The sequence below is a fragment of the Peromyscus californicus genome, unplaced genomic scaffold (assembly GCF_007827085.1).
Source record: "Peromyscus californicus insignis strain IS unplaced genomic scaffold, ASM782708v3 Scaffold_20__1_contigs__length_68692818, whole genome shotgun sequence".
In the NCBI taxonomy this organism is placed as follows: Eukaryota; Metazoa; Chordata; class Mammalia; order Rodentia; family Cricetidae; genus Peromyscus; species Peromyscus californicus.
Window position 1 is genome coordinate 6,389,927 of NW_026294503.1, and position 1,153,433 is coordinate 7,543,359.

Here is a 1,153,433-nt window from a genome sequence, read left to right on the forward strand (position 1 = left end):
CTTCCTTCGATCTTTCCCTACCTGTCCGGCTCCAGCCTACTCTACCTCATCTCATGCTCATGCAGTTTCCTTTGCTCACCAGGCCCCAGTTCCAGGGCTTGCTTTGATTTTCTAGAGTTTTTCAAGCACCTTCCAACCCAAGCACCTCTGTTCTGGCCACTCTTCAGGTGTTGACATTGCCAAAGAGCTGGTTATGAAAAAGCTCTCTGCTGCTGAAGTGAAGGAAACACAGTCTCTGTTAGAAGTGTTGAGACTTCTCTCTGGGAGCTGTTTTTTTTTTTTTAACTTCATCATCATCATCATTATCATCATCATCATGATCATCATCACCGTGGTCATCATCAGTTTGATATTGGAGATTGAGCACAGAACCTCATGAAGACCCAATTATTTTTATACCAAAATATTTAGAGGAGGAAGCAAAAGGTGTCAGAGGACCTCTAATTTGCCACAGGCAGATGGAGTCACCCATCCTGGGTAACTGCTCACCCTCTGCCTCAGAGGTTGCAGAGGCCTGCTGGGGCAACCAAGAGGGAAGACAAGCCCAGGCCTTGTCTGGAGTCTTCAAGCCGGTGCTCCCTTCCGCCTCACAGACTATGGTAAGTGTCCACAGGGACCTCCACCTGAGACTGGACTCTTCTTATCTTGAACGTAGTCACTGTAAGAGGCTGTCTTATTACTATTCAGTGAGCATTCGTTGGGGTCCTCGCTGACGCATGGTGATGTTTTGCTTTCTTGGGAACAAAACTGAGAAGACCACGAAGTTGCAGGCCTGGCAGGGTTGTTTGTGACAAGTGTCTAATTACATTGTCGTGGGCCCTGCCTGCTTCCTACCCTGTAAACAGGCACTGACTCTAACTTAACTTTCGGTGACAACACTGTCTCCCCAATTTTCTAGTGCTGTGTATCCACCGCTTTTAGAACAAGTGTCCAGAAAACTTGGGAGGCTTTCTGTGAGCTTCAGAGCTACCCAGAACGAGATGGTTTGATAGAAGGATGGATGGGTAGGTGGATGACTGCATCAGCGGGTGGGTGCATGGGTGGACCGATGATGGCTGGCTGACTGGGAGCCTAGGAGGTCTCCTGAAGACCGAAGAGGGACCCCTTTCCCCCTTCCCACCACCTGTGTGCTGCTGCTTAGCATGGCCTCTCCCAGAGCACTGAAGGAGGGCTTTGCAGCGGGCCGGTGGGAGAGGCGAGGTTGAGAGGAGCTGGGGAAGGAGAGTGGGGAGGAGGAGGGCCTTGGAGGCGGAGAAGAGGGGCGGCGGGCGCCCGGGGAGCCTGGCGCTGGCAGCAGCTCTGGCGGTTAGGGGACCGATGTCGCTGCCGCTGCCGCTGCGGGCGCCTCCTCGCGGGCCGGAGCTGCGTCGCCCGGGCTGAGCCGCAGCCGCAGCCGCAAGCCGAGCGGCCGCCAGGCGCGCCCGCAGCACGGGAGGATGGGCTGCGGCGGGAGCCGGGCTGATGCCATCGAGCCCCGCTACTACGAGAGCTGGACCCGGGAGACCGAGTCCACCTGGCTCACCTACACCGACTCGGACGCGCTGCCCAGCGTCGCCGCCGCCGACAGCGGCCCCGAGGCGGGCGGCCTGCACGCGGGTGAGTGAGCCCCGCGCCCGGGAGGCCCCGGCTGCCCGCAACGAGCCCGAGCTGCAGGAGAGCCCGGGGCAGCCGGGCGCCCCACGGCGTGCTGGCGGGTGGGGTGACCGAGACAGAGGGACAGAGTAGGACCTGCCGGCTGACCAGCTGGCAGACTCAAGCCCCAGGGAGCCAGGTCAAGGAGAACAGCTTCCCAGAGGACTGAGCTAACCCTCTACATTGCTGCCACCCAGCACTCCTTGGCCTCAGGCAGTCAGTGCATATGCATTGGCCCGGGCGTGGGTGGGTGGGGTGGGTGGGAGGACGGCCCACTTCACCCCCAAGCCTAGCCCTCAGCTCACCCCTCGTTTCCCACCTGAGCTAGTGGGCCTTTACCCAGCTTTGGTCCAGCTTCCCTTCTGGCCACCCGTGTACTCAACTGGGTGATTCTCCATCCACTGGGCCACCTGGCCCTCACACCTTTGGTGTTTGGACAAGACTCTTGAGCAGAATCGTCTGGGTGGAGCCTTCTTGTCTCCTCCCTCATCCCTCCGGTTGGGAATGAGCCCCACTGCAGGGCTTCAAATTCCTCACCTAGATCAGGGCACAGTCCCTGCCTGCCCACCACCAATGCTGCTCTCCAGCCCACTTTTCCAAGCAGTTATGTCATAGTGAAGGATTTCTCTCCTTATCCCAAGATGCTGGCATGCTTTATGTGAAGCCAGACATAAGAGATTTTGACTATAAATGCTCTTACCTAGGTCAATCCTCGCACCGCAGGAGTCTGACAGGGATCTGCAGAGAAGTTCCTGGTCTAGTCACAAGTGTCAGGATTTGAGTTAAAGCAGACGCTCACAAACACAGGCAGCTACTGTTGAGGTAGACTGACCTTTTGACCCTAAATGTGCTGGTGACATCACAAGGAAAAGCAATAAAACCTCTCCACTTGTTACATAGATCAATATTTGGGTTTTAAGTCCTGTTGCCTGATCCCGTTGTGTTGGCATTACTTCAGTCTTGGGAATAGATATCCCCACCCTTGACACCAACACTTGCTCCTTTTATTCATTTATTTTTTTCGGAGCTGAGGACCGAACCCAGGGCCTTGCACTTGCTAGGCAAGCGCGCTACCACTGAGCTAAATCCTCAACCCTCCTTTTATTTTTTTTAAGGACGCAAAATCTGGCTATATTGTCCAGACTGGCCTTGAGCTCCTGAGCTCAAGCACTCTTCCTTCTCCAGCCCCTCACCCCTACCCTACCCCCTTACCCCTTAGTTGGGAGATAGGCATAAGCTCCCCCAGCTTGCCTGGGGAAACTGTGGTAATGCTGGATTTGTCTTAAAATTGTTGGACTCCCAGTGACCATGATGGTTACTGTGTGCTGCTGCTGTATCCAGCAGTTTCCCAAATGGCATGCTGGCTGAGTTCAGTGTCAGGAGGAGGATGACAGGGGCTTCTGAAGGTTTTGTAAATGTTAGCTGTGACAGCATTTCTGAGACAGTGTCATACTTCTCTGGAGAGTCCAAGGCCAGGGAGGCACTGTAAGGAAACACGCTTGGAAAGATTCAGTTGCAAAGAACAAAGCGCAGCTTCAAAGAACAGCTGTTTGGTGGCACTCGGCGTACACGCGTGTGCGTGTGTTTATTGTGTGGGTATCAAAGTTGCTGTGGGCTGGCTGATTAAAAACACATGCACGTTCCTCAAGTCTTTCCCAACACTTACTCATTATTTTCAGTCTATGTATCATGAAATCTAGTTCCTGCCACAGGTGAGGCATGGGACAGGCCCACTCATTGATGAAAACTTTCCTAATAGGGACAGCCTTACAAGGTCCTGAAGACAGTATCATTCAGAGGAAGGCGTCATGTCCAGTCCAGGGACAGTGTCTCAGATGGACAGCAGCATTTTAATTCCCTAGAAATTTCAATCAGTCTTAGCGTGGAGGAATACTTCTGAAGATCAAGAATGAACAGAGTTTGCATGAGCAGTGCTGAACTGTGTAGTGGGTATATGCATTAGTTCTCTACCTGTGCATATGGAATTACAATACACAGAGCAGCTTAAATAGCCCACGTTGCTGACTCAGTTCCCATGGTTGGAATACAGGCCATTGCTTGGCTAGATCTTTGTTTAGGATCCCGAGACTTCAGACATGGTATCATCGGGCTGTACTCCTTTATTATTATTATTTATTAATTAATTTTTCCCATCCTGATCACAGTTTCCCCTCCCTCCACTACTTCTAGTCCCTTCCCCTAACCTCCCCCTTCCATTCCTCCTCCTTTCTCTTCAGAAATGTGCAGGCCCCCCATGTATATCAGCTAGCCGTGGTATATCAATTTGCAGTGAGACTAGACACCTCCTCTTTTATTAAGGCTGGACAAGGCACCCCAGTAGAAGGGAAGGGTCCCAAAGGCAGGTAACAGAGTCAGAGGCAGCCCTTGCCACCACCGTTAGGAGCCCCACAAGAAGTCCAAGCTACACAACAGTAACATATATGCAGAGGGCCTAGATCAGTCCCATACAGACTTCCTAGTTGGCAGTTCGGTCTCTGTGAGGCCCTATGAACCCAGGTTAGTTGATTCCTTGGGTTTTCCTGTGGTGTCCTTGACCCCTTTGGCTCCTATAATCCTTCCTCCTCCTGTCCCACAGGATTTCCAGAGGTCCGTCTAATTGCTTGGCTGTGGGTCTCTGCATGTTTCCATCAGTTGCTGGGTGAAGCCTTTCTGATGATAATTGGGCTAGGCACCAGTCTATGAGTATAGCAGAATATCGTTATGAATCATTTCATTGACTTTTTTTTTTTTTAAACCAGTCATGTTTGGTTCTATCTAGGTCTTTGGGCTATCTAGTCTCTGAGTCCTGGCCCTCCAGGCTAGACCAGGGGTGAGTTCCCGCTCATCATATGGATCTCAAGCTAGATCAGTCATTGTTTAGTCATTCCCATGCCACCTTTGTCCCAGCATCTCTTGTAGGCAGGGCAAATAGTAGGTCAGAGGTTATGTGAACCTAGGTTTTATGGAGTGCACTGGTATTGGGTGGGGACTGAAGAGGGGCTTGTTTGCCGTGGTTTTGCATCCTGGAAACAATCATCTTTAGTCAGCTTGGGTCATCTGAGAAAGTTACAGATTTACTGTGTTTCTTCCACCCTGGGCCAGGACTCTCCACTCTTTTGTTCCTCCCAGCCCCCCGCCCCCATGTGTCCCCTGTGGGAGCTTTTCTAATGAACCCAACCCCATGACCCATAGGTGCCCTATAGGGAACCAGAATGGCAGTCTCTGTCTATAACAATCCTTTTCTGAGGGAGGCAGCCGAATGGAAGAGCTGGGTTCAGGACTGCATGTTGCAAAATAACCAAGATGCCTTTGTTCTAGGAATTAGAGCTGGAGAAGACCCTGGAGGTCATCTGTCCAGGGCACGTGGACTCTCAGATCAATTGTCCCCATCGGGAAACTTCCTCAACCATGTACCTCCAGTTCTCTCAGAACTCAAGACTCCCTTCTTCCTGGGGCCCTGGTCCCTCCTCCTTCGTGTCAAATGGGAACTGCCTTTCTCTTGGTAGCCTTAACTGTAGGACCAACTCCTCTCTGTCTTCCATGCTTAGGGCGTAGGTGACGCAAGGTTGGGTCCTTCCATGGATTCTCCAGAAGACTGAGCATCAACTGATAAAGGGCTTTTCCTAAGGAGCAGGCACCCGGTCTATTGTGCCTTACCTCAGCTAGTCCTACATTTTCTGTTTACTCTCTTCCTTGTAGTCTTTGCAACTGGACATCCCCCAACCTGAGTCAGGTGTCTTTCTGATCCCACAGCTTCTGTTAAAAAAAGCTCTCCCCTAACCTTAACCCACTCCATGGAAACTTCTGGACCAGCCTAAAGATTCCATAGGCTCCCCACATCACAATTCCACAAGCGTGTGTGCTGAGACGCTCCATTTCAGCACAGCAGCCTCAGATGCTCAGCTTTCACCTGTCTCCTAGACTGAGGGCGTGTCACATGACAAGCGTTCCCTCAGCATTTGTGTAAGAGATCCGCACTTCACTGTGGGTGGTGGGAGGCGTATTTTTATGCCAGTTCCACAACTGAGTTTCTTGCCCATCCCCCATTCCTCTCACTGACAACCGACCCTGGGGCTCTGCTTCCTGTTTTGGGAGGTTTCCAGCAGCCAGCGGAATGCAAGTGAGTTTTTAGATCCCACTCTCGGTAGGTTGGGATTGAAGATCTAGCTGAACTAGAGCAGCTGCTATCCCTTCACCTGCCCGGATTTCCAACACTATTGCAGAAGGAAACAGAATAGGTCTGGTGTGGATTGATTCTTATAAAACCGGTTTGCTGGACTGTTTTGTTTTACTTCCATTGTGGGAGGGGGGCTCTCCGAGGAGAGCGAGTCTCCTGAGGTTGTCACGACCCGTCCAGTGCCGCTGTTCCACACACCGATACCCTCTCAGTCCCGTTTCCACTTCATTGCCAGTCTCTCCTTAAAATTTCAAATGTCTCCCACAAAATTTTCTAATCTATTTAGAGAGTAAAATGCTCCAAATTTATCTCAAGTAGTTCTTTATAATTTCAAATAATTGTGCTAGTATATCACACTTTGGAGAGTTTGGGCAAATGGTTTACCTTAATAAGCTAGAAGCCAGATAAGACACTTAGTATTATTATTAGCTACCATTTACTGATGGCTTCTGAAGGCACTGTTCTTGACATTTAATGTAAATCACCCCACTTAATGTGTACAACAAGGATGAGACAGGAACCATTGCCTCCTGCGTTTACAAGCCAGGGAAAGAGGCTGAGAGTGTTCTCTATCCCAGAACTGGGATCCAGCTTTCTCTGGTGGCAAGCACTCTTCAATAACCCCAGTGAATGGGGGTTGGTTTTAGAGTCCTTGATTTTGCAGTTAATGGGATGCAGAGTCTAGCCTAATCTCTTGATGATCCAGGCTGATGTCCGACAGTGCGTTCCTCTGTCTTATCCCCCTTAGTGTAGGAAGCTTCCTCCTCTGCAGAGCACCTTCCTCTGAGACTCTTCCTACTTCCTGTGATTTCCACCTGATGAACACCAGTCCTGTGGGGTCATGTCTTGCATAAACAGCTCTCTCAATCCTGGAAGATGCCGTGGGTCTTCTGCTACAGTTCTTCCAGGTCAGATGTGCGATACTGTAATCATCTTCTTGACTCTCGGGGCTTGACTGTATTCTCTAAAAGCACTACTCACTCCATCCAAGTCTTTCCTTGACATGAGCAACCTTGGTTAGAGCTAGGCTCTTGATGTTTGCTTAGCTGCGTAGGACAACACAAGGGACATTCTGAAGCGGCCTCTGAATGCACCTCTCCTGGCACAGGAAAAATCAGGTGAGACTTTGTCTGCTCTTGTTGGCACATTACCTTGGTGACTCACAGAAAGCTCGTGATTAGTTAAAACCCATAGTTCTTTCTTTCTAATCAAACTGAAGTTCTGCGGCATCAGGAACATTATGCTTCCTCTGCTATAGACCCAGCACTTGGGACAGTAACTGGAATATAGATGACACTCAATAAACATCAAATGAGTGACTCCCTCCCAACCCTGTGACTCTGCACTAACATAACTGTGTTAAGTAACCCCCAGTTTGGATGTTTGCATTTATTGTAAAAATTCATCTTAGTGGTTTCCAAATTACTGTTTAAGTCTGTTGACTTTTGTTCACTTTGATGATGCTATGAAGAGAACATTCTAGGCCTTCATTTCCCCATGTTTATAGACTGAAGATGGAAGATTATTTGTTCTTCTGTTTGTTCAGTAGACATTCAGCACAGAGATGAGTAAGTCGCGTTTCTTTATTTCAAGAAGTAGATAATAAATGAAAGACCAACCCAGAAATGTCAACCAGGTCAGCGTGGTCCATGCTGCAGGGGAAATTCAAGGTCTAAGCATTTCGTTCAGCCTGGGGAGTTACTGTGTACACAGATCATAGAAGAACCAAAGAAGCAGGTGTTCCCACGGCTCCTTCCAAGCAGGAAAGGTAGAGGAAGGCAGCCTGGCTTCCCCAAGAGATGTCCTGAGAGGGACAGTCCTGGGGAGAACCCCCAACCTAGGTCTTCCTGTGCATGAAACCTCCCACCTCAGCCCCAGCCCCTTCTAGACGCCTGTTAAAACTGGTGCCTCTGTCTTTAACTAATGATTAACTCACAGCTGCCACCTTCAAGGGTGCTGGTTAGGTTAGATAAGTGATGCCTGGCTGAGCGAGGCTGGTGACGGAGCTCTCCTGGATGGATAATCTAAAAAGTTTATGTGTTCCCTTTCCCTGTAGACCCCAGATAAGATGTTATTTCTCATCACTTCCGTCTACTCATCATATTTAGGTTCTTGCCTACTATTGGTTGCGTAGTAAGAAAATATTTCTTTTTGCTCTACAGAAAGCTTTTATTTTTCTTCTTATTGTTGTGGGCGTGAGAGCATGCATGATGTGTATGGGTATCCATGCCACAGGACCCTCTGGATGCCAGACAACAGCTTTGTGCAATCTGACCTCTCCTTCCCCATTGGAGGATTTAACAAGGCAACTCCACATAGTTAAAAAGGAGGTTTATTTTGGGGTAACTTACAGCCAGTAAAGGGGTTGGTTACAGGATCTGGGAGAGGTGAGGTGCAGTCCAGCTGGGTTCTCTGGAGAACTCCGCTTGGTCTCCCATCCAGCATCCAGGATCACCAGGAACCAAGAGCGCCAGCACATCCGGCTCTTGAGGGCTCCTGTCTCGGCCTCACCTCAGGAGCCAGTCCTAGGCAGGTGTGACAGTTACCTGAAGCCTCACTGGGGGTAGTACTTCCAGGTCAAAGCTGGAACAGCTACCCACTACATTCTCCCTTTCTGTGAATTTCCAGGATTGATCTCAGGCTTGCTGGCAAGTGCCTTACCCACTAGACCATCTCTCCAGCCAAACCTGTTAATTAGGAGGGATTTGTTTGTTTTGTAAATGGTACAAGAAACAGGTGACAACAAACCCAAGCAATTTATACACCTCTAGGAAGTCCAAGTTCTCATGGCCGTTCCTGCTCTGACAGTCCAGTGTCAGCATGGCTGCATGGCATTGTCCAGCCCCTTTGAGGGACTAAGGAGCTGACGGAGTTCTCAATAGACAGATGGATGGGGGAGGGGCCTCAACTAGACAGTAAAGATGGCGAGCTTCCAAAATGGCTGGCTCCTTCCTTACCCTCCCGAGATAAAACCCTGGTAGCTTAAAACAAAGGCTTGGCAGGCTTCGTCCCCCACGACCAGTGGGGTTCCCCTTTAGTGGGCTACTGAAGTATGGTTATACCATCTCATGACAGCATTCCTAAGAATACTTTAAGTAGTAAAATTGTCTTGGTTAAAACTTGTCTCTGAGCCAACCATAAACCATTCCTATACAATGTGTCCCTGAGCTAAAGGTTAACTGCTGGACCACTGAACTGCTGTCTCTCTGCTTCTGTAAACAATGCTTGCTTCCTGCAGATGTCCAGAGCTGCCATTCTGTCTATGTCACAATTGTGGGTTTTGCCCTTGAAAATTCAACCAACTGGAGGTTGAGGCTGCTTTCCACTAATCTGCTTGGGACAGGCATGCTGGCAGTTAATAAGGACTCTATTCAACTTATTTAGGCCTCTGGGGAGTTTTACTCTTCAAGTACCCCATAACACCCCTGCCTGTGGACCTGTCCAACAAGTTCAAGGCCAGACTAGAACCTGTGTACCTCAAACTTGTGGACCTATGAGTGTCCTTATCTTTGTTTAAACTGACCAACCCAATTAGGAGAGGAAGACCCCTCCCCAAGATCTTTTAAAAAAAACTCAGCCCTCAAGAAGACAGGGCTTCAGTTTCCTGAGTCCACCTTCTGTAAAGCAGAGGGTCTTTTTCTCTGTGTGCCTTGCTGTGTGTGTTTCTGTAGGTGGGGTTTTTGTCAGGACAGCCAGCTCCCCAATAATTGTCACAGAGACTTATTATAAATGTTTGGCCAATAGCTTAGGCTTGTTACTAACTAGCTCTTACAACTGAAATTAACCCATATTTCTTATCTATGCTCTACCACATGGCAGTACCTTTGTTCAGCACAGCATGTTCATCTCCTGTTTTCTCTGCATCTGGCTGGTGACCCTGCCCTCTGTAGCTGGATGTTTTCCTATGCTCACCCAGCACAAAGGTCCCACAGCCACTTATAAAATTCCTGTGTCCCACCTGGTCCTGCAACTGCTCAGACCCAAGTAAACACACAGAGGCTTATATTATTTTTAAACTATGGCCATGGCAGGCTTTTTGCTAGCTAGCTTTTTGCTAGCTCTTAGATCTTAAATTAACCCATTTCTACAAATCTACGCTTTGCCATGTGGCTCATGGCTTACCAGTACCTTTACATGTTGCTTCTCATGGCAGTGGCTGGCAGTATTTCCCTGCCTTGTCTTTCTCTTTCATCTCTCTCCAGTTAGAATGTCCCACCTAACCTTATTCTGCCTCACCATTGGATAAATAGCTTTATTTATCAACCAATCAGAGCAACACATATTCACAGCATATAGAACAATGTCACCCATCATTTCTCCTAAAAAGGAAGATTTATATTCAACAGCCCTTCTCTGCCCCACTATTCTTTTTCTTTGTCTGCAAGCCCCACCTAACCTCTCCCTGCCTAGATATTGGCCATTTAGCCCTTTATTAAGCCAATGAGAGCAACAAATATTCACAGTGTACAAAAAGATTGTTCCACAGCATGTTTCCTCGCCTTAAAAAGCCTTGGTTTACCGGCTGATTCTGTTTGCTGTGTCCGAGGTTTCTCCTGCTGCTGTGTGCCTTTCAAAAGCAAACTTGAGCAGGACCCCCTAGACAGTACAAGTTGGCCACTAGGTAAAATAATCCCAACCTGACCAGCTGTACATTGAAGTGATTCCATTGTTGGGTGCAACAGCATTCCTACTCGCCTCCTCACTTGTAGGGCCTGGTGGATAGGGGCCGAATAGGGTAGCTTTCTCTCCACCATCAAGGGTCTTTACCTGGCTTCTTCTGTTCTCAGAAGTTCCTCATGCTTGGACCCCTTCAGCATCCTCCTTCAGGACACCTTCCTTCAGTATCTGTGCAATTCATTAGTAAACTTGGTTGTTCTTGGCTGAATCTGCCCAGTGCCTTTCTGTGTCTGGCCCAGAGCTTCTGAATGTCTCCAGAGCTGAGACAATGGATTTCTGATCTTTGAGCAGTTTGTGGTATTTTGTTACAACAGCATTAGTAAACTCCTACTAATATGTGAACACAGACACTGGACGCTGGACACAGTAAGAGGATTTCCGGCGTTTTCCCTCCTGTTTCCTCCCAAGATCGTGTCTATCCCTCTGCTTTTTAGATCTGGGTTGCTGTTTTCAGGAGGAAGAAGCTGAGGTTAGGTGAGGTTAACAGATTGAGCAAGGTCACATGCTGGAAGGCAGAACAGCCTTATGGGAACCCAACTCCCTTTTTTTTTTTTTCTAAACGCTGGGCAACATCTACCCTACCATGACTGCGACTTCCCAGCAGGAATTTCAAGCCCTCCTCTCCCCCATCTGCTCGGTGTTTTGTTGTTTTATATTATGGATCCCTTCGTGGGTGCCTCCTACCAGCATTTCCGTGACTAAGGGCTGGCTTCCTGGAGTCCTGTGACACTGAACGTGGCCCTTCCCGTGCTTTGGTGGCCCACGTGTGCCCATCTCCAGAGAGCAGCATTGCAAGGGGTGCTTGGGGACTTGCCAGGTCCCGCTAAAGATGAATGTCTCTAGGAAGAAAAACACAGTTTTCTGATTTCAATGAAACTTACATTCCTTGTAAAAATTAAGAGAGTGGTGGCTGGAGAGACGGCTTTAGACGTTGAGAGTGGAGCACGGTGCAGCCCCTCCACAGGTCCCATTTAGACAGCTCGCCCCAATATCAGGCTGCTCACAAACTGTAGCTCCAGCTCCAGGGGGATCCAACATCTCTGGTCTCTAAAGGCACGAACACACACACACACACACACACACACACACACACACACACACACACACGCACACGCACATGCACATGCACACGCATGCACACACATGCCCACACGCACACACACATGCACACATGCACAATTAAAATGTGTGGAACTAGGTATACCTTATAATAAATAATCCTTTGTATATAGCCATTCCATGCTCTGCAGTGGAGGGCACGCTGTCTTACATTTTCCCCAGCTGTTTTCTGGGAGGTACAGTCTATGATATGGGAGCATGATAGCCTCTGTCTCAGGGTTTCTACTGCTGTGATGAAGCACCATGACCAAAAGTAACTTGGGGAGGAAAGGGTTTATTTGGCTTACACTTCCATATCACTGTTCATCATTGAAGGACATCAGGACAGGAACTCAAGCAGGGCAGGAACCTGCTTCCTGATGCTGAGGCCATGGAGGAATGCTGCTTACTGTATTGCTCCCATGACTTGCTCAGCCTGCTTTCTTATAGAACCCAGGACCACCAGCCCAGAGATGGCACCCACAATCAGCTGTATAGCAGGCTTTCTTGGACCACCAGCTCCCAAATTATGACACAGAGACTTATTATTAGTTATGAATTCTTGACCTTAACTTATGCTTGTCCCACTAACTCTTATAACTTATATTAGCCTGTTTTTCTTCATTTTTGTTTTACCTGGGGGCTTTTTATCTTTCTTTCACTCTGTATGTCCTGCTTTCCTGTTTCCTCCATGTTTGACTGGCTGGCTGGCGGCTGCCTGGCTCTGGGTGTCTCTCTTTCTCCCTTTCTCCCTCTTAAACCTAGATTGCTCCTCCTACCTATTCTCTCTGCCTGCCAGCCCTACCTATCCCTCTACTGCCCAGCTATGGGCTGTTCAGTGTTTTATTAGACCAATCGGGTGCCTTAGGCAGGCAGGGTGAAACAAATGTAACAAATCTTTACATTGTTAAACAAATGCAGCATAAACAAATGCAATACGCCTTTACACAGTTAAAGTAATATTCCACAACGTAAATAAATGTAACGCACCTTTACATAGTTAAAGTAATATTCCACAACATTTCCCCCTTTTTGTCTAAATAAAAAGAAAAATCTTAACCTTAACAGGGCTGGGCCCTCCCCCATCAATCACTAATTAAGAAAATGCGCTACAGGCTTGCCTACAGCCTGACATTGTGAAGGTATTTTCTTAATTGAGGTTCCCTCCTCTAGGATGACGTTAGCTTGTGTCAAGTTGACATAAAACTATCAAGCACAGCCTCTGCGTGGGAGTGGGGTATAGTTGGAGGCACCAGAACCATGTCTGAGTCTCAAATGCCCATGAGGTCAGGCAGGTTAGCCATTCTTTCTTCTGTCTCATACAACGCCATCCATTCCCAGCTCTGGTTCTCTGGGTGCCACAGGGCAGGTGTGGAATGCCATGTCTGGTCATGAGACTTTCGTGTAAGGAATCAAAGCTGGAAGCCCCATCTGCTGTACAAATGGTGCAAAGTGCCCCAGACTCTGGGTCCAGTTAGCCTTCCTTCACAGTGATGCTGTCTGTGCATTTTGGTTTTTCTTGATGTCTGCATAGGCATTTTAGTGGGCAGTTAAGCTAAGCTGAGTCAGTGCTGTTAGCCAGATGCCTGTGGCTTGGATCCACCCTAGCGCTTACTGATCTTCTCCAAACCACTGCCCTGTGCTTTGATGCAGTCACACTCAGGGGACCACACAGACAGACAGATGACGTCTTTCTGTTTAAGCATCCCACACTTCCTCCCTCTGCTACCAAGCCAGCACCTCTGTGTACCATGCATGACCCTGAGCCCTCACAGCTCTCCTTCCTCACCCAGCACCTTCCTTGCTGCTTTGCTGGAAACCGCAAAGTTATGTAGTTAAGGAATCTGAATTTAACTGCAGGTGTTAGTCGTGAGACCTTGAACCTCACGCACAGGTCTCAGCCACTTGGGCTTCAGTTCTTCTTTAGTGGGATGGGAGTCCCTGAAGAATTAACCCAGTCACAAGGACACTCGGAGTCTCAGCATTGGCCACACAGTCTATCACCCAGGACCTCTCCACTTCGCCTTCTCAGGCTTGTTTGGGTTTACCATGCCGAGTCTTTCGTCTTCCTGCTCCTCTGCTTCCTGTACCGTGTGTCTGAGCTGCGGGCACCACTGGGGAAGGAGATGAGTGACGCTGTGCATTAATTCCCTGTTAGGCTGGTCCCCGTCTTACGGCTTCACTGCTGTGTTTTCTTCTTCTCTGAATACCAAAAGAGATCAAATGCTTGCCGTGGACTCTCTCTGTCCCCTATGTAAGAAGCAAGTCATTGTGGTCCATTTTCAGTCCGAGGTGCATTTAGAGCTCGTCAGAGACTCATAGATAAGCAGGAGGCACTAGGCCCCTGTGTTCCCTGGCTAAGCGGCTGGCACTGCCTGCCTGGGGACTTTTCATTTTATTTCATGTTGAAAAGTTACAGATAAGCCAGCCAAGCGTGGTGGCGCACGCCTTTGATCCCAGCACTGGGGAGGCAGAGACAGGCAGATCTCCGAGTTCAAGGCCAGCCTGGGCTACAGAGTGAGTTCCAGGACAGCCAGGACTACACAAAGAAACCTTGTCTTGAGAAGACAGAAAAGTTACAGACAGTTTGCTACCTGAGTGAACCCATGTGTCAGGAAGAGGGGGGCATCTTGAGCCCCCAGAGGGTGGGGAATTTGGGATGAGGACTGTGTTAGACGTGTAGGAGAGACTAACTCTACACTACCAGCCGATGGGGAAGAACAGGCGGGGATTGTGATCAGGAATAATAGAACACTGTTTTGTGACAAATTGGTGTGCCAGTCATTTTTGCTGTTTGTCTAGGCTGACCGCTGCCAAGACAACCTCCACTCCCCCACCCCCACCCCCAGCTTCTGTAGAACTGAAAATAAATGTCTCACTTTTGCTGCTGACTCTCCAGTACTCTTATTTTGAAGTGAGGGCCTTTGTTTCCCACATCTATTATGCGATCTTTATTTTCAGAGTTTTAAAAACAGTTTAGCCATCCTCTCCTCCAGTCTGAGTAGAGGAGAGGATGCTAAGTTCACAGGCAAGGTTGTTCCTTGTTGTAACAATGCGTGGGGAGACCCTGTCTGCAGCTCTATTTACGTGAAGGTCTCCTCTATATCCCATTGGCCCTCAAAGAGCACATTGTCTTCAATCATGTGACCTCTGCAAAACCTGCTCCCACTGTGACCCTTGGCTTTTATTTTCATGTCACAGGGAGAACAATATCTCCTTCCCCTTCCCCCTTCTCTCTCTTTGAGACAGGGTCCCACTGTGTAGACCAGAGTCCAGATTATCCTTGACCTATTCCCATCCTTCCTAAGTACTGGAATCATAGGTATGCAGTCACAGAGACTAGCAGAGGGAACAGTCTTTTAAATGCACGGCAAGCGCTGTTATTCTGGGCCAATATTTTTTAATAGCTTCCTTCTCTTCCTTTCTGTCTTTTTCTCTTCCCTTTGGTTTTAATTTCTGTGCATGAGTGTTTTGCATGCATGTCTGTACACCACACGCATGCAATACCTATGGAAGCCAGAAGAGGGCATCAGATCCCCTGCAACTGAGGTTACAGACGGCTGTGCGCCTCTATGTGGGTGCTGGGAATCGAACCCAGGTCCTCTGGAAGAGCAGCCGGTGTTCTTAACACCGAGCCATCTCTCCAGCCCTTTCTTTTCTCCTCTCTGTAGAATAAGAATCCCTTGCCTGACTCATTCCCTGCTGCGTTTCCAGTACTGTTTACCCCACTGTCACTTAGAGTGGCCCAGCTCCACGGCTCGTGTTCTTTGTTCACGGAGCCTGTTCCCATTAGCAGGCTTTGACACTTGTTAGGAAGGGCTTCCCCTGACCACACCCCGGCCCTTCACAAGCTTTACCCCACCCCTTTCTTCAGCTGTCACTTCCGCAGGGAAACCAGCTTTCCCCAACAACTGGTACTTCCTTCCTAACACTGGTCTTTGTCTCAGTGTTTCCTGGTCCCATGAGGTCAAGGCCCTCACTGACTCACTTGTTGGAACCCAAGCTCTTAGCACAGTGCTCAGCTGAGTGGATATTTATTGAATGTCACTCCGTGTACCAGGTACAAATCGTGTCTGGTCTCATGATAGTTTAGTAAGTAGAGGGTCCACAGTGGAAGTCTTCTTGGGAATTTCCTACTGTGCCATCCTTAGTGCCTGGATTTCATCTCATGACGCAAGACGCCACATTGTCCTATTTTATTTATTTATTTTTAAAATTATTATTATTATTATATTATTATTATTATTTGTTTTTTGTTTTCGAGACAGGGTTTCTCTGTGTAGCTTTGCGCCTTTCCTGGAACTCACTTGGTAGCCCAGGCTGGCCTCGAACTCACAGAGATCCGCCTGGTTCTGCCTCCCGGGTGCTGGGATTAAAGGCGTGCCTATTTTAGGTCTTATGTACATGTGTGGGTCTTCTTGTGGGCATGTGCACCTGAGTACGGGCACCCTCAGAGGCCAGAGACAAAGGTTCAAGGCGGAGCTAGAGTTACAGGCTGTTGTGAGCCACCCGGCACGGGTGCTGGGCACCAAATTTTTGTCCTTTGCCAGAGCAGTAAGTGTTCTTAACCACCGAGCCGCCTTGCCAGCCCCGACACTGTCTTATTTTCACGGGAAGTAAGGGAAGAGTAGAAAGGAGCATTCTTCCCGAGTATACCCCTCAGGTGGAAAACAGCGTCTTTCCCGGCACGGAGCGCGCTTTGCTCCGGTTACGGTGGCCAGAACCGTGTCAGGTACTCCAGCAGGAGAAGTGTGGGAAACCAACCTCCCAGGTGAGAACATGCCATGGCAAAGCCGCACGGCTGCTCTTCCGGCCGAGGAGAAAGGAAGAAGGGCTAGGAAGATGGGTGCAGTTCTCACCCTGAGGATGTGGTCGGAGAGAAGGTACAATTAGCGAGGGCAGGAGAGGGAGAGACAGACCATCCCCAGGAACTAAGGCGGCGCGGCTGTCAGGATTAATATTTTGCTGTAACTGCATTTAAAGCTATTTTCGTGTGTTAAAACGATATGTGGGGACACAGCTTGGATGGGAGAGTGCTTTCCCAGCATGGACAATGTCCTAGGTTTGAACCCAAGCACCTCATAAAACCAGAAGTGGTGACATACCTATAATCCTAATATTCTGGAGGTAAAGACAGGAAGATCAGAAGTTCAAGGCTATCCTCTGCTACATAGCAAACCTGAGTCTGAGATACATGTGTTAATGTTGAAATACATAACTTTCTTTCTTTCTTTCTTTCTTTCTTTCTTTCTTTCTTTCTTTCTTTCTTTCTTTCCCTTCCTTCCTTCCTTCCTTCCTTCCTTCCTTCCTTCCTTCCTTCCTTCCTTCCTTCTTTCTTTCTTTCTTTCTTTCTTTCTTTCTTTCTTTCTTTCTTTCTTTCTTTTCTTTTCTCTTCTTTTTTCCCCCTGAGATTTCAGGGTTTAAATCCAGGGCCTTTTACATCCCAGGCAAGCCACATTCCACTGGGCTACATCCCCACCCCTGGAAATAATTTAAAAATAAGGCAATGCTCTTCTAACCTTAAATCTTGTAGGATGGTCCTGTGGAATTCTGTGTTGTGTTTCTTTTTGTTTCAGTTTTCTGCAAGTTTAATATGGTCCGGAGACTAGGGTACCAGCTTCACGAGAGGGAGCATTTATGAAGTGAGCGCTCTCTCTCTCTCTCTCTCTCTCTCTCTCTCTCTCTCTCTGAGACAGGTCTCTCTATGGCTGTTCTGGAACTCACTCTGTAGACCAATCTAGTGTCAAACTCAGAGATTCGCCTACTTCTGCCTCCCAAGCCCTGGGTTGAAAGGTGAACACCACCATGCCTGGTTTGTGGAGGTTTCTTGTGCAAGGTGATATTCATGCTCAACCTGGGGGCTTCTGTCAGGGAAGCTTCAGACAGCCAGCTGGCAAATTTTAAGAGCGGACTGCATTCCCTGTGGAAGTTAAAAGAATAAAAAATAAAAATTCCCTGCTTGTGGGCTTTAGCACATGCAGAAACCAGAAGGTTTGGAGAAAATAGCAGGGCTGTTAGGAAAACTGGTTGCCATAACAACAGGGCACAGCATTGCTTACAAAGAAGCTGCAGTGGCCGATGATGCACACTTCCTAAGAGGAGGATGCAGGTTTAAGGACCTCAGTAAACAACAGACACATCTAAAGCCAAGGCCATGTTCAGTTATTTTCTCTTGAACCACTTTCCAGACAGTCAGGATGTATCGGCGAGGCTCAGAGTCGCTGGTGGGGTTGATAAGGGATGAGTATGCACGCACACATGAATGCAGTCATTGCCTCCTGTGTGTTGTTTACATTCATGGGGGCCTCTCCAGTGCCAAGCATCCCACAGTTATTATCTAACCCAGTTATCTCTGTCTTACAGGTAGGAGAGGCAGAGGGGTGATGGTGCTTGTCTAAATGCATACGGGTTGTAAGAAGTGGGTGTGGTTCAGAACCCAGGCCTGTCTCGCTTTGAACCTAGTGGTCTTTCCTAAGTGGCAGCTCCATGGTCAGGCTGCTACCTCTGCTTCTCACTGCTGTTTACCTAATATCTACAGCAGCTTTTGGACTGGCCCCTCGCAGCCCCATCCCAGTGCTTTTCACTCTTGCTGGGGGAGTGTTTTTGACACAGCTGGGATCACTGTGGTGCTATTCTCAGAGTATCATGACTTCCCGTTGCCCACAAACTGTGAAGGCAGATGCCAGCCTGCCTCTGAAGGCTTTCTCTCTTGACTTGTCATCCAGTAGCTTCCCGGCAGCTTCTCCCCACTCAACTTGACCAGAAGGCTCTTAGGCTCTTCCTCCTGCTGCCTATGCCCCAAGGACCTTCCCTCCCGCCCCAACAGCTCAGTCACAAGCTCCTTACGGATGCTGCTGGCTGTGAACTCATGGAGACCAGCAGCTGCTGTAGGTCAAGATCAGCAAATGTCTGTAAAGGCGAGATAGTAAATGTTCTGGGCGTTAGGGGCCTCGTGATTTCTTTTGCTGTTCCTCGGCTTCTCAGTTCTCAGTGCCAGCTCAGCCCCAGACAACTCAGGAACAAGCCTGGCTGTGTTCCAATGCCTTCTTTCTTCTTCATTTTAAAATGTTACCTATTTTCTTATTCTCTCCTCCCTCCTCCCCACAACTGTACCTGTGTGTGTATGAACATATGTTCATGTGTGCAGGTGCCTGCAGAGGCCAGAGGAGAATGTTGGATTCCATGGCTCCAGAGCTACAAATGTTTGCAAATGGTCCAACGTGGGTGCTGGGATCCAAACCCTGGTTCTTATGACTGAGCAGCAAGTATTCTTAGTGTCTGAGCCACCTTCCAGCCCTATTTTTCATTTTTAAATTAACTTTATTTCTTCAGCATTTGTTTATGCGTGTTTGTGGGGGCAGAAGTCAGAGGACAGCTTGTGGGAGTAGGCTCTCTCCCATTTGAACTCAGCCATCAGGCTTCCATATCCACTGAGCCATCCCACCAGTCCCAATCTGGCGTCTACTCATGTCCTAGGTAGATCTTTGGCGTTAGTAGATTTCAGGCTCACTGCCTTCAAGGTCAGAGACGTAGAAAAGGGTGTGGGTTCTGCTGTCTCTAGTCCCAGCCCTCAAAGACATATCTAAATATCTTTGCAAATACCACATTCACAGTGTTTGTGCAACGACCAAGGAGGCAATGGGATAAACTTGTTCCTCACTTTGAAGGAAGCTTTGCTTTGCTTTTCTGCTCTTAAGAAGGTGTCTCTATATGTAGTTCTGGTCTGGAACTCTCTATGTATACCAGGCTGGCCTCCAAATTCACAGAAATTCACTTGCTTCTGCCTCCCAAGTACTGGGATTAATATGTGCACCAACATTTGTGATAGAAGGAAGTTTTTAAAGGCTGTTAAACAACTTTTTTTTTTTTTTTTTTTTTTTTGGTTTTTCAAGACAGGGTTTCTCTGTGTAGCTTTGCGCCTTTCCTGGATCTCACTCTGTAGACCAGGCTGGCCTCGAACTCACAGAGATTCGCCTGGCTCTGCCTCCCGAGTGCTGGGATTAAAGGCGTGTGCCACCACCGCCTGGCATTAAACAACTTCTAATGACATTAGGATGCTAGGGAATGTAGATTAGAGACTATTATTCATATTATGCTCCTGACTTGAAAGGCATCATATGACATCACCCACAGTGGGGTAATCTGGGGGGGGGGGGGTCCCAAAGATGAATTTTGTCACCTTTCTGCTTCACAAGGAACCGAGCCCTCCCTCACTTGGGTTCCTGGGAACGGTGTGCCTTTCTGCTCCTTCGGTTCAGGTCACAGTTGACTGAGAGTCAAGGGGAGCTGCTGTGACCTGCACTCTTTTTCTAGCTGGCCTCGAGTGTGGAGTGTTGCTTCTTCCTGGTGTGAAGCACAATCATCCCTCTGGGTCCTTCTGAGCCGCGCTCACCTTTCCTTAACTGTCAGTGATGGCCACAGGAACATTTTTAAGAAAGCGATCCGCGTCCGGTTGGTTCTGAGTGTGGGCAGCTGATGAATGGAGGCTCTGTTCTGGTGTTTGCTATGTGGATCAGGTGTTCCTTTGCAGAGAGGGGGAGGGCCTTGCCAGCCAGTCTGTAAGGGTTCAGGAACTAACCAGTGAATGTCCTGCAGAAGACAGTATTTAAATAGAAGCTGCTGACCGTGCTAACCGAAAGTCCCATGTATACCCGCGCTCTTTAGACCTATATTTTTCCGTTTTGAATGTAACTTAAAAATCCAGACACAGACTATTCTAGGTTTCCCAAATCCCGAAGTTCCAAATCTACAGTCATGTGCAAAGCCCCAGGAAATGTAACAAAAAGTTATTTGAGAAGGTGACATAATCACACGCACACACACACTCGCGCGCGCGCGCGCGCGCGCGCACACACACACACACACACACACACACACACACACATACTCTCTCCAGACATGTTGAATTTCAATTGAGCAACACATTATCTGGGTATAGTTGCTCAAAGTAATTCTGGGACTCCTTCATCACAGCCTAATGCATTTTTATATAGCATTTCAAGCACGTTTAAGAAGTTACAAAAGTCTAAACTACATGCACATATTTCAAGACTATGCATATTTTATGTGGCCGTGTGAATTTGGATCTCTCCGTGCCCGTCACTCGGCACGAACAATGAATACAGCACAAATCTGGCCTCCTTTCTGCTTCTTCTACTGCCCTTTAGCAATCGGATACATTTGGAGCAAATTCTAGGAGTCATGTAACTTCATCATAAATACATGTTAAGGGATAAAGGCTCTCCACATTTTTATTTATTATTTTAATAAATTTTATTTATGTGTATATGTGCATTGGTGTGTGTGTGTGTGTGTGTGTGTGTGTGTGTGTGTGTGTGTGTGTGTGTGCCATAAGAGTGTAAAGCTCTCAGAGGCCAGGAGAGGAAGAGGAATTTCTCTCCACAGAGCTTGTGCTGGTTCGCCTCCCCGACGGCAGTGAATGAGAATGCCCTCCTGTTTCCCCATAGCCTCCCAACAGAGTACTGTATCCTCAAACGTGGAGGTTTTTGTCATTTTAGCAGGTGAGACACGGTAGCTCAGTTAGAGTTGTGTGCCTCTCCTGGAGTGGGGTTGCTGTCTTTTCATAGGATTATGTGCAAACTGTCCTTTCTCCCCCTGCGTGAAGTCCGTCCGTCCTTTCAGGTTTGTCCTTCTGACTGTGTTTGTTGGTTGCAAATATTCACCCTTTGAGGATGACTGAGGCATGTTGAAAAGCAGAACATCGTTCAGGTCATTTGGTGAATAGAATCGCTGGAGCTCTGCTCTCAGATGGCACAGTGTGCCAGCAGTAGGGTCGTTTGGCATACGCAGGCTTCTTATAGCACCACAGCCCAAGGCTGTCACGGTGTGTCCCAGCTAGCAAGGTAGAGCTGCCTTGCCTTTAATGACCCAGGATGGGTACACGTGACAGTAACTCCTTGATGAAATGGGCTTTGAGATCTGTGAGGGACCTTCAATTTTTCTCTTCTCTATTGGCCTGTTACTGTTTCTCTGGTTGTTATGAATTATTACGCGTGTGTGTTTACCTGAGGGTATCCTGAGTGTGCAGGGAAACATGCTGGCATGCTGGGCAGATGCAGCTGACCCACTCCATGCAGCCATGGCGGCAGGGCTGCAGGTGGACATTCACAACCCAGAGGCTGCATCCACATGGAAGTGGTTTATTATAAAAGAGACAGAGAGAAGATAGGAAAGGAGAAAAGAGAGAGGGGGAGGGGGGTTCAAGGGTGTGCACCCCGTGGGAGTGAAGTGGAAGAGAGGAGGAAAGGGGCGGAGTTTTTCCTTAAGTAGAGCTTCTGCGTCAGAACGCAGGGCGGAGCCAGGGGGTGGGTCAGAATATTAACACTGGTAAGACATGGCAACTCCTGGGTCAGAAACAATGGATTTTATGACTGTGGAGGAGCCTGTTTCTTTAGGGTTAGCTCATCTGTCCCAGCTCCCTTTCTCAGTGTGTGTGTGTGTGTGTGTGTGTGTGTGTGTGTGTGTGTGTGTGTGTGCATTGAGGCAGACTGTCTGGGTGGATAGCTGTGCCGTGAGACTGCTGTTCTTTCCACTCTGCGGACTCTCTGCTCACAGTCGTACCCGTGACCCTACGGAGAGTCTGCGTTCATTTCCACTGACCCCTCCTCAGCTTGTAGCGACATCATGGGCCAGTTTCTTCCTCCCACTTCCTCCCCGGCTTCTTCTCTCAGCTTCACTATACCTCTGGCCTGTGAGGTTCCCCTTTACTGTCCCCCTTCCTGTTCCTGCAAACCCTGCCCTGGTTTCTGGGGCTCTTCAGGCTGTTCCCCTGGCCCTCCTGACTCAGCAGGCTCACTCCCAAGGGATTCATCTCCACTGGCTTGATATCAGCTCGTGGGGTTCCCTCCTGTTACCAATGTACGTCTGACTATTGCCTGCCAGCTGCCGCAAGTCCGACTTCCCAAGACTAGTGACCGCCCAGCTGATTCAGCCCCGACCCTGACACCTGCCCTGGATGATGCCGTAGACAGTCTATAAGGCACTCAGTACGTGTTGACAAAGTGCAGCGGTAGCATGGGGGCATGCCTGTCTGAATAGACATTTCTTTTTTTTTTCTTGAAATGCTGGGAATCAAACCCCAGGCCTTGTGTGTACCAGGCAAATGCTCTTCCACTGAAGCATGTCACTAAGTCCCAGGCCTTGCTGTGTTGTTGGAGATGGGTCTTGCTGTGCAGCTCAGGCTCAGTAGACTTTCACTGTTGTTAGTATCGGGCACTGTAGCTGTCTCAGCCCGCTTCATGGGCAAACATAAAACACGATGGATTTCCTAATTGTGTGTGTATGTGTCTTTTTAAAAAAAATATTTATTTATTTATTTATTTATTTATTTATTATGTATACAGTGTTCTGCCTACACGCCAGAAGAGAGCGCCAGATCTCATTACAGATGGTTGCGAGCCACCATGTGGTTGCTGGGAATTGAACTCAGGACCTCTGGATGATCAGCCAGTGCTCTTAACCTCTGAGCCAGCTCTCCAGCCGTGTCTGTTTGATTGTGTTTTATTGTTATTACTGTTTTCAGTCTTGGAGGCCAAATGCAGGGTCTTGCCCATGCTTGGCAAACATAGCAACCTGCCACTGAGCTGTGTCCCAAGCTAACTACGCCTTTTTATGGATTGGATTTCTTTCAGACTGTCCTGTCTAGGAGCCATCTGTGTCTACTAGCTCCTGGCAGCGCCCCCCATCCCCCGCTTGCTGACATCTTTCCTTCACTGCATTCATCATATTGCATGAGTTTCCCAAGCCGCCCTCTCTGCACGGCTTCCTAGGCCTCCCCTGTGAGGAACGAATCTCTTCCTCATACCCTATTTTATTTGTTTCTCTCAGTCACTGTCTTGCTGTGTGGTTAGCTCTGTGTACGTGGCCTCGATCTGTCCTTCCACAGCAAGCAGAATTTCTTGGTGACAGAAGTTGCGTGGTGCTTATTGTCTGTCTCTTACGAGAGCCCGAGGAAATGGAGATCCCTTTCTCAAGGCCTGCACCAGCTTTTGTCACCCACCTCGTACCGTCTGCGTGGCTTTGCCAGAAGCCCTTCCTTGCCTTTGTTGTCCTGTGAAGTAGGTGCCACTTCCATCAATATCAGATGTCGTCCACAGAGGAGCCGCGGCCACTGGCGGGACTGTGGCACATGCGTGGTCAGCCTTAAGAACTCATAACTAAGCCGGGCAGTGGTGGCGCACACCTTTAATCCCAGCACTTGGGAGGCAGAGCCAGGAGGATCTCTGTGAGTTTGAGGCCAGCCTGGTCTACAGAGCGAATTCCAGGACAGCCAGTAAGGCTACACAGAGAAACCCTGTCTCAAAAAACAAAACAACAAAAAAAGAATTCATAACTACTACCAGGCTGGCTCTCCCATTGCCAAGGCAGCCAAGGATGCCCCTGCTCCTTTCCAAACAACTTTTTTTCTCCACCTGCTAAGTTGGCGACACACACATATGGGGAGTAAAGGGGAGAAAAGCCGTGGAGAAATCACACTCAGGTTAAGAGTGTAACTTAGTAGGTGCAATGCTTACAGGCGCTCAGTTGGTAGAGTGCTTGTGTAGTATGCTTGAGGCTCAGGGTTCGAGTCTTAGCGCTGAATAAAAAGAGGCATGGTGGTGCAAGTCTATAATCCCAGCAGTTAGGAGGTAGAGGGAAGAGGATGAGAAGCTCTAGCTGGGGACTGGGGAGATGGCTCACGCGGTAAAGTGTCTGCCGTGCAAACATTCAACCTGTGTTTGGACCTCTGGCACCCACGTGGTGGCCGGGTGTGGTTGCACACATGTCTGTAACCCTAGCCTAGTGAGCACAGTGGCAGGTGGACCTGGAACTTGTTGGCTAGCCAGTCTAGCCAATCACTGAGCTCTGGGGGCCAGTGAGACCCTGTCTCAAAAAGATAAGGTGGAGAGTGACGGTGGAGTCAGCCTATGGCCTCCATACATAAGCGTACCCACCTGCACACACCTGCATACACACACATTACACATACTACAAAGACGTTCGAAGTCATTCTTAGCTGCCTAGCAAGTCTGAGGATGGCCTGGGCTACCCGAGACCCCGTCTGAAAATAAATTAATGAACAAACAAAAACTTCAAGAAAGAAGAGAGGAAATCATTTTCATTCGAAGCCTGTGACTGGAAGGGATGCTTGTGGCTGTCAAGGTCCCCCTGCAGGTCTGAGGAGTCAAGCCCCTTGTGCCCCAGCGTCCTGCTTATACCCTCACTGTTTAATAACCACAGAAGCAAATGCCTTTTTCTGATCTTTAAAAGAGGCATTTGTTTTTTGCACAACAAACACTCAGATATTTTCCTTACTCTTGCTACTCTTCTAATGATATCTTAAAGCATCTCTGCAGCCAGGATGTCCCCACTGAGTAGATGAGCACTGAGCCCTCTGTGACAGTTTCCTTACAATAAATACCTCTGCCTGGAGTGTTCGAGTGTAGACTGAATGACATAGTCACGTGAAGGACCTATCGAGTGCATAGTCATGCTGGTACTGCGATGATTGCAACTGTGACTTCAGTGTCCCTCTGAACTCTTCATCCGTCCTGTCCCCTGAGGGGGTCTCCATTGTCTGCTTTGTCTGGTGAAGACCACACTCCCTCAGTGCGGGGTGAGGAGAGCCTTGAGGAGAGGAGTTCCTTTAGGTCCTGCATCTTTAATGACGCAGAACGCAGCCTTCTGCCCCATCTTGCTGGATTCTCAGAGTGCACTTGCTGCTGAAGCCTTGTTCCTGCTTCTGCCATATCTCAGAGCTGACCTTTGCTCCTTACGGAGACTGGGAGGAGTGTGTGGGGGGGTGAGGGTGGGGGGAGATGGGAGGATGGGAGGACACTGAAGTTAAATATTCACCTTTGGCAAAGAGCAGGAGCAAGCGAGGCTTCGATTTTAAGTCCTTCTAGAATGTTTTCTTTCTTTCCAGGAGCCTCCTGGAGTCAGGGTATAAAGTGGGGATATGTGGATGAGGAGGAAGATTCCCTGCGGAGAAGTGGGGCTTCTCCTCGGGCCTGCACATTGGAGGATGGAGATAGTGATTTTCCTGTAGTCTGGAAAGGCCTCATTTTATCTTAAAAAGTCTCCAAAATGCTTAAATATACTTGGATGTATCTCTGAGTTGTTGAATTTATTCAGATCCAATAAACACATTAGCCGTTAATAAGGTACATGTGCTTCTTTAAAAGCCTGGCAATAATTTTCTTAAAAACAAGCCATACTTACTGGGTCTGTTCTTGTGTGTATAATACTAAACACAGCATCTGAAATTGGTTTCTAGTCTACAATGCCCAGAGTGATTTAGCTTCAATCAAGCTTATAATTGACACTGTAAATCTAAGTAGACCCTGGGTGGGAATGGCAGCACACATCTCTAATCCTCCCACTCAGGAGGCAGGGACAGACAGAGCTCTGGTAGTTCCAGACCATTTTAGGAAAAGCATGGACAGAGTCCTCGTACCTAGTACTTTCCAGATATCAGGGTAGTCAATGCTGGGAGTGTTATGATAGCTGGAAGGGAGTGAGCATGGAGGGGAGGGAGTGAGCATGGAGGGGGAGGGAGTGAGCATGGAGGGGGAGGGAGTGAGCATGGAGGGGAGGGAGTGAGCATGGAGGGGAGGGAGTGAGCATGGAGGGGGAGAGAGTGAGCATGGAGGGGAGGGAGTAAGCATGGAGGGGGAGGGAGTGAGCATGGAGGGGAGGGAGTGAGCATGGAGGGGGAGGGAGTGAGCAGGGACCGGGGGAGGGGGGAGTGAGCATGGAGGGGGAGGGAGTGAGCATGGAGGGGGAGGGAGTGAGCATGGAGGGGGAGGGAGTGAGCATGGAGGGGAGGGAGTGAGCATGGAGGGGGAGGGAGTGAGCATGGAGGGGAGGGAGTGAGCATGGAGGGGGAGGGAGTGAGCAGGGAGGGGGGGGGAGTAAGCATGGAGGGGGAGCGAGTGAGCATGGAGGGGAGGGAGTGAGCAGGGACGGAGGGGGGGGAGTGAGCATGGAGGGGGAGGGAGTGAGCATGGAGGGGGAGGGAGGGAGCATGGAGAGGGAGGGTGTGAGCATGGAGGGGGAGGGAGTGAGCATGGAGGGGGAGGGAGTGAGCATGGAGGGGAGGGAGTGAGCATGGAGGGGAGGGAGTGAGCATGGAGGGGGAGGGAGTGAGCATGGAGGGGGAGGGAGTGAGCATGGAGGGGAGGGAGTGAGCATGGAGGGGGAGGGAGGGAGCATGGAGGGGGAGGGAGTGAGCATGGAGGGGAGGGAGTGAGCATGGAGGGGGAGGGAGTGAGCATGGAGGGGAGGGAGTGAGCATGGAGGGGGAGGGAGGGAGCATGGAGGGGGAGGGAGGGAGCATGGAGGGGGAGGGAGGGAGCAATGGACGTGGAGAAAGCAGAGCTTTCACATGGGATGCTGTGGGCTGTAATAGATCTTAGATGCACTCAATCCTAACAACCAGGAGAATCTCAGAAGTCGTTTGGATAGAAAGTTAGTCTGATCCAATTATAGTTGAAAACCTAGGAGAAAATGTTTTTCAAGGTTATAAATGCACAGAGTGTATAGTTCTTCAAGGTTTCCTGTGAAATTAACAGATCCATGACACTTCCCGGTTTCAGTTTCCTGGCAGTAAGTACATTCCACAGTGTACACTAACCCAGGCAGTATTTATTTCTAAGTCTTTAATAACATTCAGGCCTTGCTCCACTGTCCAGTCCAACAGTAACTGCTGTTACTATGGTTACTATGCTGTTATCCACATAGAAGGCGAGAGTTTGCTCTTTCACACACTCCCAACCACTCCCAACACGTGTGGGACAACATTGGGTTAGGTCCGTGTTTGGTTCGTTCTGTGTTATTTTGTGGACACTGCACAGCTAAGCCCTACAATGGGCATGATCACTTCCCCTTCCTCAGACAACATTTTATTTTAGTTGTCTGAAGAGTTACCTTTAACCTTGACTCTATTACCAGTTCACATCATCTTTCTTCCGGTGTGTAAATTTTATTTCAACAGGTATAAACACATAGACATTTTTAGTTATTCACTTTTATTTAATTAATGGTATAATTAAAATGTAATTACACCATTTACCCCTTCACTCTCTCTCCTCCAAGACCTTCCTTGTTCACCCTCTTAAATTCATGACTTTTTTAAAAAAAATTATTATTGGTACATATAAATTCAAATAAATATATAGATTCAACCTTCTGAGTTGATGTAGTGCGGGGGGGACCCTGAGGGTATCCCACTCATGCAGGGAACCACGCTGGGCAGATGCAGCGAGATGCATGCCATGCGGGGCATGGCGGTGGTGGCGGCCAGTGATACACATCCCAGACATTGCATCCATATGGAGAGTTTATTATAATAGAGAGATGAGGAGCCAGAAAGACAGAAAGAGGGAGACAGAGAGAGAGAGAGAGAGAGAGAGAGAGAGAGAGACAGAGAGAGAGAGAGAGAGAGACAGAGACAGAGAAGGAAGGGGCAGAGTTTTCCCTTAAGAACTGGCTTCTACGTCAGGACACAGGGTGGCCCCAAGGGGCGGGTCAGAATATTAACACTTCTCCGTTTTGAATATTATAAAAAGAGGTGAGCTATGAGAGAAAGTAGGGGAACAAGGGCGCTGAATTCTCGAGGCTACTTCACTCTGAAAAAGGGCAAAGTGGAGAGGGGGAAAGCCGGAGTCACGCATGGTGGGAGGCATGAGTGAAGAAGAATCCAGTTAGCTGTCACCGTGGAGATCACGGGCATCTGTTCCCTGAGTGAGCTGTGTCACCGTGAAAACCTCAGGCATCTGTTCCTTTGAATGTACTGAGAGGGCAGGGTACTAGGAGAAGAAAAAATAGATTGTTATCATGAATGAGGGAGACATGAGAGCAGGTATGTCCTTCATTGGGACATCTTGGAAAGCTAGGTTCCAGTTGCTGGGCAGGTGCCCGCCTGAGCCTGGAGAGGTGGTACCAGCAGTTCTTCAGGATTGTAGGAGTCATCACATCTGCCATTTCTCTGGAGGCGGGGGTGCATCCGTCCCAGTTGGTGTCCTTGGTTGGAGGTTGGCATCCTCAGAGCTTCTGCCAGCTGGTGTAGGAGCTGGCATATCTGGAGAGTCCCTTGGCCCAGGCAGGAGGAGGGAAACTGCAAAATATTCTCAAAAATGGATGAGGTCAAAATGGGCTCTGGAGACTGTTAATTTTTATCAGATCAGATTTTTTATGCAGTAGCTGAACTTTCCCCAGGGACCTGTAGGTATCTATAAGACGGCTGAAATAGATTTACATCATAGCAAAAAGGGTTGAAAATCCATAGAAATGTAAGGGCCCCTAAGAACTGTCTGTAGTCAGTGTTATATCAGTTTATCAAAGCAGCATTTATCAGTATTAAAACTTTGAACCTCTGAAGTTATATCTGAAACTGGTCTATCCTGTATCATGAAGTCTATGATTGAGGCATACCTGTCTGTAATATTAGTAGGAAACTTATTAATGAACTGTCAGTGATCTTGGGATTGGGGCTGTCAAACTGATGCACCCTAGTCATCAAACATTGTCAGATCTGAGAAGGATAAATTTAAGAAGAAACAAGACAGCTTTCCAGCTACCTAGGCAGCAATCCCAAGTCTCTCCATGGTTGTGGGGGGTGGTTAGAAGCCCCAAAGAAAGCATTTCTTCAGCTGATAGGCCCAGAAGATCTTACAGATTTTTCTGTGGGGTAGAAATTTGGGAAGGTCATTCTACCTGTCTTGGCAGAGAGGACAGCCAATCCCCATTGCTGCAGTAATTCATGGTCTGGACAGGATCTCAGTATTTCGCTGCATGGCCGGCCTTGCCATAAGCTTCCAGGTGAAGGTTCTTTGGCCATCCATCTTCTTGGAGATGATACAGGATGCTGCTGCCAGGAGCTGACATGTCTCTTTACCATAAAAAGCTTTTATATTAAATGCCATATTTGCAGATTTCCACAGGTGTTTGAGGACTGGGGGAACAAAATCTGTTAGATGTATTTATAATTTTGAGAGCATATATATGACTTAAATCTGAATATAAAGGTTTTTCAGTTAGTTACAGCTTAATGAAATTAGCAAGGACAGAGAGGCTCACATTCTTAAGCCTGAATAGGCCTTGAGTGAGAAAAGGCATTCTTTAAGCTGTTGGCAGTGATATCTGAATCTAGTACCATTTTTCAGGCCCTGTAGCTGTAGTTCTGATCTTTGAGTACAGCCAGATTATAATCCTAAATGACTTATATAGAAATAATTATTTCTTAAGGTCATATAATATCTCCCTGGTTCTGCATAAAGAAGGTCAAGTGTCTTATCTTATTGTAGAACCATTTTAATTAATAAATATCAATGGGCATTTGATAGCCAGTCAGTCCTCTATGCCAGGGGGTTTCCTTTTGACCCAGCATTTCAGCCTATTCTGGACAGGGAATGTGGGATGACATATTCTCTTCTGGAACTGCTTCAAGCTGTCATTGGGATGTTGTTGCCAGGGCCCCCAAAAAGGATGAAAGGCTAGTCAGAGCTGAAAGGCTAGTCAGAGGCTGAAAGCCTAGTCAGAGGCTGAAAGGCTAGTCAGAGGATGAAAGGCTAGTCAAAGCTGAAAGGCTAGTCAAAGCTGAAAGGCTAGTCAAAGCTGAAAGGCTCGTCAGAGGCTGAAAGGCTCGTCAGAGGCTGAAAGGCTCGTCAGAGGCTGAAAGGCTCGTCAGAGACTGAAAGGCTCGTCAGAGGCTGAAAGGCTAGTCAGAGCTGAAAGGCTAGTCAGAGGCTGGGCAATGGGGCATTTGTCAGTGTCTCACCTGGCTGTAGATGCAGGGAACAATTATGTTTGGCTGGGTTGATCTGCCGTCAGCCTTTAGCAGGGCTATGTCTCACAGGTTGAAGTCAGTCAGACAGATGGAAGCTCACTGAAACAGATGCAGACTAGAAAAAAGAGTTAAAATTTATGAACTTTTTGGAACCTCTTGGCCCATGGTCTTAGTAACTGGGAAAAGGGAAACCAGGAGGGAGATAAATATATAAAAGGACATAAAAGTTTTAGATAAACTAGCATTATCAATCAATATTGAAATCCAAATAATGGGAAATCAAGTAATGAGTAACCAAGAAAATTTTAAATCCTTTTAAAATACTGAGCCTGTGACCCAAAGTATATCAGAGTTGTATTAATGCTAAAATCTGAAATTTTAAAATCTTAATATAATAATACCACCTGCATGTGGTTCCATTGATGTCTTGGAGTGGAATGTATGCCTCACCCATAGGAGCAGCTGTGGAGGAAGGAATGGAAGGCTGCTACTGAACTTCCCTCTTGCCTAGATGGCTGAAGCCTGAGAGAGGCAGCTGGGGAGCACCAGGCCATGGCCAGAGGACTTTTCCTCAGCCTGTGAAACAATGCATGGTGGGATTCTCTAACTTCCTTCCATAGTAACCGCCTGAGTGAGGGGCGGCTTGCCCATGCTGCCCTTAGTAAAGATGGCAATGAGGTCATATGACCTGCCTGTTTTGACCTTAGACAAGATGGTAGCTAGACCACGCAGTTACCCTTTTTTAAGATGGTGTTGCCTCATCACGTGATCGCCCCTATCAAATATGGCACCTGACCACGTGTTCATGTGTTGTTGTTGTTGTTGTTGTTTTTCCAAAATAAACCGAGCAGATAAGGAACAGATAAATTGAAGAATTTAAAAGTCAGTCAGAAAGAAATATAGATGGCCAAAATCAGTCATACATTTCCACTCACACATAGGAAATAGACTTTGTGAAAGAGAGACAGAGAAGTAGCAGTGCAGCCGGGCAGGAGAGAGGGACCCTCCCGGGCTGCAGCATGGTGTGGGCAGCTGCAGAGGACCAAACCCAAGCCATGGGTTGGTAGCAGTGGTGGGGGTGGAGTCTGTGCTCCTCCTGGCTTGACCCAACGGCGTGAGCGGCAGCGGCCACAGGAGTAGTCAAGTGAACAGATATTTGTGTGGCTAGTCTGGAGGGGTGGGGGCGCTTCACGCCAAGGAGGTCCTGGCAACAGAGCCAAAGTGACAGAGAGAAAAGGTTTAAGACATAGAATTACAGACAAGGATAGGGATTAGTAGCAAGGGACAGGCAAAGACAGTGGGCTTTGTCTGGAGGGGAGTTTTTCATGTCATGGAAAGGAACCCAGTGACAGGTGATGATGTAATTGCTCAGCAGAGGCTGGAGGAGCATGGGGGGTGGGGGAAGGGAGGGGGCTGGGATGGGGTGGGCACATCTTTCCACAATGAGGTAGAGAAGGTCCAAGGGCTGGAATCTCTAGCGTCTCAGAAATTGAGCGAGGACTGACCACACAAGCTGCTCAGTGGACCATCATCCAAAAAGCAGGCGTGGAGGGGCAGGAGCTCCAGTGAGACACAGCCGTCTTCATATGCGGTTACATAGGGACAGGGGCTGAAAAGGTCATGAGCCTCACAGACAGCAAGTGAAACAAGACTGAGCTCCAGCTTCCCAGAGGGTCAGGGAATGAACAGCTAATGGATCAACATCACAATGGCTATGGGCCGTGCAGGGCATAGGCCCGAGGGGCTTAGAGCCCAAAAGAGAAGTGGTCAGCACCACAACCGAATCCTCAATTGTGAGAAAATGGCCAAAAGAGAAAGGTAGAATCTTACCGATCTGATAGAGTGAAGAGTTTCCCGCGGTCCTCCAGACAGAAAAATGGTGGGTGGTACAGGGTCCCAAAAGCTTCTCGAGACTGCCACAGGCAGGTGAAAGCAGTGGGATTGCCTGGCAATGCTAGGTGCCAATGTTATGATATTGTATATGGGAGGTTCTGGTGGGTAGAGCCAAGGTGCCCCACGGCACATGAGAGACAGAGATGCCATGCAGACAGCGCTCAGTAAAGAGGTTTATTTGGTGGTGGGGGGAAGAGAGAAGGGAGAGAGAGAGAGAGAGAGAGAGAGAGAGAGAGAGAGAGAGAGAGAGAGAGAGAGAGAGAAGGGTAAGGGGTGCTCACCTCATGGGAGGAAAGCAGAAGGGGAAAAAGAGAGCATGAGCAGAGTTTTTCCTTAAAAAGAGACTTTTATGTTAGGACACAGGGTGGTGCTAAGGGGTGGGATCAGAATATTAACAAGAGGTATAGCTCATATTGTATCTTTACTTTCTGCTTAGAGTCAGCTAATGTAGTGAGTGTTTGCTGGTCTCTCTCCTGCTTCAAATGTCTAATATTCATTTTGTTCTTATGGTTTACGACTTACAGTGTTCTTATATTTGTTTTAGTGGGATTTGGTAGTGAAACAAAACTATTTGTATTTGCAATTATAAAATTTGCCATTTAAGATTTGGAATTCAAAAAGCCCATTTAAAAAACTGAACACTTGGCGCCGGGTCTCGAGCAGCTGCCAGAGCCGCCGGACGGACCGCCGCCCCCGCCGCGCCATGGCCGAGAGCGACTGGGACACCGTGACGGTGCTGCGCAAGAAGGGCCCCACGGCCGCACAGGCCAAGTCTAAGTAGGCCATCTTAGCAGCTCAGAGACGAGGAGAAGATGTGGAGACATCCAAGAAATGGGCTGCTGGCCAGAACAAGCAGCATTCCATCACTAAGAACACAGCCAAGCTAGACCGGGAGACAGAGGAGCTGCATCACGACAGGGTGACCCTGGAGGTGGGCAAAGTGATTCAGCGGGGCCGGCAGAGCAAGGGCCTGACGCAGAAGGACCTGGCCACGAAAATCAATGAAAAGCCGCAAGTCATCGCAGACTATGAAAGTGGACGGGCCATTCCGAATAACCAGGTTTTGGGCAAAATTGAGAGAGCCATCGGCCTCAAGCTCCAGGGGAAGGACATCGGGAAGCCTATCGAGAAGGGGCCGAAGGCGAAATGAACACAAAGCCTCGAAGCCAGTGGTTCCGGCTGAGCTCTTCTGGCTGGTCCCCCAGGACCACCAGCACTGCCGTGGGTCTCCTCACATGGTCAAACGGAACACGGGGGTCAGGCCTGTGTGCCCCCTCAACCCATACCTGCTGTCAAACAAAGCAAAACCTTGCAAAGTGATAAAAAAAAAAACAAAAAAAACCTGAACACTTTGTTTATAATGTACAAAATAGATTGGAGGGCTGGAGAGATGGCTCAGCAGTGTATACCTGAGTTCAGTCCTATGCTAGGTGACTCACAGCCGGCTCTGGGGTATCTGATACCCCTTTCTGAACTCTGAAGGCATCTGCACCCATGCATGCACATACCAACACACAGATGCACACACACACACACACACACACACACACACACACACACACACACACTTAAAAAGAAAATAAATCTTTAAAAGAAAAGGAAGTGGATTTGATGGTTCTTGGTAGTTTTGATTGGAATGTGTCATGGGTGGAATTATTTGTCCAAGAAAGGTCTGTTCAAGCCCCAACTCGCTTATTTCTAGGGACATTGCTCATGAAATTAAGTAAATGGTATCATAAAGGATTAAGGTAAACTCCGATCCAGTGATTAGTGCCGTTGTAAGAAGGATGCCTTTTGGACACAAGCACAGAGAGGAGAATGCCACCTGAAGATGGAGGTAGGGATTATAACAATCCATCTAAAACTCCAGGAGCACCAGGGCTGCCGATACACACAAGAAGCTAAGAGAGATGCAGATCAGGTTTCTTCCATCTTACAGCCTCCACGAGGAACCCACTAGTGATGCTGTGACTTCACACCTCTAACTTCTGGAACAAGGAGATGATGGGATTATGTTTCAGATCATCTGCAGTTGTTACCAGGGTGTCCCCAGACAAGAGAGCAATGCCCATGGGTTGGTAAAGGGCTCTGAGAAGGTCTCAGGGGACAGTGTCTGCTTTATTGCACATGGGCAGCCACTTATACAGTGGAAACCTGTCGACTGTGGTTGGTTAGCACATTGCCTCTGATTGGACAGCGAGGGCTCACACCACCAGCGGAGTAAAGTGCGGAGAAACATATTAAAGAGGAATATGGACTCCTCTGCAGGCCAGCTACCGGCTACTCACGCCGCTTCAGAGTTCAGTGTTCTGACTTGAGGAGCACGGTGTGTCCTGCTTCTTATCTAGAAGTGCAGTGTGACAGAGGGGCTGGCCGCCAGGTCATGCCTGCATTTTCTCCCACAATCACCACTTTGGGGTTCTTTGTTACCATAGCCCTTCGAAGCTAATATGGACAGGTATTAGGTTATTGGTTGTGCCTTCTTAGAAAGGAATGTACTTTGAGAACATTTGGCGTTCTTAGAAAGGGAAGGTACTTTGAGAAATGGCAGATGATTTTCTCCAGAACAGGAATTTTTGTTATGTTATTTATTAGCCAGCAGTTTTATTAAAAAAAAAACTGCTTTCCTTCAACATTATGAAATTTTCACTGTATAGCATACATCTGTACACACCTCAATTTTCTGGATAAATTTTAAAACCCTTGTTTGAAAATTATCAAACCAGACAGAGCCAGTTGAGATTGAGGATAATACTAGGAAATAAGTACACAAACAGGAGTCCAAGCATGTCTGCAGTCATTTTGACACAAACACATAAAAAACTTCCAGCCAGAGTGAACCCAACACGCTCTGCTTCCTCGCTTAAAGGTTGCCGAATCCAACTTGATTTTTCAAATTCTCCCATGCAGTGTAGACTTTAGCCTTCTAGGAGGCACTTACTTCTAGAAGTTCTTAGAAGGAAGGACTTCTAGGAATTTTGGAAAGGTTTTTGAAATCTCTTCTAAGGACTTCCTGTTGCGTGTGTTGCTTACTCTCCCACCCCGGCCTGAGCCCTCATCCAGCTGCCCATCGCCAGTTGTTCCCATTGCCCTGAAGCTGGAGCTTTAGTTCTAAAGGACACATTAGAAAGCTGGCTCCACAGAGACCAGGGGTGAGCTGAGGACACCAGCGAGGAAAGGTCTGCCTGGCGGACTTCCCCTCTGGTACCTGTGTACCCGAACTCAGGAGACCCTGACAAGGAGAGCGCATCAGTGTTCACTATTGGTGACACACCCAGATATCCAGATTTCATGAAAAGAGCAGACTCTGTGTCAGTCAGAATGCTAATTCTCCAAAAACAAGAACTTACTAAATGCACCTGGATACCCAAAGATTTCCCCCAAAGTTCTATTTCTGCCACAACTTACTGCCTCAACTTCCATGGCATTGTTGGTCCATGGTTTTTTGTTTTTGTTTTTCTTTAATAAATTAGACAGTTGTACACTGTTGCTATGTAGCCAACAGTACAAAATGACTTACTTTTTGTTGTTTCTTTTTTAAAGGAACTTTTGTTTTTACTTTTAAAAAATGCTTATTTATCTATGAGATAGGGTCTCACTATGTTGCCCTGGAACTCGTTCTGTAGACCAGGCTGGTCTTAAACTCTCGGAGATCTGCTTATCTCTAACTCAAGTGCCAAGATCAAAGATGTGTGTCACCACACCTGGCTGTTTTTACTTTATTTTAAAATTAACATTATACTTGTATATACTTATAAATTACAGTGTAAAGTATCTATACATGCATATAACATGCAGTTGTTAAGTTGGGGTAGTTAGCATTCCCACCCCCTCCTTAAAGTCTAGGATCTTTTCAGTGTGGGAGGCTGCGCTCCTCTTTAGCTCCACGTCTAGTGTCCTGGCTCCTTCTTTGGACCTTTCTCTGTTCTTCATGCTCTAACTGTTAGTTATTATGCCGCGCTGTGTTATTCATTAAGTGGCGCTGTTTACCGTTCAAGAAAAGCCACGAGGCACCACGAAACCTGCTATAAGAGTTTATTAGGGGAACGGAACAGAAGGGGTGTGCTTAGGCCTATGGAAATGGTCGTGCAAGGAGAGAGAGAGGTATGTGACCCGCTTACATAGCTACACCACGCACTCACGTAGATTGCATGATCACGCTGTGCGCAAATCACGTGACCACGCAGCACACGGATTACACAGGTCGTAAGGCCCTGGATTGACTAAGCGTCTTGCCAACCGTGAGCGGTCATGTAGCTGGGGGAGTGGCCAGGAATTCCCACACTAACCCCAGCTCCTTATGGCACACTTATTTGTCCACCGAATCTTCAGTTTTTGAGTGCTTTGTGTTTGCTTCAGTTCCGGCAAACTTTTCTAGATTCAGTTGAAAATAATTATAGGATAGTATTTCAGGTATTGGTCATCCACCCCCACCTCACCCTGCCATTTTTATTTCAGACTTCTGACTTCCCCCAGTAAGGAGAGATTTGACTAGTTTTCGGCAAGCTGATCTTTTAATAAAATCATTATAGGTAAATTATAATTTGATAGACCAACCCAAGAAAACCTCTGGCTCTGAGGAAGCAGTCAAAGGTCACTAGGATTCCACGGTGACCTCTGCTCTGGCTTGTTTGTTACTAGCTGAGGCAAATCTCTCCATCTCCTGGGCTGTTTCCTCTGTAAAATGGAGACAATAATGCCAATGTTGCAGACATAAGGGTAAGTGACCAGGATTGCTTGAATGACTTTCTAAAAACATACCATTTACTTTAAAATGCAAACCCACTCCTTACCGCTTGCAAGCAACCGTAATGCAAAACCAACTCACGAGATGCCCCTTCTCTCACAACTAGGACGCCAGTGACATTCTGAGTAATAGCCAGCATGTAAGACACCAGTTACCCAAATTCCTTTGGTTTATAGAAGCTGAATTGTAAATATTAGTTTCAGGGCTAGAAAAATGGCACACGTATTTTCTACTTCGCTTTGTCCCGCAAATCTTCAGTTTCTGAGGCTGCAGACTGTCGTCTGAGTCATCATCATTATTACTCTTATTTCTCATCTTATCGGTGCTGCCGACCTAACCCTGCACCGCTCACAGGCACTTCTAAAGACGGGAACTGTGCACCCCATGATGTGGGCTCCACCGTCTCCAGCACAGAGTCCCGTGCAGCCACGTGCCGGGCTCCGTTCAGAAGCTTTCATCCAAGATGCCATTTTGCTCCATGGAACACAGAGGTCTCATCCTTATATCCCTTTCTTCATATATCAAGACAATTAATGGAGTTGGTACCAACTCAGCCTTTAAAATGATGTGGATATGAGCAGAGTCCAAATTTGCTTATAATATTCTTTTCATAATTATATTCTGGATGGAAGCATTCAGAAGATGTATCCTAAGTTCCTACCCCACCAGGAGCTTGCTAGCTACTCCATTTTTGGGCAAATTGAACGACACATGAGCTAGCAATCAACATGCCGTAGACTTTTAGCAAAAGGTAAGTTTTTATGAAACCGATGTCAATACTAAGCACTCAGGCCATAAATTTAACCTTCACATTTAAGGCTAAATTAACTGTATTTCAATGATTCCCTACTTGAAAATTAACTAGATTTCAGCGATTCCATGTCTTAAAAAGTTAAAAAGGATTCGAGTAAGGGTTACTCAATTTAAGCCTTGACATTGAACTGCAGGGTGGCCACAGGGAGAGCGAGCCACAGGGAGCCACAGGATGTGTGAGTGTGCCCTTGCCCACAGCCTCAGCTTCTCCTCAAGAGCTGGAAAGTCCTGGAGAAGACACCTCTAAATCTCACCACACAGAGAAGGAAAAAGACCCCATGCTCACAACGGACAAGATCAACCTAGGAGAGCACAGTAGCTTCCACCCAGACACAGCCCAGAGAAGGGAAATTGTATCTGTAGGGTCCAGGGAGCTTTCAGGATCATTCCAACCCCAAGTGCTGGAAGCTTTAGACTCTGGGAAGGGGCTGGATTCTGAGTCTATTCCTCAGGCCTCCTCCATTGGGATGAAAATTTCACAGCAAAGAATAAACACACATGGTCCAATTTGGCTGTTTGGGAAACCCCTCTGGCACAAACCAAACAATAACAACAGAGAAACAACAGACCCTACCACCCAGGCCCAAAGAAATCAAAGCAACAGCAAACTATGTCAGTATGTTCTGGAAATCAAAGTCATTTGTGTGTTTGCTGATGGCAAACAGACCTGTCAGCTTCTCATGCTGTGCAGCTGGGATAAGACTGTAAAGCAAATTCCACACCGAGTCCTGGTCCTGCAAGACACAGCCTGCCGTGAAGCAGCCTTCTCTAGCCAAGGCTTTGGGAAACTGCTGCAGGAATGCCGGCTAGCTCACTTTCTCTGCTCACCTTGCGAAATGCATGTATGGGCAGGGAGCAGGAGAAAGCCTGCATGAATGCATTCGGAAATACCAAATGGAAATATGTAAAATGCAAGGGTGATGCATGAGCATTTGGACCTGAAAGGGCCCCGAGGATACAGCCAACCACTTCTCTAGGTCACGCCAGGAAGGCACCGGGACTGCAAAAGCCTGGGCAGTGCTCCATGACCGTGAACTCTTGTGGGCAAGCACAGTGTGTTGAGGGGCTAGAGGCTGTGTGAAGCCCTGAGGTGTTAAACCTGCTTGTCAAGTAGGGTGAGCTGAATGGTGCAGACGCATGGCCATGCTCAGATTCGTGTAGAGGATTCCCCAGCAGCTCATTCCTTCAAACACTGTGGGCTGCAAGGACTCAGGTTTCAACACGGTTCCTTAGCCTTCTCCCAACTCCATTCTATCCCTGTGGCTTAATACTGGCAAGTCCAGAGGAGTAAAAAGTTCAGAAGATAGACCCTCAGCAAGGAGAAACTGGCAGGGTCTGCAAATTAAGAACTTTAAATTGGAAAACATTTTTTAAAAAATCAGTGCTAACAGAAAGCTGGGAAAAGGGCTCAATGACCACTGATAATCCTTGGATATAAAAGACAGCAATAAACAGAAAAAAAAAACCCATTACTTCTTGGGGGTTTGATAGAATGACTAGACCCCCATGGGAGGGTGGATATTTCCCATGTTGCTTTTCTCAGTGGTGATGGGGGAGGGGTTAGGATTGCTTTTAGGATGCACTCCACTGAAGTCAATAGAAGCTTGATTCAAAATAGAACTAAAGAGTAAGGGAATTTAGCCTTGAGTCATGACAGTGCTGAGGCTGGGTGACTCGGGGTTCAGCTCATTTCTACCCTCAGCCAACAGCAAAATCAACACGGCTGGTCCAGATGTAACGGTCTCACGCAGCAACGTGCAGCCTGTTTCTCATAGGTGTTCTCTAGACCATCAGGAAGCCCAGCATCCCTCCATGGAGACCTCCCAGCAGGCTTCCAAGGGAGAAAGGGATGGTGCCAGAGCCACTGGTGAAGGTTAGTGACACCCTAGGTAACAAAGTTTGCGCTGCATTAAAGTCATGTGTGGCATTACTCAAAATCTCTACCCTGGGGAGCTGGAGAGATAGCTCAGTGGTTAAGAGCACTGACTGCTCTTCTAGAGTACCCAGGTTTAATTCCCAGAACCCACATGGCAGCTCATGACTGTTTGTAACTCCAGTTCCAGGGGTCCCAACACCCATGGCAAAACACCAATGCAATAAAATAAAAATAAATAAATGAAAAAAACTCTCTACCCTGAGATCACTGAGTTCAAGGCCTTTGGAATTCATCATCCAGTAAAACTAAAGAAGAAAATACTTTTCATCCCCATGTTCACACAGAGGGAACAATTAATTTAACATAGCAAGTGTTTATGGAGGATCTATTACATAACAAGGTCTGTTCTGGGCACTGTGGAATAGTGACAAAATAAAAGTCCTTGTTCTCAGTCATCTTCTAAGTATAGGGCAACGGAAAAGTACACGGTTGTGTTAGAATTCAGTGCTATGGGGAAACTAAATACAGCAGAGGATAAGATGGGCATGCATGGGGCGGAAGTTCTTCTGAAGGAGTTGAGGAGGCCCAGCAACCCTGCTAAGAAAGGAGGCACTCTGGCCCTACACTCCTCAAGTGCTATATTGTCTAATTTTCTCCATATGCCACTGGGGGAAATTGTCTCTGTCACCTGCCATTTGGAAACCTTTCCCTGTGCTTCTCTGGTTCCACAGAGGTTGAGATGGGAAGGACCTGTGAGAAAGGATCAGACTGGTCATGTCCCTACACCACAGATCTTCTGAAGTTTTATCTTACCTAAATGGTAGTTTGAAAGAGAATGCACCCCCCCCCCCCGCCCCCATTGGTAGTTTGAATGAGAATGCACTCCCCCCCCCCCCCGCCCCCATAGGCTCATATATTTGAATGTTTGATCTGTATACAATTGGTGGAACTGTTTGGGAGGGGTTAGGAGGCGTGGCCTTGTTGGAGGAGATGTGTCACTGGAGCTTTGAGGGATCAAAGGACCATGCAATTCCCAGTTCGCTCTGCTTCCTGCTTGTGGATGTAGATGTAAGCTCCAAGCCACGGCTCCAGCTCCATGCCTGCCAACCTGCTCCCATGCTCATGGCATCATGATGGTCATGGACTCTAACTCTGCAACCGTGAGCCCAAAATTAAATGTTTTTTTTATAAAGTTGCCTTGATCATGGTGGCAATAGACAAGTGACTACAACACTGAGGCAAATCAATATTTCTAGTGAAGAACTTTGAAGAAAAAAGATAAACAGAACCTAAAGAAGAAGAAAATAACATGAAAACCCAGGAAGGGGCACAGAAAAGTCACCCAAGGGCTGGATGCATCACACTTTGGCTGAGTCTTTCTGGATAGGGAAGCCTGCAGCATGTGGACACTCAGGCTTCAAGTACAGCCACCATGGAATTGTTAACAGTGGCCAGTTCTTTTCTAATACAAAGGATAGAGTAACTATCCAGCCCACAACCTTTCACTCCATATCTTCCCATTAACCTAAGCATAGAAGGAGTGAAATTGGTCTGAGGTATGGAAGTCATAGTTGTATCCCTGGGGCATCTAAGTGGCTGAGTACTGAAAAGCACCAAGTGAATTATTGTGCAGTCCCTGAAGGCAGAGTGGGAAAACATCCATCTCGTGAGCTGCAGCAAATCCTTGTTGCTGTTGTAGTAGTTGACTACAGCTTCTTATCTTCCAGGACTGTAGGTCAGAAGTCTGATATGATCTTATTGGGTGACCCATCACCCAACTGCAACCAATCACTGTATGGAGTTTCTTTCTCCATCAGCTTTGCCAAGGTCTACTCACTCCCCTGGATTCTTGTCATCAACCTTATATTGATTTGTGCTCAGCACAAAGGGCCTTCTCTCACTCATCATATGTAGGCTTATTGCAACCAAGCATGCTAAGATGAGCAGGGAGCAAAACTCATCTCAAAACCCAGATGCATCTGCAACAAACATTAGCTTACTGTTTCATTTAATGTTCGATTTTCTGCTAGTTCATGAAGGTCCCCATCTTCCTTCTAAACATCCTTGAGATGGCTCAGCTTCCAGGTTGTGAGCTACTTATCACATCAACTTTCCTTCTAGTTTTAAGGATACTCATGAGTATTCCAGGTGTAGGTCTCAGTTGTTAGAAGAGGCATCAATGGGGGTCATCGCTCTCCCTGTCATGTCTGCCATCAGAGCTGGAGTCAGAATATGAAGAGCTATGGGGAAGAGTGCTGACATCATGACAGTCAACCCCGAATTTACAGCTGCTGGCTCCAGGATTCAGCCTGAGTGCCCTCAAGTATAGCCGGAAGTTTCTCCAGTCAAGCCTGGCCCCAAGGTCCCACGTTTTTCTGGTCCCACCCGGCCCCACGGTCCTGCAGCCACTTATAAAATAATTACTCAGAGGCTTAATACTATTTACAAACTCTATGGTCTATGGCAGCCCTCTTGCTAGCTAGCTCTTATATCTTAAATTAACCCATTTCTATTCATCTATGTTTTGCCACGTGTTCCATGGCTTTACCAGTCTGCTGACATGTATCTGCTTAGATTTCCCACCTGCCTGTAAGCTGCCTTGCCATAGGCCAATGCAGCCTTATTTATCAACCAATCAGAGCAACACATATTCACAGCATACAGAAAGATATGCCACAGCACTTCCCTTTTTCTGTCTAATCAAAAAGGGAGGTTTTAACTTTAGCATAGTAAAATTACATATAATAGAACAGTTATCAAGCAAGAATTACAGTTACAATATCTAGTCTATTTGTATTTGGCAAAATTAAAGAAAATATTCTATCTATCCTATATTTGTGAATCTAAAGTTTCATATCTAATTTATCTTTTATCATAACCAAAGAAAATTATAACTAGTCTTCAACTACATCAAAGACCCCAGTAGGATATAATATTACCTAAGTAAACAGGAAGAGCATTGTCAGCAGCTTCCAAAAATCTAGAATAACAGAGACAACTGACTGCCTGGACAGTCACTCAAAGTTCCTCTGTAACATTAGGGCATCCTTCTTCAGCCTATAGGCCTAGAGTGTCTCAGTTGCTTCTCCTTGTGTCCTGCAGAATGTCTGGCAGTCTTCTCTGTGAAGCAGGAACCTGATGGACCATCTTGCCTTGTTTTGGCAAAATTTAGTGGTCATTTTTCCATGGGTCATGCATGTCCAGTAGATACAACATTTTGTCAAGCAGTCCAGGCAAGAACAGTTTCTTGCCCAAATGGCTAACTTTTGCTATAAGGAAAGCAAACTCCATATGGAATTTGCCCATCATCTTCTCTGAAGTAGATTGGTGCTGCCAGGAGTAGACGTGTCTCAATGTCCAGAAAAGTCAAAGTTCTTAAAACAATTTAAATGCCATCTTCTGTAGGTCTTTGAAGTATTTGAAGATTACCTACCTAATTGAAATATATCTATGTATACCTAGAAAACTTAACTAACATGACTATAAGTTTGATATCATAGATGACTAATTATTAATCTGTATTTCTTAATTATACATTACAATTTTAAATGAGTTGTATAAACATAATACCTTAAACAAGAATAGAAATATATATATACAGTATAACAAAATTAACTTTAAATTTGTATTAATAAACCAAAATCCATAGCAATGTAAAACATTTCAAGCAAGTTGTTGCTCTTTTAAAATAGATTCAATAATCTACCCTTTCATCCTATCATAGTTATAGCCCTTTTACTTCTTTAGGAAGAGATTGCATTTATAATCAACCACCTTTACATAAAAATAAACATTTATAAACAATATTTTGGGAATTTGGGCATAGCTTCTCATACTACTTCCTGCTGGTTGGGGGCACTGGTAGTCTTATGGGGCCACAAAGAAAATTTTAGGATTGTGGTCAAGTCCTGACTGGAGTAGTCTGTGAGGCTGTATTCTCTGAGTCAGTTGCCTTGAAGCTGTTCTGGATGTTGGATCATCTGGAGACCTCTTAGGGGGTCTTCCTTGACAGAACCATATTAACCTGGAAGGAATCCACAGCTTCTCATGTGGAAAGAAAAGCAGAACTTCTTTTCTAAAGCAACATGTCCTTAGACATAAATTTTGAAGTCAAGATACCTTTAAAATATACATATTGGTTTAACTCAACAGCCTTTATAATCAAATGTCTCTCTCCAGTTAAAAATCCCAAAATCAATATAATAATATGCAGTATCCAGATCCTTTGTGTAATTTCCATCCTTCCATGGCTTAACTTTCATATTATTCTTACTGTCTCTTTAAAGATTTTATTTATTTATTTAACAGCTAAAGAGCTGTATTTTTTTTAAGATTTATTTATTTATTATGTATACAGTGTTCTGTCTGCATGTATGCCTGCAGGCCAGAAGAGGGCTTCAGATCTCATTACAGATGGTTATAATCCACCATGTGGTTGCTGGGAATTGAACTCAGGACCTCTGGAAGAACAGCTAATGCTCTTAACCACTGAGCTATCTCTCCAGCCCCGGCTTTATTTTTTTTTAACTATTTATTTCTTTATATAACTGCATGTACTTCTTTTCCTCTCTCTTCCAAGCCTACGTACCTTTTTACACACACTGTAAACCGTTTTAGAGTTTTATTCCATCTGAGTCTGTCTTATTATAAATCTATAATCCTCCTCTGACCAGAAGAAATTTTAAACTGTTAAGCTGCTTGGCTGGGACGAAAGCTGCAGCCTTGGCTGCTGACTCCGCCCCCTCAGCTTCCCAACATGGCCGGGGTATGTTTACTGCCAGCTCTGCTGCCCACGGGATTGTTTCCTCTCTGCCAAAAGGCCTCTTCATCAAGAGACAATCCCGCTGCCTCCTCAGAGATTCTTGACCCAGTTTACCCAAATAACACCTCCTTGCTCTCTGTCAGCAAGAGTCTCTCTACTCACACACTACACATCCCCCCAGAGACACACTGGGTAGAAACAATCACTTCTGGAATTTACTCTCTGAGGCTGTAAGGAAATGTGCTTGTGATCGCTAGAACAGGGGTGAATAATCTTCAGCCGGGCTGTTTGCTATCTGTTTCAAGTTTATGGAATTTTCCAAAGTTTAATTCTAACATCCTCAGGTATCGCTGGCCTCAGGGTTCAGAGGTTACATGAAAAAACGAGCATATTTTGGGCTGGGGAGATGGCTCAGTGGTTAGAGCACAAAGGTCAGAGTTTGGCTTAGTATTACCAGAGGCAAAGTAAATCATGGCAGGGTGTGGTGGTCTGCCTGTAATTCTCGCTTTGGAAAACAGAGACGGACTCCCAGAGCAAGCTGACTGGAGACAGCTGTATTGGCCAGCTCTGGGTTTGACGGAGAGACCCTGCCTCAGGGAAGAGCAATCGAGGAAGGTTCCCCACACCCACCTCTGGCTTTCACAGGGACATGCACATGTGGACGTGCACACCACACTCATGAACACACGAGAAAGAAAGGAAAAGCAGAGCAAAGAGAACACTCACCGCCCCTCACTTAGGTCGTTTTCTCAAGAGCCCCAACCTTTGTAAAGGTCCTTACAAGCTGCGCTGCCCGGGCAGCTCTGTTACTAAGGGCCCTGGCTTTACCTTCGAACAGAATCCCTCTGCCTCAGCGACTTCTTCATTCCCTATTGCGCCGCGCTCTTGCCTCACACATCCGGGCACTCGTGCCTCTTTCCAACACGTCTGCTTTTACTCCATGTTTGACTGCGGGCACCGAAGTCTCCTCTCACTCAACGCCACAAATGCCCTCACCCAGCCGTTCTGAGCTGGGTGGTTTTGCCCGTAGGGGGCATTTGCTACTGTCCAGAGACACTGTGGGTTGTCAGAACTGGAGTGTGTGGGTGACGATGCCATTGCAGGGGGTAGGCAGAGGCCCGGGTGCTGCTGAACCGCCCCGGCACTTTGCACAGCTCCCACCGCACCCCCACCCTGTCCCCAGATACCAACCACGAGGATCTTCATGCTGTGGCACTCAGGCACCCGGAGCACACAGAGCTAAGTCATGAAATAGGACAGGGGCCTCTTGTGTGTTATGTGGTAATCCAGAACAGGCCCTTGGTTTTGCTCACATCCTCCTCTACCTTACCGGGTCAGGCTGAGCGCTGGAGACAGATCTGAGGACAAATGTCGATTCTCCTTTAAAGTTTCCCTCCTCTCGCCCCTGGGGTTTCCTGGGTGAGGCTTGCTTGCTGACTCCTGTTTCTTTTTGGGTGAGGGATTTGGGGCAGTTGCTTACTTAGTCTGTGATCCAAATTCACTGCTAGCATCCAGTCTGTCCCGGCGTGGGAGACTCTAGGGCACATTCCAGCCTTTGTGCAAGCAAGACAGACTCTTGGTGACATCCAAGCGCTGGGAGCTTGTGTAGGAGTGTGCGGGTCACACTTGTGGTTTCTGCTGCACATCAGTTAAGATTCCTGGTGGCATAAATAACATCAGAATCCAAAAAGCCAGGTATCACTGAGCAAAACTGAGACTTCCTTAGCTTAAGGAACGGGAAGGCTGATGGTCAGGCTGACTTAGAGACTCACATGACACCAGAGGCCCATGTCTCCCTCTCCATTTCTCAGGACCCTTCAGCATCAACTGCATTCGTCAGAAGTTCTTTCCCTCACCCTGTCCATACTGTCTCACCGTATCTCCCAGATTCACATCCAATGGGACCCACAGGCCCTTTTCTGGTAGCTCCGGCCGAAGTCCTAGGGTTACTGACTACGGATAGGTGATGCCCCAGAACAAATGACACCTCCCAGGAGAATGCAGAGAGGCCACTGGCTTTGGCCTTGGTCCCATGCGCTAATCCACCCCACGTGGCCTGAAAGCAGGTGGAGTGAGTTACTGGGGAAAGGTGGATGGGGAATGGGCAGGCAGGCCCACTGCAAAGGCTTCAGAATCGCAGGGTTCCATAGAATATAGACTTCGGGGTGATGTTAGGTGGGTCAGGAAGAGGAGCTAATGAACGAGGAGTGTCCTTTTAAAATAAGAAAGGATATTGTGTTGGGGGTGCAAGATGTGTCAGAGAAAGGAGGATTGGCAAGAAATACACAGGTTTTATTTGTTTGTTTGTTTGAGACAGGAGTCTCAACATAGCTCAGGCTAACCTTGAACTCCTGATCCTCCTGCCTCCACTCTCAAGTACTCAGACTGCAAGTGTGCACCATCACACCCAGCCCAGTGTAGGGATTTCTAGAGGATTCTCTGGCTGTGAATAATTCACTTGTGGTCTTTCATCGACCTATAATTAGGAGACTACCCCCCTTTCTCAACCTGACAGTATCCGAAGGTTATAAATACTGAGTTTCGCTGTGTGTAACATTAAGATATATTCAATGGAGAGGTATATATCTTTTTAACATATTAATTTATTCATGTTTTATGTTTTCCTTGAAATTTGATTATGAAATCTCATACTTTCAATAGGGACTTTCTAAAATAATACTCCACCATTGTCTTTGGAACACTGAAAAGTGTCAGTTGAAGTAATTTTCCCCTCAACTTCAAAGGACATTTTTTTTTTACATGTTCTCCAAACACTATTTTTTTTTTTAAAGTGGAGGGCTCTGATCTTATGCAACAGGGAAACATGGCATGAAGAAAAGAAAACCTTGCTGTGAGAAGATTCATTCTTCCTTCATGAGGAGGAGGCACCGAGGGAGGGATGGAGTGAAGTCCGCCAGCGGGAGCTACTACAGTAGACAGGGTGGGGCGAGCCAAGCCCTTCAAGTGGGAACATAAGCAGAGAGCCAGCAGCCACCTGAGGAAGTCCACGGGCAATAGTGTCACACTTGATAACAGAATGATGGAGAGAGGATGCTTGCGTATCGTTCTGATCAAAGGCGAGCAAGCTGGTGGCATGCTCGACAGAAATGACCATCAGGGAGAACCCGCTTGACCGTTGGGGACATGACTAGTTCAGACTGGACACACTGAGTCTAAAGTTACTTGAGAGAACCCCAGTGGAAAAGGCAGACTGTAGCTGGTTCTACAGGAATGCCAGTGGTGCTTCTGGATTCTTCCCCTGTCTTTGGGCACTAATCTCTCTTAACTACATTTTGTTGGCCCTTGCACTGTTTGGGCGGAAGTCCTCACTGCCTCCCGTCTCAGGTGTTCTACCAGTCAAGTCTCCCTTCCTCCAGCTCCTCTTTGATACAGCATCCTTTGTGCCTTCAGTGTCTTCTCTCCTGTTTTTATTATGACCTTAATTTTCTTTTCTTGATTGCTAATTTAGTATTCATTGAAGGACAATATAAAGCATGACACTATATTAAAAGCAAGTCGAGAACACAGACCATTCTCTAACTTGGGTGTTGAATATTGTTCCCTTTACTGGACCTCTGAGACCAAAGTACAAGGATGAGTTGACTTAAACAGTCTTTTCTGATTTCTATTTCTTACTTTCCCACTGGATGTATTTAGGGGCGATGATGGTACTCTATGTCCCCGTAATCTGGCAGAGCCGGTGAATGTCTAGAATCTATACAACTTCTTCAGTTGCTGGTTGAGATGAACTGGTAGGTGCATAGAACTGAGTGTCCCATTTAAGCCCATACCGTGAAGATGGATGTGGTCTCTGACAAAGGACCATGATACAATAGAGTGGAACAAGATTGTTAGGATGCAGCCAGCAAGTTGGCTGAGACCTGAGTTCAATCCCCGGGACCCATGTAGTACAAGAAGAAAGTTGACACCCCCCCCCAAGTTGTTCTTTGACCTCCACACAACAAGCTGTGGTCATGTGCCACAAAACAAATAATTTAAAATAAACAGCAAATGGAAAAAGGTCTTAGGGTGCCCATCTTTCTCTCAGCCATGGATAAGCTACCACTGTTCATCTGGGGACAGAGACTGCAGGCCATGGGTCAGTAGTGTAGGATCTGAACAAACAGGCCCAGAACGCGTCTAAGGCCCAGCATGACCTTTGCTCTTGGGGCTGCCCACAGGACTGTCTCCCTTCTGGATGTCCTGGAGTTCTGCCCAGCACAGTGATTGTAAGCAAGGACCATGAAGAACTATCAGTAGTCATTTTGTTATTGTTGGATGCTGAAGAAGGGCTGCTCCCTGGGAAGCCCTGGGAAAGGTTGACTTGCCTCAGCCTTTACACCCCTGTGTTGTAGTTAGCTTCCTGTTGCTGTGATAAGCATCATGACCAAACGCAACTTGAGGAGGAAAGGGCTTGTTTCAGTTCACAGATTGCAGTCTATCATGGAGGGAACCAGGGCAGGAACTTGGAGGCAGGAAGTGAAGCAGAAGCCATGGAGGAGTGCTGTTCACTGGCTGGCTTCCAGGCTCACATTCAGCAATTCTCACAGCCCAGGGCCACCTGCTTAGGTCTGTTACTGCCCACAGTGGGCGGGGCCTTCCCACATCAGTCAGCAATAGAGAAAATGTCCCATAGACGTGTGCAGAAGCCAGTCTAAGGGAGGCAGTTTCTCAACTGAGGTTCTTCCTCCCAAGTGACTGGGTTGTGTCAAATTGACAACAGAAACTAACTCTGACATCTTGGCTCCATTATGACATGCCAACAAAACTTCTGTTTCAAAATGGAACCTGTGCAGGAAAGGTGGATTGAGCTCACAGGGGCAGTCACTGCCTTCATGCATGACAATATCCAAATACTTGCACTGGATAAACAAACTCCCCTCGTGAGCAGCAAGACTGGTAACATAAGCAAAGCCAACTGCATCTGCTTCCAGAACCTTCGGGAACTTGTCAAGACAGGGGAGCTTGAATTTTTCAGTTATTTGGAGGGAAACGTCAGTTTAAACTCACATTCTGAACAATCTCACAAAAGCTTACATGACAGGGAGTAGGAAATGAGAGTATATTACCATAGTTCAGAAATACAGAAGCCAACCAGCTGGGGTTTTGTTTGATTCTGATGTCTTCACGGCTGCTACAGAGCAGGACTGCATGTCACCAACTGTTTAACCATGAATAGGAATGACATGGTGGCAGGTCATGAGGCCACCTCCTCATTCTGAGCCCTTTCAAGCCTTTCCCTCTGGAGGGTGGTTACAGATCATTATCCTAATCAATGTATACCAGCATTTTTAGTTTTCTCCCCTTTCTTTTCAAACATTTAATTGCATTCAGGTAAGGGTTTTTAAAATTTGTTTATGTATATTTTTGTTTATTTGTTTTAGACAGGGTCTCCCTATGTAGTCCTGACTGGCCTGGAACTTTCTATGTAGACCAGGCTGGCCTCAAATGCACAGGGATCCCCCTGCCTCTGCCTCCCGAGTTCAGGGGAGCTTTTTAACAAAAAGTTCCTTTCTGAAGTGGCACTTTGAGCTGCAGCCTTCTGAAAGAGATTTCCAATGTACTGAGTCCAGGGTTGGAAGATAATATCTTAATACCTTCCAACAGCTAGGAAAAAACCACAAAGAGGAGGGCAGCCATCTAGGATCCCTGCCTCCAGGCTGGCATCTGGGTCTTTTTTGCTGTTTTGGGGTGCCATTGCCCACAGAGCAGCATCCATGCTTCTTAACAAGGGACGTATGACCACCGAGATTTGGGCTTCTGGGTTTCCTTGACTGGTCTTGTGCATTGCCAGTTTCTCTGAACTGCCTCTCTTTCCAGCACACCCAGTACCTCTGAGGTCTCCCAACCCCGCACTCCATACTTCGCTTTGGACCCTCTTGCCTGATCCCTGGGACAGAGCCCGGCACCCCAGAGAGACTCAGAACCGTATGATCTGCTTCCGTGTAGATTTTTCTCTGACATTGTTCCATTTCGTCAGCATGACGAAGATCCGGGAAGCAGCCAAGCCTCACATTGTCTGCCCTACAGAAGCTGGGGCTCTATTTTCATCCCTGTTCCATGAGTCACACTGCAGCCTTCTGCTCACCAGGAGTGCCTGGACACCGACAGAACAGCAGTCTGCCTCCAACTGGGTCTTTTTCATCCCTTAACCTCCGGATTGCATTGCTCCCGTGGGGCCTCTTCAGTTCCGGGTCTGAGTCCCTTCGGAGGTGGCCACCCCTGGCCAGCTGAGAGGCAAAGCTGTTTACTTGGCAGAGCTGAGGGTTGATGCTATCTTCTTGGCCCCACCCATTTCTCCCACCTAGGCTGTGTGTTCCCTTTGCTCTCAAGGAAGGATCTGAAATCAGACATTTGTAAGTTGTCATTGTGCCTGGAGGTGGGAAGGCGTGAAATTAATCCTGACTGTGTGCCAGCTCACCTACTCTCTCTTCTTTGATCACCAATCTTTGATGTAGCTATCATGATCCTCATTTGATATCTGAGGAAATGAGGCTTAGCGATGTTAAGTAGTAGGGCAATGACTAAGACAGTAGACGGAACAAGACGTCATTGGAGCCACACAGACCTGGGTGTGGAGCCTTCACCGCCTGACGATCTTTGGGCTCGATACCAGGCTTTTCCGGGCCACTGGGTTCTGGTTTGTTGCCTCAGCGGAGTTCGACACTGGAGAGACCAAAAACATGGTAAATGTGATTGTCTCTGAAAAGGCCCACAACTTGCAAGGGTGCAGAGCTGGGACTGGTTCCAAGGCAGTGCCTGCTCCACCATAGCCCATGCCTTCCGGTACCCAGTGAGTCCATCACCAACAGCACTCACTGAGTGAGCACGAATTTAAGTCAAAAACTCACTGAGTCTTAGGGTTCCTAGTAGAACAAAACAGATTCAGAGAGATGGGCAGGGGTCTCAAACCCTGCTCTGACCCCCAAGAAAAATGTCACAAAGGCACGTGTCCGTGTTCCATGTGTGTGTGTGGAGGGCTGTGAAGGCCAGAGGTCAGGTGTCTTTGTTTTGATCACTCTCCACCCTGGCTTTTGAGACAGGCTCTCTCACTGAACTTGATGCTTGAAGATTTGCTAGACTGGCTGACTAGGAAGCTGTAGGGATCCTCCTGTTTCTGCTTCCCCAACGCTGGGATTATACGATGTGCTACCACACCTCGTCCCCCACCCTACTCCCCCTGCCCCAGCATGGGCACTGGGAATTGAACTCAGACTCTCAACTTACATGCTGAGCTCTTTAACCAACCAAGGCATCTCCCAAGGCCAAGGAATTTTCCTTCGCTGTGAGGTAAAATCTCTTTCAAATCCTCTGACTCTCAGACCGTTACTGATCAGGCAGAGATTTGCTGCGAACATCATTCTGTTCTCTGCCAGTGTTTCCCCCATTCTTCTGCCTTTCCATTCATTCCCCACCTGCACCTGACCGGATCGGTCTTTTTCGGGTATATCTTTTCTTTGATTTCCTTTCCACGAGTTACCCAGCTTTTCCAACTCAGAAGCAAGTACGAGTTCATTGCAGCAGATAGAAATCCTTCACCTTTGAAGGCTGTAAGACGTGCCAATGGCTTCTGTTTGATCTCTAGCACAGAAGAATGTGACTTGACAGGATCATGTTCACTCTCCCCCTTGAACTCAAAAGCCAGCTCTGAGATCATCCTAAGGAGAGCTCTCTGCCTTTGAAAGACAGAGAGGCGGAGTCGTGCTACCACTGTCTCACTCCTGAAACGGACATTTTGATCCCCTAATGCCAATGGTGCCATAGAAGATTCCATCCCTGCTCTCAGCTTGTGGTGTTATCACAGAAACCACGAGACTGGGAAGTTTATAAAGAACAGAAATTCTCACAGTTCTGGAGGCTAAATCTAAGATCAAAACCCTGGCTGTTTACCAGAGGCCTGTTCCTTGGGGATGACACCATCCGGGTGTCCTCAACACAGCAGAAGGAACAGAAGGGCAGAGGGAGGTTGAACGCCTGTCCTCACAGGCGGAAGAGTGACACAGGCCTAGTGTGGGGTGGAGCCCCCATGACAGTAGCTCCCGAAGTCCGTCCGTCCCATCCCCCCCCCCCCGTCCCCCCACACTTTAACACCACAGTGGGGATGAAGTTTCAACGTGGTTTTTGGACAGCCCACAGCACTTGTGCAAGGAATTTCTGTCATTAGAGAAAAGGAATGGATGTTTGGGAGGTTGGGGACCCTTAGCCCTGCTAGCATTTCAGTAGTAGAACCGGACGCCAGAAGGGTCAGACCCTCCACACCTCACCAGAGGGTATCATTATCCAATACCCCAACTATCCAATACAGGCTGTGGAGTGGAAGGGAAGCCCCAGATGACTCTCATCTGCACCATCCCCGCCCCTATTGTCAGTAGGCATTGGGGTCCCTGTAAGCAAGGCGGGGAAACATCCCAGTGAGGTGAAGAATGAAACTCGGGTCAGCACCACTTTAGCAGGCACTGGGTCAAAAGCTTCCAGAGTCTGACCTCGTGGCTTATTCTACTCACACAGAGTAAAACTCTGGGAAAAGGTTTCCACATGACAGTTATCACAGCAAAGCTTCAGAGATGTCTACGTCAAAACTCCCTAGCAAAGTAGCAGAGCACCTGTGACCTTTACAATAAGAACAAATTCTACTGGCTGATAAACAGAGCTCAGGGCAAGGGCCTAAAGAAGGATTTGTAATAAACATTAGGATGGGTTCTATGGATGGAGGATGCAGAGTACATGGGACCTCTCATGAGGATGGGTTCTATGGATGGAGGATGCAGAGTACATGGGACCTCTCATGAGGATGGGTTCTATGGATGGAGGATGCAGAGTACATGGGACCTCTCATGAGGATGGGTTCTATGGATGGAGGATGCAGAGTACATGGGACCTCTCATGAGGATGGGTCCTATTGATGCAGGATGCAGAGTACATGGGACCTCTCATGAGGATGGGTTCTATGGATGGAGGATGCAGAGTACATGGGACCTCTCATAAGGATGGGTTCTATGGATGGAGGATGCAGAGTACATGGGATCGCTCATGAGGATGGGTTCTATTCACTGAGAGACAAAGCTCAGGATTGGGGTCTAAGCAATGTCCTAGATTTTGGAGGATTTAGGAAGGCTGGCTCCATAGAATAGCACAGAGATCACCGGTTGTTAGATGACATCAATGCCAGCCTTCTGAATGAAAAGGTACCAACCATTTCCTTTCTGTGAAGAAAAAGGGCCTTCATGCTTCACAATTCTGGATTTTCTAGTGCTTTCTGTGAGCTGTCTCTCCTACATGTAGGACTCAGGGTGTCTTTATTAAACTGCAGGGATGGTTTTGGCTAACTGCTGTCACTAGAGGGCTCTGACATTAATGAGAACTGTCCTGTGGCACAACCCATCAACGGGCACATGGCACAAGCTGGGGCTTCAGGAGGAATCTGGAGAAGACTTGCATTCTGTATCTAGTTTGTGCTCGGATGCCAGCCTTCATGGGAGCCTCTGGGGAGCCACAGCAAGCTGCACAGGAACAGGGGCAAGCAGCTGGTTGCCTGTGCCAGGGCTCTGCTTCGACCAGCACAGGAATCAGCGCTGCCGGAGTAGTTCATGCTTGTACCCATGTCCCTTGCAATTGCGGCTGTTTGGTAAATCAATATTCGTAAAAACATCTACATCAACACCTACAGGCCTAATATCAGCTTCTTTCCACAGTGAGATTCCTACTCCAGCAGCCCGCTTACAGGTCAGGACTCCTTCAAACAGTTCCTGAGTGTCTCATGTATGCCAGGCATATATATGTAAGACATTTTAATGGAGCCTTTTAGATAACTTGCCAGGCAGGCGTGGGATGAATCATTCCAACAGTTACAAAAAATCCAAAGAGGAAGGGTGACACTGTGGGGTGAGTGGGGCGTCCAGCCCTGTACAGGAAAGCCCTTGGAGAAGCCAGGCTGAAGTAGAGAGGGAGAAGGCTGTGGGGGGGGGGATGCTTCTGAGTAAAACAGACAGTGTTGTAAAGGTTGTGCGTGGCTTCAGATGTCCCATGGGCCTGAATCAGAGATGACAGGGAAGGGGGACTGAACCCACCAGGCCAGAAAAGGCAGGAGAGCTCATAAAGAGCAGGGTCTGGGATCTATGCAGGGTAGAGAGAAACTGCTGGAAGGCCAGGCTGGGGTGGCTGACGGCTCTCAACCATTGCTCTGACTGCCCGGTGGAGGGCGGAACCAAAGCTACCATTCCTTCTTGACTTAACTTGGCAGCCCCTCCCTGTCCCCTGGGTGGGTTACCACATGTCCACAGCACCCAGCTTGCTAAGGTGCCCTGGAATCATTTCCCACCTCAGACAGGTAGTCACTATCCTGTCTGGAGTGGAGATTTACCAGGGTCACCTGGCCACACTCTTAGCCTGAGAGCTCTGGGGTAAGACAGTAAGCCAGGGAGCCGCTTCCTGGAATTCTGTTTAACCTGCCATCAATGACCCAGAAGGCTGGCTTCATAGGTCTAAGGAGGAGAAGAGAAACCAGGATAGTTTCCTTCAATCACTCACCCTCTTACTGGGTGATCTGCAGTGTTGCCTATAATTCTGAAAGCAAGCTACTTGGATCCTAAGTTCTATTCTACCCTAGAAGGACTAAGACATTTGAGCTGTGTCTATGGTGTGCGTGTGTGTGTGTGTGTGTGTGTGTGTGTGTGTGTGTGTGTGTGTGTGTAAATACGTGTACCACATGTTTGCAGGAGCACACAGTAGCCAGAAGAAGGCATCAGATCCCCTGAAACTGGACTTGAGGCATCTGTGAGTTGCCATGTGGCTGCTGGGAACCAAATCCTGTCCTTTGCAAGAGCAGTATATGCTCCTGTGCTCTTAACCATCAAGCCACCTCTCCACCCTGCCGTGGCTGTCTCTAAAGTAACAGACAAACAAAAAACATTTATATTGATGACACAGTACATCTCATTGACTCAGAGAAGATACACTGGGACTCACTAGGATGTTTTGTTGTTTGGGGAGTTTTTTGTTTTGTTTTGTTTTAATAAGACTAAGCACAAATGCCCACGAAAGCAGAGATCTTAGAGTTTACAGACCCACTACAGAGTCCTGCTTCAAAGAGGGTACCCTTTGATTCTTCCTCACATGGCCGAGTGTGAAGGGGAGGCAAGCCTTCCAACTTTTGTAAAAGGCACAGCTTTCATCCATGAGGGTAGACCCCACATGACAATTTCTTCCTAAAGGTCCCACCTTTATTACTATTGCACTAGAAATTACCTTTCAGGGTATAATTTATGAAGGATACCAACATTCGATGCAGCAAACTATAAAAACTGCATCAGAAGACTCAGAGAGACTCTAAAGAGCAAAGCCAGGAGGCGTTGGTGGTTCCAGATGCCTTTGGGTCAGTCAAAGGGCATTTTTGAGTCCTGTACTGATTAGATCTATTGACTTTGTGGTAAGAGGACGTGAACAGGATGCCTTGTCTGGACATGTAGAGAAGAAGTAGGACAAGATTAAGAGATAAAAAGCCCCTCCCCCACCCCAGCAGAAACAGGGCTGTGACCCGCAGAACCTCAGCCAAGGAAAGCCACCAGCTCCTCTCGATGGGAAGTGTGAGTCTGAGGGCCACTCCTCACACCCAGTTCCCAGGACTTTTCAGCCCCAGCACTTGCTGTCACCCTAAGGACGCTGCTTGGTGGGTGCTCGGGATTGCGCACTGTAACCGAAGAAAATGGGATCCAAAGTCAGCTTCACAGAAGAGGAAAAAACACAGGGTACCTCATCCCTTCCTCTCAGACATCATTGTGCCAACACACTTTCAGATCATCATTTCTCCCTCCGGCAAAAGTCAATCTCTGCTACCCACCTCCCTGTGTTTTCTCTGGTATGGACTTGAGGGACTGGACACAAAACAGGGGAGCAGGAAGGAAAGGAAGGAAGCTGGGGGAGGAGTTAGCTGAGAGTCTGCAACACCAGTGAACCATAGCTTCAGATGGAACCGGCACCTAAAGAGTCCCTGGTACAAAGAAGGGGCCAGTTAAATACCCTGAAAAGCATTGGCTGGTTGAAAAACGAATAATAGAAGAAACAAGTTATCTAACCTGAGGAAGAAGTAAGAAATGGATGAAACTGAGTAGAAACGTTTATGGAGAAGAGCAGGATGGATTAGCTTCATTGTCTACTTGTTAAAAATTGTGTGTGTGTGTGTGTGTGCATGTGCACACTCATGCACTGAAAATAGGTAGGGGAGAGACAGGCAAAATATTGTTGCCCCCGACTGGTAGGTTTGTAGGTAATTTTCACTTTCTTATCACCATAGTCCAGTTTCCTGCATGAAACATCTCTCTTTTTAAAAAAAAAAAAAAAAAATTATTTATTTATTACATATACAGTGTTCTGCATGCATGTATGCCTGCAGGCCAGAAGAGGGCACCAGATCTCATTGTAAATGGTTGTGAGCCACCATGTGGGTACTGGGAATTGAACTCAGGACCTCTGGATGATCAGCCAGTGCTCTTAACCTCTGAGCCATCTCTCCATCCCCGAAACATCTATTTTTTAAGTAAGTTAAATAAACATTATTTTATAAAAGGAACTGCAAGATGTGAGTCTTCTTAAGATTCATGTACTGTGCACTGAGGGCTGAAGAGGTGGCATGATCTTAAAGAGCACTTGCTGACCTTGGAGAGGACCTGCTTCAGTTCCTAGCACCCATATGGTATCTCACAACCACATGTAACTCCAGATCCAGGGAATGTGGTGCCCCCTCTGGCCTTCCAGGTCACCAGGCACATGTTTTCCATGAAGATATATCAGACAAAACATTCATATGCATAAATAAAAATAAATAATAAATCCATTTTTTCCCTGAAACAGAATTTCTCTGTGTAGCCCTGGCTGTCCTGGAACTCGCTTTGTCAATCAGCTGGTCTTGAACTCACAGAGATCTGCCTACCTCTGCCTCCTGAGCACTGGGATAAAAAGCGTGCACCACCACCATCTGGCAATAATAAATCTTAAAAAATATATTTGTAGCGATGTCTGAACTCTTACCCCTAACTTAGAAATATAATTGTATTTGGAGCAGGGCTTTTGAAAGTTAATCTGAGTGAACATTAGTCTAATGTGACTGGTTCCTTGTATAAAGGACATTTTAGGAAAGGCCCTGTGAAGACACAGAGAGGTGGCATCCATCTATAAGCACGGGAGAGAGGCCTCCAGGGAAATCAAACTATTTATTTATTTACTTATTTAGACAAGGTCTTGCTGTATAGACAAGGCCGACCTGGAACTCACCATCAGCCTGGTTTACCTGAGGTTACAGGCAGGCCGACCTGGAACTCACCATCGGCCTGGTTTACCTGAGGTTACAGGCAGGCCTCATTCATCACTCTCAGCTGGAAACCAGCCTTTTCATACCTTCCCTTGGACTGCGAGAAAACAAGGCACCACATTCTGTGCTTTGCTGTGACGTTTCTAGGAATGTTTGCATTTTAAGTGTTTAAGAGAAATATTCAAGGGGGAGAAAAAGGAAAGAGAGGGGGCAAGGAAGTGTTTGGGGCAACCTGGGAGGAGTACAGGGTGCCACCACCGTAGTCACAGTAACTCACCAGTAACGACCCATCTTAGAGGCAGCGAGCACCCGTGACGGCAGAGGAAGCTGAATTTTTATTACAGCTTAGGTCAGGACAGCCCAAAGTAACTACTCCAGAGACCTGGCGAGGACAGCCGCAGATCTGCCCTATGAAATTCTGGGAGGGGAGATGAATAGGGAGCCCCCACTGAATGGTCAGAGAGAGGGAAGGCACAGGAAAGTAAAGCTAGCACTTCACTGTCCCTTAGGACTGCGACTCAGCTCCACAGCCTGTGTGTTGCCTGCTGCTGAGTGTCCTTGTAGCGGGGAGAATTCAGACTTCACCTCCACAAGCAACTGCAGAGAGTTGCTGTGGCTACAGTCCTCAGTCCCAGGCCTCAGCTCTTCGCAGGCATCCCGCTTGACTGTGCCTGAGGGCTTTGGGAAGGAAGCTGTTTTCTTACAACCTCAGTGGCTAAGTGTAGCTAGAGTTTTCCTGCCTGGCCCACAGTCAGGACAAATCTCTCTCACCTGCCAGCCCCACAGCCACTCAGACCCGACCAAGTAAACACAGAGACTTATATTGGTTTCAAACTGTATGGCCATGGCAGGCTTCTTGCTAACTGTTCTTACGGCTTAAATTAATCCATTTCTATAAATCTATACCTTGCCACGTGGCTCGTGGCTTACCAACGTCTTCACATGCTCCTTGTCATGGCGGTGGCTGGCAGTGTCTCCCTGACTCAGCCTTCCACTTCCCAAAATTCTCCTCTCTCCTTGTCCCGCCTATACTTCCTGCCTGGCCACTGGCCAATCAGTGTTTTATTTATACAGACCGATATCCACAGCAGCTAAGGGCAGCTGTGACAGGTTGGCGACCCTCTCTGGGGACAGATGTTCCAGGCACTGTGGTCAGGACCCCTGTCCTTAGGGACTGTACAAGTTCAGAAGTCAGTCTCTCCCCCGAACCAATGCTGTGCAAGTCCAGATGTGCCTCTTCGCTCTCGTCAATAAAACATTCTGAAGTGTTTTGCTCATGGTTCCCACCCCCCTTTAATACCCGCTTTCCTTAACTATAATTTGGTTGTACAGCCACCTGCACCACCAATTTTAGAACACTTTCATTACCTGGGGGAAAAATACCATACCTATTAAGAGTCATTTTTCATCTCCTCCAATGCCAACGCCCCTGGCAACCACTAAGCTACCTTTTCGTCTCTAGAATTGCCCGTTTCTGAATATTTTATAAGGTGTAATTATAAGCTTCTGTAACAGTTACCTTCTGTAACTGGCTTTTCAGTTAGCATAATGTTTTCAAGCTTGGTTGGTGTATAGCATATATCAGTGCTTCATTGTCTGTATTACCAAATAATATGAATCCACCCACCAGCCGGTGAGATGTTTGGTCTACTTCTATTTTTTAGTTATTAGGAGTGCTGCTGCTGTGAACATTATGTGAGTTATTTGGCTGAGCCAACATACCTAACCAAGGCAATGAAGGAAGAAAGGAGGGCTTTATTTTGGCATACAGTTCCAGGATGCAGCCCATCGAGGCAAGAGGCACAGCAGCAGGAGCATGGACACACTGCATCTGCACTCAGGAAGCAGAGCGATAGATGCATGTGCTTGGCTCAGGGTCTCCTTTTTAATCCGTTTAGGATCCCAGTCTATGGAATGGTTCAACCCACATTATAGTGAGTCTTTCCGCCCTACCTAAGCTAGTCTGGACAACGCCTCACAAGACGTGATCAGAGATTTGTTTCCACAGTTGGTTCTAAACCCCACCAAATCGGCAATCAAGATTAACCTTTACAAACATTCGCGTGCAAGTTTTTGTGTGGCTGTTTCCATTTCTGTTAGGTGTGTACCTAGAAGTGGCATTGCTGGTAGACTCCATGTCTTTCTTTTTGAAAGCCTGGCCGCGGGAAAGCCGCTGGAACGCTGCCTGTCACAGTAGCAGGAGGGGCTTCCCGGCTCTCCACATCTGCCTCAATGCTAGTCGCCATCTTGTTTGTCTGATCCTGGTCTCCTGGGGCAGTGGTGACGTCTCATGGTTTCGGATCTCCTCGCCATTTGCCTGTCTTCTCTGTGTTGGTGTCTACTCAGACCCTTTGCTCATACTTCATTTGAGCCATTTGACATTTTCCATTATTGAATTGCACGAGCTCGTTCTAACAGGGATATAATTTCCCTAAGTTCCCTCCTACCCTGTGGATTACCTTTTCATTTTCATGGTCACCTATGCGTTGGATGATGTCCAATTATGGATTTCATTGTTTTTATTTGTGCTTTTGGGTCATTTCCAAGGAACTATTGCCTAACTTAATGTCATGAATATTTGTCATTTATATTTTAAAGAAATATTTAACAGTTTTCCCTTTTACTTTTAGATCTTTAGTTCCTTGTGATTTAACTTTTGTGTAGTTCTGAGGTAGAGGATTCACTCCATTCTTCTGCATGTGGATCTCTAATACATCCATTGAGAAATTATTTTTCCCCTTTGAATTATTTTGGCATCCTTGTCCAAAATCAATCATCCATGAATGCAAGGGTTATTCAATATTTTATTAGAATATCTAATAATACCAATGCAAAAGGTCACATATTATATATCATGTTCAATTTATAGTTATTCATCAGAAATAGCAGGCATCACCATCTTGTTCTAGTTCATTTTGAAAATCAGAAGACAAACTCTCAGTGAGTGGTTGAAGAGTAATAATTTAATTTATAGCTCAATTTAGACAAAATTACCATTGGGCATGTCTTCTGGATCTGAGCCTAGACAGGGCTCAGTGAGCCAGGGATCCATCTGATGTGACATCAGAGATTCTTCCCAAATAACTTAGCAATGTCTTAACTTTGATGTCTGTCATTGAGGAGAAAACACTTGTAGTCATTTCTTCGTGACTTTGGGCAGACTTTCTGGTCACCTTGACCAGGAGGAGCCAGGTGCTGGGGTTAAGGAACAACTCATCCTCTGTGCGGCTGCCAGCTACCATTTTAAACCTCTCTATTCCGCCCTCCTACCCAGCTTCATTGCTAAGATAGCCAGAAGCTTTGGCAAGAAGCCGCTGGCTATAGTTTCTCAAGCACTGGCACATCTGTTTTCCATCTTTTGGCAAAGTCAGTAATTTGGTTTGTCTCTCGGAGGGGATGGAAATTTTGTAGAGGATATTAAAAAAAAGAGGTACTCTAGGGGCACACAATTTTTAAGGAGCCAGCAAATCTATCTTACTATATTATACTGCTCTAGAATTCACTGTGAGAAAATAAAGATTTTTTTGCCCGTAACCTTCAAGACCAATGAGAGTATTAATCTGTGAGATACAGACAGGCAGGTCTGAATATAGCTACATCTATGTTCATAATACAATAAGCTTTTGAAGTCTCTAAAACCTTCTGCCTCAGAATCTAGGGGGACTCTCAGAAATCCACATTCCTGAGTCTCTACTGAATTAGAAGTCTGGGCAATGGGTGTTAGGATCTGCCTGCTGGGTCTCCTACACACCAAAATCAAGAACTGCTTGCTTGGGAGTTTTCCCAGGAGGAAGCACTTGCTTTATCCCAAGTGTCAGAAAAGCACAGATCTAATTTAATTTCCACTCCTTTAAAATCAGGGTGCCTCCCACCACCCCCAGGCTAGAGTAGGGAGAGAGTGGTAAGCAGTAGATACACAGATGGGACCCGGCGCCTAGCACAATACAGGGACCACTTCATTTATTGAGAGAGAGAGTGATGGTTCCTAGCTCACAGGACTACTGTGAGGATTAAATGGGACAATATACACAAAGGCTCTAACAATGTCTGGCACAGACAGTGTGCGTATTATTTATGGCCCAGCACCGGCTGTGTCCCCTCATGGTCCTCTCATTAGCCATGTGGGTTACGTTCTTGGCTTGTGAGTCACACAATCAGCTAAGTGCGTAGCGACTGGCCTCACTGAGCCTGATATATAAGCTGAGAAATGCTGACGGCAAGCTGAAACAAGGTCAGCCCACTGACCATTGCCAGGTGTAACCTTTCCAGGGTGGTCAAGAGGTTACCCCGAAAGGTCACCAACATACCCAGTGTTTCTGATTGTGTGGATTTAACTTGTATTTCTTCCTTCTAAAACATGCCAAAATTGGTAAATACAGAGCAGCACAAACAACATCCTTCCCTTCATTATCCAGAAGTATATCCTATGCAAGAAAACAAAACAAAACAAAACAAACAAACAAACAAAAAACCACCCCGCTGGCTACCTCTCAGCTACAGCAGGCATCTCTGCATGGTGCAGTCATATGGTGCATACATAGGACCTACTGGGCTCCGAAGGGCCCTGGCTTGGAGTCAAAGCTCACTGGTTGCCATCTTGGAATTTTGGGCCATTTTCTCTTTGCATTTGAGTCTTACCAGTGAAATTCAAGGCCCCTGAGTGCAGCACGCTGCTGTGAGCCAAGCCCCTGATGGCCATCTAGCCTAGGCTGGTGGCGGAGAATGGATGCCCTCGCTGGCTGCTCCCTCACCCCGTAACTCCTGCCGCATCTGGCTGGCTTCTCCCGCTCTTGGCAGATCCCCTCCATGCTTCTTGGGCCTTTTTCTCTTACAAATAACGTACTTTTATGCTTCATGAATTGCCCCCTTGTCCTCCTCTGGCTCTTCAGTGAGGCTGTTTATTTAAAGTCCTGTGTTTCTTGGCGTTTGTTAAGGGACACACTTGCTCAGTCCTATTGGTGGAGATGGGAAAAAATCTCAGTGTAACTTTCAAATGAGTGACCTTAGTTCTAGGAATTTATCCCAAGAGAAGCACTAAGAATAAAATTATGAATCAAATGGAGTATTATTCCAGTAACATTATTACTAGAAAGTGGAAAGGCATTATCTAGTTAGAGGGGATTGATTAAATGATGGCTTTTCCGTACAACCAGCAGACATGTAAAAAAAAAATCCCATGGCTGAATGTTTAATGGTGAGGAAAAGTTGTTATCAATGTGTTAAGTAAAAATATCAAGCCACAAATTACTTTAAAATCTCATTTTTTTAACATAAAAATCCACGTATTCTTTCAGGAAAAGACAGCTTTATGTGGTAGAATTCCGGCAGACCTTGCAGCTGCCCTGTTCTCCAGCACCTTGGGGTTGTTTATAACACCTGCCATTGCAAGCCTCTGGTGCCATCTTCTCCTTGCCTCCCCAGGTGTGCTGGAAGATGGACTGTCCTCTAATGGTGTGCTCCGATCTGCAGCCCCAGGTGGAATAGCCAACCCAGAGAAGAAGATGAACTGTGGGACACAGTGTCCCAACTCCCAGAGCCTCAGCTCAGGCCCTCTGACCCAGAAACAGAATGGCCTTTGGACCACAGAGGTAGGGTCACAGCCGCAGAATCAACTGGGGACTGGAGAACAAGGGTGGAGTTGACTTTAAATCAGGACCACCAGCCTTGGTGATGGAGATTTTTCCACCCTCCATGTAAAAAATTACTGCACACCTCGCTTAATCCTTTCCCTGTGGGCTATTGGGTTTTAGTTAACCTACAGAAGTGTGTCGTTGATATCAGCCCTCTGGAGGAAGTGTGTGCTTGCTTAGGTACAGCGTTGTCCAAGGATCTCCTGGTCAAACTTGGCATTACTTCTCACCTTCCAACCAGCTGGTCAGTGCAAGGGATCCCAAGGGTGATTCCTGTAAAGTATCATAACATCATTTCCCTGAACTCTCGCTGCTGAACAGGAGGCAGGTGGTGGGTCCCTGAACCTGGCTGTCATCCTCTGATGCTTTGCTTCCTGGAGCTATTGATCAGAGGTGTTTCTCCTGCTGTGCTTGGCTCCTCCTTGGAGAGGCTGCAGCCCTGAGCTAAAGTTCTGAGCAGGCTGGGGCTCTGTGCTGTCTCTTCTTCCTCCTCCCCAGGTCCCCCCTCCCATTTTCTCATGTTCCCCAAAGTCCACTACTTACTGTCTGCTTCAGAACGTGCTGGTCCCACCTCTCCCAGCTCTGATACCTGCCTCCTGAGGGCACAGCTTCCTTCCTAGTGATGGAATTCTTGCTTGCTTCTCATCACCAGTCGCCTTTAGAGGCTTTGCTCAGCAAACTGGTTGCAAGCTCATCTCTGAAGTTCACTAACTGAGTAGACTTGCCAGAACCAATCTCTCAGAACCTCGGGTTCCTTAAACATACAGTGGAAATGGAATAATACCCAAAGGAACAAAAGATGAGTCTGCTCTTGAAAACTGAGATAAACGCAAAACAATGGCAAGGAGGATGAGAAGAACAGCTTGGCACTCAACACAGTGACCTCATTAAGTGGAATGCTCATGCGTTTCTCCTCTGCACCGTCACCTGGATGATGGTTCTTCTCCAGGGGGCACCCTGGGGAAAGCATACAGCCTCATGCACACACCTCTTGCGGTTTTCTAGTTCAGATTCACCAGAAAAATGTGTGGGTTAAAGGTAATCCTTGCTAGGCCTTGAGAGTTTCCTCATGAGTTCCTATGAGCACCCTTAAAAGCCCTTTGAGTGCTGTTCGGATGCCAGGCACGGTTTGAGTGCCAAGAGCCCAGGAGTGGGAACGGCAGAGGGCTGTTTCCTGAGTGCCAGCGGCCATCAGCGTGAGAGCGAGAGGCAGATAATAAGATAAACAACATTGTTGCAGACTTGACTGTGTTCTGAGGGACCTGGGAAGTCACCAGTGGGGGTAGTAACTTCTCTGTTAGCACAGATGCCCCCTCCAAAGCTCAAATTCATTTCTGAAGGGTGATGGGACTTAATGAGTGGTACCCATGATGGTGAGCAACAGCATTTTGTGTTTGGAGCCTTCTCTACTTCATGTCCCATCAAACAAACCATGTCTCTTTTTCTTCAGTTCCTTCTGGTCCCTGCTTTCTGACTAGCATCAATAGGTGCTAACTGGCAAAACCGCTGCACCAACAATGATCTTTCACAAATTGGATTGGCTGTCTCAGTAGGGCGCTCTTTATATGCCACGCTTTTCCTGATTGTTTGGGGGCCACACTGACCTCACAACATTTAACAAGTCATTGGCTTGTTCTCTTCCACCCAGCTCCCCTTCTGTGTCCCACAAACAACACAAGAGGCGCCTCTGTTGCTTTCTGTCCGTTAAAGCAGTCCAGGAACTCTGGGCTGCCTCCAGACCCGTTCTCTGCACCTTGATATACCGTCTTCTTCAGGCTTAGAGCTCATCTCCTCCCCCCTTAACAGTCAAACAGACTAAAACCTCTCAAGGGCACCTCAGCAGGTCAGGGTGCTTACTGCCAAGCGTGAGTTTGATGCCAGGAACCTATGAAAGAGAGAATCAATTCCTGAAAGTTATCCTCTGATCTCCACGGGTACTCTACACACACACACACACACACACACACACACACACACACACACACACACACACACTCACACTCACACTCACACTAAAATAAAACTCTTAACTGGGGCTGGAGAGATGGCTCAGCGGTTAAGAGCACATGTTACCCTTGCAGAGGACCCAGATTTAGTTCCCAGCACCCCCATGGTGGCTCACCACTGTGGGAGGCACAGAGGTCCTTATGCTCACAGATAAACACTAGGGGAACCAGGAATATCTCTTCAAAGGGAGAGATGTATAGCTTGTTTCCTGCCCAGAAGGTTGGGAGTGGACATGGTTGATAGCTGGGGACCTTTGCACTGTCTGTGTGGCCAAGACCACACTGGATCCTCCCCCAGACCCTTCTCTTGAGTTTGTTTTTCTGGGCCAATCTACAGGACCCATCGTCATAGGGGATGTCACACGCACTTTACAAAGAGTTTCCATGTAGCCATGTTCTGCGCTTTGTTGTGCGCACGGGATTGAGTTCATTATCACCAGGAAACTTCACCAAATTGTGCTGTGCTTTAATATGCCTACAGTAAATTACTTGGAGTCAGACCCTCCAAGTGAACCAGCACTGGCTTCTGAGCTGTGTCGCACCAAACTGTCTTCCTGATTGGCTAGGGTGCTCACAGACGAAGCACCACCCACCCACCCCAAGCATGCCAACTCCCCACTCCCCCCCCCCACCCCCCCTCCAGCCATCTGTAACTCCAGCTTCAGAGATTCTGACCCCCTCTTCTGCCCTCTGCAGGGGCATACATACATAGAGGCAAAACTCGAATGCACATGAAATGAAAATAAGTAAATCTAAGCAAAGCAAAACAAACACCCCTCAGGTATTCGTCAGAGGCAGACATACCATGTGAACGCAGCTCTCAGCAGACAAAGCTCAGCATGTGGCTGGCTGCCCATGAGGCTTTCACGTCTCCAAAGCGGCACATTCTCTCCAGTGGCTTTATTGTGCTTGGCAAAGTGACTAGACGCTAAAGGAATTACCCATTGTCTGGATTACTTCTCAGCTAAGGGACTTCCTACAAAAGTATCCACCCGCAGTGTCTGGCCGACAATGGTTGGCAATGTGTGGCCCAGTGGAGGAAGCATGGGTGAAACCCCACAGAGTTCAAAGGAAAGGGTCAGCGTGGAATTTCACCCAGACAATGGTGACGTGAGGCATATCAAGGAAGAGCTTGGGAAGCGAAGGAGTCTCTCAGGAAAACAGAAGCAAGAAGCTGCCTGGAGGGAGGGAGCAGATGGAACCGCTGGGGGGAACCAGAGGAAGGCTGTTGTTGGGAGCTCTCAGCAGCCCGCGCCTGGGAAGAAGGAAGGGCTCGGTTAGAGCAGCTGAGAGATTTCTGTAGAGATTTGGCGGCAGCAAAACCAGTTCAGGTAGAAGGTGCTTGGGCCACAGCCCTCCTTCTCACTCTGTTCTTCCCTTGACATCCCAGGGTATTTTATGTTTAAGGCACCTACTAGGTGCTAATAGTTAAATGCTAGTTGAATGAGACTAGACTAGCAGCTCACTGAGATTAAAGGGGGCCTGCCCTGCCCCCCCCCCAACTCTGCTATGGCAACATCACTCTATCATGGCAGCTGTTACCTTCCTTGTGATCATCTCCCTGAGGCTCATGGGGAAAAGCAACAAGTCCTTGTGACACTTGAGGAAGCCCCGTAGGGTAAGTCAAAGCAGGTCTGATCCTGCTGCGGCAAGCTAACAGCCGGCCTCTGGTGGAGCTGCTAAGATGAAATGTTCCCTGATTAACCCCAGGTTAATGCTCTGACACTCATAGTGTTGGGTCCGGGTCTCAAGACCCCCAAGCAAGACCACCACAGAGCCGGTATCCATGCAAGCACACAGAGGTTTTTAATAACAAAGCAAGCAAGCCCGGGGCTTGGTCCTCGTGTCCAACATCCACACAGCGGGTGGAGGAGGACGCCCGAGCACTCACTTGAAGGGGTTTATGTAGGAAAGGTGTACATGCAGCTTGGGATTGGATGAGGGGGTCGGGGTGAGGTAGTTCTTTGAAGTTACTGGCTGAACTATAAGCATGAGGTTACTGATGGCTAACAGGATCCAGGGTATCTGCAGAGACATAAATTTTTACTCCCTATGTCCTGCTTTTGCTGAACCCAGGATATACACATTCAGATTTACTGTTCCAGTCCTGTTTACCCGTAAGTTCAATTTCTGGTCAGCTGAGTCCATTACTCCCCATGTCCTGTTTTACCAAGCCCAGGATATATAGATTTATTGTTCCAGCCTTATCTTCCCCTGAGTTCAACTTCTGGTCAGTTCTAAAACTGCTGGTCAACCTTTAGAGGAGGTGGGGAACGTCTCAAGATGGCTACTGATTTTTCCCTTTCAATAGAATTTGGGAACTAGAGGTTTCTTGGTACCTGCCTTCTATTAATGGAGATCTGACAGAGACCTAAGGCCTTGTGATACAGCCTACAGGGTCTGCTTTTTAATCCTCTGTGAAGGGAGGGAGGAGTAAATGAACACACCTACTATGTGCCAGACACTATATAGGGCATCGTTTTTAACCCTCATGACTCTGAAAGGTTAAGTATCCTTCTGCACCTGGGAAAATGGAGGCCCACAGGCTGAATGTCCATCCAACAGGACACAGAGCCGTGCTATGCCTATGTTGAAATTTAAACTTCTGTCTGTCGGCCTCCCAAGCCCTTTCCTTTCATTACCTGAATCACAGTGTTGGAGGAGTTAGTGTGAGCTTCATCAGAGTTCATCGGGATGTGGGACCTGGAGCCAATGTCTTTATTTTGGGTTGTCACCTGCAGGACATTGTCCTCGGCAAACCACATCAGCCCAAACGACTTCAGATGCCTTAATGTGCAAGCAAACACGGTAAGATCACAGTGTTCCGGAGGTGATATGAGGGGCAATCAATGATTTACGTCACTGAAAGCCAGTGAGAAAGTTCTGGGGCATTCAGGCAGGGCTAACAGGTTCTGTGTCTGGGGAGCTCTCTCTCTGTCTTTCTATCCCCCCTCTCTCTCCCTTTCTCTCTCTCTCTCTCTCTCTCTCTCTCTCTCTCTCTCTCTCTCTCTCTCTCTCTCTGTGTGTGTGTGTGTGTGTGTGTGTGTGTCTTTCTATCCCTCTCTCTCTCTCCCTTTCTCTCTCTCTCTCTCTCTCTCTCTCTCTCTCTCTCTCTCTCTCTCTCTCTCTGTGTGTGTGTGTGTGTGTGTGTGTGTGTGTGTCTTTCTATCCCTCTCTCTCTCTCCCTTTTTCATTCTGTTTTTGGAGACAAAATCTTATGCAGCTCAAAATGGCCTTGAATTCATTAAGCAGCTAAGGACAACCTTGAACTCCTAATCCTCCTGCGTCTACCTCCCCTGGTGTGGGATTACACGCATGTGTCACTGTACCCTTTTCCTTTTCTTTCTGAAGGTCTGTCTGCACGTGTCTGTTTTTCAAATCATGTGTTAGATGTCTACTGTGTGACAGGCCCTGAGCTAGATCCTATAGTGAACAAACTAGCCTAGGACTCTATCTTCCTGAAGGTGTGATCTGATTAAAAAGTAGAAAGACAAATGGATGGGTGCACAGCTCCAGCTGTGGTTAAAGGGTAGACAGGAAATTAAGGTTTCTGAGAGAGGGAATAATAGAGCCCTATGATGCTATATGCTTAGAACATCCCTGGAATAGTCCATGAAGAATTACTAAGCGTGATTAGCTATGGGAAGGCACTAAAGACCAGAGCATGTTATCATGGTACCCTTCTCTACACTTTACCTTTTGTTTTCTCTTTTGAAATGTAACCTCACTATGTACTCCATGCTTGCTCTGTAGCCTCGGCTGGATTTGAACTCTCAGTTACTGTCCCTTATCCTTCCAAGTGCTGATATTACAGTGTACACTACCAAACTTGGCTCATCAAAAAAATTATATATATATTTTTGAGATAGGGTCTCACTATGTAGACCAGACTGACCCCAAACTCATAGAGATCCATCTGCCTCTGCTGCCCGAGTGTTAGAATTAGAAGAATGTGCCACATATTTTATCAATCCTATTTTTTATTTTTATTTTTTTATGTTATGCTTTTTAGACAAGATCTCTAGTAGTCAAGGTTGGCCTCAAATTCTCTATGAAGCAGGAGCTGGCCTTGAATTTCTGGTCCTCTGGCTTTCACCTCCCAAGTGCTGAGATCACAAGGGTACACTATCATACCCAGCTCATGCGTAGCTTTTATAACTAAAAACGCTAATACTACAGGGGAAAAAAAACCATATCTAGCAAACCACAATTTCAGTCAGTCTTGCTTTTCTTTGTCATCTGCAAAGAACTATGAAATGCTTTGTACAGCCGGTGTTAGATCCAGGCATTGTACAGCCGGTGTGAGTTAGACACAGGCAAGCACATCTCTCTTTCCACTTGGGGTGAAGCTGAGAAGGGGCTGAGCAAATCTTGTTGCGATCTTGAGTCTCCAACCTGTCCTTACCCACCGCAGGGAATGAGCTGGATCACAGACTTCTGAACCCCAAGAGAGACAAGTCCATCTGGGTTGGAGGCTGCCAAGGAGTTATCACCGTCTATCTGGCTACCCTTGAGGATGGCAGCCAGCAAATGACTCTTAATTAAAGAGGCCGCATCAAGGGGACTCAAAGCTCTGACTCACAGGGTTCCAGACCTACAGAAATGAAAAATGAGACAAGAATAAAAAAGCTGTCGGTACGGGTGGGAAACAGGAGGTGGCCCATTAATGAGAGTTAGTGGTGACAGAGCTCACTAAACAGGGAAATCACAAGTGAAGGAAGGATTGCATTCACAGGCAGCTGTGAAAGAAAAAGGTGCCAAATACGCTTCTCTCATCATCAGACAGAAGTGTGAGATTCGTTTCTTAAAGCCAGTAATTGCAATAGAGACACTTAGTTTTCCTTGTCATTAAGGGGGGGGGGGTAGTGGGGAGGGCGGTTAGGATAAGGGTAGGAAAGGTTTGGCTGGCTGAAAACCACATCAGAGGGGGTAAATTGATTTACAAATCAATCCTAAGAGACAAAGGAGTTTAACTGTTCTGTGTATCTCTGTAGCCTTATCAAAGAAGAGAAAATTGAAAATATCTGACATTTATAGTTTCCCCTTTCCCACTCACGTGGGCTTAGAATTTGTACTGATTCCTTTCCTCACTGCTGCTACAAGACTAACTTGGGCTCCCAGTTTGAAGGGATTATTGCCGCTCACAGTTGGAGGGATACAGTTCACCGTGGTGGTGAAGGCGTGGAGGCAGAAGTGGTGCCGGGCGACTGGTCATACCACGTCCCCAGTGTGGAGCAGAGGAACAGACAGAATTAGGGCTGAGCTCTAAAGTCTCAAGTCCTTCCCCCAGGAACACCCCTCCTCCCCGGAGGCTGTCTCTCCTAAAAGTTCAAGAACATCCCCAAACAGCACCACTAGCTAGGGAACAAACCTGAGAGCCTGTGGTGGACGTTTCACATTCAAACAGAATCTAAACCTTCTACGTTGTAACAAGATTGCAGTAGTTACCAACCTTTGGATTGGTGTCTCAGCCTCCAAATATCCTTTTAAAAAAAAATTCAAGAAAGTGTCCTTTTCTGGGCTGGTGAGGTGGCTTCCGTGGGTAAAGGCACTTGTTCTCAAACCCCATCTGATTTTCCATGTCTAGAATCCAAACAGCAGAAGGAGAGGACTGTTAAGGTCTGCAAGAAGTCCCATAAAAGACCACCAGTCATGTATGCAATCAACAAGAACATTCAATAAAAAAAAATTCCAGCATGCTGGGGTCAAACCATCTGACAAAGTGGCAAATGGGGACCCCGAGAGAAGCTTGCAGGCTCCTTCTAAGCAGGATTAGGGGAATTCCAGGGAGGGGAGATTAGTCTGGGGGATGATTGGTGGGTTTGAACAAAAAGTTTGCAGGTTGTTATAGGATAGGTAGGTGGCTCCAGTGGTTAGGGACTTTCTAGCGGCAGGGTGGGGAAAACTATCTTTAGCTAGCAGAAGGCTGTGGGGCATCTGCTGATTGGTTGCCCCTGAGCTGTGGTTTTCCAAGAACTGCTTGCTCAGTTCCGGTAAACCAAAACTGAGGCCTGGTCTCTGGCAGGGCTATAGGAGCCTGTCATGGCCCTGGTCTGGCTCCCCAGCCCTCTCAAGGACCAACTTCTGCAAGCTGTCCACATGTGTGTTGTATCATGGGTACCTACCTTGACCACACACAAACAAACAAATGAATAAGTAAATAATGTAAGTCAGAGGTGGGGGAAAGTGGTCAATTCTAACTGGTTTGCTAAATTTAATGTGGTAATTATTTGAAAATGGATTTGTCTATGGCTGGGAACTTCCTGTGTTCCTTATGGGATTCAAAGCCCCACATGTCCGTTATCCAAAAACCCATCTCTTTAGAATGACTTTTGCTACTTGGTAGCTGCTGCAATAACCGTCAGTTTCAGCGGAGTAAATAAGGTAACAATTGGTGTGTTCATCATGACTCTTCAAGAGAAATTAATGACAATAGCTACCATCGGAGTGACTGGTCTGCCAGGGCCTGAGGAGGTTTCCAGACCACGAAACTCCTAATTTTAAAATGAGTCATTCAAGGGCAAAAAGAAGTTGGTCCCTATTGTAAGCAACACATGGAAGCATCTCAAACATCTGGGAAGCAGACATTGTTTCCTTGTTTCTCAGGTAAAGGACTGAGACTCAAGTTAATGCACACATCCAGCGGCATTTGGTAGCAAAGCCTGTGCCAAGGCCCAGGTTGTGAGGCCTGTGGTGTGTGTCCTGTGTGTCTGTTCTACAGACTGTGGTGTGTGTCCTGTGTGTCTGGTCTACAGACTGTGGTGTGTGTCCTGTGTGTCTGGTCTACAGACTGCGGTGTGCGTCCTGTGTGTCTGGTCTACAGACTGCAGTGTGTGTCCTGTGTGTCTGGTCTACAGACTGTGGTGTGTGTCCTGTGTGTCTGTTCTACAGACTGTGGTGTGTGTCCTGTGTGTCTGTTCTACAGACTGCGATGTGTGTCCTGTGTGTCTGGTCTATAGACTGTGGTGTGTGTCCTATGTGTCTGTTCTACAGACTGCGGTGTGTCCTGTGTATCTGTTCTACAGACTGTGGTGTGTGTCCTGTGTGTCTGGTCTACAGATGTGTGTCTGGTCTACAGACTGTGGTGTGTGTCCTATGTGTCTGTTCTACAGACTGCGGTGTGTGTCCTGTGTGTCTGGTCTACAGACTGCGGTGTGTGTCCTGTGTGTCTGGTCTACAGACTGCGGTGTGTGTCCTGTGTGTCTGTTCTACAGACTGCGGTGTGTGTCCTGTGTGTCTGTTCTACAGACTGCGGTGTGTGTCCTGTGTGTCTGGTCTACAGACTGTGGTGTGTGTCCTATGTGTCTGGTCTACAGACTGCGGTGTGTGTCCTGTGTGTCTGGTCTACAGACTGTGGTGTGTGTCCTGTGTGTCTGGTCTACAGACTGTGGTGTGTGTCCTGTGTGTCTGGTCTACAGACTGTGGTGTGTGTCCTGTGTGTCTGGTCTACAGACTGTGGTGTGTGTCCTATGTGTCTGGTCTACAGACTGTGGTGTGTGTCCTATGTGTCTGGTCTACAGACTGCGGTGTGTGTCCTGTGTGTCTGGTCTACAGACTGTGGTGTGTGTCCTATGTGTCTGGTCTACAGACTGCGGTGTGTGTCCTATGTGTCTGGTCTACAGACTGATGGTGTATTCATTAAGAAGCCGCCTCACTGTATTCAGAACTCAGTCATATGCACCTCATAACTGCTGTGAGACGAACCTTTTTGTAGTCTTTGACTCTTTACTCCAGCTTAGAAATTAGGAATCATCCAAACCCTGAATTTTTGCTTAGAGTTTTAAAACTTAAAAACAGTCTGAAATAGGGGCCAGGGGGATGACTTGGCGGCTGAAGTGTCAGCTGTGCAGGCACGAGGACCCAAGATCAGATCCCCAGCACCCATATCAAAGTTCAGTATGGCGGCCTGCACTTGTAACCTCAGGGCTTGGGGTGGGGGACAGACAGAGACAAGTGAACTCTCAGGGCTTGCTAGCCAAACAGCTAAACTAGCGAGCCTCAGCTTCTGTGAAAGATCCTGTCAAAAAGATACGATGGAAACAATAAAGACATAACAGAACTGACCTCTGGACTCTACCATTAAGGATACACATGCGCACACATGCATACACACACACACACACACACACACACACACACACACACACACACACAAATAAATGACTGAACTAGAACAGGGCATTCACTTTCTGTGGATAATCTATAATCAACCTTTTTGAATTATTCTCAACCTAGCTCTCTTGCCTCCCACCAGTCTGAGAGAAATGCTTCTGTCAGGGTGATTCATTTCAAATATGGCCTCTGTCTTCCATTCTCCGATGACTTTCAAAGCTTTTATGTAACAACCTATGAAAGTCAGACAGGACGGGCCTCACCACCACCAGGCCTTTCTTTGGACCCAGTCTCATTATTTTGTTTTGTTTCCTGCACAGGGCTCTTTGCTGGCTGTCCCCTGTCCCCCAGCTGCAGCTGGCCAGCAGATCCCCTCTGGAATGGAGATCAGTGACATAAACCTGTGGATATGACTTGCAGGGTCATTTCATGCTTACTGCTATTTTCAGGAATCCACGCCCCTAATCAAAGTTGTTTCACTTTGTGAGAAGTGAGGGGATGGGAACATGTTGAGGAACCTACAGTTTCGTTAATGCTTTTGTATTTAAAGTTAATTCTGTTTTTTTAAAGATTTATTTATTTATTATGTATATAGAAGAGCGCATCAGATCTCATTACAGATGTTTGTAAGCCACCATGTGGGTGCTGGGAACCGAACTCAGGACCTCTGGAAGAGCAGTCAGTGCTCTTAACCTCTGAGCCATCTCTAGTTAATTCTGGGCTTTTAGCAGGAGTCTGTCTTCACCTAAAACTAGACAACTCTGTGTTTTGAGGTATCTCTTTATCTAATAACAGGCACTGTGCCAGGCATTGAACATGTGTTGTCTTATTTAGTGCTTACAAAAGTCCTATGAGGTCAATAATGTCACTCCCTACTTCACAGATGAGGAAGCTCCATGGTGAGGTTAGAAATGCCTGCCCCATGGAGCTACATCGCCTGTGTTTGAACCAAAATCTGACTCCGAAGCTCAAAAAACTTAACCACCCCGCTAAGACCAACTGTGAAAATGTTCTTACTACCCTTTAATCTCTGTTAATTCATTCATTCAACCATGTTTTATGAGCACAGGACCCGTGCTAGCTCCGTATTAGAGAGTCAAGAGAGAAACCGAGAATAACCATGTATGTATGTATCAAGGCATCACATGTTACCTCCATTAATGTGTGCAATTTTTATGCTTTTATGGAGCACGGAAAACTTTAATTAAGGAAAAGCTGTAAGAGGGCCTTATGTGTCTGAGTCCTTGATTCCCCTGCCTGTCTGTGTGTTTATAATCATCTCAAGAAATTAACACAAATGGGATGAACTTTGGATATTTGCCAGGAACTGAATTCACTGTTTTCTGCTTTTTAACAGGCTAAAAAAGACGCCAAGAGAATGTCCACAAAAGAAGTCGCTATTAACGTTACAGAGAACATCCGGCAGATGGACAGAAGTAAAAGAATCACAAAGAACTGCGTCAATTAGCAGGGCCTAGATGTAGGAGCAGAGGAACTTCATTGTGGAGTTCAATCAAAGAATCTTGAAGAAGTGGGTGTCCCTTGTAAACATGGCTGCCTCTGAGCATCTGTAGAGATGGCTTGACCAGGTAACACACAGCCACCCGCGCTGTGAGGACCTTCTCAGCTTCCTGTTTATCACATACAAAAAAAAAATGGATGGAAAAGTTCTGAAATATGTTCACAGATTGCCAAAATGTGGTTTGTTTTTCCCCTTTGCAGCTTCCGTAGCATGGTCTGCTGTAGCCACGGTGAAATTCATGGGTCTGTGAACGACATAGAAATGCAGAAGTAGTGGATTTCTGGGGCAAGGGTCACACACTAGTGTGAAGCTCTCACCATGTGTGGTCTTAAACAAGCCCCTTCTCTCCTCCTCTCTGTCTAAAAACAACTATCACAAAACACAGTGTTTTCACTTTAGAGCTGGTTCTCATCTAGTTCTAAACCCAGAAATATAAGAACCAGAGAAACAGAAAAACTCAGTTTGAGATAGCTCGACCCCAGCTGCAAACATTGACTCCACCAGTGCCCGTGGAGTGTCTTTGAGAGGAGTCTGTGACACAGTCACACCTGCTCATCTTCTACCTGGAAAGGCCACCCCCAAGGTTGGCATCCAGACATTGGCTTCCAAATCAGAGTATCACAATGCCCGAGGCCAATGCATCCAACCTGCAGGCCCCTCTGGGACCTAGCTATGTGTTGCTTTTTCATAGCTTTCCAGTTCCCGTTTATTCCCATGACCTCCAGTCAGGTCATTTGCAACTGTAAATCGAAGACTGGATACCAGGAGGGAAGTGACCTAGGAACACATGGTGGCACACACGATGCCCCTTTGCCCTTTCTGTAGACAGCCCCGAGGACTATGTTATTTTGGTATCTGCAAAGCAATTTGTTCAGGAAGGCGGAACCTGGTTGATGTGTATTCATGTTGACGTTAGCCTGACAAGGCACTGTGTTGGAAAACAGGCAGTCAACACAGCAAAATGATGATGCTTCGAGAGGAATCTTTTTCTAGCATTTTTAAAACACATCTTCCTGCAAAGTATAACATAATGAGAGTTTGAGAGGACTGTTAACAAGCTTGGGCTTAGGAAAGGTGTAGTCTGAGTTGTATCAAACTGTACCAACAAACTCCACATTTAGCAGCAATAGCAGCCTGGTGACATGTTTATACGACACAGTCCAAGAACAGTAACCTCAGTAGACTAAAATGCAGATGCTCACCCCTTTTCTGATATTATTTCTCCAACATGTAGAATGGTAGACCGTGTATTTTTTAGTAATAAACATTCACTGCCAACCTTGTGCCAGCTGCGGTAACAGTTGTGGAGGGATTTGGAGTCTGGCCAGTCACGACTGTCCCTTCTGACTCTATAGATGAGCTTGATACTCAGGAGACTGACTTGGACCCTACGGCACAGGACCAATTATTACAGTGGAGTCTCACTTTTAGGTTAAAGGTAGCTTTCTGTCAACCACAGATGTAGGTATTTGCCTGCCCACTGTCCAAGCCTTTACTGTATACACCACAGTCTCCCCAGCCTCTCTCCTCTTGACTCCTTGTCAAAGGGCTTTTAGGGAACTTCGTGTTCTGACAATTTAACTAATAAAACAAAAGCAAGCCCCGTGACTCCCGTGTCCTCAGTGGCACCGCTCGGCAGGAACCCTGCTGCAAGGTTGCCGGCAGTGGGATCCTGCGAGCTCAAGGGCTTGCTCTCCAGGGCATGTGCGCTGTGTTTGGACATGCTGCTCCCCCAGCTGATACGCTGTCAGCCACAGGCTAAGGCCAGCTTCTCTTCCCCGCTCTGTGTTTGCCTCAGTTCACTGATGCACGCTGTTTGGAATTCACCATCTGGAAAAGTGGTCTCTGCCTGTATAGGAATATTTTCTCACTTTCAGAGAAGAAGGAATGGAGGGAGGGCCTGTGATCTGGCCACACCGTTGAAATTTCCATCTGGCAAATTTTAAATGTGTGTCTAAGACAGGAACTGATTCTTACTATCCTATTGGATAACATTTTCCATTTCTAAGTTTGTGTCAATAAAGTCATTAATTTCAAACACATGTGGATTGTTACAGAGACTCTTTACTGGAACCTGAAATCTGTATGCACAGTTGTGTGGATTTTTTTTAAAAACAAAGGTGTTTTACATAAGTGATTCCTTCAAACAGTCTTGTGAATTAGGTAAGGAGAATTTAATTAGCTCCAACTTAACACTTACAGAGATATTTATAGTCTTCCTGACCAGGAATTGGTGGGCTGGGCTGCCAGACAGGGAAGCCAGCCTCAAGGTCAGTGTTCCCCACGTTCCTTGTGCCTGTCTCAGAACATCCAGCACAGCTGGAAGACTCAGCCGTCTAGAGGGGGCGCTGTCACATACCACGAAACTGAGCCAAAGGCAAGCTTATGAGGACAAGGGGTGGATGGAGAGGGCCACAATTAGAGAGCTAGGCCTGGCCTGAGCTCACCTTAGCCTTCTGGACAGGGTGAGCCTGACCTGGTATGAGAAGGCACTCTGGGTTAAGGTCAGAAAGCAAATTGATAATTCAGGGAAGACAGAAACCGTACTCCTTATAACAACTGTCTAATACATATACATCATCTATTCTATATAATAAAGAGCAGGAGGTGAGGGCTAGGTTGCTGCCGATGCCCTGGATTCACGGGATGTGGGGTGGTAGACTGTTCCTCCAGCTGCCCATCTCCACAGTGCTACCTGCACCCAGGCCTAATTGTGCTGGGGCCTCCATTTGGGGCCACTCCCCAGTGTCACAGAAACACCTCCCCTCCATATCCGTTCCTCTAAGCAGGGTTCCCGAGAAGGTGCTCTCCTGCAGAAATCAGATAAAAGGCATGGTCTGCTCAGCCATCATGCTGTACAAATGCTGGAACTCCACGTACGTAGCTCCAGCAGGCACCCCTTATTGAGAACTCCATGTACACTCTCTCCTTCTCAGCTAGATGGATGTTCACTTGTGGGTCCCCTTTCTTCCTGCTGCTTAGAATGTGGAGGTAAAAGCTGGAGCAACAGTCCACTGGACTGTCAAATGGCCTTGGAGGGGAAGTTATGCCAACCTGAGCAACAAATTAGAAGTAGCCCGGGATCCTGACTCCATGTCGCCTCCCTGATTCCCGAACGGTCCGTACTTGACTCTGTGTGACCAGAAAATATGCATTTGCTTCATTTAATCTACTCTTTCAGGCTGCAATTCATCAGTGAAACTAATTTCAATTGGTGTAGAAGCTTCATCTTCTTCTGAAGAACTGGAAGGTCTCTGTCTCTGAGTCCCTTGACACAAGTTGCCTGGACCTCATGTCTGCATGAGCTAGGACTGGTGTCTCCAGATGCCGAGGGACCCACCACTCATGTGACTTACACATCGTAACTCTGTCTGTCACCTGCCTGAGGTGTATGACTGTGCAACCCTTACTCCAAATCCCTGGTTTTCTTGGTCTTTTAAGGGTCATTCAAATGCAGATTGTTCTCTCCTCATTTCCACAAGTCTGGGAAGTAGCTAATTTTGGGAAATTTTCTAAGGAGGTAAATTATGAATATGACCCAACAGCTAAAATTAAACATTTACTCACTTTCATATACTGTAACTATATTCATTGAAAATCTCCAGTGTGCCAGAAATAGCAAATTATCGCAGTCATTTATTTATTTATCTATTGTTTTTGTTTGCTCTACTACATTAGCGCCACAAAGTCTGTTTTATTTCTGATTCCTAGCACATTGAAACTTTTCAATAAATATAGACTGCATTTTGATCTTATTCACCCCCCCAACCCTCTTGGACCCCTTTCCACATCCTCCCCCACCTCTTCTTCACAACTAGTCCCCTCCTAGTTTTGCTTTGAAATGTTATTTTATCGAGATTCTTTTAAGGCTCCCCCTGGCCCTGTCTCTGGTATAGAAGATTTCTTGCAGTCATATATAGAAGACAGCTTCCATGGGCTTTATCTCTGGCTCTCAGGAGGAAAAATGGCCAGAGCTTTCCTCTTGGGATGTTTTCTAAAGTGCCCTTAGTTTCAATAACTCTTACGCCAGAGTGACATCTTGGTGGTTACATGCTCCATGACTCTTCAGTGACAATTTGTCTAATTTATTAAAATAGGAAGTGTATACACTCTTTCAGCAATTCCATTTTGAACTATATGTGCTACAGACTGAACTGAAGTCCTAACCCCATGTGTACAGAGAGAAATTGGGGTCATCCGTGTGGGCCCTGAGCTTATGTATGTTGTTATCTTTTTTATTATCTACAGTGGCTGTCCCTTAAGCAATGGTTCCTGCAGCAAGGGCTGTGGTCTGAGGGGATTTTGTTTCCTCAGGCACCGACTCCTTCAAAGTTACTAAGGGAACTTATCTAAATCTAAAGAGTTCACAATTCAATGGTTTAGGTGGGATTCTGCTCACTCAGAGAGGCTGGATAGCTAGTAGCTAACCTTCTCCCTTGGCTGGAGTCTTCCAAAACACCCAGCATCCTTCTCTCAGCCCCCACTTAAAAAACCCTTGCTACATCGGGCTCCTCCCTACCACTTCCTGTCAGCTACGTGCCGACTCAGCCTCCTGCTTGCAGGCTAATTTTATTTAATCAAACACATCTTTGAATTATTAACAAAAGCAGTAGGAAAAACCGCAACACACTTTAAAATAATATTCCCCAACAAATGTAACCTTGGTACTTCTACAAAGGAGAGATTAGGACAGACAGACACACAGAGTGGGGAGTCCCTGTTGAAATGGTGGTGGGGCTGGTTACTGCCCTGAAAGGTCACGAGGCACGGCCACAACTACCTAGTAGTAGAGCTTTATTAGGAGGAGGAGGGGTGGGGGGAGACAGAACAGAACGGAGAGAGAGGGTGGGGTCTGAGTCACGGCTTTTTAAGGCGCAGGTGGGCCTACAGAGCTACACCATGCATGCGCTGATTGCATGACCATTCCACGAGCGTGTAGTCACCAGTGCACACTGATGACATAAGACACGAGACCCTTTGCTTAACTCCTGAACTGCGCATGTGCGGTCAGGCACCTGGAGTGAGGGCAGAATCCTAACACCTGTGAGATAGCAGAGGAAGATGTCCACCTACAGACCAAAGAGAAAGAACTCAGAAGTAAACATCCTGCTGATCCCTTGGTCTCAGACCTTAGGACTCCTGGTTATGAGAAAAGCAATGTCTGTGAAGTCACCAGAGTTGTGACACTTTGTGAAGGCATCACTTTCCTTGGCTGGAGGACTTTCTGTTACCCCTTCCAGGGCATGAATGGCCAGGACATTGGTGCTATTGGTACTTATTCAATCCCTTCCCCCATCCCAGCATCCTTCACTGAATGACTGAGTCTGGAAGTCACTCAGCTTTGGGTGGGTAATGTTAAAATATGTGCTTTATATGAGCTTCTAGAATTTTCCCAGATGTATTAACTCCAGTTACCCAGCAGGTAGCTAGTTTAATAACATACCCCTTTATTGCACGCTTCTTTGATTGGTCTCTGGGGTAGGCACACTGCTGCAGTTTCAGGCTTCAATATGAACACGATCCTTTCTCCTGTCTCTTTTATTACCACACCCAGACATCATATATTTCAAAGACTCGGTTTCTTCCTCCACTTTCTCCTGAGCATGCTTGGAATATCAGAAAAGCCCTCAGTTGTCCGTGTGCAACCCGTGGTTTCCTTGAATCTCTCAATGTTTTGCTTGAATATGGCACCACAAAAAGTGGATTTTATGGCAATAAAAAAGATTAATGTTCTGTTTCACCTCAGAGATATAAGACATGTTGTGGAAAGAAATGCTCCCAAAGACACCTTGGCAGAAGTCAGTAGCTACATGAGTTTATAAAACAGGCAGGTAATAGAAATGAGTTTGTAGAACATTAGGAGCAGTAAGACCTGAGGAAGTTAATGCATTTGTGTTTAAGAGCACTGGATGTTAAAACAAGACAAAACAACAGTGTCGACAACAGAAAACCACTCGCTAAGATAAACAACTGGACCCAGATTTTGAAATCCATACTACAGATTAGTGTTGGATCAGATTCACGACTGATAACATTTGATAACAGCTTTTACTTGCTTTTGACAAATGTATTTGCTCTTTGAACACATTCTGCCCACGGACTGAACCTCTTTATGTGAATGTATGTACCACACACTGTCTTCTCTGAAGACTCCATCACAAGCTCAGGTAAAGAAAGGAGTCCAAAGAAAATAGACCATATTGTGAGACAGTCAAGACCAAGCCTCAGTCTCCCCAGAGAAGAAAGGTGTTTGTGCCAGTGAACTCAACTAAAGCTCTTTTTTTTTTTTTTTTTTTTTTTTTTTGGTTTTTCGAGACAGGGTTTCTCTGTGTAGCTTTGCGCCTTTCCTGGGACTCACTTGGTAGCCCAGGCTGGCCTCGAACTCACAGAGATCCGCCTGGCTCTGCCTCCCAAGTGCTGGGATTAAAGGCGTGCGCCACCACCGCCCGGCTTCAACTAAAGCTCTTAAGTGACCACTTCAGGAATCATGTTGTCCAGCATGTGACTGCTGGTTAAAATCTCGCTTAGTAGTTATCTGGAATATCAGCAAGGTCGTCCATTGTCATTGAGCAGTTTGGTGAGTGTAGAGGGGATCCTAGGTCTATTTTACTGTTTTCCATTTCCTTTTCAAGCTTCTACCTGTGGATTCTGCTATTGTGACTGAAACTTTCTTCTCTAATGTCAACAGTAGGGTCAACAATACTCTAATTGCCGAGTCCAGTGATGGTCTGACTCCTCATCTTGCTTGGCCTCTCTGCTTCAGTTTCTTCTTGGCCTTCACCAGCTCTCTCTCCTTGGGTCACTCTAGCTTTTCTGATTTTATCATTTGCTATTATCTGTTAGGTTTCCATTGCTGTGAAGAGACACCATGACCACAGCAACTCTTATGAAGAAAAATATTTCCTTGGGGGTGGTGCAGAGTTTCAGAAGTTTGGTCCATTACTGTCATGGCAGGAAACATGGCGGCATGCAGGCAGACATGGTGCTGGAGAAGGAGCTGAGAGTTCTACATCTGGATCCACAGGCAGCAGGAGGAGTCTAAGACACACTAGGCTTGGCTTGAACGTCTGAGACCTTAAAGCCCACTCCCAGTGACACACTTCCTCCAATGACTCCAATACCTACTCCATCAAGGCCACAGCTCCAAATAGTGCCACTCCCTGGTGACCAAGCATTCAAACACACAAGTCTGTGGGTGCCACACCTATTCAGCCCCCATGACCTCCCTTTGTCAACTCCTGTTAGCACCTATCCCTGGAGTGTCATAGTCCTTGGGGTTTCCTCCCCAGCGTTCCCTCTTTAGATTCCACACATGTTTAATTTATTTCCTTTTTGCCTCTGAACAATTTCATTTGATCCCATGGCCTGAGTGATTTACATCCCAGGTTCATTCTGCATCCCAAGCTCCTGTGGTGCGTATCTAGGCAGACACCGGACACAGTCATTTGAGTGGCCTCTGGGCCCAGGAAACCTCAGTCCTAAGCACTAAGCAAGGCTACATCTCCTGGCCTCTCTTGCACTCCACTCCCATACCATATGACAGAGTTTTAACTTACTTCAAATTGTTCCCACAACCATTGCCCCTGGGAGAACATGAAAGATAGCACCAGAGGGGATTTATGCTTAATTATCTGGGGAATGTGGACATAATAAAGGATTCAATGCAATTTCCCTGCTGGATCACTCGGGTTTAACTCAGCAATGTCTAGGTATTTATTGCCAGGATAAGTTTTACAGCTTCACTTTTGCAGATCAACATTCTCCTGGTAGAATTCCCTTTAATATATGAAGGAATGGGTGGGGAATGTAGCCAAGTGGATAGAGTTCTTACCCAGTATGCATAAGGCCCTGTTGTCCATCTCTAGTGCTACATAAATCAAGCACTCTGGAAGATCAGAAGTTCAAAGCCATCCTCAGTTATGTAGTAAATTCCAGGCCAGTTTAGGATACTGAGACCCTGTTTTTAACAACAACAACAACACCTTGGGAGCTAGGGAGACTGATCATTTGGGAAAGTGCCTGCTTTGCAAGCAGGGGGACCTGAGTTCCATCCCCAGCACCCATGTTAAAAGCTGGGCATGGAGGCCTGTGCTTGTAATGCCAGTGCTGAGAAGGTAAAACAGGCAGATCCCTGGGACTTGCTGACCAGACAGTCCAACATGACTGCTAAGCCCCAGGTCAGTGCGAGACTTTGCCTCAAAAAAACAAGGAAGGAACTGGAGGGATGGCTCAGCAGTTAAGAGCACTGGCTGCTCTTACAGATGACCTGGGTTTGATTCCCAGCACCTACACAGCAGTGCACAACTATCTGTAAACTCCATTCCCAGTAGATCCAGCACCCTCTTCTGGCCTTCGAGGGCACCAGACAGTACAGGCACACATGTAGGCAAAACATCCACATACATTAAAATAAATATATAAGTTTCTTTTTAAAAAGGAGGATGGCTTCTGTGAACAAACCCAAAGTTGAACTCTGCCACTGTTCCTGCCATACACACACACACACACATACACACTTGCACATACTTAAACCATCTCACACACCTAAGTATGTTTGAAAAATAGGACTGCCCTTTCTGAACTAAGTATCCCTTTGCCCTTTCTGTAACACTGCCATATGCTGAGAAGATGGCTAAAATTGTGTTTGCCTTTTAAATTTTATTTAATTATTCAAAGGTTATATCCTTATGTTCTAATAGACAAAGCGACTGTTGGATGACCTGGGAGGCAAAGAGAGGTAGCCAGAGAGCCTGTAAAAACAGAGATAACACAAGCTTCGCCTGCAGAAGACAAATCCAAGCTTGAAGTCTCCAGCTGTGTGTCCTGGGGCACACGAGGGAGCTTCAGAGATTCACTTCCCTTCAATGAAATAACATCATCTTTTTGAGGGTGTATTGTGAGGATTAAGTGAGATAACAAATGTAGATAGTGTGGCTTCTGCCACAGGATAATCATCGCTTTGCATGTCAGGTACCATTCTAGGTGCCTTGCACTCTCTGTCTCTGATCATCAAACAGCCCTGCCCAGTAAGCCTTACCAGCTCCACTTACTTTACATGGGAGAAAAAAACTGAAAGGTTCACAGCCATACAGCAAGGGAGCCACAGAGGCTGGGGTTTGCCTGTCTATAGAAACCCATGGTCTGTCTACTGGGCTCAGTAAAGTCCACTGCCTCTCTGTCTTGGGGAAAGGCGAGAGACTTCACAGCTCTTTTGATAGTGCCACCCTCCCAGCACTTCCAGCTTGCCAGGACTGATCACGGAGGAAGCATGGCAGCCTATGTCCAAGGCTGCAGAATTTCACCTATGCTTCTCCTGACTCTCCTCAGCAATAGAGCCCAGCAGTCCTCTGAGCTGTGCCATGCCGTTAGTCCTCTGATGCTAATACTGATAAATTTGGGGGGCACTTAAGGTACATTGTGAATCTAAGAATTATGGAGCTGTCATAGTAATCACTCTTCTGTTCCAGAGGAAGTGGAAGCCTGAGCTACGTGGGTCCCCAAGGAGAGATGGAATGCCAGACTGCAGTGAAAGCTACTTAGAAAGTGAGGCAGGAGGATCACTTGAGTTGAATTGTTCAAAACCAGCCTGGGCAACCTGAGACTATCCCAGCCAAACAAGCCACCAGGAGGACATCTTGAATCAGGCTTGGGGTTTGAAGGAGCCTTGCCTTTGCAGCCATGTATGAATTGTCTTAGCACTCTGTATTCCTGTTTGCCTGTGTATACACTGGGCTCAAAGCACCTCCTGGTTTGGGGAGGACTTAGTAAGGGTACAGATAAAGTACTTAACACTGTTTATTAGCACATGAAAATAAATATGTTGCTGGGTCTCTTGGGGAAGGGGGTGAGAAGGCATGGCATCAATGACACAGACACTGGGAGTCAGGTGAAAGGCAAACAGCAGACTCATTTATTCAGTAATGGAGAAAGCCTTATGTACCCTTCTCCCAGCACCCAGGTTGTGACATTGCATGGTTGCCCCTCATTGGCTAGGCATGATCAGGACCTCTGACAGCGCCTGTTGCTAGGCCCTCAGGCAGACACCAGGTTGGCTCATAAGGAAGTGTGTTATGTGCATGCCTTGGAAACTGGTTTGAGCCTTATCTTCTTGCAGATAAACACAAGACTTATTGCTGAACTCAATTTAGTCATGAATGTTCCAGCTTTCAGAGGAAAATGTACAGAAAGCTGACTTTGTTCTTGAAGACCACAAAATGGACTGGTTTTCAAGACAAGCGCTTTAAGATAAACAGAATTACTTTGGGTACATGGAGTCAGCTCTGGGCAGAAGCACTGAGTCAGGGTGACTTAGATGAAGGAAGTTTTCTAGTTGGTTTTGGGCACTGGAGGGTACTTTTCCCCAATTTTTGTTAGCAAGTGAGGCACAGTTTTGGACATAAAAGAACCCTGTGTGCTGAGGTATCATAGTGTTCCTTTGTAACAATGAATTGTCCAGAACTGAGCAATTAAACCACAGTGCTCTTCTCCAGAAGAGTAGAAAAGTCTGTCTCAGTAGTGTGACATCAGCAACTCCACTATGGGTTCAAGAAAGATGGAAGACTATGAATATTCAAAGCAAACACTTCAGTGGGGGTGGAACATTAATTCCCTTCAAACAGAAGATCCTTCTAAAACAGCTTTGAGTTCCCTTCGAGGGGAAGAATAAGGACAAGTCTCCTACTAGTTCACATACAAAATCAAGGTCCATTTTTGAGACACAGACAAATTCTGAGCAAAGATGATAAGATGAATAGGCTGTGGTATGGTGACCTTGGCCTTCCAGAGACACTTTAGCACACTCCCCAGTCTCGGGCCAAGAGCCTGGGGTTCAGATGGATTTGGGCTCCGCTCCCAGCTTGGCTACTTTTACACATAGCTGTCACAGAGCTTTCTTTCTAACTGTGCCTTTAAGATGCAATCCAGAGCTCTCTAGCCAAGATGACTTCCTCATGAGTACATTCTCCTTGCAAAAGATCACCTTCCTTCCTCAGTCCCTACTTCCTGTGAAATGCCCAGGAGGCTGCACAAGCCCATGGTCTTGAGCCACACAAACAGGCATCTTGTGTGTCAGCTGATCCACCTCTTCTCTTAGCCTACAGGCAGAAAAGCAAGGATGTTCCCTCCTAAGGCACCCTGAATGGGAATGAGTTCGAAACCATCCCCATAAACACATTTGGGTTTTAACAATGTGCTCTAGAAGGAAAGGTTTTCCCTGACCTCCAGTGGCTCTGGGACCTTTCTGGACCCTCTTAGGCAACAGAAAACCACATACTCTCTGAGTTGCAAATGTCTCCATTCAAAAATTTGATTAATTTCTAAGACTCACTATTCTGTGAGTACAACTTTACCCAGAGGTGAAGTTCTCCCCACCTGTCCTTGTCAGGGCCATCACGTGGTGGCCCTCCTGTTGTGGGGAAGGTTATAGCCAGCTTCTTTCCATTCTTTGTTCAGTGGCTCACCCTTTCTTCTCTTTTGAAGTTTGACAAAGGATAGTGAGGGAATCCAGAGTTGTCACTCAATGGAAGTTCACTGTCCCTCCCTAGAGTACTTTACGTTTTTGTTCCTTTGGGGTTTTTTTCCCTGGCATTCTTCTTGGCTACATAAACTTCCCCTCTAGGCTTCCCTGCCCACCCCTACTCCTGTGGTGGGAGGAATGAGGCCCACTTCTTTTCTGTGGCCTAGTGGTCCATTCCACATGTATTACCTCAGCGGAAGGCTGTGACCCTCCCAGTCTGTCCCCATGGCTGTAGTCCAAACGGCTACTGCTTAGCTCTCAATGGACACCCCAGCACCAGTGGGGCATGGCAACAGGCCTCTGCAGAAGGAAAATTTCAGCTGCAACCTTAGTGGCCAAGAACCAAGTGCACAAGGACCTGGGAAGAAAACAGTCCAGGCTAGGACAAGTGCAAAGACTCTGGACATGGATTTGACAGTGAGAGAAAGGCTGGGGACGGGGGAGGGGGGTGATGGAGGAGAAAAAGGCAGAGGCCAGATCTGGAGCATTTCATGTGCCATGGCGAAGAGGTAGGTTTTGTTTCTGAAAGGTCCTTCTGGATACTGTTGGAAGTGCTAGCAGATGGATCTGAGACATTCTAGAATTTACAGAACTTTTTGAATCTGCCTGGAATTTGTATAGAGACAGAAGAAATCAAATCAAGTTCCTGGATTTTAGGTAAAAATAGTTAGATGGTTAATAGTGTCACCCACCGGGAAAAAGTAGATACATAAGAAGGACGGGTTTGAGAAGAAAAACTCAAGAGCTTTGTCTAGGCATTAAGGTGTAGGTGTTTATCAGCCATCTGAGCAGAAATGGAAAATCGGCAGGTGGGAATGCAAGTCCACAACTCAGACATCAAAGGGATGATCAGGACTAAAGACAGATATTTTATATTACTCGATATTTAAATTCATGGGACTGCCTGAGCTCATTTCAGGGAAGAATATACAAGGAATGTACTTTCCTTCCTCATTCTATGTTAGAAACTCTTTTCAGAAAAGCTGTGTCACATGGTCTCACTTAACCAGTCATGGAATCAAGATTAGAATCCAAATCTAACTCTCGGAAAGAGTGAGACTCGAGGGATGGTAGGATGGCCCGGCTGTTAGTGCTAAAATTCTAAGAGTCCTAGGCAACCAAGGACGCCTTGGTTACCCCTTTCTAAGACCAATGATTAGCTTCTCCTTGGTGACAGCAGACAGCATAGAAGTGATCACAATGAATGGCATTATTCTCATCTTCAAAGAAAGACAGTTTTCCCATTCTGTTTATTTTTTGCATGTCCATGAAATACATTCATTCTGAAGATTTAGTTTTCCCTGAGAGGACTTATAGAGTAAGAGTTGCTGTTTTTCCTGCCCCAGGACAGGAAAAATCATCTTTCTTATGGTTCCACACCGGTAACCCTCAAGATGAAGTAACAACCCAAGTTGCTATGGCAGGAATGGGGTAGAAGAAGAGGTGGAAGGAATAACGTGACCCAAACCGAGTTCAGCATCACCCCAACTTAGCTACTGTTCTGGCTAGCTCTCCCTCTCTCCCCTTGGTGTACCACTTCCTTTCTAGACTGTAGGCTACACTACATGTCTTTTCTCACTGTTTGCTATTGTCTTCCTGATATTATTCTCATTCTCTAAGCCCATCATTTTCCTCATACTCATCAAGATTCGTTGTGTATTGACAGGAGCTCACCTGTCCTCCAAATTGTCCAAAACAAACCATGGAGGCACCGTTGATGGTCTCCTTTGCTTTTGTGTCTTGTCTCGAGGTTCCAAATGTCTCTTACATCTGTATTCTGTCCTTGTGTCTCACAACCACCACCTTAGTTCCCAAGTTTCTACAAAAGTCTCCTCCCCTCTCTACCACTCACTCCATGCCTAATTTGGGCGCCAGACTGCTGACAAAATTATCTTTTTTTTTTAATTGTCAGATATTTATTATGTTCAATAACACATTTTAAGCCACTTCCCATTGGGCATGGTGGTACATGTTTGTAATTAACCTGAGGCACAAGTTCAAGGCCATGACAAAATTATCTTTATGTAACGCAAATGTAATGGTCGTACTGGCCACCCTCAAGTTTTAGACTCTCATATAGCTGGTTTCATGGTTGCTTCAAAATCTGGCTTGTTCCATCAGCTTCAGTCACTTCTGTGTCTAGAGCAGGTCCTTTCAGGTGTCTTTCCAGGGAAGTGAGAGCAGCATCCCTCTCTGCAGCTAAATCCAGCCCAGCTCAGTCCAGCCTGTAGCACAAGGAGTCTGCCAAGGCAGAAGATGGGGTGTGGTGGGAGAGTTCCCCTGAGAACAAAGAGATAGAATCTTGTTCTGCCACCTTTAATATCTGAACCTCCTTCGCCTCATCTAGAAACCAGAAATACTCAATATACACTAACTGTCTTAGTTAAGTGTCTGTTGCTGTGGTTAACACCATGACCAGAAGCAACTTGGGGAGGAAAGGGTTTATTTCAGCCTAGAACTCTTGGGTCTCTTTAAAAGGAAGTCAGGGTGGGAATCTGGAGGCAGGAACTGAAGCAGAAGCCATGAGGAATACTGCTTACTGGCTTGCTCTCCACAACTTGCTCAGCCTGCTTTCTTATAAAATTTTGGACTACCTGCCCAGGGGTGGCACCCCTTCCATGGGCTGGGCCCACCTACAATAATCATTAATCAAGAAAATGCCCTACAGACAATCTGGATGGAGGCATTGTCTTATTGAGGCTCCTTGTTCCAGATAACTTTAGCTTGTGTTAAGTTGACTAAAAGAAAAAAAAAAAAAACTAGCCAGCAAACTAACCAAACTTCAACCTTCACTTCATTTTCAGTAGTTCTCACTGCCTGAAATATCCAATTTCTCAACAGAGCAGGTTTTCAATGCCCGCCCTGGTCTCTGTAGCTCTCACCAAATTTTCCCACCTTTGGAGACACCCCAGTCCTCTCCCTTGCTGCCTTCACACACTATCCATCACACGCTCTGTGTCAGGCACAATGTCCCCTGGAACATCTGTGTCTTCACTGCTACTGGTTAGCTCAGGCTACCCCAATCTTCAGCAAAACCTCTTCTTCTTTCTGATCAACTGCAGTCCCCACCCCACCCCCGCTATCTAATGCCCTGCTTCTCTTTCTACACCGTGCTTGTGAAATCCGTGTATGTGTGTTACAGAAGTGCTTCAAGTTGTCTACTAAGTGATTAGCAGGCCTCACCTTATCATACACTGTGTAGGAAAGCCATGTCCTGTGGGAAACATTCTGTTGAAACTTCTGTCTGTTCAACAGATGCTTATTAAATTGAAGGTTCTTACGATATATATAGCATTAGCAGAGTGTATGGCCTAAACGCTTACTTTGGACTCTATCAACTCGTTTGCTCATTAACCAAGCTCTTACTGGGTGTTTTAGGGACTGGGGACATAAGACTTGAGCAGAGTTCTGACCTTGAATATCATAGACAGCTGAAGTACAATGTGGTAAAGACAATAAGAAGTCAACAGAAAAAGCAAACACGAGCACAAACACTGTATCACTGCAGTGATGTGTCTTGGATGAGTCAATTCAAATTTTGGAAATCCCTACCATATAGATAGATAGACCCAGCCATGTTAACTTAATAAGGGGTCAAGGAAATACTGCTTGTTGAATGCATGCATTCTAAGTGCCAAGCAATGTATACACACTACATCACAGTCTCAGATTATTGAGGTTACAATCCCCACATTATGATGGGAAGCTTGAATATTGCATGTTGCATAATGTCATACAAAGTACTTAGAAGCTGTGAGCCTGTTGACTGGCCCGAAGTATCAAATTCCTAGACACAATCAGATAGCACTTGAGGCTGCAGGTCACTTGTCCTCTGCACATGCATCTGTTGTAGGAAATAGAGCCAGTTATCACTGGAGCTCTGCGAACCTTTATCTCAGCCCAAAGGCTCAAGTATCAAAGGAATCAGCGACATTTGGCCTGGAGGAGATAAGATACAGGATCCTACAACCGAGAGATAGGGGAGATAGCCTCAGAGACAAGCAAGGAGAAACTGTCCCTTTGGAAGCCTGAAGACAGTTCTTTCTGAAGTCTTGCTCTTGAAAACATCACCCACCTCCATCCAGGGCTGGAGAAAGAGGCCACTCTTGGCCCAAGAAGGTTTTGCTTTTGTTGTTGGTATGCCCACGTGTCTATGTCCGTGTGTCTGTATAGGGTATGCCATACGTGTTTGGGTGCCCACAGAGGCCAGACAAGAGTGTCGGATGTCCTGGAGCTGGAGTTCCTGTGTTTTCAAACTGACTGATGTGAGTGCTGGGAATTGAACCTGGGTCCTGTAGACAGGTGGCAGCTGCTATTAACAGTTCGTTAGAAGTTTTTGTTTATTTGTTTGTTTGTTTGTTTGTTTTGTGTGTGTGTGTATGTGTGTTGGGGGTGAAATAGGGTCTATGTAGACCAGGCTGGCTCTAAGCTCCCAGAGATATTCCTGCCTCAGCCTCCCAAGTGCTGAGATTAGAAACCTGTGTCACCACACCTTGGTGGCCTAAGTTTTTATCTACTAACCTTAGCTTCCACTCAGCCATCTCTCCAGAGCTACAGGATGCAGGGAGACTGCAAGCACAAGATGAGGGAGTGGGAATATGTTCAGAGAGAACCTGCTAGGATTTCCAAGAATGTGGGAAAAAAAGAAGCTAAACATCCTCAGACTCCGTGGAAAGATTACAATGCTAGCTTTCTTCAGTGAAAACAGAACTCCTGCCATGAAGCAGAATTGCTTTATATGACGTGAGAATGCTTTCAAAGTTTGTGCTGAGGTGCTAAAAACAGACTATATCTTACAGGTGTTTTCTATCTCCCCTCCCACCCCACCCCCACCCCTGAATTCCACAAAACAGCACGCTTCCCAAGGCAAAAAAAGAACAGCAGTAACTGGGCAGGCCTCGCTCTGAGTTCAGCTCATTCTTGGCCGCCACTGACTTTGGACAGTCACAGAGACGGAGCAAAGTCCTCTTGGGTTCTGTTAACACAAGTTATTCTACAGTTTTCTGCCTTCCACACCAAAGAAAAGATCTACTCAGCTTTCCACATCTCCTAAAAGTTACAGTAGCCTGTCAAAAGTGCCACAAGGCTGGTGTGGGGGCACAGTGACAGATTCAGTTCTCTGTCTACCCACACTGACGTCTTCGAGATATGTGGTCATTCCGGTCCCAGGGTCTCTGAACCAGCGGCTTCTCAGAGTCTTGTGCAGGTGCAGGAGACACCCTGTGGCTTCGGAGCCACACAGGGAACGGGAAAGCAGCTTGGTGGAGCTGCCCAGGTCTTACTGCTTCCGTGCAGCCAGGGACCGTGAGGTCACTGCACTGCTCTGCGCAAAGTCAAGTTGCAAGTCCGGCTGCTCTGGACCTCCGGACCACACCAGTTCTTCTCCATCACTGGGTTCCCTCTTTTCTTGGGTTGCAGTTGGAGCTCCATGTGGACCCCTTACCCTCTGCCCCAGTCCCCTAACTCCCATGGGACTGAAGGCAATGGAAGGTCAGGGTGGCAGAAAACCCTGAAGAAGATGGCTAGGGAGGTTTTTGTCCCAAATGAACAGAAACCGAACTCATAGTTTCGTTTGTTATTGAGCCTAAGTGACAGTTTTATTCTTAACAAAAAAATAAGGAGAAAAAACTTTTAAAAATAGACATATTTCAAAATGTTCACAGTCCAATGCGTTTATCTTTCATGATCTCTCATGTATATATACAATATATATCTTCTCAGATGCTTGGTTTTATTGTCTTTTTGTCTTAATTTATATATTTACTTATTGTTTTTTTCACATTATTTATTGGCACTTTTCTAAAAATCTCAAATACATTAGATTTCTGGTTGGTTGAATCTATGGATGCAGAAAGCCAGTTGCACACTGCTTAAGATAAAATTTTTGTTAAAGTATTAATACGAATTAATAAAGTAGAAGTTACACCGAGAATTCATTTTCAGAAACAGTTCCTTTTCATGGTTTTCCTGAGGTCAACTCCAGAGGGATGACTGGAGCTTTCCAATTCTCTGCATCAATTTTTAAGGAAATGAAAGTTTTCAAAATACATGACCCTTATAGAAAAATACAGAGAAGCTTTTTAAAAAAATGACTCTTCAGGAGCTGGAGAGATGGCTCAGAGGACCCGGGTTCAATTCCCAGCACCCATATGGCAGCTCACAACTGTCTGTAACTCCAAGATCTGACACATGGCGGTGGTGGCGCACGCCTTTAATCCCAGCACTCGGGAGGCAGAGCCAGGCGGATCTCTGTGAGTTCGAGGCCAGCCTGGTCTCCAAAGCGAGTACCAGGAAAGGCGCAAAGCTACACAGAGAAACCCTGTCTCGAAAAACCAAAAAAAAAAAAAAAAAAAAAAAAAATAATGCCTCAACACAAAATAATTTTTAAAAAATCACAGCTCATCTCACTTTGCAAAGAGAATTGTGACTCCGAGTCATTGTGGTTGTGTCGAGACATTAAGAGGAGGGGCATTTGTCATGTGGGAACGCAAACTTGGGGGCATTTTCCTTGCTCTCTAACAGTAAATATCATCAATCTTTCTTGTCGTTCTGACTGTCAGTCCCGTCCTGTCCTGTCCTGGCTCAGGCTCCCCACAGGAAGGGAGTCTGGCAGCCACAGAACTAAGCAGAGGACAGACCAGCCACAGGAAGCCCAGGAGGTGATGGCATTTCCCAGGCCTGCCCTGCTGGGGACACCTCGGCCCCCACCCAGCCTCTGCGCGGGGGTGGGGGTGGGAGTGGGGTGGGGCAGCTTTCCCTTCCCTTGGGGAATCTGAGTTTCAGAGTTACTTTAGTTTAGAAGGCACGGGTTAAAAACCTGCCTCCAAACCCCGCTCCTCTAAATACTGCATCTCACACTTAACAGCTGTGGAGATTAGCTTTCAGCGTGATTTTGGGAGGGGACGCCATGATTCAAGCTTTACCCTCTAACGTCCCCGTTTACAGCTGGGGCGACCCAGGGAGAACGGGCTGAGTCACTGCTCAGTCTCCTCCTTCGATCGCTGTTGGAGAGAACAAACACTGACCCCATCCCCAAAGGCAGCAGCAAGTAATACCGGCAGCACTCCAGGGGAGGGGCACTGGGAGAGAAGAAAGCCCGTTTTGGAGCTGGGCAGATGTCGGCCGAAATCCTGGCCTGACCCTTGTGTGACTGGGAATGGATTACCTAATGGCTTCAAGTCTATTCCCCGAGCCGGGAAATGAATAGAGGGTGAGGCCGAGCTGAAAGGGCCCGGGTGAAAGACGAACAAGGGAACTAGTGTATACACAACACGAAGCTGCCAGGCACGGCACAGGCATGCTGTGAGGGTTTGTGATTGCCTTCCCTTTTAGAGCAGACGGTTCTGGAGACTCAGGCGACTGGTATTCTTCTGAGGCAAGAGGCAAGCTCTACAGTCCTCCCACTTCGGACAGAATTGAAGGCCGGCTTGGTGTTCATTGGAGTGGGCAGAAAAGGGCGTGAGGTCACATGGCAATTTTCTGTCACAGAGAATGTAAAACACAATTCCTAAGGACATTGTAATATGTTTTTTTTTTTTAAAGATTTGTTTTAATTGTAATCGTGTGTGAGGGGTGTATGCATACTGAGTGCAGGTGTCCATGGAGACCAGAAGAGGGCTTCAGGTCCCTAGAGGTAGAGCTGCAGGCGGTTCTGAGCTGCCCAAGGTGGGTGTTGGAAATCAAATTTGGGTCCTCTGCAAGAACAGTATGTGCTCTTAACCACAGAACCATCTCTTATAATATGATTTAACTAAAATTGTGGCATCTTACCACAGAGTCTACACAGTTAGTATTTAGAACTTTTTCTAAGGTGTTTTTAGACATTAGAACTTATGTGGCTGTTCTGTTCCACATACTTTATTTGCTGGTTCACTAATGGTGACCATGAGTAAGAATTTTATAACTTTTATAGTCTTTACAGTGATACTCAAAAAGGTCCTGTCAAATAAGCAAACTTGAATTCTTTTGTTTTGACAAGCTATAGTTTATCTAAGATATTCCATCTCTTCTCCCCTGACTGTGGAGAAAAGGGTTCGATAGGTCTGTCTACCTGTGGAGACAGCCCTGGGTTGGGCTGTCAGTGTCTCAAGAAAAAAGGTGCTGGAGGAGATGGTATCCAGGTCACCAGGAAACAACAAAGGCTGAGTGAGAACATGAGTCATAGTTACATTACACCTTCGAGCGCTCGCTCTCGGGGACGTCTCTGGAAATAAATCTGATGCCAAAAGAGCCCCTGGATAGGCTGAAGGCAGTGGGAACAAAGAATGGGAAAGGGCAGAGGACTAAGGCTTACCTGTCTGGGGAAAATAAAAGGCAGAAGCGCTCCATTGTGGAGATCAGACAGGTAGTGTGGACAGGTCGCGCTCCTGGCTTTGTGAGATCTGAGAGAGACAGCTGGGCCCCAGCCGAGCGGGAGCCTGACAGTTCCATGATTCTGGGTCAGCTCTTTTTTTTTTTTCTTAAGACTAAAGAATAAAGGGCTAGCCTCACACAGACAGTGACTCACGGTCACACTGCCTTCTCACCTCCTTCAAGGATAGAGATATAGGCACTATAATAAAAAAAAAAAAAGGAAAAAACCTCACACAGCCCTCAGGGAACCTGGGCCATTTAGCCTCACAGCACTATTCAGCCATCAGAGCTCAGCTAATAACCCCCAGTTCATGCACAAAGAGAAAGTAGGTTACAGCTTTCTTAGAGAAGTTATTTGATATAAGCACATGTTTTATGCTACATAGTGTGGTCTAAGAACTTGGACTTGGGAGAAGGACATGTCTGTTTAAACTCCAGTTCCCCGGCTCTTAGCTATGTCGCAGTCTTGTTAGGACGCAGCTTCCCTGGGCATGAGATGAGACGACAGCCGTCACAGATCTGATGGGGTGTGAAGTGCTGCTGCTGAGCACCCAGGGATCCCGCCAAGGGAGCAGCTGATGCTTGCAATCCGAGGGCCACATGTTGTGAGTTGACAGCACAGTGGAAGGACTTGGGATGGTGTCTGGTTCTCAGCAGGGGCTGATGAACCCTGAGCTACTGCCCGTGAAGCTGCTGCTTCTTTCTCCCTGAAGTCAACTGTGAGAACCTTCAGTACAAGTTGTTTTAGAGATATCTTTCTCTTCTCAATAAACTTCTCCTAAACCAGGGTATAATTATCCTAGCAGTTCCTAAAATGATGCTTAAAAATCATCTCCACATGATCACAATATTGGATTCATGGTAAATAACAAGTACCTGTTAACTGATACTTCAAAATGTTTTTCTCTATACAGGTACTGTATTTTATAATCTCAAAGCCAGGAAACTCTTTATACCCACAGTCTGACAATGGACAGAGTGTTTAGAATTGAGACTTCCCCAAATTATCTTGACTATGTTCTATAACATAGAAATGTATTGAGCTCAACTGAGTTTTGTCATTGAAATTGCTTCCTAGTTCAATTCTGGCCTGGGGAGTCCATGGCTTATCTCTAATGTGGCAATGGGACGGGTTTCTCCTCTGGTATGTTGCTCATTGGTTCAATGAGTTGCTACCTTCCCTCCAACTTGTCTGGTTTCCAGAGCAGCTGTTCTCACACAGCATCTCTACAAACCCACATCCCAGAGACTTTCAAGAGAGGGTGGCATCACACAATCGGATATGCTATTCTCCAAAGCCCCACTGAGATAGGAATGGTTTACTCACCACTGGCTGAAGAATGTACATCTTCTAACCCCTATACGTATTCAAAATGCTGGACTGTATCCCACTGAATCCAACACTGTATGTGCACATAAACACCATGCCCTGAGCAACAGCCAGTGTCGGGCACCATGGGAGCTCTCTCATCACTTCTCCTCACCCTCAAGATTGAGGGATCTCAAGGGCCAGCATGGACTCAACATTTTCAGAATCTTCTCCAGGAAGCTTGCCTGATGCTGGCCAGTTCAGTGGTTCCCAACCTTATCTGAACATGGAACACATTGCTAAGAATGACCTTTCTATTAATACTTTTCAGGAAACACCGACTTGAGAAACTGCTCACTGGATTTTAAGCATTGCTTCCTCAGAGTTGGTTTAAAGTGAAAGTGACTCACTAGCCATTTTGTCCATTTGGTAACTCAGGGGCCCTTGAAAGCTTTAAATGATAAAATGTCTTTGAGAATTTGGTGCGAGGACAAAGCGCGTACCTCCCAAGGAAGTAGTCTGCTTCCTTTTTCCGGTTTGTGACTCACTTTGCCTCCTTTTTTGTCAGCTCTTTGGGATCACAAGTGGAGACACTGTCAGCTCACGTTCTTCTCTCTTATGCATTTTCTTTTTTAAAAAATGATCTTGATTCTCCGTGTTCTTCTTTTTTGTATTTAAGTTTTATTTGGAGTTTTAAAATTATTATTATTTGAGTTATTCTTTACATTCTTATGAGTGGTATTATATTATTTGTGGAATTGAATATGAACAAAGTAAACAAATCAAGCCTGATGTGGAAAACATAAGTCATGTGGCCTCTGTGTTATCATGGGAATGCCTTTGGTATCAAAGAATCAGCTTTTAAAAATCAATACTATAAAATATAAAATTATAGCTTGTGGGCATCAAAAGGGAGACAAGGATCTTCAAATAGAGGACATTCTTGTATATAAATGCCTTTGCTGAACTTCTATTGGAATCTACTTCTTAGATTGCAAAGCTAAATCCACGTCTACACTATCAAAAGCAGTAATAAAACCACCCACATCCTTGCAAGAAATAAAGGCATGCCCTATGCTAGACACAGCTCTTGGGAAATTTAATTTAATTAACTGAGTTTGAATAACTATCCCTTCCTTAAGAAGTAGAATTTGATGCTATGTGTGTTGATACTCGTGGGAAGCTGAGGACTACAAGTTCAAGTATGAGTTAAGGCTGGGCTATAGATTGAAACCCTGGAGGAGGAGGAAGAGAAAGAAAAGACAGAATTTGGTGTAATTGTCAACATAGAGGAGCAGTAAATCATTCGGGAAGTTGGTGAGCTGTGCCAATCATTGAAGAGCCCGCCAAGGAGGCCAGAACAGTTCACAAATGTTAACTAACAGAATTCAAAAAACAAACAGAGCCTGGAGTTAGCTACTGTGTCTCCCTGCAGACCTTCCAAAGTTACTATCGCAAACAGTGTGTGTGTGTGGGGGGGGGACGATGGGGGGGAGGAATGGGGGAGTGGGGGTGGGTGGGAATACTTATTAGAGGCAGGCTACCTACAAGAAAGAATGAAACAACAGTGTACGAGGTCGAAGACAGGCTACAGCTGGTGTGCCAGGGATTCGGGCGCCATTTATGCTTCAGTCTGGATTGAAGCCTTTGAATTCCAACTGTTCTATCCACATCTGCGGCAATAGGAACTAAAATAAAAAAAAAAAAAAGAACGGTGTGGGGTGGGAGGTGAGGGGTGGGAAAGGAGTGTCCTTTCCATCGGTTCCGGTCGTTCCACGGCCATTCAACAAATTCTGACTTCCACTTCCCTTACCAGGCTGTAGTCACGTGGCCATAGCTAACATGGTGATATCTGGGAACATGTGACCTTTTAATAGGACATACAGCTGATATCAATAGGCTCCACACTCTGTTAGAGTAGAAAAGGAGGATGCATGTACGGCAGAAAACACCAGGATCTGTTACACCTTTAAAGAACCCAACGGTCAAAGTTGGTACCACAAATCTAAATTTACTGTGCAAAGCAAGTTCTCACCCTGGTGAGATAAGCATCCTTTGGACTAAGTTGGGAAGTGAGAGGAACAGAAAGAAAATGGGGCAGGAAACAGATGCTATGGGTCCCCAGGCAGATTGCTGTACCCAGATTTATCGTCAGATCCTCGAGAAGAGAGACAGAAACCTCAGACATACTGAAGGCACTCCAAGGCAGAGAAGTCCCTTGTTCTCTGATAACTACCTAGGAGGTTGATAAGCCTTGTGATACTTCCTTAGATCTATCTGGTCAGGTCACAAAATAGGCCCAGTAGCTTTTATAACTAGACAGAGCCTGAACCAACACACACTGCCTCAAACCTTACACTATCATGGAAGAGCATCAGAGGGCCCCAAGCCTTTCCTTATCCATTGGGAGGGGGCGGCTCAAAAGTCATTGAGAGAGGCTATTGGCTGTGGAGGTTGTGATTGAGATTCAGGGTAACCTTCATGGACCAGCTCCGGGAGACCAGATGGAGTACTCAGATGTCCTAGAATATTCCTGCTGGGATGATGAACGTCTTAATAGATGCCAGCAGGGACAGATCCTGCTCCCTACCAGTGCTGTGGGTCTATTATCATTGGATTTGGGGTACAGGGACTAGAGGCAGAGTGGAAACCTTGCATTGAAGAGAAAAATTAAACTATGATTTGACCAAAAATTCTGATTGACTAATCTTACTTTAAAATGTCCACGACTGAATGATGACACCAGGTATGAGAATTTTAAGGTTGAACTTTGTAAAAAAATTTTTGAATAATTAGTGTGATTCATGAAACACTACTGTGGATATCTTTCTGTATGCTGTGAATATGTGTTGCTCTGATTGGTTAATAAATAAAGCTGCATTGGCCTATGGAAAGGCAGCTTAGATGCAGGTGGAAAATTCAAGCAGATAGACAAGAAGAAGAAAGGAGAGAAGGGGGAGACACCATCCACTGCCAGGAGAAGCAAGATGTGAAAGTACTGATAAGTCTTCCACATAGCAACTTATAGATTAATAGAAATGGATTAAATTATAAGAGCTAGCTAGCAAGAAGCCTGAGCAATTAGGCCATACAGTTTGTAAGTAGTGTAAACCTCTGTGTGTTTACTTGGGTCCGAGTGGCTGCAGGACTGGGCGGGACACAGGAAAATTTTCAACTACAAAATATCACTTGTGGTTTTTCAGATCATGCTACTGGAAGTCATCCAGCTCGGAACTCTTGTGCCTTCTGTCTTTAATGGATATGAACAGTGGTGACACATGAGCATTTTGCTATTTCTACTAAAGTCATTCTGAGCGGACAGAACTCCACCATCACATTGCTTCAATAGTACTGCACCTCAAACCATGACTCATACATTCTCTACACCCAACAATGTGGTCTAAGGTTGCTTCCCAGACAGGCTCTTGTAGCATGAATTGTTAGAAGATGTTATTAATAAAATCACACCCGGAGCCAGGTATTGGGTTAAAGCTGGAAGATCAGAGAAGCAGAACAAGCCACAGCTACCTCACCTTGCCAGTTCCTCAGCTGTTTCCTCAGACTGGAAGCCTCTGAGTCCTCATCCAAATAGTTGAACTACTGAACTGCTGTTCAAAAGCCTAAAAGCTTAACCAGCTCTAGTTCCTCGTCCTCGCGCCTTAAATACCTTTCTGCTTCCTGCCATCACTTCCTGGGATTAAAGGTGTGAGTCACCATGCCTGACTGTTTCCAGTGTGGCTTTGAACTTACAGAGATCCGAATGGATCTCTGCCTCTGGAATGCTAGGATTAAAGGCGTGTGCTACCACAACCTAACCTCTATGTTTAATATTATGGCTGTTCTGTTCTCTGACCCCCAGATAAGTTTATTGGGGTGCACAATATATCAACCACAGGCTCTGTCTAAGGTGGCCACTTTGTCCTGGCTTGTCCACAACTCTTCTAGTTCATAAAAATAGGTCAGGATCCCAGAAGTCCTGTTCAACCATTCTGGGCAAACCAGGACTGTTGTTTGCTGTGTGGCTTGGATATGGTTTGAGCGTCCTAAGGCCTTGGGTGTTGAAATTTAATCCCTATTATGAGGTATTAAGAGGTGGAAACTTAACCTGACTGAGGTATACAGGTGAGGTAAGCTCAGAAAGGTGGAGATGCCATGACTGAATCCTGGTTTCTTCACAAGAGTGAGGAGAATGAAAGAATCTACACACGGGCTGCTAGCGGGCTCAGTTAAAAGCACTGACTGCTCTTCCAGAGGACCTGGGTTCAATTCCCAGCACACATATAGTGGCTAACAACTATCTGTAACTCCAGTTCCAGGGCATTTGACTCCCTCTTCTGGCCTCCATGGGGACCGGGCACACAGACATACATGTAGGCAAAACATCCATACACACAAGAAATAAAGTAAAAGAGAGGTCTGCACAACAGCGTGCCCTGTCTCTTCCCACACTATGCACCACCCCAGGACTCTGCAGCAAGAAGACCATTACCAGAGGAGTCCCCCAAACCTGATACTTCCAGAATCCTGGCTGCCATGAGTGTGCTACGCCAGAAACATAGATGAACACATATGTGTGTGTCCGAAGTGTCCTAACAATGAACTCCCAAAGCCTAGTGGTTTCAGTGTCAGCAACGGATGTGTAAATCCACCTCCCTTGGTAACCTGGTAACCAAATGCACGTTCTGTTATTTCAATCTTCAGTACTAATGTTAGTCTCATACCACACGCATCACACACACTGTATATACGGTCCATTTTTCATTACTGTAAATACTTGACAGGGGTTATGTTGTAAAGAAAAGGGCTTATTTTGGTTTGTGGTTCTGGGGTTGTTGAGACCAGCCTCTGCTCTTCTCTAAGTTTTTTGGCATTCTATGGAGAGCAGTGTTGCAGGTTATTTTTAATTCTCAGATTGTGCACTGTCTTAAGAGTTTACATTTTACAAGCATCTTTTTACTTCATTTTGAGGGAGAAGGGAGGAGGCTGAAGGCCCTGGGTGGGTTTACAAACAGCACCATCGGTCAGGTCCCACCCATCAGTTAGACTGAGAGATGACTTTCCCAGGAGTAGCAAAGAGGCTGCCCAAGAAATTTATCCAGGTGAGTTTGAAAACTGTGAAGATACATGAGTGTATTAAAATCATCCCAGCTCTCGGGAGGCAGATGCTGGCGGATCTCTGTGAGTTCGAGGCCAGCCTGGTCTACAAAGCGAGTTCCAGGAAAGGCGCAAAGCTACACAGAGAAACCCTGTCTCGAAAAAACCAAAAAAAAAAAAAAAAAAAAAAAAAAAAAAAAAAATCATGTCAGGGAAATGAGGCCCAAGAACTTATCAGACACGCCAGTCTGAGGAATCGATGTAATGTGCTTGCCTGGACCCTATGCAGTGATGGACACCTCACACTGTGATAGCATGGCCCCACACCAACCTCCATCTGATACCTGATGTCTGCATCAAGGATCCACAAGCAGAGGAGTCCCCAGTTGTCCCTGGAGCTCCAGCTTGGCTCAGTCCCCAACGGTTGAACAGGCCTATTTTACTGCCCGCCTACCTACTGCTCACCAGTCTTGACCTGAACCTGCTGTTTAGGCTTCAGACCCAGGGCTGCTCTTTTACTGCTCAGCTCGACACCATAGCTTCACTCACAACCCTGACTCCAGCATATAGTTATATAGATATATTCACTGTGTACTGTGAGCTCTGCTATACGAGCGTTAATATTGGTAATTAAGACTGCAATAAAAAAACCCTGCATTTACCTTGAACAGATGGCAACATAGGCAGGATTATTTGGCAAATTTCTTCTATTGAAACCACTGAACCTCTTGCATTTATTGTTGTTCAATGAAATCTGCCATTGCAGACAGACACAAATGTGTTCATCTTGTTTCTAGCATGGTGTGCTCATAACAGAGAATAAGGTTTAGGACCCTCATCTGATGGTGGTCTTCTTGCTGGAAGAACCCTTCCAACTCTTCTAGGATCATGGGCACCTAATTTTCATTATTTTCTATTTTTTTGGGGTGTAGATGTTTTGATTGCTTGTATGTCTATGCACCACATGAATGAGTATTACTAGAAGAGGCCAGAAAAAGGTGTCAGATCCCTTGGAACTGGAGTTACAGATGATTGTAGCCACCATGTGGGTGCTGGTAATCAAACCTGCCCTCTTGAGGAGTTAGTCCATGCTCTTCCCTGCTGAACTGTCTCTCTAGTCTCAAGAGTTTAAGTTTTCAAATGTTCACATATTATTAAATATCCTTCTGCTAAAACCACGAAAACCAGTTTGTATCTTTATCTGAAATTGATCAACTTGTCGATGGGGAACTGCACCTCAACCTTTGAGAAGAAGCAGAGCAGAGAGAAGATGTCAGGACACACTGAAGAAAGAGAAGGAAAAGCCAGGCTTCCTGTGAGGGCAAGACATGTCTGGGCAAAGATGCCCCTGTGCACCTCAGCAGCTTACAGGGCAGGCCCAGCTGTACAGCAACCTATCAATACATTCCTGAAGAATTACTGCAGATCACAGAGCCTGACCTCATCCCCCTCACATCAGAACAATAAGCTTCCCTAGCTCCACCCCTAAACAAAAGCAAAATGCCTTCTTTACAGATGGAAACGGACAAGAGTCTGTGGTGATGGTTTCGTGTTCTCAGAGCCTCCCCCAGTACAAACCATCTTACCAAAGAGAAACACAAATGTGAGCTCAGCTAAACACAGTGAAATCTCCTGAGCCACATGAAGACACAGATCCTGGCATGCTAAGAATTTAATACAGTCCAATAAATGGTAATCTACCAGTTCTCTCACACACCCAAAAGAATCAACTTCAAAGCCATCGCTTTTGAATTTTGATTTAAGACTAAAGAAATTCTTTCATCATCGAGAGAGAGCAAGAGAAGACACTCCCCTCTGCAAGGTCACAGATATGCAAAACCAAGCATGAAATGTCACCGTAGACAGCTCTGTTGGGGGAGATCTGTTCGGGTTGATGGCTCTGGGACCACCAACAGAGTCTGACCTCCGGTCAGGATGGACCAAAGAGTTTCCTGGTGGACTCAGAGGGAGACAGAAGGACTCACGGGGGAGGAAGAGAAGGGGCCCAGGGGTTTTTGCAGCCTTTTTAATCAGAGAAATGGAGAAGGGCAGGATCATGTTTCAGTCACTCTGTGGATCTCCCAGGTTTATTATCTAATATTTATGCCCGAGTCTTATTCTTTAATTAATGGTAAAAGGAATCAGCTTTTGCTGTTAACTTAAACAATTAGTCTTTTGAAATTGGAATCTGCGTGTGTAAGGAACCAGTGTTAGTCCCTCATCAAATTAGCTTGCTGTAGGCCACTCATGTCTCCTAATATTTTATTTTGTTTTGTTTTTGTTTTTGTTTTCTGAGACGGGGTTTCTCTGTGTTGTTTTGGTGCCTGTCCTGGATCTCACTCCTGTCCTGAAACTCACTCTGTAGACCAGGCTGGCCTCGAACTCTCAGCCATCCTCCTGGCTCTGCCTCCCGAGTGCTGGGATTAAAGGCGTGCGCTACCACTGCCCGGCGTCTCCTCATTTTTTTAAGTGCCATAAACGTGAAGTTATTTGTTAATTAAAAACAAAATTCAACATCAGTATTCTGCACTGAGTTGTAATAATTGCAGCTGACCCTTTTGGTTAAACTTGATAACGATTCTTGGGCCAGCAGAACAGCTGAGTGGGTTAAGGAACCTGACGACCTGAGTTCAATCCCCAGAACCCACATAGGCGAAAAGAGAACCGCCTCTTAGAAGCTAGCCTCTGACCTCCACGTGTGCACTGTGGCATGTGGCATGTGCTGTGGCATGTGCCCCTTGGCAAACAATCTTAGTCTTGCAAAACCAAGAAAGTACAAGCCTTCTACTTTCTTCTCAAAACTTGAGCTCTTATCGGGAGAGAAATTTCTCATCTGTAAGGCCATATACCATATAAGGGATTAAAAACTTGGCAGTTTCCACATCTGGTTTCCTCTGGCTACACTTGCCAAGTAAAAACACCATGCATTTACTGGGAGGATTTTTATACACAAGCCCCCGTGTGTTGGGAACAAGAGAAAAGTGTGTGTGAGCTCAGGATTGCTCATCCCTACACTCCTGCCTATCTCCAATCTTTCAACACAGTATGGCCTTTCCAGGGTGTAAAGAAATGCATGGAAGTGTGCTCACTAGTGTAACCCTGTCAAGAGAAAAAGTTTACACAAGAAAAAGTGGAGAAGGGCACGAGTCTCTTCACGATGAGAAGTCTTGGCCAGTACCTCAGAGGATGCTGTCTGTAGCTAACATGCGGTCTACATCTTAGTCTCCAACAGGACCCACGGCTGCAGGGTTAAAGCTTTAATGCAATGTGGGTATTAAGAAGAACTTGGCATAGTCCTTCCAACGAGGAGCCAGGCACTCTTTCTAAGTAGGCAGCATACCAATACTTCTCCATACAGGGTGTCATTTGTCTACTCTATGATGAGTTGAGGAATACAGAACTCCTAGTGATGGAAGCTTGAGTGACTCAGAAGAGTCTTTCAAATCAAAGAAAATGCAGGGTTTCATTAAATATCACCCCCAACCATACTGCCCTTTAGCTCCATAAACCCCAGCTAATCACTGAATTGACTTCCTTTCATGATTAGCGTTTGTTACTCTAATTTGGGTACATGATGTCACATTGGTCACCACAGGGCATTCATACGCTTGAATCAGCCTTAAGGAGTTTTTGAAACTCCACATTGCAATACCCTCACCACTAGTTAATCTAGCATGAAAGTCTAGGAAAGTTTTCCCTGGTTGTCAACCAATCTCTGTTTTGCTGGTCGTTGAGCTTAGGCTGTCTTACAAACAGCGTAAGAGTTCTGTGGATTTTTATCAAGTCCAGTTCTTCCCAAGCACTCGACTACATGAGCGACACTCCCAGCCCATGGCAGTTTCAATGTTTACATTCGTTTATGGTGTCAAGTCACTTTTAAGGCTCTGCCATTCCAACTAACATAATTTTAAAATCCCAAGTTACTAAAAAAAAAGACTCCTAAGACTGAGACAAGTGCTACTATAATTTTCATCACACTTATATTCAATTTATTCATTTTAAATTATGATTGTGTTCACTAAGCAGAATACAAGGTTTCAGGAAAAACCAACACAGAACACACTGCTTAAACCTTAGGGCTGTAGCTTAGTGGAGGAGTGCCAGCCTGGCACACACAGTGCAGGCCGGATTCTCAGCCCAGCCAACACAATAAAACATCCAGCATATTCCTTACTGCATTGGTTAAGTCAAAGTCACTAAAAACAGCAAAATGCAAGGCTTTCTGGATGCCGCCATGAATTTACAGTCAGAGCCTCCAAAGGGCCTCAGTGGTTACCAAGCTTTTGAACATGGACTCTTTATCAGGAGGTTTCACCACACACCGTTTCCAACAATCCATTCCTTTATGGGCCAACTTATCTTCCTTGAAGACCATTTATTCTGAAGATATGTTCTTTCCATTCTGACCAGTTTCTAAACAGGTGGCACCACAATTTCACAAAGGTCAGATGTACCCCCACACCACACACTGACTCTTCGGGCCCTCCCGTGGTTGTGGCCGCCTTCACCACCTAACCGCAATGTAGACCCAATGAACGCTTGATTACTTGTCTTTTAGCAACCTGACCTATCCACTGAGCCCAGTGCAGTTTTTGTTATTGTCTAACCTAGGGAGGCACCTGAGGTCTCCCTGTAAGCCCCAGTTCCAGCCTTAAAACCTGACCAATTTCTGTTGAACATGGTTTCAGGCATTCAAGACTACATGAACCAGACCTATCTGTCGCAATTTCCAAATTCAGTCCAGACCTAGAAATTTGTCCGGGAGTGTCATTAAAGCATAATCTGAGAGGACGGGAGCAATGGCTCAGTGGTTAAGAGCACCAGCTGCTCTTCCAGAAGACCCGGGTTCAATTCCCAGCACCCACATGGTGGCTCATCAACATCTGTAATTCCAGTTCTAAGGGATCTGATGCCTTCTCCCAGCCTCTGCAGGTGCCAGCACACATGTGGTACACATACATGCTGGTGAGACACCTATATACATAACACCAAAAGAAAAAAAGAGAAGCCTTGAGCCAACCACCCTGAAGAAGGAAGTGAAGGTCCAAGGGCAGGGCTGAGGCTTGGGATGAAGAGAGAGGAACCACTTCTCTTTCCCAACAGCGTAATACTTGCTTGGCCCACATCTTCAGGCTGTTCCAAGATCAGAGGGTGCTGGGCCTGTGCAACGGCTCTGTATCTACAGAGCGACATACAAACAAGAGGAATCAGGACCGTTTAATAAGAGAGAGAGAGTTAATGAAATTATTAGTGCTCTGCTCTGTCTTTACATGAAGGATCATGCCTAAATTATCCATAGAGAGTTTGCTCTTTGAAAGACTGGTGTTATTACTAATATAAAAAAAAATTGTCATTAACATAAATTATGCTGCCATTGTGACATGTCAACAGAGGGAGGTCCAAAGTGCAAAAAAGCTTCTTAAAGCTGACAGAGCCTGACATGAAATCAAGGCAGGGATTTAAAAGCACTTTGTAAATGGGAAAGTGCCAAATAAATGCCAGTCATTATTATTATTAGCTGAACTAAGGACAACTTACTCAGTTGGACATTTAAGTTCATGTTGAAAAATGCCAACCAGTTTCCAATTCTGTCCCAAGGCAGTATTTATTGGTGCCATCTGCTGGAAGTTCCTGAAAACTTGATGCTGCCAGGAAGAACTGCATGGCCAGCAGAACAGCACACTGTACTGTGTTCACTCTCTGCACATGCAAACTAGTGTGGGTAACGTTCCTTGGGTGCATTTCCTAGATTAGATTTTGCTATGTAAAATATTCAGTGCCAACTAAATGAATGTGTTTCCTGAAATACAGTGTTTGCTCACTCACTCATTCAAAGAGAATTTTGAGTTGTCTGCCAGCCCTGGGCCATGAAGCAGACATGTGAGGAGGTGACTAGCTAGCCAGCCTGTGAGGGCTTGTGGGTTAGTAGATCTGCCTAAGTGTCATGTACTGGAATAAACAAAGATTCCATAGAGGAGCTAAGGAAGGGGCCTCGTAAGCTCAGTGGGTGGTGATCTTCTCCAAAAAGTCCTGAAATTCTACCATTTTTGTAGACAAGGAAAGAGAGAATTACTAACGAAAGATCCCTTTGAGGGAATGCAGCCACCAGCAAGTAGAGGCAGGACTAAGAAAACCGAGCTCATTTCGGTCCCGTGAAATATCACGGTGTCACATGGTCCTGATGAATTGCTGGGCTAGACTCAAATCAGGGTAGTCTTCTGTCTATTAAATGGACCATAGATTTCAACATAAAATGTCTATACCCTGAAAACAAATATAATAGTCATAAAACCTAGACCTAATGTTCCCTCCAATGAACTCAGACCAGGACAAGTGCAGTGGGCTGCCTCTCTCCTTAGAAGATCCACCCAGTCAGTTCATTGACCCTGTAACAATGCGATCTTGCATTTTATGTGACTGAAATTTGTGGATCCGGTCAACGGTATGTTGCTGAGGATTTACAGGTATGTGAAAGTTATCAGTGGTTCTCAAACTCTAAGTCTGCTTCCAAATTGCCTGAAGGGCTTTTTAAAACACAGGTTGCTGTGTCCCACCCCAGCTTTCTCATTCAGAAGGTGCAGGGAGGGGCTGAGAACATGGAGTCTAATCGTTCCCAACTGCTGCTGAGGACTGTACCTCTGATTTAGTGCTTCTGATTTAGATTGACAGCATAAGTTTAAAGGTGATAAAGGCAAAATAGTCATCAGACTTACAAGCATTTAAATTGATTTATTCTGATTTTAAAAACCCAGGGCTGCAAGTGAGATGGCCCCGTGGGCAAAGGCACTTGCCGCCAAGCCTGAGTTCAATCCTGGTACTCATATGGTTCAAGGAAAGAAACGGCTTCCTTAAGTTGCCCTTTGACCTCTGTATGTGTCCCATAACATGCACAGAAGCTCCCGAAGGTGAGTGTGCACATGCACGTGTGTGCACACACAGAGGCACACACTCTTGTACACTAAATAAGCAAACAAATGAATAAACATTTTTTCAAAAAAGTAACACAGATTTATGTTGAAAAATAAGGACAATTGTAAGGAAGAATATTTCACTTTAAATCTCAACACCAAGAAATAACCGCTATTAAAATTTGATATATTTCTTTCCCCACTTCTCTTGCTGGATATGTATGCCTGTGTACATAATCATGCCATATATATTCAGTTTTTCATTTTCCCCCTTTGGGTATTATATCATGAATATTATTTATAAACTAGACAGCACAGAGTACAATGATCAGGATATTCCCCTGAGCAACTAAGGGCTTAGATCACGGGGAGTTCTCTTTTGTGTGTGGGTTTTTTTGTTGTTGTTGTTGTTGTTTTTTGGTTTTTCAAGACAGGGTTTCTCTGTGTGGCTGTCCTGGAACTCACTCTGTAGACCAGGCTGGCCTCGATCTCAGAAATTCACCTGCCTCTGCCTCCTGAGTGCTGGGATTAAAGGCACCACCACCGCCAGGCTTTGGAGATTTCTTGAAAATAGATGGCCCCTGCCAGAGCAGACGTTGGAGGAACAGGGAAGGGTCTTCACTCCACAGTCCCTGCTTGTCATTAGTAGAGCTGTTTTCCAGAACATAAGTTCTCCTGCTTTGCTAGCTGCCCAATGCCTGAAGAAATCTTTCCTCAAGCCCTGGGTGCTTGCAACAGGGTGGAACCAAAAGCATCTACTCCAGCAATAAATCAGGAATAAGGATGAAACTTCCTAGGGCGGGACTGAGGAGCACATCTGCCTTAGTGAGGGTTTCTATGGCTGCGATGAAACACCAACCATGACCAAAAGCAACTTGGGGAGAAGAGGGTTTATTTGGTGTATGCTTCCACATCGCTGTTCGTCATTGAAGGAAGTCAGGAAGAAACTCCAATAGGGCAGGAACCTGGAGGTGGGAGCTGATGCAGAGGCCATGGAGGAGTGCTGTTTACTGGCTTGCTTTCAATGGTTTGCTCAGCCTGCTTCCTTATAGAACCCAGGACCATCAGCAGAGGAATGGCCCCACCCACCATGGGCTGGGCCCTCCCCTTTCAATCACTAATTAAGAAAATGCCCTCTAGGCTTGCCTACAGCCTGATAGTCTATAGGTGCTTTATCAATGGATAAACCTCTCTGATGACTATAGTTTGTGACACGTTGACGTAAATCTAGCCAGCACAACATCCATACAGTCCTCTTACAGCCGCCTGGGCACCTGGGACCTCTGCAGTAAGTTCTCTTCATTCCTGAGCCATTACTCCATCACCAAACCGACTTTCCAGATGGATGTTTCTCCGTTGTCTCATGTCCTGTATACAACGCGCTAGTTTCCATCCCTGTACGAAGTACCTGGGATTGAAAACGTGGAGGAGGGAAGATTTACTCTGGCCATCGCTTTCAGATGTTTCACTCCACTGTCATGGTTCTGTGCCCGTGGTGAGGCAGGAGGACACCATGGCGGTGGAATGGTGCTGCTCACCTAATGTCACTTGGGAAGCAGAGAGAGGACGCCAGGGGAAAAGTACACCTTTCAATGTCACATGAACAGTCTGCTTCTCACAGTTAGCTGTGAACCTCTCAGTGAATTTAACATCCTTGTTATCCAATCATTTCTCCATAGGTACACCCTCTGGGAACTGAGCCTTTAGCATATGAACTTTTATTTTGATTATTAATTTTTGGGGGGTGAGTTACTTCACATCCACACCGTAACAGTTTTCAGCAAGTTTGATTTTTAAAAATATTTTCACCAGCTATGTTTTTTTTTTTTTTAAATTGGTGAAAGTATTAACTGAGGGGGCTGGAGGGATGGCTCAGTGGTTACAGAGAATCCAAATTCAGTTCTCAGCATCCACAATAAGGCGCTGACGATCACCCGTGACTCCAGCTCCATGGGAATCTGACATCTCTGTCCAGGTGCGCGTATCCACATACAGATATCTACACATACACACAGTGACTACCTCCCTACTTACCTAATAAACACATGAGAGGGGCGTGGCTGAGCGCCTTTCTCTCTCTGTCTGGAAGACTTCCTTGCTCTGTTTTCTTTTCCTCTCCAGCTCAGCAGGGGATGGAAGGAGTATGAACAAGGAGGAAGTCAATGATCAAATATCCTCCTTTGGCGGAAAGGCTCTCAAGTAAACACCAGGAATGATCACAGTCTCGGCTCCGCCCACGGCCTCTGTATCCTCAGCCCCTTCGACTGTGAGTGAACAGTACGAACTTGGAATGCATTAAGAAGAGTTTGCTTCAGTGGCAGTTTTGACCAGGGCTAAGATTAGCTGATTAAGCATGGAACTAGCCCAGTTAATCGTGCTAGGAGTCCTAGCGCAGTTTCAAGAAATCTGACTGCAAGTAAAGAGCCGTGATGGCTAACACTATTGCCAAGCTGATCCGAAATCACCTAGGAGACCAACTGTTGGCATTCTGGCCCTGCCCTCGGGGACCCGCCCTGCGTCCTGACGTAAAGCCTCCTTTAAGGAAAGACCCCTCCCTTCTTCTTCCTCTTCCCCTTCCTCCCTTTCTCGCCATGAGGTGAGCACACCTCTGCTTTCCCTCTTCCCTCCCTTTCTCTCTTTCTCTCTCTCCCTCTTTCCTTCTCTTCCTCTATCTCTCTATTATAATAAACTCTCCACATGGATACTGTGTCTGCAGGGTATGAGTGACTTTTCACCATGCCACGATGCTGCCCGCCAAGTCTGCACGGCGTGTCTCCCTCACCCACGGGGGCACCTTGGCACCTCCTGGGCGCCGTATCATTGCACCAACCCCAGAGCATATCTGTGAGGGAGTTTCTGGACTAGGCTCATTTGGGTGGGAGGACTTGGCATAAACGTAGGTGATGTTATTCCCCGGGCTAGGGTCTTGGACTGAATACAAAGGAGAAAGGCAGCTGAGCACCACTGTTCATCACTCTCTGCTTCGTCACGGTGGACGCAGTGTGGCCAGTTGCTCTGTGCTCAGGTCTTTGATTTCCACAAAGATTGACTCTCAGACTGTGAGGCAAAGAACGCCTTCTTCCCTTGAGTTGAGTTAGTCAGGTATTTGTCATCAACAAGAAAGATAATAATACAACAGATCACAATTTATGATGAGAGTAAAATTCGGGGGCAGGCCTCTAGCTTCAGATCTCTTAACACTTTTTAATTCTATAAATAATAAATGTTTATCAAATAAAAGCACTATGTCTTTCCTTCCCAAAATATTTTAATTATTTAGGCAGCCAGTCTAGTTAGTTAACGATAACCACCTTACCTTGTCAAGTCTGAACTCTTTTCATTTCCATAGTTTACTAATTAACTGTGTCATCTAGTCAGAAATACTCTAGGCATTTCAAATAGAGGATTCACCAGGAAGAAAAGTTACAATGTTTCTGGAAGGGCCAGAAGTCAGAAAAGGCAGGATGGTGCTTTGATATTGAGAGATTAGTGACTGGGACTCGGCTATCAGTCTGAGGCTAGAGGAGAAAGAAGTGATGTTCAGGGCCCACCAAGCCTTCCTCATGTTCCTGCTGAGGGTCACTGTTGCTGCCTCCCACTGCCCACCAGCAGCTGTGGTCCTTACTCCTCAGTCACCAAAGGACGCTTAGACTGTCGCTGTCTTCAGTTGCCAGAAAGAGAGCAGTGGGTCCTCTTACCTCCTGAAGCGCTCTGATGGCACCCGGAAGTTATCGATAGGAAATGATCTCTAGAATCAGTTCTTTGCAGTAGAACTTTCTATAGTGATGTAAGTGGCTTTTAATCTGTGTGACTTAGTTCAGCAGCCACAAGGGGATGATGGAGTGATTGAAATGTACCTGGTGTGACTGAGGAACTGATTTTTTTTTAAGTTAGTGTGGCTAGTGGGTATCAGGTTGACTACACAGATCCAGCACCTGTGATACACCCCAGACTGTAGAAGGGCTGTATTTGAACCAAGACAAGTGACTGGTGGACAGTAATGCTCAGGAAGCTACCCTGCGTCTGCCACTCATTAGCTATGTAATTGGACAAGATACTCTGTTTCTGGAAGCCATCAATTAAGACAGTAATGACAGAGCTGTGTATGGTGTTGCTTTCCTGCAATCCCAGGTCTTGAGAGGCTGAAGAGGCGAGGGCAAGGGGGTCACAGGTTGGAGGCCAGGTTGCATAGTGAATTCCAGGCCAGTTCCCACCACATGGTGAGTCCCTGGACCAAACCCCCACGATAAAACAAACAAACTCAAGCCCATCTCCTAGGATTATAGAGCCATTGTCAGAACTAACAGAAAGATGGAACTATTCAACAAATGCCTGGCTCACGGTAAATGCCCAATGAGTGCTCATTATCATCATCAAAAGAACTATTTCCAGAACTTTGGTCTTAGGGGAGGAGGAGTGGCAAGATATAGGAAGCTTGCAGAAAGATAGTCAAATATGTCTCCAAGTGCTTTTCATCTGCGATGCACTTGGTATCTGTTTATTTTCCCTTTTTTACAGTATTCTTCGTTCTCTGTCTAGCAATCAACTTCAGTCTCTTTTATTCTTATAATAGGTATTATATTTTCACTCTTCATTATCATAGTGTTACAGCCATAAAGTTATAGATGGTTTACTTGATTATCGTAAGCTGTCGAAATTCACAATGGTGTCAAATGTTTGTTGGGCCTGAAGTTTTCTTGCTATTTGCTGTTTGGCTCCCAAGACTGGTTTTGGGTGTTTTGATGACACTATTATAACACGTGAAGAGGCTTTAGTCATAACACAGTGGTTGTGTGTTTATGCTTAATTCCTTATCAAGTTGTTAGATAAGAAATGTAGAAATATTTGCAGATGTGTTTGTAGTGTGGTTCTAATATATTGTAGAGATTTAACTTGTTATGAAATGTAACATTTTGTGCCAAACCTAGCCATCTCTCCCACAGTCTCGTCTGCACTTGCAAGACTATGCTCTGGAGACTTATCTCTTACACAAACAATGTTGATGAGGCCTATATGTTGGCAGCTGCTTAAAGAAGAATATCCCAGAGGAAATATGAGAAATTTCACAAGACAGATCCATCCTTGTAACTGTGTTGAAGGTGCGCCTGATCACGGTTCACACTGTTAATGAGACACACCTAGAAATGAAGTGATTCTCTCACCAGGGTAAGAAAACTAACTGCGTTTTCATTGCTCAACTATATTATTAAATGTGTAACATTTTTGTAGATAACATGTAAGCGTAAACATAAAAGGAATGTTGGGTTCTAAATGTCATCCAACAATAGCAAGATTGACCAGCATTCAGCTCCACGGGCTGCTGTTAGCAATGTGTGGTGATGTGGCCAGAAGCACAGCAGGTCCTCTACCAAAGCCAGGAAAGGTCATGTGTCTTCCCATGGATACTTAGTTAACACTGAAGGGAGCTCTTTATATTCAGCTAGAACAACAACAACAAAAAACCCAGGGCCCACAGCTTTATTCATCAAGTCTTCGGAGTTATCTTTAGTGCAATCATTTGCTAAGACTTTTTTTTGCTTGTTTGTTGGGTTTGTTTGTTTGTTTGTTTTGTTTCGTTTTTTTCCTTTTTTTTTTTGATTTTTTGAGACAGGGTTTCTCTGTGTAGCCCTGGATGTCCTAGAACTCATCTGTAGACCAGGCTGGCCTTGAACTCAGAGATCCACCTGCCTCTGCCTCCCAAGTGCTAGGATTAAAAGCATGTGCCACCACACCAGGCTGGGACTCCATTTTTTAAAAAAGCATTCCAATGAATTTAGAAGGTGGAAGTGAATAATTTTCTCTGATCTTTTCTTTTCTTTCAAAAAAATTTAAAAAATTTTAATTTACATTATTTTATGTAAATTATGTATGGGTGTTTTGTCTGCATGTATATCTATATGCTGTGTGCTTTCCTGCTGCTTGTGGAGGTTGGAGGAGGGCATCAGATGCCCTGGAACTGGAGTTACAGATGGTTGTGAGCCACCGTGGGTGCTGGGAACTGAATACAGGTCCTCTGGAAGGGGCCAGTGCTCTTAACCTCTGAGCCATGACCCTTCCAGCCCCAACTTTCTCTGGTCTTCTTTTCTACCTCTGAGCAATATTTAAGTGTGCAGAAAGACATTAGCTGCTGGTAGTTGGTACTTTGCCCAAATCATGGTTCCCAGGTGTCTTTTCAGTTACTGCGCCTGTGAAGTCCTGTGCTCTGCTTAAGACCACACAAGATTCTGGCACAATGTCCAGACAGAGGATGCAATTTCCTCCCAAACTCAACTTTCCAAATAGTCATTCTTGATCACCGAAGTTAGAGGGACTTGGCACATTCTTAGAGAGCATTTATTGGAGGGCAATGTATAAGCTTTGGGCCCCCGTTTCAGTGGACTTTCCAGGGGACACCCATAGTTCTATTTCTGATAGAGGAATACTGGGACATCAGGGTGGAAGTGAAACATGACCTGTTGTAACTGTAATGTCATTCGAGGACGCGGACTTTGCCTCTTGCCTTACACATTTTGGTACAGACTCCAAGAGTTGCAGCAGCTTGGCCCAAGTATTCTTTGGTTCTTTTCATGACAGCATGTTGTACCTAGTGAAAGCACAGTGCACAAAGTTCCAGTTTCCACCTGGTGGAAAGTTCAGGAACTCTCTAAATGTCAGGCATTGTGAAAAGGGCTTTTGTGCCTTCTCTCGTACAATTCTCACACCGAAGCTACGGGTGATTATGTTCTTTATTTTGTATGCTTATAAATTGAGACTCAAATTAGAATCAGCGAATGGCTGAGCCGTGATTCAATCCCAGATATGCTAAACCACAAAGACCATTTATTCAAATTGTGAGACTCTACATGTGATAAAACACCAAAACAACTTGTAAAAGAAAATGTTTAATTGGGATTATATTTTCAGAATCTTCGAGTCCATGACTATGGATCAAAGGCACAGCAGCAGGAGCAGCTGAGAGTTCACATCTTGATCCGATATTTGGAGGCAGAGAGATACTAAGAACGGCATGAGTCTTTTCAAACCTCAGATCCCAGCGCCAAGTGACACAGCTCCTACCAAAAGGCCACAGCTCCCAATTCTTCCCAAACACTTCCACCACTGGGGACCAAGCATTCAAACAAAGGAGCCTACGGAGGCCATCCTCTTTCAAGCCACCACGTGACTCGTTCCTAAAAGCATGGGAGCAAGTAGAAGGAATGTTTCTTTCCCAAAGGAATCAGCTTCCCACCATGAGAGTTTCCGACCTCCTCAGAAATGGAATGTCTGCAAATCAAGTTCAGGAAAACATGAGACAGGCTTTTGCAAAATGCTGTGGCAGGGAGTCAAATGCTGGGCAAATTGATCAAGGCAGAACTAAAAGTCATGCCTAAGATCCAAGGTAATTTGGGTTTTCTCCCTTAAACACAGCTTCTCCAGAGCTCGTGGTAGTTAGAAAATGTCTCAAATTGCTATTTTTCTTGCTGAATATAGCTGCCAACATTTCAACTATACTTAAACCAGTCCAACCAGGAGAAAAGCCAAGGAATGTGTCCTTCAATATTTTCTACCCAGTACAACAGTGTATATCTTTGTGCTATAAGATTTCTTAAGTGAGAATTTCATTTGACAAGCTGGGTGAAATGTGACCAAGACATATGCTTCTCTAGGAATGTCTTTGCCTGTCTAATTTTCCTATTCAGTTAGGAAATACCACTCATTTTTCTGCCTTTTTTTTTTTGTCGCCTCTTAGGACCTATGCATGGTGCCTTTCCACATATAATACATTAGGACTCAATAATCACTGGCTGAATGCAGAACAGTGGGGACCCTCCACCACTCCACCCCAACACAATGCAAAGGACCTGACATTGTGATTGTAAACAGGCTTCATTTTGCTTTTACTCACTATCTGATGTTCTAGGACACTCCAATAGGATTAACTCTGTCTGCCTATAGTTTTAAAAGGCCCCAATAGGGACCTCCTAACTCCCCCTGTCCCTTAAATTAGCCGTGGGACACCCCAAAAGCAAGATGCTAGTCTTATTCTGGGAAGTTTTCAGAATTATTTTCTTTCTTAAGATTCATATTTTTTTATGTGCATGAGTGTTTTGCCTGCCTGCATGCATGTGCACCAACAGGAAAAATAAAATAAAACACTAACATTTATCAGATACAACTTTGACATAAAATTTCTTCCATTTCTTTGTATTTGTTGTCTGTATCCAAAACTCATTATTAAGACCAATGTCAAGGGTTTTCTGGAAGTTTTACTGTCTCAGGTTTTACATTTAAGTCTAATTTATTTCAAGTTCATTTTCCATCTGGTTAAGATAAGGGTGCAAGCCAGGCGATTGTGGCGCACCCCTTTAACCCCAGCACTCCAGAGGCAGAGGCAGTCGGATCTCTGAGTTTGAGTCCAGCCTGGTGTACAGAGCGAGATCCAGGACAGTGAGGGCTACACAGAGAAACCCTGTCTCCACCATTCATTCTTTTGTGTGTGGCCATTTGGCTTTCCTACCCATCTCTTGACAGGCTCTTCTCTCCCCATTGTGTGTTCTTGGTGCCTTGCTAAAAGGCAGTTGATTATATAAACATAGGTTTATTTCTGATCTCTCTGTTCTGGTCCATTGGTCTGTAGATTTATTTTTAGACCAGTAACATATTGTTTTGATTACTATAACTTTGCAATTCAGTCAAAAACCGGGAAGTATGATGCTTCTAGCTCTCTCTCTCTCATATATATATATATATATATATATATATATATATATATATATATATATATATATATATATATATTTATTTATTCAGGGTCTTGTGTGGTACCATACAAATTTTTCAATTTCTGTAAAAAAGCCCACTCAGATTTTGATATGAATAGCATTGAATCTAGATCACTTCGGGAAGTATAAACATTTTAACAATATTAATTATTACAATCTAGGGCAGTTTTAAAAACCACACAGAGTCATTAGCAGCCCATGAAATACAATCAGGTATAAATTTAGGTTTTCACATCAAAGGAACTTAGTTATTTTCTAAATCACTAAGCTTGTGGCAAGAAACCCTAGATGTTAGCTAGTAGCTGGAGGGGAAAATACTATTTCTACTACTTGACTTAATATGGCTGCTTTGGTAAACCAAAATAAAAAGACAGATATTAAACATTAAAGGTGACCAGATGGCAGGCACTGAGCCACTGGAAACAAAACCCAGCAAGTAAACTCATAGAAACAAAAGCGTGACTCAAAGCCTTCATAGGGCGGAGGCCATTTTTCTTCATCATTATAAATCTCTTTATTTGCAAATGACAATCCCAGAGCTCCACAGAGGCAGTCTTATGCATCAAGCTGTCATTAAAATATGTAGCTCTATCCCACAGTGTCGTGTTACTACTGCCCTGCAAAGTTTACTTTTCCAGTCATACTGGAGGGAGTAGTTAAAAGGTATATCATGTCTGGCCAGCTATGTAAGTGCAAAACAAAGGTGAACTGCCATGCTGCAAACACTGCACCACTTAGATTCTAGAGCTGAAAGCAACAGGCAATGCATGTCATATGAAAGTCCATTTTAAAGTAAACACTGTTCTCTAGGTCATGTTCACAGACACCCTTAAGTCAATGCAAAATTCACAAATACCACTTGTAGGGACCTGAGCCATGGGGAGAGCTTTCAAGGCTTATGGGAAGGTGGAACTGAGAATTTCAGAAGGGAAGGGACCCATGCAAACACTCTGCTTTCCTAAATGAGCCTTGGTAAAATATCAGAGATGAAGAAATTTAGTATTGCATGTATCTGCAAAGCCTAGTGATGGGTTGCAGATGTCTGGATAAGTAGTGAAATGAAAACTTCTACAGTTTATCAATTATAAATTTACATCAAATATTTATTACATTCTGTATTAGTTACTGTAGTCGGATGTTTCTCTGGTCCTGCCTGGCCCTGAGATTGGGACAAATCTCTCCCACCCGCATCCAGCAGCCACTTTCCCCCAAGAAAACACCCAGAGGCTTATATTATTTACAGCTGTATGGCCTGATTGCTCAGGCTTCTTGCTGGCTAGCTCTTACAATTTAACCCATTTCTATTTATCTATAAGTGGCCATGTGACTGTCACCGGTACTTTCACATCTTGCTTCTCCTGGTGGTACTGGTGTCTCCCTAGACTCCGCCTTTCTCCTTCCTGTCTCTCTCCTTGGATTTCTCTCCTGCCTCTGAGCTGACTTGCCATAGGCCAAAGCAGCTTCTTTATTAACCAATCAAAGCAACACACATTCACAGCATACAGAAAGGTATCCCAGGAGCAAGTTACTTTGCTGTTTCTGTGGTAAAACATCCTGACCAAGGCAACTTATGAAGGAAGAGTTCATCTGGGCTTCGGGTGCCAGAGAGTTAGAGTCCATCACCGAGCAGCAGGCATAGTGGCTGGAGCAGGGAGCGGATGCTCACATCTTGAACTGCAAGAAAAGGCAGAGAGTGAACTGGTGGTGACACTGAGTGAAAGCAGGACAGAAACTTTCGTTCTCAAAGCCTGCCCCCACTGATATACTTCCTTCCTCCAGCAAGACCTTGTCCACTGAATCTCCTCAAATAGAGCCATCAACCTGGGACTAAAAGTTCAAAGGTCAAGACTATGGAGGACACTTCTTATTCCAACCACCACACATTCATTTCAGCAAAAATCATTTAATGTTGTGCTAAAATTTTTTTTTTTTGAAACAGGGTATCACTTTGTATATATTGGCCTAAAGCCCATGGCAAGTCCCCTGCTTTCACCTCCCAAATGTTGGGAGTATAGCTATGAACCACTAAGCCTATGATAAAAGTTTTATAGAGCAGTGTTCTGCTAACAATCACATCAAATGTAACTTTCCTAACTGAGTCTAACTCCCAACATTGTAGTTTTTATTATGTATTTCAGGGGCTGAACCCAGGGCCTCATGCAGAGTAGGCAAGTGTTGTTCCACAGATCTGCACCTCTGACCCCGCTCTTGGTATTTTTAAATAGTTTTGAGAGACTTGCTCTCTTAAGGCTGGAATTACCAATACTATTCCTAAAGTAATACATATTTTTTTTTTATAAATGAAACACTGGAGCTTCCAATCTGACATGTAAAGAACTTAGAGATTGTCCATTTGTCCTAGCAATAAATGAAAACTTGAGCAGATACAAATCAACAACTCTTCTTAGATCTGGCAGAGAAGTAAGGCCACCAAACAAGCAGATGGATACAGAGAATGACCGATGGATACAGAGAATGACCGCGTAGCACAGCAGAATCCTCCGGAGAAACCGGCAGAGGAAGGAACACCAAAGCAGTCGCTGCTGAGTTGCTAGAAGCTCCTGTGGACCATCTGAGAGTCAAAAGTCCCAAGGGGTCTAGTCTTGGGGACCACCTGCATTGCTGTGTGTTTTACTTTCGGGGTTTCCCACTGAGAGTCAAAGAAACATCCCCTCTGCATCCAGGGGGGAGGGGAGAGGGAGCAGCCACTTTGAAATATGACTGCTATAATCTGATCTTGGTTGCTCCTCCAAGGCCTGATGTTAAAGACGTGGTCCCCAGCCTTGAGTGCTTCTGAGAGGTGGCAGGATCTAGAAGAGGCAGGGTGGCTGCAAGATGATTTCATGGATAAAAGTGCGTGAGTTCGATTCCCTAGAACTCACAGTGGAAGGAGGGAGCTCACTCCTGGAAGCTGTCTTCTGACTCCCACACACTCCTTACAGCACGCACGCACACCGGACCCACGCACGCACACCGGGCCCACGCACGCACACCGGGCCCACTAGAAGGTCCTAGTGATGTCCTGGGGTGTGCCCCCTTCTACCTCTCGGCTTCCTGGCTTCCAGGAGGTGAGCAGCTGTCTCCACCACACTTTGCAGCCATGACTACCTTGCCACAGGCCCCAAAGGAACAGGGCCATGTGACCATGGACAGAAACCATGACCCCAAATCAGTATTTCCCCTTACAAGGTGCTTATCTCAGGTATCGCCACGTGACACAATGCCAGAGCGCTGTTTTTCTTACGGAAACCTCCTCTCAAGAGAAACTACTTTACTAGAGCCTAGACTACTGGGAGCCTAAACCAACTCGAGGGAGTAAGATATTCAACCCCACCCTTCTAGCCACCTGACCCATCAAAGGGGGGTGGAAAATGAAGATGGTCCTGGGAATTCCCAGCCCAGAGTCTCGGGATCACTACAGCTAGAGGGAATCCTCGGTCTCGACAACAGCTTCCCCTCCCTTCACACATTGTCACCACACACTGCAAAGCCAGCCAGAGACAGAGAAAGCATCAGAACGAGTTTCAGATACGGCAGCAACACTGGACTTATTAGACCAGCACCTTAAAATAACCACAGTTACTGTGCCACGGGCTGTAAGGAAGACAGTAGGAAAGACACAAAAAATTTAAGGAAGAAAGAATTAAGATTTCCTGGATATAAAAATACACTGCCGGTACTGGAGCTGGCTCAGCAGCTAAGGACACTCACTGCTCTCGCAGGACCTGGGTTCAGTTCCTAGCACCCACGTGGTGACTCAAAACTGCCTATAACTCCAGTTGCAGGGGATCAGACACCCTCTTCTCACCTCTGTGGGCACTAGGCACGCACAAGGTGCATGTACATACATGCAGGCAAGACAAAATAAAAATAAATGAATCTGTTTAAAGGGAACCACTGTAATAAAAATAAACCTAGGATAGGTTCACTAATATCAGTAGATTGGACATTGTTGAAGAGAGAAGCTCTGAGCTCAATAAATCAATAGAAACTTGTAAAGCCAAAAAGAGAAAAGCAATGGAATGTAATATCCAAAACTGGCTCAGCTAAAAAGTAACATTTATGCGACGGGAGTAGCAGAAGGATAAAAACAAAAAGGAACAGAGAAAAAATATAAAGCACATGCTCGAGAATTTCCAAGATTAATGCCAGGCATCAATAATGTCAAGATTAATGCCCTAAAAATAGAGGGAATATTTTCTAGCATATTTTATGAAAGCAGCATTACCCAATATCAAATCTGGACAAAAGCATCAGACAGACAAGTATCTCTCATGAATGTAGACATAAAATACCTTAATTATCAGATATACTTCAACAGTGGATAAAAATAACTGTTGTAGCTGGAGAGATGGCCTAACCATTGAGAACACACACTGCTCTCATAGACTTGCTTCAGTTTCCAGCACCCACATCGGGAAGTTCACAACTGCCTCTAACTCCAGCTCCAGGGGATCTGAAGCTTCTGGCCTCTGCACTCCCCTGCATGGCCCCCAATACACAGTCACACACACATATGTTGTGAGATATTTGGTTACACTGTGTAAAGGTATGTCACTGTGATGGGTTTAATATAAAGCTAATCAACCAATAGCTAGGCAGGAGGTATGGCAGGGACTTCTGGACAGAGAGTGCTCTGGGAAGGAGAAAGGCAGAGTTGCCAGCCAGATGAGAAGGAAGCAGAGTGGGCAGTACAGAGATGAGGTAACAAAGCCATGAGGCAGAAAGTGAATTAATAGAAATGGGTTAGTTCAAGTTGTAAGAGCTAGTTAGAAACAAGCCTAAGCTATCGGCCAAGTTTTCGTAATTAGTAAGTCTCTGTGTCATTATTGGGGAGCCAACAGTCCCAACAAAAAAGTCTCACTACACATATACACATAATTAAAAATAAATTAAGGGTATGGAGAGGTGCCTCAGAGGTTAAGAGCACCTGCTTCAGAGGACCCATGTTTGGTTCCTAGCACTCCCACCAAGAAGCACACAACAGCCTATAATTCTAGTGCCCTCAGAACTCCCCCACTCCCTAGATCCCGCCCCTGCATCCTGCCTTATCGACCACCCTTCTGCTGTGCCCCTGGTCCCAACTCCTGGTCTCAGTCACAACCCACACCAATCAGAAGAACTGGTGCAGGCCAAGCAAGCCAAAAAAAGAAAAAAGAAAAAAACAACAACAAAAAAAACCCAGATAGGTGAAGTTGGGCCGAGACTCCCTGCTGGATCAGAGACCCATCAGCCACCAGAATCACAGATAGGCAGCCCACTAGAGGACCTCCTCCACTCACTCAGTGCCCCCAATTCCCATTCCCCTCCTCATTACCATATCCCACTTCCCAACTGGGGCAGAGACCCCCTGCTGCACCAAAGGCCAAGCTAGGTGCCAGATGGCCAGCCTCCAATTTGGACAGAGACTTCCTACTGGATCAGAGGTCACACTGCCACCAGAAATCCAGGCCACAATGTGGGAGTCCAGCCTCAGCTCGGGTTCAGGGAAGGGGCATTGGCACAAGGAAAACTTCTGACCGCCAAGTGGATTGCACTCAAGTGGCCCGGAATAGCTCAGGACATCTTTATTTATACTTAAACAGGGTTTTTCTTATCAGGGCTACACAAACAGCTCTATTATTGGCTTCTATTTTTTACTTTAATAAATACATCACAATTTAAAGAATACATGGTAATCACTATAAAACCCCCATTGTTCCCCTTTATGCTTCCCACCCCCGAGTAACCTTATTCTAGACATAGAGTTCAGTATTTCTTCAGGCTTAGTTAACTATCAAGCTAGACACATCCTGCTCTGACAGCGATTATGTCAGCTGGTAGCTACCTGCGGTTACAATGTTAAAAGGTAATCGACATGGGCCCAATGCTTTAAGGACAATATTAAAACCCAGATAATTCTTTCATGTCTGCAAGATATATTTTTAGACAGTTCCCTTTTCTACAAGAGGGTCCCATGTCTCAATCTCTCTGTAAAAGGCAGACTTTGACAAAGCATTCTTTTTTCATCTCATTATACCATATTTCTTCCATCAATATAAACTCCGATGTGTGGTAAAGATGGATCTATCCATCCCCTATTTTGTATTGTGTTTTTCCCTCTTGGAGCATACCAGATCCTACCAATGATTCTATGCTTGGTGTCCAGGGAACTTACTCTCAACAGTTGGCACCATGTGTATTCCCGAGGCTTTCTTCCTAGTCTGTGAATGCATGTCCTGAACTGTGAGACATGGTTAACGTTCCAAGTGTCGTGTTCTCATATGTACCTAGCTATCTCCATTGAGTCAGAAAAGTTTCCAGGGCTGGGAGCTGTAGTTAGTAATTCCAGATAAGAGATTTAAGAAGCATTCACACCCTGCTGGATCTTACGGGAAAATATTTGAAAAGGGAAACTTTCCAGGGAAAGTTACAGCTGTTGCATGTTCAACTGAAAAAGTAAAACTAAAAAAACCACCCAAAGAATCATCAATATAATGAGAGAGAAAAGGCCCATAAGCTGCAAATTCCTATGCTGTCCCGTGGACTACCAGTCCTTGCCAAGCGAGAGTCGTCTCCACAGGTGCCTTGCCCTGAGGACACCCCGTTGGACAGGTAGTCATATGCTGATCTGAGACTAGGCTGCACACTCCCAACATCTCTCCCTTTTTTATTTTTTAAAATAATGAGGCAGACATTACGGGTCACATCACACAAGGCAGAATTCAAACGTTTGATGATGACTAGAAAAAGAAAACAAGGATCAAAATAATCCTACTGTAATTTCCAGATTAACAATAAAAGACCTAAAATCCTCAGCAGAAACATAAGACTGGATAGAAGAAAGGAAGGAGGCAGCAAAGTCAGCATGTGAGATAATAGATATATGATGGTGTTAATCATGAATATTAATATCTAATCAGATATTTCAAATTTTTTAAATATGTGCCTGAATCTACTTTCAGGTAAAATTAGTGCCATTATATTGCAAAAGAGTAACATAAATCCATTTATATGCTGCATGACAAGAGACCATGAGTCTGACTTTTATATTTTGAACTTGAGTGTACATGCATAGTGTAGCTTCTTCTAAAACATTAATCCTACCCATTAATACTTTATCTGTACCTTCCTGTGTCACAAGTGCCAGGGAAACATTTTTGGATAAATTAAAAACATGATCAGCTGTATGTACTTGCTGTACCAAAGCAGGGGTAGATGCTGTCCCAGAAGCTACAATAGATATCAGAGCAGTAATGCCCAAAATCAAAGCTGCAATAAATCGCTTTGGAAGAGATAAAGCTTGGAAAACAGTCTCCAAGGCATATATACCAGTAACATCAAACCAAGGCAAAGATAAGTTTACAGGCAGCAAAACTAAAAGAGTTTGTCTAATAATTAGGAAATTACCCGGAGTAAAAGTATGATCAATACAGTTAGTAATAGCACAGTTAATATAAAAAATAACATAAGTCGAATTTGATTTTTCCATATGCAAAGATCCAGAGTCTCCACCTGTCAGTATAGCAGAAAGAGCAGTAACACAGGCCTGAAGGCCACTTATGATTGTGGAGGACTGCAGAGGCCTTCTAACTTAAGTATAACTGGGGGCTGCAAATAACTTGTATAAATGTCTTTGAAGAACAGGATGAGTTGAAGGTTTGGCCAAAAACATAGGGACCAGAAACAGACCAGCTATAAATTGCTGTGGGATGTTCTGTATGTCAAATGTGTTGCTGATTAGTCAATAATTAAAACACTGATTGGCCATTGGCTAGGCAGGAAGTGTAGGCGGGACAAGGAGGAGAATAAAGCTGGGAAGTGGAAGGCTGAGTCAGAGAGACGCTGCCAGCCGCCATGATGAGAAACAGCATGTGAAGATACCGGTAAGCCACGAGCCATGTGGCAAGGTATAGATTAATGGAAATGGATTAATTTAAGCTGAAAGAACAGTTAGCAAGAAGCCTGCCATGGCCATACAGTTTGAAACCAATACAAGTCTCTGTGTTTACTTGGTCGGGTCTGACAGCTGTGGGACTGGCAGGTGAGAGAGATTTGCCCTGACTGTGGGCCAGGCAGGAAAACTCTAACTACAATAAATTTTATCTTGAATGTCTTTAGGGGAATAAACAACACCTCTATAAGAAAAAACACAAAGAAACCAACTTGAATGCCCCATAACAGGACCAACAGACTCCCATTTGCCCTGGGGCAAGCAATCAAGAACCCCTTGGGGAGTCTCTCTTTAGTAGTAGCCAATTGAGTGGGAAGGGATTTATCAGCCCTTGAGACAAAAGAGAAAAACCAAAGATCTTTTATTACCTTATTTCTTCTAGGGGAGTTAGATATCAATGTCCTATAAGAGAGAGAAATACATCCTGACTCAGGAGTGATATCTGTTGAGAAGCAGATAGGCCAGGCATCTGCATGTCCTGTATAGTTTAGGAGACCAGCAATCTCATAATGAACAAAAACATTTCTATCTCCCCATCAACCTAGAGTCATTAACCGCCACTCTCACTTCCTCAAAATCCCAAGTCACAGGGTGAAACAGAGGTATCCCCAGGACACGCGCCCAGAACTGTTCCTGAGCAGCACTAAAGATAGCAATACCTGCATGGAGAGCAGAGCAATCACAGCCAAAGTCAGAGAGGGAGGAGTGACTTCACCGCCTTGATCAATCTCGGATCCTCGGTCATATGTCGTGTCCCAGGTTTGGAATTCAACATCCCAGTCCTCCTGTTGAATTTCAATCCCGGATGTCTCCAAACCCACCAAAAAAACCTATCAGAGAGAAATGTCCCAAATCACGTCCAAAGGCGTCTCTTTCCATGTAATGGGAGTCCATTAGGGTGAGCGGAAGCTTCCTGACATACCAGTATGACTTTCATAAGTAAAAGTAAACGAAGCAGGGAGTAGAAGGGGAGAGACAAGTGGTTAGAGCAGGAAGGGGAGGAAAAAGCTGGAGAGATGAATCAGTAACATTGTCCCAAGTGCTGGGATTAAGTGGGGCTTGGGGATCACCCATTGGAATTTCCAGTTTAGTGTCAGGGCCCGGCATACCACCGTAGACACCATCAGTCAAGCAGCCCTTCCAAGCCATTTTCCCAGACCCATAAGCATTGCGTGAGTTAACTCTTTTCTTTCCCCAATGAATCACCCTGCGGTGGGCCTGACACACGGCATCGTGAGAGCAAATCCCACTGGCCCCTTTTTATGTTTGGGGGGGTGTCATGTGGAGTGATTTAAAGCATGGTATCGCAGGCAGTGCCAATCAGAACTATGATACTTTGCTGTCTCCTTCTTAGATCCTGAATGAGATAACAACAAAAAAGAAACTTACAAAAGAGATGTAAAGTTTATAAGAGTGAGAGACATAAAAGCTTAAATTACTTATTTACTTAAGAAAACATTTTAAGGTCTAAAAGGATATTTTTAGGCTGGTAATACAAGATAAGATGGAAGATGGCCTAGATATAAAACTTTGGACTCATCAAGATAAGATAGATAATACAGTATTTTCTCTGAAATTGCCAAATACAAATGGACTGGACATTGTGAATGTAATTCTTACTTATTAATTATTCTTATTATATATAGTTTTATTGTGTTAGAATTGAACCCTTTCTTTTTTATTTAGACAAAAAGGGGGAAATGTTGTGGAATATTATGTACACTGTAAAGACATGTCTCTGCCTAAGGCGCCTTTTGATTGGTTTAATAAAGAGCTGAATGGCCAATAGCTACCCAGGAGAGGATATGTGGAATTTCCAGGAAGAGAGAGGAAGAGGAGGAGGAATCTAGGCCCTCTGACTTTCACCAGCAGACTCAGAACAAGTCAGATGTGCTGTACTGAAAAAAGGTAAAAGCCACATGGTAGAACATAGACTAATACAAATAGGTTAATTTAAGTTATAAGAGTTAGTTGTGGAGAAGCCTAAGCTAAGGCCAAGTTTTTATAATTAATAAGAAGTCTCTGTGTCATTATTTTGGGGGCTGGCAATCCAAGAAAAGTCTGCCTACAAGAGATGGAGAAGGATATTTCATACTCATCAAAGGAAAAAAATCCACCAAGATGACATTTCAATCCTGAACATCTATGCCCCAAATGCAAGGGCACCCACATTTGTAAAAGAAGCATTACTAAAACTTAAACCACACACCAGACCTCACACACTAATGGTGGGAGATTTCAATACCCCACTCTAACCAATGGACAGGTAGGTCATCTGGACAAAAACTAAACAGAGGAATAATAGAGCCAACAGACATTATGAATCAAATGGATCTAACAAATACCCACAGAACATTTCACCCAAACACAAAAGAATACACCTTCTTCTCAGCACCTCTCAGAACATTCTCCACAGCTGACCTCGCACTCGGTCACAAAGCAAGTCTCAACAGTTAAACATTGTATGTCACAACCACCATCCATCCTCTGGCTCAATGGATTAGAATCAATGTATACAGTTCATCACATGAACAGGCTAAAGAAGAGAAGTCACATGATCACATCAATGGATCCAGAGAAGCATTTGACAAAATTTGACTCTCAGCAAACTAGGACCGGAGGAGAACCTCTTCAAGTTGCTAAAGAATATCTGTAAAGAACATACAGATAGCAGATGTGAGAGTGAGAAAATTCACCTGAGGAGAATGGATCAGAAACAGTGCAGAAAGAAGGGTGGGGTGGAATATTTTACATGCTAAGAGAGAAAAACATCTACCAGCCTAACATTCTATACCTTGGAAAAACTATGCTTCGAGTTAAAAGTGAAAGTCTGCTTCAACTTTCAGTGACCACACCCCCATCACTAGATCAGAGAAACATGAAGAAACTGAGAAAGAAAAGATGAGCAAAGCCATCACTGACAGAAAAAAATCTGTGTGTGAGGTGATGATGTCCAAGTTCACACGGCTCCAGGTCCCAGAGCGAGGCTTGGAAGCCAGTAATTCTGAACTCCCAAGTTTGTGCTCTTAATCTGATGCCATTGAAATGAGCTTTTTATATTGAAAGACAAGGACGATACAGATAATTGCCTGAATGTTCCACATCCACCCTCAAATGTCCCCAATCATTTTAGTGTATCACTACTCACTATATAATTAAATGCAATTAAGGATAAAAATAGACCACATTTCTGTTAAAAAAAAAAAAAAAAAACCTCATGACATTTCCCCTCCAAATCCCATAGTATATGTTTATGGATTTCAAATGTATCACATTAAAATGCCACTACCTGCTTCAGGTATTCTAGCCTAATCAGAGAAATGTTCACAAAGCTTGTAAGAATAAGGGAGCTAACAGATAATTTTCCCTTCTGTATTTTGATCAAGGGCTCACTATGTATCCCGGGGTGACCCTCAACTTTCTCTGTAACCTAGGCTGGCATGGAATTTGAGATCCTGTCTCAGCCTCCCAAGTCCTGTGACACCACACCCAGCTGAGAAATGTTTCTTCTATATAGAACCTTAAAATTTTTGTGAGAAATACTCTTCCCATGTAGAAGGTTAATTTTCCACACAGAAACATCCTGCATAGAAACCCATTCTGCAGTACATAAATTGTCTGGCTTTTAATAATACTAAGATTAAGATAATATTAAATAACACTGCCTCGGCGTTTACAGTTGTCCTATGCTTTTGTTGTTGCTGTTGTTTCGTTTTTTTCTTTTTGTTATTAAGAAATTTTCTATTCATTTTATGTACCAACCACAGATGCCCTCTCCTTCCTGCCCCCCCAGCCTTCCTCCCCAACCCCCCCCCCCCCAATTCCCACCTCCTCCAAGGCAAGGTCTCCCATGGGGAATCAGCAGAGCCTGGCACATTCAGATGAGGCAGGTCCAAGCCCCTCCCCCTGCACCATGGCTGTGCGAAGTGTCCCGCCATAGACACTGGGCTCCAAAAAGCTGGCTCATGCACTAGGGACAGGTCCCGATCCCACTGCCTGGGGGCCCCCTAAACAGTTCAAGGTAAACAACTGTCTCGGCTACCCAGAGGATCTAGTCCAGTCCTATTGGGGGCTCCACCGCTATTGGTCCACAGTTCATGGGTTTCTACTAGTTTGCTGGCCTTCTCTGTACATTTTCCCATCATGATCTTGATGTCCCTTGCTCATAGAATCCCTCCTCTCTCTCATCGATTGGACTCCTGGAGCTCAGCCTGGCTCTCTGCGGTTGATCTCTGGCAGTGTTTCTTTGTATACTCTGGCTGTCCAGGAACTCAGAGATCCGCCTGTCTCTGCCATCCCCAGTGCTGCGATGAAAGGCGTGTGCCACCGTGACAGCTTGTCCTAAACTTTTGATAAAGCTAGGAAAGAATTCTCTTCTCCAAATTCATCTCCATTTCAATGTTTTGCCGATCTCAAATCCTGGTTATTCAGTGGTGTCTTTTATCCCAGATGCTGAAATGTGACATTTTTCTATAGCACAGCGATTCGGCTAATAGCAGCCTCAAGTTACTTTACAGGCTGGAAATGCAGTTTAACATAGCAGGCATTCTATTACTAGTATGCACAAGGCCTTGGGCTCCCTCCCCATTAGGGACAGCAACAACAAGAAAAGTCACTTTGCATTTGTCAAAGCGTTTCTACAAGTTCGTTTGGATCTCACCCCAGAGTCCTGCAGATTAGATTTAAATGAACGTGAAAGACTAAAATTAAGTAACCATCGGTGTACCCAGTTATCCCGTCTACCTAGGGAGGGCTCTCAACACTCCCTCGTCCCTTCTGGGTCATTTATCCCAAGTGAGGGTGGCAGAGCTGGTACCAAACACCGCGTGGACTACAGCAGTCGGGTTTCTGGGGCTTTTCCCGGCGGCAGGAAAGCTGTAGAACCTGCCGGGGCTGGAATTCCACCGGCACCTGCCGTTCCGGGTGGTTGCCAGACTGCCTGGAGTTCACGGGCTTTGAAGGCAAGTTCCCCCGGGAAGTGACCCGCGGGCCAACTCCGGTCTCCGCAACAAGTCGCCGGGGAGCCGCCCCACGCGGTTGAACGGGAAGTGGGTTCGGAGCGGGGCTTGGGGTCAGCGCTGCGGCTGCGGAGTGGCCGGGGTGGCGGGGACCGGCCCGGGCGGCGGGCGGGGCGGGGCGGGGCGGGGCCGGTCCCGCCGCCGCCGCCGCCGCCGCCGCGAGCCCCAACCTGCCCGGCCGACCTGGCGGCGCAGTCTCGCGGGATCGCCCAGCTCTCGCTCCCCGCGCGGCCCCGGAGGCGGTCGAGGCCCGGCCGCTGCCCCCCTCCCCACCCCACCCCACCCCACCCCGCCCCGGCCGTGTGAGGTGGCGGGGCCGCGCGCGCGACGCCGAGGGAGAGCCGCCCGAGGTGAGGCGTCCCCGGCCCGGCCCGACGGGGCGGACGGGCGAGCGGCGGCCGGGGCTGGCGCCGCAGGTGCGTCCCCTCCGGGTCCCCGCGGGGCCCCGGGACGCCGCTGCTCCGCTGCAGGCCGGGGACAGGTGCCCGGGCACGGGGCAGCGGGTTCAGGGGAGCCCCCCCACACACCCCGGGAGCGGCCGACGGAGGGTTTGCACCGGGCGGAAGGCGGGGTGAGGAGGGCATGGGATGAGCGCACTGGAGGGACGGTGCCGAGGTGGACCAGCCCAAGGGCATGGATGGCACTTGGAGTCCCCAGGCGGGCCCACTCTTCCCGGAGCACCCGGGGCGACCCGGCCAGACAGATGGGCCTTTGGGGGAACCAGGAAAGGCGTGTCGCAGAAGACTGCTCTTGTAGCGTGCTGACCTTGAAGAACTCCGGGGCTTAGGGACTCCCACTGGGCTTCAGTTCTCCCCCCATAGCGAGACGACCCAGGGACCCGTGGCTGCGCGCCTCTCTGCCTTCCTTCTCACCACCCGCGTCCCTTTTCTCACCGCCAGCCTGCTCGTCCCCCCTCTCTCCTTTGCCCCGCGTTGTTTCATCCTAACCCCCCCCAGCACTCCTCCAGAGCTGAAGCGTCCTTAGCCAACCGGTACATTCCATGCCCAGGCAGGTGGGAAGGGAGCTGGCCAGGGTGGACGTTTTCCATAATTTTTTTTCCCCCAGTGTCGGGGTCACCTAGAATGAAGTTCGGCGTAAACGTCAATGTGTGGCCCATGTGGCTGATAACGCACTTTGGGGTTGTTTTTACAGCAGTTGACCCAGAACTCATTTTCAGGAAACACGGCTTCCTTCAGAATGGTCAAAATAATGGCATGAGGCGTTTGGACCTTTTATCTCCGAGTGAGACTCTTCCGATGATGCAAGGAGTTTGAGATTTAATCCAAGCCATGTGGTAAAGTCGGGGCTCTGAAGAAAATGGAAAGGCCCCCGTTTCTGTGGCTGTGCCTTTTCCTGCCCCTGGTCAGAGGACACAGCCTGTTCACCTGTGAGCCAATCACTGTGCCCAGATGTATGAAAATGGCCTACAACATGACCTTCTTCCCCAACCTGATGGGCCATTACGACCAGGGAATTGCCGCTGTGAAAATGGAGGTCAGTGCTCCCGAGGCCTTTATCGAAAATTGCTTTATACGTAGTTTTTTTTTAAACTATTATTTTATCTTTTCTTTTTCACAAGTCATTTTATAAAATGACTTTTGAAAATTAAATCCCACCCCACTGTCATATTTTGTGTACAATTGGGGCCTCTAGTTAATTCGCTTAAAGGAAGTGAATTCGCTTAAATCACAATGAACACTGATTACAGGTGATTAAATATTTTGCTTTTCTGAGTTTTGGATGGTTGGGTCTCTAAAATGGTGAATTCTGAATTCTTTTAATGGTTGACTGAGTGTATAATCTGTATTGCTTGAGCTAAAATTGAAGAAACTTACATTTTTTTTTAAAAAGTACTTGTCATTTGGTGTAGTTTTTTCCAAAGCAAATAAATTATTGAAACGTTTTGGCGTTAAAGATAATGTTTTACTGAAAAGCGACTTTTTCAGACATAGCATTTGAGTTTTTTTTTTTTTTTTTTCTATAAGTTCCTTGTGAGCAGAAACCCCACTGGTAGGGTTAAGGACAGAGTGACACTAAAGATTGCCTTAGGTGCCTCAGTTACCTGCCTGTCTCTGGTTTAGAGATATGCAGATGTCTCAGGGAGGTGTGGGAGAAGGAGCTACCTGTAGAGACAGGAACCTGCCCTGCCACACAGATCTGTTAGGTTGATAAGTTTCATGAAGGAAAAAAGAGACAAGGGTGTTGTTTTTGTAATCTCTCTAGAAAAGCTGAAGGCAGTAAAGGTTTTTCCTCAGGCTGCCTCTAAGAGACGAAACCCCTAGAAATGTAACTGGATAGGACTTTTTAATGTGGCTCCATTTGCTCTTGCTGCTTTGAAGGTCTGCCATTGTCTGACTACCTCACTCTAGACTCCTATCTGGGTAGGACACTTTTTAAATACTAAGATATCATTTTAAAAGATTTACAGGTTACAGTATTGTAATCTCTCAGGGGTTTTTCCAAACCAATGCAAACTCTCCTTCCTTTTCGTCAGACGTGGGGGGGTCACTGAGGACTGACCACTGCCCCTCTCAAATGCAGCGAGCTCTCCCACTCTGCTACATCCTCCACCCTGTGAGGTGTTCTTTGAACACTCCACAAACGATGCGGGGAGACTTCCATTGGTTAATCAGAGCCATAAGTATGTAGTGGGAATACCATCAAGCGATAATTACAGCCATTGTTCTTGCTTTCTCTGATGGTAATGTTTTACAACCCATTTTTCAGTGAGTTTTTTCAAGCATTTATTTTAGTCCGGCTTCCTCTCTGTGTTTAGCTATGTACATTTTAAGTCTAAATGTTGACAGTGACTTATAAATTCCTAACATTTACCCCGAGTTCCTTCATGTTGGATGGCAGGGAAGGCCAGAAGGACACACTGCTGTTTTAAAGGCTTTTTGAAGACAGTAACAACTGGTTTCTGTCACATGCACTTTTTATAAAGACAAGTGTTTGTTTTCTACCTTAAAAAGTAGTTGTTTTCCTCTCCTAGCTTCTTTCCCAGATAGTTTCAGTCTGGACCCCCTCAAGAAGGGTTTTTGCTCTTTATTCGAGTACTGACATTACCGTCTCTCCCTGTATGATCTCCACAATACCAAGCACTCCTGGCCTTGGGGCTGTCCAGGTTTCCTGTTACATTTCCAGTGAATTAGTTTTAAGATACGGACTGAAGAATTTCATGGCGGTCATGGCAGCCACTTGTTCCTTCTTTCTTTTCTCGTCTTTTTGCAAAGACTTTTTATTTTGAGACAGAATCTTGCTTAGTTGCCCAGTCTGGTCTTGAACCGTCTCTGTAGGCCAGGCAGACCTTAAACTTAGACACCTTCCTCCTTTTCCTCCCAGGGGCAGAGGTTAGAAGTCTGCCAGTGGCACAGGATTTCTTTTCTTTTTTAGTGAACAGGGCCTTCTTGTGTTTTCCAGACTGGCCTAGAACTTGCTGTCTATCCTGGGCTGCTTTTGAGTTCATGATCCTCCTGCCTCCATGTACTGAATGCTAGGATTATAGGCACTTATCACCATGCCTACTTCAAATGTACTTTCTTAGCTCCCAAGAATTCCATGTTAAGTCAAGAGATCTATCTTATTTCTCTCTTTTAAAAATTTATTTATTATTAATTGTATGTGTGTATATGCACTGTGTGTGTGTGTGTGTGTGTGTGTGTGTGTGTGTGTGTGTGTATGTGTGTATACACACACATTGCATTCTTAGTAATATGTTACCTAGGCTGCATCTTACTTACTTTTCACGTGAATTATTTATGTATGTGTGTGTGGCATGAAGAGGCCAGACAGAGGAGTATATTGGGTGTCTTTATTGCTTTCTGCCATATTGTCTTGAGATACGGTCTCTGATTGTACTGGAATCTTACTGTTTTGCCTAGGCTGTCTGGCCCGCAGGCCTTTGGGATCTGCCTGTCTCTGCCCCCATTGCTGGGATTACAGGCATGTACAGCCATGCTCAGCTTTTTATTTGGGTGCTGGGAATTCGAACTTAGGTTTCCATGCTTGCAAGTCTTACTGCTTGTGGTGGTTTGAAAGAGAAAGGCTTTTTTTTTTTTTTTTTTTGAAAGAGATAGGCTTACATGTGTGAATACTTGATCCCCAGTTGGTGAAACTATTTGAGAAGGATTAGGAGGTGTGGCCTTGCTTAGAGGAGGCATGTCACTGTGGGGGGCTTTGAGGTTTCAGAAAACTGGCACCTTTCTCAGTGTCTCTCTCTGCCTCCTACTCGTGGATCAGTATGTTGGCTCTCAGCTACTGCCTTGCCTGCCTGCCTGTCATCATGCTCCCACCATGATGGTCATGGACTCTAACCTCTAACCATAAGCCCCAAATAAACTGTTTCTTCTATAAGTTGCCTTGGTCATGGTATTTATCACAGCAATAAAAAAATATCTAAGACACTCCTCGCGCCATCTCGCCAGACTCTGAATGTGAATTAAAAAAATTTTTCATGGCCCGGCGGTGGTGGTGGCATACGCCTTTAATCCCAGCACTTGGGAGCCAGAGCCAGGCAGATCGCTGTGAGATCGAGGCCAGCCTGGGCTACAGAGCGAGATCCAGGACAGGCACCAAAACTACTCAGAGAAACCTTGTCAAAAAAATGTATTATTTTTGAACTATATGTATGTGCATATGTTTGTGTGAAAGTATTGCATGTGAGTGTAGGTACCCCCAGAGACCAGAAGAAGTCATCAGATCCCCTGGAGCTGGAATTTCGGGCAGTGCTGAGCTACTGGACATGGGTACTGGGAACTGAGCTGCAGTCCTCTGGAAGAGGCAGCAAGCACTCTTTACTGCTGAGCTATCTCTCCAGCTCCACCCTGCCCCAGCATGTGAATTTTGTTGTTGTTTTTGAGACTACGTGGCTTTTTCTGGCTTAGAACTTGCTATGTTGACCAGGCTAGCCTCTAACTCGTAGAGATCCACCTACCTCTGCCTCTGGAGTGCTAGGATTGAAGGCATGGACCACCAGACCCAACTCTATATGAATTTTTAGTCAAATTTGTCACAAGTCAAAAGGATCTGACAGGGATATCACGGCTCTTCAATTTTGCTTCAGAAATTGCTTGAAATAAGAGATTTCAGTTTTTCCTCCTCATTTTATTAGCTAAGCATAAGGTCATGTGTATTACAAAGAGTTAAGTTATGACTCTGAGTAGTAAGTTGGCTTTGTAATAAAAGGATGTTGTGCAATTGAACTCTCCCTGATGGGAGAACAAATGGCGCCTGGTTTTCCATTATGTTTCTTTTGTTTTCTATCAAGAGCATCACTTCAGAACTTAGGAGGTTGACATCCTGTGAGAAGCTGATTTCATATGCTAGGACTGAGGTTGGTCTAGGGAAATGGAAACAGGAATATTGTATTATTCTTTGTTGAAGTCCAGGCTGAACCCGAGTCATGTGTTGTGTTTAGACCAGTATGTGGCCGTTCTGCTTTTAAACAGTTTAAAGGAAGTAAGCCACAAAAAACTTCCTTTCCATTTGTTAGTATGTACTATTAAAGTGTCGATATTCAATTAAAAATAAAAGGAATGGACAGATACTGGATCAACAGACTTCTAAGAAAAAAATGTTTCTATGTAGAGTGACTTTTTTAGACATTTGCTTTTTTGTGCTTTTAGAGGAATCCAGTGGACTGTCCTGATATCATTTACCGCCTTCCTTCATTCTTACACCCAAGTCTGTAAGGAGAGCAGATGTTTAGTGTAGCCCCGCTACTTTGCTTTAGGTGTACTAGGTAGAACAGCTGTGGTTCTCCCACAAGTAATATAGGGGTCGTAGAGGTGAAACAAATAACACTCGAGAGTGTTCTCTGTCAGAAGTATGTAGCTGCTATTTTAAGCAGAGGCCCACAGCTCACCTTCCCTTGGGATGTTGTGATGTAGATACAGGGAAAGGCCCCCGACTACTTCTGGGTCTACTGAGTAAAGGTAGACCCCATGTGAACAGAAGGGTCTGTGACTAGGCACAGAGCTCCCATTTGTTTCTTGCTCCCCTGAGTCTAGGATGCTGTCAGTCATGCCCTGTGAAGAGCCCTGTCCACAGAGGAAAGACTGTGGTGATTATTTTCTTTCCTTGAGAATGTGCAATGCAGGTAATAACATGTTTTATTTCTCCATTTTGTGTATTTATAATGTATTTATTAATATTTACTGATGGTATACCTGAATGTATGGTTTTCTCAGAATTAGCTTTCCATGTTGGACAGTTGCCTATCTAATATCAACCAGTAGGATGTATATTTTTCCAGTTTTCCAAAGGAAATAAATTAAATGGTATAATGCTCCCTGCCAAGAAATATTTTTCAGATCCATTTGGAAATGTGCATTTTTAATTTCTATTGTTTGGAAACTTCACTTTACATTTGTTAAAGAAGCTGACTAGCCTGAGATTGAACTCGTTGATAAAAGCAAGTAAAAGCATTTGTAACACAGCAATACGTAATAGATTGATTTTCTTAAAGAATTCTTCTAGGCCAGGCATGTTGGTACACACCTTTAATCCTAGCACAGGGGATGCAGAAGCAGGAGGATTTCTGAGTTGAGGCCAGCCTGGTCTACAAATCAAGTTCCAGGGCAGCCAGGGCTACACAGAGAAACCCTGTCTTGAAAAACAAACAAAACAAAACAAACCACAAGAATTTTATGCAGACTTTTATAACCACCGTGACAGTGTTTCCATTTAATTAGCATTTGGGGACCTTCAAGAGTTCATTGTTCCTTTTCTCCCTAAGGTCTGTCACTTTCTTTATCAGTCTCTTTGCAGATTTCTTGATTGTCTCTCAATTCTCATCACTATCGCTAGACATCGGCTTCCTTTTTGGTTCCCTTTAAAGCAGAAGTGAAGCCTTGCTCACTCTGGGCACTACTGAGTGCGACCGGGAGTAGGGAGCACACATTCTGAAATGAAAATCAGATGCTTGGCTGCTACCAACAGGATGCTGATCCATGCTTCTGTGAAAGGATAAATGTTCTTCAGCACTCTCCGAGACAAAGCCAGCCATGGTGCCACAGGACTGCTCTGCTTAGGCTTCAGAAGAAGTTCGACACCTTCTCTTCTCTCGGCACCTCAGTTAAACATTCTAGCGCACACTCTTCAGAACTTCTAGTACTGAACCCCAGGCCCTTTCCCTGTGTACTTCACTGAGACTAGCGGGTATCCATCCATTCAACAAATTATTTCAGTGCATAGATCAATAAATAACCAGAGACACCGGTCATACAACATTGAATAAGAGCGACCTCCGTGCTCTCGTGGAGCATCAAAGAAATATAAAACAATCTATCTGGTTTTGTTTTACTGTTTTCCATTATAGTTTTCAGTAAAGATTTATATTCTTAGATTGCTCTTTGCCCACAGTTGCTCATTAAACGAAATACACATTTAGAACTATTTTAATATTATTTTGCTCTGATCAGTGATTCATTTCTTTTATATGCTTTTGATTATTTGTACTCTGTAAAGGATCCTCCTTGGGTTTTTGTTTGTTTGTTTGTTTTTTTCTCTTCCTAAGATAAGGCATCTGGACTAGTGAGGCAGGAAGGAATTGACTAGTATAGCGGTGGACAACTTATTTAACAGATGAGAAGTGGGGCCCAGTTCCAAGGAAATAAGCTTCATCCAAGACGCTGGTGGAGGAGGAGTCTACTTAGGAGAAGTGCACATAGAATTTCACTGAGGGCAGATGCTTACTGGAAAGGACCCAGGGTCTTAACCTGGCAGTGCATAGCTGCGTGGTCCATCTGGATGTGGTGCCGTATTAAGGGCTTTAGACTGTTGGCTTCTCTGCTTTTGGCATCTTGACCACTCAGCGATAGCCAGGTCAACCTCAAGGGAAGTCATACTATTGAATTTAGATACCCCTTCCTGCTACTATGACCCCGTTGTTCCAGGGCCTAACAATCAAATCTTGGAATAATGAGAAAACAAAACAAAACAAAAACCCGATTCTCATCCAGAGTGGATATTTAGTCTACATGGTTGAGAGTTTCCTCTGCATTGAAACCTTTTGGCTTGTATTCACACACAGCCAAACCACTGGATATTATAGGCTCCGTTTGGAAAAGTGTGCTTACATACTGCTTTTCCAGATTTCTGATCACAAGTTCTTCTGTCTTCCTCTTTAAAATAACTGTGTGGGGCCAGTGAGGTGGCTCAGCAAGGAAAGGTGACTGCCACTCAGCCTAGTCAGAGTGGATCCCTGCGACCCACATGGTAGAAGGAGAAAACTAACTCGGAAGTTGTCCTCTGACCTCCACATGTGCGCTATGGCATATGTCACACACACACACACACACACACACACACACACACACACACGCACGCACGCACGCACACTAAATTTAAAACAAATTCTCTTTAAAAATATCCCTATCTGGTTATGCTATTTATTAGTCATATTCTATCAGTGTAACTTCTTATCTCAAACTATCTTCCAACTGATAGTGTGGATAAGACACAACAGTTAAAATTCTGTTTACTTAGGGCTCTCTCTGAATAAAGTTAGCATGATACAGTAGTTCACTCTTGGCTGGGCCAGCGTGTTTAAGCTAGACTGTTACTGGTCCTCTTTTGTCATTTAGTCCAAGGGAATTCTCCAGGAGGCCATAGTGCTGCTGCTGCTGCTGTTTGTTCTGTGGGGCTGGTGCTTGGAGGCAGAGCCTTGGGCATGCCAGGCAAGCTGTTCAAACCTAAGCTGCACCCCAGCCCATCAGTGACGTTTTAGGACAAAACAGCAATATGGCAGAAGTAGATATTCTAAGAACTTGAACAATACGCTTATAGTGCTGCCCCATGTCTTTAAGACATGCTTAGCCACTTGAAGATGGAATGCCTTTGGGTACACCTGACGTCATGAGTAGGTGAGTTTGATAGCTCCTCGTTCATGAGAAGTGACTTAGGTTGGTGACCTAGATGTTATTTAGATTCTCTAGATTTTCCATTGATTTGTTCAATCCCTATTAGGACCAGTACAAACCAAGGTGGAAAGTGCCTTTAATTCAGTAGAATTAAACCCATTTATTTGCTCTAATGTGTTACCATGGATCTGGAGCATAGGTCTGTGACCTTATCAGTTTTACATCCTTCATATAAGGGCTAGTCTGACATCTGTGAAATGGTGATGTGGGTCTCTGGCAGGGAAATTGAGATGCAGAACTGAAGAACTGGTTTTCATCTGAAGAGGTTATCAAGTAGATCTCTGGTCCCAACCCCAGTTCCCCAAATCAGTAAATCTGAGATAGATGGCGAATCTGCTTCTCTAAGAAGTTCATGGGAGTTGCTGGTACCATTGATCTAGGGACTAACTACTCTTTGAGAATTCCTTTCAAGTCAAGTTAGCTTGGATGTACCACTGACCCGTCTGTATGTGCTAAAGAGCACTGGCCAGACTAGAGCTGCATACAGGTGCCATGGCAACACTGATTTGTTGTAGTAAGGAAACGACATCTGGAAAAGAACCTTACCCATGCATTTGGGGTTGCTCAAGACAACTACTAAGAACACATCTAGCTCCCTAGGATGTTAAAATGGGCAAGTAGTAGGGTTACTTGTTTTGATGGTGTCACTAATCTCAGAGAGCCCTATTGATCTACATTATTGATTTTTTTAAATTTTCTATCACGATAGAGAAAAGACCTCTTACTAGCTTGTGTTTGGCTCTTCCTCCCATGGTATTGTTTGTAGAAAACCAAGATAGTGATTGTACTTTTGCTAGATACGGCTATGTAAGACATACACATAGTGGGCTGGCTTTGTCCAGCCTCCAAAAACCCCGTTTCTGAAGCTAGCATGCCAAATCTAGATTCTCTGAGAAACAAGCCCATATTCTTGTTGTTTTTACTTTTTGGCTCTTTTGGGGGGCCCACCACCCTGCTTCCAAATAAATCACACAGAGTCTTATTTTTATTTAGGAATGCCTGGCCTTAGCTTGGCTTGTTTCTAGCCATCTTTTCTTAACTTAAATTATCCTTTCTACCTTTTGCCTCTGTGCTTTTGTCTTTCTCTATTTTGTATACCTTTCTTTACTTCTTCCTCCGTGGCTGACTGTGTAGCTGGGTGGCTGGTCCCTGGAGTCCTCCTCTCCTCCTTCTCTCATTCCTTGATCTTTCTCCTCCCAGATCTCTCCTCCTGTTTATCCTCTCTTCCTGCCAGCCCCGCCTATCCTTTCTTCTGCCTTGGCCATTCAGCTCTTTATCAGACCCTCAGGTGTTTTAGACAGGCAAAGTAAAACAACTTCACAGAGTTAAACAAATGCAACATAAAAGAATGCAACATCTTTGCATCATTAAACAAATGTTCCATAGCATAAACAAATGTAACACATCTCAATTAATATTCCACAACACATATTGGTATATAAAATTGTGTTCCTTTTTTCTATCTTTCCCTGGACCCTCAGAAGTAAATCTCAACAATGTCTTGCAACTAATTTTAGCTTTTTGTTTTCAGACTTTGTTTTGATTTGACCCTCACAGATTATGCCGGAGTGGAACTCTTGGTTGAAGCATTAAAGAGTGATGGGGATGGAGCAGAGGCAGTTTACTTTCTTCTTACAAAGTAAAACTTGCCAAGAAGGAAGATCTTGCCTCAGAGGCTGTGGGTTTAGAGTGCTGCACGGAAAGCCCTCTGGCCTTGTCACCATCCCCATTGGAGCTCTGGGTCTCACCCTGTCACTGTGTGATTTCTATGAAAGAAAGGCACGCCCAGCTGACAGAGATTGACAGCCTGCAGGATCAACTGTGTATTCGGTTTCCAGCCTCTGCTGCTCTCAGTCCTTTTTAAGTTTCGTGTTTCGAGTCAAGAAATGAGAGTGCTAATCATGCTGTTCTCTAACTAAACACGCCCTTAGAGCCTTTACTTCACATACCATCTTCGCGGTCTTCGTTTCGCTGTTGATGGCAGCTTTCAGTTGATTCAGAAAGATCTATTATCTTTCCTGTAGATGTAACCAACGGTCTTATAAAATAAGAAACACAGAGCCAATTCAGAGAAGAAAGCCAAGAGGTCAGAGCTAAGAGCCTCACCCTTCCTGATTCAGGGATCCTCTCCAGCCAAGAGAGCTCTCCGAAAAAGACCTACTTTTTGTGTGTGTATGTCTTTATAGTCTTTCTGTTCTGCCTTCTCATTGGTTGTAAACCCAAACATGTGACTGCCTCGTCACTGCCTGTATGTACCGCCCTCCAGGTCCTTAAAGGCGTGCGCCACCGCCACCACGCACTTGCTATGGCTCCAATAGCTCTAACCCCCAGACAACTTTATTTATTAACATACAATTAAAATCACATTTCAGTACAAGTAAAATACCACCACACTTTCCTTTATCGGAGGGATCTTTCTCAGGTGTACTCAGGATCCAAGAGATTGCAAGACTAATTTAGTCTGTCATTTATGCCCCATATGTTGCCAGATTTTCATCTCTAAATGGCAATAGGATGCTTACTGCTTTTGGCCTCCAGTTAGGCTGGAAACTCATTTCTAGAATTTGTTCCATTTCCTGAGATCATTTACAGTCCATTCTTTGTGGAATTTCCATACTAGTTAGTCATGTTGGCTGGTTTTAGGGGAAAAAAAATGGATGGAGCTTCAACAATATATAGACTCCATGACGAGGCTGGCAAAATCAGATTCAGATCTTGGGGGTGGGGGGCACGAAAGGAGCCAGAACATAGATAAGATCATGGCAGAGGATGTTTGTCACCATGCCAGGCCTTTGGCACTACAGAGATGGTTGATCTCACCGCCGCCATCTCACCTAATCTATTTATATCTCTCTTTTGCCCAGTTCCTTCCCGAGTCATATACCTAAGGCATCCAAATGGCCAGGCCTGTGAGTTTGTTGCCGGAATGCCTCTCTGTAACTTCCCTCCTTAGCTTCTCTAACATCTCCCCTACTTTCAGATCCCCAAAGTGGAACTGCTGAGTAGACAGAGAGTAAATGTTGATGCCAGAGCTCATGCAAGACAGAGTTGCCTGCCAAAATCACGTTTTGTTGTTTCAGAGGTTAGCTTTGCTGGTCACGTCTCTGTTGCTTTTCATAAACTCTTGAGCTATCATGAATGTCCTTAGAGGTCGTCTAGGAATCTTCTCTCATTTCACTCTGAGAATACCTTGAGACTCAGAGACAGAAAATTGTCTTGGAAGGTGACAACAGGTAGTTCAACAGTATGTAGAATTTAGTAAGAATTAAAGTACTGGTAGTATATCCTATCTGTTAAAAGATCGTGTGAAGTAGCCCCCTGTTCTCGTTCTCATTGTCTGTTTATTCTGTTTTAGCTGGTTTTAGTTTTGTTTTTTCAGAACGCAGTAGAGGTGTGAATTCCCTTTTTGCTTGCCTTCTCCTTCCTGGTTTCTGCCAGTACCAATACTAGCAGCTCTGTCAGGGTTCCAGCTGAGGGCTGACCCTTGAAGGAACCTGCTTTTCATTTCTCTGAAGGTTAAAACTTCAGTTAACAGGACTACTTATTTATTTATTTCTTTGGTTTTTGAGCCAGGGTTTCTCTGTGTAGCCCTGGCTGTCCCAGAACTCTCTTTGTAGACCAGGCTGACCTCGAACTCACAGAGATCCATCTGCCTCTGCCTTTCAAGTGCTGGGGTTAAAGGTGTGCGCCACCACCGCCCAGCTGGACTATTTTTAATCATTATTAAATGCTAGACCCTCAAAAGTATTAGTGATACTTTTTGTTACTGTGTGACTTTCTTTGAGAATACAATAGAAAAATGAAAAATGCATGAGTGAGATCATGAAGACATAGGATCGCTGAGAGAGTTGGGATATTTCACCAAGCAGGAAAAACAAATTAAAGAGACTGTGGAGCTTGACTATTTCCTCAGTTCAGAAGTTTACATGGCACTTCCTATGCAAATACACATAATTACAGCATGGAATTCAGAGTATAAAACTGAAGGACATGAGGAATATAACAGGTCAGGCTTTTAGTATTTGCATCTAAAGATTTGGTTTCCAAATATGGAGCATGAATGTTCTCTGGAAAAATGTTGATTCCTAGTGAGATTTTTATTTACTTCAAAAGCTTGAGAAAGTACTCTCATCCTGTTCATGCTTTCAAGTGACTGCTATGTTGAGTTCAGTAGCAGGCTGACCCATTGTTTGAAGTAGTGCTTGTTTCTAAAGTATTTGTTCCAAAATTACCTGTTCACATTCAGGAGGTTTGCACAGTATTTGGAATGATAAACATACCTTGAGGTTTTTGATGTGTGACCTGTGAATTTCTGTTGTAGATTTCCAGTCCTCTTCTAAGCTATTCCTCCTCCATCCTTTTGGATTGAGGCATTTTTACTTGACTTGTGGTTTGAGAGTGTGATTTTCAGCAAGAACTGGGGTAAAGATCAAGAGGACAGACTCTGGGGTCACATGGGCTACAGTCCCTCCTGTTGTTTACACTCTGTCACTACCCAAGGTTACTTAACCTCTCAGAGCCCGACCCTTCATCTGGAGGCTGTTTCACAGGGTTATTGTGGTATCTGAAAAAGCTCATTATAACATTTGATAATTATAAGACTTATTATAGTAACAGTAGCAGTGAGTCGGGAATAAGAACATTTAGATTCTAATCCAGCATAGATTTCCAAAATAATTTGCACTAAGAAGTTGGCACATACTCCTTGTGAGCCGAAGGCTTGGCCCAGCTCAGTGGTTGTAGGTCTGTGATGTCGAGGTGCTGTGAGGTCACTGTAGAAGGAAGCCCAGAGAAGCTTCTCAGCAGGGAGGGTTTCCTTCTGGGCCAGAGCAGCTGAGCCTTTGTTTGTTTGGTAGATCAGGCTTTTTGTACTTACCACTTAACCGTTTATTGGCTAGATGAGGTGTACACAGACGTTTTGAGAATCACTGACTCAAAGGTCCTTGCAGACTCCCAAGACTAAGTCCTTTGTCTGTTAGTCTGATCAACTTGCAAGTTGGTGGCTCTATTGGATCTGATCCAAAGACGTGTTCTCTTTGTCCTGCACAGTGTTTTAAATGTGTAAAGTGCCAAGATTCAAGATTTGGGAGATTTCTCACCTAAAAATTGAGGTTCTCTTTTTTGTATATGCAGAATTGATGTGTCTGATAATTCTGTGCTCACATCTCCAAGGAAAGGTCTGCTGATTCTAGGTGGCAGCCGCTGTCAGCCACTCCCCTGTCTCACACTCATGTAACTGGTGAGCCTGGCCTTCAGACGGAGTTTCCGTTCTCAGTGTCTAACTTAGTCTCTTTTCTGTATGTAAATGTCAGTGTTGCTGTAGTAGACAAACTATTTGTGTCAGGGCTCTCCAGAGGATTAGAACTCATAGAATGAATATGTATTAAAAGTAGCTTCATTAGGTTGGCTTACAGATGGCATACTGGGGAGCCCAACATTGGCTAGCCGGATCCTGGAGAGCCTGAGAGACCAGAAGCTGCTCAGTACACACACCTTGTGTGTTTGTCCTGTAAGAAAGTTGTAGAGTGGCCAGGTGGTAGTGGCATACACCTTTAATCCCAGCACTCGGGAGGTAGAGCCAGGCCTCTGTGAGTTCGAGGCCAGCCTGGTCTACAGAGCGAGATCAAGGACAGGCACCAAAACTACACAGAGAAACCCTGTCTCGGAAAAAAAACAAAACAAAACAAAAACAGAAAAAGTTGTAGAGCAAATGTACGTGTGTGACTTGCATCTTGCCATTGAACTGGACACCAGTTTTTAAATGTTGGCCATCAGCTCACTGTGGCAGTTGTGAAGTGGTTTCTCAGTTAGAACACAATACTGTACCCTTGCATTTTCCTACTGAAGAATCTGGTTATCAGACTCTACTTAAGGACCCTAGCATTTTCATAAAAGCTGTTTTAAAGTCTTTTACTTCTGCTGCAGCTATGTTGGAATATTTAGGGCCTGCTGTGGTGGGGTTGCTGGGGTTGCTGGGCTCTATGGAGATGTATTGTCCTGGCTATTATTATGTTTTTTATGCTGGCGTCTAGACACCTGGGATTGGGAAGACTGTAATTCTAGGTGTTGGTATCTTGTCTTTGTTGGGTGGAAGTTTTGTTCCTTGGTTTCTGTTTCCTTTCTAGTTCTTAAGAGAGTGTGGTAGACTGTGTGTTGCCTGTAGGAAAATCTGGGGTCCTGATAGGTATGGGCACTGGGGGTTCCAGGTAAAATGTGTTTCTGGATATTGGGACCTGGGACTTAGGAATGGGGAGGGGCTGGGGCAGTAGAGAGGTTTCACAGGAGGGAGAAGAGCAGGGTGTTCCACCAGAATCCGCTCAGTTAGTCCACTGGGTGTGTGGGCAGGAAGTGAGGGGAGGCTACAGCAGAATGTTTGCTAAAGAGCCAGGGATGAGACTGGGGGACTGGACTTTGAGGGATGGAGGGAGAGGTGAAGATCTGCAGTTAGCTTACCTGCTGCTCTGCAGGAGTGGCCTGTGGGTTCCCAGAGAGTGCCTGCTGGAGTTGGGGGCTGCAATAAAGCAGTGAGTAGGGCATGGGAGTTAGGAGGGAAGACCAGTTGGATCCACTGGAGATGGGGGGAGGGCTACAGGAGGTATTCTGGTGCAGAGCTGGGGATGAGACTGGGGGATTTGATTTGGAGGAGCAGAAGGTGAGGCGAAGGTCTACAGTCAGCCCACCTGCTTCCCTGGCCAGACACTCAAAACTATTATGTTAGAATTAGACTTGTTGAGGACAGTATAAACAAAGAAATAAGTGGACCAGCTGTTCATGCCTCCTCACCAGAAGAGGATTCTCACAGGGCCTCGGCAGTTTCCTGGCCAGGTGAAAGGCTGACCATTGAGTGCCTTTTTACTGACAAAGGCTGAGAGAGAGATGCAGAGTACCAGCTGTGGGCTGGAAAGATGGCTTTGCCGTTCTCAAAGGCTTAGCCCACAACCAGAATGCCAGAATACCAACTGTGGTGGCCCCGTTTTTCCTTAGTCACTTTGCCCCATCAGGTCGGGTAAACTTTCCTTGGGTCCAACATTCTCTAAACCCATTGTCATGTGATTGTTGAGTGTGGATCCTCAAGTTTTGATATACCTGGCCGTGAACTTTCTATACTTTTGTTTCAGCATCATTGTTAGGAAATTATCCATCACACACACACACACACACACACACACACACACACACACATACACACACTTTTGTTTTTAGAGACAAGGTTTCTCTGTGTAGCCCTGGCCACCCTGGAACACATTCTGTAGACCAGGCTGGCCTCGAACTCATGGAAATCCACCTGCCTCTGTCTCCTGAGTGCTGGGATTAAAGGAGTGCACCACCACTACCCAGCTAGCTGTTTATATTTTAAGAAAAAAATGTATTAGGTATAAGTAGTATTCAGCAGTGTATTTTAAAGTGTATTTGCAAGTCAGGAGCTATTTAGTTGGCCATACTGAAGAAAACACCATCCCTATTCCTTTTTATCTTCCAGAAACTTTTCAAACCTTATAATTCACCAATGAGAGCTTTTCCTAGGTTTTTTTTTTTTTAACTTGTTTGTTAATACAGCTATGATTTTAGGATTTTTTAAATGTTTAAATAAAAACATTTCTTTTCTGTGGCATTAAGAAGCTGGAGAAAGGATGCTAAAACATAGGTTCAGTACATTCCTCTCAAATCAGAATTTCCAGTCTTCTCCTACCACACATTCTCTCTGTATGATGTCAGTTTTTATACTGATGACTTTAAGAGTATGTATTCTTGGCCGGGCGGTGGTGGCGCACGCCTTTAATCCCAGCACTCGGGAGGCAGAGCCAGGCGGATCTCTGTGAGTTCGAGGCCAGCCTGGTCTACAGAGCGAGATCCAGGAAAGGCGCAAAGCTACACAGAGAAACCCTGTCTCGAAAAACCAAAAAAAAAAAAAAAAAAGAGTATGTATTCTTTTTAAAGATACATTTATTATTTATTCATGTATGTGCGTGTGTGTGTGTGTGTGTGTGTGTGTGTGTGTGTGTGTGTGTGTGTGTGCGCGCGCGCGCGCGCATTCGTGTCTGGAGTGGGAGTTATAGTCAGTTGTGAGCTGCCCAGCATGGGTGCTGGGATCTGAACTCCAGTCCTCTGAAGAGCAGGAGTGCTCTTAACTGCTGAGCTGTCTCTCCAGCCCCAAATCTGTATTTTAAAGCATCTTGTGTAGCTGCCTGCTTGTAGTTACTCTGCACTGAAATGTCCCATGGACACTGTCCCATCAACAGTCGAGTGAATGGAGGAGCAGATGATGAGATAACAGTGCAGTGGTATCCCACAGCAGTTACAAGGAATGGACTGTCGCTCCACAGAACAACATGGATGCATCTCACAGTAATGACCTTGGGCAGGAGAGCTGGCTCTGCAGTTAAGAACACTTACTGCCTTTGCAGAGGATGGGGAGGGTGGTTTCAGGTCCCCATATCAGATGGCTCACAGCCACTTGTGACTACAGTGCCAGGGAATCAGATGACCTCTGGCCTCTTGGGACACCTGCATACATACACGGTACACATAAACTCTCTCGGGCACACATCACTGAATCCATAAATGAATCCTTAAACAATGATGATGCCAGGTTAAAGAAGCTAAGCAACAGAAAAGCACACATACTGTGTGGTTCCACTTGTATAAAATAGAGAAGTGGTTGCCGAGGATGGGAGTTACTGAGTGCATGAGGTGGGAAGTGACGGGGAGGGGAGGGTTACAGGGGGACTAGATTATAGTCACCTTGATTAGAGTAACGGCTTCAAAACTTAGCTAGTTGTACACTTCGTATGTATTTAATTCATCACATGTGACTACTTGAATAAAGCTGGGAAACCCTCAGTACCAAAGGCTTTCCACAGAAGAGCAGCAGGCCTTGCCTACACTTCCCCACCCTGCCCCAGCCCTGCTTCCCAGAACAGCCACTTGAACTCCTACGTGTGTTTTCTCCGTTCTTTGTTGACTGTCTCTCTCGAATTTGAGTCTCTGTTGTAGGTCAGAGTTCGGTTCTCCTAGTCCACTGCTTTTACTTTTCTTTCCTGCATCCTAATGACAGTGTTTAACTAAATTCTTATCAGTGTTAGTGTTGCAAGGGACATTGAATATCAGATACCGCTGTGTCAAGAAGTCTGTTTTATTTCTTTAATATCTCCCACAGTTAATGCAATAGCTGCATTTCCCCCCAGTTCCTTTGCTGTCTGTACGTGTGGCTGATTCTTTCAGATGTCTTAATAGTCTTGTCAGACACCTAGCATCGATTTCCCGAGGTGTTCCAGGTACTGTACAACCTGTTTTCTGTGTGTGTTTCTTTTTATTTCTTCTTGGAGTTTTATTTTTGAGACAGGGCTTTGCATATGCAAAGGACCTGTAGGGTAAAAGTAGAGAAGAAAAGTGTATATAAATAAAATAAAAAAGGAAAGCCCTGACAGGACAATATGAGACAAGCAGCCTCCAAAGCTGCCCTGAGTCCACTTCCTGTTGGCCGTCTGCTGCTGAGCATGCTATCCTTGAGAGTAGTTTGTTGTCCCCGTGAGACTCCCTTGGAGTAGACGAAATTATCATTTGCAGGTGGTTGTCTGCTGGAGATATCTCTGGGTTAGGCATGGGGACACCTGTCCACTCCCCCTTTCCTCTCTAGGATGCCATCTGGTGCAGACCTGTGCAAGTTGTCTCGGTCTCTGTGCGTTCATGGGTGCCTAGATCATTGATTAAGAGGACCTTGTTTTCTTGGTGGCCTTCATCCCCTCTGGCTGGTACACTCTTTCAGCCTCCTTTTCTGCCGGGGTCCCTGATCCCTGACAGGAGGGACTTGATGGAGACATCCCTTTTAGGACTGAGTGTCCCAAGGTCTCACTCTCTGTGTAATGTCTGGCTGTGGGTCTCTGTATTTGTTCCCATCTGCTGCAGGAGGAGTTTCTCAGGACACACTGTACTTTTTAATTTGAAAGTTAATTTTTAAAATTCCTTCCAGGGCCAAAAATGTCATTATTTTACCCTAACCTAAATATTTGGCTAGATATAGAATTCTGTATTGAAAGTGACTTTCCATCTGAACTTTAGAATGATTTCTTCATTGCCTTCTAACGCCTGATAGATTAGCAGATATTTAGAATTAAATCCATTTGCGTATGTCCTCCTTTGGACACAGTTGTGATCCTCTCTTTGCTGGCCTAATGTTTTGTTTTAGGCATGCTTTGCCATTGTCCATTCATCCTCTGCACAGGCATTCATTATTTATATATATATATATATATATATATATATATATATGTATGTATGTATGTATGTATGTATGTATGTATGTATATGACATCACTGGGTCACAGACACTACTGTAGACTCTGGGGATACAGCAGCGACTGGGACTTCCTTCCCTCCTTTAATTTCATCTAGTGGTCAAGGTAAACGTTAAGAAACAACAGTATAAAACAACTCCTTAGACAGGTAAGGACAAGCTGCAGTAAGGGGTGGGAAGAGACAGACTGTTTTAGATAGGTGGGTAGAGGATGTCTCCAGGAGACAGGCGAGCAGACTCTGGTGAGGTCAGAAGTCATAACTGTGGCACAGTGTAAAGACTGAGGCGGAAGCAGCATGGATGGGAACAAGCAAAGGAGAGCAATGCAGGAGACGAACGGGAACCAGTGCCGGCGGTGGGTGAGGCCGGCAGGGCACGGTAAAGGTTCTGTTGGAGTCCTCGAACAAGAGCAGACTCAGATCTTAAAGATCACGTTTGTGGGACTATGGATTGCTATGGATGTAAGATTAGCAAGTATGGGATAGTGGGGCCCATAGGGGCCTCTGCAGTGGGCTAGGAAGGGCACAGTGACTTCCACTGGGTGGTAATAATGGGAAATGGCTGAATTTGAAATATATTTTGAAGGAAGAATTGTAGGATTTGTTGACAGACTGGGTATAAAAAGAATGAATTCTTTCATTCCTTTCAAGATTCTTGGCCTGAACAGCTTGAGCATCATGAGATCTGGATGATTGGGGGACTGTTTGGAGGACAGTGGGTTTGAGTTATGTTGTAAATGGACTGAGTGTGAGGTGCTTGGTGAAGCCAAATGGAGCTGTCAGGAAGCAGATGTTCACATCTGGAGTGCACCAGAGAGGTAATGCTGGTGGGTTTCCCTGGAGCAGTGTTCTGGGGAAAGAGGCTCAGGGTCTGAGCTCTAGAGCATTTCTTTATTTAGAATCAACAACTAGAAGACCTAAAGAGGAACAGGCAGTGAGGTGGGTAGGAATCCAAAAAAATTAGTATCCTGTAAGACAAAAGGAAAAAACGTTCAGAAAGAGGAACGGTGCTGGTTTTGATGTAAACAGGGTAAAGACTCAGAGTTTGCCATTGGACGTGGTGTGACGGCTGTCACAAGTGGTTTCACATTCTGTTCCTTTGCTCCTGCCACAGTCGTGACTTCTGACCTCACCAGAGTCTGCTCGCCTGTCTCCTGGAGACATCCTCTACCCACCTATCTAAAACAGTCTGTCTCTTCCCACCCCTTATTGCAGCTTGTCTTTACCTGTCTAAGGAGTTGTTTTATACTGTTGTTTCTTAACGTTTACCTTGACTACTGAATGAAATTCAGTGATGAAATTAAATGAGGGAAGGAAGTCTGTTCCAGTCGCTGCTGTATCCCCAGAGTCTACAGTAGTGTCTGTGACCCTATGTGTGTGTGTGTGTGTGTGTGTCTGTGTGTGTGTGTGTGTGTGTGTGTGTGTGTGTGTGTGTGTGTGTGTGTATCTGAATGATGAATGCCTGTGCAGATGGGATGAATGAACAATGATAAAGCATTTCTTCTAAAAATAAAAAAGGTATAACCTATAAAATGATAATTTCCACCTTATATGAAGAACTCATACATAAATCTAACAGACTAAAAAGTTCCTACCTCAAAATGTAACCATATTGAAAGAAAGAGTTAAAGACTCATTTGGAAGATAAATAAAAAGGTATATGCTTTAAGCATTTGTGACTAACATTTTTCTAACTGTGTCTTTCTATTTTTTTCTTAATAGCACTTTCTGCCTCTTGCAAATCTGGAATGTTCGCCAAATGTTGAAATATTCCTTTGCCAAGCTTTCATACCAACCTGCACAGAGCAAATTCATGTGGTTCCACCTTGTCGTAAATTATGTGAGACAGTATATTCTGATTGCAAAAACTTAATTGACACTTTTGGGGTCCGGTGGCCTGAAGAACTTGAATGTAACAGGTAAGTTATGTTTTTCACTGAAAATTGAAAATACAAATACTGAGTACTAATGCAATGTTAGTATTGTTAGCTACCCATGATATTACTAACAGTTGACTCACACTTGGGCACAATGGTGGGAAGCACTGCAGACCTGCTGGTTAGCAATCAGCAGACTTAGTTTTTGCTCCCAGGGAGCTTACAGTGAGGGAGAAGGGACAGATGATAATCGAGTAGTTACGCTAGCAAGTGCAGTCGTGACTGAGACACAACAAAAGCAGGAGCGTAATCAGAAGAGGTGCTGGGGCTGGGGAGGGCCAGAAGGAGTTGACTGTCCCCTAAACTGACAGATACGGCTGAGCTACTTCTGTGATGGGAGAGAGGAAGAGCATTCCAGACACCAGGAGCAGCTTGTCCAGACCTTGTGGTGGGAAAGCTCTTGGCAGAGTAGGGCATTGACATGCCGTGAGGAGCTGAGCACGGTGGCACAGGCCTGTAATCTGAGTGCTCAGGCACCTGTGCCAGGGACCGAGTCTTCAAGGCTATCTTGTCAGGCCCTTCCAGGTGCATAACACGGTCTCCTGCCGGGGGCAGGGGTCACCAGGTGTGTTAGGGTAGGAATGGCTTCCGTGCAGATCAGGGCGCTCTGCTGCAGTCCCATGAAGGATGTTGGAAAGCTCTCCTTGGCATTTCACCTCAGGACTCCAGGCTGCCTCCCTTTCCCAGTGTTGATGAGTAGGGAGTTCATCTCAGCTGCCTCTGAGAGTACCGTTTACATCCAGGTTGTTTGTTTTGTTTTGTTTGTCAAGATGTCAGTCATTTGGTCACACCTGGACTAATAAGGAAGTGTGAATGTGTGTCCAGGAGGGAGGGAGTCCAAGGATGAGGAAGCACCGGGTCCAGCCACTGTGGAGGAGCAGCCGCTCCTTTACCGGAGCGCTGCGGCAGAGGCTGGACCGTGGGGCTAAGAGCAATGGAGGGGATGGAGAATAAAGTCAGACATGTGAGCGGTCTTCAGGAAACCTGGTGTTGAAACAGAGGAAGAGGGTGTGGCTTCCAGAAGGACTCAGAAGATTTCCTTTAATGAGATAAGTGGGGAGAATAAGAAAGCACAGAGAGTTTTATTGGACAGATTTAGTACAAGATAAAGGAGCAATAACTGACTAGTGTAAGAACTTCAGATCAAGGGAAAGGCAGCCATATACAACAAGAAGAAACAGTCAATAGAGTCTTCTGAGGAGGAGCCAGGATCCCAAGCACAAATGTGACAGGCAGGAGGCGCCTCCATCCTAGTGGTGGGAAGGGGTCAGGGTGGCCCCGAATGCTAGGGTTGTATGGTTACCAAGGTGCTTGGAGGACTCCTGCCTGCTAGTATCCGTTGGAAGTAGCTGGTGTCTGGGTCCTGTTGAGTCGGGGAGGTGGTTATAAATTTGAGAAGCGGCAGGTGGAGCAGACTGTCGAGGCACTGTGGGTAATCCTGAATTTGTAGTGGGTACTCTGGTCTGTAGAGACATTCTGCAGCAGTGGTGGGATGCTGGGGCCTATCACCTGGGGAGCAGATGTTTGAGTTTAGTCTGTGGTTGAAGTTTTATCAGATAGATACAGGGCAAAAATGAGAAAGGGTAACATGAGAGACTGCAGAGGTGGCTCAGTGGTTAAGAGCCTTTGTTGTTCTTGTAAACAACCCGGGTTCGACTCCCAAGCACCCACATGACAGCTCACAAATGTCCATTACTCTTGTTCCAGGGGATCTGATGCCCTCTTTTCCTCTGAGGGCAATAGGCATCCACATACAGATATGGACACAAAACACTCGAGTACATAAAATGAATAATGGAAAGAAAGAGAAAGAATAATGAAAAGGATATTCAGCATTAGTTAGTCTGTGACTGCCTAAATGGATGAGGACTGAGGTGGAAACAGGATGTCCCTGTGAGGTTTAAAAAGGCATTGTAGACAGTTTATAAACACACCGCAAGATTGGAGCTGACAGACCACTGGCAAGATGCCTGAGCTGATTTTTGAAGCTAGTGCACCCTACAGAAAACGGCCAGATTCCTAGGTCACCATAACTAAAGATAGCTGAAGTGGCTGGGGATTGTCTTTGGAGGGAAGGAAGTTAAGAAGCCAGAGTTTAATGAGTTGTCCACAAGGAAGTGGAATCCCTCAGGATGATGCCGGCAGGAGGGGAGGTGAGAGAACCTGAGATCCCCCTCGGTCTTCATGCCTTCTTACTGTGTGCCCTCCTGGCCTAAGCTGAAGATACAGCAGGAAAGAATTCCCGTTGTCCTGGATCTTACAACTGAGTGGCAGGAGGGTGACACAAATAAATTCTGGGTACTCAGAGGTGGTGTCGGTGGGAAAGATGCTTGCTCTTTCTGGGGCTGCCTGCACAGTTTAAAGCATAAGGGTCATGAATCACACAAACATGAGTGGTATTGGAGCTAACATTTCCCCCTCTTTGGGAGTTTTAATTTGTAAAGTTTGATTTTGTTGAGAAACATTAGTTTTGTGTTTGAAATACCTGATACATTGCATTGGGAAATAGAATCTCCTTTTTTAAAAATACTGTGTAAAGCCAATGTCAAACCATATATCACTAGTACAAAGCAGACAAACCTCTCCTTTTAAACTACTGATGGTTTGATCACTAGAAATACTCTAATTTCTCCCTGGATGTTAGAGCAGTCTTTAAGGTTTTATGGCATCTTATTTTGCAAATACGAAAGCAGGAGAATTTCTGACTGGAGCTCTTGTCCTCGCCTGCTGGAAGCTTTAACACAGCCACGCAGGCAGCTTCTGTTCGACTCTGGGACTCTGGAAGAATGGCACGCTTAGGCTCTGGGTTCCCAGGACAGTGCCTCTGCCCTTCCAAGTGCCTTTGCTTTGGAACGGTGGGGAAAGCACCTCAGTCCTTGGAGGCCCAGGTCCCCAGCTTGTCAGGGCCAGACACGCTTTTTATTCAGGACTGTGTTGCCAATGGGTCAGTGCGTCTCCTCCTAACCGCACCTCCTCCCTGTCCTCTCTCGCCTGACTTTCCCGCAGCACAGCCTGTCCAGTGGGAGGGTCTTGGGGTCTTATTTCGCTTTCTTCCCCTCATTCTCAGTCTTTCCTGGCCACACCTTCTCCATAACTGTGTGCCTGTCCTGTTTTCAAGACAACATACTTGGCCTGCAAAGAGGGCTCGTGTTGCTCTTGCAGAGAGCTGGAGTTTGGTTCCCAGCACCCGTATCAGGTGCCTCACAGCCGCTTGTAATGCAGCCTTCTGGAGGGTCTTCACCTTCATGGGCACTGCAGTCACATGCACAGACACATGGACTCACAGTTTTAAACCGAAAATCCATCAGCAGGTGCCTCCACCACCCAGAATACTGTGATGGAGTTTTAAATCATTGCTTGCATTCCATAATGATAATGATGCAAAAGTGCTCACTTAATGTGTTTTTATAATGTGAACTATCCTACTGTGTCAGGATCAAAATGCTACTTGTGTTTCTTATATATACCGTCACACAGTACTAATGTAATATATTTAGGCAAGGTAAAATTGTCTATTAGATATGAGTCTCAGTAATACATTTTTTTCACCTAAATAAATTCCATCTAAGCCTTTCTGTGACTGAATAAGTGTGATTAATGTGATTAATATTGTGTAGGTCTGACCAACCGCAGTTACAGTTCACAGTAAGAAAACAGGATTTAAAGCTAGGCATGGTGGTACACCCATGTAATGCTAGCACTCAGGATGCCAGGGTAGGAGGACCCCAAGTTGAAGGCCAGCCTGAGGGATGTACCAGGTTTAGACTTAGGCCAGCCTGGTCTACACAGTGACAGCTTGGAGGGGGTTTTAAGCACAGTTAACTTATGAATGATTCTTATCAATTCATTGAACTTTACACTTTAATGTTTATTATTTTGTTTCCTATTCTGTAGACATTAGGGGTTTAGAATTTTAAATATTTTGTTTATATAGTGAAATCTCACACAGTAAGTTGGGGAAGGCTGGTTTTTTGTTTTGTGTTGTTTATCGCCAGGCTGAAGAAAGGGTAGAACCTTTGTGGAATTCACACAATCTGGTAGATGCATAATCATTGTCCAGAACAATTTAATAATATGTGGTAAATTGTAAATGCCCATATCCTAAATCTGAGAAATTGTCTATAGAAACTCCTAACAAATTCTGAGCCATCAACAAGAATATCGGTTATTCCTTCTAAAAACCCTATTGTGGTGGGTGATTTGTGCATGCCACAGTATATGGGTGGAGGTCAGAGGACACTGTGGGGTCAGTTCTGTCCTTCCACCATGGGGGTCCTGGAGATTGAACTCAGATTGTCGGGGTTGGCAGCAAGTATCTTTACCTGTTGAGCCATTTATGGCCCCCATTTTTTAAAGTAGAAAAATATCTGAATGTCCATCACAGGAGAACAATTAGCAAGTTGTGATGCACTTACACACTGAACTACTACTATAAGTTGATAAAATGAACACCCCTGACTCACACCTGTCGATAATAATAAACTGAAAAAATGTGTTGCATGTAGAAAGCGAAGTCATGGCATGATGCCATTTATATACAGTTCAGAACCTGTGAACTACTATACAAGGTTATGGCTAGTAAATAATACAGTAAAATATCTTCAAATGCTTGAGGAGAATAAAAACCAAATTTCTGGTAATGAATGCTCTTGAGAAGAAAGAAAAGGGAGTAAGACGTGACAGGAAGGAGTCCTGGCCATGTCTGTAATGTTATATTGCTTTACTTCAAAGACACTAAGCATGATGGGCGGTGGTGGCACACGCCTTTAATCCCAGCACTCAGGAGGCAGAGACAGGCTCATTTCTGTGAGTTCGAGGCCATCCTGGGCCTCCAGGAAAGGCTCCAAAGCTACACAGAGAAACCCTATCTCAAAAAACCAAAGCGGGGAGAAAGACACTAAGCAGAGCTGAACTGAATGATGTTACATTTCAATAAAGTTGCAAGATTTTGAGTATTCATTTTACAGGAATATATTTCTATCTCCCTGTCTTTGTTTTGAGACAGAGTCTCACTGTGTAGCCCTGACTTTTCTGAATCTCACTCTGTAGACCAGGCTGGCCTCCAGTTCAGAGATCAGCCTGCTTCTGCCTCCTGAATGCTGAGATCAAGGTGTTCACCACCACACCAAGCTCTTATTCATATTCATTCTCTCTCTCTCTCTCTCTCTCTCTCTCTCTCTCTCTCTCTCTCTCTCTCTCTCTCTCTCTCTCTCTCCCCCTCCCTCCCTCCTTCCTTCCCTCCCTCCCTCCCTTCCTTCCTCTCTCTCCCTCCCCCTTTCTCTCTTTCTCCCTCAAAAAGTATTTTATTGGAGAGATGGCTCAGCAGTTAAGAGCACTGGCTCTTAATTCCCAGCACCAACATGGCAGCTCATAACTATCTGTAACTCAAGTTCCAGGGGATCTGGCATCTTCACACAGACATACATGTAAGCAAAGCATCAGTGCACATATAAAATCCATAAGTTTTTTAAAGTATTTTATTGATATTTATGAATGGTTTGCCTGCACGTATGTCTGCGCAGCATATGTGTACAATGCCCACAGATGCCAAAAGAGGGTGTCTAATCCCCTAGGACTGGACTTACAGAAAGCCCCTAACTGCCATGAAGGTGCTGGAAATCAAACTCAGGTCCTCTGGAAGAGGAGCCGGTGCTCTTAACCACTGAGCAACCTCTCCACCCTCTTATTCTCTATTTTAATCTTAGTCTGTTTTGTTTTGGATGCGTTCTCATTGTTTTTAAACCATATAGACCCTTCAAAGTAATACCAGTGTGCACAAATTCAGCTCAGGGGTCAAGTTCTATGTAGAAGAGAATTATCTGTGTGTTGCTCAGATTTGTCCACCAGCAAAGAGGCTGGCAGCCAGTCAAAGCGATGTGAGTCAGGCTGGTGTGCAGCCTGTGTCATGATGGCAGTCCTGTCCTCCTTTTAAGAATGTGAGCTCTACCCTGTCACTCTCCTTAGCCATCCTAGTTCTATTCCCCTCGGTCACGTGATGGATCCGGAATTGCTCTGAGCATTAGAGAAAGGAAGCAGGGTAGGCTGGCGCTCGGTGGAAAGAGCACTTGTCCCTCAGGCGCTGCCCCGCACTCAGATAAAGAAAAGCCAGCTTCCTTGGGCTTTCTATTTCACACGCCATTATTAGGCAGGCCAGTGTTTTGTCTGGAGATTACCGAAATAGGTAAATTATACATTCTCTTAAATATTCAGCCTTAAAGGCAGAAAATATTTAAAATTATGACTTGACTAATTGTTTTCCAAGGAAGTAGATTTTTATGATTTTCTGTCTTCATGTTGATATATTTAAGTGAGCTGAGGCTTTGTGAACAACCATAGTTTTTAGTCAGTTTCAAAACTCTACCCAACCCTGAATCACTCAGCCTTACATGTCTCCCATCAACTATGAATGCAACAAGACCATGGTTTATATTGGGAAAGTAAAAGATAAAGTGGGGGTGGGTCTGAGAGGATTTAGGGGGACAGAGAGGTGAATATGATCACAATACCTTGTATGCATGTATGAAATTCTAAAGAATTAATGAAAATGGTATTTAAAGACTGATGAGCTCATATATTGAGTTTTTGTGATCTTTACAGATTGCCACACTGTGATGACTCTGGTCCCGTAACTCCTGATCCACACACAGAGCTCCTTGGTCCTCAGAGGAAAACTGAACAAGTCCCAAGAGACATTGGCTTTTGGTGCCCAAAGCATCTCAAGGCTTCAGGAGAGCAAGGCTATAAGTTCCTGGGGATTGACCAGTGTGCCCCTCCGTGCCCCAACATGTATTTTAAAAGTGATGAGCTGGACTTTGCCAAAAGTTTCATAGGAATAGTTTCAATATTTTGTCTTTGTGCAACTCTGTTCACATTTCTTACGTTTTTAATTGATGTTAGAAGATTCAGATACCCAGAGAGACCAATTATCTATTACTCTGTCTGCTACAGCATTGTCTCTCTCATGTACTTCGTTGGGTTTTTGCTGGGCAATAGCACAGCTTGTAATAAGGCAGACGAGAAGCTGGAGCTCGGGAACACGGTCGTTTTGGGCTCAAAGAACAAGGCTTGCAGTGTGGTGTTTATGTTTTTGTATTTTTTCACAATGGCTGGCACTGTGTGGTGGGTGATTCTCACCATTACTTGGTTCTTAGCTGCAGGAAGAAAGTGGAGTTGTGAGGCCATTGAGCAGAAGGCAGTGTGGTTCCATGCGGTTGCCTGGGGGATGCCCGGCTTCCTGACGGTCATGCTGCTCGCTATGAACAAAGTCGAGGGGGACAACATTAGCGGGGTTTGCTTCGTGGGCCTTTATGACCTGGATGCCTCTCGGTACTTTGTCCTCTTGCCTCTGTGCCTCTGTGTGTTTGTGGGGCTGTCTCTCCTTTTAGCTGGCATCATTTCCTTAAATCACGTTCGACAAGTTATACAACATGATGGCCGAAACCAAGAGAAACTGAAGAAATTCATGATTCGAATTGGAGTCTTCAGTGGCCTGTATCTTGTGCCCTTGGTGACACTTCTTGGTTGCTATGTCTATGAACTAGTGAACAGGATCACCTGGGAGATAACTTGGTTCTCCGATCATTGTCGCCAGTACCGCATCCCATGCCCTTATCAGGTAGGAGCTATCATTTGGATTATGCCACTGTTTACTTTTCGTGTTCCTGGAAATGCGCTTGTATTAGTCGTGGTCAGGAAATTAGACTTCGGCTTGAGAAGACCTAACAGACGCAGGGAGTCCTTCCCTGTGCACCAGTCAGGCTGGGTGACAGGCTCAGAGTTCACTCCTCAAGCAGTGATTCTAATTACAGTTATGATACAGTGAGTCTCCTGTAGTTATTTTAAGCATTAAATTGAAAATAACAATTAAATTGGGTTATAAAAGCAGATTAACAATTATAAAGAATAGGCCTCACCAGAGGGATAAAAGGAAAAGTAAATTCTCCTGAATTGGAGAGGTTTACTGTTTTTTTTCTCAACTCCTTTTGGTAGGAAACCCCTGTGTTTGGGTTTAACCTTTTGTGTAGTGTATGCTTCTAAAAACAGAACTTGATTTCTGCCCATCCCATCCTGTCATTCTTAACTGAGAAAAACCACACAATTGAAAATAGATTTCATGTGTCTCTGCTGCTTATGATTAGTATAAGGTGCTGTTTTTAAAATGAAAAATTGTAAATTCCTGAAAATACATAATTTCTTAAAGTTGAATTTTTAAGTAAAATAAATTTTAGCAGTATGCAGTATGCCTACATACTTAGGAGGCTGAGGTAGAAGAATGGTTGAGTTTGAAGTCAGCCTGAGCAATATAATATAGTAAGACTGTCTCAAGTAAATTAATTAAAGTAAAACTTAGGGTTCTGGCTGGCTGGGATATAGCTTAGTGGCAGAGTCCTCACATAGTGTGAGTAAGATCCTGGGATATACCGGGCAGCTTCTCTCCCTCCCTTCCTCTCTCCCTTCCTCCCTCCCTCTCCCTCCCACTCCCTCCCTCTCTTCCTATTCCTCCTGTTCTTCGGCTCCTCCTGTAGAATCACTTTAAATATATACGGATGAGCACTACAGCATTATTTGCAGTTGGAACTAGGTGGGAAGTAACCTAAGGATGTTGAAATGGGGCTAGGTGAGTGAGGTAGAACTCATAGGAACAAGCCTTGAAAAGCAAAGCTCTGTCTGTGCTGGTGTGCCTGGGGCTCCTAGGCATATTAATTAGCACAAAAAACAAGATACAATGCAATCTGTGCAATACTTTTATACTTGAACACTTACTATAGTATTTGAAAATGTATGCTTTAAACAAAAGTATGAAAAAAAGTACTTTACTTTTTATGAAATTTCTACATTTTCACATCTTACTAATATTTGTTTTGTGGCAGCCAAACAAATTTTAATATCATGTGCATTGGTGCAGAAGGACTAGAAAATAAGAGTTTGATTAGTTTTTAGTTTTTCCTTTCTATGCATATGAGTGTTCGCAGGTATGTATATGACCACATGTACGTTTGGTGCCACAAAGGACAGGAGAGGGCGCTGGAACGGAGCTGTGGATGGTTGTGACCACCATGTGGTGCTGGGACCTGAACCTGAGTTCTCTGCGAGAGCAGCCAGTGCTCCCAACTGCTGAGCCATCCCTCTAGCCCCGAATATATTTTAAACATAGATTATAGTGAAGGGAAATAGGTAAATACTTACAGACAAATATTTTAGCAATTATGAGAGGCCACTCTACCAATAGAGAGGAAAAGGTCAAGAGGTCATGCCAAGATTCTGAAAATCATAAGTATTTTTCTCTGTGAGAGCCATATTTTGATATACATATAAGTTCCTTGTTCAGAACTTCATAAAAATGTATTGAACTTAAAATGATGTTCCTTATAATATTTATTCAAACCTTTTGCAGTAAAACAGACTGAAGATTTATAATTTGCTCAAACTTTACTTTGACAATGCAGATTTTTCTTTATATTTTAAGAATGTTATTATTTATTTTGTTTTTGTAGGCAAACACAGAAGCTCGACCAGAATTGGCTTTATTTATGATAAAATACCTGATGACATTAATTGTTGGTATCTCTGCGGTCTTCTGGGTTGGAAGTAAAAAGACATGCGCAGAGTGGGCCGGGTTCTTTAAACGGAACCGCAAGCGAGAGTAAGTGCGGACTGTTTTTCCTAAGATTGGTTTAAAGTAAACAGAACAAAATACCAATTTTTTTTTTACCTAAAATGATAGCAGTTCAAAATATTGATATTCTGTAATATCAATACATACTTAGGAGTAAATAGTTCGTTTTGGTTCTTTATATATATTGTATATAATGTGCTGTAGATTTTTTATTTCCCACTGATTTTATTATCACACTCTTCGTGTTACAGACTTCATAACTATAGATGGACAGGTGGGACCTACCTGTAGCCCCCACACTTGGTGGCTAGAGGCAGGAAGATGGCAAATTTGAGGCTCACTGGGATAGCAAGACCCTGTCTCCAAAATATTTTAATTCAGAACTATATGCTTTTCCATTAATAATTTTCGAAAACTGAAAATTTCTTTAACTGGGCTTTATTATCTTCATTGTTATCAGTGTGTATCTCATATTTATGTATCCATACTAACTTTACTATAACTTGTCAACTTTAATGTTAGAAAATGGGGTCATTGATTATACTATGCCCTCTTTCTTCTGGCTTACCCCTATGTTTAGCATATTTCTGTGTGATACAAATACAGTCAGTCTCGTTGGGATGATTGTATTTCCTTGCCCTCAGTCTTTGGTTTTTGACTGTTTAATTTCTCACCAGTGTGCTGCTTCTGTTAGCAAAAGCAAAGAAGGTCTTTGCACAAAAGATTTCAGAATCTAGGAATCCCAGATTTTGTAAATGCTACAGACCGTACAGAGCTTCTAACTAAGGAGCCTGTCTGTAACACTTGAGATGGACTGAGCAAATTCTCCCCTGGATTTCCCCGCAGCCCCATCAGCGAAAGCCGGAGAGTGCTGCAGGAGTCCTGTGAGTTTTTCCTGAAGCACAATTCCAAAGTGAAACACAAGCAGAAACACTACAAGCCAGGGTCACATAAGCTGAAGGTCATTTCCAAGTCCATGGGGACCAGCACAGGCGTGACGGCAGACCACGGCACCTCTGCCGTGGCAATCGCTGACCATGACTACTTAGGACAAGAAACTTCCACAGAAGTCCAGACCTCCCCTGAAGCGTCCGTGAAGGAGCTGAGAGCAGACAGAGCAAACACGCCCAGAGCAAAGGACCAGGACTGTGGAGAGCCTGCTTCCCCTGCAGCGTCCAGCTCCAAGCTCTCTGGGGAACAGAACGACAGGAAAGGCCGAACGGGCAGTGTGAAGGAAAAAAGCAGTGTGTCGGAAGCGGCTCCCAGTGAAGGAAGGTGAGGTCAGCTGTGTTGTCTGCCGTTGTTGTGATTCGACATAGAGCCTTACTCATTTTTTATTGGCACGTACTGCATCTGGAACAAAAGCATTTTATGATGAGATACCTTTACTTTTAATTCAAGGAAGTTTGGTTTCAACCAATAAATATGCTACTTAATAGTTCAATTCTTAGCTTTAAGAAGAGTCTTAATGTAGGAGTTCAAGTTGGAAAGTGATATTCATTTCTTATGATAATTGTTACGAGTTATTTGACATTTAGGTAAGGGTTTAAAGTACATCTGAAGTGCAGGCCAAACTATCGTCATACATTATAGCTGAGCATAGTGGTACATGCCTGTAATCCCAGTGCTGGGAAGCTGGAGTTACGAGGGTCATGAATTTGAGGCCAACCCGGGTTACACACAAGCAAGTTCAAGGCCAGCCTGGGCTATAATAGTAGCAAGAAAGAAACATCTCAAGGAAACAAAACACATTATTTCATTCTGTATCTAAGGTGCTATTTTATACAAAGATGATCATAAGTTTTTAGCTTCTGAATATGAAAAAATATGGTGGATTTTTCCCAATGGTCAAAAGTAACCAAAGCACAGGATTGGTTCTAGTTTTTGTTTTTGCTTTTTCTCAGAATGTTGACAGCTAACTACAGCAAGACCTTAAGGTTGTCCTAAGCCCGTAATGCTTCCGTGTACCTGGCTGTAACTAGCTAGATGGTTTATCCTCCACGGGATTGGAGCTGAGGTCTTGGTCATCATTGTATTCCTAAACTCTTACGCTGTGTTTTAACACTGCTAAGAAATCACTAAGCTGGGAGCAGAAATCTGCCCGAGGAATTGTGTTCCCTGTGAGATATATCGTGCTCGGCCGTACAGGACAGCACTGGGTAAAGTTTCTGAGAAAGGGTTTGTATCTGAGAAAAAGTGTTTGTAATTTGAAGTGTTAAAGTGACGCTTTAGTGGATTGTCTTCTGATAGAGGTCAGAGCTGCTTGGGGGTAAATGAGCCACAGTTAGGAGGATGTTGACATCCTCTTGTGATTCTACATATATGCGTATCAACTTTCTTTTTTTCTAGGGTAAGTCCAAAGAGTGACATCACTGAAACTGGCCTAGTGAAGTGCAGCAGTTTGCAGGTCCCCAGTTCTTCAGAACCAAGCAGCCTCAAAGGTTCCACATCTCTGCTTGTTCACTCAGCTTCTGCAGTTAGAAAAGAGCAGGGTGCAGCCGGGCATTCAGACACTTGAAGAAACTTTTATCTCATTACCCTGGAAGTCAGTTCTTATTACACTGAAGATGACAATGCATTTGTCTTTTTAAAAAACCACTGTTGAGCTGGGAGAGTAGCTCAGTGGTAGAGCATTCACCCGGAATACTTGAGGACCTGGGTTCGTCTCCCAGCCCTGCAAAAAGAAAAACCACTGTCACATTCCTTTTGCACTTAAACCAGCTTTGTCTTCTGTCTAGTTGTTTGTTTGTTTGTTCATTTGTTTCGAGACAGGGCTTCTCTGTGTAGCTTTGGCACCTTTCCTGGATCTTACTCTGTAGACCATGCTGGCCTCAAACTCACAGACCCGCCTGCCTTGCTGGGACTAAAGGCGTGCGCCAGCACCACTGGCGGTTTGTCTACTGTTATCCTGGGGGAGGGGGACAGATTTCAAGAATAATACAGTGCATTCATACCTGAAAAAAACAAAAATATCCAGGCTAATAATATTTTCAAACTGTAGGGGGTGGGGAGGGCATTAGAGGAATCTTCCTTCTATTTATGAAGATTCTTTCTTTAAAGTATTTTAAGATATTTTATGCTGTTTCATTCTTTTGATATAAAACCAGGATTTTTCTGAAGTATTTAAAACTTATCGTTGAACCTTTATATGTGTGTGTGTGTATATATATTTGAAAACACACTTATATGCATTTGAACTTTTTTGAAAATCCTAGAAAATTGATTCAAATATTTGTATGATGTTATTCTAATATTTTAGCTACTTTGCTATTACGGTAACTGTTACACTGAATTTTTAAGCAACTTGTAAAACAGCATTCTTTATAGTATAAAGAATGGGTATTACACTGAAAGGTTTGTAAGAAGCATTCACCTTTCAAAGCCACTCCACCTTACCTTAGCTGTGAGTTTTGTGAGGTGTTGACATGTGAAGAGTTTCACAGGTCTCTGAAGGAGATGCTGTGGAGACAGTGTCCTCCTTGTTGTCCTGCCTCCTGCTGTCTGCGTCTGACATTGGCAAGCTTTCACTTGTAATTTTTTTTTTCTGGAGCTGAGGACCAAACCCAGGGCCTTGCACTTGCTAGGCAAGCACTCTACCACTGAGCTAAATCCCCAACCCCTCACTTGTAAATCTTTATAAATTACACAAAGCTATTGAGTTCCTTTTTTTTTTTAAGGTTTCATGACCACTCAAGATTGAATTATGGCCATTTATAGTTGCTCATACTTTTCTATTTTATTATTTTTTATCATTTTGAGACAGGGTCTTACTATGTAGCTCTATCCAGCTGTCCTGGAACTCAGTATGTAGACCAGGCTGGCCTTAAACTCACAGAGTGCCGCCTACCTCTGTCTCCCGAGTGCTGGGATTAAAGACTTGAGCCACCACATCCAGATTTCATCCTTTTTTAAAATTTAAACTTAAATTTTTATACTACTACAGACACATTGTATTGTATCTTTCTCAGATGCTGTGCAAAATTCATGTCCACAACTGAACATGCAAAAGAAAGTGTGCCGGCAATAGTAGTGAAACATGGGGGAAATGTAACAAGTGGTAAACTAATGTGGTTTGAACAACACACTTGAAAATAACAAGGAATTTCCTTAATTTTGTTTCTCATTAAGTATTATTTCCTGAGCAACATTTTCTTGGGTGCTTTGGGCCTGTCAGACCTTCTGCTAAAGTTTAAATTAAAATTATCATGTACTATATGGAAAATGTTGTAAATACTAACTTTTCCACATTTGTAAACTTTATACACAAGAACTTTTTTGTGTGATCTTTTCATCAATAAAATTTTCTTTGTATAAAGTATTGTGTTGTGTGCCGAGATGTATAGTACTGACACAGGAAATAGTGTAATTTTTTCAGGTTAATGATGGCATAACTAATAAACCAGAAGTTCCGTTTTTTTTTTTTTTAAGATTTATTTATTTATCATGTATCCAGCATGTATGTCTGCAGGCCAGAAGAGGGCACCAGATCTCATTACAGATGGTTGTGAGCCAACATGTGGTTGCTGAGAATTGAACTCAGGACCTCTGGAAGAGCAATCAGTGCTCTTAACCTCTGAGCCATCTCTCCAGCCCCCCAGAAGTTCCTTTTTAACTGAGGAAGGATATTTGCTTTCTGTCACAGTTTCTTGTAGCAGGCTTTCTTTTGGGCCACCAACCAGCTCCCAAATCATGACACATAGACTTCTTATTAGTTTTGAATGCTTGGCCTTAGTTTAGGCTTGTTTTGGGATAGCTTTTTAAACTTAAATTAACCTGTTTCTCTTCATCTGTATTTTGCCTCAGGGCTTTTTACCTTTCTTTCATTCTGTATGTCCTACTCCCTGTCTGGCTGGCTGACTTCAGGTGTCTCCCTCTCTTTCTCCATCTCGAGCCTAGATTCCTCCTCCTACTTATCTCTCTGCCTACCAGCCCCATGTATCCCTCTACTGACTAGCTATTGTTATTCAGCTTTTTATTAGACCAATACAGTGCCTTAGGCAGGCAAAGCAACACATACTTACACTGTTAAACAAATGCAGCGTAAACAAATGTAAAGCATCTTTACATAGTTCAACTAATATTCCACATTTCCCCCTTTTCTCTAAATAAAAAGGAAGGTTGTAATTTTAACATAGTAAAATTATATACAATAAACAGTTATCAAGTAAGAATTATGTTTATAATATTCAGTCCCTTTGCATTTGGCAATTTTGGAGAAAGTACTCTTTTATCTATCCTATCTTGATGAATCCAAAGCGCTGTACTTAATTTACGTCCCATCATAACTAATGAAAACTGTAACTGTAACTATGCAGTCTTCATCTCCGTCGAAGACCCCAGAAGGATATAATATTACCTGAGGAAGCAGAAAGTGAAGAACAAGCAATTTCCAAAGCTATCGAAACAACAGAGACAACCGGCTGCCTGGACAGTCACCCGGGATTCCTCTGCAACGTTGGGGCATCCATCTTTGGCCTGCAGGCCTAGAATATCCGGCAGACTTTCCTATGAAGTAGGAATTTTGAAGGACTGTACTACCTTTTTTTTTTAAGTTCAGCAGTCACTTTCCTTTGTGTCCTGCATGTCTAGTTTGTACAGCACACTGTCAGCAGTCAAGGAAGGGCAGTTTCTTGCCCAAATGACTAGTTTTTTGCTACAATGAAAGCAAACTCCTTGTGGAGGTTCTTTAATGCCCATCTTCCTTTCATGAATTAGATTAATTTTACCAGGAGCAGACGTGTCTCACCGTCATAAAAAGTCCTATGTTAACAAAACATTTTAAATGCCATATTCTGTAGGTCTTTGAAGCATTTGAAGATTACCTATCTATCTAAAGCATATCTGTTTAACCTTGAAAACATACCTAATATGACTGCAAGTTTGATTATTAGAGATGACTACTACCTGCATTTCTTAATTACATTATATTTTTTAATGAGTTGCATAAGCACAATACCCCAAACATACATACAGTATAACAAAAATAACTTTGTATCAATATACCAAAATGTCTTAAACAAGAGTAGAAACTTATATAGAGTATGTTCTAACAAAAATGACCGTAAATTTGTATCAATATACCAAAATCTGTACCAATGTAAAATATTTGAGGTTAATAATTGTCGTTTTATCCTATATTCTTATATCCTCACTAAATGATGACAAACATCCACAACCCACCAAATGACCGAAAACCACTCACCCCACCTCTTGGGAGTGTGGACCTTGTGTTCAATAGACTGCTTCCTGTTGTCTGAGGGTGATGGCATCTCCAGGGGACTCTGAGAAAATTGAGATAATGATCAAGTCCTGAGGGAACCAGTTGTAACATTTGTTGTCCAGTCTCAGAACTGGTTCCATGCAGAGGGATCAGTATATATGGCACCTGACTTGTAGTTTTTCTTGGTTTATTTCTTTATGTCTGTAGGTTTTCAAGAGGACTTCCATGTTCAAATCTGATCTCTATTACCTTGAAGGAATCCACAGGTTTTTATTTCCTGTGGAAACAAAAGTATAAACTCAGCAGGGCAGTGGTAGTCTCAGGAGGCAGTGCCAGGCAGATCTCTGTGAGTTTGAGGCCCATCTGGGCTATAGATCGAGTTCTAGGAAAGGTGCAAAGCTACACAGAGAAACGCTGTCTCAAAAAACGAAAAACGAGAGAGAGAGAGAGAGAGAGAGAGAGAGAGAGAGAGAGAGAGAGTCAAAAGTATAAACTCTTCCCCAACACAATACATTTTCTGAATTCCATTTTAAAGTTAAGGCGTTCTTAAAGTATCTAGGCTGGTTTAATTCAGCAGTTCCTGTTACAATTCCATGTCTCTCAGCAGCTGTTGCTCACTCATCAGCACTCAAAAAATTCAAAGTCAACACAACACCATACAGGATCCAGACTCCCTGTGTATTTCCCACCTTTACATGGCTTTTTCCCTTAATATTACTTTACTCTCTCTTTAAAGACTTTATTATTTTTAAACTATTTTTTCCTATGACTGTCTATACCCATTTTCTTTTCTTTCTTAAGCCTGCACACATTTTTATTTAAATTTATTTGAAATGCATTGGTGTGAAGGTGTCAGATCCCCTGGAACTGGAGTTACTGACAGTTGTGAGCTGCCATGTGGGTGCTGGGAATCAAACCTGGGTCCTCTGGAAGAGCAGCCAGTGCTCTTAACCACTGAGCCATCTCTCCAGCCCTGCCCACACACATTTTAAAACACTTTGTAACCTGTTTAGATTATTTTTTTTTCCTTCTAGACCCGCCTTTATTATGTGTCTCTAGCCTTTTCTGACATTGTAAACCAAACCTTAAATTGCTAAGCCATAACTAGGCCCTCCACCATGGCTTTGCTGGCTGGCTCTGCCCCCTCCCTGGGTCCATCAGAGCTGAGCCTTAAGCCCTTTAAGCATTTAACTGGCAACTGCCTTTAACCATCCCAGCTCTAGGAAGCTAATGCCCCACTGTGGCAGGGGTCTTTCCTTAGCTTGTTGTTTCTACTTGACATGCCCCCTACCCAAGTGCTGGCTATACGGCAGAGCCTCTCAAAGGAGCCCTATCCATTTTGGTTTTTTTTTTGTTTTTTTGTTTTGTTTTCAGCTTTCTCAGACCCTATGTGAAATTTGGGCCACATGTTGGAATCTTTTGGACTACCGACCAGCTCCCAAATAATGACCCAGAGGCTTATTATTAGTTATGAATGCTTGGCCTTAGTTTAGGCTTATTTTGGGCTAGCTTTATTAACTAAATTAACCTGTTTCTCTTCAGCTATGTTCTTCCTTGGGTCTTTTTACCTTTCTTTCATTAGGTAAGTCCTACTCTGTGTCTGGCTGGATGGTGGCTGCCTGATTAACTGGCCTTGGGCTCCTCCCTCTTTCAACCTTGTTCTTTCCATCTCTCTTCTCTCTGCCCACCAGCCCCGCCTATCCCTCTGCTGCCTAGCTGTTGGCCATTTAGCTTTTTATTAGACCAATCAGGTGCCTTAAGCAGCCAAGGTGAAGCAAACGCAACACATCTTTACATCTTAAACAAATGCAACATAAACCAATGTAACACATCCTTACATTGTTAAACAAATGTATCAAAAACAAATGTAACACATCTTTGCCTAAATATTCCACAACAGTTCCTTTCCAAAGTATAAATTATGTAGCCATGTTTTCTATAACATGTTAGAGCCAATGGGAGACCTGCTAGATAAGACAAAGGGAACCAGGACCCCATGTGTCTGTTCCCAAGAGTGGATTGGGTCATTTGAACAAACCTCCTCAGTAAATCAATGCAGTGAAGCAATATTGCTTTCCAGATACTGGAAAGCTGATAAAGTAGTGAGAAAATGTCAGGGTAACATCTGGGAGGAGGGGAATTCCCTTCGCCAGCCCCAGTGTTTGCAGCTTCTTTTGTCTGGGGCAATTAGCTGATAAGAAGTGTTGCTGAGAAGTGGACATGTTATGGAAAAAGCCTCAGAGAATGAAGTTGTGACAAGGAGAAAAGGGACAGTACCTGCCATAAATTTAGGATTGTGACCCCAACAGGCTGAAAACAGCTACTTCACGCTCTCTGGTTAGGGGAGAAAAAACTCAAACTCTGACACTAGAGTAAGGTGGTTCTGCCTGAGGAACACTCACATAACAGACAGAAGCAGATGGAAATCCTTTGGAGGAAGAGAGTTATTGTTTGTACTCCATGAATTTGTTTGTTTTGAGACAGGTTCGCTGGCCTAAGGTGGCCTACATAGAAAGCACTATGTACTCCAGGCTAGCCTCTGGATTGCAACCCTGCCTATGCCTCCTGAATGCTGGGATTACAGGCCTACACCACCATGCTTGGCCTTCCACAACCCCTTTTTAACAATAGTATCTAGGGGACTGGAGAGATTGTTCAGCAGTTAGGAGTACTTGTTCTTAGAGGGACCTGGGTTCAATTCCCAGCACCCACAACCATTCCTAAATCCAGTTCCAGGGGATCTGATGCTGTTTTCTGTCCTTTGTGGGCACCTGATATCCAGGTGGTACATAGACATACAGGCAAAACATACACATAAAATACATAAGTGGAAAATTTTTTTAAAGAGTGTCTTATTAGGCCAGGTGTGGTAGCACACGTTTTTAATCCCAGCACTCTGTGAGTTCAAGTTCAGCCAGACATATGTAGAGAGACCGTGTCTCAAAAAGTAAAAAAAAGTGTCTATTCTATAATAAATGAGGCACGACTGACCAAAATAAATCCATTTTTTAAAACACTAATCTATCTTACAGTTTTTTTCAAAAAATTAATGATGGGTGTAGGTGTTACTAAATGTATTTTTCTATCAATATTAGTTAACATTAAACTAGCCACCATGGTTAGTAAGCCTCCAAATCTTAGAAGTACAAATCTTACCTGTACCTAGCAGGTACAGATGTTCTTGGTATTATTCAGCCCTGCCCTTGACCGCACCCATCCGTGGCTGCATCATCCTTCCCTTGGAGGATACACACTTCTATCACTATTTCATTTGCCAGAATGTGGGCACAAATTCATACCTGGCAGCCAGAGGGGCTGAGAAATGTGTTCAAGGATGCTTGCTTGTCAGAAGAAACAGGCTTGGCAAGCCGCCAGCTGCTGTGGAACAATCTTTGTACACTGGAAATACGTATTGCTCTCATTGTTAATAAAAAGCTGATTGGCCGATAGCTGGTCAGGAAGAGAGTGGGTGAGAGCCAGACACAGAGAGAATGCTGGGAAGAGGAAGGGTGGAGTCTGGAGTCTCCAGCAGACCCTGAGAGAAGCAAGATGGACGTGCCCTACTGAGAAAAGGTACCAGTCGTGTGGCAAAGCATAAATAAAAATTACGGGTTAATTTAAATGTAAGAGTTAGCTAGTAACAAGCCTGAGCTATTGGTTGAGCATTTACAATTAATATTTAAGTTCCTGAGTGGTTATTTGGGAGCAGCTGTGGCATAGGAAAACTCTGTCTACAACCAGCCAACATTTCAAAAGAGTAATTTGATGTGTTTGATAAGTCTACTAATGTAATGATATCCTTCAGTTCTTTTAATAACCTTCCTTGGTCATAATATATCATTTAATATATAACTGAATTTGAATGTTATTGATTTATTTAAAGTAAAAAATATGTATACACATCCACATATTGGCTTAGTACTTATAAACAGACAGCTTGAATTTTAAAGATATTCATTGTGAATACTTTGAAGAAATCTCTAAAGTATTATTTAATTTGAAAGAAAATAGGTGTGTGTGTGTGTGTGTGTGTGTGTGTTTTATGAAGTCAGTCTTTAACTTGAAAAGGGCCCAGTAACTTAGAGGTAACAATTTATAAGACTTAGCATAGCGTTTTAAAACTGGAGAGATGGGTCCACGGTGAAGAGTACTGGTTGACTTTCCAGAGGACCCAAGTTGGGTTCCCAGAACCCATGGCTCACAACCATCCCAGGGCAGATCTGACACCTTTTTAGCCTCCACAGGCACCAGGAATACACATGGTGCACAGACGTATATGCAGACAAAATACCCATATGCATAAAATAAATAGATAAAATTTTAAATGTAATTACATAGCATTTTCAATTAAAGAAATTTGGATTAAAATGCACAAGACCCTTGGATTTATATTTGTAGCAATAAAGTTTGCATGAACAGTGTACAACTATACTCACAGGCATCCAAGATAGGGTGATACATTCTCAGAGATCCTCAACAAAACTTCTACGGGACAGAATGACATCTTAAAGGCCCAGGGCACCCTGGGAATCCATAACTGCTACACTACTCAAGTTCTGAAGAAATCCTACCTAAACTTTCCAGGTAAAACCAGTCTGGAATTTCCAGCCATCATCAAAATCAGTTTTCCTGCTGCCTCTGTTCCATCCAGAAATGTGCCACTGCTGGGTGTGTCCACTGGCTGCCTCTGCAAAGCACAGCGTTGCCAAGGCAGCAGTTAGTGGACACACCCACCAGGAAACGAAAGATGTAATTTGTAATAACCACACGGAACCCTGCTGCTTCCTTTCTGCTTGGAAAGCATAATCTTCAGTAACTCACTGCCCAGAGTCGAAGTCAAAGGTTTTGATTCCAGGTGGCAAAGGCCTTTAGCTGCCGCCACTGTGACCTGTCGTGTGCAGAGGAACCAAACTGCTGTTAACTCACCACAGCAGTGTGTCCAGGCTGGTCTAGGATGAGCAAACGCCCTGAGCCCCAGAGCCGGTTGGCGGTGGGAAGTGGTACAGTGGAGTTCATGGGAATTATTGCTGGAGGAGGGAGGCCTGCTGGGGGCCACTGCAAAAGCATGGACATGTGTGGTGCTCAGTGCCAGTGGAAAGAGGTTGCTGAGATGGGTTCAGTTTGGAGCCAAGCCTGAGGTTTTCATTTTCCATCCCCAGAAGAAACACAGACTAGGAAAATCTTTGAAGAAAGATTTTCTAGTTTTCTACCACAAAAGGAGGTAAGGGTGAACCTACTTAAAGTTTTGATTAAAATGACCTTTTAAAAGTTTTCCAGCAGGGCAGTGGTGGCGCATGCCTTTAATCCCAGCACTTGGGAAACAGAGGCAGGCGGATCTCTGTGAGTTCGAGGACAGCCTGGTCTACAGAGTGAGTTCCAAGACAGCCAGAGAAACCCTGTATTGAAACAAAACAAAAACAAATTTTTTTCCAAATAAATTATTTTACAAACATATACTGCAGATGTGCGTATGCTTTATGTGTTTCCTACTTATTTTTGACTTACACTGAATTTCAACATACCTATGCAAAGATTCTACTAAGGCCCACACACATATATAATGTAAGCATATTGTTACATACTATTATATATATATTTATTTAAATTTGTTAGTTTGTTTATTTTTAGTTAGAATCTCATAGGCAGACCTAGCTGGCCTTGAACCTGTGGTAATCCTCCTGCCTCTGCCTCTCCAGTGCTGGGATTACAGGTCTGCGTCAGCACAGCCAGTTCAGACTATGATGTAGGTATGTTACGGTAAGAAGTGTGATGTCAGCAGTGACCTAGACACATTCTTCCTAAACTCAGAAGAAAACAAAACACTGTGATGCTCTCACCATAATTTCCCCAAAGGATTAGCTACTTTGTGAGCTGATTTCCTTAGGGCTCTATCCCAGGGACTCCAGGATAAATTGTTTCCACATCACAGACTGTACAAGCCTGAGAAGATGCCACACTCGAACTAAGACAGTCACCAGCCCCCAGGGGTTCCTGCCCTCCTAGTTGCCCACTTGAAAACGTTTCGGTCTGTCAGAGTTGGTCACTGGCAAACCCTTACTGGTGTTTTGTATTTCTTATCCCCTCCACCGTTGGGACAGGCTCTCCGGGACAAGGACAGCATGGCGTTTCTAAAGCTGTCCCCCTTGGCAGGCTCTGGGCAAACAGAAAGTAAAGAAGAACAAAACAGCAGGCCAGTGTTTCCTCAACTGACAGTCAGCACTGCCTGTCACCGGCCCTCAGACTCCGGGCGTCACACATGCCAGGCTGAAGATGTTTTTGATCTAGCTGGATCAATCAATTTGATCTATCTGGATAGAAATCACAGACAGAGGCCGCACTGACAGTTCCAGCAGCTCACGAGCTCGCCTTCCAAAGCCAGAAGCGTTTAGCCCAAGCCCTGGGAACTAGAGCCTTTGGTTGCAAGCTTTAAAGCCAGGGGCTGTTGACTGCACTCAGGGACAGCGTTACAGCTCCGAGCCTGGGGGCTGAGGCTCTTGGCCTCCGCTTGGGTGTTACAGCCCTGAGGTGGAACTGTTGGGGTTCCCACCCTCTAGGGGCTCTCTAGCTACCTCAGCTACCTCCTTGTTGCAGCTCCCACCCTAGTTCTGAAAGCCCATGATTTCTTTCCACTCTTCGTGCAATCATCTCAGCCCACTCTACACACAATAACAATCACAAATATGCAAAGTAGAAGCCTTTCAGGGCCTAATGTTAAAACACTGCAAGATATCCGTGTCGGGGTGGGGGGAGTGCTAGGGGGGTGGACAGGTGTCAGTGTGCCGGGGAGAAAATTCCCAGACTAACTAACCCCAGAAGAGGGGCAAGCAGCCTGTTTATTCAGCCAGAAGAAGGGCGTGGCATGCTTGTACACATTGTAAATCCACCAGTCACAGCCTGCCACACGCCCACTTCCAATTCCACCAGTCACAAACCTTCGGCTCCTCACACACATTTTCCTAGAGTAGCCCTTCTTCACCCCAGACATTGCTGAGGACCGCTATTCTAAGCTCAAGAACAGTCAAGGGTGGGGCCTTCTGCAGCCACCATGGCCTGGACTACTGGGAGGTTATAACTGATAGGAAGTTTTCTGTCCCACTGTAGACTAAAATGCTGTAGCTAGGGCAAGGCCTCCTGAAGCGGAAGTTTGTGTGTTCAGCAACAACCTTAGCTGTGGTGTTTCCTGCAGCCAACGTGGAGTTTCCATCCATGAAATTACTGAGGCAGCAGAGATGCCATGATGACGGGCCAGACAGCTGCCAGTAGAGGGGCAGTTTGGGCAACATCTTGCTACTCAAGGCAGCCAGGTGCAAGAGAAGGGCCTGATGTGTTGATTTAAACGTCAAATTGCCAGGGTCTCCAGCAGCTTAGCCTACTTATTTGAAGGAAAAGTACTATTGAAGTTCATAATACAGACCTATTATTATTATTACTATCACTTGAAACAGAGCCTTCTGTCACCCAGACTTGCTATGGAGCTGAGGCTGACCTTGAAGTTTTGATCCTCCAGCCTTGTTCTCCCAGTTCTGGGATGACAGACATGGGCCTCCATGTTCTGTTTTTACAGTGCTGGGGACTGAATCTAGAGATTCACACATGCAAGACAAACACAGCAGCAGCAGCTTCGTCCTCATTCTCTAGACTTATTGTAACAGTAGCATTCTTTTTTTTTTCTAAAAAAAATTAGTTCTTTGAAGATTTCATGCAGTGTGTTTTGATCATATTTTTTTTTATGCTGTAACTTACTGCTCCCAAATCCACCTCTTCCATACCCAGCCAACTTGGTCTTTTTTCTTTAAATACTCGTTAAGCCCAATTTGTGCTGCCTCTATGTTCTTGTATGTGTGGCCTTCCACTGGAGCGTGGCTGGCTCACCGGGAACAACACTCTCAACAAACAAACAAACAAACCAACAAACGGACACCCCCTCTCCTGGCAGCTGTCAGTTTCCAGTAGTTCCTTGGCTAGGGGTGGAAGGGACTTCTTGCCCACTTCCCATCCCCATGCTGGAATTCAGGCTGGCTTGAGGTTGCACAGATTCCGCACATGCTGTCGCAGCCACTGTGAGTTCATATGTGACTCTGCCCTGTGTGTGCAGAAGACACTGGTTCCTTGTAATCATCGACTGCCTCTGCCTCTTATACTGTCCGCTTTCTCTCATGTGATGATGCCCGGGCTTTGGGAGAAAGGACATGATCAGTATATATCCTAGTTAAGGCCGAACAGACTACAGTCTCTAGTCTCTAAACCTTAGCCAGTTAGGGGTCTCTTTGTTAATCACCTACTGGGAATAGAATCTTCTCTAACCAAAGTTCACAGATGCATTAATCCACGAGTATAACCATAGGCCATTAGGGGTCAGTTTAATACTTTATCGTTTAGTAGAATAATAGTAATAGTTTCTTCCTAGATCCTAGGACCTATCTAGTAACAGATTGTGGGGCTGACAGTGGTGTTGGGTGTGGGTTTCATCTTGGGGTGGGACTTACTCCAAGCAGAAAGTGATGTTTGTGTTCCTAGTGCACCGATAGGCATGTCTAGCCAGGCCCGTCATTATCATAGCTTGCAAAGCTCACAGCTGGGTAAGACTGATGATTACTTTTCTCCTCCAGTGTGTGCGTAGAGATGCCATGTTCACTGCCTCCCTATTCACAATAGCCAGGAAATGGAAACAGCCTAGATGTCTGTCAACCAACAAATGGATAACGAAAATGTGGTATATTTAAACATCAACATTCTTCTGTTGTTGTTTTGAAATAGTTTCTTACTATGTGGCCCTGGCTGACCAGGTTCTCACTCTGTAGACCAGACTGGCCTTCAGCTCACAGAGATCTGCCTGCCTCTCCCTTTCTAGTGCTGGGATTAAAGGTATATGCCACCACCACCTGGCTAAACATTAGCATTCTTAACACTATCTTACAGTACCTAATTCCTAGCCAGATACCCTGGAGAGAGCTAGGTCCCTCCACCCTTCTCATGGGTAGGTTTCCCGGAACATCTATGGCCCAGAAGTGTTTTGTTTTTGTTATTGTTGCAGTCCAGGTGCTAGAGGTGAAGCTTGGGGCTTCAAGCATGCTACATGATTGCTCTTACTATCTACACACCCAGCTCCCCAAAGGTGTTTTTCTTTGTCTTTCTTTCTTTTTTTGTTCTTTTTTTTTTTTTTGATTTTTCGAGACAAGATTTCTCTGTGTAGCTTTGCACCTTTCCTGGAACTCGCTTTGTAGACCAGGCTGGCCTTGAACTCACAGAGATATGCCTGCCTCTGCCTTCTGAGTGCTGGAATTAAAGGCATGTGCCACCACCGACAGGCTCCCAAAGGTGTTTTTTATGAGATGAGGGAACTCCTGGGTTTTGAAGGCCAGACAGAACCTAAATGCTCACAAAATGCTCCAGAGACCAAGTCTCCACTCAACAAGTACACAGTGAGGAGAAAACTGCATTTGTGCATGCAAGAGATAAGAATAGATAAAGAATTGCCAGTTAAAAGAAATGAACAGAAATGTACATCCCTCAATATAAACACCTCCACGGACAAACTAGTAACTGAGTTATGCTTATAAATAACAGTGTTGTGTGAGCAGTCCCAGGGAATGATAATTTAAAGTTTACTATGGTTACATATATAGAAGTTTAGCAAGCTTCTATTATGTGCTTAATTTGACACTGTTATTAAATCAAGGCACATTGCATGTATCTGTGTATATTTTTGTATGTGTTTATCTAGATGTATGTGAAGGTAATTTGCTTAATGATATTCAGTATTTTACTATCATTCTAGAATTATTCACTAGATAAAAATATCCTTTCCTCCTCATTCTCCATTTTTCAGAAGGCATAGCATATTTCTTTCTGAAACATGACACACAATTTTATTTATTCATTCTGCATATGGAGACTAATATAGGAACTATATGACTGATGTAGTTGATCCTTCCTCCTACTGTGGCTTGGTTTAAAACTTAACTTAGATAAGTGACCTGTGTCTCTGGATAAAATGCTTAGAAATATTTGGCATGTCTCAGTCCTCCACTGAATTCTAAGTTAAATATTTCAAGATGCCTTTGGTCAGCCAAGCCTGACTCTTGGTATGCAGACATGAGCAAATCACTAAGAAAAATAATTAAAACCCCATCTTTGGATATGCAGCTTGGAAACCAGAATATCTGTTGAACATATTAACAATGACTCACAGCCACATGAGTTACATATACTGAAGAATTAAGTGTTTAGCTCATAGTTCTGGGTGTGCTGAGGTCTAAAATTATTATAACTCCAAAAGAAAGTTGGGATTGAATTAGAGATACTGGACCTGATTCCTAACCTCAAGGCCAAGAGTTGGCTAATAATGCACCCTGTTAGGCTCAGACATGAGAGGAACGTCCCTGTCTCCCTCAGCTGCCCGTGTTCCAAGTCTCTGTCAGGCAGGAGGGCGGAAACGTTTTTGAGGCAGGCCATGGCGGGATGCATTCTAGTGGAGCGTCTAACAGTCTCAGCATCAAAGGGGTTCTGGTGATGGATTGTGAAGGAAGGGAAATCTTTTCGGGTTCCCCAGGAGCCCCACTGTGTCTGGACTTCCTCCATCAGTCGGAGAAGGAGAAAGCTGGTCACGGGGACACTGTCAGGTTGTCTTAAGTACATCCTTGTTCTTGTGCATCACAGAGCCGCAGTGCTAGGACTTTGGGGTTCTCTAGGCTCCTACGGCCAAACCCAACCCTTTAGAAAGGAGTTGATACACGTGTTCACCTTAAAATATAAATGTTCACAGGATGTGATCTCAGATAAAAAGCAATCAAGTAATGCAATTTTACTAAGTGTTACTGACTCATATGATGATTGATGGACCTCAGAAACACTATGCCGAGTGAAGGATACCAGATACAACCGTATGCACTAAGAATAAGTGGCCTAGAATGAGGTTAGCAATGGTTAGGGTCACAAGGTTGTACTGGTGTGTCTAGCACCTTTCTGTCAAATGTCCAGGTCGATGTCTTCTACTTAAGCCTTATCCAAAGTTCTGACAAAAAGTTAGCCCATTTGTGTCCTCCACCAAAAGCTTTTGTTGACAACCCAGCCTCCATCCACCACTCCTGTTCACTGTAGAACCCCAGTCGCTAGCAGTTCTACTCTGGGTGGGAAAGGGATCCTACACGTTGCTTCTTGATTTGCCTTAGTCTGTCGTGGTTGTCACATTCACTGGTTCAACATTATATTTCGGTGACTGTCACTTCTGGCTTCTGGTCACTGAGGGGAGAAGTGGGTAGGTCTCCTCTTGGAAGGAGCCCCTTCCTCTCAAGGAGGGGATGCCAGAAGTCGTCGCCTTCTTCCTCTAGGTGCTCCTGCACCCAGCAGAGGCATCTGGACCAAACGTTACCAAGGGAAGACGGCATGAAGATGATGGAGAAACAGGAAGAGGTGAAAGCCCGAGCCCTTGATGATGCGTTTGAGCCACTGAGTTACTTTACCCAACTCCAGATCTACCCTCCTTCTGAACACCTTTTTTAGTGGGAAGAACTGTCTTATTAGTTAAAGTTGTGTTGAGTTCATTTTCTCTGTGTGTGTCTATGTGTGCATGTGTGTGTAAGTGCTTGTGGGGGCTAGCAGTAGATGCTGAGTGCCTTACTCAATCATTCTCTCTTTTTGAGACAAGGTCTCTCGCTAAACCTGGAGTTCACTGATTCTGCTAGGTTAGCTGGCCAGTGCACTCCAAGGATCCACCTATTCTCACCCCTTACCTCCCTGCCTCCCCCCAACTCTGCCTTACAGACACACACTACTGTGCCTGGCTTTTTTGTTGGTGCTGGGGATCTGAACTCAGACCCTCACAGGCTTTCATGGCAGGCTTTTATCAGCTGAGCCATTTCCCCACCCCTGAGTTGCTATTACTGTTGCTAGAAGCATATTGATCGATTTAACAATCAGCTCCTTGGAAGTGATACTTATACCCCAATACAGAGGACCTGTCACATGAAAGACAATCAACGTCTATTGAAAAATTCTAAGACTATCCGTCAGACCCAGTGATGATTTCAAATAGAGCTGCATCATTCCAACTAAGGAGCCTGAATTTCAGCTTTTTTATGCTTCAAGCTGAATGCCAACGTTAGAGAGGGCAGGTGAGGTATCTAAGCTAGTAAAGGTACTTGCCACCCTAACAACCTGAGTTTGACCCCTTGAACTCATGGTGGAAGGAACATACTGACTCCATAAACATATTGTGTGGCGGGGGGATATTCAATCACATGGTGAACCCCGAGTTTGCATTTGCGTTGATTAAATAAAATTAACCTTGGGTCAGGAGGCTGAGTTAGCAATTAGGTGACAGAAAGTAATCATAGAGCCTCAGAAGGCATCCAGGAGAGATAGAGAGACACAGGAAGTGATAGGGTAGGGTTTGGAGTGGTGCAGCTTTTTCTGGTTTGGCAGGGGTGGTAACACAGGTCTTTTTGGAGACACCAGCAAGGAGAGAGGGTAAGTAGCTGCTACTCAGCCTCCCTGAGCTCACAGGTTTTCACTGCAGCCTTTGAATCTCGAGTCTTACTTATAAATAGAATGATAGAGGTTTAGTTAAAGCTACCTTTAGCAGCAGCGACAGGGCTGGTGGCTGGGGGAACAGAATTCCCACCAGGCTGTGATCTAAGCAGCCAGGCTGCTGCTAGACAAGCAGACCAGCAACTGTGGAGTTGCAATTGCTGGCTGAAATAGCAGTAGGATAAGGTGCAGTCACTGTGCAGAAGTTAAAACAACAATATTGTGTCATGTGCACATGCACGTGCACACACACACACACACACACACACACACACACACACACACACACGTAAAAGGTAAAAATAAATTAAGATGGCATGGTAGGGTTTATGTAGATCGAGGACGTCTGGGAATCATCACTGCCACACTGCAGGAGTAACAGGGAAAGCAGCAGTTACCATCTGTCTGGGGAAATACGCTTCATGCATACTGAGACTTCAACCTTAAAGATGAAATCACTGAAAATCCCGCTGTCAGCGTGAGGGAAGAGTAATGGAATAGTCAGCGATGAGCGGGCAGCTTTCCTCAGTATTATATCTGGTGAGATGGTTTTTTGTTGTGCCCTGAGAGCCTACTCTCTCTAGTATTAGAGAAGTTCCACTCCAAGTGGAGATGCTTTGACAATTGCCACAGCTGAAGGGAATTTTGCAGCGGAGCAATGGCAGTCCTCGGGAGTGTTTGTTAAAAGCTTGACCTCGGTCCGAGGGTTCAGCTCAGCAGGAAGTGCATCTGGTATTCATAAGTCCCTTGGGTTTTATCCCCAGCACTGCCCTCACATATGACCCAGAGCCGTGGATGGGTTCCTTAGTCAATACTGAACTATCTACCCAGCCATATCCATTTTTTAAAGTAGCTTTTATTTTTTAGAGCAGTTTTAGATTTACAGATAAAAAAATTAGTGGACGGTGCCAAGCTTTCTCATGTACCCCTGCCCTCAAACACATGAAGCTCTTTGTACTATCAAAGTTCCCACCAGAGTGATGTATTTGTAGCCACTGGTGAACATGTTACTGATAACTCATCCAAGGCCTGTGATTTACACCAGGGTTCATTCCCAGTGTTACATGTTCTAAGGGTTTAGATAAATGTGTCACAGACAGGTGTCTACCGTCATGGCATTCCCCAAGGAGGTGTCCCTGGCTTAAAATGCCTTCTTTCCCCACATCTCCTCCACACGTTGCATTTTCCAGAGTGCCCTCTGGTTAGAATTATATGTATGTAGCCTTATCAGATTGGCATCTTTTACTGAGGAACATGCATTTAAAGTTCCTCTGTGTCTTTTCAAGGGTTAACACCTCAGCTGGTTTTCAGGGTTAAATACTGTTTTGTTGTCTAAATGTACCACAGCTTATTCATTCACCTATTGATGGCTCATGGTTGCTTCCAAGTTTTTGTAACTATGAATAAAACTGCTATAAGCATACATGTGAAGAATTTTGTGTCGACATAACTTTTCAACTTCTTTGAGTAAATACAAAGGAGTGTAATTGCTGGGTCACATGGTAAGAGTATGTTTAGTCTGAAGACAACTGCCAGACTGTTCCCAAGTGAACCATTTTGCAGTTCCATCAGTAGTGACTGAGTGTTCTTATTTTGTTTATTTGTTTTTGTTTTGTTTTTCAAGACAGGGTTTCTCTATGTAACTTTGCCTGTCCTGGAACTCACTTTGTAGATCAGGCTGGTCTCAAACTCACGAAGATTGGCCTGCCTTTGCCTTCTGAGTGCTGGATTAAGGGTGTGCAGCATCACCACCTGTGAGTGCTCCTATTGTTCTGTGTCCTGGCCAACACTTGATGTGGTTCTAAAAGGCACACAATGGCATCATACTGCTTTCCTAATTTTTGATTACACAATGACATGGGATGCTGGGCATCCTTTATGCGTTTACTTGCCATCTGCATATCTTCTTTGGTGAGGTACCTTTTAAGGTTTTATTTGCCCACTTTTAAGTTGGGTTATTTTCCTACTGTTGAGTCAAACATTTAACTTCATTTTAGTGACAGATTTCAAGAGATTGATCCCTTCCCAACCTGACTCCACCCATCTGTTCAAGATGCTCTATTACTTGTATGGAAACAAGGGCCACAATTTCAGGTCAATTTGATGCTAATTATTTAACGTCTAAGTGCCAGCTCATTGTTTTAAATATTAGGAAAGATATAATACTCAGCTGTGTTTGGGGACAATAGTTATGGTGATGAAAAATTAGGTAACACAGAAAGGCATAAAAAGCATGTTGGTAAAGTGTGGCATTTCTTCTAAGCATTTATCACAAAACTCTTTTAGTGTCAATCAAAATCTAAATTTCCTCTATATATACATTTGAAAGTTATTTTGCAAACATTAGATAAACTGCTAAGACATTCTTGAGAAATATGTAAACTTACAAACTGCTTATTCATCTCACTGTTACCGTGTGCTGAACTACAACAGGACAGTAGAGGGTTGGTGTGCCGAGTTACAGCCGACAGAAGAGTGTATAGCTAGAGTTTTCCTGCCTGGCCCACAGTCAGGACAAATCTCTCTCACCTGCCAGTCCCACAGCCGCTCAGACCCGACCAAGTAAACACAGAGACTTATATTGGTTACAAACTGTATGGCCATGGCAGGCTTCTTGCTAACTGTTCTTACAGCTTAAATTAATGCATTTCTATAAATCTATACCTTGCCATGTGGCTCGTGGCTTACCGGCATCTTCACATGCTGCTTGTCATGGCAGCAGCTGGCAGTGTCTCTCTGACTCAGCCTTCCACTTCCCAGCTTTATTCTCCTCCTTGTCCCTGGACACTGGCCAATCAGTGATTTATTTATTGACCAATCAGCAAACACATTTGCCATACAGAACATCCCACAGCACTTCCCCCTTTTTTTTAAAGGAAGGTTTTAACCTTAACAAAGTAAAATTACATATAATTTGGGAATTTGGGCGTAGCTTCTTTTACTACTTTCTGCTGGAGGGGGGCGCTGTATCTTAGGGGGACACAAAGAAAATTTTAGGATTATGGAATAGTCCATGAGGCTGTATCGTCTGAGCCAGTTGCCTTCAAACCATTCCGGATGTTGGATCATCTGGGCTATGGTGTTATCGGAGACCTTTCAGGGGGTCTTGGCTGGTCAAACCTGATGTATCTTAATCTGGAACAAATCCATAGCCTCTGGCTTTCTGTGGAAACAAAAGCAGAGTCTCCTTTCCAAAGCAACACATCCTTACATGCAAATTTTGAAGTCAAGGTATCTTTAAAATATACATATTGGTTTAACTCAGCTTTCTTTATAATCAAATATCTCTCTGTAGTTAAGAATCCCAAAGACAACACAATCCAGATTCTCTGTGTAATATTCATCTTCACGTGGCTTATTTTTTATATTAATTTTACTGTCTCTTTAAAGACTTTATTTTTTAAAACTATGTATTTGTTTATATAACTGTATATATCACCTTTTTTGTCTCTTTCAAGCCTACGTATATTTTACACACATTGTAAACTATTACATCTGAATCTGTCTTATTGTGAATCTATTGCTTTAAACTGCAGCATTTGTCAGACTGAAACGGCACTATGGCTGCTGGCTCCGCCCACCTCAGCTTCCCAACATGGCAGTGGTACATTTACCGCCAGCTCTGGGAGCTATTGTGGGTCTGTGCTTTTTTTTTTTTTTTTTTTTTTTTTTTTTTTTTTTTTTTTTTTTTTGGTTTTTCGAGACAGGGTTTCTCTGTGTAGCTTTGCGCCTGTCCTGGAACTCACTTGGTAGCCCAGGCTGGCTTCGAACTCACAGAGATCCGCCTGGCTCTGCCTCCCGAGTGCTGGGATTAAAGGCGTGCGCCACCACCGCCCGGCCAGGTCTGTACTTTTATCCAAGCAGTGTGTAGCCCAGAAACCTCTTTTTTTGTTTTGTACTAGCAAAGGCTAAATCCACCATGCAGCTTAATGTGCCACTTGCAGAGGCCTCATTCCCGCCATAGGTCGAGCGCACACACTAGGAACCCACCAGTAGCTCAAACTGGCAGCTGCCGCTCATTTGAGAGAGACAATTAGGAAGCTGTTTTCAGCTATTTTAGAATCTTTTATCATGTTTTAGGTGGAAACTCTTTCCAACACGTTGGGCGCCATTTGTAGCTAGAGTTTTCCTGCCTGGCCCACAGTCAGGACAAATCTCTCTCACCTGCCAGTTCCACAGCCGCTCAGACCCGACCAAGTAAACACAGAGACTTATATTGGTTACAAACTGTATGGCCGTGGCAGGCTTCTTGCTAACTGTTCTTACAGCTTAAATTAATGCATTTCTATAAATCTATACCTTGCCACATGGCTCGTGGCTTACCGGCATCTTCACATGCTGTTTGTCATCATGGCGGCTGGCAGTGTCTCTCTCACTCAGCCTTCCACTTCCCAGCTTTATTCTCCTCCTTGTCCTGCCTACACTTCCTGCCTGGCCACTGACCAATCAGTGATTTATTTATTGACCAATCAGCAACACATTTGCCATACAGAACATCCCACAGCAGAAGAGGGTTGGTGTGCCGAGTTACAGGACAGAAGAGGGTTGGTGTGCCGAGTTACAGCCGACAGAAGAGGCTTGGTGTGCCGAGTTACAGCCGACAGAAGAGGGTTGCTATGATGATGATCTCACACTGCTTCAGGACCAGAGGAAGACTATGTTAGTAGAGATTTATCAAAGGATTCAGATTGGTTTTTTGAGGCAGAAATATAAGAAGATCAACATGGAAATGAACAGCCTTGGAGCTAAAGTGCGTTCATGTTTGCTGTAATAGAGGCAGGAAAGGAATCTGAAATAACAACTTGGGAATCAAATGTCTAATCATTAGCTTTCTACCAACAACTAATACCCCTGGGACTTGAAGACTGTGGAGAATACAGAGAAGAGCATGAGTTTGGGAGACAGCCTAAACTCTGTCTGGAGAACCATCAAGAGATAACCAAACACTACAGGAAAGAGACTGACCAGAAAATCCAGCCTGTCGGTGACGTTTTCCAGACCTACTCGGGACTTCAGCAAATGGGGCCCTCAAATGTCATCCCCAAATGATGACTATTGAGACTAGAATCCTTTGGGAAGTAGAAAACAAACATTTTACAGAATGACCCCCAGTGTGCAAGGAAATTTGTGCAAGTTTTTGGGATTCTGCATAAAGCATTCACACAAAATGATTTCTGGAACATGCCATTGCAAGCAGAAATAAGCAAAGCCACTCCCTTAAGATAAAACTGGAATTTCCAATTGCCTTTGTGTCCTAGAGAAACCACTGGGACGAGAAGAGATAGGTATCTCAGGCTGACATAGATAAATGGCACTTTGTGACACATCTTTTGAACTTGGGGTTAGTTACCCTGGTACTTTATCCTAAGCCTGCCCCCTAGAGGTCTCCTATTTCTACAAGGTTCCTAGATCAAAATTAACGGGGAGATTATAAAAACAAAGCACTTTTCTGGTTACAGGAATTGATAAGATATTCACCCATTCACCCCAGTAAGACTGCATCCTGTGGTAGACACTCCAAGTTGTCTCCCCAACAACTAACTACCGAAGAAGTGCCCTTCTTTGCTAGAACCTGAATATTTATCATTTTCCAAACAGCCACATCCTTGGAAAATGACTTGCTCAGTGACTTGTTTTGGCAATAGACATGAGAGACAGTCTTGACCAATGAGACAGGGGGAAGTCTACCAAGAGGATTCTGGGAAGAATTTTAGAGGTCTTGAAAGGGAGGATTTAACAGGGTCATTCCACGTTTGGGAACAGTCAGGAAGGTGCTGTAGGCAGAGGATAAAGGCAAGGACGCAGAAGAAATAGAATAACAGCAGTGTTTCCATCACATCAGTTCACTCTGAAGACCAAGAGGTCTCCTCCTCAGCCTCACACATCCACCCACCTTATCTTTTTCTGGATTTGGTGCAAGCAGCTTGAGCACCAAATTAACATCCCTTCCAGCTCTGGTCTACTTATACATTTCAAATCATACTTTGTGTAGCATCAATAAAGAAATTAGGGGTCAACAGTGTCCATAAACATATGAATCATTTATTTAATTGGGAATTGGAAGAGGCAGTAAGGTTTCTCTGATAATTTTGATAATACCACCCAATTATAATATCTAATAATATTGCTAAGAGGCTTTTTTTCAAATTATTGTAAGGAATATGGGAAGGAAATTTGTCAAGACTTAATTTTCTATACAGTAGTTAGTAAGTCATATAGCAACGTAGTTATTGTTATAGTTGACAATAAACTATTTTGTTATGCTTGGTTGTTTTTATTTAGATAGTCACACATTTATTGTTTTGTCTCTAAATCTCTTGACCTTCCTTTTTCTCGTCACCAATCAAGTCCCATTTTGTCACTTTTTAGCATTCTGTATTGGACACCTTTGGAAGAGGTGGTGCATCTGTATTCAGTTTACTCTGCCATTTGCTAAAAACCTTGCAAGGTGAGAGCAGTCAATAATGTGAGTTTGGGTGTTGTTGTTGTTGTTTCAGAGGTTTTTTGTTTTTTGTTTGTTTGTTTGTTGTTTTTTTTTTTGTGTGTGTGTGTGTGCTGTTTTTTCTTTTATAATTTCCACTACAGTGTCTCAACTTTATATCAACAAAGCAAATCCATGCATCAAGCTCATGGAGCTGAAGGAAGAATCACAAGAAACCACAGCTAAACTGATGACAGTGAGAGCCATCAGTCTATGGTGGGGAGATGGGAGAACTGGATATAATTTGTAAACCTAAATGTTTAGGGATGTGATTCCAAAAATCCTGCTTACTTTGGCTTCCTTTTATCATGAAACAGGCAGTTCTTTGCACCTCGAGAGACACGCAGGCTGCAAAGAGCCATCTGAACTGCTCAGAAATGCCTTTAATCTTGACCATTTTCAAACCCAGATTTTCTGAGGAATTCTTACAATAAAGAGTCTGTTCAGAGGATGCTGATTTAAAAAAAAATCCTCCTGTCCATGGAGCATAATGAGAAGGGAAACTGGGCACAGCTTCAGGTAACTTAATAAGAAGGAAGAAAATTTGACAGGAAATGAAAGACTACCCAAGTTGAAAGTGTGTAGCATGCGGAGTAAATGAAATGTAATTCTTGCAGGTCTCACAGTGTTTGCCCTGCAGCCCTGCAGCAGATGCCAGGTCCCAGTTGTATAAACATCTAGAAATAAAAAAGGAAGAATGTAGAATATGCTTACCATAATTGCAGGTCAGGGACTTTGGGTCATCTTTCACCAATAATTTAGATTCTATAATTTTCCATCAACTTGTATTCTCTAAAAGTCCTAACCATTGGTGAGCTGTAAGGATTCTGGTTATCTACGAGGTGAGACTGTGGGTAGGTCAAACTTACTGGCAATCTAGGTATTTATGGCTGGAGTGGAAGCCACCGGAGTGCTGAATTTTAAAGGGGACTGTATGACAGAGCTCAGCTTCTCCTTCCAGGGCTGGGTGGTGCTGTATGTCCCCCCAGACCATTCCTCTCCTGCTGTGCTCTGCCCTCCACAGCCTGCTTCCCAGGCTTCAGCTGGGCTTGGCCAGTTGATGCACAAATCAGGTGCTATCCTTGAGTTTGACTTCCTTTTTTTTTTTAATTTAAATAGGGAACTTTGACTTATCTAATAAAAATAATTATAATGAATATGTGTGATTCTCTTTCAGAATCAGATATTGTGTTAAGGTAGCATTCTCTTCATGCCGTCCTATGAAGATACACTATCATGACCTTCATTCGCCAGAACTGAGCTTCAAATAAATTTTAGGTAACTTGTTCATTAAGTGCTTAGATCAGAATTCAGCCAGGGTCTATAGTTTTTACCTTCTATTCCATACATAAAGTCTGTGTGAAACAATTGCTCTGTTCTATGTCTGTGAACGTATGGACAAAAGTTAAATATGTTAAAATTACAACGACTGATACAAATTGCTCTCAATTATGTGTCGCAGTCATAAGATACATGGATTGAATTAGGTGATCTTAAAAATTCAACACTGCAATTCTTTGATTCAGTGGGGTTGTATCAGAACTTGAATTACAGATAAACTCTACTAAATAATTCTAACCCACTCACTTCCCTTCCTAATCTATCAGTAGAGTTTGTTCTTGTTGGTTTGAGAATGGGTGCTGTATGTACATGGAAAAAATATAGCCTTCAGCTACTCTTAATTATTATTATTAACTACTTAAATATTAACTGCTTAAATATTTGTAGTTTTAATTATTAACTACTTAAATATTATTAACTAATTATTAACTACTTAAATATTCTTAGTTTTCCCTTCACAGTAATGGAGGTTGAGCCCAGGGCCTCACATAGAGCTTCGGCCCTTACATATTTAAATAGAAAAATCAAGTTTCTCTTAAGCTTTCAAGGTCAACATAAAAGCCTTAGGTTCAGCTGGCTCAACCATTTACAAGATTTAATTGTCCTAAAACTCAGATCTAATTAGAAACAAAGTTGAATAAATTATTGTACACATTTTAAGTGGCATTTACAAGCTTATTGCATCCGATTTTCTCATGTGCAAAATTCCTGTCAAGGAAAGCTTAAAAATATAGTAAGTAAATTTTTTAAAGCGCTCCAGCACTTGTTACAAATCCAATAGAGGAAAGGGCTGACAGTGTGGCTCAGAGACAGAGAGGCTGTAGCAAAGTAAGGCCCTGTATTAAACTCCCTGAACTCAAAGGAAAAAAAAAACCTATTAATTTTCAGGATTATAATTGTAGTGACTAGGTCTTATTAAATATTTAAAACCTTTACAAATATGACTAAATGTGATTATTCATTTAGAATTAATATTACTATCCACTGTTAAATTTTCTTAAGAATGACATATACTCAGAATTAACTAAATCGTGTCATTACAACTGTTACAAGACTTATTCCTGACATTAGACTTCAAAATTAGATCTGGAGCTGGGTGGTGGTGGTGCACACCTTTAATCCCAGCACTGGGGAGACAGAGCCAGGTGGATCTCTGTGAGTTCAAGGCCAGCCTGGTCTACAGAGTGAGATCCAGGACAGACACCAAAACTACACAGAGAAACCCTGTCTCAAAAAAAAAAAAAAAAAAAGCAAAAGTTAGATCTGGAAAAGTTTCATTTGTACCACTGGAGTTGGAGAAGCATCATTCTGAAATGGAACTCGAATCAAGAGCTCATTCATAATGTCGAAGGCAGCGGTTCTCAACCTGTGGTTGGGACCCCTTTGAAGGTCACATATCAGATATCCTGCATATCAGATATTTACATTACAATTCCTAAGAGTAGTAAAATTACAGTTACGAAGTAGCAACAAAATAGTTTTATGGTTGGGGTCACCACAACATGAGGAACTGTATTAAAGGGTCGCAGCATCAGGAAGGTTGAGAATCACTGGCTCTAAGTGGAATGAAAGCCTAAAAAAGTAGAACAGGCCTGAGGATTAGACCAGAACAATTGAGCTGGCTAAGGTAGAAACTCGAGGTAAAGATAAATGCTTTCGTGAACCCACAGACCTACAGAATGAAGCAGAGTGATAGTGCTTTGGGCTCATTTCAAGATCCAAGAGACTGGATTTGCAAAAATCCTTTGTATGTATCAAAGCACTTACACTTTGTTACATGTTTAGATACAGATAATGACGCCCAGCTCACCTACATCACAACGTAATTGGATTGCGTCTGTGAATCCAGTATTAATCTGGATGTTAATCCAAGGTTAGCTGTTGGCTCAATGACCAGTCTGGACTCTTGCTTACATAGAAAGGGACCAGCAGTAGGAACTGAAATGTCTGAAGATAGACTCTCTGGTGGGTCTCTGCTTCCCTTCCAGCCACCAGACTGCTATGACTACAGCAGTTTGGCTACCAAGGGGCTCCCATGGGAACTTCATCCAGCTGCATAAGACAGTAGGATTCATGGGCATGGGACCAATGCAGTCACACAATGTGGAGCATTTCAACGGGACCCCACACTTGCAGCAAGGTCTTACTACCTAGTCCAAGCTAGCTTTGAGGTCCCAGCATTCCTCCTGCCTTCCGTGTGCATGGATTACAGGCATGAGCTGCTGCCATTTCTGGCTCTTAAACACATTTTTATTACATTTTTTTTTATTTTTCAACAGTTCCATACATTTATAAAGTGAATTTTAGTCGTTCACCTCTCATTCTCGCTTCTCGTGCCCTGTCCTGCTGAAACCCTTCTTTCTGACAAGCCCCGCCCCCTGGTACTTATGTGTCTTCTCTTGCATGTGACCCACTGAGTTTAATTAGTTTCTTGCCCCAGTGTTCCTGGGGTGTTACTTAGTGGAGCAAGTGCAATTTAACAGCGGCTATCCCACTGAAGAAAAACGACACCCTCCTCCCCTAAGTACAGTTAACTCTCAATAGTCCGACTCTCAGGGAGGGGTGGAGCCTCCCCCGAGTCCCTCCCCCTTCCATGATGAAATGTGGTGGGCCCAGCCTTGTGCAGCTGTGAGGAGTTCATGAGACCAATATCCGTACCATGTCCTGAAGATGTCCTTTTGGTACACATCCTCCCATCCTCTGGATCTTATATTCTTTCTGATTTCTAGTGTTCCTTGGGCCTCGGAAGTGATGGTGCAGCTGTCCCATTGAGGGCCGAGCATTCTACCGTCATTTATTCTCGGCACTTTGTCCTGGGTTTCTTCACTCACCGCTGTCAGCTGCGTGAGAACCTGCTCTGATGAAGGCTGGCTACAGCACTGACTTCCACTCTCACACCTGAGCTGAGGCCATAAAATCTAGCACCGTCTTTTAAAACAACAAAAGACAGTGTATTTTCAATTCACCAACGTAGGGGTAGCTTTCGAATGCCTTTGGATCCCTGCTTCTGCCAAGCAGGAGTGAAACTTCCCTACAGAAAGGCACTAACTAGCCGGGGATTGGTGTCCTAGACCTGGGGGGTGGGGGGGCCTGCTCCTCAGTCACTGCTCCTTAGCTGTGGCTCTCTCTAACTTGGGGTGCCTGACTGGATTTCTGATGCGACCCCTACATAGTTGAATGTGGCTTCACCACTGTTACCATCCAGCAACATCCTGGTGTTGCCATAGGCCTGTCAAGAACTTCATCCACCATTGATGTTCCAAAGAAGTCCTGTTCTTAGCTGACACTACCTGGTAATAGCTTGATCCGTGAGGAGGATTTTTTTTCTAGCATGGACAATGGGCAGATGGATAGAGCTTTTATAAAATTATATTTTTAATTATATTTTTATTATTTAAAACAATTTTAAAATTTAAATATATTTTGATCATTCTTCCCCTCCCCCAAGTCCTTCCAGATCCACTCCCCCTCACTACCCATGCAACTCAAAAAATAAACATAAACCCAATACGACAACAAAAGCCCCCAACACCAAGAAAGATAAATAAAACACCACCCAATAAACAAACAAAACCCCACCAAACTGTAGCTAAATAAAAGTACACACACACACACACACACACACACACAAAACAAAACAAACAAAACAACCTGTGGAGTCCAATTACATGTTTGTCAACTGAACATGAAGCCTGTCCTGGAGTGGTTGATATACCCAGTGCTACTCCATTGGAGAAAACTGATTTTCCCTCTCCTAGCAGGTGTAAGTGACAGGTCAGTTGTTAACCTTTGCCCTAGTGGCTAAGTTTTCATTCATTCATTTTTTAAATAAACAAAATAAAGTATAATAAAATTAAACAAAAACTGTCACATCAAAGTTGGACAAGACAAACAAAAGCAGGGAAAGAGCCCAAGAGAAGGCACAAGAATCAGAGACTTGTTCACACACGCAGGAATCCCATAAAACCTAACCTGGAAGCCAGAACAAACACACAGAGGACCTAGTGCAGACCCTGTGCATGCTGCTCCATTTTCTGTGAGTTCATGAGCTTTGGTCGTGTTGATTTAGAGGGCCTTGTTCTCTTGGTGTCCTCCATCCCTTCTGGCTCTTACACTCTTTTGGCCTCCTCTTCTGGTGGTGTTCTCTGAGACCTGAGAGGAGGGATTTGATGGAGACATCCCATTTAGGGCTGACTGTTCCAAGGTCCCTCATTCTCTGTGTAATGTCTGGTTGTGGGTCTCTGTATTTTTTCCCATCTGCTGCAGGAGGAAGTGTGTCTGATGATGGCTGAGCAAGGCACTGATCTATGAGTATAGCAGAATGTCTTTAGGAGTCATTTTATCCCTGCACTTTTTTTCTATTTTTAGACCAGTATTATTTGGTTTTCTCCTAGGTCCCTGGACTGTCTAGTCTTGGGTTCTTGGCCACTCAAGCAGTGTCAGATGGGTTGCATCCTGTGGAGTGGGCCTTAAGTCAGATCAATTATTGCTTGGTTACTCCCACAAGCTCTGTGCACCAGTGCCCTAGCCTATCTTGCAGGTAGTACACCATTGTAGATAAAGGTGACTGTCATTTGTGACTGTCTTGGCGTTTACATTTCTCTTTTGAGAGCATGCAGAGTATGTTCCTATACCAAAGACACTGGATCTTAGGGGTGAAGGTTCTAAGTAGGCACCGACTCGACATCTCCATCTTCAATGAGTTGTGTAGGTGTTGTCTTCAACACTGGGGCCTTGCCTTCAGTTTGTGGAGAGCAATCTACAGTCTTGACAACAGCCTGGGTTGTTTGGGAGATTTCCATGGGTCCCCTTCGGCCAACAACTCAATTAGCTGTAACCCAATCGCAGTACTGGAAGCTTCTTTTGCTGTCAATAGATGTCCAGTTGGAGCTGGGCAGTGGTGGTGCACACCTTCAATCTCAGCACTTGGGAGGCAGAGGCAGGCTGATCTCTGAGTTTGAGGTCAGCCTGGTCTACAAAGCGAGTTCTAGGACAGCCAGGACTATTACACAGAGAAACCATGTCTCAACACCCCCCTTCCAAAATAGATGTCCAGTTGGGACTCTGTCTCCTCCATTATTTGGTGATTTCATTAAGATGGCCTTCATATATATGTATAAAGCTTCTACTTTATTAACCTTCCACACTACCCCTCACAGATCCCTTAGTTTTAGTCGTCTCTCTCTGTATTCCCTCCCACAACCTCCCTACCCCCCTGCACTCTTGACCCTCCCATTCCAGACCCACTCCATGTATTCATAGCTATCTATTCTATTTCTGTTTCCTAAACCTATCTGTTCCCTCTAGTCCAGCAGTTCTCAACCTGTGGGGGTCGAATGACCCTTTCACAGGGGTTGCATATCAGATAGCCTGCATATCAAGATATTTACATTATGATTTATAACAGTAGCAGAATTACAGTTATGAAGTAGCAACGAAATAATTTTATGGTTGGGGGGTCACCACAACATGAGGAGCTGTATTAAAGGGTCTCAGCATTAGGAAAGTTGAGAACCACTGCCCTAGTTCCTTATACTGTACCTAATCTCTGTGATTCTATGGGTTGTAGCTTAGTTATCATTGACTTCACAGCTAATATCCACATATAAGTGAAAACATAACATATTCGTCTGAGTCTGGGATACCTTACTAGGGATGATTTTTTTCTAGTTCCATCCATTTGCCTGCAAATTTCATGATGTCTTTTGTTTTTGTTTTTTAACAGATGAGTAATACTCCATTGTGTAAATGTACCACATTTTCTTCACGCATTCTTCTGTTGAAGGACTAAGTTGTTTTAAATTTCTGGCTGTTGTGGATAGAGCAGGAATGAACATGGTTGAGCAAGTGTCTCTGTGGTAGGATGAGGCATCCTTTGGGTATCTGCCCAAGAGTGGTATAGCTGAATCTTGAGGTAAATTGATTCCCGTCTTCCTGAGGAACTGCCATACTGGTTTCCATAGTGGCTGTACAAGTTTGCACTCCCATCAGGAATAGATGAGTGTTCCCCTTGCTCTACATCCTTGTTAGCATGAGCTGACATTTGTTTTCTTGATCATGGCCATTGTGACAGGTGTAAGATTAAATCTCAGAGTACTTTTGATTTACATTTCCCTGGTGGCTGAGGATGTTGAACATTTAAGTGTTTCTCAACCATTTGAGTTTCTTCTTTTGAGAATTCTGTTTAGATTTTTGTATCCCATTTTTTAATTGAGTCAGTTTCTTGATGTCCCTTTTTTTTTAGTTCTTTATATATTTTGGATAGTATCTCTCTATCTGGTATGTAGTTGGCAAAGATCTTTTCCCATTCTGTTGCCTGCTGTTGTCCGAATGATGGTGTCTGCCAAGTGTAAGCGTGTCCATTTCACATCCCATTATTGTTGTTCTTAGTGCCTGTCTGGTCACTGTTGTGACTTATTGCTGTGGAGACAGCATTCCCAAGGCAACTTTTATGACAGAAAGCATTTTACGGGGGGCTGGCTTCCTGTTGAGAGGCTGAGTTCATTATCATCACGGTGTGGATCATGGTGGCATGCAGGCTGGAGCAGTAGCTGAGAGCTAGATCCTGATCTGTAGGCACAGAGAGGGAGAGAAAGATGAGCTTGACATGCGGGTTTTTGAAACTTCAAAGCCCCCCCTTCCCTCCAGTGACACTTCCTCCAACAAGGCCACACATACTTCAACTAGGCTTTACCTCCTGATCCTTCTAATCCACAAATAGTGTCATTCAATGACTAAGCATTTGAATATATGAGTCTGTAGAGGCCATTCTTATCCAAACCACCACAGTGCCTGTGCTATTACTGTTCTGTTTTGGAAGCCTTTTCCTGTGCCAATGAGTTCAAGGCTGTTCCCCACTTTCTCGTTTATGAGATTCAGTGTGTCTGGCCTTTGTGAGATCTTTGAGATATTTTGGAGTTGAGTTTTGCGCAGTGTGATAAGTCTGGATCTATTTGCATTCTTCTACATGCAGCAGCTATTCAGTTTGACCAGCACTGTTTGTTGAAGATGTTGTCTTTTTCCCTAGTGTGTATTTCTGGCTTCTTTATAAAAAATCAGTTGTCCATAGGTATGTGGACTTATTTTTCGGTTTTCAATTTTATTCCATTGATCAATGTGTCTGTTTTTGTGCCAGTGCTGTTCTGTTTTTATTACTATAGCTTTGAAGTACAATTTGAGATTGGAGATGATGATGCCTCCAGAAGTTCTTTTATTATTAAGTAATAAGTTTTCTGCTCCTCGATAATGAGTTTCTCCACCAATGCAGTAAGCCAGATCAAGCCGAATTAAAAAAGCATAACAACAGGTTTATTTGAGCCAAGCAACTCCCAGGTGGGTTCTCCAGTCCCAGAGATCAAGGCTGGAGAAGCCGCACCCACAAACTAAAGCAGGGAAACTTTATAGGTTGTAGGTGAGGGGTGACGCTGTGCCTGTCACAAGCTGGATTTGTGCCCAGGTATGGTCAAATGCTAAGCGCTCAGGCCGGGACTTGGGCAGCTGGTGACAACAGGGGAGGAAGTAGCAATAGTCACCAAGACTGTGGAACTGGGCTTTTTGGTGCCTTTCCTCTGAGTAGGTGGGGTTTGGAGAGAGAGGGGGAGAGAGAGAGAGAGAGAGAGAGAGAGAGAGAGAGAGAGAGAGAGAGAGAGAGATGGGATGGGAGGACGATGGGACTTTCAGAATCATGTTGAGGTGAGCTGGAGGCTCCAGCTAAACATTCAGGATTATTTTAGTTATCTTGGTTTTTTTTTTTAGTGTGTTTCAATTTGAAACTGAAAATTGTCCTTTCAAGTTCTGTGACGAATTGTGTTGGAATTTTGTTGGGGATTGCATTGAATCCATAAATTGCTTTTAGTAGGATGGCCATTTTTACTATGTTAATCCTACTGATCCAGGAGCAGGGGAGATCTTTTTTGTTTTGTTTTTTGTTTTTTTGAGACAGAGTTTCTCTGTGTAGCTTTGCGCCTTTCCTGGAACTCACTCTGAGGCCCAGGCTGGCCTCGAACTCACAGAGATCCACCTGGCTCAGCCTCCCAAGTGCTGGGATTAAAGGCGTGCGCCACCACCACCTGGCATGGGAGATCTTTTTATCTTCTGATTTCTTCTTCAATTTCTTTCTTCAATGTCTTAAAGTTTTTATCATACAAATCTTTCATTTGCTTGTTTGGAGTTACCTCAAGATATTTTATATAATTTGAGGCTATTGTGAAAAGTGTTATTTTCCTGATTTCTGTTTCAGACTGTTTTTTGTTTGTATATAGGAAAGCTGCTTATTTTTGTGAGTTAGTTTTGTAACCAGCAACTTTGCTGAAAGAGTTTATCAGCTGCAGGAATTTCCTTGGTGGAATTTTTCAGGTCACTTATATATACTATCATATCATCCACAAATAAAGATAATTTGACTTCTTCCTTTACAATTTGCATTTCTTTGATCTATTTCAGTTGTCTTATTGATCTAGGTAAAACTTCAAGTACTCTGGTGAACAGATATGGAGAGTGGACAGCCTTGTCTTGTTCCTGATTTTAGTGGGATTGCTTTGAGTTTCACTCCGTTTCCATTGCTGTTGACTACAGGCTTGCTATAAACTGTCTTTATTATGTTGAGGTATGTCCCTTGTATCACTTATCTTTCCTGGACTTCTATCTTAAGCGGTGTTAGATTTTTGACAAAGGCCCTTTCTGCATCTAATGAGATGATCATGTGGTTTTTGTCTTTCAGTCTGTCTATATGGTGGACTACATTTACCAATTTATGTATGTTAAATCATCCCTGCATTTTGGGGATGAAGCCTTTTTGATCATAGTGGATGACCTTTTTGGTGTGTTTTTGGATTTGGTTTGCAAGTATTTTACTAAGTAGTTTTGCATCTATGTTCATAAGAGAAATTGATCTGTAATTCTCTTTCTTTGTTGGGTCTTTATGGGCTTTGGGATCAGGACAGCTGTAGCCTCATACAATGAATTGTACAATGTCCCTTCTCTTTCTATTCTTTTGGAATAATTTAAGGAGCATTGCCATTAACTCTTCTTTGAAAGGCTGGTAGAATTTTGCACTAAAACCATCTGGCTCTGGGCTTGTTTTGACTGGAAGACTTTAAATGACTGCTTCTATTTCACTAGGTGTTATAGGTCTGTTTAAATTGCCTATCAAATTTTGATTTAACTTTGGTAAGTGGTACTTATCAAGAAAATTATCTGTTTCTTTTAGATTTTCCAATTTGGTGGAGTATAGTTTTTTAAAGTATGACCTGATGATTCTCTAGATTTCCTCGGTATCTGTTGTTATGTCCCCCATTTCATTTCTAATTTTGTTAATTTGGATCTTCTCTCTCTGCTTTTTAGTTAATCTGGATAAGGGTTTGTCAATCTTATTGATTTTGTTAAAGAACCAACTCTCTGTTTCTTTGATTCTTTGTATTGTTCTCTTTCTGTTTTATTGATTTCAGCCTCAGTTTGATTGTTTCTTGCCATCTACTCCTTTGGGGTGTGGTATCTTTTTATGTTCTAGACCTTTCAGGTGTGTTGTCAAGTTGCTAACATGAGATCTCTCCAATTTCTTTTTTTTTTTTTTTTTTAACAGATCCTGCCTCAAATTTATTTGTAAAAACAGCATGGGGTCCTGATCATCTGCAAATAGTGTGTAGGTGTGTCACACCAGTCCATCTGTCTGGCAGACAGAAACCTTTTCTATGGGGCCTTCACAGGGGCCTGGGCACCTTTGGGAGCCTGAGCTGGAGCTGAGGCCTCTGCCTTGGTTTGAGCCTTGGGCTTTGGCTGGCAGAGCATACGACCCTTGGCCATGTAGCTTCTAATCTGCTTCCCGAGCTTGGGGTGAGCGATGAAAGCGAGCCGACTGAGCTTGCGGCTGGGGCCCTTTGGCATCTTGGGCTTAGCCGCTTTGGGCTTCACAAGGGCCTGGATGGCCTCTGCACATGCACTCACTGCCTTTGCGTTGTTGGCCTGCATCTTTTTCAGGCCTTTCTTGTTGTGCTTCTTGGCAAAGTGCATGTTCCTCAGGAACTTGGGGTCCACCCCCTTAAGAGATTCGTATCTTTGTGACCGGGGTTTTGTGATACCATTTCTGTGCCATTTTCGAGATTGGTTGTGTGTGTGGTGTGGTTCTTGGACTTGGCCATGTTGGAACGATAACCCGCGGCTCTCCAATTTCTTTTTTTAATGCAGGCACTTAATGCTATGAACTTTCCTCTTAGCACTGCTTTCGTAGTGTCCCATACGTTTGGATATGGTGTGTATTCATTTTCATTCAACTCTAGAAAGTCTTTAACTTCTTTGTTAATTTCTGTCTTGACCCTTTTTTCAGTCAGTAGAGAGCTGTTTGATTTCCACCAGTTTGTAAGATTTCTGTTGTTTCTGCTGTTATTGATGTCCAGCTTTAATACATGTGGCCAGGAAGTTATTTCAGTTTTCTTGTATTTGTGGAGACTTGCTTTGTGTCCCTGTATGTGGTCAATTTTGGAGAACATTCCATGAGGTGTAGGGAAGAAGGTATATTATGTTAGGGTGAAATGTTCTATAAATATCTATTAGGTCCATTGGGTTTATAACTTCAGTTAGCTCCAACATTTCTCTGTTTAGTTTTTGTCCGGATGACCTGTCCATTGTGGAGAGGGGGTTACTGAAGTCTCCTACTGTCAGTGTATGAGTCAATGTGTGATTTAAGCTGTACATACATTTCTTTTACGAACTTAAGTGCCCTTGTGTTTGGAGCATAGATGCTAATAATTGCACTGTCCTCTTAGTGGATTTTTTTCTTTGATGAGTGTAGTGGGTAGCCATTCCAGCTTTGACCTGGAAGTGCTACCCCCATTGAGGCTTCGGTAGCTGTCACACCTAGAAGGCGGAGCCGAGACAGGACCCCTGAAGACCCAAGATCCAGATGGGCCTGCTCTCCTGGTTCCTGGATCCTGGACACTGGAGGTAGACCAAGCAGAGTTCTCCAGAGAACACTGCTGGACTGCACTTCACCTTTCCCAGACCCTGTAACCTATCCCTTCACTTATAAGTTACTCCACAAAATAAACCTCCCTTTTAACTACATGGAGTTGCCTTAATATTTAAACCAACAGATGAGTATGTCATGTCCTTCACTATCTCTTCTGATTAGTTTTGGTTTAAAGTCTATTTTGTCAGATATTAAAATGACTATATCAGTTTGTTTCTTAGGTCCATTTGCTTGGGATATCTTTTCTAAACCTATACCCTGATGTGATGTCTATCCTTGATGTTAAAATATGTTTCTTGAATTTGGCTGAAGGATGGGTTCTGTTTTCACATCCATTCTGCTAGTTTGTGTATTTTATCAGGGAATTGAGGAATTAAGATGATGTTGAAAGATTTCAATGACCAATAATTGTTGATTCATGTTATTTTGTTGTTGTTGTTGTTAATGATGGTGGTGGTGGTGGTGGTAGTGGTGGTGGTATGTGCTTCCTTCTTTTTTTTTTTTTTTTGCTGGTCTGGGATTATTTTTTCCCTGTGTTTTCTTGGATGTAGTTAACCTCTTTAGGTTGTGTGGTGGTATTGTGTTCCCCAAAATATTGTGTACCTTAATAAACTTATCTGGGGTCAGAGAACAGAAAAGCCACAAGATACTTAGGCTAGAAAATGTTAGCAAACGCCTTTAATCCTAGCATTCCAGAGACAGAAATCCCTCTGGATCTCTGTGAGTTCAAGGCCGCATTGGAAACAGCCAGGCATGGTGACTCACGCCTTTAATCCCAGAAAGCAGCCTTTAATCCCAGGGAGTGGTGGTAGAAAGCAGAAAGGTTTATAAGGCGTGAGGACCAGAAACTGGAAGCATTTGGCTGGTGAGGCATTTGGCTGGTTAGGAGGCATTTGGCTGGTTAAGCTTTCAAGCTTTGGAGCAACACAGTTCAGCTGAGATTCATTCTGGATGAGGACTCAGAGGCTTCCAGTCTGAGGAAACAAAACCAGCTGAGGAATTGGCGACGTGAGATAGATGTGGCTTGTTCTGTCTCTCTGATCTACCAGCATTGACCCCAATAACTGGCCCCGGGTTTGATTTTATTAATAAGACTCTCTAAGATTCATGCTACAAGGTTGGAGTTTACCTTCTATCACCTTGCAGAAGGCTGGATTTGTAAATATATATTGCTTATACTTGATTTTATCATGGAATGTCTTATTGTCTCCATTTATGGTGAATGAAAGTTTTGCCGGATATAGTAGTCAGGGCTGGCATTTGTGGTCTCATAGCACATCTTTCCAGGCCCCTCTGGCTTTTACGGTCTCCACTGAGAGGTCAGGTCTTCCTTTTACATGTTACTTGGTCTTTTCCCTTGCAGTTTCCAATATTCTTTCTTTGTTCTGTACATTCAGTGTTTTGGTTATTATATGCCAAGGGGACTTTCTTTTCTGGTCCAGTCTATTTGGTGTTCTGTATGCTTCTTATACTTTGATAGGCATCTTCTTCCTTAGGTTAGAAAATTTTTCTTCTGTCATTCTGTTGAAAATGTTTTCTGTGCCTTTGACCTGTCTTTCTTCTCCTTCCTAATATTCTTAGATTTGGTCTTTTCACAGTGTCTCAGATTTCCTGGATGTTTTTTGCCAGGAGTTTTTTAGATTTAACATTTTCTTTGCTCTGTGTATCATCTCTTCTACCATGTCTTCAGTGTCTGAGATTCTCCCTTCCGTCTCTTGTATTCTGTTGGTGAAGCTTGCCTCTGAGGCTCCTGTTCAAGTTCCTATAGTTTTCAGTTCCAGATTTCCCTCAGTTCGGGTTTTCTTTATGGATTCCACTTTCAGGTCTTAGATGGTCTTGTTCATCTCCTTCAACTGTTTCTTTGTGTTTTCATAGATTTCTTTAAGGGATTTATTCATTTCCTCTTTAAGGACCCTATCATATTCATAAAGGCCTTTTGTTTTTAAAGACTTTTACTTATGCTTCTCCTGTGTTGAAATATTCAGAACCTGCTGTGGTAGGGTTGCTGGGTTGTAGAGAAGACATAATGGTCCTGGTTGTGACTGGTTGTGTTTTTATACTGGCATCTAGGCATCTGGGTTTAGGGAGATTGTAATTCTAGGTGCTGATAATGGTCTTTGTTGGGTGGGTGTTTTGTTCATTGGCTTTTTGTTTTGTTTTGTTGTTTGTTTTCTCTCTGTCTGGTTCTTAGGAGAATGTGGCAGCTGTGTGTTGCCTGTAGGAAAATCTTTGGGGGTCCCGATAGGTGTGTGCACTGGGGGGGGGGGGAGGTTTCCAGGAAAACATGTTTCTGGGTATTGGCAGCTGACACTTAAAAATGGGGAGGGGTTGGAGATGGTGGAGATGAATTAACAAGAGGAAGAAAAGCAGGGTGTCCCACCAAGATCTGCTCAGTTAGTCTCTGGGCAGTGGGAGTAGAGAGTGAGGAGAGGCCACAGCAAGAGGTCTGCTGGAGCTGAGGGAGAGACTGGGGGATTGGACTTGAAGGATCAGAGGGAGAGGTGAAGATCTGCAGTGAGCAGGAGTGGCCTATGGAGCTGGAGGCTGGAGTAAAACAGTGAGTTGGGGGAAGAAAGTTTGCAGGGGAGGATCTGTGGGATCCACCGGAAATGGGTGCAGAAGAAGGGACAGGTGTTCTGGTGCACAGCTGGGGTGGGGCTGGAGAATTGGACTTTGAGGAGCAGAGGGAGAGGCAATTAGTCTACCTGCTTTCCTGTGCAGTGTGGCCTGTGGGTTCCCAGGGAGTACCTGCTGGAGTTTGGGGGAGGGGTGGGCAAGGCAGTGAGTTGGGGAAGGGAGTTTAGGGGTGAGAGGCTGCTGCAGGTGTCTGCACCAGAGCTGGGGGTGGTACTAGGGGACGAGACCGGAGGGAGGGAGGGAAGGAGAGGTGAAGAGCTGCAGGTCACCTCCCGTCTTCCCTGACAGGGAGTGCTGGGTGGAGCTGAGACCTGCTTCCCTGGCTGGAGTCCATGGAGTTTTAAACATGCGTTAATCTTAGGGGAATGGGCACTCGAAAAAGAACTTCCAGCACTGAAAGTTGGTTATTGTCCATGAGCCTCAGTTCTTCACCTATGAATGGAGAAGACAGGCAGCAGCATCCCCCACGGGATTGCCAAGAGGCCACGTCAACAAAGCTTTGCACCTTGCCTCTTAGAAGGGGATAGTACTTCTTCAAACATTAGTAATATTTGGGTCATAGGACTCTTAAAGACTTTTTATATTATGGCTCTCCTTGCTTAATACTACCAAATGTTCTCTCTCTCTCTCTCTCCCTCCCTCCCTCCCTCCCTCCCTCCCTCCCCACCACCCCAAGGTGATTCCTGGCCCAGAGTTAAGACACTGCCATCTCGATTTCCCCTCATCCGTGGCTCCTAACCAGTCACCAGGCGAGGGTCCGGGCGGGCGGAGCTGCGGAGGAGGGGCGGGCTCGAGCCCGGGACCCTGGCCTATTACAGTATGCAACCTCGGGTGTCCAGGGGGCGGGAGGGAAGAGGGGAGGGCGGCGCTCGGTGAAAGGCTCATTGATGCGGCGGGCTGCAGAGCTCCGCCAGACGCGGACCAGGGCCGGGCCCCGCCGACCCCTCTACCTCCGGCTCCCGGGCGCTGCGCAGCCACCGCACACCATGCACCCCCAAGGTCGCACCGCCTCCCCGCGGCTGCTGCTCGGCCTCTTCCTTGTGTCGCTGCTGCTGCTGCAGTTGCCGGCGAAGTCCAGCGCCTCCGAGAACCCCAAGGTGAAGCAAAAAGCGCTGATCCGGCAGAGGGAGGTGGTAGACCTGGTGAGTCTGAGGGAGTCAGTCGGTCCTGACCTCGGTGCTGGAGAGGACCCAGCCACGCGCGCACAGGGAGGGCATCAAAACAGCTGTCGGTGGTGCTGACCTAGGGGTGCGCCTAGGACAGCGTGTTAGGAATCTTAACTCGAGTGTCCTGCCTTGTCTGAGTCTGTGCGTGGGGAAGGATCTAGGACATGCCTGAAGTGGAGTCATGAAACTCCTCGGGAGTCCGTAATGAGAGGTCATCGCAGAGATGCGACCTGGGTCAGGTGAGATGTTCCAAGTCCGTGTAGTCGCCCAGGAGTTTCTGGCCTCAGGGGAGGCCACCCTTGAAAGAAGTGAGGGACGTTGTGGCTGCAGCTGGGGTAGACTGAGCTGCTCAGCTGATTTTAAAAGCAGGCCTCAAGAAGACCCTAGGCCAGCTGATCGCCTGGGCCTGGGCCAAGGCTGTGCTACGTGTCCTTTGTTGGGACTGGTGGCCACGTCTGCCTGGAGGAGAGACTAACACCCCCCCCCCCCACACACACACACATAGCATGCGTCCAGCTTTTTGTAACTTGAAGATTATGAGTCACTTTGGGTCATCTTTCTGGGGAGTATGAGTTGCAATTTACTCCTTGGAGGGACTGCAGCTTGGGCCAGGAATGGTTCAGAGGGTTTGGAGCTGGAAGAGGGAAATGAAGGGCGCCAGTAGGAGCCCTCCCAAGGACCCATCTCGGCTGTTCTGTTCAAAGCAGATGCGCGGTCTTATCTTCAGGCCCTTGCTACCAGTCAGGAACACTGCGATCGATCGCCAGAAAGGGGAAGAAAATGCTTCCGGGAAAGCAAATATCCCAAGCTCTCTCCGAGGGGCTGATGTGTGGGAAACTCTGTTTGCATTAAATCTTTCCCTCTACACTCTAAAAGTCAACAACCCCGTGGAGGGCAGAGAGGTTCTCTGTCCCGTGCAAGAGCCATCCAATGACAGATCTGTGGTCCTTGGCACGTCAGAAACTCCGGTCCTTAAACCAACCTACATGGCTGCCAGGCACTGCAATACATAGAGGGCATTTGGTGTTTGTTTGTTTTTTAAAGATTTGAATTTCTTAAACTGACATTCAAAAGCACTGGGGGGTGGAGGGTGGGGAAATCCCTGCTGTTTCACACAGCGGTGGTGGGGTTTTGCTTGTTTTTTGTCGTTCTTGTTTTCTGCTACGATGTATAATTTTGCCCCACAAAAGCACACTGTGTTGGGGCTACGGTTCCATTTTAAGCGACTAAGTTCTTAAAAACAAAACAAAACAAAACTGTGCCACATGAGTGTGGCTCATGTGCAGCCTGCATTTTATGAATGTGTAGTTAAGATACGGAAAACAGTCCCTTTCCCCATAAAGCTGGTATTTTCCCCTCTCAGGATTTTACTGGACCTGTGGCTTCCCACAACTCCAGCCCAACTTGGAAAAGCACACTGTGCGGCCGGGCTCAGGTGCATCCTGTACATTGGATTTGGTCTTGGTGACAGAAAGTCCACACAGTCACTAGGAAGGTTTCAACAGATTGTATAAAGTAACTTCTTTGTATAGGTGCTTTCAAAGCCTTCCTTTCAGGCTCCCACTAAGTCCTGCCCCCTGGTGGCCAATAAAAGAAATAGGGAGCTGGGAGAGGGAAATTGAGCTTCCTCTCACTCTCCTCACACTGTAGACTGACATTCACTGACAACTCTAAGTATCTATTGGCACTAGGATTTTAACTGGGAAAAGAAAAACTTTACTGTATGCAACATCTTGCCTGAGAGGAATTAAAAAATATCAAATGTACTAGAGAAATTTACATCAATAAGGGAAATGTTAAAAATTTAATTGGAATGCATTGCATTTTGAAGGTCTAATTAAGGGCACCCTTGTTTCCATGTGAACTAATTCAAGGGTAGGCACAGGAATTGGACAAGGGAGCTCAAAGTATCACTATTATAGGTCAATAGTAGAGCACTTGCCTAGGATGCATAGGCTCTGAGTTCAAAGTGCATTTGTGTGTGTGTGTGTGTGTGTGTGTGTGTGTGTGTGTGTGTGTGTGTGTTGAGGAGTGGACTCCTGCATCCCAGGCTGACCTCAAATTTGCTGTGTTGGGGGGATCCTGAACTCTGGATCCTCCTGCCTCTGTCTCCCAAGTACAGGAATTACAGGTGTGTGCTACCAAACACTAACTTCAAGGCAAGAATGTTTGTTATTATCCGAAGTTTATACATAAGGAAACAGGCACTGAAATGCTGAGTAAATGGCCTGGTCTCACATATCTAAGAGTGGGTGAGGCTTGTATCAAAATAAAAAGAAAATGGTTCTAGAATCTTTACATCTCAATTCTACATCATACACAAAACAAACAAAACAGAGAATCCCAGCTCTTACAGATGGTTTGGTAAATTATTACCTACCTGTTGAGGACAGATGGTCACATGAAACTGGACCACAGACTCCTCTTTAGGGAGACAGAACGGGCTGGCAAAGTGCAAGCCTAGAGCATCTTCCTTTACATAAAAATAGGAGAAGCAGATGATATGCGCATCCAACTTAGAGATAATGCAATAGAGATAAGTAAGGCTTTATTTCATAGTTCTTTCCATGGCAATTAATCTTAAGTCACTCAAAGGAAGAAAAAATATGTGGATAAGTATTTTCATTATATTAATATCTATAACAAAAACCAGAAGTAAGAACCCAAACACTGAGCACTAAAATTTTTGTATGATTGTTTGTTCTGTTTTGTTTTTAATTAATTTGGGGGGGGGCATGCTGCTGGGGTGAGGAGTGGATATGGAGAGACTGGGAGGTGAGTGGAATCGAGATGCTTGATGTGAAATTCCCAAAGAATCAATAAGGAATTATGTTTAAAAAAAATTTTTGTTTGTATGATAGCAAGGCAGTGGTGGTGCACACTTTTAGTCCCAACACAGAGGAGGCAGAGGGAGGGGGCTCTCTGTGAGTTCAGGGTCAGCCTGGTCTACAGATCAAGTTCCAGGGCAGCCAGGGATACACAGAGAAACTGTCTTTAAAAAAAAAAAAAAGTATGATAATGTAAAAGTACGTTTTTGGAGTATAAGTACTTAATAAAATATGGAGTTATAAGGACCAAACACAGATTATTGGGGACTAGAGAGATGGCTCAGCAGTTAAGAGCACTGACTGGTTTTCCAGAGGACCCAGGCTCAACTCCCAGCACTCACATGGCAGCTCACAACTGTAATTCCAGTTCCAAGAGATCTGATCACTGTTCTAGTCTTCACAAGTCAGGCATGCTACCATACTCATAAAATAACAACAACAAAATTTAAATTAAAAAAGATCAAATGATGTGTACCTTGGAATACAGCTAGTTAAAATTACATATAATCAGAAGTACAAAGAAAAAGACATAAAAGTGTTTTCTCATTGTTTTGTATAAGTTTGTGCAATTAAAAAAAATGAAGACGTGATATTGTTTTCTAAGTAACCTTAAAATGAGTTCATAAGAACATGGACAAGGTGGTTTAAAGGGACTCTTGACAGATTCAGAATAAATGCATTTGTGATCACTGGACTTTTACGCATTGTTTATTTACATATTCACGAATGAATTTCTTTATTTACTTGTTGTGTCCTGGGGGTCAAACCTTGAGTCTTGAGCTCGCTAGGCAAGAGCTCTACCATTGAACTACATCCCTATACCCTATACTGAGTTTGTGTCTTAAGTGATGATGCTTTTCCCTTCTCCTTCATACTATAGTACAATGGAATGTGCTTACAAGGGCCAGCAGGAGTTCCTGGTCGTGATGGGAGTCCTGGAGCCAATGGTATTCCTGGCACACCAGGAATTCCAGGTCGGGATGGATTCAAAGGAGAAAAGGGGGAGTGCTTAAGAGAAAGCTTTGAGGAGTCCTGGACCCCAAACTACAAGCAGTGTTCGTGGAGCTCACTGAATTACGGCATAGATCTTGGGAAGATTGCGGTAAGTAAAGTCAAATCATATTAAAGTTGAAGCAAAATGTATTTTCTAAGTCAGTGTCAATTTTATTTTTGTTAAACCTAAGGGACTTTAAATAAAAGGGCGCAGAATAATAATGTGTGATTTTCTTACTTAAAACTAGTGAAAAATTTGATAACATTTCAGTTAATTTCATAAAGGTATTTCTAAGGCAGATAATCACTTTATTCATCAAAGTAAATGCAAAAAGAATTTTTCAAGTTAGACAGTAACCAACATTCTAATCTTATCACTAAGTAAATAATTGAAATTAATGTAACACATCCTGCTGTAGCTTAAGTTCTAAAAGTGTTAATCTTACCCATCAAGAATGAGACCACTACCACAGTTTAAAACCAAATGGCCAAGTCCATAGCCAGGTTCCTGGAAAATGGCCCCGAATCATGGTTTGCAGTGGCTTAAGAAGGAAAACCCACAATTCATTGCACATCTAGGGGTGGGACTTCATGAGCTCCTCCCACATCCATGCTGGGGTTTTGGCTGGACTGATTTTGTGCAGGTCTTGCGTATGCAGCTTGCTGTGGATTCATGTGTGCGATGACCTGTCCTGTCTGGCAAATTCTGTTTCATTGCAGGTGCCTACAATGCCCCCTCTTATTCTCTGAACACTGACCACTTGTGGGTCTCTGTACTAATCTTCATCCACTGCAAAAGGAAGATTCTCTGATGAGGTTGAAGAGATGTACTAATTTATGGGTATAAAAAGAAAGACTTAGGGGGCAGTTTATTACTAAGTCTTTTTAGCAGAATAATAGTTTTAGTTTCTCCTCTAGAGCCTTATGAGCTAGCCAGCTATGGATTTGGGGTCCAGTTAACTCTATCAGGCATGAGTTTCATCTTGTTGAGCTGGCTTTTAACCCAATCAGAAAGTAGTTGGTTACTCCCCTAACGTTTGTACCACTGTTACACCAGTGGGACCACTGTTATCCTAGTTCACAGGGTTCACAGCTGGGTAAGACTTTTGATTACTTTTCTCCCTTGGCAACATGCATTGAACCTTCCAGTATTATGAAAGCTAGCCAGTAGGGATGAAGTTTGCAGGTCAGTGCCAGCTTAATTGCCCATGTCCTATGACTTAAGTATGTGGTATCATCAGAAATAGGAAATATTATTCACCTGTAAAGAGAAATGAAATTACAAGATTCACAGGTAAATGAGGGGATACTGAAAATAGTCATTTTCAGTAAGGTCACCCAGACCCAGAAAGATATGGATGCTAGCTTTTTGTTGTTGTTGTTGTTCTTGCTTTTGTTTTTCAAGACAGGGTTTCTCTGAGTAGCTCTAGCTACTCACTCTGTAGACCAAGCTGGCCTTGAACTCAGAGTTCCAGCTGCCTCTGCATTCTGAGTGCTGGAATTAAAGGGATGCACCACCACCACCCAGCCTGGATGCTAGCTTTGAATCTTTAGATTAGCATATTTAAATTATGGTATATTCATAGACGTTGTAAAATTAGTAAGGAGCCATGGTACTCAAAGGAAGTGGGATAGAACTCTGGCATTGTGAAGGAGGAAAAGTGAATAACGGAACAGGAAGGGTTAAATGAGGTGGGGAATGGGAGGGCTGGAGAAGAGAGTGTGTATGAGGAGGGAGAACTAACACTAAAGACCTTTGAAAAAAGCCATATGGAAACACCACTGGAGAAGCTTCCTAAAATATATACATGTTCATGTATAAAAGGAGCTTGAGTGGTGTTTCCCTAGACACCATAGACTAGCAAATAAAAAGCCCAATACTAAATATGGGGACCTTTTTTTGGAGTTGTTGGTCAATGGGGTCTCACAGACTCTAGCAATTGCTCTGGGTTAGCCTCCATTACTTGATAGTCAAGGTCACTTTTTAATTAAATGAGAAATGTTCAGTTGTTTTTCCGCTGTGGCAGGAATGTACATTTACGAAGATGCGCTCCAACAGTGCCCTGCGTGTTCTGTTCAGCGGTTCACTTCGGCTAAAGTGCAGAAATGCTTGCTGTCAGCGCTGGTATTTTACATTTAATGGAGCTGAATGTTCAGGACCTCTTCCCATTGAAGCCATCATCTATCTGGATCAAGGGAGCCCTGAATTAAATTCAACAATTAATATTCATCGTACTTCTTCTGGTATGTATAATAGTAGCACTGCAGAATGTGCCTCAGATCTGCCTAAGAAGGTGTTTGATTTCCACTGTCATGATGGGTACTAGCCTGTTGTAAGTAGATCTCTAGCAAGTCATGGTATGTGACTCCCCACCCTGGACAGAAACTCACAACTGTTCACAGATCATTTTCAAAGGGTACGGATGCTGGGGCGCCATCACTGAGCAACTGACTCAGAATCTCTGGTCACATTGAATGACTGGTATAAGATTAAGCTAGGATTTCTTTTAATCATATAAAAGTCCTGTCCTCAATTTGAATATCATCAGATCTATGGATCAGTGCTGAAAAGGGCTTTCTTTAAAAAGACTTGCATATCTTGATTCAGGCTCTGGTTCAGGTCTCTTCCAAGTACCAGTAAGTCTCCAGTACCTGTATCTTAAAAACAAAATAAAACAAAACAAATTTGTGGTGATGTGCCCCAAAGTTAATGTCTAGTTAGAAATGGCAAAACAGACAGTTGTTCTGGTTCTCAGCCTTGGCTACCCAATAGGCTCACCATGGTACCACTCCTTCAGGAAGATGGAGTTCATGAGGATTTGATTTGGTAAAGTCACCATTTAACCACTTGACTCACTGTGAGGTGATACTAGATCCACACCTGTCTGGTATCAGAATTTTCCCAGGGGTCTGCCCTGAGAAAATCTGTCCCAGAGTCCTGGGGAAGACGCTACATCTGGCATGGGTTTATATCAGGGAAGAGAACCTATGTACACTAGTTTCTAACATCTGTTTACTTTATTTCTCTGTAACAAACTTCTGTCTACACAGCTTCATTTCCATCCTGACACTCAGTTCCTCTCTGTCCCTTTTCTGTCCTCTCATAGCCCTGGTAAGCTCTTATGCTTTCAATCTCATCTTCGTCTTCAGTTTCTCTGTCCATGCTCATTTCTCCTCTTCCTCCTCTCTTGATCTGACCCAATCCTTATTCTCTACAAAAGATCTGTCTTATTCCTTTCTCTCTGGCCATGTGACTCTGCCCTACCATCTACAGAAACTCTGCCTTGTTCTCTTCTCCTCTGGCCATGCGATTCTGCCTTACCAGGAATCTTGCATCCCCTTCACTCTTACCCAGATATGCAAAAAACTCTTTGTTCTGAGTCAAATACTCTGGAATGCCATTTGGCCAGTCTGGGGAAGGAAAGTCTGAGCTTCATTTGCACAAGAAACAAAGCTATGCATCTATAGTCTGCATGTCTCCTAGACTTTGTAGGGGTGTTACCTAGTAGATCAGCAGTACATTTGAGAATCTTATACTTTTTGCCTTTAAGGCCTAGTAGTATATGAACACACAAGAATTTCATAGCAAGAAACAGCTGAATATTAAAAGCTGAGTAACACCAAATATTCCTTGATAAATGGCTTCCCTCTAGAAAAGATTCCTTTGATCTTTCTAGGTATAGCTTTATTATATATAGCTGAATCTCTATAATACGTTCTTGCTGCCTGCAGCAGTCTGGAGTCCTTTGACTACAAGGTTAAGTGGACACGTTTCGAGGCCATAAGGGGTCAAGGCCTTGGGGAAACTTGAATATTGCTGGCATGCATTTTCAACTAGCGTGGTCCTGAGACTACCAGACAGCTTAAATGGATTGTGGGCTCACAGCTTACCTCTCCAAAGAGGTCTGAGCTGGTGGCAGGTCCCTATATTCTGGTGTTAGTTGACTTACAGATGTCATCGCCAGTGATGACATATTGCTTCAGTTCCATATTCAGGGGCTCAGTTGGGCTGCACTAACCTCAGCTAAGCTGGGAGCCTACCAGGGCACATGAGCACATTAATCTCAACCCGCAGGAAAGCTACACAGCCACTGGACCACTTGCATGCCACAATTCATTCTCTTTAGGAATCTGCCAAGTCCAGCTTCCTTTCTCACTTCACACAGGCATCAAAGGGAACATGTCTCTCTGCTTGTTTTAGTGACCAACAGTGAAATCTTTCTTTTAGATGTGAGTGAAGTACTTTGGTAAGGATCAATGCAAGATGTATGTTAGTGTGTGAGAGTCCAGAAGACTCTTGAAGGATACAGCATCAAAACAAAACAAAAAACAGGTTTTCTTTTTAATTATAGTAATTCTGTCAAAGGTTGGTGAGGTGGGGGCTGGAGAGATGGCTCAGAGGTTAAGAGCACTGACTGCTCTTCCAGAGGTCCTGAGTTCAATTCCCAGCACCCACATGGTAGCTCACAACCATCTGTAATGAGATCTGGCACCCTCTTCTGTACACATAATAAATAAATAAATCTTTAAAAAAAAATAAACTGTGCCGGGCGGTGGTGGCTCATGCCTTTAGGGCTGGAGAGATGGCTCAGAGGTTAAGAGCACTGGCTGTTCTTCCAGAGGTCCTGAGTTCAATTCCCAGCAACCACATGGTGGCTCACAACCATCTATAATGAGATCCAGTGCCCTCTTCTGGCCTGCAGGCGTATATGCAGACAGAACACTGTATGCATAATAAATAAATAAATCTTAAAAAAAAAAAAAAAAGGTGGTGAGGTGGTGTAGCAGTAGAAGGTGCTGACCCCTGAGGCTGATGAGCTGAGTTTGGTCCCTGGGACACGTGGCAGAAGGAGGGGACCAACTCCTGTAATACATTGTTCTCTGATCTCCACAGGTGCATTGTGATACAGGTGTTATCCATACCTACATACACACATTAGACAGATGATAGATAGATAGATAGATAGATAGATAGATAGATAGATAGATAGATAGATGATACATACATACATACATACATACATACATATATACATACATGTAAATTTTTGCAAAAAAAGAATCTGTAAATTAGATTCACACATTGAATAGCTGGTAAAAGATTAAGCTAGGATTTCTTTTAATCATATCCTCAATTTAATTCCATCCTCAATTTGAATATCATCAGCTCTACAGATCAGTGCTGAAACGGGCTTTCTTTAAAAAGACTTGCATATCTTGATTCAGGCTCTGGTTCAGGTCTCGTCCAAAGCTGGGAAGTCTTGACAGTTAAAAGTGTAGGTGTGCCGTGTGATTTGGTAAACTGTTCTTTGGCTTTAAATCATCTCCTAACTAAAACATTCTGGTTTGAGAATACTGCTCGTTGAGGTAATAGCATAGTAATTATGCATCTGCCTTCAAAAATATTTATGTACCAACTAAGGAAAAGAGAACTTTATTATGAAATCCTGATCGGGTACTAGAACTTCTAGTTAGCTTTCCAGTAAGCAGAATTATAATCTGATTTTCTATAGTAAATGCAGAAGGAGTGGTTTTGCCCTTTGTTCTAATGAGAGTTGTGATTGGCTCTGTTTTGCAGTGGAAGGACTGTGTGAAGGGATTGGTGCTGGGTTGGTAGATGTGGCCATCTGGGTTGGCACCTGCTCTGATTACCCTAAAGGAGATGCTTCTACTGGATGGAATTCAGTGTCTCGCATCATTATTGAAGAACTACCAAAATAAATCCTCCGAAGCTTTCATTTCCTACCTCTTTTATTTTTAAAACCAAACCTTTGAATGGTTCATTTAAATGACATTTAAGGAATCGCTTTATGTACCCAGCTAAATGAAAATGCAAAGTTAAATATGTTTACAGACCAAAGTGTGATTTCACACTTTTAAATCTAGCATTATTCATTTTACTTCAACCAAGAATGGTTTCGGGATTTTTTTTCCATTGATTACTTTGTTCATGATTCTTTTCTTGGAACCTATATATTGGAGTGTCATTGTGATCGTTCCTATTTCCTATTTCCTACTGTCAACATTTTAAAAAATATAAAAGTTGGCCGGGCGTTGGTGGCGCACGCCTTTAATCCCAGCACTCGGGAGGCAGAGCCAGGTGGATCTCTGTGAGTTCAAGGCCAGCCTGGGCTACCAAGTGAGTTCCAGGAAAAGGCGCAAAGCTACACAGAGAAACCCTGTCTCGAAAAACAAAAAACAAAAAACAAAAATATATAAAAGTTATGTCATTGTACGAGCTGTAAATGTTTAGAATTGTTTTATATCTGTTAAATAAAATGTTTCAAATAGCTTTAGTATTCTTTTTCTGTTTGTTTATTTGCTTTGTGTAGCCTGCTGTCCTAAAAGTCACACTGTAGATCAGGTTAGCCTCGACCTCAGAGATCTGCCTGCCTCTGCCTCCCAAGTACTAACCATGCCTGGCAACTTTAGTATTTTTTTTTTTAAAGATTTATTTATTTATTATGTATACAGTGTTCTGCCTGCACATATTCCTGCAGGCCAGAAGAGGGCGCCAGATCTCATTACAGATTGTTGTGAGCCACCATGTGGTTGCTGGGGATTGAACTCAGGACCTTTGGAAGAGCAGCCAGTGCTCTTAACCGCTGAGCCATCTCTCCAGCCCAACTTTAGTATTTTTAAAGGGAAGATTTTGCCACTGAAGTTGAATTTCTAGTACTTAATATATGAGAAGTTGAACATAAATCTAAACTTTAAGATTCATTTAACAATTTATGAAATTTTAGCACATGTATAACATGGTTCTGTATCTTGAGGGATATGAAGACATAAGGGTATTTATATGTCAGGAACATAACAGTATTTTAGGAATTTTATCTTACTGTATCAAAAAATAAAAACTTAAGGCTCTGGCCTCAAACTGCTTAGCATTCGGTAGAAAGGATAAGACACACACAAAAAATGAGATTGTTGAAGGAGGTTGCAGAGTACAAAGTGGAAGTCATTGCTTTGAATCAAGGGGATCAGAAGGTATTCACCAAGTCAGGATCAGTGTGGGAATCAAGGGGATCAGAAGGTATTCACCAAGTCAGGATCAGGGTGAGGGAGATGGAGTTCTGGGCTTGAATTGGAGGTGTCAGCGGGAACTCATGTTTTATTCACTAAGAAGATCTAGGAACAATGGCCAGCTCAGTGATGCTCAGACTGATAGCTACAACAGGAAGGTCCTGTAAGATGTGAATGACTTTAGCTCTTGGGCAGGAAATGTACAAGAGGATCCCAGAATACCTTACTTGGGAAAAAGACAACTCGAAAGGATCCAAGGATTCAGCTTGACTTGTTTCCTACTGGCAAAGATGACGTGCGTATCAATAAAGACAATAATTGCAATAGTTTGAAAAATATCGACCAACATGATATAGTAAGATAATATACATGAATTCATGATATGCTAAAATAAAAATTCATTGTGGAAATTGTGGGATGCCAGCAAATCAACTCATATTCAAAACTGGGAAATAGAACCAAACATTTGTCCTGCTTTCTTTATATGAATTGTGCCTCTGAGTAACCAAATTATTTATGCATGAAGGAATTACTCTTTTTTAAAGTATATATAGCCCAACGAGGTGGCCCACTGAGTAAAGATATTGCACTAAGCCTGATGATATGGTTAATCCCAAGACCTATACGGTGGAAAGCTACTGTGTGGAACAACTACTGAAAGCTGCCCTCTGATCTCTATACACTCACCAAGGCACAAATGTGCTCCTACACAAATACATACATAACCACACACAAATTGAGTAAATCAGTAAATGTAATAAAAAGTACACAAAGCGATATCTTTAAAAAAAATATATATATATAGTATATTTATTGTAATAGTATTGCATATTTGTAGTTAGCAAGCAAAGAAAGAATGCTAACATTAGACTATCTTCCTTTCCAGCCATTTATGAATTAAGGGATCTATAAGTGTGGATTCATGGCTCCTAACATCCCCCAAAGAGAGACCAGACTAAGTGCCCCCTAAGAAAGTCATGTAGCACCACCACCTAAGAGACAGTTTTAGCAGCAATCAAACCCGGATTCAATTTAGCATGTAGATATAACTACTTATTGATGGAAACACAGGGGATAAAAGACAGATATAGATAGATACAGTGGTAAAGGTAAAGACATAAAAGGCAAAGAACAGACTATAGAAAACTTGAAAGAGAATTTGATTTCTATGGTGATATTTTGTTTGTGATCTAACAAATAAAGCTTGCCCGAAGATCAGAGTGTGGAGCTAAGCCACTAGTTAGCCATAGAGGCCAGGCGGTGGTGGCACACACCTTTAATCCCAGCACTTGGGAGCCAGAGGCAGATGGATCTCTGTGAGTTCAAGGCTACCCTGGGCTACACAAGATTGATCCAGTCAATCAAGAGAAACAGAACCAGGCAGTGGTGGCACACACTTTTGATCCCAGCACTTGGAATCTCATGCCTTTAATCCCAGTACTAGGGAGGTGGAGACAGGAAGTGATATGGCTGGGCAGAGTGCTGTGGGATGTTCTGTATGTCAAATGTGTTGCTGATTAGTCAATAATTAAAACACTGATTGGCCATTGGCTAGGCAGGAAGTGCAGGCGGGACAAGGAGGAGAATAAAGCTGGGAAGTGGAATGCTGAGTCAGAGAGACACTGCCAGCCGCCATGATGAGAAACAGCATGTGAAGATGCCGGTAAGCCACGAGCCATGTGGCAAGGTATAGATTAATGGAAATGGATTAATTTAAGCTGAAAGAACAGTTAGCAAGAAGCCTGCCACGGCCATACAGTTTGTAAGCAATATAAGTCTCTGTGTTTACTTGGTCGGGTCTGAGCAGCTGTGGGGCTGGCAGGTGAGAGAGATTTGTCCTGACTGTGGGTCAGGCAGGAAAACTCAAGCTACAGCAGAGAGAGGACTAGAAGGCTCAGGAGGAGACAGGAGCTGTCTTTCAGGCTGAGGATTCGTAGAGGTAAGAAGTTTCTAGTGGCTGCTGCTCTGCTTCTTTGATCTTTCAGCTTTCACCCTGATGTGTGACTCTGGGTTTTTATTGATAAGACCAATTAGGATTTGTACTATAGATTTCTTCAACAAATTGCAAGAAAAAAAGATTAAAAAGAGGCATATGATTATATCAACCTATTGCAAGATTTGTACTCAGACACTGGTTCAAGAAAATTATAAGCCGGGTGGTGGTGGTGCACACCTTTAATCCCAGCACTCAGGAGACAGAGCCAGGCAGATCTCTGTGAGTTCGAGGCCACCCTGGGCTACCAAGTGAGTCCCAGGAAAGGCACAAAGCTACACAGAGAAACCCTGTCTCGAAAAAAAACAAAAAAACAAAAAAAAAAAGAAAAAGAAAAGAAAATTATAAGTACAACACAAGGTCAAAGTTTTCTTAAGATAGTAAACATTGATGGTATAAATACTTTTGTGTATATTATTTTAGTAATTCTTAAATAGTACTTGGTCTTTAGAGCAAAACAGAAACATTTAAGATAATGTGAATCCATGTGTTGTGGTTTGAATGAGAACCATTCCCCCCAAAGCTCATATATTTGAAAATCCAGACCCCAGTTGGTGATGTTTTGGGGGAAGTTACAGAACTTTGAGGGTGTGGAGCCTTGCTGGAGGAAGTATTGTCATTAGGAGTGGACTTTAGAGCTTATAAATCCAATCCAGCTCCAGTTTGCTCTCTGCTGCCTGTGTTCAGTGAGACAAGATCTCACTGTTACTGTCACAATGCTTCCCCCTCCACCACTACGGACATCTAGCCCTCTGGAAACAAGCCAAAATAAACTCTTAAGTTTCCTTTGGCCATGGCATTTTATCACATCAACAAGAAGACAAGTAACTAATAGATTATGTCTGAAATCAACTTCAAAATAAGCTGGGAAGAAACAGGACAGTCTAGATGGAACAATATTAAAGACAGACATTAACTAACATAGATAAAAATTTTGGCCAATGAAGGGTGTACTGGCTAGTTTTATGTCAACTTGGCACAAGCTCGAGTCACTGGAGAGCAGGGAGCCTCCATATGATCAGGCTGTAGGAAAGCCTGTAAGGCATTTCCTTAATTAGTGATTCGTAGGGGAGAGTCCAGACCATTGTGGGTGGGCTCACCCCTCCACTGGTGGTCCTAGGTTCTGTAAGAAAGAAGGTTGAATGAGCTGTGAGGAGCAAGCCAGTAAGCAGCACTCTTCTATGGCCTCTGAGTCAGTTCCTGCCTCCAGGTTCCTGCCCAGTGTGAGTTCCTGTCCTGACTTCCTTATGTGGACTGTGACTCAGGATACAAACAAACCCTTTCCTCCCAGTTTGCTTTTGACCATGGTGTGTCGTCACAGCAATAGTGACCCTAAGACAAAAGGAATTAAGAACATTTAATTGAGAGCAAGAACATTAAGTGAAGACTCTGGGATGGAAAGAAATGATGTTCAGGACCGATATGCATGTGTATAGGAACTCTAAGAATTTAAACTGGCAAAGGAGGCTGAGAAAACACCCTGGAGGTCAAAACTTCCAGAGTTATCTGTAGAGCAATAGAGAGCTATTGACAGATTAGCCAGAACATTCTGACCACTGAATGAGAATTTAAGTCAAATGACAATAAAAAAACTAGGTAAAACAAATGAATGGGTGTTTCTCTGAAACAGCACACAAATTCATGAAAAGATTCTCAGTATCACTAGTCTGTTGGGGAATATTAAAGTGTGTTGCATTTTTTCCTACTGCTTTTGTTAACAATTCAAAGAGGTGTTTGATTACAATAAAATTAACCTGTAAGAAGGAAGCTGAGTCAGCAAGTAGCTGACAGGAAGTGGTAGGGAGGAGCCCGATGTAGCAAGGGTTTTTAAGTGAGGGCTGAGAGAAGGATGCTGAGTTTTTTGGAAGACACCAACAAAAAGAGAAGGTTAGCTACTTGCTATTCAGCCTCTCTGAGCGAGCAGAATTCCACCTAAAGTACTGAATCCTGAGTTCTTTAGATTTAGATAAAGTTTCCCTTAGTAACTTTGAAAGAGTCGGTGCCTGAGGGAACAAAATCTCCTCAGGCTGCAGGTTAGGAAGCCCTTGCTTGAGGGGCAGCCACTGTAGAAAATAAAAACCAGTTAACAACACTAATCATTAGCAAAATTCAACATAAAATCACAGATTTACCACTTTATACACATTAGAAGGCTATCATTTAAAAAATGGAAAATAAGTGTTAAGGATGTGGAGGGAGTTGACCTTCAATAGGGTACTTATGGCACTGTGCACAGCATCTACAGAAAGTAGTTTGGTGGCTCTTCAGTGTGTTAAAGACAGAATTGCCGGATGACAAGGCATTTACACTGTTACGTACATATTCTAAAGACAAGGTGTACAGACCAAAGCTTGAATATGAACGCTTACAATAACAGCACTACTCATGATGGTGAAAAGTGGAAACAATCCAAATATCCATCAACTAAGAACAAAAAGATGGGCAAATACAAGTGTTAGTTTTTCGACTGCGTTGTGTGCTTACCCTGCAAGGAAATGCCACGAAACACGACAGAATCCGCTAACAAGAGTTTTATTAAAGGGACAGAGAGTGAGCAGGCCTGTGGGAAACACGTGTGTGGAGAGGAAGAAGGAACCGGGAACATGGCGCCTGATTTTAAAGGCTGGGCGTGGACAGATCAGCGTCACTACTACACGCAAGCGCGTAGATCACATGGCCACGTTGCGCGCTTACGTGGCTAGTGGGACGTCATGGATCTTGGTCCCGCGAGATGCCCTGACCCGGAAATGGCTATCTGGACCTGGACCTAGCCAGGCGGAAGTATCCGCCAGGCATAGGCAGACACGCCTGACCGTGGGGGCTTGTTGTAAACCTTTCATTCCTGACTCTTTCTTTTTTAAAAAAGAAAAAATTGTGGTTGGCTGGGTATGGGGGCGACGTTTCTCTCAAAGACTGCTTCCAGCTGAATAGTGGGCGTTGGTTGGCTCTTGGGGAGCAGGGGGATGAGAGGATATCTTGTGAAGTCCTGGGATGGTGGTGGGCAGGTCCTGGAATGAAGTTCTGCCGTCCCCTCGTTCTGTGGCTGTCCATCCGTGCTGTGGCTGGGAACCTTCTGTTTGACAAGATACTGTTGACATAGAAAAGGCTTGCAGGATCTTGTAGCTGGATAATAACAGGCTGATGGTGTCTAGCAATAGAAGGGTTCTGGGTATCCCAGACTTTTGGGTCTACCTGAGAGGCTGGTAGGGGAAAAGAATTGTTAGAGTCAGAAGAGTGAATGGCTAGAAGTAAAAGTAAAGGAGCTGCTGGCGCGTCTGGGATGGAGCGAATGTGTGGAGCGAAAGAAATGGACGCTCCTACCTTAGCTAGAAGATCCCTCCCCATTAAAGGTACAGGGCAGCTTGGCACCACTAAGAACGTGTGTGTGAGAGGGATGCCTCTGAAAATGCAATTGAGTGGTGGTGTCTGATGAGGTAGATAAGGCTGTCCCCCAACCCCGACAATAGGGAGACGAGCAGGAGAGGTGGGCCCCCAAAACTCTCTCAGGACAGAGTAGGTAGCTCCGGTGTCCAAAAGGAACGAGATGGGGCGCCCATTGACCTTTATAGTTACCCTAGGTTCCCTGTGTGAGATGGGAGTGGCCGGGGCGGAAACCGGGCAGCGTCAGTCCTCGCTGTAAGCCAAGCCTACAAAGTCAGCTGAAGGGTGGTCTTCATCTGGCGTTCCTACGTCACTTGGGACGTTAGGACAGTCAGCTGACCAGTGACCCTTTTGGTAACAGTTTGGACAAGGCTTTGTTGGTGCCCTTCGTGGGCCGGCGGTGCAAGCCCGGGCCCAATGGCCTTCTCTCCCACACTTGAAACAGGGACCAGACGGCTTTCGGGGAGCCGGTCGGACAGTGCTTGCCAGCATCTGGCAGCTCCTTTTATGGGCTTTTTCATCTCTCCCATGGTACACCTTAAATGCTATCGCCAGCATATCTGCCTGTGGAGTTAGAGGGCCGTTCTCCAAACGTTTAAGTTTATCCCTAATGTCAGGGAAGCTCTGTGAGACAAAGTGGGTCATTAGCAGCTGCCTGCCCTCAGGGCTCTCTGGGTCTAAGCTAGTGAACTGAAGTAGAGCCTTGGTGAGCCGCTCTAGAAAATGAGACGGATTTTCGTCTTTATCTTGAATAACCATTTTTAGTTTCTCATAGTTTACTGGTTTTAGGGCAGCCTTACGGAGACCTGTCAGGAGACAGGTAATAAACCTATCTCTGGCTAGACAGCCACCCTGGGTGTTATAATCCCAGTGTGGCTCTCGGTCAGGAACCGCCTCAGCTCCTGGCGGGTGTGAGAGGTTAGTTTGATGAATTTCGTCTGCATGAATCCTAGCCTGCTCCCAAACCCGCCTGCGCTCCTCAGGAAGTAAGTTATTAGAAAGTATCATGAATATATCATGAAAGGTGAGACTATAAGATTGAGTTATATATTGAAACTGTTTAATAAAGGCAGCAGAATTAGAAGTATAAGAACCCAGCTTACTTTCTATCTGAGAGAGTTCTGCTAGAGAGAATGGAACATGAACTTTAATCAGTCCATCCACACCAGCCACCTCTCGCAAAGGGAGAACAGTGGAAGGTTTTGGATGGCTGGTATCCGGCAATTTAGCAGCCCGAGAGCGGGTGGTAGGAGGAGTGAAGTTTGGAGCTAGGGCAGGGCCTTTGGAACCGGCCGCTGCCGAGGAAGGAGCAGCTTTAGAAGAAGAAGAATCCGGAAGGGGAGCGGAAGGAACAGTTGTTCTAGGAGTTGGAGCTGGAGGTCGAATAGGTGGAGGTTCGTTAGCAGGATCTAGAGTCAGAGATTCCGGAGTCAGAGAATCCTCCGGTTCAGGCATAGCCAGGAGCACATGAGCAGGAGAGAAGGAATCCAGAAGAGACGGTTTAGCACTGAGAAAGAAAAATGCTATAACGTAGGGCAACTCTTGCCATCTGCCTGAGCGCTGACAGTAATTAGATAACTCCCGTAAAATATCGGGATCTAAGGAGCCGCTCGGCGGCCATTTTTTGTTGTTTTCTAAAGAATACTTTGGCCATTTTTTAGAACATAAACGAGTTAACTTAGGAATCTTTATGTAAGGCATTAAACTGAGAGGTTTTAAAGCTTCAACAAGACAGCCTAACGGAGAGGAAGGACTAACAGGGTTGGAAGCCTTGTTTCCCATGTCTGCAGCGGAGAGGCAGAAAAAAATAAAAAAGAAAAAAAACAAACGTGATCCGGAGCCAAGGCCCCAGGCGTCCCCAAGGCCAAGGACGGATACCGGGCACAAGCTGTTCCTTAGCTCGTCAGCCACAGAAACAGGGGCCCTCGCCACGTGAGGAAAGGATTCCCCGGGAACCCGGACAGCGTCTGCCGCTTCGTCAAGCCGGATGAACGTGTCGGCCCCACGTGGCCCCCAGGACGCACCCAACGGCGGTGGTCCCAACGCGAGAAATATCTCAGGCTGCAGACGTGGGAGAGGGCTAGAAATCTGAGGCCTGCGATAGGGGCCGACCGTAGCCAATGAAGACCGTGGCCGGGGGTTCCCCCGGTCTCAAGAATACTGGTGAGGCGCCGGACGATCAACGGTCGTTCTCACAGATTCAGGAAACCGTTTACGCTGGCCGAAAATGGGGGGACTCACCAATCGGAGAAAGCGGTGTTGCATGGAATTTTTGCGGTCAGGCGAAATGGAGAGCGGTCTGTCGCGTACGGAGCAGAGTGTTGCAGTCCCCGGCTTACGGGTTTCCAGACGCCAGGCGCCGGGCGCCCGGAAGCGCCCGCTCGGTTTCGGCACCAAAAATGTTAGTTTTTCGACTGCGTTGTGTGCTTACCCTGCAAGGAAATGCCACGAAACACGACAGAATCCGCTAACAAGAGTTTTATTAAAGGGACAGAGAGTGAGCAGGCCTGTGGGAAACACGTGTGTGGAGAGGAAGAAGGAACCGGGAACATGGCGCCTGATTTTAAAGGCTGGGCGTGGACAGATCAGCGTCACTACTACACGCAAGCGCGTAGATCACATGGCCACGTTGCGCGCTTACGTGGCTAGTGGGACGTCATGGATCTTGGTCCCGCGAGATGCCCTGACCCGGAAATGGCTATCTGGACCTGGACCTAGCCAGGCGGAAGTATCCGCCAGGCATAGGCAGACACGCCTGACCGTGGGGGCTTGTTGTAAACCTTTCAACAAGTATATGAAGATAATGTGGCATTATCCAGCCATAGAAAGAATTATTAACACAATGCTTATGATGTGGATGAACCTAGAACCATGATGCTAAGTGTGAGAAACCAGACCAAAGGCTGCATGCTGCACACTAGTGATTGCCAGAAGAGAACGGCTACTCAGCAGGGTAGGATTTCGTTCTGCAGTGACGAAAATGTTCTGGGATGGCAGTGGGGACATAACACTGAGTACATTAAGTGCCGCCAAATCATACATATCAAGCAGGCAAAATGGGAACTTTATATTATGTATATAATCCACATGTTTTAAAAGCAGCTACTGGAACAATACGCCTTTCTTGATAAGTGTAGGAACAAAACACGGGATTTAAACATATCCAAGAATTAAAGATTTCAAACAGGATATGGGAACGTGACTGTAGGAGAATCAAGAATCACTTCAAAGTTTCGGTAGTGGACTCTGGGAGAAGTAGAAATGCGGTCAGAAGCAGACCTGGAGACCAAGTGGTGACTTAAACATGCTGATTCGCACTGCTAATAGGCCATCCAGGTAGAGCTGGCCAACAGGAAGTGAGAAGTGAAGGCCCAGTGCTCAAGGGACGGACGGCTTGGAGGCCGAGACAGCTCTTTGGAAGTTTTCCCCAGAGAAATGATGACTAAAGGCAGGAATGGTGGCACGAGTCTGTAATCCTGGCATTTAGGTGGGCAGAAGGATTGCTAGTTGTCTTAGTTAAGAGTTTCTATTATAGCTGCAACAAAACACCATGACCAAAAGCAAGCTGGGGGGGCGGGGAGGGGTTATTTGGCTTACACTTCCACATGGCTTTTCACCACCAAAGGAAGTCAGGACAGCAACTCAAGCAGTGCAGGAACCTGGAGGCAGGAGCTGATGCAGAGGCCATGGAGGGTGCTCATCATGGCTTGCTCAGCCTGCTTTCTCATAGAACCCAGGACCAGCAGTGAGGGGTGTCCCCACCAGCAATAGACTGAGCCCTCCCCCCATCAATCACTAATTAAGAAAATGCCCTCCAGGCTTTCTTCCTTCCTTCCTTTCTTTCTTTCTTTCTTCTTTCTTTTCTTTTTCTTTTTTTTTGGCGGGGGGGGGGGGGGAGACAGGGTTTCTCTGTGTAGCTTTGTGCCTTTCCTGTTTCTCTGTGTAGCTTTGTGCCTTTCCTGGATCTTACTCTGTAGACCAGGCTGGCCTCGAACTCCTTCCAGGCTTTCTTACAGCCTGATCTTCCAGAGACATTTTCTCAGTTGGGGTTCCTTCCTTGTTGATGACTCTACTTGTGTCCGAGTTGATGTAAAACCAGCCAGTACACTAGTTCAAGGTCAGCCTGGACTACCAGAGTAGGAAAAAGAAAAACCAAGATGTGAAAATTAAAGCTATGAGATGAGATCATATTACAAAGAAAGAAAACAGACAAATGCAAGATAGAAAAGTTCAGATTGAGGAAATTTAGTGGATAGAAGTATAGGAATCCAAAGCAGAGAATATCATCAAGCCAGTGACAACATTTAGTCAAGGAAGGAATGGTCAAAGTATGAAATAAGATACAGATGTTGATGAGGTTTATAACCAGTGATGTGGTTCAGCAGCAGGTTCCTCTCCTCCCCCAGCTTCACATGCATTGATATCACATTGGTATCTGAAACAGATCATGATCTGAAACTGACCAACACTAAAAAATCTCGACTTCCTTATTTCTTGCCCTTCAACCATGGGGTAATCGATTTGGAACTCCTATCACAGCCCATGAGCTAATCTCCCTCATTTGTATAGCGCCCCTAGAAAAAAATAAAATACTAAAACCCAACAGAGAGTGAGTAAACATATAGTGTTCACAGATTCATGTGAACTAGAGGGACGGAGATAAATAACTCCCACAAAGATACAGGAATCCACTACTTCACTGAAATTCTCGAGAGGTTATTATTGTGTATTATGTTGGTATGTACTGAAGGGACTCTAGGCAGCCTGAGTGTGGCAGGCATGGCTCTGACAGGCCTTGTCCTTCTCCCCCATTTCCTCTGCCTTGCTAAAAACTGTCAAATTGCACTCCTAAAGCTAGCCAAGATCCATTCCCTTATTTGGCCACTTCTGCACTACCAAAGTCCAGCTATCAAAGTGTTGAAGTCCAGCAATCAAAATTTCCCTTTGGCTCAACCAATTAACATGCCCAAATAAAATTAAACCCCTTACCCTAACATGGGGGTTCCCCCTTTTACCTCTGTACACTACCATTTGCCTATGGGTTTCTTCTGTCTCCTCTCTATCCAGAGGCAATCCTTTGGCACTCTTGGGCAAATAACCCTGCCCCCTCTCCCTCGTTCCCTTCCCCTTCTCCCTCATTCTGTCTCTTGTCTTTGTCTCTTTTTCCCTGCCCTCCATCCCTCTGGGGAAATAAATCTCCTTTGTGCTGGGGCTTGGGGTGTCTTGAGCCAATACTGGTCCGTTCATGTGTCTCTGAGAGGGAAAGACAGGTTGTTGGAAAGACATTTTTGCCATCATTAAGAAAACAACTTGTAGCCGTTCTTGTACACACCACTTGTAGGCATTCTTGGGTTTGAGAGACAGTATGCAACATCTGAATGTGATACTTTAACCCAAGTATACAGTCACCCCCATGTCTGCCAGTTTTGAAGAACTGGACCGGAAGGCTCTGAAGTAAATTCAGGCAGCAACAGAAGTGGTCTCATTTGGTGCTTTTGGTCCAGCAGCTCCAATAACTGTGTTTATGGCAAACAGAAATGGCAATTTTAGCAAGTATCAGTAAGAGAATCAAAGACAGGATTTGTAGGAGTTGAAGGAAAACTATGATTTTTACTGAAGATGGCTATTTTCTAAAGGAGCGTGTGGCTTACTACAGTCAGTGGGCCCTGGTGGAAACATCAGGTGACCCAAGCCGCTTGAGTTTTCCCCCACGACCCCAGTTCGGACACAGGCTAGCTGTCTGTAGGAAAGCAGTCACAGAAGGGTTAAAAGACACCCCATGGGAAGTTGTTGGGAGCATAGCAGGCCCTTGTGCCCACAGAGCTCTAGAAAAACCAAGAATGTTAAGCATACAGGATTGTCTTTCCAACGGGAAAGATGAAAAACCGGTTCTTCCATCCAGGAAGCTGAGAATTCGAAGTGATTAACAGCCTGGTGATCTGTGTTATCTGTTGGGCCAGGCTATATCAAGCTCCTACAACCAGGACTGGAGATGGCTAGTAATCTAAATGCCCCTGCTAGGCAGAGGCTCCCCCAAGCTCCCCCAAGCAGGACCAGAGGTGGCTAACAGCCTAGATGACCTCTATGCTATCTGTATGACCAAGACCAGGACAGACAGACCCTTAGGTCCCTAAGCTAGTACAGGTATTGTATCGCTAGAACCCATCTTCTTGGAGGAAATGACATGTACCCTGAGTTGAGTTTCAATGTGATTATGCTTCTTTGTGCAGTGGGGATTGTATGACACCAGGGAACTTGTTTTGTTTTGTCTCAAATTGTACTGGGCTTAGATACACTGGGAATAAACCGCCTGTCATTAGACTCCCCGATGTCTGATCCAGGTTGACAAAGTCAATCTGCACCAGGTTTTCATTCTTATCTCTTCGTGGGGTTCACTTCCCTGTATGACACCTGCAGGGACCCCCACAGGAAGTCCAGAGGTACAAATAAGATGCATGAGCAGGTGGCTAACACAGCTTCAAGACAAACTCCTGCTGTGTTGCTTCTTCTACAGTTCATGCTATGGTCTCCTGGAATGCTCCTGCAACAGGTGATTGGAGAAAAAGAAAAAAATGAACCTGGTTTATAGGTAAATCTGCATATTGGCCCACAGAGATATGCTGATAAAAATCCAAGGCTGTAGTACTGTAGTTCTGACAGATGAGTGCAGGGAAAGGTCTCTTACTGGGTGCAACTTGAAGCAATGGACTATTCACTATCTGGAGTGAGGATGGTCAGAATTCAGATCTGTATCACTTTAAGATAGTTGTTAATGGCTGGAGGGAATTTGAGGGATATGTTGGAGGGATATGTGAATGGATCTCTTTGACTGTGAAGATTTCTGTGTCTCCTGCCAATGCCTACCAACATGCACTCTCTTACGAACAAGGGCAAATACTGTAGATGGGCCAGCTTTCCTCAGCCACTTCTGTGATTTTGGAGAAATGACATCATCACACAGAGGTCTTCATAAACGTTTTAACACGGTAAGTATGGGCCCACCATGACAGTTGGTTGGAAAGTGACAAAATTTCATGTCAACATCGGGTTCTGTATTACCTAGAAAGTTTTAGCTACAGTAATTGAAGAGCCAAATTGACACTTATTTTTAAATAAATTTATTGTTCACCTAGATGAGAACTCCACAGGTACATGTTGCTAAGTGTGAGAGTTGATCCAGAATCCAATATAATTGTGACTGAGGACACAGTTTGTTTTTTAAAATTTGTTACATCCTTGATGCTGACTCCATTTTGAACACTTACTTTGTCCGATCAGCATCCTAAACTGGATTTCATGAGGACTAAGTTACATGCACTGTCATGAATGGAGCAGGAAGGGCAGAATCTATGCCAGGATACCGAGAAAAACATTTGTCTCAGCCACTCTAACTGGACTGCTTTACCTGTCATTTATAAGCCATTCATGACTATAAATGGAGCTGTACATCCAGACAGGCTCGGCCAATCAGGGCCCAGCTCCAGCTCAGGGAAGGCTGGTGCACCTCAGTCACAAAGCTGAGTGGAGGGAGAGGGGAAGTTCCCATAGGAAATTTTGGCTACTTCAGGAAGGAAGGGAAGTGGAAGCTAATAATAGGTATATATTCATTACAGGTGCTTTCAGGGTCTGCTTTCTGTTTAATCCTTCAGAAAGGTAAGACTTTTAAGTAACCTAAAACCTTGCATAGTTTCTACATGTTACCTAACACATCTTCAGAAAACAGCACAAAGGTTAAGCAAATAATTTTACTTCCATGCCATTTTGCAAGTGCTTGACTTTGCTGCCAAAGTGAATAAATATTTTTATCTTGGGGATTTTATTTTCTATTGAAAATAGAAATATTCCTTGCCCATATCCCAAGGAAAACTGATAACTCCTGAAGTCAAACATATACTCTTTAGATGGCTAATTAACATTAACAGAAGCCAGATCTTGCCCAGTCTTGTAGCCTGGTAATAAATTTAGACTGGGAGATCTGGATTTTATGGACAAACAAGTAGGAGATAGCAAGAAAGCCACCAGTTAGGATGCCTTGAGTAGCTAGTCAAGAGCTAGTGACTTTAACCTGCTGCATGGAGTCAGAGATGATGATTGACAGCTTGCAAGGAACTGGAGCAAGATTTCCAAAGGACCATGGGTCGGGCTTAAAGGAGTTTATTTTGAAGAGAACTCTGGCAGGTGACAGTGGAGGTGGTCTGTTCTGGGCGGTGAATTATCAGTATGATAAGTGGAAGAGCATGCTAAAAGCTTGAAAGCAGAACTTGAGAACTCTTGGAGTCTTAATAAACATGCTGGTTTCTTAAAACGCCTTTTTTGATATGGTGGAAACAAATCCCTCAAGGTACAAAACTTAAATGTCAGGCCACAAAAGTATATTCTCAAGTAGAACAGCCTTTCTCAGTGCATGGCTAGGCATACCAATGGATTATTACCATTGTTCCCTGGCACACATACCTCTACTATTTGCTGGTGTGTTGGCTGTGCCTTTATCTTCAAAAGCACCCTCTCACCCCTTTGCCAACCTCCCCAACTTCCACCTTCTCCTAGTCTGTTATGTTTCAAGCTACAGTTCTTCACCTTTATCTGCTGAACTCCAAGGAAGAGGGACAGTACTCCCTCAGCGGCCTGCAACCCATCTTCAGGTTCTCTAAGTCTATAATATAAAGTTATCAGTGGCTTTCCCCCCACTGAAATATTTACAGGGTCAGTGACACTCTTCTTTTTGAGTTGTTCCTTTCTGATGTGTTTTCCTGTTTTCTAAGACACATTTCTCTGGTCCACTTACTTTCCCCCTTTCACCCAGCATGGCGTTTTAAGAAGCCAGCATGTTTAAGGCTCCAAGAGTTCTCAAGTTCTGCTTTCAAGCTTTTAGCATGTTCTTCCACTTATCACACTGATAATTCACCGCCCAGAACAGACCACCTCCGCTGTCACCTGCCAGAGTTCTCTTCAAAATAAACTCCTGGTCCTTTGGAAATCTTGCTCTAGTTCTTTGCAAGCTGTCAATCATCTCTGACTCCATGCAGCAGGTTAAAGTCACTAGCTCTTGACTAGCTACTCATCAAGGCATCCTAACTGGTGGCTTTCTTGCTATCTCCTACTTGTTTGTCCATAAAATCCAGATCTCCCAGTCTAAATTTATTACCAGGCTACAAGACTGGGCAAGATCTGGCTTCTGTTAATGTTAATTAGCCCAGCTACTGCATTATGCTCTTTATTTGGATTCATTTAATTCTGTCAAAGTACAGCTATGTACTTTAAACCTGTTCATTTGTAACACACACTGCTGGTGACACATCCAGATCCCCTTTTCAGGGCTATGGGTACCAGCTAACAGCTCACACCTGATGCTTTTCTGTCAGCTTAGGAGCTGCACATGAAACTACTGATACTTTAATCATTGTCTACTGTCCCACAGCCCCACAGTCAGCATCCCACCGGCCACTCAGGCCAAGGCCTGGTGGGGGTTCTGGTCCCTTGGCCCTGGTTCTGCTGCAACTGAGATATGTAGTTTTTTTTTTTTTTTTTTTTTTTTTGGTTTTTCGAGACAGGGTTTCTCTGTGTAGCTTTGCGCCTTTCCTGGAACTCACTTGGTAGTCCAGGCTGGCCTCGAACTCACAGAGATCCGCCTGGCTCTGCCTCCCGAGTGCTGGGATTAAAGGCGTGCGCCACCACCGCCCGGCGAGATATGTAGTTTTAAATTAAATCTCTATCACTGCATTTATCAGTAAGACTCGGGAGTCAAAGGCTGCAGTGAAAACCTGCTAACCCAGAGAGGTTGAGTAGCAACTAGCTGACCTTGCTTTTGGGCCAGAGACACCGCATCCCAGAACCAAAAAGGAAGTTCAAACTCTAGTCCCTGCCCCTTTCTTCCTGTGTGTCTTCTCTATCCAAATTCTGGCTTCTCTATGGCTAATTCTGGTCATCTAGTCACTGGCTCCTCCCCCTGGTCCAAGGTTTAATTTTATTGGCAGTCTGGGGAGTGACAGAGTGCAACCAAAATATCCCACAACACACATGTCCACTCTTTGATTATCCTTGTTAGTAATACATTGACACCTTCCCCCACACAACTTGCTTCTCGTAAGTCAATGACCACTTGCTTTGAGAACCAAATGGGCTGAGCATGGTGGCACACACCTTTAATCCTAGCACCTGGAGGCAGGGTTAGGGGATCTTTGCAAGTCTGAGACAACCTGGTCTATAATCTCTGGGCTGGACAACCTGTGGCCCAATCCATTCCTCACGTTCTGTAGTGTCAGGCTAAAGTTGTGCTATCTAGTCCTCTCTATGTAGACCAGGCTAGCCTCAAACTCAGACCTCTGAGTGCTGGGATTGAAAGTGTGTGCCACTGGGCCCAGTCTTACATTACAGATTTCTTAGAGCACACCCTCCTTCACGTCAACAAGCAGTTTCTCCTTGGGAATCACTAGTACTGATCTAACACCATTTTACAGATAAAGGTGCTTTCGACAGGAGCGAAACGGTTTGTCTTAGGTCAAAGAGAAAACCACAGCCAAACTAAGAAGCCAGTCAGGTTCTCCAACCTGTGACCTTGCCACACTGCAATGGCCCCATCTTCAATTTGCTCTCCTCTTAGTCAACTTACTTCCTGCTTTGAGGCCTCCTATTTCTCACTGTCCTACATCTCACATCACCCTCACTGCTGCTTTTGCCTCATAGCATTCAATAACCAACAACTGTATTCTGTGTAAATGTTTTTAATGGCGTGAATCCAACTGGTTTGCTTACTACTATGTCATCAGTACTCCTGACAGAGGTACCTCCATAATGTTGCTGAATGACTAACAGAGCTCTTGCAGAGCACTGTATGACCCTCCATGTTCCCAGTCATTTATTATGCAAGCTTATAAGCTCTCAGAGGACAAGAATTGTCTTATTAATTTAGGGTACTTAGGAGGATTCGAATGACTATGATACCTCTAAAACTTTAACATCAACTGTAGCTTGCCTCTCCATACAGACACAGGCATCAGGGTGAATCTTATGCAAATTATAGTATAACTCAGATGAAATGCATGATTTATAAAACATTCTAGCTGGGCGGTGGTGCCACAAGCCTTTATCCCAGCACTCGGGAGACAGAGGCAGGTGGATCTCTGCAAGTTTGAGGCAAGCCTGGTTTACAGAGCAAGTTCTAGGACATTCAGGGCTACACAGAGAAACCCTGTCTTGAAAAACAAAAACAAAAAAACCAAAATTCTAGTTTCCTTAGCTGGGAGATATGAATTTTAAATTATGTTTTCCATTGTTTAAATATTCCCATAGGCTATAGTTTTTTGTAAACTACTAAACTCAGTGTATTTTATTCTTTAAACAAGAATTTGAGCTATCCAAATAAAGTGTATGGTTATGACTATGTATAAAATAGTAATTTTGAAATTTCTAAGAATTCTTGGGAATACTGACTTATTGTCCCTGAATCTTAAAGAGTTACACATCAAGAATTTAGAAAACTTGCTGGAAACTTGCTTTTTGTTACAGTGTGTCACAATTTAAAAATGCACCATTGTAACTGAAAAAACACACTAAAAAAGGGTAAAAATATTACAGTAAACACAATTATTTGTAAATATAAATTATCTTTTCATTTTTATTTTAAAAACAATGCCATTTCCAAATACAGAAAATAGGCTTATTTTCAAAGACCCCTTTAAATATAGCGGATCATAATGTTTTATTTACAAAAAAAATAGATGTTAGTACAACGGCATTGTAGCTTCTTATGAGAAGAAACTAGTGTTACTTCAGCAGCCTTTTGGGGGTAGGCCTTTATACCTGGAGACTTTAAACCTAATTTGTAGTTCAACCTGAATCTGAGCAACCAATGTAGAGGGATCCACAAATCTAAAAATTAAGACAAAAAAGAATGTTTATTTCTTTAGTTTTTTAACAAATTCACAGCAAACATACCCTCTCTGAAATGGAACCCGGCATTCCTGATGAGTGATTTATAACCACACATGCTACATGAAGGCTTCATTGGATCCCGGAAGCTCAGACTTTATATACTCCAAGCACATACTGTTTATGGCCAAAAAACACGGTTGGGATCCAGAATCACACTTTAAATAATTAAGAAATGGAACGGCGAAAGATAGCAGATATTTCTCAGAGTAAATACATGAATTCTCCAGTTTCTGTAGTTAGCGTGTTCCAATTGGATTAAAATGAAAGCACATTTATAATGGACTTTATTTCTGACAAAAACATCTCCATTCAGAATGGGCTGGATCTGTATAACACCTTATTCCTAAGTCCCCCGTGTCTAATTTACCCTGACATGCAGCCATTCTTGTAAGAAGCCAGCTCCTTGCTATTGCACGTGGGTCAGTTTTAAAGCCAATCCAGGCAAGAGAGTTCAGAAAAAAAATTCATCTAATTATTTACAAATATTGCAAATTAGCTTCTAGTTCAACAACGAAATGGAAGACCGTGTCCATTCTCATACTGGCTATCAGCGTCAACGTTATGCTTATGGTGTCCACTGCAGGCAGAGGCAGCCAAGCTCCACACATAAGAGAAGCCCAGGGCAGAAAACATCAAGATTTTCAGTCCTCTGACTTCTGATATAGTCATGTTGAGCGTGAGGTGTGATGCTGTTGTATTCTTCTGAGTTTTGTGTTTCAAACACAAAGGAGTTGGTTGCTGCCTCAAGCAGATACACTGGAATCTTCTTTTACCTTACTTTCTTTTCTCTGAAGTCACACAGAAAGTGTGAGACGTTCTCATAAACCACAAAGGTGATACAGCAGGCCGGAGTTACTCTGATCAAATTGGGAACAATGCCTTTGTAAAATCCACTGATGCCTTCTTTCCTAAAGGAGGGACAGACACCTTAATTTCCTAAGTGCCAGTGTGAACACACCAACATTTCATTAACACAGATAAGCAGTCAAGCCTCACCCTACTTACACGTGGGTGTGTACAAACCATGCATACAATGCCCTGAAGGAATTTGATTTACGTGCCATCCACGTAACTTTTATAAACGGATGAAGGAAGAGGTAAGGACACCTCAGAGGAGAATGGGCAGTGCCGTCTGTTTAGTGAGTCACCCAAATGTTTTACAAGGACGGTGGTGCTGGAGATTGAGCAGATCGAAGGCAGGCACTTGGCCATCCCTCATGGCAGCCAGGTGTGGGGGTTCAGGCCCAGAACCCTAGCACCCTGGATGAGACTGAGGCAGGAGGGACTGTGACGAGTCTGAAGTCTCTGAAGTCGGCCTGGACTAGACACTAGGTACCAATAGCGAGCCAGTGAGAGCGGCATCCAGAGACTCTCTCAGACAAACCAGCAAGCAGCAGTATGTCCACGATCTCATAACTGGTATCAGTGACACAAAAAACTAAATACGGCTCACATGAAAAGTTTATTTCCTTAATGCCTAAAATCATTTATTCTCATGCATAATCTCTTCTATATACAGAGACAAGTACTTGCAAAAGTTACAGGGCCAGTAGCAGGTATAGGCCTCAAACATACTTAACTAGCTTTCTGACTTCTTATATCCAATGTCAATCAAATATTTCGCGACTTCAATTCTGTGCTGGCAAGTTTTCAAAGCACTGGCATCTGCTTCATTGTTTTTATGACAACTTTGTAGGCCTGAACAGTCTGATTTTACCAATCAAGAAACCAGGCTTCAGAGACGTATTGTGACATATACAGGAAACAGGAAAGTAAGGACGGCCAACCATGTCTTTTCCACAGCAAACTGGCCAATCCTAAAAACCTATCATGGAGTGGACAGTCTAGGCATGCTCTCACCTCCATGTCTTTATGATCACATCCATCACGCCGCCGTAAGACACATGCTGGTCCTGAAGACGGGCTCGCACAACTTGATACGGGTATGTTGCTGCTACAGCAAATATTTTGGATAGTGCTGCAACAGAAATATATTCTGCTGTGGTCTAAAATGAGAACATAAATAGCATTTCTTTAAAAGCAAAAATTACATACAAAAACCATTTAAACAAATAAAAAATACTGTTCCTTCTTTAACACAAGGTTTATTTAATATGGAGTTCTATTTAACATTTGTGCCATTAGCTTATAAAATATTTAGCTGTTAGTTAAATTAGTGACAGAGTATTTATTATGATAGCAATATCATCAAAGTAAACATATTAAAAATATTCCACCCACTTAGTGGCCTCATTACTTTAAAGGGACCCTCTCACCAGCTGGGCTTCTGGCAATCTATTGATGTGTTTGTTGTACTTCAACTTGAGCAGTTCATACGCCATAAACTGAAGGGCACCATGTGATGTTCCAAACAGCCCAGGGATAAATCCCTAAAGGGAACGGTAAAGAAAAGCAAAATTAAACAGCTAGAATGAAAGACAGACTTAAAATATTTTCATATTATTTTATGTAAATTCACCTACGTTTTACATAAATCCCATTTTAATACATGGTACTAAGAACAGTACTGCAGGCCGGGCGGTGGTGGCGCACGCCTTTAATCCCAGCACTCAGGAGGCAGAGCCAGGCGGATCTTGTGAGTTCCAGGCCAGCCTGGAGCGAGATCTAGGACAGGCTCCAAAGCTACACAGAGAAACCTTGTCTCAAAAAGAAAGAACAGTATTGCAGGGGCTGGAGAGATGGCTCAGTGGTTAAGCACTGTCTGCTCTTTCCAGGGGTCCTGGGTTCAATTCCCAGCACCCACATGGCAGCTCACAACTGTCTCTAACTCCCGTTTCAGGGGATCCAGCACCCTCACACAGACATACATGCAGACAAAACACCAATGCACATAGGATAAATAAATCATTAAAAAAAGAAGAAGAACAGGAGAACAGTACTGCTTCTTTTTTCATGGGTTGTTTTTCTTCAAATACTATATATACAAACATGAAAAAGACCCACACTATCAAGAATTGGGGTTTGAATAGGTTACATTTAGTAAAAAAAAATAAAAACAGAAACAAGCTAATGATATCTCAAAGGATTGTGCAAAGGTATTCTCAGAGAAAAGGGTAAGAAGTGAGGAAAGAAAATACAGAACTGAATGATACAATTCCAAACAAAACTGCCTATAGATAGATCAGTAAGTAATCCATAACCTCAAGTTTATAATGCTAGTGATTTTAAAGCTATTACATAATTCTTAAAAAATAAAGTAAAATTTCCTACTTTTGCAACCTTCAGCCTAAATAAAAGACAGAAAAGGACCATGACGGTTAATCTTCGCTGTCAGTGTGACCAGGGAGATACGGTGTGGGTGTGCATGTGAGGGTGGTACACACACACACACACACACACAGCACACAGATAAACATTCTGTGAGCTGGAGAGCTGGAGTCGGGTCAGACGGAAAAGGAGAAAGCCAGTGGAGCTCCTGCGTATGGTCCTTTGTTTCCTGAGCGTGGGGCTGCTCTGCCCGTCACCACCATAGACCGTGACCGACACCTCGGACCCTGCAAGCCATGTGACCGACACCTCGGACCCTGCAAGCCATGTGAGCTCTCCTTCTCTCACACACTGTGCCCAGAGTGATACAAGTAACTAATATAAAGAGAAATTAAGGCAAGAGAAAAAAGGACAAAACTGGAAACAGATTTTGCTGCCATTAGGAAGAAATTTCAAATATACTACTTTCACTGGGCAGTGAAAGAAATTTCAAATATGCTACATTCACTGGGCAGTGGAAGAAATTTCAAATATATTACATTCACTGGGCAGTGAGAGACAAGAGGATCTCTGTGAATTTGGAGCCAACCTGGTCTACAGAGTGAGTTCCAGGACAGCCATGGGTAAACAGAGACACGCTGTCTCAAAAACCAGATATATGTATACATATATATATACACACACACATTCAATTCCCAGTGCTGAAGAAACAAACAACCAACAGGTAAGGGCTGACTTCTCCTCTTGGTGATTATTTTTAAAGTCATGTTATACTCATAGTCAGTAAAAATAAGACCCTGTTGAGACCCCAACCTCTTCTCCACACACTGTCAGACAACCTCCAAGGGCTACAGTAAGCAAAGGGTGATCTAACTGCATGACTCACTAAAGACACCTGACAAATCAAAGTCATGGAGACAGAGGACACACAGCTTAAAGAACAATTTCAAAATTATAAACAAAATTTCCACTTTATTCAATTATTTCATGGATAAGTTTGGTTTCTTTTTAGGACCAAACACAGGCCATTCAGAAGTGAACAAAAGAGCCGCCAACCGGGCAGCAAGGACAAGCAGCAGCCAGTATGGTGGCATGTGCCCGTAACCTCACAACCGCAGTCTCAGATAGGAGGTTGAGTTGAAGGCAGACTGGGCTATACGGCAAGACTTTGTCCCCAAAACAAAAGCAAAAGTGAAAGCCAGTATTAATTGTTGTTTCCTGTTATTCAAAGGATATTCATGATAATTTGTTACCTTGTACAATCCACGCATGCCTTCATATTTGTATATTTTCACAAGTGCGTCAAACATTCCTTTGTACTGTCTCTGCGAGGGGTTAACAACACCACTGTACTGTAACATCAGGCGAGTTTTCGTCACCCATAATGGGTTTGTAATGCAGAGAGTCATGGCTCCTAAAATCATATTAAAGGTTAATTAGCATACAGGTACTGATTCACTTAATCCAAATTAAGAATAGTTCATTAGAAAAGAACATTTTTTTCAACAGTGTGCACATAGCATAAAGAAGGCCCACTTGATCAAGAGTTGGGGTAAAGCCAGGTGTGGTGGCGCACACCTTTAATCCCAGAATTCAGGAGGCAGAGGCAGGCAGATCTGTATGAATCAGAAGGCCAGCCTGGTCTACATGGTGAGTTCTTGGACAGCTAGGCTACATAGTGAATTCTGATCTTAAAAACAAAACAACAACAACAACAACAACAGAAATACCAGTGCATAAGTAGGACATTAAATTTGATGAAGAAAACGAGGGCAATGATATCCAATCCATTTAGCATACTCTAAAAGAATAAGACATGAAGCAGCTGCCTCTGGGACAATGAGATGATCTGGGACAGTGAGATGATCTGAGACAGTGAGATGTGGCCTCTGAGACAGTGAGATGATCTGGGACAGTGAGATGATCTGAGACAGTGAGATGATCTGAGACAGTGAGATGATCTGAGACAGTGAGATGATCTGGGACAGTGAGATGATCTGGGACAATGAGATGATCTGGGACAATGAGATGATCTGGGACAGTGAGATGATCTGAGACAGTGAGATGATCTGAGACAGTGAGATGATCTGAGACAGTGAGATGATCTGGGACAGTGAGATGATCTGAGACAGTGAGATGATCTGAGACAGTGAGATGATCTGGGACAGTGAGATGATCTGAGACAGTGAGATGATCTGAGACAGTGAGATGATCTGGGACAGTGAGATGATCTGGGACAGTGAGATATGGCCTCTGAGATGCCGCCCAACAGTCAAAGGAAAAACTTAGCTTTGGTCAAAAAAGTTCCTCCTGTGGTTAGTTAGTGAGAGGTAGACTAAAAGATAAACGTTAAACCGTTTCCTTGTAAGGATAGAGCCAAGCTATCTAGACTCCTAACCAATGAAGCCCCAGGTAGAGGCTAGACCCTAGGAGATGCACATAAAACAGAGGGGCTGGGGTAGGGAAGAACCAGGAATGTGGCTCCTCAAGCCGCATGTGCACATGGATGTCCCCCCAAGATCCACCACAACACCCTCAAATCCTTTCAAAGGTAGTCACCATAGCCTCCCCGCATCACAGAGAATAAGGCACATTTTTATCATCTTTACAGAAGTGATTACTTTGCTGAAAATTTCATCTGCTGGCAGGTGGGAGGTGGGAAGGTCATTTCAAGGCCAGACTGGGTGTGTGTTATGTGAGTCTATCTAAAACAAACAAACACCAGCCAAACATCTCCTGCCCCACCAAAAAATACATCTGGTTAATTTTCTTATTTGTTGAGTGTCCTGTAATAGTAAATAAATATCAAATTCTATCATAACTTAGGTAAGTATTCAAAAATAGATGGTTCTTGCTTTAAAGAATACCCAGTAAACATGGAGAAACCAAGGTATGCAAGGGATCAAAACAGGCTTTATGAGCACTCATGGGTCACACTGTCTTTCTTGATGGCATACACAAAGGAGCAGGAGAATAAAGGTCCCGAGTTACATAAGTTGAAACACTTTATCCAAATCATCTCTTAAGAGTAATTTTTCCAAAAATTATTTTATGTATATGAACGTCATTTCTGCATGTATGTATTTGCATCGTGTGTGTGTGTGTGTGTGTGTGTGTGTGTGTGTGTGTGTGTGTGTGTGTGTGTGTTGCCCTCAGAGATCAGAAGATGGTGTTGGATCCCCTGGAACTGGAGTTAGAGATGGCCCAGCCACCATGCGGGTGCTGGGAATCTACTCTTGGTCCTTTGAAGAGCAGCCAATACTCTTTACATGCCAAGCCACCTTTCTAGCCCCTCCCAAACCATCTTAGTCTATCGACTCCTAACTTCACAAGATTAGATGAACACATTTAAACCTCTAATGTTTAACGAGGGTGAGGAGGTTTAAAAAAAAAAAAAAAAGAAAGAAAAATCAAGCCTGGAGGCAAAAGGTCACAAGGCCAACCTGGGCTACAGAGGGAGACCTTCAGTCAATACATTCAAGCCCCTGCCCCTGCCCAAGGAATTAAGTTTGGAAGGTGATGTCTTCATTGCCTTACCAGCTTCAGCAGCCGAGACAAGGTATTCTACTGCCTCTAATCGTTCAGTTCTTCCCTCTGTCTTATATGATTTGATGGCGTTGTAACTAAAAATATTAAACACAAGCAGTTTAATTTGAACACGAGTCATAAAGCAAACGTCCATTTTAAAGCATAATCTCTAAAGAAAAAGTCAACGCATAATGAAACCACAAATTGAGACCTCATTTAAGAACAGATAGGCCGGAAATGGCTCACAGTGGATTATAGTACCCTCCCATAAACAAATACACCTAGGAATATACGTGTGTGTGTGTGTGTGTGTGTGTGTGTGTGTGTGTGTAATAGTCTAGCTACACCGTCCGCCATTAATAGCAGCGCAAGAGGGAGAAGGAAAAGATGCTGTGCTGATATGGACCTTGGCACCAGGCGAACACATGCTCAGCAACAGTGATCAGCGTTCTGATGGGCAGAGAGGTGAGCACGCACTGGATCCTTTAACAGACTGACGAGGACACTGGTGTACTAACAGCCGTAACAAAGTAAGTGTCAACAACAGTGTCCTGAGGTGTTCAGAGACTGACTGAGAGATCCCAGAAGTCCCTGTGCAGAAGTGTCATGGACTGGGTGTTGAGGCAGCAGGGTTTCAACAGGGAAAGTGATAGCCAGAGGGATGCACTCTAGGAGAAAGAGGCCACAGAGGGGCAGGCTGAGATTTAGGTCTTGTTTGGCAGCAAACAGCCACTAAATGTTTATGAGCAGGAAAGACAAACCAGGCCCGCTTTTTTTGTTTGTTTGTTTTTGGTTTTTTTTGTTATTTATATGGTAAATAAAAATTTCTATTATGTGTGCCCACAGAAACTGGAGCTGGAACTACAGGTTGTTGTGAGCTGTTTAATGTAGGAATGGGACTCAAGCTCCGATTCTCTGGAAGATCAGCAAGCTGAGCCATCTCTCCAGTCCCTATTCTGTTCTCTGAGGCAGGTCTTCTGTGAGCCAGGCTGGCCTTAAACTCACTATGAGTAAAGGATGACCTTGAACTCCTGATCTTCCTGCCCCTATCTACCTGGGATTAGAGATGTGTTACCAGGCCCCAATTTCTTTAACCCAATGTCCACTTTCCTCTGTAAAGATTTTGGTTGGGAGCAACCTATTCTATTGTAAGAAATCCTTGTCATATAATACTTTATTCACATAGCCTGTTCTTAGATACTCTTGGGGATACACACACACACACACACACACACACACACACACACACACACACACAGCATTATAAATTTGAGTTATATAGAGTATATGCTTCCTTTTATAAGACCTGTCTTAAGGCTGGGCAGTGGTGGCACACGCCTTTAATCCCAGCACTCTGTGAGTTCGAGGCCAGCCTGGTCTACAGAGCAAGCTCCAGGACAGGAATCAAAACTACACAGAGAAACCCTGTCTCAAAAAACCAAAAAAAAAAAAAAAAAAAAGAAAGAAAGAGCGAGCGAGCGAGCGAGCTGCCTTGGTCTCTTCAGAGCACTAGAACAGTGGCTAAGACACACAGTGGACTGTCCAGGCCAGAAGCTCACAGCAGCAGCACTCTCCTCTGCAACAGTGTCATGCTTCGTGATCGTGCCCTTTTATACTCAATATACTCCTGCTCAAGAGCTTGCTGCAGTTTCTTTAAGAGGAACGCACCAGGTGTTATTCCAAAGAGTGACAGTATCTGACAGGTAAATGAGCTGTGAAGATGACGGGCAAGTCAAGTAAGAGGCCTGTGGAGTGTATCCCCACTCTTGTAGGAATCGGCCATTGAGATTCCTTCCCAACAAGGATCTTCTGTATGTATGTTCTTATACCTACTCCCACGTCTATCCCTCCTGCTTTTAAACTTCATTATGCATGGACTGGGATTCTCGCTGAGGATAAATATATAACCATGTTATACTTCAGTACTTATGACATTTTCTACTTGGGGAGTATTCTGGAACTAATCTCTTATACACAAAGAAAATAGTTTCCTTAAACGACTGAATTCAAGGATTGAAATTTGTGGGATTCATCTTAAAAAACAGTTTCAGGTTACTACTGTAACACTTACAAAACCACTAATAAATAACCAGTTAATTCATCTCTTTCTAGTCTATTTTGGCTGTTAAAAGTGCACCAGAGTACTAATATGGTCACAGCACCTCAGAATTCCTGAAGAGGTTGTAAAGGGTCACTGTAAATTAGAATTAGCAGTTTTTCCAATGGCTTTAACTAAAACAAAAAGCTCTTTAATGCTGTTGCCCAGAGTGATCAGCTGAACCTTTAACTTTCCTGAATACATTTCAAAGCAATGGTTTCCTTTTTGGGAAGGGTGGGGTTGGGGAGGGGGTTTGCTGAGACAGGGTTTCTCTGTGTAGCCCTGTTGTCCTGGAACTCACTCTCTAGACCAGGTTGACCTCAAACTCAGAGGCCTGCCTCTGCCTCCTGAGTGCTGGAACTAAAGGTGTGTGCCACCACCACTGGCCCAAAGCAATAGTTTCTGAGGATGTTTGGCCATCTCTCCGTGTTTCCTTCTTCCTGTTAGCAACTCTGTCCCAGGTTAAATATCTCTGATAACAGTTGGCAGACAGGAAACTAACAAGCTTTCTAACTAACTTTGCTTTCTAATCCTTCCAATCAAAAAAAAAAAAGGATTAAATGAGTCATCAATCACACGTGTGAAAAAAGGTAGTAAGCAAAGATTCCTTTTAATGTCAAAGCCCCCCAGATCTACTCACAAGAAAAAGTAGAGTCCCCAGGATAAACCTGCACCCCACACATTTGGGGCTACTCCTTGGTAAAGTCCTCGTAGTCCATCAACTTTCCAAATGGTAGTCAAGCAATGTAAAATTCCTTTATACTTTGGCCTTACTTCCAGTCCATCGCTCACTGCATTGAAGAACACACAGGTGAGAAGAATGCTGCTCACGAATCATACACAGACACAACACACAATCAGGTCCGTAAAGGAAGTAAGGTAAAAGAAAAATCTCTGGGGGAGGAAATTCTTTTTAGGATATTGGTATCTTTAAATTAGTACACCTATCAAAGTACTCAGCCAAGAGCATATGAAAACCTCTAGCATTTCAGGAAGTGCCCCTCAAACAGCCCCAAACACCTGTATGTTTGTTACAGATACTCATGATTATGAACTCAAATGTTTAAAGTCACTACTCAGGAGTTAGAGAGATTGCTCAGTAGTTTGGAGCACTTGTTGCTCTTGCAGAGGACCCGAATATGATCCTTAGCACCCACATGATGGCTCACAACCACCTGTAACTCCAGTTCCAGGGGATCTGACACTCTCTTGTGAACTCTGTGGGCACCAGGCCAAATGGTACATACATATAAAATAAAAATATTACTAAAAAAAAATAAACTAGTCAGCTGCTTCATTCTACCAAGAATGCTAGCAAGATCTGAGGGGGAGCAGTGAAGGGGTCTGGAGGAAGGACAACCTACTCCTGGACATTCTCTCTTTACCACCACATACACAGTCAGAATATAAAGTACCGGAGTACTTCACTTGAACAGTATTTTCTAAAACTGAACCAGTTTCCTCCACCCTTCCCAAACCGCTCTTATTCTAGGTCCCACACAGCTCAACAAATGGCACTACTATCCACAGACGCGCTTGCGGGGACCAGTCACCACCCTCTTCTTTCCTTTTAACTAAACCATCTTAAAAAGAAAGAGAGGCCCTTTTTATCCTTCTCTTCTACCACATAAAGCTCTCTTGGATCTGTCTACATCTCAGAAAACATTGCCATCTGTTTTTAAGCATCAGTAGTATTTTGAAGTACAGAGTGCCACTATGCCTGGGTAAATTTGGCATTTATTTTTATTCTGCTTCTATAGGAAATGAAAAATACATTTGAAACAGGATAATTTGGGGGAATGAGGGATGCGTAACAGGACTGTGGGCAGGTTGTAGGAAAACAATATGGAACAATGCAGTATCAACAATTGCTTTATTGTTAAGAAGTCACTTAATCCTGGAAGTAGACTATTAAGTATTCTCAATAATAGGGAACATTCCATATCACGCATATGATACCAAATTATAAAACCACATTCCAAATTATACAATTCTATGATACAAGTAACAATTTTATTTTATATAGTTTCACATGTTCCTTTCTTCTTCACTCTAGAACTTAGACATTTCTCCTGGTAGACTTCCCCAAATAAGATGTTGAAAAAATGTGATTACTGTCCATCTCATAGCCATCCATCATTTCTACACTCTCTGTTGTCCATCTCATATCCATTCTGTCATTTCTACACTCTCTGCTGTCCATCTCATAGCCATCTACCATTTCTACACTCTCTGCTGTCCATCTCATAGCCATCTACCATTTCTACACTCTCTGCTGTCCATCTCATAGCCATCTACCATTTCTACACTCTCTGCTGTCCATCTCATAGCCATCCATCATTTCTACACTCACTCTCCTCTCTGATGAATGAACCATTTCTCATCTTTTAAATCAATGTTTTAGGTTTAGCATGTAAGGAAATGGGTTTCATTACAGCATTTTTACATGAACGCATCATTATACTGTTTGTTTCATCCTTCCCTCCCATTAATCTCTTTCACATGCCCTGTTCCCTCTCTCTGGTTTGCTCATCTCTCTCTCTCTCTCTCTCTCTCTCTCTCTCTCTCTCTCTCTCTCTCTCTCTCTCTCTCTGTGTGTGTGTGTGTTTTTCAAGACAGGGTTTCTCTGTGTAGTCCTGGCTGTACTGGAACTCACTCTGTAGACCAGGCTGGCCTTGAACTCACAGCAATCCGCCTGTCTCTGCCTCCAGAGTGCTGGGATTAAAGGTATGTAACATCACCGACTGGTGTTCTGTTTATCTTTTTCCTAATACAAAGTTCTCCTAAGAATATTCTGTAAACCACACATATCCTGTGTGGTTTCTTATTACTTCTTTACCATCAGCCATTAGAAAGGGAAGTGATACGGGTCAAAGTGTAGAAATGTAAATTTAGAAATACACAGTGAAAGTGCCTTCCAAAACGTTCACACAAATTACAGTCTTTTACATGTAAGCATGCCCAACTCGCTGCCCCCACTTGCTACTGTACAGACTGGAGCCTGGCAAAGAAGAACCGTTACTGTTTACCAGTGCCATGCAAAGCTGGAGCAAGCAGTCAGTTTCCTTCATCATTAACCTGTCGATGTCACACTATGAGTTGAGATTAAAGTGCACTGGGCTATGTGAGAAGCCTGGCTTGGGAACCTGATTTCCTTTATTAATTACATGGTCTGAACCCCTCTGAGCTTCAGCATGCTCCTTTCTAAAGTGGGTACACTATCATCTATTTCCTACATTTTATAAGTTTACACAAGATACAAACTTTCAGATAGCACGCGACAAAAGGCAAAACGAAGTTCCTCTGCTTTTCATAGGTACAACCAGTGCTTGCTGTACTGTTGGAGAGTTAATCTTAGTAATAACGGTGAATAACAGGAAACGATGACTAGGTGCTGGTCTCTAGAAGGACGGGAAAGGCTTACAGCGAGACACTTAACAGCAAATACAAGCATGCTGCCCCACACCCTGCAATCTGGGAGGAGAACTGGAGATTTGGTGGCACCAATGTTGGGCTGGTGGAGGAAGAAATGGTAGGGAATTAGTGTGGAAGCAAGGGTGGGTGGGGGAAGGGGCTGTGGAGAGAACTGTATTATCTCCAAAGCTCATGTAAAAGCCTAGTTCTCAATGTCACAGCACTGCAGCCGGCCCTTCTGGGGAATGAAGATTGAAAGGCTATCTGCAAGCCAAGGGCAGGTTCGCACTAGGAACCAATCCCACTAGCACCTTGATCCTGGATTTCTGGTCCCCAGATCCCCAGGAGAAAACACTCCTGGTGTTGTTTAAGCCATTCTGTCTGTTAGTGGTGTTTTGCTGCAGTTCACCTAACTACAAAGTTTCTAAAGGAAAAAAAAACCAAAAAACACAACTCCCCCCCACCAACCCAAAAATCAAAAACGCACCTAAGTTTGGCTATGATTTCAAGGCATTATCTTCTCAAACTTGTGTCCAATTACGTCTAAAAGAATCACATAGATGTTTTGAGAAAGGAAATTGCTTCCTCCTTTCCTTTCCTCATGTAAAAAACGAACAAAACAGACAGGCATGGTGGCGCACGCTTTTAATCCCAGCACTGGGAAGCAGAAGCAAGCTGATCTCTAGAGGCAGGCTGATCTCTGAGTTTGAGTTCCAGGACAGCCATAGCAGTTACACAGAGAAACCCTATCTTGAAAAACCAAACTGAAACAAAACAAAAGAAAAAAATAAAATAGTTGTCCTACTATCAGGGTAAAAATTTCATTATATACATACAAAGAAAAGGAAATTGTGGTGTCCTCAAGTGGAATAAATTTGAAGGCAGAGAGAAGAAGAGACTATTGAGATGAAGACCTGAATGAGGGTCTCCTTAATGTCAAATAGAAGTTGCTACACCAGCAGTGCGTTTTAGTCTAAATGAGCTGAGGAATTTCATATAAGCAGTGATCTCACATCACTGAAACAGTCGGTGGTAACACTGGAAGATGCCAAAGACAGTAACTGAAGAAAGGAGCTGGTATATGGGAGGAGCCGAGACAGAAGGCGGTCACTGAAATCAGTCTGAGGAACGACAGTAAGTATACTGGCTATACGTACTATGTAGTCCTACCACCTCGGGACAAACTGTTTGAGGTGCTGGCTCAGTCACAACTGAAGAGCTTGTTTCTCTAATTAATACATTCCCTTTACTTGTGTTTAAATGGATAATTCTACTTTTTTTGTGATACTAGGTGTTGAGCTTAACACTTACGGGTGCCTAGGCAAACACTCAACCCTGAGCTCATCCACAATATTACATATCTAACCTCTTTCAACCAGCATGTCTCAGCCACATTTGTCATTATGAGTTTCATTGCAGAATACCACCACCTTGCCAGGCCTAATTCTGCATTCCTGTAATTTCCAGTTGACCTATGCCTGACCTCGGGACCAACTTACAACTGGAGTTCATTTCCCACATGAAACTCAAATAGTTCCTTCACCTTTCTTACATAACATTTCTATGCTCTTTAAACCAGGGACACTGGCACTCCAGTTGATTTGGGAGTCAATGAATTGTTTGGTTTCGTAACACACACATTTAGGACTAACCTTCCTCCTCATTGCTAGACAATAATTTTATTAAGTGGGCTTAATTCCATGAAAGCACAAAATCTAGGAATTACTCAGTCCTGATGCCTATATTGGTTAGTTTTATGTCAATTTGACACAGCTAGTTATCTGGAAAGAGCAACCTCAACTGAGAAAATGCCTTCATCTAGAATGCCTGTAGGCCAGTCTGTAGGACACTTTCTTGATTAATGGTGGAGGTGGGCTCAGACCACGGTGTGGAGGGGGGCTGCCACCCCCCCCACCCCCCCGCAGGTAGTCTTGAGCTGTCTAAGAAAGCAGCCTTAGCAAGCCTTGAGAAGCAAGCCAGTAAGCAGCACTCCTCCGCAGCCTCTACATCAGCTCCTCCTCTGGGTCACTGCCTTGGATTTCTCTGCCCTGACTTCCCTGGATGATGGACTATAAAGCTGTAAGAAGAAATAAACCCTTTCCTCCCTGAGGTGCTTTTGGTCATGGTGTTTTATCACAGCAACAGAAACCCTAACTAAGATAACTCAACTTCTCATCTTCCCAAATTCCTCTCTTTCCTACCACCATCCAAACTGCACTACTACACAGGCCTGCTGTGATGTGGGAAGGACTTCAATTAGGGGTCACTAGCTAATCTTACTTCCTCATTCTGTCTCTAACCACCTTGTTTGTCTTACAAGTATCCAACACTCTGCTTGATTTAAGATAATGAATCTTCTCAGGTACGGAGGTTTCCCTTGCCTCAGGCTCGGTCAGCTTCGCAGCAATGTCTGAACACCGGCTTGGCCAACCCTTTCCTTAATAAAAATGTCAACTCTTCCTTCTGTTCCTAGAGGAGGCTGTGCGAGAGGGACACCAGGACACAGACCCACACCTCCAGAAGTCTGAAATTCTTGATTCATGTTCAAGCCACCGTGAGCAGGGATTCGGAGTTAATGTGGAGCATGGTTAAGTGCACGACAGTTTTAGAGTGAAGTTGCTGAACTCAAACCTCAGGTTGGTGTTTGCAACCTCGTGACCTGGGCAACTTACTCAACAGCTCCCGCCATCATCTGGATAATAAAGTCCTAGGAAATGTTCAACGAAAGTTACTGCCAATAGTCATAACTTTCTTATAACAATTATTTACAGATGCATGTCAAAGTCCATGGAATTATACGTGTTTGTGGTATCTTTTCTAGGACACACTCCACAAGTATCACCTATTTGTCACCACAGAATGTCTTGTCACCTCTCTGGTTGCCAAAATATTAATCTTGTTGAGAACTTTAACAGTCACAGAACCTTTAAAGATACATACAAGCCACCTATGTCTCTTTTTAAAATATTTACCTTTATTATTTTAAATTGCCTACATGTGTCCCTGTGTGGGTATGTATATGTGAGTGCAGGTGCGAGCAGAGGCCAGAGGTGCTGGATTTCCCTGAAGCTGGAGTTATAGACAGTTGGAGTCACCTACACAAAGTGGGTGCTGGGAACCCAACGTGGGTCCTGTGGGAGTGCTAAGCCATCTCTTCAGCCCCAACTTTCTTTATATATAGTCTATTTGTGTTGTTATTTTGTATTCGGATTTATTCTACTTTGCTCTTGATTTTATGTTGTGTAGAATTCTCTTATGTAAGTTAGGCCAATTAGATTTTTAAGTTCCCTGACAGCAAGAAACAGTTCATACTTCTGTAGCTCGGATACTGTTGTTCAAACAGTAAGACATACATACATACATACACCAAGTAGATTGAATGAAATTAAAATACTCTACTAAAGCCATTTAGAAAACTTTTATTTTTCAAGGAAGAATTTGGCTTGTTTTATATATATATATATATATGTATATATATATATATATATATATATATTTTACATGCGACCCCCTGATCCCCATCCTCCCCTTCTTCCGCCCCCCACCCCCCCCATCCCACTCCCACCCACTCCTCATAGAGGGTAAGGCCTCCCTTGGGTATTCAACACAGGCTGGCATACCAAGTTGGGGTAGGCCCAGGTTCCTCCCCACTGCATCAAGGCTGAGTAAGGCATGGCACCATAGGGAATGGGCTCTAAAAACGCCAATTCATGTACTCGAGATGAGTCCTGATCCGATTGCCAGGAGACCCACAAACAGACATCAAGCCACACATCTTTCACCCTCATTCAAGGGGCCTAGTGCGGTCCCATGCCGGCTCCCCAGCTGTCAGTCCAGAGTCCGTGGGCTCCCACTAGCTTGGGTCAGCAGTCTCTGTGGTTTTTCCCATCATGATCTTGTCCCCATGGCTTGTAATAATTAAAATAACAGAAAATGGGTTCTAAATAGTTACCAAAGAGCACCTGTGAAATTCGACTTGGTGTTAATACCTAAGATGCCGAGCTAATTTCCAAATACTTAATCCGCACTTGAATGCAGTTATTTAGAGTACAGCAGCTCCTCTTTCCTTCACTGGACAATGCATACTTCAAGAATATTTTTATCCCAAACTTAGTCCTTACTCTTTGCGGAGGACTATGCTCCAGCTCAACGACTTGCACTTTAGTTTGACTTTACACAGCCCAACACGTGGCTGCCCTAAGACTTCAAATTACCCTCAACAGCGAATGACTCGCACGCACCAGGGTCAAATGGGACGCTCTCCTTTCTCTCCAACTTCGCTCACTTTCCCTATCCCTTAGGGTTACCAGACTCGGGGAAAGCCGAGGCCAGGTACAGTAACTGGGGTTCCCTTCCTAAATCTTAGCTCCAGGCACCGCAAGTACTCAGCATCATCTTCGGGGCCCTCCTTCTTGCAGCACGGAGGTTGGGGAGACCGAGTTTCCTTTGGGGGTTCAGTGCCTCGCGGGGGGCTGACAGCGAGGGAAGCCGCCCGCGGCGTGGGCGGGCTCTTACCAGCGAAGCGGATCTTGACGAGGTCCAGCGGGTGCAGCGCCAGGTTGGACAAGACCCCGCCGCTCACGCCAGCCACCAGGTTCTCGTACCGGACGTGGCGGAACACCGTGCTCCACGCCGCCGACCCGGCCGCCGACTGGCTTTGACCTGTCATGGGCTCGGGGCTCGTCGGCACTACGGCGCCTAGCGCCGCCGGCGTGGGGCGAGATGTAGTGGCTGCCACCGTGACGACAGTCGCGGCGGCCCGGGGCCAAGAACGCAGGACGCGAGCCCACTTCCGGGACCGGAGGCCGGGACCCGGCAGCGGAGCAGGGAGACCCGCGGGTAGAGCGGCGGGAGGGAGCCCGAGCGGGGGCGAGCCCGCTCGGCCACGCCCACAGCTGCCGCGGGCCCGCCCCCAGGACGTCACGCCAGCGACAGCGGAAGGACCGCCCCCAGCCCCGGCCGGAGCCACTACGGAACGCCGCGGGGTCCAGCTGAGCCAGCCGGCTGCTGCGCGGCGGGGCCACGTGACAGGAAGAAGCCCGCGGAAGGCGGAAGTCGTGTGTCTGCGAGGAGGCCGCCTTAAGCCGGGCCCGGCAAGAGGCTCGTGGAGTCTTGAGACTCAGAGCCGCCAAGATGAAGGTGAAAATGCTGAGCCGGAACCCCGACAACTATGTCCGCGAAACCAAGCTGGACATACAAAGAGGTGAGACGAGCTGAAGCCGAGGAAGGAGCGCCTTCCCGGACTACCTGGATCTGGCAGCTTTCGAGCTATGTCCACACAGGGCTATTGAGGAACTGAGTTGCAGACGACATCTCAGTAACTTTTTTAGCATTTTCCTCTAGTGGGAAGTAGTTACGTCTAGGAGGAGTGCTTCCCGTTTTCAACCCGTCTCCGTCGTTCCGTGTTCAGGTTTCTAGCTGTTGGAAAGTGGAGTTTGAGCCAAACTCGTGAGTTAAGGGTTCAAGATTTTTTAAAACTTAGCCGCTGCTTTCGGCACTTAGATTATCTACTTCTAGAGAAGGAAAGGAAAAAAGATGAGAGATTTAAAGCGGTCAGTTTTCACATAACTACTCTTGGGAGTTTGAGGAGAGAACGGTTAAAATGAAGTTGGTGAATTTTATTTATCTTTCCTGGTCTGCTCCCCGTTAGCGTGCCGACGCTTTATGAATTAGTTCTTGGTAACGTAAATGACAGGAGACCAATCTTATATGAACAGATCATTCTAACTGAAGGGAATAATGATAACTAAGGCATAGGAAAGAAGTATCATGTCTTTAGAGTGAATGAGAGTAAGTGATAGAAGATGGAGCTGGAACAACTAGCTTGTTACTAGAGGTTATCAACGTGTGTGTGTGTGTGTGTGTGTGTGTGTGTGTGTGTGTGTGTGTGTGTGTGAGTGTGAGCTTTGCTAAGATGTAGCATATGGTCTGTGTGTGTGAGAGAGAGAATTGCTAAAATGTGGTATATGGTCTGTGTGTGTGTGAGCATTGCTAAAATGTGGTATATGGTCTCTGCACCCAAGGTAAGTTAACAAGATAATATTTCTTAAATGCAGACTAGATTTGTTACTTGGATTTGATATTATCTTGAGTCTTCAAACCTCACTGTTTTTTTCTTCACCACATTCACCAATCAGTGTATTGCTGGTAAGTAGCTTATGCTACCCTTGCCAGCACCGGTGCGTTTCAGCCTTTCTCTTTGAGCTGTACCTATGGGAGCTTTCTTTCAACCATAATCTTTCCATGCTTATACCCTGCACATGCCCTCCTGCATTTCAGTACCTCTTCTGTGTTTCCAGTACATATTTTTTGGTTTCTGTCAGTGCTTATCACATTGTCTCATGATTATATTTTGGTTAACAGGCTTTCCTATCAGACCAAGCTTACAAGGAGGGGAGAATCATCTGACTATATGCACTGTGTTTTGACAGTGGATCACATAAATAGCTGCTTCCTAAATGTCTGAATGAATGAATGAATGAGCGGGTGACAGCCTAGGCACAGAATCTTATTCTAGGTGATATAGCCATTTTTGTTATTAACATTTTTTTTAATAATATCTCCTTATTTTGGTTTTGTAATGGAAATGTTAATAGTAAAATGGAAAAATAGAACTTTTGGAGTACTGTAAAATGTAAAACAAGAAATACATTTGTTATTGTCTATTTTTATTTAGTGTTGTTTCCTTGTAAATTTTATGCAGTATTTAAAAACTGGGTTAAGTACTGTTGAGCCTTAATTTTTAAAATATCCATAATTCTGATGTGGGTGGTTCATGTGTAGGAGCACCTTACACAAATATATGTGGTTTTTATGGGAGTTTTAAACTGTATTGTCATGTGCTTATGATGTATGTCACATGCTACATTAGTATTAGTGGTCTGTCCTTGACTGGATGAATGAAGTTGGAGGTGGATACAGTAGTTGTGATTTAGAAGGCTTCAAGTGAATATTTTAAATGGGTGCATGAGGTTGGAGTAAATTTAGATGAAAGTTAAGTCTTAATGGAAGGGATGTTCAGAAGAAAAACGCAGGTAGGGTTTTTGGTTTTTGTTTTGTTTTTTGAGACAAAGTTTTTCTGTGTAGCATTGGAACCTGTCCTGGAACTTGATCCGTAGACCAGACTGGCCTCGAACTCACAGAGATCCGCCTGGCTCTGCCTCCCGAGTACTGGGATTAAAGGTGTGCACTACCACCGCCTGCCTGCACAGGTAGTTTTACATGACAGTGAATAAAGCTGTTGGAGCTCAACATCCAAAAGGCTTTGAAGCTGATGAAACAGTGAGACCAAGTTTTAGAAGACCAGAAGGGGATTGGAACTCAACTCTGTACCTCTAAAAGCAGGTGTTTAGAGTATCCAATACAATATGGGGGAAACAATTAGAACATCAGTGTCTACTTCCTATCTTAAACAAACTGAACCAGACTTGGTGGTTTAAGCCTTTAGTTCCAGCACTCCAGAGGCAGAGGCAAGAGCTGGGCATGGTGGCACATGCCTTTAATCTCAGCAGAGGCAGGTGGATCTCTGTGAATTCAAGGTCAGCCTGGTCTACAGAATGAGTTCTAGGACAGCCAGGGCTACACAGAGAAACTCTGTCTTGAAAAAAACCAACAAACAAGCAGAGGCAGAGGCAGGCAGGTCTCTGTGAGTCCAGGCCAGCCAGGATCCTCTAATTTGTATTTATGTAAAGTTAATGAACTTACAACCTCATTTCAGCCAAATGTTAAGTATGGGGAGGGGGCGGGCACGGGAGCAGACAAGGGAGGACTTGCTTCTACCTTTTGAATATTGTAACATATTATAGTTTCTGTTTATTGTGGGGTGTAGTCATTTGTAGAATGAAGGGAAAGACTATAAAAATGTTCACTCTCACAGAAGTACCTTGACTTTATTAAGGCAAAGTTCTTGAAGAACCTAACTATAAATTAAGTATTTCTGAAACTGGTAAACTTTTCTCTGGTTATAGATATTAACTAAGATGCTTTCTTTAACTTTTAAAAGAAAATAAAGCATATAATCTGCTCCAAGTCCCTTTCCCCTGTTGTTTATTTGATTTTGGGACAGCATCCCTAACCCTGGCTAGCCTGAAATTTTCCATATAGACTGTAAGCACTGGGACTAGAGGTGCAGCACCATGGTCAACTTTTCCAAGTCCACTTAATGATAAGTGAGGAAATGCTTTAAAAATTGGGCTGTTCAGAGATTCTTTTGAGAATATATGTTTGGAAATGTTTTTACTATTTAAAAACTCATACTGAATGTGTTGTTTATAATGATGATCGATTTTGTCTATGTGAAAATACTTGGAAACAGCATGATCTACCTTCTTTTTAACTTAGATATTATATCAGTTAGTTGTAGGAATCAGAGTAGATAGAACATTCCAAAACATACTTCAAAAATAACTTTGGAAAACCTGGTGGATATGACCAAAAAGTAAATATAGCTAAATGAATATTGCCAGCTCTAGACATCTTCTCTTTGGATCTGCCTATTTTTGTGAAGTACAGTCCTCACTTTACCAGCACCATATTAACTGAACCAGTGAGAGGTTCAAAGTGACTGCAGTCACATGTATCACCACAGAAAAATGTGCCAGCATGCGCTTGGTTATAGTATGTTAGCATCCCATTAGCATGGCACTGTCCAGAAGTCAGTACTACGTAGGTGTGTTTGTATACCATTAACATGGCACTGTGTGGAAATCAGTGAATCTTTGTCCATTAAAACCAGGTGTTGAAACACACATTTGGGGGCCTTTAGTTTTTCTCTCAGGAGGCTTAATTGGAAATAAAATTTTAATGAAAACAAAGCATCTTTAATACATGCTTATATTAAATATAAGGACTATGTTACAATGAGACAAGGACCATGTTACAAAGAGACAAATCTAAAGGCTTGACAACTACTGCAGGGAGCCTTTAGAAATTTCTAGTTGTGGGATTGGCATGTGCCTGATTAATCTGGTGACAGTTTGCTGCCAAATCAAGTGGGGTGACAGTATAGTAGTCTGGGTATAAGGTGTTAAGGCCCAACACTAAGTTAGTAGAGGTATGGGAAAGGGAGGAATGACTTTCCAAGAGGATGAGTGTTTGGGGATTGGAGACTGTGGAAGGTGGAATTTGGGAATAACCAAGGTTTGCAATGTGTTTCCTGTTACACGTTGAATTTGGTTAGCCACAGGCTTAGAACGAGACAATTTGTTTGGCAGACTAGTTAAGAACATGCGTACAGGCAGGTTACTTAGCATCTGTGTGCCTCAGTTTCACCAACTATAGAGTGGAAGATAGCAGTAGAGCATAACCTGTAGGGTGCTGTGCAGATTATGTGAGTTAAGACGAGGTATTTGGAATAGTGTCTGGGACTCAGTGAACTCTTATTTCAGTGCTTTTCATGTAAGTAAACAAACGTGGGAAGTGCTCAGTCACTAGTCGCTGTGTTGTGTAGTTAAAAGTCAGAACCTGTGTGTGTCAGTGCAGTGTTAGTGTCCTAGAGCAGCTAGCACAGGCAGTGGAGTGGAGCATAGTTCATCAGAGTACCCGGCTTTGCTCCAGACACTGTGCTAGGCATGGGAGTCCAAATGAACAGTGTGTTGGAGCCCCCTCCCCATGAAGGTCACAACCCGGTTGAATATGGTAGGATGTATAGAAGGAAAGCTGTGTATGTGTGTTTATAGTCTATGTATGTATGTATATATTGCTCTGTGTGTGTGTGTGTGTGTGTGTGTGTGTGTGTGTGTGTGTGTGTATATAGTCTACTTATACAAGACTATATATACCATGATTTTCCCATAGTTTTGAAAAGGTTTGTAGGTAACAGGTGTACTTTTGTATCTTTCATAGTGCTAGACAGAAAACAGTATCCCTAATTAAAGACTTACTGAGTAACAGATTACATGATTAGCTGGGGCTTTTCACAGGAAATAGTAAATGTGAATTATTTTAAGAGAGATTATTCTTATTCCAGTTCCAAGAAACTATGATCCTACCTTACATCCTTTTGAAGTCCCACGAGAATATGTAAGAGCTTTAAATGCTACCAAATTGGAACGAGTGTTTGCAAAGCCATTCCTTGCTTCTCTGGATGGTCACCGTGATGGAGTCAATTGCCTGGCAAAGCATCCAAAGAGCCTGACTACCGTCCTTTCTGGGGCATGTGATGGAGAGGCAAGTTCCACTTTGAATCTGCTGTTTTAAACTGGCACATTCTCTAACAACCTCTTTCCTTTGGCTACTCTCGTTAGACTTCAGTTTAATTCGTGAGCCTAAACTCTGAAATAATATTTAGTAGTTTTTTATCTAATCTTAACATGGTATCAGTTCAGTGGTGTAAGGTTCAATTTGACAGTACATAAACTTATCGTTTCAAATACCTTTATGCTAAAGGTATTTGAATTTTTCACAGAAGTTGTTAATGATGATTGACACTTCATTTCCCATTCTGGTAATGGAAAAAAGACTTTGAAATGCTTTAGAGTCAACAGAGGATTTGGCAGTTTGAATTTTCTGCTTGTTGATACATTTATCCACATGCAGTACATTATTTTAATCCAAAGGAGTAGAGTGATTCATAGCCTTTTCAGTGTGGGGTTTCTGAAATATTTCACATTTAGAGTTCACTGAAATTTTCAATGTTTTATTATAGGTTAAAATTTGGAACCTGACTAAACGAAAATGTGTTCGAACAATACAAGCACATGAAGGTTTTGTACGAGGGATATGCACTCGCTTTTGTGGGACTTCCTTTTTTACTGTAAGTATACTGTTGGCTCAGTCAGTCTTTCCAACATGCACAGGAGATCTAATTGCTTAAGTTATTTTCAAGTTCATTTATTTGTTCCAAGGACCTTCGGAGAGTTTATTAAACCTTGAGAAGTCCTACTTTTCTTTAATCTAGCCTTACCCATACTTACTATTTTTTGCCTTTTTATAAATAAGTATGTAATACCATTGAACTGTTATCCTGAACACTGAGAAGTGGAGTTAATGGAAATTAAAATGAGAATGATCACGTGACTTACTATGGAAAATTTTTAGTGCTAAGATGAATAATTTGTATTTTGTCGGTTAGGGATCACTGAAAAATATGTGTATGGGGAAGAATAAATTCATAGAATATTTGCTGTTTCAGCCATTTTTGAGTATACAATTTAGTGACATTCATTATGTTCATATCATTGTGCTATCGTCATCATTATCTACTTTCAGACTTAACTTGCCATACTATATTCATTAAATAATAGCTCCTGTGCTCTCCTCTCAGCCCTAGTAACAACTATCTATTTTCTGTTTTTCTGAATTTCACTATTGTAGATGCTCCCCATAAGTAGAACCATACGATCTTTGTATGCATAATTGCCTAACCTTTACTCACTTAGCATGATGAAGTCAAGGTTATCCGTGATATAGCATATGCTATAATTTCTTTTCTGAAGTTGCATAATATTAACAGTGATGTATAGATACCACTTTTTTTTTCACTTGCCAATGAACTTTTAGCTTGTTTCTACCTTTTTGCTATTATGAGTAATACGGCTATGAATATTGGTGTATAAATACTAGTTCAAGTTCATTGATGTTTTTCTAACAGGTGAGCGGCAGATTCCTTGCTGTGCTGTGAGATGATTGCTTTGAAAGCAATGAATGCTCAGCTTGTAGGCAGTTCTCGTTGTGTGCATAAAATAATAGGGGGCCTACCTGGTGAATAAAACCTGTAAAAAATAGTGGTCAGGTTGAGTAATCTTTTGGAGGCTTAATGAGCCTGTCAGATGACTGAAAGGTACATCAGAAGATAGCTGTTTCTGCTATGGAAGAGGAGAAGTCAGTAGTTACCAGCTGGTTAGAGGAGGGGGACGCTCTACTGAGATGAGCTAGACTCACTGCAGGTTATCTGAGTGAAGTTGACTGTCCTTCTGGACTCAGAAGAAAAATCAAAACTAACATGGCATCATCAGTATAGAACTAATGATTGAGATTATAGTGTGATGTCGGTATGAGGAAAATGTAAAAATAGAAAGGTGTCATGGAAGTGGCACTTCAGGATGCCTCTGAGTGGGAAAACATCATAGCAGTAGAGCAGATAGACCTGCATGGCATAGTGAATATACCATATATGGTAGACGGAATTGGGTGGCAAGCTGGAGCTGCTGGCGGCTAAGACTTCTGTTCTTCCGGTGGCTTTCGTCCAGATATCTGAACTGATAGAGTAATAGTATCCCAGCCAGAATATTTACAATACGTTTTTCCCTTTTTTATGGAGCTGGAGATTAAACCAAGCATTGTGCATGCTCCACAAGGCTCTCACTAAACTTCATTTTCAACCCTACTGTATGGTTTTTTGTGTGGTTTGCTTTTTTTTTAAGCATTCAAAATGAATGAAGTCTAAGTGTCCATCAACAAATAGATAAAGAAAAATTGATGTATAGATGTAGTGCAGTACTATTCAACCATAAGGAAAGGGGGAAATCCTGTCTTGTGGAGCAATGTAGATGGATGTGATGCTGGGTGATAGAAGCCAGCCACAAAAAGAACACTACAGAATCTCTTTTTGTTGTTGTTCTTGTTTTCGAGATAGGGTTTCTCTGTGTAACAGTCGTAGCTGTCCTGGAACTTTATCGACCAAGCTGGCCTCAAATCAAAGATATCTGCCTGCCTCTGCCTCCTGAGTGCTGTGATTAAAGGCGTACTCTACCACTACCTGGCCAGAATCTCACTTTTGAATAGACTATGGAAGATCAAACGTCTTACTCCTAGGTTCCAGTGGCTTTAGAGAGGAAGAGACTGAGAAGATGTTGTTTTAAGAATATAAACTTTCAGATAGGCGGAAAGAGTAAATGTGTGTAATATATTAATAGAAATGCACATTTTAAGTTAAAAGCAGGAATATGGTACATTTTGAACATCTCTAATTAAAAAAAAAATCTGAAGTCTAGAACACTCAAAAACCCCAGATCTTTGGATGCCAGAAGTGGGAGACTCATGCCTAAAATCTGCTTCAGATACAGAGTATACAACGATTGTATGACATTGTCTGCAGGTAATGGGTGTGAGGTTGGGCCTTGAGTCTCCTTCCCAAATACCTAAAATCTGCTTCAGATACAGAGTATACAACGATTGTATGACATTGTCTGCAGGTGATGGGTGTGAGGTGGGGCCTTGAGTCTCCTTCCCAAATACCTAAAATCTGCTTCAGATACAGAGTATCCAACGATTGTATGACATTGTCTGCAGGTGATGGGTGTGAGGTCGGGTCTTGAGTCTCCTTCCCAAATACCTAAAATCTGCTTCAGATACAGAGTATCCAACGATTGTATGACATTGTCTGCAGGTAATGGGTGTGAGGTCGGGCCTTGAGTCTCCTTCCCAAATACCTCGTTAGGGACCTGTGTGTAAGTGTTCCAAAGGCTACTAAGTGTTGTGTAGTACCACATACATGGTGGTTTTACATTGTTAACCACAAGCCACATTAGAGTACACATTCTAGTTTGAGTTTTTACTTCATCTGTCTTGAACATGTCTGCCAGATATCCAAGTCTAATCCACCACAGTTTTTGATTCACTGATTTGGGCTGAGGTAACACTGGTGATGCCATCATGTTTTCAGTATCTCTGTAACTTTAGCACAGTGAAAAGAAATGATCTTGTAGGGTGTTGAGAACTTCTCCAGAGGTCTGTAGTTCAGTTTGAAAGCTTCTAAATTAATCGTTTCTGGAGTTTCGTGACTTGAAGAGAAGCGTTTTGTCTACCTTAAGATTATAAAAATGCCTTCTAGCAAGCATTTTCATCTTTTTTTCCCTTTTTCTTTGCATTTGAAACAATCTGTAATTTATTGTATATGGCATCTTATTGGTTCAAACTTGTTCAATCTTTGTGTGTGTGTGTGTATGGTGTGCAAGTATGTGTGTTCATGTGAATTAGCATATGTGTAGAGGCCTCAGTATCATAAAGTATCAATACTAAGAATCTTCCTCAATAGCTCAGACTAAAGGACTAGTCCTACTAGCAATCTTATTCTCGGGATCCTCTGATTCTGAGTTCTAAGACTGAAATAACTAGCAAGCTGCCATGCCCACACAGCATTTACATGGGTTCTAGGGATTGGTCTTGCTTGCAGGGTAATACTGTAACTGCTGAGCTCTCTCCTCAGCCCCTGCTTTGTGTGAGTGGATTTTGCTGTTTTTTTTTTTTTTTGTTTTGTTTTGTTTTTGGTTTTTCGAGACAGAGTTTCTCTGTAGTTTTGCGCCTTTCCTGGAACTCACTTTGTAGACCAGGCTGGCCTCGAACTCACAGAGATCCTCCTGCCTCTGCCTCCCGAGTGCTGGGATTAAAGGCGTGCACCACCACCGCCCGGCTTGATTTTGCTGTTTTTGAGACAGAGTCTTACAATGTAGCTTTAGCTTGCCTGAAACTAAGTATGTAGACCAGGCTGGCCTCAAGCTCAGGTAGATCCATCTGCCTCTGTCTCCTCCTAAGAGCTGGGATTAAAAAGTGTGTGCCCCCACACTGGCAAAAGAGATTGAAAAGGAAAACTATCTTCTGTGTATGTGTGTGCCTTGAGTATATGCAGGTGGATGACATGCGTGCAGGTGAGGCCAGAAGAAGCATCTGATCCCTGAGTTAGAGTCAGGTGTGAACTCTCTGACACGGGTACTGGAAATCCACCCCCACCATGCTTGTTTTTTGAGATAGGATAGTGAGCTGTCCTCCAGCTCACATCCTCTTGCCTTTACCTTCTGAATACTGGAATTATAGATGTGTGCCACCATTGCCAGGCTCAAAACTTTCTAAGTAATTAATCTTTTATTCTGATACCCATTTTATTATAATACATTTTTCTTCCTGATTTGAAATACCATTCTTGTGTGACCTAACTTTGATCTATTCTTAGCCTTTTGCTTTATTCATACTGTTTTTGTTTTTGTTTTTATATGCTTTATGTATTTGTTACAAATTTTTGTTATGATAAAGTAATAGAAAATAAATGTGTCAGTAAATGTAAAAATGAAAGAATGGTATGTGTTACTATTTGAAATGAGATACATATAATTTGATAGATGTGTTTACAACTACTGGTCTTTAGTCATCGTAAAATAACTGTCTCCAGGTTGGTGATGACAAAACTGTGAAGCAGTGGAAAATGGATGGACCAGCCTATGGAGAAGAAGAGGAGCCATTGCATACAATATTAGGAAAGGTACACAGATACATTGATTAGTGCTTAGCCTGTTAGAATCATTTATCTTTGTTTGTAATTACCAAAGGAAAAATAATGTAACAACCAAGAGGGGTTAGTTTTAATAACTGGCCTGCGAAAGCAATGTTTAAAAGCAACATTTTATGTAATTACAGTCCTTTGAAGCTTAAGGATTAAGAATATGACCAGCTGTTTGGTTCTCACTGTAGTAGAGTTTGATTGATTTCTCTTTAGCTAGACCAGCCATAGTAGACAGTACAGGTCATAGAGAGGATGCAGTGATGTGGTTCTTACTGTAGTAGAGTTTGATTTCTCTTTAGCTAGACCAGCCATAGTAGACAGTACAGGTCATAGAGAGGATGCAGTGATGTGGTTCTTACTGTAGTAGAGTTTGATTGATTTCTCTTTAGCTAGACCAGCCATAGTAGACAGTACAGGTCATAGAGAGGATGCAGTGATGTGGTTCTTACTGTAGTAGAGTTTGATTTCTCTTTAGCTAGACCAGCCATAGTAGACAGTACAGGTCATAGAGAGGATGCAGTGATGTGGTTCTTACTGTAGTAGAGTTTGATTTCTCTTTAGCTAGACCAGCCATAGTAGACAGTACAGGTCATAGAGAGGATGCAGTGATGTGGTTCTTACTGTAGTAGAGTTTGATTGATTTCTCTTTAGCTAGACCAGCCATAGGAGACAGTACAGGTCATAGAGAGGATGTAGTGAAGGGTTTCTTATAGGAAGGTCATGGGAGAACTGTGTAAAATAAATGTTAGAAGAACAATGGCTTAGTTTCTGTCTGGTTTATATCATCATAGATCTTATACAGAACTCAGAATTTCCTAAAGAATTGATTAGGCTGTGAAGACATGATTAGTGTGTGCTTCTTGTATAATCTTACACTTGTGACAGTTGTTCTCTAAGTTACAGCATAAGTGTGATTTAGAACATTTAGCTTATACATGTTTGTGATGCTGATGACATTCTTACATTAAGCAGACAAAATTCTGAAGCTAAGTTTAATCTTTAAATATATGCATTTTAAAAGCTGCTGCACATATTAGCGTTTCTTTAGGTGCTGTTTCAGGTTTCAACAAGTTCAGAATATTGTTTGTTTTGTTTTTCGAGACAGGGCTTCTCTGTGTAGCTTTGGAGCCTGCCCTAGAACTCACTCTGTAGACCAGGCTGGCCTTGAACTTACAGAGATCCATCTGCCTCTGCCTCCCAAGTGCTGGAATTAAAGGTGTGCACCACCAGCGCCGCCAGGCTCAGAATATTCTTAATGGGAGATGGGGGTAGGATATGTGTACAAGATGGAAAAAATTTCCAAGTGATAATAAGTTAGTAATTCAAAAAGCAAAATTGACTTCATTTGCATAAAATGTTTTTAGCATTCTATGATACTTTTTTTTTTTCTTTTGATTTTTTGAGACAGGGTTTTTTTGGTTTTTTTTTTGTATTGCTCTAGCTGCCCTAGAACTCCTTCTGTAGACCAGGCTGGCCTCAGAGATCTTCGTGCCTATTTATTCCCGAGTACTGGGATTGGCGCTACTACCACCACCACCATCCGGCACTTTTTTGCCCTTTAACGAAGGACTTCAAAGAAGTTTCTTTAGCCGGGCGGTGGTGGCGCACGCCTTTAATCCCAGCACTCGGGAGGCAGAGCCAGGCGGATCTCTGTGAGTTCGAGGCCAGCCTGGGCTACAAGTGAGTCCCAGGAAAGGCACAAAGCTACACAGAGAAACCCTGTCTCGAAAAACCAAAAAAAAAAAATAGAAGTTTCTTTAGATTTACCCAAAAAGGAGATAGCATGATAGGTAAGGTGGCCTTCCCAGAGTAAAGTTTACCTGTTGTGTTCTGGGTATGCCAACCTGTGACTTCCCCCAAATACAGGAAACTCGGTTGCACAGTTTGTGGTGAAGAGTGGTGGGAGAAGAGGAAAGAAGTTTCTTTGTAGCAAGGATTTCTAAAAAAGAAACCGAAAAGCCAAACCACTTACAATATGCTGATTTAAAGAATTAGTGAGGTGACATGTATAACACCCTCTTTGCTTTCAAAGACAGTGTACACTGGCATTGATCATCACTGGAAAGACCCTGCCTTTGCCACATGTGGACAGCAAGTAGACATTTGGGATGAACAAAGAACCAACCCTATATGCTCAATGAACTGGGGATTTGACAGTATAAGCAGTGTTAAATTTAACCCTATTGAGGTAATGTTCTTTTTAAAATATTATTATGTTCTGTTTATTGTTTAACATGAACTTTTAGCTCTGTTTAGGAACCATTTTCTACATTTGAACAATTTTCAAGCATTTGGTAAGTTTTCCAGGTTTTATCTGGGTTCTGTGAACTCTCAGCTGGTCGTCAGAGTAGACTCCAAGTAAATGCTTGCCTCTTTTTGGTTTTGGTTTTGAAACAGGCCTTGGCTAGCTCCGACGGTCTTGAACTTGTGATCCTTTTGCCTAAGCCTCTCATTAGCTTTCCTTTACATGCTTTCCACACTTGTGTTCCATCAGATTGTACCATTGTACTTTGAGGAAGAGGTTCCTTTTTCTTAACCCTCTTGGAGATCACGAGAATGAGCACTGAACATGCTGTTCTGTATTGTAAGTCATGTGGGTGCCTGTGCCTCACAGTCATATGCACAGCCACTCTTGGACTGCATGGCAGTTACAATTATAGGTGCTTTGTGCTCTGCTCTGAAATCTGAGTTTATTCCTAGTTCCTTCCTGGTCTAGTGCAGAGGTGGAGGTAGGCTGTTGCATACTATCTATTTGTATGTGAACTTGGGAAGAGAGGCTGGCCTGGAGGCTAATATGGCTGTTGGATTCCAGACCTTTCCCTGATCTTTTCTGAATACATAACAATAAATTACCCTCATTGTCCAGAAGACTCAGTCAAGATGCTTTTTCTTTCAGTGTTAATAGGAAGCTATTATGTTAATTTCTGTAAGAGAAACTCTTGAAATGCAAATTTGATACTTTCTGAGACCCAGCGTGGTAAGAGAGGGAGGAAAGGTTAAGTAGCAGAGTATAACAGTATTCATGTGATGTGCTGGGACATGATGTGCTGCAATACAGTGTGAACTCGGGCTCCAAGTATTGCCAGGAGGCAAGCGGACAGCGCTCCCCAGCCGCCAGCGTGTGCCTGTGTACACACTGCTCCATGAGGCTTTATACAGGTCTAGCAGGGGCTGCCAGTGTGTCCACTGCCGTTACAAAAGCTTACTAGAACACAAGCAGACCCTCTTACTGTACCGTCTGCAGCTGCTTGTAGACCATAGTGGAAAATTGGAATAATTGCTCTGGGAATCACATGCCCATAAAGCCTAAAATACTTTCTTTCTGGCTTTTAGTGGAAAGGTTCGCTGATCGTGATTTCTATCTGAGCTGTGTTCCTGGTGCATCCTGCATCTTACTTCATCTGTCTTCACTTTGGTTGTCATCATCAATACAACAGTAAACACAGACAGACAGTGATTGCCACTTTTTGAAGGGACAGACAGATGTTTTGCTTTCCTATTTTGATGAACATGTCAGAAGAGCTAATGGCTAATTGTAAAACCATAGTTGGTCATGACCTGTCGACCATGGTTTTCAAACTTGCCTATTTAGTACCTCTATTTGTCCACTGCCTGTTTTTTTCTAATCTTATGAATTGACTTAGTGATAAAAGCAAATGATGTCTCTTCCTCTGTATTAAAGCTAATGGAAAGGGCAGGGCAGATTGCTGTGAACAAATAGAGTAGTTATTTCCTTTATTCATTAATAATTAATTGTCTGTTAAAATATTGAAACCTAAAATTCTGGTAAAGGCTGAAGTTAATACTGAGGATTGCCACGTTTTGCAGTGTGAAAGTTTTAATTCAGTCTAGCTGGAACTTTTTGCTATGTTTAGATCAAAGTCGTTGTTTTAGAAATTGACCATGGTCTTACACAAAGGTAACATCATGAAAAGCCACTAAAGGTTAAGAGGTTAAGGGGCACCTCATAGAGGTCTCAGAAGCAGCAGTGGAGACAGGCTTTTGAAGAGTGGAATCCAGATCGCGTTTTTAACGTTAGCTTGTGATGTTCCATTAAACTGTGTGTACACAGCAGGCACTGGCTGGCCATACAGCTGTTTAGTAAACAACTCGTTCTTCCTGCTTTGTTTGCAGTGGGAAGCAGCGTTAGTCAGAAGCCAAGAGTGTGGTATCTAGAACCGTGAATCAGGAAGAATAGTGTTGCCAAGAGTGGGGTCAGGAGCTGAGAGATGCTGGGGGTGAAATTACCTGCTGTATGAGCACGAGGACTGGATTTGGATCCCCAGCCCCCTGTAAAAGCTGAGCATGGTGGCGTGCCTGTAACCTGTGTTAGGGTATGGAGACAAGGTTCCCAGGGGTTCACAAGTCAGCTCTTCTAGTCAAAATGGTGAGCTTCAGGATCAATGAACGACTGTCTCAGAAAATAAGGTGGGGAGAGGGCCTGAAGTGGTGACTCAGTGGTTAGGAGTACTTGGTGTTCTTGTAGAAGACCTGGATTTGGTGCCCAGCACCCACATGGTGTCTCACAGCCATCCGTAATTCCAGTTCCAATGAATCTAACGCTCTGTTCTGCGTCCATCGGCACCAGGCATGCATGTGGTACTTAGACATACATGGAGGCAAAACAGTTGTTCACATTTAAAAAAATGAATCTTCAAAGATGTTTATATGGCTGAGGAGATGGGGAGCTGGCTCAGTAGGTAAGCACGCTGCCCGCATGCCACCAGTCTGAAGCCTGAGTTTAGTTCCTGGAACCCGTACGGCAGAAGGAGAGAACTCACTCCTGTAAAGTTGTTTCCTGATGACCACGCCCTTGGAGATGGTGTGCACGCACTAAATAAATGATGTGGAGAGCAATAGAGGAACACAGCTGCCTCTGGCATTCACGGCCAGGCAATTCCACCCCACACCGCATAAGTGGGATCAGGGCTCTACTGGACGGTAGTTGGTTTTCACTCAGCGGCAAGGGTTGTCATAAGGGCTTTGTGTGCTCAGAATTGACTTAGCAAGGTGTGGCGGTGCATGCGTGTAATCAAGAGTCTGGAGACCAAGACGGGAGGGTCACAAGCTTGATGCCATCCTGGACAACGTAGTGAGCTAGAGACTCCTGTGGAGGGAGGGACGGACGGACGGACGGAAGGAGGGAGGACACATAACCGTGGTTCAGGAGATGCTCAGTGAGTCAGGTGCCTGCTGAGCAAGCATGAGGACCTGAGTTTGCATCTCCAGTGTTCATGGAAAAGCCAGGAATGCTAGTGCATGTCTGAAACCTCAGTGCTGTGGGGAGCAGAGACAGGCAGATCCCAGAACTTGCTGACCAGCAAGGCAGCCAAACAGTGATTTTCAGGCCTAGGAAGAGGTCCTGTTACAAAGAGTAAGGTAGAGAACAAGAGGAAGACATCCAGCATTGACCTCTGATTTCCACATGCCCCTTTACTCACACATGCATGTAGACAACATGTATACCTAAACATACACACACACAAGCACACGAGTGCACACATGTGTACACACACACACAGAGTTGGACAAAGGACAGGGCAAATTTCTGCAGCATTCACAAATAAAAGGAAATGTTTACCTTCTAATGAAGCAGAAATTTTGAGTGTTTAGGATATATTGTCATATAGAGCATTTAAATGACTGCCTGATTCTTCCAGTTGTAATAAAAGGTCCATTCTCACATTACAGTGATATTGATATCACTTTTAAAAAATAAACAGCCTTAAATGTCAAAAGTCATAAAATTGTTTACATTTTTGATTCACTAATACCACTCCTGAAATTTTATGTTAAGGGAACAATTCAGAAGAAGAGTTTAAATGTCTGAAAATGTTTACTGAAGTGTTATTTATAGTAGTCAAAAGCAGTAACTAACTCTTACTTTGGAGAGCAGGTAAGTAAAATACGTTCTGGTATAAATAGGACACACTGTTATTGCTGGTGCCTAAATACATGCATGGAGATTTAACCATGAAAATACTTGATTTAGCTGAGATTATGAGTGATTTACTATATCCTCATAAAATGGGGTATATTCAGTGTTACAGTTTGAGGGCTTAACGTAAATATTAAAGATAAATCATTTGTGCTTTGCTTCCAAGCCTGGCTTTTAATTGGTGATTGTTACAATTATTTTCAGACATTTCTCTTGGGAAGTTGTGCTTCTGATAGAAATATAGTACTGTATGATATGCGGCAAGCTACTCCTCTGAAAAAGGTGGGTTTCAGTCTTGTCTTTGTTTTATACATTTGTTAAGGCATTCTGTGTATCAAGTGACTGAAAAAATGAAACCACTGATTCACAGTTAGGTTTTTCTTCATAGAGCTGTTCTTTAACCCCAGAATGATGGTAATAACATTCAACTCTCCATTGGTTTGGACTCTCTTTCTTTGTGACTTCAATAATGCCAGTACATTTTAGACATCTAATTAGTACTTGCTAAATTGAAACTTGTAAAATGAAAGATATTTCATTGCATTGCTTAATATGCACTAATTGGGGGGAGGATTGATTATCATATGACATATCCATTATTTTATTCAAAACAGTTTTAGGACTCATTCATATAACCAACTATTTTAATTACATGCTGGTGCCAGTTTGACTCTTTGCTTAGACAAGCACTATCTTGTCAAGGAGAGGGTTTTCATAGTCTTTGCATTCACCACGGTCATTTCAGGACTTAGATATCAAAGCTAATTCACTCTTATGCTGACTTTCAAGAGAGAGAATATTGTTGTACATGGAATGGACCACCATTTTAAGAAGAGTATGAAGTTGGTATCAAGCATTTGTAGTATTGTCAGGGCACAAGAAGGGCTAGATGTCATTCGTGCACCATGAGTCCATTGGCACAGTTCATGTATAAAATCTTTGTCATTTGGATGTGGTGGTCCAGGATTGTAGTCCTAGCACTTGCTAGGTGAAGGCAGGAGGATCAGGACTTCAAAGTCATCCTTGAAACACACTGAGTTCCAGGCCAGCTTGGGCTTATGAGACTTTGTCAAAAGAATGTAAAAAAAATTTTTTTTTGTAATGTGTTGATAGATTCAGATATTAAAAGTAGGAAGAATGAGATTAGTATATTCATTAAAAGTACAAATTTAGCTATTTATTCGTGTGATATGTGAACTTCACTGTCTGTATTTCTTTTGTAAAATGTTGGTATTAACCAGTACCTTGCAGTATATTTATAGAAATGAGATATGATGCTTTTTAGCATTTACCAGAATGCTGACATGAAGGTCTGGTTAACTAAATAGTAGTCTTTGACAAGTACACACATCTTCACACACAGTCCATTTTTAGTGGAGTTATATTAGCTGTAATTGAAGAAAATAATTGTAGTCTGTCAGTGCCCTCAAAGTCTGAGCCCAATTTACATTGCATTTATTGGTTGTTTTAAACAGTAAAACAATGCTTAATTGGATTTGTCACATGTAGATAGTAATGGACACTGCTACTTTATCTTGTTTGCCTTTTCTTTTAATTAATTAATTATTTATTTATTTTCAAGACAGGATCTCACTATGTAGTCCTGGCTGTCCTGGAACTCACTGTGAGATCTGCCTGCCTCTGCCTCGTAGTGCTAGGATTAAAGGCATGTACCACTATGTGCAACTTTATTATTGTTGTTATTATTTTAATCTACTAGGCTACCTTTCTCTATCTTTGGGAAAGAAGCTGAGAGCTAAGCTTGTACAGTAGATACGGATTTCTTCACTTTCTTCCTCCCCGAACACCAATACCATTGCGGATGAAACACTGGAAGTGACCAGTCATCAAAGGGTCCTTCAAATCTTGCTTCCCTCTTGAAACATTTCTTCTGAACCCTAAGCTCACTGTTAATTTTGTGCCTTTTATGTTACCGTTTGTTGCTTTATTATTTGTATCTTCATTTTGTTGTTATTTCAATATATGCCTCAGTTTCCTAACTAATAAGTCATTAGAAGGTCGGGGGCTAGGTGTTAAACATTGTTTTGTCTTTTTGTAGTTACCACTCTGTTCTCAGGAAAACAATCCTTGATTTCTTTCCTGACTGGTCTGAATTGTGTACTGTGCATACGAAAATATTTGCTTAAATCAGAAAAAAAAGAAGTAGAAAATGTATTCATTTTGTATATGTTAATTTTGTGGTAATGAGATAAAATGTATGCTTCCTTTCTCAGGTTATCTTGGATATGAGAACAAATACAATCTGTTGGAACCCTATGGAAGCTTTCAATTTTACTGCAGCAAATGAAGATTATAAGTAAGTGTCTCTCTTTTTAGAAACTTACTCCTATCAAAAATGGCTCCATTGCATTGCATTGCCTTGTTAATATAGTATGTTTCCCTTGGTAAGTACATTTTCATAAGCAAGTTTGGAAGCTCTCATTTGTTTTGCTAAAAATAATTTCCCAAATTGGAGAAGAGGTTTTTAGAAAAAATATTTTCTCAGATTTTAAAGTAACTTAGACAAAGAATAGTAAACTGGTATCTTTGGGTAAACACTGTTTGTACAGCAGTTTGTGAACATGGCCATCTTGTTTACTTGGGTGTGTTTACTGGTATGGCTGCATTTATGTTGTGATGCCTGTGTTGGATAGATACAGTAAAGACCTGATGACTCACTTGACCAAAGAGAAGAAATGGGATGATCTCTGATGTAGGCCATTTAAATAATGACTGGACCAGCAGGTATGATGATGCATGTCTGTGTTCCAGAGGTTGAGGCAGGAAGATTGAGTTTGAGGCTACCCAGGGTTACATGGTACGCTCAAAGCCACCTTGGGTTGTGTAGGAAGACACTGTTTCAGAACAAACAAACATGAGCAAGTAATGCTTGGCCCATACATGTTTTGTTGGAAGCAATATGTGCTTTACAGCTGTTTGTGACTCCTCAAGTAGCTGAAGCTCATGTAGTCTGTTTGCTGTCTTTATTAAAGCCAACAGAAAGTGATAGTTTACATTGTTAGCTTAATAGTGCATGTGTTTTCTGTGCCTGTAAAGCTGACATAGCATTGGGAGAGTGATACACAAATTGGGCAGAAGTACTGCTCTGATTGTCACTAGACCTCCCTAGAATAAATTGCCTTTTGATGACCAGGGCGAATTGAGTGAAATCGTCATGGACAGATACGGGGCAGACAATTTCTTAGATATTCAGATACACCAAGTTAGTTAATGCCCCCTACTCATAACTTGGATTTGCTGTCTTTTTTCTTTCAGTAAATAAAAAAACAAACAAAACTGACAGAGCAGACTTTGAACTAGGAGATTTTATGATTCCTTATGTAATGCTTTACTCTTGTTGAAATATACATTGGCTGTCTCATTTCATCTTTTTAGTATTGTCAGGTAAGATGTATAACCAGAGAGGTCAATCTAGCGAAAATTATATATTAGCCTTGCTATATTTTGATGCATTTTATTATTATTTTAAAGTACATTCTTTTTGTGAGGGGGGGTTTCAAGTCAAGGTTTCTCTGTGTAGCCCTGGCTGTCCTGGAACTTGCTCTGTAGACCAGGCTGGCCTTGAACTTGGAGATCTGACTGCCTCTGTCTTCCTGAGTGCTTGAACCACCACTGCCTGGCTTTAGTACATTCTTAATATATACTTTTTGGGAAGGTACAAGCTTGTTGGTGGATTTGAACTTTAGATTGTCTGTATTTAAAATCTGCCCATAGGGGGCCGAGCGGTGGTGGCGCACGCCTTTAATCCCAGCACTCGGGAGGCAGAGCCAGGCGGATCTCTGTGAGTTCGAGGCCAGCCTGGACTACCAAGTGAGTCCCAGGAAAGGCGCAAAGCTACACAGAGAAACCCTGTCTCGAAAAACCAAAAAAAAAAAAAAAAAAAAAAAAAAAAAAAAAAAAAAATCTGCCCATAGGGGCTAGAGAGATGGCTCAGCAGTTTAGAGTACTTGTTACTCTTGCAGAGGACCCATGTTCTGTTGCCAGTGCCCACTGGGCAGCTCACATCCACCTGTAAGTCTGGTTCCAGGTGTCTGATGCCCTCTTCTGGCTTCTGGAGGCACCTGCACATATGTAGTGCACACACAGACAAGGAAGTGCACACACAGACACATAAGTAAGAAGGCTCTTTCTCACATATCCAGTGTGTGAGAGTGTAAATGGTGTATTAGCTCATACATGGGACTACGGGCGCTTTAGTGGCACTGCCTGAAGTTCTCTCTTAGGATTCCTGTACTGAGAACAAGCGCAGTTGAGTCATTAGCAGTACTAACCACATTCAAGTTTACTTACTGTAATAGATGCTTTGAAATGAAACGGTGCTGTTGCAATTGAAGACAATAAAAGACAAGAATAATTCAACAGCATAGTGCCCTCTCTGCTAAGATTTCTAAAGTACATTGTGAACTAGCTGTTTTGCCAAGATAATCTTTTTTCAGAGCCTTCTTGGAATTTCTCATTTCTTGCCTTGGGAAGAATTATATACGGTTCCTGAAACAAGACATAGCTCTTATAAGAAATGACTGCTAGTTTTCCTAATTGTCCTTATTTTTAAAACCTCTTGGTGAGTATGATGGTGCATGCCTGTAATCCCAGCACTGGGGAGGCACTGGCAAGAAGGGTGAGGAATTTAGGGTTATCTGCTATGGAGAAAATTGGCTCCATGGCTCAAGGGCTGCATGAGAGCCTCTAAGACAGAAGGCTCTGCTGTGGTAGCTCTCTCCTGTGTCTCTGTACTTCTTTGAGTAGTACAGTAAGTTTTCATTACAACTCAGATGCAGAGCGAAGGCATTCAGTTGCTGTAGCAGTGGGCAGGCCGTGCAACCCCGCTCAGTGCTGTGGCTGTACTGTCTGTAGGACAATGAAGAGTAGATGACGGCCTGAAGCGTTGTCGTAACTCACAATGGTAGGCACGCCTGTCCAGATGGATTGATTTGCTTGGAATCTGCAGTTTTTCTTCCTCCACAGATTGTTGATACAATTTGTTTAAAAAGCAATTTGCTAAAAGAAAAGAAATTTTGAGCCTCACTCTACTAGGCAGGCAGTATGTTGTAGTTGTCAAGTCGGAAGTTAACCTCAGAATCAGGAGACCCTGGCTCCCACACCTCGGGGTTGTTGGAGTCTCTGAAAAGAGCAGTGCTTTGGACTGTTTGTTTTGATCTTCTTTGAGACAGGCTCGGCATGGCCCCGAGCTTGCTGCCTAGCTCAGGCTGGCCTGCCTTCAGTTTGTGAACTCCTGCTTCAGTCTCTTGATTATGGAGGCTACAGGCATGAAGGTGGAAGGAAGTACCCTACCCAGAGTGGTTTGTCTGGTGAGAAGAATATTAGGAATTTTTGTAAGCATTTGCCTGCATGTATTGTCTTCTATCATTATCTTGGTCTAGACAACTAACACATTGCCATAGATTGAGTGGTTTAAGCAAAGAGAATTTTTTTTTTTTTTTTTGGTTTTTCGAGACAGGGTTTCTCTGTGTAGCTTTGTGCCTTTCCTGGAACTCACTTGGTAGTCCAGGCTGGCCTCGAACTCACAGAGATCCGCCTGGCTCTGCCTCCCGAGTGCTGGGATTAAAGGCGTGCGCCACCAACGCCCGGCAAATTATTTTATACTAGTTTGGGAATTGCCAACATAATCAGGATCACTGAGGGCCCTCTTCCAGAATGCAGGCAACCAACTCCTGTCCTCACAGGGCAGGCTGCTCTCTGGCCTCTTGCACATTTGTGTGAGAAAAAGAGAGGGGACACACGTGTGCACACGCACAGCCCATAGTGCATGTGTGGAGGTCAGAGGACACCTAGTGGGAGTTGGTTCTCTCCTACTATGTGGGTTTGGGGGCTGCACTCAGGTCCACTTGTCTTGATGTACACCTTTACTCAGCCATCTCAGTGGCTTGCTGTCTGATTTTGTGTCATATTACAAAGCAGTAAGAATCGTTGGTGTTTTTCTCTGTGTCTTACCTGCCTTAACTGTTTTCAGAATCAGACTGCTTATTGAGAGAGTCATCATTTAGCTGATGTTCTTGTTTTTTACTAATGTCTTGTAATACTACCTGTGGCTTCTTTATAAATTTGAATGAAATATTTGACAATGTTTTACAGCTTGTACACTTTTGATATGCGTGCCCTGGACACTCCTGTTATGGTCCACATGGATCACGTCTCTGCGGTACTAGATGTGGACTACTCCCCCACTGGGAAAGAATTTGTGTCTGCTAGTTTTGATAAATCTATTAGAATCTTTCCTGTGGACAAAAGCCGAAGCAGGTATGTGACTGCCAGCAAGCCACTTATTTTTGCATGGTATTTCTTTAGTCCTGATAATCATTGATTTTTCCTTAGAAGGTGGGTGGTTGTATGTATATGATAGGGCTTACACCCAAGTATTGTGACATGGAGTGTGGACGTCTGCTGAATCGTGTCAGGGCAAATCAGGTGCTTTGTTTTATTGAGTAGGAGATTATTTCCATATAATTCATAAATTTACTAAAAAGTTTAGTTTGATGGTTAAGAACTCAGATTTTTTTTTTCTGAAAGTAGTTTTAAAAGCAATGAATAGTACTCCTGGTATTGTTTTTTACACATTCAAATCCAACTTACTCTCCCAGGCAAAGATGAGAGGAAGAAACAGTTTAGCTTGCTGGGCTCATTCCCTTCCTTCCTAGGTTAGTCAGTACCTATGAAGAGGTCCATACAAGGTAGTTATGAGGCTGATTAAACCGTTTAAAAGTTTTAAGACATTTTACTAATGGCCAGACCAAGAGCAGACTTGTGTCTCTGAAACATCTCTTGGTGACCAAGCTCAGAGGTACAGCATTTTAAAAGACAAAATCCCAATTACATCAGTGCGTAGGGAGTGCCATTGGGGGCAGGGGTTATATTACCTGGTAACATCTGCTCTCCTGCGAAGCTCAGTATATTCCAGACACTACATGACAATTATTTCTAATTTATTTTAGTTTTATGTTTAAGCTTGCACAAACACCAGATATTTTGTTTAGTATGTCTAGGCCACGGGTAGGGTCATGGACAGTCCCCAAAGTGCTGCCAAGGCTGCTGTGGCTGCTGACGGGGATGGAAGGCTAAGAAGCAGAGTCTGGGTAGACATGAAATATAGTGGGGACAAGATGGCATTTACTTGGACGTGTCACCTCTATCCTCTATTGAACTGAGAGGTGGGAGAGTGCTGACCCATCCCATTTGTGTATCGAAGTCTGTGAGCATGCTTAGTAGGATTCCTGTTTTTAAGATTTGAGTGTTTCCTACAGCTTAACTTTACTACTTATTATATGTAATTGAGTGTAGCATTTATACATGCATGTTTTTTTATGTTGAGGTAATTTATAGAAAATTGTGGCATTTTCAGAGACTTCAGGGAAATTTTGTACTTTATGTTTTGCTTTGTTGGCTGACTTTGTGATGCTGAGGATTCAGCCTGGGCCCTTGGTGCAAGTGCTGTACCAGTGAGTTCTTCCCCTAGATCATTTACTCCGCCTTAAAGCCTGACTCGTGTGCTGTGGTTTACAAAGAACTTGCATGAACATTCTCACTGTTCTTTAGTAATGCTTAGACATGTGCTGTAAGTACACATAAACCAAAGGAGAGTGAAACAAACGATCCCATCAGAATTATGACAGCTGAGCTTGGTGGTACTCAGGAGGTAGAAGCAGGAAGAGTGTAGGTTCCAGGCTGTTTGGATTTGCTTTCTATTGCTGTGGTGAAATACCATGACCAAAAGCAACTTGGGGAGGAAAGAGTTTATTTGATTTATGCATCCTAGTCAGTCTGGAGGCAAAAAGTAAAGCAGAGGCCATGAAGGAGTGCAGCTTACTGGCTTACTTCCCAATGACTTGATCAGCCAGCTTTTTTTTAACCACCAGAACCACCTCTCCAGGAATGGCACCACTCACAATGGGATGGGCCTTCACACATCAGTCATTAATCAAGAAAATGCCCCACAGATCTGCCTATAGCTTAATCTGATGGAAGCATTTCTCAGTCAAGGTTTCCTCTTCCCAGATGACTCTAGCTTGTGTTCATTACCAGCAGATAATTGCGATTACAGGTATGATTGAGTCATGCATACTAATGAGAGTGCCCTGATGGTTTCCGTTTCCATTGCACACTTCTCCTGTACACTGCTGGTGTTGGCTCTTATGATGACCTTGGAACTCCCCCACATTCATGCACAGTTTGCGCAGTTTCCTACAAGATCCTCACACTTGTAACAGTATGAAGAACCAGAAGACTCCATTGTTTGTTTGGCATTTGGCCGTTAAAGGTAGCGGGATTGTGCTAATATGATGTGTAAGCAAAGAATGGACGGACAGAGTCAGAGAAGTGGAATGGCTGGGCTAGGTGTAGATGAGGAGCCCACGGGCGCAGGTTCAGGATGAGTTATTTCAGAGCCACATGGGCTAATTAATGCAGGTCTAGCTAGAAAGCTCAGCTGATGAAGGAATTGTAAACAGGAATTCTTACTGGTGGATTTTGCCATGGTGTCATGTGAAGATACACTCTTGGGGGTGTTACTTCCTGTTGTCTAGATATACATGCCACTCCTCCTTCTTCTGCTTGAGAGCAGCTCTGGTTCGTTTTCCGTAGTCTGTTCTTCCTTTCTGACATTACAGAGCATGTGTAACCAAGCTTAGACAACACTTTGAATGCCTCTATTTTAAAAGTGTTTGCTCTTGAAAGACTTTAAAGTGGTTGAAGTTCACTCTTTAGCTTTGAGGTTTAGTTTTGTCTTGTATTAAATTAAGAGTCTCTTGTGCCTGGCAGTGGTGGCGCACGTCTTTAATTCCAGCACTTAGGAAACAGAGGTAGGCAGATCTCTGAGTTCAAGGCCAGCCTGGTCTATGGAGCGAGTTCCAGGACAGGGAAGCTTATACAGAGAAACCCTGTCTCAGAAACAAAGGGGGGGGAAAAATCTTGTATTCAAGGCTGGCCTTACACTTGCTATGTAGCCAAAGATGATATTGAACTCCCCAGTCCTACCTCCCAAATGCTGAGATTACAGGCATGTACCACCATGCCTGGTTTTATGCAGTGCTGGAAAGCAAATATATGGCTTCATGTGTGCCAGACAAGCTATCTTCCCAGCCCATTGAGTAAATTTGGGGTGGGGTATATAGATCATGCTGGTCCTCAAAGAGGAAATTTATTTTAATAGTTAAAAAATTTGTTTATTTGTTGTGTATATATATGCCTGTTCGTCTGCCATGGTGTGCCTGTGGAGGTCATAGAAGAGCTTGTGGGACTCAGTTCAGTCTTTGCACAGTGTGGCTTCCAGGGATTGAACTCAGTTGTCAGACTGGCGGCAGGCTCTTTTACCCACTGAAACATCTCGCTGCTCTCACGTGAATGAGATTCAATTCAGTCTTTACTAAGCAAACAAAGTCAGTAGCATTCACAAGAGAAAATGGGTTTATTTAGACTATTTTAAGTTTTTTAAAATGCCTCCTAATACAACTTTTAGTGAACTTAATAATACATCTAACATATTATAAACAAGAGGTTGAAGCCACATAGTTGACCACTAAGGAGGATTGTGAGTTGCTTCAATGCCTAGCCATAGATTTGACTGATGGGCCTGAGCAAGTAATTTTTGATTGTTACTGAAACTTAATTGAAATTCCAGACGTAAACTCATGCCACCTTGTAAAAAATTTTGTGTGTGTGGCAGATGGCTTTTAAGAAAGTGGAAATCATAAGAGATCAACATGTTTTTTTAAAAAGCTGGGCATTTTAGAAGAAGTCTCTCATCTGAGCTTCGTTTAATAATCATTGTCCTCTTTAAAAATAAATCTCTTGCAGTTTTAGTGTTTAGTATATATCTTAAAAGCAATGAACAAGGCTAGTGTATGAGTGCACTTTAGAGATAGTCTGTAAATATGAGTTGTATCTGATTTGGTTGTCTGGTTTTTATTTTACTGTGAATAATTTGTTGGACTTGCTTCCTTTCTATCATGCTGTCTGCATTTTGACTCATTTTTTCCATATTTGGAATTAAGAAGTCTCATCTTAATTTCTTTGACCTTTTACTTGCTTTGAAATGTCCTTCTTAACACTCCCCAATATAGTATCTTCTGTGAATTCACTTAGCGTGTTTCACAGTGTTTCCAAATAGGTATGAGTTGACGTCGCCATTTATTAGATGATTCTTACCTCAGCGTATCAGACACTCTTGCAGCCCTCCCTTGTTTTCACACATGGAAATAAACTCTCACTTCAATTAGGCATTTAAAACAGTGTGCCCAAGCCAAAATCAGAGCTAGGTTCAGAGTGCTAGAGTATGCTCTTTGGAGGCCATTGCATTCATGTTATTTTCCAGTAAAATGTCATTGAGGGGATGGTGGCTGTTGACCTAAGTTAAATTGGGGATGAGAAAGTATTTACTAAGAATAAGCCATTTCTAGCCAGGCATAGTAGCACACTCACTCCCTTAATCCCAAGCACTCAGGAGGCAGAGGCAGGCCGATCTCTGACTTTGAGACCAATCCTGGTTTACAGAGCTACACAGGGAAACCCTGTCTTGAAAACAGGTGTGGAAGGGGGTCAAAGTTATCCCTGAATTAAAATTAAATTTTGTTCATATCTTATGCTTTCAACAGTTTTGTGAAACTTTCTGTGTCTGGTTTTTCTTAGTGTTTACATTTATTTCTATTATTATTATTATTATTATATTATTATATATTATTATTCTATATATTCTGTTAGTTCATTCATTTTTATTTGTTTGTTTTAATTCCAAGTACTTAGAGTAGAACCTTATTAGTTAAGTTCAATGAAAATACAATGTAATGCAATTGAATTTTCCTTGTATACTTCCTCAGGACACAAAAATGGTTTTCTGTTCATTGGTAGGCAATGATTTAAAAAAAAAAAAAAAAAGTCTTGTAAAAATCCTGAAGATGTTCACCTAATTCCTTTCTACAGGGAAGTGTACCACACAAAGCGAATGCAGCACGTCATTTGTGTCAAGTGGACATCTGACAGCAAGTACATCATGTGTGGATCAGATGAAATGAACATCCGCCTATGGAAGGCCAACGCTTCGGAAAAGCTCGGTGTGGTAAGGCCCGTTTTCCCTTGATGGCCACAAGACCAGGGTTCAGTTTTAGTGAATATCACTGTAAAAGCTTCTTGAGGTACTTATAATTAATCAGATTAACACCATTGTGATCAAAAGTTAGCAACAAAACAGACAAATTACTGATAGTGTTTTCTTGCAAGACTGGGGCGATGACTTGTTTGGGGGACCTGAGTTTTATCCCTAGAGCAACAGGCCAGTACACTCAGTGTCCTGGAGGAGACAAGAAGACCGGGGGGCTCCCTGTCTAGGCTGGCTGGCCAGCTAGTTGAATTGGCAAGTTCCAGGTTCAGAGTCAGACTTTGTCTCAACAAATAAGGCGGAGAGCAGTGGAGGAGGGCCCCGTGTGGACGTCCGCCTTCACAGGCACCTGCTGGAGATGTGCACGTACACAGAGGCACTTTCAGAAGGGGGCGGTGGTGGTTTTGTGGGGGTTTTTTCTTTGTTTTTTGTGGGTTTTTTGTGTTTTTCGAGACAGTCTTTCTCTGTGTAGCCCTGGCTGTCCTGGAACTTACTCTGTAGACCAGGCTGGCCTCGAACTCACAGAGATCCACCTGCCTCTGCCTCCTGAGTGCTGGGGTTAAAGGTGTGCCCCACCACCACCCAGCGTTGGAAGGTTTTATCAGTTCAGATTGGTCCTACTTGTGCGTTCCTGGCTCTTATTCGTCTTTGTTGGGAGAGAGAGATGATAGAAAGACTAGAAATTTAGGATTTGGAAAATCACCTCTACTGTTACAGCAGTAGTGATTGAGAACGTCAAAGGCTGCAAGTCCTGAGAGATCATCTGATGTCAGAGACCTGAAAACCTAAATTTAAAGTAGATGCCATGAAAATACAGCTACATCTGGTTGTACGACAATGGTTGACTTGTGGTTTTATTGTTGTTGTTGTTGTTGATGAAATTTCAATGTTCCACTTTTCTGTGTGGAACGTGCAGCGTGTTTATGTGAAAGGGGTGCTTCCTAGATTTTTATACTCAAAAAAACTAAGGAATTCAAGGTACCAAATGCACTTTGTTTTCAGCTTACATCACGAGAAAAAGCAGCGAATGATTATAACCAGAAGTTAAAGGAAAAGTTTCAGTATCATCCGCAAGTAAAACGGATTGCTCGACATCGCCATCTACCGAAACCTATCTACAGCCAGATTCAGGAGCAGCGCGTCATGAAGGAGGCTCGTCGCCGAAAGTACGTGTTAGAACATTTGACCCTCACCTCAGTCCTTTCAATTGCCTCCCTCTCTGTCATCACATAACCAAACCGAAGCTTTCTTATAGAGTGGTCTGTATACTAACGAATGGCACATGCCTCTATCAACTGCTCTGGGCTTTCCTCCTCTTTTACCAAAAGGGGGAAATATCATCTAAGAATATGAGAATTCCCATTATTTACATTTGAGAATATGTTTAAAGTGCAGATGAAGAAAATGAGTTCTCAAAATAAGAAAACTCTTCTCAGTTGGGAATAGTGCAGTTGTTGAGTAAGTGCCTGGGGCATGAGACCCTGGTTCAGTTGCCAGCGTGGATGAGAGAAAGGAGGAATAGCGGGAAGAACTCATATTTTAAACTGTTTCAGGTGGTGTTGAAATTGGTTTGTCGTGCTTGTTTGGCGGTGGGTGTTGTAATATGGGAACAACACAGAACAGCCTAGCTCCTGTTCAGGGTGGTGCACACATTCATGAAATGTCCACCCAGACAAATTCTCTCCTGCATGTGTGTGGTCTGTGCATGTGTGTGAGTGAATGTGCACATGTCTGTGAGTATGTGACCAGAGGCCCATGGTAGGTGTCCCACCATATCACCATCATCTGACCGCTGTAGAACAGTGAGCTCCGGGCATCCTCCTGTCTCTGACTCTCCAGTGCTAATCACAGACACAAAGCGCTTCTAAACATCAGTTCTAATGTAGCTGTCATTACAAAACCCTGTCTTTGTGTGAATGAATTCAAATACCTACAGTCCCAGTACCTGGGATCATGAGTTCAAAGCCTGGACTGCAAAGAATTTTAAAATTTTAAAAAAATTCATATTTAGCAATCACTTCTTTAAAACATTCTCATATGTTTTATCATAACATCCGAGATCTAATGTCTTGTTTCTTGAGGTAAGGAACTCACTGTGATTCCTAAAGTGTCTTCAGCTCCTGGGCTCAGGTGGTCCAAAGCAGAGCTTCCCCAGCCACCCGTCCTGCTGTGGACTACACTCTTGGAGCCTGTAGATTAATGCAGTGTTGGAGTTCTTAGAGCCTTGGGGGTCGTGTTTTATTCTGCTGTATAGGTTACTGTTATTCTGCTCTGTGGGTACTAGTTAGGATTTAATCATATTTATGTCTCAGTAACTAACTGTGCTACATTTTTTAAACTTCATAAAGGATGCTGGTTTTTTTTGTTTGTTTTTGTTTTTGTTTTGTTGTTTTGGAAACAGTCTCACAGTGTGGTGGCCTGGCTGTCCTGGAACTCACTCTGCAGACCAGGCTGGCCTTAAACTCAGAGAGCCGCCTGCCTCTGCCTCCTGAGTGCTGGGATTAAAAGCATGCGTCACCACACCTGGTTTAAAAGCCTGCAGTACCTGTATTCCCAGGCAGTCTCCCATCCAAGTACTTGCCAGTCCTGACCCTGCTTAGCTTCCAAGATCAGATAAGATCGGGTGCATTCAAGGTGGTGTGTCCTTAGACACTGGTCATTCATAAAATACAAAATAAAATACAAAGCAACTAAATAACAAAAGTTGAATTGAACTTTTTACCTTACTCTCATTGGGAAATTCTTTTTTCCAGTAGATTTTCTAGTGAAAGAAAATGCTTTATGATTTAAATTTTTTCCGTTGGCTGAGATGATTTCTTATGTACTTGCTCATATTTTGTGTGTTTTGTTTCTTTCTAGGGAAATGAATCGTCGTAAACACAGCAAGCCTGGATCTGTGCCAGTTGTGTCAGAGAGGAAGAAACACGTAGTGGCAGTTGTGAAATAATGTTTTGTCTTCCTACCAAGCTTGATCTATAATTATTTGCTACTTCTGACTTGGGAACTCTGTAAATAAAAGTCCTGGCTCTGGTTTAGTAGTAAACACTGCAGTTGTGTGTTTTTCTCTCGCTTCCCCTGCGTTCGCACTCACGTTTCGGCTGTAAGGACTGCTGTACCACACAGTCAACTGTCAGTTCACTGTGTAGTGAGTGAGGCCACCGTGGTGTGTGCCCGGTGTCCTGTCAGAGCATCGGGCGCTCCAGCGATGGAGAGAAGTGCTGCCTGCTGAGTCACGGGCACTACCTCCTGCCACCACCTGGTTTCCATGGTGATAGTTCAGTGTCCCACACTTCACAGAGCCTGACTCGTCAGAGACGTGAGCCATTTCCTGTAATTGGAGCCTCGACTGATCCAGACATAGCATGTTCTGACCACTTTGAAATGTCACTTTGGGGGTTCGCAGTCTCTTGTAAGAAGATGCGTAGATAGCTTTTCCCAAGTGAGGTGGCCAGGGTAGAACTCAAAGGAAGTAAGGATGGTGGTAATGAGAACCTGCGTAAGAGCCAGAAGAACATAAGTAAGCATAGAGTAGCCCCTAGGAAGAACAGGTGTGTATCAAATGCCTTGTTACTCAGTCTTGCCACCTGGCCACTGTGACCTTTTTGATGGAAACAAAGCAGGTTGCTCTTGAGCTTGTTTATAATTCCCTTTGTCTTACTGTATCATGGGCAAGAAAGGCTAAGGTAATCAGATGTCTAGAGAGCAGTCCTGTCCTGGTCAGCTTGGGTCTTTCGAGTAGTGAATTCAAAATGAATTGCAGCCCAGGGAACACTGTTGATTCATTCACAGGAGACCTTAAAGCCACATATAAAGTACTAAGGTATTTGGTGGCAGGGACTTTGAAGCATGATGAATCGGTATTTGCCAGTATTTGGGTGTTATGAGTGGATGGGTTATTGATTGAATGAATAATCTTAGATTTCATCAACCTGTGTTGAGCCCTAGCAGGCAGGGACTCACTGTGCACATGCTCTTGTACCCCCAACTGTGTGTGTGTGTGTGTGTGTGTGTGTGTGTGTGCCTTTTAAGTCAAGGGCAGGACCAGCTCTGTGCCTGATTTTCTTCATAGCACTGAAGCCAGTGTCAGGAAATGAACTCATTCTTTTGCTCCAAACCCTCCGTATCCTCTCTTGCATTCTGTTTGAATAGCATGCCTACCACCTACAGAGAGTCTCAGGAAAAGTTCTCTGTAAGACACAGGCTTTATTAATAATTGTAACATAGTAGTAGCTGCTGACCTGCTGTTTACTAAACAGTGTGTCTTGCATGCACTTAATTGAAATTAATTCTCCTTGAATTCTCATAAGAACTCCCAAGGTGAGGCCTTATTACAATTCGTGATCTGTACTCAATCTACATAATCTGAAGGGGTCAGTCTCGAAGGGAATAGGTAATTGCAGAGCATTATGATGTCTCTGGATAATATAGTAGCACAATGGAAAAGGTTGCCTGCTGGAGAAGGCTAGCCCTCCAGAGAAGAGCAGTGTTTCTCGATGCTGGCTCATTCTGGCCTGTTGCCAGGAGTAAAAGAGGAGGGATGTTTTGGAAGTCAACTCAAGACCTCTCCATGTGCTACTGTTCCTTAAAGAGGAGGAAGACAACGTGTTCCAGCAATGTTGTGTTAGACACGTTCTGTTCCAGGTCGATGTGTAAAGCTAGGGTTAATATTCTTGCTTCGAGAGAAAAGGGAGTTGGAGGATAGATAAGTGATTTGTTAGGTGGTAAAGATTAATGGATCACAAAGCTCAACTTACACATCCAGGAGCCTAGAGTGGAGGGTGGACAGCACACGTGGTGCGGTAAAAAGTGGAGACAGCGAGCCGAGTCTCTAGTGTGTGTATACACATGTTCATGCTTTGCAAAGGAGCAGAGAAGCCTAGCCGCAGAAAGAGGGAGGGAGCCATGCCTTTGGATCATTATCCCGTAGTGCACACCACTAGAGGAGAAAACCAGTTGCAGGGCCAGCTTTCAGAGTAAGCTGGAGATGTGGCTCAGTTGGTAGAATTCTGGCCTGCATATAGGAGGCCCTAGGTTGATCCCCACCATATAAACTAAGTGTGATGGTGCATGCCCGGAATTCCAGCATTAGAAAGGTGGTACAGGAGAATCAGAAGCTTGATGGAAGATGGGTATGGTGGCACATACTTCATGTATCAGCTCACTTGCTGGAGGGAAGCTGAGGTAAGAGAATCAGGTGGTTAAGGACAATTAGTGAGTCTCTCACATACACAGAGATAGAGGGACTGAAATAAAACATCTATTACAACATAAAGATAAAACAATTTCCAGTTAATACATGGGGATCATTTTGTTTCCATGAGTATTTGCCATAAGGCAGTTAAGTCTGGGGAGCCGAGTGGCAGAAATCTGGGGACAGGGTTTCTGTACACTGGAGCAGATGTCCCTGACTGAACCGAGTCCTGCACACCCTGGGATCTCCATACACTGACTTCTGGCCGTTTGTAAGTTCAGCTCTCCATGGCTCAAAGCAGTTGCCTTGGCCTGACTTGATGACACTTTCTAGTTCTAGTGATCATAGGCTCTCTAACTGCCTTCCATTTCAGTTCTTAGGGAAGGAACTGCTATTTGGAATGGGGTCCTTAAAGCAGAGCAACCTCAGTTACCAGCTAAGATGTCTGGTTTGGATCTCTGGCTTAGTGTGATCTAGAAGTGGGGACCTTGAGAACAAGCTGTCCCTGGGTAAACAAGCCCAGTACATTTTAGCTAAGCATCAAAATAATAGCAACATCATTATATCATGAAGGGAAAATGTAAAAGTATTTGGAATGACTTGGGACAGGTCATTGCTCAGCTGATGAAAGGTCGTGGGAACAGGAGACCGAATGTTATTTTGATTGCCTATTTTTCTAGCTCATTACCCGAGGTCTCTGGATGTGCACCCTTAAATACTCTCCTGGGTGCATTCTGGTCTCTGTTCTTCTTAATAGATGGGGAAGATATGAGGGTCTGGGATCAGGTAAGTTCCCAGATGCTCAGTGTCTTCCACTCGAGGAGTAGACCTCTATTTCCATCCCCTCTTCATCTGACACCGCCTGAGCCCCTCCATCCTAAATCGGCTTCATCGTGGCAGTTGGCCATACACTGGTCACTTGAATAATGGACTCTGTAATTGCCTCATCTGCTGCTGAACCGAACACCACACTGACATCCTCCCTTGTGCCATCTACCTTCCCACTGATGATGAGCCCTGCAATTCTGACCGAGTCTGAAGCCACTGAATAGTGACCTCACTGTAGTCTTCTCAACCACCAAAGCCCATTTTACCAGACCCAAACTGAGTCTGACATTCTATACACCTAATAAGGACACAAATTTTGCAGACTTCATAATTATCTGATGGAGAATTTTATCTTTGCCTTCGCAGGGATAAAATGGAAGTGTTGGAGAAATGAAAATATTAGGCAATATGAAAATTCCTTTAAGTAATTAGAAATGTCAGGGAGTAACACTGAGTTTGGCATAATGGTAATGATGTTCTTCTAAAATTATTGTTCTTAAATTTTATAATCTTACTTAAAAAATGCATTTAGATTTAAAGGTATTATCAAAGTATTGCAGAAGCCCAGATATAAAAATTTCAAGCTCAGATATAACTTAAGTCAGAACAAATATCTATGGGTCTAGTCTCAATTCTGTAAAGAAACAGGCCAGAAGACTGATTTGCAAGAAGCAATCTTAATAATTAGTTTTCTTTCCAAGTGAAATGTAAAGCTTTGAATAGCATTATGCAACCTGGTTTATAATGAATGAATTCAGTTTCATTTATAGTAAATCTTCTAGTCAGCCATCTGTGTCTTTCAAATTGCTATCACTCATAAAAATAAGCGTCAAGGATTTCCTACAGGAAATTATATCTTTGATAATTTTTACTTAAGTTTTGATTAAATAGAGTAAATAAGACAGAAGAAACTAATTGTTCCAAATCTGTTTGTACTCCATAATAACCAAGTACCTCCTCTGAGACTGACGTGTCATATGTAAAGTGGGTGTGTCAATGTGGTTATTCCTACACCTTTACATAGATGGTTAAAAAGTGAAATTCTCCCAGTAAGTAGAAATCTTGATGAAGATGCTTGCTTCAGGATATAAGAAGCAAATCAAGGATGTCTAGAGCAGTGTATGAATTGACCAGTGAAGATACTTCTTTTTTAAATTAAAAATCATTTTCCTCCTTTCCTCCCTCCCTCCAACTCTTCACATGGACCTCCCCCACCTTGCTCTCCTTCGAATTCATGGCCTCTTTTTTTTTAATTGTTTTACACACACACACACACACACACACACACACTATATATATATATATATATATAATATATATATATATTATATATATATGTAAACACCCTGCCCAGTCTGTATAATATAGTTGTATGTATATTTTCAGGCCTGAACATGATAACCTATTGGTGTGCTCTGCCATGGGAAAGACTGTTTCTCCCTCTTAGATGCCCCTATAGTTTTTTGCCTAAAGTTCCTATTCCTCTGGCTCTTCCAACCACTCCACTACCCCTCTTCCTCAGTGACCCCTGAGCTTCAGTGTAGGAGGTGTTATAGATGTCACTGGGCCTGGGAAGCAGCACACAGCCACTTGTTTCAAAAAAGATAATTCTTGAGCAGACCTTCGCTGTTGCCCTTACAAACAGTTCTGAAAACTTCCATTGAAATTCTGTCTTCATTACAACAATACTTTGATAAACTGTCACAGCAGTGTACAGTAAACATTTGTACTTGTCTTGATGATCCAGAATCTATTCTGATGGAATCCATGCTGTGTGATTCTTAGAAATGATGGAGCTTAAAGACTTCCTCTGGACAAGAGCAGTTGGATGTTCCTGTCAAAGAATTTGAATTTGAGTTTAGTAAAGCTTTTGTATAGGGCCAGTTTTCAAACACTTCATGGAAGAGCATCTAGCCAGAGCTGAGTGTGGGCAGTCATGGAGACCTTCCAGCCACCATGGCTGCGAGGAGACTTTGGCCTGATTCCTAATCCCTTATCTTCCCTATGCATCTCCTATGCAGTTATCAGCCTTGGAATTCAGTCCCAGTCAGTCTGTGAATTATTGTATACCTTTGCAACAAATCCCTTTCTTCTGAAGCTAGAAAAAGTCAGTTTCTGTGGTGTAACCAAGCATATAGCCTTACAATTTATTAGTTACATCAGAAAGGATTCTAATTATGATCATTTTTTGTTCTGTTTCTTTTTTTCAGTACCATGGGCCTCTTACATGCTCACAGGTGTAGGCAGGTTTTTCTGTCTTGCCAGTCAGCTCCCAAATCACAACATGGAGACTTCCTATTAATTATAAAAGCTCAGCTGATAGCTTAGGCTTGTTACTAACTAGCTCTTACAACTTAAATTAACCTATTTTTATCAATCTACTTTTTGTCTTGTGGTTTTATTATCTTTACTCTATAATGTCCATGCTGCTTCCTCTCCATCTGGCTAGCGACTCCAGTCAGACCACACCTCTTCATAGTGTGCAGAAAGACTATTCAACAACAGAAAACTAAATAAATAAATAATAAAAATAAGATTAAAACATAAAAACAAGAATATTAATTAAAAACAACAAACAAAAACAACACTTCCCTCCTCTGTATTTTTGTCCCACTTAGTTCCATGGCCACTTTTAAAATAATCACTCAGAGGCTTATATTGATTATAAATGTTTGGCTGATGGTTCAGGCTTATTACTAGCTAGCTCTTACATTTAAGTTAACCCATTTCTACTAATCTATGTACCACCATGTGGTCCATGGCTTACTTTCACATCTTGCTTCTTGGGCTGCTGAGCAGTGTCTGCTCTAACTCTGCCCTTCTTCATCTCCATCTTCAGTTTGAAAGGCCCCTCCTAACCTTATTCTGCCTCGCCATTGGCCAAACCGCTTTATTTATCAACCAATGAGAGCAACACATATTCACAGTGTACAGAAAGACATCCCACAGAAGTCCTCCATCCTTCCTACTTCTCAATCCCCTCGTCTTACTGGCATTGGGAGCTGCAGTGTGTCATACATCCTTTACCAGTTTACTTGCAATTGTTCATTGTCATGTGTTGCTGGTCTGTTTCACGGCCTCTGGCTTCTGCTATACCATCAGTGCTGGACCCTGACTGAAACTCCTCTTGGATATCCTGCAGTTGCTCAGAGTCATGGAGATCCTGTGGCTATGGTTCAGCAGGACCAGTCCCTTCATGTGCTCCAGTAGGTCATAGATGGGGTAGATGTTGGGGTAAGCCAATTCAAAGTCCTAGATGTGTGCCTGGGTGGTAGCTGAGTTGGTCTGACCTGGCTGCTGGGAGAACCCCCCTCAGATGAGGGGCAGAGCCATTTCTCCCACACCCATGGTGAGGGGTGGAGTCAGCTTTCCCACGTGTATGAGGGCTCTCCTATTGGGGTGGGGCCAGATCTCCCTTTCTGGGGTCATCAAGATTGCTATCCCAGGGCCTACAAGGGGCAGAGGTCAGCTCTCTGATGTGGGGGGGGGGGCAGTTTTCCCCAGGCCAGTGAGGGGTAGGGCCAGCTCTGCATGGCCTTCCCACCTCAACACGTGGTCTAGCACATAATTCAACACATGGTTTACATGGGCCCCTGTGGCAACACAGGCAACGGACATCGACATAGACCCCAGCTTCAGGAGGACCACAGACCCAGACATGGCCAGCAGCAGCAGCTTGAGCCCAGATGTTGCCATGACCCTGAGTGGCGGTACAGGCCTCTCAGATCAGCATGGGCCCAGTAACAATGTGGTCCCCTTGGCCTCAGGTGGTAGCTCAGACCAGGTACATAGCCTGCAATGCAAACAGGAGCCACAGACCTCAATACAGACCCTGGCTTCGGAAGGGCCACGGACCCAGATATGGCCCCCATCCACAGTTCGGCCTACACTGCCACAGACTCAGCAGCAGCCCAGGACCAGACATCACCATGGCGCAGGGTGGCAAGCAGGCCTCCCACATCCGCCTGGTTCCTCACTGCCTTCACCTCCCCAGATCTGCCTCTCTCCACAGGACCTGAAGCGCTCTGCCTCTCTCCCACACCCCGTCATGTACTTGTTCACCATAATGGTGCCCGGCCGCCTGGCACCGCAAGGCGGGCTCCGCGCCCTTTTTCTCCACCCAAGGCAAACGGCCCTGGGCTGGCATATGTGTGTCCGTCTCTGCCTGCTGGGTCCTAGTGGTGCCGAGCCCAACGTTTATCTTTTCCTGCTTCCTGACTACAGATTCAACACAACCAATGCTTCACTCTCCTGCCAGCACGGTGGGCTTTAAACTGAACTAAACTAAATCTCTTCTCTAAGTTGCTTTTGTCAAGGATTTTGATGCAGCAATGGGAAAAGTAATTAATATACTACGGAACCCTATGCAGAAGTGGGGTTCCTGTGTAATTTAGTATCTGAATATCCTAGGTAGCAACTGCCTTGCTCTGGTTTGGGTGGGATTTTTTTCCTCCTGTTAGGGCCGTGCACAACATTTTATCTTTCGTAACTTCCCCTGCTCTTCTCAAGACCTTTTTTCCTCGTGTCCTAAGTCCCCGCTGTACCTTACATTCCTGTTATTGATAGACTACTAGTTAGCCTCAGTTGACTAAGGATGAAGGTGTGTAGGGAGAAAGAACAAAGGGAGGGAATCTTTGGACACGTGGGAAGCAAAGAAGGGAGAGAAGGAAATCCTATCACATTTCTATTTTACTTTTTAATTTTCATAGTATTGGATCTGGAACCCAGGGCCACAGACACCTTAAAAATACGCTGGACTCTACTCCTCCCAGCCATTTCTATTTTAGTAAACTGCACTCTCTTCTGTCCTGGAGCTTGCTGTGTAGACCAGGCTGGCCTCGAGCTCAACAGAGATCCACCTGCCTCCCGAGTGCTGGGATTAAAGACGTGCACCACCACCCCTGTTCTTACCAAACAGACTGCAAGGGACTTTGCACTCTAATGGCTGGTTTCTCAGTACCTACGCCACGTCTGCTGTATTGTAGGTGCTCCGGTGAGTTTGTTGAAGAGTTATGATGTACCTGTTCAAGATGATTTGCATAAATTTCTATTCTAGCAGCACTAAAGTTTAAAATAAGTTCTTATAAGCCACTCTGGGAATTTATCCATTGTTTATAATTTGGTTTTCCATTAGAAAAAGATTCAAGAATGGAAATGATAATCTCACAAATAATCTCTCTCTTTTTCTCTCCCCTCGTGTGTGTGTGTGTGTGTGTGTGTGTGTGTGTGTGTGTGTGTGTGTATGTGAGTGTGTGTGTGTGTGCATTTGTGTACCCATGCTTGTGGAGGCTAGAAGTTCACATCAAGTGTTTTCCTCACTCACTGTCCACATTATTTTTTAATTAATTAGTTTAATTGTGTGTGTTATTGTGTGTGCTTGTGCAGGTATAGCGCATGCATGGAGGTCGGGAAACAATTTGGGGGACAGGAGTTGATTCTCTCCTTCCACTTGTTTTGAGGCAAATTTTCCTTTGTTTCTGCTGCTGCACTGTGTGCTGAAGGCAGGCTTCCCCTTGAGCTCCGGGATGATTCTCTGGACTCCACCTCCATCTCACCACTGGCGTGCTGGGATTTCAGATGGGGGCCTCCATGTCCTGCTGTTGATGTGGGCTCCGGAATCAAGCTGAGCCTGTTAACCTCGTGTGACAAGTGCTTTTACCACTGACCATCTTCATGGCCTGCTTTAGTTTCTGAGACAGGGTCTCTCAGTAAGCCCCGGAGACAACCCTCCCACCCCACCCCCATCCCTAGCTCTACAACACTGGGATTATAGGTGTGTATGGTGACACCTGACCTTTTGTTTTGTTTTTGTTTCTCGAGACAGGGTTTCTCTGTGTAGCTTTGCGCCTTTCCTGGAACTCACTCTGTAGCCCAGGCTGGCCTCGAACTCAAGAGATCCGCCTGCCTCTGCCTCCCGAGTGCTGGGATTAAAGGTGTGCGCCACCACCGCCTGGCTGACATCTGACTTTTTACATGGATCCTGGGACTCAGATTTGGGTCCTCAATGCTTGCACAAGCACTTTAACGACCGAGCTCCTAGTCCCACAAATGACCTATCGTCAGACAGTTTCAGGGGTGCCGTGGACTGCTTGCAAAATGGCTCAGATAGAAGAGATTTCATCTCAAACTTGAGCTATTAAAGAAGGCTCTAACTTAATATGTCTTTAATAGATACATTTAACAGTTACTCTTCTCTGTTCTAAAACACAGGCGCCCTTTATTATCCACAAGGGATTAGTTCTCACTCCATGGGTGCTCATGTCCTCTGTAATAAATGGCATAGGATTTGCATTTGACCTACATACATCCTCTCCTATGCTGTAATCCATTGATAGAATTACTCACAATACTTACCTCAATGTAAGGACTGTGAGGATATTTACTGTGTTGTATTGTTTAGGGAATGACATTAAAAAAAAGTCTGTACACATTCTGTAGAGATACCTTTAAAAATTATTTTCAATCCACAATTGGTGGAACCCACAGATGGGAAGGCCATGGATATGGGGGGGGGGCAACTCTATTTCCTCAAATTCTGTTCTGAGCAGTAAGTCCCAGATAGATGTGATGACATTTTGTAAAATGGTCAAGAACTATTTTTGAAAGTACCAAAGGTGCTCCAGAGAGCTCCTCTTCTTGAAGACTCTGCTCACGCGCATGGTGCCTCCTTTGGATGTGACCCCAGCCATCCCCGCCTTCCCCTCCAGCTGCCTTTCCTTCATCCTTCATCCTGCTGGTCTAGCAACAGGATGACGTCATCCCCCAGTTCATTCTGGTGTCAGACTTCTGCCTTTACATGCCATCGGCTTGGTCTTTATGGTAGTCATAAAGTCCTGAATATCTTTACGTTTTCCCTTCTCCTTTTAAGGATTTTATTGTTGTTGTTGTTGTTGTTGTTGTTGTTGTTAGTGGTGGTGGTGGTGTGTGTGTGTGTGTGTATGTGTGTGTGTGTCAGAGGGCAACTTCTGGGTGTTCTTTCCTTCCACCAAGGGTTTCAAGGATCAAACTTAATTCCTCTTTCTCTGCTCAGCCATCTTGCTGCCCCTCCATCTTCTTCTGAGACAAGTCTTCCTATGGAGTAAATTCCCAGCATTCACCCATGACTTAGTTTTCTCATGTTATAATGATAGTGCCTACCTTCTAGAGGTGTTGGGCAAGTTACACGCTACTTTAATCTGTCAACAGTCGGGACAGCCTCTGTATACAACTCACTGCATGGAAGTACTGGGTGCTGTCATTCCCTGAACACAGGCCTTGTGCCACAAGGTGCTGCTTAATTTTTGCCTTGTGATCAAAATACCTGGGAGAAACAACTTCTCAGTATGGCTGAGAAAAGCTGATCATGTCACTGTAGACCAAAAAGGAGCCAGGGGTAGACTATAATCTTTAAAGGCTCTCTAGCTGGGCCTTTACCTCCCAACATTCTTAGAACCTTCCAAAACAGCACCACCAGCCGGGGACCAAATGTTCAAAATGAGCCTGGGGGGATTTTGCAGAGTCAAACCATAGCACAGAGATAGTTCTGTAAGGTGAGGGCTTAGTATTTTATATGACTTTCTCTCAACAAATTCCCACAATAGTCCTACAAAGAAAATATAATTACTCCTTTTTCCAAATTAAAACAAGATTATGCCAATAAGGGTCACTACCAATAGTAGATACTGTCTCTGCTACTCCCCACTGTGACAATATTCAGTGACAGGTCATCATTTACTCAGCCATTTTTTGGATTCATGTTACACATATTTAATGGAGATAATTATATTTTCTCCATTGGACTGTTGTAGAGTATGTCGACTACCATCCCAATGCCCAGACACCACATTCACCAAAGTGCAGGCTGGCAGGACTCGGATCTAACTCTTTCCTTGAGTTCTAATTCTAGGTTCTGAAGTCTGCCTGACGTTTGCAACAGGGTAACTTGTTCTCTCTGCCTTGAACTGTTGAAGAGTCTCTACGAGAGGCCAGTGGATTCCTCTCCCTTCCATTTTAGCCATCACTTAACCTGTCTAGAGGCGACTCCATCCAAAACGGATATTGAGAAGATACGTGGAAGTGATTAGAATGTACTTTCCAAACACAACACATTGTACTGGAGGAGCCTGCCAAAGGGGATTGATATAACCAGATATCTGCAGAAGAATGTTATAAGACCCAGTGTATCTTGTAACCTTCATGAGTAAGGCTGTAGATGTGATGGCAATCTGTAAAACAGCATATCAGAGAAAATTTATTAATGCTTAGAACAACTGCATTATGCAGTCATACACAGCATGCTCCTTCTCCAGATGCTGCAATAAATGGAAAAGATGGTTGCCATAGAGATAGTTAAACTATGCCCTTTGGCTAGCAGATTAGAAGTCCATTTCAACCAAATAGAAGAGACTGCATTTTCCCTGGAGTGATATTTCCAGATTATTTTTTTTATCACAGTTGTAGCCCAGGTTATTAAAGCTCAAAACCTATAAACATTATACTTTATGAAGACTTTTGTTCTTTTGGTAAATGAATTTTAATATTTACAAGTAAATGTGAAAAGATGCCCTTTATGCCTTAGAAAACGTATTATAAAGTTCTTCCCCACGAGGTAGATCTGCATCTTCCTTGAAATCTCTTCTACCACATCCTTGGCTTCATTTTGTTTGACACTCATAATTTATAATTTATTTTTTGAATCATTTGTCAGAGGCAATACGCACTCTCACAAAGGATGTGCTAGCACAGGAAATCTTTTGGAACACGGAAAACTCATTTAATAACTCATGGTAATCAGTTGGCAGGAAGATTTGTAGATGGTAATATTCAGTTCTGTACATAGCCATTTAATCTGTTCTTCGAAATTCAGGAAGTAATTACAGATCCTCAGCTGGGAATCTCTGCTGGCTGACAAAGAGTTTCTGCAGGGGAGACTGGTCAGGGTTAGACTTCTTTTGCCTGGTTGACTGAGATAGGTTTGGTGAGTAACAAAGAGGAAGTTGGATTTGTTCGTAAACTGACTGATTTTTTTTTGTCATCATAAATCTGACCACTCTTCCTGAAATATTGCTGCATAAATCAGTTTTTCAGGTGTAATAAGTTAAAATAGATTTGTATTCCCTAGGAAAACAATAATTTCCTGGGATTTAGACATTTAGTTATGACCTTCTTTTACCCAGGCCAAGGTTTAAAAAATGCTTCCTTCCCCTCTGCTCATCTGACTCTGCGTGTTGTGTGTGTGTGTGTGTGTGTGTGTGTGTGTGTGTGTGTGTGTGTGTCCATATAAGTACTTGTGACTAATTGAGTGTTTAAAGGAAAGGAGGGTAGTAGAGGAAATACAATTTTCAAATTAAAAGTTATTGTCATATATCCTGAGCTCTAAACCAGACTCCTTGAATTACTACATCAGGGTAACTAGATCATTTTTTTTTTTTTTTTGGTTTTTCGAGATAGGGTTTCTCTGTGTAGCTTTGCGCCTTTCCTGGGACTCACTTGGTAGCCCAGGCTGGCCTCGAACTCACAGAGATCCGCCTGGCTCTGCCTCCCGAGTGCTGGGATTAAAGGCGTGCGCCACCACCGCCCGGCTGTCTAGATCATTTTGTAGCTTGTTTTATCTCTTGCATCCTGAGCCCTCAAGGTCTTTAAATGAACTAAAATCAAACAAGTCAATATATATTAAGATATTTTAAATAGAAATGACTCAAGTCATAAAGAGTAAAGTAACAGATTTTTTCCTGTCATTGTTGTGGAAATTACTGTGTAAAAGTGTGTTACATTGGTTTGTGCTACATTTGTTTAACTATGTAAAGATGTGTTACCTTTGTTTGTAATGCATTTGTTTAACTGTGTAAAGATGTGTTACATTTGCTTGTGCTGAATTTGTTTAACTGTGTAAAGATGTGTTACATTTGCTTGTGCTGCATTTGTTTAACTGTGTAAAGATGTGTTACGTTTGTTTCACTTTGCCTGCCTAAGGCACCTGATTGGAATAATAAAAAAGCTGACTGGCCAATAGCTAGGCAGTAGAGGATAGGCGGGGCTGGCTGGCGGGCAGAGAGAATAAGTAGTAAGAGGAGTCCAAGCTTGAGAAAGAAGAAGGAGGAGAGAACGAGGGAGAAAGAGAGGGACACGCCCAGGGCCAGAAGCCAGGCAGTCGCCAGCCAGCCGGACATGAGAAATAGGAAAGTAAGACAGACAGACAGAAAGAAAGGTAAAAAGCCCTGAGGCAAAATGTAGATAAAGAGAAACAGATTAAATAAGAGCTAAGATAAGGCCGAGCACTTATAACTAGTAAATCTCTGTGTCATGATTTGGGAGCTGGTTGGTGGCCAAGAGAAAGCCTGGAACATGTGATAGTGTGAAATTTAAGCAATTATGAACTTCCTAGGTTATGAGATTGACATTTCTAGTGTTCTTGTTTTTCAGGCAAAAACTCAGTTATGCCTAATAACTGAGAATGTCTCACCTGGGGCTGGAGAGGTGACTCACAGGTTAAGAGAGATTATGCTTCCAGAGGACCTGAGTTTGATTCCCAGAACCCAAATCTAGTGACTCACAACCATGTGTAGCTCAAGCTTCAGTCTATCTGACACCTTCTTCTGGTCTCCAAGGGCATGTACAGTACACACACACACACACACACACACACACACACACACACACACACTTAAAATTCTGTACAAATAAAATCTTTTTTTTTTTTTTTTTAGTGTCTTAGTTTGGGTTTTTATTGCTATGAAGAGACACTGTGACCATGGCAACTCATAAAGAAAACATTTAATTGTGGTGGCTCTCTTACAGTTCAGAGGTTCAGTCCATCATGGCAGAGGGCAGAGGTGGTGCTGGACCTGAGACTGCTACATCTTGCTGGCAAATAAAATCTTTTTAAAAAGAGTATCTCATCTACGAACACCTTTAACATTTTACAAGAAAAAGTGACAAACAGTTCAAATTTAAAGTTGACTAACCTAAAACTCCATTCCCAGTCCTTCCCTCTGTTCCCAACCTTCTACTTGTTAAAGGATGGAAATGCTAAAAGTTTTCTTTCTGCCTCCCCTGTGTCCTGAGGTGGGCATGCAAATCTGTTCTTGCAGAGGCAGAGGCAAATGTCTATTGTGACATTAGCTTACCACACCTGATAGAGGAACAGCGTGGTTGGTGTTTCCTCTCTCCCCCCCCACCCCTACTTCTCTATGTCTTAAATATATGCAGGCTGTCTGCCACCCTGGTAGCATGTGGTGACCATGCATCCAGAAGTATGAGACTTTATAATATCCTTATTTTATATTATTTATATATTATATATTGCATAACATATTATCTATTATTATGCTGTATATAATATAATATACTATGTATTATATGTTATATAATACTAATATATTATAATATATTATATTAACAATATATGTGTTATAATATATATTATCTATAATATTAAATGTTATTATATTACATATAATAATAAATAACATAGTACATTATTGCTCATATCCTTATTCTAATGTCCTATATCTTCTAATATCCTTTTGTTAGAAAGGAGATATAGAAAATGCCAGGGGAGTTTTGGCATGATTAAGCAAGAGAGATAACCTCTTGTCACCTCTTCAAATTATATTAAACAAACCTGCACATTTAATCTGCTGCCGGTCTGACTTTTCTGTACACTTACAGTCAAGAAAACATCCTAATGGAAGACGTGCTGGATTTTTCAGTCCGAGAGCCCCATCCCCACTCTCAAGGCTATGTGAAGGTTTTTTATTTTATTTTTTGTCTATACTAGATGGAACTGTTCCATATGCAATCATCATTAAACATTTCCTTTTTTCCCATTTAAAAATAAGCTAGGGGCTGGAGGTTAGACTCATGACCAAAAATTAAAATAAGCTAGACTTTTCTACTAAGTGGAAGAGAAACCCTAGTTTGATCTTATGTAATTGATATTATGTAATTACGTATTAGTAATATATCAAAATGCATGTGCACCCAAGTTCAAGAGTCATCCTTAGGGTGATAATAGCTTTGAACCAGTTTGGAAATGAGGTGAGTCACACACCAGGAAGAAGGAAGTTTACAGCAAATCCCTTTAATTAGGGGTCTGGGTAGTTTGTGTCCATGACATGCATCAAGGCATTCGCTGTAGAAGTTAATGACATTGACTTTCATAAAATGGAAAGTGTACCCCCCTGGGGATACTTCCTGAATCTCCTACCCTCATTCTGCATCTCCAAAATAGAGTTCCTTCTCTTGACAGACACATCTGGTTTTAGTAGAAAGATGCTGAAAAGTCTTGAAAGTCTTCTCAAGCACCTCTCCTGTGGACTCCCCCTGATTTCTACACCACAGGATAGATGTACTTCTGTGGTTTCTAGTTTGTCCAGTGCACATGTGTCTCATGGTCACTTCAGAGAGCCAGATAACTTCAAGCTAATGTCACCTTGTCTGAACTAAGGTTTCATCAATTCCCCAGGAAGTCTAATTTCAAATTTGCATCCCAGTTCATTCAATAACAATTTTCTGTTTTTTTTTAAAATGGGGGTTAAATTTGAACTCAATTGACCAATTTAAAGTATACAATTTAGTGGCATCAAGTATGTCCACACTGATTTACACCTGCTAGTTTCTTAAGTTCCAAGGCATGTTCATCATCCTAACAGAAAACCCTGTACCTACTAAGCAATTGCTTGCCAGTCTCCATTCCTGAAAACCCAGGAAACCAACTGTTTTCTATCCACATAGGTTCAACATCCCTTCCGACAGCCCATGTAAATATGTGAACTTCTGCCTCAAGCTTCTTGACTTATTGCAATGGTTTTGAGGTTGCTTTATATCATAGCATGGATCAATATTTAATTTATTTTTCAAATTTCTTAAAAATAAATTTGTTTTTATTTTATGTGTGTGAGTGTTTTGCCTGCATGTATGTCTGTGCATCACATAACATGCCTGGTGCCCATGGAAGCTAGATAAGGGTGTAAGAACTCCTGGAATTGAAGTTATGATGGTTGTGAGCCACCATGTGAGTGCTGGGAACTGAACCTGGGTCCTCTGAAAGAGAAAAAAGTGCTCCAGACTGCTGTCTTAGTTAGGGTTACTATTGCTCTGATGAAACACCATAACTAAAGTGAGTTGGAGAGGAAAGGGTTTATTTGGCTTACACTTCCACATCACTGTTCATCACTGAAGGAAGTCAGGACAGGAACTCAAACAGGGCAGGAACCTGGAAGCAGGAACTGATGGAGAGGGATGCAGGGCTGCTGCTTACCGGCTTGCTCAGGCTGCTTATAGAACCCAGGGCCACCAGCCTAAGGCATGGCACCAGCCATAATGGGTTGGGCCCTCCTCCATCCATCACTAACTAAGAAAATGCCTTACAGGCAAACCAACCTTATGGGATAATTTTCTTAATTGAGGTTCTTTCCTCTCAGATGACTTTAGCTTGTGCCAAGGTGACATAAGACTATCCAGCACAACTGCTGAGCTATCCCTCACTCCCCTTTGTATAAATTTTACTTACCAATTTTCGTCCTGCACCTCTCAAGACAGTTGTAAGTTGCAGACAATTGTAAACGTAAGTTATCATGTAGGTATTGGGAGTCAAACTCTGGGTCCTCTGGAAGAGCAGTCAGTGCTCTTAACTGTTGAGCCATCTCTCCAGCCCCACTTCATTTCTTTTTTCTTCTCTTTTCTTTCTTTTTTTGTTGTTTGTTTTTGTTGTTGTTGTTGTTGTTTTTTCAAGACAGAGTTTCTCTGTGTAGCTTTGTGCCTTTCCTGGAACTCACTCTGTAGCCCAGGCTGGCCTTGAACTCACAGAGATTCGCCTGCCTCTGCCTCCCGAGTACTGAGATTAAAAGTGTGTGCCAACACCGCCTGGCTTTCATTTCCTTTTTGGCAAATAATATTCCGTTGTCTTCAAACGCTACATTTTGTTTCCCCATTTATAACATTCACTTGGGAACAGTGCTGCTATAGACATTCATGTGCAAGCATTTGTTTTCTTACCTGTTTTAAATTCTTTCAGCTGTGGTCCCAAGAGTGGAACTGTTGGATCATATAGAGTAATTTATATTGAGCTTTTTGAGGAACCACCACATTGCCTTCCACAGCAGTTGCACTATTTTACACACACACGAGCAATATACAAGGGTTCCTATTTGTTTATATACGTATGAACACCTGTTTGTTTGATAAAGAATGAGAGCCATCATCGTGAGCATAAACTGGTGTCTTAATGGGATCTTGACTTCTGCTTTCCTAGTGGTTGACGATAGTAAGCATCTTGTCATGTGCTTGCTGACCACTTAGGAATCTTCCTTAAGAAATATCTACACAGATTCTTTGCTCATTACTTAAAGTTAGGCTATTTAAAACTTTTTTTTATGAATTCTTGGGTCCAAGTCCTTTATTGGATGCAGCTTTGCAAGGATGTTATGCCTTTTTAGTTTCTTGATAATGTCTTTTGATATATAAAAGCTTCAAATTTGGAGGGAATCCAATGTATCTATTTTTTGCTCTTGTTCATACATTTGGTGCCATCTAAGAATACATTGCCAAATTCAAGGTCACGAAGGCTAATCACTGCTTTCTTCTAAGATTTTATAACATAAAATAATTTTTACGAAGTTAGCAGAACACGAAAGACTTAGAAAAGTAAACAGGGAGATGGAACAAACTGACTTAGCAGGTGAAGGAGCTTGTCCCCAAACCTGACTACCTGAGTTCAAAACCTGGGCCTCACGAGGTGTTAGAAGAACACCAGGCCCTGCAGGTGGATCTTTGTGTGCATGCATGTGTGTGTGTGTGTGTGTGTGTGTGTGTACACATGCATGCAAGCATGCACACACACATAACTATGCACACACATGTATACACTCAGAGTAAATAAAGAAATATTAGTTTTTAAAAGAAGAGTGAAAGGAATACAGTTTATGTACTGATGTTCTCTAGAGGTCACCTGACACAGAACCTTTCTGTTTCCAGTGGAGTATAATTAGAAGCTGGTCCTGGATTCGGCTTCCTAGACATCACGTTGCTCTCTTAACAGCTAATTAACAGAAATGATTAGCTGATGATCTAAGTGAGAAAGAGACAAAATAATCAGGCCAGCAAAGCGCTTGGAAGGCAGGCGGGTGGTGTAGTGACAAGTCCCACATTCCTCAGATGAAGGCTTGTAGCCACATCACCCTTTGCCGTGTCTGAAAATATTGTAATACTTTTCATATAGTTTAGATCGCACATGTGCCCCCAAAGACTCGTGTGTTGAAGGCTTGGTCCTCAGGGCAACACTGGAAGGACACTATAGAACCTATAGAGCTGGCACCTAAGGGGTTAAGTCACTGTGACCGCACCTTCACCGGAGATTGTGGGACTGTGGTCACCACTGTTCCTGTTTGCTTTGCTTCCTGTCTAAGATGTGAACGGTTTTTCTCTGTTAAATGCTACTACCACCAAGTGTCATTTTACCATAAACCCTAAAGGAGTAATGCCAACTGATTAAGGACTGGAATGTTTGAAATGAGCCAACGTAAGCCCTTTCTCCTCATAAGCTGATATATCAGATAGTTTTATAGGAACAGAAAGCTAATACATTACCACATGAACGGGTTTAGTTTCTTCTCTGTTTAAGTACATATCTTTCACTGGCAGAGTCTTTATTAGTAAGATGTAAGATAAAACTTTGAAATGAGCAGTGGTGCCCTCTCGAAATTCTATCTAATAAATGAAGCCAGGACTTGGGAATATAGAGATTTGGTTGCCTTTAGTACCTGATGAACCTACTAAGGTTTCAAAGTAATGAAAGTCTTTTGTCTAAACTGAGTCCCAGATATAATTTTCTCAGTAGAGTATCTTAGTAGGTTGAGAAATATTTTCTTTTTCACTTCTTACAAAATTGTTCCGGTTTAGTTGACACTTATCCAGTACAAAGTTAAGTCACAAATGACTACTTTGTAAGCTAGGAGGCCAAGCTCAGAATGTGTATACAACACTGGCTATTTACATCAACTTCTCTCTTGGTGGCTCAGCTACTTGAATGGAGCAATTGTTGCTGCAGCATGGTAGGAACTCAGTAGGTGTGTCTGTGTGATGAGACCAGATAGTACGGGCCATCATATGCTTTTCTCTGCCAATTTTATGACAATACTCCCATAAATATTAGTTGATTTCCACATAGAGGTTCTGTACATTGATCATTTATATATATCACTTTTCTCTTTTATAACCCAGATAAAAGTATTTTCCAAATACCCAGGAGCATCTGTCTTGTAGGAGAGCTGTAGTTACATGTCTAAAAAGATCTTGTTCTGTTAATGCAAAGCCCCCCTACTGAATAGCTACCCTTTGGGCTTGTTTCACCTTTAGCTGTCCAGAAGGTTCAATGACTCACATTAAGGCCTAGAGCTACCCAAGCAGTAGAAGGTTAATGGTACCTTATTTTCCCCTGTTTCTTTTTCTTAAAGAGCAAGGAGGTTGGTAAGATAGCTCTGTCAGAAAAGAGCTTGCCTTGTAAGCATAAGGACCCAAGTTTTATCCTTGGCGTCCATGTGGAAACAGCGTGAGCAGAGTGACACGTACTTGTAATCCCAGTGCAGGGAATACAGAGCAGGCAGACGCTCGGGCTTGCGGGCCAGCTAGCCAAGCCAAAATGGCTAGTTCCAGGCCTATGAAGATCCTGTCTTAAACCAAGGTGAACAACAGTAGAGTGACACCCGAGGTTGTATACTAGTGTGCTTGTGTGCTCACTCTCTCTTACACACACACACACACACACACACACACACACACACACACACACACACACACAATTTCTTTTTTTTAATCAAGCAAGAGCCTAAAGGAAAGCAAGTCACAAGTATGTGTTGCAGTTCTTAGCAAGGCATGTATGTATGCATCTCCAGTAATACACAGATTGATTTCAGCTGTTACACAGATCAAATGCTTTTATTGTGAAAGTCATGCACCTCTGTTAGCGGATGTTAGCAAAAGATCTATGAATAAGTAATTCATGGTATCACAAACACTTAGGATAAAGCTCATTGTGAAGGTTTTTCTTTTTTTGTTTTTGTTTTTTTGAGACAGGGTTTCTTTGTGTAACAGCTCTGGTTGTTCTAGAACTCTCTGTAGACCAAGCTGGCCTCAGACTCATAGAGATCCCCTGCCTCTGCCTCTTGAGTGCTAGGATTAAAGGCATACTCTACCACCGCCAGGCCGTGAAGGTTTTTCTTAATGCTTGAAAGGATTGCATTAAGCAGATTATGTTTGTATGAGGATGTAGTAATGACGACCAAAGTATCACCCAAAGACCAAAATTTCATAACTACTGAACTTGTTACTCATAAGTAACGGGTGTGGCAGCATTTCTGCAATGTGTTATCAGAGCTGACTTGATGCACTCACCCAATCACACCCCATTTCCAGTCTTCTACTGTATCTATGACCAGTCACAAATGCTTATCTCAGCCACCTGACGTTTGCAAGCTATCAACGTCTTCTGGGAAAATGCTTAGCATGGCAGCCTCACTGGGATGTTTTCTTCCATCTTTCCTCTTCATTTAAGTGTTTAGATTCAGCATTTATCTATAAATTACTCCCTTGTGACTCTGCCTCATCCTAAGTCTCTTATCAGAGGTCAGCCTTGCCTTCCTCCTAACATTTCTTTCTGTTCCCCTGCTCCTGAACAATATCTCTTGAAACTCCATCTGGCAATTTATTTTCCTGCCTGGCACTAAATGTACATTGTTTGTCTCACCCGCGACATTGCTAGCCACACTTCTCCCCAGTTCTTTCTGCTCCTACAACACTTCATAGGTAATCACAACAAAAAGAGTTAGATGTAATTACTGGCTATTTTTATAAAATTAAGTGCAGCTTGTCCCTGCTCTATTCTAGGTATATTCCAACCGCGTAATTGATGGTGATCTTCCTCCGTGAAAATGTCCTTCCATCTTGGGAAGCTGGATCCAACTAATACTAGCTTTCCCTCTTCCCTACCTTTGTGTGACGGGTCAGCTGTAATAGCAGGCATCTGACAATAGCTGTGAATTAGGCTAAAGTGTTTTGAGAGATGCAGTGACTTCCTCAATCGTACTGAGAAGCAGTGGCTCCATTTTGAATGAGGCTATAAATGATTGAATGTGAGTCACTGCCGTAGGTGCCATCTGAGTCTATTTTTATTAGTTTCAGTTGCAGAAGCCAAAACTTCCTTGATTTCATCCTCCAATTTTGTATCTACATCTTCTTTGGAGCTTTAATTAATTATTGCTCTATTTCATGAAACTCCTCAGCATCATATCTTAATCTGGTACCCAGCTGTAAAGTGAGTTTTGTTAACCAGACTTTAGTTGCTTAAAATATGTATTTAAAAATGATAATCTCTTCCAGTGCTCAGGAGGCAGAGGCAGGTGGGTGTCTTTGTTTGAGGCCAATCTGTTTTATATAGTAAGTTTGAGGCCAGGCAGGGCTTATATATTATAAGTACATATATATATACATATATATATATATATATATATATATATGTGTGTGTGTGTGTGTGTGTGTGTGTGTGTATTTATATGAATATCTATGTTCTTAAAACAGAGTTGGTAACTCAAGCTAGTTTCAGGGTAGTCGGACTAAATACTAAAATTCTGTCTCAAAAGACAATTAAAATGTATAATACTTCACCTTTAATAATTGCAGTTCCTTTTGATACCATGAAAGGATTCAATGAAGAAAAATCCTATTCGGGAGAATTGTGGGAAAGGCTTTCATTCTAGTTCTATTGAACCCGTGAATGACTCACACTAGAGATAAACCCTATGTACACATGTATATAGGTATGTATATATGTATATATTGGGATGCCTTCTTTCAGCCTGGTTTCCCTAAAGTAATTCACTCTGGAGTATTTTCCTGAAAACCATATGTGGGAAGACCTCAAGATTCTGTACTTTCAAAAGAGAGAGTTCACTGTTTTGAACAATTTCTAGAATAACACATGTTATTTCTCTCAGTTACTGATACAGCATCTGAAAAATATACAATTACAAGCATAATTATATCAAGATCACACATTGCCAAAACTTTAAATTTCATTTTGAGAGTTATTATCATGTACTTACAACCAATGGTATATTTTTCCTCATATAAATGTCAGGTTTTTTTGCTTATGTTATAACCTTTATTTTGATCATAATTTGTACTTTACTATTCATATCAAAGGATGTGTGAAGGCGTGTGAGTTGCCTCTTACAAGAGGTCATCAGGGCTAAAACTTTTTTCAAATAAGATGCAATGAATTTTACTAATAAGTCTATCCCTATAACATTAAAAATACTCATTTTCCAGGGGTTGTGGGCTTAAGGGCATAGAACTGCCTTCCATGTGAAGGATGAATAATTGAATATAAATTGGCTATAAGTTGTACTCAGAGGGATAGGTAGGATAAAATTTCTGGACTTATTAGAAGGCCAGAATATGACTGTGAGAGAGAACTATGGACAAAATTAAGCATAGCAGTCATCCAGGGAAACACTCGGGGAAAGTTCAGGAGCTTGGAAAACTGAGAGGAGCAATAGTAGGTTGTGAAGCTGTTGAGGGGTCAGTGGCAGCCGAGTCCCAACTATCAGTTATGGGAGACACTGACCAGAGGGGTGTCGATAAAACAAATCAAGTCAGACTTAGGATACTTAGGATAGAACACAAACATGACTGCTTAAATAGTATTTGAACATCGTGGGATGAAAACTTTCTGCAGTTGGGACTTCAGACAGTACCTAGTGTTTAAGACTGAACTTAATTACCAGCTGGCTTGGCAGTGAATTGGGAGTAACAACCTGTTAAAATTGACTTTAATAAATCAAGGAGAATCAAACTGGTTCAAGTAACTAAGACCGCATTCTGGTCACTATGGACAACTTGTACTTTGAAGCATCGTTACTACAGAACAATGTTATCCTGACACCCAAGGGATGACCTGGCTGAGATAATAGCGCCTATAAAGGCAAAGCCCTGTGGTAAGAGGAACAGGCGTCCAAATGGCAAGGGACAGAGAAACCTCCAAGTCACAGAATTACAGGAAGATTTTGGGATTTATTCTGGTAGTTTTTGTCCCAAGGTTTAAGGAGAGTTATTTGGGGGTTTGGGATATTCTTGCTACTCTTCAAATCATGTTGTGTCTAGCTTTGAAAATGAATTGATACAGGCAAGATATTTTTAATTGCTCATAGAAAACTGATGAATAAATAAAACATAAGGCAGATTGTTTATATACTTTTTTCTTTCAATGGAATTTCCCTTATATGAGCTCTTCCAAAACACATGATTAAAATAAAACTATTGTTTCATCACAATTGGTCCACTCTTCCCTGCAGGCAAAGGCTTGCATTACGTTTCAGGTTTGATGCTCAATGTTACAATTCTGACTGCTTCTGATTGAAGTCATTATTAACATCTTTTGTTTGGAATCTGATAAAACTCCAAATACTTTTCCCAGAGCCTTTTCCTTCTAGAAACCAAGTTTAGGAAAAATAAGATTTGTTTTGTTCTATTTTTGATATGGTTAGGATTTTTTTTTCTTTCTTGATTTTGAAACAAAGATGCTAATTGGCTCCAGTGATGAGTGGATGTAGTAAAAATGATTTTGGATTGTGCACAATATCTGGAGGTTTATAAAATAAAGTGATGGGTGGTAGAATACAGTTGCTAGGTGAACATAAATGACACAGTGCTATCTCAGAATGGAAAACTCTTGTCAGATGTCAATCAGAGTTGACATTTGGCTCAGAAGAAAGCTGATAAAGAGGATCTGGTAATGCTCTTCTGGCTCTTCATTCAGTACCTTGCCCCATGCACTGCTGTGGAATAATCCTCTTGTACACTGTAAAGATTTGTCACTCAAATTGGTTTAATAAAATGCTGATTGGCCAGTAGCCAGGTAGTCAGGTGTAGGTGGGACAACCAAACTAAGGATGATGGGAAGGAGATAGGTGGAGTCATGAGTCTCCTGCCAAACACAGAGGGAACAGAAGATGAATGTGCCAAGCTAATAAAGATACCACCACTTGGCAAAACATGGTAGAAATATAGATTAATTTAAGAGTTAGCTAGTAACAAGCCTGAGCTATTGGCCAAGCATTTATAATTAATTACTGCCTCTGTGCAGTAATTTGGGAAGCAGCTGCTGGGTACTTGGAAGTTGCTGGTGGGACAGAAACTTCTGCCTACATACAGTGCCCAACGTTGGGTGCCAGATGATGCATGAACCTAATTAGTGTTATCAATAAAAATCAGGAACGAGATCTGGGGTAAAAACCTGGAAGATCAGAAAAGCAAGGGAGCAGCCACAGTCACTTCCTACCTCTCCAGATCCTCATACTGAAAGGGGCAAGATCCTGTCTCCGCCCTGCCTTATCACTTCCTGTCTTCACCTCCTAAATGCTGGGATTAAAAGTGTGTGCCACTGCCACCCAGCCTCTATGTTTAATTAGTGGCTAGCTCCACCCTCTGATCTCCAGGAAAGGCTTTTGTCAGAACACAAACAAAATATCACACAACAGTGCACTGCAATGGGATTAAAAAAAATTCATGGGACAGACAAAAGAAAAAGAGATGGCTTGTGGGCTGGGGAGACGGCTCAGTGGTTAAGAGCACTGGCTGCTCTTCCAGAGGACCTAGGTTCAATTCCCAGCACCCAATTCCAGTTCCAGGGGCTCCAACACCAATGCACATAAAATAAAAATAAATTTAAAAAAAGATTGCTTGTAATATAGGTAATATGATAAGAATTTCCTAAGTGTTCATGTGGTGCTGAAACCATAGGCAGAATTGGACATTTGTACCATCTGGAGGGAGAAGGGGGGCTGGATGCCATGATGGATATGGTTTTTAGTTGAGAAGGGAACAACCATATGAAAAAATGGCCGTATTCTGTCTTGATTTCACCTTGTCTCCTCTGCAACTTCCCATCACAGTGTTAGTAACAGCTCATCTTATGTTCAAAATTGTTGGAGAGTCACATTGCTTTGGTTAGTTTTATGTCAACTTGATAAAACGATACTTATCTGAAAGGTGGGTACCTTAATTTTAAAAATGCCTCCAGGAGATTGGGCTGTAAACAGACACGCCTTTAGAGCATTTTCTTGATTTGTGATTGATGGTGTGTGTGGGGGTTCCCAGCCCATGGTGGGTGGTGCCATCCCTGAGCTGGTGGTCCTGGGTCTATAAGAAAATAGGCTGAGCAAGCCATGATGAGCAAGCAGCACCCCTCCATGGCCTCTGCATCAGCTTCTGTCTCCAGATTCCTGACCTGTTTGAGTTCCTGTCCTGACATCCTTCAGTGAAGAACAGTGATGTGGAAGTGTGAGCCAAATAAACCCTTTTCTCTCAAGTTCCTTTGGTCATGGTGTTTCATGGCAGCAACAGTAACCCTATCTAAAACACAGTGCTGCTCAAATCCCCTCGTCCTCAATGGAAAATGAGTGAGCATTCACATCTCCCTCCTTCATCCTGTGTCCCAAACACAGATACACCTATGCCTGTGGTGTTTGGGATTTACACAGTCCATGGAGATGCCCCATCTCCACCCCACTGAGATGTCCTGGCTGTTCATCTGCAAATAATCCCTGTCCTGTGGAATGGACCTGTTTAGAGACCCTGTTCTCTCCACTCTACATATTTTGAGCACCTTGTGTCTGCAACTTCTAAGGATAATAAATTCCCTATTTGTGTTTAAGTAATTTATTAAAAAATTATTCTTCATACTTGAGTGTATGGCACCTGGTCATTTGTATGTGACAAATTGGGAATTTCGTAAATATATATATGTGGATAGAAGTGTAAGCATGCTTTTAGGCAGGATGGACGAGCATAATGGATACTGCTTTTTTTTTCCTTTGAGAGAAAGTAACAACTATATATAATAACATAAAAACTAGTCACTCCTTTTTTCTGAGATAGTAGTGTCCTGTGTCATATGCTATACAGCATGAATCCTGATTGGTCTTAATAATAAAAACACAGAGCCAGATACCAGGGTAAAGGCTGAAAGGAGCCAACCACTAGAGAGATTTCTTACCTCTACTGATCCTCAGCTTGAAAGGGCCGAGCTCCTGTCTCTGCCCTGCCTTATCACTTCCTGTGTCCTCCTCCCAAGTGCTGGGATTAAAGGTGTGTGCCACCACTGCCTGGCTTCCAGCTCTGGACTCTGATATCCAGGCACAATTCATTTGTTAAAGCACAAACAAAATATCACCACAATGCTATGTTCACATAGAAATCTCATTCTACTACTCAGGTCATTCACTTTAGTAAACTTTCAAAGCTTTCCCACATTCTAAAATCATTTTTTTTCTGTTTATCACTGCTGATATGGATGGTACCTCTGCTCAGTCAAGAGGGAGCAGATGGTCACCATATAACTTTACTTGGAACTTTTGGTCTTTTCTTGATGTTCAGTATATTTTATGGCCCTGTGAATCTAGTTTCTTGATGAGTTTAAAGGTAGTTATATTTGTGTCAATTATTCTACTTTTCCTTTTTGCTAGAAAAAAAATCCCTGTTAGCTCTCTATATCTTAGGTAAGATTGGAAATAGGTTCATTTAAAAAGTGTAATTGTCGGGAGGCAGAGGCAGGCAGATCTCTGTGAGTTCGAGGCCAGCCTGGGCTACCAAGTGAGTTCCAGGAAAGGCGCAAAGCTACAAAGAGAAACCCTGTCTTGAAAAGCCAAAAAAAAAAAAGTGTAATTGTTTTGAGATAATGGCTGGATAAGCAAGCAGGTGCTTCCAAAGAAGGAATTTCAAAATGGGAGACGCAAAAGGAAGCTGGATGTCATCCTCAATACTGATTGAACTGTTTTAGGAGACACATTCAGTGGGGGAATTCAGAGTTCAATCCCTGAGCCTTTTGTAAAATGGATCGTATTGGCTTATATTGTGTCTGATAGGGATCAGATGGATGGACAAAGTAATATACTTTTGTCCAAGTCTGGCTCATTCCAATTTAGATCATATTTGCTGACCTCTGGGCCTTTATTTAAAGAGAACTGAAGGAGAGAATCATCTGACAGTGTTTTCTCCATCCTTAGGTAGCCAGCTAAAGCTGATGCACTCTGGCTGTATCATCAAAGCAAGAAATCACTACTTCTTTTATTTTTTTTCTTCAAATTCCTTTAATTATTTGAAGTTCTGCTTCTGCAAATAGCTTAAGACTAATTTAAAAAACCCAATGGTGATTCATTCATTTCCTCAGCCAGAGCCACTTTTGGCCTCAGGGGCTCAGGATGGAGCAGCATGAGGCTAATTCTGGAATCACAAGCTGCTTGAGAACTGTGAGCCTCACTGCACATCTCTTCTGGATGGGGAGCTCCCTCTGGTTAGACACAGAGGAGCAGGTGAGAGCGAGGATTTATACTTGATAGTGTTGTGAGCAAAGGCTGAGATGGTGGAGGCTGAGTGAATTAGGAGGCAATGATCTGCATTTTGGTAAAGCCCTAATGTAGATGGTTGGCCACATACTCTGGTTGACATGGTCAGTATCCACGCTCAAGAAAAAGGTAAATTACCAAACATCTGCAGTCTCCTACTAGTTTCTCAGCACTAGCAGCAGAGTATGATAATTAAGGTAATTAAGACTATGGACTCTGAGTTTAAATTCAGCTTTACCACCCGCTGGCTGCGTAACCTTGAAAAGTTATTTCTCTCTGAATTTGTTTCCTCTAATGTTATATAAGGATTAATAGTCACAGCTGACATTATCCAGTATATAGGATACATGTGGTGCATAGAATGTTTCTTGGCCTGTTTATAGACTTATCCATACACAAAGATAGGAAAAGAATAACTAATGGGATACAATGATTAGACTAACACACGTAGCTAGTGACACAGAAGTGGGGGAGAAAGATGGGGAGAGGCTTGTCTCTTGGCATTCTAAAAAGATTCTGTAGATGTAACTGTTTTAGTCAGTATGAAAACGCTGTGGGGATGTAGCACCCTTACAAACACTCATTTCAGGGAACAAAGGCCGAGGGCCACACAGCTCGTAAAGACAGAACTGGGCGATTAACCCAAGCAGTCCGTCCTTAGAGTCCACATAGTGAACTAGTGCAATATGAAGACTTCACATGCATTCATTCATTTAAATGCTACTTCGAACCCCCCTACAAAACAGGAGCTGTCACAAATAAGTTAGGTAACTCACCTAAGATTATACACAGTTCCTGTCAGCTCCAGCTGCAGATCATAGTGATGCTGTTTTTTTGCATCAACCAGGGGGACTTAAGAGAGAAATGGCATTTAAAGCATTTCACCCAGTGCAGGGCACACACTCAGGTATTATTGATACGAGATTGCTGTATCCTCTGATTGAATGTGAACTGGATTATCGACTGCAGTAAGGTGGAAAAAACAGTAACACAGCTCACTGCCTGGACCATGGCATCCTGCTCTCCTGGGTCCCAAGAAGTAGGTCCTCACCGTTGCTGGGAAAATTTCTTGTATCCTTCCTCTTCACATATGGATCCTCATGTCTAGCTGTAATTTAGCAGATGAATACATAAAGATAGAATCAGGGCATGGTGGGAGATGGAGGAAGAGAGAAAGGGCCATAGGTCCTTTGCTGTTTTATTTTTCTTTGGTGAGGTTTTAAATTTCATTCCAGGTCCACCTATCTTAGCTGAGGGTGTGCTAGGGCAGTTAAACATCACAATCCAAAAGACACTGAAGCATTTATAATAATAAATATTAGGAGATCTTTTTATATCTCATTTATTTTTACAACCCACAATTTATGTCAGCTACTTTTTGAAGTATACATATTAGTCTATGTAGTCCTCACAAGAGCCACATGAGATGAGTAATATACCTCTGCCCATCCTATAGATGTGGTAACTGAGGCCCAGAGTCCAAGATCAGTTTATTAGTAAGTGGCAGAGCTGTGATCTGAGGCCAGTTTAGCTCTAGAATCCAAGATCTTTCTTTGCCCCCTGTGTAAGATAATTTCACCATCTTTTTTTTTGTTGTTGTTTGTTTGTTTTTGTTTTTTGAAACAGGGTTTCTCTGTATAGCCTTTGTGCCTTTCCTGGAACTCACTCTGTAGCCCAGGTTGGCCTCAAACTCACAGAGATTCGCTTGCCTCTGCCTCCCGACTGCTGGGATTAAAGGCGTGCGCCACCACCGCCTGGCCCACTTTCAATCTTTATTTCTTCTTCTTTTATATCCCAACCACAATTTCCCCTCCCTCCTCTTCCCCCAGTCTCTCCCCATAACCTCCCCTCTCTCCCAGATCCACTCCTTCCCCTCTGTCTCCCCTCAGGAAAGAGCAGGCCTCCAAGGGACATCAACCAAACACAGCCATAAGATCAGGTACATACCATCATTTCAAAGCTTGATGAGGCAACACAGTAGGAAGAAAAGGGTCCCACAAGCAGACAAAAAAGTCAGAGACAGCCCCCTCACACACACACTGTCAGGAACCCCACAAGAACACCAAGCTACTCAGCCATAACATATATGCAGAAGATCTAGGTCAGACCCCTACAGGCTCCCTAATCTCTGCTGCACCCCCACGAGTCCATGATAGTTGATTGTATGGGTTATGTTCTATGTTCTTCTGGTTATCACTGACCATCTGGTTCCTCCGATCCTTCCTCCTGCTCCTCCACAGAACTCCCTGAGTTCTGCCTAATGTTTGGCTCTGGGACTTTGCATCTTTTCCCATGGTTGCTGTATGAAGTCTCTCTAGTCTCTTAGATGATGATTCTGCTAGGTTCTGGTCCCAGAACACTCTGCAGACAGGACAAGCTGTAGGTCAAAAGTTTTGTTTCTGGGTTGGTGTCCCCATCCCTCCACTTGAGGCCTTGCTTGGTTACAGAAGATGGCCAGTTCAGGCTCTGTGACCCCCATTACTAGAGTCTTTGCTAGGATTATTCTCATAGATAGAATCCAAAATCTTAATGTTCCTTTCATATTGGTATTAACTATAACACTCTGCCCACATTTCTATTTGCTTATATGCCTTACTGATGAAGGAAACAGAAGATTAAATACATAAATTTAGAGTACAAGGTAGGGTTTATTTTTCCTCTTTTTCTTTTCAGACAGGTTCTCAGCACATACTCTAGGCTGGCCTTGACTTCCCGCCCTTTTGCCTCAGCCTTCTGAGGAGTGTGGGATTGCAGCTTGAGTAGATCGCTTCATCCATTCGTTTGTTTCTTTCTTCCTCCTTTCCTCCCTTCCTTCTTTCCCTTTTCCTCCCTTTCTCCTTCCATACCTCCCTCCCTCATTTCCTCCTTTCCTCCTCTCCTCTCTCCTTTCCTCACTCCCTTCCTCCCTCCCTCCCTTTTTTCCTTCCCCTTGCTTCCTTCCATTACCTCTTGCTTTCCTCCTTCTCATTTTTTTCTTTCAATTAGAGTCTCATGTAGCCCAGGCTGGCCTCAAACTCACTATATGCATAGCCAAGACTAGCCTCAAACTCCTGGCCCTCCTGTCTCCACCTCCTAAATACTGAGATTACAAAGTTGCATCAAGATTCATGACTTGAGATTATTTTTTAAATGAACTTACTTTTGGAGCCCCCTCAGATTAAGAACACTTTCCATTGGTCTCCATTAAACCGCACTATGATATTTTGCTGACATTATTTCAATCTGTCATTAAAAGGAAGGTTGTGAGTATGCAAGCATTCTGGGCCTATTGTTCAGAAGAGAACATATGTAGAAATAGGTGTCTTGGGGCTCACAGCCAAGCCCTGTTGAACAGAAGTGTCTCCCCAGGCCTCTCACGATGCTTACTAAGGCAGACATTGTTTACATATATTAACAACCATTGTCAACTTTTTAAAAACCTCATTTGAGAGACTCAGAGACGAATGTTTCCTTATTTACTGACAAATAATATATATTGTTATATATTTATGAATAAAACATATTATAATTTGTGGTTCTTACATGTTCTTCGACCTCAGTACAGATACACAGGCTATTGTGGCTTTGGAAGGGGCATGGAAAAATTTAACATACCTTGTAAATAGCAGTAGCCAATAGTCATGGTCTGCTAATCCCATCTGCTTCTGAGGAGAAGAAGTAAGGTCTACCAGGCACTGTCAGGGGAGTCCTTGGCCTCCTGGAAGAGTTTCCTGAGGGTTTTATGTAACCAAGCATTTTGCTTATTTACTTGCTTGTGATACTGAATTGAATAGACTACGTTGTAATGGATTTTTCTTTGGGCTGCCAGCTCACAAATAATGACATGGAGACTTCCTATTAATTATGAAAGCTCAGCCCATAGCTTAGGCTTGTTCCTCACTAGCTCTTATAACTTACATGAATCCATTTATATTAATCTATGTTTTACCATGTGGCATTCCCTCTCTTCCATCTTGCACCTACTGTTTCCTCTCCATGTCTCTCCTGTGTGCCTAGATTCTCCTCCTCTTCCTTCCTCTCCCAGGAAATCCCATCTATACCTCCTGCCTATTTATTGGCCATTCAGCTTTTTATTATATGAATCACAACAAATACATCTTCACACAGTATATAAATATTCCATAACATTTCCCCCTTTTAGTCAAAATAAAAAGGAAAGGTTTTAACTCTAACATAGTTAAACTGTATACAATAAGAACAATTATCAGGTAAGAATTCCATTCACAATATCCAGTCTATTTGTATTGGGCAAATTCAGGGAGAAAGTAATATATTACTTTTAAATTGTTTTTTTTTTTTTTAAATTGTTTTTTTTTTTTTTTTTTTTTTTTTTTTTTTTTTTTTTTTTTTTTTTTTTTTTTGAGACAGGGTTTCTCTGTGTAGCTTTGCGCCTTTCCTGGAACTCACTTGGTAGTCCAGGCTGGCCTCGAACTCACAGAGATCCGCCTGGCTCTGCCTCCCGAGTGCTGGGATTAAAGGCGTGCGCCACCACCGCCCGGCTTACTTTTTATCTTATCGTAATGAGTACAAAGTTTTGTACCTAATTCACTTTCTATCCTAACCCAAAACTATCTTTTTAGAACTTAAAACATCTTCTTTGATAAATATGCTTTTATGTTTCTCAGCCTTATGAACTTTACATCTCTTATGCAAGTTTCTTTTCTGAATTTGGTAACAAGGAAAACTATAACTATAACTATCTGGACTTCAATTCTATCAGAGGCCCAAGAAGGATATAATATTACCTGAGTAAGCAGAAAGTGCAGAGCAAGCAACTTCCAAAACTATGGAAATGACAGAAACAGTTGGCTGCCTAGACAGTCACCCAAGGTTTCTCTGCAACAATGGGGTATCCATCTTCAGCCTACAGGCCTGGAATATATAACAGACTTTTTTTTGTGGAGCAAGAAGTTTTTGAAGGACTGTCCTACCTTGCCTTGGCAAAGTTTGACAGTTGCTTTCTTTTGTGTCCTGCTTGTCCCATTTGGACAGCATATTGTCAGCAGTTGACACAAGGTCAGTTTCTTGCCCGGTGGCTAACTTTGCCTCAATAAAAGCAAACTCCGTATGGAAGTTCTTCAATGCTCATCATCCTTTTTTGAAGTAACTTGGTGCTGCCAGGAACAGACATGTCTTACTGTCATGAAAACCTTAGGTTATTAAAACATTTTAAATGCCACATTCTGTAGGTCTCTGAAGTGTTTGAAGACCATCTGTCTATCTAAAATATGTCTGTTTGACCTTGAAAACATACTAACATTGACAAAAATTTGATTGTTAGATGACTAAGTACTAACTTGTATTTCTTAATTATCCTAAATAGTAATAATAACTGTCAAGGACTAAGACTTTACATTATATTGTTGAGTGAGCTGCACAGGTATACTACTTTAAATAAAAGTAGAAATACACACATATACACACATATAATAACAAAAGTATCCTTAAATTTGTATCAATATATAAAATATATTAAAGCCAGGCGGTGGTGGCGCACGCCTTTAATCCTAGCACTCGGGAGGCAGAGCCAGGCGGATCTCTGTGAGTTCGAGGCCAGCCTGGGCTACCAAGTGAGTTCCAGGAAAGGCGCAAAGCTACACAGAGAAACCCTGTCTCGAAAAAACCAAATATATATATATATATATATATATATATATATATATATATATATAAAACAAGAATAGAAACATACATAGAGTATTTTCTAATGAAAACAACCTTAGATTTGTATTAAATATACAAATATCCATACCATTGTAAAATATTTTAGATTAATAGTTGCTTTTTAATTTAAAGTAGATTCAGTAATCTACCCTTTTATCCTATCATTGCTATATTCCCCCTTTTTCTTTTTCAGAAAGAGATCCTTGAATCTAATGTCCCTTGCTTAGTTCCTTCCTTACTATGACCAGTAACAATTTGCAACCAATACCCCTAAATAATGACAAACATCTATAACCCCCTGAATGACCAAAACCACCCTCCCTACTTCTTGGGATATAGGCATCGTGTTCTTAGACTCTTTCCTGTTGTCTGGGGGGTGACTGCATTGTTCAGCTGGAATCTCCAGTTCTTTCTCTCTAAACCCTGCCTTCTCAGAGAACCACCCAAAAAACCCAGTCTCACATTTTCAGAGAAGGCAGCAGCTCCTGCCCTGAGGTTGCTAGCTGCTCAAGACCCCCGCCTTCCATGATGGGGCACAAACCCAGCTTGTGAAGTACGAATCATCATCCTGCCCCATGCCTACAGGGTATTTAAGCCCCCTCCTTTAGAATGGCCTTGTGATTTCTCTCTTGCCCCTTTTCTCTGCCCCAATCTCTGGGGGTTGGAGGACTTACCTGGGAGGACTCAGCCACGACCCAAAACAACCAGTTCTGCTTTCTCAGTGATGGTGGTGGCTCCTCCCCCAAGGCTGCCAGCTGCTCAAGACCCCACCTATCATGATGGGACACAAACCCAGCTTGTGGAGAATGCATCATAGCCTCACCCTGTGCCTACAGGGTATTTAAGCCCCCTCCTTCAGAGCAACCATGTGATTTCTTTCCTGCCCCCACCCCCATTTCTGGGGGCTGGAAGGTCTCTCAGGAATGCTTTGTCCAATAAACCCGGTCTTTTACGTTTTTACTGGACTTGATCTGGCTTACTGTGTCAGCAGAGAAACCTACTATTGGGGTACATAAAACTTGCAGGCCTCTTTAAGGGACCCTGAGAAGATGGGGATAATGGTCAAGTCCTGGGAGATCTAGCTGTGTTATTTTTTTGTTTCGTCTCTATGTCATGGGAAAGTGTAGAGACTATTTCAAGTCTTGGCTGGATAGTTTGTGAGGCTGAACCATCTCACCTAGCAGCTTTGAAGCTACTCTGGATGTAGAGTTTTGAGGAAACTGTAAGAGAGGCATTCTGAGAGGCTGGATCGCCTGGGCTACTTGTCTTTACTGATGTCCGGTCCTTTTTCCTGAAAACACATAAACTTTTAAAGGTAACATATATATCTGTATTAATACAAGTATGGAATGTGCAGTGTGCACAAGTCAATTAAAGATGATTTTTTTTGTGTGCCGGGTGGTGGTGGCCCCGGCGGCACACGCCTTTAATCCCAGCACTCGGGAGGCAGAGGCAGGCGGATCTCTGTGAGTTTGAGGCCCATCTGGGCTACAGAGTGAGTTCTGGGAAAGGCGCAAAGCTACACAGAGAAACCCTGTCTCGAGAAAACAAAACAAAAAAAAAATGATTTTTTGTTTTATGTTTGAGCAGGTAAAAGGCATATGTTAACTTTATAAGTTTGGACTATGCTGCGAGCCACAGAAATATGAAGTAGGAATTCAGTTGACAATGGCAAAAGCTACTGCCTGGAAGAGTCAAGAACTCTTCCAGAGCATAAAGCCAAAACTCAAGCAGTCTTGGTGATATTAGATTTTGAATGTATTAGCTGTTTCCTGCAGTGAATTTCCTGTGTGCTATTGTAGCTTTCCCATTTGATTCTTTTCCCAAGAACTTCTAACAGTGTGGTTGATCACTCATTGGGCACAATTTCCCTATATTATTGGGGTATTTGGATAACATCCCTGACTGTGTTGACAACACGTTTTTTTCAGGCCTCTGTTCTCCCTTTTATCATTAGACTCTGAAGTCTGCCTTTCTATAATTATCTTCATTAGCAAACTTCTGGCCAGGGCCATCTCTGGACAAAAGTATTTTATCTGAGATACTTCTCAAACATCGAAGGACAGATTGCAGATAGGTAAGTATTCAGACCATCTGCTAGTTAATGAGATAAGGTAAACATCTTCACCGAGACAACTGCCAAGGCCAGGTGGATGTTAGACACAAAGTTTTGTTTCTTGTGCAAATGAAGCTTAAATTTCTCCTCTTTCCCATAGACAAATGTTATCCCCAGTTCTAAAGATTCCCGCCTTTAACAATTAACTCAGAAGGAAAGGGCTTCTACAAACCAGGTGCTACATGCTGTGACGCAGGTTGCCTAGCAACCCAGAACACGTCCCCTGCCAGCAGATGGGAAAGTGCTGCCCCAAGCTAACCTCGAACTAACAAATTCTTAACTCCTTTTACTTTCACCTTGGTTGACTAATCAGCTTATTATCTAACCACACTTAGGAATGCAGTGTTAGATATGGATCCTCCTTTTCCCTTCTTGGATTTTCCCTAATTGATTCTAGGTCCCTCTCCCTCTCATTTGACCTTTTCCCTTTAAGAGTTTGCCGTTGAGTCATAAAGAAAGCCTGACAGTCACTGCCTAATGTAAACTCTTATCTGCTTTTATGACCCTGATAGAATTCAAAGCCTTGTGCCTTGCTTCGGCCAGAGAATTGCTGACTGTATGGGTATATAAACTGGAAACTTCAGAGACTAGGGGAACGAAGATGGAAATAACTAAGATAGAACAATGAGAGAACAGTAGAAGAAGGGACAGAGAGGAGCTAAGTATGAGAACAAAAATAAAGCTGTGTAGATAGAATTGACCTAGAAGAATAAAGTGATGCCAGGTGGTGGTGGCACATCTTTAATCCCAGCATGTGAGAGGCAGAGCCAGGTGGATCTCTATGAGTTCAAAGCCAGCCTGCTCTACAGAGTGAGATCCAGGACAGGCACCAAAACTACACAGAGAAACCTTGTCCCAACCCCCCCCCCCAAAAAAAAAGAATAAAGTGAATGGACTAAAGAGTTCAGGGTGCTTAGATTCATTTACCCTAACCCTAACCCTAACCCTAACCCTAACCCTAACCCTAACCCTAACCCTAACCCTAACCCTAACCCTAACCCTAACCCTAACCCTAACCCTAACCCTAACCCTAACCCTAACCCTAAGGTTAGATCCTCAGTTGGTTGTTGGACTCTTCCACAGACCCTGGGAAAAGGCTATTTAGGGGCTGGACCCCAATAGTCTTTGTTAGGACTGTACAACCAAACCTCTATCCATGCCGTATGAAAGGATGACATGTAATAATAAGTCATAAGGATTCTGTAGCTAATAAAATTTATCATGTCTTATCCAGTTTAAGAGCTGATACCATGTCAAGGGATTATCATATATGTTATCTGTCCTGTAGTCTTTCTTGGTTTCTTTTTTCGTGTCTGTAGTCAAGATTTTCAGGAGGTCTCCCCTAATCAAATCTGATCTTCATTAATTTTGAAGACAACCATAACTTGTTGTTTCCTGTGGAAACAAAGGCATAACCTCTCCCTCAACACGACATATTTTATGACTTCCATTTTGAAGTTAAGACATTTAAAAAATATATAGGTTGGTTTAATTTAGCAGTTTCTATAACCCAATGCTTCTCAGTAACTGTTGTTTTGTGTTCATTAGCATTTAAAAAAAATAAAGTCTGTGGGCCTCTCTAGCACTTTGCTTCTTCCTATTCTCATGTGGTCTTCATTTACCATGGTCTCCTATTCCTTGTTCTCCCTCTCTGTTGTTGATCCAGCTGGGATCTCCCGCTCCCCCAAGCTCTCTTTCCCTCAACCCTTGACTTTCATTACCCCCACTCATGTCCAGGCTGTTCATGTAGAACTCCTTCCATTTCTCTGTCATTGGGCGATCCCTGTGTCTTTCTTGGGGTCCTGTTTTCCAGGTAGCCTCCCTGGTGATGTGAGTAGCAGACAAGTCATCCTTGTTTCATGTCTAGTATCCTGCTATGAGTGAGTACATACCATGTTTGTCTTTCTGAGTCTGGGTTACCTCACTCAGGATGATTTTTTCTAGATCCATCCATTTGTCTGCAAACCTCATGATGCCATTGTTTTTCTCTGCTGAGTAGTATTCCATTGTGTATATGTACCACATTTTGTTTATCCATTCTTCAGTTGAAGGGCATCTGGGCAACAGACTGCTGGCAATGGTCAAGAGACAGCCCGAACTGACCTACTCTGGTGATGGGATGGCCAAACACCCTAATTGTTGTGCTAGAAACCTCATCCAACTACTGAGGGATCTGGATGCAGAGATCCATGACTAGGCCCCAGGTGGATCTCTGGGAGTCCAATTAGCGAGAATGAGGAGAGTTTATATGAGCGAGAATTGTTGAGACCAACGTTGGATAAAGCACAGGGACAAATAGCCAAATGAATGGAAACACATGAACTATGAACCAATGGCTGAGGGGTCCCCACTGGATCAGGCCCTCCGAATGGGTGAGACAGTTGATTGGCTTGATCTGTTTGGGAGGCATCCAGGCAGTGGGACCAGATCTTGTGCTCATTGCATGAGTTGGCTGTTTGAAACCTGGGGCCTATGCAGGATTGTTTGGCTCGGCCTGGGAGGAGGGGACTAGACCTACCTGGACTGAGTCTACCAGGCTGACCTCAGTCTGTGGGGAAGGCTTTGCCCTGGAGGAGATGGGAATGGGGGGGGGTTGGGGGGAAGGTGAGGGGGACGGGAGGGGGGAGAACAAGGGAATCAGTGGCTGATATGTAGAACTGAATTGTATTGCAAAATAAATTAAAATAAATTAAAAAAAAGTCAACAAATTACCCAGACACCCTGTGTATTTTCCATCTTCATAAGGCTTTTTTTTATATAACTTTACTCTCTCTTTAAAGACTTTATTATTTTTAAACTATTTTTTCTATGACAGTCTATACCCCCCCCCTTCTTTTTTTTCCCCTGTATCTGTCTACAGGTTTTCTTGGTCTGGACTGTTTACTGTGTGTTTGCAGCCTCCTCTGACACTGAGGCAGACCTTAGGTGGCTGCACAGCTCTGGTGGCTTGCTCCACCCCCTTGGTTCTCTGAGAGCCTCACCTCATGCCAGCCAGTTTGCTGCCCCAGCTCTGGGGAGCTGCAGTGTCATGGTGCAGCAGGCATTTTTACCTAGCACGCTGGCTGCTCAAGTGCTTTGCTGCACAGCAGGGCCTCTTAAAAGAGCCGCACCTCTGTATGCCAAGTCTACCCAAGAGGCCACTTTCTCAGGTCCTATGTGGACATTTGAGCCCCATGTTGGGCGCCAGATGTAAAAGATTTTTCTATCGACTGCCAGCTGACAAATAAGGAGTCTCACACAGAGACTTCTTATTAATTATGAAATCTCAGCCTATAGCTTAGGCTTATTCTCTTATGACTTAAATTAACCCATTTGTATTACTCTACATTCTATTACGTGGCCTTGCCTCTCTTCCATCTTGCACCTCTTATTTCCTCTCCCTGTCTCCTGGTATCTCCTGTGCATCTATATTCTCTTCCTCTTCCTTTCTTTCCTCAGAAATCCTACCTATAACTCCTGTCTAGCTATTGGCTGCTCAGCTCTTTATTACACCAATCACAGCAAACATACCTTCACACAGGGTACAAATATCCCACAACACTATGTTGTTATAAAATTAATGCATTTTCTTAACTCATGTTCAATTTGAAGTATTTTGTGGCTACTTTATAATATGACCTATACATTTAAAATTTTGAACAGATCTTAATTTTGCTAGCAAAATCCAAAACATTGTAATCAGGAGCCAGTCACATGCCTTCTCTCCATCAGATGTTGACTACTTCAGCATCATAGAGTTTCTTCACAGCCTGTTTGATATGATGCTTGTTGGTCTCGATATCCACAATGAACACAGTGAGTTGTTGCCTCTGTCTTCTTCATGGCTGACTTAGTGGTCAGGGGAACTTGATGATGACATAGTGGTCAAGCTTGTTTCTCTTGGGAGTGGTCTTGTGAGACTATTTGGGTTGCCTAGTAGAGTGGGGGTCTGTTAAATACCTCTCTAGTATCTGTGAATAACCAAATGATTAAATTAATGGATTTAGTATCAACACCATGGGGGTTCTCAATGAATTTTAAAGCATAGGCAACTAAATAAAACCTTAGTTTTGGTGTGAAACATTCTAATGGGACCTGGGCTATTCAATAAACATGACTGTGTGCTGTGGGATGTTCTGTATGGCAAATGTGTTGCTGCTTGGTCAATAAATAAAACACTGATTGGCCAGTGGCTAGGCAGGAAGTATAGGCAGGACAAGGAGGAGAATAAAGCTGGGAAGTGGAAGGCTGAGTCAGAGAGACACTGCCAGCCGCCATGATGACAAACAGCATGTGAAGATGCCAGTAAGCCACAAGCCATGTGGCAAGGTATAGATTAATGGAAATGGATTAATTTAAGCTGTAAGAACAGTTAGCAAGAAGCCTGCCATGGCCATACAGTTTGTAACCAATATAAGTCTCTGTGTTTACTTGGTCAGGTCTGAGCGGCTGTGGGACTGGCAGGTGAGAGAGATTTGCCCTGACCATGGGCCAGGCAGGAAAACTCTAGCTACAAATGGCGTCCAATGTGGTGGCAAGAGTTTCCACTTAAAAACTGAGAAAAAAAAAGATTCTAAAACGGAGCTAAAAACAGCTTCCTAATTGTCTCTCTCAAATGAGCGGCAGCCGCCGGTTTGAGCTACTGGCGGGTTGCTGGTGTGCACATTCGACCTGCCGTATGGCGGGAATGAGGCCTCTGCAAGTGGCACATTAAGCTGCATGGTGGATTTAGACTTTGCTAGCACAAAACAAAAAAAGAGGTTTCTGGGCTACATGCTGCTTGGATAAAAGCATAGACCCATGATAGCTCCCAGAGCTGGTGGTAAATGTTGGGAAGCTGAGGTGGGCGGAGCCAGCAGCCAGAGCTGCTGCAGTTTAAAGCAATAGATTCACAATAAGACAGATTCAGATGTAATAGTTTACAATGTGTGTAAAAATGTACTTAGTTGCTGGGCGGTGGTGGCGCACGCCTTTAATCCCAGCACTCGGGAGGCAGAGCCAGGCGGATCTCTGTGAGTTCGAGGCCAGCCTGGGCTACCAAGTGAGTTCCAGGAAAGGTGCAAAGCTGCACAGAGAAACCCTGTCTCGGAAAACCAAAAAAAAAAAAAAAATGTACGTAGTCTTGAAAGAGAGAGAAAAAGGAATATATACAGTTATATAAAGAAATAAATAGTTTTTAAAAATAAAGTTTTTAAAGAGACAGTGAAGGTAGTATAAAAAATAAGCCACGTAAAAATGGATATTACACAGAGAATCTGGATTGTGTTGTCTTTGGGATTTTTAACTGCAGAAAAACATTTGATTGTAAAAGCTGTTGAGTTATGCCAAAATGTATATTTTAAGGGTACCTTGACTTCAAAATTTGAATATAAGGATATGTTGCTTTGGAAAGGAGACTCTGCTTTTGTTCCCACAGAAAGCCAGAGGCTATGGATTTGTTCCAGATTAAGATACATCAGTTTTGATCAGCCAAGACCGCCTGAAAGGTCTCCGATGACACCATGGCCCAGATGATCCAACATCCAGACTGGTTTGAAGGCAACTGGCTCAGACAATACAGCCTCATGGACTATTCCTTATCCTAAAATTTTCTTTGTGTCCCCATAAGATACAGCACCCCCCTCCAGCAGGAAGTAGTAAGAGAAGCTACGCCCAAATTCCCAAATTATATGTAATTTTACTTTGTTAAGGTTAAAACCTTCCTTTTTGAAAAAAAAAAGGGAGGGGGAAGTGCTGTGGAATGTTCTGTATGGCAAATGTGTTGCTCTGATTGGTCAATAAATAAATCACTGATTGGTCAGTGGCTAGGCAGGAAGTATAGGCGGGACAAGGAGGAGAATAAAGCTGGGAAATGGAAGGCTGAGTCAGAGAGACACTGCCAGCTGCCATGATGACAAACAGCATGTGAAGATGCCGGTAAGCCACAAGCCATGTGGCAAGGTATAGATTTATAGAAATGGATTAATTTAAGCTGTAAGAACAGTTAGCAAGAAGCCTGACACGGCCATACAGTTTGTAACCAATATAAGTCTCTGTGTTTACTTGGTCGGGTCTGAGCGGCTGTGGGACTGGCAGGTGAGAGAGATTTGTCCTGACTGTGGGCCAGGCAGGAAAACTCAAGCTACAACTGTGTATATAAGAAAATGATATTAGTAACAAGAACTAGAATATATGAGGAATTAGCAAGGAAAGCATGTGATTTACATGCTTATCTTACATATATTAACAAAACTTCAAGATGGAGAGGAAGGGGAGGAGGGAAGTAGGAGGGAGGAGGAGGGGAGAGGAGAAGGACAAAGTCATAGGTAACAGTGAGAGAAGTAAATACAAAGAAATGGGAATTCTGTGTATCATGTCATGACTAAGCACAAGCCTCAGCATTTGCCTATGAGAGAAGACATGAATCTGTCCCTCTCAGACCACTTCAGTTTCCATATGTCCATATGCTTCTGTAAGATATCTGTATTTGGTGTTTGAAGGGACTTTTTCCCCTGTATAAATAATCCCTGCCCAAAGAAACAATGGGAAACTGGCAGGGTGTTGTTCTGATTGAGAGAAGAGGTACTTGTTTCTGTTTTGATTTGGTTAGGTCCAGCTGGAAGAGAGAAACCTTGAGTAACAACGGCTGAGATAAGACACTTGGCTTCCCTCCCAAGTGAAAGTACATTGCTTCAGTCAGCAGGCCACTTCTCGTGAAAATCTTAGACACCTAATCTCCTGAAAGGTTACTTAGCCTCCAGTGTGATGGGATTATAGGTTCAATCATCTCTCTCTCTCTCTCTCTCTCTCTCTCTCTCTCTCTCTCTCTCTCTCTCTCTCACACACACACACACACACACACACACACACACACACACACACACACACACTCGGCAGGGGGAGGCGGGGAGGGGAATTAAGCAGGCCATTATGGAGATCTATAATTCCACTCATGATTGTGGCAATGGTTAAAGTGTCCCCATGTTTTTCTCTGCACATTTCCTGCATCTTAGAGAAATCACAAGTTAACACATTCAGGAATAACCATGTATGCTGAAGATATGTAATATCCTTTCCTCACAAAAACTAAAACATAAAAACTTCCAAGGTTCATTCATTGGAAAGTCTGGAGGGAAACCTGTAGGGGAGAGGCTAATTCTTTCACTTCCCTTCATCCTTTCTCGGGAAGATTTGTACTCAACTCTGACCCAAATCAGAGTGAACAGAAGAAATAGATGTTTTTTTGAAATTGTAATGAATATTAAGATAATACAGAAAATTAAAAAAAACAAGCATGACAGATCCAAGCTTCTTAATTTTGGAAAAATTAGTTATTAATATTATGACTGAGTGTGCACACATGCAAGTGTCGTGTTGCACGCATGTCAGTCAGAGGACAACTTTCAAAAGTCAGTTCTCTTCTCTTGGGATCCGAAGATTAAACTCAGGTTGTCAGGCTTGCATAGGGAGTGTTTCTACCCATTTGAGCCATCTCACCTGCTCCACATATAAGTTCTTTTTTTTTTTTTTTTTTTTTTTTTTTTTTTTTTTGGTTTTTCGAGACAGGGTTTCTCTGTGTAGCTTTGTGCCTTTCCTGGGACTCACTTGGTAGCCCAGGCTGGCCTTGAACTCACAGAGATCCACCTGGCTCTGCCTACCGAGTGCTGGGATTAAAGGAGTGCACCACCACCGCCCGCACATATAAGTTCTTGATGATAAGATACAGTAACCCTTAAAGACTTAGGCCAATTTCACAAGCATTGTTTCCTTACTTTTCATTTCACTGCCCCCCATGTGAGAGAGCATCCTGTTTACTCCCAGGAAGAGCTGTTTTCTTGCCGTATTCACTCATACCTGGACCATGTTTTAGGTGCTGGTTTAAACTTCTCAGGTTAATTAGTGTGGTAGTTTGAATGTAACTGGCTACCATAAATTCATAGGAAGAGGCACTATTAGGAGATGTGGCCTTGTTGGTGGAAGTGTGTCACTGTGGGGGTGGGGTTTGCGGTCTCATACATGCTCAAACCATGTTCAATGTCTCAGACCACTTCCTGTAGCCTGAGGGATCAAGATATAGCTCCTTTCCCACTCTTAGCTCCTTCTCCAGCACCATGTCTACCTGCACACTGCCATGTCCCACCATAAGGATAATGGACTGACCCTCTGAAACTGTAAGCCACCCCAGTTAAGTGTTTTTCCTTAAGATTTGCTGTATTCATGGTGTCTCGTCACAGCAGTAGAAACCCTAACTAAGACAGAAGTTGGTACCAGGAGTGGGGTGTTGTTGTGATAGGTCTGGCCACACTTTTGTTTGAAGGAATCTGGACCTTGGGACTGTGGATTTGAAAAGTGGTTGACTGCTTTAAGTGCTGCATAATGGGTTGTACTAGTAGGAGCATGGAAGACAGTGGTGCTGAATGTGCTTTGATGAACTGAGGGGGCCTGGCTCAAGAGGCTTCAGAGGAAAAGAATATTAATATGTGGTCTAGAGATTTTGGTGAAGAATGTGGATGCCTTTTGCCCTTGTCCAGAGCATCTGCCTGAGGCTAAACTGAAGGGTTTTGGATTAATTCCATTGGCAGAGGAAACTTCAAAACAGCCTAGTATAAATTCTATCACATGATTATTAGTGGTAACTCTAATGAAGATTTGTAATGAAAAGGAGCAAGCTGAGCATGGCAAATTACAAAATGTAAAATTTGAGGAGAAAAGGAGCACCAGGAAGTGGAATGGAGCTAAATTCTGTGTTTAAGGAGATAAACAGATTAAGAAATGGAATAAAGGGAGTGGTGACCTCAGGGCAAGATCCCACCCAGCTAAATTTCTAACTTGTGGAAAGGAATAAAAGAAAAGCTTAGAGCTGGGTGTGGTGGTGCATGCCTTTAATCCCAGCACTTGGGAGGCAGAGGCTAGCAGGTTTCTGAATTTGAGGCTAGCCTGATCTATAGAGCAAGTTCCAGAATAGCCAAGCTTAGGCAGTGAATGTAACCATTGAAACAGAAAGCTGGTAAAGATGTATCTGAAAGATCTCTGAGTTCAAGGCCAGCCTGATCTACAGATCTAGTTTCAGGACAGCCAAGTTTAGGCTGTGAAGGAAACTATCGAAAACAGAAAGCTGGTGAAGACATAACTGAACTAGGGGTCCATGTTCCAGGTCTAGTAAGCAGCAGAACCTGGCAGTTTTGGCCACATGGTCTGGCTTTAAGGATAGAAGAAAGGGGTTATGGAATATTCCTCAATGACCAAGGAAAGCTGCTGAGGCCAGACATATGTCAGGGGTGTCCTTGAATGGAGGCCTAGAGACGCCATTGTGTGAAGCTGTAAAGGTGAAGCCTGGATTGCCTTGGAGACCCCAAGATGTTGGAGATGCCAGAGCCATGGGATACCTGCTGAGGAAAGCTGCCAACAGGGAGTAGAACTAGCCCAAGAGAAAGAAGTGTGTTGTAGTCTTCAAAGCTGAAGGGAGTTGGAGATCTGAGGAGCATTTCAACATCAGACATAGAGGTGCAGAGTTTGGAGTTTGCCCAGCTGGTTTTTGGTCTTGCTTTGGTCCAGTATTTCTTTGCTGTGCTCCCTTCCCTATGTTTTGGAACAGTTATGTATGTCCTGTGCCATTAAATGTTGGAAGTATATGATCTGTTTTTCGATTTTGATTTTATAGGGTATTACAGTTAAGAGATTACATGAATCTCAGAAGAGACTTTAAACTTTGGACTTTTAAATGTTGTTGAGACTGAGGTAGACTATGGGGACTTTTGAAGTTGGACTAAATGCATTTTGCATTATGATATGGTTATAAGCTTATGGGGCTAGGCAGTGGAATATGGTTCTTTGAATGTAATTGGTCCCCATAAATTCATAGAGAGTGGTACTATTAGGAGGTTTTGTTGAAGTAGGTATGACCTTGTTGGAGGAAGTCAAGTGGGAGTGGGCTTTGAGGTCTCATATATGCTCAAGCCACTCCCAGTGTCTCAGATCACATCCTGTTTTCTGAGGGATCAAGATGTAACTCCTCCACTCTCAGCCCCTTGTCCAGCACGATGTCTGCCTTCATGCTGCCATGTTCCATCATGATGATGATGGTCTGAACCTGTAAGCCACCCCAATTAAATATTTTTCCTTTATAAGAGTTGCCACGGTCATGGTGTCTCTTCACAATGATTAAGTCCTAACTAACTAAGACAACTAGCATCTTTTTACTCAGTTTAGGTTTCTAGCTCATGTATATAGTATTATAGAATATTATTTTAAGATATGTTACATTTATTTATGCTGTGGAATATTTGTTTAATGATGCCAAGAAGTGTTGCATTATTTTATGTTGCATTTGTTTAACTCTGTGAAGCTGTTACTTTGCCTGTCTAAAATATCTGATTGGTCTAAAAAGATAGACTGGGCTGGCTGGCAGAGAGAGTAAAGAGGTGGAAAAATCAGGGAAGAGGAGAGCAAGAATTGAGAAAAGAAGGAGAGGAGGACTCCAGGGGCAGTTACCCAGCTACATAGCAAGACACAGAGTAAGAAGTAAAGAAAGGTATATAGAAATAGAGAGAGGTAAAGGCCCAGAGGCAAAAGATAGACAGAATCATTTAAGTTAAGAAAAGCTGGCAAGAAACAAGCCAAGATAAGGCCAGGCATTTATAAGGAAGAACAAGTCTCCATGTGTGATTTATTTGAGAGCTGGGTGGTGGGATCCTCAAAGAGTAAAGAGTAAAAACAACCAAAAACAATATACAGTTTACTGTAATTATGTTAATTGAAACAAGCTAGCCAAACTTCCTTGCTGAAGTTGAGATATCTGTCAACTTCTTGAGCATTCTGTGAAGTGATCATCACCATCATCATCAGCAGCAGCAGCAGCTGGCTTTAATTATGCTATCCATAACACACATTAACAACAGAATAATTCTCTCACAGATACATAAAAAGAGTGAAGTAAAATATGATCAGTAAGTAAAAGATTATGACCTCCTACAATCTGAATTAGAAGTACATCCTCATTTTTCTAAGTTAAATTTATACATCCATTTAAAAAAGGCAAGCTAGCCAGGCGGTGGTGGCGCACGCCTTTAATCCCAGCAATCGGGAGGCAGAGCCAGGCGGATCTCTGTGAGTTCGAGGCCAGCCTGGGCTACCAAGTGAGTTCCAGGAAAAGGCGCAAAGCTACACAGAGAAACCCTGTCTCGAAAAACAAAAAACAATAAATAAATAAATAAATAAATAAATAAATAAAAAAGGCAAGCTAAACTTTAGAAATGTGAAATGATGTTTCATTAATTTGCACAACAGGATTTAATAAAACATTTTCAACATTCTTATTAACAACAACAATAAAGGCTAAAAGCCAAAGGGGGGAAAGGAAATCAACAGGTGAAGAAAATCCGATTTCTATGCTTACATGTTTTTCTTCAAGTGTAAATACATTAGAGTTAAAGCATTACTGACACTGGTTTATTAGTGGACTCACTGACTAACTTAAGCTCATGAAACATTCAGTGGTTTGGAACACACAATGCTAAAGAGTATGAGAATATAAAGGAGAATAAAACATTTTTCTTACTTTCAAAGATATTTTAATAGTGGAAAAAGATAGAAACTATTAGAACTATGTTCTAAGAATGTGTTTTCTTTTTGAGATTTGAGGAGAAACTGCAGTGGTTATTTGTATGCTCATTGTTTACTTAACATCTTCTTTAGAAATGAGTCCCATCTTCCTCCACTTAGCGTGGTCCTTCACACCTCCACTTTACTATGCTGCTCTGTTGAATTTAATATTATTAGCAGGCTTCTTTCATTTAGTATTGTTAGGAGTATGTTCACTTACAAGAGAGAAAAAATGTTATATGAGCTATAATGATGTCAATTTATAAACAAGACATTATGTCATAGGTAGATAAATGCCTTTATCGTTTTCTTTTGTGGCAAAAAAGCAGAATCTCAAGTGGAATTTCTAAATGTTTCTGGCCAATCATATGTGAATTAAAAAATGAAAATGCCAGTTGCACGGTGAAGCCCATACTATTAAATACTCATCAGCTATCCACATGTCAAGTCATAACATTTTAGTAAAATGTATAATGGGCAATTGTCACTAATAAAATATTTGTGTAGAAATAGCAAAATATTTGTATACAAAGTATTGAATTTGTCATCATTTTCATTGCAAATAATTGTCAAAAATAAATCCTGTTCAAAGAGTACTTCAGGTTGTGAGAATTAGAAAACCACAAAGAGTTCAAAGGAGCAGTTATGACTAAATGAATGGGACAGGTTTATACCATGTGAGGAAAATCACCTTAAGAGATAGAAAGGCTAATGCTTAAATTAAGGCTGATGAAGAAAAATGCAGATCTGGGGTATAGATTTGGGGCTTTATGTAAGTAAGAACAATTAATGGGTTTTGGTTGGGGAATTTAAGAATAAAAATGTATTGATGTTGAGCACTCATGTGTTGGGCATTATGTGTATATCATCCCACTTAATTATTGAAGTCTTTAATGAAGTACCATTTCCTTGTTTTTACAGAAGAAGAACAGCTTTTAAGCGGCATTCTTACCTCAGAGCTGGCATTTTCCCAGTAATGTTTTCTTCTCTTGTAAGAGTAGTGCTTTATATATTTTATTTTTATTATTTTATTTGTTTATTCATGTATTTATACATGTGTTATGTATGTGAGGGTACACGTATGTGTGTAGGAGGCCAGATGTCAACATACATCTGGTGTTCTTCTCTATCACTTTCTACCAGATTTTTTGAGACAGGCTCTCTTACTGAACCTGGAGCTCATGGTTTCTGCTAGACTGCTTGGCCAACGAGCCCCCAGTAGCCACTTTGGCCGCTGAGCCATGCTTTCAGCCCAAGAAGTATTATTTTAAAGGGGTGATTTGGTCTCTGTGTACAGAATGATTTAGGAGAAATTGAAGCTGGGGGAAATAATTTTGGCATGAAATGTGAAAACTGAAGGGAACAAAGTAACAAATCCTGTTCAAATCTATTCACTTATAGTGGAATTTGGTGCCCAAAGTTGTAACTAGAGTAACGTGACCAATTAATTGTATCTTTTTGGTCTACTTCCCCCATTGTGTGTGTGTGTGTGTGTGTGTATGTGTGTGTTTGTATGCACACATATGCATGTGTGTGTGACTACACCCAAAATACAAAATCTACCACTTTCATGGCACTATTTTCTTCCTTATACAGCCTTCACGTGGTTTTCATCTGTGAGTCTGAAACCAATATCATCTCCCCGCTTATGGATTTCACTGTGTATTTTATTATTGAATAAAAATCACCTGGAGTGTAAAGGTTTTTTGATTGATATTAGTGAAAACTAAGTAACAGTCAACATTGTTTTGCTGGTGACAGAGTAAATGGTTGGTTTTCCCAATATTTTATATTGTTTTGGTGGCCCAGATTATTTCACTTCCTTGCTACAGTTCAGATAGTCACACCTATGTCACCCAAGCATGCTCTCTGGTCTTAGGAGAGGTGCTCCATATGCAAAGAGACTAGCTCAGACATGGACAAGCTATTCATATTTTTTCAGCTATTTTATATCATGAATAAAATGGTTGTTCAAGTAAACTGAGAAGTTGTGGTGCCCACCTTTAATCCCAGCACTTGGGAGGCAGAGGCAGGAGGATCTCTGTAGCTGAAAGTTTTCCTGTGTCCTGTCCAGTCCTGTAGCTGGTCAGACCCAAGTAAACACATGGAGGCTTATATCAATTATGAATTGCATGGCCAATGGCTCAGGCTTCTCACTAGCTAGCTCTTACATCTTAAATTAACCCATTTCTGTAAATCTATACTTTGCCATGTGGCTTGTGGCTTACCAGTATCTTTATATCTTGCTTCTCCTGGTGGTGGCTAACAACCATCTCCTCTGCTCTCTCTTTCTTTCTTCCTCTCTCTCTAGTTAGAATATCCTGCCTAACCTTATTGTGCCTCACCATTGGCCAAACAGCTTTATTTATTAACCAATCAGAGTAACACATATTCACAGCTTATAGAATGACATCACCCATCAGATCTCTGTGAGTTCAAGGCCAGCCTAGTCTACAGAGCAAGTTCCAGGACAGCCAGAGCTGTTACACAGAGATACTTTGTCTTGAAACCACTCCACTAAAAAAAGTCAGCAGCATGGACAACAAAGTGTAGATCAAGACTGAAGTTGAACCCCTAGTGTGTGTGTGTGTGTGTGTGTGTGTGTGTGTGTGTGTGTGTGTGTGTAGATGCTTCTGTAATAAATGGATAGACTATGTTTGTATGTAGATATATGTAGTCTGTATCAACCCATTCTGAAATTTTAGCTACTTCTGTATTTTCTAGTTACATCAGCCAGTAAATTGCCTTTTGTGTATTGATTTTTCCTTTAGCATTACTGAAGGTGCTAGAAGATTCTTCTCTACTGATCTCAGGAAGAGCCCTGGGACAGACTCCACAGAACTTTGTGGTTTTGTACTCAGCTCTTCTTCTTGACTAAACTATTAGTGGCAATTGTACACAGCTTTGGAATTGAGCCTATTCACCTATTGCTTACATGTGAGGAGTATATCTGTCATCATTCTCATAGACTAACTTACAAATGAGCTCATTTCCTCAAGGGTGTTATGCTCTTCTGAGATTTCCAAACCTCAGTGTTGTTTCTCAAAGGAAAACGATGTTGTTGAGCCTGCTAAGATTCTCACCTTCATTAGAGTTTACTAATTTCTAAATTCATAGGTGGTTGTATTTTTTAAGTCTTAAAATCCCCCACAAGAATAAATATATGCACTTTAAAATTAAAAAGAAATAAAGGCAATTGCATGTCTTTCATAATGTGGACTCATTGTTATGTAGATGGTTAGCTGATCTTTCATCAATGATGTACAGGAAACAGTTTGCTCAAGGGTGGAGATGTTTATACTGGTGATGTACAAAATGAAAGCTCCTAGCTACATACAGCAATGAATTTTTAAAACGAGCTAGTATAACTGAGGAACTAAAGTTTTTAATATTTAACTTTGACTAATACAGTCACGAATAAATAGAAATTTAAATTTAGCTATTTGCAGTTATTGTAGCTTTGACTAGAGCTATTATTTCAGACAACTTAGTAGTATCTTAATCTCAGACTATTATGAGTTTAAATAGAATAATTAGCAAGAGGAATAAAAACCAATGGACTGATGAATGTCCTTTTGTTATTATTGAGATAAAGTTTAATAACAAAGATAAGGTCTTTGTTATTATTGAGGAAAGTAGCCCAAAGTGGCTTTGAACTCCCTGTCTTCCTGCCTTCGCCTCCTGAGTGCTGGGATTGCGGGTTGGGGTCATGATGCCTGGCTATCAGCTATATGTTAATGTGACCCGAAGAGGCGGTTTTCATGCACCTTGCAGGACGCTGTCTAAATGTCTTAGTGCACAACAGCAAAGACTTGCCCATATTAGTTTCCAGTCCTATTAGCAGCAACTTCTCAATCTCTTAAAAATCTACACCCTTAAGTCAGACAAGATAATTTGCAACCCCCTCTGTTCCTTTTGTTTCTCTATTTAATATCCTCTTCTTCTTGGTTATAAAGATCTAATTGAGGGGGATGGAGAGTTGGCTCGGCAGTCGAGAGCACTGAACCCAGTTGTGGGTCCTCGAACCCACATGGTGGTTTACAGCTCTCCAGAACTCCAGTTCCAGGATCTGATGCTCTCTTCTGACTTCCTCAGGCAGTGTGGACACATGGTGCACATATGTCACGCAGGCAAAACACTCAGACACATAAAATAAACAAATCTGAAATAAAAAAGATCCATCTGAAAATCTCCTGTTTCCTCATAACAGTTAGAGACAGCCTCTTTGTGTTCTCAGGGACATTTATAGACACCTCTCCCACTGCATGTGCTATGATGAAGTATAAGCCTTTACATTGACTTCTATACTTGACTGAGAACTTTCTGAGGATGAGCATGTATTTTGTATATGTTATTTTCAATAGTTGCCAACATATGCTTGATGAATGAATAGCACATTTCAAATGCATCAACTCATAATTGTATTTGACTTATTATGTTTGAATAGTGAGAGAATCTTGCTGGTTCTGTGGAGGTCTTTTATTTTTTAAGAGAAAAATGGAAACACTCGAAATCCAATGGCTTTCTCAAAATGATTGACACAGAGATGTCACATTTCTCGATACGTACTAGGCAAATAGAATATGCAATTTATAAACATAATAAACTTATTTTTCTCCTTTTGGCATTGAAATGAACTAAATTTCCCTTGATCAGCAAGATAAAGACCAATAAACCAGATTATTCTTAGTTCTTTTCCTGCTAGTCCTTTCCCTTGTGGGAAATGACAGGGCTCTTTTCTATCTCCCGTCCAGTTTAGTGTTATATGACGCTAATCAGAGAGAGAGTGTAGTAATTAGGAATGCAGTTCCATCAGTACAGGCTGATAGTAAGCTCTGCGTCTCTTTTCATCAGATCGAGGATGTGGTTTCTTGAATTTCATGGTGTCTGGCGGAGTAAAGGACATGGGCGAAAGCAGTTGGATCAGGCACCATCTAGATAAGACTAATTCGATCCTTGTAGGCAGAAGGAGACATCTGAAGCAGCAGCCAGTCACACTGTGGAAGACATCCCCTAGCCCTGGTCTGTTTTATGTCGCTAATAACACAAACCACATTCTGGATGAGTTAGAAAGCAAGCAGGTTTATTTTTTACTTGGAGTTCTGACCCAAGGTAAAGAGGGGCCTATCTGGTGGTGGACTTCTTGCTGGCAAAGTGACTAAGTGGTGCAGAGTATCACCTGGTAAGAGACAGACAGACAGTCCGTGAGTCCTAGACCAAGTGGCAGACCCATTCTTGAGATAATCCACTTATCAACTCATGCATCAGCCCATTAATCAAATGAGTAGATCAGTCCATTCATGAGAGCTGCTGTAATCACCCTGTACAGGCCCCACCTGGTGCTAGCTTATACCGGGAATTAAATTGCAACACTAATTTGCGCGGAGACAGACAGACTGTAGTGCCCCGTCTGTCTCTGAAAGCCACCCTTGCCGGGGATGTCTGGGTTGCAGCCCACTCTGAATTCCTAACTTTTGCTTAAAGTGTCTGTGGTTACTTCGGACATGCTTTAATACAAAGGGCAGTATTTTTTCTCAGTTGCAAAGCTTGTTACCAGTGTCTCTTTGTTACTGTGTGCCATATGTTACTATGTTATGCTGATGACTTCTCTATGAGTTGATGTTTATCTTTCACACCCCTGAGCAGTGGCAGTTTGAAACTTCTTTTTTTTTTTTTCAATGAATCTTCATTGTGAGTATTCCAGCTGGTATCAAAAAAATTTGTCCTGTGGGAGAGCATAAGCCAGTTAGTCGTTAATTCTTTTCTAATGAGGAATTAATTAACTTTATTTTAAATATCTAGCATGTATTATATTTACTGGATAGTTAGGACATTGACCTTTATTTTAGGAATATACTGAATTTTATAAGGATTTCTATAACCATTTGTATTGTGCATCATGTTCCGACAAATTTCATATGATTATATAATATGAGGTATATACAGGGATGCTTCGGGGATGGAAATAGTTACAATCATAACTGAGCAACAAATTAAACCAGGATTGTCCTTGGAAAAGTGGGATAGCATCAAGCATTTTATTTTTGATCACCTTAACTACACATTTGTTTCTCTTAAAAAAAATTTTTTTTTAACATTTTAAATGTTAGTGATTAGGGAGCGTGTTATGTTAAATGCAACTATTTTATGCTGTTTGCTAGGTTCCAGGAGTTACAAAGAAAGTGTGCCTGGATTTTAGTTAGGGAAAAAGAATATATATATCTATATATATCTCTCTCACATATCACATTAAGCAACAGAGCATAGTGGTTCACATACTAGATAGGTAGCCTAGAGGTCTAGTTTTGAAAAATAACCTTTGAACATAACTTTCTTGGGCTAAACCACTCTCTCCAGCTCGGTCTCCTTTGCTTTTTAAAGAAACTATATATATGTATAAAGAACATATGTGTGTGTGTGTGTGTGTGTGTGTGCCACACACACACACACACACACACACATATATATATATAAAACCTTTAAAAGGTGGTTTTAAAATTTTATTTTTTATATTTATACCATTTATCTATCTATCTATCTATCTATCTATCTGTCTATCTATAATTTTATATAAATGGGTGTTTTGCTGTATGTGTCCCATTTGCATGCCTGGTGTCTTGGAGACCAGAAGAGGGCACTGGATCCTCTGGAACTAGAGTTAACAGATGGTTGTGAGCTGCTATATGGGTGCCGGGAATCTAACTGAGGTCTTTTGAAAGAGCAGCTGATACTCTTTATAGTTGATCTCTCTCTCTCTCTCCAGGACACTTTAGTATTTTTAACTATGTATATGTGTTGTTGTCTGTGTATTTATATGTATATATGAATGATTTCAAGTGCCCAAGGATGCCCAAAGAGGGCTTTGGATCCTCTGGAGCTGGACTTACAGGCAAATGTGAACAGCTGGGAACAGAACTCGGCTTCTCTGCAAAAGCAGGATGTCCTGTTGATCACTGAGCTGACTCTCCAGTCCATGCTTAGTTTTCTAACCTGTAAAGTAGAATGATACAAGTTTTTCCTAGAAGGTTGGAGAAAGTGGTTGAAAAAGTTAAAATCATCAATATAATTTACTGGTCAACTAATGAATGCTTAATCAAGGGTTTTCTGAAACCACTGGTTTCCTTGTTTAATAAATGACATCCAATGTAAGAGACTCTGATTTTCTTTGTAAAAATGTTAAGAACATTGTTTTTAGGCAGGTATGGTGGCACATTCCTGCAACTTCAGCCTGTAGGTAGCTAAGGCAGGTAGCCCATGATTTCAAGGCCAGTTTGAGCTACATAAGAGACTCTGTCAATAAATAATAAATAAATAAAATAAAAGGAATGAAAGAAAAGAAAAATACTTTGATCTTCCATGGCCAATCCCACACTCATATATTCTGAAGAAATCCTAGATATTACAATTTCTCCAGAGGTATTCCAACAGCTAGCACTGAGTGGTCTTTTTATCCTAATTTTTATATATTTACTTTATTTGTGGGGTTTTTGTCTGAATGTATGCCTCTGCACTATGTGCATGCAGTTACCGAGGAAGGCAGACAAGCACATCAGATCTCTTGGAACTGGAGTTACTGATGGTTTTGATCCACCATGTGAGTGCTGGGAATCTAACTTGAGTAGCCTGGAAGAAGAGTCAGTGGTCCTAACCACTGAGCTATTTCTCCAGCCCCTGAAGTCTTTGGTTAAAACAATTAATATACCATTATCACCCTAAAATACTTATTATCATCAAATTTCCAGTTCTGTTTCATAAAGGTCCCGCCCCCATCTTTAGCCTCCACTAATTTAGTGTCTAAATGAAGTTCACCAACCACCTGCTCATTGTTGACCTCTTGGATCTTAACTAAAATACCCAAACTGTAGATCCCTTCTGCTCTATCTCCACATTTCTTTCTTGCCACATGTTTATTGAAAACAAAAACTGGATTTTTTTTTTGTCTTGTAGAATGTGCTCTAGTGTCCCTCAGATTATATTCTCATGGTGTTGTATGCTTCTCTTTCTTCTCAATTCCCTATACATTGGTAGGTGTAGCTAAAATATGTTTCAACTTGTTTGTTGTTTTTTATTTGTCTCAGCAAATTCATAAATAGTATTGGGTTTGCACCTAGAAATATATAATAGAACTGGAGTTTTAGGACAAAGTCAATACTTTGACATCCACATTGGGCTATGCTTGATTACCCTTCCCCAACACCAACTAAAGAGTGTGTAAGTTGAGAAGGATGGGGAGGACTTAAATGTGCTGAGAAGAGGAATGACTTCTTCCAGTGACTCCAAGTTCATTTTTGGAGTATAGGCATGAGCTTGGGGTTTAAATAGTGGAAGAACTGGGGCTGGGGGCAAGGAGTAGTATACATAATTAGGCAGTGTTGGTCAATCATCATTAAGCAGATGTGATCTCAAAAGGGGGCAGGCTGGTTCTCAGGAGGCCAGTCCTTCTGTCCCAGGTTGCACCCATGGCAATGTGAATAGCTGCCCTCAACTGTAGGGTGGTTTGTCCTGGGAAACAGTGTTTAGGACAATAACTAGAGCCCTCCATATACCTTTTAGGGTCTGGAGGAGACTGTACAATGCTGCTGTGGGAAGCCCCGGTTACTCTTAGGTTTTTGAATTTCAGTTTTGAAGTTGAGTGAACGAGGTTAGGTGGCATCAGTTTTTAGATAGGCACTCCTGAGAGATGATCATGCCTACTTGGAGAGGTAGGCAGGTGACTCAAGGCAGGGAGACAGGTGCAAAATGAAGGCAGAGATGTTAGGCTTTCATCCTGTTTTTCATTACCTTGTGGGCCCAAGTGAGTTGCCAATTTATTATTATTATTATTATTATTATTATTATTATTACTGCTGTTGTTTGGATTTTTTTTTTTTGTTTTTCGAGACAGGGTTTCTCTGTGTAGCTTTGCGCCTCTCCTGGAACTCACTTGGTAGCCCAGGCTGGCCTCGAACTCACAGAGATCCACCTGGCTCTGCCTCCCGAGTGCTGGGATTAAAGGCGTGCGCCACCACCGCCCGGCTGCTGTTTGGATTTTTAAGACAGTCTCTCTGTGTAGTCATGGCTGTTCTGGAACTTACTACATTAGACCAGGCTGACCTCAAACTCTCAGGGATTTGCCTGCCTCCCAAGTGCTGGGATTAAAGATGTGTGCTACCATGCACAGTTGAGTTGTCAATGTTTTATAGCAAGGAAGGTTTTATTTATTTATTAAGAATTTTTTAAATTCATTTTACATACCAATCAAAGATTCCCCTCTTCCCTCCTCCCGCCCCTCCAGCCTCTTCCTCCCAACCCACCCCTCATAGTTTTTAAATTGAAAAACATTTTTCTTATACAATATATTCTGATCACACGTTTTCATCCTCCAGTTCCTCCCATATTTCCTTTACCTCCCTGCCTATCCAACTCTATGCCCTTTTTTTCTCTTGATTAAAAAAAACAGAAAAAAAATCAAGAAGCACAGGCGCGCACACACACACACACAAATACAAAATTGGAAACCAAAATATGCAAGGAAAAGATCAAGAAGACAAAAACTGCCCAAATAAAGCAATATGAGACAAAAAGTCTACACAAATACCATTTTGTATTGGCCATCTAGTACTGGGCATGGGGTCTAGGCTGAAATGTGGTTAATATACCCAGTGAGACTCCACTGAGGAAGACTAGTATTTTCTTTGCAAGTGGGTACCAATTGTAGATCGCTTCATGAGTAAAGTAGGGACTAATGCCCACTTCCCCTTCTCAGTGCTGGGACCCATGCAGGCCCTGTGAGTGCTGTCACAGTCTCTGCGGGTTCCTATGTGCATCAGTCCTGTTGTACCTGGAGGACATTGTTTCCTTGGAAGCCATCCATCCCCTCTGACTCTTACAGTCTTTCCGCTTCCTCTTCTACATAGGTCCCTGAGACATGAGGGGAGGGTTTGATGAAAAGGCAGCCCATTTTGGACCGAATGCTCCAAAGTGCAAGTACAGTTTTGAAGTGTCTGTTATAATGAATGACGGCTTGAGTAGTTTTGAAGGTCGGCAGATGTTGGTCCTTAGTTGACATTGAATGCCCAGATCCTTTTGTAAATTAAGTTTTAAAAAGTCACATTTGCCTTTCCATTTCTGTGTTCCAAGTTTTACAATATTCAGTTAAGAAAAGTTATGCTTTTAAGTACCAACCTTTAACATTGTCTTTAAGTTTACAAATATGTTTACTGACTATTAGGCAGAAATACAAATAGAGAGCTTTATAAAAGTATAAATGAAAAGTGATTGGAATATTATTGTTCCAAGACCTTTTTTTTTTTTTTTTTTTTTTTTTTTTTTTTTTTTTTTGGTTTTTCGAGACAGGGTTTCTCTGTGTAGCTTTGCGCCTTTCCTGGGACTCACTTGGTAGCCCAGGCTGGCCTCGAACTCACAGAGATCCACCTGGCTCTGCCTCCCGAGTGCTGGGATTAAAGGCGTGTGCCACCACCGCCCGGCCCAAGACCTTTTGATATAATAGCTGTATGCTTTTTACAATGTGTTAATTGTAAATAAGCTCATGCACTGCTAAATACACAACAATTATTAATAAAACTTACACTAAGATGTTGATTACACTGTGGAAATGTGTCACCATTTTCTGATTGGTTTAACAAAGAGCTGAATGGTCAATAGCTAGGTAGGAGAGGTTAGGTGGGACTTCTGGGCAGAGAGAGGAGCTCAGGATAAATCTAGGCGTGTGAGCAGAACACCAGTGAGACACTGAGGAAGTTGGATGTACAGAATGGAGGAGAGGTAAAAAGCCATGTGGTAGAATTTAGATTAATAGAAATGGGGTCATTCAAGTTACAAGGGCTGGTAGGACAAGCCTAATTTAAGGCCAAACTTTCATAGTTAATAATAAATCTCCGTGTCATGATTTAGGGGCTGGTGGTCCAAAGACAGTTGGACAAGAAAGTCTAACTACACTAAGATCCACTAAGGTTTATAATATTTCTTGGTCGTGAATCTCAATAATGAAACTATACCAACCTTCAGTTTCTTTTCTAGGAGCAAACAATGCTTCCCCCCCCCACCCCCGGTGCTATATTCTTTGGCCACTACTATCGTACTGTTGTTTTAATTCAGAAAGACACTGTGGACTTATCAGAGCCAGACACTGTGAGTTGCTTTTAGCTTTGGATGAACTGGTCATATCCTCTCACTCAATTTCTGGTCAAAAATAGTCTTTGTTGTCATTTGACAACTGGCAAAGATTAACAGTCAGCTGTGGCTCTTGCACTGTCTGACTCACAGGGATTTAAACCATGACCTTGGCCTCATTATCATGCTGTTATAATCTGCTGAGAAAAATAGCTACACAAATTCAGAAACCAAGAAGTAAAAAAAAAAAAAATATTCTGGTGTTTGTGTCTCCAAGTGCCAATCAGAATACATGTGTCCTTTGAGTAATTCTATTGGCAGGTGTTTTAGATATGAATAAAGAAATGAATGCAGGATTTGCTTCTGAAAATCAAAACCTACATCAGTTTTCTGCCTAAAAACTTCTACTCTATAATGACTATCAGACAAGTACAAATTCTTCAGCAAGGCATATAAGCTAGAGCATAATCTTACCATCACTTATTTCTATACCACTTTTTGCTAATTCTGTGCTCTCCGTACTCCAGTAATCCTCTCATATTTTGTAGCTGTTCATGTATTTGTTCAGCATACATTTTCTGAGCTGCGGCTGTGAAACAGGCACTTTAATAGGCCTTGAGTCAACTGGAAAGAAGAGCATTCCCTACTGTTGAGTTCATGGTTCAGTTGAGGATATAGACAAAGAAAATGTTAAGGCACATTGTGACATATGATATGTATGAGCAGATAAGAGAACCTGGGGTGAATAGAAAGGAGAAAGAGGCTGAGAATATGGCAGACATATGACTAAAAAGGTAAGCCAAACTAAGGGAAAACCATTTGAAAGTTGCAGATGTTAGAGGGCAAGATAATTGTCGTTGCAGAACAGGGGACACGTTTATACACAGTAGCTAATGATAGAGATGCTGCCAGGATCTGAATCAAAAGTAAAGAGTTTCTTTGCATCCATTTCCCCTTCATTTCAGAATGCCTTTCCCCATTCTTCTGTCCAGCTTAAGCCAGTAATAATGATCTTCACATTGGAAAGCAATTAACCAAATACTCGCTGAGGCATGTATTATTCTAGGTGCTTGGGATACATTAATAAAATTCCTGCTGTTCAAGTGCTTATAGTTCAGCAGGTGGAAGTACCAATGCTAAACAATAAACTGCAGTAAAAATCCTTCAATTTGTAGTGAAAATACAGTTGTTATAGGGAAACAAAGTACAGGAGGAGGTTGGAGTGATGGGGGTGAGGGTCTGAAAGATAGGATGGAATATTAAGTAGAAGGGAAGAATGAGCAAAACTCTGAAAAGGGAGTTAGCTAAGTAACTATAACAGTGAAAGGAAGGACTAGTTCAAGTGAAGTATGGTAGTACTAACTAGGTGATGAGGTTAGGGTTCAAATGGAACTTGCAGACCGGATAAGTTCAACTGGTACTGAACAGAGCAGGGAGTCATCTCAGTATTTTGACCTGTATGGGGTTGAGTGGTTTTAGGATGCTTGCTCATTTTCTGCCCATGTGCTACTGGGGATTCAATCCAGGGCCTCACACATTCGGGCTGTTTTACTTTTCTGTTGCTGTGATAAAACACCATTACCAAGGCAGCTTAAGAGTGAGTTTATTTGGGCTTATGGTTGTAGAGAGAGCTAGCAGTCAATAATAACGTGGAAATACAATGCGGAGCAGCAGGCATGGTTTCAGGAGCGGAAGCTGAGATTACATCTTTTACAGAATACACAAAGGGGTGGGTCAGGCAGTGAGCAAGCGAACTGAAGTTAGGATGAGACTACAGCCTCAAAGCTGCGCCTAGTGACATACTTCATCTGTCAAGGCTGCACATAACTAAGCCTCCACCAACTGAGGACCAAGCCTTCAAATGCCCAAGCTTATGCTTCTTCAACACCACAAACCCACTTCCGGTACCAATTCTGTTTTACTTTGTGTCTCTGTTACTGTGATAAAAAGTAACTGACCAAAAGTAACTTTTGGAAAAAAGGGTTTATTTGGCTTATGGGTTACAGGTTATAGTCAATCATCGGAGAGGCCAAGGCAGGAACTCATGGAAGCAGTTATCATGGAGTAATGCTGTTTATTGGTTTCCTCTGCTTGCTTTCTTATGAATCCCAGGACTACCTGCCCAGGGCTAGCATTGTCCATGTGCTGGGTCCTCCTACATCAATCACAGATCAAGAAAATGCCCCCCACTAGTCTAATCTGATGGAACCGAGTCCTCAGCTGAGCTTCTCTACTTCTTGGGTGACTCTGGTTTGTGTCTAGTTGATGAAAACCAACCAGAACACAGCCAAGTGCCCCCCACCAGGCCACATACACAGCCCAGGGTGCTTGCTCACCATGCAGAACTTCAAGGACAGAAGCAGCTCTCTCTACCTGTTAGGACAAACTGGATGCAGCGGAGAGTACAGATGATTGTCTTGTAAGTATCCAGATTCTGTAGCACAATACAAAGGCCTCGATACATTTAAAGAATGTGGTTATTTTATAGCTTTATACTTCAGGTATACCTCCTAATACTTACCTATAGCTTATAAATAGTCCTTATAATTATGCAAAAGGAAAGTTCACAGGGGTCATAAGCTTACAAGAACCCAAATTCAGTAATAAAGGGCAATTCCTTCTCAAGTTAAGCAAGAACATTGTATTTTGAGTCTATTACACATGTGTTCACCTACCGAGGGACATGTCCATACATGACATAGTAAGAAATGACTAACATTTCAAGTAACACAAAACCTGAACAAAACAAATTATTTCTAAGATCCATATTTTGGAAAACCAAAGCCTTGTAAGGATACTTTATTACAAGCATAGCAATCCTATCTTAAATTGGGTATTTTTAAAGTACATCACCTAGGTTACAGATCATTTTAAAGTTCTATATGATATATATGCATATATATAGTCTATCTGTGTGATACAAAAATTACGACAAATTTTTACTTTGTAAAGGTACATGATTAATGACAGATGAATTGTATGTACTTCCACTTCTAAAAAAAAATTCAGTTGTAGTAAGTAAAAGACAACACAACAAAAAAGCATAACAGCAACAACAAACCGCCCAAACAGCAAATCCCAGGCAGCCCACTCACATTCTTGGAGGATGCGGGCTGTGGCAGAGATTCAGGTTCATGCCTACTATGTGTTAAGTGCTGGTATTGGCTCATCCAGGGAGGTGAGGCAGTGGTGGGCGGGGGTGGGGGGGGGGGTAGCGGACACAGACCTCAGGAAGCTATACGACTTGCAGAAAATAATGTAGGTCCCAGAAGGTGACCCTCTGCTGTAAAGCAACCCACATTTTTTTCCAGTCTGACTGCTTTCAAGTCCACATTTTATGTATTTGAAGTAACTAAGTTATTTTAACCTCAGAATCTTCAGACTCAGCAGTGTGTGCACATTCTGGTTTCTGATCCTGTTGCGATGATGCTGCCTAGGGTTTAGAGGATGGTATTTTTAAAAACGGAATCAGAAATAAGGTGGAACATTATTATTTATAGTGCTATCGTCACGTTTAAAGGAGAATGTACCGTGGCATTGGTGGCTGGTGTTTCCTAGGTTAAAGCTGTAAGTATGCATACCAACTGACTGGGACCCTGTCACTGCATGGCAGCAAAGGAGTGTGTGCACAGCAAATTTAACACAGGAATTTTAGGTCAGCGATTCAACGTTCTTCTCAAGTCTTTCCTTTTGCTTGCTTCCTTCTCAGTCTTGTGTTCTTTCTTCACCATTACCTTAGACTGTATAGCTCTCACCCTTCACAAGCCATTAGCCAGTTGGGGTACTGGGTACTTCCACAACATACCCCCGACTCGGGTTTCAGAAACTGATTCATTTGCTCCAGGGTTGGGCTCAGGTGTTTTTAAAAGCGACACATGTCATCTTCAAGTGGTAAGGTTGAAAACCACATTGGACTAAGTTTATCTAGATTCTAGTTCCAGCTCTATTATTATTTACCATATTTATAAATCTCCTGATCTCAGTCTTCAATTTCCTTTATGATGAGCTTAAACATTCTTTAACTATAAGATATTTAAATCAATTGCGATACATATCTCATCTGTTTTGCCCAGCTCCAAAGCAGTGAAAATAATTTGGATTATGAATCTGGTTGAAAACAGGTGAGTGGTAGTTGCAATCGGCAGTAATAATAATAATACGAAACAAAACATAAGCAAACTTTTCCATTTCTTCTATCCAGTTACAAAGCATGGAGAAAAACAACATAGAAATTTCAGCTTAGAAATCACAAGAGCCATCTAGTGCCGCTTTGTCTGTTCCCAGTTCTCTTAAATTGAGACTAGTCAGCTGCTAGGTATCTGGGGAACAAAGGGAGGAGGAGAGAGAGCTTACTACACATAAATACAATGCAAACCCCGGAGGCTTTACTCGCCAGCCCATGATCTGGCCTGGTACTAAGCGGTGCGAGTGTGGAAGGCGTGGTAGAGGTGTGTACATACACACGCACGCACGCACACTCTAACCTTGCCATCCGAAGCACTTGTCTAGAGCGCCAAGAAGGGGAAGATGGGGTGATCCGGATCACCCCCATCTGGCTCGCTCCGCCCCCAGGGAGAGCGGTCTGGGCAGCTCTTGGCTTCTCCTTGAGCCGGCACCGGTGGCGGCCACCTCCTTGCTCCCGGGGCGCGTTTTTCTTCTTTCACGGAGCTCATCTCCAAGCTTCTAAAATCAGGCTAAGGCTCTCCTCTCGCTTCTCTAGAGTTACCGGCGGCAGGAAAGGGCCAAAGAGGCCGAACCCTTGGTCCCAGCTCATGCTCTGGGGAGCAGATCTGATCCTTTTGCCCGCACACCTTCCAGTCTCCCCCTCACCCCAAGCCTCAGGCAAACCCTGACCGTCCCCTCCGCCTCCAGCGTCCTCCCTTCAGTGCCTCTCGGTGCTGGCCAGCCCAGTTTTCCAGAACTTCCGCACTCCTCCCGCCCTGGTCCCGGCCCGAGACCCTACGAGCGCTCCCCATTCTCTCACACCCTCCCTGGGGTCACTCCTCCGGCTCTGCCCGCTTCCGGGTCCCCGAGCCCGCGGGGACACCCACCTGCTCGGCTCTTCCCGGATTCCAGGACCCCGCCCGGGACAGCTCCAGCCACCCGGGCAGCTCCCCGCCCCCACGGCCCCTCCATCCACAGCCCCGCACCTCGGGGCGCTCCCCCGCGTCCCCACCCCACTCCCGGGCCGTGAGCCCCGGGTGGGGGGGGGGTGCTGGGGACCAGCTGCCGGCCGAGCGAGTCCCGGCCTGGGCGGTCGGGAGGCGACGCGGGCCCCGCGGGGAAGAGGCTGCGAGCGGAGGGAGGGCGGAGGGCGGAGGCGGCCGCACCGGGCGGCGGCGGCGGCGGCGGCGCAGTGAGCGGGCGGACCCCGGGCGGGCGCGTGCCGAGCCCCGCCGCGAGTGCGAGCTCGCTGGGGTCCGGGCGGCGGCGGCGGCGGCGGCGGGGCGCGGGCCGGAAGGCCGTCCGCCTCGGGCCGGGTGGGGGCGGGGGTCCCCTGCGGCAGCCCGCGCCTGGCGCTCCCCGGCGGGCTTCCTCCCTCCCTCCGGCCGGCCGCCTGGCCGGCGGGACAGACAGCCGCGCCGCTTCCTCACTCCCCTCCCGGCGCTCCCCCCGGCCGCGGCCCCGGGGCCACGCCGCCTCCCGGGCGCACCCCGGGGCGAGTTCCCGGGACTCCCCAGGGGGTCGGGCATCGCGGGCGGCGCTTCCCGCTCGGCCACCGGCGGCCACTCGCGCCCCGGCCCGCGCGCCGCCCGCCCGCCCGCCCTCCCGCTCCCTCCAGTCACCCCACCCTCCCTCGGCCGTCCCCGCCACCTTACTCCACCGCCCTCCCCCGCCGCCGCTCGGCGCACTCCGCGTCGGGGCCTCCAGCTCCGCGCTCCCGCGGACCGCTCACTTGCCAGCCCTTCGCCCCCGGGAAGAAGGAACATTTCCCCGAGCGCACTCCTCAGCCCTCCCTCTCCCCCCCCAGCCCGACCCCCCCAGCTCGGCCCTCCCCTCCCCCTGCTTCCTTTCTTGGGGGAGGGGGGCTGCCGCCTGGGATTGAAGGCCATTGATTTGCATGGTTTGGTCCCAGCGCCGGAGGCTGCCCCAGCCGCCCGCGCCGGAGCCGCCGCTGCCCGTGGAGTTGCCTCCCTGCTTCCCTAGGGTGGTGCGGCTCCACCAAACATGTCGGCTCCGGTCGGGCCCCGGGGCCGCCCGGCTCCCACCCCGGCGGCCGCGCAGCCGCCGCCGCCTCCTCCGCCTCCTCCGCAGCCCGAGATGCCGGACCTCAGCCACCTCACGGAGGAGGAGAGGAAGATCATCCTGGCCGTCATGGATCGCCAGAAGAAAGAAGAGGAGAAGGAGCAGTCCGTGCTCAAGTAAGGACCGGGCTCCATCTTCCCGCCTCTCGCCCTGCCCTGCCCTCCCTCCGCCCCCCTCGGCCGCTCACCCCGCGGCCGCCCGCGCGCCGGGGACCGCCGCCTTCCCTCCCGCCGGCGGCGCGGGGGGCCACGAGGGCTGCGGCCCGCCGCCGCCACCGCCGCCGCCACCGCCGCCACCGCCACCGCCGCCGCCGGGGTCGCTTTCGAGTTGTGGGAGCCGCGGGGGTGTGTGTCGCGGAGGGAGGGCGCCGAGGCCGGCTGAGGTGACGGCGGCGAGCTCGGGGAGGCGTCCTTCGCCGCGGCGGGCGCCCTCCGGCGTCGTCCCCCCCATTCCCCGCGGGCCGCCGGGGCTCCGGGGGACGAGGCTGCAGCCCGGCTCCTCGCGTTCCCCGCTCCTGCCCCGCCGCCCCCGCGCGGGTGGCCCTGGCTGGGGCGCCGAATCCAATATGGCCGTGCACAGGTGCTCCCCGGGCCGGACCCGGGGTGCGGGCGCCGCCGGGGTCCCTGGTCCCGCGCCCGCCAGGGCCGCCTCTGTCCCCCGCCCCCGGCCCCGGGCGGCGGCGGGGGGGGGGGGGAGGAGCGCGCTGCCCACGGCCGCGGCGGGCGGGAAGGCGGCGGCGGCGGCGCGGGCCAGGGGCCTAAGCGCGGCCGCGTCTCGGGTGGGTGTGCGGCCGCCGCCGCCGCCGCCGCCATCTTCCAGCCCCTCCCCCGCGGCGGGTGCTAACACCCTGCCCTCGGCCGCCGCCGTCCTCCCTGTTTGCAACTAGTCCATCTGGGTGATCCCCAGCGGGCGCCGGCGCCCGCCCTCCGTGCGGTGCGGGTCGCTCCCTAGCCCGCGAAGTTCTACGCTGTGTGCCCACAGTCCTGCCAGCCCGGGGTTTTTGCCGCGGGTGGGAGGCGTGAAAGTGGCAGCCAGACATCGGTTGAGAGGCGGTGTGACTTCAGCACCAGGGAACTGTCCAGACCGAGTTTCCCTTGGCTTTGGGATTCCTTGTCACTTTGCAGGGTAGCTGAGATTTGTGCCCACAGGTTTGCTTTTCAATGTTTTGTGATTTTTGGTATCTCGGTTACTTCGGGAAAGTCTCTGTCTAGATGTGGAACCTTTTAATGTTTATCCAAGTCGTTTTTTTTTTCATTTTTTGCTTGAAACGAGTTACTCACTATAAAAAATTAACCTGTATGTGCCTAAAGAGGGACAGTTCTTTTTGCAAGTCACCGAATACACTTTCCCATAATCTCTGTAGAAACATACAGTTAAAAGTGTAGACTTCCTCTGTGAAAAGAAATAACATTCTGACCTCCAGCCACCTAGTTTGAAAACAGGTTGTTGAATTCAGTATTCTTTCACATATGAAAACACACTTTGTCTATTGTACATGTGTTCATATTTAATTTATATCAAGTAGGTATGTATCTTAGGAAAATATGCATTTTCTCACAAAGTAATGAGGGAAAAAGAGAGCAAATGTAGTCCTGACATCTTAACTGAAATTGAGAATTGCTTCTTCAAAACTAACTTTTAGATTTGAATAATTACTAGGGAATTTGACTTATCAATGGACATAGGATATGAACAAAAAGTTAAGTAATTTAATAAGCTTAAACTACGAAATAATATAGATATTTTTAAAAAGCTCTTTGAACATACTAATAATTTAGCTTAACTTTAATGTATACTAATAATGCTAAACTTTTGACCATTATAATTTTATATTCAGATATATGAATTTATATTTCTTAATGTAGTTGTTAAAAATTAGTGTAACCAAAATGATGCTCAAATAAAATATGGCTTTATTTCTTTGACCCACATATTTAAATGGAAACAGGTTTTTATTTATAGTAGATTAAATCATAGTGTTTATTGGCTAGTTAATTTTATATAGTTCTATATTTACTGCTTCAATATATGGACATTTAGTAGAAGACTTGATTGCTGAATTAAAAATTGCTCAAAATGAACATTGTATTTTATTGGATAGATGTTATTAAAGGATTTTTCAGGTCAACTATATGTATGTCCTCCTCCAAGTAAACCTACATACTTTGCAAATACATATGTTTGTCCCTTTATTTCACATTATTTAGGTAGACACATTCTCTAAACATATCCATATATGTGAAATCACATCAATGAAAAATGTAGATTCAGATTTAAGTACTTACATAGTTTTAAATGTTCTTTAACATACTTTTAAAATGAGATTAGACAAGGAAACTGAGAGTAAACTTTATAATAGAATTACAGTAACAAGAGGCAAATCATCTTGAAGAATTGGACCATTTATTAAATAATATGTTCCTGGTCTTGGGTGTTGGATAACAGTGTGCTCTGTAGGAAAAAAAAATAGTACTGATAGTTGTAAGTGACTAATCTTTCCCTTGAAAGTTTAGGGCTATTAACCAGCTCATGGGTAAACAGTCTTTTATTTCTTGGTAGTGCTATCATTTATTTGTATGCTAGCATCTTTTCTGAGAGAAGGTCATAGGCACAGAGAAGTAAAGCAAAATTCAGACTTATATCTAATACTTTAAAACTATTACATTGAAAATAAATTTGACGTGTGAAGCAATTGAAAACTGGATAAAATACTTTGTGTGATCTGTAAGTTTCAGTATTCATACTAAGTATTATGCAAAGTAAGATGTTTGTATCCAAGGGCATCACAAGATGATGTGCTGGAATGCAAGAAGAACATACTAAAACTTATAGTCCTGTCTTTGGAAAAAAATAGACTGTGCCCCATTAGTACTTAGTATAGATTAGCTAATACTAAAATGCATATAATTTATGAATAAATGCATACATTAAAAGTTTATGCCTGAGATGTTTTCAATAAGAAAGGTGAGCCATCAAAACAGGTTGAGGCCACTACAGTAAACTCTCTTTTTAGGAGCCTGAATAATTAAAAATGATTCATACTTCATTATTAGTGATTCCTTCAAGCCCAGCTATGCATACACATACTGAGGAAGCCTTCTGTCAATCAAACAATGCTCTCTTACATGTGAGTGAGCTACTGTAATTTTCAAAGCATTTTTACATCTCACTAGCCCCCTGGTTAATTATCAAACCAAAACCAAGCCAAAGTCCTCACACAAATCCCTGCGGCAGTTTCAGTTTTGAGTCTTGAGAAGTCACCGTTGTGTTACTTGGCTCTGTAGCATCCTTAACACATAGTGGGTGCCTAGTAAGAAACGTTGAGCAGAACTGCAGTGCAGTTGGTTCATTCATTCTGTGGGAAAATGAGGAATCAGTTCTTGAAAGAAAAACTATTTAATGACTGTTGTACTTCTATTGTCTTTTTTGTTTTTGTTTTCATGTGATTTTAATTTTTTTTTTTTGTAAAGTATCAAGAAGTCAAAGCCACTAAAATCAAATAGAAAGGTATCTAGTAGATATGTATTGAGGTTTATTATACACCTAACATAGTCTTTTATACAAAGCGTTTTGAACACAGAAATGATTTTCTCCTTCCTTTCCTTTCTTCCTACTTTTTCTATCCCGCCCCCACTCTCTCCCCCGCACCTCCCACTGGATAGTGTCTTTCTGTAACCCAGGTTGGCCTTGAACTCACAATCCGTCTGCCTCTGCTTTCCCAATCTCAAGTGCTAGGAATATAGGCATTGTTTTACCACATCTAGCTATTTGTGTGTTTCAGAAGGTGTGTATTATATTACGTCTTCATATTCAGCTTTGATTTCCTATTAATGTTAAAAGGGCAACTTGCCCCCTGAATAACCAGAATAAGGCACATTCTTGATAGATTAAATTAACAAGTACATCTTGTGTACATGTATGAGTAGTTCTAAATGTTTTATTGTATTTAGTTTATTTATATTTGGGACAGAGTGTCGCTTTGTCATTCTGGCTTGCTTGGAACTCACTCTGTAGACCAGGCTGGCCTCAAACTCACAGAGATCCACCTGTCTCTGCCACCCAAGTGCTGGGATTAAAGGTGTGTGCCACCATGCCTGGCTAGATTTTTTATTTTATTTTATTTTGGGCCATAGTCTCTCTACATAGCCCTCGATGTCCTGGAACTGACCATGTAGACCGGGACAGCCTCAAACTCACACAGATCTGCCTGCCTCTGCCTCGAGGGCTGGTATCATAGGTGTGTGTGCCACCACACCCAATTTTAATTTTTTAGTGTTACAATTTTATAATGAGTTTCTAAAGTTAATTTATAAAATTGTTTATTGAATAGATAATATATACTTTTGTTACAAAATATCTTATTTACCAGTTTATTACCCATGTGCAATTATTGTTACTAGCATATTTGTTCTCTGTACAATAAAATCTAGGCACCAAGAGATGTATGTGTATATAAGCATGTGTAGTTATATGTGTGTGTACGCATGCACACACACACACACACACACACACACACACACACATGCATTTTTTTTCTTGTGTATGTGTTGTTGTTTGTTTGTTTTTCAAGATAGGGTTTCCCTGTGTATCCCTGGCTGTCCTGGAACTCATTACCAGGTTGGTCTTGAACTCACAGAGATCCTCCTGCCTCTGCCTCCCCAGTGCTGGGATTAAAGGTGCATGCCACCACCACCCATATATATATCCTTGCTTGTATGCAAACATAAAAGTATGAGTATGTCCTGTATTTTTGCTTTTTAGGAAATAATTTCTACATTCAGTTCAGTGCCAGTATCTGTCCCATTTTCTGAATGTTTTGTAATTTCCTTAACTAATGCCATACTTTTAGGTATTTAGGTTGTTTCTGGTTTGCCACTAGACACAGTACTTTGATACATTGTTTTTAATGTATCAGACTGTATCTCTGGGACGAATTCTTAGAAATAAAATTGTTCTTACAAAGAGTCAGTAAACTTCCATAAATACTACCAAATTTGTTTTTGTAGAGGAAGTATGTATAAATCACATATCCTGAGGAGATTTTCCTACTTCCTTGGCAAATCAGTGTGTGGTAAGCTTGGTCAGAGTTTCAGTAATAAATATGCCACTGTAGATTTAACTTGCAGTTTTCTTATTACCAATGAGAGTGAGAGCCTTTTCCATTTGTTTAGGATCGTTTACATTTCCTTTACTGTTGGTGATTTTTAGTGTATTGTTGAAGCTCTTCATATATTTGTGTTAGGACCTTATTCATCCTCTCATCCCTTTTTAGTGGTCAGGATTTTAAAAATGTGTTGAAATTTATGGCTTCTAGATTTGATATCAGCTTAGAATGGCCTTCTTTATGCTAATATTTATCTGTTTGCCTGTCTACCTGTTTGTCTGTGTCTCTCTCTACATAGCATGCCAGATGAATGATAGTGAGTCATAAAGACTTTTAAATAAAGATGATCACTGCACCATGTGAATATATCCATTACCTTTGCCTAAAATGGAAACTTTTAGTTTAAGGATTCAGATGTATTCTAACAATAGCTTGGCATTTTTATAAGAAAGTGTATAAAGAAATTTTAATCTATATTCTATGTTTTAAAGTAAGAGAACAATTAGTAATATATTCCAGTTGACAGTACATTTTAAAAAAGGGACAATTATACTGTGTAAATAAAGAGGTAGTGGAGACAAGGGTGATGGACCAACTTAGTTGTTTCTTAAAACTTCACTGGTTAATAAGTTCTTGCTTAAATTATTAAAGTCTCTGAGTTTTCGAAACTATGCTAGCTGTGTATTAGGATTGATCATTATTGACTGAGTTTCCTGAGTGTGTAGGTATGCAACAAGTAATCATTCTTGTCTACTAATTACAGACAACACTCTTTTAAGACTTAAAATGTTTTAGTAACAGATGTGGGTGAAGGGATTGAGAGATTTATTTCTTGTTTAGTAGGAAGCCAATATTTAGAGGGACATTTATTTATTTATTTATTTATAGACAGGGTTTCTTTGTAGCCTTGGCTGTCCCATTTATCTATCTATCTATCTATCTATCTATCTATCTATCTATCTATCTATCTATCTATCTATCTATCTATCTACCTACCTACCTACCTACCTACCTACCTACCTACCTACCTACCTACCTATCTATCTATCTATCTATCTATCTATCTATCTATCTATCTATCTATCTATCTATAGGCAGGGTTTCTTTGTAGCCTTGGCTGTCCCAGAACTAGCTCTGGAGAGATCTGGCTCCATCTCACAGAGATCCACCTGCCTCTGCCTCCTGAGTACTGGGATTTAAGGCGTGTGCCACCAATGCCCGGGTTCAAGGGACAAATAACTTGTAAGCATAGGATTGAAGTGAGGGAGTATGAGGACTTGGAAGCAGTTTTCTCCTCAATATTCAGTTTTTAGGAAGTCTGAGAACTAAGGGGTAGTAGTGAAAATAATATGAATACCAAATACTGCTTGCCAGAGGGAATGTAAGTGACTAATTGTGTAGGCTACTTTGTGATTATCCTTTGTGGTTACTTTTTCATTATGTTATTGAACCAAATATGTACTTATTTGTATTATTCCTATTATAAACAAGAGTCTGAAGCCTGGTTGTTAGAACTTAGAATGCCCATCTTCAAATTGTTGCTCAGAGCCGGGCGGTGGTGGCACACGCCTTTAATCCCAGCACTCGGGAGGCAGAGCCAGGCGGATCTCTGTGAGTTCGAGGCCAGCCTGGGCTACCAAGTGAGTTCCAGGAAAGGCGCAAAGCTACACAGAGAAACCCTGTCTCGAAAAAACCAAAAAAAAAAAAAAAAAAAAAAAATTGTTGCTCAGAAAGCTCAATGTGTGTATGATCGTGTCTTTCTTATCCTTCCAACCTTCCCTGAAAACATGCATGTTTAGAGACCCCTTCTCTGACCATGCTTTTAACCAGGTTTCTTCTTTCTCCTTTATTAGAGCATCTTCTATGTTTCCCAATTTATGGTCTGCCTACTCTGCTAGATTATTGACTTTCATAGACTAAACACTATTATTTAGAGAATACTTAAAGTTAAATCTAATAATTAAAAGAAAAAAGATTGCCTTGTAATAGTATACTTATTTCTGAAATAAAATTTAGTTTTAAAATTTATGCCTAATTTACTTGGAAGTTGACATATATAATGCAGTTTATATATTTTATAATTATTTATTTGTACAGTTGGAATTGTTTTTAAACTTAGCTTATCCATTTTCACCAGAAAATAGAAAATTGTAATGATATATCATTTTAAAATGTAAGAAACTTAGGATTAAGGAATATTTTGCTTTAAAAATTTTCTTTTGATCATTCACAAATTTCCATTGTGTGTAGCAGAGCTGAATGTACAGAATGCCTTTTTTTTTTTTCTTCAGGAATTGAACCTAGCTAGGGTATTGTGTGTGTTAGGCAGACACTCTATAGCTGAGAGATCGTTGTATCCTTAGGCCTTTAAAAATATGAAATAATTGATTCATGTATTGTCTGTGCATGTCTGTCTGAGCACAGGTGCACATATGCCGTGGTGCACATGTGGGGTCCGAGAACTACCTTTGGGAGTTGGTTATTTTCTGCCATCCTAAGTGTTTTGGGGAACAAACTTAGGTCATCAGATCTTCTTCATACAGTGCTTCTGTTTGCTGAGCCAGTGCTGATATGTAACCTTGGCTGGCCTTGAACTAATGACCTTTGTTCTTCAGCTTCATGAGTGCTGGGAGTGCTGGCCTAACAGGTGTGTACCACTATACTTGGCTCACACAAAATGTATTGGGTAGAAATAGTTTATGCCTTTCACAGGCAAAACGTCTGAGACTAACCATTTCATATAAAGACAAAATAATGTAAAATGTCATGAAAAATACAGTAAAGGTGTATTCAGTACATAATAACCATAGTAAAAAACATTCAGACTAATCGTATAAATTGTTGTTTCTTGGACGTTGTTTCAAAGTACCAGTTTATCCTGGTTAAAATATCTTGAGATTTCACTCCTAGACTTCAGTGTTCTCTGGTGTCCAGTGAAATGCAGAGATCTCTGGGTATCTAGATACTTTTAACCACTGTCAGCTAACCCTTAGGGAATTCAGTGTAAGAAAAATGATGAACTACACCTAAAATACTGTATAGCAATTGCTAGACAGCCACTGAGTACAATGCCTCGGGGACATATGCAGATGGAGAAGTGGATGACTTCTCTTGTGTCCCAAAGGATGAGTAGATGTTATCCAGGCCAGTGGAGCTATTCCAAGCAAAAACCCTCTCACATCTCCCTAACCCAAAGAATTCTTCGATTGTTCGAAACAGATGTGTAGCATATAGGGCATGGTTAAGGAACGGTTCAGCCGAGCATGTGCTTTAAATGGAGATGAGTTATTAGAGGAGACGAGAGAGGCTGAGGGTCAGTTCTCAGGATGTGAGTGTCATCGTCATGGCAGTTGGAAGGGATTTTAACCAGTGACACAATATAATTAGACTTTTGTTGGGAAATACTCTTACAGTGATGATTAATGAGAAGGTGTAGAACTAGAGGCAAGGGCACCAGTTAGCAGACTTTCAGTAATCCAGGTGATAAATGATGAAATTATAAAATTAGATAGTAGAGAGCCAAGGTAAAGTTTTCAAAGAGTTAGAATCCAGAATTTCCAGGATTGGACAGCTGTGTGTGAGAGTCAGGTAAGCTGCCTTGTAAGACGCAGGGCTTGCTCACTGACTGCCGTATAAACCTGCTCGTCTCAGTGATGGTTAGTGCTCTGGACTTGGCTGGTCCCAGGACTGGTGTTTTTCTGATGGAGCAGCCCCACAGTAGCTTCCTTTATTGCTTTAGTTTTTCTCAGTTTTCTCTAATGAATATGAGTTAGAGAAGTAACTCTGTAACTTGTAATGTCTTGGCGGGGTAGAAAATAGAGTAGAAAAACTGACCAAAAGTGAGGAGGAAGAAGAGGAGACAAAAAAGAGGAGAGAGAGAGAGAGAGAGAGAGAGGTCAGTTAGGGCTCTGTGAGCTATTCTTAATCGGAAAGAACCCTGCTATATCTTAGCATGGAAACTTCTCTGCTGGAGATCTTCCCTTCCCTGCCCTCCCTCTGCTCCCTCCCTTCTCCCCTCCCCTCCCCTCCTCTCTCTCTCTCTCTCTCTCTGTCTCTCTCTCTCTCTCTCTCTCTGTCTCTCTCTCTCTCTCTCTCTCTCTCTCTCTCCTTCCTTCCTTTCTTTTTTTGAGACAGGGTTTCTCTGGGTAGCTCTGGCTGTCCTGGAACTCAACTCTATAGACCAGGCTGGCCTCAAACTCAGGGATCCACCTGTCTCTGCCTCCAGAGTGCTGGGGTAAAAGGTGTGTGCCATCAAGCCTGGCTGCTATGTGGTCTTTCAAAACTTCTGGTCCTTTCTTTATGAAACATTCCTTATTCCCATTGATAAGAGAGTCTCAGGAATTTCTCACCCTCTGGCTTTGTTTCAATTCTTGGACATTTTAAACTATGACATTGTCTTTGTTTATATGTTAGGTTTAACTAGAATAAATTTCTGTCAGGTATATATTTATACTTCTGTGAGAATTTTGAAGATATGGATGAATTTTAGAAAAATAGAAGAAATTAGCTATGGAACTGAAATGTTGGAGTTAATGAAGTTTGTTTCTCTTTTTACTAGATTACTGAATTATTGCAGAATTATAGAATGTGTATTATGAAAGGAAGAGGAAGCTCATTAGATCTTATGGTGTAAATTTCAGAAATAGGATCGGAAGTAGAGTTGTCAAAGAGGCCGCTTAGGGAGCTGGAGAGATGGCTCAGCGTTAGGATTACTTGGGAAGACTCAGGCTTGATTCTCGGCTCCCACACAGCAACTCACATCTGCCTTTAACAGTTTTTCCTTCCAATTAAGCTTATGTTTGTCTGGAAGGGAAAGATAGGATGGCAGTTTCCTGCATTCTGTGACTAGGCTTCTGGACTTGTAAGACTGGGAAAAAACACTACAGTAAGCAGTGTAGTTAGGTAGCAGAATAATCAGAGTGGTATTTGGCGCTTTGGTATTTAGTTGACAGATGGAGATGATGCTCACATCCATCTTGTTTTGTTGGCATGTGAGAAGTCTATTATGATTTTTCTAATAGTTTGTTTCCCAGGAGCATAGATGAAAAGCCTGTTTTATCACACATAATTTCTGTTACCCAAAAGCTGTCTTTAGCCTGAAAGAATTAATTAATGCTTGTTCTGTCAAAAATGAATTTTGTTATGGAGATGGCAAGGTGTTCATGTTCATCAAAGATCTATATTTTCTTTCAGAAAGTTATTGCTGTACATCATGGCCCCTAGCTCTGGCCTCCCTTTATGAGTTCTTCTTGCATCTGGATAGGTTCATGTGACACTGAGTTTTAGTGGATGACTATACCGTTCTGTTCCCACTAGCTTTTAATGAGTAAGAAATAGGCTTTGGATGTTAGATCATTGCAATTTGGGGGGTTGTAACTATTGTTATGAGTAATATAACCTTGTTTTGTTGGAATGTCTATTATCATTTTTCTAAATTTGGCTAATACAAATTTTCTCAATTTTTTTTTCCTATTTTTTGTTTTTGTTGAGTCAAGGTTTTACTGTGTAACCCTGGCTGGCCTGGAGTTAATTTTTAAGACCAGACTGGCCTTGAATTTATAGAGATCCATCTGCCTCTGCCTCCCAAATGTTGGGATTAAAAGTGCATGCCACCATAACTTTTTGTTATTTAACTTTGAAAAAGCTTGCATTTCATAACTGTGCAGTAGTTAGCTACAGAAGTCCTTCCATTTATATATTTGTTTGTTTGTTTGTTTATTTATTTGCTGAAGGGTCTTATGTATTCTAGGCTGGCCTTGGACTTGGTGTGTAGCTGAGATTAACCTTGAGCTTCTGGTCCTTCTGCCTCTACTTTCTGAGTGCTAGGATGGTTGGTGTGTGCTCCTGCACTGGAAGCCTTAAGAAAGGAACTACCTCCTCGGCCTCATGGAACCAAACTCTATTACTGTAGGCTGATAGCTCTTCACTAATTGTATGGTCTAAGCTAAGTCTTAATTCAGTCATAGGATTAGTGAACAAAATTTCTAAGGACGGGTCTGTTTCACTTACTTGGTAATTACTATGCTGAACTCTGTCCTTGTTTGTCTGGGTAGATATAATCATAATAAACTGGGTGGCTTATAATCAACAGAAATGTATGAAAAATAAATTCATTTCTGTTTAGTTTTTCACAGGTTTCTGCGAAAGTCTAAAGTCAAGGCAGTGATGTAGTCATTGTCGGCCCAGGTCCTACTTTCTGGTTTGTGTGTGTGTGTGTGGCTTTCCTCTTGGTGTGCTCTCACATGGCCTGAGGGCACAGGAGCTCTGGAGTGCCTTTTCTTTTTCTTTTCCAAATAGGGCCACTGATCTTAGTGGAGGCTCGACCCATAAAATCTTGTCAAGTACTCCACCTCCTATTATCATGACACCCAGGAAGTAGACTTTAAGACACGAATTTGTGAAACATAAACATTTGATCTCCAATTTAATCTAAAGGAGAATTATAGTTGCTAGTTCATGTGTTAGGTCTTGACAGGTGTTTTGCTTTAGAAGCATATACAACACAGAGACTTGATGAGAAGTCAGAAATACATACCTCTAAAGACTGGTTTTAGAATGTATTGAAACCTCATGTTAAAAGTTCACCAGGTTTAATGCTAATGGTTGAATTCTGTTTCCAAACTGAAGGTAAGGAAGCTTGATAGGAACTGGAAGTTAATTGCAGCAGACATTAAGGGCATACAGTTGAATGTTATTGGAATCAATGCTTGTTACATATTTCTTCCATCTATTCCACTTTCCTTCACTATGTGGCATACTTTTGGAGGCTAATTTATGTGGTTTGTATCAAATGGCTCCCTTATTCTCAAACTTCATTTAGGTTTTGTCAATGTGGAATACGGGCAGAGTAGAATGATAGAAGAGAATGTGGGCATAATATTTGTTCATAGTCTTCTTCCATACCATGTGTTTGTGGGTAGCTTTATCTTTCTTTTTTCCCTTTGGTTTTTCGAGACAGGGTTTCTCTGTGTAGCTTTGCGCCTTTCCTGGAACTCGCTCTGTAGACCAGGCTGGGCTCAAACTCACAGAGATCCACCTGCCTCTGCCTCCTGAGTGCTGGGATTAAAGGCGTGTGCCAACATCGCCCGGCCGGGTAGCTTTATCTTTGTACTCAATCCACAGGTAGTCTGTCCACACACATTTTCTCCTTTGGCTTTGAAAATGCTTTCCAGCATTACTGTCCAGGCTCACCTCCGCCCCCATTGGTTTCCTTAATCCCTGCCCCACATCTGTAAACTGTCCTTATACAACACTCCTGGTTTCTCAGTTTCAGTATAGTGTTTCTTTCCTGGTAGAGCCTGGGTTGATACCCCATTGTTTACTGACAAGTTAAAGAATGTGAATAATGGGTCACAATTGTAGGTGTTTAGAGTCTCCTTCACTCTATGTACCAGTGACATAACCGTGACAATCTTCTTGGTCTCTTTAGTCATTACATTCTGGACTCTGTTATGTGTGTAGCCTGACTCCTTACCTGATGAAGGGCTGTCTGTGCAGCTCCGTTGCTCTGATGAGACTCAATAATTTTGTCAGTTACAGAGTCTTTCCTTTCAGCTGCCATGGTGTTTTGTATTTTTCTGTGCTTCTGATATTCAGTAGTGATTACTAACCTTTGTTTTCCTTAGAGCAATTAAGTTATTTGAATCTGTGGACTAAATCTTAATATTTTTAATTAAACAATTTATTTTTATGTTCAGGGAAGTGCCAGGCACATTTAAACATTTTTTTTTTTTTTTTGGTTTTTCGAGACAGGGTTTCTCTGTGTAGCTTTGCGCCTTTCCTGGAACTCGCTTTGGAGACCAGGCTGGCCTCGAACTCACAGATCCGCCTGGCTCTGCCTCCCGAGTGCTGGGATTAAAGGCGTGCGCCACCACCGCCCGGCTACATTTAAACATTTTTAAAGTAAGACTTGGAGGTGGAAGGATCATTTTGATTTCCTTCTATTCTTTCAGCCACTAATATAGCCAATTACTAAATATTTTTTAGTCATATTTTTCAAATATCTTTGAAATCTGCCTTTTTGTCGTCTTCATAGTCCCTGTCTTGAAGTTTTAATGTGATTTGCTTATTTATTTCTAAATTATAACTCATGTCTAAATAGGTTTATTTTTCATGTTTACCTCTTCTGACTCAACCTCTAATAATGCTTTAGCTCTTTAAGACACAGACAAATATATTTTAAAATCCTTAACATTCTTCCGTGTCTTAAAAATTATTTTATGTACATGGGTGTTTTGCCTGCATGTATGTCTGTGTATAACATGAGTGTCTGGTGCCTGAAGAGGTCAGAAGAGTATGTCTGAGCCCCTGGAACTGGAGTTACAGATGGTTTTGAGCCACCAGGTGGGTGCTGGGAATTGAACTTGGGTACTCTGGAAGACTGTTCAATCCTCTTAATCACTGAGTTATCTCTGCAGCCCCAGGTGTTCAGTTTTTATTTTGAATTTGTCTTCCATTAAGTTTTGTTTGGCTTTGACTGTACTGGTGGGCTTGTAGGAGTTGAATTATATTCATTCAGTATTTATTATACACTAGGTTTCAGGTCACAGAACCTTGTAAGTATAGAACACAGGTTTGTATCTAGATACTTTAACAAACACTTGTTTATTTACTAATGTGTGTGTCTGTCAAAGACTGTGAGAGCGTATGCACGAGTCTGTGTCTGTACTTGCACATAGAGACCCAGAGAGGGCAGCAGGTGTCTCTTCTGTCCCTCTTTCCTATTGGAGGTAGGGCCTCTCCTTGAATCTGAGGTTCACACTTAGGCTAGGCTTGGAAGCCAGCAGGCTCCAGTGACCCTTCCCTCTGCTGTCCTCAGGGTTGGAGTTTTAGACATTTGCTGGGGTGCCTGGCTTGTTCTCTAGGTGCCAGGATTAGAACTCCAGTCCTCAGGATTCTGGAGGACGTCCTCCTTAACTGCTGAGTCAACTCACTGTCCCCTGTATCTAGATCTTTATGACTGAAATGTATTTCCCTCCCCTCACATTGTCATTTCAAAAGCAGAAAGAACAGAAGTACTTGGACTCTGGAGTCAGACAGCCTGGGTCTACACTGTTACTTGGTTTACCTCTGTGTGTCTATTCATAAAATGGGAATAATATGCACTTCAGAAGCTGTTTTGGAATTGAGTTTATACTTGCAAAGCTCTAAAAAATTTCTGAAATATCATGTACACCATGTTTTTTTAAATAAATATATTAGTTATGAAGAAAACATTGACAGCTATAGAAATTATCATCAAATACTTTCAACAACTATTGCACAGATGGTGTTACATTCATGATTAAAGTCTTAGATCTTCCAAAGTTAAACAGTATTCCTCCCTAGTGGCTTGAAAGAACACACATTTATTATTGTACAGTTCCGCAGGTCAGAAACCTCACGCAGTCTTACTGGGTTAAAGTGAAGATGAAGGCAGGGGTGCATTTTCTCTGGAAGCTCTATCTGCTTGCTCATTTCAGTCGCCCAAACAGGTGTGTGTGTGTGTGTGTGTGTGTGTGTGTGTGTGTGTGTGTGTGTGTGTGTGTGTGCGCGCGTGCGCACGCGCATATGTATAGGCATACACACCTTCGTTTTTTGTTTATAGAATTAAGATTCCCACTTCCTCGTTGGCAGTTGTCTAAGGAGTATCCTTGCCTTTTGGAGGTCTCTTGCATGCTGCCCTGTTTCAGAACCAACAGTAGGTGCTGACTGTATTCTTCATAAGATGTCACGACTCTCACAGTTCTTTTATTCTCTCATCTCTTTCTGCTCAGATGAGTAAGACTTTTCTTGTCCAAGGATTATCGTGATTAGATTGTGCTTGCCTATATCAGATATTCCAGATATTATCTTCTTCTTTTAACCACATTTTTAAATTTCCTTTTGCCACAAAAGGAACCATGTTCACATATTCCTGGGATTAGTACAGAACAATTTTTATTAGGTAGGAGTCATTCTCCTTGTTTCTCTATTGAGCACCAGTGGAAATAAATTTAGACACACACACACACACACACACACACACACACACACACACACACTTATTTTTATTTTATGAGTGTTTTGCCTGCCTGTGTGTATATGCACCATGGTTGTGTGTTGTTATTCATGAAAGCCGCAAGAGGTCATTGATCCCCTGGAACTGAAGTTACAGTTGGCTGTGAGCTGCCCTGTGGGCTTGGAAAGTTTGGGTCCTCTGCTAGAGGCACAAATGCTCTTAACCACTGAACCATCTCTCCAGTCCCTTTGCTATGATATAATATATATATATATATATATATATATATATATATATATATTATAAAGTACACAATTTTATTTTTAGTTTTTAAAATGTTTTTTGTATCCTGAGACAAATTTCAGAATGAGATTATGCTGGATAGTTTTAAGTCAACTTGACACAAATTGGAGTCATCTGAGAGTATTGAGCATCATTTGAGAAAATGCCTCTATAAGATTAGGCTTTGGGCAAACCTGTAGGGCATTTTCTTAATTGATGATTGATGGGGAGAGCCCAGCCCATTGTAGGTAGTACAGTCCTGGGCTGCTGGTCCTGGGTTCTATGAGAAAACAGGCTGAGCAAGCTAGTAAACAGCACCCATCCACGCCCTCTGCATCAGCTCCTGCCTTCAGGTTCCTGCCCTGTTTGAGTTCCTGTCCTGACTTCCTTTGATGATGAACAGTGATGTGGAATTATAAGCCAAATAAACCCTTTCCTCTCAACTTGCTTTTTGGTCATGGTGTTTCCTAACAGAAATAAAAACCCTAACTAAGACAGAGATTACATTATGAAATAATGTTCTATAGTGTACTTTTTTCTTGGGTTTATAATAGTATATCATTCTCAAATTAATACCAATATGATTTTCACTTTTTTATTTACTTAGGAGTTTCTTTCTGAGTTAAAATGTTAGTCTTCACACAATCTACATGTTAGGTTTTTAAAATTAATTTTAATAAAATTTTACATACTCACAGATCCCTCTCTTCCCTCTCGCCTACATGTTGAGTTTTAAGGCTACACCTCGTATTGAGCCAGGGCTAGCTACGTAGTGAGATGGCCTCCCTGCCAAAAAGTTAGTCTAACTAGAGATGGGGTGGAGGAGTTGAAGATAAGCATTATGAATTGTTTGGTGTTCTGAGTGTAAAGATTAAGTACTCTTCCTAAATAGGTATTTTAGTCAATAATTGTATTTTTATGACTTATTTATTTGTATTTTATGTACATTGTTGTACATTTATGCACATGCATGTGTGTCTGTGTGAGGGTGTCAGATCCTCTGGAACTGCAGTTACAGACAGTTGTGAGCTGCCATGTGGGTGCTGGGAATTGAACCCAGATCCTCAAGAAGAGCAGCTAGTGCTCTTAACTGCTGAGCCATCTTTTCAGCCCAATAATTGTATTTTTGTAGAGTGTGAGATCATTTTAACACAGCTGAAGTAGTAGAGTCATTGATGTATGACCAACTATTGTATTTTCATTATATGAAGGTTATGTTAAAGGCTCAGCCTGTATTTTATATTGCAGTGCAAATAAAGATTTGTATTTAAACTTTTCATTACAATATGGTTTTCCTTTTCATGTGTGTTAACTGCTTCCCCTATCGCTGTGACTAAGTACCTAACAGAAGCTACCTAAGGGAGAAAAGATTGATTTTCATTTATAATTTCAGAGGCTCACAGGCTGTGGATGAGGTAGAGCTTCTTGTCTTGGTCAGTGGTGCCAGTAGCACCTGGTGTTGGCCCCTGCACGTGGTGGGGAGCAGGAGGCAGAGGGTGCAGATGGACCAGAGTCAGAAGAGTGCAGGAATAGCTTTCAAACGCCTGTCCTGCAGTCTCCACAGAGTAGAGCCTCAAGCTGGGAAACAGATGATTGCATTAGTCTGGGCATTACATATTTTGACGTATTTTGTGAGGAGTCATCCTTTTCTTAAAATAAAGTATATATTTATGTATTATTTGTTTTTTATAATTATTAGCAAAGTGTGTTTAAATGAAAAGATGTACTGTGTATGTACTGTGAGTTCAGCTGCATAGACATGTTTAGAGTATGATCAGTCCATTTGACAGTCATGGACATTAGCAGTGAAATAAAGTAGAACAAATAATCCCCAAACACTAACATACATTCATATTACAGCTTACGTTGTATATGTTAGAGCAGACTAAAGTTCAGAGTCTAGTCAGAACACGGAAGTGATAACAGTATTTTGAACAGGGATACATTAATATAGAGGGGCTATTAACAATAGAAAACAAGACAAAACAACAACAACAACAACAACAAAACAATGGAAGAAGCACCTTCTTCTGTGTCTGAGGCTGAGACTCGGCCTCCACTGTGGAGCTGTAGCGCTGGCCCACTGTGCTCGTGTGTGCTAGACTAGGGCAAACCAAAAAGTTTGTCGTTAGCAAAGCAGGAAGTCATCTGCAGAGACTGGGTGACTTGGTGGAGAGGCTGGCTGTGCTCCTCAAGGGGCTCTTTGGGAGGCTTACTGGCATGTCAGTCAGACTTGCTAAGAAGTTGTTGGTGGGAGTGTCACTCACTTTGCTGGAAGGATCTCCTGTGAGGTGCTGGTGAAGCATACAAGGAGGTCTAATCCCACAGGGTATTCATAAGCTCCAGGCAGCTATGTAAACAAAAGCTGCACAGCCTCAGAGAGAGAGAGAGACACCCTTTCTTCCTTTGATGTCACCATGGCTCCCTCTACTGACAAGGCTGAGCAGTGTGCCATTGGCAAAGGAGAGTGTCGGAAAAGCTGTGTAAAGAAAGGTAGATTCGGAGCTGAGAGGCAGTGGTACATTTTAATAGGCTGACTGTGCTGTAGACTGTGCTGCCCTCAAACACCCTTATGTTAAAGCAGCATTGATTTATTTTTCATGCTACATGATTCTTTTTCTCGGCCACTGGGGCGCTCTAGTCTGTCATTATCATTCAGTGCATAGGCTATTCTGTATACACACTCTCTGTAATGATGTGAGCCGAACAAAAGGGAACTGTGTTGAATTGCAAGTTGTCTCCTAAAGTTTCCTCTCAGATGTACATACATAACTTCTGCTTACATTTTGCTGACCAAAGCAGGTTATATGATCACACCTAAGTCAAGGTAGAGAAGAGGAATCCTATTACATGGAAGAAGAACAGGAAATATCCCTGTATTGATAGAATTGATACTGCAAAAATTGGCAGTATCTAGGGTATTACTTATAATTTCCCTTACAAAATTTGTCTGGTTTTGTAGTTTTTACAATTTTATAAGAATGGCATTGACATGGAAATGGTGTGCCTATCTTCTGGATCTGTACAGTTAAAGTACTGTACAGTAAGCCTAGCCGGTGCTTAGAACAGTAGCTGTCAGAAGAAACAAGCCGCCGGAAAAGGTTCGTGAAGGTTCGATACAAATTAAACAGTTGGGAAATTTGTATTAATTGATGCTTATACAAGCTAGTATAGAAAACAGGAAGTCTTTAAATCTCTCTCTGTGTGTGTATGATATGTGTGTGCATGTTTCTGTATGTGTGCACGGGTATACCATGCATGCATGAGGAGGTCAGAGGACAGCCTCCAGTGTTTACCCCCTCCTTCCACCTTGAGACAGGTTCTCATCTGTAAGAACATTTCGGAAGACAGTCTGGCTGTCTCTCATGCGTCCAGAAATTCTCTCGTCCCCACCTCTGTCCTGATGCAGGAGCACTGGGTCACACTAGTTGTGGGCTGCCGTGTCTGGCTCTGTGGATTCGGGGATCTGAACTCACGCTCTCACGCATGTAAAGCAAGCAGTTCACTCGCTGAGCTACTGAGCTGTCTTTCAGCCCTGGAAAATGAAATTGCTTGATATCGAAGAAGCTGTTTTCAGTTTTGGTCAGTCTTGGGTAGACATAGAAAAATAAAACTTAGATATTTCTATTAGAATTTCAGCTCTATTGTTTATATAACTAACATTTTGTCTTGAACAAATCAGTTAAGCTTTCTAAAATCTATAAAATGATAAAAGCAAAAGTCTATGATCCCTAAACTGAAATTTTGATGCCAATATACTCTAGGAGTCATATAATTTGGGCTTTAGAAATGCAAAGGTGTGTAGACCATGTAACTTGTTATTCTTAGTAGAGATAGGACAGCAACATCCAGTAAAACGTACTAATTTATCTCCATCGAAATGGATGAACATTTACATGCAAGTCAAGGATTTTCTTAAAAGAGAGTTTTGTTTTCCAGAGATTTTTGTATTTTGGAGTCACAGTAAAGGCAATTATGGGGTTAAAGTGACACTGTACAGGTAAAAGAATATTTAAAGGGAAGAAGTGACATGTTTGTTTTGCTGTTGTAGGTGCATTATGGAAGACCAACACTGTAGTCTTTATTGATGATATCAGATTACGTATACAAAATCAGATCGTAGAACTCTTTGCGTAAAGTATCAGTGCCACCTGCATGCATTATTTAACTGAAATTCCTGCTTTAGAACTGTGAAACACATAAAATAATAAGTAGCTATTGTCTTAGGGATGGATACATAATTAGTACTACTGTAGATTCACATGAAATTATTCATTATGTATTATAGATGCCTTAGGTCAATAAAGCTTAATTCTTCTAGTCGTTTGTATGACAAAGCCCATGAAAAGTACAGAGGTCTTAGTATGCAAATAAAATCTTCATTTTCCCCTTTCCACTGATAGTTATGCTTCCTTAGGTTATGTTAGGGCTCTCAAGCCTTTTTCATGTCATGCCATATATAGGAAAAAAGATTTGTAGTTTTATTGAATAATATGGACTAGGTAAAAATATCACATTTTTGTATTTCAGCTATGAGCAAAAATGCAGGGTATTATGGAAGATAGTAATATTAAATTGTAAACATTTTAAAAATCAAATCTTTTCGATATCTAAAAAGGCATGGTAAGCTGAGTTCCAAGAATATACCTCTAGTCTTATTTGTCTGTTTTTGAAACAGATACATATATTTCCAAGAATTTCTTTTGATGATCTCTTCAGGTTCCTGTTGGTTACCACTTATAAGAAAGTCTATACAGGCAGTTTGTAAAACCTGCAGGAAAACCCTTAATCTTTTTGCAAAAGATTGATGGGAATTCTTTTTGTCCTATTAGGATTTTGATAATTTATCTTCAAGTTTTACTTCATAGATAGTAATAGTTTTTGACATTTGGTTTTCATTGATGGATGTAATGTTGAAATTTCTTCCGGTAACATAAATGGATGTTATATATATGGATATTTTAAGAATTTAATTTATTTAAGGATTAATATTGATATCATCCCTCAGCTATATACAGTGCTTGTCTAGTCTTAATTTTCCTTTAGAATAACACTATCATTGACAAATTAATCTCATTTTTCTGAAACTGAATTGTTGCTTTGAGTTTATAAACTTTACCATACCCATTAACATATTTTATGGACTCTTTTGTTCATGTGTGTGTATATAGAGGTCAGTTACTCTCCACCTTATTTGGAACTCATTGATTGATAGACAAGTTAGCTGTGGCAAACACTTTACCCGTTGATCCACCTCCCCAGCTAGATCATGCTTGTTCATTCAAGTTTTCAAAGCTCTGGTGAAGCCCCCCTCTTTCTCCTGCTCCTCCCCTACCCTCTCCATCCCTCCTTTCCCCCCTCCCTCTTTCTTTTTCTGTTATGATACTGGGGATTAGCCTCTAGGCCCTGTGCATGCCAAGCACACATCTGTCTGCCATTGGACACCAACCCTAGACACTGAGCTTAGTTTTTGAAGTCAGTAGATACCTTCTAACAAATACGTAAGGTAGAAATCATCGTTACAGCATTTTTACCTATTAACTTGAAGGTAATTTCCTTTGAGTAGACAATAAACTGAGATATGGAACAAAATAATGCAGTCTTGATCCTATTTCTTTGTATAAAGCCCAAAGCTGTGAAAGGTACCAATAGAAGTTGTAGTCATTAGGAACTGATTAGATTCTCCAATTTGATAGCATTATTTTACATTAAATTACTATTTATAAAAGTTTTCTATCTAAGAATTTCTCTGAAAATATAAAATTGTATTACTTGAATTTCAGAATTTTCAGAAAGGTTGTAGAAGTTTTCTCTTTTCTTATCATTGAAGACTTATATAATATTTCAATGACTGTTTCAAAATCTTAGTTTATCTGTTTGCATATTTTGTTTGTTTTTGGTATGGCTTTGTAAGACAAATAACTTTTAAAGTCATTTCTCTTAAGGTCCTATAACCTTAGTTATTAACGAAATACTGTTACTACCTGTAGATTAGATTATTTTCTGCAATGAAAATTTTGGGATTTTTTTTTTTTTGAGATAGGCTTTCTCTGTGTACCCACAGCTTGGCCTAGAACTCACTCTGTAGACCTGGATGGCCTCTAACTCACATAAATCTGTCTGTCTCTGACTCTTAAGTGCTGAGACTCAGGAGGTACACCAACCACCAAACCTGGCTGAAAATTTCAGTAATATTTTTACTTGGTGTTTTCTTTGTATATTCTCATATGCTGTTATGATTATTGATCATTGGAAGTATTCATTCACTCTTTCTTTGTTTTCATCCATTGATTTAAAGTATAGTGTAAGTTTCTGTGCAGAGCTGTAGTTGAGAGGCCCTATTATTGTGTTTTATTGTAGGGTTTTGTTTTTTTTTTTCCCACTTACAACAAAAGTTAAAGTCTCTTGTAGTAAGGTGTTAGTTTTAGCATTGGTCACTTGCTTTCATTGTTGTACGTGATAACTTTTTCATGCAATATGGCATTTATTTACTTTGAGGAAGTGTTTTAATTATCTGTATAGGATTTTTTGGGACACAGGAATCCAAATTTGAAAAATACAACGCTTAAATAGAGATTTTAACTTTTATTTCAGTAAATACTTGAGGAGTCACATTATACTCATGATTCATTAAATACATTTTTTATAAAGTTCTGCAATCTCTTTGCTGATTTGCTTAATAAAATTATGTTAAATATATGTGGTGATATATTGTGGCCCCAATATCTTGTGCACCCTAATAAAGCTTATCTGAGGATCAGAGTTGAAAAAGCCAGCCACTACAGTAAACATAGAAGTCAGGCAGTGGTAACACACGCCTTTAATCCTAGCATTCGGGAGGCAGAAATCCATCTGGATCTCTGTGAGTTCAAGGCCACACTGGGAACAGAGCCAGGCATGGTGGTACATACCTTTAATCCCAGCACTAACCATAGAGGTCTGGAGGTCTGTACAGACAGACAGATAGTAATGTAGCTGGGCGGAGAGAGGAAATGAGATGGCAGAACTGAAAGGCATATAGTCGTGGGTATACAGGAAGTAGGTCTCTTTGGAGACTGAGGTATGGGTGAGGTGAGGTTGTCTGCGGCTTGTTCTGTTCCTCTGATCTCTCAGTTTTTCACCCCAATATCTGGCTGCAGAATTTTTATTAATAATACCATCTAGCAATTTGTCTTACAAATATATTTTTGTTTTTGAAATTAAAATGACCCATTTTGGACTTCCGTCATAAATGAGTTTTGCTAATCAAAAGTCAATTAAAAAAAAAGAAAAAAGAAGAAAGCAAGAAAGATGGAAGAACAGAGGACAGAAAAATGAAAGTAAAACCTGACAATTTATGTTCCTATATGGACATCTCTAAACATGTATTTATTTATTGTGAGTGTATGTGTGTGGGCATACACATGCCACAGCACCCATGTGGAGGCCAGGGACCACCACTTTGATGGTCAGTTCTTTCCTTCCACGGTGTGGTTTCCAGGACTGCACTCACGTCTCAGGCCGATCATCTCACAGGCCCTCTAGGGACATTTTAATATTAGGTGTTGCTGCTGCTGAAGATAACGATTGCTTTATATGTTAGAATATATGCAGAGAAAAACTTCAGAATACTTTGCAGATGTATGTAGAATAACCCAATCGTGATCAAAGCAACAGTTAGAGTATGTGAAGTGATTGGGTGGATGGTCAGGGAGAGATTTTACATGGTGCCAGTTAACAAGCAGTGTATGTTCTCTTCTTCTTAAAACAAAAAACTGTCTCTTTATACACAGTTAAGGAGCATCTGAAATATTCTCAGAGCAGTATACAGTGTGGGCAGCAAAAGACTGTTTTGGGTTAGCTATTCATTCAGATTTTTGTGTAAACAAATGTATTGTGAGTACCTGCTATAAACCAGCCACTGCACTAATTTGGGAAACTGGAGTTGGATATAGTCTCCATAGAGTCATACAAGCAAATTATTAAGCAGCTCTCACACTGTATCTTAGCACTCAGGAGGCAGAGGCAGAAGGATCTTGGGCTTGAGGATAGCTTGGACTGTATAGTGAAACTCTGCCTCAAAAAAGTAAAATACATAATAGCTGCTTTAAAATAGTCAGGTTGAGCTGATGCAGGGAGAGGGGTGAGTATGTATGAACATTGACCATTTAAAGGAGGCTTTATAACCAAAGAGAACATTCAGGCTGGCCTTACAGGAAAGTATTTAGTATATGTAGAATAGGGGCATTTTAAACATGTCCAAAAGATGGACTGTGAAAAACTATGCTGTCTTTTGTGGAATGGCTAGTGTTTCTCTCTTACTAGGAAGTTGGAGGATGCAGAGAAGGGATAAAGTGGTAGAAGGAGAAGCTGATGTGTGGGGTCAGTTGTAACCATTCTTGCATGCAACATCAGCATAGAGATACTAATTTTAAAAATACTGAATCACTTGGGAGGCAGAGACAGGCGGATGGATCTCTGTAAGTTCAAGGCCGGGCTGGTCTATAAAGTGAGTTCCAGGACAGCCAGAGCTGTTACACAGAGAAACCCTGTTTTGATAAACCAATCTATATTATATCGAATCACCTTCATGCAGATGGATAAGAATTATTGAGAGAATAAACTAATGACACTCTTTAGTATAATCTGTCCAGGTGGGTTGTGGGAATTTGTAACCTGCTTGGTGTGGTTTAACTTGGTCCCCTGGAAGGCATATGCTAACTAGCTGGAGTTTAGAGTGCACTGTTGTTTTTGTCTGAGGCACAGGAGTTTCTGGCCCTATGGGAAACAGTAGTATTTATATGACCATGATATGTAAGCTTGCCCAGTGTCTTACAGTTAAAGGGAATTACTGGATACCAGAAAATTCATGAGTTGTTATTTTAATGAGGAAGAAATCAGGAAAAGCTTGACACAGTTTTGAAGAACAAAATATGACCCTATTAAAGAGGTTAATTCAATGCTTTCCAAACTGGTTTCTGAATTCGTAGAGTGACTGTGTAAATGCAACTCTTGTTATGTGGTAAACACAACCATCTATATGTGGTTTATTTGGGAAAAAGATTTATTTTTAACTTATTGGGTTTACATATTGATTTTATATTACTGTATTAGCTGTTAAAATTTTAGAATCACCTATTCTTCTATACTATATTTAGAAGTTTGGATGATCTCCCTAGTTTGTTTGATCTACAGGGAGAGACTTTGAAATAATAATGGAAGGTATTAAAAAGGGCCTGTTGTAATATGTCACGAAATCCTGTTGAATTAGTGTCATAATCTCTTTGTGTGAGAATTCTTACTGGTGATTTCTCCTGGTACAGTTACTGTTCTGTATTCTGTTTCCCTATCCTGGGTTTGTCTTGTGAGTTTGTGCAGAATATCTTCTTAATACTGAAGTTTAAGATGGGTCTAGTGGTACAGGATGTAGTCTGTACTCCTTGGGAAACTGGGGCAGCAGTATTGCAGATTCAAGGCCAGCCTGGGCTGCATAGTGAGGTGAAGGACAGTTTCGGCAGCTTGGACTTTGTCTCAAAAGAAAAAGAAAAAACGCCGGGCGGTGGTGGCGCACGCCTTTAATCCCAGCACTCGGGAGGCAGAGCCAGGCGGATCTCTGTGAGTTCGAGGCCAGCCTGGGCTACCAAGTGAGTTCCAGGAAAAGGCACAAAGCTACACAGAGAAACCCTGTGTCGAAAAACCAAAAAAAAAAAAAAAAAAAAAAAAAGAAAAGAAAAAGAAAAAGAGGGCTGGGATTATATAGTTCAAGTGCTTGACGAGTGTGTGCGAGGCCCTAGGTCAGTCTCCAGCCCCAGTTTCAGTCCCCTATTCCCTGTAGTAGTGGGTGCTCTTACAAGGGAAATTTATATGGAATAAACAATCCAGTGAGTTTATATATTATACTTACTAAGTATCCTGAAATATTTGAGGTTAAGAGAAACCAGCTGCTTTCATTTGAAAAGTTAAATTAAAATCTCCTCAGATACTGTTAAGAACACAAAACCCTTGTTACTCATTTTTTTTTCAACTTCAATCGGAAATCTTATGGAATTGTTTTGGAACACATGCCTCCAATCTGCCACCAGATTTTGCAGCAGGAATTTATATAATCATGCCATAGCTCAAACTGTCTCACAATTCACCATATGTTTCAATATTTCCAGTGTTTTCAAACACTCTCTTCTCTTCCCACCCTTTCTGGTTTACATTTCTCAGCTTTGTCCCAGCTCTTACCCTGCAATTTTCATTCTCCTTTCTGATTCACTGATGATCCTGTTGGAGCCTTCTAGTGTAGAATTAGTTCTGTGCTGGTTCTTTTTCTGGACTCTTTTCTACACTGTTAAGCAGTGTTCATCCCTCACTTAGGAACTCTTGATTGCAGGTCTAAGTTCCGCGCTCTAATCTCAGCACGTGTTTTCAGGACGTTGAACTAAAGACCTTACATATGTTAGGCACATTTTCCACCACTGAGCTGTAGCCTGAGCCCTACTGTTTGTCTCTTACCTTTGTTTATTTTTTCTTGTTTTAAAAAATAAAATAACCATTAAGTATTTTTTGAATATTAAATTGTTTTGAAAATTAGATTTATTCATTTATTTATGCATTGCCTGAATGTATGTCTACTGTGTGTGTGTGCTTTATGCCCTTGAAGGTCAGAGGATGGCATTCGATCCTCTGGAACTGAAGTTTGGGATGGTTGTGAACCACCATGTAGGTGTTGTGAATGGCACTTGGGTCTTCCTAACTGCTGAGCCATCTCTCCAGCCTACCTCTGTTTATGTTTATCACATACATTATTGCTATGGTGGTGGCAGTCCTGGTAAAAATTTCCCACTTACAAACTCTTTCTTTCATCTGGTTCAGTGGAAATGTCTATAAGGCAAACCTAAATTAACTAATGTAAACAGCTCTATCCTGTTTTTCTTCTGTACTAAGGATTAAATAGGTCCTCAGGCAGTCTAGGCGAGGCTTTACCACTGAACTACAGCCCCAGCCTTTTATACCAGCAAATAATGCTTTTCTGACTGCCTTCCTCCTAGTCCTATGCTTCCCTCCGATTTCTAGGAGTCAAGGCAGTGCGGTGTGTGGGAGCAGAATAAAAGCTTTGCTGTTGGTCAGCTGTGGGTCATTCTTGTCAATTTCTAGTTCTGTGAGCTTGAACAACTCTCTTAATCTCTTGTGCTTTGTCTCATTATATTTAAACTGAAGTAAGAATGCCTGTTTCACAGCACTGGGGAGGTAGAGGCAGGGTATCAGTAATTCAAGGTAGTCCTTAGCTATGTAGTCAGTATGAGGCCTGCCTGGCCTATAAGACCTTGTCATGGACAGAGCAACAGTAACAACAACAAAATAGAACTCCTGTGTCACAGAGTTGTGCCAGAGTGCAAATGCAGTGTATTGGTGCACAGAAGACATATGATACATGTTAAAAATTAGTCACTATCTATTTTAGGTTACTGGGTCGCCATTCTGGTGTTCTTTATCCCTCCTGAAGTTTGTTTATAGGAAGGTCAGTCTTGAGGGTTTCAAGTGAGACTAGAGTGAGAGGAAGCAAGAGTCTAGGCACGATTTATCTTCTTTGAAGGATTTGACCTTAACTAAAGAAATTTTTACTTTTTGTTTTGTTACCCTGGGAATCCAATCTAAGGATTGTGTATGCCAGACAAATGGTCTACCACTGAGCTACCTACTTGGCCCACTGAAGTGTTTCTAAGACTGTTGATAACAGCAGATTCATCTATTGATACCAAAAAATGTGGTCTTTTTTTATTAAAAAATTAAATAAATAACATGTTGAAATTGGTTAGCAGATTCTCATCTGTGCTCTAGTGCTGTTAGTAACCTGACAGATTATTAAAGTCTTATCATTACTATTTAAACATTGTTTTTGAAATTCTACAGTTTATCTAAGCTCTAATTTGTACTTATATAGTTTGACAGGGGTACATATATCAAGGTTGTTCATTAATTTGATCTGAATAGTACTACTGTAAGAGTTCTGGGAATTCTCTTTGGACCATTCTGAAGTCGCCATCTTTTAGATTCTTTTACCCAGTGTTCTCATTATTATGCAGAAATGAGAAATTCAGACTGTTCGCTTTATCTTGACCTTTATTATAAACCTGAACTATAGCAACAATAGACATTAAAAATGAAATAATTCTGTATAATCTCATCACTGCCTTCGTCTGCGCTTTTGTTCATTTCTATTTACTTATCTTATAGTCATCTCTGCATATGCTATAGATAGATGCAGTTATAGTGCAGGGTGATTTTACATCTTGCTTAGTATTCTGTTATCTATGCACATTACTAGGTTTTTTCTTGAGACAGGGTCAAAGTCTGTTTCTAAGAGATGAGATTGTAAGTGTGTCACCATTGTGTCTGACTTTATAATTTTTGCTTTACTTAATAGGATATAGATCTGATACAGATTCATTAAGACATTTTCTCAGTCATTTACTTCAGTGTCTATCACTTGACAGGCATTTTCATTGAAATGGGTTCCCATACACTCTGAATTCTATTTTAATTGAATAATTAAAGTAATTGATTAAATATTTTTTGAGTCAGAGTCTTGCTGTACTGCCCATACTTGCAGTATTCCTTCTGCCTCTGCTTTTTGAGAGCTGTGATTACAGGCATGGACCATTTTAATTTCTGCATTTACTTTTTTAGTGTGTGGCATTCTTCTATGTGTATGGAGGTCAAAGGGGAACTCATGGGATTTGTCTTTCTCTTTCTACCATGTGGGTCCTGAGATCAAACTCGGGTCACTAAGCTCAGTGGCACATGTCCTGCCGAATTGGGCCAGACCCCATTCTAACTCTTTTTTTTTTTTTTTTTTTTTTCCTGTTGTTCGTTTTTTGTTTTTTTGAAACAGGGTTTCTCTGTGTAACAGCTCTGGTTGTTCTGGAACTTACTTTGTAGACCAGTCTTGCCTTGAACTCAGAGATCTGCTTGCCTCTGCCTCCTGAGTGCTGGGATTAAAGGCGTGCACCACCACCGTCCGACTTTAAATATGTTTTTAACTAGAGTTACATCACTTTTTGCCCTCCCTTTTCCTCATCCAGCCCTCCCAGTTACCCTTCCTTGTGCCCCTCCGTGTTCCCCTTCAAATCGATAGTCTTTCTTTTCTTTGATTGTTATTTTTACACACATACACACACACACACACACACACACACACACACACACACACACACACACACACACCTAAGGGCTTGCACGAAGAGATAGAAATACAACCGGCTGAGACGGTTTTTGTTGTTTGTATGCGTGTGGTTTCAGGGTAACCACTTTGCATTGGACAACAAATAAGGGGGCTCATCTCTAGGAGAGGCTAATTATCATTTTCCCAGAAGTCATTGGCTGCCTTTGGTTGTCCAGGATGGACGGCCGCCCCCACCCCATGTCCACTGATCCTGGCCTTGTTCCGGCCTTGTTTATGCAGCCATTCCTAGAGCCGTTCTCAGGCTTCCCACCTCTTCTGCCGCAGATCCAGGAGACCCGTCGGGGCCGGGCTCCCCATACTCTGCTGATCTCGGTCTGCATTGTGTCCACTTGTGATTTGCTGGAAAGAGGCTTCTTTGATGAGGGGTGGGAGCTGCACTTACCTGTGGTATACAAATAGGATTTAGAGTGAAGTAATTATGCTGGTCTAGCAAAGTGGCGGCGGTGGATTCCTTTCTAAGGCCCATGACCTCACCGGCCCCAGGAAGTTGACTGGCTGTCTATACCAGGCATGGTTTCTGTCCTGTTGAGTAAACGGCTGTTGGCTGCCACTGCCATGTGAGTACCACTTACTGCACCTTTGTGCCTGCTTTCCCTGCGGGTTCAAAGGTGCTGCAGCTAGGCAGAACTGTTGAACTGCCCTCCTCCCTCGGCAGCTGGCAGAGTATTTTCTGGAGCTATGGGAGCCAAGTTGCAGGAAAGATTTTTATTGTTTTTTGTACTTATAAGGGCAATGTGGTTTTTTTTCTCTATTTCAGTTATTTCTTTGGTTTCTTCTTTAACTCTTAAGTAGCATCAACTATTTTCCTAAATGAATATAGTTTTTTTCTTAAAGAGAAATCTGTAATATCATATGTTAAAGTATTTTTCCTCCATTCTGCTGTATTGGCTTCTCCCGTGCCTTTGGCTTGGGACCTTATGCATATTAATTAAATAAAGCATTCCATTACTGTTCCATATTCCTAGTGCTGATATGGTTTTCCTGTAAATTATTTTCAATAGAATTTAATTGGTTTTTATGGGATTCCTGACAATCTTAAGATGTGGGCTTACTAGATCTGAATAATATTAACATTTTGAGTAAGAGTTTATTGCATCTACTTAGTAGAAAGCTTAATATGAATTGGGTTGATATTAAGATTAATTTCAGCTGTTTTTTTCTTGGGTTCATAAGGAGCAGAGTGATTTCATGATTAGAAAAAAATCCTCTTGAGGCATGGTGGTGCACACCTTTAATCCCACTTGGATGATCTCTGAGTTTGAGACCAGTCTGCTTTACATAGGGAGCTCCAGGACAGCCAGACACAGGACAGACACAGAGACCCTGTTTAAAAAAAAAAAATCTCTGAAGATACAGTCATCACAACATAAAATAGTTGTGATTCTTGGTCTCTTAGTGACAGTATCATATCAATAGTGCAGTGTTTATTTATATGTCCTAGAGTGATAATAAAGAGGTCTAGGCTAAGGTAAAGCTGTGAACTTGGTGGCATTTATAGTCTTCCTAATTTTTCCAGTTAATACTTTTAGTGTTTGTGGATGATATTTTCCTTTGAGCATCTACTTTTTTCCTACTCTTTGATCTCACCATAGCCTTTAGCATATGTGAAAAGCAATAATCAACTATGTATTCCAAATGGCAAATAATAAAATGACACCGACTTTTTAACGAAGTTATGACCTTGAGCAGATTCCCTGGAGGCAAACTGTCAATTATTATTATTTTTAAAGATTTATTTATTTATTTATTTATTTATTATGTATACAATGTTCTGCCTGCACACCAGAAGAGGGCACCAGATCTCATTACAGATGGTTGCAAGCCACCATGTGGTTGCTGGGAATTGAACTCAGGTCCTCTGAAAGAGCAGCCAGTGCTCTTAACCTCTGAGCCATCTCTCCAGCCCCAAACTGTCAATTATTGACAGCATTTCATAAAGAATGAAGGTGATAATTGTATGCAATTACTGTGTTAGTCTTCTTGAGCTCAGTGTAGTGTCTGATAGGTCTAGGCACTCAGTGAAGAGCACTGAAGGAATTAAACACAACTTGCTTGAAGGATTTTAAGACATTGATATTAGAAAGAAAGGAATATAAGGAACGGAATTTTTAGAATTATATTAAAATACTTTAATAGCTGATCCCAATATAAACCAGAATCAGTCATTGTTGTGTGTGTCTGGGGAGTGGGTGTGGGGTATGAAAAGGGAGAGAAGTGGGAAGTACACACGGGATAGTGTGCTCTTCACCTCAGAGAGGAAAGCACAGCTGTCCTCCGTCTTTCCAATTCATTTAACTCGCAGATTCCACTTCCTTTTATTGCCTGTTAGTTCGCCGGGGACGGTAAGATTGACTTACACTTCTCCTGAGGAAGAAATAAGTTGTTGGACAAGGAAGTATGTGGGAATGAAAGTGTATAGGACAGTCTTGTTCAAGGATTAGGAGGTGTGTGTGTGTGTGTGTGTGTGTGTGTGTGTGTGTGTGTGTTAGTTAGGGAGGGAAGGAGAGGGAGACAGATAGACAGACACACACACAGTTAGCATTGTACGTTTGTGACTTAGTTATTTTCCTTATATTTGTCTTGAGGCTAAAAGCAGATAAATTGAGAATGGAACAGTAGGTAGGGACTAGATTGGGCAGAGAGATTTATTTGGCATAGCACAGAGTTTGATCTTGTTCTAACTATAATGGCGATGTAAGAAGAGCAGATGGAGGAATGGTATGTGGGGAAGTAGTGATGGGCAGTGTCTGGATGGAAGCAGGAGAGGAACAGAACTCAAACAGTAGTGCACTTTTGAATGAATGTGACATTTGGTTTGTGCTCCCAAGGAAGTAGATGTTTTTTAAAACTTCAGATGAGTTAATATATCTTGACATTATCTTATTGCTATTTTGTAAAGTATTTATTAGGCTTATCGTTTTGCTTGTATGTTGGTGCTATACAGTTGAAATTATATAAGAAATAGAATCTAAAGAAAGATATACAAGTGGTGCATGGTGCACATATCTGTAATTTTAGCAGTCAGGAGGAGAGGCAGGAGAAGTGCTGTAAGTTCAAAGCCATCTAGGTCCATAGAGTGAGTTGTAGGCTACCGATATACTATATATTGAGACCAAGTCCCAAAAAAGCGAAACAGAACAAAGCAAGCCACCCACCCAACCACTTAACCACCAAAAATCCACACACAAATAAAAACAAGAATCTAAACCAACTAAACTATACAACAAAACAAAACATAAAAAGAAAGGTTCACATTTTAATTTTTATCTCAATTAAATTTTACTTACCTTTAATATTTGGCACTAAGATGATTTTTTAACTCAAGTGTGTATTGTATTTATGAAAAAATTTCTAGGTAGTAACAATTATGATAAAATGAGATTTTATTTTAAGAAAGAATTTCTGAGGAAATTCTTGCTTTTTGTGATTGAACTTCTGATTATTTAAACTTAGGATGGTCAGATTTCTTTTGCTTTGGGTGTCATTGAAATGACATAAATATTAAGGCAAGAATAAAGAAAATAAAGAGTCTATACGGAGGTTGAGGGGATGTCAGAGAAGCACAAGAAGCACAAGAATTACAACTAGAAAAGGAAATTCCGTGCCTCTGAAGTTGTGTAATTCAGAATACGAAACCCTGTGAAAAAGAATATAAAAACTGTACTAAATATTATGACTGAAGCAAGTTTAACATGGAAAATTAATTAGCATGAGTGTTAATTATCTGTTTGTTTTCTGGAAAGACCAGTGACCACACGAAACCATCAGGGCTAGGCTGGGAGGGGAGGAGAGGAAATAGATGTCAAAGCAGTGGGTGTAAATGCTGGGATGCGGAGGCTGTGTACGACTGCTGTCACCTGGAGCTGCAGTCTACTGGTTTAGAAAGCCGGTAGTCACGGGGATGACTCACCTCAGATGGACATTCAGTCATGTATGACCCACCTCAGAAGGTGCTGGAGCCTATATCCACCCATTGCTACCTCAGACACACTGACTGGTGATCTTAGTAACTGTTTCTCTGGAGACATTTTGGCTGTCATCCGGGGCAGATGAGCTAGTGGCAAGTGGTGGGTGGAGCCTGAGAATGATTGAACACATGGACAGCTCCACAGCAAAGAAGACGAGCTGAGAATGTCAGCAGAGCTGAGGCTGAGAGACAAGAGTCTAGATGCATCTGCTTGTTAAATCAAGATGTTCACATTAGCGTTTGTTGACTAGGATATTTTATAAGTGTTCATGTTGAAAGAAGATGCACTCCCAGGAAACTGAAAAAGTAGTAGAGAGCAGTCTTGAGCCCCTCTTCACACCCCTCCCCACAGTAATTGTCCACGTGACTTCTGTGCAATGTCATAGTCACAAATGTGGTTGTGGGATCACCTGTGGGTCTTGTCCAGGTATGTGGTAGTAGACTGGTGTGGCTATTGTCACTGGAGCTGTGGCCCATGAGCAGTTTTCTCCCGAGTTTCCTGAATATCACCATTGTCCCTGCAGGAGCCAGGGACAGAAAGAAAGTACAGTTTCTTCTGCCATCCAGTTTTCCTCAGTGCTTCTTTCCCAGTAGCAGGATGTAATTAGACACGAGGTACCAAGGGAATGTCTTAGAGATGCAGGCAACAGGTTTCAAGCCTTCTGAGGAGGGAATGGGTGGGTAGGAGTAGAGTTGACAACCCACAAAGGGAGCACAGGAAGCAGCTATCAGGTAGGATTTGGTCACATGGTAGAAATAAAGAAAATTTGGTCAGTTTTCTGAATGGAAAGACAGAACTTTTGTTATTTTGATTTCTTCAAAGGAACTGCTAAAAAATATATGGGCTAATAGAAAAACTTTGAAAGTGAAAGAATTCTCTACTGAAGTATCAGAGTGTTTAGTTTCAAGAAATGGAAATTGACCTTTTAGCCAGGCCTGTAATTGCAGCAATTGGAGCTGAGGTAAGAGGCCTGCTAAGAGTTTTAGGGTAGTCTAGACTACAAAGTGAGACACTATCTCAAAATAAAACAAACAAACAAACAAACAAACAAAAGGAAGGTTTTAGTTAGTGTTTCTATTACTGTGAAGAGACTGGGGCAACTCTTGTAAAGGAAAACATTTAATTGGGGCAGGCTTACAGTTTCAGAGGTTTAGTCCATTATCATCATGGCAGGACACAGTGGTAAGCAGGCAGACATGGTGCTGGAGAAGGAACTGAGAGGTCTGCATCTTGATCTGTAGGCAGCAGAAGGAAACTGTGTCACAGTGGGCATAGCTTGAGCATGTAAGACCCCAGAGCCCACCTCCACAGTGACACTCTTGCTCCAGCAAGGCCATACCTCCTAATAGTGCCATTCCCTATGAGCTAAGCATTCAAACACATGAGTCTGTCGGGGCCATTCTCTAGTCAAACTACCACAATGACATTGCTTAACATCAAGTACAAAATATATTTGTTATAAGTTCATTAGATCTCAGAAAAGTTGAATAACTATGCCTTGAAAAGAGACAAATGAAAGGATCATCTCTGAATAGCTAGTTTGTAAAATTCAGAGGCGGCCTCTTGAGAGTGCTGCCTCTTAACGTGTGTTGACCAGCTCCAGCATCCGCTGCTTCCGGTTCGTGTTATCGGAGATAGATTGTCTGCTCTAGTTTGGGTTAGTTGCTCACCCTTGGACAGAGAAAATCTGGACAATTGGAGAGAAAACTACAATGTTATTGTACTTAATAACTAAATACTAAATATACCATTGCATTTAATAATCAAGTACTAGCTTCTCAAAGAAAACTTGAACTATAAAAGAATGATTACTAGGCAAGCCAAAAAACAAGCAAACAAACAAAAAAACTACAGGTTATTTTTTATTCAGGGCTCTTTTAGACTAGCAGTAGGTAGCTCAAAATTATGGCCCAAAGTGCTTGTGCACTTGATATGTAATTGACACTCTGATCTCTTTTACTAGTACTTTTGAGGAAGTTGTCATTATTCTCCTCATTTTACAGATGGAGGAAGTTGTCATTATTATCCTCATTTTACAGATGAGCAAAGTTGAGAGGTGCACTTCTGATGATGGTGGATTAGGCAATTTGGACTAACCCTCTACAGAGAGCAACTAGACAAACTGGATCAAATATAAAATTCATCTGTTTGAGAGTATCAGAGAGCTAACACAGCAGTGACGACTATGGGGACAAGACCCCGGAGAAGAAGGAAACCCAAAAGGTGAGCTGGGATTTCAGGCTTCTTTCCCCTATGGGAATGTGTTTCCAGTAAAGGTGGCCAAGAGCCTGAGAAATTCAGAAGAGCTTTTGACATAATAAGGAATTTGATCTAATACAGCTAGTTTGGAGTAGGATTTACTGACATGAAGACTGTTTAATCCCCAAGGTTTGGGCTGGGACCTTGAGGTCTACTCTTTAGTGGTGAGGATGAATCAGAAAGAGAATGGTCTAATGCCATCTAATGTCCATGGTGTGGTGTACATCTGTAACTGCAGCACTTGGGAGGTAAAAGCAGGGGGATCAGGAGCTCAGCATCACCCTATGAGTTCAAAGCCAGGCTGGCTTACATGAGACCCAATTTTAACAAAAGTCTACTTATACAACAGAGCTGAACTCTAATCTTGATTAGATTATAGATGTCCAGGATTGTTAATGAATCTACTCACTAGTCAAAGCAGGATCAGTCTTTGCTGGCAGAAAGTATCATGCATAGTCTCAAAAATTTCTACCATTTATATATATATACATATATATATGTATATATATATATGTGTGTATATATATATATATACATATACATATATATATCAATGCCTGAGAGATGGCTTAGTGGTAAAGATCATTGGCTGAGGATCGGGGCTTATTTTCCAGCACCACATGGTGACTTACAACCATCTCTAACTCTAGTTTGACAGAATCTGACACCCTCTTATGGACTCTGTGAGCACCAGACACACAAGGTGCACAGACATACATGCAGGTAAAACATTCATACACATAAAACAAATAAAATTCATACACATAAAACAAATAAAATCTAAAAAAATTATTAAAAATATATTATGTCTACAAATATAAAAATAAACATCTAGGAGACAAGATCATAAAACTGAAACTAAGGGACAACATAACACAAGATTCTGGTGATGGAGTTCTTAGGCACTGACTTAGAAAATAAATATGTTTAAATTAGCAAAATACAAGAATGAGGATTTTGGCAGGGAACTAACTGGATATGATAAAGAAAAATATATGGAAATGGAAAACAGCAGTATGAAGTCAAGAACTCACTGAATGAATTTTATAATGTTTTAGGTAACAGAAAAATGGTTAACTGCAAGGTTAGGGGGAAATATGTCTAGTAAAACACGGAAATATAATATGAGGGAGGAAAAAGGAGAAAGCTAAAATAAGAGACAGCACACGCAGCTGGGATTTCAGGAGGAGCAGAAAGCCCAAGACAAACTCAGTTTGAAGAGATCATGGCTGAGATATCCCCACACGGATGAACACTGAGACAGTGATTGGCCAAGTTTTACAAACTCAGGAAAGCTAGGCACAAGGAAAACCTTAAGTAGGCTGTTCTTAATAAATGCAACCCCCCTTCCGCCACACACAAATTTTAAACTTCCAGAGCAGAAAAACACCAACTTTCAAAGTGTCTCCCATAAAATCTACATCGATTCTCAACAGAAAAATGGGAGTGTAAGCCTGGAATGATGTCTTCAAAGTAATGAGGGAAAAGGAAAAATAATCTTTAAAAAAAGAGATGGGTCTTGTGTTACTCAAGCTGCCCCAACTACTGGGCTCCAGGGACCTGCTTGCTGTTCTAGCAGTGTGTGTCTATGGCACTGCACCCAGCTTGAAGAAAAACAGAAAATAACCGAACTTAATGTTCTGTAAAAACATCCCCTCAAATGAAGGCAAATTAAAGGACATTTCAGAAATACCATAGCTGAAATATGTCACAGCTTCCCACATAAGGAAATACTAGGGAAAATGGTCTTAGGCGGAAGGCCAGAAATCAATAAAAAAAGTTGAAAAAAATGGAAATTTAAATTGACAATGTAAACAAGTATGATGATATTGGGGTAAATGTATCAACACTGCACCCATACAATAAGACAGGTAAATGAGTTAAGTGGTTTAAATTATGTTGTCAGGAAGAAGTTAACTTATATGCTAGTTTAGTAAATCAATACACAGGGTAATTGGTGAGTTTATTTAAAATGACAGTAGCAGGGTGTGCAGCTTTCAGACTAATGCATAGGTAAACCAGAAAGTACAGTCAATTGAATACGAGAAGGAAGGGGACGGATAGGCGCGGGCATCTGTGGACAGTGGTGAAACAGTTTTGAACTAGATTTGTTAGTGAATTCAGTGTGTGTTTCCCGGCACGGTGCTGCTGCTGCACCCCTGTAGTCTGCCCTTGGATGATGAGGTAGGATGATTTACCTGTGAACTCTAGGCCGACTCAAGATCTCAAAATCAAATAATCAAACAAATGTAAATACATTGTTATAAATTATTGATAGACTGGATAAAACTCTGACTCTACTAATCTGCTATGTATAAGAAATGTGTTTAAAGCCTCATATAGATATTGAAAATATAAGAATATGGAAAGGTTAAAAAAATAAAATGATGTTAAAATAACTTTGTAGGAATTAACAAAAATAATTTATTTTATAACACTGTCATAACTTTTATGCTAAGAATTGAGATTATTAGAAAGAAAAGTTTATAGACAAAATTTTATTCAAGAATATAAATGTAAATATTAGAAAGGCAGGAATTAGTAGCAAATAACAAGAGATTAAAAATATTAGAGAACACAAATTTATATATTCCCAAGAGCTATAAGTTAGTTAAATGTTTGAAAATCAGTGTAATTGACAACATTAACAGAATAAAGGCAGAGAAAACTGTGGTATTATCATTACATACAGGGAATGGGCTGGGTAAATCTATTAGGCATTTGATTAAAAAAAAACCTCAGTGAAGTAGAAATTGACAGAAATACAGTTGTATACAAAGTAATACAAGAATATTCTAGTGTCAGTGATTTCATTGAGTATTCACCAGTTACAGAAAGGTCAGAGGAGAAATACATCAGTTAGAGTTGAGAAAAACAATACAGCTTTCATTAACACATGTTGGTATGCAGTGAATTAAAAAAAACACAGATACACTTTAAAGTTAAGAATTTTATCACGGCTTCATGATATAGTCAATAGTTATGAAAAGAATGTATTTCTATATTAAAAACAACATTTGAGGGGCTTGAGAGATGGCTCAGAGGTTAAGAGCACGTGCTACTTTTCCGGAGAACTCGAATTTGGTCCAGTACCCACATCAGACCTCTCACAACTGTCTGTAACCCCAGCTCTAGGGGATCTGTTGCCTGTGGCCTCCATGGGCACCAAAACTTAGGTATACATCCCAAATGCAGGCACATACCCCTGCATATCACTTAAAACACTGAGATAAATCTTAAACAAACAAACAAATCCCACCCGGAACTAATGAGTTTAGCATATGTGATTTACATCAAAAGAGTAGAAAGAAATCTAAGTAAAGGTTTATAATCTTTCAACACCCAAATTATGATACTTTATTTAGAGAAATTCGAGATTAGTAATGTTGGTAGATTGGAGTCTCCATGCTATTAAAATGTGAATTCTCCTCAAATTCAATTTTAACTTGTTGAAAATTTTAGCAAAATGTAGCAAATGTAAACAAAAAACATTTACTTTAAATGACAGACTGATTCTAAAATTTATATGGAAATGCAAAGACCCCAAAATAGTCAGACACTCTTTTAGAGGAGCAGAGAAAGAAATTGACCATAAAGGAAGTGATTGATGAATTATATTACAATGGAAAGAGTTTTATTTAGATATCTTTGATTCCAGACTTGGGGATATGTGCCTGTAATCCCAGGATGTCAGAGGCTGATGTCAGATGGTTGCTTGAGACCAGGAGCTTGAGACCAGAATGAACAACATAGCAATGCTATTTCAAAGTCAATTACCAAGATACTTTTAGAAATGTACAAAATAAGTTTGAGAACAGGAGATATTTGAGAATTTGGGTAAAAGTCAAAATTTAATTGGAAAAACTGTACTTATACTAGCTTTTAAATATAAATATAATAGGCATTGGTTATTTTCTCTAATGAGTTTTTTTTTAAACTTTTTAGTACAGTTGTTCAAGTAGGATCTTTTAAAATTCATTTTTGCCTATAAAGGATTTGATTTATTTAAGTCTATTAAGTAATAGCATATAACCCAAAAGGGACTGTGTTCTCTGTCTTTTACTTACTCTATGGCTGCCGATTGATTTGTGTCTCTCCTTTTAAGAATTCGCTGTGCTCAGGATATTTGACCCTTTTATTTTATCACGTAGTTTGAAATCATTATTGTTGGGTAGGTAAATGAATAAATGCATGCTATTTATTGACATATTACTATTAGTGGCAATCTATAGAAACACGGTTATCACAGTCCAGAAATTCTTTGATGTTTCTAGTTAGGCAAGCTCAATTTATTCAAATACTGAGTTAGTTGGTTTTCAGAAAATACAGAGTTTGAAGCCTCCATTGAGACTGTACGATGGTAAAGGAGAATGAAAGTGGGTGCTGTGTAGGATCAGGTCATTTCCCTCCCATATCGTCACTCAGTTCTGTACAGCCTAATGTTCATGCCAGCCTCTATTTTCTCTGTGATGCTTTCTTACCGTTACTTAGAGGATTACCGAAACTTTACCTACCTTTTATATATAGTATCAGTGATTTCATATTTTATGTGATTAATGAGCTAAGAACACTAAGAAGAGTTTCAATAGCATACATTCCAATATCACTGTTTTATGTTATGACTTTACATTTGTATCTGCTATAGAAGACATACTTAGTATCATTTAAAATCAGTTAAAAACTTGAGGGAAAAATATCATACTTTAGACAGAATGGTCACTTGATGCTGGTTGACATTTTTAGATTCAGGCCAACAGTCCAGAGTTTTGGAAGCATACCTTTTTGAGTTGGAACATTTCTTCTGCCATCTATTAATGTCCTTAGGGTCCTACTACCTTGAAGGTTGTGAAAGTTTAGCAAGAAGACATGAAATATTTAAAGAGTGCGAAGCTGTCATATTTTCCATCGCTAATTATTTATTTTCTGTCCTTCTTCTTCTTCTTTTTTTTTTTTTTTGGTTTTTCGAGACAGGGTTTCTCTGTGCAGCTTTGCGCCTTTCCTGGAACTCACTTGGTAGACCAGGCTGGCCTCGAACTCACAGAGATCCGCCTGGCTCTGCCTCCCGAGTGCTGGGATTAAAGGCGTGCGCCACCACCGCCCGGCCTGTCCTTCTTCTTAATAGTAGCCCAGAGGGCTCTGTATCTTATGTCACATGACAAGAAAAAGAATAGGCTAGAAGTGGCACACTTTGTAGTGTTCAATAAGCAATTGAAATTAATTTTAGGCATAAATATGTATAATCAAGTACAATAATATGCACATATTACCATATGCTTCTGTGACTCATGTCTGACTCTTCCTCAAGTTATAGTGGCATATCTATCCAGATGTAGCTGAAGGAAATAGCTTCACTATGATCCCAGTTAGATCATCTTATTTAACTTTCTGGTATTTTGTTGTCAACAAATATGATCCCCCCATTTCATTCAAATATACATCACACATGCTACATCACAGAATTATGACTTAGTAGGTCTGCGATTTAGTTTTAGGAGTGAGAAATAACATTTTCTAACATGTTTTGATCTCCATTTCTACCTTCATGAATTGGTTTTTTTTTTCAGGAGCCAGCAAATGTTCATAGGCCAAATCTGATCTATTCTCTGTGAGTAGTTACATCTTCATTTGTTTTTAAAAACTCAAAAGAACAATAAGGTTTATGAAAAACATGGAATTTCAATTCTAATATTATTGGAACAGAGTCCTGTATGTTGATTTTTATATTATGGCCACTTTGACATCATAATGGTGGAATTGAGCGGTTGGGACAGTGACCAGCTGTTTGGGCCACTACAAATAGCAGTGATGCAGTTATAGTTCAATGGCATTTTGAGTGTAATGATCATGCTGTGCTGTGACAGTTGGTTTATTTATTTTCTAGTTATCAGTGAATACTCCATCAGAAGGGAAGATGTCACATGCGGTTTTATAAAAAGAGATATTTACTTTATGTATATGTGTGAATGCCTCTATGTATGTATATGCACTACTTACATGCCTGGTGCCGGTGTAGATCAGTAGAGGGCATCACATTTCCTGGAGCCAGGGTTACAGGCAGTTAGGAGCCACCTAACATGGGTGCTGGGAACTGAACTGGAGTCCTGCAAGAGCAGCAAGTGCTCTTAACCACTGAGCCATCTCTCTTGCCCACATGTTAGTTATGCTTTTTAAGTACAGTTGAGAGTTAGCAAGATAGTTGAGCAGATAAAGGAATCTTGCTATACAATACAAGTCTGGTGACCCGAGCTTAACCTCTGGAACCCACTGAGTGGAAGTAGAGAACCAACTCCACAAAACTGTCCTCTGCCTCCCACGTATGGACCATGGCACACATGTCTCCTCCTGCCCCCCACATAGTAACAATGACTGTTACAGAAGAAGGGTTGGAGGGTTTGAGGGGATTTGGTGCCCCTTTCTATCTCCTAGTGCTTCTGCATGCATTTTGGGCAAACACATACACATAAAATAAATAAATATAAAAAAGCACAGTTGAACATAGATTATTTTGTTATAAAATTAGATGACAAAATATTAGATTTATATGTTGTTGATGTTATAATTATACTTAAAAGAAAGTAATGTATATTGACCTTTCTTGGCTAAGCATCTCTTACAGTATTTTCAACTAAGGGACTTAGGAAATATTGTTATTACAGATTTTCTTTTCCAAGATAAAATAAAAAATCAAAACAAGGCTACAACCAAAGCAAGTTTCTGAGTGACTTAATTGTTAGCAAAACAAGTCCACTTATGGTGAGCTCATAAAATTCCATTTAACCAAAGAAATTGAAATAAGATGGACCTAGATAAAATAAACTTGCTTGAACCTCTTAACTTTTGGGTGAGAGTAATTTCTCGGGGTTGAGGATGATCTGGTATAGTTAATGAAAAACAGTGGTAGAAAGTCTTCTTTCTCTAGTGGTTTTTAATGGTTCCTGTTGAGTTGATGAGTGCTGTCAGGCTTTTCTGTTGTTCCTTTGAGGTGTTCACATGGATAATCATTGTGTAATAACCAGAGGCCAGATTATTTTAAAGGAATTTTAGAAAACATTAATTTTAGTATAACTTGGAGTGGAATCTGTTGAAATTTGTGTTATGGAGTAGGAAATGTTAGTTTCTGCAAATCTATAGTTGGTGCAAATAGAAGGAACTTAAGTCATGGGTATTTATTGTGTTGTTTTTAAGGCTGCACTCTGTAGAAAACATTTGAATCATCGTATGTTATTGAACTGGTAATGCGACAGTGAACTTCATTCTGTTGTCACCTTAACGATGACCAGTTCTGTGCCTTTTAGTAAAGTAGAGACCGAGTGCCATGACTTCCTTTGTCACAGACGGCTAGTGACTTAGGAAAAATTAGTGTGAAAATGTCTTTAATTACTGGTATAGAACACAATGGCTTTGCATACTTGCTTTTCCTGTGGAATTGATGAAATTTCCACATATAGACAAAAATATACTCATTTGTTAAACTTTGAGGTTGTCTTTTCAAATTTACTCACATCACTGTGGAGTGGTCACTTCGAAGACAAATAACAGTTGCTATCCTGTTCATTATTTTCATTCTTGCTACAACCAGATACCCGGTAGAGGTGCCTCAGACAGAGTTTATGACGGCTTACAGGTCCACAGCTCACACTGCACCATGGTGAGAGGACATGGCAGTGGATGGGGGTGGGAGGGAGCAGGTCAGTTGGTCACTTCCTGAAGGTGGTCAGGAAGCAGAAAATGAACAGGAGGTGAGGTCAGACTACAAAACATCAAGGCATCTTCCTTCTGCCACCTTCCTTCAGTAATGCTCTACATCCTCACCAGTCAGCACTACCAGCTGTGGAGCCAGTGTTCACACGCATGAGCCCATAGAGGTCACACTACATTCAAACCACACTACCAGCTGCAGAGCAGGTGTTCACACGCACGAGCATATAGAGGTCACATTATATTCAAACCACACTACCAGCTGTAGAGCGGGTGTTCACACACATGAGCATATAGAGGTCACACTATATTCAAACCACACTACCAGCTGCAGAGCGGGTGTTCACACACATGAGCATATAGAGGTCACAACTATATTCAAACCATAACAAGCACAAGTAGTGTCAGTGCTTTATATGCTTCTCGTGCTGTCAGTAGTTAAAGCAAATAGTGTGCTTCATTGTCGGAGTTTTATTGTATAGAATTTTGAGCACAAAGTATAGTTTTAAAAGCATTTTTGTATGATGATTCTAGTGGAAATAAGATCTCAAAATTTATTTAATTGTAAATAAAGAGCTGTCCACCCAACTGTAATCTGGAATGTCACAATATGATGAAAGGCAAATCCTGAGGGAAAATTCAATCAGTTCTGCTTATTCACTAAGCCAGGGTATCGTCATTGAGAATCATATTCTTGGAGGCTGGAGAGGTGACCCACTCACTGAGTGCGTGCTGTGTAAGCTAAGGATCTGTGTTCTGTCCGCAGTACCCTCCAGCTGGCATGGTGCCAGGAGCTTAGAACCTCGGTAGTAGGAAGGCTGAGACAGGAGGATCCCAGGAGCTCTGGTCAGCCAAAAGGCTGTTTCAGTGAGAGATCCTATCTCAAAAAATAAAAATAAAAAAGGTGGAATGCAATAGAGAAGAAAGACTCAATATTGACCTGGCTTTGAAAGGCACATGAATATGGGCACACACTCACATGCACAAGCACTTGCTAACCATGGATAGAACGTATCTCTGTGTGTAAGTAATGGATTGACACCAGCATCTAATATTTTTACATGTGTGAAATACATAAACTCATATCACAGATTAACAGATGAACATTTGCAATTAATTTGGGTGATTTTGAATACTAGCTCTGAATTCCAGTTCAGTGAAGAGTTATCACCTCCTGAGCGAGTTCCGCTGTTTCTTAAAGTAGACAGGTACTTTTACACTCAGTAAGAATTTAATAGAACAAGCTGTGCATGGTGGCACATGCCTGCATCCTAGCTCTTGGAAGGTGACAGCAGGAGGGTCAGACGTTTAGGGGATAGCCTTGGCTACTATCTCAAAAAGAAACTTTTTGGAATGCTAGCACCACATAGCATCCTTAATGTTGACTTTTAATCCAGAAAAACAACAACAACAAAATACTTACTGTCAGCTCTTTTACAGAGCAGGGAAAAAAGACTTGCTTATTCCACTTTAAATAATCAAGAAGAATTATTCATCTTTTGTTTGACATATTCATTTTACTCCTACCTCCCACTGCCTGAAAGATTTTTTAAAGGAAACTTTGAATAGAAATTAGGTGGCACTTTCATGTGAAGTTGTGTGTAATTGTTTTAAGCATTATCACATCATTTTTTTTGTACTGTTTTAAAGGACTAAACAGAAACAACTCTAAGTTGTAGCTAGAATCCAGATATCTTAACCATCTCTGAATGTCAGAATTCTCTGTCGTAAAATCTTATTCTAGTTTGTGAGAATTAGCTAGAGTAGAGATTAGGCTAGCAGGAGCAGTGTGTGGATTGGTAGTGTAAATGCTTCCTCCTTACTTGCTTGCAGGGTATCAATTGTCCTTAATTATTTTTACATTATTTAATAATGAGCTGCACTGCTAGAAAAGCCTTATCTTTACCTACATTCAAAGTTTTGAATACTGTGTTAGAAAATAGCAGAATTATTGTGTAGAAATATGATGATTAATTCTTTAAGTGCAGACTAGGTTCAAATGTATCACCAGGATTTTAATCCTGTTGTGTTTAACCTCATTACTGCGTTGATTACAGTCAAATGAAATGCTCTGAGTACCAACATAGGTTTGCCAAATTCAACATTAGCTTTTGGCGAGGCTTCAGGATGCAATGGTAAACTTGGGCCATCTGGTCTGCTTTTTCACCTTCAGTTCTTGCCAAATAGTGAAGCAGTAATCTGGTGTATTTTGATTAATGATAGGTCTAGCAGTGGGTGATGGGTTAGACTTTAGTAGTTAAATACGGCAGAATGAGTGGGGTTCATATTTAATGAGTCTCTGAATGGATCAAACCTAGAATGAGAAATGATAAAATGACATGTGGAGAAAAGTTGAGAAGGAGCTAAATGTATAGAAGAGTGGGGGAATTTTGCTTTATGTCCATTAGTTTATTAAATATTGTTACTGGAATTTTTAGGGACAAATACCGTGTCATGGCAGCCCTAATAAAGCTAGACTTGGCCATCCAGTCTCAATATGCCAGCTGGTGACAGTAATGGTGAAAGGCGGAGGAAGGGGGTTTAGTCAGTGTGGCCGTATTAGGAAGAAGGCAAGGAAAGAGGTCCATTTGGGGAAGGACAGGAGGCAAAAAGTGTACACTGCTAAGCAGCATGGTCTCCCTCATCTTTCCCATCATTGTCTCTGCTTCAGTCTGTACTGAAAACTGTTGTGATGAGGCCCATCCCTTGGAGACCAGTGCCTCCTCAGGCTGGCATCAGAACTTGAGCTTTTCTTTTCCCCCAGCACGAGGTTCTTAGAAGATTCTAATCCATTGGGGTCTATTGTTTCAGTAGTCTGGTAGCCAACAGCACTGGGTGACAAGTTAATTCATAGTAGTAAGTAGTATGCTAAAAGCTAAAGCTGAGCACTGTGGCTCATGCCTATAGCCCTGGTACCTCAGAACTCCAGGAGTTATGCAAGAAGATTTTGATTTTGAAGCCAGTTTAGGCTACGTAGTATGTTCTAAGTGAGACTATTACACCCTGAGACTTTTCTTAATAAACTACAGGCTGGGAATGTAGCCCATCAGTAGAACTGTTTTAGTTTATGCAAGACTCCAGGTTTGATCCTCAGTACTACAAGAGAAACAAAGCAAAACCAAACCAAAGGAAAACCAGTCAAACAAATGTCAATAAAAGTTCCTGGAAGGAAGCCACACTTTGTACTGAATCTTCTACAGGTTTGCCCAGCTGATTAGAACTTCAGTGATGTGGCAGAGCTGGAATATAGCAGGTCCAGAACCTAATTACAATTTATTGTGGGCTATCACAATTCCTTTAATAACTACTTGTTATGAAGCTGGCATGATGGCTCAGTGGTTAAGAGCACTTACTGCAGTTGCAGAGGACCAGGGTTTGGTTCCCAGCACCCACAGGATTATCACACCTTGATAACCATCTGTAACTCCAGACCCAGGGGATCTGACTCTCTTCTAATTTGGCTCGGCACAACATGCACAGGGCATACAAGTATATATGGAGGCAAAACTCTCCTCATACCCATAAAATAAAATAAGTCCAATCAGGAAGACTATTCATTGCCTTCTTTAGTGTTTACCATTCTGTGACTGTCAGGTTTGAAACCTTTGTAATGTAGACCACTTAGTAGACCACTCATTTTCACCACCTCAAAGCTCAGACTGTCAGGAGATGACGTATGCCACTGAAACCCACTTATCTGATGTTTCACCAAGTTATTTAAGCCATGTCTTGTGATTTTCTTTACTCAGTTACTACGAAAATGTCAGGAATTGGTTATTAATGTGTAAGAATGTGGAATTTAAGATAACCCAAAGTATTTGTATTCTTGGGTCATGATCACTCTTATTTGGCTCCAGAAGAAACTCTCTTATTCCCATTGAGGGGAGAGTTGTGTTCTCGTGTCAACACACAGAAACATGCTGACAACAACAGGTGCATGACGTGTCTTCCCTAGTGTCGGTCCTCTCCTGGTATACCAGATAAGCCGAGAGTCTATCGAAAGTAGAAAAAGCCATGAAGAAACAATGATGTGTCACCTCTGACTTCAGTGTGTCTTACTGGGTTGTTTGGGTAGTTCAGTTGTGTTTGGTGTAGCCTTCTTTTCTGAGACTGTAACTGCAGAAACACCTTGATGTCCTGTTTTTATGTTTAAGCCCTAAGAAGTAATCTCCTGGTTGTTTTCCAGCAGCAGCACACAAAGGCACTTCTTTGGGTATGGGATCCAGTGCAGTGGTTGCAAAAGGAAAAACTTTAAAGTTTATTTTGGATATTTTTTAAAAATGTGTTTTATGGTAGAAGAGACAGACATCATCCATAAAGTTAAGAATAAAAGTAAGAAAGGGTATTAATATAGGTTAATGTAAAATGTAGACCCTGTGATGTAATAATGTATATTAAGATGTTGACTGGTAAGATCTTTTTTTATTTATCTTATATTTTACTTTAATTATGTGCTTGAAGTTGAACCCAGGGCCTTGTGCATACTTGGCAAGTGCTCTGCCCCTGAGCTGTGTCTCTAGCTCTGGTCAGACTTTGGTAATGTCTACTTATGGACTGTAAAGTGTAAAGAAAAATAAAAAGAAATATACAAAAGGAAAGCCTGAAAACCTGATAGGCTGTAAAGCAAAAAACCAAATTATCAACTTAATAAATGAATTCAACAATCTGTTAATCAAACTTAGTTCATTATATGATATTTTTACCAAGCACTAAGGATATAACAATGAACAAGATGTGAATTTTGTCTTATTTCTCTAAGTCATAGTTTTAATATCTATAAAATCAGTTTATAATACTTAGTTTAAAGGACTCTTGCATATACAGTTCAGAAAATTATGTTAACTCCTGTCTTAGGGTTTTTATTGCCATGAAGAGACACCATAACCACAGCAGCTCTTATAAAGGAAAACATTTAGTTTGGGTGACTTACAGTTCAGAGGTTTAGTCCATTATTGTCATGGAGGCACATGATGGTATGCAGGCAGACATGGTGCTGGAGAAGGAGCTGAGAGAGCTACATCTTGATCTGCAGGCAACAGGAAGTGAACCGTCTACTGCATGGAGCATAGCTTGAGCAAAGGAAACCTCAAAGCCCACCCCTGCAGTGACACACTTCCTTCAACAAGGCCACATGCACTCCAACAAAGCCACACTTCCTAATAGTGCCACTCTCTATGAGCTATGGGGACAATTACATTCAAATTACCACAGTTTCCAATCACTGTAACAAATACTTGGGGTTAGTAAAAATAGGAAAGATAGTTTTGCTCAGAATTTTGGAGGTTCTAATCTGTATTCATTTGGCTCTGTTGCTTTTGTGCCTTCGACCTTAATAAATGTTTAGATTTGAAACTAAAATTTAGAAGAAGAAAGCACAGGGAAAGAGTTCCGTGACATTGATCTAGAGGACACACACACACACACACACACACACACACACACACACACACACACACAGTATGTATCTCTGTGTAGATACATATATTCATGCATTTCTATTTCCTGTTACCCCCAAAGCATAGGCAACAGTAGTAAAAGCAGATCAGTCAGATTTTTTGAAGTGAGAAGCTTATGCCAGGAAGGGCACAGCGAAGGACTGGCAGGAAGATCTGCAAACTTCTGATAAGCAAACGTTTCTAAAGGACTCAAAATTTTGCAGCAAGAAAACAAGCAATTTAATAAAAAAAACAGTGACAGAGAATGTAATTAGACTTAAAAAAGGGCATTTAATAGCCATTAAGTATGTAACCAATGATCAACATCACTAATTATCAAGGAGGATTAACTACTAACTCTCCAAGGAGATGTTACCTGTTGGGATGGCTTTTACCAGAAAGATGAAAGATAAGATTTGGAGAGGGTGCCGGGCGGTGGTGGCGCACGCCTTTAATCCCAGCACTCGGGAGGCAGAGCCAGGCGGATCTCTGTGAGTTCGAGGCCAGCCTGGACTACCAAGTGAGTCCCAGGAAAGGCGCAAAGCTACACAGAGAAACCCTGTCTCGAAAAACCAAAAAAAAAAAAAAAAAAAAAAAAAAAAAGATTTGGAGAGGGTAAGGAAAAATTGCCTTCAAGTACTGTTGGTGGGAATTGCCATTGCCATTGTGAAGAACAGTGTGGCAGCTCCTGAGAAAGTTACAAATAGAACTACTACATATCCAGCAGTCCTGCTTCAGGTTAAATATCCCAAGGGTATGAGATAAGATTGTTGGAAAGATACTTGTGCTTCCATGATCTTTGCAGAATTACTGTCAGTAGGAAGCATATAGAATTTTGCTGGTATCCAACAGTATATGACTATAGAAAAAGTGGAAACACAAACACAGTGGAATATTATTCAGATTTAAAACTGAGGGACCTCCTTTCATTTTGGACAGTGTCAGGGAGCTGGAAGATGCTATGTTAAGTGAAATAAACTAAGTCCAAAGAAGCAGGTGCTTTATAAGCTCACTTGTGTATGGAGTCTTAAAAATAGTTGACTCCAGAGAAACAGAAGTTGCAAGGGGGCTGGAGCAGATGGGAGATGAGGAAAGGGCAGGAACTTTGAGTTAAGCATGAGCAGAGCTCAGTATGCCATGCAGCAAGGTTACTATGGCTGGGAAGAACAGTGCATATTTGAGAAGCACTAAGCAAGTAGATGTCTAGAAAAATGAGAAGTCTTTGTTCAGAAAAAACGCATAAACAAGACACCCATGGACTGACTGTAGTTGAAAATTTTCCTGTGTCCTGAAGCCGCTTGATCCCAAATGAACATACAGAGGCTTATATTAATTACAAACTGTTTGGTCTATGGCTCAGGCTTTTTGCTAGCTAGCTCTTACATCTTAAATTAACCCATTTCTATTAACCTATGTTTTGCCACATGACCATGGCTTTACCAGTCTGCTGGCATCTTGTTCCTTGTGGGACTGGATGGCGTCTGCTCTGACTCCACCCTCTTCTCCCTCTGTCTCTCTTGGATTTCCTGCCTGGCTCTTACCTTGCCTTACCATAGGCCAAAACAGCTTCTTCATTAACTAATAGTAGCAACACATATTCACAGCTTGCAGGAAGACCATCCCACAGCAGTTGATGGGTCAATACAAATACTTTCTTAGACTTACTGCTTTGTGATGAAAGTTTATGCTTTGCTGTTTATTCAGTAAAATCTTAGAAATGAATGCGCATGTGTCCTTCATATAAGGAATCCCTGGAAGGATGTGTACTTGGAAATTAAAGTTTAAGTAAAAATTTGAGTCTTGATGAATATACTGTTCAAACACTTAATTACACTTATTTGTTCTTTAGATAGATGGAAAGGAAACTCATACAATATGCCAGCAGTTAGGCCACATTTCAGTGTCTAGGGGTTCAGAAACTTCTCAGAAACATAAGTGAACATATTGTGCAATTCAAAATTTAAGATGTGCTTTTGTATTTCAAAAATATGTCAATTTCAAGAATTTTTTCACTGTTTAATGAAAATATGAAACTCCAGATATCATATTTATGTTGCTTTCTGTTGTACTAATATATCTCTGTGTATATCTGTAAGTTGTTTATATCAAATAGGAACTGTCAGCAACTTGACTAATATTTCTTGCAAACAAACAATAAACCCTGAAAACCAGAGACCAAAGCAAACAACAGCTCAGATGACTGCTGTGTCTTTGAATTCTCTAGTGTTTGGGGCATTTGTCTGACAAAGGTAGGTTTGCTTTAGAATGTAGTACCGTGACTCAGGTGCAGCTGTTCCTGTGTTTTCACTACCTGGTTTAGTGAACAGAGAGCTGTTCCTGTGTTTTCACTACCTGGTTTAGTTAACAGAGCGCTGCTCCTGTGTTTTCACTTCCTGGTTTAGTGAACAGAGCGCTGTTCCTGTGTTTTCACTTCCTGGTTTAGTGAACAGAGAGCTGCTCCTTGCTGTTTACTGCTTTGTGATCAAGAGTATGAAATTACCTGTATCTATCTATCTATCTATCTATCTATCTATCTATCTATCTATCATCTATCTACCTATATCATCTATCTATCATCTGTCATATATTGATTATCTCAATTTTTCATCTTTTAAGCTAACAATCTGATACTGTCTTTACAAAGAGTTTTTAGCCAGATGGCAGTGGTGCACACCTTTAATCCCAGCACTCAGGAGGCAGAGAGGCAGGTGGATCTCTGAGTTCCAGGCCAGCCTGATCTATAGAGCAAGATCCAGGACAGGCACCAAAACTACACAGAGAAACCCTGTCTCAAACAAAACAAAACAAAACCAAAAACAAACAAACAAAAAAAATCCACCACCAGTTACCAATATCAAAATCAGTAATTCCTTTCTATATGCATAGCCATGGCAGAAATGAATATCTGTCTCAAAAAACAAAGAGTTTTTATATACTTTATATTAGTTATTTTTGGTCTAAGTAGATAAAAAATAGTAGGGATTCCAAATGACAATGAATTTTAAAATTAGGAAATATATATTCAACGAATCAACGTAGAAAATCAGATATAGAAAAGAACTACTACTCCCTTTTCTTAGAGGTGGCTATTTCAACATATGGCACATTCTTTTTTTTTTTTTTTTTTTTTTGAGACAGGGTTTCTCTGTGTATCCCTGGCTGTCCTGAAACTCGCTCTGTAGATGAGGCTGTCCTTGACCTCTCAGAGATCTGCCTGCCTCTGCTGGGATTAAAGGCGTGTGCCACTGCTGCTCATCGGCACATTCTGATTATATCTTTAGCTAATGAATATTAACTTTTCTCTTTTTGTTTACTTTTGAGGCGGTCTGTAGATGAAATTCTAAATGGTAAGACTTACCAGTTGCTGCTGTCCGAGAGAGAGAGAGAGAGAGAGAGAGAGAGAGAGAGAGAGAGAGAGAGAGAGAGAGAGAGAGAGAGAGAGAGAGAGACAGAGAGAGAGAGACAGAGAGAGAGAGAGACAGAGACAGAGACAGAGAGACAGAGAGACAGAGAGAGGCCGACCTTCTCCTGTGTGACCTGTCTTTTTATTGCCTTTCTGTTCTACCTTTAAACCCAACCACATGATTTCCTCGTCACTGCTTGTCTGTACAGACCTCCAGGCCTCTGTGGTTCATACTGAGATTTAAGGTTTGGGTCATCACTTGGCTGTGTCCTTGAACACACATAGACTCTGCCTGCCATGTGATCGGATTAAGGGCGTGTGCCACCACCACTGGACTTCTGCTAAATGGCTTGCTTTTAGCTCTGACCCCCAGGCAACTTTATTTATTAACATACAAATAAAATCACATTTCAGCACAAATAAAATATCACCATATTTCCCCCTTCTATTCTAATAAAAAGTTATAACTAATATAAGAAAAACTATATACAATAAGTACAATAACTATATACAATATATACAAGCATGAAATACTTAAACAATGTCTGGTCCATTTGCATTTGACAAACTCAGAGAAAATAATTCCATTATCTATCCTATTTTATCTATCTATCCTATCTATTTACCCTATCTATCTAAAATATATTTGCTCGATCTTGAAAACATACCTAATATGACAACCAATTTGATTGTAATGTCTAACTATTAACTTTCATTTCTTTATATCCTAATACTTGGTAATAATAACATTCAAGGATTAGCAAATTGCATTACAACGTTAAATAAACTGTATAAGTACAATATCTTGAACAAGATTAGAAATATATGTATAGCATTTTCTAACAATATCAATCTCAAAATATATAATATATATATATTATATATATACACACAGTATACAAAAATCCAGTCCAATGTAAAGTATTTAAAACTAGTAATAGTCTTTTAAAAGTAGATTCAATAATCTATCTTTTTATGTATATCATATCTATATCTTCTCTTTATTTTTCTGAGTAGATTCAATAATCTACCCTCTATTCTATCATTTATATATATCTTTTTTTTTTTTTGCTTGCTTTTAGCTCTGACCCCCAGGCAACTTTATTTATTAACATACAAATACTCTGAGCTAAAACAAATCTAGCCTTTCTTTTTTTTTTTCAAAGTTATTTTTTTAATTTTATAATTTAATTTATTTTTACATATCAGCCACGGATTCCCTCCCCCCATTCCCATCTCCTACAGGGCAAAGACTCCCCTGGGGATTGAGTTCAACCTGGTAGATTCAGTCCAGGCAGGTCCAGTCCCCTCCTCCCAGGCTGAGCCAAGTGTCCCTGTATAAGCCCCAGGTTCCAAATAGCCAGCTCATGCACTAAGGACAGGTCCCAGTCCCAGTGCCTGGATGCCTCCCAGACAGATCAAGCTAATCAACTGTCTCACTTATCCAGAGGGCCTGATCCAGTTGGGGGCTTCTTAGCTCTCACTTCCTAAATATAACACCAGTAGCACAGACACTGAGAGAAACAATCAATCAATGGGACCTCTTGAAACTGAGAAGCTTTTGTAGAGCAAAGGATATGGTCAACAAGGCAAAGCGGCAGCCTACAAAATGGGAAAAGGTCTTCACCAACCCCACATCTGACAGAGGACTGATATCCAGAATACATAAAGAACTCAAGAAATTAGACATCAAAATGCCCAACAGTCCAATTAAGAAATGGGCTATAGAACTAAACAGAGAATTCTCAAAAGAGGAAGCTCAAATGGCTGAAAGACATCTAAGGAATTGCTCATCATCCCTAATCATCAGGGAAATGCAAATCAAAACGACTCTGAGATACCACCTTATGCCTGTCAGAATGGCTAAGATCAAAAACACTGAAGACACCTTATGCTGGAGAGGATGTGGAGCTAGGGGAACTCTCCTCTACTGCTGGTGGGAATGCAAGCTTGTACAACCACTTTGGAAATCAATATGGCGCTTTCTTAGAAAATTGGGAATCAATCTCACCCAAGACCCAGCTATACCACTCTTGGGTATATACCCAAGGAATGCTCAATCATACCACAAGGGCACATGTTCAGCTATGTTCATATCAGCATTGTTTGTAATAGCCAGAACCTGGAAACAACCTAGATACCCTTCAACTGAAGAATGGATAAATAAAATGTGGTACATATACACAATGGAATACTACTCAGCAGAGAAAAACAATGACATCATGAGGTTTGCAGGCAAATGGATGGATCTAGAAAAAATCATCCTGAGTGAGGCAACCCAGACTCAGAAAGACAAACATGGTATGTACTCACTCATAGGAGGATACTAGATGTAAAACAAAGATGACTAGACTCCTACTCAACTCCAGGGAGGCTACCTAGAAAACAGGACCCCAAGAAAGACACAGGGATCGCCCAATGACAGAAAAATGGATGAGATCTACATGAACAAATCTAGCCTTTCTTAAATTGCTTCTGTCAGGTTTTCTTCTCCTGCCCCCTCCCCCCCCTCCCCCCCCAGGACGGCAGTGACTGGTAAGCTAAAGGCTTCGATAGTGCTCTGATCTTTGGGCTTTAAACTCTGCATTTGGCTCTGTGTTTCTTATTTAATAAGACCGTTTAGAATTTCATTTAAATTTAAATTTTATTTAAATAAATAAATTTAATTATTTAATCATAATTAAAACTTATGATTTAATTACTCAAGGTGTTTATATGGCACATCTTGTTTTCTGCCCTTTACTTTGTTAACATGTGTGCTAAAGTTGTTTATTTTGATTGGTTTGGTTTTGAGACAATGTCTTTGATGCCATCTGCTCAGGCCTCCAAGTTTGTGACCTTCCTCTCCTGCCCTTCCAAGTGCTGGGTTTCCACAGCACACAACAGTGTCCTTTGCCATGCATAAGGCTGTCAGTTTCCTTAGATCCCATTTATTGTTGTTCTTAGTGTCTGTCTTAGTTACTGTTTTTTTGCTGTGAAGACACTATGACCAAGGCAACTCATAAAAGAAAGCATTTTATTGGGGCTTGCTTACAGTTTCTGAGGTTTAGGCCATTATCACCATGGTGAGAATCATGATGGCATGCAGGCAGTTGGTGGAGCAGTAGCTGAGAGCTACATCATCCTTATTTGTAAGCAGAGAGGAGAGGGAGACTCAGTTGGCCTGGTGTACTTACCCCCAGTGACATACTTCCTCCAACAAGGCCATACATACTCCAACAAGGCTGTACCTCCTAATCCTTCTAATCCACAAATAGTGCCATTCATTCCCTGTTGACTAAGCATTTGAATATATGAGCCTGTGGAGGCCATTCTTATCCAAACTACCACAGTGCCTGTGCTATTACTGTTCTGTTTTGGAAGTCTTTTGTGGGGACCTGCCCCACCAGGAACTTAGGTCACTTGTGAAGAGGTGGCCTGGAACTGAGGAAAGGCAAGTGTTCTGGCACTCGCCGGTTCCCCAGCCTCCCTCTTACCCGGAGACAATCAGACGCAGCGGGGAGTCAAGTCAAGCAAGAACTCGTTTATTGATAGGCGGTAAGCTTCTTTTATACCAGAAAATCTCAGAACCCTAGGAGGGGGATGAAGGAACCAACCAATCATTTTAAAGATCACCCTATTTACAAGTTGTTTATGCCCTGACATCATCTCCTGTTTTTAGCATAAATAACTTGAGCTAACTTCCTTTCTCACTATTTGTCTTTAATCTCCATACAAACAACCCAAACTAACTTCCTTTTAGCCACCCTTTGTATCTATTCTCTGTACAAACAGCGTAAACTAACTTCCTCTGGTACCGTTTTGTATCCACTCTCTGCACAAACAGCTTAAAGCTTAAGCTCTGTTTATCTGAATTTCTCTGGCACCCTCTTTGCAGCCCATGTGTGCCCCACAGTCTTTTCCTGTGCCAATGAGTTCAAGGCTGTTCTCCACTTTCTCATTTATGAGATTCAGTGTGTCTGGCCTTTGTGATGTCTTTGAGATATTTTGGAGTTGAGTTTTATGCAGGGTGATAAGTCTGGATTTATTTGCATTCTTCTACATGCAGCAGCTATTCAGTTTGACCAGCACTGTTTGTTGAAGATGTTGCCTTTCCCCCCAATGTATATTTCTATCTTCTTTATAAAAAATCAGTTGTCCATAGGTGTGTGGACTCATTTTTGGGTTTTCAGTTTTATTCCATTGATCAATGTGTCTGTTTTTGTGCCAATGCCGTTCTGATTTTATTACTATAGCTTTGGAGTACAATTTGAGATTGGAGATGGTGATGCCTCCAGAAGTTCTTTTATTATTCAGGATTGTTTTAGTTATCCTGGGTTTTTTGTGTTTCCTTAGGAAGTTGAAAATTGTCCTTTCAAGTTCTGTGAATAATTGTCTTGGAATTTTGATAGGGATTATATTGAATCTGTTGTAGCACAAATCCTAATTGATCTTAATAAAAACCTGGAGCCAGATATCAAGGTGCAAGCTGAAAGATCAGAGAAGCAGAGCAGCCAGCCACTAGAGTTCTTACCTCTACGAAATCCTCAGCCTGAAAGGTCTCTGAGCTCCTGTCTTCTCCTGTCTTATATTCCTTTCTCCACCCAGCCATATCACATCCTGTCTCCACCTCCCTGGTGCTGGGATCAAAAGTGTGTGCCATCATTGCCTGACTCTGTCTCTCTTTTAGACTGGATCCGTCTTGTGTAGCCTAGGGTGGTCTTGAACTCACTGAGATCCATCTGCCTCTGCCTCCTGAGTGCTGAGATTAAAGGTGTGTACCACTACTGCCTGGTCTCTATGGCTAACTAGTGGCTGGTTTTGCCCTCTGACCTTCAGGCAAGCTTTATTTGTTAGAGCACACACAATGTATCACCACAGTCTGTAGATCGCTTTGGTAGGAAGGCCATTTTTACTGTGTTAATCCTACCCATCCATGAGCATGGGATATGTTTCCATCTTCTGATATCTTCTTCAGTTTCTTTCTTCAATGTCTTGAAAGTGTTTATTATCCAAGTCTTTCACTTGCTTATTTGGAGTTACCCCAAGATATTTTATATTATTTGAGGCTATTGTGAAAAGTGTTGTTTTTCTGATTTCTTTTTCACACTGTTTGTTGTTTGTATATATAAAGGCTACTTATTTTTGTGGGTCGATTTTTGTATCCAGCAACTTTGCTGAAAGTGTTTATCAGCTGTAGGAGTTTCCTGATGGGAGTTTTGGGTCACTTATATATACTATCATATCATCTGCAAATTAAAATACCTTGACTTCTTTCTTTCCAAATTGTATCCCTTTGATCTCCTTTAGTTGTCATATTGCTCTAGTTCAGACTTCGCTTACTGTATTGAATAGGTGTGGAGAGTGTGGATAGCCTTGTCTTGTTCCTGATTTTAGTGGAATTTCTTGAGTTTAACTCCATTTATCTTGATGTTGGCTCTGGGCTCACTGTAAGCTGTCTTTATTATGTTGAGGTATGTCCCTTGTGTCCCTAATCTCTCCTGGACTTTTATCGTGCAGGAGTGTTGGATTTTGCAAAGGCCTTTTCTGCATCTAATGAGATAGTGGTTGTGAGTCACCATGTGGGTGTCTGGAATTGAACTTGGATCCTCTGGAAGAACAGTCAGTACTCTTAACCACTGAGCCATGTATCCAGGCCTTTAATTAGTGCTCTTTAGAGGCACAGAACTGATAGAATGAATATACATTACAAAGATTTATTAGCTTTGCTTCCACAGTGCATACTACCTGGTCCAACAATGGCATGCTGGAGTGGCTGTAAACCCAGGTAGCTAGCTGATCAGTCCATGAGGCTGGGTGCCTGTGTCGTCTCAATCTGATAGTGCATGCCTGGAGGACTCCTGGATGGTTTCTGGTCTTTAGTCCACACTGGAAAGCAAAAGAAGTTGGGTTCTGATATCAGTATTTCAGCAGCGACAGTGGCAGTTGCAATAAAAGAGTAGAGGTACTTATCAAGGGCAAAGGAACTGCCAAATACCAACGGCTTAGATCCCTTTATGTCAAGATCGCAGCCAGAAGATGCCCCCCCCTCTCCTGCCCTGTAGGGGAGCATCTCTCTGCTCATTTAATATTTCCAGGAAATACTCACACACCCACCCAGAGGCTTGTCTTCTAGTGATGCCAGATGCATCTAAGTTGACAACCAAGATTAGCCATTTAATACTCTATTAAAGTTCTGTAAATTTTAACAATAACAAAATTAGGTTTATTTTTTATGTATTTCAGTGATACTTATTTGTTCACCTTAGTTTTACTGCCTATACTGTGGGTTTTGTGAAAGTAAGACTATTTTTGAAAAAAATTCAGAATTGAAAAAGTTTTCAAGTCATTTCTCACTCTGTATTGTTTATTTATTTTCTCTGAAATAACAGTGCTCGTTTTACTTTGCATGACACCCGGCCTAATGTAGTTCAGCTTGGTCTCAAACACACCAAATAGCTGACGTTGACCTTGAATTCCTGATAGTTCTTTCTCCTTCCAACTGCTGGGATTACAGGTGTGTTCCATCACATCAGGCTAGGATAACAATTACTATTACATATATTTACTGTGAGTGTAAGTGTTTATGTGTATGGCTACGTTTTTGCCTCATTGTGTGGGGAGAAGTCAGAGAACAACTTTGTGGAGTTTGTTTTCTCCTTCCATATTTATGTGGGTTCCCAGGATAGAACTCAGGTCCTTAGGCTTGGTAGCAAGTGCCTTTACTCACTGACCATCTCACTGGCTCCTATAATAACACTTTTTAAAAAAATGGACTCAGTCTGTATTATAAACTATGTACGTGCTACTGATCTGTTGTACAACATGGTAATTAAAATCTTAAGCTTTGGAGTTAGCCTGGAATTGAAGTCCTGTGTCCTTAACCTTGTAGTCCTTATTAGCTACTTTACCGTATGGAAATTACTTAATGCTCCAGTCTGTGAGACTGCTGTGCAGGTTTTAGGGTATCAGAACAGTCTTCTTTTCCTCCTCCTCCTTTTCTTCAAGTAAAATATGATAAGATGAAGCAAAAACCATCGCATCGAAGTTGGACAAGGCAAACCAACAGACGGAAAAGCGTCCCGGAGAAGCACCACCATGTCCTAGCGTCTGCAGTGTGGGAAGGTACTCTGCAGGCTACCAAAAGAGAAACACTAATCTAGCCACAAATCTTTTGATCTACAATCTGTCCTGCCTGCAAAATATGCTAGGGCAATGGTGGCACAAAGCTTGTGGAGTGACCAACCAATGTCATTTGCCTTAAGGTCCACCCCACGAGATGGAACCCATACTTGATACTGCTTGGGTGACCCAGAGTCAGAGACTGTACATAGCTCAGGGACTTAGAGTAAAACCAATGCTACTGGTCCTAGAAAGCAAATGTATCAATGAAACAACTCCTAATGATGTTATGCCGTACTTGTACTCATTACTTACTCAGTCATCATCAGAGGCTTCCTCCTGCAACACATGGGAACAAATACAGAGACCCACAGCCAGACATCATGCAGAGAGAATGACCTTGGAACACACAGCTCTAAATGAGATGTTCCCATCAAATCCCTCCCCTTATAACTCAGGGAACCCCAATGAAAGAGGAAGCTGAAGGAGTAGGGGGACCAGAGGGGTTGGAGGATGCCAGGAGAACAGGGCCCTCTAAATCAACTGAGCCGAGGCTGTATGAACTCACAGAGATTGCAGCAGCAAGCACAGGACCTACCTGGGTCTGCATCAGGTCCTCTGCGTACATATTGTATCTTTGAGTTTAGTACTTTTACGGGACTCTTGAATGTGTGAACAAGTGGGTCTATGGTTCTAGAAGAACAGTTTTTAAGTTAGAAGTTAACCAAAGTCATTTGTGGGTGGTTTGTTGCTACAGGTGTCTTCTTTTTCATCAAATTTTGAATGCTTTGCTCTCTGAACTTTTTTTTCTTCAGGAAAAATGTCTTTATAGGAGATGTAAATGTGTTCAGAGGTGGAAGAGACTGGGACTGTGCTTGTGTACTGTGAGCACCTTCAAGGCCAGAGGATTGAACCTTGAGCTGTGGCCTTGCTCGACAAACTGCCATTGAGCCCCATACATCATCACCAGCTCTGTTCATAATTCTATCCGATGTCTATGCTGTGTTTTGTTTGGTTTTGTTGGCAAGGCTTCACTGTGTAGTCCTGGCTGGCCTAGACTCACTATATCACTAAGTGCTGGCCAGAACTCAGAGACTCATCTGCCTCCGTCTCCTGAGTGCTGCAATTAAAGGCATGCACCCCTACCCCCAGCTACCAGGGCTGTTTTTTTTTTTTTTAAGTAGTTACTAGAGAGTAAATTCCAAAAAGCAACGGTCATGTGTGTAGACTGTAGTATAGTTCTTGACAATAGTAGGTACTTTTAAGTGTCTACTGAATAAATAAACAAATGACACTTATAAAAGTAAGAATTCCTATTTTCAACAAAGTATAAGTTTAAATCCCTCACTGTGACATATGAAGTCCATGACAGTGTAATCAAGTCCCTCAGTCTTACCTATGTTCTTTCCCATTTTGTACCTAATCCACATGGTCTGGTAGACATTTCTTGAAAATTCTGTGATAGGACATTAATAGATAGAATATTAATTTTTCATCTGGGGGTATAGAATAAAGTTGCTTTCCTTTGTGTATGTATGTACTGTGATAATAAATAGTGAAAACTTGATTGTTTAACCCATTGCGTATACATGTTTTATTATGTGTATTTCATATGTATATGCTTACATGTGTACACACGTGTGTGTTTTCATTTCCATTTGTTTTGTGAGGGTCCTTATTTCTCCCTCCCTTTTTTCCTCCCCCATTTTCTCCTTGAAGTGCTGGGGACAAAACTCCATGGTCTTCACATGCTCTGCTGTTGAGACATACCCCCAGCTCTAGTTAGCGCTGTTATGACTTCAAAACCAAAAACCCAACTTTAATTAGTTTGAAGAAGAAAATTTAGAGAATTTTGTTGGTTTCTCTAAGTGGGATGGCCAGGAGGTTGGTTTCAGATCTTCTCCTTTAGTGACTCTGAAAAAATGGTGAGGACAGACTGCTTACATGTTTAGGCCACAGTATCCAACTTTAGCAATTGTGTCATTTGTTTATTACCTTTTCCTTTGTATGTTCATGTGTGTGCGCACCTGCCTTTGCTTGTCTGTGTGGAGGTCACAGGCCAGTACAGTGGATGTCTTCCTCTATCGCTCTCTACCTTGTTTTTTGAGATGGGTTCTCTCACTGCACCCGGAACTCTCCGTTTTGTCTACACTGGTGACCAGAGAGCCCATACGGAATCACCTGATTCTGCTGTCGCTCTGGGGTTACAGACCACTGTGTCTGGCTTTCACTTGGGTGGTGGGATCCAAATCCAGGACTTCCTGTTCACAATTTACTAGCTAATCTATACTCTACCCAATAGCTACACTGAAGAGATGAGGAAATTAAAATACAAAATTAAGTAACTTGCTTGATCATTTAACTAGTTAGTGACGGGCCAAGAATTAAAATCCAGGCTGATTCTGTATGATTATCTCTATATGCTACTGTCTGTGCCTTATCTATTGAGAAAAATACTTTTTTCTGTTTCATATATACCTATTCTCAGAGTAGCCATGCTATGCAGAAAAATAATAGCTCTAAGTTTACTCACCTGTCTAGTTCCATTGGCAATCTCAGCACATGGCACAGAGCAGAGAGTTTCTCTAAAGAAGATAACCACATGGGCACATATGCGTGCATTTGCACATACACACACACACACACACACACACACACACACACACACACACAGAGTAAATGTTTTGTTGACCATGCTACTTAACAACAGAATGTTCCATATCAAACAATGTGAATAGTGCCATATGTTACAGGCCAACAGTATAATCAGTTTTGATTTGAAGTAATTAAATATACTATGTTTTTGGTAGGTAAGATCATTTGCTAGTTGTATATTGAATAGCTAAATTATGCAGATATTAACAAATAAACTTATAAAAATAAATCTGGGAAGTTTCAAAATGTTTTTAAGCTATGTATATTTAGTTTTTATGTAAAAATAACAAGTTCTTAGCTATATAAGGTAGGTTATGTGTTTGTACATGCCCAGATATTTTTTTACATTTTAATATTTTTGATATATTTTTAATAAAAACATTAGAGAAATAGCCCAATACTTGATGCCTTTTTGCAGAATTTATTTTAGCTACTAATTTTTAAAAATTATTTTTTATTGTTTTAAAATTATGTATGTATATCTATGAATGAGTATGTGTACATGTGAGTACAGATGACCATAACAGAAGAGGGTCTTGGATCCTCTTGAGCTGGAGTTACAGGTCAGTAAGCCACCTGATGTGAGTACTGGGAATCAAAGTTGGGTTCACTGCAAGAGCCAGCATGTACTTTTAACTGCAAGAGCCAGTATGAACTTTTAACCCCCAGAATTTTTCTACCTGATTTACCTGCTTTAGGATATGAGAGGTATTTTGGGAGTAAGACTTAACTCTAATGGATATAGAAATAAAAAAATAAGGTCTTAATAGAGTCATTATGCAATTGTCAGGATTCTGGGAGCCAAAGAGATATTTTGTAAATAATTAAGAAATAGAAATCAAAGTATCATTTATGTTCAGAGAGAATCATTGATTTCTGACTCAGATGCAGGCTTCCTTTCTACCTAAGCAAGGCATCCCAAATGCTGATCTCAAGACAGTTACAAGACTAGTTACCTTGAACCATAGAGTAACAAGTCTACACCTTTCTAGCCATGAATAATAAGAAGGAACAAAACCCCTCTGTGTCTAAAAACTATTTTCCTGGTCTTCAACATTTTGTGAATTTTCAGGGAAAGAGTTCAGGCTCCCTTGGTACTTAACACAGAACTCTGCACCTTAGCTAGCATTCAACAAATTATCTACTAAATCCTCGAGTGTTTGTTGAAAATTGCTACTTATGATATGGCAAGCTTACGTTCTTTTAGGTCTTATGTTAGTTACCACCATCCTTCTGAGAGGCCAGTAAACGAAGTTCCCCTCTGTTCTTATTGTTCACCACATTAAGCCTATTTTACATATTGTACTAGTCTTCTAGCCTCAAGTGCGTTTTGTAATCACAGTTTTGCTATCTTTTCTTCTTCTCTGTAAGCCCCATGAAAACAGACATGATGCTCATCTTGTTACCAGTACACCCCTGTGCCCAGTATAGATACGATCCATATGTTTAGTGAATGGATATATAATGAGTTTGTGAATTGATTGGTTGGTGAAAATATTGTGGGCAGAGGCTGGAAGGAAGCTTCTGTTGAACTATTGCTCCTAGGAAGTGATTCAATATTTGCTAATTCACAGTTGATAGCAACTGTATATAACATAGAAAGTTCTATAAATAATGAGAATCATTTGAATTTTTTTTTTTTTTTTTTTTGGTTTTTCGAGAGAGGGTTTCTCTGTGTAGCTTTGCGCCTTTTCCTGGAACTCACTTGGTAGCCCAGGCTGGCCTCGAACTCACAGAGATCCGCCTGGCTCTGCCTCCCGAGTGCTGGGATTAAAGGCGTGCACCACCACCGCCCGGCGAATTTATTTTTTTATTCATAGATACAGATTCATGAACTTAAAGTTTGCTTAAATAATAATTACTCTGGGCCCTTGGTACCTGAGTATTTAAAGGGCTAAGAAAGGCTTAGGTTGATGTAGATAGACTCATGATTCGGGTGAGAAATGCATTGAGGGTAAGGAAAGGTTAGAGACCTGGGGAGTTACTTCTCTTTAAGCTTAGATATGGTATAGAGATTAAAGGAAGAACTTACAAATTTTTGTACTTAGCAATTGGGTTATTCTGAGGGGTAGTGGAATATCTCAGCAGAAGAAACATGACCCCTGCCGACCTTAGTATGTCTTAATCTATCCCTCCAACTAGTATGGCATTTATTTATAGTATCATCTTCGAAGAAGTAGGACTTTCTCCTCTCACCATGCATTTCACTAGAAAATCACTCACCCTCCCTCCCTTCCTCCCTCCCTCCCTCCCTCTTTATTTTCTGTTATTGTGTGATTAAACATTAGAGTTTTTACTGTGGTTGTTACTGCTGTTTTTGCTAAATCTATCTCCTATTGATAATTTCCTCCCTCCTTCCCACCTTTCCTTTCTCCCTCAGTTCATTCATGCATATTAGGTATATTAGCTACTTTTCTATTACTGTGACAAAACACCATGACCACGACAACTAACCTTGAAAACAAGGTGTTTAACTGGATTTGTTTTTCAGGAGGGCTAAAGCTAAAGTCCATGATGACAGAGCAAAGGCTTGGTGTTGCTAAAGTTTTCCTGCCTGGCCCTCAGTCAGGACAAACTCTCTCACCTGCCAGTCCCACAGCTCCTCAGACCCGACCAAGTAAACACAGAGACTTATATTGGTTACAAACTGTATGGCCGTGGCAGGCTTCTTGCTAATTGTTCTTACAGCTTAAATTAATCCATCTCCATTAATCTATACCCTGCCACGCGGCTCGTGGCTTACCGACATCTTCACATGCTGTTTCTAATCATGGCAGCTGGCAGTGTCTCTCTGACTCAGCCTTCCACTTCCCAGAATTCTCTCCTCCTTGTCCCGCCTACACTTCCTGCCTAGCCAATGGCCAATCAGTGTTTTATTTACCAACCAATCAGAGCAACACATTTGCCATACAGACCATCCCACAGCAGCGTGGTAACAGGAATGCCGGAGAGCGCTCATCTTGACCCACGCATAGGAGGCAGAGAGAGCTCACTGGGAATGGCCAAAGTCTTTTGAAACCCCAAAGACTGTTCTTAGTGACCTCCTCTAACAAAGCCACCTCTCCTAATCCCTCCCAAACAGTTCTAACTGGGAACCAAGTATTCAAACATTTGAGCCTACCTGGCCGTTCTCACTCAGACGGTCACTCCAGGTTAGTGTCCTACTGCTGAGCTGCACTTTAGCCCTGACAGCTTGTTTTCAGTGTTTCTGTTTTGCAAACCCTGTGTCAGAATACATAGGTGAACATTATTGGGCTGTAGGGAATTTGTACCTTTTACTCCTTTAAATTTTTTCTCAATAGTTCTTTGAGAATTTTAACTTATTTTAACATCATCAGCATTATCACCAACATTATTTTTCAGAAAACCTTTATGTGTTACTTCAATAATAAGTCAATTCATTAGGGACAATTTCTGACTTTCAGAATTCCTTTGGTATTATTAGTGCTTTATAAATTTATGAAATATTTAATTATCTAGTTGATATTTGTATATATGTTGCTAACTTGTTTGTTATTGAGATTATTTACCTGAAAGTAATACTTAGTTACACTGTCAGTTAATTTGTTTGCCAACTAAAGTTACAGCAAATCAACATTCTATAGGCCTTTCTTTGCTAAACTAACTGTTGGTGGGTTACTAAGTAGTAAATTAGTTCTGCTTATAAATGTAGATGTCTGCCATTTGTACTTAATTCTGTTATATAAGCATTGATTGTTTGTGAAAAAAAAAAAGGAAAAGACTATTCAATAATTCTTCAAAGACATAACTTGGCCTGGAGAGATGGCTCAGAGGTTAAGAGCACTGACTGCTCTTCCAGAGGTCCTGAGTTCAATTCCCAGCAACCACATGGTGGCTCACAACTATCTGTAATGAGATCTGGCGCCCTCTTCTGTGTACATAATAAATAAATAAATCTTTAAAACAACAACAACAACAAAGACATAACTTATTATTTTGCTGAGGAGTACCTATTTTGTAATAGTTATATTACTAATCTTTTGAACTCTACTGGAATAATTTTTACTGCTAAAATAAGAGAGGTGAAAAGATAACTTTCATTTAATATGAATTTAAAAATATTTATTTTTATTTATGTATATGTGTTTATGTGAGTTTATGTGTTCCGTGTGCGTCTTTGGAGGCCTAGGTTCCTGGGACTGGAGTTACAGGCTGTTGTGATCCCCATGATATAGGTGCTGGGAACCAAACTCAGGTTCTCTACAAGAGCAGTACACACTCCTATCCACTAAGTCTTCTCTCTGTTTCCTGTAGTGGGAAACTTAACACTTAGTTTATGAAAAGAGCATCCTTCCTTCCCAAACATAGTTGTATGTGTGAAGCTTTAAAAAAACCAGGGAATTACTGGTATCTACAAAGAATTATAAAAAAAAATGTGGTTGATATTAAATTAAATTATAAATCTGGCAGTGGAAAGAATCAAAGAAATAACATACATTCTCAGCTGAGCATTGTAATACAAATATGTCAAAATTGTTGGTACAATGGAGTGCTACCTAACAGAGTTTAAAAAACAGCTGATGATGCCAGGCGGCAGTGGCGCACACCTTTAATCCCAGCACTCGGGAGGCAGAGGCAGGCGGTCTCTGTGAGTTCGAGGCCAGCCTAGTCTACAGAGCGAGTTCTAGGATAGCCAGGGTTACACAGGGTCTCAAACAAACCAGGACAAACAAACAAAACCAAATAGCGATCATATGTGCTTTTATCTGCAGTGGGTCTGAGCTACATAGGAAGTCCTAGTTCTCTGAGAGCCTCAGAGAACCCGTGACAAAGGACAGCTCATGCCCCTTGTTCTCCTGCCCAAGGATGCCAAACGCAGCAGCCAGTGTTCTCCTTTCTGGTCTGTGTTCCCCTCTGGCTCTGGCCCTGCCTAGCCTCTTGTTTCGGGCTCCACTTGTTTTGCTGGCTTTGGCTGTGTTTACCTTTCAGGATTTGCTTCCTTTGTCGGCCCAGTGGGTCCCATACCTCCTGTCTACTTACTGTTCATTTCCTTTCCTGCATTCAGCTTTATTGCTTTCCTTCTGGTCTTGATAACTTACAGAGTTACAGTGACTTGGAAACTATATGGAGACATACTGACCTACCATATCTATATGCGTGTATAAGAGTGACTATAAAGGCACCGCATGATGTGAATGATTTAAAATTTCAGCCAGCGTTGTAAACCTTAGGAATATTCTGGAAGCTTTGAAGAACACCCCGAGCATGTACATTGGCCTGTAGATAAACTATAACTTACCTGTAGTTATTGCAGATTGTGTTTTTTAAACTAAGGATCATAAAATCAATTTAGTAGCACTAAAATTAGCAATTAAGAACAGAGAAGACATGGGAAAAAACAGCCTATACTACTGTCTATTTTACTCAATATTTAATAGAGTTTCATTTCAGTTATATACATTTGTGTAAATATGTATGCTGCATACAAAATGTATTGCTTACTATGTGCCAAATTAAAAAAATGAATATAATTGTATAGAACAGAGGTATCTAACCTTTTGGGTTCTGTGGATCATATTAGATAAAGAAGATTCAATTTGGGGCTGGAACGATGGTTCAGAGGTAAAGAGCATGGGCTGCTCTTCCAAATCACATGCAGGCAAAAAACTCATACACATAAACTAAAATAAAAATAATTATTTTTGGGGGTGGTTTCGAGATAGGATTTCATTGTATAGCCCTGGCTGTCTTGGAACTCACTTTGTAGACCAGGCTGGCCTTGAACTCAGAATCCACCTGCCTCTGCCTTCCGAATGATGGGATTAAATGCATATGTCACCACTGCCTGGCAATAAATTTTTTTAAGAAAGTAAATAAAGATTAAAAAATTGTTTTGGGCCACTCATTAATACACAAACACTAATGAAAGCTGATGAACAAAAATAATGTCTGTGTATATTTTTTTATAATAGTTTCTAACACAGAAAAGCAAGAATTCTTACAAAATAATTCTAATTATGTAGGCTTTGTTCAGAGAGTCTTTCAAAAGAAGTGGCTGTGTGATAGTGCACTCCTTTAATCCCAGCACTCTGGAGGCAGAGGCTGGCAGATCTTTGTGAGTTTGAGGTCAGCCTCATCTACATAGTGAGTTCCAGGACAGCCATGACTATGTAGAAAGACCCTGTCTCAATATATATATATATATATATATATTATTTAGACAAGGTCTTACACAGCTCAGACTGTCCCGGAACTCATTATGTAGGGTGACCCTACGTAATGGACATAGAGAACGTCTGCCTCTACCTCCTGAGATTATAAATGTTCACCATCATACTTGGTTTATATAGTGCTGCACATAAAACCTAGAGCTTCATGTATTGTGATAGACAAGACTCTACCAGCCGAACTATATTCCCAGCTTGGAGAATGCTGGTGTGTGTGTCTGTGTCTGTTCACTTGGGTAGGTGTGTGTGCAGGCTAGACATCATCCTTGGGTATTGTGACTTAGAATCTATCTATCTGACTTTTTGAGACAGGATTTCTCACTGGGTCCTGGGACTTGCTGTCTGGGCTGGCTGTTCAGTGTCTCTGCCTCCCCAGTGTGGGGATTTTAAGTCAATATGCCTCAATGCCCGCCTGTTTTCCTGCGTGCTGGAGATTGAACTTAGGCACTCCTGGTCACAGTGGACGCTTCACCGCCTGAGTCATCTCAGCCCATTTGGGGAGTGAAGTCATCAAGCAGGCTCCAGTTTGCAGCCACTAATAAACACAGTGAACACATTTCGGTAATAAAACACTGACTTTTCTAGTTCTTTTTAAACTATAAAAGAATACGAGGACATATAAAATTAGTGTGATATTTGGTATTGTATTTGAGAATTTGGTATTGTATTTGCACCAGTATCAGGATCGATGGATATAGCTGCGCTTCTCAGTGAGATCTCGAAGTGCTCATCATATATTTTGGTTCTAATTTTGCTCTTTGTGTGCTCCATTCTTGCAAATAGTTGTTCACAAGTGTGGGTGCTGCCAGAAGATGACCACAAGAGCTGTGATTGAGAAGCTAGGGTATTTGTTTCTGGAAGTTAGAATCTGTAAATGCCTGGTAAAGAGAGATGAATTACATCTTCTCAAGGTAAATGTCAGAATGAAGCTCTATTCTTTCTGTTTGAAAACTGGCAGGTACCATAATTATGTCAAGTAAAGATGGAATAGAAAATATACCTAAGTATTTTCCTGAAAAATTTCATTGTTCACAGGATTATGTTTAGCAGAAATGTCAAAATGCATAAAACTATCTTCCTTAATTTGAGTTTGCCATAATTTCAATTTCATTTGTAATACTGTTACGATTTGAAACATTGTATAGATAAGCTGGTTTTCGCCTGAAAGATGCATTTTAACTCCTTTAAATGAGTAGTAGAATCCATGAAAAATACTGTGTCTCTAAGCCAGTTTTCACTGGCAAGTTATGACACAAATTTTGTTTTTGATACCAAAAACAGTTTGATAACATTATAAATCATAAAATCTTTTTAACATTTGGCCTGGACTTAGCCATCTTCCTTCAGAAAAGTTAATGAAGTTTTCATAGTCAACATCAGCACTTTTTAGGAATTCTTGATATTTGTAACAATTTAATTTCTTGGCCACTGTAAATTTCTTCCTTGATGATGATTTGCGTGATGTTACCCATTTTTAATGTTTTTGCATATAAATTTTCTTGATGTAATATGCAATTATACTTCATTAAATACGAGTTTTGGAAAGCCGTTGCATATATTAATTTTACAGGTACCTGTCTTATATGTACTATCACCATTAATAACTATGCTAGTTAGGTTTTTTTTGTCTTTTTTTTTAAAAATCTGTCAACTTGAAGTAAGCTCGGGTAATTGGAAAGAGGGAATCTCAGTTGAGGGATTGCCTCCATCACGTTAGCCTGCAGACAAGTCTGTGCGGTTGTTCTCATGATTCATGACTGGTGTGGGAAGACCCAAGTGTGGTCCTGGGTTGTGGAGGAAAGCAAACTGAGCAAGCCACGAGGAACAAGCACGCCAGAAAGCAGCTTTCCCCCATGCTGTCTGTCTCACTTCCGTCTCCCACTTCCTGTCTGGCTTGAGTTCTTGCCCTGATTTCCCTACATGATGGACTGCCACCCGTAAGATGAACTCAACCCTTCCTTCCCTAAGTGACTCTTGTTCACAGTGTTTGTCACGGCACTGGAAAGCTAACTAGGAGCGTAGCTAGACTAGTTATGTTGACAGTAGACATAGAAAATCATTTTAACACATTTGTTCCTGTTTCATACATTTCTCGGCTTAGTTGTGCCTCTTTTTCTTTAAGGTAGCGTGATCTTCATTTATTTAGGAAACGTGAGAGCGTTCCTTTAATAGAGGACGTTATCACAGCCACAGGAATGTTGAGACGGATGTGCCCTCCAACCCTCCCCTCCCTTTTCTGATCTCCTTTGGTGTTTTACCTGAGTTCTTCCGGTAGCTTCTCTTCACTTCCCTTTGTGCTCTCCTCTGCTGTTTTTGGGGTGACTGTCGTACACATATGACTTTCCAGTCATCCCAGTGCTACCTGCTTCCTTTGTTTTTATTTCTCCCCAGTCGGTTTCAGAGATAGCCACGTTTTCCCGAAGAGGGAGAGTGCAGTTTCCCAGTTCTTTAGTGACAAGGGTTGGGAGAGTTAACATCAGGAAAGAGTGAGTCAAGAAAGGATGAGGAGGAAAGTGTGAGTCACAGACAGGAGAAATAGAGAGAACCTTGTCGAGTCAGTGTAGTGACAGAAAGAACAACCACACAGGCCTTTACATCCATGAGAGAAGCTAAAACACAATTGTACAATTGAAGTACAAAGTGTAAAATGTAAAATACAATAGATGAAATAGAAGGTATTTAGTGTTTCTATCTAGTTTGGGTGCTGTGGCTTGTCCTTTCCCTGGGATTGACTTTTGTATTATTCTCTAAGATGCGACCGAGCCTGATTGTCTCAGTAATTCAGCTTTCCCGCATTAGAAGACTTCCTGTGTAGGAGGTCAACTTTTAGCCAGATTTCCCAGGCTGAGCTCCTCCTTTTCACCTGTCAATTACAGCCTTGTCTCTGGTGCTTTGGGAGCACCCGTGGGGCTCTACACTGAGGCTGTGAGGGAATGTGGGGGCTTCTCTGCCTGTGTTTCCTTTGTGTCTGGGAGTCTCTTCCTGGTGTGCTCCTCAGAAGACTGCAAGGATTTCTGCAGTGCACTTGCCACAACCTCTTGTAGCTTGCCGGGGCAATGGTGCAGTGTGTTGCCTTTCCTAGGACTTGTCTCCCCAGTGCCCATTGAGAACCCCAGCTTCAGAACTCTGTTCCAGGCTCTAGCTGTCTGTCCACACATGGAACCCTGGTTAAATTTCTGACATTCTGACAGTCTCTATGCCCTCTAGCTCCCAACTGACCCTTTCCATAGCTTTTGGTTTAAAGTCAGCTGGATCTGTTGCTGATTCTGGCACTACTACCATGGTGTCAGGAGCTTTTGGGAAGGGCTGCTCACCTAATGGTGGATGGAATGCACAGGGAGCTGTGGTAGTGGGCTCCCTCTTCTGTTTGTTCATCTGAGCCCTCTGAATGACCAGTATTGTCCACACTTAGGGCAGACCTTCAGTTCTGGTAAGGTGTCTAGTAATGTCCTCCTGAGAGGTGCCTCACTAATCTTACAGTGCTGCTCAATTCCATTAAGTTGACACGATGAACTATTGCACACTATAAAACTAACATATATTTGATTGAAAGAGAAGATTTAACCTATGTTCTTCATGTAATTTTGTAATGAAAAATCCCAGGTTTTTGTGTAAATTTTATTTACCAGTTTTTGGTCTTCTTTTGAGAAGATATATGCATTTCTCAAGACAGTTCTTAGTCATTCATGGAAAGTCCAATTTTACCAGTCTTTTCACTACCCTGTGTAAGGTCCTTCTCAGACTTTTTAATATTCAATCCTATCACAACTGCATACCTGCACCTATGTGTTGGTCCAGGCTTCTCTTCATTTCCTGGAAATTGTGAAAAGAGTGTACAGATGTAGGTCTGTGGGGGGACTCATTTGTCTTTAATGAGGGAGCATAAGTGAGTAATGCTAATCCTAAGGGTGATTCACTAAGGGTACCACATGAGGTGGGAGGTTTTGTTGTTGAGTGTGTCTAGTTACTCACATCATATCCACTAGGAATTGACTGTCTGTGAATCAGTTCCTGACCAGGACTTTGATCATATAAAAATCTTATCTCAGTAAGAGAGCCGACTTGGTTTTGGATGCCGTAGGACTCTGCAGACTTGAAAGAGAAGACTTGATTTGGTTATAGTCACTACTCACACGGTGTCTGCTTGACTTCATTCTCATCATACTGTAGTCATGTGAGGAACCTATGGGAGCATGAGTGTTTGAAGTTTAATATACAGTGTTTAGTAATGTTAGCTTATGAGACTACTATATTACCCCTCTAGTTCTTTTTATCTATTTTTTTAGGCATAAATAAAATTAATTACTAAGGCTTTAAAATTCATTTATAAAATCTTGTGTTTTATTTAAAATATTTAGCCTTTACTTCAATTTATTCTTAAAAATTAACTAAGCCAGGCGGGGTGGCACACACCTTTAATCCCAGCACTCAGGAGGCAGAGGCAGGTGGATCTCTGTGAGTTCGAGGCCAGCCTGGGCTACAGAGCGAGTTCCAAGACAGGCTCCAAAGCTACAGAGAAACCCTGTCTTGAAAAACAAAAAAAGAAAAGAAAACAAAAACAAAAACAATACCCCCAAACAACAACAACAACAACAACTAAGAAGTAAAATAGAAATTATTTATTTTTAGTTAATATTACCGTATTTACTATGGTACTTTAAAGTAAAAATATGTAGCAAAGCTTGTGATTAAAACATTGTTTTAAAGAGCACTAGAGATTTAGTCAAAGAACAGTTTATCTGGGGCTGAGGTTGTAGCTTAGTAGTAGTGTGACTGCCTACCGTGTGTGTGACTGTAGTAGTGTGACTGCCTACCGTGTGTGTGTGTGGCTGTAGTAGTGTGACTGTGTACCGTGTGTGTGACTGTAGGTGTGTGACTGCCTACCGTGTGTGTGTGTGGCTGTAGTAGTGTGACTGCCTACCGTGTGTGTGTGTGTGACTGTAGTAGTGTGACTGTGTACCGTGTGTGTGACTGTAGTAGTGTGACTGTGTACCGTGTGTGTGACTGTAGTAGTGTGACTGCCTACCGTGTGTGTGTGTGTGTGACTGTGTACCGTGTGTGTGTGTGGCTGTAGTAGTGTGACTGCCTACCGTGTGTGTGTGTGACTGTAGTAGTGTGACTGTGTACCGTGTGTGTGTGTGGCTGTAGGTGTGTGACTGCCTACCGTGTGTGTGTGTGACTGTAGTAGTGTGACTGTGTACCGTGTGTGTGACTGTAGTAGTGTGACTGCCTACCGTGTGTGTGTGTGTGTGACTGTGTACCGTGTGTGTGTGTGACTGTAGTAGTGTGACTGCCTACCGTGTGTGTGTGTGTGACTGTAGTAGTGTGACTGTGTACCGTGTGTGTGACTGTAGTAGTGTGACTGCCTACCGTGTGTGTGTGTGGCTGTAGGTGTGTGACTGCCTACCGTGTGTGTGTGTGACTGTAGTAGTGTGACTGTGTACCGTGTGTGTGACTGTAGTAGTGTGACTGCCTACCGTGTGTGTGTGTGACTGTAGTAGTGTGACTGCCTACCGTGTGTGTGTGTGACTGTAGTAGTGTGACTGCCTACCGTGTGTGTGACTGTAGTAGTGTGACTGTGTACCGTGTGTGTGTGTGACTGTAGTAGTGTGACTGTGTACCGTGTGTGTGACTGTAGTAGTGTGACTGCCTACCGTGTGTGTGTGGCTGTAGTAGTGTGACTGCCTACCGTGTGTGTGACTGTAGTAGTGTGACTGTGTACCGTGTGTGTGTGTGGCTGTAGTAGTGTGACTGCCTACCGTGTGTGTGTGTGACTGTAGTAGTGTGACTGTGTACCGTGTGTGTGTGTGACTGTAGTAGTGTGACTGCCTACCGTGTGTGTGACTGTAGTAGTGTGACTGTGTACCGTGTGTGTGTGTGACTGTAGTAGTGTGACTGTGTACCGTGTGTGTGACTGTAGTAGTGTGACTGTGTACCGTGTGTGTGTGTGACTAGTAGTGTGACTGCCTACCGTGTGTGTGTGTGACTGTAGTAGTGTGACTGTGTACCGTGTGTGTGACTGTAGTAGTGTGACTGTGTACCGTGTGTGTGTGTGACTGTAGTAGTGTGACTGCCTACCGTGTGTGTGTGTGACTGTAGTAGTGTGACTGCCTACCGTGTGTGTGTGTGACTGTAGTAGTGTGACTGCCTACCGTGTGTGTGTGTGAGTGTAGTAGTGTGACTGCCTACCGTGTGTGTGTGTGACTGTAGTAGTGTGACTGCCTACCGTGTGTGTGACTGTAGTAGTGTGACTGTGTACCGTGTGTGTGTGTGGCTGTAGTAGTGTGACTGCCTACCGTGTGTGTGTGTGACTGTAGTAGTGTGACTGCCTACCGTGTGTGTGACTGTAGTAGTGTGACTGTGTACCATGTGTGTGTGTGGCTGTAGTAGTGTGACTGCCTACCGTGTGTGTGTGTGACTGTAGTAGTGTGACTGTGTACCGTGTGTGTGTGTGACTGTAGTAGTGTGACTGTGTACCGTGTGTGTGTGTGACTGTAGTAGTGTGACTGTGTACCGTGTGTGACTGTAGTAGTGTGACTGTGTACCGTGTGTGTGTGTGACTGTAGTAGTGTGACTGCGTACCGTGTGTGTGTGTGACTGTAGTAGTGTGACTGCCTACCGTGTGTGTGACTGTAGTAGTGTGACTGCCTACCGTGTGTGTGTGTGACTGTAGTAGTGTGACTGCCTACCGTGTGTGTGACTGTAGTAGTGTGACTGCCTACCGTGTGTGTGTGTGGCTGTAGTAGTGTGACTGTGTACCGTGTGTGTGACTGTAGTAGTGTGACTGTGTACCGTGTGTGTGTGTGACTAGTAGTGTGACTGCCTACCGTGTGTGTGTGTGACTGTAGTAGTGTGACTGTGTACCGTGTGTGTGTGTGGCTGTAGTAGTGTGACTGTGTACCGTGTGTGTGTGTGGCTGTAGTAGTGTGACTGCCTACCGTGTGTGTGTGTGACTGTAGTAGTGTGACTGCCTACCGTGTGTGTGTGTGTGTGACTGTAGTAGTGTGACTGCCTACCGTGTGTGTGTGTGTGTGTGACTGTAGTAGTGTGACTGCCTACCGTGTGTGTGTGACTGTAGTAGTGTGACTGTGTACCGTGTGTGTGACTGTAGTAGTGTGACTGTGTACCGTGTGTGTGTGTGACTGTAGTAGTGTGACTGTGTACCGTGTGTGTGTGTGGCTGTAGTAGTGTGACTGCCTCCCGTGTGTGTGTGTGACTGTAGTAGTGTGACTGTGTACCGTGTGTGTGTGTGGCTGTAGGTGTGTGACTGCCTACCGTGTGTGTGTGTGACTGTAGTAGTGTGACTGTGTACCGTGTGTGTGACTGTAGGTGTGTGACTGCCTACCGTGTGTGTGTGTGGCTGTAGTAGTGTGACTGCCTACCATGTGTGTGTGTGGCTGTAGTAGTGTGACTGCCTACCGTGTGTGTGTGGCTGTAGTAGTGTGACTGCCTACCGTGTGTGTGTGTGACTGTAGTAGTGTGACTGCCTACCGTGTGTGTGTGTGACTGTAGTAGTGTGACTGTGTACCGTGTGTGTGACTGTAGTAGTGTGACTGCCTACCGTGTGTGTGTGTGGCTGTAGTAGTGTGACTGCCTACCGTGTGTGTGACTGTAGTAGTGTGACTGTGTACCGTGTGTGTGTGTGGCTGTAGTAGTGTGACTGCCTACCGTGTGTGTGTGGCTGTAGTAGTGTGACTGCCTACCGTGTGTGTGACTGTAGTAGTGTGACTGTGTACCGTGTGTGTGTGTGACTGTAGTAGTGTGACTGCCTACCGTGTGTGTGACTGTAGTAGTGTGACTGCCTACCGTGTGTGTGACTGTAGTAGTGTGACTGCCTACCGTGTGTGTGTGTGACTGTAGTAGTGTGACTGCCTACCGTGTGTGTGACTGTAGTAGTGTGACTGTGTACCGTGTGTGTGTGTGGCTGTAGTAGTGTGACTGCCTACCGTGTGTGTGTGTGACTGTAGTAGTGTGACTGCGTACCGTGTGTGTGTGTGACTGTAGTAGTGTGACTGTGTACCGTGTGTGTGACTGTAGTAGTGTGACTGTGTACCGTGTGTGTGTGTGACTGTAGTAGTGTGACTGCCTACCGTGTGTGTGTGTGACTGTAGTAGTGTGACTGCCTACCGTGTGTGTGTGTGACTGTAGTAGTGTGACTGTGTACCGTGTGTGTGACTGTAGTAGTGTGACTGCCTACCGTGTGTGTGTGTGGCTGTAGTAGTGTGACTGTGTACCGTGTGTGTGTGTGACTGTAGTAGTGTGACTGTGTACCGTGTGTGTGACTGTAGTAGTGTGACTGTGTACCGTGTGTGTGTGTGACTGTAGTAGTGTGACTGCCTACCGTGTGTGTGTGTGACTGTAGTAGTGTGACTGCGTACCGTGTGTGTGACTGTAGTAGTGTGACTGTGTACCGTGTGTGTGTGTGGCTGTAGTAGTGTGACTGCCTACCGTGTGTGTGACTGTAGTAGTGTGACTGTGTACCGTGTGTGTGTGTGGCTGTAGTAGTGTGACTGTGTACCGTGTGTGTGACTGTAGTAGTGTGACTGTGTACCGTGTGTGTGTGTGGCTGTAGTAGTGTGACTGCCTTCCGTGTGTGTGTGTGGCTGTAGTAGTGTGACTGTGTACCGTGTGTGTGTGTGGCTGTAGTAGTGTGACTGCCTACCGTGTGTGTGTGTGACTGTAGTAGTGTGACTGTGTACCGTGTGTGTGTGTGACTGTAGTAGTGTGACTGCCTACCGTGTGTGTGTGTGACTGTAGTAGTGTGACTGCCTACCGTGTGTGTGTGTGACTGTAGTAGTGTGACTGCCTACCGTGTGTGTGTGTGACTGTAGTAGTGTGACTGTGTACCGTGTGTGTGACTGTAGTAGTGTGACTGTGTACCGTGTGTGTGTGTGACTGTAGTAGTGTGACTGCCTACCGTGTGTGTGTGTGACTGTAGTAGTGTGACTGTGTACCGTGTGTGTGACTGTAGTAGTGTGACTGCCTACCGTGTGTGTGTGTGACTGTAGTAGTGTGACTGCCTACCGTGTGTGTGTGTGAGTGTAGTAGTGTGACTGTGTACCGTGTGTGTGACTGTAGTAGTGTGACTGTGTACCGTGTGTGTGACTGTAGTAGTGTGACTGCCTACCGTGTGTGTGTGTGACTGTAGTAGTGTGACTGCCTACCGTGTGTGTGTGTGTGTGACTGTAGTAGTGTGACTGCCTACCGTGTGTGTGTGTGACTGTAGTAGTGTGACTGCCTACCGTGTGTGTGACTGTAGTAGTGTGACTGCCTACCGTGTGTGTGTGTGGCTGTAGTAGTGTGACTGTGTACCGTGTGTGTGACTGTAGTAGTGTGACTGTGTACCGTGTGTGTGTGTGACTGTAGTAGTGTGACTGCCTACTGTGTGTGTGTGTGTGTGACTGTAGTAGTGTGACTGCCTACCGTGTGTGTGTGTGAGTGTAGTAGTGTGACTGCCTACCGTGTGTGTGGCTGTAGCAGTGTGACTGCCTACCGTGTGTGTGTGTGGCTGCAGTAGTGTGACTGCCTACCGTGTGTGTGTGTGGCTGTAGTAGTGTGACTGCCTACCGTGTGTGTGTGTGGCTGTAGCAGTGTGACTGTGTACCGTGTGTGTGTGTGGCTGTAGTAGTGTGACTGCCTACCGTGTGTGTGTGTGGCTGTAGTAGTGTGACTGTGTACCGTGTGTGTGTGTGACTGTAGTAGTGTGACTGCCTACTGTGTGTGTGTGTGACTGTAGTAGTGTGACTGCCTACCGTGTGTGTGTGTGTGACTGTAGTAGTGTGAATGCCTACCGTGTGTGTGTGTGACTGTAGTAGTGTGACTGCCTACCGTGTGTGTGACTGTAGTAGTGTGACTGCCTACCGTGTGTGTGTGTGTGACTGTAGTAGTGTGACTGTGTACCGTGTGTGTGACTGTAGTAGTGTGACTGTGTACTGTGTGTGTGTGTGGCTGTAGTAGTGTGACTGCCTACCGTGTGTGTGTGTGACTGTAGTAGTGTGACTGCCTACCGTGTGTGTGTGGCTGTAGTAGTGTGACTGCCTACCGTGTGTGTGTGTGACTGTAGTAGTGTGACTGCCTACCGTGTGTGTGTGTGGCTGTAGTAGTGTGACTGTGTACCGTGTGTGTGACTGTAGTAGTGTGACTGTATACCGTGTGTGTGTGTGACTGTAGTAGTGTGACTGTGTACCGTGTGTGTGTGTGGCTGTAGTAGTGTGACTGTGTACCGTGTGTGTGACTGTAGTAGTGTGACTGTATACCGTGTGTGTGTGTGACTGTAGTAGTGTGACTGCCTACCGTGTGTGTGTGTGTGTGTGACTGTAGTAGTGTGACTGCCTACCGTGTGTGTGTGTGGCTGTAGTAGTGTGACTGTGTACCGTGTGTGTGACTGTAGTAGTGTGACTGTATACCGTGTGTGTGTGTGACTGTAGTAGTGTGACTGTGTACCGTGTGTGTGTGTGTGGCTGTAGTAGTGTGACTGCCTACCGTGTGTGTGTGTGGCTGTAGTAGTGTGACTGTGTACCGTGTGTGTGTGTGACTGTAGTAGTGTGACTGTGTACCGTGTGTGTGTGTGGCTGTAGTAGTGTGACTGCCTACCGTGTGTGTGTGTGGCTGTAGTAGTGTGACTGCGTACCGTGTGTGTGTGTGACTGTAGTAGTGTGACTGTGTACCGTGTGTGTGTGTGACTGTAGTAGTGTGACTGTGTACCGTGTGTGTGTGTGACTGTAGTAGTGTGACTGTGTACCGTGTGTGTGTGTGTGTGACTGTAGTAGTGTGACTGCCTACCGTGTGTGTGTGTGACTGTAGTAGTGTGACTGCGTACCGTGTGTGTGTGTGGCTGTAGTAGTGTGACTGCCTACCGTGTGTGTGTGTGACTGTAGTAGTGTGACTGCCTACCGTGTGTGTGTGTGGCTGTAGTAGTGTGACTGCCTACCGTGTGTGTGTGTGACTGTAGTAGTGTGACTGCCTACCGTGTGTGTGTGTGACTGTAGTAGTGTGACTGCCTACCGTGTGTGTGTGTGACTGTAGTAGTGTGACTGCCTACCGTGTGTGTGACTGTAGTAGTGTGACTGCCTACCGTGTGTGTGACTGTAGTAGTGTGACTGCCTACCGTGTGTGTGTGTGACTGTAGTAGTGTGACTGCCTACCGTGTGTGTGACTGTAGTAGTGAGACTGTGTCCCGTGTGTGTGTGTGACTGTAGTAGTGTGACTGTGTACCGTGTGTGTGTGTGACTGTAGTAGTGTGACTGCCTACCGTGTGTGTGTGTGTGACTGTAGTAGTGTGACTGCCTACCGTGTGTGTGTGTGACTGTAGTAGTGTGACTGTGTACCGTGTGTGTGTGTGGCTGTAGTAGTGTGACTGCCTACCGTGTGTGTGTGTGTGACTGTAGTAGTGTGACTGCCTACCGTGTGTGTGTGTGACTGTAGTAGTGTGACTGTCTACCGTGTGTGTGTGTGACTGTAGTGGTGTGACTGTGTACCGTGTGTGTGTGTGTGACTGTAGTAGTGTGACTGTGTACCGTGTGTGTGACTGTAGTAGTGTGACTGTGTACCGTGTGTGTGTGTGACTGTAGTAGTGTGACTGCCTACCGTGTGTGTGTGTGGTTGTAGTAGTGTGACTGCCTACCGTGTGTGTGTGACTGTAGTAGTGTGACTGCCTACCGTGTGTGTGTGTGGTTGTAGTAGTGTGACTGCCTACCGTGTGTGTGTGACTGTAGTAGTGTGACTGCCTACCGTGTGTGTGACTGTAGTAGTGTGACTGTGTACCGTGTGTGTGACTGTAGTAGTGTGACTGCCTACCGTGTGTGTGACTGTAGTAGTGTGACTGTGTACCGTGTGTGTGACTGTAGTAGTGTGACTGCCTACCGTGTGTGTGTGTGACTGTAGTAGTGTGACTGCCTACCGTGTGTGTGTGTGGCTTTAGTAGTGTGACTGCCTACCGTGTGTGTGGCTGTAGTAGTGTGACTGCGTACCGTGTGTGTGTGTGGCTGTAGTAGTGTGACTGTGTACCGTGTGTGTGTGTGACTGTAGTAGTGTGACTGCCTACCGTGTGTGTGTGTGACTGTAGTAGTGTGACTGTGTACCGTGTGTGTGTGTGACTGTAGTAGTGTGACTGTGTACCGTGTGTGTGTGTGACTGTAGTAGTGTGACTGTGTACCGTGTGTGTGTGTGACTGTAGTAGTGTGACTGTGTACCGTGTGTGTGTGTGGCTGTAGTAGTGTGACTGCCTACCGTGTGTGTGTGTGGCTGTAGTAGTGTGACTGTGTACCGTGTGTGTGACTGTAGTAGTGTGACTGTGTACCGTGTGTGTGTGTGACTGTAGTAGTGTGACTGTGTACCGTGTGTGTGTGTGACTGTAGTAGTGTGACTGCCTACCGTGTGTGTGTGTGACTGTAGTAGTGTGACTGTGTACCGTGTGTGTGTGTGACTGTAGTAGTGTGACTGTGTACCGTGTGTGTGTGTGACTGTAGTAGTGTGACTGTGTACCGTGTGTGTGTGACTGTAGTAGTGTGACTGCCTACCGTGTGTGTGTGTGACTGTAGTAGTGTGACTGCCTACCGTGTGTGTGTGTGACTGTAGTAGTGTGACTGTGTACCGTGTGTGTGTGTGTGACTGTAGTAGTGTGACTGTGTACCGTGTGTGACTGTAGTAGTGTGACTGTGTACCGTGTGTGTGTGTGACTGTAATAGTGTGACTGTGTACCGTGTGTGTGACTGTAGTAGTGTGACTGCCTACCGTGTGTGTTTGTGACTGTAGTAGTGTGACTGCCTACCGTGTGTGTGTGTGACTGTAGTAGTGTGACTGCCTACCGTGTTGTGACTGTAGTAGTGTGACTGCCTACCGTGTGTGTGTGTGACTGTAGTAGTGTGACTGCCTACCGTGTGTGTGACTGTAGTAGTGTGACTGCCTACCGTGTGTGTGTGTGACTGTAGTAGTGTGACTGCCTACCGTGTGTGGCCCGTGTTCATGCCCCAGCACTAGAAGCAAAACAGAAACCAAATGAGCCGACTTGTGTCTTTCTCCCTCTTGTATACAACTGAGTGAATGTTCAATTCTGGTTTTTGGTGTAGCACTAAATTTTTCCGTGTGATAATCCCAATTTTCACGTCTGTTATATCTGACCACAAATATATAGGTAGAAATTGCTGCTTAGTACGGTGCACTCAGTTGTGCAAACTTATTTTTTAGGATCAAAGAAGAGCCCAAACCGCAGCCGACACAGTAAGTACCGTGTTCCGAGTGCAGCAGCCTGGACCGCTGCCCCTCCGCTTGCTGCACCTCTGATGGTATTAGCCTCCACTAATACTGGATAGCTGCAGCTGGCGTGTCTTCCGCTTTCTGACTCTTGGGCTTGTTAGACAGCTGCTGCAGCTTCTTACTTCATCCACATAGTGACTGGGTATAGTTTTCTGCTGCCTGCTTGTGGACTAGTTAAGTGTTCAAACTTAATTTCCCTACTTCCTGATTGCCTGGTGATAATCGGAGCTCACATTTCCATTGGCTGTAGCTTTTATGCCTTTCTGTGTGTGTGTTTTGCTTTTTTTAAAAATTATTTTGGGTAGAAAACATTGAATCTACATTGTTATTCTTTTGGTTTTTCAGTCACATTATTTGCTTATTTAAACAGGTGGTTTCCCTTTAGTGGGATCACTGAACTGGTAAATAACGTTCTTCAGCCCCAGCAAAAACAACAAAATGAAAAGGAGCCCCAGACGTAAGTAAGCTGGTCTATATAGACTAGATATTATCTGTGATACATAATACACTGAAGAGTATAAATTTAAGTTCTTCCCTTGGGATGTGTGCCCTCAGAGAGGAAAACTGTTCAGTAGTTCTGCCATTAGCTATTCCATGGAAATCTAAAAAGAAAACAAGGGCAGCTTAGAGGCTAATGGAACAGAATAGGTAATTCCCTCGTTTAATATGAATATGTAAGCCACATTTTCCTAGAAAAAATATATTTCTCTAATAATGTAGAATATTCTAGAGTATCTCTAAACAAAAATACTAGAAGACAGTAAGAGGTATTAGCTCCTAAATTTGTTATTTGGTCAAATAGTTTTGGATAAGTTTTTTTAAATGGTTAAGCAGATTTGTTTATTGTAATAATTCTGAGAACCTAAGTATGATTAGATCATAATATTTTTAACTAAACTTACTTGAACACTAAATCCTGTTTTCACTGAATACGTTATTAGACTATAAAACATAATTTGGGAATACAGTAGTATATTCTAACAATGACTTGAAACATTAAAAACATATAGATTCCATTTCTTTTAGTTGTTAAAAACATTTTAAAGAAGTTGTTTGCAGGTTATACCTATTATTAATTGCATAACAGAAAAGTGGACAAGTCACTTGAGCTTACAGCCTATTGATCCAAATTTATTACGAGATCTTAACTACCTGCAGGGGAGTCTAAAATGTCTAACCATGTATGCAGGAAGAGAGGAAAACTCTAAATAATGAGCAATAGAAATATCTACTATAATTAGTTCACATTTGATTTTCATTTATTTCTGATGGAAATTTTCCAAATGAATAGCTCTTGCAGTAAGAATAACTCTAATATTAGTTCCTATTTCAGTACTTTTCTTCAAAAATTCTGTAATGGCTTGGATTGACCAAATGTTAGGGTAAATATCGTAATGGAGATTCAAACCTAGATGTGTATTCAGAAAGGACATTGCTGTCTCTAGTGACTTCAGGAAACCAGTCCTCTTTCATGTTGGATAGAGGCTGTTTGCCTTATCTTTTTCATTTGTTTTATTCAAGAGCCGTTGACTGTGTTTTTTCTAAAGATTATATGCTTGGGGGATTTCAAAGATTCTCCTGTTTCACGTCTTCTGACAGTGATTTTCGGTAGTGCAGGAAAAATGGATTGTCTTTCTAGCTATCAAATATGAATCCAAGGATCAATATTAAGCTTTTATCAAAGGGCTAATTGTTAAACAACCCCTCCCTCTCCTATCTCTCCTTTCTCCTCCCCCCTCTCTTCCTCTCTTCCTCTCTCCTCCCCCCTCCTCTTCTTCTCTCCCCCACCTCTACTCTCCCTCCCTGCCCCCTCATTTTCTCTCCCTTCTTCTTCTCTTTTTTCCCTCTCTTCTCTTTAACCTCCTCCTTTCATTTCTCTTCCGGAAGACTAGATCTTTTGATTCCAGGTCCGAGAGTTCCTTACCACTTACATCTATTGTAGATTAGACAGTAGTGGTTTTGCTTGTTTACGTAATATGTAACATAGCAGAATCTAGGATCAGAGATGAACACTTAAAATAAATGAGCAACCTGTTACTAATTCAGAAGAGATATGGTCCTTCAAAGTGTTGATCATATTGTTTTGAAGGCTAATGCCAGAGTAAATGGAACACTTTGAAAATAGTGTAATTTTTGTCTGAGTGTGGTGGCGCACATCTTTTAAGTAGTCAAAGGGCAGAGGCAGACAGGTCTCTGGGAGTTAGAGGCTAGCCTGGTCTACATGGCAAGTTCCAGGAAGCCAGAGCTGCATAATAGAGGCCCTATCTCAAGAAAATAATGTTAATTTTACATTTCCTTTACTATTTCTATTTTTCTCTGAAGATTGATGCTACTGTTGGTAAAAGATCTTTCTTTATAGACTCACTTGCTGGTGCTTGACTGGTCACGGTCAAAGCAGTTGATAATGTAGTTGTGAGCTGGTCCAAGCACGTGCTGCACAGGTGCAACATGGTTTTCCTTCTGAATAATCTGAAATTGACTGCACTTATTGTGTACTTTCGAACCATCTGCAATTCTTTGTGGCTCCACACAGGAATAAATAAAACAGTAGGAACGGAAACTAATATGTTGTATTTGTCTCATGGTGCGTACCTGTAATTTCAGCACTGCAGTGTATGACGTAGCACAGATCATAGCAAGATCTCTCAAAAGAAAGTATGAAAGTGCTACTTGCTGTATTTATGCAAAGAATGCATTTAGTGAGAGATGCAAAAATTGAAGATATGCAGCGCATTGACTTGTTCTGTAGTGACTGTATCTGGAATGAGCATCGAGGCCGAAGGGCTGACTGTTCCCAGCCCTCATGATCCTTTCCAGGAACAGTGCCTCCATCCTTGAGGTGAGGGTAGCATGTGTCCTGACCGCCACAATCCACTGTGTTCTACCGTGCATCATTGTTTCTGTCTGTTCTTGTATAGGCTATACGTTTTCCACAAGGTATTTGTGAGATATATCAGTATGATTTGAAGTAGCTGTACTGTAGCTAGAGTTTTCCTGCCTGGCCCACAGTCAGGACAAATCTCTGACACCCGCCAGTCCCACAGCCATTCAGACCCAACCAAATAAACACAGAGACTTATATTGGTTACAAACTGTATGGCCGTGGCAGGCTTCTTGCTAACTGTTCTTACAGCCTAAATTAATCCATTTCTACTAATCTATACCTTGACACGAGGCTTGTGGCTTACTGGTACTTTACATCTTCCTTGTCCTGATGGCGGCTGGCAGTGTCTCCCCCACCCAGCTTCCTGTTCTCTCAATTCTCCTCTCTGTTAGTCCCGCCTATACTTCCTGCCTGGCCACTGACCAATCAGTGATTTATTCATTGACCAATCAGCAACACATTTGACATACAGACCATCCCACAGCACTTCTCCTTTTCTTTTCTTAAAAAGGAAGGTTTTAACCTTTACACATCTCCAAAGTCAGCTTGGTATATTTGGGAATTTGGGCATAGCTTCTCTTACTACTTCCTGCTGGAGGGGGGCGCTGTATCTTCTGGGGAAACAAAGAAAATTTTAGGATCATGGAGTAGTCCGTGAGGCTGTATCGTCTGAGCCAGTTGCCTTGAAACCATTCCGGATGTTGGGTCATTTGGGCCATGGTGTCATCGGAGACCTTTCAGGGGATCTTGGCTGGTCAAACCTGATGTATCTTAATCTGGAACAAATCCATAGCCTCTGGCTTTCTGTGGAAACAAAAGCAGAGCCTCCTTTCCAAAGCAACATATCCTTATATCCAAATTTTGAAGTCAAGATATCTTTAAAATATGCATATTGGTTTAACTCAGTTTCCTTTACAATCAAATATCTCTCTGCAGTTAAGAATCCCAAAGATGCCGGGCGGTGGTGGCGCACGCCTTTAATCGGGAGGCAGAGCCAGGCGGATCTCTGTGAGTTCGAGGCCAGCCTGGGCTACCAAGTGAGTCCCAGGAAAGGCGCAAAGCTACACAGAGAAACCCTGTCTCGAAAAAACCAAAAAAAAAAAAAAAAAAAAAAGAATCCCAAAGACAACACAATCCAGATTCTCTGTGTAATATTCATCTTTACGTGGCTTATTTTTTATATTAATTTTACTGTCTCTTTAAAGACTTTATTTTTTAAAACTATGTATTTGTTTATATAACTGTATATATCACCTTTTTTGTCTCTTTTAAGCCTATGTATATTTTATACATATTGTAAACTATTACATCTGAATCTGTCTTATTGTGAATCTCTTGCTTTAAACTGCAGCAGCTGTGGCTGCTGGCTCCACCCACCTCAGCTTCCCAACATGGCGGTATTTTACCGCCAGCTCTGGGAGCTATCGTGGGTCTATGCTTTTATCCAAGCAGTGTGTAGCCCAGAAACCTTTTTTTTTTGTTTTGTTTTGTTTTGTGCTAGCAAAGTCTAAATCCACCATGCAGCTTAACGTGCCACTTGCAGAGGCCTCATTCCTGCCATACTGCAGGTTGAGCATGCACGCTAGGAACCCGCCAGTAGCTCAAACCGGCAGCTGCCGCTCATTTGAGAGAGACAATTAGGAAGCTGTTTTTAGCTCTGTTTTAGAATCTTTTTTCTCAGTTTTTAGGTGGAAACTCTTGCCAACACGTTGGGCGCCATTTGTAGCTAGAGTTTTCCTGCCTGGCCCACAGTCAGGACAAATCTCTGACACCCGCCAGTCCCACAGCCATTCAGACCCAACCAAATAAACACAGAGACTTATATTGGTTACAAACTGTATGGCCGTGGCAGGCTTCTTGCTAACTGTTCTTACAGCTTAAATTAATCCATTTCTACTAATCTATACCTTGACACGTGGCTTGTGGCTTACTGGTACTTTACATGCTGTTTCTCATCATGGCGGCTGGCAGTGTCTCCCCCACCCAGCTTCCTGTTCTCTCAATTCTCCTCTCTGTTAGTCCCGCCTATACTTCCTGCCTGGCCACTGACCAATCAGTGATTTATTCATTGACCAATCAGCAACACATTTGACATACAGACCATTCCACAGCACTGTACATCATTTATTTGCTTTGCTGTGTAGTACTTTGATATCTTAGTAGGTTTCACTTTATTTCCCTATTTAGTCTAAACTATTTTGTCTTAATTTCTAGGGGTTTTTTTTGGCTATTAGTAGTGCTGCTTTATACATCCTGATGACATTATTTTTTCCAGTTACCCTGGAGGATAATTTTATAGTTATTTGTAAAAGTAAATACTTTAGCTAATTAAAGATACTTTAGGGTGTTTATCTCCATTTTGTCACTGGTTTATCTGATAATGCTCCATGTGCCATTCACTGAGCATGCCTGAACACTTGATTATTTAGGACTCAGCATCTGGCCTAGGAGAGAGAAGGAAAGGCTGCAAAGAAGCTTGCAGAGGAGTGATAGGATTTATGCCGTATCACGTCCCTGCACTGTGTGAAGTAACTCAAGCTTCATAGTCTGTCTCTGCTCTAGAGACAGTGGGACCTGGCAGAATGGAGCCGATACATGAGGTGGACCAGAGTCTCATGCAATGGCCAGCTTTATTCAGAGCGTCAGAGAGTTGGTGCTCTGAGGGTGAAGAGGAGTCACGTGAGTCTAATCACACGGACAAGCCACATGTGGCAAAAACATGTTTTTCCATAGAGACATATAAACAAATAGCAGTAGCCAGTTGTAATGGATAATCTGAAGTAAACTCACTCCTATTGGCTATACTTGAGGGACACGAAACCGCATTCCAAGAACGATTCTGTGCTTTGAAGAAACTGAGGTCACTAGTTTGTCTTGTCTACTTTTCTTGGAGTTTTCTCACAAGCACTCAGAATTCTCCTCACATGACTCCATTCTTAGACTGTGTTCTGATAATAGTTAATTATGTTGACCATGATTCACTATGACTTAAGTCATACCAATTTTTAGAAATGCAAACAATGTCATCAGAGTTTTATTTATTGTTAAATGCTTGATATTTTATCTAGGTGGCAGGGCATAAAAGCATTTTACTCCTTAATACCTCCTTTTTTCTTTACATTCTTTTTTTAAAGAAGCATTTTCCAGTTGAAGGTAGAGTGTCTGTGCCCACAGTGGCCTCAGAATGAGTTCTCTGTCCATCTCCTTCTAAGATGCAAAGTTGAGTTTGTTAAGTAATAGTCTTAGGAAGAAAGTTTCGGAGAAGCTATGAACACACTTTCCCTATTAGTCAAGAAGGATTATGTATATATTGAAGACAGATTGTGCCCTCATTATAATCACAAGCTGAAAGTATTTTTTACTTATTTTTAATCCCAGCCTCTAATTTTGTGAATAGGATAAATGCTCCAGAAACTTTCTATCTAATGATTATATGCACATTGTTATGAGCTTGACTTTAATGACTTCAGTTTAATTACTTTTCAGATGTTATGGTAACATAATAAATTGAGAAGCAGCTGGGTATATTGATTCACTCCTATAATTGGGAGGCTGAGGCAAGAGAATCCCAAGTTTGAAGGTAGCCTGGATTTTCTAGCAAAGTCTTATCTGAAAAAACAAAAAACAAAACTGGAGAAGCAAGGTCTTTATATTAATGAGATGTATTTAAGAGAAAAGAGGATCAGAGAGTTTGCTGTGAGGTTGTGTCTCCTAGTAGTGTCCCAACGTCACCAATAAAGTCTCACCACATGACAGCCCAAATGTGAGCTGAATAAGGATACCACAGTTGGACATGTCAAAGTGGATGGGAAAAAGCCCATGAGGCCTCAACCCTACCCAAAGAACTACAGGCAACTGAGGACAGCTGGGAGTGGGAGAGGTGGTCCTCCGCAGGGAGGAGCACAGCAATTGGTCATCCAGTGCCAAACAGGCAGCCCATGAAACATACATACAAGTAACATATGGGCTGAACATGTTACATGTGGACTATATATGTATACACGTGTACATACATATGTGTATGAAATAACATCTAGTGGAAAAAGTGGCCATGAACTCGAAGGCAGGGAAGGGTATATGGGAGATTTGGAGGGAGGAAGGAAGGGACAAATGTAATTATAATATCATAAAAAGAAAAAAGCATAGTGTTAGTAGAGAATGTTAGGCGACTTGATATGAATATTTTTCACTGTTTTAAAAATTGTTTTTTAATTTGAGAATTTCATACAATATATTTTGATCATATTCTTTCCCCTCCTCTAACTCCTCCCAGATTCTCTCTCCAAACCAGCTTCATGTTTTTTTGTCTTTCTTTATTTCTTTTCTTTCTTTCTTTTCTTTTTTTCTTTTTTTTTTTTGGTTTTTCGAGACAGGGTTTCTCTGTGTAGCTTTGTGCCTTTCCTGGAACTCACTTGGTAGTCCAGGCTGGCCTCGAACTCACAGAGATCCGCCTGCCTCTACCTGCCGAGTGCTGGGATTAAAGGCTTGCGCCACCACTGCCCAGCTTTTTGTCTTTCTTAAGGAAAACAAACAAACACAGAAACAAAATGACAAAGACCAAAAAGCACAAAATGTCATGGAATTCATTTTGTGATCATCATCTACTCCTGGGCATTGAGCCAGTACTGGAGTTTGGTTGATCTACTCAGTATCATTCCATTGAAAAAAACAATTTTCCCTCTTCCAGCAGCTACAGTTGCAAATAGCTTCTTTACTAGAGATGGGACTTTGTGCCCACTTCCCTTTTCTTTGCTGGCCTTTTGTCTGACTTGAATTTACATAGTTCTTGTACATGCTGTTACTGTCTCTGTGAATTTATGTGTGCATCAGCCCTATTGTGTCTTAAAAATACTTTTTTTCTTGATGTTGTCCACTGCCTCTGGCTCTTGAAATTTTTGGGTTCCTTATTCTGCATAGATCTTAGAGCCTTGAAGGGAGGGATATGATAAAGACATCCCATTTAGGGCTAATTGTTCCAAAGTTTCTCACTCTCTTCTCATTGTCTAGTTGTGGGTCTCTGTGTTAATTACCCTCTAAAGCAAGAAGAAGCTTCTCTGATAAGGTTCATAATAATGGTAGGTTTTCCCTGGATGTAGTCATATGTTTCTCCTGTTCCATCTGGCACCAAAGTCCCACAGCCACTTATAAAATAATCATTCAGAGACTTAATATTAATTATCAATTGTGTGGCAGGCTTCTCGCTGGCTAGCTCTTACAGCTTGACCCATTTCTGTTTATCTGTAAGTTGCCATGTGGCTGTGGCTTACTGGTATTTTCACCTCTCCTGGAGGTTTAAGATTTAACATTTGAATGACTGTTCAATTTCTTCTACCTTGTCTTTAAGACCTGAAGTTCTGTCTTTCATTCAGTCTGTTGGTGAGACTTTTCCTTTGGACTTGTAAAATGATTTCCTGGGTCTTTCAGTTTTGGTTTTATTTCAGTTTGGCTTTTTTGTGGTGATTCTGTTTCTCTGTTAAATTCTATTTTCATATATGAACTGTTTTCATTGTCATTCTGCTGTGTGTGTTTTCAAGGTCTTCATTCAGTCATTTATTCTTATCCTCTCTTTAAGGTCCTTGAACATAATCATAATTGGTATTTTGAAAGCTTTGTCTTGTGCTTCTGTTGGGTTTATCTAAATTGTTTTATTACCAATAATGACTCGAGTGTCAGATGTTGGAGTGAAAACCTGATAGATAAAAGAAACAGCGAAGGAGTGACTAGTTGATCTTCTCCCCACACTTCCCAGATCTAAAAGGACCTTGAATCTTTCTAAGCCTCTCCCCACTCTTTCCTGTGCTTCTCTGTTGTGTCCTGGGTCCTCCAAAGTCTGTTTCTATGGTCAATTCTTGTCAAGTAGTTGCTGGCTCTGCCCCCCCCCCCCCCCCCATCCAAGTTTAACTTTAATTAACACAGTTTCAGAGTGTCACTGTGTGATCAAATATCCCAAAACATGCTTTAGCTAAATTGCTTTTCTCAGAAAATCTTATAATAGGAGTAGTGGCTTCTGGAGGAGAAATATTATCTTGGTTGTTGGTGTTTGTGATTTTGGGATGGGATCTGGATGTCTGAAGTTAATGATGTTTTTGGTGTTATCTGGTGTAGATATCTGGTCGTGCCTTTGTTTGGTGGGTGTTTGGGTCTTTTTGTTCTTTCTCCCATCTTTCAGTTTGTGTAGGGCAGCTGAATGATGCTTGGTTTTCAGTGTTGGGGATATGGTGGGTTTCAGGGTTTAGACTTTGTTTCTAGATTGGTGTAGTAGATAGGGTGGCTGATGTTGTAGTTGGAACTCTGGGTTCTGACTTTAATCAGTCCCATTTAGGGTGCAGGGGGAGGGCTGGGTGGTAGGCTAGCAGATGGGATAAGAGGACTGACCTTGGGATTTTTTTTTTTGTATTCTCTCATATATTGCATCCTGACCTCAGTTTCCCCTCTCCACAGCCTCCCTCCCCATCTACTCTGCCTCCATTTCCCTTCAGGAAAGGGCGGGCCTCCCAGGGATATCAACCAAACATGGCATATCAAGTTGCACTAAGACTAGGCATCTCCCCTGTCCTCTAGTATTAAGGATACAATCCAGTAGGAGGAAAGGGTCCCAAAAAAACCTGGCAAAAGAGTCAGAGACAGCCCCTGCTCTTACTGTTAGGAGTCCCGTAAGAAGACCAAGCTGCACAACCATGACATATATGCAGAGGGCTTAGGTCAGACCCATGCAGGCTCCTTGGTTGTCCTTTCGGTCTGTGTGAGTCCCGGTGAGCCCAGGTTCATTGATTCTTGGGTTTTCTTGTGGCGTCCTTGACCCCTCTGGCTCCTACAATCCTTACCCCTCTTCTGTAGGATTCTCTGAGCTCTGCCTTATGTTTGGCTGTGGGTCTCTACATTGGTTTCTGTCAGTTGATAGATGAAGCCTCTTTGATGGCGATTGTTTTAGGCTCCTGTCTATGAGTATAGCAGAATATCACTAGGAATCATTTCATCGTCTTTTATTTTTTTTGGCTGGTAATGTTTGGTTCTACTCTAGGTCTCTGGGCTATCCAACCTCTGGTTCCTGGTCCTCCAGGCAGTGTCAGCAGTGGGTTTCCTCTCATGGCATGAGTTTCAAGCTGGACCAGTCATTGGCCACTCCCACAGTTTCTGTGCCACCTTTACCCTAGCATATCTTGCAGGAAGGACAAATGTAGATGGAACATTTTGTGGCCGAGTTGGGGTCCCAATCCCTCCACCAGAAGTCTTGCCTGGTTACAGGAGATGGCCAGTTCAGGCTCTGTGTCTCCTGTTACTAGGAGTCTTAGCTTGTAGATTCCTAGGAGTTTACATTACACTAGGTTTCTAGCTCACCCCTGAGATGCCCCCAATTCCAGTTGTCTCTCCCAGTACTCTCTCCTTCCATCCTCCCCGCACCCAATCCCTACTGTTCATGGGACTCTCTTAAGTATGGTTCTGTTTTGCTCCATATGGCCCAGGCCTTGAGACTCAGTGGTTGGGAAGATGCTGAAAGAGGGAAAGGAGTGTGATGGGGAAACTGGCTCTGGGAATTCCTACCCGAGGTTCTCAGTGTAGCGCTGAGCCTCTACTCCAGTCAGTCCCAGACTGGTGCAGTGCAAAGGTGCATGGTAGGCATGTAAGCTGGGGACCGGAAGTTAAATAGAGGTTGGGGTTGGGCTTCCTGTGGTCGCTGTCTTGGACCCAGTCTGATCATTGTATTGGTAGCCTAAAGTCAATGGAATATCTGATTCATTTCAGATCATTTTGTAAAATATTTTCATAGTGACTTACTGATTTCTCTAATGGATGTCAAAAATGAGGGTAGATATGTAATAATCTAGGAAATAGTCCTGTGCATGGAATTAGATATTCTAAGTTGCCTTTCTAGAGTCTTCTTTTCTGTGTTTTTATTCTCTCCTGATGTATGTCTTATTAAAAAATGCACATTCTTCCTACAGCCTGAATTTTCATCTGCTTTTATATTTTGCATATGAAAAACTCGAAGTAGAAATTAATTCCTCAGTTGAGACCTAACTCACCTTCTAAGAACAGGATGTTTAAAAACTAAAAAATGTCCCTTTTCTGTGAAGTCATGCTTATACTATTTATAATTAATTTCTGTTTTCTAGAACCAGTTTTTTTTTACATTTATTTTATGGGTGTTTCAATTAATTTTTAGTTTGCTTATATGACTGTCCAATATCCATACATCCATGTGTCTTATTTTACTGTTGACAAGAACTAGGTTATGTTCAAGTTTACATGTTTTGTTCCACCTACCAAAGAGGTTATATACAATGTTACTTATTAATTCAAGCATTCAATAAGTATTTATTGACAAGTTGGCTATGGAACATATATTATTAAGCTAGTCACTGGGGTAAAATTGAGAGCAAAACAAAAATCTTCATGGATTTTTTTTTTTTTCATTACACAAGTAGGGGTAATCAGAAAGTCGTGTAATGAACAAAAAGTGCAGTTGTGATAAATGCAGTATGTTCTGATGCTTTGAAAAGGTCTAATGGAGAGATTTGACCCAATCATTGAAGCTATGAAATACATTCCTAAGGAAGTAATAGTGAAGTGCTGCAGGAACACTGAAGGAGGGGTAGAAGGAAAGTATCATGGTTCTGTTAGTTCTGGGGAATTGTTGGGGAATGTTCTTTTACTTTCCCCATAACTACATATAGAACATGGAAATAATTTGGTTGTTATATTAAAGTCTATAGATGCTATCTTAAAAGAAATAAAATGAACTAGGAAGGAAATAGTTTAAACTGAAATAGAGGTTAGTTCATAGACTTCTGGGTACTTGATTATAAATTAAAGCACAAAATTTTGAGATAAAATATTAGTGGCAAAACTATTGTTATTTTTGAGAATTAGTAATAAATGGAAACCCTAGTGAGTAGGAAGACTCGATGTCCTAAAGATGTCAGTTGTCCTCAAACTAATCTATAATATAATGCAGTGGCAGTGATAAGCTCACTATGATTTTCAAGGAAATGGATAAGAGCATCACAGTGTTTTATGGAAGTAAAATGTTTTACCAATAGTAAAATCTTTTCAACAGAGAAGAGTAAAGAGACCGAACTATTTTTACCTTTTAACTATTTTAACTATTAGATTTCAAAAAAAGTTACAAAGCTGGATGTCTTAGTTATACTTTTCTACTGCTGTGACAAAACACCATGACTGAGGTAGCTCATAAAAGAAAGTGTTTAATTGGGTTTACAGTTTTAGAGGGCTAGAGTCCATGATGGCCAAGCAGAGGCATGATTGCAGGATCACCTGAGAGCTCCATCTTGATCCACAGCAGAAGGTAGAGAATACACTGAAGATTGCAGGAGGCTTTTGAAGTCTTAAATCCCACCCCATGACACAGCTCTTCCAACAAAGTCACACCTCCTAATCCTTCCTAAACAGGCTCATCAACTGGGGACCAAATATTCAAACATGAGCCTGTCGGGGAAGCCACCCACAGTGCTGTATATCAGGGATGTATGGATTTCTTTCCCCTCTTCAAGTCATCTCTATAATTCGGAGTAGGTATTCTAATTTTAGTCTTTATAAATTGATGTAACAAGGAACTCTCAGTTTTTTTTAAATTTTGAACTATAATATACTGCTTGAAGAAAATGGTTACTTTTATTGTTTCTATAACAGTACTAGACAGAAACAACCTAAGGGAGAATGCATTAACTTTGGTTCATGGTTTCAGAAGGTTTAGTCCTTGTTTGCTTGGCCGTATCCATCACTTGGACAGAACATGGCAGTGGGGGGATATGGCAGAGGTTACATACCTCATGGCAGGCAGATGGGTTGGTGTAGGGCTCGGGGAAGAAGAAGAGAGAGGAGGGAAGGAGGAAGGGGTCAGAAAGAAGATACTCGCAATATCCTTTAGGACAGTGGTTCTCAACCTGCCTAGTGCTGTGACCCTTTAATAGTGCTCATATTGTACTGACCCCAACCATAAAATTATTTTCATTGCTACTTCATAACTATAATTTTGCTACGGTTATGAGTTGTAATGTTAGTATCTGATATGCAGGATATCTGATATGCAACCCCCAAAGAGGTTGGATGCACAGGTTGAGAACCACTACTTTAGGATCCTAATGGCCAGCATCCTTCAGCTAGGCCCTACCTCCCAATGTTTTGATAACCTCCACAAGTATTTCCTTAGCTAAGTACCAGACATTCAGTGCAAGATCCTTTTGGGACAAAACTTCATATCTCAATCATAACAAAAATATGTCATCTACAAACTACCTCAAAATAATCCAAAGGCTGGATATCTGTATCCAGAGATTATATGATGAGTCTCAGAAAAGGGAGAAAATAAATTTAATATCAGTCTAGAAATAGGAAAAGGCATGAGTTCACCATCGAAAGTGAAGTGTTTTTTTTTTTTTGTTTTTTTTTTTTTTTTTTTTTTTTTCGGTTTTTCGAGACAGGGTTTCTCTGTGTAGCTTTGTGCCTTTCCTGGATCTCGCTCTGTAGACCAGGCTGGCCTTGAACTCACAAAGATCCGCCTGCCTCTGCCTCCCGAGTGCTGGGATTAAAGGCGTGCGCCACCACCGCCCGGCTGAAAGTGAAGTTTTAAGGAGCACACCTGCCACAGATGCCTTTTAAAGCAATAATGGAAATGATTGGTTTGTGGAGAGCTTAAAAACACATGTATAAATACCAGCAGTAAAACTACGAGGCTGGGAAAGATTTCCAGGAATAGCAGTAAACACAAATTTATAGGATCTGTTAATTCACAGGGAATAACATTTACTTTAGAAAATACTGAATTTGATGACTTCTTTAGTGATGAATATTGATATAGAACATACACAAAACTTTGGATTATTAAGCTTTTATGAAATAATAAAAATTACCAACTCTTCAAAATTTATGCATTATTGTATATAACTTAAATATTAATTTGTAAAGTGCTTTTTAATAGAATATGGTGTCTTTGACTATTGAAATTTGCTAAACTTGTATTGTGCATAAAGTTTTAGTGGAATATATCCTAGCTCATTTATTTGCACATTATTTATGGATGCCTTTATGTCTCAGTGATGAGTTGTGACAAAGAATGTTTGGCCCACATGCCTAAAATATTATGCAGCCCTTTGCAATGTGTGGTGACTTTCTAATCTGCCTTTCTAGAAAGTTATGTATTAAAATTTATCTATGTAAGATCTCTTGGACCTTTCAATGTATTGCAAGTTTGGTTTTGACAGTGTTGTTCTGGAGTAAGAGTAGACACTGCTCCCAGTGAAATACAGTACAGTGTCCATCAATGTAAGTATGGATCTTAATATATGTTAGGCTGATCGCACAAATTGGTAGAAGAGAGACTAACTACTTAATAAACAATGATGGGCAAATAGAATCTCTATATAAAGAACATTGAGATTAAATCTCTGTATCATATCACATATAAAAATAAACTTCAGATCGATTAAAAGCTTAGCTGTGAGAGGTAAAATTATAAGGCTATTTAGAAGAGACTGGAGAATTTATGACTAACACAGGTAAATGCACATGCATGTATCCGTGTGCACACACATGCCTACACACACACACACACCCAGCAGTTAAATCACAGTGGTGAAGGAAGAAATTGGTATATTGACTACTGCAAAATAAGCAATTAGACCACAAACTTGGAGAAGATTTTGCTGTGTTTAAATTTATAAAGGATGCCGGGCGGTGGTGGCGCACGCCTTTAATCCCAGCACTCGGGAGGCAGAGCCAGGCGGATCTCTGTGAGTTCGAGGCCAGCCTGGACTACCAAGTGAGTTCCAGGAAAGGCGCAAAGCTACACAGAGAAACCCTGTCTCGAAAAACCAAAAAAAAAAAAAATTTATAAAGGATAATATGTAAGGTATCTACGATAGTCCTTCAAACCAGGAAGAAAAATATAGAAAGCCATATCCATAGTGTTTGTTAAAAGATCTGAATAAGCAGCTGATATGAGTGGCAGTCCTTTTGAATGAACTTCATCAGAAACTAGAAAAGTGTCTTGTTCTTTGGGTCTCCTGGTTAGTATTTGATACTCTCACTGCTGTGGCCCAGGTATGATTTCAGGTTGGGGAGTCTTTCTTCTGTTAGGCATGATAGCACCCACCTCAGTCTTATCACTTGGGAATCGGAGCAGGAAGTTCTTGAGTTCTAGGCCAGTCTGGGCTACACAGATGGTGGGGCAGATAGGTAGGTAGGTAGGTAAGTAGGCAGGCAGATAGGTAGGTAGGTAGGTAGGCAGATAGGTAGGTAGGTAGGCAGATAGGTAGGTAGGTAGGCAGATAGGTAGGTAGGTACGTAGGTAGGTGCACAGAGAGATACAGGACTAGAGTAGAGAGAGAACTATGAATTGAAGGCAGAGAGAACATGTCACGATGCATTCTGATGTGTGTAAGGACTGAAAGAAAGACAGGATGACTTTAACGGAGACAAGAAATAATGTCAAAACGTCGACTTGTACCTTGTACAGTCGTATGTCACTTCACAGTGGGGTTATGAGAAATGTATGATTAGATGACGTCATCACTCTACAAATATCATATGGTATAATTACACAAACTTACTCTATACCTAGGCTATATTATAATTTGATGGAACTCCCATTATATGTGCAGCTCATCATTGATTGAAGCATCATCATTTGGCACATGACTGTACATTCAAGACTTTGTAGGTCATAATAGTTTTCTTTATAACAAGGGACAACGAGTTAACAATGATCATATTATTTAATTTCACATATTTGTAAATTTTATAAAATCTTTTATATTGTTTTGTGTTTCATATCTTATAACCCAAACAAATATTTTGATGTGGTTCTGGTTTTCTTAAGTTTGCTGAGACTTGTTTTGTAGTTGACCATGTGGATTATCTTGGAGTGTTGTAGTGTATGCTCTTGAGATGAATGTGTATTCTGCTATTTTGGGATAGAAAAATAATTTGTTTTTGTCCCATTATATCTAAAGTACACTTCAAGACCTTCATTTCTATTTTGATTTTTCTGTTTATATGCTCTATAAATTGTGATAGCGAGCTAATGGAGCCTGTCACTCTTTTTTACTGTTTCATTAGTATCTATTACTTGCCTTATGTATTTTGCTGCTTCTGTGTTGGGTGTATACATATTTAGAATTCATATATGTTCTTGATGAATTTATTATAATAGAAGAACTTTCTTTGTATCTTTTTTACAGTTTTTGACATAGTAGTTTATTTTTATCAGATGTAAGGTAACCCTCTTTGCTTTGTGTGTTTCTGCTTGTGTGGAATATCTCCTCAGTCCTACTTTGATCTGTGTGTCCTCAGTGGTGAAGTGGGTCTTATAGGCAGCCTACAGTTGAGTTTTGTTTTTTCCTTGGAAGGAAATCTTTCATTTATTTTGATAAGAGGACATTATCTATTATACACAAGATACTCATTGGTAGATGAGGAGTGGTTATTGTGATAGAATTTTATTCTAGTTGTTTTGTACATTTTCCCCTTTAATTTTCAAGTTGGCATACACAACAACATGTTTTCTTAGGATGTTTTTATTCAGACCTAGTTTTGTCTAATTGCCTTTAGAGTTTTTACTTTGGTTTCTGGCTATTTGATGAGAGGGTGTGAGAGAGAGAGGGGTGGGGTGGAGGAATGAATGAGAATTTGGGGTTTATTTTATAAGGGCTTCTCTGAGGTGTGTTTTGTCTTAGTGTCTTTTTGTTATTTTTGTAAAATTCCTTGTCCTTATCTCTTTAATTGTTTTTTTTTTTTCCTGGAGTTTTATTTCACCCACCACATCGACAGTGAGGTCATTGCTGTTTCTCTGACCTCGCTTATCCTCTGTCAGTTTCATTTTGGACAATTTTTATCAACTCATTTTCTAGCTTACTGTACAGTCTTCTCAGGAAGGAATTCTTCATCTTTGATAGCATAATTTTCCTTCTAGAATTTCCATCCGATTCTTTATTTCATTATTACAATTTTCTGTTCTAATTCCCCATTTCTTCATGAATGATTCCACCTTTTCTATGTATTCTTTATTGTAATCATTTTAAACATTTTAGTTAAGATATAATTGTATCATTCTTTCTTTCTCCCTCCCATTCCTCCTATGCTGCCTCCCATATGTGCTTATTCCCAAATCCATGTCATCTTTGAGTCTAGTTGTTACGTTTCTTGTAGTAGATTATTTATGTGTTGTTTTCATCTCTTGGTGCTGTATCTTTGAATTGTATTTGTACCTGGATGTGGAATACCCTTTCCGACAGGCTGTTGGTGTTGAGAATTGAAACCTCAAAGAAATCACGAATTCAGATAAGTTTGGATTTTGATGTTGCCATCATTGTCTTTAGTGCAGCATTGGCACAAAACTCTTCCAAGCATGTGAGCTGCTTTTGCATTCCCTTTTAATAGATGCTGGAGTGCTGGAAGTTGCCATCCTTACACATACTCCCCACGTGAGGGCTACATAGGTTACTCCCATGCACTGGAGTCTTTGGAAGTAGTCAGCTTCTGATGCTTATTTCTTTATGATTGCATCGCAGGGAAATGGGTGTGCTCTGTGACGGTTCCCTCCTTCCAGTTTCGACAGGTCCTAGTCACCTTGTGAGTTCTTGGTCTCTCTCACCTATGGAAACAAGTATGCCTTGATCTCCAGTTCTGTATCCAGTTTTGGGGCAGGGGTTTCTTCCCATGTCCTAGTGATAAAAGATGTTTTGTTTGTGTTTGGGTATTTCCTGCACTGTGGAGAAAGGATTTCTTCAATCTTATCTGTAGCTATAATGGCTCTTTGCCTTCATCTTAAGTGACAGAGCTTACTTTTCTTGCTTGTGGTTTAAAGAAAGCTTTTACTATTTTAGCAAAATCAGGAAATCATGTCTGTACCTCAGCAGCCACAATTTACCTTTTAATGTCTGCACATATGCACTCTTCCCAAAGCAGGGCTGTGTTTCTTGGCTGTGTTTTCAAGTCTTCCAGAGTACTTGTGGAGGGAGAGCTGTGGGAAAATACTCTGCGTCTGGATCTTTAGCTGTTTGCAGTTGTCATGTTAGATAAATCTTGCCATTGCACTATTTGTTAAAATTTTAACTGATCTCTGTCTAGAGCTGTAGCTTTGTAGATACAGTATTTACCTAGAATGTGTGAAGCCTTAGTTTCAGTCTCCACAAACACAGATGTGGTTGTGTATGCCTATGCCTGTAATCCTAGCAATGGATACCTGAAGCTGGAGGATCATCTTTGATACATAGAAAGTTTGAAGCCATCCTTGGATATATGAGATGCTATCTCAAAAATAAGCAAACAAATAAGCAACCCCTCAAATAATAAAGATTTCCCTTTACCTATCTGTATGGTACTACTTCCTTCTCTTATGTTATTGCCAAAGATGGAACAATTAGACTTGGTGTTCTTTGGAATTTAGGTTGTTTGCCTGATAACTTTCCTTCTGATGGACTTAAAATAAGTTATGGTTTTGTTGATTGTCAACTTTAGGATTGGAGTGTTGCCATTTTTAGTTTTCTAAATCTTTAAAAATTTAAAGTGGCTTTTGAGACAGGGTTTCTGTGTGTGATAGTCCTGGCCTTCCTGGAACTCACTTTGTAGACCAGGCTGGCCTCAAACTCACTGAGATCCGCCTGCCTCTGCCTCCGAAGTGCTGGGATTAAAGGGGTGCGCCACTGTGCTAGCACTCCCGGAGGTTTTCTAAATCTTGAGTTAATTATAGTTATGAAGCATTCAAATAGAAAAATTTGTAATGATACAGCTTTCCAATTGTCCTTTTTCTTAACTTAGTTTTCTTTTTTGATTCATTTTATTTGTATTTATTTATGTGTGTGTTTCTACATGTTAGTATGAGCAAGTCTTTGTGTTCACAGAGGTCAGAAGAGGGTGTCAGAGCTCCTGGGACATTATGAACCACCCAGTGTTGGACCTGGGAACTTGTTACTAAAGAGTAACAAGTGCTCTTAGCTGCTGAGATAGCTCCATAGGCTCCAGTATTTTAATTTTCAAGTATACCTGGCTTTACTTTTTTTTTTTCACAACGCCATTTGTTAGGCTGAGAATGTGTCACAGTGTTTTCTTTTTACAGCTAAGCTGTGTTGTGACTGGTGAACAGATGCATTTATCTCTCTGTGGAGAGTCTAGTTCACTCCAGTTAAGACTGTGTCTCTGCTTTTAAGACACTAGGTTATGGCTTCTTTGTGGAGGTAAAATTGTCTTCCTGTATTTCTGAAGCTAAACTGTTGAAAAATAGAAGTAGGTAGAAGTTTAGTTTAGTATTCAAGGAAGTGTTCCACAAACATAATTTTATAATTAATATGTTTATCAAAGATAGAACTAATTTCAACACTTTTATGTTACAATATGCCATTCAAGCAAGATATTATTCTATACTTCATAAAATTAAAATTTATGCTCTTTTAATCTCATCCTGTGTATTCTAATTATAAAATAGATTGTGATTTTCTTTGATCATCAGAAAACCAATTTGAAAACCCTTTTTCTTTTCTGCAGAAAACTGCATCAACAGTTTGAAATGTATAAGGAACAAGTCAAGAAGATGGGAGAAGAATCGCAGCAGCAGCAAGAACAGAAGGGCGATGCCCCAACCTGTGGGATCTGCCACAAGACGAAGTTTGCTGATGGATGTGGCCATAACTGTTCTTATTGCCAAACCAAGTTCTGCGCTCGGTGTGGGGGTCGAGTGTCATTACGCTCAAACAAGGTACAGGACAAAATATGATTGTTTTCCAGTAGTCAAGCTTATTGTGAATAAAGTGGAATAGATACCTGAAATTACGAAGAACACACCGTGTTGTTCTCCTCTTTTACTGAATGTGAAAGGTGGTCTTCACTGTTTCAAGTCAGCTTGTGATGTTGGGTAGAATCATAGGGCCTTTGACTTTCGAACACAGTGAAGACATTTAGAGATTAATTGATATGTCCTTTGTTGTGGCTAATGAAAACTCTGATCCAGAGAGACTAAGATTGATTTTTATAGCCACTGATTACTATCAGAACTCTGATAGAGATTTCTCTATTATTACAACACTTTCACAAACTTGGTAGATTATTTGTCTTCCTTGGTTATTGGAAACAAGACCATTCCAGCTCTGAGATCTTTTCTTTGTTTTGTAGCTTTGGAAGCTATACTCTCCTTTGTTTTTGTTTTCATATTAATGAAATTGCATTCAGCTATGGAATTTAAAGATCTCTTTTTTCATATTTATTCTAGGCTTTATCTACACTTTATCTACTTTAGTGAATATGTAAATGTTACTCATAGAATACTTTGTCAAATTAGCAAAAGCAGTATTACAAATGCTCTGCTAAGTTCTTTGAATTGCCTTCCTAATTATTATCTTATCATCAAACTAATTACTTAGATAGTTTTTTCATACAGACAAATCTGTACATACATTATTTGGGAATAATTGTGGGAATTAGTTCTCCTGTGTGATTTCATGTCTTTATTTTCTTATTGTTTGTTTCTCTTAATGTTTTGTTTGCCCAGAACCAATCCTTTATTTCTCCTAATGCTTCCTCTTGGCTTGATGATAGTTTGTGCATATGTATGTGTATACATATACACATTACATTGGTATAATTTTGAGTAAAAGTGATACAAGCAGAAATCTTAGTCTTAGAAGGAATGTATTCAGTCTTTCAATATTAGGTATAATGTTACCTATAATTTTTCATAGGTGCCATCAATTACAAATTTGCTAAAAATTTTTTTTTTAAGATCTTCAATAGGAGTTGGACCTTCCCAATGCCTTTTGCCTTCTATTGAGATTATTTTTTGCTTTTTTTCCGCTTATTTAAGATGATGAGGTATATTGACTGATTTTTGACTGTTGAACCAACCCTGTTTTCTTGGAATAAAATCCAGTTGGTCATGATAGATAGATAACTCATTTTATTATTCATGAGTTTGATTTGCAATTCTCTTTCCTTGATTTTGGAATTAGCATCACACTGGCCTAATGGAAAAGATTATAAAGTATTTTACTCTCTTTAATGTCATAGGAGAGTTTGTATAGAACTGATAATCTATTTTTTTTTTTTTTTTGATGTCTGATCCACATGCAGAGCAGTTGAGTTGTCTTACTGGTGCCATCCAGTGACGCCAGTCCTTTTTAAGTTATTAAACATACTTGTTAGTTTTGATCTGTCAAGGTATCTGGGGAGGTGTTAAAGCACACTTTCAGTGTTTTATTTGATTCAGAGGGTTTTTTTTGTGTGTATGAGTAAGTTTTAATAATTATATCTTTTAAGGAATTTGTCCAGTTTCACATAATTAAATTTATTGATATAAAAATCTTCATAATATTCCATTATTTTTAATATGCATATACTCAGTGGTGATGCTGCATCATTCCTTATTTTGGTAGAGTCTTTTTTTCTGTTGAATTTGGCCACATATTTGATAGTTTTATTGATCTAAAAATCAATTTGTTTTATTGAGTTTTCTCTATTGCTAAATTATGCTTTCATCCTTATTATTTTTTCTATTTCCTTTGGTTGAATTTTGTGGTTTCTTAAAGGGAAAGTGAAGTTTTAATACCCTTCTCTGATATAGGGATCACATGCTCCTAATTTCTTTCAAGTACTTTTAGTTGCTTCCTCAATTTCCAATTTAATATTTTTCATTTTCTTTAAATTAAAAATGCCCTCAAAATTTCCTCTCAGCCTCTGAGTCTTTTTCTCTTTGATTCTGTCTCCAGGCTCTTCCGAAGCTTCTTCTCACTGTCCTGCTTTGTGGAAATTCTTGAACAGTAGACTGGGTTTATTATTGTGTTTATCTCCTTGTCTCTCTTTCACTGACATTGCCCTTTGTTGCCTTATGTTAATTACCTTTAAAGCACAACATTAACATTATTTGAGGTTTCATACATGCATATATGTATTTTGATCGTATTTACCCCTGTCCTCCAGCTCTTTCCAGATCCTCCTCCATTTCCCTCCCAACTTTATTCTCTCCCTTTTTCTCTTTCTCATTCTTTCAAATAACCCACTGAGTCTGTGTTGCCCATATGCACATAGACATGAGGCCATCCGATGGACCATGGTATAGTACAAGGGGACATACTCTAAAAAAAGGCTTTCTCTTTCCTACCAGCCATCAGCTGTCCACAACTCCTCAGAAGAGGTAGGGGCTTCTGGGCTCTTCCCTACTTCCTGCTGGCGTATTCCCTGGACTGATCTTGTGCAGGGCTTGTGCAAACAACCACAGCTGCAATGAGTTCATGAACGTCTTGTCATGTGCGGAAGATACTGTTTCCTCCAGCCCTCCCAAACCTTTGGCTCTTACACTCTTACAACTTTCGCTTCCTCAGAGTTCCCTGAGGCTCGGGAGAAAGTGTGTGGGTAGTTGTCACTGTTGTGGCTGAGCACTCCAGAGACACTTACCCCCTGTTTTCTGACCATTTGTGAGTCTATGCTTCAGCTGCTGTCCATTGCACAACACCTGCCATCAAGTGTCTGAAAAGACATTCTTCTCATCAGATATGGAGGAACATTGTTTAATCTGAGCTACTAGGAAGGCCAAGGCAGGTTGATTGTAAATTTGAATCTAGTGTGAGTTACATGTCTCAATTAAAGTAAAACAGGACTGTAGACATAGTTCAGTGATAGAGCAATTGCCTAGCATGTGTGATTTCTAATCCCAGAACAGCAAACCAAATAGCAGAGGGTCTTCCATGTGATAATAATGTTGCATTAAAAAGCAGAATGTTGCAGTATATCTTTATGCTTTTTGTTCAGGCAGGAGGGAAAAATGTGATCCTTGCTACTAAGTGTAGACTAGAAACAGAAGTATCTGATGACATCTGATCATAGCTTAATTGCTTGCTAATACATATCTCCGTTTCTAATATATGCTAGGTACCTTTTCACTACAGAAGTCTCAAGTACAGTAAAATGTTAGATTACTCCTTGAACATATGTTGTATTGTGAACAACTTTAAATCTCTATATTTTAGCTTAGCTGCATGGACAGTTTCATTGAAGAAGGAAGGAGCGAGAGGCAGGACACTTCACGATTCTCTCTTCTTGATTTCTATCTGAGGGTGATGTCAGGAAAGTAAAAGACTAGAAAGCAATTTAGAATTTAGTTCAGGGAAGAGAACCCTGGGTTTCTATATTAGAACTTCTAAATTTTCTTTCAAGTGAGAGAGCTGTAATATGAACATCTTAATTTATATAGGAAGGCATTCATTTGAATGGAATGGGGAAAACATCCACGTTACAAGGTCTAGTTTACATTTTCAAATTTGGTCTTGTAAATACCCAGATGCCTCGTGTCATAGAAGAGTTTGCTCTCAGTATTTGCTCAATGCATTTCTTTGACTTATTTAAGGTCAGTGAAATATTGTCAAACTATCTTTATAGAGAATACAAATTTTTTATATCTCAATATAAATTTATTAAAATTCTTGTAATCTTCTAAGAGAATACAGGAAAATAACTGTTTGTTTAGTTTTGGGGCGCTTTCCTGTGGAGCCACCCTTGGCAGTTAACTATGTCTCTTGGTACACTGAGGACACAGAACAAAAGACATGCTAGTCATATGGAGATGCCAATAAAAGATATACTGCAGCATTCTGTTTTTTATTTTCCTCTTTAGATGATATTTCCTTAACAAGTAAAAATTCCATAGGATTATAGTCAAATGAAGAGACGAGGAAACATTATTTTGTAACATTTAAATTGTGGAAAACATTGAATTGGAAAGACATTAAGAGTAATTTATATAAGGAATTTTTTAAAACTTTACTTTTGTTTTGTTTTTTTCTTTTTTGAGACAAGGGTTCTCTGTGTATCCCTGGCTGTCCTGGAACTTGCTCTGTAGATCAGGCTGGATTTGAACTTGGAGATCTGCCTGACTCTGCCTCCTGAGTTCTGGGATTAAAGGCATGTGCCACCATGTCCGGCAATAAGGATTATTTTACACTTCAAAATATGAGAGCTTTAACTTGTTTCTTTTGTCTTTTGGTGGGAAAAATTGATTGCCATGTGTTTAATTAATTTCCATCTGCTTGATTAATCTAACTTTGAAAATTTTCAGAATTACATTGTTTAGCTTAAATAGAGCACTTCAAATGGGACATTTCATGTTACAGAAATAATCTGGAAAATAAAAGAATTAATCTAAATGACCTTTAAGGTTTTTTTCTGGGTTTAATATCTTATGACATCAATTTCTACTAACTTACTCATATAATTCTTGAAATATCTGATAAATATACTTCTGATAAATGAAGTAAAGCTAAGTATTTCTACTGCTTAAATAATCTAAGAACTAATTATGAAGCTTCATTAATTCTCGTTATTATATGTAGTATATATAATGACTTAGGCTTTTTTTTTCTTTTTTTTTTTAACCATTTTTCCATATATTATAATGAAGGTATTGAAGCTAGTACTATTTTAGAAAACTGGTTAGTTGAAATTTGAGGAATGGAAAAGCAAATTTATATAATTATATAAACATAATCTTTGGCGTAATTCTTGTGTGCCATCCATGCTTTGTAGAATCAAATTTTGGAAAGAAGTTGAATTTCCAAGTAACACATAATGACAGTCATTAAATTAAAAAATGTGCTTGAAAGTTGGATTTGGATGATGGTTGGATAGTGGGTGCTGATTTGCCGCACAGGATGCACAGTAGACATTTTCCTTATATTGAATGAACTAAGTAGTATCAAGATTTGATAAACACATATTTAGTCACATCAGTTTATAACATATCTAAAAATGTGTCATAAACACTTAAACTTTAATGCTACATTGGAAGTGTATGAGAGGCACACAGTCTAGTTTATTTTGGAGAAGAGGAAAACTGCAGGATGCAGGAGTTATGGTCATAGCTGCACTTGAAACCTACATCTGCTGTCTGCCTGCTCTTCCACTCTTGGGGAATGTGAACTCTTCAGTTCCTGATGTCCTAGTCAGTAGCTAAGATGAGCTGCTTATCATAGCTAAGGCAAACCTCACGTTAGGAAACACTGTTTAGAATATATGGGGAAGAGTGTAATGACAACCACAGTGCCTTCTAATAATAATGGAGACTATATAATAGTTTAAGACTCTCTCCGTAAAGTAAGTTAATTTCAAATATTAGCCCCACACAATGAACAATGAAATCACATTTTAAAGAAATTAACAATCTTTATTTTTAACTTGTTTTAAATTCAAATAGTTAAAATCCACAAAAGAACTATGACATTGTAGTCTTTTGAAATGTTATTTTTAGAATTCTTCTTTCATAAATGTCTTAGAATACCACTAGATTTTACTTATTGCAGACCAGACTTCCTATATCCTTTCTGCTGCTGGAGTAATCCTCAGATTTCCTTCTGAAATGTTTACCTTTTCCAATAGTATCACTACATGTTGTCACCTAAACCAGAAAGCCAGACCTCAGATTTCTTCCCTTTATCACTTCCCCACAAGTTTTAAAAATTGAATAATATTGTTTCTACAGACTCTCATTTAATTCTATTCTCTTAACTGGTCTGTGTGCTCTAGTCTTTGCTTCTCAGACACACACACACTGCCATAGTGATTCCTAATCTGCCAAGTGACTGCAGTTACTATGGTGTAAAGAGCCTCCTGGTCTGTCCCCTGACTAACTTTAGGAGCACTCCACTCAGTCCTCTGTGTCCCAGACCAGCCACACCACAGCACTGCTCTTTAGTTATCTCCATCTGGGTCTGCTGTGCCTTGGCTCGTCCTTCTACGGCAGTCAGAAATAGTCTCCTCTCTAGACCTCACTCTAAAATCCTTACCTACCTGATGAACAGTTACTTGTTTTTGTCAACATAAGCACCACCTCCTTCATGATCCTTCTTTGGGTATTCTGTGTGAATCAGCTACTTACTCCTTTGTGGTACACTGGATTATACAGATCTCTAATCTAGTATTCTTAAATTTAATTGTTAATGGATTGCATCTCTTTAATTCACTTGGACTACTCAGTGCATGTTTCTCTGTACCTAGTATGTAATAGGTCAGTCAGTGTATTAACTTTTGAGTGAATGACTGGAAGGAAAATATTGGTCTACATATCACAGACATGCTGTTTTGGGATATGTATCATCACCACCATTTTTCAAACATTTCATTTTAATTTATTTTTAATAATAACTTTTCTTTATCCTAAAGAATTTTATATGTTTATACAATGAATCTTGATCATGTATCTAGTCCCATCCTCTCTGCCTCCCCACAAATGCCCCATAACCAGGCCTTCTCAAAAATTAAAACGCGTGGGGCTGCCTGCTGGAGTATAGGAAATGCACTAGTGGGGACACAGTATAAAAAAAATGATTCTTCCACCCCAGCTGGGAGATCGTCGGCATCCATATGGTTTTCCAAATATTCTTTCTTTGGGCTAGATTCTCCTCCCCTATTTCCTCCATACTCCCGCCCTCTAGCTTCTTGAGCCTTTGACCCTTAGTATTCCACCTCTCTGCTTTCATTTCACTGTCAGTTACTATTTCCTATCCCTATTGTATCCCCTACCCCAACATCTCTTTCTAGTTTTTCGGTTTCTTCATGTGCTACAAGTTAAACACACAAAAGTTTTGAGGCTAGGATCTGCGGATGAGAGAGGACAACTGTGTTTGTCTTTGTAAGCCTTATTAGTTTACTCAGTATGCATGTATTTTTTTCAGTTCTATTCATTTACATAGAGATTTTATTTTCATTTACAATTGAATACCATTGCAGTGTGTATGTGCACCACCTTCTTATCCAGTCATTTGTTGTTGGACATCTCAGTTGGTTCTGCTTCTTAGCCATTGTGAATAGAGTGGCTGTGAACATGGATGTGCAAATAGGAGAATATGAAGTCCTTTGAGGATATATGCTCAGGACTGGTATAGCTGGGTCACATGGCAGTTCTGTTTCTAGTTTTTTGAGAAACACATGGACTGCTTCCCCAAGTGGATGCATTGGTGTACATTTCCACAAGCAGTCTGTAGGAGTTCCTTTTTTCTCTCTCTCTTTTTTTTTGTGACTTCCACATCAGAATTTATTCCTGGTGATGGCCATTCTCAATGGGGTGAGATGGAATCTTGAAGCATTTTTAATACTGGTGGCTAAGGATGTTGATCAGTTTTAAAAATGTGTTTCTGCTGGGCAGTGGTGGTGCACGCCTTTAATCCCAGCACTCAGGAGGCAGAGCCAGGTGGATCTCTGTGAGTTCAAGGCCAGCCTGGGCTACAGAGTGAGTTCCAGGAAAGGTGCAAAGCTACACAGAGAAACCCTGTCTCGAAAAACAAAACAAAACAAACAAGCAAACAAACAAAAAATGTGTTTCCTAGCCAATTTGCATTTCTTCTTTTGAGAGTTTTCTATTCAGTACCATAACCTTTTTTTAAGGGAGGTGGTTTATTTTTTAATGTTTAGTCTTTTTTAGTTCTTTGTATGTTCTAGACACTAAGCCTGTCAGATGAATGGCTGGCAAAGATTTCTCCCACTCCATGGGCTGTCTGCTCACTCACTCAACACTTTTCTTTGCTGCACAGAAACTTTTTAGTGTCGTGTTTTCATCTGTTGATTGTTGGTCTTATTTCCTGTGCTATTGGAATCTTACTCATAAAGTCCCTCCCTGTGCCTGTAAGTTGACGCATATTTCCTACTTTTTCTTGTAGCAGTTTCAGGCTATCAGTTCTTATGTTGAGGTCCTTGAGCCATTGGAGTTGAGTTTTGTGCAGGGTGAGATATAAAAATCTAGTCTCAATTTTTTTTCTTTTTTAAAAACACGTTGAAGACAAGTTTGACCAGCACCATTTGTTGAAGGTGGTGTCTTTTCTGTAATGTATAGTTTGGGCATCTTTAAAAAAAATGTCATGTAATTATAGTTGCATGGACTTAGATCTAGGTCTCCAATTCTATTCTATTGAACTCTGTAGACAATAGACAATATATTTAATAAAGCTCTTTCCTGCAAGAAAACTCTGTTTTCTTGAAGATGATAATTCAAACTAATATAAAGGTCAAGTATACAGTCAGAATTTATTTATTTATTTATTTAAAGAGGCCAGGCCTGTGAGAATATTATGGTGAAATGAAAGTGAGGCCTTTCAGTTGATTAGAAAAGGCCAGCATGCAGGAGAAAATGATGGTAGTTTAACACAGAGAGTAGAAAACCCAGCAAGGTAGAGGGAGACTTTGATCTTTCGGGCAGTATGTAGGAGGAAGTGAAGACTGTATCCAGGGAGGGTTTGAGGGAAGCTGAGGTTCTCTTGACTATGTTTCTTCTTTGCTTTGTTTATGCATTTCAGATATTGAGACTATGACCTGCAGTTGCTAATAATAATAATAATATTTTATCTTTAATGAGTTATTTAATTTTTCTTTTCATTTATGTAAAATTTAGAAGAAATCTAAATTAATAGAAATAATTTGTGAAGCAAATATACATATTTCATGTAATACTTCATTTTGTCTACTTTTGATAGTAGTTGAATAGAGCAACAATGCAATGTTTTATCATTTTTATATGTAAAAGCTTTATTTCTAAATCTTTTTCTGTTTTCTTTTCTGAGTTCAGTATTTAGTTAAGGCTTAATTGTGAAAAGGGCACTTTCCCTTCTCTGATATTTGGGTATTTAATTGCTCTTATGGAAATTATTTTGTTTCTATCTCAATATATTTAATATTTGGAATGCTTTTTCTTGAATTTAATGAAATAAATGGGAAAATTTCCCTCTTAATTTAAAGTTGAGATTTTAGAATTCAGTCAAAGTGTAAACATTTTTCTGTACTCTGTTTCACTAAGAAACTCTTAAAAGCTGCTCTTACCAAGAATGGAATTAATTATTTCTTTTTTTTGTTTTGTCTTTTCTGTCTTTTTAAACTTGCTTTCATGGATATTCACACCAGGAGGACAAAGTGGTTAGAGTTTTTTCTTTCTGTCTAATATACTTTTTCTTATTGTTATTGTAAATTTAATTTTATAGCTACATTTAATTTTATCCTTCTAAGTATTTTGTTAGTTATATTGCATGGTAGTTGCTAAACATTATAACATACTTATGCATGCTGATTTTACTGAAAACAACTTTCATTTCATTGTATTAGAGATGAAAATATTAATTTTTTTATAGAGGCCTGAATTTTTATAATTTAATACTTTTGTTATTATCTCATAGCATTCTCCATTATGATAAGCCTTCCTTTACCTTACAATGTTTTCCTAAACTCACTGTTATATTATTCAGGTTTTATAAAGTTTCCAACTTATTATCTAAAGTTAATGCCTGTAATAATAACTACAATGCCATAAAAATGGGTTTACTGAAATGATTATCTTGTAGTTTATCATAAATATTTAATATATTTCTGTTTCTCACAATAACTTGTTCCATGAGTTAGTAAAATATACCCTAGGTTTTGATAGTTTGATAATCTGCCCAGGAATGTCTATTTGCATTTAGATCTGCTCTCAAGACTGATGACTCTGCATATAAAGACAAAGATCTTTCTGTTGTGGTAGCCTTTCATGAGTCAAACTCAGCCTTGAGCCTGTTCAAATTTTCCCATTGCAAATAACACACATTCCAAGTAGTTGAAGACTTCTGTGCAGTACCATTTTTTTTTTAAATCACCTGGATTTTTTTTGCTTCCTTTCAAAGTCTTCAGCTACTCAGTTGGGGACAGTGCATTTTGTGGCAAATACTGAATATGGATTTGGAATGAAATCTCTGAGTAGAAAAAAGGACATTTTAATTCTTTCCCCTTTTAAAATCCTGTAGGAATCCTAACAACTTTTAGAGGCTGTTTTGAAGATTAATAGGTTAATTAATGCACAAACTATTCATCATCCTTGATTCGGGCATGGTTCTTCAGGGAACCTATGAGCTTTATACCATCCACCTTCTCCCATAGCTTCCCTACAGACAGACAATCCATGCAGTTCATGACCTTTAGAATCTCTGGCAACTTCTGTGTCTGGAGTTAATATAGGGTGCATCATGGTCTGCTATCTTTTTTCCTTTTATATCATGGCTCCTACTTCCAGAAATTGGAAATTTAATGATGGAAACTTAGCTTCTGTGTGCTGACAAGATTTCATAATTATCAGTCTATAGTTTAAGTTAAGGGATGACTAGAAGATAAAATACATTTGTATGGATTTGGAACATGCAAATGGATCTGGACAGGCCTCTGTGACTCTAACACAGTAGGTTGTATTCAAAAGTAACCATTGAAGTTTGAGAAAGGTTTTACTGATAAATTGATGATTACATTTAATTTTAATTAAATTTAAAAACCACATGTAGCTAATGGCTAAAGCACTAACCTTGATAGAAAATATTATCTATTCAGCCCCTGCGAGAATACACAAGACCTCATACTTACATTAGCAGGGTATGAATACTAGCAGTGGACATACAAGCATTACAGTTTCCCCCGAGCATGTGTGTGTGTGTGTGTGTGTGTGTGTGTGTGTGTGTATGTGTGTATACACACGTATATGTGTATATGTGTATGTACATATGTCAATGACAGTATCGTATAAAGGCAAGGATGACGATGGACAAAGATTACCCTCCTGAAGGGTAGACTCAGGAACCGGAGTGACAGTGACGAAAGGCCTCCTTGGATGACTGGCTGGGGCTTGCTAGATAGGATGACCAAGGGAGGAAATAGAGTTGCTCCTTCTGTAGGCGTTGCTGTGTACTGTGGACACTTGTCACTCTGCACTGCTGGTCCTCCGTTTTGAATGTAGTTGTTACTAAAGTCACTTTTTCCTTGCTGCTTATTAAGTCTTTTCATATAGGTCAGTGGTTCACAGTGATTCACACATCATGATTTGCTTTCCTTCAAAGATCTTGGTTTTGGAGGTTTTTTTTTTTTTAAATTAATTAGTTAGATAAGACTTTAGAATTGCCTCTTTAGGGAAGAGACAACTATGTTACATGTAAAATATTTTTAAAAGGCTGAGTAGTTCAAAGAATGCACTGATGTAGACACTGCTTAGTAAGGTACCAATAGATATTTTCACCTTTCTTTTCTCTTGCAGTCTTCTTTTAGACAGAGTGAAAACCCACAACACTTTCTTAGCTCTCCTTGAAATAGAAAATGGCTGTGTAATGCAGTTCTAGTAAATGAAATTAGAAGAAAATTTCTAAATTTGTCTGGCAAGTCATGATATTAAAGCCCTGCCTTTTAATACTAGTATGATATCTTGACATGGCTTGTCATTTGTTAAGATGAAAGGAAGGCCAAGAGTCTTCGAATCACGAGGACGTATTAGAACCAGTATTCTCTCAGTACAGAACCACTCAGTTTCTCGTCCTGGCTCTCCTGATTGTAGGTTAATAGTTCAGAGGAGGCTTTTGGTATGCTGGAAAGGAAGAAGCAGCTGATAGCTGCTCACTTCCAGAAGCTAGCAGCCCTGAACTGTTGGGCCGAGGGTAGGGCAGTGATGCCCTCCAGTCTGAGACTGAAGGCCTTGAAGCTCAGTGGTCTGCTGCTGTTGGGAGTCCGTGCTCTAAGACTAGAGAGGCTGGGGTCCAAGCTCCCTTCAAGAAGACACTTGCTAGAAAATGTGGAGCCTGCTTGAAGTGGCCGGCGTTCTCTTCTTTTCTTTCTACCCACCTGTGTTCCCAGCCTTTTGGGTGGTGCTGTTATTATCAGGGCACGTCTTTCCTCCTTATTGTGAATAGTGCTATTCGTGAATAGTGCTATTGAGATATTCAGACATTTCAGTATTCTTATTTTATTTCATTTCAGACTATACTCAGTAGGGGTTTCTGTATCATATTGTAGATATGTACCATGTTGTTTTTCATAATGCCTGTACTAATCTGTGTCACTATCAACACTGTTTGAGAATTGTCTCTACATCCTTCTCAATCCTTCAGAAACAGTGTCAGGCATTTGAGAGGGACTTAGCTAGCACAACTGCAGCAGTCTTGGTGATGGCTTCCTTGTTTATAGCAGTGCCCTAATTTTTTGTGCTATCATTTGATCTTAGGAGAACTTGGAAAATAAAAGTCAGTAGTTGGTGGGGTATTGTCTTAATTATTGCTTTATTGTGTTTTCCACACTTGTTATTATTTCTTCCAAGGCATTTCCTTTTCTGTGTCTCAGGGATCATATTTCCATTAGCAAAGTACCGTGCTTTCCCTGAGTCTGACAGATGGTAAACTAGCTAGTTCCATTTATTTATTTATTCATATAAACCATAAGATGAACTATTAAAGATGGTCATATATCTTGAGGCCTCTCCTACTTTTATTTGTTGTTATTATATTGAGTGCTTGCTTTGGATGGTAGCCTACACAGACAAGAGAGATGCTGTGGCCTGGAGTACTGATTATATAGGTGACTATAACCTGCAGTAGGAATTAAAGTTAAGCACTTTGTAAAAATAGGTTCTCCTGGTCCAAACTATGTGACTCACCAGAGTTTTACAACCTGAGATGTGGTCAACTTGGATCTCTAAGAATAACTCTGCCTTAGCTCTAGCCACCCACAATATCTGGCCGATAGTGAACACTTGGTGACTCCTTAGGGACTGTGTCTGTAGAGAGGATGTGCTGTCTTAACTTCTGTCCAAAGTTCATTTTTATCTGTTTATCACAATAGACTTCACGAGTTGTTTGTGCAGCTCTAACAAATGCCAGCACATTTTTCTTCAAGTTAGACGTAAGCTTCCTTAGTTGACGATGGCACCAGTTGAGGCTGATGTTACTTTAATCAGGTAGTGTTAGATTTACTGTGATGCTGAAAAAGCAGGAAAACGGCCAACAAAAAGTAAGATAATGCTCAGGAGAGATACACATCACGGAGTCCATAAAAATCCAGGACTCGTTGACTTGATTGATTGATCGTTGACTTGATTGAATACATTCTATTGGTGGAAGGACTGAGATACAGGAAATGTATTCTTTGCTGCTAGGCATGTAATTGCCTTAGCATGTGACACCATCCATGAATGGGATTTTGCCTTAGCATCTGTTTCATCTCCCATGGTTCCACTTTTCAAATTCTTTTGCCTGTGTTTGTATTTGTACATGTCTGTGCTTGTGTGCACTTATACAAACATGTGCATATGTGAGCATGTGCATGTAGAGGCCAGAGGTTGATGTTAGTGTCTTCCTATTCTTTTCACTTTATTGTTTTTGAGATAGAGTATCTCATTGAACCTGTATCTTGACATTTCAACTAGACAGCCCGCCCTGGCCTGTCTCTGCCTCACTGGAGCTGGGGTTATAGGAGCAGGCTGCTGAACCTGGCTGGGTTCTGCTGGAGTTAGAGGAGCAGGCTGCTGAACCTGGCTGGGTTCTGCTGGGGTTAGAGGAGCAGGCTGCTGAACCTGACTGGGTTCTGCTGGGGTTAGAGGAGCAGGCTGCTGAACCTGGCTGGGTTCTGCTGGAGTTAGAGGAGCAGGCTGCTGAACCTGGCTGGGTTCTGCTGGAGTTAGAGGAGCAGGCTGCTGAACCTGACTGGGTTCTGCTGGAGTTAGAGGAGCAGGCTGCTGAACCTGGCTGGGTTCTGCTGGAGTTAGAGGAGCAGGCTGCTGAACCTGGCTGGGTTCTGCTGGAGTTAGAGGAGCAGGCTGCTGAACCTGGCTGGGTTCTGCTGGAGTTAGAGGAGCAGGCTGCTGAACCTGGCTGGGTTCTGCTGGGGTTAGAGGAGCAGGCTGCTGAACCTGGCTGGGTTCTGCTGGGGTTAGAGGAGCAGGCTGCTGAACCTGGCTGGGTTCTGCTGGGGTTAGAGGAGCAGGCTGCTGAACCTGGCTGGGTTCTGCTGGGGTTAGAGGAGCAGGCTGCTGAACCTGGCTGGGTTCTGCTGGGGTTAGAGGAGCAGGCTGCTGAACCTGACTGGGTTCTGCTGGAGTTAGAGGAGCAGGCTGCTGAACCTGGCTGGGTTCTGCTGGGGTTAGAGGAGCAGGCTGCTGAACCTGGCTGGGTTCTGCTGGGGTTAGAGGAGCAGGCTGCTGAACCTGGCTGGGTTCTGCTGGAGTTAGAGGAGCAGGCTGCTGAACCTGGCTGGGTTCTGCTGGGGTTAGAGGAGCAGGCTGCTGAACCTGGCTGGGTTCTGCTGGGGTTAGAGGAGCAGGCTGCTGAACCTGACTGAGTTCTGCTGGGGTTAGAGGAGCAGGCTGCTGAACCTGACTGGGTTCTGCTGGGGTTAGAGGAGCAGGCTGCTGAACCTGGCTGGGTTCTGCTGGGGTTAGAGGAGCAGGCTGCTGAACCTGGCTGGGTTCTGGGGATTCTTGACTTAGGCTTCGTGGGAACAGGAAGCCCTTTCTGACTAAGCTGTTTCTCCTGCCTCTGCTTTTCAAGTTCTTTTTGAATTGTATCTTTTATTAAGAAGGCAACATTGTATTTAATGCTTGGTTTTCTTTCTACAGATTGTTTATTACATTTAGAGTCTCCTTCATTTAGTCCATATAACAAACTCATTCAGATTCTTCCAAAGCCACTTAGATATTTCTTTCACAGAATACCTAAAAGGTTTTGTCCACACTTCAGCATTTCGTATGTTTTTGCTACTGTCTTTCTTACATTGTTCTGAGATTTCCTCTCTTACCTATATTTTACATATTGGTTGTTTGAAGGCGGTGAAATCATACTTTATTTATCATAAGTATTTAATAAGTACTAAAAGATGGAAATACACAGTTGATATTAAAATTATTTAATAATTACTGAGTTTGGTCATCAGCTCATGAGAACATATAGCTGACTAATGTGAATATGGCACTGGGTTTTGTAATCGCCTTTGTATTTGCTCAATGCTTGCAGACTGAATGAATAATAAGCATGCAAGAGCTGTTCTCCTTTCTTTACATACTTGTTCTGGGGGGTTGTTGGTCTCTTGAGTGAGTAAAATGTATTTCACTCTTCACATAGTTCTGAAATGAATAGATAGGAATAAGCTGAGACAAGTAATTTTCTTAGGCTGGGGCTAAAGTAGACAGTCCTTCCTGTCCTCAGTTCTGGCCTCTGTAGACTCACTCAGTCCTGCTGCAGACTGCTGGCAGGAGCCCCTCTGCCTAGCGACTTCCCAGCCTAGGGACTCCACCTGGTGACTGGTTCCTCCAGCCCTTCCTTCTCGCCCATCCCCACTCAGTGATTTCCCTGACCTGCTGAACTTCTCTCTACCAGGGACCCCACAGCCACCACACTTTTCTTTACTTCTGTAGAAAATGTTTTAGTTTATTTTCTCAATTTCATGTTTTTATTTTGCATTTTTCATAAATGTTATATTCTTTAGGAGTTGAAATAAAAATGGTTTAACTTTGCCATCTTTTTTTACTTATTAGTGATTAAAATCATCTTAAGTAATTAAATATCAGAATAAATTTATCATTGATAATTCTTTTTCAGCCTCCCTCTCATACACACACACACACACACACACACACACACACACACACACACAAACACACAAAACCTTTGGAATTTGTTCTCTCCAAGGAGTAGGAGACATTAGGCAAGAAAGCACATAAGAGGAAGCTAAGTCCTTTTCGTTATTTTGTCTTTTTTTTTTTTTTTTTTTTCAGAGCTGAGGACCAAACCCAGGGCCTTGCACTTGCTAGGCAAGCTCTCTACCACTGAGCTAAATCCTCAACCCCTTTCTTTCTTTCTTTTTTTTTTTTGAGACAGGGTTTCTCTGTGTAGTTTTGGTGCCTGTCCTGGATCGCACTCTTGAGACCAGGCTGGCCTCGAACTCACAGAGATCCACCTGGCTCTGCCTCCTAAGTGCTAGGATTAAAGGTGTGCGCCACCACCGCCCAGAAAGTCCTCTTCTAGTGTAGTTATAAACTAGTTAGTTTGCCTCTGATGTTAAATGTTACTACTACAATTTATTTCAGATGAATATACTAGGAGTTTTTAAATATTTGCTGTATTTTGCATCTAACATATACTTGCTTAGTAAAGGCAATTTAGAATTTTTATTAAAATGAAAAATTTAAGACTATTCTGTTTAGCACATTAAAACATTTTAATATCAAAGTGTATATTTTTCCATTTGCATACCTTATAGATAGTCATAAGGGTGTATTTTTGAAAAAAATTCTAAGCAGAATTAAATATATTAAATAATTTCCTGGTAATTATGAAAAATATGTATTTCTATTATTAACATTCTTAAGCATTGCACCTGTTTTAATTAGTACTTTTACAACCTTTTTATTCAAATTAGCAAACACGTTGTTGTTGTACCCATATGCTAATTGATGAACATAAACACTTGAGAACATCAGATACATTTTCGTAACTGAGAACTCTGTTATTTATGTTTAAAATATATCACATTAACTTTAAATTCTAAAAGTACAGGCAGGAAGCTTGAATTCATTGAATTTATGTGCACATTGGAAAGTGTAAATATGCAATATGTTAGTAATGTTTCCTAGAAGCTGTTGACTACCAGGCCATGAGAGATTACAGAACAGTGTTTGATGGTCTCCCTTCAAGTACCTCAGTTGTCTTCATTTTGTATAAAAAGATAGAACGTCAAATAGGTTCACTAATTTTCTCAAGGTCCCACAGCTAATAGTCAGGTTTGGCATGATTTATCTCAGAAATTCCCTGGTGACCATTTGTCTATTGATTGTGTCACACTCAGTGTAGGAGCTTTGAAAAAGAAATTGTACACACTTCTTTGTCCATTAGACCAGCTAAGTTAAAATATCCAATGGTGGTTCTGAGAATTGTTTTTTCCTTGTTAGTAGTTACTGAGGTGATTCTAATGTGTAGGTGGGTTGAGATACCTGTTTTGTCTGACTATAAACTTTGCTTTTCTCTCACTGTTAACAAATTCAGAAGCCCATATGTCACAGATTCTAGATTTCCAAATATAGAAAGTACATGAAGAGTAAAACTATGTAGAGGTAACTCACGTGTTAAGCCATTAAGTAAGAAACTATTCATAATATGTACTCTGCCCTGGCTTAGATTGAATTGCCTCATTTTGTTTCTTAATTTAGCATGTATTGGAAATGATTAATTTAGGTAGGTATTATTTCATATTAACATAGAAAGCTAATGTTCTGCCAGTGTTTGGGGGATGCAGATTTTAATTTACTGGAATAGTCAATATTCCTAAGGCTGTGAGGCAGTTATTGAGAATGAGGAAGAATGTACATCCTTAATATGCCATGTAAGAGTTTCTAATGCATTTTCTCATGAAACAGTTTTACAAATGGTGATTAAATAGAATATTAGTACGAATTACTCCATGAGCTGGGCAGACTTATTCTAAATGCCTGCTGTCTTCTTGGCAGTCTCTTGGTGGGGAAGAAAAGAATGCTGTAGTTGTCAAGGCCTGGCTCTTTGAACTTCCTCTAGAAAAGGACTTGCAGTCTACTGAACTATGCTCAGAATATGGTACACTTTAGCTCAATGTAAGATGGTTATGAATGGGAACTTGATGTGTGTTTGTTAAAAGGAGGAGCTGAGCCTGGTAGTCCAGGCGTTGATTTTAAACTATTCTTTTTATTCAATATTTTAAGTTATTTGAAAAAATTTTATACTTCCTTACTTATTTTTAGTATAGCAGCTAATATTTTCATCATGCTTATGTAGTTTGAGGTTAAATTTTCTAGCATTATCAATATTGACATTTTATAGGAAGAGTATTGTATTTGTAAAAAACATAACCAGGAAATTTGAAATAGCTTAGGAGTTTGATAACTTCCATAAGTGTCAAAAACTAAACGCAGATTTTTGTTCCTTCTGATAGTTTTCCTTCTTTGTTTCTAAAAATGAACATTATATTTTCTCCACATTTTTCTTTTTCTTTTGAGAATTTCATATATTGCTTTCATGCATTTTGATCATATTCTTACTCCTGCATCTCCCATTCCTTCTCAAGTACATGTCCTCTTTACACACACACACACACATACACACACACACACACACACACACACACACACACACACACACACACACACACAGAGTCTACTGAGTCTAGTTAGTTTTGCCCATATGCACATGAGTATAGGGTTGACCTGTAGGACATGGGCAGTGTGTCAGGGGCCTCATCCCTAAAGTAAAGCTCATCTTCCTATTTCAGGAGCTCTAGCTCCTCGGCGGGAGGCTTTGTGAGCTATCCCCTCACCCGTGCTAGAGTGTTGTCTCGGGATCTTGTACAGGTCTTGTACAAGCAGCTGTAGCTGCTGAGAGTTCCCGGTGCACCGTCCGGTCTTGTCCAGAAGACTCTCTCAGTGTTGTCACCCCTCTTCCCCCCATGTTCCCTGAACTGTGGACATACAAGTTGTGTCATATCTGTCCCGTTGGGGGATGGGCACGCCACAGTCACGTGTTCTCTGCACTTTGATCAGTTGCAGTTGGAGCGTCTTTGAGGAGACGTGAGAGCTGTACCAATTTATATTTCTAAGGATAAATAGACAGTTGGATACTATATTAACTTAGCAGAATGGTAGTAGTAGATTCTCCTCTAGGGTTCTTTGCTAGGTTTTCAGTACTAGGTATGAGTTACCTCCTATTGAATGGGCTTTATTCCAATCAGATAGCTTTTGGTTACCCCCAATATGTTAAGTCCACATTGCATTGGTCATTATTGCAGTTCACAATATTTACAGCTGAGCAAGACTGTTGATAAGTGTTTTCACCTGGCAATCTACATGGCTCCTTCTGACACTATGGAGGTTAGTCATCAGGAAGGAAGCTTCTAGGTCAGTACTAGTTCGAAGTTCTGTGACCAAAAATGTGTGGTGTCTTCAGCAATAGAACAAATGAATAGAAAAAAAAAATAGAAGAACTTACCCTTAAGCTCTGTCAGTCACCCAAGAGCAATGACAATAGCCTGAATTGTCTCTGTGCCACCTCACTAACAACTCAGAGGTAGGTATCTCGTGCCTGTCACAGGCCTTTTTGTTTGATGCTCTTTGACTTCTGGGGACAGCATTACTCCCTCATATTCCTCCACAGTATTTCTTTCACATATAATAATGTTTTTGGTAGTTATTTCCTAGACATCCAAAGGGAATATACTGGTTATATATATATTGTCAAAGAAACATCTATTTATAGTTAGTCACAACAAAATACGTATAATTTGAAATGAGACATTCAAATAGTTCCATTGACTGGATTGAGATAAATTATAATTATATGAATACACAATTTATTAAAGTAACAAGTAAAAATTGTAATTGAAATTATTAAATTTAATAAAATTTTACTAGAAACTCATTTCTTAAGGAAAAGGGTAGATTGATTATCAAAGTTGTTTATAAATCTATTGATAAATGTTGATAAAATAAACCTTGATAGAATTTAACATAAGTTCTCTTTTGTTTTAATAGATGCATTTGCTGAGGAAAGTTTTCTCAGTAATAAGGCCATTTGAATCGAAGTTCAGTTGTAACCATCCACTCAGTTCTTTGATTCTGTCACAAGTCATGTGACAAGTGTGGTGCCCTGTCATCAAAACTTACATTGTATATCAGTTGGCTACTAATTTAGGTTTTCCTTCAATTTTCTGAAAGCAAAGAACCTAAAACATTAGCCTTGTAAAATTTATTACTGAGTTAGTGATTCATTCTGTCAGTTTCTGGGAGTTATACCAAAAAAGGCATTACTGATAATTATCAAATGACTATTCTTATTTTTCTTTGACTTAGAAATACCTTGTTTAAGCCAATAGCCTAGGAAGGATTTGGAAAATGTTAATTTTAGTATTCTGCCAATTACAATTTATACTATGAAATTATTTTTGCATTCTCATATGCCTAGTTATATTTAATATCTCTTAGAACTGCCTATCTTGCTTTCAGTTTGTAGAAAAATGGAACATATTAGCTAATAGGCAAAGATAATCTAGTTGTCAAACCCAATCAGCCAAATGAAAATGGGTTGATGAAAGTCTCATGTTGCTGTCCAATTAAATAAATGTTCATATTCTTCCTTTGCTGTGTATATGTGTATTGTATGCATGTTTACGTGTGCTTGCCTGTCAGTGTACTTGTGGAGGCCAGAGGTTGATGTCTATGACCAGCTGTCTCATGGTCCACTGCCATCCCTTCTTGCTATGATGGACATGCCCCTTGTAGATGCATTTCTAAACAGTCTTATTAAATAAGAAGCACAGAGCCAAATACAGGGGTGAAAGCCATAGAGATCAGAGAAATAGGAATAGCTATTTCTTAACCTTAGCTCACCAAGCTTCTTCCTGTCTAACCTGCACCTTTTTTTGCCTTGCTGTTCTGCCTTCTCATTGGCTCTTAGCCCAGCCACCTCACTTCCTCGTCACTGCTTATCTGTACAGACCTTCAGGTCTCTATGGTTGGTACTGGGATTAAAGGCGTGTGTCACATGTTTGGCTGTGTCCTTGAACACACATAGACTCTCCTGTGCACTCAGGAGGCAGAGGCAGGCATATCTCTGTGAGTTTGAGGCCAGCCTAGTCTACAAAGCGAATTCCAGGACAGTTAGTCTCAAAAAAAAAAAAAAAAAAAAAGTTTCCTGACAGATTGCTTATCTGCAGTTTCTATTCCACTGATTTGATTTGAAAATATTCTTTAAAAGTTGTAACACTGGATTATCAAAGGCATTGTAGTTTGAAATTTACCTCCTTAAGGGCATTCTCAGTGTTACAAGTCTAGGCTCAAGTGTTTTCTGTAGTTCCCGACAAGTAACCACAGCATGTGTTGTTTGCTCATTCGCTGTGTAGTTTGTTGATATCTTAACATGTTTTGTTTATTAAACCTTCTCTGTCAAATATGGTTTTGGGAAAGGTTTTTTTGTTCCCCCAATGTTTTTTAAATTAATCTTTTGGCAGTATACATAATGGTGGATTTCATTATGGCATTTATCTATATATAACTGTACTTTGCTCATATCCACCCTCAATTATTGTTTCATGTCATCTGCCTCCTCATCTTCTCCCTGCTTTCATTAAATCTAGATTTCAAGGGATGGGAGAGATAGCTGATGGGTTACAAGTACTTGTTACTTCTGCAGAGGACCTAGGTTTGATTCCCAGCACCTACATGGTGGCTCATAAATATCTATGGCTTCAACTCCAGGGGATTAGTACCCTCCTTTGGCCTCTCTGGCCATCAGACATGCAGTCTTTCCCTGCCTCCCTTCCCCTCCCCCCTCCTCCCCCTCCCTGAATCTGTGGCTTCCTGAGTTGGTTAGGCTAGCTGGCTAACAAGCTCCAGGCACCTTCCTGTCTTTGCCTCCCCAGTGCTGGGGTTACAGATGCCCTTTACCATGCTTGACTTTTACATGAGTGCTGGAGATTAAACTCATGGCTGTACGGCAAGCACTTTATTGACTAAGGTATCTCTCCAGCCCCCCCCCCCTTTTATGTGTCACTAATACACACATACACTCTCTCGCATGTGCACACACAAATACATGATTTCTACATATGGGAGAAAATATGCAGATTTGTCTTTATGTTTTAACATGATGCTCCCCGGTTCCACCCATATCTCGACAAATGACATACTTTTATTCTTTATGACAAAATAAAGCAATGTTGTGTAGATTACTGCACTAACTTTATTTATGGATCTATTAATGAACACCTAGGTTGGTTCCATATCTTGGCTGTTATGTGCAACTGTTTCTGTAGTGTTTTGACTTACTATCCCTTGCATGCACATCCAAAAGTGGGCTATAGCTGTGTTATCTGGTACTTCCAGCTTTCTGAGGAGCTTCAGTATTGATTTCTCTAGTGGTTGCTTCACCACAGAATGCAGGGGTCCCTCTCCCCCCACATTCACCAACAGTTTTGTTGTGTGTTTTCTTGACTGGTGTGAGATGGAGTCTCAATGAAGTTTTAGTTTATATTTTCCTGAGGTCTGAAAATGTTCAACATACTTCAAGTATTAATTTGCCAGTTGTGTTTATTCTTCTGTACCTGTCCAATCACTTAATCTGCCTGTTATTAATCAGATGATATGGTTCAGTTGTGGTGTGTAGTTTCTGGAGTACTTTATAGATTCTTGATATTAATTCCTGTGGGATGTAGAGCTGACAAAGGTTTTCTTTTATTATGTGAGCTTTCTTTTCACTCTACTGATTATTTCCTTTGCTGTGCAGAAGCTAAATGGTTTCATATAATTCCATTTGCCGATTTTTAAAATTGTTTCCTGGGCCATTAGAATCTTTTTCAGAAAAATGTGTGCCTGTGCCCATATCTTAAAGCTCTTCCCCTAATTTTTCCTATATTAGTCTCAAGAGTTTCAGGTCTACTGTGAAGGTCTTAGTTACATTTTGAACTGATTTTTGTGAACGGCAAGAGATAGGGATGGAGTTTTAGTCCTTTACGTGTAGATATAGTTTTCTTAGCACCCAGTTGTTGAAAATTTTCTGCAATGTGTGTTTTTGTCAACCTTGTCAAAACCGGGGAGATCTAGCTCAGGGATTTATTTTTGAGTCCTCCATGCTGTTCTATTGATCTATATGTCTCTGTGTTCTTGCCAAGTTTATTCTTGAGAAGTAAGCTTTATGAATCTACGGAACTAGTTTTTTATTTATATTTCAGTTCCCAAGTTGAAGATATTCACTTGTATTTCTAGTTTTCTAGGAGCTAATTTAAACCCTATCGTAGTGTTGAACTCTAGTGACTGCTCTTTCTTCATTGATTGAAATGATCATATTGTCTCCTGTAGTCTTTAAAATGTTGAATTAAATTTCTTAATACTCCACCATTCTCACATTGTTGATTGTAATTGTCTAGGATTTTGTTATTAACAGAAACTTAAAAATATATGTGAATGGAATAAACTTATGTTTTGCTTATATTGTATCAAAATTTATTCACTTCACACAAAGATCTGTAAGGCTTTTATTATTGTTTAAATTTTAATTTTGTAGAACAGTTTTGTGTGTTGTGAATTCGTGATTCCTTGGAAGTCTGGTGATCTCACCTCTAACAACTCTCCAGCAGTTGTTACAGGTGCTCTCCGCACACTCCTTCAGCTCACCCCGATGACACCTGCATGGTTTCTGGGCATACCAGCAGACTTAAACTTCTCTGCCTGAGACCATCTTATGATCAGAGAACTAAGCCTAACCCAAAGGAGAGACACAGAAGTTCCATTTAGTTACTAGATCAGTGGCCCAGTCTCCTTACCCTTGGTGCAGTGACTGAGAAAATTCCCTCATAGCCTGGCTTCATTTGCCTCTGTCAAATAGTCTATTATTTAATTAAAAATTTTTGGCTTACCTTCTTTCTGTGTTTTATTTCTCAAATTTGCACTGTACTTTTTGGGATCAAATTTCAACCAAAGAAACTACTCTGTCTCCTAATTTTTGGGCTAGAACCTTAAGAAGAAACCCCAGATTCGATGTAGACCGTCTGGCCCTGAAAGTTCTACAGAAAACCTTTCCCAGAGGAGGTGTTTCTTTTAATTTGTAAGCTAGTGCATAATTTGTATAACAGAGACGTCTACAAGCTAGTGGTTTTTAGTCTGTTAAGGTTGCCGCACCACCTTCACCATTGTGTGATCTAGAACATTTCTCTTTCTCCTCCCCAAGCCCACCCTAACTAGCAGTCATTCCTGCACACTCTGACAACCACCATGCTACATTTTATTTATGAGTTTTCCTGCTTTGGACATTTCATATAAATTTATTTACATAATGCAATATACGGCCTTTGTGTCTGGTTTGTGTCAATCCTGATAGGTTTGAAGTGTTACCTCACTGTTTTCTTTGTTGACAAGGTCTTTCTGCATAGCCCGCTTGTCTAGAGTCTCAGTAAGTAGCCTAACTTCTAGCCACTCAGTGCTGGGATTACAGGTTTGTGCCACCACAAGCAGCACATTTCATTTGTGACTTTAATGACTAATGACGTTCAGCATCTCTTCATGTACTTATTGCTATATTCAGTGGAAAAATGATTATGTCTGTTGTTCATTTAATAATTTGGTTGACTTTTATCATTGATTTGTAAGAGTTATATAAGTGCTTTGGATATTAGCTGCTAATCAGATATATATATATATAATTACCAATTTTTAAAAAAAATTTTTGGATGGTTTTTCATTTGGTGCACCAAATATTTCATTTGGTTGCTTGTTTTGTTGTACTTAAGAAATGAAGTTTCTAAGTTTCTTAAGTTTCTAAACCACAGTCATGGAGTTTTACTCCTACTTTTCCTTTAATCATTGTATGAGTTTAGGTTTTACAGTAAGGTTTTTGAGCTGTTTGAATTAATTTTTGTGTATGATTTATTAAAACCTTATTGTTTTGTAGGTGGATACCCAGTAGTTCAGTGCTGTTTGTTGAGAACGATTCTGTTCAATGGCCGTGTCATTGTTTAAGGCCAGTGTGGGTTGACGTCTGGGTGCCAGTCCTGTCCAGTGGTCTTCTGACCAGTGTGGGTTGACGTCTGGGTACCAGTCCTGTCCCAGTGGTCTTCTGACCAGTGTGGGTTGACGTCTGGGTGCCAGTCCTGTCCAGTGGTCTTCTGACCAGTGTGGGTTGACTTCTGGGTACCAGTCCTATCCCAGTGGTCTTCTGACCAGTGTGGGTTGACGTCTGGGTGCCAGTCCTGTCCCAGTGGTCTTCTGACCAGTGTGGGTTGACGTCTGGGTACCAGTCCTATCCCAGTGGTCTTCTGACCAGTGTGGGTTGACTTCTGGGTGCCAGTCCTATCCCAGTGGTCTTCTGACCAGTGTGGGTTGACGTCTGGGTGCCAGTCCTGTCCAGTGGTCTTCTGACCAGTGTGGGTTGACGTCTGGGTGCCAGTCCTGTCCAGTGGTCTTCTGACCAGTGTGGGTTGACGTCTGGGTGCCAGTCCTGTCCCAGTGGTCTTCTGACCAGTGTGGGTTGACGTCTGGGTGCCAGTCCTGTCCAGTGGTCTTCTGCTTTCTCCTCTTTCAGCAGCACGTTGTCTTGACAACTGGCTTTCGGTGTAAGTTTGAAGTAGGAAAGATGAATCATATAAGAGAGCTGTGATCATCATATGTATTCTATCAGGACTTGTTCATACATATTTAAAAACTACTCACAGTTAGGGTCTTAGTGAAAAAAAATGTTCTCAAGAGTATTATATATACACCAATTGATTTTTATATTGAGTAATAAATGTGCCATTTCCCAGTAAAGATCAAAATATTATTTAAAAATCAATTAGGAAATTAAAATATATTGAATTGAACAAGTTTGGAAAACAATGAATAAACTTTACATATGATGTTTTCAATGAAATAAGCAATCTTATGTACATAAAACATTATTAAAACATGTTTTTCTGAACTTTTAATTTTATTAAATCATTTTGATCGGAAAAATATATTTTGTAATAGTATTTGAGTTTAGGGAGCCTTAAATATTATTTTTAAGACATATGAAACTGAATTTTAGAACTTTGCACAGCAAAAATTTTAAGGAAAGTAGTGTATAACTCTCTTATATGTCTATAGTTTATATACTAGTTCATTCAGTCATTGGTGTAATATATCTGTAGTTCATATGCTAGTTCATCCACTCACTGGTGTAATATATCTGTAGTTCATATACTAGTTCATCCACTCACTGGTGTTAAGGTTCTGGAAAGATGGCAGTGAATTAAAATAGATTAGTATCTCATGCTTTTCTAGAAAACATATTCTAGTTAAGGAATAAAACAATACCTGAAATAAATATTGGAATATGTAAGTGACCTGGAAAAAATGAAAAAGACATCTAAAATTAATATATTATATATTATTATATATTATATATTTATAGCATTTATATATTATATGTGAATTATATATTAGTTATATATAAAACATATATGACTAATATATACCTAAAATGAAATATTGTCATTGAACATATATGAATATTAATATAAATTGATGTATATTTAATATATATAAATTAAATGTTTATACACACACACACACACACACACACACACACACACACACACACACACATACACCATTTATTAGAATGGCTCCCAGGCTCTGGTCCAGGTAGTACAACAATGGCTGTCTCTGAATGGAAAATCCAAGACTCCTGTAGCTGTTCAGTCCACAGTGATGGATGTTTCAACTGTCTTCAGTACATGCTGGAACCCCAACAAAGTAGATGCTAATGCCAGTGAAGGAAAGACTTGATAGAGCGAAAGAGAACTTCCTTCTTCCATGTCCTTTATGTAGGCTGCTAGCAGAAGGTGTGGCCATATTAAAGGTGGATCTTCCCACCTCAAAAGTTTTGCATTAAAAGTTTATCTTTCCACCTTAAGGAGCCAGATTAGAAGTGGGTCTTCCCACTTCAAAGGATTTAATTAAGAAAAAAAATCTCTCAAAGCTGTGCCCAGCCATTTGGGTTTTAGTTAATTCCAGATGTAATCAAGTTGACAACCAAGAATAAGAATAGCAGTCATAGCCCGATTGTTTATACTTGGCTAGTGTTACTGTATCTTTAATAGATGTTTAATTTACTTCTTTATTGGGGTGGGGAGAGGTGGAAAATTAACAGTGTAGTCCCAGTATGCAATGAATGGGTTTCACTGTGATTGAACAAAGTGCTGTAGCACAGACTAGTGGTACAACATTACAATTGCAGAAAGGTTCTGTTTCCTTATGTTTGTAAGTGAACCTAAGCTTTAAATATAATTCAGAATCCAAATTCAAAGATTTAATGTTGCATATTTATTTTGAAGGCAGCAATTATCTATTTTGATAATAGTCAATACAGAATTAAATACTTCTTAATGACTAATTTGCTTTGGAAACCACTTACCTATTTTTTTTCCCTAAAATTTCATTCAGAAGAAAAAAACATTAATAAAGAGGATAAAAAAATCACTACAAAGTAGGTACAACTGAGCTGAGGATGTCACTCTGTGGTAGAGTGTATGATTAGCATGTGCATGGTCCAAGGTTCAGAACCTCTTCTCTCAAAGTGTACTAATTGGATACTTTTGAGGGAAGTGATTGGCCACATTATTCCGATCATTGCATGTGTACAGACACAGACAATCAGACACACACCTCTCTGAAATAACCTGTGTGGTATTTTTCAATTATATATGTATGAAAATTGAGAAGTCATTTCTCAGTTAGCTAATATGTTTATATCATATATTAATTTACCAGAAGTGTGAATATCAATATCAATATATATTTTATTATTTCTATTAACCTTTAGTAGTTACCAGTTTTACATGTTTAGTTATGCATGATTGGTGCCAGGGGTTTGTCTTGTCCTTTTAAATTTTTTCATTTTTGAGAATTTTATGCATGTATACAATGAAATATGATCATATCTCCTTTCCATTTTCTGTATACAGTGTTCTGTTTGTATGTATGTCTGCACATCCTTTCCATTTTCTGCTCTAACTTCCTCCATGTCTCCCAGCATCCTCCCTTTCCAACCTTACATCTTTCTTTTTTCTGTGAAAAACTTACTAAGTTCAGTTAATGTTGTGAATATGTGAGGTGTGGGTCCAGGAACCTACCAGTGGCCACATCTTAAAACAAACAAACAATGATTTTCCTTCCTCCTTCAAATATTAGTTCTTCAGTAAGGGGTGGGCCTGAAGATCATTTAATCCATCTATCCTGGAAATTTGCCTGCCTTGATCTGTACAGGTCTTAGGCAGGTAACCATAGCTCCTGTCAATCCATGATTGCTTTAGCCACGCCCTGTCCAGAAGACAATATTATACAACACTCCTCCTTGTCTCTGGCTTGCACATCCCTTCCTCATCTCCCGTGGTGTTGCCTGAGCCTTGGTGTCAGCACTGGTATAGAATCTCTAACTTCGGACTCAGTATCTACTAGCCTCTTATTTTCTGCACGTTGGCCCATTATGCATTTCTCCACTGACTGTGGCCCACTGCATGAAGAAGCTTCTGTGACCAAGGATGAGGGCAGTCTAGGTCTATGGGTATAAGCATAAATATTTAGTAGTTATGTAATGGTACAACAACATGTATATGGCTTTTGGCTAGGATTACAGTACCAGGCATGAAATTCCCTTCTGTGGTGCAGGCCCCAAATTCAAATGGGAAAGTTGATAGTTACCCGCTAACAGTCATGCCGCTATTACAGCAGTAGGTCCATATTGCCTGGCAGGCTGGTAGTATAGCATTTCTCTGAGTAAGGTCATTCACTGGTGTCTCTTCTCCCCCAGCAGACTGAATAGCACTTTCTAACACTGTGAAAGTTAGACAGCGGGGAAGGTTTCCTGGTTAGTTTGAAATTGATTTCTCCATGTTCTGTAGGTTAAGTGTGTGGCTTCTTCAGCATTAGTGTCTCATATGTAGTTATGGTGGGTAACCAAGGGCAATGGCAATAGTTTGTTTTGGAGAGCTCTGGGACCCCCTAACCAATAACTTACAGGGATATATTCCATGTCATGTCCTGCAATTTTCCCTTAATAAACCATGTCTTCTGGGAGCAGCATTGCGCCTACCCATGCAGGGCAATTATGTTTAACCCTTTTACTTTTTTTTAATGTTGCATTATGAACTTAACTTCTTAGCTATTGGATTTCCATAAATTTTTTTCATAGATTTGATTAAACTATGCTCTGTAGCCTTCTCTCCTGCATTCCCTTGCCCATCTCTGCTTAATCCATTTTTAAATAAATTTTTTTGGCCAGGTGGTGGTGGCACACGCCTTTAATCCCAGCACTTGGGAGGCAGAGGCAGGAGGATCTTTGTGAGTTCGAGGCCAGCCTGGTCTCCAGCGTGAGATCCATGACAGGGACCAAAACTACACAGAGAAACGCTGTCTCGAAAAACCAAAAAAAAAAAAAATTTTTTTTTTGAAATATAATTACAACATTTTCCCTTTCCCTCTCCTCTCTCTGATCCCTCCTGTGCTTTTGTTCTCAAATTTATGGCCTCTTTTTCTGTAATAGTTGTTACAGATACATGCATACGTACATACTTACATACATACATACATATATACATACATGTATACATGTGTTTAAATACATCAATTTAACCTGCTCAGTCTGTATAATGTTACTGCCCGTGTGACTCAGGGCTGACCATTGGTATTGGCTAACTGATTGGGAGGCTCTTCCCTTGGGCCCTCCATTTCTCTTGCTTTCCACATCCTCCAGGTGCCTGAAGTTCTTTGTCTGGGTGGAGACTCCCCCTTTCCTGTTAGCGTGTCCGTTGGTGTCATCATTGCTCAGGTCTTACTTAGGCAGGCATGGGATGAGACTTAACGAATGGGCTTTTCTGACATTTCTAGGAGATGACATCTCATAGAAAATTTCCTCTTCCTCTGACTCTTATGCTTCCTTTTCCACAATGAACCCTGGGCCTTAGGTGCAAAAACTGTGTGGTAAATGTATCAGTTGGGACTGGGCAACCACGTGGTCTCCTGTTCTTTGCATTTTGATTAGTTGCGGTTTTCTGTAATGGTCTGTGTTGCCAAGAGGTTTCTTTGATGAGGGGTGAGAACTGCACTTATCTGTGGACATAAGGATAACAATCTAGAATGTAGTTAGGGATTATGCTGGTTTAGTATAGTGATGGTTGTAGGTTCTTCTCTAAAGTCCATGATTTCACTATCCCTGGGTAGTTGGCTAGGTTTCTTGTATTAGACATTGTTTCCTCCTTATTGAGCAGACATTAAGATCAATTAGAGATCTGTTGGTTTCCACCAAGGTTTGCATGTTGCTGTTGCATCCTGAGAATTATTGTGGTGTGCTGGTAATTGTAGTTCATAGGCATCACAACTGGGTATTGACTATTGGTTGCTGTTGGGGAATATTATTTTAAGGTGTGTTACTTTTGCTTATGTTGCATTTGTTTAACTTTGTGAAGCTGTGTTACTGTGCCTGTCAAAACACCTGATGGTCAAGTAAAGAACTGAACAGCCAATAGCAAGGCAGAAGAAAACATAGGTGGGGCTGGCAGGCAGAGGGAATTAATTGAAGGAGAAATATGGGGGAAGAAGGAAGAAAGAGCAATAGAAGGAGGAGGACACAAGGGGCCAGCCACCCAGCCACCCAGCCAGCCATGAAGTAGCAGTGAAAGTAAGGTTACAGAAGTAAAAGAAAGGTAAAAGCCCAGAGGCAAAAGGTAGATGGGATAATTTATAGTTAATAAAGCTGGCAAGAAACAAGCCAAGCTAAGGCCAGGCATTTATAATTAAGGATAAGTCTCCATGTGTGATTAAGTTGTGAGCTGGGGGGCGTGCTCCCCAAAAGAGTGAAAAACAACCAACAACAGGTTGCTTTCCTCCCATGGGAGCTTGCTTGGCATCTTCTGGAACCATGAAAGCTTCTCCTCAGGAAGGAGGCTTTCTGATCAGATGCAGCTCACGTCCTCTGAGTCCTGTGTCTGAAATTATTGGTGTCTGCAACAATAGAGACTGACCTTCCACCTCTGGGAGGCAGCCAAGACAGCAGCAACAATTTATAGTGTTTTGTCTCTTGGACAACCCTAACCAACAACCCAAGAGGAGGCTTCTGATTTAGAGTGTTGGCTTTTGTTAATTAATCTTTGGCTCTTGGGGGGCAAAAGTCAGTCCAGATAGGAAGGTTTCATTTAAACTATATATGTATGTGTATATGTATATGTATATGTATATGCAGACTTTTGTATATTATATGTAATTTTAGGTAGATAACTTTTTCAGACATCATTACTTTAGTATACCCACCCCTTTCCTTCTATATTTATCTAATTAAATTTCACCAGTTTCCCCAATTAAAGTCCCCTCTCATTTTTTTTCTGTTTCCTCCTTCAAATTGCCTGTAGCTTCTTAGTCCCCTGTATTGCCCACTCCACCCTAACTGTGGTTCTTTTGCTTTCCTTGTTTCTGCAGTTAACAGTTTTGGTGGTTTGGTTGAATATAGAAACTCATCCATGTTCTTTAGGTTTTCCAACTTAAAGTAGTATAGGGTTTTAAAGTATTCTCTTACAATATTCTGAATTTCTTTGAAGTATTGCGATGTTTCCCTATTCATCTCTGATTCTGTTAATTTGGATCCTCTCTTTCCTTTGGTTAGTTGGGCCAAGGGTCTGTCAATCTTGTTTATCTTTCTCAGAGAACCAGCTCTAGATTAGTTGATTCTTTGTGTTGTTTTCTTTGCTTCTTTGCTTCACGAATTTCAGCTCTGATTGTTATTTTTCTTGTCCTTTAATGGGTTTGGGTTGTTTTAGTTTTTCTAAAATTTTGAGTTGTATTATTAAGTTGTTTATTTATGTACTGTCTGATTTTATAATGTAAGCATTAGAGCTATCCATTTTCTTCATAGAATTATTTTTAATGTGTTACAGAGATTTAGTTGCATTGTATTTTCATTTTCATTTACTTCCAGTAATTTTTAAATATTCTTTCTTGATTTTTTTGACACATTCATCATTCAGTAATGTGTTGTTTAATCTTCATGAGTTTGTATACTTACTAGAGATTTTGTTTTCTGTCAGTTCTGTCTTATTTCATTATAGTCAGGTAGGATGCACAGAATTACTTCAAAATCCTGAATTTCTTAAGATTTGCTTTATGCCCCAGGATATGGTCTATTTTAGAGCAGCTTCCATGTCATGCTGAGTAGAATATATATGTATATGTGTGTGTGTGTGTGTGTGTGTGTGTGTGTGTGTGTGTGTATGTATATATATTTTTAAGAGTACTGAATTAGTGTGTGTGTGTGTGTGTGTGTGTGTGTGTGTGTGTGTGTGTGTGTGTATATATATACATAAACATATTCTTTGGTGTTTGTGCAGAATATTCTAGGTATTTGTTAAGTTTATTTGATGAATACATCAAATTACTATTTAATTCTGTTGTTTATCTGTTTACTTTTCATCCAGACAACCTGTCTATTAGGTGAAGTGGGATATTGCCATCACCTACTGTTAGTGAGTTGATGTTAATCCGTCTTTAATTCCAGTAGTACAGTTTTTTTTCTTTTAATGAAATGGGTACTCTAGAGTTTGGTGCACATATGTTTAGGATCGTATGTCTTCCTGGTAAATTGTCCCCTTGAATAGAATGAAGTGTCCTTCTTTACCTCTTCGGATAAGTTTTAATCTGCTGTCTCCTTTGTCAGCTATTAGAATAGTGACACCTGCTTGATTTCTGGTCCCGTGGAATACTTTTATTCATCCTTTTGCTTTAAGGCCTGTCTGTAAAGTTATGATGTTTTTCTTGCAGACAACAGATAGATAGTTGCATTTTCTTTTTATTGGAGAATTAAGATTGTTAATATTTAAAGTTATTATTGAAAGGTATGTGTTAATTGCATTCACCATGTTGTTGAATTTTGGTGTGGCGTTCTTAGTGGTTCCTTGTGTTTCAGTAATTTTTAAAATATTTTTAAAGACTTATTTATTTATGTACTTTATGTATATGGGTGTTTTGTTTGCATGTACATTTGCACACCAGAAGAGGGCATCAGATCTCATGGGACTATGGTTATAGATAGTTGTGAGCCACCATGTGGTTTCTGGGAATTGAACTCAGGACCTTTGGAAGTGCAGCCAGTGCTCTTATCCACCAAGCTATCTCACCAGCCCTGTGTTTCTGTAGTTATAATTTCATTTTTTTCTACATTCTCTTGGCTATACTCATTCTTCTCTTAAAATAAAATATTCCTTCTTGTATTTTCTCTAGGTTTGCACTGTTGGATATAGTGTTTTCAGTCTGTTTATTTCATGGAATTTTTTTTCTCCTTCAACCGTGACAGATAGTTTTGGGTATATTAATATAGGTTTCTCATCGTTGTCCTTTAGAGCTTAGAATGTACTGTTGCAGGCTCATCTGGCTCTCAGCATGTCCGTTGAGAAACCAGCTGTTACTCTGATGTGCTTTCCTTTATATGCGTTTTTTTTTTCTCTTGCACTTGTCAATACTGTTTCTTTCTTCTGTGTACTTGGTGTTATGACATGATAAAATGTTTCTTTTCTGGACTTGTCTATTTGGTGTTCTCTGTGCCTCTTCTGTCTGTCCAGGTGCGCCTTGCCATAGTTTGGGGAAGTTTTCTTCTACGGTCTTGTTGAGGAGCTGCTTTGTGCTTTTGACTTGTGGTGATTGCCCTTATCTATTCCCATAATTTAAAGTTTTGGTCTTTTCATGGTGTCCCATTTTCCTATATGATCCTTCCTTGTGTTTTAAAAGATTTTCCCCCCTATATTCTTTGCTTATTTACCAGTATTCTATCTTCTGCTTTTCTCATTCTTATTGTAAGGTTTGAGTTTCTAGTTCTGCTATTAGGTTTTCAATACCATCTTCATTTCATTTCAAGTCTTCTTCAGTGTTTCTATCTCTTTATCTACTTCCATTTTCAAATCCTGGATTGTCTTTGTCATTTTCAACAGCCTTAAATTTGTATTTTCTTGGTCATCACTCAGGCATTTATTCTCTTTAAGTTCATTGACCCGTTTCTTTGTGTCTTCTTTAAATTACTCAATAGTTAATGATCTTTAAAATTTTATGTCCTGATGCTCATTTGAGTAATTCTCATTGGTGAACATTTCTATAGGACTGATAGTTTTTCGTTGGGGGTGGAGATTCTCGCATGGTCATTCATATTGTTTATATTTTCAGTGAGATCTTTTACCTTATAGGCATGTGTTTTTATTTTGTTAGGTCTTTGCATGATATGGACAGAGCAGACTGGGGCAGAACACAGAATATGTGGACTCGGTTGGGCCTAAAAGTTGGATGTGGCTTAAGTGGCATGAAGTCATGTGGGTGAATACAGGGTGCTGGTCTGGCATGCAGGATGTGTATTCTGGAGTTTGGGGGTTAGATCTGGGGGTTCAGTAGGGTATGTGGAGGGCAGAATCAGGTGGATTTATCTGGCCAGACCCTGGGAGATGATGTGTAGGGTCTATAGAGGGGTTGAATGTGGTATGTGAGGGGCTTGTAATTTGTGGGCAGGAAGGGAGTGTCCCAGCAGAATCCTGGAGGCACAGATTAGGCCACGGCACTGAATGTGGGACCTGAGCTAGATCTAGGGGTTTGTGGTGTGTGTGTGGAGGGTTGGGTTGGGTGGATTAGCCTGGGTAGGCCCTCGTGAAGGATGTTTGGGATCTGCCTGAGCAGAGGAACTGTCTGCTTAATCCTTTGTCCAGTATTTCTCCAGTTGTTTCATTTCACATGCCTTCTTTATTTTACTTTTTAAAAGTTGTGTTGTAAGATAATAGCCTCCATTGTAGATGTAACCAACCATCTTATTAAATAAGAAACACAGAATCAATGCAAAGAAGAAAGCCAAGAGGTCAGAGCCAAGAGCTAAAAACCTTACCCTTCCTCTCACGGTGGTCCTACCTCTCCGAAAGAGACCTACTTCCTGTGTCTGTCTTTTTTTTTATAGAGTTTCTGTTCTGCCTTCTCATTGGTTGTAAACCCAACCACATGACCTCCTAGTCACTGCCTGTCTGTATAGACCTCCAGGTCTTCTATGGTTGGTATTAAGATTAAAGGCATGTGTCTTCAATGCTGACTGTATCCTTGAACACAAAGAGATCTACCTAGCTCTGCCTACCAAGTGCTGGGATTAAAGGCATGCACCACCACCGCCCAGCTTTCCTATGGCTTGCTAATAGCTCTGACTTTATTTATTAACATACAAATAAAATTTTAGTACAAATAAAATATCACCATACTCCATATAGCTTTTCATACCCCCTTCCTCTGGGTTAGCCCCCCATGGAAGTGGAGTGAACCTCTGATTTCTCCTTGATCCCATGCCCTTTCCTACTTAAGGTTTCTACCCCTGGTGTTCTACTCACTACTTTTGTTAGTCCTGTAATCTACTGTTCCTCCTCCCTTAGCACTCCTCCCAAGTTCCTTTCTACTTTCCTGTTTTCCACCTGTGCTCCAGATAAGATACATAAAACAAAAGATTGGAAGCTAAGATCTGCATATGAGAGAGAATACAAGGCACTTGTCTTTCTGGGTTGAGTTACCTACCCCCCCCCCCCCATCTATGTATGTTATCGTTTGATCCATTTACCTGCAAATTTTGTGATTTTTATTTTTCTTTATAGCTGAGTAAAATTACATTGTGTATATTATCATATATTATCATGTTTTTCTTAATCATTCATCTGTTGCTGAATATCTAGTTTGATTCCATTTTGAGTGATTGTAAATAGAGTTTCAGTGAACAGGGATGTGCAAATGTCTTTGTAGCAGGATATCAAGTCTTCTGTGCTGTGGGATAATGCTTTTGTACACTGGTTTAATAAAATGCTGATTGGCCAGTAGCCAGGCAGGAAGTATAGGCTAGATAAACAGACAAGGAGAATTCTGGGAAGAGGAAGGTTGAGTCAGGAGATGCCAGCCTGCCGTCCAGGGAGCAGCATGTAATGGCACACAGGTAAAGCCATGGAACACATGGCAACATATAGATGAACAGAAATGGGCTGAGTTTAAGTGTAGGAGCTAGTCAGTAGTAAGCCTGACCTAATGTCTAAACAGTTTTAATTAATATAAGCCTCTGTGTGTTTACTTGGGTTTGAGCGGCTACAGACTGGGAGGGACACAAGAAAACTTCTGGCTACAACTCTGAGTATATGTCTAGGACTGGTGTAACTGGGTCATGTGGCAGTTCTATTAATAGTTTTTTTTTTAAAAACCACTCGGCTGATCTCCAAAGTGGATGTGCTGGTGTATACACCCGCAGTCCTCTTTCACCACAGTCTCACCAGCCTTTACTGTCATTCGTGTTTCTGATGATGGCCATTCTCACTGGGGTAAAATGGAGTCTTGAAGTAGTTTTAACCTGTATTACCCTGGTATCCAAGGATGTTGAACGTGTTCAAGGATGTAAAAGTGTTTCTTAGCCATTTATATTTCTTTTGAGAATTTTCTGTTCACTTCCATAGTCACCTAATCCCCTTTAAGGTGGGTTGTTTCTTTTGTTTAATGTTTAGGTTTTTTTTGGGTTTGTATGTTTTAGGCACTAATCTGTCAGATGAGTGGCTAAAAAGATTTTCCTCAATTCCGTAGGCTGCCTGTCCACTCATGTCAGTGTCCTTTGCTCTACAGAAGCTTTTTATTTCATGAGATCCCGTTTGTTGATCTTTGCTCTTCCTGTGCTACCAGAGAATCATTCAGAAAGTTCCGATCTGGGTGCTCTCTCCTTTTTTCTTCTAGTAGCCTTAGGGTGGCAGTTCTTGTGTTGAAGTCCTCATCTGTGTGAGTTGAGTTTTATAGACGATGAGAGATAAGGATCTAGTTTCATTTTTCTGCATGTTGAAATCTGGTTGTCCAATCATTATTTGCTGAAGCTGCTTTTTATCCAGTATATGTTTTTCACATCTTTGTCAAAAATCAGGTAGTTGTGTGAACTTTTATCTGGAGCCTCAATTCTATCTCTTTGATCTATGTGTTTTATTTTTATGCCAGTTCCATGTAGTTTTTATTACTAAGACTCTGTAGTATAATTTAAAATCAGGTATAGTTTTAAAATCATGTTATCTCCTATGGGTTTTTTTTTTTGGGGGGTGTGTGTGTGTGTGTGTGTGTGTGTGTGTGTGTGTGTGTGTGTGTGTGTGCGGGATTGGTTTGACTGTCCTCAGGCTTCTGTGCTTCCATCTAAATTTTTTGTCTGTGAAGCATGGTGTTAGAATCCTGATTGGGATTGCATTGGATTTGTAAATTACTTTTGGTAGGATGATAAATTTAGCAATATTAATTCTAATCTAGTGGTTCTCAACCTTCCTTATGCTGTGACACTTTAATATAGTTCCTCATGTTGTGGGGACCCTCAATCATAAAATTATTTTTTATTCCCAAGTATTTCATTATTATTTATCAGTGGCTGTTGTGAATGGAATTATTTTACTATTTTCCAGCCTGTTTATCATTAGTATATAGAAAAGCTAGGTGTGTGTGTTTTCGTTTTGTATTGTCCCACTATGCCGAATTTTTTTTATCATCTAAGATTTTGTGTGTGTGTGTGTGTTCAGGGATTTTTCTTTAAAGGATGGTATCTTCAGAGAATGGGCTTCCTTGACTTCTTCTTTTCATGTTTCTGCCCTTTTATTATTTCCTTTTCTTATCTTACTGGTCTACCTTAGACTTAAAGCACTCTATTTAATAGGAGTGGAGAGAGTAGACACTTTTGCCTTGTCCCTGATCCCACTGGGAACTCTGAAGTTTTCTATTTAGCATGGTGTTGGCTACAAGTTTGCCATGTCCTGTCTTTCACTGTGTTGAGGCAAGCTTTCTTTGTCCTTGTCCCCCATCACTTCTATCATGAAGGGATGCTGGATTTGTTTTATTTTTCCAAAAGGCCTTTGGGAAAGTATTAATTTGACATTCTCTCTCTCTCTTTTTTTTTTTTTTTGAATGTGGGCACTTAGGACTATAAACTTTCCTTTTAAGACCACCTTCACTGTGTCCCATAGATTTTGGTATGTTGTGTTTCCATATTCCTTGAATGCTAGGAATTTTTTTGACTTCTTCAAAAATCAAATGACTCAAGTCTGTTCTTATATTAACTTTAGTTCTGTCATTGGAATTTTGAAGGGGATTGTGTTGAATCTAACGACCATCTTTGTTACTGTAGCCTTTAAAAACTCTATTATATGTCTCTCTGTGCATGCATGTATATGCACATAAGTGCATATGCAGGTTCATCCATGTGGAAATCAGAGGATAACTGTGGGGTTGTTGAAGCAGGGTCTTCCTTGTTTGTGTGATGCGGCTACTCTAGGTTTTGAGTTTCTGGGTGATTCCTGGTCTCCATCTCCATTACCCTTAGGAGTGCTGGATCTGTAGGTGCACGCCACTTACCAGCTTTTTAAGGTGGTTCTGGGGACTGAACACAGGTTGTCAGACTTTGCAGCAAGCAATACTGGTTGCGTTGTCTGCCTGCCCGATATAGCCATTTTCACAATAGAATTCCTGAGCATGGAAGCCCTTTCTGTCTTTTAGTGTTTTCTTAAATGTCTTTCCTCAATATTTAAAAATGTTACTTGTATAGATCATTCACCTTTGGTTACATTATTTTATTGTGGTCTTTTTTTTAAAGCTATTGTAAATGGTTCCCCCACCATGATTTCTTTCTCAGCAAGTTATTAGTATATAAGAAAGCTACTTATTTTTTCCTATGTATGTATGTATGTATGTATGTATGTATGTATGTATGTGTTTGTATCTTGGAGGTATAGAGTGTTTTTTTTTTTCATTTTTTCCAACATAATATTTTTATTGGTTATTTAAGAATTTCACACAATCCACCCCAGCCGCACTCACTTCTCAGTCCTCCCAGGTCCACCCCCTCACCCTTGTGCCTGCCCCCAAATAGAAGAAGAAGAAAAAGAAGAGGAGAAAGAGGAGAAGGAATACAACAAGCATCCCCCTCACCCTTGTGCCTGCCCCCAAATAGAAGAAGAGGAGGAAGAGGAGAAGGAATATATCAAGTCCATCCCCCCTCATCCTTGTGCCTGCCCCCAAATAGAAGAAGAAGAAAAAGAAGAGGAGAAAGAGGAGAAGGAATATACCAAGTCCAATTTGTGTTGCCCATATGCTCATTGGAGCATGGTCAAACTCAAGTGGCCAGCCTCTTAAAGAAAACTGGGGTCCATCCTCCTGGGCCCCCCATGAGCCATCTATTGTGAAGAGCTATACTTTAGCATCCCCATCACATTTTTAAGGGGCTCTCTTCAATAGCTTCCTATTTAGACTGTTTCTTTGTTTTGGGGTGGTGGGAGATTGTCACAGAAGCCTTGAATGTCTCTCATTCTCAACTATGAGTCTGCAGTCATTGATATCACTGCAAAAGAAACTTCCCTGTCTGTAACAGTCAGCAGTAGCATGGATCATGAACTTCCACATGGTTTCTGGCAGCAGCATGGACTACAGACAGCCATAACGCCTTTGGCAGCAACTTGGACCATGGACCTCAACAAGGCCTCCTGTGACAGCACAGACCATGGACATCAACACAGCCCTTGACTATAACACAGGCCATGCCATAGGCACCAACATGGCCCCTGGCAGCAGCACAACCCACACATATGAACATGGCCTTTGATGGCAGCACAGACCACGGACCTCAACATGGCCTCTGACAGCAGCATAGACTACAGGCATTGACATGCCCTCAGTGGCTGCATAGGCCATGGATGCCAACATGGCTTCTGGTGGCGGTACAAATCACAGACATCCATATAGACCGTGGACATAAACATTTCCTCCTTTGGCAGCATGGACCACAGACATTAATCAGTATGGCTTCCAGCAAGAGCACAGACCACAGACATCCACATGGCCTCCGGTGGTAACAAGTACCATGGACATCGACATGGCCTTTGGCAGCAGCATGGTCAACAGACATTAACATGACCTCAGGTGGCAACACAGACCATGGACATCCATGTAGACCACAGGCATCAACACGGCCTGGGCTGGAAGCATGGGCCATGGATACCAGCATGTCCTCTGGCCTTTCTTTATGTCCTAAAATTGATCTATTTTAGAGAAAGTTCTTTATTTTAAGCCAAATGTTGTTTGGAGAACGTATTAGGTGTATAGACAAGAGAAGTTGAAAACAAAATAGCCTACCCCTTCTGTGTTTGTGTGTAAATGGATGTGGATGTGGGAGTGTGGAGAATTCAGACAGAGTTAAGGCCAGTATTTGATATCACTTGTGTTCTTTAGACATTGTCTTTGTACTGGACAATGTGCTTGGTTAAATTTAACAAGTATCTTTACTTTCTTTATATTTGAAATTCTTATAAAGGAATCACCCTTCAGGATGCTCTAGCACTCACTGGTGCATTAGTATTTCAGAGTGAACTCAACATTGCATTATCATTAAGAATGGGCCATGAAGAAAAGACACCAAAGTATTTTACATTGTTCATCACAGTAGCACATTGCCAGTTTTTACTTTAAACCACCCAACAGAATTTTAGTTTGACAAATAAGTCCTCTGGATCAATGACCTATTTCTGATATTTGGATGGGTGGGTGGGTGGGAAGAGAGAGAGAGAGAGAGAGAGAGAGAGAGAGAGAGAGAGAGAGAGAGAGAGAGAGAGAGTATGCTGGACACACAGCAGGGTGTTGGATGTCTTTCATCACTTTCTGCCTTATTCCTTTTAGGCAGGGTCTCTGTGAACCTGGAGCTTGTACATTTCAAGGCTGGCTCATGAGTGACCCAGTGATGAGTCAGTGTGTGTCTGCCATATCTCTGTCTTGGGGCATCCCTCCTTTTATTGTCCCAGGTCAAGAGATTAGATCTTGTGTCTCTGATAATCTTGTATATGTTCAAACATGTCATTACTGGCAAAAATAGATGACCAGTTGTGCCCAAGGTGTGCCTGGAAGATGATGGTTTACTCATGTAAACAAAATGTGGAGTCATTCCGCTTTGACACTTAAGTAAAAATGCTGCCTTATGATTTGCAATAATTCAAGTCTAGGTACAGTCTGAATGCTGTTGATATAAGTAACAGAATAACCAGAGTAGGCCTGACTTTTTTTCTTCAGTATTGAAGAAAATCAGATAAACCACTGAGAAACAAGGTATATTTTGGTGAGTTACTTTTCAAAGCACAGTAGTAGCCAACAGAGAAGACTCAGCCTGGGAAATGCCCAAGTTTAAACTTGCTCATTTTTCAACCTCCTAGACACTTACCAAAGATCCCATTGGCTTGCTTTAGCCTATAAATGTAGCTATTACCAGAAATGGCATGTTTGCTGTTTATGGAGACCATGCATCGTCTTGTTGCTTAACTCAGGGATATCAGATGAAGCATATTTCTGCTTTGTGTTCTGTATCCCAGCAGCCTCTTACATAGGATTATGGTGACCTGTTGGAAAGCCTTAACACTCGAGGATATGTGCCAGTATACTGATTTTGAAAATCCACCCTAGCGATCTTGAGGGAATAACTTATAGGTAGTTGCTGAAGTACCTATAAATTCTGCCCATTGTGAGACAGAGATACCTTAAAGTAGGTAATGCTGTGATTGAGCTCCTCTGGATTCCCGCTATCTTGCTGATATCTTTTGCACCCTCATTTTTTTCCCTGTCATAGGGTTAGGCAGAGAAGAAAGCTTCAAGGGATCCGCGGTGTGATTGTAGCATATAGGTATATTCCATAGCCCTGAGTGTAAGATGAGCAATGTTTGTACTTATTTGTTTGCTTCCCCTCCTTCTACTCTTTAAAATTCACAACAAACTTTACACCTATTTATTCACGAGCTCCTTTCATAGTGTCTGGCATATACTGTCTGAATCCACAAAAATAAATTAGTTTTAATAGTTATTTTCCCTTCTGTATACAAATTGGGATTTTCTGGTCTGAAATTCATTTTTATGGTAAATTACAGTTTCCTTCAAGTTTGTCTATGAACGCTGAATATAGTGTCATTATTTTCATAGAGTAAGTAGTGTGCCGACAGCTGACTTTTAGAAAAAGCTACTATTTGTACTTGTTTCCCCATTTCTGTCGTCTAAATATGTCTGCAATTTCAAGTTAACCCACATTACTTCATGGAATGAAGTTCCATGGGGAGTTGGGAGTTCTTGTGACATGCTTAATGGTACTGAAACTGTTTATACCCCAGTTAAAGGTTTCTCCAGTAGTGCATTTTCAATAGAACACATACTTTAAAAAGATTTCATTTGTTATCAATTAGAATGATAAATTAAAACCAAATCTTTGTAGCTCAATGAAGAAGTAGTTATTCTATGTGAACTTCACACTAGTGTGGTGATCAGCTAACTTTCCTTAAGTTTTCATTCAGATTCCCAGACTTACGGTTACTATGAATATTTTTGAGGTCCGTGATCTTCAAGCCCTATCCCCATTTTAGGAGGTTAAATCACTGCACTTTCAGAATATATAATCAGTTAACTGTGGTGCCAGCTTGCAGCTAGCTATCCCCTGAATTTGTTCTGATAAACCAGCTAACTTAAGAAGTCTCTCTCTCTCTCTCTCTCTCTCTCTCTCTCTCTCTCTCTCTCTCTCTCTCTCCCCCCTCTCTCCCTCCCTCCCTCTCCCTCCCTCCCTCCTTCCCTCTCTCCCTCCCTCCCTCCCTCATTCCCTTGAGAATTGTAGAATTGTATACAGTGTATTGTGATTGCATTTGTTGTCCAGCTACCCTTTCTCACCTTTTCCCGACTCCCACCATTCCCTTACTTCTTATGTTTAGTCCCCTTTCCCCCTCTCTCTCCACAGTGCCCACACCCTTCCTTTAAGAAAAAAATTCTTGATAAGGGTCTTACGTAGTCCAGGCTGGGCTCAAACTCCACAGGTTGGAAGGCTCACCTTGACTTTGTGACCCTCCTCTCTCCATCTCCCAAGTGCTGGGGTTATAGTGATGCACTGTCACTCAGCTTTAGGTTATTTCTTAAAATAAGTTGCTTTTGGAGTATTTTACATTAAGGATCCTTTCTGCCTGTCTCCATTAAACTGCACTGTGGTTCTTTTGCTGTGGTTCTTTCAAGCTATCATCTTGAATGTATGTTAGCTTTGGATCTTTTTGACAGAGGTAAATAACAGTACTTAGATAATTGCCTTGCAAATTCATTTGTTCCATTGTTAATTATCAAGTTATTCTTTAATGTCTTGAATGTGACTTATTCCAAAGACAGCTAATTTTAGAGTCCTCTAACAGATTAGTGATTTGTTTCAAACAGAGAAGTTGAACTTCCGATTTTATTTGCTGGTTGAAGATTGAGCTTAGTGAGAGAGCGTCTGCCTGGCCAGTGCCCTTGATTTGCTGCCAGGCGACAGTTCTTCATGTGTTTTCAAAGGACCTTCCTTTAATAGAGGTTGGAAAGCATCTGCATTGGTCACAAGTCACCTCAAAAGGGGTCATATCTTGGTTATCATTTGGACATAATATGGTTTTTAAAACTATTGGTTGATGCATTTGGATATATTTATATTTAATGTCCATTCACATCAATCATAGAAAATGAACTGTGGAGTTTGTGTACTAAAAAATGAGTGAGGCCACAGTGTTTTTGTTAAAAATACTGCCTTACTTATTTTCAAATTAAAAGTGGCACATATATTAACATTATTGATGAGTAACTTATTTGGGAATTGATGAAACATAAATTTTGGTTTTATAGTATCAAATACCTTACTATATTTCCTTCAGGATTACTTCAAGTGACGTCAAGCTAGTAGGCATTTAGATCTTAGTAGTCTATGATTTATATGGTCTTACTATGCTAACACAAGATAGAGTCTTTGCTTCCAACAATAATAGTCAATTCAGTAGTGGATAAAGGAATATATACCCCATTCAATGAAAGAACAAAATTATAATCATAATAAACAATTATAATGCTGTGTGATGCCAACTATAAAAATAATACAACTGGTTTAATGGAACATTTAAATGATACTTTACAAAACATCCTTATTTCAGTGAAAACCACTTGGTTGGATGCAGTGATGGGTAATTATCTCACAAGCTGATTTCTGCTTTGTTATTGATTAGTAGGCAGAAAGGCTTTCTTTTTTTGTGATTATCTATATTATTGGAAGTCATTTAAATATGAAAAAAATCTTGAAATGTGGAGTCTGTGTGAGAGTCAGTGTAAGCATATAATACTCATTTGAAGTATATGCTTACCTTACATTTCACAAACATATTTTTGTCTGTTTGTTTATTTATTTATTTGTAGAGTTTCCAATTAATCAAAAAAAGATTTTTGAGATGATAGAGAAGGTTTTCTGGTCATACAGCAATAATGTCCTTAGATTACTGGATTCTGAAAAAGATATTTCAGTTACCAGTCAAGCATGAGATAGGTGTTATCGTGGTTGGGAATAGGGGAGGAAAGGGGTGTTTCTGTCTAATGGGTATAGAATTGAGGTTTATAAGAAGTTTTCAAATTCTACTTGGGAACAATTTGAATATAGTTAATATTACTTGAAGTATCATTTAAAAGTAGTAAAGATGGTTTAATTTGTTGGATTTTTTAAAAAAAAAAACCCAAAATAAAAATCAAGCCTATCTCATGTTTTTGTGGAAATATGTTTTATTGATGCACATTTGTTGTGTTAGGTACTTTTACTGTATTTACCCACCTCTATGCTCTCTTTTCACTCTCTGTTCCCTTCAGGTCCTCTTCCTAAATAGTGCCTTGCCTGCCTGCCTGCCTACCTGCCTGCGTGCCATCCATCCATCCATCCATCCATCCATCCATCCATCCATCCACCCACCTACCCACCCACCTACCTACCTACCTTCCATATTCTCTCTCTCTCCCCCTCCCTCCTGCCCACCCTTTCATGCCTCTCCCACTAGTACCTCTTCCTTCCCTCTCCTGCTGCTCTTTCTACTCCATAGTCCCGCCCCTAAATCTTGAGTCAGCATAGGAGAGAATGCATGTAGTATTTTTCTTTCTGAGTCTGGCTCATTCCACAGCCTAGAGATCTGCTGCATTTGTTTTCCTGCACACATCATGATCCTTCTTGTTTATTGGTGATTAAAATGCAGTTCTGTATATGTAACCTGTCTTCTGTATCTATTCATCTCTTGATGGATGTCTAGATTGGATCCATTACTTAGCTATTTTGAATAGTATCAAAATAAATGTAGATGTGAAAGTGAAAGAATCAAATATATCATTACAATTTATGATCAATGAATAGGTTTTATTGAAATTAGTGGTGTTGTTAGCTTTGTTTTAGTCATTGATAGCTACTTAAAAGAAATAAAACTCTTTAAATAAGCACATAATATAGTTGGTGGTAGACTATTACTCTATTAACAGTTAACATTACTGGAAATCTAGTATATAACATGCATTTTGATGAATTATTTTTATTTTAAAAATATAAGAAATGCTATCATTTTGTTTTTATCCCTTGTTTGTTAAGGAAATTGAGTTCTATAGTTATAAAGGTTCAGTACCTTGCTGAAAATTTAATTTCCTGTTTTGGAGATACTATTTAAAATTGACTAACTCCAAAATTCATTTTCTGTTTACTACATCATGCTTCTAAATAAATAAATAATTACAGAATACAAGCAAACAGCTATCATTTTGATATTTTTTTTGTCAGTGTAATTTCATTATAATCATGCTTATAAAATTAAAAGAAAGGATAAATTATTTAATTTATAGTAGCATTTAATCTTGAGTTCATTTTAACTGCAGAAGTATAACAATGTAATTTTTTTATTGGTTTGAATTTTTTCTCCTTTTGTTTGTCTTTCATTCTGAGGGAGATTTATTTCTTTTTTCTGTGTTATTGTGTGCAGGTTATGTGGGTGTGTAATTTGTGCCGAAAACAACAAGAAATCCTCACCAAATCAGGAGCGTGGTTTTATAATAGCGGGTCTACTCCATCACAGCAACCCGATCAAAAGGTTCTTCGAGGGCTTCGAAATGAGGAGGCACCTCAGGAGAAGAAAGCGAAACTCCATGAGCAGACCCAGTTCCAAGGACCCTCAGGAGACCTACCTGTACCTGCAGTGGAGAAAGCTCGCTCTCATGGGCTCACAAGACAGGATTCTATTAAAAACGGATCCGGAGTGAGGCACCCGGTTGCCAGTGATGTCTCTTCTGACAGGTAAACATCTTGTGGAGTCTCTAATTTTGTGTTTATGTGTGCATGGTGTGTCGGGGTTCACATGTGCAGGTCAGAGGAGGACAACTCTGTGGAGTTAGTTCTCGCCATCTGCCTTCTCGTGGGCTCTGGAGATTGAACTTGCTCATCAGGCTTGTGTGGTGAGTGCCTACTGAGCCATCTTGCTGACCTAATGTAGTACTTGTTATATTCATTCCAAGCAGAAATAAACATATAGGAAAATTTTAAGCAACAGTGAGTTGCCTACATGTTGTATCCATTTTTTTTTTTTTTGGGTAAGTCTCTATGTGATGTTCAGGATTTTAGCTATGACAGATTTAAAGTATTTTATATTTGATATGGGCAAGATTATAAGACAGATTTCCAAAAATAAAGATATGAATTTTAATATGACAACTTTTGTTGCTGTTGTTGTAAATTGCAGCCTTCCTACTGGGTGTATTAGCTTTTCACTGTAGTCTTTCTTGAGTGAAGGCAGGGGCTATTTCTTCTTGTGTTTACTAGGCATTTATATAGTTGCTGTGGTAAACAGTCTTTTTTTTTTTTTTTTTTGCACTTTTGCACTAAATTGTAAAAGTGCTTTATATTTCTTTTTAAGCTTATGCATTACAACTATTTTCTTTTTAAATTTCTTGATAATATACAGGGTTCACTGTGTACCTGGCCTGGAGCTTGTAATAAGGCTACCTTTAAATTCCTCATTCTGTCATCTCAGCCCCCCAGGTGATGTCATTTGCCACCATACCCATCTTCTCTGCCTTTTGATGAACACAATCCTCATTTTGATGATGTCTGATTTGTTGTTGATTAGTACTTCCTAAGAAAAATCATTGATTCCAAGAAATTGCTCACCCTTGAGTCAAAATGTTTTCCTCTATTCCTTTTAGAGGCTTTATATCTTTAGTTTGAATCAAAGGCAAACCTATTCTTGAGTACTTTCTTTTGTGGTAATGGGAAGTGGACACAGTGCCTCATGCATGCAAAACAAGTGCTCTTCCACAGAGCATCGCCAAGTCGTTTCATCTCAACTGCTAGAAATTTTATGCTTTTACATTTTACAATTATACATATGATCCATTTTTGGTTAAATTTCTTAGAATTAAAAAAGAAATGCTTTCGATGTATATTTCTCTGAATTATGAAAATTTAGTTGTTACACCACCATTTATTACAAAGGCGATTCTTAATTGACTACTTTTGTTCTTCTGTCTAGAATTAGTTGTCAGCTTTGAGTAGGCCTCCATGTAGACTTGTCTTCTACTTCACTGATCTGCCTTCGTGCCAAGGCCTCGTTGTTGTGATTGCTAAACACTTACGTGCCTTCAAACAAGATAGTATTCGGCGTCTAACTTTGCTATTTTTTTTTTTTTTTTTGGTTTTTCGAGACAGGGTTTCTCTGTGTAGCTTTGCGCCTTTTCCTGGAACTCACTTGGTAGCCCAGGCTGGCCTCGAACTCACAGAGATCCGCCTGGCTCTGCCTCCCGAGTGCTGGGATTAAAGGCGTGCGCCACCACCGCCCGGCTAACTTTGCTATTTTTAAAGCTGTTATGGTCACTAGAAGTTTTTATTTGAATTTTAGGATCGTGTAATGAGTATAATTTAGACTAATTACACCACAAATGCATAACATTGTACTTAATTCACATAGAAAGATATCTGCCATTTCTGAACAGTAGAAATAGTATAAGAAACATAGAGTTGGGTTTTTAATTTTTTATCCCATAGCTTTTAATTGAGAAATTTACTTAATTTAAATTTTAAGTAATTATTGATTAGTTAAGGTCTCATAACTACTTTGTAATTTGATTTCTAGCATTTTTTTGTTTTTATCTTTCATTTTCTCTCTCCACCTTTCTTTTTTTGATATTTAAATTGACAAGTCAAAATGGTATGCTGTATTTTTAGTGTATAGCATAGTATTTGGCATATATATACATATATATATATACATATACACACACATATATATATGAATTTTGGAATGGGTAAATCAAACTATTTAACAGATGAGTTTTATCACTTATCTATTTATCCAGTGAGAAGATTTGAAGGCTGCTCATCAAATTTCAAATGTATAATATCTTTTTACTAATTATAGCTATTTTGCTATAAATAGAGCTCTTTCATTATTATCTGTTAAGTGTATATATTCTTGGATGTCAGTGTGATGTATACATGTATGCAAACAGCATGTTAATTCTCCTTCTTTTATACTTTCCATTTGTGGTTAAGTCATTAGTCTAGAGGAGTGCTTGAGCCCTTGAGGTTTAGTCCATTGTTGGTGTGGCAGAAAACATGGCCACATGCAGGCCGACATGGTGCTGGAGAGATAGCTGAGAGTTCTCCATCTGGATCTGCAGGCAGCAGGAAGTGAACTGTGTGCCACACTTGGCATAGTTTGAGCATAGGAGACCTCAAAACCCACACACCTACTCCAACAAGGCCATACCTCCTAATAGTGCCGCTCCTCATGGGGGCCATTTTCTCTCAGACCACCACAGCTCACTCCATTTCTCTTGCTTTTTCTTGTTTCATCCAATGTGTTCTTGAATAGTGTGTCTTGGGGCTTGTTCTTTGTGTGCTCAGGTTAACTTCCACATTAATGTCTTTTTTGGGCATGCTTTAAAATTCTCTAGTGTATTTTTCAGTTGTAAGATTTCTGTTTGATTTTTAAACGTCATCTCCATTTTTGTTTTTGTGTGAAAATTTCAAATTACTTCTTTGTGTTCTAGAAGCTCTTGGTTTCTTTAAAACAGCGATTTAGAACTCCATTCTGGAGTTCACCTGTTTTCAGTATATCTTGCCTTGTTTTGGCTGTTAGTTGATCTCAACTAAAAGTTCTTGGTGTTTGTTGGTATTAAATCTCATTCTTGCATTGAAGAGTTAGGCACTTACTCTCAATTTTGCAATATTTGTGCCTATTTTTTCAAGAATTATAAGCACGTTGTTTATTTTCTATGGATATGTTGTCCCTTCTGCTATTTCAGGATTTTGTAGCACGAATCTTAATTGGTCTTAATAATAAAAACCCAGAGCCAGATATTAGGGTAAATGCTGAAAGATCAGAGAGACAAAGGAGCAAGCCACAGCTACCCCTTTCCTTGCCAACTCCTCAGCCTGAAAGGGGGACCGAGCTCCTGTCTCAGCCCACCTTATATTCTTCTCATGGCCCAACCATATCAATTCCCATTTCCTCCTCCCTAGTACTGGGATCAAAGGCATGAGATCCCAAGTGCTAGGATTAACGGTGTGGGCCACCACTACCTGACCCCTATGGTTAACTAGTGGCTAGCTCCACACTGATCTCCAGGTAAGCTTTATTTGTTAGAGCACAAACAAAATATCATCATATTTCCCCCTTTTGTCTAAAATAAAAAAGGGAGGTTATAACTAATGTAAGAAAAACTATATACAATAAGTACAATAATTATATACAGTATATACAAGCAATAAATACAACAAGAATATCTAGTCCATTAAAAATTGACAAATTCAGAGAAAATACCCCATATCTATCCTATCCTGGTGAGTCCAAAAGTTTGTACCTAATTCACTTTCTATTCTAACTTGCCTCACCAAAATTATCTTTTAGTGTTTCTCAGCCTTATATACTTTACATCTCTTTAGTGAATTTCTTTACTAAATCTGGTAACAAGGAAAACTATAACTACAACTACAAAGTCTTCAACTCTACCAGAGACCTGAGAAGGAAATAATATTACCTGAATAAGCAGAAAGTACAAACAAAGGACTTCCAAAAAATGTAAGAAATGACAGAAACAGCAGGCTGCATGGACAGTTACCCAAGTTTCCTCTGCAACATCTTCAGCCTACAGGCCTAACATATCTGACAGACTTATCTGTGAAGCAGGATTTTCTGAAGGGCTGTCCTATCTTGTCTTGGCAAAGCTCAACAGTCTTTTCTTTTGTGTCCTGCTTGCCCCATTTGGACAGCATACTGTCAGCAGTCAGGGCCAGGGTATTTTCTTGCCCAGTGGCTAACTTTGCCATATTCTGTAGGTCTCTGAAGTGTTTGAAGATGACCTGTCTATCTAAAATATATCTCTGTTTGACGTTGATAACATATCTAATATGACTACAAGGTCAATTGTAATAGGTGACTAATTACTAACCTGCATTTCTTTATTATCCTAAATAGTTTGTAATAATAACTTTCAAGGACTAGAAATTTGCATTACCTTATTAAATGAGTTGTATAGGTACAATACCTTGAACAAGATTAGAAATGTACATACAGTATGTTCTAACAAAAATAATTTCAACTTTGTATCAGTATACAAAGATCCATATTAATGTAAAATATTTGAAACAAGTAGTTGCTTTTTAAAAGTAGATTCAATAATCTACCCTTTTATCCTATCATATCTATATCCCCCTGTTTTCTTTCTTTTTTTTCAAGAATCCTGAGTCTAATCTCCTTTGTTGAGCTTTTTTTTTTTTAAAAAAAAAATTATTACCAATAACAACTTGTAACCAACTACTCTAAACAATAACAAATATCCATGACCAAATGAATAACCAAATCCCACCCAACCCTCCTATTGAGAATGTGGGTGTCATGTTCTTAAAATTACTTCCTGCTTCCTGGGGCAATGGCATCTTTAGGGAATCCTGAAAAGAAAAAAAATGGGTTAATTGTCAAGTCCTGGGAGAGGTAGCTGTATCATTTGTTATCTAGTCTCTGTGTAATGGGAAGGTGCAGGGCTTGTCTTAAGTTCTGACTAGAGTAGTCTGTGAGGCTGCATCATCTTACCTAGCCACCTCAAAATTGTCCTGAGCATTTTGTAGTCCAAAGCCTATCTTTGGATTGTGTTTGCCATTTAGGGGTGTTATGATACTCCATGTGGAATCGTCATTTTAAGATCTCATCCATCTTTTGGAGACTTCAAAGGTTGCTGTTAGGCATTGTCATGGTTTATTGCAGAAAACATTTTAAATGTCATATGCAGCAGATCTCAAAAAGGTTAAAGGATTAATATTTGTTATGTACATCCAGAGTACAAAAACTTAATTCCTAGTTACCTGATAGAGACTCAAACCTGAAATCATGTATAGGAAGCTAGATGAAGCCTTTTTCTAGAATTAGTTAGTACTCTATATGACCATTAATATCATGACAAAAAGTTTAATATATGTATGTCTTACAAATTTTGAGATAATATTTGTACCTTAAGAAAAGTGTTGAAGAGTCAAAATAAAACCAAAGGATTGTAAGATTAGTAGCAATAGAATAGTCTTTTAATTTTGGTTTTTCTTCTGTCCCATATCAGGTGGCTCTTCTGACATGAGACAGAGATTTTGGATTTTCCTCTTAACAAGCATGCTTGGGTTTAGAGAAGGAGAGAGCCCTGCTCCAACTCCACAGCCAGCTTTAGTTTTTTATTGAACTGGGACTGCATAAAGACCATTTGTATTATATGTCTGTAGAGAACAGCAGAAACAAACATTTAGGAAGATTTATGAAATTTTATCCTATTGGAGATGTAATATATCAATCAGCCAATTTACTCTTTTTCTTGGGACATTTTCTTTGGATGATTCCTCCTTTTTCTTCAGGTGTCTCATTTGTCCAGTGGTCATCAGATTCCTTAGCTGGATGCCTTCATTCTCCTGAAAAGACAAAAACAAAACCCTTCTCCAACCCTAATTTTAGGGAGGTTCTCTTTTGGCAAGTTATATCTGATCAAATGAAAGCATTCGTTAGTCTTAAAGTTATTTTATATTGAACAGCCACATTGTTTGATGAACTATCATCTCTTCTAATTAAGAGATCTCTCTTGCTCAGATTGAACCTTTATCAAATTTGATGGTATCTGTAGCTTATCTTCTCCTGTGGAAACAAAAGCAAAACCTCTTCTGCAACGTAACACATGTCCTGGTTTTCATTCTTAGGGTAACACATCTTTAAAGTACACAAGCTGATATAATTCCATAGTTTTTTTTCTATTATTCAATTTCTCTCTGCAGCTTTCATTCCTTTCTCATTAGCATTTAGAAAACTTAAAGTTAATTAAGCATTATGCAATCTATTTCTAGGGGGTTTTGTTACTCCTTTTTGTTTATTTAGCATATTCTTTAGAGTTCGATTTGATATTTCTTTTTTTTTTTTTTTTTCAAGACAGGGTTTCTCTGTGTAGCTTTGCGCCTTTCCTGGAACTCACTTGGTAGACCAGGCTGGCCTCGAACTCACAGAGATCCACCTGCCTCTGCCTCCCGAGTGCTGGGATTAAAGGCGTGCGCCACCACCGCCCGGCCTCAATTTGATATTTCTATGACTGCTTGCTCTTTAGGATTATGTGGTATAACTATAATATGCTTTATATTGTGATAAGCAAAAAACTGTTTCATTTTAATAGAGACATACACTAGAGCATTGTCAGTTTTAATTTGTACAGGTATATCCATGATGACCATAACTTCTAGCAAATGTGTGATTACAAAATCAACCATAGATAGGAAATGTCTTCTAACAATCTTTGAAAGTCACTAAGAGTCTGCAATTAATCTCTCCTAATTTGTACCTTTTGTGGTCTAATTTTTTTGTACACCTATTTTACATCCTTAATAATTAATAGAATCTCCTCTTTGTATTTTTTCAAGAGCAATTTATAATCTCTAGCAAGGCCAAATTTTCTTTGCTTCTTCAAACCTTCTTTCTCAAGTATCTAAATTTGAGTCAGCTAATAAAATATTGTCCATGTAACGGTAAACTATAGATTGAGGAAATTGCTTTCATATCATTTCTGACAGCTGACTTACAATATATTGGCACAGGGTTGGGCTATTTAACATTCTCTGTGGGAGAACCTTCCATTGATATCTCTTAACAGGCTGAGAATTATTATAAATAGGTACCATGAAGGCAAATTTTTCTCTTTTTTTTGTAAAGGTACAGTCAAGAAACAGTCTTTTAAATTGATATGCTTCTGTATCAGCTGTTCTAAGGCCTGCAGTTTCTGTGATGTTAAAGGCCATTGCTCAACCCATACAGGTTTGTCCATCAACCATTTTAAAGGTAGGGCTGTTGGTGGCTTTGAAAGATCAGCAGCTGTTGCGCCCTGTTCTTGTATAACCTGAATGCTCAGTGACTGTTCTTTATAATACCTTCTGATATTTTCCCCAGAAACATATGTTAATTTATGGTTTGTTTCTGAGATTGGAGGAGTGTTAATCTGGGTATTCCATTTTGCTGTAACAAATCATGTCCCCATAAATTCATTGCTATGTTAATCACATATAGCTTTAATTTTCCTCTCTGTCCTTCAGACCCTATACATTTGACCCATCTCATGCTGTTTTACATGAGATAATGTTCCAATCCCTAAAAGCTGAATATTTACCTCCTTAAGAGGCCAATTTGGAAGGCAAGATTCTGGTGCAATTATTGTAACATCTGCACCTGTGTCTACAAGACTTTCAATGACAATGTCATTTATTCATATTTTTAATTTTGGTCTTTGTTCACTCTGATCTCCAGGAAAGCTTTATTTGTTAGAGCACACAAAAATATCCCCATAACATCTGATGGTTTTGTCAGGTATCTCTTGAATAGTGGACATTTTCATCTATAAGACTCAGGTTTAATCTGCTAGTGTCAGACTTGGTGACCACAGGATTCTTTGTTCTGAACACTGATACTATGTCAGTACTGGAGAGTGATTCAAGTCCAGTTTTCTTCCAAGTCAACAACTGGTAGTTTTAGTAGGAATGGGGGAACACCTGAAAAGATGTTCCTCTAAGCCTCTTCCTGGATCTAAGGCAGTCACAGAGATCCTGTCTACAGTTACTGACCTTGTGAGTGGAACGCTGCCTGACTCTGGGCAGCACTGCTTTGGAGGGGTACACGTCAGCATCCTGTGTCAGGAGTTAATACTCTCTTCCATTTTCCTCCTCTAGGCAGTTATTATTCTGTGCTTTGCTAATTGAACTTATGTAAAGAATGGAGTGGGCCCTAATACCACAATGCTGTATCATAGCCCCAATTCAAAACCCGTTAAGACCAGCAGCACTGACGTTGGACCAAGGCCCGTCTTAGCCCAAGATCATACCAGCCACAGGGATGGTGGTTGGAATAGAACCTGATGGGCTGGGCCTTTCTCCGTCACTGAAGGTGCTATAAGGGCTTAATGTCTGTGTGCTGGCCTGGTGATGGGCTTTAGGGCTTGGGAAGGTTAGGTTTGGCCAGCCTCTTCCTGAGTACCAGAAATATGCCTTGTGCTTCCTTCCTGATATTTCAGTGGATGGAGTTTGGTTCCACACTGTGCTGGCCAGGGTTGGAGCAGTGTTCACCTGGCAAATATGATTCCAAAGGCTCAGTGGTTAAGAATTAACTTTAGGGCATGGATTATGGGGCTGTGCCTGGTACTGGGCTTCATTGTAGCAGTCTTGGTGCAGACTTTCAAGCCTAAGATCTGGCCTTTATTTCTTATTTCTCCTTTATGACTGCTCTTTCCAAGCTGTGCTGCAGTGCTTGGAGTCTGAGGAGGAGTTATGTGGGTAACTTTTTCTTGCCTTCTGCAGAGATGCATCTTTTATTTTTACTAACCACCATGGTCTGTTACCTGCTGTGGTGATTTTGAATAAGAATGGTCTCCATAGTTCATATATATCAATGCTTGGTCATCAGGGAGTAGTACTACCTGAGAAGGAATAGGGGTGTGGCCTTGTTTCAGTGGGTGTGTCTTTTTTAGAGGAAGTGTGTCACTGGGGGTGGGCTTTGAGGTTTCCAGTGCCCATGCTGCTAGATCCAGTGTCTCCTCTCTCTTCCTGCTGCCTGCAGATCAAGATGTAGAACTCTCAGCTACTTCTCCAGCACCAAATCTGCCTTTTACCGTCATGCTCCCTGCCATGCTGATAATGGACTAAACCTCTTAAACTGTAAGCAATCCACAGTGAAATGCTTTCTTTTATGAGTTGCCGTGGTCATGTTGTCTCTTCACAGCAGTAGAACAGTGACTAAGACATCTGCCTTTGGTAGCTCCTAGGAAGATAGTTTGGTGTGTGACTTGCTGTTCAAATTGAGGAATTCTTGATCTGGAGAGAGAACCTGAGAATTTTAGTGCCATTTTTTTTCACCTCCTGTTTTCTACATTTCATCTTGCTGATTTCATTGAAATTTCATTTGGCACCAAAATGTTTAAGCCATAATATAAAATTGAATAAAAGTAATTTTTTTCATAATCAGACTTTCAGCATAGTAGTTTTAACATTCGGAGATGTGTGTATTTATTAAGTACTGACAGTGTGCCTGGAGCAAACCAGTTGCATTTAAGATTTACCATGCGGCATATATATGGTTTAAGGCACATGTTTTTCATTTTCATAAGCTCTCTGAAGAAACTGGCATAGTGCTCATGAATCTTATTTAAAATGGTTGTCACAAATAATGTAGTAAGAAATAGTGTGAACATGACAGAAATCAGATAAAAAGATACACATTTTTCCACACTTTTTTTTCTTTTTTTGCACTGCTGCATTGCTAGAGAAGTGCTCTGCTACTGAAGTATGTCTCTAGACAAGGAAAGATATGTTTTAGAGGAAATCAAAGTATGGTTAAGAAATATATTGAAGTATAAGAGATAAAACTGATAATTGCCTCAAGAGAAAAATGAATCTTAACAACTTGGAAGCAAATGTGCCTCATAAACTTTATCCCTGGATATTTCTTCCTTTGCCTTCTAGATTATCTAAAGAAATAAAAAGCAGTTGTCTTAGTTTATTTTTCTGTTGCTGTGATAAAAATCCCTGACAAAAGCAACTCAGGGAGAAATAGTTTATTCCAGCTTACAGTTTGAGGTTGTAGCCGTCTTGGTGGCAGGGTCATATCGTCCTGATCTGTGGCACCCGAGCACATCACACCTACAGTCAAGACACAAAGGACTATGAAGCTCTGTGCCCAGTGTTCTCACTTTCATAATGTTTAGGGAATCATCCTAGGGAAATGCTGCCACCCACAGTCGACAGGACTTCCCACCTCAACCTAATCAGGATAATGTCCAAGAGGCATGTGCAGAGTCCTGTCTCCTAAGTAATTCTACATCTCATCAAATTGATAATTGGGCTTAACTGTAACAACAGTGATGTTGGCTATGTGTCTGGTACTATTTTTGGTGAATTGAACCCATTCAATAAATAGTTCATATGGTAAGTAAGTGAAAGCTGAAATACTGATGTCCTTACTGCCTATACTTGGTCATTTATTGACAGAATTATCTGTCAGTATACTTGAAGATAAATGGCATGCTCTGAGATAGCCAATGCTATATGACTTGTTTATATTGAAGAATGTGATATGAATTCTGAAAGACAAACAGTATTTTTAAAAAAATGATGTATATTGACATGCCTACAACACAACTCCTGCATTTAAGGCTCAGGGATCATGTCAGAAGAGGGGTGGGAAGATGGTAGGAGCCCGAGGACCAGGGAGTTTGCTGTGAAATTTCTTGTCCTAGAAATGCCAGAGAATGTGAGCGTGTGTGTGTGTGTGTGTGTGTGTGTGTGTGTGTGTGTGTGTGTCAGAGAGAGAGAGAGAGAGAGAGAGAGAGAGAGAGAGAGAGAGAGAGAGAGAGATATCGCTAGCAATCCACGGAGTCTATTTAATAAGCAAAGCAATTTATTTGGGGGTTAACTCACAAGACAGAATAAAGGAATTTGTCGCAGGATCTTGGAAGGGTGAGGCATGGTCCAATGCTGTTCTCTGGCAAGCTCTGCCATTGTCCATTCCAGTATCCCAAACCATGAGGTAGTGAAGAGAGAGTGTGTACATTCATCTCAGGTCTTAAGGGTCTCCCAGAGGCCACGCCCCAGGGGCATGAGCCTCCAGGTCAAGGTCAAGGCAGGCATAACAGCTACCTGCTACCTCACTAGGTGTGGTGCTTCCAGGCATGGCTCAAACAGCTCCCACTACATTGTTTCTATACTCATGAAGTCTCATCAGCAGTAGACAAGCTGACAGGAAAGGAGGAAATCTCATGGAGCCTCAACCGTAGTCAAAGAACTATGGCGACGAAGGAATGCTGAGAGCAGGACTAAGTCTTTCCAAGGGAAGATAACCACCTTCAAAGTGGTTATCTAATACCAAGTGGTCAATCCTGAAATTGTATATATAAGTAACTTTATATGGACTGAGCAGGTTGTATTTATATTTAGGTTATATGTATGTATATACAATATATATTTATGTAACAACAGTTAAAATAGAGGCCATAAGTTTGAGAAAGAGCAAGGGGCCTCCTGGCAAGGGTTTGAGGAAAGGAAGGGGGAAATCATGAAATTATATTTTAATTTCAAAAAGTAAAAAAAATGTATAAGTTATAATAATCAATTTTACCAAATTGCAGTCAGTTTGTTCTTTTAGAACAACAAACTTAAATCTCTCTCTTATGTGTGGAGATCGAGATTAGAAGTCAGGTGTCTTCTTCAGGTACTCTCAGCCTTACTTTCCAAGACTCAACCTGGTGTTTCCTGATGGCCCAGGCTGGCCACTGAGCTCTGGGGATCTGCCTGTCTCTGCCCTCTCAGTTACAGACCACACCTGGCTTTTTCACTTGAGTGATGGAGATCTAAACTAAGCTGCTTGTGTGGTAGGCCCTCTACCTCCCCAGCCCCTAATTTAAATATTTTAAATGCTATTTTTTTTGTGTGTGTATACACAAATTACACACCCACATACATATACACATTGGATTTCTATGCTCAATAGAATTAAATTATTTTCAAATTTCCTTCACTTAACTGACCTAAGAAGAAAATTGAAACATATGCCAGGGCTTTCTTAGGTTACTCTGGCATCCTGCATAGGTTGGTATTTATTCTGTATTTTGACTATTTTATTAAGGATTGAATTAAAATGAACTGATATGAGCTTGAAAAGTCTCCACCCACAGTTGCTACCATGATTTCAACCTAAGTAGGCTATATGTGCAGTGAACATAGTTCTCAACTAATGTGTGACTGGCAATAGTGCATCTTTCCCCTACTTTCAAGACAGTGACCATTTTCTTTTTCAGGATAGGTTGCAGTGTCCTTAGATAAAGTACTGTGGACAGGAAAGTGTCTGGTGGCACTACAGTGTGGGACATTGCTGTTCTACCTGCAGTCTAGCCCTGACTCGTCTTCAGTGTGCTGCAGGAACACGGTTTCTGGGAGACTTTGGACACTGTAGGTTAAGTGCATGTGAGTAAGTGCAGGAAATAGAGAGAAAGTAACCTGTGCTCTTTGTACAATGTTGTTGTCAATGTAGAGTATGAAGTTTCACTGTTTATATATTTTTGTTCAGTAATGAAAATGTCTTAAAATAAGTATTTTATCAATTAGGTACTAAAAACATATTATTGATAATGAGGTAACTTGCATAAAATTTTGTCAGCATTTGCTGGCCACTAGAGGGCTCATAGCCACTGAATTTACATTAAAAAAGTACACCATATGGTGAAAAACAACATCATTGACTTTAAAACAACAATAACAAAAAGGAATTCTTTAAAGAAAGCCCCTAATGTTGGAATGAGGTGCCCGAGTTGTTCAGAAAGCCTCTAAAGTTAAAGTAATACAGATGGAGAAGATACATTGTACACCTTACTCTGTGAAGCATGACTTTTCTCAAGGATGTAAGTGCTTACTGTTTTTCTACTCATTTTCATTACTGGATATCAGTTTACCAAAATAATAAGTTTATTATATATTGTATTAACTCCTTATCCTGTCTTGGTCTTTAAAACTGACTTCAGCCGGGCGGTGGTGGCGCACGCCTTTAATCCCAGCACTCGGGAGGCAGAGGCAGGTGGATCTCTGTGAGTTCGAGGCCAGCCTGGGCTACCAAGTGAGTTCCAGGAGAGGCACAAAGCTACACAGAGAAACCCTGTCTCGAAAAACCAAAAAAATAAAATAAAATAAAATAAATAAATAAATAAAAAAATAAATAAAACTGACTTCAATCCCAAGATATTTTTTTTTGGTGCACACAAATACTGAACTACTGCCTCCACTGTCCCATAAGTAGTGAAATTAAAGTTTTTTTCTTTTAAAGTGAATGCTTTTCAATACCAAAATACTGAAATTTTCTTCTATAAAGCAAGGGAAGACTTAACCAAAATAAACAAATCTAATGGTGTAAAAGTCATGTGTGTTTTGTTTATACCGGATTCCTAGCACCTTGTATGGAAGTTGGTACTGGCACTCCTTGAGTAGTTCCTGAGAGTCTTAGCAGTGAAAATACAGTTCATGTCCAAGATAACAAACACATAGTCCTGTGTGGACATGTTATTAGCATTGAGATACATCATACATATAAACTCTGCTGTTTGAAAACTAGAACAATGTCTCAGCACTGGATTCCTTAATGGACATATATAATAGTATTTTAGGATAGGCTATGTGCATTGGGGTTTGAAAATTACATGTCCTAATTGATATTGCCAGTGGACCATAAAAACTGTTCCACCTCAAAAGGGTGTTTATATTTCAGACAGAGAAGAGGACAGCTGCCTAACATACTCATACCTTACAATTTTGTGTAGGTCTTGCTTACCTGCTATTAAGCTTACTCCAATTTTGACATTGTAAAAAGTTTGTTTATTTCTTCATAGATTGGCTAAAAATTGAAATAACATACAAAACATAAAAACAAAAAAATAATAAAAATAAATAATTTTTGTGTGTAGGCCTAAACAATATTAAAGTATTTTGTTAGTGAGAATTAAGTTATTTCTTTCAAAATGACTTAGTATTATTGCTGTTGATATAACTTTGATAAAACTATTATAATGGGGACTAGAGAGATGGCTCAGCAACTAAGAGCACTTGCTCTTCTTCCAGAAGACCCAGTTTGGACCAGTTCCAGAGGTTACTATGACCTCTTCTGGCCTTCATGGTTCATGGACATACAGGCAAACAAAATGTGTACTTAATTTTTCAGGCGTCAATTTTTAGGATAAACTAAAATTCCCATAATTACAATCATTCAGTTAAAAGAATACATAAGTATAGTTGAAAAATTTCATATGCATTGCCAATTTGCCCTGTATAAGGGATGTACCAGACTTTTTTTTTTGCCAACATTTACTAGGATTCTTACTTCATAATTCTTTAGCTAATAAAATGTAATAGAACTTTTGATCTTTACCAATCTATCTGTTAAAAATGAGATAGCATTATATACTTGAATAATTTTTCTATCATTATTGAGTAAAGTTGAACATTACTATATGTATTTAAGAATATTTTAAATTTCTTATGAATTGTTATCTTTTTTTCTATTTGGTTGTCCATATTTAATACAATGTGTTTTTAATAATCTCTACTTATAATGTGGAAAAGAACCTTTTGTAGGATAGCTTATGTTTGGTTTTTATTCTGTGTGACAAATGACACAAATTTAGTGGCCCCAGACAACTTAAATTTATTATCTTCCAGTTTGTGTGGGTCAAAGTCAAGGTATAGGTTAACCAGGCCCTCTGCTTAGGATGTCACTAGACTGAACTCAGATTTTGACAAGGGTTGTAGTCTCATCTGATGCTCAAGGTTCTCTTCCACTGTGCTGTCAGCAGAAGTCATTGTCTCGCAGTTATGTGACAGGTTGTCAGCCATCAGAGACGCTGTCCCCTGCTGTGCCAGCGTCACACAGCCTGGCAGGGTTTGTTTCAAAGCCTACAGGAGAGAGTATGTGCTGCTGGACATCTCGGGCTAACATCATCGACTAACTTACCTGGGCCAGTCTCTCTTGTTTGCTTTAGAGTAGTCTTAGGGGACATCACATCTGCAAAATTATCCCCCTTTGTCATATAACGTGACCTAACCATGGGCGTGATGTCATATTCATAGTCCCCCCCCACACTCTAGAGGAAGGAAGGATGACAGCAGATGACTGACCTCTACTCTTGTAGGCGACAGTGTTCAAGGCTTAGATTGCCGATTGTCCCCATCCCCAGTTGTTATTAGCATTTGATTTTGTTCATACCATTCTTTTCCTAATGCATACATGCCATAATTGGATATAATTTTTTCTTTCATGCCTCTTGATCTTTTTCTTGGGAAATGGAGTTATAATTTACTTGGTATAAAATTAATCTTTTATAAAATATACAACTCAATGATTTTTAACGTATCTTTAAGTTCATACAACCATTACCATTGTGTAATTTGAGAGTATTTCATTAGCTTCAAAAATAAACCCCAAAGTAATTAGCTATAGTTCTCTGTTCTCTTCTCCCCTCACCCCTCTAGTGATCATTAATCTGTTTTGTGTTTGTGTTTTTACCTCTTATGAGCATTTTGTAAAATGGAATCTTGAAATATGTGGCTTTTTATTTCTGACTGTATAAGTTAGCATACTGTTTTCTGGAGTTTATTCATTATATAGCCAAATCCAGTAATTCCTTCATTCTTACCGCCAAATAGGGATTACTGTATGGGCATACCATATTTTTCAACTGAAAGGCTTTGTAGGTGTCATAATCCTCTTTTTTTCCTATTATGAATGGTGCTGCTATGAACACTTTCTATGAGGACTAATGTCTTCAATTCTCTTTATAGTTATCTCAGTGAATGTAAATTGGTCTTACTTGTATTTCTCTAACGTTGAACATTTTTCCCTCTGCTTATTGGCTGTTTATGTTTATTCTTTGGATGGTTTTCAGTTAGATACTTTATTAAGATAATTAAAAAAACCTTTTTTACCAAAGTTAATAAAATATTCTCGAGATTTCTTCTAAATACAATGATATCATTAAATTATAAAATAGTGACTTATTTGAAATTTCTAACAGTGTTGCAGTAGGTACAGATCCAGCCCTTTAAAACCTGATTGTCCCACTGTTATACTTTTTATTGACTGATAATTATTTCCTTCTCTTGGCTTGAGATACCATATTTATAACACTGAATTATATCCTAGGTTATATTTATAACATTCAGTTCTGTTCCATTAATCAGTCTGTACAAATATAATATCTAGTTCTTAAAAAAATCTATCTGAGCTATTAGATATTGAAAGGAATAAAACTTGGCAGCATAAGCTTTGGTAATATATTTAAGTTCATAGATACTTAACTAATTTTCATCAAATGCGTATGGGAGGATGTAATGAGTTAACCAGGAAAATCCTAAGAAATTGGGAATGTTATGTTTTCACCAGTAATATTTTGCCATTCATGTAGTTTGAATGTGTTTGTATTCAGAGAAAAGAAAGACAGCAATTAAAATAGAATTGAAGGATGAGAGAGCCTTTCCCTCTAAATATATTTATAGACTGTAGTTTTTTGAGTTAATAAACCTGTATTTATCATATTTGCCACCAGATGGCAGAAGTGTACCCTGAAACATGATTCACAACTCAGCTGTTTTAGCCAAACTCACCGCAAAGATGATTTATACGTTTAGACTAGTAAATGGATTACATTTACACCCAAGACTGTGAAAAACAAGACCACTGCATTTTTATATTCAAAACTGGTACTTAACCCTACATATGTGCCTCTAGTTCTGAGATTTTCATGTACTGGATTTGTATTTACAAATGCAAGTTTTATAATTGCTTTTAATTTCACAAATACTACAGTATTAAACTCTTCAGTATCAAGTGTTCAGTCCCTCCCAAAGTACTGGTTTCCTGTCATTCCCTGACCAAGCAAATAGTACTGTCAATTATTTTGCACCCTAAGTGTACATACTGAAATCTCATTCTTATCTTTTCCTTGTTGACGTTCATATTACATTTGTTTGTGATTTTGGTCAATTCAATTTCAGAAATCCCTTTTGTAGCCACCCTTCATTTTCAATAGATACTGTCACTGGGTTTGTTTGGGCATCAGCTTACCTTATTCCTTCCCAGACTCTTGCTTTTCAGTGAATTTGTGCATTGTACTCTGTTTCTAGACTCATACTATTTAAGTAAAGCTAGGACAAGGTCATTTTTGATGCTTCCCAACTTATACTTCAATTAAAAAATCTTTAATTGAAATATAATTGCATAATTTCTCGCCTTTCTTTTCTTCCTTCCGGTCCCTCCCACATGCATCCCCTCAATTACTCCCTCTCAAAATCATGAACTCTTTTTCCTTAGTTATTGTTATACACATACACAAGCACACACAAATGCCTAAATATAAATACAAAATCCATTTGGTGTTACTTGTATGACTTGTATGTACTTAAAGTTTTAATCCTTAGCTTTTAAATAGACAAAATTTCTCACTGAGATTGCTTATTTTGGTTGGGAAGACAATGCGTAGGTAGCATCCTGGGAACCACGGGCCTGTGCATCTGCCTGCACAGAACTCTAGGTGGCAGGCTTCCCTGAAGTATGAGTGCTCCTGCCATAGTGGCGTGCTCCTCAGGGCCCAGACAGCTCTGGAGAGGGGTTTAGATAAGGGAAGGAGAAAACGGGATCTTTAGGTGTGGGAGAAGTTCATCATTTTAAATAGAAAGCTGGAAAAGACCTTACTTAACAAACTCACTTAACACTTGGAAGAAGTTACTCGAAGTAAGCCTGTAAGGCTGTGTCTGCTGGGAGGTCACTCCAGGCAGTGCCAAGATGAAGTGAGGATGTGCTTTGATGTGTCTGTCTAAATATTTTTTTTTTTTTAATTTAAAGCCCAGTTCAAATGTTCCTACTTAAACAAAAGCTTCCTGTATCCAGCAGGAATTATACTTTTTGCTTATAAAGGGTACTTTTAAATTAATCTATTCCTTACTGTGTGAGAGTTCCTTACATGCCTATAATATGTTTTGATCAAATCTACCCCCATGTTTTAATCTTCCACTCCTTTCTTATTCCCCCACCATTTTCCCTCCCAACTTCCTGTGTTCTTTGAAAATATAAAAATAAAACGGAGTCTACTTAGGGTTGCCTTGATGTTCATGATTTACACCATCTACTGGAACGTGGGAAGATCTCAGGGGCCACATTTCTGGAGAAAACTGACTCTCTCCTGGCAGCTCTCATCCAATAGCTCCATAACGGGGCTGGGACTTCATGAGTCCCTCTCCTGTTCAAGCTGGGGTTTTTGCTTGACTTGATCTTGTGGGGCTGGGACTTCATGAGTCCCTCTCCTGTTCAAGCTGGGGTTTTTGCTTGGCTTGATCTTGTGGGGCTGGGACTTCATGAGTCCCTCTCCTGTTCATGCTGGGGTTTTTGCTTGGCTTGATCTTGTGCAGAACTTAGGGATGCTGTCACAGCTGCAGTTAGTTCATGCGTTGGTGAAATGCACTACCTCTGGTTCTTAGAGTCTTTCCAACTGGTCACTGAGCCTTGCAGGGAGCTACTTTTACTAATGTATTTAATACATCTTACTTCAGTGCACTTGCCAAGCTCCTGTTACACTGTTTTGCTCACTGTTGAACTATTTACGGACACAGTCTCCTTCATATATTTGTGTTAATACATTGAGATTTTAGAAATAGTAGACACTCACTGACCACCAGTTGCAATAGAATGAATTGAAATAAATTGTATCACTGAAAAAAATGAATGGATTTCCAAGTATTTTTTAGCATACTCTTTGTTTATTATTATTTTCATTATTTGTTTATTGTTTTTGAGACAAGGTCTTGTTGTGCATCCCATACTGACCTTGTATTTGCATTTCTCCTGACTTTGCCTTAAGAATGCTGGGATTACTGTCCTATATCACCAGGTTTGACTTTTCCTTACTTTTTATGTATCAGATTATCTTTTACTTACCAAAATCGAATTTATTCAAAGACTACAGTGATTTTCTGTCTTTTAGCTTTATTTTGCAGTAATGTCCTAATGTATATTAAAGTTATTTATTATTATAATTATTATTATTATTTGGTTTTTTTTTTTTTGAGACAGGGTTTCTCTGTGTAGTTTTGGTGCCTGTCCTGGATCTCACTTTGTATACCAGGCTGGCCTCGAACTCACAGAGATCCGCCTGGCTTGGCCTCCCGAGTGCTGGGATTAAAGGCATGTGCCATCACCACCACCACCACTGGCATGTATTAAAGTTCTTAAAGGTCCTTACAAGATTGGTACCCAGTAGCCTTCCTTTGAAACTTGCACCATTGGTGGGGCATTAGCACAATTTTACAGAGATTCTTAGGCCTTCGGGTTTGAGTTTGTCACATTGTAGCATTGCTTTAATGGATTCCCGTGTTCTCAGAGCTGTGTTTGGGTACTTGATTTTGGGTTGGCCTGGCTTGTAAATGTTGTGCTATCAGGATAATAATAAGAGGACTGACATTCTCATTCTTGATAGCATCTTGGGTGCTGAAGAGATGACTCAGTTCTTAAAAGTCTTGCTTCTTTTTTGTGAGGATTCGGGTTCAGCTTCCAGCACCCATGTTGGGGAGCTCACTAATGGCTGTAACTCAACCACCAAGGGTCCAACTCCCTCTTTTGGCCTTCATGAGCACCAGCATGCACAGTTGAAAAAACACACATACGCATAAGTACAGTGTCTTTAAAAAGTACTCTTATGTGGACAGTACATTCTATGGTTTTCTGAGCCTTTTTAGAGGTTTCTGTGTGATATCTGATGAAAAGCACACAGAGTTCTTAGACTTACTGAAAGTTCCCAGTGACACTGCACTGTAGCAAATACTACCCCATGACTATGTCCTCAGCTTCTTAGGCTGTGGCTCACAGCTGTATACGGGGTTAGGTTACAAGTATGGAGGCTTGTGAAGAAGTGGACAAGAAAAGGTTTATAAACATGTGATAACTAAAGTTGAATCCAATGTCATGTGTAGTGACTCCAAGGTTTTTCTGGCAGCAGGCACAAATGCTGTATTGTGCAACTGCATTATAGCCTTGGGTTCTGCACACACAGCATGTACGGTGTGCACTGTGTTCTGCACATGCTGTCACATTAGACTACCCCACGGACACTGGCCAGAGTGCCCTGGCTCAGGGCTGTGCTGTGAGTTGCAGTGATTTTACTGTACATACAAGTTTCTGCTCTTACAGAAACATGATTTAATATAGAAAACAAAGACTTTTAATATTTTCCTAACTTTTTCCTCATCATATAAGAATCAAGTGAGTTTATTTTGTGGATTCTATTGTGTTAGAATGCTTTCTTTTAAAAATTTCTGTTTGAGTTACTGACTTGACTTTTATTTATTTTTTTAAAGCATTAAATGAATTTTAGCTTGTCATTAGGACAAACTTTATAACAATTTCTGAAAAGGTCCTAAATATTTCTACCATTTTGTGCAACATACTTCTGTTGAAGTGGTATTCTTAGCGTTGGTGATTATAAAATCAAGATATTGATTAACTCTGAAAAGCATTGTGGATATTCTTTGCCTTAGAGTATCAAATACTCAGTCAAGATAGACAATACATTTCATTAGTATGCAATTTTGCCTTCATCTGTAACAAATATTAAAGTTATATATGCTAGAGAGTAATTTTAAAGTAAGTATCTATATGCTTTATTATTAATAAATGATTTGTATATGTATCTTACATACCTGTGTACCTAGGTAGTATATGAATATCTGGCAAAAATGGAAAAATTTTAAGAAGCCTTGATTAGTCTGTGATATTTCCTGAGCCTGTATTTTAATTCTAGTGCTAGCTTACATGGAGAATGCAGTCAGTGAAGATGCTCTGTACTAGAGACACTTATAATCTACCAAGTCAGTATTAATGGTGCACTTACAAAAATCAATATTTGAAAAATGTATGGAACAAAAATAATTTAGAAAAATGTAAACTAGGGAATTAAATGAAGAGGTTTAATGATAGAATCAAGTAGGGCAAATATGGCTTTATAGACATTTGTTAAAACTTCAATAGATATTTTAATGAAGGAATTTTAAAGACAGATGGAATGGTATTAAATATTAGGAAAGTGAGATTTTATAGTTAAGTTCCTGGTTATCAGTGTCTCCTCTACCACCTTGAGTTTATCTTATTGTGGTTTTCAGGTGCAGTGTTTTTGGTTAATCATATTTTCCAGTTTATAATAGTACTCACGTAATCTATATAAGGCTCCCACTATGATTATTTTCCCCTCAAAATTTATCTTTAGATAACCTCTAATGTTACACATGTACACAACTCTGCACATTATATAGTAGTGTTACATTTAAAGAGATTTATTCATGTAGTGATGTTAGATTATTGCTCCAGAGTTCTGCATTACATTCTGTGGTAGATGGTACAGAGGTCTGTACATCCTGATCATGGCATCTTGTGAATATGTCTGTCCTTATGCTACAGAAGAGATTTTTACAGATGTGATTAAAGTTACAGGCATTGATTATTCTCAATTACCTTTGTGGGTGCAGTCAAGTCCTGTGAATTTCAAAGTGGAGAATCTTCCTTTAAAAGAGTGAATGAAAGAGATGAGAAGAGAAACCCAAAGCAGGAGAGGCCATGCTTCTGTATGAAGATGGAGGAAAGGGGCTTTGAGTCTGTGATCCTGATAACCTTTAGGACTTAGATATTGTCTTCAATTTATACCCAACAAATGGGGGTGCTGGTCTTACAGTCACAGGGACTGAGTTTTGCCAGCAGTTTTAGTGAACAAAATATGAACCCTTTGCTAAAATCTCCACAAACCACTCAGCTGAATCTTCCCTCTGAACAACTGGACTGTGTTATTTAACCTCTATATCTGTGGTTATTTACTATAACAACAGTAGAAAACTAATGCAGTCCCTAGTGTGTTTCTGTTTTATTCACCGTTTCTTTAGTAATGACAGTCAAGGCTGCATTAAAAGGCCTAAAGATTAAAGTGAATCAATGAACTCATATGCTTAAACGTGTCTCCTTATAATCTATGCAAGACTTCTCTGTAGTCTCCATATGTAGGTAGCGATTCATATGTCATATAGTATGTTTACTTAAATTTCATTAGTTCTTTAAAAAATCCTTCCAACCCTACTCCTATCTAGAGTACTGAAGCTTTATGATTTCTATTTCTGCATTTTATATCCATTACTTAATATTTCATCTTAAGACTCTGGTAGTATGGTTGATATGAGGTGATGTGTAGTCTTGTCATTTATTGATTTATTTTGGTGAATGTGGTGCGCACATGTATGTGGGTGCACTAAACAGTGCTTGCACATGTGGAGGCCAGAAGTTGTTGTCACAATGTCTTTCTCAATTGCTTCTGCTCCTTCTTTTATTTTTAAGATCTATTTCATTATTTATTTGTGTGTTTGTATGCACATGTTTGTGCAAGTGCCCATGGATGCCAGAAGAGTGCATTGAAACATTTGAACCCGGAGTTGCAGGTGGTTGTGAGCCATTCAATCTGGGGACTGGGAACCAAATTCTTGTCCTCTGGAAGATCAGCAAACATTCTTAACCCTGAGTCATCTTTTAATACATGTCGAATGGGCCTTAAGTCCAATCATACAGCCGTTGATTGCCACTCTTGTAGCTTTAGGGATAGAGATGTCATCACACTGGTCATTGTTGTGGTTCATAAGCAGCAAAGCTGAGCAGGATTGCTTTCCTCCCTTGGCATCTTGTGTAGCACCTTCTGGGTCTATGAAAGCCAGAATTCAGGAAGGAGGTTTTCAGGTAACATCCAGCTTGACTCTTCAAGTCCTGTGTCTGAAGTATGTGGTGTCTTCAGCAAATAGTGTCTTTTCATCCCGTCTTAATTTAGAATCTGCTGTAGCTATGGTGAAGAATTCAAGTTTATTTTTTACATGTTGTAGGCTGTTTTCACAAGGGGTAGCTATTCAATAACTTACCCATCACCGGGTTTCGATATACCTACCTGTGTTGATGACATGCTCATTGGCCTACTTTTGAACTCTTACCTGTTCTCTTCATCTGGTTATCCACGTAGTGACAGTACCACACTGTATTTCCTTCTCCTCCCCTCCTCCTTTTCTCGCTTCTTCCTTCTTTATTTTCTTCCCAGATGACTCGGTCATTTGTGAATCAATTCTTTTTTTTTAATATAGATCTCTTATCTTTTTAAATTATTGTTTTGAAGCCAGCATATAAAGTGATGGATTTCATGGCATTTCATACTATGTCAGTATACTTTGTTCTTATTTATCCCCTTTCCATACTGCCCATCTTCTCTCCCTTACCACTCTCTTGCTGGTCCTTTGCTTCATCCCCTTCCCCCTTTTTTTTAACCACCAAGTGTCTTTATTATGTCGTTGAGAAGAAGTAATTAAAAAGTGGTTATCTTTGCTTTGTTTCAAATCTTAGTGTAAATGTGTGGATATTACAATCAGATTTGATGTTAGCTATAGCTTTTTCATAAATATCCTCTACTCTTTTGAGGAAATTCTATTACTAGTTTCCTGAGTTTAATAATGAATGACTGTAAAGCTTTGACAAATGTTTTTCTGCTACTCTTAAAATTGGAATGTATTTTCCCTTCAGTCTGCTGAGTTACACTGATCATTTTGAAGTGCTATACTTACCTTGCATTGCTGGACTCATCCTTTGGTTGGAGGGTGATATTCTGTTTGTGTATTTCTGTATCTGATTTGCTAGTATTTTACTGGAGAATTTAAAAATCTTATGTTTATAAGCGATATTGGTATATGGTTTTCTTCTAACTTCACCGGCTTTGCCGTCAGAGGAATACTGGCCTCATAAATCAGGTACCAAATAATATTTTATCTTCAATGTTCTTCAGAACTTCATGTAGAAGTGTTCTTTTTTCTAAAGTTTTTAAACTGTGGATTTAATTAAATGGATATAATCTGTTCAGGTTACTTATTTTTCTAGTCACTTGAAAATATTTTTTTTTCTTTTAAAATAATAGAGACAAGCAGGATATTCACCTGTAATCAGCTGAGGCAGGTGCTTTGTAAGTTTTGGGACTCACTTGATAACTTAGGAAGAGTTATCAAAAGATACAGAAAGATGGGGAGGCCTGGGTATAGCTCTGTGATATAATCCTTGCCTAACGTACATGTGTCTTGAGTTCCGTGACTTCATAGTATTACCGTAAGATGCTGAGTCAGATGGTTTGATAGTTTGTTCTTTTCTTATCCTCCATATCCACTTCTATGTCAGACATATATTTTATTCTTTCAATTCACTTTTATATCTGTTGGTGCATTTGGGATAATTTCCATGATCATTCCTCTGTCTGAAGTTGGTTACTGTTGACTTTCCACATAGAGACATTCAATCAAAATCACTTTCTTTTGTCTTACAGAGATTTTCCTTTTTGTTTACTGTCTGATTTTTTATTTTTTTATTGTTTTGTCCTTCCTATTCAAAGTCTAGGGAGCCCGTTGTCTACTTTTTTTAGACCAACTTGACAAGACTGCTCCTTGTTGAAGTAGTTAAACATGCACAATTATAATTGATAGCCATGTCCTTAGTGACAGTTGATTATCTTAGGCTCTATTTTTTTTCTTCAAAGTGTCTGATTTCATTTTAACAACTTTTTAAAAGCATTGAACATTGACTTGCAAAATATAGTTTTGATATTAGCAGTACTAAGGAAAACACCTCAGTGACTCTAGAGGGACAGAGGGAAAGAAAGCGGAAAGACATTGACACGGTCATTTGTTACCCAAGGAGTGGGCGTGTGGGGGGCTAGCAGTGCCTTTCTTTTAGCTCTTGCTGAGAAAATTGTGTGTTAATACAAAATGGTCATTTTTGAGACTATTCAATTTGGACACTAATGTGTGTCTTGGATTACTCAGGTCTCCCCTGTTTAAAAAATACAAAAGTTAATCTTTATAATAAATTTCATGTGTTTTTCAATTTTTTTGTTACAGTGTTTTTCATACATTCTGACCATATTCTTTCCCCACCCTTAATCGCTCCCAGACCTTACCATCTGACTACATACTCTCTCTCTCTCTTTCTCTTTCTCTGTCTTCTTAAAAAACAAAACCAAAAATCAAATCAAAGAAACCATCCAACAGGAAAAACAAAAAACCAAAACCAGTAAGACAAAAAAATACCAAACCCAAACCCAGACCATGGAATCTGTCTAGTGTTGGCTGGCTACTCCTGGGCAGAGTTCTTGTCCTGGAGTGGGCGACAGACCCAGTGTCACTCCAGTGAAGGAAACTGGTTTCTCCTTTCCCAGCAGGTGTAAACTGCAAATAGCTTCTTCCTAAGAGCTGGGACTTTGTGTTCACATCCTTCTCCTGTTAAGATTTTGTCTGGTGTGAACTTGTGCAGGTCTTATACTTACTGTTACAGTCTCTATGAGTTCATAAGTATATCAGCCCCGTTGTATCTGGAAGATATTATTTCCTTGGAGTCATTCACACCTCTGGCTCTTATAATCTTTCTGTTTTCCCCTCGACATAGATCTCTGAGCCTTGAGGGGAGAGGTGTGAAAGGGCTGAGTGCTCTAAAGTCTCTCACTCTGTGCATATAGCCCAGTTGTGGGTCTCTGTGTTAATTACCATCAACTGCAAGAAGCAGCTTCTCTGGTGAAGGCGTAGTGATGCACTGGTCCATGAGTAGGCCACTAGGAATCCTTGATTGCTGTGTTCCTTTAGTACAGTGGTTCTCAGTCCTCCTAGTGCTGCGGCCCTGAAGTACAGTTCTTCATGGTGTGGTGATCCCAACCATAAAATTAATGTGAAAATTTGATATGCAAGATATCTGAGATGTCCCTCTGAAATGGCTGTCCAACCCTCAAAGGGGTTGCAACCCTCAGGTTCACAATCACTGTTTTAGTACAGTGATTGTTAGTAGTTGTTTCCTTTAGAGCCCATGTATTTTTAACTGATACTGATTTGTGTGTTCATAGAATTCTTTACAAATATTTTGTAGATGTATTGGCCATGGAATTGAGTCTGAATGGTGAGCTTTGGGCCTGTTGCTTCCAGTTCAGCATTTTTTGGGCAATTTTTAATGCTGCATACTAACTTGTAGGGTCCCTCATTCGTGTCTCCCTTACATTGTCTCTTCCAGTGCGTTCAGTGTAACAGTCCTGCCATTTGGCCAGAGGTATAAGGATAAGGGCTACTACTAAGTTAGGCTGTCACCCTGAGATGAGGCAAGTGTAGAGACCATTGAGTACAGAATAGTGAATAAACAAAATGAATTGACAGTAACTTCCTCAATACTTCCTTTTCTTATGGCCAAATGTGATGAAACAAGCCTAAGGTGAACCTGTTGGCAAACTTAAGGGCACAAGGGATGAAACCAAGGAGGCGACCAGTAGACCTCCCGCGTCTAGTGTGGAAGGCAACAGTGGTCTTTCCAGAGCTCATGCTGGCCTGTCTGCCTCACAGAGTTAAAGCAAACAAGTAACTAGAAGCATGGAGTTAGTGCCAAAACTTTAACTAAAGATACACTTTCTTATTTTATACATTTAATTCTTCAGGAATTCAGGAATTCAAGTTTGTCAACTTGCCACATGGATTTAATATCATGGTGAAACATATGTGTTCTTTCTATCAATCATTCTGCAACATCTGCTCTTGTTTTCTGCCCTTCTTCTCGTGACTGTACATAAGCAGTCCTTCTCCACCTCAGCTACAGAAGATTCCCTCTTTATCTGCTTAGGGCAGAGCTCCTACAGCTATGTACAATTCTTAAAATATGTGATTGGGTAAGGAATATTTAAGCACTTACCAAAAATAGTTACTAGACTTCAAATTTTCAAGGTACATTGTACAAAGAGCTGAATAATATGAATAATTTTCATAATTTTAATTCCAACTTAATATCCTTTAATTATTAAAAAAAAACCAATACTAAAAATAAAACCCCACCAACTATAATAAGCTTTGTCTGTATGCTCATGGGTATGGGGCCCTGCCCTGGAGTGTGATCATCTTACCTTAAAGAAAACTGACCTCCCTACCTCAGAAGCTCATCCTTGCTCCTAACTGTAGTGTTTACTAATTTGATCTTGTGCAGTTGTGAGTGTATGACTGCTACAGCCCTGTCATGTCCAGAAGACACTGGTTCACTCTGGTCTTCCATGGTCTTAGTCTCTTGTAATCTTTCTGCTTCCTCTTCCGAGATGGTCCCTGAGCCTTGAGGTAGGAATTATGATGTATGTGTTTCACTGTGGCTGAGCACTCAACAGACATGTGTTCTCTGCACTTTTACCAGCTGTAAGTTTCTGTGTTAGCCACCATGCTCTGCACAAAGAAGCTCCTCCAAAGAGTTCTGAGGGCAGTTTCTTCCATTTCTGCTTAGCAAAATAGTATCAAGAAATTCACCTCCAGGGTCTATACATTTCCAGCCATGGTTCTTGACTAGAAGTATAGCATCAAGCATGCATTTTCTTCCATGGAGTGGGCTTTGAACCTCATTAGAAAGTGCTTGGTCACTCCCAACCCCCCATTGCATCCATGGGCACACCTAGCCATGCTGATCATTGTTGTAGCCCACAGGGTACACGGCTGGCCAAGCCTGTTGATGACCCCTGCTCCCAGACTGTCAACCCTGCATAACGTTCTAGTGCTGTGAAAGCTAGCCAGCAGGGAGGAAGCTTCCTGGTTAGTACTAACTCCATTTCTCCATGTGCTATTTCTGTTTTAATTTTGTATGGTTACTTTTAACATTAGGAATCCTAGAGAGTGAATTGAATGAATTAGTCTTGTGCATGTCAAGATAGCTTAATACATATCAGATTGCTCTTTTCCTAAGATTTGGAATGCTAAAATTAATATAGACTTGTATGGATTTCCTTAGTAATTTTTGAATACTCTAGTTTTTTTCACAATAAGACAGTAAAAATAAATGGTATAGACAACCAAGCTTATAATCTACTGATTTTCTCTCTGAGATACATAGCTAGTAGTTGCGTATACATGTTATGTGATACAGTTGGGGAGTTTTGAGGTATGACTGGGAACTCTATGTGGAATGAAAGTCTTTCAAGGGTAGTTTGAAGGTTATCTGTAGAGTAGTTCTTACTGTGCTTAGCTAATTACACAGTGCCTGAACTGGAAAATTGAACTTTAGCATGATTTTTCCTCCCTACGGATGCAGAAACCCCTTCCATTTGTTACTTTTCATGTCCTTTTTCTTTTAATGTATTTCCATGTAAGCGTTTTTCTTTGTCCATATCTTAAATGTTATTTTCCTCATTAGTATTTTCAAATTCTGAGTTTTCTATTTGTATATCCACTTTAAAATATGAATAAAACTTACTTGTCTTAATAAAGCAGACTTAATGTAGTTAAATCTTTCAGAGACATTCACTTGTACGAAATAACATATGTTTGTCTTATGAAACAGGAGAGTTTAGCATCTTTTACATACAACTGGATATCACTATAGAGATTAAGCATGGAAGAAACATACTACTTGTGTTTTTTGAAAATATAGTTATTCTCTTGTGTAATAGATACTGAGGGTCAGTATGTGCAGAGAGAAGTTAAGACACTCTGGACGTGGACTTTTGGTAGCCTGAACTAGAATTATATTGAGATGGAAAACGTTGATGAACTTGAGTTTTGAAGGTAGAACTGGTAAAAATCTACTGATAGTTTGGATGTATGTGGTATGTATGTATGAAACAAAGAATATCAAGGATAGTTCCTAGATAACCTGGGGGAAACAGGTTTGATAACGTCAATCAGGAATCCTTGTGATGACCAATTGACAAATGATTAAATGAGTTTGAAATTTTGGAAGATGAGGTCAAAGATTGGAAGTATAAATGATTGTAGTCATGGGACCCATGTTACCTTGGGGGAGCCTGCAGATGAATATATACAGTGTAGCCACAACAGGACCTTCAAGACATATAGAGACACAGGACAGGAGTAAGAGCTAACTGAAGACACTAAGAAAACAATAGTCATTAGGGAAGAGGAAGTTCCAAGGGTATTGTGAAGAATGAAGAGTAAAAATGGCTTCTTGTCAAGGAGAACATAGCATTAGCATCTAATACTACAGGTGTGTCATATTAAGCAGAGAAGGAAGAATTGTCTGTTGAATTTGGCAATATAGAAGTCATTGTTAAGAGTAATCTCAATAATATGTTAAAAATAGAAATTTGATCATTTAATCCAGAAAAGAATGTAAAGTAAGGAAGTAGGTGCAGTGGCTGTATACAACTTCCAGAAATTTTGCTGTGAAGATGAACAGAAAAAGAATAGTCATACCTAGAAGAAAATTTGAACTCAAGGGAGGTTCTTTTAAGATAAGAAATGATTCGGTAACAGGATCAGTGGGGTAGAACTTGGTAAGAAAACGTGAGTCTTGTGTGAAACCCCATGGGTAGCAGACTTAATAGAATACTTTCCTTCTATGCTTTTCAAGATAGGGCATAAATAACCTCATTCATAACTAGCTGGAATCTCTGATAAGTCCCTATTTCTGGTCTTTTTTGAGGAACATAGGAATAATTTTAAAATTTTAAGATTGAACAGTAGACTTCCTGATTCGTATTTTCAGAAGGTCCTTTTGGGTTGAACACAAATTTTGCCTGCGTAGTTTAAGCTGAGGGAAGAAAGGGGTAACTGCAAAACTAAGGTGTCTGTTCATAGATCATTTTCAAAGCAAGATCTGTATCCTATGGAATGAGTGAGTTCAGGTCAAAAGAAATCTTTTCAGGAGAATTGTTTTGAATCAGAAGATTACAAGCTGTAGTTCTTCACATTCAGAATGCATGAATGTAATGCAGAGTTAATCATATTCTTACAATCACTGTGTTTTTCTGGTCTCTAGGTCTCCTTCCAGAGTTCTTCACCTGCTGTATTAATGTGGAACTTAGTTGCTTGGTGCCTTTATTTTGAATTATTTTTTATTTACTTGTATATGAGCATGTGTGTGGGCTCACACATGTACACATGTGGAGGTCAGAGGACAAACCATGAGAGTCAAGTCTCTCCCTCTATCATTTGGATCCCAGGTACTGAACTCAGCCCAGTAGGCGTCTTTACCTGCTAGCCATCATGCTGGTTCTTGGTGCTTTATCTCACACCTCTTATTTTAATTTTCTTTCTGGGTTATCTCACCTACTTACTAACATTGTAATGTGCCCTGAAGTTATAACTTTGCTGATAATTCACCTCTATGTTGACATGTCAGTTACTAACCCGCCTACTTTTTAAAGAACCTTATGCATATGCTTCAAGTTCAACTCAACCTCTCTCCCTTCCTTCTTTAAGCTGCTCCTCATTTAGCATTCTCTGTCTCAGCACATTTGGAGACTAACACCTCGTTACCTAAGCAAGAACTCTAATAGCTGTGTCTGACCCTTTGCCCTTCGCACTCCACTTCTTACTCCTACGGCCGGCCGATGACTAAGTGCTCTTGAGTTAGCCTCCCCATTGTTAATCCATTCCTTTCTCTCTTGCTCTACTATGAGAGCTTTAATCCAAGCCAACTAATATCTTGATTGGCTTATTACATGAACTCTCTAATTGATGTCCCTGCATCCTTACATAGTAAGGTAATATTTTGATATATTTATGATCTATTTCTCTTTTTGTGCTCATGTCTGAATCTTCTTGATTCTGACAATCAGGACTTTGTGCATTTGTTGGCACCTGTAATACTCTTCCTTGTTTGTACATGCAGTGCACCACACCTGTAATACTCTTCCTTGTTTGCACATGCAGTGCACCACACCTGTAACATACTCTTCCTTGTTTACACATGCAGTGCACCACACCTGTAATACTCTTCCTTGTTTACACATGCAGTGCACCACACCTGTAACATACTCTTCCTTGTTTACACATGCAGTGCACCACACCTGTAATACTCTTCCTTGTTTGCACATGCAGTGCACCACACCTGTAATATACTCTTCCTTGTTTGCACATGCAGTGCACCACATGTGTAATATACTCTTCCTTGTTTGCACATGCAGTGCACCACACCTGTAATATACTCTTCCTTGTTTGCACATGCAGTGCACCGCACCTGTAATACTCTTCCTTGTTTACACAGGCAGTGCACCACACCTGTAATACTCTTCCTTGTTTACACAGGCAGTGCACCACACCTGTAATATACTCTTCCTTGTTTGCACATGCAGTGCACCACACCCGTAATACTCTTCCTTGTTTGCACATGCAGTGCACCACACCTGTAATATACTCTTCCTTGTTTGCACTTGCAGTACACCGCACCCATAATACTCTTCCTTGTTTGCACATGCAGTGCACCACACCTGTAATATACTCTTCCTTGTTTGCACATGCAGTGCACCACACCTGTAATATACTCTTCCTTGTTTGCACTTGCAGTGCACCTCACCCATAATACTCTTCCTTGTTTGCACATGCATTGCGCAGCACCCATAATACTCTTTCTTGTTCTACTCCTTGTATGTTTGACACTTTATTGTCTGTGATTCTTATCTTGAATGGTACTTAGTCCAGGAGAACATCCTCTGAACTAAAGAGTCCAAGATGATTTCAGGGTTACTGCTACAAATTCTCTTTATATTACTAGTCAGAATCCTCACAGAGGCGGCATACTATCACTTATTTACTGTCTATCCCATTAGACTACAAGTCAAAACTCAGGAGGACTAGGATGGTGTTGTATTCTCTTCCCTCCGTCCTTTCTCCTCCAATCTACCTTTTTTCTTCCTGTGTGCTCTTTAGGAGTTGAAAAGTACTCATGAAACTGTAGTTAATACTTAACAGACACTTCTCGAATGAATGAATGAATGATTTTTAACAGGGATTTAGTCTTTCAATATTTTCATGCAGCACAACAGTTTGGATCATTTGACATCGAGATTCAGGACCTTTGGCTGGGAAATGTTGGGCTACATCTTCAAGTGACTTAATGTTAGCACATACCATCCAGAGGATAAGGACTAAGCGTTAGAGAGTTGTGGGGCCCATATGATAAGCCTGAATTCTTCCACATGTACAGGAAGTCATTAATTTGTCCTGAAACTGTAGTCCTGCTAAGTACATCTGGGGACTAAGGTACTAGATTGTTAGATATTAATTGATATTATTCCTTTTGTAATTGCGGTGGGCTGGAAGTAAATTTTTTTGGTTCAACATATAATTTAATTTAAAAAATTTTAATTATTTTATTTTTTGAGATTAAAATACAATTATATCATTTTCCCCTTTCCTTTCCTCCCTCCCAACCTTCCCATAGACTCCTTGGCTGTCTTTCAAATTCACTGCAAACTACATTTTAGGTCTTTGTCCTTATATTCACAACATAAAATTTAAAGAAATTTAATAAATCAATTTGATATTTGTGTGTAATGCAGTCTTTCATTAGATGAATGTCTAATGCTTCTGCTTGAGCACATCACAGATAGCAAGGTAGCAGCATCCAGCGCAGTTGACTGAACCTTCACCATATGACTGACTGTAACAAGACCTCTCTTTAGAGACTCTCCAAACACTCCTGTCAGTTTGGAAACAGGTGGCAAAATGGCCTATTGGGACCCTTTGCTGTTGCCTTAAGTTGAACCTTCTTAATGATAGCTGTGGTTCTGTGATGGCCACTGGGGCTTGTAGATGGACCAGAACCACGGGCAGGTACGATAACATAAACACACACAGGGCAATGGAGAACAGTTACATTCTAACTCTGTTTCCCATTTGCCCCCAGCCAGAGACAAGCTATTGGTTACTTTTTCTGTACATTGAATTACATGTTTTATATAAATGACAAGAATAAAAATGTATTCTCATTTATGAGAAATGTTCTGTAATGTGCAACTTAATTTGAAAACAGAGGACTGTAATGTTAAAATTTATTCTTACATTTCTATGTTAATAACTTTTTTCAACATAGAAACTAATTGCTGTTCTTTTAAAAGAGGAATTAAGAGTCAAATAAGGGGAGTGACCATAATCAAAGTATGATACATACATGTGTGAAAAATCTCACAATGAAGCCCATTATTCTATACAACTAATATGTGCTAATAAAGTGAAAAAAATATTGTGTATACTTGAGATCTACAATAGCATGATAGTAAGGTAGTTACTAGAATGAAGCAAAAACATATTCTGGTGTTTTAACACAATTTCCTGTAGCCTGTCTCATGGCTGAAACACATTTGTATTAGTGGAATAAAATTACCAATGGAGAAAAAAAATCCGTTCTTTTTTATAATGTAACAGGTAGAGAGGAATTACGTGAAAGGAATTATAGATAAGAGCTCTTTAGGCCAATATTATTATAGATGTCACTGTTCTCATGTCTTGCTGAAACATGTTTATAGTTGTGACAGTGATTATTGTTATTTTCACATAATAGCAAGGTTCCGTCAGTATTCTTTCCTGAAGTGTGTAGGGAAGCTTGGGAATTACTAGGTGGCAAAAGTGCCTTTTGATCTCACTTCTCAAGCTAAAATGGAGTCCTTGGGGTCCCTTACATTGTGGTTCTGGGAAAATGTAACTCAAGCAGTTGAATTGGATCTGATCATGTTCAGATACATTTTGAGACTGTAGTGTTACTGCCAGTGGTTTCCTTGGTGGCTATACTTATAGCTAGCAGTCCTAACATTGGACATACATTACCTTTTCTGAAAGACTCATTTTCCTCCTTCTAGGTAGTGTGCATCACTTAGAATATTCTCATTTGGGAGGTAAAATCTGGTTGTACTCAATAGCTGGGTTCTTGCATTCTGTAAAAAAGTATATTCATGTTGCTGCCAGCTTTTAGGCATCTCTCAAAATATGTCTGAGCCAGAGCACAACAGGATTAGCCCTCATATCTCCTGTCAAGGAAGAGAAGCCTGAGAGATTGTGATGCTGGGACTTCATGCGGCATGGTGGCTTGTCCTTGTTTTCTCTTTGCCCTCCGACTTAGATGACAGAGGTGATTTGGATTGAGTCTGCTCTGAAGCCATGACGAATAGTATGTACCAATATAGTTCAGTCTCTTGAGAAATCTATAGATTAATTGTTTATATTAGAAAGCAACTAGGCATCTACAAAAATTTAAAATCATTATACAACCTGCTTTGTTTTATTTTATTTTGTTTTTTTGAGACAGGATTACTCTGTGTAGTTGTCCTGGAATTTGCTCTGTAGACCAGGCTGGCCCAAAACTCAGAGATGTGCCTGCCTCTGCCTCCCAAGTGCATATTTAAAGGCATAGGCCACTCCTACCTGGTGACCTGCTTTAATTTTAACTTTGATTTTTTTAATCAAAGTTTAATCAGATTTTTTGTATGTGTGTGCATCATATGTGTATGTATGCAACATATGTATGCATGTTCACATGAATATAGGCACTTAAAATTAATGTAGATGTCTTCCTAGATTGCTCTTCACATTTGAGCAGAGTCTCTCTGTGAACCAGGAACTTGGCACTTGGCTAGTTGGTTAGCCATCTTGCTCCTGGGGTTCCCTATCTTCTGTTCCCATGTTCTGGGATTACAGGTGTGTGCTACCTCCACCTGACTTTTACATGGGTTTGGAGGTGAGAACTTCTGTCTTCACCCTGCCTATTGGGTGACTTTTACATGGGTCTGGAGGTGAGAACTTCTGTCTTCACCCTGCCTATTGGGTGACTTTTACATGGGTCTGGAGGTGGGAATTTTGGTCTCCATCCCGCCTATTGGGTGCTTTGCTCACTGAGCACTGTCCAGCCCCTTTATCAGACTTTGGTGAAGACAAATGTTCTAGTTGTTTTTAGATTTGAATACATGTATTTAGGTCTAAATTTATCCTCTCTTTGATCCCGAATATACTGTCTGGTTCATCCTAAGTTGATACATAGGGAAAATGACCTGTTTTGAATGCCTCCCATTCACATTTGTTAGGAAGTCTATGCTTAGTGTTTCTTGTCTGATTTGTTTTCTCTGAAGTGAATATTCCTGCGATCGTTGCTTCAGTGAAATATTTCTAATAAATGGTATTAATTTGCAAAACACAGGACAGGATTTTTGAAGATGTTCTCTGGTATCTGTTTCCCTCTCCTACACTTCAGATAGTCAATGGAACAGGATTAGAGAAGTGGGCAATTGTATCAATTATATGTATATGAGTAATGTGGATATAATACATAAAATGTGTAGAGAGGAGACTATATGTGTACAGCTATATATTTTAAGAAATTAAAAGCTCTGTTGGCACTTCTAGATTTTTGTCATGACTTCAAATATTTGTATCATCACAATCTCCATAGCTATACTTTCCATAGCTAATTTCATTAGCTATGCTTAGATACTAGTTTAGTTGTTTGCAAGTTAAAGAGTATTATAGAAAAATTGTGGTACATTTGTTTACATGTACTTATTTTTATGTGTTTGTATGTATGTGGATGTTGTTCATGTGTGAGTACAGATATGTACATGCCATGGTTCATGAAGGAAGGTCAGAGGACAGTTGAACTCAGGGTCAGGCTGCGCAGAAAGTGTCGTTTCCCTTTGGGCCACCCCATTGGGCTTACTTCGTTACTATTAAAAATTTAAAGTGAGCCAGATATTATGGCTCATGCTTTTATTCCCTATTTGGGAGGTTAAGGCAATAAGATCCCATGTTTCAGGCCAGCCTAGGCTGCTACCTAATGAGTTCTAGGTCAGGAGGTTAGCCTTTGCTATGGGGTGGGACCTTGTTTAAGAAAACAAAGTACTAGAGCTGGTGAGATGGCTCAGTGGGTAGGGATACTTGCAACAAAGCTGGATGACTCAGGCTCAGTCAGTGGAACCCACATGATGGGACAAGAGAATTGATTCCTTCAAGTCATCTGCCATGAGCGCACAGGGGCAAATGTACACACACACACACACACACACACACACACACACACACACACACACACGCATGCGCACACACACATGCGCGCACACACATGCGCGCACACACAGACGAATGTACACACACACACACATACACACATGCATGCGCACACACACATGCGCGCACACACAGACGACAGACATACATACAAAAATTAAAGCCAAATGTGCACATCTTTAAAATAACAAACCTAACTATGCCCTGAGTAATGGTGCCTTGTCAGGTAAGAAACTTGTGTTTCTTATCAGGTAAGAAATATCACCAGATTCTGACTCTTTCCTTTTGAGTTTATGTTAATTTTCTTAATATTTAACTAGCATCTCCTAGATATTTGTAAACCAAAACTTATAAATGACCATGAATTTATAAATTTATAACTCTGATTTTTGAAGATAATATAAAGAATTAGCATTAAGTTTAGTTTCCTTCTAATTTAGATGTTTCAAAGTAACAAATTATATTATTATCGAATTTCAGAAATTTGTTGTTAAAGCAGTCTATTGCTAATGGGCATTCATAGCTAAACAGAAGGAAATTAGTAAGGTGGTGTGTGATCGACTTAAGTGCTGCTAAGCACACGTTTAAAGGCCCACTCTTCACTCCCACTTCTTCTGGTTAGTGAGTATCTTGTCATCATAGGGTTATTTGTACAAACTGTTGAAAGTTTGCCTTTTCTTGTACAAAAAATGGTTATTTTCATATCCTGAGGTAATATTAGTCTTTTGCCTTTTTATTGTTCTGTTTTGTACATTTGAAATTCTTCAATTGTATCACTAAATATTGTTCCAAAATGCTTTACCAATGTAGGCTATTGCCCATATGATGATCACTTGGTCAATATTTTGCCTATTTAATAGGTGAAAAACCTTGTTTTCATGTTTTGTAATTATTTTAATTACTCTTGGATTGAACTTGAGGTGTGGATTGGCATTTTATATGTCTACTTAAGTGGCCTTTGCTTTGAAATGTTTCTGAGCACTTCTGAATCCGGGAACTCTTAACGAGCCTCCTGTTTGCAGTGAGTTGCTAAAGATCTTAGTAGAAGAGCCACACAGAGCAGAAGGTATCTCCTCATCACTTCCAGTGTTAAATTCCATTTCTACTAGACTAGATAGAGAGGAGGTCACTCTTAGTTGTGGGGCATTTCTTCATTTACTTAAGTTCTGGAAAAGGGAAGTCACAAGTATTATCTGCCACTGCCATCTGCTGAAGAGGATACTAGAGGCATGCATGAGAAAACTATAAATATTTTTTGATGAATAAATGTGATAAAATTACACCCGAATGTAGTAGTTAAATTTTTGTATCAGTAATTTGCTTCTATAAGTTCTTTATAGTGAGATTTCTAAATACTGTGTATTGTAGAGTTTATAAAATACATTATGTACATTACATATTTAATCCAATAATAACTCTAGAAGATGAATGAGAGTGCTGTTTTGATTTGAAGAAATAAGTATATACTAAATATATAAAATGAACATCCTGGGGCATTATAGCTAACAAAGGTTCAGCCAGCGCTTAGTTAGATCCAGTTCTTTGCAGACAGACTGTGATTTCTGTTCTCCTCATGTTGGTTAATTTGCACTATAACAAACATGAAGCCAATAGCTTTAACAGTCTTTGCAACACTTGAGACCATGGCCAGTTACAAAGTCCATCAAATCACAGTGTTTTTATTCATAAACATAGTAATTCTTCTCTTCATGAACTTTATTGCATGATGTGATACTGTGTGGTAACTTGAAAACAAGGAGGCAAACAGATGAACATAGATATACCAGAAAATCGAACCTTTCACTGATTTTTCTATTCCATCTATGGAGGTTACTAAAAACTAACAATTTAATAAAGTCTGCATATCTTTTTATTTAACATGTTTATTGTACACTGACTGTATTGGGCACTGTGCTAAATGACTAAAACAGAATTCAAGACACAATTCAATGGATGAATGAATCTTTCAAATTCTGTTGGGTAACTACATGGATTTTACTTTCTCATGTACTGTAAAGAGGAAGTGAGGTCATGAGGAGAAGGCACAGTGCAGGACAGAATCTAAACCTGAAGTCTTGCTTTGCCATTGGATCCACTAAGAGTTCGAAGGACAAGGGAAAGGCAGTGATGGCGATGGGGAGGGTAAGAAGTACTGTTGAGGGATGTTGAGGAAATAGGAGGAAACAGGACAGTAGGGTCAGCAGTATGTGAATTGTATGGAGAGCGTATAAAATAAATCTCTGAGCAAGCCCGTTGATGTAATTTTGGTTAATTCAAGGATTCGTCTTAAAAATTCATTTCAGTGATATCTCTGGTGCTTAGGCCACCTTTGAAACTCTTACTGTGATCTGCCCCCAGATCTAATTTTCAGATACAGAAGAAACACTTTTTTAAACAATAAAACATGCTTTATTCTATATTCATATAAATTATCAGACTTGTTTCAAAAGAGCCTTATTTATAAAAATTAAACCTATGTACAAGAACAGTTATTTAGCTAGTAAATCAGATATTGTAAGCCATGAAATTAAGCCAAAAGCAGTAAGAATCTTAAAAATATATGCTTCCATTTTGTAAAAATTGACCATTTTAAGATCAAAATTATCAAGTTATGATCAGAGTCCTAAAAACACACAGCATGTAGGGTTTCTTCTGATTGAGGTAGATGGAAGAAACATACTTAAACTTACTATGCATTAAAATGTAGAGATGCTTTCTCTTAATTGACTCTCCCTGATTAGGTCACTGGGTAATAGTTTTACTGTTCATCACTACAGAATGGCTTTTTTATAGTAAGTTTTGTATGTGCCAATGACTGTGTGCACATATATAGAAAATGGAGAGCAGGGACACATGAAATGGACAATGTGAAGACTCATTCCAAATACTCTTTTAAAAACTGTGCAGTCATTAAAGTCCTATTTTCCATTCTCTATAAAATGGTAGCAGAACTAACATATAAAGTATTTTCTGGGCAATAAAAATAGTTAAAAGGCCCTTGAAAACTGAAAATGTTCTTTATGAATGGACATGTGTGTGTTTGACAAGTAGATTGATGGTCAACTATAAAATATGAAGTAATGACATCAAAATAAGGGCATTCTTAGTTTAGGTCAAAGCTCGAGCTGAGCATCTTGGATAAATGGCCCTATATATAGAACCACTAAGATTTTATCCGAGACAGTTATTGCAGAGGATGGATGCTGATTTGAGAGTGTTCTAAGACCATCGTTGGAACCTTCAGGAAATAGGCTCTTATACTGAAATAAATTGAGAATAATCGATAAAATATCTCTGATCATGGTTACATTTTTTTATTTATAGGAAAGATTTTATATAACGTGTCATTTAGTTGGATTTTAATTAAGATGGTAAAATATTTTTCTATAATTACATAACCCACTATATAGTCACTGTATAGAGTCTTTAAAAAGAGACCAGAAGGAACACTATTAACTTTTCTTTAAAAATAATTTAGGGTGGGTTAAAAAAGAGATTAGTATGACCAAGTGCACGTTTTCTGAGTGTACTGTGCTGCAGAGTTACAGCCTGAAAGCTGTAGGTGGTAGAAGCCTGTTGTCTGTCATAGTCTTATTACTTCGTGATATTGAAAGGAGAACAGAGCACTTATTTTTAGTGTTTCAGTCCTGTGCAGTAGCTGGAAGAGACACATTCTCTGGCTGAAGTCATTCGTTTTTCAGAAAAGAGAAAGAGGCTGGAAAAATGCATAATCTCTCTTCTTTCCCAGTAGCAACATTGAGAAGATACCTTGTCCCATGTTTATTACTTTCGAGATTTTATTGCCGGCAGCCAGATGTGCAGAAACTCCTGACGACAGCATATATTCATTGCGTGTTTTTAATAGGCTTAGAGAAATATGAGTAGAGTACATGAAAGCAGCTCAGCCTCACACTTCAGCTGGGAATGCCCAAAAAGCTCACTGCTGTTTAGAATTCTTGCTACAGTCAGGAGAACGCCGAAAGCTGGCCGAGCCCTGAGTCTCCTCCGACTGAATTAGAAGAATAATGACTGTACAATTAACTATCAACCTCTGCTCATTTAAGCACAGTTTTCACAGAGCTCAGGAGAAATATGGAACTTGATTGGCATGTTTTTATTTGATGGTGTCTGCGAATAGATGACTTTTAAAGACAGGTGGTAAGGAAAAATAAAAGGAGGATAAAAGGAAAGAAAATGCAATTTGAGACATTGCGCCAGGTCTGCAATTCTGTTTTATCTCATTTCCATGGGGTTTTTTCATCCCCACCAAATATTTTACAGAATGAGCTTTTTGGACAAACGCTGAACAATGCAAGGTAAGTAAGGCTAAAGTATATTTTTTCTAATATTATTTTCAGAGTAGTAATCTTGTATGTCTATGACATTGTTTGCCTTGAGGTATTACTAATATGGGTGCTGTTTTTTTTTTTTTAAGTAAAATACAGCATTTACATAGCATTCTTAATTTGATTTTAAGAAGGAGAAATCTCTTATTTTTAGGGCATATTGAGAATATTAAATGTAAGTAGATTGACCTCTGAAACATAATACAGATCAGGCTGTTTCACTGTCTCTTTCCTAATAAATAAAATGATTAATTTAAAATGCCTGATGTTTTTCCTGCAATCATGGTAGTGATTGCATTGCACATATAAGCATCGCACTGTATAATCATGTGTGATTTGTTGGAAAATATGAATAAGCAATCATGCGTGCTCTTGTAAAACATGCAGAAGATGATTTCTGGGCTAAGACATTTCTCTATGCAGGGTAGATCAATAATAAGCTGTATTGTGAAAACTGCAGGCAATGCCTTGTATTCGGTTTGCTTCTTTGGGAGGATTCTTTATTTTAAATTTCTACTGTTCTTTCAACTGATCATTTTTTTTTTGTGGTGAAGGTTGTTCAGTTATGAACATATGTTCTAGATGGTTTTTCTGGCTCACACTAACCAAGGTATTCTACTGAAGAGAGCTTTAAAGATGCAGTCTTATCACTAGGCTCTCTCCTCATTGAAGTTGTTCAGCCTTTGAGACTCTCTCCTGTTCTATAGCAATATTAATAAAAAATACCCCATTTAGACAAAACATACACAGGGAAGGACTGAGACAGATGTCTCATAACACAGAAATACCCTGAAATTTTCTAGAAACTGATGGAGGGGCTAACAGTGCTTGGAGTGCTGAATGGTTTTATTGATCTACTTCTTTTAGGACCTCTGAATACTGTGAGGCAGCCCATTTTAGAGATTAAAAAAAAAAACCCTCATTATACAATATGTATCTTAATATAGCAAGTGAAAAGGATGCCCTGAAAATGTGTTGTCACTTTAAAATTTTCTTGGTGGCAAATATATTTGACCTTTTCTTTGTGTGTAGAGGTTTTTTTTTTTCTTAGTGAATGGACAGTGTTTTTCATTGTTTACTTTAAGACTTACCTAAGGAGTGATGGTGGATGAAATGCTGGGGTGTTCTACAGTAGGCTCCTTATTTTAAGACATTGTTTTCTTATTCAGCAACATATCACCTTACTTTCTTTAACTTATTGTAAAATTATATATATTGTGTCATTTTAAAATACAAGTAATATGTGGCTTTCTAAAAATTTCCATGATCAAGCTACCAGAGTTTTAGAATGAATGTTCTTTTATAGTCTTATATTTATGGTTTTGATATGGAGAGTTCCCATGTGCCTTGGTCCATGCTCCCTGGAGAAGCTGTGTTGTGGCAGCGTGGTGGGGCACAGGTTCTCAGTTAGGGTTGGCAGTGTGCCATTGCTCTGCCATTGCCTTGGCCTTATTTGCTTTGTTGTTGACATGTTTATAATTTCATGTATTTTCTTTTGGCACAATTAAACAATAAGTTGTGAAATTTCTAGTGCTTCCATCAATCAATATTGTTTAGTTTTCTCAGAAATACTAGTAAACGATGAACTTATTCCTTTTTAAAAAACAAATCATGCCTTTATAAGTTCTTAATGTCTTATTCTTTAAAAAAAATGGCATTAATTTACAAATTGCTCTTTAGAAATAATCAACTACTTCATTTATTTTTATGATTAAGCAAAAGCATTTGTGCACATAGTTATTTTGGAAGTATGGAGAGTATGAAATAAGTATATGAATTCCCAATGTGTATTACCACATTTAACAGTTTTGGTTATATTTTGTGTTTAGATTAGATAAATGGATTGCTTCAGTTTCTTTATTCTGCTTCAGTTCTCTTAAAAAGAAATGACTGTGCCTCAGCAAAATGTTACAGTTAATGTTGAAGCAAACCCAACCGCAGCATATTATTAAAGTTTCCTTCTTCCACAACTTCATGGAAGGAGGGGCTGAACTGTCATCCTTGGGTGCACTCGGAGTGGGCCTTTCCGCTGGTCTGCATGCCAGTGCTCCGAGTCCTCAGTTACATAAGCCACTTCAGTTGGGGTTGGTATGTGAGTAGTACAATTTCCTGTTTAGATTAGTTGGATGGAAGATTCAGTCTTTGTGCTGAGATATTAGTTATAATATTTGAAGTGACAGGAAAACAACATTGTAGGTTTGGCCAACTAATTTTATTCTGAATTGCTTTTTAGGAGAAATTACTAAAATTCGATGCATCACTTGTGGGAAAATCCATTATGAAAAGGGGACCCTGCCTAGCAGTTTTGAAATTAAGACTTTTCTTAGGTACCATTCCTGTTTTCAAGTGTGTAACTCAACTTCTATCAGCTTTTTGGTGGCAGTGAAGTTGTTTTCTATGACATATTAGCAATAAAAGGTTAAAAGCTGAATATCTTTTTAATGTGCTCTAAAAACATTTCTAAGTTCAACTTGTCAAAGAAGGAAAGATTTTATGTATACCAGTAATATTGTGCAAATCATAAGTCACCGAACTGGAGATTAATATGGATTGCCAAATCATTTTATTAGCTATAACTAGTAGATATTTATTAGATTATTTAGAGTAGTTTTTGTTTGGAAACCATATAGTTTAACTATCATGCTTCAGGCCAAACGTTCTTAGTTGGTTCTCTCTTCTTCATGGGCCTTCAGTACCATTTTAGAGCATCAAGGAGGCAGGAGATACGATCTGTTCTTCAGCAGCTAAGATGAGACAGCTAATGACCCAGCAATGAAAACGGAAAGTGCCTGGATTCTTGTAAACCACTGCTGATGGCTTTTAAGGAAATTCTTGTCATCTAGTCTTCTCATTGTGAGCTCATTTTCCCTCAAATTAAACCGTGGATTACCTGAATCATCAGTATACAAGTCCTCAAGTGCTGAATTCATCACGAAATCTAATTTTTAAGTTTTGCCATCCTGGCTTTGGAATTAAGGTTAAATATGTTTGGACTCCAGAAACTCTCTGTCTATGACAGAGTTAACAGTTGCTATGGGCAACCCTCAAAGGAACATAACAATGACTTGTTTTGTAATAAAATTATGTAAAAGTATACTTTATTCTCTAAATTTTTCTCTTTTTTGGTTTTTAGCATTGTCATACAGTGAAGAAATACATATTTTCCTTTAGATGCAACTATTATTTTGGTCATTAAATGTATGACAGTCAGTTTGCTGTTCCATTTGACCAGATAGGGGCACAATAAGACTGGAATTTATTCAGAAAAGATACTATAAATATTTTTCTCTTTGTTGTGCATATATGCAATGGGATATGCAGAATTTTTAAACTAAGATAAAAAAAACCCAGTAGAGTAAGGACTATTGTTTTTGTTGGCATTTCTAATGGAAAGTACAGGAACTGCATGAGCTACTTTGGCTAGAGTAGACCCATCTTAGACCTATTGTCCTTGATTGCTGTTAGTGCTACTTTTTTTCTCACAAAAGTGTTTGGTGGTAAATGATAGACCACTATGTAATAAAATGAATTATACATCTTTAACTTACCTAATGGAAGTAACATCATTTCTATTGTAACATTACAACAATTCTAAACATCAATGTTTTGCATGATTTTACAAAATAAATGTTTATTTAGGATGGTAGTATTTATGGTCAAAGTATTTAATCCTTTACAGACCATTTACTATTGCTTTGGTTTATTATGAAACCACTAATTTGTGTTCATAAATTTTGGCACAGGCACTGTTAGTCATGCCTGGGCATTAATGATTGCTCTGACATTGAGGGAGCAGCGTGCTTTCTTTTCAGAGCTTGAGGATGCCGTCTGCACACTGTATTGTTGTGCTTGGCACAATCATAGCACAATCATTTTTCATTTTAGGAATGCATTTCATGGACCGTCTATATTCAGAGGCATAAAGAATTGAATTCATCATGAAATGTAATTGTTAATTTTTGTGATCCTGGCTTTGGAAGCAAAAGGAAATATGCTTGGATTCTAGAAACTATCTTAACATGCACTGCATTTAGTTATCAGTGGACACAATTTATGTATATAAACTTTATTAAGTATATTTGTAATCATTATTATAGCCATGGAAGGTTATTTTTACAATTGTTTGTGTTTGATTTCTGAGAAAAATGACTTGAGTCAGATATGTGTATCATTGACATTTTTACAGAAATATTTATTATGATCTTTGTATATCATAATTAACATGGATGCTTAATAATTATATTGGTTATATTTAAGTGATTTCTTCAATGACCTAACTTACAAAGCATCTGCTTTTGATGATAACTGATAGGTTAATATAAATTGCAATTTTCTTCTCAACTTATACTAATCTTAAGGAAGTTAAGCTAGTTATTAGTAACTTTACCAATGTTGATGCTGTTTGTTGCATGGTAAGATGTAGTTATTTAATGTGTGCTGTGGTCCTCTGAGCTGTATCTATATCTAGTTGTGAATTACTCACAAAAATTTATGCCCTCAAGAAAGTCAGTCCTTGGAGGCATGTGCAGTTTGAATTTTGATTCTGAAATTTGAGAAATTCGATGCGATTCTGAAACGTGGGTGAATACTTCTTATGGGGAACTTTAACCATTGCAGTAGGGGCGCTCTATTTTTGCCCAGTACTTTAAGGCCATACTTTGACAGAGAGGATGCTTTCTTTGGAGTTTAACTCAGAACTATATCTGGTTTAGAATATGAGGCACAAGAATCATGTTGAGTTATCAGAAACACAGTTTGAAACTTTTCTGGTCCACCACTGTCTTATTACTCTTGAACAAACTAAAGTCCAATTGCTTAAGTAAAACTCAAGATTTAGATGAACTTATATCCATGTCAACTTTGTCATCTTTTACTGTGAGACTTTTGAAATACTGATTCGCCCCTGACTTTCTGTGGCACACGTAGCTGTATGGTTGGGTATGGTGCTTTGTGTCCCTGCTTATTCTCCGTGCTCTCAGGTGCATGTGTACCTGCCAGGAAAACCAACACATATGCTGTTATAATTGCAGTTAAAATTATGTGTGTTACATACATGTATTCCCCTTCATTGATGCATAACATTCCATTTTATGAACACATCACGATCTTACACAAATCTTTAGTCTGGACAGATAAGTTTATGAATTTCTAAAATTGGAATTTGTAGATTACAGGGCATTTTATATAGTTAGTCTTATAATGGTAGACTATTTTATAAAATGGTTGTACTCTATAAGCTTCCACTGACATGTCTGAATTTCTGTGGTAAAAATACTTTGACAAAAGCCACTGAACGGAAGGGTTTTACTTGACTGTTGTTCCAATGGTTATACAGTCCATCATGTTGGAAAGGAGTGGAGACAAGATCAGAGGCTGCCAGATCACATTGTGTCTTGCCTTTGGGAAGCTGAGAGAGAGAACAAGACACCAGGCCAGTCTACAAAGCCTGAGGCTCACCCCTGGTCCATCACTTAAAGACTTCACAAACAGCCCTGCCTGCCAGGACCAAGTGTCCAGCATTTCCCATTTGAACACAGCACTTCTGACACACTTGCTATTCCATTGGCTGTGTTTATTACTATTTTTACTTGAAGGCAACAGTAGTTCTTGATATTAGTTATTCTATGTTTGGTCATTTTAATGGGTTTTTAATGTCATTTCCTTTTGAGCATTTTTTTTTTTAAATTTTCCCAATAGCTAACTATGTACATGAACAACTTTTTAAGTGTTTATTGGCCATTTGTTTATTGGCTTTTCTGTGGGGCATCTGCCCTCTTGTTCTTACAGTTTTTATTTTCTATGGGCTATTTAAAAATATTGCCAACTCCTAAGTCAAAAACCATATTCTGTTTACCTTTTATTAGATTGAGTTTTAGAGTTTTAGATGAAATCAACCACAGATTAAATTTTGTTTCTATACTGTGAGCAGTGGGGGTGAGATTCATGGTTTTCCAGATGGTAGTCAACGTCCTCCTGTGAGTTACTGAAAAGACTTAAGGATGTGTCTCCTATTGGACTGTTCTGAAGAAAGCTAACATAGACAATTGAATCATTGTGTAAATGTGGCTCTATTTCTGAACTCCCTTTTCTGTTGTATTCGTTTATTTGTGCATTTTATGTAGCACTCTGATCTTTATAGCAGACTGAGTCAGTTAGTATGTCTTACACTTGTATTCTTTTCATGTGAAGTTGGTGTCCTTATACGTGTTTATCTGTCCTTAACTCACAGTCCTCTCCATTGCCCTGTCTTACACTGCTCTTTGGACCTCTTCCCCCACACAATCCATCTGCTTTTATGATCTATATATCTATATATTATATAAATCTAGATTCCTCATATGTGAGCAAACAGGTAATATTTTTGTCTCAGTTTGGGTTATTTTGCTTAAAATGGTGACCCTCAGTTCTATGGATTTCCATGCAAATACTATAATTTCATTCTTTCTGATGAAATAAGATACCATTGTATAGATATATCATGTTTTCATTTAATTATTTAATCTTTAAAATGCATGCGCATCCGTGCAAGGACAGGCTCATCTGTGTGTGAATGTGGATGCGCAGGTGAGGGAGCATGTGTGTCAGGGGTCACAGGAAAACTTGCGTGTTGGTCCTTCCACCTTGTTTGAGGCAGTGGCTTCATTGTTTGTTACAATGCATTCTAGTCCAGCTGTCCTGTGAGCTTCCAGGAATTCTCCTGTCTCTGCTTTCCATTTTCCAATAGGAGCTCTGGGATTACAGATAGCTGCTTTTGTGTAGGTTAAGGGGATTAGAAATCTGATCCTCAGATTGGAGTGGCAAGCATTTCATCTACTAAACTGTCTTGCCAGCCCATAGGCAGATTCCACATCTTGCCTGTTGTGAATTGTGCGTAGTGATCTTAGATGTGCAAGTGTCTGTATGGTACACTGACATCTGTTCTTTCAAGTATATTCCTAGAAGTGGTGGGGTTGAGTAGTTCTACTTTGAGGCTATTGTATGTGTGTCTGTTGTGTGAGTGTGCTCATGTGGATGCAAGAAGTTGATGTTGAGTTTCTTCTTAAGTTGTAAGATAGTTTCTTTTTGAACTTGGACATTCTGATTTGGCTACACTGGCTGGCCTGCTGGTATACACCTGCTCTTGCTCCCCAGAGCAGCAAGCATTTACCTGACTCTACCAACCCTCCACCACTGAACTGTTTCAATAACTTTCGGTTCCAAGTGGAGACAGGGATCTAGTATTATTATTTTGTATGCAGATGTCCAGTGTCCCCAGCATCATTTGTTGAAATGCTTATATTTATGTTGATATGCAGTTTTGGCAACTTTATTGAAAATCAGATTGTTCTAGCTGTGTGGGTTTATTTCTGTGTCTTTATTCTGTTGGTACACACACACACACACACACACACACACACACACACACACACACACACGCTGGTTCTGTGCTGTTTTTCTTACTAAGCTTATAATAAGTTTGAGATCAGGTATTGTGACATCTTCAGTGTTGTTCTTACTGTGACATAGTTTTGATGTTGTATATGTTGTCACTACGAAATTCACTCCCCAGTTGTTATAGATGTTTTGTAGACTGGTTGTGTTTTCTACACAAAGTCATCTCCAACAAATAGAGGTCATTTTTAGTGCTTATTCCGTATGAATGCCATGTCTTACAACCAATAATATATTAAAGATATATTAATATAATAAAAACGAAGTGTGGTAAGTTTGCAGGAATGGTGTTGTCCTTACATTTGACTTTAAATATTTTTGAGGATTTGCTTAAAGTATAAATACCATGAATTGCCTTCTATCAGGTAATATAACGAGTGTCTGACATTGTCAAGTCAGAATGCTAACTGAATCCTAACTCTTCCACTTCGGTGTGTTGCTGACCAGGTACGTGGGTTTTCTGAAGAAGTGTCTGTGATTGCATTGCACTATTGGCCTCTATGAAGTAAAACATTTCTGATATGATGTAAATGATAGCCTGAATGTTTTTTAATTACTTGATTAAACAGTGAACTTTTATTTCTACTTATTCTTTTGTGTGTCAGGTTTTTATTTTAACTTAAAGTTGCATCTTGAGCCTTTGTGAATTGGCTTATTGGATTTAAACTGGGCAACTGAAATGTGATTTTTTTGTGCAATAAAAATCCAAACAAAAGTTGTGAAAGTCTCCTAGTTTAGTTTGGTTTTGTTTTTGAGACTGGGTTTCTCTGTGTGTGGCCCTGGCCTTCCTGGAACTTGCCCTGTAGACCAGCCTGGCCTCAAACTCACAGAAATCCACCTGCTTGTGCCTCTTGTGTGTGTCACTACTGCCCAGATTAGTAACAACTTTTTTTTTTTTTTTTTTTTTTTTTTTTGGTTTTTCGAGACAGGGTTTCTCTGTGTAGCTTTGCGCCTTTCCTGGAACTCGCTTTGGAGACCAGGCTGGCCTCGAACTCACAGAGATCCGCCTGGCTCTGCCTCCCGAGTGCTGGGATTAAAGGCGTGCGCCACCACCGCCCGGCCTAGTAACAACTTTTAAAATCATGAATAAGTTGGGATTTTTGAAATGCTTTTTCTGTGGCTGTTGGAACTGTATATTAGTTCCCTTTACTCTGTTAACAATGTGAGTTATGCTTTATTTTTAATTAAACCAACATGGCATTTCTGGGTAAATCCCACTTGGTAATGGTATGTTATTCATTATATTATTATATATATTGCCGCTTGACATTTTCTTTGGTTTTGATAAGCATTGCCTACATCTGTGTTCATAAAAGATCCATTATAGTTTTTTTTTTATTGGAACATAACATCTTTTGCAAGTTTTCCATTAAGGTTATTTATATAAGCACATCTTATTTTTAAAAATAACTTTAACACTGTTTGCCTTTTTTAAAAACAATTATTTTTTGTGTACGAGTGTTTTACCTGCATGTATGTATGTGCGCCAAGTACGTGCCTGTTGCCTCTGGAGGCCAGAAGAGGGTGTTGGATCTCTTGGAACTCGAGTTCTGGATGGTTGTGATCTACCATGTGCACGTCAGGTGCTCTGTTAGAACAGCAGGTGCTCCTGACTGCCGAGCTCTTTCCAGCCCAGCAATCTCTCTTTTACAAAGTACATTTCTTCAGATTTTAGTGCAGTTAGTGATATCCTTGAATTCAGGTCTGTTTTGTTTAGATATTTGCTTCACTTTGGTTTGTTTTTCTGCTGTTTTAAAAGTTGGATGACTGTGTTTGGGAAATCTATTTCATCTACTTGCTTGCTACAGTTATAATACCATTAGATTTGGTTGGTTGTACTTTCGTAAACTACTTAATGTTTGTTTCATATCATTGAAAACTTATAAACTTATAACCATATAAATCCATTTACTCTTTCCTTTGACCTTCTATATGTCTTTTTTCATTTCCTAACTTATATACTTTATGACAGTGTTACAAATTTTCCTTTTTTTGTTTGTTTGTTTTTTTTTTTCCACGTGGAAATGGTTTATTATAATAGGAGATAAAGAGACAGGAAAGACAGAAAGGAGAGAGAGAAAGAGAGGTGTGCGCACCTCATGGCCGGAAGGAAGAGAGGAGCTGTTTGGTTTTTTGAGATAGGGTTTCTCTGTGTTGTTTTGGTGACTGTCCTGGATCTCACTCTGTAGACCAAGCTGGCCTCGAACTCACAGGCTCTGCCTCCTGAGTGCTGGGATTAAGGGCATGCACTACTGCTGCCTGGTACAACTTTTCCTTTTAGAGGACTTTTACTAGTCTTTTGTAACTATTCACGTACTTCTCATTTCAATAGTTTCTCTTTCTGTAGACTCCTCAACATGGAAAATTTCTTAGTATTTCTTGAAATGCAGATTACTTCTCTGCTATTCTTACCTGGAAAGCCTTTAATATTCTTCCTTGTGATTATTTTCACTGCGTGTAGTGTTGTGTGGATGGCTATGCCGTTTTCAAGCTGAAGCTCTGTTGCTTACGTGGTCTTCCCAGTCTCCGGTGGATGAGTAGGTCGTTCACCAGCATTGCTGTGTTGTCTTCAGGGTTCTCTTGACTGCCGCCACAGCTTGTTCTTCATCTTCCGTTTGTCATAGCTTCACTTGACACACTTGGACACGGTGTGCGTTGTGTTTCAGATTTTGGATTTGTGAATATCTGTCTCACTCTGATTTGATAATTCTTGGCTGCTGTGAAAACCTTTTATCTCTTTGTAAAGATTTTTCATTCCTCTGATTGTCTAGTTACATGCATCTGTTTGTAGATTATCTTAGTTTCTGTAATTTTTCGATGGAATGCATCCTCCCCTTTTAGATAGAAAAATGATGATTTTTCATACAGTATATTCTGATTGTGGTTTCCCTTCCCAACTCTTCAAAGATCCTCCTCCCCTCCTCACCCACCCACTCACTCACCTCCTCACCCACCCACTCACTCACCTCACCCACCCACTCACTCACCTCACCCACCCACTCACCTCCTCACTCACTCACCTCACCCACCCACTCACTCACCTCATCCACCCACTCACCTCCTCACTCACTCACCTCACCCACCCACTCACTCACCTCCTCACTCACTCACCTCACCCACCCACTCACTCACCTCATCCACCCACTCACCTCCTCACTCACTCACCTCACCCACCCACTCACTCACTCACCTCCTCACCCACCCACTCACTCACCTCACCCACTCACTCACCTCACTCACCTCACCCACCCACTCACTTCACCCACCCACTCACTCACCTCCTCACCCACCCACTCACTCACCTCACCCACCCACTCACTCACCTCCTCACCCACCCACTCACTCACCTACTCACTCACCTCACCCACTCACCTCACCCACCCACTCACCTCACCCACCCACTCACTTCACCCACCCACTCACTCACCTCCTCACCCACCCACTCACTCACCTCACCCACCCACTCACCTCCTCACTCACTCAATCTCCTCCTCACCTCACCCACCCACTCACTCACCTCACTCACCCAACTCCACACCTTCTTTCTCTCTCTTTAGAAAGCAAATTTAAGATCTGTTCTTTTATGATCAACAGGATAAAAAGTTTAGTGAGTTTTTAATTACACATTTTTCATTTTTTTAAAATTACCATTTCATTTTTTATTCTTTTTTTGTAATTTCTTACCTTTTTACTATTTTCTTTCTCATTATGAGTCCCTAATCTTTATTTTCTTGGACATTGTTGATATAGGTAGTGTCGTGAAACATCTTTCTTTGCTAATTTTAATATCCAGGTTGTATCTCCTTCCGTTTTAAGTGGTGACTTTTTCATGTATTAATTATGTTTTGAATTGTATTTTTCGTGTCTTTGGACATGAAAATATTTTATCTGTTTCCTGGAGTATGGTTTGATGCAGGATCTTGAGCTTTACCACGAACTATGTTTTCCTTGAGGTGATGGTAGCTGAAATGTTATTATTTTAATTTTATCCGACTTGTATATAAATGTTTAATTAGAGTGAAAAGAAAAAGAACAGGAATACTTATTAGAATAAGGAATACTTATTCCTTACATTCTCAAGAGATGTACTTCCAGTTCAGTGGTTTTCTTTTCTTCTCTTCTCTTCTTTTGAGTCAAGGTCTCAGATATCACAGTCTTTTCTTAAATTTTCTATGAGGCTGAACGTGGCATCAAACCCAGGCCTTTATACATGCTAGGCAAGCACTCTATCAGCTGATCTACTTCCCCAACCCACAAAAAAAATTTTGTACAGGAGGTTATAAAGAAAATTTCATGATGTTTATAATTAGAATGAGTAGGCTAAAGATGAAATTCTAGTTTTTAGAACAATGTCTAAGCTTAAAATATGACTATCTGTGATTGTGAACAGTCTTTAAAAATTTTTAAATCCCCACACCTTATTTTTTTACAATCTATTTCTGAACATTACTCTTTTTGTGTGTTCTTCTATGGTACACCTCAATTTCAAAATGAAATGTGGCAATCATAAGAATAGGACTTGCTGCATTTTCTAGAAAAACTGCACAGCTTGTTCTAAGAACTATTTACACAAAATGCAAATCTGGAGATGAAAATACATTTGAAGCTTAAGGCAATGTGTGCTTTAAAGAATATTATCCTGTTTCCATGAAGCGCATACAGTGAAGGAAATGCTTGTTTGTATTCTTTACTATTGGTATTGTAACAAAAAACAAAAACAGCTTCAACTAAATGAAGTACCAAGTTGGATTATATAATGCAAATATTGTAATTCTTTACCTGCTTATGTGTAAGTCTTATTTTTTTCTACTTTTTCATTGATTCATTTTCTGTTTTATAATAACAAATGACTACAAATTGAATAAGGTAAGCATTTCTTTATTGTCTTGCAGTTTTATAATCAGAATCCCAGTTGTACTCAGATGGATCCTAGGGCTGAACCCCAAGCATAGAATGGCCATCTGACAGCTTCTGGCAAGAGTTTATTTCACCTGCCTTTGGATAGTTGGCAGCATTTAGTTATTCCCAGCTGTCACACAAAGTCCCCATTTCTTTGGAAATTGTTGGGGCAGGGCTGTTTCTTAGTGTTAGAGGTCTCTTGTAGTCCTTGAATTAGGGTTCCCTCATCCTTCAAAGCCATTCATGATTGGCATGTCCAATCCTAATGCTTGAAATATTTCTTATTTTTTTCTACTACTAGCAAGAAAATATTTGTGCTGTTCAAGGAATCCTGTGATTGAGTTGAAGTATCACAAGTTATGTTTCATTTGATGAACTCTGAGTCAATGAATTAATAACCTTAAAACCAATGTGAAGAAAATTTCTTTCAATCAGATGACACAATGCAGTCACAAATTCAGTGCCATATTGAAGTCATATGGTTTTAGATGGAAATTTAGAATTTGAGATAAAACATTTTCAGAATTTTCTTACCAGACAGCATAAAGAAGAAATATTTAAATTGAAATCATACACATTGGTAACATATCATAAATGAATACAAATTGGATGCTTAGACTAGTGGATTACAATATTATCTTTAATCCTAATTCTGTATGTTTATGTTCAACAAAATGGTTTGACATCTCTCCCCACCCTGTCTGTGTGTGTGTGTGTGTGTGACCCAAGGAGTTTCATTAGGGTTAGTTACAGGGGCATAGATGAGGTTTGTTTTGTAGTTTTTTGAGTCCTTATGTATTCTGGGTAATAATCCTTTGTGACAAATATTTCTTTACTGCCATTTTTATTATGCTTACTTTAACTTATCAATTTAAAATTAGCAGGCTATAATCTTACATATTAATTTTCAGTAGAAATGGGTAAGTTCACTTGAAAGCTATCTAATCATTAATGTTTGATTTGATTGGGATCTTGTAGGAAAATTTTTGTGCTTTTATTAAACTTCTAATTAAAATTACTCCTTTACCTGATATGTGTTATTTAAACTATTATAGTAACTTACTACTTAGAAGAGATTCAAGTACAACTTTATGAAAATTCGTTTACTTTAATTTTATTTATATTACTTATTATATAATATGTTTGATGGTACATAAGTGTAAAATGTTAAACTAGTATGTGCAAGTACAGGTCACCATAAATTATAATGTAGAATTCCAGTGTTTGCCTAATGCCCAGGACTAGACCAGTATAACAAGGGGAAGCCAAATAAAAATGTGCCCAGCTTTTAAAGTGTTACCTTCTGTCTGTTATCATTACCTTTTCCATATTTATCTCACGAAAGTCAGACATTGTGTTAGCCAGTTGGTTGTTTATTCGGCGCCTGCATGAGGGCAGTTGTTAGTCTTCTGTACCCAGGCGGCTTTCTTTTTATCTCTTCACCACTGCCACCGTAGCTCGTGTTCTGTTGGGTTACTTCTCCAAAGGTAGGTTTTCTTTAACTGTTTTATTTGTGTATGTTTTATGTGTGTGTGCTCATGTGGGAGTGTGAACACGTATGCTGTGGTGTGTATGTACTTGACTATGTGTGTGTATGACGTGGAGGCCAGAGATTGACACTGGGCTTCTTTCTGATCATTGTCTATTTTACGTTTGAGACTGGGTCTCTTACAACCTGGAGCTCACCAATTTGGCGAAGCTAGCTGGCTTGGAAGTCCCAGAATCTGTGTGTCCTGCCCGCAGTGCTGTCGTTTCTGGTCCCCCCCCCCCCCCCCCCAGTGCACACGGCTTTTCCTGGGGTGTTGGGGACCTAAACTAGGTCCTGGTTGCCCCGCAGTCACTTCAGCTGCCAAGCCTGCTCTCTAGCTCCTGCCCTGTGATTTGATTTTTTACAAGGAAACATTTTTTCATGCAGTGTATTCTGAGCATGGTATCCCCTCCCCCAGCTCTGCCCAGATCCTTCTCTATCACTGCTCTAGAGGACATGGGACCTGAGAGAGAATGGAGTGGGTGAATGAGGCAGACTAAAGTCTCATGCAATAGTCAGCTTTATTTAGAGCCCCAGACAGTTTATACTCTGAGGATTAAGAAAGGTCACATGAGTAAAGTTCTCATGAGTTCAAACTGTATACAATTATAAGGACAAGCCGCATATGACAAAAACATTTTTCTGTATTGGCGTAAAAAGGATACTTTAAACATTTCATTGAATAACAACAGCAAGGAATGGGCAATCTAAGTAAACTCACTCCTAACCCCTCCACCTGGGAGGAGCATGAAAACATTCTAAGAACAGTTGCATGTTCTGAAGAAACTGAGGTCACAAGACTCTTGCCTGGTTTTTTTAGGGGTGTTCTCACAAGCATTTCATCCCTGGAATGTGTTCTGACATTTCTCACCTCCCTACCTGCCCAATTCCGTGACTTTTCTTTCTCCCTTTGGAAAACAATCAGGCAAACAAACAAACAAACTGTAATTAAAAACAAAAAGCACAACACACACACACACACACACACACACACACACACACACACACACACACACACACACACATAAAAATACATAGTCGGAAACCATAATCTATAAGCAAAAGACTAAAGAGGCAAAAATGACCCAACCAAGCAGTGTGAGACAAGTGTACAGCAATACCGATGAGGTAGGTCATTTTGTGTTGGCCTCCACTGCAGGGTGTGGAGCCTACCCTTAAATGTGGTTAGTGTACCCAGTGAGGCTCCGTTGGAGAAAATGGATTTTCCTTTGTAGTCGATAGTGATTGCAGATAGCTGGTTGGTTAGGGGTGGCAGCTTGTGTCCACTTCCTTCTCAACACAGGAGCCCTGTCTGGCTTGAGCCTGTGCAGGCCCTGGGTGTGCTGCCCAGTCTCTGATTTCATAATGTCGGACCGTCCTGTTGTGCCTGGACAGTACTGTGCCCTGGAGTCACCCATCTCCTCTCACTCTGAAAATTTTCTGTCTCTTCTTCGAACAGCTCCCTGAACCCTGAGGAGATGGGTTTGCTTTGTAATTTAGACTGCCATTAATCTCCTGAAATTCTTCCAGTTCCTGAATGTATATATCTCTCCTCCCACTAAATCCTTTTATAAAGTCCTTGCAGTTAAAGTGCTTATCTGCTAATGGCAGCACACTGGTCATCTTCAGTACTGTTTTGCTTTCTATTCTTATGACTGTGGGTTCATTTGCCTCCTCTTTACGTTTATTGTATATAGTTTCTTGTGGAGATTCTACTTTTATGATTCATTTAAAGGAAGCTCATCTGTCAGGCAGCTACATAACGGACAACCACCTTGTCAAACTCAATTTTAGGCTTTTCGTGATAGTATTCTCTCTTTCTTATTTTTCTGTTTTTCTTTTGTCCATTGTCACTTTTGTGATGAATATGTTTTTTTCTTTGTTCTTAGTGCATGGCCTTTGTGGAAACTCAACTGATTGCCCAGGGGTTTTCACAGATACCTTTCTAAGCTTGCTAATGGGACAATTTCATAGTAGCACACGACTTCAGGAAAGTATTCCCAGCTTTCAGCCCTTCCCAGTGCAGTCTGTCAGATTCTGCACAGTCTGTGCTGTGCGTGTTCTCCAGCTTCATTGTTTCAGTGCTCATCCAGTCCAGCCTGACCTCTTTCTAATACCCGAGGGGTGGAAAAGAGGGAAAGTGTGTGTGTGTGTGTGTGTGTGTGTGTGTGTGTGTGTGTGTGTGTGTGACCACTGAGGCCTCAGATCCCTTGGAGTTGGACTTACAGGCACTTGTAAGTCTCTTGATATGCTGCTGAGGTCTGAGCCTTGGTCAGCTGGTAGGGTAGTATGTGCTCCTGAGCCATCTCTCCATCCTCCAATCTGTATTTTTAAAGTCTTTTTTTATTAGTTCTTTGAGAATTTTATACAATGACTTTTTTTTCACATATAACTTTTATTTCAATAGATTGTAGTTATATACTGAGATTACATTAACACAGTTTTCCTATTTGACATGTTTGCATAATTTAGTAATCAGTTGTTTGTATGAATCCAAAATTTAGTACCATGATTTTATATATATATATATATATATATATATATATATATATATATAATTTTGCAATACAATTCAGTTCTACATATCAGTCACGGATTCCCTTGTTCTCCCCCCTCCCATCCCCCTCACCTTCCCCCCATTCCCACCTCCTCCAGGGCAAAGCCTCCCCCGTGGACTGAGATCAACCTGGTAGACTCAGTCCAGGCAGGTCCAGTCCCCTCCTCCCAGGCCGAGCCAAGCGACCCTGCGTAGGCCCCAGGTTTCAAACAGCCAACTCATGCAATGAGCACAGGACCCAGTCCCACTGCCTGGATGCCTCCCAAACAGATCAAGCCAAGTCTCACCCATTCAGAGGGCCTGATCCAGTTGGGGACCCCTCAGCCATTGGTTCATAGTTCATGTGTTTCCATTCATTTGGCTATTTGTCCCTGTGCTTTATCCAACCTTGGTCTCAACAATTCTCGCTCATATAAACCCTCCAGAATATATAAGGAACTCAAGAAATTAGACATCAAAATGCCCAACAGTCCAATTATGAAATGGGCTATAGAACTAAACAGAGAATTCTCAACAAAGGAAACTCAAATGGCCGAAAGACATTTAAGGAATTGCTCAACATCCGTAATCATCAGGGAAATGCAAATCAAAACAACTCTGAGATACCACCTTATGCCTGTCAGAATGGCTAAGATCAAAAACACTGAAGACACCTTATGCTGGAGAGGATGTGGAGCTAGGGGAAGTCTCCTCCACTGCTGGTGGGAATGCAAGCTTGTACAACCACTTTGGAAATCAATATGGTGCTTTCTTAGAAAATTGGGAATCAATCTCCCCCAAGATCCAGCTATACCACTCTTGGGCATATACCCAAGGAATTCTCAACCACACCACATGAGCACTTGTTCAGCTATGTTCATATCAGCATTGTTTGTAATAGCCAGAACATGGAAACAACCTAGATGCCCTTCAACTGAAGAATGGATAAACAAAATGTAGTACATATACACAATGGAATACTACTCAGCAGAGAAAAACAATGACATCATGAGGTTTGCAGGCAAATGGATGGATCTAGAAAAAATCATCCTGAGTGAGGTAACCCAGACTCAGAAAGACAAACATGGTATTTACTCACTCATAGGAGGATACTAGATGTGGAACAAGGATGACTGGACTGCTACTCACATCACCAGGGAGGCTACCTGGAAAACAGGACCCCAAGAAAGACACGGGGATCGCCCAATGACGGAGAAATGGAAGAGATCTACATGAACAGCCTGGACATTAGTGGGGGTAATGAAGGGCGAGGGTCGAGGGAAAGAGAGCTTGGGGGAGCGGGAGATCCCAGCTGGATCAACAACAGAGAGGGAGAACAAGGAATAGGTGACCGTGGTAAATGAAGACCACATGAGAATAGGAAGAAGCAAAGTGCTAGAGAGGCCCACAGAAATCCACAAAGATACCCCCACATCAGACTGCCGGCAATGGTCGAGATACAGCCCGAACTGACCTACTCTGGTGATGGGATGGCCAAACACCCTAATTGTTGTGCTAGAAACCCCATCCAACTACTGAGGGATCTGGATGCAGAGATCCATGGCTAGGCCCCAGGTGGAGCTCTGGGAGTCCAATATACAATGACTTTTGATCATATTTACCTTCCCCAACTCCCTCAGATTCTCTGCCTTGTCCCATCCAATTTGTGTCTTGTTTTCTGCCTCCCCATTAAGGCCAGTTTGTGGTGTCCATATATTCTTAGATGTGTGGCTTTCCACTGGAGTGTGGTGGATTTATCAGGAGCTCCACACTTGAAAACTGACCCTTCCTCTCCTAGCAGCTAACACTAACCATACTTCATTCTTAGCTTCTCTAAGACCGTTCTCTCCGCCTGGGCTCCACTTCGTTATTTTGAATGTTGAGGTGTTGTTCATAGGGAGAAAGCAACTGGGAGACTTCATTCCACTTACAAACCCTGGCTTGTGTTGTGTCCTGTCTACTCTTGAATTGCTTACTTCATAAACTTTGCAGAGTTTTATATTGCTTATGGCAAGAAGACAAAGCTCCTGAAATCCATTGTTTTACAATAATGTGGTAAATGTTCATGAATGTACCATCTCAAACTAGAGATAGAATAAGACTTAAATGTTTTTTAACCTCATTCCATTATATTAACTTGTCCAATTTATGCTAATCAGATTGAGCCCAAAGTTCCCAATTCTTTTCTTTTTATATAGATTCTCAATCTATATACCCCTGAAAAGCATTAGTTGTTTCATTTTTATAAAAAGTTAACTCTTCTGCTTCCTGCTTAATTTTATACTTCACCTATATTGCTCTGGGATATGGTAGTTTATTCAGCTGCTGAATAATATATTTTATACAGTTATAGCACATTTTGTCCACTATTTTTACAGATTTTTTTAATAGTTTTGCTATTATGAAAGTGCTACAAATATTTTTTAATATGCTCTCACGAGTATGTTGGATACATTCCACTCCCATGTTAACTGTAGGTGGTGATTCTAAAGTGTTTTCCCCCTGGGTTTTTAGGTCATGGCAATTCAGTGTACATGCTTCTGCACTATGGGAATGAGGTGGTCTATCGACCAAACCTTGAAGAAAACGTTGGATGACCTAACCAGAGCTGCTATGAGGGATCCTTGTCAGTTTGACTGGAGCTCATGGTGATAGGAGAAATGAGCTTTCAATGACTGTACTCATACCAGAATTTTCTTTCCTTTCTATTAGCACACATTAATTAATTTTCAGTTAAAGTAGGCTTTAAAGATGGTATTTTTATACATGTATGTAATGTATTTTTACCATATTCCCCCATTATCTTCTCATTTTCCTCATATTTCTGCTGACCACACTAACTCTTCCCAGCTATTTTCCTCTCTATGTTTATTCTTTGAGGGTTGCCCTGTGCATTTTTTTAGGATTTCTTAGAGGACCCTGAGTGGGAATTATTTATAAGAACATGAACTCCTTACCAGTGTTTACACTAAACTAAAGAATATGTTTTCACTTCTTCTAGTGACTATAAACTGCCTATAGACACTCAGGGAGGGGTGAAGTTTCAGGACACCACCCCAGTGAATTCCCCTGCCCACACTGCCACCACCCAGAAGGATGATGTTAAGTCCAATCTTGTTCAGATCTTGTGCGTGTGAACACAACTGCTGTGAAATTAGTAATGCAACAGTGTTCCACTTCACACCACCGCTTCTTCCATCTCTTACACTTCCCTCTTCTATCTATGAGGTGTTCCTGAACCTTGATGCTGGAGTGCTAGTCCCTTTGGATTGATGTTCTGTTTATGGGAGAGTTTCAACAGTCTCTCCTTTTCAACACATGTGAGTCTCCCACTGTAAAAAGAAGCTTTTTCTCTGATCAAAGTTTATGTCAGCATTAATATTTGGGCATAAACAAATTTATTTAGCTGGCAATTTTGTGTGCATATTATATCCTTTAGTCAAACAATAGCAATAGCTTTCCTACTGTGGTGCCTTCCCAGACATAGACTTTTGACCAAGCTAACAGTGTTAGATATGGGTTCCTTCCTGTGGAGCGGGTCTAAAGTCAAATTAGAAAGCTGTTGGTTACCCTCATCACTGACTTGCTCCTATTGCACCCGTGATTAGTTTTTTGCATAGCTAGATCAGTAATGTGGCACACAGGGTTCACAGCTGAGTAAGACTTTTAGGGCATTTCTCTCCCAGCGGTCTGCCTAGCACCTTCTGGCAGAATGTGAGTTGGTCAACAGGGAGGCTGTTGTCCATCTTGGTTCCAGCTTGATTTTTCTGTGTCCTGCTACCAAAGCACATGGTGTCTCAGCAATAGGGTCTTATGATGTGGTTCTAGTGGGCAAACAAGTGACATGGGCTCAGAGGCCTCATCACTGACTGCTTGCAGGAGGTAGCCCACCTGGCGTAGGGGTTTTCATTTAATAACTCATGGCTTCTGGAAGCATCTTTATCTACCAGTATAGAGTATTTTCATTCAGACTTTATTTCCTTTTTATTTTTAGTACCCTTCCCTGTGAACCTTGCTCGAATCAGTAGAATAGTGGTCTGTGCAGCATGACTTGCATACTTGTAGTGTGTTCAGGATTACGTCTCCTTATTGCTGAGTGTTGCCGGAGGACATCATTGATATCTCTGGTAATAAGAAATTAAAATTTCTGAACCTCCTTAGAGCCGCTGCTTGGCAATTATTTTGTTTATTTCCAATTAACTAGTTACTACAACTCCTCCCTCCCAGCCTCCTCTAGCAGGAAATTAATTCCTTTTTTACTTTTATCTCAATAAATAATAAATTTTATGTCTCTAAACTTCATTTCCATATTTATTGCTGATTTCTTCCTTAATAACTATTGTATATGAAGTTGCTTTATTAATCGCCTCTTCTTTGAATCTTTATTCTTAAACAGTGTAAAATTTAGATTTGATGACTTTTTCTCTTGTTGTAAATATTCACTATCAGCAATGAGATTCAAGTAAGTAAGATTTCCAGTCTTCACAGCCTGATAGTGCTCTTTCTTATCTGCCTGTAGCTACAGAAATGCAGGGGGGTCTTGTTAGCCAATGAGCTAGACATCTTTATCTCTACTCTCTTACAGATGGTTTTGATGTTTGAGGAGTCTCTTAGCATCTGTTTAAAAATTTCTAACTGCTTCCATCAAATTTGTTTGAATCCTGTTTGCGCTTACACTTGATTACACATATGTAGACCTTTGAGGATTGGCATTAAGAAATAGCTTTATGTCTTATCTCGTACTAACATTAATTATAGTGCAACTATAATTGAAGTGAAAAATAAATAGAAATAGCCAAATAGATGTGATCAAGGTGTTTAAAGGAGTAGAACATAATAGGTTTTCTGTACCCCAATAATAGGTTTCTCCACCAACACAGTAAGCCAGATCAAGACGAATTGGAAAAGTAAAAGAACAGGTTTACTTGAGCAAAGTTCTCCAGCTCCAGAGATCAAGGCAGGAGAAGTCACATGCCCAAACTAAAGTAGGGAGCTTATATAGCCTGTAGGCAGGGGTGATGATATATCTGCCTCAAGCTGAGTTTGTGCCCAAGTATGGTCAAAAGCTGGAATGCTTGGGCAGGTGTTGGGGTGCTGGCAACTTCAGGGGAGGAAGCTACCATAGCTGCTAAGAGTGGGGAACTGGACTTTTTGGTGCCTTCCTTTGTTTGGAGATTCTCTTAGTGGACATGGTTTAGAGAGAGAGAGAGACAGGAATGAGGCTTTCTGCATCATGCAGGGATGAGCTGGAGGTTCCAACCAAACAGTATAACTTCACTTTATATGAGTTGGTAAAATCTTGCACATAAAGCAAAATTCTGTTTTTTAATTATTTACATTACACTTCTGAGTGATTTGGTATTAGAGTAATACTCTCTGACCTCCTCTATATTATTTGATAAAAATGTATAGAAAACTGTAATAAATTAAAAGCAAATGCTTTGGATTTTGTGATGTTAAAAGTAACTAATAAAAACTATGATAATGAATTTTATAATAAGCCTAAAAGTGTAAGAAAATGAAATACACCTAGAATATGGCCTAAAAAGAAACTAATTAAATAATAATAAATAAATAATAATTTATTATTAACCAGTATTTATTTTAGTTAATATCTTGATTATTATTATTATGTCTTTTATAGTCTCAAGATTTTACTCCAAAAAGATTATCTGATATCTAATGACTAGGTTAGAATATATTAGCTTTCTAAAACTAAACTGCAAAATTATTTTCCTAAAAGTCTAATTTAAATACATTTTCACCATAAATACATAAAATTGCTTTCCATCATTGACACTGATTACCTTCATTTTATGCTAATTTTAATCTATTGATTTTGTTTGGTTGGTTGGTTGGCTTTTCTAGACAGGATTTCTCTGTGTAGTTTTGGTACCTGTCCTGGATCTCGCTCTATAGACCCGGCTAGCCTGGAACTCACAGCCTGGCTCTGCCTCCCAAGTGCTGGGATTAAAGGTGTGTACCACCACCGCCTGGCTAATTTATTGATTTTTAAAATAATTTCTAAGTGTGTTTTAAAGAATGTACTCATCTGTGTTAGTTTACTGCAGCTGCCATAGAAAGGTCCAGCCAACGGGGGGCTCAGCAGCAGAACATCTGGAGGCTTTTAGTCCAAGACTAAGGTCTCAGCAAGTGTGGCTCTTTCCTGTTCTCCAGCTGAGAGAGATGACCACCCCCTTTTGCTGTGTCTTAATGGTCTTTAATCTGTGTGGATGGATATGTACTTGGTCTGGATGTATAAATCTCTGCTAGTAAGCATACTTGTCACTGGGCTCAGGGACCATCCCATGGTAAGTTTCAACCAATTACATCTTTCAGACTTCTGTCTCCAAATGAAGATGCGTTTTTTAGATATTGGGAGTTAAGGCTTTAACGTATAAATTTTGAGTGGACAAATTCAGATCATGTATCATGTAATTGCCAATCAAGGATAAATCAATACATTTTCTTCTTTTCCTTGGAATTTAGTGCTTCTATTTGAGTCTGCTTTTGATTGCACCTTCATAGAATTCCATTGTTTTTTTAACTTTGAAAATTTAATTTATTTTTCATTAAAACAATGAATGTCTTCAGTAATTTTAAAAGGAAACAGTGATATTTTCTAGGAATGTGTCTATTGGATACTTTTCTCTGATGTTTGTATGTACTTAGGCATAAAATTTTGAATCACAGTGATTTTCTTTAAAGTTCTATAAGGACCTAAATAAGTATTTCTTCATCTGAGGGTAAACTATGACTAAATAGTGAAATTTTTTTTGTCTGTATTGTTTTTTATAATGATGAGCAAACTTGCTTTATTATTTATTTTATAGCAATGAGTTCTTTCATATAATATCTTTGCATTCTATAATCATTTGACTTGTTTTATAATTTGATAAAATAATATGAAAATTTATGTGTTGTTATTAAAGTAATTATTTTGGCATGTTTTGAATTTTAATTTTGGAAGGACCAGTATCTGCACAAGACATCCCAAGACCAAGTTCTTAGCAAAAAGCAGATTTATTTGTCCCACAAGGACAAAGGGCAGGGAATAAAAGACAGGAACTAGAGAGTGAGGGAGAGGAGAAAAAGAATGAAGGAGAAGAGGAAGGATACTTGCCCTGTAGGGACAAAGGATTGCTTCTGCATAGAGAGGAGACAACATGGCCCATAGTCAAATTACAGTTTATAAAGGTAAAAGGGGAAACCCCATGTTAGGATGAGGGCCAATTAATTTTGATTGCACAGATTAATTAGGGTAGCCAAAAGCATGATTTTGATTACTGGACTTCAATACTTTGATAGCTGGACCTTGGTAGTCAGCCTCATGGGAAGGAAGTGGCCAAATAAGGGACTAGACCTTGGCTAGCTTTGGGAATGTAACCTAATGGTTTAGCAAGGCAGAGGGAATGGGGGAAGGGCACGGCCTGCCAGAGCCGTGTTTGCAATGCGCAGGCCTGCTAGAGCCCCTTCAACTGTAATTGCTTTTCTAAGGTTATGCCTACAGGCCTGGTGCATATTTAATATGCCTAGCATCCTCTAGTCCATGGTATTTTGGGAAAAAAAAAAGAAAAAAAATGTTCTGGTCAATTTAGTTCTTTTCCTACCTCCATATTTTATTGAGGGATTAAGAGATTTATTTCAGCTGTCTTCAGGTTGAACTGTCTCAGATTTGGTTTATCACTTCTGGGACTTCATTTATTATCTAATTAAATATACATCTACTCTAAAGGAGAGTGTGGTTACACTGTGGTCCTTTAATGCCTTTGAATGTTTGTGTCAATTAGATCTCATATTCTGTAGATGGAAGTTTTCCTATGTTACACCTGGTCATGTGGTTGCTTGGTCCCAAGTAAACACACAGAGTCTTGTATTAATTACAAACTGAATGGCCTATGGCTCAAGCTGCTTGCTAGCTAGCTTTTAAACTTAACTCATTTCTATTAATCTGTGTCTTACCACGTGGCTTCCTGGTTTACCAGTACTTTCCCCTCTTGCTTCTCTTGGTGGCAGCTCTCAGCGTCTTTCCCACTCATCTTTCTTCCTCTCTCTTCTGTTCAAATGGACCGCCTAACCTTATTCTGCTTCGCCATTGGCCAAACAGCTTTATTTATCAACCAATCAGAGCAATACATATTCACAGCTTACAGAAATACATCCCACAGCAGTATTCAGTTCTCATAATGTCTGTATATGTCCCTCTCTTTAGTTTATCATTAACTGGTGTTAATGGTTTTAAGATATTCAGATAGATAGGGAAAATCACAATTGTATAACCTTGTTCTTCTGGTGTCAAATGTTCTTTCTGGTTATTTGCTTAACTCCCTTACTTTGTTCAGATTTTTACAACTGGGCATGGGGTTGTCACTTTTATGTGAAGTGACTGGTTTCAGTCTTCTGCTTATCTGTCTGTCTATCATCTATCTGTCTATCTATCATCTATTATCTACCTATTGTCCATCTAGCCTTGTGTTTTCTATTTTTCTGTCATCACTTGCCCCAGAAATATCGTATTTTCATAAATCTAGGGTTAGAATTCCTTGTTAGTATTCCAGCTTCGTTGTCTTTCTTCCTGACTTCTGATGGTATTAATTATTCTCTGTAGCCTCAGCTATTCTGAAGTTTTATCACATTATCATACCCACCAGTCCTAGAGGGTCCCAATTTTGTAATAACATCTTCTATCCTTAGCCTGGATTCACAGTTTTCAGTCTCCCATCAGTTATGCTAAATGTCTCCTCACTAGGGTATTTGTACCGTCTTGATTAATGAAATGTCCCCTAAACAGTTTTAGGCAACATAGACACACCATTGCATTTTCCAGTCTTAACTGGTAGAATCCTTCCAACATAAACACTTTGCATCTTTTGACCCTCCTCTCTACAATCTTCCAGAGCAGTGATGGCGTCTCTACTTTATTCAGTGCAGACCATCACTGCTTGTTTAAGCTTCCCTGAGTTACTCCCTTGCCGGAGTGCTACAGTATACCTCACAGCCAGGAAATTATTACGTAGCCTTTACCCCACTCATTTAGGATCCAGGCAGACAGCACTCCTGTAGTATCTGCTGGTAGATAAGATCAGATCTACTGATTATCAGGAGTCAAGGAGGAGGCATATGGGTGGACAATATGGTCTTATAAGCTATCTACCTCATTTGAAGTTTTTGTGTAGTTTTAATTAAGAGGGGTCCTCCACGCACCCTGGCCTCATGGCACCGGATGGCTTGTGGTTGATCTCTGCCCGCCCAGGCAACAGTCTTGGGGTAGAGCTGTATTTGGGCCGCCACCTATGGCAGGATTGGTGGTGTCCAAGGGCTTTGCTGCTACCAGGGTCATACAGACCTGAGTGACATGTGCTGCCAACCAGGACCAGGGTGTCTTCAGGCCAAGCTGCAGCCAGGGCCATGTGTGGGTCCCTGACCTAGCTGCAGCCAGGGTCTGCATTGATGTTTGAGGCTCCAGTTGCCATTGAGGGCTCATGGATGCCCACGATCTACGTTGCCACCTGAGGCCAAGTTGGTCTTCGAGGGACATGCAGCCAAGGGGTTCATTCAGATCTAAATGACCTGCATTGCCACCTGGGCATGGCAACATCCTGGCCCAGGCTGCTAACAAGGACCATGTCTGGGTCTGTAGTCCAACCACAGTAGGCGGTCTATATTGATATCCATGGCCCATGTTGCCACCAAGAGCCATGTGAATGAGCCAGGTCTGGGCCACCACCTAGGCCCATGCTAATGTCCAAGGACTGTACTGCTCTTGGGGCCATACAGATCTGAGCAGCTTGTGTACCACCTGGGACCATGGTATCGAACAGGCCTGGGCTTCTGGGAAGGGCCATGTCTGGTTCCATGGCCCTGCTGCAGCTTTGGTCTGTGTTGACATCAGTGATTCCTGTTGCCAATGAAGACAGTGAAGATAGGCTGCACAGAGTTGATGTCACCACTCATTGGCTGCAGCACTTGGGAGAACTGGTCCTCCCCACCTTCCAACTGCAGTCCCAGGTAAACACACAGAGGCTTATATTAATTACAAGCTGTATGGCCTATGGCTCAGGCTCATTATTAACTAGCTCTTATAACTTAATTCAACCCATTTCTATTAATCTATGTTTTGCCACATGGTTTCATGGCATTACCTGTTCTCTCACATCTTGCTTCTCCTGGCGGTGGTTTGACGCTTCTGCCTGACTCCACCCTTCTTCATCTCTGTCTTCCGTTTGAATGTACCGCCTAACCTTATTCTGCCTCGCCATTGGCCAAGCAGCTTTATTTGTCAACTAATGAGAGCAACATATATTCACAGCATACAGAAAGACATCCCACAGCAAATCCCCTAGAGGCTTGTGTCCTGGTGAGTCTAGATTTTGTCAAGTTGACAATTCTAGCAACTACAGGACATGATGGGAGGGTTGGGAAGGGGGAAGAGCTCAGGAAGGATTTTGTCTCAGGTAAAGACAAATCTGACAGAGCCTGGCTAAGTGGGTATTGGAAGATGAAGACATATGTTTGTAAGGTTGAGTCTTGAGTATAGTACAAGACCGTTTTCTCCTTTGAATCAAGAGTTTTAAAATACGATATTGCCATATCTTAGGGTCATTAGCTCTATATTGTACCTGGGGTTGGTATGGGAGTTGTACTTTGAAGTGAAGGTTTTTATTATCTTCATTCCTGTTCGTTGGGGAGAAAGTGCTTACTATAGCGGTCAGTGCTTACAGAGCTAGGGGAGAATTTTATAATCAGATAGTCTGGAAAGTATACCAGCAGTGTCTTTGATAAGCAGAACAAAAGTTATGTTCTTCTTGGAATAAAAATAGTTAAATATCAGTGAATTTTAGTGAAACAAGACTGATAATACTTAAAAATGATCTATTATTGTATGTGCATGGTCTGTGTGTGCATGAGTGCCACACGAGAGTGACTTGGTAGGGTTGCTTCTCTTCTCCTCCTCACTCTTACATGGTTCTGGGGATTGAGTTCACGTCTCCAGGTCTACTTGGCAAGCTGCCTTACTTCTTGTGCCATCTCACTGGCTCAAGGCTGATAAATCTGAATATACTGTAAGTATTAGCTCTTTTGTCTAGAGAGGTAGGAAAAGGTATGTTTCATTGATTAATTTGTGATGAAAACTTAATGTATTTGCAATGAACTTTATTAAAGAAGATTGATTTAGGAAAACTTATTGAATGGGTTCCACACTGGAAAGAACAATTTTTTTAATATTTGGAAATTTAGTGATATCCTACCTAATTAAAGTATTAAAATTTTTTCACTCACTTTTATTTAATTCTAAGAATTGTTTCTTAGAGTTGGAAATAACATTTCTGATAGAATACTTACTGTTCTAATGTAGTTACTTGATTTCATATGACAACAGTACACAATGGAAAAATTCCCAAGATTCTATCTAAATTTATTTTTAGAAGAGAGAATGAAATAGTATTCTACTTTTATGAAAAATAGTTTTATGAAATAGGCATTTAGTTTCAAAATATAACATGTACTTTGTATTGATATGAATTGTCAAACACTCTCACTCTAGTCCGCTCATGGTGGTAAGTCATTGACATTCAGTAGATTTCCTACTGCCTGTGTTCTAATTAGAGTCTAGTTTCAGAGAATACTAATACGCTGTCTTGGAGGAAGGATCATCTTCCCCTGGAGCTTCCTGGTGCCCGTTTAATGCTCCAGTGAATGCCAAAGACCAGAAGCTCTGGTTTGGGCTAGAGGATTAAGAGCCTGGGGACATCCTACTTTCTATCTTATCTTTTGGGATTACTTCTTCTTTTTCCATGATCATGGCTTTCTGCTTTTACTTTATAGTTTTATTTTCCCTTAATGGTCCTAGGAAACTGGGTTAAGAAATAGGTTTGGAGTTTAGTAGGTAAGTCATATATTTTTCATTTGAGTGATTAAAAGTGCTGGGTCTGTTCTGCTGTACATGATCATCTTTATCTGAAAGTATATAAGAGCATCTGTATCTATGTCTGTAGTTATATACTAACTGTTTGTTGTCTTTGCAGCTATTGTTAAGGAACACCCTATATATCTGCTTTGTTACAGTTTGGGAAATTTAGTTTTAAAGCTCTTAAACTTTCACATCAACTGTATGTTATTGTATTCAGATATAATGGGAAAGCTGCTTATAGAACAACTTGTAATATCCCTTAAGCTTTTCTTTATCATCAGAAAAGTAGATCAAAGCAGAAGTGAGAAGTGCCCCATTACAAACAAATACATAGCTAAATAGTAGTTTTCTTCTTGGTATTTCATTGGAGATAGAGAAGTTGGCTTTAAAATGGCTATAGGTTTCTGTTAATGTGTAATACATATTTTTAACCTGGGCTGTTTATTTTTTGTATTGTTAATCATTATATATAAAGTTGCTCAATAATTTTGATAACTGAAATATATATAAAATATTAAAATTATAAGGCCATGAAAATGTTTCTTGAATATATCAGCAGACTAAATCATCTGAGGAAAATTATGTAATAGATTTCATTTTATGTAGTTCAAACTAAGGACTTTCAAATATGCTACTCAGTATTTTTTTCATGTTCTAAACACAGTTGGTTTCAGTATTTTATCATAGAAAGCTCTGATCAGCTTGTGTCTATAGACATGTATATGTCTGCATATGTGTGGAAACTCATATATATGTGAAACATAGTGGAAACTCAAAAGGTGTACCAAAGGATAACTTTTTTTTTTAAAACCAAATTATCAGCTGCTGTGGAAAGGGAATTTTACTCACATTATGATTTTACTTTTGTGTGTGTGTTATTTTACTACACAGATATATAGAACATGAAAATAGAACTGCATTTAAAGGAAAATCATTATGTTGTGATTTACCATTTCAAAGAATCCTCCTGTGTCCCCCCGCCCCCCCATCACACACATAGAAACTGGAGATAGCTATATTGATATCTTACAATGCTCTACCTACCAGTGGTACTCTTACACATAGAGATCCTCTACTTCATTGTCTATATTCTTCTCCCTTAGTCTAAGAAAAGTTATACACAAAGGATATTACTTGTCCCCTAAAATGGTATTGTAGAAAGAAGAAGTGGCTTGGACAGTAAGACTGTGGCTGCAAATTCCAGCAAGGCTGAGCCCTGTTTGCTCTGAGGGGAACTGGCACAGAATAACTCAGTCAGCAACAACAGGAAGAGAATGCTGTGGGCACAGGATCAATGGGCTCAGAAGACCCAGGAGCTAATTTTAGCAATGCATTTAAAGTGGGTTTCTTTAGTTTTGAAAGTAGAATCAGATATTATATTTGTAACTCATGTGCAATTACAAGATCCTTTACAGAGAAGTTTTAACTTAATATGTTGGCTAGAAACGAAAACTTTTGTATGGGCATTATAAAACAGAAGGACATGTCATGTCTGCTTTACTAAATTGATATTTACTAAAACTGAATAATTTGTTATAAATGGTCTCATATGGCGTGAAAAGAACAGTGATACAAGAGCATATTTAGAGTTGGAGTCTTGGCAGTTTGCTTAGACATGCCTAAAACCATTGAAGGTTTTGAACAACCAGAGTACCAGTTCTACTTACGACCAATGTGGCATATACCCAATGCTAAGTAAATACTTTCCATACATGTTTGATTTGCCATCTTTAAAGTTGTTCACATGGACAATCTAGGTTTCCTCAAAAAGCTTTCCAAAAGTTTGTTTGTCTTTTTTAGATATTCGTATATAGTGGAGATATTTAATAACATTACATTAAACTATGATATATTTTCCCTACCAATTGTAAATTCTCTTCCTGAATGTGAGGTAATGAGTGAGAGTATGTAGATTCTCTTATTCAGGAAAGTCTATGAATTATCAAAGTCTGGAGAAGCAATCAGATAAGAAGTTATTTATTAATGAGTACGTTTCTGCTTACAAGTGTATGCTATATTCAGTGGAGATTCTGAGGGCGGTGACCAGTGCCTCTGAATTGTTCACTAAGCCGTTTCCTTTTTCTCTTTTTTGTGTATGCATGTGCACACAAATGTTCACATTTGTGTGGGAGTATCTGTGCACGTGTTTGTGTATGAGTGTGGAGGCCAGGAGTTAATGTCAGATGTCTTCCTCAGTTACCTCCATTTTTTGAGATATGGTCTCTCCTTGAACCTGTAGCTCATCATTGTGGTTGCACTTGTTGGCCAGCAAACTCCCATGATCCTCCTCCTTTCTCTGCCCCAGCAGAGCTGGGATTACAGATGTGCACCATTGGGCCTGCTTTTCAGTTGATCACTCTCAGGTCCTCATGCTTGTGTGGCAAGCCCATTCCCCATAGACATGACACTGGTAATTTGTGATTCCTTTTATCATTTACACGTAACCATACTCAGTTGTTTTTTATTTTGTCATTAATGTTAAGCATTTCTTTTAGTATTTGTTATTATGTATCATGTCTTATGTAGATTAGCATTTAGAGAATAGCTTCAAAATTGTTTTTCTCCCGTGGCCCCTTTTTAGTTCTCTCTCTCTCTCTCTCTCTGTCTCTCTCTCTCTGTCTCTCTCTCTGCCTCTGTCTCTCTGTCTCTGTCTCTGTCTCTCTCTCTGTCTCTCTCTCTCTGTCTCTCTCTCTCTCTCTCTCTCTCTCTCTCTCTCACACACACACACACACACACACACACACACACACACACAGTTTTTTTTAAAAATTTTATTTTTATTTTGCAATACAATTCAGTTCTACATATCAGCCACGGATTCCCTTGTTCTCCCCCCTCCGGCCCCCCTCACCTTCCCCCCAGCCCACCCCCCATTCCCACCTCCTCCAGGGCAAAGCCTCCCCCGAGGACTGAGATCAACCTGGTAGACTCAGTCCAGGTAGGTCCAGTCCCCTCCTCCCAGGCAGAACCAAGCGATTCTGCATAGGCCCCAGGTTTCAAACAGTCAACTCATGCAATGAGCACAGGACCCAGTCCCACTGCCTGGATGCCTCCCAAACAGATCAAGCCAATCAACTGTCTCACCCATTCAGAGGGCCTGATCCAGTTGGGGACCTCTCAGCCGTTGGTTCATACATAGTTCATGTGTTTCCATTCATTTGGCTATTTGTCCCTGTGCTTTATCCAACCTTGGTCTCAACAATTTTCGCTCATATAAACCCTCCTCATTCTTGCTAATTGGACTCCCAGAGCTCCACCCGGGGCCTAGCCATGGATCTCTGCATCCAGATCCCTCAGTCGTTGGATGGGGTTTCTAGCACGACAGTTAGGGTGTTTGGCCATCCCATCACCAGAGTAGGTCAGTTCGGGCTGTATCTCGACCATTGCCAGCAGTCTGTTGTGTGGGTATCTTTGTGGATTTCTGTGGGCCTCTCTAGCACTTTGCTTCTTCCTATTCTCATGTGGTCTTCATTTACCATGGTCTCCTATTCCTTGTTCTCCCTCTCTGTTGTTGATCCAGCTGGGATCTCCCGCTCCCCCAAGCTCACTTTCCCTTGACCCTCGCCCTTCATTTTCATTACCCCCACTCATGTCCAGGCTGTTCATGTAGATCTCTTCCATTTCTCCGTCATTGGGCGATCCCCGTGTCTTTCTTGGGGTCCTGTTTTCCAGGTAGCCTCCCTGGTGATGTGAGTAGCAGTCCAGTCATCCTTGTTCCACATCTAGTATGAGAGAAAACAGCATTTGTTTTTCTGAGTGTTGTTTATTTTTTATCAGTTGAAAATATATAACATTTTAAGAAAGTTATGTCTTCAATAATTTAGGCTTACTAATTTTATGAGCTCTAGGAAAAGCTCCCCTCTGGGGGAGGAGTGAGCTAAGAAAAAAGAGGAGACCCCTATTCTCCAGTCTTTTCCTTTCTGCTCATATACTAAGTAGTGCAACTGTTAAGAGATTTCTGAAGCTTGTGTACTGAGCTACTTGGGAGACAGTTGACCTGGAGAGTTAGGAAGCTTAGGAAGCCGGGAGTAAGCCAATCCTGAATGTGTGAGCATTTTGGCATGTGCATGACCTTGTTGAGGATTCCCAAAACCTTCGACCTATTGGGACAACTGGCAAAGCCATTTCCAGTATGGCCACATTCAAGAGAAATGGCAAAGCTTTTTTTAGAAGTGTGAGTATGAGTGTTTATACACAGTTGATCGATGTGTACAAGTTATTAGCAAATGTTCACCTTCTGTATGTTTATAGCCTGAGACTGCTTGCCTGCAGAGCCTTCCTACTGAGACCAGCTAACCCCTCTCCTGGTGTTGTACATAAGAAAGAGGTTGAGGTTCCAGATTGTGGTGGTAGTGGTTGGAGGTCTCCCCATGATCCCATCTTCACTGTGCATGTGCCTGTCTTGTCTTTATTCTCTTAGTAAGGGATCCAGGATGTAATCCACATGGGACAGTACAGATTATCTTTACCCGCAGTGTTATATTTACACCCAGTAGGGTATTTGTTACTTAGTCACTTGTTGAGTTTGGCTATGCTGCTTTCACTGTCCCCGCCATTGTTGGAGCACTGCAGTAATAATACGAACAATCCATAATGTTCTTTATCATGCCCATGAACTTAGAGCAGGCATGTTGTCTTCAGGCACTGATACCTGCTGCAGCCTTAGGGTCGTCTAAGTTGACAAAACGCTCATGTTGACAAGCCTTATTAGTGAAGATACATGACTGCTGTCTAAGTAATAAGTTCTTCATGAAATATAGCTATTCATGGGCCATAGTAGGTACATTTTTCTACAGTACTTTTTCTTTTCCTGTATGTCAAGTCTTATTCAGTTAGTTGTTTAAGGAAAATGTGCAGCCACAGTTGGTTTTTCTTCCCTTGTTTGTATCAGGTTCCACATGTTTGACCAGACGTTATTCACTCCATTCTCTCCTTCTGCCTGACTTTAGTTTGCAATTTCTTATTTGCTCATTGGGATAATAGAATTCATCTTCCTTGCCCTAAGTGTGTTCATTTGTTCTTCTCCCTGGCTTTAAGCAGACGCTGCTCACGACCTGCTGACTTGCCTACAGTATCCACATTTCAGGTGTGTGTGTGTGCCTGACTCTGCCTTCTCTTGCCACCTCTGGATTTGCTTCTCATATTCCATTTCTCTTTTACTTGTTTAGATTTTCTGCTGCTTCACATTCTGTAGGGAAATAGAGCATAAACTATTTTAATTTCTGAAGTAGTAATATAAGAGGGATTTTTGTATACTTTAAACGTCTAGGCAAACTTCACATGGATTCAGTTATATAATCTGCTGATAGCTACTTTTAGTTGTTTTGTGGAAACGTTAAGTGAAGCCTGGCACTGCTCATTGTTGCCTACTGTCATTACACTGAACACTGGATCTTTGAAAATTGTGGTCACAGAATTTGCCTCTCAGCATCTCTAACGTGTTCTTACTCCACAAGTGTACCTCTGATCTGCGCAGCCTGCAGCTCAAGTCAACGTGCGCAGGAAGTGGGGGGACTGACGTTCACAGCCGCTCAGGGATGTCCGCGTTTTATTAAACTAAAGCTGCAGGCGTTGTCCCCCACCCATGCTTAGTTCTTGTGAAAAGTCAACTTAACCCTAAAGCTCTCAGTGAGCAATAAAGAATTAATTTTTTCGACTTTATTCTATTTCCTTCTCAGTGACTGTCTTCCTGTTAAGTGTCAGGCTGACTCAGATAATCTTTGAACTAATGAAGTCTCAGGATGAATAATGGGGCCTTTTGAGCACTCATTATTCTTTTTCTAGGCTCTTGTTTGGCTGAGGAATAGTGTGCTCTGGTAAATATTTGACAGTGAGAGCTGTAAAGAAAAAAGGACCTGACTTGCAAGGTTTGAGAATTTCCATGGTATTAACACTACATAGCTAATTTAAAGATATTAACATGACACCACCAACCTAGGAGCTGAAAAGAGATACTTACAAGGGACTCTTGGTTGCAGCACTCTTTGGATAAAAAGAGAGAAAATGCCATACTGTTCACACAGTTTCATCTAAGGCCACTCCCTCTTTAGCTTCTTCTCTTTAGACAACCTGCATGTGTTTTCTTCTCATGGACGCATTTCCCTTGTTATTGACATATGTTTCAGAGGAAGAACAACTCGGTCATTACTGACACTCAATACCTGAGATTTCCTTCTCGTCCTCAGCGCTGTACCTACCCATATGTAACGCAGATTGCGTAATCACTACTTGTGAAAGAAGCTTTCTTCTTTTTACAGAGTTTTCCTAGAGAATCTGAGTGCACAGAGCTCCAAGAGGACATGGCATTCCAGACAGTCAGCAGGACTCGGTAACTCTTACAGTAGAAGGAGGGCTGCTGATTTATAGGTACAAGACTGCACAATAAAAATGATAAAAAGGCAAAAATAGAAAACAGTGTATGCCAGCTGGGCCTCTTGCTTCTCACTGGTAAAATGAGGTTAGCAGAAACTGTGCCTAATCAAATCCTATCTTAATTTTATTGTCTTCTATTATCATACGACCATTCTTAAGCTCAAGAGAACCTGGGGAAAATCAGTTTTTATATTAGACACAGTTCTTTTCTATAAGTAGCCAAGATTCTGTTTGTTAGAAGGTAATGAGTTAGATATTAAGTTGTCAACCAGATGTATTTTATAACTTCTTTCTTGACTTTGGTTGTAGTTCAACTCTGTGGACTCTATTAATTATTTATTAGCCGCTTACTATCATTTCCTTCACTTTCCATTTAAGAATAGTATTTTTGGCTAAGTGTGGTGGCTCACACTTTTAATTCCAGCACTTGGGAGGCAGAAACAGTTAGTCTCTGTAGTTCAAGGCCAACCTGGTTGGTATACACAGCAAGTTTCAAGACAGCCAGGGCTATATTTTGGGGCCCTGTCTCAAAAAAAAGTATTTTAAAAATAAAGTTAATTTTAACAGGCACATACACATGTGATGTTTTCATCCGTGTATGTATCTATCATTTAATGTTTAAATCAAATTGGACATACCTATCTCTTCAAAATTAATTTCTTTATCATGACATGAAAAAAATCCTTTCTTCTAGCTTTGATAAACTGTATATTATGATATCATTATTTATAACATCTGTATTATTAAGTAGCATATCAGAACTTAGTTTACCTATCAAATATAACTTTGTACCTATTGGTCAGCCTCTTCCTGTCTCCCTCAGCCTCAGAACTGCCATCATAGTCAGAGTTTTTGAGATTAACTTAAAATGTTTATCACCTGGTAGTTTTCTGCCTATTTGATGCGGTTAGCTTTTTCCTCATTAACTTCTCTTTCAATCTGAAGAATTCCCTTTAGCATATTTTATGTCTGGTAGAAATATATTCACTCAGTTTTTCTTGGCAGGTGGCCTGAGAATTTGCTTCTTGCATTTCTATAGTGTACATTTGCTGATGACAATATTCTTTCCAGCTGGTGGTTTTCCCATTCAGAAATGTGGGAACCTCATGCTTGGCCTGTGAGATTTGTGCAGAAGTTTTCCATGAGGTCAGCTGGGGTATCCTTCATGTGTTTGCTGCTTTTCTCATGCTGCCTTCGTAATTTACTTTTATCATTCATCTTCAAGAGCATAATTTTTGTGTTGGATTATACTTACTTGACCCACTAGTGACTTTTGACCTTTTCCATGGTTATTAGTATTCTTCTCTAGGTTTAGGAAGCTTTCTAGTATTGTCTTCTAATATAAACTTCCTATTCCTTTGGTAGTCTCAATTTCCCTTGGAACATAAACCTTACATATTTGCTCTTTTAATGATGTTAAAAATCACTGTAAGCTTTCTTTATTATTTTTTTCATTTCCCCGCTGACTACGTATTTTCAAATATACTGTCTCTGAGCTCACTAATGCTTCTATTTGATCTACTCTTATCAGGCTTTAGATTTTCTCAGTCTGTTTTTTAGCTTGACGATTTCTGTTTGACTTAAAAGGAAATTTATTGCTCAACTAACTTTTTTTAAGAGTACTGAATTAGTGTGTGTGTGTGTGTGTGTGTGTGTGTGTGTGTGTGTGTGTGTGTGTTTACTTGAAGCTATTGAGTATCCTTAAAGCTTGTCCTACTGGTTACTTTATGGCTGGTGTCTGGCACATTGATTTTTCACTGTTAACCAATTTAAGTTATATCCCTGAAAGTTCCTGATTCTCTTCCACGTTGTATGCCCTTTGGGCACTGATAGATCGTGAGTACAAAGACAAGGTGTTCATAATCTGCCTTTGTTATTCTGCCCATCTATTAGTTCTGTGCAGTCGGCTAATGTTGTCTCTGAGCCTGTGGTTACACCTACTTCTTTAGCCTTAGGTTGTGTGCCTTATGTGTACGTTTGATGTGAGTTATATGTTACTGTCATTTAGCATGAGAGGGCCACCCAAGCCAACGTTTGTCCCAAATTCAAAGTTTCTGTGTTTTTGTTTGTTTGTTTTTAAATGGAGGAGTACCTAAAATGGAGTACCCTGAAGCTTCTCACTGTTCCTACAGTGGGCTAATGTAGAGTAACCAGCTTGTTAGGTGCTGTGGGCTTCTGCCAGGCTCCAGGTAGAACTCAAACAGAGGGACCATCCTCAGCCTCCAGTGCCATACTCATGGCCACAGTGCTGTAATGCTGTGTCATCTGTGCCTAGGAGCCTTCCAAGACCAGTGAGGTAGGTCTAGCAGCAATGCTATATAGGTTATCTGTTGTTAAGGAGGACTCATGGTCCTCAAATCCTCCCACCAGCCGCAGATGAGCCTGACTGGAGTAGATGACCAAGAGACTTGGACCATGTGCTGCTACTTGATACCTGGACTGCAGGCACATGTTGTTCCCGGGACAAGAACTGTTTGGAACTGCTCAGTGTTAGGTTTTACCAGTCGGATGCTTAGTTCCAAGGCAAAGTTCTGTGATGGCTATCCCTTGACACCTTTAGTGGATGGAGATGAGTCATACTGTGGTGCCCAATGTTTGGTTATTGTTGGAGGAAGCAGTCCCAGGGCCACCAAGAATGATGCTAAGATGGATTGAACCTATGTTATAGTTTATAGTACTTGAACATTTTCAGAGTACACTTTGACTTATGGCACAGTTGGTTGAAATCCAAGCTGAAATGTGAGGCTGCTTGGTACCTGGTCTTGCCATGGTGGGTGTCCTGCTGATTGTCAGAACAGTTCTAGAAGTTCGAACCATGATCTTGGGCCTGGCAATACTGTGTTGCCTGAGTTTTAAGGGTTGATGTTAGAGACAGTCCTTTAGCTACCAAAGCTGTTGCTTGTAGGTCATTTCTGAGTAGTGTTCTGGCTGTAGGAACCTCCACAGGCCTGAGACAGGGTATCCAGAGTCTACCTCAGGGTGGCAATGATGCAGGAAAACTTGTGTGTAACACTGTTACACAAACCTCTGCCTGATTCCATTGCAGATTTTAAGACTGCATCTGAAAACTGTAGCCTTGGCATTGGGACATTTATTTTTTCCTTGGTGTTTCTTATCTCTCTAGGTTCAGACTCTGCCTCTAAGACAAGGTCATCTGCTACCTTTCATGCCCTGCTTCTTGGTAGCTTAAGTATTGATTTTATCTTCTCTTATTTGAGTTTGGGTATAGTGATGGTGCAGCTACTTGGCTACCTAGCTATTGCAGTTCTGAGGGGTTAGCCTGTGGGTACCAGCTTTCGGGGAATTGATTGTGGGACTCTATTTGGTACTTGGTTCTACCATGACATATGTGGTAGTGTTAAGTCTAAGATTCATACCTAATTCCTTCTTTCCTCCCTAAGTAGAAGAGGTTTTTCTTCAAGTTGGCCTGTGTTGCTTGAAGTTGAAAGAGGGGTGATTTGGGCAGCTCTCCACTGCCTGCTTTTTAAAGTGTCTTTCTGTGGTGTTCTAGGCCTTCACTTGCTGGGTTCCCTGCTTCTATACTCGTGTTTCCTTTTACAGTGTAAGAGTGCTTCACCAAAAGGATATTGCTGGCCTGTTCCATTCCGTCTACTCTGCGTTTAGGACAGGAAGTGGCGTAAGTGGTGGTGTCTTACACTTACGTCTTTCCTGAGAAAGAGCTGCTTGCTCACAGACAATAGTTCCAGCCAGAGTTGATGAGGAGTCAGAAGCAAAATCAGTAGTTTCAGACCAGCACTGTCTATGTCTAAATGGGTGGATGTGCATGTGACTGTCAGGAAACCCATTTTTTTATATAGTATATGTATAAGGATCCTCAAATGCTTACCTTTTACAAAAGAAAAACCGTTTCCTTAGAAATTGAGCTAATTTCATGATAGCCAACAAGATACACAATTGAAGACTTATACCATAGGTTCAATGTTCGTCAGGTTTTAATTACAAGTAGTAGAAAACACGACTGAGAATAGCTTTAAAAATGAAGAGAATTTGTTTACTTATCTCTGAACTGCAGAGGTACATTCAGATTCAAGAGAATTCTGAGTTTTAATATTGTAATTCAAAATCCAATACTTTCCTTCTGTCTTCAGTTTTCCTCAATTAGATGTTGAGTATAGTAGGGAAGGCTCCTCCAACACTTTTTGTCCTAGATTTGACTTTCATTATCTCAGAGAGTTACACAAATCCTTAATTATGAAGCAGTAATCTTTGTCTCATAACTGTCCAACAAATGTCTGACAAGTCAGTGTGACCAGGCCATTTTATAATGGTGTTCATTATAAAAGCAGAATGTGTGTGCAAGTTAGCATTGCTAATTATGGCTCAACCCTACAGCAAGGGGTTCAGTGCAACCTAAACCACAGGCTTGGGAACAGACCCTCTTCTAAGAAGGAAGAGAAACGACTGATAGAGGAAGCCTGATGCTCATTATTGTTGCTTTCAGAATACATTTCCTACTTTTTTTTTTCACTATGAAGATTTTAAGTAACCTAAAAATTAGCCTTTTTTTATTCTTACCTAACATTTTAGAGGGTAGACATAAATTAAAGGGTAAGCAAGTAATTATTTCCTATCAGTTATTTTAAACTTGCTAAAGAAATAGTTGCCTTAGAGTAATAAATTCTTCTGGAGGACTTTCTGTTAAAAATCATGCCCATGTTCAAAAGACCATGTTGACCCTACTGTTTAACTTGGCTACTTATCCTCATGACCTAAGACATGCTGTTTAGTTGATACTCTCTTTTAATGGAGCATTTGAAAAAAGAATAGTATATTTTAAATAGTATTGGTCATACAGAAATACTTGTTGAATTTTAATAGTCTTCTTTTACGGAACCCAGAACCATCATTGTCTGATCTTTTTCTGGATCATAATTTCATTTGGGGCCTAACTCTAACAAACACCACATTCTTTTTCTTTCTTTCTTTTTGTTTTTTTGAGATAGGGTTTCTCTTTATATATGTATTTTTTGTATGAGTTCTGTACATGGATGTATGCCTGCCTGACAGAAGAGGGCATCGGATCCCACTATAAATGGTTGTGAGCCACTGTGTGGTTGCTTGGGAATTGAACTCAGAACCTCTGGAAGAACAGCCAGTGAATGCTCTTAACCACTGAGCCATCTCTTCAGCCCGACAGGGATTTCTCTTTGTAACAAACAGCTTTGGCTATCTCGAAACCAGCTCTGTAGACCAACCTGGCCTCAGATTCATAGAAATGCACTTGCTTCTGCTTCTGGAGCCCTGGATTAATAAAGGTGTGTGTGTGCTACCACCGCCCTACTTCTTTTTCTTTCTGAATTTGACTTTAATATGTCTCTGTCAGAAGGAATTTGTGGGAAAATGTGGGGAAATAACTGGCAAGAGGCGAAGAAAATTCCATTGAGGAGAAATTTATTTTTTTAAAAGCAAAATTGTTAAAAAGAGGTACTATATGGAAGCTTTGAACAAGGAACAAAATGTTTCTGTATGTCTTTACAAACATCCCTTGAAATTTCCATCTCTATTTTAATGTATCTGTAGTGCAAATATGGTATCCCAAGATAAAAATGGCATTTATCCGTGTTTGAAGATAATCAGCTAGAGTTCAATTTGTAGTATTTTCTTACCTTAAGGAGTTAAGGAGAAAAATATCTGTTTCCTAAAGAATCTTTGTAAGTAAGCAGCGGGGTTGACTAATCGTAATCTGAAGCAATGAGATTGAGAGAGAGAGTTTAGGAGCAACCCACATATCCTGCTGACACGCAGATGTTAGGTGCGATTTTCTCTGTGTGAGAATGAACATTCTGTTAGCTGAGACATAGTTTTAAAATTGTCTTCGTGGACAGACCAGAATATGCATCATGTAGGAATAATTGGTATCAACTTTTAGTTTTGTGTCCAGATATATGTATCAGTGTGCCACATGTATCTTTATTGTGCAGTAATATTCAGGAGTTAGGTAGGAAGTATTTTCCCCCCAACTCTGGGTATTTTTGAAGGTTCCTAAATTTATTTTTGTATATAATGTTTCAGTTTCCAGGTGCTGGGATTTCAGATGTGGGCCACTGTACTCAGCTCTCCACATTTAAATAAAATACATTTTATTTGTTTTTGGTTTGAGCTGGTAGCAGTCCAAATAGTTCTCTGTGGTTTACAATGAATTGTTTTTAGAAGAAATCCTCTAGCGAAGGCTTTTTGTGTACTGTTACTCTTCTGAATTTTAGTTTTTCAAGATGCTTATGTTCTCTTCTCAAGAAAAAGCTTTTCTTTAATTCATCTTATCTTGTCTCAAGTGATAGTCTCCTCCACAAACCTGGGAGAGTTAAATACTCAAATTACTCCTGAAATGCAATAAATTAGTACAAAATATGTTCATTAGCTGGGAGACTTAAAGAGGTTGGCGTGGGGCTGGAGAGATGGCTCAATGGTTTAGAATACTGGCTGCTCTTCCAGAGGACCCAGATTCAATTCCCAGCACCCACATGGCAGTTAACAACTGTCTGTAACTCTAGTTCCAGGGGACCTGACATCCTCACACAGACAAAAACACCAATGCACATGAAATAAAAATAAATTAATTTAAAAGTCACTTAAAAAGCAAAAGTGGGCCTGGTGGCGGTGGCACACGCTTTTGATCCCAGTACTTGGGAGGCAGAGCCAGGCAGATCTCTGTGAGTTCGAGGCCAGCCTGGTCTACAGAGCGAGATCCAGGACAGGCACCAAAGCTACACAGAGAAACCCTGTCTTGAAAAACCAAAAAAAAAGAAAAGAAAAGAAAAGAAAAGAAAAGAAAAGAAAAGAAAAAGCCGTCAGGAAGGGAGGCAAGGCTCCTGGGCTGCATGGTGAAGCCCTTCCTGACTGTGCCTAAGGCAGAAAGGAAGAAAAGGGAGATGGAGGGAACACTAAGGAAGAGGAAGCTTTCATACTAATCTCTCAATTGAAATGACTGAAATTTTCTGGCTTTGAAATTTGGAAAAAGCAAAATATGCTGTGGTGAAATTGGTTGGTTTAATTGATATGAACTGTGGACTCGATGTGGTTGTATTTTCTTTCTTCTTTCTTTCTTTCTTTCTTTCTTTCTTTCTTTCTTTCTTTCTTTCTTTCTTTCTTTCTCTCTCTCTCTCTCTCTCTCTCTCTCTCTCTCTCTCTCTCTCTCTCTCTCTCTCTCTTTCTTTCTTTCTTTCTTTCTTCTTTTTTGGTTTTTCGAGATAGGATTTCTCTGTGTAGTTTTGCGCCTTTCCTGGAACTCGCTTTGTAGACCAGGCTGGCCTCGAACTTACAGAGATCCGCTTGCCTCTGCCTCCCAAGTGCTGGGATTAAAGGCGCGCGCCACCACCGCCCAGCTCTGGTTGTATTTTATTAGTTAACATCTTTTTGGAAAATAATTATATTGAATATTACTTTCTTTTGGAAGATTCTACAAATCTTTATTAGGCATCTTACAGATTTTTAAAAAAATAGCCATTGCTGGGTCATACACTTAATTGGTGACATACACTTAATTCATAAGCACTAAGGGGGCAGAGGCAGGTTGATCTTTCTCAGCTTGGTCTACATACTGAGTTCCAGGACATCTAGGGTTATGTAGGGAGACCCTGCCACATAAAACAAAACAAACAAACAAAAACAAGAGGGAAAAAAAAGAGAATCACTCTATTATCTCTATTTACCCCACAGTGCTCCTAAGACCTAACTGAATTCTAGAAGAAAATTTTGTAGGTGAACATTCCACAAATGATTGAACTGTGCTACCACATGTTCCTAGACTCTTGTATAAACCTAATGATGTGAGACTAATAAATAGCATAATACTCTGTCTCTTTGCTCAGACCTCAAACATTGCCTTGTTCATATATTATAGAAGTTGTTTGGAATGATTTAGACACAGTTTTTCAAAAGTATAATGTTAACTTTTAAACAATTGGATTTTGACTGTAGGAAAACTATACTATTTTGTCTTTATTATGGGAGGTAAAGGATTTCAGACAATGAGATGGAGATGTTTAGATTATAAATTAATGAACATAATTGGATTTATACTCAGTGTCTAACTAACTTCTTAGTTTGCAGAGCACTTTTAAAAATGAATATCTATAAAACCTCCTTTTTTAATTTTGAGGGGGAACATTGTCTTTTTAGATTAAAAAACAAAATTAAACATTGAAAAACGTTACTGAATGGGCTTGCTCTGTGTTTTATGAAGCTGAAGAGCAAAATTATTAATCAGTTTTAATGATGCTGAATTCTGCCATTTTAAAAGGAGTGTGATTTATCGAGGGGAAAGTGGTTTATAAATTTGTAAAGCTGCCAGTTTTAAGTATAGTGACCAGAAATGCCTTGGATCCGGATTGTGTTCGGTTCAGTATTGTGAGGCAGTAATCAGCTAAGTACCATAATCCTCCTTAGAGTACATTCTTACTTGACCTGTAGCTATATCCAGCCACATAGTGACAGCCTTAAAATAACCTGCTAACACGTCCCTCCCTACAGTATCTTGTGGCTTCCTCCTTGAATGAGTGCTGCTTTGACTTTCAGTAGTTGAGTTTTGTAATAAAATGATTTCAAACCAAGAGTCTTTCAACCCGTCTGATTAAGGATGGCTCCTATGATTCTGCCAGGGTTAGAAGGATTAAGAGGAAGCCCTGCCTGGCATAATGCTGATGTGTTTTCATCAGCCTGAGTCCTCCTGCCTGACAGATGTGCATTGGTTGAACAAAGGTAAAAATAAAATGCTAAATATTAATTGTGATGTGTACAGTTTTTTCATGCTTTTTACAAATATAAATTCATTTGTTAAGCTTTTAAAACAGGAATTATCGGCATGGGACGTGTATATTGCATGTTCCACATGATCATAGATTTGGTTAAATTCCTGATCTATAGTTTAAGAGCTTTGAATTTTGACTTTGCAATGTTTAATCTAAACTCTGGAGTTAGCATTATATAATTGTATTTAGGAAGTATTCTTTTTATTCATTTTTGCAATATCCATGTTTCACAAAGCATTTAAAAAGATGGAGGTATCGTTTCAAATTTTTGAATCTTTGAACCTTTTGAATCTTTACCTATATAGTCATAAGTTACTAAATGCAAAAAGATGATGGTTTCTTCTGATTTTTAATTTTTATATGATTCAATATATTTTATTTATAAAATGGTATTCTTAAATGACCTTTACCAGTAAGAATTTTTGTTGGAATATGTAGCTAGTGCTAAGTTGTAGTAGTATAAAACTCAAATTTATAGAATGACTGTCAGTATCACTGAGTTTCTGAAAAGTTTCATATATCATTTGCTAAGAGTTAAAAATATACAAATACTAAGGCTTATCTTTTCATGTGTTCTCTTACTGTCTTTATAAATGTCTTCAAATGTCTACTGCTCCATTTTCAGAGATTTGATATTAACTATATATAAACTGAAACTGCCTCTGGGATATTAGAAAAGTAACTTAAATTTGGAAAAAGTATTTTTTTTTTGGCATTTTCTCATCAATCATTATGATTTTGTGACACGAAGTTTTAAGTAATTGATATGTTTTCTTACTCAAATTACTATGCATAGTTAGATACACATTTGTAATGGAACATCTGGTGCAGTGTACAAGTGGAATATTTAGAAATGACTGGGGAGTTAGTACTTGACTAGAAATTCTCAGCAATGACAGAAAGTGCTGCTTGGTAAGGTAGATAGTGCAGAATCTCTCGAATGTGTTTTCTATTTATGAGTTCCTATAACATTACTTTAGTATGGTCAAAGAGAAAAAGAATTTTACCCTATAGTTTAATAATGAGAAGTAGGTGAGTAGAAATGAAGGGAATATAAATATGTGCTGGTATTGTTGTATCAGGAAGTAGGAATAAATAGAATGCAAGAGAAGAAATCTTCAGGTGCTATATACTGTCCCATATATTTTATTAGAGAAAAGTGTACTTTTGGCTTGTGTGTCTTAATTCCTCAGAATCTTTGAATGATTAACCCAGAACTTCCTAGGTGAATTGCTTTGAATTATGACTCATGGGTTGAATATTATTAAATGCTTTATTATCCTTTTAGAGAAATGTACACATTATCATTTATTTTTCTTATTTTTTTTCTGAAAATAACAAATACTAAGGCTTATTTCATAAGGCTTTGTGCAGGCTGGACACCATCATACAGATTAGACATACTTGAATTTTAATGGAGTTTCCCTAGTTCCTGAAAATACAGTAGTGTCTAAGCACATAGAAGTTTAAAAATTTAAAATACAGTATGTATGAAATGATTCATGGTGTACTTGGTAGATATTTTCTTGTCACAATATAATATGTCAGAGTAACTGATAGTAGATTATTTACTTTCAAGAATCTTACAATGGAATGTTACCTGGCTTTTGGTAGAGTTTTAATATACTAAATTGTTGTACTTCAAGTTTTATTTTGAGTAACAGGACCAATAATCCCTCCAATTTCAGATTTCAACCACTATTCCATTTTATTTAAGTCCAAAAGAAATGAGCATGTATACTATGATTCAGATGTTTCAGGCCTATTTCATAATCAACAAAGTGATTGCTAGTTTAATATTGAATTTCCATTTCCTATAGAATGATAAAAAAAAAACCACTTAGATGTTTTAGCAAAGGACTGACTGTATATTAACGATCATTCTTTTGGAACTGAATTCTATAATGGAAGGTAAATTTTCTTACTTGTTGTCTGTAGTTGGAATCCTCTGTTAAGAAGACTATTTACTTTATACTTATTTTCAAAACTTTTGTGTTGTTTCCTCAAGGTAGGAATAAAATTGACTTCTGATACTTCAATAGTACTAAGCATGATTTGATAATATTCCATGGGAAATCCTTAATACTTTAAGGTTTCATTTAAACAAATTATCTTGCTGAAGCTTAGCTATCAGTGTTATATAAGATCGTAGTTCCTTAGGACCATTCAACATCTTAAGATTGGTGATAATAGTGTTGCATTCATTTATGTGTTTCTCATCGATAATTCAGGGTGCAACATTAGTACTTCCTAATATCTGCTTGTTAAAATAGTCTCAGTCTAAGTGCATAATTCACATCTCTTCTTTGGAAATACATACTCCAAGATTAGGTGCAATATTTATAATAACTAAGAAATTCAGATCCTGAAACTACAGTGTAATTTTCAGGTTATACACTTATTACCATAATGTTTTTTTTCTTCAGTCACTTGTATAAAAATAATGCCCAAAGTAAATTGAATGTTCTATATCATGTACCTACATGACACATGTATGCATACACAGGCACACATACACACACCGTGTTGTATAGAACTATTACAATATTATAGTATTATTAAGCTATGTCCTTCACAAGAAAAAAGACACAACGATCTACCGGAATGTATCCCTCCAGCTGGTATTGAATCAGTGAAGTGTAACTTGCTTAAATGTCATCTCAGAGTCTTTTTCTTTGGTTGCTAGGAAAAGAAGTCCATCAGTGTCCCGGGATCAAAATCGAAGATACGACCAGAGTGAAGAGAGAGAGGAATATCCACAGTATGTTCCTTCAGATAGCACAATGCCTAGATCTCCATCAGATTATGCTGATAGACGATCTCAGCGGGAACCTCAGTTTTATGAAGAACCGGACCATTTAAATTATAGGGATTCTAACAGGAGAGGCCATAGACATTCCGCAGAGTATATTGTAGACGATGAGGATGTGGAGAGCAAAGATGAGTATGAAAGGCCGAGCAGGGAGGAGGAGTACCAGGCGCGCTACAGAAGTGACCCGAATTTGGCCCGGTATCCGGTAAAGCCACAACCCTATGAAGAACAAATGCGGATCCATGCCGAAGTGTCCCGAGCACGACACGAGAGAAGGCACAGCGATGTGTCTTTGGCAAACGCTGAACTAGAAGATTCCAGGATTTCTCTGCTAAGGATGGATCGACCCTCAAGGCAAAGATCTGTATCTGAACGTAGAGCTGCCATGGAGAGTCAACGCTCTTATTCTATGGAAAGAACTCGAGAGGCTCAGGGGCAAAGTTCTTATCCACAAAGGACCACAAATCACAGTCCCCCCACCCCCCGGAGGAGCCCTATCCCGGTCGATAGACTAGACACCAGGCGAGCTGACTCCCCGCGGAAACACCACCACTTAGATCCCAGCTCTGCTGTCCGGAAAACGAAACGGGAGAAAATGGAGGCCATGCTTAGGAACGATTCTCTGAGTTCAGACCAGTCGGAGTCAGTGAGGCCCCCTCCGCCACGGCCTCACAAATCGAAGAAAGGAGGTAAAATGCGCCAGGTTTCCCTGAGCAGCTCTGAGGAGGAGTTGGCGTCCACACCTGAATACACGAGTTGTGATGATGTTGAGATTGAGAGCGAGAGTGTGAGCGAGAAAGGTAAGCTCTGCCCACATTCCGGCAGTCGGCCGCGCTGGGCTGCCTTTGTGAGACCTTCTGAGCCCCTCCAGGGCTATCTCTACTCGCATTTCAAGTACTTTAAAGGTGTTGGCCATATGAGAAAAATCCTACATTATAAAAACTGAGTGCCTTGTTATCCTTGTATAAAAAGGCCATTTAAAAAATGCTCTCTTGATGTTTTGAAGGCTTCCTTGTATTATTAGATGGCATACTTACACAGACTTATTCTAGTTTGAAAAGTAACATTTTTTTTTTTTGCATTTCTTTATAAAAGTAGGAAAGTGTTTACAATAGAATACTTGAAACATTGCTCAAGGTATTTTAAAGAATGAAATACCACCATATCCCTTTCCTAAAAATGAACTGCTGTTATACTTGGGTTTCAGCCCCTTTTCTCTGAATGTAGAGTTTTTGGATTTATAAATTTAGTATACTATAGTATTTATATTACACTATAAATAACTTAATACCGTTTTTCAATTGCTGCCATATAATCTTATTTTCAAGTCTTTTACTATTCTTTAGAAATTTAAGTGACTGCACTTTGTTCTATCGTAAGAATATATCATGAACTAAGTATTTGTTTGATGTATAGAAATTTCTTCTAAATGCTATGTAAGTAATATTGTCATGGTCGTCTTTATGTATACTTTTTTGCCTACATATCTGAGTGTGTGTGTGTGTGAATTTTGGGTTTTATAGCCTTAATTCATATTTTAGAGTTGCTTTCCAGAAAAGTTCTTAACATCTTCTGTGCTATTTTCACGTGTGCTTGAACTTTTTATTTCACAGCACCAAATTTTTGTCTACTGAATAGGCCACAAAAATACCACATCTCATTATCTGAATTTCATCTTATTTTATTGTGATATGAGTCATCTGTTCATCCATTTATTCTTCCTGTCCACTTTCTTCTGGATATTTACTAGTTTTCTCTTATTAATATAGAAGACTTGTTTTATGAATTGGGAATTTTGTCTAATTATCTATTATTTTGTTAAATTTATTCCTGGTTGGATGCTTGTCTATTAATTTCCTTTGATCATTTGGAGATAGCATGCTTAGTACATCTGCAGTTGAGTTTTCTTTGTTGATATTTTTCCATTATGCCCATCCTTAGACACTCTTTTTTCATCTCCAAATCTATTTAATAATTAGATATATATGTTCTCTTTTAAATTATTTTTAACCATTAACTTCCCCCGGCATTTATTTTGATATATGGTAAAGTATATTAGATTGATGAGTATATAACATGAATTCTTCATGCCAAATTCTGCTTCTTCTTCCTTTCAGCTCTGTCATAATATTTAGTAGATAGTCCTTTTCTTTTTTAGAATAATCAGTAGTAATAAGCAGAGGAATCCAGGAAGTCATATAAAATTATGTCATATAAAATTAATATAGTGATTTTTACACTGAAGCATAAGTAATTAATTAGAAAATACAAATCAAAAGTAGTTCTTATCTAAAACTAAACCAGAAAAATAATTATCAAGACATGATGGTATTTCCAGGCAATACGATAAAATTTTCCTCATAATAAAGGAAGATAAGAATAGAGGTTCTTTCATATTACTGTCTAGGAAGACTAAATACTGTAATGAACTGTACCCAGCAGTGTCATGAGGCCAGCAATAGCACAGTCTCAGTCGGGTTCTTACATTGCCCTGTTGTAGAACGCGAACAGTATAGAACAGTAGCTAAGAGTTGTAAGGGAAAAGTCACTTCACTAGGTACCAACAAAGTAAAGTAATTGCAAGTGTGGCTTGATAGGAAATTTGACAGATCAGTAGATTTTATATAGTATATTAAAAAGTCTTGAATAATAACTTCTAAAAACACTACTGTACAAAAGAGGACATAAAATTTTAAACAAATGGGTCAGGGAAATGCACATGCAATTGAAAATTAAGTTAGCCCTATTTCATAATTGTTACTTTCAATTGTGAGCTATGAGAAAATTGAGTTAATAGAAATGTAACTTCTAAAAGAGAACTGTAGGTCTCAATCAGTTTTATTAAATATGTAGAAATTTTAGTTTCCTGAAGAAATAGTCTTTAGTACACTTAATGGTGGTGGTTTTCCACATTTGGTAGGGTATGTATTATGATAATAATAGATCAAAAGCTGAGAGTTATTTTTGGTGGTTTGTTTTCTATTCCATCTGGTAGATAATTTACTTATCCTTTGCTAAAATAATGCCTTCATCTACGGAACAAAAATACATTTTAACAAAACTCACAGAGATGCTTCATTGTTAATGCCTGGAAAAATTCTATGTGATAGCACATCGGGGTATCTGGTCCATAGGTTCTAAAGTAATGACATTAAAAACTCTCATAAATTAACTATGTGTTTGTTATACATCCATACATGATACTATTAGGCACAAGTTCACCATGTGTTATATACTGGAAGAAACTTCATATCACTCCCATCAATGCTCTCTTCTAACTTGAGCTCCAAGGACCTACTCTTGTACAGGGTCCTACTTATTGCCTACCTAAAATTTGTTTTACAAAGCACTGTTTCTGCTAATAGATACTTCATAGGCACAATCATAATTCACGTTTAGTGGAAGAAATAGAAATAATGCAGTTTTTCCTGTTGGCTAGCTCTTCACTCGTAGAGTAGTGAGAAGAAATGGTAGCTCAACAGCTGCCAGTTGAGACTAGGAATTTCTGAGAAGACGCTTGTATCCTGTCTTGACATTGCATCATTATGGTAACATTTTTATTTGTGAAAAGGTAGCAGATGTAGAAGTAAGCAATTTATAAACATAATTCATAGTCATCCTTGGTGGTTAACTTGTGCATGGCATTTCCCCCTAATAATTAAAAGAATTTATTAGCAGCCTCTGAACACGCTTTTTTCTTAGAAATTTTTGTGGCAATACAGTCTGATGAGGATCAGTGAAACTTTCAAAGATAATCTTCCTTTTCTTTTGTCACCCTAGGCTAAACAATCCAAAGAAGTTGTTTTACATCATAGCTAGCTTTTCCATTGTCTTTATTTTTCTGTTCCTTCTCAGTTTTTAAAAAATAGATCAACTCTCAGATCTTTGCAAGGCATATTTGGGCCAACTAGTATAATTTAAAGTTTTTTTTATCTAATACTGTATATGTAGCATAGACTCATGTCATTTCAGAAAGCTCCTGCCCAAGCATTAGTATGTGTCTACAACACAGAAGATATTCCTGCTGTTTTAATGATAAAGGTTCAGCTTTCAGTTCAAAACAAGCTTTGATTTTGATTTTTTTTTTTTAAACTTGCTTTCCTTTTGGCTGGTCTTATTATTTTTCTCCTACACTTTATTTATAGAGTGATATTTTGATATTAATTCACTACTTAGGTTAGATTAGACCATATTAAGTACATAGAATTTCAGTCATAAGTAGCCTCAATGTCATTTTGCTTATCATATTTTCTTAAGTGATATTAATAGCCTTATCAGTGAGTTTTTTTTATTATTTGTTTAAAAGGTTTTGAAAAGGTTAAGAGAAAATGCATCCCTTGCTCAGTCTCAGAGTTCAATCTTGAGCATATAATCTTTTTCTGCTTTTTAAAACCCTCTAGGTTGGGGCTGGAGAGATGCTCAGTAGCTCCTGCAGAGGACCTGAGTCAGTTCTCATCACCCATGTGGTGGTTTACAGCCATTTGTAAATCCAGTTCTAAGTTATCTGATGCCCTCTTCTGGCCTTTGCTGGCACCAGGCACACACATGGTGCATATGCATATGTTCAGGGAAGACAGCCATGTGCATCAAATAAAATAAAGAAATCTGAAACACTTAGGTCTACGTCCTTATCTATAAATCTGTGAAGAATAATAATAGCATCTTTTGTAATTGGTTACTGAAGAAATCAAACAAAACTATACAAACACACACAAATGACAATTAGCAAGTACCAGGTATTCTGATCACTTTTAGATTGCTTATTTAATGTTCTGTAGTAGTCAAGAATTCTACAAGATGATTCTCCAGCGTTTTGAATGAAAATGTAATTGTGGTTATGTGGATTGTGTTGATTTCACCTCTTACAGGATCTGCCCCGTGTTAAGCCTCCTCATTGCTGTTTAAGAAGGATACACTGTTTTTTAATTGGTGAGGTGTACTTTTGAGATATAATTCAATGCCTCAGTAAATGTAAAGCATCTATTTCTCATTTTTCTGCCAAGAACTTTTTCCGTGCCTATTATTTAGAAGGTGTTGGATTGGATCCAGTGGAGAATGTAGAGGTAAATAGCATTCTTTCTCACCTCAAGAAATTAAGAATAAATTTACTAGATACATAGTCTTCAGAAGAGTCATTGCTTCTATACACTGACTTTTTTCCATGCACCATTTGTCTTATAATACTTATTTTTTAGTTCAATGTGATATACTTACCTCTAGAATGTTAAGTTAATTATCTACCCTATTTGTGTTCATCTAGGCAGTCACAAACGGATTGAGATAAATCTTTAATGCTGATGCCATAGTGTCTCTGAATTTAACTATTTAGTGTTATTCTCAAAGTTTGGAATGTTTTTGGTAAACTTTGTAATATACCTTTTGCTTTGTTATTTTTATTTTCCTCTTTAAACATCACCATTGATAGTTGGGCCTAGATAATCATGTTTGTGAGATTGTGTATGCACAGCAGTGTGTTTCACAGCATTCCCAGCCTTGGCCTCCTAGGTGCCAGTAGCACTCCAGTCTACTTGTGACAACCATAAAGATGTCTAGACAATGCTAGTCATCCTTTATGGAAAGAGTCCACGCCTTTGTCCCCACCCCTTTCCTGTCTCTCCACTTCCTTTCTTCTTCTCCTTATGGAGATGTTCACATCTAATAAATATTTTTTTAATTAAAAAAGTGGAGCAGAGCAGAAAATATCAGACTAATTCAGAGATAAGGATAGTGGTTCTGTAACACTTTTGTTATATGTGTTTGTGTACGTGTGTGCATGCATATGTGTAAGCATTCTATAGTCTAACAATGTAAAATACAAAATTATCCCTTGATTCTGCAAGGAATTATTCTAGGACCCCCCACCCATAAGATCTTACTATGCAAATATTTAAGTTCTTTATCTAAAAAGCAAGCATTTGCATATAGCGTGTGTGTACACCATCCTGTACCTCTTACATCTTAAAACATACAATGGATATGGATGCACATGGTATTAACATACAATGGATATGTAGACATATAATGTTATACTGTTTTATGGTGAACAATGACAAGGACATATGCCAATATGTGCTCATAGCAGGCACAGTCAAAAGTATTTTCAATCTTGGATGTTTGTTTATGGGATTGGAGTTTTCAGATCCAGAGGGCGGTTTCATGCTGTGGATCACTGTTAAGCAACCTTCCCCTCTGTTACAACTCTGTGACTTACTCACTGCCAGGGTTCTAGCACTCTCATGTAGGCCTAGAATCAGATTTAGGAGTGGTGTTTGATTGCTAATTGATGGATTGTAGATACTATTCTTTTCTTTTTTAAATTTAGTTTAATCATAATGTGGCATACTTCTGACATCATTATACAGTTCTATTGTTAGCCATTTTCCTAACTACATAGGGATGCCCTTTGGAAGCACTTACATTCAGTGTGGACTGGTTTAGCTTCCTTTGCTTTCCAGGGCTTAGTTCTACTGACTTCTAGATGGTTGTTAAAGGCCTTTTTTGGTTTACTTTAAAAATTTTTCGAAAAAATTGGGTTAGAAAATTCAAGTATTCATGCTTATGGTAGTTTCCTAAGCCATAAATTGTAAAATGCTTCTTTTAATTATTAGTTTTTTTTAAAGTAAGCAAAACATACTTAACCTTTTTTAAAAACTCATGTTAATAAAGTTGGAAAGATGATACATTCTGTAGACAAGGCCCCCTTTCAGAAAGAAGCAAGTGTTTTTAAACATGAAAGTCCAGTTCTGAAAAATGTTAGCTTTATATCAGCCCTGTTCAGATGTCACTATCGATTGTGACATTTGTCCTTTTGTATAATCTTACATTTCTTGTAGTCTTCAGTGGATCGACTGTGTATTCACAAAACACAGGCTACTGAAAGGTTAGTATATATTAATAAATTGAAGAAAATGTTAATTCATGATACTTGAGATATTTAAACAAGTAAAACATTCTAGACCATGTGGACTCAAAGCTATTTGTGGAAGTTCTAATAATGAGACTTTTCCATTTCTGGATAGCTATTTTCTAAAGACTTATGCAAGAGAAATACTTTTAAAAAATCAAAGATTTATTGCCACGTGTATTAACTTTGTTGGCAAATAATTTTATGCTAAGTACCTTTATCAGTTGTAATATTAATCCTGGACTTTCACTTTTGAATAAATAGAACTCAATCATACTGAAGCTACATAGATATAACTAATTATGCTGCACTTTTATTAGGCAGCATTATGAAACCACTGTATCATGTTTTTTAAAAGCACATGTGAAATCAAGTACAGGTACCTATTATGAAACTTCTTTTTTTATTTTTTATTTTCAAGACAGGGTTTCACTGTGTTGCCCTGGCTCTCCTGAATCTCACTCTAGACTAGGCTGGCCTCAAACTCACAGAAATCTGCTTGCCTTTGCCTCTGGAGTGCTGGGATTAAAGGCAGGCGCCACAACAGCCTGGCATGAAACTTCTTTTAAAATGTTATTTTATGAGTATTGTTTTTTTGCCTCCATGTATATCTGTGCAACACATGCATGTACAGTGGATGCAGAAACCAGAAAAGGGCATGGTTTCTTTGGAACTGGAGATTTAGACAGTTTTGAGCACCACGTGGGTGTTGGGAATCAAACTCTGGAAGAGTAGCTAGTGCTCTTAACTGCTGAGGCCATCATTCTTGCCCCCAAGATACACTTCTTGACATCAAGTGTTTGTCGTCATTTCATGGTAACATTTCTTGCATTGTAATGACGTCTAACACAGAGCTTCTATTCGTAGGTATTGATCACAGTTCCTAAAGGCTGCTTACAGGTCCTTTCCCTATGGCTCTCCATCATGGCTACTTAGTAAGCCGGCAAAAGATTATCTACAGACAAGGTGCAGAGCAGCTGGATGATACAGAGTGGCATCTTGCCACCTTAGGAGCAAATCCCAGGTCCCCTAAAAAGAGGAAGACCATGAAATAGGGAACATGAAAGCCACCTTATAGTCATTCTACTGCCCACATTCTAGTAGCCTGGGGGCACTACCATGAGTATAGTTAGAAAACAATTGCCCTATGTAGTCTCTCTTGTAGAGAACTGTTTATTATTGGGTTTATGTGGGAATACCCCTATGCGATAAATTGACCCTACAGAAAAGTTTCAGCATCAATTCTCAGAATCCTGCATCTGGGAGACTTCATCAGAGGAGTCTGTGTTTCAGTTAATTGTGTTGAAACCATGTTGTGTGATCCACTCAGCAAAGCACAAGGACCCCAACTCTGCACTCAAGAAGTCTATTTAATTATATTCAGTTTGGAGTTTTCCAATACTATTTTACCTGGGACTCTGCAAATTAATGAAGCCCTTAGCATTTTGCAGAACCTGTGTTGAATGGGACATATGTTAGGAAATTACAGCCTTTATCTTTAGAAATTGATGAGAATAAATGACCAATGTGAGAAGCAGGAGGGAAAATAGGACATACTTACTTTTATTCATAAGGAAGATGATAATACCATCAACCTTGATATAACTGTAAGTTGCAAAGAATCTTTATGATTATTACTTTATTTCAACCTCTCAATATTCTGCAAGATATAACAATTAATTTTCTTTCAAATAAATGAGAAAGTGAGACCCATTGTAGTAAGTAACTTGCCAAATCACAAAACGAAGGAAGGATGGAGTCATGTCAGTAATTTAACGTAAGTGTTCTAGTTCCAAGTATGAAACATGTCATCGTATCCTGCAATTTCTTTAAAATTATTGTGTTAAAATAATGATGTTGAAGAATACCTTAGTTCACTAGTTAAGTTTAAAACTTTCATAAACCTAATGAAAAACAATTATATAATATTTTGAATAAGCTCTTGCCTGAGTTTAAAATACAAATATACAGTTGGCTTAGTTTGTATTGAAAAAAATCTTATTTTAAGATCTGAATCTTTTGATTACTTATAGCCAGATCATCGTATTTAATTATGTCATTTTACACTAACAGAGTAACTGGCTATCAGACTGAGTTGGAGCTGGTGTGTTTTCTGTGTAACTTCCTAGTTGAGACATTGATCTTCTCTACAGCTTCTTGACAACACTGTCTTTTCAGCAAACACCTCCAGGAATGGGGTGATGGCTGTCCAAAGGCAGCAAGACCTTGGCTTAGCTTTACATGGAAGTGATCACTGATCTGTAGGAAGTTGCTAGCATGGAACAGTGAGAGTATATGTGCCCGTCACTAGTTTCCTCCAACATTTACAACTTGTGTTCAGAGGAAGAAACAGACAGTAAAGCAATGTGTGTCTGTACTGCTTTCCTCCCTTTTCTGTCAGGGATATGTCCCAAGAGCCCCAGTGTGGATACAGTGTCCTGTATCTACAGACAGTCCGTAATGCTACATTATACCGTTTATCATCATATGCATATTGATAGTTCAATATGTAAATTTAGTAAAACAAGGGATTAGTAATTATAACAGCTAATAATAAAACATATTAACATATTCTGTAATGAAGTCTCTCTCCTTGGCCACAGACAAGGTAGTAGATAGAATATGGAGACTAAAAGGTGACTTACTTCTTGAGTGGGACAGACTAAGACAATACCCTGATTAGTCACATGACTCAGAACAGAAATGTAAAAGTTAAGGTTTTTTTTTTTTAATCTTCAGAATTTCCATTAACAATTTTGGACTATGGTTGATTGTCTTATAGTGATCACTGTGATGCTGTCTCTAGAGAGACATCACATTAAGCACATCTTTCTTACCTGTGTCAATCATTAAGAAGACCTCAGAAAGTCACATCAATATTATTTCATTCATAAAACATCCCCTTAGTGACATTTTGAGATTTTTTTCCCATTTAGCATTAATGCATTTGAACATGTTCTAAATGTCAATAGTTTTTCCTATTCAATAATCTCCCCCCACCTTCAGTTAGTTTTGAAGCAGCATCTGTGATGTCTGTATGTCACTTTGTTTAGCTGTTATGTATTGTAGAATGTTTTGGTTATTTCAGCTTTGGAGCTATATAAATAAAGAAACTGTTTTTGACTTTTTTTCTATTTATAAGCAGTCAGCTTTCATTGTTAAGTACCTTAGCTTTAGATTTTATGTTGTATTTTACATTGGTCAAGTTTCTGTCTATTCATCATTCTCTGAATCTTTAAAAAAATATTTTCAGTATCAATATATAAATTGATAGGATCATTTGAGTTTCTTCTTTAATTTGTATAAATGATGAATTATATTGATTTTCAGATATCTACTCTGTGTTCCAGAAACAAACTTCACTTGGTTATGGATTATTTCTTCCTTGCTAAATTTTATTTATGAATATTTTGTTAAGTATTTCCTTGTCCACGCTTAGATTTATTATTTTCACTTTCTTTCATGTTTGCCATTGGCTTCTCCCTCCCTCCCTCCCTCCCTCCCTCCCTCCCTCCCTCCCTCCCTTCTTTCTTTCTTTCTTTCTTTCTTTCTTTCTTTCTTTCTTTCTTTCTTTCTTTCTTTCATCTTCCTTTCATTTTTCTCGTCTTTTTTATCTTTCTTGTATTCCCTTGAGTTGTTTGAACATTTTTTTTATTTTTCTATAGTTTTTTCTTTCATAATTTTTTATTGATTGCTCTAGATAATGTAATATGTTTCATGTGTACATTTTACATACTACCAGCTTGTATAGTTACCCATTTAGAGGTAAATAGAGAAACCTTTTGCTCTTGTTTTTAGTTATCTCCCCCTCTTAAATATTCCTTGTTCATGTGTTGAAAACCAAAAATTAGGCATTATATACTTTGCACTTCAGATATCTTAAATAATTCAGAAAACTTGGGAGAACAAAATTCTATTGTATCCATCCCTATTTTGACTTGCCATGTTGCCCATTCCTTTCGCTATTTCCAGGCTCCTTGTCATCCCCTGTCTCTGGGTCCTTAGCTGCTCTTCTAGAGTTGTTCTGCCGGTGGAAACTCACTTAGTCTTCTTTTCTCTCAGTGTTCTTCATTCTTAAAAGGTAATTTCATCATCTTTAGAATCTAGGCTGGCTTTTTCTCTCTTTTGTTTTGGCAATTGAAAACTACTGTACTCATCCCTTGTACCCTACCAAGTTCCTAGGCAACATTTTATGTCGGTCAGTGTAATTCTTTTCCTCCTTTTTATAAAAGTGTGTGTGTGTGTGTGTGCGCGCGCGCGTGCACGTGTGTGTGCGTGCGTGCGTGCGTGCGTGTGTGTGTGTGTTATAGTTTTTATTTTTATTTTTTGGTTTGGTTAGGCTATATCTTTGTATGGATTTTTGTCTTCTAATTTAAAGACATTTTGAACTCGTAGGCTTACATTTTTACAGTATAGGAAATTTTTCAACTCCTAAGTTTTAATACTTTTTCCGCTTATTTTTTTCTCATTCTATAATGAGAATGAATATCTTTTATTACCATCTCTCAGGTCTTTGAATATTTTTTCACCTCCTATAATTCTTTAGTCTATTTCCATTCTCCACATTGAGTAACATTTTCCCCCGTTCTGCACTCCAAGGCATGTATTCATTGCTCTGTCCTCTCTGCATTGTGGAGGAGTCCATCATCTGGCTTTGGTAGATTTCAGGTTGTTTTCAGTTACACATTTTCCAATTGGTTATTTTGTGTCTTTTAGCAGTTCTTGCTCTAGATCCATGAATATGTTTTCATACCATTACCAAAATGACGTTTTATTATATTAGATTTTTCCTTTGAAGTCATACAAGCATTAATATTAAATAGTGACTGCTAATGTCTACATACCATTATTTGTGATAGTTTAAGATTTTTTTCTATGTGTTTGATGATCATTACTTTATTTAATTCTCAAAATGGCACTAGATTTTACTCCTTTAACAAATGCTATTCAATACCAGGTGTATGATACTCTTATCCCCTTTTTTCATTAATAGGAGGAATATTTACTTTGGTTTCGAACGTTTTAAAGTACTAAACTACTTTATTTACAGTGTACAGGCCACATTTCTGACCTTTGTGTAGTCTGAAATCACGGGAGGATGAGAGATTGTGAAATGAATGAATTCTCTTTCATTTAAATCACCCAGACTTGCCATTTATAGGTGTCATACTATTTATCTCCTTTAACTGAGAAACACATAATGCTTTCTTATGGAACCATAGCATGTTTTGAGAAGGCAGCAGGTTTTCTAAGATAGAAATACTTTTAGGCTCCATCCCAGGCAGGGATATAAATACACAATGGACTGGTCACCTCCATCTGTTGGTGTGAACTACTGGAATTCTAATTTTTTATCTGTGTGATAAAGTTGTTTAAGAAGCACCTTTCTGGCCCATGGGTAAAGAATGAAGTTCTTTCTCTACATTTTATTTTGTGTGTATTAGATCATGCAGTTTAATTTGTTTTCATAAACAAGCATTTAAAGATAATTGTTTCCAGTCTCTGGGCTGCGTTTGTCTGTGTATCAGGAATGCTGTGAATGTGGACCAACACATGTGTAGACTAAAGTATCATATTACTGTGACATTATACACATCTACATGAGATCCTAATTGCTTGGGAGTTTTGTTAAAACAGATTGCTAGGCCCCACCAATTCTTTTTGATTCTCTAGATCTAGAGTGGTGCCCGATGCATGCATTTTTGACATGTTTTCAGACTCTCTTGTTGCCATTTTAGGGACTTTAAACATCTTTATTACTAGATCCAGGCCAACCATTGTTTAATAACCTCTATGATACACTTTTAAAAATCGTTTTGCTTTTATGAAATATGAATTTTATAATCAATGTCCTTTCAGATTCTTCAAAATAATTTCCTGTGATATCTTCTCTAACAAAAATGTTCGTCCTGTAGTTTTGTCATTTCAAAATTGTCTTTTTCTTTTCAATTGCTTTGACTAGAAATCTGAATGTTAACCTTGACTATTCAGTCTTTCTTGATACTGGAAATTCTCAATTCTTTTTTCTTGTGCTGGCTATTGTCATTACCTTTGTGCAGGTTATACTCACCTTTATCTTTCCCAGATATTATTGAAAACACCTTTCAATTTTAGTTTCTTCTAACCCGATCTCTTTATAGAATTTAGATCCAGCTTTTTTAAGCCTAGGTCAGATTTTGTCTTGTTTCACTTAATGTTTGAAAATGGTAGCCTTTAATAGGCATAAAAAGATACTTCTACGCTATGCTGTGGTACATCACCATTCTTGCATAGCACTGTGTTCTCCTTCATTCCTTTTGTTTAGGGATGCCGGTACCCACTCCCCCATTTTGCTTTTTTATTTTTATAGTATGATGTTATTACTTCTTACTGGAATGTTCTCTCTTTTCCTTTCCATATGTATATCTCTTTACTTGTCCACTAAGTCACATCTTCCAGTTCCCATGTTAAAAATAGTTACTTTAGATGTGTTTGATGAGTTCACATTTTCTCCTAGTATTTTGTTCTCTCCTATGACGTCTCTCCCCTCACATGGTTGCAAACATCTTTCATTGTGTTACCCCTTATCTAGAACTTAGCACAATATAGAACAAATGGAAGGTATTCTGTAAAAATTTTTAAATGAATGAAAATACTAACAGTGTTTAAAATATGTGTATATAGAAAAGAAATCCCTTTTGAAGTAATAAATAAACACACTATGTTTGGGAAATAGATTTTTATCAGAAGCTGCCATCATGTGATTTGTCTGTCAAAAATGTAACAATGTAATTTCTCATAAAGATAAGTTGTTTTAATTTAATATTAAGTAAGTCATGTTATATAAGTAAAATTTATGATTTCACTTTTTCTTTCTACTGATAGATATAGAAGGAAACTTTTAAAATCATTTTCACAGAAAATTTGTTGTGTAACTATTTTTTAACCACTTAAAATGTTGAGTTTTCATCATTCTAAATATTATCATATGTCATTTCCAGGAACAATATTTAATTATTTGGATTTAAAATAGTATTATTGCTGAGCCATTGTTTAATTTACAAACATTCAGCAGTCTTGAGAAAAAACTCATGACTTTATACCAGCATGCAAAAATAAATGAACTCAAAACCAGTCTTTGTCTTCATCAGCTTTTCCAGTAGTCTTTGTTTCTACTTTTGCTTATTGGTAGCAAAAGTATTCTATTTATTAAGGAATTATTGCAAGGCTTTTGTTCTGTAGGCCTTTCTGACAACAAAAGCCTTATATTTTGCATTTTGTGAGTTCTATTTGGAATCATAGCTTTTTCCTGGTATCTGATGAGTAATGCAGATAGAGTTCTTGAAAGCAGTTAGGATCCCACAGTTTAAAATGTTTATAATTTCTCTATCTGTCCTTTTGCATTGTCTCCTTTATTGCGCTCTTGTCTGCCCGGCTCTCGCAGGAGACATGGATTACAACTGGTTGGACCATGCGTCTTGGCATAGCAGTGAGGCCTCCCCAATGTCTTTGGTGAGACATGTGGAGCCTTACTTACTGTTTAATTTCCGTTATCATTTCACTTTTCCTTTTTTATTTACGCCTTTGCATGTTTTCTTTTTTGTATCTTTTTTGTTTTGTTTTATCTCACACTTGTAGGGGACAGTCAAAAGGGAAAAAGAAAAACTAGTGAGCAGGGAGTTTGGTCGGATTCTAACACCAGGTCTGGGAGACAGAGGAAAAGGATGTACTGTGGTGGCCACTCTTTGGAAGAGGATTTGGAATGGTCTGAGCCTCAGATTAAGGACTCTGGGGTAGATACCTGTAGTAGCACCACTCTTAACGAGGAGCATAGCCATAGTGAGAAGGTACTGCCTCTAGCCTGCTCATCTGGTCTTCCTTCGTTTGCTCTCTGTCACTCATTAAATCAGGACATAATGAAAAGACAGGGCATTTCAAGGGTCACTGTAGCATTTCTTAAGGTGCAGAAAAGAAAAACAAAACAACTAAATGACTAAGCCAAAAAGCCTTTTGCTTGCGTTGCTGTTTTCCTTGATTGACAGCATACCAAAATCTACGTAAATGAAAATAAAACTTAGGAACAAAGGAATGTTTTGTGTACAGTCAAATGAGAGAACTTTGAAATGTTATAAACAATAAGTATTTTTGGATTGGCTTGTTTTAACGTTCACATGTATTTTCCTTGGGATGAAAATCAAATTATCGCTAGTTTGAATCCCAGGCAAAAGGGAGAGAATTGGGTGTGTTTGCACAGAAAAAGTTGTTTTTCTTTCTTCCCTTCCACTGTCGTCTGTTCTTTGGTTCTGTCGTCATGGCGTTCTGATTAGTGTTAGATTCATGGCCATCTGCTTTGATAGTTATTATTTTATTTGCTTTTAGTAGAGCAAAAAAATGTAATCTTTCACCATATAGATGTGATTGCCTGGAATTTGTCTTTTTGCCTGCTAAGTTTTGCATGGAGTTAGGCATGCTACTTTTAGGTGTCCATGGAATTATATGATTACACAAATCATTTACTTTGTTGCTTAGCATATTATTAATAATGAAATGGTTCATCAGTTACAAAGTCACAAGAAAGAAACAAGCTGGTAATATGATCATTATTTAGCAATAATTGTGTTTGAATTATCTATTAAAAGAAATTTACTGAATAGATTAAAAAGTCTAAAACAATGAGTAAACTGTTTGCCTGCAGCTGTGGTGGCCTATGCCCTTAACGTCCGTGTTGCAGAAGCTGAGCTTGAGACAGGGAAATCATAAGATTTAGAGACCAACATAGGCCACATAGTAATATCAAGGCCAACCCAAGCTACAGAGTGAGTTCAAGGCAAGGTTGGGTTATGTAGCAAAACCCCATTTTTAAAAAAATCAGTGAGTTTTTGTGAAGTGAGAGACATAATCTGTTTATCTTTGAGTAGATCCTGTTTCTTCTATGTGCATTCAATTGGACAGGTATTGGGGATTTATGTAGTCTTTATGTTAATTATGAGTTTAGATTTCACGTTTTAATGTTTTCCCTTTTAACTGTTACTAAGATAGAGTATTTCAAAAACTTCCAAAAGTGTTTGAAAGAAGAAATTGTCCTTTTTTTTTTTTTTTACTGAAGTCAATTAAGTAGATTTTTATTTTATCTTTTCTGCCTGTGAGGTTGAATTAATCTTCAGCAAGTTGAGTTAGCATATATTTTAAAGAAAATTTCAGAGTTATTATCCTTTAGTATATTGTGGTAGATGATAACTGAGAGTTTTCTATAATTGGATTTAAAAAAACCCTTGCATTCATAAAAGTGGGGTTATAAAAAGAATATTGTAAGTGCTTAAGTCAATAATTGGGAATGTAAACTGGTTTGTGTAATCATAATACTTTAGAATTCTCGTGTTTAGAGATACTGTACAATCATGGTAATTTGACATAAAATTAATTTTTCTTATTTGTTGATGTTGTATGTCAGCACCCTGTGACCTGGCAGCCATCCAAAGATGGAGATCGCCTAATTGGTCGTATTTTATTAAATAAGCGTTTGAAAGACGGGAGTGTGCCTCGAGATACAGGAGCAATGCTGGGTTTAAAGGTATGTAATGAATTTTATGGGATTTGGCTCCATATTGCTTTACAGATCTATCAATAAAACAAATAGAGCACTTTCTACCTTTGCCAATTTAGGGGCTATCTTATTTCCATTTTCAAGAATTCTAAAATACTGTCATTCATTCCTGTGAACTCATTTTCCAAGTATTTTTAACAAGTTTCCGGGCTAGATGGATAGTCAGGAGGTAAAGTGATTGCTTGGTGAGTAAGAGGCCCTGATTCCTATCCCAGAACCCACATGCAGAAGCCAGGCATGGTTTTCCTATCCCAGAACCCACATACAAAAACCAGGCATGGTGGTGTACCCTGGTAATCCTGAAGCTGAGGAGGCAGAGATTGGGCAGATTTCTTGTACTTCCTGCTTTGCCAGCCTAATCTACTCATCAAATTCCGGGTCGGTGGTGAAGAAGGACACTAAAGGTTGTCCTCTGGCCTTTATCCAAATGCACACACATCCGTGCACACTCATATACATGTACACCTGCAAACAAACACATCATTCCTAGTATACACATGTGTACCTGCAGACACACAAGCATCTATGCACACTCATACACATACATGCACACCTGCAAACATAGACAATTCTATGCATACTGTACACAGGTACACCTGAAAACACACACATATATCCAGGCATGCTCATGCACATGTAAACCTGTAAACACATATCGAGGCACACACATGCACATATGCAAATTCAAACATCTATGCACACACATATATATATGTACACCTGCACACACACATCCATGCATATACAGACACATGTATATCTGTGGACACATTCATTTCTATGCACACTAATATGCATGTATACTTGCAGACATACACATTTATACACATGCACACCTGCAAATACACACATTTTATGCATACTCATACACATGTTCACCTGCAAACACACATCCAAGCACACGCATACACATGTTCACCTGCAAACAAACATCCAAGCACACAAACGTCCAAGCACACGCATACACACGTACACCTGCAAACACACATCCAAGCACACGCATACACATGTACACCTGCAAACAAACATCCAAGCACACGCATACACATGTACACCTGCAAACACACACACACATCCAAGCACACGCATACACATGTACACCTGCAAACACACAAACGTCCAAGCACACACATACACATGTTCACCTGCAAACACACAAACATCCAAGCGCACACACATCAAAGCACACGCATACACATGTACACCTGCAAACACACAAATGTCCAAGCACACACATACACATGTACACCTGCAAACACACACACGTCCAAGCACGCGCATACACATGTATACCTGCAAACACACAAACGTCCAAGCACACGCATACACATGTACACCTGCAAACACACAAACGTCCAAGCACACGCATACACATGTACACCTGCAAACACACACACATCCAAGCACACGCATACACATGTTCACCTGCAAACACACAAACATCCAAGCACACAAGCATCCAAGCACACAAACATCCAAGCACACACATACACATGTACACCTGCAAACACACAAACATCCAAGCACACACATACACATGTACACCTACAAACACACAAACGTCCAAGCACACACATACACATGTACACCTGCAAGCACACACACATACATGTGCACACAGTTATTTTCTGATAGTCCATAATAGTAGTTTTACATACATTTTTAAAAGACATTGATAATAACCTAGTTAAAAAAGTTTGAATCCTAAACACAATAAATATACTTGAACTGTTTATCTTGCCTATAATTATGTTAGTATTAAAGTAAGAGCTTTAATTTTATTATGCAAATTTGAAAATATAATATGTATTAAATCAAAATGTAATTTTTGTTGATTGTAGTAAATTGTTTTTTATGTCTAGATGTGTATGTTTTATGGAAAACTGGTTAGTATTGGTTTGGGGTGTCAGGGTCAAACTAAAGCCCTTATGCATGCTAGTTAATCACTCTGCAGCTGAGTTATATCAACCCTCAAATGTACCATACGAAATCTGGACACCCCTAAATAATTATGTCAGGTGACAAATATGTTGGTCTCTGTATTTGAACAGTAAAGTCACAGAACACTATTTGGCAAATAAGAAAATAAAGCTCTTTTATTTTTTGTATATCTAATATTCCTAATGAAAAACTGAAATCAAAAAGAATAAATGTTTCAGAGTTAAGCCATTGCTACAGAAATTGTACTCTAGAATATAGTAAGCGGTAGTATTAACAATGCTGGTGTTGTGAGATGGGATGGTTGGTGTGTTTGACACTTACCTCTCGTCTTAGTCAGCACTCAGAGGTCTCCTAGTTTTTCATAGTCATGGAGAGACGGTGACGGTGTGGTGATAGGATTTGAATTCAGAATGCCTATGATAAAGCAGTGGTTATAGAGATTAGGAAGGCTTGGATCTGATTTCTGTTAGAGGAGTTACTCTTTTATTATTTTTAATGGAGGAGAAGGTTTATTGTAGATATAAGGGAGAGCACAGCCAGAGGCGGAGACATCTGGGAGAGTCCAGAGAGAACATTACCCTGAGCCAGAGAGGGGAGGAAGGCGTGGAGAGCCAGGACACTGAGAGGCAAGGAGTATGAGGGCAGACAAAGCAGGTAGTAGTTCCTCTTTACACAACCCTGGAAAAGTCAACTTCTCATGGCATCAGATATGTCTCCACAGTGGGGAATGTAGCGTGTCCTGTGAGTTGTTCAGATAAAATAAAGCAGTAAACAGTGTTTAGTACAATGTCTGGCATGGTGTCTGAATTTTATAATAACCACCATCAACAGTATAATTATACTAATAACTACAGTGCTACTGTTGATAAATTTTCTTGAGCAACAACAAGTATTTTCGTGGAGATGTGAAGCCATAAGAAACTTACATCTAACTTTCAGAGTTAAACATAGTATTAATTAGTACTGACTGAACTGTAACTGAGCATAACTCAGTGTGATTGGGGGATATATGCATGGAATAAGATAGGATAGCTCAGAAACATTGAATTGCAGTGACCTTTCACTCACCTGTAAGAGAACAAACTGATTGACTCTAGTTAGTCTCTATTGTTGGCATCCCCTGCTTTGAAATTTGATATGGCCTGCTTGAATAGTGGTTAGCCAGAATCAGAGCGTTAGTTTCATAAGAATATGGTATTTTACAGAGATTTTACAGCATTCCTATTGCATATTTCCAATGTGTATTTTGTTTTCTAAAATAAATATTTTAATAGAAATTAAAAGAGAAAAATTGGGCTTCAAATAATCTAAGGTTTATATTATTTCTGATGAAGTTAGTTAAATTTTATAATTTTCTCAAGAAAGATTTGTTGTCATTATGGATATTATCAATATAACTAAAATATTATTAATGAAAATGTAGTATTCTAATTTTTGTATTAGAATGTTTAAAATTTATACCTAAAGTGTTTATATAATTAAAAAGTACTTCAATGTTTTGAGAAATAAAAATGAGAATTCTATAGTAAGAAATTGTTGAGTTGTTTCTAGGAGATGTATATTTTTAACAAGAAAATTAAATTACAACAAATTTGCAATAAAAAACATTCCTTAATGCAGACACTTATGTTCAAATGGCAACACTATATTAAGAAATGAAATTTAGTACATTAAATTACAGTTTTGGAATCTGAAAATGGTTCTGGTGTTTTTACTGGAGTCTTTGACTGTGCTCACTTTAATAGTATGACAGTTCTGATCCTTTCCTCCTTTAAACAGGTTGTAGGAGGAAAGATGACTGAATCAGGTCGGCTTTGTGCATTTATTACCAAAGTGAAAAAAGGAAGTTTAGCTGATACTGTAGGACATCTTAGACCAGGTAGGTTTTTACCAGTGGATATTTACATTCAAAGGTCAGTCGGGGTGAAGAGGATGCTTGCCTAGCCTGTCAAAGCTTTGGGTGGATCCCAGCACTGCCAAAAGAAAAATGCTAGCCATAAATAGGAAAAAATTCATCTCATTTATAAGTGATTTGACCAGTAATAGTTGTTTCTTTCACGTGTATTAAAATCTTTAGTCCTTAATGGAAAATTATAACTTTTTTTCCTTATGTCATACTAGACATAATATCTTTTTAAAATGCTTTAAATTTTTTTTTGAGAATTTTATACAGTGTATTTTGATTATTTTCGTCTATCTCTCTTCCAACTTCTAGATTCTCTCCCACTTCCCTATACACCAAAATTCATATATTTTATATTACTGATGGATATTCTAATCTGCCTCTGATACATATTAGCTTATTTTGTTTCCCAAAAATCTTTAATTTTCTTTTGAAAAAATTCCAGTATTGTTTAGGAAACAAACTTCATCAATAAATGCACATTTTCTAAATTATGTCATTCCCATATCATTTGTCCAATTTCTCCAATTCCTATTGGAGAAATCGTTAAATTCTTTGAAGAAGATTTCATATTACTATCAATTACTTAGCTTTTTACAAAAAATTTTAGAGTTTAGGCAGTTGAAGCTCCTAAAAGGAAGCAGTGCTTAATTAACAATGTATATACTACAAATCTAGAGTAGAATCTTGAAGTCCTCAAAGAGTTGACCTTGATCATTGTCTACTATTAAAAATCAAATGGATATGACGGTTATGTGGTGCATGTCTACTGACATCACCCTTTCAAATGAAATATGCTATTCTAGCTGTGAAGTTCTGTGCTACTGAGCTTTTCTCAATAGGTCTGTTATTCTGTTATGGTGAATGTATTGTGAAATTTACTGAATTCCAACGATTGATTGACTTTGAATATATTTGATGGACTTGGCTTATATTTATAAGATTATTCCTGAACCACAGGTGATGAAGTACTAGAATGGAATGGGCGGCTATTGCAAGGAGCCACATTTGAGGAAGTTTACAACATTATTCTAGAATCCAAACCTGAACCACAGGTTGAGCTTGTTGTATCAAGACCAATTGGGTAAGATAGTCTTAGTAATTTCTTTTTGACTTACTGTGAAGATGTATTTATTTTTGTTTATGTGTATGCGTGTTTTGTTTGAATGTATGTATGTGCACGCATGCATGCTTGGTGCACACAGAGGACAGAGGGAGGGCCTGATTCCCTGGTTTTAGAGTTATGGATGGTTGTAAACCAATATGTAGGTGCTGGTGCTCAGCATGAGCAGTATGTGCTCTTAAGACCGAGCCATAGCTCCAGCCCAGGTTTCAGAAATTCATTTGTGTGGGAAATGACTGCTATTTACCACTTTGTGTTCTGCAATCCAAATGTTTCTGACTACTTTATGAAAATAAATTTTTTTCATAGACATCTTTTTAATTTAGTTAAAACATTTGACCAAAATTAGTAATTTTTCTCTGATTATGTAAAATAGGTTGGTGATTATAAAAAGAAGAAATATTTAGTTTTTTAAATTGTTGTTATCTTAAAAACTAGTGTATAGCTCCACTCATTAGTAGGGGAGGGTACTACTTTAACATACACTGTTTGGAAAAGTTTTATTCGTTTTGTACACTCTGAAAATGCCAATCCCTGAAATAGACATAGCTTACAGTTTTGTTTTTGTTTTTGTTTGTTTTTTTCATGGAGATTCTAGCTGACAAAAGAGAGAACCAAAATGCATATAATTCCCAGATATAGGACTTACTTAAGGAAATTAATTTCCTTAAAAATGTGATTAATAATAAAACAGACAACATTAAAACACTTTATTATTGTATTTTATTGCCAATAGCTTATAGATCCCAAAGGTGGCAGTAAATCTAACCCTTTCATCTAAGATATGAGGATTATTCTAGAAGGGTCTGACAGGCCTTTTTCTGCGGAAACTTTTATTCTATGATAATATAAAAAGTGTGTCAAAATTAAAGAAGAAAAATGTATAACTGGACAGTGAACTATTGAATGAATTATTAAATCACTGAATAGCTTGCAGCACCTGTGAATGGAGGCTACAGAAATTATTCCCTGTAATCATGCCCTGTTTCTTAGGAAATAATAGGTGGTAGCCTTTTGCCTTTTTAAAGTTTGGTAATATGGTAAAACCATAGTGTATCAGCTTAGTGTATTAATCAAATCTATTTTAATGTTAAAGTGTACTCATATTTTAATATTCTAAATAATTTATAGTCTTCGTATATATTTTTACATGACCCTCTTTTATCAAATAACTATAGGTATTTTTTATGTAAATATGATTACAAGGTAACGTTGAAAGTTCCCATAAGAATCATGTTTGCCTGTTACCAATGTAACCACTACATTTTAAAATTTTAGTTATAACTGGAATGTTTTAATGATATTTAATTTGAGTTCCAATATAACTTATTTATAACTAAAGGTAAAAATAGAGAATTGAATTAACATACATTTATAAAAACTTAACCTTATTGAATACAAAGCATTTTTTAGAGGAGATGTTTATATAGTAAAGCACATAGGAAATAAAGTGTGTTTTTATAAATCTGCTACAAATGCACATAGATTTTACTTCCTGTTAGAGTTAGCTGCAAAAATGTAATCCCAGACTTAGGAGGAAGAGGCAGACCTCTGTGGCGAATTCTAGGCCATCTTTACCTACATGGAAGATCTAGGCCAGCTTGTCCAAACACAAACAGAAATCGTGGCTGGTCATATTTCATATGCTTCCACTGCACTCAGTTTTCATATGTCACTTTTAATTTGTAATTTTGATTAAAATAGAGGCATCAATTGTTAATAGTGTCTGTTCTCTCCCTTTCTGTCATTTCAGAGATATCCCTAGAATACCCGACAGCACACACGCACAACTGGAATCCAGTAAGTGGAGTTTTTTCTAGGATGTCACTAAGCGTGCCGTTCATCAAAGGTCTAACGAAGACGTTGATTTCCTAATATGGAGGAGGAGAAGGAAAAAGGATAGTCTCAAATGCTAACGTTAAATTCCGTATAAAGACAGAAATTTTCCTATTATTTCACAGCACTGTTTGAAAAAATACAAACTATAATAATTTTCGTATTTTATTTTTCCTCTGCCATCATTGCGGTGGACTTTTTTAAGTAGCTTTACTAAGGCTTATTCCAATAAACTGCATGACAAGCATACAGTTAAATTTTGGCTACTTGTGTACCTATGTATCACAATGAAAAGCCATGACCATTTCCATTATTCCCCAGAGCTACCTACCCCTAAAGTTTCCTACAAAATTTAAATTTGCAACTTGGTAACTCTACTGTCTTGGTAAAGGATATGCTTGGAACAAACTACTGAGTAATTTTATTTATTCTAATTTATATTTTTTTGAAACTAAGTAGTTCTAATTTTATATCACAGCAGTAACAGAACAATAAACATAAACTCATACAGTCAAATACACATTTTTATTATTTGTTTTCTGATGACTGATTCATGATTGACTACATAGTGAAGGGATACTAGGAGAGCAGTAAGGGCTGCAATTGAAAGCTGTTGAGTGGGATAAGACAAAACTGGGAAGGAGTTGGAACAGAACTCCTGAGGGTGGCTGTTACGGGGGAAGCTTCACAGGCACAGAGGTACAGATGTCTGCGAGTGCAGGCGTGCTAGGCAGGGAAAACTAGGTACATGTAAAGAAACACACGGAGGACCAGGTGGCAGAATGGAGTTGGCAAAGGGAGAGTAGAGAGGATGATGCTGGAACAGCAGCAGCCAAGTCACAGTCTTTAAAGCACTGTAAGAATGTCCCCTGGCAGGTGGTGCTGGTGCAAGCCTTTAAACTACACAGAGAAACCCTGTCTCCAAAAACCAAAGAAACAGAACTTTCCCATGGAGGATACGGGAGCTTTGGGAAACACTTTCAAAGGGGTAGTTATATTTTGATTCTATCATTAAAATTATTGGATGCAGTCAATTCTAAGCAATACAAACCATGGAAATTTAACTATTCAATGACAGTGGCAATATGGTGGTGGTCCTGCTCAAATAAAACTACACTGTAATAAGTAAACATTAGAATTATATAGTGCTATTTTCATTGCTTTCCTTTTATTTAGTACTTGTAAATGTGCTTGGTGTTGTAGCTATTTTATCACTATGCTATGCAAAACTATGGGGCAGGCAAAGTTGTTTCCCCTTATATCAGTAAGATGCCATGAATGTAATAGGAAACCCTTTATTTTATTATGACTATGTAAAAAGCCTCAGGCTATGCTGGTAAAACTAGTTTCTGAAGAGGCAAGAATCTTTATTCAAAGTGGTAATAAAAATTTATTCTTTAAACATTTATTTAGAGATTTGTCCAAGGGACCATTCTCTAAGTCTCTGTTCTGGATACATCTGTAGATTATTTACTCTGTCTTGTTTTAACTGCCAGCTAAGCAACTGCCGAAGCTATATGTTTAAAAGGTGCTGTCATTGTCTCTATCCCTGGCTGCTTAAAGAATGCATTCTACTAATTTTTCTGTTATCTAGTGCTTTGTAAGCCTTGTGAGATAACAAATTATTTCTACAAAAGCATCATTATTTTGCTTCTAAATATTTGTGAAAAGGCTATTTTTTTTTGATCCAAAACTTCCAGATTTCCCCCTATAACAGCTTTACATGATACACTCTCTACAGGTGAATGTTATACATGTGTGTTTCTAACTAGGCACACAGCTCTTGTCTTGGCTCTCACAATGAGTCCATCTGTATGTTATTTGCTGTACGTTGCTTTTGGATATCTCAAAGGTGTTATAAGGTTACTGTGGTTCCAAAGGAAGTTCTGCTCCCCGCCCTCGGCTACTGTCACCTTTTACTCAGTGTTATAAATTCCAGTGCACATCAGCCCACTGTTCTTTGCAGAGACTAACTGGTACACAGGGGACTCTCTGGTCTTGGTAATAGAATTGGAATCTCAGTTCTTTCTGTATTTTTCACATCTGTTATTTTCTTTTTTCCCTCCTGCATAGTTGAGGATTGAACCTAGGCTATCATAGATAGTTGGCGAGTGGTGCTCCGCTGAGCCACTTCCTCAGGCCTATGGTCTTCATTGTTTCATGCTATCTCCTGAATTCCTTCTGCTAATTCCCTTGCACGACCTTTGGTATTATTATCTCATTGAGGTCTAAATGCTCTTTACTATCTTTTGTCTCTTCATTCTAATCCATGCTGTAAGGAGCTGGTAAAGCCGTTTTCCTCTTATTAGTACAAACAATTCCACCTTAATATCCTCTATCTGATCACATTCCAAATGGCTCCTTCAACTGCATAGGAACAAATTAATGCTTATAACATTTTGTTATTGCTGTTTCTGCTGCTCTTCTGTATCTTTTTCATAACCTCTCATTTCAATTTTGCTGGTGTAATATTTTATATCCTTCAAGAAAGAACTAAAAATCACCCAGAAACATTTAATAATTTTGGGCATTCTAGTACTTAGTTTCTCAACATTTAAAATTTAAGTTTTCTTGAGGTGGTTTATTGTTTTGTTTTTTCTTATTTTTTTCATTTTTAATGTTCTCTCATTATAAAGTTTGAGTATAGTACACTTAATAATAGACAAGTAAATCCTGAAGTAGAGCCTGTGGCTATTACAGTCAGCAGAGGTTTAACTGTGGGTCTTAAAAGAATCCATAATTGAACTTCCGCAAAACCAAACTAAACAACCACAAAAACAACTGTCTGAAACAAAAGCAAACCATCACCCAAAACTCCTTAAGATTATTTCTAAAATTCTAGCAACAAAATGCTCTATGTAAATTGACGTCAAAGGACATTTCAATGAAATATGCTGAGTGTTCTGAAATAGCGAAGAGGCATTTTATTATTTTTTATGTATGCTTGTCATTTCAGGTTCTAGCTCATTTGAATCTCAAAAAATGGACCGTCCTTCTATATCTGTTACCTCTCCCATGAGTCCTGGAATGCTGAGGGATGTCCCGCAGTTCTTGTCTGGACAGCTTTCAGTATGTAATCACTAAATTCATCTCTATGAGAAGATTAAATGATGTTTTTAAAATATGATGTTAGGGGTTTTTGTTTTTCTTTCTTTCTTTTTGTTTTTTCTAATCCAAGTTCTTCCTAGAACATAATTGTGCCTTTACCTATCAGCTTGTACATTTTTGATAATTTGTAGTTACTTAAAATTTCATTTGCACTATTATTGAAATACTTTCTTTTAATGTTAGGTTTATAGAGCTTAATGATTTTTATGAAGATATGTAACCCCCTTTTTTGACCTTAATTATTATTCTAGAAGTTGAGGTGATGAGTTTTACTCGTGGTTTTAAAATGACTGGGAGTTGCTATAGTTTTTTAAGAGAGAGGAAAATGGTATATCATACAAAGATTGTATTAAGGTAGAAACGATTATTCATGTATTCTTCTTTGCTTTTCAATCTTAAGGGAATTTGGAGTGACTTTGACAACAATTCATGGACTTTAATATTGTTCATATGTATAAGGATTCTGGAAGTTTTTTTTTTTTAAATCAACAGACTAAACTAAATATGAGGGATATTTGTAATAGACTTCGGTGTACTGGGTAACTTTTCATTATGTGAGCATTAATTTATGTATTTTCAAGTACAAGTTAAAAGTTTTATTATATATTCTATATTATATTCTTACTATAATAGGTTTACAAATTTAAGTTCTTTAATTACATTATCATTCCTTTATTAGAGCACATTTGTATTTATTTCTATAGTAATTGTTAATTTGCTAGTGATTGTTAAATTTGAAATTCCCTAAGTACTGAAGAAAAGAACTGCTTAAGTCCTCACAACCCAGAAATTTAATATTGATTGAAAATTGTGACAGTTAAACCCCAAACTATTATGAAATTGTATTTTAAATTCCTTAGAATTACTTTCTTGTTAAAGAGCTGAAAATTTTTCCTTTTAGTTTTAAGGGAAAGGCAGTATCTGATATTTTCGGAAGCCTTATTGCTCTGTAACAGTTCTACTTTGTTAAATCACTTCAAATTGTAAGACCCTATACAAACTGTGCTAGAGGGGAAGCTAGGAAATACAGAGAAGGGATTTGGAGTATTTTAAACTCAACTGTTGTTCTCCTGATTCAAAATTAGTCTGGCAGTAAGACAGAACTGCTAAGGCTGTGAAGGTAATGTAAAATCCATGTAATTGTAGCTTAATATAAAAAGTATATTTTTTTTATAGCTTGGAAGGGAACTACTCTATGAATTTAGTTATAATGTTAATTGTATACATTTTGAAACCGTACACAGATACACACTCAATTTACATACAAACAAGATAGGGATTATTAATATAATTCCTATTTACTATCAGAGTTCTAGTTAGTGTAGAAAAATGAAAAGTAAAGTCATTAGTAACCCTGACACTACGTATGACTTTTTACAATACATGCGTGTATTTTTAAAATACAATTCCATATTCTTTTGCATTCTCTTTTTTCTTTCTTTATTGTTTTGAGTTGAAATTTTGCTGTGTCGTCCTGGCTGGACTGAAGATCAGTATGTAGACCAGGCTGACACTGAACTGGTGCTCCTCCAGCTTCTGCCCCAGAAGTTCTGGGATTCCAGATGTGTTCTGCATATATGGCCTGAATTCTCCTTTTTCTCTATTACTGTATAGACATTGTCTTGTCTTTAAAAATTCCTCTTACTTTTATTTTCATATCTATATACTGCATTTTAGCTTAACTTCTAGTTTATATTATTACTAAAAATGATGCCACTGAAATAGATACATATTAATGTTGCTTATTTTTACTATGGAAAATTACTTTGTCAAGAGAACTTTTTAGAAGTAAAATTGTAATACACATGCTAAAGTGTAAACTAGAGATTATTTAAAAAAAAAAAAATAGAACCTCAGCCAGGCAGTGGTGGTGCACGCCTTTAATCCCAGCACTCGGGGGAGGCAGAGCCAGGCGGATCTCTGTGAGTTCAAGGCCAGCCTGGTCTACAGAGCGAGATCCAGGACAGGCACCAAAACTACACAGAGAAACCCTGTCTCGAAAACCAATACAAACAAACAAAATCTATTCTAATTACATGAAATCTGTCAATCAACTATTATGTATATATTTTATGTGTATACGTACATATAAGTGTACATACACATATAAATTTAAGTTCTGACAGAAACAGTAGTTCTAGTTACCAGGAATATAAATAAACAAGAAAGAATGACTTTTATTATTATATAACCTTGAATTTCATTCACATTCTTTGTATGAGATCAATGTAAGCAAGATGATCTCCTGGGTTCCTTACACATCTCTCTTCCTATCTGTATTAACCTACAGGCCATTTTGGTTTGCTATGGTAATGTAGGAGTTTAAAATTAAAATATGCCTATCTGTATCACTTCTTAGGAAAACTCTTGGGAAGTCTTAGCTCTACTTTTTTCTCTTAGCTTCTTTTCTGTTGGCAAATAAATTAATTTGATAAGAGCAGCTTAAGGAGAAAGGGTGTATTCTGTCTCACAGTTCAAGGTAGTGTTGGTCATGGCAGGGAAGCCAGGCCTCAGGAACTTGAAGCAGCTGGTCACATTATGTCCACCAGAAAGCACAGATGATGTGAACTTTCTCATCTGCAGTGGCCCAGGACCTTGACCAGGGAATGGCTCACCTATAATTAAGATGGGTTTTCCCTCAACTGATGTGATCAAGATCATCTTTCACAGTCATGCCTGGAAGGTCATCTCTCAGCTCATTCTAGATTCACTCAAGTTGATACTTACCTTTACCCATCACAATTGTATCCCCATTTTCTTCTATCTTTGACATTTTGCTTTTGAGAAATTTGGATTCTTTCCTCACAAAATCATGACATTTCTAATGCCCAAGGAGAGAAATTATTTGCACATATTTAAGGTGATTTCATTTACTGATATTTGTTCAAACAGGAAACATAGTAGACATTTCTTGTTTGCATTTTATACTCAATGATGTTGATTAATTTTTGAAAGATGTATGTAATTAATTTTCTCTTCATGATAAATCCTGTGGCTTCTTATTTTTCTAGGACTTGCCCACAAAGGACCATTAATGTATTTGATAAGAAAATCAGAATGAGTCCAATCAGGTTTATTCTTCCTGAACCCCGTTAGCCCACTCAGCAGCTGCAGTCACTCATTTTGACTATTTTTAAGCTAGCAATTTCTTCATTTGCAAGACAACTTTTGTGGTTCTGAATAATTTTAAATCTGTTTACACTATTAAGCTAGTAGTTTGATCGGCTGTTAGGCTGAAATACTTCTTATTCTTTTTCTAGGTGAGAAAGGTTCAGAATTATTAATATTTTTCTATTAGCAAAATCAATATTACACTATTGATTCTACTGATAATTATATTTTTATTATATTGTCTGTGATTTATAGTTGCAAAGTTACTTTATCTTAACATATTTGCAATTTATTTTTATAAATGTTACAAATATCAATTTTATTTACCCATTTTAGAGATTTTAGTAATTTTAGAATAATTGTGTCTTTCATATCTCCCTTTATGGAACCCCAGAACATTTCAGAATACTGTATTTATGAAGGTGTTGGTTTCTCTCTCTCTGTCTTTGCTTTCCTTTCTTTTCCTTTCCTTTTTATTTTTTATTTTTTTAAATTTGACACAGTGTATCACTATGTAGCCCTTACTGGCCCGGAACATGCTATTTGTTCCAGGCTGGGCTAAAACTATCAGAGACTCCTGCCTCTGCCTTTCCATTGTGTGCTGGAATTTACGGTGTGCCCTACCATCCCTTGCAGGTTTTGTATTTGGACTTTTAATGTTCTAATCCTTTATTTTCATAACTTCAACATTCTAGGTGCACTGCCCGAAAAGCGTGTCCTAAGGGTCATATTACAAGAAGTAGTAGAGTGACCTTGGACATCACAGTTAGATTATGGTGTGAAGTTTCACTTCTTCGTTTGTTTGAAGGTTGAGAAAATCCTTCCTGCATAAAGTCCCCAGGGTCTATAGCATAGACTTCTGCAGTGGCGAGAGCAGTAGAGGGATTGTGGGGTAATGAGTGTTTTTCTGGGGTAATGGCAAAGGTTGAAAGTATGGAAAAATGAGAATTCCACAGCTTTCCAGTGTAGCAGTGCTCCTGAACTTTAAGCCTTAAATAGTTAATTGTATGTTTTGTATATTTTATGTCCTTTAAAAATTCCACCTAAGAACAAACACACTTTGTAGTCACCTTTAATGTATAAACTTGTGGGTAAACATAAGGATTAAAAAATGTTGACTTTAGGAATCTGATAGCTGCTTCTTTTAGGTGATGTTAAACTGTTCACTATAAAGGATTCGTTTTTTGAAAATATTCTTTTTTAAAGAGACCCTATATTTTTTTTTTTTTTTTTTTGGTTTTTGAGACAGGGTTTCTCTGTGTAGCTTTGCGCCTTTCCTGGAACTCACTTGGTAGTCCAGGCTGGCCTCGAACTCACAGAGATCCGCCTGGCTCTGCCTCCCGAGTGCTGGGATTAAAGGCGTGCGCCACCACCGCCCGGCGACCCTATATTTTATGAAGTAATATATGTTTATAAATATTTCCTTTTCTTGACATATTTTATTTAAAACATGGAGATGGGAACAAAAAAAATGAAATCTCTAGAATTCCTTGTTCCTTGAGCACCTCTGGCTGATTATGTGAAAACTTCACACCCTGCTCTCCTACTTATTGTCCATGCAGATTTATGCAAACAGACATGTCACCTCATCCTGTGTCTGAGCACTTCTTCTTTGGGGCATATCTCCATTTGAAAAGGAAGAAAACTCAGACTTGATACTTGGGTTTTTGGAGAGAAAGAAAGGTGACTTCTGGTGACCATCAATGTGATGTGAAGGTTGTTTTCCTTTGGCTTTTAGATTTGTTTCTTACTTAAATATCATGCCTGTCCAGTGATCTGAACCTGGGCAAAAGCCCTCCCATTATTCATCCCAGTTCCCCTGACAGTGGGAAAGATGGGAGGCAGCCCTTCCCTATCCACAGCAGATGTGAACGGGCCATGGAATCCTGTTGAGTGTCCTTAAATCCATTCTTTGATGGGCCTCTGATTGTACTCTTGATCTTGACTGGCATAACTGAATTAGGTTATTATGATTTTTTTCAATTACTAGAAATGGTTTTAAAATAAAAGCTTAAATTCAGAAGAGAAATTTGATGTTTTTATTTTTTTTCTGAGAACTTTGTTTATATCATACTACGCTTTGAGCATTTAGAAGTTCATCTAGACCTTTTTGGGTATTTTTCTTTACTTGTGTAGTGGGGATGAGCGTAGTTAACCCCCAAAGCTGTTGGGAATACCATGAGGCAGTGAACATGCCCTAAACTTCCAGGAACTATAAAGAACTCTGTAAATAAAACACAGTGCAATAGTGTTGTTAGGTGGCATGACTGGAAGTTAACATCTCAAGCAATGTATCAAGCAGTTGATCCAGTACCCCGTTATGTGTGACTGTATTTTAATCTATGTACAATTAGGCTTCCATTTTAATAGGCTTCATAGCCATACACTTACACAATTGTGGATCAATTTTTTAAAAATCTTATGTCTCTATTGAACAATTATAAACTTTAATATTGTAAAGTTTTCTTAATAATACACCAACAACCTGTAGCATTTCCATTATATTTGATATTATAAATTAGCATTTGCCATCTACAGATGATTAAAAGCATTAGAGATCCTATTAGTTTTGTTCATGTACTATGCCATTTTACATAAAGGATTTGAACATTGGTGGATTTGGTATTTATGGGTACCCTGGGACCAGTCACCCATGGATATCACAGGCTGTAGTATGTTTAAGGGTAAAGTTTTAAATTTCTTGATTTTGGGGTTATACTCTAAACATTCTTTAAAATTATATTATCTTGACTATGTTCTTCTATATTCAGTCTTATTTCCTAATATATTGACTATATTTTAAGAATATGATTCAACAAATTATAATATTTTATAAAGTTTTGAATAGGTTTCATACATTTTAGCATTGGGAAATATATATTTCTTATAATGAGTACTTAATTTAAATATGTTGCCATGGAAACATTGTATTTAAGGGGCAGTTTTATGTGTTTATTTTTACTTTTGGTCTTTTAGTTCCAGCATATTGTCCTTTTTGGTTTTGTTTTATTGCTTTTTTCTTTAATTTTGCTTACCAGAGCCAAAGCCTTAGTAGAAGAACAACGCCTTTTGTTCCTAGGGTTCAGGTAAAGACTTTGTCTGCCTGATAGAAACTAAAGTTGTGTTTTATCCCTTATTTGTATGTTTTTGGAAAATGCGTAGTAGGAACACTTTTTTTGGTATGTTGCTCCAAATCATACTATTGACTTCCAAATCATTTTATAAGGCAGCTTGTAAAATTCTGCATGGAGATTAGAATATTGAATACAAATTTAAAGAGACAATCATTGTTAGTTATTTTTTAAGTTATTGAAGTATTCAAATATATAGGTTTCAAAGTTGCATTTCAATTTTGTTTTGATATAGACTTTGCTTATCTCTGTAACATTTACTGAAATAGCTAATTTTAAAACTCTGGATTATTTTCTTTTATTACACAAAGGTTGCTGTCTCTTTAAATCATTCATTATACCACATCACATCCACATTCTCTTGCATTTTCCAAGCAATGACTCCTTGAGGAGATCGGCAAATATATTTGTACCTTATTTAAAAGTATGAATTTTTTGTATTTGTTATATATGAATGAACTTTTGGAGTTTGAAAGAACAAAAAAAAAATCACAATCCAAATGATATAAATATATTATTTTGTTTGCATTTTATCATCCCATTTGCTCTTATGTGCTGTTGGGTACAAGTTGTTTGCCTCTTTTCAGTAGGATATTGTTTATATGGAATAGTAATGCCAATATAGTTACTTTAAAAGTAGTGTTACGCCTTCCCTGCTTTGTTGCATGTTTTAAAAAAATGTTGGCTTTGGATAATTCTTTTAAGCAATTAAAGTATTAATTCTATTTAATTAATTCTATAATATAAAATATTTGTTTGATGTTAAATTTCTATTATGAACAATTTAAATTGGTTACATGGTAAAGCTAAGAGGATAGTCATATTAAACAATTAAAATGATACCAAGATTTTTATTAAATTAATTGAACTAAGGCTTGTCAAGGATAGAATTATGAGGTTATATTCGTTACATTTTAGGGAACAAATTAGTTATGTTTTAAACATTATTTTTAAAACACATGCTTAAGAATGTGTTAAGTAGCATGGATAATAAAATCCTGTTTGATCTGGATATCTATTAAAACTTCAATGCACACTCTGTAATACAATTGGAATTAGGGCTGTTACTAAGTGCCCAGTTCAAGACAATTTCTGAAAAAGCCCGATTTTGATCAGGTGTAATGGGATAGGTTCTTATTCAATAGTATTAATACTCATATATTTGGACAGTATATTTTAGTTAACAATATCGTACTGTTGCAACAGTATGAAAACAATAAAGCTAATACATGTTTTTAAAAGAAATAGTGGTAAGTGACAGTGGTTGGCTTTATACGGAAATCTGAAGATGATAGTTAATGGAAAACAATTAAACTTGTAAAAGTTGCTGTTATTGGTGAAAGTGGAGAATATTTAAATTAATATGATCTTCATCATAGGTTTTAGAAGACTGTGAGACTGTCTACATTTCCTTCATCCCATGAAAAAAATCAAACATTTGAATTTCTTTAATTTTTTTTTCTCTTAGCTTTTGTGAAAAGAATAGCTTACTCTCTCTATTTTGTTATCTGTATCTATATCTGGAGTCTAATATTGCTAAGCACACAAATTTTTAAAGTTTTTTCCTTTCAAGTTTTCGAGTCAGTCCCCAGCCTCTCTCTTCAGTTTTTGGTTGTTTCGTTTCTTGTTTGAGGCAGGGTTTTGCTGGGTAGCCAGATTAGCCTTGGGTGTGTAGTTTGCCACCGTCCTCCTCTGATCTCCAGGAGCTGGTGTTTCTGCATGTCTCACTGTGTCCAGCCGTCAGATCTGCTTTTCTTGGGGTAGCGGTGGTCCTGGATCCTTAGAATGCATGCTGTCATTCTTAAAACTCTTAAGCTCTCATTTTAATTTGTAGGTGAATAGGTAGCCTTGAAATTTGTAACTTTCTAATATGCCAGATAACAGTACTTACCAGATATTTATTAAACACAGCGTGAGACAATCTTGTTGAGAGTCTATTTTTGAACTTCTTAACTGGTAGAAAATTTTTGTTTTACAATAGCAAGATGAAACTACTTTAAAATTCAAGACAATAAAACATGAAAACTAGTAATAGTTACTTTTAACATTTGGCTATCTCTTATTCTTACTCCTGTAAGAGGGCTCGTCTGTTTTAACCCTGACAAGGCAAGAGCAGAAATCACTTTATATATTATTGTAAGCTGTCAATCATCTCTTCTGACTCAGCAGTTAGTCAGCTTTGATTTTCTGGAATATATACAGAGGGACCCAACCAAAGCAATCGTGAGTTGGAACTGTACTGCTGTGGTTTGTGTATAACTAAAATTTGTGATCCTCAAGTTCCAGATTTTTTGGTTCCATTTCAGTTTTAAACTGGTGGCAAGAGATGCTGCATCCTAGGCAATGCACATCTCTGATATAGATCCAGATAGAATACTCAGTGAGCGAGGAGCAAAGTGTGAAATTATGGGAGACGATAACGGTTAAGTTAAAAGAATTCAGGAGCAGGATGACATGGAGTGACAAACCCTAATTATGATATAGCAAAATTACATACAGTTTCTTATTTAAAATTTTAAAGTGAAACTTGACTATTTTAAGGATGCTATGCATTTTCTTCACTGAGGAAGAAACTATGCCTCTAAAAATTTTAAAAGGTGAATTTATTATCGTTTCAAACAAAACTTAAGGAATCTGTCTATTCAAGCTACTAGTAAGCCTTCTTCCATCCTCTGAAATGTGTTTTACTATGGAGACACAACACATTTGCTTGAAAATTTCTCTGAATACCACTTCCTTGTTCCTGTCCATGCACTGCATTTAGATCACTTATTTACCACCCACAGATGAACAGAAAGAACCACAGTGACTCTAACATGAAGGTATAGAATTATTGTATACAAAGTATGCAATAGTATAATTATTATATGTTCACTAATAAGCCACTGCATCTGGATAGTAAAAAGTCCAACTGATTTATCAATGAAACTAAAACATCAGAATTAATTCATCTATTCATTGAAGTTATTATAGTATATCCTTTTATTTTAATCAGAGTTTACTGGGGAAAATGTCATCTCTCTTAATTTTAGTTCTAGAGAATGATATAAAGATTGGAAATATAAACATATATTTGAAGTAAATTGTGAGCTAATAATAAATGCTTTTGCTTTTCAGATAAAGCTATGGTTTGACAAGGTTGGTCACCAGTTGATAGTTACAATCTTGGGAGCAAAGGATCTCCCTTCCAGGGAAGACGGGAGGCCAAGGAATCCATACGTTAAAATTTACTTTCTTCCAGACAGAAGGTAAGGATTTGAAACTAAAACAAATATGCTCTTAAAAATAAGTGGGAAAGCAAAGAATGTTCCAGTTCTGTATCATTCATTATTTTGTATCATAGCTGTCAGATAGTTGTGAAATTTTATAAATATGATCATTCTGATGTATCAGAAAATTACCGTAAGTATTTGAGATTATTTTTAAACTTTGCATTTACTATATATAATTTTATTTAAATGCACATTGTATTTCTTGAGTAGTATATGTTTCTATGCCCAAATTATTAAAATTTATTTTTTAAAATAAGAAATTTTAATAGATTGTATAGTAAACAAAGTTGGAACTGGAACTAAATTGTTTTCATATTCTTCTCCACTTTTCACATCAAGACCTCTTGACCATATTGTTGTTGTTTTACTACATTTCATAAAATTAGCAAGTATGATTTGTATTTATCACTTGTGTCCAACTGCCACTGGGTCCATAATCACCTCCTTCAAGCACTGTATTTTGATTTTTGTCATCAGTGATTTTGTTCTGTCCAGATTTTAAAGGGATTTAAGACTGGAGAAATACTTCCTCAAAAGTAATCTAATCACTCTTAATTGCAGGCGTATCAAACTAGAAGGGACTCCAGCAAGAATCATGAACAAGGAAAGAGGGAGGACACTTTCCCCACCTCTCTGTCTGTCTGGCTGGCTTCCAGGGCACTGTGCTCTCAAGTCTAAGTCACTTTTCTGTGGTTGGAAGTGGCTCTGAACACATACATGTTCAGTTTGTTCGCAAACCTTTGGTCCTTAATGTCCTTAACTGTTTTAAGCAGAAAGTTCATCAAAGTTGAGTTGTATACTTGTTAGAATTAAGTTTAAGGTCACAAAGAGACCATGACACCAATTTTAGAGTTTGGAAAAGGCACATTTAACTCTTGATCCAGAGGACGCTAAAGAGGGAGCACATTGAGACTGAAAGTAAACTTGGTTTTTAATCCCATTCTTGAGGCGACCATGCCTTTCCCCATTGGCTGGGGACAGACCTCATGGTCTTATTCAATTGGCTACTCTGAAAAGGATTGGCACACTGGAAAGGAAGGGAGGGAGGGAGGGAGAGAGGGAGGGAAGGAAGGAAGAGGCCTATTGCTCCAGACAGAACAGAATCATTGCTTCAGGTCATCAGATTCCTGGAATGCAGCTGAGCTTTTGAGTAAACAGAGGGTTTACTGAATATAGGGGATTAAAACATAATGTTATACAAGGAGGGAAGGCTAAAAAAGGTTTGCGTGCCCTGCCCTAAAGACAAGGTTTATAGTGTTTGAGCAATGATAGCAAAGAAAAAGATAATGTAAGCAATTAGCAATTGCATTTTACCTGATACATTTTAAAAGAGAAATTTGTAAAACAAATTTCAGAATTTGTTAATATTTCACAATATTTAGAGTTATCAGAAACTTCTTACAATTAATATTTTGCTTTAAAATTAACTTGAAAAGACTTACTGTTTCTGACACTTTAGATTAATTTTTTTTGTCCAGAGACACATATTGAAATGTATGAATGAAAAAATTTAGCCATAATTGGAGTGGCCATATAGAAACTAAATTTCAACTCAATGGGAGATATCACAGCCAAACAAATACTACTTTTTTTTTTTGGTTTTCAAGACAGGGTTTCTCCATGTAGTTTTCGTTCCTGTCCTGGATCTTGCTCTGTAGACCAGGCTGGCCTTGAACTCACATAGATCTGCCTGGCTCTGCTGGGATTAAAGGCATGTGCCACCACCAACACCTTGCCCAAATACTGTATTCTTAACCCTGCCTTATCCTTAAGCTACTTAGGTTTCATACTTTTAAAGAAAAAATATTATTTTGAATTACATTATTATTATTATTGTGTTTGTGTGTGTGTGTGTGTGTGTGTGTGTGTGTGTGTGTGTGTGTGTGTGTGGTTTGTGCACATGCCATAGCATTCACATGAAAGTCGGAGGACAATTTGTGAGAGTCAGTTCTTTCCCTCCAACATGTAGGTCCTGAGGATTGATTCCATTGTCAGGCAAGGAGAGCAGCACATGCCATAACCCACTAAGCCATACCACCTGACCACATTTTATTTTAAAGATACTGAAAGTTTATGGCATCTTTTTCTTGATTAACTTTTATTATTTAGTTTTATATTACTTTGCCAAATTTTCCTTGCTTTTTGAGGCAGTGGGGTTAATGAAAACATTTCTCCTTACATTGTCCTTTGTATCCCAGGTGTAGTGTGTCTTACTTAGGTCTTTATTGCTGTAAAGAGACACCATGACCATGGCAACTCTTATAAAGGAAAACATTTAATCAAGGGGGCTCACTTATAGTTTGAGAGGTTCAGTCCATTATCATCATGGTGGGGAGCACGGCAGCATGCTGGCAAATATGGTGTTAGAGCTGAGAGTGCTACATCTTGACTCAGAGGCAACAGGAAGTTGACTGACAGTCACACTGAGGGAAGCTTGAGCCAAAGAGACCTCAAAGCCCGCCCCCACAGTGACACACTTCTTCAACAAAGCCACACCTCCTAAGAGCACTTGGGGGACCATTTCTTTCCAAACCACCACACAGTGTTACACTTTTTTTTTTGGTACCTCAAAGAATGTGAGAGCTGTCTGAACTTTTTATTCAGGTCATTTCTTAGCCACATTACTTGTCAGATAGCAAGTATTTGTGAACAGTTGTGTACTTTTCAAGCTTACATTGTTGAATGGTTGTTTTAGGATTTTTACCTCTGATAATTTTTCAGGAAAAAATTCTTGAATATATGAAATAACAATTGATATTTAGTTGATAAGACTTCCCAGAGTGTCCTTGAGGTATAAAACATATATCTGCTCTAAAATCTCAATTATGTTAGTCAAAACTATTTTCTATTTAATGTACCATAGTCTATAAAAGTAATATTTGGGGCTAAATTTGGGTAGGGCCACAAATATATTTATTCTTTTCCTTTTTAAATTTTGAATACAAATGTCAAGTTTTGGATTGCTGCTTTAAGTTAAACCAAAGGTGAAAGTGCTAGCATAAAAATGAAGTTTCGATTAGATTTTGTTGAATAAATGTTTACTCTATTGTTAATAATTTAGTGATTAGGGATTTATTTTTATTTTTAGCAATCTATTTAAAATACATCTCCACAGATGAATCTTTCTTAAGTACAGTTATTCCCTTTGTACTATTTGACTTAAATTCCTTGATGGCACTTGAATAGTTTCATTTATACTTATAAGAAAAGCAAAACCTCTTTCTTTTTACTTGTTGAAAATGAGGTTTTTATCACAGTTCTTTTGGGAGGTGGTGGTGGAGGTTGCAGAGCCTCTGCTGTGGTGTGGTATGTTTGCGAGGTACTCCGGGAAGCAGTCCTGTTCTGCTCCTTAGAGAAGTTCCTTAGTAATGGGAGACTTTGGTTTTTCATCTCTTCAATGAAGCTTATGGCATATTCTTCTAGCTTCCTTCTGACTTCAGTTCTAAGTTGAGTTAATTAACTTCTTTAACTTAAAGAATTTTTAATTTTCTATTTTAGTATATTTTAATGTAACTAATGACATAATATTATAATACATGTTTGTAACTTAATATTTATAATATAGGCATGTAATGAGCTACATAATTTAAAATATTTTCTGACTAGTGATAGTCCATCAAAGTAAGTATGAAAGGCTCCTGCCGATAGGTCCCGTCCATCAAGATAATTAGCTCTTATTCCATCATACATTACTCGGGCTACCTTACAGAGAAACTGAATTCTGTGTGTCTAAAGACATGGTTTTGTTTTGTTTTTAGTTTTTTGTCAAATAAGCAAATAGTATTTATTTGAGATAAAGTTACTTCATAAAGGATGTAATACAGTTGCTTGTATTTGTATATGAAGTAAACATTGGAATTTGTTTTTTTACAGTTAAACTTCTGTAGCTTAAGTGAATAGAGGGTTTGTTTGAGGTGTTGCTCTTACTAAGTTACAGAGATGATGCAATTGTATCATAATCTAACAGAAACTAAAAGTTCACATTACGGTAATATGACAAATATATAATAAGATTTCACTTGAAATTTTAACTGAATTAAATTTAGAGTAAAATCTTTGTAAGTTTGCATGTTTTCTTTTTATTAAAATAGTGATAAAAACAAGAGAAGAACGAAAACAGTAAAGAAAACATTGGAACCCAAATGGAGCCAGACCTTCATTTACTCTCCTGTCCACCGAAGAGAATTCCGGGAACGGATGCTTGAAATCACCCTTTGGGATCAAGCTAGAGTTCGAGAAGAAGAGAGTGAATTCCTAGGAGAGGTACCTCCTCGAGTAGTTCAGTCTAAAGCTTCTCTGACTGTTCTGTTATTAGGACTGTCATAGAATATTCCTGATTTTAAATGTCTGAAGAAGATATGCATAGTTGGTTAATGTACTTGCAGAATGAATTTACTGCTTTAAGATTAACTGTAGTGACACCAAAGAAAACAATGTTTCTAAAACCTCTGAGCAAAATTGGATGTATAAGTAGTAATGTATGCCTATAGTCCCAGCTCCTAGGGTAACTGATCATTTGATTCAAGAGTTCAAGTACAGTGTGGGCATCAGAGTGAGGTTCTGTTGCAAAACCAAAACTAGGAGAAAAACAAGTAAAGAAAACCCCATAATAATAAGTGGCAGGGGCGGGGGGTGGGTGGGTCTTCGTGTATGATGACTTGATACAGATCTTGTCTTGTATAGTCTTTTCTACTTCTTGTTATTTTATTAGGCTAATTATTCATTTATTAACGGATTACATTGTAAACCATACAATGTATTAGACATTTTTCTATAGGCTTACCTCAAGGATTGATAGCTCATTGTGAAATCAGATATTGCAATGACTAAGAATAAGTAGTAGGATATATAATTGCTTGCTGTACTGAAACAGTCAAAGGAAGTACCAATAAAAATGGATTTCTGCAGCGAGAGGAACAAGGCATCAGGTTGAGGAGTTTAGGTCCCTGCCTCAAGTTGGCAAAGAAAGTGGTGAGAAATGAAGCTTCAAGGTTAAAAGAACCCCAGAAATGTTCCCTGTTTGGACCAATCCTGTGAATAATGGGAACTAGTGAAAGGTTTAAGCAAAGACTGTCTAAATTATGAGTTGAGAATAACATTTCCAGTTGTAATGTGGAGAACAGATTGAAGAGGCCTAAGAGGGAAGTGGTTCTAGCTCTTTGCATGTAACACTGAGAATGGTCAGCTCTTCACTTCAATTTTCTTCATTCTACGTAAATGAAAGGATAATTTCATGGGTAAAATAAAAAGACATAGACAGATGAACTGAATTATGTCTCCTAAAGAGGTATAAACCTTGCAGGGTAGTGGTTGCGCACACCTTTAGTCCCAGCACCCACCATGACTTTTCATGGAGAGGGGTATAAAGAAACTTCTCTTTGCACCAAATAAAGATAGTGCTCTCTTGCTGGGCGATAGTGAGGCACATCTTTAATCCCAGCACTCAGGGGGCAGAGGCAGAACAATCTGCAGAGCTAGCCTGGTCCACAGAGCTAGTTCCAGAGAAACCTGTCTTGAAAAAACAAAACACACACACACACACACACACACACACACACACACACACACACACACACACACACACACACACAAAGTTAGAAACCTATGAATCATTTGGAGAGTTCTTGGGAACAATAGCTCTGGCCATGGTCACTTCCTATCTGTGTGTCCAACAAGTCCATCTGTCCCTGCTTTAATCCCCTCTTTCACCAAGTGGAAATAATGCTAGTATGCAGTTCAGTTTAGGAGGAGGAGTAAGTAAGTGTAGTATGTGTTAACTTTTGTAGCACAGTTCTCTAATACTGAAAAGAGACAGGGACCATTTAGACCTCGTGAAGTGACAGCTTTTGCTTATTCATCTGTAGCTGAGTAGCACTGGAGCTTATCAGTTCATCTTTACATGGTAGACCTAATTAATGTTTGTAACTCTGCCACACTTGCACAGCAATCTGAAGGAAAGCTAATTCTAATTTCTTTTATAATTAAAAAATTCATATTATACCATCATGTGCCTTTCCCTGTTTGTTTCTGAATGACATACAGCAGTTGTACATTACTAGAGGGCTGGTGGTGTGATGTTTTGGTTTTGAATTGTCAGCAGTATGGTTCAGTGAACATAAAGAGTTAAGGAAGAAACTTGATTTATTTTATCTTGTTACAAGCTTATCTGACCCTAGACACAAGTCATTTAGCCTCTTTTAGCTTTGGCATCCTGTCCTATAAGGCAAAGATAGTAATTTTTTATTCACAATAAAGATGAATAATGTGGCATGATTTGTTGTTAATAGATACTTTAAATTTTTTTCTCATTGGTTATTATGAAGTTATTATACTAGTAACTATAAATGAAAATGCTTTTAAGTTAGAAAATAAAAGATAAAAATTAGTTATCATAGACATTTGAATAGTAAAAGTTGCTATTTATGTCATGGCAAATTTAATATCCACGTAATTTGATGGTCATGGTATAGATAATAAATGTCGCTGTTTGAAGTATAAAATCACTAAAATGTTAGGAAAATTAGTTCTCATTTAGTTACTGTCCGAACATGCTGACAGTTTGGCCACATTAAATGTCCTTGCTTTGTTGTAACAGCATTATTGTGACAATATTATAAAAGTTAGACAATTGAAGAGATTATTGTTGGAAGAATAGGTCTCTGTGTCTTTGGGTTCTAGATTTTAATAGAATTGGAAACAGCTCTGTTGGATGATGAACCACATTGGTACAAACTGCAGACCCATGATGTCTCTTCCTTGCCTCTCCCTCACCCTTCTCCATATTTGCCACGAAGACAGCTCCATGGAGAGAGCCCAACACGCAGGTTACAAAGTAAGTTTGGCAAACTTTATCATACTTTCATTGAATGTTTCTAATCATGATTGTACATCTGACAGAATTTGAAAACAGCATTACAGGTGCTAATAAGCATTTGTTAGTGTTTTCATGGATACTATTGATTCTTTTTAATAATTTAAAACAGTAACATCAAGTTACACCTATAGCATTCATATTCACAATATTAAAATCATTTTGGTTGCATATGATATGATATAACATCAAAGAAACACAATTATTTTGGGGTATTAGTATTTACACTGTTAAATGTAGGAATGCAATAGCTAATATCATAGAACTTGGTCATATAGCTGCGTATACCTAAAAGTTTGCAGATACCTAAAAATATCTCAAATATGTTATGAATACCTAAAATGATGACTATAACATAGTGGTTGAAATTACCTTTCACGTTTTAAGTTGATTTTTTTTTCAGCTTTATAAGTGAATGACTTGAGCCAGATGATCTCTCTTAGATTTTCTCCTTCCTCAAATGGAAATTACATTACTTCCCTCATGATATGGCTATAAGGGTTCTTTAAATTTAGAGCCTGGGGAACTTACTCTGTGAGTAAAGTGCTGTGCAAACCTAAGGACACGATTTGAAATTCCTAGCGACCACTCGAGCAGCTGGCACACGTTTATAGTTCCAGGCTCCTGCTCGGTGAATGCCAAGACAGGCAGATCCCCGAGGTTCACCGAACAGTCATCCAAGCTCTCTTGGTGAGCACAACATTCAGTGAGAGAGCATGTCTCTAAAAAGAGTGGAGAGAGAGAGATTTCTGGCCTCCACAATGCACACATTGCCTCTATAGCCACCCATACATGTGCATACAAACATATAACACACATGTACACACAGGATTGATTAATTTCAAATATAAACCAGTGTATTCTTGTTCTAGCAATTTTATCAGGCCATTTTATAATAGTTTTGCACAGCTTAGCAGTGTTTTCCAGATTTAAAAATGTTACTACTGGCTCTGCTCTACCACTCACAGATCTTAAGATTAGTTTTGGTTTTTCCTGACAATTAAGTGATAGAGGAATGAGGTGACTGCTTACTGCTCTTGCTGTGATGAGGTGTGTGCTTTTCATGTGGTTACCAGGGTTCTGGTTTACTAACACTTCTGTCAGGCGTTCGATCACTGGCATCAGTGAAATTTCACAAGTGTCCAGTTATAAGAAAATACCATGATGTTACTTTTTGAGTGTGAGGCATATGCCTGGCGGTAACAGCTGGTTTCCCATGGATCACCTCCTTTCTGCTGAATGGGGGCTGAATTAGAAATCTGAAAGCTGTTGATCTGTATAAAATTAAAAGATCGGTCCTATGAGAGTCACAGGAAAGCCTAGGGGATCATCTTTATTCTTTAAAAAAATTGATTCTCTCTAATGATTAGAATTTTATTTTCACTAAACATTCTACCAGATACCTAGATACAATTAATTAGAAGTGACTTCTGTTGTTCTTTTTTACCCTCATGAGACCATAAACACTCATACATCCCTATTTGTAAGTGCTATTCTGCTCTGTTGGAATAATTACAATATTATTACAGTGAAATTGTCTTTTCTTTCTGGCCAATGTAGCCTATTTAGTACATTCTTAAATCACAGAGTACAGATTAGTAATGCATTTCACTGTGCACTAAGTCACATAGTGTAAGTGTACAGTCTGCTAATGTCAGCCAGTGCTCTTTCTTACATAGGTGGAGAAGAATCTCCACCGGCTTCAGACGTTGCAGTTATGAATAGGCTTGAAACTCTTAAATTCCTCCATGCTCACTCCCCTATCCAAGCTCTACAGTAATTGTTCTTAAGTCCTTTCTGACAAAACTGGTAATTTGTGTATTTATACTTAAATTTCTTATATATTTAATATATGCCATGTATTTCTCATTTTTAGTTTGTGATATATTGCCTTTTTGTTTTTGAAATATTTTTTATTTTAATTTCATGAATATTAAGTACCTGTCAAGCTTATGGGGCTTGAGACTGTGACTGACCCAAGACACACAATTTAGGTAGGCATTATAACTCTTTCACCACCTTTATGTTATGTACACTGTTTAAAAAATTATATCTAGGCCGGGTGGTGGTAGTGCACGCTTTTAATCCCAGCACTCAGGTGGCAGAGCCAGGCGGATCTTTGTGAGTTCGAGGCCAGCCTGGGCTACAGAGTGAGATCCAGGAAAAGCACAAAGCTACACAGAGAAACCCTGTCTCGAAAAACCAAAAAAAAAAAAACCATATAATCTAATGTTGTTGGTGGTTGTTTTAGCTGTTTTAGAGGGCCCACCACCCAGCTCCCAAATAAATCACACATGGAGACTTATTCTTAATTATACATGCCCAGCCTTAGCTTGGCTTGTTTCTTGCCAGCTTTTCTTTACTTTAAATTATCCCATCTACCTTTTGCCTCTGGACTTTTTCCTTTTCTTACTTCTGTATATCTTACTTTCATGCTTACGCTGGCTGACTGTGTGGCTGGGTGACTGGCACCTGGCATCCTCCTCTTCTTGTTCTCTTGCTCTTTTCTTCTTTTTCTCCCAGATTTCTCCTTCTATTTATCCTCTCTGCCTGCCAGCCCCACCTGTCCTTTCTCCTGCCTTGCTCTTGACTGTTCAGCGCTTTATTAGACCATCAGGTGTTTTAGATAGGCACAGTAACACAGCTTCACAGAGTTAAACAAATGTAACATAAAGGAATGCAACACATGTTTACTCATTAAAACAGATGTTCCACAGCATAAACAAATGTAAGACATCTTCAAATAATATTTTACAGCATAATGTGATATTGAGATAACTTTAAAAATCCTCTTAATAGAGGTTTTGGTAAGTCTAAGAAAGGATGACATTGAAAAATTGCCTTCTAGATTTTTATCCACATAGATCTTCACTGCCATGTCCCAAGGTACAGTGGTTAGTTACTTAAGCCAGGTCTCCTAATGCCGCTTGCCCTGGTGCTTATTCCATAGGTTCTAGCTGCATGTTGGAGTTACTTTGTGTGATGCTACAATATTGATGAACCCTAGAACTTTCCAGAGATTGAGTCTTTGTTATCACAGAACCTTTTATCCCTTGTCTTTACAGATGGTAGGGCATTTTGACTTTCCGTGGTGCCTGTAGATACATTCTTCTCGAGCACCCTCTTCCCCCATGCGCCTCTCTGCATAGCCTTACAGTGTTCCCTTATCATGGTAATAAATCTGGAGTTTGCATGTAGGTGTAGAGACACATACCCTTGATCCAGAGAAAACCACTGAAGACTTAGTGACTCTTTATAATCTGGAGGATCCGGGTATGATGGCGCAGGCTTTTCATCTCAGCACTCAGGAGGCAGAGATGGGCAGGTCTCTGTGAGTTTGTGGCCATCCTGGTCTACAGAGTGAGTTCCAGACCAGCCAAGGCTACATGTACAGAGAAACCCTGTCTCAAAAAAACAACAACAACAACAAACAAACAAACAAAAAGACAGTAAAATATGGCAGAAAAAAAAGATGAATTAAAAAACCAAGCGTCACAGCTCATGACAGTATCATACTTACACTTGTTCTTTCTCTCTTTGTATGTGTATGTAACCTACTGTAGAACGGAGAGGTACAAACCATAAAATTGTTGGGCCATGTGAGCTTTGAAGAGTAGTTTAGAGATATCAAAGACTAATAGGAGCTGTGCACATTTTAATTAGGCCCAAACAGAAGCAGCAGGGCTGTACTAAATAGAGAAACCAAAATTAGATAATAAATATGTAAGAACGCTTAACATAATATGAAGATCACTAGATTTAAAAATTATATAGATGACTATATTGCATACATTTTAAATGAAAATGTTGAAAGGTGAGTTTGAAATCTAATAATTAAAGTGGCTGTACTGGTGAAGCCTGGTATTTATAATTCATGCTGATTTCGTTGTTATGTTTGTTGTTTTAATACTAACCTAACCTGTCTTATTCAGTTTATTCTTAGGTAATAGAAATATGATGTTGTTAAATGTTAAAACTGTTAGTCTACTAGTTTTTTCCTGTGGTCTGTGATTGCACTAATGTCCTTAAGAAATGGTTTCTTGTTGGGCGTGGTAGCACTCAGGAGGCAGAGGCAGGTGGATCTCTATGAGTTCCAGGCCAGCCTGGTCTACAGAATGAGTCCCACGCCAGCCAGAGCTGTTACAGAGAGAAACCCTGTCTCGAAAAAACAAAACAAACATAAAAAAGCAATGGTTTCTTATGCTTACTTCTTAGTCTGTTCCCACTCTACTTCAAATACTGTAGCCAGAAAAAAAAAAAAATTCTGTTTGTGCCTTCAAAATACTTTATGTAATTGATATACAGTGAAGGCTTCCAACAAAACAGATCAGTCTTATGAAAATTTGGCAAGTGAATTATTTGCTTATTTGCTGACTTTGAATTATCATTGCACTTTTTATACTTAAATTCTATGTTAGAAAATAAGCCTCCTTAAGAACTGATACTACAGTTAAGTTACATTCTCTCCATTAGAAATGTCAATTATTACAGAGAGAAAAAAATCAAATTGTATCCCTTTACTTTTTGATGATTTTCATACATTTCTTTAAATGGTATTAAAATGTTCAAGTACAAATCCATAAGATTTTTGAATGTTTGCCTTTTCTTAAAAGGAAGTCAACTGTAACTGTCCATTTTTTAAACCCAGAATTCAAAATGAGTAATACTTTTCAATGGTTCCTTCAATTTCAGTTGTCTAGTTGTTTAATCCTCCATGTCTGCTAGTTATCACTTGCATTTCAGATTATGTGATGTAACCATGTACCCAACAGAAGCGCTGTGAGGCAGGCTGTAATTAGATTTTGATTTTCTGTATCTTCTTTAGTTTCTGCTCTTATTTCAATACTTTAATTTAGTCAGATTTTCTATTCACTTAATTTTAATTTTCATTCATATATAATGCATGTTTATTTGATTCTGAATTAGTATGGTGTTTTACACTTTGAATATGTTGACTTTTATTGTCTGCAGTATAAATTAGAGATGAGATTTCCAAAATTCTCCTGCCAGTAACAGTATCAGTTTGTGTTTTGACATTACTTCCACATTGTTTTCCAGATAAAGCCTTATGTTCATGTAATGCAGGTAAACATGGCATGTGTGGTGTTGAATGCATGTCTTCCTATGCACAGTGTGGTGTGCTGGGTTGTTTGTGTGTTGTTTGGCTAGCGTGCATATATTAAATCCTAACTAATGTGTCAGCTGCATTTCCTTACCGCCTATGGAAAATTTCCAGTATCTTCATGCTTATGTGTTTGTTATTTTGATATTAAAACTTTTTAAAAACAGATTTTTGTTTCAGTATGTCTAAATAATCTCCTTTAGTATAGTATTATTTCATCAATAAAGTACATTTAGTGTATTGTGTTATATATGGCTTCACAAAACAAATTTAAATGGATATATTTATAAATTTTAATTTACTTTTATTTTGTGTGTGTAGGTGTGTGTATGCCTAAGGTATGTGTGAAGGTCACAGGACAGCTTGTGAGAATCAGAAACCGTCTTCATCCGTGGTTCAGTAATCAAAAGCTTGATAGAGTTGGTGACAAGGGCCTTTATCTGCTGAGCCATCTTGCTAGTTCAAAATGGATAGACTTTTAAATGTCTCTTTGTGGTGATATTTTGTGTGTGCTCTAACAAATAAAGCTTGCCTAAAGATCAGAGGGCAAAGCCAGCCACTAGTTAACCATAGAGGTCAGGCAGTAATCCCAGCACTAAGGAGGAGGAAGCAGGAATATCAGCAGTTCAAGGCCACCTTGGGCTACACAAGATTAATCCAGTCTAAAAGATAGCTCTAGACAGTGGAGGCACACACCTTTGATCCCAGCATTAGTGAGGTTGAGACAGGAAGTGATATGGTTGGGCGGAGAGAAAAATGTAAGGCAGGAGGAGACAGGAACTCTTTCAGGCTGGGGATTTCCTAGAGGTGAGAACTAGTGGCTGGCTGCTCTGTTTCTCTGATCTTTCAGCTTTCAACCTTTCAGTCTGTAGTCAACCATTTAAGATCCGATTTCCTGTAGACTTTTAATAGTTTTCCTATCAGGTAAATGAAGTTCCTGTCTAATTCATGAGAAAAAACAGTGGTTATATGTAGGTGATATGGTTACTTCAAATTCTCCATAGCATCTTTGGACACATTGTGAAATAGGATTAATGTATAAAAATAAAAGCTAGTTGTATTCCTCTGTACTTTAATACACAGAATCAAAAATTTTAAATATTTATAATAATAACATAATATTAATTTCTAAGAATCTATCTAACAAACATTGTATAAAACTTTTGGAAAAGTTAGCATTTTATTAAATAATATTAAGAAACATCTAAATAAAGAAATAAATGCCAAACCCAGTCACTTTGACCTTTTTGGGGGTAGATTCAGTATAGTACCAATCCTATGAGATGTCTTCTTATAAACTGATGAGCAGATTCTAAATGTATAGGAAATAAAGGATCAGGTTATGTAGAATGTTTCCATCAGGACAGGGAGACAAAGACTCGGTTAGATGTCAGCATTCGCTGCTTTGGGTCGTGCGCAGATGTCAGGACGATGGCCTTCCAGTGCGGTTAGACACTGCTCACATGTGGACCTGAGGTAACGCCGGAAAGAGGACTGTGCTTGACGTAGTTACCGTCCAGCAGATGATAGATGAAGCAGAATCTGTCTTTCTTGTTATTCCATAAAACAAAGTCTAGGTGAATTAATGAGTTAAAAAGTGTAATTGCAGGTTTTGGAGAGATGGCTTAGAGGTTAAGCACACTGACTGCTCTTCCAGAGGTCCTGAGTTCAATTCCCAGTAACCAAATGGTGGCTCACAACCATCTGTAATGAGATCTGGTGCCCTCTTCTAGTGTGCAGGCAGAACACTGTATACAAAATAAGTAAATAGATCTTAAAAAAAAAAAGAAAGCTGAAGACTGATTCTAAAGCCTGATTAGAAATTTGTCAAGAAGATTAAGCATACACAACCTGTTGAAGAAGCTGAGAATACTTTGCAAGAAGATTTGTAACAAAATGAGTGGAGAACCCAAGCAGTTCCTAGCCAGAGATCAGAAAGAGAAGCGAATGAAAGATCTGAGTAGCCTGTTGCCTCATATTTTAGTAGTGGTCTTTTAGTCTCTGTGACAGAGGCACACCTCTAGAAGGAAAATACATTCAAAATGGGCACAGCCGGGCAACTGGAGACATGAGAATAAATTGTAATTTGTGTCTCTGCCATTTAACCCTGATGTGAATCCTGTGAACAAAGTTGGTGACCTTTGTTTTGAGTTGGTAGTTTTGCTTTGCCTAGGTCTGGACAATGCTACAGGAGCAGTTCAATCCAGCTAACCTCAGAGAAGCCATCTAAAATCCTAGGTTTTGATTTTATTACATTCCCTTGAAGAACCAAAAAGAATTGGAGAAATTAAAAACCATAATCATAGAGATCATCTTATAGCCAGATAGCTAATTATTAGTAAGATAAAGTGCAAAGAAACAGGGCATATATATTCTTGTCATCTACAAGTAAATAGTCATCCTATTCATATTTGAAGTAGACTATATAAATATACATAAGCTTTAAAGTGAATATAGGATGTCTTCCACCTATTCAAATATCCACTATGAATGAATCATAGCATTTGTATTTTTTAGACAGTCTAGCCCTCATATATTCAGACTTTTAATTTTTTTGACATATAGGAACTTACTACTACATTTTGACACATGCCCTTTTAGTTTTAACCTTTTTACATGGTTGTGTTGTGTTGTTTTGGTTTTCTGAGGAGAGTTTTACAGTGAATTTCAGACTAGTCTTGAACTCAAGATCCTTCTGCCTCAGTGTCCTGAGTTCTGAGGTCTGAGCGCTGGCCACCATGCCCAGATGGTGTCTGTCTAACTTGTCTCCAAATTATATAAAAATTTTAAAATTGCAGCAGAGCATACTAAATGACTCACAGTCTCACCTACCCATATAGCTCTTTTTTCTGCCCATGTAGCCTGTGGGGTGTGTGTGTGTGTGTGTGTGTGTGTGTGTGTGTGTGTGTGTGTGTGTGTTTTACTGTTTTCCCTCCAAATTAGTTAAAGTTATTTTCTTACTCTTCATTTACAGTTTGAAAAAATTTGCCTGAATTTTTGCCAGTTACTTTTTTGATTCCATCCCTTTCTCCTGGCTAAGTCCCTTGTTCCCTGTCTCTCTTGCCCCAGCTGCTTTCTCTTCCTGCTGCTGATCCAGCTCAGGGCCTTGAACATGCCAGCATAGGCTGTTCCACTGAGCTACAACCCAAGTCCCAAGTTTGTTTTTGAAGAGTATAAAATACTTCTTTCAGTGATGTTGGAAACTGGCTTTGCACTCCGAATACATTTCCATTTCTTCTTCATTACTAATGCAAAATTTAGCTATATTTAAAATCCTTCTATCACTTAATCACTTAATTTTTTTTCTTAGTCTTCTAACACTGTGATTGCATTATATGTGGCTTCTAGTTTTAAAGAAATTCTCTTAATGTGTAGAGCCTTTTTTTTTACATCATTTGTATTTTTTTTTAGTTTGAATTGTAATTTCAAAACCATACACATTGAAATCCTAACTTCTGGTTACTTCAGAATGTGACCTGATTTGTAAATTGAGATTTTTGAAAGTAATCAAGTTATACTGTAATCTAGTATGACTGGGGCCTGATCAAAAGAAGAGATTGTGTCAGAAAGAGCAGAATTCACAGAGGGAAGACTGAATACATACACGGAGAAGGTGCCAGGCGTACTGGAGTGACGCATCTGTCAGGCAAGCCTGACCAGCTAGAGACAAGCAACCGGAGCTGCCCTGCCTCTGAATTAGGGCTTCTGGCCCCGGGACTGTGAGGCAGTAAAGTTCTGCTGTTTCAGGCTGTCTTCTTTGTGTGTTTGTTTGTTTGTTTGTTTGTTGTTGTTTGGTCTTTTTCTTGTAGCAGCTCTAAGAAACTAATGCAGAAGTATTTTGTAGTCTGGAATGAACATGTGTGCATTCCTAATTATTTTATCATTGATTATTCTTATAAATGGTATAAGTTTTAAAATGAATTTCTTAATTGCTCATTTATTTCATGTAAGAAATATAATTCACCTTTATATTATTCATCCTGCAAATCTGCTAGTTACCATGTCTTTACCCTTTTTTAAATTTTTTAAAATTATTTTATTTTTATTGTATGTGTAAGTGTGTGTCTGTGTATGCATTTGTGCACATGAGATCAGGTGCCAGAACAGACCAGCAGAGGAACTGGGGTCCACTGGAACTGGAGTGACAGGTAGTTGGGAGCTGCCATAAGTGTTTGCCTGGATCTGACTTGGGTCCTCTGCAAGAGCAGCCCATAACATTTGAGCCATCCCTTCATTCCCTGCAAGTTCTAATTCCCAATTCAGATCATGTTGCCTCTTGTCCTGTTATCTACCCTCTTCTCATTTCTCTCCTGTATTACTGCCTTGTCTAGAACATACAGTTAAGTGTGGAATAGACAGCTCACCTTTAGAGTGAATGCCTCTTATCGTTCTTGGCACCAGAGGGACAGCATACAATATTTTATAATTATATGTGGTTTTAGTCATAGGTATTATAGATAACTTTGATTGTTTGAAGAAATTGCTTCTTATGAGTCTGATAAGGTATTTATCTTGAGTGTGGGCTAAACTTTTTCAAAAGTTTTTATTTATCTATCGAAATTATTTTTGCTGATGGTTGTGCACTCTGGTAGGATTTGCTAAAGGAGTGGAGACAGGAGGATCATGAGTTCCAGGCCAGCCTGCGCTACAAAGCTAGTTCCAGGCCAGCCAGGGATACACAGAGAAACTCTGTCTTGAAACACGGGGGGGGGGGGGGGGGGGGGGGGGGGGGGAGATAATTTTCAACTTCCGTGTATTACTATACCCTCAATAAACCATAAGTTATGCTGGAAAGAATATTATCAGATTGTTCCCTATTGAAAGAGACTCTAGGATATTAACTTTTTCATTGATAAGTCAAGTAAAAAAATTAGGGAAGTAAAAATAAATTAGGGAAAATACAAAACAAAGAACACAAATTGCAAATAAACACAGTCAGTAGAGCACTTACACTTCAAAATGGATTTAGACTCCTCACATGCATACATGGAAAGTATATACAGTTTGTTAAAATTTTTAAGAATGTGTCTATTTTATGTGTGTGAGTGTTTGGTCTCCTCCATGTATGTACATCACCATGTCCATGCCTGGCATCCACAGAGTGTAGAAGAGGGTTTCAGGTCCCTGGCACCTGGAGTAGAGTTGTCCTGTGGGAGCTGGGAACTAACCCAGGTCTGCTGCAAGAGCAAATTCTCCTAACTGCTGTGCCACCTCTCCAGCTCCTGTCAAATTGATTTTATGGTTTATTTATTTTCTACTGCAACATTTAATCATGCATAGTAATTATTTTTATTATCTTTAAAAAACTTGCCTTTTTAAAGATCCTGGTTTTTATTGATAATGTTTTTTTCATAGAAGGTGTTCTGATCAAGTTTCCCCTCCCCCAGCTCCTCCTCACCTTCCCAGGTCCATGCATCCTTCTCTTTATTTAAAACACAAACAGGCAAGCAGACCAGGATGAGAAGGATGAGGATGCATTCATTTATGGCACAGGTTCTGTCACAGATGACTGGGAGATAATAAGTATCAAATGAGTAATGTTAAGAAATGTGCTAGCCATAGGAGAAAATGTCGTCTCCATCTTATATGCATCTACATTCAAAATAAATGTGGATATAATTGCAAAAGGCAACAATTTCGAAGTTTTCAGAGGAAGACTTAGAAAATTCATTTTCTGTAGTTACAAAATGTTTCTTACTAATGAGACACTGAAAATACTGTTTTTAATACAAACAACTAATATACCAATTAAATCTAAACCTTGACTTCATCAGAATGTTAAAAAGACAAAATCCAAGTACACTGAACCTAGTTACAGCACATTTTAACTTCTTTAAGGTTAATATGGAAACATAAAATCTCAATTCCATAAGAATTAGAAGAAACTAGCATTTGTTCTGCTTAACTCAAATGCCTGACTTTCAGTCTTTGACTTAGTGTATGCATCTTTGTTCCACGTACACACACACACACACACACACACACACACACACACACAGACACACACAGACACAGGCACACACACACATACACACACACACACACACACACAGGCACACACACACACAGCACAGATCACAAAGATTGATAAAATTAGTTTGTCTTTTTCTGGTGTTACTCTTGTTCTAACCCTTGGCTGACAGTAAAAACTTATCATCTTTGTACTATGTACCTGTAATAGCAATTGTTAACCTCATACCTGGACCTGTACAAAAAGACATTTTGTTATAAATTGGGTGGGAGGCAGTTTGCTTAAGTGTCTCTGTTATAGCCCCGTCTGTGTCATCTTTTTCTGGCAAAACTCTTCTAAAATGTATGCTCTAGCTTTGTACACTCCATTCTGCCCAGTTTGTTGGAAATTTGTCAAGTAATTCTCATATAAATGTCTATGCTAGACAGACAGTGTTTCTTGGTGTATTCCTGGAACTCACTCTGTAGACCAGGGTGGTCTGGAACTTACTTATCCACCTGCCTCTGCCTCCTGAGTGCTGGGATTAAAGGCGTAAGCATGCATCACCACCTCCCAACAATGTCTATGCTTTTTTTATGTCTGTGTTCTTTTTTGTTTGTTTGTTTTTGTTTTTTTGGTTTTTCGAGACAGGGTTTCTCTGTGTAGCTTTGCGCCTCTCCTGGAACTCACTCGGTAGCCCAGGCTGGCCTCGAACTCCCAGAGATCCGCCTGCCTCTGCCTCCCGAGTGCTGGGATTAAAGGCGTGCGCCACCACTCCCCCGCTATGTCTGTGTTTTTTATTGAAGCTTTCTGATATAAGTTGTGGGGGATTTTATTTGAGGAAATTACTTGATACAAAAGCGAGGTGTGAGGTGTGATCTCCCTTTCCTTTAAAGGGAGAAAAGGGGACTGCACTAGCTGGACTCATACACTTTCTCTCCAGGAAAAGGGCATGGCCTAAAACAAATAAGCAAACGACTATGGGGAATACAGAGGATTTCTGACAGATGCATGTATGATTAGAAGGCACTCCTGACCCATCTTGATATCTCTGCTTGGAGGACCGTATTCATTACATGTCATCCAGTTTTCTTTTTGACTATATAGGAAAGCATTTATTTCTGAAACTAGTCCTTGATGAATGGTGTGTGGTATGTGATGAAAGACAAAACAAATCAGGCTGAGAAACTGCACTACTGCCATTATCATTATTCATCATTAAATGTCTTCTGATACCAAGATAGAGGAAAAACTGTAATCAAAGATTCTGTTGCATAGTGTGTCTATGCTGAGACACATATTGTTAAAAATTTAGTACTTCTTTCTATGCATGGTATATTTCATAATTAAGTTTAAAAGTACATTCATTAAAATTCTGTTTTATTCAAAAAATGTCAGTTTTACTGTATTGAGATTAACTTAAAATTCCTAGTGATGAACATGGGTAGAGGCAGGCAAATCTCTGTGAGATAAAAGCCTGCCTGCTCTACACGATAAGTTCCAGGCCAGCCAAGGTTGCATAGTGAGGCCTTACCTCAAAAATAAGAAAAAAAAAAGCTAGTCTATGATGTAATTAAATTCTACAACCTATTGGTGCTCCTGGTCCTCTTCTTAGAAATCACCACAGAGCGACTAGCATTTAGCTTTATATGTGATTTATTTCTTGTCTTCTTGAATCAATGGAAAAAATACCCAAAATAATAGGAAAAAATAACGTTCAAGATGTCATGAATCGATTCTGAAATTCTCTATGATCGTGTGTAATAAAACTTAGCTTCCAAGTTCTTAGTTATCTATATCAGGAAGTGACATGTTAATGATTTGGAAAACAACCTATCTCTGTGCTTTGAAATTTACCTGGGTTAACTGCCTTCGTCCCAAAGCGTCTAATGCTACCAATTATTTTTCAGTAGACTTTAATTATATATTTTGTACTCAATAGACTTTTACTCATTACAAATTTTGTCTTACATGTTTCTAAATAATTGTATTAATTGTTACCTCATTGTGATCTGTATCCTAACCTCATGAAATGTCTGTGAAAATTAGTGTTGGTGAGCATGTAATAACCTTCCTCTTTTTTCCTCTATCATCAAGTATTTATAATGCTTTCAGTTATTTTTCACCTTCAGTAGGCTTTTCTTCCTTCTTCTGAACAACCATCAAGTTTAATCATGGCTCACTTATTTCTAGGGTCGAAGAGAGTGAGCGACAGCGAGGTCTCTGACTATGATTGTGACGATGGCGTTGGTGTAGTATCAGGTAAGTGTTTAGAATTCTTCTGTAGTGTAAAAAGGGAGTGCAGGTCGCCATTATCATCAAAATCAGCAAACTGAAGAATACAAATTTGCTTCCATGTCTTCGAAAAATAACCTCAAGAAAACCTTGCCAACCTAAACTTCCAAACAGTTGCTGGAAATACTATGCAAATTGTTAGAATGAATATTCTTTAAAGAAGCCGGCCCTTGGTAAGAAAATATTTATAAACTTTCTATTTTAAAACAATTCAATAATGAGCTTTTATGATTAATGGTATAATTTTTCACATAATTGATTATATAATTGAAATTTCATCACTAATGTCTCCTTAATATTATATAATAATTTATTTTAGTCTTCTTCTTAGATTTATAATTTGCTCGATTAATTACTCTAACAAATCTCATAATTATAGTTAACTTTACTCAGGAAAAGATAGTTTTTATGTGTAAGACCTGCTATAACTACATTGGTGATTGCTGACTTTTTGATAGATTTTTTAGAGTAAGGTATGCATGCCATAGTCAGTAAACTACCTGTAAAAACTCAGTTGCTGTGTTTTGCCTTATTTCTTATTAAGAATGAACAATATAGTAATTGCTAAGACTGCAAAAGTTGTTTATACTTTTCACATAGTTTAGAGATTCAACCTCAGTTACTTCTTCTGTAGATTTTTCTTTGATATTATTGCTGTCTTTTTCATGTTCATATTCTCTTCCTTTTGTAGTTGACTAATTTTACTTCTTACTCTTAAGTATCCATTGACCTTAGTGTTTTTTCACCTTACCAGTTCCCTTCAGATCATGAAAACAATTCATTCCAATGTCGTTTTTAGGCATGCCTACATTCTTTCATTTTTTGTTTTCAAGATAAAAAAAATTATTCATCTTTATTGAGTCCTGAATTAGTTTTTTAAATTTTGGACTGATATGTTAAAATTAAAACTGATGTGTATTAGTAAAGTAATGTGTTGTGTTTTAATACCTATACATATTGCTTCTCATGTTTAAATCTATAAACATCTGTCCCCGCAAACATTTATTTCCATATGGTGAAACTATTATTTTTTTCTTGTTTTCTGAAGTATACTGTCCTAGTTATATATATTCACTGTCCTACTTTTTATTTCTGTTACTGTGATAAAATGCCCTGACCCAAGAAGCAGCTTATGGAAGGAGGGTCTATTTTAGCTGATGAATCCAGTTTGTGTCCCTCATCTCCAGTAGGAACTCAAAGCAACTAGTCATCGACACTCAAGAGCAGAGAATGATGCATGGACGCTGACAATCAGCTTCCCTTCTTCGCTCGTATGCAGTTCTCTATGCAGGGAAGAGTGTCTCCCACAGTGGGAGGTTCTTCTCACCTCAGTTCAGTAATCAAGAAAATTCTACCCAGACATAGCCGCAGGCAAGCTCACTGTAGGAGAGACATTATTGAGACTCCCATAGTCTGTCTGCTGTGTCCACTTGACAACTAGAGAAAACCACCATGGCCAGTCCTGTGCACAACAACATCAAAGAACTTTTCTCTGTTCCCCCCTCCACAAAAAGACTAGGTTGAACCATTTGGGTTTTTCTGTACTTTTAAAGAAGTTGTGTGTTGGGGGCAAGTAGAGATTTATTTATTATTCACATTTGTTGCATGACTTTTCATGAGAGGGGTGTAAAGAAACTTGACACCGAGAAAAGCTAGTGCCACACACCTAATGAGTTTTCCCCTTGTCCGAGTCTAGCTTCCTGAAACAAAGTGTTTGCCGGAATTAGTTACAGGAGGGTGGGTTAGTCAGTGATTGTCCTACCACCATGAGGCCCCACGGGTAACTTCTGGGTCGGTACACCACTGAAGATTATCAGCCCAGTTCATTGACACTGCGTATATAATCTTAGGAAGGGGAAGACACCTCATAAAGTCTCATGAAGGCAGACCTTGTGAGTTTCATGACAGACACTGCCCCTCCCTGGGGCCCCTGGGGCAAGGCTATAAACCTCTTCAAACCCACCTGCGGTGACATGCTTCTGCTAGGAAGTTTCTGTCTTCTACAGGTTCTATATCTTCCCCACACAGTGCCATTAATTAGGGACAAGCTATTCAAATACATGGGCCCATGGAGGAAGTTCCTCATCCAAGTACAACATTTGGCTCCTGGATCTATATGCTGTGTGGTATACCATAATGCAAAATGTATAGTCCAACTTCAGAAATCCCCATAATCTTTAACAGTCTGAACACTATTCAAAAGTCCAGAATCTAGCTCCTTTTAAAATTGAAGATAATGTCTTAAATGTGATGCCCTATAGTTCTAATATACATTAACAAGAATATATGTTCCCTTTTAAAGAGGAATAGATATAGTTAATATATCTATATATACACTTTAAAAGGAGTGTGTGTGTGTGTGTGTGTGTGTGTGTGTGTGTGTGTGTGTGTGTGTGTGTGTTTATTGGTTTTTTCAAGATAGGGTTTCTCTAAATAACAGCCCTAGCTGTCCTGGAACTCGCTTTGTATATCAGACTGGCCTCAAACTCACAGAGATCCACCTCCCTCAGTCTCCTGAGTGCCTGGATTAGAGGTGTGTGCCACCATATCCAGCAGAAAGAAATACATTTAAAAGGAGTGGGAGCATAAAGACTGGACCAAAACCCAATAAGAAAAACTTCAAGTTCTCAAGCTTCATGTCTGGTGTCTGTAGCCACAGTTTCAAAGGGCCTAAATGGCTCTGTCCTTCAGCTTTGCTGCCTGTGACGTACATCTCTTTCTTGGACTGGTTCCACTCCATGTACGCAGCTCTTCTTGGCAGACATCTCGAGGCCCTGGCATCTCCAACATCTCTGAGTCTCCACTGTCACCCAGGCTTCTCCTTTACACTGTCATCCATTGACCTCAGCATTGATGCAGGGATTCTGAGCCTATCACACATGGCCTGGTCAGCAGCACTCTGAAACCACACAGAAGAATCCATGATCCCTCAATGTTCCTCTCTGTTGTTCCGATGTGACTGTCACTTCTGTGTTCAGCTGACTGAGCCACTTTAGGAACAGCTTTATGCACAGCTGCTCTTTAGTAGTAAGACATCCCTTAGGCTTTTCATTGTACAAAGTGGAGCTTTAACTGAGTGGCATCTTGCCCTGTGATCCCCTTTTCTCTCTTTCTAATGCAGAGCAGGAGGCTTGTCTTCGAGAGCACTAATCTTAATACTTCCATCTTCTTCTGCTTGGAAGCAACATTAACTTTCTCGTGCCCCCTCCCCCCAAACTTCACAGCTTAAAATTGTTCCTGCTCTGCTTGCTGCTCTCTTTAATTATAGACTTGCCTAAGAATATCTGCAACAATCATTGCACAGATTCATTGTTACATTATCTTAAAATTCCTCCACTAAAGAAATTAGCCCATTTTTCAAAAATGTAGCCTTAGGCAAGAACTCCGGACATGCAGGACACAGCTAGACTCTTTGTCAGAATGTCACAGAACTTGCCTGGAGGTTAGTCGCTGATAGAGTCCTTGTCACCCTCTGAACTTCATGGCCCGGGCCTGGACTGTCTAAGTTGCTCCCTTCCAGGGGTCTACTAAAATGTTCTGTTAAATGCATTCAATTGTTTTTCTAGTCCATGGTTCCAGAGTCTTCCACCACCCTCATGCTGAGCCATCTTTCTAACATCCTAGATTCATTTTCTTCTATGTTAAAGTCCAGGAGTTTCATATCAATTGGTTGAAATGGCTATATTTGCTCCACTGTATTGCTTTGCTTTTGTCCTTGGGTAAAGACCTGTTGAACATCTTTTTGTTGGTTTATTTCTTAGCCATTCTATGTTCCACTGTGTGCTTTATTCTTTGGCCTATCTACAATGTTCTGTGTAGATGTAACCAACTGTCTTATTAAATAAGAAACACAGAACCAATGCAAAAAAGAAAGCCAAGAGATCAGAGCTAAGAACCTTACCCTGCAGCTAGCCTCTTCAGCCAAGAGACCTCTCCGAAATAGAGCTACTTCCTGTGTGTTTGTCTTTATATAGTCTTTCTGTTCTGCCTTCTCATTGGTTGTAAACCCAAACACATGACTGCCTTGTCACTGCCTGTCTGTAGAGACCTCCAGGTCTTCTATGGTTGGTATTGAGATTAAAGGCGTGTGTCTCCAATGCTGGCTGTATCCTTGAACACACAGAGATCTACCTAGCTCTGCCTACCAAGTGCTGGGATTAAAGGCATGTGCCACCACCGCCATGCTCTTGCTATGGCTCTAATAGCTCTGACCCCTGGGCAACTTTATTTATTAACATACAGTTAAAATCACATTTCAGTACAAATAAAATACCACCATAGTTCTGACTGTTAGAAATTATACTAAGTAGTTAATGTTCCTCCAGTCAGTCTGGTACAGTCTGGTAATCAGTACTGGTACATTCTCAGCTGTTTGCTTCTCCACATAACCTTTAAAAGTGATTTGTCAGTACCCACAAACTGTTAGAATTTCTATCGAATCACATTGAATCTGTAGATTGAATTGGTAAAAAATAATTGGTTTCTTCTTAATATTGAGTTTCCTGTTTTATAGACTATCTCTCCCTTTATCCCCTTATAATACAGTTTATTATTCAGTTTTGTTGATGTCTTCATATGGATCTACTTTATATTTTGTTAGAGTGCTCTTAAGAATTTCATTATTGGGGGTGTGATATTATAATTGGTATTGGCTTTTCAATTTCAAATTCCAGCTTTCATTGATAGTTATAAGAAGGCGATTTGGTTGTTACATATTTTAGCCTTCTGTTCTACAACTTCCTATGATCATCAGTTCCCGGAGATTATTTTTTTACTTCATCAATCCACATTTTAATTACTGTGCATAGACCACTATCATTTGAGTGGTTTGTTGATACAGTTAAATATCTGCTAGGGCTTTTTTTTTTTTTTTATTACCACTGTTTTTTTATTCCTGTTTTTAAACTTGTGTTTCTTCTGCCTTTTTGATTTTAACTGAACATTTATATGACTTGTTAATTTCTTTTCTTTTTTCTTGTTCTTTTTTTTTTAATTTTGTTTTTTTTTAAGTCAAGGTTTCTCTGTGTAGCCCTGGCTGTTGTGGAACTTGAACTTGTTAATTTCTTAACCTTTACCTTTTTTTTTAAATGCTTTCTATGGTAGTTAATCTAGAATATATACACATATATATACACATATGCACATACACACACACACACACACACACACATATATATAACTACTTCAAATCCACTTTCAAATAGTACTTCACAGATTATGTAATTTACAATAACAAATTCCTTATACTTTTCTCTTTATTTGATTGTTATCATTTTGTTCACTTAAAAAGCATATATAATCATGTATGCATGTACATGATTATGTATATGTTTTATCTCCAAGTTTATGAAAATGATTTTGTATATGGACAAATATATATAAAATTTTTATTTTATTTACCACAGTGTCACATGTATGTATGTATACAGAAATATGTCCTTACTAGCTGCTACCAATGTCTGTTGCTTACAATTCACAGCCATTCTTCCCTGAGGCAGTTTGTGTCTAGAGAAATAGAAACTGTCTGCTGGATAAGTACCTTGCCTTTTTTCTACTCATTGTCAGTGCTTGTCTTTAAAAAATTACAAAGTGCATTCCCTTCGCTGAAAAGCACAGCTGCTAATGCCGGAATTCAGAGGGATTGGTATAAGCCTACATCTCCGTTTAGTGTCTTCCCTTTCAAATTTCCTCTTCTATTTCATTGGCTCCCTCTTCAGTTATTTATGTCTTGATCTTTTGCTCTGTTCCATGGGACCCAGTCTTCCTGCAGAACATTAACTTGCTCAGAAGCCACATAGGAGTGAAGTGGTTTTTCTGAGTTATGTCTCTTTATAATCAGTTAAGGTCGACGTGTACTGGGCATGAACCTAGGGCCTTGTGCATTCGAAGCACATGTGCTGCTTCTCAGCTTCCCTCAGAGCTTCTAAATAATCTAGGAAATGCACACTGCAGTAGTGTGTTTTAGGAAGTGCCCACCATCAGATATTCGTGGAGAAGTGACCGATTACTAACAGCTGCACTGCACATGATGACAATGACCAGATGGCAGCAGTGTCCCATGCTCTGCTCAGCTGTGTCCATGCTTCTCCATCATATACATCGTTCACATCCATAGAGCTTCAGGAGATGGCCCTGGCCTCTCCACATCGAACTGCTGCTCTGCTGACGTGCAGAGTCCCCTCTTTCTCCCCATCCGAGTGTCTGTACTTCCTAATGTTAACTTCTATGAGGATGTTGAGTCACTGCAGTCTTCCCCTTCTTTGAGGGTTAGTTTTGTTTTCAGACTACTGTGGGGTCGTAGCTCTGCCAAGTATTTCAAGAAAAATGTCATTGAGTGTTACATACGTAGTATGGGTTACCTTATTTAAAGTGTAAATGGAGACTATGAAGCATCTTAGGAACTTGGCAATATTAACAATAGTTAAGAAACATTTAAGTTTCTACAGATGAAATATTTTTAGAACAATCTTGGTCAATTTTTAAAAAGAACTTAAACTTTTACCCTACCCAATACAGTGAACATAGTAACTACCTAAGTATCAAATGTCTTTCCATTTTCATTTTTGTGCTTACAACTTTTCAAACATGTTATACTGTAATTGTTTTACTCTACACTTATCATATTAAAAGTATTCCAGCCTTACTAGTATTTTATGTTCCTTAGTGCAACACAAAGAACTTAGTGTATAGATAATAGTTATTTTATTTTCTTCCTCTAGATTACCGGCACAATGGTCGTGATCTTCAAAGCTCCACATTGTCAGTGCCAGAACAAGTAATGTCCTCAAACCACTGTTCACCGTCAGGGTCTCCCCACCGCGTAGATGCTATAGGAAGGACTAGGTCGTGGTCACCGAGTGCCCCTCCCCCACAAAGGTAAGAGAATGGGTCGGTTTGCTTACAGCACAGAAGTTAGGGTGAATTTTACATAGATTACCATTATATCCTCTAAAAATATATTATTCTTTAAAACATTCTTTTAAAGAAAAATCAGATGCCTTAGCAATGGGACTAAGATGTGACATGGCTTAGTTTCATTTCATGATCTGTGTGTTACTTGCCCTAAGAGTTCAAAACAGTTAAGAAAAACTAGCTTTGGATTTCATGTAAATATTAAGCAGATCCATTTAGAACCAAATAATTGTATTTATGAATCATATAATAATTGGTAAGTTAAAAAAGATTTTTAAAAAATCTTTAAAAAAAACTAAAAATAGTGCATGAGTAGAAAGAGAAATGGTCATACCAATCTATTGCTCTAGATCTTATAATATTAGAAATCTCTGATCAACCTAATTTGGTATCAAAGAGCTACATGAAGTATAAACCACAGACAATACTATATATAATTTATGCATGATAGTTCAGGGACATAATAAATAAAAAAAAATGTGTAATATATGAAGATATAATTTTATTTAATGGATTTTGACTCGCTAGTACAATATAGATAAATATGTATATTAGATTTGCCTATGTATTTATACATTCCTCTGTATACAAGCGTGGCATTGCAAACTAATGAAAAAGATGATTTGCAAAGGACAGGAGTCTAGTCCATCACCAAGAATGAAATCTTAACATTCATTCCATGGTTTCAAAGGACTACCGTATTCAGACTAGATAAGGGAAGGATTTAGGTAAGATAACAGTTAGACAACTATAATTTAATAAATCACAAAGGTGGTAGTTTAGGCTAGAGTGCTACCAGAGAACATGTTTACAATTGGATAGGTACTGATTTTTCTGAGATTTGAACTCAGGTCCGACCATGTGTAAGGCACCCCTCCCACCGTTCCTGTGGCCCATGCTAAAAAGCGTGTGCAACATTGAACCTATCTTCTCATAAACCTTTCCCTCTAGTGTATAGTATATCACTGATTATCAATTATAGAGAACTGGTGTTGCCCATCAGTAAGGTATGATATTGTTTATCTTATCCTGAAGGATATTCTCTTAATGGGCTCTTTTTGTATCTGTAAAGCAGCCAGATCCTCAATTAACTGTTCATTTCCAAATACAATTTATTCAATCAGAGATACAGATAAACCAAATAAATAGATTTTATTATCATTTTGTGGGGGTTATGCTATAGATTAGTCAGATATATAATATTCTTCCTGTCTTAGCAGGAATGTGGAACAGGGGCTTCGAGGGACACGTGCTCCTGGTCATTACAATACAATTAGCCGAATGGACAGACACCGGGTCATGGATGACCATTATTCTCCAGATAGAGACAGGTAAACACAACTCTCACTGACCTCTATTGCCTTCAGGAAGGGTTGTTGTAAAATGTTTTCTCTAATCCTTTGTCTCATCTGAGTTTCCAAACTGTGCCTTTTCTTTACTATTTCTACATTCTTTCTTAAGATAGCCCTTTGTTTAACAGAAAAAGTTAAACACGTGCAGTTTTTCTTGATAAGAAAACCAAAACAGTATGAACCTGACTGTCATGGCTCAGCAGAGCACCGCGGCTCATGTTTACAATCCCAGCACTTGGGATGGAGATCAGGAGAGTCAGAGCTATGAGGTCCACCAGCGCTGCCTGACTAGTCCCTGTCAAGAAAAGATTAATAAAAATAGCTGGCAAATTTGCACAGGAGATTATAATGGTAATCACAATGCAACGATTTTTTTACCTGCACATAGCAAATTATCATGTGTAATATATATCCATTTGCTGATAGAGATGAAAGGCTTTAATAGATTTCAGAGAAATAGTGTGACTTTTCATATGCAGAAATACTGAGACAGTCTGGTTTGTTAAGGAAACCTTTATTATAATTCTCCAAAAGTTTTTCTCTCATGGCCTTCAGTAAAGCTTTAACATCTTAATAAGTCACACTTGCTGTATTTGCAAAAATTCTCTGAAGTTGCCACATTAACTGTGACAAACTTGGGAGTAACATGGTATGTTATAATACTTATATTAATTACTACTAATTTTAAGAAAATTAATTAACTTTCTAATTCATTTTGGTTATATATAAAATAAAATACCATGGGACCTTTTTCAAACTCTCAAATGAGTTTAGGATAAGATGATGATAAAGTCGAATATAGTATTCAGAAAATATGATGAAGTAGTGACTTACGTTCTTTGTCATTCAAGTCCATTGACATGACAAGTAACTGTTGTGATGAATAAAAGAAATCATTTGGTTTGAATCAAGATTAATACTCAATCCATGCATGTAATTCCCTTTTGTATCCAAATATAACATACAGCATATCTTCTACATTGATAGTGCCAAACAAATACTAATTTTAGTGTCTTTGGATCAAAAAAGAAACCAAATAGTTATTAAATTAATATTTCTATTAGTATCAGGTAAAAACCATTTAACTTTTTTTCTTTTTAAATTTTTTAAACATTTCATGTAATCAGTCCTTTAAGGGTGGTTATGAGTGTGCTACCTATTGGGAAATATGCTTATCACTATGATAATAATGAACATAGGATCGCCATGTTGGCTTGCCTTAGACTTGGAATGTGTCATAAAAAGGATCAGTAGGTATTTTGGTTGCCTAATAAAATGTTAATGAACTTTATTAGCTTTTCAAATTACTTATATAGCTGTCACAAGCTTCTTAGCCATTAAAAATTTGCTTATTGAGGCAATAAAACTGTCTAAATGACTTTAAATTTCTGGTAAGCTTACATAAAGAGAATTTAATGAAAAAAAGATGGACTCAATATGAAGCCCCCAAAATATGGGCTATAATCCTTGTAGAAAGTATTGGAATAAAATTATAAAATAACTGTTTACTGTTACATTAAATCCATACTATTTTGTCAGTATTTAAGGCACATATTTCTAGGTTTAATGACCACAAACATAGGACCATTTGCCTTTCATATCTTCTTTTAAAACCCAGATAATTAATCCCTATTTTATGTAGTCATTATGATTTTCTTCATGATCTTATGAATACTTTAGTGTATTAAGAATATTAAAATGTTTGTCTGTGGAAGTTTTCAAGTAGATAAATCCATCTCACGTTTACAAGGAAGGATGTAGATGTGCAGATCACAGTCATTCTTTGTTGGGATCTATCTTAAGTCTTTTTAAAACATTATGTAAAGTAGAATTTATTTCAATAAAAACAAATAATAGAAGGCATTGCTAGTATTATTTTGATTATCTGTGCAATCCCTTAATACAAGAAGCAACATTCACTGTACAACATTCTCTCTTAATGTCTGTTCAAGTTTAATATTCTTAAGGATTTTCAGTAATCAAATTTATCTCAGTGTCCTTTTAAAAAGGGGAAAGTACTCATGTTTTATGTTTATGAATATCATTTTTTGTAGAATTAAGAATCTGATCGATTTAATTGGGTTTGAGATATGTCTGGGTGATTTATAAAGCCACTTTTGTGTGTTTCTGAGGAATATACAGAAGATTAGCTGAGAGAAGAAGACATGCTTTGAATTTAGTATAGGTGGCTTCCCAGTAGGCTATGAACCTAGCTAGAGGAAGAATGATAAGGGAATCCAGCTAGGGTAGGCCTTATTTCCCCCTCTTTCCTGGCTGACCTGAGATGACCTGCTCTTGCTCACTTTACCGTCTCCATCATGGTGGGTTAACACCTGAAACTGGTTCCAAGTAAATGTTCCCCTCTTTGAGATAGGTTATAGCAATATTGTGTCATAGTGACCGGACTTGGACTAACACAAGAATCCGTCACTAGTACAGTGTATTAAAAAGCCAAAGAAAGAATTTTCCTTGTGTTAGTAAGTAGTGTAATTTAGGATTTTTAAAAGATGCATGCATTATTCTCCTTAGTAAAATCTAATGCATTGAATTAGAAATTCATTTAATTGAATGTATACTTTTTCATAGGATTTGGAACCAAGTGTTCTTGAATTTGTATTTAGGATTTTAATTATGTTTGGCAAAAACCAAGCATTTGATTTCTATATCTATAATATTTATTATATAGAATTGTGCAAATTAACTGACACTGCCTTCAGTGAGAGTTTTATAGTCCTTATCAGACAACCAGTTACCACAAAGTATAACACTAGCTGTATTTTATCAAATGTAGTGTTAGTTGAGCAAGGCAGTGCATATTGTAATCCTAGTACTCAGAAGATAGTGCAGGAGGTTCAGGAGTTCAAGACCAGCCTTGGCTACATCACTAGTTCAATGACTGACTGAACTACATAACACACTCTCGAAAAAGAATGAAAGAAAATTTTATAGTACTTAATAAAAAAAAATGTGCCATACACATAACATTAATAAAACATCAACTAGCCGGGCGGTGGTGGCGCACGCCTTTAATCCCAGCACTCGGGAGGCAGAGCCAGGCGGATCTCTGTGAGTTCGAGGCCAGCCTGGGCTACCAAGTGATCCAGGACAGGCTCAAAGCAACACAGAGAAACCCTGTCTCGAAAAACCAAAAAAAAGAAAAGAAAACATCAACTCAAATATTTTATATTTAATGATTAGCAATTAACCTGAAACAACAAAAATGACAACAAACAAACAAAAATCATAAAGCTGAAGAATAAGTTAATTCAGGCGTTGTGGGAAAGGTGTAGAAGATGGCACCTGAGTTAGACTTTGAGAAATGGGAATGTTTATTCAGTCCACAAGAGCGAAGTTACAGAAGCAAAACACATCTACACCTCCTGGAGTTTGGTATGAAGCAGTATTTGGCGTCATGCTGGAAAATTGTATAGGAAGACTTTTACACTGATCACACCCCATGTGATATGTTGCCATATGAATTCTATTATAGTTCTTTATTCAATTTCAGTGCTGGATGCATGAGGTATAGCATTCATTATCTTTATGAGTAGTGTTTAAGAATTATGTATCTAGCCGGGCGGTGGTGGCACACACCTTTAATCCCAACACTGGGAGGCAGAGGCAGGCGGATCTCTGTGAGTTCGAGGCCAGCCTGGTCTACAAAGTGAGTTCCAGGAAAGGCGCAAAACTACACAGAGAAACCCTGTCTCGAAAACCAAAAAAAAAAAAGAATTATGTATCTATATTCTATTGGGTCTTTGATTCTTTAATCTGTCTGACTCTATCATCATTAGTCAAAATCTTACTCTGTCATGAAAAGTAAATACTGTTTAAAAGTCCTGCAAGCACTTACATGCAGATTATCAGTTTAAAGAATGCACTGTAAATAGGTTACGGTCATTCTTCATTTTGGCCCTCCTTACACCTTTTAACTCATTGTTTCTTTAGTAACCTTGTGACTACTACAGTTGAGAGCATAATTTGTGAGGGGAGATGAACATGTGGTTTAGAACAAGAAATCTTTCTCAGATTTTAGTCATAGGAGTTAACTTACTATTAGAATGTATGTAGAGAGTATTATTATTTTATTTTATTTTTTTTTTTGGTTTTCGAGACAGGGTTTCTCTGTGTAGCTTTGCGCCTGTCCTGGAACTCACTTTGTAGCTCAGGCTGGCCTTGAACTCACAGAGATCCGCCTGGCTCTGCCTCCCGAGTGCTGGGATTGAAGGCGTGCGCCACCACCGCCCGGCGAGTATTATATTTTTTAATAACATCACAGCATATATATATATATATATATATATATATATATATATATATATATATATATATATATAAAATTGGGTTTTGTTGTTTTTTGTTTTGGGGGTTTTGTTTGTTTGCTTGTTTTTGTTTTGTTTTTTTAAAGACAAAGTTTTTTTGTGTAGCCATGGCTGTCCCAGAACTCAATCTGTTGACCAGCCTGGCCTCAACTCAAAAGATCAGACTGTCTCTCCCTCCTCAATGCTGGGATTAAAGGCATGCACCACCACCACCCAGCTGCAGTTATATTTTTATACTGATTGCTTTTCCTTCCCATAAGTATGATTTTAGCATCACAAATAAAATTTTAAAATCAGGGTCAGTGGAATGGAGGAGACATAGCTCCATGCCGCCATCAGCAGCAGCTGGAGGGTTCCCTGGAGTCTCTTAGGGACCTCAGCAGCTGGAGGGTTCCCTGGAGTCTCTAGGGACCTCAGCAGCTGGAGGGTTCCCTGGAATCTCTAGGGACCTCAGCAGCTGGAGGGTTCCCTGGAGTCTCTAGGGACCTCAGCTCTGGCTAACTAAATGTGTGGCTTTGGCATATAGAACAATGTAAAGACTAATCCGGTTTGGGGTTAAATAAGTGATATGTTAATATAGTATTTAAGAACAATGGTAAAGAAAAAGATAGATGCTCAGAAGTAAAGAGTACAGAACCTGGGTGTGGGCGTCTCTAGGAGAAAATCACCTTTCATTGTTTTTATAATAATCATTTATACTATTTTAGTGAGTTTTGAAGTTACTGTCTTCAGTAGTTTACTAAGGGGTCTAAATGAAATCTCAGGGTGTTTCCACAGGATTATTGTCGGGATTACAGTTGATAAGATCATAGCGGTTCAGAAAGTAGCATAATTTACAACAAACAAAGGTAGCAGTCTTTTTAGAATATCTCAAAACATCCAGAGAAAAGAACGAGACCTACTGTGGCCATGCACCTTCAGGCCTTAAGGCTGGTTTCTTGTTTTAATACAAGACATCTGTCTATGCAAAGAATATTGCTTCATGTTAGCACCTTTCAAAGTAAACAGTGATTGCACTGGAGTTCTTGCTTCTCAGGTGGCAGAGCCTTTAGACAGATTCCTGGATTAGGGACTTCCTTCCTTCCTCATGTCTCATGCTGTCTTCTGCTTAACCATCAGAAGATAAATTGTAAGTTTTCACATATTGGCTTTATATACTAAAAAAGGAAATGCCTTAATGTATAAACCTCTGGGCTACCTCAGATACGGATGCCATTTTATTTCTTTTTTTCCTTTCTCTTTTCCTTTTTTCCCCTTGGTTTTTTGAGACAGGGTTTCTCTGTATAGCTCTAGCTGTCCCAGAACTAGCTCTGTAGACCAGGCTGGCCTCAAACTCAAAGAGATCCACCTGCCTCTGCCTCCCGAGTGCTGGGACTAAAGGTGTGCACCACCACCACCTGGCCTCCATTCATACCTTATATCAGGAAACTAATTATTAAAATATGATGTCTACCCATAAGCCCTTAGTGGGTCATCCATTGTGTTCAGAAATTTAAAAATGATACTATCTTGGTATAATAGACATATCATTTTATATTTACTAATTATAGAAAGTAAAATGCTATGAGACTGAGTCTAATATTGTTAGAACAGAAAGGAAAATTACTTGTTTGGGTTTATTGGGAAAGGATTCAAAGAGCATCTGGACTTTAAAGATGAGGAGAACTTTCAAAGGCAAATGAGTAGAGACAGGCTTGGAATGACAGGCATTCGTGCCAGGATGACGAGCATGAACAGGTTGTGGAGTTGGGAACCGCCTCCTGTACGTAGAGTGCTGGGTGGTCTGTGGTACCTAGCTGGAAGCTAGTGACATGCTGTGTGACATGGAGATGGGTGGGGTTGAGACAGTCTGTACAAACGGTGAAGAATGAACTGGGTCACAGGCAGGAGGGTTTGAAGGTAGGAAACTTATTCCAAAGACGCAGAAACCTGATTCAAGCAGTGTCAGGGATGGAACAATAAAAGAAAAATAAAACCTCATGAAATGTCCTAAGCATTATAGGTATTCAGTATCACCTCTGTGCCCTTAACTTGCTTGCTGGTCATTTTACTACTTTTTTCTTCTCACCTTTTCTCCAAAAAAGAAGGAAAACATCTTTGTAATATAACATTTGCGAAAATATGATGCTCAATATATTGATGCAACACTAATTTTATCATTTAATTAAAAAATTTAAATCTTATATTTTGTTGCATTTTACTTTCAGAACGTTCGGTTTATTTTATTCTTTACACTGCCATGTTCCAGTGGGCATTGAGAAGATGGCCAAGCTTTCCAGTAGCAATTTCATTGGCTTTGCTTACTATCTGATTATGTTTGATTCTAACTTTTATAACTAAACTGTACCTTTTACTTTTTTCCTGAGTCTCATTTTATTCTTGTTTCTGCCATGCTTGCAGTCATTTTCTTACTCTACCTCGCTCCAGATACAGTCAGACCATTGAGCATCATCACAGGGATAGAAGGTATACTTTTCTTGCAATTGAGTCTGTGTGTAGAGTTGCATGCTCTTGTCTATGTGATATAATTCACTTTTAGTTTTGTTCTTATCTATACATGTGTGGTTACTAATGAAGTATAGAAACCATACCCTAGTAGTGTAAAGTAAAAGTATGCAAACTATTTGAACTAGAATATCAAAAATACCTTCTCTTTGATAGACTAGAATCATCTTCTTATTACCCTGAAAATTATTTTGTTAGGAATTAAGTAAACTTTGCTACCACAAAGGAGAGAGTAGCAGTAGAGTTGACATCACTCTCCTTTGCTAACTTCCTAATCTGATATGGAATCAACACTGGGTTATTTGTACCTGTCTTCACAACCTGCTTCTCAAGAGGAGACTAATTTGAAGTGCGTTGACCTGATTTGTCTATGGTTACTAGGTCAAAGATAGCTGATCCACTCCTCCATAGGAGATAAGCTTGGGTCTCTAAGAATGCTCAGTCTATGGGAGCACCCTCTTTCATTTCAACCTTCTTATCACTTATTCTAAAGGGATTTTCCAGTGAAGTTGGGTATAATAAGTCTAATACTTAAAAATACTACTTTTATTTTAGAGGGAAATACCACTTGCCTGGTGTTTAGCAGAATCTGGCTGCCACTGGGATGAGAACGAAGATGGTGTCTAATGGCATTAAGTTCTCAAGGCCCTTTGTGGCTTAGGTTACATTCTGCTTTGATCATATATTTACTTATTACTTACTATTTTTCACAATTTCATACATGTATAATGTATTCTGATTTTATGGCTTCCTCCATCCTCTCTTATACCCACTCCTACTCTTTCAAGTTCCTTCTTCCCGAAAAACCCTCCTTCTACTTCACTGTCTTTTTGTTGTGATCGTGCATATGTGAGTGTGTGTGCATGCGTGTGTGGGTGTGCGTGCACGCATGTGATGGCATGGATGGGGCTGATTTACTTGATCAGGGGCAACTTATTGGTGAGGTATATACTCTTCCCCAGCAACCATGAATTGCTTATAAGCCCTTGTGAATGGGCGGGGCCTCAAAAGTCCCACCCCCATCCATAATGGAATGTGGATGATGTGGTTAAGCAAGTCTTGCAGATAACCACCTCTTCTGTGAGTCCATGAGTGCAACAGCTGTGCCTTGTCCTGATACCAGCTTTCACAGCCCCTCCCCATCATCTCCTTCTTGCAGTCTCTCTGTCCCCTGTTCCTCAATGTTTACTGAGCCACCCTCAGAAGGGGTGATTGGAGTTTTGAGCCAGTTCACTGGCAACATTTTCAGGCCAGTTAGGCAGGGAAGAGAATTGTGATAGCGTGATGACGTGTTCACCTAGAGTATATTAGAAATTATATGTTAGACTATGTGTAACCTTCTTTATCCCTCTTTAATTAGTTAGGAGTTGATGTTGATATGCAGAGTTTTAAAAAAATACAAAAAATTAATGGATCAATTCTTGAAGTTTGAAATCACATAGACAAATATGGAAGAAAATCCAAAAGAAAACTGATAATCCTAGCCATCAATTTTGCTGATGTCTTTCAATAAATGTAATAGAAATGTAGTATCTTATAATTTAATATTAAGATGACTATTGCTAACTTCAGTTTTCATTTACATTTTTTAGTCTTTTCTGTTATTTTGCTCCATAGTAATTGTTTCTTTGTATTTGTTTTTTTACTGTTGTTCAATACATTTCTAGCAATTTCTTGTTTGCAACAGTTATAGATTTCTCTTGTAAAATGTGAAAATACACTTACGTACCTGCTCCCTGACACTCACTTGGTCTTCTCTTTATGGACTGGCTACCTTGAATGAAACCTCCATGTCAAAGACTTTTGCTATTTACTTTGGTTTATCTTTAAGTTAAAATCATGTGACACTTTATAGATTTGATATTTTGTATTGTTCTTAGTTTTAGTTAACAAGTAATTTTTTGCTTCCTATTATTTAGTTTTTCAATTCACTAGTGTAGATTCATTTCTTGATCAGCTCTAGATTGACTCTCAATTTCAGATACTTAGTAAATTCTCAACTCCTACCTTCAAAGGGAAGTTTTTTAAGTCTCTTTCTGTACTTTCATTTGGTTTGTGATCAAGAAACACAAGATCATTCATGTTTATATTAAAATATAATGCTAAAATCTGTATTTGAAAACAATTATTGAATGTCTAACTATAGTATTTGCTGTGAATACATTTACATGTCTGTTTTATGTGTGTTAGGGCATTTGCCTTTGTTAAAGCAGCAGATCCCGTAAGGACCTGAATTAAGTACAGTGTTCATCTACTTTCGGACAGACTGCCTTGAACTCTTGAAGTTGGAAAAACTTCTTTATGCTAAGTAGCAATTCTCTTATGTTTATTTTCATAAAGTTATGTTTATTATTTTTGTTTAAAATATTATTTGTTCATTAATTTGGATCATATACTTCCCATCCCCCAAATCCTCCCAGATCCTTCCTACCTCCCTTCCCACCCAACTTCATGTTCTCTCTCTCAAAATAAATACCAAAAAAAGAAAATCAAAAAAACCATGTGAAAAAAAAACAAAAAGTACCAGAATGAAACAAACAGCGCACAAAACAGACAACTAGAATAAAACATGGAGTCCATTTGCATTGACTAGCTACTTCTGGGCATGGTCCTGCCTTGGAGTATGACTTTTTCCTCTATTGGGGGAAACTAATTTTCCCTTTCTCAGCATTTTATCTTTGCAAATATCTTCTTGGTTAAAAGTGGGACTTTGAGTCTACTTTCCCTTCTCAATACTGGTGTTTTCTCTGTTTTGAACCTGTGCACATCTTTGCTTGCTGTTATACCCTATGTGCATTCATATGTGTATGAGTGATGTTGTATCTGGAAGGTGCTGTTTCCTTGGAATCATCCTTAATCTCTGGCTTTTACAGTCTTTGTGCCTCCATTTCCAAAAAGATCCCTGAGCCTTGAGGGGAGAAGTGTGATAAAGGCACACCATTTAGGGATTAGTGTTCCAAAGCCACTTATTCTGTGCACATTGTCCAGTTGTGAGTCTCTGTTTAATTAATTACCATCTACCACAAGAAGCAGCTTCTCTGATAAGAGTTGGGCAATGCACTGCTCTATGAGTATAGTACTGTGTCATTAGAAATTCTTTTATTCCTATGTTACTTAACAGAATAATACTAATAGGAGTTCCCCTAGTGCCCATGACCTATCTAGTCTCAGGTTCTTGATCTATTAGCAGTGTCAGGTGGAGGTTTCATCTCGTGAAGTGGACCTTAAATTCAATCAAGTAGTGGTTGGTTATTCCCAACATATTCGTACCACTATTGCAATAGTGGGCAAATCTGCATGTAGGTTGAAGTTACAGGTATCAAGATTTGTAGTTTAGTGAAATTAATGATTACCTTTCACTTCCAGTAGCACACAATTTACCTTCTAGCACCATGAATGTTGGTAAGCAGGGGTGAATTTCTAGTTGGGCACAAGTTCAGTTTCTCGGTGTTAGATAATTAAGTGGTGTCTTTAGCGTTAGGGTCTCACCATCAGGTTTTGGAGAGTAACCAATAAGTTTGTCAATAGTTTCTGATACTTTCAGAGTCTATGGGACTCCTTTGACCAGTGACTCAAGATGTAACCCATTCATGGTACTGAAAATGTTACTTGATGGCATATGATGTCTAATGTAGTAATTGTTGTCTCCATTCCCACTCCAATATGTGATGACTCCATTTAAGTTCCTTTCACTATGTATATGTTTAGGAAGCTTCTACAGTAGCAGTCTTCCAGTTGGCTTTTCAAAAGGCTTTTAGTGTTCATTGTCCCTCCTCACATTCCCTCTTTGCCCTGCTCACCCATACCCCCTCCACATTTATTCTAACTTGCCCTTTATTTCATTCCAACAGTGTATTCCATCTACATTCCTTGAAAGATTCCATCTCCACTCTTGATCCTGTTCACATCTAGGCTTTTTCTAATTATTATAAATAGAGCTGAAATAAACATGGATGAGCAAGTATCTCTGTAGTAAGATGTAGAGTCCTTTGGGTATATGCCTAAGAGTGGTATAGCTGGGTCATGTGATAGATGAATTTTCGGCTTTTTGAAAATCCTTCACACTGATTTTCATAGTGACTACACAAGTCTGCACTGCTACCAGCAGTGAGTAACTGTTCCCCTTCCCCTGCATCCTTGCCAGCATGTGCTGTCATTTGTTTTACTATTCTTGATCACTCTGACTCAGGTAATGTGAAATCTCAAAGTAGTTTTAATTTGCATTCCCCTGGTTGCTAAGAATGTTGTACATTTTCAAAAGTGTTTCTTAGTCATTTGTGTCTCGCCTTTTGACCAAACTCTGCTTAGTTCTGTTCCCCATTTTTAAATCTGGGTAGTTCATTTCTCAATGTTCACTCTTTTGTTTGTTTATTGTCTTGCTCTAGTTTTCTCTTACATATTCTAGATAATAACCCTCTATCAGATTTATTATTGATAAAGACTTTTTCCTGTTTTGTTTTTTAATTCTATGAAGACTTATGTTGGAATTTTGATGTGGATTACTTTGGATCTGTAGTTTTATTTTGATAGGATGGCTGTTTTCACAATATTAATCCTACTGATCCCAGAATGTGGGAGGTCTTTACATCTGCGGTCTTCTACAGTTTCTTTATTCAATGTCTTAAAGTTTTTATTATGCAAGTCATTCATTTGCTTGGTTACAGTAATCCCAAGATATTTTGGTTGGTGTTGCTGAGGTTGTTGTGAAAGGTACTGTTTTCCTGATTTCTTTCTCAGTCTTTCATTTACTATCAGGAAGGCTACTGATTTTTGTGTTAATTATTTGTCCTGCTACTTTGCCCGAAGTGTTCATCACCTGTAAAATTTTCTTTTTTTTTTTTTGTATAAAGTCATATCATCTGCAAATAAAGATAGTTTGACTTCTTCATTTTTGATTTGTATCCCCTTCATCTTCTGTTGTTTGTTACTCAAGCTTAGACTTTTGTCATATTAAGTGGGTAGGGGAGCTTGGCTGTCTTAGTTAATTACTCAAGCTTAGACTTCTGTTGTATTGAATAGGTAGGGGAGCTTGGCTGTCTTAGTTAGGTTTCTATTGCCATGCAGAGACACCTTGACCACAGCAACTCTTATAAAGAAAATATTTAATTGGGGTAGCTCACTTGCAGTTTCAGAGGTTCAGTTCATTATCATAAAGGGGAGCCTACCAGCGTGCAGGCTGACATGGTGCTGGAGTTGAGGGTGCTCCATCTTGCAAGTAACAGGAAGTCAACTGATTGTCACACTGAGTGAAGTTTGAGAAAAAGACCTCAGTGCCCGCCCCACAGTGACACACTTCCTCCAACAAGGCCACACTTCCTAATAGTGTCACTCCATTTGGGGATCATTTTCTTTCAAACCACCACACTGGCCATCCTCTTCTTCATTTTAATGGAAATGCTTTGAGTTTCTCTTTGTTCAGGAAGATGTTGTTTGTGAGCTTATTGCAAATTGTCTTTATTATGTTGAGGTATGAAAACAATATTTACATTACAATTTTTAACAGTAGCAAAATGACACTTAGGAAGTGGCAACGAAAATAATTTTATGGTCGAGTGTCATCACAACATGAGGAACTGTATTAAAGGTTGCAATGTTAGGAAGGTTGAGAACCACTGCCCTACTCTTTCCAGAACTTTTACCATGAAGGCATGTTAGATTGTGTTTCTTCGTGTAATGAGATGAGATTATGTGGTTTTTGTCTTTTAGTAATATGGTAGTTGTTGTTTGTTTGTTTGTATGTATGTATACATTTCTGAGATGAAGTCATGTTGATCATGGTTAATAATCTTTGTAATGTGTTCTTGGATTTGGTTTGCAAGTATTTTATTGAGCATTTTTTAATCTATGGTCATAAAGCATGTTGACCTATAATTGTCTTGGGTAGTCTTTATGTCACTTTTTATCAGGGTAATAATGACTTCATAAAAAGAATCAGTGGTCCTTCAGTTCATTTTTGCAGAATAGTTTGAGGAATATAATATTAGTTCTACTTTGAAGGACTGGCAGAATCCTGAGTTGACTCCATCTGTCCCTCGACTGAAGGCCATGCCCTGGAGCCTTGGATTAATATTCCAAAGTGCATCCCCCTAGGTTGCTCAGCCCCTCGAAGGACCTGCAGTCAAGGGTATAGTGGATGGTCCATCTCACTGGGGGACTCCAAATGTTAAAGCTGGAACTCGTGAGGAGAAAAGACCAAGTCCATGATTGTCCAATTAAAGCATGCTTTATTTTGGGTGCACCCGGAACTAGCCAGTCAGCTGCCTCCCCTAAATCGGGATTTGAGAGAGCAGCCACTGCTGGCCTATTGAAGTCCCTCTTATAGGAGAGATACATGTTTACAGGGTGAGGGAGTGGTGGTTATACATTGTTAGAAGGATGCAATGAAAAGAAGAACAAAAACAAGATATACATCAAGTGAATGAGGTTATAAGAAGTTTACATCATCTGTTATGTCCCTTATGACTGATGATGTTCATTAATTCCTTCCTTTTTGTGCTTAGTTTTTGTCTGGATATCTGTCTATTGGCGAAAGTGGAGTATTGAAGTTGCCCACTATCACTGTGTTAGTGTCAGTATGTAATTCTAGATGTCGTGGTGTGTGTGCCCTTGTGTTGGGGTGTAAATGTTTAGTAATACCTTTTTGATGATTTTTATCTTTTAATTAGTATGTGATGTTTTTCCTAATCTCTTCTGACTAATTTCAGTTTAAAGTCTATCTTTTATTACAATAGCTATGTCTGCATGCTTCTTAGTTCCATTTGCTTGAAATATCTCTTTCCATCCTGTTTCTCTAAACAGATGTCAGTCACCCTGTGTGTGTTTCTTGGAGGGAGCAGAATAATGAAGTCTGTTTTCTAATCTAATCTCTTCATCTGTGTCTTTTTATTGTGAACATGAGACCATTAATATTGAGTTATTAATGTACAATACTTATTTATTCCTTTTGTTTTGCTGGTTTGGTATGGCCTTTCCCCTGCCTCTTTTGATTTACTGCTTTGGGATTATTTATTCTTTGTATCATCTTGGGGGTAGTTAAAGTTCTCTTCAGACTGGTCTTCCTTCTAGTGACTTCTATAGTGCTTGACTAGTGGACAGGACTCACTTAAATTTGTTTTTATTGTGAGCTGTTTTTCTTTCTCTCTTGGTTGTGATAGTTTTGCTGGGTACAGTAGTCTAGGCTTGTACCTGTGATCTCTCTGAGCCTGTTGAACATCTATTCGGGCCTTTGGGCTTTCACAGTCTCCATTGAAAAGAGAAGTGTTATTCTAATGGGCTTGCCTTTGTGTGTAATATGGTCTTTTCCCCTTGAAACTTTTAGTATTCTTTCTTTGTTCTATATATTTAGTGTTTTGATTATTTTTGTATTATGAAGACTTTCCTTTCTGGTCCTGTTTATTTGGTGTTTTGAATGCCTCTTAAACCTTGATAGGCATCCCTTCATATTGGGGAAATTTTTCTTCTGTGATTTTTGTAAAAAATGTTTTCTCTGTCTTTGATACAGATTTCTTCTCTCTGTCTTAGTTTTGGATTTTTCATGGTGTCCCAGATTTCCTGGATATTTTGTGGTTGGATTTTTTGGTTTTTTTTTAAGATTTAACATTTTTCACTGGGCTATCTATTTCTTCTACCTTGTCTTTAAGACCTGAAATTCTCCTTTCTATGTCTTTTAATCTTTGGTGAGGCTTATCTCTAAGGTTTTTGTTTGACCACTTGAATTTTTAACTTTTAGTTTTGTTTCATTTTGGATTTTCTTTATTAGATTCTATTTTCGTATCTTAAATTGCTGTCATCATTCCATTGAACTGTTTTGTGTTTTCAGGTTTCACTAACGCATGTACTCATATCCCCTTAGCCTTTTCATCGTTGCTGTCTTGAATCTCTTGTCCTGGGCTCCAGCTAAACTGCTTTTCTTGGAGCCTGTTACAGCTGTCATAGGGCTGCTGCCTCCTGGGGGAGTCAGATCATCTAGTGTTGGTGCTTTGTGCTGATCCAGGGAGCTGGAGTCGGGGGATCTGAAGTGTTTCTTGGTGTAGATATCTGGTATTTGTCTTTGTTGTGTAGGTGTTCTGTTCTTTGGTTGCTGTTACCTACCCTGGCCCTAGTGAAGTGTAGTGACTTTAAGGTCCACAGTTAAGGGCAGAACTATGTCTCAGCCAAGTGTGGTGGCTGTCAGGTCTCTGTTACAGTGTCCCTGGTTCTGTGGATCAGCAGGAGTCAGAAAAGAATGAAGATGGGTTAGAACCAAAGGATAAAATTGGCATCAAGAAAAAACTAAGTGGACCCTGGGTTCACAACATGAGGCGAGTCCCTAGGGGATGGATCTGGCCTGAGAGGAGGGCCTTCTGTTGGCAGAATAACTGGAGATATTGCAATGTTGTATAAGGAGAGTAAAGCGTGCCTGTCTGTGTTCAGCCCAGTGTGGTGGCTGTGCCTCCCTGCTAGAGAATGCTTCTGTGGAGTACTGGGAGTCTCAAAGGAATGAAAATGGGCTAGAAGGAGGGCTATGCTTATCATTTTTAACTACTGTATCTTTTTATGTGATAAAACTGAACACAGCAGTTCCATCACCCTTGCATATGGCTGTCATGTGCTCACCTCTTAGTTTTGCTACTTTTTCCATTGGTGATCTGGCACCTGGTTTTCATCTTTCTCTACATCATAATTCCTGCCACCAGTCTGCATATTGTCAGTATTCTCCCAAAATATTTAGTCACCGGTCACTTACATCCTTAACTGTCTCCGATATAGTGAGCCTCCTGCACAGTTCTGCTCTGGGGACACATGGAGGTTATCAGTGAAGTTCATCCTGTCTTTGCAATCTCCATGTGCATGCTGCTCTCCTCCTGGATTCTGAACATGTGCGTGCTTCCTGCTTCCTCTCTATCGGGTTAATTTTAGGTGTTCTCTTATTTCAGTAGCAAGCTCTGCTCTCCTGATGCTTTAGTGGGTCACTAGTCTCACCTGCTCTTACTTATCCAGAAGGTGAATGAATTCCCAGGAATATTGGAACTTCCCTAAGATAGTCTTCTTATTTAACAAAGTTCAATCTTCATTCATTCCTTCTCTTGCACAGTGAAATGGCTCTTTGAACTAAATACCCAGCTTTTCTTTAGCTTAGTTGATCCCTTGAAAGGGAAAATTATGCTCATATTGAAGCATATGCACAGACCAGCTTTCATCTCTAAGTAGCCAGGTTTCTAGCTTCGTTTTTGAGATAGCTTGTACTCTCATCTGATAATTCTTCTATGAATATGTATTAATAAATTTAGGGGGGCATAGTATGAATGTATTATATCTAGAAATGTCCAAGTATAGGAAATACAAATAATATTTTAATATTTTTGAGTATTATCTACGAGGCAGAAATAGCAGGAAGTAAACATGGAGTAAAGGTGTCCAGATTGTGATACTCAGTGTGGTGTTCCCAGTCCCCAACTGGTCAACCAGGAAAATCTAGGCTTTCACTTAGGAGACTACATGAAAAGCTGAGTTTTGTTTCTTTGGGTGGAACCAAGGAGGTTTAAATAATATTTAGTAAACTTACTACTTCAGGAAAGAAATAATAACTAACACAACAGCTCAATTTTATCTTAAAAAATCAACAGAAATTAGATCCATGTCATTATAAGGTAGGGTGTCAGTGGCATGACAGGAGCAAAATCATTGAAATAATATGAACATTTTGGTGCTTTGGAGCATTGTCATAAGTCATAGCACAACATGAATATGAGACAATAGTTCTTGATTATTTAGAACCTATATATTCTGGTGATGGTCTTAGTGTTATGACTGTAGGTACTGTGCACACTTTGAAGTATTACCTAGGGCTGAGGGTTAGGACTGTAGGTACTGTGTACACTCTGAGGTGCTTACCTGAGCTGACGGTTAGTGCTTTAGGTACTGTGTACACTCTGAGGTGTTACCTGGGCTGAGGGTTAGTGTTGTAAGTACTATGTACACTCTGAGGTGCTTACCTAGGGCTGAGAGTTAGTACTGTAGGTACTGTGTACACTCTGAAGTGCTTACCTAGGGCTGAGAGTTAGTGCTGTAGGTACTGTGTACACTCTGAGGTGCTTACCTGGGCTGAGGGTTAGTACTGTAGGTACTGTGTACACTCTGAGGTGCTTACCTAGGGCTGAGAGTTAGTACTGTAGGTACTACATACACTCTGAAGTGTTTAACTAGGGCTGAGCATGGAAAGTTTATTCACTGAAATAGCCACTTTGAAGAATATCTGTATGATTGGTTTGAAGGAAAAAAACACATGAAAAGGATACAGATCAAGGTAGATGGAGAAAGAGAAGATAAAAGATTTAATAAATGAAATATTATAATACTTGGTAAATATTGGGAACTGGAATTTTAGGGAATTATTCAAGAAAAACTCTCAGTCTTGTGTTTTGGGTAACTTGGTACATAAGGTGTGGTCACAACGACTGACACTGGGGATAAACTTGTCATACTGGGCCACAAGGAAAGTTTTGGAAATTCTGAAAGCTCTGAGGAGAAACCTTTAGCACCACCTGCAGTAAAGACTATTCAAGCTAATCCAGCTAGTATCAGAATCTGTACAGAGAATGCTGAAAAAGCAAAGAATAGACCTATCATGTGACCTAGCTTTACAACTCCTGGCCATTTACCCTAAAGACTCTGAGCCAGCGTATCATAGAGGTACCTGCATATCACCATTTTTCACACCATTCATAGTGGCTAAGTTATAGATCCAGCATAGGTGTCCAACAGCAGAGCAAATGATACAGAAACTGTGATTTATACATATCGTGGATTGTTTTTCAGCCATAAAGAAGGGTGAAGTTAGGTCATTAGCATTAATGTCATGATCAGTGATAATTGTAGCCTGCCAGGTTTGCAGCTGGATAAGACTTGATGACTTCCTGCCCAAAAGCTTGGTTAGTACTTCCCAGTTCTTTCAAATCCAGCTGCCTTAAAAAAAAAAAACAAAAAAAAAACTTAGTTTTTGTCATTATCATTCTTCCTGCTGACAACTTGCTTTATTTTCTCTAGCACATTTATATTTTTTAATGGCACTCTCTTAATTCCTTGGTATTTTTTCTACATCAGGTTTTTATATATGTTATATTTTTATCTATCTTCTTTATGGAGTAATGTTTAATGTTCTTTAATAAATGCATTCATCCTGTTCTACTACCTCTTCAAGCTACTTTGAGATTGTACCTTCCTTTTTTTTACTTAGGCTAGTTTTCAAAAGTATATTTTTGTTTGTTGTTTTTGTTTCTTGGGACAAGATATCACTTTTAGCTGGCCCCCACCTTGGTATCCCCTTTCTATGTCAATTTCTGGATTATAGGCCTACTCATCTCATTCCCATCTGATTACCATGTCTGACTACATACTTTTATGTATTGCTTCCTTCACATTATTGTATCTTCGGCCTTCACTCTCATAGCTTCTTCCCTGTCTCCCCCAACTTACTGAAGTGACCTTTTCCATCCCTATAGCTTGTCAACCTTTATTCATGTTTGTTCTGTGTATGTCTGTGTGTGTGTGTCTGTCTGTCTCTGTGTGTGTCTGTATCTGTGTATGTGTGTCTGTGTGTGTTTCTGTGTATGTGTGTATGTGTCTGTATGTGTGTGTGTGTCTGTGTGTGTGTCTGTATCTGTGTGTGTATGTGTGTGTCTGTATGTGTGTGTGTGTGTGTGTGTCTGTGTGAGTGTGTGTGTGTGTGTCTGTGTGTGTCTACCATGTCTTCCTGCAGCTTTTTTGGTGTGTAATATATTATTATCTTGTTTCTTATTCTACCCGTTGACTATTTCTCAACCTTGTTGAGTTTTTCCTCTGACTTCTCAAGTCCTTGCCTTTTGGACTACATGTTTTCTTATATCTTACCATGCTATGACTTTGACCAAAAGTCTTATTACCATGTGTAGTACATAGCACATCATGTGAAGTCAACACATATGTATTGTAAGGATGAGTGAATATTAAATTAGTATAAACCAGTGACTTCTTAAACTATCTTTCTCTTGAAAAGTAGAGTTCTCTCACTGGTTAACATATGCACAAAATATTCTTCCCAGACTACATAATATTAACTCCAAAACTCCATTTATTAAATTCCCAAGAAGTTTCTTTTAATAGTTCATCTTCCATTTTTGTTGATAGTTCATCATTTCTGAGTGTGAACTTTAAACATATATGTAAGGGGTTTCTTGGGGTGTCAATATGTACTTTTCTATCGGTTAATATGGTTTGGCTGTCACTGTGAAGCGGCTGCTGAGCACAGCAGCAATAAGGCATACAGGGATTTGCATCACACCCATTCTTTTTTTTCGTCTAATGATTTATTTAATTGTATTTTATGTGCATTAGTGATTTGTCTGAATGTCTGTGAGAGTGTTGAATCTCTTGGAACTACCATGTGGGTGCTAAGAAATGAACCTGGGTCCTTTGGAAGAGCAGTTAGTACTCTTAGTCACCAATCCATCTCTCCAGCCCTGCATTACACCCATTCTAAGGAAAGCTGGTTGAGTTTTCAGGCTTGATTAGAGAAATTGTTGAATATGGTAGCAAGACATTGGATTATATTTTAACACATTGTCTCATGATAAATAACAGTCCACACTCTGTTCCTTAGAGACATACCTTTAAAATGTTATTTTATGGAATCTTCAAAGATCTGTAAAAGTAATGTCCAACTAACTTCTTAGTGGAATTTTTTTACTTTTTATAATCAACAAAGCATTGTTAACTCAGGATCCATTGAAAATAGAACTAGTTCATCCAATACGAATTTCACAGAAAAAAGATAATCATTATGTCAAGATTTTAATATGCTGCATGCTCTCACTCATAGATAAACAATTCTTCCCATTTTAGTTTTGTTTCTGTTATTTTTTCAAATAACAATTAATTATGAGAAGTTCTAATTCCTAATAAGTTCTCCAGATGTCCTCAAAGAAGTTTATCACAGTGTGTTCATACTTACACGAATTTTCTTCATTGTTCAGAATTGTGGTTTTCCCTAGTGTTTTGAGAAAATTGAGATTTTTGATCTTCTGTTCTTGTGATTTCAAATAATGACTATTTTAAAATAGCTCGGCAGGCATAATGATGCTACTCATTTGATGACAAAGCTTTTGATTAGTAGTAATCATCTTCTTCATGAACAGTGTCTCACTTCCTCTCAGCACTGTCTATATTTGCAATCATTATATTGTTACCAGCTTGGATGAGTCTGTATACATTGGTACTTTTGAGTAAGTTCAGTTGCTTTTAAATAATACATTTTTTTTTTAATTCAGTAGAACTACTCTATACAGAAATGCTGTCATGCCAGGTCTAATTAAGTCTGTCTTCTTCTAAAATAAAAAAGGAGTCTTGTGCTTGTTTATCATCATGTTCACGGTGACTATTTCTCCAGTCTCCCTTTCCCTCTCTTTCCATACCTCTTTCCGGGTACTGGGGTTGAAACCCAGCATGTCCCAACATTTCTGGCACATGATCTACCATTGACCTACACGCCCTATTGTGTCTTGCAATACACTTAATGAAAACAATATAATTTTTAGAAAAGGTGAAATGCATTTGGCACATCATGAAGAGTGTGAAAATTATATCTTTGAATTTGAATCATATAATATTAGTTGTTATGGTAATACAAATATGTGTATAGGTTATATTAAGTATACCCTCAGTCTTATTTTAAGGTTTCTGGTAATGTCTTATAGTTTTTATTTGGCAATGCAATTAACATCCTGAAAATTTTCTAGATAGTAAAGACATTTGAACAAAAAGTGACCCTTCTGTTATCATCTTACTGTCTACACATTCGCACCTAGGTGAGGATTGCCTACTTGGAGATTGGATTCCTTCTTCACAGATAAACTCATGTTTTCATGAGATAGTGTTTCCATATACGTCCCAGACTAGAATTGAACCTCATGACCCTTTTTCCTTCAACTTTCTAAATTTTAGAATTAAAGAGACCTGGGGGCTGAAAAGATGGCTAAGTGGTTAAGAGCACTGGATGCTCTTCCAGAGGTCCTGAGTTCAGTTCCCATCACCCACATGGTGGATCACAACCACCTGTAGTGCAATCTGATGCCCTTTGCTGGCATGAAGTCGTGCATGCAGATAGAGCCTTCATACATAAAACAAATAAATGGTTAAAAAAAAAGAATTAAAGCGAAGTACCACTACATACAGTTCCCATCTTACTTTTTACATTAACTTCAGAACCAGGCATGACAGTGCACTCATGTAATTCTAGTATTCAAGAGGCAGGGTTAGGAAAATGGAGTTTGTGGCCAGTCGGTTCTACAGCAGTGAGATCCTGCTGCATGAGTAAATAAATTAAGCTGGGGTGATGGCACACACCTGTTATCCCAGCACTCAGATGGTGAAGCAAGAGGATCAGCGGGTCAAGAACATACTTACTTACATAGCAAGTGTAAGACCAATCTGGCCTGTATGAGACCTTGTCTCAAAAAGAGAAAATTTAAAAATACAGAGATGAATAAATGAATTCAACTTTGTAAGGGAATAAATGACTAATAACTAAGTAACTTTATGTTTCACAGGTTTGTTTTTAAGAAAAATCTAAGTGTACTCATGACTATTTTATAATATAAATATAAAATTTCTTCATCTTTTTTCATGTATAACAGGTTCTCAGTCAAGTTAAGCTGACTTTCATTAATTTCTGAATATTGCTTTTAAACATTTTATTGTGCTAGTTGTTTTGAATTTTTTTAGATTTATTTATTCATTTATTTAATGTGCATTGGTGTTTTGCCTGTATATATTTTGTGTGAGGGTGTCAAATCCCCTGGAACTGTAGTGACAGATAGTTGTGAGCTGCCATGTGGATGCTGGGAATTGAACTCAAGTCCTCTGGAAGAGCAGCCAGTGTTCTTAAGTGCTGTGCCTAATCTCCAGCCCTGTTTTGAATTTCTTATTTTGTGCATATTTGTACTATTCTAGAGGTCCTGTAGTGATGCTCTATATGATACTTACTTTGATTTGGAGTTGTATCCTTGGAGTGAGTGGGCATGTAGATGGAAGTAAGCTATAGAAAGGAATCCTGCAGGTTGGTTCTTCCCTGGAACCTTTCCTAAATCTCTTGTATTTTAATTGAAAACAATGGCCCAAGGTAACAGAAGTGATTAATTAAGTAGAAAATTTTATCAAATACTTAGAAATTTTTAAAATATTTTAAGAATAGCCCATTGGACAGAGAAAATGTTTCAAGACTCAGTTAGCTTCACTAAATGTCCTGAATTTTTTTTTTCCCTTAAAAATTCCTGAAGGGATACTAAAACTTAATGGTCTCTCATTTTTAGATTATCCGAGTAAAGACTAACATTTGAATCAAAGCACATCTAAATTATTTACTTCCTTTTTTGACTTTTTGAAATTAAAACATAATTGCATCATTTTCCCATTCCTTGTCCTCTCTTGAACTACTCTCAGGCACCCCCTTGCTCTTTCTGTTATACATACATACATACATACATACATACATACATACACATACACACACACACACACACACACATACACACACACGCACACACATACACACGCACCGCCTGCTCAGCCTGTCTACTGTTACCCTTGTGTGTAAATCCTTACTTTCTCATCCTGTCCTATCTCGAATGCTTTTCTCAGCATCGTCTGCATGTGCTGATTGTCGTGGCGGCTCTTCTTAGCATACTGAGACTCAGTGTCGGGTGACTGAGGGATGATTAGCCAGTTTCCTCTTAAAATGCGTTCAGTTTGCACTGCAGTCCTCTACATAGTGGTGAAGCACTGTGCTTGTATCAGTCCAGAAAATTACAAATCAAAAATGTAAACTATTTTAAACATTGATTAAAATTGTAAACTATTCCAAAATATAATTGGGATGGATTATTAAATCACTTCTTAAAGTACAGTTTAATTGTTTTCCTAAAGATTTAAATTTACAAGTGAAGTTTTCTTGTTTATGTTGTGTACTTTTTAATAAAACAGTGGCTACCCTTTCTAAAACAATGCTTTATGTCTAGAATAAAATGAGGTAAATAAATTAGGATTACTAAGAAAAATACTTCAATTGGAATACAAACCACAGCTCAAGAACTCCAGTGAAACACTGAACATGTTAAACCTTATAAATAGCTATTTATTGTTTCCTATTCAGTTGTTGATACTGAGGCTGTGTATGTATTCTTGCATAAACGAATGCCTATTCCAGTGTTGCTAGACATGCTGGGTTTCCTTATCTGGAGCATTGGGGTGATTCCTGTGGGGCTGTGTCATTCCCTGAGTGCTGCTGTGACTTTAACCCCTAAGCCTTGACTGATCACTTCTAGTCTTAGCTGGTAGTGGGCACAGAAAGTACAGCTTGACCTTGTATGTTGCAACATTTAAAATATAATACTGTCCATTGCTGTGACAGCATTTATGAGGAAAGTTCTACCTTCTACTGTGGTCTTTTTAATCTTTCACTTATTAACCTACTTTCACTCAGTCTATGATGAGTATATGTTTCATATTATTTGTGGTAATAAAGATATCTGGAAAAATGTAAAAATTCCCTAAAATTATCAAACCATTTTCACTAAGGAAAGAAAAATCTTTATGAGGTATTTTTCCTAAGGTGGGGATGTTTGTTCTATAAATAAACAGAATCCCTTTGAGACATGAGACATGCCAGGACATTTGAATTAATATTCTGTCCCTCACCTAGAATTATGTATCTATTATTTTTAAAAATACAGTATCAAACCATACAATGTAACAGTATATGTACGTGTGTGTTTATGTATGTGAATATATATACATTTATATGTATGAATATATGTATATTTCACTTGAAAAATTGCTTGACTAGGTAAGAACAGATGAGATTTTTGACAACTGAGTGGACACCAGTGTCCTGTTGTGATCACTATAGATACTTTATTAAGTTTTCCCACCAAATGCTATGTGAGAGAAAAGTTTATTATTAGACTAAGATCACAATAAATCTTTGAAACAAACATAAAGCTTGGTATTCTTCATAATACAGGTTTTTAGAAATGTAAGAAGTACAGAGGAATACAGCTGTGTGGCCTTTTGCTTTTACTGACCTGTTGCAATGAGGGCAAACCAGAGGCCTTGAGCTAAGAATGGGTCACAAATTATTGGTCACATTTATTTTCAAAAACTGTGTTTCCTCTAAAATAGAATTTCAGAAGAATAGAACTATGAATTTTATGCTGAAATTCCATTTAATTCATTTTTATGGCAATCAAATATATATGAATTTATATTTAATCTTGGCGATCATGACGTTTTTGACCGTGACTGGCCTTTAAGCTGAGCCGTCTCTCCAGCCCCGCCCCTGCTCTGGGTGTGTTTAGAAACAGTACTGAACTTGACGTAGGAAATCAGTCACATAAAAGTTCTTTAAATGATTGTACTTCTGTTTTATTCTGCAACTTTAAAGTATTATTCAAAGATATAAAACAATATAGGATGAATCTAGTACTCTGTTTCTAATAGTATTTGTTTTTCCAAGTCTGTATGACATATAATTCATGATACTGAGGATATTGTGTCCTTTTTTTTATTACTTTTCTCTAATCGCCCTTTTTTTTATTTTCAAAAATCAGAGCATATTTGTAGGTAAAATGGTTCAGCCCATGACATTACTGTTTGCTCTCCCTACTGTAGTCTGTAAATACTTCCTTTCCTATGACTGCTTTCAGCTCAGATGGTAACTGTTTGAAATGGATTTTGGTCATATATGTTGCTTTTGAGTTCTAGAGCAAAAGTTAATGTTTTTAGATTTGTCTTCCAAATCATGGAACTGAATTATAGCCATATATTGATCTCATTAGGGTATATAAGCATTATTGAAGGCTCCAAGAGAGAAGTGTCAGTAATTCTTGGCCATAGACTAAGTATTCTTGCTTCAACAAGAATTAAGTTTCAGTGGTTGGAGAGGTCTTTATGTTTTTATTTTTAGTTTTCATTTTGAAGTTCCAGTTTCATCCGACACCTGTCTGAGTTGTTTGGTCTACCTGGAGTGCACTAGGTGGATGATGGAGTTCCCAGTTCTCTGCAGAGTGAAGTCTGTTTGGAGGGTGTGTTTAAATACGGATACGCACTTCCAAGCCGCCCTGTTTTCCTGTAACCTCATTTTCATTCTTCTGCTTAAAACATTCAAGCTATCAGTATACTATGATAATGCTATTAACATTTTTATATCTTACTCCGTTTGCTAATAAACATACTGCATAACTTTCTCTTCTCTGGAAAGTACTAGGAAACATTGGTGAATGTCTTTAAACTAGGATACAGCACACAGCTCCCATGTTCTCTTCATTCTGGAAAGCAGGTAGCTGGGGCTGCAGTGATTATAACTGAGCAACTAGGTTATAATTCAATTACTGGGAATTGCTAATAAAATCAGATTTGGGTTCTTTAGAACTTTTTAAGCTTAGTCAGAAATTACTCAAGATGTGTTGGGAAAATTCTTTTTTTGCATACACAGTAATTTTAAGCAATTTTTTTTTTTCAAAATCAGTTTGATTCATCATGACCAAATAGCAGAAGGGCACTAAAGACCGACTGAGCTGCTTTCTGACTAACATTTCAGGGACTGTGAAGCAGCAGATAGACAGCCATATCACAGATCCAGATCAACAGAGCAGCGGCCTCTCCTAGAGCGGACCACCACCCGCTCCAGATCCTCTGAACGTCCTGATACAAACCTCATGAGGTCGATGCCTTCACTAATGACTGGAAGATCTGCCCCTCCTTCACCTGCCTTACCGAGGTGAAAGATAAATCGATCAGACTAACTCCCCTGTCTGCTCTGCCAACACACTGTCTTATTGTCCCACCAGTAAATGGTCTCGTCATTTTTGGCTGCTCACCAGTACAAGTCGATACTAACCTGTCAGTGTCAACACACTATTTGTATTCAGTGGATATAATAGTGTGTCATTACCATTGTAATTTGTTTCTTAACTGTCCCGATTGCATTTGTTTCGTGATTTCTCATTAGTCGAGTCCTGGGTAAATCCTGTCATAACTATCATTTTCTTCCACAGAAGGAGAAATTACTGTGCTCATTAGGCATGATTTTTCTAATAATCATCACAACAGTAAATAAGCTAGATGTATTTAGTTTCTATGAACATTAATATTAGATATCAGAATTTTCTTTAGCTGAGTTTGAAGTTACTTGGGTTTTTTTTGTAGATTCATAAATTGTTTTCTAATAAGAAGGATATTTAGTATAAACTTAAGTAAAAATCTGATTGTGTCAAAGGTGGAAGGTTAGTTTTAAGAATTTATATTATAGTAGAAAAACTATAAAATTTTATTTTTTAAGTTGTAGAATTTTCTACTTGCCTTATATGAATAGATTGATAGTCTATATTACTAATTTCATGTGTTTTCTATAGGCTTTGTGTGCATGTATGTGTGTGTGTATACATATTACACCAAAACATAAACATTTTTGGTGTTTAAGTAACTGTTCAAATGTCCATATTTGTTTTGTTCTCCTTTTAACCAGCAGCAATCCACGTTTAAAAATCACACAAATACAGCCATTTCATAAACCAGCTAGCATACTGAACTGATTTAGTGCTTACTGAAAATATATTAATGTGCATCTTGTAGGTCTCACCCTCGGACCGGGTCTGTCCAGACAAGTCCATCAAGTACTCCTGTAGCAGGACGAAGGGGCCGGCAGCTGCCACAGCTCCCACCAAAGGGAACACTGGAGAGAAGTAAGTTCTCAGTTTTATAACTATGCCATTAGGAAATACATGTGGGAGCTGGGGTGAATCAAAATTTTCTATTATCATTGTTTTATTATCTTCCTGTATTTAGCTATGTGCATGACTTCATTTGACAGTAGTTATATTTGTGAATATAATATATATTGCATGTAAAAAGTATTCTTGGAGATAAAAAGAAACAATCTTTACTCGTTTTACATTTCAAATTTGAGTAACTATATTTAAAAGTTAGCAGTAGCCTCATGCAAGCAGCTGGATTATAATGTCCTTGCTACATCTAGGATTATGAAGTTATTGGTGAATATACAAAGTTTATTAGTAACTAGCTAAGTCAATTTTCACAACATTGCAAGGACTAGTTAGCTGATGCATGACAATGGTGGTCCTTCTCAAACCTGGAATGCAAGTAACAGGTAACCCTGAATCCACAGTAAAAGATACATGTTACACTGATGCTGTTAGTAACTGGAGAAGCTGACACACTCAAACACACTTCTCAAGCAGTTATAAATCTCGGTTAAATTCTTTCTACAATCATGGATAACAGACAAGAGTAATTTTAACATCTTTTAAATCACAGTCCCTCTTTTTAGTAACTCTTTTTCAAAGCTGTGTATGTATATATCCAAATCATCATTTAAGTTTTCTTTAACAGACGATCAATTCTGTAACTTTGAAATTTGTGTTGTTTTTAACCCCTATGCTTTGCCCCCCACTCCTCTTTGTTTTCGTTTTATTTTGTTTTCCCTAGACAATGGAGTCAAGGAGATAGACCCTTATGAAGGTCTGTACATAAGGAGGGTTTGTTTGTGCTGAAAGCCTTTTGGGGGGCTGTGCAAGCAAAATAAACCCAACTGCAACTGATGTCCCTTCGTTTATATATATATACAGTTGAATTATTTTGTTTTCTAGTTTCTAAGAAAGTACACAAATTTTATTTTCTGTGAAATAACACAATGGGATTTAACGTGATTAAAGCAAAAGTACAAAGCATTTAACTTCTTTTAAATAACTAGATAATATTTGTTCTTATAAAACATTTAATTTACTTTTTAAACAAAATTCTGGATTTTGAATGAGACTATAACCAGAGATATCAGTTGCAGTCTGTGTTTATGCCTTTGAGGACATATACAGATTCTGGCTATATTTATCATTTTATATTTCATTTGTATTTTTGACGATCCTTTTATTATTAACTTTGACTTTCTACAAAAGAAGTTGTTGAGCTAGATAGTGGTTGTGACTTGTGTTTCCTGTTTTCTGTTGTAGCAAATCTGCTTAGCGTATTCAAGGATAATATGACAGTTTTATGCCTCTGTTATCAAACACCGCATTACACCTCGAAAAAAAACACGGAGGCGTAATATGTGGTCTGTATTACATTTGCTAGTGTGATAAAAAGCTGCTAGTTTCTGAATTATGAAATTGCTGGCTGTGTTTTTACTGCTGAGTCTCCAGCACATAGAAGGATGTCTAGACTAGAACAAATATTTATGGAGTTAACAAATGAAACACTGTCTTCAAAAGTGAAGTGGTGCCTCACATAGTAGATAGATTGCTACTAAAAACTTGTCATGGTGTGTTTATAGAAAACTCATAGTCCTATGACATATTTACAACAAGTCCATACATGGATTGCGTTGAGCAGCAAATCTTTTATTGTCTTATGTAACGTTTTGATCTACGTGTGCTCTTCTTAGTTGTGACTGAATGAACATCAGCTCTTGTGGGTTCTTCCTCTGCTTGCCTACTGTAATTCTAACGAGCGCACTGGTGGTGTGACTGACGCTCTCGCTTTCTATCTGATAGAAAGACATCTGTGACATTGCTGTAGTGCTTGAGTATTTCCATCAGACTGAAATGCTATGCTTTTAAATGGTTTTTCATAAGGAGGGTTCAATAGTGTGCAACTTTCGTTCCCTCAAAAACTTAAAGCTTCCATTTTCCCATCCTTTATAGCAAGAGTCTGTTGAGTTGTGATAGTTTCATGTTGTGCAATGCTAGATATGGAGAGACCAAGCCTCATTGCAGAAGGGAAATTCAGGGGTAAAGATTCAAGGACTTTTATGAGTGCTTTACCTACAGTTTTTTTTCCAGGTAGAATACATTAAAAGCACTAATATTAGCAATTTCCACAATGTCTCTAATTTTGATTTTCTGCTTTTTATTTCATAAAGGAAAGAGGAACCAAAACCTTCCCTCTCTTCTCAGTGTGGAAGAGGTTTTGTTTAATTTGTATTACTTAATGGTACTGGCTGATGTTGAACAGCATTCTCAGACATGTTAATATTGAGGCTTCAGAGATCCATGAACCTGGAACTCCTTCAGTGTTAGAGGACATACTGTATACCTATTCTGTAGATCTTCGACCTCTAACCAAAGTTAACGGTGCAGTCATCCAAAATAATAATCCAGACTGATAGTCCAAATTTCTGAGCTTCTTCTAGATGGTTGCTAGATCTTGCCATTAATGGCATTCCTAATATAAACATAATGAAGTATTTAGTCTGCCTTTAGCAACTAGAAAATAAGCTATAATTTAACTATTGTTGTTAATGGTGCCACATACCTTTAATCACAGCACTCAGGAGGCAGAGGCAGGCAGATTTCTGTGAGTTCAAGGCCAGCCTGGTCTACAGAGTGAGTTCCAGGACAGCCAGGGCTACAGAGAAACCCTGTCTCAAAAAAAAAAAAAAATCGAATTAAAAAAAAAGTTTATATAGTGTCATGGTTTTCTTCCTAGAAGAAAATTTATGTAATATTTTCCTAGTAATATACCTACTATAGAGACAAAAAAATGTGCCTCTATTTTTGAGCTACCCACATATGCCAAATCTTCTAAGGCGTCACGGTTTCTGGTTCCCAAGTCAGTACCACTGCCAACTGTGATGATGCATTAACAGTAAACAGATTTGCTTTCAGAGGCATGTCAGAAATGCAGTCAGTGTGTAACTCTTACTTTTCTTTTTATTTCATTAAAAATGATTCATTTGTTTGTTATCTTTTAAAACTAACAATCAGACCCCTGGTCTTGTCTTTTTCTTTTACTTTGGCAAACACAGAAGTTCACGAAGAAATTGGGCATGTGGAAGAAGAGGGGGGAGACAAAGAGGGAGGCGAGGTCAAGGCAGGTGTGTCTGACTGTGTGTCTCCTAAATAAGTTAATGTCCAATCTTACAATGTCCTAAGAGTTACAGTGAGACTATCTAGTCAACTGCACAGTGTTTAATTTGGCCAATTGTTTGAATATCTCTTTAATAATCAAAACAAACTAGAATTCTAGACAATGTCTTTGGCCTAAATATGTACATTGTTTACCTAAGCCTATTCTTTACATTCTGGTTGTTTCTTTTCGTTTTAATAAATAATCTTTGTCAGCTAGCTACTAGAAAACTCGATTTCCCTTATGCTTCCCTGAACAAGGGAACTCTATTTTCTTGCCTATGGGTTTCAAAAGTAGGAAAGGCACATTTTAAGGATATATAGAATGAAAATACTGAATTTCTTTAACATTTAATAGACTATGATCACTTTTCTACTATTTCATTTCCTAAATAAGAACCATTTCCTCTGGGCTTCCCTTTTCTGTCCGAGTTCAGTATTGTGCACCCTGTTTATCAGCCATTCCTCGCTGTGGCCGCTGCTTTCTAGAGGCTATGCAGGCTTTGGCCTCTCCGGTTTTGTAGTGACAACATAATTGGCTATCAGAGTCTGTCGGAGTAAAACATTATATACTCAGAACTACACTTGTCTAATTGTATTCCATTGTCACTATGCTTATTTGAACCTCAGAATTGGATCCTAATTTTCTCTAGTTGATGTCTTGAATTTTAACTTTCTATGAAATCTACAGAATAACTTAAGCCAATTTCTGTTAAGTCTTTAATTGATCTTTTATGCTATGAATTCATGTATGAGTTTTAAAGTTCGGCTGTGCCTCTCCCTCTTTATATCACTGTAAGAAAACAATGCCCTGGTGTACACTCTCCCCAAGGTATATTTTCATGGATGCATGCTCTGAACAGAATTTATAGTTTTTAAAACAAAATGACCTTATGCCAGTCATGTTGTAATTTATCAAGTGGAGAAATTATCAATATGTATCTACTAATGGAAAGAAAAGCGATCTTAGTTGCTTGGATATAGAACTGTATACTTATATCCCATTCTGAATATCAAATATTCTCAACACTAGAATTTCAAATGCCTTTCATTTTCCTGACTGATACAGAGTTAAAATTTAGTGAATTGTGGTCCTGTAGAATAATTTCCATTTTCATTTAGTTGAAGAGCTAATGTTTCTGTTTTCCTGTCCTTTTATATCTCATTCATTCACTCAAGTTCTGAGTTTTTCACACTTTATGAATTGACTTTATAGTAATTTTACAGATAGCACTCACTTGACAATTTCTGCAATACCAGAGTCACTTTTGTTTCCCACTTAACATAAACAAGACTTGTATTTTTAAAACCAGTTTCTCACCTGTGACTCATTCTCAAGGAATTAGTAAATTGCGTTAGGTCACATCATTTATAGCAAAACAAAATGCTATAACACAGAATGCTTTTTTCTTATGGTAGCTTTGACTTCTTTTCCTATAGAATAGGAACCTGTACTGCATATACTTTATTCTGATGTGTGCAGTGTGGGTGTCATATTAAATGCATGTGTTTATTTGTGCAGTGCATTTTTTCATTCTTTTTGGAGTGCTTACTTTTTATTTGGATTGTTAACGACTTTAATTATTAATTATTGTTGTCTGGTTTCAATGTTAAAGACAACGGGGAAGAAACGTCAAGCTTACCTAATAATGGGAAAAAAGGCAAGTCTGAAATGGCTTTTCTACATATTAGACTCAATGTACTGACATTTACAATGTGTATGAATATATTTCTTTGCGTTATGGAGGTATAAGCCTTAGTCCTAACTTCATTGATTTAGTATTAAGAATACTTGCTTGTATTTATTTCTAAATAGTTATTTAACCTCTAATATGTTTACCCTAGGCTGATGATGGAGCTCAGTGGCATAGCATTTGCCTAGCATGCACACAACCACATACACACACACAAACACACACATGCATGCATTCTTACACACTCACAGGCAAGATAATATAACTTATTGTTGCTAATACAGCTCTATCTTATTAAAATGTCCAGATTAAAATTGAGAAGATTTATTTTCTTGATCATATTATGTTGCAAAATTCTGAAGAAAATGAATGATGGTATGTTATTCATTTAAAAAATACAATGTAGATTTTTTCAATCTAGAAATTATTTTAAAATAACACTGAAATAAACTTTTAAAATAGAATGAAGCATTGTGAGTTCAATGATGGTAAATAATAATAAGCATAAATAATCAGTTGAAAACGTTTGTGGAATTACCAATTTATATACGTGGATTAAAATAGTGTTGACAAATAAAGAGGTAGTTGACTTAATATTTAAATTCAGTGTTCAAATTGCTTATGATTTAACTCCTTAGCTTACAACTGAATTTAAAAGGTATGACCTGTGTTTTGGAGTAATTAATAACCCAACATAGCTACACATATTTATTTATAATGTCACCATTTTAATTGTTATGTAAAAAATTAGCATTCTTTAAATACTGTAACATTTAACCTTTTGCTATTGAACTAAATTAAGATATGAATATGTGTATTTTAATAACTTAATTGAGATGACTTTTCATCTAAAACAGTAGTTCTTAACCTGTGGGTTGTGACCCCCTTTGGGGATGAAATGGCCTTTTCACAGGGGTCACCTAAGACTTTTGGAAAATACAAATATTTACATTTTGATTCATAACAGTAGCAAAATTACAGTTATGAAGTATCAGTGGAAATAATTTCATGGTTGGGAGTCACCACAACCTAAGGAACTGTATTAAAGAGTCGCAGCCTTGGGAAGGTTGAGAATCACTGGCTTAAATGTATTCTTCCCTCTCGCCATCTTTCATAAATAATGTCTATAGTGTTTCACATAGTTATAATTTACCACTTATGTTTATAATTTTTAATAATATTGACTGATAATTATTATCTGTTCTGTGATATGATTTAAAATGTGGGAGTAATGTGAAAATAGAAATAAAATTAAATCACATCTTACAATATGAAATGTCAGTATAAAATGGAAATTTACATGAACTCTCAAAAGTGTAGTTTTGACACATTTATTGACCTCTGTGATGTTTCTTAGAGGCTGTGAAAGAAAAATTTTAGATGTATTTAAGAATAAACCATTGATCTGAAAAAGCACATATTCACATTTCACTCAGGTATTTGGCTGCACACGTTGTAAGCACTTTTGCTGCCATATTGGGTTGAAGAACTTCCAAGTATTTTAGTATGGAGTCTGTTTCCTATGGGTTCACTGGGCTGAAGACTTTCAACTCTGACGGCCTTTCCTCCCTTCCGTTACTAGGAAGTTGGACTACTGTCCTCTCCTTTCCTCTAGACTGTCTACTTTCCCGTTTCCTTTTCCTGTATGTAAATGTTCCTGTTGATGATTATTGGTCTCGCTCATTACTCCTTACAACTTTTTGTCTTTACGTCATTGTAAATATTTTTATCACACAAAAAGTTTAATATTTTCACTTATATCAGTCCTGTGTGCGGTATAACTAAGCCTAGCGAGACATTGATGGATAACGTTTTGAAAGAGAAGAACTTTGAATGTTTTGTATGTAATCTCTCATTTTTAATCAATATTTGGACCATTGTTTTTTTCTACCTGTTATTGAGGTCAAGATATCTGGTGTTGTATTTTATTGTGTTGTTGTATAGCTTTGTATGAATGCTTAATATGTAATAATTCTGAGAGACAGCTTTCTAAGAGAGAAGGTGGGTTTGAATAGTTTTGATACCTGGGTACGTCTTGAGCACATTTTTTCCCTCTACTATCTCTCCTATTACTTCATATTTTGTCATTCTCTAACAACTTATTTTAATAATGCAAAGTATTTAGATTTTCTAAAACATTCAAATGGAATTATTGTTGAGGGGTCACTCTGTACTGTTACTGTTATCACTTAAAAATCTTCATGGGAATCAAGTTCATGTAAGAAATCAAATTATGAGTAGGAGGGTTCTGAAAGGTGAGGTGTAGAGTGTTAGGTACCTAGCAAGGATGAAAATGACAAACTGTCTATTCTCTGTAACCTTACTTGCCACTTCGATTTACTATATTTTTCTTTTTGAAATAATTAAGTATATTTAAATTGTTAGTGTTAGCTGTTATTACTATAATTTCTTGGGCCAATCTTGGATACTCTGAAAACATGAGTTTTAGATTTAAAGTCAAATTTGATTATGACCATCATCCTGAACCAACTCTACTGTTACACACACACACACGCACGCACGCACGCACGCACGCAAGCACGCACGCACACACGCGCACGCACACACAATACCAGAGTAGAAATGAATGGATTGGGTTATAACTCGTGTTATTTTATGTTTGAATACTTTCTCTGAACTTATTTATACATGCTTTTGTGTATTTAAAAATTAATATACAGAGCTTTAGAATACTTTTGCCAACCAATTTTGTCTGAAGAGTTTTCAATCCACTACTACTTTTCAAGTCTCTTAGTGCTTAAAGGATACACTATAAGTCAGATTCTTGAGTCTTCATCTTATTTTTCCTTCTAAGATTTCGTGAAGTTTAGCAAGTCTTTTAATTTCACTGGGCTTCATTGTTCTTTCATGTCACATAAAATACCACATAGGGTTTTAATTGAAATGTGGTGGTTTTGGAGACATGGATGATGGAATCTAATGTCTCAAGCATTTTTGCTTTCAATTAATTATTGTCTTGTTATTGTTGATGATACTACATCATTTTAAAAACTTAGCACATACAGCTTAATTGGCCATTAATGATTCACTATGATTGTGCACCTTACCATTTTATAGCTGTTTTCCATAAAATGTACAATGAGTGGTATATACAATATTTTGTTTCTTGAATGTGTAATTTTCAATGTATAGCTGTCTGTGGTATTTCAAATTTAGTTAGCTTTATAAATAAGACAGAAATGAAAAATACATAGAGGGAGAGAAGGAAGAAATAAAGAGAGCCAAAGGGGAGGAAGGAACAAATAAAAGCAGGTTACTAAGGTAATAGGTTGATAGTCTTGAATTCCTTATCATAGCTGTTTTCTGCTGTCTGCTTTTTGGAATTTACTAATATTTAGGCTGGTCATAATAGACAAAGATGTTGGTTCTTATCTTTGCTTTACTGCCTTTGTGTATTCTTACAAATGATGTCAATGCAAGGGAATATGAATAGCAATGTTTTAATTATAAATATAATAGATATCTATATAGGAGTAGATTTTATCTGGAGTTGTGTGATGTTTCCTCAATACCTTATTCCCTTCCAGTGTACATGAATCACATGTCTTAAGTTACTACATGAGTCAAGCATACTTTACAGTGTCATGAATTTTCATCTGAATAACATCAGAATCTGCTTTTGAGCAGAATAGGTACTCAGTCACACCTGTATTTATGGAAAAGTAGCTTGGTGACAGTGAGCAAGATGACTTGGAAGATAATGTACTAAAGGCATATATATATTTATGATGTTTCAGTCTAATATTTTATGGCCCAAAAAAAAAGCAGAGGTTACAATACAGAGAAAGAATATGTTTAAGGTTTCCTCTCTCAATACATAGTTATGTAGCTAAATACATGTAAACACATACTTTCTCATTTCTAACCTTAATCTTTCTGTATCTTTTTTAGAGAAGTCTTGCCGTTTTTATTTTACTGTCTCTGCCTTTTCTCATATGATTTTATCTGTATTTCCAAATCCTTTAGTAACTAACTAGGTTTAGGGAAAAGTCCCTTTGAATTCATGACTTTCATAGCTACTGTTCAGGTCCACATCATTGTTGTCTTCCTAAATATAATTTGTAGAGCATCCTTTCTAGGATCTTGAAGGTACCTTAATCTTGGGAAGTGATTTGGTGTAGAAGAATGAGTGCCAGTCTCACCTGTTTTGGGGAGGTCTTTTGTTTCCAGTTTTTAAGGCAGAGTCTCACTGTGATTCTATGATTGGGAATCAGAGACTGAAGGATCACTGAAAATTTGAGACTAGCCTGGTCTACATAATGCCAGATCACATAGTGAGAGCCTGTCTCAAAAATCAACAAAGCCCCAAGCCTTCTTGCAATTCATTGGAGTACTGGGATTATCTTCTGCTTGACACCCCATGCAGCTGGATGTTAGCAAGGTGGCACTTTAGAACTTGGATTCCCAGCTCTGTCTTCACAGTGTACTAGCTCTTTAGGAGACTAGGAAATAGCGCCTTTCTCCTGTTGCCAGCATGCTACTGTGAGACGAGTGAATTCAGGTATGTAAAATTACCTATTGTTCTTACATAGCTGCTTGCTTTCCTAACTGTTAAGAGCAGCTGGTGGAAGGTCTCCTCTGTGTTGTGTGTTAGAGCACACGGAAGCATATAAATCATAGTCTAGTTAGTACAGGAATCTGTGCTCTTTGGATCAGTTGTCACACAAGATTATCTGGTATGATGGTGACCTGGAGTACTGCTGCCTACATTGTTCACCTCAGAGTTAAATCCCGGTGACTTGTCTGTCTTTCAGTTAGCTATTTAGTTCATCAATACTAAGTTTTCTCATCTACAGACTAAAAATACTAAAATAAAGTAATGGTTTAGGAATTTCATAGCTTAAAATTCTTAATTGTAGTAATATGTCAGTTTTATAATTCTGTAAAATTTAGGTTCACAGCTGAATTTCTAATCAGTGAAATGTTTAATTGGTATCTTCATAAAAATTTAGTATTTTACTAAATAAACTTTTCTATTCAATGAATCTTAATACTTTTTTTTGAGACAGGGTTTCTCTGTAGCTATGACTATCCTGAAACTCGCTCTGTAGCCCAGGCTGGCCTTGAATTTAAAGAGATTCCTCTTCCTCTGCCTCCCAGTGCTGGGATTAAAGGTGTGTGTCACCACTTCCCAGCCAATTCCTAATTCTTATTAGGGTATACTGACACATTCATTCAAGATAATAGACGAATTAACTTACATTCTAAATTTCTTACTTTCACTTAGTAATAATATAATAGTGATTTTTTTTTATCTTCTGTGTTTTGTGTTTCCTAACACTATAAGATGGGGCGTGTTCTGTCACATAGAGTGACAAGTGGCAAAGTGCCAGAGCATTATGTGTGCATGGTGAACTTTTGTGGAGCTTAAAGTGTACATGTTAGTAATGGTTCAGTTACCATATAGAAATAGAGCTATGTGAGTAAAGAGAAAGCTGGAGAGCATGAGATAGCTCATTCAGTAAGGGACCTTGCTATTAAGCATGGGGATCTGAGTTCAATTCATGAAACCCACATGGTAGAAAGATTAAACTGATTCTTACAAGTTGTCCTCTGACTTCCATACATGGCTGTGTGTGTGTGTGTGTGTGTGTGTGTGTGTGTGTGTGTGTGTGTGTTCAGGAACATGTGTGCACATGAGCATGTGTGCATGGGCAGATACACACACACAATAAATACATATATACATATATAAATACGTAAATAAATGAGAAATTTTTAAAAAGAAGGCAGATGACAAGATTGTTTCTGAGAGCTAATGTGAAGTGAAGATTAGTGGTAGACAATGAAACTTGCAGTATATGGCCAACAAGTTGCAATCTTCCCATCACCATTACTGTTTTCCCAAGCTCTGTCTTGGTGCACTCTGCTCATCCGCAGAGACCTCCCTGTTGTTCTGAACTACATCAGCCTGGCTTCTAACCGAAAATGTTTACACTGGAATATTATTGCACACAATGTCCTTTTCCCCTCAACTGAATTTCCTTCTTAGAGAGGACTTCATTGACTCTACCATCCAGAATTCCATCATGCTTTAACCATTCCATTTCCTTCTCACTTACTCCATGCTTGTCTGTTCAGCATTCGTCTCTAAGTCACTGTATGTTTACATGTTCATTGCTACAAGCTCTTTTTCATTAAGTTATAAGTTTTGTAAAAACCTTCATGGGAATGTAGTTTTGTCTGCTATGATACCTATGCATGTGCCTACATTATAGTGAATGCTGAATATTTACTGAATGAATGAATATCGCACCAATCTGCAAATTATTCTAGACAATTGGACATGCCAAGTACTCTATACTCATGATGCCAAGCTATTACTGCTTTTGCCTTGTTTTATCAATTCATTGATTGAAGTATTTCATACCATAAGATTTTGTTAGCATTTAATGAAGGTTGTGAATATAGTGATGAATTAAATAGGTGTTTTATTACATATTGTAATGAATTTTCTCTCATACGTATAAAAATCTTTCAAATTGTATAGAAATATTTAATATTGCCACAATAAAACAATTCCTAATAATTTTAACTCTTAAACAAATTCACATTTTTATATCAACAAAGTAAAGTAGTATACTCTCTATCAAGCCATTTAAATTCTCAATTTTTCTCTTCATACTTTGAATCCACTCATTTTATTAAAAATAAATTGAAAAATTTACAAAAAGTGTAATTTAATATTTTAGATCTTGAGATCCATAAAAACAATCTGCACGATATCAAATTCCTATATTTAAAATTTTAACAACTTATATAATATGTTGGAGAATGTATCTCTAAAATAATCCCGATTCCTGAAGTATTTTAGGTTCTTGTGATGTTCTTTGTTTCTGACAAGCGCTGATGACGTGTTTTGTTTTGTTTGTTTTATCTACACTAGAAGTTACATGGGAAGACCAGCAGGGAGCGACGCTAGGTACACTAAGTGAGGACAAGGCTTTGCCGACACAGACACTCCAACCTGAGCCAGGTTTGTCAGGCTTGGAACCCACGTGAAAGCATGAGGCTGTGAACATTGCATTTCATGCTTTTGAAATGCGCGTGTCCTTGTACCTCATTTCTCATTTTGATGTGAACTTGACCGTGTGTGGATCCCATGCAGATTACAAATACTTAACCAACCATTATTTGTTGATAAAATTAACCTCGTGGTTTTAAAGAAAACCCTCATTTAAAGGGAAAATGACAGTGTAGCACAAGTGAACGTCTGCTTTATGTGTTTGATGGTGGCTTAATGGAGAAGACCGCACTTCCCCAACAAGACTGAGAAAGCTCAATACAGTTACTCAGTTTTGTCTTTTTATGCATTCCTATTTTTATTCTACAAATGCTAGGCAATAGATAGCTCTACTGTAATGATTTCTTTACAACTTTTGGAGTCAAAGTTACTGGCTATGACGTGAAAGAAAAAGGATGGAACAGTATGAATTAATTCCAAGAGTGTCTCTTCCAGTCATTGATTTTATCAATGAGTTGAAGTATTTTGTTTTCCTTTCTTCTTTCTTACTTTTTTGCAGACCCCACCCCCCATATTTTAGGAGGAATAAAGGAAAGAAATGCAAATTGTAAAGATCAGTTCAATAATGAGAAGTCCTTTAATTTAGAATTAGAAACATGAGTGTACAATAAAATTTTATCAAGTTTAAAATATTTAAATGATGTTTTCATGAGATAGATTATTTTCAATGACTGTAGGACCGATAACAGTGTATTTTTATGTGTTGACTTATTTTTTTCTCAGAGCTTAAGATCCTATAGTTCAAACATATCAGTATAAGTTAAAATAGTTCATTCACGAATATTTATTACCATCCTGTTGTGTGCTAACTTTAAGGCTGATGAGGAACTCTTTCAGGACACAGGAGAGACAAAGGACCCATGTCTGGTGACATACACAATTGTGTTAGGAAGTAGATGCTGGGATGCTGTAAGTAGAACAGGAGCTATGAAGAAGAATAGAGTGCTTGGGAAAGCTTATTACATAGTAAGTCTAGCGTGCCAGGAGAGATGCCAAATTCAAGTGGAAGTACAAGACAATGAAATTCATTTAAAGAATTTAAATGTGTTCATTGGAGCTGTAAATAGAATTCTTATGCTCGTTATCTCTTAACTGAAGAATCAGCTTACTTGAAAACAGTAATTATCTTAAAACGTTTAAGGTGACTGAAATATAAATACAAATGTAAAATTAATTTATATTATGATTTATATACTCAAAACTACCCCTTAAAAGCATCTCTCAAGCTAAAGATTTAGTCTAGTAGCAGAGCTCTTGCTTTTGTTGATAAGATTCTGTGCTAGATTTACCACTATAAACAAACAAATTGAATAATTAATTCTCCTTGCTGTGTTATGTAATGTGGATTATCCTTGGTCAAAAACAAGTATTTGGCATCATACCTGATACATGGTGTTTGTGGCCATATAAATCTCTATTGCTGTATCAAAATCACAAGGCCATGCATGTTTGCCAAGAACTTAAGTCTTACAAACACCAAATTTCAAAGATTAATTTAAATATTTTTAGTTTATTCATACTTATTATGTGAGTATATGTCTATACATACATGTGAGTATATACCATACATAAATATATGTATAGTTACCTACATCCTTTAATTGAACAAAATCTACTTACAAAGAGAAAATTACTGATTACTTCATGTATTATAATGATTTAAATTTTATGTTTCGACATTTGTGAGTTTTACTATATTATGACAATTGATTGTCTAAATCCAAACCCTAAATGTAAGGAATTAGTTATGCAATATCCTAAGGAAAGAGAATAAATGTTGAATACTTTTTTATAGTTTTAAAAGACAAGATGGATATAGAGAGGGTATTTTTAATGTGGGACTTTAGAGTGATATAATGGGAGGAAAATAAAACCTTACCATTTGGTGCTGATTCCTTTTCAACAGCATGTTAAAATCCCAAATTTTATGGATGACATGCTTGGAGTAATTTGTCTTTAGGTAAATATAAAATCAATGCTCAGATATGGCTTTATCCACTAAAATTAAAAGATCATCTTTCATGAGTTATCAGAATTCCCTATCAGACATTGATTGTGGTAAAATGTGGCATTAGAAAAAGTTGCTGAGTGTATGAACCTAAATGAGAGATGGAAAGTTCTTGGCATATTAGGAATATATAGTGTTCTTCTTTTCAGTTGTCCTTCTGTGAAAATTTATACAAAAATTATAATGCTGGGAATTTTGCCATTTTTAGGAAGTATGTTAACAATAAATGTGATAAACTCTTTAGGACTAAATTACTAATTTGATGATACAAATTTAGAAACTAAATGTTTGGGTGAATGTGGAACAACATCTACTTTTAGCTCTAGAGATTTTGTAACACTTCCGAGTAAGATTTCTTCAATACTACCAGAAAGGAATGGTTTACTTCACTCAATAGTGCAGCACTTGGGAGACAGAGGCAGACAGATCTCTGTGAGTTGGAGGCCAGCCTGGTCTGCAGAGTAAGTTCCAAGATAGCCAGGGCTACACTGAGAAACCCTGTCTCAAAAATCAAAACAAAACAACAAAATCTAATGTGATAGATAGCTGCAGAATTGGAGAGTATAAAATACAACAATTTGAATACAAATTTAATCCCCAGAATTTACTGTTTACTCATTTATATTCCTTACTTAGCATATCCCATTAGGTTTGGTTTAGGTCGTAAATTTAATGAAGCTTTTTTTTTTTTTTTTTAAAGTTCTGAATGTAAGGTCCAACATATGCTAGGCAAGGCCCAGCCCTAAATATTCTTAATATAAATGGAAGATTCATAATCATTGATAATATATTGCTTATTTTTTCAATGAGCAATCTTTTTATGTTTTTGGTTTTTCGAGACAGTGTTTCACTATGTAGCCCAGGCTGTCCTGGAACTCACTCTGTAGTCCAGGCTGGCTTCAAACTCACAGAGATCTGCCTGCCTCTCTCTCCCAAATGCTTGGATTAAAGGTGTGTACCACCACAACCCGGCTCAATGAGCAATCCTATTGCAGACAAGAGTGCTATAATCATTACTAGCACACTGAGTGCTATGAAATATTGAAAACAAATATTACATTGTTTGATTTATATTTGCTTTGTGAGTTTATCTGCTCTTAACAATAAATAGAAATGCCCTCTGAGAAATAAGCATATTTTTACATAAAATAGTTTAGCTTTATATTGTGTTTGCCACACAGGAAATGCGCTGAGACAGCTAACTGGGTAACTTCGTCATGTTTAATAAATGCTTGGAAATACTACAGGCTCATCAATTTTCACGTGAGAAAGTCATTGAAAGATAGTCTTGGATTTAAATCATTCAAAATGTGTGAAAATAGCCCTTTAGTGACTTCTAATATATTTGGTGATTAATTAATACTATCCATAAGTGGGTTGTTAGTCTTAATTTGTCACTTTCTATGTGTGAGGTGTGTTATATCTAAGAACCTTTTTGAATTGCCTTCATATATGGTAATTACTCTGAAACCACATTGGTCCCCTTGTTTGCTGTCTTGTCTGAAAATCAGTCTGTGGGCCTTTTCTTGCCTTGTGTCTGTTTCTTTGTTTTTAAATCAAGTTAATGAAATGCGATATTGGAGTGGCATATATTACCTTTCTGACTCCACAGTACTCACTTAGGCTCAGCCAGCTACCGTGGCATTAGCAATTGTGTAAGTTCTACTTTTAGCCTTGTATGATTTGAGTGCTGGGTTTTTTCCAATATAAATGTGTCTGTATCATAACACCTATAGAATTTCTAACTAATATGAAAATAGGGATTTTTCTTCAATTTATCTTTGGAATTATGCTTTATAAATTTATCTATTTTGGGTGATTTATTATATTAAATTTTACACATGAAATTTTTCTTGGGTATTTTTCATATTTTGTATTCTTATTTTTTAGTTTTGAATACCTTGAGATCTCTTGAAAGGATTTTATAATATATTCAATCTAAAGAATAATTCTAAACTAGTCTTCTAATTTGATATTTTATCCATTAAATCTGGGAAGATTAATCAGGATTCTATTCTTAGTTACTTTTACATATTGTCTGATAATTTATGGACTTTGATAGAATTAATTTATTTTTCTTGATAGAAAAACCTTTGTAAGGCAAATAAGTTAATGTTTAATAAGATACAAATGAACAGATAAGCTTTAGATTTAAGTGCTGTTAGTTTACTTAGAAATAAATGAAGCCAGCACTTGATTCTCAAGGGCCTGGTTTCAGGACCTCACGCCAACCCCAGAATCCAGTTATGCGCCTGCAGACTTGTTCTAAGGCCACCCTGTTCGGGTGTGTGCTCATCCAGGCTTGGTTTGGAAATACACATCTCTTACAGATGTCATTGTAAACCTCTGAATCAATAAAATTACATTCTGTTGTTAGCTTTACTCTCTAAAAAACTTAAACCCTTCATGTTTCTTTTTCATTGTGTTGGAAATATTTGAATATAATACTTGTTCTTCAAGGATGTCTGCTAACTCAAGTACAGTCCCTCCAGCAACAGTACTAACTGTAATGTGCTTCTCTGAGTGGTGATGAGTGGGAACATCGTGAGCTCATCAACAGAGTGTTAGAAGGATGCTCAGTGCCTGTGGTGAAATTGCAGGTCTTATCTATCTGCTTTTTTTTAAAGTAAAGTTTCTTATGATGTCTGTTTGAATTTTTCACATATGTTCAGTAGAAATTTGAGAATATAAAACATCATTTACAAGGAAAGACATTTTGATTTGCTTAAAATTTTGCATAGCAGGGGTAGATATGCACATTTTCAACGTCTTAACTAAACCAAATATGTTTTATTAAAATAATATATGGTAATTTTTTATTGTAAAAGCCAAAATATCTGAATATTTAGCCAAAGTATCTAGTTTTTTAATATGTATGTGTGTATATTTTGTTTGAGTTAGACTCAAGTCCTTTTCTGATTTACAGCTTGATGGTTCTTTACATTTAAAAATATTTCTTGAAAGATACTTTTGCATAGTTATAAAACCTTTGTATTTACTAAGCCTAGAACAGAGTTGTAGCCATAACTGTGACAGAAGTCCACACTTGTGATACAGGGTACTTTTTGCTGTTTGTGATCACTCTTAACAGATTATGGTTAAATGAAGATCCTGGTGTGCTGGTTGTAGAGGGGTGTGGTAACTGGTCGTTGACTGCCAGCACTGATAGTATTTGTGTCCTGGTGATGATCAATTGAAAGCTACAGAAATAGGAAGTGTAGAGGGGATACACAAAACTTTTAAAAATTTACTTTATTTTTAAGACTTTCTCACATGGATACAACAAACTATACTTATTCCACCCATTTCCTTCTCCATCTTACCTCACACCATCTCCCCACTTCATTTTTTTTTTAAATAACTCATTAAGAACACTGGCACATAGGGACCTAGCAGCTGACACACAGCTTCCTCAAGGGGCCAGTGGCATCTGCTCTTCATCACCATACATGTACAGAACCTTTCAGTTTGTTAGCTTGACAAAAGTTCATATCGCTGAAGACTGATTTGTGATTTTAAGTGTTTCTTTTAAATGAGACTGTTTTAACATGTAATACATTTGTAACTGTAACCCCAAGGAAGGCAAGAAAGCCTCACAGAGCTGGGAACTGATTGTACATGGAGGTCTGCTGATTCCCGTGATGACTCTGTCTGCCTGAGTTATATTTTATATGTACTCTTTTGACCTGTTCATCACTATATCATAGATACATAAATAATGAAAGTGGTTTAATGGACACTTCCTGTCAGTAGTGAGATTGTCAAGATCTTTTTTGTTCCTTTTATGAATAATACAAAATTTGTATTAAATAATTGTCTCTGAGAATGTAGGTCCTGACCGATCTCCTATAAAATGAAAGCATCCTGGGCTACTTGACCATTTGTGATGTGAAATTCTATGTGAACTAAATGTCCAGTTCAGGTCTCACGGTGAGAGGACTGGTTCTTGGTTTCTTCATCGTTTGATATCTTGTCTCACAAGTTCTTGGGTCAGATAGCATTGAGTAGAAAATTAGCCAGGTAATGAGGAAAACATTTGTTCTGTTACTGATCATGCCACTGTATTTGTTTTGTGAGTAAGTTCACTTGAAGTCTCTATGTCTCCACTATTTACTATAATAATGAGTGAAACTGAGAAGAAATTGTCATTTACAAAACAATATATGGTATGATAACCATATCAATTAATCCAGTGTGCAGGAAAATGCTTAGACGAAAAGGAAGCTTAATTAATGGCAATTCATGTTTTCTACCAAAAAAAAATATGAGATGTTGTATCTGTAAACAATCTTCCAATTCTTACCAATTAATTTTTAACATGTTATCCTTTTAACTATTTTAGCACTGTTGCTAATGTTTATAAAAATGTCATATCAAAGAATAATAATGTGACAGACAGACTCCAGCATGGGCCTGTGCTATTGCTATCTCTGATTTTTTCCATTACCTTCCCAGTATGGGTGAAATGGGAATGGAAAGGGGCATACAGCTTGCAGCTCTTCGACATACATGTCCATGGGTACGTTTCAGAAGGGCACAGATGGTTTTTCTTGTGTTCAATCCTATTAGGGGCCTCTAGTTTGAAATACAATTGTGAGGAGTGTCCAATTTTATACATGAAAATATGCTTACACAATAAAGAAAACATTGCTAGGTATCAAATGTTATTCCTTTTCCAGTTATTTCTCTTTCTTCTTTTCTAAGACTATTTTAGTACTTTTCTTGTAATAGAAAGATTTCATTTTCTTGCCATCCATGAAAAGAAGCATTTGTTTTAATAATTAATTACCTCAGGACTTAAAACTCTAATATATTTGTATTCCAACATGTTTTTTCCTTTATAAATCACTCAAAATCCATAATTCAATTTATCTAGAACATAGCATGGTATTTAAGAATTCTGTGTATTGGATTCAGGAAAGAGGATTTGATTTTAATAGGAGATTATGACTTTGTGTTGTTATTTCACTGTGTTAGTTGTGATAACCCTACCTCATCAATATGTTGAAAGATTTTCTTTGAAAGCTTAGTTTAATTGACTTTTTTCTTGATTTCAAATTGCTGTATAAACCAGTATCTTTTCAACTTCTCAAGTAGTAGTTAGAAAAGTATTATTTCTTAAATGTATGCCTTATCCATTGTAGTCAATAGTGATTTGTAAGGGTAAATGTTAAAAGAAACTGTACTAACAATCTATACTATGATATTTGTAAGAATTTTCTGAGTAAGTAGTTATTATAAAGGAATATAGTCAAAAGAAATTTCTCAAAATTAATGACAATTTTAATGTTCAGTGATAAACTACAACCTTATATTTCATCTACTGTTCTTATAATGAATTATGTAGTAATTTGTAATTTTTTATTTAAATATTTCACTAGAGTGAAATTATTTCATGAGATATTGGCCTGATAGACAAACTGTTTTCCTGATTAATTGGAGAAACATCACAGTTTGGGTGGGACACAGCTCTTTTTAATGAAATAACTCAAATTCTTTCTTTACATACTTAAATATTGAAGGCATTTTCACAGGTTTTAATTTGACTCAGCAATGTCTAAAAAATGTGGTGGCGCACGCCTTTAATCCCAGCACTCGGGAGGCAGAGCCAGGCGGATCTCTGTGAGTTCGAGGCCAACCTGGACTACCAAGTGAGTTCCAGGAAAGGCGCAAAGCTACACAGAGAAACCCTGTCTCGAAAAACCAAAAAAAAAAAAAAAAAAAAAAATGAGGACATACAAATAATATGTCCTTTTTCACTAATGGTATTTTTCTTCAGTGTCAGTAATCAAGATTGGCTGTACTTAAGTAACTAAACTTTGAGGTTCTCTTCTATGCACTAACTTTATTTTTCTCCTTCTGCTAACCTATAGCTATGTGCCTTCTTTGCCATCAGTTCTTGCCTTTTTTTAATGCTGTGCATTTGGCTGTTATCTTCCCTACGACTGCACAGGATTTCTCTCAATGACTTGGGGCTCTTCCCTCCAGTGTCACGTTACCTTTGAGTTCATCCACTCACACCCATCTCCTTTGTCTATGTCTGTTCATTATATGCTGTGACCACAGAAGAAGTGGATTCCACAAGGAGAAGATATACAGGTCTGTCTCTCCTACTGATTTTCTTTGTTTTTCTTTTCATATAATCTAACTTATCCTGGAAACATCTTACTATTTTTTTACTCATTTCATAAATTCTCACTTTTCTAATATATGAAAGTATTTAATTTTTCAGGTTTTAAAAGTATTTATATTCCAACTTTTTACAGCAGATGCTTCAATTTGATGGATAAAAGTAAAATAGTGAATTTCATATAATGTTGTATGTGTTGTTTTTCTATAACTAGAAAAATAATCAGATGTAAAAGATACATACATGCGTATATGTATACATGTGAGTATTTATGGGAGAAAGTCAGCTAGATTAAATTAATAAGTTAATCATAAATTTACTCCCAAACTTATTTTACCATTAAAACTTGATTTGTTCCATTTTTACATAACTTGAAAAAAGCTTTTTAGTTATATCATGACCAGCATTGTTCTAGGATATGAGGATGCCAAAGACCTAACACAGGCTATGAAGAAAGTTTATTGAATTTATTTACTTATTCCTAATACTTAGTAATTAATAGATGAGGATAATATGCTGTGTAAATATGCCAGTATGGATGGTTTGGACAGTGTGTTCAAAAAAGTTACAAATTCAAATAAAATCGATTTTAAACAGATTTACATAGAGGCTTTCGTGGAAGAGCTGGAGGTTGAATATTTTTCATTAACAAATACTGGATGTTGGAAAGACCACGGCAAACAAAAACAGCTGCATACTCTGTCTAACAAATAACTGCAATAATTACTTATAGACACTATTATTATATGAGAATCACAAAAAATGATATGATCATGTCTGTCAGAAACGGGGTTAGTTCAAAAATACTTGTTATATCAAGTTGTATATTAAAAGTTAGAAAATGTTGACTATTTCTATAAAGTATGTTTCAAATTGATGTGGAAACAGGGAAACAATGTTGGTGCTGTAGAGAAGTTATAAAGAACAGCTACCTTGGGGCTTGGAAGAAGATGCTCACCAAGCAGACATACAGAGATCCTAGATTCATGATGGCATTGTTTCCCTTAAACTCTGTGACTGACTGCCGCAGCTCTGATAGAATTATTTGGATCCAAGATGCACTGACGAAGAGTTCCAAAAGAAGGTGGAAGAGAAGGAGGAATGTAGGGTTCATGACAAGGCAAGCTGAAGTAATGTGCTGAGAAATGAGCAGGGAAAGTCATATGAAGTCATGGGTAAACGCAGGTTTCTAAAAATTTCTGAGGGAGAAAAGATTTGGTGAAAAAACTAATTTAATATGATACTGAAGACAAATCAAAGAGGAGATTATTATCAGAGCTTAATCTGGTATTTAATTTTTTGTGTGTTAGACATTTACAGATAATGTAAAGGGAGCAAGTTTGGTCCCAGGAATGGGTTTCTGAGGTAGAACATATATGGCAGTTGGGAAGGCAAATATATTTTAATGCTAGGTGATTGAAGTTACTGAGGGTCCATGATGGATGAAGAGATGTGTGAAATTTGCTTTGGTATTGAATAAGCATCAAAGAGATTTACATGGGATTAGAAAAGTAAACAAGGAGATGCAGAAATGCCGGCCTGGAAAATAAGGGTACTGTTTTGGGGCTCTGTCTCTCTTACCCACTCATACCATAGTGTGTGTGTGTGTGTGTGTGTGTGTGTGTGTGTGTGTGTGTGTGTGTGTGTGTGTGTGTGTGTGTGTGTGAGAGAGAGAGAGAGCTTTCCATTCTGGGTAAGAGAGAAATGGACCCTCTGTCGAGAAGCTGGGGCCACACTGCAGGTTAGGGACAAGGATGGCATGTCAGAGTCCACCAGGAAAGCTAAGAATGCCTCCAGTCAAAGCAGGGAGCTCAAGAGAACAAAGGTCATGCATGATTTTTAAACAAAACAGATTGGATTTTTTAAGAAGGAAATGAGTATTGGGTAGATGAAAGAAATGCTCTATATAATTTGTAGTGGCAAAATGAGAAGGGGAAATTATGCTACTCTAAGGGAAAAAAATCCAGAGGTTCATTTAGACGTTATCAAAGGATTTCTTGCAACAGACAGAGGGTAGAAGTAACGTTCCTGGAGAGTTCAGAGATTCTGAGAAGAGAGAGAGAGCTGATAACGAAGGCGGTGCTCCATGGAAGAGTAAATGGTGTCTAGTAGGCACGTGAATTAGAATTTAAAGAAAAGAGAGGGAAAGTTAGAAATGATATATTCATGTATAAAATTCCCAAAACATAAATTTTAAAAATGTGTAGAGAAAAAGAAATGTTTTATTGGCTTCCGATAGTGTTAGAAAACAGGTTTTGTTATTCGGTAAATGTAATCTGAAGTCTTTCTTGGCATCCGTTTTAACCCTGTGGTGGGGAGGTAGGTCTGTTCTGGTGAAGTGTAGCCTCTCCAACTCTGATGCAGCCATAACGCTGCAAACAAGGTCTTGGTCTGTACTAACCTCATTGTTTAGATTCGGCAAACTCAGGCAACATGGGGTGAGTAAAGATTAGTGCGTTCTGTCCAAAGCCCTGAACAAAAGAACGATCAGCAGAGGAGCCAAGCAGATGCTCTGATAGAGGAAATACTGTCAGCAAGTTTTGTGACGAGCAGTTTATGGTGGATTACAGCGGTGGGTAAAAGTGAGATGGGTTAATGCTTTTCTAAAGCTCACTGAAGTGCTAACCAGTAAAAGGTTAGTAACTTCATTAGCCTTGACTCACATCTTCAGTGATGTTGAAGTTTATTTTCTTTGTCACTGTAACCTAATAATAGCTCAACCCAAAATGTGTGGGAAAATATATGGAAGCATTCTTTCTGTTATATGGAATTATTTTTGATTTATATATTTTTTATTATTACTTATTTTATTATTCTTATTTACATTTGCTATTAATTACTTATATATCGTTATAATATATAATACATATTATATATGTCACAGGTGTATTGGTTGGTAGCTGCTAGTGTAGAATGTAATTGTCACATAAGACTGCATCACAGCTTCAGTGCTTGTACTCCTGAGCTTTCTCATTTCTGAAACAATGTCCGAGTAGGATAGAACAGCAGTGTTGAAGTCGGAGAGATGTAATTCTAGTCCACTCGCTAGGAAGGTGAGCTTGGGCTGGCTCCCAAACACTACTTAGTTTTGGTAATGAACTCCAGCTAGTTTAACAGAATGATTATATTTGGGGATGGGGTTCATGGGTATTGAACTCATGACCTCACACATCCTGAGCACATGTTATACCACTGTTCTACAACCCTTGGCCCAGATTTATATGTATTCATAGGAGAATAAAAGTTTATCAATCTAAAAAAAGAACACCTTCTTAAAAACCACAGTCAAAGAAATGAGAGAGAGAACTGACTGTAGTGTGGTCACTGTAAACATACTATCAAAATCATAAGTAAAAACACAGCATGTTGGGAAAACACATTTACTACAGCTTAGAGAAAGTATTGAGAACCTTGAGACCTAAGTTACTTGAAAAGCTTTAATAGAAAAGTGAGTGAAAGTTATGTATAGACATTTCCTTAAATAAGAAATTCAGGGATAAGTAAATATATGAAAACATTTAAATCATAATCCAAAAAGAATATTAATTGAAGCATGATTTTTTTTGAAATATAAAAATGTGATTATGAGAATAATAGTAAAATTAGTATGAACAATATAAATCCAGAAACTTAAAAATAATCATGGACCTTTTGGTGGGGTTTTTTTTGAGATGGTTCAGTGGATAAAGGCATTGCCACCAAGCCAGATGATTCATGTCCCATATCCAGGACCCACATCCTGAGAGAAGACCCACTTCCCACAATTTGTCTCTGGCCTCCACAGCATACAGTAGTTTCTGTATGTCCCTCCTACCCCCATGAAACTAAATAACTAAAGAAATAAATCTAATAAAATGTTGAAAAAGAAGAAATACTGTTTTTTAACCTTTTTAGAATTAAATTCACATATAATAGATTCACTTAGATATATTTGTAGTGTGAAAATTATGTCATTTAATGAGGCATTGGCTAAATCATATATTCAAACTTAGATTTGTTGTCATTTAAATATTAAGAATTGTATTGTTTTAGAGACATCACTTTTGTAATTTTTTCCCCTTTCTTACATGTTATTTTATTTAAAAATTGATTTTCAATTTACATACCAACCACAGCTCCCCCTCCCTCCTCTTCTCCCGCTTCCCCCCAAGGTCCCCCCACTTCCCCCGCCCATCACTTTTGTAATTTGAAGGAAATTAAAAGTACTTTTCATAATCTAGCTCAAATTATGCAAAAAGCTTATTTTTCAGAAAAATATCTACTTTTTACTTACTTTATTATTAGCAAGCTCGTAGATTTTACATTACAATTTTGACATTGCATTTAATACATCAGTAATCTCTAACCAACTAGCAAGTAAGATGTTTGAATAATAGACATTCCCAGGATTGTTTAAAGAGGAAATTCTAAAATTAAAATTGTGTGTATTTGTACGTATGTGTTTGCATGCACATATGTGTACTTTCATTTAACAGAAGAATAAAAATAATGGCCAGCTAAGATGGAATACTTTCCATTTCAAGAGTAAACAAATAAATCCCAATAAACCAAAACAAAACACTACCATGGAGAAGGAAAACAAGCAAAAAACTAGGAACAACTCATTTTCTCATGTAGGAGATGAGTTGTTTTAACAGTTACGGAAATCTGGGTCTTGGCATAACTAAATTGGGAGATCACTTGTTCAGCAGTGTGTAGGTCCTGAATTTTTATCTCTAACTATATAACCAAAGGATAATAATCATAAGGTTGGAGAGATTTTGTCATAAAATCCTAAACACATTGCCAAAATATAATATTAATTAAATCATGAGTTCCTCAACTATTTAAAGCTTCCTCTTAATATTATTATAGACCAAAACCACACATTTTTGTATAGTTCTAATCAAATCTAGATTTAATGTCTTAATGTTGTCTATTAATACAGGAATAAAAAATGTAATAAAGTCTTAAAAATTCATCTTAAAGTAACCATATGACCAACACGCTTCATTATGTTGCATTAAAGTTACTCCCTAGTTACCATAATGGCGTATTAAATTTATAATACAACATAGTTGACTTACATAAGAGAGAAATTATCCATAATATTCTTAATCTAGGGCTGTTAGATTTCACATCCTGCAATCCATTTTTTCAAGGAATGTTTACAAAACATTCCTTCAGTAGGCTTCTAGATGTTGAGGATAGGACAGTAGCTAAAGCTTGCAGGTCTCTCTTGTATAACATTTTGACCAGATAAATACCTAAGCTGTCTGAGGAATTTAGAATGAAATAGTCCTGTCTCCCATCCCAACACACTCTTAACCTTTCAGAATACCTGTGACACATTTAAAAGCCAAAAATGTGTCCAGCATGCAAAGGATGACATAGAGAAAACAGACTAGAGGGTTGAGATGAGGATAAGACAAGAATGTAGAGATTTTAAGTGAAGACCACTTCAATCTACTTTCAAGCTCTCTTTAGGTTCCTCGGTGTAACTTGTATTCATATGGGAGCTACTGGGAGGTTATATTCCATCCAGATGAAGTTAGCTGCCTGATACCTACTCATCTCGTCCTCCAATTTCTTTCTCTTCAGAGTGACCTCAGCTGAGTTTTATTCTTCATTATTACTATCCATTTTTTAGGTTTCCCTGTTTGTGGATCATTCCTTCAGTGTCTGAAGTAGGGTTAAACAGCATGGCATTCTTCTTTGTGGTTCTTATATCTTTGACCAATTAGCAACTTGGGAAAAGAGGCACAAGTTGGTGGCTGGGCATGAGTAAGGTTGAAAACCCATACTTGTAAATATCTCCTTTTGCCGTTGTAAATAACTTTCCAACTAATGATGATCCGAAGTTTGATTACATATTTGAATGCCAGTTTGTGAAATGTTTATTTAGACACCATGAATAAAATATATAAATTTTATTTTTTCTTTTTGTGTATGTTGTGAATCAAAATTAGTGTCTACACCCCCTAAAGCTCTCCTCTGCTTCTTTCTCCTTATTTACAGTATGGCTGCATAAATGTTACTAGTTTAACCCAGCTCATGACCCAAATATACGATTATGTTTTAGGAGGTCAACATGTATATTTGGAAAGAAATTGTTACTGCATTGGAAGCATCACGTTTAGGGTTTACTATCATTTAATTTAACAATATGTCCTTAATTTAAGTAGCAAACATTTTCTTTTCTCTACATGTTTTCCCAATTCAAACCCCCACGTTTATCTTCTTCTATATGTCTTTTGTTTGAGATAGTGTTATCATTATTGATTTAAATTATGATTTAAAGCCTTGGCTAATATAATTTCATTTTATAACCAAAAGCTCATAAGACTCTTAAAATGTTGGAATCAAAAATATAAAGGAAACCAATATGAATAGTAATCATATCACAATAATTTGGGAATGATTTTTTTGTTTGCATTTGTTATAATACAGGTCAATATTAGCATTGTTAACAAGTCTAAGACTTGAACTGCTCAGACATTTGCATATGCTGTGTTAGTTACCTGCCGTTCTACAGAGGCAAACTGAAACAGAAATTTTCTGTGTCACGGTTCTCTTTTGTAAAATGAGCCGAGATGGATCTGAAAGCACATTGCTAGAATAATAACTCGCAGGAGGCTGCAGCAGGAGGACAGTGAGTTCCAGTCCAGTTCGAGCTACGTTATGAGAGCCTGTCTCAAACAAAACAAGACAAAAACTATCTATTACCAATTTATCGGTTGACCTATCTTTACTCATCTCTATATAACTTTAAGGTCCATTCTTTGTCCAATCAATTCCCTTTCCATTTGGCTTGATCTTATAAATTGTTTTTCATTCCAAGGGGGAATGAAAAGGGGAAGGGGAAAAAAGGTTAAATTTGGATGAAACAAAAATATTATTTCTGGATTACTTTCCTTTGATTGGGTAAAAGTCCAACAAAGAAAAGTTTATTTGCTGGTGAGTAAATGAAAAAAAGAAAGAAAAGGGCATGACTATACCTAAGTATGATGGAGGACGAAGTTTGTTACAGATAAAAGGGAAACTAGGCAGAGACAGGGACATTGGGAGAGTGGGGAGAGTGGGGAGTGGACATGACCCTGAGCCATGTGAGGATGGTGGGGAGGGAAGAGAGGGGAACCAAGAGCAGCAGCCAGGAGGCCCAAAAGGGAGTAGAGTCCAGGGAACAAAATGTTTGGATCATATAGGGTAGGACGGCTGGGGGAAGGGCAGCTCAGCCCTTTGGCTGGAGAAGTTTAGGGTAGGGTATAGCTGAAGTTTTTCTGTGTCCCCCCTGACCCAAGGTCGGGACAAATCTCTCACTCACAGTCCCGCAGCCTTTTATAAATTAATCACACAGAGGCTTAATATTAATTAAAACTGCTTGGCCATTAGCTCAGGCTAACTACTGACTAGCCCTTACATTTAAACTCAGCCCACTTCTGTTTATGTCGCCAAGGTCTCCATGGCTTTACCGTGTGCCATTACATGCTGGCTTGTAATGGTGGGCTGGATGGTGGGCTGGCTTCTCCTGACTCAGCCTTTCTCTTTCCGGAATTCTCCTTCTCTGCTTATCCCACCTATTCTTCCTGCCTGGCTACTGACCAATCAGCATTTTATTTATCAACCAGTCAGAGCAACACACGTTCATAGCATACAGAACATCCCACAACAGTAGGGGGCGGGGTACGCCAGCCAAGAGGTCCCTGTAACACATAGATACTGAGGGAAGCTGGGAGAAGCTGGAGGCCAGGGTCCGCTTTGATATAGTAAATAGGCACCTCAGCCTTTTGTCCAGAGTTTGAAACCTAACAGTGAGGAATTCTTTATGGCAAGTTTCTTTATCAGTGACTCTTCCTCTCCAAGACTTCATATAAGGCATATTGATTATGGTATGGTGTTCATTTGTCCCACAGCGTAGTCGTCTAGATTTCAAAGTTACTAGTTGAGGGGTTATTTATTCAAGCATGTTAGCTAATGTGATCCATTGAGATTTGCTGTTTATGGCTAGAATCAGAAGTTTTCCTTGGGTACATTCTATAAGAGGTGATTGTTTGGAAGGAAGAGTTAGCCTGGAGATTGGAAATTCGATAGCTAGAGTAAAATATAGCGAATGTAGATTAGTATTGTTCTTAGGGCTTGTAGTGGTCTGTTAAATATAAATAATAGTACATGAATCCAATCATATAGTTTGTGTGTACATATGTGTATTTATATGCACATGTGTGCATCTGTATGGAGACCAGAGGTTAGCCTTTGTTGTTGTTCCCCAAGCTTCATTCACCTCATTTTTTTAACACAGAGTTTCTCATTGGCCTGGAACTTACTAAATTCAGCTGGCTGGCCATTGAGTCCAAGGTATTCACTTGTCTTTACTTCCCCAACGCTGGAATTGCCAGTGTGCACCACCACGCATGGATTTCCTTCTGAGCTGAACTCTGTGCATGGAACCCAGGTCCACTTGTTTGCAGGTCAAGCATATAACCAGTTAAGCTATCTTCCCAGCTCAGATCCTGTACAATTTTTTGATCATTGCTAATGAGAAAGGCCCTTTTGTACGTAAAATTAAACCAGTATGCCAAGACCTAAATCTTGTACCATACTTGTTTTATAAATGTAAGGTTTTTAAGTCATAAATGTTGTTAGTTATGCAGATTAGTTCATTTTGCCCCGTGGCTTCCATACGTGGAACACTGGGCTTTGATTATCTCTTCACCCCCATCCGCTCCTTTTCCTTTCTCTTCCCTCTCTCTACTTTCTCCTTCCTTTATAGGCCGTCCTCTTTTGGATCATCTTTATTTTTTTTAATTTTTGTTTTTCTTTAAGCTTCATTGATGAAAGAAATCATGTGATACTTGTTTTTCTGAGATCTGGATTATGTAATATATTTTGTTTAACATAATACCCTCCCATCCATTTTCTATAAATGACATGATTTCATTTTTTTAGCTGAATATATGCTATTATGTATATGTTCCATGTTTTTTTATTATTCATTTGTTGACAAGGAGTGCCCAGTTTAATTCCACAGCTTGCCTAATGGGACACAATAAACTTTATGTTTGAGCCTCATTTCCTTCAACTAAATACCCACCAGTAGTGTAACTGAGTCATATTCTAGTTTTCTTGGGGGTTTTGGTGTTGTTTTGTTTTGTTTTTAAAAATAACTCCTATACTATTTTCCATAGTGGCAGTGTTAACTTAACTTTCCCACCAATTGTGTGTTAGGATTCCTTTCTCCCTAGTCTTCACCAGCATTTTGGTTTTTTTTTTTTTTTTTTTTTTTTTTTTTTTTTTTTTTTTTTGAGACAGGGTTTCTCTGTGTAGCTTTGCACCTTTCCTGGATCTCACTCTGTAGCCCAGGCTGGCCTCAAACTCACAGAGATCCACCTGACTCTGCCTCCCGAGTGCTGGGATTAAAGGCACGCACCACCACTGCCCGGCTCACCAACATTTCTTACCCTCTCCTTAAAACAACAACAACAATAATAATAATGTAACAGCCATTCATTCTCACTGTTGTGAAAAAAATTCAGTGTAGTTAGGATTTTTATCTCTCTGGTGGCTAAAGTGTAAGCATTTTTCATTTATTAGCCACTTATATTTTTATTTTTGCTTTTTCATTTGTCCTTTTTTTTGAAAATGTTTGTTCAGATCATTTTTCTATTTTTGATTGATTACTCTTCTTTGTTGTTAAAAGTGTATTAGAGAGCTTGATACATGGCTCAGTGGTTAACCAGAGTCCACTTTCCAGAACCCACAACCAGTTGTAACTCCAGCTCTAGGGGATGTGATGCTAACTTCTGGCTTCCCTAGGTACTTGTTTTTCCATGCACAGACATGCACACAAATATGCACATGGTTAGAAACAAATCTTTAGGGAAGTTTATTGATTTCTTTGTGCATTCTGTGCATTAATGCTGTTAGACAAATATCTGGCAAAGACAATTAAGTTGTCCATTCATTCTGTTGATTGTTTGCTGTGAAGAAGTTGGAAAGTTTATATAATCCAATATTTAAATTCTTGCTTTTGTTCCCTAGGATATTGGAGTCCTATTCAGGAAATCCTTGCTATAATCTTGACGAGTTCTCTTGTTTTTTTCAACCATTAGTTTCAAGTCTTTCATAAAGGTCCATGATGCATTTTCCGCTGGTATTTATAAAATTTGAGAGGTATGGGTTTAGTTTCAATCTCCATGTCAATGTCCAGTTTCCTCAGCACTGTTTGTTTGTCTGCTGTGTATTGGGGGATCTTGTCAAGACTCAGCTGCTGCTGCATTGATTTAGTTGTGAGTTTTCCATTCCGTGGGTTTCCATGTCTGTCTTTATCAAGTAGTTAAGCTATCTCTATTAACTATGAGTGCAATTTGAAATCAGGTATTGTCATGCATTCGCCATTGGTTTTCTTGCTTGCGCTTGCTTTGGTGAATTTTGAGGTTTCTTTTACTTATGGTTGAATTTCAGTTTTTTTGTTTGTTTGCTTGTTTGTTTACTTTCTCGCTCTGTGAAGTATTCCACTGGTATTTTCTTGGGGATCGCGTTGAATTTGCAGGGTTTTGTTTCTGGTGCTATGGCTATTTTAATAGTACTAATTCTCGCAATACATAAACATAGGAAGTTTTTTCATATTATAGATTGTAGCAACCTTTCATTTCCTTGATATTTTCATCCCTAGTTTTTCTATTTTAATCTCCTAATGCTATTGCAAATGTAATTGTTACATAGAAAATCTATTAATTTTTAATGTTGATTTTGTTTCTTGTTGCTTTGCTGGGTTTATCAGTTCTGAGAGTCTTGCTGGAGTCTTGATGGTTTCTCACAGGCAGTATCAGACAATCTGCAAAGAGAGATGGCTCTTTTTGCTGTGTTCTGTTTCTTTCTCTTGCCTGATGATTGTGGTTAATATTGATGTTTATTTGATGTATTGGATAGGACTGATGAGAATGGACAGTCTCCCCCTTGATTTCAGAGCACCTGCTCTCATTTTCTCACGTTTAGTATGCTGTTCACTGTGGGTTTGTTAAAGAACACAGCCACGGTCATTAGTGTAAATATTGCCTGTGGCTGCTTTCTTCAGGCCACGGCAGACTTGCAGCCAAGTTAAAGTTTGCACACCAGCAAAAGAACCTGCTAATGAGGAATGAGGAGACAGCCCCTGCCTCAAACGTGAGGCTCTGAGTTTCATACCTGTCACCCAGGTGAAAAGGACAAAAGCCGGGAATGGTGCCCTGTGGATATCCCTATCAATATCCTCATCACTGAACAGCCAGAGGCAGGCAGACCCTGGGGTTCACTGACCTGGCAGCCTCACTTAATGGATGGGTTCAGGCCAGTGAGAGACCCCATCTCAAAAGCGCAGGGTGTACAGTGTCCCCTCAACTGGTCCTGTGATCTAGACATGCACACACACTCATACACTCACACAAACGAGGACACCACTGCAGGACCAAGTACCCACGCGTGCAGGCATGTATGTGTACGCATGCATGTACACACCCACACCCACACCCACAAACCTACAGTGTATATTATTATTGGGTCTTTATATGAAAAGTTTGCTCTTCCTCCCTGTAGTCACATTACTTCCTAGTATTCAGGACTACATGTAGCTGTCATAGAAGTTTCCCATTCCAAAAGTCTAAGTATTAGAAAAGGCTTATGTTTATGTGTATATATTTTTATCTATGTCTATGTGTGCTTGAATTTTCTTGTCAGTTGGTATTATTTGTATTTAACATTCTATTTTACTATTGTGATAGCAGCATGAAACTCTTTAAAAGACTTTTCCCAAACAATATTTAGCTAATAACATATTTTCATTACACATATTTTTTTTCATCAGAGCTAATTTTATTCTTTTGCTGTTTTGAAATAAATTTGTTTTATGTCCGAGTACTTCTTGAGCTATGAACAATTTCACAGGTGTAGTTTAATGGACTAACAGGTATTATATTGACTTGACTATATTTCATGTCACAGGTATTCGTATGTTTTAATATATCATTCAGTTTATTCTGCACTCTTAAATTTCATATGAAGTCAGTTATACTGTTATTTAAACATGACTATTTTAAGAGTTTTTTGGCTACTTACTGAATAATTGATCTAAGTTTGATGGAATAAAAACAGGAGTAATCCCATCACTTGGGAGTCTGAGACAGAAGTTTAAGGTCCACCTAAACCTGTCTCAGCACAACAGCAATTTGATGACATATTTAGAGGTCATATAATTTAATTCTTTATGCATACTTTTACCCAAGAATTTGTTAATCTTTCTAGAAAATTGTGTTCCCCAGTCTTCACTTAAAATTTGTTATTAGCAAGACTTATCAGATGTATAATGAAATTTTTACAGAGCATAAGTAGTATTTTAAAATAATTAAAACATTGACTGAGGAGAGGATTCTGTAACTGCTAATAATGTTGCTACATTTTCAATCCCATTTATATTATTATTATTTTTTTGGATCAGGTAAGTATTAGATGCTTATTTTGATGGGTACATTTTTGTCTAGATATCTTTACTTCAGCTTTAAAGTTATGATCTTGAGCAAAGGGTATGTATGTATTTGTGTGTTTACATTTCTGTCTACATGCATAATGCTTACAAATTTACATGACAGTGTTCTATAGCCACCAGGGAGGCCATTAAACTCATTTCCTCTTTTGTGCTTTTCAATGTATATGTTTAAGAAAAACTGATCTTCGCATAAATTCTCTTTATGGAAATCATACACTTTTAGTATGTTTCTTTTATATTTGTTAGGGTTGGTTAAATTAATTTGGTTTTTAATTCAAATCAGAGTTTAAAAACCTATCTAAAATTGATTTATTTGGAGGTAGTAACAGTTACTGAGGACACTGATCTCCTTTTTTAATAGGCTTATCATTCATTTTTCTCATTTTTTATGTTCTACTTTTAGTCGATTTCAGTAGTATTTTATATATTTACCAGCATGGTATCATCAAAAGTGTATTCCATAAACACTTTTTAATTTTAGTTATAGAAATTTCAAATTTAAAAATTCCTGGTAACTAGATTTATAATGTATTCTAGGAAAACTTGCTTTAACGAGGAGCCTAATTTTATGACAATAGTTTAAAAGTGCAGTTTTAAATTGCATTGGAAAATAGTTAGAAGTCAGTTGCAAACCAATTAGACTAACATGATGAATTAAGAGCCAAAGTTCTTGTGCCAAATTTGTGTACTATCAAATATATTCTTCTGGACACAGATGTGCCAGTGGTTTTTAATCTAGTTGTCTTCTCTTTTAATCCAAGTATATTTTATTCAGATTGAAATTATTATTTTTAATAGTCATGCTTTTATTTACCAAAATGCATAGTTTAACTTAAAATAAAGACAATACTACATTTAATTTATATCTCCTACTTGGAGTGAAAACAACAGATCAGTCTCACATTTCTTCTTTTATACATCCTAATTAGGATTTAGAAGTAAGAACTGAACATTAATTTTATGGGTTTTTTTCTACTTGATAGGTGCTATGGATATAGAGGAGAGAAATCGCCAAATGAAAATTAACAAATACAAACAGGTAGCCGGATCAGATCCCAGACTGGAACAAGATTACCATTCGAAGGCAAGACAATTTTCTTTTTAAAAGTTGTAAAATAGCAATCATATGAAGCTGCTAGATTCTTTTAAATGACTTACTATAGATAAGTCAGACACAAACATATAATGTAATGGCCCAGTGATATTAAATGCTAAAATGTATAATTGTTTGTGTACCAGCTCTTAGGGATATACTTCTCCTTATTAGAAACACATTATTATATAACATATAAAGTTAAAGACCTAAAGACCAAAGCTTTTAGTTTTTTTTTTTTATTTTATAAAATTTGTATCCCTTCAAAAATGTTTAGGGAAATCTTCCATTATTATCCTGTGTGTTTTTTAATACATCTTTTTCTGTTTTACTACTTTGGTATTTTAATTAAATCTGATTTATTACTGAGTTATGGGAGCAAACATATGCTTAGAAGGTTCAAAAGGTGATTTGGCAAATATATTTTTAAATTATCTTCTGGGTATAAATTGAGATAAGAGGTCTAGCCAGGAAGAAAATTAAGAGTATTGTTTATCTTGCTCTTCATTGCCTTTATATTTTTAAAGGCATTTTAGGATCATATTATTGTATAGCATGAGTATCCTGTCTACTATGATCATTACATTAATATTCTCAATAATATCATCATTTTAGAAAAGAGTGTCATGAAAAATAAGAGCCAGGACAATGTAAGGGAAAGGTAGCTCCAGATGTAATGAACCAGATGTGCAGTGTGGCATCCTAACAGGCAGCGAGGGGATGGGGTTCACCCGACTGGCAGGACACTTGCCTAGAAGGTAGGATGCCCTGGACACAATCATTAGCACTATTTATAAAACAAACAAATCAATCAATCAAGGAAGCAAGAAAAGGCAGAAGCATGGTTAGAAGCATGGTTGGTTGAATGAGCTGCATCAGTCATATAATAAAAAAATAAGTTCTAATCCCAGCACTGGGAAAACAGAGGCAGGCAGATCGATGTGAGTTCATGGCCAGTCTGGTCTACAAAGTGAGTTCCAGGCCAACCAAGGCTACGCAGTGAGACCTTGTTTCAAAACAATAAACACTAAATAAATAAACAAACAAACAAATAAATAAATAAGCAAGTCCTCTAGAAGCAGTAGCAATGGTTCTTATTTGAAATACCTTACAAGTTTATTTCAGAGTCTTGGAGCAAAGAGATGCTATAGGTATGGCTAAGAGTTTTTGTTTTCCAAAACATAAATTTGAAGTCCTCACCACTCTTTGATAACTGAATGTTTAAAGCCCCAAATTTTTATAACTTTTGACACTAAACATTTTAGGTTTGGAAAAAGCTGGAGTACTAATAAAGAACTAATTATACTGAACAAGATAATTTCATAATTTTCAATGTAAATCCCAGAGCACTGACATCCATTGCACCTGGGTGTTGCTAAAGTTTTCCTGCCTGGCCCACAGTCAGGACAAATCTCTCTCACCTGCCAGTCCCACAGCCTCTCAAACCCGACCAAGTAAACACAGAGACTTATATTGGTTTCAAACTGTATGGCCGTGGCAGGCTTCTTGCTAACTTTTCTTACAGCTTAAATTAATCCATTTCTATTAATCTATACCTTGCCACGTGGCTTGTGGCTTACCAGTACTTTACATCTTCCTTGTCCTGATGGCGACTGGCAGTGTCTCCCTCACCCAGCTTCCTGTTCTCTTACCGGCATCTTCACATGCTGTTTGTCATCATGGCGGCTGGCAGTGTCTCTCTGCCTCAGCCTTCCACTTCCCAGCTCTATTCTCCTCCTTGTCCCGCCTATACTTCCTGCCTGGCCACTAACCAATCAGTGATTTATTTATTGACCAATCAGCAACACATTTGACATACAGACCATCCCACAGCACCTGGGGACATTTTAGAAATATAATTCTCTGCATTCTTCACACCTGTGAAGTCTCCATTAGATGATTCTGACATAGACTAAAGTTTTAAAACTGTTGCTCTAATGTGAAGCGATTCTGAAATTTAGTTTTTGTAGTGGAAATAGTTGGCTAGAAACCAGAGATGAATGATAATGAAAATTGGATTCTTTATTTTGAGGGTAAATTATCTTACATTTTGTAAGACCTCATATGAAGCTTGCCTAATCTACCAGAGCATAACAAAAATAACAAAAAATTACTTTTTCTGGGGCTAGGATTCTGTTCTCTGCTCACTCCAAACTATAATCCAGTCACTAAGGTACAGCTGTACTTGTTTCCAAATGTGAAACTGTGCTTGGTGCCCTGTCTCCTAGTATCTCTAGGTTAACCTTGGTGCCCTGTCTCCCGTCATCTCTAGGTTAACCTTGGTGCCCTGTCTCCTAGTATCTCTAGGTTAACCTTGGTGCCCTGCCTCCCAGTATCTCTAGGTTAACCTTGGTGCCCTGCCTCCCAGTCATCTCTAGGCTAACCTTTCTCTCTTAAAGTTCAAAGAAAAATTATAGAGTATGTTTTTTCAGTCAAGATTAAGTTATGTTTAGTTTCCATGTTAATAGCTTCTTAGACCACAATTTTAAGAATCATGTTTTCTTTTTAATAAGAGACACTCACGCCTCCAGTCTTTATTCACCTATTTTGATTTTCTTTATGTACCACTTACAAAAACTACTATTGGATAATATATTTTAATATGTTATATCCAGTTTCCCCCCCCACAAAACTAATCTAATAAAGGAACTTTTTTCTTTCATTTTTCTTTATTAAGAAATTTTCTATTCACTCCACATACTATCCACAGATCCCCCCTCCTCCCTCCTGCCACCCCCCAGCCCTCTTTCCCAAGCCAACCCGCATCCCCACATCCCCCAAATCGAGGTCTCCCAAGGAGAGTCAGCAGAGCCCAGCACACTGAACCTAGGCAGGTCCAAGCCCCTTCCCACTGCACCAAGGCTGTGCAAGCTTATGTTGGAGAGGATGTGGAGCAAGGGGAACACTCCTCCACTGTTGGTGGGAATGCAAACTTGTACAACCATTCTGGAAATCAGTATGGCGGTTTCTCAGAAAATTGGGAAGAAGTCTTCCTGAAGACCCAGTTATACCACTCTTGGGCATATACCCAAGGAATGCTCAATCTTACCACAAGGACACATGCTCAACTATGTTCATATCAGCATTATTTGTAATAGAAAGGAACTTTCATAATGAAGTATTGAAAGTTAGGTAATCAATTGTTATAAAACATATAAAGTTAGATTTTTTTACTTTAAAATAATAGAATCTTTGGTATCCTATCACCAAATATAGAAAAGAAGGGATATCTACTGCTAGATATAATAAAGAAAGGTTAAATAATTTACTGTTCTAAAATATAAAAAATTAGGTTATCTAGTATTATAAAATAGAGAGAGAGAGGAGGAAATACCTTATAAAATAGAAATTGGGTTACATACTGTTACAGAAAAAGGTTAGGTGAGCTTTATTAAAAAGCATAGGGCGGTTAGCACATGAATGTCAGTCACCCACTGAGTCATGGGAAATGGAACTACAGCTAACCCAGGTTTTCAGTTTTCAGATAACTGACATGAAACCCAAAGCTTTACACATATAAAGCACCTGCTACACTTTTAGCTATAATCCTGGAGTGCCGGTGATGGTATCATGAAGTTCTGTGTTGAATTGTATTAAATATTAGACTAGTTTTTAAAATCCGTAGCATCTACCTTGTTAGCCCCGCTCAGGATTTCTCAAGTCTCAAGGATAATTCTAAATAACTCTTGATAAACTCACAGTACTCACAAACCCTCCTTAGTGTTTCTCTTTAAAGGCATCCTGCTAAGCAAGTCTTTCTAGAAACATTTTTTGTATTCTCAGAAACCAGAAGCAAGGGGTATTTTGGATAAAACTATAAAGGAATATGCACATGTGATTTCTGTTTTTCTCCAGGAATTTCCTCAAAGAAGAATATGGCATTGCAGTCCATGTGCTTCTCGGGTTTTGAATTTTCTCCCATCTTGAATGTGATTCACCCTTCCATTCTTGGCAGTGATTTATTGATTAACTTACTTCTCTTCTTCAAAATCAGTGTTCTCTCATTGGCTCAGAAACATGTAATTTGTCTGTGAAACTTAGCAGTATAAATGATAGTTGACCTGTGATTTATATGATATAATAAATTAGCATAATCATTCATAATTAAGTATCAAATAGCATGAAAAAGTATATAATATTTAAATATGTAATGTTTATTTTTGAGTTAGCTATATTTGGCATCTTGGATAATTTTAAAAACAATTAAGTAGCTGGGCAGCAGTGGCACACGCCTTTAATCCCAGCACTTGGGAGGCACTATATATCATCTTTTTTGTCTCTTTCAAGCCTACGTATCTTTTACACACATTGTAAACTATTACATCTGAATCTGTCTTATTGTGAATCTCTTGCTTTAAACTGCAGCAGCTGTGGCTGCTGGCTCCACCCACCTCAGCTTCCCAACATGGCCATGGTTTACCGCCAGCTCTGGGAGCTATCGGGGGTCTATGCTTTTAGCCAAGCAGCGTGTAGCCCAGAAACCTCCCCTTTTGCTCTGCACCAGCAAAGGCTAAATCCACCATGCAGCTCAAAGTGCCACTTGCAAAGGCCTCATTCCCGCCATAGGCAGGTCGAGCACGCACGCTAGGAACCCACCAGTAGCTCAAACCAGCAGCTGCCGCTCATTTGAGAGAGACAATTAGGAACTGTTTTTAGCTCCGTTTTAGAATCTTTTCTCAGGTTTTAGGTGGAAACTCTTGCCCCACGTTGGGCGCCATTTGTAGGTAGAGTTTTCCTGCCTGGCCCACAGTCAGGACAAATCTCTCTCACCTGCCAGTCCCACAGCCTTTCAAACCCAACCAAGTAAACACAGAGACTTATATTGGTTACAAACTGTATGGCCGTGGCAGGCTTCTTGCTAACTGTTCTTACAGCTTAAATTAACCCGTTTCTATTAATCTATACCTTGCCACGTGGCTCGTGGCTTACCGGTATCTTCACATGCTGTTTCTCATCATGGCAGCTGGCAGTGTCTCCCTGACTCAGCCTTCCACTTCCCAGCTTTATTCTCCTCCTTGTCCCGCCTACACTTCCTGCCTAGCCAACGGCCAATCAGTGTTTTATTTATTGACTAATTAACAACACATTTGCCATACAGAACATCCCACAGCAGACTGGAGATATCAGAGAGAGGACATCAATTGAAGCTTATTAGGAATGACCGCATGGGTGTTGATAAGAGTGACCACATGGGTGTTTAAAAGTTGGTGTTTGTGCAGAAATTCTTGGAAGCTTAAGCATCCTCCCATTGTGGAAGCAATTGTCAAGTGCAGCGTGGAGCCAAGCCTCTTGGATGCTTGGGTGGCTTTGGTCCTTTATCTGTTACTAAGGTGATGGTGGAAACTTCATTGGGCAGTGTGATGATAGTTACAGGAAAAGATACAGCTTTGCACTTAGTAAGTGCTCAGTAATGACATGGATGGTATTAGTTAGTTTTCTATTAATAGTGACATAATCAAATATGTTCATAGACAATGCAAATGAAAGTGGTGGATCCAAATAAAATTTCAGAAATAACTGAGCTAATGAAAGGATCTACTGTAGCTAGAGTTTTCCTGCCTGGCCCACAATCAGGACAAATCTCTCTGACCTGCCAGTCCCACAGCCGCTCAAACCCGACCAAGTAAACACAGAGACTTATATTGCTTACAAACTATATGGCTGTGGCAGGCGTCTTGCTAACTTTTCTTACAGCTTAAATTAATCCATTTCCATTAATCTATACCTTGCCACATGGCTCGTGGCTTACCGGCATCTTCACATGCTGCTTGTCATCGTGGCGGCTGGCAGTGTCTCTCTGACTCAGCCTTCCACTTCCCAGCTTTATTCTCCTCCTTGTCCCGCCTACACTTCCTGCCTAGCCAATGGCCAATCAGTGTTTTATTTATTGACTAATCAGCAACACATTTGCCATACAGAACATGCCACAGCAATCTACTATACGACAAATACCCTTAGATGTTTCCTTTATTCTATAGTAGGTTCAAGCAACCAAAATATAAAAGAAAAATAATATAAAGGGTGGGAATTTATGAACCTTGAAAATGGCATGCAAATTATAAAAAATAAAACAACTGTAACAGGTGACTAATATTTATAAACAAAATTACTAAGATAAATTATACTGTCAAAGTTGGCATTATATACATGTATTGTCCCTATAATTAATAGTACACATTTTCAAATACGTCTTAATTGTGAAAGTCATAAATAAATCTGAAAGCTGATAGATTAAATTTATATAAGGCAAAGTTTAAAATACAGATTAAATAGTCTTATACAAATTATTAAGATGTATAAAATGTATGAATTTTAGACATGATTTAGAAATAGAACAATGAATTTGTGTATGAGTTTTAGAGCACTGACCGAAATAAAATGTTTGGGAAATTTTTTTCTTAAGCCGAAAGTTTGAGTTGCTGACATTATACAGCAAGCAGTGCAGTGAGTGTGAGCCAGGCTTTATTTCTACTGCCGAGAGCTGTGAAACAGCAGTCCTCAAGTACCATGACAGTCTGGTACCCAGAGAACCAGGCGTCATGGCGCTCTCAGCAATCTTCTCCTTACAGGGCCTCAGGATGCCACTGTGATGTCCCCTAGGAAGTTATGAAATTCTTTCCCCCCCAGTAAACAGTCTGTTGTTTCATAAGCAGAAGTAGGGGTCACAGTTTTAGAATTCCTGTTGGCCTTACTCCAGCCTGAGGCCACACCTCGATTTCTTCATCATAGCATACCATTTTTGAAGTCTTCTATTTGCCTTTGTCAATTTTTTTGTTATTGCATTCATTTCCATAAACCCTGCATTGAACAGATTCTACAGCAATATCCCAACATACTTCCAAAAACCAGTAGAACTGCTTTGGGACCATAGGGAAGCACAAAAGATAAGTTCTAGTACTTGGAAGAATTCTTTCTGCCAAGCCAGCTGGCTAGCCTCTGAGAAAGACTGCATGCTGAGTCATAGCTGCTGCCACACTGTAGATTGCCAAGCAGTGGAAGTGTCAGCCGGTACCGTGTGCACAGTAGAGATGCTTCCTCTCTGTTCCTCCACCTTAGCCAGCCACTACGCCTTTAATTAGTCACTTTCTGTGTGCTTTTTGCACTCCACTCTGTGGTTAGTTCCTTACAAGTATATTTATGAAGAAAGCTAGAATGAGATTTTACAGATAGTACTTACTAATGGCAGCAGTTATCAGTACTGTCCTCTGATGAACCCTAATAAAGAAAACCTTCACTCCCATTGTCAAATTTGAAAAATCACTTAAAGGACAGTCATAGATTGAAAAGACAAAGAATTCAGTCATGTTTTGACAATCTTTTTGTCTATTTTTCCTTTTCTTGTTTTTTTTAAATAATCTTTGTGAAAGGAGTGTTCCCATTTATCTTTTTTTTTTTTTTTTTTTTTTTTTTTTTTTGACACAGGGTTTCTCTGTGTAGCTTTGGAGCCCTTCCTGGAACTCACTCTGTAGACCAGGCTGGCCTCGAACTCACAGAGTCATCACCACCTGCTTGTTCCCATTTATCTTAAATATCCATCAGACTAGAATTTTCAGCTAACTAAACACTTTATGTATGTATTTACATCATTTTTCTATTATCTTTGAAATAAGTGGAAGAAGGGATGATAAGTATGTCACTGAGGGTGAAGAAGTCATTGGGAATGTATCTATTTCTCTTGATGCAAATCATCAGTCCCTTCAGTAGCAGACACATTCAGAGCAGTATACAGAAATACCGATATATGACCGTTTGGGAAATATCAGTCCTCAGTTGATTTTCATCAGTTGATTATGATTTAATGTAGATTGCAGAGTAGCATGTAGCTGGAAGTTCCAGTCCCACCTTTGGCTCAGGCTTCTTGCCAGCTAGCTCCTATAACTTAACTCAACCCATAACTATTAATCTATGTATTGCCACATATTCTGTGGCTTTACCTGCATCCCACTACATGTTGCTCCTTGGACGGGTGGTTTGGCATCTCCCCTTACTCTCTTTTTTCCTTTTACTGTCCCTCTTAGATTAACCCGCCTGGCTCCATCCTGTCCTGCCATAGGCCAGTGCAGCTTTATTTACAGCCAATGAGAGTAACACGTATTCACAGCATACAGAAAGACATCCCACCGCAGTAGTGTTAAATGGAACTCCAGAAGTAAACTACTTAGTTCCCTCTACCTCTCCACAGCCTTAGGGGAGTTACCTCTTATACTGCACGGAATTGTTTTCCTAATTAAGTCTGTGTGCACACAGAGCTGCTGAGGCGGCCGTGAGGATCAGCGTCGTCTAGCCATAGTGTGACACTGGCAATGGTAGTGATGGTGATGAATGTAGAGGGAGAAAAAGAATTGCTGTTTCCAGCGAGCCCTTGGAGTTCAGGTTTTATTTGTGGCCTTCAAAAGTCTAGAACAGATAGATAAAATTATCTTTAAGGCAATCATAAAAGTAAGAAAAGAGAAAAATGAAAAAAGTTACAGTTTTTAAGAAACCTAAAAACTTATTTAAGTGTTCTTGTGTTTTTCTAGTCTGGTCAAATTATTATCTTTCTTTCATGTTCTCTGTTGATCTGTATATCCTTCAATTTTATTTCATATATCTATGTGCTGATATGGTTAGCTAGAAATGTTTGTTTACACATGATTAATTTATATATATATATATATATATATATATATATATGTAAACTGTACACATATAACACACACACACATACCATAAAGCTGATTGAGTGAATTTCTGTCCTTGATGTTTTAGTTGTTTTGTCTGTGTAAGGACACAGGTCTGAATGGATTAGGCTCAGCCAAATGACCTCACTTTATCTTTAGTCACGCCTTAAAGTCCCTGTCCTCTAGTGCAGTCACATTCTGAGACACTGACTCCCACATTTGAATTTGGAAGCAACTCAATTCAGACCACAACAAATCTCTGCAGATTAGCTAATGGTCATTTAAATTAACACTTGAGGGGCTGGAGAGATGTCTCAGGGTCAAGAACATGTACTGCCCTTGAAGACCTGAGTTTGGTTCCCAGCATCCTCATAGTGGCTTACAATCTCTCCGGTTCAGGAAACCCAAGGCCCTTTTCTGGTCTACATGTAACTGGTTGCATGAAGTATGCAAAGCCTGTTTCATTACAATGTAGGTAATGATCTGAACACTGCTGACTGAAGCTATATCGGTTGGAGCGTTTGGGTTGATTTTATAACTTTTTTCTTTCTCTTTTTCCCTGTTTTCCCTACTATCCTCTCAAATCCTTAGAAAATATTCTGAGTTTGTTTCTGAAAGTTCACTTTAAAAAGCATCTTTCTTAGCTATAAAATCACATTCAAGTGTGGTTCTCTTAACCTGAGTTTCATACTGACTTTCAGGAACAGATTTATTTTTTCTTCCATTATTCATTCATTTCTACTTCCAGCCATAGAGTCACATTTAGTGGTAGGAAGTGTTAAAAGAATATTTTGTTATGAAGAGCGAGATCCAGGATAGGTACCAAAACTACATGGAGAAACCCTGTCTCTGTCCCAAAAAAAAAAAAAAAAAAGAAGAAGGAGGAGGTTTGAAATAACCAAAACAGCAGCTTATACTTTTGTAGCACAGTAGAAAATGCCATTCAAAATGCAATTTCTTTTCTTTTTAGTAAATATAATGTTCCTAAAGACTAACAAAAGAAAGGATTTTAAATAAAACTGTCTCTGGCTACCTGCAGGTAAAAGGGTCAGCCTATGGACACAGCACAATTGTTAATGCACCGTTTGTTCCTGTGTTGTCTAAGAATACAGTAGTAACAATTCTCTTTTACCTCCAGAAAAAATAACAATTTACATTTTCACATTTGATTTTATCAATCCATCCGAATTGATGGTTTGCTAACAATTAGAATACTTTTTAGGGAATGACTGGTGAGGCCCACAGAAAGGAGAGAAGTCTTGCTTACTGTAATCAGGAATTATATTAAAAATAAAGAATAAATGCAATAAAGTAAGATAGTAAGTATCATTTCGTGCAATCTAATAAGATAAAGTGTTGGTGTATAAGTACTGCACACATTAAATTTTCCATGCACCAGAATGGGTTTCTGAGCTTTTGTCATGAATGGGTGAAGTGCCCATGAGACTTAGCCTCCCTAAGGACTAATAGCAGTTAGGTTGTGGGGGGAGGGTGTCATTTTCTTCAGTGACAGAATATAATGTTAGGTAGGTTGCCCTTACTCTATTAAATAACCCCCCACCCACTATCTGGCAATAAAATAAATAAACTCAGTGGGCCACACACAATAAAAGATGTGAAGGGAGGGGGGCTTCTTGGGAAGAGGGGGTTCAGCAGGTGGGTGGGATGATAATGACTAAAATTTATTATACAGATGTATGAAACTGTCAGACAATTAAAAAGTAAGAAAATAAACACAAAGGATGTTGAAGATAACACCTGAGACACATGTGCCCTCTGAACCAGCCATACCCTGGGCAACTGATGGTCATATGTGTTTCGTTCCGTGTACTGTACAGCTCCTGTTTCTTGTCTTTCCAACTAAAATATGCACTTTTATGAATGGGCAACACACTTGTCTTTGTACTTCCTCCAGCTGTGGGTATTTGATTTGGCCCTAGTAAGCAATCAATAGGATATTCTATTTTAATTTATTTTTAGTTTTGAGAGTTAACATGGATGTGGATATTGAAAGCAAGCTAAAATATTAAGCATGTTTTGGAAAGGTTTTGCAAGTGAGTTTTTAGCATCTGCCTTAGTAAGGGTTTCTATTGCTGCAATAAAACACCATGACCAAAAAGCAAGTTGGGGAGGAAAGGGTTTATTGAGCTTACACTTCACCAAAAGGAAGTCAGGACAGGAACTTAAGCAGAACAGGAACCTGGAGGCAGGAGCTCATGCAGAGACATGGAGGGGAGCTGCTCACTGGCTTGTTCAACCTGCTTTGTTATAGACCCAGGACCACCAGCCCAGGGATGGCACCACCCACAATGGGCTGTACCCGCCCCCAGATATTATATTTTTAGAATACCAATATCTGTATTCTTCTATACTGCTTTTCTAAATTTTTGTAAAATTCTCAGTATTACAGGTTTCGAAGGCAGTCACTATTGTGAGTAAACATGTGTATTGAAAACATAACTCTACAGAGTGAGTTCAAGATAGTCAGGACCACACAGTGAAACCCTGTCTTAAAAAACTAAAAATAAATAATAAAAAAATGAAGTATAACTCTAATAGAATATTTAAGATACTAATGAAAATTAAAGACAAGGAGTTCTGTGTAGAATCTACTACTCTGCTCTTCCATCCAGAATAGCCTCTGGAGACCAAGCTACTACTCCTCTTTCATGTAAACAGGTTCAAAGGTTCAAAGTAATGGACCTTCCAGATTCCCAGCACAAATACAATGCTGTGTCTGCCATATGCTTGAATGTAATGGGCCAGAGGGATTGTGGGGCCATTTTAGGTTTTTTTTAATGCCATGCAGTTTTCAGATTATTATTTAGCCTTATTTCTCCTAGCTACAAGAACCTGTGATCTCTCTTACCTTCCAAGGTACTGATATTTGAAATAAATCCATACTTTATAACACTGCTCATATTTCTTCTGTACCTGCCTGCTTCAGATTCTCATAACTGTGGTCCTGCTCTTGTTGTTCTCATATCTTATTTCTATAGCAACACTTGAGATGCTAGCTTGCCACTTCACACCTGGAATATGATTAATAAGGCTTATCTATTAGTGTATCTCATATCTTACTAAAGCATGTAAATATTCTCTAATAAAGTATAAAAGTTAGGTAATGAGCCATGTAATGCTTTAAAATGAATACAAAAGACTATAAGTTTTTGTATGTAGGCCAGGTTTCTTTATATTCTTTTTAATTTTTTAAAAATTAGTAAACAGGGTATTAAGTTTCATTGCGGCATATTTAAAATTTAATTTTCTTCTTGATCTTTCCCCCTCTGTCTTCTTCTTAGCCTCCCTCTTGTGCCCTTTCACCCCCACTGGCCATCTTCCCCTTCATGTCCCACATGTTCTGCTCTTTCCATCTCCACCTTCAACCCCTCTGCTTACCCTCTCGTGCTCGTCTTTCTAGTTTCACGGTATTTCTTATTTCTGAGTAGACCATAAAAGTTTCTTTACCTGAGCTTTGGAGAGGCCTTTACTGGTACCAATTGATGAAGTGCTTCTGCTGTGTGTGAGCCCATCAGTTTGGACTAAGAGCTGGCATTTTATTCTGTCCTCTCTTGGCTTCAGTGTGCATGAAATTGTTTGCTAGTCAGGGTCTGTTCTCAAAAGGAACAAATGAGGTGCTGTTTCATATCGGAATGGGTCATTTCTGTTAACATGGCTGAGGGTTCTTCAGTGTCTGAGAAAAGCAGACTCCACAGTTCCAGAGTGAGGCAGAAAGTTCAGATGACATGCATTTGCGATTTCACAGCATAATAAAGAGAAGAAAACAAACCTAAGCCAGTAAATGTCCGATTGCTAGTATTCTAAGTATATTTTCTATCCATAGGTAGAACTTAAAAAATAACCATGATTATATATTGGGAAGGGAAATGATAAATAAATTATCTAAAGTCACTTGTAAACCATAAGAATATTCAAACTTTAATTAGTTATAATCAAAGGTTGTTGTTTTTCTTGGTTTGAAACTTTCCTTAAAGTCTAATATAAGCATAATTATAGATTAACTATTTATATAATGACTGAAAGTGAATTAACAAATTGAGATTATTGGTTTCTTTTATTTGCAGGCATGGGATTAGAAAATAATTTATAAAGGGGATTGCCAGCTAGTTTCAAGGTTTTTAGGTCAAGATATTTGAAGGTAGAGCTGAATGGTGGGCAAAACTCAGTATCCTGAAAATGAACTTTGGTGTCATCAAAGACTGTGGCTAACAACTGTCATGATAAATATCTACTGAGTCAAGTCTTTTTTAATTTTAGCTCACATTGACCTGAGAGGAAGTTAGTATCTCTGTTGTTTTCATCTAGACTCAACAAGGCAGCAGAGTTGCTTAAGATTACATGACCACTGTAGTGGAAGAATAGTTCAGTCCATAGCCATTTCCTTCAGCTCTCTTAACCCATGGTCATCATAATATATTGCCTCTTATATGACTACATTTTGATATTCACTAATACTGTTGTTTATAGACTATGTCTCTAGCATGAGGTTAGAAAATATATTTTTTCGGATATACACTAGAAAGAATTGTATATCGGTGTCATGGTTAAGGTTTTTATTGCTATGAGAAACACCATGACCAAGTGTAATTTGGGGAGGAAAGGATTTGTCTCATCTACAACTTTCAGGTAACACTCTATCACTGAGGAAAGTCAGGGCAAGAACCTGGAGGCAGGAACTGATGCAGAGGCCATAGAAGAACGCTGCTCACTGACTTGCTCTTATGGCTTGCTCAGCCTACTTTTTATAGCACCCAGGAACACCAGCCAAGAGCTTGTACCACCTACAGTGAGCTGTGCCCTCTTATATCAGTCATCAATCAAGAAAATGAACTGTGGGCTGGGCAGATGGCTCAGAGGTTAAGAGTACTGGCTGTTCTTCCAGGGGTCCTGAGTTCAATTACCCGCACCCACATGCTGACTCAGAACAATCTGTAATGAGATCTGGTGCCCTCTTCTGGCCTGCAGGCATACATGCAGACAGAACACTGTATACATAATAAATAAATAATAAATAAATACATCTTTAAAAAGAAGAGAAGAAGGAGGGGGGAGAGAGAGAGAGAGAGGGAGGGAGGGAGGGGAGAGGGAGAGAGGCAGAGAGAGAGAGAGAGAGAGAGAGAGAGAGAGAGAGAGAGAGAGAGAGAGAGAGAGAGAATGAGAATGAACTACAGGTTTAGCCATGTGCCAATTGGGTGGGGACATTTTCTTAATTGAGGTTCCCTCTTCTAAAATGGTAACTTCATTGTTTGTAGAGCAGTTTTCCTACGTGTTAAAATGGAATGGGCTGGATTATTATTGCTTCTGAAGACTAGAATGGTAACTTCCTTTTTTAATGTGAAACATGAGCTCTACAGCAAACTGAGGTCTCTAAACCTGGGATGTCTTTTTAGAAACTGGCATAGATTCTACTTCTGGAAATTTTGGGAAATTGATGGAAATAAACAAAAGATATTTTGTAACCATGAGCTGACTGTGAATAGAATACAGAGTTCCCACAAGGCCAGGGGTTTAGGAAAGCCAAAATTACCTACTGGTGATATTTCTTCCTTTACAAGTCCTCTGGGAAAAATAATTTACTCAATTACTTTTCTTCAGACCAAAAATTGCAGCTGGGTTCTTGAATAGGTACTGGCATACATGCTACCTTTTTGATTCTGGTTTTTACTTCATACTGTTATTGTTGTTTATGCTCCAAAGATTTCCTTGGATTAGTGTATTTCAGGTGTTTTATTGATCTTTACTCATCTCCTAGGACTTTGGTGAATCCTGCAAACAGTGCACATATTTCTAAACTCCATCCCCACTTGTGTGCCCAATTCTGCATACAGTGACCACATGATAAATTAAATCAGCCATGATTTTTGCTGTCTTGTTTGTTTGTTTGTTTCATTTTGTTTTTGAGGTACTGGGGATTGAATCCAGAGTTTTACACATGCTAAGCAAGTTTTCTACCACTGAGCTATACCCCAGGCCCATTGTGGAAACTCTCAAACTGTAATTATAAATGATGTCTTTAAATTAAAATTTTTGACTCAGAAAGCTGGTTTGTTAACATCTGCCAAACACCACTTCCTCCACTCTCCATGGGACTTAAAAGATTAAGTCACTACAGAACTGTTCCAACAGTCTCTTCTGCTCAGGTTTGATACTTCATGGTGAAGAGAATACTCGAATTTATTGTCAACATCAATGTTAATTATTCTGTTCATATACATTTATTGAGTATTTATTGATTTCCTACTTTTTGCTAGGCAAGAATCAAGATTGCAGGACAACAAAATGAATAGTTTTCCTCCAGGAGATTATAATCTATTAAGGTGGATAGTTGGAAAGATGAGGGAAATGGGCAGAAATGGTAGCAGAGCAAACAGAGAGACACGTGAAATCAAACGATAGAACCGTAACCGAGAATTCATTTAAGTAGTTTAGGATCACTCAGAGTAATGTTTGATCTTCCTTGAATACCTCACAAGAGATTTCATCTCTACTATGTCTTGGAGGGTGACTACCTAATGGGGAGGGTCCAGGGCATAGCTCATTTTACCTCACACAACTTTCTTCTAGCTCCAGCTATGACAAAGGCCCCCTCATAATGCCCGGAAAGAATCAATGAAAGAAATTGCATATACTATTTAAAAGACTGCCTTTTATGAGGTATACGGGTAATGATCATAACTAGTTTTATTACTGCACTGACTGAAGAATCCAGAGACAAAGTTCAGTGTATCAGGCTCCAGAGAAATTTTTCAGCTCTCGGCTCCCTGCCAGCCTGAAGCAGATAGTCTGTGGACTCTTCCGAGTCCTTTCTCTTGAACTTGTCACCATCAGTAGTCTTTTAAGAGAATTTTCATTTGTCGAATATTGTCTATAAGGCAAATCTTAAATGGAAGTCCAGTGTCTCTGGCTTTTCTCTGCCTCTCCCTCTCATGTACAGATCATGCAGTACCCTCATCAGGAGTCACATATAAACAAAATTGTCCCTGACAATTAGGACTGTTGTTGTGTGTACAAGTTAGTGACTGGAAGAGCCTTGAGTACTTCACAGGAGAAAAAAACTAGCTCATGTAAGAGATTAACTGTAATTACGGAGTTGTTAAAGAGCAGCAGATAATCTTTTCTGAATTATGATATAATATAAAAGCATAATGACAAAAGTGATACCAACCCCCACTCACATAATTCCTTAATTGACTTACAGGCTTTGTCTCTGTTCTCTGCACTGCCCCCAAACTGATATCAGAAGTCATGCTTCCAAAGATTGTTAGTCCTAATTTTTTCCTAATCTTTAGGTCTATTCATTTTTTTCTCCATGTCATCGCTACTTTTCTCTTTCTGTGATAATATACCGTGATCAAGGCAATTTATTGAAGAAAGACTTTATTTGAGGCTTACAGTTCAGTTGATGAGTCTATGACCATAATGGTGGGAACTAGGAAACAGACAGGCAGTTAGGGTGCTTGAGCAGTAGCTGAGGGCTTGCATCTTGATCCACAAGCATGAGGCAGAGAAAGCTAACTAGGCTTTTGAAACCTCATAGCCCACTCCCCAGTGACATCTTTTCCAATAAGCCTACACCTCCTAACAGGTCCCAAACAGTTCCACCAACTAGGGACCAAGTATTCAAACACAGGGCCTATGGTCCTCATTCTCATTCAAACCACCACACTCCCTAAATGTGATTTAAAGATTCTTCCAAATACTACTTGATTGATACATAAACTTACTTTGTTCTCAATGATGATGATATTGTTTTCTACCTAGCATTTGTAATAATTTTTTAGGCTAGCATTTTGTAACAAAATACAGTGTTCAGTAAGATTTGTTCAGTTGGCGCTAACTAGTGCTTGAGGAAACTCATAATTCTTTATCTGAGATGTTCATGTACAAAGACTGGCATAGCCAAACTTGATGGGGTTGGGGATAACAGTCTGGGAAATTGCCCAAAACCTTCAAATGGGGACACTGAAAAATATGGGACTTTTATTTTAAAAATTCAATTTTTATCAACCATATCTTAAAATTTTAATGATTTCTAGCTTTCCAGTAGAGCTTTGCAGATATATTGTTACTTTCCACTAATTTTAGATAAATGGGAAGAGCATTAACTTTTCCAGGCCACTTAGGAACTCCTGAGAGTCTAGAACATTCTGAAGAATGATTATTTCCTGTAAATTTCTGTAGTTCATGATCTGCTTGAAATTGACATATGAAAATCACAATATTGTTGGGAAAGCCTTGCCCAAGATTTTAGTGATCACCAAACAGGGTAGTTTTCAGCTAAGATTATGAACCTTCTGTTTTTGCTCCACTAAATAGAAGAATGAGCATTCCTTGTTAATCTGTCAACTGTATCCTGCCTGACAGTTGTTTAAAACCTTATTTGATGTATAGTGCAGAGACAACACCAACTATGTCCTAAATAAACCAATTTACTTATTCACACTCATAGCTCATTTTCTGGGTATAATAATAATTGAACTGCTTTTATATCACTGTTAAAGTTTATAATTTTTGCTTATCATGCTTTGAGTAAAAAATACATTAAACATTTTCTATGTCAATTATAGTATCAGGTCATAATTTTATGGGGAGCTTGAATTATATATATGATTATGTTTTATCCTAAGTATATTTAAACTATGTTCTTCCTTTTTATATTAAAGGGTTTTTTAAAAATTTTCATTGTTTATTCTCTGTAGCTTCGTACATGTACACACAAATTTGAGCCATTTACACCCTCCATTGCCCTCTCTAATACACAATGAATTTTAGTCATTTTCTCCTTCCAATGTGCTCCCTTTCCAACTGAAATCTTTCTTTCCAATCCCCTCCCTACTTATTCCCATGTCTTCCTTTTGTGTGCAACCCACTGAATTTAATTAGAGGGGCTTGCATGAGCAGCTTATCAGTAGTTACTCTACTGCAGAAAATTACACCTTGCCCCCCCCAGCAACCAGTAACTGCCAAGAGTCCCCATGAATCAGTGGGGCCTCATGGTTCACTCACCCATGCATGAAGTTCCTCGTATTGTATAGGTCTTGTGTAGATAAACACAACTGAAGTGAGTGTATGAATAAAATGGGTATGTCGTGTCCAGAAGACATCTTTTTGCTGCACATCTTCCTGTCCTCTGTCTCTTGTATTTCCATCCCATCATCCAGGAGCCTTGATTTCCATCCCACCATCCATGAGTCTTGATTTCCATCCCATCATCCATGAGCCTTGAAGAAGTGATATAAATGTTCCTGTTAGGGTCTAGACTTGACTAACAATTATTCTAAGCACTTTGACCAATTATGAGTCCCTGCATTAACTTCTGCCCTTTGCAAGGCTGAGAGCAATACTGGTTTCTAGATATAAATGAGTACTTAGAAGGCTTTTAGACAACATCTTCATTTAGCAAAAAAATAGTGGGTTCCCATACAGGGCCCATGATCTCCACAGCCAACCATCTGTTTCCCAGATTTACAGTGCCAGGCATACCTTCCTTCCCTCTTATATAGTGAGCCTCAAATCCAATCAGAAAACCATAGGTTGACTGCCATAACAGTCATGCCATGGTTGCATCAGAGGTCATGTCTTGTCTAGTAGGTTATTATCATAGTTCATAGGCATCATAGCTAGGAAAGACTATTGGTGACTTCTTTCTCCAGCAGCCTACTTTCTGTCACTATGAAGTACGCACACACATACAAATTAATAATGTAATTTTAAATGACTTTCTTGGTATTACTTTTGAAGTTTCTCATTCTGTTTATTACATATCTATTTGTGATTGAAGACACAGATATATACTATACCTATGATAAACATGCTTAGTTGCTTAGGAGTCAACAGAATGGTACAGTCTTGAGATAATTATACCATCAAACTACAGCTTTTAGCTATGTTCTGTTCTTGATACAAGCTATACCATTTAATTCCTTTTCATTTAATGACTGTATGCTTTAGGCACTGCACTTAAACATCAGCTATTTCTAGGAGACTACTGAGTGTCCTGTTTAGTTTTTTGGACAGAGTCTTGCTTTGTAGCCCAAGCTGGCCTTGAATTTCCAGCAGTCATCTGCTTTATCTGCTAAGAAAAACACAAAATTGAGGAAGTTATTTTCCTGGCCTTGAGTAGTTTGTTTCCAAATAGAAGATTTCAAAACATAGTCTCATTTGCCATTTAAACTCTTGCTATGTGTCCAATACTGTGCTGGATACAAGCATTGTTCTGTTAATCGTCGCAGCAAGCCTAGCAGAAAGGCATTGTTGTTTTCCACATTGTTTACAGTGATAATTGAGACACTCGTAACAGCAATTAGTCCACGAAAGAAAACCTAGTCGTTTATATGGCTAGAATTCAGGCCAGTGATTCAGTCTCACTCAAGTCACTCGGTGTCTAATGACTGTTATTGTCTCTACTTCCCGCTACAGGTACAGCTCTTCATTTTTCATTTGAATTCAGATATGATGTTTCATGAGCAAAAGCAAATAAGAAATATAATGCTAGACTGCTTTTCTATCTAATCATGATATATCTTAAAATAAATGGTAGCAGGTTGCTTCTCTTTTTTTTTTTTTTTTTTTTTTTTTTTTTTGGTTTTTCGAGACAGGGTTTCTCTGTGTAGCTTTGCGCCTTTTCCTGGAACTCACTTGGTAGCCCAGGCTGGCCTCGAACTCACTGAGATCCGCCTGGCTCTGCCTCCCGAGTGCTGGGATTAAAGGCGTGTGCCACCACCGCCCGGCCAATCTTTTTTTTTTTTTTTTTTATAAATTATAGAAATGAGAAAAATAAAGTCTCCTAGGTACAGTTAAATATCTACTGAACAATTAAAACATTTTTGTAGTTGAAATATTAAAAGATATATTGCTAAAATTAAAGATTTCCATATATGTCTCAACTTCAAGTCAATGTACTTTAAATAAATTGAGTGGATAATATAAATATAGTCTATTACAATTGTTCACACATATATTATTTAGATGTACAGGTGGATACATAACAGAAAATCTTGACTCTACCTATTGAAATAATACAATAATAATAATAATAAGTTAATTGGTACTTTTAAATGAAATGATTTGAAAAAGAGTATTATGAACTAAATTTGTACCAAGTAAGTGAACAATGTTATTCATATTCCTCAGCACCATCATTCTCTTATATAGACATTTCCTGGGGAAAGAGGCAGCAGTGTTTTGAATAATTTATTTTTTTAGTAATTAAAGTTGAAAGGTAAGTTGAACTAAAAAAGTGAGTTGCCACCTAATTTAATTATGGATTTCTAGATTAATGAATTTGATTATTAATGGTTTATGGCATCTTAGAAACAGTCCCTTTATTTTACATTTGAAGTCAGTTTTTAATAAAAATGTATATAGCTAGAAATTGTGAGGTCCAGAAGAAAGAAAACCAGTCATTTGGATATAAATGTTTAAGCTATGGCCACTTACTGTTCAAGTTGTATTGGTTAAAATGTATCTATCAAATATTTATACTGAACCACTATTTCTCATGGATTATTTTATGAAATGACAAGTCTTCAAGTCACAGCTAGTGGTTTATATAAAATACCTGTTTTTTCAAAAGCTTTGTGAAACTCGCCTGTACCTATATTTAAAAAGTTCTCAAAAACTAGACTACTAATAATTCTTAAAAATAAGCATGTTTCAGCATAAGGTGTATAATGAGCATAAAAGAAGTTCCATGAGCTGAGATTCTCTTGCGCAGTGATACTGGCATAGCATAGCCATACTAGGTGGGTTTTTAGAAGAAGAATCCAGAAGTAACAACATAGTAATAATACGTCACTTATTTACATCATACTAGCTATAATGTAACGAAACACATATTGTTTCTAATTTTCAAAACTATCATGCAGGAAGGATATGATTATTATTGTCATCTTACAATAAGAATATTAAAGATTAATTTGCCCAGATTTGCTCAGCTGTGCGTCTCCTTTGCTCCAAGGTTCCAGGCTCCAAGGTCCCTATCTCCCTTTCCTTTTTTCTTTTTCTTTTTTAAATTTCAGCTTGAGGACTCTTGGCAACTGATCTTTTGTTGTCAGTGACAAAATTCAATTATGTCCATTAGTTTTAACATTAAATGTATTTTATGAGAGTAGGTCATTAACATAAAATATTTATGTTGGTTTTCAATTTACCAGAATATTTGAGCACCCTAGAATCCCTTGAATCCTGCCGTGCCACTTAACTATCTAATTATTTCAATTCCAGGAAGATTGAGCTATTGTAAATAATGACTTTTTCTAATATTTCTAGGATTCATCAAAATTCCTGCGAATACTCAGAAATTAAGCTTCACTTTTCCCCTGGCTTTTCTAAAATGCTTAGTTTTTCATTAATTAGATTTTGTATTATCTCTAGGTTTTCAGTGAAGCGCAATGGATTAAAGAGAAAGTTGATGACTACTAGAATTGGTCTTTATACAGAGGCAACTTGACCAGATTTTTTTTCTTTCAAATTTTTATCAGAAATTTAAGAGCTGTGCTTCCTAATGTTAAGCAAAATGTTTATTTCCCAGATTTTACCTAAGTGTTCTTCCCTAAGGCCATTGCTGTTTTGAAACTTTTAATGGCCCTCACTGGGGTGTGGTGGAAAAGCTGCAATTACTTTGCTAAAAGCAAAGGTTTCATATAAATTTTATTTTTGTTTTAGGATAATTGCTGTTCACTTTTGTTTTATATGCAACTGAGTTGGGTACTGCAGTACCCTCGGTGGACAGTGTAAGTGCTGAAATAGGAGCAGGCTAATGATGGCTTTCTGTGCTAATACTGACAGCTTGTGCGTGTTTGTCAATCTGTGTCAACAGTATCGATCGGGATGGGATCCACATAGAGGGGCAGACACTGTCTCCACTAAATCCTCGGACAGTGATGTAAGTGACGTGTCTGCGCTTTCCAGGACTAGTAGTGCCTCTCGTTTCAGCAGCACAAGCCACATGTCCGTCCAGTCAGAGCGGCCGCGGGGAGACCGGAGAATCAGGTAAGGGCGCTGGGGCAGCAACTGTCCTGCACTTCAGACGGCCTTCTTCCTTTGGATAAATAGCAAATAATCTTCTAAAATACTGGCATATATATAGTAAAAGCAATAGGATATTCTATATATGTTATTTTATTTTATCTTGGTTAATTTTTATGGAACTGATGATAGTTTTGTGTACTAAATTACTTGAAATAATATCTTTGTGCTTGTAACTTATAAACAGCCATGGTTAGATCATTATTAAATTAAAATGTTGGTTAATTAAAGGTGTGAATCTAACATTCTGATAATTATGAAAAACAATTATCTTGGAGGGTACTTCTTTCTGATTGAATATATTTCCTTAATTAAAAAAAAACTATTACTTTTTTAATGGGAGGCTTTCTTACCCTCTTGAAAGTATTATAAATACATGGAAACATTCTTGACAACCTCAAGAAAATTTAGTATACATTAGCTTTTCTTCCAGTTCCCTCTTGTCTTGTTGCTTCGTGGATATTGGAACTCTCTCTAATGGAGAGACTACAGACCCAGCCCGCTTCCCGTGTCATTCTGTAACTAAAGATACAGTTTTAAAACTATCATGATTAGGTGTAGCTTGCCAGTGTGTCTCTGGTATGCAGTGAGAAAATGCATTCAACGTTTAAGCGATTTCAGTTTCACCTAAGTTTGATCGTTTTCATTGTCTCTCTGTTTCATTTCACTTGCATTTTCCTTGACTTTTCTTTTTTCTCTTTTGTGTTTCTTTGCATGCCTTCCACTTACGTTTCATTCAAAGGATGAAGGGAGTAGAGGGAGGAGGGGGAGGAGGGGCTGAGCAAGGAGAGACAGTGCAGGAGGAGCAAGAGGTAAAGAAGGAGATAATTAGTGAAGATGGGCGAGGGAAGGAGCTCGCAGAAACACACCATGAGCAGAGACACAGAGAAGCAGGAGGTGAGAAGAGACACAGAGAAGCAGGAGAGGAGAGGAGACACAGAGAAGCAGGAGGTGAGAAGAGACACAGAGAAGCAGGAGAGGAGAGGAGACACAGAGAAGCAGGAGGTGAGAAGAGACACAGAGAAGCAGGAGAGGAGGGGAGACACAGAGAAGCAGGAGAGGAGGAGAGACACAGAGAAGCAGGAGAGGAGGGGAGACACAGAGAAGCAGGAGAGGAGGGGAGACACAGAGAAGCAGGAGGGGAGGAGAGACACAGAGAAGCAGGAGAGGAGGGGAGACACAGAGAAGCCGGAGATGAGGAGAGACACAGAGAAGCCGGAGATGAGGAGAGACACAGAGAAGCAGGAGGGGAGGGGAAAACACAAGATGCTCCCGAGCCGGGGAGAGACAGAGAGCACGTGCTCAGGAGTGTCTCCCAAGACGACGATGAGGACAGGTAAAGGTGCCAGCTGCGGAGGGCTCCCCGTAGTAGCGCGCCTCTTCCCTTCCTAAGCATTGTTCCCCGTTCCCGTTCCGAGTTCCCTCGTCTTCTCTTGTTGTGCCTGTGTGTGTCTGCTGCTAACACAACCAATTAGCACACTGCAAATTACCATCAGGTTGGTTTACAGGACGTTGATTTGTAGCCACTAGATCTGATTGATTTTGTTTACCAACAAATTCAAGTTTGATTTTACTTTGTGTTCTTAGCATGAATTCACAGTCTATTTTCCCTTGCTTCCCTCTAAAGATGAGTGAAAGCGGAACTTGCATATCCTTTTACCAAGAGTGGAGACTCTTTAGGGAAAAGGCAGCACCCTTAAAATAAGATTCTATTTACAAAAAATAATTGCTTAGTAGAAAAAATCTTAAAAAAAAATTGAAAACGCTTATTAAGTCTCTATTTCCCTTGAGACTTACTGATTTTCTGAGATATTCTAGTGCAGTTTGAGGCCTGAGAACAGTTAGAAACAGGGGCAATGTTCTCCATATCCTGGCATTTGTGGTTCTTCTAGTTTTGTTGTTTGAAACAGTATCTCACTCTTAGCCCAAGCTGGACCTGAACTTGCTATGGTTAGGCCAGGCTAGTATCAAACTCATAATCCTCCTGCCTCAGCCTCTTAAATGCTCAGACTCCAGGCATGCACCATGCTCCCTGGTCCATGATTCTCTGAAAGGAAATGGTAGCTACCCAGGTCTGTCTGAAGGATAGACGTGTTAGATCATGTTCTTCTTACCATGCACCCAGTTTTAGTGACTGCGAGGGCAGGGAGGTGGCCCAGGAGACACAGTACAACACAGGAGCAGTTGCTCCCCCCAACACTGAGTCTCCTGGTGTGTGCAGCACAGTGGAGTCCACAGTGTGCAGGCAGACGGCCCATCTCAAGATGAAGTGTTTGCTTTAATTACATCTGTTTGAGAATGAAAATTGCAAATAATGTCATTTTTAAGGAATCGAGTTTTCTAGCAGAAATTAATTTTTAAATTATACAAATTTTACTTGAGAAGCAAAACCTGTTTATATGTCAGATTTAAATTACTATATCAAAACCCATTTCACATTGTGCTTTTCTCAAAATGAAGAGAGGACAATCGGGGTAGGAGTTTTCTCATTTAGTATACAATTCAGTTGCGTATATTTCCTTTCTTCTCTCAGATATATCTGTACCCTACTAGGTCTTTATAGCATATAGTAAACATAAAAACTTATCTTTAGTAAGGCACATTATGTGATTTGACTCTAAACCAGTAGTTTCAAGTCTGTTTTGTTATATATCTAACTTGATAATTACATTGAGTTATCATATAACTAAAACAACCATTTCCTGATTTGTGGACATTATGATCATGTCACAACTAACTCATAGAGGAAAACTTTCTGAAAGATAGACTACTTTCTTCAGGAGCATAGCAAAATGTGAGTCTCATGTGTTTTCTCTGTGCTGTACAGAGAAGACATGAGCCTTTGAAGTTTGCCTGGAGCCAGTTTCTTACTGGTATACCTGGCTTAGTAGGCCAAAGCTCAGAAGTGTATGACATAAGCGCTCCACTTTTAAATGCTGCTATCACCATTTTCTTCAGGACAAAAAGGTCACTTTATTTTATGAGGGCAAGGGAGATGAGCATATTCCTAGTGAGATGATTATCTTGTACTGTGGATGCTGTGGACCTGTAAATTTCAAGGGCCAGGTTGATGTCTCTAGACAACTTATGTTTCTTAAGATGACAAGAGGTAACTACTACAATTGCTCATAAGAAAATGTTAGTGTTCCTCATTCATTATGACTATAAATTCTTGAATTTGCTTTAATTTCTTAGGATCAATCTAACTATCTTTATTCTGAGGGGAACTATGTATGGTTATTATTAGCAACATTGTGTTTTGGTACTTGATATTACAATCATAGGCTGTTTAAAAACTAAATGTAACTTAAATTCTTATACAACATTGTTGGAAACTGTCTTATTCTACAGTAAGCCATGGACATTTCATATCTTTCACTTTGAATTAAAGTTTTACCAAGAAAAAAGAATTGTCACTGTTGAGTATTTATAGCAGTTCTAATTCTTACCATAATGACTTTAATACACAAGAATGCTGTTATGATTGTTATTATCTTTGCAATGATTAGACCTTGTTGCAGGATGCATATTTCAATGCAAGACTGTATTGTTCATTTGTAGTGAGTCATATTAAAGTAAATTTGCTAAATGTTTAAGAAAATGGGTAGCAGAAGTAAATTTAAAATGGTTCCTTAAATGTTAGTTTTTATATTTTGATTAATGAATGATAGCATTCATAATTGAGTGTTTATATTTACACAAATACATATCTGGTAAAATTTTCCCGTCACCTTAGTGATTGCACATGGTATACTGTAGAAGGTACAAGTATATTATATACATTTTCTGGTTATGTTATATAATAGGGGAAGAGAGAAATTAGGACTAGATAAGATACTGAGAGATAAAGAGAAATCATTCATTCAACCAATATTTATTTAGAAAACATCTCATGTACTGAACTGATAACTGAGACAGAAACGAAATGAAACATTTCTACACTGGAGGTAAAATGGTTTCTTAGTTAAAATAAAAATAAAAAACAACTCGTCAGTGTAGCTGTTGGAAAGCACAGTGCTGTAGGAAGGGGATAGAAGCCGAAAGCCAAAGAGCGACGAGAATACCTTTTCAGACCTGCCATCTCCATAGCTTTGTGTCCAGACTAAACCATAGCCATCCTTCCATGCCCTGCTCTGGGACATGAGACAAAGATTAAAAGTTAAGAAACTTGCCGGGCGGTGGTGGCGCACGCCTTTAATCCCAGCACTCGGGAGGCAGAGCCAGGCGGATCTCTGTGAGTTCGAGGCCAGCCTGGGCTACCAAGTGAGTCCCAGGAAAGGCGCAAAGCTACACAGAGAAACCCTGTCTCGAAAAACCAAAAAAAAAAGTTAAGAAACTTGCCAAGAGGTGGTGGTGCATGCCTTTAATCCCAGCACTCAGGAGGCAGAGCCAGGCGGATCTCTGTGAGTTCGAGGCCAGCTCGGTCTACAGAGGGAGTTCCAGGACAGCCAGGGATACACAAAGAAGCCCTGTCTTGAAAAACAAAAACAAACAAACGAGAGACAGAGACAGAGAGAGAATTTTCATTAGTTTTTATTAGTACTATATCTATAAATGCTGCACAAATATACTTTTCATTTTTAATGAAGACTACTCTTCCAATAGGAATTTTTTGGAAGAAAACATTGATATAGATTCAAGTTTTCATGATTAGTTGTTTTTATAAGAGAGATTTACACTATTGAATTATCGAGACAGGAGAGCAGTTGTTATTTAAATATTTATACAAGATATTGCTGATGGGATACTAATTTTGCATCATAGTTTCCATTATGGTTAAAATGAGGAAACAGACTTACACCGCTTTAATGGAAAAGTATTATAGCTGGCACAGTGACTCGTGTCTGCAATCCCAGCACCTGAGAGGCTGAGGCAGAGCTACACCCTTTGTTAAACAAAAAGGAGGCGGGGCCAGGTCAGAGGACCAACAGTAATATTTCATGTACAAATAGCTATGACTGGGACTCTAAAATCATGCGTTCTCATCTTCACTCTGGCCTGTATAGCTGCCTGCTTTATCTTCCTAGGCGTTTTTACCTTGTCAGTGGTTCACTCTTTGCCAGAGTTTGGATGCACACAGTAGACAGCAACACCAGCACACACCAGCACGTGTCGTTCTGATGATGTGACCTTATAATCAGGAACTCAAGAGGTAACTGCTTCCGTAGTTAGCCAAGAACGCAGTGAAATGTGTTTCCATCAGTTGGAAGATATTTTCAGAATGCACCATTATTTAGCACTCGACTTACATTAAGTTCATTTTTTGTTTGCATTCTGGAAATACTTTTCCATGCCAACTCATCTCAGAGGACACAGTAGACTTCTCTCTTGTATGTAGTTGCACCAATGGCATGTGTTTTCCTTTCTCGATGAAAATACAGCTTGCCTATAATAATATGAGAATCTTGTTCTAACACTATCTTATGCTCATATAACACCAAAAAAGAAATAGAAATATTTGGACACTACCCCTACAATTGTGATTCTGTATATTTAGAGTAGGGCTCAGGAATGTCTATATTGACAAGGAATACCCCAGAAAATGAAGATGCTGTCTGTTTACTCCTTGGAGGAACTGTATTTTCTAATGAATCCTGAAATCAGTTGGGGAGTTTCTGAAAAAGAAAGCAGTTGGAATTTTGTTAGAGGTTGGGTTCAGTCAATTTGAGAGTTATTGCCACTTAAAAATCAATTTTTAATTATTTAAAATGTTATTGCTGTGTGTGTGCTGGTACATGTCAGAGGGAAACTGTACAGTTGGGTTTTTCCTTCCTCCTCCCCATGCATTCTAAGGATCAAACGCAAGCCATTGGGCTTATACAGCAGGCACCTGTGGGCTGAGCCATCTCCCAGCATGGAGGATTATTGCCATTTTTCAGATTATGTTTTGCAGTTCACAAACATGAGGTGTTGTTCCATTTATTTTTTCTTTACTTTCTTGCAATTACATTTGTATTTTTACTGTAATCATCATACACTTTTTTAAAAAAATACTCTTTGCATTTTGTTTTTGGTGCTGTTATAAATAATTGCTAGGATCTACATTGATTTCTGTTTATTGATTTTGTATACACAGTTTTCCATGACTCTACATACAAGTCATCCATGATTAAAGATCACTTTACATCCTCTTTCACAATCTGAAAGCTTTGATTTCTTTCCTGTGATAATTGACCTGACTAGCCATCCACTGTAGTCTTAAATAGAGGTGGCTTGTGGAAGTCCTTAGAGCAGCCATGTAGAATTACCTTTGCATTGGCTGTGAAAGATGTTTGAGGATGCTCTCTCTTAATGACACTTGCCCATTTTAGAAAAATTGTGTCATCATCTTTCTTTAAGAATTCATTTATCTGCCCTGCAGATATGAAAACAGTATGGTCTACTGTATTTTCTTGTTTCCCTATTCTGTTGCAGAATTTGAGTTAAATGTCAAAAGAATGCAAATTCCATTCAGTTTCGTGAACTACATTATATAAATATATTAGTGGAAAGTTTTCTCTTTGCCTCATTATTGCATATTAAACTACATAACAAAATGTCTTGATTTTTCTTACTACACATGGAAATACATACAGTAGTCACTATAATCACACAGCTGTGCATTGCATTACTTTCATTAAAACTGTGTAGAATTAAATAGGCTACTAAATTTAGTTACCCACTTCCTATTCTATCAGGGAAGTTTTATTAGACTCTGCCCCCACTACTGTTCTCTTTCTGAGACTTTGCTCTGGATTTTTGTGATTGTGCACACTCTTCTTTCTCTATCTGTCTCTCTGTCCACCTCTGGGAGACTCTATGCAAATTCAGTGTTTTCTCGAAACCCATCCTAAGCCCAAGTTCTTTCCACTTTACACATTTCTGTATTGGTGATGCCCTTTGTTTCATGGATTTGAAGTGCATAGGTGAACATATGTGTGGATGTATGTGTAGATGGATGGGTGAGTATGTAGATAGACAGATGACTTCCAGATTTCTTGTGATAATTGGTCTGACTAGCCATCCACTGTAGTCTTTGAGTAGAAGTGTCTCGTGGAAGACCTGAAATCAGCCATTTAGAATCACCTTGGCTTCTTTTTAAAGAGTTCCATATATATACACATATATGTGCATACATATATATAAAGAAATTTTCTATTCATTGTACATACCAACCGCAGATCCCCTCCCCTCCCTCCTCCCACCCCCCATCTTCTCACCCCCCCTGCCATCCCACTACCCCCCACCCCCCATTCCCACCTCCTCCAAGGCAGGGTCTCCCATGGGGAGTCAGCAGAGCCTGATACACTCAGATGAGGCAGGTCAAAGCCCCTCCCCCTATACCAAAGCTGTGTAAGATGTCCCACCATAGGCACAGGGCTCCAAAAAGCCCACTCATGCACCTGGGATGGATCCTGACCCCACTGTCAGGGGGTCCTTTAGGCAGATCAAGCTATACAACTGTCTTACCTATGCAGGGGGCCTAGTCCAGTCCCATGGAGGCTCCACAGGTGTTGGTCCACAGTTCATGAGTTCCCACTAGTTTGGTTTGGTTGTCTCTGTATGTTTCCCTATCATGATCTTGATGCCCCCTTGCTCATAGAATCCCTTTTCTCTCTCTTCGATTAAACTCCTGGAGCTCGGCCTGGTGCTTGGCTGTGGATCTCTGCATCTTCTTCCATCAGTAACTGGATGAAGGCTCTATGATGACAGTCTGATTACCAGAGTAGGTTGGTTCAAACACCCTCTCTACTATTGCTTGTAGTCTACGGTGGGGCCATTCTTGTGGATTCCTAGGAACTTCCCTAGCACCAGGTTTCTCCCTATCCCCATGATGTCCCCCTCTATCATGGTATCTCTTTCATTGCTCTTCCACTCCATTCCTGTTCCAGCTCGACCATCCCATTCCCTTATGTTCTCATCCCCCATGCCCTACACTCCATTGCCCCCACCCCCAGTCTACTCATGGAGACCTCATCCATTTCCTCTTCCCAAGGGCAATCCATGCATCCCTCTTGGGGTTCTCCTTGTTAGCTAGCTTCTCTGGAGCTGTGGGTTGTAGTCTGGTTATCCTTTGCTTTACATTTAGTATCCACCTATTAGTGAGTACCTATCATGTTTATCCTTCTGAGTCTTGGTTACCTCACTCAGGACAATATTTTCTAGTTCCATCCATTTGCCTGCAAATTTCATGATGCCTTTTTGAAGATGCTCTCATCCATTTTAGAATAGTCTACAGAAAACTTTCTTTTAAAACTTTTATTTCCAGCTAAGAGCTTTAGTCATCTTCTCTATCACAGGAAACACTGAACTCAGAATGTAGAATTAGATTCTTTATTACCTCCCAGCCCATCAAACAAACAGCCCTAATAATAGCTCATCCTCTTTTTTTTTTTTTTTTCATTCTCTAGGGGTCTGACACCTCTATATTCAAACTTGCACAAACCAGAAAGCTGGGCATTGTTCTTTGGTAACTTTTCTCCACTACACAGAATTGCCTCCTTCTAAGCTCCAGGTCTTACTGATTTGCTATTTAATTATCACCTAAGTCATGTCTATTTTCTCAACTCCATTTCTGCTTTCATAACTTAACTATTTTTCTCTTATGGACATTACTAGAAAATTCTTATCTCTTAAAAAACATAAATATAAACATATTGATAGCGTGAAACATAAGCAGTCAATTTTTGTGAAGTAGTCAGTTTGTGAAACTTGATAAAAAAATTTTCATTGAATATCAGTTAAACTGATATATATGAGATAGTCCTATGTGCACATTGTCAGCTTGGTAAAGGTTTAAATTACTGGTTCACAGTATGCAATGTGGACAAAGCTTGCAGATTTTATACCAAGTGAAACAGCCAAAGACAAAGGCCATGGTACTTATTATCACGTTTGTGTATTCTCGGAAAAGTTAATCCTATGAATTGATGTGTGTGTGTGTGTGTGTGTGTGTGTGTGTGTGTGTGTGTGTGTGTGTGTGTGTGTAAGTGAGTCCTTGGTCAGATAACTTTGGGAACTACTGTATGTGCTGTCAACATTAGGAAAATGCATGTGCATTTTGAGATGTCCTATAATAAAGTCATTTAAATTAATGTTTCCTAATCTTCACATGTAATTATTTTATGTAATACTTTTGAAATTTATTTCTGCAGGTGTGCTTAAAACTTAACGGTATACCTTAATTTTATATTTTTCAATTTAGCTTGTATTTTTAAAAGGAAAATATTTTGTTCTTGCTGTGTTTGAATATAGAATTGTGGTATAAAATTTAGGACTATCCAGAAGATGTCTTTAAAACTTAAAATAACCATAAAGGGTGATGTAAGTGAGCAGATGGGTGAAATTATGAAAGGAATTAAAAACTCAAATAACAGTTCACAAATACAAAAACAGGAAAACTTACCCAAATAATGTAAAATGAGATTTATTTCTCAAATAATGTCACTAGTAGAAGAACTCCATAAAAATACTTCACATAATTCAATAAATCTTATGAACAGTGAGCATTTTTGCTGACTTTTGACATATTTGAAAATGTGATTCACTGTACTGTTTGGGAAATTACTTCAAATAAAAACAACTCATAGCACACTAACATGAAATAGACAAAAGCCCTACTTTCTATATTTTCCATACTTACACCAACATATTGGATTGGGTCCATTAGTTACTGAGATCAAAATTACCACTGTAGAACTCCATCTATGCCGTGTGTGTGTGTGTGTGTGTGTGTGTGTGTGTGTGTGTGTGTGTGTGTACGTGTACAGACCAGGCTGCATCTAACATATGCTTACCCAGATCTTTCCAAAGTGCCGTCTATACAAACTGCACCACTCCATTGTTGCTATTATCTGTTTCTTTGTTGTGTCTCACTTTCAAGACTACTTTGAGTTCACTCTTACATGGCGATTAGGAGTCCATTATTCCTATATATAATATTTAATGTTATTAAACTTTGTCCACAATTTTAAAAGATTTTATTCTGTACATACATGGCAAGAACAAATGAAATCTGAGTTTTGAGCTATCAAATAATCAAGTTTTTTCAGTTTAATAATGAATGAGAACTATAGGGAGACATTTTTATATCCTTGTTAAGATAATATGTAATTATCCTATTATCAAATTATGTTTTCAAAGTCTTCACTTAATAGATAATAATGTTGTTCTATCTTCACAGACTACTTCACTGGTCAAAACCTTATTTTATAAACCATACATATAAATATATGATATGAATGTCTTTACATCTAATGCATGATATTCAGAATACATTGCACACATGTATATGTTTTTAATAGATATATGCATCTGATATGTCATTGGACTCAAAACAGTTAAGTTAGGGAGGGATAGAGCAAGCAGCAATGTTTTTATTTTGAGATGGAGATTCTCCTGAATTTAGATCTTGTACCACTGTGATAGGGAAATGTGTGCCCTGGTTGTCACTACAGGAATGGAGGCCCACCTGTGCTTCCGTGATGCTGCTTTTGGCGAGCAATGGTATTGCAGTGATGCTGAGCTTTCAGCTCTCTGGAGGCAGCATGTGTTTCTCTGAGCGCCTCCATGTAGCTCCTTCGTGAGTTTCCTTAAAAATGGATGAATAAATAAATGCCCATGCCCATACACTTAAAAGATGAGGTTTGGGCATTAAAATACCCAAACTTATATAATGAGTGTGAAAGATGATTCTAAAAGTAAAGATTTTATATACTTACTGCCCTTTCTCCAATCATTTAGCTGGTGTGATATTTTTTAATCTTGGTAATCATGATTCTTAATTCTTTTGTTACATTTACTGGTTTTGTCTATGGAGGATGTGTAGGGTGCAACACTAAGCATGTGGGTAACAGAGGACAACTTGCAGGAGATAGTTCTTTCTTTCCATCATGTGCGACCCGTGGATCAAACTCAGGTGGTCAGGATTGGAATCAGGGCAAACACCTTTATCTGCTCAATCGTCTCACTCTCCTCCTCTTCCTTCCTTCTCCCTGATTAGTGATTGCGTTCAACTTCTATCTCATGGCTCATTCTTACATTCTTTTTTTTTTTTTTTTGCAATACAATTCAGTTCCACATATCAGCCACAGATTCCCTTGTTCTCCCCCCTCCCGCCCCCCTCACCTTCCCCCCAGCCCACCCCCCATTCCCACCTCCTCCAGGGCAAAGCCTCCCCCGAGGACTGAGATCAACCTGGTAGACTCAGTCCAGGTAGGTCCAGTCCCCTCCTCCCAGGCCGAGCCAAGCGATCCTGCATAAGCCCCAGGTTTCAAACAGCCGACTCATGCAATGAGCACAGGATCCGGTCCCACTGCCTGGATGCCTCCCAAACAGATCAAGTCAATCAACTGTCTCACCCATTCAGAGGGCCTAATCCAGTTGGGGACCCCTCAGCCATTGGTTCATAGTTCATGTGTTTCCATTCATTTGGCTATTTGTCCCTGTGCTTTATCCAACCTTGGTCTCAACAATTCTCGCTCATATAAACCCTCCTCTTTCTTGCTAATTGGACTCCCAGAGCTCCACCTGGGGCCTAGCCATGGATCTCTGCATCCAGATCCCTCAGTCTTTGGAGAACAAGGAATAGGAGACCATGGTAAATGAAGACCACATGAGAATAGGAAGAAGCAAAGTGCTAGAGAGGCCCACAGAAATCCACAAAGATACCCCCACAACAGACTGCTGGCAATGGTCGAGAGACAGCCCGAACTGACCTACTCTGGTGATGGGATGGCCAAACATCATTCTTACATTCTTAGTTCATCATTTCTTTCTCATATTTAGTTATATGCAGAAAACCAAAGGCCATAATTGAAAGGACCTTTAGAAGTTATTTAGTACTCCGATAAAGAAGTTTTGTAGTATTACTCTCAAATCAGGCTCAGAAACCACAAGGAGAATTTGTTTTTCCAAACAAATTCTCTGGCTGTGAACTCTCTGTAGGACGGTAGAGCTGACCATTCTCTCTTCTCCCCTATGTAATACTGGAGAGCTGACCATCCAGTCTGTGTAGTACTGGAGAGCTGACCATCCAGTCTGTGTAGTACTGTATAGAGCTGACCATCCAGTCTGTGTAGTACTGTGTAGAGCTGACCATCCAGTCTGTGTAGTACTGGAGAGCTGACCATCCAGTCTGTGTAGTACTGTATAGAGCTGACCATCCAGTCTGTGTAGTACTGTGTAGAGCTGACCATCCAGTCTGTGTAGTACTGGAGAGCTGACCATCCAGTCTGTGTAGTACTGTGTAGAGCTGACCATCCAGTCTGTGTAGTACTGTGTAGAGCTGACCATCCAGTCTGTGTAGTACTGTGTAGAGCTGACCATCCAGTCTGTGTAGTACTAGAGAGCTGACCATCCAGTCTGTGTAGTACTGGAGAGCTGACCATCCATTCTTGAATAGTTCACTCTACCTTATGTGCTGTATACTTTGAAATTTATAATTATTACAAGCTTTCCATGAACTATTTCTACTTGCCCATGACCTTTAAAGGCCACTTTCTTAACTTTTTTATAAATATTTTTATTTTATAATTAATTTAATTTTATATATCAGCCATGGATTCCCCTGTCCTCCCTCCTCCCACCCCCCAGCCTTTCCCCCCAAACCACCCCCCATTCCCACCTCCTCCAAGGCAAGGTCTCCCATGGGGAGTCAGCCCAGCCTGGTAGATTCAGTTGAAGCAGGTCCAGTCCCCTCCTCCCTACACCAAGGCTGCTCAAAGTGTCCCTGCATAGGCCCCAGGTTCCAAAAAGCCAGCTCATGCACTAAGGACAGGTCCCAGTTCCGCTGCCTGGGGGCCTCCTAAACCGTTCAAGCTAATCAACTGTCTCACTTATCCAGAGGGCCTGGTCCAATTCCATGGGGGCTCCTCAGCTATTGGTTCATAGTTCATGTGTTTCCACTAGTTTGGCTAATTGTCCCTGTGCTTTTTCCAATCATGGTCTCCTATCATCCTGAGTGAGGTAACCCAGACTCAGAAAGACAAACATGGTATGTACTCACTCATAAGTGGATACTAGATGTAAAGCAAAGGATAACCAGACTGCAACTCACAACTTCAGAGAGGCTACCTAGTAAAGAGAACCTTAAGAGAGACACAGGGTTACCCAACGACAGAGAAATGGATGAGATCTACATGAGCAAACTGGGGGTAGGGGGTGGGGGTAATGGAGGGCAAGGGTTGGGGGAAAGAGAGCTTAGGGGAGCGAGAGGTCCCAGCTGGATCGGGAACAGAGTAGGAGAACAAGGAAGGAGATACCATGATAGGTGAGGACTCCATGGGAATAGGAAGAATCAGAGTGCTAGAGAGGTCCCCAGAAATCCACAAAAATACCTCCACAATAGACTACTGGCAGTGGTCAAGAGGGTGCCTGAGCTGACCTACTCTGGTGATAGGATGGCCAAACACCCTAACTGTCATGATAGAACTCTCATCCAGTGACTGATGGAAGCAGAAGCAGAGATCCATGGCCAAGCCCCAGGTGGAGCTCCAGGAGTCCAATTGGCGAGAGAGAGGAGGGATTATATGAGCACTTTCTTAGCTTGTAGAGTGATCATGAGTGTATTAATTTTTAAATTATTCTTTGTGTATGTTGTGCACTTCTTTGAATTTATGACATATTCTGTGATTTTAAAATCATGAAAAAAATCAAAAGGAAGAATTTTGTCAAAAATTACTGTCTTAAAATTGAGCCACATTATATTTTAACCTACTGACAAGTAGAGCAAACAATGGCTTATATTGTGCATATATATGTGATTACAGAAGAATATTCCTTTATTCTTGTAATTCGTCATAATTTTCATAAAGTTTTTGTATTATAACCCTAACTTGATTATCCCAAATTGTGTCTTCTTTTCTATAAAGCACAGTATCAGATTTTGTTCAGGCCCACATGCTAATTAAGCAACTTAGTGGGGTTTTTTTTAATCCAAAATTGTCAGCTTTTCTACCACAATGGGACTTCAGATAGTGGAATAATAGCATAAAGTGGATAAATGAACCACAAATAAGGGAAGTGTCTTATCACCATTCATTCTGTTGAAATTTTCAGTGTTATAACTGGAATAATTAAACTGAACAAATCTGGTTGCTGAAGCTGAACTTACCTCTGGCAAATAAACCATTATCCTGATAAGTAGAATTCCTAATTTATCTAATTTCATTTTGTTGGAAATTTTCTTGTTAATGAACTCCTTTATTTTGAAAAAATCGAGCATTTTTTTCTGATTTCCACATTTTATGTTTTACTCAGTAGCATGATTGCTGCTGTGGTTGACAGAGCAGAGCCTCTACTATATGCCTCCAGGACGTGTGTGCTTTAACTTTTCTTCTTTTCTAGTCTCTTCAAATTGTAATTTCCATAAATGTATAATATATAACAATTTGGGAGGTTTTTGTTTTTTAGTGTTTTGTTTCGAGACAGGGTTTCTCTGTATAACTGCCCTGGGTGCCCTGAAACTCACTCTGTAGACCAGGTTGGCCTTGAACTCACAGAGATCCACCTGTTTCTGCCTCCCAAGTGCTGGGATTAAAGGTGTGTGCTGCCTCCACCAAGCAAAATATCTAATAATTTTTTAACTCTTATTTAAGAAAGATTTCAACCTCAGTAACACCTGTGGCTTAATATTCTTATGAATTTAAAATAGAAACATTGTCTTAAGATATTATTAAAAATTACAAAACCCCACTTTATTTTCTTATATGTGTAATTAATAACCAAAGTAAACCTGTATAATTATGGCACCTACTGAACTAATATAGTATTTTGTTCTTAAAATTAAGAAATAGTGCCGGGCGGTGGTGGTGCACGCCTTTAATCCCAGCACTAGGAAGGCAGAGCCAGCTGGATCTCTGTGAGTTGGAGGCCAGCCTGGTGTACAGAGTGAGATCTAAAACTACGCAGAGAAACCCTGTCCTGAAGACAAAAAAGAAATTAAGAAGTAGCCAGTATGAAAAGTAATTTTAAATCTGTAGTTATATCTGTATATGAGAAAAAATAATTTCTCCAAGCTCATTCTTTAGTATGTACTCATTAGAATAACGTAGGCCACAGATAAGCTAAGAACTAACTGAAGAAGCTATGGACTCTGTTTTATGGGGGCGAGGGGTGTTGTTGTTTTCTTTTTTAACTAAAAAGAAAATGTGGGGCTAGAGAAGTCCAGTTAATATGTTTTATGATTGACAAAAATTTAGTCATAACATCTTGTCTGAACTCTGCAAAGGCAAAATGACCAAGAAAGAGATTTCTAGTAAGGTCAGTTTTCAGTAACTAATGCCAGAATTCCTTAAGTGGGTTCTGTATGTCACTTGCAGTTATAAGTAGAGAAAATTCAAGATGCAAATGTCTAGCTCTTCTTCCAGAGGGTCCCTGGGACTATAGCTATGTCCTGTATTATTTAAAATCCAAGTCACCTTGGTGAGTAGTGGGAGATGAGAACTGCTCTCTACTAATGTGTCTGGACATTTTGTGCCTCCTGTTCTCCCAGTTAGACAATATTTATAATTTAAGGGTAAAATTTAGTGTGTGACTTCCTGCCCAGAGCTTTGCCCAAGAGGAGCAAATCTGTCCTGCCTATAATAAAAGGAGCTAGGAACCGAAGTTAACAATCAGCATGTAATTTGTCAATTTGCCCAACTGAGGGCAAAGAATACTTGACTTGCTAGTCATGTCTATAAATGTCTCATCATTGAACAGGAGAACAAGAAGGGAAAGAAAGACTTGGTCAGAGGATAATGAGTAGAAAGTTGCTGGAGAACAGGATGGAGACAGTGAAGGTGTGAGCAGCGGCCTCCCTGGGAGGGAGGGTCAGTAGCTGGGGGCAGCCCTAACCCCAAACAGAACATCTCCTTGTTCCGAGCAGCCAACGGAAGGATGGAGCCCATGCCTCCTCTGTTACTGTAGCAGGTGAACTAGGAAACGCCTCTACTTCTGGTCAAGTTGACATCTAGACACTTGTAAAAGTCACTGACTAAACAATATGTCCCTTTAAAAGTAAACCTCACTGCAAGACCGGTGCACAAACTCTGGGCCAGGTTGCTTATTTGTTTTTTGTTTTTCCTTTTGATGCTTAATTGTAACACATGCCTGAAGTTTGAGTGTTTTCAAAAATCTTTACATTTATTTATTTACTTATTAATTAGTGTGGTGTGTGTCTGTATGTTTTAACTGTGGAGGTCAGAGGACAACTTGTAAAAGTTGGTTCTCTCTTTCCACCACGTTGAACTTAGGTATTATAGTAAGTGTTTTTCCTGCTGAGTCATCTTGTCAGCCCCTCAAATTTTATGATTCTCTGTCTGATATTTAAGTGGTATAAAATTATTCATATTTTAGATTATTAAAAATTCTTAAATTGTTATATATCAACAGCTTACAACAATGTTTAGCACAAATGGTTATTGTTATTGCTGTTATTCAAACTTAAAGCCAAAACTGAAGAATTTGAATAAAAGGTCATCAAATAGTAAATCTATAGAAGGATAAGTCATTGCACATATACTGAGTGCTTGCCTCTGGCTAAATAGTGGGCAAAGCATCTCACTTATTTTTAAATTTTCCTTACGTTCTCTTGGGCAGACAGTTGTCCCTATTTTCATAATGAAGAAATAGTATTTGGAAATGTCACTGATAGGTGATTTTTACCCAAACCACATTCACGTAGTTCTCAGTCCACTGATTGAGCACCATGACACTATTTCAGGGCTGAGTCTCCACCAGCAGTCTCTCAACACATGTTGTTGCTCATAGGATTACTTCGTTTGTTTGTTTGTTCATTTGAAGGAAGGGCTCACACTGTAGCCTAGGCTACCCCGGAACTTACTCTGTAACATAGGCTAGCCTTAACTCAGTGTCATCTTCCTGCTTATTCTCATGAGTTTCCAGTGTGAGTTACCACTCCTGGTTTCCAATGATTGCTTTAAAAGTTGGTTTTTAATTGTTATCCAGTAACCAGAGACTTCTATTATCTTCACGTGAGTTTGTAAATTGTTCAAAAATCCAGGAGAAGAGTGTTTAACAAAGGCAAGCATTCAATGCATGTTTGACAATGTTAGAAACCATTGTTTTGATGTAGTGGTGAGATCGAGATATTTTATAAGAACCTGAAAACATAAAGCACATTTATGGCATAAGGAAAAGTTGTTTTTTATTTCTTTTAATAATTTTTTCATCATTTCATACACAAGTACAATCTATGTAAGTAATCCCCCGCTTTGACATGAAATACATTTACATGTAGCTGTTTTGGCCTTTCAGTTATTTTCCTAAAACTTTTCAAGATAGAAACCCATGCAGTGGTGCCTGCAGGAGATGTAAGGTCAATGTAAGAGAATGTGCAATATTTCAAGCCAAGTTTCATCAGGACTTCTCTTGTAGCTTGTGCTCATCTGCCTAAAGTTCGGTATTTTCTGAGACTTGGAAAACAGATAAGATGATAATTATTATCTTGGCCATCAAGGAAAGACTCCATTATTTGTAACATCTGAGTCCTTACAAGTAGGTAACTGAACAGACACTTCTGGAATTCATATAACAACTGCTAACTTAAATATATATGCCTATGTATGTTTTCACTAATTATTTACACAAATAAGTATGTTATTGAGGTGCAGAATTCTTTTCAATATCCCCCCTTTTTTTAGAAAATTTAAGAAAAAGTTATTTGCCAAGAGTGAAGCAAAAAGTGTGAGACTGAATTGAATGAAGGTATGTAGGCTGTGATGGGTGGACTGAGTGTGTGTGAACTGGCTTTTAAAGTAGATAATGGTGAATTATACTAGAGTCACTGTGCTCTACTGCCAAGGGCCAGCCCCAGCAGTTGACAGGTCCCAGAGAGGAGGTCAGGAGTTGTTGAAGGAAGAATGAGCTAGGTATGATGGTTGAGAGAATCTTGCAGCCTGACTGACTAGCAGCCGGAGTGCTTCTTTATTTACACAGAATTTAGTAAGTGTGGACAGATTCATGTTTCAAATCATAGATCATATCATTTTTGGTTTGGGACATGAGTTTAACTTTTTCTCTTGCACATCTAGGGTCATAAGTTAAGTCATCATTGATAAACTATGACAGAACAGAGTTATCTTTTACAATCATTTTCCCTCAAGTTTAGTCATCACTGATAAACAGTTATCTTTTAAAAATATTCTTATTCATCAACCCATAAGCCAATTTTTAAGAATCTAGAGGCATATGACAGCCTGTTCTCAGGCTGGTAGCTTTTGTGGCTTCAAGGACGCTGACCAAAACAAAATCTCCATGCCAGCCTGAGCAGATTGCCATGTCCCAAGCAGTGCATTATTAACTCTTAATGGTCAGAGTGCCCAAGAAAAATCCTCAGGCCAAGGCTGCTGCAGTTATTATTCAAATTCTGGCATAATGTAATGTTTACATTTTGTATCTTTATAGAATTTATTTATATGTCTAATTCTGGCATTCTTTTGTTCCTTGATCATATGAGACCACAGTGACTCTGCATGAGCTAACTTTTCTATAAAAGGGAGGTCTTGCCATTTCATTCTTTATCATCATTCTACACAATTCCTTGTCCATCAATATAAGTCCCTATGTAGGGCAGAGGTAACTTCAGCTAATCTAACTTTGTTGCTGTATGTGCCACATAATTGCCTGAGTATATAGTGGGAAGAGGCTTGTAATCTGAACTGTGACCAACTCCTCCAGCCCACTAATCTTCTTGACCTTTTAAAGTTTACTTTGTTTCTGAGTAAGTACAGGGACAGATGTTTCAAGAATGTTTCAGGGTCTCATGAAGAGACCTCTGACTTCTGTATGTATGTCACAGTCTCCAAGGCATAAGGAAGACTTTCAAGCTGATAAGGATATCTCCCTAAAGCGGGAGTGGTAGTATACTCAGGACTTTCCTGGGGAAGCTTAGAAGCAGTATTCCTAGGCGAAAGGCATAAATGATTCATAGGAAAATTTCCATCAACCCAGTATCCCCAAGTTGTACAAATATTAAAAGCCCTCCCCCCACGCATGAAACAGGCGGAGATGAAAACCAGAAGTGGTGCAGTGGCCATCATGTGGCTCAGCTTTGCAGGATCTTTGTCCAGCAGCTGGGCTGGCCTTATGACTTCTGCTGTTCCCATCAGATATGGCTGCGCCATCCTCCTAAAATGTTTAAAACTGCCTAAATATTGAAAGCTGTGCGTGGAGGAGCCACACTGTAGGGTTTATCAAGGAGTTAGCCATTTGGTGCTGTATGAAGAGCAACATTAACAAGTGGACGGTGTTTACAAAAAAGTGATTAAAGTGACAGGTACGCCACCTAAGATGGTTCCGTTTACATGAGTGTGAGGGACAAAGGATGAGAGATGGAAAGCCTTAGAGAAAACTTCTGGGTAAGTTTCTGTTCTCACTGCCCCCTTTCACATAGTGTGGCAACCGAATCTCACTGACCGCTTCGATGATAACTCAGTTATACATGAGTAACAGCCAGCGTGCGGGTCATAAATAAGTTCAATTAGCTTCCACTAGATGATCGAATCCCTTACGAGATGTGCAAATCCCAGGTAACCTTTGCTGGACCTCCTGCTCTGTGTGCCCAGGTCAAAGTGATGACTTCTTTTTAAGGATTAGTGCATTGCCTACCTTATGTCAGGTGACATTTTTGCCTAATCTTAAGTGTCTTAGTTAGGGTTTCTATTGCTGTGAAGAGCCACCATGACCACAGCAACTCTTATAAAGGAAACATTTCATTGTGGTGGCTTGCTTACAATTCAGAGGTTCAGTCTATCATGGCGGGGAGCATAAGGGCCTGCAAGCAGGCATGATGCTAGAGAAATAGCTGAGTGGCCTACATCTTGCAGGCAATAGCAAGTTGACTGACTATCACACTAAGGAAAGCTTGAGAAAAAGAAACCTTAAAGCCTACACACACAGTGACACACTTCCTCCAGTAAGGCCACACCTACTCCCACAAGGTCACACCTACTAATAGTGTCACTCCCTTTGGGGGCCATTTTCTTTCAACCCACCACATTAAGTAACATTTAGCTAAAAGCAATATTACCCCACTTAAATTCCTTCCATGTAAAAGGAGCATTTGAGAAACTTAAGTTATGTAGTGTTTGGGGGAGAAGAGTCTATAAAATAAAAATGGTGGCAGGCATGATTTTGAAACCTAGACTTTTGAACAATGTAGATTTTACTCCAGTGTATAATAAATGACATGCTTAGAGTGGAAGCATTGCCCTTTGACATTCTTAAGGAATATGTTTTATTTGTTCATTTGTCTATTTGCTTAATGGGGTCACAGATAAAAATACGCACAATACCTCCATTTATGTTAGAAATTCTTGGTAGAGGAAATATATTTAGCTCCAGAAGAACCTGCACTGTTCCTTTTTCGCTTCCTGCATTGTCTTGTCATGTTATTAGTTCCATCATTCCATCTTACAATTAGATTAGAAAACCTCTAAACACTGGGCACTAGACTGAAAAGTGGCTCACCTAACTCCCATAGGTCAATTCCAGTCCCACTGCGTTTCCTAACCCCGAAGGACTAGCATTCTGCCTAGTGAGATGCCACTCCAGAGCAGCAAGGCACAGTCTTTGAAGGGCACATTGAGTTGGGATCTAGAAAGAAGGGCAAGGGCTGGTATGTTGGCTCCCCCGGTAGATGCACTGGTAAGTGTGCCTGCCACCAGGCCTGAGGCCCTGAGCTCAGTCCCTGAGACACGTGATAGAAGAAGAGACCTGACTCCTGCAGGTTGTTCCACACTGTCTTCTGACCTCCAGGCATGTAAATGGAAGAATGTAAACAGAGGGAAAAGGGTTAAACGTCTAACATCCTGATGGTCTTCTTTCATCATGGTGACTGATTGTCATAGAAAACAAACTCATACTAGGAAATCATGACTGGAATATTGTCTAGATGCACAAATATTAGCTAAGCAAATATTCTAAATCAGGTATTTATTGCCATATTTTTAAATGAATAATATTTTCTCTAGTGGTCAGTAAATAATCATGGAAATTTTATAGATAAACTCCTTCAAAAATAAAGCTACTGGCATAGTCCAAAGAGGTAAGAACAGTGTAATTCTAGCAGTGAACAATGGTTGCTTGTCTGTGATTAAGAGTTATTTAATCTTCTGCAGGGTATGTGTGGACTCAGTTCTAACTGAGTGAGTCTTAGCTAGACTCTGACATGATAGCTCCCTGCGAGTTTGCCCTCACATCCACTCTGACTTGCTTTCTTTCTCTGTGGTTTGAGCTGTGATGATCCTTGACGTGACATAAAGTCATATCACATACAAGCACCTGTGCATGTGCACACATCGTTTAGAAATAACTCCAATGGCTGCAAGCGTGGAACTGGTGAATACTTTGAGTCCACACTGGACGCTGTGGTTTGGTGTTGTGTGTTGTTTCTGCCCTGCCCTTCTCGTTTGGGGTTTTGATGCTGTTGCTTCTTGTCTGTCTTTTTCTACCCTGAGCCCTCTTCTTCTAAGCACACAAAAGACGCGAGGGCAGTGCTGCCTCTGAAGGCACAGTCTAGGGCTCTGCTGTGGTTCTGAGTCCAAAGGCCAGCTTGAGTCCATACTGCCAAAGAGGACAGACAGGGACCCACCCTTTCCTGATCGAGTTTTCTAGATTAGTGCTGCAATGCTCACTAAAACTGCTGTGGCGCTCTGATGGAGAGCTCCTGATTCCAGGCACCTGAGGGAGCAGTAGAAATCACATGTGGTACCTACAACTCATTTTGCCTGCCTTGTGCAATAAGTGCTCAGAACTGTTCAGGGCAGCAGACCACTTTTCCATGTTCAGCTGTCACCAGGCAAATGTCAGACAACTTCCGCAAAACACACTTTGCAAGGATGAATGAGTCATTGTGAATAGTAATATTTGATCGTGAAAAACATGTAGAAAAAGTTTTGGAGGGGTTTTGTTTTGTTTTCTTGTCGGACTTCAGAATGTCCATCAGGTTTTGCCATGTCAGTTTGAAAGGTAGATTTGAACAGACATGAGCCTCAGAGATAATGAGTAGATGTCAGCCAAAATATGTATGTAGCTTCAAAGCATGTTCTTATTCTCTGAAAGTTTTCAGTGATTATACAATGGAAATGATTTATTGTATTATAATAAAGTCTTTAAGGTAAATTCTAATACATATTGTTTTTCAAAGTATGACACTAACTTATTTTACACTTATAGTCAGAGATATTACTTGTCTTCTCAACATGTGTCCATTTAAACATTTTCTATAGTTTAAACACAACAGTTTGTAGTTCTGTGGTAAAATTTATATCCAAAGAATATTTTCATGTTAAGGTTAGCTTTCAATATTACTTTCATTTTTTTATTTTCTATTTTTGTGTATGGTATGTAGGGTAGTGCTTATACGTGAGTCTGAGGGTACATGTGTCTTTGTGCATGCATTGGGGGCCAGAGCAGTCCATAAGTGTCTTCCTCCACCATACTGTCTGCATCACCGCCCTCTACCCTGCATTCTGCATCACCGTCCTCTACCCTGCATTCTGCATCACCGTCCTCTACCCTGCATTCTGCATCACTGTCCTCTACCCTGCATTCTGCATTACCGCCCTCTACCCTGCATTCTGCATCACCGTCCTCTACCCTGCATTCTGCATCACTGCCCTGAGTCAATGTCTCTCACTGAACTAAAGTTCACCTCTGTGGACCAGGCTTGCTTGCCCGGGCATTTTTTTGAATCTGCCTGTCACTGCCCTGCAGTGCTGAGGTTACAGACATACTCAGCCATGCCTGGCTTTTTCCGTGGATGCTGGAAATCAGACTCGGATCCTCATGCTTGCAGAACTGAGCTATCTCCCCAGCATCACTTTTAGAGGCAAAATGTAATTTTTTTTTCTTATGGGAATGAAGAAATGGCTTAGTAGTTAAGGATACTTGCTGTTCCTGCACAGGACCTGAGTTTGGTTCCCAGCACCCTTGTGGCAACTCACAGCCATCCAAAACTCCACTTCCATGGGATCTGATGCCCTCTTCTGACTTCTGCAGGCAGCATGCACACATATGCATGCATTCAGGCAAAATATTCATATAAATAAAACAAATAATTGAGAGATTTTTTAAATGTGATTTTTTTATTTAGTGTGCCTATTTCAAAAAAAATACACATTTTCTTTTTATACAATCTTAACAATTAGTGGTTCTTTAACAATAAGAATGGTGAAAATGTAAGTTGATACCTAAAGTTATAGGTAAAATATTTCTTCTAATCTTTTGTTATAGAGGTTTATGTTATTCAAAATGCTGTATATACTTGTGGTAAAGCCAGAAAACAAGCTCAAACCAAAATGAATTAGAGAGAAACCTGTCACTGCCCATGACATTTATATATAGGAAGGCTTGGCTTTAGTTAGTTTTGTTGGCCTAAGACATAAGGAATAATAAGGATTAGTCCCAGTACAAAAATATATGAGTATTTTGAAAAATAAATGACCTATGTTTTCTTTAGAACTGAATGCTGATTAAAAAATGAGTTAAATTGAGAGCAAACCTTTTTAAATTGACTAATAATGCGTGGCTTCAAGGAGAAGACAAGAACACCAGCATTACATGGTGTCTGGAGAGATGGCTCGGGGGTCACAAGCATGTGCTGCTCTTGCAGAGAACCTGGCTTCCGTGCCGTACTCAGAACATGGAAGCTAACTCCAGTTCCAGGTTGTTCAGCCCCCTCTTCCGGCTTCCTCAGACACCAGGTCTGCATGTGGTGCACAGTCATACATGTAGTCAAAATAACCATACACATAAAAGAAATAAATACATCTTTTAAAAATGTTTTCCTTTGCTGAAGAATTATTTAATTATAAAACAGAAGTTAGAGAATCTTGGAAGCTTAATTTTTACATTTTTCATCTGATCCAAAATTAAAGTCATTGAAAATAAGAATGTTGTCTTAGTTTCTAGACTTTCTCTTGGATTCTTAATGTCATGTTTTTCCATCTTGGAACTTTTTATAACAGATTTTAATTTTCTTTTCCATTTGCTTAAAGTCCTTCACTTTGTCTAAAATTTAGTAAAATACCAGGAATCCTTATTCTAGTTGCTTTCTGTCCTCCTGATATCCCTGTGAGCATCCTCGCTCATTCCTTCTTTAACATTTGTCTTCTAGAATCCTCTGCCGTTACAGTTTCTCCTCTCTTTGTTTAAAGCCCCTGCTTAGTTCCTTGGAAACTGATATAGTTCTAGTTGAATAGTTTGTTTTTTTCTTCAAAGTCAGTATACCCTCAAAATTACCAACCTGGTATACCTTTTTGAATATTTGTTTCAAATGTCATCTTTGCAATGTTTGGCTACTCCAACTTCCATGAACAATATTCTTCTTTTATCTTCTGTGAAATTTATCACTCTTCTGTTTTCAGTTTTCTCTTCCTACCCTTATGTATTCATTGAGCTGCCTTCTTAAACTTTTGCATGCCCCTCCTTACCCTGTTAGCTGGCCTGCTTCAGCTATCCTCCCATCCTTGCCTGCCCCTTGCTCTTCAAATATTTAGTGACTTCACAGCTCTAGTCTGGCCTAGTCCCCTGTGCATTTGACCTGGGAGGACAGCTTCCCCTGGAACCTCTGGGTCAGAAGATGACGTAATTCGAGTGTTGATCGTTGCCTAAACCAGCACACTCATTGAGCGAATGCTTTGCCCTCTAAGGACTTGGCATCACTACCCTTGCCTATGACACCGGGTAATTGGGCCAAGCCACACTACTCATCTTTAAACTGTGCCATGCTCTCTCAATTCTGTGTCATGATCTAGAATATTCCTCCCTGTGTGTCAACATCCTCACCCATGATTCAAGAAACATGTTCCTAAAAGCTCTCTCGATCTCTTCTTTCAAGTCTCCGGCAGTAGAGTCTCTTAGTGCTGAGTCCTGTGTCTCTTTCCTCTGGCAGCTCTAAGTGTTCCAGTCACTGGCTACATATTCCACATAATGACTGTTGGGTCCTTCTCTTTTTTCACTGCAGAGCCACAACTACAAGCAGCCCAAGTGGAGTCTAGACATATTAAAGAAAGACGTTCTTCTGCATAGAGTATTATAAATAAACTAGAGGAAATTCTCTTTGTGTGGAGAATAAATAAATAAACCATTCTTTTGTTCCCTTCAGTTTCAGCCCCCTTGTGCAGGAATGTGGAGCTCAGGCACCAGTTCAGCCCCCACTCATTCCCTTGGGACCTGACATCAAGTAGGTGCATGGGAGATAATAGCTAAAGGAATCGCTTAATTGACACCATGATGTTTACCATAGTTGAAATTAGCTGAGTCAAGAAATGTGTGGCAGCCAATAATTCAAGGGAGAAGAGGCCAATTAGGGCATGTCTCTGAGGATAATAAAGTATTAGCTGATATCAAAAAAATATGCAGTGCTTATAAGATGCATGTTATGATGAAAACATTTAAAAACTCTAACTCTTATAACTTTGTTCTTAAGTTAGCAATGAATGAAAATAATGACACTTCTGATTAAAATACAAACATTTTAAATGTAGTTTTATAGGAGTGGGGGGTATGTGTGTTTTGTATGTATGTACATGCTCCTCTGAATTACATGTGCATGCTAGTACATATGCATGTTTGTGGGAACCAGAGGTCAAAATCAGGTGCTTCTCTCTACTGCTTTCCACCTTATTTTTTTGAGACTTACTCATCAATTCAGTGGTGGTCAGCCGGTGAGCTCAGGGATCCACCTGTCTATACCCACTGCCAAGCCCAGTGCTGGGGTCACAGATGCACACTACCCATGTCCAGCCTGTATGTGTGTTCTCAGGTCCTCCAGCACTTAACCAACTGAGCCACCTTCCAGGCCTGGGTTTTGTCTTTCTTATTTATTTATCTATTTATTTGTGTATTTAATGAAAGAATACAGATAGAGTCTGGGGAAATATAACCAATATAATAGAAGGTGCTGAAAATAATCATCGGAGAATGGCCAGAATAGTTAGAAAACCTGAGTACTGCCAGGAGCTGTGCTCTGTTTGAGACCGGGAGTCATCATCTCATTTTATAGCTCAGGGTCAGATGGGCAGTGTAATAAGTCCACAGCTCAAAAGCATTAAGGAAAGAGAAAGAAGATAGGAGGGAGCCATGAGAATATGTAATAATATGACCCACAAGTTCAATTATTTTCACTAAATAGCTCCTACAATCGTGGTAGAGAAAGGATATATGTTTCTAATAATTTAAGAAAGTATGTATGAATTCAGAAAAGAGAGGTTCATATGGAGATAAACTTAATTTTAACAATTGTAAGTGTTCAACTAAGGAATATTCCTAATTCCCTTAATGATTTATCCTTTACAAAGATCACTTTTTAAGGCAAATATCTACGATCTCTCTAGAAGCCTCAGTGGTGTGTCTTCAGAGATAAAATACTGGCGTTAGACCCCACCCCCCAATCTTCTGGCCCAACAACCTGTATAATCTGTGTTCTCAGGGTCTCAAGTCTCAGCTCTGGGGTAACATCCGAATAGCTCATTTGATAAGAATAAGCACCTCAAGCTGTGATTTTCCTCTAGGGCATGCAGGCATTCGCGTGTGCTTTCGGCCGCTGTGACTTTGTAAGTTAGCTCACAGCCAGCCGTGGTCCTACCTCCAGGTACATGAATTGACTGATCTCCTTAGTGTACATGACTTGGTTTCATCATTCAGGACTCCACTCAATTATCTCTTCAGAGAAATCTCTCTAAATCACCCCAAAATTTCACCTAAACTTCTAGTTCATCATTATCTCTTTTATCTGTATTTTTCTACATCATATACCACTATTAGATATGATCATTTGTTTATTATCTTACCTCATTGAAACTCCCATTCTCAGGACAAAGCCAGCCTCATAGTAGCTAGGAAGTAAATATATTTTAAAGGGATGATCAGAAAAGTAACATTAAACTTTAAACTTCAAGGTTCTGTCATAATTGAGAAAGTCTGTTTTTCCGTATACTTCAGAGAGATTTTCTTCAGTGCTTGACTTTATCAGGGTTTCTTGAAATGTTAAAATTTCAAATCAAGAGTTCTTTCTTTCTTCTAGTTGTTTTATTTTATTTTTGAGATTATAATATGTTGATATCATCTCCCCTCTGCCTTCTCCCTCTAGACCCTCCCTTGGTCTCTTTCACATTTGTGTCCTCTTTTTCATTAATTATTATTGCACATATATGTATATTATATATGTATAATATATCCTGTTCAGTCTGCATAATGCTACTCATGTATGTTTTCAGAGCTGATCATTAGATACTGGATCATTAATTGGTGTGTTCTTGGACTCAAGCCCATACAAAGAACCACAGGCAACTAAGGAATACTCAGAGTGGGAGAGCTAGTTTTCTCCAGAGAAAAATTCTTTTTTTCTAAAACAGTTTTAGTGTATTGAAATTTTACATACTAACTAGCTATTGAGAAAGGAATTTCAGAAATTCTGGACTTCACATGTGTCCCTTAGTTGATCTCAAGTAAATAGTGAACTATTCTAAGACCATGGAACATTGATTGCTTCCTGCCCTGAGTCCCAAGACTTGAACCCTTAAAGTTTAAAGTTCATTGCTAATGGCTATAATCAAGACAGATATTTTTGACCAAAAATACTTTGTTACTTAGCTAAATATTCTTACCCACCTCTGGACATTAACTCTGTAGTATACACACACATACATTGCCTCTCAACACACTGAAAAGTCTATTCTAATACATTGTATCATTTTAATATAATTATTCATATCCGGGACATCCAATAAATATTAAAATCTTAAACTTTAAACTTCTGTCATCTGAAATCAAAGAATTACTATGAGAAATTTAGCTTTTCCATATGCTTCAAAGAGATTTTCTTCAATGCTTGACTTCCTCAAGGCTTCTTGACATTAGAGTATGGGTTTCTGTTTAAGCTCTGCCAGCATTCTTATGCAGCCAGTAAACAATGTCATCATTTATATCCCCATATTGGTGATAATTAGTATCCCTTAATCACTGTTCAGTAAATGATTACTATTGTACTTGCTTAGATGGTCATTTGGGCTAAAGTGAAGTAAAGTTAATAACTAGTAAATTAAACAACTTTAAGTTCCACACATTAGAAAAGAAACAGTATGTAGGTTTTTAAATTAAGGAACTTTATGCAGCTGCAAGGTTCATGCAAGGAATAAACTAAAATTCAAGGTATAACACTTTCAGAGTGAAACGTCTGCCCATCAGCTACCAAGACTGCAATTAGGAATGAATTATAGGACAGCTGAGGAGATGGCTCAGTGGAGGAAATGCTTGCTGTGTGTACAAGCATGAGGACCTGCTTGGATGCTCAGCACACATGTGCAAGCTGGGCACAGCAGCTCACACCAGTAATCCTAGAGCTGATAGGCAGACAGGAGGAACCCAGAAGCTTGCCCAGCCAGCCAGTCTAGCTGAATTGGTGAACTCCATGTTCAGTGAGAGACCCTCAAAAAACAAGAGGGAGAGCAATAGAAGACATCCATCACCTGACTGACATCCTGACTGATGCTGACTTGCTATATAGATACATGGGCACATACACTCTCATATATGAATAAACCACACAAACATCTACATACAAGAGAGTTGTAATCTTAACAGATTATCTCTTCACACTTGACATCCAAGAACAAAACAGTGGGAAGGAAGAAGAGGTGTGTCTTTCCAGGTAACAGTGCACGGGAGCTTAGCTAATCCCACTTCCAGTTTTTCATTGTGCATCTCTCCCCGCTGTGCTTTGCATACTCCACTGTATTGTACTGCTAGACCTTCTGCACCTCCACCCACCAGATCTAAAATACACCATTCGCTAAGTCTTCTGTAAGTTCCTCCTCTCTTCCCAGGTTTCCATGTGATGAAATACTCATTTACGTGTGAAAACATGTTATTTACAATGCTGTTACTATGTCCATGTTCTTACAAATCATAATTTTTAAGCTAAGCCACCTAGCTGTATTCTTTCAAACCTGTCAATTAATATATTTCATTCAGTGTACTTATATATCTTTATATGCTATGTATGTCTGGACAATATTTACAAATATTTTGTGGGAAAGAGATATTACTTTCCTCAAATAATACTAGATTTGACTCTTAATTTTATTTCATGGTGCAGCTTAACAACTATAATTTTGTTGTAAAATTGATCAATTGTGTTGACAATTTTATGTGCTTAACTTTAAAACTACAAAATATGTAAAGTTTGTATTTTCTAAAGCCAAATCTTAGAGAACACAAAGCAGTAATTAGAACTATGGAAACCCTTATCTAGAACCAATCACCCTGCAGTCAATCACTTTACAACTTAATAACCTAGCAGGAATAGCTAGAAAGCTGTAGTCTTCAATTCATGAAATGAACAAAGGTTCAGTACTTCCACTTGTGTAGAGGAAATGTGCTGTTGGTCTCTGCTTGCTCTTTTCTTTTGCCTCTTCTAATTTATTTTATTTTATTGTTGTCATTGCTGATTCTTTTTATGTTTATTCTGGGGAAACTAGATAGAAAAAATGGACAATTTAAACAAATATTGCAGGAAAAAAGTTAAAGCTACTTTTAGGATAATGGTATCTATATGCATATGTATGTCCTATAATCTTTGCCATATATTTATGTTTTCTACTAAAATGATCATTCTGAACAAATAATTTTACCTTTATATTCCCTTTATTCCCTGTTATGTACCTGATTGGTTCATCTCATGAATCCAGACTTCCCAAACTAGCTGGTTTAACTGTCCAGTTTTTATTTCCTGTTGCTGTGATAAAATATCCTGAGAAGCAGCTTAGGGGAGAAAGGCTTCGTTTCAGCTCACAGTTCCAGTTTACAGTCCAGCATAGGGGAGGGACCCAGCAGCTAGTCACATCTGCAGTCAAGAGAGAGTGAATCCGTGTGGTTTGGACTCAGCAGTGCAGGACCCACACCCAGACAATGGCACTACCACCTTAAGTTAGTGTCATTCCACATAAATTATTGCAGTCATGACAGTCCTCCACAGACATGCCCCAGACAACATAATCTAGACAGTTCCTCATCGACACTGCCTTCCAGGATTTTAATTTGCCTGTGTCTTCTGTAGTAGGGTAAATCCCTATTTAATATATGTGCCAGCAAAAGGAAGCTACAAATATCTGCTTCCTGTCTCCCATCAAGAAAATTTTCATATTAACATTTATTTACATACGCATTTTCAGAAGGATATTCTTCCTTAGTGATGAACAATTTTAAACTAGACATTAATAGATTCATCCCTTTGTTCTACATTGTTTCCATTAGGTTGTTCTTTACATTGTTAATTTTTTAATAAGTATAATTGCAGCTAAATCTGTATTCATTGACTTTTGGCTTAGCTTAAATCCTGAAGTAGAATTTCTAGGTTAAATATTAGGATTTTAAAAATATTTGCATGTTGCCAAATTTCTCTTCAAAAACCTATCAGTGAGTCAGGTACAGTGCATGTATACCTGTAATCCCAGCCCCTGGAAGGCAGAGGCAGGAGGGGTGGCCACGGGTTCAAGGCCAGCTTGGTCTAAATATTGAGTGCTGGGTCAAGCCAGTGCTATATAGCAAGACTGTTCAAAAGCAAAGAAACAATCATAAAAACATCACACGAACAAGCAAACTAATAGGAAACCAATAAAAGTGTCAGTGACTCACCCACAGCAGTGTTGATTTTTATCATATTTCAGACCCTTAACAACTTATCCTCTGTGTGACAAGTCCACTTTCCTAACCACAGTGACAGATCCAGAAGGCCACCATGTGTGACCATTTATTACTACAGGGAGTTCATAAAGTAAGAGTTCCCAAAGGAAGCCCCCATTGGATTGCTTTAGTTTTAGATGATGTCTAATGAGGGAAGGACAGGAATCCTACCCTCAACCTCCTCCTCCAGATGTGTTGGTGGAATGCAGCTGCGCAGAAACTCAGCCCTGGGGTCAGCAGAGGGATGAAAAAGGGCACTCATTTCATAAAACATTTAATTTACTTCTACTGTAAATGGTCAAGGTTATATTAAAGTGAGTGTATGTCTATATGACCATAGTAACATCATAATATTATTTTATCTGTCCATCTACATATTGCTTTAATAGTTTCACTTATCATTTTTCTTGATTTTGATTATGGCCTTTGTATCCAACTATGAAAAGTAAGATGAAAAATGATAAGATGCAGTAGGAAGTATTGTTTATGTCTGTCTTGCTTCCTCTGTGGTAGATTAGGAGGTTCTTTAGTGATGGATATATACCCGGTGCATACCCTATGTAACTACAGTACTGTTAATATGGCTGTGGGACACAGGTTTTTATTTTAAAGCCTTCCTCTCAACAAAACTTTGGCCTTCTGAGGTTATTCTTTTCTGGTAGAGCATGCTCCAAAATTCACATGTTGCCGGGTGTGGTAGTGCACGCCTTTAATCCCAGCACTCAGGAGGCAGAGGTAGGCGGATCTCTGTGAGTTCAAAGCCAGCATGGTCTACACAGGACAGCCAGGGTGATTACACAGAGAAGCCCTGTCTTAAAAAACCAAAACAAACAAACAAATATGCTAAACCTCTCTCTCTTGCTCTTCTCTCTCTCTCTCTCTCTCTCTCTCTCTCTCTCTCTCTCTCTCTCTCTCTCTCTCTCTCTCTCGTGTGTGTGTGTGTGTGTGTGTGTGTGTGTGTGTGTGTGTGTGTGTGCGCGCGCATGCGCGCACGCCACAAATTCATGGAATAAGAGCTATCTGGAAAGAAAGGTGTTCCATACACACAGCTATTCTACTTCAGAATGCTTTGTAGAACATTATTGAATGATGACAGTCTTGGTAATAACTATGAGAAGGAAAACAGAATTCTTGTAGTTCTTCCTCTGAGCCTAACACTCCACTCACAGCCTTCCTTGTGTTTTTTCACTCTTTAAATAAGATTGCAGAAAATTAAGAAGGTTCCTTCAAGGTTATATGGTTAGTCACTAAAGCCAAAGATCAAATCCTGATGTCCTGAGTCAGTGCTGTATACTTTCCAACAGTACCATTTGGCTGTAATAAAACCATTTAGACATTTTAATCCCTCAGGGTTCTTCAATTCTGGTATAAATGTCATTCTCATTGATGATCCTAAATATATATTTATTTATATGTATTTATTTTGAAGGGCTTTAACCTCCACATACTCCCTAATGTTATAATTTCCACTTATCAGCTTTTCCCTTACAAATTATTTAAAACAAATATTCTTCTTTTGCACATGATAATCCTAGGGCTCAGAGTAGCACACATAATTATTCTTCAGAAGATGTCAGTGAGGTGGCAGCACAGCTGGGATTCTACTGGAAGACTGCCTTCTACACGATTACTCTCCATTTTATTAAAGAAGAACAAAATCCAACAAATGGGAACATTGTTTGTGTGGGGTATTGTGAAAATGCAAGCAGTGATTTTCTCTCTGCCTTATTTCTCATTAAAATTGATACGAGAAACAAATAGTTCAATGTAGTTTTAAACTTTCACACTGGATCTTACCCTTTTAAATCTTGGGGAAGATATTTTTGTCTCTTGACTTTTAATTCCTTTCTTTTATTACTCACGTGCTGAACAGTCCCATTATCAGGACAAAAGTAAAGCACAAACTATAACTCTAATACCAAGTCAAAATGATGATGTCTAAATAAATTTCCCAATCCCTGCAAAACAGGCTGCAGATTTATAGGGAGCAGCTGGAGAGCCTGCTTGCAGATGTTTCATCCCCATTCTGCCTCCTACAACTCCCCAGGAACTGCAAGAATCCCTGGTCCTGTCTTCAATTTACTCCCTGTGAGGTATTAGTCTTGCAGTGGTCCATGGTCCGCTTCCAGGTTTCAGTGATTCGTTAACTACTTTCTGACTCTGTCTAAAAATATGAGGGAAGTCTTTATTTTTGAAAACTTGAATTACACCAATAATTACAAATTAAGTAAAATTAAACAACTGTTTAAAATGTAAGAGTAATGAAAATATCTAGCCCTCTTAGAAAAATTAACCATTATTAAGTAAGCCTACTTAAACTTAAAGCACATGTGGCCTTCTGCACAGCCCGCTCTTAAGAAAGCCCCAGTTTTCATGTTTGTGTTCTCCATGACCATTCAACCAGTGCCTCAGGAGCAGAAATAAACTTGAGTCTGACTTTGTGCATAGTTGCCTTTTGTGTTATAGTTGTCTGGATAGAGAATAGAGTATATTCAAGACTATGCTACCTGGAAATCTTAAATCCTAAAAATACATTCCAAAGATGCAAAATTTACTTGTTATATTCCTGATGTTTCCTCTAAAATGCCTCTTCTGTCTTTTCCCTTTTTACTCTCATCTTCATTTTTAATGATCTACCGGCTGACAGTGTGTTTACATCCAAAATGCAAAGCAGACAGATGGGCATGTCAGGGAAGAACATGACCAAAAGCACGAGCATCAGTGGAGACATGTGCTCCCTCGAGAAGAATGATGGCAGCCAGTCGGACACCGCAGTGGGCACCTTGGGTACCAGTGGCAAGAAGCGACGCTCTAGCATTGGGGCCAAAATGGTAGCTATTGTTGGTCTCTCCCGGAAGAGTCGCAGTGCGTCTCAACTCAGCCAAACCGGTAGGAATTTTTATGTTTCTCTTGACTTCTTCCTGTTTGAGTTGTCCTTACAATACGCATTCTTTTCGTGTTGTTTTATCACAGTAATTGTGGATAGTGACATCGTCCAGAGGAAAAAGGGAGTTTTAGGCTAGTTCATACGTCTGAAAAGTAACAATGATTTTTTTTCAGCAATCTAGCAGCCAGTTTGAAAGTGAACTGTGGCGGCAGTTGAAAGTGGGTGTCTTTGCTCCTCAGGGGAGACTCTGACTTCGACTGCTAGGTGCTGAGGCCTTGTGAGGCAGCTTTGATCCGCGGGACCCTTGCTTTCCCCTAGGTTCCTCACCGTGGAGCGCGCTGCTTTAATTTTCGTTCCCAGCAATTTGCAATGGAGATGATGACACCCCATATTTTGAGTTTATTGCAGACAACCTAACCTTCTTTTCAGTTTGGAAGCAACATTTACCAGTACTATCCATCTCTTCACTGAGTCTTCATTTCCTTGTTAAAACTTCAAGAACCAGTATTCTTCAGCCGCTGGGATGGAAGGATTTTTCTGCTGACAGTGAAGATATTCAAGGCTTTGCTACTTTAAATCCGGTTTCTAATTACATCTGCAAAAATAAATTATATACAGCACTCCTACTTAGAAATGCCACTGTTAGCAATTAAGAAATTTCTGAGTCAAAGCATGCCTCTTTTTCAAATGGATGTTGCTAATTAAACCCTGGTATCTTGAAAATAATAGCATATCTTCTACTTAAACAAAGGCATGTAATATGGTGTTCTTTTATAGTAAAATAAATTAATAGGCAACTGGATTAAATCTAATTTCTGTTTGGATGCTAGGGTTTTTTGTTTTGTTTATCAGAAATTGGAGTATATTTCTACAACACAAAATAATTTAAGATTGTATTAATTCTTGGACCCGCCTAATCTTGGTTTTGCAAACCATATTTTGATAATGAAAACTGGGCCTTGTGTGATAATAACATCATATTGAAATAGTTATTTGATAATATTCTTTAAATTCTGGTTACAGCTTACTTTGTAGGTTTTGTTATTGTATTTTTTGTTTGGTGTTTTAAAATACTATTTCTCATTTTTACTTAGAAACATAACTTTAATTTGCCGATACACAGATTACCTTTAAATGATTTCAAAAACAGCTAGTACTTATACATGATTAAGTGTCGTGTTGACATAACAAATGTTGGGATTTTGATTGACAGGTGATTTTGTACTTTCTAGCAATTAAAACTTTTTTTGCAAATCCTTAGTTAAAACTCACACACATGTGTAAATCTGAAATTGCTGTAAAGTAGTCTGTGTTTTAAAAAGAATTAGAAATGCACAACCAATTAGTGAAGGAAAGGGGATGCAGAGAGGCAGAGCCCCGTCCACTGAGCTGCATTAGGACAGCCACAAGGCAGCAGTCCAGCTGTTACACTCTAGGGAAACCATGGTGACATGTTTTGGGCATCCCAAAAAGCCTTAAGGAAAGACCTTAAGGAATGAAGATGCTGTGGGTGTTTAACTCAGTTGAAACATCATATAGTGCATACATTTTTTTGAAACATCACATTCAGTTAACATGTGAACTTCTTATGTGGCAGTAAAAAATACATTTATTTTTTACTTCAAAATGAGAAGACTAAAACTTAGATAATATCTGGTATTAACCTACATAATTAACTACACTTAATAAAATCTTTGGCAAACATTGAGCATTTACTGTGTATCAGATGTATCAAACACAAAGGCAAGCAAAGGTCATTTATCTCAGGATTCTTTTTGTTTTTTTGAGACAGGGTTTCTCTGTGTAGTTTTGGTACCTGTCCTGGATCTCACTCTGTAGACCAAGCTGGCCTCAAATTCACAGAGATCTTCCTGGCTCTGCCTCCCGAGTGCTGGGATTAAAGGCGTGTACCACCGCCGCCTGGCTCAGGATTCTTAAAACATAAGAATCCGAGACAAATATTTAATACGTTGCTTCCAGCATCTGTCAGATGAACTAGAGTTACACGAAGATCCACTGGGCCTTCAGATTACAGCTGGCTCCCCAGTCTAGGGTTTCAGGAGGTAGTTCCCGGAGAAGATGGCCCCTGATCTACGGTACCATCTCAGTGACTGGAGTGACCATGAACTAGGCTCCAGACAGAAACCATAACGAACAAGGTTTAAAGGTGGATGTGTGCCAGAATGATTAAGCTGTTCTGTGTAATTTTAATGGAAGGTACTGGCCTGACTGCCTGGAGATAAGGCTGATAGATAAGTGAGCACGAAACTCCTGTTGGAATGGAGTGAGTTGGGATGAGGTAGAGAAAGGATAATAGACTCAGGGGAGTTTTAAAGAGTGCAGTTAGTGCCGGGTGGTGGTGGCGCACGCCTTTAATCCCAGCACTTGGGAGGCAGAGGCAGGTGGATCTCTGTGAGTTCGAGGCCAGCCTGGTCTCCAAAGCAAGTTCCAGGAAAGGCGCAAAGCTACACAGAGAAACCCTGTCTCGAAAAAACCAAAAAAAAAGAAAAGAAAAAAAGAGTGCAGTTAGTACTCAGGCGCTGACCACTGGGTAGACATGAGGCGCTAAAGAGGTGGTTCAAAGCTGCCCCCCAGATTCCTTGTTTGCCGCTGTAGGTGGATCACCGTGCCCTTAACACATACTGTATGCAGAAGAGGGTATGTAGGGAAGGACCAGCGGGGATGAGTGATTCAGAATACTCTGACATCCTCTGTGCAAATCCCCAAGGAGAGGTATCCAAAACATACTCAACCAAACATGTCTCATCTTGACATAAACATGAGAGTTATGAAGTTTAGACTAAAGCTGAAATTGTCTGAGAAGAACATAATGGATAAAAGAGCAGTAAACTGAGACAATACTCTTTGGAAGATTGATCTTTAGAGTTTGGTCCAGGAAGGAGGTCACAGAGAAGAAACCAAAAAAAAAATAGAATGATTATGAAAAAATGACAGAAGCTCTTAAGCATGCTGTGTCCAGGAGCTAGAATCAAGAGAGGTTGGTCAGTATTTCTCCATGGCCAATGTCTTTTGTACAGTTTTTGCAAAAGTATTCCATATATACTTACACAGCATTTCTATTTCAAAATTATGGATCTTGTGAGCCTATATAGAGATTCTTTAACAATACTGGCTTGGTTTCCATGTATAACTAATCATAGATTATTTTTTACCTTCACAAACATATATCATTCAATTTTTAATCATGTTTAAAATTGGTAATTATTTCCAAATATCAACTTAGTAGTTTTGACCTAGTAACAACAGAATTCAGACCATCTCTTTGTACAACTACAGAACACTCCTTATATATAGCTATAGATAGGTAGGTAGGTAGGTAGATAGATAGATAGATAGATAGATAGTTAGATAGAGTTGTTATATATAGCTACTGCACACACACATTGTGAGATATATGTGTGTCTTGTGTGTGTGTGTGTGTGTGTGTGTGTGTGTGTGTGTGTGTGTGTGTGTGTAAAATAGGTCCCCTTTAACTTGGCTTTTTTTCCCCCTAATAACCAATTGAGTCCAATTAGTGCTGCCCATGTGTTCGTGGGTGTGCGGCCATCCACTGGAGGGTGGGTAACCTACCAGTGGCCACACTCTCCAAAGAAAATGACTTTCTCCAAAGCTAAGAGTGGGTTCATTTCTTCGTCAGGATCTCATCCTCTTATGTCATGTTGTTACTGCTTATAAAAGAATAAAACTCTTAAATGTTATTGTTAAGGAAACAATATGTTTCCATTATTTCTGCAAATGCAAATGGTCTTGTATTATACTTTTCCGTACATGCAGGTTCTAAATTATTAATTTGCTAGTGAACTCTTGTGTTATTTTATTTATTTTCCTATCACAAATTAAGATTGCTTGTTTGACCCTAGATTCTAATCTGTGTACCTTACTATCCATAACTTTTTTGGTTTTTTGAGACAGGGTTTCTCTGTGTAGCTTTGGAACCTGTCCTGGATCTTGCTCTGTAGACCAGGCTGGCCTTGAACTCAGAGATCCACCTGCCTCTGCCTCCTGAGTGCTGGGATTAAAGGCGTGCACCACCACTGCCTGGCTCCATAACTTTATAACATCTAAAAAGGACCTTTTGCCGACAACTGCAACATGTGTTCAGTCTATGAGGTAGTTCATAGGCACCTTTGGAGGATCATTCTGACTGCCGTCAGTGTTAATAGTAAAGAGGATAGAGAAGAGGAGTATTCAAAAACACTACAATGCACTTAAGTGACTATTTATATCTTAGATACTTTCTTGGCAGCAACATATGAAGAAATAAAAGTTAACTCACAATTTACATGTTTTTTACTAGAGAACACAAGATTTAAACTTTTCCTAACATAAAATTATAACCGGTATTTACTATATTAAAACATATGATTAGCAGGAGCAAGAGTTTATTGTTTAATTTCACACATCAAAAGCTTTATGGAGATGGACCTGCCCCAAAGTTGCTCCTCTTGATGAGTCCATGTCGCCTACAATGTGTTTTTGTAATTAGTTCTTTTCGTATCACTAGGGGAAAACTTCCTTTCAAAATAAAAATTCCTCTGAGTAAGACTTTTAATATAGGCTTTACTTAATTTAATTGGTTATAAATTTAAGGTGTAAATAGCCAAGAGGAATTGCTCATGGGAATAATCAGTAGTTGCCTAATAACTATAAATAAGTAGGCCATAAAGAGCATGCTTCTGAGCTGAGAAACACATATAAAGAAAAGAAATCTTTTGATTTTATTAGAGCCAAGTGCTTGAAAGCTTCCTGCGTATCTGAGTATAAACAGGAGTATAGTTCTGAGGTCAGGCCGTTTGAAATGAATCCCCACACTGGCATACAGAGCTGCTCTGTCTTTACTCTACTGAGTCCTGCTCTAGTTAACCGCTATGAAGACTTCCAAAGACAACTGCAGGCGGGCACCTGCTGGAAAATGAGTAAAACTGCAAACGCCAGTGTAACTGTGGGCAGTGGCGAGGAGGGATGTGCAGCTCACTTTCCAGTGTGTGTAAAGGGACTGGGGCTCGTTCTCCCCAAGGGCTTGAGTGCTGTTGTGCATGGCAGACTTCACAGGATGAGTAACACTAACACGGACTCCATCCTCTCTGATGCTGTTCGAAGTGAAGACATCCTTGTAACGTTTTGTTCCAAGATAAATGTTCTTTCATTGAAACTACTACTCACTGCCTTGTAAAATTTTTAAATTATTCAGTGAATATGTATTTAGATTTACTACTTAACAAACAATTGGATAAATGCTCATTCAGATTCTCTTTGTTTGATATGTATGTTCCAGACAGATAGACAATCTTAAACAAATGAAGAGTAATTAGTCAAAAGTACAAAGTTTGCCTTGAAGTAAGAGTCTATCACAGAGGATACTAACCTAGTTTGCCCCATCTTTCTATCATCAAAGCCAAATGGCTTTGCGATTTCAATTCCACCAAAGGGTCTGCATTTGTATGCTGTATCTGCTATGAGAGGAAGAGGCAGCAGATTATAGTTTAATCTAGATATATATTCTGGATTACAATGTGAGAAAGTAGAATCTAGCATGCTTTTCTTTAGTATTCAAGTTAGGGACCAATGGGATGATGTAATCCGGGGGCTTTGGGTCCTAAGTGTGACTTTGATTTTTGTATTGTTCTGGTATATGCAAAATTCATTTCTTTTTATTGGCAACTTTATAATTGCTTAGAAAAATCAAAGTGTGGTAAGAGCTCATAACAAAGTATGAGCCGAGGTGGGGAAACATTTTGATGAGGAGACTGACAGTGAGGTGAGGTATAGTGCCGAAGCCTGGTAATAACGGTCTAGGAAGGCCAATAGCACCACAGAGTGCCTCCAGGAGACTGTCTGCAGATGACACTCTGAGGCAGCTTTCTATGTCAACACCTCTCAGCCAAACTCTCCTTTCCAAAGGAAATAGGTGCTGAAGGTCGGGGACAAGGGCCACGACCCTCCTGTCACCCCTTCTGCTCCGCCTGATACTCGAAGTGTCTCTGTCCCCTCCTGGGCCCTTCCTGTTACTTCCAGCTGTGGTTTCTTGTCCTGGATTAGAGCTTCTGTGACACAGGAAGAAGGATGCTAGAGTTGTGACTCTCCAGCAGGCCGGATTCTCTTCATGGCACCAGGCAGTTGGGAAATAGCTTATTGGAGACTCCAGTCTGACAAGTTTACTTCAGCCTCGTGTTAAGTCGATTTAACTGTGTGTCAGGTTTGTTCTCAAATACGATGTTATGTGACTTATTTCACTTGGAAAAATTTCTTTGCAAATAAATATAATGAAGTTATTTTAAACAAATTAAAGAAACTATACATTATAAACAAAATTCTCAATTTCATGAGCAATGAAAAAGACGCTATTCTCTATAACTAAACACAAAGGTGAACATCTAAGAATTCAGTCTGGCTTCCTTTCTTAGCTTACATTCTAATCTTATGAAAAAAGTAGTGGCTCGATTAAGCATCTCTCTTCTGGTTATCCTAACCTGCTGACTCAGGAACAATACAGGAAGCTCTGATTGGATGCAGCCTCAACAACCTGCTGCCATCATGACCCCCACCATCAACATCATCACGGTCACCAGTCTGTTGCATACCAATACTGGCCTAGCTTTAGTTCAAAATGAGGGCCATTACATTCTTTCAGGCTTTATTCTTGGTGCTTCATGATTTTGGACATGTTTATATCCATAGCTGTGAAGAATAAACTTTTCTATAATGAAGAAAATATACATGAGTTATTACATAGTAGCTTTTCTTTTTGAAGAAAAATGAAGTATAAGTAATTGAATGTAAGTAATATTTCTAAGTATTTCTTAGAAACAGAAGTTTTGCATTCTTTTGAACTTCTATCTTATTATGAGAGTGTTATGTCAGAAACACAAACACATGTGGGTCTTCCACAATTCAGAATAACCATGGATTTACAAGGTATAGTGGTTTCATTGGCAACAATTTACTAAATAGTCCTGCTTTCCTTGATAGCCCTCCCGAGGCCAACATGGTTCTTTTATTCCAATATTAATTACTAATTTTAACTCTCAGATAATGTATGATGTATCACACAATAACTTTATCTATGTGTATAAATATGTAGGTCACAGAATAAGAGGCGCCAGTGGAGTTCAAGAAGTTTCGAAGAGACCTGAGAAGGAGACCACTCATAGAAATGCAAAATGAGTTAGAATGGGGTGCGAGGAGGTCTGCTGGAGTCACCGATGGGCCAGAGTTGACCTCCACAAGATGGGGAGAGGTTAGAGAGGTAAAGGGCAGGACCATGGCGAGGCAGGCCAAACTGCTGGGCAGATAGGCAGACGCACTGGATAGACAGTAGCAGTGCAGAGCACACCCGCTAGACTGAGTCTAGCTGAGGTACGGGGACAGGCAGGAGTTCTCTGCCTATTGCTCAGTGTTCTGCACGGTGTTGTCCTCACTGTGGGGCCAGCCGAGGGGGTTGCCGCTTCTCCTCCGATTTGTTCCCAGCCTGGCTTTTCCTGATAAGTTAAACATAACCGTGTGTCTCTACAATTCCAGTGTACTTTGATAGATGTGCAGAGTGGCACCCTTTCTACTTTCAGGCCTGAATTATTTTTCAGTCTGTGCCTTATGGGTGGTGCCAGACAAATGGTTTCTTCCTTTGTCTATCCTCCTCCATCCCCCAAATAGAGTCAAATGCCACCTGTAAAATGGAGTCTCTCAGGGCAAGGCGCATCTGAAAACCTGCTGTGTAACTTAGGGTAGACGTTAATCTCGCATGTGAAGGACAAAAACAACACGAGATCTCTAGTAGTGCTCTCCTTTGCCATCAGCAAAGTTGAAGAACATTCACCTACTTTAATCTGCATGCTTGACTGGCATAGGTAGGAAAGTGATGAACTCAACAAGTGCATTAGACATAGCAAGCCAGCAGACATGTGAATGTAGATTTCTGCTATGAGTTAATCAGCTGTCATGTTTCAGTATAATTTATTATGATTAACAACACATTGTTTCTGCTTATAAATGTGATAAATACATACTCAATACGTGAGTTGCTTTCCCCAGTTTAATATAGCAGGTGGTCAGAATACTGTGTATCTAACACTGGAGCAAAGAAACAACCAAGCAAACAGCAAAAAAAGAGACTTGCTCGAGATCTCATAGTAATGTATCAGTAATAAAACCAATAAAACGCTAGTTCAGTATTTAATGATGTCTTCGGCTAGGAAGGGTTCTTTTGAAATTCAGTTGGTGGAACTGTTTGGGAAGGATTACAGGTGTGCCCTCGCTGGAGTCAGCCCTCTCTCTGCTTTGTCCTTGGAGGTCAGCACCGTGCCTGCCTCCCACCATGGACTTACCCCCTCTGGAACCATGAACCCCAATTAAATACTTTCTTTTATACGTTGCCTTGGTAACGATGTTTTGTCACAGCAATTGAAAAGTAACTAAGACACAACAGACATGAAGACAGTAAATGTGTGTATCTTCTGTGTAATATCTATACATTTTCAGAATTAAGCTGATATTATTGCCATTCTATTGCGTAAGATAATAACCAGTTTCTAGCTTTTACATGTCAATCAAGATTAAATGCTACCTGAAAATTTTTATAAGAAATTATTAAGCTGGGTGGCAGTGGCACACGTCTTTAATCCCAGCACATGGGAGGCAGAGCCAGGCTGATCTCTGTGAGTTCAAGGCTAGCCTGGTTTACAGAGTGGCATCCAGGATAGGCACCAAAACTACACAGAGAAACCCCATCTTGAAACCCCCCCAAAAAAAACCCCTGCACTTGCATTTTTGTTACATTGTTATTTGAGGATAGCAAGCAGCTTTATAACTAAGAATCCAATGTGTGGTCCTGTATGTTTGCCTAATGTCAAAGAGATCATACATAAAGGCGTGCGCCACCACCCGGCACAAGTGCAGTCTTTTACACACTGCTGTAGATCTGGACTACACGTGGCTCTATTCACTGTGTGCACCACCACCCGGCACAAGTGCAGTCTTTTACACACTGCTGTAGATCTGGACTACGCGTGGCTCTATTCACTGTGTGCACCACCACCCGGCACAAGTGCAGTCTTTTACACACTGCTGTAGATCTGGACTACGCGTGGCTCTATTCACTGTGTGCACCACCACCCGGCACAAGTGCAGTCTTTTACACACTGCTGTAGATCTGGACTACACGTGGCTGTATTCACTGTGTGCACCACCACCACCCGGCACAAGTGCAGTCTTTTACACACTGCTGTAGATCTGCACTACACGTGGCTGTATTCACTGTGTGCACCACCACCACCCGGCACAAGTGCAGTCTTTTGCACACTGCTGTAGATCTGGACTACTTGTGGCTGTATTCACTGTGTGCACCACCACCACCCGGCACAAGTGCAGTCTTTTACACACTGCTGTAGATCTGGACTACTCGTGGCTGTATTCACTGTGTGCACCACCACCACCCGGCACAAGTGCAGTCTTTTACACACTGCTGTAGATCTGGACTGCGCGTGGCTGTATTCACTGTGTGCACCACCACCACCCGGCACAAGTGCAGTCTTTTACACACTGCTGTAGATCTGGACTGCGCGTGGCTGTATTCACTGTGTGCACCACCACCACCCGGCACAAGTGCAGTCTTTTGCACACTGCTATAGATCTGGACTACACGTGGCTGTATTCACTGTGTTGTTGTAAGTTCCCTGAGAAGAAGGAAGAGCTCTCACCACCTGCTCTTTTCTGCTGAGCAAAGTAATCCAAGGTTTGAAAAATGCAGTTACCTAATTTAGATGCAGATGGAAAAGTGTTATTAATCATAATAACAAATTATACTTAAAAACATTATAGTTGATTAACTCATAAAAGTAATCTAAACTCATATCTGCTGGCTTTCGATATCGCATTCATTTCTTTTTTTCTATAAAAAGCTGGCTCAGTGTCTGTCTCTAAATCAAATATTTGCTAATTATATAACTGACAGACTGGAGAGAGTGATGGGCCTTTAGATGGTTACTTGGTGTGGTGTGGCCCGGTGAACATACAGCCTTTGCCTTAGAGCAGTGTCTCCTGAAGTTCCTCTGACAGACATCAGGTCTTTGGATGCCACCAGCTGTTAAACAAAACAGTGGCGTTTGATGGCCAAATAACGGTGTGGGGGGTGAGGGGGAAGGTAGTTAAATCATGCTAATATTGCTAATCTTTTCTTAACTTCGTAAAGTCTTACTGTGTTTATGTGCTTTGTGACTATGCAGAATATTTAGAGAACAAGTAATTAATTCCAAACTCGCATTAAGCAAATAATTCTTTAGTGTGAAGCGTGTCTTGGACTATTTGGGGAAACACCTATGCGTCCTCGGGTTAATATCACCTGAAGGATGACCATCTGCAGTCTTGCCATAGGCCAGCAGTGAAGCGTCAACATATGGGCTGTGGAGTCAACTAGGATAAAGTCCAAAACTGTCCTCAATCTCCAGTTACAGCGTGTGCCTTTAAGACGAGAGGGTGGAGAAAGTGGGCAAAGAGCCGTAGTGCTGACTCGTGCCACGTCTTAAGATGTTACTTGGTATCCTGTGGGGCACGAGAGAGTTAGACTTCTCACAGGTGGGAGTTCTATGGCGAACGACTTAAGTAGGATCTTAAGGAAGACCTTTAATCTTAGCTGCCGACCATTTCTGCTGTGCTTCTGTATTATGTATCCTAAGCATAATCAAACTTTATTCCTGAGTCCATTAAAAATACTATCATTAAATTAAAATTTAGGCATCCCTGGGGCAAGGGGTGGGGCAAATAGTACAAGACTAACAGGAATAAAATCTGTGTTGTTGTAATACAAACATTTTTTCTTTTAAAGTCAGTTTTATGTAAGAGAATGTTATCATTATCATTAGAACCATAAGAGAAAATGATAAATCCTATATTTTTCTATATAAATAAGTCTTTTTTTCTTTTAAAAATATTTATTTTAATTATGCATGTGTTCATGCACATGAGGAGCTGTATACAGAGGCTAAGAGGATGTAAAGTCCCCTGGACCTGGAATTATAGGAGGTTGTGAACTACCTAACATGGATACTGGGAACCAGACTTAACTCCTTCACAAGAGCAGTGTGCTCTAACCACTGGGTCATCTTTCCGGTGACACACCTGGATTGTTTTGTTTGTTTATGATAGCACCTCACTGAAAAGATGTGCCAAATTAAAACTGAAAAATAATGATTTTGTGCACTTCTCTTTATACAACACTTGTGTAATATAATTCTGCATTTCCACATTTGGAATCATTTTTCTGGAGGAATATTTATTTGTGTACATATAACTTTATTTCCCCTTAAAATCTAATGACATCTTTTTATGCCTCTTAAAAGACCTACCTCAAGGCAAATAAATGTTGCTGTAATAAATCAGGGTGGCAAATGATCTCTTCTTGAATCAGATGTTAATTGACAGACTTCTACTTTTATGTTTGGGCTTTTTTCCCCCCTCCTGCAAATAACTCTTCATATTTTTGTATTTGGGGAATGTTTTACTTGAAAGTTACAATTTTTATCCTGAGAAAAAAGATACTTAATACATCCTTGTCGTAGAATATTTAAGCCCTACAATCCACTATTAATATTTAGGGAATTTTCTTTTAAGCTGTTTACATGATTATGTTTGTTTTTTGCTGGTAAAAAAAATGCTTTTATTGGGGACAAGGAAACCACAGATGTAGCAGGTACACAGAGGGGAAGACCCTCCACACAGCAGAGGGAGGACTCGGGAAGCAAAGTCCTGTTCGTTTGCATAGTTTTAAATGGCTGATCCAGTTTGTACATATTGCACATAATGTTACAACAATAATTATATTCTTATCACAAACATCTGGCTCCAAAAATTCTGTCAAGTACAAACACTAGTTTTAAGAGCATATCAATTTTTTAATAATCATTATATTTAAATATGTGACTTTCTTTTAGAAACAATACTGAGATATAGTTCTCACGCCACACAATTCATTAAGTAGTATATAACCCAACAGTTTTTAATATATTCAAGTCATATGCAACCATCTCCACAATTTTAGAGTATTGTCATCACACCCGAAAGTGCCTCCCTTCCCAAAAACTGTCAGCTCATTTCTCACTCTTTCCTCCTTCTCTGCGACTGCTAATCTATTCAGCATATCTTTACATTTCTCTATTCTGGGCTTCCATTATAGATGCTCGTCTTTCGTGACTAACTTCTTTCACTTAGAATAATTTTTTCAAGATTTACCCATGTTGTCGTGTGTTTTCAGCTTTGTGTGGTTGTGCCTCTTTATGTCAACTATGAATGGGCATTTGGACTAGTTCCATCTTTTGACTGTTAGGAATAATGCTGGTGTAAGCATTCATGTACAAGTGCCTTGTCATCTGTATTTTCATTCTCTTGACTATGAAAACGTGAGTGGGGTTACAGGATGATATGATAGCTCTACATTCAGTCATTTGGGGAAAAGCTAATGAAATTCTCAACTATTTAGCAGAGTATAGAGAATATTCTTTTGTCTTCTGATGCTGAGACCCATAACTTTTGCCTTGTAAATTTGTGATGTAACTGAATAAAGTTCCCAGCCTGTATTTGATAGTTTCATTAATTTAAACTATTTTCACCATTGAGAATCTTTGGAGTGAAGCGGTAGATATAACTAAGTTCTATAGACATATAACTTTTATTTAAAAGGGTTTTTTTTTCATTTTTCATACTAACCACAGTTCCCCCTACCTCCTCTCCTCCTGATCTACCCCCCTCTCGCCACCCCACCCCCCAGCCACTCCTCAGAAAGGGTAAGGCCTCCCATGGGGAGTCAACAAAGTCTGGCATATCAAGTTGAGGCAGGCCCAAGCCCTCCCCAATGCATCAAGGCTGAGCAAGGTATCCCACAGACATATGTAACTTTCGAAGCTGGGTTAGGGTTGGGAACTGTGAAAGCAGTATGCTAATGGTGAAATTTTTCTGTTATGCCTAATGGCAGCCTTAGATGGTATGCATTGACAAAGGAAGAACTGTCATCTCCTGATAGAATGCAGTGAGTGTTCTCACTCATATCCACCCTAATTATATAGAAAGTGTAATAGTGTGATTTTTTTTTTGTACAAGCAAATTTCTATATAGCCAGAGACCACAATACTCAAAGGGCCACTGTGTGTTTTCTTGGTGTCATAGTGGCTGGACTATAGTTAGCCTGCACATGCCACATTGGGTCATAAACTTTTAACATGCAAAGATTTTAGGTGCTGTGTACACTACTACAATTCCTAAGGCTTCTGTTCTCGACTTCATATGTATAATTTGAGTTGTTTTGTTACCGGGCTCTATTTAAAGCTGCTCAGGAAGATACTCCTCACTTAAGCTCTTATGTCTCCTTCATGATATCTAAAAATAATGGGATTCTTTTTGTCTGACATAAAAGAGATTTTATGCTTGATTGATTTTAAATATTCTTTCTATAGTAAAAATAAATTCACTGATCATTGATCTAAGCCTTTGTGATTTCTCTTTTATCATCAAGGTTTAGAACTTTCCAAATAGATCAAAGAACTTTTCAATGGTCATCAGCAGTTGCCATTGAGTGTTTTTTTAGAAATTTTTTTTTTTGCATAATACTAAAAGGTAGAGTAAAACATACCCTTAATAAATGAAATTAATGTGATATACAACCTATAAATTCTTAGCAAATTAAAGATTGGGGCTTAGAAATAGTAAAGAATAAGGCAATTAAGACTCATTTGCTCCCTTTGAAAGCACTGTAATTTTTTTGATGTGTATGTACATGTGTATCATATTAAGAAGTCAAGTTTTTTGAAAGTTTATGCATACCATGGTAAGAAGTTATATTTTTGTTTATCATACAAAGAAACTATAGAAAATTTATGGTCTATGTAATGCTTTGTGTTACTGATAATATATGGGCTGCACCAATATTACTAGCTAACACGTGTTCTAACTAGGGGGTTATAAAATATTTTCAGTATTAACCTGGATTGTGGAAAGCATAATTGCTTTGATTAGATCTTTTTTGCATATGAATAGATGAAAATGCATTCCAATTTACAGTTACATTTTCATTTCACACCGGAAACCTAATTTCAAGTCTATAACCCCTAAGGAATAAAGCTAGGAATCTTATTTAAGCCATTAATTAATTGCATTTCATAGTAAGCAAAATTGATCCATTAAAGCACTGTATTTTTCATTTCTAGTAATGATGGGTTATGCATAAATTTTTAACTACCCAAGATCACTGTAACCTTTCAAAACCACCAAAGAATAAAGAGCCATTCAACATCTCCAAGTAATACATAGGTTCTTGATTTGGGGTTTTTTTCCCCCAAAAAAGACAGAAGGCTTCCTAGGTTTGTCTGGATTGGTAGTATACTGAAATCCATACAGAAGGCACTAATGCACACTGCAAACATTATACATTAGGCTGTGAATATAGTAATGGAAATTAAAGAGATTCATCATTAAAATCCCAAGACAATAAGCTTCTAGAGGTTCGATAGAAATCCATTGTTTTCTCCCTTACTAAATATTGCGAATTATAAAATTTCTAGCATTCTTTACTGACAGGTGCCTGACTTCTAGCACTGCCAATGTATAGTACAGAAAAAGTTGCTAAAGATTAGTAATTGTTTGTCTCTATAGGGTTGACAACTGTGTTTTCCTGAGCACAGAGCCCTGTGGCTTCTAGTGCTGTCACTAGTCACATCCATTTGTTCTTTAAGATCTCATAAACTCTTAGATTGCTGACTTGCTTTACAGAAGCATTCTGCTCACACAAAGCCAGATTATTTTCCATATCCACCTTAGATAGCATTTGATATTCCAACCTGTGACTTTTCACCTGTTCTGGGAGAAGTTGGAATCCCAAAAGACTCGGCTCTTAGCACAGCTGCAGCAATCTAGATTTTCAGAGTATGGGAAGAGCTGCTTGAAGAAACACATTCTTAAGAAAAAAAGAGGTAAGAGCCTAGTTCCCCAAGCATATATAAAGAAAAGAAAGGATGAGAAGAAATTACAGTGGCTGACTAAGAAGTATGACAAGTTCACAGACCAGTGTCGAGTCTTAAGTAACATGACCTTAGCAGGCATTCTCCTAAGTCCAGTTCTTGCCTATTCTTTCCTAGACTTCGTGAGTCATAATCTTTGCAAATGTATAAATGTGGGAAATGGGTTTTCTTGTAAATCCCACAAAAATTGAATATAGGCACTTAAATTTTTTATTTGTGTTAGTTCCTCTTATGTGAGAATTTCATTTGGTTACTTACAATACAAACAGTATGATGACAGTCAGCAGTGTGTCAGAGCAGAACCTTAGGGAACATAGTAAGGGGACAAATAGCTGTCGGCTGGTGGAGGAATGACAACAGAGTTGAGAAAGCCTCAGAAAAGCATCATGTAGATGAAACTCAAGCATTCCAAAGCTACAGCCTCTTCTTCAATTATTGAAGTCTTGTATAACAGGATTGCAACTTATTATTTGTATCTGAACCCTTGAAATCTCTTGCTTTCACCATTAAACACAGCACATTTTGTGTTTCTAAGGGTTTTTTTTTCCTTTTTTTCTTACTTTCTTCAGCATGAAATTCCGTATCTTTGGCTGAATAGCTTCCCTTCTCTTTAAAGATAGATGATTAATAGATAGTTGGATAAATAGATAGATAGATAGATAGATAGATAGACAGACAGACAGACAGACAGATGATAGATAATAGATGGATGGTTAGATAGATGATGGATGGATAGATAAATGATAAATGGATGGATAGATAGATGATAAGTGGATAGATAGATGATGGATGGATGGATAGATAGATAGATAGATAGATAGATAGATAGATAGATAGATAGATAGATAGATGATGGATGGATAGGTGAAAGGTAGATAGATAAATAGACAGACAGACAGAGGCTTACATGGTTGTGTGCATGTACACGTGATGTGTAGGCATGTGGAAATCAGGTCATTGATTGTCTTCTATAATTGCTCTCCAGTTTATTTTCTTTATTTTTGCTTTATGTATATGAGTTTTTGTTGTTTGGGTTTGGTTTGATTTTTTTTGCCTGCCTGTATGTAAGTACACCACATACATTCAGTGCCTACAGAGGCCCAGTGAGAGCACCAGAGCCCTGGAACTGGAGTGACAGATGGTTGTGAACTGCCATGTTGTGCTGACGACTGAACCTGGGTCCTGGGTAAATCTCCAGCTTAATTCTGAGACAGAGCCTTTCACTGAATCAGGAACTCACAGTCTGGCTGGGTTGGCTAGCCAGCAAGCCCCCAGAGTGCTCTGTCATCCCCCACTTTGTTCTGTTTTGTTTTTTAATGTGGGTTTTGGGGATAAAACTCAGAGCCTTATACTTGTGTGAAAATCACTTTACAAAGCCCTCTTCTCCTTATATTTTTATTGATATTTTAAACCATTTTAGAATTAAGAAAATTTAATATAATTACATTTTAGGTACATTGTTTACTCTTTTAAAATTAAGAGATGCTGTAGAAGTAAGACTTGCCAAACTCTTTAAGACTACTTTGCTTTGTTGGTTTTGGTTATTTAATGAACAAAAGTGTTTCTCTTAGCGTGGTGAGGTCCCTGCAGGTATCCCCATGGGCAGGGAGTGAGCAGCACAGGAAGTGAGAATGAAAACTGATTGCAGCCAGACCTGGTTGGTCAGACTGGATCAGAATGCTAGAGTCTGATGCTGAGGTTTGTTCTTCTTACACATTTAAACACAGTCCAACTTTAGGGAAAGGATTCCACATGACAGTTATCACAGCAAAGCTCCAGGGATGGCTACACAGAAACTACCCAACAAAGTAGCAGAGCACCTGTGACCTTTACAATAAGAACGAGTTCTACTGCTGATAAACAGAGCTCAGGGCAAGGGCCTGGAGAGGAAGGATTTCTAATAAGCATAAGGATGGGTTCTATGGATGGAGGATGCAGAGTACATGGGACCTCTCATAAGGATGGGTTCTATGGATGGAGGATGCAGAGTACATGGGACCTCTCATAAGGATGGGTGTAAGACAAATTGCTAAACAGTATTATTAATTTAAAAAAAAAACAAAGCCAGATATTGGGGTAAAAACCTGAGAGATCAGAGGAATAGGACAAGCCACAGCCAACCTCACCTCACCAACACTTCAGTCTCCAAAGAGACCTACTTCCTGTATACCCACGCCTATATGCCTTTCTGTTCTGCCATCTCATTTCCTCTCTCTGCCCAGCTACATCCTGCTCAGCTCTGTCACTTCCTGTCTGTGCAGACCTCCAGACCTTTATGGTTAACTAGTGTTGGAATTAAAGGTGTGTGTGTCTGTGCCTGGCTCTGTTCTCAGTGTGGCCTTGAACTCACAGAGATCCGAATGGATCTCTGCCTCACGAATGCTAGGATTTAAGGTGTGTGCTTCATTGCCTGACTTCTATGTTTAATATAGTGGTTGGCTTTTTCCTCTAGCCTCAGATGAACTTTATTAGAGTGCACAATATTGGGGGGCACAATACATCACAACATTTCCCCTTTTTATCTAAAATAAAAAATTACAACTAATATAAGAAAAACCATATACAATAAGTATATACAAACAATAAATATATCAACAATGTCTAGTCCATTTGCATTTGACAAATTCAGAGAAAATATTCCATTATCTATCCGATTTTGGTGAGTCCAGAATGTACCTAATTTACTTTCTATCCTAATTTGTATTACTAAGCCAAAACTATCTTATGTCTTTCAAACTTATACACTTTGTACCTCTTTAGTGAGTTTCTTTTCTGAATTTCTTAACAAGAAAAACTATAACTATCTAATCTTCAAGTCCCTCAGAGACCCAAGAAGGAAATAATATTAACTAGTAAAACAGGAAGTGCAAACAAGCAACTTCCAAAAAAATTGAGAAGTGACAGAAACAGCTGGCTGCCTGGACAGTCACCTGAGGTATCTCTGCAATGTTGAGGCATCATCTTCAGCCTACAGACTTAGTGTATATGACAGACTCATTTGTGAAGCAGGATTTTCTAAAGAGCCTTCCTACCTTGTCTTGGCAAGGATCGACAGTCCTTTGTTTTGTGTCCTGTCTGTCCATTTTGAACAGCATACTTTCAGCAGTTGATGCAAAGAACACTTTCTTACCCAGTAGCTAACTTGTGCCACAATGAAAGTAAACTCCATGTGGAGTTTCTTCAATGCCCATCTTCTCTGAAGTAGATTGGTGCTGCTAAGAGGAGACATGTCTCATAGTCATAAAAACAAAGAAAAAAATCTATATTATTAAAACATCTTAAATGCCATATTCTGCAGATCTCTGAAGTGTTTGAAGATGACCTGTCTATCTAAAATATATTTCCACTTGACCTTGAAAACATACCTAATATGACTACAAGTTCGATTGTAATGACTAATCATTGCTTTATATCCTAATAAGTTAGTAATAATAACTTTCAAGGATTTGCAAATTGCATTACATAGTTAAATGAACTGTATAGGTACAATACCTTGAACAAGAGTAGAAATACTTGTACAATATATTCTAACAAAATCAATCTCAAATTGGTATCAATATACATAATTTTTATACAGTATATAAAAATCCAATCCAATGTAAAATATTTAAAACTAGTAGTTGCTTTCTAAAATTAGATTCCATAATCTATCTTTTTGTCATATCTATATCCTCTCTTTTTTCTTTTCAGAGTAGATTCAATAATCTACCCTTTATTCTATCATTTCTATATCTTTTTTTTCAGAGTAGGTTCAATAATCACCTCTTGTCTACATCTTCTTTTCTCTTTTTTTTTAAACAATAACCTTAAATCTAATCTTTGTTTAGCCTTTTTTCCTGACTATTAACAATAACAACTTATAACCAACCATCCTAAACAATGACAATTCTCCAGAACCCATAGAAAGACCAAAAACCACCTGCCCCACCTCTTGGGAATGTGGGCGTCATGTTCTTAAGATTACTCCCTGCTGTTTGTGGGCGAAGGCATCTTTAGGGGATCCTGAAAAGAAAAATTTTGGGTTAATTGTCAAGTCCTGGGAGAGGTAGCTGAATCATTTGTTGTCCAGTCTCTGCATAATGCAAAAGTGCAGGGCTTATTTCAAGTCCTTGCTCAAGTAGTCTGTGAGGCTGGATCATCTCAGCTCGCCATCTCAAAATTGTCCTGAGCAGTTTGTAGTCCAAAGTTGATCTTTAGGTGATATTTGTCAGCTTAGTGGTATTGTTATTGTCAAGGTGGAATCATCGTTGTGGGGCCACATCATGTTTTTGGAGACTTCAAATTTGTTGTTAGGCCTGGTCATGATTCCCTGCAGAAAACTGATAGAGACTCCAACACAAATCATGTTTAGGCAACTAAATGAAGCCTTTTTTCTAGAATTAGTACTCTATATGACCATTAATATCATGACAAAAGTTTAAAATATATATATATTAATCTTACAAATTTTGATATAAAATTTATACCTTAAGAAAAGTTATAAAGAGTCAAAATAGAACCAAAGAATTATGAGATTATTGGCAATAGAATAGTCCCTTAATTTTGGTTTTTCTTCTGTCCCATATCAGGTGGTTCTTCTGACATGATACAGAGATTTTGGATTTTCCTTTTAACGAGCATGCTTGGGTTTATTAGAGAAGGAGAGAGCCATTCTCCAGCTCCAAAGCCAGCTTTAAATTTTAATTGAACTAGGACTACATAAAGACCATTTGTGTTATGTGTCTATAGAGAAGAACTTATGAAATTTTATATGTGATATTCCAATAGGCCAATTTACTTTTTTTCTTGGGACATTTTTTTCTGGATGATTTGTCCTTTTTCTTCAGATGTTTCATTTGTCCAGTGTTCTTCAGATTCCTTAGCCTTCATTCTCCTGAAAGACAAAAACAAAAACCCTTCCCCAAGCCTAACCTTGGGGAGGTTCTCTTTTGGCAAGTTATATCTGACCAAATGAAAACCATTTGTTAGTGGTATAAGTTAATTTAAATTGAATAGTCATGCTGGTTGATGAACTATTACCTCTTCTAATTAAGAGGTCTCTCTTGTTCACATCAAACCTTTATCAATTTTGGTGGTATCCATAGCTTATCTTCTCCTGTAGAAATAAAAGCAAAACCTCATCCCCAGTGTAACACATATCCTGGTTTCCATTCTGAGGTCAGCACATCCTTAAAGTATATAGGGTGATTTAATTCTGTAGTTTTTTTCTATTATCCAGTGTCTCTCTGCAGCTGTTGTTCCTTTCTCTTTAGCTTTGATAAAATTCCAAGTTAATAGAGCATTATGCCGTCTATTTCTGGGGGTTTTGTTACCCCTTTCTCTTTATTTAGCATATCCTTTAGAGTTCTGTTTGATCTTTCTATAACTGCTTGGCCTGTAGGATTATGTGGTATACCTCTAATAAGCTTTATATTGTAATAAGCAAAAAACTGTTTCATTTTACCAGAGACATATGCTGGAACATTGTCAATTTTAATTTGTGGAGGTATACCCATGATGGTCATAACTTCTAGCAAATGCATGATTATATAGTCAGCCTTTGCACAACTCAGAGCAGTTGCCCACTGAAATCCTGAATAGATATCAATGGTGTGGTGTATAAATTTCAATTTTCCAAATTCTGCAAAGTGAAACACATCCATCTGCCAGATTTCATTCCTCTGAGTACCCTTTGGGTTACATCCTGCTGGTAGTGGAGTCTGACTATAAAAAGAACAAGTAGGATATACCCTTATAATTTCCTTGGCTTGTTGCCAGGTTATGGAAAAATCCTTTTTTAAACCCTTACTATTGACATGATTTTTTTTATGAAATTCTGAGCCCTCCAGCACATTTCCTATCAATACTTTATCGATCTTGTCATTACCTTTTGCTAGAGGTCATGGCAGACCCATATGGAATTGGATGTGAGTTGTATGTAAGGGATGTTTCCTATTCCTGATTATATCTTGTAACTGAATAAATAACAAAGTTAATTCTGACTCATTAGAGATAAACTCTGCAGTCTTAATATGTAAGACCACACTTCAGCATACTGAGAGTCAGTAACTATGTTGAGAGGTTCCAAAAAATCTGTTAATACCATCAGAATATCATATAATTCTGATTTTTGAACCTAATTAAAAGGACTTTGAACCACTTTACTTAAATTTTCTGTAACCTGCCTTTTCTTGTTTGTTTGCATCTGTATAAAATGTAGGGGCTCCCGATATTGGAGTTTCCCATACAATGCGAGGCAGGATCCAATCAGCTCTTTTTATAAGTTGAATTCTATCACTTTTGGGATATTTGCTGTTAATCTCTCCAAAAAATTACTGCAAGATCTTTGCCAAGGTTCACTTTCTGCCCATAATTTGTCAATTTCATCCTTAGTTAAAGGTACTGCAATTTCTGCTGGGTCTATTCCTGCTAATTGACAAAGTCCCAACTTTCCTTTTAAAATCAACTCAGAGATCTTTTCCACATAAGTTTTTAATTTTTTACTCTGTTCCTTAGTCATGATAAAAGATAAATTAGATATGAAACTTTAGACTCACAAATATAGGATAGATAGAATATTTTCTTTAATTTTGCCAAATATAAATAGACTAGATATTGTAACTGTAATTCTTGCTTGATAACTGTTTTGTTATATGTAATTTTACCGTGTTAAAGTTAAAACCTTCCTTTTTGATTAGCAGAAAAGGGAAAGTGCTATGGGATGTCTTTCTGTATGCTATGAATATGTATTGCTCTGATTGGTTGATAAATAAAGCTGTTTGGCCAATGGTAAGGCAGAATAAGGTTAGGCAGTACATTCCAACTGGAAAGACAGGAAGAAAGACAGAGGGGAGAGATGCCAGTCTGCCGCCCAAGGAACAGCATGCCAGCAGACCGTAAGCCATGGAACATGTGGTAAAACATAGATTAATAGAAGTGGATTAACTTAAGATATAAGAACTAGCTAGCAAGAAGCCTGAACCATTAGTCCATACACTTGGTAAGTAATATAAGCCTCTGTATGTTTACTTGTCTGAGCGGCTGTGGGACAGGCAGGACACAGGAAAACTTCTGGCTACAGATGGGTTCTATTCACTGAGAGACAAAGGTCAGGTTAGGGCCTAAACAATGTCCCGGACTTTGGAGGATTCATGAAGGCTGGCTCCATAGAATAGCAAAGAGATCACCAGGTTAATAGACAACATAAACTCCAGCCTTCTAGGTGACCAGGTGTCATTCATTTTCTTCTGTTGAAAGAAAGGTGTGCTTCCTATATCTCCCCATTTCTAATTTTCAGAGAAAAAATGGCAGTTCTGATAGAGGCCATGATGGAATGCATTGCCTCCATGGTTAGGCTAATTAATATAGGCAAGCATAAAAGGATTATAAAAATAGCTACCAGAACCAAGGAAAGTGGAAAGCCATCAGAGCCAAGATGGCCATTCAAATATACTTGAGAGATGTTTTTGTGTGTGTGTTTATGTAGATCATCAAAAGTGTAGGAATAATCTGACATATTAAAGCAGCACATGCCAGGGAATTGTTGATAACCAAGATTATATTTGAGCAACAAATAATCTATAGTAGCTTTATTTTGTAAAACTGTGGTCCTCAATTGACCCATCTCTTGATTGATTTCTGCTAATATATTTGCATAATATTAGTAATTTTTCTAATCATACAGGCCATTTTTGAAACCTCTTTTTATATTCCAGTAACTGTTCCTGGGATAGGCAATAAAAAACTGTTGTGGCAGCAACCATTACAGAATCCAGTAAATGTAAAGATTCATCACAATTCTTGGAGAGAACTTTCTTAATTCTATTGATTGTTTGCAAAGATTTTACTGACCAAAATGGGTGTGATGCAGCCTATCTCACATACACCCTTTTAACCTTCAGAGTGGACAGTATAAGTAGCATTTACACACACATACACACACACACACACACACACACACACACAAAAAAAAAAAAAAAAAAAAAAAAGTCCATCCCAAAGGCAGTTGTTACCAGAGGGAAGGGTGTGAATAGAAGCAGAATTGCAATAAGGAGAGATATAAACAATGTGATAGAAAAACACCATTGACAGGAATATCAGGGGAAGCCCTATGAATATGGGTAGAGATGGATTCTAGGTTTTCCTGTTATTTGTGCATAGTGCTCATGAGTGAGTGGCCCCTATACCAAATAAGTTTCTTTTTAAGAGCCCAGGAATAGACTGGTCTCTTCTGATGTCAAAGTATTGTTCCTGTTAGCTGCTATGTGCCAAACAAAGCCAGAAGTTATTGTCTAAACCATTGGCAACAGCATAGTTCTAGGTTCAATAATATCAACTTTGGGAGGCAGTACATCAGTTATTCCCTTTTTCATCTTCATACAACTGTAGTTTCCACTATCAGAATTTTCTAGAGTACTTAATTATGCTAAAATCCATATTATAGCATTTGGATTGATCAGTTAGATTAGTCCAAACAAAATATCCCCCATCATGTGACTAAGTATTTGTACACCCTCTCCTATCCAGACAACTAGTCCTAAAGGAGAAAGACAATCCTTAGCATGGCAAAACAATATCACACTGTCTCCTACTATAGGTGTTTCTTTTATCCCCCTGACCAAGCTGAGAGGCTAAGAGCTAACATATATAAGTGAGTAAACACACTAGTATCATTTCTGAGGTCAGTACTATAGTATCTCTGTGTCCCCAAAGTCTCAACGTGTTGCGTTAGAATTGTGATGTCTCCCCAGGTCATTAGCTTATTCTTCCTCACCAGGTATCTTGATGGGTTTGTCGTCTGTCTTTGAAAGTTTCATTTATCTGGTGTTTTCTAGGGTGCTGTCCTGGGCAGATGTATTGAAATGGGAGCCATCTGGGACTTCATTCATTTTTTCTAGAAAGACATAAGCATAACCTCGCCCTGATGTTAACATCAGGTCTTCTCCATTGATTAGTTTTTACATCTGTACATTTACCATATACTTTGGGTTGTATTTCCTTTAGGGCAAAACGATTTGGGGCAGCAGAAGAAGCATTATCCTTTAGATTTAGGATAACTAAATATAGCAAAATATGTGGGGATATAAGTGTGTATATTCCCTTACCCCCTTTTTGTTTTTTTAGAAATTTGTCAATTAAGTATTTCATGTGTTTTATAGTAGCTTTACCCTGCGTATAATAAGGGAGTTTTAGTAACATGATTAATATTCAAATATACTAAATTATTTGTTAGCTTAAACAGAACCATTATTAGCATTCAGTTGTAACTAGAGTCCTAGGAAGGACATGTATAGAGTTATTTGACAAAGTCAAGTTCCAGATAAGATATAATGGTATTTCCTGGAGCTCAGGCCATACCTGGGGCTGTATTGTGTAACTGACTAGTTAGAGAGAGGCACTATGAATGTCTATAGTGAATTCTAGGATAGATAGTAAGCTGAAGTGCACTCATTACTAATTATGCACTAGAAGCTTGGAGTAGAAGAATGTCTTTATATTGTATAAAACACTGCCTCTTAATAGAGGTTAGGCTTTTATGGTCCCTCCCCCTTTTCCTTACCTCTCTTGCCAATGTCTAATCATTTATCAGACCACGCACAAGTTTAAAAATTTTAAAAGTGAGCAAAATCCATTTAATTAACAGTGGTAATTAATTTTTTAAATTTTAAAACTAAAAATTTAAGATTTGGGATCTTAGTTTAGGACCATTTTAATTTTGAGCTCAAGAAGACTCTCCTTTTAGGTAACAAGATATTCAGAAGTACTTGAGAAATAATTATAGACAACCCTGAAGAAAAATAATTGAATTTTTTCATATAAGCATGAAAGTTTATATTCAGTTGATATTCTAAATGAAACAAAAACATTGACAATATCAATGCATAACAATTTCATAGAAGAATAACTTGTTGGAAGGCTCTAATTTTTATTACATTTAGTAGACAGTCTGATGTAGCAGATTCTCAGGCTGTATCAAAAGATAAGTTTAGGTGAAATCTTCAAATAATTTAATCTTTATTGGTTGTATGTTCTGGTTTAACCCTTTTGGCCTCCAGTGGAGTTTGAGAAATATGCAGTTATGTTTCCATTTCCTAGCAATGTATTCCCCAGAAGAAATACTTAAAAAAAAAAACTTAATTTTAACTTATCCCCAATTATTTTTTTAAAATCCAGCTCAAGTCTGTTTACACTGTTGTTTTAAATTTTTTTACGCTATATAAAATACAAATTCAAAAACTGAAGTTTTGGTAATAAAAGGCAAGCTAAAAATTTTTATTTTTAATGTTGCTGGCATATTGGATGGATGTATAATTTGACCAGGCAACCATCTATTATACCTGGTTTAAGCAAACTTTACTTGCTGTTAGGAATTTATCTCCCACAGTATGTGAGGATAGGGGGTCTGAAAACAAGGTGCCAGCTAATTTTGTTCTAAGTATAGACCCGTATCTGGGCCTCCAAATAGCTGTCATCTTGGTGTGTCATGTTTGAGAGAAAATAATTAAGTCAGTCCCTGTTGTCTGTTCTGAGGGCACTAAATGAGGCCCCCTATCATGACCCCACCTACACCTAATTACCATGTCTCAGTTAAGTTTCTGTTGCTCTAACAAAGACCGTGACCAAAAGCGACTTGGGGAGGGAGGAAAGGGGTTATCTCATCTTACACTTCCAGGTAACAGTTCATCCCTGAGGGGAATCAGGGCCGGAACCTGGAGAGAGGCTGAAACAGAAGACATGGCAGGGTGCTGCTTACTGGCTCGCTTACTCTCCTTCCTCACACCACCCAGAACTACCTGCCCAGGCCAGGGTGGCACCACCCCTCGTGTGCTCGGTCCTCCCATATAAATGGTTAACTAAAAAAATAAATAACCCCCACAGACTTGCTTCCAGACCAGTCTGGTGGAAACGTTCTCTCAATCCAGGTTCCCTCTTCCCACATACCTCTAGGTTTTTCTCAAGCTCACAAAGACAAAAATAAATAAACAACAAAAACCAGCCAGGACACACCTTTCGAAGGCCCTGTCTGCATATACTATTACATGGTGGTTTGGCCTTCAGCAAAAAAATCTTGGAGGTAGGGGTGGACACAGAACAGTCCAAATCAGTGGTGGAAGCATCTGTCAAACTAGAAAGGGGAATTATGGGCAGCAGGTTAGAAAATAAATGCCATTTCTGCCATGATTACAGTGATGTTTGAAGGTTCTGTGAAGAACTGAAGAGGAACAGTTGTAGACTGGGCTGCAGATATGAGGTCTAGGAATCATTGCGATCAGAGCGTTCATAGATTGGGATCGAATATATCCTAACATTCTATTCACCAGGACAGTGGTGAGAGGTACCAGAAGGAGGGGTCAGCTTGGGCACCGAGTTTGTTAGAGATGATTGCATGATGGAAGTGGGTAAATACAAAAGTATAAAGTTGATCTGATTGTTTGGTTGATTTTCAGTTGTTTTGTTTTTGTTTTTCGAGACAGAGTTTCTCTGTAGCTTTGGAGCCTGTCCTGGAATTTGCACTGTAGACCAGGCTGGCCTCGAACTCATAGAGATCTGAGTGCTGGGATTAAAGCATAGGCCACCACTGCCAGGCTTGATTTTTTTTTTAAGCTAAACCTATCCATAACTAAAGCTTCCTCATTGCCAGTATTTATTTCAGTATTGTTTTAATTGATACCTTAATTTTAATCTCTCTGTACTTAATTCATGAAGAGTAATAAACCTATTGCCAAACCTATTAGAATCCATTCAGTGCCTGGCAATTTAGATGGTCCTAGACAGATGAATATGAACAAGATTTCTATTTCCTGTGGGTAGGTAATAATGTAACATATGCTCAATGTGATGTTTTCCCAGCGTTCCCACATCAGTGATGTTCAGTACAAGGGTTGCAGACGCACTGTGGAGAGATGTTTGCTACATAAACATGGGAAATAGCTCACTCTAAGTCTTTTAAAGGGACACAGAATTGGAGGATTTGGTGCTGGTTTCATATTTATAGATGGTAATAAATATATCAAACTGTGGTTGTCTTCATTCAAGCAATAAGAATATAAGGATTTGTTTTACTGGACTTTTCAGTATTTTATTTTATAGTTTTTCAACACTAAGCAGACACTAATTTTAAAATTGTGTGTTCCTTTATGTTCTTAAACTAAAGAAGCAGTTGTTGTATGTGTTGGAACTTAAGTGAGCATGACCTTGTGACTTGCAAATATTGTCTTTCTATAAATACTCTTTCTCTGGCTTGCCTGTGTCTATGAATTATCCAGACCTCCTTAACTGCAATTGCTCTTTACAAATTAAATTGTTTTAAAACTAAGTTGTGGTGGCCAAAAGTTGTATGAAGCAATGTTCATCCTCTCTAATAAGCAGGGAACGTGAGTTGGATCTGATGCCTGTGACTTCCAAGTTTACTCCAGGTCTTCTCTTTGGACACAGGTAGCTCATATATGACAGCCCCTCATATTGTATTTGTTTTGTTTCAGTTCTTTTTACCATAAATACATTTGTGTATCAGCATGCCCCACCTAATAGATACTTTGTGGTTAAAATAACTTCCTTTAATTTATTTATTTCATATAAAAGTCCCAACTGGGATCCTGGTTTGTCAGACCAGATTTAATGAAGTGAGACGCTGAATATGTGGGCAATAGAGCATGTTCTATGCTTTTCAAGAAGCAACTAAATTTCAAACCAAAAGGAAAGAGGTTTACACAGAAGTGTATTGAAGACAACGCCTGGCTTACGAGCCAAAGAGATAATAGGAGCTGTCTCATTTTCAAAGACGCTGTTCCTAATAGGCAATTACCTGGGGTTGAGCAGTGTTTGTCCCTGTATTTGCTTGTTTGGAATTTGTTAATAATAAGCAACTGAATGAGCTCATCAATATGACACCATAGCAGAACATTGCTAAGTTATCCAAAGTGTGGAAAAGTGTAATTCTTCCAGAAGAGCCATTGTCTTAAAATTTATCCTCAGAATTAGCTTGATGAAAATGTTTACTGTAATTCATATGACCTAAACCTAAATCTAGTTTTACTTAAAAGAGATGTTGGTGTGTTTATGCTATTAATTTTTTTCTTTTTGGGTAGATAGATTAATTTACTAGTAAAGATACTTCTTTCAGGTAGTAGTGAATATCCATTAATTAGTCCATGAAGGAAATCACATAAAAATTAAGTATAAACAGTAGCAAGATTTTTCCTATATATTATTCAGTGTTAAGTGACAGATAGACAAGCATCACTTAACAATGGAGATAAGTTCTGAGAAATGTGTCATTAGGCCATTTCCTCACTGTGAGAACATCACAGAGTATTCACAGACCTCTATGATACAGATCAGTCACCCAACCTGCCTGCTGGACAAAACCAGAGGCCCAATAAACATGTATGAGGCCACTGCCAGTGTAACACAGCATGCTGTCTTTTATAAATTTATAAATATACTACATATATATAAACACTTAACTAGGAGGAATAAACTATAAATTAACAGTAACAAGTGTAGTACGGTAGGGACATCAGTAGTGCTCACTTATTGTCATTATTCTTTTTTCCTGCTGAATATGCTTGTGTGCTATACTTTGTGTGACTGGCAGCACAGTGGATTTATGTGCACCCAGCATGACCATCCAACCATGAATGACGTGTCCTGCCTTGAAATTGCCTTAGCTGTGTCACCGGTTCCAATCCAGCTTTATGGGGGCAGCATGCATGTAGCTTTTTTACTGAAACAGTGTCCTGCAGCTCAGGGCTATGCTTTGAATAGGCATGCCTTGTGAAGTAGAAGGAATGCTGTTCTGAATCATACCATAGCAGAGCTGAGATAGCACTTGTGGGAACTTCTGCTGAAAGAAGGCGTCATAAAGCTATTTAAAAGGAAAGGTGTAACGTGCATGCTTTATAATTTAAAATAGGCATTTAATAGTATTGAACGTCAGTGTCTCTGTTTCCGTGTGATATGAAAAGAATGGAAAGTGTGAATCTTATTTCTCTCTGTCTTAAATAACTAACTCATACAAAGTGGCTCAGGTAGTGCCAGAAATGTTTGACTGTGAGCAAACATTTGTTTTACTTGAATGAAATGTAGGAATTAGCGTTTAGGCTGAAAAGATCCGTGTGAAAATTGTTTCAAGAGCTTAAGTTCAGTTTCTTGCTTTCTATTAGCCTGAGTAACCTCAATGCAAAATGTTGCCTCCATTCATTCCTTCAACAAATATTCCTTGAGTAGCTACAGTGTGTAACTGCTATACCGCTTATGAAAGATACAGCTTGAACAAGACAGACATCATGCTGCCTATAGCCTGATTAAAGCGACTGAGTGTATAACCACACTGTAGAGAGCCCATCTCTGTTGCTAAGGAAGCAGTCAGCCGGGACACTTAGGGAAATGGGGTGTGCCAACCACTTACCTCCTCACTGTTTCTCAGTGCTGGACTTCAGACAACCTCCACTCATCACAAAGGGCTGTGAGCTGATATGCTCCCTGACCTCTCCTTGTGAACCTGGGAGAGCATTTTTTTATAGAGCTGCGTGCCCGGACACTAACTAATCCACCTGAATCTTTGCTGTGGGCTGAATTACTTTAGCTGAAGTTCTAACATCATCTTCGCCAGAGAGCTGTTCTTGTCTCCTTCCCAACAGGGCATCCATGTCTGTGCCCCAACATTCCTGCCAGAGATGGCCATTGCTTCCCAACCGCTAGTGTGCTGGCGGGCATTGCTTCCCAACCGCTAGTGTGCTGGTGGGCATTGCTTCCCAACTGCTAGTGTGCTGATGGGCATTGCTTCCCAACCGCTGTTAGTGTGCCGGTGGGCATTGCTTCCCAACCGCTGTTAGTGTGCTGATGGGCATTGCTTCCCAACCACTAGTGTGCTGATGGGCATTGCTTCCCAACTGCTGTTAGTGAGCTGGTGGGCATTGCTTCCCAACTGCTGTTAGTGTGCTGATGGGCATTGCTTCCCAACCGCTGTTAGTGTGCTGATGGGCATTGCTTCCCAACTGCTAGTGTGCTGGTGGGCATTGCTTCCCAACTGCTGTTAGTGTGCTGATGGGCATTGCTTCCCAACTGCTGTTAGTGTGCTGGTGGGCATTGCTTCCCAACCGTTAGTGTGCTGATGGGCATTGCTTCCCAACTGCTGTTAGTGTGCTGATGGGCATTGCTTCCCAACCGCTAGTGTGCTGATGGGCATTGCTTCCCAACCGCTAGTATGCTGATGGGCATTGCTTCCCAACCGCTACTGTGCTGATGGGCATTGCTTCCCAACCACTGTTAGTATGCTGATGGGCATTGCTTCCCAACCGCTAGTGTGCTGGTGGGCATTGCAACCACTGTTAGTGTGCTGATGGGCATTGCTTCCCAACCGCTGTTAGTGTGCTGATGGGCATTGCTTCCCAACCACTGTTAGTGTGCTGATGGCCATTGCTTCCCAACTGCTAGTATGCTGATGGGCATTGCTTCCCAACCGCTAGTGTGCTGGTGGGCATTGCTTCCCAACCGCTGTTAGTGTGCTGATGGACATTGCTTCCCAACCACTGTTAGTGTGCTGATGGACATTGCTTCCCAACTGCTAGTATGCTGATGGGCATTGCTTCCCAACCGCTAGTGTGCTGGTGGGCATTGCTTCCCAACCGCTGTTAGTGTGCTGATGGGCATTGCTTCCAAACCACTGTTAGTGTGCTGATGGGCATTGCTTCTCAACCACTAGTGTGCTGATGGGCATTGCTTCCCAACCACTAGTGTGCTGATGGGCATTGCTTCCCAACTGCTGTTAGTGTGCTGGTGGGCATTGCTTCCCAACCGCTGTTAGTGTGCTGATGGGCATTGCTTCCCAACTGCTGTTAGTGTGCTGGTGGGCATTGCTTCCCAACCGTTAGTGTGCTGATGGGCATTGCTTCCCAGCTGCTGTTAGTGTGCTGATGGACATTGCTTCCCAACCGCTGTTAGTGTGCTGATGGGCATTGCTTCCCAACTGCTGTTAGTGTGCTGGTGGGCATTGCTTCCCAGCTGCTGTTAATGTGCTGGTGGCCATTGCTTCCCAACCGCTGTTAGTGTGCTGTTGGGCATTGCTTCCCAAACGCTAGTGTGCTGATGGGCATTGCTTCCCAACCGCTAGTGTGCTGATAGGCATTGCTTCCCAACTGCTGTTAGTATGCTGATGGGCATTGCTTCCCAGATGCTGTTAGTGTGCTGATGGGCATTGCTTCCCAACTGCTGTTAGTGTGCTGATGGGCATTGCTTCCCAACTGCTGTTAGTGTGCTGGTGGGCATTGCTTCCCAACCGCTGTTAGTGTGCTGATGGGCATTGTTTCCCAACTGCTAGTGTGCTGGTGGGCATTGCTTCCCAACCGTTAGTGTGCTGATGGGCATTGCTTCCCAACCGCTAGTGTGTTGTGTCAGCAAACAAATGCCAGCATGAACGGTGGCAAGCAAGGATGTTAGCTCACCATCCTAACTTGTGCTTCTGTGATAACTAAAGATTTTAAGAATCTTTTCATATTAGTATTTTAGTCTGTATTTTGGGAAATTAACTAGTCCTTACCCTTGCTTATTTTTGTTGTTGTTAGAGTTTATGCTGTTATCTTTTGGTTTTCAAGCATCTAAAAGTGTATCTTTTATCTGAATTGAAATATTATAAAAAATATTTGCCCTAATAGCCATCACTTTACTAGAGGCAATTCGGAATTAAACTGAACTGTGCAGGATAGCGTATGAACAGCGACATAGGAGAGCGTTCTCTAAGTCATACAGTAGTTTGAGGACAAAGCTGCTGAGACCATGGACTTGTAAGCCTAGGTGGAGGAAAAGAAAATCCTGAACTGAATGTGATCAGAAATGCTGCAGAGCTGGCCCCGCAGCACCCTCACTCACACACAGCCTGAAGGGGCCTTCAAAGAATGTTCTGGTAAAGCAGGTTTCTGCATATTAAAAGAAGTGGAGAGAGTCAAGACTAGAGACAATGCTAGATTCAGTCAAACTGCAAGTGCTACATGTTCTGAAAGCAGGGAGAATACAATACGGCTGAGCTCTGGGACAAGGTGGGGGGACAAGGTGGGGTTTACCTCCGTTGACAAGAAGGATCATGAGACGAGCAAAGCGGTGTGGCGTGTACAGTGAAGAGTACAAGACCCACCAACAGCTGTGCACGCCTGAAGTCGCAGAGAGGAGATGGAGGGAGCGTTGAACAGGTTGTGGAACTTGTAATTCCAAGCACAGTTTCAGGCTTTGTCCTATCAACCCAGTGAGTTTGTTGTCTTACTAAGGAAGACATTTGAGTTTGAAATAGTTCAGAAATATTTTTTAGTTATGTGGTGTGTGTGGAGGGTGTGTGCCATGAGTGTGGGTACCTATGGAGGCCAGAGGCCTCAGATCCCCCAAGAGGCTGGAGTTACAGGGAGTCATGAACTGTCAGTCATAAACGCCAGGAACTGAGCTATGGTCCTCTGCAGAAGCACCGTGTTCTCTTAATTGCTGTGCTGTTCTTACACTCTCAGGCCTTGATCTGTGATTTTTAAACAGGAAGATCTGGCAAAAAAACAATGTAAAATGATTTGAAAGGGAGAGACTCGAGGCAAAAATCCCAGGAAGAGATCTGTGAAGGAGTCTAGATGAGATACTCAAGACTGGGGCCAGGACACAGGGCTGGAAATAGATTTAAAAAAAAAGAGTACCTGCCGTGGGTGTCTTAAGGTCTGAGTTAGCGCTAGAGTAAATGGTTGTTTTTATCTTCAAATTATGCCAGTTTATATTTATCTTTCTGTGCCTGACTTATTTTAACACTGTCCTGTAGATTCATCCATATTGAGATTCATCCATATTGTTGAAAATGATAAGAATTTCCCTCTTCATATGGTGAAAAGGATTTCATTTTTACATAATATAATATATAAGCTCACATTTTTGAATCTAAAAACTTCTTAGCATATATTTGTTGCACAAAATGAATTTTACAGGAATGAGGCCGCATGAAGACAAAGTGATGCAGCCACCAGCCATGAAGCAGGCTGTTGCCAAGTCACAGGAGGGAGGTCACGAAGTGCGAGCTCCCATTTTAGAATCCGTCCATGCATTGTGGACAGCATAGGTTGCTTCTGTGTCTTAGCCATTCTGAGTAATACTGCAATGAACAGGAGCTTAGGATAGCTCCTTGGCATACTGTTTTTTTCCTTTGCATGTATTCCCAGAGGTGAGATTACTGTGTCATGTGGTAGTTTTATTTTTAATCTTTCGAAGAACTTCCATACTATTTTTCATAATTTACATGCCCACCAACAATGAATGAATTCCCTTTTCTCTCCATCCTCTCTTACAGTTTTCTTTCATTTTTTTTGGATGAAAGCCTTTTAACATTTATGAGATAACATATCATTGTAGTTTTAATTTGCATTTCTCTATTCCTTTTAATACTATTTTTTTATATTCCTTTAATATTAAATTTTAATTAAATTATTGATAATTTTAAAACCATACAAATACATACTGAACTGAAGTTTTAATACTAGCATAAGAATTGATTTAAGGACATAATTAAATATATTTTTTCTGCCTTGTTTTATATATGGCATTGATATATGTGTATGCTCAGAAGTGATTAGATTCATGGAAATTTTTAATTATTATGTACAATCAATGCTTTCTAATCTAGCTAGTAAAAACCACTAGGGTTCCCATGTTTTTCCAGAACTGCCACAAAATTCTCAAAATAAAATTTAATTCACTTCCACTTAATATATATTAGTAGTAGTATCTGTGGTACTATAGTATCAAAGATACAGTCAGGGACATGAATCATTCCTCACCACAGATTTCGGTGGCATTAGAAATGCAAGATTTTGTGTTTCTTTTATATTTAGTTAAGTAGCTAGAAATTGGCACAGTTTATTCTCAATATATTCTGCTCTTTAAAAAATTATCCAGGCTTCTCTCCTGCATGCTTCAGATGATGAAAGTGAGGCACATATGTTCTCTTTTGATTTGCTTCTTGATCAAGTGGAGGTGTAAAAGATGGGCTCAGAAAATCCACTGAGGTTGGTGAATTGAACGAGTTATAAATGAATGAGCTAGGGCTTCTTAAATGTCAAAACATAAATTTTCTAAGTACAGGTTCAAAACACTAATGAAAAAATATCATTTCCAAAGGTGAGTTTCAACAGGAGTTATAGTCAGATGCTCATTCAGAACTCTTACAGAGGCTGGTGTTTGATTTCAAAATAATTTTTTATAGGAGACTAATAGCTAAAAATATGCTTTAGTGATGTATAGCTCCTTTACCAGCAGGTATTGAGATAAAAGTGTCCTTAGACACAAATCAGTAACCCGAACCCGGTCATTGTGATGGGATTGGGAATAAGAATAATGATATGAATGAAACACATTCTTTGCCATTAAGAAATGTGTCATATATATACATATGTGCATATGTATGAAGACAAGAGTATTCTTTTAAGAAGCTACAAATGTTCTTTGTTGAAACAGAAAGCATGATATTTACTCTTGGTGCAGATAATTTAATCTTCATGCTTTTTATTGTGATAAAATATATTTAAAATTTGCCATCTCAACTATTCTTAGGTGAAAAATACAGCGAGTTCAGTGGCATTAAATGCTCTCACACCTCAGTCATATTTTTGTAGAAATATAAAAGTCTTATGAAATCAAACGGCCCTAAATAGTCAAACCTTAAGAGAAGAAAACTATAGAGCTAACAGGTCTTCTTCTAAAACTTAGCTACAAATCTGATCACAGCCCTGTGGTACTGGTGCAAAGACAGGTATGCAGTCAAGGGAAACGTCACGGGGAGACCAGAAGCCACCCTGCATCTGTGGCAACCCTTCAGGGGAGAAAATGCAGTCTCGACCCAGTGGGTCTAGAAAATTGGATATCCACTGCAGAGAAGAAAGCTAGACCCTGACTGATCACCAGGTAACAGAACTTACACCAGGTCAGTGTCTTTAGTTTTGGTTTGTGACTTCCGATTCAGTCCCTTTGCTAACTGTGGGTTACTGAACAAGTTCATTCTTTATGATCCTGCCTGTATGTTTCTGGTGAGGTGTCCACTTTTATCTAGACTTTACACTTGATTTTCACACACTTGTTCATAGTACTCACTTATCCTTCTGAATGTTGTGTTGGTTCTAATTTCCCTATTTTCACTTTTTAGTTTAGGAAACCTCCCCACTTCTCCCCATCTCTCTCCATCTTTGCAGGTGGCTCTCAGCCACTAAAAGGTGCTTGTTTATACTGTATTGCACTTTCAGTGAATTTATTTTTATTTTGGTCCCAAAAAATGCTACTGTCACACTAATAATAATTTAATACTTGAATAAATTTATGGCTTAAAGCATCTAGAAACACTATTAATTACAGCAATAAAACCTTATAGGTCTTAAAAAATATTATGAATAGAAAATAAAAATTCTTGATTTGCCATAGCAACACAAAGTGTAGGTAGCATTGTGTTCCATTTGGTGTCTGTAAAAGCCAAAGTCTATATCAAAAGTCACTCTGCTATTGAAAATTTTGACTAATTAAATAATTTTTAGGCAGAGTCTAGCTGTGTGGCTCAGGCTAGCATTAAACTCATGCCCCTCTGCCTCATCTTCTAGAATGCTAGGATTGTAGGAGTATGCCACCACAGACTGCTCAAACTATTTTTATTCTTTGGAAGTTACAGTATATTGAAATTATGTTAAGGGATGCTGACATTTGCCTGTCCTGAATTCTAGTTAATCTGAATTCTCATCTTTCAGAAACAAAATGCACCAAATTCTGACAAGGGTCTCTAGTAATTTGGGCACATTACATGGAAACAAGTTCTTTGCTTTTCTGTATATGTCTGTTGTGTTAGTCAGTGTTTTATGGCTATGACAAAGCACCTCAGATAACTTCAGAGGAAGAATGATTTCTTATAGCAAAGTTTCAGAATTTACTCCATGGTGGGCAGGTGCTGTTACATTGAATCTAAAGTGAAGCATAATATCATGCTATACTGGAAGCAAAACAGGAGCTGTGGGAAGGCTCAGTGGCTTGTTTTTCCAGATGAGCATCATCCACACATAGATGCCATTATGTCATAAGAGTCCAGGGATGAATTTGTCAATAATTAATCCACTGATGAAGTCATAGCCTTCATAATCCAGTTATCTCTATACATTGCTACCTGAGTCTTTGGGGGCACATTTCAGACCCAAACTATAACATCTATCATGAGACATGGTACCATGGTCAATTGAGGAAAGAACAAACCATTAAATTATCCAGTAAAACAAAAATCCTTCAGATGATTGTAATGTTTACTGAATATTTGTGATATACTATGCATTGTGTCATATTTACTCTCGGGTAGTTCTCACAGTACCTATGCAGTTATTATCATTATTCTCTACCATTTACAGGTGAGAACAGTAAAGTGCAGAGAGTAGAATTGCCCAAGTGTACCTTATAGCTGAGACTGTGGGCTAGAGGTGTAGTCAGGACTGATTCCAGAGCTCACAGTATCACTGTTCCATCCTGTACCCCAAGTGACAGAAGTAAGCTTCTTGCAGGATGAAGACTAAGGAGTTAGCCAACCTAGTTTCTAGACAATTCACAAGAGGGAAGAGTAGAGTGCAGTTGGAATTTTCTTTGGGCCGCCAACCAGCTCCCAAATGAAGACACAGAGACTTATTATTAATTATGAATGCTCGGCCTTAGCGTAGGCTTGTCAAGTACCTTAGGCAGACAAGGTAAAACAGCAACACATCTTTACATAATTAAACAAATGCAGCACACCTTTACATAGTTAAACAAATATTCTTCAACAGTAGAGATTATCTTGGTGTTGTGTAGAAGAAAGTAAAAAGTTTAGCTATGAGCCATTGAATTGGAAAGAATCCCCGAGACATTTGTGTGTGCAGTAGAAAGAAATCATACAAGTATATTTGTGAAAAGAGATTTAATGATCTGTGTAAATTCACATATCTATTTTTAAAGAGAAAGCTGGCTAGGATGAAAAGCAGACTTTCCTTTAAAGCCAGAGACTTGGAATGTCTACTAAAAGTTCTAGAGTAGCATTGAAGACCTATAGTATATACTTTCTTGTTTGAAGTAGAATGGGTTCTGCACTACCTCACCATTTTTTTTTCTGGGTCCAGTCAGCCTTTTCTTCATGGAGAGCCAACAGCTTCATCCATTTGCAGAGCTAGAGATTGGCTCTATTATTGAAGGAAACATAAAAGGCAAAATTAAAACTGAAATGAATTTTCTTTAATCTGATAGATTTTTAACAGCCATACAGATAGAATTAAATGGTTGTTTGATTGTCCCATGTCACGGTCCCCATGTTCTGTGCTTACTCCCACTCCTTTCTGTCCCAGGGAGCATGATACATGCTCAGCAGTAAGCGTGTCTCACCTCACAGCATAAATGAGTCAGAGGTGTTTCAGCAGACAGATGTAAGCTTTATAGTCTTCCAGTAAATGACTGTTGTGTTAAATAATCACTCAATCACGGACTCTTATGAAACCCTCCTAGCTAGATGTATAGTACATGTCATAAGACTTTGGAAAATATGTTTAGGAGGAATTGAGTGACATTCATAGTTCTTTAAACTGAAATGTGAATAATAAGAAAAGGGCTGTTTAGAATTGAGAAACATCTTTATATTATAGAGATTATTACATGACATAACAAAAACAAGTACTCAGTGGGCAATGGTACTTAGTGATCTATTTGAGTAACCAATTCCACAGGAAGTTCTGTGATACAATAAACAAGGAAAATCTGACATTTGAAATGAAAAAGGAAGTGTTCTTGAGGTGAAGCTGAGCCTTGGGGAGATGAGATTCATAAATGCAATAGCAGGAAATAGTCTATTTGTCTTCATATAAACAGATCTTATAGAAAGGAAAACTGGAGGAGGCAGGCCATTTGGTAAACAAACTTTTCAATAGACTTGAAATCCTCTGAACTTGACAAAGAAAACCAAGTGGAGTATTTAAGTGAGTCTAAAAAGTAAATGGATGGGGTTCTCAGGTTTAACACTGTCAAGATGACAAGCTTTCTTTAAAAGAAATCTATGATTTAGTACTTTACTAAAGTAAAACGGAATGCTAGAGAATTTCAAATATCTGAATATTTGCAGGGATCTTTTGGAGATAATTAATGTAACTACCACTAGGACTCCTTTGAACACAGATGAAGGTTGATGGGGAAGAACAAATAGTGTAGTAGAAATCTTGGGAGGGGGAGACTATATTTTCTTCAAAAACAGTCAAAATACAGTAAAGTTAGTTCCTTCCAATTCTGTGACTTGTGTTCACACTTTTATTTTAACACTTAGCACACAGGGATGTCTGTTTCATGCTTCTGTTCCTGCTAGCTGTGATCTAATGACAGAGATAGACTCCCTCGTGGATCTCATCCCCGGGACCTGTTATAGTGCCTCATGCATTGTAGGTGCTAAATAATGGGAGGAAGCAGATGGTAACAGGAAGGGGAGGCAGTCAGCTCAGAGGACAGGAAAACCATCCTCAAGACTTGTCTAAGCGCCATCTTCTGACCACGCTGGCTGTCCCCTCCTCCTCTCCCATGTGCTGTACTGTCTCCCTGTCCTACTGTAGAATGGACTGGTTCCTTGTTTAGTTGGTGCTTCCCCCGGCTAGATTGTGAGCTTTGTGGGAACATGATCTTTCCTTTATATACTGATACATTTGAGGTACTGGAGATACAGCCAGTACCTAAATATAAATGAAGTAGCCAAGAGTTTTTGACATTTTGTAGTAGTATATGTTCATTGTAGTGCGTTTCATAATGACGTTTTTGTTCTGGTCTATCATATACTCTGACTGCGTTCCCTTCCCAATATTCTCTCTCATCCCCACCCCCACTCCCTTTCCTTGCTTTCTTCTTCCCAGGGCCCCTTTTAGGTTTTTCTGAAAAACTGCCATATGGAAGAAGCATCCAACACCTTCCATGTGCGTCTTAAAGGCACAGACTAGGGATATGTTGAAGTACATTTATAGCTGTTTTGACTCAATAATAAGATCAAGGGGAATTTTAAAATACACTTCTGACACAGATAATAAATGTGGAGTTGATTCCAATCCTGAGACAGTGAGGAGAGCTGATGCACACACCTTAAGATGAGCTCTCTTAAGGCACAGCAGGAGGCTTCTGGTCACTATGTATTTTTAATATTTAATACAAAAGAATGAGGAAAGATTTGAGGGCATTTGGAAGGGAAACAATTTAGCACTAAAAGCCAAATCCCAGAGAGATTAAAGTTCACATGACCTGCAGACATCTCATGTAAGTTGAGCCACCAAAAATGAGGCCACCCTGTCTTCTAAGAGAGGGAGAAAGGAGGAGTGGAGTTGGAGGTGGGGGATGGGATAGTGGGGAGACTGGGAGGACATGAGGGAAGGGAACCCATAATCAGAATATACTGTGTGAAAAAATAGTTTCAATAAAAATTCTCACCAGAAAATAAGACAGCAATATTCTCTAATATTTCAAGTAACTCGTAATGAAAAACCTAGGTTTGGAAAGTGGGCTGTGGGGGAAGCAATGGCCATGTCTTAAGTATTTCACAGTTTTCTGTGGAGGCAGACTTCTGCCTAGAACAGAAGCAGAACTAGAGCTCAGTCAGGAGGCTACAGTAAGGATGTTTAGACACCATATTAACATGGACTGCTAACTCTTCTTTAATTAAAACTGCAATCCTCCATCACTGAACTATTCAGGAGCAGCTGGCAGATGGAAACAGTACCCTGCATAGGACGCTGATTGCCCCCTTCACCTCTTCAGTGCCTTAGAAGCTCACTGAGCTGTGTATTTTAAGAGCTTTCTAAAGGAAAATTAAGGTGATTCTTTTAAACTGAAAGGGGTACTTACATAAATGACTTGTTCCTTTTCCCAGCTTCTGTGTTCTTGAACGCCACTGTAATAATTTTGAGAATGTCATAAATCTACACAGAATGCAGAGTGTTCCTGCCTGCCTGTGGATCTTTGGATCTATTCCATTTTCTGTGACAACCTGGCATTATGGGTCCTTCTCTCCTAGGTGCACAGGCCACTCTGCAGCTGCTTACCCTAACCTAGGCTCAATCACTGAAACTGACCCTTCGCGGGCAGTTTGACATGCTATCCATCCTGATTTCTTAATGTCTGAAGTCAGTTGTGGGATGCTTATTCCAGTGAGACTGGGGAAAAGTACAGTTCTGGCATGGGAATCACTGGACCCAGAGAACATTGACATTGCAGTCGCATCTACTAAACCAAAACTTCCGTGATAGGCTTAAAGCTTACAGGATCCCTCCTCAATGTTTGATACTGTGATTCTTAATATAAGAAACTAGGAATTTTAAATAGGACAAAATTACAAACACCTTCCAAGATTCTCATTGAATTTTATTAGCTGGGGAAGAGTGTGTCTTTTACGTTTTAGTCACTGGGTAGAAAGAAAGTGTCCAGTAGTGAATAAACAGAGATAGCCTTTGTTCCAGTCATGGTTACAGTTGACAGGGGTAGAGAAGAAAAAAGTAAATACTCTTATCATTACACTTTTGGAGTGATTCTGTGAAGAACAGTTGTGCACCACACCACAGTCTCTCCAACCCCCACATAGATTCCCCTTCCAGGAAAAGGCTGAGTCCCAAGGAAGGAAAAGCGATGGAAGAGCTGAGACAGAACAGGGTCCATCCTAAAGACTACCCCAGAGTGCCTTCATCCTGCTGAGCTGCAGCAAGAACGGTCTGTGGTAGAGCAAACGCAGGTGCTGAGGCCATGCGGCATGTTGGCATCATACTGTAGCTGCAGAGACTTTCAAAAGGCTTTGCGTGGCTACTGGTGTGACACATTTTCTTTTTCAAAGATGATCTTGGCTCCCTCATGAACAATGTCTCGAGGTATGGGAGGAAAAGCTTTGGAGTGGGCTAAAAAGAAATGGACAGTCATTGATTGTATTTTTAAAGTAGAATCCAAAGTTTGATAATGATTGGATGGAAAGGCATTCAGTAAAGAAAAGATTAAGAAGGGGTGTCCAGATGTTTTTATCTGAGCAAAAGTGGCTACTCCTGTCATTTATTAAGTCTGTAAAGAGAAGAAACAACACAGATTTCTTTGGGAAAGAAACCGAAAGAGTAGACTGAGCCATCTGTGACACGTTCTAGAAGCAATGTTAACTGGACTTCTCTAGAAATTCAGATCAGAGGTGAAGCTCCTGAGAACAATTGCATAAACTTACTTCAGTTTCCAGACTGAAAATGGAAAGAGGCCATCCTGGGGTGAGGGTAGGGAGTGTGTGGGAGAGGAGGGCCCAGAACTGATTGCTAGGATGACATTGAAGGTATAAGTTTGATAGAAGAGGTGCAGTCCACTGCGGGAGGGGTTTGAGAAGGTGAGGGATTGGAAGAAAACTGGAAGGATCTTCTTACAGAGCCACAGCAAGGTCATCCTTTGGAGTCTAGTGGCCGGCTCTATCAAATGCTGCTTCGCGGGCCTGTAAGACCAGGACCTGAAAGACTTTGGGAGGCAACAGCAAGTTGGTCATTTTGGGTCTCATAGAGAACAGTTTTATTTTTAACTTCTTACATTTCCCTTGGTTTATTCTTTTCTGAGTCATTTTGTACCTATATAATTTGTGCTTTTTGTGAAAACCAAAGTAATTTACTTCTAGATTTCCCCTTTAGTTCCCTTTTCCAATTGAATGCTGTGCTTGTCCAAATTGTGTATTAGAATGTAATAATCCTGCAACCTATAGAATTAGTCTCTTGATCTTAAAAATGTAGCAATTATCACCACCAAAGCAGAAGTATTTCCCCCTCCCCCTCTTCCTCCTCCCCACTCCCCTCCTCCTCCCCTTCCCTCTCCTCCTCCCCCACTTCCTTCTCCTCCTCTCTACCACCTTCTCTGTTTTGATGCTTGTTCTCTTAAATGCCTCTGGGCTACGTAAACTATGTTCCAGATGCACGCTCGTCCTTTTATTTTGCATGGTCTGTTTTTTCAGTCTTTCTATACTTACTAATTCAAATAATACATAGTGATTAAATGCAATAGATTTAACCAGTGGTCAGTCAGTAATTGACACAATCCACTACTTCATCTATTTGTACTGATGGATAAATATTTCTTTAATGTTATTTAGTAGTGAGTGAGTGATCCAGTCTACTAAGCAATCAGTGGTCTATGTTAAATGCTTTCAGTGGAGACCCTTGGGTGGGAATAATACATTGATGCTTCATACATATTTTTGCAGAATATCCAATATGCAGAAATGTAAGAAAATTTTAAATTCACAGTTGAGCTAGTCTTCACTTAAATCACTGCTAATGGATGTGCAGTCTTTTGTCTTCTTTATGCTTCAAAATCTGTAAAATATTACTGATGAGTTTCAAGATGTGGTTGGAGTTGAGTGTATTGTTTAGTATATATCACTATTATATATAATTATATATATATATGTTATGTAAATTGTATGTTATATAATACATATATAATTGAGAGGACTACAAAGATACCTCGGCTGGCAAAGCACTTGTCATAGAACCATGAGGACCTGACCTTGAGTCCCCAGAACCCACATTTAAAACAAAAGCTGCTCTGGCAATGTAGACCCAGGACTGGGGCAGACAGGTAGATCTCAGGCTTCCTGACAATATATACCTGCAACCTCACCAGGACTGGGGCAGACAGGTAGATCTCAGGCTTCCTGACGATACATACCTGCAACCTCACCAGGACTGGGGCAGACAGGTAGATAGATCTCAGGCTTCCTGACGATATATACCTGCAACCTCACCAGGACTGGGGCAGACAGGTAGATCTCAGGCTTCCTGACGATATATACCTGCAACCTCACCAGGACTGGGGGAGACAGGTAGATCTCAGGCTTCCTGACGATATATACCTGCAACCTCACCAGGACTAGGGGGAGACAGGTAGATCTCAGGCTTCCTGACAAGCCAGACAGGCTAGCCAAAATGACAAGACCCAATTTCCAAAAATTAAGGTGAAGAAGAGTTGAGGAACCCAACCTATCATCAGTTTCCCATATGTGGTTTCCACATATGTCTCCATGGGCTAGCACTCACACACACACACATACTTGTATCACACACACACACACACACACACACACACACACACACACACACACACACGAAGAAAAGGAAGAAAAAATTGTGGAAAGTAACTTTATAAAGCAAAATGATTATCAATTAGATATAATATCTAAAACCCTTATAATTAAACCGTGGGAAATGCCTGGGGAGTCTTGGTTAGTGCTATTGTTGGCACTGAGAGACGTAAACTTACTCAGTATCATCTTCCCAGGTGTCTGTGTGTAGTCTCAGTACCTTGTGGGATTGGTTCCGTGGTATCTCCATACTTCAATCCACAAATGGACAAGTATCTTATATAAAATGGAATAATTTGCATACAACCTATACACATTCTCCAGGCTGACCTAGAACTTAACTGTTTAACCAAGAATTGTCCTGACTTCCTGACCCTTCTGCCTCCACCTCCTTAGAATTACAGACATGTGTCACGCTGCCTTGCTGTGAGTTGTTTTTGATGGTTCTTTTTTAGTGTCTGTCTACTCATTGCATTGTCAACATTATGAGGAAAAAGACCCATTCTAATTGATCATCACTTCACTCCCAGACTTAAAAAAAGAACTTAAGAGTTAAAAACACATTATTATTGTATTTGTTGAGCAGATAGAAGGAATATAAATTACACGACAGATTGCCTCCACCTGAGACTGTTTTCTCTTTCTCTTCAGACTTCAAGATACCAACCTTACTGTGAAGGTATAAATAAAGCAGATTAATGGAGCCACTTTAGTTTAAATTCAAGAACCACATATTTCATCTACATTGTTCTTTCTTACTATAAAGTTTCAAATTAGCAAGACGTTCAGGTTGCTCACACCCTTAGCACACAGACACTCAGGTCACTCATACCCTTAGCACACAGACACTCAGGTCACTCACACCCTTAGCACACAGACACTCAGGTCACTCATACCCTTAGCACACAGACACTCGGGTCGCTCATACCCTTAGCACACAGACACTTGGGTCGCTCACACCCTGAGCACACAGACACTCGGGTCGCTCACACCCTGAGCACATAGACACTCGGGTCACTCACACCCTGAGCACACAGACACTCGGGTCGCTCACACCCTGAGCACACAGACACTCGGGTCGCTCACACCCTGAGCACATAGCACCTTCAGGGGAGTCGACTGGTGCTGAGTGACTCAGTTTGGTTTACTAAGTTAACCACTTGGCACGCCATTTTTTATCCTGTTTTTCAAATACACTGAGTAGAATAGAACTACCTTCAGGCAGGAATTCACTTATACCCAGTCTGGGTGATGTGTTTGACCTGGATGGAATGTTTTTCATGGCCTTTGTTTTTCCAATATGCTATTTAAAATCCTGAATTTTTTAAAATATTTTAAAGAACCTTCATTTATCTCTACTGCCTTTGGATTTTTAACAACCTTAATGTTACAAATTTCCTATCTCCATATACAGTGAATTGATTAAGTTGTCTACAAGTAAAATTAGACATCTACAAAAACATCAAATTTTCTTTAGGTCAGAATGGTGTCAAGCAGTGTAAACAACTTAAGAAATTTATATCTAAACAGTATGTGACTTACCTGAACAGAGTGGTCATCAAAATCTTATTTCCAGGTATACTCGAGTGAATACATGGAATTTAGCCAGTAATAAAAGAATGAAAGTAAAAACTGGACTTAATTGTGATTGAGGGAATCCTATGTTCTGTGCATACTTAATATTATTGTAGTCACACTGTGGTAAAAGGAGTAAATAAATAATGAATGACTAAGAACAAGTTTCGGCACACACATCTTAGAGATGCTGCATAATTTTATTTCTTTGGTGCCTGAAACTCAGGAAGACATTTAGATCTTGCTGTCTACTTATACAGAATGATTGTACCCATAAAATTCTGAAATGCTATTGATCTCATGTTATGAGAAGTTGCTGGATGGTACTTCTCCAGAATCTCCAGGGGAATCATAGCAGAAAAAGAAATTTATTCTTTTTCCTGGAATGTTCGAGAGTGATCTCCTGATATTCCTATGTAGACTTTGTATGAATTTATTACTGAGGCATTATGAGGCTATGGGTGTGTGCCTCTTTCTGGTGTGTGTTTTTTTCCCATTGTTCCTGGCTTATAACTCCTTCCACAGGATAGGCCATTAAAAAGTAGTTTCTTCTCTTTAAGGCAGGACACAGAAAGTCTAATCTCCTTGCCTTGAAGTTCATCAGCAAGAACATCTACTTTTTCTGATAGTAGATAAGCCCCCTGCCCCCATTTCAGAAGGAAGCTGACCTGTTCTGAGAGGGAACACTGAAGAGCCACATGAGCAGACGGTGCTGCTGCTACACCCAGGCTGCTTAGCATTAGACAGCACCCTTTTCCCAAACACATTGTCACATAGCTGCCCCCACCTCACTACTTAATGCTTGTGCAATTCAGTTTCACCAACGCCGTAAGAGGCAGTTTAGAGAGGTTCTGGATAGCTCAACATGTGGAGGATGCTAGCAGGTGGAGAGCTCAACATGTGGAGGGTGCTAGCAGGCGGAGAGCTCAACATGTGGAGGGTGCTAGCAGGCGGAGAGCTAAGAGAGTACATGGAAACTACAAGCTCCTTCTTTATTGTACCCTGTGTGTCTCTACCAACAGCCTTTGGAATGAGATGTACCCAGATGTTTCCTTAGTTCTGGGAGCTGCTGGGGAGGGGCTTATGGAACACCAATCTATAGCCAGTCAGAATCACAGGTAAAACAAACTGTTTTGGGCATCTAAACCGTAGGGGACTGAGAGCATTATAGGCACTGAGCCCTCAACCTGGGAGATCTAGGACTCCAGACGGTGTCAGGGAAAGACACTGCTGGCGTCCACTGGTGATGCAGAACTGCTTTCTGTCTTGCTGCTAGAGAGGAATTTGCACATTTTTCAATAAGAGATGTAATCTGTGTTAGAACAGAATAGGAGAAACAGTTTGCATCTGAGCTGGTTTCTCCTTTATCTTCAAGGTCATAGAGCCTAAGCATTGGTTGAAATAGTCCAACCAAGTGCTGGGTTTACTATTTATGATACTGAACAAGTTATTATACTGTGACTCAAACTTTATAGACTTACTGCTGGTTTCATTTCTTAATAACCTGTGCCTCAGTTTCCTCCCCGATGTAATGAATTTGCCGGTAGTATCCCTCTCGCAGTGTTGTGTACTTACGAAATGGTCATATGTGTTGCCGCGCAGAGCTTTGGGGAAAGGCTGGTGGACAGCAGTGGCATTTAATGTTAACCACCATTTCACTAGTGGAAACTGCAAGACGTCAGGGGTTTCTGTCAATTTTTGTTTGCTATTGTATCCTCAGTGACGGCAGCATGTCTGGCCTGTGGTGTGTATGCAACCAATATTTATTGGATGACTATTTTCTTAATTTTGTCGTCTGTGAAGTAGAAACAATGACGGTAAGTACCTCAGTGATTATATTAAACTGTATAGGTGAAGGACGTGAATCTGGCTGTTGTCTTCATAATTATTACTGTGCTTAAAGGGACATAATGAAGATGGATGTGTTCCAGTATGTGCTCATCCTCCTCTGTACTGCCTTGCTTTTTCTTTTTATTACACACGGCTTTGATCTTTAAGGATTTTTCCCCATCATGCCACAGGTCAAATCTGATCACCATGTTTTAGCTTAATCAATATTTTTTTTTACTTCCATGGACAGATTTTATCTTCAATGGACATATATTATCATGAATCTCACTGTGTTAAAATAATGAAACTATTGACCACTTCACCTCTTTTGGTTTTTTTCCTCTTATCATAGTTGAACACATTTTTACCTCTTCAACTTCTCTAAGTTTTGGATTGACCAGCTGCTAAACTGTAACATCTGTTCTTCACTTTCAAAATCTGCCAAATAAAAACTAAAAATACCTTTGAAAACTGAAATCTCCAAGATTTATGCTTTATTTCTGCCATATTAACATAAAGCTAGGAATGAGAGAAAAGAATGTTGATTTCAGATTTTAAATTCAGTTCTGGGATATATAATATTTGGTATGTTTTATAGGGAAAGCAAATATAGATTTAACATAACCACGTAGGTAAAATAAGCAGTATGACTTTAAGATTGGAGTGTGCGCATTTGTTTTTGATGAAGAACTTGACAGTACAATTATAAGCACATTTATCAGTTCTGTGCTCTGTGTCTTTCTACCGTCTTAGTTTTACATGAGCGTGTGTAGCATCTGTGGCATGGTTCTCAGACATTACCTGAGGTCAGACTGTGTGGTTGCAGACCTGCGCTGCCACGGTACGCATGTACTCAATATGGCTGAGTCTTTGTTAGCACATCTGCAAAGAAGATTCCCTGTTAGGACTGATGGAATATGTGACACATTAGAGTAGTGTGTTTTTATGAACTCTATCTGTAAAATATGTTGGTTTGTATTTATCAAGTGGCATACGATAGTAGCATATGCAAAGTATATCTGTTTATCTTTCCTTCAGAAAGATGATTTTCATATTTTCTGATGGAATTTTTCAGGATTTTATTTTTAGAAGGCAATTTATTATGTTTGTTTGTGACTCTTAATCTCTAGTTATGTTTGGATGGATAAAAGAATTAAAAATAAGTTGGGATCCTGGGCTTATCATATTCTAGACATATGCTTGTTTTTGTGTAAGGAAATGTAGTGGTTCATCATTGGAGAGGTAAATCCAAAACAATGTACATTGTGCAGCTACACATGGTAGACTGCATATGCATGTACTAATGGTGTGGCTGCACGTGCTAGGCTACATATACATGTACTATATAAACTATTCGTGTCTTGGATTTGGATACATGTACTTATGAAATGGTTTTATGTGTTGTTTATATGAATTTTAAATTAATCAGGGGTGACAGCAGATGTGTCTGACAAGACTAAGGAATGATAACCAGGCTTGTTAAAAATGTGTAAGCAACCTACATGTGTTGGTGTGCACTCTTGTATTTCCAGCATTCAGGAGACTGGGGCAGTGAGATTAGAAGTCTGAGGCAAGTCTAGGCTACATAATTGAGACACATCTCAAACACAAAAATGCAAACAATGCTAAATATCATGAAATACATATGTGAAATTAGAAATATTTTGAAAGCAATTGAGCATAGGACTAATAAAGTGGAATCTAATTTGCCTCAATAATTTCAGATCATTCTCTAAACTATCATGTGAAACAAGAATTATCTCATCATTACTGTGGTCCAGCTCTGTGTGTGTTAGTTCTTTGTACCTTGAATCTTTCCTCCTTCAAGTAAAGAAGCTTTTCTCCACCTTCCTGAGTGTCCTGTGCCCATCTCTATGCCAGTCTTCTGTCACTTAAGATCGCAATGTTTAACTATTTGAAAGCATCCCAGGGAGGCCTTGCTTCGGAGTTCCATGAGAGGAGTGATGCTCAGCTAGAAACGGATGCATCTAGACTCCTCTGGTCTGACCAAGGAATGCTGAGGCACATAACAGGGCCTCAGAGCACCTCCTCATGCAGCCTCTGCTAGAAACTTGGGATGTGTCTTTCTGGGGCAACTTTCACCCACCAAGATGTTCCTGGATGCTTTGAACGAAGTTTCCCATCCATCTCTATCCATTGTTTCTTTGGGAATTCTCTGCTCAGCCCTCTTCCTTCATATGTTCCTCCTGCCAGGAAGCTAGAAATGGCCTGTCAGTGTTTCCCAAAAGTTTTTAAGCAGGTAACTTTCACTCCCCACTTTGTTCAAGTATTTGTGTTCATATAGCAAAGTTGTGTGCTTTTATTATCCTGTCCCCATTCAGGCAAATATCCTGATAAAAGATGAATGATTTAGCCATGCATTAGCCATTCATTCCTTCTGAGCCAGTGCAAGAAACTGTTTTACTCTTAAATCTAAATTTCCTCACATATAAATAGTTACTTTATTATATTCATGTTTTCCAAACTATTTCAAAGGCAAGAAACATATTTTACATCATAACTCAATATACACATATACATGCATACCTACTCATGAAACAACTGTAGACAAACTCTGATTCTTTTATTTCATTTTTATTCTTTAAATTTTGACTAAGGGCTGCAGAGATGACTCAGTGGTTAAGAGCACTGTGCTTTTCCAGAGGACCTGAGTTTGGTTCCCAGCACCCACGTCAGGTGCCTCACAGCCACCTGTGACTCCAGCTCTGGGGGATCTCGTGTTTCTGACCTCTGAAGGCACTAGTACTCACATACGTGCATGAGCATACACACATCCATAGACAGTCAGAAACAAAAAAAAATTTAAATAAATGAATAAATTGCTGATCAAATGCAAGTCAGTTATTTTCAGAACTCACTAAAAAATCATGACTGACAGCTCAAAAACCATAAGATGACTTTAAATAAGTCCTTTCCATTTCTCTCAGCCTGGGATCTTTTTCTTTATTCCTCTAATGAAATTCTTGTTTAATGGTAAAAGCTTCCGTTCTTGCAGTAAAACCGACATGTATGGAAAAGTGTTCTTCCTAGAGTTCTCTGACTTTTATCTGGTTTTGAAATGTTGGTAGTAGGAGAGTGAATACTGAAAAGGGAACTGGACTTGAAGCTGTGGAATATTAATAAGAAAGGATGAATGTCTGTCTGCAAAACAGGGAAATTTGGTCTAAATAACAAAACCTTTTTCTTACAATGATAGTTTTCTGTGCTGAAAGTTTTGGCATTTTTAGAAAGATGTGAGAGTGTTGTTCCTTGTGAGCATTTTTCATACTCCCTGAGCTGGCATGTCTGACAGTCCTGTGTGCTCCATCCCTTCTCACCTGCTCCACCTTTGGCATGTCTGACAGCCAAGCCCATCCCCTGTCCTGTGTGCTCCATCCCTTCTCACCTGCTCCACCTTTGGCTTCTCAGGATTCCGTGTCCATGCCCAACAGCACCCTGCAGGCCCTCCTTCCTGCCTTCTTCATACCTCTTCTCACGTGCCTCCTGGGCAGTGACACCTATGAGATTTCTAAACTGCTGTGTGCCCACACCTCTTGCCTCTGTTTGCATCAATTTTTCCTTGTAACACTAAGGCATGTACTGATTTATTGCTGCTCCCTAACTCCTCCCCTCTGGCAATACACACACACACACACACACACACACACACACACACACACACACTTCAGTAGGGACTTTCAGCTGCATTGACTGCTGTTGTATTGTAAGCATCTACCAAGATACCTGGTCTTTGCCAGGGGCTTGGTTGACTAACTGAACTTGAACATTTGAATCTCTCAGTACTTCAAGTAAAAACCATGTATATACATATACGTGTCTGTGTGTGTGTGTGTGTGTGTGTGATTACTTAGGAAAATCGAGAGGGTAAATGACTTCCCTAAGGTTTTAGAAACTTAAGGCACTCTTCTGACTCGGAATAAAATGTATCAAACTTGCTTTGTGTCCAGAGACAGAGATTTCCATCTTGCAGAAACATGGTAACTTTGCTTATCAACGGTGTTGTTTTTTAGTAACTCTGTGTTGCTTACCAATTTATGTTAAGATGTAACCTTTTACTGTGATGTTACACTTGATGGTGTTATTCTTAGCAACAGTGGGCAGCTGATTGCCTTGTGTAGAGAAAGAAGGAATTAGAGGTTCCTGGAATGAACGCAAACTTCACAAGCGTCATTGTGCTTCTCCCCCGTGTTGGTGTTTCTGTTGTCGCTTTTCAAAGAACTCTTCTGTTGACTTTTTTCCGTTACTTTCAAGTTAAAAAGAAAGGATTAATGTAGGTTTTCATAAGCCCTGGTTAAAATATGGTAAAGACGGTGTCTCTCATCTACACCTGGGGAGTGTGAACAGCTGCTGAAGAGAAATTGTTAAGGGAAAGTGACTACCAGGAATTTCCCCACATCTTACCACTCTGAGTTGCCTAACTCGTCACCTAGTCACCATTCTCAGGTGCTGGCCATGCCAAAGGAGGAAGCAGCGACAGCTCCAAGGGGTCTGCAGGTCAGAACCTGAGGTGCGCCCCGGCATCGCGCCGTGGAGCCGCCCCCTCCAGCCGCTGATTGGCGGGGAGCTCAGCATCAGCAGCATCTCCCAGCCAGGGAGGGCACCCGGGCTAGCGGCTCCCGCCTCCGGGATCCTCAGCTCCCCTGGCGACACCTTGGACTTCCACAGTGAGCAGCTGCTCCTCTTGACGGCTTTCCTCCCGATCCCTCCCCAGCAAAGCCAAGGGCCCAGCCACATCCCAGCCGGGCTGGGCCGGGGAGGCAGGGGCCGGAACCCTAGGGTTCCTCGGAACCAGCCAGCCCGCGCCCGGCAAGCTCTGGAACCGCAGCGGTCGCCGCGCGCCAGCCGCCAAGACGCCTCGTATCTTGTACCGCGGGAAAAGCGGGTCCTCCAGCAAGATGGGCCGGCAGGGCCTGGGGAGCACGGGCGCCGCTGGGCGCTCCATGCAGCGCTCCCAGAGCCGGAGCAGCCTCTCCGCCTCCTTTGAAGCTCTTGCAGGCTACTTCCCCTGCATGAACTCCTTGGAAGAAGAAGACGGAGGTGAGGACCACTGTTCCCGCCCCCTCTTGCATGGTGTGTGTGTTGTAGATCACTTGGGGTTGGTCGCAGGAGGCTTGGACTCAGGTGAGAACTCCGAATAGCCTCTGTGCCGCGAGGACTGTGCCTGGAAGACCCCTAGAGCACTGGGCTAAGAAGCACTGTTTGCAGGTTGTTCTTAGAGCTCCACAGGCTCTCCTGGGGAGTAGCTGGCCTAGTGAGATTGATTGAATTATGGAGCACTTGGAAGCTGAATGAACATGTAGACTGGGTGAAGGCAGGCGGCGCCTCCTGTGTGCCCCCCACACTGTTTACTTTTGTTTACTTCCTAAACCCGCAGTCAGTCTCTGTGTCAGCATGTAGTCTGGAGGACAGAAATGCTGGGAAACTAAGGAGGACCGCAGCAGCCGAACTTTGGGTGTCCCGGCCTGTGACAGCCAAGACAGGTGGGCAGGGAGAAGGTGGGCACACTGAAGGCGCCTCTGCACTGTGTCCGCTCGGAACTTCGTTCACTAGCTAATGTGTGATTCTGGCAGTTGGCTGTCTCCTGTTCAGCAATGTCATTGTAAGTAAAAGGGACTGGCTGCGTTAAACTCTTCACCGAGAGATTTGCAGGACTTCTCAAAGTTTGGAATAACAGATCCTGGTTTCCTTGAGGAAGAACTCTCATAAGATTTGGCAACCGACACTATAGAATTAAGATTTGCTTGCTTTTATTTCTTACTAGGACTCTACCTAGCTCTAGTTTAGAAGAAATTAACTACCTACTTTAAGAACAGATGGGAATAAAAATTTCCTATGTTCGCTCTGGAGAGGGACGGACAGTTAATGATACAGTCAGTCTTCAGCTATCCGAGTTTCTTCTGGCTTGATGTTGAATCTTAATTTGCTATAAACAAAGATACATATAAATACAAATGTAACACTAAGGTAACTCCCTGTGAAAGCATGACTTTTGATTTCCACACTTGCCCTTGTTTTTCTGTTTTGGACGTTTACAGTTGACTTGTTTCCTGCAATTAGTTCTTTAAAATTCTAGGAACGGTATGAAGTGAACCAATGAAAGACAGTTAAAGTGAATAACTGCACAATCCTATTTGTAGCTGCTTCCTGGAATTCCTTACTTGCTAGACCCTGCTTGTGTCCTGTAGTGTTTAGCCTTGAGGGCCCATAACCTTTCTTAGCCATGTTTCACAAAGGAGGGTGCTGAGGCAAGAAGAAATTCAGAAACTTGCCCATTCCGTTGACACTGGAGTGACCAACACAGCCTGTGTGCTCAGCTCGCAAGTTCTAGATTATTCTTTATGGATACTTGACTGCACATACTCACTATCCTAGTAAGTATTGAAACTACAATTCAAAGTCAGGTGTGCCTGAAAATACAAATATTTAAATAAAATGTAGACTTATTTCTAAGCATATTTATGCTAATTCCTCAATCTGGAGTTTACTTCACATAAGCCATCATCATTCTTAAGTTATTACTGGGATTTGGGGGTTTACAAAATACCATCCTAAAAGCATTTTTGAGATAGTAAGAAAGGCTTAAACAAAATGTGAAGATTTTTCAAAATTGAAAGTACATTCACTTATCTGTGTCTCATACAGACAAATCCCAAAGGAAGTTTCTACATATACACACGAGAAACTGGAACAGATTTCTGTGCAGTAATATTGAGTTGCCAAGACAAAGTGTTCCACAAGGAAGGGTAGCATTGTTAAATGTATCATATATGTCTCTACTCACAAGGAGGGACTCTCCATAAGTGAATCCTTCACTGGCCCAGAGTCAAGAGAAATGAATCCAAACTTTCTTCTCTGTTTTCACAACACTCCTTGACTCTTGAAATTCCCGTGTTTTAAGAAACTGTATCAACATCCTCACAGATTTGTGAGCCACAGACACCCGTGGTCCAGAGCAGGACCACAACACCCTGCAATGTTCTTTTCTATTGAGACACCCATGCAGAACACATGAAGTTAATGTGGGTAACATACTTGGAAGCATTATTATAGTCATTCCTGTGAAATCTGTTCCAGCTCACAAGAAGAGGAAATGCTTCTGAACATGGTGTTCGCGTTGGTAGAGAACAGTGGATGTAATGGGAGCGGTGGTCACTGATCACTGAGACTGACTAAATTAGCAGTCTGTTCAGGAAAGCCAGGTGCAGAGCAAAGCTAGCATTTTCCTTTTCTTCCCTTTTCTTTTGTTATCAGGGTGTTTTTTTTTTAATCTTTTAAAAAAGGTTTCCCCTGGAAATAGTGCAATAGCTGTATTCTCATTTCTTTCTTAAACCATGTCTCTAGGCATTGCTGTTCTATACAGAAAGTGCCCAAGGGGTCCGTAAAGAGACCAAACGCTTTTCAGTCATTATTCAGAAATACTCAGAGTATTCGATGTGTTTGTAGCTGTGAGAGTGGGAAATGGGTGCATTATCTTGCCTTCTTGGAGTCTAATGAAGAAAACAGAAATAACTTCGTAACTATAACAGGTATTAGCTAGGTAAAATACAGTGTAGCAGACACATTAAGAGAGCCTGATTTAGGAGTTAAAGAGGGGTCCCCTGAGAGAGTGTAAAATGCTGATTCAGGCATCGGTAACATGAGCTTCTAATGTCTCATGAAGCAGCATCCTGCACATATTTGAAAACTATCTGTCTGGATTCCTCAGCTAGTGAGTAGTAGAATTAGGATCTACCCCGTAACTGCTGACTACAGTGCTTTCAGAATTGTTTCATAACAGTTGTATTAGATTAAATCTCCCTGTGGGAGGCCATGGTCTTGAAAACTGAGCCCAGTAATAGTTACCATTAACTATGCAGTTTCTATGTATTCCTTTCTTTTATTTCATGGGAGTTCTTCAAGATGATTTTTTTTTTTTATGTTTTACTCTTGTGAAAATATAGACTCGGAGAAGGTAAACACATTGCCTACACATAACAAATCCCAGTGTGGCTGGCTTGAGTTAATTCACTGTGTAGACTGGTCTTTGTTTCAGCTTTTCTGCTTACTGGCAAATTTGTTTTTCCATCCTTTCCCTGCATTTATTCCACAGGATGTTCTCCATATCTCTGAGGCTATTTTAGATAGAAGTGGTGGAAATACTACTCTTCGCGTTATTAACAACTTATAAATTACGTTCACTCATTTTATCATGGAACCTGTTTGAATGGGTTATATTTTCACTGTGTAACCTATTTGGTCCCAACAGTAAGTCTTCCTTCCTGATATACAATTAGTATATACAGGATGTTTGAATATTTCGAGCACTTATAAGAATATAGGAACTATTTTTAAGCAATTGTAGAAGCAACCCTACAGCTCCCCATCCAAGAAAACATGTTTGTGTGGCAAAGTTGCTGATGCATGAGGGTCTCCTAGAGGCCATCTACATGTCCTCTGCATTTCTAAGCTCATGGTCCTTAGTTAGTTATGTGTATATTATGGGACGAATTTTACTTCCCCAATATTTTACACCCTACCACCTCTGATTGAAACTTAATTTGGCCACCATACACAGAGATCCTGTCAACTCAACACAAAGTAACTAAATAAGTTAGTATTTAATTCCTTCTGTGTATCAGCCAGTTTTAAATTAAATTATAAGAAAATCAGAAAGAAATGAAAGTCACTTAAGAATCACTAGAAAGCCAAGAAAAAACCCTCTGCATATGATAGTGAGGCTGTGAGGATTACTGAGGTAAAGATCCATTTAGCCCATCACAATGATGCAAACCTGAAATTCCCGGGACTGGGGAGTCAGAGGCTAGAGGACCACATGTTTGAGGCCACTGTGAGTGAGATAGGAACCATCTCAGTAACAAAGGACTTACGTAAACACAAACACACACAGCCTTTTAAGAGGCTGTTTACTTCATGGGATGATGTGAGTCCTGGTGTGGAGTTACTAACACACTTAAGTCTTAGAAACCATCTTGTCTGAGTAACAGCTGGAACTTACCTTTGCTCTGTTGAAGTCAAATATTCTCCGTGTATGTCAGTATAACTCTGCTAAGTGCAGAAAACAGGTGTCGCTACTAGTACTAGCTGAATAGTTGTACTGTTCTTGTCTGTTTCAGCTGAATGCAAATAAAACTAACTCTCCCTATAAATTGTTTCTCAGTGTGTGATCTAGACGTTTTAAGTCTGATCACAGTATTTACACATCTTCCCAAGCCAGGCTGGGACAAGAGATGTATAGACTACTGTCTTAGGTAGGTTTCTATTGCTGTGAGGAGACACCATAACCACAGCAACTCTTACAAAGGAAAACATTGAGGTGGCAACTTACAGTGAGAGGTTCAATCCATTACTGTCATGTCAGGGAACATGGCAGCTGGGAGTGTGGTGGTGTGCAGGCAGACATAGTGCTGGAGAATTCTACATCTTGATTTGTAGGCAACAGGAAGTGAACCAACTCACTGGGTGTGGCTTGAGCATAGATGAGACCTCAAAGCCCACCTTCACAGTGACACACTTCCTCTAACAAGACCATGTCTACTCCAATAAGACCACACCTCTAATAGCGTCACTCCCTTAGGGGGCCATTTTCTTTCAATCCACCACATTCCTCTTATAGCCCCCAATGGCTTAGAGCCATATCATAATGCAAATATGCATTCAGTCCAACTTCAAAAGTCCCCATAGTCTATCACAGTCTCAACAATGTTTAAAGGCCCCAAATTCAAAGTCTATTCTGAGAACCATGTAATCTCTTAACTGTAATCCCCTATAATCAAAGTTAAAAAAAAAAAAAAAGAGAGATCACATGCTTCCAACATATAATGGCACAGGATATACATTACTGTTCCAAAAACATAGGAAAGGGAGCATAGTGAGGAAATACTGGACCAAAGCAAGACTGAAAACCAGCTGGGCAAACTCCAAACTCTGTATCTCCATGTCTGATGTCAAAGCACTCTTCGGATCTCCAACTCTTTTCAGCTCTATTGAGTGCAACACACTTCTTCCTCTTGGTCTGGTTCTATTCCCTGTTAGCAGCTCTCCTCAGCAGGTATTCCACAACTCTGGCATCTCCAACATCTTGGGGTCTCCACAGCAATCCAGGCTTCACCTTCACAGCTGCACACAATGGCCTCTCAGGGCCTCAGTTCAGGGACACCCCCGACACATGCCTGGCCTCAGTGGCTTTCCTTAGTCATGGAGGAAAATTCCATAACCCCTTGCTTCTATCCTTAACTCTAAAGCCAGAACCACCACGTGGCCAAAGCTGCCAAGTTCTGCTGCTTGCTTGTTCAATTACATCATCACCAGCTTTCTGTTTTCGATGGTTTCCTTTTGTGCCTAAGCTTGGCTGTCCTTGGACTTACTCTGTAGACCACGATTGGCTCAAACTCAGAGATGTGCCCGCCTCTGCCTCCTAAGTGCTGGGATTAAAGGTGTGCCCCACCACACCCAGCTCTAGCCTTTTCTTTAGTTCCTTTTCACAAGTTGGAAACTTGGCTGGGTGGGATCTTGCCCTGATGTTAACACCCTCTTTATTCCAGTTCTTAATCCATTTATCTCCTTGAACCCAGGATTTAGTTCTATTGCACTTCCTGGTGCTCTTTTTCTCCTCAAAATTTTCATTTTGGAATTTTCCCTGTTCACCTTGCTCCTTTTCATTATAAATCTTCATTAGAGTTACTGCTACTAACCACACAGCAAAGTCTATACTAGGCTGTTTTGAGATTTCTTGTCAGTGGAATTAATTTAAAACATTTCACTTTAGCCTCAGGCAGACTCTTCAGACAAGGGCAAAACCAGCCACTTTCTTCACCAAAATATCACAAGAACGATTTCTAGACAGCATACTAAAATTCTTCTCCTCTGAAACCTCTTGAGTGAAAACCCCACAGTCCATCAAATCACACTCAGCACTGTCTTCCACTCTCCTACTAGTGTGGCCCATTAGTCAATACTTAAAGCATTCCACTGCTCTCCTAACCCCAAGCACCAAAGTCAAGATTCCTCCAAACAAAAGCATGGTCAGGCCCATCGCAGTAATACCCCATTCCTGGTACCAACTTCTATCTTAGTTAGGGTTTCTGTTGCTGTGAAGAGACATGACCATGGCAACTCTTATAAAGGAAAACATTTAATTGAGGAGGTGGCTTACAGTTTCAGAGGTTTAGCCCATTATCATCATGATGGGGAGCATTGTAGCTGGGAGTATGGCGACATGCAGGCAGACATGGTACTGGAAAGGTAGTTGAGATTCTTACATCTTGATGTACAGGCAACAGGAAGTGGTCTCAGACACTGGGCATGGCTTATGCATATATAAGACCTCAAAGCCCACCTCAACAGTGACACACTTCCTCCAACAAGACCACACCTACTCCAACAAGACCACACCTACCAATAGTGCCACTCCCTTTGGGGACTATTTTATATATTTTTTCAAAATATAGCTATTGTGGACCTTTTTATAGATAACCATTTTCCTTGCATTATAATTTTATATGAAAAATCATTTCATTGAACAAGTAAATCATATTTAAAAGTAACACAATTTTTGTATTAGATTTGTACTTAAGGCACACAAAGTAAAGCAAGATATTTTATTTTTTTTTTTTTTTTTTTTTTCCGAGACAGGGTTTCTCTGTGTAGCTTTGTGCCTTTCCTGGAACTCACTTGGTAGCCCAGGCTGGCCTTGAACTCACAGAGATCCGCCTGGCTCTGCCTCCCGAGTGCTGGGATTAAAGGCGTGCGCCACCGCCGCCCGGCAATATTTTGGAGGTTAAAAAGAAAAAAACATAAATGGATGAACACTTCAACTCACATTTAACCTAAGAATTAGCATCTTTCACTATCTTGGTTCAAAGAGAGCCCTTAAACCAGTGATCCTCTCCTAACGCTGTGACCCTTTAATACAGTTCCTCAAGATGCGGTGACTCCCAACCATAAAATTATTTGTTGCTACTTCATAACTGTAATTTTGCTATTGTTATAGATTGTCATGTAAATATCTGTGTTTTCTGGTGGCCTTGGACAACCCCTGTAAAAGGGTCATTCGGCCCCTGGAGGGGTTGTGACCCATAGCTTGAGAAACACTGCCTTAAAGTAATTGGAATCTTAAATGTAGAAGTCAGAGTAGACCCCAATTTGCCTTCATATTTCACTAGATTCATTAAATCAAGGCCAGCAATGGGACATAGTTTCTTTGTGGAGACATTTTGTAATACAATGGCTTACAGAAGAAACTGGTTAGGAAGTTGTCATGGCAACCACTCCATCACTATCCAGGACTGTATCCACCCAGTGAAAATGCTCTCTGCTGTGATACGCTAGGCCATTATTATGGCTTAAAGAAGATCATTCTGTATTTTTTCCTACCTCATGTTATACTGGCTTTTGATTGGGGAGGAAAGAGATTTACCAACTGCCGTGGTATTTATAAGGTGAGATATTTAAAGAAAATGCCTACATAAAACAATAGTTTCAGTTTTAGTTTTGAAATAGTTCTCTTTTTGTAATCTGGAAATAAAAATAGGAACTGTGTGTGTGTGTAAATAATGTTTCTGCAGAGACTTTCCCCCAAATCTATAGAGTCCTCTAGGCCTCACGTGGATCTAAAGGCCGCCAGAGAGGCCTCTTCCCTTTCTCGCCCTCCTCGTTCCTACCTCACACGGCTGCTTCAGCTTCTTCAGTGACCAGCTCTCTCTTGTGCTCTGTTGCCCAGAGTATATGTCCAGAGAACAGTGGCAGCAAGTAGTCTCTGGGTTCATGTGTTGCAGCGCCACCAGCCTGTAAACTGCGCCTTTCTCAGTCCCAATCCCCGAATTCCAGAGAAGAGATTTCACTGCCGGTTTAGTCCTGTCTAATATATACAGAGGCCAGGCCTTGTGTGGCGGTTCGATCACACTAGTAATGTGCTTCTGTGACCTTCTCTGACGTTCCCCCCAAGAACCTGCTTTTGTCTGGATACTATCTTGATTTAGGTTTTATTTCATGAAACTAAAACACAAGGAAAATTATTTGGGCTATTTAAAATAGATCGGTTGGTGGCACCTATTCCCTTCGGGGTTTGTAGATCGGTGGCCGCATGAACACATAAATCCTCAAGGCAGAAGAGGAACAGGAGAGGGCCGAGAACTGGGGAGGGCCCATCCACAGAAGATTGGTGAAGAGTCATTTTGGGCAATGGCAAGCTGACTCTATTCCAGGTTGGCACGATGGCTTTTGTTTTTGTACCCCACACAATCATAAACTTGGTTTTTCCCAGAAAACCCTTAAACTTTAAAATATTGGCAGCAAAACTTAAGAATCTCAACATTATTCGGGACAAACAAACACCTTTATTGACCAAATCTGACCCAGAGAACATAGAGTTTTCAACTTCCGCCAAGGAAATTTGCTCCCTTCCCAGCATTTCTCTGTTCTGTTTCTTCTCAGTCTCGTTGACAGCTCAGCTGTTGGGAACCAATGGGCTTGTCTCTGAAACCTCTGATAATATCACCACCACCTGCTCTCGCTGCTTTCAGGGGCCAATCCAGTTTCTTTAACTCTAGAGCAGTGGTTCTCAACCTGTGGGTGTTGACCCCTTTCGGTCGACTGACCCTTTCACAGGGGTTACCTAAGAACATGGGAAAACCCAGATATTTACACTGTAATTCATAGCAGTAGCAAATTTACAATTATGAAGTAACAACAACAAATTTATGGCTGGGGTCACCACAACATGAAGAACTGTATTAAAGGGTCACAGTATTAGGAAAGTTGAGAACCACTGGTATAGAGCAAACCAGATTCTCATTTCTTCTAAGGAAAGCCTTTATCCTGACGTTCTAAGTCCTTCCAAATCTAATTACTAAATTTATAAAACTAAGCCTCCTTGCTCCAGAGTTTTGTTGATACCTTACTGTTCTTCCACTACTACCGTGTGTATATCTAAATTGCTCATCGGTGCTCAGTTCACATCCCATCTACCTGTGAGGTCTTCTCTAAACCACAGGAGTTTCTCTAGGTGGAGGAAAACTTGGATGGACCTAGATTTGAAATAGTAATTCCACCTCTGCCTAGTTAACAACTTAAGTAAGAAACTTCATTTCTTTTAGTTTAGCTTATTTTTATGTGCAAAGTCTATAGTAATATATATCTTGGAGTTATGTAGAGATTTAATGTTATTATGTTAACCTTCTCTTATTGCAACTATTTAAAATATTTTGCTCTTCTCTGAACCTCTAGATCTGTGTTATCCAGTACATGAGGCACTAGCCTTATTTCAAGTGCTCAGTAGCGCCTTGTACCTAGTGATGACCTTATTGGACGCTGCTCCATCATAGAGCATTTCCATCATTGACAGAAAGCTGTGCAGTCCTAGTGATGTATGGCCACTCATCTGGAACTCAGAGTATGTTGCTCTGGGGCATCATCATTTGTTTACTAGCTTACCTCACTACTAAATAAAAAACTTATGTAGGTGGGAATTATATGATTATGTGTTACATATATATGTAGCATATATATATATATATATATATATATACATTTGTATTATATATAGCATGTATGTGTGTGTGTGTGTATGTGTAACATATCCCTTTACATTCTATCCCTAGCAAGCACAAAAATATGGATGTGAATGGAGACATGACCAAGGTTCCTTTCTTTTTTGTTTGTTTGGTTTTTTGGTTTGGTTTTGTTTTTTCCAGACAGGGTTTCTCTGTGTAACAGCCCTACCTCCTGGAACTCACTCTGTAGACCAGGCTGGCCTCGAACTCACAGAGAACTTCCTGTGCTAGGATTAAAGGCATTGCCACAGGCCTGGCCAAGTTTGCTTTCTATGTGCTTATCAGGACGTGAAAGGATACTATTAGAGGTGAAGGGAACACTGATGAATCAAGAAACTTTGGATTCTTATAGGTGCAAGAATGCTTGAATGTCACACTTTCTCTATACTATACTAGGAATTATCATTATATAAACTGGAGTACATTTTTTATTAAATTAGAAATGGAACATGTTCAAGATATGTGTTATTTAGAAAATATTCAACATCAATCAGACAATTAGGCAGGAAAACTATTTGCTGAATAAAAATTGGATTAGACCTAGGACTAGAGGCTAGATATGATGCCCACAACCATGCTGCAGAAGCCACCCTGCATGCATTGCTGCTTGTCACATACGTCACTGCTTGCCGTGTCTCCTTGATGGTGACTCACTGTGTACACATGACCTGCTCCTAGAAATCAGCCAGTCTGGCCAGCACCCTTGTTAGACTGAAAGCCTCTGGTATCCGCCTCTTCAACTTGGCGACTTGAGATGTGATGTTGGTGGCAGCAGAGCACGTGGAAACGTGACGTGGGACAAAGTTAACTTCTGCAGCTGAAGAGTGGAATGGTTTTCTTCGGAAGACAATTGGCAGCACAAGAAACTTAACAAATATCACTTGACTGTTGAAAATGGCCACCAGTGGCTAAATGGCCGGCTAGTGAACTCAGTGTAAATTACCTTTCATTTTTGTGGCTTTACATTTTTTAATAGTTTGCTATTTAGTTTTCATCTTTGTTCATTGACTGTGAGCAGTCAAGAAAGGGAAATGTACAGATGAAATCTAAGGTAAATAACCTGGCTTTCTTATATTTTAAATTTGCTGCAAATTTGGCCCCCAACTATCCATACACACTGTTATTTTTGCACATAGCAATAGCAATCCCTTCTCAGAAAAAAACTACCTTAAATTCTCATCCATTTACTGTTGCGTTCTAGAGCTTTTGTGTGACATGCAGTTCTTTTTCTCATATTAAGAGATGGTTCTTCAATTTATGATGATATTTAAGATTAAGAACCACCTATCTAAAAGACCCAGTTTAAGACAGTAAGGTAGCGACAGGTCCGAGAGACTAAAAATCCCCACTTAGAATGAGAACCAGCAGCAGTGGCGACAGACGCAGTCAGTCGTGGGAGCTGTGGAGTCCTTGTTGTGGGGCAGTGGAACCCAACAATGGAGAGCACGTCTGCAGCCCTGCTCTGTCCCCAGAATTAGCTCCTGCTCCTTCTCTTCCCCACGGCTCCGGAAGTTTGCCGTGGGGAAGAGGCGGCTCCACGGTGCTCCTCCTGCTTCTTGCTAATGCAGGTCTAGAAACTTCATTTCTTATCTTGGGATTGAACGAAATTATATAAAGTGGGCTGGTAATTTTTTCATATTTTTCCTTCAGAAATTCAGTTTAATTCTGTTTTCCCAGTTACTTTCAGATGTAATCTGTCCCTCTCCCAAAAGTGAGTTTGGATGAGAAGATGACTCATTTGTCTATTTGCCAGAAGTTTGCTCCCTCGATGTATAGTAGGGCTGTAATAACTTAAGAAGAGCGAGCTGGAGAAGTGTGGACTAGTTTGGGCAATTTCACATGCGATTCGAGTCATTTTCAAGTAAAGGTTTGTGTATCATTTTACAGCTGTAGAGACCGGCATGTATAGTATCTAATCTTACACAGCACTGTTAGTTAAACACCACTTACAGGTCATGTACTCATGGCATAAGTTAAGGATCATTCAAGATCTACAGATAAGAATACAGGAGACCTAAGTTCCCTGTCCATAGTTGGTAAATACTTCAGTGGAAACCTGGATTGTAACATCTAGGATGTAACATCGAAGATCACTCATGGCATGTGAGACAGTGCCTAGGACATCCAGTGAGAGTCCTAAGGGTGTGGGTGTTCTTTCCCATTCTCTACATTCTTCATTGTAGAGAGCCTGACTAACGTTAAGGAAAAAAGCCCAGAAGTATGGTACCAACTCTCTTAGTGGTTTAACTTTGGATCAGGAGCTGATGGTTTCCAGTGGTCCAGAACAGCAACATCAGAGAGGAGATGAAAATCCCATAAAACTGGCAAGTGAAAACAGAGAAAAACCACTGGGAAGAAGAGTTTCTAGTATTTAATTGTGTTGAGAATCCCAAAATAAATTTACTGTTATGGAAAGAACAATGGAATGGTCATACCTAACAAGCCACATGAGGTGTCGTTATCTTGGCTTTATTTCTTGTTAAAAATTAGTATTAATAATTATAGGAATTCACAAAGAAGGATGTTCTATAGTCCTCCGTTGTGATTCTATTAAGATCAATCCATGTGAGTCTATTTAATGGGTAATAGGGATTTATTAAGATACAAATTGAGGAAATACACTCACGTACAGAATGGAGTAGACATCTGCAGTCATCCTCTCATCTGACGGGGAGCCAATCCACCTGGCAGACCAGGAAGCAGACAGCAGGGAGAAGGGGCTTGTGACCCTTCTCTCTCTCCTTTTAAGAGGTCCTGTACAATGGCAAGAAGCACCACCTCCTTTGAGCCCCAGAGCCCAAGGTCATGGACGGAACAAATACCACTGAAGATCCCTTTGTTTTATAGATAGATGACTTAAGACACAAAAAAGGTCAGGGCCCTTTTCATGTTGGTGTTCATGGCGTGACACCACAGTTTTGGGTTTGTTTGTTTGTTTGTTTGTTTGCAATATATTCAGTGCTCTTTGACTGCCAGGACATCATTTGGTGAAATCCCCACCTGTTGGTGTGGGTGGGTCTAAAGTGACATGCCCAGAGATTGAAATTAGTAGGTGTTATAGGGAGTAACTGCCTCTAACACAGATTTCTACTCTAAGTATATGTTGTCACTGTGCTCGTGTGGTCAAAGGTTAGTGAGGTAGCAATGACACTGACATTTTCCCAGCTTTGTAAGTGAACAAAAGTACGTGAATGATCAGACTCACAACACTATCCATAAAACATTTTAAACTTACCTGAACATTTAAGGAGAAAGTTAATGAGGTTTCAAGTCACTGGTTAATTGAAAGTTAAAAATCAGTGTCCAAAATCCTGAGTGAAGATGGAATCTAACCCACTTTGAGAAACAGGAGAAGGCTTTGATGTTCTCAAGAGTAAAATTAAAATATGTATTGTTTTAAAAAAGCACACCTAAATTCATAACTATTTGGTTGGTCTACCCCCACAATCATAATAAAATAGCTTTATGTATATTCCATTTAAAAATGCACCTGAGGCTGGGCGGTGGTGGCGCACGCCTTTAATCCCAGCACTCGGGAGGCAGAGCCAGGCGGATCTCTGTGAGTTCGAGGCCAGCCTGGGCTACCAAGTGAGTCCCAGGAAAGGCGCAAAGCTACACAGAGAAACCCTGTCTCGAAAAACCAAAAAAAAATGCACCTGAGAAAAGAATCAGATCTGCTGTATGGTCTTCTGCTGCTTAACAGTTAGCACCCAACACCAGCATCTACTCATTAGATCTTAGCCTAGCACAGGATGATTATGTGTGACACCACAGAGATCACGACACTGGCTGAGCTTTTGCCAGCGGCTCTGCTTCCAGGGACATTCATGTTGGTGGCAGAATCGAGTTCCTTGGAGGTGTAGGGCTCCAGTCAAGTTTTCTTGCCGCTTGTCAGTCAGATCTCACTCTCAGCAGCTTCCGGTGGCTGCGATGTCCTTTACATGTGTCCCTTTCCATCTTCAAGCCAGCAAAGGTAGAAAGAATCATTCTGGTGATTCTGCTGTCTCTAATTTCCTCTTCTGAAGCCAGCCAGAGACAGCGTTCTGCTTTTTTTTTTTTTTTTTTTTTTTTTTTGGTTTTTTTCGAGACAGGGTTTCTCTGTGTAGCTTTGCGCCTTTCCTGGAACTCGCTTTGGAGACCAGGCTGGCCTGGAACTCACAGAGATCCGCCTGCCTCTGCCTTCCAAGTGCTGGGATTAAAGGCATGCACCGCCGCTGCCACCACCACCCGGCTAGCATTCTGCTTTTGAAGGCCAGGAGCTGCTATGCTGGACCATCAGATAATCTCCCTACCTTTAAACAATTAATTAGCAAAATCCCTTTTGCCATGTAAAGTAACATGGTCATCAGGACCAGCATAGAATTCTGCCTGGCTCACTTGGACTCACTCTCACAGATCTTCACACTCACATGGATTCAGTTTTTAGGTTGCATAGCAACGTGACATTTGTAGCATTACGCATGAATCACCATAATGCATTATATTTAAGTTAAATTGCATTTATTGTGAATTGACATAAAGATTTTTATGATGCATTTATAAATAAGTCTATAAATGTTTCAGATAATGGAATATGTAAAATGACACGTTTTTAAGGGCTACTGTAAGTAGTTATTTAGCTAGGAACTTGTGATTCTTTGACAGTAGCATACCTCCTCAACACAGGGCTGTTAATCATGGTCTTTTGTGCACTAATGAGACAATCACAGACTTTAGAGCTAAAAGATGCCAAGGCTCATGTGCTCTCCTCTCCCTGCCCTTTTCATAGACAACTAGCCCCGGACTCAGAGAGGGATATGACTTAGAAGGCCACGCATCTAGCTAGTTAGTGGTCAGGACCAGTCCGAATGTGTTCCCTTCTTCCCTGTCTGGATCTTATACCGGTGCCTTGGTTGAAGGCTTTCTGTGTTTCAGGATGTGTGTTGTCTTTAACGCTCACCGGTTACGTCTTTTTATCTCACAATTTGAGAATAGGGTGTAACTTGCTCGGTGCCATTCAGTAAGTTAAAAGTAGAGAAGCAGTTTGACACCAGAGCCTAACTGGTTTGAGGCTCCTGCTTCTTCCCAGGCCTCCAGGCTACTTCTAAAGGGCTCTTTGCATCATCTCTACCCAGACAGTTAGTTATGTTCTGACAACAAGCTAATGAATAACAGAGAACGTGGAGTCTGGCAGCCGGGCACACATTCCGGTCCTGACATTCACTGTGTGCCTTCAGGGAATCTTGTGATCTGCTGGGCCTCTGCACTTCATCTGTACAAGTGGGAATTTTTAGACCTATGAAGAGATTATGTGAGTAAAGCAGTTGTGGACAGAAGGATTTGCAAACTCTTTTTTAAATGTTATTCTTAGCCAAGTGGGGTCTGGTTCTCATCACCCATTAACGACATAGTTTCAAGTCACTTTTGCTCAGTAGCATTAGATTAAATAGAAGATAGATTTTGGAATTGCTGTGCTGTGTCCTGAGATCTTTAAGAACTAAGGTCCTTTATCCTTGGATAACCTAGGTTCCCCCATGCCATTCCCTTGTATATATCTAGATCCTCATCTAGATGCCACTGAAGTGTGTCTCAAGTGATGGTAGTTGTTCCCCTGGGGCAGGTACTGAAAGGAAATGAACCTCAAAGCAAGAACTCAGCCCCCATGTTAGCCTAACGTTTCATGATTACTGAGAGAAAAATCACAATACTACTTTGTAATGTAGCTATTTGAAGATCACTCTGAAATAAAATAATAAATCTTAGGTGCTGGGAAGATGATAACAGGGTAAAGGGCTGGCTGCACAGTATGAGGATGGAAATTGGATCCTAAGCAGCCATGGAAATGAGTGGCGGGCAGACATGGGACCTGCCTGTAATCCTGGCAGTCTGAAGAGTAGTCCATCATCAAGCTCTGAGTTCAGTTGAGAGACCCTGCCTCAGTGAGTAAGATAGAATGCCGCTGAGGAAGACCTGCATTCAGCCTCCGGCTGCCACATGTATGCGCGTGTCTACCTCCACACACGTGCCTTATGTGTGCAAACATGCACCTCACGCAGACTTCTGCACAGAGGTCATTAGTGTTAGATTGATGGGTACTCCTCCATTCGGCTCTGCCACCTCATCTCTCTTTAAACACCCTTCCTGTGCATGTGTGTGTTTGTTTTGTTTTCTACACCATTTGAAAGTAAAACGCTAATAACAGAAGGTTTTGCATCCAAATATTTGACATATATCTAATAGTCAGGAAATTCATTAATAATACTTATTATAATCCACCTAAAAGTTTAGCAGCTTTCTCATCTAATATCTGATCTGTATTCATATTTCCCTACCTGTCTTAAAATTGCTTTTTAATGATTTTTAACATTTAACAAAAATGATTTTGTCAAAAAGACTTCTTATTTCATTTTGGTTTTATAGACAAGGCAAAAACCCACACAACCAAGGTCACTGGCTAACATCTCCTTGCTGTATTTTAACCTACATTACCTTACTGAGGCTTTTTTCATGGTGTTAACTTTTTAGGAGAATGGGCCAGTTCCCTTGAGCAGTACCCCATACCTGGGTCTGGTCTGGATGCTTTGTTGGTGCGTGCTGTTTGTCTTGTGACTTTACCTTCGGTGTTTTTTGAAAACCGAAAGACTTGATTAGAGACAGTGAGTACATTTTTGTCCAGAACAACCTGATGGGTGATTTGATGGATGATTCTGTATGCTGCTGAATCGATTTGGTTATGATGGTGGCGGCTCTGTACCCCTTAGAAATTGTCTCTTTACTCCCCTAACAGAACGAGTTTGTGGACTGACCACTTGGCTCATCCATGTGTTTTCATGGTCTAACTTTTAATGGTGGCCTCCAGTGGTGAGCCATGCTTTATCACTTATCCGACAGGAGGCTACACGTTCGTTTTTTTAACTTTGTCTCTACTCAAGCGTTTCAAAGGGAAGCAGACATACAGGTGAACAGGGTCATCGCGTCGGTAGCACCAACATTTCTCTGAGGAGGAGCTTTCTGGAGTCATTGAGGAAGCCTTGTGTTTTCGTATCATTTATCAGTGCACGTTTGCTACTCACCCACAATACAGCTTTTGATTAGCTGGAGATCAGTCATGATGTGTGTTTTGTGTCTACTCTAAAGCATTTTAATGTGTATCAAAACTGGAAATGGGTGAAATGTAAAGCAGTGTTTCAAAGTGGAGCAAATATAAGAAGTTTGGTGGAAAGAGTGTCATCCAGTCAGGAGCACCAGCAGCATTGAAAAGAAAGAACATGTCACCTGGCTGTTTATCTCCAAATGCTAATGGCTTCCGCAGCCAGTGTGAATAAGTAGGCCTGCTGAGAAGCAATGAATACAGCTGTGGTATTCTTCTCCCAGCTCCATGTTCCAGCGAGCAGGGCTCCTCACAGCTTTGGCTCTTTCCTGGATACCCCGCTTCCAGTGCTCCTTCAGCCACGGCCCTTCCATCTCCACACATGGTCACTCCTGGTTTGCTCCTTGGTCCATGCACTTTCTCTTGCCCCAGACGCGCTCTTCTTTTCCTGGAGGCCCTGTTGGCCCTCTTCCAAGCCCAGCCCCAGTGCTGCTTCCTCTCCAGAGCTCTAATCTCTCCAGCTAGATGCTTCGCTCAGTCATGCCCGCCCTTGTCTCCTTCCTCAGGGCTGCTCCTCTGGTGGCCTTCTGGGAGAAAACTCCACTAGGTGCAACCACCTTAGAGATGACCGTCCAAGACCAAAAACTGAAGAGGTTCTTCATGTGACACTTCAGGAATTTTATATTACACAATCTTTCTGGAAGTTACCAACAGAATCAAAAGTGCCTTCAAATAGAGTTACCCCTTTTGTGTAGATTTCTTTACCTTTTCATAGCCGTTACCCTAAAATTTTTATAAAGTTAAAGCTAAAAATTGAGTATCCCTCACCATCTGGTTCTTTGTAAGCAATATGAAGGCCTATTTCTTTCATTAAGACAAAAGAAATGGGAGGAAAGGTAAGCATGAATTAATTTTGCATTTAAAAGTTACAATGAAAACAGGAGGCATAAACTGATATGGTAATTTAAGCATTGCAATGAGAACAAAGCGTATTTTATTATCCTCAGTTTGAACCTTTGGGTTTCTTATGTTAATGATTTGAACACTGTTTTAAGTGGAAGTAAATAATGGTACTTTGTGCTGCTCACTCAGGGAGACACCGTTTAGAAGTGCATAAAATACCTTTTCTCTGTGTCTTCTTAAGAACTCTGTCTGCAGTCCTTCGAATTTGCAGTCTCTGGGTGCTAGCCGGCCTGTTCTCTAGCCAGGCCTCGGTGACAGACTGTGATGCCTTTGGATTTCTGTCTCCACAGAAGCAGGAGGTAAAAAGCTCCGGAGCACTGTCCAGAGAAGCACAGAAACCGGCCTGGCAGTGGAGATGAGGAACTGGATGACGCGGCAGGCCAGCCGGGAGTCCACAGACGGCAGCATGAACAGCTACAGCTCGGAAGGAAAGTGAGTGAGGCCTCAGCCATGCCTGTTCACACAAGAGCTGGCTCACAAGAGCTGGCACTCACAAGAGCTGACTCACAGGATCGATTCTCAGGCCCTTTCCGTCTAACCTGACTGAGTCCTGAGAACTTGTTCCACCCTCCACTGAGCAGTTGACGTATCGGGCTTTTTATTTTGAATGAAATAGCTTGGGGGAGATGAAGTGTTTTACTTCCACGATAAGATGCTACGATGTGACTCTCAATATTACCTACAAATAAAATAGTTTGTCCGAGCTTAAAATAATAAACAAAATCACAGAAATAAGAAGCGTACATCTCACATCATGTAGGCAATACTACTTTCTAAAATCTTCGATCTTGGGGCTGGAGAGATAGCTCAGAGGTTGAGTACTGATTGCCGCTCTTCCAAAGGCTGGGTCTGATCCCCAGTACCCACATACAGGCTCACAACTGTAACTACAGTTCTAGATCAGATGCCCTCTTCTGGCCTCCTCGGGCACTCCATGCACACTATGCACAGACCTACATACAGGCAAAACACCCAGACACATAGAATAAAATAACTAAAAAGTAATTTTAATGTAAAAAAATCTTAGATCTGTTGAAGAGATGCTATTGAAAAATTTATGCCCTGAAAGTTACAGAATTTATCTTAATTATGTGAAACAATAATCAGAAGAAAATAGCAACAAGAAGTTGGTGAGCCTTTTTCTCTATGTAGCTTTTCTATGAATCCACTACCATAAGACACTTGGAAAGGTTTGTAAGCATGGGGTGGCCCTGTCTCCAGAAAACAGCAGTATTTAGTGACTTCTGATCGTAGATGAGACCACAGGTGTCAGGAGAGGACAGCAAGGCTCAGGGCCTTGCTCTGTCATCGCCATGGAAGTGTTCTTCCATGTTTAGACACGTGTAGCCAATGCACAGATTCGAAGCTGTAGGAAATTTTGGCTTAACATTAATTACATACCCTGATGATATTTTGTCCAACGTCATTCTGTAAATAAAGGAAAGGTACATAATCCTGCAGTTTTTAAATAGGGGTGTATAAACAGGTTGAAGTTTTGAGGTGAAGGGAAAGAAATAGATTTGCTGATCGTTAAGAAAGTGTGAAGGAAGTGGAAAGCTGAGTCACAGGCGAGTGTGGCAGTGGTTCAGTCACAGGCATGTGACACACTCCATACACTGGACAAAAGAAATGTGTTCTTTCTGGAAGGAAAGTGAAAATAAATGTGCTCTGAGCATGGTCTGTGTAAACAATGCATGGACTATAAAAATGTTGACCACATGGTCCCCCCCACACACGTGTATAGTCTTATTAGAAAGCTGCCAGGGATATAAATGTTTCAAGGATGACTTCCACTTCAAATGTTTACCATCTTATTGGAGAAATAACATGAATACTCATAAATTCATTCAACAAATATTACAGTCTAGTGTCCCAGTGAGTTGGGTGTGAGCCATACAAGAGAATCAAATCAGAAGTTTAGACAGTGGGTTTAGGAATCATAGGATCCAAAATAGCAAGAGGAAACCAAAGTTCTCATCTTGGTTTCTGGCACTCTAGATCTTTGGGTAAATTACTTCATGCTTCTAACATGAAGGTGAATCACTAAGGGTGCAGATATCCATTGTTTATAGGATTCTAGGCTGTAAGAGCTGGAGTCTAGCACCAACAAGAGACAAAACTACCTCCACTCATCCAAAAGACAAGACAGACTTCATCAAAAACTTTAATTTATAAGGAAAACAATAGGACTGGAGAGATGGCTCAGCCGTTAAAGACTAGGCTCACAACCAAAATAAGGAAAACAATAAAATACACAATAAATTGGGTAATGTAAGTGATGAGGGTGAAATAAGGCAAGAAAAATAAATGAGAGAGGTCAACTAAATAGTTCATAAGACCTGATTTCAGGACCCTTTGTCTTTTATATACATGGGCCATCTCTGAAGAAATAAACCCACTTACTTCCTTAGTTTTTAATTTTTATTACATTTTAGTATTGTTTGTGTGTGTGTGTGTGTGTGTGTGTGTGTGTGTGTGTGTGTGTGTGTGTGTTTAAGAGATTTCAGTTGGTCAGTTTACAGTAAGTTAACTTTCAGATGCTCAGTGATACCCTGTTAGCCAACTATGCTGTTGGAATGAATGTGTGTAGCCCAGAAAAGAAGGGTAAGCCAGAGAGGCTCTTGGCTAGACAACACAACACAGGCACCACCAAGTTGGGTGGAACTTCCAAGGGAACTCAGACACATGGAAAAGATAAGAGGGAAAAAGGAGTTTGGGTGTTTAATAGCAGAACGGGCAGAAGAGAAGAGAAAGCTTTCCAGGGAGCCAGCGTCTCCAGGAAGTGACTGCAAAAGGTTTCTCCGGGGGAAAGGAAGGATGGATTGTGTCGCTGATCTGTTCCCTTCGGTGAGGACAGAACAGTGACAGCAGCAGTTACTGCCGCCGTCCTCATTGGCTGACGCTGACATTGACTGCCGTCGTCATTGGCTGACGCTGACATTGACTGCCGCCGTCATTGGCTGACGCCGACCGCTGGCCACCATAGTCATTGGCTGACTGTAACTGCCATATTGGCTGTGTAGTCATGACACTGAGCAGTCATTGGCTGACGCAGACTGCTGTAGTCATTGGCTGACTTCTGGTTAGAGAAATTTTGAGATGTCTCAAAATTTGAAGACAAATCAACAAAAAGCTGATTAGAGTTTCCAAATAAAATGGAAGAGGGGAATGTGAGGGTCTTTTCCAAGGATTCAGGGGAACAAGTGGGTGGGGGCTGGGGAGGAGAGCGCAGTCAGGAAAAGGGCTGTTTTCCCTTTTGCATGATGAAATGGCAGCATATTTATATGCCGATGGGAATGATCCAGTTTTTTCAACTGTAAAAAGATAAATAATAGACTCTCTCTTAGTTTAGTTAAGAGATTAAACATGGCAAAGCGTGGCGTAGATGAGTGCTCGGTGTATACGGAGCATGCACGACAGAAATCATCTCCCCTACCTTCCAGACCAAGCAAGAGAAGACACATCACAGAAGCCCACATGGTGTGGTGTGCCAGGTGCTCCTGGTGACAGGCGTGGGAAGCTAGAGAACGGAAGAGGGTCCGAGAGCTGTGGGAGGTGGTGTGGGATGCTGGAGTCGAATGAGTATCAGTGTACCTTAGCCTCGCCACACTAGTGAGGCCAGCGGGAAGCCTGAGCTTGCCTGAGGAGGGAAGGGTGAGGATTTAATCCTGCGTGTCCTTCTGCCTTCAGCCTGATTTTCCCTGGTGTCCGCCTGGCCTCTGACAGCCAGTTCAGTGATTTCCTTGATGGCCTCGGCCCTGCTCAGCTGGTGGGACGCCAGACCCTGGCTACTCCTGCAATGGGTAAGAGTTTCTGTGATTTCATGGTTTTCCCTTTGCATTGCTGAAAAATGTAAAGGACATTTCATGATACTTTTAACAAAATTACCAGCAAGAATAAAGGGTCCCAGATTTTACAGTAAGCATTCTTAGTTTTTTCTTTTGTGATTTCTGTTTGTCTTTAAAGTAACACACTACTGAGAACGTTTAAATCTTAAAGAATGAATACATCTGGGGACTGTCTGAAGCCAAGTTCTTTGGCTCAAGCTTTCCTCCTACTTCCTGTGTTTCTTCCCTGTGTCCCACCAGGTGACATCCAGGTGGGCATGATGGACAAAAAGGGACAACTGGAGGTGGAAATCATTCGGGCTCGAGGCCTTGTCGTCAAACCAGGTTCCAAGACACTGCCAGGTAAAGCAGGAACACCGCACTGCTCTCTCTCATAGTCGGTGTGGTTTTGATGTAAAAGTCTCCTTTCTCTGCTGCGTCTTCTTAGTCGGGATGTGAGTGGATACTGTTACTGTGCTGCTTGGGGCTGAAGCCGTTTGCATGTACTCTGAGGGGCCGTGAGTGAGTGCTCCGGTGGGGACCACACACGGTGTCGAACATACCTCCATCGTTGAGGCCCATCTTTACATTAGCCCCTTTGTCCACAGAGTGTGCACTGGAATTGCCTTGTCCAGTTAGCTGCTGTTTCATGATACTCTTCAGTTTACCAGGGACTTCACATTTGTCCCGAGGCATCCTTCAAGCTCTGGAATTAGAATAAAAATAGACTAGATCCACACAGTCCCATAAGCCTATGAATACTGGCTCCCTAATATGAACGTTCAGTCCTTCCTGCAGTGTGGGAGAGGCTGTACCATAACTTGACGCCACACGTTTCATATTGAAACATCATTATAATTCAAGGTACTTGGAACCATAGAAATGGCAGAGTCTGAGTGTGCCATGTGCAGAGATCAGTAGATCCAGTATATAAGGCTGTGAATTCTGAAAGTACTCCTATCCCGGCATCTGTACTGACTTATAATTCTTCATTTCTCTCTCAACTCCTCAGTCCTTGAAGGAATTTTTAAATAAAGTGTATGTTACTGACTGTACCTCTTTGAAATTGTGGTGTAAAGGTCTTGAGGATAATTGACTCCTTCACCATAATTAATAGCATGAGACATGGAGGAACATGCTTTTCATAAAAGTGTCTGTCATAGAGGTTTTAGTCATAGAATTCCTACTGAACTGTCTCTCCCAAGTTACTTTTGAGCATTCCACCTCAGAGCCCATTCCTGTCTTGGACTCACACCATTGTTGGCTGATAAATGCCTTTGAATGGTCAGTGAACTATGGGGGTGAACATAACAGCCTCATTTTAAGCATGTTTAATGAGATCAAAATTTTGGTAATTTAAAGACATTGCCTTTGGATCTCGTTAGGGACCGGAAACATTTTGCCTTTTTGATTCAACATTTAAATCCATACGAGAAAGAGATGGGGAAGAGGAAAGGCTCTCAAATCTCAAAGGCCGTGTCATCATACTTAAAACTTCACGGCTGACGAGTGTCACTGTGGTTTTGACACGGAAGGCAGGCCAGTGGCTAGAGCGCTGCCGGCCAGCTCTCAGGGACGACGGAGCCATTGTTCTTGTCCCCCGTGAACTGGCCAGTTCATAGCAGTGGGCATCACTCCCTGTCCTCTCTCCCCAGCACCGTACGTCAAGGTGTATCTGTTAGACAACGGAGTCTGCATAGCCAAAAAGAAGACGAAGGTGGCAAGGAAGACCCTGGAGCCCCTGTATCAGCAGCTCTTGTCCTTCGAGGAGAGCCCCCAGGGAAAGGTGTTACAGGTGTGTGCTCAGTGCCGGCAGGAGGCCAGGCTTGCCCGAAGCTTGCCCTAACCCTGCTTTCTCTCCTGTCCCTCGTGGCTGAAGTTCTCCGTCACCCGGAAGGCAGTGGCCAGTGCTCTGCAGCTGTGTTTGCTGTTGTCCCCTCACAGAGGAGTGCCCCCAGATGTTCAGACCTGGGTTACACACCAGCTTTGCTCCTTGTGTGGCTTCAGACACTGTAGTGAGGTTTTCCTAATGTAACCCTGGCTTCTGGGAGTTAAAGGCAACATCGCCATTAATCGGGCTCCGGCACTTAACTTGACCTTTGACAACAGCACATTAGCTGAACACATTTTACTAGTTTAGTTATGACTTTGCTTGTCTGTTGTGATGTGTGTGTTTATACTAACGTTACTTTTTATTTTGCCAACAGATCATTGTCTGGGGAGATTATGGCCGCATGGACCACAAATCCTTTATGGGAGTGGCCCAGATACTTTTAGACGAACTAGAACTATCCAATATGGTGATTGGATGGTTCAAACTCTTCCCGCCTTCCTCCCTAGTAGATCCAACCTTGGCACCTCTGACAAGAAGAGCTTCCCAATCGTCTCTGGAAAGTTCTACTGGACCTTCTTATTCTCGTTCATAGCAACTATAAAACTGTTGTCACAACAACCAGCGATACAGAAACAGAAGAAAATGCACAGGTCGAAACCCCTGGTAACACTGCATGCTTGATGTTGTGTCTTTGGAGCCCACGTCTAGGGATACAAAGCGATCCTGTGTTCTCAGAGGAAGTCGTACATATTGTGCCCTAGCGAAGGCCCTCAGGTCCAAGAGCAGAGCTGTGAAGAACTGTCAGGTTTGGAGTTCAGTGACACTCGAGTTCTGGTCCAATCTGAAGCCATGGATTAATCTCAAAGAATCAGTCAGCCCTTTTCAATGGCACCTTTATATTTTTATCGTTTTTCTTCATTTATCTGACCCAAAAGCCTGTTATGCCACAGAAATGGAGCTCTACAGCCATTAAGCCACACTACAGGCCAAGGAGCAAAGTCCTAGGAAGCGTCAGGTGAAAAGCAAGAGACCAAAGACGTGGTCAGGAGCAGAGTTGGCCACCGCTCCCAAGGGGGCTCCGGCAGGGAGACTGGTAGACTCTGGGAAGCCCCAGGAGGCATGGCATTCACTAATGCCGAGATGTGTTGGACTCTGAAATCAAAATTCTGGGACTGCACTGTACTGAATGAAATTAAAGAAACTTTTTTTTGCATGGACACAGATTAGCTGAATATTTAAATTATTTTCTCGGGGCTGCAACTTGCAAAAAAAATAATAAAAATAAAATAAAAATCAGCCATTTTCAACAATTTATATTATTTTTAAAAGTAAATTTCACTAGTGCATGGTTTTAAAATGGGAGAGAATGCAGCAGGGTGATACAAAGACACACCGTGTTTATTCTTTAATCACAGTCTGTGTTTTGGCAGACATTACAAATGAAAATACTTTCTAGCAGATACTTAAAATCCTCTTTATGTGACAATAAGTATAATATATTCAATTTATTTCCATGTTAAATATACAGATCTTATGAAATTCAATATGTGCAAATTTTTCACATCTTTCCTCTTCTCTATCTCACTTTTCTTCCCACTTTTAACCTTTTTTTTCTTCTCTCCTCCTGAGTGAGCCCTATACTAAAATACTGCAGATCTTTCACCTGACCCTCTTGTACCCCATATTTGATTCAGAGCACAGATGCGTCTGAATTCATGGATTTCTCAAATCTGTTCGAGAGCTTTCTTTATTTCAAGCATGTTGAAAGGATTTTGCAACATGACTTGGGACATAAAGCAAGTCAGCACGTATTTGACAAAGAAGATATTTGAACATTTGCAGTTTATTGTACAGTGCATGGTAATTTTTTTTCACCTTAAAAATTCAGTTTACAGGAAAATCCTAAAGTCATGTGGCATTGTAATGTCTAACAAATTTGTTTTTAGCACCAGCATTATTCATACAGGGGGTTAAGTATTATTTGTAGGTCTTAGGTTTTGTTTGTTTTTTAATTTGTTAAAGCAATTTCTTTAGCTGATTTCCATTTACTATGTGAATAGAAACACTGCTAACTATGTGGAGCCCTGAAACACAGGGCTGTTTATTAATTCATTTTTCTGTAGTAAAATTCAATTTTTCACAAATTATATTTCTAAAGAAATATAGTAAACATAAATTTGCAACAATTTTAAAGCTCCAATTTTTAGATGACTCGAAGAACGTCAATATGCCTCTTAACAGTTATTGGACGCCGTCACCAAAAGTCCTCATGCAGACCCTCAAGTCAAAACCCCACGTGCGATTCACGGGCAGTTTTTACCGTTGAGTGACGCCGCAAGGCCCAGTTTCTCTCCAGGTCCCTACTGAGAGGAAATGGCACTGGTCAATGTAATAAACCACCCATCCTTTCTGTTTCTTACATATGCTTTGATTACACATCCTTAAAAGATTGCTTTTATCTCCTTGCAGTAATTTTTGAAATCCATCTACATCCCGTTTGTTTAAATGGAGACCATGCACACACAAAAAAATATTTTCTTTGTTTCTCTTTTTGAATTCAATGCTGACCATTGAAAACTGTCATGCTTGATATGGTGCAAAAGTTAAAATGAGCTATCACTCAAAATGCCTTCTCTTTATGTGGTGCAACATGAACTACACCAAGACCGTGTCTTGATTTTCTGAGACCTATGGCAGACCCAGGCGAAGGTGAGACAAGAAGGAACATAATGCCATGAGATACTTTCGACACCTGCGTACCAGCAGCGATTTGGTTTAAGAGACCTGTAGCGTCTTTGTTCTCCCTTAGGCTAGACATTCACTATGTTCCTGACACTAAAATGAGTCACAGAATCTTTTCTGCATATTCCTATACAAATTATTTCTAATTTTACTAAGAAAGACATGACTGTGGAATATTTGTACATACTTGTCATTATGCAGTATTTATTTAAAAGTTGGTGTACTTTTTTTTAATTTTCACATGTCTGCACCTCAACTTGTGGTTCCGTCATGTAAATAGCACCTGCCAGTGACCGTTGCTGCCCTGTACATAGAATGTTTTCAAGTAAAGGGAATTCCAGTTGGGGAGAAATGGGGGGGAGGGCAGATTAGGCCTGTAACAAACACCGACTGATGTAAATCAAATTCATTCTGGTGATGGTATTTAACACTTTAAATAAACCATTTTCTTTACATATCTTGTTCATGGTGCTTTCTGAGACATCTCCACTTGTATCCCCAAGCCCACTGCCATTCAGCCTGTGAACTGGCTTATCTTTTCCAGGTGGTAGAACCAATTCTCCTCCTTCCTTATGACATGAATGGGTTTCTGGTTTTACCACACTGCTGTTAGCGGACAGTATCCATTAAAAATCTAGGAAGATTTCTGCTATTATCATTAAGAGTTGCTGGAGTGCTTTCCAGTTAAATGACTCATAGCTTAGAGATTTTATGAGCAGAATGGATGAGATTTTAGAGTTCATCCTGAGGGTTACTGACAGCATGGTTACTGTGTCTTAGTTACTGTTCTGTTGTGAAGAGTCACCATGACCAAGGCAATTTGTGGAAGAAAGCATTTAATTGGGGGCTGGCTTACAGTTTCAGAGGTTTGGTCCATTATCATTATTGTGTAGATCATGGCGGCATTCTGACACTGAAGTGGTATCTAAGACCTAGATTCCAATCTGTAGACAGAAAGAGGGAAAGCAAGACGTGCTTGGCCCAGTGTGAGCTTTTGAAACCACAAAGCTCAACTCCAGTGACACACCTCCTCCAGCAAGGCCACACTTCCTAATCCTTCCCAAACAGTTCCACTAACTGAGGACCAAACATTCAAAAATACGAGCCTATGGGCGGCATTCTCACCGAACCACTACACTGAGTATACTGGTCCCTGGGTGAAGATGGCAAACCACATCATCATCCCACTGGCACGTTTCCATTGCAGAGTCTCTTCAGCTTTGTGAGGGGCTGGGGATTATTTCCAGTTGTGGAGATGCATAGGAACTTGACCTAACAATCTGTCCAAAGACTGGCTTACGCTGTGTTAGTGTAAGTGGATGCAACTATCACCACATCATTCCATGGCAGTTCCTGAACCCCAAAGCAAGACAACACCAGAAGAGTTGCCATCGGGTTGTCCACAGGCTCTGAAATCGGGTACTAGTTGGGATTCACATTCAGCAATACTGTCTCCATTTTTGGTCATGACCATTTCCTCTATTTCCAATGATTCTCTTCTATGCCAGCTCCCCACCCATCCAATACTAGTTTTCATTGTTCAAAGTACATCCCTACTCTAGTGAGGTATTTCTCTTGCTGCCTGAGAACTCCTTTTATAAAGTCCCTAGAGTTTCTTCTATGTCCTCTTCTGAAAAGCCCTTCACTGTTCTCAAAACGGATCATCTTGGTTCCTTTTGCAACTCTCAGGAACAGTTCCTGACTTAATTTTTGCAGCATGATTGCCATTAAGGGTAAGGCCTTCCATTCACATAACCAGGACTCTGGTGCCCAAGTTCCACAGCCAACAACAAAGGTGATGGTCACTCTTACTTGGGCTATGACAGGAGTAGGTAAGAAATCAGTCACCAAAGATGACCTTTACCATTCAGTGCACTTAAAAAGCATGTGCTCTCCACCTCTGTCTCCACTGGATCATCTTGTGAGGCCCTCTATGCCCACTAGCATTTATAGACAATATAAGCTATAGATCACACACCCACTTCTAGCTTGTGAAATGTTTATTGAGCAATAGTATAGGAGATGAGAGTTTGAAAATGAGTGAACAGTTGCCCTCTTAGCACAGCAGGCAAGCATGTAAGTCCCTTCATCTGAAAATTACAGAAGAAAACCTCTGTACCATTCACTTAGAACCACAGGCATTCATTTCTACTACTTGGAAGTAGTGAGAGGAGTCAGCTACTCTTCGGTCATTAAATCAAAATTTTGACTAGCAGTCAAGATTTTACATCCCAGGGACACACATGATTCTGGTCTTTGGTTTTGGTTTTGTTTGTTTCCCCAATGTTAAGACAAATGTTTGCCATATATGTGTTTAATAAACACCTGCCAAATGAACTGAGTTTAGTCCTTACTTCATTTAGAAGCATTTTGTCCCAGGCAGAGCAGTGAACAAAACAAACATGGCCTCCCCCAGGGAAGCTTTCGTTTTGCAAAAGACACCCAGAGTGAAGAGTCACAAATGGAGTTATAGCATTCCACATGTGAAATCTCTCGATTCATGAGAGGGTACAGTGACGTGTTTAACCTGGTCAGGCAGTGGGGTGGTTGGTGTCGGCAAACTGTTAAATTGAAGGAAGATAAAGACAGTGGTAAACTAGAGCAAGATGAAGATATTCTAAGCAAAGGGAAGAGTGGGGAATCTGGAGGAGTCTGAGTCTGCCACCTTTGTCTGTACAGTGTCTAGAACAGTGACATGTTAAAAAGTACTTGTGAGTCTGGATTATTCTAGAATCAATAAAGAATTGGTGTTTGTTTGAAAAGCTAGTTTTTGTAAATATTCATTTTATTTTTAAACGTGTAGTGGGTGGGGTGTATCTACGTAAGTGCAGATGCCTTCAGGGGCCAGAGAGACACAGGATTCCTTGAGCAGGAATGCAGCCAGTTGTGAGTTGCCTAACATAGGTTCTGGGAACCTTTGGGTCCTTGAGAAGACCAATGAACACTCTTAGCTGAGGAGCCATGTCTACTGCCCCAAGAAACTTGTTTTGATTTAATGAGAGAGAGAGACCTAGTTATCAATAAGACGGTTGATGTGAAGATTCCCCTGTGCGGTTCCATCTGAAATGCCTCCTTGGAGGCCTCTTACTTCCTCACCCACCAATATTGTTCTCATAAGCCCTGCCACGTTCTAATTTATCCTGCTCCCATGTCCCTGGTGAACTAGAGGCACGGACTTAACTCCGTCAACCCTGTGCCTAACCTGTGAACGGTTTTTGTTGGTGTTCTGTTTTACTCTGCCTTGACACCAAAGAGGCTGTCCATCGCCTCGATTAGATGCAAAAGAGAAACTCAAGATGCCGGTGCCACTGCTTTCTGATGACTCATCAAAGCTGGCTTTCCATAAGAGAAGATGGGTCAGCAGAGCCAAGAGGAGTGGACTGCACAGGAAGTCCCACGGGCTTCACATTCTCAGCGACCCTGGGACTGAGGACCGACGATGGCTTTTTCTGTCTGTCAAAAGAGTTCCTGCTGCTTGAAGTTGTGTATCCAAATTAATTAGTGTGTCCAGGATAAATCTAATGAAATTGTAGACTCTCTAGGAGTCACTGAAGTTCTCCAGGGCAGCCATGGAGCACTGAGGGAACATTAAGTGTGGGCAAGTAGTTTGTTTCCATGGAAGACATCCCACTCCTCAGTCTCAGACTCCTGTTGTGAGATATTTGATTACACTGTGTAAAGATATGTCACTGTGGTTGGTTTAATAAAAAGCTAAACAGCCAATAGCTAGGCAGGAGCTTTAGGCGGGATTTCCTGACAGAGCTCTAGGAAGAAGAAATGGGGAATCCCCAGGCAGACGCAGAGGAAGCAGGACATGCAGGAGGAGGTAAAAGCCACGAGCCACACGTGGCAGCACATAGGTTAACAGAAATGGGTTAATTTAAGTTAGTTAGAAACCAGCCTAAACTAAGGCTGAGCTTTCATAATTAATAAGAAGTCCCCGCGTCATTATTTGGGAGCTGGCAGAACAGACAGATTCATTACAGACTCCTCTTCCTAAACCTGAGCCTCACTCTCCCTTCACATATTTTATTCTTCTGAAACACCCGCCATCATCTAGAAACACACAGAAAAGGGCCGATCCTCTGCCACAAGCTAGACCTTCAAATGCTCTGCTTTCGCTATTTTATTCCCCCTAACTCTCAGAAGGCACAGTAGCACGTCAGCTAAAAGTACCTGCCCTGGATTAAAATAGCTCTGAGCTTGACATATCTGCTAGGTGTCTAACCTTGAGAGCTGGGAACCCTGTTTCTCCTCTACAAGGGAAACAGGAAATAGTTTTCAGGTGTTGAAAGGAGGAAATAGAGTAACTTACTCGACAGACTGAGTACAGTGCCAGGGAAGCCCGGACTCAAGAGGTGGTAGCTGTTCTTGTTACAGTCACGGGGTCACCATTACACATGTCCCCAGTTTACCCTTCCCATTCTAGAGACATAAAATTCCTGGGGCCACTTGTCACTTACGAGAAACTGTCATCCTAGCCTCTCCAAAATGAAGCCGGAAGCGCCAAATGGACATTGGCCTGAGGAGGACAGACCTATGGACACAGCCCACAACTCTGCTGCCTTTCTCTGCAGCTAGCTCCCACCACGTTTTCAGAGTGAGCTGATGGTCAATCCAGCATCTCAGATCCTCCAAGGGATCTTCTTCTTTCTGAGACAAAATGCTTCTTCATTCTGTCTTTGTGGAATTTCATTTTTAGCCAATGGCAAATATAAAAGTTTATTTTTGGTTATTTTTTCCTTATGGATTTTGTCCAGTATTTCAAGCTGCTGAAATCATTAGGCTGTCCCACCACTGGCACTCACTGAATTATGTGAGTCTTAGGGCTCATCAAACCCATCCGCTCGCACTGCCCACTTGGTGTCTCCTGTAACCTGATATGGGTTTCCTCTGGTTTTTTGTTCATGCCTTTGACAAAATGTTGCCTAAAATGAGCCAACATCAAAGCCTGGTGACAATATTAATGGATATCAGTACTCACTGTCATAATAACACATTGCTTACAAAATAACTTTAATTAATGCATATGACCTAAATTAATTCTTAAGCCAAACAGTAGTGGTGCACGCCTTTAATCCCAGCACTTGGGAGGCAGAGGCAGGTGGATCTCAGTGGTTTCAAGGCCAGCCAGGTCTACAAAGTGAATGAGGTCCAAGACAGCCAGGACTGTTACACAGAAAAACCTTGTCTTGGAAAAAAAAAAAAAAAAGACTACCTTATGGGATATTTAAAATCTTTATTTTGTAGGTATGAAAACTATAGTTCAGATAGGTTAAATCTTATGTCCAAGGTCACCTATCTGGAAGATATGCTGGATGTAAACCTGGGTCTTTGGACAATAAATTGGATTACTCACTTCTCTGTGAAGGTGCTTCATTCAACCACAATCTGCTAGGCATGTCCTACTCTGTCCACAGAGAATTCATTAAGATCATTCTAAAATGATCTACTTGAAATCTGCTATGAACAGTACAGCTCCCTTCTAATGGTGCTCACATTACCTAGGCCGCTTTGTAAGGGGTTGTGTATTCTAACAGTACCTGAGGTTCTTGAGGTGTCATTAGAATGCAGAAGTGGGATTGGCATGAGCTGGGCCCTCGCTGGTGGCTCTTTTCTTCTTGTGAGCATCTCTTCCTGTCCTTTAGTATTACCATTTCCGGTTGAAGATTTCCTGCATTCCATTTGATTGTAAAGAAAGGAGGCAAGGGAGAATTGGAAAACACGTTAGCATTTTCTCAGTCCCATCACTGGGTAGCAGAAAGACCTGCCCTTCCATGACAACCCCAATCTACTAAGAGGGTCAATCTTACTACTTCCAGTGGGTTTTGTTCCCCTTGGGTTCTGACCTCCTGCCACTCTGCCTGTGAGTTCTCTGCTTCTGTTCGCCCTCTCTTAGTGATCCAGCCTCCTCCTGTTACATTTGTTTGTTAAAGTTTGACTTCATTGGTAACACCTCTATAACGAAACTACTGTTACCTTCGGTTCTGTTTATATATTTGCTGTATATTCTGATTTTTTTTGTCTGATTTTCCTTATTTTCATTGGTGTAGAATGATAATTTCATTTTTTCCCTAGATTCTTTCATGATCTCTGCTTATTACCACCCCTGCCAGTGAATCTTTAATATGGCCTCTGAATGTTTCAAGGTGTCAATGGAGAACTCTAGGGTACCTGCCTGAAAACCACCAGTATCCATTTTCTTCATGTCTTGACTGGAAAACAAAATACTCACTCCTAAACGCGTACATGACTAATTTCTATGTCACAAAGTGCACTTTTTTTTTGTCTTGTTGTAAAGAATTATACTCAAATGACTCATATGTATTATTCAGGCTTAACAATGTCATTTATATTCTCTGAGACCCCCAGGGAAGGAGATGAGATTGTGGATAGCGAATGGGCAGAAATGAGTAACATGTATGAGCCCACATAGACCAACAGCGAGATCATGAGTGAGTGACCAGATTATCAGGAAGATCACTTTGCTCTTTGCTGGTCCTTCCAAAGAGGGATGAGTCCTCCTTTGTAAGCATTTCCACCTGGACAGTCACCTAAGTTGGGTGTCCCCTGCTGTGTGTGAAGGTGTCTCTACTAGAGAAAGGTACCCCTCAGTGATCTCCACAGCCCGCTGCCCAGGGTCAACTTAAAGGAACAGCCCAGTGAATTATCTCAGGCCTCAGGACAGCTAAGGGGCCTCCCCGGAGGAGCAGCCCACCAATGGAGGGTGGCAGCTATCAAAACAAGACTTTGAAAATGTCCTGGGAAAGTTTCACTCCATGTGCCCTGCTCTTTATGGAGAGTTGGGGATGGGAGAAAAAGATCCTGGAAAATGTCCCTATGTGGAGAAGAGCATGCCCAAATCCTTGTGAGAGCTGTGCATCCCTTCTCACTCGGCTTATTTATTTCCCACATAAGAAATTGATGCTATTCCGCTCCGATTCTCACCTATAAAATCAGGGCTCATGTGTGCTACTTGGCTTCTGTGAACACTGCTTTTTGGATAATGTGATGGTTTGAATAAGAATGGTCCCCATAGTGTAGAGGAACAGTCTTGTTAAATAAGAAACACAGAGCCAAATACAGAGTTAAAAGCCAAGAGGTCAGAGCAATAGCTAAGAGCTGAGATTAAAAACCTTACCCTTCACTGTCGCTGCTGTCCTACCTCTCTGCAAGAGAGCTACTTCCTGTGTGTTTGTCCTTTTTATTGACTTTTTCTTCTGCCTTCTCATTGGTTGTAAACCCAACCATATGACCTCCTCGTCACTGCCTGTCTGTACAGACCTCCAGGTCTTCTATGGTTGGTATTGAGATTAAAGGCATGTGTCTCCATGCTGGTGGTATTCTTGAACACACAGAGATCTGCCTGTCATGTGATCGGAATTAAGGGCGTGTGCTACCACTGCCGGACTTCTGCTATGGCTTGCTATTAGCTCTGACCCCCAGGCAACTTTATTTACTGACATACAAATAAAATCACATTTCAGTACAAGTAAAATATCACCATACCCATAGGCTCATATATTTGGATGCTTAGTCACTGAGGAGCTGCACTGTTTGAAAGGATTTGAAGGATTAAAGGTACGGCTTTGCTGGAGGAAGTGTGTCCCTGGGGATGGCCTTTGAAATTTCAAAATCCCACATCAAGCCTAATTTCTCTCTCTCTCTCTCTCTCTCTCTCTCTCTCTCTCTCTCTCTCTCTCTCTCTGACTGCAGAACAGGATGTAATTCTTGGTTACCACTCCAGCACCATGTCTGCCTGCCTGCTGGCATGCTCCCCCATCATAATAGTTAGATCAAACCTCTGAAACTATGCAATCCCCCAGTTAAAGGCTTTCTTTTATAAGAGTTGCAGTGAGCATGGTATCTCTTCATGGCAACAGAACAGTAACTAAGACACGTGTGCTCATCATCGCCTGACCTTCAGCACCACTGAGGACTGCCATGGCATCTTAACTCACCTGCTACTTAAGCCTTGCTGGGTACTGAAGAGCAGTGGGACAGCAGAGAACAGACTACAGACCAGAGGAGCGTTCTCAGGACTGCAAGCTTTGATTAAACAGCAGGAGATATTGGGAGCAAAAACATGTGCGGCCTCGCTTACTCTTGGTTTGTTATACAACGTGGCAGGTCGACGAGGTGTGCAGACATGCACAAATATTGGCTGTGACACAGTTCTGAAAAATCAGCTCTTGGGTGGTTGATGGAAGAGACAAGGGGTTGACTCATCCTGAGTGTTCTAAGTTTGATAAGTGCTGAGTGCTTAAAATGTTGATGATTCTGACAAACTTTAAATACAAACTCACTACCTAAAGACTGTGAGGAAAATAATCCCAGATACTTCAAGTCAGAAATCCATTTTTTAATGGTTTTCTCAAGAGGAGAAGGGACAGGATACAAAGCACAGAGTCTCATGATCATGTAAAAGTCAAGCCCAACAAACCAGGGACCATTTCACTCCATAGGGACTTGGTCAGCCACCTTGGGGTACCCACAGGCACATCTTTCCTGCTCTATGTAATTTTGGGGATTCAGGTTTAGACATTGCAGTCTGTTTGTTAGAAACTGAACCTCAGCCCTTATCATTCTGTGTTCAGAATACCAATGAGAAAGGAAGAGGTAAAGAGCTGCAAAAGTGTGAACCAGGAGAGAAGATATCTCACACCACTCCTTAGCTAGAATCTGACCCGTTTGTCTCAGAGGCAATGTGATGGAATAGTCTTTTTGTAGACTGTGCAGATGTGTTGCTCTCATTGGCTTAATAAAGAGCTAACGACCAATAGCTAAGTAGGAAGAGGTTAGGTGGGACTTGTGGACAGGGAAAAAGAGAGCACAGGGATGAAGAGGGTGGAGTCACCAAGATTCGGAGAGAAACAAGGTGACTTTGCCATGCTGAAAAAAGGTACTACCATGTGGTAGAATGTAGATAAGAAATACAGGTTAAGATATAAGAGCTAGTTGGTAACCAGCCTACGCTATTGGCCATGTGTTCATAATGAATAATAAGTCTGTGTGATTACTTGGGAACTGGCTGGCATTACAAAATATTCAGCATACAAGGCAAGTGAACGTGTGAACACGAGGAGAACCAGAAAGAAAATGAAAACAGAAACAAACACTTGGAGGCTTCTTTTCATTATCTCCCTGAAGAGCTGTGTGAGCCTTGAATGAGGCGTCCTAGCTTACAAGGGAGAAGATGCTGGAAGCCCAGAGTAGAGTCAGCCTGGGCGTAGATGACCTGTCACCAGAGAAAGCAGGGCCACAGGCTCTGCAGGGAAAGGTTGGACTGGGGTCAAGCAGAAGCAGGAACTCTTGCCATGGCTGCAATGTCTAACAAAATCCTCTCCATGACCACTTTTCCTTTCTCTTCTTGTGGTCAAGAAACATCAAAGTGTCAGCAGACTTTCGGCCAGGTATGTTGTCCTTTTCTGTCGTGCTGGGTAGTTTATCAGCTGGATCTTGAGCCCACTCTTTGTGCCTGTGTAATAAAGACCTGAGAACACAAAATACACAAGGAGACTCCAGGATCCAAGGAATGCACTAGGTAGTGTTGAGAAGTTGTCATTAGAAGAAGCTTAATGACATGAAAAGGTGGCAGTTCCTGCTTCTACCAATTCTGGGTAATGTACTGCAAGACAACATGTTTCTATATCATATTTTTCAAATAAAAAAAATACTGCTCATGACCTAGCAATGTAATAGTGGAAAAGACTGTAGAGTGCCTCTTTGAAGAAGACCTCACTCTATGCTTCCATACCAGCAGTACAGTGTCCTCTCTGTAAGCTATCCGGTAGACAAGACATGGACAAACTGGCTAATTTTCTTTATGAAGGCTGCAAAAGGAGGTGAGCTTTTTCTGTTTCCTGTTTGTGTGTATCTGGTTGGGTTTACTTGTCTGTTACTTACAAGGGATTCCAACAATGCCCTCTTTAGCGGGCTTTGAAATTTCAATGAAAAAACCCACATCCTTTTATACAGGAAGCACCCAGCCAAGATTTCGTCTTGCATCGATCAGGAAAGACTTGTATGAAGCCATAGGTAGTAAAGACCCTAGAAAAATGGATGACTGTTAAATGGATTTCTTCTTCATGGTTGCTTTGAGTACAAGACAGTAGCTCTAGAACCTTCCAGAATATTTGCATCCTAGGACAGGGAAAGAGAAAGGGGAAATATTAGAGCACCGGTCACTGGGCAGCTGCCTTCGAAGCTCTTCTGTCTGTCCTGATCAAGACTTCTTGAATATTAACTATTCAGTTATTTAATCATATTGTATTAGTTATTAACATTAATGGGTAATATTAATGGTTCAATATTTAACCTTTACATTTTATGATAATTGCAGGATTGTTATAGATGTTCTTTGTCATCTCAAAGATCCCGTTATTCCTATATTTGCTAAGAGATTTTTGGAAAGTCACAAATAGGTGTCAGAGTCTGCCAAATACCTTTTCTTCTTCTATTGAAGTGATTATGGGTTTCCTGTAATACTCTGTTATATAGGGAATGATACAGATGGATTTTCCAGAGTCCAACCATTTGATTATTTGGGGGAAGTGACTTGAGTGTGGTTTTGACATCATTATCTTTCTCTAAGGCTAGATTCAGTTTGTTAAGGACTCCTGAGTCTGAAGCCATGATGGATAATGGTCTTCGGCCTTTCTTCTGTAATGTGTTTGCTGGGTTAATATCCAGGCAGTGACAGCCTCAAGATGGAGCAAACTGCTACTGTGTGGGGTTAAAACCAATATGTCATTCTTAAATGTCTGATAAGATTCCCACACTGAAGCCATGTAGAACTGAGGTTTTCTTTATGGGAATATTTTGACTGAAAAATAAATTTGCTTAAATGCAAAACTCCTATCATATCTGCCTGATTAGGCTGTATTTCTTAAGGAATTTGTCAGTTTTATGTAAGCTGTCAGTTTATCCTCATGAAAGTATTTGTAATATTTTTTCATCCCCTTGATATCTGAAGTTATTATCTTCTTTTACTCCCAATAACAGTAATTTTTTGTTCTTAATCAGCTTCGCTAGGTGTCTGTCAATTTTGCTAATCTTTTCAATATACCAACCTGGAAATGTGGTCTGTTCCTCTGTTGTTTCCTGGGCATTGATTTCTGTTCTTGATGATTTCTTGCTTTTTTTTTTTTTTTTTTTTTTTTTTTGGTTTTTCAAGACAGGGTTTCTCTGTGTAGCTTTGCGCCTTTCCTGGAACTCACTTGGTAGCCCAGGCTGGCCTCGAACTCACAGAGATCCGCCTGGCTCTGCCTCCCGAGTGCTGGGATTAAAGGCGTGCGCCACCACCGCCCGGTCGATTTCTTGCTTTCTTAATTACCTTAAATTTGACTTGTTCTTTTTCTTGTTTCTTAATGTAAGAACTTAGATAATTAATTTTATATTTTCTTGTCTAATACAAAGCATGAAGCAACCCATCTCCCTCCAGACACTGAATCTTATTCCTCAGCTCCAGGGTTACACTGTGCTTGCTGTTTGAGTCTAAACCTGCAGAATAGCATTCGCTTCAAACATTTGGGCATTTTACTGTGCTGATATTGGTTTGAGCAGAGAGAACACTTAAAAGTTTGGTCTTGTCTCCTGAGGCTGTCCTTCCATCTAGCACCTGCTGGTCTGGTTGCCCACAGCTGTTGGTGGTGGTGTTAGTCTGTAAACACCAGTGGTATCCTTTTCACTGATATTCATGTTAAAACTGTCCTATCCTTATTGATTATTGATAGTAAAATGGCGCTGGTTACCAGGCGCTGGTTACCGGCGGAAAAGTCACCGGCCACGGCAGAACCCAATGTTAAATTTTAGAGCTTTATTGGGAGGGAAAGGGAAAGAGGGGAAAGCCAGGCCTGGTGGGGGAGGGAAACGGAGGGAGGGAGCAGAGCAGAGAGCAGAGAGAGAACACAGAAAGAGAGAGAGGGGTGGGGGTCCGAATTCGGCTTTTTGAGGCAGGTGGGGATTGCAGGACCACATGGCAGGTACGTAGTCGCCAATGCCTTCTGATGATGTAAGATGCCAGCCCCTGAGGAATGAGAACAGAATCCTAACAATTATTGGCATTAGGACAAGTTGATTCACATTAATTACAACTGTATGTATTTATTGATTATCGAATCCCATCAGTTATTGAAAGGAAGGTGTTAAAATCCACAGCTCTTGTTTGTAGGTGGATATATTTCTTTCTTTAACTCTATAAGCATTTTTTCATTCACTCTGAGCTTCTGTTATTAACTATGTAAAATATATTATTGTTAGATCTTCCTTATTAATTAGACTGCCATCATGGACCAGCCCTTTACCACTGTGCTCCTTGCTGGAAGTCTACTCTGGGTTGTATTTACATCACTCTGGCTCATTGTGTTCATCATTCTGATATGTGATTGGCTTTTGCCTTTACTTTGATCTTTTAGTTTCTGCTTTACTTAAAATTTATTTTTATTTATAGGTATACTTGTGTGCTGTGGAGGGGAATGGCCATGTGAGAGTGGGTGCCTGAGGAGGTCAAAAGAGAGTATTAGATCCCTGGAGCTGGAGTTACAGGGGCTTCTGCTCGGCCCAATGTGCTTCTGGGAACCAAATTCAGGCCCTTTGCAAGAGCAGTATGACTCTAAACCAGTGAGCCATCCCATCTTATTTTCTACCTTTTAAATGGAATAAATTAATTATAATTAATATAATTACTGATATGACTGGGTATCATCTCTATCATCTTGATATTCAGTTTCAAGTTTTTTAATCTGCTGTTGTCTTTTTTCTTATCTTATCTTTTGCTTTAATTTGTTTTTTAATATTCCATTTTCACTCTTCTATTTCCTTTGCATTAAATTTTGATTATCACTTCTAGATAAATAACAAAATGCATCCTCAATTTATTACAGAATGCATCCTCAATTTATTACTGCCAACTTAAATTAAATATTTTAATAATTCATGTAAAATGTAAAACTATGGTAACAGGAAAGTCTACCAACCCTGCCTATCCTTTTGGCTGTTTTTGTTATTTAGTTTGCCTACCTACGTAATGAAATGGCATATGAATGTATCAATTTCCTTTTTGAAAATTTCACTTATTAATATCCCCCCCCCCCCCCCGTGTGTGTGTATGTGCATGCGTGTGACACGGTGCACGTGTAAATATTAGGAACCACTTATGAGAACTGGTTCCCTCCTCCCACCGTGTGAGTTCTGCAGACTGAATTCAAATCATCTGCAAAGAACCATTGCAGCAGAGCCGTTTTGCTGGTCCCTTACAGCAGAGATGTTTTGCTAGCCTCTTGCTTCCAAACTCAGGTATATATATGTGTGTGTGTGTGTGTGTGTGTGTGTGTGTGTGTGTGTGTGTACTTGATCTGATGTATTTCTATAAAATCTGGGATGCACAGATGAGTGAGAACAAATGTGCTATTTGTTTATCTGAGACTTGACATTGTCTCCAGTTGCAACTGTTCTTCATGCAGTAATGTAACTCCATTCTTTTTTAATGACAGAAAATACTCTACTTTGTATAAGTACCATTTTTTTTATCAGTTCCTCTGTTGATGGACATCTAAGTTGGTTCCATAATGTAGCTATTGTGCATAATGCTGCAATAATCATTGATGTGCCAATATCTCCATGCTGGGTTGACTTTGAGTCCTTCAGATAAATACTCAGGGCGGCTATAGCCGGGTTATATGGAACATATGATCAGCTTTTTGAGGAACTTTCACACTGATCTCCACAGTTACTGGTTCACATTCCTGTCAACAGCATGTGGCTGGAATCCCAGTGTAGTTTGAACTTGCATTTCTCTGATGCGTTAGGAGGTGGACCATTTCTTCATGTTTATTGGTCATTTGCATTTCATTCTTTGATAACTTTTCATTTCACTGGTGCACTTACTTGGTGATTGGGCTGATTTCATGGTATTTGGAGTTTTGTGTTCTTTTATGGCCTAGATATTAACCCTCTGTTAGCTGCATAGGTGTCTGTGTCTGCTCTTCGTTCAACTGTTTCCTTTGCTCGTACCCCAAGTTTTGCATTATGTTTTCAGTACATAAAGAATGTGGCAGTTTCTACTCATCTCACAAGTTTAAAAGTGTCATTCCATTGTGCTCTGGCATCCATTGTTTCTGATGAAAAGTTACCCATTATTTATATACCGGTTTCCTGTTTTGTAGCTTTAGAGATTTATATGAATTTCCTCTTCGTCTTTGTCTTTCAGTAGTTTGACTACATTGTACCTGGGTGTGCTTCTCTTTGCTTTGAAATTTCTTCAAGGCTGTGTGTTCCTCCTACCTGTCAGCTTTATTTCATCCTTACTTAGGGCAGGTCTGCTTAGGATTTGAACTGTGTCCTACATCATAGCCTTTACCGTTAGACACAGCCTCACTGTAGGCACAAGTGAACGAACATCCGTGGTGTTCACTGAGCTGCCCCTACTCTGGCTCATTTCGAATTCTAGTATTTACCCCCAGCATTACCCGTTAGCTCATAGCTTCACAATGGTTGCGCTCCAGAATGTGGGTCTTTTATACCCAGTCCACCGGTTGGTGAAGAAATTGAAGTGAGTGGCCATCCTGACCTCTGGGAAGGTCGTCCCCCTGAACAGATCTCTCTTCTTAGGTCCTGAGCTTACAAATCCTAGCTGCATCAACAGCGCACTATTTCCTCAGAATCTTAGTTCTGCAGGGTCACAACTGTCCTTGGTTCATACTTTCCTAAGTTGGGCCATGGAAGTGTCCTCAGACAAAAAGACATGCCCATGGCTTACCTGAGTTTCCCCCTTTTCAAGATCACAGGCCTGTGCTGTTATTCCTTACTTGAAAACAATTGCTTCACATATATAGTTCTATGCTTTGGCTGAAAATTGTTATCATCAGAAGCAGAAATTGACTGCCAGAAAAGGTGTTGTTTTCTTAATTTTCTGCTATAGCTACCAACAGTGGCATAACAATAGCACTCTTTTTGTGTATTGTAAAGGTATTTTAATTTTTACATTTTAAAAATCTATGAAGAATTATTTTACCAGGTTGAAACTTTCCATGATTCTTTCTTGTAACTCCCGAGTCAACCAGTTTCTTGTGTTGTTTATCACTGTCTTTATGCTTTTTCTAGTCATAAATTTTTTCTCAAACAGGATAATTAATAAGTAATTGAACTACTTATATATTGAAATAAAGAGAAGCATCGGAGACTGGGTATGAGAGTGCATGCAAGCTTTTAATGGCATCACTGAAGAGGCAGAAGTAGATGGTCTCTTGAGAGAATTATTTCTAACATTTAAGATTATAGATGATCAAATGTACAATTAAATAGATGAAGCTAATTGGCTGCAGTGCATTAAAAAATAAGATATTATATTTTGTTAATGTTCTGTCAAGATATTTAGACCCATCCTAAATCTGGAACCATCTCTAAGTTGAAGACAGCATGAGGTCCAGCCCTGCTTTGGATTTCCATTTTGTAGATAGCCAGAGAGTCTCCAAGTCTCTTCCTGTGATTCCTCACAGTAAACTTCCTCCTTGCTTAAATTAGCTGGCATAAGTTGATCTCTGTTTATTAAACCAAGAGAGATTAGCCACAATTGTAACAATCTATAGTTTAGAAGACTTTGCGAGCCAATCACAACATCTGTATCAAATCTGATACAGATCGAGAGTAGCTGAACAACTGGATGTCCAGAGAATTTACTCTGGCTTGCTTCACTTTGGATATTAATGTGTCTTTGTTAGTGCAGTGGTTCTCAGACATTAACGTTTACATCTTGACTCACCCACAAGGCCTTGACAAAATAAAAACAACAAAACAAGTGTCTTGACTCTACTGCCAGAATTCCTGATTTGATGAGGCAAGAGCTAGCTCTAAGTGAGCAACAGGAAAAGGGGGTCCTTGGTGAAAACTGCAGGTTGTCCATGTGTGCCACAGAGGGAATGGCTGGTAGAGTTAAAACAAAGTCATGGGGTTAAGATGGTCAAACCAGGAACACCAGGGCTAAGAGACAAAGTGCCTGCAGCTGGCTACGAGGCTCTAAGGAGCAAGGCCAGCGATGGCAGACTAGCTGGCTAACTTCCGGGAAACCTTTGCCCCTCAAGAGACATATACTAGGCGTGGTTGCTTTTACATATTCTAACGTCGCTAGTTACAACGGATTAAGTTATAAGTAAGGATGCTGTCCAACAGGCTTGCACCCTCTTAAGAAAGAGACCCTAGATGGGTCCCTTAGACAAGGACATAGGGAGGGACATCATGGCTACTTCTTGACAGCTGTGAGGAACACAGAATGCTTAGGATAATGAACAGCTTAGTATAATTAACAACTCTTGGAACACCTGTAAAATTGGAAGTAGCGACACTGACCAACAGCTAACAGAGAGTCAAGGTCAACAACTAAGAAAGCCAAAGACAGAGATGGGTAAAGAAGGATTCCAACCACACCTGGCCAGGGGAGCACCATGTAAACAGGGCATTGCAGGGAACCATGGAGTTGGCTTGGACTAGCTACCCTGAGAGGAATACATCATAGGATTTTCAGGTTAGAGTCCATGGCTCCTGAGGCATAATCTCCAGCTTCTGAGAGACCAATGTGCTCCCTCAGGCAGTGAAGTATCCAGGCTGCTTTATGTTCCTCTGTAGTAGTCAAAGAAGAATGGAGGCTTGACAGGATGATTGGCCTTAGACATGAATCTTGTGTACCCTGTGACTTGCCAACTTCCCTGTGTCCTGGCAACTACAGCTGTATTAATCCTGGCAACTGCCATTATGTTCTGTTTTTGATAAAGTCTGATTGCTCTCAATAAAATTGTCACAACCTCAGTCTTGCTGTGGCCCCTCCACCCCACGCCTGGTTTCATTCCTCATGGCCCTATTAGGTGACCTTGACCCAGTAAGTAAGCCTGGATGATTACAGGACATAATCCTCTCTCTGGACCAGGAGAGCATTCAATGAATGTTGGGTCCTCTAATTAGCCAAATATCATCTTGGTCTTTAACCATTGCTTCATAAAATCTTCAGACACAAGTTTGGTCCAGAAATCCACTGTGGCTCTCTCTCTCACTAACACTGGGGGTTTTACTTTCTCTCCTTACTAAATCTTTATAATTAGGGAATCCCCACTTCACGTCTCACCATTTTGTAAATCTCCTAATAAAGTTTACCTTCTCCTCACTCACTCAGTGAGTTATCACTTACAAGTGTCTGAGTCATTCGTGTTCATCAGTGTCCCAGTGAAGCTATTGTTCCAGGTTGATCCCAGGCAAGCGTCCTGGATCACGGTGAGTCAACAAAGGTCCCATCATTATAAACAAACAAACAAAAAAAAACCTGCAGCAATAGATTGAAGAGGAACCCTAAAATTTGCATTTCCTACAAGTGTTTGGACGGAGCAGATGCTGCCTAAGTTGAAGATGGGTGAGTGGCCCTTTTAGGGCCGCCCATGTGTTTGCAAAGCCAGTCTGTGCAAATGCTTGTCTGTGTTTATGCAGCTATCTTTAGGGAGTCATCAGCTCTGTGATAACTCATTACGTCACAAAATCCTGTCATCCAGATTCCCAGGGCTAGATGGAAGCTGTTATCCAGGAGCAAGGAGGTCATCAAGGACTCACTACATTAACAATGATGGGGATTCTTCTAGAAGGAATGGCACAAGGCTATTTGAGCACTTCCATTACTAACCAGGCTGTGAACGAGCAGCCGTAAGTATGTGATTGGGGTCTAGCATTATTTCTTTAGTGACCCACGCTGAGGAGAGCTCATGATGGCAGACCACAGATGTTCCTAGTATGGAGTTGGTCATTATCACCAGCAGTAAATTTCTAACTCAGATAAAATGAAATTTCATAACTCAAGGGTGGACCACTTTTTTATTAGTTGCAAAACTAAAAAAGAAGCGCTCATGATTGCCTTGCCTCGAAATAGCCCCCGTTTCATCAAAATGTGAAAGTAGCACATGAATTCCCTTTGTGTAGTCACAACTCCGGGAATTGAGGACACATCTTGGCATTTCTTCACTCAACCAATGTCTATGGAAAATAACAAAGGTTAGCACTTTGCTCTGGGGGTAAGAGGTCAAAGATGTTCAGGATACAGTGGCTTCACGTAGAAAATCACACTATTGAATGGAGAGGATACGTCTGCAGGAATTCCCGTGATATGGCAAAACAAACAGACAAAGTAACCCCACACAAGGGCCTCAGCAATCTATGAGTGGAGCCATTTTCTGTCAGCAAAGTTTCTGCTAACATATTGGCAGGATTTGGAAAGAGACTTTGGGTTTTGAGAGGCATGAGTGAGAAGAAAAGCATTATAAGGATTCAGAGTTCATTCTGAGCTTTCTGGGTGAACAAGGTGAGGCAGTGCCTTGAACACATACATTCTAGGCAGAGAAAATAGGCTTTACTATGCAGGCCTGGCTCATGTGAGGTCTCACTGTACAGCATCTGCAGGCTGGAGGCCCAGGAAAGTCAGTGGTGTGAACTCGGGGAAACAGCAGCCTATGATGTGACCCAACCCAAGGCAGCAGAAGGTTGAGAGACTCTCTCACGCCAAGAAGTCAGACTTCTCCACTTTGTTATTCTATGTAGGCCTTTCACAAGACGGATGAGGATCACCCACATGGAAAGGGCCATCTGCTTTATGTAGTCCACCAATCCAAATGCTAATCTCATCCAGAAACACCCTCACAGACATGCCCAGGAATACTTCATTAGTATCATATTGACAAAATTAATGCCCCAAGTTGTATACTACTTGTGTCCAAGTAAGTGGTTTGGTTCTCATGCCAGAACCACGTGAAAGAGTAAAGAGCATGGGGTAGAGATGGACCAAGAGGACTGTGAATGGCGGATTTGCCAGATCAAGGGCTGAGAACTTACTCCATGCTCTACAGGTACATTGTAGTTTTTAAGTAAAGGAAGAATCTGACCTTGATATTTACCTTGTGACAGCTGTGCATTAACCATTCATGACAGAAAGGCAGAGGAAACTATATGGAGACCACTCAAGAGGTGATAGTCTGTGCGCAAAGGTACAAGATGGAACCAGTGAGACACCATGGGGACCACAACACAGTCTAGAGAAAGAAAGGAAGGGCCAACTGTCACTGATTGTGTCGAGTTCACAGGAGAGGAGAAGCTTTTACAAGGATGTTGGTGTCACTCACCAAAGCAGGACAGTCCGGAAGAGAGCTACATTTCAACTAATCTAAACATAGACAATGTGGGCTTAAGCTTCTAGCAATAGAACAGGTAGAATCCTTGATGGCAACTGGAGACGTCAGATTGAGGAGCTGAGTCATAAGGGCAGATGTGGGATCACAGAGACAGGCTGCTCTAATTTCTCCAGGCCTCAAAGGAGTGCTGTGTCCTGATGGAGAGTTCACACTGGCTACTCAGGACTCAGTTCACCTGGACATGCTCTCCATGTGGCAAGCATTGGCTCATCGCACTCCTACACAGAAGAAGCAAGTGACATCTTTGTGTGTTTCTCATAGGCCATTGGCCAAAGTAAGTTGCATGATCCTTTCTTCTAAGCTCAGGCAAACGCAGATGCAGGAGAATAATTCTACAACAGCTCAGAGCAAAAGAACAGCCACGGGGCCACCGGGATAGCTCAGTCAATGGGTAAAGACACTTGCCACCAAATCTGAAGACCTCCGTTCCACCCTCAGACCCTGCATGACAGAGCAAGGGCGCCAACTCCCACAACTGTCCTCAGACTTTCATGCACGCGCGCACACACACACGTATATGGACATCCATACGTGGAGTGAACCATGTACTAGCAACCAGCATATCACCCCTGAAAATGCAGAGCTCAGCGTAGAGAGGAGCAGTCAAGCTCCACTTAGAGAGGACAGAGAGGGATGAGCAAAGCCCTGAGGCTGGAACCTCAAGGGACACTCCTATGGGACAGGGAGAACACATACTTGAGAACACGGGCAAAAACAAACAGAAATGCAGCAGGCTCTGGCCAATCTCAAGAAGGCTGTCGGTGCCCCAGGCTGGAGCCGACTCCCAGAGTCTGTGGCTGAGAAAGGCCGGAGAGTCTGACCTTGAAGGAGAAGCATAACCTTCAGGAGTGCTGTTTCGGAGCCAGTGCAACTGGTTCCACACCAAGCCGGGCTGAGGAGGGAGATACAACGTCAACGTTGACCGCTGGGCTGTGGGGAAAGAACAGACAGGATGGTTGCTCGAGGTGACAGGTAGATGTAAGCTGCTTTATTAAATCAAGCCTGATGCCTGCTCTCCTCTCTCTGCTCAGTGATTATGTGCTGTGCTAGTCCCCTGCCAAGCAGCGCTGTAGGAGCTGGGGAAAGAGAGAGAGACAGGCTCCCTGTTCCCATGAGGCTTATCTTCCAGTGGAGGCAGATGTATAATAAACAAGTGAGCAAAGAAATGAACGAGTGGTAGATAATTTCTAATTATACCTAGTTCCGATAAAACGGAGCAAATTATATTTAGTTCTTCCCTTCTGAGGAGAAGTGACCAGAAGGGCAGGGAGTGTGGGCTGAAGGGTGGACCCAGGCTGGGCGACGCAAACTAGCTCCAACCTGTAAGACAGGCAAGCCAGGCAGATACAGGACTGGAGTGTCTTGTGCCAAGATCAAGTTCTCAGAGGAAAAGGGATTGAAGGGAGGATTTTGTTTTGTTTGTTTCTCTTGTAGGGTGGTGGTGGAGTGTGTGTGTGTGTGTGTGTGTGTGTGTGTGTGTGTGTGTGTGTGTGTGTGTGTGTGTGTATTGTGTGGTGTATGTATGTGCATGTGGGGACTTGTGTGCACGTGTGCATGAATGCACGGAGAGGTAAGTGTCAGGTGTCTTCCTCAGTCACTCTTCACCTGACTTTTTGAGACAGGGTCTCTCTCTGACCCTGGACCTCCCCGATTCAGCTGGGCTAGTTGGCTAGTGAGCTCCAAGGATCGATCTCTGCCTCCCCAGTGGTGGGGTTACAAGTGTGCCCTACCACACCCAACTCCTTACCTGGGTGCTAAGGATCCAAACTCAAGTCCTCACAGTGCACAGCAAGGACTTTACCACCAAGCCTTTTCCCAGCCTCTGCTTTGTGTTGTTATTTTGAGACATGGTCTCATTTATCTCAGGATGAGAAGGACATTAGATTCCTGAGTCTTCCTGCCTCTACCCAGGGGGTGTTGAGGTTCCAAGTGTGGGCCACCATGCCTGTTTGTAAAAAGGCAATTCAAAATACCTGCGTGTTTTTGTGTGCACCTCTATGATACATTAGCATTCTAGAAAGTAAGTGAAAGTTCTAGAAAGCAATTATGTATGAGTGTGAAGGATCCACTGGTTTAGAAGCGCTTCTCTAGCTAACACTGCTATTGAGATCTTTGGTTGTTTGGGAAAGATGGCTGCAAAGTAACACCTGTTAGGTTTCAAACCCTGAACAAATGGCTGAGATGTCTATTTAACACATCAAAACAGACCCTACTGCCAGCTTCTCCTAGCATCCCTCAGTCTCTACCTGTTACAGGGCCTTCCTCACTGGCATACCCGGGGCGGGGAGGGGTGGGGATGGGCTACTCTTCCCTAGATAATCCAGACATTTTGGTTATCTCCCTCTTTCCTAGCTACTGCACCTGGCTCCCCTCTCTCCCGTCTCCCTCCCCTCCCCCACATGGCACAACCCAGTCTGGTCATGTCCACTCTGGACTCTCCCAGATGTCCCTGCCTCTGACTATGCTCTCCCCCATATCTGCAATAAACCTTCTCCTCCACCATACCTAGGAGCAGTCATGTTCCTTTTGTGTTTCTTTTCTTTTTTATTTCTTTTTTCATTCAACAACCTGCTGGGGAACCATCTTATCCCAAGGCTTTGGACTGTGCCAAATGCCTCCTCTAGGCTTGGGAACCAGCCATATTAGCTTAGCGTGCAATGCCTTCTGTACTCAGCTGCTCTCTAGTTTCTAGTTTGCAGAATTGTTGATTTTCTCAAAGAACCAGCTCCATTTCATTAATTCTTTGTATTGTTCTCTTTGTTTCTATTTTACTGACTTCAGCTCTCAGTTTGATTATTTCCTGCCATCTACTCCTCTTGGGTGTGCTTCTTGTTATTCTAGAGCTTTCAGGTGTACTGTTGAGTTACTACTACAAGATCTCACCTTTTTTTTTTAATGTAAGCACTTAGTTTGGGTATGTCATGTATTCATTTTCATTGAATTCTAGAAAGTCTTTAGTTTCTTTATTTCTGTCTTGACCCAGTTTTCATCCAGTAGAGAGTTACTCAGTTTCCATGAGTTTGTAAGCTTTCTATTGTTTCTGTTGTTGAAATCCAGTTTTACTCTCTAGTGGTCTGACAGGATACAGAGGGTTATTTTAATTTTCTTGTATCTGTTGAGACTGACTTTGTGACTATGTGGTAAATTTTGGAGAAAGTTGTTAGAGGTGCTAAGAAGAAGGTATATTCTTCTGTGCTTGATTAAAATGTTGTGTAAATATCTGCTAGGTCCATTTGGTCCATAATGTCCTTTAGCTCCAGCATTTCTGTTTCGTTTTTGATGAGAGTGGGGTGTTGAAGTCCCCACTAGTTTGAGGATCAATGAATGAGTTAAGCTTTAATAATATTTTCCTTACAAATATGGATGCGCTTATGTTTGGAGTATAGATGTTAAGAATTAAAAGATCATGTTGGTGGGTTTTTCTTTTGATAAATATGAAGTATCCTTCTCTGTCTCTTTTGATTAATTTTGGCTTAAAGTCTATTTTGTTAGATATTAGGGTGGCTACACCAGCTTGTTTCTTAGGTCCATTTGCTTGGAAAATCTTTTTCCAATCCTTTAATCTGAGGTAATGTCTATTGTTGATGCTGAGGTGTGTTTCTTGTTTGCAGCAGAAGGATGGATCCTGTTTTCACATCCATTCTGTTAGTCTGTGTCTTTTTATTGGGGAATTGAGTGACTCCGTTGACATGAGAGGTGTCAATGATTATTAATTCCTGGTTTGTTGTTGTTGTTGTTGGTGGTGGTGGTGGTGGTGTGTGTGTGTGTGTGTGTGTGTGTGTGTGTGTGTGTGTGTGCTTTTCTTCTTTCAATTTTGCTGATGTGAAATTACTTCCTGTGTTTTCATGGTTGTAGTTAACCTCCTCAGGCTAGAATTTTCCTTCTAGTACCTTCTGTATGATTGGATTTGTGGATATAGTTTAAATTTGACTTTCTTATGGAATATCTTGTTTTCTCTGTCTATGGTGATTTAAGTTTTTCTGGGTGTAGTAGTCTAGGCTGGCATCTATGGTTACTTAGAGTCTGTAGGACATCTGTCCAGGCCCTTTTGGCTTTTAGAGTCTCCATTGAGAAGTCGGGTGTAATAGGTCTAATTCTAATAGGTCTATCTTTATATGTTACTTGATCTTATTACCTTGCAGCTTTTAGTATCTTCTTTGTTCTGCATGTTTAGTGTTTTAATTATTCTGTAGGGAGGAGGAGACTTTTTTATCTGGTCCAATCTATTTGGTGTTCTATTAGCCTCTTGTACCTTTATAGGTGTGTCCTTGTTTAGGTTAGGAAATTTTTCCTTTATTGTTTGTTAAATCTATTTCCTGGGTCTTTGAGCTCGGATTCTTCTCCTGCTTCTATTCTTATTATTCTTAGGTTTGGTCTTTTCACATGTCTTGAATTTCCTGGATGTTTCATGTCAGGAATTTTTTTAAATTAACATTTTCTTTGGCTGATGTGTCTATTTCTTCTTATCATATCTTCAATAGATTTTCTCTTCTTCCATCTCTTGTATTCTGTTGGTGATGCTTGCCTCTGCAGTTCCTGTTCCCCTGCTTACATTTTCCATTTCCAGTATTCCCTTACTTTGTGTTTTCCTTATTGTTTCTATTTCCATTTTCAGGTCTTGAACAGTTTTATAAGTTTCCTTCAATTGTTTGTCTTGGCTTTCTTTAAGGGATTTATTCTTTTCCTCCTTTTTCTTTCATTTTTCTTTATTGAGAAATTTTCTACTCACTCTACATACCACCCACAGATCCCTCCTCCTCCCTTCTCCCACCCTCCAGCCCTTCCTCCCAAGCCACCCCACATCGCCACATCCTCCAAATCAAGGTCTCCCATGGGGAGTCAGCAGAGCCCTGCAAACTGAGCCTAGGCAGGTTCAAGCCCCTCCTCACTGCACCAAGGCTGCACAAGGTGTCACACCACAGGCACTGGGCTCCCAAAAGTCTGCCCATGCACCAGGGATGGATCCTGATCCCCCTGCCTGGATGCCCCCCAAAAAGTTTGAGCCAAACAACTGTCATCCATAACCAGAGGGCCTAGTCCAGTCCCATGGGGACTCCACAGCCACCAGTCCACAGTTCACGGGCTTCCACTAGTGTGGCCAGTCATCTCTGCACATCCTCCCATCATGATCTCAACATCCCCCGCCTGCAGAATCTCCCTCTCTCTCTCATTGATTGGATTCCCAGAGCACAGCCTGGTGCCTGGCTGTGGATCTCTGTATCTGCCTCCATCAGTCACTGGACAAAGGCTCCATGATGACAGTTGGGTTATTTGCTAGGCTGGTCACTAGAGTAGACCAGTCCAGGCACCCTCTGGACCACTGCCAGCACTCCAAGATGGGGTCAAACTTGTGGATTCCTGAGAGCCTCCCTGGCACCCTGCCTCTTCCTATTCCCATGATGTCCTCATCTAATATGGTATCTCCCTCCCTGCCCTCCCACTCTGTCCCTGTTCCAGCTTGACCCTCCCATTTCCCTATGTTCTCATCCCCCACTCCTCGCCCTCCACCACCCCACCCCCCACTCCCAGTCCATTCATGTAGATATCATCCACTTCCCTCCTAGAGTCTTTCCCTGTTAGCTAGCCTCTCTGGAGCTGTGGGTTGCAGTCTGGCCATCCCTTCCCTCACATCTAGGATTCACTTATGTTTTCCTCTATTTTTTTTAATGGTCTTTTCCTTGGTTTCTTTAAGGACCTCTATCATCTTCATAAAGTTGGTTTTAAGGTCTTTTTCTTCATCTGTGTTGGGATATGTAGGGCCTGCTGTAGTAGGGTAGCTTGGGCTCTGGAGGTGCTGTACTGCCTTGGCTGTTGTTGATTGTGGTTTTAGACTGGTCAAGGGTTGGGGTGATTACAGGTCTAGGTGCCAGTTTCTGAGTTTGTCTTTGTTGGATGGATGTTTTGTTCCTTGGTTTCTGTTTCCTCTCTGGTCTTCTGGATGGTGTGACCTGTGGATGATGTCCCCATGCCAGGAGGGGAGGGGGAACTGAGGATAAGGAGGGAAGGCTCCAAAAAAGTGGGGGAGGTCTGTGGGTGGGTGGCCTCCCTGGAGTTCTGGCAGCAGGAGTGGCCTCTGGGCAGTTGAGGGCTGGGACACTGTGACCTAGGAGGGAGGGGTCTAGGGATAGTGTGGAGTTCAGGAGGTCCTGGGGCAGGTGACCTACCTGAAGCACTGCGTTTTTAAAATAGAAGCAGAAACATATCTTTATGGAGTTTTATACACACCCCCAATCACCTTAGGAGATCGAAGCAAGCATCATGGTCTGAACTAAGCTGTCACTAGGAAAAGCAAATAGAGTTGAATTTTCGGGTATGAAAGTGTGATGGGAAAATCACCGAAAGGTTGATTTGTGTTGGCTCTTCTCAGTTTATTCCTCGCATTTGTCTACTTTCTCCACCGCCGTTCTCCTGCTCTAGTTTGTGCTTTCTCTTGTGATAAACGTCACAACCCAAAGCATCCTGGGGAGGGAGAGTTTGCTTGGCTGACACTTCCGGGTCACAACCAATCACTGAATGACAATGCCAGGGTGGGAGAACAACCAAGAACTGAAGCAGAAACCACAGAGAAATCCTGCTTTGTGTCTCGCTCCCAAGCTCACATTCAGCTAGCTTTATTATACACCAGGCCCACCTAGCCACTACCCATAGTGGGCAGGGCCCTCCCACCTTAACTATCAATCAAGAAAACACCCTCACAGACATGTCCACTGGCCAGTCTGATCAAGCAACTCCCATTTGAGACCTCCTCAGGCAACTCTAGGGCTAACTGTGCCTGAGAGGGAGGAAGTGTGTCTAAACATGAGGTGGCCGATGTTTCTTCTTCAGCAATTGTTAGAAACATCAGGCTTTCTTTCCGGCCAGTCCTGAGATATGTTCCTGACTGATTGTAAATATTACTCCCAGGCCTTGTTTTTCTCCTGTAGTTGCAGAAGTCTCAGCTCTGACATTCAGAGCCCAGGCTGGGAGAATTAAGTCTGGGTAAACCCCAGACCATGGGGCAGGTGGCCTTCCCTGAATACACACAGCACATGGAGGTGGGAGCCTCTTCAAGGATACTGTGTGGAACAGGAGCTCCATTGTAAGAAGAGTGTTAGGATGTATTGTTCTAGTGTGAAAAACTTAAAATAATTTACTCCCCATATCTTTTTTTAAGGATTTATTTATTCATTTTATGTGTATGCATGCTCTGTTGACTTTATGCTAGAGGAGCACACCAGATCTCATTATAGATGGTTGTGAGCCACCATGTGGTTGCTGGGAATTGAACTCAGGGCCTCTGGAAGAGCAGTCAGTGCTCTTAACCTCTGAGTCATCTCTCCAGCCCAAGCATTTGTCTGTTTGTTTATTTTTTGAGACAGGGTTTCTCTGTGTAGCCCTGGTTGTCTTGGCACTCACTCTGTAGACCAGGCTGGCCTCAAACTCACAGAGATTCACCTGCCTCTGCCTCTGAGTGCTGGTATTAAAGGCATGTGCCACCCCCATGCCTCCACCCATGTCCCCCACCCTCCACCCCCCACCCCCCATGAATGATGACCTGGGCTCCCATAGCACAGGGAGCACTTACTGATGGGCCTTGCCTTGTGTGCTAATTCAGGGAGTGCAAGCTACATAGCAACTCTGTTTGGTTCCTGTTGAAACGGAAAGGAAATGAATTTGAGAGGTAGAGTGATGCGGTCAGAGCAACTTCTAAAAGGAAAAGATCGAGCCACTCATGTGTGGACCTGCGAAACATTCCTAGTTGGGATCACTGGAACTTTTTCTGCATGGAAAGAATCCCCACAAGTCGCCAAGTGAGAACAGAGGAGAGTTGACCGCTGACCTCAGGAGCCTGGGTGGGCTGGTAACTTCCAGGCATAGCTTCCTAAGGCAGCCAGAGACATCACTGAGAAACCAGGAAGGAGGGCCTGTTGAGGAGAAAGTTACACTAGAGTCTTGGCTCACATCACACACAAATACAAGCTCCAGTTGGGTTGAGATTGACCTGTAAAGACAACTCATCTAACAGAACATCTCTGGATTTCTGTGATGAGAAAACCCTTTTGAAGACAGAACACCCAAAGGTATAAAGAAAAGTGACTGACAAGCCACAGGAATTTCAAAAATTCTTCTAATAAAGACATAGTCACTGGGTGGAGAATATTCCCATGCCACTTGGGGATCAATGAGGAATGTGCGGTTGAAAAGTCAATTTCAAAGCTAAATGACAGAAACAAAGTTTACAGAGGACAAGTGGTCAATACTCATGTTAAGAAATGCTAATCCTGACAAGTGCTACAGAAGAAAATCCATTCTTCTATTAGCAGTCAGAGAAATGCTAAGATAATCTGTCTTAAATGCTGGTGAAGGTTTTGTGAAAGTTTCTTTACAGGCTGCCAAAAAGGGTGCTAACGGCCGACCTCTTTCGGGAGGCTGATGATGGAACATGGAACACAGTGGTCGATGCCCTTCCCCTTTGGTCCAGAAGTCCATTTGAGTTGTCTCTGACTTGCCGATGACTTGAAGATCATCACACGTTTCCGACTTGTGTACGCAGCCATTTCTAGGGGAGACGGTTTCACTGTGGGCTTCCTGGGGTTCTGGTTCTTGCAATCTTTCCATCCCTTCTCCCTTGATGTCCATGAGCCACAGACGCAGGAGCTGTGGTTTGATGTATCCAGTGGGGCTGGACTCCCCACATCTTTGTATTGTGTCCAGTTGTGGTTTTCTGTGATGGTCTCCATTTGCTGTAGAGAGTTTCTTGGATGAGGGGTGGCAGTCACACTTCTCTGTGGGTACAAGGATAAGATTCAGAATATAGTGAGGAATCATGCTGCCCTAGGCAGTATGGTGGTAGATCCCTATTGGTGGTAGATCCCTATTGGTGGTAGATTCCTTTCTGAGGTCCGTGACCTCACTAGCCCCAGGAAGTTGGCTAGTTTTCTAGCACCAGATGTGACTTCCTTCCTGTTGAGTGAGCCTTAAGTCCAATTAGACAGCTGTTGGATCCCACCAGCATGGGAATGCCGCTTTTGAACCTTCACAGATATTCGGCCATGCTGGTCATTGCTGTAGTCCATAGGTGTCCCAGCTGGGTAGGGCTTGATTGTTTCCCCCCCTTGGCAGACTGCATAGGGTTTTCTGGTCCCATAGAAACTAGACAGCAGGGAGGATCCAGGAGATCCAGCTTGATTCATCTGGGACCTGTGACCTAACCAGGAGGAGAGAAAATTCCATGGGGTCTCACTCCTCAACAAAGAACTATAGGTAACTCTTGACGAGTGAGGGAGGGAGAATTGGCCTCTTCCAGGGATGAGTTCCCTTGTTGGTTATCCGACACAAAGTGGTCAGTCCTGAAACCACATCCATACAAACAACGAAATCGGATTCAGCAGCTTGTATTTATATATTTGTGCATATATCTATATCTATATCTATATCTATATCTATATCTATATCTATATCTATATCTATATATGTATGTACATGCAACAATAATAATCAAAGAAGAAGAGCCTATCAATTTGAGAGGGTATGGAGAGAGGGTACCTAGGAGGGCCTGGAGGGAGGAAAGGCAAGAGAGTAAATGGAGGGACTATTTTACTTTAAAATGTATTTTAAAACACATTAAAGAGATACATGGTTATAAAAGATTTAACTGCATATCCACATAGGTCAAAAACACCTCTTAGAGTAGTATGAAATATCACGTCATATGTGACAGTCATATAAATGCATGGATACAAATATATCCATAAAGTACAAGGATGAAATGGAAGGGTATGATTCTCACTAAACCCAGAGCTCATGGACTCAGCTGGATGGGCCCGGAAGCCCTGAGGGCTCTTCTCCTGACTACCCATGGCTGGGATTGCAGGCACTGCAGGATCTAGCTTTTAGGTGGGTGCTGTGAATCCGAACTCAGGTCCTAATGTTGGTGCAGCAAGCCCTCGCCAGCGGGGCCATCTCCCCAGCCTGTTCCCACAATTCATATGTACACACATATGTTAAATTGTCTTTAGACAACTTACACTGTTGAACACTATAGAACTAGTTTAGACTGTATTGTTTAGGGAACAATGGAAAAATGTCTGCGTGGGTGCAGTATGCAGGAAGTCTCCTGAGGAATCTCAGTTGGATTCAGGGACATGGTGGTTCTTGGTTTAAATCACAGTACTCAGGAGTCAGAGTCCCGTGGATCTGAATGAGTTTGAGACCATCCTGGTCTATATAGTGAGTTCCAGGCCAGCTAGGGTGCATAACAAGACCCTGTCTCAAAATAAAATTAGAAAAAGAAGAAGATTCTGCGGATGTGGCCTCCAGGATCTAGAGAGCCTCTACAGAGAGCCTAGGGCCTGCATGGACACAGCAAGGGCTGTGTGAGACACAGTGAGAAGGCCACACAGAGAGGCCTTAAAAGAAGCCAATTCTGCTAGCATCTTGGTTTGGACTTCCAGCTTCCAGGACTATAAGAAAATAATTTCCTTTTTCTTAAGCCAAGGACCCCCACCCCACCCCTGCCACCATGACGCCTTGTTCCAACAGCAGAGTTGATGAACACGCTGCTCACAGGCCTTCCTGAGGGCCATTCCCTTACCATTTGACCTCCTTGAGCTCTTCCGTGACTTACATCTCCAGTAGTCAGTACGGATGGCAAATGTTGTAACTCCCCCTTGGGTTCAGGCACGTAGGTCTCAATACCCAAAGAGAGTTCAGTGTGCCTCTTAGTTGCTTTCCAGGTTGCTGGGACCAATGCCTGGTCAAACCAAATAAGGAGGAAGGGTCTGCAGTCCGTCACGAGCAGGAACCTGGGCCAGCCGTTCACATTGCACCTGCAATCAAGAGGCAGAAAGCATGCTGGTGCTCAGCTTCTCACACAGTTCAGGGCCCAGGCCTAGGGGATGGTGCTGCCCACTTTTCGGTGGATCTTCCCACATAAACTAACCTAATCCACAAAATCCCTCATTGGCATGCCCAGAGGCTAGCCTTAGGTTTGCCTGGAGGTTTCTCTCATGGTTGATTGACACAAACTGTCCAGGGCCTTCTGAACCCAGAGCCCCTGGAAGCTGGTAATGAAGATGATGGAAGTAAATGGAGGGCGTGATCCTGCAGCTTCTTGGGGCCAATCCACTGCTTCAGAGACTGGAAAAGAGGATCACGTAGACATCCTAGCTCACCTATGAGGATACTGGACTGAAGTTTGTTCCTACTTGAAATTCACACTTAGTTCTGTAGGACCGGAAATGGGAAGGGTGGAAGACACCATTAGCATCATGTATCATCTACACCCTTCCCATCACCTTTCTGTGAGTGCAGATCCTTGGATTTCTGGGGGTTACTGTTCCTTCCTTCCCTGCGTGTCCATCATTCCCTTCTACTAGCATGTCCCTTCCTCTTCAAGTTCTACAGTCCCCCACCTTTCCTGCAAACAGGCAGACTCCTCTTTGTCAGAAGTGCTTGGGACCAGCAATCGTTCAGATATTGTTTTTAACTTTGGAATGGGTGCCTATATAAAATGAGATATGCTGGACATAGGACCTCAATCTAAAGATGAAATGTATTTATATATGCATAAAGCCTAAAGATTAACGAATATTGTATCTTTAGAGCATCTACATTTGACTGCAGCCTGGCACACGTGGTCACATATGGATTTTCCTACTTGGGGCATAGGGTCAGTGAGAAAAATAACTGGAGTTTGGAAGATTTGGGGTTTCATGTTTTTGAATGAAGGGTTAAAGCTACAGAGAGCCCTGGATGTGGAGTCACTCATCCTTCTGGGTTCGGTGGTCACTGCTGTAGATGAGATTGAATGAAGGACTTTACAGCCTGAGCTCTGGAGGTGGAAGACAAGGTGCTGTGCTGAGCAGAGGGTGGAGAGACAACCTCACTGCAGGACATTGACCTGGGGATAGCTGCATGCATTGACCTGGGGATGGCTTCATACATTGACCTGGGGATGGCTGCAGGACATTGACCTGGGGATGGCTGCATACATTGACCTGGGGATGGTTGCATGCATTGACCTGGGGATGACTGCTTACATTGACCTGGGGATGGCTGCAGGACATTGACCTGGGGATGGCTTCATACATTGACCTGGGGATGGCTGCAGGACATTGACCTGGGGATGGCTGCATACATTGACCTGGGGATGGCTACATTCATTGACCTGGGGATGGCTGCATACATTGACCTGGGGATGGCTGCATACATTGACCTGAGGATGGCTGCAGGACATTGACCTGTGCGTGGATGCATATATTGACCTGGGGATGGCTGCATGCATTGACCTGGGGATGGCTACATGGTAGCTGGTGGTGGCTCTTTGTGTGACTCCCACAATGCTGGGGCATGGGGAGGTGCCAGTGAGTGATCTATACCACCTCCATCAGCTGTTAAACACCAGCCACACCACAGAGTTCACACACACACACACACACACACACACACACACACACACACACACACAGAGTTCACCTATTCAGGACCCAGAGTGTAACCAGATCTGGTTGGAAAATGAATACAAACTGGCATTTCTTCCACCTGTGTTGAGAGTTTTCAGTGACCACTAATCTAAGGCCTTTGATGAAGAGTGCCTGTCAGTGAAGGGTATTGTCCACAGAAGCAGAAACCAAGAGCTGCAAGTCTGACCTGATGCCTGCCTAAAGTCCCAGGCATCCAGGCACATTTGAAAGTGACTGTCAAAGCCAGGCTGATGACTTAGGCTCAGCCCTAAAGTCAGAGCATCCTTTCATGTGAGCACAGCCTGGCAGGGTCCTAGGGCTGAGCACAGATAGGACTCAGCAGTGCAGATGTTGGTACATGTCCAAGTCCCCAAGCTCTGGGGGTGCTCTGCATAGCCATGTGTGGTCTTCCTGAGAAGGGCACAGAGAACCTGCCTGGGGGCCGTGTGGGTGGGAACCTAGAGGAGACCAGAAGCAGCTGGAGCTCCATGATCTCTTCCACCTACGTCTGGCAGGAGAGACAGTTTGGGCCTCAACATCCATGTTCATCGACCCCCTTCAGCTGGAAAAGGGGCCTATTGGCCAATCGGTGCTTCTGAGAGCTTGCCAGGAACTGAAATAAAGCAGAAGTTCCTTCAGCATGCAGCAATAAGTTAGAGCTTTGCTTTTTGACCCAAGAAAACATAGTGAGATGACTTGTCATTTGACATAAATTTAGAACAGATTGAGCGTTGCAGCCCTACGTCACGGGAGACTCCATTTAAGCATAACACACATACCCTGACTCAGTTTCACATGCCCCGGATCTTGAGAGCACTTCCTCTTAGGCCAAAATGTAAACATCTCAAAGTGGCTGATGAATACAAGCCTGAGGACAAGCCACCTGACAGCCTCACTCCCGTGCCAGTCCTTGCTGAATCCCCCCACCTACCCCCACCCACTTCCACTTCTCACCCCCTTGGATGACTCCCTGGAGTAGTAGATAACACTTCACTCATATTCCTGAGTGACACAGAGAGAGTCAGAGCACACTCAGTGTCTGAGATCATGTGAGCAGGAGAGTGTGAGTCTGCCTTACAATCCATGACTCATAACAGTTACTGGGAACTGGGAGATATTCTTAATTCTGGTACCTCTCGCTACAACCTCATTAATTATCTTATTACCAATGAAGACCCTGAAGATCAGACAGAGTTATGTCACTTGTCCAAGCTCACAAACACACCTGTGCCTTTTGACCTCTGGGTATCAGTCAGGAACTCTGCCTACTACCCGTGAATAGAGGGATGAGAAGGAGATGGAGCTAATGACTCTGATCCACAGAAGCTACCCACTGGGAGTAGTTGTCTCTCGTCTTGTGTAAAGGCTGTGGAGAGAAAGACTGAGGGAGGCCAGGAGACACCAACAGAAAATTAATGTTGGATTTTATTTTAAAAGCAAATTACCACCCATTCACTATGAGTAGGGTGCAGCTTTTTTAAAGATTCCTTTTGTAAGGAACACTATACAGTGTGGGTGGGGATGTAGTTCAGCCGTCATGAAAAACACTAGAGGGTTTAAAAAAAAACAGCAATAAATATACTGTATGATCTAGTAATCCCATTACTGGGTCTAAATCCTTAGGAAACAAAGTTAGTGTGTCAAAGAGACATCTATATTCCTGTGCTCATCTCGTCACTGTTCATAATAGTCAAAGTATGGAAGCAACCCAAACAGCCATCAATGGGTATTAAAAAAGAAAAAAAAAAATCCTGTCATTTTCAACATAGTAGATGAACTTGGAAGGCATTATGCTAAGCGAAGCAAGCCAGGCCATGTGACTGTCCACCAGATGGAGGAGCCAAAAAATTAGAAATCACAGAAGTAGAGGGCAGAGTGGCAGTTGCCAGGGCCTGGGACAGGGGGTTTGGAAGATGCTGCTGAAAACTAGAGGTGTCAGGTGGATGGGAGGAACAAGTTCAAAAGATCAGCAGTACCCCACCTGCCCGTAAGACGCATTCAGACACCACAAGACCAAGCACACTAAGTAATGATGCATTAGTTATCTCAAGGTCACCATCCCACCACGTACACACACTGGAAACCATATGCTACGTACACACAGCAACTAACAATAAATGAGCAACAGTTCAAAGTTCCCCTTTCAGAAGAACATCGCTGTAGACCTCAGAGGAAAGAATCTAATGGAAGAAGAGCAGGTGACGACTCCCATAACCTAGATGTGACTGCTCTGGTCTGAAGAACCTTGAGTCCTTTAGAACCTCTGTCATCCTCATGGGAGGATCTATCCCAGCTCTCCCTGTCTGGGTCAACCAGGAGGGCTGTCTTTGCTAGAGCTGATTTTGACCTTCCTGAGACTGTCCACAATGTCTTACAGACTCAGGACATCTCTCTCCTGCCTAGCCAGGCTCCTTTGACGGAGAACAGGGCCTTGGGTGGTCATTATCAAGTGTTATTTCTTTTCACCGTACACAGCTGTAGACACACACAAAGACTCTTGACCCATGCCCTATGTTGGGTGCCAGATAATGCGATTAAATGTCTACCAATCCATGGAAATAGCTTAATGATTATAGGAATTCATTGGGGGGTTAATTCATGATACAGGAAACTCACAATACAGGAAATAGGATCCTGGAAAGGTGAGGCACGGTCCAGCACCCTTCTCTGGAGAGCTCTGCCCTAATCCACACCAGCATCCAAGATCACAAGGTAGCAAAGAGAAGAGAGAGCACGTTATGTGCATCCCAGGTCTTAAGGGTCCCTGCCTGGGCCACGCCCAAGGTCCTAGCAGCAGCTATCTTCTGCCTCACTAGGGGCATTGCTTCAGGGCACGACACAGACAGTCACCCACTACAACCCATTTCTTGAATTTTCCCAAGGAAGAATTCAGATCAAGCTGTAAGGTTTGGATCACAGCCCAGGAGTCTAGTCTTTTAAGCCCCTCTTCAGTTTCTCTACTTCAAAACTGTGAGGGTGCATCTGTTTAGCTTTTCCCGGGCTTCCTTGTGGATATTTGTTAACTTCAATTGCATCAAGACACATGTATGTCAACCTTCTTGTCATCTGGTTGAAGTCTCATTGGTAAGTCTGTGCAAGGAAAGGGGCAAGCATCCCAGAAAAAGAGGTGCTGAAGTTTCAGTAGGTCCATGACTAAATAAAAACAAAAATAAGACACTAGAGGATGGTCCCTGGTGTTGGGGGCTAGATTATCGTATAAGACTGACTGATCAAGAGGCCCATATGTAATAACAATGTAACTAGTAACAAGTAATAACAATGCTGAAGAACACCGTTAGTTGAGCACACATTTATGTGTCTGGTGATAAAGTACCACCTGCCCATAGTACCGAACAACAAACTCTATGTATGCAGGCCCAAGGTCACAGAACAGGTAGTGCTCAGCCAAGACCTTGTGCTCCAAGCCATGAGGCGGCTTTACCTTCTGGTGAGAAAGACAAGGAAAGACCAACAGTGTGTCATCTGCACAGCAGGATGCAGAATTGTCTGAAGAAGTGAAAGAAATTCATTGTATAAAGAGCCCTGAGCTTTAGCCTGATCGGACTGAACAGCACCTAGTTTAAAAGCCCATGAGACCAGGCCCGAGGTAACTGTATGGTTCTGGGGTTCAGCTTCACATCACATCTGTGTCAACCTTTGCTTCCTGCAAACAAGATCTGCTCCTACTTCCTGGGCAAGTAGCTTCTTGGTCCTTGATTGTCCCCTTTTAACCGGATGTAGAGTGGAAACCCCCCAGCAGAAATCATTTCACAGAGCCCCCAGGATGAGGCTGCATCTCTGGGGCAGAACTCTGTCTTCCTTGGCTTTTTCCCCTTTAAGTCACAGAGAACAGCCATGAGGTCTACCCACGTTGCCGAGCCCGGGAAGCGTCACACAGAAACTGTAATGACTTCTTGCTGGCTTGCCCTCCCTGCTTCCACAGCAGGCTGGGAGATTCACAAGGTGAACTGCAGCTGCCTTGTGGTGAATGTGCCTTTTGGTGCTTCCTGGCATCTTCTTTTGCTTTCTCTGCCAACACAGACCCCAGACTGAGCGGGACCTGTGCTGTGTCTGTTCCTCTTTGCTGAATTGACCCATGGGTCCCAGGGGCTGTGGTGGTGTCGAGTGACCTAAAGCAGGCATCCTGTTCAAGGAATTTCAAGGAAACCTTGGAGCCTTCTTTCTAGTGAGATGCTAAGCACCTCCACACCTAAGCCCATCACAGCCTGGCAGCCTTGTTGGACAAGAGAGAACAACTTCTACACACGGGCACTTCCTGAGTCCTTCCTGTGCTCGGTACTATTCCAGTGCCTGCCCTGCTGTCCAGAGTAGAGAGCAGGGAAGGCTCCAGTGCCATTGTACAAGTAAAGCAAGTACCACCGGCTAAAAGGGCATCCCTCCAGACAGAGCTGCAGTTCAAACCCAGGCCTCCTCTTTCTGCCCAACCACATTCCAGCAAGACTCTGGGGAGTCTTGTGTCCAGTGACAACAGCCCCTGTCCTCAAGCTCTGTTTTGTGACAGACTATTTCACAAGCAGTATCATAGTAGCCTTGGTAAAATCCAATGATGTCAGAATGAACCTCACCCCTGTTCAAAGATGGTGAGATTCTAGGAACTTCAGTAAGGGCTGCAGCCTACAGCTATGAGGGATGGAACCATCTGACCTTGAGGCCCTGCCTTTCAACAACTGGGCTCTATTGCCCTGGGAGAGGGCACCTTGTGCTTCATTCTAGAAGCTCACTGAGCCTGGGCTGCCCTATGGGGCCAGCAGAAGGGAGCCAGGCGTGGAGACAGCCTGGCTGGCTCTGAGCGCTGTATTTGCCTGGGGTCTTGCCGCTATCACGTGTGCCTAGTGTGGGGACAGTCCTGTACTGCCAGGCTGTTCAGTGCTCAGAGCAGCCTTGCTGAATGAGTCTATGATCTCCACATCACAGTTGACACCCCGTAAGTTCATAGTTCAAGCAAATCACCCAGGAGCTGTCCAGCTAGTGAGTAGCTAGCTGAGCCTGGCTCAGAGCTGAGAAATGGCTCCTCGGCCGTATAGTATTGTTGGTTAGCTCAACAAATAGTTCCTCTCCGTTCTCTTGGGCACCTCCATTAAGAAGGGAAATGCCCTGATTTCGCCCCTGGAAGCATCCTATGACTCAGTCCTTGCCTGTGGCATATCCACAGATGTCCAATAGTAGCTTCTGTGGTGGTCGTGTGCTTTCCTGAGGAGGGCACAACAGCCTCTCCTCTCGCTACCCTGTAGCTTTCAGTAGATGGTGTGCCTCCAGGAACGCAGCCATCTTCCATCCTGGAAGTCCAGGAACCTTCCAGGAGGGTCAAGAGCACCTGCTTTATCATCATAGGCCTAACATCCTCAGCTGCTTGCTGAGTGGAGGCAACAACCTCACCCTGTTCTGGTTAAAGCCCTGTGGAGCTGGCTTCCGGTTGTTCCTGGCCACACTTACGCTTTTGCCTCCCATAGCTCCATCTAGAGCAGGAGACCATGGAAAGCCTTGCTTCATACCCTGGTCATGTCGCATCGAGTGCTCTAGAAGCCTCAAGCTACAAATTCGATCACTTGCCAAACTGAAGCTCACAGATGTGATAATAAAGCTGTTAGAATGGCCAGGTTCATGTAAAATTGGGGTTTCATTCCCCATACTAATGTGTGAACAGCAGACCTGCTGCCAGGAACAGATAAGAAATAAACCTGGTGGTCCTTCTGGGAACGAAGGTGCCAAGGACACTGGCTTCTCCCTAAAACCCCTCAGGAACCCATCAAATGCAGGAGAAAAGCCTTCTCAAGGGAGAGAGAGAGGAGTGCGGTTTTTCAGGAGCCGGAGGAAAGGAAACGATGCTGCATTCTTTCTCCATTGCCGAGTGTTTAGTTAGCTGTGCCCCTCGGGAGCTGGTGCAAGGCTTCACTGCTAACTGTCCGGTTCAGCCCTTAGCTAGGGACAGAATCCCATTATGACCAACTATCCACACGGCAGTGGAGGAGGTCCTTAAATTCTCTAAGCCTAGGCTTCCCAGCTGTAAACCAGGCTACTAATAACACCTGAGGCCTAAGTTGTCACAATCCTAAATTACACAAACCACACCACACAGGTGATAGACGGGGTCCTCACTGCTTCTCTTTGGTAAGGGCAGGAGGCTCCTTGTCATGGGGCTTTCTTCATACCTTCATGGCCACCTTGCTTCCTCATTCTGGGTTCTCTAGGAGCTCCTCTGTGGTGGCCATAATGCTTCTGCAACTCGCAGCTCTCTGTGACGGCAGAGAAGATGGCGGCCGGGCGTGCGCAGAAGTCAGGTCCAGTTCTTGAGTCATGACAGATGGCCTGATTAAACATGCCGGTCAAACTCTCCATCCAGTGGTCCCGACCTTCCCAGCACTAACTTTTTCATATCTAACAAAGCAAATGTCCTGGGTCAGGCCACGACACCAGCAGGGGTTCAAGGAGAGAGCCAACCCATAAGAGCCAGGACCGGAGAGATGACCTCTGAGGCTCCATTTAGCCTTATGATTTGATACTGAGATAAAATATTGAATGCAATAAATTTAACTCTAAGTCGGACAACACCAAAAAAAGAATTTTTGGGTCCATCTAAGTCTGGGCAGTCAAGAGTGTAAGTCATCAATCTCCTCGTGGATGTGAACACAAGGCACATGACACCCTATGCTGTCTCCTGCTTCCAGAAAAGGTTGATGAATCCTCTCCCTCACATTTATTTCAGCCATTAACATGGAATGGTAGATGTTGAACCAGACAGAAATAGAAGACAGAGAGCTTGGTCCTGTCAAATGGCCTTAATACAATGATAAGAGTCCAGCCTCCACACGCGGCTGGCATCACCCAGGAATCATTAAGCTGCAGACGCTGAGATGGGAACTAAATGGAGGTGGTTGAGGGAAGGAACAAGGACGGGCAGGCAGAGGATAGGCTAAGGAATAAAATGGCTGCTCTGGCTGTGCAAGAAGAGGACACTAAGATGCCTCTTCCATGCAGGAGTACTGGAAATCCTGGAGGTTTATAAAAAGCCCCAGGGATAGCTTGGATCGTTCCAGGAGGCGATTAGCGGTTCTAACGGCTGGAGCAGAGACAATCTGGCCATGACCACTCTCACCCCCAGGCACTCGGTATACTCCAACTCGGAAAAGGTTACTGATGAAGAAATGCATCCTTGTCAGCCCCCGCCCTATTCACACAGAGTCCGCTGAAGTGGTCCTGGACACCCAGGCCAGGACACCAAGCTTCAAGACTGATAGAGCCCTGGGAGGCAGATGCAGCCAGAAAGTCAAGCTCATAGCAGGAAAACAGAGTCTCTCACTCCTTGAACAATTGTTTTCTATTACTGTTTACTTTTCCCCTTGAAAAGCAATCTGTGGAATGGAAAAAAAAAGAAGTCTCCCAAGTCCATTCCAATCCATCTCTTCTCTAGCTTAATTTCCATCCAAATGTCTCTGTAGTTCCCGCCCGGCACTGTGCACTCATTATTCTACTGCTGCTGCTGCTCCCCGGGGTCTGCTGCCTTGTTAGGGGCTGCACCGACTCATTTAGGGGCTAGAGACAGAATGGCGGAGCCAAGGTGTTGAGAGAGGGGTCCAGGAGAAGCCTGGTACCCTGGGAACGAATTAAATATGGCCTCATTTATTCTGGCCCCCAAAGTGGACTTCCTGTAGCTCTGCGTGGCTGTTACTTGGACCACAGAGTTTCCATTCTATGTTGATGGTTGAATGACATGTTACACTCTGGATGAAGGGCAGACTTGGGGCCCAGAAACCTGCTTATCTGAGATTCTGTGTCTTGTCTGTGTGGGAGGCAATGCACACCGTATCATCAACAATGACCATAGTTCAACTCTTGAGCCAAGACAGATCGCTTTGGGTTTGAATCTTAGGACCACTCATTTTGCTGTATGGCCTTGGACAAGTAGTGTAAACTCTATGTATCTCAGTTTCATCATTTCATCATTGAATGCCAGCAGTCCAGGGCCATTTTCATTAAACAAACCAGTAGACAAAATCTCCTGGAAGGATGATGGGCACCTAGTTAGATCAATGTTAGCTCAGACTGTTTTCCTCATTATCAGACACTCCTGGGATACTCATGCAGGATGCAAAGGCTGGAACTGATGTCCTCAGCATGTTCAGCAGCGCATGCAGTACATCGCATTGCAGCGTGTGTGATCTGTGGCTATCAACTCCTGCTACACTGGATGTCAACTTTGAATTGTTTTGTTTTGTTTGAGACAGGGTTTCTCTGTGTAGTTTTGGTGCCTGTCCTGGATCTCACTCTGTAGACCAGGCTGGCCTTGAACTCACAGAGATCCGCCTGGCTCTGTCTTCCGAGTGCTGGGATTAAAGGTATGTGCCACCAATCGCCCAGCCAGCTTTGAATTTTTGCTGGACCTGTACGTGCCTCCATTATTTTACAGGCTATACAATTCCAAGTCACCTGGCCTCGTGACTCAGCAATTTGACTGGTTTAGGAGGAAGACGGAAGGGTGGGAGGTCAGAGAGGAAGTCATGGCTTTTCTGATTTTCCTCAGATGGGTTTGGATGCTGGACCAAGACCGCAGGCCTCATAGGCACCCCAGTGTGCATTTCTATCACATCAACTGGACTCCCAAGGGCTTGCCCAGAATCCTGTGCTGCCCTTTAGAGGCTTGTCCTGGTTCCAGGCCTGCTCTGTGCCATCCCAGTTCAGGAGCAGTGGGCGGTGGGGTGGTTCTACCAACAAATCTCTGAAAACAGAAGTGAGGCTGTTTCATAATCTGCTAAGGCTGGATGCGGTCCAGGCAGGGAGAGGGAAGCTGGCCTACTTTAAAGGGCTTTAGAAAAGCAAATTCTCAGTGCATTGCAGACCTGGGAAGAGCTGCCACCTTCAGGCCAACTGAGGATGACAGGTCCCCTAAAGATTCTCAGGTGAGGTGCCTCCCAGATGTCCAGTGAGTACCTTGTGCTCATTGGCAGGCAAGGAGCTCCAAGCTAGAGTTTGTACCTTGCCAACTGCCTAAGTATCCTTGTGAGAAGACAGATTCTATCTGTCCCCACCAAGCTAGGTCCCAGGTAGGAGTCCACAGCTGTTTCTAGCAGTACCCTTTTGCATTTTTTAAAAATACGTTTCGTAGCATGTTTTCCGTGGCCTTAGTCTATGGCTTCTCTGCAGAACAGAAATGCTGGTTGAAAGCTGCAGGGCACAGAAGCGGTGCAGTCTGCAAATGCCCTTAGTAAGTTGCCACAGGCCTGAAAAGTAGAAGGCTGGCCTCAGTCCACAAGGATGGGCAACGGGATCAGCAACCTCTTGTCTGTATGCCAACCCACTTAGAGCTGTCTAGGCCCTGCAGCCTCCCTCCATCACGCCGCCAACCCCTTGCTGGCCTGCAGTTCTGCTCAGACGCCGGCAGCAGTATTGAGTTGGTTGTCCTGAGTCAGAGACACAGAGGAGCTGTTCCTGGTAGACAAGGCTGACTCATGTAGATCTCAGGAGTGTTTGGGTTCTGGCCTTTTGTAGTCACAGTTCCCTCAGGCCCCAACTTTCCTGTATGTACACTCAGCAAATTCAGAGCTCCCTGGAGCAGGAGAAAATGGAGCATCAAAGGGCACCTGGGGAAGGAAACTGAGGAGCTAGCCAGGGAGCCCAAATCATTTATCCAAAGACGGCTTGCACTCGCATGAGGTCCAGATTCTTAAATCCCTGACCAGAGCTGCCGTCTATGTGACACTGGGCCCCCTTCAGGCAGCCCTCTCAGGTAACATTTGCCTTAGAGACTTGCTTTTTACAGAGGCAGTGAACTCGGGGTGATCCCTGAGGAGGCGAATGTGGGAGCTTCTACAAGTTCCGAGACACTTGGATGGGAAGTTGTGTTATATGGAAGGGCCCGCAAGTGGGAAATCCTGTGGACAAATGGAAGGCGAGCTGAACTCCCCGCTAACGAGACTCCTTGGATCTCACTAGAGGCTTCTCTGTGGCTGGAGCTGCCTATCTGGCAGCCAGAAAATGAGAAGACAGGTAGAAATTTGTGATTCGAAGCTCAGCTGTGAATGCCTGGTGCCTCCCTCTTGGATGATGGAAGGCCACTGGGGAGAGATCAGTCCCCCAAAGACCCTGCTTCCCATCCCCTCGAGTGCCCACTTGACTGTGGGGACCTGCCGTTCTCCTCAGGGCCATCTGCTGAGGTGAAGAGAGGCACTGAACAGGATTTTCAGTCAAGCAGTACTCAGGGCGCCAGAGCAGGGCTGCAATAGAATGGAGCCCTCTGCATGCCTGGGTTCCTTCTTGTCGTGGTACAGCCCCAAAGAACATACACCCCATCCTAATGGTGCCCCACGAGACTCTTGTAAACAAAATTTTCAATGTTCCTAACATAAAGCGGTTTCTCTGATACCTAGTTCTCCCCCAAATAACTTCCTTTTTCAAAACTAACATCCGTAACTCCAGGTCTAAAGGCAATGAATGAAGCTGTTGGAGTTTTTGCGGGAGGAGGTGAATGGCATGCGCTGGTTCTGAGACTGTTCCTAGCTGCCAGGCGCCATGTCCCCCATTAATACTCAAAATGTGAGGGCCTCCATCAGTCACTTTTTAGCCTTATCTTACCGATCCTTTTAATAGCAAGCAGTAGCAATTTATTAGCAATTTTCCAGAGTCTCTGCCTCCTGGCAAGATGTTTTTCCGTCTCTAGCGCTGAAGTCCTATTTCTTCTAGAGCAGCGCCACTGGGAGGTACCAGGGGGAGGAGGGGTCCCTCAGAGAAAGCTCTTGGTGCCTGCAGTGAGGGGACAGTAACATTAGGGAAGTCACAGTGTTTTCTTCTTTCTACTAAGTCTGTGGTTTCAAGTAGTCAAGTGTGGAGGGAGCCTGCCGAGATCAGCTGGAAGACAAGGGTTCCACTTGAAGCTCACCCTGAAATCTTTGTATTTCTGGGTTTGATTTTCTCTCGTTTAAGAGAGAGGCCATGCCGGGCGGTGGTGGCGCACGCCTTTAATCCCAGCACTTGGGAGGCAGAGCCAGGCGGATCTCTGTGAGTTCGAGGCCAGCCTGGGCTACCAAGTGAGTTCCAGGGAGGCGCAAAGCTACACAGAGAAACCCTGTCTCGAAACCCCCCCCCCAAAAAAAAAGAAAAAAAAGAGAGAGGCCACAGAAAGAAAAGACTGCAGGTGTGTGGGGTGACACTGGCTATCGCAGCCCTGTTCCCTTAGCTCTGAGTTCCAGCCACAGTGTCGCCCCGCAGAAAAACAAGGGGAAGAGCTAACCACTTCTTTGTCCCATGACCCCTTCTCATTCCTGGAAATGAAGAAGCGTGGGGAGGATGAGGCAACCCTGGCTCACATTGGAGCAGCAGCAGTCACCCCGCCCGACAGAGGCACCCACGTGTGAGTGAACAGGAGAAGCTGGACCACAGCGAAGCAGCTTAAAGCCCCGGGGCTGCTCAAACAAGGTCAACCCAAGAAACCCCGAGAGACTTGGCCGGGACCAGCCTTTAGGACTGTGTAAGTCCAGTCTTTATCCTATGGAGGCCAAAGCGATGGAGGCCAAGAGGAAGCCAGGGCCTCAGAAAGCTCCAGAGCAGAACACATCCTTTGGGGGTTTAGTCCGGAATTTACAAACCACTCTGTCTCTGCAACCAGGCACAGCTGCTTTCAAGGGCACAGCTGCTTAGCTTAGTCCAGATATCCCACTCTGTCCCCTTGCTCCTCTGCCCAGTGTCCCCATGGCTTTGGCCCTCCACTCACAGATGGGTCCTGAGCTGGTGAACATGCCAGCCACTCACACCTCTGTGTGCTGTGCCCACCCCATTTACTGCCCTGTCTGGTAATTAGTGCAGGGGTAATAGATGCTATTTAGCTTTATAGGCAAATGGAGGCTCCAAGCTACAACTACCCAGCCAGTAGCTGGCTTCAGGTCCATTTATTTTATTATTTGTTTTTTTCCCTGTGTTTATATTATAGTAAGTTATTGGTGTATATAGCTGCGAAAATAATACAGTTGACATATAATTATATGACTATAATCCTATATTAACATAATTTTACAGCTAATTGTTTTTATTATTGTTGTTATTGGGGTTGAATGATTTAGTTTTTGAATAAGCAGTTGTTCGTGTGAACAAAAATTTAAGATATACCAAAAGGAATGCCACATAAAGGCTCCCTCCTCAGCTCCTGTCCTTTAGTAGCCAGGTCCCTCCTTAGAGGTAACCACAATTAGGTAAGGTCATGTTTCCTATAAGATAGCAGTAGAGACAAACATAATAAGCCACTACACTTCTGTTGACCTTGTTGTGCAGTTCTCTGCCTGTGACCCCCTTCCTGTTGCCCGTACCCCACTTCCTGCTGCCCGTACCCCTCCTCTGCCCACACCCCCTTCCTTCCTCTTAATTCTTTGTGCTCACTCCATCTCAGCATACAAAGAACTGCCTTGATCTATTTATAACTCCACGATTAGAAGACTATTAATTATGTTTTTAATCTCAGAGGCAACTTTCCCCCTCCTCCCCTTCCCATCGGATGCACTGGGTTGCATCTTTGATCTAGCTCATCAACATCCAGGTCTGCAGACTCTGGAGTGAGGCTCTGGGGCTGAGCAGCAGGTTGCTGTAAGCCAGACACCCGGATGTCAGCAGAGTGGCTCCCTCCTTGCATTCCGTGTGCCTGACACTGCCTCCCTCTGTGAGAAGGAAGCATTTGTAGGGTTTCCACTATGTACATAGTGCTTCCTCAAGGACTCAAGAGATCACATGTCCTATAAGTGTGCAAAGAGGATGCTGGGAAATGTTAGAATTCTTAATGTCACCTAGATCACGTAAGATAATTTTACAGTGACAGGCGGTTTAGGATTTTAAAGGTAGAGAAGTGATCAGAGCTCACCTTATTTACCCAGTCACATCGTATTGTAGTTACAGAAACACAGAATGAGTAGGCAACTTGTTTGAGAACAAACAACTCAACAGCAAGAGAAGATGCCTATACCAACCAGAAGGGCGACCACAGCAATTCCTACCAATAAGTGATGTGGATACGCAAACGGGTAGCAGACAGCCTCTTTGATATGAGCTCAAATATGAGCTCTGTTTACAGCAGCTTTACCAAGGACCACTGTAAGGTGTTATACCAAGTGTAGGTGTGGACCCTGGAGGACGTGACCAGATTCTGCTGTCTGACAAGGTGAATACTATGGTAGTTCTTTATAAATGCTAACATAACAGCCAACTTTTAAAGTATTCACAGGGCTTGGGGATGGTTCTGAACCTAAGAATGAGTGCTGGATTCAATCTTTAAGAGTTGGCCATAAGCTTCTAAAGTGCTCACGCCACTTACTATTCCTCAATAGAGGATCAGAGTTCTAGTCCCAGCATACTTCACAGCTTCAAGGGATCCAGTGCTCTCTTCTGGTCTCCACAGGCACCTGCACTCATATGCACATGCCCCTACACAGATACATACACATAACTAAAAAATAAATCTTTAAAAAGGAAAATATGCGAGTGTAAAAACATCAAATAGTGCAATTGAAACATGTAGTTTGTTTTACATTAATTATGTCTTTTTTTTTTTTGGTTTTTCGAGACAGGGTTTCTCTGTGTAGCTTTGCGCCTTTCCTGGAACTCACTTGGTAGCCCAGGCTGGCCTCGAACTCACAGAGATCCGCCTGGCTCTGCCTCCCGAGTGCTGGGATTATAGGCGTGCGCCACCACCGCCTGGCCCTAATTATGTCTTAATAAAATGTATTTCAGGGTAGCTTGGCCATAAGAGACAGCAGACATTTGGAAGGCTACATACTATGTGATCCCAAATATGTAATCTCCGGAAAAGGAAAAAAAATCCCAAACTATGTAATCCATGGGACAGGAAAAGGTAAATGATGCTGTAGTTAGTTGTAGGAAAAATGAACAGCAGAGAACACAGCACTTGCAGGACATTGGGACTGCTCTGTGTGGAGCCACAGTGGCACACACAGGATGGTCATCTGTACACCCGATGGCTGACAGTGATGGTGTCACAGTGCTGATTCTTAAATGTACAGATGCACCTTCTGGTATATGGGGCAGATTATGTACGTGCATGGGCAGGGATGTGTGCAAAATCCTCCTTAAGTTACGAAACTGGGAATTCCTCTAAATTTATATGCATATATTGAGATGGGTAGATATAGAAAGATTGCTTTTGCTTTTTTGTTTGCTTTTTGTGGTACTGGAGATTGAATCTAGGCAGGTGCTCTATCAACAATATCTCCAGCTCTCTCCTCCTCCTCCTCCTCCTCCTCCTCCTCCTCCTCCTCCTCCTCTTCCTCCTCCTCCTCCTCCTCCTCCTCCTCCTCCTCCTCCTTCTCCTCATTCTTCTTCTCCACCACCATCATCATTACCATCATCATTACCACCACCACCATTATCATTGCTGTTGAGACAGGGCCTCACTAAAATGCCCAGACAGGCTTAACTTGTGACCTTCCTGTGTTATCCTCCCAAGTAGCTAGAATTTCAGGCCTCTTCTACTAATCCAAGCTTTGGGAACTATTTTTTTTTAATTGGGATATTTGCTTACATCAGCATTCTGGGGCAGAGAAGGACCAAAGATGCCACCAAGGACCCAGCATTTCCTATTGCTCAGCTTTGCTGTTATAAGAGTGGTACTATTGTTCATGTACCACACGCAAGCACATTTGTGTCCAGTTGGGGACACATCCCTTCCAAAGTACATCAGTTTAAAGGAAGGGGAAACTCTTCTACAGGCTCTCCTACAAAATCATTGTGAGTCCCATTGGCCACAGTGAATCACATGCCCATGATCTAATGCAAGGCTGGCTGGGGGCAAGGGCTAGGGTGAGCACCTGCCCAGGTATGCTGACACTCCCAGGGCTCCGTGTCTTTTCTCCAACTGGTGAACTTGTCTTCATCTTTCTGTTCGATTATTATCACTGTGGAAAATATCTGAAACAGTTCAGAGGAGGGAGGATTTAGTACGGAACAGAGATTCAGAGGCTTCAGTCAAAGGGTCACTTGCTCAATTGCTATGAACTTGTGGTGAGCAGAATGTCATGGTTCAGGCACACATGTTGGAGGCTGCTCACTTCACGGCACTCAGGAAGTAGAGCCAGAAAGGGTAGGAGAAAGATACACTCTTCAAAGACACTCCCCTCCCTTTACAGTCCCACCATCTTCCAATAGCCTATCAAACTTGGAGTTCATCAATGTATTGAACATTATGCCAGAGCCCTCAAGATACAACTGCCTCTGGAAACATCATCACAGACCCAAAAGGTGTACTTTACGCATCTCCCAGGAGCTTCTCCGTCCAATCAAGTTATCAGTCATTGTGGAATATTCCATATACTGTGTGAATATATGTCACTGTGATTGATTTAATGAAGAAGCTGACTGGCCAATAGCTGAACAGAATAAGGTTAGACCACAGAGCCAAACAGAGAATGCTGGGAAGGAGAAGGGTGGAGTCTGGAGTCACCAGCAGATGCAGAAAGAAGCAAACCGGGCATGCCATACTAAGAAAAGGCACCAAGCCACATGGCAAAGCATAGATAAGAAATACGGGCTTATTTAAATGTAAGAGTTAGCTAGTAACAAGCCTGAGCTATTCACCAAGCATTTGTAATTAATAGCAAATCTCCATATTGGTTATTTGGGAACTGGCGGGTGGGAAAGAAACATCTGCTAAAAAGTCATAATCTCCATAGCCCTCTTTCTTCTCTCTTTGATTCTCATTTCTTCTACATTCTATCTCCAGGAAGGTTCAGAAAGCCTCCTGCCTTCGTCCTCCAGTGTCTCTATGCTATATTTTAGAATTTGAATGTTTCTAAATGGTCCCATAGCTTGATCCCCATCCCTGGAGCTATTGGGAGGTAGTGGTAGCTTTGAGAGGTAGCCCAAACAGAGATCTGAGGTTATGCTACTAAGGCTTGAAGGGAATTGTGAGACTAAATCTCTCCTCATCCCTCTCTCTTTGTTTCCCAGTTTCCATGAGGCAAGCAGCTTCTCCCACCATGTATATGCTCCCACCATGAGGTATTGCCTTTTCATCAGCCCAAATGCAAGGGGGACAGCCAACCATGGACTGAAACCTTCAAAACTGAGCCAAAAGAAACCTTTCTACTCTTAAAGTTAGGAGGAAGGAGAAGCTGACTCACACCTTCTATCTAGATTTCCTTATATGTCCCGAGTCTTGGCAGTCAGGGGACCTGGGAACCGAGCACAGGGCCATATCCTTGAAAAATGCACTCAATCAAGAGAAAAAGCAGATGATGCCGTGGGTGCCAAAGGCCAAGGTGAGTGAGATGCAGGCTCAGTAGTAGAGTCGGAGGAATAACCAGCATCTACGAAAAGGTTCTAACAGATCTTTCCAGGAAAGCCCAGCTGGGCATGTGGTTCTGCAGAGATGAGGAGAGGCGGAGCCATCCCGACTGGACACCCAGACAGAGCTCTAGTTCTTTGTTCAGCACAGGAAACACTGTATTGCCTGCTGTGCAGGAAAGACTGTCGTAACTTAAGGTTAAAGGCTGTTGTGACAGCTCTTGTTTATGTCAGACCACACACCTTCCAAAACCACCCTGTCCCTGTCATGGTTCTCAGAGGGATTCCTGAGCTGAGATGAACTGGGAGTCATCTATGCTTCTATGACTCAACACATGTAAAACGGCAGAGATTCCTTGATGATGGGGCTGGGGAAAGGGATGCTCCTGGCTCTAGGATACTACAGCAATTTTCATGATGGCTGCTCCTTTCTGGCAGAATCCCAGGGAGCTCCCCAAGCCCAGCTCCTGATTTCAATAACACTGTAGAATCAGACTCTACACCTTTGTCCCCCTTGTCTTGCCCTCCGAAACTGTTAAGCTGAGGACTATAGCTGATACTAATGTGCACTCTCCAAGTCACTAAAGAACATTGGAGCTGACCGGGTTAAAATCACCAGCTGGGGATGGCTTTTTCATTTTCTAAATTCACAGAAAGCACTAAAATAACATCTTTCAGCTGAATTTGAGATGTCCCTACCCCCCTCCTCCACCCCAAGAAAAACCCTTTTGGAGGAGTCTTTAAGGTAGAAGCTCGCTTGGCCATTTAGTCCCACTGCACATCTTGAGAATTCTGAGGGACTCTTGGAACACTCCTGGGGGTACTGGAGAGTCACAAGTCTGTCTCTTCTTCAGCGGCTCCAGACTGCCCTGAAGGAACCGTCAACCTTCTACCGCTTCTGGGCCTGCCCTCCTCTTTCCTCCTTTCTTCTGAAAATGCGACAGCTCCGCCTGGACTCGTTGTCCACACAGGCACAGGTGTCGAGCTTCCCGGACCTCCCACTGATGCCTTCCTCTCATTTCCATCCCCAACAGTGTCCACCTCTGGCAGACTCCTCCCTTCCGGACTCTTGTTCAGGCCTCTACGAAAATGGCTCTTCCAAAAGGACTAAAGATCCCCCCACCCCCCAGTCCCAAAGACAAGGGCCATTTCCTGGGTCTCCTTTGTGCCCGCTCTCAAGGTCCCTACCTGAGATCTTCACTGTTTGCTCTTTCCTCACCAGGGGCCCCCAGCACTGTTTCTGGATCAGCCAGACACACTCAGGGGAGCCTGCTCCTTATTCAACTGAAAACCTGGATGGTCAGTTCCCCACAGGAAGGGCTGTCCAGGCTGCAGCCCTGTGCCTCTCCCCATCATTCAATGCTTCTTTCTATCCTCTGCTCACTCCACTCTTCTTAGGCTCCCTGACATGCATGTGAGCTCCCAGCTGCAGGGCTATCTTCCCACACCTCAGCTCTCCTAGCATGAACTCACCTCTGACTTGCTACAGGCAGTCAGCTCCAGAGCTTTGCTCTAGGAACCTGAGGCAGTCCTTGGCTTTCTGAGTGCCAAGTGGTCTCAGACGGCCACTCCCTTTGTTCTCCCATCTTGTTCCAGTACAGTGCTCCTCAGAAAGTTAATTAACCTCATAGTTTCAAGTTAGATGTGACCCTGTGGTTGGGGAGGCCAAATCATGCTGATTTGGTTAATTCCCAGCTCTCTATCTTTATCATATATATATATCCCTGAACAGATCACCAGGGTAGATGGGCTTATCTTGACACCTCATCAGAACCATAGCAACTTTGAGCCACTGTCTCCATGCTTAAATGGCTCCTACAGAAAGACCCAGATCACCTCTCTTTCCTTGTCCTTACCCAGCTACTAAATAAACAAATCTATGTTGTCTTTCTTTCCCATTTATGCCAATCTGGGTGTGCTTGTTCATTCTGGATGTCAGTTTGGCTAGGTCATCACATGCAGTTCTTTGGTAAAATATTCTATATCATGAAGACTTTTTTTTTGAGTGAGATTAACATTTGAATCAATAAACTTCGCATGAAGAACCTATGAAATCGACAGGGCTCTCTCATTTAGTCAGTTGAAGAGTGAAGACTGGGGTCTCTGAGGAAGAGGGAATTCTGCAGAGAAATGACCTATGAACCCGGACTACAATGGCAGCTCCTTCCGGGGTCTACAGTCTGTCAGTTCAAGTCTCATAGTCTCAGCTTGCCCTCGGTAGATTCAACTGCATTTAGCTGAATCAAAATGAATGGCACTCTCAAACGTTCAATGGAGAGAGGAAAAATACTTGTGGATGCAGATTTTGGAATTGCAAGTCTACAACTGAATGAGCCAGCTCCTTCACCCCTCCCCAATGTGTGTGTGTGTGTGTGTGTGTGTGTGTGTGTGTGTGTGTGTGTGTGTGTGTATGTGTGTGTGTGTAGATAGATACGTATGTATACACACAGATAGACACATATATTTGTTTCTCTAATAAATCTCAAGCCCTTTAAAATCAGAAGTTAGAATTTTATTAGGGTTTTACATCTCTCAGTGTCTAAGCATTTGGTAGAGTTTCAATAAATGCTTATTGATTTATAATTCAATTGAATCAAAATGGATGATACACAATTTTAGGGAGACAGGAAAACGTTGGCGTTGCTGAAGAGTCCAGATAGCATATGTGAAATAGACAAAAATATTTGAGAAGGGAGAAAATTGATAATTTAATCAGGAGACTAATTGCAATGTTACTATGTCACATTTGATGTGGAGGTGTGTTTTTGAAAAACGGCCAAGCTTGTTACTATTACATGAGTAATAGTTTTGAAAATATGACTTAGTATCTTGAAATTTCTGTTGCTTTTCACTCAGCCATAGATCAAAATTATTATTAATAATTAATAATAACCTTTAAAGCGACACCCTTCTCAGTGACACTTAAATTTCACTAGGAATTGTAAATTTTCAGATAAAAGCTTCCACAGACTAAGAGTTTTTGATGTTTTCCTAATTCCCTTAAACAACAGTGGTCCTTTAGCCACGGAGCTAAATGTCTAAGCTGACGCGTCCTACACGGGGTTTTGAGGCAGGACACTGAGTAGTGCTTCAGACCCTGGGCTCATCCAGGAACCGGACTCCAGTCGTGGATGGAGCCTGGGGTTAAAACTAGCCTGTCACCCCACCCTTACTCCTGGGTGAATGAGGAGAAAAGAGGGGGGAGAGAGAGAGGCCGTCCCCAGCTTCACAAATCTTTGTGTTCCTAGAGTTAATGCCTGGAACATCTTCTAAGGAAAGTGCTAGAATGAAGTCCATGGTTCTTTCACACCGGTTTACCCTTGGTGATATTAAATGACTTAGTCACTTTGTGAGGGAAATGAAGAGATTGATTCAGGGTGATGTGGCCACCTTGTCATGTCTAGTTCCCCTTTCCCTGCTCTATATTAAGCCTTGGAGCTTCCAGGAGGGCGTGTTTTATGCTCGTGGAGGAAGCAGAGGGAAACTCGTAAGTAAACCTTCAGAATAATCTTGCTTCTAAAGTTGCTTTTAAAAGAAAATACTAGCAAACTAGAATCAAGGCCCATGACTAGAGAGTACTACTGTAAACTGCTCTTCTACCTCAGCTGTCTGCCCATGTAGCGAAGGAACAGGAAGACAGCTTTGGGGGGCTGGTACCTGGCTACTCAGAATCTCGGGAAGGCTGCCCAGGAATGTCCTGCTGAAGGCACAGTGTGTTCGGATCGACCTGACTTGGGAAGGAAGGGTGAATCTCTGTGGCCTGGCATCCTGACCGTGGTTAGCGTGGGGAACTGGTTTGTGCTGCACTAATGCAGAGCGGCCCGGCCTGGCCAACGGTGAGCTTCCCAGCTTGGCAGCACGCAGCGACGGACTGAACTGTTCCCTAAACGCTATTCTGTTTACCCTTCAGCTTTCATTAATCTCCCTTCTTGTATGGAGGCAGCCTTCTCAGAGAAGGCAGTTGTTGGCTTTCCCAAGGCAAGAATGATTAAAGCAGGCTGGCGAGGAATTCATTCCACCTCAGGAGAGGTCGCAGCTCCTGCTCATGCTATTTTGGCAGCCAGAGAGAACAGCATGTTCCCAAGCAAATGATAAGTTTGCAAGAAAGAAAGAGGGAAGAGAAAAAGAGGGAGGAAAAAGGAAGCGGCCGCCTTTCATTCCTCCTCTGTCCCGTTCTGGGCTCTGATACTCTGCCTCAGAAGCGGCTGCCAAGTGCTCACTCCAGGCGTCTGTGTCATCTGTCACTCAGAGACCATTGGGCCAGCAGGGACCTTGGAGAGGGCCCTGGAGGTGAAATGACCTATGAAAAGCCACATAGTCTGTGTAGGTAGATGCAGGCTAGGGAGCAGGCCACCTGCCTCCGTGCCCCCTTAGCTTTTTTATTTTACTCTTCCCTTTGCTGGAATTTCTTTTCAAATGAGTTTCATATCATGTCAGGTCCTGAAGAAAGCTGGAGGCAGAGCTGGATGGAGGTGCCCTGGAGGAGAGATTGTCTCTTTGGGTTAGTGTTCCTCCAGGTGTCTGCAGATTATCTGGGCTGGCTGAGTTTAGGCCCTTGGCCTCTGTCCAGAAGCAGGGTCAGAGTGAGTTGGCAAGTGTGAGATAGCAGAGCAGTCCGGTGCCCTGCCAGAGAGAGCCAGCAAGAATAGCATGGTTCCTGAGGCTGTAGGCTCCTGGCCTTCCCCAGCAAGAAGGCCATGTTCATTCCTTCTAGCCTCACTCTAGCAGCAAGTGTTCTGTGTGCCCCAATGGGGTGTGCCTCTTCTAGAGCAATCTAGAGCGCTTGTAGGGTTGGCTGTTCACGTGCAAGTTGTCATCATTATTTCATGACTCTATTTGTTATGAGATCCAGCCAGGCCTTGTATCTGAAGTAAGATAGGAAATATACTTGCATATTGAAGTTTGATTTGTGCTCAAAGGTTGGTGCTCAGGAATAGGGGTGTCCCTGCCTCCCAGTAAGGTGGGCAGAGTTGACACTGGGTATGGGGTGGGAATTCGTGAATTCTATGCCAGGCCATGCTGATACATTGGAATTTAGTATGTGTGTGTGTGTGTGTGTGTGTGTGTGTGTGTGTGTGTGTGTGTGTGTGTGTGTGTGACACAGTGCCAGAGAAAACCAGGGCAGCTGTGTTTGCTAGCTGCATGTGCAGGGTGGATGGGAAAGGCTGATGCTCCTGTTTCCACGGCAACAGCTCAGCTCTGCATAAAAGCAGGTAAACATGGGCTCAAGTTAAATACACAGGCTGTGCAGCTCCATAGGGCACTTGGTTTGGTTCAGGGTCCTCACCACAGCCCTGTTCTTTTCTGTGTCTTCTCAGTGGGTCTCATGCGCATCACCTTAACCCTGTGAAAGGGAGATGGTGGTGCTCTGCTGTTCACTCTAGCTAAGGTTTGCTTGCTTGGGGCACGATGCAAACTATAGGCCAGAGATAACAGCAAGGAAGCGGTGATTGCTCTTGGGAAATTGCTGCTGTAAAAGCGAGAAGCAGGCTCTTTTTGTTGGAGAGACAAGGCTGTTGAGTCAGGCAATCAGCATTATTGATAATGGAAGCAAAATGATAGGTTAAAGGGATCAAGTAGGCTTTTAGAAGCTGCCAAAAGAGATGGCGTAGAGGATGAAGGGACTCAGTCCTGTAAACACCAAGGAAGGGAAGCAAACGGAGCTCAAATAAACACCCGCTTACAGCACACTCAAACTATGCCAAGGAATGAAAGAGGAAGGAGAGTGACCCCAGGGCGAGGCTGGGGAGTGAGCTAAGGTGGGGAGGGGGCGGTGAGACTGGAGGAAGCGATGAGCTTCAGGAAGGTCAAGTGCAAAGTAACAGCTGAGCCCAAAACCCACCAGACAGAGCCAACATCTTTTAAAGTCAGCTGTCCCCCAAAGAAAGGTTCTGGGGATTGAGCCCAGTGCACGCAGTGCGGCTGCGTGAGGAAAAGCGCTCTCTAAGGAAGTTTAGGTTAATACGGTCTACAGGTACTGCTCTCACCCAATATGACTGATGCCCTCAGAAGAAGAGGGAAAGCTTGCCATTGCTGAAGAGAGGGTGAGTCTTCACATTTGATTAAAGATAATAAACTGTGGAAGAATAAAAAGGAGAAGACGAGGAGGTATAGAAAGAGGAGGAGAAGCCAGAGATTTCTCTCCCATCTCTGCTGTGTGAGGACACACAGAGAGACATCAGCCACCTGCATACCAGGAAGAAAGCCTTCACCAGAGTTTGGTCCTGTGAGACCTTGAACAGGGTCTTCCAGTCTCCAAAACTGTGAAAAAGAATTGTCTCCCGCTTCTTTCTAAGGCATTTCATTATGGTGTCCCTGGCTGATCATGACATGCATGCAGGAAATTTTGACTCCAAGTCTCTGAGAAAGAAACAAGCAAATAGCTTGTCAGACTTTGGACTTTACTGGTCCTAGGAAAGGAGAGAATCAGAGTACCTGAAGAAAGACTAGCAGGATGGTGGGGCCCACAGTGAAGCAAGAAGAGATCGTCAAAGTCTACTGTATAATGCAACATCCTAGTGCCAGGTAAATGGTGCGGCCATCTTGCCACTCAGCCTCCCATGAAGTTGAGCATTCAAGCTTTGCCTAGACCAGAACATAGAAAGTCTCAGTTTTCTATGGAAGCACACGACGATCTGGAAATGTGTTGTGTTGATGGGACACATCATTTTCCAGGGAATGTCCAGGTTTTGGGAGAAGTTTCTCTCCCCAAGCTTCAACAAGAAGGATCAGGTCATCTACATTAGGAAAAATGATAAGCCAAGGGCAGGGAAGAAATCTAAGCCCCATGAGGGTAAGAGAAGGGGAGGTTCAAGGTCGGGCTCAGCTTTGTCCCTTGTGGACTAGGAGAATACCTCCAGTCTTCCTCCCTAAGGCTTGGTGTCTTTGGTAACATTCTGTTCTCAGCACAAAGACAAGAAGGATGAGGGTGGAGCTGTCGCTTGTTGAGTAAACACGGGCCTCTTACGGGATGAAATTACAGCCATAGATCTCGTTTAATTGATATTAGATTTTATTGTAGAATACTAAAATTTTAATGTGTCTATAAATCTGTTTCATACTTGTGGAGGATTGTCTGTATTAAGAACATGCTGTACGAGGATAAGAGCAAGAGAAGGAAGAAATGAGCCTACAATATACATTATTAATATTTCAGCAGACGAGAAAAATTGGGCCCTCATAGAGGAAATTAGGAAAAAAATGAAACTGGGTGTTCTAATTAGGTTAAAGACAAATCTGCTGGTTGGAGACATCTTAACCTCACAGGGTCAACTGTTTTGATGAAGAAGAGAAAAATGAATGAGTAGATAGTGGAGATGGGATTGTGATACTTGGTTCAGCTCTTGAGTAGTCACGGGCAATGTGTGTGACATGTTTCCAGTAGGAACAAGCTTGGACAGCTGAGTGCCCCGTCCCCTAACCCAGACTTGTGAGAGCTAGGCAGGACGCAGAGGTGATGGCTACAACGCTTTGAATTCCACTCCACCAGCCACTCTGCGTGCTGGCCGGCAAGTTTCAGTAAAGGCTCACAACTTCCGCTTCCTCTATGTAAAAGGCAAAGTGCGTTTGAGGTAGGGGATGTGGAGGCTTCCTGCAAAGTGCCCTTGATGTAATAGACAATTAGTACTTTTCTACATGCCAATCAGTCAAATAACAGCATGGGATCGAATCCAAAAGTTCTGCTGTTATTCTAAAATTAACGGCAAGGAAAGTGCTAGGGGCCATGTCTGAGGAGAGAGACACAGCTCCTGACCTGCTCCGGGGTGGATGTTCTGCTCACTGTCCAGTGTCCACCAAGCTCTCCTGCGTAGGGCCAGCAGGGAAGTGTCCGGAGCACAGACCCATTGATGATATTGGCCGTGTGCAAACACTGATCACCTTCCATCTGACTTGAGTCTGAAACGACACAAGTTTGCAGGAGTCAAGAATGATGGTTCTTCATGGTCCCACCCTAAGCTCCTTTCTAATTCCCTTTCCCCTGATGAAATTAGAACAGCCTCCTGTGGGGAGTCTTTATTAAGAAATATTTTTACTTTATTGTATTAGTGGGGAGGGAGTGGGGTGTATTTACTATGTATTGCTATGTAGAAATTATGGGACAAATCCGTGGCGTTTGCTCTGTCCTTCCATTTTTATGTAGGTTCCATGTAGCAAAACTCAGGTAGCCATATGTCTTAGTTAGGTTTTCTATTACTGTGACAAAACACCATGACCAAAAGCAACTTGGGGAGGAAAAGGCTTATTGCAGCTTATATGGTTCATCATAAAGAGAAATCAGGGCAGGAACTGAAGCAGAGACTGAAATGAATGATAAATGGTGCTGGTGGTGGCGCTGGTTACCGGTGGAAAGGTCATGACAGAACCCGGATACTTAGTAGTAGAGAGTTTTATTAGGAGGAACGGGGGAGGGACAAAAGGACCAGGTCTGGGCAAGAGAGAAAGATGGGGGAGGGGAGAGAGAGAGCAGAGAGAGGGTGGGGTCTGCATCTGGCTTTTTAAGGGCTCCCCCGACGGAGCTACACCACCTGTGCGCTGATTGCATGACCACGCCACATGCACGTAGTAGCCAGCACACACTGATGATGTAAGACGCAATACCCTGAACTGCGCATGTGTAGCTGGAGTAAGGGCAGAATTCTAACAGAGACCATGGAGGAGTACTGTTTCCCAGCTTTCTCCTATGGCTTGCTCAGCCTGCTTTCTTCTTATATAACTCAGGACTACCATCCAGGGTTGGCACCACCCCCTCCCATGGAATAGGTCTACCCATGTCTATTGTCAAAAATAAAAAAATGCTCCACAGGATTGCCCACGGGCCAATCTGATGGGGACATTTTCTCGGCTGAGGTCCTCTCTTCTCCAGTGATGCTAGCCTGTGTCAAGCTGACAAAAACTAATCAAAACACCAGGCTTACAAAGCCAGTGCCCTTATCTGGGCCGTCTTCCCGCCTCCACATGTTTAGGACCCTGATCTCTGTGAAGCTAGTCCAGGTGGCAATGACCCTTGTTACGGGAGTGAGCACGTGATGTTCCCGCGTAGGCTCTTGACTTGAATGCTTGGTCTCCAGATGGTGACACTGTTTTGGGAGGCTATGGACACTTAAGGGGTGGGGCTGAGCTTAAGGAGGTAGGCCACTGGGGGGAAGTTCTTAGGGGTACATTATCCCTGCTCACTTCCTGTCTCACTCTACTTTCTGTCTGCATGTAACAACTGCCCTCTGCAAGGCCTTCCTGGTGTCTGGATGTTCTGCCCAACATCCTGGGTCAAACAAGTTGGACTGAAGCCTCTGAATGCCCACCCTTAAATAGCCTACCAAGATTTTCTCTCAAGGAATTTTGTTGCAGCATTGAACAAAAGCAATAGACACAGCCTTTCTTCAACTTGAGAGTTTTCTCCGCATCTCTTTTCTGCTAATATCCATTCAGAATGACACCCGCAAGCTCTCTGTGTCATGCACTGGAAATTTACATGTGCTTATTACTAAGGTGCCTGTTTCCTCCATCTTGATTCTGCCTTTTGTTAGCCTCATTCAGCCTGAACACAGAAAAAGAGTCAGATTTTCACCTCTGGTTGCTCATTTCATGCCCCATAGCCACCACCTACGTTCATCATTTCCACACCCAGTGCAACGAATGCATGGGTTCTCAGTGTCAAGCTGCACCATAAATCCTATTCCATATTTGTATGAAATCAAATATATTTGAGAGTGTTTAAAGGCTTCTCAGTGTCCCCATTAAATCTTATACATATGGTACAATGTTCATTAGATATTTTTATGTCAGTTGAGAGAGGAAAACCTCAAATTTATTTATATCAGTCCAAACGAGCCCAACTCATTGTAAGTACATCACAGACCTAAATATGCGTATCGAGCAGAGTAGAATCAGCCTTATAACACCTTAATTTTAATTATCCCAGATCTGGAAAAGATGATTAATTTAGGGACAAGAATATTCTTAGTTTCCCTGAATAGTCTCCAGAGGGACCTGTACTCATGAGGCAGGGATGGCAGAAGAGGAAGCGCGGCGCTGAGGCACCAGTCCAACTCCACACTCAAGTCTGGATGCCCTTGGTACGCTTTCTGGTCTGTAAAATGAGAGCACAGAAAATAGATGAGTATTAAAGATGCTCTTGCATAATGCACTTTATTGGCGTTGCAGCCCATCCGTCAACTCTTAGAACCCACGACACAGGACCATTGTTCTTGTCAATGAACAATTACAGTCAAGCAGACCAGGACAAAATTTGGTGGGGAGAAAGCCAAACAAAACAGCATTTATTATTTTTCAAGTGTATGTGACCAGCTGGAAGTCTGGCTGCAAGGGTGGGTGGGGGGGCTGTCTTACGTATTTGACAATTGCCCGGCCTTTTGTTCAGTTGAGAGAAGCATCAGGACAAGATGTTGCTCGTGTCTAGAACCTGATGTGACAGGCTAAACAACATTTTCCTAAGCTGTCTGTGCCCCAATGCCTAGAACCTGAATATGCCACCTTACATGGTCAAAGGGACCCTGCAGATGCACTTAAGTTAAAGGTCTTGAGAGGGAATGTTAGTCTAGATTATCTGGGTGGGTGGCCCTAAAATGTCACAAAGTTCCTTTGAAACACAATGCAGAAAGATCAGAGTTAGAGAGAAGTGGTAAAGATGGAAGTGGGGGCCAGAGAAAAGGGAAAAATCAACCTGGCTGGCTTTGAGATGGAGGAGGGAGGGGCTGTGACCCAGAGAACGCAGGTCCCTCCGGGAGCTGGCACGGGGAAGTAACTCAATGCTCGGGACCCTCCGATGGATCACAAACCCATCTTAGACTACTGACCTCCTGGGGGAGTTCCAAGAGAAAAAACAGGTGTTTCTTCGATCTGGTGAGTTTGTGGTATTTGTTAACACGTCAAGAGGACACTAACTACTACAATTCAGCAGAGGGCAGGGCTAGAATAGAGTATGAAGATGTGAGTCACAGGCCCAAAGGTGTCACCCGGCCTTTAATTGGTTAAAGCAATCACGAGGCCAGCCTGAGCCAAAGGATGCAGAAACACCTCACTCTCCAGCTGTTGTTTTGGTTTTCTTGAGGCAGGGTTTCTCTGTGCGGTCCTGGCTCTCCTGGAGCTTGCTCTGTAGACCAGGCTGGCCTCAAACTCAGAGATCTACCTACTCCCGCTTCTCGAGTGCTGGGATTAAAGGCGTGTGCCAGCACCTCCCACTTCCTGGTGGGAGTCCACTAGGAAGGAGCAGACAAATGGAGGGGTAGAGAAATGACATGTATTTACAGATAGTCTGCTCTCTGACCTCTAAGCAATTTCTGAACCTGGTCTCTTTTTTATTTCTAGGGACACAGGGAGTATGAGGCTCTGGACCTGGGGCACTAGTATCTTCCTAAGGTTTTGGGGGATATATGTGTTTCCAGGAAGTACTGGCTGGCTGGACTTTATCCAGCATCTGGGAGTTTGCTGCTTTGTGGCTTTCCTCTCAGTGAGCCTCCTGTCAGCAGCCTGCTACTGGGTCCTCCCACCAGTCGCCTCAGTCGCCGGGCTCTCTACCGTCTGGACGATCCTCTCTATTTTTCTGTGCTGTTCTAAGCATGCGCGGTGTTTCATTCTTCTGGCCTTTCTCTCCTGCGGCCTCCGCGAAGGCAGAAACGCTTTGATTGCGGCAGGCACCGGGGTAGTGATCTTCGGACACGTGGAAAATATGTTTCATAACTTCAGAGGTCTCCTGGACGGCATGACTTGCAACCTCAGGGCGAAGAGCTTTTCAATACATTTTCCACTTTTAACACGATATAGTGAAGCCCTTCGGTGGATTTATGGCCTCGCCACTCCGCTGAATCTGTTTGATGACCTCGTTTCTTGGAACCAGACTCTAGTGGTCTCCCTTTTCAGTCCCAGCCGTACCCTGGAGGCTCATATCAATGACACTAAAGGAGAAGTCCTGGGTGCCCTGTCCCATATGGTAGCCACGACAGAGCTTCTGTCTTCCTTGGGCCAGAAGCTTCTTGCCCTCACCGGGCTTCTGCTCATTCTAGTCAGCACTGGCCTCTTCATGAAACGATTCCTGGGCCCTTGTGGCTGGAAGTACGAGAACGTCTATATCACCAGACAATTTGTTCAGTTTGATGAAAAGGAGAGGAACCAACAGGGGCCCTGTGTCCTCCCTCTGAACAAGAAGGAAAGGAAGAACTACATCATCATCCCATCTCTGCAGCTGACTCCCAAAGACAGGAAAAAACTGGGGCTGTTTTTCCTTCCCATCCTGACCCATCTCTACATGTGGGTGCTGTTCGCAGCTGTGGATTATCTGCTGTACCGACTCATTTCCTCCGTGAGCAAGCAGTTCCAAAGCTTGCCAGGGCTTGAAGTTCACTTGAAACTGCATGGAGAGGTAGGGGTTCACAGGCACTTCTTGTGGTGTCCTGGGGCTTTTTATCGGTGGGCCTCCATGTCAATCAGTGCCCTCAGATCACATGGGTGCCTGGCTCACAGGAGCCCAATAGGTATAGGCTAAATTAGGTCCCTGTGTTAGAATAGAATTCTATGTTATTTTTCTCCGGCTACTATAGCAAATGATCACAGGCTTGGCATCTTAAAACAGCATACATTTATTCTCTTTTAGTTTGACAGTGAGAAGTCTAAAATCAGTCTTGCTAGGCTGAAGTCCAAGTTCTGTTGGCATAGACATCCTCCTTTCAGAAAGTTGGGAAAATTCACTCTGCCTCATCCAATTTTACTTGGCCAGTGGCGTTCCTTGGCCTGTGGTGCCATCACACACATCTCTCTGTGCGTGGGAAAAAATCGCTATGTCCCTCTCAAACCAGGTACATGGTCACATGATGGTGCATCCAGACAATTTCTCCATCTTGAGCCAGCTGACTTAATCTCACTGCTGAAATCTATTTCCCAGACAGAGTATCACAGGCACCCGGATTATCATCTCAGGCTCCCGGAGTATCACGACTTCTGGAGTATCACGACTTCTGGAGTATCACGGGCTCCTGGAGTATCACGGGCTCCCGGAGTATCACAGGCTCCCAGAGCTAGGACATTTTATCTTTGGGGAACTTGCACTCAGCATAGCCTAGAGGGTAGGAACAGATTTGTCTCTGGTTTTAAACTTTAATTTCCCTTTGTTTGAGTCTCAAGGGGTATAAATGAACTTAAGAGGGAGGTTGGAGGCTCGACTTCTCCCACTGCAAAGACTGGAGCAGACAGACTTCAAACTCTTTTGATGGAGAACTTTCTCATGCAGTCTGAGTCTTTGTCAAAAGAAAAGGGCTTCTACCTCAGGAGTGGGGTGTTGGGGAACCCCAAAACTGGCTTAAAATGCTGCTCATGTACACCTAACTTTTATTTTTAACATAAGTTCCGTCAGTGACTCTGTGTGTGTGTGTGCATGTGTGAATGTGTATGTGCGTGCGTGCGTGCGTGTGTGTGTGTGTGTGTGTGTGTGTGTGTGTGTGTGTAGAATTTCTATGGGTAGACACACAGTTTCAGGTCTCTTTTAATAGTGTTTCATTTTGAATGGGAGAGCATTTCTGCAAACACTCCTTGTGATCTTAGAGTAGGTGAGCTACAGCCCACACACTGGGAAAGTCGGACATAGGGTCTAAAGAGCAAGACCTTCTAAACCTGGGGTGAAGAGTAGTGTCATGGCGGGATTGAAGAGACAAGGAACTGCATCCTCCTTTCCAGAATCCACTTTACTTAGATTAAAGTGGGTTTTTCTCCCAGCCCCATCTCAAGTAACTCTAGTGTGCAGTCAAGACTGAGATCCCCTTTCTAATTCCACCGCCTGAGGAACAAAGCCAGAGTCCCAAACTTGATACCTACCAGAAGCTTCTGCAAGAAATTGTCTTTCCTTCCTTCCTTCCTTCCTTCCTTCCTTCCTTCCTTCCTTCCTTCCTTCCTTCCTTCCTTCTTTCCCTCCTTTCTCTCTCTCTCTCTTTCTCTCTCTCTCTCTCTCTCTCTCTCTCTCTCTCTCTCTCTCTCTCTCTCTCTTTCTTTCTTTTTCTGACATGGTTTTTCTGTGTAGCAGCCCTGGTTTTCCCAGAACTCACTCTGTAGACCAGGCTGGCTTCAAACTCACAGTGATCTGGGATTAAAGATGTGCACCACCACATCCTGGCTTCTGTGAGAGTCTTTCTTGGACCTGGTGCCCCTGTTTTGTGAGGGGTCTGGCTTTTCCTGAATTCCTCTCTCTTCTCTTGGCAGCCATGAGCCAGTAGAGAAGACTAGGGTTACATCATTTCTTTTCTTTTTTCTTTCCCATTTTTTTCCCTATGGATGTGTGATTATGCTAACATTTCAGAGGATCTGGAAAATGTTTTTTAACATTTGAAATTATGGAGTTGAACCAGGTGTAGTGTATGAGAGAGAAAGAGAGAGAGAGAGAGAGAGAAAGAGAGAGGGCGGGGGGAGGTTGGGATGCATGCCGGGGTTAAGTATACTGTGTATACTGTCTCCACATGTCTGTTTTGTCCCCTCTTTGTCAAGATGCTGGGAGAAGGGCCACCCTGAACCCTCTTCTCCCTTCCTCTGCTTCTGGGTGCCTCACATCCCCCTGCCCCAGCCACGTGCCTCTTCCCTCTCTGCTGGTTCAGTGCACACAGTTTCAGGGCTCTCGCCCTGCACCTCCTGAGCTGCTTCTTAGAGTTGATTACTCTGAGCTCTCTGCTGCCCCTGAAGAATTCACTCAATTATAAGGTTCTCTGCTGCTCTAGATATTTGGAACAGGCCGATAATGGAAGACACGCTTCAGATGAAACCAAATAAGAAGCCTAGAAGCCAAAGGCCTCTCCACCTCACTCCCCCTATAGCATCCCCCCCACTGCCCCCGTCCTCTGCTGCTTCTCTTGGGTATTTCTCTCTCAGTCAATGCCGAACATCCATGCCTGTTCTGCGAATTCTCACTGGTTTAGACTGGAGTGTGTGTGTGTGTGTGTGTGTGTGTGTGTGTGTGTGTGTGTACCCTGTCAAGTACCAGGGACATACATAATGTCTAGACCATGATAGTTCTACTGCAGAGCTCCTATGCCAGTGGAAGAGGCCATTGTGTACACACATAACAGCAGCTGAGTGGTGGGGCTGGTCAGATATGAGTGCAAGGTTTCTGTGACATCTCCTGAGTTTTTTTCTGCTATCCCTGGGAGACTGTGCCAAGAGCTAGCCTCCCTTCGAATGACTGGCAATGCCCTGCTCTTATCCCAGGATGCCCTTGAAGGCTCCTCGCCTGCTCTGTTGCTGCAGATTTGTGAAAGAGAAATCAGACAGGAAGAGAAACATTGGTACAAGGTTTTGCCAGTTTTTCTCTTCCACTATCACACAATTTTAGACAAATGTTTTAAATAAAGAATGTGGGAAATGATCCGACGAGCTGGGATGGATGGGCAGTATAAGTAATAATAGCCCGAGTTCCTATTTAGTGAACACATCCCATGGGCCAGGTTCTGGACTCCATTAACTTTCCAGGACAATCCGATAGCAGAGCTTGACTTGCATCCATCACACAGCAACACCATCTCAGCAAATTGTTTACTTAAGGGAAGTAAACACATTTTAAATCATCAGGGTCTCATTTCGGATATTGCTTGGCATTTTGAAAGAGCGAATGTGTCTTCCACACTGCCCTGAACCAAGCCCATACACAAATGTTGACTCAATCTTTCTGAAGCTCCGACTCCCAATTGCAAATCCCCAGCTCGATTTCTAGACTAAATAGCTCCTGCCCAGACCGAACCCCCGCTGCTTTCTTATTGCCGGTTGCTCAGCACTGACTCAATCGATGTGTTTGTTTCTCCCATCGTATTAAAAAGAGTGCATGCTGCTGCTCCAGGGACCACAATCTCCATTTCATTGTAGACTGGCTGGCTTTTTAATAAAGGCAGAAGAGAGGCTCCCCAAATGCTTCTCACTGCTTAGGCACAAATGTGACTTGGCATTTATACAGAGGGCCCAGCTTTGGTGGTAGGTCTGAGATGTAAGATGTTCTCGGGGTGTGGTTGTTTTTTTATTTTTATTTATTTTTTTATGAGAGGTCATTTACTTCTGCTTGGCCCCAGGGCTCTGTAGCACAAGGGTGATAATAACTTACTAAGTATTCCAGTCTGTAAGGTTAATGCCTCATCCCCAAGGTGTTTAATTTATACTGGGAGTAGTTTATTCATGGGCAGGATCTGGTCCATTAATTCCTGCTCTACCAAATTAGAAAACAAATCCACCGAGAGATTAAATGACTTTCCCAGGTCAGAGGAGAAAAGAGCTGAATCAGCATGCACTCTCCACTCGGGTGGCTGAGCTGGGTGGCTCAATGTCACCCTCTGTCTTCTGTGTCATCAGCTGAACAGTTGGCTTGTTCTTTATCCTTCAAGCCCCTTCTGAACACCCAGAGACACCAGAAAATGCCCTGTTTTAAAAATCCCCTCCAACAAGACTTTTGGTCTCCCTCAGTGATGTGGGTTAACATGTTACCCTAAAGGGGGACATCAGAGTCTAAAGAAGAATAAGTCCCTGAACTCCAAAAGATCGATTGACACTCTGACTCAGTGAACATCTTTTAACTTTGTGTTCTGAGGAAGGGTAATTTGTCCTTAACTGGAGGCTATGCCTGGGGCTTGAATGGCTGGATAACCAACCAATCCTCTCTTCCACTTGAGCTGACTCCTCATCTTTCATCACCTCGGTGTGCCCTAAGTAAAGGACCAAGTATTCCATTAAAAAACGGGTGTGTGGTTATGTTTGTTAAACATGGTTCTCTGCCTTCCAAGAACCTGACATTTCCATGGCCATGTGGCTCACCAGAAGCGACAGAGCAGACACTCTGTTTCACAGATTCACTCCACAAATCCACTTTGGAAAACACTGTCACCTTTATAGATAAAAGTTATCCTTTCTCCTCTGTTCCAGTCATGACGCTTCCAAGAAGATTTGACAGACAGCCACTTTAGACAAAGCTCCCTGAATATTTGCAGAAAAATAGTGTGTTGCATGGAAGTAGAAAGACGGAGACAGAAGACGGCATATCTACTGATTATTTTACTCTTTCTTTTTAGAGGCAAGGAACTCAAGACATCATCCATGATTCTTCCTTTAATATATCTATGTTTGAAGCCAGCTGCATCCCTAAACCACGGCTCAGTGTGTCTGAGACTTGGGTTCCTCTCAGCATTATTCTTGTAACACTAATAGTCCTAGGACTGTTGTCTTCCATGCTGATGCAGCTTAAAATTCTGGTGTCAGGATCCTTCTACCCTGGAGTGGAGAGGGAGCGAATCCAATACCTCCATGCAAAGCTCCTTAAGAAAAGATCAAAGCCGCCACCGGGAGAAGCTGAAAGGAAACTGAGTCTGTACTTTAAGAAGGTAAGGTCAAGGGGGAGGTATGCCTCTAAGCTAATGCTGTTTCTGAAGGGCAAATGATAGTGGATTTCAAAGCATTCTACAACTTCACGTTAGGAGGCCAACTACAATATGATTGGGGGAAACTATTGAATCAAGTATTTTGTAGTTGGCTGTTGGGAAGATCTTTTGTATTGGCTACTGTGGAACAATGGCTAATTTTTACCTTTTTACACCAAAGATAAAGTAAAAACATGGAAGGAAATAGTTGCCACTTAGTAAACTTTAAAGAATTTGCTCATTCTCTACTAAGTCTATCTGTCTATCTATCTCTCTGTCTATCTATCTATCTCTCTGTCTATCTATCTATCTATCTATCTATCTATCTATCTATCTATCTATCTATCTATCTATCTATCTACCAACTCTTTGTGTCTATATGCCTCCTCTACACATTACTGATTTTATCATCTATCTATCTATCTGTCCATCTATCTATCTATCTACCTACCTATCATCTATCTATCTGCCTGTCTGGCTGTCCATCCATCCATCCATCCATCCATCTATCTATCTATCTATCCATCCATCCATCCATCCATCTATCTATCATCACTGTATCTATATGCCTCCTCTACACATTACTGATTTTATCTAGCATCTATCTATCTATCTATCTATCTATCTATCTATCTTTCTATTTATCTACCTATCATCTATCTATCTGTCTGTCTGTCCGTCTATCCATTCATCCATTCATCCATCCATCCATCTATCCATCTATCTATCTATCATCACTGTATCTATATGCCTCCTCTACACATTACTGATTTTATTTGGCTTATTTATTAGTGGAGAAAAGTCAGAAACTGCAACTGGTTAAAAGAAGAGTTCGAAGAACTCTCATATTAGGTCATCAGGACAACAAAGGAAAGTTGCTTTACAAATGCCAAACCAAGCCAGGCAGTTGTGGTGCACGCCTTTAATTCTAGCACTCAAGAGGCAGAGGCACACGATTCTCTGAGTTCGAGGCCAGCCTGGTCTACAGAGTGAGTTCCAGGACAGCCAAGGCTACCTAGAGGAACCCTGTCTTGAAGATCAAAACCAAAACCAACCAAACAAACAAAGCCAACTAGATCATTCTTCAAGGGTGGATGGGAGGAATCTCTTGTCTCCAGAGAGAAATTCATTTCATCTCAAGCACGAGATCACTTGCATAGCTGCTATCAGACACACACACAAACACACACACACACACACACACACACACACACACACACACACACACACACACACACACACACACTGCTAGAAAATAGGTACAGGCAATGAAAGACCCAGAAAGATATTTTCTACGTTTTTCAAAGTTTCTAGCAGAGGCATCTGAAGTGATTCCAGTGTCTATTCATCCATTTTTCAGATTCATTTCTGGCTTCCCATCTTGACAATGATTAGGAAGAAACATATGAACCCTTCAGATGAAGCTGACCCGTGAGAAACATGGAGTCCCTCTTCCTGGGTCAGCTGCTGCTGCTCACTGTCTGCTCAACAATAGAGGACTATATGAGATGTTGGAGTTTACGGGGCCCCTTTCCTCTCTGGTTATTTTTTAAGCTACTTGTCCATCATAATGGCAAATGGCTCCCAGATCAACGGTTTTTCAGTCTATCTTCCAAACTAAACCCAGTATCTAGACTGTACCTCAGCTAAAGCGACTGTGACAGCTGAGATGGAAGTGTCCTCCAGAGGTTCGGGTGTTTGGAGACTTAGTCCTCAATTGATGGTGCTATTTGGGGGAGGCTTAAGAGATATGGCCTGGGGGATAAAGTGTGTCACTGGAGGAGAGCGTTGCAGTTTTATAAGCTATGCATCAATTCCTGTTCACTCTGCTTCCTGCTTGTGGCTGGAGATGTGAGCTCTCAGTTAGCTGGTCCTGCCTTCATGTTTGCCCATCACCACAATTCCCCACTGTGACGGTGATGGAGCCGTATCTCTCTGGAACTTTGAGTCCGAATAAACCCTTCCTCCTGCAAATTGCCTTGATTTATCACTGCCTTAGGCAAGTAATCAGTAATGCAGAGGCCTCTTGCTGAGGAGTCCCAGCACAGAGCACTATTCAGAGAAAAAAAATTCAAAAAACAATTATGAAGTCTCTACCTTGGTCTCACCAGCAGATGCTAAGAACTCATGTATACAAAGCCAGCGTGTATCTATTGATCTCCTAGTCTTTCTGCCCTCTCAATGTCTTCCATATGCTGTCTCTAACAATGCCACCCCACAGCTGCCTCTCCCCTAACCCGTTCCCCTTCGTCAGAGACACTTTCTGAAGCCTGTTTACAGGAACACCCAATACCTTCCCATCACCTCCTCTTCTCTCACACCCTCTATGTCTGTTTTGTTGATTCTTTTCGTATCTCCTCCATACAAAGTTTGGGGACCGGATGGTACATTGCACAGTCTCCTAGGACACGCTTATTAAAATGTACATCTTGGATCTCGTCTCACCTTTTCTATCACAAAATATCTAGGAGAGGGGAACTCTCCTTGAATACTGATCCTGTTATCTCTAAGCACCAGAGTAGGGAAACCATTTCTTTCTTCTTCTTTTAATTTGTATCTTTTCATTTTGAAAATTTGCAGGCTTATAAAAAGTTGAGGAAACAGTATAAAGTTGTACTTGCCCTTCACCATTGTCTTCGAACATTAACGTCTTACATAACCGTCTCAAAATCAGAAAGATGACTTTGAGAGATACAGAATCCGAGCTCTTATTGCAGTTTTACCAACTGAAGGACTCGCACCCCCTTCTGGACCCTTGATTCATGCCAGGATCCCACATCACCAGTAAAGGTGCTATTTCTCTAGTTGCTCCAACCAGGGACAGACCCTCAGCATCTCCTTTGTCCCAGGACCTTGACACCTTTGCAGAATCATGGTCTGTTACTCTATCTCCTTCCAGCTGAATTTGCAAAGGTTCCCTCCTAGTTAAACCAAGGTGATGTCTTTTAGTTGAGAATTCTACAAATGTGAGCCTGTGTTTTCCTCCTGCATCACAGCAGGAGGCCCACGTGGCTGACATGCTGCTTTTGATCACAGGACCAAGGTGACATCTGGTGAATTCTCCCATCGTAATTATTGTTTTCCTTTGTAATTAATAAGCACCTGTGGGGAGATACTTTGAGACTACACATGCATCCTGTCTAACATGTGTTTACTCTCTAATTTTAGCATCTGTGGATGCAAAAATTTTTACTATGGTGACTAAGTAGGTATTTTCTAGTTTAATCATTTCTTATATGTCTCTTATTTATAATGCTGCCACACGGTGTAATCATTCCCTCTAAGGAACATTTTTGTGAAAGAGCAAACATTTTACTTACACCGTCCCTTTTATGCTTGGAGCTGTGTGAGGTAGGTGTTGTACAGACAACAAGATTGCAGTGGGTGAGGAAAGCATCCCAGAGAATAAACGAGCTAGACAAGGATGGGCTCTCTTCTGCTTCCCAGAGGCTTTGGATCAGAATGTCTGCACATGCCCACTCTTTCTCACATACGCCCGCCCGTCTCTCCCAACTCATACCTACTAGGGAAGGCTGGGGGGCTAGCTCAGCATTTCAAGAGCAAAATGACTTGGACCACCACATGATCCGAGGGCTACATGAGACTCCAGGAGTTGGAACCTAAGAGACAGCCAGTCAACACTTGTTGGCACTTTGGAAGGTAATGAAAGGGTCCGATAAGGACTTCTCCCAAGCCACTTATGACCTTAGTCTCAGGTCCCCTGTCAACCTGCAGGCTTTTCTGACTAGACCACTTCCTGCTCTGTCTAGGCATAGCATCGTATAACTGCCAACCTTTCAACAACTCTGCAAAGCAGGTCTGTTATAGAAATGGGCGCGAAAGATGAGCCTTCTCTATCAAGTCCCTAGGTTGCTTGTTTCTTCCCCACAAGCTGAGACCTTGTATGTCAAAAGCCTGGCCTTCAGTGCTAACGTTCTCCATGTTCGTGCAGCTGTTTACCATCTAGAGGCTACCTGCTTTGCATATCTGTGGAGACCTCCCTCACTGTCCAGCAGTCAGATAGGGCCCTGTGGTCCTAAGACAGTGAGCCCTACAAGCCCACTTGATGTTGACCCATATGCTCTCAGCCATGCTACTGAGCAACATCACCTATTCATGGAACTGGCTCCCACTGTCCCCAGGATTGTCCTAAAACTTTCTTCTGCTTTGAGGCTACCTTACTGCTCTGGCTGGTCTTGTGCTACTATGGACACTTGAATAAAGCTATCTGCATTAGCGCCTCTTCTGATCTTACCTCTCCCCCGCATTGAAGATTTGGCCCCCAGATGTCTATAAATCTGTTTTTCTTTATTCTTTATTTCTATTTATTTATTGTTTTAAAGACACCAAGCTTTAGTCCCATAAACATGACTTTGGTCTAACTTAGCCATAGTAGGTGTGTAGTGGCATTGATTTTTAAATTTTTCATTTTCCTGATGATTGAAGATGTTGCATATCTTTTCAGGGGCTTATTTACTATCTGTAGAACTTCACAGAAGCCTGTTAAAATGTTTTGCTTTGGTCTTTTTTGTTTGTTTGTTTTGATTGTTTTTGAGACAAGTACTCTCCATGTAGCCCTGGCTGTCCTAGAACTCTCTATATTGATCAGGCTGGCCTGAAATGCACAGAGATCCACCTGCCTTTGCCTCCTGAGTGCTGGGATTAAAGGTGTGTGCCACATGCCTAGTTAAAGACTTGGTCTTACTACGCAGCCCTAGCTAACTTGGGACATGCTCTATAGACCAGGTTGGCCTCAAACTCACAGAGATCTGCTTGCATGTGTGTCCAGAACGATGGGTTTAAGGGCATAAACCATCAGGCCTGTCTCTGTTTTATACATTTGAAAATGAGGTATCATAATACTGTCGGTGTTTGATAGGATTGGAAGGCAGAGACTTTGGAGTACACTGATTGGCACTGATTATGTAAGAAGAGCTCACATTGATTGGCCAGCAGTCCCCAGGCTGGCAACAAGTTGTAACTCCTATGATGTGTGGAGCTCTAAAACATGTAATATATTTTCAATTCATCCTCAGAGGCCCTGACTTTGCTGCTAGTGTAGGAACTCCCACGTCGGCATGTTTGAAGCTCCTTAGTGATTCTTGAAGGTCGCTGGAATTCGGAACCACACTCCACAGAATCTTACAGAATTAGAGATCTTCAAGGGACCGATGTTAGAGATGTGTCTGATTCAGCATTTCTCAAATCAGGTTTCTCACACACCTCTTGCCCCATGGTCACTTCATGGAAAGAGGGCTATTGGGGAATATTGTGAAATAAATTCATAGATGAATCACAAAGTATATTGGGGTAGTCAAAAAAACTCTGAGAAACTCCACAGTAAAGAAATCCCTGTTAACCCGGGTCACCCAGGATTGTCCTTACGCTGTTAGACCACAGAACAATCGCATCTATAACTATCATAAATAGTAATGAGTCCCATAGACCATGTTCTAGCAAAGGTACACATAAGTGATAGGAACGACAACCAAAAGAGGACTTGGGGAGGCAAAGATGTAGTTTTGATTGGTTTAAACACGCATGATTTTATGTGTCCCTGTGTTTTCATGTGCCTGTGTAGAGTGGCTTTTGTTTGGGTTTTGTACAAAAGGGATTGAACCCTGGATCTCATACATGATAGGCAAGTGTTCTCCCGATGAGTCATATCCCTAGACCTGCTGCGTTTTCTTTTTTTGTTTGGGTTTTTTTTTTTTTCAAGACAAGGTTTCTCCGTGCAGTTTTTGTGCCTGTCCTGGATCTCGCTCTGTAGACCAGGCTGGCCTCGGACTCATAGAGATCTGCCTGGATCTGCCTCCCAAGTGCTGGGATTAAAGGCATGTGCCACCACTGCCTGGCCCTGCTGCATTTTCTAAACAAGTGTATATGTTAATACATTTATATAATGAATTATTTTATGCATGTACTTTTTAGTTTATTCTCTCTTTACAATAGAGATCACACTCACATTGACCCAGACAAAGGATCAAATGGTCAGTTTCTAGAGAGACCTGGTTGCTTTTAAACATCTAATTTCTGGTAATTAGAGTCCACTTGCTTCCCACCTTCAGCATTCTTTCGATCTAATGAGGGAATTAGATCAGCCCAAAATAAAAGTGTGTAATAGATTTCAGTTAGTGCCATGTGCACAGGGAACACAATGTTAGACTACCATGGCTGGCACTCTGCCTCCCTTACCACAAAGGCCAGTTCAGCCTATTCTATGTGGAGAGGGCGTCACAAGTAAAGGTGTCTTGATTTCATGGAAATCAAATCCAGTCTCCCTCTCTTGTTTCTGGCAACAAATTAAAGGACTTGCAAATTGTGACTTTACTCTGTTGGGCACATTTATCCTGTGATGAAAGGGGGCTCCCCCTGGGAAGGACAGATGACAAGGAGATACAGTTGTAGCTGAAGTTTTCCTGGTCCTGCCTGGCCCACAGTCAGGACAAATCTCTCCCATTTGCGTCCCCCAAGTAAACACACAGAGACTTATATTATTTATAAACTGTATGGCCATGGCAGACTGCTCGCTATCTGTTTTTATATCTTTAATCAACTCATTTCTATAAATCTATATCTTGCCACGTGGCTTGTGGCTTACCAGTATCTTACATCATGCTTCTCCTAGTGGCAGCTGGCAGCCTCTCTCTGACTCAGCCTTCCACCTCCCAGAATTCTCCTCTCTCCTTGTCCCGCCTACACTATCCTTCCTGCCTGGCTACTGACCAATCAGCATTTTATTTATCAATCAATCATAGCAACATATATTTACAGCATACAGGACATCCCACAGCATACAGTCACAAGGAGCAGTTCTGACTTTGGAAACAGGGTTTAGACTGCTCATTACAGTCAGTCTAAGCTGGACACCAGATGCTTATTTAATTGTAGCCAATCCGCTTTAGACTGAGAATGGTGTGTTGTTCTTTGAGGCGTCTATTGTGAAATGTGCTCTGTTGATCTCACAGAGGCAGAAAGACCCTGGGCTACAGTGATTTCACACGGCTACCTTTCTTTGCTCCTAGTTCTGATGGCTTAGGAAGTCGACTGTATTTACAGACTAAGTCATCATTTCTCATCTTGAACCCCAGTTTGGCGACAGTGCTTTGTTGGAGTCTTTCCTTTGTCCTCACTGACTCCACATTTGCTATCATTCGAGGACCGGATGTAGTGATTTTAAGCACCTCATAGTCTTTGTGGTTCTTCCTGTGATGTTAGACATCTTTCCTTTCTCAGATTCTGTGCCTGTTGCGCTCCCCATTAGGACCTAATCAGTCACAGTTACAGTGTGGGGTGTAGTGAAGCTGTCAAGAGAGTTTGGGTCTTAATTTATCCATGACAAAGAAACACACACATCTCATTCTTAGTAAGAACTCACTGTCTCACCCGAAGTTAACAATAGTGATTTCCAACATGTAGCAAATACAACTGAGGTCATTTATTCAAATTAAAGATGACGGAGGAGCTGGCCGGTAAAATGAGAGGGGGTTGAATGTAGTTACACACACATGTTTGAAAATCTGTGTTATTAGCTTAAATGCCCTGACACTGCAGAGGTAAAAATCAAATCAGAAGACAGACCAAGTAAGCTTCCAAATGATCAGGGTCCAAATCTCCTCTTGGTTTTAATCTAGAGTGGTTTTAGTGACATTTTCAAAAGCTAGACGTGAAGGAAAGATGATCACACAATATGGGAGACAATTGCCTTATCTAAATTCTGAATGTCTGTGAACCTCATTTTATACTCAAAGAAATCAGGTTAAGTTTGTCAGTGGACCAATTTGTACAAATGCAAACAAGTTACAAATGAATGACAGAAATAAACTACAACTAGCCATGGTCAGTGCAAATAAAACAGAATGTCCCCCATGTTTACGGATGATCAGAAAATACACAGGGTGGTGTGTGCTGCCCAACACCTTCCTCCAGCCTCATTTTTAGCAAAGACTAGGAACGATGCTACTATGATCATGACACGGCTCTCTGGGAAGAGGGTAGAATCAGACACAAGGGAGGGCTCTATGGGACGGAAAGAAGAAAGTGGCCTTTGCTGACCTACTCTTCCAGAGTCCTGGACCTCAGGGTTGGCTCAATGTCAAAATCACCTGCACAGGGCTGATGAAATGGATCAGGAGGTGACAGCCCTTGCCTTGTAAGCCTGGTAACCTGAGTCTGATCTCCTAAACCCACAAAAAGCCAGATGTGGTGGCTTGCACTTGCAACCCCCCACACTCCTAAGGCCAGAGGGAAGGCGGAGACAGAGTCACTGAAGATTGCAGGCCAACTAGCGTGGAGCGGTCGGGGCTACTGACACAGGGGAGCTCTTACCTCAACTGGGTGTGAGGAGAGAACCTGCTCCTAAAATCTGTCCTCTGACACCCACACATGCACACACACACACACACACACACACACACACACACACACACACAGGGAAAAAAAAAAGATCAACTACATAGGCAAAAGAGAGAAAATTGTGCCTTTCCGCTCCTTCCTTCCGTCTGTCCTCTCTCTCCCCCCCAACCCCCCCAATAAAGCTCTAAAAAGGTAAAAAAAAAAAAAAAGAGAGAGAGAAAATTGCAGCTCTCCAAACCCACATTCAGGTGTACGGACTGAGGTGTTTTTGAAGGCCTGGAAATCTGTGTTGTAAAGAACTCCAGTGACTGAGGCGGTTATGCCACCGCAGTACACATTTATCTGGAGAATTTTCGTAAGCCTTGGAGAAGAAGGCTGTTGATTAAATAAAAGCACATCTACATGCTGTCTATGTAATTAATTGTGTAGTTGGTTATACACACAGGACTTCCACCTACTGTTGACGAGACATTGAGTTTCTTCAATAACACAAGATGCTAATTGCCTGCCAGCCAATGTCCTGCTCCTCTTCTGCAGTCCAATCATCCACTCGTACGAATGTGTGAGGATGTCACGCACAAGATGACTTTGTCTATTGTTAGCTATTTATTAAACATGACTTGTTACTAAATATATATTTTTAATTAATATTTTTAATTAAATGATGAAATTTAATTAAATTTTTATTTAAATTTAGAGGATGCTAGGTCACATCGTTTTTAAAGTAGGAGACAATCTTGACAAAGCACACAATATAGTAGACTGAACAGATTTTTAGACTGAGGACGGCTGGATCTAAGTCCTTGTGCTAAGGATTGGTGACGCAAACGTAAGCAGCTTAGTGCTTGTCTTTCTGAGCTTGTTTTCATATGTACAAGCTAAGACCCAGAGCATCCATCCCATAGACACGCAGTGAGACGACATGTATAAAACCCAGTGAACACTTCCCATCCACATTAAATAAACAGATGCAGGTCCTTCCTGTTTTCTTTCTTCTTTCTCATTGTTGTCAGTCCAAACTCTATTCTGTCAAGTTCAGACAATAAACTCCGATACACGGAGTAAAAACAGCAAAGAACGACTTTCAACCAGGCTTGATCTACAGCTGAGATCTGGAACAGGCCTAGTGGGAAAGAGGGGAGGCTTTGCCTTCATGTGGTCCCTGGTGCAAGGACTTAACTTTTTCATCACAGCAAGAAGACAATACCCGCCTGAGCTTGTCTGTGTTCCAGCCAAACTCTGTTGCAAGAACAAGCACCAAGCTGTACTGAGCCTGCGTGATGTGGCTAACAGAACACCTGATAATACAGAAAGTCATTTGAGAAATCGAGGAGTTGACACAGGACCCGACGCACGGAGAGTCTGTCAGTCAGAAACACACAGAGGGGTGCTCAGACCCTCCCTACACCCTGTTTCCATCACCAGCTAGCTTCACGACTTCACACGCTGCTTCACCTCTTAGAGGTCAGCTTTTGAAAGAGTTGAGCTCAGGAATCTCCAAGGAAGCAGCTCTCTCTGAAGCCTAGGATTCTGGGGAGACAGCAGTCCCCTGGAGAGGAGCACGGACGGTGGCCAGACTCTTGGCATTTGATTGGTTTGCTCTCTCATGGTTGGTCAATGAATCGTAAAGAACAGCAGAAGCTCTCAGCTCATGGGTGTGATTTATTTGCGGAAAAGGGGAAAAGATAACACTAGGTCAAAAGAAATGTTCTTTTTTCTCCATAGACACAGAGGCAGTCAGCACTGTTATTCAATTCTAAATGTCATATGTAATTTCATACAGTTTAAAGTCGGACTGCGATGTCAGCGGCTGACGACCTGAAAATTGAAAGTCTTGATTTTCCACAGCAAGTGGTGCACTCGTTGTAAACGTGATATGTTAATTAGAGGAGAAAGGAATCCATCAAAATTGTTCTAAAAAGGAAAGCATGTAGAAAAGAGCTTGTAGTGAAACAGTAAGTGCCCTGTGTTTTACAAGTGGACGTGTTAACACAGTGAAGAAAATAAATATATTCTTTACAAACAGTTGATGCAATGAAGAAAAAATGTTGAACTCAAAATTTAGAGAATGAGTTTATTCTTCAGGTACTGTTGTGAGGCGGCATAACCAAGTCTACCTCCCTCCCGACTCCAATCACTTCCTCCCAGAAAACACGGCGGCTGTTAGTGTCCTTACTGGGTATCCGGCACACCGAGTGTCGCAGTTCACCAAATTTCTCCGTGTATTGTGGTTTTATGAATGAGGAAACTGAGTCACACAGAAGCTAAGTGGCCTGTTCCGGAAGCAGGATTTGAACCCAGGTCCTCTCTCCTGTGCTGCTTTATAAAGTGTGGTGTATTCACACCTTTTCTCTAATGAGCTCTTCGGAACAACAGTTCCCAATCCGCCAAGGCTTGGAGCGGAGCTGAGTGCTGAAACCACCCTTTCCTCCTGCTTCCTCTTGGCTGTTTCTCAGAAACCCGAGCCATCAAAACACAAAGCAAGAGAACACGATAGCTGTAGAATTTCTTCTGTCTTTGAAAAGCAATGAAATGGATACGTTCCAGATTATTCCAATTTATGAAAATAACTCATTCCTCTGAATTCAGATGTTGTGCGGTTTTAATAATATATCACACATGGGTGAATAATTTACCATGGCTTCATTCTTATGAAAAGAGAACATACATTTTACTTCTTTGGTTATCAACCATGGTAATTACTACATTCAGTCCATGCATAACACACATCACAGCACCTTCATAAAGGACGTAGATCCCAGCTGGGCATGCCAGGGTGCACCTGTGATCCTGCACCTGGACATCATCCCAGCTGGGCATGCTAGGGTGCACCTGTGATCCTGCACCTGGACATCATCCCAGCTGGGCATGCCAGGGTGCACCTGTGATCCTGCACCTGGACATCATCCCAGCTGGGCATGTCAGGGTGCACCTGTGATCCTGCACCTGGACATCATCCCAGCTGGGCATGCCAGGGTGCATCTGTGGTTCCTGCACCTAGAGAAAAAGGCAGAAAGATGGCTGCAGGTTCAAGACCAGCCTGGTCTACATACATAAGTCAGACCCTGGTCTACATAAGGGTTACAGAATGAGACCTGTGGTCCTTTGAATAAGCTCACTGGAAGTGGTACTCTTAGGAGGTGTGGCTTTGTTGGAGTAGGTATGGCCTTGTTGGAGGAAGTGTGTCACTGTGGGAGTGGGCTTTGAGGTCTTATATGTGTTCAAGCCCAGTGTTCTTGTTGACTTCCTGTTGCCTTCAGATCAAGATGTAGCCAGCACCATGTCTGCCTGCAAACTGCCATGTTGCACCATGATGATAATAGACTAAACCTCTGAAACTGTAAGCCACCCCAATTAAATGTTGTTCCTTTATAAGAGTTGTCATGGTCATGGTGTTTCTTCACAGCAGTAGAAACCCTAACTAAGACAAGACCCCATCTTAAATATACGTATATCATCCAAACCCTAGTAAATACATGTTGAATGAGGAGATGAAGGACTTAGGCCAGGAACTCCTCAAGACTAGTCCATGCAGAACACCAGGGGCGCTGTCTCCATGGCTTCTTTGAATAAAATCTGTTTCAAAGTAAAGCCAACATACTCCTTGATATTTTTGGGACATTTGGGTGCCCCCAAATGAGTCCCCTTGCAATGCCACATTGCTCCAGCTTTAGTCATTCATGAACAACCACCGCGGGTTTTTTTTTTTCAATCATATTTACATAGGCTCTGATCTATCATTTATCTAAACATCTCCTGAGTGAAGTCAGCATTTTTACTTAAAGAATTTTTCTAGATTACTAATGCTATCTCGTGCAATACAAGCAGTGTGTATTTGTACGATGTTGTTTCAGGGAGTCACAAAAACAACAAAAACTCTGCACACGTGTCCTATAGACACACTGTGGTTTTCTCTAAACCCTTCCAGTCTGTGGTTACCTGGGTGGAACAGGGAGAGAGCCAGTTGCTTTTACACTTTATGCATATACGAACTATAGACGTATGTTTTACACACACACACACACACACACACACACACACACACACACTCACACACGGAAAACAAACCATACTATCACATCTTTCACTTCTAAGTGCATGTTTGGCAAAACCTGCCGCTCACCCTTTCAGAGTGGAAGAGCTTAAAAACGGCACTAAGGGGTCAAGGCAGTGTGCACCAGCTCCTGCCAGTGGCTAGTTGTGGGCAGCTGAGTGCTGGGCACTGGCTCTTGCCCTGGCGCTCCAGGCTGCACCAAGGGCTTTCCCTACCTGTGAAATAAACCCCAAGCAGAGACACAAACTGTCAGTGCAGTGATGCTGGAGTAGGTTCTCACAGAAACAGTGTGCGCTCTTGTGTGATATTTTGTTTGTGTTCTGACCAGTAAAGCTTGCCTGGAGATCAGAGGGTGGAACTAGCTACTAGTTAACCATAGAGGCCAGGTGGTAGTGGCTCACACCTTTAATCCCAGCACTTGGGAGGTTCATGCCTTTGATCCCAGAACAATTGGGAGGTGGAGACAGGAATATAAGGTGGGTGGAGACAGGATCTCGGGCCCCATCCTGTCAGAGGATCAGGAGAGGTAAGAAGTCACTGGTGGCTGCTCCTTTGCTTCTCTGACCTTGCAGGTTATCACCCCAATATCTGACTCCTGGTTTTTATTGATAAGACTAATTAGGATCATGCTTCACCCTCTATTTCCGCACTAGAGAACTGTGATGGGCTGGAACCCGCGGCCACCTCGCTCACCACTAACATCTTCTTGTTGGCTGGGAGGGAGCTCTGGCCATAAAGATCTTTGTTCTCATTCCTGACTACTCTCCTCCAATGAAATGCCTACTCCTGGCGCAGGGATATACAAGTGAAAAGTTGTTCTGCTGAAAAGTCTGCATACATTTTCATATAGCGTAAAAAAGCAGCTCTTATTGTACTTCGGAATGAAGGGGCCAGGGGGAGTGCACAACAAAACAAAACAAAAAACCACTGGCCATTTCGTCAGCTTAAACAAACAAATGACTTCTCATTTCTTGTCTGCGTGGCTCAATCATGAAATCCTAGAGAACCTCCAAAGAGCCCTGGCCCAGAACACTCTGCTCCTGTTCAGACACTATTTATAACATGCCCTGTGTCTTTATGGTTTTTCTCTCCAATGTTTTTCAGCCTGTGTAGATGGCATTTATGCAATTCAGAAAAGGATGCTTCGACAAGATTAGTCAGCAGCCAGGTCCTCTGACGCAGCTCCGAGATCCAGTTAAAAATAGACAGAGGATGCTTTGCCTCAGTCACGGCTGGTGTGTGGCACAACAGAGCTGACCACAGTGCTGGTTCCCACATCCTGTTCTTTCATCCAGAAATAGATGAAAACTCTGTCCCTGGATTTTGGACAAGACCTTTTGCTTCTGTGACCTTGGCTCTCTGCTCCTGCTCACCCACTTTCCCACCCCCTCACTTCTGCAATATGAAATCTCAACTGTCAGCCCAGGGCTCTGAGAGTCTGTGTTTTTTCCCAGTCCCAGGGGTTGCAAACACCAGGCTACACAGGCCAGGTAGATGGTGTAAGTTAACAAAGCCAGGCAGGTCTGCAAGGGCAGCCCACTTGTACCTCATCTGCAGCATGAGGAGGCTCTTACTCCATTTCCCACAGAGCAAATGACTTTTCCCAGAACAGCCAGAGTCCCAGATTATTATGGGAACTCGTCTAATCGTTAATGTTAGAAATAAAATCGGATTTTAATGCGTTTTTAAAATAGAATGGAGCCCAAACCACAAACATTAGTTCATGAATTTTGCTCCATTGCTCTTTGGGGATCTTGTATGTTAATCAGCTAGAAAATGGGACTCTACAAAATGTAGAAGTTTTGGGTTAAAACTGTCTGTTTTTTCTCATTCTTGACTTCTAAATTGGAATGGCCTTGGGCCTCTGTCAGGAGTCCTGGATTCTCATGTTTGTCTGGCTCTGTGTTAGCTATGGAACTTCATATTAATTTGCTTCAGTGGCAACAACCTGAGATTTCTACCAAATTCCATCACCCTGTGAGCCAAGAAGACCCTCATCCTCACTCTCTTCCTCGCCCTTCATCTTGGAGATCAGCTCCCCACAGCAGCTGGCGATCCACGTACCTTCCAATTTCCTCAGATTACAAGCCAGGTTTGTTTGTAGCGCTGTTGTGTCTAAAGCCCAATCAGTGCCATCACCTAGGCCTTCCTTGAGTCCCCTCCCCTCGGGATGAGCTGTTAGCGACTGTCGTCACCCCTCGCCAACTGCTACCACGACATCTGTTTCCATTGCTGCCACAGCTTCTCAGTCCTCCCAGCCTTTTCACCAGAAACAAAACAAAAAACAATTTAGAAGCACTTTGTTCAGGGTTTTTCCCTGGAGGAGAATTTGCAACGAATACATATGGTTGCCGTCACTCATCACAGCCAACCCCCAAATCGTCTAATGCCCTTGCAGGTGTGTGGGACCACTCCAAGCAGTCATGTTCCAGTCATGGGCGGAGGGGCAGAGGTTTACAGCAGGATCAGGTCAGGTCTCAAGGAGTCCCCACATCAGCATGTCAGGCATTCAAAGCCCGGAGGTGCTGCAAATATCCAGGCCGTCTCTAAAGTACTGTGTTGAATGTATTATGGTCAATTCTATCACTCAGCATTGGGGACTGAAAAAAAAGTCTATTCTTTTTTTTTTTCTCATCCAGAAGTATAAAAGCAACTTGGGCACATTTCCATCTGTCCTTGGAAGACTTGAACTTTGAAAGTAGGAGATTCTGGAGGATTCACACCTCTCAGCTTTATCTAGTGTTTGACTTGCTGAGTGCTACTTCTTCCTTGGTCGGCGGTAACCAGAAACCAGACACTGGATGACGGGAATTTATGCCCTCATAAATTTGAAGTCTAAAAGCTCAAGTTAAGATGTCAGCAGGGCTGTGCTCCCTTCAGAATCTCTAGAAACTTCTTTCCCTATCTCCTCCAAAATCTGGTGGCAGCGGAAGTCTTTGGCATTCTGTGCTTACAGCACTGTGATTTCAGTTTTTGCTTGTTTTCATAGTCTTCATTCTGTTACAAACGTTCTTTTAAATTCCTCTGCAAAATGACATAATTTGCACATAACCTGTGTGTGTCTTCCCTGACTCTGTAAATTATCTCTAGATTACCTAGAGACACCGTGAAAATGCTGTGTAATTCAAAGAAGCAGAGCCCATGAATAGAAAGGACCAGCTATATTAAGAAACTGGGGATAAGAGTTTGAACACAGCTTTGTGAGGAACAGAAGTCATCAAGCAGCTAGCAAAGACACCCTCGCAAGCATCGGACCTGCACCGTTAGAGAGAACGCTGCTTATCTTCCTGGGTCTGTAAGTTCAGACATGGAAAGAACAGGAAATGTCAGGATTCAGGTTTTGATAAATCAGAAGACAGCTGTCCTAAAAGGTTTGGAATGCCCCTTAGACATAGTGATGGGTCTGTTCCCTGGAGTCTCTTGGAGCAGTGAGGAACCAACCCAAAGAGAAGACCTTCACACTACTCTGAGCCATGCCCTTAAATGCTGTGGGGGTTTGAACAAGGGGTCCCCAGTAGCCTCAGGCATTTACATACTTGCCCCTCTGTTGGTGGCGCTGTTTGGGAAGCTTAGGAGGTGTGACCTTGTAGGAAGTATTTCACTGAAGGTAAACCTTGAGGGGATAAAGCATCATCTATTGCTTGTCTGCTTCCTTGCCGTTCAAGACGTCAGCCCTCGGGTTTCCTGCTCCTGCCGCCATGTATACGGCTTGTTGCCATGACGCCACTCAGCTACCACGAACTCTTGACCCTCTGGAACATAAGCCCAAATAGCCTTTTTCTTCTCTAAGTTGACTTGGTCACGGTGTTTATTGCCATAGAAAAGTGAGTAATACAAAGTCGTGCCCGTGAATGACACCAATGTGGAGATGTAACTGGCCTGGCAGGAATCATATTTTGAAGAGACACTTGTGTTCCTTATTGTGACTTATAGACTATTGACACAGTGGACCCCAAGAAACTGGGATTCCTCCAGGAACTTACACGGGGAAGAGAACTACTAAAGGCTGGTGCCAGCCAAAGGAGGAACTTGCCACCCAGTGGCAAGTGATTTCATCCAGCACCGAGAACTTGTCAGATCATCTGGCTGGGACACCGGAGCCCAGACAATGACGGACAGTAATGTACACTGACTGGGACTACTTAAGAGATGCGTATCTCTGGCCCATACTTAAACCTGGGTTTCACTTCAGAATCCCAAAGATGAACTTGAAGAGGGCCACTGGATCTCTTTATCACTCTTCCAAATATAGCCACATCGAATAACTCTCATATTTCTGCTTTTTGCTATTAATTTGTTCATTCTAATTGTTATTATTGAGGCCAGGTGTCTGAACCTGGCTTCTTGGGGCGTAGACTGTGAATACAAGGTCATTGATACACACTGACTGCCAAGAGAAAACGGCACACAGAACTGCTAGAAAATTCATTCTGAAAAGGCAAGTTGACTGTCAACCAGCATCTGTGGGCCTCCATCCAAGCGTCTCTTAAAAGTCTTGCAATTTTATAGCTAAAAAGCCCAAAACAAAACGAGCAAAACCCAATGCAGACCACGGTCCAGAATCAACCCAGGAGAACAATAAGGTGGAGGGTAATGGCTCTGCAGACTCAGCCTCTCTAAAGTGGAAAGTGCCGCCAAGGGACTCAGAAAACACAAAGCCAGACTGGGCAGACCGTTGCAGGTAAAGTGCTTGTCATGCACGAAGGGAGTCAGAGTCTGGATCCCTACAACCCAAGCAACCTGGTGGATGTGGCAGTTCTCTGTCCTCCCAGTCCAGGAAGGAAGGGACGGGGAGTCAAGCTGGCTAATGAAACTAGTCACATTGGCAAGCTCTGAGGTTGATTGACAGATCCTACTTCAAAGACTAAGGTGAGTGAGCCACGGAGGCAGATTTCTAACATCAACCTCAACCTCAGCTTTCCCATGCATACATGTGAAAAGAAGAAAAAAAACTGTAATGATTTGTTAGTTTAAATGTATATATACATATATATTAGTGAGACAAAAGTGAATTTTCACCATGACTCTTGTTCTTGCATGTGCCCGAGATCAAGTCCCGGCCTGTATCACTAAGGGTGGGGACACTACCAAAGTCTGATGACCATGGAGTGTGTCAAGAAACTCAGAGCCAGCCATTGTATTTGGAGCCTAGGGTCTCCTGGAGACCCTTTCCCTGGTTGTCTTTGAAGTTCTTAGCTACTATGCTGTTGCTGTGAAGAGACACCAGGACCAAGGCAGCTTATAAAAGAAAGCATTTAAATGGAGGTTTGTTTATGGTGTCATAGAGTCAGTCCGTTAGTACCATGGTGCGCAGTGTGGCGGCAGGCAGGCAGGCAGCAGGCACTGGAGCAATCCATGAGAGGTTATGTGTTGAGACAACAACCAGGAAGCAGAGAGAGAGCTAACCGGGAAGTGGCATGGCCTTTTGAAACCTCAAAGCCCACCCCCAGGAACATACTTCCTCCAACAATGTCGTACCTATTCCAGCAAGGCCACACCTCCTCCTAATGCTTTCCAAAGAGTTCTCCCCACTGGGGACCAGCCATTCAAATACATGAGTCTAAGGGGGCCATTCTCATTCAAACCACCTCATTTCATATGCCCGGAGCAAACAGCCTGGAATGAGCCAATGAAAATGACTGACAAGAGTAGTTGTTCTTGACTAGCAGGAGTGAAGAAATTCTCTATTTCTACATTTTAAAGATCATGCCTTAACGTGTTTAAATGTATTTTTAAATTAATTATTTGGGAAGACAGTGTTCCCTTTCAAGACACTCTGCGTCAGGACAGGATGTCAACATGGCTGAGGGCTGCCGTGCTTAGAAGTTGGAATCAGCCATAGCACTATAGGCGGATTGAGAACGGCAAAATGCAGAAACAAGTTGCCATGGAAACAGGCCACTAAATGGAGCGTGGCAATTCTAAACCTTGTATGATATAAAGAGAAGGAAAGGGGTGAGGTAGGACAGGACAGCATAATCCTCCAGTCTTAGCACCAGGGAAGCTGGAGGAGGATTGCCCCAGATTTGAACACACACACACACACACACACACACACACACACACACACACACACGAGAGAGAGAGAGAGAGAGAGAGAGACAGACAGAGAGAGAGAGAGACAGAGAGAGAGAGACAGACAGAGAGAGAGAGAGAGAGAGAGAGAGAGAGAGAGAGAGAGAGAGAGACAGAGAATATTTATGGAAAGAAACCATGTCTGCAAACAGGTTGGAATGCTTCAGGTCCAGAGGCCAACTACCTACCTCAGGCCAAAGCCAGAAAAAGAGATCAAATTTGGAGCCTGTCTGAAAAATTTTAAATAGTTAATTTACTTCTCTTTGTAATATTGCAGTTGAACCTAGGGCCTGGCACATGCTAGGCAAGTGTTCTACCACGGAGCTACCTTTCCTAGCCCACTGCCTTATATTTTATTTTAAGACAGGGTTCCAGGAAGTTACAATCCTCCTGCCTCAACCTTCTGAATAACTGGGGTCTCGGGCCTGTGCCTCCAGGCCCGGTTTGCTGAACATTTTCAGTTTGGCCATGTCCATCTTGTCAGTTCCCTCCAACAGGACTAAGAGTGACTTCTGTGTGACGACAGTCCTGCAGGAAGGCTCCAGAGGAGCCTGCCATCCTGAGCACAGTTTGTCCCGCTCCAGAGAACCAGCCTCCCTTTTGCCCTGTAGCTCTGGTTCTGTGCACTGTCTCTTCCAGACCTCCTTCCCAGCTGCACTGTCACCTTGCCCAGGACTCTTGTCTTCTTGGCCTTGACCCCTAGCCCAGTGGCAGGACACGTAGCCAGCCTCCTCTGCGTGTCCTAGCCTTGTCCCGCAGAACTCACCTCTAACGCCCATCTTACTCACCCTGCTGCTCTCCTACGTGCAACCTCTTCCCTCTCATTTCTGAGCTCAGCCTGACCTTGGCTTTGCTAGGCTTGCATCTGGCTCTGGCTTGGGCATGTGACTCTCAGTGTGGATGGTATCGTGACTCAGAAAATGCCACATCATGAGCTGTCACCCCAACTCCAAGCTTCTGTGCACCACTAAACACAAGCCCTAGCTTCCTCCAGCGGGGCGGGCAGCACCTCCACTTCCCGGATCCACAGCTAACCTTCCTTTTCTGCCCACGTTTTTCTCTCCGGTGCTTGGCACTCTCTTCACAGAAGGGCCCTTCTGTGTGACTGTGAGCTCACTCGTCTATTTTTAACCCCCCCCCCACTGCTTTCTAATTGCTCCCATTCCATGCCTTCCCTTATCACCGATTTTCAGAGCACGCCGTCCACACCGTCGTTATGTCGCACTCATTACCCCCTTATTGCTTCACTCACAAATGCCATCTCTTTGGGTCCCTTTCACAACACAGCCAAGGAGGCAGAGGAACTCTTATGGTCTCCAGTTCATAGATCAAGAAATTGAGGTTCAGAGAGGGTAAGTGATGTTCCCCAGGCTGTCTCCGCATCCTTAGACACATGGATACGAAGTCTTCTCCAAAATGGCCACCTTGTCCATGTTATATATTCTTTATTTTCTTTTATGTGTATTTGGTGTTTTGCCATGGGTGTCGGATTCCCTGGAACTGGAGTCAGAGACAGCGGGGACCTGCCATGTGGGTGCTGGGAATTGAACCCGGGTCCTCTGGAAGAGCAGTCAGTGCTCTTGACTGCTGAGCCATCTCTCCAGCCCCATGTTGTATGTTCTTACCTCAGGAGGCACTGCTTGCTGTGGCCGAGTCTCTGAGTCACCATCATCTGCTCTTCCTATGAGTCCTTTTTTGTTGACAGGTAAGCCAGCATCCACCAAAGAACTTCAGTAAACAAAAACACCAAGACGCTGCTTTCTTCCTCCTTAGCCTTCAGATTCAGGGCCATAACTGTATATTCTAGGACCCTAGAAGATGAAAGATTCTTCATTTGCCCTTTGTTGCTGTGGTGATTTGAAAGCAAATGCCCCCCAAAGGCACTATTAGAAGGTGTGGCCTTGTTGGAGGAAGTGTGTCACTGTGGGCGGGCTTTCAGGTCTCATTTGGTCAAATTTCTCTCAGTGTGACAAACAGACCACTTCTGTCGCCTGCAAGATGCAGGCCTCTCAGCTCCTTCTCCAGCACCACGTCAGGCTACATGTTGCCGAGTCCCACCATGATGATAATGGACTGAACCTCTGAACTGCAAGCCACCGCCCCAATCAAATGTTTCCTTTAAAAGAGGTGGCTTGACCATGGTGTCTCTTCACAGCAATAGGAACCCAAACTAAGACAATTGCCAACAAACAAAATGGTACAAAGCAACAAGACTATCCTTGGAGGCTCCCCCTTCTCAGGATGGGCCCTGAAGCCCAAGGCCTACATGCTGGGCTGCCTGCTGCACCCCAGGAGTCCAGTCCAGGCATTTCCAGATGCCTCCACGGCAATGTTTTTACTATGCACTCCCCCCAGGCTTGTGTTCCTGTCTTCCTAAATGTCATGAACCTCTCTCATTTCCACAGACCTGTGCAGAGCAGTAAATATTGATCAGATTGGGCATGTGTGCCTGCGTGTTCCTTGAAAAGGGAAAACAAGCCTTCTTGCATCAAGAGTTCCCAAGACAAGAGAATTATTTAGGGTGAGATTGGCCCCATGGTGTGAAGCCTCACGGAGTATTGAAAAACCGTTAAGAAAAGAAAGCAGAACTTGGGGAGGTAGAGGCCAGCAGCATGAATAACTCCTAACTCATTTGTACTCTGAGAGAGAAGTGTAAGAGGCTGCTAGAACAAGGCTGAGGGACAAGGTAGGCTGAGGGAGCTGGGAGCACCCCAAAAGCCAAATCCGAGCAGCTCTAGTGGGAAAATGGCTGGGTAATGAGCCCGATGTAGGGAGACTTGCTTTCCTCCAGTCCCTTCCCAGGCTCACCAGTGGCCCGGGAAAATGGCACCGGCTGGCTAACTGGCCAGGTGCTCGCCCCCTTCCCGCTCTGTGCTGGCTGCTGCTTCGTGTGCGTTCTCCTCTGCCTCACCACACCCCAGTGATTCTTCTGCTGATTCCACTTCCAGAGTGACTCAGTTCCTTGGTCGTGGTCCCTGCCGATCACTGCTGGATGTTGGACCCCATGCCACCGGAATGTTCTGCAGTGTTCTCTGTGGCGATCAGTCTGGGGAAGATACTCTCTTTCCTCTCTGAGGTTGTGGGTTCTTTTCGTGTCATGTTTTCGGGATGGAGAAACTCTGGAGTAAAGAATCCACTAACACAGTTGTTTGCGATGGACCAGGGTTTACATCTTGAGTCGCCTGCCAACCAAATGGGCATCTGTCACACTTTGGGCACTGGTTCAACCTCTCTGAGTCGTGGTTCCTCATTTGTGACCTAAGAGCGATGGCATCTCATGAGCTTGTAGACAGAACTAGGTGACAGAGTCCACAGAGCTCAGTCCTGGTGCAGGCCCATAATGAAGGCCTAATAGGTGTTATCATTTAGGATCTATGGAGCACATTTGTTTCATTAAAGAAAAAACCAGAGGTCCTGAGTTCTTGTGGACACTACATCCTATTGTAAGGGAAAAAACAAAACAACAAACAAACAAAACCCCTCACAGTTTGAGAAAGCTCAGTTAATCTGCCATACCCCTCTAGTGTTTATACAGACACCCTTGTCTCAGAGTCCCGAGGGCCAGTCCCCATGTAGTTTACACTTTTACAAACACCTACTCACCAGATGCAACCCGGACCGTGCACACAAATCACAATTGGTTGTTGAGTTACTTTTCCTTATGTGTGCACCCCAACCCTCTTCTCCTCTTCCACTTCCTGTTATTGGCACAGTTATTCCATTCCTTCGACCCAGATTCCCTGAGCTCTTCCGTGTGCCACTCCGTGCAGCTCTGCAGGGGCCGCGGCCACCAGAAGGAAGGGGCTGGTTCAGCCCTCTCCAAACAGCAGGTGCTCACTAAGTGACGGTTTGTCGCTCTGTTTCAGAGACTTGTCCACAGATATTTTCCAGAGAGAAGTGAAGGGAGAGAAGGGCCTTGACAAACAGAAATCTGGTTATTATATTGTGTGCCTTCTTTGGGACCCAGCGTTGGGTAGTTTGGAAAGAAGCGGGGAAAGCCACGTGGAGAAAGGACAGGAAGGGTGTGCCTCTGGGCTGACACTGTCAGAGAGACGGGCGTTATACATACTATCTTAGTCTTCAAGCATCCGTGCATAGAAAATAGTCGTGGCTACTGAATTTCCATTTCATCAACAGAAGAACTGAAGCTTGGGATGTTTCCATGTCTTGCTCGGCCGGTTCAAATGCAGCTTTTGCAACCTTCGAGCCCTGACAAGTCCACAATGCTGCCTTCTCCCACACAGGGAGAAGAGTTCCTGCTAGGATGTGGCTGCCTCCATGTTTCATCTATCCCCATGCTTCCACGTGTATCCCTGCTCAGATTGCTCATGGTGTCCCCATCCTGGCCATCGTGCCCACTGACTTCTCCATGATGGCCACATGCCCTTGTCTTGTGCCTAGACCTGCACCCCCTTCTGTTCTTCCGCCACCACTAAGGGCTTGGTACTACCAATGTGGTGAACTTCAAGGAAAGACCAAAACTTCTAAGGCTTTCTGGACAGCACATCTGTACTGACTCAGCACACTGAGAGCCACAGGAGCTAGCATTTGTGGACTGTGTAGGGCTTGGGTATGACAGGCCTCGGGGGTACCCTTTGGAGAGGGCAAATCCTTGTTTTTGTTTTGTAAATGAAGAAACTGAGGTAGGTTTAGGAAGATCAATCAGACTTCATAAGGAAAAGGAGCTTGGTCTCACAGGCAATCCGTAAAACACAAAGGAGAGCCATGTGCATTTCCAATGGCTTTGCTGGAGCAGAATACTGTGGTTACTTCCCTCTTCTCCTGAAGAGCTGTGCAGGAAAGCCTACAGGGCTGTTTCTGTTGTGTTGAAAGCTCTCTAACTTCATCTGTATCAGTCAAAAAACTTAGCAGGAATCCTTTCACTTCCTTGTTTATATAAAAACTAAAAACTAGTCACTGATTACCCATCACTGACCACACACTGTGCTGGGTATGGGGGAGTGCCCGAGGACCAGACAAGCCCCTCCCTGCAGCTTCCGGAGGAGAAGGAGAAGGAGAAGAGAAACAAGCAGCTGTCGCAGTCAGTCCCTTGGTGAGTATGCATGGAGGGTTGGCTTCAGGACCACGTGGATCCCAAAATCTGAGGATGCCGACACTACTTATATAAAACGACCTCACATGAGCGACCTCACATGAACGACGTGTGCTCGCCCTCCCTTATACCGAAACCCATCTCTTGGTTACTGTTACCTCCTAATGTGAAGTAAATGCTCTGGAGAGATTGAGATGCCGTATTGTTCAGAGAATCATGTCGGGAAATAAGATCTACCTGTCAGTACAGACCTTTTGTTCCCCAGATGTTTTGGATCCATTGGCTGAATCCCTGGGCATAGAAACTACAGACACAGAGGTAACCACACACTGCGTAAGATGTAAGTGTAATGATGGGTAGATGTTGGTCTCACCATGGAGCTGTGTAAAAGAAGGACCTAACCTACTTTGGAAAACCTCTGGGAGAAGGTGACATTTCAAGTGAGCACTAAATGATGCGTGTGAGGATTGACTTCTGGGTAAGAAAGCCATGGACTTATTCACTGGCATAGGATTCTGTGCTCTATTGTGGAGTTGCCTCTGTCAGGCCCAGTGCAGGAAGAAAACACATAATTTTGTGATCTCTTTTAACTTGAGACAAAAGGATGTTCAGTTTAATTGAGCTGGAAGATTTCTCTTTGGGTGCATCTTACCATCATCCTCTATTCCGTGTGCTCAGGACAAATGACAGCTGAGCCGCGCCCCCCCCCCCCCCCCCCCCCCCCCCCCCGTCTGTTAAAGGTGCAAACACACCCTCTTGTGGGCTAGTGTGTCAGAGTGTGGGTACATCCAAAGACATCCCTCTTGGCCTGTCTGCCCAGAAAAAGAAAGAGAAACCCAATCTCAATGCACAGAGGAACTAAGACACAGGAAAGGGCTTGGGAGGAACAGATCAACACATCTCCAGAGGATGCCAATTCCATTTAATCCCCTCAAATCCTAAATCCATCGATATGATTTGATTGGATAGTTTGCCTCAGACTCATTTAATGGTTGAACACCTGATTTGATTTCCTGGGATCCATCAAGGGTCTTTACTTACAGGAGCCACTGAAAATTCAAGAAATCATGTTCTCTTGTCTGAACAGGTTCTCTGGGTCCTCATCCCACCCACTAGGTAGAAGGAGACACGTGGAACTCAGATACCAGAACACAAAATGAAGCTCCTAGTGTTTATTAATTGCAATCAAATGTAAAATTACAGTGCTATTTTGAACAAATATAGCCATTAAAACAAAACAACAACAAAAACTTTACACAAGAAAGTTATCTTTAAAAACCCAAAGAAAGAAATCTAGCGTAAGAAAAGACGACATTTGAAAAGACTCATCAATGAATCTTCATGCAGACTTCCCATCCCAATAACATTCATTTATGTCTTCAATCTTCTGCAGCAACAAAGGCACTGTGAGGCAGACAGCTATTGCTTCTGAGAGAAAAATCAAAGAGGCCCAGAGCAATGATTTTTCCTAAAAGATCTTGGGGAGTTGAAATAACAGGCTCTTCTCCAGGGGCTGACAGCATGGCAGGGAGGGGCCCTCAGAGCCTTTGCTGGGCTTTTACCTTTGAAGAGAATAAAAGGCACTCAGTGTAATGTTCTCCCTCACAAAGAGAGGCTGAATTCAAGCTACTGCCAAGAAATGTTCTAATCAAAGTAAACACTAAGCCTATGCCTACAAAAGCTTCAAGGAGCATGTGATCACACTCAGCACCGCTTCTTTCTCTTGCTAATCTCCCGAATTTTAAATATAATCTTTCTGAATCACGCGAATAATTTCAGTAATGTGGAAAGGACAGAAATACTGAAGCTTGGGGCTAGTGTTGTTAAAAAAAAATGACAACGTCCAACAATGAGAGAGCGCGCTGCATGAGGGGCCAGGCCTGCACTGTCCCAGTGCTCATTATCCAAGTCCCCGCTGTCACACAGTTTAATCGGGGAAGCACAGGTTGTCAGATGTGAGTGTGTGCAGTGCCCGAGTAGGTGGGAGACCAGGTCTTCATCCATCAGGGCTCCAGCTGATACACACGCGCCTTCATCGATCAGGTCAACTTCCAACAACAGTGTCTGACCCTTTGACATTGCCCTGTGAAGTTCGTCATCTCTAAAGTTTACACTAAGAGCCACACAATCAAGTTACCAAAAACAACTGCAAACAGCATCTCATAACGTCTTAACTACGTTGTGTGTTGGGCTGTACTAACGGCTATTCTGTGGCCCAAGGCTGTCAGCTGAACATGCCAGCTAGTGTAAGACTCTCCCAGACATGTTGAGACATACAAATACACATCACAATTTTAAAAAAATAATCAGAATCTAGTAAAATCACCAAAAGGGGAAAAGTGTATATTTTACTAAGTCAGCGGAAGTGACGTTATAGAGATGCTAAAACTATAGCACCGTCCTTTAGTAGAGATTTGATGGAGAAGGAAAACAATGGAGGAGAAAAAAAAGGAAAAAATTGGAAATCGTAGGAGTTTCCAAACAGGAAGATCTGTCTGTCAAAGGGCAGCGCACGACTGACCAGCGCTCACATGTCTTTGCATAGTGACAGCTATGCTTCTCCAGAAACCAAGTGTCAGATACTACCAAGTACTTCTAGAAAATTCTCTCACAAAGTTATGTAACTTTCCTTTATTTCCTCAATTTTATTCATTTGTTATGCATTCTAAATCATAGGCCATAACTGCATTTACAACGCAAAGATTCATTTCTTTCCACATAAAGTTCTAGTTGTTTTTTAAATATTGACCATGGAATATACTTTTAGTACAGTAGGCAGGGCTCTCTGCCTACAACTGGCCTGTTGCTTTGCACTCATAGACGATTCTCTGGGGCTCTTTTGGAATATTCCCTAACATTCTAGAGAATGAATCTCTAGCTAGCTCAAGGTCTGTCAATCACCATTGCCCATCTTACGTTCTAAATCATCAAGGCCTTTATCAGTGTTCTTTCCACTTTGAAATTCTGGACTCTTCATAGGCCTGGGAAGAAAGATACTAATTTTATGTGCTGATAATCATATGTTGATACTCCAGAACACTTACTGTGCGCTTGCTTAACCACAGTACCCGGATGAAGAGTGCATCCTGGTCCCAGCTCTGTCATCCTCTTCCATCTCTCTGGATTTCAGAGTGAAGACTTCTCCTTTGTAGGGTGCACGCTGTACTGGCGTAGGTGTGCAGGTCTGAAGCAGACCACAGAACGCATATCATTTCTCTCTTCTGGTTTACTCACTTAATGCCCAAGTTAGCTGCAGCTCCTTTTATGAACTGTGAGAGCAATAACCTATGGGTCTATCATATGCATCCTACGTTCTTACCCTTGGCTCTAGGGAGGCAGAGACAACCATTCTCCAGGCCAAGCTGGCCAGCTAGACCAGTTGATCTGTGAGTTCTGGGTTCAATTGAGAGATCCTCCCTCATTAAATAAGAATGAAAGAGTACGGGGAGGAAGACACAAGATGTAGACTTTGGGTCTCAATGTGAATGACATGTTCACACACACATACATGTGTCCACACACATTCAAGCACCCATATACACAAGCGAAAAAAAAATAAATTCCTGGAAAAAAGAAAGAAAGAGAGCCAGGAAATGTTCCATCTGGTCTCACACTCTTGTAACTTCACACCATTCCTTATAGCTTGTTTTCTCATTCTGTCTTTTCTTCCTTCTTTAACAAAGTGGTATTTAAAAAAATCCCTATTATATTTTATAAAATATACAAAAATTTATTATTTTATGTGTATGCGTGTTTTGCCTGGATGTATGTCTGTGCACCATATACATGTAGTGCCCATAGAGTCCAGAAGAAGGCTTTGTAAGCTCTAGAGTTGGATTTACAAATGGTTGTGAACTGCCATGTGGGTGCTAGGAATTGAACCCAGGTCCCCTGGAAGAACAGCCAGTGCTCTTAACTTGCTTCAGCTCCCCTAGCACTAGCTGGTGTGAAAGACTGTACTACACTGTAGGGCTGTTAGGAGGGTTAAACATAAAGCACGCAGAATAGTGCCTAACACGGAATATGCTCTCAGTCAATATGATAATATGCAAAGACACACATAAGCACACCAATTATTATGGATGCCACATTGGTGATGCAAACTAATATACTGTAATGACCAATAGTGTGGACTTTGAGGTGGACCAGATCGAAGTTGGAACTTTCTCTTTCTCTCATTATTTGTAGAGAACTGACAAGTTAATAAACGCCCCTGGGTCTGCATCCTTACCCATGAATGGTAAATAAACCATCTCTCAGAAACATGAGAAGTTCCAGAGGCCATGCATTTTCTTCACCCATTCACAGAGCAGGGCACAGACAGCTTGGGTTCTGAGCACCAGGCTGTGCCTCTGCCCTCTCTAGGTCTGTCAGAGGCTTTGCTGGATCCCCATCATAGCTTTCCTTCACCCTGGTCCTGTCATCATTTTGAGACATCCAGACAGTGTCAATCTCCCATAGGTGCCATGCAAGTGATGCTCTGGTCACATCTGAGACTTTAAACTCATCTAGCCCCGTGGTGTCTGATTATATCCTCCATCCCAGGTCTTTATCTGCACACCGCTCTCTCCCTCAGGTGGCTCTATTGTCAAGCTAGGCTGTATGATGTGTCACTGATGCCTATGTAGATATCACCCAAAGCAGGACAAAGTGGAAAGGGTACCCAACACCAAACAGCCATAACCCAGGCCCTGCAGACAAACCAGGAATTTTCCCCATACCCTCTTTTCTCCCTCTCCTGCCTCCTACTTCCAGGTCTTGCCTTTCTCTCTGTTCCGCTCGCATGGTCTATTTCAGTGAGTGTTCTAGGGAAACTAACATAAGTGGGCAGACGTTTGTGCATGTATCTGAGTGCAACCTGGCCCTCCCCAGCCTCTGCTCCATCTACCTCTTTCTACAGAAGTTCCTGGACCTTAACTACTTACAACTGTGCTCAGTTGTAACCTTCCTGTCTGTCCTAAGCACCTCCGGAACAGACCACAACACCAATGATCAGGCCAAGTGTGTGTGTAGGGGGGGTCTCCTCATTCCCAGTGGGCTTGTCCTACAGCAGTGCTTCTCAACCTTCCTAATGCTGTGACCTCTAATACAGTTCCTCGTGGTGTGGTGACACCACCCCACCCCCCCACATCATTAAATTATTTTCACTGCTACATCATGACTGTAATTTGGTTACTGTGATAAACCATAATGTAAATATCTGTGGTTTTCCGTGTTCTTAGGTGGCCCCCGTGAAAGGGTCATTCGGTGCCCTCCCCCAAGGTGGCCGGGACCCACAGCCTGAGAACCAGTGTCCTACAGGCTGGTCAGCTGCCTAAAGATCCCTTCCCTGGATCCCAGCTGCAGACTCAGGGCCCACAGCAGAAATCTCAATTCAGGCTTTTGCAGGAATCTATGGTAGTGAAGGTCTAGCCTCACGCTTCCCAGAACTTTTAACCTTTTGACATTTTCCTTTCCTTAGAGGTGGGTTGTGTAAGCTCTGTCCTGACTAGACTCAAATCATATTCCTCTCTGCTATCTCCTACCTTGACATCCTACTTCATGTGCATCTTAGAGCCTCAAAGGACATTCATTCACTGTGACAAAATGGCACTCGCCCTGCGGCACCGTCAATGCTATTGATCAGAAGTCTAGGTGAACATTTGTTTTCCAAGTAAACGCAACCTACCACTCTTAGGAAATTGAGTCTTGAGTCTTTCCTCTAATGACAGCGACAAATTTCCACGTGAAACATGAAATACCAGCGTAATATGGACCCCAGTTCCAGCAGCACCAGGGACCAATGTTCAGAGATTATGCTATTGGCTCACAGAACCCATCCCAGTTTCTCCAACTAAAAGAATGCTATCATACTTAATTCTCAGCAGATTTTTAATGCAGCATAAAACATATGAGGAGAGATGATCTGGGCTGAACATAGAAAGTGGGTTTAAACTCCTGCTCTAGGGAATCGTGTTCTCATTTGCTCTGCCTCGTTGGCCAACTTTCTCCAGCTCCCTCGATGTTTTCTCTTAGCCTTGATCTCTGAAGGTTTGGGGTCCCTCAGGACCCGTAGGAGCCCTATTTTCTCTCTGTCTGACAGTCGCCTTGGTGACCCTGGACTTGGGAATTTAAATCTTTATTTGATGACTCTTCCCCTGCTCTCCAGGCTTTCTCTCTTCGGTTGCATATTCCCTGATAAAAACCCCTGGAAAACCGCAGCAGGGAGGTGTGGAAAAGTGGGTCGTGAACAAAGACTTATGCACACAGGAGGAGCTGGGGCTGCAAGAGGCAGGATGCGAGCCCTCTGGCGTCGGTGACCGCTGGCTTACTGGCCCCTGTATCCTAGCACCTTGAATCATGCCTGAGGGTCAACAAATATTTGTGAAACAAATCGAGGGTGCTCGGTTATTGGACTTCCGGGAACTTTTTATCATTCTGTTGAAAGCAACATCACTTAAAATTATTCATCAACTTCCTCAAGTTACAGCTCAAGACACTGGGGACCTGAGGACACATCAGGTATGGATCACGCCTGTGCACCCTCTCTCCAGTACACCCTAGTCAAGATTTGGCAATCACACTCAGCATCAGTGGTTTACATCTCAGCAGTACTATCATCAAATAAGATGGCTTGAAAGTAAATACACGTGAAAGGGTGTCCTAAATGGCAGAAAGCAAAAATAGCCCCTCACTTGACAGAATATGGGTGGATTACTTTAGCAGATGAGAGTTCAGTTTCAGTTCATCATATTTAATTATGATTGTCATTGTGATGTGTTAATAGAAAGACCAAAATGAGAATTATATGCAGTGCTATGAATAAACATTAATTGCAATCATCATTATATCTACATAATTACAGAAATGCTTTTTGGTTAGTTGATCAGGGGAAGAGGAGCATGTAAATTGTATTTTTTACTGAGGGTGGAATGGGAGATGCTAGAATTTCTGAACAATAGAGAACAATAGGAACAATAGAGAAGCCTCCCTAGACCTGAATGGAATAACTGATACCATGTCATCCATGGGGACCAAGACACTCAAATATCCATAAAAACAGCAGAAACTCCAAATGCCAAGCAGCCCATAGTGGCCTGACCTGTAGCAGACAAAATGAATGACAGCACCCTGAGGATGAAATCCAGCCTGCCCCTGGTGAAGTCAGAGGGCATTTGGACACGTTAACCTGAGCTACCCAGGGGTTCCCAGTGAGTCACCACAATGTGAGCAGCTCCTGGGTTCAACAGAAGGGAGAGGGCTCGACAATGACATATGTGTGCTATCATTCTTAAAATATGTTTCGAGCATTGCCCAAGGACAGTGCAACAATGTTGAACGCTCTTACTTGGGGCTGACTCTTCTGTTACGTTTGTCAAAAGAAGGGGGAGTGAGACCCTACACACTGCAGGGGGATGACTGAGAACCCATCTTGGGGGGGGGGGGCTACGCACAGAATAGTTTTGAAACTTAATGATTAATGTGATTTACCATGAGCCTCAGTTTCTTAATCTCTAAAATAGGACCACCACCACATCTCTCCAGGGTTGTAAGAATTTAACTAGGACACCTAATTGGTGGTCAATAAATATGACTGGCTGAATAATGTTGAATGGTTAGATAAAGCAAAGAAAGACACAGGTTGAGTGCCCCTCAAAACACTTGAGACGAGACATCTTTTATATTTTTGAAGTGTTTGGGTTGGGCCGTCCTAGCGATAAAATTTGGCATTTGAAATTTCCTGGTGTTTCAGATTTTGGAACATCTTAGGTCTCAGGGAAAGCAGCTTTCCTGCAGCAGTGGTCTGGCGAAGAGTGAGAGCAAGCCCTTTTCTTTTCTCCTGTCCCTAACACGCCGATGTAGCCCTTGCCTATTTCTCCGATGCAAATGTGCCCTTACGTCTGCTTTCGAGCGTCCGAACTGACGTGACCGAGGACTTGGACAGAGACGCACCAAGTGTCTCTTTCAGGCCCAAGAGCCCGCTCCAGTGTAAGCCTCGCCCTTGCTGGTTATTCGCCATCAGTCCAGTGAATCAGGACTGCGTGGCAGTTGGCGACATGAATTAAATGCCTTTCTCACACTGCCACCTTGAGAAGGGCGTTGACAAACTGTGATGTTGGGAATGGAAAATATCCATTTCAAGGACTGAGTCAGTCATCCACTCGATTTTTTTTTCTTATCTAGAAGGAAAATTATGCTCATCGCTGCAAAGATACAAGGCAGTTTAAAAGCTTTGGCAGCAGTATTCTGAAGTCATATATTTCGGCAGGAAGCTGTTCTGGTTTCTCTGTAAAGTGCAATGTGACCGTGTTCTCCAGGAAAGGTGGCAGTGGCTTAATACCGAAGAGAGAAAACGGCTTGAGAAGAGCTTAGGGAAGGCTCATATTTTCAATTTTGGTTGAAAATCATAATACTCTAAATACACAAAACTTCCAGGGACAGAATCCATTTGAAATCAAAGAGCTTTCTTTGTGTTTGGTAAGGAATTAATAACATGGAGTCTGTTCATTCAGGAGACTGGAGATACCTAAGTTTCTATTCCTTTTGTCTTTTCCCTTTATTTCTTTCCTTTCCCCTTCCTTCCTGTCAGGGCTCTTCCTTGGATGGCTTTCCATGCAAAATTTAAGTATTTTTTTTAATGTCTCATCTTCTTATTTTAAAAGTTCTGGGCAAGATTAGCTACCTATATTCCAAAATAATAATTTTTAAAAAAAATCACCTCCACTTCCCTTTAGATTCATAATCTTTTATTTTGTACTTAAAATTTTTTTTAAATGATTTATGTGCATAAATGTTTTGCCTCCATGTATGTCTGTGTGCTACCCCTGGTACCCAGGAAGGCCAGTAGAGTGTATCAGATCCCTTGGAACTGGAGTTATAGTTGGTTATGGGCCACCATGTAGGTGCTGGGCCTAAAACCCTGAACCAGGGTCTTCCAAAAGAGCGATCAGTGCTCTTATCTGCAGAGCCACCTCTCAAGCCCCAGTCAGTATTTGTTTCTAAAGGCGTTTGTTGTTGTCTTCATGTGTGCGTCACATGGGTGGAAGCTAGAAGAAGGTATCGGATCCCTTACAGTTGAAGGTGCGGGAGGTCATCGGCCACCCGATGAGACTGCTGGGAACAGAACCTGGGTCCTCTAAAAGATCAGCACATGCTCTCAGAGGCTGCGACTTCCCTCCAAGCCCCGAGCAAGCCTCTTGGTTCCTGGACTATTCGGTTTTCTAATGTTCAAAATGAGGGACATCTCTGCCTTTGCCTCACTGTCTGTCTGTCACGGTCAGTCCTTAGCGCGTGGTTTGCCTTCAGGAGCGCTCATCAAGTGACGGAAGGGATTCTCCTCACTGCACAGACCAGCAGAAGCACCTGGGATCCCTGCAGCTACTCCCTGTCACCTGTCAGTGTCAACGTTTCTAAATTAACCCCGCAGCAAACTCAGCACCATCCTAAACGTCATCTCTGTTGACTGAGAGACAGTGGACAGAGAACTGTAGGGCCAGGCTGTGGCTCAGCGGGAAAAGGTAGGCCTTAGAGGATCTGTCCTAGGTGTCACCCAGCACGGGAGGAAAAAAGGAAAGGGGGAAGATAAGAATAGACTTGTGGCATTTGGGAGGAATTTAAAGTATTTAAGAGCATGAGTTCGCCTAAGCAAAACCTTAGGAAATGATTTGAAAAGTGGCGGTATTTTGTGTAATGGACTCTGGGAATCTGCAAATGAAACAAATCCCCAAGATGTTACACAGAAACCAAAGAGGCTATAAGAACTAAGTGAAATGAATTAAAAACAGCTACAGAACTCTGGGGAGGGGTACACATTTGAAAAGTGGAAAGAGGGGTGAGTTCCGGAAGGAGTCCAGGGGTTACAGAGGCCCTGTGGGGCAAGCATGAGTGAAGCCTGCCAGGGAGCAGGAGGGAACGCTCCATGGGACCAGTCAGGCGGCTCGGGAGACTGTTAGTGCAAACGGAGAGGACAGGCTTGCCTGCCCACCCTCAAACTACAGAATTCTAAACTTTTTCATCTAAACTTGGGGTTTTTTTCAATATTTTAGTGCATTTGGTGAAATTTAAAATTTTGCACAAATGAAACATGAAAATAAATTAAAAACAAATACCTCAGCCAGGCAGTGGTGGTGCACGCCTTTAATCCTAGCACTCGGGAGGCAGAGCCAGGCGGATTTCAGGGAGTTCGAGGCCAGCCTGGTCTACAGAGCGAGTTCTAGGACAGGCTCCAAAGCTACACAGAGAAGCCTTGTCTCAAAAAACCAAAAGAAAAAAAAAACTCTTTTTTTTTTTTTTTTTTTACCACTGAGTTGTTACAAAGATTGTGAGCCTTCATTACAGAATCAGTTATGGGAAAGCAAAGAGACAGGACTGACATATATTAATTCTGACATTTAAAAATCTAATTTGAGGATAGAAATGTTTAATTTTCAGGTGAGGAAGCAGAGCCCAGAGACGACAAGGAACCTGCTCTGGCCATACCGCTGGGCAATGTGGAGTGTTCATATTCAGATCCCCCTTCCCCAAAGTCCACCTCTGGTGGTCACCCTGAGAAAGCACCTTGCAGACTTTTAGCTAAAGGGAGCACAATTCCTCAAGCATAGTGGCTGAGTTAAGATCCCCAGTGGTGTGCCGACAGGCCATGCCTCCCACGGCAGCTCCCAGCCAATGACTGGGTAGGACGCTCAGAGGTGGCTCAAAGGTTCCCCCTAACCAGAGCCCAGCCTGGTCTGAACTCCAGCCATCTAGAATGTGCCCCCCTCTTTCCTGTCCTCTTTCCTCTCTCAGGTCATTCTTGAATCACATTCTTGGCTCTCAGTGTTTCCCAGCTCCTTTTTCCTCTCTCTCACAGGTATCTCCAACCATCCCCCAACCAGCGCCTTGATCCCTCTGGCCTGGCTCTTGGAAGACCCTGACTACCAAATGGTGAATAGGTCCCTATCATGGGGAAAAGAAAAAAAAGTCAAGAAAACTATGAGAGACGTCTGCAAACATGTAACTGGAAGTTCTTTGATTGACAGCTGGGGTGTGCCTGTGCTCTCTGGTCAATCTTGATGCCCCAGGAGCATGTTGAACCCACTGTGACACGATGCCACCACCATGAGCAATAAACAACAAACCTAACACCCAGGGCGGCGAAACGGCACTGGTCACTGCGGGGGGGCTCACCTGGTCTCGCTGCTTGATTCTCTTGTAGACGGATTCAGCAAATGGTTTGCGTGGAATATACTTCCCATCTCCCGCTGCGACATTGAAAACACCTGCTTCATACACCACTCTGCCTCGTGAAATAGTCACCAGGGGCACCCCGTGGCAAACCATGCCCTCGAAGATGTTGAAGTTAACGGCCTGATGGTGAGTTTTGGCAGAGATTCTCCTGCGTTTGTAAAACCAGAACAAACTCAGATCATCACTGGCTCATCTCGCGAATACAGACTACTACAGGAGGGCTGATTTAGCTCAGCAACTCCGCTAGGCAGGGCTTCATCCCGGAACCAGGGGCTGCCTTCCAGAACAGAACAGACCACTTACATTTTGTTACAGTTATTACACTCTTGAAGAGGAAAACCCAGGAGACCCATCTTTAAGGTGACAAATGAAGACAGACTGGGAAAGGGCATTGTCTGTCATGCTGAGACTTTTTAAAAAGGTATTTCAAAGAACAGCATTTCCCTACTTTTAAGTTACAGGACATTCTGAACGCAGATGAGCATGCTGGGCGTACACTGGGTTCTACAGAATGTTGACTTTGACAGACACAGATGAGGCTCCCTTGATTCTGCTTCCCAAATCCCATTTTCACTCCTCAAGGAGTAACTACCACTTGATCCTTATCAAAATGAATTTGGTAGCTATCAAGGAAAGAAATACATTTTGAGGAATTTCCCCTGGTCAATGGCAAAATTAGAAATTTGAAAACAATTGGAATAGATATGTCAAAATAATTACTTAGCATTTTGTATCACATATTTGCATATTCATTATCAACCCCAGTAGCTTATTTTAGCTTTACTTTGGAGGGGGGCGGTTTGAGACAAGGTTTCTCCGTGTAGTTTGGTTCCTGCCCTGGATCTCGCTCTGTAGACCAGGCTGGCCTTGAACTCACAGAGCTCCTCCTGGCTCTGCCTCCCGAGTGCTGGGATTAAAGGCGTGGACCACCACCACCCGGCTTTAGCTTTACCTTTTACATTGATAGATAAAACTATGTATTTGCTGTGGGCAACTTGCTATTTTGACGTAAACACTATGGCCTGACTAAATGGCTAGTTAACTCATACGTTACCTCACATGGCATTTTGGGGAAAGAATGCTGCATATTCGCTGTGTGAAGGCTTCCCCACCGTGAAGACCCAGGAGTGAGATTGCTGGGTCAGGTGGTACTCCCACGCCTCAACAAAAGGCTCTTACAGGGGAGGGGCTGTTTAAAGATCAATGCTGAGTAGGAGGAAACGCAGACACAACCGCAGCCTCACACACTGAGGGGGGAAGAAGCGCTTGTCCAGTGTCTGGTTCCTAAATGGGACAATGAAGACCTTGGGCATGAGTTATGAGGAAATATATGTTGATGATGCAAGATCAAAAAGAGAGAAAGAAAGTAACAACAAGAAGAAGGAAACAACTTAGAGAGGGCCAGACTTTCAGGTTTGAGGGACTTCTTGGGCTCGTACAGGGTGTGTCAAACTTTCCCACAGCCTGGGTGCCACCCTCCTAAGATTTAGGCTACAGTTCTGTGGTTCTTACTGTATGGATGCTCTTGGACTGGCGCTTTCCAGCACTTCCACGGGACCCTTGCCCCTGGAGAATCTGGCAGACCAGGCTTCCTACAGCCTAAGAATGAAGGCCAGAAGCAATAAAAAAAAAAAAAAAAAAAAAAAAAAAAAACTGGTCCCAAGCTTTTACCAGTTAATAAAATCAAGCAAAGTCAAACTTAAAAACAAGCTTTAGCCAGGCAGTGGTGGCACACGCCTTTAATCCCAGCACTTGGGAGGCAGAGCCAGGCGGATCTCTGTGAGTTCGAGGCCAGCCTGGTCTACAGTGCAAGATCCAGGAAAGGCGCAAAGCTACACAGAGAAACCCTGTCTCGAAAAACCCAAAAAAAAAAAAAAAAAAAAAACAAGCTTTAAAAAAAAAAAAAAAAGCAGCTTAAACAGCAGCAAAGCACTCTCAAGAAGTACCAGGAGCAAGGAGGCGAAGGCAGGCAGGCTGTAAAAGCTGCTTCTGAGAAAGCCATTTCACTGGGGACTCACAGGATGCATGGCTACTTCAAAAGATCACAAGGGAAGGGGACAAAGCTCTGCCTTTCGGCGGGATGGATGAAAGGCTTATACCTGGTGAAGAATTTAAGACCAAGAGCATTTTTTCTCGTGTGAATCTTCTAGATTGGCCTTTATCTGAGTTAAATCATTCCTATCAGTACAATGTTAAAGTTTGGATCTGACTCACTTGTGTTTACAAAGATGTTAAAGATGGACATTTTTGTAAAGACTTCGTTAAGTTTATATTGCAACATAAATGAAGCTTATCAGTCAAAAAAAAAAAAAAAAAGAAGTGTTTGGACTGATGCATTGCTGAGGTTGCTACCCAAAGAAGGCGAAAGGGTTAAAAATTCGTGCTGACGCACAGGGTGCTGATGCACAAGGTGCTGATGCACAGGACCCGCATGAACCTGTACCAGATGGTGCCCTAGGGAGCTGGAAGGAAAATCCGACACATGCCCCATCCCTACCCAGAAGCAATCTCCAATTGACAACCACCTGCACATGGAAATTTAGTTTTCTCAAGGAAGTCTCACTGGAGAAACAAAGTCCTCTTGAGGGTAGGCCCCATGCCCAGCAGGAGATGGCCAGCAGAGAGTGAACTCAAGGGCATGTTTGGAGGAGGTTCCTTGTCTTACAATGTCACACCAGGGATTTTTTAAAATTTTATCTTATGTTTTATTTTTATTTAAATATGCATATATATATATATGTTTTTTCTCTCTTTCTACCCTACAGATCCATCACATATATGTTAGTGTTTTTGTGGGATTCTGAGGGTGTGCCCGAGTGGGTCTCTGTGTCTATCTGTTAGTGTTTTTGTGGGATTCTGAGTGTGTGCCCGAGTGGGTCTCTGTGTCTATCTGTTAGTGTTTTTGTGGGATTCTGAGTGTGTGCCCAAATGGGTCTCTGAGACTATATCTGTTTCTTGTGGCTTCTCTTGAGCTCTTTTCCTTCAATTTGCTTGGTTTGTCCTATTCCGAGATGTTAGTTTTTGTTTTATCTGGTTTTATTATTATCCCTCAGAAGCCTGTTTGCTTTCTAATGACAGGAAAGGGGGTAGACCAAGATGGGAAGGGAGGTCAGAGGAACTGGGAGGAGTAGAGGGAGGGGGAACTGTTTTCAGGACATACTATTTGAGAAAAGAAATTAATGAATTATTTCATAATTCATCATGAAATAATAATCAGTTTAAAAAGAGGGCATAAATTTGAAGGAGAGTGGGGAGATGAATATGGGAGGGCTCAGAGGGAGGAAAAGGAAGAGAGAAATGTAATCAAATTATAACCTCAAAAGAATTCTTTAATGCATACTAAAATGCCTCTGTGAAATGAATGGGAGAGAAAGAAGGGAAAACTTGAGAGTAGGAATCTCTGAAATGAAAGAAAACACACCGGCGGAGGAATATGATCTACGCACAATGGCTGCATATGATCTATGCACAATACTGTCCACACTATTGAAAAGCTGAAGCCTAACACTTTCCCAGTGGTTCTTCAACTGAATAGTTGACATTTGTGAAAGATGGGAAGTAAGACTATTCTGGGGGAGAGAGACTATTTTATACTAAACAGGAAGAGGACAGGCATTGGGTGTGCATACCACCTCTAGAAAGAAAACATATGCACGCATGGGCAATTATGGGGGCAAGGATCTGGAGGACTCGGGTTCTTACACCGGTTCTGTGACTTGCCGTGGGACTTTTAAAAGGAGGTTGACACGGAAAAATATCAAATCAGATTTCTCTGCTGCACGCCAAATGAAGGTCGTGGCTTTGATTTTTCTCACCCTCGGGGTTAGCAAGAGCAAGGGGCAATCAGACAGCATCTAAGAGAGTCTTTATCACAAGGCATTCTATAAATGCAGTCACACTGGCGCATGGTGTAAATTCCGGGCGTGATCGGCAGCAGCTAAAAGAATCACTTCCACCTTCGCAAGGCAGGTGTCTGACAGAGAGTGTCATCGGCACCCAACTTCTCCAGCCAGAGCTGCAGTTCTGCAGTGCTCAGGAGTGTTCACGCGCCTGCATCTTTGCCCTTGAAGCTCTTTACCCTGAATGCCCTCCTCGTTCCCGTTAGGGCGCCCCCAACCCTCTGCCTCTGCCCATGTTCTCACAAAGAAATGATAAGCAGCGCAATTGATGGCCCTGCTTTAATTATCACACAATACGCACGTGCAAACAAATGTCACACTAGATCCTCTGAATGAGTGACAGAAAGAATTGTGGACCCCAGAATCCAACCCCAGTGCTCTGGAGAAACTGACTAATTCTTCCCTTGTAGCCTAAATTCTCTGAGCTTTATTTTGTTTCATTTTTATTTCTGCAGTTATGGAGATGGAACCCAGGGCCTCACACACACTGAGCTGGCACCCACCACAACCCAGCCCTAATTTAAGTGGATGGACAGGATCCCTTGAACAGGCTCTTTTCCTAGTGGGTGCACACTGTGAATCGTAGGACAGGTTGTTTGATGCTCATCACATAGTAGGTGCTTTATGGATATGAAATGGCCAAACAAAAGGGTCGAAGGATTTTTCTCCTGCTTATTCAGGTCAGTTTATTTCTTAACCTTGGTGACATGGCTGTGTTCTGGAAACAGAACATTGAGTTAAACTGGAAGTAAATACATAGTCCAGGAGTTCTGCTGAGTGCCTAACAGCTCTGGTAAGTGGTCCATGTTAATTAGAAGTAAATAAGTAAACATGCTATAGTTATCATCCTTAGTAGCATCTCAGTCACTTACACGAAGCAGGGGTTCATTGGCACTAGCAGCCCTTGGCAATAACAGTGTGATCAGCCTTAGGTATAAGCAAAGTCTTATTCCTCCGTTTCTCCAATGGTGATTCTGCTGTGGAGCTGTTAAAAGAACGTGCCTGAGGCTCACATAGTTCAATCCCCAGAGACACTGCAGGGGTTAGGAAACACTCGCACCTCTGGAGAACGGTCTGTCTGTACAGCCTTGTCCTCTTAGTCACTTATCTGCCACTGTGATAAAATACCTCGACAAAAGCCAGGGAAGGAAGGAAAAAAGCGCTTATTTTGGCCTCTGGGATTTTGACAAAAATCTCCTTTCACAACCACCACAAAAGTATAAATCTGAAGTCCGCCTTGAATGTCGAGGCTGAGGCCACCTGCAAGCTGATCCTTCAAGAAAGAGATGAGTGCTAGGCCTGATCTTTTGGCCTCATCTAAGGCTGTTGTCACAGCACAGGGAAGCAGTCCCCTCCTTCTCCAAACGCCTCCCTGCATCGTTATTTCACTGTCACGTGACATCCCTCAGCTTTTATAAGTTTCCAAAAGAGGCTGCCTTTGGTGTGAAGGTCAAGGTCAGACTCCCCGAATCTCCTCTGCCGGTCTGGTCCCGTGCTATGGCAAGGTGGGCAGCTTCGTAACAAGGACAGATGCAGGTGACGCGCAAGTCCTCGCTTTGACTACCAGGGGGTCGGTCAAAAGTAACGTGTGGTGAGGGTCAGCAGACTGGGAGACAGCTGGAGGAAGCTTTGTGCGTCTTTGCAGTATATTCTGCTCTTAGGTGGGCCCCACCCACAGTTCCGAGGGTGGGGTGGAGGTGAGTATTGGGGTACTGCCCCTGAGCAGTCTCCTCCCATCTTCTAAGGCCAGAACACCAGTGTTCCTCTTTTCCACATTGCAGAGAATCTGGTGAGACACCCAGCCATGGTACACTCCTACCCCCTAACCAAGAGATGGGAGGGGATGTCTTCTTTCCCAGTTACAAGAAAAACTGAAATGTTTAGAGGGTACAAACCCCCCCCCCCCCACAGACCACCTGCTATAGGCTGCCACATGAGAGCCTGGACTCTCTCCTTTGAAAGCAATGACTGAGCCTCTGGGTTCTCCTTGGCCTTCCCCAGACTGTATCTTTACATCAGTGAGCACAGTTGGTTACTACAGTCCAAGACTGACAGAGAGTGTGTCCTTAGGAGAACAGCCCAGTTAACAAAGAGCTGTGCACATCATATTTATCGCAGCACAATTCATAGCAGCTAAGTAATAGAATCAGCCACAGTGCTCGTCAACAGCTGAAACGACCCAGAAGACCTGGTATACATGCCAGTGGAGTATTATTCAGCCACAAAATAGGAAATACTGTTATTTACAACGAAATGGATACCAGAGAAGGCATGTTAGGTGGAGTGAGCTCAGCACTAATGTCTCACATCCCCTCAGATGTAAAGTTCAACACAAATGAATAACAACAACAAAAATCATTGAACTGAAAGTAGAGTATTAATCATTAGAGACATCAATGGTGCAGACAGGCAGGGAAAACAATGAGGCTGAATCTGCACAGATGTTTGTGAGGCAGAGTGCAAGGGGCCAGAATGGAGAAAAGAATTACAAACAAATCTGCCTAGAGGACAAATACGAATGTGGGCAAGACCCTTCTTCCATTTTGGGGTGGACAATCTATCAGGGATTTTTCTGACCTCGCAAGCATGCGAAGGATTTTGTTCACATCCTTCTGTCTCCTTCCTGGCCAATAGCTGTCTTGCCTGCTCAGCGATTAACACCCCTCTGTCCCTGCAGTGAACTGGGTTCACTGAGTTGTTGTCTCCCGGGTTGTTAGCAGATTCACAGTGAACCTGTTCTCCTGGTCACTGACCAGGAGGAAACTGACCTTTGACAAGCTCACCCTGAGCCTGCATCACAGGAGTGGCAGGCAGGTCTCACTCTGGAGGGGTGTCGCCTCTGTTTACTGAGTCCCAGTTGTGATTTACACATATCTAAGGCTGATGATGCCCACAGGGAAGCAGAGGCCTCAAAGATAACATTAGGCTGCTTTCTGATTTAGCCAACAGCTTCGATGCCACTCACACCACAGCTGCAGAAAAACAGTGTGTCCTTTTGCAAACGGCTTTCTAGCAAGCAGCCAGCTGCCTGCTCTTACAGATGAGATCACTGAAGCAAAGCCAGCCCAGGCAGTAGCCCCACCCGTGAGCCTCCCAAGAGAGCGCTGTAGAAGAAGGTTCTTTCCTTAGAGCATTGTGGGTCTTCCTGACCCCCAAAAGTGACCTGTCTAGGCATTTTGCTGTATTCTAACATTTCATTTTATTCATAGCATGAACGGATTCCTATGTGATTGCCAGGAGAAGTAAAAGACAAAAAGAAATTCAATAGAGCCATCCCAGTGCTATTAGTGGCATCTTTAAAAGCATATCTCATTTCTCTACATTATGACATCTTGTACACTCAACACAAAACAGTTCATTTTTTTGTGAATTAAAGTTCATTGTTAAATCTTTCCTATAGTCTAGGAGGTAGGTGCAATTATAATTCCTGTGCTACAGAAGGAGGCTGGGTATAAAAAGGATTAATACTTCACCCATGGTACACAGCCTATGTTCATATAGCTGAGGTACAGATATGAGTTATGATAGGATCTTGTGTGGCTTCAGAAGCTGGGAACAACTGCCCTTCAAGCTTTATGGGGAGCCCCGCAAAAAGTGTACAGTTGCTGAAAACATTCTTCACCCCCAGAAGAAAAATAGGAACTCACTTCTTCCCACCCTTCTTGGTGTTTCTTGGTCTGTTTTCTGTGTGGTGTCGAAGGCTTCAGAGGCTAGTGAAATTTCCTTGGCTGGAGTTGGCCGGTCATCCTCAGCGCCGTCACAGCGGAAGAGTTCTGTCTTTCGGACACGTGTTCCAGCTGTCTATGTCCAACTCCCTCCTCTGTCAGTTTCATGGACGTGACAAGTCATATAAACGGTGAGCAGAGTAAGCACATCTCTGGAAATGCTATCTGGTGCTGCTTCGAGCACATTGTCATTATGAAGCAAAGTTGCTGTTCCATTAATCCGCTTTCCTCTGTTCAGACTTCTACACCAGCTTCCCACAGAAAAGAAGACAGGAATCGCTTCAACCACATTAGTAATCTAAACTGGACAACTGCTTGGAACTTGACTGATACTCAATGATGACAAAACACTTAACGCAGCTTCCTAAAAATGCTGCCCAAACATTGACTTAGAGAAATAAATGGATCTTGTGCCCTGCTCTTTTGCTCTTGGCTGCAATATAGGCCATGGATGGTGGCATAGACTGTGACAGCATAAACTGTGTTGGACACTAGAAGCCTGACCTTGGGGTGGGGACCATGTCCTTCACCCTGTGTACCTCACACGGCGCTGAGCATCTAGAAGGCATTTGCATGCATCCTCATTTATATAAAAGTAAGTTATTAGCAAATTTCTATATTGCTACTTAACATAAATACTGCATATTTTAATCACTAGCTTTCAGGAAATGGGAAACTAAAAATAATTTAATGTTGTGAAGAAATAGGAACTGAATGTGAGCCAGCCAAGCTATCAGAATATGAGGAGGCACATCCTATGAATACTGAACAGGTAAGTGCTTAGAGATGAGGGATGGTTATTAGGTTTTTGGAAGGCTAGTCTCCTGGCGTGGCCAGTCAGTAAGAGTTAGAAATAGCTTTCTGGGTGGCACGTGGGCTTGCACTTATAATTTTGTGACTTTCCTAGGGAGCTGCTTTGCCTTTGACAAGATGACATCTCTTGACCTGTTCCCCAGGCACAGCCTTAGTGGAAAAGGATTGGCTCCTTACCCAGGAGTCCACTGGGCTACCACTGTGCAGTACCCTTCCTAAGAGTACCCAACAGGCCGGGTGCCTGTTAAACTTGGTGCTAGCTCTGAATCGTAGGCCCAGAAGGGAATTGTTGGAGTAAGAAGAGCAAACAGCTAAGCTCTCTGCAAAGGAAAAGGGAAAGAGAAGACGGGCCGAGAAATAGCTGAGGCGTTCAAAATTCACTCTTCTTTTTTGATGGAAGAAGTTGACCTATTTTTCCTTCTCTCCCACCACAGGAGACAAGAAAAAAAAAAGTCAGTGAGCATAATTGATGGCAGAGATATGCTGGCAGAGGGAATGGAATAGGTACAACCAGGCAGGAACCAGAAAGCTAAAGAACTGGAGGAAATCCACAGAGGGTTTGGAGAAAAAAAAAAGTGGATAGTGGAGTGGAGAGAGACTATGTTCTCCACAACACAGCTCCAAGTGCTAAACATGGTCCCTTGTTCCTTTCAGGCGATGTGTGTGCCGCATTTTGATGAAATTACATTAACTGTTTGTCATCTACTGAGTAGCAATAGAGTTCCAAGTCACGGTCCAGTTTAGATTAATACTGTGTTTGAAGTAAGATTTAAAGCGTTACCTCATTTAACCCCCCAGTAATCATGTGACAGCAGTAATCTTAGCACGACCATTGAGGCTTAAAAACCTCAACGGGGAGGGGACTCTTAGGACTTCTTTAAAAGCAGCATTGGTGGGTCCTGGGAATGGCATAGGTTGTCAGACTTGGAAGCAAGCCCCTTCACCCCAGAAACCACCTCGGGAGAATCTTGCAGAGGTCCCTGGAACGCCTCCCTCCACTAGGAAACATCACAGGCCTGATGTAGGGAGGGTCTCAGTGATTCCAGCTGCCGTGATTTAAGATGGCTACAGGCGACTGACTCCAAGCTGGAGCAGAGGACTGTGCAAGAGTCAAGTGGTGCATGACAGGGGTAGGTCCAGAACCCCGTGGAGACTGCCGCTCAACAGTGAAAGCCGCTTGCTCAGTGAAGGCGGTGCACACTTATCTGGAAACAGCCGGAGACACAGTAATCATGCAATATTCAGGGGCCACCATATGCTTCTATATTTCTTTGCCTATGGTGACTATTCAAAGCTTTAAATTGACGGTGCTACTTATAATCCAAGTACCCAACAGAACTTCTTTAGACTTTTCAAACATGAGGTATGCAAGTAAGAACAAAGAGCATTTCTTCTCCTTCTTTTTCTTCTCCTTCCTTTCCTTTCCTTTTTTTTTAAATTGAATCCTCTGTGCAACCCAGGACCACCTCTAACTTGACAGGTAGCACAGGCCAGCATCTCCAATCACTGCATGCTGTCTGAAACCTGTACTGTGGAAAAACATAGCTCAAGAGGCACTAAAGGCTTCCCGGATGTCTCAGTGGAGATCAGGATGTCAGAGAATGGATGCCCAGTGTGAGGAATCTTTAGGCCAATCAACACCAGCCCCTGGTCTGCAGCCCAAATCTGGCCCACAGCCTGCTTCTCTCAAGAAAATGTTATGTGCACAGTCCCCCTCATTCACTTTCTTATCTGTGGTTGCATTACAGGGGCAGAGCTGAGCAGTGGCAGCAAAGACCTATGGTTCACGCAGCTTACAAGAAGTATTTGGACAGTTACCAAAAAACTTTACTTTTCTGATCCTTTAAATGTCTCCAGGGGCAAAACAGAACAGAAGAACATGCTTTTGGGGATGCACAGTGCAGGGGGTGGGGTGGGGGTGGGAGGTGAGTATGGGGGTGGGGTGGGGGTTGAAAGCATAGCAAATAGGAGAGCCACAGGCAGGAAAAGATGGCGGGTAAGAACAGAAAGGGGGAAAGGGAAAAAAAAACAATTAGACCACACTAAAAGGAAGACGGCAGTAATAGCAAATGTGACCCAAAAGTTGTGGGCTTAGTGGCCACTTCAACAAGTTCTAGGCATGGGCCGATCACCTGCCAGCCCCCAGGCACATTCGTGAGCATTGCTTTACTTGATTTCTCAGCAGTCACAGGACTATGTCCTTGTAACCAATGAAGAAATGGAAGCTGATGGAAGATGAACGACTTTTCAGGAGTCACCAAGGGCCTAAATGTCAGGAACAGAAACCAAGCACAAGGATGCCTTCTCCGGGCACCACAGGCCCTGCTCAAAAAAAAAAAAAAGAGAGATAGCTGGACACTCTTCACTCCTTGCAAAAAATGAGCAGGATACTGGGGATTCTGACGGTAATTAGCTGTTTTCCAGCTGGGTGGGAATTCAGAGATAGCTAATCATCTTCTTCTTCTGGTGCATTCTAGTACTTCATCTACCCTCCTGATAGAGAGCATCTCCGAGGCTCTGTCAGATCCCAAAGCACAGCCTGAATCCCAGTTAGTGTAGCCCGAATCTCATACACACTGTATGGCTTGAGCCGGACCCAGACCAAATGGCACACCTGCTTCTAAGAAGCATAGCTAATGATCTGCTGGCTCCTGGGGCGTCGAGTGAATGTGGCTCTCCCAAACAGGTACAAGGCTTCCAGGGTGAGGGGAAGCAATGCAAAACAGCAACTTAAAACAAAACAACAACATCAAAAATCGCAAACTTGCGAAAGTGCAGACTGCCGGTCTGACTCAGCTTCTCCACAGGCAGACTCACCCAGAGCTGGCGTGGGACTGGAGAGACACCCAGGAGGGCATCGGGAATTAGTCACAGCCAGATACGCAGAGATCTGCTGACTTGAACAGACTGGGGAAGTAATAGCTCACGGGATGCCTAGAATTCTGGGCACCGTTGCAGAGAATTCCTGTGGATTAACTCCCTGGCTCTACCTAGCAGCTTTGATATGAGGACTATAATCATTCCCACATGTCTGATGAGGATGTGGGGCCAAACCAAGGCTGGAGTGGTCACCTCCCTCAGCCACTGGTTACAAGCCCAGGCAGCCCAGCAGCAGAGCCCAAGCCTTACCCTGGGGACTGTAGAGCCTTTCCCCTATCTGCACGTTAGGGAGCCTGTGGCTTTCATTACAGTGTTAAAGTCTGTACATGTTGAAGACCACTAGGCCTGCTCTGAAGCCCTTCCTTGGTCTTTTCAGCTGGATGAGTTGGGACAAAAGGCTCAAACAGTCTCCATCTCAGTACCTTCACCTTCAAATGGATCTTGGAATAGTACTCCTGTGGATGATGGCACACACATTTCAAAGGATGGAGGTGAAGAGCAGCCATTTTTGTGCCGAGCATTTGTTGGATAACTGTTTCTTCCAGGTTGAAGAATTTCCTCACGGCCATAAGGGAGGGGCTCAGTTCATGAAATGTGGGGGCCCACAGAGGCTCCCTAGTAAAGCCTTATTCAAAGTCAGAAAGTCTGAGCTTGCTTTACCCAGCAGGGCTGCATAATAGGATGACTTGGCCAGGGGCATGGTTACCAGGTGTTTTGAAAGGTCAACACTTGATCTTGAAAGGGGGAGGTCTTTTACCTCTCCCCTTGCTGATGTATAAAAAGCCCATTAGAATGAAACTCGAGGCAACTGGGTATTGACCAAGGACCCTCCCGAAGCTATCCTCTGTCTCTGTCTTTTTTCTTCACCTATATTTCTGTATAACACTTCCTCATTCCTCTCTCCTCCCCACAAGAATCCTTCGACAGGTCAGAGCTGGACTCCAACAATGAAACTTGTAAAACTCAGGAGACCCTCCCTGGGGTTGTACCCAGTAAACACTTGACGTGAAAAGAGGACTCATGCGCGCCATAGCTGCCTGAAGTTACACAGGAAACTCCAATGACCCTACTTCCATGAATCCTCATCAGTGCTGGCGCACAGCATGGGGCATTACTCCTGTGAGTAACCCCTCACGAGTCCTCCTGTCAGAGTGATCCCAGTCAAGTCAGTGATTCACCAAGCCACACTTGGGTGTCACAGTGTCTTTGTTCTGTCATCGGTGCCCTCTGTGGGGTGAAAAGAAGATAGGAAGTCCTCTCCTAAGACATTGCATGGTGGGAAGGTGGGGCTCAGACCTGCAATGCTCAACCTCCTCTGCATCCTCCTCCACGTGCTCTAGCTCCTGGGTCGTACATGTGTGCTTGGGTCCGGGACCAATGGCAGAGACCCCATCACACCCCTGAAGACGCATGAGCAAGAACTCCACTGGGTCTCATCCTGTCTCTGAGATCTCTCACACTGTGATTCACCTTGCTCCTCTTGTGTCAGCCCAGTCTCTCCACACCAGCAACCTGTCCTCTGGACTTCAAGCTCCAGCATCAGATACAACGTTTCAGACTGCATCCCCAAGCAATGTGGAAGGTCAACCTTACCTAAAAGTGTGAGAAGTGCATGAATGTCCACTGATACATACACATGTTTCCGTTTCTCGAGACTGAACCTTGACATGTCCTAGATGAATTACTTCTGGGATTGTTGCTCATAAGGATCTATTTTTGTTTCTCTTCTAAAATCTCAAAGCATTCACCTTTGAACTCACTTGTTTTTCTCTCATTTCCTTATAGCACCTCAGTGACTGGTCAAGGTTATCGGTCAAGGTCATCTCTGATAAATGTGATGATAAGATATTTAGTTATGGCTTCCATTTACTGCATGCTTATCTTTGAGACTCTGATACTAGAAGCTTTTCATACATTATTTTATTTAATCCTCATTATGCCCTGTGGGAGCACTGAGTCTCAGAGAAACTGGGTTACTCACCCCTAACCATACACAGGAATCTCTGTAAACAGGAGACTCAAATACCAAGAGGTTAGCCATGGTATGCTACTTCCCACCGGAAGTGATAAACACACATGAAATTCTTTCCCAGATCTTCCCAGAAATACTAGGGCACCTTACAAAGAAACTTGGCGTCAAAACATGTTAGAAAAACCTTGGGGAAGAAGATGTGTCCCAGGTGCCCATGAGTCATTACGTTTCATTTTTTATCATCATAGATATCTATCTAAAATATTTCCCCCAAAGAGTTCATCAAAGAATCCACCATTATGAAGGAACATCACTGTACTTTCTTCCAGACCTTGCATACACAGTATTCTCACAAGTACCAGAAAAGTGATAAATGGGGCATAGGAGGAGGGCGGGCTTGCTGTGTATTCAGGAATTAGATGTTGGTAAATTGAAAACAAAGCAAACCTTTGAGTCTTTTATCAAATCATTGAATGCTACTCCTGCATCATTAAACCTTTCTTGCCTCTTATTTCTCAAATAAATGAGGTTAGATTGCTAATTAGGCCTGTGATGTTAACATAGAGAAATTTAGGTTCTTAGACATGGGTTTTGTATGTTGAGGATTTTAAGATAACTGCTTCTTAGCTGTGGCCTGTGAACTCTATCTACACCACTGTACTCATCTCTGGTTTCAAGAGAGAGGAAGGTGAAGGGGCTCTAGCAGGCCCGAGCATGACAAACAGGCCTTGCCCTTCCCCTATTCCCTCTTCCTTGCTAAAAACTGTTAGATTACATTCCCAAAGCTAGCCACCGAAGTCTGTTCCCATACTTGGCCACTTCCTCCCTCCCCACCCCACTTTGGCCCCAGGCTGACTACCAAGGTCCAGCTATCAAACTATTGAAGTCCAGTAATCAAAAGCCTCCTTTTGGCGATCCTAATTAACCTGTCCAATCAAAAGTAACCACCTCATCCTAGCACGGGGTGGTGGTGGGGGGGATGGGGGTTCCCCTTTTACCTTTATAAACTGCCATTTGCATTAGGCCATTTCTGTCTCCTCTCTAACCAAAGGCAAATATCCCTTCCCCTCCCCCGTGTCCCTTTCCACTTCTCTCTTGCCCTCTGTTTCCTACCTTTGTCTCTTAATCTCTTCCCTTCGTCCTTCTAGGGCAAATAAATCTCCTTTGGGCTGAGAACTTGGTCTTGGAGTATCTTGTGCCAATACCAGTCCTTTCAAAAGGATGGAAAGATGGATGGATGAAAGGATGGAAGAAAGGAAGGAAGAAAGAAACAAGGAAGGGAGAAGGAAGGAAAAAGGAAAAGCAAACAAACTTCATGTTGGTGGAAGTGTTATGCCCAGATCGTGGGGACCCTCAAAAGACCACTACGGAGATGGAATCCCGTATGTAAAAGCAAAGAGCCTTTATCTTCGAGCTCCGGGGCTTGGTCTGTCTGTCCCACACAGCGGTGAGAGCTGAGAGCCCTGTGCTCAGGTGGGGTGGGGTTTTTATCATAGCAGTGGTTGGGGTGAGGGGATTTCCAGGGTTCAGGACCCTGATTGGCTGACAATTGTCTAGGAGTATTTTGGTAAGAAGGGGAAATAGTTATATGTACTAGGCTCAAGGACATCTGGCATTCTTATATACTGGTTGGAATGTTTGGGATGTCAGGTATTTCCCCAGCCTTGGGTGGATCCCTGGGTGGTGTCCTGGATCTGGGTGTTGCCTGCCAGTAAGCCTGTCACAGAAGCTGTGTCTAGGCCCCTAAGCCTGTCATGGCTGCTGTGTAGTCAAGCTGTTTGGGGGCCTCTCCACAGAAGAATGTAGCACAACTGTTTATGGTGCTGTTATTGTATCTGAATTTTTATCAAAGAGAAAAATCTACATTTTACCAAGGTCAGAGGAGTTCCTTGCCCAAGGGGGACTTCTTATCTGCTCAATCAGATCCTAAGTTTAAAACTTGCCCCCTGTCACTCATTTGCTCTGTGTGCATTGCCCACCTGCTGCATGCCAGGCACTGTTCTAGGTGCCATGGATGCACCAAGAACAGATGAAAACCCCTGGTCCATGCAGCTGACATTCTAGTCATATCGTTTCTGAATTAACAAGGTTTTCTTTGCTAGAAACAGGATTCTAACATAGGTTAATGAACAAGGTTAGCATTTCCGTAATAGTAACAGGCACATGGCACTTCACACTTTCTGGGTAAAATAATTACAGCATTTATTTCTCAAAAGAAGTTGGGAGAGCTTTGCAAGAAATGTGATAGAACCTTTAAATAGACAAATAATATTATATCATCCAAAGAAACAGTAACAATAGGCACGAATAGACATTTCTTCATAAGAAAAAAACAAAAACCTGGTGACTAACAAATGAAAAGGTGCTCAGCTTCGTTAGTGCTCAAATATAGGCAATTTGCAGCTGAAAGGTAATAATTTTTACATAGAAAAGAAGCAAAAAAGCAAAGGGAAGTGAAAGATTGTGCTGTTGTGGGGGTGTGCTGTTTGCTAGAATGGGTCTACCTTTAGTAGTTTCTACAATGGAAATAATCTGGAGGATTCAGTTTTAAAATAGCAAATCTTTAAAAATCGTAAAAGGTGCTCATTACCAGGGACCCCGAAGAGGATCTTCACAGAGAAGTTTCTAGATAATCTTCCCGAGGCCACAGTTCATGCTGTCCAGCTGAGCACCTGAGAATCAAAGGATTCTAAAATATATTTGGATCACCCCAAAACTATTTAATGGCTCAGCCCAATGCAGCATCCAAGGGACATTCTGGTGGCACTGTGGTCAAAAAGCACCTGACTGACCTGTCAATGCAAGGACTGGAATGGAGCTGTGATTGACAAGCTGAACTGGGACCCTGGGCCTGCTGTTGATTTCCTAAGCTTTGTTTGCCTGCAGGATTCCACATTCCCGGTTGTTTACTTTGGTATCTTCCTGCTAGCTTCTAAACCTCTTGTGCTGGCATTATTTTATCACGATGATGACTGCATTAATGTTTCTTTCTGTTTTACTAGATGTTACACACCGAATTGAAGACATTATTTCCAATTGAAGGTTGGTTGGTGCTATCATTATTGTATCTGCATTTTTATCAAAGAGAAAATCTACATATTACCAAGGTCAGAGGAGTTCCTTGCCCAAGGGGGGTTTCTTATCTGCTCAATCAGATCCTAAATTTAAAACCTGCCCCTTGATTTTGAGTGTAGTCACTACTCTCACGTGGCATTTACTTAATTATGGGTCACAAATAAGCAACACCATGTGAGAGCCAAAGTTACATTTTAAGTTTTAATTACTATGCCTAAGAGATCCAGGAAACAAAAATGCCTCTGATCTGTAAGCCCCTTGCCCCAGGACAGATAGTTCCTGAAATGCTGGAGGCTACTGTTTATAGGAGTTAACAAGCCACATGTTTTCACTCCCCTAAACAGGTTTGTTTGACCCTTCTACAAACCCTTCCCATGGGCAGAGGTTCACAGACTAGAGGTATGTCAGGATGCATGCTTGCCCCTGGTTGGACCTGATGGGAAATGCAATGAATTATGGGTTTTCTTTCTTAAGCCCTTGCCATACTTGATCCTGCTATTTCCCAGGAACCTGGGTATGGACCTGGCCAGAGCCCATCGACCTGGCCGCTATTTAATTAAAGCTTGCTTCAAATTTGGCTTTAAACTGTGGTAGTGGTCTTATTCTTGATCGGTGGGATTAACAACTGTCCCTTCTTTTTAACTCCACTTCCAGTGTTTCATCAATTTCTTGGAGAGAGTTTCCCTGAGAGGGGAAAAAAAAAAATCTCTAAAATGAATGTCTTTCTCTCTCTCCCCTTTTCATGGCTTCTGAGGGTGTTAGTTTGTTGGCTACTGGAGATTGAGCCGGGAGCCTCCTGCACGTTATGTAAACATTCAACACTAGGCCATTCCCCAACTCTTCTATTTCTGTATTTTGAGACAGTCTCACTAGGTTGTCCAGGTTGGGCTTGTATTAAACTGAAAATTGTGGAGGAAACAAACAAACCCAAATCCTCTATTGTCCAGTTAGAGCAATCTGTTTTGGGGTGTAACTCTCCCTAAGTCAGGATTTTAGAGAGCAGCCCCTGCTGGCCTCTGAGGTCTCTTTTATGGAAGAGATAAAGTGTTTACAAGGACAAGAGAGTTGGCTGTTACATTTTTTTTTTTTTTTTTTTTTTTTTTTTTTTTTTTTTTTTTTTTTTTTGGTTTTTCGAGACAGGGTTTCTCTGTGTAGCTTTGCGCCTTTCCTGGGACTCACTTGGTAGCCCAGGCTGGCCTCGAACTCACAGAGATCCGCCTGGCTCTGCCTCCCAAGTGCTGGGATTAAAGGCGTGTGCCACCACCGCCCGGCCTGGCTGTTACATTATTAAAGAAATATAATGAAAGGGAATGAACAAGGGTGTTATAGACTATTATTTTAAGATGTGTTATATTTGTTTATGCTGTGGAACATATGTTTGGTGATGCAAAGATGCATTTGTTTAACACTGTGAAGCTGTGTGACTGTGACTGTCTAAAACACCTGATGGTCTAATAAAGAGCTGAACAGCCAATGGCAAGGCAGGAGAAAGGATAGGTGGGACTGGCAGACAGAGAGAATAAATGAAAGGAGAAATCTGGGAGGAAAAAAGAAGAGCAAGAGAACAAGGAGAGAAGGACACTTAGGGGCCAGCCACCCAGTCACACAGCCAAACCACCATGGAGTAAGAGTGAAAGTAAAATATACAGAAGTAAGAAAAGGAAAAGGCCCAGAGGCAAAAGATAGATGGGATAATTATAAGTTAAGAAAAGCTGGCAAGGGCCTGGAGAGATGGCTCGGAGGTTAAGAGCACCGACTGCTCTTCCAGAAGTCCTGAGTTCAATTCCCAGCACCCACATGGTGACTCACAACCATCTATAATGAGATCTGGCACCCTCTTCTGTATACATAACAAATAAATAAATATTTTTTTTAAAAAAAGAAAAGAAAAGCAAGAAACAAGCAAAGCTAAGGCCGGGCATTTATAATTAAGAATAAGCCTCCACATATGCATTTATTTGGTAGCTGGATGACATGCCCCCAAAAAAACCAAAGAGCCAAAAAGAGTAAAGAGTAATAAAACATCAACAACATTTTGGCCCCCAATGTGGGGTCATAGAAAGCTGAACAACAACATAAGGGGCCGGTGTATCAAGTAAATAGGGCCCCAAGTTTAGTGTAGGCTGAAAAACATGTTTGCAGTTTACATCAGATCTAAGAAACAGGAACTTACTCTTAACGACAAACACAAGCCCTAACTTGCAAGGAAGTCACACAGGACAAACAGGAGCCCATTCTTTAACTATAAACAGAAACTTCACCCTGCAAGGTGTATGGTTCCCGTTTTGGCATCACAAAACCTGCAGCTTGCTTCTGTCCTCCCACCATGATGGACCCCTGCTGCTCTGGAATCATAACCCCAAATAAACTCTTTTCTCTATAAATTCCTTCAGTCACACTACTTCACGACAGCGACAGAAAAGTAACTAATAAACTTGTAAAGCCCGTGTTTAGATCAACTCAAACCATCACTTGAAAGCATTCAATTGCGTGAGCTGCATCATAGAAACTCTTCTGTACTTAATTCAGCATTCAAAGCCCTTGGCTGTATGAGCAAGAACAATCCTCCCCCCACTTCCTTGCCGTCTGCACCTCACCCTGTAGTGTCTTTATGACGTCTTGAGTGAACCTCCCCCACTCTCCTCCTTGACCAGACTTCTTCATCACAGTAGTTTGTCTGCCCTCTGTTTGCAAACCTCGAGCCATCCTCAAGGATTCTCTTGATCCAGTGCCCTTGCTTAAGCACAACCCAGCCTTGTGTGGAGCCACTGCAGATGAACCCAGCTCAGGATTATTATCTGGCTCTTTTTTTCTTTCCCACCAGTATTCAGTTCTTCCCTGTCTCTTGTACTAATGTGAATGGTTACATTTTTCCTTTTGAAATATTATTTGTCATTTCCCACATTTGTGTCTTACCTGCCCCATTAACACACACCCTTTTTGATAGATAACATATATTATACCTTGTATTTATGTCTCCCATGTGCTCAGATATTTCTTATACATAGTAAGCCTACAATAAATCTATGTTTATAGGTAACTACAAGTATTGTCTTTTCCCCTGACATGTGGAACTCAGTAACCCTCTGCACCAAAATACTCCACTTAAAAAATATGGATAAATTGCCTTTTCATTATTTTTCCTTTGGGAGGCTTAATTTCCCTGAAATGCTTGGCAGAAGAGCAGAGCTGAGGGCAAAGTCAGGAAATTTCCTGTTGAGAAAGAAAAGGGGGAGAAGATGAGGGGTCAGGCAGAGAAAATATAACGGCATAGTAAAGAGTTGGAGAGACAACGAGCATTACAAATATAGGCAAACATCTAGAGAAGGATTCACAGGGCAGCTGGGAATTACAGTTCAAAAGACAGAGACTGAGAGATGTTTCCACTGTCTCCACTGTGTATCGCCCACTCCTACTACATGTATGAAGTTTTGTGCCTTCGTTTGGGCCCTAGTCCCTAAGCTCCTGGGGTCTGTACTGTATTTTATTCACATCTGTACTCAGTGTGCTTGTTTGGGGATAGTTTAATGTTTTGGCCATATTGGGGATTGAACCTGGGACATCATGCATTAGAGGCAAATGCTTTCCCATGGAGCCACAGCCTCTGCCCTCGCAAAGCCATCAGCATCAGACAACAGGCAGAGAAACACGGACAGACATGCGTAAGTGCCACACTTAGCCCCCGAGAGGGGAGGCCTAATTGACCCCCCTCCAGAAGGTGCTTTCTGTGGGCTCTAGACAGATGGAAAGCCTTCCACCACGTCCAAGGAGGCTCTGCAGGCCCAGGTACAGTACTAAAGGCAGGGTTGGTGAACCAATGGAAAACTTCCTTCAGGCCACTTAATCACAGCATAAAAAGCAGTATTGATCTATTTGCCTCCCTGCCAAAGAGAAATCAAGTTAGATGAAGGAAATTAGGCAACGGGTTTGATGTGACTCCAGTCACAGCTACAAACCTGCCCGGGCCTACTCCTTCCCTAGCTGTCTCCCGTGTGTCTCTCTGGGCAGACGCTGAGCAGCACGAAGTCTTTCAAACTGGAAAGTCAGCTGCCTTCTGGTGTCCAGAGCAGCCATGCTGCCAGCCGGATGTGCTCTGGGCTGGGGTCCAGGCGCCCTGGCGGATCTGCAGGGATCTGTGCCGTGTACCAGCCAAGGGAACTCTTATAACCAAGGACAGACATGCAGTCTGTTGCCCAGGAACACAGGGAAGAAGCCCTGACCTTGGAATCCCAGCTTATATGTGACCAGGTCAGGAACTGAAGGGTCAGTGTGGATGTTAATTCAGAATGCGCATGTCTGTAATCATGACCTTGGTTCATAGAAAGCAGTCCCATGTCTGTGTTTATGTGTCTCGGAAACGAGACAATATTTTGAGGATTAAGTGTTAGAATGACAAAAATAGATGCGGACTTGAGTCTAAAAGTGAATATTTGTATTACCTTAAAGGAAGGGAGGAGGGTCCCAAGCCTGAGTTGCTTCCCCAGGCTTAGTTTCTGTGAGTCTGGCTTGGTTGATGTGGGCAGGTGGGAATTACAGTTCAAAAGACAGAGACTGAGAGATGTTTCCACTGTCTCCACTGTGTATCGCCCACTCCTACTACATCTATGAAGTTTTGTGCCTTCGTTTGTGCCCTAGTCCCTAAGCTCCTGGGGTCTGTACTGTATTTTATTCACATCTGTACTCAGTGTGCTTGTTTGGGGATAGTTTAATGTTTTGGCCATATTGGGGATTGAACCTGGGACATCACGCATTGGAGGCAAATGCTCTACCACGGAACCACAGCCTCGGCCTTTGCTTTTGGTTGTTTGAAAGGGGGTCTGGCCATGTTGCCCGGTTGCTCAAACACCTCCTATGCCCAGCCTCCTAAGTAGCTGGACTATGGCTGTGCAACAGACATGGCAGCCTGGCTAGCTATTTCTCTGGTCAATAAAGCAACGAATAAAACCTCAGAGAATGTGCAGTAGAGCTATGGCAGTAAGGTATTCTGGGAGTAGATGCGTGATTATGACAAGGATGATTGCTAAGTTAATGACTGTCTTTTTATCTACCTTTTTCTGCCCTCTACCATCAGCCATTACCTTTTCCCCTTTAATGTTAGAGATGTTTCAGTCATGCTCCACATTGACTGAAATGTGAGCCTTCCATACATTTTCTCAGTTCGCTTCAGCGTGGATGGCCTCCAGAAGTCTGTACAGGTTTAGGAGCCATGAGTCATGGTCAGAATCTGAGATTTCCTCTACAGGCTCATGTCTTGGATGTCTGTTTCCCAGTGGGTGGCACTATTTTAAGTGGGACTTCGGAATCTTTTGGTGCTGGGACCTGGCCTGGCTCACAGAAGAAGGTCAGTAGGGGTCCAGCCTTTAAAAGCTGTAGCTTGGCCCTGGTTCCTGCATTCTGCTCTCTGCCTTCTGCTCCACCATGAGGTAAACAGCTCCTGACTGGACTGCTGCTGTGAGCTGGGAGGCTTGGCCATACCTTCCTCACCATGGTAACTGAGACTCAAACCAGGAGCCCAAACCAATCCTGTCTCTCTTGTTTCTGTCAAGAAGGTGACTACTATACTATGCCTGGGTATTTCTTATTGAACTATCACAGTTAGCCTTAACCCACTCTTCCAACGAAGAGAAATTTAGAAAACTTTAAAAAGAATCCAAAAAAGGGGTTGAGAAAAAAAAAAAAGCTACAACCTCTTTGGCAACCCTGCCTTTACAACTTGGGTGTAAAAAGGGGGGTAAGGTCTTATCACTTTGCCTTTCTACTTTGTATATTAATCATTGGAAAGGGCCCAATCTACTGGTTTAAGCGATAGAATCAATGAGCAAAGGACAAAACAAAAAGAAAGAACCAGAAAGAACCAGACTCTCAAGGAGTAAACCAACAGTGAGATGAAGCATTCTGCCTTCGGGGTCAGCTGAGCTCAGTCAACTTCACGAGTCTCTAAATCTTACCCAGGTCTTTGCGTCTAAACCAGAATTTCTCCAACTGCCGCGTGTGTCATGGCCCCTTAGGGTATGTTGAAACACGACTGCTGGGCTCTGTTTCCGGAGCCCCTGAAGGAGCAGATGTGGGACAGGACTTAGGAACTCACACTCGAGACAAATTCCCAGCGATGGCATGGCTAGTCCAGGGACCGCATTTGGAAACCTCTCCTCCGCAAAATGCAGGAGCAAATAAACAAAACAGAGTAAACAAAAGGCTTGAATTATGTATTTTGATGTCTTGTTCAAGCCATTAAAAAAAACCAAAAAAAAAAAAACAAAAACGACCTTTCTCTGAAATACTTAATCTCCAGATATCACTGCCCTGCGATCGTTTCCCGGAGGGAGTGGGCCGTTTCTGCTGAGGCTGTCTCTAAAGCCATGATTCTCACGCACGCTGAGCAGAGGGTCCCCGGCGTTAATAGTCTGACCCACCCTTTGGCACCGCCCTGCATCCGGATGTAAAAGCCTCATTTTGAAGAAAAACCCTCCCCTTCTCTCTCTCCAACTTTTGTCTCCATCGCCCCGAGGTGTGCACCCTCGACTCCCCCCATTCCGCTCTCCTTTCTGTCTTTTCCCATCTTTCTCTTTATGAATTTATAATAGAGAGATAAAGAGAAAGGTAGGGAAAGAGGGAGACAGAGAGAAAGGGAGTGAGGAAGAGAGAGAGGGGGTCGAGGGTGCACACCTCATGGGAATGGAGAGAAAAAGCGGAAGAGAGAGGAAGGAGAGGGATTTTCCTTAAAATGAGGCTTTTCCATCAGGATGCAGGGCGGGGCCAAGGGGCGGGTCAGAGTTCCGGGACTTTGGTTTCCAAGGGGTGGGTCAGAATATTCACACCTGGGAGTCCCTGCAGGTAACAACATCAGATTTCCACTGCTCCCCAAGAACCCTGTTGTGTTTCTCCATAACCTAGAGCCCAGGATGTTAGGGTAACTAACCGGAAGTAGGAGTGTCTCTGAGGCCTGCAAAAGGATGCAGTCTGGAAGAAGCCCCTGTAACAGACAGGCTGGTGATGCTCCCTAGCCTTTGGCTGTGGATCTCTGCAGCTTTAGGGATGATGACAGAAATGCCTGGATTCCTTCCTTCCTTCCTTCCTTCCTTCCTTCCTTCCTTCCTCCCTCCCTCCCTCCCTCCCTCCCTCCCTCCCTCCCTCCCTCTCTCTCTCTCTCTCTCTCTCTCTCTCTCTCTCTCTCTCTCTTTTCTTTCTTTTAACTCCAAGGGGCAAAAAACTGCAAAATGTGGATCTTGAGATGGGTCCAAGAGCTGTTAAACAAAGTTCAAAAGGAAAACAAAATAAAACCACAAACAAACAAACAAAAACATTTAGAAGCACATATTTGTTCACTGGTCTGAGGGCACTAAAATCTCTTTCATTCACTCAACAAATAATTATTGAGCTCCCGTATTTTCCCGGAACTGCAGAGGGATGGAGGCCAATATGGAGACAAGAAAACATGAATGTGTACTGGGCAGGGAGGATAACAAGACAAGTGTTCATTCACCCCCTTCTGCGGCCTCTGTTTGGGGCTGATGTGTTTTATTTTAATGCTGAACATAAACTCTGCACAGGAAAACACTTGGGACATGGTGGGTCTATGTGACTCCCGACTAAGTTGTGTTTCCTTCAGCACACGGCGAACAGTACAGCTAGCAAAGTCCTCAGATCATTTCTAGTTCACTTGAAAGGCTCAGCTGCACAAGAACACACTGAAATAAACAATGTGCAGTGAGTAGCGGTTGATAATTTACCTGTGTGTGTGTGTGTGTGTGTGTGTGTGTGTGTGTGTGTGTGTGTGAATTAGACTTTCGTTTCATGCAGTACAAACTTCTTTTTAAGCAACTGTCTTCTGAAGGCCTTAAAATAATCCTAGGTAGTTTGTTTGAGCGGCTTCCCTAGAACTAATTTTAAAGAGGTCAGCTCTTGGGGGCACCAAAGAATTCTGATTTCATCGGGCTGTCTTAGCCAGAAGGACCCAGCAAGCTTCTCGGTTTCAGCCTATCTTGGTGAAAGCTGGAGGTGTCTATGAAAGGTGAGCTGTCTTAAGTGAAGTAGCATTCTCCAGTCCCTGCCTGGGTGAAGTGGTCACACAACGGAGTTCTGAATGACAACTCCGGCTAGGCACAGCTCCCACTCATTCAACAACTGACCCCCTGCTGATGAGTGAGCACTGCTGTGTACCAAGTGCTTCAAGCATCACATACACGCCCAGGAGGATTTGTGTACAGGGTTCTAAGCCCAGCAGGGCCGCCTCCGCCGCCGCCGCCGCCAACAACAACAACATTAATGCTGTTTTAAGCTAAGCAGCATTCCCAATGTCACACCCAGCTCAGAAAAGGCAAAGAAGTTGTTTAGCCTCCAGTCTTTCTAATGAGGAGGTTTTACCAGAAAGGTTTTTTTACTTTCTCCCACCACATTATTACTTCCACAATTGCCTGGATAGTGGGCTGGATTTTGTGTGGATTAACAATTAAACAAAACAAAACAAGCCGGGTGGTGGTGGCGGCGCACATCTTTAATCCCAGCACTCGGGAGGCAGAGCCAGGCGGATCTCTGTGAGTTCGAGGCCAGCCTGGTCTACAGAGCGAGATCCAGGAAAGGCGCAAAGCTACAGAGAGAAACCCTGTCTCAAAAAAACCAAAAACAACAAAACAAAACAAAACACTCACACCTCAACATACTTCACTATAAATTATCATCTGCCAAGAAGCCGTCCCAGGAACCACGTGCATCTGCAGTAACAAGTGTGTGGAGGATGGCCCTGCAGACACGCAAGGACACAAGCAGGCCCACTAGCAGTGCCCAACACCATGCTGTCTCCATGACAACACAGCAAGGAATCATGGTGCCCACCACCCTTGCTTCTACTTAGGCCCTACACAAGCCCCATGTGCCCACTCCCCGTCCCTTCCCATGTGTGCTGGGATAACATGAGCTCGGGAGAGGAGTTCCTCATAGATTCTCTTAGCAACAGGCATGAAAGTGGTCTTTATGCTGACCAGCTTTTCAAACCAGAATCACCGATTGCAGGGCTGCTCTGTGTGTGTGTGTGTGTGTGTGGAGAGAAGGAGAGAGGATTATGGTTCTGAAATTAGATAGCACACATTGCACCACTTCAAGGAAAATGCCCAGTAGCTTCTTTGAAGTGCCCCCTGATGACATGGCTGGAGTCACACACCCTAGGCACCACTGAGTCTCGTTGCTATTCACTGCCCATTGCTTCATTTCCCCTAAAATCCCCGCTCACTGAGGGTGGAAAGCATTCCTCTCCTGCTCAGTTTCCTACAAAGCTCCCCAGTAGAAGCCAAGGGCATATTCACAATCTTCAAGTCGCTGCTCTTCCCTGAATATAAAGTTCAATTCGTTTATCTCCATCTTCCATGAGAAAGGGAAGGAAATTAAGCGAGAGAGGCAGCACAACGCCTTCAAGGATCGTGTATTCAGGGTCAAAGCTTGCTGTAATTGTGTTTTAAAAAAAATAAACCCAAAATAACTGGAAACAAAAATATGCCTCCTCTGCAGCATGCAGAGCAGCTAGAAGTCTTCATCAAATGTTTCAGTGCACACGGTAGTCAACTGTGTGCCTGTGTGCCTGAGATGCTGTGAGATACCCTGTCGCTCATAAATACTGAAAGGGGACAGTTGCCATGGTAACTAAGTGCTCTTTAATGAATGCCGAAGAACGGGAGCTCAGAGGATAGCCTTCAATTGCCTGAGCATGAGTTACTGCTGCTCCTGCAGGCCTCCAAGCAGCTTACATGCCCTTCTTCCTAATCAGATTTTTAACAGGTTGGCCACTTCCACTGATCTCTGTTTTGACCGTATGACACCATAAGAGTCTGTCTCAATACCATATGAAAATCACACTCCTGATTTCTTCCTCATAATCGAAGAACCAGAATATTCTACAAAAATAGGTCAAACAACCAGATAAGGACCGTGTCCTTAGATTTACAGCTTTGACCTGAGTAGTGAAGCGTTAGGACATATACTCCTGTCACAAGCGATAGACATTGGCTCAATGAGCTGTCAAGCTGAATACAGGGAATGCTTCATTTTCAAAATAAAAGGTTGATGCTCTCTTTGCACTATCTCTTTTTTTTATATTATTGTGCAATGACACAGAAGAGGTATTGCAGTTGATTTTGCAGGAACTTTTTTACAGGCCAGTTATGTCTGAGGTAATCAATCTCTCACGGGAATATCTAACCCTTGCCCTCACACACCCACTCCAGTCCTCTCTCACTATCCATCACTGCGTGCCAAATGCCTCACTCTGGAGGCATGCAGCTTCTTATAGACTTACAAAGCAAGAAAGGAAAGAGAAAAGTACGGATTCCCTGCTTTTCTTTCTACTGATCTCCCTTGGTGCCTTTAGTAAAGCTCATTTTTAATGGCAGCAGATGATGTGACGAGAGCACACTTATTTCAACGTGCCATTAATAACCAACATGAACCCAAAACAAGCTAAAGCATCTAGGTACCAGGACGTCCCCAGATCATTAGCAAATGCACCCCCACCCAGGAGAGACTGCCTTGGGCTTATGTAATCAGCAGCTCAGATGGCCCAGTGTGGGCTGTGGGCGCCCCCTTCAGGATACAGGGCTCAATGCACATTGCTGTCATCTACAATTAACTAATCAATGCCGGCAAACATTTTTGCTAAAACCATTTGAGGAATTGTGCAGGAAAACATCTAGTGTCTAATGATAGGACCAAACAGAAAGCATACACAACATGTGGCGGTAGGTAAAATCACATTCATAGGATAAAGGGAAGTACTTTCTTGCAAGACAGAGTATCACCTTTCTGACCAGTCCATTTCTTCCCTTGATTAAATCACGCTTTTCCCAAGGTTAACTTTGTGAAAAATCACCTCACTCTATGGCAAACAAAATGAAAACTGGAGGCAGTCTGAGACAGCCTCACCTTCCCTTTCTCTGCAGCCTGGATGGCCTTCTCTCTCAGACAGTCCTCAGCTTTAATGGTTTCACTCCGGACTCCTCCCTGGGTGCCTCAGTTTACTTTGCTTCTATTTCAGTCTTGACTCTCAGGACGGATGGCTTACCCACTCTTATGTCATGTGATGTTACGCCCCTATCTGCTCTCACACAGGATCTCTATGCTTTGAACTTCTATGACATCACACTTTTGCCTCTCATACGATATCCTAAGCACTTCTTTTCTGAGACTGAGAATATTCCATTTTATATGTCCTCTCCACGGACTGACCCTGTACATCCTCGGCTCTCGGAGCCTGACTCCCAAGGGGAAATGGCTCAGAGTGAATTTGTGAGCACACAAAAGCAGTCGGCTTCAAGCCCATCTACTTCTGCTGAACAAACCGCTCTCAACACGAAAGTCAAAAGGTTGCTTCAAGAGAACGAAAGGGTAAAATGGGTCACCCTTCTGCACTTAGAAAACCTTATTTTTACTGGTATTTGTCTGCATCCCTTCATTCTTTAGTAAGTTAAGAGCCCAAGTGAGGGATGCTACCCCTGACTTCCTCCAGGCCACAGCTGTTGCTGAAGGCAATCTTCCCAGGGTCCCTAGAGCCACTGCCTCATCACAGCAGCCCCCTGGGCAGTGTGGAAGGCTACCACCGTCTTCCGCTTCGCTCAGCAGCTTTCACTGAGATTCTACTCTGGGCTGAGCTGGACCAAGCCTTGGTTTTGAAGTATCCATTCAAACAGAAGTCTAGAGCACAACACCTCACTCTCTAAGCTGGGGTTGCGTGCAGCAACTTTCTCTCCTAAGGAACAATACAGAGGACGCTGGAGCAGGACTCTAGGGAAACTTGGCAAAGACCGCCTCAGCCAGGAACCCCAGCTCAGCCCCGGCCTTGTGGCATCACATCACCTCATTTACTCTTTATGGCTTATGGAAAGGAAGACTTGGCTTTTGAATTATTCTCTCCCCAAACCTGAGATAGTAAGGGTAAAACATCGGGAGGAAAAAACACAATAGAGAGACATTCTCCAAGATACTTGAGCATCATTCCTCAAAAACGGCAAAGCAATGAGAAATGAAGGGGGAAACTGCCACACCTCAGACCAGCCTCAGGACACACGTGGAGTAAAAGTAGCATGGGATCCTGGGTGAGATTCCGGAGCAGAAATGGATGCTGGGTAAGTGCTAAGCAAGCCTGAATGAAGAACAGGTTCTAAGAACCAGTATCAGCTCATCAACTGTGACAACCATTTCATTCTGTCAGGTAATAGTAGTAGAGAAGAGCTGGGGGGGTCCAGAGGGGTCCTCTCCACCATCACTGTGACTCCCTATTCCTTTTTAAAAATGCACCTACACCTCAAGGATATAGCAAAGGTTCAGAAAGTGATGCAAGACCATGGTGCAGCATTGTGAGCAGGTGTCCAGGATCACTAGGATTCAGTGTGCAGGGTGGGGAGAGGTAGGCAGCGACGATGGTGACCATTCTCTACCTTGAAGGACAGGAGAAAGCTGTGGATGATGAGTGCAGAGAGGCTAAAAATACTGTGGTGCATTAGAAATATTCCAGTTGAGGTCATCTGCATAAACTCTGGTTGGAACAGAGAGCCCAACTGAGTACCTTTCTCACAATAAGCAGGCCAAGAATAGAGAAAGCGGGTGTTGTCATCGACCCAGATACACAGCGTGGTTTCTCCCTTTAAATGCGAACTATGAAAAACTCTTTCTCATTGTTTAAATGTTCATCTAATCCTTCATCCCATGAAGCCTCCCCCTCAACAACCCCCTCTCACTTTTCTCCACACTCTACAAATTTCATGTAAGTGCAAAATATTATTATGATGAATTAGAGAAAAATGGTACGGATTTAAAATGTCAAGTTCCAAAGAGGACTCAGCTCGTTCATTAGCTTGATGGTATTTTTCTACCTGCGATCGGATAGCAGAGGCAGAGAAAATGAGAAGTTCTGTAGGTTTCTGAGAGGATGTGGGGATCAGTACAATCGAATCCCTTGGTTCACCTGGCTGCTTGGTCAACACAGGCAAATTAGCCGAAATACTGGGCAAAGTAAATCACAGCCAAAGTAGAAATGGGTAAGGTCACAATAACAACGTATGCTAATTGCACCCCTCCCTCCCCCCTCGTTTTTTAGCAGGCTGATTTTAAACTCATTATATATCCCAAGACGACCTTGAGTTTCTGATTCTCCTGTCTCCATCTCCCAAGTTCTGGAATTACAGGTGTGTGACATCACATCTGGTTTATGCAGTGCTGGGACTTGAACCTGCGGATTCCTACATAAAACAGGCACCCTATAAGGGCGATCTTAGCTTACCAAATACGTTTACATATGTTTGTTCATGGTAATCTTGTGGTAGACGTAGTCATATTTAGTTACCTTGTTTGGTAAAAGAGGAGCAGACATACAATGACCTACTTTCCTCTGTTCTTTATGTGGTGTGCAGGGTGTCGGGGATGGAGCCCAGAACTTCAGCAAGCTCTCTGCCACTGAGCTCTGCAGAGACTTTAAGTGGCCCTTGCTGGACCTCAGCTCTAGTGCCAGTCGCACAGGCCTGTGCTGGTTTTCACTATTTCTGGCCCTGGGGTATTCATGATGAGCAGACCTGGATCGAAAGCATGAGAGTTCTTGGTCGTGCTAAAGGATACATGCTATACTAATGAAGACGTAGCACTCAAAATTAAAGGCTGAATACATATATTCATTCACCAAGAAAGATTTTAGATATTTAGCTTTCTTTCGTCATTATTATATAAAGAGCAGTTGTTACGCAAAAAAAATGGTAAAGAACAAGCAGGGAAGACGAGCACCTGAATAGATATGCCTAGCCGGTTATGAATAAACACCTATGTAGTACAGAAAGACACCTGTGAGTTTGACCTTAAATTAGTCATTCTTAGACTGAGCAGAGGGAAATGAAGTAAGTAACATATAGACGATAAAAAAAAAATAGCCACACATCTGGATCATTATGCACCGTGCTGAAGCAAGTGACTGGAAGAGGAGAGACAAGAGGGTTACAGAGGTTAGCAACTGGAGCTTGGGAGAAAGTGATTTAAATCTGTATAGCCTAAGGCATGACTCAGGGGACATAATCACAGCCTATAAATACCCTCCAAGCAGCAAAATGTGGAAAAGAAAGCGAGAGAATTAGTCACAGCCTTGCATTCCGGTCATTTCTCTTTGTCCAGTTGTCTGAGGAAGACAACACTTTGTACCGGAGCTGATGTGATCCACAGAACTCAAACAGCCAAGGACTCTCAACTCCGGCCCTGCTGGAGTCACCCAGGTGGAGGCTTAAAAAAGAGGGGCCCCAACAACTCAGAACAAATTCATTGGCATTTTAGAGGTTCCTTGTTTCGTAATTCTTTGTCTGGATGTCTCCTTTCTTTTTCTTCCCTCCTTTCATCCTCCCTTCCTCCCTCCCTCCTTCCTTCCCTTTTTCCCCTTCCAGGTCTTTTGTACATATATTATGGCCTCCAGCATTGTGTTTTTATGGGTTTTATGTGTGTGTGTGAATGTGTCTCTGCATCTTTGTGTTTCTTGTGCTTTTTTGGAGGTGAGAAGGTGTTAATATTTTGATCAGCCCCTTGAAACCTCACCCCTTGAGCCCTCCTTACGTCCTGGTCCTGATCTAAAGGAAAAACCCCTCCCCTTCCTCCCTCTCATCCACTCTCTCTCTCCACTCCCAGGAGGTGTGCACCTGAGGCGTCTCTTCTCTCCCTCTTTCCTATCTTTCTCTTCATCTCTCTATTATAATAAACTCTCTATGTGGATGCAACGCCTGGGTGTGAATGACTTTCCCCCATCTGCCCAGTGGGTTTTCCCTCAGGTGTTGAGCCCTGGTCTGGACAGCCTTGGGTCCCCCCACATGCATAATTCACATGGGGGGGCTCCTTTTCTCCTGGTAGTTTGTTTGCTTCACACTACTCCAGCTTCTTTGTTTTTATTTTATCTTAATTTATTATTATTATTTTTAGACGCCTGTGGGGATTCTAATGAGAGCCTGAGAGAAAAGGGTGTGGATTTAGGTGTGTGGGGAATGGGGGATCTGGGAGAGGAAACCATAATTAGAATATATAATACGGAGAAATCTAAATCTATTTTCAATAAAAAAAATGGAATGGCTTGCAAAAATAAAAAAAAAAAAAAGGTAAAAAGAAGAGCCATAGAGGACTAGACTGTGATGGCGGACGCCTTTAATCCCAGCATTTGGGAGGCAGAGGCAGGCGGATCTCTGTGAGTTCAAGGCCAGCCTGGTCTATAAAGCGAGTTCTAGGACAGCCAGGGCTGCATAGAGAAACCATGTCTCAATCCCCCCACCCTCAACAAAAGAAGAAGAAGGAGGAGGAGGAGGAGAAGAGGAAGGAGAAGAGGTATGGAAGTGGCCTCTTGGTGCTCTCTGTGGGGTTAGGAAGCAGATCGGAGAGTTTCATAGCTCAACAGAACATCTTTATTTTCCTTCCACTCTGACACAGAAAAACACAGAACAGCATTAAACTGCCCCCCTCCATTGGATAAAAGAACTAGAACATGAAGAATGAAGTATTAAACACAGGTGTGTAAGTCAAAGCCGTGGGCTCACAGCCTGCAGGTGAACCTCACACACTGTTCACAGTTTTCTCATCACCATTCTTGGTCTTAGACATCAAAGTATCTTTGGCCCCACTGACTTGCACAAACTACTGCTAATTATCATCCTGATGACTCAAACGGGAATCATCACTCTTCACATAGTCCTTCCATCAGAGAAGAACGTTGAGAATTTCTGGGTTTTCTAATTAAACCTTGTGATCTTCATAAGCCACAAGGTATTTCAAAAGACCTACCTGGTTCCAGCCTTGGAGCAATGGCCTAAATTGCAGACCACTGCTGGGCAGTAGCAGCCCCTGCAGAGCTTACAGAATCAGGAGTTCTCCAACCTGCAGCCAGCCCAGGTCATCCAGAGTCCAGAAAGACAAGCAATGTTTTCCCACTCCATTCCCAGACTAGTGGAAAGCTTGTCTACCCGTAGCTGTATCAGGTATTGGCTCTTTAAATGTAAATCTGTGTTAACACAGCAGCAAAGGCCCTGGGTTGTGACTGGCTGTTATCTCAGGGTGTTTCCTGACCTAAGGTTCTCACACAGCTTTTTACTGCTTTGCATGAATTTGAAAGCAGCAAGGTGCAATGCTGGAGTGTTGGCCAAAGGCTACCTGCTGTGACCATGGCCTGCCAATCCCATGACCTGGTCCCTAGGTAGGAACAATGAGTGTCCTGAGGATAGTGCCAACCACAAAAAGACCATCTGGGGCTTGTTTCTAGGCTCTCAGCCATAGTAGCTTCCTTCATGTTCCAAATTCCAAATGGCCATCTTTTTCCCAGAAGGTGGCCCAAGGGCACTTCTGTTGAAGCTCTGTAACAATACCGCTTCCCAGAAACTGTGCACTTTTGATAACTATGGTAAAAACAAACATACTAGACCTTGCATAAATGCCATGTAGTGAAGACAGAGGCCCATGAAATTCCCGTGTATGTACACATGTGCACACAAAATGTTGAAGTGTGTGGCATTGCCTTCCTTACCAGTGTTCAGCACAAGCACAAACGAGCAAGCAAGCACTGTTGGGGACAACGTTCTACAGGAAGAGTTCAGCAGAAACTCAACCTCCATCAAACGCCTTTTTGATTTGGTGGAATTTGTCGGACCCACAATATTAACATAGAATTACGGAAATTGAGAACAAAGGGCTTAAGCTTTCTGGGAATGACAGGCTGAGTCTGAGCTCATCTGGAAAGTTTGGCTAACTAAAAGTGATGTCTTTTGTGCTGGAATCTTTCTATCTAAAAGTGTTTAAAAGGCTGTAATTATTTTGAGTTTCCAATTCAGCTCTTTTCAAATTAAGCCTTTTATTTTCTTCAGGGCTCCGCACGTTCCCTCCGTGTGAACTCAGGCACTTGCCAGGCACCGGAATGGCAAATTCATATTGGTTTTCTCTACATATCCATTCCCAGTGAGTTCTACACAGCTTTTGCACCCTCCATGCCAAGAAAAACAAAGAAACATTTGTACATCAAAACCTTTATCTTGTGCACAGGCTTAGAATCCCTGAGCACAGCGAAATAAATCACCTATTAAGCAAAGGCTGGTAACAGCCCAGGCAAAGTTTCTTTGCAAGCTAGTGCCTTTCTTCAAGGGTAAAACCAGGTAATGCAGGATCTCAGACTTACCTTGTGGCTTCTGGGTCCCAGATCACAATGTCAGCATCTGAGCCGACAGCTATCCTTCCTTTTTTTGGATAAAGATTAAAGATTTTGGCTGCATTTGTGCTGGTAACTGCCACAAATCTGTTTTCATCCATTTTACCACTGTGCTGTAAACCAATTCAAAGAAGATGCATTTGCTGTGATGATCAGACACTTAAGCCTCCTCTGGGGATCAAAGTGAACGACTTATATCTATTAACCCAAACAGAAAGACATCTCTATTAACCCAACTAGAACTGTATCCCATTTCCTGCATCAAGGAGCTACATCTGTGCATGCTCAGTATAAACCAACTGCATCATCACTGATGAAGATGATGGCACATAGAAGCCTGAAGATGACTTTTCAAAAATCCCATCACATTAAAAGACAAACCTTGTACTTCCTCAACATCTACCCCCATCACCCAAGATTACTACACACAATGGTGTAAATACTGACACCGCCATTTTCCATTCCCATTTAAAGATTTCTGCTAGCACCTACAATATTTATGATCTGCCTTATTTATTGCAGACCTAAGATTTGTGAGATGATCATGTAAATATTAGATAAAATACCAAATACTCAAAAGAAAATAGGTTATGATGCTTATAAATTAGGTGACAATGCCTTGAGAAGATAAAAGATAAGCATAAGAGGTACAATTTTGTTCAATTTAAATTTATGTGAAACAGAAATGTTAGAAAGTCTATTTTAAGAAATTTTAATATAGAACCCTTATAAGGCTTATATATGTATATGGCAAGACTTTTTCTAAGATTTATTTAATTATTTCTAATAATCCCAGAAGTAAATCATCTTATTGTTTCAGAAAATTATACAGTTTCATACATGTTAGGGAAATACTCAACTATTTTAAAGATCATATTTAAAGATGTATGTAACTATACCTTTATGTATGATGGGAACTCTAATGGATTATGAAAATCTGCTGTTATAAAGATATTTACTGTAACAACACAAGTTTAAGGAGGAAAGTTGGATTATAATCTAGAATATCTAAGCAAGGAGAAAGAGGGGGAGTCATCAGGGATGTTAGAGGTAGGAGTAGATGGAGAAAGGGGGGTCAACAGAAGTTAGAACTAGAGAGAGGTTTTGAAGACCCTGGCACTAAACTGATTGCTTCAATACTGCCATTTGGTCATGAACAACACCGAAGTGCTTTTGAGAAGGAAATAACATGAACAGAGCTTCGTTATGAGCGGCAACTCCAGGCTAGAACAGCCGGAAAAATTGGTCCCTGGGAATAAGGAAAGCAGCTTTGAGACTATACGAATGGTCCAAACAAAATGTGAGCCTCCGATTAGACGGTATCCATGAATGCAGAAATGAGGAGGCATTCTGAAAACAAAATCAATGGGACTCAGTGAATAACGAGTGCATTGACTAGTTTTATGTCAACTTGACACAAGCTAGAGTTATCTGAAAGGAGGGAGCCTCAACTGAGAAAATTCCTCCATTAGATCTGGATGTAGGGTGTTTTCTTAATTAGTGATTGATGAGGGAGGGCCCAGCCCATTGTGGGTGGTGCCATTCTGGCCTGGTGGTCCTGGGTTCTATTAAAAAAAAAGCAGACTGAGCAAGCCATCATGAGCACACTTGTAAACAGCTCCCCTCCACGGCATCTGCATCAGCTCCTGCCTCCAGGTTCCTGCCCTGTTTGACTTCCTTCAGTGATGGACTATGATGTGGAATTGTAAGCCAAATAAACCCTTTCCTTCCCAACTTGCTTTTGGTCATGGTGTTTCATCCCAGCAATAGAAACTCTAACTAGGACAATGAGAAGTAGAAACGATAGTAGATGTCAGAGAAACTCATCAAAGAGAATTCTCAAGCATGAAATATGATTAATGTATCATCTAAGAGAGGGGTCTTTGAAAAGTGTGACAGTGGGAACCCGGAGTCTACCTAGTTTTCCTATAGATCTTTATAACTACACATGTCACAAGGATAGATGGCTTAGCACCTAACACCTGTCTGTGTGATTCTGCTCCATCCTTGGGAAAAAAAACATTTTATTCATTCTTCATTTATTAGTTTTATAAATCATTATGCCCATAGACTTCATCATCTGTATAACTTCAGACAGTGAATTCAATATCCTTCATATATTCTTCATCAGTTCAAATGTTTACATCAATGACACAAAGAATAACCCTATCTGGACCCAGTGTAAATTAGCCCCCAATGTCTCTCTGCCCAGTGACAGTGATGTAACACCTTTTCTGAGCTAAACTATGAGGAAAGATCAACTGCTTGTTTGCTGATAACGTCCTGGAGGAGGGAAGGGATGGAGTTGATAGTGACTGTGTGATTCCCAGTTTATTCTGGGGGGGAGGTGTTTCTATGAAGGTCATGATCCTGAGTGAACCAGGCTCACTCCTGTGAAACTCACCACGCCCTTCTCCCATATCACCGACATCCGGTCCTCAACACCGTTCACCCCATTGGGAATCTTAGTGAAGTCGTCTTTCCCAAGAGCTTTCTGGCATGTGTTGAAGGTACAGTTATCACTCCCTGTGGTGCTCAGATCGCCACTGTAAAGGATGAGAAAGAAAGAGAATGATGAGGAGCCTAGCAGGTAGCACACGTAGGGGGAAACTCCTTGGTGTTTCTTAGCCTCTGACCAGACTGCCTCCTTCACGGGACCCCAAGCAGTGGGAGAGGGTGTGAGTAGAATTTCTGGGTACACATCTCACCTCTCTTCTGGGTCTGTCATAGGAAGCACTTTTCAAGAACATGCTCCTAAGGATTACCGTGCAGCATCCTCAGCAAGCCCGTTTTTTAACTGCTTTTCAATTTCCCAGGCTAGCTGGAGGAAGATGGCTAGTTTGAGGAAGGAAGGGTCTGTGAGATTATAGGGTGCATGCCAGACTCTGCACCAAGACTGATGAGCTCACAGCTGTGAGCTTGTCCCACCCAGAAATTGATAGTTGCATGGACTCGACAATGCTAACTAACAACAGGGTCACCAGGAGCAATGTAGGTAGAAGTTCTTTACGAGTAAAATGCCATGCAAGATGTCATAATGGTGATCTATGGCAACGGAGGCAGGTCCAGACGTCCATACCGTTTGAACACAGGTGTAAGACTGGCTGAGAACAGCTGAATACCACTTTGGGTTATTAATAATCTCTGGGATACAGAAGTATGAAGGAGGAAGGAGGTTAGAAAAGGATAAGTACTTTTTGTTGTTGAATAAAGCTCCCCATTAACTCAAATCTGGGGACATGTGAATGGGACATGCTAGAATGTTCAGAATGACTAGAAAGGGCTATTGTCCATACAACAGTGTAGTCTCTAGATTGTATCAGCTTAAAACATCGTAAGTCCAGTGTTTTCTGCTCCCCAGATAGCATGAGTCAAACAGAACAGAGGACCAGAAGGGTCTGTGGAAGCTGGAGGTATAGGGCCAGCTTTCCTCCACCCAAAGATGAGACTTAGAAAGGATTATCTTTTGCCCAAATACTTTACCGTCATCTGAAAAATTATTACTTAGCCAACAGATTCATGAGAAAGCCAGGTGTTGAAGGATCAGGTCTCAGCGGAGGTCCCATGACATGGTGGGCTGCATGGCGCCATTCTTTGCTCCAATAGTGTGTGCCATCGGTACCAAGACCTGCCGCAATGGGTTCTCCATAGACCACCTTTCCTGGAATGTCCAAAGGCAGGACTGAGCCCCTTAACGCACTTTTAAGAAAACCGTCTGACAAACACACGGATCGTCTTCTCTGTCCCAGTAGGGGATGGTACTACAGCTCAATCGTTTTGTGAACAGGACTCAATAGTTAACGACTGACAACTACTGAACATGTACTGTGTTCATCCTCCTAGTCACTTGACATCAGGTGGACTACTTGCTTTGTTTTGATCAATTAGATTGATCAAGAATGGCATGTTCTGCCTCCAAGCGTAGGCTATTAAAACCGTCTTTGATTCTGTTATGTCTTTTTCTTCTTTGTCATGATGCTTGGAGTGCCACCTAGCGAAGAGGTTATCTAGTGGAGACAGAGCCAACCCACGATGGACATGAACATGAATGGGAAGAGGAAACAAACCTCTAGTTGTAAGTCGCTCCTATTTGGGCCCCACTGTTATTGAGGCATAACCCAGAAGATGTTGGAGGCTGCTTGTGATTGATAATGCAATCGGAGAATCCTCTGGGTGAATGCTTTCACTACCTTGAATTAAAGATAAAGCTACAGGATTACATGATTTCTCTGCGGCTACTTTATATACACGGTACATAGGTGGAGTGGAGGAGGTAGGATTTGAACCCAGGAATTCTGAGTCAGTGGTCTCAACTTCTATGCCTTGTAGCTAGATGACAAACTACCACCAATATAGCCATACAGACTCCAACCAGGGTGTATCTCCACTGCAGATTAATTGATAACCTTTTCACATCCTCACAAGGAACTTTCTCAGCAGAAGACTTATATTCAATAAAAGAACACTCAGATAATAAAATTGTAGCCCGAAATGCACACTTAAAAAATCATGCAAATGAGGCCATCCAAAGCACACAATGTTAGAAAACTTAATAGTGCACAATGAATTTGAATTTAAAATCAGGTTCCTATCTGATTAGCATTTGTCAGAATAATAGATTCACTGGCATCAACCTCATCACATGCAAGCAATCAAAAAAAAAAGAGTGCATGGTGAGGAGATTCTAGCATGCCAAATGAGCTCACTCTGGTTAACCAGATGCTAAATTTTAGTTACAATCCAGATATATAGCTGAAATTAACTGATTTCCTTAGAGAGCACACGCAGTGGATGGCCACCAGCTGCCCAAGTCTTCTAAATGGAAATGTAGCACCCTATTATCTCACAGATCCATCCCTCCTCTAAACTACCCTCTTCCTCCAGTTAGCCCAGGAAATAGAGAGACAGCAAAAGCCAGGCTTGCCGAAGCCTAGGAATTTGACTTCTTAAGCAACCGAGTTCCACACCGGGGCCTGTGCAAGTGGTCCCCCAGGAACCGAAACGTTGCTGATACACTTTGCTTCCGTGATACACACAACCCCACACCACTCCAGGTCCTCCCTACCCTGCTTGCTGAAAAGAGGAACAACTTTAGTATCTCTCAGTGGCACGCGGGATAAAGAGCAGTCGTGTGTAGAGAACTAAGAGGTGTCAGTCTCCACTGCGAGGGACCAAGACAGACACAAGGTCTGTTTGCAACTCCAAGGAGAACTTGCTGTCCCAAGAGCACTTCTCCCAGTTGCTTGGACAACGGGACTCTGACTTGATTTGCAACCGCTCCATGAGGTGCCAACTCAGGATTTTCCACGGTGCTTCATCATCAAGGAGAGGTCCTTGTCACATGTTCTGTTCAATCACTTGGCACATCGAGATGATACGGGAGTGCGGCTCCCAAGCGTCTCCCATCTTAATAGCTCTCGGGAAAAATTAAATGTCAGTATCTGTCGGGAGTCTGCCAGGCTGCTCTAAAAGCAGATGACAGGTAATTTCCTCAGAAGGGCTAAGCTCCTTTCAAATGTGACAGGCTACTTTTTTAGTGTACACAAGCTCTTCATTAAGGGGTCTATTTTCATCTTTATTCCCATTACATATTTATGAACATAAAAAAATTAAAAATAAAAATTCCTAATGGCTCGTTGTTCCCCTCCACAAGTTGGAAAAGACCAAAACGCATGAAAGAAGTATAAAGGAGAAGGAAACCAACAAGTCTGGTAGTCCAAAAATTGGAGACTCAAACTACAAAATCCAACCTAATTACAAGTCCTGGTAGATCTGAGTTAATAATAAGGCAAGAGAAATCACTAACCTAGGGATAGTCTGTGTAACTTTCAAAACTCTTGCACATGACCTCATTTGGCCTCACAGCGACACCTCACACTGGTTTGATAAATGAAGACGTTGATGCTCAGTGAAACCAATTGATTTGCCAGAGATACACTCGTGGGCAGTGACATAGGCAGAATTAAAACCTTCCTCCTCTGATATGAGAGCATACCCACTGTTACTAAGAGAAGCATCATCTCCATTCCCTGGCGAAGAGCATGTATTTTTAAATAGTTTCAGCCAACCACAAGCTATCTGTAGATGTGACCAAGCAGCTGCCTGCTCTCCCTTCCTGGTTTCCTTCGCTCTGCTTTGCAGGTGGCTGTGAGCAGCGCTTGTGTCTGTCTTCTGATTGTGTTCCAGTAACTCTTGGGATTGAAAGACATGTCCATCATCAGTTTCCTCTCTAGCAACTTTCTTGTTAGGCTGCAGGCTCCCCATCCATAGATATTCTCTGTAGTCTTTTTCTACCCTTTGACACAAAACCGAAACTGAAAGGACTCCGTCATCACACTGCAATCTCCCTCTTAACTGCCCTTTACATCTCTGAGAGACTCTAAAGATTTCTGAGTCGAGAAGCAGGCTAGACCAGGAGGACTCTCAGTCACCAGGCAGCCTGAAGGGAGGGAAGTGATGAAGTGGATGCTCCTGCCCGTATGGAGCCTGGCGGCCTGAGATCTACAAGAGGAAGTTAAAAGGTAGGGGGAGGCAGCGCAGCTGTGCTTTGACTGCAAAGTCTCACAACAGCTTCACTTTTCAAAGTAACTTTCCTACTAAGTAATAGGGTGGAGCTCTGCTGGGTTGCATCGGTTCAAAATCTTATTCCTTTAGAACGAAGAAAATATTTGAGGAGAAAATCACAAGACGCAGGATGGTAGCACAGTTTATGCAGACTTGAGTTCAAATCCTGCTGTGGTGTATTTTAGTATGCAGAGGACGAGTGGATGTTTTTTTGTCTTGGTTTTCCTATCTAGGAAATGGGATTACAATGTGTTTCTAGTATGGTATGCTTGTGAAGGCTAAAAAACAAACAAAAACAAACAAACAAACCTCAAAACACAAACAAACAACAGCAAAATAAAACAAACAGCATGATGTATACAAAAGTATCTAGCATGTCCCTGGAAGCCTGGGGTCTCTTCACGTTTATAAATTGCACTGTGTGTCCCACTGTGTAGTACTTACATTTCCATTGCTGTGATAAAACACCATGACTAAGGGACCTTATAGAAGAGGATGTTTAATTGGGCTTACGGTTCCAGAGGGTTAGAGTCCATGACGGCAGAACAAAGGCCTGGCAGCAGGAACAGCTGACATCTTGGCCACAGGCAGGAAGCAGAGAGTGTATTGGGAACAGCATGGGTCACTTGAAACCTCAAAGCCTGTCTCCAGTGACACACCCCCTCCAACAAGGCCACACCTTCTAATCCTTCCCAAACAGTTCCACCAACTGGGACCCAAGTATTAGAGCACATAAGCCTATGGGGACCATTCTCATTCAAGCAACCGCACACCAGAATTCAAGTCTTGAAGTCCTCAAGTATAGGAAGGTCTAGATGAAGATAATGATGTTGAAGTGAGGCCACTGGAGTAGAGCCTGATCTAATAAGATGGGGGTCATGTAAGAAGAAGGGGTTGGAACACAGTGGCCAATAGAAGGAACACATTGAAAGCAGAGGAGAAAGACCTCCTGATAGAGCCAAGGAGACAGGCCTGGAACACGATCTGGGATACGGCTTCCTCCACATCTCAGAAGACACTGGCACTACTGGCTCTTTCCTCTCAGACCGCTCATCTCCAGGACTTTGGGAAAACAGATCCTTGCTGCTTCTGTAAAGGGTGGTAGTATTTTGTGATCGTAGCCATAAGATGTTTACACACCCCACAGGTGCTGTTTTCCTTAGAGCCACATGATTCCAGTTTTTGATATGTTCTTAAATGGCCAGTTTCAACTGCTTTGAAGTAGATCTTTTTTTCTAAATTTAAAAGACAGTGAGATATTCAGATGTGCAAGACCAAGGAAGAAAAGAGACAAGGTGGGATTCAGATCCCCCTGGACTCAGTCACACACCACCCTCCCAACCCTGGTCATCAAGGGTCAGTGCATTGTAAGTGTAGAAGAGACAAGATTCAGCTTACTGCTCTTCAGCAGTAACGGGCAAGACCGCTTGAGAGGATGTGGCCTTTTGTGCATCTCTCTTTGGTCTTTTGAAAACAAAAGGACCATGTGGAGGATGGAGTTGGAAAGTGGCGGATCCCCCCAAACCTCTGTGTGAGAACTCTCTGTCCTACATCAGTAAGCTTAACTAGGAAGCTTTATACTGTAGGAAAACCAGTTCAGACAACGAGCAACCAAACAAATAGCAGACCCACCACAAAGTCCAGCTCCCAGTGAGTGGTTTAAGAACTAACAGGATCTCAATCCAGTTTTGAAATCCAATCCAGAGCACAGCACCGTCAGCACATTTGTATCCTGTAACTTGGTTTTTATGAAAAGCATAAAGAAAATGTTCCATCAGCATGTTCAGACAAGAGGAATATTTGTCCCCTAAAGACAGGAACTTGGATATAAAATAAGGTTGAATTTTAATAAGACATGTTAAAACAAGTTAAGGGTGGGGAATGGTTGAACGTCTCAATCGCAGATGGGAACCCATAACAGGCAGATCCAAGCAGATCACCGAGCTAAGCTACTGAGCGGCGGACGTCTCCACTCTAAGCAAAAGCAAAGCACCGGAACCCAGGCGTGTGCAAGTCCTATTGGCGGGTGGTGAGGAGAGCACAACGGATTTTCTAAAGGGTCACTGAGAACCCCACGTGCAGCATTGTGGCTGAAAAAGGTACTACGCTCATGGCCAAAGCTAGTGAGATTAGAACAGTCCCTGATGGCAGGCAGCTCACACCGGCACACACACTGTTTGGATAAGGACTAGGCTATGGCTGGAAGTGGTCGCTTGCACCGTAATCCCAGAACTCCAGAGACTGAAGCAGGAGGACCCTGAAATCAAGGCTAGCGTGGGCTGTACAGAGAAACCCCATCTCCAAAAAACCCCACAAAAACAAAGAAAACAAAAACAAAACAAAAGGAAAACTGGGCGATAGAGAGTAGGTCAGGTCTGGGCTGTGCTGACCTTGACTTCTGAGTGAGGTCAACAGTGGTCCTCTGATTTCCACATGTGTACCATGGCGTGTGTGTACACACACACACACACACACACACACACACACACACACACACACACTATAATAAATGAAAATTATTAAGAACATGAATCACACAAAAAGAAAGACTAAGATTGTGTCTCTCGTGTATGCAATGGGTTTGCAAGTGTGTACACCCATTTGTGCAGACGTGGTTGTCAGAGGAAGAAGTCTGGTGTCTTCCACTGTGCTCCCCACCTTACGCCTCTAGACAGGGGTGTCTCACTGTGCCAGGAGCTCACCTGGCCTTTTCTGCTAGGCTAGCTGGCCAGGGAGCTTTTGAGATCCACGGGTCTCTGCTCCCCAACCCCCACCCCCAAAGCTGGGGTTACATGCATAGACCTCTGTTCCCGGCTCTTTATGTGGGTGCTGGGGATTTGAACTCAGATCCTTACGCTTGTCCAGCAAATGCTCTTACCCACTGAACCATCTTCCTAACCATGGAGAAAAAGGCAAAGAATTTATTAAAAAACAACAACAACAAAAACCAAAAACAGGAAATGAAAGAGAATTTTAGAGTCTCATTAATATTCTTAGAGATATCAAGATGATGTCTCTAATTAAAAGAAGAACATTAAAAAAGAGAGAGAGGCAGGAACTAAGAGGGAATGAACAAACAGAAGATTAGCAAGACAAAACCATTAGCAGGCCAGAGAAAGCAAACAAAGACAGTTTGTAAAATATGAAGCAAAACCTTGACATTTTTTTTAGAAACAGAAGAAAAAAGTGGAAGGCCACAACGATGCTGGTGGGGGCTGATTCTGGGGAAAGTAAATAAGTAAATAGGAACAATAAGTGTGGAAGAAATATCAACAGAAGAAAATTCAGAATCAAAAACCAGCCTTCAGGTTAAAATATGCCCTAAACATGAAGGGGATTATTTAACACTTGTAACATTTCATTAAATGTGGGTTTAATGAAATTTCTGTATCTCAATGACGAGAAAAAATGAGAATATTCCAGATAGTAAGACTGGTTAGTGAGAAAAGGGAAACAACTGTACTGTATTGGTAACAGTGCTGGAATAAAATTGCGCTGTCATTTTCCAGAAGGAGTGTTTGTGACATAGAATTCTGTGTTCATTCACATCATTGAACAAGCAAGGGGAAAATTTGAAAATCCACCTTCTACACACTTTACATAAAAAAAAAATCACCCGAGAATTCTCAAAGGATTCAAGAAAGTAGAAATAGGAGCACAAGAAGTCATGCATTGAGCCTAGGATATCAAACGGTATGATCCACACAGCAGATTTCGATTTCTATCAAACCGAGGGAGGGACTGTGGACACATCGACCACAGCTCAGCGGTGCTTGCGTTCTGTGCACAGGGCCCTGGTTCCATCCCCGCCAGGGCAAAACAAACAAACAGACAGACAGACAGACAAAAAAAAACACAGACAAAAGGACAGAAGGAGAGGAAAGAGAAAGTGAGTCAGGCAGGGAGTGGGGGGGGAGATTACCCCCCCAAAAAAACCCCTCCTTGCAGAAGGAGCTGCTTATATCTAATAGGAGGCAGGAGAAAAAGCTGGAACTGCTCGCCACGGTCCAGAAGGCCTGTGTTTCTTTTCTAAACCTATTGAAAAAGAGCTAACTGGAAAAATTCCAGGAAAACCAAGAAACTTTATAAGACAACCATGATCTAAATATGTAGCCATCTAAAATTAGGTGTGCTTTGGAACCTTGTTGGTGTGAAGGAAATGCATTTGACCCTGGTGCCTGAAACTGCCTCTCCGTGAGTTGATGTGAATAGCTCCAGCTCGCGCCTCACTGAGTGGGTAAATTTCTCTTCACATGGATGGCTTCGCCAGGGAAGACTAGTGTCACACTCCTACACTGTGTCTGAATGTTGGGCTTAGCCTATAGACAAAGCAGGGAAGTGTCAGAGTTATGGGAAGGAGATGAACGCTGTGAAAGATGCTGCCATACCAAGATGATAAGAACGCACTGGCAACGACAGCCCCCGAGGTCCGTCTTCACCCTCGGGGAGGAGAAGCGGCTGGCAAAGACATTTCTGGGGTTTCACTTAAAGCACTAGCTAGGCACAAAAACTCATGCCATTTGAAGTGACACTTATTACTAACAAACCTCGGGTGGCAGATAAGATTTGCAGGAGCTAAGTTCCTCATTTTTCATGGTTGGAGGACAACTGATACCGCTCCAAATCACAAGCCACTACTACATACTTACAGTCTAGAATTTTGAAGGTGGCTACTTAAAACTAAAAGTAGATGTGGCCGTAATCACTAGCCCCAAAGAATGGCTGAGAGAAATGCAAGCTACCTAACTTTCCAGTGAACGCATTAGCAAACCCATTCTGGCATTTCTATCCTTCCAGTAATGCCAAAATGCTAAGATAATGATAATGTCGCCAATACAATTTTCAAACCTAATTACAAAACCCCCAAACCAGGTAATTTTTTTAAATGTCCAACTAGTTATAAAACATGGTACGTACACACCCGAGTTCTAGACTGCACTCTTTCATAAGACGAGAAGATTTGGTTTTGGGTTGGTGCACTTGGACTGGACCTCTAGACCTAGCACTTGCCGTTGAAGTCATCTTGAGCTTTGCTTACCAATCTTTCCCAAGCCTCAATGTCATCAGTCACAAAACAGTCGTAAAGTTGAAATTGAAATAGTCTGGTGACTATTGTTTTAAAACAATACTATACTGGGGTTGGGGATTTAACTCAGTGGTAGAGTGCTTGCCTAGCAAGCACAAGGCCCTGGGTTCAGTCCTCAGCTCTGGAAAAAAAAAAAACCAATACTATACTAAAATAAAATGAATAAAACCTGGAGTGACTAAAAAAACAAACAAACAGAATCCTACTCTGTGCAGCACATACTGTGTTAGCTGTTAGGACCACAGCCGGTCTCTTCTGGGTATACATTTGGCAATTGAGGTACAAAGTCAAATTTAACATCATTGTATCCCTAAGTGACAATAGAGGCAATCGATGATCGGACAACCTTTGTGCCTGGATTCTGACTTATTAAGCATATGAGCTGCCTGAAGTCTCAGCTTGGTGTGGTGTGCACATTAGATTCAGTGGGTCTGGGATGGGCGCCAAGGCTCTGCGTGTTGCTTCTAGGCAACATCAGCACTGCATTCTGGGACCCACTGTTAGTATCAGGACCCAGGAAGAAAGAAGTGGGTTATAAGAGTATTTATATATTTTCATATTATAAATTCATAAGACAAATTTTTCTTATTTAAATAAAGTTGCAAATAACAGGTCTATTGTACTTTGGTGTTCAGGAATGCTGATGGAGGAGGATGAATTACAGATAAGGTACCTGAATCCTTCACAGAAGGTCAGTGTAGTCCATGGGCTCCTAGCCATTAGCACTCTCAGGGTCTGTCCTTGAGTTTATTGATGCAGTTGCTGTGGGATGGTCTGTATGTCAAATTGCTCTGAGTGGTCAATAAATAAAACACTGATTGGCCAGTGGCCAGGCAGGAAGTATAGGCGGGACTAACAGAGAGGAGAACAGAGAAAACAGGAAGGAGGGGGGAGACACTGCCAGCCGCCGCCATGACAAACAGCATGTGAAGATGCCGGTAAGCCACGAGCCACGTGGCAAGGTATAGATTTATAGAAATGGATTAATAGCTAGAAGCCTGAGCCATTAGGCCAAACAGTTTAAATAATATAAGCATCTGTGTGTTTATTTTATAAGTGGGCTGTCGGACTGCTGGGGCTTGACGTTACCCGGAGAGAAAATTCTCCAGGTACATGCAGTCACCATGGAAAAGTCTGGGTCTGTTAGTCTCTCTCTTCTTCCCTGTGGTCCCCCTGGATCACACACCCTCCACGCCCCAGGAGGGGTTACAGTCACAGAATGGGCTAGCTCATGCTGAGTCATTCTGGAGCTCTGCTGTCTCTTTGACAGTTGGGTACTAGGGTGTTTTTACAGGTTGCTTATAGCTCCTTTGGAAATGAATCTAGCAGTATCTAAAAAGTTACATACCCATTTAATCTTTGCACCAGCAATCTTACTTCTAGAAGATACTCTTTTATATTAGGCACATAATGGAACCATAAAGATGTTCACATGCCAATCCATAGTTTGTTCATACGCTACCTGATGTAGTAAAAGGGACCTTACAGATGTGGCTAAGAGCCTCTAGACGGGAGGCCATTCTAACTTGATGGAGTTGGCTCAATGTTATACAAAGACCCTTAAAGTGGAGGAGAAAGACAAGAGGCCATCCAGAATAGTGACATGAACAGTGCTCACTCCAGCATGGTTGGCCTTAAAACTTCCAGAAGGTGGGAGCCCTGAGCTGAGGAAGCTGAGCAGGCTCTACCCCTGGGAAAGGTAGGGAAGGGGCGTGGCTCTCCAGACACTGGGCACTCTGTCCTCTAGAACAGCCAGATAACAAGGTCATGTTTTAAGTCACTAGTTCGTAGCAATTTCTTACAGAGACAATAGAGAAACCACGCCTTCTGCAAATACTGAATGGTCTCTGCAGAAGGTGACCTCTGTGGTGGCCTCAACAGACCATCAGTGGAGGTTTATTTTAATAAACACAGTGGCATATTCCAGACCTTCAAATGAGAATGATGAAGTCCATCATCCTCGAAGGGCTAACCTCAAGGACAGGACATATTTTTAACAGAAAAATCAGCAAGAGGCAAATACTAACATGGTGGTTTTTTTTTTTTTTTTTTACGAAGGAAAAAAGAAGAAAAAACCCAGAAGATCTAGATAATTTTACTTTTTAAAGAGAAACTGTCCACTTGAGCCAGAAATAAATGTACAAAAAAAAATATTTCTTATGGGATATGACGAGGAGCTAGAAGGAAGTAAAACTTCTTGGAAGTTTTTTTGTATATAATTTTGAAACTTGGACTAGCGTAAAATGGTAAACAGTTCCCACACTCAAGAAGTAAAATTGTATTTAAAACTAATTTAAAATAAAATCAAAATCCCCATTACTTACGATGAATAACTGTCTTTGGTCCCTAGGTCTTTATAAGCTAGGCTCCTAATTGAATTTTGTCCGCCGATAGAACAAATACACACTGTCAAGAAACAGATTCCAGCCTGAACTTTCAAAATCATGTCTTGATGGTGGGTTAAGACTGGCATTTCTGCAGATTTTAGTGTTCACGCTAGCCTAACACTGTGTGCCTGGTGCGACCCAGAAAAGCCGTTCCACAGAGCTGGCAACATCACCATCTGGTGGAGGAAAGTGGGAACTGCAGCTTGGGTTTTTCAGCTACTTTCTGTTCTTGTTTTGGTGAGGGGCGCGAGGGGATTCATGCAATCCGGTACAGGTGGGGTGTGGCAGGGAAGGCCAGCAGTAGTTCGTAGTAAGAGTTTGTGAGCTCATTTGAAATTAACCTTATTCCTAACACATGATATGGCGGATTACATTTTAGAAATGAACACGGTTCACAAAACCCTTTCTAAACCTTCTTGCAGCAAGTAGTTTTGACAAAACTTATTTTGGTGCCTATTCCAAACCTAAGAAATCCACTTCATGGTTTTTAACACGGTACATTATCCACCTGCTGTCACTCACAGGCGGGAAATCAACAGGATGACTCCTGATGTAGGATTACCTGTGTTTCTGCCAGGGCGATGGAGGCTCCAGAGAGACCTAAAGTCACGGAAGGAAACGCACATACGTGGCTTTCACCCAGCTCTGTCCAGTACTAGCAAACAAATGACTTTTTTTCTTGGTGCAGGGACAGATTTTCTTTCTTTTGCATGGCTATAGTCAGACTGAACCAGAGAATTGAGGCAACAATCAATTTAAGGTTAAAAAATAACCTTCAAAACAGTAATCATTAAAATGCTTTGGGGGATTACTGCTTCAGTTGACCCAACATCCAAGGTGCCGTCAGACAAATTGATTCGATTCAAAAACAAGTTTTTGAGCATGGACTCTGCCCTGGCCCCATCAGGTGCTATCAAGGGTGAGCTGGATGATCAGGAGATATGGAAATCGCTGCAAAATTAGCTTTAACATTGAAATTCACTACCATGTTTTAAAAAGCGGCTGCTTATGGTATTGAGGGACAGATTATGGGTTTGAAGTAGTTTGAAGTCCTGAGCATAAGGAAGAAGTAACCGGAAGGGAGCGAATGAGCCCTGAAGATAATAGAAAGGATGAAAGAAATAGACATGTGTAGGGATGAGGATGGCAGACAGAAACACAACTTCCTCATGCGCTAGGCTGGAGAAGCATATGTGTCCTGCTAGCTCGTTAGCCCGAGGCGGCGGGGTTCCACTGAGGATCACCTTCTCTCTTTGCATCGGCTACCACCTTTGCTGCGGACTTGCTCATCACGTGCACGACGTAGAGAGGACAGTTCACAGCGCTCGCTATGGTGATGGCCCTCAACGTGGCCTCCGCCTCCACTGCTTCGGGACGGCACAGCTCGTGCCCCTCGGGGCCTGTTATCCCCAACGCCAGCATCTTCTTTGCCCCCTAAAAAGGCAGCAAAGATGTAAAAAGATAGCAGGAAGGATTGCTAATGGCAAGTGTGATTATCTTTTTGGAAATTAAAAGTTCTAGCCGGGCGGTGGTGGCGCACGCCTTTAATCCCAGCACTCGGGAGGCAGAGCCAGGCGGATCTCTGTGAGTTCGAGGCCAGCCTGGGCTACCGAGTGAGTCCCAGGAAAGGCGCAAAGCTACACAGAGAAACCCTGTCTCGAAAAACCAAAAAAAAAAAAAAAAGTTCTGATAGACTTTTAGATCTGCCAGCTGTAGGTGTGTAGAGGCAGAGTGCACATATGCGTATGGTATACATTAATGTATCCCCTGTGCATCCTTTTACCGTTAGCATCTTTTGATTTGAAAAGGTGGGGGAAGGGAGGGGCGGAGGAGACGGCCCAGTTGGTAAAGTGCTTGCTGTGTGTGTAACCATGAGAATCTGAGTTTAATCCACAGAATCCATGTGAAAAAGCCAAACATGGTGGGGGGTGAGACGTTAATGCTGGGGAGGCAGAGACCGGTGGAACCATGGGACCCACCGCCGGCCAGTCTGGCGTAATTGGTGAATTCCCAATTTAGAGACCTGTCTCTAAAATAAAGTAGACTGGCTCCTGAAAAACGACATTTGAGTTTGTCCTTTAGTCTCCACAGTCTGTCTGTCTCTCTGTCTATCCCACCCCTGAAAAAGATGAAGTTTGTTCTCACATTCTGTAAGAAGCACTGCCCAGCACTGTCCATACTTGAGCCTTAATATCTTAATTCAGTCAAACAAAGTAGAACTACTTCAGACCCTTGCTGAAGTGAGTCCTTGTAATATATTGTTTAATTAGTTTTGTTTTCTGAATCGAAGTCTCCACTGCTCCCAAGTCAATCCACTAATAATATTAGATCCATTATTTCTTCAAATTTTTCTTTCTTTCTTTCACAAAAAGGGCTGCAAGTCAAGTTTCAGAGGAATGAAACCACTTGCCCATGTCACACAGTGAGGAAGTCACACCGTCAAGTTTAAACTCTGGTCTGTTTGGGTCTGTGGCTCACACTCCCTTCTCCTTCCTCCCACTGCCTCCTGGCTGCTGGGCTGCAATCTTACTTGCTTTAATGGGAGCTAAGCCTGGGGAAAAGAAAAAAAAATCAGCTAATACAAAGGGTTAGAAACAGCTCCTTAAATCTTGCAGATGGCATACCCTTTGGGCATTAGTAATGGAACTAACCTGAGAAATAAATATCCTCTAGATTCCTCCAGAGCACATTTTAATACCCAGTCTCTGGAAAGTGTAAAGCTTTAAAGTACCATCTGCTCACTTCATCAGACCGCACTGAGGTCCACACACTAGCATTCCGAGCCTCTGAAAACCCAGACCAGTGCTCAGGGATGTGAAGGAAATGATTTACAGTGTCTGGAGAGGCGGCTTAGCAGTGAAGAGCACTGGCTGTTCTTCCAGAGGACTCAGGTTCAGTTCCCAGCACCCACACGGCATCTCACAGCTGTCTGTAACTCCAGTTCCAGAGGATCCAACGTCTTCTGACCTCTACAGGCATCTACATGTATAGGGCACATATAAACTCATGCAGGCACACATGCACATAAATAATACATAAGTCTAAAAGAAAATAACTCACCTTTTTATGACAGCACGTTTTAAAAATTTAATATAGGTAGCTGGTTGGAAAAGGGGACTTCTTCACCCAACCATGTAGACCCACTGCATAAAATCAAAGGCAGTGGCCAAGAAAATCAAGTCAGGTATGTGTGCAACACAGACAGAGAGCAACTTGGGTTTCTGCCCTTCCAAGTGCTGAATCTACCTTCTTAGGGCCCTGTAGTGATATTTGCTCCGCCCATGACCTTGGGCTCTGAGGCCTAAAGGAGGCAGTGCTTCCTGTCCTTGTAAGTGACCTCTTATAAAGAGAGGTTAAGAGCACTGACTGATGTTCCAGAGGAACTGGGTACCCAGGTTCAATTCTCAGGCTGTCGGGAGTGCAATCATGCCAGGATAAAAGTAAATAAATAAATAAAAGGAAGAAAGGACCACATGACCCCTCTCTCCTCTCTTTATAAGAGGTCACCGTACAACCTCAGGAAGCACTGCCTCCTTTGGGCCCGATAGCCCAATGTCATGGGCGGAGCAAATACCACTGCAGGGCCAAATGTCCTCGCTTTAAGGCACAGCTATTTTCCTGTCTGCAGAAGGGTTGGGAGGGGAGTGCGCACCTCTGCAATCAAGTCTCCGTTTTCGGCATGCACCTGAGCTATTGCTCCGATCTCCTTGCACTGGGAGAAGGCTGCATACATCTGCTCATCTTGCACCATGTACACACCCTTGTAGGCCATGAACATCTTGAAAGAGTTAACTCCTTTGTCTTGGGCAAGGGTTTTCATTTCTTCTTTCACCTGGGGGAGGGGCGACAGGTACAACAGCACATCCCTCACTGACGTAAACGATAATTTTAGTGTCTCCTCAAAAGATTGTATTCAGAAAAGAAACAAGCAACCTGAGGGTGACAGTTTCTTTCGGAAACACACAGTTAAATCCACAAACTTCCTCCCAGGTCACACCCCATTTTACCTGATAAACTGCTGCTATGATCCCCTTAAATCACGGGAAATTAACAGCGTCCCCCAAAGTACTTCATTACTGTTCTCGATTATAAAATTTTCTGCATCTATCTTCCAATTAGGAGGTTGTTCCAGAAACAGAAGATGAAACCACATGGAAGCCAGAGGAGCAGCTATGAATCTAGAGGGAACCAAAGCTTCTGTGCGGTAAGGGCTGGGGCTCAAATGAAAAGCTGTAGGTTGAGTTCTCGGAGGAAGGTAGTGGACAGACCAGGTTTGCCTGAGGAAGCACAAACTGAGAGTTGTGCCCTGACAGCGTGTGTGGGAGGTGAGAGGTCACTGCTGGTAAGACTCTGGACCAGCCACAGCTTGGGGGATCTTCAGGGTTCTCAAATATCAGAGGCAAACTGAGATCAAAACTACCCAGTAACAGACTTCGAAGGCCAAACTCAAGTCTCAAAATAGACTAAGACTTGCAAAGAAAAGTGGTTTGAACTTCTATAGGTTAATACACACATACATACACACATTTGCACACATACACACACAGATGCACAAACATACACACACAAACTCACATGCACACACATACACATGCTGTAGAACAATCCTTTTCTATACTATGAATATGTATTACCCTCATTGGTTAATAAAAAGCTGACAGGCTGGTAGTTAGGCATGAAGTTAGGCAGGAAAGCCAAACTGAGGATGATGGGAAGGAGAAGGGCAGAGTCAGGAGTCACCAGCCAGATGCAGAGAGAAGCAGGATGAGAATGCTGTACTGAGAAAAGGTACCAAGCCACGTGGCTAAACACAGATAAGAATTAATATAAGCCTCCGAATGATTATTTAAAAATGCCTATGGGATGGGACGGGACGGAGAAAAACCTCCATTTACATATACACATATACACATGCACACACACACACACACATGAGCACACATGCACACACATACACACACACACACACACACACACACACAATCGAAAGTACAACAAGCATAGCTGCTGTGGGCTGTTCTGTATGCTGTGAATGTGTTGCTCTGATTGGTTGATAAATAAAATGCTGATTGGCCAGTAGCCAGGCAGGAAGTATAGGTAGGATAAGCAAACAAGGAGAATTCTGGGAAGTGGAAGACTGAGTCAGTAGACACCAGCCCGCCGTCTAGGGAGCAGCATGTAATGGCACACAGGTAAAGCCACGGAACACATGGCAACATATAGATTAACAGAAATGGGCTGAATTTAGTTGTACGAGCTATTCAGTGGCAGGCCTGAGTTAATGGCCTAGCAGTTTTAATTAATATAAGCTTCTGAGTGATTATTTTATAAGCAGCTGCAGGGTCCATGGGGCTGGGCAGGACCACAGAAAACTTCAGCTACACATAGCAGGAGTGTTGCTCATAGCTAATAAAATCTCTTCCAACTTGGTGGGGGGTGGGGTGGGGCAGCAAGCCTTGGCACAGAGGGGAGACTCAGAGAGGATGAAGAGACAAGACAGCTGTCCACAGCCAGCTGGCTCTTCCGGTGCATTGAGACTGGACTTCTGCCTTCAGGCTTCAAGATGTAAGTTCTGTTATTAACCCACCAGCCTACAGCACACTGTTATGGTAGCCAGAGATGACAAACACACATGTCCATCTGCTCCTTCATCCTCACCCTGGTGATTAGTGAGATCCATTTCCTCTATAGGTCTAGTTCTCAGAGCATGAGGTGCCTAATGGGTGAAGAGAAGGTGGTCCAGATATACAGAGGAGTGTCTGACTCCAGCCATCTAGTTTTTGAAAAATGGACATTTTTGCTAAAAGTTAAGAGTCTAGCAAGAGCCTTTCTTTTGGACAAACAATAAACTTGGTTTATCTCTTTAAAAAATTGCTCTTTAAACTATCCAGACAGCTATATACACCTATAATGTAACAGAAAAAGAGAACACTTCCCCACCCACAAAGAGAAACCTTATTAACTGAGGTAGAAAATATTAACAATTCGTGGAGTAAGTACATAGACAAAGGTTAACTTTCTACTCATTAAAAAGCACAGCTGGGCAGTGGTGGCACATGCCTTCAATCCTAGCACTTGGGAGGCAGAGGCAGGCAGATCTATATGAGCTCCAGGCCAGCATTGTCTATACAATGAGTTCCAGGAGAGTCAGGGCTATGTAGAGAGATCCTGTCTCAAAGAAACAAAAAGCAAATAATTAAAAAAAAGCACCAAGCTGGGCATGTCCACACACTCTGTAATCTCACCTCTCAGAGGTATAGGCAGGAGGCAAGTTCAAGGCCAGCATGTGACTACAATGCAAGCCCCTCTCTATATTAAACATAGCAGTGTGGATGATACTCCTGCCTACTATTACAAACTGACTTCCCTGACTCAGACAGATAGATATGGTTGTTCAGCCATCAACAGAGAAGCTTCCTCCTGCAGCAAATGGGAACAAATACAGAGATTCACAGCCGGACATTACACAGAGAATGAGGGACCTTGGAATAGTCAGCCTTAAATTGGATGCCTCCATCAAATTCCTCTCCTCAGAGCTCAGAGAGCCCTGCAGGAGACAGACAGAAAGAGAGGGTGGAGATGCCAGGAAAATAAAGCTCTCTAAACCAACATGAGCAGAGATCATATGATCTCACAGAGACTGAAGCAGCATGCACAGGGCTGGGTCCTCTGTGTACATGTTCTGGCTTCCAGGTTAGTTTTTATGGGATTCCTGAGTGTGCAAATGAGAGGGTCTCTGATTCTTGTGCCTTCTCTTGGGCTCTTTTCCTTCTTTTGGTTTGTCTTGTCCAACTTCAATTTGATAGTTTTTGTTTTATTTTATTATACTTTATTTTGTTGTATTTTATTATTGTCTCTTAGAAGCCTGTTCTTTTCTAATGAGACAGAGAGGGAGTGGGTCAGAAGGGAGGGGAGGTGGGGGGAACTGGGAGGAGAGGGAGGGGAAACTGTAATCAGGATATATTATGTGAGAAAAAAACTATTTTCAATAAAAAGGAAAAAGGAAGACTACAAAGAATCTTCATAAAAGGGGGAAAAAGTTTTAGTAAATTGCCTTGCGTGACCCCTAACCCTTATGTTAAAAGTCCTAAGCCTAGCCAGGTGGCAGTGGAGCACGCCTTTAATCCCACACTCAGGAGGCAGAGGCAGGCAGATCTCTGTCAGTTCGAGGCCAGCCTGGACTACAGAGTGAGATCCAGGACAGGCACCAAAACTACGCAGAGAAGCCTTGTCTCGAAAAAACAAAAAACAAAGTCCTAAGCCCTTATTTAGAAGCAGGCTCATCACAAGTGTGGTTAGCTATAATGATGCCATTGACGTGCGTTCTAATCCTCAAAGATTGCTGACCTTGAAAAAGAGGAACCTGAAATGCAGGCTTGTACAAGGAGATGGAAGCAGAAGTCAGAATGATCCTTCTTCAAGGCAAGGGTCACAGAAGATTACCACAGAGAGCTAGAAGCTTCTAGAAAAGCATGGGACAGAGCCTTTCACCCTTAGGACAAACCAATCACAAGATACCTTGGCCTTCTAACCTTCAAGACTGAGAGACAATAAGTTTCTGTCATTGGAGGATGTACTGAGCGCTTGGTCATAGGAACGCAACGGAGCCTGTATTGGGGGATCTCTGTACTGTTTAAAGTATGACAGGGACTGGTCAAAGCTACCACCATTGCCTCTGCTCTCTCACAAAATAAAAGAGGGAAGAAAGGAGAGGGGGAGGAAGAAAAGAAGGAAAAGGGAAGGAAGGAAGGAAGGAAGGGAGGGAGGGAGGGAGGGAGGAAGGGCTTGCCTTTAAAGGTATGAAGTAGATTTAACTCCTTCCTCGATTAGAATATTGTTTGTGGAGAGAAATCCACTTGAGCCGTGGACTATGACCCTTGAAATGATGTTTGCTGGGTTACTCGTTACAGACTGAACTCTTGTTTTATATTCAGTTGGTGTCTGAAGCAAGTTTTAAAAGGGAGGTTGGTGTATGAGTTACTCAAATAGTATCACCCTGATTCACTCCCACCTCCTCCCTCTCAAATTTCTGAATGAAGTCCAACGTGAAGAAATGAGTTAGGGTTTAAATCCCAAGAAAAATTTCTTCCAAGGCATACACACAAGTTTTCAGTGGAAAACCAACCTATTTTAACGGTTCTCAAAGTGATCTTTTGTATCTAAATCTTACTGTTTTCATCATGGCCTAAATAATGATCGGGCACGGAAGGGTGTTTTGAAGTCTGTTGTAAATGGTTGTCAGGACAGCAGGAGCTGAGTAGCAAGTAGCGTTGGGAGAGCTCAAGCCACCCCTGGACACAGCTCGGGGGCCTTGGAAAGAATCCCAGCTTGCCTTCCCCTGTCAGGAATAGGCATGGAGGTCTTCCATTTGAAGGAATTCTAAACTTAGAATTTCTTTGATGTTTTTCTCATACATTAACATTTTCTAATACATTTTAAAAAGATTCTAGGCATGTTGAAGTTGGGAATAAGAGGTATAGGCACTGTGGAAATTAGAGGGAACATCGACAATTCCTGGATCTGTGAACAAGCAGGGGTGGTTTCCTTGTGTGCTTTACATGATGTTTTTACATTTCAATGTTTTGATTGTAATCCTCCTCAGTACTCAGAATTCAACAGATTCAGAAGAACGTGCAATGGAGCCTCACTCCTCCAGTCCCTGGGTCACCCCAAAGATGGGCATCGCTGGGGGTTGCTATAGACATTGCCAGCTTCTTGCTCTCATGCAGAGCAAAGGAGAAGGGGACTAAATGGACACGTTGGAAGCCAGCTGCCTCACCTTGTCACTCCACCACGTCACCGCCACATGCAGGCTGTAGTCACAGCAGACTTTGGGGTCCGCCCAGCTGCGCCAGGTCTCAAAGGCCTCGACGAGGGAGCTGCCCTTCTGAGGAATGGCGAAGTCGATGATCATGGTGGTACCTCCAGCCAAAGCGGCCTGCAATCACAAGAGGGGTCTGGCCAATTAGTCATCCATCTCTGGTCATCTGTCACTCTGTGAAAGCTGCACATCTGTAAGCCCCGGAGTCTATCTGATGGGTCCAGGAAATGCCAAAGATGTTGCTTTTATAAAGACCCAAGAGGCATGAAGAGATTCCCCAGAAACTAAAATTCAAAGTCTGAAAATGTCTGGAGCCACTTCTGAAAAAGAAAACATGGCTGTAAGGAAAAATGGCAATGGGTGGGTGTGCTGGCTCATGTCCCCAGTCCCAGTCCCTGGGTGAAGCAGAATGGCTGCTGTGAGCAGGTGTCCAGCCTGGGCTATGAGACTATTTCTCAAAAAACAACCAAGCAGAAACCCTCAGATGGGAAAAGTAGGAAAGATATAAGCAATTAAAAATAAAAAACAAAAAACAAATAACAGCTATACTCACTGTTGGAAATCCCATTTCCTTGGGGTCCGTTTTAGGGAGTTACATCTCCTGCAGTCCTATGATGCACCCAGAGAACCCTGGAAAACTGGCAGGGCTAAAGCCTCTGCACCCTGAAACTGCTGGAGACACTTTCATCTTTCTTTGATTTACCTCTGTGGTCACCGCCTGCTCTGGTTTTAGCTCAGAACCTTTTCATCTCTAACTGTGGACTATTTTAGCAGGTTCCTAGTTGGTCTTTCTCTCTCTAGTTCTGCCCTAAACATCCACTCAGGGACCCTCAGTGCGGAGGGCATTTCCAGCCCGCAGATGAGCCGCTTGGCTCAGAAGGTTAAGGACCAGGGTGTGGATCACAGCTGCAATTAGATAAGGGGACGACCCTCTGGTTTTGACAGCACAGTAGAGCGACGGAGGGGAACACATTCAGGTTTCCATAGCACAGGAGAGCAAACATCAGTAACAATTGTACTGTGTGTTTCCTGCTAACTAGAAGGGAAGATGTGGAATGTCCACACCACAAACAGATGCTAAGTATTTGAGGCAATGGACATGCTAACTGGCCTGTTTCGACCACTACACACTTCTTTACACAGGCAACACACTGTACTCCGTAAGCATGTGGTTATTCTGTGCCAACTGAAATTTTTAGAAAGTTAATGCTTCTTGTTGCCTCTGCAATGAGGTTCAATCTTCATAAACTTGGTCCCCAAGTCCCTGTATCCTGCCTCAACCCTCGATAGACCTGGTGGCATATTACACTACATTACAAGTAATTTAAAAACTATTACAAAAACAAATGCCTTTGACTCATTATTTAAATAGATTTGATTTAAACGAAAATCACAAGGTGGTTAATGTATTTTTAATTGCTGTACTCAAACAATGTAGGTGAAGAAAACAAACACAATCACAGAAGAATGGTGGCCCCGTGTCAGAGCGGGGGCTCTGGGGGTTCACTGCTCTACAGCACTCCACTCAGATTCTGCGGCTGCCTGGCTCTCTGGAGCAGTTTCCTCTGTATCCTTTGACTCTTTATCCCAGAAGGGAGGGCAATGCCCGCACCTGAACCCTGGGCTAGTGAGGGGACTCGGCCAGGACAAGCCTTCAGCACGGTCGCATCCTGAGAACTGCTCTACGTCAGGAGCCTTGCAGTATTTGTTTAGAATTAGGAGTTGTTCCACTTTTCTTACATGCGTCACATCTCATTTCCTGATGATGGTAATCCAAGAGGGACCGCGGCTTTCCACCCGCAGCCCGGCCCCTTTCCCACACCGCACCCCGGTGCAGCCAGGGCTCTCATGGCCTGGGATGTCAGCTCTGTTCTCTCTCTGTGTGTGTGTCTCTCTTTACTTTATGTAATATTTTTATTCTTCCTGAAGTCACTTGGTGCATTTCCCCTTCTTTCTACTTTTAACTGCCTTACTTCTTTATATAAGATTCTACACTTTGTTACCACCTTTAAATAACATTGTCCTTATTCATGCAGAAAATACATATTTGCATTTCCTAAGAAACTCCTTTTGGTACAATGACAAGACTTGGAAAAAAATTCAGGTTTTGTATTTTTATTTGACTAGAGATTAATCTCATCACCTTCTTCCTTTCTCAAGTGCCTTTCCAATACAAGAAAGTGTCCCTCAGGGATGGGGAGCATTTTTCAAGTAGAAAACAGTTCATTAAAGTGTTAGAAAAAAAAACCTTTTCTAAGTCTACAGATAGAGAAAACCCACCACATGTGGGATGTACAGAAATTAGATACAGCGCTCCCTCAGAACCTGGGGAATTGGTGCCGCCACTCATAGTGGGGTAGAGAAGATGGGTGTGAGCTTAATTCCTTTATATACAATGGCATGGTGATGGTACATTCTGCAGGCACACCCTCCTGTGTATACACCTAGATCATTCACATCATCTCATACAGTGCAAATGGTCTGTAAACAATTGTTTCACTGTATGGTCTCAGCACATGTTCACCATGAATCCACTACAAAGTGTTGTCAGGGTGTACAGCAACGGCTCCAGGTGGTGAGAAGATAAAATGCTGTGGACACTTCGGGAGTTCTTAGAAAGTTAAACATAGCGAGCATGACCCAGCACATCTACTCTTCAGTATATACGCAAGATCCGTGAAAATGTGTCTATCTCAAGACCTGTACACTGAGAGTCAGGTCAACAGTAGAAAGTTCCCAAGTACCCATCGGTTGATGAATAGACAAACAATGGGCCGGTATTTGGCCTTAAAAAGGGATGAAATAGTAACCTCTGCCACAAAACACAGATGAACTCTCAAAAGCATGATGCCGAATGAAAGGAGCCAGTCACGAAAGAGCGCTCACATTGTGCAATTTGTGGAAAATGTTCTGGAGAGAAGAGTCCATGGGGACAGACAGGAGAACAGAGGTTGATTGGGCTGAAGGACATGTTGGAGAGGAGGATGGTCCTAAGACACAGTTTGGCAGGTGGAGAGACATAGACAATAGGAATGTTCTAAAAGAGACTGGTGCTGTCCCCACGATTCTGTCCATATTCCAGAAACCATGGCACCGCACAGTTAAAGGCTGAGTTGTATTGCATCTGAATTATTTCCTAATAAAAATGTTATAAAAAAGACACTATCACACATAGCCGTTACGTGGAATGGAGGGAGCCAGGAAGGGCCACGCAAATGACCATACATTCTTTCTTCTGCTCTCAGGGTGTGGATAGTCTAGGGCAGTGGTTCTCAACCTGCCTAATGCTGTGACCCTTTAATACAGTTTCTCATGTTGTGGTGACCCCCAACCATAAAATTATTTTTATTGCTACTTCATAACTATAGTTTTCTACTATTATGAATCATATTTTTGGAGATAGAGGGTTGCCAAAGGGGTCACAACCCACAGGTTGAGAACTGCTGGTCTAGAGGGAGAGACAGAAATACAAGTATGTAATTATAATACAATATACTCTAAGAACAGATAGCCACTTCTATCATCAATAGTACTACAGAAAATCCTAAGTGTGGGAAAATTTTACAAAATTATCTGGAAGAGTTACAGAAAAGGCTATTGGGAATTCAGAGGGGGGAATTCAAATCAGAGATCTGGGCAAGTTTGGATCTAAATTCGAGTAGGACGTACATATGGAAGCTGTCAATAATTAAGATGGTATCTAGCACACAGCACATGCTTGCCGTGTGCTCCTCTCAATCATCTCTCCAGCTCTTCAGCATTGCTAACCTCATTACAGATAGAGGAGACTGAGCGGAGAACGCTAATTAGAATTCTTGGCAATAGCGGGTAGGGAAGAACCATTGTGCTCCAGAATGCATGCATGTTCCTGGGGGAAGGGAATGGGGAGAAGAGGTAGGCACCCGGAAGAAGAGTCAGAAACTCAGCAGGCTGCGGTAAAGGACAGAATCAAGGCCATCCAGGACCATAGAAAATGGCAGTGTCCAGAGGAGGAAGACAGGACAATGGTTGTATGCAGGGCAAAGGGGGTCCAAAATGGGACTTGATGGTGACACTCAGAATATAAGCACTGGCAGGGCAGGGGAGGAGCACCACCGGGCGGGCACTTTGGAGAAGCACTTGTTCAGGATGGAGCACCCTGAATGTGAGGTGCAGGAGACAGGAAGGGAAATCATCTTGGAGCAAATGCTGGAGAGGCTCTGGGAGAGACGTGCAGGAACCAAGACAGAAGTCCCCAAGAGAGTGAGCACCAGAGCCCCAGCCAAGACAATTGTCTCCAGCGGGGATTTCTGGGTGGTATGGGGATGGGTCAGGTCCCACTTCCTCTAGTCAAACATTATTTTTAATGTCTGCTAAATTTTCTATTAAAAGCCTAAGTGTCTTAAGAAAAAACATTTTGCACTTATATGACACAGAGGCAAACAGACAGGTTTATGATATATAAATCATAGGCAGGGACGTGGCTGATGGTCTTAGGAGGCAGAGGATCCTCCACTCCTGGAAAACTAAAGCAGATCTCAGCTTCCGGGGCTAATGGTGCATCCTCTAATTAACTAGAAGCAGGAAAGAGAACAGAGAGGAGCAATCTCGTCTGTTTCTTCTCCACTCTGTTTCCCCTCCCCTCTTCCTCTCTCTCCTGCCTCCTCCCCCTAGACAGGGAGACTCTAGTGACCAGGGAGCACAGTTCTCACTGGGGAACCATCATTTCTTTTGTCCTTACTCCTGATCGACAGCACCTTTACTTGTCAGCCAAGCAAAATGCTTTAACCTTTTCTAATCTTGGCTCATAAGTCAATTCTCCCAACTCCTAACTTCTTTGGCCGGTTGCCCTGGAAAGCCTTCCAATTTATCCAAACCCCTGTTTGGGGGACAAAAGAACCCAGCATGTCTCCAACGTAAATACAATAGAACTTACCTAGAGATAAACTATCTCACACTGGGTCATAATGTCACATAACCCAAGTTCTTATTGAAGAATGTATTAGGTTGTAAACCACTGCTGAAAAGTCCCCAAAGCATATTCTTCTGTTTTATGGTGTCAGCCATTTTCCCTGTCTAAACTCATCCTGAAAAATGTGTGACTTTGGTTCCCTAAAGTCTACTACAGGACCCAAATAAAACAAAAGGAGACCTCACAGTACAGCTGGGCCTTAGGGAGGAAAGCTCTGGGCCGAACCGGCAGCTTTCTTATAGTCACTAAGATGTACGAGAACAGATTTTATCATCTCAATTTAAGTCCCAACCCCACACGTCTGTTTGGGGTTTTGAAGGTGTCCTGCACACGCTCGCCCTCCTAACTCCACAGGTTTGAAACACTGAGGACGGTATTTAACCCTGTGCACTAGACACTCGGGCGTCTCACTTGAGACCTACCATCCTTCTTCCCTAAATCCTTAATCCAGTCCCTAAACAACCCCCAACAAGGCCACCCTGATAAGTTCCAGGTGTCCTTCTGCACTGCCACCTCCCATGCTCTGGGTCACTGTTTCCTTAGCCTAACTAGATAAACTAGAGCAGAAAAGAGAAGGGGGGGGGGAGGAGGAAGGAGGAAGGAAAAGAGCAACACATGGGCTGTGAGCAGTTTGAGCTCTCCCCGCCCCCCCCCCCCGCGGCCCCCCCCCCCCAGTGCTCAGGAGACAACGGACTCTCAACTGGAAGATAAGGGGTCTCCCTGCCATCCACGAGACAGGGGCTTCGTCTTTCCTTGACCTTGCTCTGCTCTTAAGATGGAGAAAGAGCAGCTGTTGCACAGTCCTAAAGGTCCTGGTGGGTCTCAAGTCTTACCTGTTTCTCCAGCTTACTGCTGTCGTCTCCTCCCAACCTATCCACGCCTCCCTACCAGGGCTGTCCTTCCTTCTCTGACACACAGCCCTTTCCACCTCAGAGAGAAAGACCGTTCATTTTCTCCCTCCCCTGACCCCTTCTCTACCTTCCCTACTGATTGATTCTCAACCTTGGTCACAGTCTAGAGACCTCCAGGGAACTTTGACCCCACCCTTGAGAGTTACTGATGTTGCTTCATTTCTGTATGCCCTGCACCCATTACAGTGCTGGGCTCATAAATATACTCTGAAGTGTTTAAGGAAGAAGGAAGGGAGGGACCAAGCTGCTCAAAAGTTTTGAGATGGAAGAATGATGGTTGACTTTTCCATTCACAAATGAGGAAACTTATGCATGTTGGAAGTTAGCAGGAAATGCTATCTCCCAAAACTATGGCTATCCCTAGTCCTGGATCCTTTTTGTGTGAACGTGGAAGGTCTGGATGCTCAGTGTTGTGTAAAGTTTCCCAGATCAATGTGCACCAGGGCTCTAAGGATGCCACAGCACTGTCTGTTTCCCCTCCCCCGTCCTGGTTGCCTCCTAGTACTTGAGGGTGAGACCCTGTTGTTGAAGATGCCACACACTTTGGATACAGGACTTGGAGCAATCAAGCTGAAATCGACCTGGAAGCCTCCTCCTTAAAGACTCTCTTACAGTATCAGAAGGTTCTATGAAAGCTGCCAAGAGAGAAGAGCAATCGGTAGTCCCAGCCAGGTGTAAAGAAATGGACCTCCACAATGAGAATGACTGGGTGCACAATAGTGGTACTTTTGTCTTGAACCAACTGCTGTTTAATTGGACTTACGGCTGCTCAAAAGGAGGGAATTCATGCTTGGGACTGTAAACCAAGACAACTAACTACTCATGGCTGGAGAATCATAGACCCAAGAGAAAGAAACCTACCACTGCCATTTTGCTAAACCAATATAATTTCTAAATATAATCTAAAGAAATTGTTGATATTATTAGTTGGCAGCTAGGTATCCAAAATATGCCACAACAGTATAAAAATTATTTTGAGCCAAAGACATTTCAGGATAGGTATTTTCTGCACTCTCCCCTCTGCCGTCAAATAGAGCCATCCCAAAGAACCCAACTACCCTCTCCAAGAGTTTTGCATCCAGGGATGGATGACTGGCCTAGAAGCCTAAACAGACATCCCGGCAAGACTGTTCTTTTCCTCATCTGCTTCCTTAGGTCCAGTTCTCTTTCCTAAAATTCATTTGTTTTTCTATGCATGTGTCCTTCCTCCCCATCTACCCTTGTCAGGAAGTCATTTGTATTCTGGTCAGTACCTTCTCTTCAGATGCTACATAAGCCCCAAGTTCTAAGCACTTGCTGGAAACACATTTCTCCACGAATCCCCACCTACATGCATGAATTTTCGTAAAACCGAAATCTGTCTTCTCTGACCAAACTAACGTTTGCTGTTTTAACTTTCACGTTCCCAGTTACTCCCCAAGATGGCAAAGGAGTTCTTCCTGACAGAACCAGGGAAACCTTGGTTTGTTAAACATTGAGCATTCTTCAGTCAGGCGAATGAGGAAGAAAGCCTGGAAGTAAAAAAATACGAAGTGTTTGAGCCTGAATAGGAGAAGGAGGCAAGTTCTGGACTTAGAGGGTTACACACACACACACACACACACACACACACACACACACACACACACACTCACACACACACACACACACACACACACACATACATACACACACACACACACACACACACACATACACACACACACACACACACACACACACACACACACACACACACACACACACACGAACACACACCCGGATAGGACAAAGCCCTATTCAACATCAGAGTTCCAAGTTCATCTTTGAGATGTTATTTCTCTTTATTTTGAGTAGTCCAAAACTAACTGTGATCATTAAATAGACATTTTTAAAAAGCACAAAATTACAAATGCTCAGAGCTGGGACAACCAAACATTAACACAATACAAACATTCAACGCTTAGCCTGTCTAGTAATTAAAGAAATAAGATAATTTTAAAAATAAAGCCAATATGTGGGAATGGCCAGGATGCAGAGTGAGGGCTATAAAAGAGCCACAAACGATGAATATTCTGAGTGTATCAAGCTCCTTTAAGATGTGTCTAACATTTACTTGTCCTGGCAAGGCCTCCTAAGAACGACTTCCCAGGCAGCTAGAGAGCATGTGAACAATGGCTGGCCTATCTGGCTAGCTGTTACATACTAGCAAACAACAATAACAACAATGAAATCCTTAGTAACCACCATGGACCCACCATGGAGAAGAAGAGACTGTAGCCATCGATAGCTGGAAAAACAGAAAGAAAAGCCTGGAAGGTGGGTACAATGCCCTGACTTGGAAGTGCTTCTGAGATTTCCAAGTTGTGACTTCTGAAGACTGGTAGAAATACACCTTGATATTCAAGAAATATAGAGGCTAAACAGAAAAAATTGAGACGGTCTAAACAAGAATGATGGGCCACAAAGTTGTATATACCTGTGACATTTAATGACATAGGGAAGCATTTAACCCCCACCGCTAGCTCTGTTAAGTCCATAGAATAAACATGTGCGTGTATGTCTCTCTACAAAGAAAAGTCTGAATGGATAAGTAGAAAATCTTAAGATTGTAGGTCATCTAAATACTATTTTTCTTTATTCTATTGCATATTTTTATTTTTTAAATGCAGTTTATTATATTAATACATACTGAGTGTCTATAAAATCTCCAGCAACTTTCTAAGAGCTGGATGATAAGTATATATTTGGTTTATAACAGACATTAAACAATTTTTGTTAGTTGAATTATTTACCTAGGGAATGCTAACACCCCAAGGGAGGAGGTGATATGCGGAGGTCACTGGGTCAGCCTCCCAGCTCTTTAGCAAAGTCTAATTCAGGCAAACAATAGAAAAGGGGATTTCAAGGTTTCTTCTACAAGGTGAGGAAGCTCTATAAATACAACTGTAAAGATGCTTAATCACACCCCTTGGAAGTGAGCGTTCTCCTGGCATTTCACCAAGACATTCCAAAGCGAAGCAGAACTTTCTGTCCTTTAGAAAAAGAGGAAGGAAGAAAAGAAAAAGAAAGCAACAAAAGAAAACAGAAAGGAAGAAAAAGAATAAAAGCATGCAAGGATGCTTCCCTAGTTATTAGAAGAGGAGGTTCACTGGCAGCTGCTTAGTCTATTTGCATTTGAGTACGTGTTCACCCACCCAAGCTGGGCCTTTGTCTCAATATAAATACATGTATTTGAACCCTTGCAGAATGTAGTTAAGAGCCAAGATGTAATTCCTTCAGGTTTATTGAATTCACAGTACCCACTAAATTAAAAATCACATTGTTCTTCTTTGTAGCTACTGGGTTCTTGGAAGATCACTCTACATCTAGTGCGGAGCAATGACAAAATGAAAAAGACTCCCTCCCAGCAGAATGCCGTGTCCACTGGTTACATCAGACAGAAAGCTTTTACCTGTAATTAAGTAAGCCCATTACCAGCTTTAAACCAGTGCCTGACCTGACATGAATTAGAGTCACAAAGCACATCACCTTTAGTTGGCCTCTATTTCATTCTTTAAATTGGGCCCCATTACAATCAAGTGATCAGTAAAAAGAATACCACAAACAGTATCCCGTCTATTTGTCAGATATTATAGTTGATCATCCTTGTGGCTGCAGAAAGCAAGAAGCATTACTCTAACCTTTGGGTCCATCTTCTGAAAGCACAATATATCATATTTACTTTATGACTTTCTGTGCATAAGGCACTTACTTCTTTCTATGCCCTCGAAGATGGCATGGCTATAAATGTATATTCAGATGCCCTACGAATATAATACCTGTGATAAGTATTCCTTTTGATAACTTTAACTGCCTCCGGCTTTGTGGAGGTGAAGAGCAGGGCAGCCGTAGCTCCTCAGGATGACTGTGCTTTATTTCTGAGAATTGCAGCTCACATTAACACATCAGCTGCACAGCCCTCTCATCCATCATTGGCCACTCTGATAGACCAGAACATTGGATGTTCCCCCAAAACACAGAGCCTACTAGAGCAGAGCTCTAGAGATGGGGGTCAAGCTGCGCTGAATTTTGAAAAGCCATTAACTTGGACATTTCTGTGGTGTGCCACCTTAGGAAGATAACTTGTTTCAATTCTTTATTCAGTTGTTAAAAATGTAGATAAGGGCACCTATGATTGTAAAGGATAATGCATAATTTAGCCCAATTGGTATACAGTGTGGTCTCCATGGGATAAATGCCAGTTAAACAGCACTAAAATGGTGTTTCTCTAGACCTGAAATATGTAATACAGTTCTCTACAAACGATCTCTTTGTTCCTAATTTCACAAACCAAGGGCTCATCAACACTCCCTTGAGAGCTGTTGTGAAGACTGGGAGGGGAGACAACAGGACCTCCTGGCATCTCCTCCCAGAACTCAGGCCCCTGCGTGCACAGCTGCTTGTGTGGCTCTGGCCCTTCCCCACCTGGTCCCCTTATGGAGCCTTGTCTCTTTCTAGGCCATTCTGAACTGCTATCCTGAGAGCCATCAACCATTTTCAAGGTCAACACTGGCAATTCAGACCCTCTGTGAGTACTCCTTGGCATTGTGTATTTACAAAACCTCCGACCTTACTCTCTCTGCTCATATCAATTCCTGCTTAACGTACTCGGCTCATTAAGAAGTATGTTTTGTTTAACATTTGACAATCTTTAAATGTAGAAATAGCTAAAGAGGCAGCCGCTGGGTAAGTCCCTTCCTGCTCTGCAGCATTCTATCTCATGTTGCGAGGAGACAGCTTCTCAGGAGGAGCTATAAACCTCTTTGCTATAAAAATTCCAGAATGTCCAAAGGAATGGGTATAAGACGCACACAGCTGACCCCAAAGAAGGCAGGATGTGTCCCTTGTCCGCGGCATTCCAAACTCCCCTGTGCAGCTGCTTCATCCGGAACCCTGACCAGAAACAAAGGCTGGAAAGTTACCGCTTGGCCTTCAAGAGGGTGCTGAAGTGAGTCTGGAAAGTGGTAGACAGGACAGCTGCTCCCTGCCCTGCAGACGGGGTTCTCGAAGTCATGCCTGACTTTAGCAACCTGTTGACAGTGATGAGTCTGAGATAACAGAAAAGGCTAACAGTGCCAGTGACAACAGCTGGTCACAAAGCTTCATTTGCAGGTTACATGCCCACAGTCACACACACACACACACACACACACACACACACACACACACACACCTGCCCCAAATGGTATCAAGAATCTACAGTATGGGGCCCGGCAGTGGGTGGCGCATGCCTTTAATCTCAGCACTTGGGAGGCAGAGCCAGGTGGATTTCTGTGAGTTTGAGCCAGTCTGCTCTACAGGACAGGCACCAAAACTACACAGAGAAAACCTGTCTCAAAAAACAAAAAACAACAAGAAAGAAAGAAAGAAAGAAAGAAAGAAAGAAAGAAAGAAAGAAAGAAAGAAAGAAAGAAAAGAACCTACAGTATACAAAATTAAGAAGCAAAAGAGAATACACCTAAACATGGGGGGGTGTTGAGAAGGTGCTTGGAGATACTTTTCTTTTTCTTTTTTTTTCAGAGCTGAGAACTGAACCCAGGGCCTTGCGCTTGCTAGGCATGCGCTCTACCACTGAGCTAAATCCCCAACCCCCCCCTTTTTAAAAACTTATCTGTTATTATTCTACTTATCCATAATCATGAATTGTTCCAATAGCTGACAGAATCATTCCAAATATAAAAATGAGTTCATGACATTTTGTAAAAAGGGAAAAAGATACAGTCAAAATACAGTACTCTAATTTTGAAAGGCAACAGCTTTCCCTGCAAAAGAGATATTTATTATCGTGTTGATAGACATTGGTAATAAGTAACTAAGAAGAAGCGTTCCAAATGTTGCATTAGGCAGACTGCCCCCTCTCCCCCCCCCCCCCCCCCCCCCCCCCCGCCCCACCCCTTCTCCCTGGGTCAAATCTGCCTGCCTTCCTCCTTTCTGTGAACTGTTCTGGTTAGTCCTGGAGGACTAGGGAAGTTGGATGGGGGCAGGTGTGAGGAGGGTCAAGGGTCACAAACCAGGTTAGTAACTGAAATAAACAACTTGTGGACTGCTCTGAGAGCCTGTTGATCTATACTAGGCCTCTGTGGCTGGACACACTAAGACACAGTCCAGAGAGGAATCCAGTGAAAAACCTTGGCTTTGAGGAAATCAGTGTATCTTCCCTTAGGAAGAAACCTCTTCTCTCAAGGCAGCTTAGGGCAAGACTTAAAAACTGTGTGGGTTTAACATCTTCAGCCTAGGTGCTGAGGACTCAATTTTCATTTCCTGTAACCTTGCTATCCCCCTGTTGGCTTCCGAAGCTCAGAGGAAACCTTTCTGACCCATTTCATTGGTTGGAGCTTCTGGGTCTTCCTTTAGAGACCCCCCAAGCCTTCCTCTCCTGGGATCCAGATTTGGCTGCGTCCTGCACATCCCTAAGGGCAGGTACTTAAGAAGCAAGAACCCACATTAACTGTTGTCTGGAGCAAGTCGGTGGGAGAAGGGGCTAGAGAGGTCACCCTGGAGTGAGTGAGGTTGGAGAGCACGCCTAGAATGCTTAGCTTCAAAATCATGGTCAGGATTTTCTACAGGGTTGGGCTGGGTCCAGTGTAGACGCTATGGGCTTCCAGATCACCCAGGCCTCTCCAGCCACATCAGTAACTTCAAGGTCAGTGATCTCAACCTGTGGGTCGCTATCCCTTTGGGGGTCCAATGACCCTTTCACAGGGGTCACATATAATATATCATGCATAACAGATATTTACAATACAATTCATAGCAGTAGCAAAAATTACAGTTATGAAGTAGCAACAAAAATAATGTTATGGTTGGGGGTCACCACAACTTTAGGAACTGTATTAAAGGGTCGCAGCATTAGGAAAGTAGAGAACCACTGTTCTAGGTGAATGGAGTTTTCACTTGTTCGGGCTGGAGGACTGGAGAACAGGGAGAAAATGCTAGTAGGGCCTATTTGAAAAACAGGCCAATCATATAGACGGTAGGCACTTTCGAAACCTCCATGCACTATCATGACCAAGAGGGATTTCAGACACCAGGAGATGGCGCCCAGAGAAAAGAATGCAAGGGGAGAGATAGCTTCCAGAGTGCCAGGTTACCCAGAAGTAGAGGGGCCCTATGCTGGGCTTGCACCACAGACCACAACATACAGCTTCTCCACCCCAGATGGGCGTCCTTTGCGCCCACAGCTAGTTCAGGGGACTCACTCCACTCCAGTCCCTAGCGCTGCGCAGGAGCGAGCGAGGTGGGCCCGCTAGAGACCCCGGGGTTATAGGCCTGTGAGTTGGGTACCTTGGTGCCCTGGTAGAAGTCGTCTACTGACTGAGAGCCCATGAACGGGAACTGCATGTGCGTGTGTGTGTCGATGCCTCCGGGTAGGACCAGCTTGCCCGCTGCGTCCAAGATGCGCAGTCCCGGGGTTGCTTCCCCGAGAGGCAGCAGGTCCTGCCCCAGCGCCCGGACCACGCCGTCCTCCACGAGCACGTCGGCCACCTGTGAGAAGTCATCATTGACCACGCGACCCCCGCGGATGAGAAGTCTTCCCTGCGGTGCCATGGCCAGGGGCGCTGGGGATCTATCCACCCGGGACTGCGAGCCTCCGCAGGGGGACTGCGAGCCGGGGAGACTTTCCTTTGAAGTCTCCACGAACTGTGCCCAAACTCCCGCTCCCGCTGGGCTGCAAGGGTTTAAGTGCTGGACACAGGTGTGGCTCCACCCCAGGGGAGGGCTGGCCTGCCACAGCCCTGCACAAAGTCCTGAGCACAGCCCCAGGCTGTTGCACTCAATCTGGGTGTCCATCGAGTTTCTGAGTCAATAGAGGGGAGAGGTCTTGGAATTTGAAGACTGCAGGGGCTTACCTTCCTAGGGAAGGTACTTTAGTGACAGATAGAAATTGACTTGGTTCCTTGGTGAGGACTCTACACCAAAAGACAGAGGGAGCCCGCGTGAGTCCACAGCACCAGCAGCAGTAACACCTCAGAGCAGACCCACGTGGACCTGGCTCCCCCTTCACAAATCCAGAGCAAACCACCGCAGTGTCTGTGACTGGCAGGCTGTGCCGGCATGTTTGGGATTCTGGTGTCCAGATGGATAAGCACAGGAGAGGATGGCGCTGAACAGAGGCAGACTCTAAACAGGGAGGGAAGGCCTGAGAGAGCTGACCAAGGCAAGGGCGTGATCTACAATCGCCTGAGAGACGGACCTCTGGGCAGGCTTGTGTCAAATTTCCCCAAGTATCAGCGTATCCACGCCTCAAAATGATTAAAAACCACTTGGCTGTCAAGCCAGGGGGGAAAAACACCAAAGCCTCAGAAAGCTTATATAATTATTATCAAGAGACCTTTGTGTGCTGGTGAAAGGGGTAATTATACACACAAAGAAACTCCTACGAGCTGTGTGAGTCAATACCCCCCAGGAGAGTGCGATTGGATGTCCCTGCCACAGTGACAGTCTCCGAAATTGTCCAGATGAATGATTTCAAAGGTTTCTTTACCTTGGACACTTTGTATCATGACACAGCACAACACAGACTCCCCACATTTGATTAACTCGAAGCTGGTGGGGTGTCTCAGAGGTGGGAGGAAATGGCTCATTGAGATTCTCAGACAACCGCAGAGGAGGAAAGAGAGCGAGTTTAAGAAGGATGCTGGCTGCTGGAACAGGAGGCTGTCGCTGGTCTGGAGGCACCCTTCCCACTCAGCACCTTCAGGATGGAGGCTGAGCCTGGACCAATGTGTTCAGTCTGGGAGCTCGGCCTCCACACATGGTCGCCTCTGTTTCTGCTGACACTCCAGGCCCCTGACTCCCTACTGGGAGAGAACTTTCTGGCCTGATAATGAGCTTCTCCCTGGATGGGTGATGGAAGTGAGATTTGGGGACACAGGCAGAACCGAGGGTTGGAATGAAAATGAGTGAGGAGTTAGGATTGGGACTCTGGCTCGGATATGAACTGCTGTGGAGCTTGGGGCAGACACTCCAGGGCCTCGTCCTGCCTACGTGAAGAGTGATAGCTAGGACAACAAAAGGTTACAAGCCCACCCTTCTGCATCCTTTTACATTCTGAGAGGCTTCAAACAGAGGCTGCTCGGTATTTCTAGAATTAAACTCTCCTGAAGGCTTCAGCAGCGAGCTGGAGACTAGGTAGGGTTTGTTTTATAGACTCAGAACCATTTTATCTCTGGTTCTTCAGGCTGGGTCAAGAGTCTCGGTTGGGAAGGAGCTGTGATTAATGCCACAGTGATGCCAGGCAGCCAGCCGACAAGTATCACGGCTTGCATATTTGTGTCTTGTGTTTTGAACGTGAAGTGTCCTCCAGAGGCTCCTGGGCTTGGACCTTTGGCCTCCAGCTCATGGTGGGTTTAGAAGGCCGGAGCATCTTTAGCAGATGCAGCATCAGTTTAGAGGAAGCAAGTCACTAGGGGCATGCCTGGAGGTTTGGGAGCTGTCCCACTTCCTGTTTCTCTCGGCTTCGTGACTACAGCTGCAGTGTGACCTGGTTTGAGTTCCCTCTGCCATGCTTTCTCCAGGACACACTCTGTCCCCCTGACTGAGACAGAATAAACCCTTCCTGAAGTTGCTTCCTGTCAGGCACTTGGTGAAGCAAGAAAGCCACTTTCTAATTCATGTTGACCCAATTCATACAATTATATTAAGGCAGAATACACTGGGATTTACTGCAACTTAGAGGGGAACCCTGGGAGTCTCTGGCTGGAGACAGGGGAGCAGGCTCCGTTTCAGAGTCATTACAAGGCTATGTGTGTGTGTGTGTGTGTGTGTGTGTGTGTGTGTATGGTTTTTTGAGACAGGGTTTCTCTGTGTAGTTTTGGTGCCTGTCCTGGATCTCACGCTGTAGACCAGGCTGGCCTTGAACTCACAGAGATCCGCCTGGCTCTGCCTCCCGAGTGCTGGGATTAAAGATGTGCGCCACCACCGCCCGGCCCTATATTATCTTTATAAAGACAATAGTCTTGGGAAGACTGGTCACCTGGGTGTGAATCAGAGAAGTGGCACCAGCCGTGGGCAGACAAGGCATGACCTCCGTGCCTGAAGATGTGTGTCTCATGCCCCTCTGCATGAGACATACAACTCACATTACATCTGTTTTTGCTGGAATAAAATTACTCTTGTGAACTGTTGCAGACACAGTGACTGTGTTGCTGTGGGGGAAATAATAACTACTTGTCTATGTGTTAAGTCACCAGCCACTCAAGGCCACTGAGCTGCGAAGTTCTGGCGAGCAGAAGCCCTGTCATACGTCATTTGGGATGCAAAGGTCGATTGTAGAGGGTTGCGTAAGGCGAACTTTATAACTTGGTGCACTGGGACTCTATGAAGGGGCGTTTAGTCTGTATTAGTGATGTAATCAAAACTGCCTTTTAAACTCTTTGGAGTTCAGAACTCAGCTTTAGCTTCTTTTACATTTCAATTCTCACTTTTTACTTCAAAGTTTGAAAAGTTGTTGAACCAAATGACTATCAAAGCAACGGTAATGCCGATGTGCACCACTAGATGGCGCTGCGCCTTTGTAGTCTTCTTGGCAGGCTAGGCCACTGTGCTGCCGCTGACCCAGACCACAGCCGGCTTCCTGAAACCTTACCTGTGTGTTTGGTTTGCTCTCGTCCTTGGAATTGAGTATCTACATCGATACGGAATTGTTAGTCTTTCCTCAACCTTGACTAGTACATCCTTTCGTGGACATCTGTAAGTCATATAATAATATAATAAATGTCATCATATAATAAAATTGTGACATTCTGGATTTATATGATAACTTTCTTTTTCATTGAGCAAATTTTCCATATTATGATAAAGAAAAACTGTATTGAGAGTGATTATTCACCTAAAAGAGATTATCGTTGGGACTCCTTCACATAATGAGCCCCTGTCTTGCATCTCCAACATTATGTCCTACCTTTGATTTTCATAATCTTATTTGGGACTTAGCTTTCACATCAGCTACAGTGTTTATATCAAATATAGTTGACGTGTGTTTGAACATCTGCAGAAAAGTCAAGCTGTTGACCCCACAAACAATGAAGGAAAAAAGTAATGAGATAGATTCCAGCAATCTGTAACTCTTTGAAATTCTTGTGTCTTCTACCCATTGTTTCTCATTCTTTATCATCTAGTTGTTCCTATCAACGTTTACCTTTCTCTGTGGGAACATACCTTGGCATATGATACATGAAAAGTCTGAACAAATGGCCTTTTGGGGGAAAATGTGTTTTTATTGTTATAATCTAAAACTTTGGATGTTCTTGTGAGAAAACAAAAGCATATTGATTATGAAGGAAGTGTAAGTACACACCTTCTCAAGGCACTGATTCTTCATTTATAGTAATTTTAAAAATGCAAGCAGCCTTTGTGAGTGACAGAGAAGTTTCAGATTCATAGCCACACACTTAGGAGTTTAAGAGGGAAAAAAAAGGCAAATGGACTGTAACTCTCCTTCCAACTCCTTCCAAGTCACGAGCCCGTGCCTTTCACAAGATTCACATGTGTCTTGGATACTCCATCCCCAGTGACAGACTTGGGAAGGCTTATGGACAGTGTGCCTTTACTTTCCCAGCCAGCCCAGTCCTGTCCCGGGAGAGGCCTGGTGCTCTTTTGTGTGGATACACAGGCCTGTGGACACTTTATCCATCTGCAGGGAAGACAGACCAAGCAGAGAGGCCAACCAGTCTGTACTACATGTCAGCCATTTTGACAGAAAATTCTGGGATTGTAGGTGCCAAAAAATTTGGTCTACAATTGAGTGAGGTGGTAGCCTGGCTCCCTGCTGCCATGTGTTCCTGTCCCTTAGGGAAGCCTTTGATAGATATCAAAGGAAGATTGATCCAAGGCAGGTCTCACGGTGTCAGACAAGAGAAGGGCCAGTTAGAACAACACCTGGCTCAGAACAGGCCCTCCATAACTATCTGTGAACTATTTGGTGACATAATTGAGAACTTGAGGCATGGGTTTAAGCCTTTTCATGTTCTTTCATTTCCACAAGAGCTCCATGGGGTGGCGGCAGCTGGGAGATGGTCCAGTGCTCGAGATGCCAGTGTGAAGACCAGGATTTGGATCCCCAGAGTCCACCTCAATGCTGAGTGGGCACTCCAGCATGGGAAATGCAGAGACGGGGGATTCCCCACAACAAATGGGCTAGCTAGCTCAGTCTATCCATGAGCTCCGGGTTCATATAGAGACCATCTCAATGAGTACAGAGCACAGCAATCAAGGATGATTCCACACACAAGAGCTTCAGGCCTCCACAGGCAGGTGCACACACATCCGTCATACACACTGGCATCCACACATGCATGGACACACATGTGAAAAAAAAAATGAACCGAATCAGGTGGGAAATACCACTTTCACTTTACAGGTGAGAGCTGCGACTCGGGGCTCCAGCCGAAGTAACAGACTGCTTTGATCTGATTTTAAGGCTGTAGGAGGCCACGATCATCGCATTAAATCCATCACATGGTGATGTGCAGTATTTTGTTGCTTTTAATTTGATAAAGTCTATTCTTGCAGGATAAGTCAAGTTCTTTATAGAACAGCTTTGGAAAAACAAGCAAAAGGAGGACATTATATCTGTGTACACACGCATGCGCTCTCTCTCTCTCTCTCTCTCTCTCTCTCTCACACACACACACACACACACACACACACACACACACACACACGGCTAATTCTTCGGTATTTTAAGTTTATTGTGATTTAATTGACGTACTGTAAAGTTGACGCATTTATAATTCAATGGTGTTTAGTGTATTTACAGAGATTTGCAAGCTTCTCTTGCCTCTAATTTTAGGACAGTGTCATCTCCCAGAGAGCCTTATACTCCCACACTCAAGACAGCCTTACGCTGCTTTACCCTGGAACAGTCATCGACCCCAAGCCCCTCTTAGAGCAGCACTGTAACTGTAAAATCTTCCTTTGCCCAATTCAATGTGGTTGTAGCTTCTCACAGCCTCTTGAAAGCTACATAACTTCGGACTGGCTCCTCCAGGGTCTCAGACCTGCCCCCTTGAACACATTCGTAAGGGAACACAGTTTCTCAACCCCATAGCCTCTGTGGAAGGAACAGACCAGGCACAGTAAACCGACCCTATTGGCTAGACTCACTAATGTCCTCCAGCACTTTATAGCTAGCTCACTCTGACTTGACTTTAGGAGGTATGGATGACCTGTCCTCTAGGGCATCAGTCTGTCTTGCTTGTCCTGTGTAGTTTTTTTGTTTGTGTTTTTTGAGACAGGGTTTCTCTGTGTAGCTTTTGCGCCTTTCCTGGAACTCACTCTCTAGCCCAGGCTGGCCTCGAACTCACAGAGAACCGCCTGGCTCTGCCTCCTGAAGTGCTGGGATTGAAGGCATGTGCCACCACCACCCGGCTCTGTGTAGTTTTTGACACCTTACTTCTCATTTCTCCTTCCTAAGCCCTAAGCAACCACTTAGAAACTTTGTCTCTTCATAAAGTTGCTCCTTTGAATGTTTTATATCAATGGGACCACACACATTTGTGAGCCTTTTTGGTCATGTTTATTCTTTTATGAAGTTGATGAGCTTTTAGGTTTTCCACATTTTGGCTTTAGAAATAATGTTGGTATGAACATTTGTGGACAGATTTTCTGTGCGGACATGTTTTCGGTTGTATCTAGGAATAGCATTTCCGGCTCATGTGGTGGCTATGTTCATTTTTGAGGCTCTTCCAGACTGTATTTACAAAGCAGTGGCATGATTTTACATCCCCACCAGGAGTGTGTGAAGCGTTCGATTCCACACCCTTGCCAACACTTACTGGTTCTTCTCTTCAGCACAGCGGTCCTATTGATTGACAAGTGTTTTCTACACTTACTTACTCCATCAGAAACTTTGGTTATGTGGCTATTCAAATCTAAATGGCAAACCAGTCTGTGGGTCTGGAAGTGAAAATGCAGTTCAGGAAGAATTAATTTGGGTTCTAAGGTTATCCTGCATTGGATTCTGATGACAAAGTCACTTGCTGGTGCCCATGGTGATGTTTGGAATGCTAATGCTGATAAATCTAATAAATTATATAAATGGGCTTAAACAAACAAAACAAACAAACAAACAAACAAACAAAACACACAAGATCATCTCAGCAGATGCAGAAGATGCCTTTGGCAACAACAACCCTACATATGTTCTCTGTGATGAAGTGTCTTGCTAGGTTGTAAGGAGAAGGAAAGGATTACAATCTAGACAATTTGGCTCTGGACTTTAAGCTACTATATTGCTGCCTCCAATAAATTCTAAAATATCGTGTAGAGACAGAAGTTATTATAAGTGTAGTTGAAAAAAAAAACTGTGCATCATTAGTATTTACAAAATGCCAAAGTGTTTCTCTTAAGTTGCATAAATGATGTTTGGTTTGTGTGCACGGTGGGGAATTGAACCTAGGACCTCAAATATGCTAGACAAGTATTATGACAGTTAGGGTTTCCATTGCTGTGAAGAGACACCATGACCACTGCAACTCTTATAAAGGAAAACATTTAAGTGGTGCTGGCTTACAGTTCAGAGGTTAGTCCATTTTTGTCATGGCAGCGTGCCGGCAGACATGGTTCTAGAGAAGGAGCTGTGAGTTCTACATCTTGATTCGCAGGCAGAGGTAGAGATTGTCCCCTCAGGCCTAGCTTGAGCATGTAAAACCTCAAAGCCCACCTCCAAAGTGACAGACTTCCTCCAACAAAGCCACACCTCCTAATAGTCCCATTTCCTATGGGCCAAGCATTCAAACACAAGAGTCTGTGGGGGTCATTCCTATTCAAATCACCACACTTAGCTACATCCCTATCCAATGATGTTTCATTAAAATTTAATTAATAAACGAATATAGGATACAATCAATACACTTAGCACATGAGGGTGGAGCTGATTTGATATTCTTTTAGCAAACAAGCTTCTTGTGGAGACAATAAAACTGTCTTTCTACTTAAACATAATAGCACTTCAATGTTTTCAATGCGTCAGTATGTGACATGGGTGGATGTCACAAACCCTTTGCTGTTTCTACTACTGATTGTGGAGTTGATTTCCTTCCCTATTGGATCTGGGTTGGCCTTATTGATTTAAAAAATTGAATGTGGCAGAATATTCTAGAATGTCTGTCACTCATTTCTAAGAAGCCTGCAGCTTCTGTAGAGGTCCATTGACTATTTCTAGATCCTACTTTCCATACTGGGACAGACACCCCTGCAGACCCCCAGGCTCTGCCAGCTCCTGAACCCACAGCCAGCAACCAGCAAGGAATTCCCCAGCCACGTTTCTGATGTGCAGGATTGTAGTGGTCTTCAACAGAAAGTTTGGGACAGTCTGCCACACAGCGGTAGATGGCATGGGACCTTGACAAACGTCTGTTCCCTACAATAACCTCATGATTTAGTGCGGATTACGTATTAGGATGAGCCCCAGGTTCCAAGAGCCTTCATCATGATGAGCGGGAACCAGTGTTCTCTCAACTGATAACTTTAACTTCGCTTGTGATTCATCTTTCAACTGTTGAGTGAGAGATGAATGAGGTTATATCTTAATCTTGCCATCATTGCTAGAAAAAAAATAGTGTTTTATGTGTCATAGGACTGTGGAGGACTTGGGTGATGACAGGCACTTAAAAATGGGTTAATTTGCTTTGAAAATTCTACCCCATAAGGAAGAGCCAGCAAAAAAAACCCTCTGAGTGCTCTGTGATAGTGTGAACCTGGGGTTCACATCACATTTAGGGGCTGGCACATGTCAAAAGTTCCCAGCATTTTAAAGAGAAAACACCATGTATCATCACAGAACAGTGGCAAATCGCCATGCATACATGGATGCAGTTTCATGTGTGTGTATGTGACAACATGAGGATACAGATTTGAGGCCAAGAAAATTCTAAAACCCTGTAAGATTTCCTTTCCAGCACCTTGAAGGTAAGGTCAACTTTGAATCCAAACCAACATTCCCATTTGACTTGCCGTGTGTGCTTCCCTTGAGTTTGGGGACTCTGGGAAAAGGCTTCTTTCCACTGTCTTCCACTGGGCCTTAAACAGGCCCTGACCAATGGAGTCGGGAAGTTATCTTTTCTTTGGAATTCAGGGAAATGGTACCAGAAGCAACTGGGCAGGTTGCTTGGAGGGCAGCAAAGCATGAACACGTGACTGTGGTGGGTACCCTGTACGCAGCTAGCGAACTAACTGTACTCCAGCTTAGGCAGGGATGGTGGGAAGCGACAGTAGGAGAGCTGCTGGGACCCTCACACCCCTGGGTACGATCCATCACACCCTGGGTGCGCCCCGTCACACCCCGGGGACGCCCCGTCACACCCCGGGGACGCTCCGTCACACCCCGGGGACGCTCCAGCACTTGTGCACTGGAGCACTTGAGGGCCACAGGACTTCCTTCCCATACACTCTGTTTCTGTTCTTTCCCAACATCGGTGCTCTGATGATAAACCTACCGGTAGGGCCAGGTGCATAGAAAATCCAAACAACAAATGTACTAGCCATTCAAGCGCATATTATGTAAAAAGTCTTTTAAAAGTACCCCTGGGGGGATAAAAAAGAAAAAAAAACTACCCTGGGAATGTTTAGAGAATGTAGAGAGGCAAGTTTCCCAGATTATTACATATTGTTTTTAAAGTCTTAAAAGATGAAAATTCGACATGAAACATAAAACAAATAAACAAAAAAAAAAAAAACTCTGGTGCTTCTAGAGACTCAGACTGAGAGGTGCTCAGCGCTAGGTCCAGGCTTCATTTAATATATTTGTGCATATATAAGTAACTATAATAATCAAATAAAAATAGGCTTCAATTTTAGAGTTGGGGGCATGGGAGGGGCAGGAGGGAGGAAAGAGAAAGGGATGATATATTTTAATTGAAATATATTTTAAAAATTAAAAAAATAAATGAATCATTGACTCAGGTTAGGGGAGAGCAACAAACTAACAAAGACAAAAAACCGGGAAATATATTGAAGTGGGAATCAAACTATTAATTAAAAAGCAAACTATGTCACAGGACATACGACATAGCACACACACACAATAGGCAGACTTTCTAATGTATAACCCCTTACCCCATCCCAACCCCCTTTTTAAGGGCATGATTTTGTTGCGTTGCTCAGGCTGACTCAAACTTATGGACTCAGCTGATCCTGGAACTCGGTTTCCTGAGTAGCTATGACTACAGGCATGTGCCCCAACCTAGATGAAGTAATTTACTCAGGAATGCAAGGATGGTTCATGTTTGGACTGAAGGAGAGGAATTAGATGTGCTTCCCCCCGGAACATGGATGTCGAAAGGCAGGTGATAAAGCTCAGAATGCATCCTTCAAACTGGTTTAAAACCGGGCTCAATGGGCACTTCTTCAGTAGGATCACCTTTATATAAACCAAGTTCAGTGGTTTAAAATTGGGCTCAATGGGCACTTCTTCAGTAGGATCACCTTTATCTAAACCAAGTTCAGTGGTTTAAAATTGGGCTCAATGGGCACTTCTTCAATAGGATCACCTTTATCTAAACGAGTTCAGGGCAGCCCTGAACTTAATGTTAGAGGTATTAAACCATCCAGTTAAAGAAGAGCTGTGTTAACTGGGAGAAAATTGCTTATCAATGTTTGTAGATGATTCTGTAGCACACACACACACACACACACACACACACACACACACACAGCACGCACGAATTTAACTGAATTACTAATGTGATCTGTGAGGAAATAAAGAAAAAAATGGTGACTGGTAGGAGACTGACCTAACAGATCATCAACTAGTATGTGCTGGTTAAAAGGAGAGATGGAAAGGATGCCATTGATAACAGCAACATAACCTGATAAAATTTGTCAACAATTCTAAACAAAATGTTCCTGTAAAGTAAAATGCAAAATACATCAGAAAGACGTAACACAAAGACTTCAATAAACAGCTGTCGTTTGTTTTTGAGAAGGCACTAATTTAGATAAACAATTTAACATAATGATGCTGAATTTCAGTTAATTGCAAAATTAAGGTTGTCTAGGAAAGAGTAAAAAGAAACAAGTGAAAACAAGCAAAGATAACTGAACTGTACATAGGAAATTCTCAAACTTTTTTATTTTTATTTTTCTAAGAAATCAGAGAACTGTGTGCAGGTGGCTGGTGCATTGGCACAAAATGAAGAGAAAAATGGCAGTGACTACCACAGCAGAAACCACCAGGGAGCTCGGCCAACCACGGTCCCTTCTGATACTTCTGCTACTACAGGTCATCTTAGGAGGAGGAAGAGGGCGGGGAGTGGGAAGAGGAGGAATACTTGAACTGTGTTTTAAAATGGCGGTTGTCAAAAATAATGTAGTTAGTACTGGTACAGAAAGGCAGGCAGACCAACTGGAGAGAACAGTCTGGAAATGTACAGTGTGGCACTGTTCTTTATAAAAAGTTCTATTTCCTATTAGTTAAGGGATGATGATTAGCAGCTGTGGGAAAAGGAGGCAGTTGCCTTAGGGAGGGGGGATCAGTTTTGAACCCTTAAATTTAGGATGAATCATTGATTTAAAGGTTAAAAAAAATCAAATAAAAGACATCCAATTTTGTGTATTCCAACTCTAATGATGAATTTGCACTTGAGGAAGGGCATAGGATGTCTACACAGGGCAACCCGCATTATGATTGTTGGAAGTTAATGTACAGATGGGTACCGTATGTACAGCATGTGATATTTCTGGAGAGATGCACAAGAAACTGGTACTGGTATGTATCTTTTTAAATAGAACTAAATGATGGGTGTCAGGGTAGGAGACAGACTACATTTTTTACTGCTTGAACTAGGAAGTTATGTAAGTCAATTAAAAAATAAAGTAAAATATATGCCAGCAGCATGGACAAGGCTTGATCCCCAGAACCACAAAACCAAACAAAACCTGAAGCAAAAAGAAAATCAGGAAACGAACCCCAGAGTTCCAGCAGCTAGTAGCATTATTAGGACCTAAAGAAGGATAATTTGCTATGTTGAATTCTTGGATCAGTAGACTGGACAAGAGTCATCAAGCAAGAGGCAGCTGTCTTAAAGGGGAAATGCGCCCACCGGGGGGATTTTCCTGAAGGAGTGGCCCGGAGCTCCGGTGACTACAGCTTCAGCTGGATTCCCTATGGCCTGAATCGGTGTATGAACTGACGGTCACCACAAATGACAACAACTTTGATTTAAAAAGTACCTCAAGGCAATAAAAAAATTATTTTAATTTTTGATACATAGTAAAACATTTCAGTCAGGTCTTCCTGACACCATAACAGGACAGATGCACGAGACCTCAAACATGCTTTAAAATGACATTCAGCAAAGTATCCAAAATGTAATAAATAGCAGTAATCACACACAAACACGTCTTCATACTCAGTCATTAAGCTACTAAAACAGACAGCTAAAGAATAAATAAACAAGAACTGACACTGAAAAAAAAAACAAATGAGGTTTTGTAATCCACTCTACTTAAAGAGGGGGGGTAATCCAAACAATTTCTTAATTTGCTTTTCAGTATTATACTGGTGACTCCCCCAACCCCAAGAATAAAATATACTGGAAAAAAAATCACTCTTACAATAATGTAGTTTTTAAATACAACAAATAAATATGAAACCAGCAAAGCAAGTTCAAGTTGTAATAAAAATGGTCCCCCACCCCCAAAGCTATGGAAATATATAGTCACTGTGGTAGCAAATGATAGCATCTGAAGTGACAGTGCCTGGGCACTGAACTCGTCTGAGAACTTGTAGGACTTTAGTGCAAATCCCTAGGGTCCAACTCGAGCAAACCCCTGTACTGGAGAAAGACATTACCAGGTGGAACTTAGCATGTACAATTTCTGTACATATTTTATAAAGTTCAAAATTTAATGCATAGTAGAGTATCTTCATCCGCTTAATTCTGTCCCTAAATCGAGATGAAAACAGAAATGTCTTGGGATTTTACCATTTGGTCTGTACCATGTTAGAGTATTAAAGTCAGCATTAGAAAATCTATAAAAGTTTGTTTTCTGACAGCAATCTATCTAACTCTACGTAAGTTTTACATCATTGTGTGTTAAACGTAAGAGGAAGTTCTTTTCCCTTGGACAGGTCTGTATGATGAAATCCAGTAGCAGACAATGTTACGCAAATAAAGAGGTGATTACAAGGGTTTGTTTTCTCTTTTTGTACATTAACAACCTTAGCATCTAGTATAATAAATTACATGGTGTCAAAGAGCATAAAAGATTCAACTAAAAGAAGGTGCCATTTTGTACAAGCAAACCTTTTAACATAAGATAGATAAAATGACAGTGAAATAAAGCAGCCATATTTCTACTATTAAAGTACCAGGATTTAAAACAAAAACAAAGTAAGTAAAAACAAATGGAAGAACGTGATCGAGGAATACAAATACATAATGCATTTTTAGCTGCTAAACCAGTCAACTCTAGCTCATAGAGTTACACGTTGTTTCATTTAACCATGCAGGCTAACATATCATAAAAAAATCACCCTGCATCTTTTCATTTTAAACTAGTTTAATTGTGAAGTTACAAAACAACGAATGGATATTGCTCCAGCTTGGATACAGTCTCTCCGAGGAGTCCACCCTAACACAGTAGCAAAGCCTCGTCATCGCTCGGTTCGTTTTTCATTGTGGCTTCTAAGCAAGTGTCTGGGATCTGGGCGGTGTGCACAATGCCACAGCGCTCGCAGGGGCCATCGCGGTTACTTGTTCTGACTCCAGGGTTCGGGGCACTGTATGGCTGCCTAAACCCTTGCACTTGGTCTGAGGCAAGATCAAGAAGAGGGCGAGAGCAGTCACTGGCGTCAATGTCTGAGGCTCCATCAGAAACTGGAATTAGCATTTCCACATCGTCCTCCTCTTCTCGACCACTCACCCCGCTATCGAGCTGTCTCAAAGGACTCTGGTGCTGAGTTGAGGAACTCGACCGACCTAATGTAAACCGGACCCAGCGCAGGCCCTGAGTCATGCGACTTAGCGCACTGGTGAGCTGGTGCCGGGCTGGGCTCACACTCGGGCCTTCCACACCTGCCGCATCCCTTCCGTCCCCGTGGCCGCCGCCGCGGGCGCTCTGGGCCGAGGAGGAGTTCGCAGCGGCCCCCACCGAGGCTTCCACGGCGGCGGTGGGGGGGACCTTCTGCGGCAGGGGCGCTGCAACCCCCCCAGACGCTCCTGCCGTATCCCGTCTCTCACTTTCGGTGTCGGTGTCGTCGGACTCCACGGAAAACAGGCTTCTGTGAAGGTGACTCCTTTCCGTTTCTCGGCTGCTGTTCTGACTCGGGACCACCTCGTCTCCATCGGCCGACACCAAAGCCAGCGATCCTGAATGACGTGATCGTGCGAAATTAAAAATACGATTCCAAATGCTGCTGGATCGGCCTGTCATAGGGAGCCTGATGGATGTAAATCCCAGCTGAGACCGGACAGCTAGCCTCAGGTTTTCTAAAACCGAAGCCTGCAAAAGTTAAGGGAAAAAAAAAAAGTAAGACCACTAAGAATGAAGTATCAAGATGACGAACAGTCTTTGACTCAGTGTTACTAGGGGCAGGGATGAAGTAAATCCCCCCAGCTCTACAGGTCCACTCTAGAGAACCTAATCTAACTTAAATTTCAACTTTACAGTGATAGTTATGTCAATTACAAGTTATTTTATTTCAAACCTCAATAATAATCCAATCCTAAACCTGTACCAAGTGTAGAAAATAGTAGTATCTTTACAACCAAAAAGACTGACAAATCCCTACTGTCTGTCACTAAGTGACCTGGTATCATTTACGTTAAAGATCCTTTATCCTCTTACACAAATACAGTTAGCCTTGATTTACAAGGCTGAACTGTCCTGTCAATGTGGGAATTACATTTCACAAAGCTGGTTTCCAGAACTGGGTGAACGAATGAATACTGAGGATTCAGTTATACTGTCACGCACAAAAGACTGAACCTACTTGTAATATAGAATAGAAATCAAAAGTTTATATTAGGATTCCTTCTCAAGTTTAAGAACTAAGCTTTTTTTTTCAGTTTAGGATTAAACAAACCATATTAGTCTTTAAAACTGATTTAAAATTAAAAAACATTTACAGACTTTAAAATATGGATTGCTTCACTAATTAATTAGCATATAATAAAAGTATCTTGCTCAACTAAAAGAAAACCTAGGGGCCAGCGAGACAGCTCATCAGGTGAAGGCATGGGCCACCAAGCCTGGAGCCCACCACTCATGTACGCTGTCCTCTGATCTCCCCAGGATGGCATAGTGCAAGCATGCACCCTCTTCCAAACACAATAGCAAAGAACTGTAATTAAAAGGTAAACTCTTTTGTTCTAGAAGGAAGTGTTAGATTACTTTTTAAAACGTGCAGCATTTAAACAGTCTTTAAGCTCCACCTAGTGGTTATGCAGTTGGAACAAACATAGCTCTATGAACCTGGATTGAGCATTTAAAACACTATGTATCTCAGCAAAGATTAGTTGACCCACTCCTTACAGAATGGTCTCCCCTGCCAAGGCCCAGCTTCTGGCTCTTCCTCTCACAGAAACAAAAGGGAAGCGACCAGGAAGATACGCTAGCTCCTGCTCTCCACCTGTGTCTGTCAGGTCCATACAGTTATACCTGTAGAGTCTGAAAACAATCCATCAAATGCTAGGAGGCCACCATTACAGGAGCATTTCCTAGCCTAGCTTTAGGAAACTACACACCACCTGTAAGAAATTTGGCTATCCGCACACATGGACTTTCAGTACAAAAGGTGTTAAGATTTTTCTCACCAATTAAGTATCTAACTACAAAATTAAAACAATAGTCGTTCAAGTTTAGAAAGAACTTCTCAGACCTAGTGTACTCAAGCCACAGTCCAGTGAGGCAGGTGAAAAGACACAGCGGTGAGCGGTGGCCGGCACATCCTCGGCACACTTTATAGCAACGCTATCACAAAGTCTGCACAACCAATCAGGAGTCACTCTCTACTTAGTTGAAAGCCTGTTAATAAAGTTGCCAATTTAACATTACATTCTATAAGGAAATACCATGGGCGTTTGCTGGATGGTTGTCCACAGCTTAATTTGTAGAGCAGCAAAAACTCCCCAGGAAGCATTTCTTATTTTATACTAGATGGCAAATTACAAAGTTATTTTCTTTTAAAAACTTGTGGAAAGATAATTTGTTGCCAGAAATTTGAACCTGGGGAGAGTCTGGTCTCATCAAACAAAGTCTAGTTTACTGTTCAAGAACATATTTCATTTAAAAGGTTCTTTAAGCAGACTCCTCTCACAGAGATAATTTATAGCTCTAGAGAGCGGAGCTCTGTGGAACAAAGACCTCAGCCTTGCTTGAAGCCTCTGTCTGACTTGGCTTCTGAAGGGTCATGGCTGAGAGAATAAGGCATCTATCTCCCTGGGGACTGGCAGGCAGCTACAATACTGTGACATGGGGTGGGGCTCTGGTGAGCCTGGTGAGGTGAGTTTCAGTAGGGCTACCACACAATTAATCCTGACTGGGTCCTGGAAGGGGCTCAGGGGCACGAGTGTGCTTGGCTGGTATATTGTCACACAGGTGTAAACAGAGCTAAGCTCTGTCACTGGGCTGCCTGAACTCTGCCCTGGGCAGCTCTTTCCTCAGTCTCTTTTAATCTGTACCCTCCATGGGCAAACGGTTCCCAGCGAGCCCTTCAAATCCTTTCAGTGAGCTGGAAAACCAGAGGGAGGTGGGGAAGCCTGAACTTGCAAATGGTCCCGGCAGTGAGCAGTCCCGTGGTCTGTGCTCCCACCCCTTCAGGAGCACAGTGGGGAGGAGGTGGATGGGAGCAGTGGACTGAGTCAGCCATGGTCTGCCACCTTCCTTCAGAGAAGCTCTGACTGTGGCAGGGCCACCAATAAAAAGAAAACTATAATTTAGTTTTTTCTATTTTACACCCCCAATTTTGGCCAGTATAAATTCAGAATTTTAAATTAAAATGTTCAAAACCTACAATTTCTCACCAAGGATTTGCTAAACACTCAAATGCAGTGACATGTGCCAGAAGTGAACTGGTGTTCTATTTTTAGAGTTAAGTCACTGAGAAAATATCAGTTTTTTTTTGTTCTAATTCTGAGAATCATTTTTATAAACATTTGTGAATACATTTGAAATCTAAATGCATATAAATCCTTCTGACTAAAATGAACCCTGGGGCCGGGCGGTGGTGGTGCACGCCTTTAATCCCAGCACTCGGGAGGCAGAGCCAGCTGGATCTCTGTGAGTTCGAGGCCAGCCTGGTCTCTAAAGCGAGTACCAGGAAAGGCGCAAAGCTACACAGAGAAACCCTGTCTTGAAAAAAACCAAAAAAAAAAAATAAATAAATAAATAAAAAAATAAAATGAACCCTGGTATATTTTCACAGCTTGGAAAGTTTTAAAAAATTTCCTGAGAAATTTGAAGAATCAAGAAACTTGAGTTACAACCCACAGACAGTGGACCAAATTCTTAAACACTGTAAAACTCAGCTTGAAGTTGTCCCTCAAATGAGGGACAAACAACTTCTCTTCGGTTACTTTTACTTCACACTGGTTAAGAAACACTGTTAGTACATTAATTTTAGTATTCATTCTTAAATCTCTAACCGTTCGTTCAGTTTAATCAGAAAACTGGTCGAAGTTTTTAAATTTCATTGCACTCACTTATTATCAAAAGCAAAATGTCTAATGACAATCATATAATCATAAATTTAGAGTTTTAGAGATTCTGTTTAAAATATAATAAAAATTTATAAATTCAATTCTCTATTTAATATTTTGACTGTGAAAATTCCTAATTTAAGGGTTCCTGCTTTACTACACACAGACTTTAAAAGACGGTGACACAGAGATGAACTCTGCACTGTACCTGATTAGGTGAGCAAACCGGGAAGTCCTCCACGGGCGGGATTAAGCCCTGAGCAATCAGCTGTCCGTAAGAAGGAGGGGCTTCTCTTCGCAGCAGTTCCGCCTCCACTCGTGACAGCTGGGTCTCAAACGATCTTTGTAGAGGGGAAGAAAAGGTCAAAAGAAGGCAAGCGGCAGTGTTCTACCATCAGTACTGGGGACGACCGGCTGAGTCTTCAACCCACTAACTCAGCTGCACACTCCGCTCTGGGAACACTACTCTCAGCAAGGCTGAAGCGGACCATGTGTCCAGGGAGCTTTATGCCAGCAAGGACCTACATTACTATGTTTCAATAGACTGGAAACCTCTGGAAATAAAGTAAATAAGTAAATAACAGATTTTAAAACCCGAAGCCCCTAAACCATAGGAGACAGTTGTTGAAAGGTCGCAGAGACACCTATCTATCAAGTCTAACACATTTTTTTCAGGTCAGAGAGAAAGGAACCCCAACATACTCCCTGCAGTAGCTGGACGGCTGGAGACCTGCCTCTCCATTGTGTTCTTCTGTTGAGTATGGTAAAGTTTTCAGCTACTTATATTTGCTCAGAGGAGATGCAGTGATGGCTGTTACGGCCTGTACATCTGTGCACCATCTGTGATCTTTAGCTGTTTGGCGTGTTCTGTGTTAATTGATAATTTGTTAGGACTGAAGGCAGCTGTCCCCACAACAACCTCTTGGGAGACGTCTCTGCCATGAACTTCTCTCAATTTATCTTATACCACACTGGAAGCTGCTCTCCCTGTACTCCATCCTCCTTGTGGCTAAACCGAGAACCTGTCTCTCACTGAACTGCACGTGGCCAGTTCATATGCTGTTAGTCCTTCGTGTGTTTCCACGGCTCCAGACCAAATGAACCATGTCCTTATTTTTGGAGAAGGCCGGGCACCCTACACACTTCCCTGGAGAAAACCCCTCCAGTATTTCTTCTCTACATCCTATTCAGACTTCAAAAGGCGCCTCTGGAGTAAGGACTTCCGCATGCCGCCACCATGAGGGCTTCCACACTGTTTCAGAGACTTTAGGTCACTCATGGCTCTCAGCTTACCCCACCCACCAATTCCCTCTTTACTGTGAGCCTGCCTTGTGAAACTATGACTCACTCATTTTCTTCTCTCTTGTAGAATGCCACAGACACTGGAGACTCTCTGATATGTGGAATTATTGAATATTTATAAAAACAAGATAAAACCGTAACTGAGAATAACAGTTTACAAAATCCCCTCAAGGCAGGAACCTAGTAAATATATTTCTTATCTCATAAAGCTAAATAATATTCTGTACTATGTTTATCTTTGATTATTGGGCTTTTCATCCTAGTTTTTTATATTCTGAACACTTACACATCTCTAAACCACACTGAAAGGACTTACGGCAAACATTTGGGCCACACTTAAAGTCTTTTCTCTTTTTAGTGTATGTATGTGTGCATGAGTTGAAGTTGAAGGTGGAGGCCAGAGGTCAACCTTGGCTGTCCAGTAACCATCCACCGTGTTTACTGAGACAAGGTCTCTCACTGAAACCTGGAGTTTCAAATTAGGCTAGGCTGGCCGGCCAGTGAACCCCAGGGGTCCTCATGTCTCTACTAGCACTGGAATTACACGTGTGTTCACTACCATGTTTAATTCTGCGTATGAATACAGGGTATCAAATTCAGCTCCTCATGTTTGTGTGGCACGTGTTTTACCGACCGAGCTACCCCTGACCCCAGGGTCATGTGTTTACTGCAGAAATCATAAACTACAGTTTGTCTTGATACTGACCTTCGTTCAAACATTCTCAGAGAATAAAGCTTACACGTGCACCCCAACGCAATGACGAGGAGCAGGCCACAGATGAGGCTCCCTATGACGGCCGCCGTTATGACTCTGGTGGGCACAATAACCGGGCAGTTCTCCTCATCGCTGCCATCACCACAGTCATCCTGGGAATCACACACCCAGCTTTCAAACACACAGCGGTTGTTTTTACAATGAAAATTCCCTGGCTGGCAGAAGAAGCAGTTTTTCTCATCTGACCCATTGGGGCAATGGTTTTGGTAGTTACAGCGGTCAGAGCGAGGATAACAGACACCATTTCGGGAACACGGAAACTCTTCCTTTTGGCACATGGTACAATTGATTTCATCCCTTCCATTCGGGCAATGCCAATACCCATCACAGCGCTGCTGCTCCGTGTAACACCCCCAGTTGCCTCCACAGGGTATTTCCCACGGCAAGCAGAAGCCATCTACTTGGTAAGTGGCATTAAAGCCCCTGGCAGCATTGACTTTGTCAGCACAAAAATGCACTCTTATCTGTCCAGAGGAAGAAACGACCGTAAGAGGGGCGTGAGAATCGAAAGCGGTTAACACACGCAAAAGCTTCCGAGGATTCTCCTCTAGTCCATCATATATTTTGACATAATCCCCATAACCAGTACCATCAAGTTTAAAGTCGGTGAAGCGTAAAATGACTTTCCGATGATCACCAGTGTCTATCAGCCAGGTGCAGTTACTTCCGGGAGGATAAAAGTCTGGGTAGTTTGGAGAACTGAAAGTACCATAAAAGTATTTCAGCCACTGTCCACATGTTGGCACGTCGCAGTCTATCTCGTCGCCTAGGTCCAGGCAGTCGATGTTGCCATCACATTTCAAAGACTCGGGGAGGCAAGTGTAAACTTTGGTGTAGCGCGACAGACACTGGAACTGGCTGTAGGCACAGGGCTGGAACGCGGCAGCTGTTGGGGGGTTAGTGTCCTTGGCACAGACCTCCTCGTCAGAACCATCTCCACACTCATCCATGCTATTACACTTCCAGGCTTCTGGAATACACTTTCCATTACCGCAACGGAACTGGTCACAGGCACAGTTTGGCTCCTCAGATTTCCCTGGGAAAATGTGGGCAAGGGAAAATGGAGAGGGAAAAAGAAAAATAAAACAGCCACACCACAAAAGACAGGGAATGCATGTTTGGATAATAATGATAATTAAGCTCAAGTTAAGGCTTTTTAAAGCCTTGTTAAAAGTATGTTACATTCTGGTGAGAAATTAGCACTGGCATTACACACTCAACAATTTCATTCAGTAAATGTCTGCTCCTTTCCCACCAAGTTCCCTGCACTTTTACCTCAAGATGGAAGGGATCCATTCTGTTCTGTAGATATCCATTTCACTGCAGAACATTTACTGAAATGATTTACGACACATGAGCCAAAGGATGTACTGCCTAAGAATTTAACATTTTGTAAACATAACTAAAACAGGAGACATGTTTAAAGCAAGAAAAACCGTCCAGGCGACCACTCTGCAGATATTTTCCACATTCTCCTATCGTTCTTTTCTCTGTCCTCATACTCAGCAGTATTTTGCTACGCACACTGCAGTGTATTTTACAATTTAGACTTGCTTTCGATAAACTGTCATCTTAAAGTTGTTTATGCTTCATGTAATCATGATGAAATACTTCCAATTTTTAGTTTTATTTTTAAAACAATTGCAAGTAGTTCACGAAATGACGTGATGATGAGCACCAGCATCTATTACCAGGTGCAGGGGCCTTCAGGAGCATGAAAGTCTGGGTAGTTTGGAGAACTGTTCATTAAGGACAGGAAAAAGAGTACTTAGGGAATTCTAATTATTTCAGTATACCATGCCAACTATTCCACAAGAGCAAGAGAAACGAGCCGGACCCTAGCAGATCCTACGGCCCCCGCTGACAACAGGCTGAGCTGAGCTGTTGCTGCCTGTCCACTGACAACTCACTTGTGGATAAGGAGGCGGCAGACATATTCAAGCTGAGTGGATGTTACAAAGGCACCCCCCAGTGCTCTAAATTGTCCACGTGTATGACCTGGTCATGTTTGGAAACGGTTTAGGAAGAGAAAGATTACAAAGTCCGAGACTAGTGTTAGTGGGATGGGTTATATCTTTTGCTTAAGATGTAGTGAAAATAGTAATTCACACACCGAAAACAGACTCTGATGTAATGTTGGAGATATGGGCAAAAGCTTTGAGAACAGCCTACTTTCAAACAACTATATTTAAGATGTTTTAAAAGACAGGCCTTACTTTATGAAATTAATCATTTCATTATGGTTCTATAAACATTGGATTGGATACTCCACCTTAAGACAGCTGACAGTCTCTACTCCTCATCTAGTCGCCTGGAGGGCTGACACGGGTCTAAGTGGACGCTGTTCAGAAAACTAAGTAAAGGTGATCGGGCAGTTAACACCACAAGATGTGGGTCAGCATGTTTCTTTACAAAAACACACCTGAAAAATACGCCAGTCTGAAGCCTTTCCTGGACACGCTGTCATCCGAATGGAACCTGATCCAAACGTGGTCTTGGGAGGAGATGTACGGAGGTGGGACTGTGGACCCACAAGCTCTGTAACTTTCAATATTCTTGTACGTTTCTATTGTCAACCAGTCCAAACTGCACCTTCTGGACCCCTGGATATCAAAGTCCTGAAAACTAAAACAAGAGAACACCGGAAGAGGTTTTAAAAACTTTGACGAGGCTGTTCATAAAAATGAGATGTAACCGAAGACAAAACTCCAAGTCCCTGCTTCTTCTGCCCCAGCAGACAGCCACAGCATCAGCAGTCATACACCGGCTTCTACGGTCCTTCTGCCTGCATCTCTCCCTGAGCTTCCAGAATAGTATTTCTCTTCATAAGGAGACAGCAGACTCCAGAACCATGCTGAACACCAGGAGCCAGCACATGCTCCTTGTTTATCTATTCAGGAAACCCCTTTCCAATCCTGATCATCCTGTAGTTCTTCATGCCTAAGCCAGAAATTCAAGCATGGAGGAAGTCTGCGGGAGATACTCCTCCTTCTCGCCAGTTAGACTGGGTCACCCACTTCCTTAAAGCAGCTCCAGCTAACATTTCCAGGACAGCAAATCAGAACCACAAAGAAAGAGAGGGGAAGGGGAAGGAGGAGGAGGGGGAGGAGGAGGAGGAGGGAAAGGAGGAGAAGAGGAAGGAGGAGGAGGGGAAGGAGGAGAGGAAGGAGGAGGAGGGGAAGGAAGGGGAGCAAACAAGAGTGCCATCTTCTCTGAAAGGTCCTGAGTTTGGGAATGCTCTTTCATATAGATCACTTTATAGCTAAACATGATCATGTAGTTCCTAAAATAGGGCACAAGTAAATGGTAAAAAAAAGCCAAACAAGAACAGGAGAGCAGCCTTTATTTAGTAGAAATGAGAAATCCAATTTTGCTTCCAACATCTGAACATGGCTCGCTAACAAATGAAAATTTGGCTTTAACTCTCTGCCTTTGCTTTGAATCAAGTGATAAGGAAGTTAACTGCAAGGATTATGTTAAGCTATTTTCTCTTTAAACACTCTGAATAACTAACTCAGGCTGGTACTTGTCTCTGGCCTTCCATTAGCATGTACAACACTTTCAGAGATCTCTATGTACATGCATCTCTTACAAGAAGTCAGAGTTTCATATTACATTTCAGTTTTTAATAGTCTAAAAATATTGTTTGCACTGAAAGTTATTAGAACTGTGATTTGTTTTAGTCAACATGTCAATAAACATATATTACTATATTATAAATATTCAAGCATACCCAGTAGTTATATTTTAACACTCTGTGATGTGATGTGTTTTATAAATTAAGAGACATTTATAGATTGACCAGACTCCAGCTCTGGCGGTGTTCCTGTAGACCTCAGCAGTGCATACCTACTGTCAATCAGGAAGTCAGTCACAACGAAAGTTCCAGGAAAGGTGCCCTGGAGAGGAGGAGACTAGAGAGAAAAGGCATGTACCTCACAGCTGTGGTTTGGTCTCCACAGAAGAAACATGGAATGGAAGGCAGTTACATTTCTCAAGAGACTGGTTCTCTTATTAGGTACAAATATACAACAAGCAGACCAAGTTTACCCACTTTATTTTAAAAATTTGAAAGGAGGGATTGGAGGCTATGTTCTAGAAAGCACCTTCTAAATCTAAAAGCTTGACATCTGCAAGGCTGTTCAAGGGTCTAGGCTCCTGCAGAACACTGCCTCTGCAGGGAGGGCACCCTTCCTGTGTTTCAGCTTCCACTGCAGGTCTCCGCTTAGGCACATTCCTTCTCCTTTAGACAAAGGGAGTTTCCCTAACAGTCCTGACATATGTCAGTGAGGCAGCACTAAGCAGCCACCCTCAAATATCTTACTCTCACACGGTTTTTCTCTATTTTAAGTTAATTTAACCTTTTTATATAATATTTACATTAGAAACGAGGTGATGGTGACTGTTCATAGAAACGTCTTATATGGGAGCTATAGAGACAGCTCAGGAGTTTACGAGCACTTATTGCTCTTGCAGAGAACTGGGTTTGGTTCTTAGCATCCACATGGTATCTCACAAGCACCTGTAACTCCAGTTTCAAGGGACTGATGACTTTTTCTGACCTCCCAGGGCACCAGGCACACACATGGCACACAGACATTTATGGAGGCAAAGCACTCATACACATAAAAGGTGTCTTTCATACTTGTGTCTGTTTGTCTACAGTGCCAGGGTCAAGCCCACAACCTTACCTGAGCAAGCCCCTTACCCTGAACTGCCCTGCAGCCCTCACTTTAGAGTCTTCTGCGTTTTAAGTTAGTGTATAGCCTACAAGTAATGGGTTTTCAATCACTTTCTCGATGTGTGTGTCGCATGTGTATGCACATGTTCCTGGGGGTGCATGTACACATACATGTACATGTGGCCAGAGGTCAACTTCACTTGGGGTTTGCTCTTTCTGAGAGTCTCTAACTGGATTGGAGTTTGTCAAATGGGTGGTCTGGCTATTCAAACTCGGGGTTTTCATGCTCATGTGACACACACTTTCTCTGACCGAACAGTCTCCCCAGCCCTCACTTTGTATTCTTCAACAATGTCACTTTGCTTCTAAATTATAAAGGGGGCTGAGGAGATGTCCCTGTGCAAACATGAGGACCTGATGTGGACACCCAGAACCCATGTGGGCACGGTGGCACATGTCAGCAAGCCCAGCACTTAGAGGGGTCAGGGGGACAGGCTCATGCCCAAAGCTCACCGGCCACTAGTCTAGCTAAAAGACAGCTCCAGGCTCAGTGAGAGACTCTTCTAAAAGAAAAAGGTGCAAAGTAATAGAGGAATACATCTAACATTAGTCTGGTCTCCGTATGTGCAAATGTGGGTGAACACACCTGCAACACACACACACACATCACACACCAAAGAAAGCAAGACAATTGAAGATATGCTTGATAGTGCGTTTGCAGTCTTATGAGCACACACATGTCCACCTACAATTGTATTTAACTTCTGTAGAGTAGGAGTCAATGAATGAAGTTATGGCATGAATCTTTGAGTTGGTTGGTAGGTTTTGTTTGTCTACACACTGCTAAAGGTCATTCTTGACCCTAATAAGCTATTGAGCAAATTATACTTTTGTTAAGAATAGTTACAATAGCTGGGTGTAGTGGATTATATTTTATATGATGTGTTTATCCTGGATTCGGATGAGGGAATCCAGCACTCTGGAGGCTGAGGCAAGAGGATTCCCAGCTCAAGACAGCATGCTGTCAGCAATAGAAAATACTGAAAACACAAGTTAGTTAGGGCATTGCTTACTTTTAAAACTATAACTCATCTTATGTTCTGCAAGGTATTTTTATATTACTGTACCTATGGCAATGACATAAATGAAATGACATAAAAAGAAACTTTATATTTTAAATAAACGATTAACAACATCAGAATTACCTTATAGTAATGATTTCCCCTGGGTTTGCCCTTATGAGCCAGCTACAGTTGACTTTGGCAGGGTACTCAGAAGGCCAGCCTGGACTCGTGATTATTCCACTCGGTGCTCGGATTTGTTCTGGAGTCTCTCCACAAGCTGGAAGACAGCCAAAGCGACCTTAGCTAATCACTACATCCCAATGAAAAAACAGTATTTCTTCAAAAAAACAAAAACAAAAAGCAAACACTTCAGAAGTGAAATCGCATGCAGGACGATGTGGTTCAGCTCAGAGAGCCTCTCTAGTCCACTCTGCTATTTTATTTTCTTCCCCTTTAGAAAAAGAACCTTATCCGTACTTGGGTATTACCGGCAGGCAAGGGAATTTTCCAATTAGATCACTCAGGCATCAGAGCTTTAGGTTTAAGTATAGAGATCAATCAATTCCCCCATCGATCTTTTCTCAAATTTATCTTTTAAATTCATTTTATTTGTGAGTTACCTAAAGTCCAATACTTATTCAGTAATGTACTTAGATCTTTAGGATCATCCAGTTGTTTTCTGTGAGCTTTAAATAACCATAAGATACTGAACTGCAGTTTTTGATAAAGTGGGTCACTGGATAAAGACAGTAAGACAATAAAACACTGCAAAACTGTTCCTGCACTTACTCCATTAATGATCTCAGGCATAGTCACAGGGCTGTGATTTGAATGAGAATGCCTCCACAGGCTCAGATGTACCTGGTCCTGAGCCTGTGGCATTATTTGGGGAAGTTCAGGAAGTGCGCCTTGTTGGAAGAGGAATGTCACTGAGTGGGACTCTGCGATGTCAAAAGCTTTGCCAATCCCAGCTCACCCTTTCCTTCCTGTTTGTGGAGAGGTGAGCCCTCAGCTCTCGGCCTGCTGCTCCAGCCACCATGCCTCCTGTGTCCTTGCCACCCACCCTCATCCCTCGGAACCACATGCACCCCAAACCCTTCCCTTCTCTAAGTTGCCTGGGTCATGGTGTTTTTAATCACAATCAGAGAAAAATAATGAAGACGAGGGTCTTGAAAGAGTCCTAAATGATTGAAAAATATCTGAACAGCACGAAAGAAAACATTCATGCCTATACAAGCTTTTACTTAACCAGAATCGTGCTGATAACCTGACAATGTATTCTTTCCCACTAAAAACACTTGGCTAGACAGGAAAGAAAGACAGAGAAAGAACAAAAGAAAGGTTTCTGTAGAACTAAAACCTTGTAAACTATTATTTCATACAATTTTAATCAATTATATTTGCTGATGTTTAAAGTAATAGCTGACAAGGCCACATAAGGAATTATTAGAAATCCTGGGACAATTTTCAGAAAAAAATGATAAAAATTATATATCAAATTACAAAAACCCTGATGAGTACTATGCTCCAATTAATTAATTAGTATACATACCTATAAAAAGCATTGCTGAGGGATGAAATGAGTGAGTGTAAGCAATGTACTTGGTATCACATACAGCCTGAACTCTGACAGTTTAAAAGATCAGGCGGTCAGACTTGTAGACAGCCAAATGCCCTCACTGCAGCTACAACTGGGTAAAATCCTTCCTTTTAAACAGAGGTTGATGTCCACTTAATTTAGCAAAGGATGATAGGAAACAGTAGTTAAAGAAATCTCATTGATGGTGTTCAACTGTCAAACTCTTGTTCTCAGAATCCATTGTCTGTAGAAAACACACATCCATGCTTTAAAGTTATGTTCTACTGCAGAACACAGGCTCCAGCCTAGAGGAAAGCAGAGTGCACTGCCCAAGGGTCAGATGCAAACCACTTTTAGAACGTGGAGAGTCACGGCTCAGAATACGGGGCTCTTACGCCAAGGGCTCTGCCTTCACGCCCAGTCACAACCAAGGCTGCTCTTCCTCACTTACTGACTGATCAGTGAGTTACTGACTGCCATCACTAAGTTTCATTACTACTACATTTCTTGAGCTGGGCATGGTGGAGCGCTCCTCCAATCCCAGCGCTCGGTAGGCAGAGGCAAAGGGTCAGTCATCTCCGATGACACCAAAGAATAAATCCCCTCCCTTACAAGAAAAAAGACTGATTTCAATGAATGATGTTTCAGAAAAAGACAATTTCTCCAATGTAATTCTATTATGAAAACTTATCGAAAATAAAGTACAGCTTTGTTTCCATTTCACTAAGACAGCCACAACAATCTCATGAAAAAAAATTCTAAAGACCTTCTTCCTGTTACTTTTTACCAAAGCATTCTGGAACTCTGGATGGAGTCAATTGTGACACAGCATTAAAACCTCCAACTTTGAAATAAACACCAGACTAACTTTAGGGAAAAACTAGAAGGATTATTTTATTATTATTATTAAATTAGATTTTAAGAAAAACAAAATCCAAGTACATGAGAAACCAATAGGTGGTGCTCACATACCAAAAAATTAAACTTTTGTGTGGACACAGGACACATGTAAATACGTATAAACACACACAAACACATGTGAACATGCTTGAGTAGACCTGAATGCACAAGGCTGAGCCACGCCACCGAAGACAGGATTAATTATTTTAATACTTATTACACTTATACGTCTATCCGTATTCTTAGTGACATTATTTTAAGGCATACATCGTTCCCCTCAGTAAATACAAAACGAAATTACAATATCAAAGATTTTCCTTGAATTCATTTTGGATACTCTGACTTTGTTTTGCACATTTCCAACACGCCAGAATTTGGCATTTTGTTATAGCGGCTTTAAAAGAACCTATGTTAATGAGATTCCATGTAAATACACATACCATTATATAAACTTTAAGTAGGCGTTAAAATATCAGTCTCTTCAAATATTTACCATTCTTTTTGGTGATCCATGCCATTTTAGTAAATTCACTCAAGTGTGTGCATTGGGTACATAGATAAACTCTAGCACAATCATAACATGGCCTCCTATACCTAAGAAAGAATGCATTAAATTGCTAAAACAAACTATTAAAATCTTTCTTTTTGGTTTCGGTGAAGAGTTTGTACTGCACTGGCAAACTGGAACGGCTCTCTCTCCCTCTCATCTGCCATACTGGCTTGGCTACAGTATAAACTACAGTATAAACTGACTTAGTTTGAACATCTCCTTGTTAACAAGGAGCTACTCCTTGACTGCCTTACATCTACTTCGGCCCTCTGGCCCATCTCGTTCATCTGTGGTGCATTTCCAAAACCTACCCAGGATAAGCAGAGCATCTCTTTCTTTCCTTGTGTCCCTCTGATCTATTAAAATCAGACTTTCAATCCTAACCTTGGCCATAGAAACGACACTCACACACCACTCACTGCCAAATCCGGTGGGTCCCCAGTCCCCAAGATCTTTCTAGAGCACCTGGCATTAACCATTTGTTAGGGTCTTGTTAGGGTCTACTCCCTTGACTGGCTGATACACATCTTCTGTAGGTTTTCTGGGATTCCTTCCCCTTCCCGGCCACTCTGATCAGGCAGTGTTCATGGTGTGTCCAGGGCCTCTCTTCTCTTCACTCGGCACATTCCACACACTCCTACGATCTCAGCTACAATCTACAGGTTATGGCTTAAACTGTAGCCAGGGACTCTGCATGGTCAAGTGCTCACTGGACGTTCCAAGCTCACATTCAACACGACCAGAACTGTGTGTTTCCCAAATCCTCTTTACTCTATATTCTACACCTTCACTTGGCTCCAGCATCACTTGGTCAAGAGAAAAGGCAAGTGAGTAAAACGAAAACTCATTTAAAAAATACCACAGGTCATCTCAAAATTCAAAAACAAGATTTGCTAATGAGAACTGAAGGTTTCAGCTGGGAGCCAAGCTTGCTTTCACGACCTGTCACCAAAGCCCAGCCTCAGAGTGTCTTTCAACCCCACTTCCTTCATTATGTTAGCACATTATAAATGCCCCCAATCCTTTCTCATCCTAACACTTCAGCTCTGATGTTTAACCTCAACTAATTTGAAGTGGTTTACTGTGTTTAATGTGATCAAATTTAAGCTGCTATTTTCTTGCTTTTAAATGGCTATTTAAACAACTGACACCAAGCAAAGTATACTGAAGGAGTAAACATAATTATTTTGATAAAGGAATTCTAATGCTTTGATTGGCTATAGTATGGTCAATGAATAATATCACAATGCCAACTCAGACTGATGAACAGTAAAGCCTGGACTGCTCCAGGAGCTGGGCTTGGCTCAGCAGGAAGGAGGGCAGAGGGAAGCTAATATGTTGTCCACAAAGAATGAAAAAGTACTTTGTAAAGAGAGTTGCTGGATGGAAGTTGGGATGAGGATGGGGGCAGGACACATACCCCCCTACTTCACATTTATAACTTTTTAAAAAAAATTTATTCATTTTTTAAAAAATTTCACATACATTGGTGTTTTGCCTGGATGTCTGTCTGTGTGAGGAGAGTGTTGGATCCTCTGGAACTCAAGTTACCGACAGTTGTGTTGCATGTGGGTACTTGGAATTGAACCCTGGTCCTCTGGAAGAGCAGCCAGTGCTCCTAACTGCTGAGCCATCTCTCCAGCCCCCATTTATGGTGATATTTTATTTGTATTAAAATGTTATTTTTATGCTAATAAATAAAGTTGCCTGGGGGTCAGAGCTATTAGCAAGCCATAGGAAAGCAGGGCAGTGGTGGCGTACACTTGTAATCTCAGCACTTGGTAGGCAGAGCTGGGTAAGTCTCTGTGTGTTCAGGGATACAGCCATTATTGGATACACATGCCTTTAATCAATACCAATCATGGAAAACCTGGAGGCCTATACAGACAGGCCGTGAGGAGACAGTCATGTGGTTGGGTTTACAACCAATGAGAAGGCAGAACAGGAACTCTATATAAAGACTTTAACACAGGGGTAGCTCTGGTTTGGAGAGGTAGGACTACTGCAGGAGGAAGGGTAAGGTTTTAACTCTTAGCTCTGACCTCTTGGCTTTCTTCTTTGCATTGGTTCTGTGTTTCTTATTTAATAAGAAGGTTGGATACATCTACATTTGTAACTTTTTTGTTTTAAAACAAAAACACGTGTATTTTTAGCTCATTTAAACCTTACCTTTCTAGATTTTGATAGAACTCTCAATTTATATTTCAATCTTGATCTTCTTTTCCTATATTCATTCAATCCATGCCTTCTCTATTGCTTATACATAATTATTTTAGCTACAATCTAGTTAATTCTTCGATAAGAGTGTAATTAATTGGCATACAATAAGAATGTATGTAACTGGCAATGGGAAGAATTTTGTTAGTATAATGTACAATTGTATGAAAAATATCCTGGCATGCTAATGATCTGAGAAGTAGGAGTTTTTAGTTAAGAAAAAGTATTAAAAAAAAAAAAAAAAAAAGCTTAGAAGCACCTTCCTTTATTAAAGAGCTGCCTGGTTTCTTCTGGATGCTCATCCTGGGAAGCTGCAAAGCCACCACTCTGTGAAAACAAAGCGCCTTCCCAGGGAAGGATTTGTCTGAATCATATTTGTTTGTTTTATTATATCAGTCTCTGAAACAAATGTCTTGAAGAGACACGCATGAATCCCGGCCTATGTGGCTGCCCAAAACAGACCAAGTCTAGGTACAAAATGCCCTTGGATATTTGACCACATGAGTATTCTGACTGGTATTTCATTTGTTTTCTATACTTATAAAGTTAAATAGCTCTAAAAGATCTGTACCAACAACACTTCCCAAAAGTCCTGTTATTTTAGTGTGTGATTTGTAAAGCATGAGGTGTCCAAGAACATACACACAGACACACACAGCAAAAATTGCTATATTTAGTCTTTGTTCACTTTGCTTTCTTTCTTTTTCATTTTTCTCTTTTTTTTTTTTTTTTTGTTTTTTCGAGACAGGGTTTCTCTGTGTTGTTTTGGTGCCTGTCCTGGATCTCGCTCTGTAGACCAGGCTGGCCTCGAACTCACAGAGATTCACCTGGCTCTGCCTCCCAAGTGCTGGGATTAAAAACGTGCACCATCACCACCCAGCTCATTTTGCTTTCTTAATTAGCAACATCAATCGTTTGTTCTTTGACAACAAACAACCCCTTGCCACCACCTCCCCATCCCAAATGTACTTAATTTACTTTGGTGGGCACCTTGAGCCACTAACAAAAATTCATGCACGAATGATGACACACGTCTACAGTTTTTATAAATTCCTCATTAACTCTAGGAATAGAACCCTGCCCCCACACCAAATGGCTCCTAATTGTTCATTAAACAGATAGCACCTCGCTAGGGTTGGTGGCATTTGCACTTGGGAGGTGAAGTCAGGAAGACTGGGACATGGAAGCCTACTTGGGCTACATAGCAAGACCCAGCTCAGAAAGCTTCACCAAACTCAAGCAAACAAAAAGAAAAAACAAGCAACAAGAGTAACATGATGACAGCTTCCAGCTCGGGCCACATCACCTTTGTAGGCACACAGAGTGACCAGGTTACAAGCCCTCAAAGTCTAGTGTTCATTCAAAGGGTATAAGACGAATTGCTAGATGGTCTTATTAATAAAAACCCAGAGCCAGACATTGGGGTGAAAAACTGAGAGATCAGAGAAATAGGACAAGCCGCAGACAACCTCACCTCACCAACACCTCAGTCTCCAAAGAGACCTACTTCCTGTATACCCACGCCTATGTGCCTTTCTGTTCTGCCATCTCATTTCCTCTCTCCGCCCAGCTCTGTCACTTCCTGTCTGTCTGTACAGCCCTCCAGACCTTTATGGTTAGTGCTGGGATTAAAGGTATGTACTACCATGTCTGGCTCTGTTCTCCAGTGTGGCCTTGAACTCACAGAGATCCAGACAGATCTCTGCCTTCTGAGTGATAGGATTAAAGGCATGTGTTACCACTGCCTGACCTCTATGTTTACTATAGTGGCTGGCTTTTTCCTCTGATCCTCAGATAAACTTTATTAGGGTGCACAATATATTGGGGACACAATACATCACCACAAAATGGTATCTAGTATCAGGACATCTGCAATGAGTCAGAAAACAATGACATGTTTCCAACCCTGGTGGCTAAGGTTCACCAGGCTTAACCATGAACTGCTTCTATTTATCATTCATTGGTTCTCAGGAGAGAATTTACTCAAGAATGAGTAAGTTGAGAGGTCCTTTGATGGCTTTCTTAGTAAGATTTTGATATTAGAGTCCCAGTTTAAAATAAAGATATCTTTAATGACTTAAAAATTAAGCAAAACTAGTAAGAATACAAGACTTTAGGTTTCTATTGATATTTCAATAATCTTACAGTAAAAGCACAGACCTGTGGTTGTAAAAGGAGATTAATATAGGTCTTTTTTTTTTTTTCTAAAGAAGTCATTTAAAAGTGGAAGGCTTCACATGACTTTTATTAAGATGAGGATGGGAGAGAAGAGATCATGTCAAAATCATGTCAAATAAATCTCTCAATTTCAGATTTCAAGGTTTTTAAAGCTTGGAAAAAGAAGTTAGCAATGAAATTTATGATTAGACCTAAAGTACTTGTAAAAGAAAATGTACTATTCCCTGTTCAATGGATGAAAAACCAGGATGCTTTTCAGAACTGACAAGGGTTGATACTTCATGGCAATAAATAGTTGAGATTAAGAGGGGCATGAAATGTATGTGGTTCTGGGTTTTATAAATCACAAAACTGAAATACAAGTTAGTAAATTACACTCACTGGCTACTAAATTTCACAACTATGAAGGGCATAAAAAAGAATTGATATTCCATGGAAATAATAGCTGTGGAAGGATGTACAATTATTAGCTGAATTTAAGAAACACCACAGCTACTATAAGAACTATGTAGTAAGGTGGGTATAGTGGTGCACGCCTTTAATCCCAGCAGAGGATTAATCAGGAGCCAGAGGCAGGTGGGTCTCTGTGAGTTTAAGGCTAACTTGGTGAGTTCCAGGACAGCCAGGGCTGTTACACAGAAAAACCCTGTTTTTTTTTTGGGAAAAATGTAGTAAATCCAGGGCTAAATGATGTCATATGTATTTAAAGTAACTTAAAGAAAATGCCATACTTAAAGAAAGGTAAACAAACATGGTATATAGCACTTCAAAATAATCTTGACAAGATAATCTGAGTGCATCCTTCCCTGTCTGTGAGTCTGTCTTGGCTAGTGTGGATGAAATGAAGTCACTGCATTCTTCTAGCTGGTTCAGAACCTGCCTTTTCCTGTATCTACTCGCATATTAAAGAAAGAACTCTTTGTTCTCAGCTGTAACCTTTCCTTTTCTACACTTACACAGTTCAGGGGGTTTGTGTAAAGTCTGTGCCCCCCGCCCATTCAATCATACCACGTGTGTAATTCCATGTGTGGGAAGAAGAAAGATAAGCTGAAAAAGAAAACGTGTAAGAAAACATTACCTAGAAGGGGTTGATTCCAATAAAAGAGATATATTTTGAAAAACAAACAAACGCCATCCCTGGGGCTGGGGAGACAGTTCAGTTGGTCAAGGGCTTGCTTTGGAAGCACAAGGCCTGGAGCTCACTCTCTAGTGCTCATGTGAAGACAGCAGGTGTGGTGGAGGCGTGCAATTACTCAATCTCTTTGCTGGGGAGGCAGAGACATGTGCACCCCTGAGGCTCACTGGCTGGCCGTCGGTCTATCCTCCTCCACAGACTCCAGGGCAACTAGAGAGCCTATCTCCACCAGGCAAATACTCGCTGGTGGAGTGCTCAGTGACCGTAGGTATCACAGCCCATCACGGTTCAAGGCACATCATGGAAGACGATCAGAAAGACTGTAGGGGCCAGAGGTTGTGGAGAATTGCTGTGGAACAGTGTCCTCTGGACAGGACAGAAGACTCATGAGCTGCACTCATGAACTCATGCCTGCGTAAGACCTGCACAAGCTCAAGCCAGTGGACACTGCAGCCTAGGTAGGGAGAGGCTCCTGAACCTCAGCCCTAACCGGATGACAGCTGGGAGAGGCAGATTCTTTAAGGGTGTAGCTTCGAGTAGGTTACCATGCTGCAGCGCATGGCCTCACACCCATGAGCATATGGGCTGTACTAACTGGACTCGGTGGACAATTAATAAAAAGGGCATGGAGTTGGGAGGGGGAAGCAGTGGGTTCTGGGAAGAGATGAAGGCACACAAGAGTAGGTGGATAAGATTAAAATACACTGCACACACCACACACACACACACACACACACACACACACACACACACACACACACACACACACACACACAATTTTCAAAGAATTAAATATTTTTAAAAAACCAAAGGGGGTGGCTTCTGAGTATAGCTTACCCAAGATGACCTCTGCCTTCCAGACACAGGTATGCACAGGTTTGTGCAAGTATGGGACTCATTAAACACATGGCAAGTATTGTGGCCATGCAAGTCAAAGTCAATGAATGTGGAAAACCCGAACATATTGTTAAAGAATTAGCATAAAAATCAGACACCTACTGACCCACTGCCAATTCAGAACAGTAGCAGTATGAAAACTTAAAACCATAGGCCCTTTGAGAAGCCATAAGGCAGCATACTACTGTAGAAGCTTCCTAAAACATATACATACATGAAAGGAATTTAAATGGAGTCACCACATAAAGGGGAGACAATGCCCCAAGCAGACATCCAGTAAAACCTCCAGTGCCGGGAATGGGTTATATCTCGGTAAGTTGTTGGCCAAAGGAGTCCCACAGACTCCCCTAAACACCACAGGCTCTTGCCAAGGAGTGACACTGGGTGTATAACCCCCCACCAGGGCGAGCCCCCATGCCCAGGAGGAAGTGGCCATCACAAAATCAAATCCATGCTGTTTGTTCACACCTCTGTTTTGTTATTGTTTGTCTTATTAATTTCCTTTTCCTTCTTTCCTTCCTTCCTTCCTTAGTTTGTCTGTTTTGATTTTTCTTTTTTTGGGGGGGGGCTGGGTTCCTGCCTTTTTTGTTTGTTTGTTTGCTTGTTTTGAGAGAGACAGAGAAAGAACATGAAGGTGGCTAGGAAAGTGGGGGAGAAGTTGGGGCAGAAAAATATGATAAAAATATCACATGAAAAAAACTTAAATAAAATTTTCTTAAAAAGTTAGTTTACAGTGCTGAGGACGAGACTTTTGTTCCAAGTCAGAAGTTTACAGTTCCTAAGACCTTTGAAAATCATCAACATGAAGAGTAAGCAGAGTTTAGCCTAGATTCCATGGCTACAATAACGTTAAAACCCGGGGAATATGCGTAGTTTTACAGTTTCTAAAGAGTGAGCCCTATTTGTAAAGACCTGTCTAGGAAAAGCGAGCAGCACTAAATTATTCCCTTCAGAATGAACGACAGCATCACGCTCGGAGCAGGTGTCTCCCGCTCTCCCAGGCTTACCCTTCCAAGGCTCAGCCTGTGGCACCATTGGGAAGCTGGGGGTCTTCAGGAAGGGAGGAGACACTCTGCCTGCGGGCCATCCCTTCCGGTCCTCGTCCTGGCGGCCACGGGGCGAGCAGATTCCTCTACTGTGCAATGCTGTCTTGCCACAGGCCCAACTCAACAGGTCCAAGTGACTGTCAAATGAAACCTTAAAACTATGAGCCCAAATAATCGTTTCTACCTGTGAGATATTAACACAGTCAGAGAAAGCGGACTAAAACCACACTCGAGATTCTACATTTGACGATGAAGAGAATGTACATGCAGGTACCCATGGGTGAGATGCTGGCGGCATGGAGTAGAATAGCCATAAGGAAGCTGAGGAAGTCTTCTAGATTCTTAAAATAACAACAAAAGAATAAAACATTCTTTTGAAGAGAAACAAGGAGACAGCAGCTAAGGCTGGGAGAATGAAGCATTCTCCCAGACGGGAAGAGAGGATGGAGAGTGAGTCTGGAGAGCAAACATGCTAATCCTATGGGCCACTGAGAACACAGGGCAGACGAGCGAGCACGTGGGAATCTGCATGGCATTGGAGAGGCCCTCTGTGAGATGTCATGTGAGGAGGAGGATGGCCCTCTGTGAGATGCCATGTGAGGAGGAGGATGGCCCTCTGTGAGATGTCATGTGAGGAGGAGGATGGCCCTCTGTGAGATGTCATGTGAGGAGGAGGATGGCCCTCTGTGAGATGTCATGTGAGGAGGAGGATGGTCCTCTGTGAGATGTCATGTGAGGAGGAGGATGGTCCTCTGTGAGATGCCATGTGAGGAGGAGGATGGCCCTGTGAGATGTCATGTGAGGAGGAGGATGGTCCTCTGTGAGATGCCATGTGAGGAGGAGGATGGTCCTCTGTGAGGAGGAAGGATGGTCTGCAACTGGAACTGGGAATACAAAAGCTCCTGGACACAAAGAGCGTGTTTCCATTGCAGTTCTTCTACCTTCTCACTTGGCTGTACACACTTAGTATCTTCACTTGAGGCTCTGCTGTCCAGAGTCCAAAAGTGAGTTTCTGATCATGTGGCACCTTAGCAGAGCTCTGTCCTAAGAGAACTGTCAAGACTGAGGATGGACAGTTGGAAGGGAATGAAAGAGGCTGAGCATGAGATAGATAGACTCCCTAAGAAGCACTCCAGAAACCACTCTTGTATTCTCTATACGACGTCAGAAGGCAGCTTGGGACTAGAGATGGCTACAATTGAGAGTTCTTCCTTTTCTTGCAGAGTGCCCAAGTTCAGTTCCTAGTACCCATGGCTCACAGCTGCCTGTGACTCCCGCTCCAGAGGACTGGACACCTCTGTGTTTCGCCTGGAAACCTCTGGCCATGGGAACCTACACTCATACACACACATATCTCCACACAAAGGCACCCAATTTAAAATAAAACAGAAATCTTTTCAAAGGGCAATCAGAAGCTCTGCGAGTGTCTCTCATCGGCAGAGCTGTTCCAAGCAGTTCAAAAGGCCCTGGGGTTCAATGGCCCTCCCCCACAGACAACCAAACATTTCCTTCAGTGGAGAGGATCACTAGCATTCTAACAGCATTATTTACTAGTCTAAAATGGGGAAATCTTACTGCAATTTTAAAGGGAAGAATGAGCACAAGTGGGGAAATACAGTAATCTGTCGTTCCTACAAGGTTCTCATTACTCACACCAGTTATTAGAAACCCTGCATCCAGTGTTTATAGCTCACATGAATATTCTCCTGCATTAGCACCGATATAGAAGGATGGATATATCAACAGAATTACTCCTGTTACTCTATGTGGCATTCCTAAAGAATCAAATTATTTGACTTGGACATTAGATCTAATCAAAGTAGGTAATTCCATGATTTCTTGAAGATCACTAATGTTCATGACAAATAATGAGAAAATGTTACATGGTGGTAAAATAAAACACCCAATAAAGTCAGAAGAGGTACAAAATACTGAAGAGGAACTCTGGAAATATAGGAAAATATGCTATGAGGAAAGAGTGAAGCTGAATTTAGTTACACTGTAAGAAATTAACCATTCCCTAGGAAGCTTCTAAGCACTAGGAATAATTCTGAAATTGCTGGCGAAACACAAGATAAGACGAACAGGGACGACCCAACCTTTCATCTAGCTTTTAAAGCCATGAGGGTATTTTTTTTCCCTGCAAGGGCATAAAAACTCTTGTTATGGTGCCTACATTTTCTAATTTATACACTAGAGAATTAAATGCTGAGCAAGTGACTATTCCTATTTCCTGGATGGGGAAAACTATTAATTTCTGAAGCCTATGGTGACTCTTGGGGGAAGCCTAGAAGAGACAGGCAGGAAGCAGTACTTGGCAAACAAACTGGCGTAGAGGTCATGATTTTCCAAACCATCTCCATCAGCTATGACACACTGTAGGCTCATATCTAAGTCACTGTGCCCTTTTTGAAGAGTAATAAACAAAACGCATCTAATAGTCAGTGTGCTGAAGTGAGACGTTGTAGCATGAATCCTAATTGGTCTTAATAAAACCCCGAGCCAGATACTGGGGTAAATGCTGAAAGATCAGAGAGACAAGCCACAGCCACCTCTTACCTCACCAATTCCTCAGCCTGAAAGGGGCCAAGTTCCTGTCTCCGCCCTCCTTAAACATCCCCACCCAACCATATCACTTCCTCCTCCCAAGTGCTGGGATTAAAGGTGTGTGCTACCACTGCCTGGCCTCTATGGTCAACTAGTGGCTAGCTCGGCACTCTGATTTCTAGGCAAGCTTTATTTGTTAATGCACAAAGTATCACCACAAGGAATGAATAAAAACTATCATCTGTACCGGGCAGGACACAGGAAAACTTCCAGCTACAATCTCCTTTGTTCTGGATATCATGTTTCTGTTCATGCGACTGAAGATCAAAAGCTCCCTTATTTATCCTGGGCTCTGTTAGCAAGCTGATAAAAGTCCAAGTCATCCACCTGCTGCTGGTTTGGTGCAAGAATAACCAAGTACTAGAGACAGTCAACTTACAAAGAAGAACAGATTCTTTTGGCTCACAGTTTTGGAAGTTTGGTCACATGACTTAGCTTCACTACTCTAGATTTTTGCTGAGATAACATGGTAGAAACCTGTGATGCCTCATGATAAGCCAGAGAACAAGGTAAGAAGGGACCAGGGCCCTCCAATCACCATGGAGGACAGACTGCGACTGTGGATCACAAGGCTTCACACTGTCTGCAGCTCCCCAGTGCTCCACCACCTCCCAAGAGTGCTGTCTTGGGGCCTAAGCCTTTAAGACATGGACTTTTTTGGTTTTTTAAACAAATTTATTTATTTATTTACATCCTGGTCGTAGGTTCCCCTCCCTCCTCTCTCCCAGTCCCTCCTCCACCCTCCTTTGTTCCCACCCCCTAATCCACGTCTCCATTTCTGTTTAGGAAAGGGCATGTCTCCCATGAGTATCAACAAAACATGGTACATTGAGTTGCATTAAGACTAAGCACCTCCCCATGTATTAAGGCTAAGCAAGGCAACCCAGTATAGGGAGTAGGGTCCCAAAAGCCTGTAGAAGAGTTGGAGACAGCCTCTGTTCTCACTGTTAGGATTCCCACAGGAGGACCAAGCTACACAACTGTAATATATAATGCATGGACCTTTTGGAAATGTCCAAACTAAAGTACCCACTAAGCACTGGCTTTGTACAGTAGCTACATAGAAGCTTTAGCAAAATTACAGATAACTAATATGCAACACACTTTGAAAAATTATTCTCAAAGTGTCAGAGTAGAAAAGAAAATATTACATATGTGAACATGTTTGTCTTATGGCTTCAAGGGGTCTTGCCCACTCTGTGCACTGGACCTGTTAATCTGGATGTACTCCACTTCCATCATCCAGCATCACACATTCCCACAATGCAACATGCTTCCACTATAGTCTAGTTACTCACCCAGTTGTTCTAATGCTGAGTTTACTCACTGTTCAATATGATAATGTAACGTGAAAACACATTAAAATCTTATTAAAGCAGATATCTAATACATAGTTGACAACATATAAAACATGATTACATAACATTAGAATAAAATACATTATCGTATAGTAAAATATTAACAAGATGAAGTTATACAGCATATGATATAAAAATGATAGCATCTCCGTTATCTCCCTAAAGCTCATAGGGTGCTCTACTATGGCATCTGGAGTACCTCATGAACAGGCTCTAGGAAGGTGGGCATACCGTTCAGAGTATTCTGTGTTAATGTGTGTTGCTTTCCTCAAAATCGAGTATCTTGCATCCCCACTCACTCACTGTCTTTGTCTGAAGGAGTATCCTGGGTTCTTATTAAGTTCCATTTTATATTCTCTAATCTTAAAAATCTTAGTGGATTCATTATCAACTAGAACATAGTAACATCTCACATCTTATTTGAAACATAGATACAAGGCATCGGTCAAATGAAACAGTGAAATCCTTTTTGGTTGCTTCAGCAAAAGATCACGGTATTTGATTGAAAAATGGTGAAATGTTATTAAAACCCCACAGAAAAGGTACAAGACCACTGTTCATTCCTGTAACTTTCTATATCAAAATTAACTATATAGCACTATCAAATAATTGCCCTTTAAGTTTTATTTCCTTCTAGATTCCTTACTTACAAGCTCTTAAGAATTCTAGAATTAATATTTCATCAGACTACATGTTCTTCAGTGAAACTGTAAAATACTACATTATGATATTTAAAATAAAAACATGTCACGTTACCATAACGCTGTGGACATGACAGATTATTAACTCAGGTGTGAGTCAACTGTAGTTCAGACAGCCGTTAAGTCCACACCCCCGCCCCCTCTTTTATAAGGCCACAACTAAACCATCAATTGTAATGGGCTTTGGGATCAGCAGTGTGATGAAGCTAAGTGTCAGAATAGGCAGCTGTGAAATGCAAACCCATGAAGGTAACAAGGGAGGACGATTTTGAAAGAATCAATTCTGACTATTAAAAAAATAATGCTTAAAAACTACTTAAGTGCGGGGTTGGGGATTTAGCTCAGTGGTAGAGCGCTTGCCTAGCAAGCGCAAGGCCCTGGGTTCGGTCCTCAGCCCTGAAATAAAAAAATTAAAAAACAACAACAACAACAACAACTACTTAAGTCCACACTTAGTTAATCTATATTTCAATGAAAAAAAGAAACAGAAAGGAAAGGAACATAATTGCTTCCAGGTTGGGAGGAGAAAAGATTGACTGTAGTTATGTGGGAGAGTGTGGGCAGAGGCAGGGACATCTGGGAGAGTCCAGAGTGGACATGACCCTGAGCCATGTGGGGAGAGGGGGACAAGGTGCAGCAGCCAGAAGGCCCAAAGAGTAGGCGAAAAGGGCAGGGAACCAAAACGGTTGGCACACAGAGGGTAAGGTGGCTGGGGGAAGGGAGCCCAGCCCCTGGGCTGGAGAAGTTTAGGGTGGTGGGGGGGGTACGCCAGCCAGGAGGGCCCTGTAACAGGGAGAGCCGAGGGAAGCTGGGAGGAGCTGGAGGCCAGGGTCCGCTCTGGTATGTTCAATAGTCACTTTAGCCATCTGCTCCAGGTTTGTAACCTAACAATACTAACAAGGATTAAAGAACTTGGGAAGCAATATTCTTTTCTTAGCTCTCATATGTTCGCTCTACCTGATAAAAGATTTCATATCAAATGTAGAAAAGACTCCAGATAAACTAACCTCATTTAGAGCATTCAATTATTGATATTAAAAGGTAGGAACATAGAGCTGTCTCATTGTTGAATTGAGTATGACATGCCAGTCTTAACATTAAAATAAAATGAAAAACAAAACAAAATGAACAAAAAACCCTTTCAGCTGTAAAGGGATTAAGTTCCCAAATGTGTTCTAATTAACAATCAGAATTAAAAAAAAAAAAAAAAAAACCCGAGCACAGTTTTTGTCTAATTTATCAAGAGAAGTCAATCTTACTTTTTGTTTACAACATTGCATTGTTAGGCCATGAATCAAAAGGAAGAGCAATTAATTTCTTTTTTCTTTTCTTTTTTTTAAAAACAAGAGTAAAGAAAGTAAAGGCTAGGACTTGATAGAAATACCACAAGGAAAAATATTAAGCAAGAAATGATGATTATACCTCCAGGGGTGCAACCCCTTTGGTACAATAATTCTACTAGAATTTTATACTATGAGCACAGTCTTAGAAATAAAAACATGTACACATAAAAATATATTACTAATAATAGAGGTATCTTTTGCAGCGTGATCCACACTAGGGGGAAATCACTGGACAAAGCTGGTGATATGCTCCACAACTGTAAGTCCTGCATGATGAGAACTTTATACATTAAAGTAATGAACATAAACATGAATAAAAATAACAAGTAGTCTATAAAAATTTAAATGGAAAGGGCAGGAGCTAAGATTAGTTATAATTCAAGAGAAAAGACAATTTTTAAGATATGCACAGAAAAGGCACAGTGAAATAAATCAAATATTACATATACTGTGACAATGCATCATGACAAAAGTATCTCTGACATTTTAAGAGACTGGAATTTTTGCTGGACTTCACAGCTAGAGTTATCAATACATCTTGAGGTCACTTAAGGCATGACTGCTAGCCTACTGTGTACTCAGCCTGCTTGTTTAAATTGCTTTTAAGAGAATAATGCAGCAATCAACCTTGCTTGCCTCAGCGTTCCCATGTAATCAGCTTTAACAGCAAACGTATAGCTGCAATCTTAAATGATGTACTCTTCCATGCCCCAGCCCAGAGCAATGCATGTCTATCACTGCTGAATGCAGCGAACACAAAGGTTGAAAGTGATCATCTAAGAGTATCCACCATAAATGTTGAATGCACCATTTGGATACTGGTTAATAAACAATGATTTTGCTGTCTGGATCAGTTAAAGTAAGTGACTTAGTCCCTTGTAATGCTATTAAAGATTTCTGTAAAGTATTCCTCATTCCTTCCCCATGTGATTCATGGATTCTTCCCCAGCTTTCTGTGCTGCTTAATAAATACCAAGGGGGGCCCTTTGTTAGGGACAAAGTGACACAAGAGATAGACACACACATGAACAGACACAGGAACACAGTCACAAGATTCACAAGCCTTTGGGCAGACACAGATTCAGCCTCATACAGCAGACAGAGAACACAGAGAAGATAAAGCCGAGCATTAAAATTTGGACTTGTTCTTGGTTAAATGACCCCAAGGGTGCTGTGGGATGGTCTGTATGTCAAGTGTGTTGCTGATTGGTCAATAAATAAATCACTGATTGGCCAGTGGCCAGGCAGGAAGTATAGGCGGGACAAGGAGGAGAATAAAGCTGGGAAGTGGAAGGCTGAGTCAGAGACACTGCCAGCCGCCACAATGACAAAGAGCATGTGAAGATGCCGGTAAGCCACGAGCCACGTGGCAAGGTATAGATTAATGGAAATGGATTAATTTAAGCTGTAAGAACAGTTAGCAAGAAGCCTGCCACGGCCATACAGTTTGTAAGCAATATAAGTCTCTGTGTTTACTTGGTCGGGTTTGAGCGGCTGTGGGACTGGCAGGTGAGAGAGATTTGTCCTGACTGTGGGCCAGGCAGGAAAACTCAAGCTACACAAGGGCAAGTGCTTTTATTTCTCTCCTTAATGCAATATACTAGGAGGTTAAGCATAATAGGTAATTTTCTCTCTTTTTTTAAACATTTACTTAACTTATATTTTATGTATGAGTGCTCTGCATGTATATATGCATGCCAGAAGAGGGCATTAGTTTCTATTATAGATGGTTGTGAGCCACCATGTGATTCCTGGAAATTGAACTCAGGATCTCTGGAAGAATAGCCAGTCCTCTTAACCTGAGCCATCTCTCCAGCCCATAGGTGATTTTCATTATCTTAAAAAAAAAATAGCTAAAATATAGCTTCTTTACTCCATAGAATGGAACATGTTTTAGGTCAGGTTGATTATAACAAGCCCTTTGTACGTGTTAAATAAATGTATTTAATTTTTAAAGATGTATTTAATTTAAACTAAATTTTACTCTAACTTATGATATTGATCTGATTCAAATAACTAATATTTGATTATTCTTTTCTTACTTTTGATTGCTTCTAAATCAGGTTGGTTTTCAAAAATTCTATTTATTCATTAATTACAGTTTCATTAAACTTTAAAAAAGTGAAAAAACAAAAAGATAAATAGGTCTAAATTAAAAGAAAAAATACAAAAATAAAATATTTAATATATTTTTCATATTCACAGTCACTAGACTTTATAAGTTAATTTCTTATGCCAACCCGTAGTCATAAAATGAGCAAAAGACAAATAAACATCTCTTGTAAGTGTTTTGAGGAAGAAAATGACAGAATGAATCGTCTATTAGAAACCCAGTGTTGCAAGCGTGGGGACCCAAATTGTATCAGCAATCATAAAGCAGCAAGTCCCTCCAGATGACGTGAGTGAACAAAGTAAGCAGCCCTACCACTCTCACTCTGTAAACCATGGGAGCCAAGTCATGCACCCCTCCCTAGACACCATCTCTAGGCCTTTTGCACATTTATTATCTGGCCCAATATGCTAATGACTTACCTTAGCACAGTTGTGATGTTTGCACATGCTCCCTTCTTCCAGGAAGTAGGTTTCTTGAGATCCATTACCTACTCTGAGGGTTCGCCTTAAGTGTAACTTGACAAAACCTATAATCACCTGGAGACGGGCCTCTGGACACACCTGTAGGGGATGATCTACACTACTGAATTACACTAACTGAAGGGAGAAGAGAATCTGAACTGTGGGAGGGGTTGTTCCCTGGGCAGAGGACCTTCCACTGTAAATGGAGAAAGTCGGCTGAGTATGCGTTCACCCTTCGGTAGGCTGCCATGGTTTCCCTGCCATGATGGACTGCACCTTGATCTGTGAGCTAAAATAAACACCGTCTCTCTTAATTCTCTTTTACAGGGTATTTTATAAAGTAATGGAAAAGTAACTAAGGCACTTATTCCCGCTATTACTGGGCCCGAGGTCCATATGAGTGCTTTAATATGTGCAGAATAAAACAAAGTCATTACAGATAAGGTGAATATGCATCCCAATTTGCCTTGGATGGTCCTGATTTTTTCTGTGGTAAAAATATTTTTTAAAAAAATTCATTTTCAAAGTGTACTAACTGGACAAAGTATAACCTAATTACAAATCTTCAGTAGACTTTACAGTGTGGACAGCTGGAGCAGGGGGCTGCAGAACCAAACAGAGTAGAAAGGCTTAAGGTGAAGGCTGAGTGCAGAAGACGCAGCACCACAGAAGCCTGAGCTTTGCTTCTTCAAGGGAAGACATGCTTACATTAGAGTCTGTTCAGGCGAGACATCTCAGTCTGTGACCAGCACCAAAAGATCTAATTCTATTGGATGCAAGGATTTCAGAAACCTTTACAGCATGTATTTTGCTAACCTCCAAATATAAAATCCAGATTGTTCTAAAATCTGAAAGTTTTGTTGTTGCTATTATAGAATTGGAGCATTTTAATGCTCTACATAAATTTCAGAATGTCTACATAAACATTCCAGTCCCCAAACACTCCAAACCTGAAACACTTCACACAAGGGATAACAATGTATGTATAGTTTCCCTAACTGGACAAAGACTGAGAAAACATCCATTTATTCTCTTTAATGTGCAATAGGGATAGGTCTTATATGTTGTTCTTCATGATTTTATAAGACTAACCTTCAGAAAAAAATACTCTGTATTAATAAGGTTTTGCTATCTTCTGAAATGGAGTATTTTATTGACGTATAAACCCACATAATTAAAATACACATTGGGATGGGATGAATTGTATTGTCCTCAAAATTCATTTATTAAAGTCCTAACACCAGTACTTCAGAGTGTCACTGTAATTACAGGAAGACTTTTTGATGAGGTAATTAAGTTTAAAGGAGGTCACATGGGTGGGATATTATGATGTAACTTCAGAAGACATTAGAACAGACTCCAGGGCAGGAGGCAGTAAGATGGCATCTAAAAGCCACAGAAAGAACACAGCAGGAACTATTCTTGCCACATCTTGATTGTGGGCTTTGAGCCTCCAGGCTCCTGAGAAAACACATTATGTTGTTTAGTCTGTGGTGCTTTGATATGGCAGCCCTAGCAAACAATAAGTATGTCTACACGTGTCTCAAATTCTAAGTGGGGAAAGGCTTAGAGAGAACATATTTTCCTCCTTTAAAGTGTGACTTTATGCTGATGTTTCTCAAACAGGAATTTCCTAAGAGCAATGGCAATACTAAGCAAGAGTCCAGCAGCCCAATCTCAAGCAAACAGACAAAAGTGCGAAGTATAATTCAGTCCTGATGCATTGACATTAAATTTACAATTTGATATTGTATATGTCCAAATTTCTGCAGCTTTCACACTCCATATTAATCTGTACAACTCAGCAAACAGTATTAAGTGACTGACATGCTATAAAATCATACACAGTCATGAAAATACACTCAGAGGCCAAAGCTAACCATACTGCACTGTCACAGAGCACAAAAAGCGCACACAAGAATTCAGATTCCAACTGCAGCTAACCTTTTAGAAACTACCACTTGTTGGATTTTTATAACAAAGGATATTCACAATTGTCTGAAAAAAATTGTTAAAATACTCCTATATGCTTTTAGTTACATATCAATTAGATTATTTTCATGTGTTAAATAAAACATGTTGCAAAAGACTGAATGTAGAAACAGATGTTGAAAACCCAGCTACTTTAAATCCATCAATAAAGGCCTTACAATATTATAAAACAATGATACTGTTGACACTTTTTTCTTGAAAAATATATTTTAATAAAACTATGCTATAGACACAATCTTATAATAAGCTCATTCTTGTTATTTTAAATTGAATTTATAAGTTTTGAGGCAATTTCTCAGCTTTAATTTCTAATACAGTAAATACTAGTAGTGATCACACACACAAACTCTTATTGGGCATGGTGCTGTGAACTGGCGATTCCAATACCAGCCTCACTAAGGCAGGAGGATTGGAGTTTTAGGACAACCTGGCTACACAGTAAGACCCTGTCTCAAAAACAACAAAAAAGGGATCGGTGGCAGACACAACAGCCTCCTAAGCTCAGCACTGGAAAGGTGGAGGCATGGTTAGTCACCTAGCCACAGTTAGGTGGAAGCTGGTGTGGGCTACAGAGGCCCTGTCTTAACTGCTCCATCTACCCACCTCAACAGCAGTAGTAATGACAGAGCCAGGTGGAGCTCACTGGTAGGAAGATCACTTGCCTGCCATGCTCAAGGCCTTGGCTCTGTCCTTAGAACTGCTAACAAAACAAGATCCCAATTCTTTTTTTTTCCAAATGTATATATTTTATTGATTTATTTTTACAACCTGACTGCTGTTTCTCCTCCTTCCTCTCCTCCCAGTCCCACCCTCCATCTCCCCTCTGAACCCCCCCATCCATTTCTATTCAGATGACTCCAATTCTTCAAAGTTCTTACTATGAACTAAATTCATCGCCCCCCTCCCCTGCCTTAGAATTCCCATGCTGAAGACCCACTCCCAATATTTGGGGACAGTATCATTTTTAAATATTTTTTTCACATTTCTCATTTTGTGTCTGGGGGTTGGGGGGGGCACATGAGTCCAAGAGCCTGTGTGGAATTCAGAGGAAGGACACACGCAGGGGCTGGTTCCCTCCCCGCACCATGTGGGATCTGGGGACTGAACCTGGTGGTAAGGTCATTTACCTACTGAACCATGCCGGTGTCCTGGAGACAGTCTTAAAAGAGTAACAGACTAAATGCAGGTGGCTTCCAGCCCAGTAATGAGACAGGCCAGAAGGCCCCAACTCCCACTAAGGGTAGGCTGGGGGCTAACTTTGAAAAAGTTCACACCGGGCAGCTGTCCCAAGCTAGACATGGCAAAGGCCTCCTGAGAACTACTGCTGTTGTCTCCCTGGCTCCTGAGTCCAGTGGGGTTGTGGGTAATACTGCTTTTGCTCCTCAAGGTTTATCAGGATGGCAACCACACTGAATGGTCAGCCCTGCCAGGTTCAAAGGCATGGCAGCTGCTTCCTCCATGGTTCTTTATGCTCTTTTGATGACCTTCCCACAGCTCCAGGGAAGCTGGACCCAGCAGATGATGATGACAGGTGGCGACTTCAGACCAACCACTTATGCCTAAGGGGACTGATTATAGCCTCAGAATTCCTGCAGTTGTCATGGCCTTGGCTGTGACAGCTCCGATGACAGACCTTAAATGACCCTGCCTATAGCTACTTCAGATGACCTTACACACAACCTCTGACCCCCTCCCAGCAGGTCCACCAGGAGCACGGCCCCCATCAATCACAGCTAAGCATATCTGGTTGCATAAGCAGCATGCATCTCTCTCCAGAGCCTCCTCCGTCCTGTGTCCTGTCCCCTGTGCTGCAGCCTTCACTCCGACGCGGACTCCTTCCGTTTTATTATCTATCTCTAGTCTTCATCAAGGGAGAGTGGGGTGAGCTGGTTTTACAAAGACGCAGCTCCCATGACTGCCAGTCTGAGGCACAAGCAGAGGCAGTAGTCCAAGAGTCCAAGAGCAACAGGGCGGAATGCAGAGAGCTAAGATCGCAGAGGAGAGGCCAGACCCAGGCAACTGGAGGAGTTCCAGGACTATCTGTCATCCAGCAGTTTCCTCCTGTGTTATAACATTCTACCCTGTAAGTAAGTTCTTAAAGACAGAAGGTGAACATCTCAAAACAGCTTCAGGAAGTTCCGGAAACTGACCAGATTTACTAGGCATCCCCTCCTGAAAGTAAATAATAAGGATGGCTGAGGGACGCTCTAGGACAAGTAAGAAAGCTCTCAGATGAGCCAGTCTGCAAAGACTGAGAGCAGATCAGCTACATCAAGGAGACAGGAACCAGTCTGGCTGCTTGGAAGCAGTTTGGACCACCTGAACCACCTGGAAAGAAACCCTCCAACCTTTGTGTTGCCTGTAGGCTGTGCAGTGTGCTCCAGGATCCCAGCAGTGTGAGCTGTCACTCATGCTGGGGTGGGCTTGATGATGCAGCTGTCTATGAGTCATTTTTGCTCCTGTAAGTGACCCCCCCTCACTTATATCCCTGTAAGTGACCCCAACAGCTTACCAAGTTGGACTTCGGTGGTATCTGTACTTTGGTCTGTTGTGGGCTCGCTGTCTGGGGTGACTGAGCAGACTGTGTGTGTGTTGCATCTACCCAGGAAAAGTCTGTCACAGAACACTATCAAGGACTTGTAACACTAAGAGCTGAGGGTCCTGACACAAAGCTGGAGGGGCTGACACTAAAGGAGCTGTAGTTTGTGTGTTCAAGGCGTCCACTGGAACGGAGCAGCTGAGAAGTGACTCCGGTACTGTGTGAGTGTCCTCATACAGGAAGAGAGGCTGTCTTTTCTTCTAAGCACTCCTGGGGAGTCAGTGAGCCCACAGGGAGATGCTCCAGCCCAACAGCAGGAGGGCTACCCCAGGAATCCACCCACTAGCGCCTAACTTTGGACTTCAGCTTCTAGAACTTTGAGGAAACTGCTGTCACTTAAACCATCTGCTTAACTTAAATTGCTACGGCAGCCTGAAAGAACCAACGTTTGAAAGGAGTCTTGAGATAATAGTCTTGAAAAACTTCTGAATTAGGCCGGGCGGTGGTGGCGCACACCTTTAATCCCAGCACTCAGGAGACAGAGCCAGGCGGATCTCTGTGAGTTCGAGGCCAGCCTGGTCTACAGAGTGAGTTCCAGGACAGGCGCAAAGCTACACAGAGAAACCCTGTCTGGAAAAACCAAAATAAATAAATAAATAAATAAATAAATAAATAAATAAATAAATAAATAAATAAATAAATAAATAAAAATTCTGAATTACACAACAAGCCTCTGGTTGTAGAAATAAAAATATTTGTAAACAACACTATTTCCTATTGTGAATTGGGAATGTAATCACAATTCTCACTTGTTATTAAAAATGGGGAAGGGAGACAAGATCATCTTTAAACTTGGCTTTTGCTGGACCCGAGAGACGGCGCGGTGGGTAGAAGCTCTTGGTTCCAACCTGCAGCCGAAGGGGGAAGGGAGCCTACTCCTCCAAGCTGTTCACTGACCTCCTCATGTGGACCATATTCACACAGCAGTAAATAGGAGAACATTTAAAACAAGTCTTTGTTTTCAGTTAGGTGTAAAGTCAACACACAATGAAAAGCCTATGAAAAAGTGAGAAAATGAACAAGACTACTGTGACGTCTAGGGACCAGGTGTTTGTGCATCTACTGAGCGCACAGACTAACCAGAGTGGATGGGAAGTCCACTAACTTCCTGAACACAGAGTCAGGGACACAAAACCAACAACAAACTTCCAATTTTTCTTTATGGAAGAAAAAACAAAAAAATTGTAAAATTTATAATATAAACTCAGTAGACTGATAAATATTGCTGTGTAACTTTTAACTTTCTAAATCTTATCAATAATGCAGGGAAATTAAGAATTATTAGTAATTGTTAGTAGTAAGAAACTATTTCCATACATGAAAAAATAAATTGTTTTTGATGTTGGTAACTACAGTTAACAGAGCAAAGACAGTACCAAACTGGAAGTTATCCACAAAGGACAGCTGTGGAACCAGGGCCTCTGGTAACAAAGCTGTAGCTTAGGTGGATGAAGAATCTGGTTCTCTGACTGACTTCTGAGTTCCACAGACCTAAGCATGCTAATGGACTGTTTTCGTAACAAACTGTGCACTCAAGAAAACAGGTTTTTGTGGAGTACTGCTCCAATCTAAAACATCTAACAAGACACTTCATTTCTAAGGCTGTAAATTCTAGAGATAACATTCAAAATTAATTTCATTTCACACAAGTTTGCATGGAGAGAAAATATCTAATTCTACTTACGTTGACTTTTCTCTTGGTTTAACTTTCACGTGAAAATAATTATGCAGTCTGTTTGAAACAGTACAATCAACCCTCAAGCATGCATCATCACTTTATCTTATGAGAATTTCTCCATGTTCCAGGTCCTTCCCTCCTTATTACATGCTGCGAAAGCAGCAATAATTTTTATAGCCAAATATCACTTCATAAGATACCAGGTGGTTTTCAATATTTACCATATAAGTCATGCATGAAATTTAAACATTACAAAAGGAGACTTACCAGTTGACACTCCGGAAATATGCACATTTTCAGAAAGTTCTGCAAGAGCACCATTTCCTAAAATTAAACATAATAAATAAACTAATTTCCAAGGTAAAACTTGTTGAAAAATTTCACATTCTTAAGACTATACAGAATGACTTTCAATTATCAGAAACTCAATTTTTACTCCAAAAAGAAGTAAGACAAAACATTTGGAAATGACAATCCAGTGCAATATGCAGATCTTACAACTCCAGAGAGCTGACTAACCCCAGAAGGAATCATCAGCTGCAGACCAGCAGGCAGTGAGCAGAACTGTAGGGAAGGTGGTGATTAAAGACATCCTGTTCAGGGCTAGCCCATCAGCCACTGTCATCGTGGGAGTTCCACACTACTCCACTTCAACCAATGTCTTTCATTCTCTTATGTATCTTCCAACTTTTTCTCCCGGTTTTAATAGTTTTAAGAGAAGGGACAACATCTCTCACTCTGGAAGTCACCAACTTCTATCTACACTTCCTTTCACAGAAGCACACAAATAACTTTTTTCCCCCCTTCTTTTATTTATTTATTTTTTAATTAATTTTTTAAAATTATACTCATGATATTAATTACATTTGTGGTATGTATATTCATTGATTACATTTGCAGTATTCATTCAATAACTATATTTATGATATACATTAATTACATTAATTGTATTGATTTATTACATTCATGATATTATGTCCTGATACTACTGTCCATTTGTGGGGTTTTTCCATCACACAAAACAGAGATTCTGTACTTAGGAAATCATTGCTCTATATTCCTTTCTTCTCTATCTTGAGATAACGTCTAATCTTTCTGTCTCTATGAATTTGTATATTCTATATATTGCATGTAATACAATTCTATAGTACACAATTGAGTACTACTCAGCAGAGAAAAACAATGACAGCATGAAATTTGCAGGCAAATGGATGGAACTAGAAAATATCATCCTGAGTAAGGTAACCCAAACCCAGAAGCACAAACATGGTATGTACTTACTCATAAGTAGATACTAGATATAAAGCAAAGGATAACCAGACCGCAACCCACAGAATCAGGGAGGCTACATAGCAGGGGGGACCCTAAGATAACTGTGGCTTATAATAAGTTTTGATTTTACTCAATCACTGGGCAAGCCTCAATGAAACATTTCACGATTAGGATAAGAATTTGTACTGTATCAAGCTGGTAATAAAAAAAATAATAATAATAAAAAAAGGACAGCTGGGTAGCACACGCCTTTAATCCCAGCACTCAGGAGGCAGAGCCAGGCGGATCTCTGTGAGTTCGAGGCCAACCTGGTCTACAGAGTGAGAGCCAGGACAGCACTAAAACGACACAGAGAAACTCTGTCTCAAAAAAAAAAAAAAAAGCACACAACTAATTTGCCAAGTGCCACCGCCACCTAACAAGTGTGACTTCTGAAAAGCACTAAGGTGTCTGCTCCCTCAAATTAAAGCAAATGAGTCCCTTCAGGTATTCATTTTGTAAGAGACATTTTTATTTTATTATAGATTATTTTCCATCAAACATCACCCTTCCCAACACTGTTGCTGGAGACGAATCCAGGATCCTGTACTTGCAGGGCAAATACTCTACCACTAAGCTACATCCCCAGTTCTTTCTTGAAGCCAGTTGAGTAAAACTTAGGAAGTGAAAGCAGAATTCTTTCAGATAGAATATGGCGAAAACTGCAATACTGTAACTAACAACCTTCCTTTTTTGAATGCTACACTACACTTCCACGATTAGGGATCATTGCCCAATATCCCCACCTCACTACACTACACTTCCACGATTAGGGATCATTGCCCAATATCCCCACCTCACTACACTACACTTCCACGATTAGGGATCATTGCCCAATATCCCCACCTCACAACACTACACTTCCACGATTAGGGATCATTGCCCAACATCCCCACCTCACTACACTACACTCCCACAATTAGGGATCATTGCCCAACATCCCCACCTCACTAAGAAGTGCTAGAAGAGAGTCTGTTTATTTGGCAACCCACTTTTTTTTTTTTTTTTAACAGATCCTAGACCAGAAGAACAAATGCTCAAACCACTGACAGATGAGTAAATGAGAGGTGTCATGACATCTAAGCTGAAACCATGCTATGGCACGTAACACTGAACAGCTATTCACTCTTTCCAACTGGGTAAAACACAGATTACTACTGTGGAATAAAACAATACCAACCAAAGCACACAGTTGACTACTGCGATACTGCTCCACTGCAGGGAACTCCTCTACTCCCCCAGTTAGAGGGAGTGAAAGCAGGTGTGGAAGACACTAAACCCACCAGCAAACCCGCTGTGCTTACTCCAATCACTGTGTGTTAACACCACATAAGCACCATTTATTTTTGCCCAGCAATGTAAATCATACATATGGAGAGCTAGAACCATTAGAAAGGTCCTGTCCACTTCTTGACAACACACAACTTACTTAAAGGCAGAAGAAACAAACTAAGAAACACGTTCAATAAGCACTCCCACGTTTGTCCAAGGGTGGGGTCTACTGCATGTGAAAGCTGGAGCAGCACTGTGGGTTGTGCTTCTACACACTGCACGTCTACATATTACAGCCGTGCTTTTGATAGCCTTCAAGGAGCAACCCAACTGTGCATTCATGTCGGACATACGGTATGTTCAATCTTTCCCCAGACAGTAAATGAGAACAAGCTGAGGAAGAAAAGTGGCATATTGTGCATTGTAGACTAGGTGGCCAAACATTTCACACCAGCTCCACCACCTGGTGTGCAGGTTAGTATGTTACATACATACATGTGTTATGTCTATATAAACTCTGATAGGTCTAGGAGTGTGTACAACTGTAAACCCCAGGAACCGGTTAGACAGGTGTATTCTATACATCCAAACAAGAACTGAATTTGTTATATATTGGCACAGATTTCTTTAAAAGTGTTATTCACACTGTATAAAAAACGGAAAGATGAGTGAACAAATATTGTTCATGCCTGATCATTCTAGGTGAGCAGAAATGTGACACTGCTTAGTGTTGAAAACAGGGTTTCAGGATAGCATCAGTGTTGTAACACAGCATCAGTACTGATAACACCCTCAAATACGAAACTGATGCTGCCGAGTTCCCATACACTAGCTCTTACTTGAACATAGTCCTTTCCAGAAGTCAAAAAACCGATAATCTATTAAAATCGAACATTTTGTTATTACCTTGGTTGTTTCTGACCCACATCAGTTGAACCAGATAACTTAATTCAGGTATACTGCTATCAAAAATATTTTAACAAACACATCACTTAAACTTCCATGTTATCAGTAACGAGCCAAAGAAAACAGTTCTTACCATCCCCCACCCCCACTTTAAGAACTGAACACCACAGGTACAAACACGCGCGCACACACACACACACACACACACACACACACACACACACACACACACACACTGCCTTCTCTACTGTGGCAGCAGTACATGTGCAGTCCCTCCCGAGAGTCTCACAGAACGCTATCCTTACCGGAAGCAAATACTAGAAAAAGAAACCAGGGTAACAGACATCACTTCTCTAACTATACACCAGCAGCTGGCTAGCTAAGACACCAGTCAACAGAGTGGGTAACACCTCAAAGGCTTTCAATAAAAACTTTCACTGGCACCTAAATCAAGGAATTGCTTCTTTTGACATATTTTGTTTCTAGTATCATTAATTCAATACCGTGAGGGGTTAATGGTCCTCACTTCACGAAATAAATACTAAGAAGGGTTAATGGTCCCCACCTCACAAATACTGAGGGTCAATGGTCCCTACCTCACTAACTAAACACTAAGAGGAGTTAACAGTTCCACTTTGTATGCTTCTGTGGTTCTGACAGTCAACCAGGAGAAAAGTGGTATGAGGCTCAGCTAGATGGCTGAATTCCAGTTTGACCTGGGGATCCCACCCCAGCTCTGTGGCATTTAGACAGGACATTAACTGGACTATTTCTCGAAAGCCTGGGCTTGTTCAAAATGGTGGTATCATAAACAACACTTGTATTTATGGTCTCTCCATCTGGTGGGTTCTTCTTTCTGTTCTCTTTTCATTCAGTAGCTAAAGCTCTGGAATAAAAACCACACTGAAGGTTTGGCAGACAGGTACCAGCTAACTCCTCAATGCCTTGCAAGCATCCATTCAGTGAGTCCTTCACATTTAACAGTCATTTTACATATGAAGAAACCAAAGCCTCTTAGGGTTTAGTCATTTTTTTTCAGAGCAAGCAACTGGATGAGAAGAAACCTGAACACCAGTCATTAGTCACCAAGACATTTATATTGCTTACTTTAAAGAAGAATTTAGATTCTGTATCAATTCCCATGACATAAAGAACTGTGTATTTCTTACTTAAAAACAAAGGATTCAGACATGAGTGCATTTCCTGTTTATAAAAGAGATAGTGCTTAGCTCTTGGAGTTAAACCCATTTGAGACAGCTAATAACTGTAGCATGTTTGGCATCCGAGAATTTCTTTTTCCGCTATATACAGAGCAGTTAATTATCAGGCTTACACACACACACACACACACACACACACACACACACACACACACACACACACTTGTAAAAAACAAAACCAACCAACCAATCTAGTCTGTCTTTTATTATGTTTAAGGAAAAGTTAAAAACCCTAGCTAGGCTTGCTGAGCTCTCCCGACTGTCCGATCTAATGGCCTGTAAACTTTCCTCTCTGGCTCACATTCGCTCACCCTGCCTTTCAGTTGCAATAATAACAGATTTGCTTTAGAAATGTTATCCAATATCTTGCTGCTCTACTTTGCACCTTACGGAGGTGGCTCTGATTCCCTGTGCTGGGTTCAGCCATCTGCAGCGGGCTTCTCTAATGTTTAATACACTGCTCAAGTGTATCACATTTGTGTTCGCTGTCAGTGTTTATAATTCTCCACTAGGTCCTACTCTGGGGAGGGGAGGAGTTGGGGGAAAGGGCCGTAGGCAGCAACAGTGTTAAGCTGGGTTGTGCTATTTTTCAACCCTGGGGACTACCACAGAACATGACATAAATAGGGATCCAGTCTCTATCTGCTCAAATAAAGAGCACTTGACATATAAATATGAGTTACGCCAAGTCCTGGCTCCCAAAGGGCTGACAATCTCTTGAGAAAATTACCTCAAAATACATGAAATAAAAGCAAAAAAAAAAAAAAAAAAAAAAAAGCAAGTGTTCTACTCAAGGAGGGAAAGTTAGGGACTTTCTGCCAAAAGTAAGACTCGGGGATGCTGTGTCCACTCTGGTTTCCCATATCAGCCGATTCAACTGGAAAACCACAGACACTGAGAACTGCAGGAGAAATGTCAGCCTGTGTCTGTAGATTACGTAATTCCACATCCATTTGGAAAATGCAGGACAGTAAACAGAAAAATAACTACGGGAACAATTGGGGAAGGACTGAGATTTAAAATGAGCATACCCACACAGCAGAAAATAAACAGAAATAAGAAACTCACACATAAGACTCCTCCTACAGGTCACAACAAGAACTGGAAAAAGCCAGCAAGTCCATGTTGAACAAAAGAGCTGGGGTAAAGGTAACTAGAACTAACGCCAGCCTGTGCTGCAGGATGGTGAGTACCGAGACAGAAGGGACAAACAGGGTAGGTGCACAGGCTTTCTGCCCGGAGAGGCCCTGGAGCAGGAGCATCCCGGCGGAGCCCGGAAATCTTGTTAGGCCAAGGGACAGACTGCGTTCGGGAGGCAGCAGTAATATCGGAGCATGGAGAGTGAAACCTTGCAAAAAAATTACTCCCAAAATGTGCATCAGGGTCCTTGTCTTAGATTAATCTGCCGATGTGTATGGTGAGTCTTCCCAAGGGACAGATCAAGAGCTGCTACAAGGCAGAAGTTAAAAACACTTTCAGCTCACCTAGTTGAAGTTCTTCTTTCAAGTGTGGAAAAGTTCTCAGGTGGAGCATTCCAGATGATTTCCCGGGTCTTACCAGCAATCAGAACACACACAGCAGCAGTAGGGCTGACCTAGTGCTTTACTCCAGGTTACCACTCCTATTCCCCTCGTGAAACTCCCACGGGAACTTCCCCGATGGCTCAGTGGTAGGTACAAGTAAGACATTTGCTACCAGTCCCAAAGACCTGAGTTCTATCCCTGGACTCCACATAGCAGAAAGAGAAAACTGACTCCAGTAAGTTGTCTTCTGAACTCTACATGTGCATCACAGTACGCATGCACACGCATGCACGCATGCACATACAACCCCCACCCCCAAATCAATAAATTCACTACTTAATAAAATGATAGTGAAAATATTTTTAAAAATTGCTGGCAGGAGTGTAAAACTGCACAGTCATTTTAGAAGTTTCTTTTCATGATGAATATGCATAACCAAACACACACCCATGTAAGGGGAATGAAAACATCAAACAACAAGCAAATCTAAAAATGCTAGTAAAGTTCTAGAAGGAAATGTAAGAAGCACTTAGAAATTTTTTCTGAAACAGCACCAAGCACCAAGTCCTCACTTACGGCCTAAAGCTGTGTGTCTGTCTGCTTTAGGTCTGAACAGGCACAGGAGTCACCGCAGGAACAGCTGTCAACCTGACCTGTTATCTGTCCCCCTTGCAGGCTGAAGGCACTCTGGATCCTCAGCAGCCCAGTGGGTGGAGCAGACATGGTCACCTCACACAAACCAGACTGCCCCCCTTGAGTAACGACATGGACAACTTCCTTAGACTACCAAGTACAACCAGAGTGCTAAAGGTACCAGAAGCCATCTTGGGTAGACACCTCACTAATTATGTCTCATCAAGATGTGGTCTGGGCCTTCCTGTCCTTGTCCTAATTCTTCCGTCACTTCAAACTAAAGCTCATGGCAGTACCCCAAATCTGTCCTGGGGTCACTGGACCCTTCGTTTCTCTTCTCAACGCATCACTGCATTTCCTTTCCACTCTTTGCCTTTACTCTTCTCTTTAGTCAGGTATTGGCATGGGTGGCCCAGACTTGTCTGCTGGGGCTGCTGGAGGAGGGACGTTAGCCACAAAATCCCAGTTACAGAGACACTTCTCAAGAGTGACAGAAGACCAGTGCCTACAGTGGGTAGCAAGAGCAACTGACTTACTAAAAACAATGAAAGTGAGCTGGAGATGATGACACTTTTCTGTATTTTGGGAAGTGTTACATGTGCATTTATGTTAGGCAAAGTTCACCAAAATGTGTCCTCAAAACGAGCACATTTTACTGCATGAAAATCTTACCTCAATAGAGCTAATTTTAAAAAAGAGGCATGCTAGACTCCAGACACGACTTAATTCAGAGATCTAGCTTCCTCCTGTAATCCTGCTGGCCACAGGCTGCTGATCTTTTTCAGCCTAACAAAGCAGATGCAGCAGCTCCAGACATCACACCCACAGGAAGACAGAGTCCCAGTCCTCACTCTGTTTACAGCTGTTGAAGTCACATGACAAGTTTTTCACAAGCAAATGAATGCAATGAAGGTCCCAGGCTAAGGGGTGAGATGTTAATTTTTCCAAAGCACATTATTAAGAAGGGGAGAGCCACTGCTGGCAAAGGGCAAGCTACAAGTGCAGCATTTTTCTTCAGATAGAATCCGATCCCTTACCTTTACCCAAGGATTCACATGGCTGAGGCTCATTTTCAATTTTAATTTCCTCTACCCCTTTATAGAGCAGAGCTCGTCTGCTGTATCTTCACTTACCAATATTTCTGAGAAATGACATGGCCTAAGTAAGTTAATACAGCAGTGAAGCATTTGGGGATTATGCTAGTGAAAAGTGACTGTAAAACTATGATTGGCATTCTGCATCCTTTAATGACATAATGGACTTGGGCGTTAGCCATGAAAGTCAGAAAGAAAAGAGGCATGGACACTCCGCCTGCCTCCCAAAAGATGAACACACCCTCAAAGGAAAGTGAATTTGAGCAAGCCTTTACTTAACAGAGCTCTGACATGGAACTTTCTACAAGATGAACATACACCACAGAGACACTATCTGACTTGGTAGCCACTTGGCACATGTAGATATTGGTCATTTGAAATGAGGGCATTGTACTGTAACAAGTAAGTTAATTTGATTTAATTGTAATTAATTCAACCTTAGATTTAAAATAGCTCCTGTGGCCATGTAGGCTTGGTTCTAAATCTAACTTATAGGAAAGACAGAGGACAGGGAGCATCTTTAATTGCATTACTGAGATACACTTGGCAAACTCCAGAGCGGAAATTGTAAAAATAGTTTCTTTAAAACATATTTCGTTGCTTACAAAAAACAACATTCAAAAGGCTGTGAGTGAACTTACAAACAGAAAAAAAAAAAGCTTAAATGAATGCAAATTTGAACCTAGCTGGATTCTTTAATAAAACGGAGGGAGTTTTGTTTAAAACTAATAATAAATTAATAGCATTTATAGTCATTAAAAATGAAAGCACTTTGTCCTTCAGAGGTGCATTTTAGAATATTAAAATCAGGATAGACGTCACCTTACGGTAAAAGGATGGAAAAGGATACTCTAAGCAAATGGATCCAAGAAGCAAGCTGGTGTAGCCATTTTAATATCGGACAAAATAGGCTTCAAACCAAAACTAATCAGAAGAGATAGGGGAGGACACGACAGACTCATCAAAGGAGATCCACCAAGAGGTCACTGCAATTCTTAACATCTGTGCACCAAGCACAAGGACACCCAACTTCGTAAAAGAAACAGTACTGCAGCTTAAATCGCATATTGACCCTCACACACTAATAGTGGGAACTTCAATATCCCACTCTCAACAACAGACAGGTCATCCAGACAAAAACTTAGGAGAGAAATGCTGGAGCTAACCCACATAATAAACCAAACAGACCTAACAGATATTTACAGAACATTTAACCCGACCACAAAAGAATGTACCTTCTTATCAGTACCTCGTGGAACTTTCTCCAAAATTAACTACATACTTGGACACAAAGCAAGTCTCAACAGATACAAGAAGCTGAAATAACTCCCTGTATCCTATCAGACCACCGTGAATTGAAGCTGGATTTCAACAACAGAAACAGAAAGCTCACAAACTCATGGAAATGGAACCACTTACTACTGAATGAAAAACATGTCAAGACAGAAATTTAAAAAGAAATTAAGGACTTCCTAGAATCAAATGAAAAAGAAGACACAACATATCTAAACTTATGGGACACGCTGGGCAGTGGTGGCGCACGCCTTCAATCCCAACACTCATGAGGCAGAGGCACTTGGATCTCTGTGAGTTCGAGGCCAGCCTCATCTACAAAGTGAGTTCGAGGACAGCCAGGGCTACACAGAGAAACTCTGTCTCAAAAAAGCAAACAAAACAAAACAAACTTATGGGACACAATGAAGTTGGTTCTAAGAGGCAAGTTCATAGTACTAAGTGTCTACATAAAAACACTGGAGAGATTTCACGCCCCGGTAGAGAGTTGGAACTAGAGACTTGATGGCAGTGAGAACAGGCTGTGAGTGGCTGGCATTGCCATCTGAGCTCATGGTGATATCTGAATCCACACTGCTACTGAGGGCCATGTCCAGGTCCAAGGTCCTACTGCAGCTGAGGTCTGTGTTGATGTCCGTGGCCTGTGTTACCACTGAAGGCCATCCAGATGGTAGGTATCGATAGGTATCGCTGCAAGTGTCATGGTTCAGGCTATCTCTGAGGAACTTGTTTGGGTCTGTGGTCCTACTGCAGCCAAGGGCTGTTTGTGGTCTGTGCTGTCACCAGAAAACATGTGGAAGCCCATGATCCATGTGCCCGCTGACTGTGAAGAGCAGGGAAGCTACTTTTGCAGGGATATCTATCGATGATTGCAGATGCACAGTTGAGAAAGAGGGACATGGAAGGCTTCAGTGACAACCCCTACCCTCCCATTGCAGGGATATCTATCGATGATTGCAGATGCACAGTTGAGAAAGAGGGACATGGAAGGCTTCGGTGACAACCCCTACCCTCCCAACACCCCACCAACAACCTAAACAGACAGCTGTCCAAGAGAACTCTTCAAAAGGATGCTGAAGCTAGCACTCAGCACTGATGGCTTCTGGTGGGTGCAGGAGGGAAGGCTCAGTTCTACTCAAGGGGCAGGCCACTGGAAGTTTGACCATGCTCCCGTGAGTGTACAGACAATACAAATGGCACTTGTTTTATTTAATTTTAAATTTTTTTGGGGGGGAGGTCAAAAGGTGGAGGGGGCAGACATGGAAGGACTGAGAAATGTGTGTGATCAGGATACATGATGTGAAGTTCCCAAAGAATCAATAAAATTATAAAAAAATTATTTCCTTTATTATTTTGAAATTATAATTAAACCATTTTCCCTTTCCCACTCCTAATCTTCCATATAGCTCTCCTTCAAATCCATGGCCTCATTTTTCACTGTTGTTACGTGTGTGTGTGTGTGTGTGTGTGTGTGTGTGTGTGTGTGTGTGTGTGTGTTCCTAAATATATGTTTTCAGGGCTTGCCATTTGGTATTAAATAACCAATTGGTGTGCTCTTTGCTGGGAAGCCTGTTTCTCCTGCTCTCCACATTCCTTGGTTGCCTGTAGTTCCTTGTGTAGGGTGGAGGCCTCAAGGCCTTTCCTTATCCACTTTAGCAGGTCTACTGTTGTCCTTGTTCAGCTCATGCTTAAGCACTCACGTTAGTGAGACTTCATGGGTGTAGTTTCTGATATTTCTAGGAGACACACTAGCAAACTCCCTGATCCTCTTCCACAATGATCCCTGGGCCTTAGGTGTGGGAGCTGGGTTGTAGATCACTCCGTTGGGACTGGGCTCCACAACTCTACATTTTGATTGGTTGTGGTTTTCTGCAAAGGTCTCCACCTGTTGCAAACCTGTTACAAAGGTTTCCTTGGTGAGGGGTGAGGACTACATCTATCTGTGGATATAAGGACAAATAGTTAGAGAGTCGTTAGGACTGTGCTGGTTTAGTAAAGTGGTGATGGCTGGTTCTCTTCCAAGGTCCATGATTTCACTCAGCCTGGACAGTTGGCTAGGTTTCCAGTACCAGGCACGGTTTCCTCATGTTGAGCAGATGTGTGCCACTGCCGCACCCTCAGGGTTCTCATGCCATGCCGGTCACCATTGTGGTTCATAGGCATCATAACTGGGTAGGACTGCTGGTTGCTTCCCTATTTCGGAAGCACGCATGGCACCTTCTGGTCCCAGAAAAGCTAGCTGGGAGGAGACTTTCAGATGGGTTCCAGCTCCGAGGTGCCTGGGCTGTGTGTCAGAAGTGCATGGTGTCTTCAGCAGTAGGGACTCACCCTCCACCTCTGGGGGAAACCAAGGGCAATAGAAATAGCCTATATTGCTTCAGGAGTCTCTTGGGCAAGTTAGACCAACAACTCAAAAGGGTTTTTTGTTTTGTTCTATCACAAAGCAACCATCAAATTATGAGTTTATTTGTACTCTAAAATAATTAAATATTAACATGCACCTTCCCATCAGGTAACCTCATGGGTCATGGGCAACACAAAACCTGGACAGAAAATCCTTTGGCCTCAGTGTTTCTGTTTCATGGAAAATCCTCATGTGTCGCTGCCATCTTTCCCTTAATGACCAGGAGGTCAACATTCTGAGGGCTGTGACTGAGCATCTTTCATACATTTCTCGGACTTTATCCTGTCCCTGTTTCACGGTGCTCTCCAGGTGGAATAGAGCACACTGCTCGGCACCTCCCGATACCGAGCCAGGTAGAGCTCCTGCACCCTCCCTTGGCCTCCTTCAGGTCGCAACTGAAAATGGGCTTTGCTGAGGTACTGGCTGAGGCAGCAGCCTGCTGCAATCTTGCCAAGGAAACCCCCGGGTTTTTGTTTTGTTTTGGTTTTTAATGTTAATTATATTTGGCTCTTGGAGGAAACATTGTCAGTCTAGACGGGAAACTTTCATTTAAACTATTTGTATGTTTATACACCAAATACTTGTATTATAGGTATTTTTAGGTAGCTAGTTAATAGCATGATTCCTTGTGACTTTTTTGTGCAAAGTCCCACAGATAATTATGTTAAACTATGTAAGAAGAGAACCTCAGAGAGAAGTGCTCAAACCCTGGTCCCAGAATCCTCAATTCTGACATGCTGTAGCCTGACCCATCCATTATCTTTTGGGAGTGTATTATATAATATTACATATATAATACATATAATATATATAAAAACAAAGAAAAGGCAAAGATCACACTTATCTTTGCACTACTACTGTCTTTTATAACTAAACCTTTATATAGTCTGTTATATAGACAGTTTGACAGTGAAACCCTCTTTTTGCCTGTGTTACATAGGACAGGACAGGGTATGTGCGGAGTGGCCACATTATTTCTCAGAACTACCCCAAATCTTCTGCTAAACGAAGTCCTATGACTGAGTCCCAATCTGGGCATCCTTTTAAGAAAAAGAAGTAGCAGAGAGCTCTCCCTTCATGTCTGCACAGAGAAGAGGCATGAGAGGATACAGGACTTCAGTCTGACACCATGGGAATCTCGAACTTGCAGCGTCCACAACTGCGAAAAAACAATGTCTGCTGTTAAGTGCCAGCTGGAGGCATTTTGATGTGGAGGTTCAAACTAATGCATACAATTTCCCCAGGTATAATTTCACCTGTTTACGAGTGCTTTGAAAATGTATAAAGAATGCAGTGCAATATTGTGAGGAAAGGCTTCCTAGCATCAAAAAAAAACCAAACCACCACAACAACAACCGAAACCAAAACCACAAAACAACAACAACAACAAAAAAAACAAAGACCACACCACCAACACCAACAACAAAAATGGCTATAATGGGATGCTGCAAACCAAACAAAAGGTTAAGGTTAGATTTTCCTATTTCATGCAATTACTAGTATTCTAAGATTATTCTATTTCTACAACCTTCTAATTTAAGTCATTCATGACAGATTTCTATGAACTGACCAGAATCTATTTGCCACCTAAACTAATAGCAATAGTTATTTATAATATTAATTTTATGAGAGAGATACTTTAGGTATCCTAAGTACTATCTTAACAAGATTTTGTTTGAAATATCTTAAAGATAAGTATCTGGGGGTTGAAGAAAAAAATAGCATTCTCAGGGGACCTAAGTTCAATTCTCAGCACCCATGCTGGTGGCCTGTAAGTTCAGCTCCAGGGGGACCCAATGCTTCTGGCCGCCACAGGCACCTTCACTAACATGCATGCATGTGTGTGCACACACACACACTCACAATTAAAAGTAAAGGAGTTCTTTATGATGACAACGAACCATTCAGTACAAAGGCTAAGTGACATAAGCTCTCAGGATCCAAAGAGTGAATCACACCCCAGAGAGAACACACAAAGGCTCTGTGACTTCTGCTGCTCGGCATCTCAGGGAGAGTTCATGAAGATGGAAATAATTTTCATTCTGAAATTGGCTTGAACTGCTGCTATAAGAACTCGTAATAAAAAGAAAAGGAATTTAAAATGGTACAAGTTCAACGACTCCTACCTATCACTCTTCTGATTTATAAACATTAAGGTATTAGGGGAGTCAGAATTCCAAGACAGTCTTATAAATTATACATTTATACTACTTTCATTAACAGCTTTATTAGAACACATTTCATATATCATAAAATCATTTAAAAGTGTATAGTCAGTGATTTTTTTAAAGTGTATTCAAGAAGTTACACAACCAGCTCTATTTTTTTAAGGCCTGAATATTTTCATCATTTCCCAAAGAAAGCTTGCATTCCCTCTCCTGTGCTATACCGAGCCCCCAACAACACACATCTGTTTTCTGATTCTACCGACTGCCTGTTCTAGTCAAACACATGAAAGCTGTATGTCCACTCTCTGCTTCATTCCCTTTTGTCTCAGTAACGTCCTGTTATTGGACATATACATACCTGTTCATCAACTGAAAGATGGTGCAGTCTCCATCTTTGTGAGGGCATGTTCACAACTCTCCAGTGTAGACACAGAGAATGCAACTGGTTGGGTCTATGGTAACCCAGTGTTTCCTGTTCTGAGGTATGACCAAATTGTACATTCCCACCAGTCAAGTATGAAGAATCGGTATCTTTACGTCTTCGCTAGCTCTTGTGGTCGCCCACCATTGTGAGTGTGTATGTGCTGCATGTACAGGACTGTGTCAGTGTGTGTGCCCATGACACATATATGGAAGACATTCTGCTTTGCTGCAGAATCAGTTCCCCCACTGAACTGGAGGGTTGCCATTTTAGGTACACAGCTCTCAAAGCTCTTGGTATCTGCCTGTTTCTGTCCCTCAATGCTGGGTGATTGACATGCACAGCTATGCCTGGCTTTTTATGTTACATAACATAAACTTAGGTCCTTATGCTTGCAAAACAAGTGCTCTTATCCCCTGAGCCATCTCCCCAACCCCTCAACTGCCTTTTTAAAATCATCCTACTGGGGGTGAAGTGGTATCCTCTTACTTGGCTTTGCATTTCTCTAGTGAATAATCTCTGTCTCTCTGTCTCTGTCTCTGTCTCCCTTACCCCCACCCCTACCCTAAGACAAGCTTAGTGATAGTTCTGGGAAGGGGCTTTTATAAACTATTTTACCAATCACTAATGAAACTGAAGTGCAGAGAAAAGGGTAAGTCACTTGTTAGGAATCAGCTGTGTGAACATATAATTTATTTGAAAAAACTTCATGGATTTCAAGAGGACTATCAGCATGCTCTGACAAGTATATATACAGTGCCGTAGCCAATACAAAAAACCAAGACAAAACAATTCCATGACCCAGAAAAGCTCTCTGGTTGCCCTCTGAAGCCAATCCCCATTCCACATCCCTCAAGTTCAACAGTCACTGACCATCAACATTTAAGCTGCATTATGCACTGTGCTGAACTTGCCATATACTATTAAATCTGCCTCCTGAAGTCTAAGAATATCTTTTCCCCCATATTATAGATGAGGAGAATGACCCAAGGGAAGTAAGTCACCCACCCAAGAGTTTTCAGCTAGTAAGTGGTAGGGCCAGATGAAATTCTAATCTATTTAATTTCAATATTAAAAAGTTTTTCCTAAAATAAGCAATTTGCTTTTGTTGAAAAATTTCCAATGTCTGTCTACATGTATTTCTGCACGTAGACCTGTCAAGCATTTGTGGCTGACCTAAAAGAAAATGTTTAGGTGCCCAAACCCTAAGGCCTTGTATTGCTATTCTGACAGTGACCCAAGGCCTCTTTACTGATTTGTGGATTAGTTACTGTTTGCTGCTTTTAGTCAGTTTTACAGGGACTCAACTCTGCACTGAGACAATAGGAAAGGTTTCTAGATCAAGATCCCTCCCATCAAAAGCTCAGGGTGTAAAAACACAAACTCATTTGAATGAATAATATCTGAAAATAGCTTTGAGGGCATCTTGCTGCTAAAGGGTCACATAGGGCAAGTTCCCTGTTGTGGAATATTTAACTATGGAAAGATGTGTCACATTTGTTTATGTTGTGGAATATTTAACTATGTAAAGATGTGTTACATTTGTTTATGCTGCATTTGTTTAGCTATGTGAAGATGTGTTGCTGTCTTACCTTGCCTACCTAAAGTACCTGATTGGTCTAATAAAAAGCTGAATAGCCAATAGCGAAGAAGGAGGTACAGGTGGAACTTCTGGGCAGGGAGAGTAAGCAGGTGGAGGAACTGAGGCTGGGAGGAGAGAGACACCAGGGAGATGCCAGGGTCCACACAGACAGACACAGAGGAAGCAGGATAGTAGGACATACAGAATGAAAGAAAGGTAAAAAGTTCCATGGCAAAACGTAGATGAATAGAAATAGGTTAAATTAAATTAAAAGAGCTAGTGGGACAAGCCTAAGCTAAGGCCGAGCATTCATAATGAATAATGAGTCTCCATGTCTTTATTTGGGAGCTGGTTGGCAGCCCAAAGAAAATTCCAACTATAGTTCTCCCAACACAAGGTCAACTGCCCAGACACTCAGAGACCACAGAAGTCATGGTAAAATCAGGCCTGGCTATTTCTCAAGCTGGCAGCAGAGCTTGGCCTTGTTGACGAAATGCTAGCTTTGCAGAAATGTAGAGTGCAGAAGGGTCACCAATGTTTACACCAAGGTTCCAGAGAAAGACCAGACAAATGTGTAGAAGGGTCAGATTCTCTTCAGAGATCCCCTAAGAAGCTATGCAGGAAGTTTTAAGGGTGAACCTTAAGTTGCAAAGAAGACCTCAGGATGCTGGGAGATTCAGTAATAAGAACTCTGGCTGAAGCCAACTTAAGGAAGAAGCCTTGTCAGCTACAGGTAGCAGGGCCACAGGGGCAGGGCTAGTCAAGCCCACTGGAGCTCGGATGAGGCCCCCATGTATCTGAGATGATGGATACGGGTCTGTAGGATTTTGTATTTGTCCTACTGGGTTTCAATTTTGCTTTGATCTAGTCTTTTCTTGCTATGCCCATTTCTCCCTTTGGAATGGGCAAGTTTACTCTGTGTCATTTATATTATATTGTATATAACTTTCTTTTGATTTTACCCCTGTTCACAGCTAAAAGTTTGTCTCCAGTCTCAGAGATATTTCAGTTTTTAATGTTGAGACTTGCCAGGCAGTGGTGGTACACACCTTTAATTCCAGCACTTGGGAGGCAGAGGCAGAGGCAGATGGATCTTGGTGAATTTGAGGCCAGCCTGGTCTACAGAGTGAGTTCCAGGACAGTGAGGGCTACACAGGGAAACCACCAAATGTCTAAGGGTTCCTTTCCCTTGGTATCCCTGCCAAAACTTCTCACTGGAGCCTCTGATGATAGCCATTCTGACTGCAGTGAGATAGAATCTTGGTGTACTTTTGATTTGCATTTCTCTGATGGCTTAAGAGGTGGAACATTTCTTCTTGCATTTATTGGCTACTTGTACTGGTTCATTTTAAAATCATCTGTAGTTCATCTGTTGACTGGATTATTCCCTCCAAGGGGTGTATTTTCTTCCCACACTTTGGATACTGATCATCTGTCAGCCGAACAGCTAATGAGACCCCTGTTCTTTCCCTGTGTCTTTTTGTTGTGCTTTTCCTTCATATCTTGCAGATGTCTGTCAATTTCAAGCAGCTTTGTGTCAATTCCAGTTATTTCCTGAGCTATAGGAGTTCTTCTCAGAAAGTCCTTGCTTATGTGCACACTTGGATTATTTCCTCTACATTTCCTTTAGTTGTTTCAAATCAGATCTTGTATTAATGTCTTGGGTCCAGTTTGAATTGATCTTTGTACAGGGTGAGGGCTAAGAATCCAGTTACAGTCAACATACAGATAATTAGTTTTCCCAGCACCACTTATCACATGTATGTTTCTGTCAAGAATGAGATGATTGTTGCTACATGTGTCTGATTCTGGGTCTTCTACTCTACTCCAATAATAAGTCTCTGTGTCTGGGTTGGTGCCAGCAACATACTGTTAACAGCTTTACCCTAAAGACTCTATTTTGCTACTGTGCCACTGTGCCTTAACATTACCTCCATAAAACACTGAAGTTCTCTGCACGCCTTGACCCCTCCTCTTACATGTCTTGGCAAATGACACAACTATCTCGTACTAGTCCAAACAGAACCCCCTAAGTCACTCCATATTCTTTTACCATCTCTCCCTTCCCTCCATGCAGTATATGCTAAGTTCTCTTGATTTTTCATACCCTTCTTTCTAACTCTCCTGATATTTATTTCATGTCCCTAATACATTTCTCCCATCTTTTTGCATTGACTATAAGCTCCACAAGGATAAAAACACAGAACAGTGCCTGCTCATATTAGGTAGTAGACGAACACTTGCTAAGTGTGGGAATAAATGAATCAACCCTACGCTGGCTTCCTACTTTTGATCTTGCTGTTCTCCGATCCTCGGCACTGTTCTCGTCCTCTCATTCTCTGAACTGCTACAAGACATTTTTTAAAGGCATATCTCATATTAATCTTTAAAAGTCGTTTCAGCTTCTTTTGCGTAAGAACTGAGAAGGCCCACATGATCTGGCTCATCCCTATCTTTTAACCTCTATCATTAGCTTCCCCTTTTCTGTTTTACCTTAAACATCTGGATTCGGCTTCTGAAACCCTGACGTTTTCAGCATGATGTCCCTGTCTGCAGCAGTCTACTGGACTGCCATCAGCTAGCGTGTTAAGCCCTATCACTCAGCTCAGGAAAGATATGTCTGTGTTTAGGATAGGGAAGTATCTTTCTGTTTCTACAGCACATCAGATCAGTACTGACTTCTGAACATATACCAGAGCCCTTATCATCTCTGGGGGTGAACAATCAACCACCATAATTTGTGTAATTAATTCAGCTAATTCAATTCAGCCAACCCTGAATAGCTCAGGCACGCTCCTGCCAGCCAGGCTGTCACCTGGAGCACCTACCCCGGTTTCCGACAGTAAGCTTCGCAAATGCTTACTGATTCAATATTCAAGGGCTCAAAATTACAGTTTTAAAATAAGGCATAAAATACCCTCGGGGTAATTAAAATTTTGGTTTTATGTTACAGTTGTTAAGAGGGTAAACAAAGATAAGGAAAGGAATAGGAAAGCCTAAAAAGAAAGGAAGACAGGTATTCCTCCTGGGTGAAAGCCACAAGGAAGAGAATTCAGTAACTGTCACCCTGGTTAGAGGCATTAGAGACCACTGTTTGGCAGCGGCCTTGGGAGTGGGCTTTGATAAAGGGCTTTGAAAGCTGCCTGAGGAAAGGCTCAGTCTCCACATTGGTGTTAATGACCTGCTAGGGCGGAGCAGGAAGGAGGCGGCACCAAGGGAAGCACATGGTGCAACCCTGTCCATCTCCAGCGACTCCTGGACTCACCCTTAGCTTACCGACTATACGCTTAATAAATACGACTGTTCCCTTTTCCCTCTCAGTGAACAGCTAGCTTCCCACTTACCTATAGAAAGCTTATCTCACAACTCACCCACTTCCTAACCTAAGACTAAAACCTTCATCATCCATGGGTGGGCAAGACGGCTCAGTGGACAGAGGTGCGTGCAGCAGGCCTGACAACCTGCATCCAACCCCAGGGTTCCACAAGGTGGCAGGAGAGCGCCGACTCCTGAGAGCGAGCGGGCTTCTCATCTCCACCAGAGTGCTGTGGCCTGAGGATGCCTGCACGCCCACACATGCATGTGAGCACACAGATACACATACAATAAAATCCTACAGAGACACCACATGGGAATTTATCCTTTGTTATGTAACTTTAAAAATGATCCTATGTAAATGTACCTATGTCTGTTATGTATGTGTGCTTCCTGGAATGAAAGAGAAAATATCTTACGTCTATCTGTACAGGTCTGTGTGTGCTCATGTGTTTGTGTGTGTGTGTGTGTGTGTGTGTGTGTGTGTGTGTGTACATGTATGTGTGCACATGCACATGTGGAAGCCAGAGGAACTTGGGGATCATTACGTGAGGCCCACCCTTTTACTTCTTGGGGGTGGGAGAGTGCTGTTACTGGATGGGAATACACCAAGTACGTCAGGCTGGTGAGCCCTAAAGATTCACCCGTCTTCACCTCCCTGGGGCTTGGCTCACATGTGTGCATTGTCACACCTGGCTTTCTTGTTACATGGGTTCTAGGGATCAAACAGGTACAAGGCAGACACTTTTCCAACTAAGCTACCATCTCAGCCTCACCAATATGATCATTTGCTGATTTCAATTTTGCTGATTTACTTATTATGGCAAATATCTGAAATACGTATTGTCTCCAGTTCATACAAACAAAGAAATTAAAAAGTAGTAACTTGTTGACAGTAACACAGCTAGAAAATGTACTATGCAAGCTTAGGTCTATCCTATTACAAAAATCATGCACTTAATTCTCTCCGGATACCTCCTAGGATGTGAATGTGTCTTACTGCAGCTCACGGTTTCATCATCTGCACAACACTTTCCTGTTATGTATCTTTCATCTCAGAGCCATCTTGGGAATAACTAACGTCCAGGAGGTTCAAGTCCAGCAATTAAACTGACAACACTCATCTCCTGTTTACTGGGGAGTGGAATCAGGTAGGAAACACTGGCTCTCAAGTCACCAAAACTAGAGGATGTTGATTCATCCTGGGCCGACGCTTCTCTGTAGATGACATCCAGATTCAGTGGGGCAGGAGAGAACTACTATGATTACACTGACAACGAACCCAGGGACGAAGGTCTTCTCCAAGGTCAGGCTGGTGCTAGGAGCTGGCAAAAGCAAGCTACCCGAAAGCCTGCCACACTTAGGGAAGTGTGTAAGCCTTGTAGGCCTACGAGTCTTGCATTGCCTACTGCTTTTGTTACCGTCTCCATTGTCTTTTTGTGAGGTATGTTAAAAGTAAATGCTGAGTATCATTCCCCCGTGTGTCTCAAAGCACAGCTCTACTTACCTGTAATGCTATTAACCAAGATCTTAAAGAGTCTTGATACCATTTAATATAACTAGGCCATAATCAGATTTGCCTGATTATCTCAGCTGTCTTTTCGGTGTGCTCATACACAGCCTTCTGCAAAGCCTCAATGTCCCATCTGGTTACTCGGCTCCAGTAGCTCCCAACCTGGACTGATCTGTCTCCCGTCCACAGGCCTGACTTGTTACGGAAAGGAGACCAGCTGCTAGGTGTCCACATTCTGTGGCGTCACTTCCTTTTTAGCTCACTCAATTCTGTCCACCTAGTTCAAGGATCAGCCAACACTTTCTGTACAGGGAGAGCCTCAGTATTTCAGGCTTTGTGGTCAAAGCCTGCTGCAGGCATTCAGCTCTGTGACTGCAGCACAAAAGCACCCAACAATATGCACACAAACGAGCGACTGCGTTTCAATAAAAACTCTTCCCTCTAAGGTATTTGCTTACCCTGAAACATTGTTTCATAAAGAGAAAGCACATAAATGTTTAATTCTCTTCTCACAGTTGCTTATTTTCCGAGGACAGAGAGTGCCAGCCATCTGTCTGTTACAGCGGTGTGTCTTACTGTAAGCGGACGGACACACGGCACTGAAAGGAGGAACAGGTTTCTACACATCTGGGGCATTCTCATCCCGTCTTTGCACTTCATCCTCACCTCCAGCCAATGGACGGACCTCTTACATCAACTCGGGCCTGTGTCCTTTGACATGGTCCCTGGTGGTTTCCCTGCTCTGTAATGCAGAAGGATCCCGTCATCTGTTGTTTTCTACACCACACTGGAACCAATCATCCATCCCATGACCCTGAATCCTTTCAGTGACAAATTGTACTTAGTGACCATAATTATAGATCTGGCTGTGCTCACTGCTATGGTGCTATTATTGTAATAGTTCACGGGGAAGGCATTAGAAGACGGGTAATCTTAAAGTCTATGAGCAAAGGCTTAATGTACTCAAATTCTTCTAGAAAACAAAGCTTGGCTGCAACTGAATAAAAAAAATTTCTCTGTGGCTCACTTACAGGGCTAAAATATATGATCCATTTTGAGTTTGGGGAAAAAGATTAGATAAATTATATATAAAGCATTCAAAGTAATAATTACTAAAAGAGAAGCATTCAATACAAATTGGGTATTATTTTTATTGAGAACTTTAAAAGTATTCCAGCCTTTGACCCAGTAATTGTACTTTTATGGCTCAATCATAGAAACACAAAAAGCAAAGAAAAATTAACAAAAGCTTATCAACTATAGTATTAGTTATTAATGTGAACAAAATTATAACTAATACAATGATAAACATCAAGAAAACAGTTTATGGAGAAAAGATCTCTCCAAGTTATAACAAATAATACCCAAAACACATAAGCCAAAGATTAGCATTTCTGCTAGCTAAGCATGAATCCTCATTTCACTGAGCCCTAACCAGTCTTGTTTTGTCTCTATTAATGATTCTGAACATTTGATAGAACAGTTTGATTTTTACTTATTTGCTAAATTGGTTGGTGGTGTTTTTAAATGCTTCTGAAGTTAATCTTTCTAACTTTATTAACTATCCAATTACTGTTCCTATATGTTGTCATTTGTCTATCTACTAAAGAAAAAAGAAAATTAACATTTGGTGTAGAAAGTATTTGTGTGAGTCATTTAATAGCTTTACAACAAACCCTGAGGGAAGGTAGTATAAAAATCCAATAACCAAGTATCTTGCCACTTAGAAATTTCAATTAAGAGCAAACTGGAATAAATTCAGAAAACATTAATAATCTAGCATCTCTGGCTCATCTATCAGTAGGCTCACAAGCCGATAAGTTCTAGTAATAAATTAAAATGGATAAATGCAAGAAGAATTAAATCAGCTTGTTTACAAAGAGTCACTGACTTGAGGGAGGAGGTCTCTAAGCAACACTGAAGCAGCAGCATGGTGTACTGAGGAGCAGAGATCCTAGCACCAGTGGGTAGACAATGCCAGACCAGCTGTCCCTGTAGCTCTCAGGGTTCCCAGCTGGTGAGGCTGTTGGTGACTTTTCTTCTCCAGCAGAGCAATAAACTTCCAGGTTGGTACCAGCTTGATTTTGCCATGTCCTATGTCTCAAGTATGAGGTGTCTTCAGTAGCAGGGTCACACCATCAAGTTCTAGAGGGTCACCAAGAGCAACAACAGCCTGTAATGTTTGGGGGCGTGTCTAGGGGACCCCACTGACCAACAACTGGAGAAGAAATAATTCATACCTGGCACTGGCCTTTTTATTTGATAGCCTATGGTATATGCCTGGGGTAGACATTGTCTATTAGAGCATAAGCCCATTTTTATAACCACCTTTTATAAATGTGTTTGTATACATTTAAAGAAGCTTCGCTTTTTCAAAATATTAAGTAAAAATAGGGGTGCGGCACAGAATCTGCACATTATCTAGGTTCAAATCCTAGCCTTCCTATTTGTGATTATGTGGCCTAGGCTAAGATGATGTGCTACCGCCTTGGTTTCCTTATAGATACAATGTAAATAATTATTATTTAGGCTGACTGAACTGTTAATAAGCAAATGATTTTGTGTTGTATATTTAACCTGAATGGTAGTGTCTCCCCAAATTCTCTCGTTTCTTCTAAGGAAAACTATTCTAAGCATTAGAGCAGCACCCACATGTTCAAGTGCTCCAGTCTTCCTAATACCATCACCCCAGGGATTGGGATTTTAGGGTAATAATTTAAGGAGACACTAGCATTCAGATTACACATACAATACAAAATCATTTGATCACTGACAGTTCTGTAAGCCCACATACTATTATGCGTATAAGGAAACTGATTAAAAAATGTCACAGTAAAGAGGGGAAGGGAAACCTAAGCAGTGAAGACAGGCATTGAGAATGTGGTTCATTTAATGCAACTGGTCTGAACACGTGTTTAGTTTTTGTCATTTTTTTAATCATTTTTGGCAAAACAGAGTAGTATAAACTTATAACTATCCTCCCATCTTCACGATAATAAAGTGTTTGCTACAATAATTTAAGTGTTACTATAAGTAAAAATAAGGCTGCTTATTATTGCTACTTCTATTCATTTTTTTTTTTTAAATAACGGAAGGTTTCAGTTTGCTAAAGACAATTTGCTAAGGACACAAAAACAAAAAGTCATTTAGTCGACTAGCAAAGAAATAAACCTCACTGTTTTCAGGTATAACATGATCGTGTATATAAAAATCTCAAGGAATTAAAAAAAAACAAACCCAAGTCTATTAATGCTAATAAGTTCAATAAAGTCACAGAATGTCTGAAAAATATATTTGATGTGCACTAATAATTTAAAAACCAAACCAAGATAATTCAATTTAAAAATAACATACTAATCTATTCAACAACAAGAATGTAAAATCTATATCCAAAGCATCACTAAAGAAATTAAAGAAAATGGAAGAGGACCCCTGCTCAGCTGTCCCCAGCAAAGCCGCTCTACAGAGTCAATATGACCCTATGAACATACAGCTGCCATCCCCACAATGACTAGAAACTGATGAGCTAAATCTAAAAGACAGGAAAATTTAAGGAATCAAGAATCACCAAAACAACCTTGGAAAAGATGAACAATTGGAGAATTCATATTTCTTAATTTGAAAATGTACTAGGAAGGTGATTCGTTAACAGTACTGACATAGGAGTTAATTGTCAATTTGACAGGTGAGGGTTTATCTTGACTTCATTAATTGAGAGGGGGAGACCCTCCTCCTGTGCGATGGCCCAACCACTGCAGGTATGGTGCGTCCTGCACTGTGGGCAGCAGGATGCACTGATGTCCGTTCTCTGCTTCCGGACTGGAGATGCAATGTGAGCACCCGTTCTGCCTTGGCTCCCCAGCCAGGACACACCGCCCCTGGACTGGGAGACCAAATAACCCTTCTCTCTCACGTCACATTGGTCAGGGTATTTCATCACAGCAATGGGAAAGGAAACTAAGACAGGGATGGACAGACGACAGCAACGGAATTAAGAACCAGGAAGTATGTTCCCAGTGTTAGGTCAGCTGACCTTTGACAGAGGCGGGTCAAGAAAATTAAATGTGGAAAAAGTCTTTTCAACAAATAATCCTAAATGGAAAGCCACAAGCACAAAGAATGAGCTGACCTACCCTACACAACATTAAAAAACAAACAAACAAGACAAAACAGAAACAGAAACAAAACAAAAAGGCTCAAATGTATCAGAGACGTTAAAATAAGGGCTAAACCACACAATTCCACAAAAATAATGAAGAAAAGCACAGGAGTAAAGCATGACCTTAGACTCGGAAATGCACTGTTAAATACAACATGAGCCTACACCACAGAAGGAGACACAGATAAATCGTAATTGTTTAAAACTGAAAACACTTACATGCTGAAGGACACGTTAGGAAAGTGAAAGATAACCTACAGAACAGGAGAAATATTTCCAAACCATGCACCAAAGGTTTCTAACTCTCACACCACAACAACAGGAAGGAAAGTAAGCTAACTAATTGGAAATGGTCACAGGATTTGAACAGACATTTCTCCAAAGAATATACACACAAGCAGCCATTAAACACGGGAAAAAAGCAAATCAACCTCAACATCGTTATTTTAACCACAATGACATCCACTTCACACCCATTTGGAGGAGCGAGGATAAAAAGGACAGAGCAAAGCCTGAGTAAGGAGCAGAGAATGTCACGCTAGTGGGAACGTGAAACAGTGCGGCCGTTTGGAGAACAGTCTGGAGGTCTTCACAACGGCAAACAGAGTTCCAATATGAATTACCAACTCTTCTCTTCTTTAATACCCAAGCAAGGCAAAGAACAAAAAGTGATGGCTCCTGCAATGCCACACAACATGAATAAACAAACTGTGACATAGCTATAGAATAGGGGAGGTTTGGGACAAACCCAGGAGTGAAGTACTGAGTCATGCCACAGCATGGATAAATCACAAAAACAACACACGCTAGGTAAAAGCCAGGTTTAAAAGGTCATCTATCGTTTGACTGTATTTCCAGAAACATCTAGAACAAGTCAGTCTAGTGACAGAGCTGTTTCATGGTTTCCAGGCTGGCAAGAGTGCTGCACATCACTAATAGGTATGGGATTGTTTGTTTGTTTGTTTCTGGAGCTGAAGCAACTATTCTCAAGTTGGGCAGGGATGATGGTTGCCAGTCCGTGAATATACTAAAAACAAATGAATTGTACTCTAGAGGTTAAAGTTTAAAAAGGTTGATGTCCAAAGTACATATTTGGAAATAAAAAGCGAATAGGCAGGCACAGTGGCTCACCCCTCCAATCCCATCACTCTGGAGGCTGAGGCAGGCAGACTGCCATGAATCAATCCAAAGACAGCCTGTACTACAAGTACGTTCCAGAACAGGCTGAGCTATAGAGTGTGAGTGAAATCCTGCCGCAAACAACCAACAAAAACTGTAATACACAGTGACTGAGTGGATTACTCTAAGAAAGAAAGGCTGGTGAAATATTAAAACACTGGCTGCCCAGTATGGTGCACACATGGAATCCCAGCGTTCTAGAAGCAGGTACAGGTGGGTCATTAGTTCAAGGGCAGCTTGAGCCACACAATTGAGACCCTGTCTCAACTCTATATAGTTTGGAAAGATAAATACAACACTGTCTTTATTCCCAAATAAAATTAAAATGTTGAAAGAAATCCCAGAAAAAAATTACAGAAATACCCCTGAAACTAGTAAGACAGCAATCATATTACACACATGAAACTAACACCTAGAAGCCAAATTTAGAAAAATTATCATTTTCATTTTTTTATTATTGAGAAATTTTCTATTCATTTTACATACCAACCACAGATCCCCCTCTCCTCCCTCCTCCCACCCTCCAGCCTTCCCCTCCCCAAACCCATCCCCCATTCCCACCTCCTCCAAGGCAAGGCCTCCCATGGGGAGTCAGAAGAACCTGGTACATTCAGTTGAGGCAGGTCCAAGCCCCCTTCCCCTGCGCCAAGACTGTGTAAGGTGTCCCACCATAGGCACTAGGCTCCAAAAAGCCCACTCATTCACCAGGGATGGGTCCTGATCCCACTGCCAGAGGGCCCCTTAAGCAGATCAAGCTACACAACTGTCTTGCCTATACAGAGAGTCTAATCCAGTCCCATGTAGGCTCCACAGCTATTGGTCCACAGTTCAAGAATTCCCATTAGTTTGGTTTGGTTGTCTCTGTATGTTTCCCCATCATGATCTTGATGACCCTTGCTCATAGAATCCCTCTTCTCTCTCTTCAACTGGACTCCTGGAGATCAGCCTGGTGCTTGGCTGTGGATCTCTGCATCTGCTTCCATCAGTTACTGGACGAAGGCTCTATGATGACTGTTAGGGTATTCAACAATCTGATTACTGAAGTAGGCCAGTTCAGGCACCCTCTCTAGTAGGCTAATAGTCTAAATTATCATGTTCATCTCATAAAATTTATTTCTATGTGTATTCTGCGCGCGCACATGTGTCTGTGTGTGGTGTGTGTGTGTGTGTAGGGGGTAAGCACGCATGTGTGTGCGGATGCACGCCTGTATGCAGGTGCAGAGCTAGAGGAAGACATTGGGTGTCCTGCTCTACCAGCATCTTCCTTCTGGGAGACAGGGTCTCTCCCTGAACCCTGAGTTAGGCCAGTGGCTAGTAAGCCCAACAATCCTGTCTGCTTCCCAACAATACTGTGCTTGCGGGCTCATGCACAGTCATTCCTAACTTTTTACATGAGTGCTGGGGATTTGAACTCAGGTTCTCATGTTTGCTGAGCCACTTTTCCAGACTAATACTATCATTTTCAATAGCTGCCCTCAAATGAAATAGTAAAAAAAAAAAATCTGTATCTATAATAAAATCTAAAAAATACCAACAAAAGAAATTCATGACTTAAATAAATGGAAAGATTCCATGTTCATGGAGTAGAAATTAAGACAGTGAAGATGGCAATTTTTTTCCCAGAAAGGTCTAGAAGTTTAACCCTATATGATTAAAAAAAAAATCTCATTAGGTTATTTCCCAGACAAAGATGAGCTAACTCCTCAACACGCATGGAAGGGAATGGGGATCAGAATATCAGAAAATTTTGATGGAGAATAAAAGTAAAGGATTATACTATCCCACTTATGATTAATCATAAAGCCACAGCAATCAAGTCAGTGTGACAGGAAGAGATCACACAGGACAGTGAAACTGAATGGAGAATCCAGAACTGATCCAGCAATGTGGTGACTTAACCTGCTAGAAGAGCAACTCAAATGGAAAAGGGCAATATTTTCAACAAATGATGGCGAAACCATTGGCCAGACCAAAACTTCACTCATAAAATGATAAATCAAAACGGATCACAATGTGCAACGAAAAGGTTTTCTAAAAAGAGATCTCTAGTTGGGTAAAGCCAATTATAACCAAAGCTAATTCATAAAATAAAATATTGATAAGCTCAACATCATCAGATGTAAAACTTTTGCTTTGTCAACTACACTTTCTAGAAGACAAGCTGTACATGCAGGAGGAAAATAACATAGACCCCTAAAAATTCAACAGTGAAATCAAAAAAATTGAAAATGAATGAACTGACTACTTTATTCAAGATAGCAAACAAGCCTGCCGAAAGATGATCAACACCATTAGTCACTTAAAGATGCAAAATGAAACAGGAGTGACTGCTACGGAAGCTTCAGAGTGACAAAAATAGATAATGAGACCAAGACCTGGTGAAGTCCCACAGCAATGCAGTCGTCACACACAGCTGGTCAAAGCAAGCTGTTAGGCACTGTGGAAGACAGCTTGGTGCGTCCTCCGAGATTTGAACACATGTATGAAACGTAAGACACAGGAACCCCACCCAAAAATATTCAATCTAGAGAAAATAAACCTATACGTAAAACCTATGCATGAATGTTTAGTATTACAACAGATTTAGAACAGCCCAAACTGGAAGCAACTTCAGTGAACTGATGATAAAAGCTCAGGTACATCCACATGATGACATACTGCTTAACAATACAAAGGGACAAACTTTTGATAAATGTGACAATGCGATGACTCTCAAAGTTATGCTAATTAAAGGAACTAGTCTCAAATGGTTATGTACAATTCCATTTATATGACATTCTCTCAGACACATAACTATGGTGATGAGCACATCAGTGCTTATCAGGGGTCAGTACATGTGGGCAGCAGGCACAACCATCAGGGTCTAGCAGAAGGAAGAAGTCCAAAGTGATGCAACTGTTCTGTGTCCAGAATTCGATACCAACTATACAAATCTGCACACATGTTAACATTCACAAAACCTTACAACAGAGAAAACAAGGTCAGTTTTCTCCACAATGTTAAAGGTTAAGAAGTAACCCTCTAAGAAGTGAGAACGCAAGGAAATCAGTATACCATAAAACCAAACCAAGAGCTGAAGAACAATTAAAATGGAGACACGTGTGTGCTAAGTCTATTCAAGAAAACAATGACACGGCGAAGAGACAGGTGGGACTTAAGAATGACAAGGGAGGCCGGGCAGTGGTGGCGCACGCCTTTAATCCCAGCACTCGGGAGGCAGAGCCAGGCGGATCTCTGTGAGTTCGAGGCCAGCCTGGGCTACCAAGTGAGTCCCAGGAAAGGCGCAAAGCTGCACAGAGAAACCCTGTCTCGAAAAACCAAAAAAAAAAAAAAAGAATGACAAGGGCGATAATCACAAATGCAGAAAATGTTTTAAGAGATATTATTTTTAGCTTTAAAGCAAGATAAACGTATAGATGAAATGACTATATCCTAGGAAAATATAAATTAGCAAATCTGACCTAAGGAAGAAATTGGAAACAAACTAACCAAGGGGTTATCCCTCCAAGGGCATCATGCATGCTTACTATACCCCTAGGAATGCTAAGAAACCTTTAGGAAGTGCAATGGCTGATATTAAAACTAACTCCCTACTTGGATCAGATTTTTGTGTGTTTGGTTTCTGACAGGGTGTCAGGCTGGCCTTGAACTCCTTGCTCTCCCTGCTTCTGTGCCACCACATTTGGCTAGACTAGAGACTAAAAATAAAATAGTAGAGTAAAACCATGGACACGTCCTGTATTCCAATTTTAAGTCTCTCTAGCATATCCACACATACGCACAGCAGGCCGACCACAGTCCATGATGTGTCACATTTATAATAAATCACAAGAGTTTAAAGGTTCCTAGCACAAAAAATAATGAGATGGAATGCTAATTACTCAGACTCAGATTTGATCATTACACACGGTCTTTATACATATATAAACGGCATACACACATACGTTTATACATGTATAAACGGCATACACACATACGTATATATGTGTGTGTGTACAGATCTGTGTGTATACATATATATCCGATTTTGATGCTACACTCCATAAATCTGTATAGTGTATGTCAATATAATTAAAAAAATAAAAAAACACTCAGCCACTTACTGTAATTTGGTTGAAAAGTAATGTGGAGTTGAGTTAATTTAATAAGGCAATTTTATATATCCTCATTATGTTCGTCCTGTGGCCTATAACGATAGCCATCTATTTTAGCTGGTACTCATAGAGCAATTGCTATAGCAGTGTTAAGAAGAAAACTGGCTGTTTTGTACCCTAACCTGTTACTCAGTGTCGAGTCTAGAAAACAGGTGCATTGTACCTGAAGGAGACTGAAGAGACTCTCAACCCCGACTTGAGCTCAAGTCACATTTCTTGTTCTGGTAAAACGCCCCCTCCCAGCTCCTGCCAACGGCTTCAGCTCTCATGAGGCCACTCCATTTCCTCCAAGACCAAGTCCGAACAGGAATCTGCTACTTCCTACAGGCTCATCTCTATTGTTGTGTTCAGTGGAATGAAGTTTAATCACAGTCAGAACAACAGCATTCTCTTCAGCCGTTCTTAAGACAAAACCATTCCTTTCTGGACCTATACTGCTCATAAACAAAACTCACTTTCCCAACCTTAAAAGGCAAAACAATTACAACTCAAACACTGGAAAAAACTTCCCTACTGCTCCGTCCACTAAAATCAACAATGGAAAGAATGGATGAGCAGATATGAAAATCAGGCAGGGAGGGGGAAAGGTTAGGTTACAAAAGTGAACTGGAATGAAGGGAGAAAGAAAGCAAAGGGTGGCTGTGGACTCATCGTACAAATGCAAAGTCTAATAAATATTAGTCAATGTACTTCAGCATAAAATGTTATCATTACCATGCTATGGCACTCTCATGAATGTGTAAATACTTCAACATTAGAAATACCATGAATATAATTTGCTTCAGTTATGGGTAAATGAATTCATTTATTCAACAAGTATTGTCTGCTATTATACAAGTATGTTTCACACACAACTAGAGCTTTACCATAATTTGCACAAATGTAAAACAATTCCATTCTTCTCACTGGGTTTTTTGTTGTAGAAAATGTGTTGTTTAACATGTTTTTATTTATCAATGTATAAATGGCAATAACATGTTTCTTACTGCCATTTTAAATAGATTACTATGAACAACATTTTAATTTCTATTTTGGGTTTAAGTAGCTCCAATTTAAAAATATTCTTTGGATTCCCAGACAACTGGCTCCTGAGACTTTTAAGCTGGGAACTGCCACCGTACTGTACTCCACGTTCTACTTGCTTTCCACTGGGGCGGTCAGCATGGGTTGTTTCCGGTCTGGGATGACAACAAATAAAGATAGCGTCAACTCCAGCATGAGCCTTTTGACACACACTGTCAAAAGTTTGTGTCATGTGCTGAGTTTATACCTAGGAGCAAAGCTGCTGGGCCACAGGAACATTATATTCCATTTTAAGAGACACTGACTTTTTCAAGTGGCTAGTGAGCATTTTAGGCATGGTTAGCCGAACTGAAATCAGCCTTAAGTATAAAATTTACACTGTATTTGAAGACTGTATGAAAAACATAATTTAGAGTATCTCATTAATAATTATTTCCTATTGATTTTATGTACAAACAATAATGTTTTAGACATACTGGGTTATTTTGTCTTCTTTTTAAGCATAGCTGCTGTTGAGTATGTGCGTGCGTGCGTGCGTGCGTGCGTGTGTGTGTGTGTGTGTGTGTGTGTGTGTGTGTGTACATACATAAGCTTTATACTGTAGACTTATATAGTTGAGATGTTTATAATAGCTTTTGAGAAGCCAAGAAAGACTCTCAGGGTAGCAGCTTCTAAGGAACGCTGGAAGACAAGCAGGAGGCAGCCTAGTGCAGACAGTGAACATGCAGGAGCTACGCCAGACGGAGGAGACAGAAGAAAGAGTGTGTGCAAAGGCCGGGAGATGAGACACACACAGCATGGAAGGGCTCAGCAGAGGAAGGGCAGGGATGGAGAAGCTGCTATGCTTTCCCCTGACTATTTATGTGTGTGTAGGTATGGATGTGTGCATGTGTGCATGTGTGTTCCACCCTAGCATGTGTGTAGAAGTCAGAGGACAACCGGTGGGGATTGAGTCTCTTCTTCCATCATGTGGTTCTTGGAGATCGAACTCAGGTTGTCAGGCTGGTGGCAAGTGCCTTTCCCAGCTGAGCCACCTCACTGGCCGACTGGTAGATTTTATGCAAGAGTGACATAAACAACCCTGCATGTATTGCAGAAAAGTCGCCTGAGCTCTATGTGTGGCATGACTGAATCCATCCTGGACTAGCTGGCAGCTAGTGTAACAGCGTAAAGAGAATATTACTAATAATAAAGCGACGGGTCTCTACAGATAGAAAGCAGAAGGAGAGTGAGAAGAAATGGAGCACAATCACTAATCCTAGTTTGTCTTTCCTGAGGAGGCCACTTCACACCGACAAGTAATCATGGCACTTTCTGTGTGTGTATACAGCTGTTTTATATTCTACTTGTAAGAAAGGCTTTGGTGTCATGAGAACAAGTGACCAAAACCTTGACGATCTGAATCACACTTCAGAATGCATTAGCTATATGCACTCATTTTGCATGTACCTTCCTCGTATCTGAAAGGGTTAAGTCCCAACTGCTAAACACTCCACTGTCTCACTTCATTCTGATGCTGAAGGGTTGAGACCATTTTTACTTCTCTGAAAACTGAAATTCACTTAAGCAAAGGAGGTATTAAGTTGGACTCCTTCAATCGTGAGAGCGCCAGTCCAAAACAATTTGACTTGTCATACTGAGTCTAGGCAGGGCAGTGCATTATAAAATATTTAAGAAGAAAACTGGAGACCTGTTCTGTCAGACTCATTTATGTTGATGTTCTGCAACCTGCTAAAACTCTATCTTCTAGAAATAAGACAGAGGATCTGGTAAAAAGGTGAGAGGTCACTTTATTCTTCTCGATTTCTTCTGAAATCTATCAATCTACTAATATAGTCTTCACTTTTCCAATGACATAAAACAATTTTTATTGATCTCTTACTTTTTAAATTTGGGCAAAATGATACTTAAAATCTAGCTTCCGTACTACCCTTGGATTCTTGCCCGAAACACTCCTAAGACCGAGAAAGTTATGTTCTATACTCAGTGGGGAAAAAGGAGCTTGAGAGCTGAGTTTTCCATGAGACCCTTAATTTTCTCCTGCAGTCCATCTCCCCAGATGTTCCTGTCATTGTAGAAACTCATCACAGTACCCCCCTGGTGGGTAGTTGGACGGCATCACTCTTCACACTGAATGGCCTTACTACTGTCTTTTCTAGATGGAGTAACAGACATTTTCCGAGGGTCCAGACTGTTAGACTGAATGGGAGGAACGGAAATCACCCTCAGTGCATCTTTCTCCTCTTCGTTCTCAACTCGTGATTCATGTTACACAACTTCAAGAAACATATAGTAACAATCAGCTGCAATTACATCTTCCCACCCCAAACCTATGTACCCAAGTACAAACGCACCCAACTTCCCTCTCCTCCCTTCCCTCTCTCAGGGAAGAAAGAAGAAATACCCCTGTTTATTTATCATCAAGACAACACCCATCTACCTCAGTTACCACCAGCTTGTTCCAACCACCTGTGTCTCCCACCAGGCTTGGAGCCAAAGTTGCCCTGACCACTCTGCCTACTTCAAACGTTCTGGACTGTGTAGCAAAAGCCATTACTTCAAATAAAAACTGTATCACGTTAAACCTTTCCAAGTTAACTTTAAAAATAAAACTCAACCTTTGCATGGTCTTCAAAGCTCTCAGTCCCTATTGATCACCCTCGTCTCCCCCACCTCCCCTGCCATAGACCACTCTGCTCTAGCTAAAGCAAGGGGATCCCTACATCTGCCACACTCCAGTTCTTCCACACCAGGCTTTGCTGATTCTAGGCCCTTCATATATTGCTCCCACATACAAGGCTTTCTGACTATGACTCTCATAGTTCCCTAACATTTACGTCTTTTAAATGTCCCCTATAAAAGACATCCATCCCTAATCACGCCATCATTTATTATCGCCAAGCTTGTTAGTTTCTGCCAGAGAACTTGCAACAATTCACTGACTAGAGTGTGAGCACCATGAGGGCAGAAGCTATGTCCAATAGGTAGCATCTAAGGGTACCAGAGAGAAGCAGTCAACAAAAGTGAGTACTGACTACTTTCTAGTGATATGATCTCAAGTCAATTCCCAGAACTTCAATTTTCTCTTTTATTAAAAAACAGGTGAGACTGACTGAAACGATCCATGAATTATGTCCAAGAACAGATTCTGTAACAATAACGCTGGAAGCTTACTATAGTAAATGTCAGTCTCCTTCTCTCTCTTCTAAGGGTTAGGTAGTGGGCCCTCACTAAGCTAGTTCAGCATATATATATATATATATATATATATATATATATGTATATATGTATATATGTATATATGTATATATATATACACACACACATATATATATATGATAGGAGTAAGTAGTGTCCATCTATCAACTGCTCTTTAAAAAGGAGGAAGAAGTAGGATTGAGGAGAGGAGAAAAGAGAAGGAACCTTAGACTTCAGAGAGATCAATTCTAGTTCAAGTCTTAAACGTAGAACAACCTTCATTTACTTATAAAAACTTGCAGCAAGAACATATTAATGCTCATTTTACAATTTCAAAGTCAAAGCATTTTCTATTTGCTTAAATGTATACAGATCTCATCTGTACCCATCTCCTGTTTAACTTTCATTCTTTAGTTAATATTGCTGACAATATTTTTTTAAGAAAAACCACCAACTAAGTAATAACAAAATACCTGAGATCAGAAACAGAAATTCCCTTTACTTCTCCATAACTCTTAATTTTTCTATTCTCAAAAAAAAAAAGTCTTAGCACAGGCCTGGCGGCTCCATTTGTACTCAGCAATGAGGAGTCTGGAACAGGTGGATTGCTGTGAGTTTGAGGCCAGCCTGGGCTACAGAGTTAGACCACGGCTGTAAAACATTTAAGGTTTAAAACATCTTCTTCTAACTGCGGCTCGCTTTTCAGCTTACTGTCCCTCTTAGATTTTCTTCAGCGGAGATTATACTTTCTAGGAACCTTCTAGATCATTTACTACACATCATTCCAATCTCTCCCAAGCTCTCCCTGGAATGTAGAAAGCTACTCCCCTAAACATTGTCATTCGGTACAACCACCCAGAATTGTGTGGAATGTGATGCCCATCTTCACAGTCTCCCTAAGACACGGACATCATGTGGATTCTGAACTCAAGGAAGGGTTTATATTAAGCAATTAATTCCGTTTATTCAACATATTTTATGTAATCAAGCTTGACTTTCTCCGAAGTCACTAGTATCAGCTTACACTCTCCCTTCTGTTCCAGGTATTTCTGCCCCTTTTCTAAAGTTAGAGCTTCTAGTCTCTCCTTAACTGGAAAAGTTGTGAGTGCTGCTAAGTGTTCCATGGGAAAAGATTCATCCACTAAATATAAAATAAAGAGGAAGAAGAATAGTATACCCTCCCACAACATCTAGAACAGCAGGTCACAATAAAGACTCTTAGCCATTATCATTAGCTGCCAGTTCAAATATGAATGTCACACAGGTCAGTCAGGATGCGTTTTTACTGCCACTGAATACTTTAGCAGGAAGTTACAAAAGCTGATCACCTGCAACCCTTCGAGGCAATTTAGAAAACCACAGACAAGCAAAGCAAATGTTCTAAATTACATACTAAGGCTTCATCTAGGGCAGTGCTTATGGAATGAAACAGCGGGTCCGGAGAAGAGTCCAGATCAGCAAACCGGGGAAGGTAGGAAAGAGGGAATAACAGACAACATGCCCGGTGTATCACAACCCACGGGCGTCATCTTAAGAACGCGGTTTCTTTCCCCAGATCTATCTAGAAAGCAGTGTAAAATGGACTTAAGGGTCGATCTGAGTGGCAGTCAGCACACACTGGTCTAGGAGACAGACAGAAAAGTAGAGAGCAGTGGTGGGTGCTGTTACTGCCAAACCGGTTTGGGAAATAAGCAAGACTAAGATCTAATGACCGGAAGAGAAAGACTGTCAGAACTTCCACAGTGTGGCAAGGCAGGCATCCCGACAGGAGAAGCTGAGCAGGGCTGCCCTGCCAGTGGGCCCTGGGTAAACCCAGCTAAGCTCTGGGGTTCCATAATGTTCTTACTCCTGCAAACTTCTACAGAGAGCAGCTGTCGACCTTCACTTTCTCCTGCCTAGTCCAAGCTAGTCAGACAGGAGAACAGCTGGAAGGTAATCAGCGCTCCTAGGACAACTACCTCAGAAAACACTAACTGCGGGTTGTCGGACTTCTAAATTCACTGTATATTTTTACACAATTTAAAGGCCAAACAAGACCTTCCTTGGCCTCTAGAAAGATAACCTTCAGCTATAATAGTCATATTTCATAGTTCACCAAAAATAAATAAATAAATAAAAGGTCATGTAAAGAATATAAACACCAAGTAAGGATTTTTAAAGTGATACAAAGTGTTTTAAAGGTTCGTATTTTGGTTAATAGCCAAGAATAACTGAAAAAACCCCACCAAACAAACACACACGTAAACAAAACAGCGTTGGAATTCCCTAAATGTAGGCTCAAAAGCCTTCCTTACCTGGTTTACGTCAAGTTATTCAGAACATTCACTTGTTTTAACAAAACTAATTTATTTATTCATTCCTCTACGTGTGTGTGTGTGTGTGTGTGTGTGTGTGTGTGTGTGTGTGTGTGTACGTGCACACTTGTGGAGGCGAGAGGACAGCTTTGTGAAGCTGGTTCTCTCCTCCCACCTAATGTGGGTTCCAGGGACTGAATTCCAGTCACCAGGCTTTGTAGCAAACACCTTTACCTACTGAGCTAGCTCAATAGTGTGTATGTGGAGGTCGGAGGTCAGAGGACAGCCTCAGGTCTCTCCAGGGTCTGGAGCTTGCCTAGGCTAGGCTGGCTGGCTGGCTAGTTAATGAGTCCCAGGGAACCCATTGGCTGTCTCTGCCTCCCCATGTGCATGACATCCTGCCCAACTTTTCACATGGGTTCTAGGGATGGAATTTACGGAGACATCTTCCAAAATAGTTTTCTAAATACTCAAATGGTTCTCTCAGAGTACATCTACTATACATCACAACTATTACACAGTCCACTTCCCCAAAGTCCACGGTTCCAAGGCGAGGATGTACTTTACTGTCACTACAGTTTGTTTCCATTAATATAAACCCAAATCTGGGTGAAGAAACAGAAACACACACACACACACACACACACACACACACACACACACACACGCACGCACACGCACAGTTGTGTGTACGGAGAATGCCCCTAGCTCCAGAGTGAAGGGTCCCTTTTAGCTCTGCCAATATAGTTCAATATTTTGTCCATCTCACTGCTGCCTCCTATTTTCCTGTTGTTTGAAACTCAAGTGGCTGGAGACATCGACCTTAATCACCAGCTAGTTTTATAAATATGATCCCACGATGCTGGAAGAAAGGGGTTTTGGTCTCTGCCTTCAATTCCCACACCCAAATGATAACCCTTAGTAAAGTACCTACCAAAGGCCACTTTGCGTATTGGTCTAAAAGAATACACCAAGGCCAATACTGCTTTACAGCCTCTTTACCTCTAAAGGCAAAAGATTTTTAGTTCAAATACTAATGGTAAGGGTTTTATTGAAGCCTTTACTTACTTACCGAGTCTGAACAGACATCACATAAATTCAATTCTGATTACAGTTCAGGGCGTACACAACTGGACATTCCTAATCACCCTAGATTAAAGATTCTGCTCACTTTCCTTTCTCCTGGGCCATTATACCAAACCTAGAGCAGGACTATACTCACCTCCAGGCTAGAAGAAACAACATAATAGCTTATTGATCGTTGGTGTAGACCCAAACCCACAAGTCATCAGCCAGGCGGGGATGGAACTAACAATCAAAAGTCATACACTGGGTTTTCTGGTCCCACACAAACACATCACTGACAGTTACTACATCAGATGTGGAGGAACCCATCCTTCTGCCCAGAACAAAATGATACACCACGCAGGTGAGGGAGTAACACATCCTGGATTATACTGAAAAGACTACTATTTCTTGGCTGCCAGTAAATGGCAATTTAAGTTCATTATATTTTTCATGTAATATGAATTATCAGGCTTTGAAAGTTACCATCATATTCAATTCCACAGACAGATGCTTTCAAAAGAGATGCTACCATATGCTGGGGAATTACATGTTGACAGAAACCACCACCATTATACTATTTGAGTCAGTATTTGTGGCAAATGACTTGGACTTTTTATAAGTAAAATTTGTCAAAAAATGGTAGCTTCAAACTGTTTTTTTTCTGGAGAAATCAAAGCAATACTCCAAAATGTTATTAACCGTGTTCTCTGCAATACCCATTCAAGGAGTTACCTAATGAGAACTAAGAATGGTGAGGTCAGACCTGAGCTTGTTCAGGTCTTAAGTGATGAACATTCCCCCTAATTTCTCTTATCTCTAGTTCATACAAAGCACAGTCCTGACACTCCACCAGCCTTCTGGTATCCTTAAAGAAGTATCCCTAACCAGTTCGCCGCCTGGAATAAGGCAAGAGTGATAACAGCTGCAGAGGGCATGGATGAAATGAGAAGTGAACAGGGAGTCAGGGCAGACTCGTACGCCCCAAGAGGGGAAGACTGAGGTGGGGCTGGAAACTATTTTCTGGCCTTCTCCGGCGTGCAGCTCCTGAGAAAACAAGATCCTACATGCCCGGGACCCACAGAGCCCGGGGCACCGTGGTGGAGGGGTGGGAAGAGAGAGAGCGAGGTTCTTTTCCAGGGAGTGAGGACCAAGAGAGATGGGCGCGACGGCGATTTCCCCGAGCAGAGAGAACTTCCTGCCTCGGGAAGGATCTCGGGTGGTGGTGGCAGGACCGTCCCGGAGGCGACCTCCCCTTCGCAGTCTCACGGTCACATCTCTGTGCACCCGGCGGCCGGCGAGCGCTGGAGGAGAGAGCCGCCGCCGGGGCCCTCGCGCCGGGCGGGGAAGTCCGCCCGCCCGCCGCCGTCCTTCTGCAGGGACCCCTGGCCCGGACCGGCGGCCCGCCTCCCTTGCCCCGAGGGGTCGGCGGCGGCGGCGGCGGCGAGCGGACCCGAGCATCCCCGAGAGCAGACAACCCTCCCCGCACACCCCGCGTGGGTCTTTGTCCCGCCGCGGCGGCCGGGGTCCCCTCGGGTCGCCCAGGCAAAGCCCGTCCTGGAGGCCTGGGGCCCGCCCCCACCCCCCCACCCCCGGGGTCGCCCCAGCTTTGTTCGGTCAGCGGGGCGCGGGGGAGGCGGACACTTACCGTACACCCCAGCGAGGAGAAGCAAGAGCCACGCCGACCCCCGCCGCGGAGACTCTTTTGTGCTCCAGCGACGGGCCATACCCACGGCAGATGGAGGGAGCGAGGAGATGGAGGAGGAGGAGGAGGAGGAGGAGGAGCTGGGGCCAGACGCCGCCGCCGCCGCCGAGCCCCTGGCTGCTCCCTGCGCGCTCCGCGGCGGCGGAGGGGGAGGGGCGGGGCCGTCCGCGCGCGCTCCCTCCCTCCCTCCCTCCCTCCCCGCCCGCCCCGCCTCTGCCCGCGAACCCCAAGCGGGCCGGCCTTCCCTGGGGGGGGGGGGGTGCGGGAGAGCAGGGACGCGCTGAGCGCACACGCGCACACACGCACGCGCGCGCGGGCCGGGCGCGAGGCTTTGGACACCGAGGGGGCTGAGCTGAGCGCGCGGCTCGGGGCCCCGCGCCGCGCGAGCCGCCGGTGCCGCCACCCGCCACCCGCCACCCGCCACCCGCCAGACGGAGCGCGAGCCGGCACCCGCGCTCATCCGTGCGCTCGGCAATCCCCTGGCCCCGCCTGCCTTGGTTCCCGCCCCGCGCTCGGCTGGACTCGGCCGAGCTCGCGCCGATTCTCCTCCCTGTCCCCCCGCCCACCCCGCGCGCCGGGAGCCCGGGCCGCGAGGCAGCGCCAATCGATGTGCGAGCGCGCGAACTCCGGCCGCTGGAGTCCCCCCCACCCGGGCTCCCGAGCCCGGGGTGAGTGGGGGTGGAGGGGGGGGGGGGGGTGCTCTGATGCAGCTCCGCAGTCCCAGATCTTGGTGTTGGGGCCCAACCGGGAGATCCTCGAGGCTGATGGTGGCCACCCGTGAAGGGAGAGTGGGTGGTCGGAGGCTGGGAACTTGGAAGTTCCTTACTGTGACCCCCCGACCCCGCAAGCTCCCCTTGGAATCTGCCCTGGGACAGCGGAGGGGGGGAGGGGTCACGGGTCCGCGTGGACCGCCGGATCCTGTGCTAGAGGCTCTGGGTGTGCATCCCGCCCGGCTGCAGGGTCCTGCACTTCTAATCTGGCGGGGAAGCCGCGGGGGCCCTTTCGACACCAGTGTGGTGGGGTGGCCGCTGGACAGGTATGCCTGGCTGGAGTGGACCTGGGGTCGGGAAGTAGAAAGAGGGGTATCCCAGACTTCTCCCAAGCCTCTTCTCACCTCCTAACAAGTATGACCCGTGGCGTTTCTGTCTATAGCGATACTGGCCCACCAGCCCTTTCGCCTTTTAACGTGTCTGCATGGTCTTATCTGCTAACCCTGCCCTTTACAGGCACTGTCCGCTATTCGCTTGAAGACCTGCAATGCCCTATACTGTTGGCACAGGCTATATATTTTTGATCCCTGACAACCTTGTGAGATAAATATTATCTACGTTTTAGACAAGTTAATGAGACTTGAAGAAGTTAAATTATCCCGAACGAGGTATCAAGTAAATCGCCAAAAAACTTTTTGTTCTCCATTCCAGAGTCAAGACACTTCCACAGTAACAGGAAACTCAAGTAAAATGTTTGGTGCCTGTTGGTTATTGTTAAATTTTAATATATGCTTTGGGGGAGTACACTAGGCTTTTTCCTGAATCTCTTGCTGACTTGACCCTTTAATAACCCCCCAAAATTGTATTACAGAAGATAAAAGCTCTATTGATAAAAACTCTATTACGAATCTTTTACAAAATGGCAACACAAGAGTCCTGAACTCTGGAGATTTTGTTCCACTGTCTTTGTTAAGATTGCAGCAGTTTTGGTGCTCTTGATTCTGCAATCTGCAGAGATCATTCCTTGTTTTATGATCCTACACTCTGATGGCTTGTTTTCTCGGAGTTCTTTCTGTTAATTGAGTTGCCACAGCAGCTGTGTTTGGGTCAGGCCACAGGCAAAGAGAAAAGAGTAGACTGGATTGGGTCCATTTCCCACCCCATCACTTTTAGTACCACTCGAGGAACGAGGAACTCTGTCTCAAGAGAAGGCACGTGGTGCCCACATAGGACCCCGACTATCTTTTCATCTGCACCCCTCCACCTCCATTTGCTCATCTACTGAGCTGTCTCTTGTCAAATGATCAAGCTTTTTGTTATCCAAACCCCTTTAACGTTCTTAAATTTTAATGAGGACTCCAAAAAGCTTCTACTTAGAAATTAAAACAAAAGTTTTAACTATCTTTAATTCTTTTAAAATAAAACATACAAGTCTATATTAGCATCCTCAAAGCAAATAGAAAGTGTCGTCATGTCTATTTTGCAGACCTCCTTTGTGCCTGGCTGGAAACATCTGGATTCTCATATCTGCTTTTGCAGCCATACTGTTGCTTTGGTTGAAGTATATTAAGAAAGTCAGACAGAGATCTACATATTGGCAAAGAAAGGATCTCATACATTTCCTTGAAATACTCTCAAGGGCACCTCCCACCAAATACAGGCTGTACATCTCCAATCTGAAAATCTGGAGTGACCCAAAGCAATGAGCAATGAAACTCAAAAACAAACAAACAAACAAAAAGCAAACATGTGACAACAAAACTCCCAAGAATGGAGGTCCCAAACATTTCAGATAAAAGAACACACTACTTATGAAACTTTAAAAACTATCACTCTAGCTGTCTATCTTAGAGGATTCAAAGAAAAGGACCTGTAAGGAAGGATAGGTTTGAGGGAACATTTTCCTTATACAAAATAATTCTGGTAGAATCTCCGGAATCTCCGGTGTTGTTAAGCAACATGTAGAGTAGGCACTTTATCAGGCACAGGGCAGGATAAACACCCTTTATGTTGCCTAGCCTGCCTTCTTAGCTCTCTAGGTTATATTGTTCATATGAAGAAGCACTTTGAAATCCATTAAAACTTTGGCTATGAAGAGGTTTGTTTTGGTAACCATTCCATTGAGTGGAGTACTTATTATGCTTGGACTGTTCAGATTTGCATCCTATAAAGCATAAATCATGCCCCAAAGAAACATCTTCTTCTTCTGGGTCCTTATATCCATAAATAGGCTTCAAGTGATCTGTTATGCCTTCTGAGATTGTTTGAAGCTTTTGTGTTCATGTACTTTTCATAGGGAGATTATTTCCATGGAGTCTTTAAGAACTCTGCCAACCATTAAAAGTTTAGAAAATGTTATTAAAGCAATTCTGAGTTGCTTCTTAATGCTTTCCCAACTGAGTCTCATACTTCTCAAGAACAAATAATGAGTGGAGATGTATGTGGACTTCTTTTGCCCTGAGTGTATTTTGGAAAGGACCACAAAATTCTACAATTTATGGGAATATGCCCTTAAATAATCAAAATCCTTTAATTTAAAAGATCCTCTTCTCCTTTGTTTATCATCATAATATGGTTTAATTTTTACTTTGGTCATGAATAAAATTCATTGTAAACTGAATTGATTTGGTGTTCTATTTGGTGGCATTTGAGGATCTCTTCAAGACTGAGGTTCCTCTGCGAATTTAAATGTAGGACTCTGAGCATCATCTTTCTTAGAAAAAACATTGACGATAGTGGATTTCTTCTTGGCACACTTCCAAACAAAGACGAATCATCTCTCCTTCACTGGATTATTATTTTCCAAAAGAAAAACGAACTTGGATAATACATATAAAGACAAGGAAACTACTAAAGGTGGTAATTAAATACATGAGAACTCATCCTAAGAAAATTGTTTTTGTTGGAGTTGAATAATACAGGGTTGCAAATGAGAGCTGTCAATCTAGGCAATTTGAATACTAGTTCCCCAGTACATTTATCGAGGCTATTTACTACGCCCATGTAGCTAAAGTTCTCCTGTGTCCCACCTGGTCCTCAGCCACTCAGACCCAACTAAACACACAGAGACTTATATTAATTAAAACTGCTTGGCCATTAGCTCAGGCCTACCACTGACTAGCTCCTACACTTAAACTCAGCCCATTTCTGTTAATCTATATGTTGCCACATGTTCCGTGGATTTACCTGTGTGCCATTACATGCTGCTCCCTGGACGGACTGCTGGCATCTCCTCAGCTCTGCCTTTCTCCTTCCTCCTCTCTAGTTAGAATGTCCCACCTAACCCTATTCTGCCTCACCATTGGTCAAACAGATTTATGTATTAACCAATCGGAGCAACATTTTCACAGCATACAAAAAGACACTCCCATCATGCCTGGTGTCTAACAGCCTACCATTGTACCTACTAGTCAAAGCATAATACTGGTTCTACATCACATAGTCCAAATCTTTGCACATCTAGTTTTGTCTTCACAACTTCAACTTCTTGATGGTCAAGCCAGACCGTTGCATCTACACAAACTTGTAATAGCAACAACATTTTTTTTTTCTGTTGTAGACATTTTAAACCATTGCCTCAATCAAGGAAAATAAGTTATACACACTATTAGGAACACCCTCAGGCTTTTGTTGTTGAACTGCAAGTTTCTAAACACATGTCTTTGTCTTCAAATTTAAATTCTTCTCATGACTGATTGAGGATATGATCTGGAAATTCTTGTTGGATGGGAGCTCATCCCAAGTCCCCATGAGCCCATTAGCAGTGAACCTGGAAACTATGATGTCAAATGAATGATTCTTTATGGGGACATATTGCTAATTTCAGGCACATATAACTTATTTGTATTCTGCCCAAATCAAATAGAATTCGAGGTTACCAGTGTATTTAACCAATGTGGTATGCTGTAGCAGATAAAAGCAGAGATCTGAAGAGTTTTACAAGGCTGATTTGATCTAGGTGGTTAGCCTTGATAAAACCCTAAAGTCTTGTATTTTATATTCTCCCTGTTAAATGGAAGTGAAATGTGAATTCTTTGATTACATGCCATCAGTGAAATAATACTATTTCATGTGTGGGTGTGGGGGTGGGTGGGTGGGTGGGTGCACGTGAGTGAGCATTTGTGTCATGGTTTTCATTTAATCTTCAAACAATTCTCTGATGTCAATACTATTCTTATCCTCCGTGTTCAAATGAACAAACAGGCAGAAAGGTTCTGTAGTTTGTTGGGATCACACAGATGGTAAATGGTGGGCATTTAAACTCAGCCGCTGGAGTCTGCACATGCCATCAGCCTAACTCGTTGTATGGAAAGCCGGGCACTTAGGCAGTAAATGACAGCTACTGTTATTTAACATAGAAATGATATGATCAGATCAGTCCTTATTCTCTAATATGCGATTTAAAATAAAAGCTCTACGATTATTTTTCTACCCTTTGTTTCACCTAAGTGAACAACGTTACCTTGTGTTCAGTTTAAGTTAGATAGACATCTGCCTTTTTAGATTTATTGTGAAAAAGAAGAGTCACTTTTTAAAACTTTTTTATTTCCTCCCATTTTGGAAAGCAGCAAAAATCAATCAGATGAAGCATCCATCTGGCTTTTTTGCTGCTTGTGCTAATTTCTTCCTGGTGACCTTGGAGTCATTTATAGCTCCCTTTGAAGATCAGAGAAACCTAGGTTGCTTATTGCCCTAATCTTCAGGAAAAAAAAATCTATGATGGATATTTCTGATCTCAAAAGAATACATCAACTCATATGAAACTGCTCAGTTATGAGGCCATGAAAACAGAGGTCATTTTCTACTGAAGAATAGATTACTCCGGCTTCATCATGAAAAGAATATTCTCCTTGGAAATGCCCAGGCGGGTTTGCATTTTGAATATACACCAGCTGTGATGGAAAGGAACAGCCTAAGCCTTTGGATTCCCGTAGTCTGCCGGCCTTGCTCACACAGCAGGGAATGGGAAGAAATTGTATCACAAGTATTTCAGCATAAAAATTTCATTCTTATATTCAGTGAAATGGATTAAGTAACTGAAAAAGAATGTTAAGCACTTTGGAGCATTAGTTCCAATGACTCTAGCCACCAGGGCACTTCAATCTAGTCACCCTACATCCTGCCCTGTGTTATTACTAGCCCTGCTGAAGTCCAAACACTCCTGACATGGTAACTCCAATTTATAGACTCATAAACACAAAACTGCATAAAATACATTTTCCCTTGAAATGCATGGTTTACGGCAATCAGTGGTAATTAGTAGGAAGACACCACAGAGGCTTCATCAGCTGACATGTGACTGGGAGAAAAGGACAGCTGCTTTGGCAGTCTTCTGGGATTTGAGTCCCACCAGCTCTGACTTCTGTTCTCTCGGGCCAGACCTCAGGGAATGAGGGAGGCTCATGGACACGTTCGCCATTCTTCATAGCCTCACACAGGCAAAGAACTGGGCTGCCCACCATGTAGACGCTTCTCCAGTCCTGTCTACTTTTCCCATTCAGTGTGTCTAAGTTAAGTTTCTTAATGCTGTGAGGAGACACCATGACCACGACAACTCTTAATAGGGATGGCTCGCTTGAAGTTTCAGAGGTTCAATCCATTATCATCATGACGGGGAGTATGGTGGTATGCTGGCCAATGTGGTAATGGAGCTGAGAGTGCTACATCTTGCAGGCAATAAGAAGTCAATTGACTCACTGGGTGATATTTCAAGCACAGGAAACCCCAAAGTCCACCCCACTTCCTCCAACAAGGCCATACCCACTCCTAGTGCCACTCCTTAAACGGTCATGGGGGCCAGGTACATTCAAACCACCACATTCCATTCCCTGCCCCCCATAAGATTGTAACAATATCATAAGGCAAAATTCATTTAGTCCAACTTCAGAAGTCCTCGTAGTTTATCACAGTCTCAACAATGTTTTAAAGAGCAAAGTTCAAAGTTTCTTTTGACATTCATGCAATCTGTTAACTGTAATCACCTGTAAACATCAAAATCAAAAAGCAGATCACATACTACCAACATATAATGGCATGGGATTATACATTACCATTCTAAAACACAAGGAAAGGAGCATAGTGAGGAAATGCTGGACCAAAGCAAGACCGAAAACCAGCTGGACAAGCTCCAAACACTGCAGATCCATGTTTGATGTCAAATCACTCTTCAGATCTCTAATTCCATTCAGCTTTGTTGACTGCAAGACACTTCTTTCTCTTGGTCTGTTTCTACTTCCTGTTAGCAGAGCTAACATCAGCAGGTATCCCATGACTCTGGCATCTCTAATATCTTGGGTTCTCCAAGGCAATCCAGACTTCAACTGCATAGCTTCACACAATGGCCTCTCTATTAGGCCTCCATTCAGGGACATCCCTGACACATGCCTGGCCTCAGTGGCTTTCTTTAGACATGAAGACGAATTCCATAATACGTTTCTTCTATCCTCAATGCTAAAGCCAGAACCCTATGGCTGAAGCTGCCAAGTTCTGCTGCTTACTGGGGCTGGAACATGGCCTCATATTCAATTACATCTTCAGCACCTTTCCATCCTTTACTGCCTATGCTTGGCTGTCCTGAAAAATGCTCTGTAGACCAGGTTGGCCTGGAACTCAGAGATTCACCAGCTTTTGACTTCCCAGTGCTGGGATTAAAGGCGTGCACCACCACACCTGACTCTAAACTTTTCTCTAATTAATTTTCACAAGTTGGAAATTTAGCTGGATGAGATCTTGCCCTGAGGTCCCCACTCCTTTCATTCCATTTCTTAATCTGTTTATCTCCTTGAACACAGGATTTAACTCCATTCCACTTTCTGGTGCCCTTTATCTCCTCAAATATTTTTTCCCTGCTTAGCTTGCTCCTTTTCATTATATAGCTTCATTAGAGTTAACCTTAGTAACCACAAAACAGAATATATACTAGTCTGTTTTGATATGTCCTCTACCAATGTAATTAATCCAAAAACTCTTCACTTTAGCCTCAGGCAGACTCTTCAGACAAGGGCAAAAGGCAGCTACTTTCTTCACCCAAAATAATCACAGGAACGGTCTCTACGCAACATCGTAAACTTCTTCTCTGTAACCTCTTGAGCAGGCCCCCATCATTCATCAAATCACACTCAGCACCACCATTGTCGTCCATGCTCCTACTAGTATGGCCTACTAAGCAGGGCTTAAAATATTCCGCTGCGCAGGGAGGTGTTGGCGCACGCCTTTAATCCCAGCACTCGGGAGGCAGAGGCAGACGGATCTCTATGAGTTTGAGGCCCACCTGGACGACAGAGTGAGTTCCAAGAAAGGCGCAAAGCTACACAGAGAAACCCTGTCTCAAAAACCAAACCAAACCAAAACAAAAAACAAGCAAACCAACAACAACAACAACAACAACAACAACAAAAACATTCCACTGCTTTCATAACCTAAAGTACCAAAGTCCCAGTTCCTCCGAACAAACACATGGTCAGGCCTACCACAGCAATTCCCTACTCCTTGTACCTTAGTTAGGTTTCTTAATCCTGTGAAGAGATATCATGACCATGGCAACTCTTAAAAATGAAACATTTAATTGGGGTGGCTCGCTTACAGTTTCAGAGGTTCAGTCCATTATCATCATGATGGGAAGCATGGTAGTGTGTAGGCTGATGTGATGCTCCAGCTGAGAGTGCTGCATCTTGCAGGCAACAGGAAGTCATCCGACTCACTGGGTGGTATTCCAAGTACAGGAAACCTCAAAACCCACCTCCACAGTGACACACTTCCTCCAACAAGGCCATACCCAACTCCAACAAAGTCATACCTCCTAATAGTGCCACTCCGTATGAGATTATGAGGACCAATTATGTTCAAACTACCACACAGTGAATGATGACTTTGAAGAAATCCCTTTTTAGTTATTATTCATCCTCTGTAGGATGGTTAATCATTGCCCAAGGAACCTCCTTCTAGGGAAGGCTTCAGACCTGTTCTGGCCAGTCCCTTGGTGGGTGTCACTCAGAAAGGAGAGTACTAAGAAATGGGCTCTAGTTCACTCTCAAAACCAGAGCAGGCCTCTGAAGCCTGTGACTGGTGCCTTTCCCTGGCCTAGAGAATGGAATCTACATTTTTTGGATTCTCACATTTTCAATTAAGAAAGTACAATAAAGTAAAGAAAGTTCCAGGTGGACAAGGACTTTAATCTGTTTTATTTAGTACTGAATCTTCCTAGATAAGTGTTTGCAGACAGGTGGATGTTCAGGAAACCAGTGGTGAATGATGAGCTAAGGATCTGAGCAATGAAATGTTCCCCTGGGGAAAATGGGAAACAAAGTTGTTAGGCAGGATAAATGGAAAAGAGAGGGAGAGAGAGAGGGGGGAAGAGGGAGAGGGAGAGGGAATGGAGAGGGAAGAGAGGGAGAGGAGGGAGGGAGGGAGGGATCTTTCAGTTTGGTTTTAGGAAGAACCAATGAACATCACCTCAAGGCAAAGTCCACATAGCCCTGTATGATATGTTGCTTAGTCAAGATTAAAAAAAAAATCATTCATTCTAGCATTGAAGACAGATTTCTATAGTTTTATTATCAATATTTAGTATTTCCACTATACTAAGTAAAATGCACGTTTTATAGCCTCAATTAGTTCTATAAGATCTATGAGTTGTGCATCATTTTATTGACTATTAAAATAAATCCAGGCCGGGCGGTGGTGGCGCACGCCTTTAATCCCAGCACTCGGGAGGCAGAGCCAGGCGGATCTCTGTGAGTTCGAGGCCAGCCTGGACTACCAAGTGAGTTCCAGGAGAGGCGCAAAGCTACACAGAGAAACCCTGTCTCGAAAAACCAAAAAATAAAAAAATAAAAAAAAAAAATAAATCCGACCATTGTTCTCTAACCAAGCAGAGACTCTTCAACAGAGGACTTTCAGAGCACCCTCCTTCAACACACAGTGAACCAGTACCTTGTTTCACTTGTGGAGAGCGATTCCAACCCTCTTGTCTATGGCACAATGCTGTTGCTTGTGCCAGTTTCAGAGGTGGTGAAACTCGTGTCCAGAACGAGGTAAGGACCAAGGAGCCCAGAGGGCATCCCAGGTGGGTAGCCCCCTGCAGGACATATTCAAGGTATGCTCAATACATCATAAATCTCTGCATCTTTAGTCACTATCACAAATGCTAAATATACAAAGTAGTTTCTAATATGAAAACATTCAGCAAATTATCTTTATAAGTCACCATGTTCTGTCATCAATATTGTTTTTTCTCTCTCCAAGAATGCAGAGTTACTGAAGTTGATTGTTAAGCCAAATAAAATCAGTCCTCTAAAAACTAGCTACAGTTTTGAGATTTTATTTTTGAATATGGAAATAGGTTAGAGGTGCTGGAGACTGTAGCAGTTGGAGACTTTTCCTGGCAGAATCACTCAGCAACAGAAGTTCTATTCTGTCAGGCAAGTTACTGTGAGTACAGAGAAGCTTACAGTCAGAGAGACACACCAGTACGTACGTACAACACTCATTCATGCAAACAGGGTTTACGGAGCAATTGCTATGTGGGAGTGAGTGTTCTGTGGCTGTGATTGCTTAGTGAACAAATTAAGTGCCATGGTAGATGTAGATACAGGTGACATGCTAGAACTATTGGAAAAAATTAAAGAAGGCCTAAAAGAGTAAAAGCTCCATTTGAGAACTGGATGGGAGATTGCCAGTAGAAAAAGGGATACGCATAGGAGATGGAAAAACATTTCAGCCTCAGGAATACCAAGTGGAGATGGGAAAGGAGAACAGAATTGCTCTGAGAACGTAAAGTGGTTTGGGATTGAGGATTCAAATTGTGTGTGCGGGTGTACTGATATATAATATATCTCAGCAGCAGATCAGAATTGACGTGCAACTTTGTGTTGTTTTCTTTTGTACCGTGCAAGTGACTGAGGGCCTTGTAAGACTCGAGCAGAGGAGTCCTGCCCTGTCTGTGACGAGACCCAGAGTGGCGGGCGGTATTGCAGAGACGGGCCGAGGAGCGCTTACAGCAATGGGAAGGGAGAGTGAATACAATGATTGATCATTACTTGAAAGAACAGAAAAGCAAGAGGAAAGAACAAAGGAAGGGAAGAAGGATGGATCTAAAATTATAAGAGGGAAAAGAAAGGGATGTAGGAGGGACCCAGGGAGAACGAGAAGGTGGTGGCAAAGGGGCACAACCCACATATTGTGGGAACCAATAGCAGTTTACAAGGAAATCGGATGTGTGTGTCTGTCTAAAAGCTGCCGCAGAGATCTGCTTGGCCTCTAGTTCAGAACAGTGTGGAATTCGGAGTGATCTACGTATCATTTCTTTGTCATTGTCACAATCTTTCTCTCTCCCATCTCTTCCTCTCATGCTATAGCATTGTCTATTATGAATTAAGCTTCTGTATTTCTAAGTTTGGGGGGATGGACCCTAGGCATAACACTGACGTATGTAAACTTCCTCCCCCATCCCGGTAGTCGCTCTAAGTCCTGCCCTCAGCCTTGCTCACATCTCCTCTCTCCGAGAGCAGTTTGTATTTTTCTCACTTCCAGCTTTCCTTCCTCAGCAATGATTCTCGGGGGAAAGAATCTTCTGAGTGAATCCATTTTGGAACCAAATGTCTCTTTCCTCAAGGGTTCATCAGTGAGCAGGTGCTTAGGGAAAGGTGCAGGTTGGAATTTTAGCCAGTGTGAGGAAGACGTGGGATCATGGAAGGTTTCCCCACTTCTCCTCTAAGATGCCTTCTTGCTGTGAGGCAATCCTTGCCTGAGGAAGAGGCTAAGTCAATGTAAAAATGCCTGGTTTTTCCTCCTATAACCATACTAAGCCCTTGGAAGACTTAAAGGTCACAAGCATTTATTAAATTGGTAATGTTCTTTTTGGAAATCGTATTTTTGGTGGATTTCAATGTACTTAGTTGCTAACACAATAGCCAAAGAGCACATATCCTCTATCTTGTTTAATGCCAATTATTCTGTCACTATTTTGTCTGGAGCTATTGGAATACCTTCAAATATGGTTCAGGACAGACCAGGTCAGCTTTACAGAGGCCGTATATCTCCATGCCTACTGAATCAGCTGTTTCCTATTAAATTTTTAAGCAATATTAATGACGGACTTTTGTGCGGCCAAGTGGTTTGATCATGCTTTTGATTTAATTCAGCTTAGGAAAACAATCTCATTAATCATTTTTTAAGATCCACTTTCTGTATGTAGTAAAGATACTTTATTTCCTAAAACATTCTCTGCTGAAGTTCTCTGACTTAAAAAGAAAGACTGGCTCATTGGCTAAGAAAACCAAAAAACCAAAAACTGTTATGAACTATAGTTCTAAAAGCAAAAGTAAATGACAAGGGGATTTGTCTATTCTGATATGCAACTGGAAACCATATTAATTTTTGTTCACTGTATCATTTATAATATGTTATGCTTTATGAATATGTTTTGTATCTCATGTAAATTAGTTATGCTCATAATCCTCTATTTACATATAAGCCTCAGGGAGCAAGTTTCCTAATAAATGCATTGTGAAAAAAGATCCTTTCACCAAGAGAGAGGAGGAAGTGTGTCAGCCCCAAGATATCCTAACAGCAGAGACCCAGGGCCAGAGGCCTGCTTGGGTCCTGGCCAAAAACCTCACTGACAAGGTCCCGAAGACAGGAAGCAATTGGTTAGCAAAGCTTTCCCTTTAAGGTCAAGTTGTGTTGTCCTTTTCAAGTTCAAGATATAATAAATGTGGAAGAAGAATCCTTAGCACATCTCCGAAATGATCTGACTAGAAAAATGAAGTGAACCGACAATGACTGTGGTGTTTGCAGGAAAGCGTCCTCCATGAAGCAGAAGCATTGTTTCAAAATCAGGATGGAAACCTAACAGAAAAGAGCTAGGCACAGAAATGGTGGAGTCGAAATTGTCTACTCCGGGCCTGGTATGATTTCATTTTCGCCGAGGTACTGTCAAGGCCCATTAAGTAGAAGAGGCATTCATAGAATAAGACTGTCAGAGCAGAAAGGTCATCTCTAGTCCAACCTCCTAATTCTACGAGGGACAAATTCCAGCCCATTAAAACAAGCTAACAGTACCATGTGGATTCTGGAGCAGGGCAGGTATTCTGACAGAAACGGACACTTAGAACTAGACCCGCAGATGCCAGAGGAGACGGTGGACCTTGCATGGCCTCATGGGAACTCATGGGAAAGCATGGTATGTAAAGGGTTGAGGTGGCTGGCAAGAGTTATCCAACAGAGGTGCAGATGGCATAAGACAGTAGTAGACCAGGGAGCTGGGACAATCTAAGCATGCAGGGAGTCCTGAGGGAAAAATAGTTACTTATCTTCACTCCAGTGACAAATATTCTGTCCTTAACAAGAATGGAACTCTAACAAAAGCCACACAGGGCTCCAACCCTGGAGAGACTGGAATGCTCATTAGTGAAAACTAGATAATGAACGCCAAGTTAGAGCAAGTGTTTGAGGTAGATACTGCAGCCTTAGAGGGAAGGACACGGTTGCAGGCCAGCACAGTCAGCGCTGATCAGGGCAAAACAGCAGCAGAAACGTGGTCTGATGGGCTAGAACACCCTCATTCCTCTGAAGGGAAGGATTCTTCTGAGCAGCTCCGTTACTCGAAAAGTTAACTGGTTTAAGTCATTTCTAACATCCTAGACTCACTTGCTATAAAACGTTTCTGTGCATTATCAAGTAATGTCTCATGTAACAGATATCTTAGTCTACTTGAGGTGCTATAATAAACATTCTATAGAAAAAAACTTATAATCAATTTATTTTTCAAAGTTACAGAGGCTTGGAAAACCCAAGGCCAAGTGGCTGGCAGATTTCAGTGCTTGGCAAATTTGAAGACAGCCATCTTTTTACTATAACCTCTTATGAGATGGGGTAAGTATGATTCCTGGGGTCCCTTTTTATGTGGGCATCAATTCTTTATAATGAAATGACCTCCTGTATTAACTACTTTTCTCATTCCTGTGACAAAAGCAGTGTAAGGAACGGCGGGTTCTTTTGGCTCTCGGTCTGAGCTTACAGTCCATCGCTGGGGGAAATTCACGGTCCTGAGCTCAAGTTAGTCCATCACATTGTATCCACAGTCAGGAAGTGAGGAGGTAGACACCGATGATGCTCAGCTTGCTAAGTCTTTTTACTCAGTCTGGGACTCCCAAGCCAAGGAATAGTGCCACCCACAGGTAGGTCATCCCCCTCCTTCAGTTCACCCAATCAGAGACTCCCTGGTAGACGTGACCGGAGATTTGTCTCACAGGTGGCTCTAGATCCTGTCCAGTTGATTGGCAGTATTAACCACCCCATGCCCCAAAGCCCACCTTCAAATAGAATCCCACGTGCATCAGTGTGATTTTTGAGAATACGGAAGCATTTTGTCTGTAGCAATAGCTGAACTGAATCTAGGGATTTCCTAACAATTCTTAAACATCGCTTGCATTGTCAACAGGGGATAGAGAAAGAAATAGAAGAAATTTGCTCTTTCTTTCCACATTAGTGTTCTCATGAGTTCTTATGCATTACAATGCATGAATCTAATCAGAGGTCTTCGAATCATGGATCTTGGCTTTATTTCTAGGAAGAAAAGTGAAGAACAATGAAAATACGATTGGAATAGAACACGAATTTTCAAAAAAGTGGGATAATTTGGGAATTGTTCAGGAATTAATATTAATCAATTTGGCATGTAGTGAAACCATTAAAAACACCTTTGAAAGGATGGTCAATGTGATGTGATGAATAATGTTCTAGGTGAATTTGATCAGATTATTGTGCCTGTATGCTTGGATGAAGACCAGTGTAGATGTGTGTGTGTGTGTGTGTGTGTGTGTGTGTGTGTGTGTGAGAGAGAGAGAAAGGAACACTTAAAGGAGGGAACTTTGAGTGAAGCTGAAGGCGGTGGACCTACATAACATGATGAGCCTTGTCCCAAAGGAGGTATCCGAGTAGCATAGGTAGGAACCTCTATTTAAGTTTCCATCCTCTGCCTCGTGGAATTTGTAATCAAGATGGCAAAAGCCTAAATTTCCAGGTCGCTGATTTGTCCTACAAATTTTCAGACTTGCTAGACACACAATCACAGCCACAAGAGATAATTCCTGAAATGAATTTCTGTCGTCTATTACCCCCCCCCCATTATCTATCATCTACCATCATCGTTTATCTAGCTTTTTCGTTCTGAAGAACCCTGACAATGTATATACCCTAATTTCACTCTGAGCACCAATCCAATGCAGAAATACCTTTATTATTTTAAGCAGTTTGGCCTAGGTAGACCAGTAGTGTTTGGATTTCTTTTGTGAGTGCTATCAGGAAAACATGTCTCAGCACACTGTACTTAACTTCTCATACCAGGGCTTGATTAGTTTTGCTTAAATTTGAATCACAATAAAACTTGCCTCTGCTGAATTCCTATCATTTTTCCTTTCAGAAGGTGTTCAAGTTAAGTTTTAGTGAGAATGTGTAGAAAGTAAGGGGCCATGGCAACTAGCAGTATCTGAGCATCTGAAGGGCATTTCGATGAGTAGTACCTCACAAAGCCAATATCATCAAGCACATTCATTGTTTTTTAAAGTCAAGCAATTGATTTATCATAAACTATAAGACATTTAATTAAACTGGAGGCTTAAAAATCTTTTCTACTCACATTTTTATGATTTTTAAGAGCTGTATGTGACCTAAAAGGATCTCTAATCGAGCTTATAAGTTTTGCAAATACGGTATAGAAAAATGAAATGATTTCCAGTGCTGGTTTCAGTCAGTGGGCAGACTGACGTTTTTAAAAACATGTCAAGTTGTGTCATGTTTTTAAAAACTCAAAACTGTCCAAGTACTTCTGAACTCACTCTGGGAGCTCTCTCGAGTTACGTGAGGAGCTCCTTGATCTGTGCTTACTTCTATTCCAATTGGTTACCACCTTAGCCTTATCCGCAGCTCTTATTCTCTTAGCGTGTTTCTGTTCGTGTGTGTGTGTGTGTGTGTGTGTGTGTGTGTGTGTGTGTGTGTGTGTAAAAGAAAAAACTGGGACTTTTGAAGAATTGATTTGTGCAGTTGTGGGGCTGGCAAGTCTGAGACCTGCAGGGCAGGCTGCAGGTTAAAGGCCAGAGAAGAGCAGGTATTTCAGCCTAACAGCTGGGAGACAATGTTAGGCCCACCTAGTTCCTAACTGTGTACCAGATCAATTCCTGTGACTTCTGCAGGATAGGTTACCAGGCTAGACACCAAGGAAGAGTTGAGTCTAAAATGGCAACTTGAAGATGGAACTCTTCCTCCCCAAGAGAGAGTTTGTTTTGCTTTTAAAGCTTTCAATTGATTGGATAAGACTTCCCCATACTATATTGGATATTCTGCTTTAAATCAAGTCTACTTATTTAAATGTTAACCACATCCAAGAAACACCTTAAAAGCAACATCTAAACAGATAATTGACCAAATAATTAGATACCATGTTCTCAAAAAATTAACACATAAAGTTAATAATCAAGGTGCTGTAGTCTGAAGAAAGGAGCATCAGGACAAAGAGAAAACGGAATAAAGGAGAAAAGAATAATGGAGAAATAGCAAGAATGAAGCAAATGAAGAGGGAGGAAGCCTCTCCTCATGGCTAGCCTCACCTAATGCTGGTAGGAACTTCATTCTCGGGAAGCAGGAAGCAAGGATAACACACAGATTGGTAGATCTCTGCCTCTGGAATGCTAGGATTAAAGGTATGAGTGCCACCATTTTCTAGCCTCTGTATCTAGTGGCTGTTCTGTTCTCTGACCCCAGATAAGTTTATTAGGGTGCACAATATTTTGGGGAACACAATACCACCACAATCTATCCTGGAGAGATAGACCTTTTCATTGTTGTTAGTCCCTAAGCAACATTGTATAATGGCTGTTTATATAGCATCTAATTATATTAGGTATTACAAGCAATCTAAAAATGATTTGAAGTATATGGGAGAATGTGCTAGGTTATATGGAAATTTTAATCCATTTTATGGAAAAATACTTGTGCATTTGTGGGGTTTGCACTCTGTGAGAAGTCTATGAATCAATTTCCTCAGATACTGAAATGTGACTAGGCTTGCTTACTGGTTAAGACACCCATTTCTTCTCAGTTCAGTGAATATGTATTCTATATGCCTATGATTATTCAACGTATATTTGTGCCATTCCTTACTTTCTGAAGTTATAAACAACTTCAGAAAAATGTCATGAGACGGTTGATACTTTTTAAACCTTTTTTAAATATTTTCATTTATGTGTGTCTGTGTGTCTGTGTGTCTGTGTGCCTGTGTGCGTTTGTGTGTGTGTGTGTGTGTGTGTGTGTGTGTGTGTGTGTGTGTGTGTGTGTGTTTGTGAAGGACTGGTGCATACAATGGCATGTGTATGGAGATCAATGGGCCATCTGCAGGAGTTAGGTATTGCCTACCATATGGGTTCTAGGGATCAATTTCAGGTTGTCCAGCTTGGTGAACAGTGGCCATGATGAAACTGTCTTTTGATGTAGCCATGAATACCATCCAGACTGACTGTGACATGTGATTTCTAAAGTGAGATCCAATGCTTGCCAATTCTGCTATGGCATGTGGAAGAGTACGTCTCACAATATAATCTCTGTAATGGCCTGGCATGTCAAAGAAGGTCAGCAAGAAGTTATGCCCTCCTGATTTGGAAGTTACATTATATATATATATATATATATATATATATATATATATATATATATATATATATATATATATGTACACATACATATTTATTTACTTTTACTTTTTCAACTCTACATAGTTAATACATTTGGCATGATAGTTGCTATGGGCAAGGCCTGGTTTTCTTAAGAGGAGAGCTGTGTGTTTCTTACTAACAGCTGCTCTTTGACCATCTACCAAGCAGAAGATACAACTGTGAAGCCAACGAACTTTCTCTTTATTTTGTGAAATTCCTGGTGTATTTCTTAAAATATTTTGCTATAGTATTGTAGCTGTTCTGCTTCATTATTGTTCTGCTATTTTTCTTATTTGTCTAGCATATGCCTTCTTCCTGCTTTTCCTAACAAAGTCTGAGCCAGAAGCTCCTGGGAGATGAGGTTTTTGGAGTGACTTTTGCATGATACTAAAAATTATCACCATATATTGGATTCCTACTCTGTTCTTTGTACATGCTATTTTTAATATTGATAATTTTGACTTTAATACAGTTTAAGTGACTAAGGCTCAGAGAAGCTGAGCAACTTATATAAGATATCCTAGCCCATAAGTGGCAGAGCATAATATGAACCCAAATTATTAAATGCTGGGCTGTTTCTACTCTATCGTGCTCATTGCAGCTCATCTTGTCCTTTTAGCAATACCAACCGACGACGTTTGGGAAATGTGCTTCTTTTACACATTTAACACAGACTATCTCATTCAGTTCTTAAACACCCTTACAAAGCAGACCCTGCTGGTACTTTATTTTGTAAAAGAGGGAAACAGAGGCATGGAGAGTTCAGAAATGTAGCCAAGTTAAACAACCCATGACACTGGATCCATAAGGGGAAGTGACTATGATTTCTATTTTATAGATGAAGAGGCAAGATTCCCAGAGAGCAGTGATTTGGTGATGTTTGTACAGTGAGTGGCTTACGAGTCAGAACTAGGTCTCTCTGGGCTTCTGATGGCAAAGTTCACGGCCTTAACAAGAGTAGCATAAAATTATTTTTTAAATGCGCAGTTACTAATGACTCTTGAAGGATGCAAGAGCTGTGTAATAATAGCTCTAAGCATTTACTGCGTGTGAAACTTAAGGTGAATACAGGGGATGCAGAAGACACATATTAAGAACACTAACCATTTCAGACCATGAAGAATAACTGTGGAGCACCGAGAAACTGCTCTAAAAGACAACTCAACCAAGCATGCAGAAATCAGAAATTGGATTGCTCTTTGGAGACAAATGCCACGGGCAATTGTAAAGGTATTATTTAATCTGTGCCGTAAGTGCACCCATTTAAGTTGACATATATTCTATTTCTTTTCCTCCATGTGTAATGGACAAATCTCTTTGGTCACTTTTCCTATCATTTTAAATGCAAGCAACCATGACCTTATCAATATAATACCATGGCTTTCTAATCTAAAGATTAAGAACCTAAGAAACTCTGTTTCTAAATTTGAAATTATTCCTGACTCTTTCCTTTTTAGAAATGAGTATAAATATTTACAACCAACAATAAGTGTTTTTATTATTCAATCAGAATGTGGCACTGGCCTTGAGTCCAGGTCATGTGCTACAGTCACTAGTAGCCATCGTCTCGTCTGGCAGAAGTTCTACTTTTTCATGTTCATGCCACATCGAACAGTAGACTTTGAGACAAAGGAGAAATGGCAAAGAAATTAAGTTTATGTTCTTATGGAAAATCGAATTTCAAATTTAAAACTCTATTATTTTTTCAAAGGGGAACACTATTGGTCTGATAGTGCTCTAATATAGTTTCCCATCTAAAGGAACCTGTGTTGTTAAATTTATATTGAGTATTGCTGAACAGCTCTGTATACCATGGAGTGTATTTTAAAGATTGTTGATCTTTCTACTTCTACATGGAATCAATTAGTTAAAATTAAAAAATACAAACATGGCAAAAATGAAGGGAGTTCCTCGTGTGGATCTCTTCTAAACTTCTTTGAGATGCGCATTGTTTTCCTTGGTGTGAGTGGGATCACATTTTAAAGTAGGCTTTGTACCGTGTGTGCCTTCTTATAAGACATTTGTTTTTGTAAAAATAATTTATCCTGTAAATCTACTTATTTGTTTTACTAAATGCACTAATAAATACATTTAATGATTTATTTATTTTCATTTTGTAAGCTTGCCTGCATGGATGTACGTGTACTTTGTGTGTACCTTGTATTTGTAGAGGCCAGAAGTAGGTGTTGGATTCCCTGGAATTTGATCTCCATAGCTGGAACAGTTATGAGTGACCATGTAGATGCCAGGAATTGAACCCAGATCTACTGTGGTAGCAGCCAGTTCTCATGGCTGCTGAGCCATCTCTTCATCTCATACAGTACATTGAATGTGTTCTGTTTGTGCACATGTAGAGGGGACACAACATACCTATTATTACACCAGTGTGTTAGTGGGAAAACTGCTAGATGTTTCTATTGGAGGGATAATAATATTTAGGGAGTTCATCAAGCTTCTGATGAGACATTAATTATATTTACCCCAACCTCAAGTGTAAAGAAGATGAGTTGGAATTCTAAGAGCTGATGATCGAATGAAGAAAAGAAGCCTGTTAAGGACGTTGGATAAGTACAACTAGAAGAGGAATTTACTATTAAAACAAATCAAAACAGAATCAACACAGAATGAAGTCCACAGGTGAAATCACAGAAAAAGCATTTCACCACAATGAAGTTCTTTGTACAGAGAAAGACTCACAATGGACTGGGCTAAGAAAAAGTCACGATGGTAATCAATAAGCATCTTTTAAAAATTCCCATGAAAAGCAAGCATAATGGAGCTGTTGAATCTGTAGTGTACACAAAGCTCCTTCAGACAGTGAAACAAAATAAGTCATAGTTTTAAAAAAGTGGCCAATGACCTTGTGGGTATAAGACGACACCATTGTGAATGGTGACCATAGTGTATGCCCCAGGTATGAAGGCAGGTGTTTACATTTTTCAATGACCACCACTAGCATTCTGAAGGTTCAAGGTGCTTCAGTGTGTCAGTGCAGGCTTTGAAGACTGACAATCACAGTCAAATTCTTGCTGTGACTCCACTACTGTCTGTTCTCAGAAACCAGGCCAGCTTCTGATGTGCTCCATCTTTGATTTGAACAGATCTGTTTTCCTTATCTCCACTTCTCAGTTTCTATCCAGTGTGTTCCCTGTTGGATACGGTAATCATTGATTTCAAAGGGCCAGATACAACTCTGGGCTGTATCTGCAATCAGTTTTTTATAAATCTTGGTCTCTGACCTCTAGTACTGGGGACCCTCGTTTGGCCTCTGTTCTTTTCATTCCTGCCAACTTTCAGTGAATTTTTAATACCTTGTCAGCGTCTCCCTTTACTTCTAGGACATAGTCTGTGTTATCCAGGAACTAATTCTGATAAAGAACTAAAGATAAGATTAAGTCATAGGTCAGGTTCAGATGGTCAAGTGCATTCAGGAAGCAAGACAAAGTTAAGTAAGGCAAGGTCAGGAGTGTTGGGTATCAACTTCAGTAGGATGCCAGCGTAGGCATGGCCCAGACGTGGATCTTATGTAAAGCACAGATCCTTGAAATAAAGCATGGCTCCTGATCTTTTCTCACAGCACTTTAAGGCACCTGGAGCACAGAGATGGCTCAGGGCTGAGGTATGTAACTGTAGTATGGGAAACACAGAGAAGTCAGCAAGGCGCATGGCTCTACAATGGGTAGGGGCAGAGGCCCTGCAGCGGATGGTAAATGAAAGATCTAGACTATCATCAGACTTTTAGGCAATCCTGAAAATCTATGCTTCCTTCTGTTACAGAAAATATTACTCAATAAATATTTAATATTCCATCAGGGCTACAGTTAAGATTGTCGTTTAAAGGCAAAACCAGATTTTGAGGTGAATGTTGGTGCAATAAATTTTTAATGTGCTGTATGACTGCTCCCAGACAAGAGGGACTGCCTTCGCGGTGGCATTTTTTCCGGCCCTTTGGCACTGTAAAGGCATCCTGACTCCTTCAGCAAGCTTCTGAGAGTGTCAACAGGGAGCTCCCCACTGTGCTTGTGCAGAGTAGAAAGACGAGGAAGTCTCAGTTCTCAAAATCAAGGAAGTGGAAATAGAGCAAAGGAAACCCAGAATATAGTGGAACTATTTTTATGCACCACAAAGTGTTTGGGGTGGCATGACAGATGTCTGTGTGCAATGTAATGAGAGACTAGGGGTGACTCATCCATTTTATGGGGTTGGGAGGCTTAAGAAGTCTCCACAGAGTTTAACCTTGAAATGTGACTGAACATCCAGCAAATGCTCTGTGAGTAAAATGAAGGCTAAGAAACTCTAGACCAAGGATGGGGGTGAGCCGATATAGAAGGGTGAGAAATACAACACAGAGAAAGAACTTAAATGTAAGAAAAAAAAAGCATTTGGCCATGACATGGTAGATGGATGTTAAATTTGATGGGAGGGAAAGCTTTCGAAGGTGGTCGTCACAAGGCTGACAAGGAGACACATTGGAAAAATGCTTTGAAAACAGGACTTGGTTGTGCATTGGAATCAAGAAGGGGGCGAGTCTGGCTGATTTGTAGAATCTTGTCTCAGATGATGGATGAAGTGACAGCCCATCAGTTAAGCTATGGAATGTTTAGAAAAAACTTGAACATAGAGATTGGAGATGGCAAATAATGCAAGTAGTAGAACTGGCCCTTACAGGTCACAGAAGAGTTGTGTGACCTAGTGACATGGTTTGGGTATTAAATAGGTGTTAACTGAAGCTGCAGGAATGGATAAGATCAGTTAGGGGAACATTACGAACAGAAAGAATCCAGGTCTGATTCCAGTCCATTCCTAATGAATGATCAGAGAGGAAAAGGATATAGCCAATAAGTCTAGAAGGACTGGTAATATCAGCATGAGTTAACCAAAGGAAGAACTGTTCTAAGCAGAGAGGTGCCAGTATGGTCAGATGATGCAGAGGCGTCAAGATGTTGATTGAAGGAAGACCAGAGAGTTAGGATGTCAAAGCTGACCTGACCAGCACAGTGTCAAGGAGATAGTAAGAGCAGGATCTTTATTGTAATTCATTACAGAAGGAGAGACTGCTCTGCAGAGGAACTTGCTAGAAAGGAACAGAGATTGCTTATGGAGAACTAAAACCTGTACACTGTTTTCCCTCAGTATCCACAGGCTCCAGGAACATCTACTAACATCAGCAGGCTCCAGGCAGAGTGTGCCCATATAACCTGCACACACCCTCCCACATACCAACTCTACCCGAGGTCACCCGTAACAGCCAGAACAGAGTCAATGCTATGTGTGCCATGCTCACATTATGTTATTCAGGAAACAATGGAGAGGGAAAAAAAGCATTTGTCCCTAAATATTCCCTCACAGAGGTTTGTTGAATTGAGGATGAGGAGCCCACTGGTGGGGAGGACCGATTGTACTTGGAGTAAGAAGCTGAATTAGTTTAGGCTTCAGAGAAGGAACCTGTGGAGAGATCCTGATGTCGGCATACAGGGAATGGAGAACGTTGCCTTTGTAGCAGGGCACCAGAGGAGATAAAGAAACGGACTGTGGTGGAGAGGTTAGCCTGGAGAAAGAAGCGTGCTTCTTCCTTTGGGACATGGGGGCGGGGGATGGGAACCACGGGCCTCCAAACATACAAGCCTTCTTGATCGCATTCTGCCTCATGTTTTCCTTCATGTTATACTAAGATGTGCTGCACATTTGAATGTTTTCTTCAGGGTTTTCTTCTTCCTCTGATATTTAATCAAACAGAGGGTGCTTGTTTATTAGTTATGTTTTCATGTTTTCTGCTTTTTTTTTGAAGATGCCATCTTTCTGGCACAAGCGTTTGCAAATTAAGGGTTATTAAATCCAGAAGAGCTGAAAAACCCTGATTGCCAGCCTTAATTACCAGCTTTAATTCTCTCGGTTGTATGAGTGTTGGTATCACAAGGCAAATCCCAAATGTCTGCTTACAGAAGCTCTGCTGGTAATGTGTTTAAACAACAAAAGCTAAAGTTACTGTCCTTAGTAATGGGCTCTAAAGTTTGTAACAACCATGCTCTCTCCCACCACTCTGTCCCTCCCTCCCTCTCTCCCTCCCTCCCTCCCTCCCTTCCTGCCTTTCTGCCTCTCCAGTGGTATTTCATTGTTGTCACCAAATGCCAGGCTCTGTGTTTGGTGCTAAATCCACGGCAAAGGACAATCAGACATGATCGGTATCCTAGAGGAACTTAGAATCGAAAGCAGGAGATGGAGAGCCAACAGGGAAACACAAACACACACACAAACACAATGATTATACTGTTACAAAGTGCCATAAAATAAATACGGCATGTGCTAAAGTGAGGTGTGTGTAACGGCAAGGGTTCTTTCAAATGAGGCATCTAGGGAAATGCCTCTTTAAGGAAGTTATGTTTACTCTCCACAATAGGACTGTTTTCACAATAGGGAACAAGGGAACATGTCAGGGTCCAGGATAACAGGAAGGCTAATATGACTGTAGACCAGCGCTGAGGGGGCTAAGAGAAAAGATGGGGGTCAGGTCATGTGGAGATTCAGAAAGTCTGGATTCAATCCAAAGGCTCTGAAAAGTAAAGGTTTTATTTGTTTCTTTGTGTTTTCTTTTTTTAGTATAGGCAGTAGCATAATATGTTTATGTCTCCCTCTCTCTCTGTGTGTGTCTCTAAACAGCTGAGTTCTTGAGAAGACCCTCTTCTTGTCTTGCAGAAAGCATTATTTGCACTGAATGTGTCCTCACATGATGGAGAGACTCCATTCATCTGTGTATGCATTTAAAGAATACTTAACTGCTAGGATGGTTGGAAAGAAGCGTGTTGAAAAACAGAAGAATTGGCTAGAAATGGTGGGGTTTTAGAAGTAACGATGGCAGGAAAGATGGAGGAAGAAGACGTTTGAAGTAGTGCACATTTTTGAGGAAGATTTGATGGATGGACTGAGCACAGAACAGCTGTAGCTGTGGGAGTGGTAGAGTGAATGAGAAAGGCCCCCTGTAGGCTCATGTATTTGAATTTATTAGAGGAGGTGTGTCACTGGGGGTAGGATCTGAGGTTTGAAAAGCCTAGGTCATCCCCAGTTCATCTCTTCTCTCTCTTTGACTCTCTCTAGCTCTAGCTCTATCTGCCTCCTGCTTGTAGATCAGAGGTAAGCTCTCAGCTACTGTTCCAGCACCATGCCTACCTACGTGTCTGCTGCCATGCTCCCATCAAGATGGCCATGGACTCACTTTGAAAACTGTGACACCCCAATGAATTATTCCTTCCAAATTGGTCATGGTGTCTCTTCATTGTGATAAAAAGTTAACTAAGGCAGTGGGTGAGGAAAAGTGTGAGACTGGAAGATTTCTGGCTTGTATGACTGAGTTCCTCTTACCATGTCAATACTCCATGGAAGGCCAATATAGGGAGCTGGGGATGAAAGGGCAAAAGATTTGTATTGGATATGTTAGAACTGAGGTATCTAAGGTATGGCCAAATGGAGATGTCAGGTAAGCAGATGGATATGTATGCCTGGTGCCCGGGTCCTTTAGCTGTAAATTCGAATGTTATAAAGAATTGAAAGTACTTGAAATCACATGGATGACTCCGAGGAAAATGCACTATGATAAGAGAAAACACGCTTTGAAACTTAGGTCTGAAGAAATACATTGTCTGGAGGTCAAACTAGAGAAGGAGCTGGCCACGGAGACTAAAATGGAGTATCCAGTGAGACAGAAAGCCAAGCCAGGCCGTGCAAGAAGAATGTGCCAAGAAAGAGAAGAGAATATCTCTGTGGAAATCTAGGAGTGGTTGCTTAAGAGGAGGGCAGAAAATGTCCACTGCCCCTGCAACACAAGTGTTGGAGACCCCAACAAAAATGATTTCTATGGAGCCGTGGCAGTGGAAGCCATGCTGGCGTGCTGATTGATCCTATATACCCCCTGGCTGAAAGTTCATTTGTCTTTTTAAGTATCACAATCAGACATATATCAGAAGTACGGAAACGTGTTTGTACTGTTGAGGTCATAGTCACAAGAGCTTGTGACATGGCAACATTTACCATCTTTATTCTGACTACAGTGAGTAGTCCTGATGAGATCATAACCCTTTCACTGCATCCGGGCTCAGTACTAAATTTTATGAATGACTCAAGCAAATTAGACTATAATAAGAGCTGATGATAGCAAATCAGATACAGTCATACAATCCTTAACAACAGGGTGCATTCTGAGAAATGTATCATTAGGTAATTTCATTGTGTGGACACAATTTATACAAGCCTTTGTGGTAAATGCCACAAAAGGTCAACTCTTTGTAAATGGGTAGGAGTATACTCTAAATAAGTGATTAAACAGTTGAGTATAATTAATGCATAAATCAGTAAAATAAAGAGTAACAATGATTCTCAAGCATTGTGTAGGGTACATAATTCATGCAATTGGTAGAACAATAGGTTTGTTTCCAGCCGCATCACAATCCCATGATGACTGCCCTGTACTACATCGAAATATTGTAATGCCATCAGGTGACAGGCATTCTTCAGCTGCCTGTCTTCTAGTCTGAGGACTCTGAGGTCTGGATGTAGGATGGCTGTAATGTGATCATACCTTTGAGCATACAGGTTAGCAAAAGAGTATGATTAGAATGAAAGACCAATGACGGGCAAATTCAGAAATTCTCTATACCCATATCTCAAACCCATATCTTACTTTAAACAACAGGCACGTTTCCTCTTTGAACTGCCTTCCCAGGTGACCCAGAATCAACTCAAAGCCAATATAGCCAACCCTGGAAATCATCCTGAATGAGTCAAACTAGGAACTGCAAAACGATCCTGGGTTCCTCACCAAGGCCCACAGACCTCTCCCTGTTTTATGTGTAAACCATCCTATTAAGCAATATGCTGGTGCCAGTTTCTTCTCTCAGTTCACCACCGGTTCCTGCTTGACTTGTGACACTGCTGTCACAATCTTGGTCTTTTTTCATCAGCTTTTTATACATCTCTCAGCATTACCTTTTAAAAGCACTTAATTTTAATGACACAATACCAACAAGAGTCAGGAAGGACCGGGTTGTGTCACACAGTTCCTGGAGAACTCAGTAGGACCCTTGTTGACAACACAGAGACCACAGCATTGCAGGAATTTCACACTCCAGCTCTGACTTCACTTTTTGAGACTTGGCTCCCTACACTGTATTTCTCTTTCCCACATTTGTTTATAATTGAAATTCTACTTTAGCTGAAGCACTTCCTTTTCCCAGGCCATGCCATGTTCTCTTAACACATTCTGTTTTACTGAAACAGTCTCTGTCGTTTCTCTGTATTAAAAGAAGAACTTCTTACGTTGAAGGGCAGAGTTTAAATACACTCTCTCTGTAGATGCCCCACCGTCCACTCTCACAATTTCCGTCCCATTGTGCTGTCTTCATAGGAGGTGCTCGTTGTTATTTCAAAGTAAATGAAGTCCGCTAAGGAAAGGGAGTCCTGTGGTTTCTGGTCTGCTTCAATCACAAGATGAAAGCCTTTGGCGACCTCATTGGAAAGAAGTGAGGTATAACTCAGGGCCCTGGCCTCCCTGTTTACCTATCTGCTTCCCTTGCTGTCTGAGTTTTTTAATGGCTGGGTCAATGTCTTGTTAAGTTTTGTATTCCCAGTACTTTGTTCATAGAACACACACACACACACACACACACACACACACACACACACACACACACACACACACTCTGATATTTAACTTCATAAGCAGATAATCTTTAAAAATTGACTTTGTTCACATGTGACAAGAGATTTAAAAAAGCAATCTTGTGTAGTTGTATTTTGAGATGGCAACATGGTTTCTCACACTGAAGTTTACCATTAGCCTAGCTTTGCAGGTGACAGTTTGTGGTCCCAGACTCTAGCTTAGGGCCTTGACTATTAGTAGGCCAGGTCTCCGCCACTGGGCTATGGTCCAGCCCATCCCTAGTTCCCACTGCTGTGCCCGTGTGGCTCTGATAAAGTTCCTGGAAGAGGTGACTGAAGGGGGAGAGGTGTCTTTTGACTCATGTTGTGAGTGAGTGACTTGTGGCTGCGGTGACAGGAGCAGGAGGCTGCTTGCTCAAATCTGCTGTGGCATGGTCTGTATGTCAAATTGCTCTGATTGGTCAATAAATAAAACACTGATTGGCCAGTGGCCAGGCAGGAGGTATAGGCGGGACTAACAGAGAGGAGAATTGAGAGAACAGGAAGGCGGAGGGAGACACTGCCAGCTGCCGCCATGACAAGCAGCATGTGAAGATGCCGGTAAGCCACGAGCCATGTGGCAAGGTATAGATTTATAGAAATGGATTAATTTAAGATGTAAGAACTAGATAGCTAGAAGCCTGAGCCATTAGGCCAAACAGTTTAAACAATATAAGTCTCTATGTTTACTCTGAGCGGCTGTGGGACTGGAGAGTGACAGAGATTTGTCCTGACTGTGGGCCAGGCAGGAAAACTCTAGCTACACAAATCTGAGTAGAATAGACAGCAGAGACTGGACAGGAAGCAGGAGAGGCTATAAACATGTCGCCTGTCTGCAGAGACTCACTTCCTTTTGCTAGGCTCTGCATCCCACAGGCTCCACATTGCCCCCAAACAGTGCAAGTGCACCAAGAACCATCACATGAGACAAGGAACTGAACATGCAAACACGTGACCCTGTGGGGATATTTCTCATTCATACCTGATAGTCTACCCCTGTTCTCAGAGGCTCATGGTCCTCTCATAATGCAAGATATAGTCAATCCAGCTTTAAAGTCTGCGGTCTCCAATAGTCCCCACTCATCTCAAAAGCCCCAATTCCAAAACCTTTTCTGAGATTTAAGGCAATCTCTTAACTGTGAGCCCTTATAAAATAATAGAGTAAACCAAAATAAAAATAATCATATATTTCCAACATCCAATGACACAGAGTCAACACCCCCATTTTAAGAGGGACAAATGCAGTCAACAATGAAAGAAAGCAAGACCAAGACCCAGCAGGATGAATGCCAAACCCAGTAGCTCTGTGGTCAGCATCTCAGACACATGCTGGCACCATCTATGCTCCAAAGGGCCTGGGTCCCAAGTCCGTTTGCCTCTAACACATGTGGCCTCTGTCCTGCTACAATTCGCTTAGTGTCTGAGCTCTGCTTGGCGGATATCCCCTGTTTCTGGCATGAACAGTATCTTGAAGTCTCTGTTATAATGTAAGCTTCACTTTCACAGCTTCGCACACAGACACACCAGGGCCTCCATGCAGGGAGTATAACCCTACTATATCTTGTTCAGCTTTAGTGGCATTCTGGAACCTCATAATGAGCTTCCATGACCTGATAAGTCTTGTATATTGCATTCCTACCAAGCCAACACCATATGGATGACGTCAAGTTCAACTGGCAGCTTGATACGCAGCCTGGGCCCTTGAGGCCCACAGTTGCAATGCCTCTGCATGATTTCATGGCCGAAATTCGGGCAACATTTACGTTGGTTACTCTACAGAAGTAAGGCACCCTACAAGCTCTCTTTGTTCAGGCCCTCTATTTTCTGATGATAAGTTTTCAAATGAGTTTGCATTGTTACACTCTGGGTAGAGGTGGGAAATGTCTTACCCCCAAGGCATCTTTCTTATCATCGCAATGCGAAGTCTAAGGCGATACTTTTGCGATACTAAGAAGTTCTTTAACAATGACCTCATCTTTGTTTATCTTGTCTGCAACTTTTACAGGTTCAAACTCCTTTCTCTCCAAACTGCATCTTTATTTTGTTTTTATCTTTCTACTCTCTGCCACTGTAAGTCAGGTAAACACAGTGGGCAATAACTATGTCACAGTCTGAAAGTTACACTCTCTTGGAATTTCCTTCTCCAAATAAATTAGTCCATCACCTTTCAATCCAGCTTCATTCAGGTTTTCAGGACGTGGACAAAGGAGAACAGATCCTTGGCTAGAATGTGTCATGAATGACCTTTCCCAGTTCTGGGCAGAGTTCACGCTCTTTTCTGGAAGCTCGGGAGCCTGCTCTTCACCGTCATTATTTCTTTCAGCACTCTGTTCTTCCACATTCCCACCAGAATACCTCATGAAACTGTTTACAGCATTCCAGGGTTTCTTCAGTCCATAGCTCCAGACTCTTGATATTCATACCACAGACATTTTCAAAGACTTAAGAAGCACACCGTCGGGTTTGTTATAGCCATGGCCTTACTTCTTGGTGTCTATATTCTACATTAATTGTGTAGAAATTTCTGAAAGAAGCAAGAGATTCACATTGGCTCTTGGTTTAAGGGTACATACAACCTCACTATATGCCCACTTCGGAGGGGATAGGATGACAGTAGGGGCAGCTTGTCGCCGTGACAGTAGGAGCATGAAGTAGTTTATTCACATTTGGGTAGGCCAGAAAGCCATGACAGAGACAGACCTGGGGCTGGGCTACAGACCTCAAGGGCCACCATCATACCCTGCCTTTCAAAGGTTCCGTGTCCTCCCCAAAGAGCATCGTTACACTTCGCCTTTTCCAGCTTATGCTGGCTACTGGTCTCCATCAGCTTGTGGCTGCAGCCTTCCAGTTAAGACACACGCAACTGCATTGAGGGCCTGCCTTGATAATTCAGGGTACTCTTCCCCTCTCAAGTTCTTTAATCAAATCACATCCACAACCCACACCCCTCCTTAACCCACAAGAAGACACAAATTCCACAGATTAGGACTTGGATATCTTTGGGGGAACATTGGTTCGATTTACATCCATTCATGTGCATTAATCCATTCGCATGCCTGTACAAGACTATGTGCAAGTTGTGAGAGAGGCAACAGAAATCTAGTCTGTTATATTTGAACTTATAGAGCTGAGGGTCTCATGGGAAAGCTAGAAGGTAAGTCAGTAATTGAAGCTCGTGATAAGAAGGAAGCCAACAATGCAAAGGGAATCTGCTTTTTAAAAAAGCCAGGGAAGGGCAGAGAAATATACATTCTGACTCCAGTGACAAGTGGGAGTCGGCTGAGGATTCATTAACAGAACACTGTAGTTAACAATACATTAATAGTTACAATGTGGTTAACCACATTGACATTTGACTTTTCCTTAGGTACAATCCATTCTTAGTTTTGGATCTTTTACTCTTTTTGGGCCTATTTCCCCTTTTTGGAATACCTTGCCAACCCTTTTTCATCCTTAGGATTTTATCTTGTGGAGAAATGGTCTTTGTTCTAGAACTTCTTCCAAGTCCTTTGTGTTTGCGCAGCCCCTGCTACTTCTTGTTAGAACACTTAACACCTGACATAACTGCCTGTTTGCCCATGCCCCGCACTGCTCACACGTTAGCTCTGTGAAGTCATGGCACACACCAGAACTCTTCACTATTACAGTCTTGGTTTCCTGTCTTTTAGCGGAACACCTGGCACAGGGCTGACACTAACAAGGACTTGTTGAGTAAGTGATAAAATGGATACATCTGAAATTTCAAATGGAGTAAAATTCACTTGGCAAGCCTGAGATTTTTATTGACCTTCGATTACATATGAAACTTACGATGGTAAAACATACATGTGCGCACACATACACACAAACACACACACAATCTGACATAGGTCAGGCAGATGCATCTTCATGGGCTGTTTATCCATTCCTAGTCATGTGGCTGTCACTTAACATGCTTTGATCTTATCTATGCTGGCTTGCTTGCTTTTGATTTATAAAACCCATGGTTTTGATGAAAATATTTCTGGAATCTCCATCTGCCTACAGTTCCATGATTCTTGTTATTCCCCAGTCAAACCGTTTCTTTGTTTCTGAATCTCTATCTGTTAGAAATGTCTTTCCTTTCCTTGTGTCATTTGGAGGGTGCTTAGCAACCCCTTAAACCACAGCTCACCTATCTACTGCTCCCATGTCCACCCCAAAGCCGCAGGATTCGTCATTGCTCCTCTATCTTCCCAGAACACTTGAAAGTATCACTACTGTAACATACAGCCAAGTGTGCCATGACTATCTGTGTGTTTCCTGGTCCACTTCCCTTCCTGTCCATTCTGTCAGCTGGAACGTAGCTCTATGAAGTGGCTATTGTGTTTTCATATTTCACATTATTAGTATTGAATACAATTCTCCTGTCAATTAACAGTGATACAATTGAATTCATTATTTTTATCTCCCTCATCCCTATTGCATATAAGCGTTTTGGAATATGGGATAAGAAGAGTGTTGCCAACATTACAGCAAGTCAGTTATTACTAATGTTAGCACACCACCACACTTTCTCAGTTTACAGGGGGGGGGGGTTTCTTCAGCTATGTAAATTCAATCCTAATGGCTATTTAAACATAATTCTCAATATATGGTAAATAACAAATGGGTTTGGCTGGAAAAGGAGGGATAGCTCACCTCTTAGAGGGAAGTTACAGGTATCAACCTTTTTGAGCTACCTGGACCATTTGGTAATTTACTCCTAGTAAATTGCTTAAGTAGAACTATAGTGGCCTACAAAGATACCCGCACATCTTCCTAAAGGTAAGCAATTTACTCTACTCTCCCTTACTGTATTAGTCCTTAATGGCCTCTTTAAATCTTAATGACTTCCCCAGAATGTGGAATGGTTTAGTCTTTTATGGTATTCTAACTAAGCATTTCAAATCAAATCACATTTATTTATTGAGCTCTGTGCAAAGCATGGTGCTTAGCTGTGGGGCATACAGAGATGAGTAAGACATAGTTGCTATCATCAAAAGGGTCTATTTTACTAAGTACACAAGACAGATGCATGATAAATTAAATAATAATACATGATTTAAATAACAATTCAAGAGACTGCTGCAAAGATTTGACTAAGTGATTAATTGACAGATTAATTATTTAGACTACTTGTTCTAGGCATTCTGGAGATCAGAGAGCGTTGTGGAGGAGGAAGTATTTGAATTGGGCCTTCAAATATAACTGGTAAGTGAGAAGGAATGCTTTTGCCTGGGACACGAGTGTTGTTTATTTGTTACCTGGTGGGACATGTAACACTGAAAGGACAGATTCATCACTGGGAAGGAAGCTGACAGCCAATAGTAGGTGACAGGGTCTGGGAAGGCAGTCAGCCTAAAGGAGAGGTCCAGCTTAAAGGAGAAAGATGTCGGCACCATTGATTGATCAGAAGTAACAATAAATCGTAGCAGCAATGGAGTATAGCAGCTGCATTGGTGGTGGCAGGAACCAAGAACTTTGGAGTGCTGACTGACTGCCAGGCACTTACATATTATCTTATTTCAAGTATTAATATTTCAAATCTTTATAAATTTGTGGGCTAGATATTATATTTCCAATTTTGCAGAATATCAAGGTATCAATTCACAAACCACTAGAATCTTCTAGTCCAATGGCATATGGAGTTCTATCTACAAAAACTACAGTGTCTAGGAAGAGGCCCTATTGCCAACTTCCCATCCTCTAAGAATCTAAGAGTTAGACAGGAGTTGTTAGAAGAAGAATTGATTCATAGGAACTTTAAAGCTGATGTGAATCTCCCATTTATCATCTCTCATTCAGCAGCTCTTGAACTAAACTGCAACACTAAATGGCGTTTACACCCTTTGACCTCATAGAGTATGATACCTTTCTCTTGGACTCTATTGTTTTGCCTGCTCTACCCTTTAGTTCTGAGACCTTGGTCTTGATTCTTGCATCTAGCTTCTGTAATGGTCCTTAGATTTGCTTCCTCTTATTTTAAAACTTAATATTCACTAGTAGACTTCGTTTTGGATCTTGTTTGGACTGTCTCTAATGAGTTCCAATTTTTATTCCCACCCCCAAACCAAGTCTTGTAGGAGCCAGCTCGGTCATCACCCAATATTCTACACACGTCTGTTTTAGAGCGCTTTCCTCGCTATTTGCTGGGGTAAGGTTGGGTAGGTGGGTATGTATTTGTTACTTTTCTGTTGCTGTGATAAAATACCATGGCCAAAAAGAACTTACGTAAGAAAGGGTCTATTTTGGCTCATGGTTCCAGAGGGATAGAGTCCATCATAGTGGGGAATGGTGGGGCATGTTGGTAGGAGCAGGAAACAAACATCACATTTCATCTGCACACAGGAAGCTGAAGGAGTGAGAAGCAAGCAGGGCAAGGTTATAAACCTTCAAAGCCCACCCCCAGTGATATGTTTTCTTTAGTGTGGCTCCACCCTCTAAAGGTTCCATAAGCTCCCCAAACGGCATCATCAAGTGGAGACCAAACATTCAAACCATGAGCCTTTGGGGAACATTTCTCATTCAAAATGCCGTAGGATGCTCGGATTGGTTCAGACATAAGCATAATTAGTTCATTAGGGAATCAATGAGTTCGGCTGGAGCAGAGTAACCAGAAGATAAGCTTGCTGTATTTCACTGGGATCAGATACAGAAAGACTTTCATCTTGAAATACCTGAAATATGTAATTTTGAGAAATCATATTTAATAGACATTTAATTTTAAAATCAGTACAGCCATGTGTCTCAGATACACCAAGCCTGGACTATGCGTGCAAAAATGAAGTCACACATGACATCTCTATTGGGTAGACTTTTTGTCCAGTTTTAAGGAATGCATAACAACCATAAGATATTTTATAACAGTGTTTTTTGAGAGATGATTTTTTTGGGGATATCAAGCTTACATGTATACACTGAAGATGCCTAGGGCATGCCTCAGATCTACCGAATTGGAAACTCTCTGGCATTAAAGATAATTCACCTCAGGTTTGATTCTCACACCAAAATGTAAAAAAAGAGGAAGACAATGAATGTTCATCATTTAACCATCTGTCAAAATCATAAAACCTCTTGTTATTCACTTGACTCTAATAATATTTTTTGTTAGCACTATTACTCATGTTGGCATCATTATTTTCTTCTCATTATTATACAAACCCTGTGATTATATATTGACTTTACTTTTTATTCCAAGTCACAGCCTCTTCAGGTCACAGCTGTCATTCTCGGCCCTTCTGTTGGTTACCTCCTGAGTTTTGCTTTCTCTCCGGCACAGGCTGTGGCCACATGGTTTCTACTGACGCGCTTTTCTCTGGATTTCTGCCTGCTCCGTGATTCTGTTGTCTGCAGAGCAGCTGGTGCACAAGGGTTTAAATCACAGATTAGTAGATTGCCGCACAAGATAATTCTCATAGCTTTTATTTGTTTTTATTTTCTAGCCTCATGAATAATTTTAATATTTGTAGGATTACAGAAGAAATAAAACTGTGATTTGTATATCCTGAGTTTTATAGTTGAAACCACATATTCTCTCATGTTTCCTTTATGTTCCCCAACTTTGTTCTCGAATGCTGTTTATGCCCTGCATTTAGACTCCCTGTGGGAGATAACTTGACTTACTTAGTTACTTTTCTGAGAGGAGTAGTAGTGCTGGCAGAGATAACACCATACAGGCCATCACCAGATTCCAGTCAGACACCCATCCCAGGTCCATGTAACTGAGCTCAGGTTGGTAGTCACCTGCCCAGAACAGTCACCTGCTGTGAACATCGACAGCAGGCACTCAGCAAATACGTGTTGGGAGCCTATTGTGTTCCACATGAGCTCATTGTCTTGGGCAAGAGGATGCTCCCGCTTGCTTGGAGCAGCAGACACCTGCCCTTAAAACAAAGGAAACCATGGACCAGTCAAGAGGTTGGAACACTGAAAATCTCCATCCGACCTGTTGTCGTATTATTATTCAGTAATTTGGGGCTTTGGGAAGTGGTCTCTCGTGAGCGATAGTTTAATATATCATTGTCTGACTTGGATGTTTAGATTCGCTGGGAGGTTGGTCCTGTTCCTGCAAGGAACTGACTTTCTGCTCCCTGATTGGGTGTTTGTCACCGTGGCCTTGGAGTGAATGACAGGACTCAGCATATTCCCAGAGTCATGCACGACTGTTTTCTATTTTACAGAGACTGGGTGTAGAATAAAAGTTCATGAATATTTATTCCAAGTGCTGGCTAAAACCAAGGCAGTAAAGTTGGCTGGAGGATTCCATAGATATCAAACAATCACTGGCCTAAGCTTCTTCAGACTAAATCATCAATTATGTGCTGGATTCCTTGAGAAGCCATGCATTATTATTTATGGCAGGCATGTCAATTGATTGTCATGGGCTCTCCTTTCAAAGACAAGAAGTCTTTATTCACAGGCACCTGTTTTCTCACACAGGAGAGGCAATGTTAGTGCTCCCATGTTCATGAGGCAGGGAAAATTATTTTACATGTGTCATGATGGTCATAGTACAGGATAATTTAAATGGATAATTATTTTTGAATACTAACTGTTAAACATATTTCTAGGATCGTGAAGTTCCTAGTCAAAAAGTATTGCTCCATTCAACAGGATATTCAAAATTTATATTCTGTGGCATCTTTTCTACTGGCATTTTTGTGAACATCTACAGCAGGCACTCAGCAAATACATGTTGGGAGCCTATTGTGTTCCAGATGAGCTCCTTGTCTTGGGCAAGAGGATGTTCCTGCTTGCTTGGATCTCACCTTCAGTTGGAAGGGCACAGTAACAAACACCGTGAGATCAAATAGTGATTCACGGGCTTAAAGAAATTTGTTAAAAGCAGTAGACAAGATGGCACATGAAGAGTGGTGCTTGGGTGTTCTCTCTAACTAGGATACCCAGAGGACATAGAATTCAAGCTGAGACCTGGATGAAGAACAATAGAGAATTTATTTAATGGCAATAAGAATATATGTTAGTCTTTACACTTTGGTATCATTTGTGGAAAGTTGAGGCCATATATACCCTGTGACTCTGGAACTCTTTACCCAGGTACATACTCAACAATACAAGGACTTGCTAACATTTGCCTTATATTATACACGAGAATTATAATATGTATATTCTTAGCAATAGTGTGATATTTGCACTGTCATTAGGATGTGCAACACCAACAGAGTGGAATTTGGATGTGTTGTACAGTAGCTCTGATTGATACTGCTTTATTGCTCCAAATACCCACACTGTTTCAGTTTTATAAATCTCAAACTGTGAACAGTCCAGATGTCCAAAGAAAATCAATGTATGTATAACTTTTGTTAGGTCACATATAGAACTTGCCAATTACAGTGAGCAACTTACATCTATATACTATCTAAAACACAATGTGAAGCAAGATGCAACAGAATACCTGGTATTTATGCACGGTCCAAGAAGGAGGCAATTGGGTTGAAGGGAGCAAGTCTAGTGGGACATTTGAAAACAAGCAAGGTGGGGATTGCTAAGAGCTAGCTCTCTATGTCAGCGTGTTCCACATCTGTAGATTCAACCAAATGTTGATTGTAAGTATTCTGAAAAAAAAATTGAATAAAATACATTCCCCGTTGTCATTAGTCCCTAAACTACAGTATAGCAACTATGTCACATTTACACACTACCAGGGATTGTAATCTAGAGATTCTTGAAGTATATAGGAAGATGGGGGTAGTTCATGTGCAAATGCTATGACATTTTATGGCAGAAGCTAGAGCCTGGCTTTAGATGTGTGCCAGCGGCGCTGGGACACTCTTGCTGAAACTGGGGACAACTGTTAGTGTTTGGCATGGACAGATGAAAGGCTTTGGGGGTGTTGACAGTGTCTATTTACCTAGGTGGTGAGTTCCCATCCCTTCAACATCTGAGTTACACCTGAATAGAACTTCCTCTTGGGAGGCTGCATTGAGATCACATTGTTCATTTGGGGCATTTAAGTATCTGTTATATTTTCCAGAAGAGAAACAACTTATACTAGCATAATGGCATATGCCTGCCTGTACTCCCAGCACTGGAAAAGTTGAAGCAGGAGGATCATGAATTCCGAAAGTAGCCTTGATTATGTAATGAAACTTTTATCAAGAAAAAAAGGAAGTTCTTAAAAGCTCAATCCATGTATAAACTGTAGGACTTGTGCGATATAATGAAAACATCAAAGCTTATGCTTGGGAACTTAAAATATGAAGAAAAATAGCTATCAATTATATATTTTAAAAATTAATAATATTGCAATGTGGTTATTAAACACAAATATGACTTTTATATGCTTAGGCAAAGGTATTTCATTTTCTTATTTTTTTGTTCTCTCACTCAGTATTATTTACTTGTGAAAGATACTGGTGAGTAATTTTATTTTACCTTAAAGCAAATGCAAAGGTGATCTACCTGTATTAGTAATAGGAACAAAAATATAATTTTTAAAGCAATATCCTTTGTACTGAACATGCCTTAAGGCACTTTACAGAGTAAATACTGGTAGTGAATAACACTGAGCAAATTTTGCTATTGTTATACATTTAAAGCTATACGTATTAAATAAGGAAATATTGACCTGAATGTAAGTCTTCCATATTATTATTAATATGCACTTTCCAAGCTGCCTGGGTATGCATATATAATAGAATTCCATGCTGAAATAATAAAGGTCACCGACCATAAAAAAGATGCACCTGTCTACTCACCTCCTTGTGATTGTGATCACATTTATGCTAATAGTGGAGTGCTCACATCTAAGGCTGAGGGGTTGGAGATTTGTTGCGTGCTGTGACTGACAGCTATTGATTTACTGAGTAACTTAATACTCACTCGCACGGTATGCAGGGCACTGCACAGCAATCTCATTGCAAAGGAAAACCTTGCATTGCATCTCCTGCTGGAGGACTTGTAGTCTCAGTTTTTCCTGTGTGTGTGGATCTGGGTGCTCACATGTGCACATTTGTTCATATGCCCTGCATCTGTTAGTTATAGATCATCACCCAAAGTGATAAAATCTATCAATAGCCCTTAGTCACACTTGGTCTCCTTATGGCATCTCAACTGTAGAATTTGAAGGTTGCCAAGACAATGCTGAAATCTATTGCATTAGGGGACTCTGTAGGGCAGAATAGACTATCATACTCTCAAATTAAATATTATACACATTTACTTGGGCAGGCCACTTGGCCTTCAGTAAGGCCAAATCTAGGGCAGACATAAAAACTTCAATCATAAAATTATGATATAAATTACCAAAAAGGGCAGAAAGACCTAAAACTGGAGGAGTTGCTTGGACAAAAGTTAGACAGCTAAAGGACTATCATTTTTCTATGGTTGCAGACATGAGTGGTGAGGAGGTGTCTGAGTGACTGGATACATAAACTAAAGGCAAGGACTGCAAGTCAGGGAACAGGCTTCTGACCTGTACTGACTTGTACAGTCTCCTGAACTTGTACTTCCTTCCACAGGGGTGGTCCGGATCAGCTCTCTTATTCGGGGTTGGATGTGCAGGTTTTATTTGTGCCCTTAGAATAGCAGCCCAGGAAACAAATGGGGCATTTCTTCACACAAGAAGAAATGGAAAGGGTCTTTTCCTAGGCTGCTGCTCTGGGGAAGCTCGGCCCTGGAAACCATGCAGGACATATTCTGACAGCCACTACATTAACTCTCTGCTGGGAAGAGCCAGCATTTGTATTTCAGCAGGTCCGCCAGGACATTCTGATTCAGGGGAAAGTTTGGGGCTACTGTTTTAGAAGCACCAGTTCCTAATAGAGGTGGTAGATGGCTCTACTTTAACAGTCTGTCAACAAGGTGAGAACAAGGTGAACTCCAGTACTAATGGTAAAAGCAGTATCTTAGTTACTTTTCTAATGCTGTGAGACACCATAATTGATGCAACTCAGAGAAGGTTTTTGAGGGCTTACGGTCTCAGAGGTCAGTGAGCAGTCAGGCATGGTGCTGGAGCAGGAGCTGAGAGCTTGCATCCTGAGACACAGGCACAAGGCGGGGTGTGGGGGGAGAAAGAGAGAGAGAGAGACAGAGAGAGAGAGACAGACAGACAGAGAGAATGAGAGAGAGAGAGACAGAGAGACACAGAGAGAGGCAGAGAGAGAGACAGAGAGAATGAGAGAGATAGAGACAGAGAGACAGAGACAGACACAGAGAGAGGCAGAGAGAGACAGAGACAGAGACAGAGAATTGATAATGCCTTGGGCATTTCAGACCTCAAAGCTCACCCCCAGTGACTCCAGCAAGACCATATCTCCTAATCCTTCCTAAACAGTTCCAACAACTGTGGGGACACTCAAATATCTGAGCCTATGGAGGCCATTCTATTACTAACCACCACAGCAGAACTTAGTGATAATTCAGGGATCAATGAACTGTCCCGTGGGATGGCAGTAAATGTAGCACTGTGCTAACATCTGGAGAGACTCAGCATTCATTACTGCCAGGATCCTGCCAGCCTCCAGGGAACAGCTGTAAGTTGTGATTTCCGAGTAGATCAGGTGGGATTTTGGAATTCAGAAAACCATGTGGGAGCTTTTCGAACGTTCAAAAGACATAGACCCGAGAAGAGATTCTGAAGCCTTTCTTGTTTGGGATAATGGGGTCATAAAGTTGCCTAGGAAATCTGGAAGGGTGCTCATATCTCTAGAAGAGTATACAAAGCATAATACAGAACTGTACTTTATATTTTTGTTGAGCTTAGCTTTGAATATTAAAAGCCTAAATATTTTTTATAGTCTGTTCAAGGAGCAGCATCCTGACTCGCAATGCCCCTGAAGCCATGCTGGCATCTCTTGGATGATCTGTCCAGTGGACCTGTCAAGGAAGGAACTGATCCTCCTGCCTGGAGGCAGCCAACTGGAGCCTACAGCACACACTCCGCTGAAACACGCTGCTTTTATTCTCTTGTAAAAACAGAACTAAAGTCAATGTCACCTTCAGGAAGGACCCCTGTCATGCTTAGGCATGACATATATTATGACTTAACGTTTTAGAAAAAGTGCCACATCTTAAGGGTGTTATTAAATCTGGTATAAAACAGCGCAAAGCTAGGGCCAGGAAAGATGAAGAAATGAGGTTTCTTTATAGACAGTTTCAATTGCCTTTGTTTTTAAATACTTTTTTAAAATTTCTTTATCTTCTAAGGGAAAATTGGAGAGCAAAAATTAATTCTCATACTTCAATTATAAAGTCACAACAGATGTTAAAGAAAATGTTATTGCAAAGGCTGGCACTGCTATATTGTGTTTTACATTCTCCTTAATTTCTCTCACTCCCCCACCCTCCCATTGAAGAATACATTACATCATCTCCATTTTAAAGAACTGCAGGAGGATATAGAATTCTCAATAAAGTTTTTGAAACAGTGGAAGCAGCTATACTCATAAATCCGTGGTGCTTAAAATGATCATGAGCTGTAAAATCTTCCTTTAATGGTTCTGAGCATGTAAATGAGAACAGAATTTGTTCTAAGCAAATTACTTCTCTACTGGCACTTTCTCAGCGGGGCTGTTGGATATTCTGGCCATCTATAAGTGCCTTCACGCTACAGCATGGAATAAGATAGCTGTTTCTTTATCCAAAATCTAGATTATCTCACCAGCACTAATATTAGCCTTCATCAGAATCACAGAATTACTAGGCCACAGCATATCACTGAATAGTTCTGATTTTAAGTGTGGCTGGGATCCCGAACCAACCTAATTTTAAGTTTTAATGTGGAAAAAATTTTGTTTATGTTTATGTATGTATTACCACCCCTGGAAATTTTGATTCAGTTTGTCTATGGAGATGTTTTATTGTTAGCAGTTTAACAACCACTTATGTATTTTCCCTATGTATTATCTACAACTATCAATGCATTGGTTGGTCTGTGTATCTACATAGTTATATAAAATTAGATAATAAATATATTCTGAGGTAACTACACAAGATCTACAATATTTGTCAAGGTAAGCAGGAATATTTTAAGGACCAATTACTTAAATGTAAAAAACAATGTCTCAAGCTGAGGGTGTCTGGGGTTGTGGTTAATAGGTGTGGTTGTATGAGTAAAAGTGGCCCCCATAGGCCCACAGGGAGGGGCACTATTTGGAGGTGTGGCTTTGTTGGAGTAGATGTGGCCTTGTGGGAGGGAGTTTGTCACTGGGGGTGGGCTTTGAGATGCTCTCAGATGCTCAAGGCATGCCCAGTGTTGGCATTCCCTTCCTGCTGCCTGTGGATTCAGATGTGGAACTCCCAGCTCCTTCTCCAGCACCATGTCTGCCTGTGTGCCACCATGCTTCCCACCATGATGATAATGGTTAAACCTCTGAACTGTAAGCCAGTCCAATTAAATGTTTTTCTTTATGAGAGTTGCCGTGATCTACACCAGATGGGGTCCTAGAACTGAAGGAGAAGTAGACACAAGCCTCCCATCTCCAAATCAGAAGCTATCTCCAATAGATAACCCCCTACAAAAGAAAATTTAGTTTTCTACAAGGTACTCTCACAGCAGAAACAGAGTCCTCTTGAGGGAAGGATGCATGTCCATCAGTAGATGGCCAGCAGAAAATGAGCTCAAAGGCATCTTTGGAGGTTCCGTGTTTCAGAATGTTGTGTCAGGTTGTTGGGGTTTTGTTGTTGTTGTTGTTTACTCTTATTTGTATTTATATATTTTCCTCTCTTTTTACACTACAGGTTCTTTGTGTATATATTACGGTTTCCAGTTGAGTGTTTTTATGGGATTCCTGAGTGTGGAAAGGGTATCTCTCTGCATCCGTAGCTGTTTCTTGTGCCTTTTCTTGGGCTCTTTTCCTTCTTTTTTTTTTGTTATTTGGGTTTTTATTTTTTTTATTATTTGGTTTGTCTTATTCTGATGTATTAGTTTTTATTTTATCTTATTATCTTTTATTTTACTATTATCCCTTAGAAGCCTGTTTGTTTTTTAATGAGAGACAGAAAGGGACTGGGTTTGGATGGGAGGGGCGGTGGGGTGAGACTGGAAGGAGTGGAGGGAGGGGAAACTGTTACCAGGATACATTATTTGAGGGAAAAAATAAAAATAAAGACAACAAACAAACAAACCAACAGACAAACAGTTGTCATGGTCATGGTGCCTCTTCACAGCAATAGAAACACTAAGACACTAGGAACTGGAGCCAACCTGGATCTTCTCGTTTCAGCCTGTACTCCTCAAGCTGTGCCATAGCAAAAGCTGCCAGCCTTTGGGATCTTTCTTCTTTAGAAGAGTGTGAACAAGGTAATATCTTCAGACTGCTTCCAGAGAGAGTGGAAAGAGAGAGGAGCAAGCTCTTCCCTCCCTCTTTCTCTTCCTTCCTTTCTTTCTTCTTTACCTTTTCCAGAACAACCCAGCGGCCTAACATTTAGTGAAGTGATAGCAAAGCTTTCACAGAAGTTATGTTTAGACTAGGTGTTCCTGGCCTGATGGTGCACAGGAATCCCAGAGGATACATGTATGGGATTCAGAGAGCCTGCAAAGCCCTGGATTCTAACATTTGCACCAAGGATTACCTTTCCGACATTTGTTTTTGGCAGACATTTATAAACCACAACAAAATCCTGATCTTTGCTGAGGCAGAATAAGCTTACCTAAATTACCAAGCACAATACAGTATGCCTTACTTAAAGTCTACTGATTGAAATATCAGCCCCATGCAACAAGACAAAGCAGCAACAACAAGGTACATCCACAGTACATCTAGAATTGAGCCTGCATGGGGAAGATGCCAGCAAAGATAAGCATCGTGTTCTCCACATGCTTTCCTAATTTTTTTTTCATTGGTATAAACCAAAAGTTATCCTGTAGCTTGCAACCAAAGAGCTCCAGAGAATGTGGCAAAATTTCTGGCGAAAAGATTCAAAACTACTCAAGCTGATGATCCTCAAGGTTTTAAGAAACTCTAGTTTTAAGAAACTGGCATGAGTGAGGTCTGGCAGTTTTAGGAGGTGCTGGTGAGCAGAGGGCTGCAGATTGCTGCTGCCATGGAGAAGTTGGGTGGTTAGAGCAACTCTTCACTGTTCTCCCCTTGCTTCTGCCCTACATGCCCATTTTAAGGTGACGGTGATGGCCAGTAGTCCTAAGGTCCTTTCCCATTCCTTCTCATTCCCTGTTTCATGCTTGCTCATGAACGAATCTCTTATCTTTCTTCCTATAAGACGTTTTATTTAAACTAGCCGTTTTAAACATGTGGTTAGGGGTTTTCCAACACCGGCTCACTTAAGGTGTGTATGTCTATTCATATGTCTATCCCTCTCTCCCTCCCTCCCTCTCTGTTACCATGGGTGAACTAGCCTTGTTTCTAGGGAGGGCAATTCTTTATCAATTTGTAAAGGGCAGAGTAACTTATTGGCCTAATGAGTATAACACTGGAACATGTTATATAACATAACATAAATACTATTTTCTGTCCCCTATCACTTGTTTAAAAAATTCACCTCGCTGTTATCCTGCCCTCGTCCTTGCTTCATTCCCTTCAGCATACAAAAATGCTGTCTTATCTCTACTCTTAAAATAAGTCTATAGAGCCTTTATTCCTATCTAATGTTGCCCCCAGAGCTCAGCTCCACTTTTAGCAAAATGCAAAACCTCTCTCCTCTCCTCTTTGCATCCTCCCCTAGCTGGCCTTGGACCATTTTGTCAGCACAATTCAGAGAGACTGCTATTTTAGAGATTACTGACAACCTCAGCTTTGCCAAACTTAACGGCCAACTCTTCCTTTCCCAGCAATCTTATAGCAAGTTGGCCATTTTTATTTTCTGAAAACTTTACTTGTCTTTAGAAAAAACAACAATACTTTCTCCTGTCAGAGTAGCATTTTTCCCCCATGACATCTACCCTTTGTTTTTACTGTAGACTTTAGAGAACCAGAGAGCTAACTTTTCTGTTTTTTAAATATATTTCCCTTTCCTAGGAGAACACATGTTCACCAGTTAGTCTCCTTGATCTTTCCCCTACAACATCTACTTTTCCTTCAACTGCCTCCTCAACTTGGTCACTTGACTATGTAATACGCATTTCAAATTTACAAATTTACAAGTCTGTAGCTTCCTTGAAATGTACGCCAGTGACAAAACTATATGTATGATTTCTCAGGTTCAAAAACCTTAGAGTCTTCTGTAACTTTTTTCTCTTGCTGCCTTCATCATAACTACTCCATAGGCAAAGTCATTGGCCTCTCCTTCCAGACCACATTTCCTCTCCAATGCCCACCCCCTTGCTCACGGCCATCTCCTGTCTAGACCACCGAGATATCCCCCTGATTATTCTTGTTGCTCATCCTTTGCCCTCTCTTTCACCTTCCATACAGTTGCTACAACAGCCATTCAGAAACCCTATTTAGCTGACATAATCTATGACTCAAAATCTTTCAATAGTTTCCATCAAACTTAACATTCAACTTCCACATATTATGGTTTGAATCTAAAAGTCCCTGCAGTCCTGTGTGCTTTAATGGTTGGTCCCTAACTGATGGCCCTGCTTAGGAAGGCTGTGGAATTTTAGGCCTCACTGGAGAAACTGGGCTGCTGGGAGAGATACTTTTGGGTCATCATGACCAAATCAAGGTCTTAGCTCTGTGCTTCCTGCTCGACCAGTTCTGAGAAAGCAGTCTAGACTCTTGCAGCTGCCACAGATAGGAACTGGCCTTGCCATGACCTTACCATCCAACCAGAATGAACAACATTCTTCAAAAACTGTGAGCCAGCACACTCTTCCTCCTTTAGATGGCTTCTTTCAGATGTTTTTTGATAAGTTCTAGGCCTCCTGAAGGCCTCTCCGCCCTTGCAACAAACCGAATCAGACCTAATTGGAAAGTCCAGGTTTAATGGGTAAAGTGTTCTCCGGCGATTCCCCGGCCCCTCAGAGAGGAGACAGGGATGCAAGACTGGAAGAACCACGTGTCTGTTTTTGGGGATGCTGCTTATATACCCTGTGGGAGTGGTCTTGAGCCTCTCTGGGGGAGGAGCTGTGTTTGGCGGGCTTTGAAGGGGTGGGTTTAGAGAAAGAGATGGGGAGGGGAGTTGAGGTGGATCTTCCACCAGACTCCTTCTAAATAGTTTTGTTACAACGACGAGAGAAATAACCCATTCAGTTTATTCTGGTCTGCGCAGTCCTGTGACCTCCTCTGTGCCCATGTCCAACCTCATCTTCAGTCACCCTTATCTCTTTCTACCCCTCTGGGTCTTCAGGGTAATCTTGGAACATGTACAGACTTTTCCTATTTTACAGATTCTACCATGGTTGCCTTTTCTGTCTAGACTGCCACAGATTGTTAAGTTCGGTTCATGTTTTTCTGTTCAGTGCCCTTTCTCATAGATGCCTTCTATGGCTCACATTTTGAAGATTCTAGAATCTTGATGGAGTTCTAGCTATTTCTTTTTTTTGAAAAGATGTATTTATTTTTGTTTTTTACACGTATGTGTGATACCTGTATGTATGTATGTGTACTACACGTATGCTTGATGCCTGTGGAAGTCATAAGAGGGTGTCTGATCCTCTGATCCTGGAGTTGTAGTGAGTTGTGATCCACCATAGGGGTGAAGGGAACCAAACCTGGGTCCTCTGGAAGGGCAGGCAATGCTCGTAACTGCTGAGCCATCTCTCCATCCTCCACTTCTAGTTCCTTATTTAAGTGGTGGTGAAAAAGGGTGTTGTTTTATAAACATGTGATATGGTTTTCATTATGCCACATAGTAAACATATATGTAAGAAAGTTTTCTAGTGGCTAAAGATGTTTCTCAGTAGTAATGGAATTTCCTAACATCTCCAAATGATACTGGAAAAAAGCTTAAAAAACATGTCCAATGATAAAGTAAATGATAAATATTTAGGGAGATGAAAATGTTCATTACCGTGATTTGATCATTATACATTTATCGAATTATTTTCTATGCTATATAGATATAGTGGAAGTCTTATATTTCAGTTAAGAGGTTTTGCTTTTAATCTGGTCACAAAATTTTAGATTGGGAGAGTTGAGTGGGGAATTTGCAAGTTGTGTGAGCAAAGACCCCCAAAGGCACAGCATTCAAGTCCAGATGTGGCAGGTACAGAGGGGAAGACAGCGGGAAGTGCTATGGAAGACAGCAGGAAGTGCTATGGAAGGCAGCAGGAAGTGCTATGGCGGAGTGAAGAGGTACCGTAAGAGTGTATCAGAAGACGCTAAGCGATTTGCTCTCTAGTTATTTTTAAAATTCCTATCCTGTCACTTTTCCATCAATTTTCCCATTACAGTCAATCAACATGTTCCTTCCCCTTAGAACTCCTCCTCATTTCATATCAGCCCCAAAGAGAGGACTTTCTTTTGGCCTGAGGAGGCTGAGAGACTCACATGAACCTACTTCCTTCTCTATACTTTAAGTCATCTGTTAGGTCCCTGATCCTGGTTTTTCCCATTCTGTCCCTGCTGTAAAATTTCTATTCTTTTATTTCCAATAGACATTTCCACTCCGAATTCCATTTATATGTTATCATTTCTTGACCCAGATTTGGACATTATTCTCTCTTTGCTTAACTTTCTCTAAAGTATTTATATCAGCCCGACAATATTCATTCATTTACAGCTCATTACAGATCGTCAGAATCAAGAGAAGAAGGCCCAGCTCTTGGACCAGTGGTTGAAATATAGTAGGTGTTCAACAAGTAGCTGTAAATGAATAAATAAAAGGGATCTCTGTATGATATTGTTCAAGATGTTTCTCATCTTTTTAGAGAGAACTGGCACAATTTAATCCTTTTCTTTCTTTAGGGGCTTTGTTTTCTACTTTTCACCGTGGTATACTGCTTTCTTCTGTAGGTGTGCTACATTTTGAATGAACAATGAAAAGTCTTCTGCTTAATAAGTAATACAGTACATCACAGTGTTACCTCTATCTGTTCAGAATCTTTCCTTCCTTTATTCCTCCCTCCCTCCTTCTTTCTTTCGTTCCTTTTTTTAAGTGCTGGGGATTGAACTCAAGGTTTATGCATGGTAGGCAAATGCTCTACCACAGACCTGTATCCTCAGATGTCAGAATGTTTCTTTTTCTGTTACGGCATTTCTTTGCATGAAACAATGCTTGTTTACTGTTAGTCCCTTTATCTGGAATGTCAGCTGTAAAGGTAGAGGCTGTATTTTATTCAAAGGTGCATTCTTTGTGCCTAGAACAGTGATGGGCTCACAGAAGATGGTCACCTTAACTTCAGTTTTCACACCAAACCTACTGCTGAATTGGAATCTTTGTGGTGTGAGAACCAGAAATTTGCATTCTTTTTTATTCATTATTAAGTTTTTTATTAACATGTATTAGTGTCCATAAATCTGGGTGCCAGCATACTATTTCTTTTTTTTAATTTTATTTTATATAAGAGATTTTCTAATCGCTTTACATAATAGCCACGGATTACCCTGTCCTCCCTCCTCCTACCCCCCAGCCTTCACCCCCAATTTACCCCCCATTTCCACCTCCTCCAAAGCAAGGTCTCCCCTGGGGAGTCAGCAGAGCCTGGTACATTCAGTTGAGGCAGGTCCAGTCCCCTCCTCCCTGAGCAAAGTGTCTCAGCATAGGTCCTAGGTTCCAAAAAGCTGGCTCATTCACCAAGGACAGGTCCTGGTCCCACTGCCTGGGGACTTCCTAAACAACTCAAGCTAATCAACTGTCTCACTTATCCAGAAGGCCTGATCCAGTTCCATGGGGGCTCCTCAGCTATTGGTTCACAGTTCATGTGTTTCTGCCAGTTTGGCTATTTGTCCTTGTGCTTTTTCCAATCATGGTCTCGATATCTCTTGCTCATATAATCCCTGTCTCTCTCGTCGATTGGACTCCTGGAGCTCCACCTGGGGTTTGGCCGTGGATCTCTGCATCTGCTTCCACCAGTCACTGGATGAGAGTTCTATCATGACAGTTAGGGTGTTCAGCCATCTGATCACCAGAATAGGTCAGCTCAGGCACTCTCTTGACCATTGCCGGTAGGTCTCACACCAAAAAAAGCCCAGGACCAGATGGTTTCAAAGCAGAATTCTACCAGATCTTCAAAGAAGAGATAATACCAATACTCTTTAAATTGTGCCACACAATAGAAACAGAAGGAATGTTACCAAATTCCTTCTATGAGGCTACAATTACTCTGATTCCCAAGCCAAAGAAAGATGCAAGAAGAAAGAGAATTACAGACCAATCTCCCTCATGAACATTGATGCAAAAATACTCAATAAAATACTGGCAAACAGACTCCAAGAACACATCAAAAGAATTATCCACCATGATCAAGTGGGCTTCATCCCAGGGATGCAAAGGTGGTTCAACATACGAAAATCTGTCAATGTAGTACACCATATAAACAAACTGAAAGAAAAAAAAAACACATGATCATCTCACTAGATGCTGAAAAGGCCTTTGACAAAATCCAACACCCCTTCATGATAAAGGTCTCGGAGAGATCAGGAATACAGGGAACATACCTAAACCTAATAAAGGCAATTTACAGCAAGCCAACAGCCAACATCAAAGTAAATGGAGAGAAACTCAAAGCGATTCCACTAAAATCAGGAACAAGACAAGGCTGTCTGGTGTCCCCATACTTATTCAATATAGTACTTGAAGTTCTAGCCAGAGCAATAAGACAACATAAGGAGATCAAGGGGATACAAATTGGAAAGGAAGAAGTCAAGCTTTCACAGATGACATGATAGTATACATAAGTGACCCCCAAAATTCGACCAAGGAACTCATACAGCTTATAAACACCTTCAGTAATGTGGCAGGATACAAGATTAACTCAAAAAAAATCAGTAGCCCTCCTATATACAATTGACAAACAAGCTGAGAAGGAAATCAGAGATACATCACCCTTTACAATAGTCACAAATAATATAAAATACCTTGGGGTAACTCTAACTAAGCAAGCAAAAGACCTGTATGACAAGAACTTTAAGTCCCTGAAGAAAGAAATTGAAGAAGATATCAGAAAACGGAAAGATCTCTCATGCTCGTGGATAGGTAGGATTAACACAGTAAAAATGTCAATCTTACCAAAAGCAATCTACAGATTCAATGCAATCCCCATCAAAATCCCAACACAATTCTTCAGAGAATTGGAAAGAACAATACTCAACTTCATATGGAAAAACAAAAAACCCAGGATAGCCAAAAGAATCCTGTACAATAAAACAACCTCTGGAGGCATCAAAATCCCTGACTTCAAGCTCTACTATAGAGCTACAGTAATAAAAACAGTTTGGTACTGGCATAAAAACAGAAATTTGCATTCTTTTAATGATTTATTTATTCTTATTTTATGTACGTTAGTGTTTTGCTTGCATGTACATCTGTAGGAAAGTGTCAGATTCCCTGGAACTGGAGTTACAGATGGTTGTGAGCTGCCATATGGGTGCTGGGAGTTGAACCCAGGTCCTCTGAGAGAGCAGCCAGTGATCTCAACCGCTGGGCCATCTCACCACCTCCCAAACTGGCATTCTTAAATAAGTGTTTTTCCTTTCATCACATGTGAACTCTAACTCTCTTGTCCTTTTTGTCAAACCAGCCATAGTGACTCACTTCTAAAGAATAGACGTGGGTCTTTCACGGCTCACTCACTGTAGAGTCCTACAGTGAGTCCTGAGGAAGCCCAGACCACACAGAGATCTAGTTGAGAACTCCTGCTGAGGTCCCAACCAGCAGACAACAGTAGCCACCAAATGTGCCAGTGGAGTGCTTTTGATTTTTGTGAGGGTTAAATTTGGAGAGCTACTCATTGAAATGATCACTATTAGGTCAGTGATTATAGGGCTCTGAAACATTGCCTTCTGGAAGTAGCCTCTGATCCTATTCTTTACCCTAAGCTGCCTTACCAAAGAGCAGATAGGGAAGTCAGGTGATCTCTGAAGGGGTGAGAATGCAGATGCTCCCTTCTTCTCCCCCAATAGCAGGTTCAATAGACAGAGCAGCTCCCTTTCCTGGCCTCTCTGCATTTATAACCGCTGGTCTCATTTCCCTCTCTGCCGATCAGGGTCTAGGAAACTGTCACACAGATATTGCAAATGACATTAGTCTAACCTAGTTGTAAGCTATGTGAATTTCAAATGCTCTTCCTCTTGTAAGGCAGATGTGAAAAACAGATCACACCCAGACAGAAATAAATCTTGTTATAAGAAAGTTCTTTCACGAAAGTTTTTGTGTGGTTTTGTCATCCCTGGGTCCAGGGATCTGTACACATAATAGCTGAATGTGTTCCTTATCACCTTTGGAAGATATAAAGGAATTTTTTCCCTTGGAATTATCCCACTGATTCTCTGTGATGGCAACTATTTATAACCACACATAGATTCCGCTGTGAGTCTTCAGATCTTCCCACTTTGGACATTGACTGTTTGTCCCTCAAGCTGAGGGCACAGTAGTTCTGTGCTCCCTTCTTACCTTCCTAGAGGCTGTTTCTTCAGACAGACTCCCACTGCCTAGTCTCAACTTTTGCATATGGATTCATCCTCCAGTCTCTTAAGATCTGGATGTTCATCCGAGAACATAGATTCGGAAGTTTTGAAATATTCTAGAAGCTGTTGGCTGTGGTGGTTTATTTGCCACTTCCTGCTTCCTGCGCCAGAATGAAAACATATCCCTTGAGTTGCTCAGAAACATGAGAAGATCCTGGCAGTGTCTAAAGAAATCTGCCTTTTTTTTTTTTTTTTTACATTTTCCCTCATCAAATATGAACTCAACTGTCTTGTCTTTTTTTTTTTTAACAAACCAGCCATAGTGACTCATTTCTAAAGAATAAACTTGGGTCTTTATAAAGTAAATCTTTATAAAATAGAGGCCTAGTTGAGAGCCCTTACAGAGATCCTAACCAACAGACAGCAGTAGCCATCAAGTGTGCCTGCAGAGAGCCTTTTGAGATGTTCCACATTAAGCCACAGCACGATAGACCAGAGCCACCTAGCCAAATCCACTCAACACTTCAACTAAGAGCAACAGTGGTAGTCACTGCAGTTGGATGCCATGTTGATGATGGTTTATGATGGTGTACAACGTGCAACCTCCACAGCAGTGAATTAATTACCTTGTTTCAACTTCAATTCACCTTGGCCATCAGATCTTCTTGCTTTGCTAAGTGTTATTCTCATTTCTTCCCTTAAGTTTATGATACAAAATGGGGACTCATGTTTACTCCTTTAAAAAAAGAAGAAAAAGGAGAGGAGGAAGAAGAAGACCTAAAGGAGATTTATGGGGCAAGAAGACAGCAGATTTTTTTTTTTAAAAAAAGAAGTTGCTTGGCACCTGCAAAGAACTAAGATGTAGCCAGAACTCAGGAGCAAACAGTGATGGGTGGAGAACTGGGCTTACTGGGATGAGGTCGCTGTCCCACGGTTTTCCACCCCTTTCTCACCGCACTGCAATCCAGGGTCGTCCGTGTTCCTGCCCTAATCATCTTTCTGAAGTAGCAGCCCATTGCCCCCCCTGCCCCCCCCCCCCCCGGTTTAAAAGTCTTCACTGCTCTCCGATGCTCTGCCTTTAGTGTGAGCCCCAAGTCCTTTGCACAGCATGGAAGCCCTTGCTACTGCTCCCCCACCGTCCCTACAGCCTCGGGACTCCCCACACTTCCTCTGATGCTCGCTCTGTGATTTAATGTGTAGTCACAAGGAGAGATCTGGTCCTCACATAAGTTCCCACGTGTGATATTCCTTCTTCAGGGAGTGCCCCTCCCCAATCTTTCCATGACTGATACCTTCTCCTGCTTCAAGTCCAAACTCTAATGTTGGCCTTTTCATTGCTGGCTGGTCATGTTCATATACTACATGTTCTCTAGACCACAATGATTGCCTACGAGTTCTGCCTGGAGTTGTCCTTGTTTTTCTTCAGACCCAACTGTGAGCTCCTTTGAGGCTAGGGGTTGCGTCTGCCTGAATCTCTAGAGGACATCAGTCCTGTTAGTGGCTCATGGTGACAATTATGTGTGATCTATAATGAGTGAATAATAGTAGTGAGTGACTTGGTGAGCTTTTCAGTAATCAGGAGGAAAACACTATTATAGTAGTTAATACCTTCTTTCTCTCTGACGACTTCAGAGTTTGCAGTAAAGGGACTTGGATGGGGTCGGACCAGAGAAATGGCTTTGGGGTAGATTCTAGATGGCAACAGGAAGAAGGGATCAGCTGATGGTAAAATCAACTTTCTCACAGTAAAACAGTGTGAATTCATTTTTTGCACCTATTATTTTTCATTTTTTGTTCTGTGTATATATATGTTTTTTTCTGTTCCATATGTATATATTGTTTTTTTTTAAAGACAGATTTTCTCTGTATAAATAGCCCTGGCTGCCCTGAAACTCCCTTTGTAGACCAGGCTGGCCTAACACTCACAGAGATCCACCTGCTGCTGCCTCCCAAGTGCTGGGATTAAAGGTATGCACCATTCTGTTCCACATTTTATTATAACTGCATACATTATTTTGAAGTGATTTTAATTAATTTTTTATACCCCATGTAATTGTAAACAATGCAAATCTGTAAACGTGCTTTTGTAAAATTATGTAGCCAGTGAATTACTAGAGATGTTCATGGAGTTTTGTAAAGGCAGATTGTTACATTTTGAGGGATTTTGTAAGCTGGATATTAAACACAGCTTAGCCCTGGCTGTGGTGGGCTACTTCCACCAGAGCAAGCGGCAGATACCATACGCCATACACTTTACCCCAGTGCTCAGTGGACTGTAAACATTTGCTGCCACATCACTGGATACAGTCTTTTTGCTCAGAAGAATTTTTGTGCCAAAGACTCTTCAAACTACAATGTCTTTCATAACCTGGTAAGAAATGGAAGGGAATCTCAGGGGACTCTGTCAGGCATGGGATTTGATAATGACAAGAACCAGACAACCTCCTTAGGATATGTCTGAAACTGGAAGCTTTCAAATGTAGGATAAACATCATCCTGGCTTTGTGGCACGAACTTACTCTGTATATATTGTCAATTTTCCTTTGGCTCTTTCATCTCAGTTGATGGAAAAGGAAAAAATGGTATGATTTCCTGAAACGAAACTCTTGTTACTACTACAATAAAAGCAATATTTTCTTCTTTTGTTATATAAAATCAGCAGAAAATTGCTGCATGATTCAGAAGTAAGCTTTTTATGAAAACCCTTATTTACTCATTTATTTTCTCATTCTGTAAGCATTTCCTGAAAATCTGTGACTTATACCAGAGGCCATAGGCATGAGCATGACAAATTCAGGCCTGCCCCCGAGGTACTCACAAAATTGGGGGATGGCAAACAATGACTTAATTGTGGTAAGTGTTCTGAAGGGTTTAGCAGGAAGAGGAGGTAGTTAATGTAAAGCTGATGGCACCCAAGCTTCTGGATTAGAAGCTCCTATTTGTCATGAATGTGCAAAGACCTTTAAGCCAAATGAATGTTGTCGTATTTGAGATGCTAAAATAGAGCTATGGCTTCTAGGGTGGAAAATGAAAAAGAAGCCAGTGCAACCAAGGGCATGGGGTCGGTGAGGACGAGCTCATAGAAGGTCTCTGGTGTGAATTAGTAGTGTGCACTTGCCCCTCGGGCTGATGGGAGGATAATAAAGGATTTGATGCGGAGGAGTGATGCATTAGAAGGATTCTGAACTGCTGTGTGGTGAACAGATTGGAAAGGGACAAAGGCACATAAACCATAATGAAAGATGGTTCTGTTTTAAACTGAGCAAGAAGGAGGCTGTCTAGCAGAATGTCAGTCGGTTTATTATTATGAGGCCACTTACACTGGATATCCTTTTTAATAACCTGGAAGAAGAGATTAAAAATAATTTGATTACCCTTGCAGGCAGTCATAGGGAATTACTCATGAAAGTGGAAAAAGACATAATTTTAAAAGGTCTGGGGAAATTACGTCATGAAGAAATAAAACCACAATAATCCTGACGATCTGTGTGTGCCGACACAAATCCAGGATGTTTCTTGGGTCTTGTTCTTGTGTGGAAGAATACATTAGCAGCAGCGCTGCATCTCGTCCACTTTTGTTTTTATTCTGAAAGCTGTACGCTGTTTGGTTCTGCAAAGCAGCTGTTCGCCGTTAGCACCTAATGCTTTTAGGTTCCTTTTCTACCGGAATGCTACTAACAGCTCATTTTAAGGGCTCGCAGGAGAATGACCACTCTTGTTAAGCACCAATAGAAGCTTTAAGTCTTGCTATGAAAGAATCAAGAAATCCTTTAATGCCTCTGCAGCTGGAAGCTCTATAAAGAAGACGCCATCAGTAGTCTATACTCATAGAAAGCAAAAATAATCATTGAATAACCTAATTGGCCTTGAAATCTTTACATAATGTTTGTAGCTTTTTCTCACAGATGAAGTGTGAAAGAGTGATAAAATAAAACAATTCAATGTTGGAGCTACAGGTTTGTGTAAATATTTAGCACATATTAAGTCCATTCGAGGCAAAACTATCCAAATGAAGTCTCAACTTGGATTGTGACAGAACAAGAGTTAATTCAAGTAACATTCTTGGAGCATATTCTGTCCAGCGTCTCCAATGAAATATCGTTTACCTTCTGCTGTGTAAGTTAAGTTGTTCTGGCTAGAAACCTGCTGTCTCCTGCCTTAGTTCCAACCATCAACTCAAACAGAACAGATGGTTGTCTTAATGCAGCCCACTTTATCCAGAGTCACCAAGAGCAAACAGCATGGCTGCTTCTACACAGAGGGAAATTAATGTGCTGATGACTAGCTATTAGATGTGCAGCTACAGTTTATTAATTTTGATTTTTACGATTATTGTGTTTGTTACCGGGTGGCTTAGTCAGCTGGGGCTGCTGTAACAAAATACTGTAGGGTGGACAGTTTAAACAACAGGCATTTATTTCCCACAGTTCTAACTGTGGACCACTGTCTTCGTGTTGTAGGCTTGCTTGGCTTTTCTTAGTGGTGCATGGGGTCGGGCAGAAGTGGGGGATTCTACTTCATCGTCTAAGGATTTTAACCTTCATGTGAAGGTCTGACCTTCACGATCAAATCTAAGTTTAACTCCTAAAGGCCTCTTAACCGCTTGCATCACACATGCATACACTGGGAGTAAATGCTTCCATCTATGAATTTGTAGGTGTTGGGGAGTGGGGATGGGGTGGCCAACATAAACATGAGCTCCCATAATGCCAGCAGAGTAGATTAATTGCTAATATGGGGATTTATCAAGGCAACTCTATGTAGTTAAAAAGTTTATTTTGGGGTAATTTACAGCCAGTAAAGGGGCTGGTTACAGGATCCAGGAGAGGTGAGTTGCAGTTCAGCAGGGTTCTCTGGAGAACTCTGACTCAGCCTGTCTTCTAGCATCCAGGATCATGAGGAACCCAGAGCACCTGCACGTCTGGATCTCCGGTCTAAAGGGCATCTGTCTCAGCCCCGCTCCAGGGGCAGGTCATAGGTAGGTGTGGCAGTTATCAGAAGCCTTATTAGGGGTAGTACTTCCAGGTCAAAGCTGGAACAGCTATCCACTACAAATTGCCCTGATTGACAGAGTTCATCTCAGTTTCAACTAAATTAAAAATGCTGTTGCTCTTGCCACATTTTTTATTCCCTAAGCAGGGAGCTGTGAAACTCCTCAGGGAGCTGGGGATTTTAAAATGGAGTTCTATATATCAAGATAGCGATGTAAGTAGTTTGTGATGCTGATGGTGTGTGTATGTGTGTGACGTATTGTGAGCAGATGCTTGATTAGGAACATGTCTATTCCTGTGCAAATTCACAAATGGAGATGGGTGTTAGGTTTTTCAAGTGGCATAGTGAATTAACATTTATTTATTTACTTACATTTACTTATTTTTATTTGTAAATGAGATCTTGTAGCTTAAACTGGCCTCAAAGCCATGATCTTCCTGACCCCACTTCCCCAGTGATGGAGCTATAGACATATGTCACCATCCCTGGCTATGAATTAATCTCTTTTAAAAGATGGTTTTATTCAGGCTCGGTGGGTGAGAGGTCATGAAATGACTGATGAGTCCCTCTCCTACCAGCTGTCTCAGCCCATCCTGGTGCTTAATAATATTGTATGGCTTCAAGAAAAGTAGTGTGACTTCAGTCCTACAGGGGGATGTTCTCAGATATTGCTCACTTTGAATTCTTTACAATCCCTGGGTAATGTGTCTGAAGCATTGAAGGGAAACTGAAGATAGAAAGTGGGACAGAGGGGCCAGAAGATGGGGTGAGAGAATTCCTAGTAACAGCAGCAGCAGGCAACGTTGAAAAAGGAATGTTAAAGGAGAATGGAGCCACTTTCAACCCCATATTGCCAAGATCTGAGTGGTTGCCGATAGATATATAGGTATAGCTATGAAAATAATATGAGAGATAGTAAATGGAAATGCACACAGGAGCCAAGCAAGTCACATAAATGTAACCAGAGACCAAGAAGGTCCCATAAAAGCATGAAGCATCTACAAGTAACAGACTGGTGTCTTTATTGCCTCCAAGCACAAGACCCATTGAGTTATGATACCTTTTAAGATACAATTGGAGCTTAAGAAACAATGATCCTATAGAACACACTGTGGTTGATTTGTGCCTCATAAGGTACTGTGTGAAAGTTTTAACTTGGAGCAATCACGTGCAGGGAGAGAATTTTCCACAATGATGGTAAAGGCCACAAAACTAGGAAATGTTGCTTCTAATGGGGACAAGCAAGATACACGACGTATACCTCAGAAAGATACTATAAAAGCATGCACAAGTAAGGGTCCCCACCACTAACTCCCCAAGTGTGGAGGGATTAAAAAATAAACAGAAAAAGTTAATTTATGCTGATTTTTATTCTATGTGTATTGAGGTGTGTATTTGCTTAAGGATAGAATTGGACGTTGCCAGCTCCGCTCCTTTTCACATAGAGTTTCTTTGTTGTTTCCGGCCTGAATCTTTGTCATTTTGCTCTCATTGGATTTCTACTCCCCTCTTCTCCCGCTGCCTTTACTATTTCTAACATATGTTTGTTTTGATTGTTTTCTTGGGAAGGGACTTGGACTCAGCAAGTTGGTAACGGTGGGTGGATATTGAGGATTAGAAGGAAGGACCAGGTTCGACTCTCTTGTCCCAGGTGACATGAAGAGAGAGTCTGTCTCTAGGTATGTTGACACCATTCCTTAGAGATCAAAGAATTAACTGTCATAGGGTCAAAATACAAAAAAAAAAAAAAAACCCAAGTGACAAAAATAAATCCATGGTTTGGGAATGCACCAAGATTTGGTGATGGGAGTCACAGGATGGTGGACAGCACATGTCTGTCAGTTGGTTAGCGGGTGCATGGTGGTTAAAATGCCAGGCTGGGAAGGGGGCAGGGCAGACAGTTCCTCTTACTATATTGTTAACATGGGCTTTCCACATTACTCCTTTCAAGTGAACACACTTAAAATTCTACATAGAACTCCATTACTCGTAACGCTCTCTGGGATTGAGTTAGAGGGTCCCATGTTGTGATTCATGAGGTTTGTGCAATCACATTTTGGTGTGACTCATGTACTTTACTGCTTATGATGAAATATTGAAGCTTATGAAGATTTATTTTCTATGTAAATTAGAGTAGATTGATTCTCCCATTCATACCTTGTTAGTCTTTCTTATATTTGAGGTACGCTCTTCATTGAAAATGAAAGGTACAGTGTTGTAAGGGCTTCTTGGGGAGTGGCCTATAACTTGAGGCTTATTTTTCTTATACTGAAATCCTTTGAGGACTCCCATCATTCCTGATGTGCTGATAGGTACTATGGAAAGGTGATAGTAGATTATAATGCCATAGTTATAAATACATAGCATATATATATATATATATATATATATATATATATATATATATAATGCCAAAGTTGATAGTGGATTTATCAAACTGTGGTGTGCCCACTGAACTGTGTTGCAAACAAGGTTGTCCATCATGTCACTTGTGAAGGAAAACATGCTGAGATCTGCAGGTGAATTCCAAGCCAAGTGTCTGTGCTGTTCCTCTTCCCCCACATCGGCACCTCCCCCTTCTAGGTGTGGCAGACTCTCCAGACCTCTTCAGATTCACTTCCCGTGCTTTCTCTTGGATGACTTTTTGTCAGGAAAGGCTTACATGAGATGCTGACACTGTAACTCCAGACAGTGTGGGTGTATTCTTGAGTTGTTTCCTAAGGAGGCAGGAAGAATGTGGCAGTCATGCAGGAACGGCATCCTTGACATTATATGACAAAGTGCTTTCACTATTGCCCGCACAGGCATAAGTAGGGATGGAGTCTTTCTCCTGTAAAAGTCTTTTATTCAAATCGTCTCCTAAAATCATGCTATTGGTATGGAGAATTGGCTCAGTCAATAAAGGGTCCCACTGCCAAACCTGATGACTGAAGTTTGATCTCCCTGACATGGTAGGAGAGAGTCGATTCTCACATGTTATCCTCCGGGCTCCACACGTGGGCACCCACATGTATAAACACACATAATAAATAAATAGAAAAATTTAAAAATGAATAATTTATCTTAATTATATGTGGTGACTTCACTATAGAAATAAACTGAAAGCTTCATAATTTAAAAATATCTATTTATTTAAATACAATAAAGTGTCCCCATCCTGTCTCTGTTCCCATCCTAATTATCTTATGTTGTCAATAAAAACTGTTTGGTGAAAGAAAAATCAGCAGCCTTACTCAAGTTCATATAAATATCTAAATATGACTCTTTATAGTTTTATCTGTCTGATTTTTGGATGTTATTTACTTTAAAAAGATAACGTCCTATTATGTAATTTCTCTACAAAACTCTGGACCTTGCTGTAGCCCTATACACCTAGATGGAACTCATTCTTTTAAAGGGCTTCACTAGGCAGCACTAGAGTTAAATTTTAGAATGACTAGCACTGAAGGTCACAGGGACAAATTGTAAAACTTAAAGGGAGGCCGTGATTCTGGAATTTAGAGCATGCTTCAGATAGAACAGGATCAGTGAGGAATGTACACTAACGGTCCTGGCTTGTGGTTATTAGTCAGTGAGTGTGGGCATGGTAAGTGGAGTGTCAGATTGGTTCAAGGAAGCAGACATTCCCATAGGTTATTATTGATCTAGCTTACTTTGCTTGAGTGTGCAGAGATTTCTTCAACCTCTGTCAAAAGTAGCTTTTCTACCATAGAAGTAACTTATCCAATGCTGTAGCAAACATATGTGTACTCCTAAGCTTTACAACTTCTGTGTCCTAGCATCCCAGAAGCAAACCCGTGAGGTTAGAGTCCATGTATGTAGATATAATTCCTTTTACTTGTATTGCCATTTTATTTTCCCGAGTAGCAGCAGGAATTCTTATCCCTTGGAGATTTTCTCAATTACAGAATATGCTTTTACATTATACGGGTCCCAATCTCATCTTTTATGTTGGACTCATTCTTAGAGTTTGTGGGTCAAAAGATTCAAGTGGAAGACTTTAATGGGAAGGATCCTAAAGACTTTTCCCCCCATTTACGAATCTGGTAAGTCAACAGAAGGACGGTCAGTGGTTGGAACTTTGCAAAGGTTATTTTATTAACTTCAGTCAAACAGGGTCAAGAGATAAGAGAATCTGGAAGAAGTGAGCAAGAATTTGTACCAAACTACTTAGTCCAGGTGGTGGGTCATGGAATGAGGAGACTCGTTCAGTGGAACAGTTGGACTTAGGGAAGGACTGCACTGGAGGAGTCCAAGGCCTGGTTCCGGAAAGAGAAATTAAGAACAAGATACAGGCTGAGGAGACGGCTTAACAGAAAAATGCACTGGCTTCCAAGGCTGATGAATGACCTGGGTTGAAATACCCCAGACCCACATGGTGAGAGAACTGATTCATACAAGTTGTCTTCTGACCTCCTCATGCACACTGTGGCAAGGGCCCCATTCCCATAAACAAATAAATGCAATTATTTTTAAAGGGAAGCATAGAATACTAGAGGTTGAGGAAGGCTGTGGGCAGAGGCTGGCATCAGAAACATGTCTGGAAAGCAACAAGGAGACAATCCCAGACTGCACAGGAAGGAGTCACGGATATCTGGGAGGAATCCAGGCTATTTGGATCACATAGGGCTGCTTTTGAAGTTAGACCAGAACGCCGACACATATTTGACCTTCAGCAAACTATTCGGTCTTCCTGGACCTCAAGGTCGGTGCTGTTTTCACGTCAAGGACATATCTGAGTGTACAGTGCACAAGACACACACAGTGTTGGTTGTTGAGCAAATGAATTCTAGGGCTTCTAGGGCTGCAGAAACTGTCCCGTGACCAAGCACACGTCAGCAGTCGAAGTGTGGAAAAAGCTGACGGCTGTAAATCCACTCTGCTTTCCAAGCTTGCCTTCTCTTCCCGAATAGTACTATAAACGCCCCAGAGTTAGAGTTATTTTATATCCTCCTTTTCTAGAACCTTCTCTGTGTCCTTAGAAAAACTGTAGACAACTTTGATATTGCCACTGGCTTGAGAGCATGCAGCACCAGGAGACAGAATGCCCTAGTGGCCTTCATAAGTGGCCTTATTTTCTGGACTGTCCCTTTCCGGGGTGACCACACATATCTCCTCATTCTCTAGGTTTTAGCACTGGCCTATTTCTTGACTATTAATGTGTTTTCATAAACTCTGGAATACTTGTTAAAGATGTAGAGCAGAAAGGAATCGAGGCCAGCATTAGACTTGGTGCTTAACACCAGAGTATGGACCCCAAATTCCAGGCTACTCTTTTCAATAATGGTCTTGCTTGGCCTTAACAGTTTTGTTGGTAGTAAATGGTTGAAAGTTTCACTCAGTGGCTATCAGTGTTAGGTCTCAAACCCCAGACAAATGGCTGAGGTGACAACTTAACATACCAAAGCAGATGCTATCTGCCAGGCTCAGCATGGCCAGTGCCTAGCATACCCTGCCTCTACTCTACTCACCAGCACAGGGACTGGGCTGGGCTGCCCTTCCTCCAGCTCCTCTGATTCCTATATAACCCAGCCATTTTGGCTACACGGGTTTCTTTGCCTCTTGGTCTCCTGGTCTCCTGGCCTGCTTTCCTGGAGTCTGGCTTCTGTCCCCAACCGCCTTCTCCCCATCCCCTCACATGGCATGGTTCAGTTTATCGGAAGCGTTAAGTCTGGACTCTTCTAGATGTCTCTGTCTCTGGCTGTGCCCTCCCTAATTTCTATTATAAAATCCTCAACCCCTTAGGAGCAGTCATGTCCTCCTTTTATTTCTTTTTTTTTTCATTCAATTAGGAGCCATTCAGAGCTTGGCAGCAACAGTGTTTGTAAGTGGGAGTTTATTGCCTGAAGGTATATCATGCATCAACTGTTTCTTTAACTGGGTTGACACTACTGTCTTGAAGAACGAGAAGACACTTTTCAGGGGCTGTACTTTAAACATTTCTCCAACTTGTTATGGTAATAGCAAACACACATTTACAAAAACAGTATCTTAAGAGACAATAAAAGAACTCTGTAGGGTGCATACCTGCTAATTATATCTGGGTTTTTTGTTTGTTTGTTTTTGTGACTCTTATTTACCCCTAAATGTGAATCCAGCCTAACCCAGGTGCAGTCGGTCAATGTTCTCCATTACGAGTCATGGCATACAGCTCAACAGAGAACTGAACTAGTCAAGTTCACCCCCACGAGTTCTGATGGAGCCCACGGGTTGACTTTGTTCTGTTACGGTCTCTAGGCCGGGAGAGAACAAGCCTGTAAGTGCTGTCAGGCTTCTTGACAATATATTGGAAAGCTCATTGGAGCCCAATTGTCCCTAAAGCCACACACCCCCTGACGACAGAGTCGCACGAGTGATTACATTTCCTGTTTTGCTTAACTTAGTTTCAGTTTTTAATTATAAGAAAAAAAAATCTCTAATTCAGCCGGGCTCCTGGAGATTTGAAATCTAATGCTGAACCTGCTGCCATTGAAACAGTCCTTCCCGATTTATGAAGACTTCAAATAGCAGATCTGATGGCCACTTGTGGTTCCTATTCATAATGGAGATGAGAAGAATTCCAAGTTAAAAATATCACCATAGTCCAACAGTGGTACAGCATCCAGCAAAAACGCCAAGATATGCAGTGATTTTACTATCACTTCGGAGCCTTCCAGGTAAATGTCATAGGTTCACCAGGGAGCAGGACTTTAATCAAATCATTTCTGGAATCCCTTAGTCCTGCATAGACTCTGTAGGAAATCAGGCATCTTCAAGAGTTTATGGCAGTGCTATTTCAGCAGAAAACTGCGTCCTTCTGGCTCAAGTTGAGAATACAGCCATTGCCATCATCTAAAATGCAGACATAAACCACTGGGACGAAGGCTGAAGTTTTTATAATGCATAGTATTAAAATGGCATATACAATATCGATTTCACTACTAAGTGGATGTTTTGTGTTTTTAAACATCTTGTAATGTGAATTAGAGATAATATCAAGT

At 41.4% G+C, this 1,153,433-nt stretch overlaps 9 protein-coding genes, 2 long non-coding RNA genes, 1 other non-coding gene and 3 pseudogenes across 70 annotated transcripts; 8 read left to right on the top strand and 7 right to left on the bottom strand.

The window, feature by feature from the left end:
* The first annotated feature begins 936 nt into the window (after positions 1–936).
* Baalc (BAALC binder of MAP3K1 and KLF4) lies at positions 937–77,077 on the top strand. 3 transcript variants are annotated; one of them, XM_052747715.1, is made up of 4 exons: positions 958–1,596; positions 63,187–63,353; positions 68,143–68,209; positions 74,871–74,983. In XM_052747715.1, the coding sequence occupies exons 1-3, from the start codon at positions 1,437–1,439 to the stop codon at positions 68,191–68,193; spliced, it is 378 nt and encodes a 125-aa protein (XP_052603675.1). In that variant the 5' UTR covers positions 958–1,436; the 3' UTR covers positions 68,194–68,209; positions 74,871–74,983. The 3 variants fall into 3 exon arrangements, with proteins under 3 accessions (XP_052603676.1, XP_052603675.1, XP_052603674.1); XM_052747714.1 differs by lacking the exon at positions 68,143–68,209 and having other exon boundaries at positions 1,021–1,596; positions 74,871–77,077; XM_052747716.1 differs by lacking the exons at positions 63,187–63,353; positions 68,143–68,209 and having other exon boundaries at positions 937–1,596; positions 74,871–74,986.
* LOC128116455 (endothelial differentiation-related factor 1-like) lies at positions 32,896–33,580 on the top strand (annotated as a pseudogene).
* Positions 77,078–130,198: 53,121 nt separating the features above from the next.
* On the top strand, positions 130,199–165,011 carry Fzd6 (frizzled class receptor 6). 5 transcript variants are annotated; one of them, XM_052747703.1, is made up of 7 exons: positions 130,199–130,276; positions 131,079–131,420; positions 150,863–151,059; positions 157,675–158,692; positions 160,572–160,720; positions 161,540–161,968; positions 163,043–165,011. In XM_052747703.1, the coding sequence occupies exons 2-7, from the start codon at positions 131,244–131,246 to the stop codon at positions 163,209–163,211; spliced, it is 2,139 nt and encodes a 712-aa protein (XP_052603663.1). In that variant the 5' UTR covers positions 130,199–130,276; positions 131,079–131,243; the 3' UTR covers positions 163,212–165,011. The 5 variants fall into 5 exon arrangements, with proteins under 5 accessions (XP_052603663.1, XP_052603665.1, XP_052603664.1 ...); XM_052747705.1 differs by having other exon boundaries at positions 130,204–130,276; positions 131,104–131,420; XM_052747704.1 differs by having other exon boundaries at positions 130,255–130,342.
* Positions 165,012–196,835: 31,824 nt separating this feature from the next.
* Positions 196,836–197,399, bottom strand: LOC128116456 (60S ribosomal protein L29-like; annotated as a pseudogene).
* Positions 197,400–201,618: 4,219 nt separating this feature from the next.
* Cthrc1 (collagen triple helix repeat containing 1) lies at positions 201,619–212,142 on the top strand. 2 transcript variants are annotated; one of them, XM_052747711.1, is made up of 4 exons: positions 201,619–201,960; positions 205,738–205,959; positions 207,878–208,094; positions 211,429–212,142. In XM_052747711.1, exons 1-4 carry the CDS (start codon positions 201,751–201,753, stop codon positions 211,569–211,571), a joined length of 792 nt encoding a protein of 263 aa, XP_052603671.1. In that variant the 5' UTR covers positions 201,619–201,750; the 3' UTR covers positions 211,572–212,142. The 2 variants fall into 2 exon arrangements, with proteins under 2 accessions (XP_052603671.1, XP_052603670.1); XM_052747710.1 differs by having other exon boundaries at positions 201,628–202,005.
* Positions 212,143–229,833: 17,691 nt separating this feature from the next.
* On the bottom strand, positions 229,834–247,350 carry Slc25a32 (solute carrier family 25 member 32). The gene is made up of 7 exons (XM_052747709.1): positions 246,965–247,350; positions 239,676–239,826; positions 236,947–237,032; positions 234,663–234,823; positions 232,458–232,571; positions 232,042–232,187; positions 229,834–231,089 (listed from the first exon to the last, which is right to left on the bottom strand). Exons 1-7 carry the CDS (start codon positions 247,116–247,118, stop codon positions 230,951–230,953), a joined length of 951 nt encoding a protein of 316 aa, XP_052603669.1. The 5' UTR covers positions 247,119–247,350; the 3' UTR covers positions 229,834–230,950.
* Positions 247,351–247,487: 137 nt separating this feature from the next.
* On the top strand, positions 247,488–277,769 carry Dcaf13 (DDB1 and CUL4 associated factor 13). Its single transcript, XM_052747707.1, has 11 exons — positions 247,488–247,652; positions 252,417–252,616; positions 253,095–253,202; positions 257,553–257,642; positions 259,696–259,851; positions 263,806–263,883; positions 265,836–265,918; positions 269,716–269,880; positions 274,552–274,687; positions 275,729–275,892; positions 277,586–277,769. The coding sequence occupies exons 1-11, from the start codon at positions 247,583–247,585 to the stop codon at positions 277,671–277,673; spliced, it is 1,338 nt and encodes a 445-aa protein (XP_052603667.1). The 5' UTR covers positions 247,488–247,582; the 3' UTR covers positions 277,674–277,769.
* On the top strand, positions 266,671–266,801 carry LOC128117301 (small Cajal body-specific RNA 8). Its single transcript, XR_008220782.1, has one exon. It is a non-coding gene; the product is annotated as a small Cajal body-specific RNA 8 (non-coding RNA).
* Positions 277,260–277,377, bottom strand: LOC128117276 (uncharacterized; annotated as a pseudogene).
* A 63,767-nt stretch (positions 277,770–341,536) lies between the features above and the next one.
* Positions 341,537–831,769, top strand: Rims2 (regulating synaptic membrane exocytosis 2). 50 transcript variants are annotated; one of them, XM_052747656.1, is made up of 32 exons: positions 341,538–341,935; positions 422,287–422,319; positions 422,726–422,812; positions 441,740–441,950; positions 451,121–451,132; positions 487,361–487,671; positions 573,771–574,696; positions 588,418–588,626; positions 590,231–590,350; positions 594,104–594,203; positions 595,188–595,311; positions 597,104–597,150; positions 600,143–600,255; positions 606,444–606,491; positions 609,654–609,784; positions 613,900–614,071; positions 616,487–616,640; positions 629,945–630,013; positions 636,766–636,922; positions 638,176–638,289; positions 645,033–645,098; positions 663,745–663,924; positions 664,779–664,888; positions 676,667–676,756; positions 698,422–698,522; positions 720,033–720,205; positions 753,558–753,799; positions 823,202–823,343; positions 826,602–826,714; positions 827,000–827,101; positions 828,394–828,533; positions 828,946–831,769. In XM_052747656.1, the coding sequence occupies exons 1-32, from the start codon at positions 341,742–341,744 to the stop codon at positions 829,162–829,164; spliced, it is 5,010 nt and encodes a 1,669-aa protein (XP_052603616.1). In that variant the 5' UTR covers positions 341,538–341,741; the 3' UTR covers positions 829,165–831,769. The 50 variants fall into 50 exon arrangements, with proteins under 50 accessions (XP_052603609.1, XP_052603614.1, XP_052603611.1 ...); XM_052747660.1 differs by lacking the exon at positions 676,667–676,756 and adding an exon at positions 684,879–684,911; XM_052747662.1 differs by lacking the exon at positions 676,667–676,756 and adding an exon at positions 684,882–684,911.
* Positions 370,416–376,392, bottom strand: LOC128116458 (uncharacterized). The gene is made up of 2 exons (XR_008220467.1): positions 374,305–376,392; positions 370,416–370,776 (listed from the first exon to the last, which is right to left on the bottom strand). It is a non-coding gene; the product is annotated as an uncharacterized LOC128116458 (long non-coding RNA).
* Positions 831,770–844,497: 12,728 nt separating the features above from the next.
* Positions 844,498–898,619, top strand: Dcstamp (dendrocyte expressed seven transmembrane protein). 2 transcript variants are annotated; one of them, XM_052747718.1, is made up of 4 exons: positions 844,498–844,610; positions 890,587–891,637; positions 896,301–896,609; positions 898,006–898,619. In XM_052747718.1, the coding sequence occupies exons 2-4, from the start codon at positions 890,600–890,602 to the stop codon at positions 898,078–898,080; spliced, it is 1,422 nt and encodes a 473-aa protein (XP_052603678.1). In that variant the 5' UTR covers positions 844,498–844,610; positions 890,587–890,599; the 3' UTR covers positions 898,081–898,619. The 2 variants fall into 2 exon arrangements, with proteins under 2 accessions (XP_052603678.1, XP_052603677.1); XM_052747717.1 differs by lacking the exon at positions 844,498–844,610 and having other exon boundaries at positions 889,623–891,637.
* Positions 887,630–916,176, bottom strand: LOC128116461 (uncharacterized). Of its 2 annotated transcripts, none has more exons than XR_008220469.1 (3): positions 915,918–916,169; positions 911,119–911,313; positions 887,630–889,348 (listed from the first exon to the last, which is right to left on the bottom strand). It is a non-coding gene; the product is annotated as an uncharacterized LOC128116461 (long non-coding RNA). The 2 variants fall into 2 exon arrangements; XR_008220468.1 differs by lacking the exon at positions 887,630–889,348 and adding an exon at positions 905,588–907,997 and having other exon boundaries at positions 915,918–916,176.
* Positions 916,177–921,411: 5,235 nt separating this feature from the next.
* Positions 921,412–1,001,225, bottom strand: Dpys (dihydropyrimidinase). The gene is made up of 10 exons (XM_052747719.1): positions 1,000,962–1,001,225; positions 987,753–987,911; positions 982,626–982,805; positions 980,218–980,407; positions 968,441–968,597; positions 967,341–967,482; positions 964,907–965,049; positions 931,328–931,535; positions 923,227–923,366; positions 921,412–921,744 (listed from the first exon to the last, which is right to left on the bottom strand). Exons 1-9 carry the CDS (start codon positions 1,001,223–1,001,225, stop codon positions 923,238–923,240), a joined length of 1,572 nt encoding a protein of 523 aa, XP_052603679.1. The 3' UTR covers positions 921,412–921,744; positions 923,227–923,237.
* Positions 1,001,226–1,012,851: 11,626 nt separating this feature from the next.
* Positions 1,012,852–1,091,094, bottom strand: Lrp12 (LDL receptor related protein 12). The gene is made up of 7 exons (XM_052747720.1): positions 1,090,873–1,091,094; positions 1,051,765–1,051,821; positions 1,026,285–1,026,420; positions 1,022,821–1,023,023; positions 1,020,330–1,021,434; positions 1,018,530–1,018,662; positions 1,012,852–1,015,124 (listed from the first exon to the last, which is right to left on the bottom strand). Exons 1-7 carry the CDS (start codon positions 1,090,949–1,090,951, stop codon positions 1,014,255–1,014,257), a joined length of 2,583 nt encoding a protein of 860 aa, XP_052603680.1. The 5' UTR covers positions 1,090,952–1,091,094; the 3' UTR covers positions 1,012,852–1,014,254.
* Positions 1,091,095–1,153,433: the final 62,339 nt, after the last annotated feature.

Coding starts and splice junctions, on each gene's coding strand:
- Baalc (XM_052747714.1), top strand. CDS start 1,437: ATGGGCTGCGGCGGGAGCCGGGCTGATGCCATCGAGCCCCGCTACTAC. Junction 1,597..63,186: donor GGCGGGCGGCCTGCACGCGG/GTGAGTGAGCCC, acceptor TTGCCTCCCCAG/GTGTGCTGGAAGATGGACTG. Junction 63,354..74,870: donor ATGGCCTTTGGACCACAGAG/GTAGGGTCACAG, acceptor GCTTTTTAACAG/GCTAAAAAAGACGCCAAGAG.
- Fzd6 (XM_052747703.1), top strand. CDS start 131,244: ATGGAAAGGCCCCCGTTTCTGTGGCTGTGCCTTTTCCTGCCCCTGGTC. Junction 158,693..160,571: donor GCATCCCATGCCCTTATCAG/GTAGGAGCTATC, acceptor TTGTTTTTGTAG/GCAAACACAGAAGCTCGACC. Junction 161,969..163,042: donor GCGGCTCCCAGTGAAGGAAG/GTGAGGTCAGCT, acceptor CTTTTTTTCTAG/GGTAAGTCCAAAGAGTGACA.
- Cthrc1 (XM_052747710.1), top strand. CDS start 201,751: ATGCGGCGGGCTGCAGAGCTCCGCCAGACGCGGACCAGGGCCGGGCCC. Junction 202,006..205,737: donor AGAGGGAGGTGGTAGACCTG/GTGAGTCTGAGG, acceptor TTCATACTATAG/TACAATGGAATGTGCTTACA. Junction 208,095..211,428: donor TATTCATCGTACTTCTTCTG/GTATGTATAATA, acceptor TCTGTTTTGCAG/TGGAAGGACTGTGTGAAGGG.
- Slc25a32 (XM_052747709.1), bottom strand. CDS start 247,118: ATGACAGGTCAAAGCCAGTCGGCGGCCGGGTCGGCGGCGTGGAGCACG. Junction 232,572..234,662: donor GCATGCGTGGATTGTACAAG/GTAACAAATTAT, acceptor CGTTCCCTTTAG/GGATTTATCCCTGGGCTGTT. Junction 231,090..232,041: donor GTGATCATAAAGACATGGAG/GTGAGAGCATGC, acceptor TCCCTCCTTTAG/GAAAGAAGGCATCAGTGGAT.
- Dcaf13 (XM_052747707.1), top strand. CDS start 247,583: ATGAAGGTGAAAATGCTGAGCCGGAACCCCGACAACTATGTCCGCGAA. Junction 259,852..263,805: donor TTAAATTTAACCCTATTGAG/GTAATGTTCTTT, acceptor AATTATTTTCAG/ACATTTCTCTTGGGAAGTTG. Junction 274,688..275,728: donor CTTCGGAAAAGCTCGGTGTG/GTAAGGCCCGTT, acceptor CTTTGTTTTCAG/CTTACATCACGAGAAAAAGC.
- Rims2 (XM_052747649.1), top strand. CDS start 341,742: ATGTCGGCTCCGGTCGGGCCCCGGGGCCGCCCGGCTCCCACCCCGGCG. Junction 422,813..441,739: donor AATGAAAAGGAGCCCCAGAC/GTAAGTAAGCTG, acceptor TCTTTTCTGCAG/AAAACTGCATCAACAGTTTG. Junction 753,800..823,201: donor GTCTCAACTCAGCCAAACCG/GTAGGAATTTTT, acceptor CTGTCTCCACAG/AAGCAGGAGGTAAAAAGCTC.
- Dcstamp (XM_052747718.1), top strand. CDS start 890,600: ATGAGGCTCTGGACCTGGGGCACTAGTATCTTCCTAAGGTTTTGGGGG. Junction 891,638..896,300: donor ACTTGAAACTGCATGGAGAG/GTAGGGGTTCAC, acceptor CTTTCTTTTTAG/AGGCAAGGAACTCAAGACAT. Junction 896,610..898,005: donor TGAGTCTGTACTTTAAGAAG/GTAAGGTCAAGG, acceptor TCCATTTTTCAG/ATTCATTTCTGGCTTCCCAT.
- Dpys (XM_052747719.1), bottom strand. CDS start 1,001,225: ATGGCACCGCAGGGAAGACTTCTCATCCGCGGGGGTCGCGTGGTCAAT. Junction 982,806..987,752: donor TGACGTGGTGGAGTGACAAG/GTGAGGCAGCTG, acceptor CCCCTCCCCCAG/GTGAAAGAAGAAATGAAAAC. Junction 965,050..967,340: donor TGATATGGGAGAAGGGCGTG/GTGAGTTTCACA, acceptor ATTGGTTTACAG/CACAGTGGTAAAATGGATGA.
- Lrp12 (XM_052747720.1), bottom strand. CDS start 1,090,951: ATGGCCCGTCGCTGGAGCACAAAAGAGTCTCCGCGGCGGGGGTCGGCG. Junction 1,051,822..1,090,872: donor TCTCCTCGCTGGGGTGTACG/GTAAGTGTCCGC, acceptor GTTTAATTTTAG/GAAATGGTGCTCTTGCAGAA. Junction 1,021,435..1,022,820: donor CAGACTGGCGTATTTTTCAG/GTGTGTTTTTGT, acceptor ACATTTTCCCAG/GGAAATCTGAGGAGCCAAAC.